Below are 1153433 nucleotides of genomic sequence, written 5' to 3'. Positions count from 1 at the left end.
GAACAAAAGGCATTTGTGGTTGGGCAAACTGAACCAAGATTTCCAGTTTGTTTGTTCTTATCATTTCTGCTCAGGTAGGTGAAATATTAGGCTAACATCTTAATCTTAATACTGCTCGTACATATTTTTACCACCTATTAACTTTAGTTTGTCAAAATATTGCGCCCTTTACTGCTTACCAAGTCCTTCCTTATATGAGTTAGCAGCTTCCACACGTCTTTCCTGTGGTTTAAACAGCATAAATTAGCAGAACAAGGTATTCACTGTTGTTTACATCAAGTTTCGCTGGTATGGTCATGCATCTGGGTAACTGACCAAATCGTGACATAAGTGCAAACCCTCTATCCACCTTATTTTTCCGTAAAAGCGGACGCAGCCATTTGTAAATTTTATAGGTCTGGCTTCCGGTCTCATCCACATCCAGCTATTTTTAGCTGTACAAAACAGCTTGTTTTGCTACTTGATACTGCAAATTGGTGTCTTACCGTGTTGTTATAATGTATTATCTTAATTATGAACACACGGGTTTGTAGTGCAAATAGTTTTACCGTTTACTGCACATTGTTCTTCTCTTATTTCTCTATAGCGGATAATCTCACCCACAGGCTTTCTTCCACGTTGAAAAAAAAGGTTAATATGTGTATTGTATTTGTTTATTTGAGTGGGAATCAAAACTTATTTACTACAAAAACAACTGTTCTGTGTTATACTAAGCTGTGTTTAACTTTACATCCAAGATTAATAAAAGCATGAAGTGAATAAAAAATGAACCTCGCAGTAACCCAAAGACGATTCGCTTTATTTCTCCATATAGATTTGACTGTACACAATTCATACCATTGGACAGAAGGCATATAGGACTAAATTCAGTGCTCTTTTTTTCAAAGATCCATAGCAATAAATAGTGCTCATGAAACAAGACTGTCAACACTTTTTGAGACTTTACAAAATTTACAGCCATTGAGACTCAACATAGATTCAACAAAACATTTCTGAATGGTTATTTTTCTTTTTTTCCATGTTGCTCTTTGTTAGCTTATATGTTCACTCTTTCAGCATAACGTCATCTTTACTCAGTTTATCATTATGTGGGTCCAAATTTTGCCACAGGATTCCTCATGTTTACAGTTGTATCACCAGTTTTACATAATCTCACTATACTCTTTCCCATTATCCAACTCCTCATAATACTATCAGCGGTACCCATGACAGGAATAAATAACACTAAATCCTCATAGTTGTTGCTTAAATGTGTCAAATAAGAAAAAAAAATACAGTGTAAGTTTCCCTTTTACATGTTTTGCTTGATAATATTGGTCAGGCCAGTAAGGTACTTGTGTCTGTGAAATAGAAATCCACTTGTCATCTGCTCTGATATCCATTTTTGCTCATGAAGCGATGATTAGGAAATGAGGGAAACAAATAGTAATAATAATTAACAGTACCAGAAATAAATATTAACTTTAATTTTAGTCTTTTAAACTAGTTTCATTGCTGAGTCAGAACGCCTGAAGTTAACAAAAAAACACTGAACAGACAGGACCATTGACAGAGATTTTTATGACAACTCAGAGCAGTGCATGCGGATTCATCCTTATTAAAAATAATTTGTATCTATTCTTCAGACCTAATGTGAAGGGCCGTACTCTAGTAGAGCCGTTTAGAAAGTTTCAACCATTAAAATCCCAAACCCTTGTAAGTAGGAAAGATACACTTGTGCCACTTGTTTAAATATCTCTCCTTGTTCGGTGCGCTCCTCTCTTTCCCGTATTCAGCCTGCCGTGTGCAGTCGAGGAGGAACATACAGTAAAGTGCGTCGCCATTTTGAACGTGGACGGTTCTCTTCCTCATTCGGAAACATGCATGGACCCTCTTGTTCTCAAAAACGTGGTGCATCGTGATTGTTTTTCCAGGGTGGTCTGGGGTTCGAACGCCATTCGCAGCTGCACGTCATTTCATGCTGGAAATAGTCCAATCCAGTTTTGAGAACAATGAAAAAATATGAGTTACAAAATTATGATACAGCGCAGACATTCCACGGCGGGTTGCTCGTATCAGCGCGCCATTCAGCAAGGTCAAGCCACCGTGTTAAACTAGGTGCCGTTTTGGGCCTCGCCACACAAACGTCGCCAGTTCTGGGAAAGATGTCTTATAAAATCTTCCAATTTTTTGTCCACTTTCCATTATGACCTTTGATCCTCAGAACTGGGAGTGGTCCATTTCATCAAGCCACGAGGCAGGGCTGGTGGGGAAGTCTGGGTAGCCCGTGCTGCTTCCTGTCGACAGGTCAGAGGTGGGTCCCCCGGCCATCGCTCTCAGAGCTTGACCTACGTTGGGCTGACCGCCCTGACCCATGATGCCGTCCATGTTGAAGCCTAAGTTGTTGAGCAGCGGGGTGTGGCCTGGGAGGGAAGTGATGGATGAGGGGGACTGCGGCAGCCCGTAGGGACTTCCTGCCCGCAGGTCATGGTAAGGCTGCCCGCCCCCCTCCAGGGAGAAGCTCCCGTTGAGCATGTTGCCGTTCGTGACGTCTCCGACGCTTCCGTACAAGCCGTTAGCATGACCAAGGTCTGAGAGGATCTGGTCTTCTGTTAGAGAGAGAAGGCAAAACTAGTTTCAAGATTGTTTCCACAAGAAATACAACTACACAGAAAAAAAATTGGTGTAGAAACAATATTCACTCAGAAATTGCTAGTTAATTTTATAACTATTTACAAAGAAATTAGAATCTAATTGATCATGAAATTTTGAAATAGAAAAACTGAAATAGTAATTTCTTGTAAAAAAAAAAAAAAAAAAAAAAAAAAAAAAATTACAGTGTACAATACTGTTCAACAGTTTGGAGTTCATTTTTACATTTTTAATAGAAATTAATACTTTTATTCAGCAAGGATGCATTAAATTGATCAAAAGTGACAGTAAAGGCATTTATAATGTTATAAAAGATATCTGTTTAAATTTTATATTTTTGAATTTTATATAAGAATCCTGAAAACAAAAATATCACAGTTTCCACTGAAATATTAAGCAGCAACAACTGTTTTCAACATTGATAATAATAAGAAATGTTTCTTGAGCACCAAATCAGCATATTAGAATAGTTTATGAAGGATCCTGTGACACTGAAGACTGGAGTAATGATGCTGAAAATTCAGCTTTGCTGTCACAGGAATAAATTAGATTTTAAAATACACTAAATAGAAAACAGTTTTTATTATAGTTAAACTGTAATAATATTTCACAATATTACCATTTTACTTATCAAATTTTTAAATGTAGCATATACAATGCCTTGCGAAAGTATTCATACCCCTTTTTTAATGTTTTATGTTGCTGCCTTATGTTAAACTGTTTTAAACTACTTTTTTTTCCCACATCAATCTACACTCCATGCACCATAACGACAAAGCAAAAACATAATTGTCACAACTTCATAAATTTATTGTAAATAAAAACTAAAATAAGTACATTGCATAAGTATTCATACCCTTATCACAGTACATAGTTGAAGCACCTTTACAGCCTCAAGTCTTTTTGGGTATGATGCAACAAGATTTGCCCATCAACATCTGGCTATTATCCGCCATTCTTCACCTCATCTCTTCACCTCTCACACTCTATCAGCTTGGATGGGGGCTGGCAGACATTTTCAGGTTTTTCCAGAAATGTTTGATTGGGTTCAAGCCCAGGCTGTGGCTGGGCCACTCAAGGACATTCACAGAGTTGTCTATAAGCCACTCTTGCTGTGTGCTGAGGGTCATTGTCCTGTTGGAAGGTGAACCTTCTGCCCAGTCTGAGGTTCTGAATGCTCTGGAGTGGGTTTTCATTAAGGCTATCTCAATATTTTGGTGCACTGAGCTTTTCTTCTACTCTAACAAGTCCCTCAGTCCCTGCCACTGAAAAACAGAAGGAACCACAGGTTTTGTTTTTTTCCTCTGAAATGCATTTTCAGCTGTAAGACCTTTTATTAAGATGTGTGTGCTTTCCAAATCATACCCATTTAATTTGCCACAGGATAACTTCACTCAAAGTTTAGTAACATCTAGAACCAATATGAATGCTCCTGAGCTAAATTTCAACTGTCCCATGAATATTTATGCAATGGAATTAAGTTTTTTATTTTTAATAAATTCGCAAAGATGTTAAAAACATGTTTTGTTTTTTTTTGGTATGGTGTAGATTGATGTGGGGAAAAATAAAAATGAAGGGGTATGAATACTTTTGCAAGGCACTGTAGATGCTCTTGCACACAGAAAAAGAAGAATTGCAGTCATGACAAAGACCTCATAAATATCCAGTTTAAAAGGGAGATCACATGCTTCTGGAAATATCTGAGACGCGATGAGCATTTGTGATTTACTCTCCATACGCACAGAAGCGCAACCAGACTGTTCTTTCAACAACAACAAAGGCCCTGTGTGCTTCCTCTCTAATCGACTAAAAGCTTCACCAATTTTATAGAGTTTGTGCATCGCTGCTTTCATTTCTCGTAAACACGGCCTCCCTTTGAAAGCGACTCTAGACATTTTATGAGTTCTCAAAACGGGCTGACAAAAATGAAATAATCATAAAAACACGTAGAAGAACCAAAAACCTCATTTGAATATTCCAAACAATTCACCAAGTGGCATACGTTTAAAATAAAAGGCATAAGAAATGAAAGCATGAAGGGACATAAAAAATGTTTTTGAAAAGAATACGAAGAGAGAGAAAGCAAAGGCATCATGGGAAATGCAAATAGACTAACCTCTGAAGCTAAGCTCGCTGTCGCTGAGTCCTGCATCGTCAGCTGAGCTCTCTTTCTCCGTCTTACTAGACCCTCGACTGCGTTTGACGCTTTTGTAGAACTGACCCCAGCGGTGCCGCCCAGCATCCTTCTTCAGCCGTTTCTCTTTTGCTCGCCTGTTTTGAAACCACACCTGTAGACAGACAAGCCTCAGTGAAAACACAGACAGACATTTAATCATATTAAACACTTTAAGTGTGACTTATAGCCTCACCTGCACTACTCTCATGTCCAGGCCCGTTTCTGAAGAGAGCTGCTCGCGTACATGTCGTGCTGGCTTAGGCGAGTTCTTATAGGCGCTTTTGAGCGTCTCCAGCTGTTTGGCTGTGATGGTGGTTCGTGGACGTTTTGCTCCTGTCTCTGAATCATCTGTAACACACAAATTTGTAAAACTTCAAAGTGTGACATTTCTTTGATGCTAAACAGAACTGTAAGTGATGCCCCTGTCTGCCATTGATTGGTCAAACAAATAGCCCCACCCCACTTATTTATATACAGTCAAACCAAAAAATATTCAGACTCCAGATATAATTTTTGATTTTTTTTTTGTACTAGTGAGTGCAGGACACTATAGTTCATTTATGTAAGCGAGGATAGCAAAATAAAGTAAACTGTGACATATTATACCCCAAAATTCTTCATAAAGTGGACTACCAGTAAAATTGATAAAAAATTGTCACCAAAAATTATTCAGACACTTTGACCTGACCATGTTTTGCTTAAGTTTTCTTTTTTTTAATTGCCAATGCAACCTTTTTACACCACAAACTGAACAAAATTAAGCATTGCTTGGTAATTGGTCAATAAAGTATTGATAGTTGTGTAAATATTGTCATACTAACAGTTGTCTGAATTTCTGGTTGATTGTAATGCATTACATACCTTTCTATCAAAGTTATCTGACATTATCAATATGAATTTGTTCTGACACAGTTTAACTCTGAGTTCTTATATATTCTTATATATTATATTTCATTACCATTTTCTAAACTATAGTGATAATGTGAGAAATGTTGAAGGTGTCTGAATAAATTCTGATTTGACTGTATGTCTTACATATTAGGATGAGGAACAAAGTATTTATACATTATATATTATGCTGACCAAGACTACATTTATTCTATCTAAATACAGCTGAAACATAGTATTTTGAAATATTATTACAATTTAAAATAACAATTTTCTATTTTAAAACAATTTAAAATATAATTTATTCCTGTGATGCAAAGCTGAATTTTTGCAGCCATTACTCCAGTCTTCAGTGTCACATGATCCTACAGAAATCATTCTAATATGCTGATTTTAAATAACCAACTTTTTTTAAATAAACTTAAATAACTGTTGAAATGAAAAACACAATCATATAGGTGAAAGCTAGTATGAGCAGAACTGAGCTCAAAAAAGTGAATAAAAATTAAAATCTAACTAAACTGATTCACTGTTGAACTGAAGGAAATTTCTCCAGCACGAGGCAAAATGTCAGGAGCTCATCTACTGTGAGGTACGAGTAAAGAAGAGTTTGTGGGATGCTTTGAGTGGAAGTGCTCACACATGGCCAGTCGATACTCTCCTGAAACTGTCACACTGTGGCGGAAGAGGGAATAAATCTCCCCTGAGAATGGCATGCCAGTGCGAGTTATTGGGGCCCTACCGTAAAAGTGCATTGCATCACTTAATATAATCAATCAACAGCCCACAGAAATCTCCATAAATACAGCGTGAGGGGCTTTCAGAGGCAGATCCATGAGAGGTCAGATCACTGAGGGACTTAATATGCCAGACACTGAGACCCCACTAGACTGTAGTTAATGATGATTTTGTCTCCTTACTACTATCCTGTTGCCTCCACTGATCTCTCAGTGCCTCTATATGATTGTAAAAGAAGAAGTTAATTACACCATCTCCACTCCTGAACTTTGCTGACAGAATGATTTCCAATTAGGACAGAAAATCCGGCGACGTGGGCCGAGGCTGGGACAATGCATCTGTATACCACAGCAATATCATATGCCAGTTCAGCAGGATAGATAGATAGATAGATAGATAGATATAATTATTACATTGCTTACTGAGCATATTTGTGACCCTGGACCACAAAACCAGTCTAAAGTAGCACGGGTGTATTTGTAGCAATAGCCAACAATGCACTGTATGGGTCAAAATTATTGATTTTTCTTTTATGCCAAAAATCATTAGGATATTAAGTAATCATGTTCCAAGATATCTTGTGAATATCCTACTGTAAATATATCAAAACTTAATTTTTGATTAGTAATATGCATTGCTAAGAACTACATTTGGACAAATTTAAAGGCGATTTTCTCAATATTTAGATTTTTTTTTTTTTGCACCCTCAGATTCCAGATTTTAAAGTAGCTGTATCTCGGCCAAATATTGTCCTATCCTGACAAACCATACATCAGTGAAAAGCTTATTTTTTCACTTTCTTATTAAATCTCAATTTAAAAAAATGGACCCTAGTGTTTTTGTCCAGGGTCACATTTCTGAAATTCTGATATAGACATCTGACTGCTTTTATTTCTCAAATTATAACACAAACATTCATTTTTTAAATGTTACAAACTCAAATTGTACGGCATATTTGATTTACACTGATCTGAAGCCAGCAGCTCACCATTTTGTTTGGCTGTTTCGTAGTCCTCCTTGCACACGAGCCTCCCGTCCTCCATGAGGTAGAACTCATCACCGGTGGCCAGCTGCCTGCTGCACATTACGCAGGCGAAGCAGTGAAGGTGGTACACAAAGTCCTGAGCTTTCCGGACCACCTGCGTCGGGGGGAATCCCTTGCTGGCACGATGCACATTTTGTCCCAAAACGCCTGCAGGTACACAAATAGAGACAGTTTAATACAGATTCAAATTCAGGTATTATGCCATTAATCACGAGCAAAAACTGCCACAAAGATGTGATTCCTATCTTCATCTGAACCATGTTACAGCCATTTGTTCAATTCTCAGCTGATTTTCACATATGTGACCCTGGACCACAAAACCAGTCCCAATTGTCAAATTGGGATTTACTGAATAAATAAGTTTCCATTGATGTATGGTTTGTTAGGATATGACAATATTTGGCCGCGATACAACTATTTGAAAATCTGGAATCTGAGGGTGCAAAAAACAGAAATGGCTTTAAAAGTTGTGCAAATGAAGGTCTTAGCAATGCATATGACTAATCAAAAATTAAGTTTTGATATATTTACGGTAGGAAATTTACAAAATATCTTCATGGAGCATGATCTTTACTTAATATCATAATGATTTTTGGCATAAAAGAAAAATTGATCATTTTGACCCATACAATGTATTTTTGGCTATTACTACTAATATACCCATGCTACTTAAGACTGGTTATGTCCAGGATCACATATATGGATAATTCTGAAGACATTATTTTATGTCTAATCCTGATTTTAAGGTCAGAATTATGGCCAGTGAAGAAAATGCAAACATGACCCAGATGTTTTCTGCTACATCTGTGGGTGTTTTATTACATCCAAACTGTAACAGAAATGTACAGATTTTGTGAACAAACGTGTTTACATAAAGTTCCTTGACATTGCATGGACTATTTGAACATATTTTCCCACTCCTTTGCAGATGTAAGATAAATAATACATTTTGAATACTTATTTTTGCCATTAAAAAACTATAACAATAGTCTGCTTTTATTACAGTATACATGCTTTTATTTTATTATATTCTATTATTATATTAAGTCTAAAAAAGCACAATATGTGTGTGTGTGTGTGTGTGTGTGTGTGTAGAGAGAGATAGAGAGAGAGAGAGATAGAAAGAAATCGATTGTTATTTTGTGAAAAAACGATCATGTTATGTTTATATATAAAATTCTATATTAATTATATGATTTATTTACATATATTTTAAATAAATAAATATATATATATATATAAAATCATCAATTTTGTTATTTTGATATGTGCATTTAAGATGATAACTGAAAATTTTTCATTCTTATTTTGTGAGGAAAAAAAATCTGCATGTGTGATGGAATATAAATAATCATGTACATATACAATCATGTATTTACATAAATTATATAAAATATATATTGAAAATAAAGTTTTAGTGATATTTTCGAACTTCAAATCATCAGATTAGGAAACATTATACTGTTTTTGCAAATATTCATATTAAATGTTGAAATTAAAATTAGCTAAGATTATTAAAAGCTATAGAAGTATTGTTCATGTTAACTAATGTAGTTAACCAATGTTAACAAATGAAACCTTGTTGTAAAGTGTTACCCAAATTCATTTTAGAGTTTAAGTGTCATTGCATTTTGAATTTCACTGTGGCTATTTCATAAGCAATCTTTTTATAACCGCAAAGGCTGTAATAAGTTACAAAAGCTCAGATACTATAGCAGGCATCTTTGTTTGTGGTTGTCATGTCCCTGGAGTTGACAAATGGTCTTGATCAATGTAGGAGAGGCAGAGAGATCCACAGGAGAAAGAGACAGAGAGAGAAAGAGAAAGAGAAAGAGAGAGAGAGAGGCCACTAAACGCACGCACAGAACGCCTCATAAAGCACTGAGTCAGAATAGGCTGTAAATCACAGTGTGAATACTGCTAAATAAACCCTCCTTTTACTTAACCAAGGTGAAGTTTTTGCAACATTAACGGGAAGGCGAGCCCCCGCCCCCCTCGCCTGTGAACCGTCTGCATTTCCTCCTCCATCCCCCTCTCCATCCTCCTCCTCAGCAGCAGCAGCACCACCACGGTCTTAACATTAAAATCCCTCCTTTTGTCCCCACGGGCTTGCTAATAAAGTTAGCCTCCACTCTGAGTCTTGCTAGCGTTTTAGGTCTCATTGAAGCCTGTGACATTAAAACCTCTCAAACATGATTTGGTAAAAGCCACTACTGATCCTGTTTTGGATAAAAGTCAAACTTAATTTCCTTCCTTAAAGCCAAGGGGAAAATCCAATCGCAAAAAAAAGAAGAAAAGTGGAAAGAAAGGAAGGAAAGACACAGGGAAGAAGAGCAAAAAAAAAAAAATGCAAAGTTGCTTTCTTGAGTTCTTATATAGCACTGGGAATTGAATTTGGGAACATGCAGTCTTTGCGGCCGAGTTCCAGCACACTTCCTAACCTGACATGAGAAAAATGAAACAGCACTTTATTAACCATGACAGAGAATCTATGTGCCAGCCTTTCCTTGAACACACTCCCACACTGACACACACACACATGCACGCTAGTGCCAAACAGCACTAATAAAAAGTATGAGAAATCAGATGTGAAATGCCTCTGTGTGAAGACATTTGACAAATGTGACTTGAAACAATCTGGTTCTGTCATTTCCAGTTATTGATAATTCATGCACCCACTACAGTGACTGAAACAACATCCAGCATAGAACAGAGATTAAATAACACCTCTCATCATATTATGTACAATGATGTACTGTACAGCTATCCGCCTTTTTTCCGCAAGAGTGGGCGCGGCCATTTGCCAATTTTATGGGTCTGGCTTCCGTTTCATCCGCGTGTACAAAACAGCTCGTTCTGCTGCTTGATATTGCAAATTGGTGTGTCTTTCCACAATATTTAAATGTATTAACTTAATTATTAGCACACTGATTGGTAGTGCAAACAGTTTATTCTTCTCGTTATGCGGATAATAAACCGAAAAAGGTGGATAGACCTACGTAAGATTTTACTCCATTAATTACTTAAATTATGCTTTTATTTAACTGGGTAAATAAAGGTTGACCATCTTCTGTTTGTTTAGTTATGTGAACTCTATTTGTCCTATTCTGAAATATTCATAAAAATAACTTCGTTTTGCATTCAGCAACTATATTATGTGCTTAAAGAATTTTTAGGCTGATATTGGCTTTGATTTTATTGTTTAGCATCATAAAATTTATTAAACGAATAAAACAAAGATAGATAGATAGATAGATAGATAGATGGATAGATGGATAGATAGATACTAACAGTGCAAGAAAACATGGACTCACTTGAAGAAATCCTCTTTGCAGTAGACATTCCCCGCGCGAGAAAAACACTTGTCTGCCAGGAGTGCGTGACAGTCGGCGCACTTGAGACATTTTGAGTGCCAATGTCGATCCAGCACCTTCAGAATAAACTTATCCAGGATGTGTTGACTGCAGCCTGCGCACTGAGGGATCTCTGGAGAAACGCACGGACAAAAAGCGATTTGGGTGACTTAGTGTTAACAATATTTATAGATAAAAAGGTAACACATACTGACTAACAGGTTTAAAAATTTGAAGGCAATAACAAATATGGTTAGCCTACATTGTATAATGCCGGACAACCCGTTAGGTTTTGCACATTTAAATAGTAATGCTGTGAATTTATACTTTATGTATATTCATATAATTGAAAAAGCTCCTGATCTGTAATAATCTGGGGTATAGACGCAATAAGGATCATACTGTTGAAATTTCTTATAAAGCGACATGAAAAAAAAAAAATTGTTAGATCTTCTGTGTGAAATAGTCGTTCTGAAACAAAGGTGCAAGGTCCTTGACTCGAAATAATTTTAGCTTGTTACTCCGCTTGAGAGTATTATTTTGAAAATGATAACCTTCTGTTGTAGAAAGTAAAATAAAGTAATATCTAATAGTGATGAGGAAAATACTGACTGGACTTTGCCATTAACATTTAATATTTGTAAAAGGTAAACGACAAATCAAACAAATCGACAATGAATTATGACAACAGCACTGAAAAAGACAACAAAAAATGTACTTATAATATCACGCTCATGTAATTGCTATAATAAATAAGAAATTGTTAAATACTATATCAATACTATATATATATACTATATCAATACTATATATATATATATATCATTGCTAATTATTAGGCTAGTAAGTGTTTAACTGACGTTAGAGAATATTGTAAAAGCACATTTGGAGTGAGTAGGCTACCTTCCACGAGACAACCTATGGGACCGGTAAACGCTGGACAGGTGAGGAAAGATGTCCATTTGTTGGTAAATAATCAATATCTCAGAAGAAAACAGGCGAGGACATGAGGACATTGAGATTGAAATCATATAACTGGTCCATCGATTCTTTAACAGAGACAGTCTGTCACTTCAATTACTGTTGCTCAAGAACAAGTGCTCGAATCAAACAAACACAAAAATCCGAAATCTAAAACCAAAAATACATTAAAGTATAAATAAATGCTGTTGATCTTATTCCGTACAACAGAGGAAATCCGTTTAAGCGTTACTCGTTATATTATGATTTCTTCAAATCACAGTATCATGGCATTTAATATCGATATTTGACCTCTGATCTTCTGTTCTTTCTGTCTGCAGGTTCTCACACGTGTTTTTCTAATGGATTCAAGAATAGGCAGGATATTCTAATATGACGCAAGAGAATAGTAGTTTTATCAAAGAAGCGTTTTGAATTCATGCGTAATCACGTGAATAGTGTTTTACGCGTCATGTAAACGTACGGCAAATGTCTCCAAAGTTAATCAAAACTGACCTCTACAGCAATCATAGCCAATAATATCACAGTGAGAGAGAACAGTGTTACCCACACAACAACAAAACACCATCAACACTAAAATAATGCGGTAAATAGTAACTAAACAACACTGTAACATGAAATACATAAATACAATAAATGTAAATAACATCAAACATTAACACACAAATTTTAAATGAAGTGTAAACAAATATGATTTTGTGAATGACCCTTTTCCATACATTAACAGACATTAACATTTTTTATTATTAGGCCTATATTTAACATATTTTAAAAACGTGTTAAATATATAAATTATTTAAAAATAACAAATTATTTTACCGTTTCTGGTAAGGTAATTTACAGGCAAATAACCATGCTTACTGTAGTATTTTCCATTCTTCTTCCGCTGAAATGCCTGTGTTCATAATGCTGTGTGACTATTTCACAGAGGTTCGTGTGGTGCTGAAGGAACAGCTCCCGACTCAGTTTTACTCACTCAACCGCCTTCAGCTTTTAACGCTCATTTACTCTAAGGATGTATTTGATTAGCCAGTCAATTGAATGATGGCTACCATGACATGCCTTTCTTTAACATCAACGTATGCATCTAAAATACACCAATTAACTCCTAAATCTTTGTTTTATCATTAAACGCATTGCCATTTACATCCCGTCGTCGTGCAGGCTTCTATTTTCGAATGTTTACTTTTTTTTTTTAAATAATTACCCATATGTTTTTTTAAAAGCACCTTATTCGTTTGAATAATAATATTTAGATCCATACCGCAAGAAGAGATTATTCTTAAAATAATCCTCACTTAATCCATCATTTATACGTCAAGGGGGGTTGAGTAGCAATATCTTTTAATCTACTATCGTTTAATGAAATTAAGCATTCGCCACTGACAGACCTTAAGTATTGCCTACTTAACCTTTTGGTCATTCTTTAAAAAATAAATAAATAAATAAAGTGGTTAGTTGTCTTTCAAATTATTTTCAGTCAAATACCATTTGTTATTTTTGCACGAACCTAGTGACTAACATTATGTTTTCTTTACAATAAACAATTGCAAAAGGTAGAAAACAAGTGTGCTTCAAACAAGATGAGGTGCATCTGTACATTTCTGAAGCTCGCCTGTGAATAATTAGGTCAGGAATTTATCCAATTCAAACTCCATCTTGATTGTGAGATCAGATTATATAGGCCTAACACAGATTAATTTGCGACTGATAAGGACCAGATGCGAAGATAATAGGCAATGCCATTTTTTAAAATTAAATGTTCATGTACTGTATCTGGATGGTCTTATAATCTCTATTTTATTGAGTTAAATAACATGGGATGCACTCTGCTCCATTCAACCAGAAAAATCGAATTGATTATTATTATTATTATTAGGGTTTTTTTTTTTTCCCCAAATCTTTGTTTCATTTCTAGCACCTTTTAGACTGCTATTCCTAACCACAACCAACACAACTTATTAAAAGAGGTGCAATGTAACTGTTCTAGCCAACTGTGCGATCTAACATTAGTCTGACTAATCAGCAATCTGCCTGGATATATATACATATTTTAATTTAGCCTGCATTGTGAGATTGTAAAGCACTGCACTTACACCAGACACATTTTTACGATGCTATGGCATGAATTTCGTTGGAGAGCTCAGTTACGACCATATTTTAAAAAGAACATTCCTCAGTTCTCATCATAAAATTACATTTGGAATTTTTTGACAAATGATATTTACAGTTAAAGATATTCATATCAAAATAATAATAAAGCTCTATGCGTCTGATCTGATTTTACCACCGGTATACTAGCTCCCGTATAATTCCCCAGTGGAGTTTAATTAAAAGCTACATGTTATTCAACAGTGGTGGCCTGCAGACGCCCGGAGGAGGCCTGCCAATTTTCTGATGAACTAATCAATATAAGCAGAAGAAAAAGCCCTTACGTTGCAGTGGCACTCCGAGGATGTCCGGCAGACCCTTCACCGCGCTCTCGCCGGGCAACACAGCCGCACTTTGCATCATTTTCATCCAGTCCGATAAAACGCACACATGCACCCGCTCGCGAAAGTCTGAGAATCTCAGATGTGCATAAAATAATTTTTCTCCCCGGATAGTGTCCTTTTAGAGTCCTCGCGCCTGCGGTTATCCTCGTGAAATAGTCGGGCGCTCACGCGTGCGTTCTTTTGCTGTGTGTCACACAAAACGCTTGATTCATTCACACTGCAGGGGCGGCCCTGACGTCACGCCCCCGGGGGGCCAATGGGAGGCGTGGACGGGAGCAGGGGAGGCGGGTACTTGTGCGGTTTGAGTTCTCAGGTAAGTGGAATAAGCGATAAGGAAGTGATGACGATAAATACAGTGCCGCTACTGAAACCAAAGGATCTGGAGTGTTTTTAAACCCTTTTGTGACCTGGCAGGGGTCAGTCAAGCAAGTAACGTAAATATTAGGCCTACGTTAACAGTTTAATTTCAGCGTTGCTTTAGTGGATACTTACGCAATCGCCTCGAATACAAATAGCCTATTGGGATGTACTGAATATGTAGACATAGCTTAGCTAGACTATAAAAATATTAATATTAAAATGTTAGTAAACCCTGTTAACTGGACATATATAGGCTAATGTAAAATAAAAACTAGGCCTGATAATAACAACTGTAAATTAGTTTAAAAGACAATACATTTTTACGAAATTGTCAGAAAGAAAATAAAAACCAGTAGAGTATGATATACAATTATAAATTATCATTTACGTTCTGAGGCAATATGTATAGTCTACTTACTGTAAAATAGCCTATACTGGTAAAATTGTTAGGCTATACTTAATAAATTTAGGTTACCTATAGCGTATTCCATCCGCTTGCTAGTATTACATCGGTTTATATTTTATTTAAAAGTAGTTGGGGTTTTTTTACTCATTTTTTTAATAACTCCCTTTTAATTGCATGCTACACTTTAAATGCTTCAAAATAGCCCTCAGAATTTTGCCCTGTTGACCTGAACAGTCCGAAGGACGAACACGCTCACCAGTGCCTGGAATAGCCTACCTTTGCTAAAAATACAAACTCGAGTGAGCCTTTACGTTGTTTATCAGCAGTCTCGACACAGTCGATCCTGACAGGACTCATTTCATTCGAGCTTTTCTCCCTCAGGAGAGAGCGGAGTTCAAGCGAGATGAACTCAATCTTCACTTCCAATTCTCTTCATGGACACTATAATGCGGAGCTCTGACAGTCACCGCTTCATGAAAACAAGCTTCAGAATGGAGCAGTCAGTCTCATCATCGTCAGTCTCGCTGCTTTTCCACGTAGCCTGTATCACGTATGTCTTTAGTGTTTCTTTTCCTACAGCCTACCTCACTTACTTCGCGCTCATTCTTACAAATGCTTAAAAAAAGAACATTTTTATATTACAAAACATGTTCTGAAAGCTCTGTGAGATGCGGAGAATTAAGAAGGTACATAGTGTGAATATCCTGCAAATTGTAGTTTCCTGTAAATAGAAATACACATTTTAATTTGACTGGTGTTTATAAATTATTATAAGTATTTATAAATTATTACATTTTAAAACAATTTAAGGTAAGATGTCTTTTAAATGATTGTTTAAATCGTTTCATCATTAAAGAATTCTATTGAATTCTATCTTCTTACAAACCACAACGCTTAATTGATTTATATCTTTCAGTCCACTGGTCTCGTTGGAACCAGTTAATGCCCTCAGAACACCAATAAAAATTAAAATATATATATCAATTTGAATTGCTTTAGAATTGAGACAGAATGTAATATCCTATGCAAATAAAATAATCTCGTTTATATAGGCGACACAGCGTATTTGCCTATTTCAATCCCTGATTATCCTGCTTGCCTGGTGTAAAATAGAGTATAAAATTATAAATCATGGACAGCTATGTTACAGGGATATGTAAATAAGACGTGGATGTCATCAAAGTCAGATTATCTCAAGTTTTAAACAACGCAACCCCGTCCACAGTCTTCCTTAATGGCTCCGGTGTAATTTAGTTAAACGAAAGCGATCATCAAGCTGATTAAATGGTGGCAAACACAGCAGCCCTCAGGCTTCACCAGATTCCCTCTCCATGGGCCAATGGTGGGCATGGGAATTATCCATTTTTTCATTTTGATTATGGCGAGGAGTTATTATGCAGATTATTCAATTACGCTGATGGTCAAGTGAAAATATGAATTTAGTCTTGCTTAAAGAGAACAGGGGGGCAAATGCTCTTAATGCTCAATGTTTTTCCACACGATTAAATACATTAAACTCACGTATAGTGGACACGTTTGCACGAGTGCACGGTTCGTTTGCATCTCAAAGTCAGTTTAAGTCACTATAAAATGCACTAAAGGGCACCTGTCCGAACAATGAGAGACCTGTGCACTATAATTCAGCGAAAGGGTTTGACTCCCGCTGACCCGAGCACCTTTAATTACTGCCAGTATTTCACAGTATCCGCATTCTGACACCAAGAGCTGCTGCTCCATCATATCTGTAAAATGCAGGTCTCTGAATGCGATCATTAACACATCAGATTTCAACCCTCAGCCTATCCTGTGAGGCCATTGAGCTTATACTTGGACGAATTAATGTGAATATTACAATTATACTGAAATTCAGATGGAAAACTTCATATCGTTATAATCAAACAAAGCATCCCTGATGAGTGTAGGAAACACTGTCAGTTTAAACAATTATAAATAAGCTGCAGGGGTGAAATTACTGTCATACATGACCCTCTCCCCCTGAGGTGATGGTAGAAGTTGTAGAATGTGTGTAGAAAAATATCTATTTACCTAGAACAAAAGATGTATTTTATTATACCTAGTATAAATATAGATTCATCTGAATCAAAACGTTATATATAATCCACTCAAACTTCTTTAAATCTACATCCTAAAAAGATAGAAAGAATTTGTGCTGGGCAACGATTAATCGCGATTAGTTTTTATGTACATAATATATGTGTGTGTACTGCGTACTATCATGTATATATAAATACACACACATGCATGTATATATTTATGAAAAATATGTTTATATATTAAATATATATATAAATGATATAAATATAAATATAAAATATTTTCAAAATATACACTGTATGTGTGTCTTGATAAATACATAATAAATATACACACACATGTATTATGTACACAACAACCTTTATTTTGGATGCGATTAATCGCGATTAATCGTTGCCCAGCACTAAAAACAAAGATAAAGGAAAAAAGAAAGAAAAAAGGAAAAATGCTTCCAATGTAGTTTGAGCCAGAAATATTGCATAAAATGGGATAGTGTATAAATGTATAAATGTTTCTATTTGCTGTTTTGATCTAAAATCTTAAAATTAAATTACATTGCTATGAATAGTGATGACATAATTATGCACAATATTTAAAATATTTTCTATTAAATGTTTTCTATTAGTGTTACAACCGGGAGAGAGGCAGGTTCTGACAACAGAGCTCTTTGTACTTGTCTGCAATTTACACCATTTACGCAGAAGTTGCCAATCTCTAAACTTTAATTTGTTGCACACAAATACAAGAATATTAATCTAATTCTGACAAACACACAGTTACAAACAAATAATTCTCACTCTCCCATGCTGACTAATAGCCTTCATGTCAAACACAGTTTTTGTTGTCATATCATCGGTTTCTAAATATAAAAACATTTAAGACACGCAAAAACACCTTAAACAAATACGACTCGAATGCTACGCTTAACGTTTAGCGCATTAAAAGAAGCACATTACGTCTTTGAGAGCGCTATGCAAACCTACCGACAGTCGTGTGGCATGTAAATATCTACGCTCGCTACGCAAGCTGGACAGCGTTCGAGCTCACAGGAAGTTGATTTAGAATTTTCGTTCCACAAATACAAAGAAAGACCGCAAAGACAGAAACGTTACCTGTTTACATCAGTCCGGTGGTTTCTGTTCCTCAAAAAGAGTAAATAAAGGCTGGAACGTTAATGTCAGAAGCCGTTCCCCCCATTTTCCCTGCAAAGGAAAGACAGAAAGAGACGAAGAGACCTCAAGAGAGGGCAACAGAGAAAATTAAATTGCACTTGGGGGCAAATTCTATTAGGGAATAGTTATTGTCTCTTGACAGGTCCTGTCCATTTACGTAATTAGTTGAAGTACGACGTTGGGCATTGTTTAATCAGAATCAGAATTCAGCTTTATTGGCTTAGTAAGTTACACTTAGGAGACACTGGTGGGAAACATGCTATATCAGTCAGTTACAGCCTACAGGAAATTGCATACTGACAATATAAAATGCACAATATAGGCATACAATACAATAAAATGCATGTTTAATGCTGTACTGGATGATTGTGTAGCCTAATAGGATCAAATAGTAAATTTTAAGCATGCAAAACAAAGTAAACAATGACCCTCCAAAACAATGCAACACAGTGATCGGTGGACATTGTAGACCAAGTCAGGGATAATACATTATAATTGTCTAATACATTATAATTGGCTAAAGGGGAGATCCTGCTTAGGTTAGAGATTCAATTAAAGGCGACGGTGTTTCACCTTAAGCTTACCATTAAACAGTGAAGGATCCCTGTAATGTTTTTACTTGCTTCAGCAATCGATACTTTTATTTATGTGTATTTAAGTAGGCTCCCATGAAACGTAATGATTCTGAACTTATGCATGATTTTTATTGTGTTATTCAATTGAAGAATATGCTTCAAAGTGCACATCCAATAGTATAATTAGATATGCACTGAATAGCCTAATACTAATGAGCATGCATTTCTGTGTAGGTCTAATTGTTCGTTTGTTTTTCTGATATCATGAATACACATTGTAATGGGTATTATAATTACTTACATGAAGCCTAATTTGTTACACAACACTGTAGGCCTAATCTTAAGGATCACCAAACAATTAATATTTGCTTAAAATGTACTCAGCCAGGCCATCCAAGGATGTAAATGAGTTTGTTTCTTCACTGGAACAGATAAGGAGAAATTTAGCTTGCTAAATCACTAGAGTGTATGGGTGCCGTCAGAATGAGAGTCCAAACAGCTGGTAAAAAGTGAAAAAAGTGAAAATTTTAAACTTTAAATGGCCAAAGTCCTCTATCCATAATATTACTTCCTCCAGAAAAAGTTGTCTGATTCAGGAGAGAAATATGCACATATAAATATGTCAGTGGATTTTTGATATGAGAGGACAACAGTGTATAGATTTTTTTAACTGGAGTAAGCATCATTATGGATTAAGGACTGTTATTTTGGCCAGAAGTGATGGTTTAAAGTTAACGCTGTAATGATGAATTTGTTTCTCAGAACTGCAGCTTTTCACTTTACAAAGATGTTAATTGATGGACTGGAGTCACACGATTTATGGATTATTATGCTCTTTTCAACAGGTGTTTGAACTCTCATTCTGACGGCACCCATTCACTTCAGAGGATCCTTTGGTGAGCAAGTGATGTAATGCTTAATTTCTCCAAATGTGTTCTGATGAAGAACTAAACTCACCTACATCTTAAATGTTCTGAGGGAGAGTACATTTTTGAAAAATTTTCATTTTCATTTTTAGTGGGAACTATTCCATGAATTATTAATACAACACAATCGCTGTTTATCCAGACAAAATAATTAATCTGCTTCTTGTTTAGGCTCCAAACTCTTAACTGAGGTGACTTAAGACAGATTGGGGTAAAAGGAGAAGGGCATTTAGCTAGTAATATGTAATTGCTTAAACGACACTGATGAACATCTTTGAAACATCTTCATGGAGATTACATTTCCGGTGTTTGCTGACAAGACTGTTCATTCTGCTTCATTAACGCATCTTGATGGACATTCTCTGGAAGCCATCCAAACTCATCCTATTGACATCATCTGGCCTATCCTATGAGAAGAATGTAAGCTTTCAGGACAGAGGTTAGATTTACGCTGATCTTAAACAACCTTCCCCACTCTATTCTGCAGTATATGAAGCACAGTAACACTGATCTCAAGTCAGCTGATCCACAACCCTATAGACTATTTAGTTTACAACTGCTCAGAAGCTGTGCATATATCTACTTGCTTTCATATGACATTGCATCAAAGGAGCATAATGTAATATACTTGAACAGGGTGTATCTGTAATGTTCCAACATCACAGCGCTCCTGGGTGCAAAACAAGGTTTATCAAGAAATGATTTACTGAGCGAAACTTGACTGACCTTCACAAAATCCAGACCTGAAATCCTCAGGGACGAATTGGAACGATGAATGTGATCTAACATCACTGCCTGACCATACTGATGTCATAGTGCCTGAATGGGACCAAATACCTGAATTCATGTTCCAAAGCCTTCAATGGACAGAAGAAGCTGTTACAGTAGTAAAAAAAAAGACAGACTTACTATAAATGCACATGGTTTTGATAAATGAAGACACAGATCTTCGGTTATGTAGTATGTACAGAACTCTGTGAAATGAACTTGCTCTTGCTAGTTTAAAAAACACTATCAAAACAAAAGGAGATTCTAAGAACCTTTAAAAAATAATTTAACCTGTCTAAAAGCCTAGATAATATATTGTAATCTCTTTATGTATTTTTTCTTCTTTTTTAACCTTTAAACCAGATTTGGGAGGCTTATATGAAAAATCTCATTACATGGATTCAGTATGATGAATGAGTTCAGGTTTGTCCTTTGTAACTCATAGTTATTTTATATATATATTGATACACACACACACACACACACAATCTAAAATAACATTTTATTACACATATAATAATATAATATAATATAATAATACCTTTCCTCAAATGCAGCTGGTAACTCTAGTAATAGCTTGTTTTCCTAAAGTGGTTTAGTATGTTGTGCCACCTCTTGCCTGTCAGCAGTCCATCCGTCCATTCTGACTGACAGCATTAAAGCTGGAAATGTGGGCCGCATCTTAAAATATGTATAATGGACAAGGGGCGGAATGGTGGTAGTAAAATGAGATTAATCTGACCTGTTTGGCTCCTGCTTTAGGGCTAAATGTAACATTCAGAGGTCAGAGCATAAATGAGCAACAATAACAGAACCATATATTAACCCTTTTCCTCTCTTCACAGAATTAATTCACTCTCAGTGTGCATACACAATTGCACATCATGTGTATGCCTGTGTATGGCAGAAGGTTTATTGTATTATTAAAATCAGAGTGGTATGACAGCAGAGGTATCAAACCTGTTCAGCATTTTAATACCAGTATGCGATAGGCCATAAACACGCAAAGTACATGTTGGAGGGCCTCAGCAATAAAACCCAGCATTGTCTAATTTATGGAACACAACACCGGCAACACAAGGTGATGTTTTACCCTGATGTTTTACCCTTGATGTTTTTCTGCCGCTTTTGGATGGGGGCTGGGGGTGTAGCTTTTGTTCCATTGTTCTCATGGCACACAAACAGGTCTCTCACTCAGGTCTGGCAGGGAACAGGGAACATAATATGTGTCTTCACAGTTATACAATCTGATTTGTACATAGAAAGACTAGCAAGATTAGACAGAAAAAAACATTTAGTGACTTAAGTCCGTACTACTCACCAGCGTGCTGGCAAAGTAGTTATGATGTAAAGCATACAATATACAGGGTACTCTACAAATAAATAAATAAGATTATTTAATTGAAATTATCCAGTTAAGATTAAGTAGGAAGTACATTAATTTACTTTAAAATTTCAAACAAATACTGGTGACTAAAAACGCCTCAGTCAGGTCGGAAATTAACGGACGCTAATTTGTGGAAAAAATGCCACCAAAATGAACCAAAATGCCCTATAAATTCAAGACAAACGGGCAAAATATGCCCCTGCACAATTAAACAACGTATTATGGCTGTCTCGATTAAAATTAAATGTGAAAATGAATGAAAAGTGTCAATTCGCGGAACTACATTTAGATTCGCTCACATTGCATCAGCTGTTTTGAGCAGCGATGAGCCTTATAACCAATCAAACGCGTTTCTGTTGAATTTAGGAATGAATTGGCCAATCAGATGCGCTTAGATTAGTCAGCGCTACGCCGGAGCTGTTGATGAGCTCGGATGCTCGCTAATTCCCTCATCATAACGCAGTGCAGATACGATGTAAATAAAAGATTAATTTCGTACCTTCAGTGATAATATCGGGAGTTTCTGCATAACTTTTGGTCGACTAGACTTGGCTAATATTATGGACCGACACATTTGTCTATGAAGCCAGAATGTGACGTGCCCAAAACGAAACAAAAAGGTTTTATATTGTTTCTTGTATTGACATTAATGATCATTATTGCAATATAAAGAGTAATAATCTTGTCATAATATTGCAGCTCTATGAGCTCCTGTTTTAACATGTATAACTTAGATACAATTTTTTAAACAGTCTATTGTTATAGACAACAGTTTAAAATATTGATGAAAGTAACAGGGTACATTTAGGTATTGGTTTTTATACTAAGAAGGTGATTACAATGAAAAATGTTAATTTCTAGTGTCAGTCATCCTAACTAGCTGTTTTTCTGTGCAAAACTTGCTCCCACGATGCCAGGATGTTGCTGTGTGATTGCATATGTTTTGTTTTGTTTTTTAATAGTGTTGCTATGCAGTTCCTAAGGTGTTTTGGGTGGTTGCTTACTGATCCAAACGTCAAAAGAGTCCATCCTCAAGTCTTTATGGGACTCTGGTCTCTGGATCTGGCTCAGGTAACTTCAATGTTTTTTCTGATGTTTGAATCTCCTGTGCAAAAATTATAACTCCAATCACCTGAAAAGTACTAGCACAGCTCACTTAATAAAAATCTTAAAGGGACAGTTTGCATTTAAAAGGGACAGTTGCACCTGTCCCTTTTAAATGCAGCAAGTTGAGAAAATTGTTTTTTTAACATCGGGGGCCAGTTGCATAAACTTAGCCTCTATGTTAAGACAGTGTCTTAAGTACTAGTCTGATCAACTAGCAGTTAACCAAAGAGTAATCAGTCTTATTTTTTTGGATTCAGCTTGGACTAATCTACATTTTTCTGTAACTGAATATAAAACATTAGGACCAGACATAAAGAAAAAATTGGCTGACTTACTTTTTAAGACTGGTCTAACCCCTTTATGCAACCGGCCCCTGATCTACACTCCTCCTCTTAGTCCTCTGCTAGAAGCCTTGAACTTCAGAGCTTTTCTTTTCAACACAGTTTTCAGACACTCAACACTCTCATTACAAAGATTTATACAGTACATCTAGTAAAGAAAAAAAAAATGGGACAACAGATAGAGATGTGGGACAAAAGGGCGGAGCTCTGATTTCCACGAAAACCCTAAAGCTCAAGATCAAGCGCTGGTGTCCTTCAGATGAGCCTGTAATCTGGAACACTTCAAGCCCTTGTCTTCCAGCGCTCCTCTTTAGATCCTCTCTCCCTGGGGTCACCACCCCCCCTCCCGGGTACAGCCAACTTCCAAGTGTGTGAGGGAAGAGGCCTTGAAAGCCGATTGCGTTTTAATAAAGTTTATTATCGGTGGGGGCTAATCCCCGTGGTAATCTCCCGCAGACCCAAAGGAAAGCAGGATTACTCACTTGCTATAATCCCAATGAAATTGTTAGGATTTAGCTAGCAAAACAGACCAGATGGCAACAGGCTTGTTCTTCCACCCGTGGGCCCGCTCACCCCTTTCCAGACCACTCCTCACCCCAGACACCCTAAAACACAACACATGAGCTATTCATTAAGACAATGTGGCATTGAGGACACTGATAGGGTGAATGATGCTCAGGCTTCAGAAATGCTACAATTTACAGGGTCTTACAGAGGTTTGATTGAGAAATGAGTAGTGCTGTCAAACGATTAATCGCAATTAATCGCATCCAAAATAAAAGTTTTGTGTGTACTGTGCATATTTATTATGTATATATATATAAATAAACACACATGGATGGATATATTTAAGAAAAATGTTAGTTACATATTAAATATATTTATATTTCATATATTTATATTATATAATACTAATTATATGAATAAAAATATATACATGTGAATATTTACAAAACATACGCTGTATGTGTGTGTTTTTATATATACACATGATAAATATACACAGTACTCACACATATTGTGTAAACAAAAACTTATTTTGGACACCATTAATCATGATTAATCATTTGACAGCACTAGAAATTAGTAAAATCTTAAGGGATAATAAAAAACTCAAGACTGCAATTTTAAAAATTGTACACTACACAATAGAAAGTTGTGTAGTGTACAATTTTTAAAACACCAAAAATATCAAACATGTCTGAAATCCTCCAGATTTATGGAATCATAAAATGAAGTTATCATACACTACGTGAATTTCTGTAAAAATCTGTCAATTCCGACTGCCCAAAATTTGCAGACTTGCTCTGACTTGAGATATTCTAGACAGTAAATCAGAACTGGCCAATAAAGGCTTAAAATGTAAACAATGGCATAGGCGATTTGAAAAATAAATAAATAAATAAATAATATGAATAAAAAATAAAATAAAGCCCTTTATTTGTCTAGGGGGTGCTGTTGACCTAACTGTAATAAAATGAAAGTAAAATACATAAATAACATTGAAAGTTGTGTTTCTGAATAAATAAAGCAGTAATTGATGTCATAAAATCACAAGTCTGTTTTGATTTAAAGGTCCGAAGCTATAGCTTACATGAATAAAAATCATAAACATGACACTGGTAATTAAATTATTTAATATATACAGTAGTCCTGTCAAATGATTAAATCACAATTAATTGTATCTAAAATAAAAGTTTTTGTTCACATAATCTGTGTGTGTACTCATATGATTAATATTATATATAAATATATTTAATATATAAATAACATATTTTTCTTAAATATATCCATACACGTGTATTTATATATACATAATGTGACTGGATGCGATTAATCACGATTATTCGTTTGACAGTACTAATATACAGATTTATTAATTAATATGTAGTATATTTTTTTCAAAACGACTATAAAAACAGTTTATAAACTTAAGTTTTTTCCTAACAAAATGAAAATAAAATTCAAATCCCTAAAAAGATAAAATAATAAATCAAACTCTCAAAATGACTGATCAAATGATAAATCAAATGTCAAATTTAAATAAATTAATAAATAAAATCAAAACTTCCATACTTTTGCTTTAGACCATCTATTAATGTTAAATCCACAAATAAAAAGGTTTTAGCTGCATCTTTCTGTTGGAAAAAAAGCAGAAATTAATTTTATTATAGTTATTTTTAAAGCTTTCAATTTACTCTCATTAAAAAAATAATTTTAATAATGCTTCAGTGCCGTCAAATGATTAATCACGATTAATTGCATCCAGAATAAAAGATTTTGTTTACATAATATGTGTGTGTACTGTGTATTTTGATTACATATATATAAATACACACACATATATGGATATATTTAAGAAAAATGTTATAGTTTTATATTAAATACATGTATATACAATATTAATTATATGAATAAAAATATATACATGTAAATACAGGTAAATATTTTCAAAATATATTTCAGATGTAAAACCAGCTAAAAGCCATCTCGGTCAAAAATGAGGTAATGATACTGAGTGAATGCTCTCGACACGCATTATACGTCCATCAAATATTTTTTCTTCAAACTCACTAAAATACCAGTCTTAGCCCAATCAGAAGTACCGGTACTTACATAGAAACCTATGATAAAATGATAAAAATGCATTTTTTAAAAGAAAGACGTCAGATGGATTTAGCTGGTTTTGCATCTGAACTCTTTATATGTGTGTATTTATATATACATAATAAATACACACAGTACACACACATATATTATGTAAACAAAAACTTTTATTTTGGACGCAGTTAATCGCGATTAATCGTTTGACAGCACTTCTAACAAATACGTTTTTGCTCAAAACTAACCAAAACTAAGTTAAAAATAATTTGTTTATAATTTTGGTACAGGAGAGACTTGATGTTTCAAAACAAAAGGACAAATATATCGGCATCGGCCAAACTGGTTTGAAAAATATCGGCATGTAATGTAAATGTAATATCGTACATTCCAGCATTTACTGAACATTATTCAGTTGATTGTCAACAATCAGATTAGTTTGGGCCACACACCAACTATAGGTTTTGAAAACACTGGAAATGTAAAATGTTGTCAAAAAAACCCCCACAAACGTCATGTATCTCATACCACGCCAAAAAACACAACTGGAGGTTCAAAAACAATACAAGAAAGACATTTTTAGAAAAAATAATTTTAATCATTTTACCCAGCGAAGCCATCCATTTCAGTATGAATATTTAGTTCTTGCTTACCTAATGGGCACAAACTGTAATGTCTGCGATTCTTATTGTTTCAGGCACTCGTGTAGAGTTGCTCCACGGTACAAATTCATGGTAAAAATCAGAGAAAAATCAAATAATTGATCAGAAAGGCACAGCGAATAAACAGGCAGTGAAATTACAGCGAAATTAAATACACAAAGACGTAGCTGTATCAGTGAGGGGAGTATTTTCATTATGATAACCACAGTAAGAGTTATTGGGGTCCAAATAAAAAAAAATTAAAATAAAGGCATTTGGAGTAAATTATTTTCCTTTAAAAAAATGGTTATGTTAAAGATGCAGTGTTTTTGTGATAAAGTATTTCTATATTTCTAAATTTCCCATTTCAAGAAAATTATACCAAATGGTTGGTGCTTTCAAAAATGATGTGCACTGCATATGCTAAAAAGTTTAAGAATTCGATGAGTGGTCATAAAAATTAGCTCTTGTAGGATAAAAACATAGAAGACATCAATTACGATTATAATTATTCCATTGGCAGATTCTTTTTTTTTTTTTACCAGAACTCACAGGAGTTAAGGAAAAAAAAAAAAAAAAAAAATAGACCACAAGCAACCCTTCATGGACAAGTGTAGGGTCTGTAAAACAACACTTTGGCATTAATTACCATCAAATTAAAAACAGTACTTCGTAAACGCTCAATTTCTGTGCATCAGTATTTTGGCTGAAGCTGTTGGTTTCTCCATTAGCCACAGGCGCTCTAGGGCAGAGACACTTTAGCACGTCGTAGCTTTATCCTCATTTTAAAATACAGGTACATGGCGAGCAGACACATGGTGGAGAGCAGGTACAGCAGCACGCACAGGCTCACATCCAGCCTGGAGAATCCCACGCTCAACAGGGACATCCAGCGCCTGTTTTGAGGTCTGGGGTATGGCTCCATCCCGACCCCAGCACCGAAGTTCTCTTCCTGGCTTCCCAGGTCTCTCTTCACCCTCCAGCCTCCCTCGAACTGGAGATCTTCCACATCCTCCTTTTTCTTCAGACTCCTCCGTCGTACTACACCAGACATGGCCGCAGCTCGGAGGGCTTTGGCTTTATAATGTTGGTTGACAAATAAATCCAGGTCTACTATGTTCTCCTGAGGCTCCCGTAGTTTCATTCCCACAATTTTTGGTTTGCTTTGAGACTGGGGGCGTTGTGGCTTCTCCCAAGGTGCCTTGTTATCAGGCTTGTCCACTTCACCCACCCCCATTCTCTCTAACCCCGCAGGGTATGGCTCACCAGCCTGCTCCTCCAGTGCTGGTTCTTCTTCTTCCTCCTCCTCTTGCTGCTCTTCTTCTTGAGGCTCTTCGGCAGGGTGGTTGTCCAGAACCTCTCGAGCTCTCCTTTCCGCCCCACGCCCGGCTTCTTTCTCCATCCGAGCTGCCGTGAGTCGGTTCCTTTGGTGGATGAGAGCCTGGGTCTCGTCCTGCAGGTAGTCTGTTAGAATGTGAGATGAGGAATAGTAGTTCCGGAGGAAGGTCAGCACCTCTTCTTGGTTCCAACTGTGCTCACCGGTCATTTTTAAACCATGACATCTAGGACACAACTCTGGAGATGGCCACTGAATCTTAGGGAAGTGGGGGTCCTCACTGAGGTCTCCTGTGTGGGATAAGGAAAACAGCCAGTCAGGAGGAGTTTCATAATTTCTTAAACAGTCAAAAGAGGAGTCGGTCCCACTTTAAATTAGGTGGCCTTAAAGGAGAACTCCACTATCAGAACAACAATTTACAAATAATTTACTCACCCCCTTGTCATCCAAGATGTTCATGTCTTTCTTTCTTCAGTTGTAAAGAAATTGTTTTTTTTTGAGGAAAACATTTCAGGATTTTTCTGCATATAATGGACTGATATGGTGCCCCGATTTTGAACTTCCAAAATGCAGTTTAAATGCGGCTTCAAACGATCCCAAATGCGGTTGTAAATGATCCAGTCCAAGGAAGAGGGCTCTTATCTAGTGAAGCGATACGTTATTTTCATTTAAAAAAAAAATACAATTTTTATACTTAATGCCAAACGCTCGTCTTGTGGTTGGAACTTCTTGGGTCGGAACTTCTGCAGCAATGTAGGATGATTTTGAAATGATTTTTGAAGTTGAGGGATAAAAAATATGATTGGAGATTTTCAACATACCCTAACTGTCTAGAGTTAGAATACACAGAGTTCAGGGAGAGAAAGGCAAGACGAGCATTTGAGATTAAAAAGTATTTAAATTGTATTTTTTTAAATGAAAATAACCGATCGTTTCGCTAGATAAAACCCTTCTTCCTCGGCTGGGATCGTTTACAACCGCATTTGGGATTGTTTGAGGCCGCATTTGGAAGTTCAAAATCGGGGCACCATATCAGTCCATTATATGGAGAAAAATCCTGAAACTTCAAAATCATCCTACATCGCTGCAGAAGTACCGACCCAGTGTTTACAAAGTGAACATGCAAAGAACATCAAATGCCCTTTACAAAAAAACAAAACAAAAAAAAAACAAAAAAAAAAGTCAAACAGCAATGTAGGATGATTCTGAAGTTGGAGGAGAAAATGAGATGGGAGTTTTTCAACATACCCCAACTGTATTGACCCGGATTACACAGAGTTTGCATGCACAGAGAACAGACAAGACGAGCGTTTGAGGTTTAAAAGTATATAAATGGAATTTTTTTGGGAAAAATGGCCGATCGTTTCACTAGAAAAGACCCTTCTTCCTCAACTGGGATCTTTAGAGCTCTGTGAAGCTGCATTAAAACTGTATTTTGGAAGTACAAACTTGTGGGCACCACATGTAGAAAAATTCTGAATTTGTTTTTGCTCAAAAAACAATTTCTTTACAACTGAAGAAAGACAGACACGAACATCTTGCATGACAAGATGATTAAAAGTAAATATTCTGCATGTATTAAAGCAGCAATTTAAGGGAAAATGTGCTTAAATTGTTAAAAATGTAATACTTCAAAAGCCTAAAAGGCTTCATTTATACATAATATAAATTAATAATATTTATATTAAAATTTGCTATAATGTATGAAAAAATTATTAGATATTTGTACACTACCAGTCAAAAGTTTTTGAACTGTAGGTTTTTAAAAGAAGTCTCTTCTGCTCACCAAGCCTGCATCTATTTGGTCCAAAGTACTGCAGAAACAGTAAAATTTTGAAATATTTTAAATAACTGTTTTCTATTCGAATATATTTTAAAATGTAATTTATTCCTGTGTTTTAGAGCTGCATTTTTAGCATCATTACTCAGTCACATGACCCTTCAGAAATCAAATATTCTGATTTGCTGCTATAAAAAAAAAAACATGTATTATGTTGAAAACAGTGGAGTAGAATTTTTCAGATTTCTGAATTTTTATTTCAAATAAATGTTGATCTTAGGATTTTTCTATTCATCAAAGAATCCTAAAAAAAATGTATTCGACTGTTTTAAATATTGATAATAATAATAATAATAATAATAATAATAGTTTCTTGAACAGCAATCAGCATATTAGAATGATTTCTGAAGGATCATGTGACACTGAAGACTGGAGTAATGATGCTGAAGATTTAGATTCGATAACAAGAATAAATTACATTTTAAAATGCATTCAAACAGAAAATGGTTATTTTAAACAGTAAAAATATTTCATTATATTATATTTATTATATTTTACAGTTTTTGCTGTACTTTAGATAAAATAAATGCAGGCTTGGCGAGCAGAAGAAACTTATTTAAAAAAACATTAAAAATTTTACTGTTCAGAAACTTTTGACTGGCAGTGTATATGTTTTCATAAGATTCACCTGCTAATCCAGTCGAAGTGTCAAACATTTCTTAACCTAGGCTTAAAACAGGCTTAAACCCATTTAAAATGATTAATTATTTAACTCAGTGCTAAGTTAAGTGGGAAAAGCCCAAATGACACATTAATCAATTCTGTTGACAGCTAAACAACCTAGAGAAGAACACTTTTCTCAGAATTTCCCACGATGTTTTAAATCACCTAATATATTCAACTGTTAAAAATGTCAGTGTTTAGTTCTATAAAAGTATCTGAAAGCAATATTTTGTAGATTCAAATCTGTTTTAATTAGTTCCGACAAAATTAATTCTGCATATCAGAAAACAAATAGGAAAAACTAAGTTAGACTGTTGAATTTCTGTTGCAATTCCTCCTCCTGTCATTCAGAATTTTGCCTAACCTTGAGGTGCTGTGTGAACCAAATGTGTGTGTGTGTGACAGGTCTAAAGACATGATCAATAGACCTGTGGGCTCTCCCAAAGGGAGGATCGTGAAGATAATAGATGAGGTTGGGGTGAACAAGACACCCCTCCCCATCCACATGCACACGTACCGGCCTCTCCTCTTCGCACCCCCTGTGAACATGCTACCATCTCCAAATTGAATATGAAAGCCAGCACCTCTGGGCTGCAGCTCTCCCTCTAATGAATTACTATTTTTTCCCTTCAGATGTTTTCCTTTCCTCCCTCCCCCAAACGCCACCCCAGACAGAGGCATCCGCTAATAAATTGCTTGTGGCGGATGTCACGGGGTGGCCGGGACACTACAAGAGGTGGCAGCGGTGGTTAGTTTACATCCCTCCCCCATCTCTTACGTAGATTAATCTGATGTATATATGCATGTGCAGACATACTCTGCATACCGCACTTTACATAAGAGATACATCAATTTTACTATGTGTCTACGGGAACCCGGGGGTCTTTATGCATGGCTCTGTGACAGCACTCATATCTGGCTGTGATGTGATGCAATGCCTATGAAGATCTTACTTTTAATCATGGAGGCCTTCAGCACAAAGGTGACTTCAGCTGTAGCACTGTTAACATTGATACAAAGCTTGCTGGGCCGGTGCATTAATATTCATGCGTGTGAATAGAGAAGGAGCCGTCATGCGGGACAGTTCCAGTAAGCGGGAGTGAATGTGAGTGCCGATGGGTGGGCTGGGCTCCTGTGTTCAGATGAAGAGAGGACTGGACTAAACAAATGCAAAATAAACATACAGGCTAATCTTCTCCTTGGCATTTTCAAGAGGACAAGACGGAGAAAAAGAGAGGGAATAGTTATGTTTAGAATGGCATACTATCATGTGAATTTTGCAGGATGCAACGAATGCAAGTATAAAAGCAGCCTGCACTGCATAAAATATGAATCCCACAATGGAAATTCCTGACTTGACCTGCCATTTCAGTGACAAATACACAAAATTAACCATGTAAATTACAAATATATATATATTTTATATAAATATATAAAATTACAATTGTGTTTACTTAGCATAGCCCTAAGTATTATGACACTTTAGATTAAAAAAAAAAAGTTCACAACTCACAAATGAGTTTTCCCTCAGTAAACTCCTAGTTACCACTTATGATAGTAAGGTAGTTGTTGTAGTAAAGTTTTATACTAGCAGTCAAAGGTTTTTGAACAATAAGATTGTAAGCCTGCATTTATTGGATCCAAAATACAGCAAAAGCAGTAATATTGTGAAATATTTTTACTGTTTATAATAACTGCTTTCTAGTTGAAAATGTTTTAAAATGTAATTTATTCCTGTGACCAAAGCTACATTTTCAGTATCATTACTCCAGTTTTCAGGGCCACATTATCCTTCAGAAATTATTCTAATATGTTGATAATAATAAACATTATTATTATTATTATTATTATTATTATCAATATTTAAAACAGTCAAGTAAATTTTTTCAGGATTCTTTAATGTATAAATCCAGAGATCAGCATTTATCTGAAATAAAAAGCAGATTTAGTTTTTTTATTTAGAGTATAATTTCATTAAAAAGAAGACAACAACAACAATAATAATAATAATAATAATAATAAAAACATTAAAGGGATAGTTCACCCCAAAAATTTCGTTTTAACCCTCATGTCAATAATATTTCTTATCTTCTTTTATGTTCTATAGTTTACATTAGGGCACTGCAGCCTAAATGTTTATGTCTAATAAATTATAAGGCTACAATTTGTAATGTCTACTTGATACCTTCTCATTTAACACAAAAATAGCTTTAAATAATCTTTTGTGGGTATTTTAACAGTCAGATTTATTTTGAGATTAATCGAAACATCATGTAATTAATTAGATTAATTAGATTACAGCCCAAATAAATAAATAAATAAATATACATACATACACATTTTATTTAGCAAGAATGCTTTAAATTTATCAAAAGATAAAAGACATTTATATAGTTACAAAAGATTTCTATTTCAGATAAATGCTGTTCTCCTAAACTTTCTATTTATCAAAGAACCCTGAAAAAAATTCTACTGTTTTCAACATAATAATAAATGTTTTTTGATGAGCAAATCAGAATATTAGAATGATTTATGAAGGATCATGTGACTGTAATGATGCTAAAAATTCAGCTTTGAAATCACAGGAATAAATTTCATTTTAAAATATATTTAAATAGAAAACTTAATTTAAACAGTAAAAATATTTCAAAATGTGACTGTTTTGCTGTACTTTGGATCAAATAAATGCAGGCTTGGTGAACTTTGAAACACAAAAAAATCTTACTGTTCAAAACTTTTGACAGGTAGCATAGGTATGATGTAGTGTTAAGGTGTCTAAAATATGGTCATGCAGAATAGCCTCACCAAAAAATAAAATCTTAATAATAAATAATTAATAATAATAAATAAAAACCAAAAATTCTGTCATTAATTACTCACCCTTCACGTTGTTCCAAATCCGTAAGACCTTCGTTCATCTTCAGAACACAAATTAAGATGTTTTGGATGAAATCCAAGAGCTTTCTATAGACAGCAACGCAATGTACACGTTCAAGGCCCAGAAAGGTAGTAAAGACATTGTTAAAATAGTCCATGTGACATCATTGGTTTATCAGTGGTAATTTTATTTTGGACGTTTTTGCCTTCATTTTGATATGACAGAAGAGTAATGACAGGAAGCAAAGTGCAAGCGAGAGAGACGGCGGGACAGGATCTGGAAAGGTCCACAAGCCGGAACTCAAACTTGGGTCACCCGGATTGCAACAGCGCTATATGTTGGTGTGCTGCCCACAAGGCTATCGGTGCCAACACTTAATTGTAATGTTATTAAGCTACTTTTTGTGTGCAAAGAAAACAAAAATAACAACTTCATTCAACAATCTATTCTCTTCCAAGTGAGTCTTCATCGTGTGTTCACAACAGTACCTTAATGTATGTGTGTTTATTGTTAGTATATCGTTGAATAAAGTGGTAGTTTTTGATTTTTTGCAAACAAAAAGTAATCTTGTAGCTTCATAAAATTAAGGTTGAACCACTGATGTCACATGGACTGTTTCAATGATGTCCTTACTACCTTTCTGGGCCTTAAACACAGTAGTTGTATTGCTGTCTACACAGGGTCAGAAAGCTCTCAGATTTCATTAATAATATCTTACTTGTGTTCCTAAAACGAACAAAGGTCTTACTGGTTTTGAACAACATGAGGGTGAATAATTAAAGACAGAATTTAAATTTTTGGTTGAACTGTCCCTTTAAGCCCAAATTATACTACATTTTTGTACAAGTATGCCTCCCTTGACAAGTGGCAGGAGCACTGGGCTGAGGTTTGTTATCTGGGCCTTTATGTCAGTTAAATTAATTGTGCAGCAGTGATACTAATAGGCCACTATTCATGCCTGGTTAGCTGTGTGTGTATGTGTGTGCGAGGTGGGAGGGGAACTACTAAAGAGGTTCACGATCAGGAGGAGGAGGGTCCCTCTTGGGAACCTAGTGGAATAAAGGGTGTCGGAGGGTAGGAGGCAAAGGAGGAGGAGGGGAGAGTGCCACCCACCTCACACACACACACACACACAGGCACACACACTTTGTGTTAGCTACTTGGGCCAGAGATTACAAAAGCAGAGGAAGGCTTGATGCTGGCGGCGTGGCGTGTGCCACCTGCTGTCCCGGCCGTCTGGGGAATAGAGGGCCGCGTGCCCCAGGCAGGAGACACTGTTGCTGTATCAATTGTCAAGCGGCTGAAACGACTCTCCTGGGACAGGAGAGACAGTGAGACCTAATCAGCAGAAGTGACGGGGGACCACAGGACACAGAAGAGCCATAGGGGGACACGCATGGGGGACTTTTGTCCAATTATTCATGACTTCATGGCTGGTAAAACGGGACAGACGCTAAAGAGGCAGGCGACATCAAAAGATGACAAACAAATGAATTAAGCAAGTGTGAAGAGAGGCAACTAACTCCCTTTATAGCCCTTATGGACAACAGCCATGCAAGCTGACGAGCTGTCAGAGAGATAACTAAGATTTTTATTTATGAAATGTCAAATATGTTCACTTTTACTAGGGAATTCTAACTAAAAACTGTAAATGATACAAAAATAATAAAATATACACTACCAGTCAAAAGTTTTTGAATAGTAAGATTTGTAATGTTTCTTAAAACAGTCTTTTCGGCTTGTTCTAAAGTACAGCAAAAACTGTAAAATTGTGAAATATTTTTACTATTTAAAATAACTGTTTTCTATTTGAACATATTTTAAAATGTAATTTATTTCTGTGATCAAAGCAAAATTTTCAGCATCATTACTCCGGTCTCCAGTGTCACGTGATCTTTCAGAAATTATTGTAATATGTTGATTTGCTGTTCAAGGCACATTGTTTCTTATATATTATTATTATTAGCAATATATATATATATATATATATATATATATATATATATATATATTAATTAATAAAAAATGTTTTCTGAGCAGCAAATCAGAATAAATTAAAATTATAAATAAAATAAAATAAAATATGGGGAGCACCAGAAGGTGTGAGAAATAGGAAAAGGGGCGGATGTAAGTGGAGGGAGAGAGAAATAGAGAGATAGACGGATAGAGAAGAACAGGACAGCTGGTGTCTGCCCAGAGGATCGTCGAATTAAAGGGATTTAAAGGGAAGAAGCTGCACTGGTGCTCTGGAGAGGGAAAATCCACAGTAAAAAAAACAAACACTCCTCCTGGTGTGCTCTCTTCTTTTCTCCTGTTCTATACTATAGACAGGAGTAACAGAACTGATATAATATATAATATATCCTAGTTTTGTACTCCTAATTTTATGATGATGTCTCTAAGTGTAAAGCACTTTGGTCAGTCTTGTGGCTGTTTTAAATGTGCTATATAAATAAAGTAAACCTGAAACTATTATGGCCCTAAAAAGCATTTGGACACACTTAAAGGGATAGTTCACCCAAAAATAAAAATTCTGTCATTAATTATGAAAATTCTGTCAATAAGGTACCAAGAACGTCGACAAAATAGTCCATGTGACATCAGTTGTTCAACTATAATTTTACGATAATGTTAAACAACTACACCTACTTTTTGTGCACAAAAAAACTAAAATAACAACATAAGGTAGTCACATGGACTATTTTGTCGATGTTCTTGGTACCTTTCTGGACCTTGAACATGGTAGGACCCATGCTGTCTATGGAGGGAGAGCTCTCGGATTTCATCAAAAATATCTTAATTTGTGTTCTGAAGATGAACAAAGGTTTACGGGTTTGGAACGACTTGATGGTAAGTAATTTATAACAGGATTTTCATTTTTGGGTGAATTATCCATTTAAAGGCCATACCAAGTGGCATTTATTGTACAGAAATATAGCACAGAAACAAAACTGTCAAACAGGTTTATTAGATTATTAATTATGAGGTGGCAGATATACTGTTGAAAATGTAGACAAAAAATATTGTGACCATTTCTGGTCACATGAACATATCCACACTTAATGTTACAAATAACACCTGTGGTTACTCTGCTAGGACGCCTGTGTGAGCCTGAGAGAAACTGAACTTGCACATCAACTAAAAAACACCCTGATGTCACCACCTGCTTAAAAGTAATTACCAAAATTGCTCAGGAGGGCATTTTTAGTGCAGGAAATTTAAGAGTGTATTTGTGGAAATAAAAAAAAAAAAAAAAAAAAAAAAAAAAAAAACACTGTTCAAATAATTTGGGGCAACTATATAAATGTTAAATGTTAGCTGTATGTGTTTAACACTTTACATTTGTTTACATTGAAAATACTGACCTGCCAGACGGTTGTTGACTCGGTTGTGGCGAGACCACAGCCAAAGGACAGCGGCGGACAGCGAGGTCACATGATCCATGCTTTCCTGGGCCATGCCTTCAAAGTGAGTTGCACATGGCCTGCACCCAAAAAAACTGCTGACATAAGCTCTCATCGCTTGCAACACTTCCTGAGGGTCTGAAATCGAGAGACAGAAAGAGAAGATAAGAGGAAATGGGCAAAAAAAGGAACTCAAAAAAAATAACAAAAGTGTCATTGCAAGAAAAGAAGCACTGGCAATTTTGGGTGCATGAAGCATGAAATGTACTATAATGTAATATTATACATACATTATTAATTACTACTACTGTTATATGACACACACACACACACATATATACATGTATTATTACATTAAGTTAATCACTAAAAATAAAGCAGAATTTCACAACAACTTCATGTTTTTTAAAGAAATCTCTTCTGCTCACCAAGCCTGCATTTATTTGATCCAAAGCACAGAAAAAAAAAGAAATTTTAAAATATTTTTATTATTTAAAATAACTGTTTTCCATTTGAATATATTTTAAAATGTAATTTATTCCTGTTATCAAAGCTACATTTTCAGCATCATTACTTTAGTCTTCAGTGTCACATGATCCTTCAGAAATCTTTCTAATATGCTGATTTGCTGTCCAGGAAACATTTTTTATTATTATCATCTATTATCTTGAAAACAGCTGAGCAGAATTTTTTCGGGTTTCCTTGATGAATACACATATCCAAAGATCAGCATTTATCCGAAATAAAAAGCTTTTGTAACATTTTACATTTTACAGAAATTATTACTTTTATTTAGCAAGGATGATCAAAAGTGATGATAAATACATTTATAATGTTACAAAAGACTTCCATTTCAGATCAGTTCTGTTCTTCTGAACTTCATAATCAAAGAAACCTCAAAAAAGAAAAATCTACTCAGATGTTTTTAACATAATCATAAATGTTTTTTAAGCAGCAAATCAGCATATTATGATAATAATTTTTGAAGGATCATGTGACTGGAGCAATGATGCTAAAAATTAAGCTTTGAAATCAAAGGAATAAATGGCATTTTAAAATATATTCAAATAGAAAACTGTTATTGTAAATATTACAAATATTTTAAAATTTTACTGTCTTTGCTGTACTTTGGATCAAATAAATGCAGGCTTGGTGAGCAGAAGAGACATCTTTTAAAAAACATTAAAAATCAAAAACTTTTGACTGGTAGTGTACTACAGTGCATAATAACATAATATTTAACCTTCAATGTATCTTCACAAGCTTCACAAAATGTAGCAACCTGCTAATTCAGACACACAACAGGCCACTAACCTCTAGACCCCAGATTAATCTACACTAATTCCTGTGTATCTATTCTCTCGAACACAACACATTCTGAGAACAAGTCACTGCAGATACTAGGAGGTCAGTTTAAGTTAGTTTGGTGTTGTAGTTACTACAATTCTTTCTTGCTGTGTTTAGCTGGTGGACATAATCCAGAGCATTGCCAGTGGACAGATGGACACCCCGTCCATGGCCTTCCATCTGCAGGTTACGTGACCCCCCTCCACCCGCTTGCACAAACACAAACACGCATCCACACGCAGATGCCCCGTCCGCTTCTCTTCCGCCCACTGTAAGCTGCTGGATTAAGTGTGAGTGGAGAAGCTGTGTTCACTGGGTCTTATATTAACCCTTCAGATTCCAATAATCTAAACAAATCCCTCTCTTCTACCTACACACAATTACTTTTCCAGCAGCAAAACAAGGCCTAAGAATAACAGCGACACAGTGGTTTCCTGGAACATGACACTCTTTTGTATATTTGCATGGGGCGAAGATGGATTTTTCAACAAAAAGCACCATGCTAGAGGAACCATACGCAGACGGCCACACACAGCTCAGTACAGATGCATGTCGGCCTTCTTTGCACAATAGACAGGGCTCATCCATCTCAAAACGGCCTTGAAGGTTGTGACATAGGGCAGCGGATGGCAGCTCTTGAGGTCAACAGCAGGCCAAGATGGGCCACAGAATTTAGTGTTTCATTTACATGAGCCTAAAATAAGGTCTACTGCAGAGAAACAACCACACACACAAAAAAGAAAAATCAAAGATCAACAAATCAGACTGTGCGACCTGATGTTTCATTGATTTGTTCTTCTCAGCACATTGCATTTCTGAAAGATGATGTTGCTTTTTAAAAGGCTGAAATCATTAAAAAGTCATGAAGTCAAAATTGATCTCTTTTACTTTCTTAATATTCACATATACATTTATGCATTTGGCAGACGCTTTTATACAAAGCAGCTTACATTGTGTTCCTGGTATACATTTAATCAGTTTACTGGGAATCAAACAAATGACCTTGGGGCAATCTACTGTTTGAGCTACGGGAACACGGTTCCTTATCTAACTGTAAATATCAGTGCACATTACTATAAAGTAGATACTTTCATCAAAAGGCACTAAACAAATTTCCTTTTCGGCCATGCAATCTTCATAATCTTTCACAATTGACAGCAAATTCTGGTATAAAACAGACACTTTTCACAATAATATGTCTAGCACGACAATTCTCCAAAGATTTTAGCACGGTAATGGATATAACAATGTTAATGTATCTGCATAATGGTTTTGGCAGAACAGATCTGTTACGCTGTTGCTAAATTGCTGCTTTTGTTGTAGATTACTGACATACTGCTGCTGCACAAGTTGCATATATAATAACCCATAGCTGATCTATACAGGTGGAGCTGGGGAGGTGGAGGGTTTCAAAGGAACTCTGAAAGGGTTCTGCGAAATGCTCTAGTGCATTGGTCTCCAACCTTTTTTTCTCCATGGACCAGTTACGGTTTAAAAATATTCTTGCGGACACAGGGGGCTGGTTGGGGGTTCTAATTTTAGACAGTTATACACTGTAATTGGCATATGTTGAAGTAGATTAGTCTCTTATCATCTCTGAGAGAATATGCACCGTTAATGCAGCTTTTTTTACTTTCGCTTTCTGTATAGTGAATTGACTTAAGTTAAGACGTTCACCAGCATAACTAATGCACAAAGTTTTCACGTTTCTTGTGTGAAATCCATTTACTCGCCTTCGTGGTTTAAAACAGAAATATTGCAAAGTAACCGCAACCCCCCATGCGTATGTATCTTAAATGCAGGGAGACATGAAAGAGCAATCAACTTTGTATGCCGCACTGTCTGATACATGTCTCTATGTTTGTGCACGCTTTGGGTGTGTGCAAGAACAGAGCGTTAAGTAATGAATTGAGTTCTGTTTCGTTTCTTCTTCTTGTGGTTTTAAATAGCTTGAATGTGTAAATTGGCAAATTAAGTCAGGTCTGGACCTGATTCGTACTATCACGGATCAACTGCGATACGTTTAAGCCCTAATAGATGATATGACAGATCAGAGCAATCTTTTATTTACTAATTTAACATGAAATCATCAAATTGTTACTCCATATCAAATCGCATACAACAAAAGTACAGAATAATTAGAAGGCAGATTAGAAGGCAGATTTTTGCTCCAATGTGAAAGTTGAGGAAACCAAATGGTAAGAACAAGACAAATACTTAATGTTTTTTAATTCTTTACACTTTTTCAGTCATTGTTCCTTAACAAAATAAATATCTTAATAGAAAAAAATAATTCTTAGTGCTGCATATTTGACAGTAGCTTGAGTTAGGATGCAGATGTAAATTTATGTTTGCTATCAAAATCAGTAATATCTGTAAAAAAAAAAAAAAAAAAAAAAAAAAATTACATAATGAAATATAATTATTATGACTGAGGGTTTTTTTAACCCTTTAACTGCCACTCCCATTTTTGAACACAGACATAAAAATGCACCATCAAGACTTAAAAAAAAACTTTATAATTCATGAATGAAAACATTTTGTAATATGATTTTGATGTACATTTTCTGTGGTAATGCAATGTCTGATTTTAAAATACCTTTCAAAGGATGAATTTAGAGATTTTAAGTTTTGAACATATATAATTTCTTATGATATCTAAAGCGTGATAGGGAAAAAGGCGATGAAGAAAGTCTTTTGTGACAAAGGTCAGAACTCACGTTATGATGTAGATTTTTAAGTTGCACTCTTGACATATATTAATCTATTACTTTTCCTACATAATTTCTAACACAAAAATATGGTAAAATATCTATTTAGAAGTCTTAGACCTTTCCAACAATGTATAGATTGTCATGATTATATTCAGATTTATTTGTAATATGGTGAAGTAAACTTAGGCGTCCCACTGGGGGGACGGTGACATTTAATGATGACGATTTGTAGATTGAGAAGCGTTCTGACTGTATCATTGCGCAGTGTTTCTCCTGTTTGTCATCTCTGTTTCATCTGGCTCTAAACATAGTAATTTGTGTTCTTTGCTGAATTTAAGCGCTTCACACTGGATCTCACAACACTGTTTAGTGCTTGCGTGAACGAGACTAATCTGCTTGTTGCCCAGCCCTAGCTGAAATAAAGCCTTGCCTCTTCTTTTCAAATGTAATATTCTGTTTTACTCTGAAATATGTCGTATTACAAAAGTAACATGGGTGGCGAATGCCATTTCATGTAGTCCAGAAGGTTGTAGGTACACGACCCACAAGAAAAGCTCTATTGTGCCCTTGAGCATAAGATTTGGAAGGCTACTACCTACTTACACTTTCTAAAAAGAAGGGAGCATTTACTAAATAACTAATAGTGTGGTTTAGTTGTGGTGCTGTGCGTATTAATAGTACCTGAGCTGCCCATTTCTTTAGCCTGCACCGTGAGCACATGGAAGAGGGTCCAAACAGCACAGGGGTATCTGCGATAATGGGCTTGAGATCCCTGGCAGCCCACCCACTGTACACCCTCAGGCAACACTGCATCACTCGTCTAAAAAAAAACAAAACAACAACACACACACAAAACATACAGTCTCGATTGACTTGTGTTTCACTTAAACAACGAGAATCAATTGAAAACAATCAATTATCCTTTCAGTCACTCTTCAAATGAAGTGAGGTGGATAGTGCAATTAAAGCAGGTATGGCTGTTATAAGAAATAAAAGCTCTTCAGGGATAATTTTCAATCATATTTCACTTCATGCATAATTAAAAGCCCATATCAAACAGCATTAAACTCTTTGGCCCGTTTTGGAATTAATCCAGATCTCCCATTGGTCAGAGAGTCTCTCAGCAGTTGATTGGTGGGTGTGTCTGTAAGAGGCGATGATCTTGATGACACCAGCCCTTTTCCTTATGGGACGCCTTCCTACTTCCTCATTGATTCATTGATTCATTGACTGGGTGGCTAAAAGCTAATGATGTCACTAACTGCCTCTGTGTATGTTTGTGTGTGTAGGCATGCAGGCTTCAGCATTATGACAGCATCATAAAATCTTGTTCAACCAAAAATAAAAATGCTGTCATTTGCTCTCTTTGACTGACTTTCTACACAAAAGATGATGTTTTATGTGTGTTCTTGTTCATACCATGAAAGTCAGTTAGAGTTTTGGACCTCATTGACTTCATTGTAAATTTCCTCTGTTTTTTGACTACATTTGAACATCTAACCATAGTGCATCATAACACTTGAAATTATGAAATATATGATGCCATATGAAATTATGCATATGATGTTGAATGCTATGGCTTGAAATTGTGCTTGCAATGGCTTAAATAGTTCAAATAGATGTTTTAATAAATTTAAATGAGTGACAGTATCCCAATACACTGACCTCATGACCCAAGTCTTAAGTGGAGAAATGCTTACGTCAAGGTATTGACAAATTCAGGTACCTTTTCAAATAAATCCAGTACTTTGCTATATCAAATGTCTGGTTGTCAAAATTCTCATTAATCATTTGTAAAATCATTTATAGTCATAAAAGAAAAAGAAAAAGCTTTTTCTGCTTGACTAACTTGCACTGTGTTGTCCAGGACATCTCTAAAATCGCTGTATTTGATTTCCGTCCCCTGATGTTGTAACCAGCTGTCCACGATCTTCAGTGCACTCTTTATAGATGGACGACCTGGGAAATACTACACAAACAAAACAAGCACATAATTACACACACAGTCATACACTAGTGTTTGGGACCAGGCTAGGCTAAAACATCTCATCATTTACATAAGTCCTTTTAAACCTAATAAATGTGACAGCTATTTCTGCAGCACCAGTAGCTGTTGTCAAATGGTGAGATCACTAGATTTGCTAATGTGCTACTAGAAGACGCTAAGTGACAGTGAAAATGCACACTGCAATGCTCTTAAGATTTACAGTCAGGGAAAGCAGCGAGAAAATGCCCCTTTAAAGATAAATATATATTTATCACAGTTTCAGGACACATGAACCATTGTAAAATGGGGTTAATAATAATAATAATAATAATAATAATAATAATAATAATAATATTGTGATTACCATTATTCATTAAACATAAAAAAAAAAAAATATTGTTGTTGTGGTTGAATTGTCAATAATATTTCATTATATTAGTCCTACTATTACTACTATTACTATTATTATTATTTTTTTTTTTTTCCATTCAGATATATTGTTTTTTGTTTCTATGGTTTAAAAACAGATTAAAATAATGTATTATTTATTAATATAATAATCATCATCATCATCATTCATGAGACATTAAGCATTAAAAATACAACTATTACTTTTATTATGAATGACCAGACACAAACCATTATAAAATATTGTAACAATTACTAATAGTAGTATTGTTATTATTGTTATTATTATTCTTGCTTTCTCTTCATTATTATTCTTGTTCAAATAAATTGTGTTCTTTGTTTCTATGGTTTAAAAACAGCTTCAAATAATGTATTATTATTATTATTATTATTATTATTATTAAATAATATGTTATTTGAAGCTGTTTTTAAACCATTTTATTATTATTATGGTTTAAAAACAGCTTCAAATAATGTGATCTTAATAATAATAATAACTATAATTATAATTGAGTCAATATTTCTTAATTATTCTTTTTAAATTATACTGTATTTTTTGTTTCTAATATGGTTTAAAAACATCTTAAAATAATGTAATAATAATAATAATTATTATTATTATTATTATTATTATTACTATTGATTGGTCAATTACTCTTCATTATTATTCTTGTTACAAATAGTTAATATTTATTATCATCATTATTATTATTATTATTATTATTAATGACATATTAACCATTAAACATATATAATTTTTATATTATAATTTTTAACATTATTATTAATGACAAATTATTCTATTATTATTATTATTATTACTATTATATTATATTAAAATTTGTTTTTGTTTTTTAACCAATAGAAACAAAGAACAATATAGAATGAATTAGTTAATTAATGACAAAAACTAATTTTTTTTTTTTTTTTTAAGTTTTCATTGTCCTTTAGTACTAAAAAGCAACAGTGAATTTACCATTGGTAAACAAGCTTCTTTCTTACACCAGTGCAATTTAATAGTGTTAAAGAATGTGTGTGTGTGGAAGTCTCTGGAAGCTCAGTGAAGTAATGACCAGCCCGAGCCATGTGGCACGAGGGAATGGACAGATTCAATGGCCCTGGACGGACGCCAGTGCTGACCTTACAATTCTGTGTCTGAGCTGGGGCCACAAAGCCAACGCTAACACTCCGTCACGGCCCCATAAACACAGCCACATTAGTGCAGGCCAAGGCCTGTGTGTGTGTGTGTGTTTGTGGGGAGGCTCCACAGGATCCCAGAGGTGCACCTTTCTTTGATTTGTGCTCTTGCGTCTTTTCAATTTTCCTGTGGCCATCTGTTCAGCATGGTGCGGCCTTCTATTCATCACCCTCTAACAGGATCTCTATTAAAACGCAGCTCACTTAAAAAGGCCTTGCGGAGATTTACTTAACCCCAACGCCCCACTCCATTCTGATTTGTTTCCTTAATCTGGGAGATTCAGCCATTGAGAATGCAGCCAAGGCGGAAAGCTAATCAGAGCTGCACAGGTGGGAAAAGGAGAAAGTCTCTAGTCTAGTCCTTCACTAAGTGTGTGTGTGTGTATATGCCACTGAATAGATCAGTGCACTGGTCTGGCCTCTAACTAGTGCGAAAAGCTCATTAACAGACATGGGTGTTGAAGAGGGTAATCTGGGATTGCTCATACAAAAGGCATTGTTCAAAACTAGGTGAAAACTCTGTGCTGAATCTCTGCAAATCACAACAAAGGCCATGTGAATAACTCTCCAGGGTTCTGGCAGCCAGTGAATGAAAGGCCGTGGAATCATTCTGTTATACTGTGAGGACTCTTAAAGAGTTGCAAAGAAAAAGTAAACAGTCTAATCATCATAGACTCAAAATTTGATCTGGTTAATACTGTAAAGCCAATACTTATACTACTGTTTAAAGGGATAGTTCACCCAAAAATGAAAATTCTCTCATTAATTACTCTAAAACGTCAGAACACAAATGTAGATATTTTTGATGAAATCTGAGAGCTTTCTGACCCTGCATAGACAGCAACGCTGTTCAAGGCCCAGAAAGGTAGTAAGGACATCGTTAAAATAGTCCATGTGACAAGTGGTTCAACCAGTAGCGGCTCCTGTCTGTAAATTTAGGTGAAGCAGATTCTGGGTTGTAGCGCTAGTTCATAATTAACTCAAGAAAGCTTACTGTCTTTATATTCTAATTGCACATACACACACCGTTTTAGCAGAGATCCTAACTTCCTTGCGTTATTTAGCCTGTAGGTGGCGCGCTACTGTTGATTGGCAGGCTCGAAGTACACACACATACCTGTAGAATGCTATAGAATTATTGCCTTATTATTGTCTCTGAGTATTGACTTGTGAGGAAACTAATATCATGTCTCATCTCAAACATCACAAACGCAACAAAACCATATAAAGGCTTTTCGTGTGAGCACATTTGAACTAAAGGATTAAACTTTCATTAATTAAAACACTACTCCACATAGGACAAACAGACATGCCAAAAGTTTCTGACCTGATGCATGCACATATAGCTGAGCTGACTGATATCGTCTTGGTCTGGAGCAAGATAAGGTAATGTTAAAACTAGACTGCTCTTATTTAGAGTGTGCCGCAGTTCCACTTTTCACCACAGATTTACATTGTAAAATTTGTGGGGCGCTGTTGAGTTCAGGAGGATACCGGAACAACTGCCCTACTTAGTATAATTTTTTCTGTACCTGTCGAGGCTTGTGATAAATTTTAATATATCCTGAGCACTTTATGACTTAAAATGTCAGTTTATATAGAGATTTTTTTTTTTTAGTAAATATTTTGCCCTTACAGACGAGCTGCACCCGTGTTCATTCGTAACTTTATTAAGCTACGAGAATACATTTTGTGTGCAAAAATAAAAAATATATATATATAAATAAATAAATAAATAAATAAAAATCATAAAATTGCTGTCTATGCAGGGTCAGAAAGCTCTTGGATTTCATCAAATATATCTTAATTTGTGTTCTGAAGAAATGAGGGTGAGTAATTAATGACAGAATGTTCATTTTTGGGTGAAATATCCCTTTAAGGTTTTGGAATCAGTAAGGTTTTTTGTGTTTGTTTGTTTGTTTTTGAAAAAAGGTAATATTTCTGACAGTAAATATATTTATAATGTCAAAGTATCCAGAAAAAGGGTCACGGTTTCCACAAAAAATATGAAGTACCACAACTGTTTTCAACATGGATGATAAGAAATGTTTCTTGACCAAAACAGCATATTAGAGTGATTTCTGAAGAACCATGTGACAATAAAGGCTGGAGTAATGGCTGCTAAAAATATAGCTTTGCCATCACAGGAACAAATTAAATGTTAAAACATACTCAAATAAACAAGTTATTTTAGCTTGCAATATTTCACACTATTACAGTTTTTATTCGTTTTTTTGTTTCAAATAAATGCAGCTTTAGCATAAATAAATTAATTAATTAATTAAAATCTTTCCCACCCCAAATTTTCGAGGAACAGTGTAAAATGTATGCATGCTGTTGCATTATATTTTGATATATCAACCAAGTTTACTTCAGAGAAATATCACAAACACTATTTTATTTTTTAGCTAACATAGTTATCTTGAAATAACGAAGAACATACCAAAATACCCACATCATATTTATTCATTAGGTTAATGTTAAATTCCACATATATTAATACATAAAGCAAGGTGTATAAATTAAAATGTACGTATTATACTACTGAACATAAATTAACAATAGTGCATTTAAAAATTAATACTGACCTAGACTTATAAAGTCAATGAACTACACCTATGTGAACTGCCTTAACACATCTACTATAACTGGACCTTGTGCTAAATGATTAGTTCACCCAAAAATGAAAATTCCGTCATTAATTACTCCTCCTCATGTCGTTCCAAACCAGTAAGATGCTCGTTCCTCTTCAGAACACAAGTTAAGATATTTTTAATGAAATCATTAATTCAAGTCCCAGAAAAGTGGTAAGGACATTGTTGAAATAGTCCATGTGACATCAGTGCTTCAACCGTAATTTTATGAAGCGATGAGAAAACTTTATGCATGTCCATGGTACTCTCATGAATGGGCATCAAAGACCGACACGGAAGGGAAGAAATTATTAAATAAAGTTGTTATTTTGGTTTTCTTTGCACACCAAAAGAATTCTTGTAGCTTCATAAAATTAAGGTTGAACCATGGACTATTTTAACAATCTTTGCTAACTTTCTGGGCCTTGAACGTGGTAGTTGTTGCTATCTATGCAGGGTCAAAAAGCTCTTGGATTTCATCAAAAATATCTTAATTTGCATTCCGAAGATGAATGGCAGTTTGAAACGACATGAGGGTGAGTAAGTAATGACAGTTTTTTAATTTTTGGGTGAACGAACCCTTTAACGTTAATAGCAAAAATGGCTCTAAAGAGTCATTTGTTTGCAGATGCCAAGATACTTAGCTATCTAATGCAATGACATTCAGACATTTTAAGAGTGACTTCTTAATACTTTTAGTGACTCCTGTAGTGTTTATCTTTTCAGGAGAACGCAAAGACACTCTGTTATTCGGACAGTTTTTCCAACAGCACACTGTCAATCATCCTGTATAAGAGTATATATAGCCTCTGCATATTCCATCTACCAAAGCAAGGATATAGATCACTAACCACAAACAACCCTTTCCAATCACTGTCCTTACTGATTCAGCCCCCCCACCCCTCCCTTCTTCCTCCCCTTCGGACCATGACAATCCACTTCACCCTAGCAATATGTCATCTCCAATCCGATTAGTATCAGCATTCGAGAAAACCACAGTCTCTCTCTCTCTCTCTGCAGAGGTTCAAAAGAGAAGGCATCTGTCGGCCCAGCCCTGAAGAAGACCCCTGCTTAATCTCACCCTCTGGGACACATATACAAGTGGGCCATGTAAAAGCCATCTAAACTGTTTCCCTGTTATCACAGCACTTCCCAACAGCAGGTGCTAGCTGTTCACCAATATCGGCAACTCTGAAAGTTAGTATGAAAATCAGTCAGTTTTTAGGACACATAAAAGATGGAGTCAAGGCTGAATCTGGACCTCAAATTGCCCTCTAATTCCTTGTTTTATTCTCTCCCTCTTGCGTGGCGGGAAGCCTCTTTCAAGAAAGCAGGATAAAGATGGGTAATCCTAAAACCTCTTTGTAATGCTCTCATGTCTTCAAGATCCACTCTTTTAATCCTGAAATACATGTTCTGATTCATACAAATCCGGATTGTGCTGCAAAGATACGTTGAGCAACAGCATGACCGAGGAAAACACTTTGCATCAAACTCCACTAGTCTGGCAGTAAAAATGTACTATTTACTGGTTAACACACATATAAAAAATGTACTTCCATAAAATTAATTCATTTTTATCTAAACTCATAATCTGAGATTTTAGGTTAAAAAAAAAAAGTGTTTATGTATACAGTATATACACACTACCAGTCAAAAGTTTTTGAACAGTAAGACTTTTAATGTTTTTTATAAAATATTAGAATGATTTCTGAAGGATCATGCGACTGGAGTAATGATGCTGAAAATTTAGCTTTGATCACAGAAATAAATTACATTTTAAAATCTATTCAAATAGAAAACAGATATTTTAAATAGTAAAAATATTTCACGATATCACTGCTTTTGCTGTACTTTGGATCAAATAAATGCAGGCTTGGAGAGCAGAAGAGCCTTCTTTAAAAAAAAAGAAAAAAAAAAAAAATGTCAAAATGTAAATCTTACTGTTCAAAAACTTTTGACTGGTAGTGTATATGAAACAATTCGATAATTTAAGAATTTAGAATTTAAATTGTAATATTATACAATATTATTGTTTTTTTCTGTATTTTGTTTAATAAGTGCAGTCTTGGTGAGCATAATTATTATTTTTTGCTTTGTGGACACAGAAGACTTCTGGGTCACCTGGTGCACAAGAAAGTTCAGGATGAGAGGGCAGGCTGTGACATTCACAGGATTATCCCATTACATCAGTCTGCCTGCATTCTAAGCATCTTAATCTAAAGCATCAAACGTGTAAGCAAACTAACTGTGTTTAGCATGCAAGCCACTGTACAGATCTTCAGCTCAGAAAACTGAGAGGGTGTTTGTGTGTGTGTGTGAATGTGCTTGTTTCTCTGTGCCACCATTAATCTCTCCATGCTTTGCTTTAGTGGGGTTAAACACTTCCTCTTCACAGAGTGTCAATTAATGCAGCCGGCGTGTCTGTTTAACAAGGCAGCTCAAAAGAGCAAGCCAAAAACAGCAAGGACACTCTGAAGAGGCCCGGCTAAGGCTGGAATACCAGAGGGAGCCGGGAATATTGACAAAACTAACCACAGTTAATGGGAGGCCTGCCCAGGGCCCCTGCCACTCCTCCAGGCATCTGTGTAGACCTTCCCCAGAGAGCCCTAAATAATCAGTGAGATTGGCAGTGCTACGCTGGACGGACGCAAAGCCAGCGAAAGGTCATTGTCTCAGACCTCATCAAAGAGATCAGTGGCACGCGTCGGATCTAGTACAGAACGGATCAGTAAAGAACATAGAGAATAGAGAATCGAGTGAAACTCAAAAATAATAATAATAATAATAATAATAATAATAATAATAATTTAATTAGAAGAGTAAATATTGTAAATATTTTTTTTGCTATTTTATTACAAATTTTCAGTGGTGAATCAATAATTACATTTTTTACAATATTTCAAGAGGTTTTTTTATGAGATTTGTTGTTTTGAATACAATTTTTCTTTATAAAACGCAAAAAGTTGATCATACTGATTTCAAAGTTAAGGATTAATTAGTTTGAATATACAATAAACCAAAAAATATCATACCATCTTAGTTGATAATTCAGTATACTTTCTTTTTGACGAAACATCCAGTGTTTAGAAAGTGACAGCAATGCTTTGGTAGCGACCACATCACATAAAACACTACTAAAACATACTAAAATACAAAAAAAAATTCATAACTTATTGTTTATTTATAAAATTGTGTGTATTTTCCCTAAATATGAAGACCATGTGCTCCCTTTTGTCACCACCGAAACAATGATGACATGTTTTGGTCGGGACTGCTTCGGTAGTGACAACTTTATGGGATAACACCAAAGATGTCACAACGAAACTTCACCAAATGTTCCAATAGTGACAATAATTCTAGGTACTTTTGAACCTAGCTCAAAGATGCTAATTAGCACATGTTAGCTAGCACAGTTTTGAACAGTGGTACACATATAAAAACTAAATGATATGGAGTAACTCCCCAAAAAAAACGCTTAATTGCAGTAAAAAGGTGTTCGGTCGTGACATTCCTTAAAGTTACAGTACACGCCAATTTTTCAATTTTTCAACACAATTACCTCAAAATGATTGGACCCATCTACTCACACCTTGTGTCTATGAGAGAGGGACACAGGAATATTTCCTGATCATAAATATAGGGGTGAAGTAAAAATCAGTCTCAGCCAATAGACAAAAACATACACTATTTTCGTAGTGACAAAAATGCAGGACACATTTTTTTTTTTTTTTACATAAAGTTTCATAATTTACAAAGAAAATGTTAAAATTTTTTGAACTTTACTTTTTTTTAAAGAATCCAAAAGATACTTGGACAATGGAAAAAAGACCAAAATTATTTAAATATAATTAGTTCAAATTTAGGGGTTAGGATTCAGGACAGCCACCTTCCAGTACCCAATAAATGATGATTTTAAATATATTAAGCTTACTAATAATTTAAATATTATTGTGGGTTTTAAAAGATAATAGAAGGATTTTAGTAAACAATTTTAAATGCGTTTTTTGGTTGTGGGACAGCAGTTTACACCAATTCTGTAAAATGGCCCATATATACACACACATATACACATTCTGTGTAAATATTTCAGCTGTATTTTGTAACATGCTGCTGTGTAAATATTTTCAGCAATATTTCAACTGCTGTACCATGTCTGTCACAAGTCCCGATATATTTTCACCCTGAAACACCCATTTGTTGTACTTTCTAAAACCTGACTGATCTCTACAATCATTCAAGACCACAAACACTGAAAATCTCTTCATTAAGGTTTGACAAAAACACATCTTGGATTGAAATGTTCAGTGTATCTCCCTCTAGTGGTTTGTTCTGTGAACTAACTAGGCTGATACAGATGCTATGATATAAAAAAAATTAAAGTGGATATTTAATATGCGTGTATTGATGTGACTCACCTTAGCCAGTACATTTATGTACTTTTTGAGTGCAATCAGATCGTCTCCACTGATGCTGACGTGTCCAGACAGCTCTACACGCAGAGAGTAATGCAGCGCAGATTCCAAATCAGACATATACACACGCGTCCTATATGAACATGCACAAAAATATATGTAGTATTATAACAATGCACCACTGAAATCATGAGAGACAACTGAAGGTGTCCACATGTTTCAGTAAACAAGACAAGGCTATAATAGATAATTATTGTAAAAAACATTACATTTTATAGCACAAATTTGACAAACTTTGACTGATAAATGTTCAAGTATGGCCATATTTGAATATTCAATTTGTTAAATGTAATAAGACTTATTAAAGATAATAGCAAAATTGCATTTCAGTGCATTTATATTACGTAAATACTTGTTACATTACTTGCATTTACATCTATGCATTTGGTAGATGCTTATATCTTCTATGCATCTTATAATTTCTTGCATTTCCTTGAAATCGAACCCATGACCTTACTGTTTGAATTTAAATGATGCATTAATATGTAAAATATTTTTAAAAAAAAAAAAATCTAAATGTGAAAAGAAAATTATATCAGTTTGTGTTCACTAACTTGTTAAACGGCCTCCATTCCTGTAGAGTTGAGTTCTTGATAATCTCAGTGATGGGAATCTTGGGTTTGCCTGTCCGCACTACCCCTGGCAACCTCTGGAGGGCGTATGAGTAAAAGGTTCGAGCTTCACTGAGTCTAAGAGAGGAGGACAAAAAGGAGTGAGGGCCTCACAACCACTAAACATGATCTTAAATATGTATCAACATGTGACAAAAGAATGTGGAGTAGATGTCATGTATGCCAGACTCCAGAAGAGCTTAAAGTCCATGTTTATAGAGCTGCTGCTAGTTGAATCAGTTGAGTTAGTGTAGAGACAGTCACTCTACATGCAAATATACCTACCTCCCTACTATATATTATGCAAAAGCATTATGTCAGAATACACAGTAGTTATAAAAGGGTAGATGAAATATCAACTAGTGCATTCAACTTGGCAGACGTAACATGTCTGGATTGCATTTAAAGTACATGCATATTTACAGAACATAACGGGTCAAGAAATACATTCTTTATCAAATACTTTGATAGTATGTGAATTTGGACGCCGCTTTAGAGTTAGAGCTGGAAGAGTTATAGACAGGAACTGAGGGAAAACATCTAATTTGTCACTGGAGATATTAATATATATGCCAAGTTCTTACAGTTTAAGTCAAAAGTTTACATACACTTGCAGAATCTAAAATTTTTTAATTATTTTACCAAAATAAGAGGGATCATACAAAATGCATGTTATTTTTTATTTAGTACTGACCTGAGTAAGACATTTCACATAAAATACATTTACATATAGTCAACAAGAGAAAATAATAGTTGAATTTATAAAAATGACCCTGTTCAAAAGTATATATAAACTTGTTTCTTAATACCGTGTTGTTACCTGAATGACCCACAGCTGTTTTTTAATTTTATTTTATGTTTTTGGTTTAGTGATAGTTGTTCATGAGTCTCTTGTTTGCCTTGAACAGTTAAACTGCCTACTGTTCCTCAGAAAAGCCCTTAAGCTCCTACAGATACTTTAGATTTTTAGCATTTTTATGTATTTGAACCCTTTCCAACAATGACTGTATGATTTTGAGATCCATCTTTTCACACTGAGAACAGCTGAGGGACTCATATGCAACTATTACAGAAGGTTCAAACGCTCACTGATGCTCCAGAATGTAAAACGACGCATTAAGAGCCGGGGGTGAAAACTTTTGAACAGGATGAGGATGTGTACACTTTCTTATTTTGTTTAAATATCATTTTTTCCCCCCTATTTATTACTGCCCTTCAGAAGCTATTTACATGTTCCCCAGATGACAAAATAAGTTAAATTTACCCTGATCTTCAAATTCAAAAAGTTTTCACCCCCCGGCTCTTAATGCATCGTAAAAGAATTGCACAAAGCTTTGTGCTTATGGCTGCTAAAAAAGTGAGCTTCCTCCCATGTCTCTCTTCTCCCGTTTTCCACTACTAGCATCTATTTACCTTTCTTCCTCAGATGAACAGATGGTGGGTGTGGTGTGCTGATGAGATGTCATTACTGATCATTACCCTCTTCACTAACCCTGGCAATCAAACAATAAACACCACTGTGCATTCCTGTGTCTCCAGCACAGGAGGACACATACTCCCTCATCTACCCAGGCTTCAATCAACCCTCAGAGGAGAGGTGGGGCGAACCCTGAGGTCCCCAGGGTCTGACGGCACGCTTCTGAGACCACGAGGACCTGAGATGGTGGAGATAGCGCGTGTGTTTATGTTTTTGTGCATGCTACACGAGATCAATCACGCATTCAGACCTGACGGGACGCCATCTGTTGCTCTGCAGAGCAGGGACTGCTTGGCAGGTGAAATGCGGAAAAGGAGCACCATTGTTTCGGCGTAGAAGATTAAAACCCCCCTCAACACACACACGCACACCATCAAGGAGGACGGAAACAACATAAACCAACCATAAATCATTTCTCTTTTGCATTTGTCATCTAAAGGGCCCAACACCCATGCCAAGTTATTTTTCTCAAATAAGCATAACAAAGCGAGCAAACCTCTGATTTATGCTCCTGGTTAGAAATGATTATGAAAGCTCTGTGATCTTGAATAATTGCATGTATTAAAATTCTGTTGTCTCATTAACATGGCCAGATGTTGCAGGATTCTTCCTGCAATGGTTAATGATCATAAAACTGAGGAGATGGGATCAGGCAAATGCTAAATGCTTAATTATAAGAATCTAAGAGTAAAACGCCTCGGCTCTAGCTCAAGCTAATACACTATGAAAGAGAGATTATAGGTGAAGAATGCAATTTTGGTCCCCCCAATACAAGTCTATAAGATTTCATCAAACATCAGGTCAAAATCTTAAGCCTGGTCAAAAGTAATAGCTATATTCAATACTTTAGTATGATCATTTTAAGGCTGGAAGACCCTCAGACACTTTGATCTCCTGAGACACAGACAATACAAACACAGTGTATTAACACACAGGCATCGGTTTCCAAGTCTCACTGGAGAAGATACGGGAAAGCTTTTTTTCTCACCTATATATTTGTTCCTTTTCCCCCACTTCCTTCCCTTCACTCATCCTTCCTTTCACTCGGTTTACTCAGAAGGATCGATTGCAAAATATAATGTTTTGCATAAATGTTTGGTATCATTTGAAATGTCTCAATGCAGCTGGTACAGTACAATGGTCTGAACCTTACAAGAAGTAGACAAAAAGGTAATAAAGATCCCAAGAGTTTAGAGATATTTTGCTTGCTGTAGAGGGTGTGCCCTTTCCCATTGTCTTTCCACCTCTGAATACATAAAAAAAAGGTAACTACGACTCTTTATTTCACAACTCTGGCCTGTGTTCTTGCAATTGCAAGATTACATCTCGCAATTCTGACCTTTTTTTCAACTTGCAATTCTGACTTTTTATAAACTCACAATTCTGGCAAAAAAGGTCACACCTGCAAAATACAAACTTGCAATTATGAGAAAAAAGTCAGAATTGTGAGTTTATATCTCGCAATGACAAGTTTATATCACAATTCTGACTTTTTTCTCAGAATTGTGAGTTTGTAGTATTGACTATAACATGCAATTGTGAGTTATTAAGTCAGAATTAGGAGATATAAAAATAGCAATTCTGAGAAAATATCAGAATTGGACTTTTTAACTCTTTTAACAATAACTTAACGATTGCACGTTTGTATCTCACAATTATTAGAAAAAGACTTGTGAGTTTGCAAGTGATTTGTGAGTTTATATCCCTCAATTCTGACTTTATATCTCACAACTCTGACTTCAAATTTCAAGCAATTCTGAGAAAAAAGTCAGAATTGTGAGATAAAAAAAAAAAAAGATAGAACGGTAGAACCGGTATATTTGTAGTAATAGACAACAATACATTGTATGGGTCAAAATTATCTTTTATGCCAAAAATCATTACAATATTAAGCAAAGATCCATGAAGATCTCTTCCATGAAGAGATTTCGTAAATTTCCTACCGCAAATATATCAAAACTTATTTTTTGATTAGTAATGTGCACTGCTAAGGACTTCATTTGGACAACTTAAAAGGCGATTTTCTTAATATTTAGATTTTTCGTACCCTCATATTCCAGATTTTCAAAGAGTTGTATCTCGGCCAAATATTGCCCTATCCTAACAAATCACACATCAATGGAAAGCTTATTTATTCAATATACTCTTATGACTGATTTTGACTAGATTTCTGACTAACTGCTAGTTAAGCTGTATGCAGCTGCATTAAATTTTGTGGGCTAGTCATAGTACTAGTCATAAACGCTGGTTATTGTCTCAGCTTGAACATAATTATATTAACTATAGGGGGCTAGATAAACAGTACTAGCATAACTTTTGATTTTCAAGTTGTAAGTAGTTATATAACTATTGGGGGATAGACAAATAGTACTAGCATAACCTCTGATTATTGTTTGAGCTTTAAAGGCACAATACGCAAGTTTTCGCCACTAGAGGGCGCATATTCAAAACAAACAAGAAACAAAGGCATAGTTTTATGACACTGTGTTTGAGTGTGGAACCATGGGGGTTGAAGTCTTCATCCCCACAGCTGATGCAATTCATTGAAACTCGGACAGAAATCATGTCCATGGATGAGCTAATGTATTAAAAACTTAATTAAATGTCATTGTAGTATGAAGCAGAGTGGGGCTGAAAGTCGTAGAAGTAAAACGAGGATGCTGAAGCAATTGCTAATGAATTATGAGTGCAATACATGGCTCATAAGGAGCTTTTATTATGCCACAGTCATGCATATGTGAGGTAGCGCTGTTTTATCATACTAGATACATTTGAGTGTGTTAAAAGTTTTGTTATAATGCTACTCTGTGCGTTCGTCATCGGTCTAATAAAATGCATAACATATTAAAGTGTCTTTGGGGTTTCCATGCTTTCTACAAAATAAAACCAAAAAAAATCTAGGGTGTATGATGTCACTGGCAGCTGATGCAATGACACGGTCTGTTACAGTAGTTAAAATAGCTTATTTCTCTGGATTTAAACATTCTTGAAAACGTGGGATAATGTGAGTACACACGTCAGCAAAATATATAACACTGTTCTAGTAAGTTGTACATAGGTGACTGTAGGGGACTAAAGAGAACTACTATTTAAAGAATGGCAAGTATGGGTGGCCTATTCCAAAGAATTAGTTATAACCTCTGACTAATGATCAGATGTCATGGTCTGTGTAAAACGGCCTACGTGAGACATTTTGAGCGAACTAGAATAATCAAGGGTCAGAATAATTATAATCAGAAAGGGGCAAACCAATTTGCATTTCAACTTCAGTTCGAAGTCATGAATAAAATTGAGTCAGATTAGAATTTAATTGAAATTGAAATATTTTGCGGACAGAAAAGACAGAACATGTCTGAAATCTTCAGCCACCATTGGATACCTTCATTGGGCCAACTGGGTGGACCTTACAAAGTCTAAGCTTAAAAGTAATAAGCATGTTTTCAAGCATCCCAAATACTTCCCTTGTCTGTCACATTATCTACACATCGGGCTTAATTAATGATTTATTGTCTTGAATTGCCATGATATTAGTCTTAAGTTTTATATCTACTGTAGGGCTATATGAAAGAAATGGAGCACTTACACTTTCAATCTAGTGATACTTCCGGATGAGCTGTACAGGTAACAGGAAGGAAAATCAGTCACAGCAAACCTGGACACCAAACTCGTCTCTGTGTCCAAAACCCTGCGCACAGTTATGTTTTCATACTGCAACAAATCCAATGTCACCTAAATAAAATGGAAAAAAATATCAATGTCATGTAAAGAGAAAAAAATGATAGAATATACATCTAAAATGTACATTTCATACAGACAAATCCCAAAGGTATTGTGTATTTTTTTATGTCTTTGCTTAAAAAAGCATATCTTTGAAGCCTGAAAATGCATGGGAGGAGAAAAAGAGAATAAATTAATCTGAATCTTTTGTTTTGTCTTCCATGAGAAGAATTCGGGTTTGGAACAACACGTTGAATAAATTACATTTTCATTTTTGTCTGAAATATTCCTTTAAATCATCCTTGTGTGAACTGATCTCACCTCTCTCCCCACGTAGGAGTCTTTACGCTCAAACACAAGGGCGAGGTGCTTCACATTGTTGGTCTGAAAGAAACTGTCTATCTCTGCCTCACTGTGGAGAGAAAAAAAGATTAGATTCAAATAAGTAAAGATGATGAGTAGAGGCTCTGACTCTAGTTTACTCCTATCCTAGACAGATTAATAAAAGCAAGTCTTGAGCCTTGAACTAAAACATACTTTAACTATGATGTTAACTCTATGATTATTTTTATTTTTTTAAACAAAAAATAATAATTTTTTAAAATCTGAAATAAAAACAGTCCTGTGTAGTCTATTCCTGACATTTCTGTGCTTTTGTGGCTCTCAGCAGACAAAAAAAAGTTGTTGTTTTTTTTTCATTTCCTGCAACAATTTGACAGATGTCAACAAAATAGAGAAATAAGAAAGATACAAATCAGGTTTATGGTGTGTCCTTTTCCTTCCCTATTTGAGAGACCTTTTGCACAGCAGCTTTTACTAAAAGCAAACAAAACCAACATGCTCACTGACCGTTACAAGCAAGCATTATCTACGTTACAGAACTGCTAAATCAGCAAACAGACGATAAAAGATGACATCCAAACCTTTAAGATTTAAAATGCAAATTATAGTAAAGATTTGCTTTTAAATACAAGTTGAAAATTGAGTGCTCTAACCTAGTCGGTTCTAAAGGTGGGCAAGCAGGTGGCCAAGCCTCGCTGTGTGTCTCCAACTTATCAATAATGTAGTGTCGAATGCCTCTCACATCCCTTGGAAATCCTATATGAATATTTAAAAACATGCTCATACATAGACAAAGGTAAATTATGTCACAAATACACATCAAAGATTTTGATTAAGAGACTTTTTAAGAATTGGAAGAAATGGAATAGTTCACCCAAAAATGACAACTTACGGCAGAGAGGAAGTTTTTTGGTGTGAAAAAGACAACGTTTGCTGCAGTCTTGCAATCAGCCAATTAAATGAACAATAACCTGAGTTATTTGGCTTGACTGCATGTGGAATCACTCATTTCTCTCCCCCAAACATCTGTCTCCCGGTCTATTTTGGCTGGAAAGGTTTAAAACTTAATTTTCTCCCCTTTTCTTCACTTCTAATCCCCATTACCATCTTCAATTGTGGGAATGTTTCACAAGTCTCAAATGAAACGGAGCAGATGCAGATTCTTTAAAGGAGAAGTCCACTTCCAGAACAACAATTTACAGATAATGTACTCACTCCCTTGTCATCCAAGATGTTCATGTCTTTCTTTCTTCAGTCGTAAAGAAATTATGTTTTTTGAGGAAAACATTTCAGGTTTTTCTGCATATAATGGACTTCTATGGTGCCCCAAGTTTGAACTTCCAAAATACAGTTTAAATGCGGCTTCAAACGATCCCAGATGCGGTTGTAAACGATCCCAGCTGAGGAAGAAGGGTCTTATCTAGCGAAACGATCGGTTATTTTCATAAAAATAATACAATTTAGTAGAATGATTTTGAAATGATTTTCAAAGTTGAGGGAGAAAATTAAATTTTTTGACATACCCTAACTGTCTTGAGCCAGAATACACAGGGATCAGGGAGAGAAAGACAAGACGAGCGTTTGAGATTAAAAAGTATTTAAACTGTATTTTTTTATGAAAATAACCGATTGTTTCGCTAGATAAGACCCTTCTTCCTCGGCTGGGATCGTTTACAACCACATTTGGGATCGTTTGAAGCCACATTTAAACTGCATTTTGGAAGTTTTCCTCAAAAAAACACAATTTCTTTACAACATGAACATGAAAGAAAGACATGAACATCTTGGATGACAAGGGGGTGAGTACATTATCTGTAAAATGTTGTTCTGGAAGTGGACTTCTCCTAACAATCAAAATGTTATAGGGAAGAAAGAAATCTTTAAATTCTGGGGTGAACTATTCCTTTGAAAACACACTGGAAATAAAAAAGACACGTTTTTACCTCTGAGCTCCTGGCCCTTGGACTCATTGCTTGAATAAGCAGGGAAGAACTGAGAAAGACAGAGGGAGATCAGTAACTCTGCTACTTGAGCCCTTTACATCAGCTGCACACCTGCAGAGCTTCATTGACAGCTTTAGTCAACAGCTCTTCCTTTAACCCTCTTAAAAATTCATCAAAGCTGTGGAAGAATTTCACTCTGTCCCTTCATAAGAATGTCCGCTTTATTGTACAGCACAAGAAAACAAAACGGGAATAACAAAATCCAGATACAAATAGTAAAGGAACATCTGGTGATGAGTCTCAGATTATTTTCCTGAAGGAAATTGAAGACATAAAATGGCAACAGTTAAATGTTTAAATAGAGAATGGACAAAGAACTGACAGATTCAGTTACATCAGTTCGTCTCTCTGGCTTCAGCATAGCCCATAGCGCATGACTGAACAAAGAACAATTATTCATGAATAAAAAGGATTCATCTGTGTGGAAAAAACTCTGCAGAGGGCCTCATTCATGAAACATAAGCAAAATGAATTTCTGTGAAAATCGTTTGGTTTTATGAACAATGTACACAAAAGTAGTTCTTCTTCTTCTATTTCATGTACGAGGTGCGATAAATGCAGTCTACCATTTTTATGATTTCTCTTTATTTCAATTTATTGTCAGTTTGACTATATGCACACATGTACATAGATAACAGTGATATTATTGTATAATATGTGACCCTGGACCACAAAACCAGTCTTATGTTGCACAAGTATATTTGTAGCAATAGCCAACAATACATCAGATGGGTCAAATTTATCGATTTTTCTTTTATGCCAAACATCATTATAATATTAAGTAAAGATCATGTTCCATGAAGATATTTTGTAAATTTCCCACTGCAAATATATCAAAACTTAATTTTTGATTAGTAATATGCATTGCTGTTGACTTCATTTGGACAACTTTAAAGGCCATTTTCTCAATATTTTGACTTTTTTGCACCCTCAGATTCCAGATTTTTAAATAGTTGCATCTGGCCAAATATCGTCCTATCCTAATAAACCATACATCAATAGAAAGCTGATGATGTATAAATTTCATTTTCAAAAAACTGACCCTTATGGCTGGTTTTGTGGTCCAGGGTAACATATAATACTTCTTATCAAGAAAATTGTATTGCTCAGATTTTGCTTGCATTTTGTCTCAAATGTTTCAATTCCAACTTAATAAAATCAACATTTCATAAAACAGAAATATATATATATATATATAAATATATAAATATATATATATAAAATATAACTGGGTCATTCCAGCTGGAATCATCAAATGGTCCCCACCTGACCCCCTCAGATTTGTCTGAAAAAAATCTATGTGATGGGTAATATGCCCAATAGATCATATACAAAATTTCAGATCTCTACTGTGCATACTTTTTTTTTTTTTTCAAAAAATCTGTAAAAAAAAGTTTGTTTTTCACCCTGTTTTGGCATCACTGTCTGAGTGACCATGTTCAGACTAAAATATCTCCAGAACTATTTGTGCCAGGTCCATGAAATTTTCTGGGCTAAGAGTCCTAGTCCAGAACTGCATGAATTACAACTCACAGCATTGTTACTGAATTTACACCTGAATGCTGGCCCTCTACTTTTTTTGAAACTATTACTTTAAGGGTTTTCAGATGTCCATAGAAACCTCAATTTTCAATGTATAAGCATTAAACTTAATGTAAATGGTCTGATATGTACCATGTCTTTCACATCCCTTGACATCAGACAATAGAGTCTTATGGATGTTGAGATATTAAGGTCCAAAAATTTAAAAAAACTAATTTACACCAATGTTCAGAGCAATATTTCCCATGAATGACACCAGGTGTGAACATGAAACTTTTTTCATGCAAAATATAAAAAAATTGGGATGGGGTTTTGCCTCATTTTTCTGTAATAATTAAAAAAAAAAATCATTGTTGTGTGACATTCACAACTACTGTAGTACCAGCTATTTTGAACTCATATGCCTAAATTAATGCTATAATGCAGCATTCCATTGTGCTCGGGACTCTGGGAAATCCAACCTCCACCTCGGGAAGGTGCAATGGAACGGCCACTTAAGTTGGGGGTCCGAAACACACACTCGGGCCAGTTCAGTGCAGACCGAGTCGGTTGGAATTATCCATAGGCATCCATATTTTTGCCAACTGTTACAATGGAACGCATTTACGACGGACATCGGGAGAACTAACTCGGATTTACCGACTACCGACATTCAATGGAATGCAACATAAGTACCTAATCTTGATGTTCCACCCAGTCCAGTGAATAATACATCCATTTTCATTTGTATTTGTATTTTGTATTTTTTGTATAAGTGGAACATTAATAAATTCTGTTGAAATGCCCATACCAAGTTGAATAGCAAAAGTGAACAATAGGATCAGTGACGAAACTCTGAGTTTTAAAAAAATCATTACAGAAAAATTAGGCAAAACCCCATCCTAATTTTTTTATATTTTATCAATAACAATATGCTCTTTCAAAAAAACAAGTTTTATGTTCACACCTAGTGTCATTCATGGGAAATATTGCTCTGAACATTGGTGTAAATGAGTTTTTTCCCATTTTTGGACCTTAATATCTCAACATCCATCAGACTCTATTGTCTGATATCAAAGGATGTGAAAGACATGGTACATATCAGACCATTTACCAAGTTTGATGCTTATACATTGAAAATTGAGGTTTCTATGGACATCTGAAAACCCTTAAAGTAAAAAAAAAAGTAGAGGGCCAGCATTCAGGTGTAAACTCAGTAACAATGCTGTGAGTTGTAATTCATGCAGTTCTGGACTAGGACTCTTAGCCCAGAAAATTTCATGGACCTGGCACAACTAGTTCTGGAGATATTTCAGTCTGAACTAAGTTTTTGTTAAAATAGTACGCCTCTGAAATTTTGTATATGATCTATTGGGCATATTACCCATCACATGGATTTTTTTCAGACAAATCTGAGGAGGTCAGGTGGGGAACTTTTCCAAAATTTGATGATTCCAGCTGGAATGACCATTCAACTACCATTCAAACAACTGATTTTGGTAAGATATTTTAAGTTTTTGAAAGAAGATTCTCATGCTCACCAAGGCTGCATTTATTTGATTAAAAATATAGTACAAATATTTTAAAATAACATTTTTCTATCTAAATATATATTCTGAATAGAATTTATTCCACTAATGGCAAGACTGAATTTTTAGCAGCTATTATTATTTAAGATTTCAGCGTCACATTATCCTTCAGAAATCATTCTAATATGCTGATTTAGTGCTCAAAACACATTTCCGATTAACAGTTGTGCTGCTTTGATGTGACTCTTTGATGAATATAAAGTTCAGTAGAACAGCATTTATTTCAAATATAAATATTTTATATATATATATATATATATATATATATATATATATATATAAAAGAGTTCAGATGCAAAACCAGCTAAAAGCCATCTCGGTCAAAAATGAAAATGATACTGAGTGAATGCTCTCTAAACATTTTATACGTCGATCAAATACTTTTACTTCAAACTCGCTAAATTCCAGCCTAAGCCCAATCAAATACCAGTACTTACATAGAAACCTATACAAATTTGCCAGAAAGAAATGCTCATTTTAAAGAAATTCGTCAGATGGATTTAGAGGCTTTTGCTTTCGAACTCTTCATATATATATATATAAACACATTTTTAATCAATTTAATGCATCCTTAGTGAATAAAATTATTAATTTCCAAAAAATAGATCTGTGATTGCAAAATCTCATCACAGTTTGCTGAGATCTCTTCGAAGCTTTAAGCTAAAACAGCTTTAATTAAAAACATTTGTGTCGTTTCTTTCCTACAGGAAAACAAATGTTGAACTATTACTTTAAACAGCCACAACAGCAACAATAATTGCATGCTTTCTAAATTGCACACTACCTTCAGAGAGGGATATCCGGTGATGCCGAAATTGGTGCACACTTTTCTGTTGCTTTCATCGGCACAATCAATAGCAGCCAGATCAACAGCAGGCTTCCATTCTACAACAGAAACACAACACAGAATGCAGAGTTTACGAAACTGAATCAATGCACAGAATGAGATCAATAGTGTTTCTGCAAATGGATTTCAGTTGCACGTCGCAAAGTTTCAAAAAAAGGCTGCGTGGAGTCTGTGGTTTAAAACATCAAACATCTGTCTGTGCAGATACAAGGTCAACATCATGTCAAAGTGCGTCTGGCACAATATGACCAAGCAGACTTTCTGATCAACACCGAAGATACTCTGCTCTCATTCACAACTTATGCTCCATTAACCTTTCACAAAGGGGACTTCCAGGTGTCAAAGGCGTATGTTTTTCATGAACTACGCTACTGTCAACCTAAATTAGGCTGCTCAGAAACCTCAAACCTAGAGCAACAGATGAGGAAAAAAACTATGCACTTTAAAGTAGCTGTCTCAAAACTGAAATGAACTGCCTACGTTTTGCAAGGATCAAAAATTAACTCTAAATCAGGGGTGTCACCTAAACACACCTGATCCAGCCAACCACATCATTCAGGCTTATTTCAAAACTACATGGTTTGTGTGTTGGAGCAAGGTTGGAACGAAACTCTGCAGGGCTGAGTTTGACACGCCTGCTCTAAATGCACCAATAATACACAGTCCAGGTAGACTCACTATATCATTAGACATCCTCACTTGGTAGACATGTCACAAAATAAACTCACATGATATTTAGGTACACTATGCTGGAAGGTCACTTGGCAGGCTGCTCAACAGTTCATTTGATAGGCAGCTGTTTTGAGACTTTGTTTGTTTATGTATATGTCAATGTACAAAGTATTAGCTCACTCATTATGTAACCTTGTTAGCTGTCTACAAGCTTTCTCAATTGGTTCTGTATATATAACCATCAATTGCCCACAAATCTGTTGGTAAATTAGTCCTCATTAAGGTTACTTTAAGTTTGCAGCAACCAAAAAAAAAAACTTTAAACACTGTAGAAGCGTACTGCCATTGTGTTGATTTATTTTTGACAACAGTGGTGGTTAATACCAATTATAGCACCACAGTACTAGTGTAGTAGCCATAACAGTTTCTGTGTTCGGAGGAAACGTGTTACCATGGTAAATGATACCGTAACGGAACTCCAATTGTTTTGCATTGACGCTGCAGGTCACGAACAGCTGTTAACTGTGCGACCGTTTCTTCATGATATGGAAATATGAAGCATACTAACCTTTAATATCCCTGGCGAGGCTTTTCCAGATGGGTGAGAAAGCGACACAGTGTCCGCACCAGGTCGCGTAAAACTCCACGAGAAGAGCCGCGGCGGAGTTAAAAAGCACGGAGTCCACATTCTCCGGGGATAAAATAATAATCTGATCCGACGCTGTGTACAGCCCGGCTTCGGCGATTAAAGGGCTAAGAATTATAAAGAAAATAAAACCACATAGGAAAGAGTTAAATGGATTTAATGTGGCTTTTGTCGTTTGACAAGACGTGGCACAGCAGCTCCGCCGCGCCATCTTCCCTTATTTCAGCTCAAACTAAACTAACTCTATTAGAAAGTGATAGAAAGTTTACTGCGACTGGTCACACGTTCAACTCCCTCCCACTTAACTCTATTCAACTCCCTCTCTCCTTTGAACTCTAAATAGCTCACAGCACTGTTTGTTTTTTATTAAAACTGATAGTTTATATATGTACTTTTTCGTTTTGTTATATGAAGGTCACATTAAAACTGTCTTGGAAGCTTTTGCCATGCCGTGATGTTTAATTGGTTTTAACGGTCATTTGTCCCAGGCCCAATTGTTCAAGCTTAACTTGATTTTAAATATATAGGTTACTTGTTTAAAACTATAATAGTCTCAGCAAAGAGTAAGTGAAATACAAACCGTTTTCATTTAATTATTCAAAAATGAGTTCTATTTATTTGTACATTTTTTTTTTTTTTTATTGCAGAACTTGTAAAGAAATGTACAAGAACAGGGAAATTAGACATTGATAATTCCTACAAGGAATAATCATAGAGAAAAAGACAGAGAAGTTATATTCTGGATTTGCGTACATTAAATTATGGTACTAAGAGATGTAATGAGAGAATCAAGTTCAGCACGAAAAGGGGAAAAGACAGAGGACATTTAAGGCATTTTTGCTTATGAATGAAGAATTTTGCATTCAATATAAAAAAATTACCCAGGTATTCAACAGATAATAGCTTTGGATTTTCATAATAAAAAATAACATCTTTGAGGACGAAGGTATGGGTCATATTTGTAAGGCTAAAAACATAGGTGCTTAAATCAACCCATAATTTGTTGGTTACACCACAATCAAAAAATAAATGTGCAGCTGTTTCCTCAACAAAACCACAAAATTTATTTGTACATATAATTAAAAGCGTCCCTCAGGTCACTTCCATCGCGACCAAAATTTCCCGACGTTTTTAAAAAGTTAAATTATAAAACGTGGAAAAATAAAAATAAACAGAAGTCAAGTGTTGGAAGTCTATAGGTGTAATGTCATATAGAATTTTTGCTGAATTAATCACAATTTGTTTAAAGTCCCTTTTCATTCCATTTATCAAATAAATAAAAATAACACAACAAACCATTTTAGGACATACACTACCAGTCAAAAGTTTTTAAACTGTAAGATTTTTTTTTTTTTTTTTATATTTATGTATATATACTTTTTTTTAATAAGTCTCTTCTGCTCACCAAGCCTGCATTTGTTTGATCCAAAATACAGCAAAGGCGGTAATATTGTGAAATATTTTTACTATTTAAATTAACAGCTTTCTATTTGAATATATTTTAAAATGTAATTTATTCCTGTGATCTGAATTTTCAGCATCATTAACTCCAGTCTTTAGTGTCACATGATCGTTCAGAAATCATTCTGCTATGTTGATTTGCTGTTCAAAAACTTTTTTTTTATTATTATGATCAATATTTAAAACAGTTGAGTACATTTTTACAGGATTCTTTGATAAATAGAAAGATCCAAAGATACGTTTGTTTGAAATAAAAAGCTTTTGTGACATTATACACTATATACCATTCAAAATGCTGTTCTTCTAAACGTCCTATTCATCAAAGAATTTTGAAAAACATAATTTACAGCATAATAATAAATGTTTTTTGAGCAGCAAATCAGAATATTAGAATGATGATGTGACTGGAGTAATGATGTTAAAAATTCAGCTTTGAAATCAAAGGAATAAATTACATTTTAAAATATATTCAAATAGAGAGCAGTTATTTTAAACAGTAAAATATTTAAAATTTTTACTGTTTTCGCTGTACTTTGGATCACATAAATTCAGGCTTGGTGAGCAGAAGAGACTTCTTTAAAAAACTTTAAAAATCTTACTGTTCAAACACTTTACTGGTAATGTATGTTTACTTTTTTTTTTTTTTTTTTTTCAAAACTATGTGAATGCCATCGTAATGTCACATATATTTTTTAATGTCACATTAAGTTTTAGGACATATGTTTGTTCTAAACTACGACACATTTCTCTGGATTTTAAGTATTAGATTTATGTAAGCCAGAGTAGGTTTAGTTATTTCTCTAGGTCTGTATTGACACCTTGATCCATTCGTTTACAATCACCCTTTGCTCAAATATTGACATATTGCATATGTGCCTCTTGTCCAAAGTTTCTGAGTGGGCATGTTCCACCCACACAAACTTTAATTCAGTGTTGATACTGAGAGTGACCATGGGTTGTGTTTGGAGAAAGAAACTGACATTTTACACAGGGTACATGTCATAAATACAGTACACTTTGCTGTCCTATTAGCATTAAAGGCACAGATATGTATTTAATTATTGTAAGAACTACTGAATGTGCCAAACTACTATCTATCAAAATTACACAACAAATGTCTGTTTACCCCTTCTTCCACCTGAGAGGTTTTAGCTTTCTTCACTGAATCCAATAAACACAATTATACAATATTCTGCTGTACTTATGCTTCCTAATCAATACAGTTGAAGTCAAACGTTTACATACACCTTGCAGAATCTGCAAAATGTTAATTATTTGAGAGGGATCATACAAAATGCATGTTATTTTTTATTTAGTACTGACCTGAATAAGAGATTTCACATAAAAGGCGTTTACATATAGTCCACAAGAGAAAATAATAGTTGAATTGATAAAAATGGCCCTGTTCAAAAGTTTACATACATTTGATTCTTAATACTGTGTTGTTACCTGAATTATCCACAGCTGTGTTTTTTTTTTTTTTTGTTTAGTGACAGTTGCTCATGTCTATCCTGAACAGTTAAACTGCCTGCTTTTCTTCAGAAAAATCCTTCAGGTCCCACAAATTCTTTGGCTTTCCAGCATTTTTGTGTATTTGAATCCTTTCCAACAGTGACTGTATGATTTTGAGATCCATCTTTTCACTCTGAGAACAACTGAGGGACTCAGATGCAACTATAAATGCTCACTGATGCTCCAGAAGGAAAAACAATGCATTAAGAACCAGGGGTGTAAAGACGGATCTCAAGTCATACATTCCTTGTTGGAAAGGGTTCAGATACACAAAAATGCTGAAAAAACAAAGAATTTGTGGATCTGAAGAATTGTTCTAAAGAACAGCAGGCAGTTTAACAGTTCAGGACAAACAAGGAACTTGTGAACAACTATCACTAAACAAAGAATTACAGCTGTGGATCATTCAGGTAACAACACAGTATTAAGAATTAAGTGTATGTAAACTTTTGAACAAGGTTTTTATAAATTCAACTATTATTTTCTCTTATGGACTATATGTAAATCTCTTTTATGTGAAATATCTTATTCAGGTGAGTACCAAATAAAAAATAACATGCATTTTGTATGATTCCTTATATTTTGGTAAAATATTTAACATTTTGCACATTCTGCAAGGTGCATGTAAACTTTTGACTTCAACTGTAAATCTAGCAATGTGTATATTATGAATATTGTTGTCTCCTTAACTAACTGCTTTTGTTTCTCTTTTGGGATAAATGCATAAATGTGAATGTAATTTGGCATTAAATTAGGTGTAATTACCAAAAACTTTAATTCTATATTGGTTTTTAATTTAATGTTTCATGCTAGAACATGACAACAAAACTAGGGTGTAAACAGCATTTAGACATGCCCATGTCCTTCTACTAACCATTTTTTAGCCTCAGCCAGTGCTAAGACAAAAGTCTAATCACAACACAAAAACTTTTCCAATGACAAAACAAACATTATGACTGAGAAATGACGAGATCTTTATTTACAATTTCCAAAGGATCAGTTCAGTTAACAAATATATCTATAATATGTACATGGAAGCAAAAGGAACCACGTCCATTTTCACAGCAATCTTCCATGAGTCCACTCACAGGAGATAGGCATCGACTCTATTTACACGGGTAAAACAATTTACAAGTCTTCAAGTGCACCTCTGTCACTCACAGTACATCATTATAAATACACATACACTTACGGGATGTGAAAACATTTCTACGACCTACCAATTTAAAAGTAGAAACTGATTATCAAACCACTTGTGCCACACGAATCCTAATTTCCCGCCCACAGTTAAAAGTTGAAACGCATTAGCCAAAAAGACTATTAGCAGTAGCCTATTCTCAGAACGAGGTAGAGATCTCCGTTACCTATATACTTAGACATGCTATTGGATGAGCGACTGATGCTGGGTATCAGAGACTCTTTTGCTGCATAGATGAAGTTTAACCCACTGACACGGCACAATACTCTAGATCTAACCTCACAATAATGTTGCAGGTCACTATCGGACAGACTGGCTCAGGAAGTACAGCTTTAAGAAAGGCGAGGCAGGGCTGGTTACAGCTAATTAGACACATAAGACACTATGATGATAATATGTTTCTGTTGAGAACAGGATTGTAATGGCGACTGATTTACAACAAATATGTACATCACAGTATTCGTGGATAACAGACGAGTTGGACGTGCCGAGCCCTTGAGCAGTTCCTCTGAAAGGTACACAATGAGTAAAACGCCTCCTTGAAAAGTAAACAAACGTATCCTTGTGCCAGTGATTAAAAACGTGCTTTAAAAGTTTCTGATGGGTACACACACAAAGTAAGGCAGAAATGTACATCTTACAGTATTAGAGGTTTGTCCAGCTATGAAGAAATAAGTTAAGATTAAAGCCAAAAGGGACCGTTATGACAGTCAAAGGAAGGCCGGGAAAAGTCGCTCACGTGTGAGCAAACATAACAATGGAGGCACTTAAAAATGAATGGGATAGAAGGCAAATGGTAAGGCTAGAACCCAGCGTGTCCGTGTTTAGCACAGTTCATACAGTTCAATTCAATCTTTTGGCATCCAGTAACTGTAGCAGGTGTCGCCAATACAACATTGTTTTGTATGGAGCGAAACAAAACCATTACGAGAAGTCTTAAATATCATTTACATATTTTGCATTCAACATTATCTTGCATCAAATCCCTTTACACTGTATTGCCATTTCAACATTCAAATTGTACATATTGTGCTTAGTTAATCATGTCAATGGTAAAATAATCTCTTTTTCAAACACTTTCCAATGTTATTTTCAAATTCAAATGTTACTTTTAAAAAATAAATTAATAGAATTAAAGGAAAAAGAAACAAGTATTTCTTATAATACAATCTAATTGGAAATAAAAGCAAGTCTTGAAGTCCTCAGGTCTGTCCTGATTTGATCTGACCCTTGTGTTTTAATTATAAGACTTGAGAATGGCAGAGCCAGTTTTAGCAGCATTGATGAACAGACACAGTATGGGGAATCTGGACCCAAACAGCTGCTACAGTTAACACCGCACCATCAAGAGCTGAGCTCATCAGACTTCCCAGATGAGAATATGAACATCTCCATGACAAGTCAGACCTCTGACGGGGTGTTATGACCTTGAATGCTGAATCCACCACTTTCCGTGGACTGCACAAGCAGACTGAAAGGGAATTCCTCAATGAATGTTCTTTTATCCCAAATCCTCCATTTAATTGAAGGTACCTAAAACATTTCTATGTACAGCATCATCAAAGAGTTCTTTTGGACTTCTTCTCTTGGATTTGGGTTAGAACGTCAGCTGTGTCTTTTAGCAAGGCATCAAAAATCCCGTCAGCAAGCTGCATCTTTACAAAAAGTTCATCCTCATCATAGTTCACCCACTGGGATTCCTCTTCATGCAACTCTTGGACCTAGAAATGGAAGAGTGATTAATGACTTGCGAATTTAAATATCTAAAGTCTATAAATAGAATAAAACTGATTGATTCCGTGATCAGTCACCATGGCACGTTTTGCAATTTCAGACAGCTATTCTGAATGTGAGGTTTAATTCACTTACTAGAATGTGGTCGACTCTGTCTCGCTTTTTCCGTCCAAATTTGATCATTTTCTGCCAGTCTGTTTTCTGGTTCTGCTCTTTCTTTAGACCACACAACTTTAATACCTCAGTGGTGACAAATTCCTGAATGAACAAAATACACATACACAAATGTAAATTGTATATAATAAAATACTATAGGTAAATATAGCTGCAAGCAGCGATTACCAGGGTTCAAGCGCTTTAAGGCATTGAAGCACATACAAAAAAAGACATTATTTAGCAAGCCTGTAACCACCTAAATCAAAGATTTAAAAAAAGCATTTTTGGCAAATCCAGGTAATTTACCACAGAAATATTATGGTTTTTAATGTTTATGACTGCCAACTACGCCAAATGTGGTCTGATCTCCTTAAAACTGTGCATGCTTGTTCAGAATCACCTGTCACATGTGCTCAGCAGGTTTTGTGAAGTTTTGAGTTCTCTTTAGTGCTTTATTGGATTTTGGGTAAATTTGGATAGGCCCCCTTTCTAGACAACCCCATTACAGCTTCCCAAAGGGTAAATTTCAATATTTTTTGATAATTATTGCCCTAGAGAGTCCTCTAGAATTGAGACCTAAAGAATTGCACTGCAGTGTTTTTTTTTTTTTCCAGATTCCAGCGAAAAACTAGTTCGCAAAAGTAGGTTTTTTACATTTTCTCAATCATTTAACAAACAATTTGATTGACAGCATTGGTTCCAGAGGCAAAGTTGCCCAGAATGAGGAGTTCTATCATACTATACAAATATCACGTGTACATATGGAAAAAAAATTAGCAATGTACAATCGTTTACACACTTGGAAAATGCGATAGCACCCCCAGTGGTTGATTTCTTAAAAAAATTTCACAGACCTTCGGGGCCGTGAGTCAAACAGGCCCACCGAGTTTCGTTCTGATCGGCCTCCATTAACCTTGCCTAGTAGGTGCTCAAACATTATTTGGCTAATGCTGGCCAATGTTTTTTTGGAGATACGCAAATGTCGTGTTGATAGGACAAATGGTTGCATAGGTATAGCCATTTTCATGTTTTTTTTTTTCCCCTCTTGTAGCGCCACCAAGTGGCCAAGCATCACGATTTTTGTCCTGTGAGGATAGTCCTCAGACTGAACTCTTACATATGTGATATCTCATTCCATTCAGGAGTTAAGGGCATTTCACCAAAAGTGGCCCTGCCCCTTTCAAATGTTTTGACGTCTCTTTGCAACGGTGAGACAAAAGTTAAACTTTTTAAAAATAATTATTGATATTCACTCTCCAGAGAAACTTTCTGGACTGGTTTGGTTAAGATCGGGATGAAAAACCTAGGACTAGTTTGCAAAATAAAATTTTTTCAAAAAATCCAAAATACCCGAAAATTTTGCAGCCTCATGATTGAATCTTAAGGAGTCCAACGACACACTACACTTGAGCCTACAACTCACAGTTTAGGAGTTGTGAGCGATTTTGTACTTTTGATTGCTGTAGTGCCCCCATCAGGCCGATTGGGGCGAGCCTTGGTGACACTGTCGGCGGTGTGAGTATCACCACCGACTTACCACTGGAGTGAGTACTACCACTATTAGCTTGTATTTATAATGTGGGGGCGGGACACTTCCTGATTCTAGAGAGCATTCGATTGGACAGAAAGTTGGTTGAAAAGTTGAAGTGCAGGGTGATGTCATCAAAATCATTAATCCACATTGGCGGAAGTGAGCGACTAAGTTTTCAATGCTTATATCTTGTAAATGTGAATTTCGTCATTGTTTTGGAGCACACTAGCTTATAGATAACCATAAGGCTAACACATTCATACTAAAAACTTCAATTTTGATTTCATGGGCACTTTAAAACTATTGATTTCTTGCATACCTGGACTGTTGTGAAGTCACTGGGGGATTTCACACGATGGAAGTAGGTGGAATTAAGGCGACGTGGTTTCATCCATTGTGGCTGATCAACTTTTGGATCTTCTGCATAGATGTCTTGAATGACCTCCCATGATAAATCAAAGACGGCCTGTAAATAAATGCAACAGCAAACATTACTCGTCTTCCTGGAAATGCTTACAAAAATCTTGCAAAGGTTAAACAAACACCTCAGTGTCAGCATATCAATCCCTACCAGTTTGTAGCTTCGTTGGCATTGAGCCTCGAGGTCATTGGCTTTGGAGTCTCCTTCCAGGAAAATATTAGTGGGTTGAGGTTTGGGTACTCCAGTCAGACTTGGTCTACCATGACCCAGTTTACAGCTTTTCCAGATCTCCTGAGTAGCAGCGATGACCAGTTTCTCCACCTCCTTGACAGTGTGAGGAACAATCATGGTGGGCTCCTCTAGTTGCTTCATCTGCACAGGAAGTTCAGGTCTGGGCGGTGTTTTGACCTGTTCCCCCGCAGGCAAACTCAAGGAGCTAGAAACCCCATCTTGCTGCTGTTTATGTTTTTGCTTCTGCTGTTGTTTTCGTGAACTGAGACCAAAGTCCTCATCGAACCAGTCCTGATCGTCACCAAGGACATCGAAGAGCTCGCGGCTCAGTTCCAGCTCTGCCAGACGTTTAGCTAGCTCTTCCTGTCCACTCGTACCCAGGACAGGGCTCTCCTGTTGAAGAAGCATAGTTAACACTCATCAAGATCACCTCTTTACAACTGGCATCAAGAGAAGATCTGATTTATCTTTACATTCTCTATTTGAACTTTGCAATACAGGCCTAAACAGAAGGTTCCAAGGTAACATCAGTCCCTAGATTTTTGTCAATACAGCTGGAAATGTCAACTTAAGCATTACACATTAGCAATGTTATCAGCTTGTTGGGTAAATCATTCACTTTATATCAATAAATAACTGAGGTTTTTAACTAGTTTCTCATTTCATCTATTCTATAGGGTCTTCAGATAAATCAAAATCAAAGTCACTTACAGGTCTGTTGCAATGCTCTGGAGATGAAAGTTCCTCCTGATCATCATCAAAGAAGGTGCGGAAACTATCCGCCTTCGCTTTAGATCTGCTCTGAGACTTAAAGTTGTTGCTTCTAAGTCCATCATCTTCATTGATGAAGTCTCTTTTCAACTGATTAGCAGCTGATAGCTTCTCCTCTTTGTCTTTCTTGATCTTCTGAAATTGCTTCACCGCATCACTTAAGAAGTTGTCCACAAGTTTATCTGCGAGGGTGGTCAAAGCCCTCTTGTTATTCAAGTCTTCTCTATCAAGACTGGCCTCCTCAATTGAGATGTCAGTGGATTTCTGAAGACCATCAACTCTGGATTTCTCATCCTCAACCAAGAGGTCCAAAATGACTGCTGTTGGTTCTTCTTCCTGCTTCTGTTTTTTAGATGTCCCTTTATCCAAATTATTAAGCAACGGAACAACATTATCAACAGATGCGTCCTCGAATTCGAGAATGATGTCCCTGTCTCCGCCGTTAGGCACTGTGTGCCGACTTTTGTCACAGTCCTTAATGATATTGCACTCAATATCATTAAAATCCAGGTTATGCTGAGATTTAATAAAGGTGCTTTGCCCAGTGGAAAGCCGTTTGATGTTAAGTTCCAATGGCTTTTCGTGCACATCCAAAGGCTCTCTAGTTTCAGGTTGCAAATCCAGGTCAGATTTTTCTCCTTTAATTTTGTTTAGCAGATTTCTATGTTCCAAATGTTCCTCAGAACCTTCGTTTTTATTATTTGGCTGGTCATCAAATGATGAATCTTCATCTTCAGTATCTGCACTGGCCTCAAATTTCTCTGGAAGACGAGAGATCTTGTCCGGTGGGGCGAATATACCATGTTTTTCCCTACACTCAAAGTATACCACCCCATCGTAAGTTCCATTGTTACTTCCTTCAGGGTTGTCCAGTTCAACCCCGGCCCAGAATCCATTGGCAAAGTTAGTCTGTCCCTTGAATCTTAGTGTCCCTGGTTGTATATTACTCACCAGAACCCGGTCTCCAATGCTGAAGCTTGGCAATTCGTCCTTCAAAATTGGCATTTGGGGCTGTGGTGAAGTTGAACATTTTGAAGGGCCCATGATGTCTTCTTTGGAGCCTTTACCAAGGCTATTGAGGTCTGCATGACTTTCAGTTTGGAAGCTACCATTAGTACCTCCTGATCGGACACTTAGTTCTTCTTCAATTTCCTCTTCACTGCTGTACACTGGAGACTTAACAGATTTTTCTTTGGGCTCTGGGGCAGAGGGCGATGTAGGCTTTGATTCATGATTATCCTCCTTGAATGACGACCCAAATGAAGACTCAAAGTCGTCGTTATAGCCATCACCTGAGGGTGATGGTGTATCTTTGATCTTTGGTGAATCCTCCTTTTTAGACAATGAGAAGTCAGGGGTATAAGAATGATCTATGGCTGAAGGAGTCTTTTCAGCTGAAGGATAGTCTATATCTTTTGATTTCGCTACAGGAGATTCATTTGAGTCAGTAAATCTCATACTCTCTCCAGCATCTGCAGAATTTTGAAATGCTGGCTTGTCATCAGCATCCTTCTCAGACAACCTGTCCTCTTCAAATTTGGGTTTCACATCATTCAGAGATGGAATCTGAAGCTCAAGATCCAGTGTAAGCAGAGGGTGAGAGTGCTGGTCAGATTGGTCATTCTCAGACCCCTCTGACTTTGCATATTCCAGTTCCTCCATAATACCTGACTTGTGGCTTGAGACCACGCTCTCATCTTCTGAAAGGAGTTCATTGGCCTCTGGTCTGGCAGAATGTTCTTTGATTGACCGGACATCTTCTGACGGGTGGCTTGGATACTCTGGACTATGCAGGCTCCTCAAAATGTCCATATGTTCTGGACTTCCCATAACTGGAGTTGGAGTAACTGTAGGAGGATCTTCATCAGAGGAAATGTCATCATGTTCTGATGAATACTTATGAAGACTTGACGGTGCAACATCATCTGCAAACAAATACACAATTTTTAAAATTATGTATTCTTTAAATGTGGTCTGAATCAGTATTCTTAACGTCAACATTAAGAAATGGGATTGCACCTGTATCTGCTGGTGTCTCTGTGGGCACAGTCTCTGATTTCTCAGATTCTGTGACAACCTTCCAGTTCTTGCTAGTCTCAGGCCTGTAAAGTAAAACATACATCAAAAGTTATACGAATTACACAACAGAACAAAAAAAAAAAAAAAAAAAAAAAAAAGAGTAAATGAAAAATGATTGGTAAATGTCAAGGCTGACCTCTGAAGCGGAGGAGGTTTTATCCGAGGCTTTTCAGTGGCTGACGTGGGAGTTTTAATCTGGGGTTTAGTAGCTGGAGTGCTGTCTGGCTCTTTACTCAACTCGGCCTTGGTCTTCTGAATAAAGTCATTATATGACTGGGGAACCAGAGGAACACAAACATTAACAAATACAGCATACTGACAAATTTTTGTACAGCCAATTAAAATAATGGCAAAATAATAGAGCAAGAGAAGCGGTTTCTTTATGATAAACAGCACACAAATAGGTGAATAAGAAAGGTGATGATGGCCGACCTCCAACTGTTTCAGCAGACTCGCCTCCTGAGCTTTCAGTCGCTCTTTCTGCCTCTTCTTTTGCTCTTTCTTTAGCTGGTACACCACCGATTTGCGCTTGCGGAGCTCGTCCTTGAGGGCGTGAATACGGCTCTCAATATCACTCTGATCAGATGTGGTCTCTGAGGTAAGAATAAAAATATTACCATTGTCAAATCATTGTCTTTGCTAAAAATACCTAATATGGCACTAAACATTTTCATCCATAAAGAACAAAAGTGTCAAAATACAATATTTAAATAATAAAAAGGCAATGTTTTAAACCTAAAAGAAGCACAATTTCTTTTAGAACAGTATCTCTTTTAGACAGATCATCTCTATAAGGCAGGTAGACTCATCTGTGCTTCTGTAACATGACTAAGCGGTTTGATCCAGAGAAGTGCATACATAGATAAACAGAGCATTATATTTTGCAGGCACAGTGTTCCTCTTCCTGCGTTTACATATCCAGTTTATTAAAGATGTAAATGATCAACTAAATTAACATGCCAGGTATGTAGCAACTTAAGAACTATGATTTTAAAAAATAAATAAGTAAAAAAGATTACCTGGATTAAGAGAGCTAAATACTACACTTCCAGTCAAAAGTTTTTGAACAGATTTTTAATGTTTCTCTGTCTTGTCTGCTCACCAAGCCTGCATTTATTTGATCCAAAGTACAGCAGCAGTAAAATTTTGAAATATTTTTACTATTTAAAATAACTGTTTTCTGTTTGAATTTATTTTAAAATGTAATTTATTCATGCGATTTCAAAGCTGAATTTTTAGCATCATTACTCCAAGCTTTTGAATGGTATAGAGTATAATGTTATAGTGTACAATCTTTGGATCTTTCTATTCATCAAAGAATCCTGAAAAAAAAGTACTTAACTGTTTTAAATATTGATAATACAAAAAAAAATTTGAACAGCAAATCATATTAAAACGATTTCTGAAGGACCATGTGACACTGAAGACTTGAGTAATGATGTTCAGCTATGATCACAGGAATAAATTACATTTTAAAATATATATGAATAAGAAAGCAGTTATTTTAAATAGTAACAATATTTACAATATTACTGCTTTTGCCGAATTTTCGATCAAATAAATGCAGGCTTGGTGAACAGAAGAGAATTCTTTAAAAAACATTAAAAACCTTGCTGTTCAAAAACTTTTGACTGGCAGTGTACATGAAACTACTCTAAATGTTGCAGACTTCAAAGAAAACAAGTCCACATTATGTTAATAGAGCAAATCCAGATCATTTCCGAAGTCTGATGGGGGAAGCAAGGGTCTTACCGGATGGAGTGGCTGAATGAGGGTCACTGGTGTGGGCCTCACTGGTCTTGGAGCTGGAGCGCACCTGCATCTTGCTGTTTCCGCTGGCGCCAGTGACAGTGCCAGGTCGGCTACTGTCTGAATGTCGAAGAGAGCTGAGGCTGGCTTTCTCTGGAGGAGACTGCAACACATACAGGAAGAGGGATCCAAGGTCAGGACATGGAAATCACACTCACCAAAGAGAGTTATAATCAACACTGTTTAATGTAACTGTGGAGTACTTGTAAGATGCAAACAACTTTGCATATCTCTATGCTTAATATCCAATAATTGCTCTAAGAACTCAAACTCATAAACATTGGATACATTAGCTTTTTTTTTTTTTTTAACAAAACTATGTATAGATCCAGTTTTCACCTGTTTGCTGTCTGTGGCATTAAACTCAGGTGAGTAGAGAGTGTCAGGAGCAGGACTGCTGCCTGGATGAGGAGAGTGGAGTTCAGAAACAGGTTGGTCTGAGGAAGGACTGGCCAGCTGCTCTGGAGCAGATAAATCAGTGTGCACGCTGGACAAGGACAATGCTGGGGAGTCGTCATCTTCGCTGCCTGCTTCTGTGAGAACATGCATACAGATACAAAAGATGTAACGGTTCATAATAGTTGCTTTGATGCTCTTATACACTGACTTTCAAAACAAGTGAAGACAGTAAACACGATAAACAGTGGAAAACCATACCAGGGGCTGAAAAGAGCACAATAACAGTTTGTTTCCGTCTAGTGGTATGGTTCAGTTCAGTACAGTATGGTACGTAATTTTTTTCAGTTTCCAATGACGTCGATTGCTACTTTCCGGCTTCAGTTTCTGCCACGGGATGTAGGAATTATACAAGCTTCAGTCTGGATCCAATCCTTAAGAAGATCTGAGATGACCAAACAACTGAGAGGAGATGATGCCAACTCTGAACTAACATACAAAACTACCAAATTTTGCTATAAGTTTGATCGCATATAATCATTGCCGTTAATAGTGTACATGGTTTGTTTGAATATGTCATTAACTAACTGCATGATTTGACTGTACATGACTACATTTTTGCCATAGTCAAAACTGATAAAGTACTCCTAAATATAACACACAAACTTTAATCTTCTGTGAAGCTGCTTTGCATAATTTGTATCGTGAAAAGTGCTATACAAATAAACGCGAATTGAAAATGTGAATTACACCACGCCTATCAAATGGCGGTGAAAAGGCAAGCCGGATCAGGGTGCACCGTCCCGAATCGTACCATACTGTACTGTACTTTAGCAAACCGTACCAGCGGAAAAAGCCTGATAAACCAATAAGCAACAAGAGGATGTAGAAAAACAAAGACAACTAAATACAAGCACATTTCTATATTTACACTACCGTTCAAAAGTCTGGGGTCATTTTTCAATGTTTTTTTAAATTCAAAATGGTGCATTTGTGTGAATTACAAATTACAACAGTAGTAGTGTTAAATATTATTACAATTAAAATAACTGTTTTCAGTTTTAATACACTTAAAAATATCATTTATTTCTGTGAAGGCAAAACTGATTTTTTTTAATGTTGAAAACAGTTGTGCTGCTAATATTTTTGTAGAAACCTTGAGACATTTTTTTCAAGAATATGTGACCCTGGACCACAAAACCAGTCTTAAGTAGCACGGGTATATTTGTAGCAATAGGCAAAAACACATTGTATGGGTCAAACTTATGAATTTTTCTTTTATGCCAAAAATCATTAGGATATTAAGTAAAAATCATGTTTCATGAAGACATTTTGTAAATTTCCTACCATAAATATATCAAAACTTAATTTTTAAATAGTAATATGCATTGCTAAGAACTTCATTTGGACAACTTTAAAGTCGATTATCTCAATATTTAGATTATTCTGCACCCTCAGATTCCAGATTTTCAAATAGTTGCACTCACCAAATATTGTCCTATCCTAACTAACCATACATCAGTGGAAAGCTTATGTATAAATTTGACCCTTATGACTGGTTTTGTAATCCAGGGTCACATATTTGATGAACAGCAGCATTTTTTGCAATAGTAATCTTTTGTAACACTGTCTTTACTGTCACTTTCGATCAATTTAATTTATTCTTGCCAAATAGTATAGTATAGTCTTTTGAACAGTAGTATAGATAGGGTACAAATGATGTGCATATACTGGCCATTCTTCAAAAAAAAAAAACTTTCCTTCCTTTTTTCCTTCTCTATAGCTGTTTACATCATCCTGTTTTTATGTACATTTTGAAGTATCGCAGCAAAAATGACTGATGGAAACATAAAAAAAAAAAAAAAAAAAAAAAAAAAAACTTAATTCACAAACATTTTTTACACTCGTTTGAGGTGAGTTTTGAATTGTGCGAATAGGGTTAATGTGAATAATGGGAGATGGAAACACATTTTGCGAAAAATTCCTCCAGGCGCATCCAAAAAAGTAATGTGACTTTGCGCTATGGGACAGGATAACTTGACTAACCTGCATCTGAAATGTTATGGTCATTCTGAATGGCTGAGCAAAGTCTGTCGTTCAAATACTTGTGTATAATTGCCTCCCAGAACTGTCTGAAGACTGCATTTCCAAACAGCTGGCATCCGCCTCCAAAATCAGCGACTGCATTTACTGTGTTTCATCTGCTCTCTCTGAGGCGAATTTTTCATATAAACGAAAATGACTATATTCAGTGGCTGCTCCTACTTTTCTTATAGATATTTAGTGCCAGTTTATCAGGAAATGACAATTTTGTTCTCTTTGACTCGTTGGATGGAAAAGGTGCTTATTCGCAAATGTTTTATGCAATATCCCAATTTGGCAACTTTGGACTAATGCCTTTTTCACACTCTTCACCTCGTCCTGTGGGACTCTCCTGTCCACCGCTGGTTTTACTGCGCTCACTTTCCCGGCTGCGCTGCTGCAGTGGTGTTCTGTTGCGTGGCTGCTGCTGTTTTTCCCAGGCCGCCAGAGCTTGTTTCTCCATGCGGCGCACTTCAGCCTCCTCCGCGTCCAGCCTCTGCCTCCACTCAAGAAGTTCCTCCGCATGTCTGCGCCTCTGCATCAACTGCTGCTCCCTTTTAGTGAGAAACCTACAGGATAGAGAGTGAGAGAGACAAAAAGAGAGACAGAAAAGGCAGAAAAAGGGGGAGAACAAGATTGTGTAAAGCAAAGTGACACGATTTGGAGACAGACCACCACAAAAGCAGGCAAAGCAAACGTCCAAATAATGCCACCTTCCTCAAACACCAGATTAGTCTCTTTTGCAAAGGATGTCCACCCCACAAACCGTCATACAAAGTCATACACGTTAACACTCCAAAACATGCATCCCAAAACAAGCACGGCTCCACTTGGAGACCTGCATTCATTTTAAAGGAGAAAACAACCCTGTTGTGCCTTTAACATCCTTTTAAGGGTAAAACTCATGCATCTGATATAGCTCATGGGTGACACACGGAGACAACCACCTGACAAACTGAAACACGCAGGTTTCACCCAGGGTTTTGACAAACAGTGTTATGCTTTTGTCTCTGTAAGTGCAATCCTGCAGAGGAATTATTTGATTGCATATTGACTTTAGTCAGAAAGAACTGTATAAATAATGCTTTGGCAATACAAATGTATAGTTTTTAGACATGATAAAGCACATTACAACGAAATCTGAATAATTAGCATTTCACATTCTCATATACTCAATATTAAAGCATATTTATCTTTCTTAGCAAGCTGCACCAGGTAAAAACTTGTGCTTCACTAAAGGCAGGTCATTTTTTTTTCAGAAAAACCCTCCATGCATCATGACTTTGGTCTAGGAGATCAAACCCGCCTGGCTTTTTCATTGAGGTTTAAGATAATTAAAAACATCTTAGAGAAAAACAGATGGCTTTATCTAAAAGCAATCGTCTTGCCTCGTGAATACAGCAGCCATCTTCATCTAACCATAAATTCTATTATGTTGCCTCAGTCATATATACTCATTAGCTCATCGCGGGCTACACTTATTTAATCAGGGGCTGGAGTTAAGATTTACTGTGGCCATTGGGCAGATGAAGAAGTCCTAAACTAGCATTATTCAGAAGCATACAATATATCAGTCTGCCCGGCCTGTCTGAAAAGAGATATTCCTCCCGGTCTCCACTCACCACGATACCAAGTTCAAGAACTGATTTAATCGAGACGCTTGTGTGGTGCATAGCTGAAGCTCATGAAAGTCGTTGGGGTTGTATTTTACCACAAATCAGAAAAAAGTAGATTTTGCAAAAAGACAATAAACCCTATATTTAAGATCATCAAGATTATTTGCATTGTGATTTTCATGACAATTAAGTTAGTTAATTCAAATCACCCTTATTTAAAATTATTTTTTACTTTTTTATTTTATAGTCATGAGAATGTACTTGCATTCAAAACCATATAAAAATATAAAAATGAAAAAGAAATCATGTAAAGTAATCATGATGGATTACATTTAGGAGGCAAACATTTTCTTAAATGTCATGAAGATACCGCAAAAAAGTTGATGGTCGTAAAAACAGGCTTTGTGCATGCAAAATAGACTTTTATTTTTTCCCTCTTGAATAAATGTAAAACGTAGACGAGTTTTCGTAAGATTCACCACATATAAATTACATTTACATATTAATACAAGACAGACTAGCAACAAGGCAAAGACTGGATTTGACAGGATCACACCGCAGAGACAAAAGACTCAAGACCCAGAAATCACTCATGTAACCCACCATGATTTAAACAAGTCTAATCTTTGGCTTTGAGATCGTCGGTAATCATTTTCAAAACATTCGCCTATATTTGATCAGCAAATAAAGGCTGAAAACCCAATCACAAAGGATTTTGGTAAACATTCAATTATTAGGAATAAAAATAATCTTCCCCAATCAGATAAATGACTATGACTAGCTTTAGCCAAAGAATCAGCTTATTTCAGCATGGTGTAGCCAGTTCATTTTCATCCATTCAATCATCCCTGCATTCCTCTTTCTGTTTATATCCCCACCAAACGTTCCCCCACCCACCCAGCTGTGGCAGAGGATGAACAAAAGCATGCTCCATGGGAAATAGGTGCTGAGAGAAGGGAGGGACGGAGGGACGGGAAGAGAGAGAGGAGGATTGTGGGTAACTGTACCTGACCAACTGGCTGTAGATAAAGAGCTGGAATTTGGGGTGGAGTTTTGGGAGACAGACAGACAGAGAGGCCCAGTGATGAGCCGTAAAGACAGAGAAGAAATAATGGACAGGAGAGCAGTGTCTAAGGAAGAAAGAGAGGAGAGGACAGTCAAACAAAATGAAGAAGAACAGAGTTGAAGAGAATGAAACAATAGAAGAGAGAAAGAGAGACATAAGAAACACACAGATATGGAGACAGAGAGAGAGAGAGTGAGTGTAAACATGTGTATCCTTATTTTTTTTTCTAACTACTGTGCACACATCAACCAGTTATTGACTTTTAGCAGTTAACTACATGCTGCAAATCCTTAACAAGCCACTACTGTGAGTGTTATACTTACAAACAAGTCAAACTCTCAGAAATGATCAAAGACACTGTGTTTAAGACTAAAGGTCCTGGTAATTACAAGCTTTCCTGGAAAATCCGCCTGGAAACATTTATCTGCTCCAGACAGCAGTCTAGAGTCTCACAAAATTGTCAGAAACACCTGTGTCATATTTCAGCCTTCCATGAATGAATCATCTTTAGGGCTGTTAAGATTTTTTGGATTGATAATTAAATCTCTGACAATTCCAAGTACCTTTAATGACTAAAAAAATGTATTTGTTTTTTTTAAACAGAATTATTCACAAGTATATTTGTGACAAACACTTGTGAATATACAGTCGAGGTCAAAAGTTTACATACACCTTGCAGAATCTGTAAAATGTTAATTATTTTACCAAAATAAGAGGGATCATACAAAATGCATGCTAATTTTTATTTAGTACTGACCTGAATAAGAAATTTCACATTAAAAAAATCCTTCAGGTCCCACAAATCTTTGGTTTTTCAGCATTTTGTGTATTTGAACCCTTTCCAACAATGACTGTATGATTTTGAGATCCATCTTTTCACATGGAGGACAACTGAGAGACTCATATGCAACTATCAAGGAAGGTTCAAATGCTCACTGAGGCTCCAGAAGGAAAAACAACGCATTAGGAGCTGCGGGTGTAAACAGAATAAAGATGTGTACATTTTTCTTATTTTGCCTAAATATCATATTTTTTCCATTTAGTACTGCCCTTCAGAAGCTACTGGCATGCTTCCCAAAAGACAAAAAAAGTTAAATTTATCCTGATCTTCAGATTTAAAAAGTTTTCACCCCCTTGCTCTTAATGCATCATGTTTCCTTCTGGAGCATCAGTGAGCATTTGAACCTTCTGTAATAGTTGCATATGAGTCCCTCAGTTGTCCTCAGTGTAAAAAGATGGATCTTTTGGATTGGATGGATTATTCAAAATCATACAATCAGTGTTGGATGGGTTCAAATACACAAAAATGCTGAAAAACCAAAGAATTTGTGGGACCTGAAGGACTTTTCTGAAGAACAGCGGGGAGTTTAACTCATGAACAACTATCACTAAACAAAAAAGAAAAAAAAAAATAGCTGTGGATCATTCAGGTAACAACACAGTATGTAAGTGTATGTAAACTTTTAAACAGGGTCATTTCTATAAATTCAACTATTATTTTCTCTTGTGGACTATGTGTAAACATCTATTATGTAAAATATCTTATTCTTCAGGTTAGTACTAAAAAAATAACTTGCACTTTGTATGATCCCTCTTATTTTGGTAAAATAATTTGTGGTTAAAGGTAAACTAATTTGAGGTGTAGGTAAACATTTGACCTCAACTGTACATAATGCTAGTATGAATTAATTTAAAAAAAAGGTTATATCTCCCTATATTTTGTGAGAAATACACAACCATTTATGCTAAGATCTATGACCCAGATATTTCTTGTGAAATTAACAAGTTGTTTCTCTACGCAGGCATGTCTGAGTGACTAATTCTCCTAATTTCGCTGTGATAAAAGGCTAAATACATTAATTTATTATGAACTAAATAAAGGAAAGTAGACAACAATGCAAATCACAATTATCTTTGCTTTTGCAAAAAGAGCTGCCTTGAGTGGATTACAAATCAGTTTGAATGAGATGCTGGATAATGTGTTTATACGGACAAGTACTGAATAAATACAGCTGGAAGTTACACAAAAGAGATCATCATGCTATTAGTGAGAGCTAGAAAGTGAGCAGAAGTGTGTGAACGGTGCTACAATCGCAACACAGCATGTGATTAGTTGAATCAGACAAGCGTGAAATCCCCTTCCCTCCGTGTACCAATTTTATTCGCAGGACAAAAATATTTGTGTGCCAGTGCTATGAAAAGTTTCTGAACAATGGGGCGGCCCTCATATGATTGTAAACAAGAACCTGTTGTCAAGGAGTGACTGAATATGGGAGAATGAGACAAAGCATTTAGAGAACATGTGGAGGTTATGAAACGTATTAGAGAAACCTCATGACCTGCAGAATGTTTCAGAAATCTGGCTGGCAGAATATACATCCTGTTTACTAGCTGCGTACGGAAACTGCTATCTATTTTAGATGTGAAAAATTCCTCCATTCATTAAGGGAGAGGGGCGTTTTCCTACACAGAGCACGCTTATGTTCAAACCAAACACTGTGCACACAGAAATAAACAAACACTTTAAAATGTCACACAACATGTCAGCAAGCCACAAACGAACCTTGAAAAAATTAATACATGTTATTAGTAGCATTAGCCAGTCATAAATAAGAAATCGCCTCTTGAGTATACCAAACATATGTTGTTTGTTTGGCCTTCCTGAAAGAGGTTTGCACTACATAATCTGCACAAGGTTCATTAAAGTTTGGTTAATATAATCAAATGTACAAAGATTTTCTTCATTACAAACCAACGCATTATTTGAGAAGACAGAAGAGGGAAAAGATGAAAGGGTAGAGAAGAAACATGTGTGAGGGTTTATTTACTTTTCGTCCATGTGAGAGCGCATCTTTTTCAGTTTCTGCATGATGCTGCTGGTTTCACTGCCTGACACAGACATGGGGGAGGGGCTACGGGTTTCTGCGTCTGTCACAACCACACTGGGCGGAATCGACTCCTCCGCCACACCTGATACGGGTGACTCCTGCCGATATTTAATTTAAAAAATGTCAGCGAAATGGGTATTGTGTTTAATAAACTACATACAGTAATTACAAGACACAAAAAGCTTTTATTTAGAATAAAAAAGAAACCAGAGGACTGACCAGCTTTGTGTCGGCACTCTTGAGCCGCTCTTTGAGTTTGAGTGTTGTGTGTCTCATTCTTTCGATCTCCTCCTGCTGTTTGAGAAGCAGCTGTCTCTCCCTTCTCGCCGCTTTATTGGCCTCCTGCAGTCGCTTGATCTCCGCCTGGGGTAAACAACATTTTAGCCTTTATTTCTGTGCTGTAACAGGGCTTTACAGTGCTACCATTTCAGTTGCATTTGCGATTGAAAACTACTGCATGTGACTATGAAAAAAGCACCATGTGTGACTGGCCTGGACTGACCCGATCAGCATATTTGTGCTTGCGCTGAGGGGAGCTTCAAAGGTTTCTACATGTTTTTGCAACTTTGAGTAATGTAATCACAGACATATATGTGACCCTGGACCAAGTCTTAAGTCGCTGGGGTATATTTGTAGCAATAGCCAAAAATACATTGTATGGGTCAAAATTATTGATTTTTCTTTTATGCCAAAAATCATTAGGAAATTAAGTAAAGATCATGTTCCATGAAGACATCATTCCTACTGTAAATGTATCAAAACTTAATTTTTGATTAGTAATATGCATTATTAAGAACGAGTTTCTTAGTATTTAGAATTTTTTGCACCCTCAGATTCCAGATATTCAAATAGTTGTATCTTGGCCAAATATTGTCCTAACAAACCATACATCAACTGAAAGCTTATTTATTCAGCTTTTAGATGATGTATAAATCTCAATTTCGAAAAAATTTAGTTTTGTGGTCCAGGGTCACTTTTCATAAACAAAGTGTAGAGAAAGTGTAAATAAGAGATTCATTGTGCATTGCTTTGTTGATTATAATGGAACTTTGTGAGATCGCGACAGCTTATAATGATTTTTGAGGGAGTTTGTAAACGAAATACTGAGATACAGCAGTTAAATAAAGTTAATATTACGTGACTTACACTGTCTAACTATAACACTATTGCCTGATTTTGCTCTATTTTTTTCATCAAAAATAGTATGAAACAAGTCACAATTGAGCAGCTGCACATCTCCATTCAAACACAGCGGTGTTTTCTTGAGTGTTGTGTGTATTTTCATAGCCATCTTTGCTCATATTTACCAAGGGTGCCAATATTAGTGGAGGGCACTGTAACCCTTTAAGTAATTCAATTATGACTACTTGATTATTTGATATTAAATTTCAAGCGTAGCTTAGAGATCATCTCATGACTCTACATATGATTGTCACCTGTTCCTGTTGTAGCTTCAGTATAAGGCCTCTCTGTTTCTTACGAAGGGGTGGCATCTTATCGTCCTCTCCTTTATCTCTGAGACGCCTGGTGAAGAAAGGAGATGAAGAGCATGTCACTACAGTTCAACTAATTAGATCAAGCTGATTACACTCCTTAAATTTTATGAGATGTACACCACTATTCGAAAGTTTGGGAACAGTTAAGATTTTTTTATTCAGCAAGGATATAAATGAATAAATGCTGATCTTTTGAACTGTCTGTTCTTCAAAGAATCCTGAAAAAATGTACTATTTTAACACGACAATAATAAATATTTCCTGAGCATGAAATCAGCGTATTAGAATTATTTCTGAAGGATCATGCAACACTGAAGACTTTGTCGTCTCAGGAATAAATTACATTTTAAAATAGAAAATCATCCTACATTGCTGCAGAAGTACCGACCCAGTGTTTACAAAGTGAACACACAAACAATATCAAACGCCCTTCACAAAAAAAAGGTAAAACAGCGATGTAGGACGATTTTGATGTTGAAGAAGAAAACAAGGCAGTTTTTCGACCTACCCTAACTGTATTGACCCGGATTACATAGTCTACACATTCGAGGTAGACGAGCATTTGAGGTTAAAAAGTATATAAATTGTCAATTCGAAAATGATTAATCATTTTGCTAGATAAGACCCTTCTTCCTCAGCTGGGATCATTAGAGCCATTTGAAGCTGCATTCAAACTGCATTTTGGAAGTTCAAACTTGGGGGCACCATTGAAGTCCACTATACGGAGAGAAATTCTGGAATTGTTTCCTCAAGAAACACAATTTCTTATCGACTGAAGAAAGACAGACATGAACATCTTGAATGACAAGAGGGCAAGTAAATTATCTGTACATTTTTGTTCTGGAAGTGAACTACTTCTTTAAATCCTCTATTGTATTGTATTGTATATAAATGTTCTACAGCAGGGATAGGAAATGACGGTCCTGGAGTGCCGATGACCTGCAGAGTTTAGTTCCAACTCTAATCAAACACACCTGAACAAGCTAATCAAGGTTTTCAGGATTACTAGAGCTACAGGTAGGTGAGGTTTTTTTTACAGGGTGGGAAATAAACAGCACTCCAGGACTGATGCTGCCTATCCCTGTTCTACAGTCTGTCTAAACACAGTATTAAGTTCAATTATATAAGAAGTAACTGTAATTAAATTACAGAAAAATAAGAGTAAACCCTTACTTTGGGAGAAAAGTAATTAAATTACATTAACTAATTACATAGTAACTAGTAACACCTAACACTTGTTTTCGTATTGTATTGCAAAACACTTTTGCTGCTATTGAGGTGGTATAGGGGTAAGGTTGGGTACTGGTTTGGTGATATGGGTAGGTTTAAGGGTGGGTTAAGGTGTGAAGTAAATGTAATTACAGAAAATAACTGCAGATGTAATTATATCCAATACAAAGTGGGACCAGAAACCAAATATGTTCCATTTAGAATACATCTAGTTTTTAACATCTTTTTTCCCCGATAATCATGATAAACATTTTTCCTGCCTCTTCTGGTGTTCGAGCCAGGCCAGTTCAGCCTTAGTCTTCTCTCTGAGGGCCTTCTGACGCAGGCGCAGCAGAGAACTCTGATGTTGAGCGCGAACTTCCTCCTCCTTCATGTACTGACGCACCAAGTCCATGGTGAACTTGGAGAAGCTGTCCTGGCCACCCGAGAAGGGCATGCTGCCATCCTGCTATGTGATAACATGATATGGAGCAGGGAAAAAACAAGAGCTGAGTCACTTATCCACCCATACAAAGAGCTTCTTATCAACACACCAGGAAAACACAAACAAACTATATGACAACCAAACAGAAGGAAGCACAACAACTGGAGTAATGCAGCATGAGGAGAGCTAACAGGACGTCACCTTTGAGCTCGCCCTGGGGCTGGATTGGTCATGGCTGTGGTCCTCGTCAGACTCGGGACGAGGACTGGGCTTTCTGTCCAGGGATTCGCGACGGTGGGCTTCGGATGGTAAAAGAGAGCGGAACGATCTTTCCTCAATGTCATCCTCTGTCATAGAGTCATCAAACTTCACAGAGTACTCTGTGGCAATGGATACGCTGTCTGCTGATTGGAGGAAAAGACAAGAAGTGGTCAAAACAACTCACATTTTTCAGAACAGATTATTTACATTGCTTGTTCCCAATAATGTGAGCTTTACCTTTCTCTTCAAGCGGGCTGTGCAGGTTGTCAGAGCAAAGAGAATCATCGGCAGCGGTGTGAGCCTGGTCCTCCACTGAACTACTGCTCCCTTCTTTCCCTGCTGTCTTTCTGTCCTTTTGATCAGAATGAGGTGGACTCAACTGGGTACTACTGCTGCCTCCGCCACTTAAAAACAAACAAGACTATATGTTCTTTAAATCCATTTATTTGTGATAATCAGCTCAAATGAAAAGAACACAGCGTTACCTAATGGTGGGTCTCCTGGAAGGGATGGACTCTGAGAGGCTGTCTGGTGGCGTCTCCACTTCTGATGGACTCTTTTGTCTTTCAGGAGACAGCTCACCGTTCCAGCTACTGGAGAACATCCAAAACAGCATCAGTACTGATGTATCGCAATTATTAATTTGACAAATTTGAAAAAATCTTTCACTTTAGAAAATGCAAAATGAAATCACGGTTAAAAGAATAGTTCACCCAAAAATGAAAATACCATCATGATTTACTCATCTCAATGTTGTTCCAAACCCATGCTGAAACTTTCATTTCTTATCTGCACTTTTGCTTATTCAAACATTCGCATGGGATCGAAGGTTTGGAACGACATGAAATGTCATATCTTCATATTAATTAAATTTTTTAAATTAATTATTCCTTTAATGCAGAAGATTATCCGGCTTTTATGCTTAAGTGAAGCTGAAGCACAGCAGAGGAAGAAGAATCAGATTAGTGAATGGCTATGTCTGAGGTGAGACAGCTACCTGTCAGTGTTGGGGTGTGGCTGCTGCTGTTTTAAACCGCGATTATGCTGTTTCTGCTGATCATACAGGGTCGTACCAGAGGGGCCAGGAACATTTAGCGCTCCCGCAATCTGTGAACGAGCCAGCTCCGTCATCTATAGGGGGAGAGAGAGAGAGAGAGAGAGAGAGAGAGAGAGAGAGAGAGAGAGAGAGAGAGAGAGAGAGAGTGTGTTAAATACACTTTAAATCCTTCAAGCTGACTAAAGAAAGAGCTACAGCCGTAAAGCACTGACAAGCTACGCCAAAATCGCGATTCGATTTTGCGCGCGATTTTGGCGTAGCTTGTCAGTGCTTTACGGCTCTGTGTATTACTTGCAGCTCCAGCTGAACGCACGTGATGGAGCTTTACTACTAATCAAAGTACCGGCTTCATCGACATCGTGCGATTATCATTACAGCCCTACATTTGACACATGATAATTTCAGTGACTCAATCCACAATCATCTAAAAAAAAAAAAAAAGCCAATGCATCTGTGGGCTGTTTTCTTGTACCATAAAATTTAGCTCACCTCTTTAATGTGTCGTGCTGTTTCTGCTGTGTGGCGTGCAGCCTCAGCCTGCTGGTTTATCATCTTGTTTGTAGTCTCATGCAAACCTCCTAACGCCTGCTGTTGAGACAGAAGCAAACTCTCCTGCAGCTCAGCATGGGCCTTGAATCAAAAAGAAGCAGCCGTGCATTAAAAAGATGCAAATAATTTAACTAAAGCTGCCATTTTTAACACGGTCTGAATCAGAGTTAAATTTCGTTGTCCTTTATCTCGTTTCTTTAAACTTATTCAGTACTGTTTAAAATGTATACCAAAATTCACCTATGAAGTTATTACACAAACAGCCTTCAAACTACACAAAGAGGTCCTAAAGTTGTGCAAATACCCGTGCAGCTTTCTGTCTGCTTTCTTCCAGTTGCCGTTGTGTTTCGAGGGCTTCCTGCTCTGCCTTCATCCTTAGTAAGTACAGTTTGCGCTCATGCCTCTGTTGCTGGGACTGCAAGAGTCAAAGGTTACAGGTCACCCTCAAATACATGGCCACACAACCACAGCAGCTCAGATAATTGCTTTAGCAGGTGCAGAACCTCACCTTGAGAATCTGAGCAAGTGAAACTGTTTCTTGCTGTGCGAGAGACACGCCTCTCACTCTCTCCACATCACCGAGCTGTCGCACCGACTCCTCCACTGCATCCAGGTAACTGAGCTCAGCAGACAGGCGCTGCTGGAGGACCCCAGGAGCAAACTGGAGCTCCGTTGAACCTGGGAACACATGGAAGAGTAAGTAAACCATATCTATTTAGAATTGCAGTTGCTTACAAGTTGCCACAAAGCTGGTTTACCTGCAGTCCTGTGCTCTTTTCTTCCTGGGCTTTGCGTATGGGGTGAGGGATTGGATTTAGCCCTAGCAGCTGAAGAGGACGATGAGGAGGAACTGGGTAGAGCTGCGTGAGGGGAACCTGACCCTTGGGGGGACCCTCTGATTAGGATATTGTCACCTGGAGACAACCGGGAAGAACTAGAGCCGGCTGGAGAACCAGCAGCAGGAGTTGTACGAGGGCTTCGGGGAGATTTCTTTCCCTCAGAGCCAAAATGACTAATGAATGAAAACAAAGAATAAAAAATAATTAACAACAAATAATAATAATAATAATAATTAGGGTGCCCCTAGTAGTCGACTAACCATTAGACGATGAGAAGAGGCATGGTTGACCAAATTGTATTAGTCGCAGAGAAAAAAAAAAAATCCACAGGAAGTGGCGAAGTCACACAGTCCGAGATGGACAGACTGTTAACGACTGGTCTATATGGTAATAGAGTACATCGGGCAGGACATCCAAACGCTTATCTATCATTCATCGACCTCAAATATGACTGCAGTAGCAACTTTACATGGCCACTCAATCTAATGTTAACCTAGAAAATGTGTATTCAAGTGCTTGTGTGGAGTGTGGAAGCTCAAAAGTAGCGTGTTTACAGCATGACGGAGACGCCGGTGCAGTCACTTGCACTTAAAATACTCCATCATTTTTGGTCATACTGATAAGAGTAATACATCTTTCGAATCTGTAAAGACTTTACGTTTATTCATGTGCACCTACAATAACAACAAAACGTTGCGTTTTTGTAAAATAAATAAAACAAGATGTGCTTTCTGCCATCTCTGTGAACTTGAGCACAAAACTTCGAAACTCTGTGTATATTTGCCTTACAGACACAAAAAATATATCTATAGAGTATCTACAGAGAGTGAAATGTCTACTTTCAAATGAACCAATTCAAATAGAAAACAAATAATCTCAGATTATGTAATCTGCATGAAACATGTATATAGGCGCATCCACTACCGCGGAGATGATGAGTCAGTGTTGCCGACTTAATCTCTTAAAATGAAAACATAGAACGTGCTAGTTTATCAATAAATTATTGTTAATGCTAATGTTACAAAAACATTTCCTTTTTGTTTTTCCCAGACACATTCATAATTATTATATCTGCTGGTGTGCTGTGGCAAGCTTTTTTTGCGAGCTCTTGAGCGCTTAATAGGCTATATAGGCAATTAAAGGCTCATTATTATGATTTATACGATTTATTAATAAACACGTGACTAATAGTCGACTAATGCTTAAAATGAACAACTACTAGTCGACCAGAAAAATCTTTAGTCGAGGGCAGCCCTAATTATTTTTATTAATTACATTTGAGGATAGTAAGACTATTTTCAAAGAAATTGTAACAACAACAACAATAATAATAATAATAATAACAATATTGTTGTTGTTAGTGAAAATAATAATAGTTTCAAAAAACAAAACATTTTAATTCTATTTGTCTTTGTATTGTTCGATTTTTATTATCCTTATATTGTTGTTTCAAAAAAAGAAATCAATTTCATAGAGATTACTTAAAACAAGACTTTGATTAAAAATGAATCCAAAAGACAAAAATAAGAGTACAAGCTAACAGGTTGAGGTATACGGTGCACTACACTACATACCGTGACCACCATAACCTCCAACAGTCCTGTATCTCTCAATAATAAGGTCTGTGTGCTACTGTAGCAAGACATTATGTTAGAGAATTGCGCCAATGATCGGAGAACCCCTTAAACTCACAATATTCCATTTAAAACTCTGCCGCTGGATAAACCCATCCAGAGACCACATCTCTGGAAGATGCAGCTCTCTGAACACTGAAAATGCAGGCAAGCATAAGGGGAATCTGACTCACAGGCTTCAACAAATGCCACAGGGAGGCTCGAATGTCACACTAGGGGGAAATATCTCATTGGCAATGAGCCTGACCTGCAGCACGGCTAACCTACTGAACAAAAGAGCCAGTGTGTACGTGCAAGTCGCCTCCTGCCTCGCTATCTAAAGAGCTACAGCAGGCTGAACACTTATACCCTCCATCTGACATACACCAGAACTAATATTGACACTGGCTCCTCTGGGTTCTAATAATTAGGATAAACAGGAACAGCATGGATATTGCGTTTAAAGATATTTCCAGTGTGTGCCCAAAACATCCAAGTTCATGTCCGGTGACTTGCAGACTAGCAGAATGGCAATAAAAGATGACTGAACTAGTAAATCAAAAAAACTTTTTTCTTTAAAAAAAAATGGCATGAAGATACATGCAACAGGCTGTGTAGATGTTTTTATTCAACCAATGATGGCTTCAAGGTGTGTATTTTATTGGTGTGAGCTAATGTGTTTACCTATGGATGGAGTGGACTGAAGCACCCCCCCAGTGTGCTGTCCGTGTCCACGCTCCTGTGGGAGCTACGACTGGATGCTTTCTCTGAGCCGCTCTTCTTAAAACCCTCAGCAGGGAGATCAGAGACCGCAGAAGACGTGTTTCTTTGTCCCTCCAGCAGGCTTCTTTCTGAAGCTGTAGGAATGAACACAGATAAAATTAGGAATGTGAACATGATACAAAAATGTCTGTGTTCAAAACCTGCATAAGTAAAATTGAGTTAGTATTGCTGATACTATATACAGTTGAGGTCAAAAGATTTAACACTGTGCTGTTACCTGAATAATCCACAGCTTTTTTTTTTTTGTTTGTTTTTTAGTGATAGTTGTTTGTGAGTCTCTTGTTTTGTCCTGAACAGTTAAACTACCTGCTGTTCTTCAGTAAAATCCTTTAGGTCCCACAAATTCTGTTTTTTCAGCATTTTTGTGTATTTGAAATTTTTTCCACTATGACTGTATAATTTTGAGATCCATCTTTTCACACTGAGGACAACTGACTGACTCATATGCAACTATTACAGAAGCTTTAAACGGTCACTGATGCTCCAGAAGGAAAAAAACATGCATTAAGAACCGGGGGGTAAAAACTTTTGAACAGAATGGAAATTGTGTACATTTTTCTTATTTTGCCTCAATAACATTTTTTCCATTTAGTACTGCCCTTCAGAAGCTACAGAAGAACAGCAGGCAGTTTAACTTTTCAGAGCAAATCAGAGACTCATGAACAACTGTCACTAAATAAAAATAAAACAGCTGTGGATCATTCAGGTAACAACAGAGTATTAAGAATCAAGTGTATGTAAACTTCTGGGTCAATTTTACAAATTCAACTATTATTTTCTTTTGGGGACTATATGTAAATGTCCTTTATGTGAAATATCTTATTCAGGTCAGTACTAAATTAAAAAAAAATAACATGCATTTTGTATGATCTCTTTTATTTTGGTAAAAAAAATTTACATTTTGCAGATTCTGCAAGGTGTATGTAAACTTTTGACCTCAAATGTAAAGACTTGTGTCTAAGTTCCAGTACTTCTGATATATCCCCATAGGAATGAAGAACGGATTTCACACTGCACCACACTTAAGATCACATGATGTGACCCTCTATAATATATCTGACCTCTCTTGCTGCTTGAGCTGGCTGAGTGTGGGGAGGAGAGAGGTGTGAGAGCTGGTGAATGTTGAGATCTCTCTCCAGCTCGGTTACTGTATGCAGATCTGCCACTTAACACCTCGTCTGGAGGACTGAACCGACCGTGGCCATTACTGTAGGGAGAAGGTAGCAGAGTTTACATTAATCTGAGTTAATGTGGTACACGTCCACATCTGTATGTATATGTTTCTACATAGAGCACAAGAAATGTGAGGGATGGTATTATTATAGAGCAACACTGCCCTCTTCAGGCTGAATACTGGAAATCTTGCGTTTACTTCAGCCTGTTTTCCATTTGTAAAAATATTCTGAATATACAAGTTAGTGATCCATTGAGCTTAAAAAAATATTTTGTTTTACCTGAGCCCGTTGGGACTTCTCTTGGATACTGATTGGCTACTGGGGTGTGAAGAAACAAAGTCTTCCTCATAAACCACTCCATCCAATGAACTGGCACCAGACTTAACAGAACGGTGGGCTGGAGAACTCTTACCGCCCCTCTCTTCAAATGCTATGAAAACAAGTATATTCAATGAAAATATAAACTACCGTTCCAAAGTTTAGGGTGAGTAAAATGTGTATTTGTGAAAGAGATTCATATTTTTATTAAGCAAGGATTCATTAATTTAAAAAAAAGTGACAGCAAAGACTTCAAAAATGTTTTCTATTTCAAATAAATGCTCTGCTTCTGAAGAAAAAAAAAAAAAAAAAAATCTGAATTTCCACAAAAATATTAAGCATCAATATAATAAAAAATATATATAATATAAAAAACTGCACATTTGAAACGGAATACTGAAGTAGCAGCTGCTGAAAAGGTAGCTTAGCATTTATATTTAATATTATATTTTAATATATGTTAAAATAGAATGCAGTTAATTCAAATTGTAATATTATATATATATATAAGATTTTCCCAGCAAAACAAAACAAAAAAAATAATTTATATTTTATTTTATATTTTTAAACAAAAGCAATTAATTTTTCTAAATTATTGTTTAGAAAATATTAATATTATGCTTTTTTATATAAGACTTATATTTCTAACTTATATTTAAGCATTGAAATATTATGTTTTGACATAAAATATGTAAAGAAAAATCCTGGTACAAAAAACAACAACAAAAAAAAACAACTAATCATATCCAAAACACGTTTTTGTGTACAAAATATATGTGTACTGTGTATATTTATTATCTATATATAAAGACACACACACCATATATTTAAAAAATATTTACACATTTACATGTATACACATATGAACATAACATTTTTCTTAAATATACATGCATGTAAATAATACATATACACAGTACACTCACATATATTATGTAAACATGAACCTATTTTGGATGCAATTAATCGTTGCCCAGCACTAAGAAAAAAGTTAAATAAAGCAAGTCAAATAAGTTTTTCCAAGTTCTTACCTTTGCTGTAATTCATGCTCTTTGTAAATATATTGATAACGCTGTGTGGGCTTCCTTTGGCCAGCTCTTCCCACGGTCCATTGCTTCCTCCTTGTACCAGACTTGACACATTAAAGGGCACGTGCCTCTCTGCCTCTTTCTGAAAGCGTGAAATTGGGTTCAAACTGTCTCCATTCAGAAGTGCACTATATCCTCTGGTTGATTTGGGCAGCTCCTGCAGGTCTTCATCAGATATACTGCCCTCACTCAGCAGAGGACCCTCGCTGATAGAACCTCCACTGGAGTCCAGCTCATCTTCCTGAACAGCAGGCTTTGGAGGAGAAGGGGTCTTGCGTGTATTTCTTGAAGTGAAGCCAGAAGGTGCAAGCCTTTGTTTGCTCCCAGCCTCCATCCTCTCCCTAAAGCTGTGCAGGTTGCCCACACCTGGAAGGGCCTGATCATAGGTGCTCTGACCTGCAGCAAGCAGTTTTTCAATCCTCTCAACCAGGTCATCGGAATCTGTCGGATTCTCTCTGACTGGTGGACTGACAGGTTTAGCCCAGCGGTCATCGTTAGGGATTAAAAGACCCGTGCCTGTATCTCTGGCACAACCGTGGTTTATTCCGGCACCGGCCAGCTTGCGTGCCTCGCTCTCGATACGGCTGGAGAGAGAGGCAGCCGTGGCCTTAAGGGCCTCAATACGGCTCATTTTGCGGCCTGTGGTTGAGGGAAACGCTGTATATGCAGTTCGTGATTCTCTGTTAGGTAGTGAAGGTTCTGGATCAAGTTCTAACAGCTGAGAGAAGATATGGCCAGAAGGGGGCGGTAGGGAGCTGCTGACCCTCAGAGCAGGACTATGCTGGTCAGATTGAAGCCAGGGTGACCCTGCAAATCCCAACCCATTGCTACAGAAAAAATAGAAGATAACAGATTAAGTATAATGACCATATGACATAAAAAAACTGACTGCCACTAACATATTTACAAAAAACAACACTTAACATAGGAAAATGCATAGTCAGTCGAGTCACATATGGGGAAAAATCATGCAATCTCACCAAAAAAAATTAAATCATTAGAAGTTTTAAAAGTCAGTTTAAATCTATTCTTAGGAAGATCCCAGCGTTAACAACCTCAATATGCTGAAGACGCCGCCAACTACATGCACTTAAAAGGTGGCCATGGAAACCGTACAGGCTAGCAACAAACACTTCTCGCTGAGCACTGAGCTGACGGATTAATCTGTTCTTACAGAACTACTTGAAACAAGAGCATGCTATCGGTGTAAGGGAATACAAATGACTTCCCATTTAGGGAAAGGGGATATTTTGTTCATCTTTTCAGTGTTTAAAACAGATAAACATCAAAAAAGGAAGCTCTTTGGTGGAAACAACAGCTAGGACAAGCAGGTTTTTCTAGCTGGGAAAACCAAACATTACACTTATGACACAGATGATGTAATGGAATGACTCTGTGTGTGTTTTACCTGGAGAAAGGAGGCTGGCATTGTTCTGGAAGAGACAGATCACTGCTGGAGGTGGCACTTTGAGGTCGATCGTATCTTTTGTTTTCTTTATCAGACTCTCCAGATGGCTGGTACACTGGTCTCGGCTGCAGTGTAACAACAAAAACACTTAAAATAGCGGTCGATCATTAAGGATTTTGTCTAGACAACAGGGTGTCCAATAGTTAATATAATCATGATATTTTATATATAACGCAGTTATATAAGATTTTTTTTGAAGTCCCTTATGCTCACAAAGCCTGCATTTATTTGTTACGAAACAGTTAAAATAGTAATATTGTGAAATATCATCATAATTTAAGTTAACTATTTACTGTTTTAATACATTTTAAAATGGAATTTACTCCTGTGATGGTAAAGCTGAAATTGCAGTTTTTCAGGGTGAAATTTTTTTGAATTTGAAGATCAGGGTAAATTTAACTTTTTTAGTTTTCTGGGAAACATGTAAGTATCTTCTGTAGCCTCTGACGGCCAGTACCACATGAAAAAATATGATATTTAGGCAAAATAAGAAAAATGTACACATCTCAATTTTGTTCAAAAGTTTTCAAACCCGGCTTTTAATGCATTGTTTTTCGTTCTAAAGCATCAGTGAGTGTTTGAACCTTCTGTAATAGAAGAATATGAGTCCCTCAGTTGTTCTCAGTGTGAAAAGATGGATCTCATACAGTCATTGTTGGAAAGGGTTCAAATACACAAAAATGCTGGTGAACCAAAGAATTTGTGAAACCTGAAGAATTTTTCTGAAGAACAGCACGCAGTTTAACTGTTCAGGACAAACAAGGGACTCATGAACAACTATCACTAAACTACAACAACAACAAAAAAAACACAGTTGTGGATCATTCAGGTAACAATACAGTATTAATCAAGGGGATGTAAACTTTTGAACAGGGTCAACTATTATTTTCTCTTGTGGACTATGTGTAACTATAAGATGTTTAACTCCAAAAATGCATTACAATAAAGGTTTACCTGCTGGACCACGTTTGTTGCGGCACCACCATTGATCTCTTCTCTGAGCTGAGTCTGTTCCAGCAGAAGTTTGGTGTATGTTTCTTGAAGCCGCTTCTTTATTGGACCTTCAGGTACGACTGGGCCCTTGATGGCCCCTGCTCGTTGTCTCCTGTAAAGCTCCTGTAGCCGCTTACTCTTATTCTCTTCCTCCTCCCTTTGAGCCCTCCTTTCCTCCGCTTGCCGTTTTTTCCTTTCTTCTTGCTTTTGAGCAATATACAGTCGCACCGCTTCTGCGTCATAGTGCCGTTTCTTTGCAACGGGATGCTCAGGAGGATCTGCTCTCTTCGTAGTCTTGGCAGGGCTGGCACTACGAGAAACTCTGGTCGAGGCACGGACTTTGGAGCAGGGTGCATCTGCCCTCCTGCTGCCCTCCTCCTCCAACTGCAGGTCATCTAGGATGCCACGGATGTCAGCTGAGAGAAGGTCTGTGCTGGGAGATTTTCTTCTATCACCCCCAGTTGATCTGGAGGGTCCAGCTGGCTCTTCTAGAAGAATGTGATTGTGAGGTCTTTCTGCACTGGCGGGCCTTGACCGCCGGTTACGCTCAAGACGAGGATCAGAACTGGAACGGGGAACTGGTCCTGCAGGAAAAGACAATGAGAGGCATCAGGAGACCAAAATTATATTTTCTGACACCTGTTTAGAAAACATGATATATACTGTATGATATATATTATGTGAATTCCCACAATATAGCTACTAAATACATATGTGACCCTGGACCACAAAACCAGTCTTAAATAGCACAGGTATATTTGTAGCAATAGCCAAAAATAAATGCATTGTATGGGTCAAAATTATTGATTTTTCTTTTTATGCCAAAATTTCCTATTGTAAATATATCAAAACTTCTTTTCTGATTAGTAACATCCATTGCTAAGAAATTCATTTGGACAACTTTAAAGGCAATTTTTTTTGCACTCTCAGATTCCACATTTTCAAATAGTTGTTAATCGGCCAAATATTGTCCTATTCTAACAAACTGACCTTATGACTGGTTTTGTGGCCCAGGGGTCACATATAAATAAATACATTTATACACATACATATAAATACACAAAACATGAGGCATTTAGGCCACAGGCCCTGTATTTGTATGTCTAAACTGGAAAAGCATCCTCTTCAGCAGTTGCTTGCATATAATGTTTAAATCAATACAGCACTGAGCATTTTCCGTCTCTGCAGTCCAATAAATCAGTATTGGAGTGGCTGTACAAAGTCTGGGTCCAGCCCTGCATGTGTGGAGGGCAGCAGGACTGTGGAAGGAATCAGGTTGGCTTGTGCAGTGAGTCAGAAACACCCAGTCGAACCTTATTCATTACGGTCACTGGGCAGCAAAGTTTACCAATGCAGGGAGGCTGTCTGAATCTTTATTTATTAATAGACATGACACTTGGGCTGCTAGCTTCTGGAACACTAGCACTTAGCAACAAATATAATATTTAATAACAGGTGGCCTTAAACTAATGTAAAAATCATTTGGTTGGGCATTCAAAATACAAAAAGCCAAAAACTAAACAGGTTGTGACATTTGAAGCTAAACGAATACAGATCTTTTTAAAGAGATTTTCATACAAGATGTTCATGTCTTTCTTCAGTCAAAAAGAAATTAAGGTTTTGGAGGAAAACATTCCAGGATTTTTCTCCACATAGTGGACTTAAATGGTGGCCAATGGGTTGAAGGTCTAAATTGCAGTTTCAATGCAGTTTCAATGCAGCTTCAAAGCAGGGCTCTACAGTGCGACCTTTTCAGTCACATTTGCAACTGAAAACTACTATGAAAAAATATTTAGGAGCACCAGTGCGTCTGACCGATCAGCATATTTGTGTTTGCGCTGAGGGGAGCTTTAAAGGTTTCTACGTGTTTTTGCAACGTTGAGTGATGTATCACAGACATATCTCACAGATCCTTTCATGAAGTGTTGAGAGAGTGTAAATAAAAGATTCATTGTGCAGTGTAGAGAGCTTTGTTGATTATAATGGAACTTTGTGAGATTGTGATGAGCTAAGATGAGTGACAACTTTTAATGATTTTTAAGGTTTGTGAATGAGATATTGATTTATTACAACAGTTAAATAAACAAGAAGTTACTATTAAGTGAATTACATTGTCTGCCTAGAACACTATTTCCTGATTTTGCTCTATTTCATCATCAAAAATAGTTTAAAACAAGCCACAACTGAACTGTTGCGCATCTCAATTCAAACACAGTGGTGTTTAGTTTATGGATGAACATGCACTTTTAAACAAATCTAGAGAGTCAATTATTCAATTTCCCATTCATAAAGACAGTCACTTGCTTTACTCCTGAATCAATCCGCTGTTCAAACGAATCGAATGAATGATTCAGTAATCAAACCAGTGACTAAATTTTTTAAGTTTGGAGCACAAGTGCTCCTAAAAAAAAAAAAAAAAGTAAGCGTAGAGCCCTGCTTCAAAGTGCTCTACATGATCCCAGCCAAGGAATGGGTCTTATCTAGCAAAATGATCGTTCATTTTCTAACAAAAAAAAAACAGAAAACAAATTCATATACTTTTTAACCACAAGTGCTAGTCTTGCACTAGCTCGACCTCATGTGTTATGTAATCATGCACGCGTGACATAGGCGGAAGTACCGTGGCAAAGGAAGTCGAAGGCCCTTTACAAAACAACGATGTCGAATGATTTTAAAGTTGGAGAAAATGAGCGGCCTACCCTACCCTTCTGAACCGAAGTACACAGATGAAGAACTAACCATGCGTGACTTCTCCAACGTGATTACGCAATGCGTAAAGACGGCATTGCAGTAGTAGTGCAAGATGAGCATTTGTGGTTAAAACGTTAATCTTTTTAAGAAAATGACCGATCATTTCACTAGGTAGGACCCTTTTTCCACCCCTGGGATTGTGTAGAGCCCTTTGAAGCTGCAATTTGGACCTTCAATCTGTCAGCTCCCATTGAAGTCCACTATATGGAGAAAAGTCCTGGAATGTTTTCCTCATACACCTTAATTTAATTTCGACTGAAGAAAGAAAGACATGAACATCTTGGATGACATGGGGGTGAGCAAATCATCAGGAAATTTTCATTCTGGAAGTGAACTTCTCTCTTTAAGTTTAGTTTGTTTTTTGGCTGAGCTCTAAACTGTTGACATGGTTATGGGGACAGAGCCTGGCAGATATCTCATTCTCTCACCTGTTCTCATCTGTGTCTCTGAGGACTGCGCCCGAGGCTCTCTGTGTAGCCGTGGTGGTGGCCCCAGCATCATCTTCACCAGCTTCTGCCCATCTCGCCACGACGACGTGCTGATCGCTATGGAGACAGAATAACACAGATACCTTGAGACTACAGTTGGTCCATAATTAATTTGTACTTTTTTTTTTTTTTTTTCAAATGTGATTAAGGCAGAGAGGAAAGTATGACAAAAGTAACTAATAATAAAGAGAATAGCTACACTGAATCACATTCACACAGATGTTTAATTAAACCAAACCGCCTGGTAAAAATGAACTTTCTCCAGAGGGAAAACCCCCCCCGCTTGCCTTTAATAACAGCGGGAATTCAAAATTGACTGTATTTAAGTGATTTTGGTCTTACTGTGCATGATTCATCTGTGCATGGTATTATTAAAAAAAATGTTATCAAGATTAATTTGTAACACATTTCACACTCTCTAAAACTGATTTACTTTTATGTTGATGTAATCAACGCCACATGGAAGGGGAAAAATTTCAATGTTTCAATCAATGTCTTTATTTCAATTTAAATGCCATTTCAACTTATGTAGTATGTTTTTTTTGAAAGACACAAAATGTTGAAATAAATAAATAAGATATACTTAAAAAATGCACAGTGAAAATGCTAAATAAAAATCTGTACAACTGATCCAACTAGGCCAGCATAAAAATCCCTGTTCTTGAGGCCTGGCATAATGGTGATAGTTACCTGCAATTATTCAATAACCTCTCATAAACATTTCAGCTATGTAACTGTTCTTGCTCAGCAAGATTTACTTAAATCTGTTGCTCTGGCCTAAAAGAGTAGGTGCCCTAAACTGAAAACTGACAGCTCATGCTAACGTCTGTTTGCAGTAATGCTGAGAATTCAGTGTGTACTTGACTTGCATCTAGCATCGCACTCCAAAACATTTTGGAATGCATCAAATAAAATCTAGTTTGTGCAGCTACAAGCATATGCACTCACATACAACTCCAGAATTTGTTTTGCACCTTCTTGAATAAAGTTGAACTACGAGAGACACCGTGAGACGTACTAACAGACTTTAGAAAGCTATTTCTGAAGTTAGGGGTGTACAGGGTACACTAGTTGAGGGGTGGAAGGGGAATCCGGTTTCACTTTTCTATCCTGTCGCGACTAGACTGACACATCTCCAACTGTCAGCGAGGCCACAGTGGTTTGAGCTGGGACGCATCAAGCATTCCTGCGTCACTGTTGCCGCAGCTATCCTGTTAATCTGCATGCTAAACATTCTAGAAATTTCTGTTGGGATAAGAGACTTAGATCGTGCTTGCAGACGGACATTAACATGCTTGTTTCCAAGAATGCCCCGCTGAGAACAGGGCACAGTAACCCTGGCAGGTCAAGAGAGGCTCACATAAGACTGCCAGGATGTGTGTGTGTGTACAGGTAGAGCATTTGCACATTTTCAGTTCAGATTGTGATCTTCATATGCAAAACTACACTTAAGCACTGTTCTGTGTGCACGTTGAATTTCAATATAATTTGCTTAAATTAGCTACAGTTGTTTGTTTAAGTGACACAGAGTGTGAAAAAGACAGGCAGTGACAAATAGAACTCAGACCTGGTTTGGTATTGGAGTCTGGTGCAGATGAAGATCTATGTACTTTCCTAACAGGCTTGGATGGTTTCTTCTCTTTCACCCTCTCTCGCTCAGCAGGCCTCTGCTTTGGTTTTGTGCTCTGTGCTGTGAAGGACAGGCAGAGAAGATTAAATTGGTTGACACTGTTTATCAGGGTTATTACCATTAACTGAAACTATTAAAAACATTTTAATTGAAATGAAACTGAAATTAAATAAAATAAAATAAAAAAATTTCCTCACAGTTCTGACTTTTTCCCTGTTTGTTACAAACTAGCAATTCTGACCTTTACTCAGATTTGTGAAATAAAGTCAGAAAAAAGACTATAGATATACACTCACAATTCTTTTTTTTTCAGAATTGTGTGATATAAATTCGCAATTGCAAGTTATAAAGTCAGAATTGTGAGATATAAACTCAAAAAGAAATTAAATCAGAAATGCAAGATAAAAACAGACAATTCTAACTTTTTTCTTGCAAATGCAAATTTATATCTAGCAATTCTGACTTTTTTCTCACAATTCTGGCTTTTTTGCCAGAAGTACGAGATATAAACTCACTATTGCGAGTTATGAAATTCAATTTTGAGGGGAAAAAAATAACTGATATGTTCTCAGAATTGCGAGAAAAAAAGTCAGAATTTTGAGTTAATATTTCAAAATTCTGACTTCTCCAAATTGAGATGTAAAGTCACAATTTACAATTATATCTCACAATTCTGACTTTATAACTCGCAATTGTGACATAATATCATGCAATTCTGAGAAAAAAAAATAGAACAGAGTAGAGGCAGATTGTGTCCCCAGAATTGGGAATTGAGTTTATTCAGTGGCGGAAATGAGCTTCCATAGAAATGTTACATTGCCAACTAATTGCAAAAAGTTTAAGCTCAGGCACTAAAATTACTAACAGGAAATAAGTGAAAACTAAAACTAAATTAAAATAATAAAAAATATATATATAAATTAAAATTAAATAGTAATATTTAAATTTAAAAAAAATTACAAAAGCACATAAAATACACTCATAAAACACTACTTCAAAATAATAAAAAATAAAAACTATAATAGTATTACAGTAAATAGTATATATATATATATATATATATATATATATATATATATATATATATATATATGTGCATGTATATATATATATATATATATATATATATAAGTATAAAATAGTATATATATTTAGTACAAATAATACACTACGCTCTAGTTGGTATGAGCACATTAATAAGATGCATAACTGACTCATTCTCATAAATACATTCAAGTCAATTCAATACAAAACATGGAACAGAGTATGGAAAATGGACATCTAAAGCAAAATTAGACTTTTCTCTGACGCAAGAATCCTTAATTAATTATAAATTAACTAAAATGGACCGCTACAAATGTCTAACATACGGCCTCTTTAATGACAACAACTCACATCTTCTGTAGGCCAGCAGGGAATTAAGCTGCATTGTTATGCATATTATAAATGAGCTTGTTCCACAACGCTATTTTAAGGAACGGCTGAGCAAACTGATGCAATCCTTACATATAACCTTGAAAAAAAACACTTAAGAACAGTCTGGGGCTGACATGAAAACTTGTAACTACAGCTGTGGCAGTACGCCTGGAAACTCTGAGCCAATTAGGAGCATGTAAGTCATCGTCCAAGAGCGGTTTGGATTAAGCATGCTTTTTGACCATACTGCAATCCAGCAGAAACACATGAATTCTGTAAATTGTGTTATCCGCTTTGAGTGACAGGTAAAACAGTATCGCTTGTTCCTGTTCATTTCTCATGCTTCCTTGACTCAGAGAACTTACAATAGGCAGTAAAACGCATTTGAGCTCTGTCACGTCAATGGATAATTCCATATAAATAAATAAATAAATGCCCAATTCACTATGCTGCAATTAGGCTGAAATCAAGAGGATGAGTCAAATGCAAAATATCAGTGATTTTAAGGTGACAACCAATGAGCTGTGTATGATCGAGATAGTTTAACATTTTTTAAGTCCCTTTATTACACCACTCATGTAGTCTGAATGTGTTGTTTCTTGTAGCACAGGCTAAATACTGCAGCTACTGCTACTTTTTATACTATTACATTACGTTTTGTAACATTCTGGAAAACTATGCATACTTGTAAGCTGTTGTGTCAGGTCTTTGTATATTTCCCTGCTTAAGTTCTGGAAGTCATCCTCTGCCCACACTTTCCCATCAGGTGTGCGAATCTTAGTCTCACTGGTGTTGAAGCCTAGAAAATGAGAAAACACAGAAGTGAGCTTCCTCTCATTCGACAACCTCATGAAATATTTAACTGATGCTTTTATCCTAAGTGTCTTCGAGTGCACCTATTACTGGGACGGTACTCCTGGAGCAACCTAAGGTTAAGTGCCTGGCTCAAGCTCAATGGTGATAGTCCTTTTGGGGTTTAAACACCTCTACCTTTCATTTACTAGCCCAACACAATGGAGTCACTTTTTCCTCTCTGTAGTCGACTTACCTTTGTAAATGGGCGCTGGAGGGGCTGAGGCCACTTTCCGAACTTTGACTGTAGGTACTGTGGTACTATGTGCTGCTGCCCCAATTCCCACAGGTTGCTCCAAATATCCCAGCAGCTTGTTTCTTTCTTCTGTCTCTTCCAAATGTTCCCTCTGTCTGCGGATTCTCTCTTTCAGCTTCTCTAGCTTTTCATCGGGTTGCCGTCGTCGCAGATTCTCTAGCCGTTGTGAAGCTGTGATTGAACCAGGGATGGACGTCAAGGATGTCTCGGCCTGTAAGTGTATTCTGGGGCTAACCTCTGACCCTAGTGGGGCTTGGTCAGGTTGGTGAACAGCATTGAGAGCAGACAGGTCGTTGAGGTAGCGTACAGATGTGCTGTCTACAGCTGAAGAGCGTGGGCTGTCCAGGTCTGCAGTCTGCATGTCACGGGTGTCACGCTGATAGACCAACTGGCTTAGATCAAAGTCAGCTGGAGGGATGCTCACCTCTGTCGGTAACAAAGGGGCTTCTGGTTCAGGGTGAGTCTGGGACACTGGCAGCGGAGATGTTTCCCTATAATAAAAAACAAGTCAGTTTAAAAATAAAATTAACATTGCATTTTCTGGTTGCAAGCACATATTTACACAGCATTAATCCATTAATTTTGTTGCAGCTTTAACCTGTATGAAACGAGCGGTTCTCTGAACTCCACTGAACTGGGTTTCCTGGCATTACTGTCCAGAGTGCTGTTCCTCAAGGGACTGCGGGAACTTTTGTCTGGACTGCGTCGACTCCGTGTTCTGGACTTAGACCCACTTTCCTCTACATGATGCCCATCTGTGGTAAATATATAAAGATATGTGAAGAACTCTGAAGAATGTTGTACCATTATTGCTAATTTTATATATATATTATATATTATATATAATACCTGTAGAAGAATTACAAACATTAATGTAAACTTCCTGATGCGTCACCTTTACTGGCTGCTCTCAAAAACAAACATAGCGACTAGCGTAGTCCAATTCACAAATGACGAATGACTCTCATGAGTCAGTTTTTTTTGATGAATCACTCAAAACTCCCAGAGCAACTGCTAAATTTACATATGACTCACTGCATTTCAAGCCTTTACTTTGTCATACCTGACTCTTAATGCAGTGTGTAAATTATTTAATTAAATTCAATTAAAAAAAAAAAATTAAACATTTAAAATGCAACTTTTAAAAGCATATCAAAAATACAATTATGACCACATATTAAGTAAAAAAAAAAAAGAAAAAAAAAAAAAAACTTTGACAAGTTAAAAAGATATTTCATTCAAAACATTCCACTGTATGTTTCATAGCGACGTGGTACAATACTATATAAGCTGACCTTAAAAACACATAGCTAAGGGATCTACAATAGTCTCTAATGGATTGCCTTTGTATGTGTTACAGAGGATGTGTCTGCCTCACCTCTGCGGCTTATTTTCCGACCGCCACTCACAGATGCTTTCTTTGTGTCTAGCACTGAGTCCAGAAGCACTCCAGTGCCTGGCGCTGCCTCCAGACGATTCTCAATGTGTCGCAACTGAGACAAGACCACAATTAGTCATTGAGTCAACAGATCTCTGCACTCATGGGGATAATGCTACAAATACTAAACCTACAGAGCATACTTCTTAATCTTACTTTCTGATCTCTTATAATTGAGCTTCTTCAGAACTACTTGAATCACAAATGACAAAGTGTATGTGTAACAGGTATCTGTTTTGGGCAGAACCTGAAACATGTGTAAAGAAATACTCACGGCAGCTTTGGTCTGATTTAGACTATTCCAGACATGAGATATCTCTGCTGAGAGATAAACATTAACATAAGTAATCACGCAAACATGCTCATGATGTTTGAAGTATAGGGTGACAGTTGGACAAACCTCTCCTGTTGTCTTGGCCAGCAAGGGCAGCCTGGGAAGAGACAGAGGCTGGCGGCCCCGCCTCACTTCGCAAGCGACTCCACATCGCTATGCCAACCTGAGAGGAAAGAGGAAAAACAGGCAAACAATGTGAGAGAAGCAATTATCTTGTCAGCATCTGCTGTCAAACATTGTTTTCTCTGGCAATGGCTTGTTGCTTAGATTATAACCCCAAGTGGCACTAAAAGCACATGACTTTATTCACAGCACTCTTTGTGCAAAAGGAGGCTATAAATTTGGCCAAACCAGAAGTTTAACTGATAGTTACGAAGATAGATTGATCAAAGCATATCACTTATTTAATGTCTCACCCACAGGCCTCAGTTGTTCCATCAGTTATAGCAATGGTGTACAATTTGTTTGACTGCCTGGAGCCCAGACATATGACATCTCAGAGCTTTTCAAGTCATTCGAATCACACTGTTTTGCTCTGAGCACTACCATTATAACATAGAGCCCCTGTCCTTGTACGTCCCCAGAGCAGACATTCAATAGTCTATTCTAGTTTAAAAAAAAAAAAAAAAAAAACCATCTAAAGCACTGCGACAAACGCATTCCAAAGGGAGACTGATATCACTCCCAGCTCAGAACCTTGAATTGTATTGAATTAATAATGCATGCATAAGACATATCTTAGAAGCTTGAATGCATATTTCATTGATTTCAGACCTATGCTGTAAAGCAGAGGTGAAGAATCATTTAAACATGCTCTGCTGCTTTTCTAACAGTAACAAATGAGGTAACAGAGATACCAAACGTGCCTGGAATGAGGAAAACAACTTTAAAGTCAGCATGAAATTCACATTATCTATTTTCGAAATGCATATAATAGACCTTATTATCAACAATTTATCCGTTTATACACTTAATGTTTTTTTTGACCTCATAATGTTTAATCAAAACATAACTGGAGGTCCAGTGAAAAACTACAGACTTCTCTCTGGTGATGTATACCAGACTTCTCTAGTCATTTAGTTCACTTTTAAGTGAATGGCCACATTACAACATCCAATCAACAAACAACGTATATAACCAAGTCTCATACCTATATTTTTCCATTTTCTGTCATTTGCAAAAAAGAGGCAGGGTTTGAGCAGACTGAAAAACTCTTAAAATCTTTTTGGCCAATCTGATGCCTTCAGCTACCAATAAAAAAAAATAATACTTTCAGTTTAAAGGAGTAGTTCACTTCCAGAACAAAAATTTACAGATAATTTACTCACCCCTTTGTCAAAAAAGATGTTCATGTCTTTCTTTCTTCAGTCGCAAAAAAATTATTTTTCTTGAGGAAAACATTTCAGGAATTATCTCCATATGGTGGACTTCAATGGTGCCCACAAGTTTAAACTTCCAAAATGCAGTTTAAATGCAGCTTCAAATGGCTCTAGACAATCCCAGCCGAGCAAGAAGGGTCTTATCTAGCGAAACGATCTGCCATTTTTTTAACAAATTGACAATTTATATACTTTTTAACCTCAAATGCTCGTCTTGTCTCTGCGATGCACATGCGTAGTCTGTGTAATCCGGGCCAATACAGTTAGGTTATGTCGAAAAACTCCCATCTCGTTTTCTTCTTCAACTTCGCTGTTTTACCTTTTTTGTAAAGGGTGTTTGATCTTTGCACGTTCACTTTGTAAACACTGGTACTTCTGCAGCGACGCAGGACGATTTTGAAGTTGGGGAAAAAAACAAGATGGGAGTTTTTCGACCTACCCTAACTGTATTGACTTGCAAAAAACACGCAGTGCGAGTTCACGCAGACATAGACAAGACGAGCGTTTGAGGTTACGAAGTATAGAAATTGTTAATTTGTTTGGAAAATGACCGATCGTTTTGCTAGATAAGACCCTTCTTCTTTGGCTGGGATCATTTTGAGCCATTTGATCCTGCTTTTAAACTGCATTTTGGAAGTTCAAACTTGGGGGTCACTGAAGTCCACTATATGGAGATGATTCCTGAAATGTTTTCCTCAAGAAACATAGTTTCTTATTGACTGACTGAAGAAAGAAAGACATTAACATTTTGGAAGACAAGGGGGTGAACGAATTATCTGTAAATTTTTGTTCTGGAAGTGAACTTCTCCTTTAAGGCGTCACCCAACACTGTCTGTCCTCATTTACACGCCCTTATGTTTTTCCAAGCTTATACTGAAGGCTGAATTATATTCAAACTTGAATCTTTACCTCTGTTTTCTTTCACAGAACACAAAAAGAAATGTTAGGTATAATGTTCCAGACTGACAGTCTTACTGACTATTGCACTTTTATTGTGTCTTTTCACCATATTATACAAAACGAAAGGTAACTAAGACTCATTCTGCATTTTTGTGTTCCAAGGAAGAATGCTTGCCACACAAGTTTGGCACAGCATTGAGGAAAATCATCTTATTCTACTGAATCCAGCATAGGGGAAAAAAGTTAAAAAGAATTTTGCTCACAACAAAATCTTAAAGGTTAACCTTAAAGTTTGTGTCTATGACACATTCTATTGGCATATGCAAAGCTAAATATTCACTTAAACCCTTTTTCCAATTATAAAGACACAATCTGTGCGAGTGAGGTTGCCAGGGACTTTGATAAGAAATAATGGCCACCTGTGACACTCGCCTGTTAATAAAAGAGATTTAGAACTGTAGAAGTACAAACAAAACAGGTACTTGGAACAAAGTGCTTTGGACCGACGATGCTGACAGAAGCGACAATCTGATCTGATTCTATTTGAACTAATCAACACTTGCCAAATAAGCACAGAAAAAGAATCAAAGCAACTGCCAAGAAAAGCACAAAATATTCTTTGACTTACCCATAAAAAAAATCTGCCATCTTCATACACAAACTCTCTCTTCATCTACTCGTTTCAATTTCATAGATCGTATTTTGAGAACCGAAACTTCATCTAACTTTGTATAGGCTACACATCAGTGTACAGCTATGAGACTATAGTTTCTGTCAACGACTGCGCATATGTAAACAATACTAACTGAATGAAAGAGGCATTTATATACTGCTTTACTAATGACTAATGAGCAAGATGTACATGTCACGCCTTAATACATAACATATAATGTACCAGGACTCACTTTCCAGCAGCTTTATTCAGAGAGACATGAGTCCACCTTGTCTTCCGGACTGCTGGACACATCGGACAGCTGGTGATTCTGTCACCTCTACCTGCACTGAGACCCAGTGAAAAAGGTGATTTAACAGTGAAAGCTTTAAGTATTAAACTAACAGTTTATAAATATTACACAAATCAAATCAATAACTACCTCAGTAACTAACAACCCTCAGTAACTACTGATAAGAATCTCTCTGAATTAAAGGTAAAAGGAAACATGACAGATCAGCGGCATCAGCTGAGAGATCAGCTGACATCATATTTAAATTCAAGATAAAATCTGCAGCGGAGGCTTTAAAAGAGTCTGTTTGCGGTATCATACACAGTATATTTTGTTAAAAATAAGCAAACAGAACATAACTCAAAAGAAAATAAAAAAATACAGTTAAAGAGCAACATAGGAGGCATTATATATGCTTTTTATTAACTCATGAGTCAGAACTACAATACTCTAACAAAGAAAATACAGGAGATATAAAAGGACATTCGTGTAATACACACGTATAAAGAAATACAGCTGACGTATAAAACACATAAGTGTCAATCACACAAATACAACTTCACATGAACTGACTAGAAATCCAACAGCGAATTAAATCAACCAAACAACCAACTAGACGTCTACCCTGAACCAATAATTACGTACCTTAGTCAGTTTCACAATATTTAAATAAAATTTGTGGACTGTGTTCTTAAATCCTCTGGCGAAAGTTATTGCTAACAGCTGCTGCTAACCGGCTAAACCATTAAAGCTCGCTAACAAACTTTTTTTGCGTTTCTCTGACAAGGCTGTCTTTTGTTAAGCGTTCAGGACAGAATGTAATTGGTTAGTACCTACCTAAAACTTTATTGTACCCGCTACCCGCCTTTTGTTGTGCGTTTCCCGGCTTTAATGATAAGTTAGGACGGCCGTTGGCTAGATTTGACGGTCCGCCATTATCCAAACAACTGTTCCAGGAAGTTCACGTCTGAGAGAAACTCGCGATACTTCCGTAAAGAACGTGTGTTTTTTCCTCCTTGGCCGTGTTTGACATCTAGCGTTCACTAATGGAATTACAACAAATATTATATTACTTTGATAATTGAGACGTGGGACAAGAAAGCCCTCGTTATATAGTTCACTCGAACTGAGTTCAAAACAAGGTCAAGACTAGCTCTGAAGTGCATTCTCTGTGTATAACAATCAGTACTTTATTTATTGTGTATTATGAATTTATTCAACAGGCAAGAACAGCTTACTGTCTTTCCACCTGTTGGTGGTGTTTCCAGACTGTGAGCTGTGTGGGGTACAAGCAGGGTGAGGAACAAAGTGGCGTGATCTTGCCTGGAGCGAAGAACAGGTTTTTTGAAAGAAAGAGCGTCTATGTTTTCTCTTGCTTCAGGATTGCCCAGAGCAGAGTGAGGAGGATCAATCAAAGGATAGACAGAAAGCCTATAGTAACCATGACAAGTGGACGTCATTCTCCATTAAATCACTGAAGAAATAGTTTACTCAGAACTGAAAATTTGCTGCAAATGTACTCACCTACAGTCCATCAAGAGGTAGATGAGTTTGTTTCTTCATCAGAACAGATTTGGCAAAATTTAGCATTACACTTGCTAACTAATGGATCCTCTGTAGTGAATGGGTGCCGTCAGAATGAAATAATCTAAATAATCCACAAATAATCCATACGACTCCAGTCCAGTTAGTGGGTTGTGAAATGAAAAACAACAATCTTTCTAAGTAAAATCCATAATGAAGGCATTTTAACTTTAAACATCATGCCAAAATACCAGGCTATAATCTATAATATCGCTTCCTCCACTGAATTAAAATCCACTGACATTACAGAACTGTTTCGGATGGTTTCGCTTGAAAACAATACTTTATCTGTTCATATTTCTCTTTTGATTCAGATGAGACAACTTTTTCAGTGGGGAAAGCAATATTATAGATTGAGGACTTGTATTTTAGCCAGAAGCAACAGTTAAAAATATTATAACGGTGGAGCTGTGTCATACAAACACACAGCTTTTCACTTCAGAAGATGTTAGTTGATAGAGTCGTGTGGATTCCTTGTGGAAGTTATTGTGATGTTTTCATTCGCTGTTTGGACTCTCATTCTGACGGCACCCATTCACTGCAGAGAATCCAGTGGTGGGCAAGTGATGTAATAAATTTCTCCAAAACTATTCCAAACAAATTCATCTACATCTTGGATGGCCTGAGGGTAAGTTAATTATTAACATATTTTAATGTTTTTGGTGAGCCACCTTTAAAATAAACCAGTGGAACACTTATTCAAAACATAATGACTAAGGACCAGACACAGACATTTTTATTTGTTCAGCTTTTGCCTCAAAGAGATGCTACAGTAAGAAAGATTTTCTTCATCAGAACATATTTGGTAAAATTTTACATTACATCACTTGCTCACTAATGGATCCTGTAGTGAATGGGTGCCGCCAGAATGAGAATCCAAACATCTGATAAAAAGATCAAAATAATCCACAAAAAAGCCACATGTTTGTAAGAAGCCAAATCTATAATTAAGGCATTTTAAGTTAAACTTCTTGCCAAAATACCAGTCCATAATCCATAATATCGCACCCTCCCATAAATCAAAATCCACTGACATTACAGAACTGTTTTGGACTGATTTTGCTTAAAAACAATACTATATCTATTTCTCTTTTGATTTAGACGAGACAACGTTTTACTGAAGAAAGCAACATAATGGAATAAGGACTCGTATTTTAGCCAGAAGCAACAATTTTAACTTAAAAATGATTATAATGATGGAGTTGTGTCTTACAAACATACAGCTTTTCACTTCACAAGATGTTAGTTGATATAGAGACGTGTGGATTAGTTGTGGATTACTGTGATGTTTTCATCCACTGTTTGGACTCTCATTCTGACGGTACCCATTCACTGCAGAGGATCCAATGGTGAACAAGTGATGTAATGTAATACATTTTCCAGATATGGAAAGATCCAGAAAAGATGCAGATCTGTTCCAAACAAACTTATCTACATTTTGGATGGCCTGAGGGTGAATTAATTATTAACAAATTTATTTTTTTTGTTAAACTACCTTCAAAATAAACCATTCAATGCACCGCTTATACAAAACATAATAAGGACCAGACAGACATTTTATTTGTTCAGCTTCTGCCTCAAACAGATGCAATGGAAGGAAAGATTTTTCAATTAAAAAAGCTATAAGAAAGCAAAACTAGAGGCCAATTTTCAAAATATATTTCAGCAAAATGCGGGAGGTTGAGACAGAACAACCTCAGAGTGCTATTAGGCAAAACTTTATAATTAACTGTTATGGGATAAAGAAGACAAATTAAATCCATGGAAGAAAAAAAGCATTTGATCTATAGAAAACACATTACAATGAAAAACCATTTAAATTACAGATGGATATACACATATATCATGAAAACCTAAACTTACATAAATAGCAGCCATTTAGAACAGATGAATGTGCAAATATTGGCAAAATAAAGAAAAACTGAAAAATATTTCTTAATTATAAATGAATGTTTTTTCAAGAGCCTACTGATCATTTGAATTTCCATATGGACAAAAGAAAAACGTAAACAATAACTCAGCCAAAGGAGAGATAGTTAACGAAATGAAACAAGCCACGCATTTAGTCTAATGCATGCGTGAAATTTCATCCGCCACTTTCCCAAAACTATTTCCAGTTTAGACAGTCCTTTTAATAATAGCCCTATAAACCGAGCTGCTGACCCTACTATCATTGTGTTAAAGCCATAATGTGACACATTTAATAATTTATGTTTCCTAATTACCGAGACAGTGACTCTCGGCCCCCCTCTGGTGATATAACCTGTCGTACTCAGTTTGAAACTGGGTACTTGTGTTCAGCACCCGCAATCTCTCCCGTGCATTAACCATTTTAGTGCTGTGTCAGAGAGCGCGGGCGAGGGGAAGACAGATGTACTTACTCGCTTAACAGAAACATATTTTCAGAACACGGGCACGGCAGAAATGGAACAACGGCATCCGCTCGCAGGTGAATGTGAGGAATAGTGAAGAAAACTCTGCGTTCCTGCGCGCTATTGCGGTGATGGAGCTCAGAGCACTTGTAGCTGCGCTCCGTGTATCTGATGCTGGTAAGCTTATGTTTTTATTCACGCTTATTAAAGCACGGAGGAATTAGACTGATGTCTCTGTTGAACACTGCCATCCACTCGAAATGTAATTGCAGTGCGTACAGACGTTTTGGTTGCATTAGATTGCGCTTAACTTCTTTCAATGTGTTGATTTATTTAATTTTGGTTCATTTTTTATTTATTTGTTTGTCATTATTGTTATTTGTAGTAAGTCGACGTGATTTGCCATGTTGAGTCATTCATCAAATCAAAGAGAAATTTAAATTCTTATTTCATTACGGCTCTCAAAGATACTATGCTGGAATGAAATTATGATTCATGAGAATTCTATATATATATATATATATATATATATTTTTTTTTTTAATTACTTCTCACAGAGGCGAAATATTGACCGTAGCTATTAAATAACAGCACTAAATAAACAAAAATGTGGTGATTTGGTTAATTTATTATTACTATTTTATTTTTCGAAAAACAACACAAAACTCATAATGTGTATTTGTGTATCTAACTAGCTCATTATCATATTTTGTCAACCAGCAAGTAGCCTGGTTGACTGATTTAAGTGTCAAAAGCTTTAGTTACAACATATCACAGTAACAGCCCATCAATTCGAAAGCAGTAACTTAAGTTTAGTAACAGTTGATTCACAAGCGAACAACCGGCTAAAGAGTCGAATCACTTAGGTCATTCATTCGTTCTTCAATGGGACTCGCGTGATTCGGTTCGTCAAAAAGAACCGACTCAGACGAGTCAATCGTCCTGGAATCGAACTGGTCGCGTTGCAGATTTCGCACCGTAGATCAGGTAGGTTGTAGTGCAGGAAGGCTGACCGCTTCCAAAAGCTGAAATGCGTTTTACAAAGGTTAGAATTAATAAAATCTTGTTCGAATTGAAATCGATTAATCGCATTAAAAATAAAAGTTCGTGATTACATAAAATATGTTCGTACTGTGTTTTTTTTTAATTATGTATATATTAATACACCACATACATGTACATTTAGTAAATACATATGTATATATATAAATCATATTGTTCTGTAGTATGTGTAAATATTTCCTAAATATATGTATGTGGGTGTATTTATATATGTAAACAAACTTTTATTTTGGATGTGATTAATCGATTTGATTAATTGTGATTAATCGATTTGACAGCACTAAAATACACATTTGAACACATTTGAATATAGATAGTATAGCTAGTTGCACCAGTAAGAAACTGAATGATTGTAAACTTAACCCTTTAAATGCACTTTAAAAGAATAAGAACCACACCTGTCACTGACCATAGATCAGTCAGTGTTCATTTCTAGATGACATGAGTAAGGGCCTCTCAATGCACATTGATTTTTGGTCAGGGAACAAGGTGTTAGTCAATACAGGTTCTCTGTTGCAAAGTAGATAACAGACGTCCCCATTTATAGAGTCAGCACCCCAGGCGGTGCTGTCGATATCCAGGTGCATTATGTAGTGCTGTATGAAAAACTAGAGAACTCCCACATTAGTCAGTAGTTTTAACAGGACTAACAAATGGCTTCCCCCATTCAGTTATAACTGCATTATTTATTACTTAAACAGTTACTGGAATGAAATGGCAATTCAATTCACTTTTAAATTTGGACATAAATATGGCTGTAAACCAGTGGTTTTTAGCCTTTACAGAACCAGTGATGATTTCTTTGGTAAATGTTATGTAATGATTTTCATTATTAATAATATGATCATGATTTTTATTATTAATGCTATGATATTGGATTTTTTAAATATTATATATTATATACAAACACACACATACACAAAAATGCATGCACAGAAGATTTGATGAAATATAACATAATGTGAGATTTTTAAGCAATGTTTTGAAGGCTAGTCATTTTTTTGACACGTTGTTAAACCTTGTGTTAACAAAGTCAGTAAGTTATAGTCCATTGCGATAACACTAAAGGATTAGTTCACTTCCAGACTAAAAATGTCCTGATAATTTACTCACCCCCGTCATCCGAGATGTTCATGTCTTTCTTTCTTCAGTTGAAAAAAAGGTTTCTGAGAATAAAAGAGGTTTCTGAGGAAAATATTCCAGGATTTTTCTCCATGTAAACTTCAAAGGGAGCTAACAGGTTAAAGGTCCAAACTGCAGTTTCAATGCAGCTTCAAAGAGTTCTACATGATCCCAGCCGAGGAATAAGGTCTTATCTAGGGAAACGATCAGTCATTTAAAAAAAAAAAAAAAAAGTATATACTTTTTAACCACAAATGCTCATCTTGCAGACTGTTGGTTCCCACTGAAGTCCACTATATGAAGAAAAATCCTGGAATGTTTTTCTCAAAAACCTTAATTTCTACTTGAACATCTTGGATGACATGAGGGTGAGTAAATGATCAGGAAATTGTTATTCAGGAAGTGTACTAATCCTTTAACTAGCATTTTCAGGGGAAAAATCCTCTGCAGGTCAAAATGACTAGAACACACACACACACACACACACACACACAACCTTTTCCTATGCTGTCATCAAGTTTTGGATTTGGATTTCTTTTTGGAACTGATTGATTGATTGCTTCTGCTTTTTTTTTTTTTTTTTTTTACTCAAAAACAGAAGTGCATAAATTCAAATGACTGAGGCCTACGACCAGTTAGTTACAAAAAGAAATACAAAATCTGTGCTAAATGAGAGAAAACAAGTTGACAAAAAGATCCAAAGTTTGGTGATAATGAGAGATTTACAATGCTAGTCATTTTTGACCCGAAACACCAAATTAGTTAAAGGATTTTCGGCACAGCACCAACAGGGTTAAAATATCTTTACCTTACTACTTTACGAAAAGTTGAAAATGGAATAAAATGTAACCTACAAAGACAGCTTAGGGTGCCATCAGTTCCGTATCAGGGTGATTCGATGTCTGGGTTTGCCTCTTTTCCACTTTGATCTTCATGAAAGCTGCCTGTGAAGTCACCAGATCTCTCCACCGCATGTGCCTGGAACTTGTCGGTCTGAAGTGGCGAGTTAAAGAGGCTTGCGCCAGACATACGAAAGGCTTCAGAAAGTTTATTGAAGTCCCAGCCCATTTATCCTGTTTGCTGTGCACGTGTGAATGAGGTCTGAGTGAATGCACCACGCTTGGGCTTTGATCCAGATTCCTCAGTGCACGGAGTATGAAGAAATGTAAATTTCTCTCATGTTCATGTATATGGTGTGGATTTTTTAGTTGTTGTCATGGAGACGAAGGTTGAAATTCAAGTTTATTGTTATGTCCCTTTTAAGTTTTAATTAAGGTTTCTTTTGCTTTTGTGCATCATCTGTTTGAACCCTCAGAATCTGACTTCTTCATGTGACTGTGAAGGCATGACCTTGTTGACAACAACTTTCGTGCAACCTCAAAAATGTTGTTAAGACACGTTGCCAGAATTAATTAATATCCCACAGGGGCATCTGTTGTTTATTATGCAAGAAAATCAGCCAAAAAAAGTCACTCAAATGAGATGGTCTTTCAAAGGTATCTTGCAATAAAAGATGAGAGGGAATATATTTGATTCAGAGGACTGTACTGTACCCATCACTCAACCATAAGAACATTTGCGGAGAGTTCAGCAGCCCTCTTTTCACATTAACAAGTCTTTTATTGTAATGTGGTGGCTGCACTAGAAATTTCTGAGTACTTGAGTGGTAAAATAGGCCTTTTTCTTAAAAAAAAAAATCACAGCTAGTTCTTAGCAGAGAGCATTAAAGGTGCACCAATGCACAAGTGAGGCTGTAATTCAGAGTCTGTAATTCAAGTCATCGATTAAAGCATCTTTTCAGCATAATTAACCCCTGATTAGTTTTGAGCTCGTTCTCTCCATCTGGTCTGATGTGACAGTCTCTGCTCTGTCCTCAGAGGAAGTTACAACCTCCTTGATTAAATTCAGAGCTGTTTAATTCAAATGCTCCTCAGGTCTTCAGCAACAACATTTACAGAAACTCAGCGTGACGTATGGAGTCTCATTTTCAAAATGGGCGAAGCCGTCATGGTGACACAGGCTATTTAGCGTGCCATTATAGGTGACTTGTCAGGGCTCTCCAGAATTCAACACGCCTTGATACTGAGTGTTGTTTTTCCAGGTTTCTAAATGAGATAGCCGGACTATCTTATACTTGCTGTAATTGTATTTCACCCCAGTAATAGGGTCCTTTATCATTTCGCTGAATGTGATACCTCTTGCCACGTTAAATGTGATCTTTTGATATCGACTCTCAGACATAAATAAGATAAATTGACTTGTTATTTGCATGTTTGTTCACATCTTATTCATCTCAGAGCCAGTTCACGTAGGATGTGTTCTTGTGCTCAGTCTTTGTAAGAGTCTTGAGGCGCATTTTTATGAGTTGTAGAGTTTTCAACTTTAAAACGAGTGATTCATGACATTAGATGTGGAGGAAACAATGAGGGTCAAAGACATTAATGTTATTACATTAAACTATGATGCATCATTTTAAAATGAGCCGAATCTGTCTGGATGGGTTGTTCACACGCTAAGTGCTTTGGTTTGTTTTTGAAGCTCTTACAGGTTGACACTGAAAGCGGCAGCTTGAGTCTGTATGAATAGTGAATCTGACGGTCTGCATAACAGTAAATCTCATCGCTTTCAGTCCCTTGTCTTTGAACCCCGCACCATACCAATAAATAGCCATGACTTCAGGCTCCACAAGAAATGGTTTCCAAGGGCACTCTGAGCCCTTGCCATATTTCCCAACTGAACTTTTTGAAAAGGACTGAGGGTTGATCATTATGTGTTTAGTCTTGCTTTGTGTCCACAGAAAAGTTGATGCTTGTTCTTCAAAGCAGTTCGGGCTCAATCTATTCACGGTGGTGATAATTAACATGCATATAGTGCAAATGAGTGTAATTTTCATGGTAGACTAAGCAGCAGGGGACGGGGCAGAATTTCCTTAGATTCATGGTTTATTATCCATGTCTTTGTTTTGGGATTGTCTTTATCAGCTTAAGTATGAAAACATGTATATATAGTGTGACCTGTAGGTAGTGTGATTATAATGTTATCTCACAGTTGTGTAAAGTGAATGAGAAAGTAGATGCAGGTCCATGCAGGAGAAACAAAGTGGAGAATGTTGTTTCTCAGCGTTTGGATAGGAGAAATGGATATATTTTGTCAGATGATTCTCCTAAAGCTCTTTAGGAAATCAAAATAGACACAAGTGAGACATTGTTGACATAGTGGGAGTACAGAGCTCTATAATTAATGTGGCTAGCATAGTTTATATAATTTGGTACTGGAAGAATTTGATGAAAAATGTTGAGGTTATATACTGTAGAAATTTCACACTTTTGATGGCAGATTTTGTTTCTTGATAAATCAGAACAATTTGTTAAATTATTCAGATCTTTTATTTAAAAAGCACAGAGGAGACAAGTCAGGAGAAACTTGATTTGTTGTAGTTGTTACATTTAAATTGTTCAAAATAAACTCAATTATTCAGCTTATTTAAAAAAAAAAAAAAAAAAAAAAAAAAAATATATATATATATATATATATATATATATATATACAGTTGAAGTCAAGTTTACATACACTTTCAGAATCTGCGAAATGTTAATTATTTTACCAAAATAAGAACAATTATACAAAATGCATGTTATTTTTTATTAAGTACTGTCCTGAATAAGATATTTTACATAAAGGATGTTTACATATAGTCCACAAGAGAAAATAATAGTTACATTTTTTTTAAAAATTACCCGGTTCAAAAGTTTCTAATACCGTGTTGTTACTGTACTGTGTTTTTTTAATTTTTGTTTAGTGATAGTTGTTCATGAGTCCCTTGTTTGTTCTGAACAGTTAAACTGTGTGCTGTTCTTCAGAAAAATCCTTCACGTCCCACAAATTCTTTGGTTTTTCAGCAGTTGTGTATTTGAACCTTTTCCACCAATGACTGTATGATTTTAAGATCAATATTTTTACACTGAGGACAACTAAGGAACTCATATGCAACTATTACAGAAGGTTCAGCCGCTCACTAATGCTTCAGAAGGAAACACAATGCATTAGGAGCCGGGGGGTGAAAACTTTTGAACAGAATGGAGATGTGTATATTTTTCTTATTTTGCCTAAATATCATATTTTTTTATTTAGTACTGCTCTTCAGAAGCTACAGAAGATACTTAAATGTTTCCCAGAAAACAAAATAAGTTAAATTTACCATGATCTTCAAATTCAAAAAGTTTTCACACCCCAGGTCTTAAAGAATTGTGTTTCGTTTTGAAGCATCAGTGAGCGTTTGAACCTCCTGTAATGTGTAAAGATGGATCTCAAAATCATACAGTCATTGTTGGAAAGGGTTGAAATACACAAAAATGCTGAAAAACCAAATAATTTGTGGGACCTGAAGAATTTTTCTGAAGAACAGCAAGCAATTCAGCTGTTCAGGACAAACAACTATCACTAAACAAAAAAACAACCAGTTGTGGATCATTCAGGTAACAACACAGTATTAAGAATCAATGTAAACTTTTGAACGGGGTCATTTTTATAAATTGAACTATAATTTTCTCATGTGGACAATATGTAAATATCTTTTATGTGAAATATCTTATTCAGGTCAGTACTAAATATAAAACGACATGTATTTTGTATGATCCCTCTTATTTTGATCAAATAATTAACATTTTGCAGATTCTGCAAGGTATTTGTCAACGTTTGACCTCAACCGTATATTTTTCACTGGTTCAGTTTTTCATTATTCAGTTCTATTTATATTGTCAGTTCTACTGCTGGACATAAATATGCCTGCTTGCCAAACACATCCTTTATGTATGTGTGGAAATTTCTTTGGCTCCTTCTCCAGAACTCCATAAACATTTTCATCATCTTTGAAGTGATGTTTTTGATTCGGACCTCAAAAGCTGTAAAGTGTATCATTTTAAGAGGTCACCCTGCTTCTGGCTGAAAGCTTTTAAGTCCTGTGTTGAGGGGCACTGAAACATTTGTGACTAAAACTGGATTTGTCTGTCAAGTAGTTTTCCAGGAAAAGGAACGGCTTTACCAAGTACATTCAGTTTGATATAAGAAGTCAACTGTTGGTTGCAATTATTGCACAACTTTTCCTGTCTTTGGCATTTAAGTTGCTTCTGTAGGAGTGAGTTTTGCTAACTATTTTATTAAGCTATTATTCTTACAACTATAACAAGCTATCCAATTAAACCATACTAAGAGGTGTGACATTCTTGATTTGATGTAAAAATGGCAAAACTAGCAAAAGCAAAAAGGCTTAATAAAGAGTCTTACCATATGTATGTTGTTGGTTGTTATTAGAAGTTTTAAAACTTAAGTGTCATTATTTTGAGATTAGTCTTATGTGTCAGAGGTTTCAGTGGTGTGAAAACTGACTTCTGTCTCAAGAACGTGCTAAATTATATTGTCAGTATTGATATGGAGGTATTGAAAGATATTCTCTCAGTGCATTTAAGGCCAACCAAAACACATGTGCAGTCTTCACCACTACTCAGTGAAACAGCAGCTGTAGCACACTGTGAAGGTTTCAGCAGCTATTCTTATCTTCCAACACAGTGGCCTTCATTCCAATAGCTCTTCAGTCGCACACAATGCCGGTCTGTATTCAGAGACTTGTGCTGAGTATTCCTTGTGAGCTTGCACTCAAAGAATGTTCAGTGAACTTAATTAAATTCAAGAATTATTTTACACACAATTAAATTAAGCATTTTATTTATTTATTTTTGACTGGAGTTAGTCTTGTCACATATCTTGGTCTTATTGAAATGAATTTGGTTATGCTTTGTAGATGCAATAAAAATGTAAAGTACTGATATTTCAATTCAAGTCACTTGTGCCACCAGACCATGTGTACTATCTATATTTTTTATTAAAGGGGTCATCGGATGCAAAGTTCACTTTTACATGTTGTTTGAACATAAATGTGTGTTGGCAGTGTGTGTGCATAACCACCCTATAACGATAAAAATCCACCCAGTGGTTTTTATTTAATCTGTAAAAAATAATATCCCCATTTTCAAATAAAGCCATTCTCAGCATTGTCTATGTGACGACACACAACAGAGGCCGCTCCCACGATAGTTGACTGACACAGCCGTCTTACCTTAGACCCGCCTTAAATGAACTGTAACAGTCTGATCACCACTGTTTTGGTACCGGAACAGGGACGTAGACAAGAATGGCTCCTAAGCTACTGAGGTGTTCTGTTGTTGGATGTAATAATGAACATAGTGGTCGTCATTTACTCCCGACATCTGAGCTGCTGAAGATGCAGTAGATTACGTTTGTTTGTAAAGGGAATGCGCCTCCCGTTCTACATATATCCGTCTATGTTCGCGCGAATCATTCATGATCCAGCTTCACTTATAGCAGAAGTGTGTATAAGCGTTTTTTATGAATCTTTTGCGATCGCCTTTCCTAATAATATGTTAGTTAGCAAGTTTAGCGACTAAACGCGGCTAAGTGCAGCTAAATGCGGCTACAGTAAACAGGCTCGTCTCTCCACAGAGAGAAGAGAGGGGTGGGGCGAGCTGAGCTCATTAACATTTAAAGCAACCTCGACCAGAACAGTATGAATTTTGCAGAGCTGATAGAAAAGGTGTTTTTTACACTATCATTGGGAAATTTTAACCAATGCATGTTATAGACTTTTCATTAAGACACTAAAGAATCATATCAACTTGTGGAAAATGGGCATCCGATGACCCCTTTAAGTATATTTCTACTGTACTGCATCAAAATATTTTTTTAAATAAATTTTTACAATTTTTTGGCAAAACAATTGTATGTTTTCTTTGCATACATCAATAAATGAATTAATTACCGTATTTTAATTTAGTAGAGTACTTAATAAACTAAATGGGAGAATGATGTTTGGTTAAAAAAAGCCACTCAAATTAGATTTCATTTCGTCTGAAATTGGATCTTGATGTTCTGTATGTACATCTGGTTATGGCAGATAAAAATCATGTAGTCCCAATGCAAATAGGTTTGGATTCAATTTTATTTTGTATTTTCTAAGAGCAAGTTCACCCAGAAATTATTAATTATATAAATTATATAAATTATAATTATTTGCTCACCGTTTGACTTTTTTTCTCCTGTCGTATGTAGTGCACGAGGTTTATAGGGCACCTTTAGGATACTTTTATGGTGCTTTTGTTTTGTTTTTGAAGCTTGAATGCTTCAGGCCACATTTATGTAATGGAAAATAACAGAATGACAAGAGCATTAGAAAAAAAAAATAAATACAGTTTTTTGTGGTGAAGATTTGAAATGACAAATTTAGGTGAACCTGTAAATTGATTGGGTTTAATGAAATTATGCAAATTGTGACCAAACTTTTCATAGAATTAGCTTCTTTTTAATTAAATTATTTATTTTGAACAATCAGTGAAGATTTATTTTACATGATCCAACTGCTAAACATGGTCAAATAAACAAGTGAGCGAATTCCAAAAGTGCCAATTATATCCCACATCCGTTTTGTTCCCTGTGCAAGATACCATTTTCTCTGTATCCATCTTTTTCCCTTAACCCCAAGCTCCTTACTGTCTGTCTAGTTCCTTTCTTGTGTTGTATCTCCCTTTCATTATCGTTTGTTATTTACTTTCCTCTGCGCACAAATATATTCTTTCTCTGGTAAATAAACCGCCTCCTCCAGGCAGCACGGGATGAGCCGTGTTCTCTTCATCATCTGTTTCAACTTGTGCGATACGCACACACACTCCAATCACCACACTGCAGTAATTAGACACATGCTCACTGCTGTCTCTTTCCCCTGAGCTCTGTTGTTTGGGGACTGACAGGTGCTGTAGCGCAGGTGGACGTAGTGGTGAGCTCCTGCAGATGGGTCTTTGCCCCTGGCTGATGTGAGAAACGGCCAGACTTTAGGTTAGAACTCGTTTCTGCTGGTCTGCATGTCAAACAGACAGCACTTCATACCGTTTCAGCCTGTCAGCAATGAGTCATGTTCATTGTGAATGTAGCAGAGGGGGGAAAAATAAATCCTCTCCACACAAGGCTGCTTAGTCTCTCTCTATTCCTCTTATGGAATATAGTTTTTCACAAGGACACAACTGCTGAAGAGTTAAACTGCTCAGATTTGGGATTCACATCAATTCTATAGGCACTGGAATACCTAGAAATGGGTATTTTCCTTCATCTTTTATTGACTTCAAAAGCTGTCAGTCCATTCATATTGTAGACTGGTTGAGTGAAACCCATTATTCTTAAAAACTATTAACCAAACTAGATTAGACAAGACTAAATTGAGGTTTATTGGCATCTGAAGAACTTTCTGAAAGAGATTATAAAAAAGGTAAGAAAGAGATGGTTCTTTAAAGAACCAGGTGGATCTGTAAAACCAGGATTGGGCACCCCTGGTGCACACAATACACTGCAAAAAATGTCTTCCTTAGTATTTTTGTCTTGTTTTCTAGTATAAATATCTAAAAAAAGTCTTGAATCAGGATGCATTTACTGGACAAGTAAAATGACTAAAGATATTATGTCTTGTTTTCTAAAAAAAAAAGAAAAAATTGTGTTAGTTTTGCCTAAAGCAAGCAAAAATATCTGCCAATGGGGCTAGCAAAAATAATCTTGTTTAGCCTTTGATTTAAGATTATTATTTTCTTACTCCATTGGCAGATATTTTTGCTTGTTTTAAGCAAAAACTAACAAAATTTGAATATTTCTTTCAGAAAACAAGACATAATATCTTAAGTCATTTTATTTGTCAAGTAAATGCATCCTGATTCAAGGATTCTTAGATATTTATACTAGAAAACAAGACAAAAATACTAATACTAATACTAATTTTTTGCAGTGTATACTGATTCCCAAGCATGGGAGCTAAGAAGTTGATTGAGACGCACCCAGAGTTTTGCTTCAACCCTAATTAAACACGCTTGGGTGAGCCAGTCAGAGTTTTCAGGATTAAACTTCGTTCACATCGTGTGGTCACATGTGTCATTTTGGAGGTTTCGAGCTAAACTCTGCAGCAAAGTTGCCCTCCAGGAGCAGGATTACACACCCCTGCTCTATTCTAGTGCTTCACAATTGGAAGGCTGCATCCTGGTAAACCTGCATATCTCAACTGCCACATAATCAAGCTTTAAGCTTCAGGTTTGATGGATCCTTGGAAAACAGTCTTCATTTTGTGTCATTATTTGGCTGTTTGAATGATGCATCAGGTGTATCCTTCATGTCCCATTTAGTCCCCTACAATCTTTTCCACAGATTCCAAGAATACTTCTATTAACTGACTTACTATTAATGCAGTACAGGTAATGACGAACATCTGTGGTCAATGACAAAATGATAATTACAAACAAATTCCCGGTGGTTAATAGAAAATAAACTGTTTATAATAAATAGTTTTTTTCGTCTTGCATAACGTAATCAAATTGAACAAGCTCACTGATTCTTTTTCAGCTGAGGATTTTGGGCAATTGAAGGACATAAAGGATACACCTGATGCATCCTTCAAAACAGGCCGAACGAAGGACATGAAATGCAGACTGCTAAGGATACTTCAAAGTAAGATGTCCTTCGATGGAGCTTGAAGGAGCCTAGACATGCAGCTTTACAACTCATTCAACTCATCAGGTTGTTAAAGAATTAGTTAATAAAAAATTCATAATAATTTTCTCACCCCCATGTCATCTAAGATGTTCATATCTTTCTTTCTTCAGTCGAAAAGAAATGAAAGGTTTTTGAGGAAAACATTACAGGATTTTTCTCCATAGTGGGCTTCAATGGGGATCAGCAGGTTGAAGGTCCAAATGGCAGTTTCAATGCAGCTTCAAAGGGCTCTACACAAACCCAGCTAGGAATAAGGGTCTTATCTAACAAAACATGTCATTTTCTAAAAAAATTAACTTTTTTTACTTTTTAACCACAAATGCTCGTCATGCACTAGCTGTGTGACTTCATGCCTTATGTAATCAAGTTGGAAAGGTTACTCGCGGTTAGCTCTTTGTCGAGAATTTTCTCCTCCTGCTTCGAAATCGTTCCAACATTGTTATTTTACCTTTTTTGTAAAGGCCGTTTGACTTTCTTTGCACTTTTGGTTTGTAAACACTGGGTCGATGTCATGCGTGACTTTTTTAAGGTGACTATGTAATGAGCTAGTTGAGCTAGTGCAAGATGTGCATTTGTGGTTAAAAATTATATACATTTTTATTTATTCATTTCTTTTTTTAGAAAAAATTCTCTACATAAGACCCTTGTTCCTCGACTGGGATCATGTAGAGCCCTTTTTGAAGCTGCAATGAAACTGTAATTTGGACCTGGCTCCCACTGAAGTCCATTATATGGAGAAAAATCATGGAATCTTTTTCTCAAAAGCCTTTGTTTCTTTTCGAGACATGATCATTTTGCATGACATGGGGGTGAGTAAATTATCAGGAAATTTTATTCTGAAAGTGAACTAATCCTTTAATAAATACTGCAAAACTTGGGTTGCATCCAAAAACTTAGATTTCACTTTTAGACATACTGAGGCAGCAAAATATTTTAATGATCTTCAACAAAGTAGAATGTTTGGTGATGACTAAGTGAATATTTAATTACTACAATACTGATTTCTCGCTAGAAAAACCATCAAGTGTGGAAAGGTGGGTCAGATTGTACATGTACACACCGACTGACCACCAACCACAACTTTCAGATCTTTTTTTTTAGCGCAGCTGTCACAGAATGTAAAGGATAATTATTTTCAGTAGGCTGTGAGCTACACAATGATATTTACTATGAGTCCTCATAGGCTAGCATAAACCCACCCACACATGTGAGAACAATACATACCTATTTATGCATAAATACAGATTTCTGATATGTAGTTGCATTAGGCCTATTGACTTTTGTGGAAGACTTTCTCTACAACAGAATATAGCAACAGATGGAAAAGGTGGAAATAAACGCATAATGGTTTGTGATATTTAGGAAGTGTACCAAATAACTTTTATAATAACCAATTAACAAATACTTTTTATAATGATAAATATTAATCTCTTACCATCCTGTGTGCAGCTAATTTATTCCAGATCTTATTGCAGAATGAGACAACACACTATTGTTAAGCCTCAGTTCTTTCAGATACAAGTTACGCAGTTCCTAAAGTGGTTTGACCTTACATCATGATAAAAATGAATGAATCAACAGAGTGATTCGCAGTTCCGGTCCTGGTGACATAAGTCTGTTAACTGTTATGTGAATATTAAGTTGTGCTGAATATGTAGCCTGTAGACAGTAGACAGTGATGCCACTAACTAGGGTTTAGAATAAAGCTCATATATTTATTATTCTATTCTGAAGTATCTTTTGACATTGATGGTCTTTCTCTTTCTCTCTCTTCTCTGGGATGACGATAATTATAATGAGGATGATGATGTCGATGATGTCAATCATGACTGATAAAGCTATGATTAATCCTTCACACAGTGTAATGTACCAGACAAAAAAGGACAAAAACAATCCACAATCCAATGATTCAGATAAGAATTTGAATGAAAACCTGCTCTTTTCACAGCCATGTCAGATATGACACAATGCAACCAAAGCTTGTGTCCTTTTTTGTCACTTGTTGTTTCAGCGTACTGTATATTTTCAGCTTCTGCCATTTGTGGAAATTGCACCAATACTTAACCTAACAATCTGTTTCCTGGTGAATCATGACAATGCCCTCTTACCACCTCATGCTTGTATTAATGTAACATGATGTAAAAATAAAAATATATTACTTATATAGCTGTATGCAAAAGTTTGGGAACCCCTTGCAGAATCTGTGAAAATGATATAAAATGAAAATGAATAATTTAACAAAATAAGAGAGATCATACAAAATGCATGTTATTTTTTATTTAGTACTGTCCTGCAATTATTAAAATAATGCAAAAGATTGGGAACCCTTGGTTCTTAATACTGTGTGTGGTTACCTGGATGATCTATGACTGTTTTTTATTTTTGTTTTGTAATGGTTATTCATGAGTCCCTTGTTTGTTCTAAACAGTTAAACTGAGCACTGTTCTTCAGAAAAATCCTCCAGGTCCTGATTCTTCACTTTTCCAGCATCGTTTGCATATTTGAACCCTTTTCCAGCAGTGACTGTATGATTTTGAGATTCATCTTTTCACACTGAGGACAATTGAGGGACTAAAACACGACTATTAAAAAAGGTTCAAACATTCACTGATGCTCCAGAAGGAAACACAATGCATTAAGAGCCGGGGTGAAAACTTTTTGAATTTGAAGATCAAGGTAAATTATACTTAATTTGTCTTCCGGGAAACATGCAAGTATCTTCTGTTGCTTCCGAAGGGCAGTACTAAATTGAAAAAATGATATTTCAACAAACTAAGAAAAATTTGGACAACTTCCACCTGTTCAAAAGTTTTCACCCCTCGGCTCTTAATGCATCGTGTTTGGAGGGTTTTTCTGAAGAACAGTGCTCAGTTTAACTGTTCAGAACAAGCAAAGGAACTTATGAACAATCATCACAAAACAAAAAAACAGTCATAGATCATCCAGGTAACCACACACAGTATTAAGAACCAAGTTTTCCCAAACTTTTGCAGGGGGTTATTTTAATAATTTAAGCTATGTTTTGTCTTGCGGACTATATGTAAGCTTATTTTATGTAAAATATCTTACTCAGAACAGTACTAAATAGAAAATAACATGCATTTTGTATGGTCTCTCTTATTTTGTTAAAATTATGCACATTTTCAAAGATTCTGCAAGGGGTTCCCAAACTTTTGCATAAAACTTTAGGTTAATCATATTGCCTCTGTAAAACATTCTTCTGTGATAGAACAGTGAAACTGTTGCACAGTAAATGGTCTTTTTATGGTAAAATAAATTGCCAACTTCTAGCATGGTGAAATGAGGCCATTGAACACAGTAGAACAATTCAGAGGAAAACAACACAACCTTGCTAGAGTACCTTAGCTGACACATTTGATTTTGACAGAGTCATTATTTTAGCTGACAGAAATGTGCTTGAGACCATTAACACTGACCCTTTTTTTCTTCACTCAGTGCTTGCGTAAGAGAAAATCCTTAATTGTGGCTCAAAACAGTGAACTTGGAAAAAAGCTGGTGCTTTTTGTTAACAAGCACACAAGCATGTGGACAAGCATACAACATGTTTTGTAGTTTACAAAGACTTGGAAAAATACCAAAGAACCAAAGTACCATTTTTAATTAATTTATTTACTTTTTTTGTTTGTTGGAGTACACCAGGTTTCTAGCTATCGTTCTCAATGTACATCGTGAACGCGTGTCGAAGACTGACACAGAAGAGAAGACATTGTTGAATAAAACAGTTATTTTTGTTTGCTTTGTGCTTAAAAAGTATTCTTGTCACTTCATAACATTACAGTTGATGTACAGTTGATGTACAGTACCACTGATGTCACATGGACTATTTTGCCAATGGTGGTAGTTGCATTGCTGTCTATTAGGTGTGTGTGATATACAGTAGTCAACATTTGAAGTGGATCAAAAGCTTTCATCAAAGTTGTCCTAAAACTAAAACAATACCCGGTCTTGTCTTAGGACAAGTTTGATGAACGTTTTTGATCCACTTCAAATGTTGACTACTGTATATCGTCTGAAATTGATGTTTTAACAATGTTCAACTTGACATTATCAGGTAGTCTAGACTAGTGCTTGTATGCATTAACAGTGCGTTCTTTCACAATACACAGAATTCAGGGAGAGTAAGACAAGACAAGCGTTTGAGATTAAAAAGCATATAGATTGTATTATTTTTATGAAAATAGCCGATTGTTTCGCTAGATCCTCCTTAGCTGGGATCATTTACAACCGCATTCGGGATCGTTTGAAGCCGCATTTAAACTGCATTTTGGAAGTTTAAACTCGGGGCACCATATCAATCCATTATATGGAAAAAAAAATCCTGAAATGCTTTCTTCAAAAAACATAATTTCTTTACGACTGAAAAAAGAAAGACATGAACATCTTGGATGACAAGGGGGTGAGTACATTATCTGTGAATTGTTGTTCTGGAAGTGGACTTCTCCTTTAAATGCATTCATGACCTGCATTAAACTGTGTAAATACATCTAAATGCCACTTTAGATGCAGCTTCTGTATTTCCTTTGCATTGCAAAGACGAATTTTGCTGATACTGATTTCATTTGCTTGGCAACAGCTTAAATGTAAGAATTTGACTCAAAGATAATTTAAAGATCTTTTAGAAAAAATGTCTTTTTAATGGCTAAAATGCCAATAAAAAGTAAATATCAATTTAAATGTATTGGAAAAGATTAATTTCTATCAGTGTTCCACACAGAATATAAGGAATACCAAAAAATTTAGGAGTCAGCTGTCCATAGGATACCAGCACAATAACACTCAAACAGCAAAATATTGTCTAAGTATTGTTATGGATAAAATCCCAGAAAATATCGAGATACTATTTTTTGTCAGTATCGCACACTGTCTATGCAGGGTCAGAAAGCTCTTGGATTTCCTCAAAAATATCTTAAATTATGTTCTGAAGATGAACAAAGGTCTTAATAGCTTTGGGACAACATGAGGGTGAGTAATTAATGACCGATTTTTCAATTTTTGGTGAACTGTTCCATTAATTATGTGTAATTGTGGTGTTTCTGTTGCATTTTAGCTATGAAAAAGCCCTTTCTGCTTTTAGCCGTATTTGTGTTCTTTTGCATCAGATGGAAGTGATTCTAAGAGCGGTTCAGAAGTTCTCATTAATGAGATAGAAATGGTCCATTGCTGATGTTCTCTTTACCTCCCGTGGTAAAGCAATAAAGGGAAATCAATTTCATCTCCTGTATTTCAGGCTGTCTCTGTTGACTCGAGCTCTGATAATACTCCCAGACAGGCTTGCTAAGTGTCGGAGGTGATGAAGGAGGGCAGGAAAAGAGGGGGAGGACAAAAAGGGATTTTGCTGCTTAAAAGGGATTCGGTCGGGGTAGCAGGTGTTTGCAAAGGTTACGCGCTCTTTCGCCCTCACCTTGAATTATCCAACGCTGAGGGATTCGAGTTCAAATTCCTCTGAAAAGCGTGAGGGCATGTTTTCTCTCTCTCTGCCTCGCTAACACATCCACTGTTCTAAACGTTCAAGGCTCTGAAAGGTTCGCTTTTGTCCGTTTGACTTGAAAGAACTTGAGTCGGTTTTGATTATATCTTGTTCTCAACCCACCTGGGCCAATTCAAAAACAAGACATTTCTCATTATTGTCTCGCCTTTCACTCTCACTTGAGTAATTCTTTCCTGTGATTGATTCACCTGATGTTCCCCTGTGTTCCTCTTATGCTGATATAATTGACTGTTTTTCAGAGATGTGGCCTATATATGACAAAAATGTTAAAAAAGAAAAAGCATGTTAGATTTCCTAATGGACTATGACTCATTGAAACGGAGTACTTTTAAAGATCCCGGATAAACATAGACAGTGCGAAGGAAGGATAAACAGTACGGATAAAAAGAATAACCTTCTAACCGGCTGCGTTCCTCCTGGTCCAGGTGCAGCTTGTTAGCTATTTTAATGGAATAATGGATCTGCGTCATTCATTGCCATATATGATTATTACTGGAGATGCTCTGCTGCTGTGCTCGTATTTCTTGAGATTTACTGTTTGGATGTTTCATTTCTGTCAGAGTGTCATGGTAAATAGAGGAATATATCGCTATGGCAGTGTTGTTTACTTGTGTTTGTGCTAACAGTACTTAGAGTATATGCACCCTTTAGCGGTAAATAAAGTACAAAAGAGTTCCTTTTGAAAGGTTATCACTCCCAGGGACTGCTTTTGACAATTGCTTTTTCTGAGAGTGTACAGAAAAACTATTGTACTTTTTGAAGCAAGACTATGTAAATACCATGGTATATGAACGTCAGGGAGACCAGGGCTGATCATACACAAAGATTTAACTATATTCTCAAGTCAAGTATATTCTCAAGCCACACCTTGTAAATGTCTGGTCAGGGCTGTCAAATGTGTTTAAAATGCTGTACATTTATACATTCAAAATGTGTTTGTTTATAGTATATTATAGTATTATTATAGTATATATTAGGTTGATTAAAATTTTTAATTTAATTAATTACAAGATGTTTTGATTAATCCATTTAATCACAAAATAAATTTGACTGTGAAAATACCCACAAAAGATTATTTAAAGCTACTTTTCTGTTAAATGAGAACGTATCAAGTAGACATTACAAATTGTAGCTTTAGAAAGAAACATTATATTTGATTCAACATAAAATTTATTACACATAAACATTTAGGCTGCAACGGCCTAACATAAACTATAGAACATAAAAGAAGATAATTTAAGAAACATCTGAAAATGATGACAGAATTTAGTTTTTTGGGGTGAACTATCCCTTTAATGTTTTTATTTTTATTCTTTTTTTAAATGAAATAATACTGCGAATAAGAAACTTAATCTGCCAGCAGGGGCAGTAAATGTCTTTATGAGTCATTCATTCATTCGATTCGTTCAAATGGCTGATTCATTCAGGAATTAAGTAAATGGCTCTCTTAATGACTGGGCCTTTGAATCATTGATTCACACTGTTAATGTAAAACACAGATTCTTTCAAAAAGTAAACACTGCTGTGTTGCACTGAGACGAGTAACAATTCTGCTATGGCTTCAAAGGTATGTTCTCTGCAAAATTGAGCAAAAACACATAATATTGAGTTTAAAATATAACAATATCAACTTCTTATTTGCTGAACTGTTGTATAAAATTACATTTAAACTTGTGATAGATCCGGACAAAATCAACACACTATTGCTCATGCTGCCTGTATAAATACCATCTAATTGCTATTTACACTAAGTGCAAGTAAAAAGCATATTTTATTAACAATAGATGCTATTTACACTAAATGCAAATAGCAATGGATTCTATTTACACTATGTTTGTAACGGGACTCTTCTGAAGCCTGATAGATCCAAATGCGAGCTTTATTAAACAGATTGTATTCAAGACAGGCAGGGTCAGACACCAGCAAACAGTAATATCCAGGGCAAGGCAATAGCGAAATCCAGAAAACAGGCAGAATGTCAAAATACCAGAGAGCAGTCCAAAAGTAACAAATAAACAAGGCTATGAAACAAGGCAAAAACTATGGCAAGGAAACTAGACAAAACTATGGCAAAGAAACAAGGCAACACTATTACAATGAAACAAGACCGCGGCAATAACAAAACAAGGCAATGAAACAGGAAAAATGCTTGGTAGAGTCCGCACAGGCAAAACAATACTTTGCAGCGCCTGTTTGGTTTAGGCCTCCTTATATGGCCACCAAACAGGAAGTAACCAATGAAGCAGCAGAGGAAGCGGTAACAGTCAGTCCATGGGTGAGGGCTCCCTCTGCTGGCGTGGCATTACAATGTTAAAGTAGCAGGATTTTCTTTATTTTCAACTTTTTGATTCTTTCCTTCATTTTTATTAAAAATAAATGCCTTTCTGTTTAAAAAAAAAAACGTTTGGCAAAAGGTGGATGGTGGTGGAACTCGGGTCAATCACATCAAAAAGGCTTCAGCATGTGCTTCACCATCTACACCACTGGAGCTGTTGTTTGACAATCATGTTTTGTAGTGTTGACTAGCTTAATAACACGTTGGTGGATGGAGTTAGTGTAAATAGCCTCTGCCAACAAGACAGGCTATTTGCACTCAGTGTGAATAGACACTATGATGAAGTTATATGTCTACACACAATATCGCTTAAAAACAAAGAAGTACAAACATTTCAGGATTTTTCTCCATATAATGGACTGATATGGTGCCCTGATTTTAAGCTTCCAAAATGCAGTTTAAATGCAGTTGTAAACGATCCCAGCCGAGAAAGAAAGGTCTTATCTAGCATAACGATCGGTTATTTTAATAAAAATAATACAATTTATATACTTTTTAATACCAAATGCTCATCTTGTCTTACTCTGCCTGTTTTTTTCTGGTTCATGACAGTTAGGGTATGTCAAAAAACTCACATCTCATGTTCTCCCTCAACTTTGAAATCGTCCTGTTTTACCTTTTTTGTTAAGGGTGTTTGATCTTCTTTGTATGTTCACTTTGCAAAGACTGGGTCAGTACTTCTGTAGTGATGTAGGATGATTTTGAAATGATTTTTAAAGTTGAGGGAGAAAATACGGTTAGAGTTTTTCGACATACCCTAACTGTCTTGAGCCAGAATACACAGAGTTCAGGGAGAGAAAGGAAAGAAGAGCATTTGAGATTATAAAGTATTTAAATTGTATTTTTTTAATGAAAATAACTGATCGTTTTGCTAGATAAGACCCTTCTTTCTCAGCTGGGATCATTTGAAGCCGCATTTAAACTGCATTTTGGAATTTCAAAAATTGGGGCACTATACCAGTCCATTATATGGAGAAAAATGCAGAAACGTTTTCCTCAAAAAACATAATTTCTTTACGACTGAAGAAAGAAAGACATGAACATCTTGGATGACAAAGGGGTGAACACATTATATGTGAATCTTTGTTTTGGAAGTGGACTTCTTCTTTAAGGCATTTAAGGCATTATCTGATACAATAAGATTCTTTTTATGCACCATATTTTTCCTGTAAGAGCAGGTACAGCTTTTTTATAAATTTAATGTGCGAGGCTTTCGGTGTCATCAACTTCCAGCTATTTTTAGCTGTACAAAACAACTCATTTTGCTACTTCATATTGCAAAGTGGTGTGTCTCACCATATTTTAATATATTATCTTAATTATGAACACAGTGGTTTGTAGTGCAAACAGTTTACCGTTTACTGCACTTTGTTATTCTTTTTGCTATTTCCCTACAGCTGCTAATGAATCGGAAGTCTCACATATTCACAGAACATGGCTTACTTCTGCGTTGAAAGATATATAAATCAACTTTCTTACTCATAGGATGTCTGAAACTTCAATTGATGTCACAATTTATTTATTACCTGTACTGTCATTAGTTTAAAAACAATTTCACAGCGGCATTGTTCAGATGTGTTTAGTTCAGACGTGCTGCGGGCTCATTTGCTGCTATCGCTTTGGATGGTTTTCTCTGATCAGTGTAGGAAATGGACCCATTATGCCCATAATTAACTGACAGTCTGCCACAGAGAACCTTTCCTGGTTTTTGTTTTTGTACAAATACATTTTTATTTCTCAAACATCCATCTTCCTTTTTCATTTATCAGAGTGTAATTAATGGCCTTCGCTGAAACTTGGCACAGGCAGGTGTATGTTTCTCCCTCACTGTTGGAAGCTCTTATTCGTTATTATGCAGCTGCAATTAATCCCTGTACTTCCGAGTCAATACGTGGTCTGTCATTAGCTCACTATGGGTTAGGCTACAGCGGTTAGGCTCACAACTGGGCAGAAATAAAGTGGATGGACATGGACCAGTGGCGTCAGAATGGAGGTGTGACAAAAATATCTTCTCACAATGCTAAAGGATGCTGATAATGAAGGTCTTGCCGTTTATATGCCTTTTTTTAAAAAAATATTTTGTGTGTTGTTTACATAGTGATAAATAATTAGGATTGATTTGAAAAATCTCCATCTGGGCCTAGATTAGATTATTTAGGAATCTGAAAAATCACAAGTAATATGTGACGGTGACCCTGGACCACAAAACCAGTCATAAGGGTAAATTTTTTTAAATTGAGATTTATACATCATCTGATGCTGGATTAATGAGCTTTCCATTGCTGTATGGTTTGTGCTTTTATGCTTTTTGGCATAAAAGAAAAATCGATAATTTTGACCCATACAATGTATTGTTGGCTATTGCTACAAATATTCCCGTGCTACTCTTTAAAGCTTGGTTGTTTCTCCTAGACAGTAATAAAAATTAAATGTAGAGTTAATGGGGCCTTTCTTTTTCTGCCTTTTAGATTTTTCTTTTGAATTACTGTATTTTTGATCAAATAAGAACTTTAGGAGAAACACTAAGACAAAGTTGATATTAAAATGAAACATGTTTAATTTTAAGCAAATGAAAGCGCAACCTCTGAGAATTAAAATTTACATAGCCTACCACGTCACTGAGATAATAATATCCGCATTTAAACAGGATTTGGCCTTTTTCCAGTTCACCGAAGGGTAGCATCATACTATATTTCACCCCTATTAGTGTTTGAGATGATGTTGGATGTGGGCCACTGTGGTAAATATAGTCTAAACACAAACACCCCTGCATCCTGCTGCAACTGTCAACAGCTGCCCCATTTTCAGCTGGGGCTTAATAAGATGCCACACCGCTTCTGCGTAGATTTGCGTGATGAATCATGGAGCTTGCAGCGCAGGATCAGTTTGTATTTTTCAGTCACATTGTTTTATTTGGCCAGTCTTACTAATTTATGCCCTGTCATCTCTGGCTTCATGGTGTCTACATGTTAAAGGGGGCGAATAATTAGAGCTGGACCCTGCAAACAAGGTGCACTGAAAAGATACACACTGAAAATGTTTTTTATTTTAGACTGTAAATAGCCAACAGTGACTAAAATCTAGAGAATCTACGTGAGAAATAGGCCATTTTTAATCAAAATATAGATATAGAATTTGTGAAAGCGATGCTGCTAGAGATCAAAGTGCATCAGTGGAGTCAGAATCACTTTGGTGAGCTAACTAGTGTTCTCTGATCATGCGGCTGTCTTCACATAGTATCTCATGGTAATGACCTGGTTCTTTGAGAGCCAGCTAGTGACAAATGAGACTAGTTATCAGAGAATCCACCAGTGTGCTGTGTGAATCATGCTGAGAGCAGCCTTTTTGTACTAGATGTGTCTGGCTAGATGATTGAGATATTCAAACTGTGATCTAGGGTGTGCTAAGCGGTCCATTGAAAAATTAATTGGAAAAATATTTTACAAAATTTTTCTGGACAGTCAAAGTTAAAGGAATGGTATTTCCAAAAGTGAAAATTTGCTTAAAATGTACTCACCATCATGCCATCCAAGATGTAGATGATTTTGGTTCTTCATCTGAACAGATACAGAGAAATTTAGCATTAAATTACTTGTATTGGTAGGTTTAGGGGGGGTTAAGGTGTAAGGGATGGGTTAACATTGGAATTTTAAATGTAATTACAGAAATTAATTACAGATGTAATTACATGGTACACTCTAAAAAATGCTGGGTTAAAAACAACCCAGCTTGGGTTATTTGGCAACCCAGCACTGGGTAAATATCGGACAGAACACATGGCTGGTTGGGTAAAATAAACTGAATTTATTTGGGTGAATACAGCATAGTTTACAATATTACATACATTTAAACTCGTTTAACAGGCATTTAGACATAAAAATGTAACATTTAAAAGTGGCATTTTAATTTTAGTGTATTCAACTGTTCTCTGTAATTGCTTTTTACTGAAATGGTGCTAATACCTGTGTCGCAGAAATCTGAGCCGGTGAAAGCCTGCTGTTCGCTGGGGTAACTGTGAACATCAGACCGTGGCCTCGCATTTCAGTCATAGCTAAAAGATGCTGTGACTGACGTCAAAAACTGCCATAAACAAACAGTACTGGTATTAGAGAACATATTTTAACATCAAATTAAAATAAAATCAATACTATAGCGAACAAAAACCAATTATTTTATGCAAGGCAAAAGGCGTTTTTCATCCTGCGAAACAACCGCTGCTGACGCAGCTGACTGACATCTCGTTCTGATGTTGTGTTTTACATCTGTTACAGTTTACACCAGTAAAGACTTTAGAAATTAAATAAAATGCATATAAACCTTTATTTCGCTTAAGAAGTACACCAAAATGGCGGCACTGAGAACCGGTCTCTCTTGTAGAGGACTCAAACAGCCTGTGCTCTGACTGACTGTAACTCAGCAGCTGAGTTGTTTCTTTGGAGGCAGGCTCAACCCAGCAGTTGAGCAGAAAAAAATAACCCAGCGTTAATAATGACCCAACAACTAAGTTACAGAAGAACTCCCTAGCACCTGGGTAAATATATTAAAAAAAACCCCAATAAAATGACCCAACAAGCTGAGCCCATTATTTGGATTAAAAAAATAACCCCGCACTTGGGTAAAAATATTAAAAAAATAACCCAGCACCTGGGTAAATATATTAAAAATAACCCAATGAAATGACCCAGCAAGTTGAACCCAACATTTTGATTAAAAAAATAACCTAGCATTTGGATAAAAATATTTAAAAAATAACCCAATAAAATGACCCAGCAAGTTGAGCCCAGCAACTGGATAAAAAATAACCCAGCACCTGGGTAAAAATATTAAAAATAACCCAATAAAATGACCCAGCAAATTGAACCCAGCATTTGGGTAAAAAATTAAAAAATAACCCAATAAAATGACCCAACAGGCTAAACCCAGTATTTGGGTTAAAAAATAACCCTGCATTTTTTAGAGTTTTTTTTAAATAAAAGTACAATGTAAAAACGTATGTACACAATATGTGCATTATCTCAAATGATTATTTTAAATGTAACTACATAGTAGTTAATGCCACCTAATATAATAAAGTGGGACCAATGAGTGAGTCCCTCACACAGTAATCTGTCATATTTGGAGCTCTTGGCGTTGGGTTCTCTGAGAATTCTGGCACTGTTGCGTTGCTAAATGAAGTCTAGATATGTTTTGTCACATTAATATGAGAAGCTAATATGAGACGACGTAGACATTCTTGAATTAATTGTTTAGCAACATTCTTTGTGTGATTTGTGAGCTTAGCTGGGATTTTATTAGGATTTAATTTGTTTGCAGCATAACTGATTCCCTCATTAGGTTGATGTTACTCTACTAGAACATCGTCATGATTTTTTTTTAAGGCTGTCACTGTTCCAAAATTGTTTTAGAGGCAACGCATTAAACAAGCTTTGTGATGACAGAATTCTTTCTACAACAATGAGGGCGCCTCGTGAACGATACTTGAGAGAATATGTTATTAAATTAGTGTCAAATTTGACAGTGAATAAGCTAAGGATGTTAAAACACTTTTTCCTGACACTCCTGGCATTTTATCAGCTCTTTGGTTGTTATTAATATTATAGTCAGAGGTAAATGTGTGTTTAAAGTCTTTGTTGCATGTTGATGACCTCTTTTTTTTAGCTTACAGAAACTGGAAGAAGCAATATCTGAATATAATTAAATTAAATTATTATAATAAGTAAAATGTAAATTAACAGTTTCCAAAACTGAATGCTCTTTAGGGTTCACACTAATAAATTTCCATAGTTTATATATGACTTTTCCAGTCATTCATGATTATGCGTTGTTTTTTTTTTTTCACAAGTAGCAGTTTCTTCAAAATAAAATATTTTACAGATTGGCTAAATAAATAAATAAGTAAATAAATAATAATAATAATAATAATAATATTAATAATAATAAAAACATATAAACAATAAAGATATTCATAGATATTTTCAAGACATTTTAATAAATTGATTTTTTTACAATTTCTAGGAGTCACTTTTTCTTCAAAATTCAAAATTAATGTTTTTTTTAATGACAGTTGTTGAGAGAACATATTTCAATAAGAAAGTTTACTTATTTTAAAGCTTGTTTTGTTATATTTAAAATTGATTTAAGTTATCTCGGGCCATTTGGAAAAGTGTTATTTTAGTATCGTTGGGATACTGTTACAGTCATTTTAAATTGTAATTATTTTAAAATAATTAAAAAATAAAATGTTATGTTTTTATTTTTAGTGTGTTTTAAAATTGTGTAAATTTTTAATTTGTATATTTTTTATTCGTTAAATTTATTTTCAATTTCAGTTTTAGTTGTTTTATTACATCAAGTTAAACTAAATGAAAATCAGAAATGTTGCCCTGACAACTAGTTTATTTCAGATAATGCACATTTTATGGTTTTAATATTAATAAACCGTAATAGCCCTGCTTTAGAATGTGTGCTAAGGTCTACTAATGCGTCCCAGCCCTCTGGTTTTGAATATGCAACGTTGTTTTACCTTAAACTTTGAAATTAATTAAATATAATTGTCTCCTCTCCCTCTTTCCTCTTCAAAACAGAACAATGCTGAGAGTCTGGCCTCAGGATGTTGGAATTGGGCACTTGTTCGGTCAGCGCTCAGACCCTCTCTGACCGCAATGCCCTGGCAGTCCCGTCTTTCGGTCAGGGTATGTGTGGCGGGAGCCCGCCTCCGCGATGTTTTCTCCTCCAGCCTCAGGACCCAGAGAGCTGGCTCAAGCACCGGGGAACCCTGGAGGAAGGCTCCCGCTCCTGTTCGCTCCTGGAGCCCCAGAGCCTGGCTGACAGCTTTCTGTCCCATGCATCCAGTTTCGACACGCTCTACGTCCCCCACGCCCGTCCCATGGGTCTGGCGCCATCCTCCCTGGATCTCGGAGGGTCGTGCGAGGGGGCGGCCGTGCTGGGTCTGGACCCCGACATGCCCGTCAGCCCGAATATCATTAAACGGCGCAGAGGGGGACTCATTGAACAACGGGACATCATTAAAGCACACCAGGCACACAAGATCCAGAGCACCCCACAGGCCCGGCGCAAGGAATGGGAGTAAGTGGCACGTGTACGCACACAGCATGCAATTTAATAAGCTGTTCACACACTTTGTAGAGGCTTTTATTGGTCTGAATACTTTACCCAGAAATGAAAATTCCATCATTTACTCACCCTCACGTTGTTCAAACCAGTATGAATAATACATTTTTAATAATGTTCTGGTTCTCAACTGTTACAGTGAAAGGGTCTAAAGCTTTCAAGTTTCAAAAGGCACTATACAGTTATCATAAAAGTGGTTCAAATGACTAGTGCACTATGTTCCAAGTCTTCTAAAGTCATGTGATAGTTTTGTAAGACGGACAGACCGAAACGTAGGATGTTCTTTACTTAGAAGTGCGTTCGTGAGAGAAGTAGCAATGTCTGATTCACCAACAAGTTGTTGTTTTTGAGCTTGAAAGCTGCATTTGTTGTAATTGCGTGGAAAAGCGAGACCGGTGAATTGCTAGAATTTCTGCTTTTGTACCTCTTGTAAGAAAGAAACTTGTATGGGTTTGAAACCACATGAGGGTGAATAAAACATGCTGAAGGTTATTCATTTTGAGAGAATTTCTTGAAGATAGCTATGACTAAGATAACTCTACGGCCACCATAAATAGACTGAATATCTGCCAGTCTCATACTAGTGTTTGGCACTGTGGGGAAACAATTTACTTCCGTGCAATTATTCATATCCACTGTTTGAATACAAGTGATGACTTGCTCAGAATGGGCCTTGCATATTACACAGCATTGTTTCCACTGATTATAGTTTGAAATATCATCCAGGCATGTTTTTATAGGGATAGTTGACCGAAAAATGAAAATTCTGTCATTAATTATTCACCCTCATGTTGTTCCAAACCCGTAAGACCTTTGTTCATCTTTGAAACACAAATTAAGATATTTTTAATGAAATCCGAGAGCTTTCTGACCCTGCATAGACCGCAACGCAACTATCACATTCAAGGCCCAGAAAGATAATAAAGACATTGTTAAAATAATCCATGTGACATCAGTGGTTCAGACGGAATTTTATGAAGCTGCGAGAATACTTTTTGTGCACAAAGAAAACAAAAATAACAACTTCATTCAACAATTTCTATTCATTTACCCCATTTAAATTAATCTGCACTGGCTGGATGCTCTTATGTTGGGTTAATAATCCACTGACAGCCTTGTGAATTGATAATGCACTTTTTTGCTATTTTAAATGGAATATATTGAATTTTGTGTAATAACAAATTAAATATTTATACATACACATTTATTTAATATGCTAAATTTACATTTTTAAATGTTCACAAATTTCACAAATACTTGAATATAGAAAATCTGTAACACTTTAGTGTAGGGAACAATTCTCACTGTTAAAGGAGAAGTCTACTTTCAAAACAAAAATTCACATATAATGTACTCACCCCCTTGTCATCCAAGATGTTCATGTCTTTCTTTCTTCAGTCGTAAAGAAATTATGTTTTTTGAGGAAAACATTTCTGCATTTTTCTCCATATAATGGACTGCTATGGTGCCCCAAACGTCCAAAATGCAGTTTAAATGCAGCTTCAAACGATCCCAAGTGCAGTTGTAAATGATCCTGAAAGGGTCTTAAAAGAAGGGTCTTATCTAGCATACCGATCGCTTATTTTCATAAAAATAATGCAATTTATATACTTTTTAATGTCAAACGCTCATCTTGTCTTACTCTGCCTGGACTGTTTTTGTTCCTGTTCATGACAGTTAGGGTATGTGGAAAAACTCCCATCTCATGTTCTCCCTCAACTTCGAAATCGCCCTATATCGCTGTTTTACCTTTTTGTTAAGGGTGTTTGATCTTATTTGCATGTTCACTTTGCAAAGACTGGGTCAGTACTTCTGCAGTGATGTAGGATGATTTTGAAATGATTTTTGAAATTGAGGGAGAAAATACGATTGGAGTTTTTCCACATACCCTAACTGTCTTGAGCCAGAATACACAGAGTTCAGGGAGAGCAAGGCAAGACGAGCGTTTGAGATTTAAAAAGTATTCAAATTGTATTTTTTTAATGAAAATAATTGTTTTGCTAGGTAAGACCCTTCTTCCTCAGCTTGGATCATTTACAACTGCATTTAGGATTGTGTGAAGCTGCATTTAAACTGCATTTTGGAAGTTCAAACTTGGGGCACCATAGCAGCCCATTATATGGAGAAAAATCCTAAAATGTGTTACTCAAAAAACCTAATTTCTTTACGACTGAAGAAAGAAAGACATGAACATCTCGGACGACAAGGGGGTGAGTACATTATATGTGAATCTTTGTTTTGGAAGTGGACTTCTCCTTTAACTAGTTACTTATTAGCATGCCCGCTGTTAAAATATTGGCTGTTTATTAGTACTTATAAAGCACCTATTCTGCATTACCATGTTCTACATGTCCTAATTTTACCCAATAACGCAACTTAACAACTACCTTACTAACTATTAATAAGCAGCAAATTAGGTGTTTATTGAGGAAAAAAATGGTTTGTTAATAGCGAGAACTGGACCTTAAAATAAAGTGTGACCAAAAAATCTTGTTTTTACAGTATTTTTAATCAAATTACTTTTGAAAGTGTCCAGTTTTTAAGTGTATAGCGTATATATCAGCAAATATTCACCTGCAAACCTGTTTTCCAGACATTGCCATTATTTATTGAAACCTATATTACTTGACCACCAGTTTCACAGATGATCATGTGTTTCCATGGTGATTCGATTCCGTATACATCAGGTAGCAAAGATGGAGGGAGACATGGAATTTCACATGCATTGTGTTCTGTTGAATATACCACAGTTGGCTTTGTGTGCTTTTGAGGCCTAGTCTTCATCCACATTCACTTTTTCATCATTAGGGCATGCCAGTGTGGGATTGACAGTTGTTAAACCAGGAGAAAAGTGGGCAGAAAAGAAATATTTTATACGCTGTGAGCTTACTTGTTATCGCTGCCTTATATAGTACATGTCATAACACTGAGAAATTATAGGTGTGTTGCATCAAGCAAGATTTTCAGTACAGTCATTTGAGTGATCGGACTATAGGAGCAGAGCAGAAAAGACTACTTTTCATCTTTTAACAATCCATACATATATGCGGTGTCATTCTCTCTCTTTAACCCTTTAAGGAGCACAAATTTTAAAAATAATTATTCACTTTATGTAGAGGAAATCATTTATCTCACACAATTCTAAGAAAAAAAGAATTGTGAGATCACAATAACCATTTACGCAAACTATTTTTGTATTCAGTGGTGGAAACAGGCTTCCATAGAAATCACAGCTGCTCCCTGGTGCAAAAAAAGTTGCAATTCTGACTTTATAACACGTAACTGCAAGTTTATATCATGTAATTCTGAGAAAAGGTCAGAATTGTGTGTTTTTATCTCACAATTCTGACTTCATTTCTTGCAGTTGTGAGTTTATATCATGCAATTGTGAGAAAAAAAGTCAGAATTGTGAGTTTATGGGTCATTCCATGAAATCGGTGCCTTTTCCACTTGGAAAAAGTGAAAAAATAAAATAAGTTTAAACTGTATTTTTTTAAATATCAGTGTAATGAAGACACCTTAAAATGACAAGAAATTGTGTTGTGCCATTTCAGGATATGTCATTTATTATTTTATGACTATTTTTCTACCTGATGTTTTGGTATTTTTGTCAACCCTGTTACCGACAGAAGCCTTACTAGATACTATAATTTAAAAATGTGATTTGAGGCATAAAATAAGTGTTAAGCATAAAATGTTGAGCATATTTTTCCAAAAATTATTAGTCACTGATCACAGAGTTTTACGTTGATCTGTTCAACATGCCTTCTGGAGTGATATTACATAAAAATGCTTGCTTTTGATTTGGAAAATCAGGGGTCAGCAACAATTTTGACATATATTGCCATTTTGTTCTGTCTGTTCTTTCTTTTTAAAGTAGTAATATTACAGAAGTGCAAAAAAAAAAACAATAGAAGCAGCCCAAAGTACATCACCGCTGTAGCATGAGTGTGAATGGCTCAAGAGAATGTAGAAAGAGAAAGAGAGAGCCGTGTCCCGCAGTGCTAGGACATTGGACTACTGAAATGATTACCTTTCATTTGGCTTTAAACTCAGTATGAGGGCCTATAATGACCCTAACACCCCTGAGACACACTCACACGCTCTCACGGGCTCCAGATATACTAGATCCCGCTGAGCTGAGCGGCACATACTGTATCAGCTACTGGTTTGTTCCCTGTTTATTTTTTACTTTTTGGCTTAGATGTACCATAGTGCTGAAGCTGATGTACTGTGGGACTAAATGTTTAAACAGAGGTAGGAATGTGTCTAAAAGGCATTTTATTAGATAAGATGGTGGAGTTAAAATTAAATGTCAGCGTAGCATAAAAAGGCACTCCGGCATTGATTTGTGTAAATGAATAAAGTGCTAATGTACTGTTCCTCTGAGACGGAGTATGCATGGGTTTACTTACTTGTACTTTGTATATGATATGTCCTTATTTAGGCTAGGTAAACATGCACCTACCCTGATCTGATCCGTGAATCTAATCCGTTAGCCTGACAGAACAGCACTGTTCGTTCTATCTCTAGAACTCTATTGGGGTGTGTTGTCACTAATATATATAATGGTTGGAAATGTTCAGTGTTTTCGTTCACAAGTACAGTGTTTCTTATTCATCTAGCCCTGCTGGATAATTAAGATTTTCAGCTGTGCATTTGCTTGGAGGGAGAGAAGAAAATGAATGATCCATTCATTGGTGGGTGGGGGCCTATAAATCGTGACCTGGACTTGACTAAAAATGCAGTTTGTAAGAGACTGCTCATTTTATTCTGGCCATGCAGTTTGTACATTAGAGTGACTCATATATGCAGTATTATGAAGGTATTTTGCTTTCAATAGAAGCACCTAAATGTAGGTCGCATAAATGAGGGTAATATAAATGTATTCATGTGAATGAATGTATATGAATGATTATCAATGTTTAAATAACCTTAACAGAATTTATAGTTTCGTAGACAAATATAAATTGTGACTATGAAAAAAATTCTTTACTAAACTGAATATTCATTCATTCATTCATACATATTATACTGTACTATATTTAGAATCGGTCCAAACCTTAGACTGTAAAAAAAAAAAAGATGGACAATGAGTCTACACTTTCTTCCACTATTGAAAAGTGAAGGCAAAACATCTCAGTGTAGCCTGACATCTTGCAAAAACAACATTATTCGGAGCCAGAGTTTGTACAGTAGTGATTCATTTGGAACCTGAGTCTGTGCAGTAGGGATTCATTCGGGACTGAATCTGCGCAGTAGGGATTCATTTGGAGCCGAGTCTGCACAGTAGGGATTCATTCGGAGCTGAGTCTGCGCAGCAGGGATTCATCTGGAACCCGAGTCTGCGCAGTAGTGATTTATTTGGAGCTAGAGTCAGCACAGTAGTGGAGTATTTGGAGCCAGAGTATATGCAGTAGTGGTTTGCCTGGCGCTCATGCCTGTGCAGTAGTGTTTCTTTTGGAGCCAGAGTCTATGCAGTATTGATTCATTTGGAGCCCGAATCTGTGCAGTAGTGATCATTTGAAACTCGAGCCTTTGCAGTTGTGATTCATATGGAGCGGAGTCTGTGCAGTAGTGATTTGCTTGGTGCTTGAGCGTGCGCAGTAATGATTTATCTGCACAGTAGTGATTCATTTGGATTCAGAGCCTGTGCAGTAGTGATTCATTTGGAGCCCAAGTCTGCGCAATAGGGATTCATTTGGATCCAGAGCCTGTGCATTAGTGATTCATCTGAAGCTTGTGCCTGTGTAGTGGCAGTTCATTTAGACACTGAGTTTGTGCAGTACACTAGAACATACATAAGTGTGACTAGAACTACCTAAAATGATGGAAACGATCTTTGGGAAAAATGTACTTGAAGTGTTTAGTTTGGCTCACATTCATTACCTATACTGCAGCCAGCTACCGGATTGAAATATTTTGGCTTCACTTTTCAGGTCGTGTGCAGCCACTTGATCCAAACCTTTGACTGGGAATATAAATGTAAAATGGGAATAGCAAGAATGAGTTTAAATTATGGTCATAACATGTCACAATGTTTCTTTTTTTATGGGAACCCTATGCATGAGACAGATAAACTACACATTTTTAGGTCTATAATGCATTCTGCGTGTTCTGTTCACCCTTCGCCTGTCATGATAGTATTTCTACGTGACTACAGTAAGGTTACATATGAGTCACAGCTCTCGTAAAACATAAGCTTTTGTCCTCCTTGAGCACATACGTAAAATAGCCTGTGCTTTTCCTCTCAGCAAACAATTATTTCATATCTTTCTTTGTACAGGAAAAGGTTCTGCTTCTTTTTTTCTCCAGACACTGGAAGGACACATGCTATTATTTTTTTCTTTTCAGCAGTCTGTAATATTAAGATATTGAAGAGCACATTTTCCAGCGGTTTAGAATGCAGTTTTCCATCTGTTCTATGTGCAAGTGTGAGTGTCATAAAAATATTTAGCACTAGCCGAATTTATGGTCTTTTATTTTCATTACACACTAATGCAAAGCAATTAACAGGTGAAATAGAAAGCACATAACATCTAATCTGTGAGCTTAGTTTTATATTTAGTCTATATTGTTCAGACAGTCATTTAAGTGTACTAAAACCATGTTGCATGACAGTGTGAATGTGCTGTGTGACTGCGTGGGAGTCTCTGTTCAGTTGTTAAGTAGCAGACAGGAAAAAGACAAAGCCCGGGAAAAAAATTCACTGTCACAAGCGCACAACATCATGTGTCATTTAACACACATGCAGAGACATTTGTGCTTCGCAATATGTCTTGCGCTGAGCTATTATCGCCCATGTCTCTACAGATGCCTAATGGTTTGTTGATGCTCGACTGGGTTGCGTGATTAAGCGCTGTCAGGATAATCTAGTGTATGACGGTAGACAATAGCACCGGTGCAGTCAAGAGTGACACAATGTTTTCATCTCTCATCTGACTTCACTGTATTTAAAGAGGCACAGGTCATAGGCGTCGCCATGGCAACCTGCCGCTGATTGCGCCAAAATCAAAACTCTCGGAAAGTGGCTGGAGCGATCCATAAGCCACCCATCCCCATTGCCTCTTTTCAAGATCTAATTAAACCTCTCACTCAAACTGAACTTTGACCCTCATTTTGTGAAACATACTTTATTCAGGCCTTTTCACACAGGCATATCAGAAAGCAATTGAATAATTGAAGCAGCATATTAATACCACTGTATGACTAATAACAAGAACAAATAGAATTTTTATTTTATTTTATCCATTCTACAAACCATTTGTATAATGACAAGCCTGTCTCAGTTTTTTATTTTATTTATGACATTTTATTTTTGATCCATTTTACAAACCACTTGTATAATGACAAGCCCGTCTTAGTTTTTTAATTTTATTTTACTTTCTACAAACCACTTGTACAATAACAAGCCCGTCTCAGTTTTTTTATTTTATTTATTTTTGATCCATTCTACAAACCACTTGTACAGTGACAAGTCCATCACAGTTTTTATTTATTTATTTATTTTTTATCCATTCTAAAAATCACTTGTACAATGCCAAGACAATTTTGTTTTATTTTATTTTATTTTATCCATCCTACAAATCACTTGTACAATGACAAGCCCATCTCAGTTTTTATTTAATTTTATCCATTCTACAAAACACTTGTACAATGACAAGCCCATCTCAGTTTTTTTGTTATCCATTCTAAAAAACACTTGTACAGTGCCAAGCCAATTTTTAAATTTTATTTTATTTTATTTGATTTTATGTTATCCATCCTACAAACCACACGTATAATGACAAGCCCGTCTCAGTTTTCTATTTTATTTTATTATTTTATTTTATCCATTCTACAAACCACTTGTACAGTGACAAGTCCATCAGTTTTTATTTCATTTTATCCATTCTAAAAATCACTTGTACAATGCCAAGCCAATTTTGTTTTATTTTATCCATCCTACAAACCACTTGTACAATGACAAGTCCGTCTCAGTTTTTATTTTATTTTATCCATTCTAAAAACCACTTGTACAGTGCCAAGCCAATTTTTTTATTTATTTGATTTAATTTGATCCTACAAACCACTAGTACAATGACAAGCCCATCTCAGTTTTATTTTATTTTGTTATTTTATTTTATCCATTCTACAAACCACTTGTACAGTGACACGTCCATCACAGTTTTTATTTTATTTCTAAAAAAACCACTTGTATAATGGCAAGACAATTTTGTTTTATTTTAAAAAATTTTTTAGCCATTCTACAAACCACTTTGTACAATGACAAGCCCGTCTCCATTTTTTATTTTATTTGATTTTATCCATTATTAAAAACCACTTGTACAATGCCAAGCCTATCACAGTTTATTTTATTTTGTTAATTTATTTTATCTTATTTATTTTATTTTATGGTTTATTTGAAGTGGTTCTACAAGCCACTTGTACAATGACAAGCCTGATTCAAAAAGGATATTTTCTTTACAAGATGGTTTGTGTTACTGCACATCATTGAGGGTCAGACTATCTGTTTTACAGTCACGTGTATCTTCATATATATATATATATATTTATAGTTCCTTATGAGCTCATATTCCAAAGCCAATTTTATTCCCATTTGGAGCTCAATGGGGGTTAATTTTGGTCCCTGTGCTCAGAACGTCACTGGCAGGGAGACACATTGTAAGTTAATGAGAGAAACAGGGTGGGCAGGAGCTGTTCTGAGAGGAGAACAGTGTAGAACAGAGGCCAGATGACAGACAGGCCTATATTTAGATTATATTCATAAGACTGAGTTACTCACACATACATTCATAAAACATACAGTAACTGCCTGCACACACAAGTAAATATATGCATAACTAAACACCAATCTCAATGCATGTTTACCTTTTCATGAAGATATTATTTAGCAAATACAAGTCATTTTCCTTACGTCTGTAGGTCTGCAGGTTTTACTTTTATTCTTGTCGGTCTTCTGGTGACCCAGATGCAGTCACAATCATTCATGAAAACACATAGATACGCTTGGAGACATTTATGATAAACACACACTCACAGACATTCATAAACACACACACACACACTTTGACTCTGCGTTGCCTGTAGCCTGTGTGATCCTCCAATAGGAGTGGGGGTCGTTCATCCAGGTGGAAAACAGAGGTGGTGTTCTCTACCGTGGACCTGTGGTTTTTGTCGTGTTGAATGGAACGGCCCGTGGCGCTCTGCTGTCTCCATCTTTCACCATCATTATGTGCTCTGACCAAAAGCAGAAATGCGGCAGATAGCTTGTGTAGACATTTAGATTCTGTGTCTCAGATGTCCACAACAATCACTGAAAGCGGTGCATGATGGGAATTTGAATGTGATCAGTGCAGTCAAGAATACTGGGAATGATTGATGTTTATTGTCATGATACCAGGTGCAGCAGGTTAAAGTTGCACATACTTTATGTTTACAAGTTTTGAAATGTGTTTTATATAAGTAAACTCAATTCAGAATTCAGAAAATGTATTATTTCGATTTTAATATACAGATCTTTTGATATACACTATTGTTCAAAAGTTTGGAGTCAGATTATTTTTATTCAGCAAGAATGCATTAAATGGATTAAAAGTGACAATAAAATGTATAATGTTACAAAAATTACATTTCAAATATTTTTAACCTCAATTCATCAGTATTTTCAGCTTTTTTTATATAAGCACCAAATCAGCTTATCAGTGTTTTCTTCTGAGGAATCACACAACACTGAAGACTGAAGTAATGATGCTGAAAATTCAGCTTTGCCCTAAAAGAAATACATTTAATTTAAAAATATATTAAAATAGAAAAGTTGTTTTAACTGAAATATTTGACAATATTCTTGTTTTTTCTGTATTTTTGATCAAATAAATTCATTCTTGGTGAATTTTATCCATTCTACAAACCGCTTGTACAATGGCAAGCCCATCACAGTTTTATTTTATTTTATTTTATTTTATTTTATCTATTCTACAAACCACTTGTACAATGACAAACCCATCCGTATATTTTATTTTATCTTATCCATTCTAAAAACACTATTTTATTTTATTTTATTTATATTTTATTGTATTGTATTTTATTTGATCTATTCTACAAACCAGTTGTACACTGACAATCCCACCAGTTTATTTTATTTTATTATTTTATTTTATTTATAAAATAATCAAATATTTTGGCAAGCCTTTTTATTTTATTTTATTTTATTTATCTATTCTACAAACCACTTGTACAATGACAAGCCCATCAGTATATTTTATTGTAGCCATTCTAAAAACACTATTTATTTTATTTTATTTGATCTATTCATCAATATATTTTATTTTATCCATTCTAAAAACACTATTTATTTTATTTTATTGTATTTTATTTGATCTATTCTACAAACCACTTGTACAATGACAATCCCAACAGTATATTTTATTGTATCCATTCTAAAAACACTATTTGTTTTATTTTATATTTTATTGTATTTTATTTTATTTTATTTGATCTATTCTACAAACCACTTGTACAATGACAAGCCCATCATTTTATTTTATTTTAATTTATTTTATTTTATCTACAACTCACTTGTATAATGGCAAGCCCATTTTTTTTATTTTTTTTATTTTGTTATTTAAAACACTATTTTATTTTATTTTATGTTATATTTAATTTATTTTAAATGTTATTTTATTTTATTTACAGACCACTTGTAAAATGGCAAGCCCATCACAGTTTTTATTATTTTATTTTATTTTATTTTATTTTCCTGAATCATTCATTTTTTAAGACATAAAAAAAATCTTACCACCCTGAACTTTTGAATAGTGTTGTGTGTGTATTGGCTTAAAATCATAAGACTAAAACCATAAATATGGTTGAATCACATATTGGTCAATAATTCTAAGCAATTAATTCATTAATTTTTCATTCAATTTTTTTCCTTCATAGAAGATCTCCCTGTCTCCTATGAGAACATTTTCCCATCACATGTTCCCAAAATCCACATAACAGATCTGTGAGTCCATGACATTATCTTTAATGGCAAACTAAGATATCTCTGATCACACATGATCATATTTTCAGGGTACCCAACTATTTAGAGGCACGGATGTTTATACTGTGACGCTGTGGGTGTTTTTATCTTTAGGGGACATTTAAGATGCATTTGAAAGCTTTTTACCTTAAATTGTTCTCTTCAGCCTATAAATGTTCCACCCTCAACAACCAGCAGAGTTTAAATGCCAGCCTTGTTTGTCAAAGCTGAATAATTTATGTTGACATGTTGAAAAGGCCTATTCATCAGCCTGATCTGATGTGTTTGTCAGTCACAAAAGGAGGAGGGACAGAAATGAAGAATGATGTGTTTGGATGCACGAGCACAGTCTCTTATTTGCCAGTGTGCTCATAAATTTAACTTAATGCGCAGTAGCTAGTCAATAATCAATAATCCTGAAAAAGCTGACCCATTTTACTTACTATTCTGAAAAGTTTTGTTCTCACAAGTAGTAAGAGTGTTTATTTACATAAACACTTACTGATTACTTCTTGAAGCTGATTTCAGTTAAACTTGTTACTGTTTCAGTAATTCTAGGAATACAGTTGAGGTCAAAAGTTTACATACACCTATACAATTATTTTATCAAAATAAGAGGGATCATACAAAATGCAAGTTATTTTTTAGTAAGTACTGACCTGAATAAGATATTTCACATAAAAGATGTTTATATATAGTCCACAAGAGAAAATAATAGTTGAATTTATAAAAATGACCCTGTTCAAAATGTGAAAACTTGATTCTTAATACTTTGTTGTTACCTGAATGATCCACAGCTGTGTGTTTTTTTTTTTTTTTTTTGTTTAGTGATAGATGTTCATGAGTCTCTTGTTTGTCCTGAATAGTTAAACTGCCTGCTGTTCTTCGGAAGAATCCTTCAGGTCCTACATATTCTTTGGTTTTTCAGCATTTTTGTGTATTTTGGGGTGAAAACTTTTTTAATTTGAAAATCAGGGTAAATTTCACTTATTTTGTCTTCTGGGAAACATGTAAGTATTGTCTGTAGCTTCTGAAGGGCAGTATTAAATGAAAAAAAAAAAAGATATTTAGGCAAAATAAGAAAAATGTACACATTCACATTCTGTTCAAAAGTTTTCACTCCCCAGCTCTTAATACATTGGTTTCCTTCTGGAGCATCAGTGAGCATTTGAACCTTCTGTAATAGTTGCATATGAGTCCCTCAGTTGTCCTTAGTGTGAAAAGATGAATCTCAAAATCATACAGTCATTGTTGAAAATACACAAAAATGCTGAAAAACCAAAGAATTTGTGGAACCTGAAGGATTTTTCTGAGGAATAGCAGGCAGTTTAAGAAGTTATGGTTTTTGAGGAAAACATTTCAGGATTTTCATTTTCATGAACTTCATTGGTGCCCCTGATCTTGAATTTCCAAAATGTAGTTTAAATGCAGCTTCAAAGGGCTCTAAATGATCCCAGCCGAGGAAGAAGGGTCTTATCTAGCGAAACGATCTGTCATTTTTTTCGAAAAAGAAAAATTTGTATACCTTTTAAGCACAAAAGCTAGTGTAGCAAATGTGCAAAGACTAAGTGCAAGTAGGTCAAACGCTGTTAACAAACAAAAAGTTACAACGATGGAGTTTTTCGCCATTTTCTACCTTTTTGAGCCGGAGTACACAGACGATGAATTTAGATGTGATTCGCAGTAGTGATGGGAAGTTCAGATCGTGTTACCGACTCGGACCTTTGAGTCTCGTTCAGCAAAATGAACAAATCTTTTTTCGAGTCATTTCGTTAATTTTAGCAAAATATAATTAAAATGTTACGTGTTACTTCCCTAACACATCTACTGCTTACACAAACGTTGATCACACTACAAACAAGACAAAACTGTAATGCTATAAGAAACAGAAAAGATTAATTCATTGTTTACCTGGGTCTTTAGTCTGTGATTAGCTCACCTCACCTCTTATGTGACATGTTTTCGGGTTTGAGTCGTTTGTTCATCACGCCCCATAAGATGAACGAACGACTCGAAAAACCCGAAGACTCAAAACAGGTGAACTAATTCCAGTACGGAACCTAACAGGATGTTGCGTATGTGCAACTGAACGAATCACTCCACGAGACGACTCGTTCTTCCCGAGTCACATTAAAGATCCCTTCATAATGAACGAATCATTCAAGAACGCGCATCCCAGAGCCTGTGCTACACAAGCTTTTGTGCTTAAAAAGTATGAAAATTTTTATTTTTCCAAAAAAATGACAGATCGTTTCGCTAGATAAGACCCTTCTTCCTCGGCTGGGATCGTTTAGAGCCCTTTGAAGCTGCATTTAAACTACATTTTGAAAGTTCAAAGTCGGGGGCACAATTGAAGTCCATTATATGAAGAAAAATCCTGAAATGTTTTCCTCAAAAACCATAATTTGTTTACGACTGAAGACAGAAAGACATGAACATCTTGGATAACAAGGGGGTAAGTAAATTATGTGTAAATTGTTGTTCTGGAAGTGGACTTCTCCTTTAAGTTCTTGCAAAAAATCAGTTGTTTGCTAAAAAATGACTGCTGTTTGCCACAGATCAACATCAGTATTACTCACAGCTGCTTCTGAAAAGACTATATATATATGAAGTCATAAGGTCTCCAGGTTTGATTTGGGAAATGGTTTCATTGCAGAGCTCACGTAAGCTCAAGAAAAACCAGGGCAAGCATACAGACTGACCTTCAGGATAGATAACCATTACACTGACAATTTCTCCTGTTTTTTTCTGTTCAGACACCTTCAACAAACACCTCCCGCTGACCGTAAGATGAAGGCTGTGTCTCTTAGCTTCAGAGAAAATTGATATTTTGTTTTTTTTTTCTAAATCTTTTTGTTGTTGGTGATGGTCTGCATTCAGTCTTTTATTTCTGAGGTCTTTTTTTAAGGTCTCCATTTTCCCCTTTTTGCTTTTAGATGGGAAATAGGTTCTAGTCATAGCTGGAGCAGACCAATGACGTGTTTTTACAAGATTTTACTGTATGACTAAGATTATTTTCTGAAATAATTCCTTTAAATAAATAAATAAATAAATACATTTGTTCAGCCTGTTGATTACAGATTGCATGTGTTTTTCTCTAATAGTCCCTATTGCTATTTTGCCTCTAATATATAATGATATGTAACATAACCTCGCCAGCTGTGATTCGATGAGTCATTTCAACACCAGGAATGAGCAAACTCATTAAATAATGTAGCTTTAGAGATTCTTTATCACCTGTAGAAATATTTAAAATAATAAAAATAATCAGCTTTTTTTTTTTGAAAAAAAACACAAAGCAGCAGGCATGTTACATTTCGGCCATTTCATCCTTGTTACTAAACATGTTACTAAACACCCAGAAATGTTATTTCACTACACATGGGGTGATAAACAATCCATCCGTATAGGGTTCCATTTTTAGCATATTTAATGTTACTTTCTGCTGATTTAAGTACAGCGAGTGGGATCAACCCATTTGTTTCAGCCGTGTTCTAGGTTATGGTGTAAGCAAGAAAGCTTGTGGGAATGGCTTTTGTGTTAAGAATAGACTTAATTTCAATCTCTCCCCCCCTTGTTTCTTTGAGATCATTGCCTCTATCAGCTTGCTGTAGTAATGTTGTTGTAGCTTTAATAGACCCAGTCTCAGAGAAACAGAACATGAAATATGTGCTCTCACACTCTGGTCTGACTCTGTTATACACCAACACACAGTCTTGTGTGTTTTTAATTATTTATGCCCCAGATTTATTGATTTTATGGAAGCTGCTGCTGGCAAAGTCATGAAATTACATGTCAGCCACATTGGTTGATGAAAGCGCTTCCTTGTAAATTTGCAAGTTTGTCATTTTGTTAAAAAAAAAAATAGAAGATGAAGGATGAGCTGATTTGTTTTCTTTAAAAATTATTATAGAAAATAATTATAAAATGTTATTGTCGCAGATGTTCATCTAACTGTCATTTTTCATCATTGGGTGCTAATTATTCAGCGTTCTCATTCTCTTGATTAATTAGTGATTTTGAATCTAAAGATATTTGATATGAATCAAAGGATCCTCATAATAATGGGAGGTCATTGTCTAAAGCTGAATCATTCATATCAGACCACATGAAACAGCTTATGAATTCATTATATTATCTGCTTCTTCAGCCATTAGGACATCATTTGCATGAACAAAAGCAGAATCCAAAAAAGAGACACCCACATACTTCCTATAGTCTGTTGCGTTGTCTAATTAATTTTCTTTCCCCATTAGCGAATTTCATAAACGAGATTAAAAGTTCCATTCACTCTTATTTTTCCACTTTCTCCATTGATGTGGCCCACAAATGAATTCTAAAAGAGTTATTACAGCGGTCTGTACAAAAAGATTGCTGCTCATAAAAACTACATCATGTTTGTGACTGAACTGGGTGGTTAACTCTCCCTAATAAGCAATGTGTTATTGGTCTAGAGCAATGATTCTCAATTGCTAAATGCAAAAAATAATGACATGCAACATATTAACCATATAATTATGCATGTAGTTTGAATAGTAAAATAGATAGCAGGGCTCAGTGTAGGCATGGCACACTGTTCTGGGGCTAGCTGTAAAACAGTTGAAAATTTCCTGATAATTTACTTACCCCCATGTCATCCAAGATGTTCATGTCTTTCTTTCTTCAGTCGAAAAGAAATTAAGGTTTTTGAGGTAAACATTCTAGAATTTTTCTCCATATAGTATGCTCCATATAGACTTCAGGGGTGGCCAACGGGTTGAAGGTCCAAATTACAATTTCAGTGCAGGTTCAAAGGGCTCTACATGATCCCAGCTGAGGAATAAAGCTCTTATCTAGCAAAACAATCAGTCATTTTCTAAGAAAACTACAATTTGATATACTTTTTAACCACAAATGCTTGCCTTGCACTAGCTCTGCCTCACGCTTTACGTAGTCACGCACGTGTGATTACAAAGAGAACGTGCAAAGAAAGTCAAGCGGCTTTTACAAAAAAGGTAAAACAACGTCAGACTATTTTGAAGTTGGAGGAAAAAAATTTTTAACCAAAGTACATTAACAAAGAAGCAGGGCTCTGAACTGTTTAATGAACGAAAACAAAAACCGGACAAAAACAAAATTTTGACAGGATCAGAACCATAAACTGAAATGAAATCAAAATTTATAGTTCTGAATTTATAGTTCCGAGTTCCGAAATTTTAAAATTGACGTTTTCAAGCCCTGTAACTGCGTGTGACTTTTCCAACCGATTACGCAATGTGTGAAATCACAGACGCGCAACGAGCTAGTCCAAGTGGAAGACGAGCATTTGTGGTTAAAAAGTATAGAATTTTTTTCTTTTTGAAGAAAATGACATCGTTTTACTAGAGAAGTCACGTATTCCTTAGCTGGGATCATGTAGAGCTCTTTGAAGCTGCATTGAAACTGCAATTTGGACCTTCAACCCACTGGTCACCACTGAAGTCCACTATATGGAGAAAAATCCAGGAATGTTTTCCTCAAAAAATTCTTTGCAACCGAGAAAAGAAAGACATGAACATCTTGGATGACATGGGGGTAAGTCAATTATCAGGAAATTCTCATTCTGGAAGTGAACTTCTCCTTTATAGTCTTAGTGTGGTAAATCATACATCTGCGGATGTACAAAATTCTGTTTTTCTATTCACTCTATTTTAATGTTAATAGCTTGTTTTTATGCAAGTTCAGTTCATAGCAACATTTAAAAAAATAGTTAACTCAAAATATGAAAATTTGCTGAAAATGTCCTCACCCTCAGTCCATCCAAGATAGATGAGTTTGCTTCTTGATCAGAATAGATTTTGAGTCATTTAGCATTACATCCGCTCACCAATGGATCCAATGGACAGCTGATAACAAACATCACAATAGTCCACAAGTAATCCACATGACTCCAGTCCATCAATTAACATTTTGAGAAGTGAAAAGCTGTGTTGGACTGTTTTTGCTTGTAATTTGTACTTGATCAGTGCATATTACTCTCCTTTTTCACTTGAAGTTAGGGTTTTGATGTTATAAAAGCAGCTGTTTGCTTTAATTGATAGACTGGAGTCAAGTGGATTACTTGTGGATTTTTGTGATGTTTTTATCAGCCGTTTAGACTCTCATTCTGACGGCACCCATTCACTGCAGAGGATCGATTGGTGATTAGGTCATGTAGTGTTAAATTTCTCCAAATCTATTCCGATAAAGAAACTAACTCAACTACATCTTGAATAGTCTGAAGGTGAGTACGTTTTCAGCTAATTTTAATTTTTGACTTTCAGTGTTTATTATTAAGTAATTTTTGTTTTGTCTAATGCAAAATCTATGTCCTGAAGACAAATCTGTTTAGCATCTAGCCTTCAAGGGAACCCTGGGTATTCAATTCAATTCAATTCAAATTTATTTGTATAGCGCTTTTCACGATACATATCGTTGCAAAGCAACTTTACACCAAATTGACATTTTTACAATATATGTAGTAGTAGCTTGATGTACATATGGTAGAGATGTGTGGTAAAGATCAATTAATGACGTAATCAAACAGACAAAGAACACTATAAATTAGTAGCAGAATTCGGTAGTGCTGTATGTTGTTTCAGCGTTGGCATCATCTGAAGTCCTCTGTGGGGTTGGCATCATCTCTTCTTAAGTGTTCTGGATCCACACTGGAGCTTGTGAATTCCTAGTTACCATGGGATGTCAATCCCATGGCAAAAACAGAGAACAAATAGGAACATAATTAGTGTAGCTGCTGTTCAAACTAAGAAAAGAAAGATTTGTTAAACCAGAGCTAAAAGATTAATAATGAGCATTTCATCAGATATAACTGCAGGAAAAGTTTATGAGATGCATTATTTGAATGCTTGGCTAAAAAGATGTGTCTTTAATCTAGATTTAAAAAGAGAGAGTGTTTCTGAACCCCGACCGTTATTAGGAAGGCTGTTCCAGAGTTTGGGAGCCAAATGCGAAAAAGCTCTACCTCCTTTAGTGGACTTTGCTATCCTACGTACTGCCAACAGTCCAGAGTTTTGTGACCTTAGGGAGCGTGATGGATTGTAGCGTGGTAGAAGACTAGGTAGGTACGCAGGAGCTAAACCGTTAAGTGCCTTATAGGTAAGAAGTGCTATTTTGTAGCTGATGCGGAACCTAATAGGTGGCCAGTGCAGAGACTTTAAAATTGGGGTAATATCATCATATTTTCTTGACCTGGTAAGGACTCCAGCAGCTGCATTTTGGACTATCTGTAGCTTGTTTATTGAAGATGCAGGACAACCACCTAGCAGTGCATTACAATAGTCCAGTCTAGAGGTCATGAATGCGTGAACTAGCTTTTCTGCATCAGAAACAGGTAACATGTTTCGCAGCTTTGCAATGTTTCTAAGATGGAAGAATGCTGTTTTTGTAACATGAGAAATATGACTGTCAAAAGACAAGTTGCTGTCTAATATAACACCCAGGCTTTTGACTGTAGTGGAAGTAACAGTACATCCGTCTAGTTGTAAATTGTAAGTCAAAAGATTCTGTGTATTGTTTTTAGGTCCAAAAGTAATATCTCTGTGTTATCTGAATTTAATAGTAGAAAATTATTGGTCATCCAATCTTTTACATTTTTAACACACTCTGTTAACTTCGATAATTCAGAAGTTTCATCTGGTCTTGTTGAGATATATAGTTGAGTATCATCAGCATAACAATGGAAACTAATCCCGTGTTTTCTAATAATATTACCAAGGGGCAGCATGTATATTGAAAATAGTAGAGGACCTAGAACAGATCCTTGTGGCACTCCATACTTTACTGGTGATAACTGAGATGACTCCCCATTTAAATAAACAAAGTGGTAGCGATCGGACAGGTAGGATCTAAACCATCTTAAAGCCTGCCCTTGGATACCTGCATAATTTTGTAGTCGATCTATTAGTATGTCATGATCTATAGTGTCGAACGCAGCACTAAGATCAAGTAAAACTAGCAATGAGATGCAGCCTTGATCTGACGCAAGAAGCAAGTCATTAGTGATTTTAACAAGTGCAGTTTCTGTGCTGTGATGGGGCCTGAAACCTGACTGAAATTCTTCATAGATATCATTTTTTTGCAAGAATGAGCACAGTTAAGCAGATACAACTTTCTCTAAAATTTTAGACATAAATGGAAGATTAGAAATGGGTCTGTAGTTTGCCAGTTCACTAGAGTCTAGTTGTGGTTTCTTAATAAGAGGCTTAATAACCGCCAGCTTGAATGGTTTAGGGACGTGACCTAAAGATAACGATGAGTTGATAATATTGAGAAGCGGTTCTTCTGCCACAGGTAACAATTCTTTTAGTAATTTAGAGGGTACGGGATCTAATAGGCATGTTGTTGGTTTAGACACAGTAATGAGTTTATTTAACTCTTCCTGTCCTATAGCGGTAAAGTACTGCAGTTTTTCTTTGGGTGTGACGAAAGAAGTTGACATATTAGACGCAGTATAATCTACATTGGTTATTGTATTTCTGATGTTATCTATTTTGTCAGTGAAGAAATTCATAAAGTCATTACTATTAAACTGTAAAGGAATATTTAGATCAGGTGGCATCTGGTTATTTGTTAATCTAGCCACTGTGCTAAATAAAAACCTTGGATTGTTTTGGTTATTTTCTATGAGTTTGCGGATATGCTCGGCCCTAGCAGCTTTTAAAGCCTGTCTATATCTGGACATACCGTTTTTCCATGCAATTCTAAAAACTTCCAAGTTAGTTTTTCTCCATTTGCGCTCAAGATTGCGAGTTTCTTTCTTGAGAGAATGGGTATTACTGTTGCACCATGGCGCACTACGTTTTTCTCTAACTTTTTTCAATTTGATTGGGGCAACAGCTTCTAACGTATTGGAGAAGATGGTGCCCATATTGCTAGTCATTTTGTCTAGATCCTGTGTATTAAGGGGTACACAGAGCAGTTGAGATGAATCAGGCAGGTTATTTGTAAATCTATCTTTGGTGCCTGGAACAATAGTTCTGCCAAGACGATAACGCGGAGCCATATAGTTAATATCAGTGATACGCAGCATGCACGATACAAGGAAATGGTCAGTAACATAATCGCTTTGAGGTACGATATCTATATCAGTAAGATCAATTCCATGTGATATAATTAAATCTAGCGTATGATTAAAACGATGAGTGGGCCCGGTGACATTTTGCTTGACTCCAAAAGAGTTTATTAGGTCAGTAAACGCAAGTCCTAACGCATCATTTGTATTATCAGCGTGAATGTTAAAATCTCCGACAATTAGCACTTTATCAAAATTAACCAATAGTTCTGAAAGGAATTCTGCAAATTCTTTTAGGAAATCTGTATACGGCCCTGGCGGTCTATACACAGTAGCTAAAACAAGAGATAGGAGAGATTTCTTTTGCATATCTGGCAGAGTAACATTAAGCAAAAGTATTTCAAATGAATTAAACCTGTATCCTGTTTTCTGAGTAACTTTGAGAATATCACTATATATTGTTGCAACACCACCACCACGACCACTCTGATGGGGCTCATGCTTATAGTAGTAGTTTGGTGGAGTAGACCCATTTAGACCAATATAATCATTAGGTTTTAGCCAGGTTTCGTTTAAGCAGAGTACATCAAAACTATTATCTGTGATCATTTCATTCACAATAACTGCTTTGGGTGCAAGTGATCTAATGTTTAGGAGTTTGAGTATATATAAAGTAAATGATGTCTTTTACTGAAATATGTAGTAGAAAACCCATGAAATATTTATTTTATTTTTAAAAAATCCACATTGTTTTAAGCCTTCTACACACTGTACGATTTTCGGCTGTCCCAGACGAAAGATTGGCATTGTGAAACAATTGTGGCGATTTCTGTGATGGTGGCTCCTAATCTAATTTTTTGATTATGTAAAACAGTTGCACTCTGTGAGCTACTGGCACTACCTCCCTGTTGAAAAAAACAGCATATGCTGGTTAGGTAGGTTTTGATGCTGGGATGCTGGTTTTAGCTGGTCCTTAGCTGGTCATGTACTGGTCCAGGACCATCTTACACCAGCTAAGGACCAGCAAAAAGCCAGCATAAACCAGCATAAACCAGCTAAGGACCAGCTAAAACCAGCATCCCAGCATCAAAACCTACCTAACCCGCATATGCTGGCTTTTTTTCAACAGGGCTGTTACTATTTTTACCACATCTCAACTCGAAATAAGCAATTTGCTATTGAAAGGCGATGGCGATGGATTTAAGCGTAGGCTTAAACCAAATGCTGTACCATCGATTTTCCCCACAAAGAGTCTAAACGCCCCTGGATATTGTGTGAAATCTGCACTGAAAAACTCCTTTAAGTGGCTGCGGCATCATGATAAGCGTCAGCATGTTTACATCATTTGTAAGCTCTTTCAGTAGCTTGTGTCTGTTAAAGCCACAAAGGCATTAGGGCTAAAGTGGAGAGAACGAAGACAGGGGTGTTTAGGAAATTTTATTTGTCCACAGGCATCTTCCTATTCTTTTCTCCTTTTCTTATTGCTAGGAAAGCAGAGAAGACTTACTTCGCTTCTCTTGTTGCCCTTCGACTGAAAATTACAACCAAAAGCTGCACAATGTGGCCTCGTATCAGTATTTTGTTTTCCAGTTTGCTTATTCCAAGTTGTGTTACGGTAAAAATATCAACAGATAGTGCCAGTAGCTTACCAAGTAAAACCGTTTTACATAATTAAAATAATGGCACCCCCATAGTCCAAAAATATACATATAAAGCGATGTGGATTTTTAAAATAATGTAAATCTTTCAAGTGGTTTCTACTACATATTTTAGTAACACACATCGTTTACATTATATTAAGCCATACATAGCTTAATACCCAGGGTTCCCTTTCAGTGGCCCTTTGGTGCTTTGCAGCTTGTGACGCAGTACAAAGACAAGCATGGAGCAATTGTAGAGGGAGGGGAGTATAGTGGGGGTGGGAGCTTTTAGGAGCATCGCTCCATGCTTAAAACATAAAAGTAATGAGAATACAGCAGGCCAGATGAATGTCAGATCTTTCCTTTGCTGTGGAATCACACACATGCACGTTCACACCGCATTTAAATATCAAAGGTGATAACATGTTTGGAAACCCATCGGCATACCGGTGAAACAGTCTGGTTTGGAGATCTGATGAAACAATGGCATTCACCCCGTTTTGATCTTATATGTGGTTATTAAAAATAGCTGCAGAGCTGTTCCTTGAGTCGTCATTGTAAGTTAGGTCTTAATGAATGTGTCTGACCTACGTGTTGTGCACCTGCGATAGAACTGTGTTTGCCAGACACAACAAGTAGGTGAAAGATTGCATGTGTGTGTGGTTGCTCGTTCTCTTTAGATGCTCCATCATCTTGCCTCTACATACCTCTGTTGGGAGGCCACGGTCATAGCTCATGTGTGATGATGAGTAATGTTTGTTTGGAAAGTGCGCTGATAGATGGAGACAGCTAATAGGTGCATTTCATGGAAGCTTCTCACACCTGTTTCCAGCATTATACAATCTCATCGTCTCCCCCTTGTGGTGCAGCATGATACTGCATTTCACATTTTTTTAAAGTCTGGGTTTGTTTTTCAGCTCCAGGTTGTAGAGGAGATCTATAATACCCATTAGCATTATCATTCAACTCAAAGGCAGTTGCTTGTTTGGAGCAAAATCCCCAAGAAATGTGTAATTTAGAGTCTTTTTTTTTTTTGTTGGTAAATCAAGTTTAAATTCCTTATGACTATGACATTAAAAAAAAGTTTTGGATTTTTAAAAATATATTTTCAAATGTTAAAAGTCTGTATTAAGGCCTTGGCAATAAGTTGTCAATATATTAAAAAATATATACAGATTTCCTGATGAATTGTGAGCATCATGATTAGTTTAATGTTTTTTTTTTTTTGGTTTTTTTTATAATAGTGTCTGGTTTCAGATAATTTTAGTAAACCAATGCAAAACCATGATGCAACAGTTGGTTTTGTGTCATCTCTCAAAAATTTTGCAAACGGCTCCACGTGCCATTTTTCATATATATTAAAATGTTTAAATCAAGATATATAAAGATAAATGCCAGTAAATCCAGCTACTTATTAGATTGTTATATTGGTGCATATAAGTGAAAATATCACATACACACACACACACACACACAAAGAATGCTATTTTCATTATATGCATCAATATAACAATCCATTAAATAGCACTATTTACACACACATACATAAATACATACAAGTTTGGGATCAGTAAGATTTTTAATGTTTTTTTTAAAGAAGACTTTTCTGCTCATCAAGGCTTCATTTATTTGATTAAAAATGCAGAAAAAACAGTAATACTGTGAAATATTATTACAGTTTTCTATTTTAATATGCTTTAAAATAAAATTTATTCCTGTGATACAAAGCTGAATTTTCAGCATCGTTACTCCAGTCTTCAGTGTCCCATGATCCTTCAGAAATCATTCTAATATGCTGATTTATTACCAATATTGGAATCTGTTGTGCTGCTTAATTTTTATTTTTTATTTTTTTGGTACCTGTGATACTTTAATAAAACATTTAAAAAGAGCAGCATTTATTTAAAATAGATTTTTTTTTGTAACAATATACACTATAGTTCAAAGTTTGGGGTCAGTAAATGTATACTTTCTTTCTTTGTTTGAAAGAACTTAATACTTTTATTCAGCAAGGATGTGTTAAATTGATAAAAAGTGATAGTAAAGACTAATATTGTTAGAAAAGATTTCTATTTTCAATAAATACTGATACTTTTTAATTTTTTATTCATCAAAGAATCATGTCAACAAACAAAAAACTTTTTTTAAATAAACCCTAATACTGAGCGATTCATTTTGAAGCTGGTTGGTTTGGTTCACAGCTTATAACTCTTTACTGAGGAATTTGTTGAAATCCCTGTAAAGAAAATGAATGAAAAAAACTGCTTCCACAACCAAGGTCACTGAAAAATGTAATTAATCACTTACCCCCATGTCGTTCCAAACCCGTAAAAGCTTCGTTCGTCTTCGAAACACAACTTAAAATATTCTGGATGAAAACCGGGAGGTTTGAAACTGTCGTCGCTACATACAATTCAGATTGAACCACTGATGGCAGATGGACTATTTTGACGATGCCCTTCTTACTTTTTTGGGTCTTGACACTGGTATTTACCTGGCAGTTAATGGAACAGTCAAAATACCCCGGTTTTCATCCAAAATATCTTAAATTGTGTTCCGAAGACGAACGAAGCTTTTACGGGTTTGGAACGACATGGGGGTAAGTGATTAATGACAAAATTTTAATTTTGGGGTGGAGTAACCCTTTAACATTTTTTTTCGTACAATGGAAGTCAGTGGCTACCATCAGCTGTTTGATTATCACCGCTCTTTAAAATATTTTGTGCTCAACAGAAGAAAGAAACTCAAACAGGTTTGGAACAACATGAGGTGAGCGAACGAGGACAGATTTTTTATTTTTAGGTGAACTATCTCTTTAAGAGTGCGCATTAATTCTCCTTTGAGAAATTAGAAAAAAAATAGCAGAAATAGATTTTAGATACATGATACGGTATCGGTGCTTGGAAATGTGTGACCTTTATCCTTGATTGCATACACTTGCATGCAATGTTGATTCCACTGTTATAATCAAAAACTCTCTTTGATTACTTAATCACATGTAATCATCACTTACAGATACCGTAACTGAACCCTGCTCAAGCCAGTAGATCACACAGACAAATACTACATTTCACATACCCAGCATTACCATCTTCCTCCACCTCATCCTCAGCCCCATCTGTCCCTACCCTGAATCTGTGCCCCTGATGGCCTCGTCTGTGCCAGTGGGGTGAGAGCCAGGCATGCCATCCATCCTCCCCTGCCATGCGGGTTATAAACCTCCAGCAAATGCTGCCAGGACTGTCTCCTGAGGGAAGCTTTTGAATGGCCACTGTACAGGAAGTGTAATTTACAGTGCTGCTCTGATCTCCTCTCCAAATGGCAATATGAATAATAACATTAATTTTACTTCATTTTAATATTCAGAGCAGCAAAATGTACTTTGCAGAGATGGATTATTTAATCTAAAAAAACAAAACAAGGGAAAACTCTGCTAAGGCTTTGATCAGGAGGTCTGGCACACATGTTAGAGCTTGTTAGAATTGCAGATTTTTCACCATACGATTTCATACAGTTCTGTTTGTATGCAGCGGGCAGTTGTTAGAAATAATCTTCATTTATTCATGCCTCTCTGATGCGAAGTTTCTTTAAAATGTACTAATCTTGCATCAGCCAAATATTTATTTACTTACTTTTACTTGCTTACTTTTTAACAGGCTAGAGGAAATGATACCGGTTTTAGACTAAAATTCAGGATTCAGGAGTCTCTGTTTTGAAAATAAAACATTATTTTAAATCTTATTAGAAACATTATCCTTGCAAGAACATACTGTGGATATACCATGGTACAGTGAGCATAATTTGATACATTTTTTTCCCATGAATTTCCAAATTACTCTTTTTCAGTCAGTTAGGATGAATGTTGTCAAAAATGTAAAAGTCCAAATAAAATAAAATAATATTAAATAAAATAAAAATATAGTAAAATAAAATGAAATTTCACATATGAGCCATATGACTAAAGGATGACAGAATATCCATTTTTGGTGAACTATTGCTTTATTAGAAGGAGAACTCATACTTAAACATGTAAACAAAAATTAGAAATGTTAAAAACAAATGATTGAAATAAAGTTTAGGTACTTCAATTACCAAAACTATGTGATTTTTTTTTTGTCAGTTAGGATGGATGTTGTCAAAAGTGTAAAAGCAAAAATAAAATAAAATAAAATTCATTAAACAAAAAAAAACAACAGAAACATTACATATGAGCCATATGACTGAGAGATGACAGAATAACCATTTTTTGGTGAACTATTGCTTTAAACAACTGTTACTCTGCAGTGTTGTTACTGTTAACTAAAACCAGAACTATTAAAAAAATGGGGAAAAACCTGAAATAAAATGAAATATAATTATTAGATGGAAAACATACTCTTAAACATGTAAACAAAAATTGAAAATGCTGAAAACAAATGATTGAAATAAAGTTTAAGTGCTCCAGTTACTAAAATTATGTTTTTTTTCATTAATTTTCAAAATGCTCTATTTCAGTCAATTAGGATAGATGTTGTAAAAAATGTAAAAGCTCATATAAAATAAAATTAAATTAAAAAAATAAAACAAATATCACATATGAGCCATATGACTAAAAGATAACAGAATATCCATTTTTCGGTGATCTATTGCTTTAAACAACTGTTACTCTACAGTGTTATTATTGTAAACTAAAATCAGAACTATTCAAAAAAATTAAAGCTAAAAGAAAATGAAATGTAAATATTAGAAGGAAAACTTATACTTAACCATGTAAACAAAAATTAGAAATGTTAAAAACAAATGATTGAAATAAAGTTTAGGTACTTCAGTTACCAAAACTATGTAATTTTTTTGTCAATTAGGATGGATGTTGTCAAAAGTGTAAAAGCAAAAATAAAATAAAATTCAAAAAAGAAAAAAACAGAAACATTACATATAAGCCATATGAGAGAGATGACAGAATAGCCATTTTTGGGTGAACTATTGCTTTAAACAACTGTTACTCTACAGTGTTGTTATTGTAAACTAAAACCAGAACTATCCAAAAAAATTAAAGCTGAAAGAAAATGAAATGTAAATATTAGAAGGAAAACTTATACTTAAACATGTAAACAAAAATTAGAAATGTAAAAACAAATGATTGAAATAAAGTTTAAGTACTCCAGTTACTAAAACTGTGATTTTTTTCCCATGAATTGCTCTTTTTTAGTCAATTAGGATGGATTTTGTCTTGATGAATATTATCTAAACAATAATACTAAAGTAACACATTTTTGTCGTTGCTTCAAGCTGCTACCACTAGATGGAGCCAGGTGTCTGTATACTACAACACTGACAGACGTTACACTTCACGGGCACTACAAAGAGTAACAGGTGTCTCACAGTTTTTTTTTTTTTCAGCCATAATCACATATGCTTTCACCTCCACCACAGAGAAAATGCATTTTAGCTCTTTGCTATTTTTGTGAAGGTTAAAAAGGAAACTATTTGTACTGTTGCCGCGACGCTAGTTAGCTAGAGTGGGCTTGTAATATGATATTAAACATTCATATGTTTCCTTTTAATAATTTAACATACTTAGTGTGATGTGACATCCTGGTCATACTAAGTTAACATTTACGTTAGTGTTTGAGCTTGGATTTGCCGTTGTTATCTAAATTTAGCAAATGAGTTTATGTTTGGGAATGATGTCGTAATGTGATCACGTACAATGATTAATATCCAATGTCGTGTTGTTGTTTGCAGTATTTCTGTTGCCCTACGTAATTATGAATTTCTGAATCGCTGCATAAGAAGGTGGAAACACGATTGTGTGGCATCAACCTCAGGTATCTCATGAAAACAAACAAAAGATTGCTGTCTTCCAACTGACAATCAGTTGTCGTACACGAAAATAAAACTGAGATTATTTTCTGAATATGCGATTTATATAAGATTGAGTTATGGTTTCAGCCCAGTCGGTTGAGTTGAGGAGAAGACGAGGCTGTTGCTAGGTAACAGAGCACAGAAAACACAAGCCAAATCGCTTGAATTAGGGCTTGGTTGAGATACTGCACTGATCCCATAGATGCGCTTTATTTAGGCTATGTGAGTTGTGATCAAGTGCTCTCGTCTGGGCTTTGTGTTGCCGGTGCTTTTGTGGTGACATTTCTAAGGTGATTATTTCAAACGCTACCCAGGCTCATTGTGCATGAAACGGGATGTGAGAAAGTGTGTCACCGTCACTAGATTGTCCAGGGTGTTTTGTATTTCTCCAGTTTAAGTTTTAGTTTTTGACGTTTAAGAAACAAGGGGACTTTGAAGAGCGAATTTGTTAAATTTATTGTTGATAAAAAAGACGAAAGATAATTAAGTCAATAAAACACATGCGATGTTGCAATAAAAATCTGTTTTAGTGGCACTATGGGTATGTTTCATATTTTGCAGCGTCTCATTTCAAATCCTGTTTGGGTTGAACTATTAAAAACAGGAGACAATTTATCCTTGAAGACAAATTGGATTAACTATCCATTTGTACCATAAAAGAAATGAAAACCGCCCTTTTTAAAGAAACAGTTCACCACAAATTTAAGATGTAGATAAGGTTTAGAGAAATTTAATGTTAATTCACTTAAAGATCCTTTGGGTGCCTTCACAATTAGAGTGCAAATAGCTGATAAAACATCACAATAATCCACAAATCCACATGACTCCAGTCCATTTTACATCTTGTAAACATTTTGTAAAAAACAAATTCATCATTAAGATGAGTCCTCTGTCTATTATATTGAAAAAAGGCATCTTGTCTAAACCAGGAGAGAGATATGCACACTATTTACAAGCAAAAACAGTCCAAAACTGTTTTAAACAAATACGTTGGTGGATTTTTGGTGTGAGAGGACAATAGGAGATTGACTTTTTCTCTGAAGGAACTGTAATAATGGATTATGGATCCGTATTTTGGTCAGAAGTGATAGTTTAATGTTAAAACACCTTAATTATGGATTTGTTTCTTACGAACATCCAAACTGGAGTCATGTGGATTACTTGTGGATTATAATGATGTTTTTATTAGCTGTTTGGACTCTTATTCTGACGGCACCCATTTACTGCAGAGCAAGTAAGCAAGTGATGTAGTGCTAATTTTTCTATGTTCTGATGATGAAACAAGTTAATTTACTTATTGGATTGCCTGAGGGTGAATACATTTTCGGCAAATGTTCTTTTTTGGGTGAAATATTTCTTTGAAGGGATGGCTCACACCCTATGACTTGTTATTTCTTAGGAACAGGAACGTTTTTTTTTTTTTTATACAGTAAAAGTTGATAGGGTCCAAAAATACTATGGGTTCCTCTGATTTTAAAGGGATAGTTCACCCAAAAAAGAAAGTTCTGTCAATAATTACAATAAAGACCTTTGTTCATCTTCAGAACACAAGATATTTTTGATGAAATCTGAGAGCTTTCTGACCCTCCATAAACAGCAAGGGAACTATATAGTCAAGGCACAGAAACATAGAAAGGACATTGTTAAAATAGTCCATGTGATGTCAGTGGTTCAACTGTCATTTTATTTTATTTTTGTGCGCAAAGAAAACAAAAATAATGACTTTATTTAACAATTTCTTTTCATACGCTTCACTGTCAGACACCATTCATGACACAAAACTATTTTATTTATTTTTTTAGTAAACTATCCCTTTAAGAACCTGTGTTTGGTCTGAAAATAAATCGGTTATTTGCATCACATCAACAATTAGGTGGAATTTGTTGTATGTGTGTTTTTAAGGCAGTGAAGGATGGTTTACCTTATATTGTCAGCGGAGGTGGATTTCAGTTGAAAGTTGCCTTTCAAACATTTGGATTGTCTATAGCACAGAGCGTTTCTCTGAATGTGACAGTGGATGTACGTATAAGATCACAGCTGCGAAAGCTGTCTTTTTGTTAAGGGAACCTTGTGCAGCCAACAACGGGAGGAACAAATTAGAAATTCAACGGTGTACAGTCACCATGGAGACCACTATTAGGATGACAAGGACACTACATTATGTGGGAGCGGAGATGTCTTGCAGGTTCATGCCTCTTGGTTTGCTTTTAATTAGTTGGGAATAAAATACAAAACTTAAACGGAGAGGTTAGGGTCTGTTGATTTACCTTGGGTTGAGGTACTACTAGAGCTGTCAATTTAATTGTGTTTGTTGTGATCAAACACAGACCCACTGGACAGAAGTAGGAGGAGGGAGAGAGAAAGACAAACAAACACAGAGAGACAATTACCAGTCTAGACATTACGTATTTTAAGTGATTTCTTTTTTGATCAAGTTTATGAAATGGCCTTTGAAACGGAAAGGGAATCGGTTGTTTTTCTTGTATCACCTTGTCTTTGGTAAACAGCAACAAATTGGCAGCATATCTGACTCAGATCTGTTTAGTTGTTTATAATGTCTACAGCTACATCTGAACTCATTTTACTCATAAACAAGTAGTTTCAAACACAGTATGATGAAAATAAAAGACACAAGGAGAGGCAAAATTCCAATTTTCTTTGCTTTTCTCTAAGGCTACGGTCACACTGCGAGCTTTAGTGCTCAATTCTGATTTTTTTTTCTCAGATCCGATTTTTTTGTATAGCTGTTCACATTGTTGTTTTAAATGTGGCCAATATCAGATTTCCAGTGTGAACAGATATTGGCTCTGAACTGGCCTGTATGCGCAAAAGAACTATACAAACAGGGTGTCAAGGTTTTCACAAAAATTATCCACCCAATTGCTTCTCAAAACTAGTCCGAAACTAGCCCAACCATGTTGGGGGGGGGGGGGGGGGTAAAAATCACGTTTGTGGGGTCAAATCAACCCACAAAGTTGAAAAACAACCCGCAGCAACAGTAAAAAAGTGGCCAAATTAAGCGGAAAAACAGTGGACTTGGCAACACAAGCCATCATGTTTTGCTTGTATATAGAGTTGTCACTGTAATACTTATGAGTTCTGACACATCGCACTTCCACTGACTACCTTTCGCAACTGTCTTGATAACTTTGTGTATGTAAAATCTTTCAAGTGACTCTGATGAACGCAGAATCATGGCGAATGTTGATTACAAATTATGTAAAAGTCGCATGAATTTTGATGTGGCTGTTCAGACTGCAGTCGCATTGCAAAACATCTGACCTGTCTCAAATTTAGTACCACATATGGAAGTGGCACAAATCGGAATTGAAAAGATCAAATTTAATGCGATTTGTGCTGTTCACACTGTCATGACAAAAACTCACATTTTTTTTTTGCTCACATGCGACTCAGATCTGTTTTTCTCATGACAGTGTGAACTGCACAAACCACATGGAATCAGATCTTTTCAATTCCGATTTGTGCCTATTTATATATGTGGTACTAAATCCGATACAGGTCAGATGTTTTGCAATGCTACCTTAGTCTGTACAGTCATACTGGAATTCATGCGACTTTTACGTCATTCGTGATCAACATTCGTCGCGATTCTGCGTTCATGGGAGTCACTTGAAAGATTTTACATTCCCAAAGTTATCAAGACAGCTGCGAAAGGTAGTCATTGGAAGTGTGATGTGTCAGAACTCATGAGTATTACAGTGACAACTCTATATACAAGCAAAACATGAGGGTTTGTGTTGCCAAGTCTACTATTTTTCCACTGATTTACCACTAATTTTCAAACTCTGTGGGTTGAAGTGACCCCACTAACTAGTGATTAGAGTTGAGCCGGATACTCGGCTGAAACGAGTATCCGGCACGGATAAAGCACTTTTGCCGAGTACGAGTATCATACGAGTAATACGAGTCAATATCTGTGCTCGGATTGAATAAAAATTCTCATTGGGTAGTTTACTGTGTCTGCGTTCTGTGATAGGCTAGTCACAGGGCCCCTCCCCTACACACATACTAGAGATGCGCGGATGAGCTTAAACGTCACCGGAATCCGCAGCTCCAAATAAATGATCCGCCCGCCACCCACCCGCACCTGTATTTTTCTCTGATTTAGATAACCGCACCCGACCCGCACCCGATCGTTATTTACAATTATTCTAATTCTTAGTTTTGCATGATGATATGATGAATGTGATGAACACTTATAAGCTTAATCACTCGTGCTTTTAAGCCAAATCCACGCTAAAAAGAATAACGTTAACTGATATCTGGACGTGACGTATTGTTTTCGGTATAATGTACTGATTCAAATTAGTAATCAATAATAATTTTTATTTTAATACTCGGCGTGCCTCTCTTGACATGCTCTCGCGTATGAACAGGCAGCAAATGTGGTGCTGGCGCGGACGGCGCGGGCGCATCAGGCGCATCAGGTGCAATGATAAAACATATTTCAAAGGAAGCCGGCGCTAGGGTCCTTACCGTCTTTGCTGGGTGTTTTGAGCGAATATTTGCATTTATTCACATACGATTTAGTTACAAATGGTGGCCTGTCATGATTTTGGCTAATGCAGGACACTACTGAATGATGCGCATCAGAGGGGATTTAGAAGTGGGTGCGCAGAGCCGACTGATAAAGAAATGGGTATACGCGGGTTATACACACCACTGCATATTAACCTACTCGAGTATTTAAAACATATGTTAGAAAATACAGTTAATATTTGCGTCATTATTGATTTTTCTCATCCACCCGCGAACCACCCGCAAATAATCAGAATGCAATTTTTTATTACCCGACCCACCCGACCCGCGGATTGTCCGCAGCGCCCGCGGATATAACCGCCATCCGCGCATCACTAACACATACAGATTTATTGTGTTGCTGTGTCCCGCTCTGCTCACACACACACACACAGAACACTGAGAAGAGAAGAGAACAGCGCGCTCTCTCTCTGTTCTCTCCCTCAGTCACTCAGGTTTGCGGGTTTTTTTCCGTTAACGTTTAGGGTTTCTTCAGCATCACTTTTGTTTTTTACTTTGGTTTGTTTGTAGTACTTACTTTTTAACCAGTAGAGTTTTGGTAAACGTGGGGTTTGTTCAGACGTGGTGCTTGGTAAAAGCGACTCGCGTCTCTGCCTGTCGGAGAATTTATTTTTCTTTTTTAAACCGTCAGCTGGCTCTGACCAGTTTTTTTACTTCACGCACTGAGTGTCTGACACTTTCTTTCTGTATTTCATAAATAAATAAATAAATAAAAAAAAACACACTGCTCAAGGTTAAAAAAAGAAGTTATGTTGAAATGAAAACTCTTGTTCATTACATTTTACTTCATAATTGCAACCGCATGTGTTGTATTCATTGTTGCAAAACTTATTCTGTATATAGTTCGTTTGTTATCATAATCAAAACCACTGATCTGAAGCTCAATGCTGATGCTGTCATGTAAATAGTTTTCTAATCAGCAATAAATATAACAATTTCTGATCAACCCATATCAATTGCATGCTTAAAATAACATACCGGTTAAAGCCCCGCCCATTTCAATACAACATGACCCACTTCCAGGTTAAATCCCACCCACTTCCGGGTTAGGCCCCGCCCACTCCGAGTACAGATACAGATACAGATAATTCATATGGTTAACAGATACAGATACAGATACAGATAATGCTGTACTCGCTCATCCCTACTAGTGATATTTACCCCTGGAATGTGATTGGGCTAGTTTGGGACTAGTTTTGAGAAGCAGATTTTTTTGTAAAAATGTGCCAAGCCTGTTCGTATTTTTTTTATTTTTTGCACATACTGTTCAGTTCAGAACCATGATCTGTTCACCCTGACAATCTGATATGGGGCACATTTCAAACAAAAATGTGAACAGCTATACAAAAAAACAGATCTGAGCAAAAATCAAAATTGAGCACTAAGGCTTAGCTTAAAGCTTAAAGCTTAAAACTTAAAGCCTAGCTTAAAAGGATTGTTCACCCAAATGAAAATTCTGTCATTAATTACTCACCCTCATGTCGTTCCAAATCCGTAAGATCTTTGTTCATCTTCCTAACACAAATTAAGATATTTTTGATGAAATCTGAGAGCTTTCTGACCCTGCATAGACAGCAATGCAAGGCCCAGAAAGGTAGTAAAAACAAAAATAACAACTTTGTTCTAAAATTTATTTTCTTCCGTGTCAGCCTGTGTGCAGGAGAGTACAACAATGCATGCGTGTTGTGCTGCGGACACAAAAGCCAGCGTTTTGACGTAGAACCTGGATGCGTTACGCCTTGTTTAGCTTCATAAAATTAAGGTTGAACCACGTACACACTGCAGCTAAATTCGGTAGTCAGTTCACCTTTTAGTCCTTAATTGCGTTCTGTACACACATAATTCACTAAAATACAGGAGTGACAACTGCATTTGACAACCGTGTTAACTCCCGGAAAATACAGGCAGTAACAACCCCGTTTACAGAAATTCTATGCAGTGTGTTTGGAACCGAACTGAACAACTAGTTAATGACGTATTTAAACCCGCATCAGAAATGTGTCTTCATGTGTATGTAATATGCAAGAAAATAACAGTGAAAGAAGTCTTCATATTAGTACATTTTGACACAGGGCTAGTTGCGCTCACAAGCCCTGTGGTAAAGTGTCATGGTAAAGTGTCAGTGTTGCCAGATCTTCATATATAAAAAACAGCAAACAAGGACAAGCACAAAAAAATTGTAAATATGAGGACATGGCAACACTGCAAGACAGACTCTCAAACAGCCTTCTGAGCATAAACAAAACACAGCACATTTATTAGTGGTAGTTTAATTAAAATTGGCTAACTAAAAGAGTCTTTAGCCATAAAATGGCAGATACCAAACAGCTAAATTCATGCTGTTCACTGCTGCATTTAAATGCCGTTTAAATTATTTATTACTTTCATCATAAATATCTGTAAATTTGTGTTCCAAAGATGAACAAAGGTCTTACGAGTTTACAACAATATGACGGTGAGTAATTAATGACAGAATTTTCCTTTTTTGGGTGAACTATCCCTTTAAGAGGCAACATAATTAATTGCCTACCTCGTTCATAGCTGCCAGGAACGCAGCTATGTGACACTAACTAGGTTTTGGAACACAGCAACAGTTCCTCTGTCAGCACAGTCAAGCCAACTATTGCTCTGGCCACTCCCATGCTTTCCATAAGCCATATTCAACAGAATATAATGAAAACGTGTTGACATCTGATGAAAGCATATGCTACAGTACTTCCTCCCTGCCTCTTTCATTCTACCATTGTCTTTCTTTCTTTCTGACACACTTTCTCTCATTCTGTCACCCTCGCACACACATGCATACACTCTTTTTTCCATCGCCTCCATGGAGCACAACTGTACTTTCACATTCTGTGAGTAATTGGTCATTGAGGATGGACACTGACAGCTCAGTGTGTGTTTGCTGGTTTATTTATAGTAGACCTCAAAATAGGGCACCTGCTTAAGTGTACTACTTCACCTACTCATCTCAACTGATATTGGGTACACTAGCCAGATCTGTAATTGGGGCAAAAATTACAGTGTTTCACACAGGCTCCCTGAAGGCTATTAAAGATCATCAAAGTCATCAAATAGGAATCCATCAAGTGTATTTTACATTCCCACACTCTCTGCTCATCATCCATGCTTCCTAAATCATTAGTGTCTATTCACTTTAAAGGGAGAGAGAGGAGAAATGTCCTTTTATTTATTTTTCTGTGCTGTTTTGCGATAATAACCTCAATCTGGGATGATCTACTGGGTCATTGGACTATTGCAATTCCCATCATTTTTATTAGCCCCATCCATTTTTTCCCTTTTCTCTGCGTGAGATCTCTCATTTTGCAGTTGACTATTATTAGCAGATCCTTTCAGGCCCTTAAACTGTTCTGCTCATTAATTTTAAGCAGATTAAGTGACATCACAGAATGCCTCACTGTCTTCCCTCAAACACACATTGTTGGGTGCGGTTATTCGCTATCGGTTTAGTTTATTATTTAAAATTCTCTGTGCATGTTTTTTTCTGTGGTGGAGATGCTGTAATTCTTAAAATTAGAAGCTCTTTCTATCTTTCTTCTTCTTTTAATGGCCCAATTGGAAAAGGAAGTGGTAATAACCTTTTATTGCTGTTTTTATTGCCTCTTCAACGAATGTAAAATTCAGTTTCATCTGTTACATAGTTTTATTTTGATAGCCCAATATGGGAAAAAAAAGAGAAAGGTAAATTCTCTCCTACGGGTGATTTACAGAAACACTAATCTAGTATGACAAAAAAGGACAATATACATTGTTTTCAAACAATGATGTGCCATTTTTCAGGGGAGTACAAGGTTTAGTTCAGAGCGCTTTAAAGACAAATGCACCCTGCATTACACCTGCGCAAACATCTCTGAACTCTGACAGCCTTGTTCCACTGATCATGTCTTGTCTTCTTTCTTTGTGACAATTTGTGTCGTTACCAGGCCAACAAGTACATTCTCTCGCACAAGCCTGTCAGTAGATCTTGCACACGCGCCGGAAGAGTGAGTTTTAAACACCAATTATCTCTGAGCTCAAAGTCAACTGAACAAGCTGCTCCCAGAATAGAGACGCTTACACTTGGTACAGGTGTCTGTTATGAGTGAAAAACATGTTACAGTGCTTGAAATTGAAATCCTCAAACTCAGTTTTTCTTTATTTGACATGTAAATAAACTTTACACTGAAACATTCTGGATGGGACTTTTATTCGTATTTTATTAAGGGAGAGAGGTTGAAAAATAAATGGGCGTAGTGACGTCAGGAGGCAAGGAACATGTTTTAGGCCTATTTTTATTTATTTCTATGCTTTTTGCAATAGAGGGTTTGCACTTGCATCATGATTTTGTCAGTTACCTGGGAGTGTGCGGCCTTATTAGCGATACTCGGATGTAAACAGCATGAATTGCATGGTTAATGCACTACTAAACATGTTGTTTTGCTAATTTATGCCGTCTAAACCATGAAAAAAATGTGTGGAAGCTGCTAAATAATACAGAGAAGGACTTAGTAAGCAGGAAAGGGCGCAACCCTGGTGAAAAAAACAGCATATGCTGGTAGGTATGTTTTGATGCTGGAATGCTGGTTAGGTAGGTTTTGATACTGGTTTAAGCTGGTCCTTTGCTGGTTTTTGCTGGTCATGTTGCTGGTCAAGGACCAGCATGAACCAACAAAGGACCAGCATAAACCAGCAAAGGACCAGCTTAAACCAGCATCAAAACCTACCTAACCAGGATCCCAGCATCAAAACATACCTACCAGCATATGCTGTTTTTTTCACCAGGGAATATTTTAAAAAACTAAAGTTAATAGGTGGTAAATATACTATGAGCAGTATTAATTAGATATTAGCATAATATTTTACTAACCTTACTGGAAATTATAACAACAAACACAAATGTTGTCAGGATTCTTGCCCTGGAAAGCCTGGTTCAGTTTGGCCAACCACAAACGGCTTTTGTTCCTCAGACAGTTTTTTGCACTCTTCTCCTTGATTTTTTTTTATAACTTTCTGCAGTCTACAGTACTCCAGATGTTTTTCCAGGACCAAACGATTAGTACAGCCCAAAACATGACAATAATTAACCATTTTCCGTAGCAATAACTAGCAAAATATGAGAGTTTAGTTCGGTTCAGTGGCATTGTTTACGTTTAGTCCCACCAATATGGCCGACTGATAACGCATCGTGAAAACACGCTATAGTGAACCAAAGAATAGTTCACTATATTATAGAAATTGTTATTTTTATTTCAAGCTAATTTTCTTTTTTATGTACTTTCTGAGAGAAGGGACTACATGAAAGAAAGTCCTCAACCAAAAGGCTTTTCTATGATATTTCGCACCTGCTGCTGGTTTACGTAGTGACCAGTTTAAACTTTTATTGACAAGTGAATGTAAAAATGAGAGGAAAATGCTTTCACTTTTTTTTTTAATCGCTCGTTGATTGATAAAATTTAAGTTAACATTGACGCTATTGTAACCTAATGTTGAAGAAAACCAAAGTAACCTATTCGAAACGTATTTGCATGTCTATAGAGGTTTTTTGTCTCGCTTTCAGATGAATTTGCGCACTGAGTGTCTGTTGGAGAGGCAGCGCTCAGACACATTGGCGCTGTGGTGAGGGGTGGCCAAACCAACCACATCCGCGCCTCACAGCACACACAGTGAAGATGGAGCTTGTTGAACGCTGTCGTTGACGCCTAAAAAAGATAGAAAAAACATTTAAATTAAGTAAGTGAGGTGGAAGAGTGGCGAAGGAGGTCAAAACAGACCTGGAGATATTCAAAAACGATGGCTTTTTAGTTTTACCACGGTGTACTGAAAATGGGAGCTGATTTCTACTGTTCCTCAGAAAAGAGTTTGCTCTCTTCCTGTTAAAAAGAACATCTTCATGGGATGTACGACTGGATATACGGATTATAAACGGTTTTATTCCCCAATTTACTTTCAGGTAATGTTACTTTTGCTGTTTGTAGGGATGTCTGTTTGGAGTAAGCTACGTGTTGCGCGTTTGGAGGATTTAACGCTCGTTTAATAACTCGTCGTTTGTCATAGCAGGGAAACTCTTGCAGTTTGGATGATTATTTGCAGTTCACTGTGGAGGTAAACGTACTTTTTGCACCTGTTTACAGGGGCTTAGATTTCTCTGTTTCTGCTCCACACAGAATGGCTCGCTTCGGAGACGATGTTCCCGGTCTGCTGGGAGCCGGGGATGGGGGTTCGGAGCGCAGTCGGAACCGAGATGCACCGGCGGTATCCACAGGTGGAGTTTCACCAGCTTTCAAACAGACCAAAGCTCAACGAGCCCGAACCATGGCCCTGTACAACCCCATCCCGGTCCGACAGAACTGCTTCACCGTAAACAGATCGCTCTTTATCTTTGGAGAGGACAACATCGTTAGGAAGTACGCTAAGAAGATCATAGAATGGCCATATCCTTTTGTCTAAACGGTAAAAGGCGCCCTGCCCCCTAAAAACACACGCTCGGTGTTGACAGCACATGCAAATGTGTTGTCAGCACGTATTTACAAAAGCACATGCAACTCCTGTGTTTGTTTCTGCTGATCTAAAATTCAAAATTGTTTACTCATAATCAAACCTATTAGTTAAATTTGTTACAGTACTCTCACAACGTAATTTGAGTTCGCTTGCTTATATGATTTATGTAAAGAAACTTTTTGTTTTAGGGTCCTAAGACTTTAAAGCACTATTAATTAAAACACTATTAATAAAAAATGACTATTATTTAAAAAAACATACAACAGGTGTATTCAAGTATTTTTTGTATGCACTGCATGTATTCTTGAAATGCATTAGAGTTAGAAAGAGTTAGAAATACATATTCAAAATGGATTTCATACAAACAATGACTGAATACAGTTTTGTGGGGCTTAAAGTCAAATAACATATTTTAATATTTTAATAATAATAAAAATGAAGCATTTTTTTGTTGTTGTTTTAAAATATTATTAATAATTCAAAGATACGCTGCCTGCCAGTCATTAAAACTTTTGTATGCCCACATGCTTTCAACACCACTAGCTGGTAGACAATTATATGCTTTTTCAGTACGAATATTACATTTCTAAGAATTTGAAGCAGATTTGTTTTTTAATAATTTTTCTGACTGACCCACTAACAGTGATTTGCATGTGCAAGATCTGATTGTAGTCATTGACCTGGTAATGACACAACAGTAAAAACTAATGTATTTGTTTGTAAATGCATTGATTAAATGCAAACATTTCAGAATACTATTCCCAGTGTTTTACACTACATAATGCATTGAACTGACTTGCTTTCAGGACCATGGACAGAGACCATGAACTTTCCACTATGTTTTCAAACACAGAGAAAAAAAGGCAATTTATCAGAGGCAGGGCTTTATAATTCAGGGCTATGAATAGTATGTTACAGCATTTCAAGTTACAATCTATGAGTAAGTGTCTTCTATTGATGTTGAGGTTTATGTTTTGTTGTGAGCTCTCTTTGTAATTAATACTCTGTCAAGATAGTTCCTAATGATGAAGAGACATATAAACAATTGTTGATGATTTTGTCAGGAGAGGGAGGAGAGATCTACTACATAATCCCCACAGGAGGTGTTTGGACGCATGTCATTGATTACAGACTTCAAAGTGCCACAGTGTGATTAAAAAAAGCCTTCTCTATGATGCAAATGAGATGAGTCAGTGACAGGAGATGATAAGCCCGTCGACCATAGTTGTCACAGGTGCGCACTACTGAAACAATTGTTGGGTTTTCATTTGCCCTTTTTTAATGTCACAGCAGACTGTCCAGACATGACAGTGTGGCTTAGCATTTACTTAAATTAGGCAGAGCTCACTGACTAACTGTATTAGAAAGTTTGGTTTAAAGGATTATTTTTTGAGGTTTAAAGTCATTTTAGGGAAAAGTGTGGATTATGGGGTTTCTATGGGTCTTAAAAAGTCTTAATTAGCCCTTCCACAAATTAAGGCATTGAAAAGGTCTTAAATCAGTGCAAAAAGTCATGACATTAAATGTTGCATACATTGCTAAAAAAAAAGTAATATCCTCCTCCAATATTTTTTGTCTTGTTTTCCAATACAAATGTCTAAATATCCTTAAATTAAGATACATTTACCACTGTAAAAAACAAAAAACACAATTTGTTGAGTCAGCTTAAAATAATTTGTTACCCTGCTGCCTTAAAATTAAGTTCAGTCAACTCAAATAAGTTGAAATGTTAAGTTGTACTAAGTAACAACGTAGATATTTGTGTTTGCTAAACTTAACAGATGGGTAAGTAACCCAGCTACTTTAAAATTTTAGGTTGAATTAACTCAAATATCTAATTTGTCACTTAGTATAATTTAACATTTCAGGTTGAATAAACTTTTTTTGAGTTGACTGAACTTAAAATTTAAAGGCAGCCAGGTAACAAATTATTTTAAATTGACTCAACAAATTGTTTTTTACAGTGTTGAGATGCAAAATGAACATAATAAGATTGTGATGTTTATCTTTAAAACAAGAGCAAATATATCAATGGGGTGTGGAATTTGTTTTTGGCTTAATCATAACTTAATTTTGATCAATTTCACAGATAACAAGTCATTATCTTATGCAGTTTGCTTAATGTAAATGTAAATGTTTACACTGGAAAACAAGAAAAATACTGTGAAGAGTATCACTTTTTTTGCAGTGTAATCAGAAGTTGCAGTAAAAGTCATTCTCATATTCTAGTGATGAACAGGGACAGCAGCATTCATTCCCTTTTGCCAAAAATATCAACACCCATAATGCACCTTTGGACTTTTTGTTGCCACCCATCTCTTGATCCAATTGTTTGTGGGCAGGAATACAAAAATGTGGAAGTTTCAAGTTTTAACAAGAGCTCTGGAGCTGTCAAAAGTTTGTTGGTTGATGTGTTATGCGTCATCCAGCAGGCTTTTGGCAGGTTGAAAATTGGTGAGCTTATCCTTTCAATGGCCAGAAATATAGCTTTATGATTATTTGTTTATTCATGTTTTTAAAAAGCTCTCTTTCAGTGACATTTGATGTTAAATTTGAAACCAAAAAAGCATCTATTTGCGCACACGTCTAAAAACAAATGTCTAAATGCCAAATGAGTATGCATGCTAAAAAGAGAAACTTCTCACTATGCAGGCGAAGGCTGTAAAGTGTGAAGCAATCTGAGCCTTACACAGAGGTGTCATTTCCAAAGAAGAGAGACGTTCGATAACGTGTCAGTGTATGTGTTTCCCTGCTTTCAGCTGACTCCAGTCCTTGCCTTGATGCAAGAATGCTTGAATGTCATTCCTGTTGTTTTGAATGCCGCGAAGGAGGGATGAAATTAAAGCGGCACGTGCTGCGATCATGTAGCAGAAGGTTTGGTGGTTTGTTGATGCCAGTTGTAAGACAGTAACATGCTTAATGTTAAAAACTGTTCAGCAGCCTAATGATGAAAGAAGGAGAGCGATTGAGGCTGGTGATATCATGGAAATGTGCTTGTCTGCGTTGATTGATACGTCTTTGTGCGTTCCCTCTTTCATTTGCGACAGCGTGACTCAGTATGTGTGTGTGTGCGTGCATGGTAAATTCAATTATAGCATCTATCTGGTCTCGGCTCTTTCGCTCTTTCGCGACATAATGCAAGTGTCAGTGTCGGTGATCACTTTAGGCAGATTTTAAGCATATGGTCACACATCTCTCGCTCTTAGACTGAGAGCTTCAGGGCACTGAAGAGATGGAGGCTCTGTTAATGGTTCTGTAATGACTTGGCATTGCCCCAGAATAAATGCAAGAGTCTGTTCCTCAGAGAAAGGAACAAACTACATCCTATGGGAGTGATCCTCAAGTGTATTACGAGAAAGATCAACGGCGTAATTAAATATATGTTGTAGACTCATTATGTTTTGGATTTGGAATCAGTAATAGCCAATGGTAACAAGTTGCCAGTTTTTTTTCTTTTAGGATATTAGAGCTGTTCACACCCATGTGAGAAATTGCTTATATGAGTTATGTTCCAAAACCCAGCAAACTGCCTACGTAGAGAACGTTTTAAAACATCATAAGCGCAGCACTGAGACAAAGACTGTTCTACAAGGTAGGCGTCTTAATTATGCTGCCTCTTAAGGTACCTCGTTTTGATCAAGGTTTCTAAGGTTACCATTACATATATCTTTCACGTACAAGTCAATCCCATAATGCATTGTAAGAAACTCTGTGAGATTCCGAAGTGAGAGAATGTTGATTTAAATACATTTAGCTCAATGCTATCATCATGGTCACATGATGATATGAAACGATAGGTCTTCTGGGCAAAAAGTGTAGTTTTTAAAATATATTAAAACTTATTATTTTATCATAAAAGTTCTTTAAGTTGTGTTTTGGGCCATTGTGCTTTGGCACAGTATCTGTCAAATGAACTAAAACTGAAAGCATAATATGGCTTAATCTCTTCATCAAGTCTGTTTTCACTTTCGTTCAGGTGATCAGCTTGTGATCCGGTGTTTTCCTCGCCTCAGAATGGCTCAGTTAACAGTAAATGCAGTGAACTTGTTTATTGTATGTGCTGTGAGTTTAGTGCGCATTTAGGAACACAACGGCCACCAGTTATGATTTATTTTCGCGGCAGATGATTACAGCATTTCACTAGATTTGTAGTAATATGCATTTTTGTAAGCCTGTTTTCGATGAAGCTGGATTTTTCCATCAAAATAAAAACTCCACTGCCATTTCAATTAAAATAAAAACTTAAAAGTGCAGTATGAATTGCTGACAGCTAGCGGTTTAAATGGGTAACATTACTACAGTCCAAATTCAAAATCAAGTAATAATTCAAGTGTAGGAATTAGGCAAGAAGTATTGTAATTTCCCTACTGTAGTGTAAAACAAAAATAATATACCTATGAAATATTCATTTTCATTTATTTAACAGTGCAGTTGTTTTACGATATATGGCTATTAGCCTACTGTCATAGGAATAACAACATAATATAAAATTGTTGTTATTATTGTAGGGCTGGGCGATAATTCGATAACAATAATTATCGCAAAATAATTTTCCTCGATAAAACGATATGAAGAGTTCGATAAATGTTTCATATAATTTTTATTTGCCAAAAGCGGAAAAAAACAGCGCGACTCATTTTATCTGTTTATCCACTCAGACCAAAGTTCAAACTGCCGTGCTGTGCGAGCTCACTAGAGAAAATGCATTTATCTCGATGCGAAAAACTGAGCGCGTCGCACCGAGAGCCTACATTTGAATTAACGAATTTGAGCGTGCAAAAGACACGATATGTGAACAGCTCCGTCACGTGAGCACTAAACATCGCTGTGAGATCCAGTGTGAAACATTTGAATTCAGCGATGAACACGAATGACTCTGTGATTCAAACTAGTTTAAAGCTGTGTGCAACGACAATCTACACATCTCCATCATTTACCATGGATTTACTGTAGTAACACTCACTGCACCATGGTATTGTGGCAGCAATGTGGGATATTCACATTGAATTTTATTACAGGAGTAATGGTATATAATTACAGTATGTATGTATATGTGATTAAGCTATAGCATGTGTGCATTTATACTTAATGTTTTTAGACTAGTGTTTTTCATACAAATAGGCTACTTATAAAACCATGTAGTTATATTTTTACCATGGTATTGAGGTACCATTATGTGTGGTTTTAACATGAGGTTTAACATGTGTTTATCATGATTTAAAATGTATGCTTGCTACTATGGGTGACCAATGCTTAATTAAAAAAAAAACTGGGTCAGAATAAATTTAACCATGTAAAACTGAGGTTGCTACATTTTTTACAGATGTTACTGATTGATAATGAACAAAAATTTACCTCTGCATCCTCAAGCCACTATCAAATGTGCATTTCTAAGAGACAAAAAAGTGATATTATTATTATTATTATTATTATCATTATCAGACAACCCAAACCTGTTTCTTGATTTGAAACAATATATTTCATTAGAACAAGCAAAAATTAATTTTTCTATTTAGATATTTATTTTGTTAAGGAAAATTAATGGTCTGGTTTCTACAGCTTTCACTTTGGAGCAAAAATCTGGCTTTAAACCATTTTACCATAAATAAAAAAGGGTTGAGTCCCCTTTAAAGTTCAGTTTATTTCATTGACTTTTTTCTGACTTGAGTTTTCTTAGTTAAGAACATGGCTTGGAGCTCTTAATTTTGAATGTTCAAAGTGCATTCAATAGAATAATTTAAATTTAAAATGTACAAAATTTTCTTTTTTTCCCGTCTTTTTTTAAAATATCGCAATAAATATCGTACCATGGACTTCATATTGAGATATTATCGTATTATGAGATTTTGATATCATTACATCCCTAATAAAAATAGTTCAGTATATTTAAAAACGTGTGTTACCCAATGTTTATAATGTATTTATTTTTTATTAATTATCATACAGAAACACACAACATAGCAGAACCCACATCAAACTAGAGTGTAAAAAACATACAATATTGAATTAGTTCACATAAAAAAGTATTATAAACTGAGAGAAGGAAAAAGATAATATATTTTTAATGCTTATTATTAGTATTGTGCCCTTAGTTTAGCAACACACTATATTGAAAATAATCGTGATAGTGATAGAGTAAAGATAGTTCTGTTGAATTAAAATTATTTTATTTGTGTGTGCTGTGTATTTTTATATTTATTAGACTTTGCACTATAAGATTAGAAACATGTTATTCACAAACTCTATTGAGATTGTAAATCAAGTATTTGTGTGGTGTCCAGAGATGTTGCTTTCTGTAGGTGCTCTAAATCACTCACTTATGTTTAGGATGCTGCCTTAGAAGGCAGCTGCATATAGACAGCTCACTAGGTTTTTGGAAAATCTCTTCTGGCATATTTTTAAGCGTTCTTTTTGGTAAGCTTTCTATGGTTCTGAATGCATGACTGGAAATACATGAAATACATGTAATGAAACATGTGTTTTGTAATACAATGCATTGTCCATGAATGTGTGAATGGGATTGCAAAGTTTAAGATTCATACTGTATGTCTAACTCACATGCTGTATGCATTTCTGTTGCAAGCTTCCTAGATGATTTTTGTTGCATCATATTGCACTGTATGACAGCTGTGGCAGACCAGGCAAAGTATTACCTCCTGCCATGTCTCATAATTATAATGCAGCCGAACAATGTAGGGAACAGCTGTTGAATAAGACTTTATAGGTGCATTTCATTGTCAAACAAAGACATTGTGACCTTCCCAAGGGCAAAGTAGCTCCCATGTTAGTCTGTCAAGCCCTTTTTTGAGTGTTTTTCTAGATGCTGATGACATAAGTCAAGATGTCATCAGGATGCTACAGTTTATGTTGTTATGGTTTCCACAAGGTTACATTGAAGCTCTTATTTGGTGTTTGCTTCTCTGGGAAAAAAAAGCTGAATCTCAAAGTGTTAAAAAAACTCATCTTGCTCCAATTTAGATGCATGTCTCCCACACAGTGTTCATTTATATGGGAGAAACAGTCAGCATTTGCATGTGGTAGTATCGGGCACTGCCAAAATTTGCTAATCATGTTTCTTTTTAATAATACTTTCCTTTTTTGGATTAACTAATTTGATACATCATGGGATTTTATCAGAGCAGTAAGTTTTAATTGTAGACTTTTGAAATATATCTGAAGTAAGTGACTTTTCAAAAGGATAAAAGCTTAAGCTTAAGCTTAAGCTCACTTTCAGAACAACAATTCACAAATAATTTACTCACCCCCTTGATGTTCATGTCTTTCTGTCTTCAGCTGTAAAGAAATTATGGTTTTTGAGGAAAGCATTTCAGGATTTGTCTTCATATAATAGACTTGATTGGTGCCCCAATTTTGAACTTCCAAAATGTAGTTTAAATGCAGCTTCAAAAGACTCTAAATGAGGAAGAAGGGTTTTATCTAGTGAAACGATCGGTCATTTTTTCGGAAAATCTGTATACTTTTTAAGCACAAAAGCTCGTGTAGCACAGGCTTGAATCATGCCGAACATAGGCGGAACTACAGACCCAGTGTTTACAAAGCGAACGCGCAAAAGCTAAGAAAGTGCAAGTAAGTCAAACGCTGTTTACAAACAAAAAGGTACAACAATGTTGGACGATTCTGAAGTTGTAGGAGAAAATAAGCTGGGATTTTTCAGTATACTCTACCTTTTTTAGCCGGAGTACACAGACGATGAACTTAGATATGATTCGTAGTAGTGATGGGAAGTTCGGATCATTTTACCGACTCAGACTTTTGAGTCTCGTTCAGCAAAATGAACGAATCTTTTTTTGAGTCATTTAGTTCATTTCGTTCATTTTAGCAAAATATAATTAAAATGTTACGTGTTACTTCCCTAACACATCTACTACATACACAAACGTTGATCACACTACAAACAAGACAAAACTATAATGCTGTAAGAAACAGAAAAGGTTAATTCATTGTTTACGTGGGTCTTTAGTCTATGATTAGCTCACCTCACCTCTTACCTGACAAGTTTTCGGGTTCGAGACGTTCGTTCATCACGTGACAGCCCAATAAGATAAAGGAACGACTCGAAAAACCCGAAGACTCGAAACAGGTGAACTAATTCCAGTACAGAACCTAATAGGATGTTGCACGTACGCAACTGAACGAATCACTCCCCGAGAAGACTCATTCTTCACGAGTCACATTCGTGCATCCCAGAGCCTGTGCTACACAAGCTTTTGTGCTTAAAAAGTATACAGATTTTTATTTTTCGAAAAAAATGACAGATCGTTTCGCTAGATAAGACCCTTCTTCCTCGGCTGGGATCGTTTAGAGCCCTTTGAAGCAGCATTTAAATACATTTTGGAAGTTCAAAATCGGGGCACTAATGAAGTGTATTATATGAAGAAAAACCCTGAAATGCTTTCCTCAAAAACCATAATTTCTTTATGACTGAAGACAGAAAGACATGAACATCTTGGATGACAAGGGGGTGAGTAAATTATTTGTAAATTGTTGTTCTGGAAGTGGACTTCTCCTTTAACATGGATTTGTGTTATATCAATAGTGTTTTTAAATAGATTTTAAATTAATTAATTGATCCTTTTTTCTGCAGTGGACGCATTGGTTACTGACACAACAATCAATGCGTCTTTACCAGGTGACACAGCAAGTTTCCATTAACAAGTGATTTGTCTGTCCACACCGAAAGCAAAGATACCGTAGAAGGTGACATTAACGGTGTACGATTATGAGGAAAGGACCAATGACATAAAATTGGGCAGGGTGCATATCAGGAATTGCTTTTTTAATCTGAATTTTAAAGTTTCAAATTAATTAAATTCAAATTGTATTTGCCTATTGTAAATGAAATCATAATGGATAGCGAATTTGTGAAAAAAGACACACCTTTCCTTATGTGTACACACAAACTTCCACACGCACAGAAGCCTGGGGCATAACCAAAGGTCACACCGGTTTGCAAAACAGCATGTTCACGAGCCCTGTGTGGTGCAGCATCGACAACCTGTGTGTGAGAGCGGTAATTTAGGAAGGCTTTGTTTGAAGTGCCGCTCGACGTGTGATTTGAGCTCAGGCTGATGGAGTGCTGGGAGGAGGGACTGAGATGTGTCTGGAGAGAAATGCAGTCATTTGGTGGATTGGAAAACTTACAGATGGAGTCATTAGGGAAGAACATGTTTGTTACGGGGTGTGTGTAGGCAGTGAATGTCGAGGAGGGGTGGAAGCACGTGCTGTTGCCTCTTAGTGACGCACATGGGAAGGAGATCATCAGGTGATGTCATTATTTGGCATCTCGGCTCCTGAAGTGGACCCAATTGGCCACAGGGTCAGGTGGACAGGTCGGTTGTGGCGGATCGATGGCGTCTGTGAGAAGGACAGCGGCTTAATGAAGCGAGTGGGGCGCTGTGCTGCTCGGCCGGTGGGGAAGCCGCAGCTGTTCGCCCCTCTGATCCCCACTGTGTGGCTGAGGGAGGAAGTACCCCACCGTGCCCATGCTTACTCAATAATTGATCCTGTCAATCGGTCCTAAGCCTTCCTCCAGTGAACAGGAGAGGGAGAAACAGAGGATGTGGTGGGGGGGTGTTAAGGATCTCTTTATTTGCCTTAATCAGGTTTGGAAAACCACCTGACGAATAAGTTTTAAAGGGGACATATAATGAAAATCTGACTTTTTCTGTGTTTAAGTGCTATAATCGGATCTCCGGTGCATGTACCAACCCAGAAAATGTGAAAAAGGACAACCCAGTAACTTTGTTTTCATAAGCCTTTCTCTGCAAGCATATGAAAAAACGAGCCGCTCAAATTTTGCTCCCCCATGACGTAGGATTGTAATATTACCGCCCTTAATCTGCACGTTTTGTTTTCGCAAGCGAAAACGTCATGGCAAAAGTTCAAGCAAAGCATGCTAACTGTTTTGTTGTTGGCTGCACAGACAAGCACAGAACACTATTTAGAGTCCCAGCCTCAGAGGAGACAAGATAATTTTTATTTTTACTGTATATTATGCTGCTGCCACAGATCTAATATTTATTTCCCAGCTGTTACCTTCACAGACATAACTGACAGTTTTTGTAATGCCTGTGTGTTTTTAACATAAACTTGTTTGTATTTGACAGTTTAAGCACAATAAGACATGTAAGAACTTAGTTTTGTGCTCACATGCCATGTGACAGCCGCTTTTTATGTGTGTGCTTCGGATGTATGTGCTCAGAAGACGTATCTCTGAAGTTTAAACTGATATGGCTTTAAAACGCATGATTTCAGCGTGATAGACATGATAATCAAAACCATGTAATCAAAACCATGTCAAAAGCAGATTATCTGAGTTAGGAGCTATAATGGTACAACCCTATAGACCAATTTACTGTTTGCAAACAGTGATGACGTTTTTTTGTGGGCGAAGTCTATCTGGTTGCAGAAAATGACAGTTTTCAAGTGGCAGTCAATGGAAGCCATGGAATAAAAGAATAAAAAATGTAAATTTGAGTTTATATTTCACAATGCTGACTTTATTCTCACACTTCTGAGATTATATGTCACATTTCTGAAAATAAACTCGCCATTCTCTCTTTTGAGTTGACTTTTTCCCCCTTAGAAAAGACAAACTCGCTATTGCTGAGTTAAATCAAGTTATAAAGTACAAATACGAGATATAAATTTGCGTTTGCGAGAAAAAAGTCAGAATATGTGGAATAAAATAGGTTAATGCAAAATGTAATAGCTTTAAGTAGTATTTCATGCTGTAACTGTAGGGCTAATATAATATGTTCCCTATGAGCTGCATATGTGAATATTATGTAGACCTATTGTTTAAATCAAATTTATGATTTAAAAGTAGAGTACTCATAGCAGGTTTCACCCATAGTCTATCTGTTTAAACGTCTGCGTTTAGCTTCAAATGGCAGTTTTGATGACAGTATTCAATAAAAATTATTTGCTTTCCGATTCTGACATCCAAAGGCACAACAATACATTTTATCTCCTATTCCATGGATTTTTCCCGTTTCTCTCCACTTCTTACCAGTGTTTTTCTGCAACCACTATGCGCGCACAGCTGCAAGTGACGTAACAGTGACGCCTACTCGAAATCGGTCTATTCTGGAAAAGGGGGCGGGGAACAACAGCTCATTTGCATTTAAAAAGTCATGCAGGAATACAGTGGGTTTCTGCTTCGACTCAAAATAGGCATTTTCAAAATGATATAATAAATGATCTGTGGGATATTTTGAGCTAAAAATTCAGACATTCTGGGGACACCTGAAACGTATATTACCATAATAAGTCTTCTTTAAAGAAAGTTTCTTGAGTGCCAAATCAGCATATTAAAATTATTTCCGAAGGATTGTGTGACACTGAAGCTCAGAGCAATGGCTGTTGAAGATTCAGTTTTGCCATCACAGAAATAAATTGCATTTTAAAATTAGGGCTGTCAAATTATTAATCGCGATTAATCGCATACAGAATAAGAGTTTGAGTTTGCCTAATATATGTATGTGTACTGTGTGTAATTATTATGTATATATAAATACCCTCAAATTAATGTATATATTTGAGAGAAATATGTTATATACAAAATATATTTATTTATATATCATATAAATTATATGAAAATTAATAATAAAATAATAAATACATATAATTGTAAATATTTCTTAAATACATACATGAATGTGTTTGTATTTATATATACATAATAATTACACAGTACACACACATTTATTAGGCAAACCCAAACTTTTTTGTTGTTTGCTTGTCATAGCTTGTTTGGACAAAAAGCGGTCTTTATTGGTTATGGCTTTATTACGTCAAGTCTAGTTAGAACACAGTGTTAGAGTGATAATTTTATGTCTCTCACTCTGTCTTTCCATGCATTTATTCTGATCTCTCCTAATAACTTCCTCTCTCTGTCGAGCTTTAAGCTTTCATTGAATTGAAATGCAATTCATTCTTTTTGCGCATTGAAAAGCACTGTATCAAATTCCATTGCCACTTACTTGCACTGTTATTTTGAAATATTTTCCAGTAAAATATAGAAAGAGACTGAGAAAGCGGAAGAGAGAGTTTGCTGATAAAGTCACGAAAGGTAATGGTGATACCTGCATGATCCTGTGGCTAGACTATTCAGTATTGCCCAATTTCCTGAACTTATTAAGAGCTGATCTGAAGAAATATTGAGTATTGTGTGTCATGGTGGATACTAGGGATGAGCGAGTACAGCATTATCTGTATCTGTATCTGTATCTGTTAACCATATGAATTATCTGTATCTGTATCTGTACTCGGAGTGGGCGGGGCCTAACCCGGCAGTGGGTGGGATTTAACCTGGAAGTGGGTCATGTTGTATTGAAATGGGCGGGGCTTTAACCGGTATGTTATTTTAAGCATGCAATTGATATGGGTTGATCAGAAATTGTTATATTTATTGCTGATTAGAAAACTATTTACATGACAGCATCAGCATTGAGCTTCAGATCAGTGGTTTTGATTATGATAACAAACGAACTATATACAGAATAAGTTTTGCAACAATGAATACAACACATGCGGTTGCAATTATGAAGTAAAATGTAATGAACAAGAGTTTTCATTTCAACATAACTTTCTTTTTTTAACCTTGAGCAGTGTGTTTTTTTTATTTATTTATTTATTTATGAAATACAGAAAGAAAGTGTCAGACACTCAGTGCGTGAAGTAAAAAAACTGGTCAGAGCCAGCTGACGGTTTAAAAAAGAAAAATAAATTCTCCGACAGGCAGAGACGCGAGTCGCTTTTACCAAGCACCACGTCTGAACAAACCCCACGTTTACCAAAACTCTACTGGTTAAAAAGTAAGTACTACAAACAAACCAAAGTAAAAAACAAAAGTGATGCTGAAGAAACCCTAAACGTTAACGGAAAAAAACCCGCAAACCTGAGTGACTGAGGGAGAGAACAGAGAGAGAGCGCGCTGTTCTCTTCTCTTCTCAGTGTTCTGTGTGTGTGTGTGTGAGCAGAGCGGGACACAGCAACACAATAAATCTGTATGTGTTAGTGATGCGCGGATGGCGGTTATATCCGCGGGCGCTGCGGACAATCCGCGGGTCGGGTGGGTCGGGTAATAAAAAATTGCATTCTGATTATTTGCGGGTGGTTCGCGGGTGGATGAGAAAAATCAATAATGACGCAAATATTAACTGTATTTTCTAACATATGTTTTAAATACTCGAGTAGGTTAATATGCAGTGGTGTGTATAACCCGCGTATACCCATTTCTTTATCAGTCGGCTCTGCGCACCCACTTCTAAATCCCCTCTGATGCGCATCATTCAGTAGTGTCCTGCATTAGCCAAAATCATGACAGGCCACCATTTGTAACTAAATCGTATGTGAATAAATGCAAATATTCGCTCAAAACACCCAGCAAAGACGGTAAGGACCCTAGCGCCGGCTTCCTTTGAAATATGTTTTATCATTGCACCTGATGCGCCTGATGCGCCCGCGCCCGCTCCGTCCGCGCCAGCACCACATTTGCTGCCTGTTCATACGCGAGAGCATGTCAAGAGAGGCACGCCGAGTATTAAAATAAAAATTATTATTGATTACTAATTTGAATCAGTACATTATACCGAAAACAATACGTCACGTCCAGATATCAGTTAACGTTATTCTTTTTAGCGTGGATTTGGCTTAAAAGCACGAGTGATTAAGCTTATAAGTGTTCATCACATTCATCATATCATCATGCAAAACTAAGAATTAGAATAATTGTAAATGACGATCGGGTGCGGGTCGGGTGCGGTTATCTAAATCAGAGAAAAATACAGGTGCGGGTGGGTGGCGGGCGGATCATTTATTTGGAGCTGCGGATTCCGGTGACGTTTAAGCTCATCCGCGCATCTCTAGTATGTGTGTAGGGGAGGGGCCCTGTGACTAGCCTATCACAGAACGCAGACACAGTAAACTACCCAATGAGAATTTTTATTCAATCCGAGCACAGATATTGACTCGTATTACTCGTATGATACTCGTACTCGGCAAAAGTGCTTTATCCGTGCCGGATACTCGTTTCAGCCGAGTATCCGGCTCAACTCTAGTGGATACATTGAAAGGATGTTTGTGAAGTCAGTATTGATTGTACGAATGCATTCAGCAGCATGTAGAGAACACTGATGGCTCAGAGACCATATTAACTCTGAGTACTGACTTATGGCAGACAGGAGAGAGCCTGTTGCCACGGATACCGCTCTCTCACTCTCTCTGTCTCTCTATCGCTCTTTCTCAGATTGCAGTGGCTGTAGTCTCTCTTTCTGTGGTTTTCTCACACTCTTTTGCTGTTTATAAAAGCTAAAATAATGTATCTGTGTATGAAGTGACTCCTAATTAACTGTTGAGAAGTGAAATACTTTTAACAGCTTTTTAGGTGAGATGCAACAAGTTTTTTAAAAGGAAATATTGTGTGAAATGACAAAATATATTAAACCTATGCATAGCATGTACACAGGATGTTTCTTTTTGTATTTATCACATTATTTTATTATCTAATTTAAATAGCCTAAACATATACTGTCGGTTTTACCAAAACATATGTTGAATTTGCCGTTTATGCCAATGCTAATATGTTGACACTAGCATTATGCTACTAGAACAAGAACTCAGCAAAGTCTGGGCTTAATTTAATTAACGCAAACTAAGGAAAGGAAAGGCACAGAAGAGAGAGAGACTTCCCTAGAGGTCTGTCCTCCAGTTGCCTGTTCTATTTGTACTGAACTCTCTCTGTCTTAAGCAGATTTGGGCTCTTTCATTTATCTTTTTTTTTTGTCCCCACACATACTGGCGGAAATTGGCAGGTGCCTACATTGCAAAATCCAAAAATTTTTTTGTTCACATGCAAATCAGTGGCTGACTGTGAACTCACAACCGCCAGGGGTCCTGAAAACATCTTGTGAACTGTTGCTCTTTTTCATTTAACAGGACAAGGCAATGGGTCTTCATGCACTCAGTGGCTGTGTGTGTGAGGAGAGAGACAAAGAGCACATCTTTAACACATGCACACTGAAACACACTGAAATATTAGGGTATTTTCTATAAATTTCTATAGTGAGTATAGATTTTAAAAAAAAAAAAAACTGACAATACATAGTGGTTCAGCTGGTCAGATTTGTGAGTGAATCATTCTTTTGAGTCATTTCTTTTTAAATATGTCAAACAGGTTCAACAGGCTGTTTTGTTAATGTACTATTGACTTAAGCAAATTAGGAACTAGGATTTTAACAGTTTATTTAATTAATTAGTTTGTATAATCAGTGACAAGTGAAATGGTGTAGAGTGCCTTGCAAAAGTATTCATACCCCTTCATTTTTTCCACATTTTGTTATGTTGCAGCCTTATAAACTGCTTTAAATTACTTTTTTTCCTACATAAAAACACTGAAATAAGTACATTGCATAAGTATTCATACCCTTAACTCAGTACTTAGTTGAAGCACCTTTACAGCCCCAAGTCTTTTTGGTATGATGCGACAAGTTTTGCACATCTGCATTTGGCAATTTTCTGCCATCCCTAGCCTCGCCTCTTCACCTCTCAAGCTCTGTCAGCTTGGATGGTGTCTGGCAATTTCAGGTTTCTCCAGAATTGTGTGATTGGGTTCAAGCCCAGGCTGTGGCTGGGCCACTCCAGGACTTTCACAGAGTTTGTATAAGCCACTCTTGCTGTGTGCTGTGGGAACGTGAACCTTCTGCCCAGTCTGAGGTTTTATGTAGGCTGTCTCTATATTTTGCTGTGTTGAGCTTTCCTTCTACTCTGACGAGTCCCTCAGTCCCTGCCACTGAGAAACAGTCCCACAGCATGAGCCTACTACCACCACATTTTGCTGTTGGGATGCTACTGTACAGGTGATGAGCAGTGCCTGGTTTCCTCCATACATGATGCTGGAATTAAGGTTGATCAAATTCCAAGTGGTTTTTATGTGTCTTCTATGAGGAGTTTGAGTTTGGCCACACCGCCATAAAGACCGGATTGGTAGAGTGTTGCAGTGATGTTAGTCCTTCTGTAAGTTTCTCCTATCTGCATAAATGATCATGGAGCTCAACTAGTGTGACCATCAGCTTCTTGGTCACCAGTATATCCAAAGCCCTTCTCCATCAATTGCTCAGTTTGGCCAGGAAGCCAGCTCTAGGAAAAGTCCTAGTTGTTCCAAACTTCTTCCATTATGGATAATGGAGGCTACATGCTTCTGAGAACATTCAAAGCAGCAGAATTTTTTCTGAAGTCTTCCCCAGATCTGTGCCTTGACACAATCCTGTCTCTGAGCTCTTCAGGCAGTTCTTTTGACCTCAGGGCTTGTTTTTTGCTCTGATGTGCATTTTCAGCTGTTAGACCTTTTAATGAGAGGTGTGTGCCTTTCCAAATCACACTCATTCAAATGAATTTGCCACAGGTTAACTTGATTCACAGTGTAGTAACGTCTGCAAGCGATATGAATGCTCCTGAGCTAGATTTCAAGCATCCAAGAAAAGGGTATGAATACTTATGCAATGGAATCATTCCAGTTTTTTATTTCTACTAATTCTGCAAAATTTTTACTAACATGTTTTGTGCTTTGTCATTATGGTGTATAAAGAGTGGACTGATGTGGGGAAAAAAACAATGTAAAACAGTTTAACATAAGGCTGCAACATAAAATGTGAAAAAAAATGAAGGGGTGTGAGTACTTTAGCAAGGCACTGTATATACTTAAGTATGTGCTGTTTAACTTTTTACAACATCATCAGGCTGTCTTAAGTATGCACTCTTCCTTAACCTTCCTCCTCAACTCCGTTTGAATATATGATCCTGGCCACCATTATCGCAAACTGCATCGTCCTGGCCTTGGAGCAGCACTTGCCTGGAGAGGACAAGACGCCCATGTCAAAGAGACTTGTGAGAACACATCTACCTACTTAAATATACATACTGTATATAAACTACACATTAAGCATAGCTATCCTTATCTCCTCTTTCAGCTGATTTTCTGTTTTCATTTGAAAGAAACTTTGTTTATGCAAATCATTTATTATAAATGAATCCTTTTGGCCTAGTTATCTACTTACAGATGCATTTCTAGCAATTTGTGTAATGAGAAAACGTACTATTCTGGATCAGTCTAGGGAACACAGTTATTCTCTAAATGTAGCATATTCTCATATTCTTTCCTTCCTCATATTCTTTGTTCTTGACAACTTTATTCAGACTGTAGTTTCCCCCATTGAATCACTCACCACAAGCTAATTATTCCAATTCAAAGAGTGTTTCCCTACTGTTTTACCTCTGTGACATATTTCTGAGTGCTTGTTTAAACAGAGGCAAGTGGCGGCACTCTTACCTGACTAAATAAAATCTCAAAGATCTTAATTATACGTTTGTTGAATAGAACATTCAAAAACTAATAAGCACACTGGCTAGGTGGCATTTTTAGGGCCTTTTGTATAGGTAGTTTCTGTTGTCTCACACCCAATCCATTCTTTTTCTTTCAGGAAAAAACAGAGCCCTACTTTATAGGAATGTTTTGCTTTGAAGCCGGAATAAAAATCATTGCTTTGGGATTTGTATTCCACAAGGGCTCATACCTGAGGAACGGCTGGAATGTAATGGACTTCATTGTGGTCCTAAGTGGGTGAGTGACAGGTGTTACTATCTTCTGAATGATGCTGGGTTTGCTGATTTAAAGGGGTCATCGGATGCTAAGTTCACTTTTACATGCTGTTTGAACATTAATGTGTGTTGGCAGTGTATGTACAAATCTACCCTATAATGATAAAAATCCATGCAGTGGTTTTTAATTAATCTGTAAAAATAATATCCCCTTTTTCAAATCGAGCCATTCTCAGATGCCTGTCGTTGTGGCGTCACACCGACAGAGGCCGCTCACACGATAGTTGATTGACATGAGCGTCTTACCTCAGATCAGTTGTAACAGTCCGACCTCCATGTTTTGATGCTGAAGCAGGGATGTAAGTTAGACAAGAGTTGAGCGATTGAGGTGTTGTGTTGCTGGATGTAATAATGAACATAGTGGTCGTCATTTACTCCCAATATCTGAGCTGCTGAAGATGCAGTGGATTACATTTGTTTGTAAAGGGAATGCGCCTCCTGATCTACATATATCCGTCTATGTTCACGCGAATCATTCGTGATCCAGCTTCACTTACAGCAGAAGTGAGTATAAGGTTTTTTTTATGAATCTTTGCAATCGCCTTTCCTAATAATGTGCTAGTTAGCAAGTTTAGTGGCTAAACGTGGCTAAATGTGGCTAACGTAAACAGGCTCGTCACTCCACAGAGAGAAGAGAGGGGCAGAGAGCTCATTTGCATTTAAAGCAGCCTCGACCAGAATGAGATGATTTTTGCAGAGCTGATTTTGGCAAGGTAAAAAGGGTGTTGTTTTACACTACCATTGAGAATTTTTAACCAAAGTAAATTATAGACTTTTCATTAAGACCCTAAAGAATCATATCAACTTGTGGAAAATGGGAATCTGATGACCCCTTTAAAACCTTTTCAGGAATTTTGGTGAATGGTTTTATTCCGCATTTGCTTGCAGATCAGAGTTAGTCAGCTGAACCTTTTGATATTTTCCCTGTATTTTTGCACTTGTTTCCTTGCGGGCAGCATTCTGCATTGGCGAGATGTTGCACAACAGAAGGTTGTGGATTTGCTGAAATTTGCTGGACTTTCGCCTCCTTTTACCTCATTAAACTCTGCTTGTTTGAATCATCTGGGGAGAGTGTTAACTTTCAGACCAGGCTGAGTGGAGAAATGAACAGCACCTTGAAAACACTCCATCACCAAGAACAGATATTGCGTTAGCGCTGTCAAAACAGCAGTGTCAAGAAGTGCTCTCCTCAAGGGAAAGGCTTGTGCAGCTTTCATTTGCAGAGTAAACCACAATTTAGAAGCCTGGGTGAAGGGCAGTGGCCATTTTGCTTAGTACCGTAATGTTTTTCATCTGTTTTTCAGAGAGGACAGCTATCTAAAAGTGAAAGAAGGCAGAGAAGAAAAAAAAAGAGCAGACACACACATGCACAGTGCAATGTAACGATACATATAAAATATTAATCGCTGTCATAGTGTTAAAGTACAAAGGGAGATGGGCTTCTTAGAGAATTTTACATGATTCCAGCTCGCTTTCATTATTGATGAGCTCTGGATCTTTGTCTGGTTTAAGAGAGGAAGAAAATGTGAGAAAGACTTTAACCTCTCAACCCCAATTTCTCATGGGCCAGTAAGATGTATACTGACAACTGACACACACACACAGCAATAACAACAAACACAAACAACCTTGAATATACACCACTGTGCCAGTAAATCAGGACAAAGTTGGTTATAGACATCATAAAGGCAAGTAATCATCAGAAGCAAGATGTAATCATTTTAGAGACAGCACAGGCGCAGCACTGAGGTCTCGTAATCATAAGGTTCAGACTGGCTGAAGTGTAATTAATTTGATGACTGAGGGTCTAAAAGCCCTTTAACGTGACTCACGTCAAGAAATTTCTCAACAAAAATGTCATACGTAGCTTTGACCTCAGCATGTTTCCTACACAATTCTCATTTTCCCCCTAGAAATTGCATTTACAGTTGAGGTCAAAAGTTTACACACACCTTGCAGAATCTGCAAAATGTTAATTATTTTACCAAAACAAGAGGGATCATACAAAATGCATGTTATTTTTTATTTAGTACTGACCTGAATAAGATATTTCACATAAAAGCATTTACATATAGTCCACAAGAGAAAAAAATAGTTACATTTATACAAATGACCCTGCTTAAAAGTTTACATACACTTTCTTATTACAGTGTTGTTACCTGAATGATCCACAGCTGTTTGTTTTTTTTTTTGTTTAGTGATAGTTGTTCATGAGTTCCATGTTTTAAACAGTCTTAAACAGTTAAACTGCCTGCTGTTCTTATTTTAGTTTATTCATTTTAGTGTATTTGAACACTTTCCAGCAGTCTATGATTTTGAGATCCATGTTTTTAAATTGAGGAGAACTGAGGTACTCATATGCAACTATTACAGAAGGTTCAAATGCTTACTGATGCTCCAGAAGGAAAAATGATGCATTAAGAGCCAGGCATGAAAACCTTTGAACAGAATGAAGATGTGTAGATTTTTCTTATTGTGCCTAAATATCGTATTTTTTTCATTTAGTACTGCCCTTTAGAAGCTACAGAAGATACTTACATGTTTCCCAGATGACAAAATAAATTTTAATTACCCTAATCTTCAAATTTCAAAAGTTTTTACCCCTGCTCTTAATGCACAGTTTTTTCCTTCTGCATCATCAGTAATGATACAGTTTTTTTTCTGTAGAATATCTATTGCATATAATATGATGTTTAATTTCTTAATGTCTTTCACATTGTGTTGTGACTTGATGATTCTATATATGCACAGGATCAGTCTCTCTGGCACTACCCACATAATGATATGCCATGCAGATTATCTGGTAGTCCTTGGTTGATGAGGTTAGAGTTGAAACTGACTGAACTTTAAGTGTCATGTTACTACACTTGCCCTGTGTGCAAGGTGTTGCCCGCTGCAGCTGCATGATTCCTAGAGAACATAATTTTTCTGATGGAACAGAGGTGTAAAGTCGGTAGTATTTTGCATATGTGTAGATGAAATGTAGGCTGTCTGATCTGCACAAGTTTTCTCTGTTCTTTTCCCTTGCACTTATCCTGTCTGTGTTCCTCCATCGAGATGAAATGGTGAGGCAGTATTTCATCAAAGCCTTGCACCCTCATTAGGAGTTGAGTGAAGATTATAAGATCTGGTGCTATCAGATGAGTCATAGTCGCTCATTAGATTTTAATGAAGTCCTGTGCACAGAGTACAAGAAGAAAGAATGGAAAATGAATAATCGAGAGAGACAGTTCATCAAATATATGACATCATTGATACTACATAAAAAGTGCATTCAAAATTGATGGTAATTACAGTTATTATTTTTTCAATTTACTAATTTTAAGTAATTATATAAACAATTTGCTGTTGTAAAAGCTTGCAACAGTGGCATGCCAAGTAATTGAGTGCAAATGCACAATGCCTTTTTGGTTTACTGAATGTATTGTTGCTTTATTTATTAATTGGAAACTTTTGCATTTTTGGCATTTTGGTTTGAAGATTACAAAGGCGAACTTTATTATTATTTGAAATAGCAAGGACTGATGAATCATGCACTGTAAGACAAGGAACATGCTTTAAACTAAAGGTTCAGTTTTGATTTTTTAAGCACATAACACTTAGCGTTGCATTGAAACATTTGTTGACACTAAATTCATGTGTTCTTGTGTCAATTCCAGTGTCGCAGCATTCACAGTTATCAGTGCACGCAGGCGTGTTTTTGTGCTAGTTATCATTCCTCCGCTCTTGACTGTGTCTTAGCAGCGTTGTGTACAGGAAGTACAGATTAGCGCAGTATGGTGGCATGGTGCAGAAGTCTGATTGTATAGTCAGTGTGAGTAGGTGGATAAATGGGTTGCCAGTCCTTCCTTAAAGCCTATTATCGGCTGGCTTAGGACTCCAGTCATTTAAATGCAAATGGTGTCTTTGCAATCTTGGGTCTGGTTGCAAGTCAACAACCAGCACCCAGATTCTTGGGGAATGAGAGGACCTCATCCCTAATGGCGTTAATAAGCACTGGTGTCTACTAGTCACCCGCCCCCTCTTTAAGCTGTGGGCATGTGGCATGGTGTACTCCCCTCGCACACTCTATCTGTGCTTCTGCGGCTTTGCCAAACACATAGAGCTCTCTCAGAGACCCTGATAAGCATCCTTCAAATCCACCAACATCAGTCTGCGCTGCCAATTTAGGAAAACGTGCGTGCGTGACAGTAAACATGATTTCTTTGGATGATGAAAATGATGAATTTCTCTGGCATGTGTACTCATTAGCAAACTGCAGTGCTAAAAACAGTAATCTTTTACTTAAAAACACATTTAACCCTCACATGTCCAAGTGTTGATATTGGTTGTATTGTTTTGACCCATTAAATGTGTATTTAGGAAGCCACTGCTTTTAAAAATTCAAATTTTTAGGCTTATTTTATTTTGAAGTTACACTGCCGTTCAAAAGTTTTGTATCAGTATGTTTTTAAATGTTTTTAAAGAAGTCTTCTCTGCTCATCAGGGCTGCATTTATTTGATTAAAAATACAGAAAAAAACTGTAATATTGTGAAATATTATTGCAATTTAAAATAGTCATTTGATATTTTAATATAGTTTAAAATAGAATTTAATTTCTGTGATGCAAAGCTGAATTTTCAGCATCATTACTCCAGTCTTCAGTGTTACATGATCCTTCAGAAATCATTCTAATATGACTTATTATCAATGTTGGAAACAGTTGTGCTGCTTAATATTTTAACCTTAGATACTTTTTCAGGATTCTTTGATGAATAAAATGTTTAAAAGAACAGCATTTATTTAAAATAGAAATCTTTTGTAACAAGATACACTGCCGTTTAAAGTTTGGGGGCTGTAAATTCTTTCTTTCTCTTTGAAAAAAATTAATACTTTTATTCTGCAAGGATGTGTTAAATTGATAAAAAAAAGGGATAGTAAAGACTTACATTGTTGTTCTATTTTGAATAAATGCTGTTTTTTTTTTACTTTTTATTCATCAAAGAATCCTAAAAATTATTCCAAAAAGAATTCTGCTTCCAACATTGATAATAAATCAGCATATTAGAATGATTTCTGAAGGATCATGTGACACTGAAGACTGGGGTAATGGCTGATGAAAATTCAGCTTTGCATCACAGAAATAAAACATATTTTAAAGTATAATAAAATAGAAAATGTTATTTTAAATAGCAATAATATTTCACAATATTACAATATTTGTGATTAAATAAATGGCGTTTTAAAAAGAAGCATAAGAGACTTAAAAAAAACATAAAAATCTTACCAATCCAAAACTTTTGAACAGCAGTATATTGTTTTAAAGAACAGTTGCAAAATTGCAACACTGAACTTTTAAGGATGCAAAAATGCATTTTTAGACAATTCACTTTGAATTGAATTTGAAAATTTTCTGAAAATTGCTTGAAAATGGTAAATCTGACCTTCAAAACAGTTATTTGGAGTAGTTTATCTACAATATGATTTGCTGAATGAGCTCTTTTATGTGAATAACAATAAAAAATGTTGTTTACCAAGAACCAAGACATTATTCCGAAAAATTAAATGTATTTGGACTCATTGTAAAAGGGTCACACACTTAGACGGTAGTAGGAAGTGACCATGTGTGAATTTGGCTTGCTGGAAGATTCATATTGTAATAATTTCCTGCCAGACTTGCTGCTATGAAACATTTAAGAGTGGGAGCTATTGTTATATTCCATTTTAAAATATTCCATTTTAAACGGAAATGGTCAAAGCTTGGCTGCATAGCCTCGTTAGCTTCTGCTGGCTAGATACCATAAGTACACCATCTGGTGATTGACTGCTATTCAAATTCACTTTGTATTTTGAATTGTGGAATCTGAAAATTGTTACAAATAACTGTAAATATCCGTTACATAAAACAGCACTAAATAAAAAACAAAAAGCAGTTTTTGCAAATTCTCCAGATTGTGACTCGCATTAGTATGCTTTTCTGGATTTTGTCAATATTTACACTGTACTTTTGACCCGTGTTTAACATTCATATCCACCTGTCATAATTAGATTAGAAAAGCAGATTCGCAGTGTCGGAAAAACACTCTAAGCTCCAATTAATGCTAGGTTATCATGCCTGGTGACAGGTAACAAATGTAAACACACGTCCTAATGAGATTGTGTGCCTGGCCTGCTTCACATAAACCCAGTGGTAGCCTAATTATCATAAACAGCTGTTGATTAATTGATTGATCAGTTTAAAGCTGCGTTCCCCGTTTCCCCGCGGCTGTTTGCTGTAAAGAAACCGTGGCATGAGCCTGCAATAATTTCTACTCTTGGCGAACAAGCAAAAGCATATAGGCGCTCTCGCTTCTGACGGGAGTTATGAGTTTGTCTGCCGGGAGCCTGTCGCACCACGGAGGTGTCCACGCTCTGACAGGACAGACAGCTGTCATCCGTGCACGGCCCTCATTGTTCTAGCAGGGCTTTACACCCACGCTATTTTTAAGAAGCGCTAGGCTTGAAGGGACAATGCTGTAATAGAGGGAGCTGGGTGACGTGGGAGCAGGGAAAAAGAGCTTGCCTTAGTTTTACCACAGCTCACCTGTCATAGGCATGCTGGAGGAAACCCAGCTGATATATTCATAATGAGGAGATATAGAAGACAACATCAACTAGACTAGTAGATAACACTAGTTTGCACTTGGAGGGAAAGATGGTTTGCATCCTTTTTTTCCATATATCTGCGACACACTGAAAGTATGTACTTCACTGGTGATGGGAAGGTACATACTTTCGGATATGTAGTGATGCATGTTTAATGCATGTTAAATTGATTGAGCAAGCTTATCAATCTGCTATATTTAATGCATTAGAATTTAGGATGCACTAATCCAATTCTTGGATTCATGAGAACATGCATGTAAGCTAAGCTTGTGTGTTTCATGTGCACACATTTGTGTGTTAATTATAGTGCCTGTCTGCTAGCAGCTCCTTTACTTAGCCACGTGACTAGCACAATACAGCTTCTTCTGGATAATGCGTTCACACACTCTATCATTACCTCAGCTGCTGATGTAAGAACAGCAGGCTTGAGTCTTGACTATGAGACGCAGATGCTCCAGTGAGCAGGAACAGTGTGAAACTCCATGTCACCCTGAACTGTTGTTACTATAAAAAGAACTTCTATTTTCCATGTTATCAAACACTTTTGTAGCATTTTGTTTTTTATGCTTTTATTTAAAAAAAGCTAATATTTCATGACATTTATGAACCTCAGACAACCTGTTTTTGTACCTTTAGCATTTCTAGATGTAAATGACCTCAGGTATGATTACCTAACCACATTACACCAGCATATTTTGCATTGTCTTCAATGGGGCGGGTCAATTTTCACAAAATGTTGGGAGTTGTATGTTAAAGGAGAAGTCCACTTTCAAAACAAAGATTCACATATAATGTACTCACCCCCTTGTCATCCAAGATGTTCATGTCTTTCTCTTATGTCTTTTCTTCAGTCATAAAGAAATTATGTTTTTTGAGGAAAACATTTCAGGATTTTTCTCCATATAATAGACTGCTGTGGTGCCCCGATTTTGAACTTTTGAAATGCAATTTAAATGTGGCTTCAAACGATCCCAAATGTAGTTGTAAAAGAGAAAGAACACTCTTATCTAGCAAAATGATTGGTTATTTTTTTTATTAAAAAAATACAATTTAAATACTTTTTAATCTCAACGCTCGTCTTCTCTCGCTCTCCCTGAATTCTGTGTATCTAGGGATAGGAACAGGAGAATAGGAGATAGGAATTTTTCGACATCTTCTAACTGTCATGAACCGTAAAAAAACAGTCCAGGCAGAGTAAGACCAGGGTTTGACATTAAAAAGTATATAAATTGTATCATTTATATGAAAATAACCAATCATTTCACTAGATAAGACCCTTCTTCCTCGGCTGAAATTGTTTACAACAGCATTTGGGATCGTTTGAAGCCACATTTAAACTGCATTTTGGAAGTTCAAAATCGAGGCACCATCCTAAATAAAATAAAAAAACGTTTTCCTCAAAAAACATAATTTCCTTACGACTGAAGAAAGAAAGACATGAACATCCTGGATGACAATGGGGTGAGTACATTATATGTGAATCTTTGTTTTGGAAGTGGACTTCTCCTTTAATGTACCCATTGTTCTAGCACAAATTTGACAATTTATGACCCTTTTTTTTGCATGCACTTGAATGCTCTGGGTGGACTTGGGAGTGTTGAGTTGTGAAAATTAGATTATGACAGCATAGTGCATTACATTTACTGTGAAACGGAAAAATGTGGCAATATATTGGACTTGTCTGGTATGTTTTGAAACAGTCTAAATTGACTGATTGCAATCAGAGAGTGACCAATCGAACTTCTATTACAGCTGCTTTTTCAAACCAAGCTCTTCCTGATAAGATGCATCCTCTCTACTGCCTGTTTGTCTCAATAATTTAGCCGCAACTGATGTATAGATGGCTCATCTTTAAAGTCTGCAGGCATCCAGCTGTCATTCAAATGTTCTGGACCAATCAACTGTCAGCTTGATTGATTTATATGGACAAGGTGGGGAGTCTAAGCAAAAGACCTCACCCCCTGCAGCTTTCTTTTTGATGTATTGGTAATGTTCCATATGGTGCTCCAGGATCCTATATGTTGATATACTGTACTCTACTGCATGACCTAATCAGAATTAAAGCTGTTCAATTAAAGGGGTCATAAAAGGGAGATTCATTCATCCACGAAACACTGTTGTGTTTTGTTCAGAGATGTGCAGCGGTTATTCTTTGGCATTGTTTGGATTTCTTTTTTCCAAATATTACATAATATAGACACTGATTTATATAAATGACTGGATTGCTTGTCTAAACTGCCAGCAGGCAATGAAGCCACTGGAGGTTTTCGAGCGGCCATATTGCTATTCCCTACCAATAGAGGGCATCGGTGACAGCCTCATCAATTACCTGACATAAAATCACCCAATTTTCAGTATATCAGTCACACAGGATTGTTTTTTAGAATATATGTATGTAAATAAATGGTTACTTCTGTAATGATTATTGTCTTTTCAGGCAGGATAAATTATATATTTAGAAACTGTTAAGGTGAGTGAGTCTGCTGCACTTTACTGACACAGATAATTAACCTGTGCAAATTCTGTGCCGTTTTACTACCATTATTGTTAGCATAAGAATATATGTATTGTATGTAAGTTTTTATACAGTAGATATACTCCTGCTTTAGACAGCAATGACCTAAACAGGGTTAGGGTTGGAAATTTGTTATTTGAAACTCCACAGGGTTTATTAAATGGGTTAAATAGGGTTAGCTTGTATAACAAGTAGTGCTGTAAGTCAATTACATTTTTTAATCTAATTAATTCCATAATGTGTCAATTGATCAATCTAATTAATCGCAAACTAAATTTAACTGTGAAAATACCCACAAAAGAATATTCTAGCCATTTAAGAAAGCTTTTTTATTTGATATAATTTATGTTTAAATATTCTTTGTTTGGTTTTGTTCAATTTGTTAATTAAGAAAGAAAACTTTAAGCATCATAAGGGCGTGGAAAAATGGACAGCAGAATGCCAGAAGAAAGGGAATGGGACAAAATTATTTTTTGACAACTTGGCCATGCTTCCAAGACAAATGACCAAAACACAGTGTTTAGTTTCTGAATGAATCCGCGTTTTGAATGAATCGCTTGAGTCAATGATTCAAAAACCTATTTATAATTAATATTATAAAGAATAATTAAAGCCATTTTTTAAATATTATAAAGAATATTATAAAGAATATTTAAAGCTATTTTTGTGTTAAATGAGAAAGTATGAAGTAGACATTACAAATTGTAGCTTTAGAAAGAATTGAACATAATTTTTTTATTTGATCGAACATAAAATTATGGAACATAAAAGAAGATAATTTAAGAAACATCTCAGTATTTTTTGTTCATATAATAAAAGTCATGATAACCAAAACAGCTTTGTTACCAACAGTCTTCAAAATACCTTCTTTTATGTTCCATAAAAGAAAGCTTTGAAACGACATGAGGATGAGTAAATGATGAAGGGAATGGTGAACTATCCCTTTAATGTTTTTATTATTATTATTATTTTATTTTATTTTTTTAATGTAATGATACTCTAAATAAGTAAATAAATCTGCCAGCCGGTAGCAATAAATGTGTTTGTGAGTCATTCACTCATTATAATTAGGTTTTTGAATCATTAATTCACACGATTCATTCAAAATGCGGATTCATTCAGAAACTAAACACTGTGTTTTGGCCTTTTGTCTTGGCCACGGAAGCATGGCCAAGTTGTCAAAAAATTATTTTGTCCCGTTCCCTTTCTTCCGGCATTCAGCTGTCCATTTTTCCACACCCTTATGATGCTTAAAGTTTTCTTTCTTAATTAACAAATTGAACAAGACCAAACAAAGAATATTTAAACATAAATGATATAAAATAAAAATGCTTTCTTAAATGGCTAGAATACACTGCTGTGGCTTCAAAGGTAATATGTTCTCTGCAAAACTAAGCAAAAACACATAATATTATGTTTAAAATATAATACAGTATCAACTTCTTATTTAGTGAACTGTTATAAAATCACATTTAAGTTCGGGACAAAATCAGCACTCGACTCGTGTCATATTGCTCTTGCTGCCCATGTGATATTGTGTGATATGTGATATATATAAATATGAGACAAAACACATACAAGGCAATTTTTGCACCAATATCTTGAATTTTAGGGCATAGCTCTTACCCTGCATCATATTTGTCAACAGTCAACTGTATGAAATATAAGGTGATGTACAGGTCTGGAGGCGGGGCCAGCACATTAACTGTGTTAAAATATTTTAATTGCGTTATTTTTTATAACTAATTAATTAAGTTAACGCGTTAAACTGACAACCCTAGTAATAAGATGTAACTATGGATTGAGAAATTGGACTGCTGTATTTTTTTTTAAATGTACTTGCAAAATTAGTACTGCACCCCTTTTATTGCAGAAATATAAGAAAAACATATCACTTGCAAAACCTTTTCGGGTAAACTCTGCGAGTCTATGGGAAAGTAAGTTAGACAACTTTTTTACTTCATAAAAAAGAATGAATGTTTATTAATTGATTTTCACGAGCTCACTGTCTTTTCAAAGCAAAGTGAACTTGACAGTTCGACATCTCTTCATGATCGATTTGCTGGATGATGATCACATGGTCAAGTGTTTGGAGAGCGTGTTGGTGGAGTGTGTGCTTTAGAGAGAGTTGAAGTTGGTCAGTGATATTTTAATAGGCTTGTGTCAGTGCCATTGTCTGAAAAAACGCGTAGGCTGGTATTTCTAGCCAACAGCTGTCATTCTACAACTCCAGGATGAATTGTGACATCAAAAAAAAGGATTGTTTTTAATGAATGGCTTCTTTTGTAAACGGATCCCCATGAATATAATTGTTCAGGAGGTGAAGTTTGTGTATAAAATATAATGTATTGCTGTAACACAAAACTGAATTTCCTGCAGCCATTACTCCAGGATCCTTCAGAAATGATTTTAATATGCTGATTTGGTACTCAGGAAACATTTCTTCTTATTAACAATATTGAAAACAATTTTTGATCAGCAAAAATATTGAGCAGCAAAAATCAGCCAAATCAGTGATCGCCAAATCAGCATGTTAGTATGATTTCTGAAGATTCATGTGACATTGAAGAGTGGAGAATTTTGCTTCACTCCCGCAGGAATAAATAACATTTTAAAATATATAAAAAATTGTATTTTTTCTGGGAGAAGGGTTGCATTTTCTGACGGAATTGCAAGGGTGCCGATATTTTTGGCCGTGACTGTATTATGTGTTTTTTTGAGGTTATAGTATATTAAAGACTAATCATGTGACTTCTATGTACACAAGGTAACCTGTAAATGCGAAAAAGCCAGTTCTGTTGCAGTTTTGCAAAATATTCCTTTTTCGAATTGCCTGAAAAACCACCTCATGCGAGCGTAAAAACTTTTTTGCGATTTGCAATTTGAAGGATAATGTGAAGGATAAATTTGAAGGATAATGTTAATGCAGCTTGTGATAGAGACCGTGTGATATTAAGTGAACAAATAACTTTAATGACACAGTAGAACATTATGCACTATAGTTTAGAGAGCTGTCAATTCCACCCTCTTTTTTTCTCCTTTCTCTTTTTCTCACTGTCCTACACTTTAGCAATAAAACGGAAAAGAGCAGGTAATAACAGTAAGTCTCTAAGAGCTACGAAACACAGCATTGTGTGAATTTGCCCTTTGGGAGTATTGAAAGTGCTGCTTCCAGTAATATAAGTGTTTGTTGAGACCAGTGGGTGGTCTCTTCTGACTTGACCACGACCTCCTGGTTTATTCTCGCTGCAAAGACTCCCATCTGTCCACCACAGACAGTCAAAAAGATAACATGATCTTGCTCAGCCAGGGACTCGTCTGTCTATGGCCACAAGCTGAACTGATAGTCTGTTGAGGCCTTTTAAAAAGCAGACAGAGATCAATGTGTTGCATCATACCAGTGGGATGTCTGATTCATTTTAGTGAATCAGTTAATTTGGACACTTACTAAAGTCCCTGAAATCCATGTGTGATATTTAACATTGTTTTATTGTAGGAAAATATGTTTAGATTTTAAATAGTGCTGCTGTGTTTTTCATTAAGCTGTCTAACAAGCTCTGAGAATTGATTCTAAATGATATTGAAAAGGTCCATAACCGGATATGTTGCAAATAGAGAGCTAAATGAAAGAATTAGCAGATAAAATGGATGTAAGAACTTTCTTTTCTTCAAGCTAATCTCTGCTCTCTATTTTAAGTCATTCGGGTAAACATGTTCCTTCAGGACGACGACCTGTTCTGGGGCCTGTAATTTCTCCTTCACTGGCTTGGCACACTGACAGGATGGGTAATAACTGGCTGGGACACTCTGTGTCTGTCTAATCATTTTCTCTCTCTGTCTGGTAAAGTGAGCTCCTGTGGAACAGTATTGCGGTCAACAAACCTGGAACTACTACTGCATAGCTGTGCAAGTATAAAAATGTAATTAACACCCATGGAACGTGCCAACCAATCACAATCAGGAATCTTACGTATCTGTAGTAAAAATGCATTTAAGAAACCATTCATAATACATCTAGATTCTAATTATAGTAACAATTACATGATCACACCAAGGTTTTTACTGTAATCAACAGGAAAGATCATCAGGGGCACTGCTATTTGGTCTTGGGGTTGCTATGGTGAGAGCAGGGGGTGTGTCTTATAACCAGATTGAGAGAGAATTTCCCCGCTGCTGTGTGAAGCTCCAGTGACAGTGGAGGAAACGTTTGAACCTCAGATGATGAGCAAACTGATTATACAGTGGGGGTAAATGGTGTCATAATCCAAAGGAGCGATGGGTGGTCATCACTGTAAATACCAATATATGGGGTAAAGCACACATTCATTCATAATTAATCTGAAAGAAAAAACTTTTAGTTCCCCTCTGAGGGAGGTGTTTGAAATCTATGAGTATTGGAAGTTTAAAGGCACAATATGTAAGTTTTCGTCGTTAGAGGGCGCATATTTAAAACAAACAAGAAACAAAGGCGTAGTTTGATGATGCTGTGATTGAGTGTGGAATCATGGGAGTTGTTGTCTTCGTCCCCACAGCCGATGCAATCTGTCAAGAAATCGTCAAGAAATCATGTCATGACATCATTGGCAGGCGACGCAAGGGCACAGTCCTTTACACTAGTTAATATTGATTATTTCTCTGGATTTAAACATTCTTGAAAATATTTGGGATAATGTAAGTAAACAAGTCAGCAAAATATATAATACTGTTAAATATCTAGCACTGTTTTTGGATATTTTAATAAAAATATTACATATTGTGCCTTTAATAGTGATAAAGCTTTGTTGCTATATATATTTTTTTAATTAAATAAATCATTTAAATGTATTAAATAATTATACATATACAATCAATGCAATTAAATTGTTCCATCATTCATACATAATTTAATTAAAATACAAAAAATGTGTCATTTTTATATAAATTATTTATATTATACTGTGAGATGCCCAGCACTATATTAAAGGAGAAGTCCACTTCCAGAACAACAATTTACAAATAATTTACTCACCCCCTTGTCATCCAAGATGTTTATGTCTTTCTTTCTGCAGTCGTAAAGAGATTATGTTTTTTGAGGAAAACATTTCAGCATTTTTCTTCATATAATAGACTGATATGGTGCCCCAATTTTGAACTTCCAAAATGTAGTTTAAATGCGTCTTCAAATGATCCCAAATGGTAAATGATCACAGCCGAGAAAGAAGGGTCTTATCTAGCGTAACGATCAGTTATTTAAAAAAAATTATTACAATTTATATACTTTTTAATGCCAAACGCTCATCTTGTCTTACTCTGCCTGGACTGTTTTAGTTCCGGTTTGTGACAGTTAGGGTATGTCGAAAAACTCCCGTCTCATGTTCTCCCTCAACTTCGAAATCGTCCTATATTGCTGTTTTACCTTTTTTGTTAAGGGTGTTTGATCTTTGCATGTTCACTTTGCAAAGACTGGGTCAGTACTTCTGCAGTGATGTAGGATGATTTTGAAATGATTTTTGAAGTTGAGGGAGAAAATACGATTAGAGTTTTTCGACATACCCTAACTGTCTTGAGTCAGAATACACAGAGTTCAGGAAGAGAAAGCCAAGATGAGCATTTGAGATTAAATTGTATTTAAATTGTATTTTTTAAATTAAAATAACTGATCGTTTTGCTAGATAAGGTGGTTTACAACCGCATTTGGGATCGTTTGAAGCTGCATTTAAATTGCCTTTAGGAAGTTCAAAATCGGGGCACCATATCAGTCCATTATATGGAGAAAAATGCTGAAATGTTTTTCTCAAAAAACATAATTTCTTTACAACTGAAGAAAGAAAGACATGAACATCTCGGATGACAAGGGGGTGAGCACACTATATGTGAATCTTTGTTTTGGAAGTGGACTTCTCCTTTAAGTGCTGTCTGGCACAGTAACATGCTCAGATAGAACGTTTTACCATTCAGAAGCAAATATTCATTCATTACATAAATAGTTTGGTATAAATGTGTAAAGCAACAAAGTCTAGAATGCATCCAACAATGTGTGAATATAACAGCTTTTGTACCACTATAAGTATTTTTTTAGCATTGTGTTCTTGCACTGAATTTCAAAAGCAGGGATTTTTCACACTCTTTACCAACGCTAGTGCGACAGTGGATCAGATCAGGTATTGTTGTAATGATGAAACAGGTAGTACACATTCAGACCCTGCTCACTGGCAACTGAAATCTAGGAATGGCACATAGAAATGCTATATAATTAAACATATGCATGAATGAATGAATGAACAACAGCAGATTTCATTATCGCTTAGCTCAGGGGTTCTCAAACTTTCCAAAGTCCCCCTTCATTCAAGACAATATTTGTAGACCATCTATTCTTGTACTTCTGCTGAAAAACAAATAAACTAAAACTATAATGTCAGGTAAAGCTGTACATCTTTATTTTTAGTGCACTCACAGCAGCATTATGCTACTGTAGGTCAAGAGTTAAAACACTCAGATCGGGCAACATTAGCACTCATTTGTAATTTATTATGCTTTCTGCTCTGCCTCTTTCTGTCTTTTACTTTCTCTGTCACTCTCTCTCTCTTTGTCTGTTTCTCCCTGCATGTTTGACAATTAGTTAAGTGTTTGCTCTTTACCCATGATGAATAATTGATCTACTGGTGTCTTAATGATTCATATGCCATCTGTCACAATGTAACGGTTGCATGTGTGAGTCAGGGGCCCATCAAAGAGCTGTGTTTCTGCAGCGGGCAGAGAGGGATAATTAACGGCGGCGTCTGGCTAACTGACAGAAGACAGGAAATACCACAATATCTACATACTGAGGGACGTGGAGTGCTAAAATGCATATGATATCATCTGAGAAATCTTGAGAGGATTTACACATACTGACATTTGGTTTGCAAATCAAATTACGTGTTTTTTTTAAATGGCACAGAGCTCTTACATGTTAAATTTAGGTTGGGATCTGCAAAAGATTGTGTTGGCTAACAGATATTATACCACCCACAGGCATTGTATGACATTTTTTTTTAGAATAGCCAGTGTTTTCTGTCAAGCATCACTATTTTTGTTGCTCTTATTATGGGATTTAAACAAAAACACAGTATTTGCTTTGGCTTTAAATGATTTAAAAGAAATGTTGCAAGCAAATTGTTGTTTTATAACGTTTTACACTGCACAACAGATTTTTAATGCTAGGCATCATACACGTGCAGACTTCATAAATAGTCACAGAGGAAAAACTGGCCATCATATGCTAAATGACCGAGGACCATACATTACCAGACTTTAAAGTTGTTCTGATCACAAACTCGCACAGCTTAAAATATCAAATATGTTTGATATCCGGCCGGACAGATTCATAGTCTAAAGCTAAAAAATCAGAGTCTGTGACCATCACACACTATGCAATATTCTGTCGTATCTCAACTCAAATCTGCAGACTGGCTCTGACTTTTGGCACCTAGCATTGACCTTTCCAGACTGTAAATTGGCGCAAAAATCTGGGAAAAATTTGTGTAGTGTATTCGATTCATAAGTATTGCCTGTTAGATGATAAAATTTGCAAAACAATCCTGAATTATTCTGAAGGATGAATAATCTAGTTGTAGATTATTGCTGCTGCTGCTGCTAGTGCAGGAGCTTGCTACTGCCAAAGCATATGGTGATACGATGCTGTGAGTATTTAAGACATACTGCTGCTGCGCAAATAGCATATAAAAAAACACGTACCAGATCTATACTAGAGGTCTTCACGGAGGACCCGAGACCCGAGGACCCGGGACCCGAGGTAATAGGTCCCAATCTATTACCTCGGGTCCTGGGTCTGTTTAACATTTGTGTGTAATACCCGAATCGATCGGAGAACACAGCACCCACCCGTGATCAGTGTTGGTCAGCACTTGTTTTGTAACTTGCAACTTGTAAAATTAGGATGAGAAATGTGTGAGCAGGAAATAAGGTGGGGAAAAAAACATGCGTGACGCGAAGTTAACGCTAGTACTGCAAGCAAACGATATCAAGCTGTCTCATGGGAATTCCTCCTTTAAGCTTCATAAGATTAACTAGGTGGAGCTTTAAGCATATGTTTTGCATTGTTTTCTTTTACTGAAGAAGAGACGCACCTGTTATTGAACATGCACGGTGGTGCATTGCAGTCGGCTTTGTGTATACCCACTTCTAAATCCACTCTGATGCGCATCATTCAGTAGTGTCTTGCATTAGCCAAAATCATGACAGTCGACAAAATAATATCCTATCCATTTGCACGTGAATAAATGCAAATACTCAATAAAAGCAAGACAGTGGCGCCGGCTTCCTTTGAAATATGATTGCGCCCGCGCCCGCGCCCGCGCCCGCGCCCGCGCCCGCGCCCGCTTCGTCCTGCTTCGTGACAGAAATGCCGCCTGCATGCGCGAGAGCATGTAACTCGATAATTGGTAACATGAGTGGTAACATGATAATTAATTGTTGATTAATAATTTGAATCAGTACATTATAACGAAAACAATACCTTAAAGAAATTAAGAGTTCTTACTTCTCCAGACACCACTACACCACTGTGCACGCAGGAAAGTGTAACACACTTCTTGTTCTGTGCGTTTTTTGAAAAAAAAAAAAAAAAAAAGCTCCAAGCTGGAATAATAAATTAAGAAGGTTCATTCACTTGGCAAGAGAGAGGAACAGCCTAACATGGATGAAAATGTTAGTGTCAAGGAGGATTGATCGCAGTCAGGGCTACTAACAGTAGGTAAGCCAAAAAGTTTTTTCGCAACTTGTTTATTGACTTGTTAGCAGTTTGCTGTGTAATATGTGCCGACCGGGTGCAGTCGGGTCTCTGTCTTCCCAGCCGGGTTCGGGTCCAATTTACGAATAACGGTCGGGTCCGCGTCGGGTCCAGGTGGTAAATTTAAGGCATTTCTCGGGTCTGCACGGGTTCGGGTCCCACTTTCAAATTAAATACGGGTCCGGGTCGGTTCTGTGCAACAAATTTACGGGTCTCTTCGGGTTCGGGTATGAATTTTTGGACCCGTGAAGACCTCTAATCTATACAGGTGGAAAGGTGGAGGGCTTCAGAGGAACTCTGAAAGTGCACTGCAAAAGGCTCAAGTGAAGGCCAACCTTTTAAAGGCAAAGGTGCAAACTCATTGGCTGCATATGCGACATGAACCAATCAGCTTGTGCCAAGTCATATAAGGCTGTGAATATCGTCAGTTACATTAACACCGGTCAGCCTGCACATATTCGCTGTGTGCTAATATGAAATTAGCAGTGTTGGGCAAGCTACTTGGAAAATGTAGTGAGCTAAGCTAACAGTTACTCTTCATTAAATGAAGCTTAACTACACTAAAGCTACAGCCTTGGGTAATGTAGCAAGCTAAGCTACAGCAACATGACAAAAGTAGTTTACTACATCTAAGCTATTTTTTACATTTTCATTTTTCTATTTATTTTTTTGCTTCGTAAAAAAATAGCCTAATGGAAGTGCTGTAGTTTTGCTGTATATAGCTACTGAAATATGACAGACCGCACAAAAACAGCACTTTAATTTACTAGCATTTTTAAAGATAGTAATTGATTTCATGAATACAAGACTGTGAATAAAAAACAAGTGACAAATGTAAGCCACATTTGGCCCAGACCCTGTTACTATCTGGGAAGCAAATCTAAATTCTATTGTAAATTTTAAAAACTGACAGTAAGAATATTTAACCGAATCAAGCGGCTATTTTCGTTTGCCGAAGTTTTTTTTTTAAAACATGCTAACATAAATTGTACGTCTTTGAGAGGAAAACCCGACAGGTCAGGGCGGCTAGGCCTATAAGTCACATTTTATTATATTCTGAAATGAACAGGCCTACAGCTGTTATAATGTTCTGACATTATTTCCCTCACTCCACAACAAATCCTTTAACTTTAACATTGGGTAAGCTTTGTACTTCATGCACGTCGACGGAAAATATCATGATGAGCAAAAATGTGCCACTGGACCGGTGTTCACGCTGAACTGCACGTAACACACACTATTTAAATTGACTAGTGTAACTTTTGGGTGACTGTGTTTTATTTTTCAAATGAACAGGCTGCAGTGATAGTGTGCGATCAAACAGCTGAATAGCATATTCCGGCATTTGGTTATAGTAAAGGCATAATTCGATACTGCAAAGTCCAAAGCAGTTTGAAGTGTCAAGAATATTAGCAAAGATTATTATAATTCGTTTAGACTAAAACACTGTTTAATTCTTATTTCGCTATGGAACCTGATCGTTTTTTTGTTTGTTTGTTTGTTTGTTTGTTTGTTTTGCTAAGAACGAACCGAAACATTTTGCCTTTCGCCATGAATTTGACAACCCACACCCACCCACTCCTCATCTCGTTCTTCTGAGTTTGAGATCTTCCCAGAGCACTAGCCTGCTTCAAAGACTAAAATCAAGGCGCCCACCACTAGTTCAAGTAACGTTACTAAGTTCTTTTTCTCAATACCGCTACAGTAGAGGCAGTACGTGCATTGCATTCACGTGTTTGCACTGCAGATTATACAGTTTTCTGTTGCTACGTGGGCGCTCAGTTTTTTTCTGACAGTTAGCTAAAATATAAAGATTCAGCGCTTCACATAAGCAATTTGGTTGTCTCGACAACAAATGCTAGACTAAGACACACTTTTCTCATCTCCTCGAATGCAAAAAAAAACATTAGCCTTTATAAATACAGTGCTGTATTATAAATACAGAAAACATGTACTTTTTCAATCGACACTTCTTTATTTACCTCAAGTCTGCAAACACGCTGAGATGCTTCAAACTGCGCGCCGCACTTCATTCACGAGAGAGGCGGGAGGATTAATACGGTTTGACTGACAGTTTAATGAGCCAATGGCGTCACGAGGTTTAGTGGCGGTGACGTCGCTTACTGACCCAGGATCAGTGATCCGTAGCAGTTATATTTCCGATTTAAGCTTAAAGTATAGAAAAATATATAGCTTTTAGCTTTTGTTGACGCTACCGCGCTACTTGATCAAAATAAGAGCTTAGCTACTGAAAAGCTATTTGATTCAGAAAATAGCGACGCTACCACCACGCTACTGTGAAATGTAGTTAAGCTAGTAGCGTCACTACTTGTAGCGACGCTACTGCCCAACACTGGAAATTAGTGCTACCTTGTTTTTATTAGAAAAAAAAACTCCCAGTGCACAGACTTGCCTGATCCCTGACTGGACTGCTGGCTGTTTCCTTTTATTCATGTTTTGTTGACAATTTCTGTATTTGCAGAGCTTAATCTTTGGTGTTAATCATTAGTATGAACTTTGGCTATACAGCAGGCTTACATGAATCACAGGAAGCCCATTCTGTGCTATATTTATGGTCTTTTGGTCTTTTGTTAGTGGTAACATGTCATGCTGTTCATTCAGTGCCAGGGAATTGTCTTCACACCAGCTTTGTGTTCCTGACCCACCCACACACAATATTGTTTTCAGTGAAAACAGTCAAGATCTCTCTCTTTCCTCTCAACCTCCTCTCAAAGTGAGAAACGAAGCCTTCCTCGCGTGAAATTTGTGTTTTTTTCTGTTTGTATACATTTGAATGCATCTTGGCATTAGGCTTAGTGAGTGTTTGTCTCTAGGCAGTGATGGTTTGTAAAAGCTAACATTATAAACACAAGCTGTTATGAATTATGTAAGCATAATTGAACGTGCTAATGTTACATAATTTGTACTGATGGATCCATCTCAGTACTTGCAGGGGGCATGATAGTTTTATAAACTTTTCATAACATATTTATTCATTCTGTCACTTAACAAATGCAACACATAATATTGTTGAATGTCTCAGAGTGTCGTGGTCATCATAACATTTACCATCTAATTTTCCCTTTTAAGTTTTTGTAAAATGTTTCTCTGATTGCACCATTTTTGGCCTTGCCATTTAAAGACTCCCAGAAGCTCTAGAAGCAATTTTCTCTCTTGCTTTCTTTAGCAGTCTTTCAGTGAAGTCTTTCATCTCATTCCTGTGCTGCTATTTTAATTCTTTCTCAGGTCCTAATTAGAATCGCTGACATCCTGCTACCTTGACACCCCAGATGTGACTAATATGCAGGACAATCTGGGATTAATATTCCACTGTTATAAAGCCCTGCTGAAAATGAAGTGAAAATATTGAGTGAGAAATATTCTGTGGTTTGTGCTATGCACTTATTAATTTCACTATGGGTGGGCTACAGGAGCTGTTCAAATCTGCACTGAAGTCTTAATTTTACTCTGATGCATAGTTTAATACAGGTCTTTATGAGCATGGCTGCAGGAAGTTAAACCGAACGTTAATTTTGTCAGTTTGTTGTAAAGATCTTTGAGTTTGAGTGTGTATTTGATGGTAGTTTTTTAAAGGGTTCTTGAACTGAGAAATCAAAATACCCTTAATCTTTTGACATATAAAAGGTCATTTTACTATTAAAACATCCTGTAAGTTTCAGAAATCAAAACTTTCTTATTCGTCTAAAAACAGCTTATATTGAAGCCGATCTGACAAAATAACAGGTTGTGAAATGTGCCACTTTATGATGTAATAGTGTGGTTAAGCACCGCCTCTGCATCACATCACTGCCTGTTTAGCACCGCCCACCAATTACCATCCTTTTGATCCCAACATTAGGAAAGATTAACTTTATTTTTAGTAAAGTTCCAGACCATGTCAGTAAGAACTTGGTCTTTTGTTTACTTCATTTTAGAGCAGATCTGTTTAAAAATACGGCACAGTTGGACGCATGATTTTCAGTAAGATTGAAACATAAGATGACATGCCAACTATATTGGATCCGTGAGTAATGTCGCACCACACAAGTATGAGCAACTGTTTTTTTTAGGTTGTCACTATCGCTTTATCTGTTATTTCGGATCATTTGATATGTACTGAGTATTTATGCGTTTTTAACCTAAATCACAGCAGCGTCCATCTATGAAGGATGTAGGCTGTCAAACTTACACAACTGTTGGCCAATCATAGCTGTGGGAATTTACTTCCTGTCTACAATCCGTCAAGCCTATTCAAATGTAGCATTTTGATGAAGGGAGTCAAAACAGGACAGAAATTAGCCTATTACTTATACATTGTTTTTGGGTATAGAAATCTTGCTGACAATAAAAGTTAACCTCAGAGAACAGTACAAAATGATAAAAAAGCAGTTCATTACCCATTTAAATGAAACGGTGAAAAGCTTGTAATGTGACTCTTTAAACTACTCTGGAGATGATGTTTGTGTGGACTGTCCACATATATTGGCCACGTACACACTGTAGCTAAATTCGGTTGTCAGTTCACATTTTACTCCTTAATCACGTTCTGTACACACATAATTCACTAAAATACAGGAGTGACAACCGCATTCGATGACCACATTAACTCCTGAAAATACAGGTAGTGACAACCGCATTTACAGAAATTGAATAGTTAAACTGAACAACTAGCTGTTAATGACGTATTTAAATGCACATCAGAAATGTGTCTTCATCTGTAAAACAGTGAAAGCTCACAAGCCCTGCAGTAAAGTGTCAGTGTTGACAGATCTTCATAAAAAAAAAAACAACGAAAAAGGACAAGCACGAAAAACACTAAAACACCCAAATGCTTTGTTCTATAACACCAAAAAATCATATATCTCATATCTGCAACAGACCACTTTATTAACTCCAAGTGCCTAGCTAAGACCAAACAACATGCCTAAAAGCGCTTGTAAATATGAGGACATGGCAACATTGCAAGACAGCATTCTTTAAAACAGCCCCCTGAGAATAAACAAAACACAGCACGTCTATCAGCGGTAGGTTAGTTCAAATCGATGGACAAAAGAGTCTTTAGCCAAAAATGGCAGATACCAACTGGCTAAATTCTAGGGGTGTGACGAGACACTTATCCCATGAGACGAGACAAGACACGAGACTGGGTTCACAAGAACGAGACAAGATGAGATTTTTAAACTTTTCTTAAGAAATTCTCAATGATAAAATATATAGGAAAAATATATAGGTCTTTTATTCAACTGAAAAAGACAAAATGCAAAAAAATGTAGGTGCATTTTGAACTTTATGAAATTAAACTTATGAATTATATGCAGTAATAAACAACATTTAAACAAGAGCTTCATGATTCTGGATTAATTGAGAATCCCAGTTGTTTCATGATTCTCTTACAATTCTGGGGAAAAAAGATTAGAAAACTAAACAAAATAACATAATTTTCTAGTGGTTCTGACGAGTTTTTTAAAAACATAAAATAATAATTAAAAAAAACATTCAGTGAAGGAGGAGTCAGTGTCTCACTTTATTAAGACTGGCTATTGAAATCTCCTAAATGAATGATTCAATTACATACTTAAACGGGCAGTCGTCGCCACCTGCTGGCGGAAGAGGATAAGCGTTACTATACATACAAGTGTTCAGCTACTTTTGTTTTGACCGCTACTGTAGATAATAAGTGTTTATGCCCAAACTAAAAAAATTTTATTACATCGGATCTCGCGAGATGTCGTGCCACGAGATCTCATCACATCCCTACTAAATTCTTATTCACTCCCGCAAGACACCAAAATGTTGCTATGGTTACAAATGCGGAAGTGACTGCTGTTCCGTACACACGTGGAATAATAATTTACGCGTCTCACTCCCGCATTTAAATGCAGTTGTCACTCCAGAAACTTGCAGTGTGTACGTGGCCACTGAGATGGCAGATGCTGAAAACACTATGAGCGTCACATTTTTGAGATTGTATAGTAGACGAAAATGTCACTCATTCATACAGAGACACATAGAACATGCAGACTTATTAGCAACATGCACTGACTTGCTGTTGTCACATCTATTTCTGTTGTATAATAGACAGTTAGATTAATCGACATATGTAGAGTAATTATGTGTCCAAAATAGTGTCCAGAGCTTATCATCTGATAATTGCCACTTTTTGTTTGATCTGTTTCAATATTTTACATAATTTATTTCTGATCACCGTATGGGTCTTTAAACATCAAAATTTGGAAACCAGTGGAGATGAATTCTCAGTTGCTTCTGCTAAAGCTAGATTCGGTGTACAAAGTCACTCTCATCTGATTCTCCGGCTCTCTGTGTGTCTTCCTCTTTTTTATGTGTCTTGTGTTCATACACCTTTCTTTGGCAGTCTTTCTCATCTCAGCAGGGCGGAAGGGGATGAAGTTTAATTAGCCAACAACAGGAGTGCCAGGTGAATTGGGATATGAAAGAATCCAGAATTTAAGCTTTGGTTGAGATGTCGGAAAGCATGGTTCATCCCAGGTTACATATATGACATCCAGTGGGTAGCTGTCAGAAACCGAATGCTGCCAACAAAAGCTTCTCCCTTACATACTAATGCTTCCCTCGTTTCCCTCCGAGTGTTGCATGCTGCATTACAGACGAGTTGCTGTTTCCTGTAAGGCGGCGAGGCAAATAAAGGACAACATTAGCATTTTATAATGAGCCGTGCCCTTGATGGGTTCCCTCTGAGAGACGAGGGATTCTGTTCTTTCTAATCAGAACAACAATAATCATATCATATTATTGCAAGGTCCTTAACTGGCCAGCTTCTTAGGAGGGTGCTAGTAGGGATGGATATGATTACCTCAACAAGTTCCTCAACAGAAATTATCAATCAGGAAAATGCATTTCTTGCATTTAAATACTGTGTGTTTATATTCTCCATATTTACACTCTTGCTCATATTTTATTTTGGTTTGCTCATGTAATTCATTAGTATTGGATTTGTGATAAACTGCTGTGATTATCCCTCATTTGTAAGTCGCTTTGGGTTTTGGGCTTTGTTTTCATTGTTTTTTTTTAGAGTTGGCTACAGTTGAGGCCAAAAGTTTACATACACCATGCAGAATGTGCAAAATCTTAATTATTTCACCAAAATAAGAGGGATCATACAAATGCAAAAAAAACGTTATTTTTTATTTAGTACGAACCTGAATAAAATTTTTCACATAAAAGACTTTTACATCCTTCAGGTCCTGCAAATTCTTTGGTTTTTCAGCATTTTTGTGTATTTGAACCCTTACTTGATTGAAAGCTTACTGATGTTCCAGAAGAAAAACGATGCATTAAGAGCCAGGGAGTAAAAACATTTGAATTTGAAGATTTATTTTTGTCTTCTGAGAAGCATGTAAGTATCCTCTGTAGCTTCCGAAGGGCAGTACTAAATGAGAGAAATATGGTATTTAGGGAAAATAAGAAAAATGTACACATCTTCATTCTGTTCAAAAGTTTTCACCCCCAGCTTTTAATGCATCGTGTTTCCTTCTGAAGCATCAGTGAGCATTTGAACCTTCTGTAATAGCTGCATATGAGTCCCTCAGTTGTCCTCAGTCTAAAAATGTGGATGTCAAAATCATAGTCATTGTTGGAAAGAGTTCAAATACACAAAAATGCTGAAAAATCAAAGGATTTGTGGAACCTGAAGGATTTTTCTGAAAAAAACAGGCAGGCAGTTTAACTGTTCAGGACAAGCAAGGGACTCATGAACTATCACTAAACAAAAAAAACACAGCTGTTGATTATGCAGGTAACAACACAGTAAGAATCAAACGTATGTAAACTTTCGAACGGGGTCATATTTATAAATTCAATGATTATTTTCTCTTGTGGACTATATGTAATGTCTTTTATGTAAAAAGACAGATTTTATGTAAAAACACACATTTTGTATGATCCCTCTTATTTTGTTAAAATAATTATTTTGCAGATTCTGCAAGGTGTATGTAAACTTTTGACCTCAACTGTACACAATGTACAAATATGTAAAGCCACATCTAGAATCAATAGAAAGAGAATAATATGAGTTTGGAATAAAATGAGGGTGAATAAATGACAGAATTTTCATTTTTGGGTGAACTGTCCCTTTAAATCCATCATGTGTGTCACATCTGGTTCCTACTGGCTTCTTATTATTGTCACACAAATATGAATTATCAGGTTTCTCTGTGTTGTGTGCTCCTGTCTGATTGTGTGTGTGTGGAGGGGCTATATGTGAACAAACGTGTGAAATGAAAGACAGAGATGATTCATTGGTCATGCCTGATGAATATCACCTGTGCTTAGAAGGAAACTATGAATCAGAAGTGACCCTTATTAGAAAGTGTGCTGGCTGTCATTCACAGAAAGGGATTGCCTCATTACGGACCACACACATTTAGCACCGCTGCCATAATTGCTTTTCCTACAGTATCACTATGAGTCATCACTATTGCGCTGATTTCATGTCACTAATGATGGAGATGGCATAGTTTACAAAACATCATCATTAACAAATTTGTGAAATATTGATATATCCTGCATAATTCCTGTTGATTTAGTTTCTTTGCCTAACCTATGTTTGTTTTTATTTTGTTAACAGGATTCTGGCCACAGCAGGAGCTCACATGAATATTTCATTAGACCTGCGCACGCTGAGGGCTGTGAGGGTATTACGGCCCCTTAAACTGGTTTCTGGCATTCCTAGTATGTTTACGGTTCTATATGAAGTTCTTAATCAAACATTGTGTCGTTTCATTTGAAATGAGGAGTATTACACTGCATCCTAATCAGGTGCAAAGTAATAAAATCCAGACATAAATCCAGTCACAACTGCAACAAGCCCCACTCCACTTATCTGTAATTTGTCACGTCACATTTGGCTATAGGACACAGTGTTATAGTTGTTCTTTTTTTACATGTGGATGCTGTAGTGTTCTTTTTTTTTTCAAGGAATGAATAGTACATTTTGATATTATTTATTTTTGATATTATTATTTATTTTTTTTAAAGGTCTGCAAATAGTTCTTAAATCCATAATGAAGGCGATGGTGCCACTGCTACAGATTGGTCTGCTGCTGTTTTTTGCCATTCTCATGTTTGCTATTATCGGACTCGAGTTCTACAGTGGAAAACTCCACAAAATATGTGTAGCTTTTTCAAACATTACAGGTAAGGAGAATCACACTCTACAGACACATGCACAGACCCACACATGCACATATGTACAAACATAGTGTACCTAAATATAAATATTTTTTACATTTATGTCAGATCCAAACAAAATGATTAAATCTTTGAAAAACACAAAAATGCCGAAAAATGGAAACTGAATTTCACTAAAAGAAATCAGAGAAAAAAAATTGGTTTCTGTGGAAGGCAACCATTTAACATCTTTCAGTGTCACAAATAACTCCGTCTTCTTAAAAGGATAGTTCACCCAAAAATGAAAATTGTGTCGTCATTTACAACTCAAGTAATTCCAAATCGTTATGCATTTCTTTCTTCTGTAGAACACACAAAAAAAGGTATTTTGAAGAATGTTGGTAACCTACGTTTGTTTCAAGTCCTGTTATCTTCCAAAGTATTTTTTTGTCTATACAGTAAAAGTTAATGGAACCCAAAATCATTTGGTTACCAACATTCTTATATATTCCTTATAATATATTCTTTTTTATTCCACAGAAGAAAGTCATAAAGATTTGTAACAACATGAAGGGAAGTAAATGAATGTAAATTTTTGAGTGGATTATGGACCAATTTGCAAACAATGATGACCTTTTTGTGGGCAGAGCCTATCTGATGGCAGAAAATGACAATTTTCAAGTAGCAGTCTGTGGAAGCCATGGAATAAAAGAATAAAAAGGGTCAATCTGAGTGTATATTTAAAAATTCTGGCTTTATTATTTTTTTTTTTATCTCACAATTCTAAGAAAAATCAACGTGTCATTTTTTCCTCGGCACAGAATCATGAGTTTATATGCCACACTTCTGGCACACTGACTTTTTTTCCTCAGAATTGACAAACCTGCTATTGTTGAGTTAAATGTAGTTATAAAGTCCGAACTAGGAGATATAAACTTGCATTTGTGAGAAAAATAGTCAGGATTGTGAGATAAAATAGGTCAAATGTTGTAGGCTTAAATAGTATTTCATGCTGTAACTGTAGGGCTAATAAAATATGTCCCCTATGAACTGCATATGTGAATGTTATGTAGGCCTAATGTTTAAGTTAAATTTATGCTTTAACCCTTAAATGCATGAATGTTTCACCAATCACTATTACATATTTGGGTCTTTTCCCGACCCCGACCTATATATCCAGCACAGATGAATCTCTAACTGCTGCAATAGCAACAAACTCTCTTGATATTTTAAGAACAATTACAGAAGAATCAAACAGAGCATATTTCGATACCTTTTGAAATTTAGGGTTAAATTTGAGCAGAGGATTGTACTCTCGCCATCATCGTCAGAGCGCACCTCCACAGTACATTCAGCATCTGGCTCATATTCACGATCTCAGCCATATTCGCAATGACTTCAAAATCAATAGTTTGATCGCTGGCAGTTTATTCACCACATCCACCATCAAATGACAGTGACATTTATATTTTATAGCATACAGTAATTGCTCTGCAGAATAACCATTCAAACCAGTTCAGTTTTTACTGATGATATTCTTTGGTTTTATGCCTGTGGTAAATACGAGTGAAACATCACGTCATTATTGTCTATTAAACAGTGCCACCTCAAGGAATAAAAGTGAATTGCATGTATTGAGTCATTAGAAATTTGAATATTTTTGCGCAGAAAAAAATATACTTACACATATACACACCTTGGATCTCTAGCCACCCTGTACACTTTCTATAAAAAATTTATCAGAAAACAGACATTCTTCTAAATTTTATAATTTTTTCTTGTTATATTGTTCATAATGAATAGATTGAGGAATACTGAGAAGGTTGATGTCTAACTTTAAAAAATAAAGGAGGGAGAGGGTAGTGAATGATGTCCAGGGTCGCTAAAGACCCGAGGTATGCATTAAAGGGTTAAAAGTAGGGTTATCATAGCACACCCTTAAAAATAAAGGTGCTTCACGATGCCATAGAAGAACATTTTTTTATCTAAATGATTCCATAAAGAACTTTTAACGTCCGAAGACCTTTCTGTTTCACAAAAGGTTCTTTGAGGTTCTTCAGATTATATAAACATAAGAAAGAGATGTTTCTTTAAAGAACCTTTGACTGAATGGTTCTTTGTGGAACCAAAAATGGTTCTTCTATGGCATCTCTGTGAAGAACCTTCTAAAGCACCTTTATTTTTAAGAGTGCAGGTTTCATAAATAGTCTGTTTAAACATCTGCGTTTAGCTTAACAGTATTCTATAAAAATGATTTACATTCCGATTCTGACATCCAAAGGCACAACAATACATTATTTCTCTTATTATTTTACACGTTTCCTTCCACTTGTTACCAGTGTTTTTCTGAAACCACAAACCGCACAGCTGCAAGTGACGTAACTGTTACGTCTACTTTAAATTGGTCTATATACAAATGCATGTTATTAAATATAAATAGAAAATTACTATTGACAAGAATATCATTTATAGACATTTGCAAGAGCAGAAAATGAAATTTGGCAATCCCTTATGGATCCATACAGACCTGCCAGTCAGAGGTTTGGCTCCGCCCATACAGGAAGTAAACACTTCATCCTTCTGTTGGCCTCTTCTGTTAGCTGCTTGATAACAAATAGTTAAACAAACAGGCAAATGACAAATACATTATTAAAAATTGTAAAAGTTGACCAGCCAATGTTCAATTCATGGAAAAAGTTGTTTATTTGTCTTTCCCATCTCATGCAGACTCTGAGAGAGCAGACTCATCTGAAATTGAATTCCCATGTGGGGCTAAGGCTTGTCCTCCAAATTATCAGTGCACTGGCAACTGGTCCGGACCCAACGATGGCATCACTCAGTTTGATAACATCTTATTTTCCATACTCACTGTCTTCCAGTGCATTACAATGGAAGGCTGGACAACTGTACTCTACAATGTAAGTTCGTCTCTTAACTGAGTGATATGTAGCAGTTCTGTATCTGTGACTGAAATGATAACACTTTTGTATTATAGTCCTTATACATAAAAATATCATTGAATCGTTACTTCACGTTAAAGACTTCCTCGGGAGATGTTGCTTGAATACTAATTTACCGCACTTTGTTGTCAGCTGAAACAGGGTCATTAGTTTCTTTGTAGTATTTCACATTTTGTGCATTTTCACGGCTCTCTTGTTGAGTTTTTTGGTTGGATGAGTTCAAACCGTGCCTTTTCTTTTTGTCGATACCATGGCTTTGGGAGACGTTGATCTGTTGTGTTCATGCAGGCAGCTTACATTTACGTCGTTTCCTAATCCTGTTCTTTCTGTTCTACCCAAAATAAGAAAATAAATTTTTTGAATGATCAGATATTATACAGCATACAACACTGTGTAGCTTTTCCCTGATTTTTGATCTTGTTTCAAGCCTATTCAAGCACAGCAGCATCTCCCTTTTCATAACAAGTCACATTTGGAAGGGTTTATTAAAGTGGTTTTATCTCCAAACAGCTCAAAGTACTGCAAAATAAGAGGCGTTAGGTTAGATGCAATCTTTATTCTGCATCAGATTATAGGAGTGTTTGGTGGAATTAGCTTGGGTGGTTGACTGTGATCATACTAGTGGCATTTATATGCTGAGTTGGCTCTGTTCTTCACTCTCATCCAGTAGTGCGGGTGTCTGAGCATGGAAATGTCATTTTCTCAGACTTTCATGCATTTAGTTTAAGATAAAATGATTATACAACAAAAGGAAAGCATAAAGTCCTTGCTTGAAAGAACTGGAAAGATTGGAGGTGTTACTGTTTGCACTTCTGATTTTTGAGGATGAGGGCATGTATACATAGACTGCGTTTACCAAGTGCCAAATGAGTTTGCACCATCCACTTTTGGGATGTACAGTTGAGGTCAAAAGTTTGCATCCCCCATGCAGAATCATTAAAATGTTAATTATTTTATCAAAACAAGAGGGATCATACAAAATTCATGTTATTGTTTATTTAGCACTGACCGGAAAAATAAATTTCACATGAAAGATGTTTACATGTAGTCCACAAGAGAAAATAATAGTTGAATTTATAAAAATGTTCAAAAATTTACATCCCCTTGATTCTTAATACTGTGTTGTTACCTGAATGATCCACAGCTGTGTTTTTGTTTAGTGATAGAGTCCCTTGTTTGTCCTGAACAGTTAAACTGCCTACTGTTCTTAAGAAAATTGCCACAAATTCTTTGGTTTTCCAGCATTTTTGCATATTTGATTCCTTTCCAACAATGACTGTATGATTTTGAGATGCATCTTTTCACACTGAGGACAACTGAGGGACTCATATGCAACTATTGCAGAAGGTTCAAATGCTCACTGATGCTCCAGAAGGAAAAACCATGCATTAAAGAGCCGGGGGATGAAAACTTTTGAACAGAATGGAGATTTTTCGTATTTTGCCTAAATATCTTATTTGTTCATGTAGTACTGATGCTACAGAAGATAGTTACATGTTTCCCAGAAGACAAAATAAGTTAAATTTACCCTGATCTTCAAATTCAAAAAGTTTTCACCCCCTGGCTCTTAATGCATTGTGTTTCCTTCTGGAGCATCAGTGAGCGTTTGAAACTTCTGTAATAGTTGCATATAATAGTTCTGCAGTAGTTGCATATGAGTCCCTCAGTTATCCTCAGTGTGAAAATATGGATCTCAAAATCATACAGTCATTGTTGGAAAGGGTTCAAATACACAAAAATGTTGGAAAACCACCATTTGTGGGACCTGAAGCATTTTTCTGAAGAACAGCAGGCAGTTTAACTGTTCAGGACAAACAAGGGACTCATAAACAACTATCACTAAACAACAACAACAACAAAAAACACGGCTGTGTATCATTCAGGTAAGAACACAGAATTAAGAATCAAGGGGATGTAAACTTTTGAATGGGGTCATTTTTTTATAAATTCAACTGTTTTCTCTCATGGACTATATGTAAACATCTTTTATGTGAAATATCTTATTCAGGTCAGTACTAAATGAACAATAACATGTATTTTGTATGATCCCTCTTATTTTGGTAAAATAATTAACATTTTTAATAATTCTGAAAGGGGGATGCAAACTTTGGACCTCAACTGTAACTCAAGAAATGTCATTTTTGATTTTTGAGTTTAAAGTTTTGATTTCTTGTACTTCATGGAAAGAGTCACGAACATTTCTATGGTTATTTTCTTGTAGTTATGCTCACCTTTAAAATATTTAATCAGGTGAAAATGATTCTTTGTGGGTCCAATTATAATTTAAAATGATATTTAAAAATCTTGATCTCAATTTTGAATGTCTGGAAAAGTCCAAAGTGTTTTTAATCAGTCACATGGAGTCACGCGTTGACGTGAGTCATGCAGCCACAGTTAGAGGTGTTTTTCACACTCATAACTGAGCTGTTGCAGCTGCGTCGGGATGCGGGGAACACCCTCTCAGCTCAGCTGGGCAACAATGCCGCCTGCCCACGCAGTGATCACACCCTTTGCACCGCCGAGCAGAGCCCCACTGAATTGTCACCATTATAATGGTGACAGTTCAGTGGGGCTCTGCTCGGGTTTATGGTTTTCTAACCCAAGCATTAAGTAGATTTAGTATCTACTGCAAATTAAAATCAGAATGTATTATTTTCATTGTTTTGATCACTTCCTGTTTTGTGTTTGCACAGACCAACGATGCCTTAGGCGCTACTTGGAATTGGCTCTACTTCATTCCCCTAATAATAATTGGCTCCTTCTTTGTGTTGAATCTGGTATTAGGAGTCCTGTCAGGGTGAGTATTGTTTTCCTCAATAGACTCTAAGACAAACTGACACTACATCTAACCTGATGTCTGAGCTGACCCAGGGTAATGAGTTTTATCAGAGGTTAATGTGAAATGTATTAACTTCATCTCTAGAGACAAGAGGTAAGATTAAGTTAGTACACATACAGCAGCCTTGTCTGGTTCTCTCTTTACACATCTCTCATTTCTCTTTATTCACAAACACTACCAGTCAAAAGCTTGGAATCTTGAAGATTTTTGAAAAGTCTTTTGTGCTCACCAAGTCTGCATATATTTGATGCAGTAAAAACAGTAATATTGTGAAATATAATTACACTTTTTAAAAACTGTTTTCTATTTTGATGCCTGTGTTGGCAAAGCTGAATTTTTAGCAGCCATTACTCCAGCCTTTAGTGTCACATAGTCACATAATCAGAAGTCATTCTAATTTGCTGAAAAACATTAAAAACCTTAATTATTTCAGACCTAATTATTTCCAGTACAAGCTAATATACATACTTCTCTTGTGACATGAAAGCATACACTCTTATGACGAAAGACAATATGACAGTAGTGAGACATAACTGTAATGCTGTAAAATTGATTAAACATACTTCTTTGTAATGTACTGTAAACATCTGTACGGTCCATTACCTTAACGGATTAGTTCACTTCCAGAACAAAAATTTCCTGATAATTTACTCACCCCCATTTCCCCCAAGATGTTCATGTCTTTTTGTCTTTAGTCGCAAAGAAATAAAGGTTTTTGAGGAAAACATTCCAGGATTTTTCTCCATATAATGGACTTAAATGGTGACCAAGGGGTTGAAGGTCCAAATTGCAGTTTCAGTGCAGCTTCAAAGGGCTTCACACAATCCCAGCCGAATAATAGGTCTTATCTAGTGAAACGATCTGTCATTTTCTAAGAACAAAATTATAATAATTTTTTAACCACAAATGGTCCTCTTGCACTAGCTCTACAATGTGCGTGTGTGACTTATACATAATCGTTTCAAAAAAATAGGGTAGGGTAGACCTTTCCAATTCTGCTGCGTAATGTTGTGGACACAGAGCTAGTGCAAGATGAACATTTGTGGTTAAAAACTGTATAAATTGTCATTTTTTAAAGGAAAATATCAGATTGTTTCGCTGGATAAGACCCTTATTCCTTGATTGGGATCGTGTAGAGCCCTTTGAAGCTGCAGTTTGGACCTTCAACCTGTTGGCTCCCATTGAAGTTCATTATGTGGAGAAAAATTAATTAATTTCTTTTCGACTGAAGAAAGAAAGACATGAACATCTTGGATGACATGGGGGTGAGTAAATTAAATTTTAATTCAGGAATGAACTAATCCTTCAAAATTCATTATTGCATAAATTCAAATAAATCAAAAGAGGTCTAAGAAGTTTACCCTTAAAATACATGACCCCGGACCACAAAACCAGTCATAAGGGTCATAAATAAGCTTCCCGTTGATGTGTGGTTTGTTGGGATAGGACAATGTTTGCTAAGATACAACTATTTGAAAACTATTCTGCAATCTGAGGGTGCAAAAAAATCAAAATACTGAGAAAATCACTTTTAAAGATGCCCAAATGAAGTTCTTAGCAACGCAAACTACTAATCAAAAATTAAGTTTTCATATATTTATGGTAGGAAATTTACAAAATATCTTAATGGAACATGATCTTAATATTCTAACAATTTTGGCATAAAGGAAAAGTCTATAATTTTGACTCATACAGTCTATTTTTGGCTATTGCTACAAAAATACCTGTGCTACTTAAGACTGGTTTTGTGGTCCAGGGTCACATATGTTTAAAGGCAACATATAATGCTATTTTCAAAGATCATTATTTTGTATTTTGGCTGTAACAGAATATTATTATTTTTCACATACTGTACATTATTGTAGCACCTGTATGCCTAGTCTTTCTAAAATTATTTCTACAAAGCTCCTTCTTCTATAAAAATGCTCAGTGTACTCTGATTGGCCAGCTGACCCAGTGTGTTGTGATTGGCCAAACATCTCAAACATGTGTTGGAAATGTAACGCCTTTCAACTTGTGATCGTAAAAACAATAAACAATATGCATGATTATACACGTCACCAAACTCCGCATTTGAACAGTCAATAGCAAAAAAATAAAACATATTTGAGGATCAGATTGTCCTAGCAAAGTTAGAATTGCCTCATTTTTTGGAAACTGCCTTTGTGCACAGACAGTCTTTCACTCTCCCAGGTTCAGGAAACTGTCTCCTATAAAATGAACTGCACAAAATCAAACATGTGGCTGTTTTGAACTGTTCTGGAACAACGTTGCAAAATAAATCATGTGTCCACTCACAGAAGGCCAAAAAAGGCCTTTCTTTGCATATACGTTTGGGTGGCATTATGCAAATATTCCCAAATAATGACATAGAGGGAGAATTCGATCAACGTTTTCAGCTATCTGGATCAGCCTTGTCGTTTAAATAGAAAAATCGTTTTGTGGGAGACTTTGAGCTTTGTGAGTCTGAAGATCAAATACATCCACAAACAGCTAAATAACACTAAAGAAAAAGGAAAACATGAAAACGCATCATACGACCCCTTTAACAATGTCGATGTAATATGTAGATGCCGCAAATCGGTGTGGTATTTCAACTTAAAAAAAATAATGATGCAAATGGGGATGCAGCCTCTCTCTCTGCCTTTCATTCCTTCACTCTGCAGGTGAAACACTTTGATAAATTAAGTGTGTCATCCCTGTGGTTCTTCTCTGTGTGGGTAATTGTATGCTGTTGGCTCACGTAGGGAGTTTGCTAAAGAGCGAGAGCGGGTGGAGAACCGAAGAGCGTTCATGAAGCTCAGGAGACAGCAACAGATCGAGAGGGAGCTGAACGGGTATCGGGCCTGGATCGACCGTGCAGGTACTCTTACATACTGAGCTGGCAAATGTACCGTGAAAAACAAATAAAGTACATCAAATCTGTCAAAACACACTGTGCCACAGCATCACCCTATTCTACAGCAGATGCTTAGTGGCATTAAAAACAGACACACTTGCTACTATGCTTTTTTTTTTTTCATTGCAAATTATGTTTGCTATATATGAGTATAACAATTCAAGTGAAAAATAAACAAGAAATATATAATTTTCAAGATGCAAGCAGTTAAACTGAAAAAACCTAATGATCACGTTCTTCAGCATGATTTGAAAATGATCCAAAAGGTTTCAGTGGAAGCAGGAAAATCTGACTTTAGTAAAAATCAATGCACATGATCAGTAATTAGTGATGTACAAAGTGCAGAATCTTAAATATTTCTTATTCATTGTTTTCTTTGTTAAAATTTACTAAAATATTAATATCCAGAATTAAATTGTTTTATAAATGCCAGTTTTACAATGAATTGTATATGCACAACATGATACAATTTAAATATGTTTTTATTTTGCAGAGGAGGTGATGCTTGCAGAGGAGAACAAGAATTCAGGACCTTCTGCTTTAGATGGTAAGATATTTGACCTCTGCTGTTTTTCTCTCATTTTCCCACGTAGATTGTGGGATGCAGTTTTTTTTAATTGCGTGTCAGGGTTAGGGTCATGTGATTATTTTGAACACCCTAGTAAATACGCATTCTCTCTCGATCCCAGATTTCATCATTTATTCAATAGCCTGTTCTGGTGTATAAAGCCTGTTCTTGTCCCATAAAACACAATAAACAAAACACCATGATCCTGCTCATGGCTCACATCTGTGAAGCGAAAACCCTCCACATGACATCTGAACCCTATACAAGGTGACAGGTTTTCCCCAGAATCAAACAAGGCCTGTTTTTTTTTTTTTTTTTTTTTTTTTTTTTTTTTTTTTATTAAATGTTGATTGACAACTTCCCAGAGGCTGTGTGAAAGAAAAACAGGCAGTTACCATGGTGAACTCTTATTTCGATCCCCCTGCTGTTCTCCTGTAAGCATCCCATCATCCCATTTAAGATGATTGTCTTAAAAAAACTGGGGCCTATATGAAAAAGAATTTTTGGGGGGTCAGGAGAGACTATGAGCTGTTTTGGCCTTTGTATATGATGTTTGACTCAGTTGATATCAAGGTTGCACTCTGAAGGGAGTTTAAAACATAAAATGTAATTGCACTCGTATTTACTTCATTGTTGCCATGACTACAGTGAAATCTAACAATGGATTTATTTGCAATTGAATGGATCCCTTAGTGGAAGCTATTAGAGTAGATGCTTTGATTCAATTGGGGAACTTTCATTTGCTGCTGTCTACCCTGTTGTATTCTATAAATGCTTGAGAAGTAAATGAATACGTTTGGCTGTACATTTGTCACATCATGTCTTAAGCTGGTTGCATTAAGTTTTTCAACCTCCCCTGGGGCTACAAATTAGCCTCTGTGGCACATTTTATATTGATTATATGCATTATTAAGGTGTACTGCTCCTGAATAAATAATGATTAAATAAAGAAATAAATGTGACTCTGAAGACTGGAGTAATGATGCTAAAAACTCAGCTTTGCATCACAGAAATAAATTTTATTTTAAAGTATATTGAAATAGAAACCCATTATTTTAAATTCCAATAATATTTTACAGTATTACTGTTTTTCTGTATTTTTGATCAAATAAATGCAGCCTTGATGAAAAAAAAAACATTAAAAATCTTACTGATACCAACCTTTTGAATGGCAGTGTATATACATAGATTTTTTGAAGGCGACCAGCATATTTCGTGTTACATAAAATGTGAATGAATACAATATATACAATAATTTTTCAACACCACATGGGCAGGGCTATCCAGCGTGACATGACTGAAATGCAAATCAAGCAGCTGTTAATATTTTATAACCCCTAAATGCATTATTTTTTTACAGTTTTTGGTTCTGTTATTTATTTAGTTTTAAATAAAAAAAAAAGTGTATAATGATAATAAGATAATAAGATACAATGTTTGGTATGTGTGTGTTCTCAGTGCTAAAAAGAGCCACCACAATAAAGAGAAGAGGGGTGGATGATGTTCGGAGAGGTCCAGAGGAACAGTATGCTGACATATCGTCTGTAGGTGAGTGGCTTTCTCCTCCACGTCTCCTTCATGTCCTTTCTAGATGATGCAAAATATTTACCCACATGTTATTATATGCACGTTTTCAGAATATCATCCACATACAGCTGAAATCATTTCCTTATTCAATACAAAAGTGGAAGTTGTTATGCTCATACAGTAAATATTTTTGTTAATCAGGGATGCCATTGAACAGAGCCAGCATACGCAGTGCTAAAAGAGGACCAACATCCTATTTCCGTCGAAAGGAACGCATGCTACGTATTTCTGTTCGCCGTATGGTGAAGACTCACACCTTCTACTGGATCGTTCTGGGTCTGGTGGCTCTCAACACTTTTTGTGTTGCCATCGTACACCACAAGCAGCCTCAGTGGTTGTCTCAGCTACTTAGTAAGACCACAAGCAAAATGAAACTTTTATTTTTTATGGATATGCTCTCATACATGATCAAAAGTCCTCACTTTAAAGTGGTTGCTTTCTATTGCAGACTATGCAGAGTTCCTGTTTCTGGCTCTTTTTCTTACTGAGATGTTTCTCAAGATGTATGGACTCGGGCCCAGACTCTATTTCCACTCCTCCTTCAACTGCTTTGATTTTGGCGTAAGTGTATTTCTGTCATCCTTCCCATAATCTTCTTTGAAATGAAGAGCACAACAGCACAAGTGTCAAAAAGGATCAAGGTGGTGACTCCAAAAATGAGCATTCATGATTTTTTTATATCAAGAAAGATAAAAGCTGTGCAAAGAAATAAGAGAAGATGAAACTATAAATCTAATTTGATCTTTTTTGAAGTTATGCTTCTCCACTCTGAGCACTATGAACATGTCTCTAATTTCTATGTAAATTTGAGGACCCAGCTCTGAATATCAATATGTTGCTTTATTTCATTAAAATTCAGTTTTAGTTCTGGACTGTGTCAGTATATAATCATTATCTGTTGGCTAATGTTTAATTTAATCAGGATATTTGTAGCTGGCCATGAGTACAGATCCTGTTTGAGAACTATAAAACTTGTTCGATCAAATAACAGCTAACATACAATTTATGTAACATGATACGTACCTGGTTTTAAGCATATCAAATGTCTGTAGCCTGCTTAAAATTTGTGATTTTTGCCTAAATCAGAGCTCTTGACTTAAAATTATTAGTCATGTGTTATAAATATGTTGAATTGAGTGAATTCATTGTACAACAGAGATTTTGTAAATGTGTATAAATGTGTATATAGACATGTATGCATATAGATAAATACATACATACATACAGTTGAGGTCAAAAGTTTGCATACACCTTGCAGAATCTGCTAAATGTTTATTATTTTACCAAAATAAGAGGAATCTTATAAAATGCGTGTTCAATTTTTAAGTACTGACCTGAATAAGATATTTCACATAAAGACATTTACATATAGTCTACAAAAGAAAATAATAGCTGAATTTATGTTTCTTAATACTGTGTTGTTACCTGAATGATCCACAGCTGTTTTTTTTCCTTCAGGTCCCACAGTTTTTTGGGGGTTTTTCTGCATTTTTGTGTATTTGAACCCTTTCCAACAATGACTGTATGATTTTGAGATCCATCTTTTCACCCTGAGGGCAACTGACAGACTCATATGCAACTATTACAGAAGGTTCAAACACTCACTGATGCTTTAGAAGGAAAAATGATGCATTAAGAGCTAGGGGTGTAAACTTTTGAACAAAATGAAGACGTGTACATTTTTCTTATTTTGACTAAATATCATATTTTGTTTTCATTTAGTAATGCCCTTCGGAAGCTAGTGAAGATACTTACACTTCCCAGAAGACAAAATAAGTTACATTTACCCTGATCTTCAAATTCAAAAAGTTTTCACCCCCTGGCTTTTAATGCATTGTGTTTCCTCTGAAGCATCAGTGAGCGTTTGAACCTTCTGTAATAGTTGCATACGACTCCCTTATGAACAACTATCACTAAACAAAAAACAACAACAACACAGCTGCGGATTATTCAGGTGACAACACAGTATCAAGAATCAAGAGTATGTAAACTTTTGAACAGGGTCATTTTTATAAATTCAGCTTTGATTTTTTTTCTTGTGGACTATATGTAAACATCTATTATGTGAAATATCTTATTCAGGTCAGTACTAAATAAAAAATAACATGAATTTTGTATGATCCCTGTTATTTTGGTTAAATAATTAACATTTTGCAAGGTGTATGTAAACTTTTGACCTCAACTGTACATACATACATACATAGACAGTCACATTTATTTTCAGTAGTAATCCATGAAAAAGATGACATTTGTTTTGCTCTATACATTGCTACACAACTGACAACAGACTATTGACCTTTTTTGCCTGTGAAATTCTAAAGAAAAGTTTCTAATGTGACCATACCTTTAGACAGAATTTTTTGACATCAGTGACTTATTTAAAGAGGTAAAATTCCTGAATTCCTTCTAGGTGATAGTAGGCAGCATTTTTGAAGTGCTTTGGGGGTTCTTCAGACCTGGCACATCCTTTGGGATCAGCGTTCTGCGTGCCTTGCGGTTGTTGAGAATTTTTAAGATCACAAAGTAAGTGCAAGCTTGCCTGAAAATAACAGCCTCTTGGGGTTATTTGCTTCTTGCAAAGGCAGTAATCTATTTATTGACTTGTGATATCTTTGCTCAGTTCTGGATGTCCCTATTTTGAACTCAGAGATGCTGTATTTATGTGTTTTTAAGGTACTGGGCATCCTTGAGAAACCTGGTTGTGTCTCTGATGAACTCCATGAAGTCCATTATCAGTTTGCTCTTCCTGCTTTTCCTCTTCATTGTGGTATTTGCTCTTCTGGGCATGCAGCTCTTTGGTGGAAGGTAATATCTTATCAGTCAAAGTACAGACAACGCCTGTAGACATAGTTTTAAATTTGAATTTATGACTGAAATTATCTGAACGCTACACCTGAGGTTAGGAGCTTCTCTTCATGTCATTTGCAATAATAATATTAAGTCCTCAGCTTGCTTTAATCTTGACTCAGCAATAAAGTGTTTAGTCCATATCAAACATGGCATTAAATTTATCAAAAAAATGTTTGGCGTGGAACTATAACTCTATGTGACAGGTGTAGCAAGACAATAGAAAATAGATCAGGTTCAACCAGTAGGTGAAAAGCAAATAATCTATTATTCAATAACCTGGTCAGACACATATTGAATACAATGACTTGCTAAGAGATGATTTTTTTTGTCTCTCTCTCTTTACAGGTTTATCTTTGAAGACTACACACCCACTAATTTTGACACTTTTCCAGCAGCCATCATGACAGTGTTTCAAGTAAGACTCCTCCCAGTTGTAATCTGAGAATAATGTAAGACTCCGGATCTTTCTTGGTAAAAAATGGCTAAGACAGAAGGCTTATTAATTAGAACAAGATTTAATTGCACAGATAGAGGAAATTAGAATCAGAGCACAGAACAAAACAAAATCTGTCTTCTCTTTATAATAATGAAAATGAATAAATATACACAGTTCCTGCACACTTTTAGGCCCCAAATACATTTTTGTAGATTGTAGATTTTGTTTCTCAAGCAAATTTGTGGGAAAATCAGGGGAATTCCTGAAGAATGAAATTTGGTAAAATATGTTTTTGGTATCCCATTGGTAGCTGAATGGATAATCAAATTAGCTAATATATTTAATAAACAGACATGCAAGGGGAAGCGTTTGTCAAATTATTCTGATGAAATATGGGAAGCTCTCTGTGAAGTTATTCAGATGCAGGTTCCACATGGGCCTGAAATAAGTTCACTGTTTTTCTAGATTCTCACTGGTGAGGACTGGAATGAAGTCATGTACAATGGCATTCGGTCTCAGGGTGGCGTGAAGTCTGGGATGTGGTCGTCTGTCTACTTCATTGTTCTGACTCTGTTTGGAAATTGTATCCTACATTTATTCTTTCTCTATCCGTGACCAGCAATATTTAGTGTGTGTGTGTGTGTGTATATATATATATATATATATATATATATATATGCACGGTTCAAGCACGAATAAAACTGCGAGCATGCGTGTCAGTGATAGACATCAGTAATGTTGGTATCAGTGATACTCGCCTTCAGTCAAGAAATTATTAACAAATATTCAAAATATATTGTCTTTATGTTGTTTCTACATTAATTTGAAGATTTAATGTGATATTATTGCAATATGTAAGTATATTTAAAAATGTTAGGTGGGATTAATTGGTAATTTTTTTAATCGATTGACAGCATTAATATATATACAGTTGAAGTCAAAAGTTTACATACACCTTGCAGAATCTGCATGATGTTAATATATTACCAAAATAAGAGGGATCATACATGATTGTTATTTTATTTTATCATACATGCATGTTATTTTTTATTTAGTACTGAGAAAGTAAGAATAATAAAATAATAGTTGAATTTCTAAAATGATCACATTTAAAAGTTTACATACACTTGATTCTTAGTACTGTGTTGTTACCTGAATGATCCACAGCTGTGTTTTTTCTTTTGTGTTTTTTTTTGAGTGCCTTGTTTGTCTTGAGCAGTTAAACTGCTTGCTGTTTATCAAAAAAAGTCTTCAGGTCCCAGAAATTCTTTGGTTTTTCAGCATGTTTGTGTATTTGAACCCTTTCCAACAATGACTGTATGATTTTGAGATCCATATTTTCACACTGAGGACAACTGAGGGACTCATATGCAACTATTACAGAAGGTTCAAATGCTACTGATGCTCCAGAAGGAAACACGATGCATTAAAAAACTTTTAACATGTAAGCATCTTTTGTAGCTTCTGAAGGGCAGTACAAAATGAAAAAAAAAATATATATAAGGCAATATTTAGGCAAAATAAGAAAAATGTACACATCTTCATTGTGTTCAAAAGTTTACACCCCTGGCTCTTAATGAATCGTTTTTCCTTCTAAAGCATCAGTGAGTGTTTGAACCTTCTGTAATATTTGCATACGAGTCCATCAGTTGTCCTCAGTGTGAAAAGATGAATCTCAAAATCATACAGTCATTGTTGAAAAGGGTTCAATAATACTCAAAAATGATGAAAAAACAAAGAATTTGTTGGACCGGAAGGATTTTTCTGAAGAGCAGTGGGCAGTTTAACTGTTCGGGACAAATAAGGGACTCATGAACAACCATCACTAAACAAAAAACACATCTGTGGATCATTCAGGTAACAACACAGTATTAAAAATAATGTGTATGTAAACCACTGAACGGGGTAATTATTATTTTCTCTTGTGGACTATATGTAAACATCTTCTATGTGAAATATCTTACTCAGGTCAGTACTAAATAAAAACAACATGCATTTTGTATGATCACTCTTATTTTGGTAAAATAATTAACATTTTGCAGATTCTTTTGACGTGTATATATACGCACACACACAATATTAAACAATATAGTGTATTTGAAAGCTTTGAAAATATGAGGATGTGGCTGTTTTATTCATTTGAACATTTCAACTGTTGAAGTGTTCTATTACATTTTGGGAGTTCAGCTTGTAAATGTTTTAAAAAATCATCGATATTCCTCAGGTTTTCACTGAAGGTCTTCATTAATTTTTAAGTCAACATGAAATCACAATCGATCCTATTTTCTTCTTAATACACATTGCTTTTCTTTCTATGCATGATTCACCACTACAGTTTTCTCTAAGGTTTTTCATCAAAATGTAACTTGCTTTGTTATTTGCCTGACATTGCTGAGCTTATAAGATTAGTGCATGTTGACTTGAAACTCAATGCTGATTTCATAATACTGTAGGTTGTGTTAAATCTGTCCTTCCTAGTTTTGGTGGTTATTGCTGTATAACTCATTGTTTTGAGCCAAAATCCTTGACAAAATGGTCAGATACACTGCTCAACGTCTTCTTGGCTATCGCTGTTGACAATTTGGCCAATGCCCAGGAGCTCACAAAGGTATATCCAGCAAGGTTCTTTTAGCTTCATATGCTGTAGGATTTGTAATGCAATTGTATAACGAAAAACGCCTTCTTGTTCCAAAGGACGAAGAGGAGGAGGAAGAGGCGTTTAATCAGAAACATGCCCTGCAGAAAGCCAAGGAGGTTGGGCCCATGTCCTCTTTCATGTGCTCAGAGTAAGTGAACCAAGTACACCCTTGCCTGCTCATTCGCCCTCTCACGAGAGATGCTAACATACCAACTAACACTACTAACACCAGTCTTATGTCTGAGATTTTTTAGTCTGGTTTCAGAGACATCTAAATTGGCATGTCTGCCAAGTATACCTGTAGGACCTCTGCAGCTTCGGTACCTGGCCAAATTGACCTAGATGCACAAGATAGTTTGAGTCTACAGGGGTATTGCTGTACGGTTGCCAGAGTATGTAAACAGTTGAAGTCTTTGCTTTTACAGATTTGTAACAGAGCTGTTGAGCATAAATACAGATATGGAAAAATTTGACCCAAGCAGAATTTATTCAATGGCGGGCCACAAAATTTTGCTTAAGGAGAAGAATTTAGAAACAGTAAAGAATAAGTATTACAACTTTGGGGGTTTTGCTTTCCTGGCTAGTTATGTGAGACCAACAAAATTGTTTACCATTGTTGAAGGCTGTACACAATGTTCTTTCAGTTGATTGCGTAGGGATTTTTGGGGCTCTTTATTCTCGAAGCACAATAATTTGCTTCAAAATCAACAGCAAATTGTCATAGCAACCGGCAAGCTTCCCAGCCTTTGCAGGGATGAGTCTATTATGTTGTCATAGAGACGACTTTGTTCCTATTAAAGGGAGAATTACAGAGTTTTGAATGCCTTTACACTGGTCAGCCTGGATATGTAGTCATATGTCATTACCTAAGAACAGAAGAGGCATCCAGCTAGCCTTAATTTTAAAGCACAAAGAGAGTCTGATGGCTAAAAAGGAAGGTTAACTCACAGATGATAGTTTCTATACACAGATGCATCTTTCTGTGATTTTGGGAATTTAACACTGCATGGATGTGATGTCAGACTCCTGGAGTTGAGCATGTGCAAGTTGGGATGACCAGTCATAGTATGTCCTCAACATTACAATCCAATCACCTTTACATCTCTTGATTGATCATAGATGCTTTAGAAGCGATTTTTTTCTTTTCATTAATAGCACAATACATTTAGTGACTTGAGTGAGTTTTGGATGCTGATTTTAAAGCGGTTATATATCACGAAAGTCCCCGTAAGCATGGATTCACCTCTGCTAACATGCTATTTCATGCTGGAGGTGCTTCCTAAACCCAAAACGTTATGTGACTAAAAGGGAAAAAGTCAAGTGTGAAGTTTTCAGTCAAGAAATGTAAAAGCAGGGTCCAAAATAACTTGTTGCCACACCTGCCTCTGGCAAGTAATGTGAGAAAAATGATACATGAGTGTGTATGTGTATATATGTGTGTGTGTGTTTTACATAAACATGATGAGTTTTGTCAAAACTATTTGCTCTGGAAGAAATAATAGAAAATTGACCAGAGTATGTGAGCGGAGCGGTGTGATTTTGAACGGAGTGAGGAGCGGATTTTTTAAAAGCCGGACCGTCGTGGTTTTCACTCGCTCCAAGAGCGCTCCACTACCACTCCATCACAAGTACAATTCATGCCAGTGGCCCGTAATAAAACTGCATATTTAGCAAGAACTCACATGTTAAACATAGTCAGCTAGCTTGATATAAATGGATCACTGAGATCAGAAAGAATGTGAAGATTATAATGACAGCAGTATACATGAGGGGGAGGTTTAGGAGGATAGTTGTCGAGGAGTTTGTTTGAAAAGCATGATTTAAACGGGTATAGATGATACTTTTTAATGCTGACAACCACGTAATAATTGTAGGAAAATAGTTTGCACACTAGTGGTCCAATAAGCCACAAAACGTCTCTCCTAGTGTTTTATTTTGTTTTATTTTATTGTAATATTGTAAATGTTATGTGATATTTCAAAACGGTGTTCCTAATCAGCAGAGCAAGGAGTGGAGCAGGGAGTGGGAAATGGTGAACCTGGAGCGGAGCTTGAGCAGAGTGATTATTTAATGCTTGGAGCGCGGAGGGGAAATTGTTTCCGCTCACATACTCTGATATTGACTGCCTGTCAGATTTACCCAAAACAAATTATATTTCATGTTTAACCACTATAGAGTCACTCAAAGATCTGGGCAAGGTGAGGTGCTCTCGGGCGGATTCATGAGCACTGAATGGCTGCAGACGCACTGGAGCTCACATGTCCGAAAACGCAGACGCAGATTTTCAGATACACATTATTTTTTTAACAAACTGCATATATGAAGTCCAAACAAGTACATTCTCACCTGAAAACCTCTTAAAACTCAATTCCGTGACACAAACACCGTAGTATTTATAAAATGATACTGGATTTGGGCATCCAGTATCAGAAGTACCACAGGCGGAGTGATACGATTACAGTAAAACGGCTGTTGGAGTGCAGATAACACGCTAATATCACTCTCTTATCAGCCAATCAGATTAAAGGAGCAGAAAGAACTGTTGTGTAAATAAATACAAAAATATATATGTTAGGGATGTAATGATACATGTATTCGTACCGAACCGTCACGGCCATCTTGGTTCGGTGCATGAGGCCTTACAACGAATACAGACAATTTACCCTCACTCCAGAAGGGGGCGCCCGCAGTAATGCAACGCTGTTTGATAACCGCCAGCAGAAGAACAGTGAATGCCAGGAGTTGCGCACTTGAAAACACAGCCCACTAGACAGTGAACATGTACTGATTCCAATGCGTCTTTAAAGTATAACGTTACTTTAAAGGCTTGCACATTCAACTGTTTGCAAAATGGAGCTTTGTGCTTTTGTATCCTACTTCTCTCATTCGGCACAAATCCAAATATTCCATAGTATTACCATATTTGTGATGCATCCAAATGCTAAACTATTGTTTATTATGTAAATTATAGACTTTGTACGGTGACACGGTGAGGCGGGCGTGCTGATGTTTGGTTCACGGTGTTTTATTTTGATAAAGTAACTTACCAACTGCGCTGTCAAGTTAGCAATGCTAGAAGCCTGGAACTGATATGTTTTGTGTTTGTGTGCACCGGCGCAATTACTTCAATTTTCCTCATACCAGCAAAATCAACTTAAACAAAAACCAAACAGAATGTCGCTTTCTTCCATTTGAGTTTCCTTTCTGACATAAAACTGAACTGAAACTCAGCAAATATAGGCTATGTTACGTGTCGCACATTTTTTCCCCTGTCTATCAGTTAACTAAATTAAATATATTTCAAGTATTTATTCCTTGTATGTATGTACTTCAGATTTCGTAGCCTATATATAACATTAATTTGATATAATATTTAGTATTTTCACATGTAGGTGGAAAAAAAAATTAATTTGTAGTACTGTCTGTTTAAAATAAATGTAAAGAAACCTAGCATAGTAGATTTGGATTTTTTTTTCTGTTGTACCGAAATCGTATCGAACCGTGACCCTCAAATCAAGGTACGTACCGAACCGTGACTATACAGATTTCACAATACGATTTTCTCATGATATTTTTTTTTAACAAAATTAATTACGTTTAGGACAAATTGTAAATGAAAAGGTGTCCTTTTATTATTTCTGTGCCCTTTTCATTGAAAATTGGAGGCAACCACTGCATTTTAATCACAGTTCAAACAAAGATCCAGCATACATGCAGCATGAGCAGTTTTTGAATTAAATTAGATTGTGTAATTTCAAAATGTGAAGCAAAAACAGAACGGTTAATCTTTTTTTTGTGAAACTAAACTATATAAAACATCTGAATAAAACAGCAAACAGACACAAATTCACTCTCTGACAGCAGGTGGCGCTTATGGAACAGAGGCAATATAGCATTTTTTGTTTACCGTTGTAAACAAAGCAGTGCTTCTCTTAAGGCAGTTGCACACCGGACGAGAAGCACAGTGCCACGTCACGGCGCATCTAGAACAACTTGTACAAGAAGTACAACACTGGGCGCCACGGACAGAAGCTGAATGGCATTGCCGGTGTGCGTACACTCAGAAAATAATGTGTTTGAATTTTAAAGACGTGGAGCAATGCGATGAATGGTGCTGTGCTTCTCGTTCAGTGTGTGACCGCCTTTATAAACACTTTAATATGCATTATACAGGGGAAGATAAAAAGAAAATGAAGAGTTTTTAATTTTTCTGCATTCCAGGTAATATCAATCAAACTGCAGTTGGGATGTTTTGATTACATAGTAGTAACTCAAAAAAATACAGATACACAATAAAACACAATAAAACCACGATACCACAATAAAAAAAAAAAACATGATTTATGAAAATTAATAAAAACTGAGTTATCTTTTTTTTAAATGAACTCTTCAAATGCCATCTAAACTTTCCTGAAGACAGTCAGTTCCCCTCAGAGATACATTCATATAAACCCCTGCCCCAAAATGTATCACAGTTCTTTTAACATATCATCTGACTTGAATCGTTGCTTATTTTTATCGATTTTCAACTGGCTTGTTACGTGCATCGTTACATCCCTAATGATGATTGATTTCTTTAGCTGTTTTCCTGGCCTGTTATTGGCAAATAGCACAGCAACATCTTGTGTCATTTACAGTATCATGTAGAAGATGAGTCAGTGTTCATCTCGCTGTGAAACTGCACCTGTCATGAATACGTTAAGCTACGTTGTGATTTTCTTTCCATTGTATTATTTTGGTAGCTTAATGGGAGGAATATTGTATCGCCACATGGTGTTCTGGTGAAAAAATCCTCCTAGATAAACTTCTAATGCTACGTTTCCCACTGTGATTAAAGTCAGATAATTTCAGTACAATGTTTTAAAATAGAAAGATGTAAACTTTCTTTTACATCTGTTACATCATTCTTACAGTTTAAGTTGAATTGCAACATAATACATAATTTCTTATAGTTGCTAGCCAATGGCAAATTTGATTTACTCAAATCCATTTTTATTCTCATTTGGTGCTTGGCAAGTGTTATATTTGGACCCTGTGAAAACATTTGTTAATATATATATATATATATATATATATATACTTTTTAATGGAGCATGCTCGCAATTTGAAATAACTAATAGCCTATGTTTGTCATGAGTGTCATTGTATAGAAAAGAGGCTTTACTGTCATTATTGAACGATGAGAAACTAATACAATACTTGTTCGCTAGACAATTACTGAAAACAAAACCAAACAATCAACATTCTGTATGAGGCAATGGAGGCCATGCCTTTGTCAGAATAAATTGGTATGATGTGAATACCACAGGGTCTCTTCTCTACTGCATTTTGGGAGATAATGTGAGAGCTGGTTGTCAGTGAACTCAGACTGGAAATTGTGGCCTGTGGCATTTGGATCTTGCATGTTTACTTCAAAGTTTTAAAAAAGGCTGTTGCAGCATGTCCGAAACTGCTTGATGAGAACTGGGAAATGAATGCATGCCTTCAGCTAGCATGACAACTATGGACGTCATCCCTGGGAAATGCATATGTATGACCAGTTGACTACTAAAGAAATGAATCAGGGTGCTCTCTCTTTCTGATATTGTGTGCTTATGCATATGGATCCCATTTATATATGTCTTATATCTGTGCCATGTTTCTTACTGTCTCAGCATTTCAAAATGTTCCAGAATACTGTATTTGTTGCTTCTTATCTAATATAATTACCATCATGTTGTCATGTGACGCTTTGCTGCCCTGCTACGCAGCCCAAAATTTTTATTTTTTTTTTACACTTAGTGTAACTTTAGTATAGTATCATATATAGTATAAAACTAAATGTTAAAATGTTAAATGTAAAAAAACGGAAAAAAAAAGAAAAGAAATACAACTAAAAAAACAGTATTTGTCTTAACTTTAGTCAGTGACCTTTTTGGGCTGTGATGCTTGGCTTGTTTTGTCCTTGTTCTCGAAAGCACTAATGTCTTGTTTTCAACCAATCGCTCATTGATTACACGGACCACACAAGAGTACAAGTACCAGTAAGTAATAGTCTGTTTATTTCAATTTTAACATTCAGCACCGCCTAATTTATCTATCTGGGTGAAGCTTTCTGTTCCACCATCTTTATCAAATGTCTGATTTCACATTTTCAAGTCTGATCTTTGGTTGGAATTTGATTTGTCAGTTTCCTGCAATGATATTTCCTGCACTCTATTTTCTCTCTCCATTCTGAGTCAACTCTATTTCCAGTTTTGCTGTTTCGTTTTTCACTTTGATATTGCAACTCTATCCAGTTGTTTTCCATCTCTGCTGTCCTTACTAGCTGGACCATGAATTCCAGTCACACAAAAATACAAAGGCATGAAAACAAAATTTATGGACCCTTTCTACCACGTGTTGCAGAGTACTTGTTAACAGCAGTCTGTTAAATATTTTGCCCACAGATACTTCAATTCTCATATTCAGCTACCCTGCTGACTTGACCAGTACACCTGGTCACCATGATGATGTTTTTTTATGAAGGTGTCCTATGTATTTCTTAACTAGTACGATGTTTTTGGTAAACCAGCTGCCAACTGAATGGTCTAAGCCAGTGGTTCTCGAGTGGTGAGTCGCAGGTTTGCTCGGGTAAACACATTATGTACAGTCATTGCCAAAAATATCGGCACCCTTGCAAATCTTTCAGAAAATGCAACACTTCTCTGAGAAAATTGTTACAATTGCAAATTTTTTGGTATTCAAGTGCTTATTGTTTTTGTTTGCACTGCAACAACGCAAAAAAACTGAGAAGAAAAGTCAAACTTGAGCAAATTTCACACAGAACTCAAAAATGGACTGGACAAAACTATTGGCACCTTGTCAAAATTGTAAAAAACAGTTGCTTTTCAAGCATGTGATGCTGCTGTAATTTGTATTTAGACACACCTGTGGCAAGTAACAGGTGTGGCCAATATAGTAATCACACTTGCAACCAGTTAAAATGGAGAAAAGTTGACTCAGCCCCAGTGTGTCACACTGAGCATGGAGAAAAGAAAGAAGTGTAGAGTTGTCTGTGGATTTGAGAGAAAAAAATTGTGGGAAAAACATGGACAGTCTCAAGGCTACAAATCCATCTCCAGAGATCTTAATGTTCTTGTATCCACTGTGCGCAATATCATCAAGAGGTTTACAGCCCATGGCATTGTAGCTAACCTCCCTGGACGTGGACAGAAGAGCAAAATTAATGAAAAATTACAACAAAGGATTGTTCGAATGGTGGATAAAAACCCTGATTAACTTCCAAACAAATTCAAGCTGATCTGCAGACACAGGGTACAACAGTGTCAGCTCACTATCCATCGCCATCTGAATGAAAAGGGACACTATGGTAGGAGACCTAGGAGGACACCACTGCATAAAAAAGCAAGACTGGAGTTTGCCAAAAGTCATGCGACAAAACCACAATCCTTCTGGGAGAACGTACTGTGGACAGATGAGACAAAAGTAGAGGTTTTGGTAATGGACATCTTTGCACTGTTTACAGAAAAAGAATGAGGCCTTCAAAGAAAAGAAAACAGTCCCTACAGTCAAACATGGTGGAGGTTCAAAGATGTTTTGGGTTGCTTTGCTGCTTCTGGCACTGGATGCCTTGACTGTGAGAACAGTATCATAAAATCTGATGATTACTAAAGAATTTTGGTAAAATTTTGTCAGAAATCTGCGTCTACACCAGAGGTGATGGAAGACCCAGCAGGACAATGACCCGAAACATACTTCAAAAAGCACTCAGAAATGGTTACAACCAAAGTGCTGGAGAGTTCTGAAATGGCCAACAATGAGTCCAGATCTGAATCCCATAGAACACCTGTGGAGAGATCTCAAAACAACAGTTGGGAGAAGGTGTCCTTCAAATCTAAATGACCTGGAGCAGTTTGCAAAAGAAGTGTGGTCCAAAATTCCAGTAGAGAGGTGTAAGAAACTCATTCATGGTTACAGGATGCGATTGATTTCAGTTATTTTTTCCAAAGGTGGTGCTACCAAATATTAAGTTAAGGGTGCCAATAATTTTGCCCAGTGCATTTTTTTGGTTCTGTGTGTATTAGATTTGACTTTTCTTCTCTGTTTTTTGTGTTGTTCCACAAAAAAACACATTTGCAACTGCAACAGTTTTCTGAGAGAAGGGCTGCATTTTCTGACAGAATTGCAAGGGTGCAGATATTTTTGGTCATGACTGTGTTTAAAATAGCAATATTAATAGGCTTATCAACAGTTAACAGGAATAAAATTTTGTTTTTGTCATCTGTCTAATCAAAATCATCTTAGGTGCAAGTTCATCTGTCACTTGGTAAAAGCTACCCAAGCATGGGCAGGTGTATTTTGAGGTTTTCAAATAAGTTTTTTAAAATCAAAGCAATTGGACAATCAAACAATAAACCAATGAATACATTTTGATCTTAAGGACATTTTTTGTTATTGTTTTTTTTATATGTTATACAGTTTTTTTTTTCTCTCATTTGATGTCTAATATAATAGTCCTAAAGCGAAACCAACTGAGAACCACTGGACTAAGTTTCAGAAGGGTAGAAAGGGTTTTGTTCTACTTACTAGTGATAATGTAAACAATTGTTGTGGCATGGCTGTTGAAACATTTAGTTTGCCATCCAGTCTTACTGTCTGTCCTCTCTCTTTTTCCTCAGGAGGAGGAGGAGGCCCTACCTGTACAGGAAGCGTGCAATTCACCGGAGCCGTGCGGCCTACTCCTTTGAGGATTCAGAGAGTCTGGCTGATGCTCGTCCACTCAATGCCTCTAACTCTTTCATGTCCAGGAGAGAGAGAAGGAGGAGACTGACCATGTCCGTTTGGGAGCAGAGGACCAGCCAGTTGCGCCGACACAGACAGATGTCCAGCCGCGAGATCCTTTTCAACAGCCCGAGTGAGGAGCACGACGGACCACCTGGCTGCCATCACCACAGAAAGCCTGGGATATCTCCGTCTAACAGCAAGCGCAGAGCCGTCGAGACCACCACCACCACCATGCCGGAGGGTAACTTAGAGCCACCCATGCCTATGGACATGCCCGTGGATGAGCAAGCTCTGTCCATTCCTATTCCTGAACCCCCTTTAGCTATTCCAATACCGGAGCCACCAATGCCTGTGGACGTATCCCTCCCTGAACCCCCAGTGACGCTGAACCTACCCCTAACAGAGCCGTCTGAATCAAAGACCTCACCTGAGGGCACTTTGGACATCAATAACCATTGCCCCAGACTGAATGGAAACAGACGGCAGCGGGCCGTCCGTAAGTACAGGCCTCCTGTGATGGGGGACACGCTGACCCCTGATATGGGGCCCAGGCCACGGCGTCCACGCCACCGTGAATGTCACATAGATGCCAGGGGTAAAGAGACACAGCAAGAAGACGGTGGTATTGACAGTAGAGAACAAAGGCCAGGGAACGAGGAAGATGAAAAGGATTCAAAGAACGATGGAGAGATCAGTCCAGATGGCAAAGTGCTTGAACAGAGGTGATTTGTTTAATTTTTACTTTTGATTTATATAATTGTATCAATTTATAATTTTAAAAGTTTGGGGGAAGTTTTTTTTATTTTTGGAAGAAATAAAAAGAATTACTTCACTTCCAGAATAAAAAAAAATCCTGTTAATTTACTCACCCCCATGTCATCCAAAATGTTCATGTCTTTCTTTCTTCATTTGAAAAGAAAAGGTTTTTGAGGAAAACATTCCAGGATTTTTCTCCATACAGTGGACTTCAATGGGGATCAACGGCTGCAGGTCCAAATTGCAGTTTTCAGGGCTCTACATGATCAAAGTGGAGGAATAAGGGTCTTATCTAACAAAACTATTGGTCATTTTCTAAAAAAATAATAAATATAGCTACAAGCAGCGATTATCGGGGTCCAAGCGCTTTAAGACATTTAAGCAAATTTGGAAAAATGGTCATTTGCCATTGAAACGTTTTTTTATGTTTATGACTGTTATAGCGTCAGCTGTGGTCCAATCCTCTTAAAGCTTTGCACGCTTGTTTAGAATCACTCGTCGCATGTGCTCAGAAGGTTTCGTGAAGTTTTGAGTTTTCCTTTAGGCTTTGTAGGATTTTGGGTAAACTCAGACAGGCCGCTTTTCTAAACAACCCCATTATAGCTTCCCAAGGGTAAATTTCAGTTCACAAAAGTAGGTTTTTTACATCTTAATTTTCAAATCAGTTAACAAACGATTTGATTGACAGTGGTGGTTCTAGAGGCAAAGTTTTCCAGAATGAGAAGTTCTACTGTATGATACAAATATATGCGTATGTGTGAAAAAACGTGCAATGTACAGTCATTTTGAAAAATGCGATAGCGCCCCCAAGTGGCCGATTTATTTCAAATTTCTGACAGACCTTTGGGGCCATGAGTCAAACAGGCCCACCAAGTTTTGTTCCGATCAGCCTCCGTTAATCTTGTCTAACGGGTGCTCAAAATTCGTCAGCCAGTGGCAGTCAAGTTTTTCAAGATATGCAGATGTCCATGTAGACACTTGTGGCACTTTGGACCAAGACCTTGCACACAGATTTTTATGTTGATAGGATGAATGGTTGCTCAGTTATGTTTTTTATTCCCCCTTATAGCGCCACCAAATGGCCAGGCGTCGCAATTTTTTTTCCCCCTGTGACCTCAGATTGAGCTCTTACATGGGTATTCTGAGTTTGGCGGAGATATCTCATTCCGTTCAGGGGTTATAGGCATTTTACTAAAAGTGGCCACGCCCCTTTCAAACGTTTTGGTGTCCCTTTGCGACATGAGTCACTTTTTTTGATAATTATTGATATTCACTCTCCAGAGAATCTTTCTGCACTGTTTTGGTTCCAGTCGGGTGAAAAACCTAGGACTAGTTTGCAAAAGTAGTTTTTGCAAAAATGTGAAATTTCTGCTCGTCTGGAATCATTTTTTGTTCTGGAATCATTTTTTGTTCTGGATGTGAACTTATTCTTTAATACTTTTATTTAGCAAGGACAAATTACATTTAAAAGACATTTATGATGTGAATGTTTGAAAACATACTGTTCTTATGAACTTTCTGTTTATCAAAAAACCTGGATGTATCATGGTGTATCATGGTTTCGATAAAAATATTAACCAGCACAACTGTTATCAAATTTAATAACAATAAATGTTTCTTGAGCACCAAATCAGCATATTAGAATAATTTCCCAAGGATCACTGAGCACTGAAGACTGGACACTGAAGACTGGAATAATGATGCTGAAATTTCAGCTTTGCCATGTAGAACAAATGTGAATGTCATGTTAACCACAGACCCTATTTTACTCATAAATCAAAAGCTGCTGTTCCAAAAACCAATTAGAATTTTGAAAGGAAACTAGCGAATTGGCCTTCCAGGTTAATCTACAAATTGACATCATGACTGAACAGCTCTATTCACATCACATCACGGTGACAGTTTACATTAATTTCACATATACCTATCTATTTTTAGTATTGTTAGTATTTAGTATTCTTTGTTGGAAGACTGGAGAGAGAAATTCTGCTGTTAACTTCTCCCCTTCCACAGGCAGAACAAACCAGACAACTCTGAATCATCAGAAACCAAACCAGCCAACTCCCCCCGCAAAAACCCACATCAGGACTCAGAACCTGCAACTCTACAGCTCACTGACAGCACACTCCAGCAGTCCCCACAGGCAACTTTGGGTGCCAGTGAGACCGATAATAACAACCACGGATGCTTGAATCAGGATAAGTCCTCCCTCAACACCAGCATCATGATAGAGGTCACCGACACTCATCCGTCCATGGAGCTGACCTCCATTACGGGTTTGAGCATCCCTGCACCTTTGATAATCCTACTGATAAGACCAGCTGGACTGATATGTTGTTGGTTGGTGCCGGACTGGTGCTGGTCTAGCTAGAGGAGACCAGCAGAATCAACCTGTTTACTAACAATGACATGGCCATTAATTAGCTTTTTCTGGTGATGTTAGTTATCTACTTAACGAGATGGTTCATCCAATAATGAAAATTCTGTCATCAGTTACTCGCCCTCATGACGTTCCAGCCCGTAAGACCTTCGTTCATCTTCAGAACACAAATTAAGATATTTTTGATGAAATCTGAGAGCTTTCTGACCCTGCATAGACAGCAACGGTACTACCACGTTTTCAAGGCCCAGAAAGGGATTAAGGACACAGATAAAATAGTCCATGTTACATCATTGGTTCAACTGTAATTTTATGAATTTTCTAAAACAAAACTAACTACTTGCTGTCTATGCAGGATCAGAATTTTCATTTTTAGATGAACTATAAAAAATTTTACAACAACTTTTAAAAAATCCTGATAGTGACACCACCATCCAAAAACATGACCAGCAATGCAAGTCTTCTCAGCAGGAAAAGTATACAAATACAAACTGATATTATTTTATTAAAATTTCTTCATTTTAGTACAATGTTTCACATACACCACAAAACTGTCTTACAGAGATATGTGCTGTAATCTACTCATTAGACACATACTGTTTCATAAACCTTCATAAATGAGTTCATCCTCATATTTGACATTACTTTGACTCCATTGTATTTCTAAAAAATGTAAAAAGGACAGTCTCGTATCTTTTTCATAACGATTTTTAGCAAATTAATTTTTTTCTCTTTTAAATATTCCAGTATATTCTATAGAAGATCTGCCTAATGTCTGCTTAATCCTTAATGTAATACAATATTATAATAATATAAGTATATCTACATATATTTATCTATGTAATATCTATGCAATATCTATATTAGTAATGTTGTGCAACAAGCTCCCAGTTGTCTTCATTGAATGAGTCACAATGAGTCATAAAAATAACAATAACTTTAGACATTAGATAGATGATCTGTCTATTTAAAATTTTTATATAGATTATATATATTTTTCTTTTTTTGTAGTAGCTATAATATTTGTTTTTATTTTATTTGACTTTTGTGCAACAAGCTCCCATCTGTCTTCTTTTCCTGAGTTACACTAACGTGAAATAAACATAAAAATCCATCATGTAAAGCTCCCAGTTTCTAATATATATTTGGATTTTACAGGTAATAGTAAAGATGTGGAGACCTCAAAGCCAGAGAAAGAAGAGGAAACCCCAGATGCACCAAAAGCCCCTCCACCTGTCAGCATGTTCATCTTCAAACCCAGCAACCCGTAAGGCTGAATGTTTATGGAGCCCCAGCTGCATACAATATTTTATAAATTTTTCTCACTTCATCTCTCTCTCTTTCTATTTTACATCTCTTTCACAGGGTCCGCAGGGCCTGCCACTATATTGTCAATCTTCGTTATTTCGAGATGTCAATCCTTCTTGTGATCGCCGCCAGCAGTATCGCCTTGGCTGCTGAAGACCCTGTCAATACTAATTCGGACAGGAACAAAGTAAGAATTCCCCTTCACCACCATATCTCAATTTTTCAATAATTGTGTATACAACAACCATATGTAAATAGTTCTACTACAGTTCTCAGATGGTCTGAATTGGAATTGCGTTTATATTTTATTAAGTGCTTGTAAGAAATAGTGCTGAGTGTCTTTAACTTTAATGAATGTATTTTTTGATATTTTTCATATTCTGCAATATGACAGGCTATATTTAAAACTACTGTAAACAGCTATATTCTTAAAGGGGTCATCGGATGCAAACTTCACTTTTACGTGTTGTTTGAACATTAATGTTGGCAGTGTATGTACAAATCTACCCTATAATGATAAAAATCCATGCAGTGGTTTTTAATTAATCTGTAAAAATAATATTCCCTTTTTCAAATCAAGCCATTCTCAGATGCCTGTCGTTGTGGCGTCACACAGACAGAGGCCGCTCCCACGATAGTTGATTGACATGAGCGTCTTACCTCAGATCAGCTATAACAGTCCGACCTCCATTGTTTCAATGCAGGAGCAGGGATGTAAATTAGACAAGAATATCTCCGATTGAGCGATTGAGGTGTTTTGTTGCTGGATGTAATAATGAACATAGGGGTCATCGTTTACTCCCGACATCTGAGCCGCTGAAGATGCAGTGGATTACATTTGTTTGTGAAGGGAATGCGCCTCCCGATCTACGTAAATGCGTCTATGTTCGCGCGAATCATTCGTGATCCAGCTTCACGTACAGCAGAAGTGAGTATAAGTGTTTTTTATGAATCTCTGCAATCGCCTTTCCTAATAACGTGCTAGTTAGCAAGTTTCGCGGCTAAATGTGTTAAATGCGGCTAAAGTAAACAGGCTCGTCTCTCCACAGAGAGAAGAGGGGGGCGGGGCGAGCAGAGCTCATTTGCATTTAAAGGAACAATCCCTCAATATAGGATGATTTTTGCAGAGCTCATTTTGACAAGGTAAAAAGGGTGTTGTTTTACACAACCATTGAGAATTTTTAACCAAAGTATAGTATAGATTTTTCATTAAGACCCTAAAGAATAGCATCAACTTGTGGAAAATGGGCATCCGATGACCCCTTCGAAGCTTTTACAATGCATGCAAATTTCATGACCTCATATTAAATGAGATACTAAATGGAATATTGTGCTTTAAACAATTAATTTTTCCCCTTAAAAGTAAATGCTGACCTGACGCTTTTCATATGCATGCATAGGAAATTGAATTTAAAAATGTTGATTAAAAAAAGACAACTACCCAGTGTCATTACAAATACAACATCTGTCTGTTAACAAATAAAAAAAGGGAAAGTATTCACATGTAAAATCTTTCATTTTTCACAATATAAATAAATACCCAGTAGATAGATGATTGAGTGTCTTTGGTTCTGATGATATTTTTCCCTGTCGGTCATGAAGTGTTTGGCATTGTTTCCGAGCTAATAGAAATGAGATTTTTGTTGCAGGTTTTAAATTTCCCTAGTGACAGCGCACCAGCTGTATGAAACCACAGCTAATTACATGCTAAGATTCTTCCAGTAATAGCTGATGAGATCTTGTGTGTATGTAAACAAATTACATAAACTATGTTCTAGATGTAGAAAACTGAGAAGCTGAAGAATGAGCCTCTTTCCCTTTCAGAAATGCACAGACTTATATTTAAATCTATAGAGTGAGGGTAACGTCAGTGCTGTGATGTCGTCAGTGGATCCATCACAAGAATAGCAACATTCTGGCTCGTTCAAATTTAGCAGTCAGCGGCAAACAATGCTAATGTCGCATAAGTCTCATGCATTTGCGTATTTGCTAATGCTGACGTTGGAATCCGTTTTGGATTATTGTCTTTATGTGTTATAGGTGCTGCGCTATTTTGATTATGTATTCACTGGTGTCTTCACATTTGAAATGATAATCAAGGTAAGTTGATGGATTGTGTATGTTCCTTAGTGTGTGCATATACTGTATATATAAATATGCTATGTATGTTTATGTTATCATATCTTTTTCAGATGATTGAGCAGGGTTTGCTCTTGCACGATGGCTCATATTTCCGTGACCTGTGGAACATTCTGGACTTCATAGTTGTTGTGGGAGCTCTGGTAGCCTTTGCTCTCACGTGAGTCAAATGAATTTAAATATGAGATATAACAAATTAAATTTTCCATTCTGTTGGTATATCTGAAAATGTTTATGAAGCTGTTTAGCTGCGTTGCTCAAATGTTTTGTTATTCATTTTCAAATTCCATTAATGCCGTGTGATAACTACATGACCTTTGTGAGAAAAAAAATTCAGGCATTTCAAAATCTTGACACGCATTGATGTTTGTTGATGCTCTCTTTTCTACGTTGTGAGTGTAAAGCATTTCTGTGTTCATTAAGAAGCTCTATGGTTCAGAATGCCTGTCTGTTTCTCATTTTTTTCTCTGTTGGTCTTCTTGTGGATTGTGGCTCACGGCATCTGGCAGGAATGTGATGGGGTAAAAACATTCTCTTGTCATTTTGCGCCATATAATGTGTGTGTGTGGTTGTATTTGTACATGAGAAATAAGGCAGTTTTTTTGATTGTGTAGTTATACATGTTTTCATCTTACGCAGAAGTAACACAGGAAGAGACATTAAAACCATCAAATCACTGCGTGTTCTCAGAGTATTGAGGCCTCTTAAGACTATTAAAAGACTTCCCAAACTTAAGGTATGTTAACATGAAAGCTTAAAAGTTTTGTTTGTTTTGAAAGAAATTAATTTTTATTCTTTATGGATGCATTAAATTGATCAAATGTGACCGTAAAGTGTTACAAAAGCGGTCTTGTGTGTGCGAGTGTTTAGTGTCTTGCAAAAGTATTCATACCCCTTCATTTTTTTCATGTTGTTTGCAGCCTTATGTTAAAATGCTTTAAATGACTTTTTTTCCACATCAATCTACACTCTATACACCATAATGCCGAAGCACAAAACAGGTTTGTAAAAAAGTAATTTAAAGCAGTTTAACATAAGGCTGCAACATAACAAAACGTGAAGAAAATTAAGGGGTATGAATACTTTCGCAAGGCACTGTAGGTACAAATGTTCTGTTGAATTGCAAGACTACTGGATTAGGCAATTAGTCAAATCCTTGACTATACGGACAGTGTGTGTTTATCTCATTTGAACTTGTTTATTTGACAAATGTGGTCAGCGAAGCAGCAGAATGAGATCAAATAAGAGGGAAAGTGATGAAACTCTCTTGCTATGTGTGAAAAGACTGCATCAGTATTTTCTGTTCCCAGTCCTCACACATGGGAACTCTCTCCAGTCTGACAGAACTCTCAGTGTGTATGTGTGTGTGTTTGTGTATGTACGAACGAGAGAGACATGGTGTAAGAGGTGGAGACAGAGCCAGCAATGTGTGGAAAAAAAGAGGCGAAGTGATAAAATGTGAGAGACAAATTTAAGAGACAGAAGGACAACTGTTTTTCCAAAGTAGAGCAAATTTCATTAGAGATTTAAGGGTTGCAAATATGTCAGCTGGGAAAAGATTGCTTTTTTAACTGCTTGAATTTTGTACTGACCATTACAAGAACGTGAACACAAGAACATTGTATGCATGCATGCATAGTTTCAGTTGAAGTGCTAAAATTAGTATAATAAAAATGTCAATAAAAATAAAGTTAAATAGCAATAATACAATTTTCATTATCTCTAATTGTTCTTTCTCTCTTTTTGATTTTTAGGCTGTGTTTGACTGTGTGGTCACGTCACTAAAGAATGTCTTCAACATCCTCATTGTCTACAAGCTCTTTATGTTCATATTTGCAGTCATTGCAGTGCAGCTTTTCAAAGGGAAGTTTTACTACTGTACTGACAGTTCCAAGGACAGTGAAAACGAGTGCAAGTGGGTACCCATTACATTTGCAATATAAATTCTAAATATAATGCTAAACTTAAATTAAATTTTAAGCTGCTCAGACATTATTTAAAGCTCAGAAGACTTTAGAAAATGTCAATGCTGCTACGAATAGAAGGATGACATTTTAGGAGCTCAAAATCTCCTTTGCAAATTATGTGGAAAATGTATTTTCTTAATGTTTTATAGGGGTTACTACATTGATTATGACAAAGACAAGAAAAAGGAGAAACGAGAATGGAAGAGACGTGATTTTCATTATGATAACATCATCTGGGCTCTGTTGACGCTCTTCACTGTATCCACTGGGGAAGGGTGGCCACAGTAAGAACCAACTTTAGTATATATGTTTAGTATATATGTATATATCACACTGTATTACTAACTTTAACACCTTAAGAAGATTAACATTACACTTAACACCTTTCTAGAAGCTGTGTGCTGATATATGCATATTCAGAAACTCACATTTTCACTTTCTAGAGCAGTAGTTCTCAGCCTTTTTTACTCCAAGGGTTTGCAAATTTTTGCATCAATACTGCAAACCCCCTATACACTTTTGATTCACTGCTGACTGCAGACATTTTTTACAACTTAAAAGTACTTACTCTGCTCAGTTATGCAGTAACTTAAAACAAGTTAACCTGCCATACCACACAAGACTACAGGAAGATGTCAAAGCACTGCATATACCTTCTATACGGATCCATTCAGAATGACTAAACACTCCAAAATACAAAAATAAAAACGTTCTGAATGTGTGGAAACTCAGGGTTCTGAAGGCGGAATCGACATCATCAGTGAACAGTTCCTCTCTCAGAACAAGCAATTAATATGAGATTGCACACGCCTGGTTTGTTTGCGCATCAATAACAACAGATTTGTGCGCACCAAATGTACAACTCCTGTATATCACTGTATTTTGATTACAGTCGCCATCAATCAAAACTTTACTAGCGCAACACTGGTTTGTTTTATTCAACTGAGAGCTGAATTTACATATCATATGCTTCTGCAGTGGTTGAGTGTTTTGAGCCAATGTTCAGTCTGTATTTCACACAGCACAAAAAAACAGTAACACTGTTCTTCAGAAAAATCCTTCACGTTTCACAAATTCTTAGGTTTTTCACCATTTTTGTGTATTTGAACCCTTTCCAGCAATGACTGTATGATTTTGAGATCCATCTTTTCACAGTGAGGACAACTGACGGACTCATATGCAACTATTACAGAAGGTTCAAACACTTACTGATGCTCCAGAAGAAAAAGCGATGCATTAAGAGCCAGCGGTGTAAACTTTTGAACTGATTGAAGATGTGTATATTTTTCTTATTTTTGCCTGAATATCTTTTTTTTTTTCATTTAGTACTGCCCTTTAGAATCTACAGAAGATACTTACATGTTTCTCAACAGTTAAATTTACCTTGATCTTCGAATTCAAAATGTATTGTTTTCCTTCTGAAGCATCAGTGAGCATTTGACCCTTCTGTAATAGTTGCAAATGAGTCCTTCAGTTGTCCTCAGTGTGAAAAGATGGACCTCAAAATCATACAGTCATTGTTGAAAAGGGTTCAAATACACAAAAATGCTAAAAAAAAAAAAATCTGTGGAACCTGTAGAAATTTTCTGAAGAGCTGCAGGCAGTTTAACTGTTCAAGAGGACAAGCAATTGACTCATAAACAACAACAACAAAAAAGCAGCTGTGGATCATTCAGGTAACTACACAGTATTAAAAATCAAGTGTATGTAAACTTTTGAACAGGGCCATTTTTGTAAATTCAGCTTTTGTTTTCTCTTGTGGACTATATGTAAACATCTTTTATGTGAAATATCTTATTCAGGTCAGTACTAAATAAAAAATAACATGTATTTTGTGTGATCCCTCTTATTTTGGTAAAATAATTAACATTTTGCAGATTCTGCAAGGTGTATGGAAACTTTTGACTTCAGTTGTATTTTATGTCATTTTAATCAGTGATGTCTCTTGGTGGGCCAAAGCCCCCCGGTTGAGAACCACTATTCTATTTATTTGAGTGAACTTACACAGCAGGCCCTATGCGAATTTGGTCTTAATAAGGTGTGGCATATTTGAACAAATGTTTCTAGAGCACTAACTTCACTTTTCTGAGCAATTTTTTTGCAATGATTTTAAACCAACTAGTCTAAAGGTGATTTTAGTGGATATATGAAGTCAGCTTCCCTTAAGTTTGCACAGGTGGCCTAGCAGACTAACAAATGAAGTGGTTTTATCACATTAACTATTCACATGTTCCACTGATGTTTCCCAGCCACGAAGTGTCCAAATACTGTATATCATAGATAAATGTATATAGTTTTGTCTATAAACCGACTCGTTTGTCATTGTAGAGTTTTGCAGCACTCTGTGGATGTGACCGAAGAGGACCGGGGTCCCAGTCAGGGAAACAGAATGGAGATGTCCATCTTCTACGTCATTTATTTTGTGGTGTTCCCCTTCTTCTTCGTCAACATATTTGTGGCCCTCATCATCATCACCTTCCAAGAGCAGGGTGACAAAATGATGGAGGAGTGCAGTCTGGAGAAAAATGAGGTGACCGATCCCGTTTTTATGTTCATGTTGCAAATCAAGTTGAATGCATGTGTGTAGTGATGTGCATAGAAGCAATTGCACATACTTGAGGCAACATAAAGAAAAGTCTTAATGTTCTTATGTGACTTGCTGTTGAATCTTTATCAGAGCACTGCCACTTATTCCCACAGCGTGAGTGCTTTTCATAGAAGTATTAATTTTCTTCACTTCAGCAGTCTCAAAGGAGCTTTTGAATGAAAAGTACTCAAGACATTATTTTGACTTCCAAATATTTGTGCATGTATACCTTATCAACCCAAAGCTAATATAGCTGGCACGTGGATCTTAATTAATAGTGAATCCAGAGATAAATCTACTTGTTTATCTTCCTTTCTTTGGTATCCATTATTTGGTATATACCCCCTGCACATCCCCTCCCCCATCATACCCTTAAAGAAAAACAAAAAAAAAGCATTTATTGACCTTTGTGTCATTACAAATCTGAATGCATTTTTGATATTTGAAAGCATTTAGATAGCCAAACTGTTTTGGGTCCATACTATGGACGTCAGTGGAACCTGGAACCATTTTTTGGGTAGACTATCCCTTTAACCATTAATAATGTCATATTAGATTTATTGTGACCTGAATCGTGCACAAAAGTGCAAGCAATCTTATGTGAGATTAATCGCAAATGTGTTAGAGAAACATTCTTTGTATATTTATACATTCTGTATATTTCTCTCTTAGAGGGCTTGTATCGACTTTGCCATCAGTGCCAAACCTTTGACTCGCTACATGCCCCAGAACAGACAGACCTTACAGTACCGGCTGTGGCACTTTGTGGTGTCTCCCGTATTTGAATACACCATACTGACGATGATCGCCCTTAACACCATCGTTCTCATGATGAAGGTAAGGAAGGATTTCTTTATGTTGCTGCACTGTGATCTCTTTCTTTTACTATGATAAGAATTCTCAAATCAGTGTTTCCTCCTTTTACTTATTTATTCATTTATTTGATTAGTAGCCATGCAAGAAATACCACTTGCGTTAAGTTATGCTTATATATATACCATATAATGACAGAAATGGATGGATATATTATCCCTGTAAGTGTTTTTGTTATTAAAATTAAATTTAAACTTATTTTAAGGCTGTGAGTATTTCTAGGGTGGCACCTTTTTCTCTGTGTGTGCATTTGTCAAAATAAATTGGGTTGATTTAGCTGTTTTTCGGCCCCTGCTGGTGACCCGTGGTCTGTGATACTGCTAGAAAACCAGACAGTCATGAGTCACAGCTTATTAAATATTGATCTGAAGCACCAGCTACTATTTAACTTTTCCTCATTAGCTTTAGCCTGACATCTCCCGTGACTAATTTCACCTGGAGTTAGAGGTCGGCCTCCACTAGTCATTATGTCTGCAGTGGTCTGCCTAACACTGAAGCACAGAGAGAGTAATAGAGCATAGATATTTTTAGGTATTATACTGAAGTCTGAACAGCTTCCTTTCTCCCTGTCTGTCTTATTCATTTAGGTTCAATTTTCTAAGTGCTTTATTGACATATTAGCATCCATCAGGGTTTTAATTGGATCGTGAAATGTGGGTGTTCAACACTAGAATGGCTTCAGACCTGAATATGTGTAAAATGATGCTTACTGTGAAGAGCTGTTTGTCTGTCGCTTAATGTTATCTAGAAGCCTGCATGGCCTAAGTGACATTAGTAGAAAAGGAATGTCTGTTTTATAATTAGATCTTAAGTCATTTTAAGAAATAATTGACGTTTTAAAGGAGAAGTCCACTTCCAGAACAACAGTTTACAAATAATTTACTCACCCCCTTGTCATCCAAGATGTTCATGTCTTTCTGTCTTCAGTCGTGAAGAAATTATGGTTTTTGAGGAAAGCATTTCAGGATTTTTCTCCATATAATGGACTTCATTGGTACCCCAATTTTGAACTTCCAAAATGTAGTTTAAATGCACCTTCAAAGGGCTCTAAACGATCCCAGCCAAAGAAGAAGGGTCGTATCTAGCGAAACAATCGCCCATTTTTTCTGAAAAATAAAAATTTGTATACTTTTTAAGCACAAAAGCTCATGTAGCACAGGCTCTGGGATGCGCGTTCACGATGCTACAAATTAGTAGGTCGTTCTTGAACGATTCTTTAATTTTGAACGAATCTTCAATGTGACTCGGGAAGAACGAGTTGTCTCGGTCCTGCATGCGCAACATCTTATGGTTTTTCAAATCATTCGTTCATCTTATAGGGCTGTCACATGATGAACTAACGATTCAAACCCGAAAACTTGTCAGATAAGAAGTGAGGTGAGGTAATCATAGACTAAAGACCAGGTAAATAATAAATTAATCCTTTCTGTTTCTTATACCATTATAGTTTTGTCTTGTTTGTAGTGTGATCAACGTTTGCGTAAGCAGTAGATGTGTTAGTGAAGTAACACGTAACATTTTAATTACATTTTGCTAAAATGAACGAAATGACTCGAAAAAAGATTTGTTCATTTTGCTGAAGGAGACTCAAAGGTATGAGTCGGTAAAATGATCCGAACTTCCCATCACTACTACGAATCATGAGGAAGTTCATCGTCTGTGTACTGAGTATGGCGAAAAACATCTTATTTTCTCCTACAACTTGAGAGGAGGACATCGTTGCACCTTTTTGTTTGTAAACAGCGTTTACAAACTTACTTGCACTTCTTTGCGCGTTCGCTTTGTAAACACTGGGTCTGTAGTTCCGCCTATGTTCCACGTGACCTATCGACGTGATTCAATAGTACGTAGCGTCGTGAATGCGCATCCCAGAGTCTGTGCTACACAAGCTTTTGTGCTTAAAAAGTATGCAAAATTTTATTTTCTGAAAAAAATGACAGATCGTTTCGCTAGATAAGACCCTTCTTCCTCGGCTGGGATCATTTAGAGCCCTTTGAAGCTGCATTTAAACTACATTTTGGTAGTTCAAAATTGGGGCGCCAATGAAGTCCATTATATGGAGAAAAATCCTGAAATGCTTTCCTCAAAAACCATAATTTCTTCACGACTGAAGACAGAAAGACATGAACATCTTGGATGACAAGGGGGTGAGTAAATTATTTGTGAATTGTTGTTCTGGAAGTGGACTTCTCCTTTAAGGCTCTCTGTGCTTTGTATACTAGTGTTACTTAGTTGTTGCCATACTCAGTGTTTGCCAAGACATTGCTAGGCAGATGTTAAGGGTTTCTAACTATTGAGAAAGAGTTGCGTCAACAGAAGTTCAAAATCCTTGATCATCACTTGATTAATGTAAACAGAAGTTCATGGTGGCTAATTTGAATACATAGAGTTAGGCTGATGATACACGGGGCAACTTTTTGAGCAATGTTGCCGTCAGTGGGCAACCAGGTGAGTGACCCAGGTATTCAGTATTCAGCCATTCTCAATGGGAAAGTGGCCAGACAACATGATTTGGCAACACTGGCAAAAAGCTGCTTCGTGTATCATCAGCCCTAGAGAGAAAGAACTGCGATTTCTGGTAGTCTGTATTTAATATACGCATTTGTTTACAATATTTATACAACACATTGAAGTGTATAAGTGTAAATATGTAATTATTTCAATGTTATATTTAAAATTCTATATTAAATTATATATTTAAGGTCAAAGTTACCTTGGTTAAAGACCTTGTTGCTGTTGTTGTTTTCAAGTTACGTGTAGTTACTTTTTAATGTTCATTGTGGTTTTACTAATCTCATGGTACATGAAGATCTAATTAATCTTAATGGCACAATGAGCACATTTACATGCACACCAGTAAGCTGATAAGTCACAAATATCAGCTTATTAAAATAACCAGGTTTCGCCGTTTATATGCACATCAGTAACCTGACAACGCAAGTAAGCTGCTTACATGACTTTATTAATAAATCAGGTTACTTCCCTTTAGTGACGATCAAAATATAATCATTTGCGTATCTGACACTGAGGATTACGTATTTTTGTCGGTTGTGATGTTAAACAAAGCTTGCAACATGTCAGCGTGAAACTTACAGCTCATATTATCCTCTCATGCAGTCATAAATGCAGCATTTTGACTGAACCACTTCTACTTTTGCTGCAACAACACTTTTATCGTTTTCTGAGTCATGAAAGAGTCTGCTTTTCTAATATATTTTCTTCTTTATTGCAAAGCATTTACTCTGTCTAGATGCTCTTAAATCTGCACTAACGATGCGTTCATGTCACTTATCACACATGCGCACTTCAATAAGCTGACAGAAAGCAAGTTATTGCGTTTACATGCTGCGCAAAATCGGGGTGAGAGGCAAAAAAACTACCTGTGTCGACCGGTTTATGCTTACGCCGTTCATGACCTTACTCTGATAAAAGAAAACAAGCTACTGCATTTACATGACAGCTTGTTAAGCATAATCGCCTTAAGAACATGCATGTAAACGCGCTCAATGTCAAGTGTGTTGTCTTAAATTTATTGCAAATAAATGGGACCCACTTTATATTAATCGTCCTTAACTACTATGTACCTACATTTAAAATAATATTTGGTACAGTGCACTTATTGTGTGCGTAAATGTTTTAACATTATGCTTAAATATAATTCATATAATCAATATTCAATATAATCCTGTAATTCATTTCTGTAGTTACATCTATAATTACAATAGCAGCAAAAGTGTTTTGCAATTCAATGTGAACACAATGGGTACATTGTTCCTAACAATTCATGAGGCCTATATATATATTATTAAGTACATAGTATTTAGAGGCACCTAATAAAAAGTTGGACCAATAAGGGAAATTTAAGATTAAATTAAATTAAATTAAATTAATTGTGTTTACTGTTTTTCATTCTTATGTACCCCTCAACTATTACTATATAAATATATTCATAATATATTGAAATTTAAATATATTTTTATGTATGTGCACTTATAACACAGGTCTGATAAACTGAATAGCATGTTGTCCTTGTGACTGATGACTGATGATCAAGTTCAAGTCAATTCAGTTATAGCACTTTTCATTATACATATTGTTTCAAAGCAGCTTTACAGAAAATGAATGTTTCTACAAAAGAAGAGTGATCTAATTATGTCTTTTTTGCTTTCTATCAGCATCATGACCCTCGTATTGCAAGCTATGACAATGTCCTGAAAAACCTCAACACTGTGTTCACTGTTATTTTCACTGTGGAGTGTGTTCTCAAGATCCTGGCATTTGGAATTATGGTAAGCACATACTGGGAATATAATAATAGTCTCTCTCTCTCTCTCTCTCTCTCTCTATATATATATATATATATGAATGTACAAATAACAAAGTGCATTTCTAGCATTCATTACTACTTTTATATCTTTCAGAATTATTTCAGAGACACATGGAATATATTTGACTTCATCACAGTTCTAGGAAGCATCACTGAAATTGTGGTTGACAAAGTCCACGCTGTAAAAGTGAGAAATCCTTCAGCCTCATATACACTATGTGTTCTCTGTAGTCATTTGCATGAGCAATTACGTCTGTATTCTAATTTCTTTTTGGACGAACAAGCTTCTTTGTGTTTTGATTGCTTTGTACTCAGTATTTAATTCCACAAGCAATGACCTTTGTGTCCTGATTGGTTTTTGTCCAGTATTTATTTGCATAAGCAGTCAACTCTGTGCTCTGATTGGTTTGCAGGGTTTTAATATGGGCTTCCTGAAGTTATTCCGGGCAGCCAGGCTGATTAAACTTCTGCGTCAGGGCTACACCATTCGTATTCTGCTCTGGACTTTTGTCCAGTCTTTCAAGGTCAGACAAGGCTCTTACTGCAGTACCACTACATTGAAATGCATAATTCTTCTTTTTATTTATCTTCTAAACATTCTTTTGTGCTTTTATATTAAAGCCACTTATTATAAAATATTTTCTTTCAGAGAATAGACTTCTCATATTGCTGTTACTGCTGTTTAATAAAAGCCACTCGAGAGTTTTACGCTGCATTGGTTTTTACAAAGTGTTATTTCCACTTTAAACTATTAAACTTTTATTCTGTATATAATTTCAACTTTAATTTGCTTCTAATTTTTATGCAAACTTTGTACTTTTGTTCTTGCCATTTAATAACTACCAGCAATTATGTAATTGTAATATTTACACGTTACTGAATAATGAATAAACCATTCCATCTATATTTAATTTTCATATTGTCATTTTACCTAAAGCTTTAACAGTCTTTTTGAACTGCTTTGCAAGCACTGGTATTTTCATCAGGAAATGTAAGAATCATTTTTTAATTTGGTGTTTAACATGGGATTCGTCTTGCAGGCTCTTCCATATGTCTGTCTGCTAATTGCCATGCTGTTTTTCATCTATGCCATCATTGGCATGCAGGTAAAGATTTTCTCCCCAGACTGTCTGTTTCCATCTCTATATTCATTTCCCTGTCTCTTCCCTTGTTTCTTTGTCACCTTTTCTCTTATCTTACGTCATTAAGCCTGTAAATGTGACAGAGACACCTTTTATTTGTTTGTAATCTCACTAAAGGTATTCGGCAACATCAAGCTGAATTCAAAAACCCAAATCAACGAACACAATAACTTTAAGACATTTTTTGGTGCACTTATGCTGTTGTTTAGGTAAGATCAACTTCTTTTCGGGTGCTACATTTTATGGTATGTTATTTATTTTACTGTGAAGCCAATACAATGAAGCAAACCACCCTTCGGGGATGAATAAATGTGATTTATTTAAGATATACATATATGTTTGTGTGTATGTGTTTAGGAGTGCAACAGGTGAGTCATGGCAGGAAATCATGTTATCGTGTTTAGGAGAAAAGGACTGTGAACCAGACAAGTCTGTCAACTCAACTACAAATGAGAAAAAAGATTGTGGTACCGACTTTGCATACTTCTACTTTGTCTCCTTCATCTTCTTCAGTTCTTTTCTGGTGAGAGGCAATTCATTTCAACGACACAAGTACACAGCATTACAAAGCTGTACACTCAAACCCCACACACTTAAGACATATTTACACCAAATCCATTTTTTTGCCACGTAAAATACAGTTAAAGTCAAAGGTTTACATACACCTTGCAAAATCTGCAAAATGTTAATTATTTTACCAAAATAAGAGGGATCATACAAAATGCATGTTATTTTTTATTTAGTACTGACCTGAATAAGATATTTCACATAAAAGTCATATAGGTATAGTACATATATAATAGTTGAATTTATAAAAATGACCTTCAAAAGTTTACATACACTTGATTCTTAATACTGTGTTGTTACCTGAATGATCCACAGCTGTGTTGTTTTTTGTTTAGTGATAATTGCTTTAGTGTGTCCTGATCAGTTAAACTGCCTGTTGTTCCTCAGAAGAATCCTTCAGATCCCACAAATTCTGTGGTTTTTTTCATCATTTTTGTGTATTGAACCCTTTCCGACAATGACTGTATGATTTTGAGATCCATTTTTTTACACTGAGGACAACTGAGGGACTCATATGCAACTATTACAGAAGGTTCAAATGCTCACTGATGCTTCAGAAGGAAAAACACAATGCTTTAAGAGCCGGGGGTGAAAACTTTTGATCAGAATGGAGATGTGTACATTTTTCTTATTTTGCCTAAAAATCATATTTTTTCATTTAGTACTGCCCTTCAGAATCCACAGAAGATACTTACATGTTTCCCAGAAGACAAAATAAGTGAAATTTACCCTGATCTTCAAATTCAAAAAGTTTTCACCCCCCGGCTCTTAATGCATGTTTTTTCTTTCCGAAGCATCAGCAAGCATTTGAACCTTCTGCAACAGTTGCATAGAGTCCCTCAGTTGAAAAGAAAGATCTCAAAATCATAAACTCATTGTTGGAAAGGGTTCAAAAGTGCTGAAAAAACACTTTATTATCACAGAAAAAACACAATTATCAATAAACAAAAAAATAAAAGTTTTGGTTCATTCAGGTATTAAGCACAGTATTAATAATCAAGTCTATGTAAACTTTTGAACGGGGTAGTTTTTATAAATTAAGAAATTAGAAATTATTTTCTCTTGTGGATCATATGTAAACGTTTTTATGTGAAATATATTATTCAGGTCAGTACTAAATAAAAAATAACATTCTATGATCCCTCTTATTTTGGTAAAATAATTAACATTTTGCAGATTCTGCAAGGTGTATGTAAACTTTTGACTTCAACCGTATATGTGGTGAGATTTTAAAATGAGAAAACAAAAACAAAAACATTAGGTTAAAATGAAACTTGGATCATTGACAACATGAATATCTGCCACTGCTTAACACTCTGAACCTCACTCAGTACCTTTCTGTCTCTATTTTCACATCTCCAACTCTCTTTCAGATGCTAAATCTATTTGTGGCCGTGATCATGGATAATTTTGAGTACCTGACGCGTGACTCGTCCATTCTGGGTCCTCACCACTTGGATGAGTTTGTACGGATCTGGGGAGAGTATGACCGTGCAGCATGGTGAGGGAAACATCTTATAAAATATATACTTTTTTCTCATTCTGCAACAATATTTTTGAATTTATTATAATATATTAAAAATACATACAATTGTTTAATTACAGTTGAGTTTTTTTAAACATATGCCTTATGAATGTCATATTTAAATGATGTACAGAGAAATTTGCTTTGTAATTGTCATTTATCTTTCAGTTTCTTTACACTAATATGAAACCCCACAGGATTATTTAAAGGGGTCATATCATGAGAAATTCACTTTTTTATTGGTCTTTTGAGATTAAAGAGTTCATTACACTAAGAAAGCAAACTCTTGCTGAATTTGGACCTCATTTACTGACGCTAAGCTGCAGAAAATGGTTGTCTAAGCATTTACTTCAAAGTTACAGCTGCAAAATTACAGTAGTTTGATTCTATGAGTCAGATGGAACAGCTATATACAGATTTTGGTACAAAAAAAAAACACATTAATGAATGGTATGACCCCTTTAAAGTGTATTCATGAAAAATAACCACTCCTACTACATTTATCTTGAAGTTGTCTAATTTACTGTTAACGGCCAGTATTTCCTTCTCTAGTGGAAAGCTACACTATAAGGAGATGTACAAAGTAGTACGCTCAATATCACCTCCACTGGGCTTTGGAAAGAATTGCCCCTACAGGGTGGCATGCAAGGTTTGGCTCACCCACGAAAAAACTTCCCCTCTGCCTCTCTTTCCTCCACTCCTTTTATCATTTCCCACTCTTTCACTAGCTAACACCCGTCACCCCCCTCTCGTTCCTGTGATCTACTCCAGTGCTACTTTCCACCGGGTCAAAGACTGGCAGAGACAAGAGCTCAGTGCACAGAGAGACAACTCATCCCTTTGGCCCGCGTCCCGCTCCTGAAGTGTGAATAACTGCTGCAGTTAATGACACTGAGAGCCATCCATCAGTGAACTCCATTAGATAATATCTAACACTGCCAATGGATGTCAGTAGGGATTCAGTCTCTCTGTGGCTGAATTGGATTTGGGGCTTTTATTGAACATTATTGCATAAATGTGGGTTTTAGGTTAGAGGAGGGCAGACTCCTCATGTTCGCCATTGTCTCACCTGTTTAGTAAATCAAGAGAACAGTGTGCTCATCTCTCCACTGACGTACCACAGTGGCAGAAATTAAAGGATTAGTTCACTTCCAAATTTACCGATAATTTACTCACCCCCTTGTCATCCAAGATGTTCATGTCTTTCTTTCTTTAGTCGTAAAGAAATTATGTTTTTTGAGGAAAACATTTCAGCATTTTTTCTCCATATATTGGACTATTATGGTGAGTTTGAACTTCCAAAATGCAGTTTAAATGCAGCTTCAAAGGGCTCTAAATGATCCTAGCCAAGGATAAAGGGTCTTGTCTAGAGAAACAATTGGTTATTTTCTAAAAAAAAAAAAAAAAAATTATATACTTTTTAACCTCAAATGCTCATCTTGTCTAGCTCTGCGACGCGCATGCGTACTCTCCTCCAAATTCAAAATCATCCTACATTGCTGTTTTACCTTTTTTTGTAAAGGACATTCGACCTTCTTTGCATGTTTACTTTGTAAACACTGGGTTGGTACTTCTGCTGCAATGTAGGATGATTTTGAGGTTGGAGGACAAAATGAGATGGGAGTTTTTTGACATACCCTAACTGTATTGAACCGGACTGCACAGAGTTTGCATACGCATCACAGAGCTAGACAAGACAAGCATTTGAGGTTAAAAAGTATATAAATTCTAAATTTATTTACAAAATAACCAATCGTTTCGCTAGACCCTTCTTCCTCGGCTGGGATCATTTAGAGGCCTTCGAAGCTGCATTTAAACTGCATTTTGGAGTTCAAAGTTCAAACTCAGGGGCACCATAGAAGTCCACTATATGGAAAAAAAATGTTTTCTTCAAAAAACATAATTTCTATACGACTGAAGAAAGAAAGACATGATCATCTTGGATGACAAAGGGGGTTAGTAAAATTTTGATTTGGAAGTGAACCAATCCTTTAACTTTATATTTCTAAAGGGGAAATATTGCTGTTTGGCAGTTTTTACCTTTTAAGAGGTAAAAAATAATCAACATTTTTAATTATTATTATTAAAAAAAAACATGTGCTACAATTTTATATTTCATATTAGAATTCTATAATTTATATATTATCTTTATTCTAATTAATCTAATTTAAACATACATACACCTTTTATATTTGACTTTTTATGATTTTTTTTATATCTATGTGTTGTATTTAATAAATATTTACTGTATACACACACAGACACTGTTATAATGTTTTTTTAAAGAAGTGTCTTATGCTCATCTGTGCTGAATTTACTTAAAAAACAGTAATATTGTGAAATATTAATACAAAAAAAGACCATTACTCCAGTCTTCTGTGTCACATGATCCTTCAGAAATCATTCTAATATGCTGATTTACTACTTTTATTATTAATGTTGGAAACAGTTGTGCTACTTAATATTTTTTGGAACCTGTGATTCTTTTTTCCAGGATTCTTTGATGAATAAAAAGTTAAAAAGAACAGCCTTTATTCAAAATAGAAATCTTTTCTAACGATATAAGTCTTTGCTATCATTTTTTTATCAGTTTAACACATCCTTAGTGAATAAAAGTATTATCTTCTTTCAGAAAAAATAAAGAATAAAAATTTACTGACCACAGAATTTTAAATGGTAGATTATATTGTTATGAGAGACTTGCATTTTAAATAAATTCTGTTCTTTTTTGCTTTTTATTTATTAAAGAATCCTGAAAAAAGGTAGCACAGGTTCCAACAAAATATTAAGCAGCACAACTGTTTTTTAACAATGATAATAGAATTGTATTATAATTAAAAATTAGAAGGATTTCTAAAGGATAATGTGACAATGAAGACTGGAGTAATCATGTTAAAAATTCAGCTTTGCATCACAGGACTAAATTCCATTTTAGAATATAGTCACATAGAAAACAGTTTTTTTTTTCCTAGATTTTTGATCAGCCTTGATGAGCATAAAGAAGCTTCTTTTAAAAACATTAAAAATCTTATTGATCCCAAACTTTTGAACGGCAGTGTACATTAACAAAAATTTACCTTCAGAAAGTTTTGCTGCCATTTTTAACCAGAGCCCCTGTTAATTTCAGATTCTGAGCACAATGCCCCTTGTGAGTTAATGTATTATAATAGCAGTGCTTCCTTTTTAATGCAGCCAGTCAAATCCTCAGATCCACCTGCTTGACTCATCAGATCTTTGGCTGTTTTAATATTTTCTCTCCTTTAGCCTCTTCTATGCCAGCAATGCATAGAAAGACCTCCACCTGACCTCACCTCTGTGTTTAATCAGTTTCCCTTTTTAACAGTTTTTCTTTTCTTAAGTATGAAACACATTAAAATGACCTTCCCTTTCCTGTCTCTTCCTTCTCCCTTTATCTTTTCTGTTGTTTCCTTTTTCCTCTATGCCAATATTCCTCTCCTCCCCTGTTCCTTGGGAATGCCCAATTCTGCTTCCTTCTCCTCTTCTCATCACATTGCCCCTGGTGACTGCCCCCTCCTAGTGGCCGTATTCATTACACTGATATGTACGAGATGCTGACCTGCATGTCGCCACCGCTTGGCCTGGGCAAGAAATGCCCCTCCAAAGTGGCGTATAAGGTAGTCTGCAGTATTACGATTTGAATGAAGTCTGCTTGTTTTCAAGAGGCTCTGTGTCCCCAAGACATATTTGGACACTTTACTAGTTTTGGTCAAACTAAAAAGAACATGAAAACTGTATCTTTGCATTATGTAAAAGCATACTGAACCAAGTGAGAATGATTTGTGACACACAAGTTAGCTAAAAGTTTGCACTTGGTTTTATTTTTTTATATCTAATGTAGTGACATTTTAAGTAACTTAAGTGTTTTAGGGCCACTGTATGTCAAATAATTGCAGTACATATAGCCATATTATTATTTGTAATTATTTTGTCAATGTCTTTTAATCATCCTACCGTTAAGTCCCTGTGCATCCACCAGTGATACTTTATTTGAATATGTCACCTTAACGTCTTCAAAACACTGACATTTGTTCCAGTGTTAAAGACATATTGCAAAGGGCATATTCATAAAGTGTGATCCTTTTCCAGTTTCTATGCATAAATCTTGACTCTGTCTCTATCCAGTATGTGTTTCAACTGTGTGCATGAATGTGTGATGTGATGAATGTCTTCTTGCTGTTAACTGTAGATGACGTCAACTACACTCTTAAAAATAAAGGTGCTTCATGATGCCATAGAAGAACCTTTTTTTGTCTAAATGGTTCCATAAAGAACCTTTAACATCTGAAGAACCTTTCTGTTTCACAAAAGGTTCTTTGTGGTAAAAGAAAGTTCTTCAGATTATGAAAAGGTAAGAAAGAAATGGTTCTTTGACTGAATGGGACCAAAACTGGTTCTTCTATGGCATCGCTGTGAAGAACCTTTTAAAGCACCTTTATTTTTAAGAGTGTAAACCTGTTTTAAAAACATTCTCACTCACTTTTTAGCTTTGCAGTCCTTGTATTTCAACTGTCTTCTGTCCTTATGGTGACTTTCTCTCAGCGGTTGGTTTTGATGAACATGCCAGTGGATGAGGACATGTCCGTCCACTTCACCTCCACTCTTATGGCCCTGATAAGAACTGCGCTGGACATTAAAATCGCTCGAGGTTGGCGCCACTGCTAATTTAGCTAAGATTTGTGACTTCTGATTTGTCTTTTTTCCCCCTCAATAATATTGGTTTTTGTGTTACAGGGGGTGAGGACAGGGGTCAGATGGACATAGAACTGCAGAAGGAAATTAGCGTCATTTGGCCACACCTTTCACAGAAATCTCTTGATCTGCTTGTACCCATCCACAAAGGTGAGAGATCCGAGTGCTTTAATAGCATTTTATTTTAATTTTTTGAGTATAATTCACCTTGGACTTGACAGTTTAGCTTGTGGTGCCATTGTTGGCCACTAGGGGTGCCCACAGGCTCCGTTGAAAGTGAGCGTAAATGTAATCAGCATAGAAATCGTAGTTTCCCACGCAAACAAATCTTTCTTTCAGCCAGTGACATGACCATCGGGAAGATTTATGCAGCCATGATGATAATGGACTACTACAAGCAGAACAAAGCTAAGAAGCTCCGTCAACAGCTTGAGGAACAGGTACAGGTGTCTTTTACCTTCTGCAGCACTACAGCTCACAACCTTAGGCATTTTGAGTCAGCTTATATATGCAACATTGCCATCTGACTGCATAGAATGCTATTCATTTTACTTCATATCTCATTTTGAAGTGTAAACTTCCCAAAGTTGAAAAGATGTACTGTTTTTTGGGGGCTACTAGATTGCTGTTACTGGAGGGATTGTACTGACTGTCTAATGTTGTCTTGCAGAAACATGCACCGATGTTCCAACGCATGGATGCATCTTCATTGCCACAGGATATTCTCTGCAGTGCCAAAGCTCTGCCATTCCTGACCCACAGTGCAGGATCTGCCCTGTAATTGTACATGTTGTGTGTGTGTGTGTGTGTGTGTGTGTGTGTGTGTACTTACTGTACATTCACTCTGTTTCTGTCTGCACCAGTGTTATTTTAGTATCATTGACATACTACTATAGTTTTTGTTAATATTTTAAATTAGATTTTATTTTTTTAGATTTTCTGTTTTCATTTTAAAGGAGAACTCCACCTCTAGAACAACAGTTCACAAATAATTTACTAACCCCCCTGTCATCAAAGATGTTCATGTCTTTCTGTCTTCAGTCATGGAGAAATTATGTTTTTTGAGGAAAACATTTCGGGATTTTTCTCCATATAATGGACTTCATGGTGCCCCGATTTTGAACTTCCAAAATGTAGTTTAAATGCAGCTTCAAAGGGCTCTAAACAATCCCAGCCAAGGAAGAAGGGTCTTATTTAGCGAAACGATCTGTCATTTTTTTTGGAAAATAAAAATTTGTATACTTTTTGAACACAAAAGCTCGTGTAGCACAGGCTCTGGGATGCGCGTCCACGTACCATTAAATCACATCGAAAGGTCACACGGAATGTAGGCGGAACTACAGAGCCAGTGTTTACAAAGCGAACGCACACAGACTAAGAAAGTGCAAGTAAGTCAAACACTGCTACACTGTTAGGTACAAGGATGTCGGATGATTCTGAAGTTGTAGGAGACAATAACATGGAGTTTTTCAACATACTCTACCTTTTTGAGCCGGAGTACACAGACGATGAACTTGTGGTGATTCGAAGACGTGATTCACAAGCTTTTATGCTTAAAAAATATACATGATGAAAACAATGACAGATCGTTTCGCTAGATAAGACCCTTCTTCCTTGGCTGGGATCATTTAGAGCCCTTTGAAGCTGCATTTAAACTACATTTTGGAAGTTCAAATTCGGGGCACCAATAAAGTCTATTATATGCAGAAAAATCCTGAAATGTTTTCCTCAAAAACCATAATTTCTTTACGACTGAACACAGAAAGACATGAACATCTTGGATGACAAGGGGATGAGTAAATTATTTGTGAATTGTTGTTCTGGAAGTGGACTTCTCCTTTAATTTTAGCTGAAGTTTAGGTAGCTTTGTTGTATTTTTGTCATTTTTATTTATTTATTATGTTACATTATATATTATATTATGTTAAGTTTTGGTTTATTTTAGTTACACAATGCAGTGCAATATTTTAAAGCATTAGAGGCACAATTCTTTATTATCTTTTTGTGATAGAAATTTAGATGTTGAATAAACTTTTACATAATTTACCTATAGGTTATATGCTATATAATGAAAATATATATACACTGCCATTCAAAAGTTTGGGATTAGTAAGATTTGTAATGTTTTTTTTTTAAAAGAAGTTTCTTATGCTCATCAAGGCTGCATTTATTTGATCAAAAATAGTGTGAATAATTGAGTATTGTGAAATATTATTTCAGTGTAAAATAACTGTTTTCTGTGTGACTGTGTTTTAAAATGTAATTTATTTCTGTGATGCAAAGCTGAATTTTCAGCATGAATACTCCACTCTTCAGTGTTACATGATCTTCAGAAATCATTCTAGTATGCTGATTTATTATCAATGTTGATAGCAGTTCAGTGCTGCTTAATATTTTGTTGGAGTCTGTCATACTTTTTTCCAGGATTCTTTAACAAATAAAACGTTAAAAAGAGCAGCATTTATTTAAAATAGAAGTATATTGTAACAATATAAACTACCATTTAAAAGTTTTTGGTCAGTAAATTTATATTCTTTTATTTATTCTTTTTTTTCACCAAGTACTAAATTGTTAAAAAAATAATAAGAGCAAAGACTTCTGTTGTTACAAAAAAATATATTTTGAATAAATGCTGTTCTTTGAAACTTTTTATTAATCAAATAATCCTGAAATCCAAAAAAATATTAAGCAGCACAACTGCTTTCAGCACTGATAATAAAAGGTATAAATCAGCATTTTTGATAGATCATGTGACACTGAAGACTGGAGTAATGACTGATGCATCACAGGAACAAATTAAAGTTTAAAATATATTACAATAGAAAACCATTATTTTAAACTGTAACAATATTTCACAATATTAGATTTTTTTACTGTAGTTTTGATCAAGTAAATGCAGCCTTGATGAGCATAAGATAATTCTTTAAAAAAACATTATAAATCTTACTGATCCCAAACTCCAATTTAACACTGTCACAACATTTTGAAATGAATTGTCCTAAAAATCTTATTTCTGATCACCAAAAACATTGTTTGTATCAACAGTTTGTACCCTGTTTGTGGATGAATTTGTGGTGCAAGGCAACATGAGCATAATTGACAAGTTTCTGTGTTATTTCCTCAGGACTAGAGGTGGGTTTGTGGCACTGAGTCCCATTTCCCCTCAAGATCTCTTCATGCAGCCCTTGGCCCAAGACAGCATGGAAGAGCAGGAAGACTACCAACACCAGTATCACCTTCAGAGTATGGTAGGAGAAACTAAATACACAAATCTCATCAGACATACTGACAAGTATGCCTTGACATGTCTTGCATGACGTGATTATTTTTATTCATTATTTTACATATGTGCATGAAATACCTGACAGCTACTTTGCTTGGTGAAACAATATTCACAATCTATTTAAAATTCTCAAACTGTATGTGAATTCAGGCTCATTCTCAGTGTTTTTTACCTGGAGGTTTATGAATAATTCATGTTGGAAAACTGATACAAATGGTAACAGGGTCTGAATATCACACAGCCAGATACTGATCCATTTGTAAAAGGTTTAGGAATAGAAAAGTGGAACAAAAATTTCAGAGTCTTAATTTGAGATACGATTTGCAAAGAACAAACTGTAATTGGCAGCACTTGGTCAGTAAAACAAAGGTTTTATTCTTGTGAATTTCGGTCAGTTTGGTAGCTAGCTATATAAGTAGTCCTACACAAATGAAAATGAAAATAAAATTAAAACTGGGACACGTCAAAGACTGTGGGTAGCGTGTGTGGGAAAGTTTCAATCCATTTGTGTTGTTGTCTCTATAGTTTATTCTGCACAGTCTGTACAGAACAGAATGGAAAAACAAAACAAAACAGTGGTATAAGCAAAAAAACTGACTCTGGGACAGTTGAATTGTTAATTCATTTGTCAGTTGTCAGTTATGTGCTAAATGTTTATTGTAACATAGATGAGGCTGAAGCTAAAAATGACAACTAGAACTTTTGATATCTGCTTCTAAAGATTTTTGGCAATGGTTTGTCAGAAAAAGTAGGTTCATTTTTAAGTTTACATGCGTACACAGCATACGTTTTTATTAATATTTTGACAAGTGACAGATAAAATTACGACAGTCCGCATTTTAACATCTCTTCACACTATATGTAAATGACTTTAAATCACTGATTGATTGTCACTCTGAGGAATATGGAAGCCCTTTTCCATCACATAATTATGAATCATAATTCTGAGATAAAATCACAGATAAGACAAAAACTCAATTATGTGACAAAAAATTCTCATATAACAAAAATGTCTCATAGTCTCATAATTTTGACTTTTATCTCAGAATTATGATTTAGTAAAGCATGATTTTTTGTTCTTATGTTCGGAAATGGGCTTTCATTGACTCACTAGCAAACTTTTGATTGGATTGATGTCTGATCTATCAGGAAGTCATGTGCATGGACGTCACCTCTGATTCACAGTCCTGCATGATGCCTCTACTTTTCCTGATTCATTGTCTTTTCACATTTGCAGCTTTATTGCCATCCCTTTATTTGCTTTCTGGCCTTGTAAAGGGAGAGATTTTAGAGAGTTGTTTTTTAAGGTTCGGAAGGGTGTATTGATGTGGTTTCTCAAGGTTAGACTGCTAGGTCCAGATAACTTCCAGCACTTATATAACCAGTGAGCAGTTCTACACAAGCTTAGATGTCTTTCTGTGCTCTTATCTGTACTGTTATTTTCTACCCCTCCTGGTAGCTTTTTCTTTGCCTTTTTGCCATGAACTGTGATATAACTCTAGATGTCATAAGGGATTTTAAGTTGGTTTATGTTTGAAACCGGGTGTACACATAAGAGCTCTTGCAAAGTGCGTGGCTTCTGCTTTGAATCTTTCTACACCCCCTTTGAGTTGCTTTTGCGTATTGGCTCTATGTTGTGCTTATGGTGATTCGCTCTTGCCACTTTGCCACATTTTGCTTTTCTTATATTTAAATAAATACTTGCTCCCAAAAATCTAACATTAGCCAGGTTGTTCTGACTTCTGACTTTCATATCCTTGCATTTCTATTCTATGTCCACTCCTAACAATGACACACTTGGTGCAATGATATTTAAAGCCCATTCACACCAAGAACAACGATAACTATAACTATAAAAGTTCTATAATCATTCTTAATTTAACAGAATAGCGGAGTTCACACCACAACTATAACGATAATGATATAGAAAAACAATACTGTTGGGATCACTTTCAAAATGATTTTACAGCTAATAAGCAATAATGATATTGCAGAGAAGCTCTACACATCAAACAGAGTAACATAAAACTTAAAGGGATAGTTCACCCAAAAATGAAAATTCTGTCATTAATCACCACCAGTTCCAAACCTGTAAGATCTTTGTTTGTCTTCTGAACACAAATTAAGATATTTTTGATGAAAGCCAAGAGCTTTTTGATCCTCCATAGACAGCAAGGGTCCAACCACATTCAAGGTCCAGAAAAGTACCAAGAACATTGACCAAATTGTCCATGTGACATCAGTGGTTCAACCGTAATTTTATGAAGCTACGAGAATACTTTAGCTCTCGGATTTCATCAGAAATATCTGAATTTGTGTTCCGAAGATGAACGAAGGTCTTACAGGTTTGGAACGATTTGAGGGTGAGTAATTAATGACAGAATTTTTCATTTGTGGGTGAACTATCCTTTTAAAACTACCTATCCAGCACTAATTTCGACAACATTGTCTTGCCTCCTTTGGAATTGTTGTTTTTATTTCACTACATTGACTGTATTAGCTAAATTCAGTGTTAAATAGGTTACACTAGCTATATTAACTGTTTAGATCAGGGTTGCCAGGTTTCCACAACAAAACCTGCCCAACTGCTACTCAAAACTAGCCCAAAAGTAACCTAATCAAAAAGGGTCCTCCAGTACAAATCACGTTCTGGGGGGTAAAATGCACATTTTTTGGTGGGGTTCCCCTGGTTAAATTAGCATTCCAGGGGCTAAACATCACGTTATTGGGGTCGCTTCAACCTGCGGATATGGTAAACAACCCGTGGTAACAGTTTTAAAGTAGCCCAGTTCTGCAGGAAATAAATGGACTTGGCAACCAAGGTTCCCAGGTTTTCACAACAAAACCCATCCAATTGTTACTCAAAAGTGGACCAAACCTAGTCCAATTGCGTTTTGAAGTGGGCCCCCCCATTAAAAATTGCGTTCTGGGGATAAAATGCATGTTTTTTTGTCGGGGTTCCCCTAGTAAATTTGCATTCCAGGGGCTAAATATGACGTTATTGGGGTCGATTCAACCCACGGACATCAAAAACAACCCGCGGTAACAGTGTTAAAGCAGCCCAATTCCGCAGGAAAACCACGGACTTGGCAACACTGTTGGCAAAACTGATTTAGATATTTTCGAAACAAAGCATGCTGAAGACATCTGCTGGTTAAAGCCCTGTAAATGCAACATCAAAAACGGATACTGACTCAGACAGAAGTATAAATAAAATTTGTCTTCAAACGTGAAACTTTCTCAACAGAGTAAGGTCTTTATCTCATCATCTGTTTCTCCTTTGGTGTCTTTGCGAAACAAAACAGCAGCAGGTCACTTACATCCACATACGTTCCTTTTAAAACTAGAGTTTAGAAAAAAAGTGCTGGTGCGTACGCAAATATAGTTATTGTTATCACTCTTGGTGTGAATGGAGCTTTAAAGTTACTAAGTGTTCCTTTTTAAAGTAAGGACTGAATGTCTTTCCCTCCTCCCCGTTTTTTCTCTTTCTAACTGCGTAGGTGCCAGAGCACAAAGAATTTAGCAGTGTGCTGTGCCCCACTAGCATGCAGGCCGATCCTCTGCAAGTGCCAGGGAGAGGCGTCTCTATCCGAGCCTCTTCCATGCCTCGACTGGCGGTAGAGCCACAGGTACTACCTGTGTTCGATTAGCCTAGCGATAACTAGCTGCTCTGTCTAAATCTGCTCTGTGGTTACCGTCAGCATTGGTGTTGATCCCAAAGATGGAATGGAAGCAGTGGGTAGAAAGGTGTAGTTCGTGATTTGGTGGGAATGTAATGTCTAACCCTGCTGGAAAATCCAACTAAAACCAGCTTCTGATTTATGTAGCAATACCTCTGAGAATATTAATATGAAATCACAGTGTTTAAAATGTGACCATGGACCACAAAACCATTCATAAGTAGCACGGGTATATTTGCAGCAATAGCCAAGAATACATTGTATGGATCAAAATTATTTTTCTTTTATACCAAAAATCTTTAGGATATTAAGTAAAGATCATGTTCCATTAAGATATTTAGTAAATTTCCTGCTGTAAATATATCAAAACTTAATTTTTGATTAGTAGTATGCATTGCTAAGAACTTCATTTGGACAACTTTAAAGATATTTTCTCAATATTTAGATTTTTTGCACCCTCAGATTCCAGATTTTCAAATAGTTGTATCTTGGAGAAATATTGTCCTATCCTACCAAAACATACATCAATGGAAAGCCTTCAGATGGTGTATAAATCTGACCCTTATGAGTGGTTTTGTGGTCCTGGGTCACAAATATAAACTTTGACAATACTCTAGTTATATAAATATATGTGATTTTTTTTATATAAATATAAAAGTAATATACGCACTGATATGGTATTAGTATATTAAATATTTATTAATATTATATATGATTTAATTGGGGTAAAATGTTTGGATGGTTGATTAACTGGTGTGCCCAAGGTAAACCTGTTTAAAACTGGTAGTTACCTTGGTGAATTTAGTAGGGACCTATGGTGTAAATGTAATCTTAACCAGCTTGACCGATTTGTTTTTTTCCAGCAGGGAATGTAAGGATGTGGTAGTTGCTTTTGTTAGAGCTCAGTTCAGAAACTTTTTTATATAGAAACTCATTTCATTTACATTGTTTAGTGTAATGTCCCTATCTATGGTTTCAAAGAGAGCGTGTGTAAATCTTATAGCATAACATGAATTTGTGTTATTTTTGTCTCTGTTTTTGTCTTGTTTGTTGATGCATGTGTGCTCTTCTCGTCCGTATGCGTGTTTGTTTTCTGTGTTTTGTGCATGTACAGCAGTTGTCTTCGGAGAGTAAGCTGATGAAGCGCTCGTTCTCCACGATCGGTGATCAGTGTGTGAACGGTGACTGGCAGGAAGAGTTCTCTCTGGAGAGGGTGAGCCCAGACCGACTGGAAAGACCCAGGCAAAGAAGCTTCAGAGGTCAGTTTGCAGTAGGAATGTCAAAAGCACTGGTATTTTAGTACTAAGTACACTTAACTAAATAAATATTTTGACACTGAAATCAAAAAACATATCAATACAAGTCTACAGCAGTGGTTTTCAGGTGAGAGCTCCATAAATTAGGTTTCACGAGTTCACCCTCACATCTAATCTGGTTGAGTAAACAGTAAGCATATTTTGGCGTGCTGTCCTGGGGGAGGGCTCCGAGCCCGGAATATGGCCCGAACCCAGAGAACTCCCCCCATCCCAAGTATAGGATGAGGATAGATTAAGAGTGAGGAGTTGGGGTGGAGGGCGGATGCCGAAAAACAGTCGAATGATGGAGGTAAGTTGGCTGTGTGCTTATATATGACTTGTGCTAGCTAGACGAGTTGCACCTGTGCCAAATTAGTTGATTATCTGATCATGCTCCTCCCGAACTTTGTTATCAAACATCATGTATCAGATAAGAGACATGCGAAATGTGCAGAGTGGTGAGTCCCCAGGACCAGGATTGATATCAGACATGTGCGTTTTCTTTGTGGAGATGCCCAGGCCATGGACACATGTGTTATGTGTGTTTTTTTGTGTCTGAACTTGTCTTAACATGTGCTTATGTTTGTGCATGTGTAGCTGTCAGGTCAAACCTGCGGGAGCCAGTAGACAAAGAAAGAGGACGGTCTAAAGAGCGAAGACACCTGCTGTCTCCAGACGTGTCTCGCTGCAACTCAGAAGAAAGGAGTCAGTCCCAGGAGAGACGCCACTCTCGATCGCCCAGTGAGGGTAGGAAGCACACGACCCTCAGACAGGTGAGGACACAAACACATGTGCACACCCTCTGACCTGGCAAAATGTGTTTACGTTTTGGTAATTTGAACAAACCCTTAACCCTGAGTATTAACTCATTACACACATTTGTGCTACTCTTACCTAAAATTACGATGCTAGTTCAAGAGAGGTGAACCATTAGTTTTTTAAGTAATTGGACTTGAATGGCCAAAAAAATCCCATAGATCTACAGTATCATTCAAAAGTTTAGGGACAGAATATGTTTATTCAACAAAGATGATTTAAATTGATCAAAAGTGACAGTAAAACATGTTACAATGTTACAGAAGAGTTCTGTTTCAAATAAATGCTGTGCCTTTAAACTTTCTGTTTATAAAAGAATCATATTTTCCACAAAAAAAAACAGAACATATTAAAGGGATAGTTTACCCAAAAATAAAAATGACCCCATGATTTACTCACCAAATACAATCAGAGTTGTATTAAAAAATGTCCTGGCTCTTCCAAAATTTATAATGGCAGTGAATGGTTGTTGAGATTTTGAAGTCCAATAAAGTGCATCCATCCATCATAAAAAGTGCTCCACATGGCTCAAGGGGGTTAATAAAGGTTTTCTGAATTGATGCGTAAGAAAAATATCCATATTTAAAAGTTCATAAACCGTAACGTCTAGCTTTCTTTAACTGTCGTATACATGTTCATGAGAAAGTGGCATTCCAGTGGATAACGTATTACATAGACGTAGCGTAAACTCCGGTGAGAATATGCTAGTCTTGTGAGAACCAAGTTTTGTTTACAGCAAAGGAAAACCAGTCTCCTCTTGGCTTATCGAAATCCTCTGACATTTTTCTTTACAAATCCTGATTTTGTACTTCTAATTCTAATACGCTTTTGCTTTTCACTGGAGCTTACATCCTACATCATCCGCTGGAAAGTCACTCACTCATATATGTGCATACGACAGTTAGTGGAAGCTAGAGATTATGGTTTATAAAGTTTTAAATATGGATATTTTCTCACACAATCTCTTCAGAAGGCCTTCAGTAACCCCCTGGAGCTGTGTGGAGTACTTTTTATGATGGATGGATGGATGGATGGATGGATGCACTTTATTAGACTTAAAAATCTTAACAGCCATTCACTGCCATTATAAAGCTTGCAAGAGCCAGGACATTTTTTAATATAACTTAGATTGTATTCATCTAAAGAAGAAAGACATGTATACCCAGGATGGCTTGAGGGTGAGTAAATCATGGGGTAATTTTCATTTTTCAGTTAACTATCCCTTTAAACAACTTTTTTTTTAACATTGATGATAATAAAATATGTTTTTTGAACACCAAATCAGCATATTAAAATGATTTCAGACTGGAAAAATGGTTGCTGAAATTTCAACTTTGTCATCAAAGAAATAAATTATGTTTTAAAGGTTCATGAAACCCCAGACTACTTTTTCTGAGATTTTATCAGAAGTGTTAGTGTTGCACATCATAGATGACAATGTTAGCATCCTTTAGTTTTAATTGCTGGAGATTGTTTTTAAAACTGGTTGATTTTAAACTTTTTTGCACTATTTTCATCTTCCGGGTTTAAAATCTACATTGTGCAATGGACTATGGTACTTCGATGATGGTCGGTGTCTCATAAATATTCATAAGAGTTCGTCACAAAGCGATTCATTCATAAAGTGAGTGTAATAGCGTTTTTTTTACAACTTCTTGACGGAATCCATAAAAAGGATTGTAAACAGTGCAAAATAAGCCTTAAAAGTTAATAGAGGTGCAACAGCGCATTCTTATATGTGACCCTGGACCACAAAACCAGTCTTAAGTCGCTGGGGTGTATTTGTAGCAATAGCCACAAATATGTTGTATAGGTCAAAATTATTGATTTTTCTTTTATGGCAAAAATCATTAGGAAATTAAGTAAAGATCATGTTCCATGGTGACATTTTGTACAATTCCTACTGTAAATATATGAAAACTTAATTTTTGATTAGTAATATACATTGTTAAGAACTTTATTTGGACAACTTTAAAGGCAGTTTGTATTTTGATTCAAATGGCTGTGCATTAATTTCAAAAATAAATATCAAAAATAAATGTCTTGTATCAAAGAGAGTGAAATGAAACTGTCTGAACCTGAAGCTGACTCTCCCCTCTTCCCCCTCCACTCCGCAGTGCACCATGACCCATTAAATTGTAATAATATTTCACAATGTTACTGTTTTTACTATATTTGTAAATAAATGTAGCCGTGGTGAGCATAAGAGACTTCGTTCAATATTTCAAATGTTAGACACCAAAGTTTTGAACGGTATGCACATTGAGGTACAAACCTTCTAATTATGCATTTATTTCTTCCCTTCATCATCACATTGCTTTCTCTCTCTCTTTATTCACGCACAATCATTTACTCCATCTCTTCATATCCCTATAGGGAAATAGTTCAGGCAGCCCAATTCCCTCCACTTCTGATTCAGGGACGCCTCGAGGGCGCCGGCAACTCCCACAGACACCTTCTCGGCCTCGGCCTCACATCTCCTACTCTCCATTAGTGTGTCGTGCCAATCCCACACAAGGGGAGGCTCGGTCACGCGCACAGCCCGCAGAGGAAGGGGAGGAGCCAACCGGGACCGGGCCAGGCACCGCCATGGCCCACTCGACCCCTCACCGCTACATCTCAGAGCCATACCTGCCACTGCAGGAGGACGTTAACAGTCCGGACTCAAGTGGTGTAGAGGAGACTCTCACTTTTGAGGCTGCCATGGCCACCAGCCTGGGCCGCTCCAACACCATCAGCTCCGCTCCACAGCTACGTCACACCTGGCAGGTGCCTAACGGACATTTCCGTAAGCGACTAGCACAAGCCACGTCAGGGACGTCAGGCTGCGAGCTTCTCAGTGACACTGATGAGGATGACCGATGTTAGATTGATGCCTCTGAACTTTGTGCCTCGATCTAAGGAAAAAAATATGCCTGTGTGTGTTTATTTGTGTCTGTTAATGTGGAGTCTGATCAGAGATGTGTAATCATCTCAGAAGAACCATACTAAAGATCTGAAGATCACAAACTGCGTGTGGTGAAAGAACAGCAGCAAGGCTGCTGAAATGATCAACAGTCTTATCATGAGCACACTAAGGGATGAAGATCGGGTTTGCGCCCTTACACTTTCTCGAACCCACCTGCAGATGAAGCACTGGCTAATGCAGATGAATCCAAATGCATCATCAGGATCTGGGTCTTGCCCGAACGCACTCAGGTTTCCAAACCTGCCTTCACATATTGAGATATCCCATCAGCAGAAAATCTGTATACTGCCGATAAGGACAGCATGTTCGGATATAGCGTTTACATGGTCTTTTCCTGACATAATATACAGCAGTGTAATGTGGAGGCCGCTTGTTTTTGATTTTCAGAGGCTGATGGGCAGATAACAGATGCGTAACGGGGGCTTTGACATCCTGATTGTTCTGCTACCTGTGTCTGTGGTTTGTTTAGGAGGTACACACAAGCATACGCTGTAATACACACACTTAGAACACAGGCAGTGATGTTCAGTCTGTCTATGACGAGAGGTAAATACCCCTTTAACTACATATCGTAATAATGACTGACATTCCGTGAAGGTAACGGGGCCTGATAAATAGTGCATGACGATAATGCAAGTGGATCCAGGTGACGTCCTGGCCTTTAACAATGGAGTCTATATGGAGGACTCGTGTATCGTATGTAAATATTATAAATCCAGTATATGTACTGAGACGTTTCCAAGCCATGTTTTCTGTAAAGAACTTCAGTTGTCTTAAAGATGTTATCTTTTGTGACAAGATGACCAATCCCTGTCCTTTCTATTTGTAATGCAAACTATTTGAAATGGTTATGGTTCACATACACCATGTTATGTTTGATTAGACTTATCATCTCATTCTTTTCTAGCTGATTTTTCTTGGCCCTTAAGAAAATTTCTAATAAGTCTCTCTTTGGGTGAATCTCACAAAGCCTGTCGGGGTCATTATTTCACCACAAAGCCAAGAGGAAAAATAAGCTATTATATTTTGCAGACAGAAAATGAAGCATTTATTATGCAAGCAACCATTATGAATTTTTGCATTGCTTCATAGAATTTTTTACTTGGGCAGTAAATAGAGTACAAAAGTAAAACTGGTTGCAAACATTATTTCATGTTCATACAATAATTCTAATGAGAATCTTGTGAGAATAATAATATCAATAAAAAATTTGGTGGAAAAATGGTCATGAAAATAATGTCATGAAAAACAATGCAAATAATCTTAATGGTACAGAAATAGGGATTCTTGCTTCCTATGCAAATTATAATTTCAAAGCAACAACAACAAAAAGGGTAAGATATGACCTGTACATGTTTTACTGCGATTCACCCCTTTAGCTCTAATAATAGAATGGGAAAAGCAATTACAATGAGTGTTTGTTGCCTCCGGGTTCATTTGTAATGTTTATTGTGAATTTCCATTTATAGTTTGGCGTAGAAACTGAAGAGTCCTGTATTTTAAATCGATGAGAAGCATCACCTCCTTCTTATGTGCTAGGCCTAGCAGAAAAGCTGAAATTCAAAATGTACTTTTTGCCGGAATAAGGTGAGCTGGGATTGAAACGTAGCTGTAGGAAATGGGCGTAAATTGTAATATTAGTCTTTTGAGTATTGTAGCAGAAGTATGGAACCAATGTTATTGGTCTCCCAACATGCCTACTCAGATGGTCTCCACAAAAACAATACAAAGATAATTGCATAGCATTTTTAAATTAATAAACATCTTTGGTTAGTTTCTGTATATGCAGCATCTTATTAAAAGCATTTTAAAATCAGTTGCCCCTCAAGAGAATTTCTGTATCATGTGTTGTGTTGTAATTTGTTTTTCTTGACATGTTCCTGAATGTGAATAGAGAGTATTTGGTACTTGTTCTTCATGGCCTGCTGGGGGTCGCTGCCTTGTGAATTATATGAAATAAAAAAAGATTCCCAATGCAGCTGAGTCTCTGCTTCCTAAATCTTCTGGTTGATGTTCTGTGTGATTTGTTTTACAGTTTATACTTGATGCTTTGCCATGTGTGAGTGGTTAGAGTGGATTCTGTGATCTAGCATACTGTTTTCAGTCAGCTCTGAGGGTGTTGAAAACTATTTCTTCTCTCCTATATGGCTCTATTGGCAGTATCTCGGTTATTTATAAACTCTATTTCAAACTGTGAGATTCTCTATAGCGCTTCTGCAGTGTGTTGTTAAAGATGATTTACTGCTGCTGTCTATATTTGGCCTGTCCCACTTTCCTAAAAGCCCAACCATCTGTTTTTCTATAAAAACAAAAAGTGAGAATGCCCACGAATGTATATAGCATTAGACTGTAAGGATCATTTTAAAAACATTTCTGAGGAAAAAGACTCTTGTGATCCCAATGGATGGACAGATGGATCAATGGACTCACAGACAAATAGGTATATAGATGGTGGATATATGGGTAGTTAGATATATTGGTAGATTTATGTGTAGTTAGTGTTGCTAAGCAGTTGTTTGGGCTTTCTGAGTTGTTAGGATGTGGATATGTGATAGATTCATATAGGTATATAAGTAGCTTTGTGGGTAGATTGACATATGAGTAGACATATGAGTAGATATGTAAGTAGATTTGTGAATAGATAGATATATGGGTAGACCTGGGTAGACATAGGTAGATGGGTATATGAATAGATTTGTGGGTAGACAGATATATGGGTAGACATATGAGTAGATATATAGGTATACATATGGGTAGATATACGAGTAGATTTGTGGATAGATAGATATATGGGTAGACCTGGGTAGATAGGTATATGAATAGATTTGTAGATAGATATATGGGTAGACATATGAATAGATATGTAAGTAGATTTGTGAATAGATAGATGTATGGGTAGACCTGGGTAGATATATGGGTAGACACAGGTAGATAGGTATATGAATAGATTTTTGGGTAGATATATATAGATAGATATATGAGTAGATTTGTGGGTAGGTAGATATATGGGTAGACATGTAGATAGGTATATGAATAGATTTGTGGGTAGATAGATATATGGGTAGGCATGAATAGATATATAAGTAGATTTGTGGGTAGATAGATGTATGGGTCGACGTGTAGATAGGTATATGAATGGATTTGTGGGTAGATACGTATACGGGTAGACATATGGGTACATATGTGAGTAAATTTGTGGATAGATAGATATATGGGTAGACATATGAGTAGATATTTGGTAGACATATGAATAGATATGTAAGTAGATTTGTGAATAGATAGATATATGGGTAGACCTGGGAAGATATACGGATAAACATAGGTAGATAGGTATATGAATAGATTTGTGGGTAGATAGATATATAGGTAGACATATGGATAGATAGATAGATATATGGGTAGACATATAGGTAAATACATGAGTATATTAGTGAAAAGATACGTATATGGGTAGACATAGGTAGATAGGTATATGAATAGATTTGTGGGTAGATAGATATATGGGTAGCATATGAGTAGTTTTTGGATAGATAGATAGATATATGGGTAGATGTGTAGTTAAGGTATGTAAATAGATTTGCGGGTAGATAGATATATGGGTATCATGTAGATATGGGTAGACATATGGGTAGATAAATATATGGGTGGATATTGGTAGATGGTATATATATGGGTAAACATGGGTGGATAGACAAATGGGTAGATAATTGGATAGGTAGATATTTGGGTAGACATGGTAGACATATGGGTAGATATGAATAGACATATGGGTAGATATTTGGGTAAGCATATTGTAGCTATGGGTAAATATATGGGTAGACAAATGCATAGATATATAAGTTGATTTGTGGGTAGATAGATATTTGGGTAGACATGGATAGAGAGGTAGATATATGAGTGAATTTGTAAGTACACACATATGAGTAGTTACGGCTAGATTGTAGACATGGGTAGGCATAAGTGTAGATGGGTAGTGATATGGGTGAATATGAATAGATTTGTGGGTAGACTGATATATGGTAGATGAGTAGACATATGGGTAGATGTGAGTAGACATTGGTAGATATATGAGTAGATTTGTGGGTAGATACATGGGTGGATATTGGTAGATGGTAGATATATGGGTAAACATATGGGTTGGATGGGTTGACATGGATAGACATATGGGTAGATAGATATATGAGTAAAGTTGTGGGGTGTGTGGGTAGATATGTAGGTAGGCATGGGTAAACATGGGTAGATATTTGGGTAGGCATATGGGTAGATATATTGGTAGACATTTGGATAAACATATGGGTAGACATGTAGGTAGAATAATGCTTGTCTACTGCAACAATACATAAAAACAGCTTCGAGACAGAATGTTACTGCCTTAACTGACCTCCCTGCTTGTAGCTGGAGAAAGACTCTGAGATTAGATGAAAATATTGTGCCAGAGTCCATATAGACATACCACACTGATAGGTGAAGCGCTCTGCCTTTCATGCTCATGGATGAGTGAAGCCAAGAGCGCTATACAGAGCTGAACCTGTTCCAGGTGCTGCCAATCTGGCTGTTACATCAGGTCAGCATATGTGAGGGAGCTGAGGCGAGATGGACCATCTGCCGTTGGGCGAAATGAATACATCCATCAGTCAAGCGTTTGTTTGTATACAGGAGCTGTCACAGTTTAAAAAGGGACAACATCATGGTCAACATGTTTTTTTCCTCACAACAAAAACCTTAAGATACTGGCAATGGAAGCAGGTTACTTTAACGCTTCACAGTCTCTTTGTGTAATCAGTCTATTTTTTATATATATACAAGCATTACATCTTTTTGATTCCCTGAAATTATATTTGTTTGGATTTGACATGAAAGTTAAGACTTTTTCCTTCGACACTTCCTTCTACTGAATGTACTTGTCAGGTCTGTGGTAAACCTAACATTAGTCTGTGAGCTGAAGCTAGGTGGGGAAAACATCAATCACTCAATATACAACAGCAAAACTTCATGATTCATCGGAGATCTAAAGTGATCTTCTGTACTCATGCAGACTGATGAAGTGCCTCTGCTATATTTAGTGAGAGGTAGTGTGTTATTTGTACTAATCAATTGCTCACAGCAGCAATATTTATGTTTTTCTGTCTGAATGTGCTTGAGTGTATGTGCAGTGGAATATTTGTGCATGTTTTTCTGTCCAAATGTCCCCAATGTGCTTGTTAAAAAATGATTAAAAATAGTAAATGATGTTTATCTGAAAGTGTAACGATGCAAACATGTTTTCTGTAAGGGGTAGGTTTAGGGTTAGGGTTGGGTTAGGGGATAGACAATATCGTTTGGTCAGTATAAAATCTATAGAAGTCTATGGAAAGTCCCCACAATTCATAAAAACAAACATGTGTGTGTGTGTGTGTGTGTGAGCCTGTTTGTGTGTTCCAGGTTCTCTGATGAGGTAACAGTTTATCTATGCAGAGGGGTTTGAGCAGTGCAGGTGCAGATCACTTTCATCACCACCTGGGTCTGCTGATATGTATGAGACACACAGACACTCTCAATTATTTATTACCATCCCAGGCAAGATTTTATTTTATTTTATCTTATATTTTATTTTATTTTATTAAGGAGCTTTTCTCAAACCCAAAACATTATTTAATTTAACTTAATTTTAGTTTTATTTATTTTATTTTGTTTTGTTTTATTTTATTTTAGTTTAGTTTACTTTATTATTTTATTTTATTTTACTTTATTTTTTTATTTTATTTTAAAATATTAAAAAATATTTTAATGGTGCTTTTCTCAAATACAAAGCACTACAGGATTTAATTTAATTTAATTTAATTTAATTTTATTATTTTATTTAATTTAATTTTATTATTTTAAAATATTTTAAAGGTGCTTTTCTCAAACCCAAAGCACTGCATGATTTTATTTTATTTTATTTTAATTTATTTTATTTTATTTTATGTATTTTTTAAAGGTGCTTTTCTCAAACCCAAAGCACTACAGGATTTGTATTTTATTTTATTTTATTTTATGTATTTTTTTTATTTTTTTTGATGGTGCTTTTCTCAAACCCAAAGCACTACAGGATTTGATTTGATTTGATTTGATTTTAAATGTGGTTTTCTCAAACCCAAAGCACTACAGGATTTTAATTATTTTTATTTTATTATTATTATTTTAAATTTAATAATTACAAAATGCTACAACACAGTGTTGTTTTATTTTATTTTTATTTTATTCAAGATGCTTTTTTCAAACCAAAAGCACTACAACACAGACGTGATGTCTGTGTACAGCGCTATATGTACAGGACAAATAATGATGGCACCACTATTTTTTATTATTTTATTTTACTTTATTTTTTATTGTATTATTTTTTATTATTCATTTAATTATTACAAAATGCTACAACACAGATGCTATGTCTGTGTACAGTGCTACACAAGAAGATTTGTTTAGCAATGCTGTATACTATAATAGCACCAATTTGTCACAAAATAACATGGAGGAGTATCTTCCTTTTTATTTGCTTAATTTTATTTTGCTTTGCCTTTTTCTACTGAGTTTTTTTAACAACCCACTTAAAATCACATTTGCATTAGTGTTCATTAAAAGGATATTTTCACTGAAAAGCCCTCTCAGTGTGGAGTTAATTTGATGTGACATTTGCAACAGCTATATGAGCTAGGATGTATAATGATATTAACTGAAATTCAGGTCACCGTTTAAACCCTCCGCTTATCCAACATGTCTCTAGAGGTATAAAAATAGCTTTTAAAAACATAATTGTGTTCATATTTTCAGTGGTGTGGCCTCTGAACAGGACCTGACTGAATCACTGACTGTCTTCCAATAGACCCCTATACCGCTGGGAGGAGTCACGTAGCCATGCCTCACACCCTTTACCGTAAGTTAGACGCTCCTCTAAAAACCATGTCACATTCCACACTGCGGTCATATGTGAACAGAACAGACACACACATATGCTTTCTAGACCAGTGCTTGGGGTGAATATGACTCACTGTGCACAGTAAAGTTTAAATATTTGTTTGGCCCATGAGCTCATGCTTTAGATCTAACAGAAAGTCTATAAGATCATCATGAATCACTAGTTAACACTGTATCTTAATGAAGGATCTGCCATCTAATGCTCATTGTGTAACTGTAAAGTAGAGCCCAGATTTGACTTTAGACATCAAGTGGCAACCTAACTTTGTCTCTAAGGCGCTTCCTTACTTTTGGTTCATGTGGGAGGTGTTCAAATGGCCCTTCTTCATCAGGGTCATAGTGAGGGTTCCTGCAGTCACTGTAGTGGGATCTTAAGTGTGTATGGCACAGCCCATCTCTGGCGACTCTCCAGGTGCCGTTCTGTTTTTGTGGCCTTCGGAGTTCAAAGACTGACCAGACCTCCTTCTGAAGCGCTCACAGACCGGCCTGCCTCTCTGAAGCCATGCAGGACTGTGAAACTCTGCTCAAACTTCTTTGCTGTGTAGTAAGTGTCTCCTTTTATTCTTATAAGCAGCAAATGCTTGAAAGTAAATTCACGTTTTTATCATTTGTGGCAATAACTGTTTAATTCTAAGTATGATTTTTGCATTGAGATATGTTAGGTTTTGGTACTTTTGTCTCAGTAAAGCACCGGTGAACGAGTCTCTACATTTGTGTTTTGATGTGGTTTGAGCACTGTGTGCATTCTGAGTTTTAGAATCGCCCCAGGCCAGGCCTGAGGCCTTTGACATGAGAATGATGTGGACTGGAGGGCTTTCACGAAGCAGAGCTAAAACTCAGAAATTCAACAGAATGTCACACTCTTGCTTGTCTCTGTTTTCAGTCTGAATTCAGTTTATTTAGTTACTCACAAATATGTTTTTATCGAAGAACTTCAGTAATTGTGGTTTAAACCTGGGGTATATAAACCTGGGGTGACAATTTAAAAATTTAAATCATCCTTACTAAATAAAAATATATTTAGCAAGTATTATTTCTTAAATAAATAAATAAATAAATTACAAGCTTCAAGCTTTTGAGTGGTATAGTATATAATGTTATTAAATCTTTTTATTTAAGATAAATAGATCTTTGGATCTTTTTTATTCATCAAGAATCCTGAAAGAAATGTATTAAAAATGTTTTAAAAATTAATAATAATAATAATAATAATAATAAATGTTTCTTGAACAGCAAATCAGCATATTAGAATGATTTCTGAAGCATCATGTGATACTGAAGACTGCTGTAATGATGCTGAAAATGAAGCTTTGATCACAGGAATAAATTACATTTTAACATACATTCAAATAGAAAACAGTTACTATAAATAGTAAAAATATTTTACTTTTTTTTGATAGAAAAATATAGATTGTAAATTAAAAATCAGACACATGATTACTAGTGGCATCAGCAATAATCAAAAGGTGAAGATTTATTAATAAGCAATTTAAAAAATGTTTATGATTTAATTTTTTTTTCCAGCTTATTAATAAATGTTCATTTCCAACCTATTTTGGGTTCATTTTAAACAAGAAATGTAGTTATTTTTAAGCAATAATTGAGTTAAATAAAGTTGAGATAAACATGTAACCCAACCGCTGGGTCAAAACAACCCATTCACTGGGTTTGTCCATATTTCACCCAGCGCTGGGTTGTTTTTTAACCCAGCATTTTTAGAGTGTAATTATGTAGTTACTTCATTCTGAAATAGCTAAATACAGTCATAGTTAAAGGTCACAATGCAATCAAATAATCTTTTTTAATGTTATATATAATGCTTGTAATGGATGTAATCATCAAGTATCTTAAGAAGAAAGCAACCAAGTAGTTGCATGCAGTTTGCGGAGACATCGATGCTTTCTTGTGTAACTGTTGCCCTTGACAACCGCCGTTGCTATAATCACAGCCCAAGTTCAGTGTCGGCTGAAGCGCTAGCACAAACAGCTAATTCTCTTTGCAATGCAAACTAGCCAGTCCCAGCAACACCACAGGCTGGATGAAATGAAAGTGAAGTTCAGAGAGCTCTGGAGCCCGTGTGAGAAAAGCAAACACAGGCTGTTATGCAGTCAAAGGTTTGCCTTCAGCTCAGCGGCCGCTTGAGAGAAACCTTTCTAACACTGGCTTTATTGAGGCTACACTTATGTTATTACGAAGCTGAGATTGCTTTAGCGGACAATTCCCACACTGCATGTCACATTTAAACCTGTGTACAGTACATCCTCCTCCTCTGGACCACAGAATCAATGCTACAGTAGCTAATTAAACTTTTATTGACATGTAATGTGTTTGCACACATAATTACATGGTTTCAGCCTTGTTTTAAGTCATGCCATTAAATAATACAAACAACATGTCAGTATAGGAAAAGTGCATGTTTGCACTATGTCACAAACTGACAGTATGTTAAGGAGGATGGAAAATAATAGATTATTTTCACATCTGGTCTTTCATAACAATGCCATGAGACATTGTCATGGAAACTGTAGACGTGTCTCACATACAGTATGTTGTTGCTGATAAATCAATGAAAGGTCAGTGACTAATAATAAATGCCTTCAATACTTTATTTTTGGGCTGTATTTTATTTAGAGCTGTTGTTACATGAATGTTTTACATTGATTTTCACATACAGGGTAGTTTATTTTATTGCTGTTGTCTTGTAATGATCAGCATCTCTATATGAACTGATGGTCGAGCACAACCACTAATATAAGCTCCTTTATTTCCAGTAGCTGCTGTTGATTTTGTTTTATATATTTGGCTGTAAATGTCAGAGAGGTGTATTGTTGCAGTTAATGTAATTGCTTTCAGTATTACATATTTTATTGTGCTCATCAAACACATTTGTGCTCTGTATTGGTCTTGGGAATTTGTTGTTTTGTAGATGTGTATTATTTGCTTTCATTAGTCAACAGTCATTATCTGTAAACTGGAGAAGGTTGTCATCTTTTTACAGGGTATCATGCAGCAAATGACCTTAGTAATAAGTGACCTGAGAAGAGATGACCTCAACTGTCCTGATCACAAATCCAACTGTGTCCAGGAGTCACAGGTAAAAATGAATCTTCACTTCCTTTTCTTTTTACTAACATGTTGTCTATAGAGGTAATAATACCATAGTATTTATGCAACCACCACAGCTAACCCAGTGCTTGAGAATCAGTCACAACTCCATTTTGATGAATGAAACCCAAATAGCAGGTATAATTTTTTTTTTTCTAAATTACTGTTCAAGACTTTTTTGTAAGGTAAACTACTACGCAAAAATTTGGGTGTGGAAAGACTTTCATATATTTAAAAAAATGCAGCCTTACCAACAGGGTTGCCAGGTTTTCACAACAAAACCCACCCACGGGGTCCCCCAGTAAAAATCGTATTCCAGAGGCTAAATGTCACATTATTGGGGTCGCTTCAACACGTGAAAATGAAAAACAACCCGCGGCAGCAGTATTAAAGTAGCCCAATTACGCAGGAAAAACACAGACTTGGCAACACTGCTTACCCACTGTAATATTATAAAATATTACTGCAATTTAAAATAAACATTTCATTTTAACATATTTTAAAATGCAATTTATTTGAAATGTTGACAAAACATATCATTGATTGCAAAATCATTCTAATTTGCTGATTTGGTTTTCAGGAAACATTTTAATTATTATCAGTTGTGTTTCTTAAAGGAAAAGTTCTCTTCCAGAACAAAAATTGACAGCTAATTTACTCACACCCTTGTCATCCAAGATGTTTGTGTCTTTCTTACTTCAGTTGTAAAGAAATTATGTTTCTTGAGGAAAACATTCCAGAATTTCTGTCCACATAGTGGACTTCAACGGTGCCCCCAGAGTCTGAACTTCCAAAATGCAGTTTAAATGCAGCTTCAAATGTCTTTAAACGATCCCAGCCGAGGAAGAAGGGTTTTATCTAGCAAAACAATTGGTCGTTTTCTAAACAAATTGACAATTTATATACTTTTTAACCTCAAACATGGGGGCACCATTGAACTACACAATATGGAGATGGAGATTCCTGAAACACACGATTGTCAAAAAAGCGCAGTTTTGTCGAGTTACCTGGTAAATGTAGTTTTAACTGAATTACAAAACTGTAAAAAGTTTGGAGAAAATCAGATCCATGTCATGTGCATCAGGTTTTAAAGAGACAGCGCTGCTCTTAAAGTGAAACTTGCTGCAGTCTTTCATTGGTGTAAAACAAAAAAAAAGAAAAGAAAAAATCACTCGACTGCTGTAGTCACTGATTAACTTTAGTAGCTTGAAAAAATGTAACCAATATAGTTTATGCATGTACAATTTATAGTTTATGTGAAGATTCTTTTAGTCACTTAAAAGTTGCTGTACATTTCAGAGCCTATTAAATGTTAAAAAATAATGGCTTTCAATTATACTGTAATGTTGAATGGCTATAATAAATAGGTAAAATTGAGGGGAAATGCATTTAATAAAGACACCAGTAGCAGTAATGGTATCAATACTTCATTAATAATAGGCTACTTAGTAAAAATAAGCCAATATACACATATTTAAAATATACTATATGTTGTTTCTACATTAATCTGGAGGTTCAGTGTTTAATTATAATATAAATATCCAATTAATCACAAAAAAAAATGTGTTTAATTAACTATATTGTTAATTGACAGACTAAATTGTTAATTTAGTGTTAGTAATATTAGTTAATTTTACTACTGAATATGCATTTCAATTTAATTTCTAATTTTATAGCCCCCACAGAAAGAGATCAGGATGCTCCCATCTCCATGGCCCCCTTCAAATATTCAGTTTGATAATCTCTTTTGACTCTCAAGTCAAGCTAGTTGAATAGCCCTGCTGTAATGCAGAAGAACAACATTTATTTGAAAGACAAACATTTTATAACATGCGGCGGGACGAGCGACCGACTGACACAGTGGGCGTGACGTTAGGCCTCGGAGAGGCTTTTATTGAACATAAAAAAACCAAAAGTGTCCAAAATGGGGACAATAAAGCGTCCAAAATAAACAGGGGCTCTGGTGTCTTCGTCGTGCTGGGGGTTCCGTGAAGGAGGGGCAGTGATCGAAAGGGAAGGGTCCAGGTAAGGGGCGGAGTCCGAGGGCCTTAAGTCCGCAGCTCTAGGGGCTACGTCCTCCTTGGCTCACGCCACTTATGGGGGATTCAACGCCCCGGCATCCTCCCCCTCCTCCGGCGGCTCGTTGCTTCAGCGGCGCGTGATCCCCTCAACGCTCCCTTCCTGGACCCACGAGGACACCAGCATGCATGCACGGGATAGAGACCGGTCTCCCGAGGAGGGGCGCGCTCAGCATTTCAACCGCGGCGGTGATGAGGCATCACTGACGTCAGGTGTGCCTCATCACACGCCGCCAGACCTGGCTGTTTCGGCACCCCTCCTCTCTCACACGCCCACTCCCGTCGGGAGCCTGGTGAAGGGCGGCAAATAAGGGACGGGGAGATGCTGATAAGTAGGGGGAGGCAGCCGACTCGTCACACATGATAAATCTTTTTACTGTCAATTTTGATTAATGTAATGTATCCTTAGTAAATAAAAGTATGAATTCATTTTTAAAAAATCTTACTGACCACAAAATTTTGAAGAGTGGTTCACATCTAAAGACTTCTGTAAATGGATAATTTTAAAAATGCTTGTGAAGACATGCAATGTGCTTCATTTAAAGGCATGTTTATTTATTCTATAAAAACATTTCCTATCAAGTGTTTTTTTTTTTTTTAGCCTTTTTTTATGTCCTTATCAGTTAATTGCCATTGAATATCTGTGTACTTGATATACAAATCTTTAGATAAAGGAAGATATCAATAACACATGAATTTTATCTCTGCCATATAATTGCTTGAAATATGTTTGGTTGGAAATGTGGCTGTAGATTGTGTTTTTCCATTATGGAGATCTAGGGGGCCGTGAATCAGTCAACATGAGTGTACTAACTTTATGAGCGGATAAAACTCAGTTTACTCTGCTCACAAAAGTGTCACTCAAGAGACGCTCTGTGCCTGATCACTGCTGTCTGGAAATCTGTTAGTGTTTCATTGAAAACCCAGACAGACATTTTAAACATGGGTTGAGTTTATGTACATTATCTGTATTGTGAATTGTACTATATTAAAATATGTTTCTGTTCAATCTTATTTCAAGGAAGAAGACGTGGGAAAAGAAGCAAATGTTGCCGTCTCTGGTTCTGAGTCTGTTGCCATGGTGGATATGAAAGACGAAAATAAAAAAGTGAACACTGACACAGAAAGATACATTCGTCAGTGCCGACATATGATGTCATTTCCTTTGTCACATGTTGATTTAAGCAGGCCAAGGGCAATTGCAAAATCACAGACGCTACCAAATGGATCTTTGGAAAGACTATCCAAAATAGAGATGGCAACATTGAGGTGCCATACTGATTCTACATATGAAATTAAATCTGAATTGACCGAAGCTTCTAGTTTTGACCAACAGAAGGCAGGTGGAGGCGAGAAAGAGACCTTCATTTCCTCTCTCACAGTCCAGCCCACCAAAACAACTCAACTCTTTGTTTTTCCAGAGAATGCAAGCATGCTTGACCCTGAACCTCAGACTGTGAATGTGAGAAATATCGATTCTACGGCAGGTAGTTACGTTTCACAATACAAAGAGACTTTCAAGATGAGCGCTGAGGTCAAATTAGAGGTCAAAGGGCAAACCAAAACGGAGCCCTTGCAGACACTACAGAATAACAGTACAGAGTTTAGCATTTCACTGAACACAAAGCCAGTGTCTGGAACAACAAATGTCCACCCGACTGATACAGCCGATGACGCGTCACGGACAAAATCTGTTAAGGATTCAATCGCAGCGCCAAGTGGTTCACCTCGAAACCTGACCAGCGTATCCATGGAAACCGGAACTGGCAGCACCTCAGTCAATAAAGTAAAGTCACTGGAGAAGAATGAAGAAATCAGAGCGACTAGTCGACCCATGACACCGATGCAAACGCAACCCGCAGCAATTACTCAGCAAATACCTTTTCATCAACCTGGAAGTCCCAGTGCTGAAAGACAGGAAGCTAGTAGTGCATTGAGAGAGAGCGAGCAAGAGCAGATTAAACACACAGATGAGACTCCAAAGACTAGACAGGAGGATCTCAGATTTAGAAGTGAGCAAAAAGCCCCTGTGATTGAGGAATCAGAGACTGAGGATTGTTCTACAGGTGATATTGCTGCCTGTCTAGGACGTCCTACCACTGCGACAAGTACAACAACAGAGACCCACTGTAAGTTAAAAAAAAATATCTAAATTTAAAAAAGGCATTTTTTGAAGCTAAAGTGTCTACATTTTAAATTCCAAATTAATTGTTTTTAAATCAAATTAAATTAAACTAAATTTTAAATGTTACATTTTAAATGAATTTTAATTACTAAATTGTTTATTATAAAAGTATGTAAAATAATATATTTATGTCTAATTTTTTGCTTTTTTGGTGTGGATGTCATTTCTTAAAAGAGGAAGGTGAAAAAAACATAAGCCCTAAGAAATGCAGATGTTCAATATGAAAATAATGTCTTATTTGGCATTTTTGTTTACTCAGCCAATGAGATGCACAGAAACATAAACAGAGAAGGAGGTCTAGTACGCACATCAGGTTTCAGAGGCCCAAGGGTAAGAAATTCACTTACCCTTTCAATTCATTAATATTGCATTGATGTTTGTCACTTAAATGAAAGGCTTTACTATCTATTGATAGTACTGTGTAGTTTACATACCACTTTAAATTGATATTCTTAGATATACTAAGATATTCGTAAAAGGTTAAAGAAAATTGTTACAGTACAATCATACAATAACACTGAATACAGTATATCAGTATAGCTAGACAGTTGGTTTGGAGAAAAGTCCCCTTCTCTATTTTCTAATACTGTGATTCTCACCCACATGGTCATCTCAGGCCCACTGCTAGCCTTTATAGGAAATTGAGTTTGCAGAGGCATTATTCAATTAGGTGTGGAGAAGAGGAGAAAGAGGGTCATTTACCTCCAGTGAATGGAGCTTATGAACAAGAACTGACTCACTGTATGACACTGAGAGAGAAATATTATCCCGAAAAGAGGAACAGGATTACAAGAATTATTTAATAATACCAGTGCTAGAGAGAAAGAAGGAACAGTACTGACACTACGTACTCTTTTTTAAAATTTCAGTGTATTTGCTGCACTTTCTTCCACATTAAACTGTTAACTTGTTTATTTTATGCGTCTGTGTTATATAAATTCAAAAATGCTGTAGCAATGATATAATCACTTTACATTACCGACAGTAGAAAGGGAGAGAGAGAGAGAGAGAGAGAGAGAGAGAGAGATGTAGTTGCAGTGAAGCAATATTAGCTAAGCTCTTATGCCCCCCAGTGGTTGCTGTAAGTCTGTACAGAACAGATAGATAGATAGATTATCTATATATTATATTATATTATATTATATTATATTATATTATATTATATTATATTATATTATATTATATTACATTATATTATATTATTACAATGATCTTTTAGGGGTATCCAGGCACACCTGGCTTGCCAGGTCCTCCAGGTGAAAAAGGAGACAAAGTATGTATTAACTAATATTATCTGTACATTTTTAATAAGTCTTGTTTTTTCGGTAAATTAAATCTTGTCATATTAATTTTACAGTCAAAAGAATGAATGCTTTAATACAGTAGGTGTTTGGGTGTCACACAGGGCTATGCGGGAGTGATGGGCCGGACTGGCCAGACAGGGTACAGAGGACCAATCGGACCACCTGGCATGCCTGCTATTATAGTCTGGTACACATCAGAGGAAGAATGGCAAGCATTCAAGGTGCATGACAATATTTTTGCTCATTTTTATATTTTGCTACCATTTATTCTGAAAGCATGCATCTTAAATAGCTGATTCTGTGAATAGTTGAAATTCAAATACTGCGTACATGTTTACAGTCCCTAAAAACACTATGTGTTTCTTAATTAGACTTTTCATTTTGCTTCCAGAAAAAGAAATTCTACAAAAAACTAGTGTCGTTGTGGCCGGTGAGTTAGTCTGTTTGACCCCTAATGAGAGCTTTGCTTGAGTTGCATCAGTATACTGCAGATCAAAATCTTTTTTTCCCCCCCTTTTCTTTAGAAAGTAAAAGGATTACCAGGACCTTTGGGACCAAATGGAGAGCATGGACCACCTGTAAGTATAAATATATTCTATAACATACAGTTGAAGTCAAAAGTTTACATACACCTTGCAGAATCTGGAAAATGTTAATTATTTTACCGAAATAAGAGGTATCATACAAAATGCATGTTATTTTTTATGTATCACTGACCTGAATAAGATATTTGACATAAGACTTTAACATATAGTCCACAAGAGAAAGCAATAGTTAAATTTTATAAAAATGACCCCGAAAGTTTACATACACTTGATTTTTGTTTAGTGATAGTTGTTCATGAGTCCCTTGTTTGTCCTAAATAGTTAAACTGCCTGCTGTTCTTCAGAAAAGTCTTTCAGGTCCCACAGATTCTTTGTTTTTTCAGTATTTTTGTGTATTTGAACCCTTTCCAGCAATGACTGTATGATTTTGAGATCCATCTTTTCTCATTGTATGATGCTGAGCCAAATAGACGCGCTCAGTGCTTTTAGCCTATATCACAATCATTCAGTGTTTTCAGCCACATAAAAATAATGTTTTAGACATTTAAATGAATTACTGGCAAAAAAAATACATTTGTTAAATACACACTGATGTTTGTGAGTTTGTTAATGCACTGGTGTGTGAGAAAAGCGGCAATAATCCATTTAATTAAAATCTGACAACGCATTTTATTCATATATAGTACCCCGATACAAATTCAAAATGTTTTCAACCCCCAGCTCCTAATGCATCGTTTTTCCTTCTGAAGCATCAGTGATTGTTTGAACCTTCTGTGATAGTTGCATATGAGTCCCTCAGTGTGAAAAGATGGGTCTCAAAATCATACAGTCATTGTTGGAAAGGGTTAAAATACGCAAAAATGTTGAAAAACCAAAGAATTTGTGGGACCTAAAGGCTTTTCGGAAGAACAGCTGGTGGTTTAACTGTTCAAGACAATGGACTCATGAACAGCTATCACTAAACAAAAACACACTGTTTCCTACAGCTGTGGACCATCCAGGTAACAACACAGTATTAAGAATCAAGTGTATGTAAACTTTTGAACAGGGTCATTTTTATAAATTCAACTATTATTTTCTCTTGTGGACAATATGTAAATGTCTTTTATGTGAAATACCTTATTCAGGTCAGTGCTGAATAAAAAACAACATGCATTTTGTATGATCCCTCTTATTTTGGAGATTCTGCAAGGTGTATGACTGTCAATTGGAACCAAATTCCATGTAGCTATGCACTCTGTATGTGATAATACAATATTTTTACTGTTTATTTATCTATTTTTAGGGGCCCCCTGGAGTTCCAGGCAAACAGGGGAGGAAGGGAGAGCAAGGGAAACACGTAGGAATTTCTATCTATTCTCTTCATCATGAAAAATGCTAGGTCACTGTTACATAGAGAAACATGTTGAGTAGTTTCATAGAAGTGTGATCAAACCATGTGGAAGCTTGAGATGGGTTAAAAAGAATTTGACAAGCTCAATGGGTCAACAAGCATCAACAAGCGTGAAGTCAACAAGAGTCACGTTGTTCAGATTTCAGCTGATTCAAAAGCAAAAGCAGTCTGTGTTTGACTCATGCAGGCTTGTTGCCATTCAAGAGCAGTTTAATCTTTGGCATCAAGGGAGAAGTGTGATCAAGATGACATTCATCTGAACGTCTGTTGGCTGCCTCCTCATTTACAAGCTTTTACACTTTTGTAAATTAAATAATTATTTAACCGGTTTTATAAATCTTACTCATCCCATCTTCTCATAGTGCAAACTGCCACTGATGACAAATAGCAAATCTTGTTTCTTGGCTGTGATGTAAACCAAACACTGACTAATATAAAGAAAAGAAAACTTGCTGTTTCAACAGGAAATGCAACAAGAGCATAAATAAAGTACTCGTTGGGATCATTTTCCAAGATCACATTTAGTTCAGATCTTTTTAATGCTTAAAAGCTTAAATGAGTTATGGATCTGTTCTACAACGAAGATGAAACTCTCCAGTATGTATAAATATTGATAAGGAGACTAAACCATGTGCTATACTATTTCTATCTTTTGATATGTACTAGGGACGAATAGGACCAGTTGGAATACCAGGGCCACCTGGGAGACCAGGACCAGAGGGCACAGCTGGGAAGGATGGGGAGACGGGCCCACCAGGACCACCTGGGGAAGATGTAAGACTTACGGGAATCTAAATGCTCCGTATCTTTTCGAAGTGATTTTAGCTGTATAATGCATAATAATGCCTATAATTGCATACAGTTGTCTGTGTGTGTTTTTTTCTGTAGGGCCCTAAAGGTTATGCAGGAGAGAAGGGCAGTAAAGGGGAGCTGGGTGAGTGGGTAAGAATGACCAGGGTTTTTCTATGAAAAAAATGCAATAACTAGGCCCTCATGGAATCTGTGCTTACAGAACTCATCCATCATGCATTTAGTTCTGCAAATCCTCTGACACTTATGTGCCAGCTATTTTGACAATGTATGTTTTATAGCATTGAAATATATTCTGCAAAAGTCTGTAAATTCCATTTGGGCCTTGCCATAACATAATCTAAAATCCAAGACCAAAACAGGGGTCGACCACTGTCCACACAGTGTGTTTATTTGACATATCAGCCATAAATAAAAATAAGTTATTGATTCTCTCACATTCCATATTCCACTATTTACATTTAAAGAAACTGTATCTGATGTGTTCAGGGTGATCTTGGCGAACAGGGGCCTCAAGGAACCAAAGGAAGGAAAGGAGAGAAGGTACAGTAAAATGTCACTCCTACTTCTCCAGATTTTCAGCATATATTATAATATCAGTGACCAGCCAACTTTGTTTCTTTAGGGAAAAAAGGGACAGAAGGGCCTAGTTGGGGTAGTAGGATATATTGTGAGTAACATTTACTTTGTTTGTCATTTCTTTGAGGCAGTTAATCTGTCTGTCTGTATACAGTTGAGGTCAAACGTTTGCATTCCCCCTTCAGAATCATTAAAAATGTTCATTATTTTACCAAAATAAGAGGGACCATACAAAATCCATGGTATTGTTTTAGTACACAGTAGAACAGTTTACATGTAGTTCACAAGAGAAAATAATAGCTGAATTTATAAAAAATGACCTGGTTCAAAAGTTTACATCCCCTTGATTCTTAATACTGTGTTGTTACCTGAATGATCCACAGCTGTGTTTTTTTGTTTAGTGATAGTTGTTCATGAGTCTCTTGTTTGTCCTGAAAAGTTAATCTGGGGGATGTCTTCTGGGAAACATGTAACTATCTTCTGTAGCTTCTGAAGGGCAGTACTAAATGAAAAATATGATATTTAGGCAAAATAAGAAAAATGTAGGCCTACACATTTCAATTTAGTTCAGAAGTTATTACCCTGGCTCTTAATGCATGGTTTTTCCTTCTGGAGCATCAGTGAGCATTTAAACCTTCTGTAATAGTTGCATATGAGTACCTCAGTTGTCCTCAGTGTGAAACGATGGATCTCAAAATCATACAGTCATTGTTGGAAAAGGTTCAAATCCACAAAAATACTGGAAAAACAAAGAATTTGTGGGACCTGAAGGATTTTTCTGAAGAACAGCAGACAGTTTAACTGTTCAGGATAAACAAGAGACTCATATTAATTTAATTTAAATTTAAAATGTCTTTTTTCTATTTTAAAAGATTTTAAAATATAACTAATTCCTGTGATGGCAATGCTGAATTTTAGAGTCATTACATGAAGATATTAGGTCAAAACAGTTCTATTCTTTATCAAACAATATCTTTTCCATACACAGGGGCCACCAGGACCTAGAGGACCACAGGGATTCATGGGGCCACCTGGTCCAACTGTATGTGCTAAACTATCATTTTTGTTGTCTTTACAAAAAAGATGAGCAATCAGATTATTTTTGTAATGCTTTCTGTCACAGGGACATACAGGAGATTCTGGGTTCACTGGATCACCAGGACCACCAGTATGTTACAAAAACTTAAATATCTCATTTAAAAATTTAGATCACTTAATTGCTTAGTTAATGCAAATCATCACTCAATTCTGAGATGTACAGAACTTGACCTTTGACCTCTCTTTACAGGGTCTTATGGGGCCAAGAGGGTTGAAGGGAGTTCCAGGTGTCAATGGACCCCCTGTAAGAAACACTCTGGTTTTTACAAGCTCCATTCCAAACTTTTTGAATCTCCTTAAACATCAGTAATAACAAATGACTTGGAAAGTCGTAGAGATTCATAAGTCAAACAATTGACTAGTACATAATGCTGATTCTCTTTTTTAGGGACAACTTGGAGAGATGGGGCCAAGGGGACCATCTGGCAAACCAGTAAGTCAGTCTTTTATTTCCAAATTTAAAAAAAAAATATTCTAAAAACTGAAGAAATTAGTCAAATGACATATATTACAGGGAGAAGAAGGACCTGATGGTATTATCGGTATTCCTGGTGTTCCTGGACCACAGGTGCTGTGGACTGTGCATTTCATCTTTCTCAAATCACATGTAGTTGCTTTCATGTGGACATACAGTATTTATGTATAAATAAACATGTAATCATGCTAGAAAATGTGGAATATGACCAAATTCTTATATTAATCTGAATATTTATTTGCTTGTCAATATAGTCATTGAGTCTGTTCTTCTCTCTTCTCCTCTCTCAAACTACTACAACTTCTGTTCATCTAACTAGACTCATTCATTATGTTACATAATCTATTCAGGGGAAACCAGGGGGCGATGGACCACCAGGTCAAAAAGGAGACCCTGTATGTGCATGTCATTTCATAAAAGCTTTGAAATTACAGTCACATTTGAAATATTATTTAGGAAATAAAAGAGTTTTGCATTTACTGAGGCATACGTATTTCTTGTTCAAACAGGGAGATGTAGGAATTGAGGGAGACATTGGGAGTCCAGGACCACCAGGTATAAAAGTAAGTTCACTCTTCATCAAGAATTACTTACAGTCTCTTTAGATATCTCTCATATTCATTTGATACCCCAGTGGGCTTCTTTGGTAGTGCAACAATATATGTAAAAACACAATCTTGTTTCAGGGTGCCAGTGGAAAACCAGGAAAACATGGACCCTCAGGTGATCCAGTAAGATTACTTCAAACAGCTCCTTCATATTTTAAATGTCTTGTTGTGAGACACTTTTACTAGGTTTTGGAGTTTAGTTAGTGAGACTAGACAATTAATAGATAAATAAAATTCAAATTGTGATGTTGGCTCTTGCAATTATTAAAGCTTCAATTTTAATATTAAATTATAATTTAAATAGTTTAAATATACAGTAAACACTTTCAGTGTGTTGTGAAAGCGAATATGCCACTTTATTATTTTTAAATGTAATTAGGGGTTTAAACGTGTAGTGCTGAAACAACAACGTCACCATGGCTTGCCCCAATTGGCCTGACGTGGGTGCTAAGAACTCAAAAGTATGAAATCGCTCATAACTAATAAACCATTTCCTTGGCTCACGCCATACAAAATACATGCCTCAGATTCGATCATGAGCAAATTTTTGGTGTATTTTGGATTTTTTTGCAAAACCTACTTTTGCAAACTAGTCCTAGGTTTTTTCGCCCAATCAGAACCAAATCAGTGCAGAAAGATTGTCTGGAGAGCGACTATCAATAATTATCAAAAAAAAGTTGAACTTTCGACTCACTGCCACAAAGGAATGCCGAAATGTTCAAAATGTTCTTTTAGTAAAATGCCTATAACTCCTCAACGGAATGAGATATCGCCAAACTCAGAACACTTACGCAAGGGATCAATCTGAGGTCACAGGGCAAAAATCGCAGTTGACCACTTAATATCGCTTGATATCGCTATAAGAGGAAAAAACATAAAAATGGCTATACGCAACCCTTTGTCCTATCAACATGACAGTCACTGTGCACAGTCATATTTTAAAGTGGCACAAGTGTCTGTAAGGTACTGTATCTCAAAAAAACATGGCCATCATTGGTCAATGAAGTTTGAGCACCTATTAGACAAGGTTAAAGGAGGCTGATGGGAACGAAACTGGTGGGCCCAAAGGTCTGTGAGAAATTTGAAAGAAATCATAAATGATTGTGCATTGCGAGGTTTTTTGCACATACACACGATATTTGTATCATATGATGGAACTCCACATTCCCGGACAACTTTGCCTCTAGAACCACTGCTGTCAATCAAATTGTTTGTTAAATGACTGAGAAGATGTAAAGAACCTACTTTTGCAAACTAGTCCTAGGTTTTTTGCTCAAAAAACACTGCAGTACAATTTTCTGGACAATCTCTAGGTCAATAAATTATCAAATAAAGTTAAAATGTAATCTTTGGGAAGCTATAACAAGTCATTTAGAAAAGGGGCTTGTCCAAATTTACCCAAAATCCTATAAAGCCTAAATAAAAACTCCAAACTTCATGAAACCTGCTGAGCACATAAACAAGCATGCAAAGTTTTAAGGAGATTGGACCACCGCTGGTGCTATAACAGTCATAAACATTAAAAAACAATACATTTTTAAGGTTAATTATCTGGATTTGCCAAAAATGCTTTTTAAAATAATTGATTTAGAGGTGGTTACAGTCTTGCTAAATTGTCTTTTTTCATATGCTCTTAAATGCCTTAAAACACTTGAACCCGGTAATCGCTGCTTGCAGCTATATTTTAATGCTGTTTTTGTTGATATCTAAGCAGCAGCATGAGATGTTGAGAAGTTGATATGAGATGTATAACAGGTCAAATGGCAAAATACTGGCTATTTATGTGATGCTTGAGAAAATTATGTAATGTTTTTGGTGTAATTGTGTTTGTTGTCATCTGACTGTAAACTTCAGGGTCTGAAAGCACAGCGTGGAATGAAAGGAGACTCTGGCCAAAAGGGAGATCAAGTGAGTTCACTAAAATATTTATAAAAGCTCTGGCCAAGTAAACAACATTTATTGTAAGCCAGATGCACTCACATTATTTGTGGTTTCTCTTTGTCAGGGTCCTCCAGGGCTGCCAGGTAAACAGGGATTCAGAGGTCATGGAGGGCAGTCTGGTGTACAGGGAGAGATTGGCCCCACTGGACCTGCTGGTTTACCCGGGCCTACGGTGAGCGGTGGCTACTTTTAACTGGTAAAAAATGACTTACCGAAAGCCAGATGCTTTGTCATTGTATTGCTTTTACATCAGGGCTATGATGGATCTGTTGGAGATCCAGGGAGACAGGGAAAAGATGGACTTAAGGTACAGTACTGTAATTCTCTATTTGTCAAAGGAATCTAATATAATGTGATATTTCATAAATATTTCACAGTTTTCTTATATATAAATGGAACTTTTAGGGAGAGAGAGGCCTACCTGGTATCCAAGGTGTTCCTGGACCACGAGGTGACAAGGTGATTGCTCACAATGTGTTTAGATTTCACATACATAAATGATTTCAGTAAGACAACATTATTTTACTCCATAAGGGTCGGACTGGCCAAGGGGGATTTGCTGGTTTTCCAGGACCTCTGGTGAGTATGATTTCTTAAGTAAAGTTGCAAGTCATAATTACAAGGGCAAGGACACCAGTTATTGAAATGAGATGATTTTAAGTAGATTTGTTTTATAATAGCACCCCTAGTGGTAATTTTGGAAAAAGTATTTAAGTGGTTTGTTACTAAGACTGACATACTATTATAATTGTTGTTCATATTTTGAAGTAGATTGTATTTTTATTATTTTGGTTTTAACTTTGTCATGTTTCTGTCATTTCTATTAGTGTTTTAAAAATATACCTATATAGTTTTAGCTTTAGATCAGTAGATTTACCATTACCTATGACTGTTATCTAAACCCACTGTTACGTTTGACCAGTAGGTGGCACTGCAAACAAATTTACATGGTATTCACAGACCACTGTGGCAATAATACACTTCACCAAAGGTTATTTATTTATTTATTCATTACCACAATTCTAGAGCCTAAATATTTCCAGCCAGAAAATGGAAAATTTTAAGAAAACTAAAATATAAGAAAAAACAGATGCCTGTGTACCTTGGCCAAAAAAGAGAAACCTTATTTCCAAATGTTTATAGGGGGAGATGGGAAAATCAGGAGAACCAGGACCTGAAGGAGAGCCCGGTATTAAGGTTCCCTTGTACATCAAATTATTACCTTTTAAATTTAAATATAACGTTATTTTGTAAGGTTTGATCATGATTTCTTTATATATATATTTTTTATATATATTTTAGTTATATTCACACACATGGCCTAATTAACCCTACATATCAGGTTGCTTACATTTTTCATTTTTAATGGGACAGGGCAGACTAGGAGTCCCTGGAGGAACCGGATTTAAAGGTCAAAAGGTAAACTGAGTTTCCTAACGATTAGTCAAATACTATAACACTGAATGTCAGAACAAACTTAGCATAGCATTGATTAACTACAATGTAGACTGAGGTGGATTAGCATGCATCATGTTAGCTTAGCTAAGTCATGATGTTTATTATCATTTAGGGACTGCAAGGTGCTTTAGGGAGTAGAGGACAGGACGGCACTCACGGTGCAACTGTAAGAGCTACACATACACAATTTTAAATAGAATGTCCTGTTAGTTTGCTTTATTAGCCACTGAGAGTACTTTGTGTTACAGGGATCGATAGGACCACCAGGGTCAGATGGAGATAGAGGACTTCAGGGTCCCCGGGTAAGATTTCCTCTTATTCTTTTATGCTTTGGTAGACAGTCTTTACAATGACATGGACAAAGCAATTGATTAAATCTGTTGTGTGGACAGGGTTTACAGGGAAGGCCTGGTGCACCAGGAATCCAAGGTCCCGTTGGAAAAAGTGTGAGTTTTATTTTCCTTTCCTGATTGACAGGATTTCCAAACCCTTCAGTCTATTAGTTACGTAACTCTCCATCTTGTGGTATATTTAGCTGTTAAAAATGTCATAGTTTGCCAATTCTGACATTACTGTCTAAGAATATGACCTCCAGCACAATGCTTTGAAATTACTGTTTAAAGGGGGAACCAGGGAGCCGGGGTCTCGCTGGCAAACCCGGAAAGCCTGGAATTGGAGTAAGCAATGATTTCATAAAATTCCAACCTGTTTTTTTGTATTACATGACACCCAGTTCTTTAGCATAGACTTTGTCCAAATTTGGATATTTGTTTTTTTCTTTGCTCTTTTATTGCAATTGGCAACGGATTTTATGTGGCTAGTTCAGTCTTGATAGTTTTTTTTAATGTATTGTGTTGTGGTCGGTTTTCCTCAGGGTGTCAAAGGCAGAGAGGGTTCAGTGGGCCGTCATGGCAGTCCTGGAGAGAAGGTTAGTGGTTTTTTAAAATATACCAGTCAAGTCATGTGATGACCCATATGATGACAAAATGTGATGCAATAAAAAGCTGAAAACATTATTAGCCAAGTTTAACAGTACTCAGCAGCAGAAGCAAAAGTTTCCTTTCGTCCTTGCATTTAAAATCAAACTTTCACAAATATGTCAGTTCTGATCTAAACACATTTTACAATCTCTTCATTTGATATCAGGGGAAAAATGGCCCTGAGGGGCCCAAAGGAAAACATGGTCAGCCAGTAAGTGCCTTTTAGGTTGTATATGTTTTAAAATGTTTTATTCATCCATAATCATTTATAACTTTAGGCTATAAAACTCTAAATAAATTTCTCTATCTAGGGTCTACGAGGCCTACCAGGAGAGAAGGGCTACAAAGGACCCGCGGTAAGACATACATTTGACACACATGCACTTTTTTGCACTCTTTTCATCATGATGCAATAGCAGTAATATTGATATGTGTTTAACCAGTTAGTAATGATGAAACATTTGTAAATGTAATCTTCTAAAGGGCCCACAAGGAAACATAGGTCAGTGGGGTGAGCCTGGTCTGCAGGGACCGGTAGGAAATAAAGGGCCCAGAGGACCGCCAGGGCCGCATGGAGTGGCTGGGTACCCAGTACGTGTTTTTGGTTTATTTGATTTATTGTTGTGAGGACTGAGGCAAGGATTCAGCTCTAAGTACCTATTGTGTTCTTTCAGGGTAAAGATGGACCAACTGGACCCCTCGGACCACCAGGAGATAAAGGCGATAAGGTAGGCTGTTTTTTCCCCCTAGTGTTATCTTTATTATGTAAAATGTGTTGGCTCTTCCAATGTGACCTTGTGTGAGACCTTTTCTTTTTTTATTAATGTATTGTAAGGGACTGAGAGGAGCCAGTGGACTGAAGGGAGTTGCCGGTATCGATGGTGAGGAGGTAGATTGCTTATGAATCTTGATTATTTGCAGTAGTTTGTCTAATTCAATCACTATGAACTTCTTTATTGTTTTTATATTCATATAATGCAAAGATATTTGCTTTGATTCTCCTAAATAGTTGGTTTCTTGAGCACCAAATCAACATATTAGAATGATTTGTGAAGGATCATGTGACAAGACTTGAGTAATAGCTGCTGAAAATTTAGATTTGCCATTAAAGGAATAAATTACGTTATTTTTAGATGTAATAATATTTCACGATATTGCTGTTTTTACTGTATATTTAATTAAATAAATGCAGCCGTGGTGAGCATAAGAGGTTTCTTTCGAAAACATTTAAAAATCCTGCCGATTCCAAATTTTAGTGATAGAGAAATTATATTAAATAAGATTTAAATATTTTTTTTTTTAGGGCCAAGTGGGTGAAATTGGACCAGTTGGACCAGTAGGAAGTAAAGGCTTGCCTGTGAGTACAATTCTCTGTTGCTGTATGTTTCCCATCTTCATTTCATATATGTACGTTGTGTTATGGTGTTTTATGTAAATGATACACAGGACAGAACTGTCGGTTGTAGGGTGAGAAGGGTAAAGAAGGATCTTTTGGTGATCGTGGCCCAAAGGGAATCCAAGGGGAGAGTGGAAATCAAGGACCACTTGGAGTCCAAGGACCAAATGGACGAGAAGTGAGAATATTGATTTGATTTTTTTTTAGTATTTCACAATACCATAAATTATTACCATAAAGATATTGTTTGTTTGTATTATTTGTTAGGGGTTGAGGGGCGCTCCAGGGCAGAAGGGAGATCCTGGATCCCCTGGTGAAAAAGTGAGTTTTTATTGAAGTTTGCACAGGTGTTTGGGTGAAATACTCAAATGCATTGAAATATTCTTATTGTTGAATATGTTTTTGTGTGTTTTTGTTTTTTGCTCAGGGTCAGCCAGGTTTGAGAGGTGACTCTGGCTTGGTGGGAAAGTACGGTCCCGGAGGGAACATGGGAGAATCTGGTGAAAAAGGCGATAAAGGTCTACCTGGACTTGTTGTGAGTACAACTTCCTCTTTTACAGCCAATGAAGCCTATGAAGAAATACATATATTTTGTTTATTCAATGTTTTATGGATATCATAGGGTGAGGCAGGAACAAATGGGCCTTCAGGTCCAAATGGTGCTATTGGCATACCGGTAAGTTAGGTTGGATGTATTTGATGTATTGTCTGTTTTCGGATATACATTTGACATTAATTTATTCCATTCAAATTTAGGGTTTGCCAGGAAAAGAAGGATTTGTCGGACAATCTGGAAAACAAGGACCAAAAGTATGTTTTTTTATCATTTTTTACTGATGTCCTCTGATGCCATATCTACCAAAATATCTGTCTTGTGTGTATTTTTTCTAAGATGAGTTATTCACCTATGACTTACTGGTGATAGGTTTGTAGGTAGATATGATATCTATTACACTATCATATGAGTAAGTGCATCTGTTGTTTTTGCCCCCTGTAGGGAGAGCCTGGAGTTAAAGGGAAGCCAGGTGGCACTGGGAGGATTGGATCAGTTGTAGGTTTTTACTTTTGAAAATGGAAGCATTTTTTTAAAAAAAGAAAAAGCTGTTTGGTCTTACTGACCTGAATTTGGTATGTTGTTTACAGGGTCTTTCAGGACCAAGTGGGAAGAAAGGAGAGCTTGGAGCAAAAGGAAAAATAGTGAGATAAATAACACTTTGCACCCAGATTGGTTTCCATTCTAACAAACAAAATATGAAGCACTGACCATTTAAAACAGGACAAAGGGATTTCACATTGGCATACAGTGTGTTTAAATGTACAGTGTTAACATATCTGAATGATCTGTGCTCCTGTTTAGGGCCTAGTGGGTCAGCCAGGAGCTGTGGGTCTTCGTGGACTAAAGGGAAAACCAGGATCTTCCGGACCTCCTGGAGAAAAAGGAGTCAAGGGTCAGCCAGGGCCAAAAGTCAGTGGTTCAATATTTTACTTGCTTATCATTTACTGCATGTTTTATGACTAGAATATGTTGTGCATCATTATATTTTAATGTCTGGACAAGTGTTTTTGTGATACTTTCACACAGGGAATAAGCGGTTCTCCTGGAAGCAAAGGAAGTAAAGGTGCTGCAGGAAAGCCAGTGGGTTTATGCATTTTTTAGGATTTTATTGTCTTGATAATTTTCAACTTTACTGGGGTTTGTTCATATTTTGCCAACACAAACAAATAAAAGTTCATGAATATGATTTATTGTTATCTAGGGACCTCAAGGACTAAAAGGGAAACAAGGCAAACGTGGTCTCCCTGGAACACAAGCAAGTATCCCAAACAGTGCCTAAAGCTTTCTGACTATTTCATGACTGTGCCAAACATATTTGACTTTTACACTAACTCCATTTAAGGGACGTAGTGGTACAGATGGACTGCTGGGAGTTATAGGCACTGAAGGCGACCCAGTGAGTAGCTTGCCCTCATTCACTATTCACATTTTATAGTGGTGTTTGCCAATGCAAAACTCACCACCACAATGTTAGGGTCATTTCTAGGTGTTCTGGATCAAGTAGAGTATAAAATCGCTTTATGGCAATTGGCAGATTTATCAAGAAAGTGAGCATTTACTACCTTATTGCACAACTTCCAGGGTGACATTGGATTGCGAGGACCTCCAGGGAGGCCGGGTCCTCCAGGTAGTGCTGTAAGTACACTTGTTTTATACAGACTATTTGAACGATTTATTATAAAGCATGCCAGTTATATAATATGGTCATGATTTGTGGCATTGTTTTAAATACAAATTTTCAGGGTGCCCCAGGAACACCAGGTTTGCAAGGAAGTCAAGGACTACCTGGACCAAAGGTAATTTTCACTCAGACTCTCAAATAAATGGTTACTATTATAGTCAATTTACCAGCCTCTTCATCACAGGGTGCTGTAGGACCAAAAGGGAAACCAGGGCCCACCGTGCTGATAGGACCAAAGGTACATCAAATCAAAGTCATTGTTTTGCCTTCTACAGTCCATAAGGATTTTAAGTTATTTGTTATTTTTTGTTACATTTTAAGGGGATTCTGGGACTTCAAGGTGAAAAGGGAGACGTTGGACGGAAAGGACCAAAGGTATCACTGTAACCACTGACTACAGACAATTGCTCTAGCATTAACAAATAAAATCAAATTTTTTGAAAAATCAAATTTTGTTGAAAATTTAGAATAAAACAATGCTAAAAAGTATTTTTTTTTTATGAGTATACTGTATCATGTAGTATGATATAAGAGAATATGGAACACTCATGCTTACAAAGGAAAAACCACTCTAGTTTTCTTCAGAGGACAAAATTGAGCCCCAAAATATGCAATTTGGTGCAGTAGCTGATATTTCTATGGCCAAGATGTAATTGGAATTATACTAAAAGACCTTTCACTTGCTAAAAAGTATGAATCAGATGACAGAAAGCAAATAGTAAATTATGTGCAGCAGGTTTTTAAGCATTGCTTATTGCTCATTAATGCAACTTACAGGGCCTTGTTGGTATTAAAGGATTACAAGGGCCTATTGGACCACCAGGAGCAAAGGTAAGTTCAAATGAAACACACAAAGTACATCAAAAAACAACGAGTTGCTTTTTTCACTAGTTATAATTGTTTTCCTTGCAGGGAAAGCAAGGTGCTCCAGGGTACAAGGGACGGCCTGGGCCAAAAGGCATACAGGTAAATAACTGCCTGCAGTATAACGGACATATTTATTGTCCTTTTGTTTCTTTATTCATAAATATGTTGTTTGTTGCAGGGTGAAGCTGGTGCTCGTGGGCCTCCTGGTGGCAAAGGATTCCCTGGTTCACCTGTACGTTTCTTTGTAAACTAGCTTGCAGACCAGCTTTATCTGGTTTAGAACAATGGCATAGATGACACAGATTCTTGTTTTGCTCTACAGGGTCCATCTGGAAGGAAGGTGTGTACTGAAATTGCAGGTGTGATTGTCATTTATATAGCTCTGCTTATCTTTGCCCCGTACCTGAACCAGGTAGGTACAGCATAGATGCAAATCTTATTATGGTCAGGCTGATCTACAGTGCCCTGCAATGTTCAAACGGCAATGTACAGAAGGGTCACACTGAAACACAGAAAAGATGGAATTTAAAATGATTTACACCTCAAAATATATTAAGTTAGCAAGTTATAAATTAGGTTAATGAAAAGAAAAGTTATGGTGAAAATCTTCTAGGTCACTAATCACAAATAAGAAAATACCTTATTGCAAAGAAGCATTTTTACTGAAAATGTTTTATGGGTCTAAGATTTTTTTTTCTTTAAACCTCTTTATTTATAAACACTGCTATGGAAGCCCATTTCCGCCACTGAATTAAAAAATGAAAAAAGGTAATTGTGACTTTTTATCTCACAATTCTGACTTTTTGTCTCAGAATTACGTGATACAAATTCACAGTTCTGACTTTTTTTCTCCAAATTTAGATAATATAAATATAATAGTTAAAAGTCAGATTTGAGATGTAAACTTGCAGTTCTGAGAAATGAAGTCAGAATTGTGATATAAACTCACAATTGCGAGTTATAAAGTTTTGTGAGATTAAAAAAGTCCGAATTCAGAACTCAGAAAAGTCAGAATTACGAGTTTTTATCTCATAATTCTGACTTTATAACTCTAAATTGCAAGTTTATATCTCACAATTCTAAGAAAAAAAGTAAAAACTTGCAAGTTTGTACAATGCAATTCTAATGAATAGGTATACATCAATGAATAGGTATACAGAAATGAATAGGTATACATCAAATTAATTTAAAAAGACTTTTAGGAACATTTTTTCAACCATTTGCAGACCTATTTCTATTTCTATTCCTGTTTCTATTTCTTTCTATCTTTCTTTCTTTTTAAAGGTTTCCCAATCTGAGTGTTTCAAAACGTTTATATACTGTACACAGTCTGATCAAACAACAAATGGCCATACAGTTTTTTATGTGTGTTGAATAAAAACAACATAATATCCACAATATAAAACAGATATAACCACTCACCATTGGACAGCCAAAGTTTGACCTTTTTCATAAAGCTCAATAAGGTTAAATGTACTTTCTTAAGCATTTTTCATATCAACAGGGTATGAAAGGAGTTCAGGGAATATCAGGAAAAAAAGGCTTGAAAGGTTGGAGAGGACCACCTGTAAGTGAAATATTTTTTCTGCATGTGACTTGAATTTCACACTTTACCTTCATACTTTTTTTATTCCTTTTTAAGAGATTATGTGTCTTAATCTGTTTATATTTTGACTCACTCATCATCTCACAAGGGAAAACCAGGTATTCCTGGCCAGCAGATACCAGGGCATCATACTCCACCTCCTGCTCAGAGAAGAGGATCACAAAATGTTGGTACAAACTCAAGCAGTCAACCTTGGTTTGTTGAGCCCTAAAACACACTTTTATTGTCAAATATAAAGGGAAAGGTGGGGTTGGGTAGCAGAAAGACCTAAGATAAAGGTTTTAATATATTAACTGATTGTCATTGCACATTCTTTTCAGAAAGCAAGGTTATTATCCAGAAAGTCTCGATTTCATGACCCGGAAAATAGCCGCTCACAAGGCACCAAAGACAACCCAGCAACCACCTGCAGAGAGCTGAGTCTCATCCAGCCTCAACTCAGAGACGGTGAGCAGAAAACCATGTGGAACTTCAGACCTGAGAATGTGGTCTTTGTTTTTAAAATCATAAAAGAAGAACATTTTAATCCACTGTGGTCCTGTGTTCATAGGGCACTACTACATTGACCCTAACCATGGATGTCCATTTGATGCTCTCCGTGTGTTCTGTAATTTTACTGCTGGCGGTCTAACTTGTGTGTCTCCTATCCAGTCTAAAGTAAGACGATTTTCACAGTCAGTCTTCTTTGGTGATTCTAAGACACGTAAACTGATGTTTTTCCTTACTCTAAGATGCCCAAAAGTGGGATTAAAACTGAAATATATTATAGAATAAGAATCTGGAAGACATTTATCGCCCATTATTATTACACTTTTTAAAGTGATGCCACATAAGGTACCAGCTAGACACAGAATATAACAATAACATACGGACACATGCACAGTTGTTTTGTATAGATATTCTGTTATATTGAATATAATGCTATATCTGTGTTAAATTTGTGGTGTTTTAATCAGATTTCAGGCTTGTGGCCATCAGACAGATCTAAAAAGTGGGTTAGTGAGCTTGACAGAGGCTTGAAGGTAAATGACTGACCTTACTGGAATTCATAAGCTGATGTACAGTCAGTTGAGGTCAAAAGTTTACATACACTATGCAGAATTTGCAAAATGTTAATTATTTTACAAAAATAAGATGGATCATACAAAATGCATGTTATTTTTTTATTTTATTTAGTACTGACCAGAATAATATATTTTACATAAAATATGTTTTTTATATTTTTATTTTTTATTAGTCCACAAGAGAAAATAATAGTTGAATTTATAAAAATGACCATGTTCAAAAGTTTACATACACTTGATTCTTAATACTGTGTTGTTACCTGAATAATCCACAGCTGTTTTTTTTTTGTTTTTGTTTTTAGTTTTTTTTCTGTTTAGTGATAGTTGTTCACGAGTCCCTTGTTTGTCCTTAACAGTTGCTGTCCTTTGGGTTTATTTGGGTTTCAGCGTTTTTGTATGAACCTTTTCCAACAATGACTGTATAATTTTGAGGTCCATCTGTTTACACTGAGGACAACTGACAGACCTAAATGCAGCTATTACAGATGGTTCATGCTCACTAGTTCTTCAGAAGGAAAAATTATGCACAAAGAGCCAGAGGTGTAAACCTTTGAACAGAATTAATTTTTGCCAATATAAGTTAAATCTACCCTGATATTCAAGTTCAAAAAGTTTTCACCCTGGCTCTTAATGCATCATGTTTCCTTCTGAAGCATCAGTGAGCTTTTGAACTATGTATAATTGCTGCATATGAGTCCTTCAGTTGTCCTCAGTGTGAAAAGATGGATCTCAAAATTATACAGTCATTGTTGGAAAGGGTTCAAATACACAAAAATGCTGAAAAACCAAAGAATTTGTGGGACCTGAAAGACTTTTCTGAAGAACAGCAGGCAGTTTAACTGTTTAGGACAAACCATGGACTCACAGCTGTGGATCATTCGGGTAACAACAAAGTATTAAGAATCAAGTATATGTGAAGTTTTGAACGGGCCATTTTTATAAATTCAACTGCTATTTTCTCTTGTGGACTATGTGTAAACATCTTTTATGTGAAATATCAGTAACACTTTAGAATACAGATCCGTCATTAATGAATAACTACACAGGAACAAATGACTAATGCACTATTAACATTCTAGTAACTACTATTGACTAACAAGAAATTCTGATTAATGAATCAGCAAGTCATAGTGCTCAGTTGAACATGGTAGTTCACTATAAGCTAATCAGTAACTACTATTTTTTCATATCTCCCAAAGATAAGAACTACTATATACATGTTTATTAATGTGAATGATGCAAAATGTATAATTAATTCTAAAGTAAAGATCATAGTAACCCAATATTAATGACTCGGGTAATACCAAATACTTCAGAAGGAATTACTATTTTTTGGATCCATATTCTAAAGTGAAGATCATGATAACTCTCTAGTAATGACTGAAATCATTGTAAGCTATTGAGGTATATGTAAGGTTTTGGATAATAATGACTCAAGTGTTACTACATACTTCATAAGGAATTACTAATTATTTTGATCCGTATTCTAAAGTGAAGATCATGGTAACCCACTAGTAACGACTTAAGTGTTACCAAAGCCATTGGAAGTATAACTATCCAGAACCTTACAAAAACCTCAATAGTTTTTAATGACTTTAGTCATTACTAAGGAGTTATCATGATCTTCACTTTAGAATATGGATCCAAATAATTAGTAATTCCTTCTGAAGTATTTGGTAATACCCCAGTCATTACTAGTGGGTTACTATGATCTTCACTTTAGAATTAATTATACATTTTGCATTATTTACATTAATTATGAACATAGTAGCTCTTAGTAGTTCTCTGGAAGATATAAAAAAATAGTAGTTACTGATTAGCTAATAGTGAACTACCACGTTCAACTGAGTGCTATGACTTACTGATTTGTTAATCAGAGTTTCTTGTTAGTTAAAGGGGTCATCGGATTCCCATTTTCCACAACTTGATATGATTCTTTAGGATCTTAATGAAAAGTCTATAATATACTTTGGTTAAAAATTCTCAATGGTTGTGTAAAACAACGCCCTTTTTTTCTTTGACAAAATCAGCTCTGCAAAAATCATCTCATTCTGGTCGAGGCTGCTTTAAATGCAAATGAGCTCTGCTCGCCCCGCCCCTCTTTCTGCGTGGAGAGATGAGCCTGTTTACTTTAGCCGCATGTAGCTGCGTTTAGCCGCTAAACTTGCTAATTAGCACATTATTAGGAAGGGCGATCGCAAAGATTCATAAAAAACCCTTATACTCACTTCTGCTGTAAGTGAAGCTGGACACACCTCAATCAGAGATATTCTTGTCTAACTTACATCCCTGCTCTGGCATCGAAACAAAGAGAGCGGACTGTTACAGCTGATCTGAGGTAAGACACTCATGTCAATCAACTATCGTGTGAGCGGCCTCTGTGGGTGTGATGCCACAACGACAGGCATCTGAGAATGGCTCGATTTGAAAAAGGGAATATTATTTTTACAGGTTAATTAAAAACCACTGCATGGATTTTTATCATTATAGGGTAGATTTGTACATACACTGCCAACACACATTAATGTTCAAACAACATGTAAAAGTGAACTTAGCATCCGATGACCCCTTTAATATTAGTTACTAGAATGTTAATAGTGCATTAGTCATTTGTTCCTGTGTAGTTATTCATTAATGACGGATCTGTATTCTAAAGTGTTACTGAAATATCTTATTCAGGTCAGCACTAAATATAAAATAACATGCAATTTGTATGATCCCTCTTATTTTGGTAAACTAATTGACATTTTGCAGATTCTGCAAGGTGAATGTAAACTTTTGGCCTCAACTGCAATTTCTTGTTAATTTACTAACTTGCTGGGTTTTTTGTTTTGGAAACAATGATGTGAATATCATTATTTTATTAAGAAAGACAGGCCTCCTAATGAATGTCTGATTATTACTCTCCACAGTTTGAGTACAGAGATCTTGATGTTGTCCAACTGCGATTCCTACGGTTACACAGCAACTCTGCCACACAAAGCATCAGACTGACATGTCCTAATAAACACAGCCTGACTGCTGAACACCAGGATACCACCAAGAGGGTGTTACGGTTATGGGGCGACTCCGATCAAGAAATCCATTCATCCCATGTCATCATATTACAACATGGTTGTGAGGTTAGAAGTAATCTGAGGGCATATAATTAGACACTTGACAGCTTTTTAAAATGAGAAGTTTCCAACAATGGCACACAACCAAACCATGTAACGTAAAGTAAAGCTATTCCATAACAGGAAGTCACCCAAAAGTATTTTCCCTGCCTTATCTTTGCAGATAACAGCACAGGTGAGTGTTCTGGGGAATTCAGAGGCTCACAGAGGAGACATGCAACTACTTCCCATAAGAGATGTTCTTTGGCAAGCTGGAGGAGAAACCTTGCAAGGAGAAGTGAGCGTCGTCCTCGGACATTTGTGCTTTTTATAGCATCCTTCCAAAAATAGATGCTGTTCACAGAGAACCTAGGAGAACTCCATTGTTCTCAGCACATACTGTACAATTAGAACTAATATTGTATTATAGTGTGGAGTATGTCATGTTTAGTTATTTACAACATTTGTTCTCTGGGTTTAAATTTTTTAGATTTACAGTAGACTGCAATAGTGGTGCAATAACTGTGTGTGTGCATGTGGTAAGTTTATTTAGACTTAAGTGGGTTGTGAGTATTTATGATAATGATTTATGTATGCAAAGTTGTAAGAATTTGTTTCAAAGAAGAAATGTGTATATTAAATGTGTTTACACCTTAATTTTTTTTAACTGTTATTAAACAATAAAAACCTTACAGGGCATTTGTACTTTATATATACAGTATATTGCAAAAGTGTTCTGTTGTGTAATGTGCAAAAATGTGTAATGTGTCCTGTGTTTTTGCAATCTTTCTAAATGATGCAATGAACAATGCCTGGATGACTAATGTTGCTTTTTACTGCTTTTTTAAAACTAGGCAACATTTCACTAGTGAATTTGAATGTGTTTAATAAATAACTTGAGGCATCAATGGTCAGTGCTGGCTAGATCAGGATCTAACCAGTAATGTCTCCATTCTCCATACGTCGATAGTGCAGCATAATTTGGCCTACATCTTCACTTCTGTATTATATATACAGTTCACAAAAGTAACTTTAAATATCACCGTCATTCGGCATAAAACTTAAAAGTAAACAGAATTATAACCTGATATTAATTATAATTATTAACATTCCCAACCAACACTCATTTACTGCACAGTCCTACTATAAACTACTGGCTTCATATTACATGGGTTTGAGATTCATATATTTATTCAACATTACATATTTTAAAAGAGTGAGATAACCAGTCATTACATAAACTTGGCATCGCAACACAGTATGGTATTGAAGGTACTGATACTGTTACTGTACATTTACAGTCGAAGCAGCTCGTCCAATCAGATGGCGTTTCGAAGCAGACTCCGCCCCCGGTAGAGAACGAGCGCCTGTTGTTTCAGTAGATTTCAACAGGCCTGATGCTGCTGTCACACGGATTTCATTCAATCACACAGCGTCGCCAGCATCAACATTTACCGAGCTGGTCTTCAGAAAGCTGAGTTGACTATTATAGACGTGTGTATTAGGGAGAAGCACAAGTAAGTGTTCTAAACGTTGTTTTTTGTCTTTCTTAAACGGGACCTGTAAAATAGACAATGTTTTGTCGGCAACATTTCCTGGTAAATGAACGTCTTTTTGTACAATAAACGTATCAAGTATCGTGCGTTTTTAGTGTCAGTTAAATGCTAGTTGTAATGCTAGTTCTAATAGTTTAACCCCCTCGAAAATGACAGCACAACATCAACACAGTTAGCTAATTTAATGTAATGTACGTTACTTGTAACACAGTTTTAGGGTTAAAGCTTGAGTTATTTGCATTTGTATGGCAAGCCATTTTAACGTTTATTCCATTAACTAACTATGGTCTTTTTTTTTTTTTTTTTTATCTTACTAGTATACTAGTAGTTATTTCCAGTAAGTCATTTGTCACGTACAGTACTTGTCCCTTTGCTACTAGAATCCTACGTATCTATTTCTTTGTTACTGATAACAGCACAATTTTGTTTGTAATTTATGTATTTTAATTTATGAATTCAGTTAAATACCAATGCATTGGTATCACATTTGCTCTTGGTGTTGGGTTTTCAGCGGCAGGATGGTGAATGAGGGTGCTGGCGCCCCACGCAGTCGCAAGGGGTCCCATAAGGTGGCTCCGTCATCAGACCAGGATGGCACTGGAGCCGAAAAAGCTACAGGAGAAGTATCCTGCCCCAGTAATGGTAAGACTGAATCACTAAACAAAAAACTTTGAGCTGATCCTCCAAGTGCAGTGTATTTAAATTAGGTGGAGCAAAACAGTCACATTAAGATTCTAATGAAGAGACAGAGTTTAATGTAGGTCATTCAACTCTCACCCATTTGAAGTCAGTTGCAACACGTTTCACTATTTACGTTGCTTGTACAACTCATTGTTTGTATGACACTGTCATACAAAAGAGTACATACCTTTAATATTATTCATTTGCAGGCTAGACAAGAGACTTTTTTCCTCTTTGCCTGGTCTGGGTAGGAGTTTTCAGTGAGGAAAAAAATAGTTGATTTTTATGTGGTAAAAATATTTATCTCTGTCATCATAAATGCATTAAAGCAGAATGAGGAAACAATAGCGGTGACACATTCATGATACGTTAGTGAAACCATCAAGCTTAATGCTGGGATGAACAGACTGCCATGTGATTTGCCGTGTGACCTGATTGAGAAATTGCCATGTCCTGCCCAGTACTGTTATCAATGATGCAGTCATTCACATCAACTCTGACATGACACTGAAAATGCTGGAGCAGTGTTTCATTGCACAACCTCACTGTTACTATTATTTCATAATATGCTTCACAGTGTAGCATTTGAGTTCATGTTATTGGTTTTTGTTAAATTCTGTATATCTTTATATACCTTGTATTTTTAAATTTAGCTTTTTGTCAAAAGTCATCAGGTTCTGCATATTAATTCATTACCATAAAATTTAAATTAAGACATTGTGCCTTTCTGTCTTTCTTTTTATTACTGTAAAATTAACTGCATTTTAAAACTGTTAATGAAGTGTTATATATTTTATAATATATAAGTCTTTAACCATATGTATCTATCCTGTCTTTTTTCTAAATGAAAATGACTTTTTTCAATCTTAAATAATATAAAAAGGCTAATGATATAGATGTTTGTTTTTGTATACATGTGATGTATTTTTTTGAAGGCATCTTTGTGCATTTTATGAATACAAAGTGAGTTTTCAGTGCTTTTTAGAGCAATTATATAATGTTACTGTCCTTATGTATGTTAATGTTAAGTCTTTTTAAACGTGTTGTATGAATCGCTGTTTCTTCTGTTTACACTCTAACAGATGCTGGTATTCTGTTTGCATTATGTTGGATTAGTTAAAGATTAGTGATATGGTAACCAGGATACAGTGGCCACAAGTGCCGTAGAATGAACTTCTCCATCTGTGTACAGTAGTGATCTTACATGCAGGAACTGCATTGATGTCTCATTTCAGGAACAGTGGAAGTGGAGCACATTATCAGCACAAAACTACAGCTGAAGAAGAAAGCTGAGGTAGGATGGCTCAGAGGCTTTCAGTACTTGTTTCTTTTCTTAAAGGAAATCATATATCAAAGCCATGAACGCAACCGTGTTAAATGCCGTATGTGGGCAAAACTTGTTCTTTATCACTGTGTTGTAGAAGACTATCAGTACTGTCATAGATTATCTGTATTATCATGCATTACGCCACAGATTAACAGATCCTAAACATTTAAATGTGACCTTTGGTTTGACTAAATGCTGTAAAAAACTGACAGAGCTTTTTTGTTTAGCAGCTCTGAATGTCTCTTCTGCTTTGATCTTGTTCATCAAGCTCTTTAGCAGGCAGAAAGTCTCTGTTTAGTTTTTAAAATGTTTAATTAAATGCATGTGTGTACACAATATTCAATTTTAATTTATACATATTTTTATATATGTAGGTGTATGTGTATATTACATTTATTATATTTTATATACAGATATATTATTTGTATAATGTAAGATTAGGATTTAAATTAAAAACATACATTTTATTTACAGCAATGTAAAATATCAAGTTATTATTACTGTTAGTATTATGTATTTATTTATGTTTTTAAACAACTGATTTTGACACATTGTGTCTAGAGATTCTTTGTGAGTTTGTTTCTTTTTTATGATTTGCTGGCCACATAAAAATAAATAAAATATCAGATCAAAAAATTACGAAATGTAAAACTTATTGTGTATTCAAGCGTATTCAAATCATCATTTGAACTGTATAATGCATTACAGAATAATGTAATAGAGTCAGACTTTTTTTTTTTTTTTTTCATATTTTTGGGGTCAAACATTGTGTCATGCTTTGGATTGTTTTGCCTTGCTTGATGTAAGTGTTTGTAAAGGTTACAGGAAGTGTAGATAGAATAGGGAAGGATGTGGTTGTCAGCCAGGGGCTGTAAGGTTTGGGAAAATACCATGTCCAAGTTTGTAAAACATCTTCTATATACATTTTTTAAAAACATTTTGCTACAGTCACGTGATTGAACGTCAGAATTTATTCAAATTACAAACCTGCGTCAACAGTTCAGTTTCAGTTCAGTCTACTAAAAGTGTATCCCTAAAAGTTTCTTTGATATACAACACCTTCTTTTGTCTCCATTAAGAGCAGCTGCAGTCAAAACAGCCTGAACATGACGGCTTGAGTTATCTGAGACCGGATTCTCTCGCTGAATTACTCTTATCTTGTGAATATGATGTGTTGAGCTTCATAATACCTTTTGCAAACCTTGTTTGTTAGACCCTCCTTAGCAGAGACTAGCTGTTCTGTGTCTTTATTGTTTTGCTATGTTTTTCAGCTTTTGAAGGCAGACCTGATGAGGCAGTTCGACACTCAAGTCAATGAATTCATGGACAGTCTGATAGAAGAGTCTGCCAGTTTGGGTTCCTCCCATATGAGCACAGTCTTTCCTCTCTCAGATAAGGAGAAAAGCAAACTCAGGTACTGAAAGCATGCACAAACCAGATTGCAATAACTGCCACAGCTGGCTAGTACACGTCATTCTCTCCTTTCATTCAAATCTGTTTGAATTCACAGAATATTTTTCCCATTGCATGATCAAAAATACAGGAAAAAAGTAATATGAAACATTTTTGTAATTTAAAATAAGCTTTTTATTTAAATGTACTGTTAAAATATAATTTATTCCTATGACGCAAAGCTGAATCTTCAGCAACGTTACTCCAGTCTTCAGTGTCACATGATCCTTCAGAAATCATTCTAATATGCTCATTTATTATCAATGTTGGAAAGTTGTGCTGCTTAATAATTCTTTGGAACCTGTGATACTTTTATCAGGATTCTTTGATGAATAACAAGTTAAAAAGAACAGCATTTATTCAAAATAGAAATAGAAAGTCTTTACTATCAATTGCTGAATCCTTTTAGCAAAAATAAAGATTTCTATTTTAAATAAATGCTGTTATTTTTAACATTTTATTTATCAAAGAATCCTGAAAAAACTATCAGAGATTTCAAAATATCTGCTTGAATTCACTGCGTTTGAGATTTCTTTCCCATTGAATGATCTTAGCATGTCTGTGTATCAGCGTAGTTTATTTCATATTCTTTTTGCCTTTTTCTTTTTCCCTTGTTGTATAATCCTTTTTATCTTCCTCTCTGCTCCTGTAGGCATACGCGACCTTCTCAAGGCCACAGCAAGCAGTTTGTGATCCGTCGATCCCTGTTAGAGTAAGTCATGATTGATTATGCTGAACCTTTCCTGATATGTGTGAAATCCAAGATTTGTTTCTGTCTGTGATCAGACGTAGAAAAGATATGGCTTGAATTTGATTAGCTGACCTTAATAAACCTGTTTGTTACAGCAGGTACTGATTATTTCATAATCAGGAAGGATATTTGTAAAGTAATCGTGCTTTTTTTAAACCGTTTTTTTGCAGTGATCTGTTTGAGGTGAACCACATTCGCACCATCTATCACATGTTCATTGCTCTCCTTATCCTCTTCATCTTCAGTACGCTCGTTGTGGATTTCATCGATGAGGGCAGGTTAGAGCGTTCACTGTTCGTTAACACTTTTGGAATCTGTTTTGCCTCAGTTTTTTTAAAAAGCAACCTTGTTAAAATGTTAAAGTTCTGACTTTGCCAACAGAGTGGTTTCCTAAATTCATAATGTTTTTGTTTTTGACAAAATTAGGGCTGTCAAACGATTAATCGCAATTAATCGCATTCGAAATTTGAGTTTGCCTAATATATATGTGTGAACTGTGTGTAATTATTATGTATGTATAAATACAAACACATTCATGTATATATTTAAGAAATATTTACAAGTATATGTATTTATTATAATTGTTATATAATTTATATTATATATATAAAGAAAAATATTTTTTACATAAATAAAAAATTTCTCTTAAATATATACATTAATTTGTGTGTATTTATATGTATATATATATAATAATTACACACAGTATACACACATATATTAGGCAAACTCAAACTTTTATTTTATTTTTTCAAGATCTTCTAAATTAATGAAAAGGAGCTCTGAAAATATTCAGTATATACTCTGGTTCCCATTCAACAGTGTCTTCTCTGTTTATCATGTAACTTCAGGCTTAGAAATGAGTAAAGTGAGAAAAAGAAAATCTGCAAAAATCTTTCTTTCTTGCTCTCTCTAGACTGGTGCTTGAGTTTGATCTGTTGGTGTATGCGTTTGGCCAGTTCCCCCTAGTGGTTGTCACGTGGATGTGTATGTTCCTGTCCACGCTTGTGGTTCCATATGTGCTGCTCAGTGTCTGGGCCAGTATTTACCCCACGTCAAACTTTCGGGCCTTATGGACAGTGCTGGTCGGTTCTCTCTTGCTGCTGTACCAGGGGCTTTGTTTGGGTTTCCTACCCACTTATGTGGTGCTAAAGAACGGCCTTCCCCCTGCCTCATGCTTCATACTTATTCTAGAACAGGTAACCATAGCAACAGAATTTTTTTTAAATCACTCCATTGATTGTTGGTTGTTCTGTTTTCTGTATTTGTTACTAGTTAGAAATCTAATAATATTTGAAAGTGTATTTTAATTTCACTGCTGAGTCTGGTTGCTGCTATTGTTTCTTTTAAACAGGTGCGACTGATAATGAAGGCTCACTCTTTCATCAGGGAAAATGTGCCAAGAGTGCGATCCTTAGAACGAAACAAGACAAGTAAGATCTTCACTTAGATGTTTGTAACTTTGCAAAGATAAATTGACAAAAACATTTATTTTGTCTTTTTTCAGATTCATCAGCTGTACCTCAGTTCACCCAATATATTTACTTTCTCTTTGCACCCACCCTGATTTACAGAGACAATTATCCACGGTAAGACTTAGTACTGTTGATTTTTATGGTATATATACACTGCTGTTCAAAAGTTTGGGATCATTGAGATTTCTAATATTTTAAAAAGAAGTCTGTTATGCTCATCAAAGTTACACTTATTTGAACAAAAATACAGAAAATTATACTTTAAAATATAATTTATTTCTGTGACACAAAGCTGAATTTTTATCATAATTTCTCCAATCTTAGGTGTCAGACAATCCTTCAGAAATCATTCTAATATGCTGATTTATTATCAATTTTGGAAACAGTTGTGCTGCTTAATATTTTTTTTGGAACCTGTGATACTTTTTTCAAGATTCTTTGATAAATTAAAATTAAAAAGAACATAATTTACTTAAAATATAAATCATTTCTAACAATATAAGTATTTACTATCACTTTTTATCAGTTTAACATTCTTGCTGAATAAAAGTATTAAATTCTTTCAAAAATTGAAAGAAAGTCAACATTTACTGACCCCAAACTTTGAACTGTAGCGTATATTGTTATTTATTTTAAATAAATGCTGTTTTTAAAAGTTTTTAAAAACTTTTTATTGATCAAAAAATCCTGAAAAAGAATCGCAGGTTCCAAAAGATATATTAAAGATACAAAAGATACAGCTGTTTCCAATATTGATACTAAATCATGTGACACTGAAGACTGGAGTAATGATGCTGAAAATTCAGCTTTGCATCACAGGAATAAATTATATTCTAATTTTATTTTCTAATAAAATAAAAAAAAATGCTATTTTAAACTGCAATAAGATTTCATAATATTACAGTTTTTTTTCTGTATTTTTAATCAGATAAAAACAGCCTTGATGAGCAGAAAAATCTTATGATCACAAACTTTTGAACGACAGTGTGTATATATACAAATATGTATATACACTTTTATAATTTAAGTTAAGTTTTAGCTGTGTATTGGTATCTGTTGTCATAGAAATAGCGTATAAAAGTAAAAAATAAAAACAACATTTATGTATAATGTATATATATATATATATATATATATATACTTTTTTTATTTAGTTTTGATTATACTGTATGTTACTTTGTCATTGTAGAAATCCATGCATTCGGTGGGGTTATGTGGCTACAAAGTTTGCACAGGTGGGCTCTTTGAAAGTGATTTTTATAAACATTTTATTTCAACATTTATTTAAAATCTTGAATATGTTTTTTTTCTGTGTCATTCCAGGTGATCGGGTGTTTGTTTTATGCGTATTACATATTTGTGCGGCTGTGTATCCCTCAGTTCCGCAGTATCAGTATGCAGCTCTTTGACCTGAGGGCCATGGTGTTGTGTGTCTTCAACTCTATACTGCCAGGTAGAATGCCAACAGGACAACCACATTTAAATGCAGCACATCTTTAGATGCCTTTATCCACCTTATTCTTCAACGAGGAAGTAAGCCTATGGGCGAGACTTCTGGTTCATTATCCGCTATAGGAAATAACGAGAAGAATAAAACAGTTAAACTGTTTGCACTACAAACCAGTGTGTTCAGAATTAACACAATAACACATTAAAATAATATGGTAAGACACACCAATTTGCAATATCAAGCAGCAAAGCGAGCTGTTTTGTACAGCTAAAAAAAGCTTGACGCAGATGAGACCGGAAACCAGACCCATAAAATGTACAAATGTCAGTGCCCGCTCTTACGGGAAAAATAAGGTGGATACTGATAAGATGTCTACACAAGATGACTACACACTGGGAAGGGTCACAGATGTAGTAAAAAAGTGCACAAATGCAGTTTGTGTAACGGTCTTGTCCTTTATTTGTAGGAGTGCTGGTGCTTTTCTTGGCGTTCTTTGCCTTTCTGCATTGCTGGCTTAATGCATTTGCTGAAATGCTACGGTTTGGAGACAGAATGTTTTATAAGGTAACGGATAGCTCCAACAGACTCAGGAAACATGTGGTCACATGTGCCCTATATTTAATTTTACAGATATAGACACTTCTGCCTTATAGGCTGTATACTGTAGAGTTATTTTTATATGTTCCACATAGTCAGATTTGCTTTTTTTATTAAAAAAAAAAAACCATGCTAAATTATGTTGCCATTATGTGATTGTTCACTGAATAATGTGTTTTTTTTTTCTCTAGGACTGGTGGAACTCCACTTCATTTGCTAACTATTACCGCACATGGAATGTCGTAGTACATGATTGGCTTTATTACTATGTGTACAGGGACTTCCTATGGGTAAGTCATGAGTTGAAAATTTTGAAAATGACTACAGAATACAATATAAATGATTCTAGTTATGCTTTATTTATTGACTTATTGATTATGATTTATTTTATATTATTATTATATTTTTTTATTGTAATTTTAAACAATTGTTCTATTATCATTTGTTTTTCGATTTTTTTATTTTAATTTACTTATAAATCTCTAAAAATGATCTAGGAAAAACAAATGTGACCCTGGACCCCAAAAAACAGTCATAAGGGTAAATTTTTTTTGAAATTGAGATTTATACATTATCTGAAGCTGAACAAATAAGCTTCCATTGATGTATGGTTTGTTAGGATATGACAATATTTGGCCGAGATACAACTATTTAAAAATCTGGAATCTGAAGGTGCCAAAAAAATCTAAATATTGAGAAAATTGCTTTTAAAGTGCATATTACTAATCAAAAATTAGGTTTTGATATATTTACAGTAGGTTATTTACAAAATACCTTAAAAAACCCCCAATAAATTTGACCCATACAATGTATTTTTGCTATTACTGCAAATATACCCGTGGTACTTAAGACTGTTTTTGTGATCCAGTGTCGCAAATGACTAAAAAATTAATTGGTGAAAACCAATTGGGCCTTGACATTGTACTGTATGTTATTAAACAACCTGTTTTTGGTTTATTTGAATGGACTCTGGAATTTGTGTACAATTGTATCCAAATGTGCATCAAGCTAAACCAAATTTGATCATCCACATCTACAGATGACACAGAAGCGATTCCGTGCAGCAGCCATGTTGGTTGTTTTCACTGTGTCTGCTGTGGTGCACGAGTACGTTCTGGCCATCTGCTTTGGCTTCTTCTACCCCGTCTTGTTCTGCCTCTTCATGTGCTTTGGAAGTAAGAATCTCATTTACTGAAGAGCATGTCAAATACCCCTGCTGAAAAAACAGATAGTCTTAGTTGGCTTAAGCTGGTTTTACAGCTGACCAAGCTGGTGTTTAGCTGGTCAGCAGCTGGTCTACCAAAAAACCATCCAAACAGACCAAATTAACCAGCTTGGGCAGGCTGGGATGCCAGATAACCACGTAGAAATAGGTTAAAATGACTCTGTTTTATAAGACTGACTAACATGAATATGAAAATCTCTGATCTCTCTTAGTGGTGTTTAACTTCGTTCTCCATGACCGGAGAAAAGGGCCGATCTGGAACGTGATCATGTGGACTGCGCTGTTCCTGGGCCAGGGTGTTCTCATCTGCCTGTACTCTCAGGAGTGGTACGCGCAGCGCGTCTGCCCCATTCAAGAGGTAAACAAAGTGCTGGTGCCTGGTGGGTTCATCTGTGAATATAGCTTATAATGAATTTATTCATATATTCATGGTTGCTTTTTGTCTCCTCAGCCTTCTTTTATAGATTTGCTGAAGCCTCGATCCTGGACTTGTTCTCCACCAACTGACACTGCTGTGGATGCTCAGTAAAGCCACACCACCAGATGAACTTTTCTTTTTTCTTTTTTTAGCATTCTGTAGGTACTGCACTATGACCAAACAAAGTGAAAAGTGACAATCTTACTCTGTAATCATGAGGACAATGTTTTATAAAGAGGCCTTAGATATTTTATTTGTTTGGATCTTAATATTTATGATAACATCTATAATAGAATGTAGAATATCTGTAATGTGCATTATGAATATTTCGTTATTTCCTTTCAAATTTCAAAGTGACAATCTAGTTAGCGTTTAACAGTCTATTTTAGTTTATGTCTGATCTGGCTAAAGAGATTCTATTTTTAGAAGCCTTTGTGATGTCATAAAGTTGAGATCAGATTGTACAGTAAATGTGTTTTGTTTACTGCCACTTCTCAGATAGTGTTTGATATTGTGGTGTTATTCCAGTACTGGAGAGGCCATGGACAAGTGGAACATTTTAACCGGTTTTTGGACTTCACAAAATTGTAGAATGTTTACAAGCGGATTTAAATTATGTGCCATACTGCTGTTAAACACAAAAATTGTTTACTTCATACCTTTCACTCCAAGAGTTTTAATTAAAATGACTATGATTTGGTGGAAATTCTCAAGTTTGCCATTCTGCCAGTTTTATTTAATTTAGTTACTGTTTGAACAGTTTAGACTGTTAGGATTTAGAGTTCTGGAAATTTGGACTTAATATAATTTTTTTTTCTTTCTCCCTAGAGCTAAACTAATTAGATACTAATTTAAAATGCTTTAGGACTTATTTATTACAAAATAGGGTATCAGGTTTTTGAAAGTGTTGAGGTATTGCAGCTGGCTGCACTCATGTGATCATTACTACTAATGGTTTTCAAGCACAATCCCTTTATTAGTTATAAATTATTATGTACACTGCCAGGGATAATAAAGTCTAGGACATTTTGAATATCATTTACTGGTGCAAAAACAGTTTTGAGTGAAAACTCTCTCCAATTCCGCCGTATGTTTGAGATTGTATTATATTTTTAAATCATACCTGCAATAACTGTGATGACCAGCAGGTGGTGATGGAGAGTTGAATGTTAGGACTACTGTATATTTGCACACAGCCTTTTAGATTTTGTCTCTTTATGCCAACTGCCATGTAAATGCTCAGTGCGACTGAATTGCGACTGTAATTTTCATCACAGAAACGTGATCAATATTTTGGAACAGATGTCATATTTTTAAACAAAGTTTGACCAAAATCTTGTGAAATTCTCAGTGCGTAGCCTGTACCAACATGCTCTGTAATGGACAAATAAACAGTTTAACTGACTACAGTGGTTTGCTTGTATTGTATTGATGTGACTTGACCACATAAAATCAAAAATGAAAAGTGAATTACAATATTTATTTCCAGATTAAATCATGTCACAGAAATGAAAGATTATTATTGTAATATTAAGACTATTATTATATTTTGCCATTGCTGTTGATACAGCTAAAAATAATGATATAAAATAAAAATTATATCCTTAAAAATAATTATATATATTTTTATAATAATTAAATTATGAGCAAAACATAGATGGTGTTATATTAGCATCACTGAGATACAACATATGGGTTTTATTATTATTTTTAATTCGTTTTTATTGTTATATTTTGCATTTTAGTTAAAGCTTTAGACAATTTATTATTGTTTTTATTAGTTCTTTTTATATGTCTATAGTTTTTATTTCTTTTATTTTAAGTTATGAAAGTATAAATGTTGCTTTGGCATTTGAGTGAAATAAAAAACGTGTTTTTTTGTTTTGTTTTTTACATTTTATTTCAGTTTGTTTATGCATTTTCAGTGGGTTTAGTTTTAGTTAACTATAATAACTCTGCTATCAAATCATATAGTATTATTAAATTAAATTGATATTAGTACTGTCAAACGATTAATTGCGATTAATCACATCCAAAATAAAAGTTTTGTTTACATAATATATGTGTTTGTACTGTATATATTTTGTGTATATAAATACACATGCATGTATATAGTTAAGAAAAATGTTTATATATTAAAATTATCAGTTATATGAATATAAATATATACATGTAAATGTTTTCAAAATATATACTGTATGTGTGTAGGCCTATTTATATATACGTAATAAAAACACACAGTATACACACATATATTATGTAAACAAAAACGTTTATTTTATTATTGTTTGTTTATTTTACTTAGAGTAACGAACACGCCTTTTCAGGGGTTTTAGTTTTAACTATAATAAAATAAATATGTTTTAGTGCTGTCAAACGATTAATCGCGTCCAAAACAAAAATTTTTGTTTACATAATATATGTTTGTACTGTGTATATTTATTTAGTATATAGAAATACACACACATGCATGTATATATATAAGAATATTTTCAAAATATATACTGTATGTGTGTGCAGGCACATATTAAATACACACAGTATACACACATATGTTATGCAAACAAAAACGTTATTTTGGATGCGATTAATCGTGATTAATCGTTTGACAGCACTGCTTTATATTGTTTTTGGCATTGCTTTATACCATTACCACCTTTATATTTTTATTCTTGTACTGTTTACATTACTCTTATTGTCCGTAAAATGTTATTCAGTGTATATTATGAATGAACATTTCTCTTAATTTTGCTAATATTAATATTCATATATTAAAAAAGAGATTTTCGCATCACTGCGATGATGGTGTGTTGCGCTCACTCCGTCATTGGCTCGTGCAGCGCACGCCACTGATTCTGCGGTAAAGATGGCGGCGGCGGAGGGGGCGCGCAGCGGCTGGAGCAGAACGGAACGACCCCAAACGGGTCCGCTTTAAGAGAAACAGTGCTAGGGGCAGGAATATTGTACATTCCCGTTTAAAAGAGCCGCTTATCCGGTGCCGTTTGCTAGAATTGAACGTTTAGATTGTGTGTTGTTAGCTCTTAGGTGGTGGGTGGGTTCTCTCGCTCTCTCTCTCTCTCTCATACACACACACACACACACACACATACACATACACAGATTGCTAAGCTAAGCTAACGGAGCTCGGTCCGGTCCGGTAGAGGAGGAGGAAGAAGAGGGGGAGAAGGGGTGACCAAGAAGGGGAAGACTATCATCCCAAACAGAACAGGCCGTCGTCCCGCGGGTCGTTCGTTGGGGGATGTGAGCGGTCCAAACGGACGGCGGGTCTTTCCACGGATCTGTGTTATTTTCCCACCCAGAACACTCGCAGGATGGGACAACAGGTAGGCCGCGTGGGAGAAGGGGCTTCCGCGGGGATCCAGACCCCACCGCAAGGACAACAGCAGCAGAGCAGATCGAACCGGGCCAGCAGCTCCGGGAGGAGACCCCGAGACGGCGGCGGCGGCAGCAACATCACCGGAACGCCACCGGGCAGAACTGCCGCCGCTGCAGCGAACATCATGCCGGATCCAGGAATCAATGTTTTCACTCTCCATTCAGGTATGAGCCAATTCAGGTGTTAATTTTGCATGTTTATTGCTTTGCGTCACTGCCAACATGCTTATCATAGTAAAGTGTGGAGCTGTTCTCCGGTTTAGACGGATCCGTCAGGATCAGCGGAAATACTCCATGACTCTCCGGCTGTGTTGCAAAATCTAGTGTGCTACCTCTCTAGACAGCACTGTTTTGACATTACAAATGCGTTAAACACTTCTTTGATTCCTAAAAATGCTGTCTAGGTAGGCAGCTTACTATGTTTTCTTACACAACCACCGAAATGTGGTCAATAAATGAGGTCAGGTCAACCAGTTCGACTGCCTTTTTAATAAACACTTTCATGTCGTGACCGGTGACTTGGTAGAAACCAAGACTGTAACCATTTGATAGATTTTGACTTGGACGAGCACTGTTTTTTTTATCCTAACAGCAGTAATAAAGCACAGTAAACAATATCTGATTTTTGTGAGAGACTTGTGTCCCTCAATGTCTGTGTTGTTTATGGCTCTGGTACAAGCGGTTTGTGAATTTAACATAGGTTTTTTTAAGTGGTCAAGGATGGTCAGTGTCTGGTCACCTTCCATTAGGACCTTTCTTTGAAGAGTATGACGGTGTGCTGTTCCTGTAATTTCGAACCTGGTATATTCGATCTGTGGAATATCATCAGTAACATAAGATTCATGTTCTGGTTAAAGGTATTTAGATATTCCTGCTGAAATGTATTTTTGTGCACTACCAGTCAAAAGTTTTTGAACCGTTTTGAAGATTTTTAATGTTTTTAAAGAATTCTCTTCTGCTTACCGAGCCTGCATTTATTTGATTCAAAATACTGGAAAAACAGTAATATTGTGAGGTATTTTCACTATTTAAAAAAACTGTTTTTTAGAGAAATTATAGAAAATATTATAGAAATTAATACTTTTGTTTAGCAAGGATGCTTTAAATTGATCAAAAGTGATGATTAAGACATTTATAATGTTACAAAATATTTCTATTTCAGATAAATGCTGTTCCTCTGACCTTTCTATTCATCAAAGAAACCTGAGAAAAATTCTACTCAGCTGTTTTCAACATAATGAAAATGTTTTTTGAGCAGCAAATCAGAAAATCAGAATGATTTTTGAAAGATCATGTGACTAAAGTAATGATGCTAAAAATTCAGCTTGAAATTACAGAAATAAATTACATTTTAAAATATATTCAAATAGAAAACAGTTATTTTAAATAGTAAAAATACTTCTATTTTTTGCTGTTTTTGCTTTGCTTTGGATCAAATAAATGCGGGCTTGGTGAGCAAAAGAGTCTTCTTTTTAAAAACCTTAAAAATCGTACTGTTCAAAAACTTTTGACTTGTAGTGTATATATTTACGTAATTGGAATTTGAGTCAATTCTTATTAATATTCACAGAAAATTAATGTGCATGTAAACATGATTGCTATTCTCATTTTAGGGATCTTAAATGATTGATGCTGCATAAAAGCCAGACTGAATTATGCCTGCTCTGACCCACCTTAGCTCTCAGTGTAAAAGTATAGTTAAAAATGCTGTGTAACTGCATTTATACCACCTTTAAGCAGGATTAAACGGTATGTGTAAAGACACACCGTGCCATTTCAGAAGCGTTTCTGTGGCACCTTTGCAGTGTAAATTTGCCGTTTGATGTAGAGGATTGAGATTGTTTAAGGGCAGTAACTGAATTGAGAAGAGGAAGTTCAGACACAATACTATCCTAACTGTAGAAATGCTATCTGATGGCTGTTATTTGATAGGCGATGGCATTTATTGTCTCATATGAAGCACTTGCTGGTGGGAAAGCTGCTGGGGAAGCCACTGCTTTCTCGGATTTCGCTCGCGAGTGATTTCACTGACTCATTTGTTTCAGGCAGTAACACAAAACACATATTTGATGGTAATACTGTTTGCCTGGAAATAGTGTGTCAGAGAGATTTATCTTTTCATAATTCTCATATTCCAGGTGTTGTTGGGATTATTGTGTCTGTGACTGGGATTACATTATTTGTCAAGACATTATCTTAAGCACTGTTTGGATGGTATTAGATGAACTGTGATGTCGGTTGAGTTGCGTAGGTCTTCTTGAAGTGTTGTGCCCAGTGTTGATCTATTCTCCACAGGGTGGGTTGATCAACGCCAAAGAGGAGCTTGTCACATCTTGACAGCGAAACCCTTCGGCTGGAAACATTGACTTGTGAGGGCTGCAGATGAGTTATTTTTACTCTCATCGCTTATAGCCAGACGTATAGCTGTGGCTCAGAGTCATCTGAATAATCAGAATAATAATTGTAGGGTTACAGGCCTGACTAACTGCCTAACTGCCATGATAAGCTTCATCAGACATGCATTATATCTGATGTTGAAGTCTTTTGGAAGAGACTAGAACATCTTTTAATGTCTGTCTAGAGAAAAGGTCTGATCTTGAGTAATATTTCCTCAGTCAAACCAGAGTGTTCTCCCTGTGGCAAAGTTAGTTGAAGTAAATAGATTTTCAGTTTAAAGATTTAGAAGTTTTGAGAAGATTTAAAGGATGATACCAACATATCCTGCCCTTGTTTATCTGTAAAACTGCTTTAATAGGGTGTCAGTGCCTCATCTGTGAGGTTAAACGGATAATTCAAATAAAAAAAAAATGTGTTGGCTAATGCATTAACTTTCTAATTAAGTTACATTTTTTTATATTGATTTATTTTCAAATTATTTATATCTAATATACTAAATACCATGTAAAATTTAATTTAAGTATGTATTTTGAACTATCTTCAAAATACATAGAAAATGTGTGATGTTATATAAGGGCCGTTCTACAGAATTGGTGCAAACTGCTCTCCTACAACCAAAAAACACATTTAAAAAGCATTGAAGTATTAAAATCTTAGATGTTTTCTAAGATCCTTCTATTATCTATTGAAACCCACAATAATATTTAAAATATTGGTTTAAATAAGCTTAAAATAACCTTAATATATTTTAAAGTGGTCATCGGATGCCCGTTTTCCACAAGTTGATATGATTGTCATTACCGAAACATGTCATCATTGTTTCGGCAGTGACAAAAGGGAAGACATAATCCTCATATTTAATGGAAGTAAACACAATTTTAGTACAGTTATGCAAATTTTTTGTGTTTTAGTATGTTTTGGTAGTGTTTAAATATGCGAGTTAAAATTCTGTATTGTGATGTGATTGCTACCAAAGAATTACTGTCACTACCGAAAATGTGTAATCACTACGATATATATATATATATTTTTTTTTGGTCAAAAATAAAGTATACTAAATTGTCAACTAAGGTGTTATGATAGGTTTTGGTTCAATGTATATTCACACTAATGAATCCTTAAATTTGAAATCAGTATGATCAACTTTTGCTATTTACAAAGAAAAATTAGATTCAAAATACAACAAACCTCAGAAATGAAACTTAAAATATTGTTAAAAATGTAATTGTTATTGATTTGCCTCTTTAAAAAAAAATGTATAAAATAGCAAAAATGTATATATTTACAATGTAGATGTAAGCAAAATATTAATAGGTCAATATAACCCTTCATATTAAAAACAAAATATATTACTACTGTGATTTGGCACTGACAAATTTGGGGAGACGACAAATATTCTAAAACTTAATGAACATACAATATGAGAATTAACTGCACAATTACTAGAAATGTGTGAATTATATAATTTGCATACATACAATTCTTTTGGAAAAAGATGTCTTTTCAAGATGTTTCCAACTTCAGTTCTCTAGAGTGACCCATATACGTTGTCCATTTGCAACCCTTTCAAATATAACAGCATTGGCCATTAAAAAAAAAAATGGTCCACATCTAGCTAAATGTAATACTGATCATGTGTTGAAGAAAAAAAAAAAGCTTTTGTGATTTTTTTTTTTTTTTTTTTTTTTTTTTTTTTTTTTTTTTTTTAATTTATTTATTTATTTATTTATTTATTTATTTATTTTTTCTCACCAATCACCATGTGATTTTGGAGTGACATTAGTGTGAGTAAACATGAAATGTTCCTTGAAATCGCTGAAGGTTGCAGAATCACTTTCGTACTGTCATTAACAATCGGCTATTACAACATCAACAGGAAGCTTCTTCGCTCTTTGATTTTGAAACTCTGCAGTGCGGTCATCACTCAGAGTCTGATGACTACGCAGAGGCATAGGGGGAGGTGGACTACTTGATTTCCCAAATCTTTTCGGCCAAATAGGGCATTGAGGACATCGACAGATGACTCATTTCAAGCTCGGGGCAAATTCCGTCTGATCCAGGAGAATATTCCTCTCTTTTCTAACTAGTGGAATTCCGTTAGAAGCATCTGTGACAAAAAGTTCCTAATTGACCTGCGTGGTCAGACGGAGGGAGAAATGAATAAATGAGTGGTTCTGTCTGCATCTCCCATCCCCTGCGGACAGTCAGTGAGTCAGCCTGCTGCCGTTCTGAGGTCACACGGCCAGTTCCACATTCTTTTTATTTATTTATCAACTCTGTCCTGTACCAGCAGTCTTTTATTATTTCAGTAGGGTGGTGCAAAGTGCTGCCCTGAACTTAATGTAGTCCCAAAACGATTGATTTTTAAAGCTCTGGACTTTCAGTTGGCACACTTTCAGAAGGTAAAATGTATAGACAGTGCAAAGTCAGAACTGTCTGTTAAAGAAATGTGAGGGAACGTCGTAGCTGATTTTGAGTGAAGCTATGGCTTTTGAGCTGTATGCACATCATCATTTTGTTTCTGGTAAGCAGGCATAGTGCCGCTGTAATTGAGTTGTAATTGTGTTACATAAATCTCTGTTTTATATCAGTTCGTCCTAAAGGATTGAATGTACAGCACTATGACACTTGTAAATTTCCCAGGATGTAAGATGATAGGAATTAGAGATTAAATTAGATTAAACAATCCATTTTTTGATATGCGAGAGAGATTGAAGCAAAATAGCTGAGGAGAAGTTTTATAATGTAGTCTCACACTTCTTTCTCATTGTGGAGACCAGATGGGACTCTGTTGGCCCAAGGTTCATTTGGTTGTTGGTGCACCACTAGAGGTCATTAGAACGCCACATTTTTTGGTGCTTGGCTTCATTACACAGATTATCCATGTTCATTTCATTGTTTTCTAAACATGTTTGGTTGATAATACAGTTGTCAGTTGTGATTTGGATACTCATCTTTATCTCTCTGGTGTGAAAGTGGGTGCCTGTGCATCCTCTAATCCTGTTTCATTTTGACAGCCTTATCTGGTTCCATCCTCTCCTTGCGTCCTTATTAAGGTCTGGATTAGATGACACACTCTAGTAATTCTTCTATATTGAGGCAGTGATGGAGATAAGGAACACTTTAATTCAGTGACTTCCTCTGTTGCCTTTCTTCAGATCAGTAATTTTCAATGTTTCTCTCTCTAGACCAGGCATTGTTCTGTATCTGTTAGCCATTTTCAGCTCAGGTATGACTTGTATCAGTGATGATGCAAATGAATCATTGAATTAGAACTTTGAACTGATTCATTAAAAATGGGTAGTTTGGGTAGCCCATTTTCCAGAGTTGGTACACTAAAAATGCTGGGTTAAAAACAACCCAACTTGGGTTATTTGGCAACCCAGCGCTGGGTAAATATTGGACAGAACACATGTTGGGTTATTTTCACCCAGCTGGTTGGATTAAATGTTTTTACCCAACATTCTGGGTTGTTTTATTTAAGGGACCTATTGTTTAAAAATATTATATTGCTGGCTTAAAATGGGCTGGAAATGAAAAATTACACTTAGAATTATAAAGGCAACTGCAATAATCAAAAGATGAATATTTATTATTAAGCAAGATCACCCATGGACAAAAATATAAGACAAACTGAATTTCTTTGGGTGAATACAGCTAGTTTACAATATTGCATACATTTAAACTCATTTAACAAGCATTTTAGAAATAAAAACATGACATTCAAAAGTAGCATTTTAATTTAAGTGTATTCAACCATTCTCTGTAATCACTTTTCACTGAAATAGTGCTAATTCATGGACCGGAACCTCAGACTGACACCTCGCGTTTGACTCGTAGCTGAAAAATGGCGTGACTCCATAACCTGACACAAACAATTGATACTGAGATTAGAGAACATATTTTAACACTGAATTAAATTAAATTCAGTATTATAATGAATAAAATCAGTTTACTGTATGTTATACAAGGCAAAAGGCATTTCCATCATGCGAAACGACCGCTGCTGATGCAGCTTACTGACATTTCGTCCTTATATATTGCATTGGGTAAAATTATTTACAGCCCAGTAAAGACTTTATAAATTAAATAAAATGTATACAAAGAAGTGCACCAAATCAGCAGCGGTGAGAACCGCTCTCTCTTGCAGAGCACGCAATAAGCCTGTGATCTGACTGTAACTCAGCAGTTGGGTTGTTTCGTCAGAGACAGGCTCAACCCAGAGGTTGGGTAGAAAAAAATAGACCCAGCATTAAAAATGACCCAATAAAAAAACCTACCCTGCACCTGGGTAAAACATATTAAAAATAACCCAATAAAATGACCCAAGATGTTGAAACCAGCAATTGGGTTAAAAAAAAAAACATAGTTTTTTAGACTGTATGATTCTTTAGGGTTTTCATCAAATGTCTGTAACATGCTTTGATTAAAATTCCTCAGTGGTTGTCTAAAACAACAACATTTTTTCCTGTCAAAAACGGCTCTGTTAATAGTGATCCATTTCAGTGCATGTCTCTTTAAATGATAATGAGCTACTGCTCATTTCACTCACTCTTCCGTTTTTTGTGTGTTCGGTAGTTTTGTGTACATATCTAGCTACAAAACACCTGCATTGCTTACGAGACATTGTTGTCGCTACAGTTGCTCGATCGCGAAGAAAATGGCGGACAGCATACGACTGGCTGAGGGGTGGAAATATGCTAATACGGGACAGTCCTTCAGTGGCCCGTGGGTGGGGTCTAAGCAGTATGATGTCATACTGCTCAGAAAATCGAAATGGCTTGGTAATTGAGACTGTTTAGGTTTTTTGGGGATAAAAAAAGGAGTGAATGAATTTTTATTATTGTAGGGTGGTTGTGTCCACACACTGCTAATACGATTTAATTTTTTATTTTATTTTATCTTATTTTAAATCCAGACACTGAAACATTTTTGACTGTCAAATCAAATTTTATTTTATGTTTTTATGTTTTTTATTTTTTATTTTTTATTTTTTAACTATTATAATTGTTTTTTTTAACATTTATTTCCCCCAAAGATCATTGTGTGTTCATCTTTGGCTTTAGATGATTTTTGTTTTCTTCTTTAGTACAGTTAAAATATCTCCGAAAAGCGTTTTTGACCTAATGAAAACCTTGTTTGGCCATTCATTCTTGGTCACATACACATCAAAGTAGTTGTAATAATTCTCAGCTGAATCCCATCCGCAAAGCATCTGTAGCCTGTCTGAGCGCTACGATATGGAATGCAAATTGAGTAATCCCACAGTTCAGTAGTGAAATCCAATGGGACGGAGGGGAGATTAGGGTTAAGTCCAGGAGACCTGCATTATCATCAGATTGAGACATATCTTAGCATCTGCTTAGTTCAAGTGTCATCGCCATTCCCTTTCCTAGCCTTTGTGCATTTTTGTGTTGTGATTGTGAAAGTTGTTTTTGTTTATTTGGTGCGTCATGTTCGCTCCATGGGAAGTTTCTGAAACAGAGTGTTCTGTTTCACTAATAACCTTCGTTTATTGTTATATCACGATTTTATTACATCCTTGAACTGTAGTACAGCTCACTTGGTGTTGATAATGGACGTTTAAACCAAACATGTTATGATCTGTTGAGTACGGCATAGTTAAATCCACTGGCAGCTTTGTCAACACCCAACAACCATGTTAGTTTAATGGACGACGCCTCCTTGGCGCATTTGAGGTCATGATGCGTGTTCAGGCAGGACCGTGACAGCCTGCCAACGCTTCCTGTTTGCAAGACCACTTGGCTGATTCAGTCCATCCGTCTCATTTACTCTCCATAAACCGTAATGGGTTTAGCCCACCAGGCTCATTAAATGCTGAAGACTTATGCTGTCTTATCTACGAGACCGAGTTAATGGGGTCACCCTCACCTGGTGACGTACTTGGTTTAAACACTATGATTTAATTTCCTTACAGAATGTGTCTTGTTAAAGCTTTCATCAGAATGTCTTCAAATAACTGTTCTCACATCCCATATGAAATGCAGCCCCTGTAGGTGTTGCTTGGTTAAGCAGGCTCTTTTAAGAGGTGTTATGTCTGTGTTCACTAATAATTCGTATTTATTACATAACTGGTTGGCAGAAATGTAGCCCTTGCTGGTTGATGTTATAATTACCCTATTATGGGGTTAATCGTCTTTCAAATTAGCCATTTATTCTGATATACACTACCAGTCAAAAGTTTTTGAGCAGTAATATTTTTAATGTTTTTTTTTTTTTTTTAAAGAATGCTCTTCTGCTCACCAAGCCTGAATTTATTTGGTCCAAAATACAGCATAAGCAGTAATATTGTGAAATATTGTGTACTATTTAAAATAACTGCTTTCTATTTGAATATTTTAAAATGTAATTTATTCCTGTGATTAAAGCTAAATTACCCCAGTGTCACATGATCCTTTAGAAATCATTCTGATATGCTGATTTGCTGTTCAAGACACATTAGTAGTAGTAGTAGTAGTAGTATTAGTAGGTAGTATCAACATTTAACAGTTGAGTACATTTTTTTTTTTTCAAGATTCTTTGATGAATAGAAAAATCCAAATATCAGCATTTATCTGAAATAAAAAGCTTTTGTAACATTATACGATATTCCATTCAAAAGCTTGGAGACTGAATTTTTTTTTTTTTATATAAAATTATAGAAATTAATACTTTTAATTTGCAAGGATGCTTTAAAGTGATCAAAAGTGATGATAAAGACATTTATAATGTTACAAAACATTTCTATTTCAGATAAATGCTGTTCTTCTAAACTTTCTGTTCATCAAAGAAACCTGAAAAAATTCTACTCAGCAACAACAACAATAATAGTAATAATAATAATAATACATGTTTTTTGAGCAGCAAATCAGAACATTAGAATGATTTCTGAAGGATCATGTGACTGGAGTAATGATGCTAAAAATTCAGCTTTGAAATCACAGGAATAAATGACATTTTAAAATGTATTCAAATAGAAAACAGTTCTTTTAAATAGTAAAACTATTTTAAAATTGTACTATTTTTGCTGTATTTTGGATTAAATAAATGCAGGTTTGGTGAGCAGAAGAGACTTCTTTAAAGACATTAAAAATCTTACTGTCCAAAAATGTTTGACTGGTAGTGTATACATTTTAATTTCTAATTTTATTTTTTGCAAGTGATATACACAATGTTTTTTTTTTTTTTTTTTTTTTTTTTTTTTTTTTTTAAAGAAAGTCATTCAGCAAGGATGCATTAAATTAATCAAGTGTCAGTAAATTAATTTAGAATATTGCACATCAATATATACAGCTTTTTTTCATCAAAGAATTCCTTAAAAATTGTTATTAAAAATATTAAGTAACTCAACTGTTTGCACCATTAATAATAATAAGAAATGTTTCTTAAACACCAAATGAGCATATTAAAATGATTACTGACAGATTATGTGACTGGAGTAATGGCTGTTGAAAATTCAGCTTTGCCATCACAGGAATAAATTACATTTTACCTATAAAGTGCTGCTGTATTTATTGTATCTTGCATAAGAGACTTTTTTTTAAAAAATATTAAACAAATCTTACCAACTCCAAAATTTTGAATGGTATTATATTTGACATAAAGGTTTTGTAAGTTTTAACAAGATAGTGTAGCTTAACACAGACTCATGTGCCTACTTGTGGGTGAGTAACATATAAACAGAAATTGTTGTGGTAACAGAGGATGTAAATTATGTAATACTACCAGGGTTGCCGCGGGTCCTTAAAAAGTCTTAAATTTAGTTTATCAAATTTAAGGTCATAAAAAGTCTTAAATTGTACAAGAAAGTCTTAATTATGATTAACAGGTCTTAAATTTTAGGCACGGGAAGACTAGAATTGCGATACAGCTTAGTGTCACGATCAAACTTCAAAAGGCTATGATTTCGTTACATAAACATGAGCGCTGCGCGTTCAATGTCCGGTGCTGCTTTGTGTACTGCGGTTACCGGGGAAACACATGTCTGCAGTTCCGAATGCGCCATCTGCTGGCAGAGATTGAATGTGCATTTTCAATATGCCTGTTGTTTTGAGTAGGGTATTCTTACAGTACAGGAGGCTGTAGTTTCAGAACCGCATTTTTAGGACCATGTAATTTTTTTTATTATTATTTATTTTATTTTATTTTATTTTATTTTATTGTATTTATTTATTTGTATTATGTATGCATTAACAGCTCATACTATTTATAGCAGTAGCTATTCAATTCTGTATATTATTATTTTTAAGGAAATACTGAATGTAGTTGTTTAATTGTATATACTTAATTATTGTCCTAACCAACTCCTAATCCTGAACTTACCCCTGGGTAACCCTTTTGAAATATTTAGCCTAATTTATTTCAATATATTCTAGACTTCAGTTCATTAGCTGCTGCGCTTCATGTCTGACGTGTGACCCACTTAACAAAGTGAAGTAAACAGTAAAACAATTGCTGTACAAATTAGTGTGTTTATTAGTACTTTAATAAATGTAAAATAATTTGAATACAAATACTAATTTACAACATCCAGCAGCACAATGAACTGTTTTGGACAGTTTAATGGGCTAAATGGAGATTTCTGACACCCCCTTGAACACTCAAGTTTATGTCAGCTTTTACATTAAAAATAAGATGGAAAGATTAAAAAAAAAAAAAAATTAATAGTTTCAATGGATCTAGTCTTTGCGTCTGTTTGATATTTCTTTGTTGGAATGGAATTTGCTGTCTCAAAAAATAGGGTCCCAGAAATGAGGTTTTGCAGGAGCATAGTATTGGGGTTGTTTTTGTTCAGACCAAAGCGAAAAGCGACCCATGTTTTTACCCTGCAAACATGCAGAGCTGTAAATGTGAACTGGTGGATCATTAAGAAGATAATTCATCATAAAAATCTAAACACTAACATGTATTTGTATGTTTTTTAAATTAATATAATAATTTATTGATAATAATTGTTTCAATTAATAAAAGGAATACTTTTTCTATTTTCTTAAAAATTGATACTTTAAAGAAATGTGAAATGTATCACTTTATAAAACCTTTTGTTTTTGTGAAAAATCTGAACTGTAAATTGTTTTTTTTACAGTAGTTTACAGTCATTTTACAGTTTAATATTTAACCATAGACATTGCCTTACCCTGCTCATATGGTATTAATTTTATTTGTGCAGGTCTTAAAAAAAGTTTTAAAAAGTCTTAAATTTGAGCTTAAAAATCCTGCAGCAACCCTGACTACTGTCTGTCAAAAATTTGAGGTCAGTAAAATTATTAAAAATGTTTTTGGAAGAAGTTTTTAAGTTTACCAAGATTGCATTTATTTTATTAAACATTAATATTATTTGTAAAATATTATTACAACCTAAAATAACTATTTTTCAATATTATTAGAGAATATTTTTAAATGACATTTATTTTCTGCGATGGCCAAGCTGAATTTTTAGCAGCCGTTACTCCAGTGTCACATGATTCTTCAGAAATCATACTAATATGTTGATTTGCTGCTTAGGAAACATTTCTTCTTATTATCAATGTTGAACACAGTTTTCATGGCAACCATGATACTTTTTTCAGGATTCTCAGATAATGAGGAAGTTAGCTGTTATAGCAGTCAATTCTGCTTGTGTGAAAATTTCATCAGATATGGAGGATGTGAGCATTCTGACGCATTCTGTCCTACCCACTCTGTTGTGGCAACCAGAGCAATGTAAGCTGTGTAAGCTGAGATGGATGTTATTCAGAGGGAGCAGCCATAGGTCTGGATGCTATCTGCTCAAAAAATGACTCAAAGCAAAGATGGGAAGAGATTGTGGATTGTCTGATTAAGTGTGTAAATATGTAAATCTGTGTAAAATTTCTCATTGAGGTCACACCTTCTGGTTGCATCACAAGGTTAACTAAAGCCTCACACACTCATACAGTCTAACACTTTTGCGGTTGCTACTGTCGTTGTTGACTGCGTTTATGCAAATATCACATAGTGAGGGCATAGAATTTGATTCTGATGTCGGCTTGTAAGTATCTTAAGGCGGCGTTGTGTTGCATAAGCTCTTTATAAGTACCTTTAAGCTGTAGGGTGTGTGTGATATTTTTTTTTTTATGCTTGTAGATGCTTGTGGAGAATTTGCAAAAGATGTACAATCTGTACCATCGTAAAGAGCATTTAGAGAGTATGCTTGCGTATTCCCTTACTCTTTTGAAACAAAAGTTTGATGGAATGTCTAGGTGAGCTTAGAAGGTTAATAACGACAACGCTGACACCACAGGGTGAAAATATTGATCTGGCTGCCAAAACAGTGTTCCTTCAGGAAACCTACTTCCTTCGGGTCATTTCTAGTCTTCTGATCCAGCATAAAGAGAAAAGAGGGTCCCCGGGAGAAGCATTAAGCAGTCCCACAGTGCTTTGCGGGAGTGGGTGTACTGTGTGGAAAGCCACATTAGCACCTTCACTGAATGGGTAAATTACAGTATCTGGGGTTCTAACTGCTGTGTAAGATTTCAAAAGTAGGCCTGAGGGAATGGCACCAGGCAATTTCCCATAATCCCAAGTGTGTTGTTATTCAGAGCAGCTGGTCCGATTGATGGCCACAGGAATGGAGACCAAATGAAAGTTCACTCAGCACAGGTAAAAGAACATATCTGGAGAATTTCTGAGAGGTTTGGTTGAGATTTTCTAATAAGAAACTCAAAGCTACAGTACTGTTCAAAAGTTTGGGGTATCTACATTTTTTTTATTTTTTTTTTTAAAGAAAGTAACTTCTATTCAGCAAGGATGCATTAAATTTAATCAGGTGTCATTGATCAAAGAATTCCTTAAATTGTATTGTAGTTGTTAAAAATATTAAGTAGCTCAACTGTTCACACCATTAATAATAAGAAGAAGAAATGTGTCTTACTGATTACTGACAGATTATGTGACTGAAGTAATGGCTGTGGAAAATTCAGCTTTGCCATCACAGGAATAAATTACATTTTACCTATAAAGTGCTGCTGTATTTATTGTATCTTGCATAAGAGACTTCTTTTAAAAATATTAAACAAATCTTACCAAAATTTTGAATGGTAGTGTATTTGACATAAAGGTTTTGTAAGTTTTAATAAGATGTATCATAACACAGACTCATGTGCCTACTTGTGGGTGAATAACATATAAACAGAAATTGTTGTGGTAACAGAGGATGTAAATTATGTAATAGTACTGTCTGTCAAAAAGCCTGTCGGCAACTTTTGTAACCTTTAATTGGGAATTTCAGCAACTTTACAATGCTTTACAAAAACTTGGCAGAACTATTGTAAATGTAAGCGTGAACATACATTTCGATCACATTTTTCGATCACACAACTTTTTCTTTTTTGTTTTAATTCTGGTTTGGCACATTTATAGGTGGTCAAATACAAATGACCTGATGCTTTTATTTAAGTTTCGTCAGTAGTTTTTTATAAAAATACATAAATGAATGAAAAGTTTAGTTTTTTGTACACAACCAGTCAAAAGTTTTTTTTTTTTTATTTGTTTTTTTTTTTTTTTTTTTTGAAGTCTCTTCTGCTCACCAAGCCTGAATTTATTTGATCCAAAGTACAGCAAAAACAGTAAAAGTTTGAAATATTTTTAGTTTAAAACAGCTGTTTTCTATTTGAATATATTTAAAAATGTTATTTATTCCTGTGATTTTTCAAAGCTGAATTTTTAGCGTCATTACTTCAGTCAAATGATCCTTCAAAAATAATTCTAATATTCTGATTTGCTGCTCAAAAAACATTTATTATTATTATTATTATTATGTTAGAAAACAGCATTTATCTGAAATAGTCTTTTGTAATCTTTTGTAACATTATAAATGTCTTTAGCATCCTTGCTAAATAAAAGTATTAAATATTGATGATAATAATAATAAAAATGTTTCTTAAACAGCAAATCAGCATATTAGAATGATTTCTGAAGAATCATGTGACACTGAAGACTGGAGTAATGATGCTAAAACTTTAGCTTTGATCACAGGAATAAATTACATTTTAAAATATATTCAAATAGAAAACAGTTTTTTAAATAGTGAAAAAATTTCAAAATTTTACTGTTTTTGCTGTACTTCGAATCAAATAAATGCAGGCTTGGTGAGCAGAAGAGATTTCTTTTAACTGGTAGTTTTCTTTTTGTTTTTATATAATTTAATATTACATATTTGATATGTTTATTTATTATATTAGTGATTAATATATTTTGTGTTTAATATAAATTGAGACATTTAGGCTGCCTCTGAAAAGTCTGTGTAAACAGACTTTTGAAATGATCTAATCATTTGGCACTAGAATTGCATTCTTTTCCAGATATTTCTTCCTCAAAGGAACTAAAAGACTCATTTATTGGCTGTTAAGAACTGGAATGGGAATTGTTAAATTCGTTACTACTCCTATCCCTGTTGTTGACACTTTCGGTTAATTGCATGTGGTAGTTTCTCAAGTTCCCTCTTTGTATTGTTGTTTGTGTTCATCAGATTGTCTGTTGGCCTGTAATACAGCACTAGTCTTTTAAACTGGAGAGCCATTTACTGGAAAGGAGGAAGAGATTGAGTGAGAGGGGAGACAACTGTGCTATTGTTTTTGCTGAGCACTTAGGCTGGATCCTCATTATTGTGAATGAACAGGATCTGTCCTTCTGTTTATGTGGACCCATTGTTTGAGGAATCATTGTTCGGTGGTTCCTCTGTGCACGTACATAGTGTAATTATTCTGGGGGTATTTATGGCCAGATAGTTTTGTTTTGCGCTGGATCTAAAAATAGGCCTCATCCTGCACCACATGGCTTCTGCTGTGATGTGCTGAGCACTTTCAGATAAACAGGTGAGCATGTGCTGTCATTCCGTAGTGCAACACTTCACCAACGCGCTCCGGGGGGGAATGGAGGTTCTACCTCACACCTCTGAAAGCTGACGTGTGGTGTTTTCAAAAACAGTCATTACTTTATCTTGCATTGTTTATTCTTTTTGCCGACTGGAATGAGTGTATTAGTTTGTTTCTTGGAATTAACTGTCTGTCTGTCCATACCTAGGCTGTGAACGCAGGCAATTAGCACCCCGAGGGGAGACCTGGCATCAGTATGTCTACCTGCCGACTTACATATGCTCTACTGTTCTTATCTCTCCGTCAGTTCAGAGAAAAATCCTGCAGTAGGAACGTGTTTGTCCTTGAGCTCAGCCGTCTCCTGTGAGCTGCTGTTGCACATGAGAATGTCGGTCGAAATTTCCTGCATGACAGATGTACTTCTCTCATTCCAGTGTAATTTTAGGGGGCTGTTCCGTACCTTGCAAATTCCAGAGCTGGTGATGTGTCTGGTTTATTGGATTTCGGGGAGGGGTTGAGACAATTGACAATTGATAGCTATACCCTGTTTACTCTTCTGTTCTCAGACAAGCTTGACAAAACGTCCTGTGATTTTTGCGTGAGATGCTCGTGAAGCGGTTCAATTATTCTTGAATAAAGTGTAAGTCAATATTGCATGTTAATTGCATGCTCAGATTTTTGACTTGTTTGTATTTGTCTAAAAGCAGAAAGTAAAACTTTATCTAGGATGGCTTGAGGGTGAGTATATCATGGGGTAATTTAATTTTGGGTGAACTATCCCTTTAACCTGGACTTGGTGATGCAAATCAGTGTGCAGTTTGAAGTTATATTGGTCTTGAAGGAATAGATATTTAATGGCCTTTCAGATCAGGATGTACTGTTCGCAAGCCATGTTAGTCGAGAGCAGCCCCAGAGTACAGAGGTGCTGGTGCAGCTGCTGTAAGCCTGGCCTAAGCCCAGCACAACAGCTGCGCTAGACTCCCATCAGGACAAGGCCGTGCAGGTCAGTCCGTTCAGTATGGCCATTCACGCCGCACACACAGTTCTCCCTCAGCTGTCTCACAGCGAAGGTCCTGCACACAAAGACACACAGAGAAAGCACACGTGTGCTGAGGAGCACACGCTGGACAAACACATGCGGCCACGCGACGTGCCCAATGCTGCTCAACTGCTAGATCAGTCAGAAGTGTTGCGTTAAAGTGAGCAGTGTCATCTATCTATCTATCTATCTATCTATCTATCTATCTATCTATCTATCTATCTATCTATCTATCTATCTATCTATCTATCCATCTATCCATCTATCTGTCTATAGCGTTGTCTAGCGTTTTATCATTCTATCTTCTATCTATCGTTCTGTCATTCTACTGTTCTATCTGTCATCTGTCTTCTATCTAGCATTCTATCATTCTATTTTCTATCTATCATTCTGTCTAGCGTTCTATCGTTCTATCTCTATCTATCTATCTATCTATCTATCTATCTATCTATCTATCTATCTATCTATCTGTCTGTCTATCTAGCGTTCCATCTATCTGTCCGTCTGTCTGTCTATCTGTCGTTCTATCGTTCTATGTATCATTCTATCATTATATCTGTCATTCTATCTATTGTTCTGTCGATCTGTCTATCGATCTGTCTGTCTATTGATTGTTCGATCTGTCAATCATTCAATCCCTTTTGTTTATTTGTCTATCTGTCCATCTAACTATCGATCATTCATTCTATTGATCTTTCGATTGTTCTATTTATCTATCGTTCGTTTGTTCTATCTATCGATCAATCTTTCTTTTTATCTATCATTCATTTGTTTGTTTGTTCTATCAATCTATCGATCTGTTAATCATTCTATAATATGCTGATCATTCTATTTATCTACCGTTTGTTCTATCCATTCTATATTCTATCTATCATTCGTTTGTTTGTTCGTTCTATCGATCTGTCAATCGTTCTATCGTTTTGTCTATTTATCTATCATTTGTTTGTTTTATCTGTCGTTTATCCGTTCTATCTACCGTTCATTCGTTCTATCTATCGTTCATTCGTTTTATCTATCTATCGTTTATTCATTCTATCTGCCTATAGTTCATTCGTTCTATCTATCGATCTGTCTATTTTCTAACGTTCTATTTATCTGTTGTTCTTTTGTTCTGTCTATCGCTCGTTCTGTCAGTCGGTCGGTCTATCCATCGTTTATTCGTTCTATTTATTCTTCATTTGTTTTGCTTATTATTTGTTCTATAGTTCATTCGTTCTATCCATCGATCTGTCGTTTGTTCATTCGTTCATTCTATCTATCAACCTGTTGATCTATCTATCGATCGATCTGATGATCTGTTGATCATTTTATTTATCTGTCGTTTGTTTGTTCTGTCTATCGTTCATTCGTTCTCTTATCTATCTGTCTATCGATCTGTCGATTATTCGTTCTGTTTATTGATCTGTTGATCGATTGATCTATCTGTCGATCGTTCTGTTTATCGTTTGTTTGTTCTGTCTATTGTTTAATCATTCTATCATTCATTCCTTCTATTTATTGTTCATTTGTTCTGTCTAGCGTTCATTCTGTTGTTTATTCATTCTATCTATTGTTCTGTCATTTGTTCTCTATCTATCGATCCGTCGATTGTTTGTTCTATCAATCTGTTAAGCGGTTATCTGTCTGGCGATCATTCTATTTATCATTCATTTGTTCAGACTATCATTCATTCTTTCTATTTATTGTCCGTTTGTTCTATCTATCGATCTGTTGTTCGCCCTATCATTCTATCAATCATCAATCATCAATCAAATCATTCTATCTATTGTTTTTTCATTCGTTCTGTCTAATGATCTATCGCTCATTCGTTCTATCATTTGTTTATTCTCTGTTGTTCTGTCGTTCTATCTAGCATTCTATTTATCTATTGTTCTATCTTCATTTGTGTTCTTCTCTTATTAAATGTTTATTAAATGTAATCATTTTGATTTGATTGTGGTCTTGTCCATTAGCTGCCCTATGTAGTCTAAAATTGAGAAATGAATCTCTTTTTCTTTTACGTTGTTCACATAAGCCTTTTATTTCCATGTCTTCTAATCTGTTGAGGTCTTGTGTGCCGATGTCTTTAAAAGATTATTTCCCTTAATGTTGAGAGGTTTTGGGTGTAACTGAATAACTGAGCGTCCCATCTTAATACATTTTACATGTTGCTCTGAAACTCAGGGGTATGTTTAATGTGGCACAGGCATTTTGTACTAGCCTTTCCACACCTCCATGCTTTTCCAGCCTGCCCTCTCCCAAGAGGATATTGGGTAGGCAGCACACATGGTGTAGAAATGGAACCATCTGCTCGTTCCTAAAACCAACGGGCCCCCCACACGCCTCCCCTTACTAGACATCCAATAAAACCACCCTCAGAGCTCCACTCGCCCCATATCTCACACAAGCACATGTGGACATTTCTTACTCAGGGCAGTTGGCATGGAGGCCCACAATCAAGTCGGACTGGCATTCCGGCTGCGGGGTTGGAAACTCTGAGTTCTGAGCTGCAGCGGAGACTCTGAAATGATTCAACCAAGAGGACCGTTTCAGATTTTCAGCTCGCTGTTGTAGTACGAATTAAACTTTTAGTCTGAGGATAAGGGGCTTGAGTGGTTTAGCCCTTATACTGGAACTGGGATCATGTACTGGGAGCTGTGGATCAGTCACCTGACTAGGACTGGGAAGCACTGCATGCTGGTCAGGAATAAAGGTAGGGCTGTATGTATCCATGTGCGATGTGCGTATGTGTCTGTGTGTGGCAAAGTGAGGCCTGACTGCCTCAGCTGCGTGTTCTTGCAAGTTTACTGAGTTGTGTAAGACCAGGCAGATGACTTTTTGTCTTAGCTATCTTATGTTACGTCTTTTATTCATAATGATTGTTTCCAGTTGAATTTATAGGGACATTTCGTTGTAGTTATCATGTGTCATGATAGACTTTGTTGCTGTTGATTTTGCTGTACATGTTGAGGATGAGTAATTTGGCTGTTGCTCTTGCCATGCGTTCAGCATTTGAAGAAAACATGTTAATACCTTGCTATTCTTTCATGGGATGTAAATGCGTTAATCATACATCAAATTCCATGTTACTATTTGATTCAGCCGCTCTACCATGGTAACACTACAGTAATTTTGTAAATGGTTAACCCAATGTAGTCTCAAACCTCTGTATCTCAGAGCCAGGATTTGTTTCATAACGATCAGTAAAGGGAGTTTCTGATGCCTTTTCCCTTGTAACTCATCCAGCGTTTTGTCCTGCCACTCTTTTTTTCCCTAAGGAAAGGGGCAGTTGCCCAGACATGCTTAGTGAGTGTGTGTGTGTTTGTGGCTGGTTGACAGCTGTAGAGGAAGACCAGCAGACGCAGGCATGCTCAAGGCGTGGAGACTCTCCCACACCATTTTTCCAACCTCAAAGCCGTTTTATGCTCCTCCTCTCCTTAAGAAGTTGCTTAAGGATCAAACCCTCTCAGACAGAAGCAGAACACTGAACACATCAGGTCTGTGTTTTATTACATGTGAGATCAGAGAGTAATCTAGCACTGCTAGATTATGCCACTGAGGACCCTGCCGTCCAGCAGCAGTTTTGAAGAAGAGAGGGTCAGGCTGACCAACCTGTCTAACCCACAGGATGTGGACCACTATTGCTTCGCAGGTAGACAGCGCTGTAACGGCGCCCTGAGCGGCAGTGTGTTTTTGTGGAGGATTTCGGGTTGGAGGATGTGTCTGTAGTTTTTTTTGTAAGGTCAATGTGGAAGCTGTTACTAAGTCAAATGTTTCCAGCGGTCATCTGCTTTTCATAATTGAGGGGTTTGGACGTACTTTGGAACTTGTTGAATGTTTTTTTTAAAAAGGCAACAATTAGATCAATACTAAATGTTTAATTCCAGTCAAAAGTTTTTGAACAGTAAGATTTTTAAACTTACTTCTGTTCACTAAGCCTGCATTTATTTGTTCCAAAGTACAGCAAAAACAGTATTGTACTATTTAAAATAACTGTTTTCTGTTTGAATATATTTTAAATGTAATTTCTTCCTGTGATTTCAAAGCTGAATTTTTAGCATCATAACTCCAGTCACATGATCCTTCAGAAATCATTCTAATATTCTGATTTATAAATATTATTTATTATTATTATGTTGAAAACTGCTGAGTAGATTTAGGTTTCTTTGAATAGAAAGTTAATAAGAACAGAACTGATCTAAAATAGAAATCTTTTGTAACATTATAATTGTCTTTATCATCACTTTTGATCAATTTAAAGCATCCTTGCGAAATAAAAGTATTCATTTATATAAATACTTTCCAAAAAAAAATTATACTGACTCTAAGCTTTTGAATGGTATAGTGTATAATGATACAAAAGCTTTTTATTTCAGATAAATGCTGATCCCTGGATCTTTCTATTCATCAAAGAATAATTTCAAAAATTACTCAACTGTTTCAAATATTGATAATAATAATCATAATAATAAAGTTTCTTGAACGGCAAATCAGCATATTAGAATGATTTCTGAAGGATCATGTGACTGGAGTAATGATGCTAAAAATTCAGCTTTGAAATCACAGGAGTAAATTATTATAATATTAAATTATTATAAAATAGAAAACAGTTATTTTAAATGGTAAAAAAAAAAATCAGAATTTTACTGTTTTTGCTGTACTTTGGATCAAATAAATTCAGGCTTGGTGAGCGGAAGAGAATTACTTACTGTTCACAAACTTTTGACTGGTAGTGTATGTAGTATTTTACACTGTTACAAAATATTTTTTGCTAAATATTTACATTTTCTACATAGAATTCAGAAAATATATTATATAATATATTTAAGTTTGTTGTGTTTATTGCATTTGTATAGAAATTTTTAATTTATCCTTTTATTTATAATAATAATTCTTTTTTTATAAAGTATTATTATTTAATAATATTATTTGTATTAAATAATAATAATAGTTGTTTTTAATATTATTTATGTATATATGTTTAAAAAAAAATACAGAAACACTTTCTCTGATAATTTTTTATGTGCATTTTAAAATATTTCAATAATTTTGACTGCATTATTGACTAAAATAATATAAAACAGCCTTAGCATCTAGTACAGCTTAGAGTTTCTTTTTAAATGATTTATTGCTGTTTTGTGCAGCTTTTGTAATATCGTTTGCACAAATGATTTGTACAGAGAGATCATTAAGTGAGGTATGAGGTTGAAAGCAAAGTGATTTAATTTTGAATCACCCTCCTTTGTACAAATTTTGCGTCAGGTAGTTGCAGTTTCTTCTCTTCTCCCTCCCCACCTTGACGTTAAAGTATTCGTCAACTCCTGGAATCCCTCCCCTCTTTTATTGACTCATTTTGTCCTTCCCATAGCCCTTGTCATATTTGAGATGTCATATGCTCCATCAACAAACGTTTATGTTACTCATGTAGCATGTTATTTATCTCTCTTTCTTCCTGACAGAAGCCTTGCACAGGCCGTTTGGACTGGACTCGACGTCACTGACGGAGGCAGTGCGCTGGAGCTCGAAGGAGAATCTGCTGGGCGCTGCGGAGAGCGACCCCAACCTCTTTGTTGCGCTTTATGACTTTGTTGCCAGTGGTGACAACACGCTGAGCATCACAAAAGGTATGAACATCGAAAGTTGATGAGTAGTTGCGCAACATGCCTCACTTGGTTTCATTGAACACTTTTGATCTCCACCTCTGTACACAGATGACAAACCACAGTGCATTGGTGGTGTAAACTCAAATGTTACCCAAGAGTAATTTTAAATCCTGGAACAAACAGCCGGGGAGTGTTTTCACAAACACTTAGTTATTGATAACTTCCTCCCTTTTTTTTTTTTTAACAAGGACACCATGCCATTACCTTTCCTCTTCCTTCCATTGCTCTCCTTCCTTTTTACTTCAGAACTTGTTGTTCCTCTTCCCAGCAGCAGTTTTAGGATCAAAGAACTTGAGCTAGAAATTAAAACTGAGTTTTATTCAACTGAGGAGCATAAACACATGGGCTCCAACCTGAGCCATATGCGCTAACGCCCACAGCTCTTTCCAGCATGTTGGAATAGTCTTTGGGACATGAGTCAGGCGGTTCTATGCTCAGATGCTCCATGTTGAACACCTACTGGTAACGCTAATGCCCATTTTGAAGTATAATCCTGTGAGCTGGGTGAAAAGCAGGTGGGTAAACATAGACTAGCCCAACAGAAGAGAGTTTAGAGAGAGGGAGTTAGCAGTCTGCACTTTCCCTCTGAAGTACCCGCTAATGGCCGGTAATGTAATGTCGTCTGGTTGGCACCGTTGCACCAGTCTTTTCTTGTCTTGTCATGACGGCCTTCTTGCCGCGCCAGTGTCAATTTAGGATTTGCAAAAAAGCACTTGGTGTCTGAAAGCTAGTGGGGACGAACTATGCTTCCCTGACAGCAGGAGAGCACCCTCTACTGGGCCTATGCTTGATCAAAGCAAGACGAAGGAAGAGGAGGAAATTAAATACAAATGTAACATTCAAACTACCATTCAAACATTTGGGCGCAGAAAGAAATCATTTGTTTATTTTCAGCAAGGATACATACATTAAAATGATCAGAAGTGACAGTGAAATACATTTATGATGTTACAAAAGATTTCTATTTCAAATAAATTCTTAATCAAAGAATACTGGAAATTGCATCAAGGTTTCCACAAAAATATAGAAATTCAACTTTGCATCACAGAAATAAACTACATTTTAAAATTTAATGTTATTTTAAATTGTAAAAATTATAATTATTAGTTTTTTTTATTTTTTATTATTATTTTAAAATTAAATAAATACAGCAATGGTGAGTATAAGAAACTCATACTCATTAATTCATTAATTCAAACTCATTAATTCATAATTAAAAATCATTTACAAAAAAAAAAAAAAAAAAAAAATGTGACCCTGGACCACAAAACCAGTCCTAAGTAGCACGGGTATATTTGCAAAAAGTAAAAAAAAAAGTAAATTGCATGGGTCAAAATTATTGATTTTTTTTTTTTTTTTTTCTTTTATGACAAAAAATGTTAGGGTTTTAAGTAAAGATCAAGTTCCATTAAGATATTTTGTAAATTTCCTACCGTAAATGTATCTCAACTTAATTTTTGTTATTAATATGCATTGCTTTAATATTCATTTTACATGAAAATATTTTAAAAATATATATAAAAAAATGCATATATATATATATATATATATATACATATATACACACACATATACACACACACACACATATATATATATATATATATATATATATATATATATATACATATATACACACACATATACACACACACACACACATATATATATATATATATATATATATATATATATATGCATTTTTTTATATATATTTTTTAAATATTTTCCTATCCTAACTACATCAATGAAAAGCTTTATTCAGCTTTCAAATGATGTATAAATCTCAATTTTTTTTTTAAAAAAATGTCCCTTTGACTAGTTTTGTGGTCCAAGGTCACAAATCTTACCAACCCCAACTGTATATGAGTACAAATAAATTTACATACGTTTGATTTATTTTTCAATCAAAATTCAGCAATAGAAATACATAAACATGTTAAAAATTTGGTAATTGGTTACGTCATTGTTTTTGACTGAACACAGATTCAACACTCTGGAGAGAGGGTTTGGAGCGTTCTTTTTTCCAACAGCTTGATGGAGCACTGCTTAATGGAACAGAACACGGGGCTCTTGAGATGTTTTTAAAAGTGCTTTTCGGAGGCAGATCTTGTAAAATATATACTATTTTTAACTTCCATGGCTTCTTAAAAAATGTGACATGCATGAAGCGTGATGCAGCTGCCAAAGTTGTCTGTGTAACACATGTATTTGTAGAAAAAACAGCGTAGTACTTTGAATACTCGGTCCCCCCTCTCAGGTGTCTTCAAGATTTGTTCAGTTCTCAGAACTCTTACATAAGCTTATGGGGCGAAAACATTACCTAACGGACAAGATCTAACTGATCTTATTTGTGAATTAATTCTGCAGGATCTATAAAGTTACTGACGTAAATGTGCACTTTGCTTTCTGAAAGAACTGATCTGTTTTTACAGCTGAACGATGGACTTGTTGTGGCTTGCATTTCTAATCTCTCATTCCATTCCATTCAAGGGAGATGCTTTGGTATAAATAAGGGTTTACGTTGCTGAATCATTAGGAAGACATTATGCACAAAAAAATGAGAAAAATTTGAACATCAAGTGACCGTTATTTTTTGCATTTCAGGAGAGAAGCTGCGGGTGTTGGGGTACAACCAGAATGGCGAGTGGAGTGAAGTCCGTTCGAAGAATGGCCAGGGTTGGGTACCCAGTAATTACATCACTCCCGTGAACAGTCTGGAAAAGCACAGCTGGTATCATGGACCCGTGTCCCGCAGCGCCGCTGAGTACCTGCTTAGCAGCCTGATCAACGGCAGCTTCCTAGTGAGGGAGAGTGAGAGCAGCCCTGGCCAGCTCTCAATCTCGCTTCGCTATGAGGGACGGGTCTATCACTACCGGATCAACACCGCCTCTGACGGAAAGGTTGGGCTGAAGGCAGTGCCTGCTTTCACTTAACTTTAAGTGTAAAGCTCCCTTTCCTTTGATTTTAAAGTTGGTCTCCTTCTGTCCCAGGTCTACGTAACAGCTGAAAGCCGTTTCAGCACATTAGCTGAGCTGGTTCATCATCATTCCACAGTGGCGGATGGTCTGGTAACCACATTACACTATCCCGCTCCAAAATGCAACAAGCCAACCGTCTATGGCGTCTCCCCCATCCACGACAAGTGGGAGATGGAGCGCACCGACATCACCATGAAGCACAAATTGGGCGGAGGCCAGTATGGAGAGGTGTACGTCGGAGTTTGGAAGAAGTACAACCTCACCGTAGCTGTAAAAACACTAAAGGTTTGTGTTTTGTGCATATGCTCCAATTTCATTATTTTATCCCATTTCACTGGGTTTTTATTGCATTGAACTGTTTATTGGCATTGTGTGCCACCAAGTGGCTGTTCATTATATTGCACTCATGGATTTTTGTTTTTGCTAGTTCTGTTATGTATTTATATTCCACATTCCATCCATATTTATATTGGATTACTTTATTTCAAAGGAGGACACCATGGAAGTTGAGGAGTTTCTGAAGGAAGCTGCAGTCATGAAGGAGGTGAAACATCCCAATTTGGTACAATTACTGGGTGAGTGTGCTAGGAATTATTTGACACTAGTTGATAAGTTGCCTGAACAACTAGTCAAATTTAAAGCTATATATGCTGTAACTAGTTTCCGTTCAATTGGTCATTCTGTGTCAACTCATCCAGAGGTTACTGGCTATTGTCTACTGTCTACGCAGACAGGTATGTTCTGATAGAGGGAAACAGGATAAATTCTAATTTTAACATTGTTTCTTCTTCAGACATTGTTCTGTTAATTTAATAAGTATCAGCTCAGCTGTATACAAAGTTACCAGATTTGTTTTTCGACCACTGAAAATGGGTAATATTCAACAATCTGGACATAGAGCCTCATTGAGATCTCCATATCGCTGGGACTGAATGATGTAGGGAGTTGAAATTTAATATTCCAAAAGAAAAGTTTATTAACAACTAAAATCTATAATCATATTGCAATATCTTTAATACTTCTTGAGTTATAGACATGCAAACTTTGAAAGAATAATATTTTTGGCACACAGGCAGGTATGTTCAATGCAGTTGTCTTGACAGTAGCAAACAAGATACAGCTCTACCAAACTGACCCACATTAGGTTTTTGACAACTGAAAAGGTGTACATTTTAACAATTTACCCCTGGAGTAAATTTCAATATCTCTGAAACCGAACCATATAGGGTCTTAAAAATAAAGATACCAAAGGGATAGTTTGTTAAGATCCAATATCTAAAAAAATGTAATTTACTTTAATGCTTCTTGAGTTACAGGCATGCAAACTTTGGAGAAAAAAACTTGAAAAGTGCTGTTTCCCCATTTTTTGATTGGTCACCTTTGGCACATAATGCAACAAAGATTGCTAAAGTTGACAGATTTTACTAACAGACCTACCAATCTCTGTGTAAAAATAACATTATGATGCTGCCATCTTTCTGAAGTAATTTTTACACCCCTGTAATTTGACTCTGAATCTCATCATTTTGACCCCCCTCTACAAAATGGATTACTCAGTAAATATTAATCCATGATATTTAATATTTTGGCTTTCATCACTATACATGTCTGTCTTTCTTCAGAAAAAATATTAGCAAAATGAAAAAATTGAGTTGGGAAAGTTTTTGAAATTTGGTTGATTTGACACGGAATGACCCAATAGAAATCCAGGGTTTCGTTCACATAATAAGCAACAATTCTTTGTTGTTCCCATATTATGTTCTTCTAGTTGTCCCAGATTGGTAATTTTTTATTCCACTTTCTAGGTGTGTGTACATTGGAGCCTCCATTCTACATAGTGACCGAGTACATGCCGCACGGGAACTTGCTGGACTACCTGCGTGAGTGTGACAGGGAGCAAGTGAACGCTGTGGTTTTGCTGTACATGGCCACTCAGATCTCCTCTGCCATGGAGTACCTGGAGAAGAAGAACTTCATCCATAGGTGAGCATAGCTCTTCAAACGTCAGTAGACTTCAGGAGTTCTCACTGGCTACATAGTTTTATATCCCAGTGAGAAATCTCACTCCAGCTTCTCAATTTCTTTCCCAGGGACTTGGCAGCTCGTAATTGCCTGGTTGGAGAGAATCACGTGGTCAAGGTGGCTGATTTCGGACTGAGCCGGCTCATGACAGGTGACACCTACACCGCTCATGCAGGCGCCAAATTCCCCATCAAATGGACAGCACCAGAGAGTCTGGCTTATAACACTTTCTCCATCAAGTCAGATGTGTGGGGTCAGTTACTAATTTCATTTTATAAGAAGAATTATGTTGGAAGTTCTGATACTCTGTAAAGAGTTATGTGTTGCAGACTGAATAAGTGACTCACTTATTTTCCCTAATTTTCCAGCATTTGGAGTTTTGCTTTGGGAGATTGCAACGTACGGGATGTCTCCATACCCAGGAATCGACCTGTCTCAGGTGTACGATCTGCTGGAGAAGGGCTACCGTATGGAGCAGCCCGAGGGCTGTCCTCCTAAAGTCTACGAGCTTATGAGAGCCTGTGAGTGTCAGCAGTAACTTTGATAATGCTTTATAGCCTTTACTTAGTGAAGAACAAATATGCTAAAATGTATTTAAAATACATTTATTTCATGCTACTACAAATACATTTACATATTATGTACTTAAGAAAAATACCCTTCAATTGTACTGTTAGTATACTAAACTTGTATATTTAAAGTCTGCTAAATTGGAACAACTTATTTTGTACATTTTAATTGTGCAGAACTAGTGCTGAAGTCCACCTGAAGATATACTTAAGTATATCTTAAGTGGAGCTATTGCAAGTATACCTTAAGTACAGTTTAAATAATATCGGACTTTAAATGCAAAATATTTAAAGATTATACAAACCTCATCAACAGTGACATTAAAACACATTTTAGGCTTAATATTAAGAAATGTGCATTGTGCACATGTAGTACTCCAAATAAAGTTTAATTACAATTTTTATATCAGTAAGTCTCGAGTGATATGTCAGTAAATATGTTAATATACTTGAACTATACTTAGTATAAAATGAATGCAGTTTAAATCTATTACTTTTTTACTAGGGTTAATAACATCTCTTTAGTGTATATTTAGTGTCAAATGTCAATCATATAAGTTCATATATATTCTAAGCATTGTGTAAATTTGTAAAATACTATTATTATTTCTATGTTAATATATTTAAAATGTAATTCATTCCTGTGATGGAAAAGCTGAATTTTCAACAGCCATTGCTCCAGACTTTAGTGTCACATGATCCTTCAGAAATCATTCTAATATGCTGCTTTTTGTGGAAACCGTGACACTTTTTTTTCAGGATTCTTTGCTAAGTTTCAAAAGAACAGCATTTGTTTGTAATATGAATCTTTTGTAACATTAGTTTTGGATATATCTTCTTTCCACTTGTGATTTGGTGTAATGCATTATTGCTGCTTTTGGGGAAAAAAACGTTTGTACCATAGTTTAGTTTTTGGTCATTTGGTAAATCCATATTTTGTTTGTGTGTTGGTAGGTTGGCAGTGGAGTCCACTGGATAGACCCTCATTTGCTGAGATTCACCAGGCCTTTGAGACCATGTTCCATGACTCAAGCATCTCAGAAGGTACATCATCTGCTTCATCATCAAACCAAGCTGACTTTTTTATGTGGATCTTATCCACCTTTTTCTTCCCGTAGGAACGGGTGTGGCCATTTGTAAATTTTATGGGTCTGGCTTCCGTTCTCATCCACGTCCAGCTATTTTTAGCTGTACAAAACAGCTAGTTTTGCTGCTTTATGTTGCAAATTGATGTGTCTTAGCATGTTATTTTAATGTATTGTCTTAATTATGAGCACACTGGTTTGTAGTGCAAACAGTTTTACTGTTTACTGCACATTATTATATTATACTTCTCGTTATTTCTCTATAGCGGCTAATGAACTGGAAGTCTCACCCATAGGCTCATTTTTGCATTAAAGAAAAAGGTGGATGTACTTAATGATTAAGCAGAGAAAACTTAATGCACAATAAACAGTCTTAAACAGGCTTAAAACTAAACAAAGAATAAATAACATGGGTGCAGTTTGCATTGAATTTAATACAGAAATGCATTTATGCATTTACCATTGAAAATTGACTGAAATAAAGCTGCATTGAACGTTTAATGAAGATTTGACCCATGATACTTTCATGTTAAACATAGCATTAACATGCGCCTTCTTTCCGCTAACTCTTCTCCAGAGGTAGCCGAAGAGCTGTGTAAAACTGCATCTGGTGGGCAAGGTGGACTCACGCACACCTTTGGCCACGATATGCCCCTCCTGCCCTCAAAGTCTCGTGGGCAGAAGAAACACTCCGAGAACAAAGAGAATATGGAGGAGGCAGGACCCCACGGCCCTGCAGGTATACAGGCCCAGCTCCGGCTCAGACAGAAGCTCAAGAGAATGGGAGTGGTGTTCCTTATCGATTAACAGCGTGACATAATATTATATAACCCTACAAATATGTATACACAAATATTGTATGATAAAGTAAAGTTAATGTGTCATATTCTATATATATATTTCTCATTCATTTTTCAATGTTCAAAATGTATCATTATCAGAAAACTCATGTTCATAAACATTCAGAACAGATATTAGTTCTCATGTTTTGATTATCTTTCTGTAAATACATCTGATTTCATTCTCTTTCCCCTTTTGGTGCATGTCACTAAACCCCAAGTATGCACATAAGCACTTCACCAACTGCATGTGTGTACATATATTTTGATTAACATTTGTTAACCTTATTAAACCATTTTCATATATTGTGCACTATTGTATTTCTACTTAACCTATTTATATGCTATTTATTGAACTCACAAACTTTATGTAAAATGAACCTTTAGGGTGGGAATATTTATATTATTTATTTTATGATTGAGATGCATCTTTTTGTCATATTATTAAAACTTTTAAGCATGCAAAAAGTTTATTTTTAACATTTATACATTTATTTTTTTGTATTCCTGTATCTGTATTTATTGTCCTGCCTTAGATTATCCCGACAATCTTACTTATACCCACATCCCACATATCAAGTGATACTCTAAATATCTAGACAGCCTGTTTGCCACAGGATCTGTAAAAAAAAAATGCATAAAAAAATTTAAATCAAAAAATAATTTACCCAGTGAATTAAAGAGATAGCCCTGACTCAGGCTCATGTCCTTTCATGTTTAAATCATGACAGCAAGCAGTAGCTCGTAGGGACACTATACAATTTTCTAAATGAAAGTATAATTCCAGGCAAGTGTGTGTAAATTACAGTCAAGGTTAGCAGCATAGCTGTAGTGCTAGTGACTAAATGTTGCATGTTGCAGTGATTTCTAATACCACCCACAGCCTTCATTTACACCAGGCTTCACCATGCCTTACCTTTATGTTTATTTTTGAGACACAACTATTAATAACAATAATAAATTAAATATTCATTTTATATTGTGTCAGTCTGACACAAAATGTGATTTTTGCACTAAACAAGTGTTTAAATATGAGAGCACTAAAGTGTTTAGTTTGCATGAATACTGCTACCTCTTATTTTGCAGTTCTCTGACCATTGGTTTTGTTGTGTTCAGGTCTTGCAGCATCTCTTTTTGTGGGTGATGGACGCTCCAGCAGTTCTCCGGCCCTACCACGTAAACAGAGGGACAAGTCTCCCTCTAGCTTGCTGGAGGACTCCCAGGACACTACCTTCACCCGTGACCGCAAGGCTGGCTTCTTCAGTTCTTTCATGAAGAAGAAGTCCATGTCCTCCTCTTCTTCTTCATCCTCACCTCAGCAGCAACAGAATCTCCCAATGCCTCCCAAGAGGAGCAGCTCATTCCGGGAGATGGAGACCCAGCCCCATAAAAAGTATGAACCCACGGCTGGGTTTGCAGGCCCTCCTCCTCCTTTGCCCCAAACTGATGGGTTGAGTTTCTCTCCATCGCACGGAGAGGGGAACCACGTGCAGTCCCGCTGTTGCGGGGCCACGTTTGGACAGAAGCCTTCGAGTTCAAACTCTGGAGGAACTTCTGGTCAAGTGGGAAGCAGCAGTAGTTGGGGAAGCCTTGCAGGCTTCTTCACTCCTCGCCTTATCAAAAAGACCCTGGGATTGCGGACTGGTAAGCCTTCTGGAATAGACGAAGGAAGTGGAACCAAGCCATTCCCTAGATCCAATTCGACGTCGTCTATGTCCGCCGGGTTGCCGGACTTAGAGCGCATGGCGTTGACGTTACCAAGAAACCGTAGCAAACCTCCATTAGAGCGTACAGCTTCCACCACCTCGCAGCCAGAGAATGGTGCAGCACGACCTTCGGATTCAATCCTGAGAAAGCTTGACGAAGGCACAGCTCAGATACGAGATCGTCCCAAAGCCAAACTCTTGCCACGAGGGGTCGCAGGTGGAGTTAGAGCACCGGGCGTAGGGGGAGAGGCCGATTCAGACTCCAACACAAGGGGAAAAGATGGCCAAGATGACAGGCAAGGCTGGTCATCGCCATCGAAAACCTCCACCCTTGGTTCGGTCAATCTGCACAACCACAAAGTTCCAGTGCTGATCTCCCCGACCCTAAAGCACAGCTCAGCTGATGCACACCTAGTCGGTGTGGACTCTCAGGGCAACCGCTTTAAACTGCTGTCTGACATTGGCGATCGTGACCGACCGCGACTGGTGAAGCCCAAATGTGCACCTCCTCCACCGCCCATGCTCCGCTCCCTCCAACACGCCTACAGTGCCGACGCAGCTGACGAAGCGCTCAGCGGAAGCATAGAGGTCAATGGCGATGGCGTCAAAAGAAGAGGAGCACGTCCATCAATACCACCACCACAAGTGCCTCCAGCCCCCGTAGTCCCCTCTAGTAACAACACCACCCAAACCAAGATGGCCAACGGTGCTTCCAGTGGCGGGCCTGCCCCTACTTCCGCCAAACCTACTCTTAGACGGACTCGGCAACAGACGGAACGGATCCCACTGGAGAAGATCAGCAAGGAGGCTCTTTTGGAATGTGCTGAATGCTTGAGTAGTGCTCTTCAAGGCAACACTGAGCTTTCCTCCAGCAGCCAAGTCCTGGATGTGGGACACCAACTTTTGGACTACTGCTCGGGGTATGTCGATTGCATCCCCCAGACACGTAATAAATTTGCCTTTCGTGAGGCAGTGGGGAAACTGGAGTTGAGTCTACAGGAGCTGCGCGCTTCCTCTACAGGTGGGGGAGCGGGACCTGGGACCAGCCCGGCTCTTGACAACTTGCACACGTGCATTAAAGAGATCAGCGATGTTGTGCAAAGGTAGCCACTGTGTCCAAAACTCCTCCTCCTCTTCCTGTACCCCTAGAGACTTTTTTTTTGTCCCAGAATCAATCTAGTTTTATTTAAAAGTTGGGGGACAGAGAATATTCTCTAAGAAGTACCTCAGAAAATGACTTCAAACACTCTCTAACTTTTTATTGTTTACAGGTGACTTTCTCCTTGAAATTGCCAGTTGGGAACAGAGTTCTTTGTATATAAGCTTTTTGTCACTACCAAAATACAGTTTTGTTTCTGACAAATTAATTAATACAGTTTTCTCTTGGTATGACCGAATCAGTTTTCACAAATATACAGGAGTTGCACAGGTTAAGGTGAGCCGACTACACGTGAACTGGTCCACTTATGCATTTTGTTTTTAGATTTCCATTCGCTTTTTTGGTATTTAAAGGAGTAGTTCACTTCCAGAACAAAAATGTACGGATAATTTACTCACCCCCTTGTCATCCAAGATGTTTGTGTCTTTCTTGATTCAGTCGTAAAGAAATTATGTTTCTTGAGGAAAACATTTCAGGAATTATCTCCATATAGTGGACTTCAATGGTGCCCCCAAGTCTAAACGTCCAAAATGCAGCTTCAAATGGCTCAAAATGATCCCAGCCAAGGAAGAAGGGTCTTATCTAACGAAACGATTGGTTATTTTTTTAACCTCAAACCTCAAACGCTCATCTATTCTCTGCAATGTGCATGTGTAATCCGGGTAAATACAGTTAGGGTATGTCGAAAAACTCCCATCTCGTTTTTTTTCTCCAACTTCAAAATCGTCCTGCATTGCTGTTTTACCTTTTTTGTAAGGACGTTTGATCTTCTTTGCATGTTCACTTTGTAAACACTGGATCAGTACTTCTGCAGTGATGTAGGATGATTTTAAAGTTTGAAAACATGATGGGAGTTTTTCGACATACCTTAACTGTACTGACCTGGATTACGCATCACATAGAATAGACAAGATGAGCATTAAAACGCATATAAACTGTCAATCGTTTTTCCAAATAAGACACTTTTTCCTCGGCTGGGATTGTTTAGAGCCATTTGAACCTGCATTTAAACTGCATTTTGGACATTCAAACTTAGGAGCACCATTGAAGTCCACTATATGGAGATATATCCTGAAATATTTTCCTTAAAAAAACATAATTTCTTATTGACTGAAGAAAGACTTGAATATCTTGGATGACCAGGGGGTTAGTAAATTATCTGTAAATTTTTGTTCTGGAAGTGCACTTCTCATTTAATTAGCATCCGTGTAACTGGATATTGCATCAGCACGTCAATGCAAACAACAATTCCCAACATTTAATACGTGAAAAGGTTTCGGCTGCAGTAGTAATGAATGTGGAGTGCAAACACAGCTCTATGCACATTTGTCCTCATCCCATACTGTCATTTTTTGATTTGACCACACTACAGCATTTGATGACCATTCATAATTTGGTCGATCTTTCGCAAATCAGTCTTTTATATTTGACATGGTCCATGCATTTTTGTTGCTAGTAGTGGTTTGCTGTGGCGTAGTTGAAATGGTGTTGGGTCTGTCACCACATGGATCATATTTGGCCTTTTATATCCGTGGCCTTTCGATATGCCCCCCATCAGCCAAATGGCACAAATCTACATTCTGACTCTAGAGTTCTCAACACTCAAGAATTCTAAACATGTTTCTAGATTTTATTGATTTGCTATGGGGTTATTCAATGTGTGGAAAGTGAATTTATTTTATGACCGTCATGGTGCCAACGCAGAAGCAGCAACACTACAAGTATTGCCAAGTCTTTTCATACAAACTGCTTTTTCTTTAGCACATTGATTTGTAACTTTATTTTGATTTCACTTTAGAATGTCGCCATTTGTAAACTTGAATTTTAAATTATTTTGGATTAAAAGCACAGGCGTTTTTATGATATTGTAGATATTATTTTATACCCACAAACAGGCGTGGAAGGTCATGCTCACTCGTGTTCTCGTGGTGAGATTTTGGTGTGAGGGTCTCCATCTGTGCATCTGCATTATGAATGTATTCATTTGTTAAAACAGGAATGTTTTTTTTGTGTGTGCGTGTGCGTGTATGTTTTCCATAGCCTCTTCACACCGTTTAAAAAGAAACATTATTAAATGAAAGATTTTCTTCAGGACACAAACAGTTAAAAATGTTCTCTGAGTCTGTATTCATAAAATGATAGATTTCTATTAGAATTTGCATAAATGAGATTTTTGTGGGTACCCTGCAATGTCATAATTATAATGATTTGTACCGATTACACTGGAGCACATTTTGTAAAGCATAAATGTTAATTGCCTTGCCTTAATTCACTATCTAGGGTATGTAATATGGAAATTTTGGAAGGAGAATTTTTTTTTTTTTTGCCATACACCTCCATGACATTTCAGATCCACCGCAATAGAAAAACATACATTTTGTTTGTTCAAAACCATTTTTATATTCTAAATCATACAGTAACTTAGCTTGTTTTGCCTTTTTTTGTCATGGGCAATGTTTTCTGATATTACATGGTGCCTTTTGTGAGAGATTTAATGTTTTGTGCACTGCAAGGTCATGTTAAAGATCTGTTTATGTAAATATGTTTTGCTCTAAATATTCATTATCAATTTTATGGTGGCAAATGGGATTTTTCAAGCCTTTATTATCATTCAAGCTGCCCTGTTCAGACATCTGGGTATATGTGAGGTGTCCAACTTGAATAGGAAAAAGTGCAATGATCTGTCCTTTACTAAGAAAAAGACAGTGCTTGAAGTCTGATCTCCTTTTACTGAAAGAGCTCATGAGTTAGTTTTGCTTTGTCAGGAATACCTCTCTTGTAATCACGTTAAACAGAGAAAAAATATTTTTCATGTGTGATTTTTAGCAGTTTGTTCTTTTGAACACATGCAGGTCATCTATTCCATTTGTTATTATGTCTGAAAATGTTTCATTACCAAACAAGTGAGGGGGGAAAGAGTTAGTGATTGTTTTGTATGTCAGTTTTACATGATTGTCAGGGAGCGTTTTGCCTTTTAAACCTTTAGTAAACAGCAGTGTTTTTTTTTCCACTGCATTTTTATTTCTTTTGTTGTAATCAGTACATTTCATTTTAGTAAATCTCCTCTGCAAGTTTGTGCATTTAATAATATTTTATTGTATCATGTATAGAGAGGAACAATTTAGAGAGAACCATCTTGTTCTAGAGTTTATGCTTTATGAGCCACACAAGGCCTCTGAGGTGCAAAGTCGTACTGTCTGTCTCATTAGAATTCAGTCCTATTCAGTTTCAGTTACCCAAGTTTTTTTTTTTTTTTTTTTTTTTTTACGTTTTTGTTTGTCACTTTTATTTATTTTTGGTTTATTTATTAATTTACTTTTTTATGTTGGATCCTGGAATCACTTTTTTTTTTTTTTTTTTTTTTTTTTTGACTGTCTTTTTGTAAGGTCAGATTTTAAGTGCTGAAGAAATTTATATACCAAAGGCCACCTCTCTAGTCCTTCAAGTGCAATGAAAATAAAACACTCTTAATTTTGAATATGTGAATTTAACAGGGATTAAAAAGGCAGAGGTTGACAGATTAACAGTATTTTTTTCTGTTTTGTAAAAAGTATATTTTGTGTGATTCTAATTTAAAGCTCACTTTTAATATTATATTACTGTGAAGTCCTTCCTCAGTGTTACACTTGATGTAAATAATGAATAAAGAAACTGTTGAAACATATTGGTGTAAGAGTTTATTTCTAGTTTCATTGTTATTATTTAATCTTTCAATTACTACTAGTCAAAAGTTTTTAAATGTTTTTTAAAGAAGTCTCTTGTGCTCACCAAGCTTGCTTTTTTAATCCAAGTACAGAAATATGTTGAAATATTTTTACTATTTAAAATAACTGTTTTCTGTTTGAATATATTTTCAAATGTAATTTATTTCTGTGATCAAAGCTACATTTTCAGCATCATTACTCCGGTCTTCAGTGTCACCTGATCCGTCAGAAATGTATTATTATTATTATTATTATTATTATTATTATTATTATTATTATCTGCAATATTTTTTTCAGGATTCTTTGATGAATAGAAAGATTTGAAATAAAGCTTTTGTAATATTATACACTACCATTCAAAAGCCTGGAGTCAGTATTTTTGTTTTTTTGTTTTTCACTTAAGAAAGAAATTATAGAAATTAATACTTTTATTTAGCAAGGATGTTTTAAATTTATCAAAAGTGATGATAAAGACATTTATAATGTTACAAAAGATTTCTATTTCAGATAAATGCTTTTCTTATGAATTTTCTCTTCATCAAGAAACCTGAAAATGTTTACTCTGTTGTTCTCATCATCATCATCATCATCATCATAATAATAATAATAATAATAATAATAATAAATGTTTTTGAGCAGCAAATCAGAATATTAGAATGATTTCTGAAGGATTGTGTGACTGGAGTAATGGAGTAATATATATATATATTGTGATGTGTCACGCTTTAATTTATATATGAATGTTAACTGAAATATTTGTAAAACTTTGCCAAAACTATATTTCTCATTTTCATTTAGTTTAACTTAAAACAATTAAAACATAAAACAGCAGTAACAATGAATAAAATCTATGTAGACAAACATTGAAAATCACAAGAACTAAAAAATGGACAAAATATTTTTTAAAATATCTAGTGTAATATCCATACATGCAGATCACATGACCAAATATTAAGAGACTGTGACTTAAATTCTAGATTTTGAAGGAAAAAAAGTTAATGCCCATATTATTTGTTTGTATATTTTGTAAATTTTCTTACCGAAAACATATCAAAACTTATTTTTTGATTAGTAATATGAATTCCTAAGAACTTCATGTGGACAAATTTAAAGGTGATTTTCTCAATATTTTGATTTTTTTGTACCGTCAGATTCAAGATATTCAAATAGTGATACCTTGGCCAAATATTGTTATTATTTTTAATTATTTCCTAATAAATAATTCCATACATCAATGGAAAGCTTATTTATTCAGCTAAAATATAAAAAAATATACACAGAAATTTCAGTTTCAAAGAACTGAACCTTATGACTGGTTTTGTGGCCCAGTGTCACATATTGTATATATATATATATATATATATATATATATAGGGGTGTAACGATACATGTTTCGTAACGAACCGTCACGGTACGGGCATCTCGGTTCGGTGCATGACACCTCACAGCGAATACAAGCAATTCAGCTTCAATCCAGAAGGGGGCGCCCGCAGTAATGCATCTCTGTTTGATAACCACCGGCAGAAGAACAGCGAATGCCAGGAGTGGCGCACTTGAAAACAAAGCCCACTAGACAGTGAACATGTACTGATTCTGAACGCGTCTCTCCCTGACAAAGGAGAATAACGTTACTTTAAAAGCTTGCGCACTCAACTGTTTGCGAAATGGAGCTTTGTGCTCTTGTATCCTTCCTTTCTCATTCGGCACAAATCCAAATATTCCATAATATGTTCATATTGATGATATTGATGATATTGATGTATCCAAATGCTCACGCATTCCTACGATGACACAGTGGGCGCGCTCATGTATATGTTTTGTGTTTGTGCGCGCCGGCGCGATTACTTAAGCTTTCCTCATACCATACCACTCATACTTAAACAAAAAACAAATAGGACGCCGCTTTCTGCCATTTAAGTTTCCTTTCTGTCACAAAACTGAACTGAAACTCAGCAAATATATGCTACGTTACGTTTCCACCCTTGTCTAACAGTTAAATTTAATTAAATGTATGTCAGGTATTTATTTATTGTATGTATATATGTACTGCCGATTTTATAGCCTATATATGACATTATAATTTGATATAATATTTAGTATTTTCACATATAGGTGGAAAAAATGTGATTTGTACTACTGTCTGTTAAAAATAAATGAAAAGAAATCTAGCACAGTAGATTTGTTTTTTTTTTCTGTTTTTTTACCCAAATTGTATCGAACCGAGGTACGTACCGAACCGTGACATCTGTGTACCGTTACACCCCATATATATATATATATATATATATATATATATAGTAACGTAAACGACATAAAAGGCTAAATATTTTTTCTGTGTTTCAGAAGGTTGTGGTAGTTATTCAGTCTCTCCACTTACAAGCTCTGTCTGATAGGAGGCGATATTGGACAAACGACGCATCCCTCCATTTCCCCGCGGCAGAGGCGCATTGTGTGTCGGAAATGGGAAAACCCTGAGCCGTGAGGTTGTCGCTGCTGGCTTCACTGGAGTATAGAGAGTTACACGACGGCAGAGAGAGGGAAGAACAAGCAACCCTGGAGTTTTAACCGGAGGAGACGTTAGTTCTTGGAGTGTTTTCGCTATGAGCTGGGGAACGGATCTTTGGGTAAGCGCACTTTTCCTATTGCTTGTTCCTTGTGGCCTTTTGTTCACTAACAAACAAGTCGGTTTTTGGCATGACTTCAGGAAAGGTGTCCTAGTCAGGCTGTCTGTATATTCTCGGTATGTCCTTTACACCTTTACCGCCAGAAACATTGTCAGAGTTTGATACATTATAACATTTCGTTTTTAGAACGTATCAAGTTTTAATGTATCACGCGTGACGTTCCATTTGATTCTAGTGACATTCCAAATCAAACCTAATGTTAAGGATTCACACCCAGTTTCGATGACTAAGAAGTGGAGACAGGATCACCATTTATTAACTCGTTTTCCTAGTACACAACATGTAATATCGTGTATATGTATTATAAATTTAAGACAGACAACAGTTTCTCCCAGCTGCATCCAGAATCTGTTTTCATTGTTGGTTATTGTTGACACAGACAATGCAAAAATGATGTGCTGTAAAAGAGAAACCTGAGCTGAAATCTCCTTATGTGGATATATGTTGCTTAGATTTTATTGCTTTTTTTATCTAAGGGTTCCATTGGCAACGCTTCTGCAGTTTGATCCCGCATCTTTTATTGTCTGGGCTTCGAGTCTGCCATGTTCCATTGACAACTCGCGTTTTAAAAAATAAAAAATGCATCGTTTCGGCATAAGATGAACTATTGAGAGACAATGAAGCCCGTCGAGCGTGTGTGGGTCTGTTACAGGGGTGTTGCCCTTCAGATTGGGCTACTGGACAAAAAGCAGAGGATGTATGAGGTATTGCTTGAAATATCCCATGCATCATTGTGTGCTTTTTGAGGTTTTTAGATGGCTATTTGTGCTCTGCATGAAATTGCCAGTTTTGTGATTGGTCATCTAGATTAATAACTGTAGTTACTTTTTTTTTGTGATGAGTGTTTGTTGGAAAGTGAGTTTATGTTTTAGGGTTCTTATGACAGTGTAACTTGGCTCATAATGTATTTGTAATTAACAGATTCTAACAGTTTTGGATAAAGTTTGTTTTAAAATCCTCAGTCTTTCGTTGTTATTATTAATTTGAATATTCTCAATGTTCTTTTTGTAGTAGCTGGTTTCTAACTGGTTCAAGCTGGTCATTAGCAGTAACAGTCTTCCAAAAACCAGCTTGAACGTCTTAAACTGTAATGACCAGCTGGTACCTGGTTTGTGGTCTCTCCAAGATGGCCTGTCTGCTTGGACTATCTAAAGACCAGCTAAAAATTACTATTCAAAACACAACTAAAACTTAAACTTGAAAATCCAGATTATTTGTCACTTTTCTTCCAAACACATCATCTTGTAATTAAGACATTAATACAGAAATGAAAAAGATTTACAAGCACTACTCAAGATACTAGCAATTGATTGAATTATAGTGTCAGCTGAACATGTGGCTTGTTAGACTAAACAAATTCCAACTTTCACATGTGGCTGGATGTTTGGTGTTGGACATTCGATACTGTATGTTTGGCTTGAATTGGCTGTTTTAATTTCCTGTACCGTAAATCCCTTATGCTGTGAAATATGGCATATCCTCCTTAGTGGCGGTGGTCTTTTGAGAATTGTATTCATCTGTAATCCTTTGGCAAATCCCTTTGTACATGGAACATGCTGAATAATCATGTTTGTCTGCTTGTCTCATGGTGAATGTCTTTTTAGCCATAAAACGTGGAAGTATTTTCCATCCTTAGCCTTGGCTCTGATGAATGAAATGCCATTCTATCCTCTAAATGCATGTGCACTTTTCATCATGGTTATCCTCAAATGCACTCTGCGTTAGACCCATTTGTGCTCTATTAAGAGTCATGTAAACCTACTTAAGATGTTTAATGTCGATCGTTATCTGTCAAGTGTTGATTTTGATTCAAAATTAGTGGCGTGATGTCTTGGGTGTGATTGGTTCACACCTTTCTGAATTACCCAATGGTAACACATAACAAGAAAACGCCTTGTTAGTTCTGAATGTCATGGAGGATATTAGCATGATATTTTTGTTGTACGGATCTGTTATTAGTGCAAAGCGGACTTGAGCTGTGAGGGGTTGCGTGGACTTTAATCAAATCAAGAACAAAGAGCTTGATTGAAACTTAATCACACAGTACTCTGAGTACGGGAAGCTGACATTTAAACCCTTTGCTATTATTAAACTGGTTTCTTTAGATGTTGCGTCTCCTAATGTCATTTATTTGTTTAATGTCTGTATGGTGGTCTTAGAGGAACCAGTGCACAGTTTTAGTGTTTTGTGCACAGTAGTATGACTGTATGGAGTGGGGATGGAACTGTGAGTGTATGCTGTTGAAAGAACTGCGCACAGGGCTTGGATGTGGTGATTCAGTCTTTTGTAGAGCAGACTGGTTAGACCTGTTACAGTGCTTGCAGGTTTGGATAGTAATTGTTTAGTCCATGCATTTCATGTGTTGTTGTGTTTTGGGTTTCAGAAGTGAATTGAATTGGTCAACATCAGCCAGCAAGCGAGTAGATGAAAAGACTTTCAACTTCTTTGAACTCCAGGATGACTGTAGCCTCATAATTTTAATATATTTTAAAGTGTAATTTTTAGATTTCCATTAGACGCCAGTCTACAGTGTCAAATGATGCTTCAGAAATCATTCTGATGTGTCCCTGATGCCTATTTATGATTTATTTCAAACAGAAATATTTTATAGAAACTAGTTTAAAGCTGTGTGCAGCGAGACAGTCAGAAGGCTTTTCAGTCTACACATCGCCATGATTAACCATGGATTTACTGTAGTAACACTCACTGCACCATGGTATTGTGGCAGCAATGTGGGATATTCACATTGAATTTTATTACAGGAGTAATGGTATATAATTATAGCATGTATGTATTTGTGATTAAGCTATAGCATGTGTGCATTTATACTGAATGTTTTTAGACTAGTGTTTTTCATACAAATAGGCTACCTATAAAACCATGTAGTTATATTTTTACCATGGCATTGAGGTACCATTATGCGTGGGTTTAATGGTGTTTATCATGATTTGAAATGTATGTTTGCTACTATGGGAGACCAATGCTTAATTAAAAAAAAAACTGGGACAGAATAAATTTAACCATAAACTGAGGTTGCTACAATTTTTACAGATGTTACTGATTGATGATGAACAAAAATGTACCTCTGCATCCTCAAGCTACTATCAAATGTGCATTTCTAAGAGACAAAAAAGTGATTATTACTATTATTATTATTATTATTATTATCAGACAACCCAAACCTGTTTCTTGATTTGAAACAATATAATTCATTAGAACATGCAGAAATTAATTTTTCTATTTAGATATTCATTTTAAGGAAAATTAATGGTCTGGTTTCTACAACTTTCACTTTGGAGCAAAAATCTGTCTTTAAACTTAAAAAAATAAAGATTTGACATTTATCGTGATAATTATCGATATCTACTGATATGAAAAATATTTTTGCCCATATCACCCATCCCTATTTTTGACTATCGTCGATACACAATACTATCGTCTATATCTGCGGCACAACCCTAAAATCTGCTGACAGAATTTGCCCTTTCTACTTGATTTAAGTCAAGATTTGACAGAGAAGCTTGTAATACATCAGCTTAAAAATCAACTGCTGTCTTCAACCCCTGCAGTGACCCAAGACAAAAGGCAGCTGTAGGAGGCTCCTGTCAGGATGGTTCAGTTAAAGGTTTTCTGTAGGACTTGAAGGCTGCTTTCTGTTTTTGTCTGGTCAAGCTATTGACAACCTGACTTTGTATTTTCACAAATAGCCACAAAACAAGCACATTAGCGCTGTTAGCTGCAACATTTGAACACTGAAATCAGGCAGTTGTATGTTCAAAATAGGCTCACTCAGGTAAGCATATGCAATTTTCTTTATCTAACCTTAAAATAACCCCCAAATGAAAAAAAAAAAATGCCAGTGTTTACTCACCCGCATGTCATTCCAAACCTGTGTGTTGTTACGTTTGTAAGTTTTATTTAGTATTTATGCAGCTCTTTTTCCATGACAGTTAGTACTTGACCATGGCTGTCAAGCATCAAAGGCACCATAAAAAACATGCATAATAATAAATTTTTTCGGAACCAATATAATTGTTATTGGAACAGATCAAACTTTAATTATTTACTGATGCATCGTACAAGTTTTAGAATGACTTGAAAGTGAGTAAATAGCACAGTTGTAAATATTCAACTTATTCATTTAAGAATTTGAGAAGTTAGTTTGTCATTGTGGACATGGTTGTATAATTAAAAATAACTCTTCAAAGAGTTTAAGAATTTTTAGACAACGTTTAATTAACTTAAGATTAAATCCATTCACCACAAGCTCCTTCTTTACTAGTTTATTTTATTGCTTAGTTCTTTAACTTAACTATTATGCAACTTAATTGTAAGTATAGTGTATAGGTTGTTCTTCAGGTTTGCAGATGTTTTTCTTCAGTGATACTATTCAGAGCTTCACAGTTGAGGTGTGCAGATTGTTGGGAGCTGGTAATCTGTGATACCTGGAGTTCAGTCAGGTGAGACACTGCCAGGTCATTATGACCGCATGCCAAGACTGCTGTCGCTACCAATATGCCAGAGGAGCTATAGACGTAAACACATGCTCCCAACATAGTCGTGGGAAAGAGTGGGTCAGGAAACAATTTGCTTAAACCTTTGACCCCGACATTTAGTATGTCATTCCACTGCCTTCCGAAGTTTATTGGCATGTGCGAGTAATGCTTCGCTTACATACTACATGTGTCAGTGGTGAGAGAACAAGTTTGTGCTATCGCTGTCACTGACCCAATTTCAACAGAAAGAATGCTGATCATGAATTGATAACTTTCTGTTTTTTTCCTTTTCATAGTGTGGTTATAAAACATTTTGCATGTCATTAATGTTCTGAACTTTTGATAATTGCTCCTGGCTTCTTCCAACTGTTTTTTTGGAGTTCTATGCAGTTTTATGTTCTGTTGTTTCTACTTTGATCAGAACAATCCTCTTAAAATCATTTCACAGTATTCTGCTTAAACACAAGCTTTCATGTTTGGTCACAGAGTGAATATCCACACACAAATGGATCTTTGTACTATGTAAAGCTCGCTCTTGGCTTTCTCTTTGGCCCCTGGTGCTTTCTGAAAGACCAACAGCTGGGTGCAAATCTCCATCCATATCATACAACAAAGATTAATTTAGTTTTGAACTCCATGTTAGCGTAACCAAGGGTGCATAGCTTATTTTTCTGCAGGAATCGACTAATTGGAACATCAAACTTTGGACTACAGCCAGTTTTTTTAGCCAATATTTATGGAGCACGACTCACACAAACAAGTTTTGTGCTCCTTGGCCCAGAACCTGAGTTTGAAAAATCGGCAGAACGTCCTGTGATTTTTCTCTACCAATCCCCTATGATGGCGGTTCAAAAATAGCTGTACTCTCAAGCTGTCCTTTGTCCTCTGCCATAGTTTTGGTAGCCTCATCAGAAGCAATTAGCCCAGGTTGAAAACCTACGTTGAATATCTGTGGTGCCACTAGGCTCTACTGTTTTGGGTAAACAGGGCCACTTTTGGTCCCAGATCATGAATCATTGTACCTGAACCATGAAGCATTATTGTTGTTCTTTGTTATAAGACTAACTGGATATAGGGACTAGGGCTGCAAAGATTCTATTCGAGTATTCAGTTTTAAAAAAATCCTTGATTACATTTTGCCCGTGTCAAGTAATCGGCAAAACACCAGAAATGGCTCATTCCACAATTAATGCTAGTAAGAATTCAGAAACGCTATGATTCAATTAAAAGAGAAGTCAACTTTCAGAACAACAATTTACAAATAATTTACTCACCCCCTTGTCATCCACAGTGTTCGTGTATTTCTTTTTTCAGTCGTAAAGAAATTTTAGCTTTTAGAAATTGAGGAAAACATTTCAGCATTTTTCTCCATGGACTGATATGGTGCCCCGATTTTGAACTTCCAAAATGCAGTTTAAATGCAGCTTCAAATGATCCCAAATACGGTTGTAAACGATCCCAACCAAGGAAGAAGGGTCTTATCTAGCGTAACGATTGGTTATTTTAATAAAAATAATACAATTTATATACTTTTAATGCCAAATGCTCATCTTGTCTTACTCTGCCTGGACTTGTTAAGGGTTTTTGATCTCCTTTGCATTTTCACTTTGCAAAGACTGGGTCGGAACTTCTGCAACGATGTAGGATTTAAAATGATTTTTGAAGTTGAGGGAGAAAATACAGTCTGAGTTTTTTGACATACCCTAACTGTCTTGAGGCAGAATAGACAGAGTTTAAGGACTGCAATGCAAGACGAGCTTTTGAGAATAAAAAGTATTTAAATTGAATTTTTTTAATGTAAATAACCGACCGTTTTGCTAGATAAGACCCTTCTTCCTCGGCTGGGATTGTTTGCAACTGCATTTGGGATCATTTGAAGCCGCATTTAAACTGCATTTTGGAAGTTCAAAATCGGGGCACCATATCGGTCCATTATATGGAGAAAAATGCTGAAATGTTTTCCTCAAAAAACATAATTTCTTTATGACTGAAGAAAGTAAATTGTTGTTCTGGAAGTGGACTTCTCCTTTAAATAAATATATGCGGTGCAGGTTGAATTTATGTGCTTTAATTATTTACATGTGTGTAGGTTACGTATGTGTGTGCCAGAGCAGCTCTGTTCCCAGTAAATGCATCTACACAAACTGTTATCATTTACATGTGTCTCAAACTCCATCTCTGCATGTTGTTGTGAGTTTGGGTTTATTATAAAGTTTATCTGGGAATGCAACATGTGCTGTTTCATCAGATTTGTAAGGTAAATCATTTATAAACTTGCACAAACACAGGAGAACACATCATTATCCTTTTCAATATGCTAACTGTTCTTCACGATTTCAAAATAAATGTTTAAACCCTCACTCTGAGTTTACACATTTTGATGTCCACATATTCAAGAAAGTACAGTGGCTGTAGGTCTATTTTTATCACTACAAAAAAAATAATTATAATTATCCGATTAATCGCCAGAATAATCGCCAGATTACTCGATTACCAAAATAATCGTTAGTTACAGCCCTAATAGGGACCATTTCGGACTGGGAATTTTCAGCAGTCACTTGTCACATGATGTCTGAGTCATTAATGCCAAATATACATGATAAGTGGGGAATTTTATTTAGTCACCCTTTTGTTGTTTAAAACCTGTATCCTGTCATGTTTCCATGGAACTTTTTTTTTGGAAGAATGAAAAATCTTTTCATTTTAACTTTTCTTTTTAATCTTTCTTTTTAACACTGTTTTTCCACTGCACTTTTCCCCTGAGGGTCTCTGGACCCCAGTTTGAAGCCCTGTATTTTAAATTAGAGTAAACAAGCATTAAAAACTCATCCTGTACCACTACATGCAGCTAATGAGATTCTCTCTCTTTTATACACCGTTTTCAAAGAATTTTAGGAGCTTTTTGGGAAAAGGTGTTATAAATTCAGCACAAATCCATCATGTTATAGCTCTGTTATGTAACCTGAAACAAAACAAACCACCTCACAGGATGCCACCCCTGCACATACTTTTTTAATAATTCATAAACTAAGACCTAAGCACTTGAAATTAATTGTTTGCAGCTCTTGAATGAGAAATGAATTCAGCTTTTGCACAGGCGAGCTCGATGGGAATTGGCTCGAAACTGTGTATTGAGGGTAACGGAGTTCATTGTTCACAGACAGCTTCTTTCACATTTACAGGGCCCCTTAGTCCCCTGACAAATCACACAGGCCTGTTTACAGAAAGAGAGAGAGAAAACACAGGCAACCAGACTGGTCGTTTCGTCGTCTCCCACCTTTTGTTGGATGACATGCGTTGTGTTTTTTATGGCCTGTGGAAATTATTCTGGAGCCGTGAGACTTGTTTGGAATGGTCAGAATGCACTGGAAATGTACATTTATTCTCTTAGATTGGTACGGTAGGGACAGTTTTACAGTTTTTTCACATGGGACGCCACGGTGCATCGAAACAGCTTGAGATTGTTTCTTGTTTCTAACGAGTGAATTGTGGATTTGCATAGGAGAGAAGCGGTTTCCAGGGTAATCCGATACAATTTATGCGTCTCCCAGCACAGTACTCTAAGTCGGCTCTGTGTTGAAATGCACAGCTCCAAGTGTCTTTTGTTTTTAATCTAGTTATGCAAGTCAGGTAGCAACTCATTAATCTGTGAGCCTTAACCTGACTGAAAATCTTGGCTGCATGTGTTAAGCTTGGATTAAACTCACACACTGTTAAACAGTCTGGACGAACGTAGTGTGATGGAAGTGCGTGCCATCTTGAAGTTAATCATTAAAACATGGAGCAACTCTGGTAGTTAAAAACCTGTTCTTATAGATTATACAAGGTAAACAAGAAGGCTTGCTGTGAACTTTAGGAGAACATGTACAGTTGAAGTCAAAAGTTTACGGTCACCTTGTAGAATCTGCAGAATGTTAATTATTTGACCAAAATAAGAGGGATCATACAAAATGCATGTAATTTTTTATTTAGTATTGACCTGAATAAGATATTTCACATGAAAGATGTTTACATATAGTCCACAAGAGAAAATAATAGTTTTACATGTTGTTTGAACATTAATGTGTGTTGGCAATGTATGTACACATCTACCCTATAACGATAAAAATCCATCCAGTGATTTTTAATTAATCTGTAAAAATAATATCCCCTTTTTCAAATCGGGCCATTCTTAGATGCGTGTCAGTGTTGCGTCACACCCACAGAGGCCGCTCCCACGATAGTTGATTGACATGAGCGTCTTACCTCAGACCCGCCTTACATCAGCTGTAACTGTCCGACCTCCATTGTTTCCATGCCGGAACAAGGATGTAAATTAGACAAGAATATCTCAGATTGAGTGATTGAGGTGTTGTGTTGCTGGATGTTATAGTGAACATAGTGTTCATCTTTTACTCCTGACATCTAAGCCACTGAAGATGCAGTAGATTACGTTTGTTTGTGAAGGGAATGCGCCTCCCTATCTACATATATCCATCTATGTTCTCGTGAATCATTCATGATCCAGCTTCACTTACAGCAGAAGTGAGTATAAGGGTTTTTTTTTATAAATCTTTGCCAAAGCTGATTTTGGCAAGATAGCAAAGGTGTTATTTACACTACCATTGAGAAATTTTAACCAAAGCATGTTATAGACTTTTCATTAAGACCATAAAGAATCATATCAACTTGAGGGAAATGGGCATCCGATGACCCCTTTAATACTTTGTTGTTACCTGAATGAATTTTTTCGTTTTGTTTTGTTTAGTGATAGTTGTTCACGAGTCCCTTGTTTGTCCTGAACAGTTAAACTGCCTGCTGTTCTTCAGAAAAATCCTTCAGGCCTTAAATTCTTTGGTTTTTCAGCATTTTTGTGTATTTGAACCCTTTCCAACAATGACTGTGTATGATTTTTGAGATCCATCTTTTCACACTGAGAACAACTGGGGGACTCATATGCAACTATTACAGAAGGTTCAAATGCTCACTGATGCTTTAGAAGGACAAACGATGCATTCAGAGTCAGGGGTGTAAACTTTTGAAAAGACCTGAAAGGTTTACTATTAAGATGCATTTTTTTTGGTCCAGTTTTTCTCACATATATTGTTTGTAGAGAAACCAATCCAAGAGGTTATATGTTTAATTAATTTAATATTAAAAGCTATGGGAAGTCAATATATTGTACTTAGAGTATAGTGTTGTTAGCTAATGCCAGTTTCCTGTGGAGCTGACATGAGCATCATGATTTTTGTGACGCATGGCGTTAGCTTAAATATTTGATAAACAAATTTATGCGGCTTGAAATTTGTAGGACTTTGTCAGTGCCCATCGAGAGTAACATTTCAATTCTGTGGAAAGATGCAGAAAAATGCGGAGTTATGCAAATCTAATTATTTCAGTTAGGATCCCTAGAGGATGCTGGCAGTAGACCATAGAGAGCCAGGCCTCTCACTAGGTGTTGGAATAAAGCCATTGTATTAAGCTGGAGGGGTGTATGTTTGCGTTTTAACTGTGGTAGGTGTGCTTTTATCTGTGTAATTGGGGTCATTTTCGTACAGGAAGACAGACAGACGTTTGGGGGATGGGGGTCCTAATTCTTAGGGCTTGCACATGATAGTGTTCATGCTCTTTGTGAAATGTCTTTTGTCTCCTAGACCCTCCAGAAGTTTCTAGATCATAATGATGCTCTCAAACATGGCTGCTAATGATTTCCAAATGATCTCCCCCTGCGACACTGCAGCCCTGCGCTGTAACTGAAAAATGAACCCCACTATTTTTACATTGACTCGCATCATTACATTTCATTGAAATAGTACAGCTGTACGTGTGTAGCCTAATTGTTTTTTTTTTGCTTCTGGAATGAAATAATGTTTGCTGATAACTGTAAACTAAAGATGGGATCTTTTTGTGCAAGGCTTTAAAAAAAAATCCTAATGTTTTTTCTTTTTGCATTGGGATTTGTGAATTAAATAGACAAGGCTTTTTAGAACGAATGCACAGTATATTAGGGATATATTGTACTGTATCAGTATTGACCAGTACTCACAATGTAAAACAAATGTTGTTATTGCAATTTAAAATAGTGTTTTTCTATTTAAATATACTTTACAATTTTCTGTGATGCAAAGCTGAATTTTCATCAGCCATTACTCCAGTCTTCAGTGTCACATGATCCTTCAGAAATCATTCTAATATGTAATCATAGTAATCGTAATATAATGATTTATTACTTTTGTTATCAATGTTAAAAACAGTTGTGCTAATTAATTTTTTTTTTTTTTTTTTTTTTTTTTGAAGCCCGAGATACTTTTTTTCAGGGTTCTTTGAATAAAAAGTTACAAAAAAACAGCATTTATTCAATATAAAAATCTTTTCTAACAATATAAGTATTTACTGTCTCAGTCTTCAGTGTCACATGATCCTTCAGAAATCATTCTAATATGTAATCATAGTAATCGTAATATAATGATTTATTACTTTTGTTATCAATGTTAAAAACAGTTGTGCTAATTAATTTTTTTTTTTTTTTTTTGAAGCCCGAGATACTTTTTTTCAGGGTTCTTTGAATAAAAAGTTAAAAAAGAACAGCATTTATTCAATATAAAAATCTTTTCTAACAATATAAGTATTTACTGTCTCTTTTATCAATTTAACACATCCTTGCTTAATGAAAGTATTAATTTCTTTTGAACAAAGACTTTGAACGGTAGTGTATGTTGTTGTAAAAGATTTCCATTTTAAATAAATGCTGTTTAACATTTTATTCATCAAAGAAAAAAATTAAGCAGCATAACTGTTTCCAACATTAATAATAAATCAGCATATTAGTATGATTTCTGAAGGATTGCATGACACTGAAGACTGCAGTAATGATGCTGAAAATTTAGCTTTGCATCACAGGAATAAACTATATTTTAAAGTATATTAAAAATAGAAAAGCACTGTTTTAAATTGCAATAATATTTCACAATTTTGCAGTTTTTTCCTGTATTTTTAATCAAATAAATGCAGTCTTTATAAGCAGAAAAGGCTTCTTTAAAAGCATTAAAAATCTTACTGATATATTGGGTATACTTACAAAATATATTGGATAATAAGCTTATTTTTTTTCTGATTCAACGAGATTCTGTTTTATGGTAGGTTTCAAAAGTAGTTTCAAAGTTTCAATAGTAGGTTTCAAAACTACAGTAGTGTTCAGAAGTTCAGATTTTTTTTATTATTTTTTTTTTTTGCATAGTTTGCGTATTTGTAGCCAAAATTTTCTGTATTATTGTATCTCTTGATTTTAATGTTTTACCCAAGGTTTAAGGCCTATGCATAGTTTTTAACAAATTGTTGTTTGTTTCAACAGTCTTATTAGAATCACACTGGTGGTATTGTAAATAATTTTGTAATTTGGAGGCAAAAATGGTTCCATTTTCCCAGTCTTTCTTTGTTCACCCCACAGTTTTGCATATTATGTTTGGACAGGCTAAAATGAGTCAGGCAGAATGCCTAAATATCCTGGAGAGCTCTTGCTTTGCTAGCAGCACGCTAGTGCTAAAGCAGCCTGCAGCTGATACTGTTCAAAACAGTTTGAGAGTTGTGTTGGACACAGGAATGCATGACATGCTGAAACATGACTACATAAAAACATATCCTTTTGAAAACTTCTCTGCAATGCATGTACAGTTCAATAGACAGGTGCTAACACTGTATGTTTGAAAGCGAATGGGTAGATGTTGTTCTCTCTTTTGTCCCTTAAATCCTCAAATAGCTCACAAGGGGCAAAATCAAGTCCTGTTTCAGACATCAGTGGGGCCTTTGGTGGTTTAACGTTTTTTCATGGCAAACTTGAACCTCCTTGTGAAGCCCCTCACAGTCTGGTGCATCCATTCTGTTGGCTTCAACCTGGTGATTGTGGTCAGTGTGTGCTGTGTTGGTGCTGTGCGGCCTGCTACATCCTGTTCCTCTACAAGAGAATTTACTCAGGCATATTCAGGGAAGCCAGCCTATTTAAATACTTTTGCCATATGAGTTTACTTATGGTTGAGGCTAAAATTAGTCGTGGATGTAGTGGTGGTGGTGAGAGTTGTTTTGGATTGGCTGCTAAGCTATTGTTATGCATGCAAGATGATGCAAGTATTTTTTCAGCATTTAAATAGTTATGTTCCAGCTTAATATTCAGGGACAGCTATAAGTAAACTATTTGTACGCTGAATTCCCGGAGGGTTGTAAACACTGTAATGCTTTAAAAACCTCGCTCTATTTGTTTAAAACATCCAGCATTACATTTATGCATCGACAGACACTTTTATCTGAAGTGACTTATAATGTAAAGTATACATTTTAACTATTTAAATGTTTAGCATACTCTGCTTTTTGAGCTTCTGCCATAACCAATGCCTTGAGTATCAGACTTTTTATCTAATAATGGAAGTTCACCAGAAAAGGTGTCCTTCTGCTTGTCTCCAGTGAAGGAAGAAAGCCATTCCTTGCCTCACCCAGCGTGCTGGAGGTTTAATTGATTGCGGATGTTTGGAGCCTTTTTTTTTTTTTTCTTTCTCCATGCTCACGGAAGAGGATCTGTAACAGCAGCCTTTAGAATTAAGTTAAGCTGTTATGAGTTGGCTGCTGTGTGTGGCGGTTATAACATACCATGGATGACACATCTCTGTTGGATGGAGAGTGTGAATTACTTCTTTAGCACATCCTGTGATGTGCATTAAGTTCCAAACCACATCCAAACTTTGAAACTATAAAAATGCACGTGTATTAGAAAGTTTGTATGAGGAATATGATATTTCACCAATTCAAATGATCAAAACACCAATGAACATGTAATTGATTGCTATTTCTTTGACACCCGAATACTCCTCTGTCATTGGTCAGAAAAACAAGTTGTCTCACCTCAATCTCATGCAATTGATTAAGCCTGTGTTGCTCTGTTCTGTGCTGATTGGGATGTTCAGAAAAAGTTTCTAAACTTGTGGGGGAGATGAGCCTGCATTGGCTTACTTTTTTGAAAATAACAATTATTTAGTGGGGATGCATTAATCATCAAAATAAATGCATCAAAAGTGAGAATAAAGACATTTATAATATTAGAAAAGATTTCTTATTCAAAATAAATCTTTTGAACTTTATCAAATACTTCAGGGAAAAAAGTACTAAGAAACAGCTTTTGATAATACTACTAAGAAACAGCTTTTGGCCTGCGGTCCCAACAATGTTAAAAAATTATTAGAAATAGTAAATGATGTTTATCTGAAAGTGTAACGATGCAAACATGTTTTCTGTGAGGGCTAGGTTTAGGGTTAGGGTTGGGTTAGGCGATAGACAATATCGTTTGGTCAGTATAAAATCTATAGAAGTCTATGGAAAGTCCCCACAATTCACAAAAACAAACGTGTGTGTGTGTGTGTGTGTTTATTCATATATTGAGGTGACAGAGACTGAAAACACAGTGTCACGCGTGCTTTAGTATGTGTATAGTAAACGAAGCGGTGTGTCTTGCGCCATTCATTCACACAGAAACGCACGAAACATGCAGGATTCATATTTAAATATTCTTTTTGCGGCTTCATATTAAGAGACACAAGTCCTTATTGCATTTTAATTTAAGTGTACTGACCTACTTTTGCTTTATTAAGCCAAAATTTGGCTTATTATGTAACAGATACAGTAAATTCGTTTTTTATTACTGGGTTCCACGATTTTGTCTGTGTCTTCTGCATCGCTAAAAGCATAGGGACCTAAAAAGCATATTAGAATGATTTCTGAAAGACCTAAAAGGCTCCTGAAAATTCAGCTTTGCCTTCAGAGGAATAAATTAAGTATTTAAAAATATATTCTAAAACAGCAAATTATTATATTAAATCATATTTCATAATTTTACTGTTATCAAAACTGTTTTAATTTCATCCTTAATGTCAGTGTTGGTGTTAATGCACAATAGATCACGTTGTCTCAGCTTATAATGGTTAGCATAGACACACAATGTTTTTTCTCTCAAGCTATTTAGCTGTAGAGACATGATTGTGCTGTTGTTCACTGCTCAGTGGGCAGTTTTGTAGCGAGACAGAAAATGAAGTGTGCCTTGGTGCAAAGGATAATCAGTGTCAGAGCATGCTGTAATGATCTTAAAAGTGTGTGTCAGCCTTAAGTCACAAGGCAGTGAACCAACTCCCTTCTTACACACACACACACACACACGTCTCCTTCAGACTGGCATGCCTTTAAAGCCCTTTAATCTCGAACACCAGACCTTAACGAAGTTTCTCCTCGGGGTACAGACGGATGTGACCATGTTAGAAGGGTTGTAGGTGGTTTTGGGTACATTTTAGCAAGTCTTCAGAAGCAGCGAGATGAAAGAGACCGTCTGTGACGTGAGGCGCTGACAGCTACGGGAAGAGTGTGAATCTAAAGTGTAGAGAAATATGAGATGACAGGCATATCTAGAAAACGAGTTATAGTCTGAGTGTTTCCTACAGGATGACGTCCTAATGTTCTGCGTTCCATGCCAGGTGCTTACAGACACGTCTGGCTGAAATTATGGCTCGGACAAACGTGCACTACATGAAGTTTTATTGCGACTGATTCATGGCAGTTTCCTTTGGGAGACGGACCAAAAAAAACCATGTGGCTCTGAAACACTTCTGACACACAGAGTGCAACTTATATTGCCTTGTGTAGAGTCCCTTTGACTCATTGCGGAACAATATGAGCGTGTCTCTTAGTAAACTACCTTTTCCTTTTATCTACTGCTTGGTGACTATGATAAGATTAAATGTCCCTTAAACACAGAGGTTACAACAGACATGTCATTTTAATATGTGATTGTATATTTAGCAGATTTGTTTGTGAGAAAGTGAAGTAATACTAAGTTTATCCAAAACTGTTCTGATGAAGAAACAAACTCCTCTATATTTTGGCATCTAGGGGTGATTAATTTTAAATACATTTTCATTTTTGGGTGAACTATTGCTTTAAAAGCTGTGGTTTCAGTGCTAATTGACTCTGAAGTCTCTGTGTTTAGTGCTCCTGCAAATAGTTTTAGCGCCAGGCAGATTTCCAATACTTGAAAGGGTTTTTGAATGAACTGCAGATTTGATCTACATTAAGGTGAGCTTCTAAATCCTAATATCTATAAAAACCTACAGCATGGCATTCTTGACTTCCACCATAGATCAAAAATCCTGTTTTAAATTAGATTTTGTGCACTTTTATTTCTTGTCCTCATTTTTTTTTCATATCATGTTCTTATTTGTATTCATGAGCATATTCAGTTTCTTTTTTAGTGTTGTCAAACGATTAATTTCTGATTAATCGCATCCAAAACAAATGTTTTTGTTTATGTAATATATGTGTGTATACTGTATATATTCATTATGTATATATAAATACACACACACTCGATTTTGAAAATATTTACATGTTTACATGTATATATTTATGTTTGTATAATTGATATTATATATAAATATTTTAAATATATAAACATAATATATTTTTCGTAAATATATAAATGTATGTGTGTGTTTATATATACATAAATGCATAAATACACACAGTACACACACATATATTATGTAAACAAAAACTTTTATTTTGGGTGTGATTAATCGTTTCACAGGACTACTTTTTTATGTCATATACTGGGTGAGTGATTGCTTTACATATGTGAAGGATGCAAGTTCTTCTTAGACAGGTTCTTCTTTAGAAACTTGACCCTTGTTTGTTTTTATGTTCTTGCCTTTTTTTTTTTTTTTTTTCTCGTAGGGGTGGATACTTAGTAATTAGTGCACAAATCTCCTGTTATTACCCAGTCCCCTCCTGTACCTTGCATGTGTTGCTAAGGCATTTGTTTGTTATGTAATAGAAACCCCTTAAATTTCACGGCCCAGTGCTGAGGACCTAATCGGATCAGTTTTGTTGCAAATCTCAAATCTCAAATCTCTGATCCTAGATTTGTCTTAGACTGTAGCTAAGAGTTTGGTGTTAGATTTTAAAATTTTTTCAGGGCATTGTTTAAAACAACAAGCATTTGCCAGTGTTTCTGTTATACAAACACAGTACATTGGCGCAATATTGTTATCAAGGGTAGTAAAAAAAAGAAAAAAAAGAATAATAATTTGATATAACATATTATGTGTGGTGTTTTGATCCTGTTTTTTGTTTTTTATTTTTATTTCACATATACAAATACATCTTAAAGGTGCTAATGTAACATTTTCATCCACTCAAATGTTATGTTGGTTGTATTTTTTTGTGATGTTTGTGTAAAGTTAAAAAAAAAGAGAAACAGGAAGTGTATCAGGACCAGTATGTTTACATCTGACGAAATGGTCTGTAGTTGTTGTTTTGCACTTTAACCTGTTAAAAGGTCTTTTTGAAAAGACTATTTACAAATTATCTAGAGGACAATCCTGGCATCTTTTCAACCAGTTTTTGTAATGTCATTTAGTGCCGTATTCCATAATAAGATTCATAATCTGTGTAACAAGAACGGTGTTTGTACAGCTATAAATGTATTGAATGTATATTGCATGTAATCATATTTTTATTAGAATATACATGAGATATTCGTCTAATTTTATTATGTTCTAGTGTTGTCACGATAACAAAATTTTGACTTCGATACAATACCTGACTAAAATATCACAATACTACTACTTTTTCGATACTTCGAAAAAACACAGAACAACAGGAAAAGTAATTGAATAATAGATGATCCAAATGGAGACCGTAGTTATTTTATCTATTAAAACAAAGCATTTCATCCCCCCTTAAAAAAAAAAAAAAAATAATAAAATAATATTAATCACATGCCAGTACCACTACACAGGATTATGGTGAACAACTACCGTGCCTGCAGGCATGTAGAGATCTTTGCTATATTGGTAAGTTAGCTTAAAAAAATCCAAATCTTGTTTTATAATATAGTAATTTTATTTCATAACAACAATTTATATCGTGACATAGACATTTTTTTTATTTTATCTTTGTTATTAATAATAAAAAACTCAGGCTCAAGTGACGAACTAAAGGACAACTACAATAAAACAAAGACACAAATGAAATAAAGAGGGCACTATGAAATCTGTTTTAGTTTTTCTAGACTTTATTTTAATGGTTACATAAAAAAAAATCATGAAACTTGCAGAATTTAACAGCAATTTATTATCATTATTTTTTAATTACATGTTTTTAAAGCCATAGGAAATGCGTTTTATTTTTCAGTTTTGTTTGTGAATCTCTGTTTTACATTAATTTTCTGGATACTATTTTATAATTCATTACATTTTAATCATCAAAAGTATGTCTAATGAATTCTTCTTTTTTTTTTTTTTCCCCAAATGTTCAATTTTCTGGTAAATAAATTCTGGTAAATATTTTTTCTAGTTAATATTCCTTAAACATTGTTTTAACAATATTTTTATTATTATTAATAGTAATATCTTTACATTTAAGTAATATATTAATATATTTCTGACTGTTAAGTTAAACCAAACAGCAGAGGCTGAAAACACAGAGCGTCACGCGTTTGTGTGTAGTAAACAAAACCGCGTCCATTCACTAACACAGACACGCAGAAATACGGCTCTTACGAAAATGCATTCTCAAAGTACCGGTACTTGTAAAATGCAGATTTGTACCGTTTTTGAAAGTAGGGTATCGCGATACTTTTTAAGTCCCCGTATATCATGCAACACTGTTATGTTCAGTGATGACTAATTCAGAAAATTATTATAATAAAGTACCAATTAATTGTTTATTTAATAATAGTTTACTCCTGCATAAATGCGTACTGTTTAATGATAGAGTACAGAAAGATACAACCGCAAAGTCTTATGCAATTAAGTTTCACTATTGTTCATTTAGTATTCAGTGAAGACACTCCCTGTGCCGTTGAGCGCATGTGGTGGTTTAACCTAGACTCACCCAGGTATTCATGGACCTCATGCCCATCCTGTCTGGTTCCTTTGAGCACTAGTGAGGACTGGCGCTGTGGTGATAACTGTGGGCTAATCGCTTGTTGCACTCCCTTTGTGTGTTTGCAACTCACTTTTTAAAAAGTAGTTTATTTTACAGTTATATGCTTGTTTCTTGTTGCATTCTGCTGTGAATGCATATGTAACATCTGTCTGTGCTGTTCTCTGTAGTTCTCCTTAGGGAGACAGGAAATGTCACTCTCTGGCTTGGCCTCAGCGATGACCTCACCGACTCGGGCCCAGATGGTGTACAGGTCATCCACGCTCTGCTATTGGCTACTTTTTGGTTGCCAATGAAATATTTTTATGTCTGAAAACATAGCCTCACCAAATTTCCTTCTGTTGCCGCAGTTGTACGCCAACAATTACTCATGTCACTGCAGTAATGAAGGAGCAGAATGTTCTATTTCTGTATCCTGTATTACCATACTTGTTCCTCACGAAGATGGAAAAGGGCATTTAATGGCCTCCGGGTCAGCTTTGTCATTTGATTAGTGATATAATTAGTTTTCTGTGAGTAAATCTTATTTATGGGCTTGCATCCTGTATCTTTTTAAAATGAATAATCCTGTGCTCACTGTCTCCTTAAAGCAGACTTTTGCTAATTTATGCAATGCTCAAATATGACCTTTACAGACCTGACTTTTGAAAAGAAATCAAAATGATTTTAGTGGCTTTGTTCCATGTGTACATTTTGAGGCTGTATTTTTTTTTAAATTTTATTGAATTTAATTTTATGTTTTAATTTTATTTAATTTAATTTATTATTTATTTAATTGCATTTTATTTCATTACGTGTTTTAATTTTATTTCATTTCATTTTTATGTACTCATTTTTATTGTATTGTATTTTATTTCATTTATTTTCATTACATTTTAATTAATTTTATTCATTCATTTTTAAAAATGTTTTTACAATTGTATTTATTTCATTTTGTTTCATTGTATTTATTCATCTATTATTTTCTTTGTATTTAGTTTGTATTTAGTCATTTTAATTCTATTTTTTTTTCATTTCTTTTTCGTTTTATTTTTGCATTTCATATCATTCTGTTTCTATTCGATTTCTATTTTAATTTTATTTCATTTCATTTTATTTATTTATTATTAAATAATTATTTATTTACTTTATTTGTTCACGTTTCACTATTTCATTCCTTTTATTTAATTTAATTTAATTTTATTTATTCATTTTTTTATTGTATTTAATTTAATTTCATTTAATTTCATTTTTAGTGTATTTCATTTTTATTTATTTATTTTATTTATTATTTATGTATTTATTTTATTTCATTTCACCTTATTTATTAATTTTAATTGAATTGAATTTATTTAATTTAATTTTTAATTTAATTGTATTTAATTTTTTATTGTATTTCATTTTATTTTTATTTTGTTAATTTATTTATTTTATTTTATTTCATTATTTTATTGTATTTCATTTCATTTATTTTATTTTATTTTAATTCATTTTTTATTTTATTCTATTTCATTATTTCATTTTATTTTATTAAATGAATGTGATTTAATGAATTGATTATTAATTCAAATTATTTTTCAGTTTCAGTTTTCGGCTAAATGAAAACTAGAATTTTGGTGTCTGTAAAGTCTTTAGTAGTCCCTTTTTAATAGACAAGCCCCTTGAGGTAGTTCCCCCTCAAACTTCCTATTACAGAAGGAAATGCATGAAACTGCTCAAGCCACTTCATGAAATCTTTTTAAAGCTCTTTGACACATCTGGTCTTTAAATGGTCTTATTCATTATTTCAGTCATATCATGTCCAGTTTGTTCTGCACTTGTGGGTTAGAGGTTATGTTGAGAGTTTCCTTTTTATGAGTAAAATCGACACGTGGCTGTCCCCTGACTCAATGGACGGCTAATTTATCAGATGTTACAGTCAGTCTTTTGTTCTTGGAGTAAGTTTTCTGGGGACATGAACTGTCCAAGTGTCCCTAGCACCACAAAACAACAATTGTTCCCACCCTCAGTGGTCCTCGTGTTAATGACCCCAATAATGTGTAGCTTTACAAACATGCCTTGTGACCCAATAATGATTCAGGCACTAACCCGTTTCCTCCCGATGAATGTTGGCCTTTCATTCATAAGGCATTCAAGTGATGCCTCATACAAAGATTAACTTTTTATTTCTTTTACATTCTTTTGTTATAAATCATGAAAATTGAACCAGTCTTACGAGTCATTGCACTGAAGTGATCGAGAATGGAAAAAAGGTTTGTTGATGACTGAAACTGTACTAATCTGCCTCTCCTGCTCTTCTGTAGAGACTGTCTCCGTTTGGCTGATGACTCACGGTTATCTGTGGCTTTAGTTTGACATTAAATTGCGAGTTTAACTTGGTGTTTAGAGTTGGATATGACTTGCATGTGATTGCCGGGTGCGTCTTGTGAGCCTTCGCTGTGATGCACTATACAGTGGTCTCTTTTTCTCCCTCTCTCGCAATCTCCCTCGCTTTCATGGACCAGTGCCATTGACAGGAACTTGGACTGTAGGATCATAAAGTAAGAGTTTATGTAACGACCTCTCCCGAGGCCTTTTCCATATGGTTTCCTGTTCCGGCTCCTCCACAGTCAGACTGATCACTTTCAGTCTCAAACCCATGATTCATTGCCCAGTTCTCCCAAAACTTTAACGGACAATGAATAGTCTTCACTGAGATCATGTCATCGGTTCACAGCAGCTGTATCCTACTTAGACCACTGGTTCACCATTGACCTCTGAGTGTTCAGTGGGAATGGAATCGTGTTGGGGAAGCTACAGAAAACTAGATTGTCAAGCAAAAATGGATTTGAATTTATTTTGTCAAACATTTTCTATTTTGTTTTATTGTGTTTTATTTTTTTTATTTATTTGTATCTTTATTTGTCATTTAGCGTATTTTATTTAATTTAATAAATTAATTAAATTTTATTTCATTTCATTTCAGTTTGATTTCATTTTATTTTTAATTTCATTTGATTTAATTTCATTTTTTCATTTTATTTTATTTCATTTTGTTTCATTTCCTTTTTTAGTTCATTTTATTTTGTTGTATTTTGTTTCATTTAATTTTATTTTTCTCGTTGTATCTCTTTTTATTTGTTTTATTTTTATAAATTTTATTTCACTGCATTTTTTTCATTCCATTTTTATTTTTCGTTTTATTTCATTCCATTTTATTTTTCATTTCATTTTTTTCATTTAATTTTAGTTTTTTTTTTTTTTTTTTTCATTTTTTTTCATTTTATTTTTAATTTAATTTAAATTTGTTTTATTTCATTGTTTCATTTTATTTTATTTAATTGTAATTTATTTTATTTTATCTCATTTTATTTATTTTATTTTACTGCATTTTTAAAATTTAATTTAGTTTAATAATGTTTTGTTTTATTTCATTGTTTCATTTCATTTTATTTCATTGTATTTTTTATTTTTTTATTTAATTCCATTTTTTTCTCTTTTATTTATTTTATTTTACTGCTTTTTTAACTTAATTTAATTTTATTTTATTTGTTCACTTTTTATTTTGTTTTATGTTATTGCATTGCATTTTTTTCATTCCATTTTATTTTTCATTTTATTTTGTTCCGTTTTTTTTTCGTTTTAGTAATTTTTTTTTTTTCATTCCATTTCAGTGCATTTTTTTTAATCCATTTTATTTTTTATTTAATTTTATTTAATTTTATTTTAATTTCATTTTGTTTCATTTTATTATTTCATTCCATTATTTTTCATTTCATTTTATTTAATCAATTTTTTATATTTTTATTCAGTCAATTTATTTATTTATTTATTATTATTTTTTTTTATTATATTTAATTTAATTTAATTGTATTTATTTTATTTTATTTTATTTTATTTTATTTTATTTTATATATATATATATATATATATATATATATATATTTTAAAGACATAATTGTTTAGATTAAATTCTGATGTTGCTTTGAACGCTGCTGAAATGTTGCGGTCAAGTTAGTAGTATTGCTTTGTTACTCTTGAACACTTTAAAGAAACTGCATGAGGGACTGGTGAATGTAGCCTGCAGCATTCTGACCAGACATTTTACAGAAGCAGGCCGTTGGGACTCATATCTAGGTTTGTAGTTCTACAGGCTGAAAGTGATCTTCCAGTCTCCTTTTGTCTCAGTCTTTTCCCCCTCCCCCTGCATCTTCTCCTCATGTGATCCTTTCATTGGGCAGACAGACTCAAATTTCTGCCACCACAGGTCTACTGTCATTTTCTGGCCAGTCAGCTTTTGCACCAGTACAATACCTACGGATCAGCTAACCACAGCTATAAATGCTTCACTGCTGCTGGCAACTTAATACAAGGCCATGTTTTCGTCTTTTTTCTTTGATTTTCGCTTTTTTGGCAGCATCAAAAGAAGTGCCATGTGGAGGCTGAATTAGGCCTGTCCCTTGTGCTGCTAGAGAGGAAGGATGAAAGAGAGAGAGGAAGAGGTGGTGCCCTTGGGCACTTCATTAAGCACAGCAGGTTGTACTGATGATGTGGTGAGATTTTAGAGCCCCCCTTCCCCCCCATCCTTCATTCAGAAGGGAATTTTGGAAGCGCCTTGAGATGAACTATTTGAATGCTAATGTATGGATTAGCCAAAACAATGGAAAGCTTTCTAAAAAGGCATGAATTTTAATGATCCCAGTGCCACCCTAAAATTCAGATTGAGAGTACTGTAATCGGTGGGTGGTATGACTCTGTAACCCATGGTAATAACAGTTATTGTTAAATTCAGCCCATCATTGTGTGATATTAACTCGCAATATTGAGAAATGAAGTCAAAACTCTGAGATATAAACAGGCTCGAGTTTTTTTTAACAAGCTTGATATAAACTTGCAATTGCGAGAAATAAATGTAGAATTGTGAGATATAAATTTGCAATATTAAGATTCAACATTGCAAGATATAAACAGCCAATTCTGACTTTTTTTTTCTTAAAATTGTGTGATATAAACTTGCAATTGTGAGAAATAATGTCAGAATTGTGAGAGAAACTTATAATATTGAGAAATAAAGTCAGAATTGCAAGATATAAACAGGCAATTCTGACTTTTTCCAGAATTGCGAGAGATAGTCAGAATCGTGATATATAAACTCGCAATTTTGACTTTTTTTGTTTGTATTATGCAGTTCTGACTTTATTTTTCTCACAATTGTGTTTATATCTTGCAATTTTGACTTTTTTCCTCAGAAAGTCCAGTTCTGAGGGGAAAAAAAGACTGAGTTTATATCTCAATTCTGACTTAAATCGCAATTGTGTGTTCTTAAGTCAGAATTGCAAGTCTTTTTCTCAGAATTGCGAGTTTATGTACCACAATTATGACTTTATATCTGGCTTTATATTCTGACCTTATAACTCACAATTGTGAGATGATAATTCACAATTACCTTTTTAAATTGTTTTTATTTAGTGGCAAAAACAGGCTTCCATATTTATTTATTTATTTATTTATTTATATTTATTTATTTAATTAAAATAATGATAATGACAAATTATTGTCTCTTACTTTATGACACAAATTATCATTTTATTTAGTAGAACTTTTATTTAGAGATGCACTGATTGCAATTTTCTTGGCTGATTTCGATTTACGTTTTGTTTTTTGTATGTGTTTGTGTTAGGGATGGGCGATGTCTTATCGTTTGTGATACACTGGTAAAATTTTTCCCCACAATGAGAATTAGTCTCCTGCGATAATAACGATAAAGTCTAGTTGTTGACATATTTCTGTGTGCGACAGTGCGGAGTGACATGCTGAAGGCGGATGTGAAGCGAGTATATCCCTAAATGAGGAGTTTGGTCAAAACTGTGCAGTGCCACAAAATCGGTCTGAGCCTTGAATAACGTTAACTGTACTACACTCAAAAAAATGGTTTTGTGCCACTGTTCGTTTTACCCAGGTATTTATTGTTAAAACAACACAAGTATGTTTCTTTTTCCGCCAAAACACTATTGTATTGTGCTCTATTAATTTAAACTGTTTAAGTTTCCATTTTACTTAATTATCAATCGTTAAACTAATGTAAACGGTTTAATTTTGCCGTTCAAAAAAATTAGATAATTAAGTGATCAATTAAAAGGTGATTGAGCATTAGTGATGAACAAGCAGAATCACTGAAGAAACGAGAAACACAAGAACTACAACTGACTTCAGACACAGATGAAATCAACTGAAATAAAAGACATTAAATCTCTCTCAAAATCTGATTAAACAACACAAACAGCATCACCAGCTTCACTCATTACTAAGCAGACTGGCTTAATTGTAATAATAATAATTAAAAAAAAACCCATAATGCCACCATAATTGTGGTCAAGGTTTGCTTTAGTTTGTCTCTTGACCCTTTTCATAACTTACAATAATTTTGCTTCTAAGCAATTGTAATTTTGTTTCACAACAAACATTTGTGTATTGCTGAATCGAATGTTTGAAGCAACAGATTGTTTTACACTTTCTGCTTATAGCTCATTTGTGTGAACATTATAAAGTGATCTTTCTCTTCGGTTTATTGATGGGCATTTTGCTGAAAAAAGGTCCTATTAAACAATCACCACCATAAAGCTTCAATTTTGAAAAAAAGAGGATTTTGCTCAGGATTTTAGACATGAACACTTATCATATGATCCTCAACAATGGTGACAATAATTATTCATACTGCAGTGCATGATGGGAGTTTTTACTATGTTGTTACCCAGCATGCATTGCAGCATGAAGCATTTTGTTGATTGTCACCATTGTTGAGATTCATATGCTGGTACTTGATGTCTGTGTGTCTCTGAGTAATAGTGGTGTTTACTTATGCTTTACATGAACCTAAACTAATTCTTTACTATTGCATTGTAGTTTTTTGTTTTTTTTTTTCCTTTTGACTGCTGAAGTTTCACAGGGTTGGTTATGATTATCTAAATGCATAAATTGTCCATAATTTAAATGAGTTGTCTGAAACAAACCTCCTTATGTTGATAAAGTGAAACACATTTGGCCAGTTTTTAATAAACCAAAACATGTTCACTAAACTTAACTGGTTTTAGTTACAAGGAAGTGAATAAATTGAGTTGGTTGGACATTACTATTTCACATAAATTCTTCCTCATTCAGCTGTGTTGTCACAACACAAAGAGTTTGCATAGATTCAAAAAATTCCATTCATGTTCATCAAAAACAATTTGGTTGTGTGGAACCACTGTCCATAATTGAATTAAGTAGGTTTAAAGAATCATTTTTTTTGAGTGTAGTAGCAAGTGTGCGATGCAGTTTTGCATGTGTTTGAGCCTGTTTACAAACCTGTTGTCCAACAAAGATATTATTTATTGACATATTTAATTTTCTCCAAATTAACTTCATAACATAGTCAAGTGTTAAATAACCTTTTGCGGTCAGCTGTGGTTTCATGCCACAGAATGAGGCTGAAATCATACTGTTTTATAGTATTATAAAGGCTATGTCGATTAGCATTACATTATAAATATGCTTTATCCTTAGAAAAATACCCGAGATTGCTTGAAGAACACAGACAAACCATGTATTGTAGTAGTAGTATGTTTATTGTCTTCACGTTTGCTCAGTTAATATTTCTCTATCTGGGTTTTATTTAGCTAGCGATCACTGGATTAGAGATTCCTGAAGCTTCGTCAGTACTATTACTTCTGCTATAAAGCATATGTGGAGTTTCTGCACAAGAGCGCCCTCTGGCTTCCGAATCAGAAAGAGCTTTCACACACAAGGAATTCATGTTAATGTTAGGAGCTTCCAGTACAGAAAGTACAAAAATTTCATTCACATTCCAGTTATCATTACATTACGTGTCTACTCAGTACACCCTATTTTGGGTAAAAATAGGAAAGATAATTCTTTTCTCTAATGAAACAGTATTTTCCTGAATTATCGTCATTGATATTGTTATCGCAATAAATACCAGAAATTATCGTGATAAATTTTTAAGCCCATTTCACCCATCCCTAGTGTGTGTGACCTGCTACTATTTTTTTGCTGATTCAGATTTTTTTTTAAGGATTATAATTGAAAGCATGTACAAACAAAAATCTATCTGAAAAAAAAAAAAAAAAAAAAAATAATTTATTAAACATTACAATTCCCCCAGTCTGGACTAAGTTACAGATATTCTCTATAAATGCATTTACACTGCAACATTTCAAATGCAGAAATAATTTTATAAGATTTAAATATTTAAATATTTGTTTTAAACATGCAAATATGAAGTGTAGGGAAAAATGCAATAATGTGTCTCTAATTGTATTACTAAGTACAATAGCTCAGACCACAGCTATAATTAAAAGAGCATAGAGAAATGCTATAATTGGAATCACTTTCAGGATGAAATCACTTTCAATTCTGCTATCAAAAGCTCAAGAATTTAAATCGGCAGACAGACGTGCACTTAAAATATACAGATGCACATATCGACCGATGGTGTGGACGCTAATATAGATATCTTTATAATTACCGTTCTTGGTGTGAACAGGCCTTAATATTTTTATTTATATTCTGTTTATTTTAATTATATAGAATTAATAATAACTATAAGAACAGTAATATTGTCTTATGTTCTAAGTTAGTAAACCCCCAAAGGAAATGCTTGTCACTTTTGTATTCCATGTGTTATTCATGATATTAAGATGGAGTACAGTAGATCTTTTGGGGGTCTGTTTGCTAGATTTCGGATATATTGGGAGGATATTAAACAGTGCCTGAGGCTTGTACTCTGTGATTCAAGTAATATAGACAGAGTGACATTTCTGCCTTTCCCCACCCCCCCAACAGGTCGTGGATTTGTTCTGTGTGTGTGTGTTTTGCATGTCCTTGTGTAGCTTTGATTTTTATCTTTCTGTTTGAATATTCCAGGCATACATGGGAAGATCTAACAGTAATATCAAAGCGCCATCAAGGAACACTTTGCATCTATAAATCCCTTTAAGTCCTCAACCGCAGCTGTATGCAAGACGTCCATTAGCATGATCAGAGTATCAGAGCACATGTATGGCTCTCTGATTGTTCTTTTGATTCAACCATGCTGGAACTCTGTGAGATTTTCATGTTATTGTTCACGTACTGACCTCACTTCCTGTCATTATTTGAGCACAGGATGTTTGCCTTCTAGGAGATGCCTCTCCTGAGACGCCCATTGTCCTTTAAGACCCCCAGATTTTTGTTTTTGTTGTGTTGTCTGTGATTTTTCAGAAACATTTTGTTCTATTCTGGGAGTTTCTAAAACCTTTGTGCTTTGCATGCAGTCTGAGGTTTGTATTAGGAATAGTGCAGACTTTAGAAATGGAAAAGAGCAGATCAGGCAAGTGAGCTGTTTCTCACTGAAAACTTGTTATTTGAACAATTACGTGAATAACTTAATATCTAGGGGGGGAAAATTGGCTGTTGAGCCAAGTAGTTTCCCAAACTCATTTAGTTCTTTTAACGTGTTTAGTGCTTTTAGTGTGCCGTGGACTGCATCCTAATTGGAAATGTTGTCTTGTAGTGTTGTTTTGCTTTAACCCCCAAGTGGTACTATTATCTCATCTCTAACTAGTTGTTAGTTTGTTCCTCACAGTCTTCAGTCTGTCTAGATTCACAGATAATCTCGCTGTGAATTCGGACAGTTCTGGTTTTCACATAAACAGCTCGACACTTTTGACTCATTTTGAGTTTTTCTGTTCCATGTTTTCTGTTCTCTTCTCATTGTAATGTTCAGTCTAACTGGACATTTGCTTAAGGTCATTTTGTTGACTTAACTTTCTTGGTATGTTCTTGGTCTTGTTGTGCATGATTGTTTCAAAGATCATGTTGTTTCAAATAATATTTTTCGTAATGTTTTTATTAAAATAGCCAACCATATGCCCACCTCCTGTTATATACACTGCCGTTTAAAAGTTTTGGGATCAGTAAGATTTGTAATGTTTTTTTAAAGAAACACGTCTGGCTTCTGCACATCAAGGCTGTGTTTAATTGATCAGAAATACAGAAAAAGCAGTAATATTGTGAAATAATATTATTGGAATTTAAAATTATGGTTTTCTATTTTAATATACTTTAAAATAGAATTTATTTCTGTGATGCAAAGCTCAATTTTCAGCATCATTACACTAGTCTTTTATTGTCACATGATCCATAAAAATGCTGATTTATTATCAGTGTTGGAAACAGTTTTGATTCCACTTTTTTTTTTTTTTTTGAACTTGTGATACTGATATTTTCAGAATTCCTTAATGAATAAAAGGTTAAAAAGAACAGCATATATTTAAAATAAAATCTTAAAAAAAAAAAAAAAAAAAAAAAAATATATATATATATATATATATATATATATATATATATATATATATATATGCAATACTGTTCAAAACGTTGGGGTCAGTAAATTGGTTTTCTTTCTTTTTAATATTTTTAAAATTATAATTGATGATGATAAAATGGTAGTAAAGACTTAAATTGTTAGAGAAGATTTCTATTTTGAATAAATGCTGTTCTTTTAAACTTTTTATTTAAAAAAAAAAATCCTGAAAAGTATCACAGGTTCAAAAAAAATATGAAGCATCATAACTGTTTCCAACAGTGATAATAAATCAGCATATTAGAATGATTTCTGAATGATCATGTGACACTGAAGACTGGAGTAATGATACATCGCAGGAATAAATTATATTTTAATGTACATTAAAATAAAAAACAGTGTTTTAAAATGCAATAATACTTTGCAATATTACTGTTTTTTTTTTTTTGGTCTGTGTTTTTGATCAAATAAATGCAGCCTTTTAAAACATTAAAAATCTTGCTGATCCCAAATGTCGAGCAGTGTAGAAACATATTTTGCTTTTGTATAGTTGCTCAATGATCCATATAAGCATAAATTTATCAGTATTTTCACACAGTAGATGAAAGTAGTTCTGCATATTAAAGAGCCTTGGAATTATACATGCAGATATTATTCACAGAAATTCTTGATGAAGATCATCATAACAAAAACAAACGGGCTCCGCTGAGAGAGATGGAAAGAAACACAAAATAACTAGCGGTGAGACAGGAATCGTGAGATGAGAATGTCTGGAAAAATGTTAAAGGAGCGCTGCTGGAATCACCTTGCATTAGAGTGCTCATCTTGAGTCATTGGAGGAAAATCCAATCTGCTTTTGCAAGCACGACAAGATATATTTAAGCTTTTGCTGAATAAGTGCCCCCTCTCTTTTCTCTCAGAACATTCTCATGTGATGCACATCAGAAGAAAATCCAGGCATCTTCGCTTCTGCGGGGGGTCTGGGACGTTTCCTTCCCTTGAGACTTAACTTTACAATTTCTATCAGGTTTCTGTAAGCTGAGATTGGCCCACCTCTTTTTGTCTCTTAGCAACTGCAGTTGCCAGTCAGCCTCTGGAGGTGGAGCCTTCGTGAACCATGCCATTAATTATTCATGAACGCTTCGAGCAGAGGGTGACGTAAGGATAGAAACTGAGCATGCTCACCTAACTCTGGCACTATCGGTAACCGGGCACCAGCCAGAGAATTGGATGTATTATGCCAGCCCTTGGCTACTGCCTTTGTTTCCTTTACACTGTGTAATATATGAACAGGCTGGGTTTTGAGTGTGAACAAAGACGTGTGAAAGATTTTAATTTAGCATCCATAGTCATGAGCTTGTGTAATCACTCCAGCCAAAAGAACAGACCCTCACAACAAGCTGACAGACCACCATCTTCATATAATCATCGATGCATACGGGCCAGTCAAAGAACACATGCCACCAAGAACCATGGATCAAGCTGTTTGTTGGATGTCATAGGTGTGTTTTGTGTGTATTTCGAGAGAACCTGCTGGTTGGCCAATCTGCCAGTGTGTAGTTCAAAACCCTCTGAATAGAATATGTATATATGCATTTATGAATGTATTTATTATACATTTGTGAGTAAGTCTTTACTATCACTTTTTATCAATTTAACCACCAAACTTAATAACTTAACTTAATAAATGCTGTCCTTTTTAACAGAAAAAGAAAAAGAATCCTGAAAAAGTATCAGAGGTTCCAAAAATATATAAAATAAATAAATAAATTGTGCAGCACAACTGTTTCCAACATTGATAATAAATCTGCGTATTAAAATGATTTCTGAAGCATCTTGTGACACTGAAGACACTGAATGCTGAAAATTCAGCTTTGCATCACAGGAATAATTACACCACTATTTTAAATCACAGTAATACAGTAATCACAGTATTACTGTTTTTCTAGGGATGTGCCGATCCGATATTCATATCGGGTCAAAGAGGGTCGATCCAAATCCGATATTGTGCGTATTATTCTGTTACCGTTAAGCTGTATAAAAGCATTATAAAGCACAATAACGTTTTCGTGCACTATATTCCAAGTCTTCTGAAGCCATACGATAGCTTAATGTGAGGTACGTATGAATATTTAAGTCCTTACATTAAAGTTCACACAAACTCTTCTCTCCGCTGTGGCAGTCAGTCATTCATTCAGCCTTCAAACCCTGGTCGCGTTCGGTTACGAAAGTCAGCTTGATCATTCTGTGTTCCCATTATTATGCTTGATTTGTGGATACATGTCTGTGATTTCGCATAAAAGGACTTTATCATGCCGGAGTTTAATGTTTTTTCTAAATCACGTTACTTGCTCCTGGGTGTCTATGAGAATAAAACTTGAGAGTAGAAAAGACTATTGATATTTTTTAACGCACACAGTAACTGAAATTTAAAACTGTTAAAAGAAAGGCTCAATAAGCTGTTGCACAGATATAATAAACTATGCGTCAATTTCTCTTTTCTCTGTGTTTTGAACCTTTCAATGCAAAGCGTTGCATTTTGTGACTCTGTGTTGCTTCAAGCGCATCATTCCGCACACCGGTTGCACTGCGTGCCTTATTAAAAAATATGCTATACATTTAAATGAAATGTATTCTAATTTTGTATTCATATATATATATATACATTGTTTCTCATAACTGGATTTTATAATGATACAAATCTCAATGTGTAATATTTTACCAGATTTAGTGCAACACTTTTATTTGTTCTCCAAAAAAGTTTTTTTTTTTTTTTTTTTTTTTTCCTTCACAAAATGTTTGGATTTCTAAATATACTGTGCACTGATTTTTCTAGAATAACTTTTGCTGCTGAATTGTCCACTAACATATTTTAATATATTTTTGTAATAGATTATGAATATTCATATATTTTTTTCATATTTATTATTATTATTTTTTTTTATAATGTAGTCTGTGTGTAGTAGATTGTGAAGGAATGATTATTAGTTCCACGCACAGAGATATATAAATTCTACTTTTATTTAAAGGAAAAAAAAAAGAAAAAAACCTTCAATGGTATTGGATCGGTATCAGTATCAGCCGATATCGTAACCCAGGTGTCGGAATCGGTAATGGAGGCAAAAAAAGCAGATCGGAGCAGCCCTAGTTTTTTTTTCTGTGTTTCTAATAAATATATATATATATATATATATATATATATATATATATATATATATATATATATATATATATGTATGTGTATATGTATGTATATATAATACATAATATATATAATACATAATATATATGTTTCTTAGCCAGATCTTCCCTCTGTGTTAAACTCGTTAGTGTTACTCCAGGACATTTCAGTTGTTATGTTTCACTTTAGTCCATACCCACTCCAGGAACCAGCCCCCTCCATGCTGATCGGGAACAACATTGTGTTTATTGGTTTAAGGTTCACTTGTTGTAAAATGATTTATTCCTATGTCAATAGATGTCCCTTTTTCCGCTGACCATAGACCAGATTTATGGTGAATATTAATGGTTAACGTTAAGAGTTTGGAGCTGGGAGTTTTCCTGTCTCTTTCAAAGTATTTAGGGCATTAGTATGCATAGAGAAACTTATTGGACGATGTATGTGTGCTAGTATTGATAGTACTTTAATAACAAATAATGGCAAAAGTTCAAGTATAATCACTTTTAAAGTATAGATTTAAAGTATAGAAACACGTAAGTGTTACTCTTACATTTTTTTAATTTAATTAGTTCATATTGATATTTAGTAAACTTTCTAAAAGGATTGTTTAATAGCATATGAACATTTGCAGTATATTTAAAATTGGTATGAAATAATGACGTTCTATTGTAGCCAACTACTAATTTTGGTATTGGATAATTTGGGATAATCAGGACATTTTTCCCAGTCATTTCAATAGCAAAAATTTCCCAATTTACTAAGGCTGTTTAACGATTAATCGCAATTAATCAGATCCAAAATAATACATAATATATGTGTGTGTACTGTGTATATTTATTATGTATAAATAAATACATGCACATGCATGTATATACTTAACAAACTGTTTATATTTTAAAATATTTATAATACTAATTATATGAATATAAATATATACATGTAAATACTTTCAAAATATATAATGTATGTGTGTATTTATTTATACATAATAAATATACACAAATATTATGTAAACAAAAACTTTAATTTTGGATGCTGGTGCTTAATGTCCAGATGACCCTAAAAGCTAGTTAGTCGTCTAGTACTTCAACCCACAGACTAGTTAATTTGGAAAATGTCTGTAGTATGTGTATGTGGATATGAGTGATCTCAGTATTTTTACCTTAACTGCCGTGTCTGCGTGTGTGTGTTAAATGACACTTAAAGTCTGGCAGATGGTGGGGGGGATGCTGTTTTTCCACTTGAGTGAAGCATCAGCGTGCTGCTAAGGTGATTTCCTCGATTTCAGCAGCGACCGGTATTGAACTGGCAGGACTGTGTGTAATACTCCCTCCAGGCCTGGAGAATCACCCACACATGTCTGCGTTGAGTTTATGCAACACTCATCAGTTTTAGGAAGATAATTTGGATTTAAACCTCCCACCTGATGTGATTTGACTGTCAGGTGCTGTCGTTGAATTGCTCGCTCTGTGTTAAAGGTGGGCAGGATCCTGCCTAATGTCTGTCATGAGAGTTATAGCCCAGAGTAATCATTAACTACTGGTCCTGTGTGCAAACAGAGCATGAGATTCCAGTTTTATCTTAATTGCTCTTCATCGCCCTCTCTCTCTTTCTTTCTCTTTCTTTCTCTCTCTTTCTTTAATTCTTGGATTTGTGCACTCATTAGCTAAATAAGATGCTGTCAGTATAACGAAAACATCAAGTCAGCTCAAAATACAGGCCACTGAACAGATGAGCCCCAGTGTGTTCTACAGGCTTGGCTAAAGTATTGAAGTGTTAGGTTGATGGTTGAGTGTTACAGCTGGACAATATGTTTTATGTCCTATGATTGTTGATCATATTAAATTTAGCATTTTTATATATATATATATATATATATAAATGCATGTGTGTTTGTGTATGTGTACATAATGCTGCATTGTCTGAATTCACCTGTAGTATTTACAACTGTAGATTTAAGTTGTTGTAGCGTACGTCATGGTACTCTTGTGAACGTGTATCTAAGACTGACACAGAAAAGAAGAAATTGTTGAATAAGTTTGAAATATTTTCATTTTCCTTGTGCACAAAAAGGTATTCTCGTAGCTTCACAACATTACGGTTGAACCACTGATGTTTCATGTACTTTTTTAACAATGTCCTACTACCTTTCTGGGCCTTGAACGTGGTAGTTGCGTTGACGTCTATGCAGGGTCAGAAAGCTCTCAGATTTAATCAAAAATATCTTTATTTGTGTTCTGAAGATGAACAAAGGTCTTACGGGTTTGGAACAACATGAGGGTGAGTAATTAATGACAGAATTTTCATTTTTGGGTGAACTATCCCTTTAATTTTGTTGTGGTCAATATGTTAATGTGCAATTCCCATCCTGTTGTGTACATTATTGGTGTAACACCACATAATAGTCAGGGATCTTTTGCTGGGTTCACCCAAGGTTTCACTGTGTTTCTCATCAGTCGTGTATTCTGTTCCTGATGATGCTCATCAGAAGTCTTTAGGGTGAGGCTGATTAAATGAGCTCGTAATCTGTGCTCTATTCTCCATGAGGTGCTTTAAAGACGTTTGTTCATTGTTCTCCAGTGGAGGAAGTACGCTGACTGCCTCTAATCTCAGTCTGTCTCACAGAGTCAGTGCCAGAACTCCAGAACAAAGCTCTCTCCACTTCTCTCCTGGCATACAAAGGTTGTAGGTTCAAATCCTACTAGCTATTTTTCAAGAGAACCTATTATGCTCCTTTTTACAAGATGTCAAATAAGTCTCTGATGTCCCCAAAGTGTGTATGTGAGGTTTTAGCTCAAAGTACCTGACGAATATTTTTTTTTAAATAGCTTGTTAAAATTGCCACTTCTAGGGTATGAGCCAAAACACTTTTTTGTGTTTGTCCCTTTAAATGAAAATGAGCAAGTGTACTCCTCCTCTAGCAACACCAGAACATTTTGGATGCTTTTGGATTATCCAGAGTATGGGCCGTGGTAGAGGTTAAATGAGTTTGTGCTTTGGCTACAGTAGGCAATTCTAGTGGTGATTGTGCATGTCTATGACTATTTGAACTGAACTGAACTGGATAATGACATCACTGAATTCAATGATGAACTGCATTTAACTAAAAAAAAATTGAGTTTACTGTTGTCCTTTTGCGTTATTGACGCACTATTTCCTATTTAATACTGTAAAGCCGCTTTGTCACAATCTGTATTGTTAAAAGCGCTATATAAATATCACTTGACTTGACTTGACATGTCACTTCTGCAGGCTATGTCGTACTCTGTGAGACAAAGTATCAATCTTTTCATAGCTTTTGCCGGCTCTGAGACACTTGCATGGTATTTCTCGGCTCTTTTTCTAACAAAAATTCTGTCCTCATGAAAACTTAAAATGAAGAGCAAGTGCTTCCAACCCATCTTTTCAGATTCCTTTTGAAATTAAATTTAACCAATGTTCTCAGGGGCTCAGATGGAGTCTGTGGAGTAGGGCTGTGCAAAAATCAGATGTCGGGTCTTTGTCAGTAATGCTGGTTTATGATTAGTCATAAATTTAAGATGAATTTGAGATCAGATGGAGCCGTAGTTTACTGGCAAGCTTTGCAATATCGCGTTCATCATCGGATACGTATCGCCTACGATAATGAACTTGATATAGCTTGTCTGTGAACTATGGCTCTGTGTAGTAAATGCTGCTCAATCTGACAGCACGTGATGGAGATTTACAACTAATTACAAAACTGGCATTACTGATGAAATGCACATGATAATCGCATGTTTGTTTGTTTTTTGCACAACCCTACTATGGAGACTCCTATGGTTGTTGGTGCATCCCAAAACACAACACTTGTAATGCCCCTTTGGTGCTGACATTGTATATCTCCGGCAGCTACAGCAGAAAACAGTAATGGCGGACTGCTGCTTCTCACTCAGGGCTGTGTTTATGCTAATAGGGCAGAGATCGTCACAAATGGGCGGGGATTTCTCCTTATAATGACGTGTACGTAGGGAGAATCTGGAATTGCGTGTTAAGATAGACTGTTTATGATTTATTGGGGTTCTAAGTTTTTTTTTTTTTTTTTTACCATTATAAGCTGGTTGTTTTCTCAAACTGCGGCCACACAACTGTGTTCAAACACCTTATAAAAAGTTATTTTTACATAATAGGTCCCCTTTAACTGTAGGCTGGACTGTGGACATGATCGGTCCCATGTAATGTACCTTAAAACTGGATGGTCATGATGTTTGACAAATGTTGACTAGTCACCATGTTAGGGAAAATTGCAATAAATTAATACAAATTGATACTGCACTTTGTTAGGAAACAAATAAGTTGTTTTGGCTTACGACAAAGCCTTTGAAGCTGCATTACTATGTCTCTCTTGTCTCCTGTTGAACAGTGGATAGACTGTCTTGTGCCCTCCGTGAACAGACTGGCTCTGCCTCAGGCTAACACACAGCTTGTTTGTCTGTCTCTTTCAGTCTTTACTTCTCAGAGATCATCATCATCATCATCATCATCATCATCAGAAATCCTTGTCAGACTGTTGCTGCATTCACATCCAGTTCATAAAGACAGGTCTGCTGTCTGAGACCTCACAGGGCTCCACACTTTAACTGCAGTGGGCAAAAATACAAAAATAAATAAACAGATTGTGTGTGTGTGTATAGCCATGTTAGGTGTTCTCGCTCTCAGTCTGGCTACATCCAAGGTTTTACCATAAATAGTCCTTGAATGTAATGCTGTAGATGTCACTTACTCCTCCGTAAGGTTGTTTGTCGCTCAGAACCCAGATGGACTGTTTGGATCCACCATGTCTTATGTTGTCGGGTTGGTGGTGAGGAATATGATGTAACAGTCTTGAGATGCAATTTTCAGCTCGCTCGATTCTTCATCCAAGCTGGCTGGATGAAGAAGGTGGAATTATTCTCAGCATGTCTGGAATAACAGATAAAAGCAGTGAGATTTTGTAAAGCAGGCTGGTATGTACATTTACAACCCTGCATACGGTTTTATAGCCAGATAAATAACTGCCTAGGAGAATTGAATTTGCCAAAGTGATTCCTTGCCTTTAAACATCCCTTAAAAGGAGGAGTGATTCTTCTCTTGAAAATGTGTTCAAAGCAATGAAAACGTAATTGTTTGCAATGTGAATGGTTATTCAGCATTGATTTATATTCTGCACTCACCCTGCAAATGTTTAATATTCTTCAAACAACTCCTTCCATATTCATGTTTCCTGTCTGGCACCAGCAGCCCAGTAACAGATCAGACTCCCTCTAACTGGACCTCTTTCTGTTTTCTGCTCTCTTCCTTGATCAGGATCAGTTCGAGAATCTCGACAAACACACGCAGTGGGGCATCGACTTCCTAGAGCGCTATGCAAAGTTCGTCAAGGAGCGTCTGGAGATCGAGCAGGCCTATGCAAAGCAGCTACGGTAAGCAACTACAGCAACTTCCGTAGATTGACTCATCTGATGTCAGCGAGGGGTTTTATCACTCTGATAACATGAAATAAGTGGGTTAATAAAAAATCAATGATTTCGAGTGAGTGATACTGCAGCACTGATTCACATTCAAGCATTCAATGCATTCACATTCAATGTTTTTAAAAAAAAAGTCTCTTCTGCTCACCAAGTCTGCATTTTTGATCCGAAGTCTAGCAAAAGCACTATAATTTTGAAATATTTATACTATTTAAAATAACAGTTTTCTATTTGAATATATTTTAAAATGTAATTTATTCCTGTGATTTCAAAGCTGAATTTTTAGCATCATTACTCCAGTCACATGATCCTTCAGAAATTATTCTAATATTCTGATTTGCTGCTTAAAACACATTTTTTATTATTATGTTGAAAACAGCTGAATATAATTTTTACAGGTTTCTTTGATGAATAGAAAGTTCAGAAGAACAGCATTTATCTGAAATAGAAATTTTGTAACATTATAAATGTCTTTATCAGCAATTTTGATGTATTTAAAGCATCCTTGATAAATAAAAGTACTAGTTTCTATAAATTAGTAAAATAGATAAGTTATTTTAAAAAGTACACGTTTCACAGTATTACTGCTTTTGCTGTACTTTGGATCAAATAAATGCATGTTCTTTAAAAAAAACTTAAAAAAATCTTACTGTTCAAAAACTTTTGACTGGTGTACTTATTTTTGATGTAAGTAAATAGTAGTTAAGGTCACCTAATAAAAAAACGTGGGACCTTTGAACACTCTGTTAACAATATCTAACCCTTCATCTGTGATATTATTGCTATTAAAATAACACACTACTAAATACATTAATAAATAAATATTTTTGCTGTTGAAAGCCGAGTAGTGTGCATTGAATTATTGTAAAGACGCCATTTTTCAGTAAATAAACATTGCTGGATAATAACAAAATAGTCATCTTTGTGCATAATATTAAGTAATATTAATATTAATAATATTATAATATTAAACTGTGCCATCTTAGGTCTGCATATGTTGGCTGTTTTAAATGTGGCTAATCCAATTAGTTTTCATAGCAGAACAGTCTGTTTTATAATAGGGTTTTAATTGTCCTAACGAGCACATCTGGTTTGACCCATGTTATTGATTTTTTTTTTTTTTTTTTTTTTTTTTTTTTCTTCCTCCCTGCATCATTCCCTTATGTGGTAATATTGGGTTTTGCCTTGCAATTCAGCCTGAGGGGTGAGAGACAATTCAGGGGTCAAAAATCCCTGCAGGCTCTAAGTTGTAAGATTTGATATGAGATCAAACTGAGAATGAGACGCACGCCGTGAATTCGCCAAAGGACACGCAATGACTGCAGCTGTGGCCTCCTCTCCTTACCTCTTCTCTCTTCTCTTGGGATGTCTCTGTCCCTGTGGACATTCTGCTGTTGCCTGGATACGGTTATAGAGTCGCTCTTCTTCCCCCCTCTCAAATCTCATTGAAGGTTCTAGTGTAGTACCACATTCATTCTACCTGACAGGTCCCACACTGCTCTCTAAACCCCCCTTTGAGACACGGCCCATCACACATAGCAACACCCAGACTGGTTTCTCTCTCAAGGGTTTTCATAGTGAGGGGTGAATGGAGCCGAACCACGTTACCCTTGTTTAATTTGAATATCATTTATTTTAATTAATCATGTATTTCGGCATTTTTTTTTCAACAGGGTAGCAAATAACATATACATACATACATACATACATACATACATACATACATACACATATATATATATATATATATATGAATAAAAAAAAAAAAAAAAAAATAAAAAATATATATATATACAGGGGTTGGACAGTGAAACTGAAACACCTGGGTTTAGACCACAATTAGTATGCCGTTTGGCCTCCTTTTGCAGCCAATACAGCATTATTTCATCTTGGGAATGACAAATACAAGTCCTGCACAGTAGCCAGAAGGATTTTGAGCCATTCCTTTCGCAGAACAGTGGCCAGGTCACTATGTGATGTTGGTGTATGAAAACATTTCCTGACTCGCTCCTCCAAAACACCCCAAAGTGGCTCAATAATATTCAGATCTGGTGACTGTGCAGGCCATGGGAGATGTTTAACTTTACTTTCATGTTCATCAAATCACTCTTGTCACCAGTCTTGCTGTGTGTATTGGTGCATTATCATCCTAATACACGGCACCACCTTCAGGGTACAATGTTTGAGCTATTGGGTGCACAAAGTCAACCTTCACACTCTGCTCTTATTGGTGGAATGTGCGACTGGCCACCAGGCTGCATAAATATAGCCATGAAACCTCCAACACTATATTGGCCAGTGTTTCGGTTTCATTGTCCAACCCCTGTATATATATACACACACATACACATACACATACACATACACATACACATACACACACTACCAGTCAAAAGTTTTTGAAGAAATTCTCAATTTGATTTTAAATAAGTCTCTTCTCCTCTCCAAGCCTGCATTTATTTGATCTAAAATACAGCAAAAGCAGTGATTTTGTGAAATATTTTTACTATTTAAAATAACAGCTTTCTGTTTGAATATATTTTTTTAAATGTAATATATTCCTGTGATCAAAGCATCATTACTCTAGTGTTCAGTGTCACATGATCCTTCAGAAATCATTCTGATATGCTGATTTGCTGTTCAAGGTACAGAAATTGTAGATCTTAATAATTTTATTTAGCAAGGATGCTTTAAATTGATCCAAAGTGATAATAGACATTTATAATGTTACAAAAGATTTCTATTTCAGATAAATGCTTTCTATTCAACATTTCTATTTTCAACATAATCATAGTAGTAGTAATAATAATAATAATAATAATAATAATAATAATAAATGTTTTTTGAGCAGCAAATCAGAATATTAGAATGATTTCTGAAGGATCATGTGACACGAGTAACAACGCTAAAATTTCAGCTTTAAAATCAAAAGAATAAATAAAATTTTAAAATATATTGAAACAGAAAACAGTTTTTTTAAATAGTAAAAATATTTCTAAATTTTACTGGTTTTGCTGTTTTTTTGATCAAATAAATGCAGACTTGGTGAGCAGAAGAGACTATACTTTAAAAATATATATATATATAAAAATACAAAAAATACACAAAAAACACGAACTAACAATATTAATGCATTTTTATTCACTCAATTTTCACTTTGTTTGAAGACAGTAAATCTGTTATAATAACCATTATTTTATTTAAAAAGTCATGTCATCTTAATTATTTGTAATTTTTTTTTATTTCCAGTAAAATATATTTATTGTGTATAGTTTCCATAATATAATTCGTCCAAGTCAAAAATAGATGCTGAGATACTTTGGTTATGAGTGTACTAATCATAACCAGACAACAGGAGAGGGGAAGTGAGTTTTTGTTTGATCTATTTCATGAAGTCGATTTGAGGAAGCTATCATAAAGGAAGTGCCGAACATCATTAATGTGGCTCGATGGGGGTCTGGGTTGGTTAGAAGGGCCATCCCACTCCCCAAGCACACTCGACAGACCCCCCACACCATCCCCCACCCCTGAAGACAGCAACATGCCTAAGCACAGCAGTACAGCTTCTCTCAAGAGCTCCCACATAAGATTTGTTTCAGCGTTCCTTCCCTTGAGTTTATACTGCGTGGGATGAGGGAAGAAGGAAGACAGATTAGCATACCATCACTTTTTTTGCCTGTTTACCATGGCCTACTTTAATTCTCGGATGCACAAAGTAAACACACTGTAGACAGACTCCTTTCTGTCTTCATGGCTGTATGAATAACTTTAGTTTTGATGTTAAGGGATATTATACCCCCTAATGAGTAGTTTTGTTTGATCTATTCATAACATGAGCTGTTTTGTGTGTCTCTGTGTGTTTTGAATATTTCTTTTTATTGCCCTACAGGAGTCTGGTTAAGAAATATTGCCCAAAGCGCTCCAAAGATGATGAGCCCAGGTGAGATAAATTGCATATTTTTGGTTCTTTTCACATATTCTGGCATGCCACAAAGACTCCCTAGTGTATATTTTCACAGCTATTTACACATTAATGGATGATAACAAAAAGAATATTTGACCAATATTTTGGTCAAATATTCAAACAGTATAATGACCATTGTCTACAGAAACTCATTTCCTATATAGGTAGACTAGTTTGTGTCTCACATCACTCTGCAGTCTGTTTCCTCATGGATAGTATATCGAAAAGTAATAAAAACATTTCTATTTTTGAAGTTTGTTTTTTGTTTTTGTGCTTTTTTTTTGTGCTCATTAATGGCTGCGTTTGTTTGTTAAAAAATACAGAAAAAAATTATATTGTGAATATTGTAATTTATTAAATTAATTGTAATTTTATTATTTTGAAAACTAATAAAAACATCTCTATATTAAACAAATGCTGTTAAAAAAAAAAACAGAAAATTAAAAAAAAAGTCAAAGCTGCTTTTATTTAATCAAAAATACTGAAATAATGTAATATTGTGAAATATTTAAAAAATATTTAAAACAGCTGCTTTCTATTTGAATATATTTTAAAATGTAATTTATTCCTGTGATCAAAGCTGAATTTTCAGCATCATTACTCCAGTCTTCAGTGTCACATGATCCTTTAGAAATCATTCTAATATGCTGATTTTTTTTTATAAAAAACAAAAAAACAAAAAACAGCATTTATTTAAAGCAGAAATCTTTTATAACAATATACACTACCGTTCAAAGGTTTAGGGCCAGTACATTTTTTTTTCTTTCTTTTTTGAAAGAAATTAACATTGTTATTTAGCAAGGATGTGTTAAAATGAAACAAAAGTTGATAGCAAAGACTTATATTGTTAGAAAAGATTTATATTTTAAATAGGGCTGTCAACGATTAATCGCGATTAATTGCATACAAAATAAAAGTTTGAGTTTGCCTAATATATGTGTGTGTACTGTGTATAATTATTATGTATATATAAATACAAACACATTCACATATATATTTAAGAAATATTTAAAGCATATGTATTTATTATAATTTTTATATAATTTATATTATATATAAATAAAATCATTTTGTATATTAATAACATATTTCTCATATATATACACATTAATTTGTGTGTATTTATATATACATAATAATTACACACAGCGCACACACATATATTAGGCAAACTTAAACTTTTATTTTGTATGCGATTAATCGCGATTAATCGTTGACAGCCCTAATTTTAAATAAATGCTGTTCTTTTTAACTTTTTATTCATCAAGAATCCTGAAAAAAGTATCACAGGTTCCAAAAAATGTTAGGCAGCACAATCAGCGTATTGGAGTGATTTCTGAAGGATCATGTGACATTTAAAACTGAAATAATGGCTGATGAAAATTCAGCTTGCATCACAGGAGTAAATTATAATTTATAGTATATTAAAATAGAAACCATTATTTTATATTGTAAGAACATTTAGCAATATTACTGTTGTTGTTGTTGTTGTTGTTGTTGTTTTTCCTAGTATTTTTGATCAAATAAATGCAGCCTTGATGAGCATAAGAGACTAGTTTTAATGATCCCAAACTTTCGAACGGCGATAACAAATAAATGACAATTCTTTAAAGTTTAAAAGTTGAACTCATGATATTATTTTATTGTATATTTTGGCTGCAGTTGCTGTCCTAAGCAGCATGTTTCTTCCCTGTTGGCTGTAGATTTAAGTTGAAATCGGAAACGGGGGAGTATATACTGGGTGTCAGCTCCAGAAACCTCCCATATCCCGTAATGAATTCCATTAGATAGGCATAATTTCTCCCAGCATGTGTTTTTGTCCCAGGACATTCCTCATGTAGTGTACCGACAACCCGCCGATTAGAACTCAACCCTGGAGGTGGGGGACATTTGCTTTGGAAAAAATCTCCATCCAGCCCTCCCAATAAACACACATGCCTAAAAAGGAGAGACGAACAGCTTTGTGTGTGTGTGTTTGTGAAGGGGGGTTTTAATATAGCGAGCTGGTCATGCCTTACAGACTGGCCTTTAGTCAATATCAACATACAGATAGGCTACACTCTGCCAGCCCCCAGGGGCCATGACGGCAACTTGAGGAGAAGCTGCATGTGACTGGTGATAAATGCACTTAATTTTTTATGAGGGCATAGACATCTCCTAGAAAATGTCTCATATTAGATTGTAAACCTTTAGTTCAGATGCAAGATGTTCAGAAGTCCTAAAATTAGATAAGAAGAAGTGTAATATTTCTAAGTGTTAATAATGGTAATACACAACTCATTTTGAGATTATCACTGTGTTGTTACTCATTCTTTACTCTGCTATGGATATCAAAAGGATATCTTTAGCAAATGTCAAATTGAAAGATCCTGTATAGTTTTATTGCAGTGACTTTGATTTTGCCATAAAAATATCCATTGATGCTGATATGGCACTAAAAATAAATAAAATAAGATGTAAACAGATCATTTTCTTCATTGTTGAATATTTTCTTCCTGCAGGTTCACATCCTGTCTGTCATTCTACTCCATACTGAATGAGTTGAATGACTACGCAGGTCAGCGAGAGGTCGTTGCCGAGGAGATGGGGCACAAAGTGTATGGGGAGCTGATGAGGTACTCACAGGACCTGAAGGCAGAGAGGAAACACGTGAGTGTTGTCGAATACATGCACTTGTGACACCTGCACGTACTGGTGAAGTTCAATACAAGAAGTTGTATTTTAAATATTGTTTTGTGTTGTCTGATTAACAGCATCTCCAGGAGGGACGAAAGGCCCAACAGTATCTAGACCAGTGCTGGAAACACATGGACAATGTGAGTCATTTTGAGATGTTAAAATCAGAACTTGGTACTTTGGTTTACAAAAAAATCAGTCAGTTATGTCTGAAACAGGCAGGACAAAATAGTAATAACAAAATTTTGGTTACATTTTTTTATGCTTATACTTCCCCCTATTGATTGTATTTTGTTTCTTTTTTTCCTTTATTTTATCAGTGACTGCTTACTTTATTAATATCATTTTTTATAACCAATTAAAATCTTGAAGCAGTGTTTCCATAATTTAAATACTTAATAATAATATCAAAAATAATAGTGCTGTCAAATCAATTGCGATTACTCACATCCAAAATAGTTATAAAATATAGTCCAAAATAGTTGAAAAAAATTATATTTTTAAGAAACTCTGTTTATTTCATGTTTTATTCATCAAGGATCCTTAAAATCTATATAAATAAATAAATAAATAAATATATAAATAATTTTTGTTTTTAAATTTATTAAGCAGCACAACATTTATAATAAATCCGCATATTAGAATGATTTCTGAAGGATCATGTGACACTGAAGACTGGAATAATAATGCTAAAAATTCAGCTTTGCATCACAGGAATAAATTTTATTTTAAAATATAATAAAATGGAAAACAACTATTTTAAATTGCAATACAATTTCACAATATTGCAGCTTATTCTGTATTTTTAATCAAATAAATGTGGCCTTGATGAGCAGAAAAGTCTTTTTTAAAAAGACATTTCAAATCTTACTGACCCCAAACTTTTGAACGGCAGTGTATTTTAGTAGATTTATATTATAAATTATATTTATATGATAGATTTAAAAAAAAAGAAATTGGATGTGAATAATTGCAATTGGACAGCACTAAAAATAGTAATATAAATGATGATAGAATAATATAATATTAATAATATGTTGCCTTTTAAAATGCCTTTTCAAAACCCAAGGTTAAAAAAAAAAAAAAAAAAAAAAGAACAATTAACAAACATAATAAAACTTCAATTCACAGACCAAGATCTGAAGAGTAATATTCAGAGAGAATTTTGTATAAAGAGGTTTTTAAAGAAAGGGAGGAATCTCCCTTTGATTTTTTTTTTTCCTTTGATACCTTTGATTTAATATTCAGTACTATATTATTTTTTGCTATGTTTTGGAAACTGAATTTGAGAAACGTGACATTTTACTGGTTTTGGTAACCACAGAAATTTTGAAATGCCATCAGCCCTGTTTGAGATGGATTGTAAATCTGCTGGTTGCACTGTTGTATCAATGGCTGAGTGCAAGTGACCGATTTACAACCTTTCCTCCAGCTGTGACCTGAGATCCAGATATATTGGTGTGTGTTTATGTGCAAGTATAAAACAGAAGAAAGCGACAAAGACCGTTGGCAGTGCACAACTGGAAACCTTCCTGCACCGCATTCATGTTATCAAGCTTTCTCTTTCCATTCCCCCTCTCTCTCAAATTCATACCCTGCGCTGCATTCCTGCATCCTGTACATTTCCTGCCTGTCAGTGCGTCTCACAGACTGTACGGCTGAAGTATTTTTGCAGCTTTATAGTTGCTGCAGCTAAAGGCCAGCAACAGCTGAATCTGGCATTGAGAATGACCATGTCGTAATAACATAGGTATTCCTCGTTCTTGCACTGTCACGAAATGAAACACAGATGCTTTGGAAGCCGTTACCCAAATTTCATTATCGCTCTCACTCTCTGTACTGTTTTGGATGTTTGTTTGTACGTTTATCTGTATTTATGTTGCTACTTGATCAAAACATGACAATTTGTATGACTGTATTTTACGCAGGAAGGCTGTTAATGCTCACGTAGTGTTGTAGGAAATGCATCATATGTGTTTTGACATACCAACATGTCTCCTTCCTTATGGATTTTACAGAGTAAAAAGAAGTTTGAACGGGAATGCAAAGAGGCCGAGAAATCACAGCTCATCTATGAAAGGCTAGACAACGACATCAACGCCACAAAATCAGAGGTGGAAAAGGTAGTTTGTGTGATCCTGATATGCTCTACAAGACTTCTTGAATGAATGTTGTCTGAACCATTTGAAAAAATGTTGTAAAACAGCGCTTGAATGCAGTTTTTGGCCTAAAACTGGAAGTCCTAAAGCCTGAGCTGTGTTCCTGAAGTATTAGTAATACAGATGACCATTCACTCTGTCTTAGGCAAAGTCCCAGCTGTATCTGAGACAACACATGGCGGAGGAGAGCAAGAACGAGTATGCAGCCCAGTTGCAAAATTTCAACTCTGAACAGTGGAAACATTTCAATGCAGCCATCCCTCAAATATTCAAGGTGATGATATATGACCTGATTTTAGTTTCTGATATTTCAGTTCATTTTTTAGTAAGCTTTTAAAGACTATACTTACTAAATAATTTAACAAACTTGTTATTTTAGTATTATTTATATACTGTTAAAGTACTTATTAATGTATTTTGAATTGGATTAATTTGAGGTTTTATTAATTGTTGATGCATTTTATTTTATTTTATTTTAATATTTCTATTTGCTTGGAATTTTTTTCTGTTTCCATCTTTTATTTCATTATTTATTTTAAAATATTTCTTTTTAGCTTTTTTTTTTTTTTTTTAGGTTTAGTTTTAGTACTTCAGAGCTTATTTTATTCCAATTATTTGACAGGGTAACACTTCTTTTTTTTAAGTTAAACTTTTCGTCTAATTATTTTTATTTTATTTTATTTTAAGCTTGGATTTATTTTTCTGTTTTAGTAATTTTTAGTACTTATTTTATTCGAGTTATTTTTTTTTTAAGGTAACCTTATTTTATTTTATTTTATATTTTATATTATTATATTTTTTTATATTTCTATGTAGCTTGAATTTATTTTTCATTTTTAGTCATTTTAGGTCTTTAACCAATTTATTCCAGGTAGTTGAAAGGGTAACATGTCTTTTTTTTAAGTTAAACTTTATTTCTAGTTATTTTTATTTTATTTTATTTTATTTTATTTTATTTTATTTTATTTTATTTTATTTTATTTTATTTTATTTTTAAGATTTCTTTTTAGCTTTTTTTTTTTTTTTTTTTTTTTTTTACATTATTACATTATTTTTTTATACATTTTTTATTAAGTTGAGCTTCATCTAATTATTTAATTTTATTTTATTTTTAAGATTACTTTTTAGCTTATTTATTTTTCAGTTTTAGTCATTTTAGTACTTCAACTTATTTTATTCCAGTTAGGTAACCTTTCTTTTAAGTTAAACTTTTCATCTAATTATTTTTTATTATTTTTTATTTTATTTTATTTTATTTTATTTCAGTTAAAATGAACTATTTTTATCATTTCAGTTAACAATAACACTGTAATAAATTGCATCGGGGAAAGCACCTCGTTTAATTTCGTTTTGTGTATGTAGTTAAACCTCTGTGTTTTTGTGCTTGTAGAATCTGCAAGACATGGATGAACGGCGGACAGTCAAGCTTGGAGAGATGTACCGGAGCTTTGCTGAGGTGGAACGAAGAGTCATTCCCATTGTCTCAAAATGCTTGGAGGGCATGGTGACTGCCGCTAAAAATGTGGACGAGCGTAGGGTAAGTGCTGAAATGCTCTGCAAAGAAGTAAAGTGCCCTACAAAAAATAATTGTGTATTGGTAAAACATCTTTAAATTCCCAAATTACATATTGTCAATAAATACACTGCTGTTAAAAAACAAAAATAAATTCTATTTTAAAATATATTAAATTAGAAAACAATTACTTAAAATTGTAATAATACATCAGATTATTACTGATCAAATTAGTGCAGTCATGGTGAACATGGGGACTTTTTTTTTCAAAAACCTCTTAAAAAATCTTACTGAACTTCTGAACAGTGGTGTGTTTATGTTGCTTCCCAAAAAAAAAAAAAAAACTTGAATTGCCATAAATGGAGGAGGATACATTTTAGAACCAGGTGGTGTAGTAGTGACATCTAACTTGCTTTGATAACTTGCTTTCATCCATGTTGCCTCAAGTAACTTATTACGCTCCATTATGAATTTAAGTAAATGTACCATAATTCTCCCTGAGGTCATTTTGTACCCGTGATCTCCATGGTAGCTGCGGTCCACTTCTTGATAGAAAAAAGGGATTATCAGAGACAGCGAGTGGGCGGGAGGAAGCGAGGGAGTGGATGATTGGGAGCAAGGGAGGATGAGAGAAACATAAGTTGCTAATTTTCTTAGTGCTGTCGCCAGCGCTGATGCTTATGAAAAGGTCGCGTGTGGCGCCGCAACCACTGATTACATTTTGTATCTTACCCTGTTTTAGTCTCCCTCTCTTTCTTTCTCTTTCTTTCTCTTTTTATCCTGGGCTTGTATGTACACCTGCTGTTCAAAGATTTGGCGTCTGTACATTATTATTTTTTTTTGTTATGCACAGCCAGGCTTAATTATTTGATCTAGTAAAAATAGTAATGAGGTGAAATGTTAGTATATAAAATACCTGTTTTCTGTTTGAAATTATTTCCAATTTAAATTGTCCCTATTATGATAAAGCTGAATTTTCAGCATTACTCCAGTCTTCAGTGTCACATGATCATTCAGAAATCATTTTAGTATGCTTAGTATTTTTGTGGAAACAGTGACTCAGTGAAACAATGATAATAGTAATAATAGTATTATTGCACTTTATTTAGTTAATTTTTAAAATAATAATAAAATAACAAATAAAGTGTGATTATAACACTGTTATATTTTAAAATAAAAAATGAGTATTAAATAAAAATAGAATTATTTAATACATTTTAAAATACTTTTTACAAATAATATTTTAAAATATTTTATTTATTTTTTATTTTTTTAAGTATAATTTTTTCAACAAAAAAAATCGGCAAGCTTTTATTATGGTGGGTTGCTGGCAAATGCATTGCCGGTTTTAGCGTCAGTGAATATTTTGCGCTTAGCTCTGAAACAGGCAGTGCATTGTCTGTATTTATGCACATTTATGTGCCTGTATAATACTTGCACAGTAATACAGTTAAGTCGATCTAGAACAGTGATTGTGCATTAAAAGCTGTTAACCATGTAGAGTGATCTGAACTTACTTACACAGTCCATTTTTTCTAAGCGTAAGACTAAGTAACGCAATTAGTTACTTTTTTAAAGAGTAACTCAATATTGTAATCTATTACTTTTAAAAGTAACTTTCCCCAACACTGCCTACAATATCCTGTCACCCTTGTTTTTTCCTCTTTTCCCTTCGCTTTCCTGAATGCATTGGTCGATACTTGCCCTGCCCAGCGACAAACTAATTAGCTCTGATTATGACCTGATGCTGTTTACGCTTTTATTTATGAGCTGCTTGCGTTGTTTTGGGATTTCCTAATGCCCTCTGCTCGAATGCTGAGGTCAAGAGAGGCTCGTAGAGGCTGTTAAACGGGTGACTTGAAGCCAGAGCTCTTTTGTAATCGTACCACACCCTGAACAAACACACAGTCATCCCAGACCAGTTAACCATCCTGCCTCATGCCTTATTTCACAGTTTACCAACACTATAGTACTCACTGTTCCTTCCTTCACATAATATTAGATAAGAGTGGTAGTATGTATTATTCTTCAATGTTAAAGTCTTTTTTTTTGTCCAAGATTTGCAATGTTGCGATGTCTTTTCCCACCATGCAATATATTACTGCTACTGATGGTGTAACATATTAGTAGGGCGCTGGTAAGCATAAGGTCACTGGTTCAGTCCTTAAAAGAATGAAAACAGATTTGTGATCCTTTTTATAGGATTATTTGATGAATAGAAAGTTTAAAAGAACAGTGTTTTTTGAAATAGTAATCATTTCTAACAATATAAATGTCTTCCCCATTGCTTTTGAGCTTTTTAATGTGTTGTTGCTGAATAAAAGCTTAATTTCTTTAAAAACAAAAAAACAAAAAGTACATACTAAACTTTTGAATGGTAGTATATGATTCTTGTATTTGGCTCTATATAAAGGTTAAGCATTGTTGTTGTCCCACAGGATTCTGGGATTGTAGTGGAGTCATTCAAGTCTGGGTTTGAACCCCCGGGTGATTTTCCCTTTGAGGACTTCAGTCAGAACATCCAACGAACAGGATCAGATGGCACCATTGGGACCCCCAAAACGGAAGGAGGCAAACCGGATCCCAAACACACTGTTGGCAGGGCCAAAAACAAACTCTGGCTTTTTGGGAAGAAACCGAAGGTGAGTTTCACAAACATTTTTCATTGCTGAGCAACTTTATGTTCCATTTTAAGGCTCATTTGCTTAGAATAGGTGATAAATTAAGAGACCGTGTGACGTACACGCTCTCTGCTTTGGCTTGTGTGAACAGTAAAGGATTATATGGCTGGGTAAAACTTTAACTTCTGCTTTCAAACCTATTCTGTCAGTACCTGCAAACTTCCTGACCTTTCTATATCTTTTTACGAGCATGACTTCATGTTTTTCCTTTCCTTTGAAAGTAGTTCTTGTTTTTGAAAAGCCTTAATTTGCATGATGTAATGCAAGTTAAAACTTGCTTCTGAGCAACATTTAACAAGCTGGACTTCGTTCATTCAGCCATTTAACTAGCTAGACGAGCGATTTATTGTTTTGCATGTTCATTTGTTTGTGTTTGGTTTTTAGTTCACCTTAAATCTTTGTTGTCCCAGCTTCCCCCATCCATTCCTCCCCCTTCCCTCCTGAGTTTTCCCTCTGGCCATTTCCAGCCTCCTAAATTCCCTACAGAGCGGATAGCTAACCATCTTTCTGAAATGAGAAATGCAAAATCTAAGATCCCATCCTTCCGAGCTGTGAAAAGAGGGGTAAGAGTCGGCCCTGAACTGGCGTGTGTTGGGTTTGCAGTGAATATGACGTTAGTGCTTATGCTTGGGCCGGTTTCTCTCACCCAGGGTTTAGCTAATTCCTGCACGTGAGGAAAATGCGAATCACAATTGTTTTTGAGTGAAGGAATAAGGCTTTATCTGGGTCCAAAGAGCTGTGCCCCTAACTTTAGCTGTGGGGTTTAAATACTAGTTTAATTGTTGCGTAAAGCAGCAGAAGATGGTGGAGGGAGTGTTGGGTGGGTGTTTTTAATTTCTTGCTTTATCCTTTTTTATGCACACAGAAAACAGCCTAGTAGCTCTTTTCCATATACCTGTGTTCACACTGACAGTAATTTTAATCGCTGATGCTCATCTCCAAGACAAATTGCATTGCCTGCACTGTCATTGGAGGATGCCTTATCACACAGTTTATAAACATTATTTCATTGACATAATTGATGTTGCTGGTGCTCTCATTGAAAATTGCAGAAACTTGCAGTTATCTAAATGCTATAAATTGCTGTCATGGTGAACATGTCTTAAAACAGGCTTGAGGATGGGAACACAAATTTACAAACTTAAGGGATGTAACAATTCGCTCAACTCTGGATGCGAAACGATTCACAATACAGATTTCACGATGCAATTTTCTAACAAAATGAGATTTAAGACAAATTATGAAGTCATTTTATTGTTTCCCAGGCAAAATGCTGCACATTTCTTTGTGAAATTAAAGTGTCAAAAAAACAAAACTCAATTAAAATTTTAAAACAAATTCCAAATAAATCAAAACCATACTATATAAAACACTGAGCAAAACTTCAAAACACAAATTCACTTTTTGACAGCAGGTGGCGCTTATGGAACAGCGGCAATATAGTGTTTCCTTGGTTACCGTTGTAAACAAAGCTTCGCTGTGCCTATAAACACTACTTTAATATCGATTTTACAGAGGTAAGATGAGAAGAAAATGCCATCTAAGCTTTCTGAAGATGGTCACTTCCCCTCAGAGGTACATTTGCAGTGCCTTGCGAAAGTATTCATACCCCTTCTTTTTTTTTTTTTTTTTAATGTTTTTATGTTGCAGCCTTATGTTAAACTGGTTTAAATTACTTTTTTTCCAACATCAATCTACACTCCATACACTATAATGACAAAGCACAAAACAGGTTTGTAACAACTTTGCAAATTTATTAGAAATAAACTGAAATTATTCTGTTGCATAAGTATTCATATCAGGTCATATGGGACTCTTGAAATTTAGCTCAGGAGCATTCATATTGCTTGTAGATGTTACTACACTTTGAGTGGAGTTAAACACTGGCAAATTAATTTGAATGAGTATGATTTGGAAAGGCACACTCCTCTCAGAAAAGGTCTAACAGCTGAAAATGCACATCAGAGCAAAAACCAATCCCTGAAGTCAAAATAACTGCCTGTAGAGCTCAGAAACAGGCTTGCGTCAAGGCAAAAATTCTGCTGCATTGAAGGTTCACAGAAGCATGTAGCCTCCATTATCCATAATGGAAGACGCTTGGAACGGCTAGGACTCTTCCTAGAGCTGGCCTCTTAGCCTAACTTAGCAATAGATGGAGAATGGGCTTGGTTAGACTGGTGACCAAGAAGCTGATGGTCACTCTAGTTGAGCTCCATGATCATATATGCAGATGGAGGAAACTTACAGAAGGACAAACATCACTCAGTTTGCAAAGTTGTCACAAGTTTGTTTTGTGCTTTGTCATTATAGTGTATGGTGTGTAAACTGATGTGGGGAAAAAGTAATTCAATGCAGTTTAACATAAGGCTGCAACATGAAACGAGAAGGGAAAAAAAGGGGTATAAATACTTTTGCAAGGCACTGTATGTAAACCCCCTAAACGTATTGTGATCGTTTAACATCTTAACCGAATCGTCACACATTTTTTAAATGATTTTTAACCAGCCTGGGGTGCGTCGTTACATCCCTAACAAATATAAGAGGATTGTCCTCTGGATGTACATTGAGTTTAGTCTGGGAGATTCACGGTTTTAAATAATTCTCCTTTGAAGATCTTTTAATTAGCAGAACAAAGCTTTTTGGATAAATACAAATCAATTTTGTTTACCTAAAATGTTTAACATGAAGTTGTGAATCTCTTTGTAGAAAAATGCCCATCAAAATCATTTTAATTATTTCCAAAGAGTACCAATCTGACCTTTTCTAAACAACAGAGCAAACAATTACAGTACACATATTGTTTGGTGAGGAGACGTTGAGGTTTTTTCTATGGTTTAATATTTGTGAATGACTTTTTAACTGGGTACAGCTATCCTGAAATTTCACAAGCCCCATCTTTGTTTCCTCAAGATTTTCTTGGCTTCTATAGCCAAGTTTCAGTAGGATATCATTGTGCAACAAACCTAATAAATGTTTGCAAATTCAAATTACAATAGTAGCATATTGGATTAATGTCATTATTTAAATGGCCTGTTACGATGTTGACTAACACACTGCCAACTGCCATAACGGATTACCTTTTCTTAGTACTTCAAATTAACTGATTTGAAAACCACATCAGTGTCTACTTCTGTAAAACCAAATGCCACAATATTACCTGTTCTTCTTTTAGCTTCTACTTTATAACTTAGCTCAAACAAAAATATTACAAACAAAGATGAGGTTGTGAGGTTTCAGGCTGGTTCAGGTTTTTGTCCAGACTTCCAAAATGTCTTTCTTATTGTATTAACCATGCTATACTCACAAGAACTGAGCTAAAGTTACATATTATGGTGCCATTCTGTATAAACGTGACTAAAATCAAGTCAGTCAGAATGCATTCGATTGACTGACGTTTAAGCAATTTGTCTTTGTTCTTTTTGAAATGGCGTGACGTAACCTTAACTTCTCAGTGGTCTTTAAAGCTGGTAAGTGATGTGTGTTTTGGACTGCTGTAGTTAGATATGAGGTTTAGCAATAGGTTTGAGTGTTTGGTTGTAAGATGCTATGACTGCTATGAAACTCCTTCCTTCCTCGTGTTGTACAGCTTAAAGATGTCTTTCTTATAGTGTGGCTAAATGTTTATAAACTTTCAGTGGAATTGCAAAATTGGAATGTATGCAAACAAACGGGCCCATTAAACTCTAGGAAGGACATCTCTCTTATGAACAAATGTTTAGACCATGTGCACTCCAACTGGGTCTGGATGCTTGTCGATGCTACTTTGCCTCCAACCAATAACCTGTATTTGTACAGGCGCCAACACTAGAGGATCTCAGCCACCTTCCCCCTGAACAAAGACGCAAAAAACTTCAACAGAGGATCGATGAGCTAAATAAAGAACTACAGAAAGAAATGGACCAAAGGTAGATCATGGAGAGTGCTATTCACTCTATTTATGTATTTATTGAAATATTTTTCTATGTAGCATAGAGTGTTCCCTTAAGTATTTTTATCTTGCTGAGAAAAACATCTTTCTGTTGGCTGAATTTTCTATTTATTCATTCATTCATTTATTCATTCACGCTACCAGTCAGAAGTTTTTGAACAGTATTATTTTTAACTGTTTTCTATTTGAATATATTTTAAAAATGTAATTTATTCCTGTGATCAAAGGTAAATTTTCATCATCATTACTCCAGTCTTCAGTGTCACATGATCCTTCAGAAATCAAAAAATATTTTTATTATCAATATTAAAAAAAAATAATAATAAAAAAAAACTGAAAAAAAATATACTCAGCTGTTTTTAACATAATAAAAATAATAAATGTTTTTTTGAGCAGCAAATCAGAATATTAGAATGATTTCTGAAGGATCATGTGACTGGAGTAATGATGCTAAAAATTCAGCTTTGAAATCACAGGAATAAATTACAATGTAAAATATATTCAAATAGAAAACTAGTAAAAAATATTTCAAAATTTTACTGTTTTTACTGTACTTTGGATCAAATAAATGCAGGCTTGGTGAGCAGAAGAGACTTCTTAAAAAAAAAAAAAAAAAAACTTTTGACTGGTAGTGTATTTGTAACATTCACTTATATAAATGTATTATTTTAGTAATTTATTATTATTATTATTATTATTATTATTATTATTATTAATTGTATTTATTGAATATCTTACTATTCAGAAACTTTTGACTGGTAGTGTATTTATCTATAACATTCACTTATGTTAATGTATTATTTATTTTAGTAATTTAATATTAATATTATTATTAATTGTATTTATTGACTTTTTCATTTATTTATTTTTCCCACCACCTCTTTGTCTGTTTGCAGCATGCATGCTTATAGTTTAAACTGTTTAAACCATATTGAATGGCTCGAGAATAATATCTCAAAATCATAATTGTCCTTATCACAGAGATGCTCTTAACAAAATGAAGGATGTCTATGAGAAGAATCCTCAGATGGGAGATCCTGGAAGTCTCCAGCCCAAGATTTCAGAGACCATATGCAACATGGAGAAACTCCGCTCCGAGATCCATAAAAATGAGGTAACCTTCCCAGAGGATCGGCTTATTGTTGCAGTCTTATAAGGAAGCACAGCCCCCGGGAATGTACATCTGGACAAATTTGACCTAAAACAGCTGAGCGTCTCTGTGTCAGCCCCATCTAGTGGAGGATTGGACATAATGCGGTTTCCGCATCACAGATAATGCCTTTTATCTTTAAGTTTCTCATAAATAAGCCTTTGATTTGAGCAGATGTTCATTAGTAGTACAAAATATTTGGACCTGTATCACTCTTCACCGCTCTCTCTCTCCATCTCAGAGTTGGCTAGCAGAGGTTGAAGGAAAGCACGGATCCCGTAGTGAACGACGGCCCAGTGCAGATGTGAACCACCACGCACCCCACGGCAGAGAGAGGTCTGCATTTCCTGATTACATTATCTACATTCTCAAGACAGACAGACTAATATATCTAGTATACAGCTGTCCCTTTTATAAGTGCCTGGAGTGTTTGTAAATCTGCATAAAAAGCTGTTGAGCTGATCCTGCTGTTCTACATGATTTTTGTAGATATAAATGAGTGGAAACGCACAGCTGTGGGATTCAAATAGTTGTCTAATTGGAATACTGATCATAAATCATTCAATGCTAGGGCAGATTGACTAAAATTTAATATAGCAAGTAGACAGTAAAGATATTTATAATGTTAAAAAAGATTTCTGTTTCAAATATTTTTTTTAAAGCTCTGAATCTTTAAATATTAAGCAATGTTTTCAACATTGATTATAATAAAAATAAATGTTTCTTAAGGCACCAGCATATTAGAATGATTTCTGAACGACCATGTGACACTGAAAACTGGAGTAATGATGTTAAAAATTCAGCTTTGACATCACATGAATATTTAATACTTTTTTTTCTAAAAAAAATATATTGCGGCGTTTTAATTTGTAATAATATTTCACAATAGTACTTTTACTGTATTTTGCTCAAATAAATGTATAAGACTATAAGCATAAGAAACATTTAAACCTATTTTGAATAGTAGTGTACTTGCAGCAAATGCTGCAGTTTACCTTAATTTCATTATATTTTCTTTTTATTTGGATCTTGATGTACGCAAACTGAAAGATGCATGTAATATCAGTGGAGCAGTAGCTTTATGTAGCTTTATTCATTATGTGGCATAGTTTTAATGGTCACACCTAGGGCTGCACAATTAATAGAATTTTTAAACATGATTACAATTACAGATGCCACAATTATGAAACCGTTGAAAGGCACAATTCAAAAAAAAAAAAATCCACTTACATCATTCATCTTTCTTAAGATGTGTGGGTGTGTGTGTGAGAGAGAGAGTCTGTATTTTTCCTACAGGTTATCTTAAGTTTTTTTTTTTTTTTTTCCCCTCATTGTTTTAATTTTTACATTTTTACTTTTTTTATATTTAAAGAAGAAACTATATATAAAAATGTGGCATGCAGTTGCTTCAAACAATGGTATAAAGCTTTTCAAAACATTGTTTAATGTAAATAGTGATAATCATAATTAATAATCGCATTTACAATTTCAAGGAAATAATCGACAATTATGATTTTTGTCATAATCGTGCAGCCCTAGTTGTACCTTCCAGTCGTATTCAAGTGCTTTGCATCTTGACACATCACACCACTGCCTCTAAACATAAAGGCCACTTTAAAGCAATGTTTTTCTTCTTTCTTTCAGCCCTGAAGGCAGTTACACAGATGATCACAGTCAGGAGCATCGGTCTCCACCGCAGCCAGACCCACATGAATTTGATGACGAGTTTGATGATGATGATCCTCTTCCTGCTATCGGCCACTGCAAAGCTCTCTACTCTTTTGATGGTACAAAACACCTCTCATTGAATGTTCCTCGTTTAACGGGATAGTTAACTCAAAAAAACGTACATTTTGTTATTAATTGCTTACCCAAACCCGTAAGACCTTTGTTCATCTTTAGAACACAAATTAAGATATTTTTGATAAAATCTGAGAGCTTTCTAACCCTCTATAGACAGCAAGGGTTTGGAACGACATGAGGGTGAGTAATGACAGAATCTTTGGGTTAACTATCCTTTTAAATAGGCCATAAAATGCAGTTTCAGTTTTTTATATTACGTTTCTCAAGGTTAGATTTTTGCACCAAAAAAGGTCCAGTATTTGCAAAAATGATCATTTTTAGTGTGAAACACACATTTTGAAGCAGTGTTACCTCTTGCGGATGTGAAAGTACACTGCTGTGATTGGCTAAGTATATCATACCATATTGCATGCCCTCATTTACAGTATATCTTGTGTTTTGATATTCAAGATGACAGTCTGTTGTGAAATGTGAAGAACAAACCAAAACTTTCATCTTTCAGTTACTCAGACACGTCATTAAAACAATGTAACAATTCTGCTAAATGTCAGATCCGGGCATTTAATTTGTTGTGAAACTTGCAGTATGTTTTTATTGTCGAGTAGCCTCTTAAATGGATAACTATCACAAACAGTTTTATGACCTATTTAAGAGAAGTTCAGCTCTGTTAAAAACATTTGCGGTATAATGTCAATTAAAAATGTCCATAAAAGCACCGTCTCATCGACTAGTTTCACCCACAGGAATTACTACACTGCAGTGCAATGAGATTTTCTACTAAAATAACTCACTTAAGTGCTTTAGCATAAAGATTTCTGCTTTTGCACTTTCTAAGAAACTTTTTAAACGATTAGTTCACTTCCAGAAAAAAAAATATTGTGATAATTTACTAACCCAGTGTCATCCAAGATGTTCATGTATTTCTTTCTTCAGTCAAAATTAAGGTTTTTTAAGAAAAAATTCCAGGATTTTTCTCCATATAGTGGACTTCAGTGGGGATCAGCGGGTTGAAGGTCAAAACTGCAGTTTCAATGCAGCTTCAAAGGGCTCTACACGATCCCAGCCGAGGACGAAAATGCACACAAACACAAATGCTCGTCTTGCAATAGCTCTGCAATGCGTGTCTAAGACTTCACGTCAGTCTCAGTTTTAGTCCCGTGGTAAATGTCCTTATTAGTTTTTGTCATATTTAGTCAACCTTATACTATTTAGTTTGTCAAGTTTTAGTCGACTAACCCCCCGGTTCACAGACAAGGCTTAAGCCTAGTCCCAGACTAAAATGTAAATCTGAGCTGTTTCAACTGAAAGAAACTGGGCCTAAAAGTTTCAACATTTTAGTTTAGTTTTAGTCGATGAAAACTTGACATTTTAGCAATAAGATTAGGCTATTATTAATGAACCATTAATTAATAAATTAATTTTGGCAACCATTTATAATTTAGTCTTCGTCTTACTCGAATGTACATTTACCTCATCTAGTGTACTGATTTATTATAGGCTTTTTATTATATAAATTGATATCAAAGACTTGCACTCTCTGTCTGCATAATGGAAACTGATGAAACAAACGAAAAGTATTATAACAGTGAAATTCATAATAGCAATTCCAGTAATTCCAAATTGCAATAGCCTGTGTTTCTGTTAAAACAACAGCGTTTGAGTAAGTGCATTTATTCAGCAACCACAATCACAAACAATGTAGTCGAGATCTCATGACAGAACACAGACCGCCTGAATGACGCTTTCATTTACGTTGTGAGCGTGTGCACATGGTTGCCAGATTGCTTAAAGTAAGCAAAACACCAGGCAGAAAACGTATGCCTGTAACAGCGAAGCTCTGATTCAGGGATTTGAACTCTTTGGCAACCGCACATGAAAGCTTGTGTAGTAGAGGTGTGTAAAGCAGTCTGCGATAACATTTCGTCTCCTTTTCTTTGACAAAAATAGGGCGTTTTTTGGTAAAGGGTTTTTGTCTTTTCGTCAACGAAATTGCGTGCTGATATAGTCATAGTTTTCGTTTATTGACCTTATTGTCATCTTGTCTTCGTCTCGTCCTAGTCATAGGAAAAAAGCTTGTCAATGAACATTTTTCATCAGTTTTCGTTGACGAAATTAACACTACTTCATCATGTTTGAAAGGTCAAGCATGGTTAGTTCTTTGTCTGTGTAATTCAGTTCAAAAAGGAAGGGCAAAAAACTCCATCCAACATTGTTTTACCTGTTTTTGTAAAGAGCATTTGACTTACTTTACATGTTTGTTTTGTAAACACTGGGTCGCTACTTCGGCATACAACCTGACTACGTAATGCATGAAGTCGAGCTAGTGCAAGAAGAGCATTTGTGGTTTAAAAGTATGAAAAGTTGTACATTTTTTAGAAAATGACTTATTGCTAGATAAGACCCTTATTCATCGGCTAGAAGCATGTAGAGCTTTTTGAAGCTACCTTCAACCCACTGATCCCCATTGAAATCCACTATATTGAGAAAATCCAAGTGCCTCATTTATCAACAGTGCCTAGAAAAGTTTCAATATTTTGTCCTTATATTTACACACATTCCTATATATAAGTACAAGTTGGTAGATCTCACACTTTCCGTGAAACTGTTCTTAGGCACTCGTTACGCACACATCTGTACGTACGCATTGTTGATAAATGAGGGCCTTGGAATGTTTTCCTCAAAAACCCAAATTTCTTTTCATCTGACGAACAAAATTTACGGAAGTGAACTTGAAGTAAATTGAAATCATTTTCTGTGGTAATCAACATTATGCCATAGTTTCTGTGTTCATCTATGTGACTTAAATTCTTGTTAAAGTACTACAAATGTGTTTGTTCCTCAGGCTCTAACGAAGGCACGTTGGTAATGAACGAGAACGAGGTGCTCTACGTCATAGAGGAAGACAAAGGCGACGGCTGGACGCGGGTTCGGAAACAAGGCGGCGAGGAGGGCTACGTCCCCACGTCCTACGTGGAGATCACACTGGAGAAAAACAGCAAAGGTGCGGTCACCTACATATGACAACACCCACGGCAGCAGCGCCTAGTTATGACATCACACACGGGGGAGCGCGTGTCAGATTTACCGTGACTCATCAAGTGCAGCTCGGCCGACTGCCATCTGTCTTTGTTCACCATGTGAGCCCAAGGACAAACACACACAGACACACTGTCTAAAGTGACGATTTTCTCTGCACTGTGACTTTGCGGCAGCAGAATAATCTGTAGAATTGTAGAGATTTGTATTGCTTTTATTCCATTTTTAATTAGTGCTCAATGCACTGTTTTTAATCACTTTTGTACGGTCAGAGCAAACCTGAACAAAATGCATCAGCTCCTTTTGAATCAAAAAACTGTAAGCTCTCGTGGATTTATGCATGTTGAAACTAAATACACTCTACTTGGAGCGTCTCTCCATTGTTTCTACAGTACAATCGCAGTGTGAGGATACAGAATACATGTACCTTTGACCTTTCACTTCATGCAGTTCTTCCTGTTATTTTCCTCATAGTAGCACCAAACATCTTTCACTTCAGCTTTTCCTGCGAGTGCTACTCTTTTTAAATTTTTGACCTGAAATTAAAAGCATATAATAAATACAATCCAGAGCAGCACTCACTTGAGCTGGCTCTCTAGCGCCCTCTATCTTCTCTGTTGGTGGACCTGTCAATGACTCTGTCCTCTTCTTTTCTCTGTGGCTACAGGTTCCTGATTGGATGAGTGGGGTTCTGTGGTGTTTGGTGGATGGGACTCACTGCTGTGGGTCTGTTAGTGGGGCGGTGGGGCGAATTGAAGACCAAGATTGTGTTGGGGCAGGTTGCATGTTTGCATGCTGTTTGTGTCATGGCCATTAACATCATTCCATTGCAGCAGACGTTCGAGGGGATATCAGGGTGTGCTGGGAGGGCATGGGAGAACGGGGAATGACGCTCTTGAGCAATAACGGAGAACCCAAAAAGAGTCGTTGCCTGGCACTAACATATTCATCAGAATGTCTGTCTGTCTGTCTGTCTGTCTGTACAGTCATCTCATGTTCATCGTAACATGCTCCTGCATGACCCAGCCTTTCATTCCTCATTCCGTTCTTGACCCTTAATAGGATTTAACCACTTTTTTTGTCTCTTTTCTCTATTGACTACATTTCGACTGCATTCCATGTTAACCATGATTACGTTTCAAAAGCATGACCATTCAGAGTAGAGGAAGCATGGTGCTTCCGTAGCCCCACAACAACATCCACCCACTGGCCCCGCCCCCTTTTGCATAGTCTGAGGCTGGAAGGAGCCGGATGCAGTTCTGCATTTGACCAGCAAGGGGAGCCAACAGCATGTAAACAAGCAGAGAAGCGCAAACGAGGACCTCTGAAGACCAACCGTCATCTCTGCCTTAATTACAAGCCTCTTTGTGGAAACTAAAAGCCTGTAGGGGTCCCTCAGTACCCAAAAACAGCTCTCTGCGGTGCTTTTTCCATTTCTCGTCCAGCTGATGTCTCACATGCTAAAAGAACACCGAACACGGTCACTGCCTCCTAACAAGGACCACACGTCTCCAGAATCCGATCTCAAGTGCGTGTATTTGTGAATGTGATTCTTACATATAAAACTGTGTATGCATATGGATGCATATATGCATATGTATATACCTAGTTAGTTTTTATTATTAAACTATGTATTAACATCTTTATTTCAGAATGAATGTTTTTATCGTGACCTTTTTTTTAACTGAGCGAGTGACCTTCAGGCTTTGCTTTTATGAACCGTGCCGTAATCGCTTTGTAACCAGTTCTTCTTCCTGTCTGAACTCTTCTCAATAGGACCCTGGTCTTAACCGATGCACTTTTTACCCCGTTGCATTTGAATTGGAATTTTAGGGAGTGAGTGATGTCGGATGTGAATGCTTCATTTCGTGTGAATGTGTTGTACAGTAAGACAACGTTGACCACTATATACTGGGGTTTGTGTTGGAGCAAGAGCAACCGAGAAATAAATACCTATGTCTGTTTGTCTTGTTCATCTTTTCATTTTTTTTTATTGGAGTTCTTCACTCTGGGTTTAGCCTGATGTATTTTGTGTTTTATATTCCTATTCCTATCCAGGTTTCTAACCTGCGAATACTGTATATGCAGTGCGTCATGTGTTGTTGTAGGTAATATTTTTGTCAATAATACAAACACACACACACACATACGCACTACTGTTGCAGTAAGATTTTTTTTTACCAGATATCTAATGTTTTAGGCAGCAACAAGGCGGCATTTATTTGATCAAAAATGCAGTAAAAATTGTACAATTGTGATGTATAATTACAACATAGAAGAAGTGCTTTGTTTATCAATATTTTTAAAAATAATAATTTATTCTTGTGATGCAAAGCTGAATTTTCAGCATCATTACTCCAGTCTTCAGTGTCACATGAGCCTTCAGAAATCATTCTGATATTTTCATTTAGTGCTCAAGAAACATTTGTGACCCTGGACCACAAAACCAGTCATAAGGGTCAGTTTTTTAAAATCTGAATCACTGATGTGTGTTTTGTTAACAAAGGACAGTATTTGGCTGAGATACAAATACTGGAATTTGAGGGTGCAAAAAATCAAAATATTTAGAAAATCGCCTTTAAAGTTGTCTAAATGAAGTTCTTAGCAATGTATATTACCAATCAAAAATAAAGTTTTGGTATATTTATGGTAGAAAATGTACTAAATATCTTCATGGAACATGATCTTTACTTAATATCTTAATGATTTTTGGCATATAAGAAAAAAATGATAATTTTGACCCATACAACGTATTGTTGGCTGTTGCTACAAATAGAACCGTGCAACTTTTAATCAATTTAACCCATGCTTGCTGCATTAAAAAAAAAAAATCTTACTGATTCATATATAAAAATTACACCTGAGGAAAAAAAATTAACAATTAAAAAGGTTTTATTAGATATTTATGCAATATTTTCAGAATATTTCATTTATGGGTGAATATTTACAGGTCAATAACACTTAATACAATATATTACACAAACTAGCCTTCACATGCGTACACTAGCAATGATTATGTACATCTTTTTCCATGTGGGAATTTAAACATATCAACACTGCTTTGACCAATGGGCTTCATGATATTTCTAAGTGTACAAACTTTACTACCTCGTGTTCCTTCATAACGCTGCGGCTTTGTCTTGAAGGTGCAGTCCATCATCTCAGTCCTCTCTTATCCGTCACTTCATGTGACAGATGATTGAGCACATCAATACACATCCCATGAAGTGTTCTTTCTGCCTCTGGTGTTATCTGTATTTCTTAGGGTGGATGATATATTGGAAATTAAATATATTTAATGTACCCTTGCATAAAGGCTGAACTGGTACCTGCCCATTTCATAAGTGTGGAGCACAGCACACCTCTGGAAGGTGCATATGGAGCAAAGTAGCTGTCCATAGACAAGTGCCATTTGTTCTCATAAATGGCTTCTGACTTGTAATCTGCATGTGATGTTTTGAAGCTCTTGTTCGATTAGAACGTCCTTTTTCAGACGTAGATGACCGTTGGCTCCACAGAGAGGTTCAGAGAGTCTAATATGTATATAAAGTGTCTGGTTTTTCAGAGTTCTGTGTGTTTGACAGGAGGCTCCAGTTTTCTGGACAGGGCTGTAAGGATGAGTTTGAATTTGTCGTATCGCTCTGTTTGGTCCACGGCCGCCCCTCTGCTGCCCCAGAGCAGACGCAACTGGAAATCAGTCCTCAAGATCTCCAACATGTCATCATTAGGTTGGAAGCCTAGAGAGAGAGTCAAATAAAACATTAAAGAATGATTTTTGGTAACGCTTTACAACAAGTTTCAAGTTCAAAGTCATTTGTTTTCTTTGCACACAAAAAGTATTCTCATAGATTCATAATATTACAGTTGAACTACTGACGTCAGATGGACTTTTTTTACGATGTCTTCCTACTTCCTGCTAACTTAAATATTACACATTGTTATATTAAAATATTACTCTATCCTAACAAACATTACATCAATGGAAAGCTTATTTATTCAGCTGTCAGATGATCAATTACAAAAATTGACCCTTATGACTGCTTTTGTGGTTCAGGGTCACCTTTCCCTCTGATTTTTGGGATAAATTATGGGTAGGGTTAGGGGTAGTTTTTGGACAGTAATGCTGTTCCAGGATCAGCAAAAGATGTTGATCCAGGAACATGACTTGGTAAAATCACAGCTCATTTATTCAGATTTCAGATGATGTCTAAATCTTAATTTAGAAAAACTGACCCTTATGACTGGTTTTGTGGTCCACATTTGTCGAAGATCTTATAGGTTTGGAATGACATGAGGGTGAGTAATTAATTATCACCCTCATGATCAAATTATATATATATATATATTTTTTTTTAAGTTAGACTATACCTTTAATTTATGTGTGTATATACTTTAGCTAATGTCAAATTAGTCTGTTTTAAATGTAAAAATATTTATATTAGTATATACTGAGATTAACCTTAATAAATGCTAAGCATTGTTTGTTAAAGATACCAAACTGTAAAATGTAATATCTTTTTCTTATTCTTTCTTTCTTTTTAGTTTATTTTAACGTTTAGTACAAAAAAAATGTAATTTTATAATGAACCAGTTGGTAATTATACTGATTTAAGTCTCCAAAAACTTAAGTACATATAACTGTAGTAGTTCATTACGAGTCAGACATGACTAAACTAATGATAACTTGTTCAGTACGTGAATTATGTTCATTTAGTAACTGCTCTAAAGGATTTTTTAGACTGTTTGAGAGATTCTTTTAAAGAACCAGCTCATTAGAGTCTGATGTTTGTGAATTAGACTACATTGTTCATGCTGTGTGCTTGTTTTGGTTAACTTTCTGAGGGAACTCATGATTTAAAGGGATAGTTCACCCAAAAAAGAAAAATTCTGATTAATTACTCAACCTCATGTTGTTCCAAACTCATAAGCCCTTTGATCACTAATTAAGATATTGCATTGTGGTCACATGGGCTATTTTATTGATGTCCTTATTACCTTTCTGTGCCTTGAACGTGATAGTTGCATTACTGTCTGTGCAGGGTCAGAAAGCTATGAAGATGAATGAAAGTCTTGCAGGTTTGGAACAACATAAGGGTGAGTAATTAATGACAGAATTTTCATTTTGGGTGAAGTATCCTTTTAAATTCTGGATTTTATGACTATGAACAGTTTTACTGCAAACCAGTTTCAGTCCAACGGCGTATGAACATTCGATCACAATTGCATGCTGCCGCATGAAAAAACACGCAATCTTAAAGGCCATATCTGTAAATGTGTCTGGCTCTCCATTTCCCTCAAGTTAAAGCATCATGTTATGTTTGAAATGACTGTTGTAATGTCCTTGTCTTACCCTGGAGGATCCGCTGTGCGTTGCAGGTGTACGTGTCTGCATTGCGTGCAACAGCACGAGCGCCTTCCAGGTGCCGGAACATGATTTCGCAGCCTTGGTCGTTGCTCTCCCAAACGTCCATACCCTCAAAAGTGACCGCAGGCCTCTCCATCAAAGTGAGCAGTGGCATTAGCAGCGGAACACTGGCATTGCTCAGTGGGATTTCAGCTGGAAAGACAAAAACAAGAACTTAACTAAAGGTGACCTACAGTATGAAGGGCGTTTGAAATGTTTTATTGTCAGAAACTCACCACTTCCTTCATAGAGTCCTTTGTAGAATGGTTTCAAAGATTTCTCATAAATAATAGCAGTCTGCGTGTATTTTCTTCGCAGGCTAGTCCAAGTATGATCCAGTCTGGTGATCTGTGCATACAAGAAAGGTCACAAATTAAAGACACTGAGGAGGAAAGAAAAATCTCTAAGTAGCATCTAGAAGGAGTTGCTGGGTACCTGAGGCATATCCAGTGCTTTCATTATAGAGGAAAAGGCGTAAAGGTCTCCCATGGAGTCTTTCAGCTCCAGCGCGACCAGAATGATCCGGTTTAGGGTGGCTGCTCTCTCCTCCAGACTTCCTGTGCAGCCCAGGATATCCACAGCAACTCCAATCGCCATAGTATTATGCCTGTTTAAGAACCAGCCATGTATGTTAAATGTGGGGCCTGCATGACTTTTGTTAGTTCAGCATATGTAGGATGTTCATGCAAGAGTTAACATTCTCTAAAAGAGTTATCCACCCTTATGAGTCATCAGAAATCTGTTTAATAGATCATGTGTTGACAGCAACTGTTTACCTTTCCATGAGGTCCTGCCGCAGCTGTCTCCCATGAGGAAGGGTCACCAGCTCCAGTCCAGAGGTCACACCCATTTGACCTTTCACCTCCTCTGATACATTTAGTATCCTGGCAACCTGTAGCATGTACACACAGCATTCGCATCAATTAACATTGAGAATCGAAAAGCATTGCACAGAAGCTAAGCTAAATTTGGGCTGTTGGTGGGTCGGCTGTTTTTGGTCTTGTGACTGGCATAATCAGCCAGCTTAAAATTTAATTCCCGTACACACAGACAAATCTGGAGCTGCTTTCGAAAGCAGAAAGACGTGGAGAAGTGGATAGTCACATGTGTAAGAGTCATTTTGGGTCATTTTTTAATTGGATTCATCTACATTTAGCCCCTGCTGTGTGGGACAACTGTGGTCTTGTCCTTTGGTTGACTGGAAGAACCAGTCTCCAACGTGACGAACAGGCTGACTCACGTAATGAGACTGTAATTACAGACCTGTTGGTCATGATTGTATTCAGTAAGTGGGTGTGGATGGCTGTCCCTAATTCTGTTTTCATCTGTCGTGATTTTCTCCTTTTGTTGAATGCTTAGTTTTGCTTTTTATTTTTCCCTCCTTACTTTTCCTTCCCGTTTTTTGAAACCGAAAGCTGTCTGATATACAACATGTGATGGATAAGCTGTGTATTATAATACTTAAGATTTGCATATCAATATTAGCTTTTGTAATGTGTGTACTACTGTTAAAATTGGAGATTGTAATATATATATTTTTAAGAAAGTCATACTTTTATTCAGCGAAGATGCATTATTTGATCAAAAGTGACAGTAAAGATAATTGTTCTTTATCTATTGAGGGTCCAGTTTAGTTATCTATTAGGTCTCATGAACTATTACATTTAACTACACAGTTCATTTCTACATGTTTAACACATTTTTAGTATTTTAAGTAGTAGAGATTATATTAATATATCATTAACAAACATAAATTAGCAATGAGCAATGGCATATTTGTAAATAATACGAATTTCCTGATAATTTATTCACCCCCATGTCATCCAAGATGTTCATGTTTGTCTTTCTTCACTTGAAAAGTAAGGTATTTGAGGAAAACATTCCAGGATTTTTCTCCATATAGTGGCTTCAATGGTGGCCAATATGTTAAATGTCCAAATTGCAGTTTCAGTGCAGCTTTAAAGGGCTCTACACTATCCCAGCCGAGGAATAAGGGTCTTATCTAGTTAAACAATTCGTCATTTTCTCAAAAAAAAAAAAAAAAAAAAAAGAAAAGAAAATATCTAAGATTTTTATAACCACAAATGCTGTAGTTCAACTTCACATATTACATAGTTACGTTGGAAGGTCATGCATGTTTACAAGCGAACGTGCAAAGAAAGTCAAACGCCCTTTACAGAAAAGGTAAAAGAATGATGTTGGGCAATTTAAAAGTTGGAGGAAAAAATAAGGTGGAGTTTTTTTGCCCCACCCTACCTTTTTGAACCGGAGTACACCGATGAAGAACTAACCGTGCGTGACTTTTCCAATGTGATTACATAATGCATAAAGTCACGGATGGGCAATGCAGAGCTAGAGAATTTGTGATTAAAATCAGATCATTTTGCTAGATAGCCCTTTGAAGCTGTATTGAAATTGCAGTTTGGACCTTCAACTCGTTGGCCAGCATTGAAGTCCATTATATGGAGAAAAATCCTGTAAGGTTTTCCTCAAAAGCCTTCATTTCTTTTCAAATAAAGAAAGACATGAACATCTTAAATGACTTGTGGTTAAGTAAGTTATCAGGAAATTTTAATTCTGGATTGGACTAATTCTTTAATGTTGATGACTTGAAAAGAAATTGACTTCAAAGGCTCATAATTAAAATTACCTGACAGTCTGCTTGCAGGATGTGTTTGGCGATGGTCTTTGGATCCTGACTGACGAGCAGCTCTTTGGCTTTCTTCAGCACTGTCATCTCCAATGGCTTGTTCTCCACTGGTAGAAGCCGGAAGGTGATGTCGCCTGGTTTGAACGCTGATTCAGTTTCAAACACAGGTCTTTGGAAACCTTTCTTGCAGTCTTTCCCCACATCCTCCTCCGTGTCTTCCTCACTGTCATTGTCTAGGGCTTCAATGGCGTTATGGTAGGAGCTACGGTCAAGTTTAATGCTACCATCGCTTCTCAACTCCTCCTCAGTCTTTAGTCTTTCCACATAGCTGTTAGCTTGTGAGCTATTCATCTTTTCCCAGTCAGCAGGGCTGCATGGACTCAGTTCACAGTAGCTCAGTTCTGGACTCGATGGGCTGCCCGACTGCTGCTGCTGTTGCTGGGATGAAGATCGCTGTTTGTGGGGCTTTACTGGAGGGACTGGTGGAGAGAGGGTCTTCAGGGCTGGGGTGCAGGATACTCTCACTGAGGGAACCTTGCTGGGTTTAGGAGGTGGTTTGGGACACAGCTGGCTGTCAGATCCACGAATGGCCTCGCCAGGCTGGGTGTCAAAGGCCATTCTGCGTGGCACTGTGGGGCTCAGAGCTGGCTCACTTCCTGTGCGGAAAACTGGCGATTTGGGGCACGGCTGGTGCTCCATATGCTGAACCGGAGCCTGGGGCCTACAGCCTGAAAGCAAAAGGATACATTCATATGCATGATATCAGCTTCACTGAAGTATTAGTTCACTTCCAGAATATCATCCAAGATGTTCATGTCTTTCATTCTTCAGTCACCAAAAACGTTTTTTTACCCGCTTTTTACCCACAAATGCTCATCTTCCACTAGCTGTGAGACTTCAAGCTATATGTAATCACGTTGGAAATGTCACACGTGGTTAGTTCTTCATCTGTGTACTTTGGTTCAAAAAGGTATGGTAGGGCGAAAAACGTATCATTTTATCCTCCAACTTTAGAATCGTCCGACATCGTTGTTTTAGCTGAAAAGGGCGACTGACTTTCTTTGAACTTTCGCTTTGTAAACACTGGGTTGGTATTTCTTCTTACATCATGTGTGATATTTCCAACGTGACAATGTAATGCTAGTGCAAGATGAGCGTTTGTGGTTAAAAAAAAAATATATTACTTTTATTTTTTTATTTTATTTTATTATTTTTTTTTTTTTAGTAAATGACCAATCGTTTCACTAGAAGAGACCCTTATTCTTCAGCTTGAATTATGTAGAGCACTATAAAACTGCACTGAAACTGCAATTTGGACCTTCAACCCATTGATCCCCATTGGGGTCCACTATACAGAGAAAAATCCTGGATTGTTTTTCACAAAAAAAAAATGTTTGCGACTGAAGAAAGACAGACATGAACATTTTTTATTCTGGAAGTGAACTAACTCTTCATGGTAGACCGTATGTTATAGATGGACATGGTAAAAAGGAAGTTAAATTCAAAGCTGCAAAGTTTTCTTTTAGCATTCTGCACAGCGAAGCAGATTCAGCACTCTGGTTTCTGACATGCACAGCAGAGCTGCGTTTTTCGCATAACCGTATTTATTCCTCTGACACAGGCATAAATTATCTCCAGCTCCACTTTCATTCTTCTCCACAGAGCTTCTTCAACAAAACATTTTATTTTGCATTTCAATCGCACATCTCATTTCACACATTTAGCGTTCAGTAAGCCAAAGTGAATTTCAAAGGGGCGAAAACGTCAGCTTGACTTTGAGAATCACTTTCTCTTTGGCACAAAGTGAATGTGAGAAAGATGACTGGTTTTCAGGGCTGTCAGACGTGTGTATCACTGGAGGGTTGGAGGCGTGACGGGGTATCAATGAGGATGAGAGCTGACAGGCACTCACCGATAGGGAGAAAGCTCTCCGACTGATGGGTCTTCAGTGGCCGTCTTCTCTCCTGAACGTGGTTTAGACATGCTGGTTGACTTCCACACTTATCTTTGTTGCTGTGAAGGAGAAAGACAGGTCACTTAGTTTGTTCTCTGAAAGTCTTTTGGACTATGGCATGAAGTTTACACCAATTTTAATTGAGTGTCAAAAGTCCTGTGCATGGCATGAACTAAAAAAAAAAAAAATACAAATTCAGTGCAGTGTCTCAGTTAATGTTGAAGTTTGACACGTTGTTTTGAAAAGTTAGACTCCCATGTGCTGAATCTGCACAAATAAGTAAAACTTTCACTTATTTTATGCTTATTGGTGCTAAAAATCTCTTTATATTAATGTGGAGCTGGCACATCGTAGGACTGAATAATTGAAGATTAAGTAGTTCCACATAAATAATATAAATTTAATCAATATTAAAAATTAAAGCTCAATTTTTTCCTAATTTCTAATTTCTTACAAACTTGAAAAATGCTTTATTTATTTCCTATTGGGATTCTTATGAGCAAACCTGTCAAGGACTTCCAAGAGGCTGCAGTTAAGAAACTGAGTTTCTGAATTACACTGCAAGACCCAATAAGTGTTTAAGGATATCTAAGTCACGACTATTCTGGACCCCAATTCATATAATGCAAATTTATTTAAATTGTATTACAAGTAGTGTTTATTTTTATGATTCTTTTTTCTATTTCGGAGTTCAAGGTGGACAGTCAAACCACAGATACTTAAAATCTCTGTGATTTACTGTCTAATCAAGTGTTGAAAATATGAAAGGAATGAATTATTGGCCTCTCATTTTGGGGGACGTCTAAATTACATGTATTACAAATTACATGAAAAAAGCGCCTAAATACAGATTCTGAAAAAGCCACAATACAAACCCGTTTTGAGAACTAGAGTCTGTAATTAGTAATTTGTCAATCCTTTAATAGGTAAAATAATTAATCTCTCTTATTTTCTCAAACATATAATAAAAAGCCTTCCAGAATATTTCTTCTTGGCAATGCGTAATAGTGTAAGTGCCATAGCATAGTCTTCCTCTCACCTGAGGAGGTTCCCACGGCTAAGGGTGTGATCCTGGGTGTGTCCGTTCATGATATTTAAACTCAACCGTTTGGAAGTCAGGCTCTTTCTCTCGGCGTATCCCGCCTCCACGCGTATAGACCCAACTCCATATTTCTCCTCCAGGCATCTCAGAGGCAGAGCTCTGTTGATTGGCTGAAAGATAATTGCTCCGACGACCTCAGATACTGGCTCACGGTTGCCTACGTAGTATCGCACCAACGCTGGGACGCTGTCAAATCCCTCCTTCTCAAACAGGTACTGAACACGTGAGTAGGCCTCGTTCATGGCTACGACCCGTTTGTTAATTTTGAAGTGTTGAGCGGTGTTCTTCCACTGGCAGGTCAGAACGTAGTTTCCCGGGCTGGACAGCGAGTCTCGGATCAGAAAGTCTCCATCTCTCTGAACCAGGTTTTCAGCCACCTTAAAATTCAAACATACACAATTTTTGTTGATCACTGTTTTTCTCTTATTTATATAACTTTTCATTCCTACTTACTATCAAGTGTATTGCATGTTTGATCATGGCCTAGATGTTAGTGCACATGCCCATTTAAGGGATAATTTACCCAAAAATGAAAATTATCTTATGATTTACTAACCCTCAAGCCATCCTAGGTGAATATGACTTACTACTTTCAGACGAGTACAATCGGAGTTACATTTAAAAAATTGAACTGGCACTTTCAAGCTTTATAACTGGAGTAAATGGGTGTTGAGGATTTAAAGTCCAATAAAGTGCATCCATCCATCATAAAAAGTACTCCACACATTGGGGTGTTAATAAAGGCCTTCTGAAGCAAATCAATGTGGTTTTTTTTTGTTTTTGTTTTTTTTTTGGTAGAAAAAATATCCATATTTTAAACTTTATAAATGGTAATCTTTAGCTTGTTTTTAAGAGAGTGGCATTCTAACAGAGAATATAGGACGTAGGCATAGTGTACATCCCAGTGAGAATTTGCTAGTCTCGTGAAAACCAAGTTTTGTTTACAGCAAAGGAAAACCAGTCTCCTCTTGGCTTATATCGAAATTTTCTGTCATTTTTCTTTACAAATGCTCGTTTTGTACTTCTAATTCATGACCGGTGTTTTGTTTTGTTCTCTCCTCTGTGCTTTCATTTTGTCTACGTCCTTAATCTTTGCTTGAAGCTGTGTGGAGCACTTTTTATGATGGATGGGTGCAGTTATTGGACTTTAAAATCTCAACAACCATTATAAAGCTTGGAGGAACCAGGATATTTTTTAATATAACTCTGATTGCATTCGTCTGAAAGAAGACAGTCATACACACCTATGATGGCATGAGAGTGAGTAAATCAAGGGATAATTTAATTTTTTTTTGTTGTACCATCCCTTTAAGTTGTGGCACTCACGCAGGAGCTCAAACAAGCTCAAACACTGGACTAAACATTTTGAAGGCAGTATGGCTTTGTACTAATGATGTTCTGTCTGATCAGATTATGTACACCTCCTCAGCAAACATTACAGAACTACTTTTATGACAGTGATTCATGGCATGACCTAGATATTACTTTCTTTTGTGGATCACTAGTGCACTCAACCAGTTTAGAATGATGGACTACCTTTTCAAACTGAATGTTAGCTGTTCAGAATATTAATGAGTTAGTATGTAAATCATTCTGGAGATCAGAAAAATCATTGAATAATGGGGGGGAAATGTATATATGTATATATATGTCATTTATACATTTATACAGTTGAAGTCAAAAGTTTACATACACCTTGCAGAATCTGCAAAATGTTATTTTACCAAAATAATTATTTTTTATTTAGTACTACTGACCCGAATAAGATATTTCACATAAAAGACGTTTATATATAGTACACAAGAGAAAATTGAGAGAATTTATAAAAATGACCCTGTTCAAAAGTTTACATACACTTGATTCTTAATGCTATGTTGCTACCTGAATGATTCACAGCTGTGTATTTTGTTGTTGTTGTTGTTGTTTAGTGATAGTTGTTCATGGTTCCCTTGTTTGTCCTGAACAGTTAAACTGCCCGCTGTTCTCCAGAAAAATCCTTCAGGCCCTACAAATTTTGTATATTTGAACAATTTCCAGCAATGACTGTATGATTTTGAGATCCATCTTTTCACACTGAGAACAACTGAGGCAACTCACATGCAACTACTACAGAGGGTTTAAACACTCACTGATGCTTCAGAAGGAAAACACGATGCATTAAGCTAGGGGGTGAAAACTTTTGGAATTTGAAGATCAGGGTAAATTGAACTTATTTTGTCTTCTGGGAAATAAGTGAGTTTTTTCTGTAGTTTCTGAAGAGCAGTACTAAATGTATTATATTATTATATATTATATATAATATTATTATATTATATTAATATTATATTTAGGCAAAATAAGAAAAATGTATCTTCATTCTGTTCTCTTAATGCATTGTGTTTCCTTCTGAAACATCATTGAGCGTTTGAACCTTCTGTAATAGTTGCATATGAGTCCCTCAGTGGTTCTCAGTGAGAAAAGATGGGTCTCAAAATCATACAGTCATTGTTGGAAAGGGTTTAAATACACAAAAATGCTGAAAACCCAAAGAATTTGTGGGACCTAAAGGATTTTTCTGCAAGATGTATGTAAACTTTTGAATAAACCGTATCTCATTTTTTCATATTACTTCTCACTATGTGTTCATGTGGAGATCAAACACTAATCATTCTGTTACCATGTATGTTTGGAACAGTAGGGCAGCAGTGGCACCAGGAAAAGAGTCATTAAGTATGATTAGAATCTCTGAGTGTTTATGACTGTTTTCATGACGGTGTGCTAAACAGCTATTCTCAGGCCGTTCTTATGGTATAAAACAGCAGCTACAGGGCTTAGAGTTCACTATAGTTATGATAGTTAAGGTGATGCATTGTGTTTGTCCAAATTTGCGTAGTTTCACGGGTCGCTGCCTGCCTTGTCTTCTGTTATTAATAAGTATTCATCTTTAACCGTCTTTTTTTCACACTGACAAACAAAGCATTTACAGGAAATCAAGCACAAGTCCTTTCACACCACTGGTCATAAAGCGATGCATGTTGAATCAGTAAATGCCTGTCTTTCCTCTCCCCTTGTCTGTAGTTTGTTTGATTAACTTGAGCTGAGCAGGTCAGACTCATCCACCTGAAAGACTCATGGGTAAACACAAGCTGTAGTGCAGCACACACACTGTCAGGGGTTTTGTAATAATCACAGGGTGTGTAGTGATCCAAGGACCACTCAGAAGAATCAGACTCACTGCTGATTCCTTTTAAGAGTGCTGATGGATAGCATAATTGTAGAGAATGAATTAACAATCAATTCTCACAAATATGCTTTTTTGTGATCGCAGTAGGAGTTTTTAGGAGTCTTACTCATGAATCTGATGAACTATATTCTAAGGTCATTCATAAGGTGTGTTGAGCCATGATGAATAAGTTTGTTCCTTTATGACTGGTATATTTGTGGTGTAAGCAGTAGCCTGACTCTGGATGCTGGTAGTTCTGTTCATATGATGCCGTTAAATAAATATACCTCGGGTCAAATAGCAGTCATGATTCATCACTATATTAACCGCTCTTGCTCTGCTACAGTTGTTGATGGATGAGTTGTCAGTTTCATGGGCATGTCCTGTAAAGGAGCATGGGAAAGAGGAGCCAGGGTACATGGTTTTCAGAGAGCGGATGTGTCAGCACTGTGATGTTTTCCATGATGAGAAACTGTTGACGGCTGTTTTTGAATAAAGTTGGTGTTAATGAAGAATACAGAATATGTGACCCTGGACCACAAAACCAGAAACTGGACAAAAATTGGCTGAGATACAACCATTTGAAAATCTGAAATCTGAGGGTGCAAAAAAATCAAAATATTGAGAAATTTGCCTCTAAAGTCCAAATGAAGCATTCTTAGCAATGCATATTTTTAATCAAAAATTAAGTTTTGATATATTTACGGTAGAAAATTTACCAAATATCTTCATGGATCATGATCTTTACTTAATTAACTAATGTTATTTTGCATAAAAGAAAAATCGATAATTTTGTCCCATACAATGAATGTATTGTTGCCTATTGCTACAAATATACTTGTGATACTTAAGACTGGTTTTGTGGTCCAGGGTCACATATAGTGGTTAAGCGCGGTGAATTGTACTAGAGATATTGTTAGTCCAGTTTTGCTGTTGAACAAGTTATTCTAATGTCTTGCGTATCTGACTACATTCAAGCATTCAGTCTAGACTCCACTTAGTGTTTCGCTTTAGTGAAATGTTTTGTTTTCCGTGATGATGGATCAGGTCTGGGTGTGAAAGTGGCTTTTCTTGTTCTGGACAGGTTTGGCGCCTGTAAACCTGTTCAGCACAAGTATTGATCAACCATTAAATAATTCCTTAAACACACCATAGCTATTGGACATTGCAAAACAAACACTTTCCACTTCTACATGCTTTTTCTTATTTCTAGCATCTGATCATCAACATGCACTTTCACATAGCCAAGCATGTAAAACTGCATTAAAAAAATAGAAAAGAAACATTTTAGACTATTTGTAGGTTATTATTTTGCATAAATTGTGCAAATAATTAAGTAAAATATATAATGTATAGACATTAGCATTTTTGATCATTGTTTGTGAAGAACAGCATTGTTTCTGGACACTGTAGCTTGTTTAAGTAACTTGTAGTATCTTGCAAAAAAAAAAAAAAAACACGGTCTTAGAGAACTGTGATACTTCCATGGTTCTTTTTGTAAATTTAAAAAGTTAGCCATAAGAACATCTAATGCAAGTCATATCCTTAGTGTTTTCTCTTCCCTTAATCAAGTATTACTGGCTGGAACTCTAGCTGAAGCAAACATGGCCACATGTCTTTAATTCATTATCTTCTTCTACAAAGAAAGTGAATGTTTGAATGCCAGATACAGGCGTGACTTCATTGTCACTCAAGGAGATAACAGCTATGCTTTGATTGCAGACACGTTATAACTGTACACATATATATTAAATCACCTCTATAATCCAAGCATTATCCCATAATGACCACCCACATCTCTCCCTCTTCTTATGCCAAGGAAATCTGTACCTGTCTAGGGATGGCTCCATGATACCAGGCATGGCTTCGTGGTTCCTCACTGCTCAGTTTCAGTTCTTCTTCTAGTTCCCTCCGAAGTTTCTCCGGTGGTCCATCCATGATGTATTTGTCCCTCGAAAACTGCACATAGATGGGCACAGAAGAGTGTGTTAGAGCCATGGTGGCCCTAGATAATATGTCAGTCTCTATGATTGAAGTATATGTGTATCAGTCTTTTATTAGTTCTTTTAGCTCTCTTTTTCTATTCCCCTCCCTTCTTTTTGCCCTGTGACTCAGTATCTGACTGGCTGATGGATCCCGTGTTTCCTGTGCTGATCTGTTTACTGTGACGCATAAGTCCCTCCCTCTTCCTGTCTGTCTCCGCCTCCTTCAGCCGCAGGGCAAGCCATACCTTTACCTGCACACGCCCCACTGCTCTGAGTCATTATGGACTTTTCAGGTTTGTTAAAAAAAAAAAAAGCACGTCACCTTAGAGGGTTGTGGATTTCACAATTGAGGAATTCTGAGAGTTATTTTTATTGAGCTGCTTAAAAGAAATACACTCAGAAGTCATTTTCTACAAAACATAAGCTTTGAGTAGTCTAAAGTAATACCATAAATCTAATTTGTGATGTTCTTGATAAAGCACGGTTTATTATCTTTCCCATCAAAGTTGTGTTTCATTCAGTCTCTCAATAGCATACTGTACCTCATTCATGGGAGCAGATTGTCAATGTAATAGAATTTAGAAACAACTGGCACAAAAAGCACTTTCTGTTCTGTTTTAACACTGATCCCTATCCAACAACTGAAATATAGATGTTTTAATGCTCACAAATATCCTCCATGTCTTACAAACAGTAGGTGTTGCATTAATGGCTTATGAATTATAAAAGCTTTGTTAATAAATTAATAAAACCTGTAAGAATTTGCGCATTGTTATATTATGAAACCTAATGCACTGATGTTAAAAAATGTTAAATATCATAAATAACTTATTTCTAGCAGTATACATACTACTGAAACAGCATGAGTAGTACAGAATAGTTGTAGTAGTAATTTAGAGTTCAGCATGTGAGAGAAATCTATTATAATGATCTGATTTGGAAATGTCCATTGAGCAAACATGACAAGCCATGATGTAACATTCAAAAGCCCTGGAGCAAGAGTGTTTTGATTCTTATTATAAACCAGATTTATAGTCTGTTTTGTAACAATAGGGAAGAAAATACTATTTAAACTTCCGTGTTATGGCGACTTTAAATAAATGCTGTTCTTTTGAACTTTCTATTCATCAAAGAATACTGATAAAATGTTTAATGAAATATTAAGCTCCACAACTGTTTCAGCATAATAAGAAAACGTAATAAGAAACATTTCTTGAGCACTAACTCACCATAAAACTCACCATATTTTTAATTGTAATAATAGTTCATATTATATACATATATAGACACACACTACCAGTCAAATGTTTTTGAACAGTAATATTTTTAAGGTTTTTTAAAGAAGTCTCTACTGATCACCAAGCCTGCATTTATTTGATTCAAAGTACAGCAAAAACAGTAAAATGTTAAAATATTATTTAAAATAACTCTTTTCTATTTGAATATATTTTAAAATTTAAAAATTCTAAAATGTATTCCTGTGATTTCAAAGCTGAATTTTTAACATCATTACTCCAGTCACATGATCCTTCAGAAATCATTCTAATATTCTGATTTGCTGCTCAAAATACACTTTCTTCTTCTTCTTCTTCTTATTATTATTATTATATATTATTATCATTATGTTAAAAACAACTGTGTAGGATTTTTTCAGGTTTCTTTGTTAAATAGAAAGTTCAGAAGAACAGCATTTATTTGAAATAGAAATCAATTTAAAGCATCCTTGCTAAATAAAAGATAAATAAATATTAATTTCTATATAACAAAAAATATATACTGACTCCACGTTTTTGAATGGTATAGTGTATAATGATACAAAAGCTTTTTATTTCAAGTAAATGCTCTTTATTTCAAATAAAAGATCTTTGGATCTTTATATTCATCAAAGAATCCTGAAAAAAAATTACTCAACTGTTTTAAATATTGGTAATAATAATAATAAAAAAACTGGTTCCTGAACAGCAAATCAGCATATTAGAATAATTTCAGAAGCATCATGTGACACTGAAGACTGGAGTAATGATGCTGAAAATGTAGCTTTAATCACAGGAATAAATTACATTTTAAAATATATTCAAATAGAAAACAGTTATTTTAAATACTAAAAATAACTTAAAATGTTGTACTGTTTTTGCTGTATTTTGGATCAAATAAATGCAGGCTTGGTGAGCAGAAGAGACTTATTTAAAAGCATTAAAAAGCTTACAAATGTCAAACTTTTTAACTCTTTTAACATGTGCTTGTCAACCATAACCAGTACTTGTCAGAGGAATTTGTTATTGTGTTCATTATTAATATTTATGTGAGGTTGTCTTTTTCAGAGGGTTTAAGCGCTTTGTGGTGTACCTAATGACACTCTTTAAACATGGAAAGATTACTATCATGGTTTATTGCTTTATCAACAATGAAAGGATGGATTGGATGCTGCGCTTGTGTTACAACCAGAGCAAAAAAAGAGTCTGTTCCATATTTTAGACAGGGGATTTCGAGCATATTCTTGTGTTTCACTCTTTTTGGTTAAGTGCTTGGAATGCCAGCTATGTGTGGTACCCAACCTCAGAGACCTAAAGTGGTACCTTTGTGCTCTAGCTGGTAGTTGTACGCAGCGGGTAATCAAGCATGGCACTGCAGCGTAACCCCAAGCTAAATCCGTGCGTGAGGGGAAAATTCCCAGCAGGACTCCTCGCTTCCACTTTGTAGCTATGGTCTATTGAGTAATATGTCAAATAAAACTGACATAAGGGCAAAGGTAATTGGAATTGATGAGTGAGTGTCTGTGTGTGTGTTTGCTCAATAGTGGAAATGTCGATTGATATGACACTGTTTGATTTAATTAAGTCAGCTGCATCATTTAAACACACTGGCCACAGAACCAGTGATGCATTTGTGTTTTTTTTTTTATTAACAGGTTTCATATTAGAGTGTCGCTATAGCTTTGCAGATTAAAATAGCTTTTATGGCGAACCCTGCCAAGATATCTTAGTATGGCTGAGAGCCCTGGTCGTGTACAGTGACATCAATACTCAAGTGATGTCATCAAGACAGTGTGCTGTCTAATAGAAACTAGGACCTGGTGTTTATATACTACGGAGGACTCTTATATTAATGGACATTGTTTATAAAGTTATTTTAGTTCTAAGGTGTTTTTCACATATGTGAAAATGCCATGTGAAAACTCACTATACATTTCATGTATTTCCAAAACTGAGAGTAGCACATGAACTGCATCAGTTTTCTGTTATGTTGAGAAGATGCTTAGCTGTCAGTTTCTCTCTTTCTCTCTGTCCACTCACCCACAGCCAAGCAGTGTCTGTCAAGCATGTCAGGCAGTTATTAGGATCTTACTGACCACAATCTGTCACTGTGGTCCACCACAAACCACTGCAGACAGGCCTGGCAATGCTGGACATCTTTAAATCTGACAAAGACCTTACATTTAGAGAGAGGACAAAATGCCAAGTTCTGTCATGACACTCTAGATGGTGCAGACTGATGGGTCCTTACCGCAAACTGATGATATTCACAGTGTTAAACAGTTTGGCACAAGCTGATTGGTTCAATGACATTTAAATGGCTGGTTAGCATTAACTAGAATATTGCACAACGTGCTTTCAAAGTTTACATACAATTGATTCTTTATACTGTGTTGTTACCTGAATGATCAAGCATTTTTTTTTTTTTAGATTCTTTATAGAGTCGCTTGTTTGTCCTGAACAGTTAAACTGCTGGCTGTTCTTCAGAAAAATCCTTCAGGTCCCACAAATTCTTTGTTTTTTTTTATAAATTAAATTCTTTGGTTTTAGAATTTATAAAAATGACCCTGTTCAAAAGTTTACATACACTTGATTCTTAATGCTATGTTGCTACCTGAATGATTCACAGCTGTGTATTTTGTTGTTGTTGTTGTTGTTGTTTAGTGATAGTTGTTCATGGTTCCCTTGTTTGTCCTGAACAGTTAAACTGCCCGCTGTTCTCCAGAAAAATCCTTCAGGCCCTACAAATTTTGTATATTTGAACAATTTCCAGCAATGACTGTATGATTTTGAGATCCATCTTTTCACACTGAGAACAACTGAGGCAACTCACATGCAACTATTACAGAAGGTTTAAACACTCACTGATGCTTCAGAAGGAAAACACGATGCATTAAGCTAGGGGGTGAAAACTTTTTTAAATTTGAAGATCAAGGTAAATTTCACTTTTTTTGTCTTCTGGGAAACATGCAAGTATCTTCTGTAGCTTCTGAAGGGCAATACTAAATGAAAAAAAATTATAATATTTAGACAAAATAAGAAAATTGTACACATTTTATTCAAAAGTATTCAAACACCCCTGGCTCTTAATGCATCGTTTTTCCTTCAGAAGCATCAGTGAGCGTTTGAACCTTATGTAATAGTTGCAATATGAGTCCCTCAGTTGTCCTCAGTGTGAAAAGATGGAACTCAAAATCATACAGTCATTGTTGGAAAGGGTTCAAATACACAAAAATGCTGAAAAACCATATAATTTGTGGGATCTGAAGGATTTTTCTGAAGAACAGCGGGCATTTTAACTGTTCAGGACAAACAAGGGACTCAAAACAAACCAGCTGTGGATCATTCAGGTAACAACACAGTATTAAGAATCAACCGTATGTAAACTCTTGAACGGGGTCATTTTTATCAATTTAACTATTATTTTCTCTTGTGGACTATATCTAAATGTATTTTATGTGAAATATCTTATTCAGGTCAGTACTAAATAAAAAATAACATGCATTTTGCATGATCCCTCTTATTTTGGTAAAATAATTTTGCGGATTTTGCAGGTGTAAATGTTTGAATTCATCTGTAATGGCAACGATCATTTTAAATTATTAGTTTGGATTTTACTTAATATTTGATATGCAAGGTTTAAAATAGCATTTTGGCATGGCCATATTCAAATAATATATTCATTTTTCAGTTTCATTCATTAGTATTTACTTATTAGGCACAATGTGAAACAAAATACTTAATAGGCTCTTAAAAATAGCAAGGCACTCAAGGCAATAATTTTTTAAATTGTTACTTTATTAATATTTATTTATAGTAACATTTTAATATTTTATTTGAGGGTTTTAAACACTTTGCTTTACTCAGATGATGCCTAATATTACTTTATAAAACATTCAAAGAATAAATTCTGCCATAAGATCTCTTAATTTTAGGCTCTGAGTAACTGATTTGTGTTGGGAAAGCATCTCACACACACATGGCAGAGTCTTATCACTTCTTTTTTTGAGCAGCAGGTGGATAATCCTGGCCGATTTATCCTCATGTCAACTCTGTCACTGATCGTTCAATAGCTTTAAAACCACAAAATGTTTTCAGAGGACTCTGAAGGGCACTTTTTAGATGGTCAGGTATTATGATTACTTAAAGGCTGTAACAAACCCACTGAATTAAAGAGTGGTGCATTTCTTTAAAAGCAAACTATAAAAGCAATTCTGGGCTTATTAAACAGAATTTATTCAAGTCATGCCACGCAACGGACAGTTTTTCCCTTTATATGGCGAAGCTTCTAAGATCCTTACTATGTATAGAGACTGACAAACCCAGGCCACAGCGAGGACTGAAATACACACTGATGCCTCTGGTATTGTAGTGAGGGATGGGCGTTACACCCTCTCCATTTAGACAACAGCGAGCCAAGCCAACACCCCACAAGCCACAAATTACAGTGACCAGACGACACATACTTTTACCCTGGCTGGGAAAATCATCCCAAAGCACTTGTTTTTGTTTGGTGTCTTCAACTGTATTACACAATACAGTGACTTAAACAACCAACCAAAATAGAAGTTTTAGTAAAAACATGAGCGTGAGACTGTATTCTGGTTGTGCTGAATGCTAATATTTTTGGACTTCATGTTCACGTTTTAGATTTTATGACTGCATTGTGACTGCATGCCAGCTGAGGTGGTGTTTATCTGGCATGGCCGTTGCATTCATTCTGCGCTACGACATTGTGGATCCATTTAGAGGTGCGCTGAGGCCGTAAATGTTTAAAAATAGCCAAAGCTCAATTGCTCGAGCAGCTCGATAGCAGCATGACGAATAATCCCTCCATCAAGCAGCGGTGTAGACATATTTGTACATCAAATCAATCACCTCTACTTTTAGTTGTAGCCATTTCTATGTTGCCATTTTTATCTTCACACATCTGAGGGGCTGATTGCTAAGATTCTTTTTAAATAGCAGCATGCATTTTGAATGTGAATTGTAAGGAAGCATTTGGATGTATTGAATGAAGGTTCAAAGGTCTCATTGGGTAAGTGCAGAGCACAGGTTAGCTATCGATACGAGCGGGCTGCATAATGACAATATACGAGACACTTTGCAGTTTTAATAGTAGTCATTTTTCTGTAGTAGTTCGTGAGACATCATAAGCATGGCTGAATGACTAAGCGCACATTAGATCATATTGGCACACGTCAGAACTGACTGTTCTCATGGCTTTTCTGGTCAAAGATGATGCGCTCAGAGGCTGGATTTGATCTGGAAAGCCGCTTTTGGATAATGATTATGGATGAGATGACATTCCCCAGTTGATTCTTGAACATCTAATCGTCTTTAGTTTATTTCACAAGTGGCCGTTCAGCAGCTTAGTGAGTGAACGGTTAAAAATCCGTGTTTAATTTAAATTGTGCAGAAGATGGAGATCATGTACATGAGTCTTCTTCGTTGTGATGGAAACCAGCAGGACAACTAATCCAATGGTACTTGCAGATAGTCAGTCATACTTGTACTAATGATTAGAGATTTGAACTCCATTTGTGCTACAGACATGAGTAATACCTACAATGTTGCAGCTTGTTGAGAATTAATTCTTATAAGTGGTCTGACTTTCAACAGCCGTATGATAAAAGAGGAAGAAATTATGCCAATTTACGGGATCTTAGGAAAGCTGAACCTGATTTCACCAAGTACAACATGTTCCTGGAGCAACATCCCAATTAACCAATCAGAATTGAGGGATAAATTTAAGGAAATGTCTGTTTTGGGCTTACAACAAGGGTTAGGTGTTTCTACACCCAGAAAGAGCCAAAAATACATTGTGTGGGTCGAAATTATCGATTTTTGTTATGTCAAAAATCATTAGGATATTAAGTAAAGAGCATGTTCCATGAAGATAGTTTGTAAATTTCCTACCGTAAATATATCAAAACTTAATTTTTGATTAGTAATATGCATTGCGGAGAACTTCATTTGGACAACTTCAAAAGCCATTTTCTTAATACTATTTATTTATTTTTATTTTTTTTTTTTTTTTTTGCACCCTCAGATTCCAGATCTCAACCAAATATTGTGCTATCCTAATAAACCATACATCAATGGAAAGCTTTCAGATGATGTAAAAACCTTAATTTAAAAAATATATACCCTTATGACTGGTTTTGCGGTCCAGGGTCACATTTCCCCTTTGATTTTTGGGATACATTATGGGTTGGGTTAGGTTTAGGAGTAGGGATAGGGTTTTTGGACAGTAATGTTATTCCAGGATCAACAAAAGATAGTGATCCAGGAACATGTCTGACTTGGCAAAATCACAGCACCTTATTAGGAAAAAAAAAGGGATCTTAGTCATACCTAGATACCAGGATATCAAAGAGACTAACAAATCTCCAGAACTTCCTAGCAGCTGAATAGCGATGTGTTAAAAATGACTCTAAAAAGCTTCAAGCATCCTCACATTATGGAGGTGACTTTGCATGGATAACCATCACTCTCGTTAACATATAAAATGTAGAAAACGTGTTATTTCCTGCTCTTCCTGTGGGGGCTTGAAGGATGGAGACCCCCTGTCTCAACCCTGTAGGTTGAGATTCCCAAGGGCTTCAGCGGGTCATTAGCAGCCTCTTATGTGCAGGACAATCGACCTGTTCTGGGCTTTGGTGTTGGGTCACACCCTTCCTGACCAGAGTAAACAAAGTGGACCATCAGAGTGTCCCATCACCCTCTTGGGACTTTAAACACAAGACCTCTTCCTCTCTTATCTCACCCCCATCACATTGTCCATTTAGACAGTCCCTGGGGTGTCTGCCATCGTCATGTATTCCTGGATGGGGCAGGACAAATCTTAGCTAAAAGAACAGTGGTGATGTGACAGATGCTCATGAAAGATTTATGGTCCTTTTTAAAGTTATTCAAAATACACATTTTTGGTGCAGCTTAGGGATGGGAGTCAGCGAGAACCTGGCTATAAAATATTATACTATGCAGTTTTTCAATGTTTTTTTCCCCTATATTATTAGAAATTGTTTATATATGTGACCATGGACCAAACCAGTCATAAGGGTGATATTTTTTATTTATTTATTTATTTTTTTCCAAAAATCCAAATATTGAGAAAATTACCTTTAAAGTTGTCTCAAAAAAAGTTCTTAGCAATGCATATTACTAATCAAAAATTATGTTTTGAGATATTTATGGTAATAAATTTACAAAATATCTTCATGGAACATGATCTTTACTTTTTGGCATAAAAGCAAAATCGATTTATGAATTGATCGATACACCGTATTTTTGGCTATTGCTACAAATATACCCGTGCTACCTAAGGCTGGTTTTGTGGTTCAGGGTCACATATTCATTATATTTATTACAATATTATCCTAATATCGAACTCATTGCTTTGTATTTATCATCTACAGTGCCCTCCACTAATATTGGCATTTGGTAAATATGATAATCAAAAATTTAAAAAAATAAACAATGCAGATTTATTTTTCACAGCTGCCTTTGGTTGTATTTGTCAAGGGTGCCAATATTAGTGCAGGGCACAGTAAATCTCACATTTTGTTATTTCACAATACTTTCAGTAGTCTCAAGTTTTCTATTTATTTTCTTTAAGTGTGTGTATGTGTATATTATATATATATATTTTTTTGTTTGTTCATTTATTATAGTTATTACAATATAATACAGAGTTCTAACTTAATATTGCTTTATATTATGTTTTTTTTGTTTTACTTCACAATATACTATATTCTTACACCACTTTATAGACTTGTTTTTATTTTTCTAATTTGTTTGTATTTTTTACAATTATATATTCAATTATATATACTGAAGAGAATATCAATGCAGCATGTCATGAAATGTCATTACTTTGATATATTGATTTTTCCCTCTATTCTTCTTGTATAATAATCTTATCAAATCATATCATACATTGTGTGGATCAGCAAATGCATTATAGTTTTAGAATTAAGCTAGATTCTCTCAAACCCCCCTCTCTCAGTCTCTCACATTTAATCACATTCTCTCCATTTCAATCTATGGTCCCCCAGCCCCCTCATTCCATTCCAGTTCAGTCCCAATCAGCGTGGCCCAGCCCTGGCTTTGTAAGGAGGGCAGAAGGGGAGATTAGGGCCTGGGGCAGCTGTGCTGGATCACTTTGAACATGGCCTCTTTTTAATGTTTCCTCAAGCATGCTCAATTTGTTGCACAGCAAAGGGGAAAAAAAGGGGGAAAGATGGAAAAGTAGGGGATATGCTTGTCCTGGGGACTCAAAATAGCTGGAAGCCATCCTGTTGAAAAGGAAAGCCTAGAGAATGCCTTGAAGTCATATGGATTGTTTGAGGAAGAATTAGAGAAGATAAAACTAAACTGTTGTAAATCTCGACAACTTTCTTGTTGTGCTCAAATTATACAGCATTTGTTCTTGAACGCTTGAAATGCAGACAACTAAATATTTTAAAAGTCAAAATTATTGTTTATGTCTGATTGTGAATGATTCAGTGCACATTAGTGCAAGACAAAAAATGAAATTTTCTTCAAAATGTATGACTCCGGTGCTGGCTGTGTTTTTGGAAAGGTAGTTGTCCTCCACAGCTGACTGCTGTCATTCATTTTTGACTTTCTTCTGGTATGCAGTGCCTACTTTTCAATGGATAAAATCTTTTTTTTAACACTTCCAGGCTTTTTATAGTGCAGAGAAAGTATTGCTTACACTTGGTGTTGAACACCACAAAGTGCTTTCTGGAATGATGTTTTTATTCCCTGATCCAAAAACATATTCTTTTATCACAGACAGGAGTTGAATCTTTTGGTGTTTGCTGAAGGGACTGTGCCAGGCTGTGTCAGCACCTCTCCAGCAACCTGTCAATCAAACAGACTTCCCGCTGTCCCACCGCTCTGCTGAGCTTTTATTTCTGCCATAGCCATAATACTTCTGCTATGTTACACTGTCAGTGTGTGGAGGAACCTCTGCTGCATGTCCAGTGTGTATTTGTGGGAAGTGTTAGAGAAAAGGAGACATGATTCATTTCAGTTAATTTCAGTGAACTAATTTGTTTGGGTGTTTCAAAAATGAATCACTGATTTGTTTTAGTCAGCACTCACTGTTTATGTATTCTAGATTGGTTCTGTCATTGTAATTAGGACCCTTTTTGCCAGCTATAATTATAAAACTAGATATTTTCAATTTAGTTGGTGGGTTGCTTAAATGGCTTAAATGAATTGTTTTTAGATTAAGATTTCCAAGCCATAAGACCTTCTTCTTCACAACACAAATTAAGATATTTTTGAAGAAATCCAAGAGCTTTCTGACCCTGCATTGACAGCAACACAATTACCACATTGAAGACCCAGAAAGGTAGTAAGGTCATCATTAAAATAGTAAAAAGCTACAAGAATACTTTTTGTGTCCCCCCCCACCCAAGAATAACGACTTTATTCAACAAATTCTCTGCTGTGTCAGTCTTTGATGCCTCTATGGAGGGTCAGAAAGCTCTTGGATTTCATCAAAAACATCTTAATTTGTGTTTCAAACACAAACGAAGATCTTAGGTGTTCGGAGCGACTCGAGGGTGAGTAATTAATGACAGAATTTTCATTTTTGGGTGAACAAACCATTTAACACAAGAGCTATTCTCGTGTTCAAAAACAGCAAGACAGAACCAATAATAAAACCAAATGCAGGGATCTCAAGACACGGTTCAGAGTTGGAGTACTTTCAACCTGATGGCATCTTGATGCTCTAAAAACAAGTGCCATAAAGTTCAAGTCCCAAACACACAGTAAATCTTTAAAGAACCGACTCAGAAGAATGATTTATTCGACATTCATTAGTGTCCATGTCTGTCAAGTGTTAATATACGTCTCTGCTAAATGTGTAAGCCTGTTTATTTAAGGCTGACTTGTCACGGTTTGAGTTTCAAGCCTCTACAGGGTGGAAGACATTCACAGCTGTACTGTACAGTACACACCACCCTCCTTCCCACAGCTGCCCCTCACACTGACCAAAATAAAGCCCTCAAGTTGTTTTCAGCATCGAGAAATTTACTCAGAAGTTGCTCGCTGCCAAACTTCTATGAAGCCTTCTATGACTGAAGCTGTTCTGTAAGAAACTTCCTCTCAAAAGAAAGAATCCATACAAGAAGCACCAACACTGCCCTCTCTGTCCTTCTAACTCCCATTGACCCCCAACACCATCGAAAAGACCGGAAGTCTCCATGACAACCTAGCGCTATTTTTAGAAACAAGCCCAAAAAATGTGGACCAGACCCGAATGTTTTCAACAGACGTTCAAACCCTGTGAGCGAGGATCCGATGAGTTGGCCGGGCCAGACGTGAGAAATAACAAACACGCTGCTATTTCTGGCCAATTCGGTCTTAGAATGTGAAAATATAGACTGTTCTGATTAACAAGCCAGGAATCTATCATCAGTCCTTATGCAATTTGCATTCATGCTTATACTTTTATCCAAAGCATCTTGCATTGCATGCAAGCTATGCATCTTTTCAGTTCATGCACACCCTGGGAATTGAACCCATGACCTTGCCATTGCTAGTGCAACAGAAATACTGCTATTAAAAGCAAGACTGCTGAATGAATTCTTGTTACCTAATACACTTTGCTTTGTGTTCTAGGCTTTGATGGACTATAGATCAGTCATTTATGCACCATCAGAAGGAAGGAAAGAAAGCAGATTAGCCACACCTGTAGAGACTCATAGAAACGCTTCAATCTACTCAAAAAACTTCAACATTTTAATGCATTTCATCCTGTTGGCAAAAACCCCCTGTAGTCTCTGTGTAATGTAAGTCTCTGAACATGCTTGCTATTAATAATCCATACGTTTTGTATAGTCGTATGACCCCGCTGGCTGGTGGTTTCAATCACACGTCGGTTCCATATAAAACTGTAACAGCCTCATGCAGGGCGACCATTTTTATATCACCCCATAAATTCACTCAACCCGACCTGAGCAGCTCTCTGTCCTTATCACATGACACATCAGATGAGTGAACAGAACTGCACGTGTTCACACTTACGATCCATTTGCAAGCCACAGAGATAAAAGATTTCAATCAATACGGGTTAAATGGTTTTGAAGACAACAAGAAGGAGGGTGGGCAGCTAAACAATTACAAGTGAATGGCAAGAAACACACATACACACTTGTAAGTGTGCATGTGCCTGACGCCTTCACTTACTATAATGAAACAAAGCCATATATCTAAAGAGCCTAGACCAAAGACTGCCCCAATAAAACTACACATGGACCTGCTTTTTATGGCACATCTCTATCAATCTTTTCTTTTCTGCCACATTTTTTGGCTTCTTTTTTAAAACCCTTTATATGTGACCGTGGACCACAAAACCAGTCATAAGAGTACTTTTTTAAAATTGAGATTTATACATCACCTGAAAGTTGAATAAATATGCTTTCCATTGATGTATGGTTTGTTAGGATAGGACAATATTTGGCTGAGGCTATTTTAATATCTAGAATCTGAGGGTGCAAAAAAATAAAAATATTGAGAAAATTGCCTTTAAAGTTGTCCAGATGAAGTTCTTAGCAATGCATATTACTAATCAAAAATTCAGTTTTGGTGTATTTACAGTTGAAAATTTACAAAATATCTTCATGCAACATGATCTTTACTTAATATCCTAATGATGTTTGGCATAAAAGAAAAATCAATCATTTTGACCCCTACCGTGTATTTTTGGCAATTACTACAAATATACCTGTGCTACTTGAGACTGATTTTGTGGTCCAGGGTCACATATTTAAATATTTAAATTTTACTGTTAACTAACATAAATTGTTACATAATTATGTAAATTAACAGTAAAACAGTTCAAAAACTGCATAAATTGGCATGTAAATTTAAACAGATGTAATTTTAACAAGCATTCACTCACCTTGGCTCCAATAACGGAGCTCTTCTGATAGAAACAGCACAAAGCTGCCGTGATGGTCCTTAAAATATTGCATCTCTCCGACATCTCTCTAGTTTCTGTGGCACTCATCAGTAAATTCTCTTACACGCTTCAGTCTCTAAAACTCACTGCTTTATACCTCCCATGAGCAAGAGCATGTTAGCTGCCCAGCGACTGTCTGTGAACTCTCTCAGTGCGAGCGTGCATGAGTTGAGCGTAAGTGTGTGTGCGTGTGTTTGTGCACTCAGCAGTGCATATGCTGCTCCATGCTGTTGCTCTCACCCCCGGGCAGCCCATGTAAGGAGCCGTGCTAAACTCCATGTGATATGCCTCTCCAGCCAATCAGAGTTCGGCCATCTGCATGAGTGCCACACAGCCAGCCTCTAAACCAACCCCCCTTTCCTCAAAACCGCTAACAGCTTGTTAGAAAAAAGATGAGAAGGGAATGGGATAGAAAGAGGTATTTAGATTAGAGCTTCAGATTTCTTAAGTTCTTACATTTTCTCTGAGAAATCCCAAATTTCAAAGCTCTCTTCTTTAGTTATATGCTAATTAGTGATTGAGTGAAGATTATATTTAGCCATTTTGTGATTTTCAGTCACTAACTGGCCAATTAACAGAAGCTAGTAAATATGTTTTCAGTTTTGAGATGTATAGCTGCATCTCATTGGATATTCAAAAATCCACTGACTAACCAATAATGCTAATATAATGAATCATATTCACAAGTGCAATCTGTAGACTTTTTCGGATTGTCTTCACTGATTTTGCAAGAAGATTTGTGATTTTTGCATGGGAATATTAAAGGATTAGTTCTCTTCTAGCAAAAAAATTCGCTCAATTTATTCACCCCCATGTCACCCAAGATGTTCATGTCTTTCTTTCTTCAGTCGAAAAGAAATCAAGGTTTTTGAGGAAAACATTCCAGGATTTTTCTCCATATAGTGGACTTCAATGGGAATCGCTGGGTTGAAGGTCCAAATTGCATTTTCAGTACAGCTTTAAAGGGCTCTACATGATCCCAGCTGAGGAATAAGTGTCTTATCTAATAAAATGATTTGCTTGGTAAAAAAAAAAATAATAATAATAATATACTTTTTAACTGAAATGCTCATCTTGAACTAGCTCGACTTCTTGCATTACATTGTCACGCTGGAAAGGAAACTTAAACAACCTTTACAAAAAAAGGTAAAAACAATGTTGGATGATTTTTAAGTTTTCCGCTCTACCCTTCTTTTTTAAACTGAAGTACACAAAGAACTAACTGCGTGTGATCTTTCCAACACAATTACATAATGCGTGAAGTTGTAGATGCGCATCACAGAGCTAGTGCAAGATGAGCATTTGTGGTTAAAAAGTATATACATTTTTTTTTTTTTTTTTTTTTTTTAGAAAATGACAGATCGTTTTGCTAGATAAGACACTTATTCCTAAGATGGGATCATGCAGAGTCCTTTGAAGCTGCATTGAAACTGCAATTTGGACCTTCATGCTGTTAGCTCCCATTGAAGTCCAATATATGGAGAAAAATTTTGGAATGTTTTCCTCAAAAATGTAATTTCTTTTCGACTGAAGAAAGAAAGACATAAACATTTTGGAAGACATTGGGTTAGTAAATAATCAGGAAATTCCTATTCTGGAAGTTAACTAAACCTTTAAATTGAGTGGAAGTACTGCATTATTTTAAATTAGCCAAAATAAATATATTTAACAAACAAATACTGAATTTTACAGAAATCTGCAGCATTGTGTATGCTCACATTGCATGTGGGCCTGGTTATCAGGATTTAAAAAGAGGAAAATTATTACAAAACAGAGTAAAGAACAAAGCTGAAACACATTGCAAGTAAACAAGAACGTGCTGAGAGACAATCTGATATCAAGCAGTTTGGTGACATGAAAAAACGTTGCTTATCTCTAATGACATTTGAAATTAATCTTTCCAGACAAGAGAGAGCGTTTCCTGTGGAGGACTTTCAGGAGTGGTTTTCCAGGCAGATGAGGAGAGTGGTGATCCTGTGTGACAGGTCTGCACCGAGGGACCAGGACTATGTCTTTTAGTATCATCACAACATCACTCTAAAATCCAGCGGGGTTTCAATAACAGCAGGGGGTTAATATAAAAGAGCATTCCCCCAGCAGGCAAGGCTCTCTTCCCCAGCTGGGACTGTCCTGACCCTAAGAAGAGAGCCCGGTTGAGCCTGAAGGGTCCCAGACGGCCAAATTCACTCATTTGTCCCCACTGGGGGTTAAATAACAAGACTACTCTGTCTCTTAGTCACATGCAAACAGCACTTAGTGTTATTGCGGCTAGTTGGCTAACTAGAGGGGGTTTTGTTGAGGGGGCTTTCTCTTGATTAGCCTATTTGTTAACAGCATTACGAGTTCTGTCATTTTCAGGGAAAGGAACCCCCACCCCATCGACAAGGCTCGGAGAGTAAAAGAGGTGCTTGGAAACCAGTACGGTTAGAAGACAGAAGAGAATTCATGTTTTCCAGACCATTTCAACCAACTGAATAAGAGCTCACAGTGTGTTTGTGAGGTGAGTCTGTGTGTTATTAGCACTATTTAATATTGTGTGGCTATTTAGTGAAAGGACCTTTCAAAAACTGATTTCATAATATCAACATTTATGTTGGCTCTACACACAAAAGTTCATTAGTGAAAATGCTTCTTTGCATTTTCTGTATACTTTTTTTTATTATAAATTATTTTGTTAGCACAACATTGAGTAAAAATTTACATAGACAAATTAACCTGATTTTCAAATTATCTCAGATTTTTTGTCCCAGTTTTTCTTTGACAGCAATAACTGAGCTGCATGAATTGAGAATGATCCAAAGAGCATTTTGTGCTTCAGAGGAAGCAGGAACATCTGACCATCTGTGCAAAGAGTTCACATGATCAATGAATTTTATTATCTGATTAACACATAAATAGTGCAGAATATGATTGTTTTTCTTGCTGTATTTTGAACCCTTTCACCGTGGACTTTTGAACCTCATTGTATATTTTTCTGAATAACCAACTAAATCAAATGAGTATGAGAATGCAGTTGGAAAGCTTCTCTGTTCTTCATTAGAGAAAACAATAAAGTACAATGTTTGTCCTACATACTCCAGGGCTGTTTTTGGACGCAAACAGTTGGATGTCTATCAACAGATTTGTTATGTTTCTCCCAGATTGCTCTTAAGAGGTAAACAAAGACATTATGGCTGGCTGGCTGGCTGGCACACCCTCGGACCAACGCTGGAATGTTCTCCCTGAGAGTGGGCTCCTAAACTACCTCATTACGCTCAATAAAATCACCATGGTCCTGCGAGCAAATCTGCTTTTCCACAGTCTGCTAAAGAAAGAAGTCAGCGTGATGTTTTTGTACATAAGAGCAAAAAATTAATTTTAAATACACATCTGACTTCACTTCAAGAGAGCGTAGTTCGAAGGGTAAAGTGTTTGCATGTGACCATTTCTAGCTGAATATCATATTTGTGTTTTAAGGCACTGTAGGGTGAATAAGGGTAATCTGGGACACCTCCGATTGGTTTTTTCTCCATCTTGCTCAATTTTTTTTCTGAGCAGGAACAAAACGCAGATGAGAAAATAACTGGCAGTACAGAACTAATGTAAAATATTACAAAATGTGAGCAAATCATTTTTCTAAAGTGACAGCAACACATTGCATGAAGTCTGAGAGTTGAGACTTTATCCATTGGTTAGATTTATTTTATTATTATATATTTTAATATTAATTTTTATTATTATATACTACAGAAAATGTGATTGGAAACTTTTTTTCTCAAATCAGTAGACTTGCCATCTGAAAGGACTTTATCAATTCTGATGTGAAATGTCAGAATGAAAACTTGCTTTAAATTGTGCAGTTTCACAGTGTTGCGGTGCACATAATTGAACACTAGGGGGTGTTGTGTCTCTGTAATGTGTGGAGTGGTATTAAAATCAATGCTAGTTTTAGTGGCTGCTGTTAAACAGATGGCTTTCCTCATAGTCCTCAAGTGGAAACCCACACTAACGTTCAGGTAAAACCTCTAGATGCACCAGTGATCTTCCTTTTTGTTTAGTTTGGCACCTGAGTGATATGACAATTCATCTCTGTTGCAATCTGTAATATAATGTTTTTTCAGTTTCTGTTTGACTCACTAATGTTTGGTTTTATCAGTCTTGTTCCATGTTAAGTCATGTAAAAATCAGGAGATTATCCGGCGATGAGCGTGATCAACATTCATCAGCGCCAGTCAAATTATGTCTGTGGACAAGATTTTACTACAATCTAGAGTGTCTCCTGAGGTAAAGAGCTAAAAATACTACCTTTAATATCACCGCATTAAGATCTGGAACACATGCCAAAACATTATAATAACTAAAGGCTTTAATGTAGGGAGTGTGCCACATGCTATTTCTTTCAGTTTGATTTAATGAAAACTCTGGATATACGACAATGCATTTGTAAGGTCATATAAAAGTAAAACAGTAAGTCAGCATTTGTTAGTTGTTTACATAAAAAATACTTAAGTGAAATATTATTACATATAATGCTTAACCAGTCATTAATGTATAATCAAAATATCATGCATGTAATATTTTCATGTTTATTTACTTTTTTAGAATTACATGTTTGTTAATGAAAGGTATTGTACTATGTTGTGTAATAATAATCACATCTTTAGCACTTTCTTCTGTGCAAACTGACCTAAAGTTCATGGCTATTACTCTATTCTTTATCCATCTATCTACAGAATATGAAATATCAAGCAATTATGATAAGATTTTATCTAACAATGTGAGTGGGTGTGTCAGTCTCTTCCATCAGGTCTTCATGCTTCCTGTCTCTATCATCTTTTGAGAGACAGAAGCCCTTTGAACTGTTCATTCTAGGTCAGTCTGTGTTCTCAGTTCAACACCAGGATTTCTGTGCTTCTGTCTCTGGCTGGTGTATATGCGTGCAGGCCGGACTAAGGAGGTCTTTCTGTGGGCTCGCAGGGCAGCAGATCCCACAGAGCGAACACTGCCTCATTGTTCCTGTAAAGCTCTTTCATGAGTGCTTAGCAGCTTACTGAGCAACAGTATGTGTGTGTTCACCATCAGGCCATCAAGAACAGAAAGAGATGTGTGTGTACATGTGCATGTGTGAGAGAAAGCAGGAAATAAATCTGTTGTTTCGCTCTTAAAATATAAAGTTTCTTCAATGTATTTTTGCAGAAATAGGGGTTAATAACTATCTTTTAGTCCAACATAAAAATCTAAGTCTAAATGTAAGTATTATTAAAAATTGTAAAACATCTAAAATTATGAGAAAATATCAGCAAAACAAGACTGAAGTCATGACATTTAGAGATAAAAAAGAAAAAAACAACAACAAACTTGTAGTAAATAGTTACAAATTTGTAAAATTACAAGGTTTAGCAATAGCAGAAGGAAGTCATAATATGTTGAGAATTCAAAATCTGAATCTGAAAAATTCATAATCTGCAAAATGTTATTTTACCAAGATAAGAGGGATCATACAAATTGCATGTTGTTTATTTAGTACTGATCTGAATAAGATAATTTACATGAAATATTTTTACATTTAGTCCTCAAGAGAAAATAATAGTTGAATTTATAAAAATTACCCTGTTCAAAGGTTTACATCCCCTTAATTCTTAATACTTTATTGTTACCTGAATGATCCACAGCTGTGTTTTTTTGTTTAGTGATAGTTGTTCATGAGTCTCTTGTTTGTCCTGAACAGTTAAACTGTCTAACAAATTATTTGGTTTTCCAGCATTTTTGTGTCTTTGAACCCTTTCCAACAATGACTGTGTGACTTTGAGATCCATCTTTTCACACTGAGGACAACTGAGGGACTCATATGCAACTATTACAGAAGGCTCAAACACTCACTGATGCTCCAGAAAGAAAAACAATGTATTAAGGAGCCGAGGGTGAAAACTTTTAAACAGAATGGAGATGCTTTTTGCCTAAATATCATATTTTTTTAATTTAGTACTGCCCTTCAGAGGCTACAGAAGATACATGTTTCCCAGAAGACAAAATAAGTTAAATTTACCCAGATCTTCAAATTTTAAAATTTTCACCCCCCGGCTCTTAAAAACTTCTTGACCTCAACTGTATGTGGCACTAAAATACTTTTATATATAACCATATGGTTCTTTGGGGATTAAAAAGAAAAGTTCTTGAAGGTGCATTTTAAATTCTTCAGATTAGATTGCTTTTCAGTTTACATCAGCCTATCCAGATCTTTTATATTTCTTTATATCCTTCTTAAAAAGTGTTAAGTGAAAATTTGTCTTAATGTGCCAATGGGAAAAACAGAGCATGTCATTTATAGTAAACCAATTGTGGCACTATGTTTAATTTCCATCCATGAATCACAAAAAGTCTGTGATTCATGCGTCATATCCGCAGATCAAAGATTTGATTCCCACCCTTTTAAAAAATTGTATTTTGAAACATCAAGTCATCCAAACAATTTCCACCCTCCAGATCATCTTTGATGATAATAGCTCTAATTTCTCTGCTTCACACGCAAGGAGAGACAGAGAAGAGAAGGCTTGCTATTGAATAAATCATATCGTCATTGCTTGATAATAATATTGATAAATCATTTGCCTTTGGTTGTGCGGCTAAGGTTTTTCTCTTCTTTTTTTTCAGAATTGTCTTGGGGTTACGAATGTAAACTGAGTAGAAGTTGTGCACTTGAGGTAATGTAGATGTACAGTTGACTCATTTGACCTCAAACCATGATGGAAAGCACCACCTGTTCTGATATTATCTAAAAACAAACAGTTTTCACTAACAATGCTAAAACCAGGGTCATCTAACTTCAGGAAGTGATATCAGCACATGAGGTCTTAGAAGTTAATTATCCCATATTTTTGATGGCTGGCTTCCTGTTAACTTTGAAGAAAACATTCCTCAGCTAACAAGTCGTCAGAAAAATAGGCCAAAGCTGTAAAACCAACACAACTAAAATGAAAACCCAAGGCACACAAAACTAGCCAGTTGGATTCTGAAACAGATCTTTGATTTTGTTGATTACAGACCTTGATGTATGTAATGTTTTAATGTAATGTGAACAAACTAGCTGTAATTGGAAATCCATTTCTTTTTTTTGTATTTTTAGATGTATTTGTAAAGGTATTTTTAGCATTTCATTGCTAAACAATTGACATCAGGTAACAGTACGAGATGAAAGTATTATTTATATTAAATTAAATATAGTGTTTGCAAGAACTGTATTGATAACTGACCCTTCGCAAACAGCTTGACTGACAGGCAATCTGACCAATCATAACACTGAATCCGCCATTCTGTCCGACAAAAAATCTGACAGGAGAGTAGATTAACTTCGATGGACTTAAACTTGAAAAATTTTGTGTATTGACGTCTTTTTGATTTGCATATTAAACTTGTGCACAGACCTGCATGGGAACATTACTAAGAGAGATCAGACATCCCAGGGTCTGTTCAGACACTAAACATGTACAGACCCAGGTGTTTGATAAACATAACTCTGGAAACTCAACACCACCTGAAGAGGGCACGTTGAGGTCCACACTCTTTCATTCTGAGGGAGAGGAAGGGGGGTGATTTACTGAAGCTATGACCACCTCAGACCTTGACTCATACACCCAAACACACAGGTGTGATGAAGACTGTGTCTCGACATCTAGATTTAGTTGTTTTCAGCTGAGTTTTTAATGGTGTGAACAGAAAAACTTCACATGGCAGTATAGATTTACTGCAGCTGTTGATGCATGCTTACAGATGGCCACACATTAAACAGGCAGACGGTACTAAGAGCTTCCTAAAATTGAGTATAAAGACCCAGTGTACTGTACATGCAGTTCATCTGATTGGACCTTTTCATGGCTGTTATTACCCTGAGGATATGTTGTGTCATTTTCCTATTAAGTTCTGTTATAGGCCTCTCTAATTGGAGGGTGAATCTCACGAATGTCTGAATCATATTTTGCTCCAAATTAATGAATGAATATATTTATTTTATTTTATTTTACTATTTGTCATTTTATTTCTTCAACCACATCCCACCCCCATTAATATCCAGGGTTTGATTTTCACAGTGATATTGTCATAGTTTATATAAACATGGGAATTAATTTCATTAAAATAATAATTTTTCCCTTTTTTTTGTTTTTTAGTAATTTTAATATTAATTTGTAATAGTAAAGTAGTAAAAAAAAAACCATTATAACTATTTACTTTAAAATGAAAATGAAAATTTAGTTTAATTGTATAAATAATAAGAAATTTTTTTATTTGTAATGAAATCACAATGGAAAAAAAATTGTACTGATGCAGTTTCCAACAGAAATGAGGCGGTTAAACAGCGAGCACATCCTTTTCGTACAGTTATGATTTCAGCTCCTTATGTTTTGCTTTCTGGATGTAACAAGCTTGCTCAGTAGCTCAGCTGGCATCGAACTGGACTTAGGATTTGGAATCCTTGGGTTCAAATCCCATGAAAAACATGGCTCACGATGAAAAAGCTGAAAGGTGAGAGATCAAAAAAACAAGCTAAAACAGCATGATTGCGTTTTTACGTCACATTCGCTTTTGTTCATACTATTGGGTAGGCTTAGGTGTAGTGCAGATTAGGACTGGCCTTGACTAAAGATTTTTCTGGTTGTTCATTTTAAGGTTTACTTTACTATTATATTCTTTAATTGCCTACATAGCCTAATAAATGCTCAAGTGCACACAAAAAAATCTTGCCACAGCTCACCGGCAGATATAATAATTATTAATGTTTCAGAGAAAAACAGCAAGAAGACTGCATTAACGTTTTAATAATTTATTGATAAACTAGTGTTTCTTTGTTTTCAGATTAAGAGATAAAGTTGGCGACTCATTTCCACAGTAGTGGATGCGCCTTCATGTTTCATATGGATTATATAATCTAAAAATATTTGTTTTCTATTTTATTTGGATCATTTAAAAGTAGACATTTCACTCTCTATAGATAGCCTATATTTTAAATGTACGTAAGACAAGTATACACAGAATTCCAAGTTTCACGCTCAAGTTCACAGAGACCGAGATGGCAGAAAGCGCATCCTGTTTGCTTTCATTATTTTACAAAAGCACAACGTGTCGTTGTTATTCTGAGTGCACACACACAAATGTAGAGTCTTTACAGATTCGAAAGATGTATTACTTTTATCTGTATGACCAAAAATGGAGTATATTAATAACAAGGGACAGCACCGGCGCCTCTGTCTGTCATGCATTGAGCGCGCTACTATTCGGATTCCACACTCCGCACAGACACTTGAACAGCGCAAATTTTTCTAGGTTAACATTAGCTTGAATGGCCATGTAAAGTTGCTACTATTTACATACTTCAGATGAAAAGCCATAGTTGAGGTCAATGAATGATAGGTAAACATTTGGATGTCCTGTCCGATGTACTATATTACCACATAGACCAGCCATGAACAATCTGTACGTTACAGACTGCGTGACTTTGTGTGAATTTTTTTGCAATTTTTTTGTTTTTTCTGCAACTAATTCTTAGTTCACACTACAGGATTTTAAGGCCGAATCAAGCCAGATTTGCAAGTTAATGAGCTTGCCCGACAGGTCGGGCTGTGATTGGGGGAAAATCAGCAGGTGATCAGCGCTCGTCAGTCTTTATGTGTGAACTACTCAAAGATGCAACAAACAAATATCTAGCATGATAAATATCTGGACCGGCTATATCGGCCAACTCAACATCACGTGGTGTCAGGTGTTATAATGAGCTACAGCCAATGAGAGAGAGAAAGGCATGGGTTGAGGTCCCCGGAAGAAAAACAGCCGCCAAACGGCTTAAATAAAAGTTTGGCCACAAAAAGGAGCACATTTTTTCAGAACAGATCAATTTCTTCCTGACATCCACTTTCAAAGAAATTACTCCTGTTTCACATGTTGTTTTGCGTCAATCCTGTTCCACTGTGTGTTTTCGTGACAAAATGTGGTTTGGGGACTCGATAGAGTCATAGGGTGACAGACGTGTAGCGTGTAACCCCCAGTTGCACATAATTTACGTAGTGTCGCGTAGTGTGAACACCACAACGACTTGAAGACAGACAATCAAGTCATGTACTCTGAACAGCACAGCGATCTGACAACGTTTAAAGTTGTGTAGTGTGAACTTGGATTTAGCGACTAATAATATTTTGGTCGACCAAGCCTCTTCTAGTCGACTAGCTGTTAGTCAACTATTAGGGGGCATGCCCTAGTGCAGATGGTACGTTATTTTAAAACGTCACAGAGCATTAGAGTTATAGCGCAACTTAACGGAACTGTGGTGACGCGTACAAAACCAACTTCACATAAAACGTACCATGTGTGCGTTCCTCTGTTCCGGAGACAAAAACCGAAAGCTCTTTTACTCCCTCTCAGTGGACATTTCAAATCGAATATGTCACGAAATGTACATGGCTTTACGTATTTAATGTCTTGTGAAAAAGTTCCCACAGGTATGTTTTTGTCATGAGATCAGGTTGCAAACATTCTTGGACAAGCTGTGGGATTCACCTTGTAATGCCATTTTATACAAATAATATTTGATAATGGCGACTGTGTGTTCACCTGTGCTGAAGCACTGCTAAAGTATAGTTGCTATTGACTGTTTGTGCTGTTTGCTTTGGTTTGTTGTCTGTATGAGGTAATGCTATGAGGTGTTTGTTCTTCACAGAGAGTTGCTAGACCCCATGATGATGCAAACCGTTCAGCTACTGAGTACGGGAAGGACAGAGAGTGAGATGGATAGTTTCTCAGCAGGCTGACAGAGGTAGCTGTGTGGTGACAGCACACTCAAGGCTGCAGGTGATCACAGTGGAAAATCTCATTCAGTCAGTGCTAACCGAATGAGACACTCAGGATATATGTCACACCATATCTTTCATCAGAGTCGTGGGTGCTGTAATACAGCCGTATTGGGTGATGAAAAGCTTTCATAACTGCTAGACGATGCCTCAGGTCAAAATAAAGCCAGGGAACGATTCTGCCTTTGCTGGCAAAGTGAAATTTGTCATTCGTTCCTGTAATTTCAACTGCATATGTTGCTTGCAGAGCCTTGAAACATCACCAGCTCATTTCCTCCTTGTAATTGTGCCATTTTAATTGAGGATGTGTCTACGGGGCCCCTTGCACAGTAGGAAACTCAGAGATTGTCAGATCTTTATCGGAAATTTTGGCTGTAGAGCTTCCTGTGTTTTATGAACAGCTCTGGCTTGAAGTTGCACATGTCTACAGGGTCTGATGTATTAAGACATTACCTGTCATTCCCATCAAAATCAAATCAAACTATCTAGACAGGTCAAGGAGAGTGTGCTTATATTTGGCGTGAGTTAACTCCATGGTGTGAGTTAAATTTTGCAACAGAAGTATTGTTTTTGCAATCCACTTAACTCTAATCACTCTCAACAAGCACATAAGATACATCAGGAAGCGTAAATGTTTATAAAACAAAGATAATCACACTCACTCACGCACACATTTATCTCTGATGCAAAACCAAGTATGCAGTATAATACAGTATGTATATTTACTCAACTCTTAGTCAATAAACTACAATCCTTCATATCCTCAATTTCCAGCATAGCTGGCATTCCTGTCCTACTTTAAAAACTCTACACTTACAAAACTCCTTAAGCTGAATAGTATTGGATATCTCAAAGGGTTAAGGGTTGCCCTCAGATCATCTCTGTCTTGTGCAAACCCTCACCCGCCATGCCATCATTACCTCATATTGCCAGTGGCTTTTTTCCATAATAGAGCAATCATTTCAAACTCCACACGCACATGTTAAGGTAAAATGTGAAGCCTTACCTTGACGTACTCCATTGAAGGGTCCATGCCTGCACCGTCCCTGCAGGAAAAAGAAAGAACTCTCTTGAGCGAACACATCAACTCCCTTTAGCTCAGCTGCCTGCCGGTTTAACTGTAAGTGTGTGCGTTTGTGTGTGTGTGTGCAGGTCCTTCTCTGGGTAGGCTGTATGTTAGACTGCTGTAAAGTGCCTACCAGTCCAGCCCCGCTCGCCTGAGGTCATTACACCACGGTATAGACCACAACATGTGGACACAAACACCCACCATCCCCCCCAAACACACACAATTATTTCCACACCAACCCAAATACACAAAGTTCAGCTAAGATTAAGGCAGATATCAGTTTAGACAATGAGCAAAAAAATTTAAGCAGGCTTAAGAGAGAAAAACTAAGGGTTATGCGGTCAAAGAAGAGTATGTCAGGTCTTTTAGTGACTCTCTGTCTCACACACAAACACACTCTTGTGATTCCGGATTTATGCTTACGTGAAGATTTAAACCCTAAATTCTAAAGGATTACAGCCAGGAAAAGGGAAATTAATTCCTTGTGTCTAAATTTCCCACAGGGCTGAAGGCAGAGTAAATAAACATTCAGTGCAAGCACAAATGTAACACAGAATCTATGCAAAACATAGGAGGAGACAGGACATAGCGATTGTTCACATGACCTCTATTGCTGTCTGCAGCTTTAAGGTTACGGTCTAGATGTGACTTACCCTAACTGCAGAGATGGCCCTTGGTCAGCACTGCATTTTTGTTTTATTTAGATTCTCTATGTGAAACGCAGGAACCATGGTGGTGAAGAGAGTTGCGGAGAAGAACGAGCGGTCGAGGTGCACGGCTCAGCTTTTTCTCCATTTAGATTTTTCCGCCCTCTCTCTTTACCCAGAGTCCTTTTCATCTCAGCTTACACAAAAACCTGACTTTTCTTTATGACTCTTTCTTTCTTCCTTTCTTACCACCAGGGTGTGTGGTGGACTGTCTCACCCCCTTAGGGGAATAAGGGTGGCTTTCAGGTTTGGTGTGGAGGTGGCACCTGGGGTGAGAGCTCAGATATATAAAAAGCGTCAGATAACTGGAAATATGAGATTGTGTGAGAAGATTTTTTTTTGGATTGTTTGTTTGCCTCGCATTTGATGTAACTTAAAAGCATAACTGATTTTCTGTTTTAAGCTCCCACTGGACATTCATTGGAAGCTACTCTAGAGCTGAGAGGTCATGCTTTAAAGCTTCTAAACACTGACATTAGTGCGCTATAAGAGAACACTGTCAGCACTCCCACGGGTTGACCCGTGAGTGACTTGAGTTTGGGATCAGGCCCAACATACCGTCTTATCCACAAAGAGAGGGCATGGCGTGAGGACGCGGCCTCAAGAAAAACATCCATCTCCATCTCTGCCAAGCCACAGCTGTATTGTGTCTCAAAGTGGTGATTTGTACCTTACAGTCTTGCCAGTCAGAATTAGAAAGCTGAGGGAGGACATGTCAAGTTGGAGAGATGGACAAGCTATTTTTGGGTTTCCAGAAACAGATTTAAAACGTTTAAGCCACTAGAGAGAAATGGGACATTTGACATGCAACACTCGCCACATGCTATAGTCAAGAATTCACCCACACAGTGAAAGACATAAATCAAAGGCAGTTCACAGCCAAGTCGACAGGGGCAGTGCAGCTCTGTGAACTGATACCAGTCAGGTTTCACTAGGGAGCTCAGGGAGTTTCAGTAGAAATTCAGTCTATTGATGTGACTGTTCTGATTAGTGTAAACTATGGTGTTCACATTTTTGTCACGTGACTATAGCTGCTTTTTAAATAAGAAGAACATCTTTAAACTTTTGTGCCACCTGGAGACGACCCATGACTATACCGTACATTTCTTCCTACAATTGTGGTCAAAATTTTACATACACTTTGCAGTGTCTGTAAAATGTTAATTATTTTGCCAAAAAGGGATCATACAAAATGCATTTTATTTTTTATTTAGTACTGACTTGAATAAGATATTTAACATAAAAGACGTTTACATGTAGTCCACAAAGAAAAAAAATAGGTAAATTTATAAAAATGACCCCGTTCTTAATGAACACTTGATTCTTAAGGCTGTGTTATTACCTGGATGATCCACTGCTGGTTTTTTGTTAAACTGCCTGCTGTTTTTCAGAAAAATCCTGCTAATTTGAACCTTTGATCCCTTTGCAGCAATGACTGCGTGATTTTGAGGTCCATCTTTTCACACTGAGGACAACTGAGGGACTTAAACAACTATTACAAAAAGTTAAAATGCTCACTGATGCTCCCGAAGGAAAAGCGATGCATTAAGAGCCTGAAAGTGAAAACTTTTTGAAATTGAAGATCAGGGTAAATTGGGTAAAACACATTTTATCCTCTGGGAAACATGTAACTATCTATAGCTTCTGAAGGGCAGTTCTAAATGAAAAAAGAAGATATTTAGGCAAAATAAGAAAAATCTATTTTCATTTACACCCCTGGCTCCCAATGCATCATTTTTCCTTCTGGAGCATCAGTGAGTGTTTGAACCTTTTGTAATAGTTGCGTATGAGTCCCTCAGCTGTCCTCAGTGTGAAAAAATTGATCTCAAAATCATAGTAATTGTTGGAAAGGGTTCAAATACGCAAAAAAACTAAGAATTTGTGGGATCTAAAGGATTTTTCTGAAAAACATTGGGCAGTTTAATTGAACAACTATCACAAAACAAAACAAAACGCACAAAATACAACTGTGGATTATCCAGGTAACAGCACAGTATTAAGAATCAAACGTATGTAAACTTTTGAACCGGGTCATTTTTATAAATTCAACTATTATTTTCTCTTGTGCACTAAATGTTTCTTATGTGAAATATCTTATTCAGTTCAGTACTAAATTAACAATAACATGCATTTTGTATGACCCCTCTTATTTTGGTAAAATAATTAACATTTTGCAGATACTTAAAAGTGCATGTAAAAGTTTGACCACAACTGTATGTGTGCGGGAATTTACTTACTATTTAGGGACAAAATAATTCAAAAATAAGGTAAACTAAACTCTACAGCTCAAACTGCTTTATTTTAAGTTTTTGCATTTTTGTGGTTATTTACTTGATTATTTATTTCAAAATGCAAGAGTTTTTCCTTCTTTATGTAAATTTAGGGTGTGTATTCAGTTTGGTCTTTGTAGTGTAGTTTTTTATAATAGAAATGGGTGTGTGAGAAGAAAGAGAGTGGCAAAAGGCTCCAACAAAAACTGTTTCACGTCATATCAGCAGAACTGTATGGCAAAAGGAAATCCTTTGGACCACCTGGTAGTCTAAATGGAATGTTTGGGTTCCCTATAGCTTAGCAACCCTAACGAAGTTACATAACAATAATACTGGACGGCCCAACCAAGAGCCGTGCACATGCAGGGCATTAATATCACTACTGTTATGCATTTCCTATCTAGATTCATGACCTCATTTTAATTAAGTAACTACATGGGATAATTTTTATTTTAGTTAATAGTAAAAAGCTCTCATTTAAGTACATTTATCTATTTATAGGTCATAGTATTGTGATGGTGAAAGTGATGTTGAACATTATGAAAGATAGATGGCACTGTCTGGTGACAAAATGGCTTGTATAGTATTTTGCAATAAAATGCAAACATTATGATTATTATATTAATTATTATTTAAGTTACACATGAGAGATCTTGTTACTTTGTATATTGTACAATGAAGATGTGATGGCTGATTCATTGTGATGATAGCAGCACAACACCAGGAAATCGTGGATATCTTTTCATCAGAGATTCAAAACGTTTTAATCATTTGATTGTTTGGTTTAATGTTTACCATGTGGCATTTCTTTTATTTGGCAGCCTGAACCAAGACTGAACCGAAGATAATTTTGGCACCCTCCGAGACAAGGCCATGTAGTTACGAGGGTGTTGAGTGGATTCTGTCAACAACTAGAATCGCTTTAATCAGCTTTAACAAGTAAATCAAATGCTACTGTTGCTCCTCCATCTCTTTCATCTGTCTCATTCTCTCCCTTTGTCTCCCTCTTTGTGTGTTTCTCTCAATCTCTCTTCCAATCTGTCTCTTCGAAAATTCTTTCATCTCTCAGTCAAGCTATAAATCTGCAGTCCTCACTTTAACCTGTGAAGAGTTGTGTGTGCCTGTGTTACAACAGCTGCCTCACACATGCAGGTAGTAAGATGCAAAGAGCTTAAATCCTTGATGTACCGTTATTTTATAAAAGATCAATGTTTCAGCCCTAGAAACAAAAGCTACAGGCATCTTATCTCATCTGACTACTCACCTGCAGGCAGACACACTCAAGCTGGTGAAGCATTCTGCAGCCAGACGTTCAGGAGCTTGTCATTTAATCACAATGCCATCCAAGTCTCCAACTCTGATAAATCTAATATTGGAAAAAGTCATCCAGGAGTGAGCTAGTTATTGCTTCTGGGGTGATTTAATGCAGGTGTCTGCATTGAGACTCTCTCTCTCTCTTTTATACCTACACAGTGTTTATGGTCTACCTATTTTTTTCCATGTGTCACGCAGAGTCGCAATAAGGTGTTGTTATGGTGACTGGGCCACTACATGAGGTCGTTGCTAACCCTGCTGCCAGCCCAGAGGAGCTTCTTTTGTGTTCTGTGGTCATTTTTCACCTCCCGTCTCTCAGTGAGCTTTGTGGCTGTGAAATAGTAGTCTAATATTAGGTAACCTTCAAATGTCAAGGGACAGATGCGGCCCACTGGGCTTATGGAAACCCAAACACACACCTACGCCTCCACAGACACACAAACACACATAGTTACACTTAAAAGTATTTGTATAAAAGTGACTATTTAGTCTATCCTCTGCTTTTCCTGATATGCTTCTGGTAAAAGTACTTACTGAAGTTATCAGTGTTTTGTCTTATGGTCTGTACACTGTTTCAAGTTATGGAAACAGTGTTTCTCTTTGTCTCTGGCACTTTCCACATAAATCCTTTTTTGTTTACCTGGATTCTTTTTTGTGAAACATTAGATACGTTAGATCAGTTATCGATGAACAAAAATAATGTACTGTAAAAAGCAGTTTTTTTAAAACATAATCTCTTAAAATTTTCATGAGGTTTCAAAAACTATACAATGTCTTATTTTTATATCATCTATTGAATTCATTTTTAATTTAGCAGTATATATTTATATTTATTACTTATAATTAACAAATAAATGATCATGCTTTAATAATATTTATTTTAATTAAATATGAATTTTATTTACATTTTTATTCTGTAATTAATGGGAAATATAAATGTATGAATACAAATAGTTTATTTTATATTTATTTAAATTAAATATTAATTATATGTACATTTTTATTCTGTAATTTATAGCAAATATCTAGAAATATTTAATATTTATTTATTTATTATTTAAGAATTTTAGGCCATATTTTGTGTTGTTTGTGGAAGGTGCCCTCTATAATCTGTGACACTGTCCACAGAGCCAGACACAGATTGCTTTACTATATCTGCCAGATCATTTATTGAGGGTGAGATATATTACCTGTTAAGTCAGTCTGCGTAAATAAGGGACAAACACAAACTCCTTTGTTGCTAGCTGTGATAAGATCAGACAGTCAGTAAGGATGATACAGTGAAACAGGCCTAGAGCTATGGCAAAGACGTAGGTAGACAGTGAAAAAGAGAGACGAGACATAAGAAAAAGAGATGGAGACAGTCCTGGACATGAGAATGAGCCAGCAGTAGCTTGCATTTTATGATTATTATCTCAGTTGTCCTATTTTCTGAAGACAGTAAAGTTAACGGTATTGAAGGGCAGTGCAAGATTTGGTGTCGACTGCTCTGGCAGCCAGTATATTATCTGTTATGTTAAACCACTACCCAAAACAAAGGGGTGATATGATACTGTAAATAATAAAGCCAGAGCATAGAGCTAACAGTGGAGGTTTCCATCTACAGTATATTTCCACAAGTTGTTTGCACCGCACTCTTCCGTAGTGCAATTTTTCGTTAGGTGCGTCAGTCCATTGAATCACTATTATACAAAACTCTGATTCACACTCACATAGAGCAAACTTCTCTTTTCGTTTTATTAATTCATCACCAGAGGACAAAGACACAAACGTTTCGGCTTGCCTCTACAGTATATTCAAATCAAATTACTACACACTGCACAACTGATGCTGTATTCACTGTGTATCTGTTGATTGAGTTCACTGTTGCTTCCAAATTACTTTATAGCCTATACTATGTAATATTTTATAGTCTAAAATTTTGCTGTTTTTATGTACCAAAAATAAGCAACCCTGGTCATAAACACTATATTTTAAAAAGTCAGTTTGATTCAATTCAGTCTGATTATTAAACAGTTAAAAAATACACAGATGACATCATATAACCCATTATGTAATATGACGTTTAATTCATAAGACATTGTACTAAAGGTAAACAGATTACCAATGAGCTTCTAATGCCCCATAACACTGTGTCCTAACAGGGCAAAACACGAGTGTTTTGATCAATTGTTGCATTGTCATGATTAGAACACTGTGTAATAGTACATTGTAGTACTTTAGCAAATTGTTAATCTGCATTTACTAAACAGTCCTGGCAATCTGCAAATGAGATATATAGTAGTCAACATTTGAAGTGGATCAAAACAGTTCATCAAAGTTGTCCTAAGACAAGAACGGGTATTGTTTTGTTTTTAGGACAATTTTGATGAAAGGTTTTGATCCACTTCAAATGTTGACTACTGTATATCCATCCAATTTTAAGACAAAGTCTTGATCATCTACTTTTAGTCAGAAAAGTGACCAATTTGGCTTTCATTCTCACACTGTCATTTGTCATTTTTTGCATTTTAGATATATGTGTCTTAAAACCAGTCTTAAGTAGCAAAATTATCGATTTTTCTTTTATACCAAAAATCGTTAGGATATTTAGTAAAGATCATGTTCCATGAAGATATTTTATAAAATTCCTACTGTAAAAAATTCCTACTTCATTTTTTATTATTGCTAAGAACTTCATTTGGACAACTTCAAAGGCAATTTTCTCAATATTTTGCTATTATTATAATTTGATATTATTATTATGTTTTTTTTATGTTTTTGCACCTTCAGATTCCAAATTTTCAAATAGTTATATTTCAGCCAAATATTGTCCTGTCCTAACAAACTATACATCAATGGAAAGCTCATACATCAATCAGCTTTCAGATGATGTATAAATCTCAGTTTCAAAAAATGGACCCTTATGGGTTTTGTGGTCCAGGGTCACATATTTAGTTAAAGAACATAAGCTGTGATGAGCAGGCAGGTTAAGCTGCTGTTGTGGCAACCTTCACCTCAATCTTGACCTTAATCTTGACCTTAGACTTGACTATGTATTGACATGATACATATGTATCTTGAATTGGAACTGTGTTTTAAACCATGTTACATGTTTATTTACCTAAAAGGGGCTTTCAGAGACTAAAGTGTCCACTAAGCAGCACCTCAGTTGGGTAGCTTTGAATTCTACGCAAAGATTGTGGTGTTTTCGCAGGTGCTGTAGGGCTTTGTGGTGTTTGAATCACTTTGAGAGGATGGGTGTGTAGATATACTGTATTTCTTACCTGGATGTGACACTGCTCTTTCTGTCTGAGTGGAAACCCTGGTGTTCTTCGATAATGTTGTGTATTAGCGGTGATGGTGGCAGGCGATATCTGCCTGGGTATGGTGCTGCCGATGACCCCATATTTCCATTCATCTCCCACTGCTTCACAGGGGAACTAGTGCCGTTCTTCTTCTTGCGAGGCAGGGTACCATGGATGGAGACTCCCTGGTAGCCGCTGACCGGCATCTCAACCATGGCAGGCCTTGAGCTCAGCAGATCCATAGAAGATGCAAGCGTACACTGCCGCCCAACGTGCATGTTTCTGGGAAGACTAGAAAACCTCCCTTCTGCCATCATCCTCAGCTCTGTAAAACAGTAAGAAAAGACATTACATTTACAAAAAAAATACACTTTTTTTATTTTATTTTATTTTATTTTTTTGGCTTACAATACTGTCAGTAGTCTTTAGTGTAGTGTTTATATCTATTATTAACAACCCAGCTATAGCGAAATGTTACTGGGTGTTATTTTCTCCGACATTCTTTCAGGTGGTATCAACACCTAGTGTTTATATGAAACCTCCTGCCATGTGTGCCCTGTGGCACAGGTAAGTTGGAAGGCATCGCTGTTTCATAGACCTGTCTCCTGGCAGCAACAAAGGAAAACAAAATACAGACACATCTCTCTCAAAGAGAGGGAACTCCGTTCAGTCTGACCACAAGAGGTGCAGATAAGGATCTTCCCTTGTTGTCTCCAAATGCTTGTTTACTTCAGCATTCCACAGCCGCACGGAGACCACTAATTGGCTCAGTGAAAGTGGAGACCGATTTTATGGAATTATGGATGAGCTAGATTTGAAGGCATTACTCTTTCTGTTGTTTTCAAAGCAATAGTTAAATCCAAAAATAAAATTTCTGTCATCATTTAGTCATTCATGTCACCCAAATCCAGTATGTTAATTTTCCACCTTTTTATATATATATAATTTTTGTTTTATATTAAAATTCTTCTGAAAACATACAATAGCTTTGTTTCCATATGCCAGGAAAAAACACTAAACCAGTCTGTCCATGTATAAGACAAGGAGTATAGTATAAGGCAAATATTTAAAAATTACAATCTCTAAACTAAAAGTAAAACAGCACCTCTTGTGTCCAAAGACTGTGACTTTCATATGTTTATTGATGGGCTTCAAATCAAGTGAAAACAGTGGGTGTGTGAGTTCGCTGACCCAGACGCTGGATGAGTGTGTGTGCATGTTTGACCCCATTAAAGAGCGCTGTTAGGGTTATTCGGAGCACACATGCACGCAGCAGAGCTGGTGTTGCCGTCAGCCTCTTTTGTCTCTTTTGTGATGAGTGAAACTCAATCTTGGACCCTGACAGCGCTTCTGTTTAAGGTCTGGCATGAGCTCATTCTCCTCATAAAGAAGGGGGAGCTGATTTCATACTCAGACTCGTTCCACAAAATTCACCACCATTCGGTCCCAAATGTTCTTTCTCTTCAACATGCAGCTGTGTATTTAGTTCTAGGCTAATAGCTCATATTGTTTGTGTTTTCCCATAATCTGGAGAGCAGCAGTGCAAGCTTTAAATGTAACTGAAATTTGGCTTTGGTGAGTAAATAAAATTGCTTGATTTATTTAAATAAGATGCCCAATAGAAAGATAGACTGTCCCTCCCTCACTGTTTATCTGATGTAAGCAATGGGAATACTTAAACTGAGATGCTAGGAGAAGGCTCTTTCTTTTAGCACTCATAACACCATAATTTAATATTGCACCATTCCTGACATCAAGAGCAACACAATCACCCATTGTGCTGTTTTCATTGTAATATTATAAATTTTGTGAGCGGTTTCACAAGATTCTTGGATTTAGAATTGCTCCCATCATAATCAACGAGGCGTAGACATGGGCTGAATAAGATTTATTTGGCAGTGTAGACCGCTTATTTGATTATAGAGATTATAATTATAGTGTTCCAATATTGTCACATTGCTTGTTTATAATTTATTTATTTTTTAAATTACAGTTATCTGCCACAAGGGCTAATGTTAAGTTAGGGAGTATCTTGATTTACTGATGTATGAAACAACAACAAATGAACTAAGAAAATTCTTTTAGTACAGTATGAGTAATTATTTTGAATATTAAGCCTATGTAATAACTATGGCATAGATGCCACACAGAAAATAAATATTTTAATGTAAATGTAAAATTTGAAATGAAGCAGCACTACTGTGACACAATGACCTTTTGCAGTAGGAACAAAAATATATTTTCTAGGAAGTAATGCAAAATACAGTTTTGTAGCCAGTAAAAATGATTCATGGTACATTTTCTTATTTTACCCACCAATTCACTATGCGACAGAGTTCATTTTGGTCTCTTGCACAAGCATCTGTGGAGAGTGGAAAGACATGGAAACTCCCTGGTAAAGCTTTGCTCGGGTGTTTGAACCTGCAAACTAACCACAGTCACCTCCACCCCCCAGATCCACTCATCCATGACCACCAACATCCTGAATCAGCTTATCCATGTGACTATGCTCATTAAATGCTGTTTTTCAAGTTAATTTTAGATTTAACAAACCCTAAGATAACAGTTGCGCTGGGTGTATACAGTAGCTTAGAACCTTTTGTTCTTCAAAAATAAGAAAAAGCATGCACTAAATCGGACTACGCCTGTCATTCACCTTTAAATCACTATTTTATTTGTGTTTATCTGGGTGTTCTGGTGTATAATGACTAGATCTACACAGATGGTTTGATCAGGGCACTTTGCAGTGTTAGGAAATCCTGCTTTGAATACCTCAGCTGTATATTTATGCACCTGGAGCACCTGTGCGCTGTCCCGGGGCCCTGAAACACGAGACTCCATTCACTGGTGCTGTTTTTCATGTGGTGTGTAATGGCTAGGAGACATTAAAATCCACAGATCAGTGTTACTGAGTTATCATACTGGCTAGTCAGGAATCCCCGTTTGGGTTCGGATTAATTTTTCTCACATGTCGCAGAGCGTGAGGGATAGTCATGCTCATCTGAGAAGGCATATCTGCACTTCCTGTGTAAGGGGAAGTGAGGGGTCTGAGTCATAATACTCATATACACCAGTGATTTTAGGAGGGCAACTGTGACCTTCCTAAAAATAAAAATAGGAACATAGAGTGGAATAAGTTGGCATGCTCATATCATATTTTAAGGGGGCAGACCTTTCAGGTCCCCAAAGGAGGCCATTTCTAGAAGTATGATTATAAATCTTTTCTTCAATGCACATATTTCACAGGTGATTGTGATTTTAAAGGTATAGGTCACTGAAAACCACCAAATTCTTTTAGCATTTTCTTACCCTCATGTCTTTTAAAATTCACATGACAAATGTTTATAGTAAAGGAAACATATGACATAAAGTCTTATGGGTTTGGTAATGACATGAGAGTGAGTAAATGATGACCATTTTTTATTTTTGGCTGCATTACTCCTTAAAAATATTTCCCCTCATAAAAAATGAGGCCTTACTGAGATAACAAGGCAATCAAATCACACTCATGTGCATTTAAACAGACAGTGAAATTTATTTCAGTGTAACTGGCCTAATACGGCCATTTTTTCTTATGTAGAGATGTCTTATCATTGACCACTAAAGTATTTAAATTAAATCTTCGCTTTTTAATTATAATTATTGTTTAGAACAGATGAACTTGTCAGTTATAACCCAATAAATGTCTTACCTAGATCCTTTAACTTTTATTGACCGTTCCCATACTAAAACCCAAGCTGAAATGCCGAATAAGCACTGTCTTACAGCGATGTGCAACATGGACACTATAATGTAAAATGTCGCTGTTATTTGTAAGTTTAAACTTACATAAATTACTCTGTGTAATAGGAATCTGAAACATAAGTGATTTCCCTGCTCTCAGCCCAGGTCAAAAGGCCACTGTAGGCTAACATGGTGTCTAAGAGCTCTGCATGGTGTAATTTTCAACATTTCAGAAGGCAGTGAGGCAAAGAGACAGCTGTCAGCACCGCAGAAATGCAGAAATGACTCCCCTGTGGCTCTGGATTACATATGCTAAACAATTAAACTGTTAACTTTCTCTTCCTCCCCAGACGTCATGAATATGCAAAACGCTCATTAAACGCTTTTTAATTAATGCTTTGCTCTTCTATTTTCTCTTTGGACTCCCTATTGATTATCCAGATCTCGCTCAAGTGCTTGTTCTATTCTAGACTGACATGCCATCATATGACCTCACTTCAAAATGTCAATCACAGTAGCCTGTTCTCTCTCTTTTCGGTCTCTCTCTCTCAATTCTGCAAAGCACAGCTGGTCGCTGGCTGACATCATCCTCTATATCAAACACGCTTATTTGCCTCTGGCTAATATAATGTCATGTTCGGGAATTTTAAAGTGTCTTTGTTCTCCAGGAAAACCATTATCTTCTCTTTTTTTTTAGACTAGCTTGTACACACTGTAAGGATTACTGGCCAGAAATATGCTGTCATCATTTATTCACCCTCATGTTGTTTCAAACCTATATGACTTATTTTCTCTTGTGGAACACCAAAAAAATTAATTTGAATGGGAAGCAGGGGCATTCAAGCACTGAAAAATCATGAGAACGAATCCTTAACTTATTGTAAGTCTTCTGAATCTATACAATAGCTTTATTTTATTTATACTAGTTCCTAGTTACTGAAAATCCAGAAAATCTTAAATTAACAGCTGTAGTCTATTGAAGCCCATTTCCACCATTGAATAAAAATAAGAAGGTAATTGGTTAAAAACTCATATTTTACTTTATTTTGAAATAAAAAGTCCAATAAAAATGTTGACTTTTTTTTCTCGCAATTGCTAGTTTATATCTCGCCAATCTGACATTTTTTCTTGCCATTATAATCTTTTCTCAGAATTGTAAGATTAAAAACTCGCAATTGCAATTCACAAAGTTCAGTTCTGACAGGGAGAAAAGACTCATGTTGTCAGAAGTTTATTTCTCATAATTCTGACTTAACTCATAACTGTGTGATGAAGTCAGAGTTGCGAGAAAAAAGTTACATGTAGATGTAAACTCATAATTCGGAGAAAAATTAGAATTGTAAGTTTATATCTCTGATTCTAATTTTTTTTTCCTCACAATTACAAGTTTATATCTCTCAATTCAGAGTTTTTTAACCAACAATCTCAAGTATATTTATCCCTGTTGAATAAACCAGCATATGCTGGTTAGGTATGTTTTAAAGCTGCATTTGGCTGGTCCTTAGTTCGTCATGAGCTGGTTTAAACTAGTCATGTGCTGGTCCTAAGCAACTAACTACTGCTCAGGACCAGCTCATAACCAGCATATAACTAACTCAGGACCAATTATGGACCATCTTAAACCATCTCAAACCAGCTGCCATGCTTCAAAACATATTTAACCAGCAGTTTTTTCAACAGGGATATATTGCAATTCTGAGAAATAAATTCAGAATTGTGAGATCATGTTGCAATTACCATTTTTTAATTAAGTGCCAAAAAAGGGCTTCCATAGCAGTCACTGTTCACTTCCATTCTATGGAAAATAGCAACTTGGAAATGCTATAAATGACTCTGTGCACCACAGAAAACAAAAGGCATAAGCATGAGTAAATGATGACAGAATTTTCAGTTGTGACTGAACTACCTTTAAAACCTTTTAGAGAAATGTTTTAGTATTGTCTTTCACCCCTGTCAAGTTTTTGCTGATAACCTAATGCTTGCTCATTTCAAGTTATTTAAGAGGATTATCCTGAGGCAATTATGCAGAGGTATTAAAGGGGTATAGATGTAGGAACTGTACTGGGTACAATAACAATCAAAGACAAGGTCACACTGTGTTTTTTTCATTCTCAAAATGTGCATGCAGCACAAACAGTTTTCAAAGAGCACTGACTCTCAGAGCAAAAAGGTTAAGCACATGAAGGAGGAGAATTCTCTGCGCATTTCAAAACAACAAGACGACTATTCTCACCCTGGTGCTTTCACCGTCCAGCCAACCCCCACAGGAGTTGGTGGGAATCTCGTGAATAATGCAGTTCTCCTTTAATTAATTCAAACCTGCTTTTGGAACACAAAGACTCGAGTGAGAGGAGAGCAAGTGTAGGGTTTAAAGAGCTCTTAACACACAGCCATGCATCAACCATGATGGTCTGAAGGAGTGGAGAACACATTCTGATGTTCTAATAGAACCAGACACTGAATTGTAGAACCACAGCACATGCTGAACTAAGTTAAAAGAATGGTGCAGGTTAAACACAAGTTAAGATGTTTGACATCATCACAGAAAGTTACGTGTTTGTAAAGCTGTAAAGTTGTCAGAATTGTCCCTTTAGTGGTGGGATTATTATAGGGAGATTAACATCTGGTTATTCTGACGTAATTCCTGTGGTCATGTCCTAGGTCACGTCCCTTTCTGGTATCCCTGGATGGATCATGTGAAAGTTACCAGGTGAAGCGGCTTTAAATTGTCATGACAGAAGTTGAAAAATTGGATTATAACTTTGCACAGACAACGTACGTACAGCATTTTATCACATCTCTCAGGTTAATATGTAAGCCTTGTGGCTGTATGATGTGGCTTAAGATGTATTTAAAACGTTACACAAATGTTTTTTTGTTATCCAAACCTATTTGACTTGAAATATTTAATTGAAGTACCCCTGAGATTTTGTGTTACTTTTTCAATAACTTAACAGCATTCACATGTTCATGGTTGTTTTAATGTTGATTAATGATCACATGACATGCAGGTAAACAAATATAATAGTTTATCTTTATTATGTTTGTCTGTATTTTAAAATAATTTGTTTTAATTGTATGTTTTAAAATAATTACTGCTCATGTAATGCTTTGCCCCATAGACTCCTACTGTGAAAGATTTACCGTACACACAAATTGTATTTGCTTTACAAGATAAGTTGAAATTGTTTTCTGTGGTAATCACAGCATATCACAAACGCTATCAATCAAGTTAACTTGTAACCCTGAACATTTCTTTAACAAAGTAGTCTATATCAGTGGTTCTCAAATGGCTGTTCATGACTCAGAAATGGATTTCAAGTCTGTTCTTGGGAAAAAACAATGATAAATAATAAATTGCAACAAACTATATGATATGATCAAATATATTTAGAACATTTAACCCAACCAGCTGGGTCAAAATAACCCAGCATGTGTTCTATCCAGTAAATACCCAGCGCTGGGTTGCCAAATAACCCAAGTTGGGTTGTTTTTAGCCCAGCATTTTTTAGAATTTGGTCAAAACTAGACACAGCATGAACAAATTGTGTGACATGCACTCATGCTCAACAGCCATGAACAAAACTGACCCCAAACTTTTCAACAGTAGTGTAGGCCTTAAAGCACAACCAGTTGAAACCACTGGTCAACATTTTGTAGAGTGAGAGTTCTAGTACTTCCTCTATGACATCATTGCGTTTGTCTCATTGATTGAGGGTCCCATTGTCACTGACAATAGCAGTAAAGCAACAGGAGACAAAACAACCAAGAATGCACCACAGTTCTCCCAATGTGGACCACTCAGCTGCATACAGAAAGAGGAACATATGGGCAACAATACATCAACATCTCTCCTCCGCCCCCCATGGCAGACACAACACTTTCCGCTTCAACTCGGACTCCCGTACCAGTAGTCAACAGCCACAAATCAGGCCTGAGTGGTTCATTACGCAGTCCCAGTGCTAAGGCTTATCAAAATAGGAAGTGTGGAAATACACGCAGACTTGTGAACACACCACACGCCCATTCACTGAAGGCGTGGAGCCAGCGGTCGCATCCGTCTCTCTCAGCTTTATGTGCTAAAAGTAGAACCTATAAGATCTAGCAGTCCAATCACATGCAACACGACTGCTCCCTAATTACTATAATGAGCATGTTGAGAGGAAAACACCACAGACAAACAAACACACTAAGAGCAACGAAGGGAGGACAGAATGAGGCCAAAACAAAAAAAGAGTCCCGTTTCCTATGCAGAGTATTTTATTTTGAAAATGCTTTTAAAAGATTTTAGAAGTGCACAGTGCACAGATTATGCTTAATAAGATGACAAAATTTTATTGAGGAATGGTCACCATCACCTAGATTTTCTGCATTTTTGTGTACTTGACATTAAGATGAGAAAGAAACCTAACAATTTTTACATGTAAACATGATTTGGTTTTTAATAATGAGCTGATTTTGATATGAAGGTGTTTTGTTATACAGGTAAACAAACTCAGTTGCTCTTGTTATACGTTCATATTCATAGCTTTCACTTGTACAGACTATTATAGTCACACAATACAGCCAATTTCTAATAGACCGTTCTTTTGTTGAGCAGGAAGGGGTGAGAGGAGATGTCAAACCCCAAACCCCCTGCTACCCATCTACGATGTGACCTGCAGTGCTATATTCAGCCTGTGAGTTGACTAGTGAGATTTGTGACACATTAATCACAAATTTATTAAAGTCCTCAGCAGTGGCTGCCACTTTTCTCCAAATGAGCAACTCAAAAGACAACAGATACTGCCGGGGTGAGACTTTATAACACACACACATTCACACACAATCCTCTTCACAACAACTATTGCCAGCTACTAAATGTAACAAAGTGTCACAATTGCAAGCTTAGACAGTCATATGTAGCAATATCAAATAGCCAAAATTGTACTTAAAAACTGTTGTCATGATAGATAGATAGATAGATAGATAGATGGATAGATAGACAGACAGATAGATAGATAGATAGATAGATAGATAGATAGATAGATAGATAGATAGATAGATAGATAGATAGATTTTTTTTTTTCTTACCTGGCTAAAGGATGTACCTTCTCCAAGTATGTAAAACCTGAAATATTCTCTGTCTGCAGTCTGTTAGTAAGAGTTTCTCAGCTCCACAGCAAGCATATCGACCTAGTGCACAGATTCACACTGACGGACGACAAGAAGTTGAGCGTGAATGACAGTCCTCTTATGTTGCCACTGACCTCCCACTATGAACTGTGCCGGTGTTTCCCAAGCAGTCTTACAATCTCCTCCAAGTCCCTCTCTGTCCTGCTCACTCTCTCTCCTTAGTTCAGCCCCCAAGGGAGTGATTTAGGATTTCCCAGACACACCCTCCTCAGTGGGCGGAACTTGAGGAGTCATCTCACAACCGACTAGCCGGCCCCTGCCCCCAGCAGCTCTCTCTGTCCTCTGTCATGTGTCCAGTCTGCACATTACTGGCCCCTCTTTGTTCAAATTAATTTTTCTGGACAAGTATCACAAGTTTCTGTTATGTGTCAAATGAATACTTCAAATGTCAATGTTAAAACTTCAAATTATCTAAAAATAAACTCCTCCTCTCATGTTTTAGGCCTTATATGTTCAACAGTGATTTACTTTAACTAACTGTCAACTATTAAAATGCTTCTTCAGAAATGGCTAATCAGAATAGCTAAATGTTTTTTTTCTGTTGTCTGTGAGGAACAGAATTTCCCGTCTCTTTGTCCTCGGATTCCTCTTCATTGTCAGTGGGACGATAACAAACGACAGAGGCAGAGTTCCTTCCCGAATGATTCAAGCAGAGAGATGGGGTGCGGTGTGATCTGACTAAAGGCTGATGAAAGTGTTGTGACCATGCAGGTGATTCAAGGGTTACTGTCTGAATGTTGTGCAAAACATTGTGCAAACATCCAGAACCAAACCCGTACATTTCTAGAATTGTAGGGTTGCATATAAATATCAAAAGTGCCTAAGTGCTAATCCCACAACAATGAATTCACTACTAACAAAGTGTGTGCACTAGAAACACTGAAAAGGATACATCTGGATTGAAATAGGCCTTCTTAAGTTACAGCACACCTGCCTGGAGTACCATTTGTCAAAGTGTCAAAACCAGACATTGTCGTGAAAATAGAGATATATATCTGTCAAAGACACCGCTCAGAGCACTGTTATCAGTCCTTGGCTTCATGCAATTAAAAGTGCACACTTTGAAATTGAACGTTTATTATGTGACATGGGTCATAGATCACTAAAAGGAAGAGTTATGGTGAATCTGTCAACATGTCTGGTTTGTTCAGCCCTGGAGTTCACAAGTAATGTTTGGTAGACACAACCAAAGATGATAATATCTATCACAAATGCTAAGTCTGGCAGGACAGGTTCACATTAAGTAACACTTTAAATTCTAGTTGCACAACAATTGAATTCTGTATTAATGCAGCTGTGATGTTGCTTAACAAGAGCAACCATTTCAACTTTTGAATAACTTGCTTGAAGCTTTTCTTCGCCTTGACTTGTATTTTCTCATAACTCCATGTACTCCAACATAAACAGTCCTGCCTGCTGATTGTGATGTCTGTGGTATAAACAGTGTTGCACAATCTAGTGTTTGACACATTTCTACCGTTTCATTGCATTTACTGTCATAATGCACAGCCCTATTGCCAATGACTGAGAGCAGACTAGTGACTAGTGACTCATAATTCACTGGTGACAGAAGACACAAGTACAGACAAATGAGAACACCTCATACATAATGGTTTCTTTGTAACCATGTTGATGTATTCTGACTTCAGTAGTTACAATATCGTCTTTTTTTTTATTTTTTAAGAAGTGATAAAGTTGACAAGAAATCAACTTTTATGCTATATGGACCACAAAACCCGTGTTAAGTAGCATGGGTATATTTTCAGCAATAGGCAAAAATAAATTGTATGGGTCAAACTTATTGATTTTTCTTTTATGCCAAAAATCATTAGGATATTAAGTATAGATCATGTTCCATGAAGATATTTTGTGAATTTCCTATTGTAAATATATCAAAACTTAATTTTTGATTAGTAATATACATTGCTAAGAACTTCATTTGGACAACTTTAAAGGTGATTTTCTCAATATTCCGATTTTTCTGTACCCTCAGATTCCAGATTTTCAAATAGTTGTATCTCAGCCAAATATTGTCCTAAAATGGTCAAAATTGACAATTATGACTGGTATTTTCAATACACTTTCACTATTATTCACATTATTCTAAAGGTAAACAGTATGTGCCTTTTTAATGGTCAAAATTTAATTAACTGGGAAATTATTCTAAAAATTAAAATAAAATTACATCTTGAATTATTCAGTTTTTAGAAAAATGTCCAGTTACAGTTTTTAATAAAGTTACCAGGAATTTGGCAAATAACTGTTTTATTTTCTCACCAGTGCTAATTTTTACCTGGAGCTTAGTGAGCAATTTTGAATCATGTGTTGAACTAATTTTATGTATTTATGTGTTTCCATACAGGAACAGAAACATCTTGGAATGGAATGCCTTAAGATGAACACAAGAGAAAGTCTGTCTCTCTCAAATAGTCACAGGAAGTGTCCCTCAGACAGGATATAAAGCTCATCTTATTATTTTCTGCCTTCTTTCCTTCTACTGGTTCCACCCAAGGCTGAGAGTAAGAACAGTTATCAAAGTATGAAATGTAATCTTGCCCCATTCCACAACACGTAATCATCAAGACAACGTTTTCAACAGGAAAATGTGAATTTCCTCTCATGAGTGATTTTCTGAATCATAAAACTGTGGACTGTAAATAATATGATAATTATCATTTCTACACTGACTTTTATAAATTTTACCACCTTAAATTTTAAGAGTCTTTACAAAATGATTAAGCAAACCCTGTCCAGATTTAAAAAGTAACGTGAAAGTAACGCAAAAGTAACATAACGCATTAATTTCCATAAAAAGTAACTAAGTAATGTAATTAAGTAACGTAATTAAGTAACGTAACGCAAAATTTTAAAAAAGAGGGTATTTGTGCATGCATATTTCCTTTGTGTACCATGGGAGAATAATTAGAACTGTGTTACTGGATAAAACCATGTTAAAATGTGAGCAATAACTTGTTTCATTCTTCCCAGCTTTATCTTATGCCCTGTGCCTCAGATAAACATGTTGTGGAATCTGCTTGTCATGCCTGGTATTTTCCAACACTGGCAAATAGCTGCTCAGCAGTGAGCATCACTACATCTGACCTCTCGGTTTACAGTCTAGCTGTCATCAGGTGGAGTTTAGCCACCACTTACACATGGTCAAGCACAGTCATATTGATTGACTAATTGGCCACTGGTGGCTGGTTGTCCGGTTCCAGCCCTGCATTCTTTCTTACATAAGTGTAACTCTATTCTAGGTCGCTGGATAAATATGGCTAGTGAAAGTAAAATGATCTTTACTAGGAAGAAGACTTCATATAGACGGTATTCAGAGTAAGCAACATATTTTATATTTAAGTTCATATGTTAAGCTCCCATCTAGGTCACAGCTTTCTGGAGATTTTGTCAACAGAAAATCTACTAAGATGTATTCTTTGATATTTCATTGTACAAGTAACACAAGTTATGTAATCAGATGACTTTTTTTCAAGCTACTAGTAAAGTAATGCATTACTTTATAATTTACAAAAGTTACTTTTTCAAATAAGTAACACCAGTTACTTTGTTTTTCCATTTATTGACTGACAAGTCCCCTGTCCCCATGTTTGGAAATTGAGGTGTTACTGTAGTTCTAGACTACATGTGAACATGCGTTAATTTATCTCACTCGCAAGAAAACAGATTCAGTATTCATCAAAATGATTTAAAATGTTTAAATGCAAAAATATGATGCAATCTTGCAGTAATTAAATATGTTAAATAACACAAATACCCCATTTTATTAACCAATGTCTTTGGCTGCTGACCTTTGATGATCCAGTTCAACCATATTAATAGGCAAAAATGACTTTAGATAAACTAACATTTGGGCTTCATTGTTTTTTTTTCTATTGCTGGAGTGTTGTACTGTACAGATGTGAATTCACTTGTCCTTCAGCCTGAGGCTTATTCATTTAACTTTTTGGTGTGAAAGGGCTTTTACGTTTGGTAAAAATAGAACTATTTAAATTAAAAACAAACAAGCAAGCCCTGTCCAGATTTAAAAAGTAACGTGAAAGTAAAGCAAAAGTAGCATAATGCATTACTTTCTATAAAAAGTAACTAAATAACGTAATTAGCTACTTTTTAGAGAGTAATCACAAATTTTAAAAGTAACTTTTCCCAACACTGGGCGGAACGACAGAAATCTCATATTTAAAAAGGTATGCACAACCCATTTTAGTATAAAACAGGATATTTAATAATTATTAAGGAAAGACTTGATTTTATACACCTAGCTCATAAAAAGTTGTTTCAGGTGGTTGACAGGTGGTTGGAATGGAAAAACATTAAAAAAAAAAAAAGGCCTTGATTTCAGTCAAACATGAACGCTTTGTCAGAGGTTGAGCAAGTTTTGATTATACATAATCCAAAGACATTTTAACATCTTTTTCGACTATAGTGCATTGATGAATCATTCGCAGTAAGACCAGAAACATGCATTAACAAAGTAAAAATAAATAAAGAAATAAAAATAATAAAGAAATATTAAAAAAAGTAATTTTGTGATTTCTTGATGTCCTCAGATGTACTTTTTTCCATTAAAAAAGTTTTTGCGATAAAGCACATACCGGCATCTGCTCAGATTAAAGTCTTATGGGCATGTTGTCAAACTTGGCAGTATGTCAACACATCCCTCTTTTTTAAACATATTTAAACATTATTCAGAAGAGTAATGGAAACTTTCTGCAGGTGACATTTGTCTAGCAGACAAGAGAGCTTAATGCAGCTTTTCACAGAGAAGCAGCAATGGCTACTTTATGGCCCAGTATCGTCCGTCATGACGGATATATTTTGGACATGTATTACATTTCAAAACAGAGTTTTTTTTAAAAGAGGGGCCCAGCTGTTCATTCTGGCTTGGAAATGTGTTTATGTTTATGAAATTCTGACACAGAGCTGGATGTGACAGAGGTGAAGGAGCTGATGCCAGCTCTACTCTCACACCCAGTGTGAGCGCAAGGACAAGGTTTTTGCACTCAGAGTTTTCCCACAAAACGCCCAAGAAACGCCTAGAATATATCTAAGAGACACTCCAGGCTTTCATCTGACTGTTTCTCACGTTTTCTCACAAGGATCAGCCCTGGCTCTCAAAATGTTTACAATTATGCTTCTTTTTCTAATGCTTATTCCGGATTAGGTTTTACAACAAAACAAGTGCTTAATGAAAGAACTGCGTAATTGGGATTTCATTTGAGTGTATATCCACTCTGTAATTCAACCATTTTCATGCTTAGTCTTAATTATAGTTTCTGCAAGAATAAAAAATAGATTAGATTAAAAAAATTAAATGATAAAATAATAATAAATTATAAAACCCACCTAGAAGGATGCATTGCTGACCTTGGAGTTTATTAAGCTCAGAACTGCTTATGTGTAGAATTTTATATACTGTACGGTGGCATCCCTTTGAACGAATCTGCAATTTGCACTGAGAGCAAGGAAGGCAGTGAGCCAACCACCCATTTAATAGCATGCTTCATTTAATAGCATACTCCAAGCCCTTCTGCACAAGAGCAGCCTGTCATCATTGAACATCACTGCAATGCAATCGCTGCAAATACATGTGAGTACTGTGTTTATGCATTGACACACACTGTACAACCACACAAAAGGCACCAAATAAAATAAAGTAGTACCTCAAGCCAAATGACTACTGGAATAAAGGGAAAAAAATCATTATTTACTCATTCTCAAGTCAGGCCAAACCTGAATGATTCTCTTTCTTCTAGGAAACACAAAAGATATTTTTTATAGAACTTATAGTCTGTTCTTTCTCATAGTACAGAAGCAGTGATTGTCAAGCTCCAAAAAACTACAGTTCATAAATGTACAATAAAATAGTCTATATGCAAGCCAATCATGTTGCCTTATAAGTTGCAAGGACCACTTTTTTTTTTTTTTTTTTTGACTTGTCTGTCTTTGTTTATATTTCTGTTCATATTTATTTTGTTTATATTTCTTTTTGCGTTCAACAGATGATACAGGTTTGGAACAACATTAGTGTGAGTAAATAAATTATAGACTTTTAATTTTTGGGTGAACTGTTGAATTAGGAGTGTTATGCTTTTAAATATGCACTTTAGCAGGTTGAAATATTTGGGAGAACGATTCAAACAACTATACCAGTAAAAGAGTAAGAATAGTGTTTTAATGAATAAAGATTGTATAAAAATATATATATTTATACAACAGTTCTTTCTGGTCCTCAAATCTGATTGGCTGAGATGTGTGCAATATTCTAGTGATATCAGAACTCCCATATTGGAACTTTGTATTACTCCACTTGTGGTATTTTTCACAGCAAGTGACGCCCAAATCCACTATAATTGTATAAATAATACTGCTTTTGTGTCACAGAATGTAGTTCTAACAGTTTTTAGACAAGAATGTACTTGTTTAAACTTGTAAAAATAAACCAGTAAAATTTACAGTAAAAAAGGCAGCTGTGGTTGGCAGAAATTTACTGTTAAAAATACAGTAGCAACATTTTAGGTTTTACAGTTTTAACTTAAATTTACATTTAAATACTGTAATTTTATTAAGTGATATAATGTTTTGTACCTTTACAATACATCAAATGTGGTGATGAGAAAGTCACATGATAAACCAAAGCCCATCAAATGTAGCTGTTAAATATTAACATATATAGAAAGTGCACAGTGTCATTCAGACAAACATTAAACACCATAATGGTAATACACATGAAACTGAAATAATGCAATAAACATTAATTTAACATTATATGTAACATACAACACTAATGTACAAAAAAAAAAAAAAAAAAACATTATATTTGAAATGTAATGCAAGGAATTCTGGGAATGTCAATATACGGTTATTCACTGTAAATTAAACGTTCTTCTTACTAAAAACGGTATACTACCTTAAAATAACATGCAATGTCCAATACAGTTTTTAACCATATATAGTAGGGGAACTTACCGTTAACCATTTAACAAGTTTTTACTGTAGCATTTTTACAGTCTTACCATTAAATTCACAGTCATTTTTACAGTGTTCAAATATACGGTTTGGTAATAAAGACAACATCGTGCCTATGGCCGAATCACAGCCGTGCTGATATACGGACATATCGCACGGCTACTCTTTTGGTATTGCTTGTTTACGTTTTTGTGTGTGGTACAAGATTTGAAAATACAGCTGTTAAAATAATATTGCCAACTGTCTTGGAGAAAGAAAAAAAATATTTTCTTATGAAACTAACAAGATGTTTTTCACAGGGGTGCAGCAGTGGAGATTTAACCTTCTTTGCTCTGAGAAAGGTGGTCTATGAATCTGTATGTGTAACATTTGCTGGATGTGAGGACTACAGGAGTTGAATGGAGACGCTACTAAAATGGGCTGTTAAAGGTGTCGAACCTAGTTTAATCAGACCACCTATTGAGTCCTCAAACAGTCAAAACATTTCAGGACAACAATAGTTATTGTCCTCAAGCACGGGACCAGCACGGACCAGACGACTTTTAACCACTGACAGGATAGTACTTTTTTTGCTTGTGCTGTAACCCTTTGTAAGTTTGTGTTACAGCCTGCTTGTTTGTAATATTCAATAACCCTTTGTTCAAAAGACTATTCCTATTGGTTACAATACATGAAGGCCATTTTATTTGCGAAGTCGCTGATCCAAGACATCCAATTCAACAGCCCATTTTCTAAAGTGTCAGAGTCTCTATAGCAATGGAGTCGAGGCAGTATGTTATGCCTGGGAAACGAGCCTCGGCCTGTCAGCCCACTGTTTGTATGTGTGTGTGTCTTGACATGCTTTTTAAGGACTTAATTACACGCAGCGGAGGGGTGCCCCCACACCAACGCTGACTGCCGGGATTGCGGGATGGGCCAAAGAGTTTATAATCACCTGGCAGCTCCTGCACACAGTAGCGTGTGTCTGCTCCTCCTCTGCATAGACACGCGTCTGTGTGCCTGTTTGACTGAAGGGTAGGGTTGGCAGTGTTGCCGGATTTTGCTAAAAAGAAACAAGTCCAGAAAAAGGGACCTGCCTCACCAAAAGAAGCAACAAGTCAGGTTTTTGTGTTCTTGGTGGTGGGTGGTTGGTGTTTTTTTTGTGATTTAATGTCTAAAGCCCCCCATAAGAGACTCTGGCAAGGAAGAAGGTGTAATGCTTGTACTTGTGCTAATTATTGTCTAGTTATATAGTATATGTAATCCAACTTGTGTCCATTGAAGAAATTAAATGATACAATTTTCACTTGTTAGTAAGCTAATATTTAAACTGTAAGGATAATGTTTAGTTTAGTTTTTCAAGTTCATGTTAAAATAAGCAGACATGGCAACTTTGAGGGGTGGATAGTCGGATGGAGGGATGTTTCTGTGTGTGAGTGTGCGGAAGCAAGTCCATTCATGACTCACTATCAGTGTTGACAGTAAATGCTTCTTATATTTCTGAGTGCTCTCTGATGAACCGTTATCACCATAATTTCAGCACGCTGATTAGATGCGTATTACTTTCAAGGCTTCGACATGACTCCTTGAAGATCTTAAGGATAGCATAATTATGTTTGTCTCAGATTAAAATTTTTCACTGAACTGAGCTGGCATCAAGCTTATATATAGACACTACCATTACACACGCATAATACTCCACAGGGAGATTGTCCCACACTCCAATGCTTCCTTTTGTGAACTAATCCCTGTTGATTTGACCCCATATGCATGTGTCCTGAAGCCTCGGCCTTGTGCTGAACTGCTCTCCCAACCTAAGTAAAGCTTTGCTGTGATTAATGTAGCTCTTCAGTGTCAGGCTCTATGCATGGATGCACACAGTCACAGGCTGTCCAGTACAAGCAGGGCTACGGCACAGCAGACTTAGCCCAATGAAAACATCCATGAAGAGATAAGCTCCTGCTTCTGTTTATGAGGAGGTGTGTGCATGAAGAGAGATAATTTAATTGCTGGTTTAGTCCTTGATTTTAATGATTCTGTTACACCTTTTGTATTTTAAAAATCCCATAAAAATAGCAGATGGCAAGTCAGTTCAGTCAGTAGCCACCCCCAGGCAGCTATTGTCTATGTAGGCAATAGTCGTACATGAAGAGCTTGTACCTATACTACCGTTCAAAAGATTTGGGTTAACAAGATTTTATTTGTATTATTTTTATTATTTTTTACAATTTTACTTTTATTAATTGCAACTTTTTATCTTACAGTTCTGACTTTTTTTTCCTACAATTGCGAGTTCACTTCTCACAGTTCTGACTTTTTCTCTTAGAACTGCATAATACAAACTCGCAATTCTGACCTTTTTATTCTTAGAATTGAGAGATATAAACTGACAATTGCAAGTTATAAAGTCAGATTTGCAGGATATAAACTCACAATTGTGAGTTATAAAGCCAGAATTGCAAGATATGAAGTAAGAATTACATATAACTCGCAATTCTGACTTTTTGTCTCAGATTTGTGCAATATAAACTATGAGTTTACATCTCACAATTCTGACTTAATAACTTGCAGTAGTGAGTTATAAAGCCAGAACTGCAAGATATAAACTCAATTCTGATGAAAAAATGTCAGAATTGTGAGTTTATATCTTGCAAATCTGAGAATAAAAATCAGAATAGAGTTTATATCTCACAATTCTGACTTAATAACTTGCAGTAGGGAGTAATAAAGTCATAGCTGCGAGATATAATCTCAATTCTGAGAAAAAAAAATGTCAGAATTGCGAGTTTACATCTTGCAGTACAGACTTTATTACTGTCAATTGTGAGTTTATAATTATATAGTTTATAATTTTGAGAAAAAAAGAACTGTGTGATGTAAACTTGCAATTGCAAGAAAAAAGTCAGAATTGTAAGATAAAAAGTCGCAAATGCTTAAAAAAAAAAATTATTCAGTGGTGGAAATGGTCTTCCATTGTTTTCAACACTGATTAGAATAAGAAATTTTTCCTGAGCACCAAATTAGTATATTATATTTCAGAAGGATAATGTGACACTGAAGACTGTAATTATGGCCGCAAAAAACATGGCTTTGCCCTTGCAGGAATAAACTACACTTTAAATACATTTAAATAGAAAACAGTTGTTTTAATTTCTAATACTATTCCACAATATTACTGTTATTACTGTATTTTTGATCAACTAAATGCACCCTTGGTGAGCATAAGAATCTTATGATAAGAGCATACTTCTTTCAAAAACACTGAAATATCTTACCAACCCCAAACTTTTAAATGATAGTGTACTTGAGTGGGAAAAGACCAGGACTAACCTCTTTTTGTTTCACGCTCTCGTAGGACTTGGATACTGGAGAGAATGTGGAAGCGATGGAGACGACTTTGGACCCCCAAAGCCACCAGATCCATTTCGGTAAAGTGCAACAAGTCCTAAAAAGAGACAAAGAGAGACAAGTGCTGGAACTAATGGCCATCTACAAAACACACAAAAACAAACATCAGCAAAGTGTACAGTTTAAGCTAGAAGTGTGTCATTACTGCACATGCCCCGCCAGTCAGGCCTTGTGTGGCTTTAAAAACAATACATTCCTTTTGCTTCTGACACAACAAAAATGCATGGCTATGTTTTAGACGGCATCTCTGCTTTCATGGTTCCCAGCAGGATAAAACAAGAGCCATTTAATTGAAGGTTATGCGTTATTTTCTGCTGTTTAGTATTTGCAATGCACATGCCAAAGCATTCCTTCCCAAATAAACACTGACAAACATGCACTGTCACAGCATATTGGGTTATATGGGACTGCCCGTAATTTGTCAACGCATCTAAAATGTGTTTGCTGAGATTTTTGTGGCTGCATTCCAAATTGAATACTATCCATCCTAAATATGCAAGGTTTGAATTTGTTTGTGCCACAATTTATTACAAAGAAAAGCATTTAACATCAAAATTACACATGCCATTTTGAAGTAAAAAAACTGAAATCTTATAAAACAAGTTTTTTTTGTAAAGTTTTCCTCAATAATTTATTTTATTTTATACCAGTAAATGTTACTTTTAGAAGAATCTCAAAATTAACATCCACTTTCTGCAAATCATAATTGTTGTGATGCCTGACTATACTTACAGCATTTAAAATGACCAACTAAAAGTTTTAGTTTTCTTTTTTAAATTAAGACAAAAGAATAAATACATTTTATAAGCTAAAATTGCAATATTTTAAAATTGCCATTTGTTATTGCTGTTCTTTCTCATTATTCAAAGGCCTTTATCAAGTCATTCATTAAGCGTAGCTATGAGGATCCATGTGAAGACTGTTGTACTGAATTGGTGCAGTGAAGTGAAGCTGTGTTGATCTAACTTTGGAGAAACGGATGCATGCTGCATTGTTCTTTTTGTGTGTTTTATCTCATCTGCTCCAATGGTTTCATCAAATGGATTCTACACAGAATCTCCTACATCAGCAGCAAGCACTCTTTCCCACTGCCATGTCTCTGTTTTTACAGGCTAGTTTGGGGAAAGCAAGAGAGAGGGTGGTGGACAGCGATGGACAGAACGGCAGACACAAAGAAAGCCAGTGAAAGACATAAGGCCACAGTGTGGGAGAGAGAGGGGCCAAGAGATGGAAAACAAGGGATAGCATTTGCTGGTAAGGGCCCATTGTTCATCTGCCTTCATCCCACAGCTAAAACCCACAGCTGAGTCCAACAAGCCATGACAAAGTCTCTGCACCCTCAAACTCTTTATTTACCATGTGTGGTCTCATATGCGGAGACTTCAAAAACATGTCACTAAGCAGCTATTCAGACACCTCACCTTGAGTTGGCAGGTAGATAAGAGATATGCTACTTGTTGTTTTGGCAGCAGGCTTGTTGATCTTATGCCAGTGTCCTATGAGGTGGGTGCTTTCGGTGTTTGTGTGTGTGTGTGTGCCCACAGATCCTCATGAAACACTCATATTTTAAGCATTACTAGTTGCCCTTATAAAAAAAATCCATAGAGTGATGGTATCTGATGACAAAACTATGGTACTTTGATATGATAATGATGATAATGGTACTAAATGCATGTTTGTGCACTCAGAATTTAACTGACAATGCTTTTGAAATTCTAATTAAACTCCTGAATTTTAATAAACATGATTCAGAATTGAAATTTATAGATGCTATATAGATGTGTAAGTGTTTGTGTGTAACTCAAATCAATTATAAAATAAAGAGAAAACACCTCTGTCACCACTGGTTTAAGTGGTAATGGATGCTCAATAGCTATTTTATTGGTGCTGTTCTTCATCCAGGCTTTACCCTGCTCTCCATTAGTGAGCTGGAATCACTAAAATACGAATCAGCATTAATGTGAATTACACAGTGTAATCAGTGAGCCTATAATGGACATGTGGTCATCTCAGTCAACGCTGCTGTTGCTTCTGATCCACTGTTAATTTATTCTTGACAGCTGAGTGTCTTTTTTCCTAGTGTTTCTGTTCTTGCAAAAGATGGGGAGCTGGTTAAATTGTAAAGTGGATAAGACAGTGACTTTTACAGCTCCTATAAATGTTATTTGTGGAGCATACAGCGAATTATTTCAGAGCAACTGGACTTCTTTATAGGGCATTGAAAATGAGCCACCTGGGGCTCATCTCATGTGTGACAAAACAGGTGGTGATCGACATTTTTCCATTACATACAGCTATCATGGTTCTGGCTAGAATGGAAGTAAAAATTATGTTTTGATGTGCAAATGCATTAATGTAAGGGTGGCCGATCCCGCTTCTGAAGGGCCACCTTCCTGTAGAAATCATTTGCAACTTGCTCCAACACAGCTGACTTGAAGTTCTTAGTGATCCTGAGGATCTTGATTAGCTGGTTAAGGTGTGTTTAATTATGGATGGAACGAAACTCTGCAGGAAGGTGGTTCTCAAAGGAATGCATCGGACAGCCCTGTATTAATGTAAATAGATGGCCAAAAATTAATCTGAAATTATCTATAATTATATAATTATATTTATATTTGAGTATTAGGAGGGACATAAACCTTTAAAAAGTGATATAATCGGGTCCCCAGTGCATCTACCAACCCAGAAAACGTAAAAAGGACAACCCAATAAATTTATTTTGGTAAGCCTTCACTGAGATTTCGCTCCCCGTGACGTAAAAAAGGGGATCTTATTATAATATTAGGGTAATTCCATGCAAATGTCAACCTTACTATGAAACAATAAAGTTTTTACCAACGGTTTTTACTATACTGATAGCACAGATGTCCACATTTAATGGTTCAAATACCCATGTGAGGTCTCTCTTATAGTTTTTAAAGTATTTTTTTTTTTTTTTTTAGTGCATGATTTTCCATAGTCTGGTAAGTACTATTTTCAGGCTTGTCACATCCATAACAGTACAATTATATGTTCTGTGAAGAGCCATCACTTCTCTATTTGTTGGGTATTATTGCATCTGGTTTGTGCATTTTAATTCGCAGAAAGAAAAGCAGAAACTATGTAGTCTCTTAAAAACGGTGTCCTTTTTTGTCATATCCATGATTATTTTCCTTTTTAACATAGAAAACTCGTGCATAGACTTACATTTTTCTGATGATTAGACTCTATCAACAAGGGTTTCATAAAATATAAACATATATTTTATATATATTGGTAACACATACATTCTCTCAGCATTTATATGTCACATCCATAATGCTGGATTTGCCCAATACCACCCCTTAATCTGCATGTTTCCATCCACGCCGCCACCATTGTGTTTTCGCAAACGACAACGGTGTACCAGTTCTAACGCCATGGCCAAATTTCGAGTAAAGCATGCTAACTTTTCTGTCATTGGTTGCACTGAGATGAGCACAGAACACTATTTAGAGTCCCAGCCTTAGAGGAGACAAGAGAGTATTTTTTTTTATTGTATATTACACTGTTGCCACACAGATCTAATAGAGGGTTTGCACTCATGTCACAATTTGGTCAGTTGCCTGGATGCACGGCCATATTGGCAATACTCCGATCTGATGTAAAAAATAGCGTGACTGTTTTTGTAACTCAGTCGTGTTTTTAACATAAAATTGTGTGTATTTGACAGTTTAAGTGCAATAAGTCATGAAAAAGAACTTTGTTTAGTACATGCTGTGTGACAGCCGCTTTCAGTGCACGTGCTTCGAATGCGTGTGCTCAGAAAACCATATATCAGAAGTGTAAACTAATATGTTTTAAGGGTGCTTTCACACCTGTAGATCGATTGGTTTGTTCTGAAACAGGGATTAAAATTATTACAATGCTGCCTTTTATTCTTGGTGCAGTTTGCTTTCACACAGCAACGTTTATAAATGGACCAAATGTGTTAATACAAGTCACGCACGAGTAAACTGTCCTGGTCACTGGTCAAAGTTCCATGGGTTATTTCCCGGGATTCCGCTTAGCTGTCATCTGTCAGGATGGAACAACAACAGCTTTGGGGGCTTATCGTTGGAAAAGGGGTGGGGAGCAACAGCTTATTTGCATTTAAAGAGACATGCATGAAAACAGTGTGTTTCTGTTTCCACTCAAATAGGTTATAATAAATGATCTGTGGTTTACTTTGAGATGAAACTTCACAGGGACATTCTGGGGAGGCCTAAGACTTCTATTACATACAGTAGTCAACATTTGAAGTGGATCAAAAAACTTCATCAAAGTTGTCCTAAGACAAGAACAGGTACTGTTTTGGTTTTAGGACAACTTTGATTAAAAGTTTTGATTCACTTCATATGTTGAATACTGTATTGTAAAAAGGGGTATAATAGTTTTCCTTTAATATTTAAAATTACAACAGGAATTGAAGATTAACAGTAAAGTACAGTACACTGTCAGAAAAAAAGGTACAGTTCTGTCACTGGGGCGGTACCCTAAGGTACAAAAGTGGTTTGTACCTTACCTACCCCTAAATGGTACATATTAGTACCTAATATAAGGTACATTTTAATACTTTGAAAGTACATACTGATACCTTAAAGGCACATATTAGTACTTTAAAAGTACATATTTGTACCTTTTCACTTTTGTACCTTAGGGTACCGCCCCAGTGACAGAACTGTACCTTTTTTTTTGTATGAGTATGTGCACAATGGCCTTTAGGTGAAAGGCCTGCCACTGTTTAAATCCATGCAATAATAGCAGTTCTGGCAAACATTTCTGTGTAAATGTAGAGTAAAGTTTAAAGTTTAGGATTATTTGTGTGATTAAAGTACTTTGTTGGCAGTAGCCCTATGGACAAAGTCAAGCATACTAGTATCTGTAAACCACGGAAATACTTTCAGAATCTCCGCTTTGCTGCAGTTCCTGGACACACTTGCATTCCAGGTGGAGCGTGCTGCCAAAAGCACGGCTGAAAATACAGATGTCAGATCAGCTGGTCTAAATTCAGTTAGGTGCTTTGAAAGCAATCTCAGTGTGCTTTCCCTAGTTCAACCACAGAGTTTAAATATCACTTTTCTGTAACGTTTGCTGCTTTTCAAGCTCACTTTGACTGACAGCTCCATCAGTTGTTTATGATTATAATAAAGACAAGCTCACAGGCAGTCATGCAATGTCAAATGACTGTTTTGAGTAATTGCATGGCACAGTTTAAATGCTGTAGAGGGGTATGCAGCTCTGCGTGTGTATAAGCATGTGCATGTGTGTCTAAACTCACAGTGTGTGCTGACTTTACCTCCACTCCATCATATTCTTCATCGAACAGCGTGCAGTATTGAGGTAGCCCCAGCTGACTTAGCCATTTTGAAATGGACATGTGCTTCATGATGGAAATTTATGCAAATGTGCCTCAAAAATCCCTCCGTATGGAAGGCTGGAAAGAAACAAAGCATTATTTGCATTAATATTGTGATTACTGAAAACTGCTTCAAATAGAAAAAATAACATTTGTAGATAAACAGGTCATGTCAGGTTCTTTCCTTATATGGGCCATTTACAGAATTGCAAACTGCTGTCCCACAACCAAAAAAACTATTGTCTACTGAAACACACAATAACATTTAAAATATCAGTAAGCTTAATACATAAAAAAAAATCATCATTTATTGAGTACTCTCAACTGAGAGGTGGCTGTACCAAACCAAAACACCTAAATTTCAACATTTTTTTTCATTGTTGATTTTAAAAGTGTCTTTTATGAGTATTTTATATATATTTTATATATATATATATATATATATATATATATATATATATATTTTCTTTGCCTAATACAAGAAAAATTTGACTCAAAATTCAAATTTAATAAAATAGCAAACATATATATATATATATATATATATATATATATATATATATACGATGTGGATGGAAGCAAAATCTTAACAGGTTAATATAACTCTTCTAATTGAATTATTATTACTGTGTTTTGGTAGTGACAAATTTGGGGAGAAGACAAATATTTCAAAACTTTCTGAAAATACAATATGATAATTAACTGCACAATTACTAGAAATGTGTACCTTGGATATTACTATTTGCATACATACACATTTTTGGAAAAAAGAAAAAGAAACAAAAAAACATTTCCAGGACGTTTCCAACTACAGAATTTCTGTAGAATGGCCCATATAGCATGACGAGTTATCTGACACATGACATTTGAGTCATTTATGAGCCTTGCCTTCAGACACAAATAAAGCAAATTGTACAGAATCATCTGCCCTCAGATCTGACAGCTCATACTGTAGGCTAAAAAACATTGCAACATTCTGTCTGCACATGATTCTTTCTTAGTGCACCCTGGGGGTCCGCAAAAAGAAAGTACATGGTACTGAAGGTGAACAATGCTGTCCTAAGAAATCAAATAAGCAGTTTGAACGGTTTCATTATAATTAAGAAGTGATTCACAATGCATTTTTGTGCATGAGTGTGTGCATCTGCTATGGGTGGAGCACATGTGCATAAATGCATACATGCAATTTGGATGTGTGCGTGCATGACTCTAGATATCCTCCCTCTAACTGACTGTGAAACCGCACTATGGATTTATGGTGTTGGCGTAGGCTTTAATTATTATATGATCCAGCTCCCCTCAGTTTAATAGCTTATTTATGAACGGGCAGCATTTCTACTCCCTTTCTCCTTCAAAAACTCTAAGTATGATCGGTCACATCAGCAGAAGTTTCTCTTCTAAAAGACATAATGTGTGTGGGCAGTTATGCACTGATCAGAAAGATGTATGTCTTCTTTTTAAAGGCATGAATTCTAAAACAAACAAATGACCACCGAAATGCAGAGGAATAGAATTATTAAATAAGCTGGATGAAGCAGCAGAGTGTTTTTTCAAATCTTGGCAAGATATGTTCAGTCCTTTAAAAGATCACCCAGAGAGGAGGCCATTACCGTTATTACTGTGTGTGTGTGTGTGTGTGTGTGTGTGTGTGACAGAGAGAGATATAGAAAGAGTGTGTATTTATAAACTGTACGGGCTCCAGGTAGTGAGCAGAAGACCCTGTCACCTTGCCTGAGAGAAGTGCTTTGTCAAGGGTTACTCCTGCCAACAAAAGAATCCACTTCACAAATCATACCAACTAATCATAGCGTAAACCTCATCTCATGCTCTATTTAGTGTCTCATCATGACAGCAACATCGATCCAGACCAGCACTATGACAGCATGCAATATTGCTACTACGCAACAGTTCAATAAACAAAAAGTAAATAATGAGTAGCTTATATTTAAACACCCTATTTCCACTCACTTTGTCAAAAATAGTCATTTCTGGATGAATCAGTGTGTTTCAGCGAATAAGTTGAAGAAATGATTCAGTGACTTACTCATAAAAACACTTGTCACCACCTACTGGTGAATCAATGTACTGTAACTTGCAGCAAGTTCCACTGTTGTAACAGCACCTGCAATGTTTTCTTTTTTAAGCAGCATTAATTATATAGTGAAACATTTCCTGTTTGTCCTCCCCTTGCACTGTTGACACATCCTTGGGCCTACAATCTGACACCAAATTAAAATATGGTTTGGAGAGGGGAGGATATTTGGATCGTTAAATTACATTTCAGCTTACAAACTCAATAGTCATCTGTCAGCTCCAACTATCTCTTGTTTGTGAGCCCTACAGTATTTCATTCTGCAAATGCAGACATGCACCAGATAGGAAGATCCTGGCGTCCCTGTTTTCCCAGCAATCAACTCTCATCCACTCTCACACAATGGGCAATAAAAGCAGCTGTGGAAGTGGTGGAACATGGCTCATAAAACACTGCTGGGGCAATACAGCAAAAAAGTTGCAGTTAATCCAATATAGCTCGCAGACCCAGCTGTGCTCGCAGTCGGTAGCCCATCCCTGGGGTAAAGCAATCAGAGGAGTAGCCTGCACAATTGCAGGGAAGTTTATTCCTGTCATGAATGTCAATGCCCCTGTGGCCACATGGAGAGACGTATAGTGGGTCTCACACCTTAGAGGACAGGTTGTTTGGCAGACAAGAGAAGACGGGCTGTCCTTGCGGCACTTAAACCAAACAAATGCCTTTCTCTTTAATCGACTGATAGTTGATTCAGTTTATATGATATTCGAGCCATTAGCTTCACAGTTTAAATTGTATTCAAGCCATTAGGTTCAATACACAGCCTGTTGTTTAGTTCCAAGCCATTAAGTCCAGTGCACTTGCCATTTGTACAATTAATAAATTCACTGAACAAACTAAAAGTAGCTTTTAGCTTGTAAAACTGAATTTATTAATTGTACAATTAAGTGAGGAATTGTAAGCCAAATGTGTTAATGTGACCCAAGTGGATCTGAAATAACATGGAGAGTCTGACAATCTTGTAGTAATTTTTTTACATTAACATACAAATAACTATTGTTTATATACTACATTATTTTTGCCTCATGTAATGAAGTTGAAGGTGGATGCCCTTTCTGAATCATGATGATGATTATGCTGATGATGAAGCATAGTTGTTTGGCTTATATTCATTCAATAGGCTCATGCATCTGCATGATCCAATCTTCTTAAAAGCCATGTTGTAGATACATCCTGACATGGCTTAATCACATTTAGGGTTTAGCATGTACACGCACCCACATATCAATGTCATATATGCCTGTGAAGCTTTACCATCGATAGAGTGCAGAACAAGATCATGTTCATCATATTCAATATATTATTCCTGTACTCCTTTAAGATTAATTCTATGATCTGTTCTTTTACTACATGCTTCTGATTACAATTCAATATGGTATAGCATTCACGGTTGTTGTGGTGTCTGTACATACTGGGTCCAAAAAAGCTCTGATGATTAGAAAAGCATGCAACAGGAACTAATTACTGCACTTTGTGGGCTGGAGACACGTGAAGTCACATACTGTGTTGCTTTGAATATCCTGTTTGGGAACAGAAGCCCCCTTCCTGTTTCCTCTGTTGTGGTTGCAGAAACAAGAGACTGCCTGGCTCCTTGGCACACCAATGACTTTGACTTTTCATTTTTAATTTACTTCTATTAAATTAATTAGATTTTATTATTATTTAGTTTGCTCTTATGTTTGTTACATTTAAACTGAACTTTCTTTAATATTGATTACTTTGTTTTTAATGGCTCTGTTTTAGACATGATACAGGACTAGAAGTTTGGGTGAAACAAAAAGATTGTAGTTTGTAGAAGTTTGTATATTTGTAGATATATGTGACCTTGGACCACAAAACCCATCACAGTTTTTAGAAATTGAAAATTATACATAATTTAAAAGCTGAATAAGCTTTTCATTGATGTAGGTTTGTTAGGATAGGACAATCTGAATATCTGGAATCTGAGGGTGCAAAAAAATCAAAATATTGAGAAAATAGCCTTTAAAGTTGTCCAAATGAAATTATTAGCAATGCATATTACTAATCAAAAATTAAGCTTTGATATATTTACAGTAGGAAAAGTACAAAATATCTTTATGGAGCATGATCTTTACTTAATATCCTAAAGATTTTTGGCATAAAAGATCATTTTGACCCACGCAATGTATTTGTGGCTATTGCTACAAATATACCCGTGCTACTCAAGACTGGTTTTGTTGTCCAGGGTCACATATATTCCACAATATGCACATATGTGACCCTGGACCACAAAACCAGTCATAAGGGTCAGTTTTTGAAATTGAGATACAAAAATACATTTTTCCATTGACGGTTTGTTAGGATAGGACAGTATTTATCTGAGATACGACTATTTGAAAATCTAGAATCTGAGGGTGCCAAAAAATTATATTAGCCTACTATTAAGAATATATGCATATTACTAGCCAAAAAATACGTTTTGATATATTTACGGTAGGACATTTACAAAATATCTTCATGGAACATGATCTTTACTTAATATCCTAATGATTTTTGGCATAAATAAAAAATCGATCTTTTTGACCCATGTAATGTATTATTGTCTACTGCTACAAATATACCCGTGCTAAACGCACAACTGGTTTTGTGGTCCAGGGTCACATATATTTTGCTACATACAGGGACCACAAAAAAGAGACACTATTTTTGCAACTTTTAACCAACAACGTTTTACCAACTGGTCCCATTTTCCAGGTATATAGCAGAATAACCATCACTAATGAATATGATCCCCTAGACTATACTGAACAGTAATATCAGTAATATCCTAATATAAAACAACATATTTCATTTTGTGAATTGTTTTAATCATTCTTAAACATAAACAGCACTTTGTGTAATATTTCTCTAATGCAATGACATTCATACATTTTTAGCAGTGCTTTAAAAAAAATTCAAATCATCTTTTGGTTCAGTCTGTAATACACATGAATTCTTGAATTCGCAACATTTGCCAAATCTAAATTTTTCATCTGCAGCTGATAGGCCTGTAGAATGCCAACAAACATGTCACAGAGAAGAGCTAAAAGTGCTGTGTATAAGATGAACTGAGCTATTTTTAATCTTGATAGCACTAATTAAGAATGTCAGTCCATTATGAGATGACAAAAAGTGACTGGATGTCAGCATTGGACTGTCAGATTTTAGGATAAGCGAGGAGAGTGAACCCAGACTCAATGACATCATTGTTCTGAGTTGAGCATTCCAGTACGGCACATGTGGGAGATTTTGCAAGTCAAGAGCACACGCAGCCCAGATTTATGATGATGTTGGATGTGCACATGTGCATGCATGTGTGTGTGTGTGGTGACCAGCAGGACTGAGATTGTTACATATGTGACCTGCATGACTTGAATATGTGGTGGGTGTACAGTATATATGGGATATGATATATATGCTGTGTCAGATCAAGACTAGCCCACCCTCTAAGATGAAGATGCAGGCATTTCGTAAATGTGTCGCCAAATTTTGACTTGTTAAATTAACCTAACTGGCTAACTGGTAGCTAACTGGTAAATTGTGCATGTGAAGCTCATTTACCAAGGAACTCTTGCTGGAAACCATCATCCAAAACACTGCACATGCTGGTCTTTTCCACAAGTTTGAGATGCATTACAACCTCAGCAATCAGTCAAGATAGCATTGCCATTTTGTTAGTTCACGTAAAGTGTGTGAGCAGATGTTTTTTACAAAATGTTTCTGTCCTGGTAGTCCACTCTATCTAGTGTTAACGTCAGTTGGGAGTTTTAGAGGAGGCAGGCACCACTTTCTCCCCGTCCACCCTTCCTAATCTCTGCATTTACCATGAGGAAAACAACTCACCTAAAATACATCTAAAGAATTCTAATGCAATATAAATCACATCTTTTAAACATCTGGTGGTCCTGATCAAATGATGCTTGTACTTATAGTAAATTACCGCTGGATGAACTTACACAGGCTTTAAAGGGATAGTCCACCCAAAAATGAAAATTACCCAATGATTTACTCATCCTCAAGCCATCTTAGGTATATATGACGTTCTTCGTTTACATGTATACAATCAGAGTTATATTTAAAAATGTCCCAGCTCTTCCAAGCCTAATAAAGGCAGTGAATGGCTGTTGATATTCAGTAGGTCAATAGAGGTCTAATAAAGTGCATTCATCCATCATAAAAAGTGGTCCACATGGCTCCAGGGGTTAATAACGGCCTTCTGAAGCAAATCGATGCATTTGTGTAACATAAATATCCATATTTAAAACTTTATAAACCATAATCTCTAGCTTCCACTAACTGTCGTACACAAGTGTTCACAAGAGAGTGGCGTTCCAGTGGATGATGTAGAACGTCGGCATGTTGTAAAATCCAGTGAGAATATGCTAGTCTCAAAAGTTTTGTTTACAGGAGCAAAGGAAGATTTCTTTGTTTAGCAAAGGAAAACAAGTCTCCTTTTGGCTTATATCGAAATCCTCCAACATGTTTCTTTACAAATTCTCATTTTGTACATCTAATTCATGACTGGTGTTTTGTTGTCTCCTTTGCGCTTTGCGTCACTTCTTACTGGAGCTTATGCTACACCTGTGTCCTACGTCATCTGCTGAAATGCCATATGGATGTTTTTCTTACACAAACACTTTGATTTGCTTCAGAAGGCCTTTAATAACCCCCTGAGTCTTGCGGAATATTTTTTATGATGGATGGATGCACTTTATTGGACTTAAAAATCTCAACACCCATTCACTGCCATTATGAAGCTTGGAAGAGCCAGGACATTTTTAAATATAACTTCAATTGTATTCATCTGAAAGAAGAAAGTCATATACACGTGGTTTGAGGGTGAGTAAATCATGGTGTAATTTTGATTTTGGGTAAACTATCCCTTTAAGATAAATAAAAAGTGTGCAAACTAAATATTATGTCAATATGTGGGTCATTCTATAATTAGGGGGTACATTTAGAATTTGACAATGTGAAAAAAAATTTTTTCTCTTTTCCCAAAAATCCAAACATGACCTTACATAGCTACTTGCAGCAGCTCTGCTACTAAATTTATTTTAAAATGGTTATCCCCATAGAGTTATGATCAGCTGTTCCTCCATCCTGGCTGAGCTTTCAATGTTGTTACGAAAAGAATGAAGCTGATTGGTTGGTTCTTGTGATGTGACCTGCGGTGTGCTTGTGGCATTCTGAAAAGTTTAGACGTTTTTATCTCGATGTTGCGTGAATACGCCTAGAAAAAATGAGCGCACCGCTTCCATTATGAGCGTGCATACTGCGCATCTACATTTGAAACTTGAGTGCGCAAAAGACGTGACATGTGAATGGCCCCTTACTGGTAACACAGTTGACAGGTAACTTAGTTGACATTTTTAGTGTTTTGGCCCTATACTCAACATGGAAGCCTAGAACTAAGCATATGGTATGTTTAGAAATATATTTTCATAAACAAAACAGAAGTTTTAGTTAAATTTTCTTAAATTTGCATCAGTAATACTTAAGTAACACCGTTGACAGTCAATAAATCCACTCTTTACACAGGGTTTGCTAGTTTAACCAACATTAGGGGAAAGAGAGGGAACATAACTTCTAGTGTTTCATCCATATGCTTCTAAAGGAAGGGGGGGGGGGTGTTGTTCTACAGGGTAACTTTTCAGACACAAATAAAACAAGTTATATCACAATAAACACTTATTATTTCTGAAGCACACACCCAAATGTCTTAATAACCTAATCTAACTTAAGGCGAAACTATGAAATTAATTTATATTTTAGGTCATTTTCATGCTTAAATGCAGAATAGAATGAGCAACTTTACAAAATCTGACAGCTGAATACCAGAGTTGTATGTGATATGAACATCATTTCTGAACAAAAGATATGGCTTTTGAACAAAAGATATGTTTTTTTCAACATATTTTAGTGTGATTGGGAAAGATATAATTGTGTACTAGAAAATTAAGCATCAGGGCTTTATTCTGATGAAAATATATTAAAAATATATTTCACGGACATGAGATGTACCCACAATTATAGAATGACCCATGTAATGATTGGGTTTTAAATCAAGCAAACAAAGCAAGAACAGCTTCAAAATATAAATAGCAACTAAAAAATATTCCAATATTTTCAATGTATCCATGAAAACTCTGTTATCTCTTCTCAATTTTGATGATCTAATGATTTTTTCCTCAGTACTGCCCTTCTGTTCCCCAACATGCTCTGTTTCAAAGTTTTGCCTGGGGAGGAGGATAGTCGACCCTGGTTCACGGCATACCAGCCGTGCCTGAAGTCCTGAGCTCACGCCTCAGTTAGGCTAATAACATTCCCTGGCAATGCTTGACTCATCCTCACAGACAATCTGCCAGATACTTTTACCATTACAGCTGTTTGAGATACAGTAAACAGTCACTAGAAGCCTCCTTTTTCAAGGTGTTGTGAGAAATCTTGTTCATAGCACTCTATGAGGGTAATGCTTTTAAATATCTTTAATTTTAGACATTTAAAATCGTGGAGTAGTATAAACTGTCCTTGATAGTAACTCAGTTCAAGCTTTGTGAAATGCAAAATATGCAGTTTCTATGCACACCACTTATCTGTGAGTTACTTTAAGATACTTGTTTGTGTAGATTTATGTGAATTTGTTATATATTGCAGAGATTAGAAACACAGAGTGTAACTTGAGAAATGCACACTAGGTCAAAGGTCAAGTGGAACATTCTAACTCCAGAGTTCATTCAAAGTTTTGTCTCCTCAAACAGGCTTTCTGAGGACAGTTGTGGGAAACTCATAAAAACAGCAAACACGTTGTGCCCGCAGATCATTAAACCACTGAGGTATTGATTTGTTTCCTCAAAATTAAACAGCACAGATCCATCAATATCTTAAATTTAATTTAAAGGATGAAAAATGAATAAGAGGTCCAGTCATTGTGCTTCCAAGTTAAGCACACAATCAAGATCACTCAGTTTTAATAGTTTGAATGTATTTTAATGCCCTATCGATCAACTCTTTTAATCTAAAATTATAAAGCTAATTATTTATTGTGCTCTTTAGCATGAATGCACACATTAAAGAGAGCACACAAAGCATAGGTAAAATTAAACTCCTTTTTCATTTTACATACACAAACAATCTGTACAACCTCTGTTTAGTTGCACCCACCCGGCTACCCTTTGGTCAAGAGTTCAGCATCCCACAAGCCACTGCACGTTCAGAGCATGCTGGATTCTAGCCTTTTTTAAAGCATGGAAAACACCATTGCTAGACTGTCTGCAAAAACTAAGATGCCAGATGCGTTGCATGCCTTCAGTGGCGTTTATCAGGATGTGAACAACCACATAAGAAAGCTCTCAGCATGCCACAGTAGTGTGTGGTGGGGTTGAGAGCTGAACAATATCAGGGCTCTTCAACTCTTTCTCTCTCGCTCTTTTTGTCCTCCACTTACCTCTAGGGCAAGAGTCATTCTGAAGCCAAATAACTTTAGGTTCCAAAAAGTTCCAGACACTTACTTTAATTTCTTTAATGGAAGTTTGCTAAAGCAACGTGCCATAAATGCAGTTTGTATCTAATGTCAAAACTTTGACAGAGGGCAAGCACTGATCCAACAAAGTTTTAAGAGAATCTCTTAATTGACAGAAGAACCCTGAGGATAGATGATTTAGTTTCAAAGCACGTCCTAACTGAACCTGTAAGGCATTTAGTCAATGTCAGGAGACTCAAGGTTAGGAGTGTTATTTCCCTAACCGGTATTATGCATTAGATGCTAGGTTGTTTATTATTTGCAAGTAACTATCCCAATAGTTTCTGCTTTACTACTTCGTTATGAGATCATATGAAGTAGCTATTATGACTAGTCACTGCATATGACAAAACAGGTAGCCTACTTATTTTTACTGGGATAGTGACTAGTATACCACAGCTGTGACTAACTGAATGAATACTAGTCACTAATAGAAGTCAAAGTAACTTAAGATATTTTAACAGATAATAGATGAAAGACAACGTGTTTAGAAGCCTTGCCATAAAGTTTTTCATAATGCCTAAACAGCTTTTTCTCAATTGTCATACACATCAAATTTATTACTGTCGGTCATGTGTATTATGTAAAGTAGAAAAAATCAGCTAAACACCAAAAAATGTTATTCAAAACTCACCTTGAAGGTCGCGCAAGCGTTTTTACTTCAGTAACTGATGTTCTTCAGTCCAAATTAACCAACTCCCGTCAGAGAGCAGACGCTCAGAAGTCAAACACTCATTCTGCATGAGTTGTCCCTGCTGTTGCTGCGCTCCCCTGTGAGGAAAACGGAATGATGCTGACTGGTGACAAATCCCGCAAGGATGCGATTACTACGCGCCTCAACTGGCTTTCACTGGAATGCGCGCCGGGATGCTGCGTCGACTGGACTACACTCCACGCGCGCGGCGTCATATTGTTGTGAATGATTTCATGCGGTTGTCTGAGCCCCAAACACTTCCCTAATACATTATGTAACACAAATATATTAAAGATGACACCTTTAAGCAGTTACTCAGTAGAGAGGCCGAAAAACAGATTTGTGTCAGTGAGTCGAAGCACAGGTATGACCGTTAACGTTTAAATTGTGTGAGCGCGCGAATTTCTCAGGAGGACAGGAAAAACGCGCGCAGAAAGCATACAGAAACAAACTTATGTTTATTATTTTCTCAGCTTTTTTCCACATGGATAACACTGATGTAACATTTCCAGCTGTGGAACTGGGACAGCTTGTATCTATTGTTTTATTAAAATATATATATTTTAATGCCTGATGTTTGTAGAAAGCAAACATATAGTTAAATTGTTCTAAAATGTGCTAAATAGAAAAACCTCATAGATAAGCTTAAGGACCAGAAGCACTTAAAATATTAGACTGCTGTTTGGCGTCCTGCCAACACTAATTCGGCTCTGAATATTGTTCTGCAGAAAATGTGACCTTAGGTTGTCATTCCTCCTGTATCATAAAGCTCCTTGCCAGATACTGAAATATCTGATGCACAGGGATAGGCTACATTAATATTTAAAGTCACAGCTGAAGTATAGGACTGGTGACTGATTTAGATTAGCCTACATTCTGAAGATGAACAGTATTGTTTTATAGTTGCATTTATGATGTATGTGAAGGCTATAAGCCATGAAAAGATGATCCTGCAGTTCTTAGTAAACCCATTTTATCCTCTGCTTATTATCAATATTTTTATTTACTATCTCTCTCTCTCTCTCTCTATATATATATATATATAATGGGGGACATAATCATAATAATATAAATATAGCTGCAAGCAGCGATTACCGGAGTTCAAACACCATATTTAGGCACATGAGGAAAAAGACACTATTTAGCAAGCCTGTAACCACCTAAATCAATGATTTAAAAAAGTATTTTTTGGCAAATCCAGGTAATTTACTATAGAAATATTATGATTTTTAACATTTATGACGCAAATCGCCCCCGAACTGGCAGATTTCTTTCAAATTTCTCACAAACATTTGGGGCCATGAGTCAAATAGGCCCACCATGTTGCATGCTGATTGGCCTCCGTTAACTTTGTCTAATAGGTAGTCAAAGTTCATTGGCCAGTGGCGGTCATGCTTTTTTAAGATATGCAAATATCCTTATAGATACACTCTAAAAAGTGCTGGGTTATTTCTGTGAACACATTGTTGGGTTAATTGTGCTGGGTCAAAATTCTGGGTTGTTTGAGGTACTGTAAACACACAGTTGGGTTGATCATGCTGGGTCAAATGGACTCTAGGGGTTCTTTCACCACTGAACACATGGGTTGGGTTATTTTAATCCAACCGGTTTGTTTATTTTTCCACTTCATCGAACATTCTGGATTCTTCACTCGTCTCCTCGTCAGGCAATGGACCTTTATCGCACCGGAATTGAACACCGGAAGCGCTTGTCGAAGTAGTGTATCGATTCTTCTGGTTATGTATATTTTTCAATATGCTGTAATCACTAGTTGAATAAAAACCTGTTAAAATGAGCATCTGCAAGTTGATTTCAAAATCCGGACATTTTCAGAGACGGGCGAAGAAATATTCTGATGATTACTGTGCACAGAATTTTCCAAACGCAACGGAACTTGAAGTTTTAATCCAACGTACCGATCTGAGAAACCCAAGGCTCTTTTTTTTTTTTTATTAAAATGTATTTAAAATCTATTTTAATGTAAACAGGTATAAAATATGATGAGAAAGACATTGTTAATGAGAAGACGAAATTGACTGCAGCAGGTTAAATTTATTTATTGTTCAGAATGCACATTTGAAAGAGAAATATATTAATAGAACATTTCAGCAGGTGATATGAGATGTAGGCCTAACATCCTCAGTTTCGAAATGCATACTCCACGCGAACGTGCTCCCTAGTAATATTTAGAAGGACCTTAATTCATCCCACGCATCTCATCCATGTTGTGTCAGGAAATCGTGAAAACTGAGGCAGTTTGTCATTGTTTGGGTTAAAGGCAGCCAAACTGCAGTAACACCGACGAAAGAAAGGAAAGAGAGGATTCTCCCATTAGTTTTCATTGCGTTGTAATATACAAATACACTTATTTTAATAAGTTGTGTATTTGTAAGTAAATAATATACGTTTTTATACCGTAAACAAGAGCACGTCATATTTCCAACGAGGTTGAACACCGGCAGCACTCAACTTTTTGCGGTCAGGTAACGTTAATATGGATCAGTGTTAATTGTTAATGACAAATTATATAAGTTACGGTTCCTAAAACTTCTCGGTCCCATATCTACTTGGTTTGCTTCTGTTTCTCCACTATGATGATTTAAACGGTCTTAACTTTACGGCTCTGTATACTTTCAGTTCACTGCTCAATGCAACGATACCTTCAAAATGGCACCTCGGTGATGTCACACATAATAAACGCACATGACTGACAAAGACTGATATAACTGATCTGTGTTTAAATGATTGTGCTGCATGTAAACGCATTAACCTGCTTTCTATATAAAATAAGTCATTGTAAAAACAGTTTTTGTTGTTGTTGTTGTTGTTGTTTTTTGTTTGTTTTTTCAAATTTGATCAGATTTCACAAGACTTAAGGAAGCTACATCCAGAGGCAGACTTTTTGTAGACTGGGCTACAATTGCAGATCAAATTGTTGCCTATGCCCAGCAAGATGGAAAGGTGCATTATGAGCTGGGTGACATGACTTTAGGTAAGGTATTTCTTATAATATGTCAGTCTATAGAAACAAAATTCAACTGTATTTGATACATCAACTGGTAAATACAGTGGTACAGTAACACTTAACTAGTTGCTTATTAGTTTGTGTATTGGCTGTTAATTAGTACTTATAAAGCACATACTGATGCCTTATTCTGCATGAGCATATTCTACATCCCTGAATCCCACCCCATACCTAAACTTAACCTGCAGTAGTGGGGTGGGGATTCATTTGCATTAATACCATTATAATTTTTATTTATTTTTATTACAATTTCATTATTTAAAGGAATGAAGAAATGTTCATATGAAAGTGTTTCAATGTGTTGTTTTGATTATGAGATAAGTTTCACAGTTTGCACTGTATTATTCTTATGGTCTAGATGTTAAGGGGGAAAGTGCTTTCAAAGTCCTGCCCATTCTGGAGGAAGGGTCCACAGAACCACAACCATAGAATTCTGGAAGCCATTCATTGACATACAAACCTGTAAGTTTTGTTTTACTTTTTCTATACATATAGAATGTGCAAAATGTGCTGTTTGAAATTTTCTTCTAAAATGAGAATTTTTTTTTCAGGCCTAAGTGTCTTCAAGACTAAGTGTCATATATTTAACGGGTGGGGACCAGCATGATGGATTTGTACCTTGGGGACGAGACAACGACATCCCAGACATTCGCCTTTGTTACGGGCTGTCCCACTGAAGCGGACTCGTTGCCTGGGAATTTCTCCAGCTTGCAGTATATTATATTGATGGACATAAGTCTTCATGTGTGAATTTTCTAAGGCAAGCAGTTTTTTCTGGCCACTTGTAACATGTTTATATTATCATATGTATTGTCTGGTGGACACTTTGTTTGGCTTAGTTTTAATAGCACAATGTTTGGAACGATTCTCATGTGGTAATAATTAATTTTTGAGTGTTCTGCTGCTGCAATGTTGACAAAGAATCGGAATCTACAGTGCCTAGTTTACACAGTTTTGTGTTTTAAATTAACTGATCTACTAAAGTTGTTTTATGTGTCTGTAATGGTTGGATAAAATGTGTGACAGCTGCACCCATGTGAAAATTGTTTTAGAAAGAAATAAAACTGATGAAAATTGATGTTTACAGTTGCTTTTGTGTGTTTTTCAACTGTATTGCAGAAAAGCAATAATAATTTTACATTCTTTTGTGATTATTTATTATTATTGGTAAATATAAAGGTAGCAAGGCAATAAGACAACAAATAACCCAATGATTAGGTTGTTTAACCCAGCAACACAGTTAACCTGACTCACTGGTTGGGTCAAATAAACAACCCAGCATTCTGGGTCAAAACAACCCAACGCGTGTTCTGTCCAATAGTTACCCAGCGGCTGGGTTAAGGTTGGGTTATTTTTTAACCCAGCACTTTTTAGAGTGTACTTGTGGCACTTTGGACCAAGACTGTGCACACCGATTTTTATGTTGGTAGGACAAATGGTTGAGTAGGTATAGCCATTTTTATGTTTTGTTTCCTTCTTATAGCGCCACCAAGTGGTCGAGCTCTGCGATTTTTGTCCTGTGACCTCATATTGAGCTCTTACATAAGTGTTCTGAGTTTGGTGAAGATATCAAATTCCGTTCAGTAGTTATAGGCATTTTACTAAAAGTGGCCCTGACCCTTTCATATGTTTTGGTGTCTCTTTGCGACGGTGAGTTGAAAGTTAAACTTTTTTTTGACAATTATAATAATTATCGATATTCACTCTCCAGAGAATCTTTCTGCACTGGTTTAGTTCCAATCGGGCGAAAAACCTAGGACTAGTTTGCGAAAGTAGGTTTTTCAAAAATTTCGACACATGAGCCTGCGACTGACTGTTCAGGAATTATGAGTGATTTCGTACCTTCAGGCCGATCAGGGCGAGCCTTGGTGACATTGTTGGCGGTGTGATTACTACTATTACTCCAAGACTTATGGTTTTAGTCTGGACAATCAATTTTATTTTGAGATTGCTGATCCTTGTTTCAGCGCTACGCTCCTGAACCCCTAAAAGTGTATAATTTATAAAGTATCACATAATAGAAAGAAAAGGAAGTGCAAATTCTGTGGTGGCTGAAATTATATATAATATAAAGCCATTTAGTTTAACCATTCTGTTAATAAAATATGGTTAAGCATATTATGTAATGTAGTCCTTTGATAATTTGATACTGAGATGAGTTTCGAAAAAACAATTATGGGATGAGTTCCTCTGTTGTCACCGTCTAATGGCCTTCCCCTGTGTGAGAAGATGAGAGCTTTTGGCTCGGCGTCTCACATTTCCTTTTGATTCCCTGGTAGACAGGAGCACTGAGGCATAATGATTACATGAGTGAACATAATCATGTCTTTCTCTCAGCCATGCTGTCATTAGTCTTACAAATATAGCCATGCCAGTTAGGTGATTCTGAGACAAGCAGATGACATGACTGGCATACCCATCTCTTGTGTCAGAAGGCAGGGCGGGTGCCACCGGGGGGACCATTTGCCCATTGTGCCAGGAGAAACTGATGGAGAGCTCACTAGCAGGCACACAATGAGCTCTGTGAGGCGCAAAACAAACGTAGTATTGTTTAGGCTACTTTTTGTTGTTTACTGTGCTGGGAGAAAGTTGCACCCACACAGACCTCTGGAGCTGTTGTCATCTTTGGTCCATACCACCAACCAGGCCTATTGCATCCTTTTGTGCAAGCAAAAAATGTTTATGATCAATGCATATGAGAAGAAAACTTGTTTCATTACATGACTAACTCATGACTAACATTTACTTTAAGGCTTCAAAGTTCAGTTTATTTGTCACACACACTCACTGACAGTAAAATGTTCATATAAAATGAGGATAAATGTTTATATACATATATATCTGGGGCCAGTTGCATAAACTCTGCCTCTATGTTAAGACGGTGTCTTAAGAATTAGTCTGACCAATTAGCAGTTCACCAATGGGTAATCAGTCTTATTTTTTGGATTCAACTTTTTTTTATGTAACTACATTTTTTTATACAACTAAATTTTTTTATGTAACTGAATTAGAAAAAAAATTATGACCGGTTTTGAAAAAAAAAAAAAAAAAAAAAAAAAAAAAAAGAGCTGATTAACTTTTAAGACTAGTCTTAACTATTTATGCAACCAGCCCATGGTATAACCAGTCAAAAGTTTATGTTCTGCTCACCAAGCCTGCATTTATTTGATCCAAAGTACAGCAAAAAAACAAAATTTTTACTGTTTAAAATTTTTGAATATATTTTAAAATGTCATTTATTCCTTTATAGCATCATTACTCTAATATTCTGATTTGCTGCTCAAAAATGTAAAAAAAAAAAAAAAAAAAAAAAAAGTTAGCTTTGATCACAGAAATAAATTATATTTTAATAATATATTACGTTTTTTATTATTATTTTACATACTAAAAATAGTAATATATATATATACATATATATATACACATATATATATTCAAAAATAAAATGTAAAAAAAAAAAAAAAAAAAAGAGCTTTGATCACAGGAATAAATTATATTTTAATAATATATTACGTTTTTTATTATTATTTTACATACTAAAAATAGTCATATATATATATATATATACATATATATACATATATATATATATATATATATATTTTTTTTTTTTTTTTTTTTTTTTTTGCTGTACTTCGGATCAAATAAATTCAGGCTTGGTGAGCAGAAGAGACTTATTTAAAAAAAAACAAAAAAAAAAAAAAACATTAAAATAAAAACATTAAAATTCAAAAACTTTTGACTGGTAGTGTAAATTAATTCTATTTTTAATTTAAATGTCCAAATACGTTCTGGCACCACTAGTATAAATAAGAACAAAGAAAGATTTAGGAATAAAGTGTAAATACACACATTTATATATAATGCAGATATGTTAGTGAACATTATACATTGTGTCTGGGGGCTTTGGGTTTTCGGGGTGGGCTTGTCTGTCGACAAACAGGGGATCCAGTGTGCTGTTGCCCCTGGACTCTCCTGCCCTGACAAGTTACTTCATTAAAAAGTGAAAAACGGCACCATGGGAAAAACTACTAATACTTTCTCAAACCAAACATTCTCCAAATCCCACAATATCCTTTAGTCATCATCTAATCATCTTGAGAAATATGGTCACATTGCTGTTTCCAAAACACTCATATTCATATGACCAATGAGAGATTTATGATCATTACTTACAGATAAAAACACTTAAACATTGTGTTGCATGTGTAAAGAATGAAAAGTATCTTTTCAGGGGCACATTTCTGTCACAATGATAAACAGCTATCAAAACTGTCCGTACATGCAGTCACTGGCTGTCCAAACAAAGATAAACAAAGAGAGTGATGTCACTCCCTCTGAGTGCAGCAGACGATGCCTGTTGTTTGGTGGTGTAGTCTTTTCACTGTGTTTTGTGTAAAGGCCACAGATTTCACCCCTCACCTGCTTCCCGCTGGATCAGATCTGTTTGACCCTGCTGTGAGACAAAGCACAGATTATTGAGAACCAAGCCTGCATACAATGACGCCAAAAGATGATAAATTACACCAATGATGAATTAATGTCACAATAAGGTCACTGATTCATCCAAGCCTGGCTGAACAAAAGGTTGGCTCAAATTGTGACAAAAGTGAATGGCTTGGTTCTCCACTGGCCAGACTCTGGGTGTTGAAAAGTGTCAGCTTTGCAAAGCAGCTGAAATTGCAGATAGATGAATATAGAAGACACTGATTAAAAATGAGTTTTCAGTCGGCTTATTATAATTTTGAGTACTTCTGTGCTGCGGTGCATCTAATAAACAGAGAAACCCTTAGGGCAAGACATTTTATCAGTAAAGAAAAGGAAGTGCACCTGTTCTTAGAAAATATTCTTGGCTGATATTGGTAGGATGCTACTTTTTTGTCTCAGGTCATGTTATTCGGCAAAGTACAAAACTGTGTAAAGCCAACACGTTAATAAAACTAAATCACCTGGATACAAATAAAATAATAAAAAGTATTTTATCCTATTATAAATAATACATACTTTTTCTTTTACATTTAATTTAATTTCCCTGGAGTAAATAGGTGTTCTATGTCTTGCTCAAAGGAACAGTGTAACGTCTTTCTGAAGTTTAATTTAAATTTTTTTTAAAAGAATTCTCTTTTGCTTACCAAGCCTGCATTTATTTAATCCAAAATACTGCAAAAGCAGTAATATTGTGTAATATTTTTACTATTTAAAATAACTGCTTTCTATTTGAATATATTTTAAATGTGATTTATTCCTGTGATCAAAGCTAAATTTTTAGCATCATTACTCCAGCCTTCAGTGTCACATGATCCTTCAGAAATCATTGTAATATGCTGATTTGCTGTTCAAGAACATTTATTATTATCAATATTATTATAAATATTTAAAACAGTTGAGTACATTCTTTTCATGATTCTTTAATGAATAGAAAGATCTAAAGATCAGCATTTATCTGAAATAAAAAGCTTTTGTAACATTATACACTGTAGGGTAGAGTGTGGGAAAGATCCCCCCTTAAGGAGTTTACTGTGTAATTTTTACTGTTAAATGTGTTTAGAAAAGTTATCATAGTTTTAGTGACAATGGCATAAATTATAAACAAAGTATGAAAAAAGTTTTAATTACATTTGTACCAAGGTGGCGTTTTACCACACCTATGGGTCAAAACGCCCCCATGTCTTCCTATCTACAGACCCTACTTTTCTCATACCACATATAACTTTGATGTTCTACAAAACAACAAGCTTTAAAACACTTTTTCCCTTACTGCTGAGAATGAGATAATTTACTGTGAAATCCATTTTCTCTCTAGTGCATCACCAGTGCAAGTTTCATGGTGAAAACTTCTACATCACTCTTGTCAACATAGTCCATAGTTACAATAAAAATGTACCTTGATTTCATCTTGTGGTTATTTTGGGAAAAACAGTACGGAGGCATTTTCCCCCACTGTACCCTACCATTCAAAAAAAGCGGGAATTACATAATTAATACTTTTAATACTAAGTATTAATTAATACTATTAATAGTTTATTTATCAAAGACACTATACATTGATCAAAAGTGATTTTTTGACATTTATAATGTTACAAAAGTTTATATTTCAGATAAATGCTGTTCTTCTGAATTTTCTATTCATCAGAGAAACCTGAAAAAAATTCTCTCAGCTGTTTTCAACATAATAATAATAATAATAATAATAATAATAATAATAATTTTTTAGCAGTAAATCAGAATATTAGAATGATTTCTGAAGGATCATGTGACTGGAGTAATGATGCAAAAACAGCTTTGAAATTACAGGAATAAATTACATTTTAAAATATATTCAAATAGAAAACAGTTATTTTAAATAGTAAAAATATTTCAGAATTTTACTGCTTTTGCTGTACTTTGGATCAAATAAATGCAGGCTTGGTGAGCAGAGGCTTCTTTAAAAACATAAAAAAAAATCTTACTGATAAAAAACTTTTGACTGGTAGTGTAGTCCATCACAAGTGTTTAAAATTAGACTTAATTTCTTAGGATTTTCTGCCCCCTAATGGACACATATCCATACAACGACCCGGGAAACGGAAAAACAGTAGGATGTTTTTTTTCCACAGCCTGAAAAAAATCCACCTGTCACTCAAGTGGCCACGCCCTAAATTATGCAGAACGTTAAGGCTTAATATAATTTAAACGGATGAGTTATAAAAAAATTCACCCCCCTCACAGTTGACATGAAGGGCAACATTAGCTATATAGACCAAAACATCTTTTTGTACCAGGCTGTAAATAATTTTTTTTCTGCTGTAAAGTTGGGCATTTTAACATAGGGAGTCTATGGCATTGCCTCCCTTTTGTGGCCAGTCGATGAATTGCAGTTTTAGTCACTTCCGTGTTGGCTTCAAGAGGGAGACCGGGAGGTTGCCGCTTGGTTTTTTCCAGTTCGGGCTCAGAAAAAAAAAAAAAAAAAAAAATCAGCGCCTCTGAATGAACATGAAGTCATAGGAGTTAAACAGGAAGTAGAACTAAGCGATACAACTACAAGCTAAAAGGTGGATAGATTCAGCATTTAGCGCCGTTACAAAGTAAGTAAATACTTTTAGTTAGGCTAACACTATAAATTAATTCAACTAGAGCTATAAAAGTCTTTTATAGGAATGTCAGGAACTGTACTGTCTGTAAAAAAAGTATGTGTAAAATATTATTGTAATGCATTTTGTTTTTACTCAAGTTGCGGTTACCGTTATCACTTTTTTAACCCTGTAGACATGACAGACAGGAATCCATCTGTTGTGGTGATTGGTGCTGGAGTGGCAGGACTCGCTGCAGCCAAGAAACTAAAAGAATATGGATTTAATGACGTCACGGTGCTGGAAGCGTCCGAGAAGGTCGGAGGAAGAGTAGCTACTGCAACTCTAGGTGAATAGCCTACATTATACATCAAATAGCTTGCACGAACTGAACACTTATAAGTGGAAAAGAGAATTATAGTAGAAATTAATATATAGAAAATGTTATTTAATAGTAGAAGTCATAACGATAATTAAGTAAAATGTTTTTGTATTAATAAAGTATTATTAAAATATTAACAATTTTAAAGGTTTGTTCTTTTTGTTCATTATATTTATTATTCATAATGTTTATCATATGATCATTGTTTTCACAAACAAACAAAAAAATGTATGGCTGTGTGCTAGAGGAAACTGTTTCAGGAAGCTAAAATCTGTGAACCCATGATTTAGTTTCACTTCCATTAAAAAGTACAAAATATGTATCTTTTTTGGCTGTGTCAACAGATTATATCACGTGATTTTAAAATAGATTTATGAAGAGACAACAAACTAACCTATGATGGCATGAAGAGACAACAAACTAACCTATGATGATTTCTTATCCTTATTGTGTTGAAAACAACTGAGTATATTTTATTCAGGTTTCTTTGATGAATAGAAAATTTAGAAGAACAACATTTATCTGAAACAGAAATTGTTTGTAACATTATAAATGTCAATATCATTACTTTTGATCAATTATCAATTGATCAATTTTATTAATCTGTGTGTGTATATATATATATATATATATACATGCTTACAAAAGCTTTTTATTTCAGATAAATGCTGATCTTTGGATCTTTCTATTCATCAAATAATTCAGAAAAAAAAATGTTTTAAATCATAATAATAATAATTATAATAATAGATGTTTCTTGAACAGCAAATCAGCATATTACAATGATTTCTGAAGGATCATCAATGCTACACTGAAGACTGGAGTAATGATGCTGAAAATTTACCTTTGATCACAGGAATAAATTACATTTTAAAATATATTCAAATAGAAAGCAGTTATTGTAAACAGTAAAACTATTTTTTTTTTTAAATATGTAAAAATGATTGTTTTTGCTGTACTTTGGATTAAATAAATGCAGACTTGGTGAGCAGAAGAGACTTCTTTAAAAAACTTTTAAAAATCGTATAGTTCAATGTCACTGTCTTTCTCTTTTTATGTCAAAGGTAATGTATGTGTTGATACCGGAGCGCAGTACATCCATGGGACGTCAGAAAAAAACCCAGTCTACTGTCTACTAAAAAAGTCTGGCCTTCTAAACCAGATCCCTGAGATGGGCACAGAAGCATTTTACAGTGACAAGGGACACAAAGTAGATGCAAACGTCGCCAGACGTGCATATGAAGCTGGTGAGGGTATCATTCGATACCGTGGCTCCAACACAGGAAAGAGTTTAGGTGAACACTTTGCAGAAAAGACCCAGGATGTGATTGACAGCTTGCAAGACAATGACATGAAAACGAGAATGCAGAGTGTTTTTGCTTTGGTTGGAAAAGACATGCTGATTGACGTTGGAGCTTCAAACCTCCACAGGATCTCTCTTGACTCCTGGCAGTATTATATCGACATGGGTGACAGTGTCAATGTTCCAGGGTATGATGGGTTGAGAAGATGATCTGCATTCATTTGCAATTATTGCTCATTTAATGATTCATTTAGTGTTAATTGTTGAGTATGTATGTCAGTTTAATGTTTCAGCTTGTGGATATGCTGCTGGAGGACTTCCCTAAAGATCGTTTGCTGCTGAAAAGAGAAGTTAGTAAGATCAAATGGGATGGATCCTTTTCTGTTTCCCCTCCTCGTGATGAACCGCTCCATGCTCACACTGAATCTGCTTCTGAAGAAAAAGTCCGCCAGTACCCAGTATGCATTGTCTGTGAGAATGGAGAAGAGATTCTAGCCGATCATGTAATTGTGACCATTTCATTAGGTATGTGTTGATAAGGTTCAGGTATTATGAGGATGAAGCTGTCTGAAGTGAGCACATCTATACATGCAACTGGTTAAGAAATACATTTTGCTATTACATTTTGAGAGATCTGTGTGTGTGTTTTGAAGGTTGTCTAAAAGCACAAGCATCCAGCCTATTCATCCCCGGTCTCCCAACCGAGAAAATAGAGGTCATCAATAAGCTGTGCTTTGGCAATATTGCCAAGATCTTTTTGGAGTATGAAGAGGCATTCTGGGAAAATGATGTTGGCACTATCAGCCTCATTTATGAGGATGACACTCCTACCTCAGTGTCCACCGATAAAATGCAGTGGCTCAAGAACATACAGTACTTTTCTGTCCTGAGACCCAAAGAAAGGTTAATATTGTTTTAGTAATAATAAAAATGATAATTAGTAGTAGTAGCATTGTTGTTATGACTGTTTATGGTGTAAAAAGCTGTAGTAACATTATTAGTGTACTTCAGGAATAATATGACACCTTTAACACTGTTACTTGTTAGGATTTATTCATTTTTAATTTACTCTTTTCTAGGTTTGGGAATATCTTAATCGGTTGGTGTCCAGGAAACATAGCTGACCTGGTTGAAACCATGACAGATGATGAAATCTCAACGGCGATCACTGATCATCTCAAAATGTTCTTAGGTAAACAACCCTCTTTAGTAAATATTCACATTCTTACTTCTGGGTGTTTGCTAATGTGTAAGTTCCACGACTTTAAGGTTTTTAAAAGTTCTAAAAATGTATTGGTGAAAAGTTTTTCAAAAGTATCTTGCATTTTTAACATTTTTTGTACTTCCAAGGACATTCAAACATTCCTCAGCCAAAATCCATACTCTGCACTAAGTGGCGCAGCAACAAGTTCATAAAGGGAACCTACGCTTACCTCCCTGTTGGTGTTGATGGGCAAGTTATGGACATATTGGCACAACCACTAGTGGGCAGCCAGCATCCTGACCAAGTATGTGATTATTTATTATAATTATTATTTATTTATTTTTTCGGCATACCGTTATTTTGAATTTAACTTAATAATGGACAGTGTTGGGGAGTAACTACTTACATGTAACAGCAAAACATATGTACAAAATAAATGTAACATGTAACAGTAATCTGTTACACTTACCCTACTAAGAAAAAATGTGTAATGAGTTACTTATGAACATGTTAACAATTACAAAGGGGGTTATATCTGAATACTTGTATTAATATATAGTATTTATTGCTGTGTTTTTTAATCTGTATTTAACCTTAGAACAATCTCAGAGTAAAAAGAGGTGCTAAAGTTTGATTTTGTGGTGGGTGTGCTTTAAAATTAAATCATTATAATTTTAATGCAAGAGGTAAAGGATTTTAAAAGTTGGTTCGATTGCTTCTGTTGTCCTCATTTATAAGTTGCTTTGGATAAAAGTGTCTGCTAATGTAAATGTAAATTTAGAAAAGTAATCAAATGTAATCTTACATTATTTTAATAAAGACATTAAATAAAGTCATTGAAATAATTACAACCCCAAATCAGAAAAAGTTGGGACAGTATGGAAAACACAAATAAAAAAAGAAAGTAGTGATTTCTAAATTTACTTTGACTTGTATTTCATTGCAGACAATATGAACACAAAATATGTCATGTTTTGTCTGGTCAACGTCATTTCATTTGTAAATATACGTCCTTTCCTGTCATTCTGACCTGCAACACATTCCAAAAAAGGTTGGGACAGGAGCAATTTAGGGCTAGTAATCTGGTAAATTGGTTAAATGATGTGATTTCAAACAGGTCATGTCAACAGGTGATTGTAATTATGATTTGGTACAAAAGCAGCATCCAAGAAAGGTCTAGCCCTTTAGGAGCAAAGATGGGCCGAGGATCACCAGTTTGCCAACAAATATGTGTGAAAATTATTAAAATGTTTAAAAACAATGTTCATCAAAGAAAGATAGGAAGACATTTGGATATTTCACCTTCAACAGTGCATAACATAATCAAAAGATTCAAGGAATCTGGAGGAATTTCAGTGCATAAAGGACAAGGGCGCAAGCCTAAGCTGAACAACCGTGATCTCCGATCCCTCAGGCGGCACTGCACCAAGATTCGTCATTCATGTATAAGTGATATCACCACATGGGCTCATGACTACTTTGGCAAACCTTTGTCAAGTACCACAATACGTAGTTACATCCACAAATGCCAGTTAAAACTGTACTGTGCCAAAAGGAAGCCCTATGTTAACAGTGTCCAGAAGCGCCGTCGACTTCTCTGGGCTCGGAGGCATCTGGGATGGACCATCACACAGTGGAAACGTGTACTGTGGTCAGATGAATCAGTATTTCAGGTATTTTTTGGGAGAAATGGACGCCGTGTGCTCCGGACCAAAGGAGAAAAGGATCATCCAGACTGTTACCAGCAACAAGTCCAAAAGCCAGGGTCTGTCATGGTATGGGGTTGTGTCAGTGCCCTTGGCAAAGGTAACTTGCACTTCTGTGATGGCACCATTAATGCTGAAAAGTACATAGAGATCTTGGAGCACAATATGCTGCCATCTTTTCCAGGGACGCCCATGCATATTTTAACAAGATAATGCAAAACCACATTCTGCACACATTACAAAGTCCTGGCTGCGGAGGAAGAGGATACAGGTACTTGACTGGCCTGTCTGCAGCCCCGACCTGTCTCCAATAGAGAATGTGTGGTGCATTTTGAAGTGCAAAATGCGACAACGAAGACCCCATACTGTTGCCCACCTTAAGACTTGTTTGCAGGAAGAATGGGACAAAATTACACCTGAAACACTTCATCACTTGGTGTCTTCAGTCCCTAAACGTCTTTTAAGTGTTGTGAAAAGGAATGGCAACATTACAAAGTGGTAAATGCTTTACTGTTCCAACTTTTTTTGAAATGTGTTGCAAGAACCAAAATTGGCATACGTGTTTATTTTGAGAAAAAAAAATTAATCATGAGGAACACATTAAATAATGTGCTGTTGTATTGTCTGCAATGATAATACAAGTCAAAGTAAATTTAAAAATCACTACTTTCTTTTTTTATTTGCGTTTTCCATACTGTCCCAACTTTTTCTGATTTGGGGTTGTACACTACCTATTACATTTCAAATACGTAAAACTTGAAAAACTTGTAACTGTAACCTATTACATTTCCAAAGTAACCTTCCCAACATTGATAATGGAATATTATTTTTACTTAAATATGTGTTTATGGGCTACCAGCCTAAGCTGGTTGGCTGGTTTTAGCTGGTTTAAGATGGAAGTAGCTGGTTTTACCTGTTCTCCCAGCCTGGCTAAGGTGGTTTTAGCTGGTTGTTCCAACTGGTCTTCCAGCCCATATGTGATTTTTCACATATATTTCAGGATCTTCAGGTCCTGTTTGCAGGTGAGGCAACGCTGAAGACTCTTTATGGCACAGTGCAAGGAGCTCTACTCTCAGGACACAGGGAGGCAGACAGACTGGCAGCACATTATAAAAAGACACTGGCTCCCACTTCCGTTACCTCATTGGACAAACAAGTGCCTGAAAGTGTCCAATAACAGAGGAGAAAAACGGTTTTCGACTGAGGATGTGATCGCAACAAGCCTGCCCCCATGAGGCTGCTCTTTGTAAAATAAAGGAATTTTAACAGTTTTCATTACGAGCGAAATTGTTTTAATTAAGAAAAAAAAAAAGACGGATTTTAAATGTTAACTGTTATGTATTGTATATCATACTCGTTTTTATATCATATACTATGTATTTTACTATTTTTTTAATGACGAGCTGAACATATGATTTCACACTATATTTGTTAAATAAAATACTGCATGCTAAATTGTGGTTTGGTTATTAAAACTGTAAGGAGATAGTTTGCATGACCTATTTTATTTAGAGAAGAATAACAGCTTTTATTTATATGAACAAAAAAAAGCAAACAGAACGGACAGCGGAACTATTGGCATTTGCAGCACAAGTTTCCAGGCGGAGCATTTTATGCTGATACACCTCCATGCCGTTTGTTGATGGTGACCTTCTTCATTCTGAAGAGTTCTGATATTATTCTTACACTTATGACTATATTTACGACATAGTAGTTTCCAGTATTGCAAATATTATGATCATGGCTTTAAATACAATTGGCCAGCCTTGCAAGAGCATATTTAGGTAAGTAGTGAAACGAAATGTGGAACCATTGGCGTTTTAGCCATTATGTAACTTAAATACGTATTATTGTGGATTCGGTTTGTTTTTATTATTTGTCTGTTTATTTCTTTGTTTCGTTGTTTGTGTTTTTGGACCATGTGTGTCCTTAATAAAGTTTTAATGATGATGATGATGACGATAGCACCTTGAGTTGGTTAATGTATATTCGTTTATTAGTTATGTATTACGTTTTAAACTCCTTTAAGATATGAAGAGTTTATCTGCAAAAACTCAGTTTTTTAAAAAATGTTCAAAAATCATGTTTTGCTTTTATTTAAGTTGTCATGTTTTTATTGTGTTTTGCCGTGTTAGTTAGCTGTATTAAAATAACCCAACTTGCAGTTTGATTGATTAACTGGAATGCACAACGAAAAAACACGATTTTTGAAAATTATTAAAAACGGAGTTATCTGTTTTTGCAAATTAACTTTTCATGTATTTGTTCCCTTTCAAAATTTGTAAAACGGTAAGACCTGATCAATTGTGGTTTCTTAACCATCTCCCTTATGATAACTAAAATTACAAAAAAAAAAAACCAAACACTTAATCTGAATCTGCAATGTCTGTGACTAGTTCAACCACTGATGTTCAGTGATGTTTCGATTGTGAATTTCCTTTTATTGTTTTGCACAGGTGTCTTCAGGCTGTTGTCACCAGCAGGTGCTTGCAAGCCACATCCACATTTCACACCACAGTGTTTCAGTCAAACTCCAACAGAACCTGTGTGGTCCGCTTTGGGAGGCAGAAGTATGAGAGGATGTATCCGGTTCTGTTGGTAAGACCTGACGGGTCCACCATCAACATTAGATATAAAGAGCCTAGAAGAATAATGAAGGTTAGTGGTTTATATTCTAGGCTTTTTCGTTAAATGTTCACCTCACTCAAAAATGAAAATTCTGCTGTTATTTACTCCATGGCATATTGACTGTCATACAATGGCAGTTCAAAATGTCATCAAGCTTTAAAAAAGTGCCTGGTGTAGGCATTTAGAGTCAGTTATCAACTGTTTGTTTTTCCTTCCAGATGCCCGTGGACATTACAACCCTCTCGGAGGAGGAGAGGAAAATCAGAATGCGGAAAAGAGAGCCGAAGAGGGCAGCAAAACAGAAATTGGATGATTTTGAAGATGATTTCAAAGTTGATGATTACAGCAAATTCTGGAAGAAGAAATGAATGGACTGATGCAGTTGAAAGCCTCATTCAGAGTATTTATGTTGTCTCACCTGTACAATTTGCAATTTTGTTTTATATGTCATTCTGCAATTAAAAAGTCTTGAAATATTTGTAGTCATTCTCTGTCTTTTTTAAATTTTCTTTTCTTTAAGCATTCTTATATATACTGTACTGGTCAAAAGTTTTAGAACACCTTAATTTGTCCAGTTTTTATGGAATTAATTTATGCTATTATATTATGCATTTAAACTTATTAAAATTATCTATTTTATATATATATAGACAAGTAAAAAATACATTAGTGTACATCATCCTCACATGGTTAGCTGTATCTGTCTTATAATGCGTAACTCTCAGCATTGCATTCTCAGCATTCTCTGGGACAGGCCTGATTAATTATTAATGAAGTTAGCACCTGCTTCAAAGTTCACACTTTTGCCTTAGGCATTGTACAACATGCCAGCTTCACCTGAGCTTGTAACGGGCACCCCGGAGCCCGAGGTGCCTAGAAAGTTTACTTTGGAAGCTGCTGACATTGCTGTGGTTGTGGTCTACTTTGTGTTTGTGCTTGCAGTCGGAATATGGGTAAGTGAAAGTCCGCAGGCTGGTAATTTTTGCATTGATGTAGAGAATTCTGCATGCCTAATTCTTGATGCTGAGATAGAACTGGTGTGTTTTTGATTTGTAGTCCTCGGTCAGAGCCAACCGTGGGACAGTGGGTGGATACTTCTTAGCCGGACGATCCATGACATGGTGGCCAGTGAGTTCTTGTGTTTAAAGAAACTGGAATTGTTCATTTTGTGGATGTCTACAAGGAAGCATCTTGTTTTTTAAAGTCCTTGCCTAGAATTACAACCAGGAAAACGGAAGTAATTAAATCAATGCAGCCTCATAAAAGAGTTTTATCTCATGTAAACATGTTATGAAGTGAATGTGTTTTACAATAAATTAAATGCAATAACATATAACAGTTATACACCGATGACTTGTGTTTAGTGTGAAGACATGTCTCTTGTCGTTTGATTTATCATAGTTTAGTTTTGAGAGTGTTTTCTTAGTATGTCTCTCTTGTGTTGTTTTCAACAGATTGGAGCCTCTTTGATGTCGAGTAATGTAGGCAGCGGTCTGTTCATTGGATTAGCAGGAACAGGAGCCGCAGGGGGACTCGCAGTTGGAGGATTTGAGTGGAATGTACGTCTGACAAATTAGTCCTCATCCTACAAGCCTACAGTGTTGTTTCAGTAATTACTGATTTCACTTGTGAGATTGTTGTTGTCTTAGGCTAATCAAATGTTTGATGGTTTTATTGCATTACATGCTGAAACAAAACATCTTATCAGACATCAATATGATGCTCTTTAGGCAGCATGGGTCCTCATTGCCTTGGGCTGGATCTTTGTGCCCGTGTATATTGCTGCTGGAGTGGTCACAATGCCAGAGTATCTGAGGAAGAGGTTCGGGGGTCAGCGCATCCGAATCTACATGAGTGTGCTGTCTCTTATCCTCTACATTTTCACCAAGATATCAGTAAGACTGCTTAGTTTAATAAATGTGAATTAGGTATTGTTAAATAATATCTAAGAATTATTACAAATTTGTTGTGTATGCATTAAATATATTTGTTAAACATTTGTTATATATTTATTTAAAATAAAATAACAGTGTATTAATACAAACAAAACTGGAAAAAATGCTATTCTGATATATAATAAAAAAAATAAAAATAAGGACAAATGGATTTTAGACCCAACTGCAAACTGATTTATATTGTTTTAAATTTACATTAATAGTATTATAATGATAAATGAGTGACTATGGCATGAATAAAAAAAAAAAAATCATATATATCAAATGTTTTTTGAACAGTAAGATTTTTAATGTTCTTTAAAGAAGTCTGCATATATTTGATCCAAAGTACAGCAAAAACTTTTGAAATATTTTTACTATTTTAAATAACTGTTTTCTATTTGAATATATTTTAAGATGTAATTTATTCCTGTGATTTTCAAAGTTTTTTGAATTTTTATCATCATTACTCCAGTCACATGATCCTTTAGAAAACATTCTGATTTGCTGCTAAAACAAACAAACAAAAATATTTATGTAATATATTATGTTAAAACAGCTGGATTTTTTAGGTTTCTTTGATGAATAGCAAGTTCAGAGGAACAGCATTTATCTGAAATAGAAATCTTTTGTAACATTATAAATGTCTTTATCATCACTTTTGAACAATCTAAAGCATCCTTGCTAAATAAAATTATTAATTTCTATAAAAACAAACAAACATACATACATGTGTGTGTGTGTGTGTGTGTATATATATATATATATGTATATATGTATATATGTATATACTGACTCCAAGCTTCTGAATAGTATAGTGTATAATGTTACAAAAGCTTTTTATTTCAGATAAATGCTGATCTTTGGATCTTTCTATTCATCAAAGAATCCTGACAACAAATGTACTCAGCTGTTATAAATACTGATAATAATAATAATAAATGTTTCTTAAACCGCAAATCAGCATATTAGAATGTTTTCTGAAGGATCATGTGACACTGAAGACTGGAGTAATGATGTAGAAAATGTAGCTTTGATCTAAGGAATAAATTACATTTTAAAATGTATTAAAATAGAACAGTTATTTTTTTTTAAAGTAAAAATATTTCAGAATTTTACTGTTTTTGCTGTACTTTGGGTCAAATAAATGCAGGCTTGGTGAGCAGAAGAGACTTCTTTAAAAAACATAGAAAACAGAAAATTTTTGACTGGTAGTGTACTTATACTGAAACTTATAATATTGTCATTACTAATTATTACCTAAGCCAAAGCACAGCACTAAAGTATGCTATATGGTCTATAAATAACAAATAGTTCATTATAATCGTAACTGTGTTTTTTCCAGACAGACATTTTTTCAGGGGCTTTATTCATCCAGGTGTCTCTGGGATGGGACTTATATGTCTCCACCGTTTTGCTGCTAGCCGTCACTGCACTCTATACTATAGCTGGTAACAAAACAACACATAAATGACTAATATTTTAGATAACATAGGCCTAAATGTGATTCTATTTGAAGTTCTTTAATTGCCGGCTTGTTTTAATGCAGGTGGGCTGACAGCAGTAATCTACACTGACGCCTTACAGACCGTCATCATGGTAATAGGAGCATTTGCCCTCATGTTCATAGGTATAGATCTCGCGTTAATGAAATGTTATACTTACATGAATTATTCAACGGTAAGTACAGTGAATTAATTAATTTCAAATGAATTTCCCCCTGCAGCATTCGACAAAGTTGGCTGGTATGAGGGTTTGGTGGTTCAGTATGAGAAAGCTATACCTGCTATCACGGTTCCCAACACCACTTGTCACCTTCCTCGGTCAGATGCCTTTCATATCTTCAGAGATCCGGTGACAGGAGACCTTCCTTGGCCAGGCCTGATTTTTGGACTCACTGTTCTGGCCACATGGGTGTGGTGCACAGACCAGGTGAATTTAAAATATTATAGATTTGAGCATGAATTAATATTCAGCAGAGGATTTCACATACGTGTCTCTTCAAGCTTAAAATTAGTTTTACATCAAGCAATCTATAAGCATCTATTTAATCTCTAAAGGTGATAGTGCAAAGGTCTCTCTCTGCCAAAAACTTGTCCCATGCCAAAGGTGGTTCGGTGCTTGGTGGCTACCTCAAGATCTTCCCTATGTTCTTCATCGTTATGCCAGGAATGATCAGCAGAGCTCTATACCCAAGTACTACTCAGTCATTTTTTGCATTTCCCGTAGTCTGGATTTAAAAAAAAAATGCTAATTTGGATAATCTTTTGCCAAATAGTGTGATGATGTTTGTGCACTTTCTAGATGAAGTAGGATGTGTGGATCCTGATGAGTGCATGGACATCTGTGGAGCCAGTGTCGGCTGCACTAACATTGCCTACCCAAAGTTAGTTGTGGAGCTCATGCCAGTGGGTATGACAATCTTTTTTCTTTTTTTTTTATTAAGAATAATCATTTGTGTGATTTTTCAATTAGTTGCACTTAACTGTCCCCTAGGATCAATATATATATAGTGTAAAATAGGTTTATTTCTTTATTTTTAAAAGAAATGTAAATGTTACATTTGCCAGAATATATTTGCCATAAATAGTGCCTTGCAAAAGTATTCATACCCCTTCATTTTTCACATTTTGTTTTATTGCAGCCTTATATTAAAACACTTTAAATTACTTTTTTCCACATCAATCTACACTCCATACACCATAATGACAAAGCACAAAACAGGTTTGTAACAACTTTGCAAATTTATTAGAAATAAAAAACTGAAATGATTCCAAGTGTTCATACCCTTTTCTGGGACACTTGAAATTGAGCTCAGGAGCATTCATACTGCTTGTAGATGTTACTACACTTCGAGTAGAGTTAGCCTTTGGCAAATTCATTTGAATGAGTATGATTTGAACACATCTTGCTCTGATATGCATTTTCAGCTGTTTGACCTTTTATTAAGACCTTTCCAGATCATACTCATTTAAATGCAACAGGTTACCTTCACTTTAAGTGTAGTAACAGCTACAAGCAATATGAATGCTCTTGAGCTTATTTTCAAGCGTCCCAGAAAAGGGTATGAATACTTATGCAATGCACTTATTTCAGGGTTTTATTTTTACTGCATTTGCAAAGTTGTTACTAATCTGTTTCGTGCTTTGTCATTTGTCATGGTGTATGAAGTGTAGACTGATGTGGGGGAAAAATAATTTAAAGCAGTTTAACCAGGGTTTGCCAACTCTCACGCATTTGGCGTGAGACACACGCTTTCAGGCTCTGTCTTACGCTCTCACTCTGCCTATGTAAATCTCACGCCAAATTGGCAACCCTGCTTGCGATTTTAAACAAAGTCAGCTTTCAAATGTTGTAAGTTTTAATACTAAATTCAAATGATAAATACCGCTTTGGCGCACTTAATGTGATGTAAATCGTAAAATGTAGCGCTTTTAACGCCAGAGCCATTGTAAAACAGAGCTGTGACAAGCTTTGATCTCGCCGGCGTCGCCGCCACGTGGTCACGTGATTCACGGAGCTCCGCAAACAAACCAGCGCTGACAGTATATTTAAATGTGTTAAAGTAGGATAGAGAAGACAGCTTCAATATACAGGTATTTGCAGCAATTTTTGGTCAACATTACAGCATATTATGCATTGATTTTTACAGTATAATTTTATTCTGGAGAGTGATGCAGAGGCAACCCTTACGAAAATTAACCATGGTTTTATTACAAGTAAAACCAAAAAACATGGTTACTATAGTTAAACCATGGTCTTGTTACACTAACCATAGTTTAACCATAGTATGTGTAGTATTTGTATAACTATGGTTATACAAGTGGTAATCAATGCACCGAAAAAACATGGTTACTACACTTTTACTATAATAAAACGGTGGTTAATTTTCATAAGGGTTACCCTCAGGTATTGTTTACTTATAATGTGACCATGCATGTTCTATATTTTAGTTCAATAATATTTATTTAATTTTTTAAGGAGATCATTTAGTACTAAATACTATTTGTACAATAATTATGGTACATTAATGACCTAATAAAATAAAATAAAATAAAATAAATATAAAAATAAGGACCAAGGTTAAATAGAGAAAATGGTTTTAAATTCCAATGCAAAGAAGCAAATTAGAGTAATTTTGTGGTCAGAAAAAAAAAATATATATATTTGTAATGCCATGGTTTACCCACTAGGTACCTGTATGGCTCTTTACCAAATATACATGTTTCTAGAATATTGCAGGTCATACCTGCTTACTTATTTTTAAGATTTTTTTTAATTTGAATAAATATTTAGAAATGATTAAACACTATATTTTTAAATGTGAAATTTAAAAAGTTAATAACTTACATCCTTTTTTAATGATAACACACAATGAATGCAAGCAAATACTAAATTTAAACCAAGTTTAAAATGGTGTTAAAAAGGCATTCAGGTGCATTTTTATCCCCTTATATGTACAGTATATACATATAAATAGATATGGAATTGAGATTGAATCGAGAATCGAGATCCCCCTCACTCCAAGCTGTACTTAAAAATTGGCAACCCTGGTTTAACATAAGGCTGCAACATAACAAAACGTGAAAAAATTAAGGGGTATGAATACTTTTGCAAGGCACTATATATACTTTTAAAAGTAATGCATTATGATTTTGCGGTAATCCCTAAAAATGTTGTAACTAATGGTGTTACTTAAGTACTTCTTATGGAATTTAATAAGTTACGTTACTTATGAGTTAATTTTTTAAGGGAACCCCGGGTATTAAGACGGGTATTAAGTATCCCTGGTGAAAAAAAACAGCATATGCTGTTAAAAGTAATAAATAAAAAGTAATGCATTGATTTACTAGTTACCTGAAAAAAAGTATCCCCAACATTGTATACAGTCATGATATCTGTACCCTTGCTATTCTGTCAGAAAATGCAATCTTCTCTCAGAAAATTGTTGCAGTTGCAAATGTATTTATTAATTTTTTTGTCGTTGTTTACATTGGAACAACATAAAAACAACGTAAAAAATTTTACACTCCATACACCATCATGACAAAGCACAAAACAGGTTTGTAACAACTTTCAGAAATAAAAAACTGAAATGATTCCATTGCGTAAGTGTTCATACCCTTTTCTGGGACACTTGAAATTGAGCTCAGGAGCATTCATATTGCTTGTAGATGTTACTACACTTCGAGTGGAGTTAACCTGTGGCAAATTCATTGTCATTGTCCTGCTGGAAGACCCGTTCACACAGTCAAGGCATCCAGTGCCAGAAGCAGCAAAGCAGCCCCAAAACATCTTTAAACATCCACCATGTTTGGTTGTAATGACTGTGTTCTTTTCTTTTCTCTGAAGGCCTCAGTTCTTTTTCTGTAAACAGTGCCATGTCCTTTACCAAAAAGCTCTTCTTTTGTCTCATCTGTCCACAGTACGTTCTTCCAGAAGGATTGTGGTTTTGACTAAGTTTTTTCAAACTCCAGTCTTGCTTTTTTTTTTTTTATGATATTGTGCACAGTGGACACAGGAACATTAAGATCTCTGGAGATGGACTTGTAGATTGTCCATGTTTCTCCACAATTTTTTTCTCTCAAATCCACAGACAACCCTTTTTTCTTTTCTCCATGCTCAGTGTGACACACAACACAAAGGTTGAGTCAACTTTTATCCATTTTAACTGGTTGCAAGTGTGATTACTATATTGCCCCACACCTGTTACTTGCCACAGATGTGTCTAAATACAAATTACAGGAGCATCACATACTTAAAAAACAATTATTTCTTACAATTTTGACAAGGTGCCTATAATTTTGTCCAGTCCATTTTTGAGTTCTGTGTGAAATTTTGTATACATTTTTATCATTTTGTGTGTGTGTGTGTGTGTGTGTGTGTGTGTGTGTGTTGTTGCAGTGCAAATACATTCAATAAGCACGCGAGTACCAAAACATTTGCAATTGGAACAATTTTCTGAGAGAAGTGTTGCATTTTCTGACAGAATTGCAAGGGTGCCGATATTTTTGGCCATGACTGTATATTGTATATAATCGATGCATAAATTGTCAAATATATTGACTGCTATGCTAATTCATTCTTTTTTTCCCCCCCTTTGATTGTGTCGTAGGTCTGAGAGGTCTGATGATTGCTGTGATGATGGCAGCACTCATGTCCTCTCTCACCTCTATATTCAACAGCAGCAGCACTCTGTTCACCATGGACATATGGCAACGTATTCGGCCCAGGGCCTCCGAGAGAGAGCTAATGGTAGTTGGCAGGTAGTCTGTTAAATATTTTGTGGGAAAACTTTCATTTTGAACATATTTTTCAGAAAATAAGCAGAAATATCGAAAGAAGTGAATGCTCTCATTACATGCATACAAACTAGTTAAACGAAAGTGGAACCAATCCACCACCGGTTCCACCAAGTGGTTTAACCACATGGTGGTTTTGTTGACCTTTTTTGGGGGTGATAGAGGCACAGTGAAAGCATAACAAAACTCTGTTTGAACTTTGATACTTGATATACAAACTGTCAGCAAGGTTCAAAATCAAGACAACAGTTGTCATTTTCCAAAATACACACTTTTATTTTACTGACCAGCTCTTAATTACTGCTGTTTATTTACATCTACAGGGTGTTCATTTTATTTCTAGTGGCCCTGAGCATTGTGTGGATTCCAGTCATTCAAACAGCTAATAGCGGACAGCTGTTTGACTACATTCAGGCCATCACTAGCTACCTGGCACCTCCAATCACCACAGTGTTCATTATGGCCATTTTCTGGGGGCGAGTAAATGAACAGGTATATAAATAAACCTTTTGTTGTGTCTACGCAATTAAGTGAAAGTTAAATGCCCTATAACACTTTCATTTTAAAAAACATTCAAATTGCTTTCTTTTTATCCTGCACAGGGTGCTTTTTGGGGTCTGATGGTGGGACTAGTGGTGGGCACTGTGAGGATGGTAATGGAGTTTGTGTACGGCACCCCATCATGCGGAGAGAAAGACCTGCGTCCTGCCCTGCTAAAAGATGTGCACTACCTGTATTTTGCTCTCATCCTGCTTGCACTGACAGCTCTAATCATCACAGCTGTTAGCCTTTGCACTGCACCTATTCCGGAGCAACATGTAACTATGAACCGCAATCCAAAACCACACACATTTAAGTAATCATTTATATACATTTGTATACAAAACTTACAAAATGGAGATAATTGCCACATACAAAATTACCAGGGGACTTTTTATGTATTAATATTGGTATACATTTTTAAAAATGACATATAACAGACCAATCCCACCCCCAAAACATGTAGCATTTTGAGTTTAATTTTAGTGATTTTAATTTAAATCTATTTATTTATGAACCATTTTCTTCCCTATTAATGTCTACAAAAATAAGTTTAAGCTCCCCGAAGTACCAATACAACATGTACACTGACTACCTCAGTTTTGAAAATCAATTTGTAAAGAAAAAACATCATTGGGATTATAAATTGCAAAGAAAGTATGTATAATGCATTATTTATTTATATATTGGTTATTACTTATTTCAATAGTCTACTTTAGAGATTCTTCTTACTATAAGTAACTTTGCTATGACTAAGGCCACGTTCACACTGTCATTTTTTGGGATCGACAACCGCATTTACTTACAGATGGGAGTCTTGAAACGTCCCATTCACACAGCAGCTTACAGTCGATTTTCGAATACTGTCTGTATGAACGTGCAACAGGTGATGTCCGTAAAACTGTAAGTAATACCACTTTCTGACATGACAATAGTCCAATCGAGCTGTGAGTTCATCCATCAAATCATCATTAATAACAGCAGCTTTTCAATTTGAGTGGAGAGGGGAGCAATTGAGCCACAAGCAGAACACAAAACTGACGGGAGGGAGCGGCTCCAGTGGACACTGGATATAAAACTTTAAGATGACACACAGCTCATTTCTCCATCACTGCACGTTACCGAAACCACAAATTTAAGCATGCAGCACAGTACACGCACGTTTGTGCAGCAGAGTGGTTCTCTCGCACTGATTGACATGATGGACAACTAGTTGTCCAGTCCTGTTCTGTTCAGACAGCGCGTGTTCTAAGGAGTACGGGCTTGACTCCCTTTGCACTTACAGACAGTATTTAAAAAGTGACTGTAAGTTCCTGTGTGAATGGGACATTTCAAGACTCACACCTATAAGTAAAATGCGGTTGTCAATAAAAATAACTGAGATTGTTAACATCGCCTAACTCTAGGTTATGGTTAGGGTTAGTAGAATAAGTTGACGTACTTGCTTATAACCAAAATAAACTATCAGATATTAAGCACATATTCTACAAATAATGACTGGCAGTGTTGGGAGTTACTTTGGAAATGTAATAGGTTACAGATTACAAATTACCTTATTTAAACGTGATAAGTAATGTAACTATTTCAATCACTTTATTTAAGTAAAGTATCAGATATTAAGCAGAAAGTCTATATAAAATAATTGTCAGTGTTGGGAAGGTTACTTTGGAAATGTAACTGGTTACATATTACAAGTTACCCTATTTAAAATGTGATAAGTAGTGTAACTATTTCAATCACTATTTAAGTAAAGTATCAGATATTAAGCAGAAAGTCAGTGTTGGGAAGGTTACTTTGGAAATGTAACTGGTTACATATTACAAGTTACCCTATTTAAAATGTGATAAGTAGTGTAACTATTTCAATTACTTTATTAAAGTAATGTAACTGATTACATTTACTTTTTTAAATTTCTAAGTAATGTTTTCGACTGTTAATAGTTTTCAACGCTAATTATTATCAGACAATCCTTCATCTCTTGAATTTAAATTTAAATAATTTAATTTTAATGCACAGCCACTACTAAATCAGACTTTAGCACCTTTTATGACTTTGAGATCAATCTGAGGTTAAATACAGATTTAAAATCACAACAAGAAATGGTAAGTATTAATACAAGAAATATTCAAATTTGTAATCATTAACATTAACTGTAATTTAATTACACATTTTTTCTCAGTAACTGTAACTCAGTAACTTACATATAACTAATTACTCCCCAACACTGATGACTGGTGGATGACATGTTGTTACAGAATTAATTATGGTTAGCTCAAGGTCTAAAAGTCTTTTACATGATATTGTTCACAATGATATTTTAACAGAAACACACATTGAACATGAGCTAACACTTATATTTCATTCTAGCTTATTCGTTTGACCTGGTGGACAAGACATAGTAAGAAGGAGCGTGTAGAGTTCGAAGACCCCTGGGCTAGAGGGTCTGATCCAGCAGGCTCTGAACCCAGCACTACAGAGTCAGAGGGGTCAAATGAGGATACGCCTGCATGGTGGAAGCGTGCTGGAATGTGGCTGTGTGGTCTCTCCCATGCGGCTAAACAAGAGATGAATGAGGAGGAACGTCAGGCTCTGGAAAGGAAACTCACCAGTATTGAAGAAGATCACACCTGGAAGATTGTCTGCAATGTTAATGCCCTCATTTTACTCACTGTCAATGTCTTTCTTTGGGGGTACTTTGCATGAAAGTACTGTAAGGTTCAGAATGGCACTTTTTTTTGTAAGAAACTCACTGATACTGATAAAAAAAAAAAACAGCTGGTTCTTTGCAGTTACATTCTCTCATTTTATATTCTGTCAATGTCTTTTTTCGCTTTAATGTACAATAAAAGTTGTGAATGATGAGTTGATTTTTTTTTTCCAAAAAGAGTCTTTGTCTCACATTTTGAGACGATTTTGAAGTTGGAGGAGAAATTGAGATGGAAGTTTTTCGACATTTCCTAACTGTATTGACCCGGATTACACATAGTATGCATGCGCATGGCAGAGCTAGACAAGATGAGCGTTTTAAAGGTTAAAAAAAAAAAGTATATAAATTTATAAAAAAATTTTATAAATGACTGATCATTTCGCTAGATCAGATCCTTTGTCCTCAGCTTGGATCGTTCAGAGCCCTTTGAAGCTGCATTTAAACTGCATTTTGGAAGTTCAAACTCGCCAACACCACAGAAGTCCACTATATGAAGATAATTCTTAAAATGTTTTCCTCAAAAAACATAATTTCTTTATGACTGAAAGAAAGACAATCATCTTTGATGACAAGGGGGTGATTTTTTGTCCTGGAAGTGAACTACTCCTTTAACCTGTAAGTTTATTAAAGCAGTTTGTTGTCACAGTAATAATACCTAAACATATACACTGTAATAATACATGCTATTTCATAATGACAAAGCATAACAGGTAAAATGCCTTGTAATGGTCCTCACCCAGGGGCGGAGCCACACCATGCAATGAGATGAATAAAATTTTTTTTTTTTTTTTGCTAAGTTATTTTAAGATAATGTAACTTATTAAAATGCTAAAAACTATTTTTTATTTTCGTCTGTCCCCTCAACAATTGTTTTCAATGATGAACATGCAGTAAAGAAATGAACATATATTTTGTAAAAAGGTTGAACGTTTCTTTAAATCACTCCTCCGATCCACTTCAGGCTGATCCTCGCCAGGTTTTCCAACGCAACCTATCTATATTTTTATTGTGGGCGTGAATCTATCTGCTATAACCTCCTCTCTACTTGAATGAACTACAAGTGCAAAGTCATACTACACTGTTTAGTGCACCCGAGAGAGGGGGAAAACATTGTACCCGAGGGCATTATCCGGTTAATAGTTACATACAGACAACACTTGTTTCCAGTCACCGATTTTTACTAGCAATGGAGCCTCATGTAAACGCGAAGCGGCTTTTTAATCATGCGACAACCCTGAAGCTTCACACGGGGAATTTAGTCAACCGCAGTCGACTTAAGAAGAAATGTCCGTCTTCTCCTAGTGAAGAGGTAAGTGACATGAGTTTGCAGTGCTAATGGTGCATCTTGGTCCATTTTAGCAGCGCGGGCATAGCATGTTTTATAGCGTGATATTATTCAGTGAATGAGTTTACCGACTGACACCCCATTATTTATGTTTATACGGTCGTCGTTGCGTTTGTTAAGTCCGGTTCCTTTTCGAACATCGGCTCCTTCGAACGGTTCATTCACCGAACCGATTCACAGAATCATTTGAGACGAACGGTTAATAAAGGTTTAAACACGTATGTTTTCAGTATACGTTTTGAATTATGATTTGTTTTAGTTGCGTACACTTTGTATTAGGATTCTGACATGATTAACATAATAGTAGTTTATTATATACAGACATATCCCTGCTCGACAAAAAAGTGGTTATATATTTCTTTGTTTATGTTCAAGCATGACACTCACCTTACAGTCGAACGCTTTTCGAATCGGTTCAGTTGAATCGTTAGCATCGAGTCGGCTCACCGGGGTTACTTGATATGATTCGTCTGCTTTCATTAATGACGTCAATGGCCTCGTGGTGCTCATGACAAGACACAGTATGCAAAATGTATGGGAAATTACAATGCATTGCACTGTTGTTGGATTTACGTTCAAATAATCAGGGTTTTGTTTTGACATCCTTAAGTTAGCTGTGCATACAAGTAATGCTTCTGCCTAGTAATACTGTTAAAGAAGTTGTGCATAATTAAACGTGACCTGACCAGACCTGACATGCTAAAATGAAGGATGATGCAATGTCTTGCTGATGCAGATTTTCAGCATGTCTTATAATCTCAGCAATTAATTGGCAAATGACTGTGCATTTTGTACTGACTAAGACCTCTCTGACAAACCTCTCAGGCTTTTTGTTCAAGCCCACGCAAGTGGATTAGTTGTTTAAACATGTATATGTGAAGATTATGTTGTAAAATTATAGCTACCTGAAGGCATGATGTCTTAAATATGTATTTTTTTAAATATCACTTTTTATTTATTAATATATATATGTATAATATATTAGATGTGGCCTGTGTTAGAAAATTACATCATTTTGTTTTGTTTTTTCCCCTTTTTTCTTTCTTTCTTTTTTTTTTAAATTAGGCCTTTCTAAAATCCTACAGGGCCAAAAGCCAAAAGTGACTACGCTTATAAATATTGAGAAATGGTTTGGGAAGGCTGCCAAGATGTTGTTTTTATGTTTCATAAGATTTGAATTCTAGCCTGTCCTGTTAGTTAACGTTTTTCAATGTTTTTTAACTCTATCCACAGCTTCAAGACTGCATTCAAGGCACACTGAGCGACTGGTTTGCCGCAATGCCGTCATCTCTCGACTCTGTAAGACCCTGCATGACACTCACTCTGAAAGTGAAAAAGAAACCTTGAGAAATTGTAAACAAGCCGGTTTAAGCTAAACAAATGTCACCGTTGACATGTCAAAGTTTCCGTTGCATGAAGTAATCAGACCCACTGAACATAAACAGTTGAGCACTCTGTGGATTGTGGGAAAGCAACCCGTTTGCCTCTTTAGCAGCATTAAAGCATATATAGGCAGTAAGATGAAAAGTTGTTATGGTGATTGTTCGTGGGGCCGCTGTGTCTCTGCGTCTCTGCTCTGGCTCATTCTGCCATTGTCAGCGAATCTGCCCGAGAGCTCAGCGAGTAGAGAGTAAAGGTCTTAGCACACAAAAGCTGAAGCTTATTGATGCATTCCTTTCATGCAGTCCATTGACAAGGTGTCTAATGTTTTCACATGCAAAGTGAGTTTCGTAGACGCAAGACTGCCAAAAAATTATGCAACTATAATGCATAATCCAGTAAGTGACTGGATATTTTCCATGATAGCATGGTTTTGCAATTACCTCTGTTTTTTTTTTCCTCAGGAGCTCCCCAGTGTTCTGGACTGCACTATTCCAGAAAGCACAGAGGCCATCACTCCAGAGGAGAGAGAGGAGCTAAAAGTGTCTGGTGAGGATTACTGATCTTTAGCATATTAAATATTGCAGTTGCAGTGCAAGTGGATGTTATTAATTATGTTTAAATGTCTTTACAGTCAAGCTTTTTCTCACCGAGTCGGACCATTCACCCATCAGAAGTGCGGTGGACATGGGTAAGTTCTGTTTAATGTGATGCTGTATATATGAATATTATTAACATGTGACCCTGGACCGTAAAACCAGTTGTAAGTAGCATAGGTGTATTTGTAGCAATAGCCAACAATATATTGTATGCGTCAAAATTATTTTATTATTTTTTTTTAAATATCATTAGGATATTTAGTATATAAGAATATATTAAGAATATTTTCTATATCAGAGTTTAATTTTTGATAATATGCATGGCTAAGAACATTTGGACAACTTTAATGGTGATTTTTCTCAATGTTTTGATTTTTTGCACCCTCAGATTCCAGATTTTTAAATAGTTGTATCTCTGCCAAATATTGTCCTAACAAACCATACATCAATTGAAAGCTTATTTTTTCAGCTTCCAGATGATGTATAAATCTCAATTAAAAAAAATTGACCCTTTTGACTGGTTTTGTGGTCCAGGGTCACATATGGTAAATTAGATAAAACTGATAATGTATATTTATTTAGTGCAGGTTTCTTATTTTAAACTAACTGAATTGAGCATACTAAGAGTGTATTTGTATGGAAGCCCATTTCCACCACTGAATAAAAGATTTTAAAAAAGGTAATTGCGACTTTTTTTCTTGCAATTGTGAGTTTACGCCTCACAATTCTGACTTTTTGTTTTATAATTTGCGAAATATAAACTCACATTTGACTTTTTTTCTCTTTATATCTCACAATTATGACTTTTTTTTAGAATTGTGAACTATATCTTGCTACTCTGAGAACATATCAGTCTTTTCCCCCTCAAAATTAGAGTCTATAACTTGCAATTGTGAGTTTATATCTCACAATTCTGAGAAAAAAGTTAGAATCGTGAGATATAAACTCGCAATTGCAAGAAAAAGTAAGAGATGCAAGATAAAGGACAGAAACTTTATTTCTTGCATTTTCTAGTTTATATTTTACAATTCTGACAAAAAAGTCAGAATTGCGAGATAAAAATAACTTTATTTCTCAGGTTTGTATCACGCAATTCTGAGAAAAATGTCACAATTGCACGTTTATGTCTCACAATGTTAAATAAAAAGTTGCAATAGCATTTTAAAAAATTGTATTCGCTTCCATAGTATTTGAGATATTTAATGATCTAAGAAATATATGATAATTAGTTTCTAAACAAAGCACATGATTTTACATGATTTTTTTCCCCCCCTGAGGTCCATTTTAAATGATGCCTCTCTAACTCCTTAATTATGATTAACAAATAATAATTTGTAGGTTTTTCTAAATAATATTTTTTTAACCTAATAAATGCCTCCTTAGAATATGAAATCAGTAACGTCCTCATGATAAAACTAATTTGTAAAGTTACAAAACTTCATACAAAAATGTTCAATAATGACCATCATTTTTGCAATGTAATACTCTATTTATACTGCTTTTTGAAAGATGCCCTTCTGCTTACCAAGGCTGAATTTATTTGATCAAAAATATACGTTAAAACGTTAATATTTTTAATTCTTTTTAAATGCCATGTAAAATAAATTTTCTATTTTTATTTACTTTTTTTTTTTTTTTTTTTTTTTTTTTTTTTTTTTTTTTAAATTTTCAGCAGTCATTACTCCAGTCTTAAGTGTCACATGATCCTTCAGAAATCATTTTAATATGCAGCTTTGGTGCTCAAGAAACGCTGGTTAATATTTTTTGTTTCATGTTTTTGGAAAACATGAAACATTTATTTCAGGATTCTTTGATAAATAGAAAGTTCAAAAGAACAGCATTTATTTGAAATAGACAAGTTTTTTTTGTAACAATGTAAAAGTACTCACTTTTTTATTGATTTAATGCATCCTTGCTAAATAAAATTCATTCTTCAACAATTTTTCTCTGTGTTGTTCAGCTTGTCTTTCGTTAGGCGTATCTCAGTTGGACTCTGTGATCATTGCTCCACCTCCTCTCCCTGAGGGTGAGGCACAGACACTGACCCACCTGCAGCCACTGTGGGAGGAGCTGGAGAGCCTCGTGCAAAGCCAGAAGATCGCCGCCATCGGCACGTCAGATTTGGACAAAACTCTTTTAGAGCAGCTATATAACTGGGCTCAGGTCTGCTATGACCATGCATTTTTTTCTGCACAAAACAGAATAATTTAGTATTCATAATTGATCATTCAGATTTATTTTGTATTTATTTAGTATTTTTATCATGCATTTTTGTGCTCTTTCATGCTACGCAGATAAAGCCGAGTAGTAATCAGGTGAACCTGGCCTCGTGCTGTGTGATGCCTCCAGACCTCACTGCATTTGCTAAAGAGTTCGACATACAATTGCTTACACACAATGACCCCAAAGGTGTGTATTTTATGCTGAGTCATTGAGCTCAATAGCTGTGTGCATGAAATGACTCTGCAATTTAATTATGAAGCAGCATGAGCACCTGCACAGGAAATCAAATGATGCCAATCTTTCTTCTTGTGTCTAGAGCTAATCAGTGCAGCAGGCTTCCAGGAAGCAGTGCAGGGGAGCAGTAAGGACCTGCAGGTGGCCGACTGGAGGCTGGAGTGGGTCTTACGGTACTCCATCATCGTCAAGAGCAGAGGCATCATAAAAGCAAAAGGCTATATTGTTCACGCTAAGAAGAGCAACGGCCATTAACGTGTCCAGTTCGAACAGGGTTTTTATGGTTTCCTGAAATTTATTCCACTAAATTTAGGGAGCTGCTACATTACTGCATAATTTACAGGTGTTTTTTTTTTTTTTTTTTTTGGGTCAACACACTAAGTGAATTTGACAAAAATTCACTCAACCCACTTGACTCATTTTTCCTCATGATTTAGAATATTTAGAAAGCTATCTTTTCTTGTAGACAAATGCAAAGTGCCTCTTTTGTCTGTTTTTTCTGACTTTTTCTGCCTGGTATAATTGTCTGTTTTTATCAAAAGGGTAAAAATATAAAATGGTAACTGATGGGACAGCAGATTTCGATGCTTCAAATACCAAAATGTTGTTTTGTTAATCAGTGCCCTTGTGATTTTGGTGAAAACGTTAAGAGATTTGTTCTGTGTTTTAAAACTGTTAACCACATTTTTTTTTCAAAGAGTGGGCCACATTGTTGCAGATTTTTTTACTTTAAATTTTAATGTCAAATTTTAAGTCCTGTTGGCGTTTTTAAGTTTGTATAATTTATTTTGATTGATGCGTTGCTTGGATTTTTCAGTGAATGTTTTCGTATTTGTTGTCAACAGATGATTCTGATTTGCATCTCTTTGTAAACAAAATGCTTTGCTTATCTGATGAAAAGAAATATTCAAATATGTAACGTAGGCTGTTAACATGCATGGCATGGACGGTATCGACTCATTGTATATATAAAAACACTGGAAAAATTCCACACTTGAAGGAAAGTAATGATTATCGTTCCAGTATCTAGCCAATAGTCAGAATATATATTTTTACCTGTGTTATTTATTCATTGTAATGACGATGCCTGTTGGATCCAATCATATAAGAGAGGTTTTCTTTCAAGTACTGTACATGTAATTACAATTTTCCCATATTGTGTTAAACATTTTTAATGTGGTTTATAAACTTCGGAATTGAAAATAAAACTTGAACTCGCATTGGGTTTTCATTCATTTCAGTGTTAGATATATGTTAGAGACTTTAAATTTATATATTTTCATTAATGTATGAATTAATTGTAATATTGTCTGTCAAGAACACAACTGGTTATGAGGTCAAATCAATACACAAATCCATGTCATTACTTACAACTCACCAACTGCCCAGCGATGTTTTCCTGCATCGATTAGACGCGCCTGCGCATTGAGAGAACGCGTCTCGCAAGCGGAAGTGCGTCTAGGTTCATCTTAGTGGCAAGATGGTGGCCACCAGAAGAGGAACACGCGTGAGCTCCCCTGTGAAAAATATTAATGATGAAATCTCTGGAGCCACGGTATGTAGGATATTTAAGTAGAGCAGTTCATGTATTCTCTGGAAGCGTCAGTGTGTGCTTGTGATTTGCTGTGTTTTATGTACTTTCATCCAAAAATGAGTCGCCGCATGTGTTCACACATGCTGGAGTAACTGGGAAACCTGATGGATTAACAAATAACGTTTATATTTATGTAGATGTTAGTATCCGTTCGTGTTTTTATGTCGTATGTTTTGCATTCTTCCCAGACTTTACAGTTGTGTAAACAAACAAGATAGTCATAGGCTGCATGTGTATTTTTGGGCTGAAGATGGGAGCGCCATGTGTGTGATGTTCCTGTTATGCAGAACATTTTGCCGCTATCATGTATTTATAAATGAGAATTACACGTGACCCTGGACCACAAAACCAGTCTTTAGTAGCACGGGTATATTTGTAGCAATAGCCAAAAATACATTGTATGGGTCAAAATTAGCTATTTTTCTTTTATGCGAAAAGCATTAGAATATTAAGTAAAGATCATGTTCCATTAAGATACTTTGTGAATTTCCTACTGTAAATATATAAAAACTTTAATTAGTAATATGCATTGCTAAGAACGTACTTTGGAAAACTTTAAAAGCAATTTTCTCAGTATTTTTATTTTTATTTATTTATTTTTGCACTCTCACATTACGGATTTTCAAATAGTTGTATCTTGGTCAAATATTGTGCTATTCTAACAAACCATACATCAATGGAAATCTTATTTATTCCGCTTTCATGTCATGTTTAAATCTCAATTTTAAAAAATTGACCTTTATGACTGGTTTTGTGGTTCTGGGTTACATGTTGGTTTTCTTTAAAGTGACCATATGTTATGGGTGAATTTTAAGTAAGTTCACTCTTTCTGATAAATCACATGGTAATATTTATGCCATAAGGTTCCATACATTAATTTTATAACAAGTAAAACTCTCAGTCAAAGTGTAGTCTTGGTGGGAAAGACAACATTACAACCCAGATTTGATGTAATATAAATATGTTTATATAGTTTATACACTACCAGTCAAAAGTTTTTGAACAGTAATATTTAATGTTTTTTTTAAAGAAGTCAAGCCTGCATTTATTTGATCCGAAGTCCAGCAAAAGCAGTAAAATTCTGAAATATTTGTACTATTTAAAATAACTTTTCTATTTGAATATATTTTAAAATGTAATTTATTCCTGTGATTTCAAAGCTGAATTTTAGCAGCATTACTTCAGTCACATGATCCTTCAGAAATCATTCTAATATACTGATTTGCTGCTCAAAAAAACATTTATGTTTAAAACAGCCGAAGAGTCGAATTTTTTTCAGGTTTCTTTGTAGAATAGGAAGTTCAGAAGAACATGATTTATCTGAAATAGAAATATTTTGTAACGTAATAAATGTCTTTATCATCACTTTTGATTTAAAAAAAAAAAAAAAAAAAAAGTATAGTGTATAATGTTACAAAAGCTTTTTATTTCAGATAAAGGCTGATCTTTGGATCCTTTTATTTATCAGAGAATCCTGAAAAAATGTACTCAACTGTTTTAAATATTATTAATAATAATAATAATAATAATAATTTCTTGAACAGCAAATCAGCATATTCAAATGATTTCTAAAGGATCATGAGACACTAAAGACTGGAGTAATGATGCTGAAAATTTAGCTTTGAATGAATCTTCGATATTATTTTTAAAAATATATTAAAAAAAAAACAGTTGTTTTTAATAGCAACAGCTTTTGCTGTTTTTTGGATCAAATAAATGCAGGCTTGGTGAGCAGAAGAGTGTTTTTTAAAAATCTAAAAACATTAAAAACATTAGAAATCTTACTGTTCAAAAACTTTTCACTGGTAGTCTATAGTTAATAAAACCTCAATGAACCTTTAAAATTTACCAACGGTGAATGAACAAAGCAATACTTTTATTTCTGTTTTTATTTCTGTCATGAAAGGCTTAATTTCATTGTAAAATATAGCTTAAGCAAAGCCAAACTTTGACTGGTTGTGTAAGATTAGTATTTTACCTTTAGTACATATCAATTCAAATGTCAATAACATTTTTCTAATATGAATTCCTCAAATAATCTGAAGCAAATGTACTTGTTCTCACAGCAGCCTACTCCTTCGACCAGAAGAACACGGCGCACAACGCTAATGGAGGAAAACCAGTCCCAGTCCGAACGTGCGGGCGACTCCCAGCCGGATGAACCAAAGGACGAAAATACAACCTCTTCCTCAGCAACAAGTCCACCCAAGCGAGACACTAGAAGATCCACACGTCTCCTTGCTGACAAAAAGCAACCTAACTCTTCCCATGAAGCTGATGTGTCTGAGTCCGAATCCTGCTGCTCTGTAGTTTCCGATGTGCAGGCGACACCTAGAACCCGACGGAGGACTGCGGTCAGGGAGAAGCCCGCTGTGCAGGACGAAGCATCCGAAGCTGAATCCTGCTCGTCTGAGGTGTCCGCGACCCATTCTCACAGAGCCCCGCGCAGCCTGAGAAAACGTGTTCTGACTTCAGCAGCTGCAAAAGATGCCGCAAAGAATGATAATGATGAGCCCTCAGGGGCCGAGTCCTGCAGTTTTACTATGGACACTCGTCAGATAACAAGGAGCCGTCGGATTAGCGCTGTGAATTCCACAGAACCAGATTCGTCTGAGCCAGAGTCATGCTCCTCCAGCGTTTCCGGCCTTCGTAGCTCTGTGGTCCGCAGATCTGCTCGTAACCAAAAGGTCAAACCTGAACCGATTCCTTTGAGCTTTGAGGAAACCACAGACACCCCTTCTTCTCCAGCATCCAAGAAGAGAGGCCGTAGGCCCAAAACAGAAATTGACAACAAAAATGACTCGGATGGATGCAAGTCAGGTCCCAGCATGAGTCCGTGGAGATCCACCAGGCGCCAACCCAAACCTGATGCTCTGGTTGGCGAATCCGATTCAGAATCGGTAGCTACTGATGTCTGCAATTCTCATGGGAGCCCAAGCCCTCAAAGGGGACGAGGGACTCCTTGTAGTAGCCGAACTGGGTCTGCTAGTAGTACCCGTGCAACCAGGACAAGAAGTAAAGCAAAAGTGACTTCTGATGTAGATGACACTATTACAACTGAGGAACAGGGTGAGGAGCTTGAACCTCACCATGAAAGTCTTCCAGTACCTGATGGGGATAAAGCTGAAGACAAAATGGAACAACTGGACAGCACCATGACCATGGACACCAGCGAAGCTCAAGATTCCACCATGACTGAGGAGAAAGCTGAAGATACCACTGTAGGTTTTGATCAGGATGAGCTCATGGACATGCAGGAGCCTCAAAGCAACACGCAAGACATCGAGCCAGTGGAGGACGGTGGAAAACCTGTGTCTGAAGAGCCTGGAGATGTTACCATGAAAAATGATGAGCCAGATTTTGTGGAGACAAGCCATGATGTTCAAATATGTTCTGAGCCTCTTAAGGAGGATACGGTTGAAGCTGCGGCAGTAGATCCTGAACCAGCTGTGGCTGAGGAGGCCATTGAGGAGCAAACATGTTCTGAGCCTGTGAAGGAAGATACGGTAGAAGCTGCTGCAGAAGATCTGGAACCAGCTGTGGTTGAGGAGACCACTGAGGAACAGACTTGTACTGAGCTTGTGAACCAGGATTATGTACCAACTGTGGTTGAGGAGCATGAGAACAAGGTTGAGTGTGAGAGAAGAGGTGTAGTTGTTTATGAGGAAGCTGAGACAACTGAAAATGACTCTGTTACATTAAATGACCTTGAAGGCCCTTCTACAAGCTCACACACTCAAGCAAATTTGACCACCGCAGATGAAACATCTAAGAAACCGCCTCTCCAGAAAAAAAATATTAGTTTACTTGACAGCAGTGAGGATGAAGACAGTGATGATGAAAGTCTGTTATCAGAGGAGGAAGGCTATTCACAGAAAGCTAAAGATGTGCAGAGTGAAGACAATGTGATGTGCCCTGATGGAAATCAATTGTCAGAAGAATCAGAGGCTCATGGAAATGAACTGTTTGTTATAGACACTAAACCTGGACAACGGTCTGTGAAACAGCATTATGTTGATGCCAAGCAAACCGAGGAAGAGAATGAGGAGGATTTTGTTGATGAGGAAGGAGATGATGATGATGACGAAGATTCAAAAGTGCTGTTCGCTCCCAAAAAGTTGCCTCCGTAAGTGCTTTTTGTTTTTTTTGTTTTTTTATGAAAAACATTTAAATATACACTGCTGTGCAAAAGTTTAGGATCAGTAAGATTTTTTTGTTTTTCCAAAGAATTCTTTTCTTGCATTTACTTGATCAAAAATACAGAAAAAATATAATATTGTGAAATATTATTACAGTTTTTATTGTGTGTGTGTGTCTCAGAGGTTGCGACTTTAACATTGAGTTGAAAAATTCTGTCATAAAAAGGTAAAAAAAAAAAAAAAAAAAAAAAAAAAAAAAAAGGCAATTATTTAAAATAGAAGTCTTTTTTAACAATACAAGTTAGAAAATTCTAATTTTCATAATTTTATTAGAATAAAACATTTAATTGTTTTTATTTTTGTTCACATTTTCATTTTTAATCATGAACCCTACAGGATGACATCATAGTGTTTAAAAACAACAAAATAAGATAGGGCTGGGTAAACAAAAACGAAAGCAAAAAAAGTTATTACTTTTTTTTTTTTTCTCATTTTAATGAACCAAAATCGATTCTTAAATCACAATCGATCTTTTGGTCCATGCTGTTTTCAGTTAATAAATACACAGTACATAGTGCGTCTTCCTTCCAAAAAATAGCAATAGGCTAGGCTTTGTGTTACTTTTGATATATTTATTTTAAAATACAGTTTATTCCTGGGATACATAGCTGAAGTTTCATCAGTGTTACATGATCTTTCAGAAATCATTCTAATATGCTGATTTATTACTTTTATTATTAATGTCAGAAACAGTTGTGCTGCTTAATATTTTTTTGGAAGCTGTGATTCTTTTTTTCTGGATTCTTTGGTGAATGTAAAATTATAAATTTTTCAAAAAAAAAAAACTGAACACAAACTTTTAAATGTTAGTTTATATTGTTACAAAAGATTTCTGTTTTAAATAACTTTTTATTTATTAAAGAAAGAACCAGGTTAAAGATCCAGGTTCCAACAAAAAATAATCAAACTGTTTTCAACATTGATAATAAATCAGCATATTAGAATGATTTCTGAAGGATCATGTGACTGAAGACTGGAGTAATTATGCTGAAAATTCAGCTCTGATCACAGGAATAAAATAATTTTAAAATGTATTCACATAGAAAACTCTTATTTTACATTGAAATAATCTTTTATGTAATAATATTTCTGATCAAATAAATGCAGTCTTAAATGCAGAAACTTATTAAAAAAAAAAATTAAAATCTTACTGATCCCAAACTTTCGAATGCCAGTCTATGTCAGTCTTATTTAAAATTCATCACTAAATATTTGCATGTAATGTTTAAATTCTGAATGTCCCCCCCCCTTACTCAGGATAAAGCTATCTAGTGCCATTGACACAGGTCTGAAAATGAAGGAGCTTGGTGGTTTGTACATCAGTTTTAATGGCAACAAGCCGAAGAATCTTTCCAAAATTTCAAAAACCCAGAAGGACCTGAGCAATCCAGATGAGGTAAATAGTAATAATTTATTATCCTGAATGAAACATTGCAAGTTTCAAAGCATTTTGTTCAGCTGTTAATGCTTACTGAAGCTAAAGAGCATGAAAAATGTTGTATTCATTTTGTAGTTGCTGAAGAAGAGTGTTATCGTTCCGGATTTTGAGAAGAAAGATGCTGTGCCACCGTACAGTGAATCAAAGCATGCTGCTAAACTCAAGCGCAAGGTAAGTACACCAGTTCATGAAGAAATGGATGGTGTTATATTTTGTGTCTTCTTGAAAGGAAAGCTGTTTATATAGCTGTTTGTATTAATTCATCTTGAAAGCTTACATTATCATTCAAAAGCTTGGGGAGTTTAATATATATATTTCTTTGAGCAAGGATGTATTAAATTGACCAGAAGTGAAAATAAAGACATTTATAATACTACAAAAGATTTCTATTTAAAAATGTATCATGGTTTTCAGGAAAAAACATGTAACTTATGTTTTCAACTCGTCATAATAGTATTATTTCTGAAGGTTCGTGTGACACTAAAGACTGGAGTAATGATGCTGAAAAGTTAGCTTTGCCATAGCAGGAATAAATGACATTTTAAAATCCATGAACATAAAGAAAAGTAATTTTAAATTGCAATATTTCTCAATGTTACTTTCTTATTATTTTTGATCACAAATATAGCCTTGGTGAGATGATAAATTGAACAGTGGTGTATGTCACTTTTAGGGCTGTCAAACGATTAATTGCATGCAAAATAAAAGTATATATATGTATACACAGTAGTCAACATTTGAAGTGAATCAAAACGTTTCATCAAAATTGTCCTAAAACCAAAACAATACCCATTCTTGTCTTAGGACAACTTTGATGAACTGTTTTGATCCACTTCAAATGTTGACTACTGTATGTATATATATATATATATATATATATATATATATATATATATATATATATATATATATATATATAATGTATGTATATGTGTGTGTGTGTGTGTAATTTATATGTATTTAAAAAAAATTATATTTATATACAAAATATGTCTTACATATATACATGCATCTGTGTGTATTTATATATATATATATATATATATATATATATATATATATATATATATATATATATATATATATATATATATATTATATATATATTAGGTAAACACAAAAAAAAAATATAAAAAACTGACCACAAACTTTTAAATGTTAGTTTATATTGTGTATATATATTGTATATATTTATATTTTAAATAACTTTTTATTTATTAAAGAATCCAGGTTCCAACAAGATAATAATCAAACTGTTTTCAACATTGATAATAAATCAGCATATTAGAATGATTTCTGAAGGATCATGTGACTGAAGACTGGAGTAATGATGCTGAAAATTCAGCTTTGATCACAGGAATAAAATATATTTTAAAATGTATTCACTTAGAAAACTGTTATTTTACATTGAAATAATCTTTTATGTAATAATATTTTTGATCAAATAAATGCAACCTTGATGAACATAAGAAACTTAAATGAAAAAAAAAAACTTAACATCTGTGTGTATTTATATATACATAATAAATATGCACAGTACACACACACACACACACACACACACACATATATATATGTGTATATATATATATATATATAAGGTTAACACAATCTTATATGTGATAACTAAAGTCATTAGTAATAGTGTTAAATTAATTTTGTAATTCTCATGCTTAGACATGACTGTATTCACAATAATAAATATGCGCAATATTGTTATCGCAGGCACATTAAAATACCGCAATAATTCTTTTTTACAAATTATTCCTTTTTTTTACATTTATTTATTTTTTTTTTTCGCATTTTAAGAATACTGTGCTACTTTGTTTCTGGACAGGGTTTTTATGTTTTTACGTTTTAATATGCTCTAGATACTGTTTGAAAATGTTTTGATTCTTTGCTTGGTCACACTTTACGTTAAAGCTCCATTAGTTAATTCATTAGGCAAACTACCATTAAAAAATCCGTCATTCATTCATTCATCTCAGTTGATTTTAATATTTAATAAGTTGTTGAAATCAAAAGTTGTAACTGTATTATTTAATGAACCCGAGCTAACTTTTTTTTTTTTTTTAACAAAAAATAACTTTTGTAACACTTGTAGCTCTTGCTCATTGTTAATGTTAATGCATTAACTAATGAGACCTTATTGTAAAGTGTTCCCTATTCTTTGCACTTTAATTTGTTTGAAACATTGGTTTTACTTTATGGCCACTTTTTTGCAGCTTAATTTCAATATTGTGAAAAAAGATTTAGCAATTCATCACATCCCTACTCATGCTTTTAATTGCATTAGGGTTTTATAAGCAATGTGCTAAACTTATTTGTGTGATGTTTGTGGTATACAGGCGGAAAGAGAAAAGACAACTGGTGATGGCTGGTTCAACATGAGAGCTCCTGAATTAACAGAAGAGCTCAAAAATGACCTGAAGGCACTTAAGATGCGCTCAGCTATGGACCCAAAGCGCTTCTACAAGAAGAACGACAGAGAAGGACTTCCCAAGTACTTTCAGGTTGGTTGGGGAGTCTTTATCAGCAACAGACTTTTCCATTCAAACAACTTTTCAAAAAGCCATTGTTCCTAAGATGACAAAAAACCTCTGAAAACAAAAAATGAGAATGGTTATCAAAATACTGACGTTGCAATTAACCATAGGCGTACATGTTTAAAGAAAGCAGACAATGGTATATTGTTCTATTCTTTTGAGTAAAGTTTTGCTCTTTTTGTTTCAGGTTGGTACGGTGGTTGACAACCCAGTAGACTTCTATAGTTCAAGAATCCCTAAGAAACAAAGAAAAAGGACCATTGTGGAAGAGCTGCTTGCTGATGCAGAGTTTAGAAGGTAAGAAATCTAGTTTATGGGCTAAACGGTGATAAATGATTTGTATTTATGACAATGAGCTTCTATTATTGATTGTTCTCACTTTTGTTTTAAATTAATTGTCATATTCTAAAACCATTTTTCTTGTCTTTTCAGTTATAACAAAAAGAAATATCATGAGATCATGGCAGAAAAGGCAGCACAGGCTGCTGGCAAGATGACGCAAAAGAAGCACACTTTCCATAAAAAGAAAATGAATAAATAACTGCATAAGCCAAATCATTTTTCCCTGTCTTTCCTGAACAGGAATTGTTTAGCCTTTGTAAATATAAGGCAACTATATATTTTAAATTTCAGTGGATTGAAAAGGCTTTTTTATTAAGTGTTATAATCATTTGCATTGAATGTTAAAATAAGCAACTTGTACAGAGAAAAATGATTTTATACTTTTTAAAGTTTTTTCTTGAATGGACTGAGATTGGAAGACTGACTGGTGTTATCATTATGGAAGTTAATAAAAAAGGTATATAACAGTCACACTCCCACCACCCATACTGTTTCCTGATTTGATTTACCAGACATATGCAAACACATTAAATGATTTATACACAAACACACACATCTCTGTGGTCATTGTGTGGAGGTGCTTTGTCCACTGTGTCCTGTTTGTGATGCGTTTCTATAGAGGTTCTTGTAGATTTTGCTCAAACTGTCCTCAAACGCAGCTCTGTGGGGCTTTCCTGTGTATGCAGCCGCTCTTTTAGTCCAGAATGTTCCACCGTCTAAATTAACAGATGGTTCTGCCGGAATAAGCCTGCAGTATGGACAGGACACAATGTTTATGAAATGTCAAAAAATTTAGAACTATATTCCACTGCAAACTATGACAAACTCACATTAGCAAGGCAAACTAGAAATTGCTAACCACTAAATTTATCTATAACTTACTATTACTCCATATATACACACACACACATACATAATATATATATACACACACAAGAATGTGTATGTATATAGAGACATGCACACACATAAATACATACACATGCACATATACACACATACATGTACATATAAACATACACACGTTCACATACAAATACACATATACACACACATACATACACCTACATACATATATAAACACACATACATACACATTTATATATACACACATACATTTACATGCACACACACACATACACATATATACACACCCATACATACCTACATATATATACGTATATACATACACACATATTTACAAACATACATACATACACATTATATATATATATATACACACACACACACACATACAGATACATACATACAAACATACACATTTGAAGTGGATCAAAAAAAGTTCAAAGACAAGAACAGGTATTATTTTGGTTTTAGGACAACTTTGATGAAACGTTTTGATCTACTTCAAATGTTGACTACTGTACATACATGTACGTACACACACACACATATACAGATTCACATACATATACACACGCATACATACACCTGCATACATGCATATATACATACGCACGCATACATACACACACACACACACACACAAAAGTTAATCAAAGACAAGAACGGGTATTATTTTGGTTTTAGGACAACTTTGATGACACGTTTTGATCCACTTCAAATGTTGACTACTGTACATACATGTACACACACATGTGTGTATGTACCTACATACGTACACCCACAAACATGCGCACACACACACACACATACACATACATACCTCACACATATATATACACACTTACATATACACACACACACAACGTACATACGTACATTGTATATATATATATATATATATATATATATATATATATCTCACACACACATATACACATACATACAAATTCACATACATATACACACACACACATATACATGCACACCTCATACATATATATACATACATAAATATACATACACACACACAACATACACATATATATACATATATATATACACAGATTCACATACATATACACACGCATACATACACCTGCATACATGCATATATACACATACGCACGCGCATGCATGCATACATACATACACACATACATATACGCACGCGCGCATACACACACATACAACGTACATACGTACACACACATATATATACACACACATACACACAGATTCACACATATATAAACACACATGTACATACATACATACACACATACACATTTATATATACACACATACATGCATACACACCCATACATACATACATACATACACCTACATACATACACATTTATACATATATACACACCCATACATACATACACACACTTACACGTACATACATACATACATACATACATACACACACATTTATATATACACACAAACACATACCTACATACGTACACCTACAAACATGCACGCGCGCACACACACACACACATTTGAAGTGGATCAAAAAAGTTCAAAGACAAGAACGGGTATTATTTTGGTTTTAGGACAACTTTGATGAAACATTTTGATCCACTTCAAATGTTGACTGCTGTATATACATACATATACACACACACACACACACACACCTACATACGTACACCTACAAACATGCGCGCGCACACACACACACACATACATACACACCTCACACATTTATATATACACCTACATATACACACACACACACACAACGTACATACGTACATTGTGTATATATGTATATATATCACACACACATATATATATACATACAAATTCACATACATATACACACACACACACATATATATACATGCACACCTCACACATATATACATATAGACACATACATACATACATAAATATACATACACACATTTTACATACATACACATATATACACACAGATTCACATACATATACACGCATACATACACCTGCATACACGCATATATACACATACGCACGCGCATACATACATACATACACACATACATATACGCACGCGTGCATACATACACACACACCACGTACATACGTACACACACATATATATACACACACACATACACACAGATTCACATACATATATATAAACACACACACGTACATACATACATACACACACATATATATACACACAGACACCTACATACATACACATTTATATATACACACATACATACATACACATGCATACACACCCATACATACATACATACATACATACATACATACACATTTATACATATATATTTATACATACATACACACCCATACATACACACACACACACATACATACATTTGAAGTGGATCAAAAAAGTTCAAAGACAAGAACGGGTATTATTTTGGTTTTAGGACAACTTTGATGAAACGTTTTGATCCACTTCAAATGTTGACTACTGTACATACATACATGTACATACACACACACACATACCTACATATGTACACCTACAAACATGCGCGCGCACACACACAAATTCACACACATACACACACGCATACATACACATACACATACACACACACACACACACGTACATACATACATACACATGCATACATACATACACCTACATACATACACATTTATATATACACACATACATATATTTACATGCATACACACTCATACATACATACATACATACATACATTCACACACACACACACACACACACACACACACACACACACACACACATACATACATACACCTACATACATACACATTTATACATATATACACACCCATACATACATACATACATACAAACACACACTAGGGGTGTAACGGTACACAGATGTCACAGTTCGGTAAGTACCTTGGTGCGAGGGTCACGGTTCAATACGATTTCGGTACAACAGAAAACAAAAAAAATCTGATGTCTGATGTAGATGTAAACAGACTGTAGTACAAATTAATTTTTTTTTCACCTACATGTGAAAATACTAAATATTATGTCAAATTAATGTCATATATAGGCTATAAAATCTGCAGTACATATATACATACAAGAAATAAATACTTTAAATATATTTAATTTAACTGAGAGACAAGGGAAAAAACTGTGACATGCAACGTAGCTTATATTTGCTGAGTTTCAGTTCAGTTTTGTGATAGAAAGGAAACTCAAATGGCAGAAAGCGACAACATATTTGTTTTTTGCTTGTTTGTTTGTTTAAGTTGATTTTGCTGGTATGAGGAAAGTTGAAGTAATTGTGCCAGCACACACAAACACAAAACATCTTCGTTCCAGGCTTTGGTAACGTTATTTATCAAAATAAAATACAGTGAACCAAACATCAGCACGCACGCCTCACTGTGTCACCATTAGAACGCGACTGAAGTACAAAGTCTGTAATTTACATAATAAATAATAGTTAAGCATTTGGATGCATCGCAAATATGGAAATATTATGGAATATTTGGATTTGTGCCGAATGATGGAGGTAGGATACAAGAGCACAAAGCTCCATTTCGCAGAGAGTTGAGTGCACAAGCCTTTAAAGTAACGTTATACTCCTTTGTCAGTGAGTGACACACATGGTCACTGACTAGTGGGCTTTGTTTTCAAGTGTGCAACTCCTGGCATTCGCTGTTCTTCTGTCAGCGGTTATCAAACAGAGATGCATTATTGCGGGCACCCCCTTCTGGATTGAGAGTGAATTGCCTGTATTCGTAGTAAGGCCTCACGCACCGTGACGGTTCGGTACTAATACATGTATCGTTACACCCCTAATACACATACATATCCATACATACACAGTAATGCAACTCTGTTTGATAACCGCCAGCAGAAGAACAGTGAATGCCAGGAGTTGCACACTTGAAAACAAATCCCATTAGACAGTGATCATGTGCTGATTCTGAACACGTCTCTCACTGACAAAGGAGAATAACGTTACTTTAAAGGCTTGCGCACTCAACTGTCTGTTTCCATCTTTGTTGCCACAGCTTTGAAAGTGCCTTTTTCTCTTCAAAAGAAGGGGGTGTCCTTTGGTCCATATAGTGTATGTACAAGTCATTGGAGTTTTTGGCGCAAGGTCTGCATTTAAAGTCACACCAAGAGGTGTTCAGCTGGGATTAGGATTTAGCGTCATGCAGACCAGTCAAGTTTTTCCACAGTGACTGAATCAATAATTTAATTTTGAACCTTGCCTTATACACAGAGGCATTGTCATGTTATAATATAAAAGGCTCCTGTCCAAACTGTTGCTATAAAATTTGAAGTACACAATTCCCTAGAATATCATTATATGCTTAAAAATTACGATTTGTACTAATGGAAATTTACTAAAGTAGTCAAACCTGTTCATTAGAAGGCGGTGTCCCAATACTTTTGGCAATATAGTGTGTGCACTATATATGTACTATACACACACACACACACATACATAAATGCATACATACATAAATACATACCAACATACATGCACATAACTTGGATGGCTTGACTGTGAGTAAATATTTTACAAATTAATTTTGTAAAACTCTTCTTTAAGAAATTAAGAATGAATATAGGCTTTACATTAATAAGTTTAAAAGAGTTTACAAATTAAATATTTAAGGATATTAAATATTAAAATCTTTATTGAAAAATATTTCACCCACAGGAAAGATTCTTTAAATTTTAATTTAGACTAGAAATCCTAAACAGTTTGAAATGAGGCGATGTTTACCTGTCCTGCGGCAGCCAGCTGTCAATTACTGAGTCACGGTGGGAGGAAACACGTGAACTCTGTCTGACCCCCTCCTCCTCCTCACTCTCTTCATCCTGACAACACACACACTTTAGTCATGAAAATATTCAAATCATTGTCACTAAATAACGCAATAAACCAATGTTTAATTATAATATGGTGAAATTAGCACAAAGATATGTAAGCAGCATTGCCGAATATCTCAAACTAATTAATTTTTTCCAAAATCTGCTAATGCAATGAAGAGTGAAACTCTCATAAAAGCAGATCCTTTGAACTGCTTGATTAAAACGGTTAAAAATAAATCCCAGTCCTTCTCTCTTTTTAACTCTGGAGTGGATTACACATTTCCCTTCTTGAGCTGGGCTTCAGCCACATGGCGCTTGGCACCCAACTGTGCCACTGTGGCATCTCTTCTCTCTCTTCTATCAGTAAAAGATGAGGCTGTAACGACAGCCGTCATCAAGCAGACCTCCCTCCCAGTGAACATGCGCTTCTTTTTTCCTCTGAGGGAGGATTTGGGGAAGCTTTAGAGTAATTAGAACTCTTTCGCTTTTCTTTCACGACAGGGTGTTCCAGCGAAACACGGTGTGGGCGGTGATGCGTTTAAGCGTCCCACGACTCGAGCTAACAGAGAGAATGAGCACGTAAGGTGATTACCTCGTTCACTTCCTGGAAGACAGTGGCGGCACATCCTGACACAATGGATGTGAAGAATACAGAGCGCCTGACAGAATCAATGGAGGACGTTTGAAACACTGACATGTGCCGTAATGAGTGTTTTGGAGAATGATTTTGCATGGGTTAACGTGCGCACAGAATGACAGCATTACATGCAGTTGCGATCTCAGACGAGACGTACAAAAGAAAGCTTGCAGCGGGGTCCGTGGATGTTTAGGATTCTCTGCACTCGTTTGTGGATCTCCTCCGACTGTGAGGGACTGGATGAACTCTGGAACCTGTTGGAGATGGAAAACAACAGGACTGAAAATACAAATCAAAGGGACCAAAGTCTTTACACAAATATGAGTAATGAAGTCTTGGAATTTCACCAGAAAATCAATTTACACAGGACTGGTTGGAGACAATGAATATATATATATATATATATATATATATATATATACACACACACACACACACATTTAAAATAATATATATACGTATATATGTAAAATAAATACAAATACAATACATGTATATAGAAATTTTATACATTTACATAATCACACACATTTTTTCATTTTTAATGTACTATATATCCTAATATTAAAATTAATATACAAAATATTATAATTTCATTACACTGTCTTAATAATAAATAATATAATTAACTATATATATATATATATATATATATATATTTAATGTAATATATACAAATTGAGTTATTTGTAAACATTTTACTTACATACATACACACATATATACAATATTTTATATACAGTCATGGTACAGTCACCCTTGTAATTCTGTCAGAAAACTGTTTCAATTGCAAATGTTTCGGTATTCATGTGCTTATTGTTTTTGTTTGCACTGCAAAAAAAAAAAAAAGAAGAAGAAGAAGAAAAGTCAAACTTGATCAAATTTTACACAGAACTCAAAAATATAATATAATAATAATAATAATATTATAATATTTTTAATATACGATATATATATATATTAAAATTGCCTTAATATCATTATAATATATTATTATTATAATATATAATAATTAAATTATATATATATATATATATATATATAAAATTTAATGTATTATATATCATTTAAAAAATGTAATTTGTATATATATATATATATATATACATATACATATACATATACATATACATATACATATACATATACATGTATACATACATAAACAATTATACATTATAATAAATATTATAAAGGCATAATAATAAAACAAATAATAATAATAAAAAAAGAAACACTCAAAATTTATACTGAAATAATTACCAAAATTACCAGCTCAGACCACTAGTCTGTGCTGTTGCCCTTACATTGGAGCTCTGTCAACTTGGGAAATACGACTTGTAAATTTCAGTCCAGTTAAATCATGAAGTTAAATAACAAATACACATACAGATACGTTTATCTCCACCCCTGTAGCAAATGCTGATATTTTCTTTTTATGCATCTAAATATGCCACAAGAGAGAAGCTCAGATGAAGAATTACCCAAACATTTGAGCCGTGTCCTTGGGTCTACAATATCAAAACCTGTGCGTGAATAAACTAGCAATATATTATCAACTCACTGAGCTTGTTAAAAGAAAGAAGAAGAGAATTCATTAGAATCTTTATTAAAAGGAATACAGAAGTAAAAAGACCAGCAGATCTGTATGAAAGGTCATGCATCACTGTGGTTCTTTATCTTTAATGGCCGGAACGCAGGCAGGCCGTAAGATGGTATTTATTATTAGCATAGAAGAAGGCCAGAGAGGGCCAGCCTGAACTTTAGAAACCGTCGTTTCTTTCACTCCCCCCCCATCAGCAGCTCAAAAAGACGTGCCTGATCTCTCATTGTGCGAATCTGCGGAGCGAGCCTTAATCTCCGGGCCTGTGACTCCAGTCATGCTTTCAATTGACAGAATAGTATCACACATTTCCCACTATTTACTCTCAAGACTTAGATTGTCTATTGATTTTAAATGTTTGCTCATGCCCCTGCGGAAAAGGCGCCGGCGGTAGAGAGACTAGCAAACAAACAAACAAACATTTGCCGGTTTCGCAGCCGATGTTCAGATCAATGACAAGGGTCTCTCGGAATTTATTTAACTGTGCGTCGGGTCAAACGCATTAGATCTCGCTGAAACCCAATCAATACCATTTCCCCTTGTTTTCTCAGCAGCTTTCCCCCCCCCTTCTCATAAGTAATGAACAAACATGACCAAACATCAGATTCTGTCATTTGAAGGTGAGGCAGTAAATTCATCTTGTCTGTTGTGTGTGATCACAATATAGATTTGCAGAATGTTTGCCAGGCTTTGTTTTTATGAGCCGCACATTTAGTCAATACCCCGTAATTGGAAATTTATAGGAAAAGGGCGAAGTGGTAGCACTTTTAGTTTCGCATATCATAAAATATGGATTTTAGCAAAAGCACAAGCATGACATATAATAAACATATGGAAGGATAACTAAGTATAATGCTTCTGTATGTTGGTCCTAATGAAAAAAACAAATCAATCCACTGACAAAATCGAACAGGATGACAAGAACAAAGTCAGTCTGTGTTAAATTGCTTTGCAGCAAACAGTGCAAATGTAGAATAAGTTGTGTTAAACGTACCGTTCTCTCAGGGAAGAGCGGCTCAGGACCGGACTCTGATCTCTGAGTGTGATGGACACAGGGGTGGAATGATCTTTGGGGGATTTATTTTGAGGACTTCTGGTCGCCTGCATGGATGCCTCCTAAAGGGATATCATGGAGAAAACAGGGTCAGAAATGGTGAATACCCAACATCAGTTAATCTGTAATTTGTTCAAACCAAACACTTTGTAACTTACATGTGAGGGCTTTGATCTGAAACTTCCAAGAAGAGAGGGATCTAGAAAAGTTTAGAGGGGAAATATGGTAAAACGCATCCTCTACAACACACAAAAAACACATCTGATAATACTTTATGATCAGTAATTGATTCGAATACTCAAAATCAGGATTTAAGAGCATCGCTCACCTATCAAATGAAATGAAAATCATTTACTCACCAACATGTCACTCTAACCTGACTTTTTGGGGTTTGGAGTCAATAAGATTTTTCAAAACATTTTTTAAGAAGTAAAAAAAGCTCACTTAGCATGCATTTAGTTGATCAAATGCTATACTTTTAGTATATTTGAAAATGGAATTATAGCAGCCTTTATACTAGTTTATTATGGAAGCCCATTTTGGCCACTGAATTATAAAAAAAAAAAAAAAAAAAAAAAAAAAAAAGTAATTGCAACTTTTGATCTCACAATTCTAACTTTTTTTTTTTTGTCAGAATTGCATGTCTTTTTTCTCTCAATTTTCTGATATTCACTCGTAATTCTGAGAAATCAAGTCAGAATTGCAAGATATAAACAATTCTAAGAAAAGCCCCTCAAAATTGGAAAAAAGTCAGAATTGCTTGAAAAAAAGTCAGAATTGCGAGATACAAACTCATTTGTGAGAAAAAAAGTCAGAATTGTGAGTCACAATTCTCGCTTTATTTTTGCAGTTGTGAGTTTATATCATGCAATTCTAAGAAAAAAAAAGCAGAACTATGAATTTATATCTCACAGCTCTGACTTTATAACTCACAGTTGCAAGTTTATATCACAATTCCGAGAAAAAAAAGTCAGAATTGTATAATATAAACTTGCAATTCCAATAAAAGGCCCCTCAAAATTGGACTTTATAACTTGCAATTGCGAGTTTATACCTCACAATAAAGAGAGAAAAAAAGTCAGAATTGTGTCAAAAAACAATTCTGAATTTCGAGATACAAACTCGCATTTGTGAGGAAAAAAAGGCAGAATTGTGAGTTTATATCTCACAATTCTGACTTTATTACTTACAATTGCAAGTTTATATCACAATTATGAAAAAAAAAAGTCAGAATTGCAAGTCTGTATCATGCAATTCTTAGAAAAAAAGGCAGAAATGTGGGGTTATCTCTCACAAATCTGACTTTATAACTCACAGTTGCAAGTTTATATCAATTATGAGGAAAAAAAAAAAGTCAGAACTGCAAGTCTCTATTCTGCAATTCTGAGAAAAAAATGCTGATGTGGTGCTCACAAGATTTTCTTATTATTATCAATGTTGAAAACAGTCGTGCTGCTTAAGACTTTTGTGGCAACTGTGATGCTTTATCTTGGCGACTGCATTTATTTAAAATACAAAACTTTTGTAACATAAATGTTTTACTGTCATTTTTGATCAACTTAATACGTATTAACAAAGAAGTATTAATTACTTTTCTTTTGAACAGTCTTTTTGGCCATTTAATGAAAGTCAGTAGGACCCGAAACAACACTGGACTCCACAGAGTCATTTTTCAAAATACCTTCTTTTGTAAAGCAAAGTCATGCAGGTTTAGAGGGACATGAGGATGAATAAATGGCACAAATAAAAATGTAAAAACACAAATGTCATAGTAACCTGTGAGGTCTGTGGTGTAGCTCCGCGATCGCTGATGTAGTGGGCTTCTTTTAATAGATGACTGAGGTGTAAAACACATGGAGGATTCCATCAGCGACGTGTTTGGGCTTCGGGGCACCTGCAAACAGAAGATGCAATCAGCTACGTTGCCCATTAAAAGATAAATAATCGTTCATCTCTGATTTAGCAGGTGAAGCAACGTGCATCAACATTCCTTTGACACACAGAGCATTGATTATTCAAATGAATTTGACTTTCATTTCAGAGTTAATCACTTTTCTAGTAAGGTGAAAGTGAGGAGAGAAACTTCAGAGTGAAGTTACTCAGACTCAGGTGTCTGTGTATAAACTCAACTCTCAGACTTCAATTAGTCCATTCGAACTTCATTTAAATAGTAAAGTGACCAAGCGAGTTAATGAAACAAGCTATTTAGTTTTCATGCAAAACAAGTGTGCCGACTTTAAACACACATAAACCGAGCGAGCTAATCTGCTGAAATAAGAGGGAAGAATTTGCTAATCACGGCCTGACTTTTAATTACTTAGGTTAATTGTAGCCTGGGGATTTTCTTTGAAAAGGCTACCCACTTTTTAAAAGGCCTGTGACAGAAAATGCCATGATGATATCAGACACAAATCCGAGAGCTGCCTTTTATACCATGACAGCTTTGATATTTGCACCCCAGGATGCACTGTTGTTTTAGAAAACATGGAAAAGAAACAACAGGGAGAATTGAGGCTTTTACTTCAGTTACAAAAACAAGTAAAGATTTTGACACAGCTGCCTGTCTCCTGTAATCAAAGCCCTCAGAGAAGATATATTGTAATTCACCTGTCAAACTTGCAAATTACAATAAAATTACAAGGGCCTACATGTTAATAAACATGCAGTTGACCTGAGCTTATTCTTGGTTCTGTGTCACCGTGATCACTAATCAAAGATGAAAAGTGCTCAATACACTCTGCTTGTCAATATGACCCACCACGAATGGAGCCTGAGGGACCGTCTCTTTTTTATATATGTAAGGCCCCAGTTTGAAGTGGCTGAGTCGTTGTCTGGCCTCCTCAGACAGCTGACACATCTTGCGGTGGGTGTAGGGTGAAGGAGCACGGCTTTGGGATGCCACCGTTGGCTTTTCGTATCCACAGGATGGCGCTGTGCCTGGCTTCTTCTTTGCATTTGCAGGGCAAGTTTTCACATGACAGGGCTTAGTTGAGGAACGACCACATGACTGGAATGGAACAAAGGCATATTCACTGAATTTAATTCATAATTGCAATACAGCTAACTAGAAATATTCAATGAAATACATAAAAAGCTAAAGGGATAGTTCAACCAAAATTAAAATTTTGTTATTAATTACTCACGCTCATGTCGTTCCAAACCCGTAAGAACTTCGTTCATCTTCGAAACACAAATATAAGGCCTATTCGGATGGTAATAGTTTCTCATATGGACATCCGTAAAAATAAATTTACATAGCACCTCAATGATAAGCCTCATGGATTTGGATGGCGATTTATTCACAGCTGAGGAGTGAGTTCTAATTTTATTTGCAATTTTATTCTTATTATTGTGTAAATTGTATTGTAAAATTGTATTGCATACCTGCTGCTGCCATAATAAAGGCCCATTTCAATTGTTTACATGCTTTTCTTCTCTTTCTGCTCCCACTCGCTGTGGTGGAGCAGTTATGAAGTATTGTTCTTTTAAATGCTTTCGAGCATTTCAGGAATAAATATGCATGCAACAGTTACTGCTTGGTGTTCGGCAGTAGTCAAAAAGTATTAAACATTGAATTTTGAATTGAATTCTTCTCGTAAATTCAGAGATGTGGATTCAGATGGCAATTAAGTTACCACACAACCTTGGTGTTTGTCAAAAAACAGTAGGTACCAACATTCTGTACTCAAACAACAATAAAAATTACAGACTACCCCCTGTAAATGGTAAAAATAACTTACATCCCCATGAGAAACAAATACCGTCCGAATAGGCTTCAAGATATTTTTGATGAAATCTGAGAGCTTTCTGACCCTGCATAAACAGCAACGCAACTGACACGTTCAAGGCCCAGAAAGGTAGTATGGACATTGTTACAAGAATACTTTTTTTGCTTTTTTTTTTTTTTAATAAGCTCTCAGGTTTCATCTGAATTTGTGTTCCAAAGAAAATTAAGGTCTTTGGAACAGGTTCGGAACAACATGAGAGTGAGTAATTAATGACAGAACTTAAATTTTTTAGCAAACTATCCCTTTAATGCAGGACAGTTACTAAAATTAAAATAAATATAAAGCTAAATAGGAATATATGTATAAAAAAAACTAACAGAGTACCATAAAAAAACAAAACTAAATGCAACTAAAATGTGAACTAAAATTAAATTGAAAACAAAAATAAAAGCCATTTCAAAATATTAACAAATAATGTAATAGTATCTAAATAATACTAAAATATTTGTACATGAAATATGGTCAACAAAAATACTATTTTCTCTAAAATATTTCAAAACTTTCAGAAGCTCAGAAGTAACAGAAAACAACAACATTTTGTGAAGAAAATGTCAAGGAGTATTGTGGGTGGTTGGCAGGGTGTTGCTATATGCTATCTAAAGTGCTCTGTATGTTTATTTGCATCTTACAACACAGTTGCCAAGGTGTTTTGTGTGGTGGCTAGGCAGTTGCTCTCCCATTTTATCATCTGCCAGGAATAAAACATTGATTTGATTATTAAAAGAAATAGTACACCTCTCCTCAACACGTTTTGATACATTATTCATTTCCAGAGCACATTTAAACATAATACTGTGGGTTAGGGGTTTGCTCAAATCCCTTACTATGAGCACAAATAATAGTGATGCCTTAGCAAGCACCAGTAACATTAATGCACGGCCTCTGCGTGTTTGGAAACAATCACTGTTTTTCTGTCTGCTGCCACTAGTCATGCAGAAATGACACTCTTCACCTTTGAAATAAAAAAAGGGAAAAGAAGATCCCAGAGGAAGAGAGTATAAGGTCACGCTTTATTGTAGTGATATTGCGAACGTCTCTCTGTTCGTACGGAGCTAATCCACTAATTTCCTTGTTATGTACACATGTAACCTGATGTAAACCTTTCCTCAGTGTTCCAATCTCACCTTTGCAGGCAAATGACTTCAATAACTCTAATCTCAGCTAACATAATTCTGAGCCCCAATAACTCCGTTCCTGCAGGCGCTGCCTGGGTAAATACGTTTTTAAAAATGTTAATTGCATTTGATGGCCGGTCTCAACCTAATATGATAATGGCATTACATGGATGTAAAAAAACAACGATAATTTAAATGCTAATTGGAACATCCTGGCATATTAAGTCATTTTTAAAAAGCAGAGAAAGAAAAAAGTAAATCCTGATAGCGATTGCCGTTTGAAGAGTCGAGATTTAATGAAATTAAACTAAGTGGCTTTTTCTCCTTTTATTCTTCTCCCCCTCTCTCTCTTCTTCCTTTTTCTTTGGACGGAGGGACAAAGAGGCCGTTTTAAAGCAGGAGTCGCGCTTGTCTGATGTGATTAGTGGCTCGGCTGGTGTTGGTAATGGGAGATAAAGCCGGATGTCCTTGAAACAACAAAGCCAGCACCACAAGTAGCTTATTAAACAAGAAACAAGCGCTGTTCAAATGCATGCAAATCGCGCCGAGAAAGCCCGCTTTACAGAATGCCGTGTCAAGTCCGAACTAGAGACATCCACAAAGGGAGGACTCGCACATGAAACGGGCCCGACGAGACGGTCAACAGCACAAGCTGTCTAACGAGGGTCTGAGAAACTTGACATGAAGGAGACGGACTCGATCAGCGATTCTAAACGAATCGGACTGCCCGAGTCCAACTGATCAGTGCCGATCCGACTAGAAACGAGCCAATTCTCTGTAATTACCTGCATGGTAAAAAGAACATCCTGAAAGGGGGCGTGAGGCCACTAGAAGGACAGCAGAAAGTGGCACAGATGGCAACAGACAGTTTGACTGACAGGGAGACCCATCGGACTCCCACGCACATCTAACAATAAGCCTTCGTTTGATCCTTTTCGTTTAAACCCCAGTGTTTCTTTTCATTTAGCGTCACAAATAAATGCACTGTTAACGAGCAGAAGCGTCGTGCGACCGTTCCAGAAGCCAGACGCCTTCAAAGGCAGCTGCCTATGTAGGCAGCACACTAGCTTTTGGAACGGAGCAAATACCAGCTGCAATATAATGGCAATAACAAAAGCCCAGAGACTCACAGACATGGCAGGCTGACCATGTTTCACATCACACTCCTCAATAATAGACGTCGTTGAAAACTCCACTTTGGGAGAGATTCCCTGAGGGAACGAGACAGGAGAGATAGAGAGCAGAAAAAAACATCACAAAACTTTTCAAATGATGAAAAGACAGAGGGCAAATGCAGATAATAACACTCTTGGCAGATCAATTTACCAAAACAATCTACGTCTTCAAGCAAATAGCAGGAAAATGGGACCGGCTTTTAAGATGCATCAGAGATATGACAAAAACGCTGAGAGGAAGACACACGCACAGGGAAAGAGATGGATCTCTTCATCAGAATCTCTCTCTCTGGGCCGGGGCTTCTGGGAGTCAAACGAGGGCCTGGATACAGAAACTCCCGGGTGTCTTCTTCAAACGTGGCCAGGATCTCACCCTCTGCACAGTCAAATAAAAAAATGCATGATGGAATGGTGAATTCTGTCTGTTGTTTTTTTTGACAGCTATGGGTAATCAAGTTGCTTCGGGGTAATAAAGCTGTTTCTTTCCGTTTTAAAGCAATAACGCAACAGGAATGAATGAGTGTCAGATTGTGTGCAAAAAAATACAAATCAGCCCAAGAGACCTCCATTGAAAGCAGCATGATTTATGCATACTGTAATGAGAGTGCTCGGTCCAATAATGTATGCATTCCCATGCTGATGCTGGTTAATTTTTGAAATTGTACTAGCTGGTCTGAGAATTCAGTTGTTGCATCAACCGCAAAAGCCGGAGCCTTCAATCAAAGCTGAGCTCGAATGTGATGTTTTCAGTTTACAGCAATATGTTGGAGAATTCAATCTACAGCCTCAAATATCTGTCAGTGTTACAGCTGGAATGGATGTGAGATCTTACCTGGAGGAATGAGCTGAATGAGCTCTAAAGAAGTTGTATCATCTGCAGCGGAGGAAAAAAACATGATGGAAAGGTATATACGTTTATTGATCTGAGCTTTATGAAAGAACACAGGACAAACTGAAGTCAGCCCAAAGGATTCTTACTTTCCAGATGCTCAGCTACAGCACCCGGGTCAACTGCTCCCACAAAGGTCTGTCCAAGAGAACGGTTGAGAAAAGAAAACAAAGAAATCTGATAGTAAAAAAAGCATGTCATAGGTTGAAATTAATCAAAGGCATTTCAATAATGTCTTACCTTCACAAACACCATTTTTTCATGCAGCAGCAGAGGGAAAACTGGAGGAACACACTTGGACTTCTGATACTGGCCCATTATCCGAACACTCACATAAATGTCTTCTTGGGATGGTAACACCACCCCTGGACAAGTTATCTATAGGGGGAAAAACATTGACATGAGGTCATCTTTCATCTTTTTTTAATACTGCTCTTTTAAACTTCATTCATCAATAATTCCTGAAGAAAAAAAGTACCTGGGTTTCCACAAAATATCAAGCAGTACAAGTGCTAAAAATGTTTTTTTCAGCACCATATCAGCATATGTGACCCTGTACCACAAAACCAGTCGTAAGTAGCCCGGGTATATTTGTAGCAATAGCCAAAAATACACTGTATGGGTCAAAGTGATCGATTTTTCTGGAAGATCATGCTCCATGAACATATTTTGTAAATCTACTACCGTAAATATATTAAAACTTAATTTTTGATTAGTAAAATGCATTGCTAAGAACTTCATCTGGACAACTTTAAAGGCGATTTTCTCGATATTTAGATTTCTTTTTTTGCACCCTCAGATTCCAGATTTTAAAATAGTTATATTTCGGCCAAATATTTTCATATCCTAACAAACCAAACACCAATGGAAACCTTATTTATTTCAGATGATTTATGAATCTCAATTTCAAAATACTGACCCTTATGACTGGTTTTGTGGTCCAGGGTTACATTTTAAAATGATTTCTCAAGCATCTGAACCGAAAACTAGTTAGATGCTAACAGCTAGACTGAAAATGCAGGAGTTTGCATTTGCATTGCTTCAAATAAACACGTCGGAGGCTTGAATGAATGCAGGCGCGTTTATTAGCATGTTTCTGCTTGTTGCAGCTGTGCTTGATGGCTGATGGACTGACTCAGACATCCGTGGTAGCCACTTGTTGCTAACAATAAGCTAGCACGGAAACTTCTATCATAACACACGCAAATAGGAATGTTTGTGTTGTTGTTGAGCGAAAACGTCAAAATGGGACGCGGGATGATGTACTTACAGACTGGATATCCAACTCGACAGCGCATTTTATCGCTTTTTGTCTCATTTGTGAGGCTGAAGGCTTCTTGGGCGGCGTCAGTCCGCCCATGTTTTTTAAACTTGGTAGTTATGACAACAAACCAAGCAAGCAGCAGATGCTGTGGAACTGCGAGGAAATGACGACAAGATCAAGTGACTAAATGACAACAAATTAAAATCTAAAATTTTTTTTAGGGGAAATAAGCAGTTGTTTTTAAGGCGGAAGGCAGAAGTTCAGCTAAAGGCTAGAACTCCCTAAAACATAGTCTGAAAAATAAAAATGTGGTACAGTCTAAGATAAACAGTGTTGGGGGTAACGCATTACAAGTAACGCGAGTTACGTAATAATATAATAATATTAACTAGTAAAGTAACGCATTACTTTTTAATTTCTAAGAAAATAACTGAGTTACTTTTTTCAAATAAGTAACGCCCGTTACTCTTTTCCCCATTTATTGATTGACAAGTCTCCTGTGGGGAAATTGAGAGTAAACATGATGTTACTGTATTCTAGACTACATGTGAACATGCATTAATTCATCTCACTCACAAAAAACAGATTCAGTATTCCTCAAAATGAATAAAAACTGTGAAATGCAAACTCAGAATATGACACAACCCTGCAATAATTAAATATGTTAAATAAAACAAATATCCTTTATGTATTTAATCCCATTTTATTAACCAGTGTCTTAGTTACTGATCTTCGCTGATGCAATTCAACCATACTAACAAGAAAAAATTACTTTAGATAAACTAACATTTGTGCTCCATTTTTTTTTATAGCTGAAGAGCGATCTCCTGCATAAATGTACTTTTCTTTCAGCCTGAGGTGAATTTATTTAACTTTTGGTGTTAAAGGGCTTTTACATTATGATTGTTTTATATTAAAAACAAAGAAGAAAGCCCTGCCCAGATTTAAAAAGTAACGCAAAAGTAACGTAACGCTTTACTTTTCATAAAAAGTAACTAAGTAATGTAATTAGTTACTTTTTCAGAAATTGTAATGCATTACTTTTAAAAGTAACTTTCCCCAACACTGAAAATAAATATAAAAATAAATATAACAATTAATATTTGCACACTTTTATGTCATCCATCTATCTATCTATCTATCTATCTATCTATCTATCTATCTATCTATCTATCTATCCTAATGTACTCTCCTGGCTTTATCAAAAAATCAATTAAAAAATAGATAAATAAAAATTAAAAATGACAAAAAAATGCATTAAAAACAACTTCTCTAAATTTAGAAGTAAACTATAGAAGGTTCCTCATTTTCATGGTTAGACTTTTAAAACTCAAGCTACAGCTGCTGCAGCCCCAAAAAAGTGGAATTTTTTTTCATTTTTTTCACAGATTATTTAGTTTGACTGTACAACAAAATAGTGTAGTTGCTATAACTAGTGTTACTAATTATTAACCATAACATACATTTCTATAATAATGATAATAATAGTAATAAAATAAAATAATTAATAATTTAAATGAATAATTAAAATAATTATCCACCTTATTTTTCCCATAAGAGTGGGCACGGCCATTTGTAAATTTTATGGATCAGGCTTCCAGTCTCATCCACATCTAGCTCTATTTCTAGCTGTACAAAACAGCTTGTTTTGCTGCTTGATATTGCAAATTGGTGTGTCTTCCCATGTTATTTGAATGCATAATCTTAATTATGAACACACTTGTTTCTAGTGAAAACAGTTTTACTGTTTACAGCACGTTATTATGAACCGGAAGTCTCTCCCATAGGCTTGCTTCTGTGTTGAAGAATAAGGTGGATGGTGTTACTGATTACTGGGTTAAATGTTTAACCCAACCTTCTGAGTAGTAACCCAAATGCTGGGTCAAAACAACCCAGTCACTGGGTTTGCCCATATTTTACCAAGCGCTGGGTTGTATTTAACCCAGTGTTTTTTTTTGCATTTCAAATCATTGGCCAGAGTGGTAAAGATTTGGCAGGAAAATGCCAAAGAAGTGAAGGGATGTAGAAATGTCTAAAAGTGGGGGGACATTAGTTCACCGAGTCTCAGTTTTAAGCTGCTTATAATGATGTCCAATAAAGGATCTGCCCTCGAAGTGAACCATACCGCTGCAAGTGCTGAGAGACAGACCTCACAGAGAATCACCGAGACCAGTTAACTTGTGCACAGGGATGGTCCATGTCGATGTTTAAGAAGGGAAATGCAAACAGTTCACAGCAGCCTAAGGGCAATTAGGATATGTTTGTGGCTGCGAGGTGAGCCAAGCATAAGGGACTAATGGTTCGAGGCTCTGGTTAAAATGACAGCGCAGTGGGGAGGTGAGGCTCTCCATAAGCACAAAGGCTTTTAGGTATGACAGCGCCATTACCTGTGTGTGTATGTGTGTGTGAGTGTTTGTCGAGATTCTGTAGATGGATGTGTTTTCTCATTCACATTAGCTCTCGCCATCTTCTCTTCTACCATCTAAAATGCAAGTCATTTGTTTTTGCCTTTTCTGACTGATTGCCTCAGTTATTCCGAATGACTGGCCTGAAAAATACACGCTGCTTTTCACACTTCTTGACTGATAGCTTGAGCCATTCAGTATTTTAGCCCCCTCACACTGTGTTCTGTGTGCGTTTGTTGTGTGTGGACAGATCAGACATTGTTTGGAGACACTGTGTTACAGGCTTAACAGACTCTGTATTAGAGTACTTTGGTGAACAGCAGACAATGTGTTGATGCTTATTGCCCTGAGACTATGATGAGAGGATTAAAATGCATTGTTTTTTAACAGCATTTCAAAATGACTTCTGCTGGATTTCAATACAAGCACTTAATAAGACACTGGTAAGCCTTTTTTTTATCAAACACTTTATTAGAAGCAAATTTATGAACACAAAGCATGAATATAATAAAACATTACAGGTCAATTGCTTTTTATTTAAGCAATTTTCAAACATTCAGGTTTGAATAAACAACTTGAGATGACTATCCAGACAATTAAAGAATTCATAAAAGTAATCACTTTATCAGAATGAGCACAGCTGAGCGAAATACAATTTCTGTACTGATAATAGGCAACTCCAAATGCAAGGCAAAGAAAGTAGTTGGTATTCAACAAAGCACTGAAAAAGCAATAAATGTAGCCGGTGGGATAATTTACAGTTGATGTTTTCTCTGTGCAATATCTCAAAAGTGAGAATTAATACCGAAGACTTATTCACAGTCGTTGAGTCCTATCATCACATAAAAACTTAGACAACAAATATCTGCTGGATTGCCGTGGGCTGATATGAAAACGTAATTTGCAAGTGGACCGTAGTTCACAACGTCTTACTCGAGGAACCGTACAGTATTCCCTTTTCTCTGTGCATTTAGTAATTCCTGACTCCATGGGGTTTTCTGTCACCCTTAACCTTCCCGTTTCCAGCATTGTTTCCTTGATGACTGGTGGACGTTCCATCGAAAGGGCTTAAAGACATAAAGGATGTTTATTAGAGGAGTTTTGTCATAATCAGAAGTTTAGGGTTGATGAGCTGCCCCTTGTATCGAGGCAACCATACTGAAAATATAGCATGTGACAGTATTTGCAAGAAGAGACGATCATTTAGTTAATCTGTGAGAGCATATGGTTAAAGGGGACGTCGGATGCTAACTTCACTTTTGCATGGTATTTTCATATAAATATGTCTTGGCAGTAGTGTTGTCATGATACCAAAATTTTGACTTCCATACGACACCTGACTAAATTATTACGATTCTACTACTGAACTGATACTACGACAAAAACAGAACAACATGAAAAGTAACTGAATAACAGATGATCCAAATATAGTTCATAGTTATTTTATCTATTAAAACAAATCATGTCATCCCCCCTTTAAAAAAATAAATAAATAATAGTAATCACATGCCAGTGCTACTACACAGGATTATGGTGAGCATCTACTGAGCCTACAGGTAAGTAGAGATCTTTGCTTATTAATAAGTTTGCTAAAAGGATAAAGCCACATCTTATTTCATGATACAGTCATTTTATTTCACATGATATAGTCATTTTTTGTTATTTTATCTTTGTTACTAATAATAAAAACCTAGATGCAAGTAACAAACTAAAGGACAACTACAATAAAACAAAAACACAAATGAAATAAATAGGGCCCTATGAAATCTGTTTTATTTTTTCCAAAAATGGTTACATTAAAATTTTTTTATCAAAAAGCATGTCTAATTAATTGAAATCATGAAACTTTCAGAAAAACTGTGTTTTGTATTTACAATTTTCTGGTAAATAAATTCCGATAAATATTTTTTTTGGTAAATATTCCTTAAATATTGTTTTAATAATATTTTTATTATTAGTAGTAGTACTATCATTCCATTAAATAATATATTTCGACTGTCAAGTTAAACCAAACCTTTATTTTGACGGGTTGCTGTGAAGACCTTTAGGTTTCTGTTTGTGTATGACATGATGATAGTTTTCCGCAAAAGAAGCGGTAAAATGCTCATGAAGTGACTTTCAGAGCGGTTCTAGAGAATCTGTTCATGTGTTCACGCGCACTTCAGTATGTCTGTAGTAAACAAAACTGTGTGTCTGCGCCATTCACTAACACAGAGACACGCAGAACATGCAGGATTCATGCAGCTTAAGTATTTTGCAGCTTAATGTTCACAGACACTAGTCCATCGCGTTTTGATTTAAGTGTACTAACCTAGGCTACTTTTAATCAATTCATCCCAGTGTTTTACTCAGGAAATACGGCTCTTATTAAAATGCATTCCTAAAGTACCGGTACTAGTAATGTGGATCATACTGTTTTTAAAAGCAGGGTATCACAACACTTTTTTAGTACCGGTATATTGTGCAACACTACTTGGCAGTATGGACACAACCACCCTACAATGATAAAAATCTATTCACTCCTTTTTTTAATTTCCAAAAAACCTAAACAGTCTCAATTATCAAGCCGTTTTGATTTTCTGAGCAGTATGACATCATACTGCTCAAGCCCCGCCCATGACTGCTGACAGACTGTCCAGTATTAGCATGTTCCTGCCCTCAAACAGTTGTACGCTGTCTGCTATTTTCTCTGTGCTCAAGCAGTTGTAGCAACAACAACGTCTTGTAAGCAATGCAGGTGATTTGTACTTGGATGTAAAAATTAACATAAGAGTTTTAATTTTCTCCTGACATCAGAGCCACTGAGGACACTGTGGCTCAACAATTTAACAATTTAAGCCAAAAGCTGATCACCTCCTTAAAGTTTCAATTTGTTTAAATGACTCAATTAAGTAATAAAAAGGTACATAGTGGCTCATCTTATGCAAAGAGTGTTTTCTAGTAGGACTGTAGTTTAAACTCACTATCTGTGCAATATTATTGATCGCAGTGTGCCATCCATCAAATACACAAAAAATGGAAGAGAGGGGTGGAGTAAGCAGTAGCTCATTATCAATTAAAGAGCCATGCATTGAAATGGGTCACTGTGAACAGAGCTGTTTTTGACAAGGTAAAAAGGTGTTGTTTTACACGACCAGTGAGGAATTTTAACTAAAGTAAGTTGCAGACATTTCATGAAGACCCTAAAGAACCATAGCAAATTGTGGAAAATGTGCATCCTATGTCCCCTTTAAGACAGCATATAATATATTATATGATGATTAAGAGCAGAGTTTTCTAAAGGGGTTTGTGAGTTGATGAAACGTTAATAATTAAAGCACTTATAACTTAAATATTTCAGGTTAAAAAGTTTGGGATGATGGAAAACTAATGTTGAGATGCATTACAGTGTAGTTGCTCTCATAAGAGGTGAAAACAGAAAGAAATCTGCAAGTTATTTGTTGTGTGAAGTGCTTTAAACAAGATTAAGTGGTATTAGCAATTTAAGCCAAAAGAAATTCTGCCAATCACCACCTTAAAGTTTCAAGTTGTTTAAATGACTCACTTAGTAGTTCACTTCCAGAACAAAAAATTACAGAAAATGTACTTACCCCCTTGTCATCCAAGATGTTCATGTTTTTCTTTCTTCAGCTGTAAATAAATTATGTGTTTTTGAGGAAAACATTTCGAGATTTCTCTCTATATAATGGACTTATATGGTGCCTGCGAAGAAGGGTCTTTCGGTTTTTCGACATACCCTAACTATCATGAACCGGAAAACACAGAGTTCACGCAGAGCTAGACAAGACGAGCATCTGAGGTTAAAAAGTATATAAATTACTTTTTTTTTTTTTTTTTTAGAAAATAACCGATCATTTTGCTAGATAAGATATTATTTATTGGCTGGGATCGTTTGGAGCCCTTTGAAGCTGTATTTAAACTGTATTTTGGAAGTTCAAACTCGCGGGCACCATAGAAATCCATTATATGGAAAGAAATCCTGAAATGTTTTTTCAAAAAAATATAACTTCTTTACGACTGAAGAAAGAAAGACATGAACATCTTGGATGACAAGGGGGTGAGTACATTATCTGTAAATGTTTACTCTGGAAGTGAACTACTCCTTTAAGTAACAAACCAATTGTCAGATGATGAAACATGTAATTGCATTATGCACCTGTTAATGTGTCCCGTGAGCTTGCTTTCATCTATCAGGTTGTTCAGTTTGTAGTAATCAAGAAATGTCCGAGCCACATTTCTACCCAGCTTCATGTCTGTATGAAGAAATTAAGGAACCTTCAAGATGGTTATTGTACATCTACAGCACCTCTCATCTGTGGAACCACTGATCTAAAAGATCCCCCAGGTCCTAACACAGATTGTTTTTTTTTCGTCTGAAAAACTACAATATGAAGTGACCTTCATATGCATATATATTGGTCTTTTGACTGTTTTATTGTCATTGGTAAAAACTTGCCAGCATTTAAGAGTCAAACACCTTGAGCCCACTCCAGCAGTCTGTCTCTGTATTCCTAAAGAGACAGTCGACAACAAAGCAATATTGGAACGCCTCCTAGGCCCCGGCACAGTTAGAGCGTCGGATCCCTCGGAACCTTTAAATCTCTGTTCTGACGCGCCACGTTTAATTGAAAAATAAATAAATAAATAAGAGAGCCCGATTTTCTCCCATCTCGTACCAACGCGACCATTTGCAGTAAATAACTGGCCAATACCCAGCAGAGCAATGCAGAGAGTAAATAAGCGGGACAGGCGAGCCAGCGCTCAGCTCCTCGTGAGGATAAATCAAACGCCTCTCAGTCAAGTCAGCCAAAAGGAAAAAAAAATGCATCTCATTCCTGCAGTTACTTACAGCCGGAGCTTTATTTAAATTCATGCATCTACTCCACAACCCCCCCCCACAAGCCTTTCTTCCACCGTGCCCACGTTACAGAGCACATCAATTACCAAAAGCACTGCATCAAAGAGCTGTGAGGGCACTTACAATGCAGCTGAAAGAGTGGGAGCCGTTTAACTCCAACAACCACAAGCCAGGCGAACGTTAAACGGAAATCATTTTCTTTTAACCTAAAGGAATAGTTCATCCGCAAATGAAAATTCTGTCATCCTTTACTCACCCGCGTGTCGTTTCGAACCCGACTTTCTTTCTTCCGGGGAACACAAAAGGAGACATTTCAAAGAATCTACTGGACTTTTTTTTCCATGCAACTACAAATAATGGGGACTGGAGTGTTCAAGCTTCAAAAAAGACGCACATGCACCAGAGACGTATCATAAAAGTAGTTCATATGACAGCACATACAATAATGTGATCAGAAACAAACGGAAATATTTGGCTATGGCCAAATATTTGCTATAGCTTCATTTGGAAATACAAGAAAGCTGATGATGTTCAACTGAACTATTTGAATAAATCATTGTTTTGAGTCACAAACTATTTTGATTCACAAAAGTTGACAGAATGACTCATTTCAAAATTGGCCTGATGAAGTTCTTGAATTGGATTCACTGACTCGATGATCCACTCACAGTGGTTAACATCTCACTAAAGATAATAGCTTCCAATTCTGTTCCAAAATATACAAAATGAATGAGTCACATGAAATGCCAAGTTCTGTCATGAAACTCTAGATGGCGTATATATGGGTCGATAATGCAAACTGATGATATTCACAACGTTAAACTACTTGGCACAAGCCGATTGGTTCATACGCAGCCAATGAGCTTGCAGCTTTACATGTAAATGGCTGTTCAGCATTCAGTAGAGCAATTAGCAGCACATTTTTTAGAGTTTCTCTGAAACCCTCCACCTCCCCAGCTCCACCTGGATAGATCTGCTACGGGTTATTATATATGATGCACGATATTAACGGCCGGTATCAGAATTGGTCGATAATGGCTTTAAATGTAAATATCATTATTGGCCCAATATGAAAAATTATGCGATAAGTCTTGTTGACAAGAGGAATACGTTAACTCACATGTGCTCAGGGTGTGCTAGCGATTAGATCATGTCAAAAGCGTGGCTCATTCTTGAAGCCTGACTGATGATTAGATTCACTGTTTTGGATGGCTGCATTTATTCTGAGAATGCACGTACAGAATGATGCGTTTGGTGTGTTATAGAGTAAACAGTAATAGCACGTGCAGTGGCAGCAGCGGGAGCCTCCCCCAGGTCCTAATGCCTGTTCGGTAAGGAGTTTATTTCTATATGGGGTGCTGTTGGCTTACGTGTAATAAAATGAAAGTAAAATACACAAATAACATTTAGACTGTGTTTCTGAATAATTAATTCCATAATTGATGTAGATAAAATCATGAGTATGTTTTGATTTAAAGGTCAAAAGCTATAGCTTACATGAATTTAAAAAAGAAAATCACAAACATGACACTTGTAGGGCCCTATGAAATTCTTTTTATTTTTTCACAAATTCCATTTTATTTTTTTTTCAAATTTTTTGTTTTAATTTTGGATTCCGTTTTTTTCCATTTGATTTTTTCTTCCTTTTTAATGGTTGAATCAAATTTTATCAACCAAAATGCATATCTAATTAATTAAAATCATGAAATCCAAACAATTTAAAGGAACACTCCACTATTTTTGAAAATGCATTCAAATAATTAGACAAGTTAGAACACAGAATTTGGTAACAATAAAACATAAGGTGGGTAAAAAATTGATAGAGCCCTAAACATGTAATTTTTGTTAAACTTTCAGTAAATAAAATGTTAAAGGAACACTCCACTATTTTTGAAAATAGGCTCATTTTCCAACTCCCCTAGAGTTAAACAGTTGAGATTTACCGTTTTCGAAACCATTCAGCCAATCTCTGGGTCTGGCGGTAGCACTTTTAGCATAACTTAGCATAGATAACTGAATCTGATTAGACCGTTAGCATCTCGCTCAAAAATGACCAAAGAGTTTCGATATTTTTCTTCTGTAGTTACATCGTGTACTAAGACTGACAGAAAATGAAAAGTTGCAATTTTCTAGGCTGATATGGCTAGGAACTATACTCTCATTCCGGTGTAATAATCAAGGAACTTTGCTGCCGTACCATGAGTACCATGTCGAAGCTCTTTGGTCATTTTTTAGCGAGATGCTAACGGTATAATCAGATTCAATGATCTATGCTAAGCTATGCTAAAAGTGCTACCGCCAGACCCGGAGATCAGCTGAATGGATTCGAAAACGGTAAAAAGAGCCTATTTTCAAAAATAGTGGAGTGTTCTTTTAACATTTTATTTATTAAAAGTTTAACAAAATACATGTTTAGGGCCCTATGAAATTATTCCCACCTTATGTTTTATTGTTACCAAATTCTGTGCTCTAGCTTGTCTAATTATTTGAATGCATGCAAATGTATTCAGTTTTATTTAATCTTACAATAGTGTTGTGAAATGTTTATTTTTCTTCTTATTTTTCTTTGTCTTTTAATGAATGAAAATTAAATAAATTAGTTTTTTTGGCAAATAAAGGAGATTTACTATTACAATTAAAACACTGAAGAAATATATGATTGTTCCTTAAAAATAAGATTTTAATCATTTTTGTAGTAGTAGTAGTAGCAGCATTACGTACATTCTGCCAAGCAATAGTAATGTATTCCTGTCACAATGTCTTCATGTTAAACCGAACTTTTATTTTGACGAGTTGCCATGAATACCTTTAAATTTCTGTGTGTATATGATATGATAGTTTTACTCAAATAAAGAGCAGCTGTTCATGTATTTATGTCCTCATGTCCTCATTTAATGAGTGTCACATGCGCTTCAGTACAAGTGGTAAACAAAAAACGCAAGACACACAGAATTCATAAATAGTCGTTTTGCAGCTTAATATTTACAAATATTAGTCCATATCGCAATTTGATTTATAATTACCTACTTTTGATTAATTAATCCAAACTTTGACAAATTCCGTGACATTCCGTGTTAAACTGTAAATATCGTTTTTATGACTGGATTATGACGACTCGCGATTCTGTCCGCATCGCAGAAATCATAGGGCCCTAGTCACTTGTAAATGAAATCATTTTATATATATATCGATTTATTGCTTAATGTGCAATATGTATATATATATATATATATATATATATATATATTTTTTTTTTATGAGCTCCAAAAAATGTGCATAATTTGCATAACTCCTTTGCTTTAGACTGTCTACAAATGTTAAATCTTAAAATAAAATGTTAAGGTTACCACTGCATTTTCATGAAAAAATAAATAAATAAATAAAAAAGCAGTGATTGATATATAGTTTATTTAAAGTTGTTTTCAAAGCTTCAATGTACCATCATTATAAAAGAACTTCAGTATTGTTTATTTAATTCTAACAAATAAGTAAAAACTAACCAAAATAAAAATAATTTGCTTTTAATTGTCACACAGAAGAGACTTAGTGTTATTCCCCAACAAAAGAAAATATATCGGTGTCGGCATCGGCTATCGGTGAGTTAAAACATATCGCCATATCGCCGAAAATTCAATTTCGTGCGACCCTATTAAATACTCACAGCACCGTATTGGCGTATGTATTGGCAGTAGCAAGTTCCTGTATTACAACAACAGCAACAACCAGCAGCAGCAGCAGCTATTCAGAAGTGTCAGATCAAACATTAAAATTGTCATATCCATTACCATGCAAAAAACTATGTTTGTAATTGATAAGCTTTTGCATCTTTTTTAAGCTTGAAAGCACCATTACATTATTTAAAATATCTTCTTTTGTATTCCACAGAAGAAAGTTAGTCATACAGGTTTGGAACTATATATATATATATATGTATAGGTGACCTATGTCTTTAAACTGTATTTTTTTTTCTTTTACAAGATTTCAAATAAAAGCTTGTTCATGTGATATAGATCATACGGTCTATGTGTGTTATGGACTGTGATGGATGTCTGTGTTGCAGGACACTGGCTCAGAATAGATGTTCCATCATGATCTGATAAGGAAGGTTTTCTCCAGCTGTGTGTTGTGGTTAACGGGCTGCTCTTTTGGGGCCGGACACTGTTGATGAATGAACACGGAGGTGTTATTTTTCACCTTTGGCTGTCAGCCCTTTACTGACGTTCTGAGATGACATGTCTGACTGTCAGGGCTGTTGGAGTGAAACAAGAGCCCTGGAAGAAAAACAAGGTGCAAAGCGTTTCAGTCGTTTTTTATTTTTATTTTTCCAATTTCTTCCAACGGTCAAAAATCTCCCTGGTCACATAAATCCCAAGGCCATGGCTGGAATCCTATTATCCAAAGCTGTTAACTCATAAACAATCCCTCCTTGATGGGAATGCACCAACCAAAGGACTTTCTGTCATGTCTCGTGCATGTAAATGAAACGCACATATTCACACCCTAAACGACAATTCAATCCATTTTCTACTCTGATTTACTTGTGCACTACTGTGTTATTCATAAGCGCATCAATCGCCAAATATATTATGACCATTTGTCAGTGAAATAAACAGGCGCACGACGTGACCTTGATTAGCAGAGAGGTCAAAGCGTCTGTGTTTAAACCTTCCATCTGGGCTCTCGGATCCAGCCGTTTGCTCATCACCCCCCTGCTCTCTGTGGCCTTGACAGCCACTGCAGTGTACGGAGCCATTCTGGGTTCCATCCCTCACCCAGCGGGCTGATGGGAACTCTCTCCATGACTCCAGCCCCTGTCTTCACACCCCATCTGGCCAGGGCTGCAAACACTGCAGCCCTCCAAAAACAACGGTTATTTTTGGATACCGGGCAGGGATGATGGCACGATTCACTTTGAAAGGATGCCACAGAAGACATGGCATGACATGGCATGTTTCTAATGTGCACCTTATTAATTAAGAAATAGTGTAAAAGATGACGAAGAAAATGGCTAGCTCAGTGGTGCTCAATTGGCTTTGCTTTGTGGCGACTCAAATAGTATTAAAATGTTGAAAAATGGGAATTAAAATAATAATAATAATAATAATAATAATAATAATAATTATTATTATTATAATGAATGAATGAAAAAATTACAATATTCTAAGAAAAATAAATGGTAAAATGAATTATTGAAATGCATTAAAATAATAATAACAATAATATAATAAATGATTAAGATAATATGCAAAAGTAAACAAATAGTTTGCTTTATAATAATAATAATAATAATTAGGATAATATTATAATACATTATATAATCCAAAATAATATTACTATGCAAAACTGAACATGCTAATAATAATAATGGAAATAGAAAATAAATATGGAATTAATAACTCTAATGTATTAAATAGTAGTAGTAGTAGTAATAATAATAATAATAATAGAAAATAAATATGGAATTAATTACCCTAATGTATTAAATAGTAGTAGTAGTAATAATAATAATAATAATAATAAAAATGACTAAGATAATATAAAAAAGTAAACAAATAGTTTGATTTATAACTGATTGATTTATATTACAGATTTATATTATATAACAGAAAATAATATGGCATTATCAAAATAATCATAAATTAAAAATTATAATATTCTAAGAAAACCAAATGGCAAAATGAATTACAGAAATGCATTAAATAAATAAATAAATAAATAATAATAATAATAATAATAATAGTAAAGAAAAATTAAACAGTAAAAATAATTTCCCGAGATGTAAAATAATAATAAGAATACGAATATGAATAAGAATTAAGATAATATGATAAACAAGAACAGACCAACAACCCATTTTTGATTTGCACCCCACCAGTCGAGAACCACTTGGCCTAAGTCTGGCATAAGTAACAAAATATTACGCCAAAGTGTCCTCAAATCTCTCTCATCCATGACATCTTTGCTTTGACCTCGTAAAAAGTTTCAAACTTCCCCTCGATAAACAGAAACTCTTTCAGCCAGCATGTGTGTGCGTACGTGGAGCCCTGACAAAAATAGTCCGGGTCCCTGCCGTGTGCAGATGGCCTCTCCACTTGTGATGTCACATCATAGCCATTTATAACAGGAAATATGTGATGGAAGTTCTGATGAGGAAGAGGAGAAGACTTCATCAGCATCACAGCTGTGAGCGGGACTCTCCTGCGCTCTGATTGGCTGTTGGCCACGACCCAGCAGCTACCAGAATGCCTAGAACAACCTGGAAGCAGGGGGAAATGCAAGATACTGCCAGAACGTGGGATATGGCCTGTGGAGGGCCGGAATTTTCCAAAACATCCACCGTTCCACCTGGACGGTAGACGAGAGCTGTTGCATAATAATGAGACGTGAAGGTTAGGCATCCTGTGTGGTGAAGTGGTCACGATCGCGTAACAGAAGCCAGACTGCAAACATCATGAGACAGAATTACGCTTCACATTTAATCACTCAGATGTGAAGGGAATCCTAATAAATGAGGGGAATTTTGTTTAGAAGTAAACAGCTTAACATCATGAAAATAACCCTATAAACCAGATGTTCTCAGTCACTTTTACGCATAAAAAAAATGGATCTGTGACTATTTGTCTGAAAAAATTCTCACAGGCATTAATTATATTCTCATGAAAACAAACAGATTTTACTATTTATTCTATTATTCATTATGAAAGCCAGTTTCTAGTTTCTGTGAAAACCTGTTTCCACCACTGAAAAAAAAAAAAAAAAAAAAAAAAAAAAAAATATATATATATATATATATATATATAAGTATAAAGTATAAAGTCAGAATTGCAAGATAAAAACTCATTATGAAGTCCAGTTTTGAGGGTTTTCTCCCTTGCGTGTTGCGTGTTAAAAAAGTACAAAAAACAATTGTGTGTTAAAAAAGTCAGAATTGCGAGATATAATTTAGGCAATTCTAAGAAAACAGTCAGAAATGCGAGTTTATATTTCACAGTTTTACTTTATAACTTATAATCATGAGTATCTATCAATTCTGAGAAAAAAGAATTTCAGAATTGCAGAATTTCGTGTTTTATCAGATGTAAACTTTCATTTGCGAGAAAAAAAGTCTGAAATGTTAGACAAAAAGTCACAATTACCTTATTTTATTTTATATTCAGTGACTGCAAAGGGTTTTTTGACTTTTTTTTCTCAGAATTGCGAGTTTACAGTATATGCTGCAGTTGTGACTTTATAATACGCAATTGCGAATTATTTAGTCAGAACTATGAGATATAAACTCGCAATTCTGAAAACATATCAGTCTTTTTTCCACCTCAGAACTGGACTTTATAACTCGCAATTGCGAGTTTATATTTCACAATTCTGTGATAAAAAGTCAGAATTGTGAGATATACTGTAGGAATTGCAAGGAAAAAAAATATGAATTGCGATATACAAACTTCTTTGCGAGAAAAAAGTCAGAATTGCAAGTTTTTATCTTGCAATTATTACTTTATTTCTTGCAATTGCGAGTTCATATTTGGCTATTAATCGCAATTGTAAGTTTAAATCACGTGATTCAGGGAAAAGAAGTCAGAACTGTGAGTTTATAAACTCAGAATTGCAAGAAAGAAAATGCGAATTGAGAGATACAAACTCACATTTGTGAGAAAAAGTCAGAATTGTGAGATATACTGTAAGAATTGCAAGGAAAAAAATCTGAATTGCGATATACAAACTTTTTTGTGAGAAAAAAGTCAAAATTGCAATTCAGACTTAATTTCTTGCAACTGCAAGTGTATAGCCCACTTTTCTGACTTTACAACTTTATTTTTTTTTATATTTTTTTTATATCATGCGATTCTGGGAATAGAAGTCAGAATTACGAATTTATACATTTGGAATTGCAAGAAAAAAATATGAATTGTGAGATACAAACTCACATTTGTGAGAAAAAAAGTCAGAATTGTGAGATAAAAACAATTACCTTTTTAAAAAAAATGTTATTCAGTGGCGGAGATGGGCTTCAATAATTCACTCTTAATTAAAGTTAAAAACAGTTTAGTTAACCAAAAACAAAACAAACAAACAAACAAAAACATACAAATGTCCAATAAATATATTATGTGGGAAAAAGTCGCAAGTTCGTACCTTTTTTTCAGAATTGCGAGTTTATTTCTCACAATAGTGACTTTATGATATTCAATTGCGAATTATTAAATCAGAATTGTGAGATATAAACTCACAATTATGAGAACATATCAGTCTTTTTTCCCCCCCTTAGAACTGGACTTTATAACTCGCAATTGCAAGATTCACAATTCTTAGAAAAAAAGTCAGAAATGCAAGATTCTTTCTCACAATTCAAAAAGCAACTTTTTATCTGTTCAAGTATTAATGTCAGGGTTTTTAAGAAGTTAAAAACAGTTTAGGTAACAAATAAAATGTAAATGTACAATCTATAGTTGAATCTCATTCCTTCTGTAACATCCAGTACGGATCGTATTTGGTCTTAATGCAATAAAGAGCGCTGGATTCTGCACAAATAAGTGCAAACTGACAGTAGCAGCTGTTTTAGAGCACTCAGTCTGTGAATCTTCTGCATATTCACCCTTTGCACCAGCTGGTTAAGTTCACCTTTGTATCTGTTTTAGCCTACATTTCACATAATATTTTAAGAGAAGCTGCATAATTTATATCTGGGAGTAACCTACGGCTGTAAAATATGCTAAAAAATAATAAATCTCCCCACAAATTTGATAACCTCAGCCATATTTTTTTAATGTGCTTGCCATTTATATGATTAAATATAAAGCAGTTTTATTAGTATCTTTATAAACATTTTACTATACGCATGAATGGAAATACAACAGTTCAAAAGGCTCTAAAGTCTAAAAAAATCTCAGCATGTCTCTTCACACTATGCTGCAGAAATCTGGCGGTTTCACTTAACATATTAACATGCTCAGATTTTTGCCAGATACGTCGTAGCAAGAATCATTTACACGGTGTTTCATACTGTGCAACATATTGTGCAAATTGTGAAGTGGATTAAAATGCAGCTAATTCTCAAAGTCTAAATAGAAATTTCCAACAGAAACGAATGATAAAGTGGGTAAATGTTTAGAAATGGCAGCTTGAATTAAACACCACCACATGACACATTATCAAGCAGTCTTCAAACGCTCTTTCTAAAGTCATCCAAAAACTATTTACAGATTGAGCTTTAGAGCCTCTGCGACTTCAGTTTCCCGTGGGCTTAAATGGGTTAAGCAGTCCGTGTCATTGACGCGTGTGAGGTTTTTAATGTCATCGGCATACGCTCGGATGTTTGGATCGATTGCCGTCTTTGTTGCGACTCAAGGACGGGTCTCAAAGGGGCTGATGAGACGAGACGGAGATGGACGTTTCCATGGCCTGACAAATAATTTGTTTACCGGACCGCGTATCCGCACGCAAACGCTCCCGCGCAGACAAACGGACAATGATGGCCCAATGACAAGAAACAAGGCACCCTAGTCCGGAGCCGGCCGTGTGTTAACAAGCAGACAAATTAGGGACAAGAGTGGCATCAATACAGTGGAGTGACAGGCCTGTCACCGGGGTGTCACAAAGTGCCAATTAACAATGCTAATTAAAACAGCAAACAAGAGCACATAAAGCACGCAGCCATTGTCTCCCCGCTGCTCAAACTCCCAGTAAGGACCTTTCGTCCGGCCTCTGTAGGGCGAGACCGAAGTTAACTGCCGTAGAGGACAAACTCTGGCTTTAAAATTGCATCTGGCAGGAATCCGAGCAGGAAATTTTAATAATGCTTCCTAAGTGCTTCAACAGTTATCTATGTATTTAATCAAATACGTCAACGTGTCACACATGCATCTAGACAGTCTGCAACGTACATGATGTTACTTGGCAGACCACTCGCTGCCATTTTCCCATCAGAGACGACCCTGTTGTAGTGTTAATAGGAAGGAGATGACCATGAGCGCTGGTGCTAAAGGGCTGAGATAAGCACTCTGGTATGAAGTATTGGCTTTAAGAGCAATGAGGAGGTACAGTGGCTGGATTGGCCACAGGCTGGATCCGGCTGCACCCACACAATCAAATCCATTTCATGCCATAAAGCTCTCTAAGACCAGAACACTGCCGTATCTGATGACCTCTCGAGACAATCTACTCCACAGATAGAGAGCGAGAGAGAACCATATCCATTCCGTTGTGACCATTAGAAGTTTCTTAACTCGCACTGGAAAACACTGAATCCATCTAAGCCCATCTTAACCATCAGCCAGAGAGTATAAAACAATGATCTGACTGAGCACTGACAACTGATGACAGAACTTCTCCTTTGCAAACATCCAGATCCTTTTAAAGAGACAGTTTAGCCAAAAATGACATTTCTGTCATCATTTATTCTGTTTATTTCCTTAAAAGTGTTTCAGCTCCATATAATGAAAGTCAATGAGGTCCAAAAAGCATCTCACTGACTTTCACTGAATGGACAAATGAGACATCTGTCAAGATTTATGTTCCACACAAGAAAAAAAAAAAATCATGGAACAACATAAGTGTGAGTAAATGCTGACAGAACTTTATTTTTGGCTGAACTGTCCCTTTAAGTGTTCATAACAGTAAGTAATTAAATTCTTAATTTATCACTGCTGCAGACATGCTACACATAAAAATTAGGAACGGTTAATGAGGCATTAAGAGTGTTGCAGTGAGAAAGACACTCTGAAACTCTAGCTTGTGAAGCTACTAGCTATTCATATTTTAATTCACATACAGCCAAGCTTGCTTTAAAAAAAATCTCACTACAAGATAACAAAAAGTAGCTAATTACACTGAAGCTAAGGAGCACTATCTTTTAAATTATATAATTATCAGATTAAAATATACTAAAGGCTGATTTATGAATGAGAGTGACAGCATCAAATTTTACAAATAAATACCCTTGTCATACTAAAACTTTCTGGCTTTTTGTGTTCTTCATGGAACACAAAAGGAGCAATTAGCTTGTTGCTTTTTCTATACAATTGCAAACAGAAAATTAAGTTTTCAAGCTTGAAATAGACACAAAAGCATTAAAATAACAGTTGGAATGTCAGCAGATAGCTTTCTGAGTATTTTAGTCCTTCTTGACTCCAAAATCTGACAAACTGAGAAAAATGTTGAGTAACATTTTAAAATAAAACATTAATTACCTACATAGTTAAAATCCATGTAAAAATTAACTACACTTATACAGAATCCATTAATCATAGCTAATGGTCATTTCAACATTTACTAATACACTTAGTTAACAAACAATGAACAACTGTAATTTAACTAAGAATAACAAAGATTAAAAGTAGGTCTGTCAGTCGATAAAATATTTAATTTAATCTAATTACATGATGTTTCGATTACTAATCTAATTAATTGCAAACTAAATTTGGCTGTGTAAAAACCCACAAAAGATTATTTAAAGCTATTATTGTGTTAAAGGAGAAAGTAGCAAGTAGACATTACAAATATTAGCTTTAGAAAGAAATATTTGATTTGATTCAGCATTAAATTTATTACACATAAACATTTAGGCTGCGACGGCCTAATGTAAACTATGGAACATAAAAGAAGATAATCTGAGAAATTTCTCAGTATTTTTTGTTCATACAATGAAAGTCAAAACAGCTTTGTTACTAACGGTCTTCAAAATACCTTATTTTATGTTCCACAAAAGAAAGGTTTGAAATGACATGAGGGTGAGTACATGATGACAGAATTGAAATTATTTGGGTGAATTATCCCTTTAATTTATTTTTATTATTTTATTTTTAATTAAATAACACTCTAAATAAGAAACTAAATCTGCCAGCAGGTGGCGGTAAATGTCTTTATGAGTCATTCATTCATTCGATTCATTCACAAATAAAGTAAATGGCTCTCTTTATAAATGGGCTTTTAAATCACTGATTCACGCAATACTTTCAAAACACGGATTCATTCAGAAACTAAATGCCAATGTGTTCAGAAACACGCAACAATTCAGCTATGGCTTTAAAGGTAATATGCTCTCTGCAAAACTGAGCAAAAACACATAATATTGTGCTTAAAATATAACACAATATCAACTTATTTACTGAAATGTTGTATAAAATCACATTTAAGTTCATGATAGATTGGTACAAATTCAGCAAAATCAGTGATATCGTGCGATATGTGATATATATAAATATGAGACAAAACACATACATGGGCATTTTTTGGCACCAGTATCTTGGGAGTTTAGGGCATAACTGCATTTATGGAGCTGTTGCTCTGCATCATATTTGTCAAAAATCACCAATATGAAATATAAAATGACATATAGGTGTGGGGGCGGGGCCAGTTCTTTAAAATATTTTAATTGCATTATTTTTCATAACTAATTAAGTTAATGTGTTAAACAGACAGCCCTAATTAAAAAGTATGGTAACACATTGCAGTACAGTTCATTAGTTAACATGAACTAAGAATGAACAATACTTCTACAGCATTTATTAATCTTAGTTCATGTTAATTTCAGCATTTACTAATGCATTATTAAAATCACAAGTTGTGTTTGTTACAACAGTTAATGCACTAACATAAACAATGAACAATTGTTTTTTTATTAACTGACATTAACAAAGATTAATAAATAGTGTAATAATTGTATTGTTCATTATTATTACATCAATAGTGTAATAATTGTACTGACACCTTATTGTAAAGGTATTGTTAAAAATATTTCTTGTTGTTAGTTCATGTTTGCTAATGCATTAACTTATGTTAACAAATGAGACTTTATTGTAAAGTGTTACAGATTGTTGTTCTAGTACCAACAAAGGACATTGATCCAGGAATATGTCTGTCTTGGGTAAATCATGTTAAGCCTTCAGCAAAGCATGCATATGATTTCCACAGTCTTGATAAAAGCCTGTGTATCCCTGCATTGTTGTATTACAGGTTGCTGTTACCTCAATTTTCTGGAGGATTTAAAGACCTCATCCTTTTTAGTTTGACTGAAAGGGCTAAATTTTAAATATGTTTGAAATGCTATTATTTGGTATTCAAAAAAGGCCCTTCTTATGTTCTTTACTACACCTCTGCCAATCAGGCTATTGTTGGGGCTGATCTCATGTCAGCCATTGGCACTTAACTTGAGGATCAACAGAATTGTCTTTAGAAAGGCTGTGACTGATGTTAAAGACAGCTGGATCCACTGAGCTGCCTGATCCGACATTGTGCTTTTGCCGGATCGCTTTATATGTACGGCTCATTCTCAAGACGGCAGTGCAACATTTAAGCTCGCTGGATCCAAAGCGAAGCGTCTGACATTGAAGGGCGGTGCTTGATTGAGTGGGACTTTTATAGCTTAGCCCAGGGATAACAGCTCTCTCAGTAGCCGTCTGTAGCCTAAAGGACAAAAGAAAATGGCACGGTCGCCATAACACGGTGCGGTTTTTCTCTCTCACGCTCTTTCTTGCTCCCTTCATCGATGACGGGAAGTAGAAGACTTGTTAACCTGTCAGTCGGTAAAGGGCAGAGGCAAGATTATTGTGAACTTCTCTCTGAAACATTCCCCATTTCGGGTGTCTAGCACTAAGCCTAATACTAATCTTTACCCAAAAGTTAAGCTTTAACCTTAACATGTTGTTTCGTTCAAACAAAACATCTTTAAATGCCACTGCAATTTTAATCAATCTCTGATAAAATGGTTGAATAAAGTCAATATTTTTGTTTTCTTTGCACACAAAAAGTATTCTTGTAGCTTCATAAAATTACGGTAGAACCACTGATGTCACATTTTAATGATGCCATTACTACTTTTCTGGGCCTTGAACGCGGTAGTTCCATTGCTGTCTATGCAGGGTCAGAAAGCTCTCGCATTTTATCAAAAATATCTTCATTTGTGTTCCAAAGATGAACGAAGGTCCAACATTTTAATTTTTAATTTTAATTTTTGGGTGAACTATCCCTTTAACTGATTAATCATTAAACAACAAACTAATACTTTTCTGACCAATGCTAGTATTGGAAAATAGAAAGGTTTTAAACACAAACAACTAATAAGAGCTAAACTGATGGGTTTACTATGGCAAATCACACACATGCGCATAAGAGCGCAACAACTGCCTTCAATCTCAAACTGTAAGGAGAGAAATCGGAAAACCATACATACAGCCAAAACTGCGTCATTTCATCCCTTAGGATGACTAGATATTGTAATTGTAATCGCTCCCCCAGCAGACTTTGCTTATGTCATGACAAATATCTCCAGGAAAAGTAAGTCAAAATGGATTCTATCATGGATAACGCGCACCAGCCAAAGCGTGTCTGCGGCACAGATGTCTGCTGAACTCAACAAACCAAAAGTTTATTCAACATTTTCTGAAGTTCTTAGGACGATGAGCTCTGAGACATCCATACAAAGTGATCTGAAAGTCACAGAGTGAGCTCGCTCCATCAAAGCATCCAGCTGGGTGTTGAACGAGATCCCAGACTCACTCGGCGCTCACCTGTTTTCGACATTCTAACGATGGTGTGTCATCAGAACTTCTCTCCCACTTTTGCAAATGAATTCAGGAACAGCACGGCTTGGACAAAAAGCATTGCATTATCCCTCATCAATTAAATTGTTTGGTTGCAGATAAATGGAAATTATTATGGTTATGAAGTGAGATTACAAACAAATAGAAGTATTTTATCCTTCATTAAACTGCTAATCTTTAACAACAGTTTGGACTGTTCTATAGCTCAGTGATTCCCAATCAGGATGTACTTTTTTCTTTTTTTTTAGGAAAATTATCTATCTATTTATCTGTCTATCTATCTATCTATCTATCTATCTATCTATCTATCTATCTATCTATCTATCTATCTATCTATCTATCTATCTATCTATCTATCTATCTATCTTCTCTGCCTCTCTTTCTCAATATATTTGTTAGGGTGAGGCTGAATTAATTTCAAAGATAGATAGATAGATAGTGTATATTTTATAAAAAGCATATTTTATAAGTTTTGTACTGTATGTATAGTTCAATAGATGCACGATTTAACACATTACTAACATGATTTAACATGTTTTTAGCATGATTAGCATGTTATTAACATGTTTCTAACATGATTAGCATGTTGCTAGAATGATTAAGATCTCGGTAGCTTGTGTTACCATGTTGCTAACATGTTTTTAGCGTGATTAACATACAACTAGCATGTTGCTGGTGTGATTAGCATGTTGTTACTATGACTAACATGTTGCTAGCAGGTTGTTTGCATGTTATTAGCATGTTGCTAGCATGATTAGCATGCTGTTTGCATGTTTTAGAATGTTGTTGGAATGTTTCTAGCATTGTTAGCATGTTGCTAGCATGATTTTAACACGATTAACGTTACTGCCATGTTGATAGTATGATTAGCATGTTGTTAGCACGTTACTACCATGTTTTTAACATGGTTAACATGTTACTAGCATGTTGTTAATTTGTTACGAGCATGATTAACACATTATTAGTATGCTTCTAGCACAACTAGCATGTTGTTTGCATGTTTTTAACATGATTAGCATGTTGCTAACACGTTGGTAGCATGTTTCTAGCATGATTAACATGTTGCGAGCATGATAAGCATGTTGTTTGCATGTTTTTAATGTTATTAGTAGTTTGCATGTTTTAGCATGTTTCTAACATGATTAACATTTTGTTAACATGTTTCTACATAATTAGCATGTTGCTAGCATGACTAACATGTTACTGCCATGCTGCTAGCATGATTAGCATGTTGTTAACATGTTTCTAGCATGTTTCTAACATGATTAACATTTTACTAGCATGATTAACACATTGTTAGCATGTTGGTACCATGATTAACATGCTGTTTGCATGTTTTTAACATGATTAGCATGTTGCTAACACGTTGGTAGCATGTTTCTAGCATGATTAACACGTTGCGAACATGATTAGCATGTTGTTTGCATGTTTTTAACGTTATTAGTAGTTTGCATGTTTTAGCATGTTTCTAACATGATTAACATTTTGTTAACATGTTTCTACATAATTAGCATGTTGTTAACATGTTCCTAGCATGTTTCTAACATGATTAACATTTTACTAGCATGATTAACACATTGTTAGCATTTTGGTACCATGATTAGCATGCTGTTTGCATGTTTTAACACGTTTCCAGCATGATTAACGTGCTGCTAGCAAAACATGTTGCAGTTTGCATGCTTTTAGCATGTTATTAGCATGTTTCTAACATGATTACCATGTTTTTAGTATGGTTAACATTTTGCTAGCATGTTTTCACATGATTAACATGTTACTGCCATGTTGCTAACGCGATTAGCATGTTTCTAACATGTTTCTAACATGATTAACATGTTACTAGCATGATTAACATGTTTGGATGTTTTTAATATGTTGCTAGCATGATTTACATGTTATTAGCATCTTTTTAACATGATTAGCATGTTGTTAACATGCTGGTAGCATGGTTTCAGCATGATTAACATGTTGCCATTGACAAGTTTCTATGTGAATAAAATGTTGCCAGCTTGTGTTAGCATGTTGTTTGCATTTTTCTAATATGATTAATATGTTGCTAGCATGATTAGCATGCTGTTTGAATGTTTTTAGCATGTTGTTAATAGATCTACATCTTTCAGTTAACACATTAAGCTTCTTATCTACCTTATTTTCAGTGTGGAAGTACGCCGTTTTCTGTGAATGTGCGAGACTTTTGGTTCATTTTCCACTGTAGGCAAATAACAAGAAGAATAACAAAGTGCAGTAAACGGTAAAACTGTTTGCACTACAAACTAGTTTGCTCATAATTAAGATAATACATCAAATATTATGGTAAGACATACTAGCAATATCAAACAAAATGAGATGTTTCATACCACTAAAAATAGCTGGAAGCAAATGACACTGGAAGCCTGACACATTAAAGTTATGGCTGCGCCCACTCTTACAGGAAAAATAAGGTGGATAAGGTAATTCAGTAAAATATAAGTTTAAAGTAACATATATGAGATTTGGTGTCGACGATGAAGATGTGAGGGTACACAAGACTGTAGTGTTATAGTTGATGTACACACATACATTCAGGGCTCATCGCACTAAAAGGTCATTTCAAAGCACTCTCTGTGCTGTCAATCTAAATTCATAAGAAGCCATAACCACCTGCAGCAGCTCCGTACAGAGGCACCTTGCTGCCACAGGCATTAACCAGCTTATATCGCCCGGGGGATGCTGTGACGACGATAAAAATCGGTTACAGGTTACCAACGACCGAGCCGTGCATCCATCATAAATTTCCTCGGTTTTGTGCGACATTACAGGTGGTGATAAATCATTAAATGTGTTAAATTATTCCCTCAGTGCCTCTGTTCTATATTCCCGATATGCTCGGTATTCTATAATGAGACAAAGGTGGAGCGAAAATGTGAGCAATAGAGCCATTTGACTGAAGGATCTTTCAATGTCTTCTGTCACCAAATGCAGCATTGAGCGTGGTGAGATCTCTATCCAGGTGGTGCCACTGTCAACATTAACGGTACATTATGCATGTGTGTATGGGTGTGTGTTTGTTTAGTGAGGTTAGGAAAGGTGAATTAATTCCTTTGCAGGTAATTATAATGTTGTCATTGTTTTGGTTTTTATCGGGAAGTGAATTCATGTCTGTAAAGGTCTCTGCTGATAATTTGCACGCTCCATAGACCTGCCAACTGGCCTGTAAAAAGTGGCATGTCACATTCTGGTAACCTCTTTGCCCCCAATCTTTGCACTACATGCCATGGCAAATACCCTTCCACTACTGGAGGCTGACACCCTCAGCCGTCGCGTGCCACACACACACAAACACAAACACACCCTCCCACATCTACAACATAATAACCTTTAAAAAGTCACACCACATTTAGTTTTTCCTCAGTTGTTTAGACTCGAAAATCCATTCTGTGACAGGGTTTTTTAAACTTTTTAATGCCAAAGACCCCCAAATATGATGAATGCCTTGCAAATGTTGATATTTTCTAAAATATAAAGGTAGCTACAGAATATGTTTCAGACCAGTGGTATTTTAGCTTTACTGACATGCTTTTGATTAATATGTTGAATAAGTTATTTTATTTTTTTCAGTTTTCATGTTAAAGTTCTAGACATTTTATTATGTTTTTGTCAATTTGAGTTGTTTGTCTACATAGTTTTTATCCTTTTTTTTAAAGTTTAGTTTTTTTGTCTCAGTTGTTTTAGCTATTTACATAGAGTTGAACTAAATAAAAATAAAAAATAATTTCCTTGGCTAATATATATATATTTTTAAATATATTTTACTTTTTTTTTTAAATTACAATTAATGTCTATTTATTTTGTATCATTTTATATTTTTATTTATTACTTTATTTATTTAACCCTTTATATATATATATATATATATATATATATATATGTATATATACTGTATATATATATATATATATATATATATATATATACACACACACACGTTTGTTTTTGTGAATTGTGGGGACTTTCCATAGACTTCTATAGATTTTATACTGACTAAACGATATTGTCTATCCCCTAACCCAACCCTAACCCTAAACATAGCCCTCACAGAAAACATGTTTGCATCGTTACACTTTCAGATAAACATCATTTACTATTTTTAATCATTTTTTAACATTGTGGGGATCGCACAAAAATTTCAGGTTTTACTATCCTTGTGAGGACATTTGGTCCCCACAATGTAGCAAAAACAAGTACACACACACACACACACACACACACACACAAGACACACATAATGATAGAAAATTATTACAGTTATTAATATTATGTTAGTAATAACATTATGACAATAATACAATTTATAATAAAATTATAATATCATTTAAAATATATTAAAATATATTAATAAAATACATCATACATTTAATTCCTTATAGTATAGAAATGTGCTATGCTTCAGAAAATGTTTTTTTTTTCTTTTTTAGCAACTGAGAAAAACTATTGTTTTGCAATCCTAATCTACCTTCTTTTAAGTTTTAGAAATTTTATTGTGTTTTTGTCATTTTCAGTAGTTTGTCTATAGTTTTTATCCATTTTATTTTAAGTTTAGTTATAATTTTAGTTAGTTTGAGTTGTTTTAGTTATTTACATCCAGTTAAACTAAATTAAAATAAAACATAATTTCCTTGGTTAAACTATTTATTTTTAAAATATATTTTACTTTACTTTCTTTCTTTTTATGTCTGTTTTATTTGAAGTAATGAAAATGTATTTTTAACCCTGCTTTAGATAGTGCTGTCAAATGATAAATCACATCCAAAATACAAAGGTTTTTGTTTCCAAAATATATATGTGTGTATTGTATATATTTATTTGATATATATATAAACACACACATGCATGTATATATTTAAGAAATATATACTGTGTGTGTGTGTAGGCCTATTTAAGTATACATAATAAAAACACATACACATATATATTATGTAAACAAAAATGTTTATTTTGGATGCAATTAATTGCGATTAGTCATTTGACAGCACTAGTTTTAGACTCATTTATATATATATATATATATAAATATATATATATATATATATATATATATATACAGGGGTTGGACAGTGAAACTGAAACACCTGGGTTTAGACCACAATTAGTATGCCGTTTGGCCTCCTTTTGCAGCCAATACAGCATTATTTCATCTTGGGAATGACAAATACAAGTCCTGCACAGTAGCCAGAAGGATTTTGAGCCATTCCTTTCGCAGAACAGTGGCCAGGTCGCTATGTGATGTTGGTGTATGAAAACATTTCCTGACTCGCTCCTCCAAAACACCCCAAAGTGGCTAAATAATATTCAGATCTGGTGACTGTGCAGGCCATGGGAGATGTTTAACTTTACTTTCATGTTCATCAAATCACTCTTGTCACCAGTCTTGCTGTGTGTATTGGTGCATTATCATCCTAATACACGGCACCACCTTCAGGGTACAATGTTTGAGCTATTGGGTGCACAAAGTCAACCTTCACACTCTGCTCTTATTGGTGGAATGTGCGATCAGTAAAGACTGGCCACCAGGCTGCATAAATATAGCCATGAAACCTCCAACACTATATTGGCCAGTGTTTCAGTTTCATTGTCCAACCCCTGTATATATATAAATATATATGAAGAGATCACGTGCAAAACCAGCAAAAAACCATCTCGAGATGAGATAATGATATTGAGTGAATGCTCCTGACACATAGTATACATCCATCAAATACTTTTACTTCAAACTTATTAAATTCTAGCCTCAGCCCAATCAAAAGTACCAGTACTTACATAGAAACCTAAACAAATTAGCCTGAAAGAAATGCTCATTTTAAAGAAAAATGTCAGATGGAAAAATGTCAGATTTAGAGGCTTTTGCATCTGAACTCTTCACAGACACATACACACACACACACACACACACACAAACACACACACACACACACATTATCTATCTTCCTCTATTTGTATGTATAGCTATACATGTGAAGGCCAAATTTACGAAAATGTCATTATTACATGTTAAAAAAAATTGTCAGGACATTTAAAGCACTTGTTATTATACGAAAGCCTCATAAATGTCTATGTGTGCCTAAATGTGTACAACATAAACACTGTACCAATAATCTCCCACTAAACCACGCAAACGGGTGTCAGGCTTTACAAAACATCTCCCGCACTTCTTCCGTGGCAGGTTCCTCATTGTTAGCTCATGTTTTGCACACCTAATAAATAGCACAGCCCACAATCAGCTTTAACCTGTCGCTACTTCACGGCACAGCTGTTTTAAGTGATGGGGAAAAAATGCTGTTTCAAGGAGAGAGGCCTCACAGGTAACTTATGACTCTTTCCAGCAAGCTGTAAATTGCCTTTTTTGTTGTTTCTATCTTTTCTCTGTCACTAAGGGAAAATAATCTGCAGGGCTGTGGAGTAATTCTACATGGATGGGTTTCTTATTACCGCGACTGGAGCGGCTGGGCCTTGGAGATGACAGCCCAGCGAGGCAGCAGGCGAGCGGAGAGAAACAGTGAAAGCGATGAGGCATCAGTCAGCAGCTTTACTGCTCGCTCTGAGATAAACACCCAACAAATAAATAAATTAATGCAAGAGAGGCCTGTAAATATGATCGTCTAGCAGCTGGGTGCATGACAGAGCGATACAGGGGTGAAATGCTCACATGTGTGCACACACACACACACACAGTAAAGTTCAACCAACCCTTTTCCGATCACTAGAGGGCACTTAAGCTACACACATCTCGGGTTTGCACAAAGACACCTTTTAGCCGTGGAATTCACTCCTTTATATAGAGCGGCTTTCAACCTCAGATTCAGATATGAATCTGCACAGAGCACCAAAAAAAAAAAAAAAAAAAAAAAAACACAGTTTCCCAAAGGCTCTCTCATGCTGTATTGATTGAGAAAGTATTATCTTACAAAAAGGTGTTGATTTAGGGTCTTTCATCTCAGCCGTGACTTAGCCATCAATTCTTCAGTAATCAGTCATTGAGAGTACTTATTAAATATTATTCATCCATCTAGTCAGTGCATAAGCTGGTCAGAGCTGACACTGTTTGTGTTCCGGGTGGTTGCTTTAGTAGTTGTTTTAAATATTAGGCATTTTAAGTCAGCTGAACATGAATCAACCTCCCATCCGCTTCCAATTTAAGGAATAAATATTCCCTAAATTAGCCCACCTGGGATTAAATCCTAGAATTGCCCCTGATCTTACTAATGGATTGTACACCTGTTGGTGTTTGCACAGAAGTGGATAACGACAAGAGCGTTTCGGCGCACTTCTGTTGACTGGCCGACGTCTCTCGCGTGTCTAACAGCCAACCGGGTCAACAAAGTCTTGCTCTCTGATAATGATTCCTAGAATAATTAAGAGATCAATGAGTGAGCATTGCTCGCGGTAAATAAGGGGATGGAGTTGTACGACCAGCATGCAGCTTAAACGCAGGGAAGAGAGCCGAGCTTCAATAGAGTGACATTATCACCCCAGCCTTCATTATTGAACCGTGACGCCACCCCAGTATGTCGCTCGGTGCACCTACATTGGAGAGATAATTTCAGAAAGTGAGACAGCAGCACAAGTCATTGGCTTTTGTCTACCAAGCTGCAGCATCGATTTGAGAAAATCGGGTCTTTACAGCAGCCATATGTTCCTCATGAGGGGGGAAAATTCAATGAGAGTGGAGTTCTCGATCGTTCTAGTTGAAGCAAGAGTCTTCAGGGAAGATACATAGTGACTAGGCTCATCACTGAACAAACCAACTCACAAACAACCTATAACTAACAGGATCCAGGTCTACTTCGAAGACTCTCTGTCAATAAAACAACCTGTGGTTCCTGTATCTAAACACCCAGATCTTAATCAGTTCACTATGAGACAGAACAAATCAGTAGAGGCGAAACGAAATGAGAAGTTCGTCCTTCATCTGATCATTTTATCTTTCCTTCCTCCTTCAGACAGCAGGAGGCTTCAGGGTCAGAGATACTCGAGGAGAAACAGAAGAGTACAAGGCGGTCTATAAAAAATCTGTTAGCGTTCCCATTAACCTCAAATCTTTCAGTAGTGATTTTGAGACTTGGTGTAAAAGGTAGCAGACAGGGCTAAAACAATATATAAACAAATATATAAACCATAAACATTAAGAACTATATCCATTCAAATATATATGCCATTCAAAAGTTTGAGGTCTGCAATATTCATACCAAAGTTGCATTTATTTGATCACAGACTGTAACATTGTGAAATATTATTATACCAGTTTTCTATTCTGATATATTTTAACAGTTTCAAATTTTCAGCAGCTATTACTCTGGCTGTCAGTCAATTAAAATGTTTAATTTATAATTAATTATATGATGTGTCATTAATTAATCTAATTGATCGCAAAAATAAATTTGACTATGAAAATAACGGCGGAAGATTATTTAAAGCTATTTATGACAGAATTACATTTTCTCTTTAATATTATTATTATTTTTTTTTATGAAATGATACTCAAAATAAGAAACTAAATCTGCCAGAAGATGGCAGTAAATGTCTTTATGAGTTATTCACTTGATTCATTCAAACAGTGCGTTAACTGTGCTAAAATATTTTAATCACATTGTTTTTTTATAACTAATTAATAAGTTAATGCATTAATTATGTTAAATCAGACTGGCTGAGAGCCGTTTCCAGGAGTGCAATATTCTAGTGATAACAGTACTCCAACTGTTTCACTGTTTGGCGAATGCCCAAATCCATTACAATTTCATAAATAATACTGTTTTTGTGTCATAGAATGTAGTTTTAAGAGTTTTTGGCTAAGAAAGTACTTGTTTACATTTCAAATATGCAGTTTGCAAATAAAGATAATGTCTATTTAAAAACGATGTTTTCTGAGATGTGAGCACCAGGGCGTCAGTGGGTGTTTAGCTCTCATAAACCCCTCAGAGAGCAGCCTTACCTCGGCCAGATCTTCTGGAATTTGCCACTGGCTCTGATGTCTTTATAGTAGTTAAACATGGCTATAATTCATTTTGGGTGAATCTAATGGCAGTCTTTGGTCACCACGTTATATTTTATATCAGTTTAATGCTGTATATCAAAGCATTGCCTTAGTACTTCTGATGAATTGCTTAGCAACTTTTATGATGGAAAAATAATAGTAGGGTTTAATAATAGTATTTAGTATTGAGAAACGGGGTGTGTGTGTGTTTTTTGTTACATTATTCTGCCTTTAGATGGTGACAAGAAACTGTTTTTATGAGTGAGTCAGCAGTAAAGACTTTTATGTTGAAAGAAACTGAAACAAAGTTGTAAACATGAAAGGTTTTTTGCACTTCAGCAACTTCTTTTAAAACGCAGCCAACAAATGCACTGAGCAGCGCTGTCATCAGAAATCACCCTTAACCGATGACAGGATAGTATGACAAAGATATTGCTTACTCAGCTGACATTCAGACTAATGTTTTATTGTGAATATGAGATTGAGCTGAAGAATAAATGCTGTATCAGATACAGGTAATCATACTCGCTCAGTCTCTCTCTCTCTCATAATAATTTCAATGAAGCAACTCAACATTCCTTCATTATGAGTTCTAAAGTGACGTTTTCGAATTAGTAACGGAGGCTTGGGCTCAGCTGTTATATATTTTATAGACACTTTGTTGTTGTTTCTTATGCATGTACACACTTGTGACGTCAAACTGCTGCATAAACACAATATCACACTCATATGCAATACGGGTGTATGTTTGCACACTCTGATTATCTATCTACGGCCGAATCACAATTGTGCTGATATACAGCCATATTGCACTGCTACTCAGGTGATATTGCTCATCTATATACATTCTTTCAGGATTCTCAAAAGAACAGAATATTTAAATGCATCAACAAAAATCTTACTGAATCCAAAGCTTTAAATGGTACACTGAACATTTTTTTTGTAAGTTAGTAATCTTTGATTTACTTCAAACTTCAAATTCCAAAAATATTATTTTAGAGTGTAGTGTTATATTATCAGCTGAAAGAGAAATTAAAGGATACAGCCATCCTCAGTGTACGGCACAGGAGAGGTGCTTCCTGCTGCCAGGTAGCTGTAGAAGGAGACCTCCAGCGTATAGCAGTATGACGTATCGTCCAACAGACCACCCAGGAACCGTCGGCCAGTACCAGCCTTGACCACATCACGGTTAAATGATGTACTGGACTGGAGAGGACACACAAAGGCATAACACAACAGTGATTAATCACAGTAAAACAAAGAGACATACTCATGAGCAGGAATGTTGTTTGTATGTTTTTTGAGTAGGGAAACCATAAAAAACTTTGCTGTGATTGGCTGATAAACCACTGAATGCCTCCCCATCTACATGAATGGGTTAAACCAGTGAAAATAGATGGAGTACACAACTCACCTACTCAGAAATCACTATGTTTGATTTCATCAGAATATAAATTAACTTGAAATTGCTTGGGAAAAAAAAGATCTGTGAATGAGTGTTTTTTATAGTGAGAACTCAGCTCAGTTAAATTAAAAGGGCATCTCTTCCATACCTGAAATGATTATGACACCTGCGGTGTTTACTGAGGATTTGTTGACTAATGGTCTGAAAAGACTGTGATTATAAATAATAGATGAACAACAGTCAGTAATAACAAATAAAAGCACAAAATATGCTTGTTACTCAATTTTTTTGTATACAGTTATTATTTTTGAAGCAATGTTAAAAACTGTTACTTAATGTTATTCCAGCATCAAAGGCTAACAAATAAACAAAAATAAATTAAATTAAAAATGAAAAAAAAAATAAATAAACAAATAGTGTTGATAGTCTCATTTGGTGCAGAAGGGACTTATTTTTTCCTTCATTTCATAAGGCCATCACAAACATATGCTCAGACGACATCAGCAGCTTTTGTGACTGACAAAAAATTTAAAAAATAGCACAATTATCAGCCTGAAAAGATTCACCCACAAACCCATTTTATCATACAGTAGGCTCAGAGCTGCCAAGAGAAAGAAGCTATTGACTGCATTTAGGAAACTGTTTATGGATCGCATTGGATTGGCCTGATAATTTATGCCACTTTGTCCGTTACAGAAGTACTTAAGTATGCTGGCAACTTTTCCCTTCTCTCCACTTTTCCTGCAGTCGTGTGCTTGCTTACACTGCACTCTCTGCTCCTTTCCATGGCTCAGCTATAATGGTTGGTAAATGTTTGCTTTTGCCCAAGAAAGGTGACTGATCTAGTGTCAGTGTGACGTGTAGCTGGTGGCTAAGCGCAGTTGAGACATGACTCTCTCCAGAGGCAGCTCTCCCTCAATATGTCGGATGAACTTTGGGATGGTTGTGTGCTGAATAGGCAAAGAGAGGGGGCAACGTGCCAGCTGGAGACCTGCCCTCTATGCCCTCTTGTCACCGCACACACACACACAAAACAAACGCGTAACGATGCTTCAGAGAGTTTAGCTTCAAAACACACACGATGCATTAGATCCACAAAGACAGAGCTTACCCTTAAATTGTGCAGGCACACACACAAAAAACACAAACAGCATTTATAGAGGACCATAAATAATGTGGTGACATTTTTTTCGGCGAGGCAGAGAATAGTCATGGGCTGTGAAAAGTGGCTCTTTGTGTAAGAATGAGAGAAGAGAGTTCTAGATGGGTGACTGGGCAGTAAAGGTTAGTCCTCTGCCCGTATTCTGCTGGCTGAGCTACTGAAATGTCACACTTCCTGCATGCTGAAGGTCACTGTTGCAGGCTGGAGGAACTGCATGCTGACAAAGAGAGCGACACAGAGCATTAGGGGCCGCAGGGAGGGGAGAGGGGGACCTCCACAATGGGACCATCACTGGAGTAAAACTGTAGGTAAGCACAATACAGTGCTGTGTTGAGTTCACACACACACACACACACACACACACACACCGCCCTCCCTCCAGGAAACAAGCACATCCATCTGTCCATCCATCCACTCAGCTGTACATCTATTAATTAATTTAGCAATTTTCCATCTATCCATCTACACATATTTCTATCCATCCACCAAACCATCTGTTTGTCTGTCTATCTGTCTACACATATCTCTATCCATCTTATCTACCCGTATGTCATTCATTCTTCTACTTTCCTATCCATCTGTCTATGTACCTGTATTCCAGTTTATCTACCTTTCAACCATCCATCCATCCATCCATCCACTTATTTATCTATTTACCTGTGTATCTATCTACACATCTTTCTATCCATCCATCTACCTATAAACCTGTCTGTCTACTCATATATCTATCCATCTGTCTACCCACCCACAATTCTATCCATCCATCCATCCATCCGTCTATCTACCCACCCATATCTGCCTAATATACATCTATTCATTACCAATTATCCGAAAATGTATCTATCAATGTACAATCTTTGCTTTTTCCATCCATCCATCCACAATCAATCTTTCCTTTTTACATCCATCTGCCCATCCATCCACCTGTCTATCTACCCACCCATATCTTCCTAATATACATCTATTCAATACCAATTATCCAAAAATGTATCTATCAATCTACAATCATTTTTGTTCTTTTTCCATCCATCCATCTATCCACAATCAACCTTTGATTTTTTTTTCACATCCATCCGTTCATCTATGCATCCATCATACATCTATCTATCTATCTATTCCACATCTATGGGGTACCTATTGTCCATCCATCCATCCATCCATCCATCTTCCTATCCATCTACCCATCTGTTCTACATCTATTCAGTATCTATTATCCAAAAATATATCCATGAGTATCCTTTTTATCAATATCCTTTTTCCATCCATCTGTCTGTCTGTCCGTCCATGCATCTATCCATCCACCTTTCTATCCATCTACCCATCTATTCTACATCTATTCAGTACCTATTATCGATCCATCCATCTTTGCTTTTTATCCATCCATCCATTTATCTATTCTACATCTATTTAGCACTTATTATCCAAAAATGTACTGATCAATCTACAATCAATCTTTTCTTTTTCCATCTATCCATCCATCCATCTATTCTACATCTACTTATTATCCAAAAATGTATCAATCTACAATCAATCTTTTCTTTTTCTATCCTTCCATCCATCCATTTATTCTACATCTATTTAGTAGCTATCATCCAAAAGTGTACCTATCAGTCTGCAATCCATTCACCCATCATGTCTATCTATAAATCTATTATCACGTTATCCATTTTCTGTATATCCATTTATCTATCAATCTATTCAAACACATAACATTAATATATTTATCAGTCGATTCATTCCTATCTGTTATCTACCCATTTATTTTAATTTATACATTTTGTATCCATCCATTTATTCATCTATCCATACTGCATTTAATTGGCTCTACTTGTACTCCGCACAATGACAATAAAATTTAATCTAATCTAATCGAAATTCATTTTTATTCCTACATCAATTCATTACATATCATCCAAAGGTTTATCTATGAATCTACTATCAATCTTTGCTTTTTCCATGTATCTACTTGCTTTTAATCACAACACCATGATCATAATGATGAGACCAAAGATAGAAACAGCCTCTGGAAACTATAATGGAGCCCAGATGAATAGAGGAACAGGAAAGAAGAATGTGGAAAGAGTGGAAGGAGCGCAATGAGCTGGAAGACACATCCATCCAAACAACAATCCTTCTGAATACAGACAACAAATAAACCAGAAGTAAATTTGTAAGCAAACAAAGCAAATAAAGACCAACCAATCTTTTTGATTCATGTTATCCCATTTTGACACTGAAAACCGTGTGGAAATTACCAATTAATATAGCTGTCAAGTGAAAAAATGAGAAGGGGCCTGAGATATAGAGGATTCGGTCTGTGCTGATGAGCAGACGCAATAATGTCTCTCCGGCTCTGTGTTATGAAGGCACCGGGTGCACGGATGGTTCATGTATCTTCTCAGACATATATAAGCGTGTCCTCATCAGCATGCGGTTCCCGACTCATCCAAAAGAGCTTCACCGTGGCAAATGGTTAAAGTGTCTCTGCTCCTCTCATATAGACACCTCATCAGCAATATTGAGTCTGGTTATTGTCTTGCTCTGCAGAATTGAAAAGGTTACTTGCCGTCCCCTGGAAAAATAGCTTGTGTTGATGCGCTTCGTCTTGGAAACTAAAAATTTGCTAATTTATGGGGCGTATTGAATTTTTGGAGAAAATACCAATAACGCTTTTCCATGCGCCGTTTACTAATGAGTATAGAGCTGAGAGGGAAAAGGCTGACGGAGATGAAATTCAGCCAATGATTTTCTTTCGCTGTAGAAAAGAAGGAACCTATCAGTGTAACCACAGAGTGGAACTTTAATGTTATCTGGAAACATTTATGCTGTCATTTTCAATTTTCATCTACATGCAGTCACGAATAATGCAATAGTAACATATTAACAATTTATAAGATTTTTCACACTGTATTTTTCAGAAATTGCCTAGTAGTTAGTGCATATGCTCCAACACAATGAGACAGTTCACCAAAAGAAAAAAAAAACCCTGTAATCACAAAATATTTTAAAGAATGTTGTGGTTCAAAACAACATTGCGTTTTGCAAAATGCTGTGTTGCACAGAAGAAAGTCACATAGGTTTGAAACTTGAAGGTAATTAAATAATATGATGTAAATAACTTTAAGCCAAGGTGTTTATGCAGGTAACACGTACACATATGTACACAAATAAGCAAACTTCTTCATTTTTTAAAACAAAGAGCACTAAAAGATACTAAAAGATGTTAATACCCATGAGACTCACAAGAGAGAAGTCAGGTGCGTTTTGGCACAGGAGTCGAGGAAAAACGGCCTGTCTCTGCCCTCTCTCCTCTTCCTCAAAGACATTACCATACATGAAGCCATTCATCATGGTGGAGTGAGCGTGCACGTCGATGTAGAACTCCAAACTCACTTTCTGTAAATCAGATGGAGAGACACAATGATTAAGAGAGATCAGACAGACAAGCTGAAAGATTAAGAGGCAGATCACATAGTGTGAACTATATTTTAAAATAACAAATCACCACATTATTAAAAAAAAAAAAAAAAAAAAAAAAAAAAATTATTAAAAAAATGTTAAATGAATGTATCAAGGATTGTTTACATTCATATAATATTCATATACATTATATATATACACAGTAACAGCTCAAATGTTTAGAATCAGGGTTTTTGTATGAAATTAGTATTTTTACATTAATAATTTTACAAAAATAAATCCACTGCAAAAAAATGCTGTTCTTTTGAACTTTAGATATATCAAAGAATCCTAAAATGCATTAAGAACCAGGGGCGAAAACTTTTAAACAGGATGAAGATGTCCACATTTTTGGTTGAAATATCATTTTTTCCCATTTAGCACTACCCTTTGAAAGCAACAGAAGATACTTGCATGTTTCCCGGAAGGCAAATTAAGTACAATTTCAGGGTTTCTGCAGGTTTTATGAGAGTAAATTTAAGACTTTTTAAGACCAATTAAAGAAAATGTAAGGAAAAAAAAATCGAAGAGAAAACAATACAGCAATATGTTCTCCAAGTATAATTTGAGTTTTACTTTCAACTTAGCAGCAATTCAGCGTCTAGCAATTGTTTGTTTTTACTCGTTTCAGTTTTCCCTCTTTTCCTCGCTTTCCTTCGGTAAAAGCGCGGTGTATTTTCTACTTTCACTCTCAAATTAGCAGCAATTCCACCTCAAGCAGTTGTTTGTTTTTTGTTTGTTTAAGTTTTCCCTCTTTTTGTCACTTTCCTTCGGTTTGAAGTAGCTTGTAAATGCGTCGTGCACATTTTTAGACTGCCCTGACTTTTTTTTATGCGCCTAGGGCCAGGTCTGTTTTAGGCTTCTCCTTATTTTTATATTTTATACATCCACCAATTATAGTGATGATATAGTGCTGGTGGAAACAACACGAGACTTCACTTTCACTTCACTCTGTCAGCAGCAGCAGCAGCGCGCCTTTAGCGTATGGACCAGTTCTGCGTTCAAGCGCACGCAATAGGCTGAACCTTGCAGCAAACCACCGGCAAAAGTTATTACCACGAATGTGTCGGGGGTAAATAGTAAGGAGATTTTTGAACTATTTAATAATAAACTATTTTTTTTCTGAGCCAGTGTCGCAGTTGCCGATCCTGACTCGCCATATCCTCTTTGGACGCGCCTTTAGAGAGAAATGCATCTTTACAGATTACATAATGAAAGAGTTTTTGTTTTCGATTTGTTTTATTTCATTAAAGTAATAATCTAAAGCTTTCAGTAGATGTATTTATCATGTCTGTCAGGTATGTATTCGCTGAGGTTCGGTTCTTTTTTTGAAGCGCTCCTGTTGAGTCGACAGAAAGCGCATCACGTTTTTATATATATATATATATATATAAAAGCACCGTTTGCAACGTTTTGGTGATATAGTGAGTGCACACAAATAAAAGTACTCTTTACAGTTCCGAATGATGTATTACTCTTACATTTATAAGCAAAAATGACTGAAAAAATGCAAGTGATCGCGCTGGCGCTGCATGTCCTGCAAAGCGCGCTTCAGCTTCCTTCAGAAATGAAATATAATCACTTTGCCTTTACATACAAAACCGAACTCTTTTAATAGCTGAAACAGTAGTATAAGCTGTTTTGGGAAAAGGGAGAAAAAAAAGACGGGCTCGGGACGGATTTGGGCAGAGAATTCTAATAAGCTATCGGACAAGGACCGGGCTAGGGCCTATATTTAAGGCTCGTGCAGGGCTCTACACATTTTACTTTCACTTTTAAATTAGCGGCATTAACGTAACGTAACGAACATTTATTAACAAAACAATAAGAATGCACCATGTTATATGCCTAATATAAAATAATAATTTACACTAAGTTGAAATAGGTACAAAATTGAAAATCAGTAAACACAATAAATAAGAACGGTTATTAGCAATACGAATAAGAAAGCTTGGACGCACGACCAGGCCCGGTTCTACGGGGGGTGCCTGAGGGTGCTAAGCACCCCCAAACAAAAGCAAAAGCACCCTCAGATAAAATTATTAATAGCGTATTAATTTTTAAATTAATGAACACGCAGACAGATGCACACACATACATAAATTCGCCAAATTAATACGTACACACAAGCTTATAAATACACAAGCTGAATTGTTAAAAGCGCACCTCGGGTCATGTGACACGAACCAACCAATCAGCTTCATCCTTTATAGAAACAACATTGAAAACTCAGCCAAGACGGTGAAACAGCTGATCATAGCTGTACAGGGATAGACATTTTTAAAATACATTTTGTAGCAGGGCAGTGCTAGAAAGCCATTTATCATTTGCTGAAACGAACTTGTCTTCATGGAGAGCGTAGGCCATGGTTGCCTAGTAACGACAGACGCCATGGGAGCGTAACTTAGCGCTTTGGAAAGAACGCGTTTTTAGGCGCGACATGTGAACTGCTCCTAGATGAGCATGCAGTAATAACCTTCACAGTGTATTCTTGATGTTAGATGGCATTTGTTGAAACTACAATTACGATACTAGTGTAGACGATTTATATTACTCAGTCCTATTTGGTGGTACCGTTTTCATACAGTTCCATGCATATTTTTTGTGAGCACCCTCACAATTTTCAGAAGCACCCTCAGTGATTTGGTTCTGGAACCGGGCCTGCGCACGACATATATTACTTCATGTAATATATAGTTTACAAAATAAAAGAAGAGAAAAGGAAAAAAACAAAACAAAACAACGAATGGCATTAGTCAACAGGGTTTTCAAAATCCAAAATATTTTTTAAAACAGCTTTTACATTTCGTTTTGAAACTCTTCCGCCAGTCTCTCAAACTCTTCACGTGATAAATGAAATCTGATCTGTGATGTGACTGTCGTTCGGCACACTGCATTGAGCAGCCGCGTTCAGTTTTAATTGTATTGTCTGTTCTCTAACTGAACTAAATGATTTTTATTACAATAAAAAAAAAAATCTAAACGACAAGTTTTTCTTCGGGTGACTGACAGACCATGTAGCACAGAAATTACGCTTTCGCTTGACTTTAAAATAAAATACATCAGGAAACAATCCCTCACGAAAATTAATGCCATGATCATATGAATTTAAGACTTGCTGCTCTTTTCAAGGCCTTAATTCACAGAAAAGCGATTTAACTTTACTTTTTTAAGACCCGCGGAAACCCTGAATTTACCTTGATCTTCAAATTCAAAAAGGTTTTACCCCCTGGCTCTAAATGCATGGTGTTTTCAGTGGTAGACCAATCACAACAGACTGGACCGTCTGACCAATCAGAGCAGAGCAGTGTCACGGAAAGGAGGGGTTTAGAGAGACTGAACCTTTGAATGGCTTTGAATGAATTGTTGAATCGCTGGAAAATGAGGTACCATTAAACACACTGCCCTTCAAAAGTTTGGAAACGCCCTAGAAAAGTGGGGTTTTGGACAATATTGGCATGAATCCTTTTTAATTTGTGATAATTTTGCACTGATAAGGGACAACACAAACTATGAAAACATATTTTATTACACTTATACATAGAAAAAACATAAATTTTCGATTCATCAAAATATCCACCATTAGCAGCTATTACAGCTCTGCATAATCTGGGTCTAAATTTATTGTATTCTAAACTTAATTGGCAATCAATTGTTGAAGCTGTTATGGTGTGCTGACCCAAAAATCTTTTAAAAACCTGGGCCAAGTTTAAACCAGTAACCAGGCATCACAGCTGGCAAAGGGGTCTGACTTTGACATGTATATATTGCCATTATTATGTAATCAAAATGAATGCTGGTCTTCAATGATAATGTCAAGTTACTTTAATGTATTTGCACCAAAAAATGATAAGGATTTATGCTGATATCATCCAAAACCACACTTTGCCAAGAGCGTTTCCAAACTTTTGGAGGGCAGTGTACATATTCTGAAAAAACGAAAGCATTGTTTGACCTTGCATGCATGTAAACCTATTGTAGGAGACTTCGAAAACAATATTAGGAACCTTGCACTTTAAATTGCAATTTACAAAAATTTGTATTGTATTTTGTATTGTATTTTTGCTCAGATAAATGCAGCCATGCTGAGCATAAGAGATTTTTCTCACAAACACAAAAGAAATATCTTACCAACCCTGGTGTGTTTCGGTACATAATGGTAGTATAACTTAATAACTGTTACAAGAACATTTTTCAAAACATCCCCATTTTGTGTTCCATGTAAGAAAGAAAGTCATACAGGACTGGAATGACATGAGGGCAGGCAAACGATGTCAACATTTTCATTTAAGCGGTTAACGCAGACAGCAAGAGATTGACTGTCCACGGGAAAAACAGAGCAAGCAAACATCTTAAATATTAAACTATCAAACTATGCTGTGGTTTCACATCACCGATGCTCTGAGTGCAAAAATAAGCACAGCATTATTCATCACGGTCCTGTGAAAGAGCAACAACACTCCTGGGTGTTTTATAGAACAGCTGTCACAACTGCCATAGTTTAGAGGGATTAATTCATGTTCCTGAGTCAGCAAGTGAAGCAGGCACGCCTGACTACCTCAACCACGGGCCAGATTTCGGGCGTTTAATGCAGAATAAATGATTAATATGGACTGGGAAACACATACAATAACATTTGTCAGCAAAAAAAACCTCACAGTGCAGAAATCCAATTCGGAAACAAATGGCAAACTGTCACCATAAAGAAACATCTTAACAAAGAAGAGCGAAAACGTCTATGTACTTCTACGAAAACAGACATGGAAATAGTGAAAAGTGTTTACATCCTCAAAAAAGCTTTTAAGGTGCTCAAACGGTGGACAATCCTTCAGATACGCCCCCTCTCAAGCCTCCCACACGCCATTTTGGCTCTGTGTTGTATCAGTTACAGTCTAACAGCACTGCAGTGCAGGAAACTGCCGCTCCATCATGGCTGCCACATCATTAAGCTTGCGCTTGGCAAGATGATGAGAGAGACACTTGTGTGTGGTTTTGTGTCGAGAGAGGATCACGCTGTCGAGCAGAACGAGGTGTCGCCACACGGAGGGCTGCCGTTTGATGCGCCTCGTCTCCGTGTGTGTGTGTTATTGTGTGTGGGTGAGAGAGAAAGAGTGAGTCACAGCGCTTCGGTGACAAGGCATCAAAAAGAGCATCGTGCTACCCGTATCTATACGGCGACAAAGTAATGGCCATTTTGTTTGAGGCTGCCTATCTCTCTCCATCCGTTGTGTACATTGTAAGCATCTGATGCAGGCATAATAGGGCCCACTCCTCTACCCTTTGACCCCCTCCCGCGCTCTTTCCGTCTACGCCGAACCTTTTCTTTCTTCATTACGCATTCCGAAGCGCACCTCGAATCCCGCGGGTCGTCGGGAGAGGGAGGTAAGGCAGAAGTAAGGAAGAGAGAGCGAGAGAGAAAGAGAAACATCAGGAGTCAAAGACCGAGAGCGAAAGAGAGAGAGATGCGAGTGGGGGGAGAGATCGGGCAGCACCCGGTGCTTGAAATTCCGCTCACAGCCAAAGCAATTTCCTAGTGAGCGCAGGGCTGTCAGGCCTCTGATGGCAGGCGGTGAAATATGGTGGCTGAGAGTGGGGCGGCTGCACGCATGCCAGTCTGATGGATGGAGCCCGCAAGGAAGAGGGAGAAACAACACACAGACAAAAAAAAGAGGAGGAGGGGGGAAAACGAGAGAGAGAGAGAGAGAGAGAGAGAGGCACTGGTCACTGTTAAGGTAGCTCCATCAGCTCCTTCAAGGGGTTCCCAGTGTGCAGTAGAGGTGGGTAACTGTCTAATCGCCCACATACTCGCCGTGCATTACAAAGTCTGGGTGGGGCCGCTGACTTTGTTCACGTGTATGCACGTTCACACACATTTGTGACCTTTTCTCTTGCTCAAAGAGATGCTTAAAATCGCACGCTGCGCAATGGCACTATGCATGAAGCGCTGTGCTCCTGCAGCAAGGTCCGTTGGCTCATTTTGCACCGTTAACAACATAATTAAGAGTGGAAATGAAATGGCCGCTGCTCCACTGTGCAAGAGCTGTTCTCTACCTTCGGGTTAGAAGTAACCTTTCAACACTGATCTGGGACCAGGTGCCTTCTGTCATGGTGCTGAGCTCTTGAAAGACAAAGAAATGAAAAGTGAAATGAAAAAAGGAGGACTTTAATAACTGGGTGATTCCTATGATATAGTACCTTTATTTAAAAAAAAAAAAAAAAAAAAAACTAATTATAATACATTATATATATATATATATATATATATATATAGACACACATAAATATATACATACACACACACACACATATATATATATATATATATATATATATATATATATAGTTTATTTGCAAAAACAGATAACAAAATTTTACAAAATTTCAAATTTTAAATTACTTTATATCAAAATAACCCAAAACAAAACAAAACAAAAAATGGATTCATTAAAATTATATATAAGGAATATTTCTGTCAATAAATCAGTATTGCTATTGTTTAATTAAATTAAAACTAATTTAAAATTGGCAATTGAAATACAATATAAATATTAGACGAAAAAATGTTTAACTATATAGAAATATATAAAAAAGGCAAAAACATAAAATTACACTTAAACTTAAACTAAGTTTTTAAATGTAAACTTGTAGGGAAAGTTCATGCAAACTTGAGGGTGAGCAAATGACAGCAGAATTAAATTTTTGGTTTTAAACTATCCTTTCACATGTAAATAAAAGCAAATTCAAAATATTAATAACTACTATAACAGTATATAAACAATACTAAAATAACTGCAGTAATTTGCCATTTCTTTGTTTACAAATGTATAGAACTTGGGGATATGACAAAGTAGCAACTTCTATTCAGATAATTAAATACTTAATATATAAATACTATTATGGAATATTATATACACTAAATATTATATACATCTATATAAACATATACATAAAATAATTGTATAATTCACCTTGATGATCACATAATTCTAATATTGTTATTAAAAATAAAATAAATGGGACTCTGGACCACAAAACCAGTCTTAAGTAGCATGGGTATATTTGTAGAAATAGCCAAAGATACATTGTATGGGTCAAAATTATACATTTTTCTGTTATGCCAAAAATCATTAGGATATTAAGTAAAGATCATGTTCCATGAAGATATTTTGTGAATTTCCTACTGTAAATATATCAAAACTTAATTTTTGATTAGTAATATGCATTGCTAAGTACTTTATTCAAACAACTTTAAAGGCGATTTTCTCAATATTTAGATTTTTTTGCACCCTCAGATTCCAGATTTTCAAATAGTTGTATCTCGTCCAAATACTGTCCTATCCTAACAAACCATACATCAATGGAAAGCTCATCTATGATCTATACTGTATAAATCTCAATTTAAAAAATCGACCCTTAAGACTGGTTTTGTGGTCCATGGTCACAAATGTGATTTCCATATTAAAAAAAAATGTGAGTATTATCCCCTATATGAAGACATGTTCCTGTGGTATTACAAATATCATTTTCAAGGTGAAAATTACATCCGTCTCGAAATTCCGACTTGATTTTCCTTATGCAATATCAAGGACGTTCATGACAGAAAAGTACAGTCACCATTTACAGCCCTCAATGTCAACAAACAGACAGCCAATCACACACTCTTAATGTGCTGTCAATCAAAGGTGGACAATACTCCGCTAGCTTAACGCTGATTGATTGTTCAATTAGCATGCGTCTCTGACCTCCAGATTTGTTCATTTGAATTTGTAATTAAGCAATTAAGGGCAATTAAGAAATTAGGAATATGAAAATAGAGCATAATTTGAGTTTTGACGTGTTGAATATTCAAGTACATGTAAAAAAAAGGAAGTCAATGCCCATCACACTTCTTGCATGTGAGGACAGCAGGCAAACATCTATCTGCTCCTTTGAGTAGAAATGGAAGGTCAAAAGAATTTAGTCGGACGAGCACTTATCTAAGGAATAGTAATTAGTCTGGGCTGTTAAGGCCCATAAATGCTCTGCTTATCTGTATGAATTAAGAAATGGTGCTGATTTAAGCAGGATTAGAAGCTGATGCATTTATCCACAAAGCACTTAGCATCAGCAATACCTATGAAGAGAGGACGCAACAGACTCAGCTCGCTCAGAAGTTTGTCCATCCTCCACAGACAAGGGGAAAAGAAAGAGTCGGAGCGGGTTTTGATAATGCAAGACTTGGAATACAGTTGTGATGTGGAAAATATTCTGATTGAGGTCAAAACACACAATTACATGCAAAGCGGAAGCACGAAAGGAAAGATGGAAGGCATCTGTGTGCGTGATCTTTGAAAAGACAGCTCATCAGACAGAGTTCAGATTATATCTTGCTTTTCAGATGTTTGCCAGGGTGGAAAATGGCAGCGTTCCATAGTGCAACAGTTCCCATCCTCCTTCCATCCTTCCTTCATTAGAGATGGTACAAAGCAGATGTGGCTTAAAATTCAAACTGGGTAAAATAGCTATAATAATAAATATTTTTAAATGTTGTAATGACGTACACACACACACACACACACAGTTCTCTCTGTTCCTCGAATCTGACTGGCGATATTCTAGTGATATTGGAAATCCAACCGTTTCACAGCTTGTATCACTGCGCTTGTGGTATTTCTCACAGCCAGTGCCAAGGTGGACACCCACATCCACTACAATTTTATAAATAGTACTGTTTTTGTGTCACGGACTGAAGTTTTAAGATTTTTTAGGCGAGAATGTACTTGTTTAGACTTCAGATATGCAGACTGTTAATAGTTCGCACAAAAGAGGGTTTTAAAAGACACTTCATTGTTGTTTCTTATGTATTTACACAATTGTGCCATCGAATTTTTGTATAAACGCAATATCACACTCGTAGCCGTGCGATATGGCTGTATATCGGCACGCTGCAATATTTATACTGTCATTCAGCAAGTACGCATGAAATTGATCACAATTTACATATTTTTAAATTGTTACGATTTCAGATTAATTCTGTTCTTTTGAACTTTATTCACCAAAGAATCTTAAAAAAATGATCATGGTTTCAACAAAAATATTAATTATCTTTTAAAAATATTATTAACTTTTTAACATTAATAATAGTAAGAAACGTTTCTTGAGCACAAATATCATGACAATTGAAGCAATGACTGAAAATTCTGTCTTGCCATCAAATATCTTAAAATAGAAAACATTATTTTAAATTGTAATATTATTTTACTATAATACTACTTTTACAGTCAAATACTACTTTTCACTGTGTTTTTGACAAAGTAAACAGTATTTGAACTGTGGTGTATATTTTTTTTCATGCTTGCTCTAAAGTGGCTAAAAATTGTGTGATTTTTCCAGTCAGAGGACCCATAATTTTAACCAAGCAGCCATTACTGCCAATCAGATTCAGAACTGAGAATAATATTCACTCATAATCATTTTTATTTAGACTACCAGTCGAAAGTTTTTGAACAGTAAGATTTTTTATTTTATTAAAAGAATTCTCTTCTGCTTACCAAGCCTGCATTTATTTGATCCAAAATACTGCAAAAGCAGTAATATTGTGAAATATCTTTACAATTTTAAATAACTGGTTTTTATTTGAATATATTTTAAAATGTAATTTATACTTGTGATCAAAGCTAAAAGTTCAGCATCATTACTCCAGTCTTCAGTGTCACATGATCCTTCAGAAATCATTCTAATATGCTATTTATTATTATTATCAATATTTAAACAGTTGAGTACATTTTTTTAGGATTCTCTGATGAATAGAAAGATCCAAAGATCAGCATTTATCTGAAATAAAAAGCTTTTGTAACATTATACATTTTTTTATGATTATCATAAATAATATATATATTTTTTGGGCAGCAAATCAGAATATCAGAATGATTTCTGAAGGATCATGTGACTGTATTGATGCTAAAAATTCAGCTTTGAAATCACATAATGAGTATATTCAAATAGAAAACATTTATATTAAACAGTAAATATATTTCAGAATTTCTGTTTTTGCTGTACTTTGGATCAAATAAATGCAGGCTTGGTGAGCAGAAGAGATTTTTTTAAAAAACATGAAAATTCTTACTGTTCTAAAACTTTTGACTGGTAGTGTACAGGAGGAAGCGATTGTTGGTTTTGTTGGGTTTTTTTTAGGGAATGTAACATTCGAATAAAAAGCTTAAGATTAAAATCCAAAGTCCATACCAACCATTTTCGACCAAACAACACTGTTTCCAACTTCTCGTATAAAAAATACGTTTAAAAACATGAGAGAGACAGCGAAAGAAAGAGAGAAAAAGACAACTCCAGATACTTCAGAGATTCACTGAATGTGAGATGATGGAAGGACGGAGGACAGGAAGTGATGATGGACGTAAATTGCCCGTAAATCTCTGCGATCGCTTAGAAAGGTGCGTCTGACACCAGAGGACGTCTCAACTCTCTCTTTCGCTGTCTTTCTTCCGCTCTCGTTCTCTCGCAAGACTGCTTTCTGCCACTATCAGAATCACACGCAACGGCTCATACACACACACACACACACACAAAAAAAACAGCAAGCACACAGGGAGGGGGCGGGGGGGTTTCAAGGTGCAATATTCATCTGGCCAGTCTGACAGGATCTAATACATTTGTTTCAGACGGAAAATTAATTTTCTAATATTAAAAAGGTCAGAAATGAACCATGGCAATACCGGCCCTTTTGTCATCTTTAACAAATTATCCAAAATGCTGTTGTCAGATTGGTGGGGATATCTGGGCCATGATGAATGATCGAGGTAATCAGCCAATCAAAAAGAATCCCTCTCTCTCCATGATAAATGGGCTGGAAAAGCAGCGTTTTGCGAGGGAGATAGGTCCATTTGTTTCCTTATTCTTTCCCTCTCTCTCTCTCTCTCTCTCTTTCATTTTTCCTAAACAAACACTTGGTGCTCATGGACAGATTATATACAACTGCATCACTAACTTTGAGTCATTTTCTCACCTGCTCACTGGAGAGTGTAATATGGCGAATTGTTTCGGTTTAAAAACCACTCAGGTGACTTTAGTGCTCAAAGAGATGGATTGAACAAAAAAACACATCAATGAGGTGTTCAAAATGTACCTAAATATAGGCTTGTTTTTGGCACAAACCAAAAAACTTCAGTGACACCGCTAAAAAAAAGGTACTGAAAACACTTAGCATTAATAAACTGAATTATTAGGACCAAAATAGCTGTATCCTCAAAGCAAATACAAAGTCACTGCCAATATCAGTTGTTGTAGAAATGCAATAAACTTTATATTAGTAACTGGTATACTAGCAATGCTGTGTAATTGGTGTAAAGTGCTCTTTTTGCCAGCACGGGTTTAAACATATTTGGCTCAGTAAAGCTAGTGTGTTAACCACGAAAGGTTTGTGCAATTAAAAGGTGAGTGTTGTAGATTAGCATGCATTAGCTTAGCATGGTTTATGTTAGCATACTGGGAAGGGGGAGCTGGTGTGTTGAGTTGGCACTGGCCTGCTATTGAACTAGTTGCACCCTTGCAGACTAATTAATATCTGTGCTACACTGTTTGTGTGTAGCTGAGAGTGTGTGTGTGTGTGTGGAAGGATGCAAAACAAAAATAAAAAAATCAGGAGGTGCTTAACCTTCAAAAAAATTATTGTTCAACCCTGTTAGTCATATGCAAATCCAGGTAACAAGCAATTTGTGTGATTTTGCTATTGAAGTCAAACAATAAATTAATAAAAAATATTTATTACAAAAAATAATACAAATAAATAAACCTACAAAATCTGAGTTTTTTGACATACCCTAACTGTCTTGAGCCAGAATACACAGAGTTCAGGGAGAGCAAAACAAGACAAGCATTTGAGAATAAAAAGTATTTAAACTGTATTTTTTTAATGAAAATAGCCAATCATTTCGCTAGATAAGACCCTTCTTCCTCAGCTGGGATTGTTTACAAGCGCATTTGGGATCGTTTGAAGCCGCATTTAAACTGCATTTTGGTAGTTCAAACTCGGTGCACCATATTAGTCCATTACATGGAGAAAAATGCTGAAATGATTTCCTCAAAAAACACAATTTCTTTATGACTGAAGAAAGAAAGACATGAATATCTTGGATGACAATGGGGTGAGTACATTATCTGTAAACTGTTGTTCTGGAAGTGGACTTCTCCTTTAATATTAATTTGTATAAATTGAGTCATTTGTATAAATTGTGCAATTGTGTACGTATGTATGTATGTATATATGTGTGTGTGTGTGACACACACATAAAGAAATGAATAATGTTATTAATACGGTTATAAAAGTATGCGTTAAATTCACAAATATACACAATATAAATCTATCTATTCAGTTCTTTATATATATATATACACTACCGTTCAAAAGTTTGGGGTCAGTACATTTTTATTGTTTCTTTTTTTTTTTTTAAGAAATTAATACTTTTATTCACCAAGGATGTATTAAGTTAATAATTAAAAGTTTCTTAAAAGTTAATAATAAATAATTTACATTGTTATAAAATATTTATATTTTGAATAAACACTGTACTTTTTAAACTTGTTATTCATGAAAGAATCCTGAAAAAAAAAAAATCACAGGTTCCAAAAAATATTTGGCAGCTCAACTGTTGATATTATCCAACACTGATCATTCTAATAATAAATCCGCATATTAGAATGATTTCTGAAGGATCATGTGACACTTAAGACTGGAGTAACAGCTGATAAAAATTCAGCTTTTCATCACAGGAATAAATTCTATTTTAAAGTATGTTAAAATAAAAAACATTATTTTATATTGTAAAAACATTTTGCAATATTACTGTTTTTTTTCTATATTTTTAATCAAATAAATGCAGCCTTGATGAGCATAAGAGACTTCTTTAAAGACTATTACAAGTCTTACTGACCCCAAACTTTTGAACGGTAGTGCATATATATATATCTATATCTATATCTATATCTATATATATATATATATATATATATATATAAACCTAACATTTTAATTTTATAACAAAATAAAATCTCACACAATATTAATTTGTATAAATGTGTCTAATTATGTACGTATGTATGTGTGTGTAAATCTATCTATTCAGTTCTTTTGAACTTCAGTTAAAGAATCCTAAGGGAACAAAAAAAATATCATGGTTCCCACAAAAATATTAGGCAGCACTACTGTTCAACATTCATACTCAACATTCATAATTACAAAAAAAAAAAAAGCATTGCATTGCATAAAATGTGCATAAAATAAAATAAAATTAAATTAAACTGCAAATAAAAGCAAAAATTAAAATAAAAATAACTTGTAACAGTTAAAGGGGACCTATTATGCAAAAATCTTTTTTTAGGTTGTTTGAACACAGTTGTGTGGCCGCAGTGTGTGAAAACAACCTGCCTATAATGGTAAAAAATCCACCCTCTCATTTTTTTTTATAATCCCAATAAATCATAAACAGTCTCTCTGAACACATGATTCCAGATTTCTCCCTACATTGACATCATCATAGGAAGAAATCCTGCCCATTTGTGATGATCTGTCTGTTTTTTGAACTAAAACTTCACATACGCACTCTGGGAACATCAGAGACTTATTTTACATATTTTTTGTAAAAAGGATCACAACAGGTCACCATTAAAATAAAATAAAAATAAAGCGGAGGGGGGGGCAGTGCCCACTACACACTGGCACATTCCACCAATATGGTACACTTTGGTGTTCCATTACTTTTTAAAGTATTAGAGGCATAACTCAGATCTTTGTTGCTTTCTTTAAGAGAACTATGTTTGATAAACTATTATATTACAAAATTAAACTACAATGAAAAGTAGTTTGTTTTAAGTTTGTAATTAAGTAAATTTTAAGAAAATTAAGAAAATTTTAACACTATTTGATAATAATATTATCATAGATCTGAGTTATGCCTCTAATACTTTAAAAAGTAATGGAACACCAAAGTGTACCATATTGGTGGAATGTGCCAGTGTGTAGTGGGCATTGCCCCCCCAGTCAGTTGGCTGGCACAGAGATTGGCATCCCATAGCTTTGATCTGTGCTGTGTCTAACGTGATTAACCATAGAGAAGACAGCCAATGCCAGTCTGGCTTGAGATCTTCGCATGGCACGCATATTTGTATGTGTGAGTGTGCTTGTTTGCATTTGTATGTATTTGTCAGTATAGCTGTGAGATGCTCAGTGTGATGCTGGGGAGGGAAGTGTTTCCCCATCCTGATCTCTCCTCCTCTGTTGCGCATACTGGGACGTATTTAACAGTCAAAAACCCTCCACGCCATATTGTGAACAACAACAACAAATGCACAAGTAATCCAAAACTCCATCCAAATCTAAACCGCCTCACAGACATTAGCAGCTCATATAAGCTCATCTCACAATAGCATACTTCACATTCTGCGATTTCCCAAGATTAACACTTAGTAGGGTGAATCTTGAAATCAAGCATAGCATCAAAATGCATGCAAAAGCCATATGAACCAATAAAAATGCTGTCTATGGGTCATTCTATAATTGTGGGTACATCTCATGCCTGTGAAGTATATTTTTAATATATTTTCATAAATATAAACCCTGATGCTTAATTTTCTAGTACACAATTATATTTTTGCCAATCACACTACTATATGTTGAAAAAGCCATATCTTTTGTTCAAAAATAATGTTTATATCACATACAACCCTGGTATTCAGCTGTCAGATTTTGTAAAGTTGCTCATTCTACTCTGCATTTAAGCATGAAAATTACCTCAAATCTAAATTAATTTCATAGTTTTGCCTTCGATTAGGTTATCAAGACATTTGGGTGTGTGCTTCAAAAATAATAAGTGTTTATTGTGAACTTGTTTTATTTGTGTCTGAAAAACCATTGTCAACTAAGTTACCCACTAGAAAACCCCCCCATCAAAAAGGAATGGTTTGTCCCATTCTCGCATAATTTGCACAGTATGATGAGATTTCCTTTAGAAGCACATGGATGAAACACTAGAAGTTACGTTCTCTCTCTTTCCCCTAATACTGGTTAAACTAGCAAACCTGTGTAAAGACTGGATTAACTGACTGTCAACAGTGTTACACAAGTATTGTTGCTACAAATTTTAACAAGACAATTTGACTAAAACTTATGTTTTGTTTATGAAAATATATTTCTAAACACACCATATGCTCAGTAGTTCTAGGCTTCCAGGTTGAGTATAGGCCCAAAACACTAAAAATGTCAGCTAAGTTACCAGTCAACTGTGTTACCCATTAAAGGTATCATGGTGGACTGTAGCAAACATTCCTACAGATCACCTTTATTTATATAGCACTTTATTCAATATAGATTGTTTCAAAACAGCTATGTAAGGTCATGTTTGGGTTTCTGGAAACAGGAAAACTTTTTTCTTCACGTCGTCAAATTCTAAATGTACCTCCTAATTACAGAATGACCCTTATGCAGGGTCAGAAAGCTCTTAGATTTCATCAAGAATCTCTTAATTTCTGTTCTGAAGATGAACGAAGGTCTTACCGGTTTGAAATGACATGAGAAGGAGTAATTAATGACTGAATTTTTATTTTTGGGTGAACCCTTTAATACTCACCCCAGTAATATTATTATGATAAATTATAGAAGTCACAATACAGGAGCAGATTTTGTGATGCAAAGGAAAGATTTGAGAACGCAGCTCCATTCTAGAACATTCTTGTTCTGCATTTACTGTTTGGTTCAGCATGTAAATCTACACTGTTAATGCACAGCAAGCCAAAAGCATTGCCGTAGCCCAAAATATCAACACTGTGTTCATTTCAACGCTCACGTGTGACACTACTTGTGGGCTGTCAGGATTTGCGGTACACTGCCTTAAGCAACTAAACTCCAGGTGGATTGTTTCTGTAATAAGTGTACTGCAAGTCGCTTTGGATAAAAGCATCAGCTTAATGACTAATTACATACGAGGGAAATAACATTTTCCTGCTTATGTTCCCTTGGTGACCCCTCTAAGTGATAGGTGAACTTCTGACTTCATGTGCTTAAACTGGCAACGGCTCAAACTTATTGCAAGCTTGTTATTAGCAACAACTACACAAAAAAGAAAGAAAGGGGCACTATGATTTCCCAAACCCCACTAAATCTCTTTAAAAGGACAGAAGGGAATGAAACAAGGACACAAAGTGAGGGATCCAGAGAGAGCTATGAAATGTTTACCTCTCCCCAGAGTCCCCCTCTCCTGCCTACATACACTCTCTCCTCATAAAACCAGCATCTTACACATCTGTCTAAACTAGCTGCCCCTTTTGTTTTGTTTTCTTTTCTTTTCTTTAACTCAGAATTTTGAATTAGAATGAAAGGAATTTTACAGAACTATAATACAGAAAAATTCAACAGACATTCTGGAAAATGTCAAATACAAATCAATTTAGAATATATATAAATACTCAATAAATATACATATACACTCACAACCACCTAATCAAAAACTTCTTTTTGTTAAAGAAAAAAATATTCTACTGATCAAAGAGGCATTAAGTCAGTCAAAAGTGACAGCAAAGATGGTAATGAATGTTACAAAGGATTTCTCTTTCAGCTAAATACTTTTTGTGTGCAAAGAAAACAAAATAACGACTTTATTCAACAATTTTTTCGAAAGTACCACGATGCATGTGTGTGGTGCTGCTGACACAGGAGCTGGCGTTGTGGCGTAGAACGTCCATCTCTCTTAGTTTATCGTCTGTATATTCTGGTTCAAACAAGTAAGGCTGTGCAAAAAATTTTGAAGTCTTTCTCTCTGTCAAAATCTTTTTTATGTACAGCGTGCGTCTTCCTCTGCTTGTAAACAAGCTGCAGCACATTCGAGTTTAACGTTAGAATGACCGTTCCTTTGTCAGGAGCACCACACGCATACGTTGTGGTACTCTTATGAACGTGGCGAAAACGGAAGAGAAGAAATTGTTAAATAAAGTTGTTAAGATAGTGAGAGTTGAATTTTGAATTAGAAAGAAAGGAAGTGGAATTTTAGAAAAGGAACTATAATTTAGAAAAAATCAACAGGCATTCTATAAGATGCCAACTACAAATCAATTTAGAATAGATATAAATACTCAAACCTACGTATAAACTCACAAATGTCTTTTGAATGCTGAAAAAAGTATCACAGTTGTAACAAAATTATTAAGCAGCACAACTGCTTAATAACTTTAACATTGATAACTTTAACATTGATAATAAGACATTTTTGAGCACCAAAGTAACACATTAAATCTGACATTAAAGACTGAAGTAATGATGCTGAAACTCAGCTTTGCATCACAGGAATAAATTAATTTTAAAGGACATTTATCATGCCCCTTTTTACAAAATGTATTATAAATGTCAGGTTTCCCCAGAATGTGTCTGTGAAGTTTCAGCTCCAAATACCCCACAGATCATTCATTATATCATTTTGAAAATGCCTATGAAACATGCTGTTTTAGTGCATGTCTCTTTAAATGCAAATGAGCTGCTACTCCCCGACCTCTTTTCCAGAACAGGGCTGTGCTATTTTAGCTCATATCTCAGATCTCTGCAAAAAAACATCTGTTTGCTTTTGATTATCATGTATATTGTACTGAAATCACACGTTTTAAAGCCATATTGGTTTAAATTTCTGACATATCTGAAGCACAAGATCAGAAAGATATTCAAACATAAATTGTGACCTGTGCTGGCAAAATTATATGCAATGAGCAAATTTTCAAAAATGAGATCTTTTTAAATGAGATCTCCATTAAAAATCAAAATTATGTATGATTTGTTGAAATGGACTTTTTTTGTTTAAAATTGAAACTGATTGAAAAAAAAAAGAGAGAGAGAACTGAGCTAAACCTGTTTGAAGTTAATAGAGACAGCAAAAACAGTTTGGAGAAAAATCAAGTTTTCTGAAGGTGCCAATACAAAATCACCTAGAAACACTGCATCTTTTCCTCCACTTCAATATATATATATTTTATTTTATCTTTGTTATTAAAAGGAGAAAAAATGCAAATAAAGAGTAGAACAAATATAAGAAAGAAACAAATTAAATAGTGCATTACGTTTTTATCTTACATCTAAACAGAAGCTTTCAAGTAAGAAAAACAAACCAGCTAATCTACTGTAAAAATCACTTTAGTGTATTCATTACAAATAAACCGATTACAAAAACTATAAAAGCATCTCAATCAAGAGCAGTGAATGATTCTCTCTTTTCTTTTATTGTTAGATTAACAATAATGAGAGAGACGGCCTATATATTAAGACCTACTGTAATGCACGGATCTAATGTAATGTTACATATCAGATGTTTTTTCCCCAACAGTTAACCAAACGTTTACTTATATCTTCACAAATCACATATATTTTTGAATTATATGTATCAGGATCACGTGCACCTTTATGCGTACGCTTCAGATTTGTTAGTAAGTGTGATTTGTTAACATCAGCATGGGTTCGAACATCACATTTCACTGGTTCAGAGTCATGCCATTGAGAATTCGGTATGAATATTCACAAAGGTGCGCTTAACAAATATACCAAACTTGTGCTGTGGGAAAGCACCAATCGTCAAGAAGTGAGCAGCGAAAAAAGATACACCTCTCAGAAAACATACATATAAATTTAGATGTATAATTACTATTTGGAGCATTGGGGTTGCTAGACGAGGACTTAATGAACTCATTTCTGTGAAAACCTCAAATTCGAAAACCTCCAAAATTGACATTTTTCACTTTTTTTAAAAAAGTGAAAATTAGCCTGCATGCATTATGACTCATTTTGCCAGCAAGGGTCACAATTGTAATAATATTATTGGTTTTACTATATATTTTTTTAACAGAATAACAGACTTCTGAACCATTTTCAAACAGATCTCCCAAACACTTTTCATGTCTGCTACTGGTCGATTAAACCAATGTTATTGTGTTAAGGTGATTGAGGTGCTCAATCAGACGAAGCAATCAAGTACTGTATGAGTTGTAAAGCTGCTTGGATCCATTTAGGACCCATGGAAAGTGTGCGATTACGGAACGTTCCTCACATCCAATCTCACAATGTAATGAAGCATACGTGTGCGTGTGTTTGTCAGGATGTGAGGGACATGAGCAGATCACTCTGCCGTGAAGCAACACATTGATCAGTGTGTCAGGCCTGGGGGAAAGGTTAAGCCGTGTGGCGCTGCCCTCCGCTCCTGAGTGTGCCTGCCGGTCTTATCAGGATGTGAAAGAGCAGGAAAGGGCAGACGATTCCCAGGACAGCATCTGACCTTCACTAATCCAACAACCTCACTCTTCTGCTATAATTAACATAAAGGAAGTTGAGGCGGCGCTTTCTCAAACAAAAGACAAGACGTGTGTGTAGGAGACTCACCTGGGCAGAGGCAAACACTCACACAGATACACTCATTGGGAAAAATGCTGAGTAGTAGCTGCTTTGAATAGTACATTGGTTCCTATATGCTGAGCCAGGTTGTTATACATACTATACATAACCTTATGTTTCAAAGACAGTGTGTAAGTGTGTTTTTATTAAAGCCCAATGTTAAAATACCTTCTCATAACCAAGTTAAATATACAGAGACAATAAGAAGTGATACATGTGAAGGTTGTTTTTCTCCAAAATATAATACACTGCATTTCAGTAGTGCAGCAACATTAAGTTGTTTATTTAAGCATCCAGCCCAAAACAGCAACACTGACTTAAAGAAGTTCACTTACAGAATATAAATTTCCTGCTAATTTTTACTCACCCCATGTCATCCAAGATCTTTCTTTCTTTCTTTCTTTCTTCAGTTGCAAAGAAACTAAGTTTTTTGAGGAAAACATTCCAGAAATTTTCTCCATATTGTGGACTTCAATGGTAGCTAAAAGGTTGAAGGTCCAAACTGCAGTTTCAGTGAAGCTCCAAAGGTCTCTACATGATCCCAGCCAAGGAATAAGAGTCTTACCTACTGAAATAATCGGTCATTTTCTTATAAAAAATAAAAATCCATATTCTTTTTAACCACAAATGCTTGTCTTGCACTAGCTCTGCAGTCTGCATGCTCGTCTTCATGCATTGCGTAATCAAGTTGGAAAAATCATGTGAGATTAGTTCTTCATCTGTGTACTTAAAAGTTAAAAAAAAAAAAGGTAGGGAAGGGAGAAAAACTCTCATTTTCAATTTTTTATTTTTGTAAAGGCATTTGACTTCGTAAACACTGGGTTGGTACTTCCACCTACGTCACATGAGCGTGATTACATAATGCGTGAAGTAGAGCTAATGCAAGATGAGCATTTGTGGTTAAAAAGTATAGAAATATGTATTTTTATTAGAAAATTACGGATCGTTTTGCTAGATAAGAACCTTATTCCCTCAGGCTAGGATTGTGTAGAGCCTTTGAAGTTGCACTGAAACTGCAATTTGGACCTTCAACCTGTTGACCTGTTGGGGATGAGTAAATTATTAGGAAATTTTAATTCTGTAAGTGAACTTCTTCTTTAATGCAATTGGGGACAGTCTGTTAGAATGGAAAGATGGAAATTTTAACAGAATATTTTTTTTCCCACCAAAAATGGCAGCTTTATTATATGAATACTCACTGGGTCCTGGTTCATTTGGACAATGAGTTGTTTGACGGCATGTAGAGTGGGATGGGCCCAAGGGGAAGGGTCCTGCCAATGACGGTTCAGATCGAAGCCCATTAGTGAACACCTAAAATAAATACAAACAAAACAACAATTCAACTCAGTAAAACAATGGCAAAACACCAAACCTTCATCTTATTTGGCAGACTTAACAGAAAGCAAAATGCTGTGCAAAGTAATAATATTACAGTGAATATAAACATAATCGAACATATTTTATTATATAACTTTGAGGTGACTTTGGACCAGTGATATTCCATGTGGGCAGGGCTGTGAAAACACAAGCTTTTGTTATTTATTGAAGTGGTAAAAAGTTATCAGGTTTAAATATCACAGATAAGCTCACAGTGAGATACACACACATTTTGCGGTCAGAACACACACAGTACATGCCCACTTGTGCGGAGCGAGCAGAGCAGAGTGATTCTTTTCAATTCATTCTCTATGGGAGATGAGCGGCTAGCTCATGCTGGGGATTGTAGGATTGACAGCAGAGAAGAGTAAGCGTCAAAAAGTTGCGAAATCTTCAACATTATGCAAATGAGAAGAGAAAAACAAAATCGCTGTGAGAGTGAAGGCTGTGACGTCTGTCATAAACATTTCAAAATCAGCAAATTTGCATTCATTAGAGTTTCTGGTTGATTTACACAGTTAAATTACTTAGAACTAATTTTAATTCAGATTTCAAAAGTTTACACACTTTCATTGTGGCTATACTATAATAACTTATTTGTAATACTTCAACAACCATAATTTAAAGGAATAGTTACTCGCCCTTAGGCCATCCAAGATGTAGATGAGACGAGTTTGTTTGTTGGAACAGATTTGGAAAAAATACATCACTTTCTCACCAAATGGATCCTCTGTAGTGAATGGGTGCCGTCAGAATGAGAGTTCAAACAGCTGATTATAGCATAACAACAATCCACAAGTAATCCACACACAAGTCCAGTCCATCAATAAACATCTTATGAAATAAAAAGTTACAGTACGTGTTTGCAAGAAGAAAAAAAATCTGTCATTAAGGCGTTTTAACCTGCTTCTGGAAAGAAAAAAAAACGCGAATCCATAATTCATATTAATGTTTCCTTCAGTGAAAAAGGTCACCCCTGTCATCCGCTTACATAAAATTCAACAACATATTTATTTAGAACTGTTTTAGACTGTTTTTTTGCATGTAAACAGGAGCTTGGTGCATATTTCTGTGCATATTTCTCTCCTAATTCAGACTAGACAACTTTTTCACTGGAGAAAGCAATATAATTGATAGAGGAAGATGTAAATTGATGGACTGGAGTCATGTGACTACTTGTGGAATATTGTGATGTTCTTATCAGCTGTTTGGACTCTTATTCTGACGGCACCCATTCACTCCATTGCTGAGCAAGTGATCTAATGCTAAATTTCTCTAAATCTGATTTAGAAACAAACTCAGCTACATTGTGGATGGCCTGAGGGTGAGTACATTTTTAGCAAATTATCATTTTTGGGTGAGCTACTCCTTTAAAAGCAATCCTGACCCACACTAAAGACAACCATATTGCTCTACTTTTACAGACACAAAGTGGCAGATCTCTGGTGTTTTAGCCGATATATAGAGTTTTCTTCTTCCACACCACTAGACATGTACCATCTCAAGCGATCTTACGACCCTACAGGTCTCTGTTTGTTATTTTCCTTTCCCTGAGGCAATGGACTGATGTGGGGAACGGACAGGTGCCTAAGTCCCAGCTGCTGTCCAGCTGAGACTCTGTGACTGTGACTTTGAGCTGAACCTGTAGTCAATGCTGCTGCTCTCAGAACAACACTAATCCCCAGTCAGCAAGGATTGATCCCATGTCCCCTCCTGCATCTGCTTTCCCTCTCTCTCTCACTCTCGACCAAAAACCTACTGATTCAGCACAGAGGGAAAGAGAGAGATGGATCTGATCTCTAATTATGGACCTCAATGGCTCTCGGTGAGGCAGCGTCGGTTAAAGTTGCTGCTGAGAGCACCTTTAAGGGTCAGTGGTGGCGTATGTCGTATGTCAGCCCTGTCACCACCATTGAACCGTTGATCCACCTCTGCAGCTTTGCAGTTCATGAGAGCCGTCACAAGGTGGCAGCCACTGACGCAGTTTCCGCAGGCCTATGGGAAAACGCAGTGAGCCACTGATGTATTCAGAGTGATCGCCACCATTATATAAAAGCCAATAATGGGATTAGGAGTGAAGACAACACCTGCCGTGCATGACCAACTGCAGACCCAATATAGAGTAGCCATTGCACACACACACACACACACACACAGTTGTTTTACAATTCACTTCAGCAGACATTTACTTCACTTGAGTAAAATGTCTTAAAAAATACTGATAACACTAAAGTCAGGCAGATCAGGGGCATTGAGTATGATGACATAATATACTTTTTTGTAAATAAAATGCAATAAATAAATAAATAAATAAATACATAAAAATGATTACACTGCTAATAATATACATTAAATACCTATATTATATTTAAACTACTATTATATGATGTGTACAATTGTTTGTTTCAGCTGACCTGTAGTTTCCCAGGTACACGCCGTCAGGGTTGAGCATAGGAACGATCTTAAAGATCACATGATCACGCAAAACCTGAGCGATGGGATGCTGGCTGACCAGAAAGTCGATGACACCTGCAAGAAAGACAAATACACGCAATAAAGTACAAAGCTTGTCACGCAAAAGAAGTTCATCATATCAAATTGAGTTTAAAAGACAAAATAATAATTGGACAGCAAATGGCATTAAAACATCAAAAAAGAATATCAGAGTCACACATCTCCAGTCAATACAAACGAAATAGAGAAACAAAGATCATACTCATTAGAGCAACAAAATGAGAAAGAGACACAGACAGAGGACAGATGGAGAGAATGGCAACAAGGGAGGCATGTCGATAGTGGCGGTCACTAGTTGTCCTTCCATTTGCCCTGCACTGAGAGCAAATAATTGACAGGTAAACAAGAAGCATAGAAAGAGAGAGCAGGAGTGTGTGTGTGTATGTGTGTGTGAGAGAGGGCAGACCCCATCTCATTCCCCCATCTTCCTCAACCCCTCACCCACTCTGTCCTGCTCATTAGCGCTAATGGAGGCATAACAAGCTCTCTAATTGAGTCAATGTGGCACAGAGGCAGGCCACACTGCTATGCTATCTAATTGCTTGAAGTTCCTATATTTATTCATGCATATCCGCATGTGTGTTTGTGTTATTTAGGTGGCAGGGCAGGTGACTTTGAAGCTTTGTACTGACCGAACTTCGGTTAAGCATAAAAGCCCTCTTCAGAACTACAACAAGGCCGAACTCAATAATTAGCTGCATGAAGATTTGGGCTGAGACGAACCACTACTAACCACATTAGCTGACGGTCCTAAATTATTTAGATGCACACAGAAGTTCTAGACTGACTGTGCTGTTTTCAGTGGCAAATTATAATGCAGGATGACAGATGGCAGAAGTTCTGGAGATTATATACAAATATAATATCATTATGTAATATACAGTACATCTGCAATGAATACTATGGGACCCTGTGTCTGCCACAGAATTAAAAAAAAAAGAAAAACAAGGAATTGCAACTTTTCATCTCACAATTCTGACTTTTTTCTCAGAATTGTGATATAAATTCGCAATTAAGAGTTATAAAGTCTGAATTACAAGATGTAACCTCATAGTTGCGAGAAAAAAGTCAAAATTGTGAGATATAAACTCGCAGTTGAGAGAAATAAAAAGTCAGAATTACGAGGTTATATAATTTTTCTCAGAATTGCGAGATATAAACTCACAATTGCAAGAAAAAAAGTCAGAATTGCGAGTTTATATAATTTTTGCAGAACTGCGAGACAAACTCACAATTGCGATAAAAAAGCCAAAATTATGAGTTTATATACATTTTTTCATAATTGTGAAATATAAATTCGCAATTGCGAGAAAAAAGTCAGAATTACGAGGTTATATAATTTTTCTCAGAATTGCGAGATATAAACTCAAAATTGCGAGAAAAAAAGTCTGAATGATGAGTTTATATATTTTTTCCAGAATTGCGTGATATAAACCTGCAATTGCGAGAAAAAAAAGTCAGAACTGTGATGTAATTTTTAATGTAATTTTTAATGTCAGAACTGTGATGTAATTTAATGTAATTTTTTTCAGAACTGCAAGATATAAAATCGCAATTGTGTGGAAAAAGAGGCAGAATTGTGAGTTCATATAATTTTCGTAATTGTGAGAAATAAAGTCGAATTGCGACTTTGTGCCGAAAATCAAAATTGCAACATATAAACTCGAAATTCTGACTTTTCTCATGCAATTGCAATCTCGCAATTATGTCTGTCTTTCTCAGAAACATTATACAAACTTTTTTCCTCACAAGTGAAATTTTTATCTTTTTTCTTAGAATTGCATGATATGAACTGCGAGCTATAAAGTCATCACTGCAAGATATAGTCACAATTGCAAAAAAAAACAAAAAACAAAACAAAATGCAAAATTGTGATTTTATATAATTTATCTCAGAATTGCATGTTATAAACTCGCAATTGCGAGTGATAAAGTCAAAATTGAGAGAAAAAAAAAATCAGAATTGCAAAAGGTAAACTCACAACTGAGAGAAAAAAAGTCACAATTACCTTTTCTATTTTTATTCAGCGGCAGAAACAGGCTTCCATACAATACAATTTAATATTGGTAAATGAAAATCAATTAACTTACATTTAAACGGCTGAGTGCCTTTTAGCATGTTGCAATGCAGTTACTAACCTCTGTTAATCAGGGGATGATTTATTTCAGGCAAAGGGCCCTAAAATAGCACGCATATGGTACATTATTTATATAATTAAAACACTACTGTTCAAATGTTTTTTTGAAAAAAATGAATTCAGCTAAGATGAATCAAAAGTGACAGTAAAGACATTTATGCTGCGAAACATTACTATTTCAAATGACAGCTGTTCTTTTAAAATTTCCTATTTAGTAAAGAATCCTGAAAAAAAAGTATCACAGTTTTCACTAAAATATTAGGCAGCACAAGTTTTTAACATTGATAAAAAAAAAAAAAAAAAAAAAAAAAGTTTCTTAAGCATCAAATCAGCATATTAAAATGATTTCTGACAGATCATGTGACACTGAAGACTCAAGTAATGGCTGCTGAAAATTCTGCTTTGCACCACAGGAAAAAGTTACATTTGAAATTAAAATAGAGAAAAATATTTGGAATAATATTTCACAATTATACTATTTTGCTGTATTTTAATCAAATAAATGCAGCCTTGGTGAGCATAAGAGATTTCTTGCAAAAACATTTCATTATTACACTTAAGTCCAATGCATATTTTCATTTTAGTTTGGCATTTTATATTTAGTTGTGAATAGAGATTAAACAATAACTAGCAGACCCCCTGCTGAAGATCCCCGTTTTAGAATAACAAAAACAGCCAATAATGATTTGACATTAAGCTATGGAAACCTCTAATACAATCCACCTGTGAAAAGACTACATTGTATCATCATTTGTCAAAGACACTCTCAGGAAATCCACGTCTTTGTATTGTAACGCAAAGTGAAAGCAGACTTTTTCTGTAGAATTGATGTTATTGATGGTATTGCCTTTGAAATCTGGGCATTTTGTCAGACTGTTGTGTCAGCAAGTGTTGTGCTCCGTGACAGGTAAGGTCTTTGCATTGCCGGCTTTAAACAGATTTAAGAGTGATGCAGAGAAGGTGAGCTGACACTTCCTCTAATCTGCTGTATACTCCCTGACCTCCTGTTTTTCCGTTCATCCGCTGACCTTCGCTTGCAGCGGAGCCCAGCGGCGTGCAGAACTTAAAGTACAAAAGGAAAAGCGTTCTGATGAAACGCAGAGGCCCACCGAGGCCAACCGCCCTTAACGTTGGTCAGTGTTTTGTATTTCAACAGATTACAGGATCTCAGGACATCATCGGCACGTGTATGCTAGTGTCGAGACAAGACAAGGTCTTACCCTGACAGATGAAGGAAGCAGGTGATTCTCCAGGGTGAACGCGGGCTGTGAGAAACACCACCCGCTTTTCTCGCTCTTGGTTCAGATGGGCTGAAACACACACACAAACACAGAAAGGTTACTCTCAGCAGGTAGGGGTCTTGGCAGGACAGTGTATGTGTGGTCAGGAGCCATATGTCTGGGCCCTGGAGTTTCAGACCTCAGACATGCAGCAGGAAACCCAGTATGACAGGACAGGAGTGATAGGAAATGTCAGAGCTAATGAAGACTCCACAGGAGGACAAAACACAATGAGCTACTGATCGCGAGAGCAGGAGAAAAACATCTTGTGGACGGTGAATCTACATGGATCCTCAAGCGCCTACATCTTTTCAATTAAGACTTTAACTACACCAATTTAACACTAAATTAATAAAAGCGGCCACTCTGAAGTCTCTATGATGAGGTCTAATGTTCTAGACCTCTTTCAGTGTTCACAGCTGTTTTTTTTAATCGTCAAGCAAAAATCATAAGCTGGACTGCTTAGAAAATAAACAGCACACCTTCCTTTGAAAAGCTTCATCATTTGAGGCATATGGGTCATTGACGTATAAGGATTTTCAACAGGCCAATTTTAAAATACAAAAAATAATAATATCTGTTGTATTTGTTCAAACATTAAGAATGTTGTGTACACCTAAATTCATATTAAAATGTAAAATTAAGTGATTTTACTGTTTTTTTTCATCTCGATGAAATGGCCATAGCCTTAAAAAATGTCATGTGGTACGACCATGATTTATATTAAATTTAATTCATTTCCATTTTTTTTTAGATTTCCTCAGTTATTAAAGTGTTTAGAAACAAAGTATTTGCATTTATTTTATGTTTTTGTAAATAATGATCTTATATTTTTGTTTTATAATTTCAGAGTCCTTAAATGTAGTTAGCAGATTTATTTTTCCAGTAAATTGCATAAAACTGATAAAAATGTTTTAAAAATGTTATTCACTTAAGCATGCAGTAGCAGTAATTCCTATTTCAGCCACAAAAATTTGATATTTTATTTTATTTTAATACAGTTATTCCTATCATTGGTTGCACCACATGATGAATGGTCACTCCAAATGATGCAAGGGCTTTATATAATTAAAAATCTATTTAAAGAGGCGTGTGAAAAGTGCAGCACATGGCATTAACTGCAGGCATTTCTTTAGCCCCAGTTATTTCTGAACTTTGCTCAATCTTGGCTGCTCAACTGACCCGTCGCTAGGAGTTTGATTAACAGGCGATCAGACCAATTATAACGCCAAATATGCTTTTTTGTCCGACAAACAAACCAGATTAAAGTCGGTGGACTTGAACTTGAAGGTCACTATGAAATTTATAATAAAAATAAATACTTGTAGAAATAACTTAATATTCATTGTTTTTTTTTAGGTCATACTACATTATATCCAACTGTGGTAACTACATACTAGCCATTAAAAAGGTTATTTTTTTCCAAATTTGAAAGAGAGTTACAAACCTGCTTGATGCTTCCATGGGTCATTGGTAAACTGCTATACGAGTCAAAGTCCTATCGTTGAATGGATTTTAACATAAAAGTCCCAAAATGGTAGTTTCTTGATGGTTGCACCACACGATATTTCATAAAATGGAAACCATCGGAAAGTTTGTTTGTATATTATGACGGAAATACAAATGCTTCGCCAATTTTATGCAGGATTACAAAACACTTCGGAAATCATGACAAATAGTGCAGAAATTAATCTGAATAAATTTAGGGTAATTTCAAAGACGTTTCCAAAACAACAGGTATGGCCAGACAGTCGCACCACATGACATTTTGACACTTTGAATAACAGAAAATTACAAATAACTGATCTTTTCTGAAAAGTTAAAGTGGGTCCATACATTGAATTCAAACCACTTTTAACTGAAAAAATGCAAGAATGGACAGAAAATTTAGGTGTAACGTCATTGACCCATACACAAACATTGCAGGATGACTTGTGTGCCAAAGTTGCTCAAATCCCTAACTGCAAATCTGAGCAATATTAATAAAGAAACTTTCATTAGCATATACCACTAATTAGCATTTATTTCAGACAACATGTACTCAGTATTTACTAAAAACAGAAGTTTATTATCCATCCCCATCCACTCAGCCCATTTATGTAAATTAAGCTGCAAAAATGGGTCATTCAGAAAAAGTCATTAAAAGTTATTAAAGACAGTAAGAAATATACCAGTATGTAGAGGTTGGCCAATCATTATAGAGTTCATTTATTTATAGAACTCCTAAAGTTACAGCAAATAGCCTGTTTAATTCAAACAGTCAGGTTGGGGAAAAACGTTCATGTAAAACTCAGTTATAAATTGTTTTAGTTGACAAAAATCTAGAAAACACTATAAGCAGGCTTTAGTGAAAATAAATAAAGAAATACAAAAATGAAGAATATGACTCTTTGTAATGTTTTGTCCGTTTTAAAATGTTCTGCACTTGAATTAATTAAATGCTGTCAATAGAACAAGTATAAAATAAAATAATTGCATTATATAACCAATAAAAATTATCTGATGGTTCCCAGCCATTATTTAGAAAGCACAACAAAACTTTAAAAGTTTTAAAATAAAAAAAATGTTTTGCTAAAGTCCATTTATAAATATGAATATCAATGTCAATAATTAATAATCATCATAATAATAATAATAATTGGACTTTACAAAACTGTATGAACCTTTTAAAAGTTTCAGCCCTTTCAAAGTTTTTGGTAGATAGGATTTTAATAAGGTTACTGTGTGTTTAAATGAATTCCATGCTAGATACTTCATCGCGGATGCAATAATAACTCCTAGATCTGTTTCCAGATATTTCGTCCTCTTCTCCTCTTTTACAATCTCCAAAATGATACAGAGAGGAATTTAATACAGCGTAAATCAAATCAGTCCCTCTTTGTGAGCGATGCCAGTTGGGAATGGAATGGGAATACCATTCAAGTTAATGAAAAGAAAGGCTGGACGAATGCGAAAGGACTGCCAACAAAAGCTCCTCTTTAAAAGTCTGATGCGCTTCCAGGCAGAGAAGCGAGCACATTTTACTCTCAGAGCACTACGTTCCTCAAGGCGGGACGCTACACGGGAACGGGCACGACGGGGAATTCGTTCGGCCTTCACGGTTTTCTCTTATCGGTTTGTGCCGTGGGTTGTCCAAACAGGTAAGCCAGAAAGGACTTTTTCTAGCAAGGAAATCACATAATGACCAAGAACTTACACCTGTAGGGAGAAGCACAAGCACACAAACACACACACTTGCAGTATATAAAGCCACTGTTATTACTTTCTGTGCAGCAGGCACACAGATAAAATACATAGAGTTTTAAAGGACAGACACTGATAACTAAAAATGCTAAATTGGTTCTATTCAAAGCAGAAGTAATGCATCAACATGAACAATGGACATGGAATGACAAATCATGTTTGAGTCAGGGAAATATCATAGAATTAATAAGGCACAGACGCACATGCGTGCTGACGCCTCAGAAGTCTGAGGAATAGCAGAACACAGGTCAATCCTCAAAGATATCCTCCTCACTTCCAGACTTGACCACGAATGAAACATTAAAATATCCAAATGCATTATTCAGCAGGCTCCTTGAATATTATATCCATCCATCACTAGCTGTAAAGACAAGCACGGCCTAATACATTATGTCTACGGTGACTCGGGCTCCCGTGGGGCCGTCTTTAAGTCTGTAAGGGATTGCGAAGGCTGAAGGGAAATGATTAGAACTGTACCTGAGATCATTGTGGCAGTTTTGCTCTTAAAGCAGTTCAAGGAAGCCTGTCGTCTCAAAGGCGGCTTTTACCAGGAGCATGAGGGATTGGATTTATAAAAATCTACTGGGGTAACAACAGCTTCTGCCAAAGTACAGTTATTGCTACTACAAGAAAAATGTGGTAAATTCACCACCACTTTCATCACTAAAAGAAATGCTATATTGCTCCAGTCCCGAATGCTGACTGGTCAATAAAGTGTTCCAGGTAGATACATAATATCTCCGCACACCGCCATAGGATTTTCAAATTTTAAATGCCACAGACCTCAAAATATGATTACAAAGGACCCCCTTTCTAAAGTACAAAAGGTAGCTTTATATTGAAGTAGCGATGTAACGGTATGAACATTCATGATCACGATTATAGTGACCAAAATTATCACGGTATTGTTAAAATGTGCTGGAAATGTTCAAAAATACTGACACATAAATCACTTCACCAAGTTTTATAATTAAAATCAACAAAAAACAAATTAAATGACTTATGTTTGCATAATCACTAAAACAGTAACCTACTAATGATGTCCAGATTTTAAATGACAACATGTTTAACTAATAGCATGTTCAAATGTATATTATCAAATAAATTAACCCTTTTTTAAATAAAAAAGGGTTAAGTCAAAATGGTAACTGATTTAACAAATTATTCTATGTATTTTATCTGTTCCATAAATAATCTAGATAACTGGTCTGAATTGTTTAAATGTGTAGAATCCACTTAAGCTTGTTTTTCATCAACCAGTCAAAATTTATGCTACAGAAGGGCATGCAAATTCGGTCTGTTTTTTGGCCAGACAAAAACGGCACACAAGCTGAATGTAAATGTAAGTCTCTGTAAATCCACTGCATGACACTAGATGGCACTTATGGAAACGCTGAATTACAGCTTTTTCCCGTAAACTCTGTGGATAAAGGAGCATTGCGATTAAGAACACTTCTTTAGTTAATAAATGGAGCGAAGGCAAAAATGAAATGCCATTGAATCTTTTCTGAAGACAGTCAGAACCTTCAAAGGTACATTCCTATAATTAATTAATTCATATATTCATTATAATTCCCGATTTATGTTTCTGCCGGTGGGTGCCCAGCCCCCAATTGCGAAGTGAAATGCAAGGACTACAAATACATTAGCTACCAAATAATACACATGTTCTTTCTATGAGGGTTGCACTTCACTAAATAAAATTATTTAATAAATACCTGTTTACAATAAGAACTTTTTTGCGCGTACACAGGACAGTGTTTGAGGGCGTGCACGTAATATCTGAGGGAGCACAGACCCATAATCATTATATGAGAGAGGAAGCCCGCTGCAAGCCGAGGCACTCTCGTACAATAACGCACTCTTGTCATTTACCATTAAAATAACGACAAAAACGGCTTCAAATGAACTATGAAAACGAGAATAAAGTCGTAAAAGCTGCAATGCACTTCTTATTGTTAAAAATGAACGGAGACTATCTTGTGTTTTTCCGTGGGTGCTCAATTATTTTCTTGGGGATTGGCGCCTATGCCCTTAGCACTCTTTTAAAACATCGCCGTCTTTTCACACAAAACGAAACTACTCTGCATGCCGTACGCAAATGAGACTGTTATTTAAAACTGTGCTTTATGCTGTACAGTATTTATTTATCATCATTTGTTCAAACTGTGGTAATCAAATACGGCTTTAATGATAATTAAAATACAAAACAGTAATACTAACCGTGGGGAATTTTATCATGATTTATCATCAAAGCGGTAATCGTTACATCCCTATATTGTAGTAAGACCCGATTTATACTGTAAAAAAAAAAAATATATATATATATATATTAAAATAATAAATGTCAAAATCATGTTATCTGGAAAATATTTAGTTTCTACAAAGCTGATGCTGTATTTTTTTTAATCTTCCGTTTGTTTATTTTTTTTAATTAACTGTGGCTGCCAACAGAATAACATAATTGTAATTGTAATCATAAAATCTTATGATTTCCAACCATTATTTATAAAGCAGAATAAAACAGTAATTATTATTATTGCATTTTTCTTTTTATACAATAATTATTCATTATAATTGTTTTTTTTTTCATCTTTCTCTAAACTCTTCACTGGCCCCAAACTGTACTTTGCCTAAAAATAATGTTTCAACAATATTTAATCAATTGCTACTACTACTACTACTACTGTCATTAATATTTTATGTAACATATAGCATAGCATATTTTATATTTTAAATATGATTGTAAAATCATTTAATATGGAATTGTGTCTGTGGATATTAAGACAAAAATATCATTTAAATATGAATCCTGCATGTTCTGCGTGTCTCTGTGTGAATGAATGGCACAGACATGTGGTTTTGTTTACTACTCACATACTGAAGCATGCATGAAGCTTGCTGTTTTCAGCCTCTGCCTCCTCAATATATGTACACAGTACACACACATATATTATGTACACAAAAACTTTTATTTTGGATGCGATTAATCGTTGCCCAGTACTAATTATTTTTAACGCAACATTTTCGGGGCCATTTTGGCGATACTAGGATGTAGGGTTGGGTATAGAAAACCGATTCCGATTCGAGAATCGGATACTTATGATCAGGAATCAGATACTTCTTGTGAAATTAAAATTTCAATTCCGCCTATCGATTTCTATGTGCGGTTCTTTTTTTTTTTCCATCTGTGAGGACCCAACCTAGCGATCTGCCAGGACCTTGCTCGCTAATCTAAGTGCATAGCACCCCAAAGGATGGCCACACTTGCGATCAGAAGTCGAAAAAGCAAAGTATAATATTTATGATAAGCTAAAACATGTTGCAATAGAGGTGTCACCACCAATATGACAAAGCATTTTAATTTAACAGATTGTTAAAGATCACAAACACGATTCAAATACCAACATGATTCTATTCCTAAAGTACAATGATTCATCTGTTTGATTCCTCAACCTTTCTTCCGTGCAGCATACGATCATACTAGTGTGATTTGAACATTCAAATCAGGTATTATATCAAAGTCAAAATTTTGGTATCATGACAACACTACAAGAATGTTGTCAAGATTCTTGCACTGGAAATCCAGGTTCAGTTTGCCCAACCACAAATATATTTTGTTCCTCAGACAGTTTTCTGCACTCTTCTTCTTGATTTAACTTTTGGCAGTCTATGGTATTCCAAATGTTTTTCCCAGTCCGACCAATTAGTACAGCCCAAAACATGACAATAACTGACCATTTTCAGCAGCAATAATCAGCAGAATATGCCAGTTTCATGCATTCAGTGCTGCCAATATAGTTGATTGATGACGTGTTGTGAAAACATTCTATACAAATATACCATTTCCAGACAAAAGAAACAAATAAAATAATCCTTAATGGTCACACTTTATTTTAAGGACCAATTCTCGCTATTATCAAACCATTAACTATGACTTTTGCCTCAATAAACTCCTAATTTGCCACTTTTTTGTAGTTAGTAGGGTAGTTGTTAAGTTTAGGTATTGGGTAGGACTGGGGATGTAGAATATGGTCATGCAGAATATGTGCTTTATAAGTACTAATAAACAGCCAATATGTTATGAATAGGCATGCTAATAAGTAACTAGTTAATAGTGAGAACTGTTCCCTATACCATATATAGGCCCTAATAATGTAATTTTTGTTTATCCCAGAAAAAAAGGAAAAAAAGAAACAGAATCCAAAAAAATTTAAGTGAAAACAAAAAAAAGGGGAACTTGGAAAAAAAAAAAACGTATTTCACAGGGCCCTAACTATGGCCTCCATAGTACATTTTTGTAAGGGTAGTTTCCATCATTTTCCTTTTGTCACTGCACAGGGTGTAGCAGTAAACCCCACTGCAGTGAACAGATGATTATCTGTCATGTAAAGCAACTGTTACCACATGGATGCACGCAAAAACACACACACATCCAGTGCCCTCCCATGAGACTGCCTTGTCTTGTATGGCCGGTCAATAATATATCACGGCCTCTCTCGCTGTGTCCTAAACGACTCCGGTGATCGTTGAGCTCATTGCTATGTACACAAGCCTAATATCTTATTGATCTCATCTGGGTTTGTGCTGAGCTGCAGGAAATGCTGATTGCCGCTATGCTACGTTCACCCATATATATTCTAATCTGCTTCCTGGGGGCCTGAAAACACTTCAGCATGGGCTGCAATCATAAAACATTCGTCGAATTTTACAGGAAAATTTCTCTCGCCGCCTCTCTTCCCCCTCTCTGTCCTTCACCGAGATGGATGGCTTTGCCATTCAGAAGTCTCGGTGGAAAGGCTCGGGCGTTTGCTGGAAATGTGAGCGCTTGCGTTTCAGCAGGCGCCGGGTGTGCAGTTCCATCAGTTATAAATCCCACCTCGGGCCCGACCTGCCGCAAACAAGCCGGCGGATGTAAAACAATGCAGCCGCCTGGAGGCAAACGCTACACTTAAGACGTGTGGGACAGATGGGGCGAGCCGCGTGTTTACGTTGTGCCGTGCCTATAGACCTCCTTCCCCATTAAAGCGAACAGCCCTGAAACATTCATTACGAGTGACTCGCAGCCATTCCATACGGTTCTTTTCGGAATTAATACTCTGTAAGATGTATTTTTAATGTTCATTTGCGTCAGTGTTTTTATCAGCGTTTTCCAGAGGGCCCGCAGCTTAGCAGAGAGCAAACGTTTATCTTTATGTAGAGAACTGCTGTGTGAGCTCTCCTTCTTTTCATTTCTCTCGCTCTCAAAACACAACACAGGAGTCCTTTGACCTGCAGGTGGTGCTAAAGATCAACAACAGGCGTCTAATTCACCACCTCCAACGCTGCAGAAAAAACTCTTATGAAACAAGACAAATGTGCTTTAGCAATCGGCAAAGTTTTTTTTCTCTCCTCCCGTTTCGCTGCATCAGTGCTTTTCTTACACTCTGTTTTCCTTTGACACCTGTCAGGCATCCTGACGCCTTAATGTATGAACATTACCTTGACCGATTTCATAACCTCCCCTCTCCCGTTTACCTATAAGGACCTGGTGGGACATAAACAAGCGCTCTCTCCTATAGGCGAGACACGCTCCCAATTAGACCATAAAGCACCAGTAATGGGCTGACTCTTTTAAAAGGACTCCACAGGCCCGCTCTATATCTCTTTTAATGGTGCTGCCGGCCCGGTAGCGATGGGAATCCCTCATCTCAAAGAAGATCCCACCACTCCAAATCATATGAAAGGTCAACAGCCCCGTTCGGCTCCTTCTACTGCTCCCCACTTCCATTAGAAAAGGAATGAAAGGCGGCGGGGAAAACGAGAACGAGCGGGGGAGAAATTTTATGTTGACAACCTTGGCTGAGACAACCACCTCAGCATATTTCTCACCTGAGAGCACAAGTCCCAGCGTTACCGCCCGACGTGAGGAAATAAAAAATTAAACGCGAGTGTATTATGATCAGCTGCGATAAATATGTAAATGGCGTCAAAAGAAGAGAAGTGTCTTTGACAAAAAGTGAAAAATCTAATGGATTTTGAAGGTTATGCAGATTGTGCAGTTCGGCTTTTCTCCTGCGGTCGACGTGCCACTTTTAATGCAAGCTGATAAGACATGAAAAGGGCCCTGACGTAACACAATTACCTGGGATCTTTAAGAGAGCTGGAACCTGAGCAGATCAAATTCAGCAGAAATGGCAGCTTCGCTCTGTTCAAGACGAGCCGAGTAAGTTTCATCACGCCGGTCTGAGATAGATGACTCAAACATGACAGGCTGCATTTATTTCTGCTGTGTCCTTTCTGTAGGGTCAGACGGCGCTGAGTCCAGATCTACTGCTCAATAACCACATGCCCTCCATTATTATTAGCATTACTATAATGACATGCAGAAACGTACAATTGGGGCCTAAAAGACTGAAAACACCAGCAAAAATGTTCTCTAATTTAATACAATTTCTATCATCTTGTACCATTATACTACCATAGTTTTCTGGACATGATGGCATTATGGTAAAATTATGCTTTTTGGATATGAACAGTTTACAAAATGAACATGGGCATCATACTTTCTATGATACATTTCCTATATATTTCTATTTATCTGTATATAGATTTATATATTTCAGTCTATGGTTATATAAGTAAATTAATAAATTGTATATATATATATATATATATGTATGTGTGTGTGTATAATATGTTATATTACATATAATATAATATTGTATAATATATAATATTGTATGATTACTTTATCAGAGTGTTTTTCTTTAGACAAATTTACTTATTTACTTCACAGCATTCCAAAGCATAATATTGTACTTTTTACTGCACTACATGTCATATTAAATATAATTTAATACATAATTACATTAGAAATCTAGTACTTTCTTACTTTTACTCAAGTAAAAGTAATTCAAAGATATACTACAACAGATTTAGTACAAGAAAGTACTACATTTTTAATGTTCTTAAGTATTAAAGACAAAAAAACTTTTATTTATGAAATGTAGTACAGTAAAAAGTAACATTATGCTTTGGAATGTATTGAAGTTTTCCAAAGAAAAACACTCTGATAAATACAGATACTTTTTAAATTTACTTGAGTATAGTAAAAATACTTTTCTACTGCCCACCTCTGTATTTACATATATTTATTAATTGAATATAAATAAATAAATAAATATATTAAATATAGTAAATATATAAATATATCACACACACACACACACGCTTTTTAAATATTTTTTAAAGTATCTTCTTCTCAACAAGCTTGCATTTATTTGATCCAAAGTACAACAAAAACAGTTAAATTTAGATTTTTTAAAAAAAATATTTTATTCTATTTCAATATATTTTAAAATGTAATTTATTCTTGTGATTTCAAAGCTGAATGTTTAGCATCATTACTCCAGTCTCATGATCCTTCAGAAATCATTCTAATATTCTGATTTGCTGCTTAAAAAACATTTATTAATACGCTGAAATAATATGAAATGCATTTTTATAAAGCTCCGATCTATAGACCAATTTTGAGTAGACGTCACAGTGACGTCACTTGCAGCTGTGCGCGCACAGTGGTTGTAGAAAAACACTGGTAACCAGTGGAGGTAAACGGGTAAAATCCAAGGAATATGAGAAAAAAATATATTTTTGTGCCTTTTGATGTCAAAATCGGAATGCAAATAAGTTTTATAGAATCGGTCGTCAAAGACGCGATTTGAAGCTAAACGCAGACGTTTAAATGGACACACTATGGATGAAAACTGCTATGATTACTCTACTTTTAAAGCATAAATTTGATTTAAACAATAGGTCTACATAATATTCACATATGCTGTTCATAGGGGACATACTGTATTAGCCCTACAGTTACAGCATGAAATATTATGTAAACCTATTAATATTAACATTTTTACATAACTTTTTTTTCCATCTCACAATTCTGACTTTTTGTTCTTACAAATGCAAGTTTATATCTCCTAATTCGGACTTTACAACTCGATTTAACAAAACTAGTGAGGTTGTTAATTCTGAGGGGAAAAAAGCCAGAAGTAGAGGTTGACCGATGTATCAGTTTTACCGATTACACTTCAAAGGCAGATTTAAAACATCGACGATGAAAAGGTGTGTACAGTATACTGTAGTGCATGTTTTCATGTCATTACTAAGTGATGAATTTGTTGAGTAGATGTTGCATTAGTTGAGAAAGGACAGCACTATACATTTGCCCGTTTGCCCATTCTTCAAAACATGGTGCTGCACTTTTGGCTGCTGTGTATTTTCATATTTTCATTAGATAACCACAAATGTTCTAGAATAGAAGCAGTTAAATTGTGAAAGTACACAATATCCATATGTATGCAATTTCAACACCGTGGCCTTTGTGTAGATATTTAAAGATGGCCATCTTTAGCTTGATTCTTGATATAATGGTAGCACTTTACAATATCCAGTCCATTTGTAACATTAAGATTGATAAAAGCTGTAGAATAGAAGTATTGTTCCTTGTTAGAGTGTGTTAATTTCAGCATTTACTGATATATTTAAAAAATTTTAGTTGCTTTTGTTAACATTAATGAACAATGATCTAACTGTAATGATCAATATATAATTAATATTAATATTTGTATTCATTTACAAAGTATGGTTCAGTAGGCTACTTTTTTTTTTTAAACAGTAGAGCACTATTTATTTTCCTTTCAGTATCCATTTTAAAAACTATCGGTCGATTAATCGGTATCGGCCAGTGTGGTCCAACCTAGTTATTGGCATCGGTAAAATCCAGTATCCGTCGACCTCTAGCCAGAAGTGTGGGATATAAACTCTGCGCCGAGGGAAAAGAGAGAATGACGAGTTGTTTTTCCTCTAGAGTTGTGGGATATAATCGCAGAATTGTGAAAATAAAGTCAGAATTTTGAAATATAAAATCAAATTTACCTTTTTTATTCTTTTATTCCATGGCTCCATAGACTGCCACTTGAACCACCCACAAAAAAACGTCATGCCCGTTTCAGACCTGTAAGACTATCCCAGTGTCTAATGTCAATTTCGTTGAACAACAGTGCTTATCGCTGGGTGACAAGCTCTTGTAATATGCGAATAACATTTTGTAAATGACATCTAATCAATATAATCTATATTCTTTTTAAATCTAAGTATTTTGTACCGTATCCGTGTAATTCTCTAGCCCTAAAGGCTATCTCTCCCGGGTTTTCTGCAACCATTCTGCCGGTGCATCCCAAATGTTTACAAACAGATAACTGGTCTATAGGTTTCTATGTAAGTACTGGTACTTCTGAATGGGCTGAGGCTGGGATTTTAGCGAGTTTGAAGTAAAAGTATTTGATGGACGTATAATATGTGTTGAGAGTATCTCATTTTTGACCAAGATGGCTTTTAGGGGGTTTTGCATCTGAACTCTATATGCCATTAAATATTTTTGTGGCCGCCAAAAGAGTGTTTAGAAGATGCCTCATTAGTGGTAGGAGAATTCACAGCCTTGGTTCTGTGCCCTCCAACCTCCACCCCAGTCCGATGAGGGCCTTCTTCCTCCAAAAGCATTCAGTTATTCCGAACGGCACCCGGCACCTTCACGCTGGAGTGAATTAGCATCAGTTTGCAGCAGCAGTGGAATGACACGCTCGCCCGTGTGTGCGTCATATCAGCCGACACGGACTAGCTGTAAATTGTCAGTAGTGTTAAATTTATACAGGGCGCAGGCTGCTGTACAGGGTGCTGGAGCCGAACAGTCATCAACCTCCCTCTTTCTCTCGCTCCCATCTCACTTTATTCTTCAAGGACAGGGCTTTAAAAGAAATAGAGCTTTACGCCTGTGGATTCCTGCCTGTGTACAGGTCAGGTAGAAGCAGAACAGGCAGTACACGCCGCGTCTCCTCGTGGATTTTCTCTAGCCACAAGGTCATAAACCATTTTTCACCCCTGGGCTCCTCAATGCTACTCTCTTACCTCAAAGCATCAGACTAGCTCTTCAATCTGAGATCTGATTCTATTCAAACGCCGCCTCTCTGAAAGAAACCCCTTGAATACCTCCATCTCATTCTTTTGCATCGCATTTATCGACAGCAGTGGGCCAGATCGGGGCCGCCACAAAGCCGGACTGTGAAAGGACCGTGTTTGAGTCAAAGTCAAGGGGATAACAGAGGTCAGACCAGAGGAGAAAGGCAAGAGAAAGTGCGTGGCCGGGTCAACAAGCCGCTATACGTGATCCTAAGTCAGATCTGAGCCTGTAAGTGGAAGCTGAAGTGAGCAATCAAGGGCCGGAGAGATTTTGGTTCCCACAATGCACTGTAAGAAGCGAGTCACTCCAGAGGATTACAATGGCATGTTATGACACTGGTATCAGACGGAGCTGAAGAGAGATGGAGAGACAGCAAAACTCAGCATGTAAATACAACTCTGAACCCTCTTAAGCCCCGTAGATGGTCCGGAGGGATAAAAGCACTGAGCGCGGGGTGATTAGAGATCGATTTAGCGCAATCAAGAACCCCCTCTCTCGCTCACGCTCATCTCCGTGAAATGGAGAGATCTCTGTTCTCGACAATTTCATGACAATTGAGGTTGAGAGAGGTGGAGGAAGTGTCAGTCGAAAGGCTAGAAAGGAACAAAGAAAGAAAATCAAGCAGCGAGAGAAAGAAAAATAGTCATTTAGTGGGTGGTCATTGCTCGTTGCTTGTTTTAGTCAAACAAAACTTCAGAACACATCTGTGTTGCAGAAATGGCTAATTAGGTTAATAATTAGGTTAAAAAGGAAAGGTCAACCTGCGATCTGGCCCCCCGGCAGAGATGGAGGACTTTGAGAGTTGAGTCATTCAAACAGAGAGGAAAGAAAAAAAATATTAAACACGTTAAAGGAATAGTTCACCCAAAAAATAAAATTCTGTCATTAATTACTCACCATGTCGTTCCAAACCAGTAAGACATCTGTCATCTTCAGAACATAAATTAAGATATTTCTGATGAAATCCGAGAGCTCTCTGATCCTGCATAGGCTGCAACGGTACTACCACATTCAAGGCCCAGAAAGGTAGAAAGGACATTGTTAAAGTAGGTTAACGATAATGTTGTGAAGCTACAAGAATACTTTTTGTGTGCAAAAGAAAAAAAATAACAAAAACAATTTTTTCTCTTTCCTGTCTTTGACACGCATTCACAAAAAAGTATTCTCATAGCTTCATAAAATTAAGGTTGAACCACTGATGTTCAGTGTTGGGCATGGTACTTTAAAAAAGTAATTAGTTGTATTTACTAGTTATTTCTCACAAATAGTAACAGAGTTAGTACTTGAGTTACATCATTCAAAAAGTGACTGATTACCAGTGAAAGTAACTATTGTGTTACTTTTTTAAAAAAATGTTCAAATATGTCAAATAACTTGGATGTCCCCAATATTAAATATGTTAAATAAGCTAAATAGACACTAAATAGAGCAAATTATTATTATAAAACATTGTTGCTGTGGGACAATGTGAGAGACACCTATCAAATTTAATAAATTATTGTAAATACTATCAACCGGACACCTTGGCAATAGAATTGCCATTGGCTAATTTAGCATTAAACTTTAGTAATTAGAACTTTAGTAATTAGAATAACCATGCATGAATGCATATTTGTCATGTTGACTGAACTTAGGACTGGTCATGGTGCTTGAGAGATTGTTTGTGATTTAGTGTTTCTATAAAGAAGGAAAAAAACTAAAAATAATACTGATAAGATAAAAAACCTACTACGAATTCTACTACTAATAACAATATAAAACGTACTTAGGATTAATGAGCTGCTGGGTTTATGAATATGAATAACATTGTCTGCGTTTGCTTGAACTGATTTGCTAAAATGAAAACAGGGAAGATAATAGGTGAGCGCCAGCCAATGAGATTGCCGTTTGCGTATTAGTTCCGCTTACTACTGGAGAAACCGGCAGTTCTTAAAAGCTGAAGAATTCCAAAAGAAACTCCAACAAAGAATATCGTCAATTCTGCATGGTATATAAGACTCTCTCGCTCTGTATCTTTCTTTGCATGTGTGTGAGACAAAGCGACGGATAGTCATGTGCCTTCACACTAGAGTTTGCAGTTCGTCAACTACAGGTACGCTGCACATCCTTTCAGATGAACTAAAAAACAAAATTATAATAAAATTATAATAAATTATAGTAACGCCACATTTTATTGTCAGCAGCGGTAACAGTGTTGTAACGGGGAAACACTAATTCGTTTGATTACTCGTTGCTGAAAAAAATAACGCTGTTAGTAACGCCATTTATTTATAACGCCATTATTACCATCACTGCTGATGTCACATGGACTATTTTATCGATGACCTTACTACTTTTTTGGGCCTAAAATTTTCCTTTTTGAGTGAACTATCCCTTTAAATATATTAATGTCATTGCATTGAAATAAACCAGGATTTCTAGGTTTTAAATGACAAAACAATGTATGTATAATAATACATTTCCTCCCTCATCTCTATATCCCTATCTAACTATTTATCTGTCTGTCTGATTATCTATCTATCATTATTATTATCTATCATTATAAGGCAAACCTTCAGTTTTTCATTCTCAGGCCAACATTCAAAGACCGTCTTGACAAGTTATAAATTATAAATTAGTTATTTGATTATTTTTGAATACAATTTTTTTTTTTTTTCACATTGAAATTCAAAGTAATTTCACATCCTGTTTATTCAAATCCATCAACTCAACTGTAATTTACAAGTCATTATCAATTAAAATCTAAATGGTGCACAACTTGCTTTATATATCCACAAAAACACATTGGGTTAAAGTAGTTTAGTCTTTTGGTTTGATATTCTATCTAATGCATTGACATCCATGCATTTGAAGTGAGGCTTAAGTGTCTAAATACATTTTAATACCAGTATATAAGCAACTTTATATGGACAGAAAGTGTCTTGATGAATGTGGCTAAAAAACGTCCTTTGGCGTCAACTGACAAATCCAGTACCATCTTTCTATCCTTTTAACATATGAGCTTTCACAGATGACAGACCATGTGAAATTGGGACTTGAAAAAAGAAAGAAGAAAGAAAACAGAAAACAGCGAGCTGCCTCTTGACATTAAGGAGAATAACAAGAGAGAAAGAGAGAGACAGACAGACAGAGAGGGAGAAATCTGTCATGCTTAAAGCCCTTTTGCCAAATTGCTCGCCCTCGATTTGGCAGCATTGGTCATAGTCTCCCTCCGCTCTCCCTGACTCCTGCCTCGTCCCTTCAAAACAGAAAAAAGGTGGAGAGAGAAGAAAGAAGAGATGCTGGTCTGTGCTCTGAACGACAGGGAATCAGAGAGAGGCAATAATGGGTTTTTTTGAAGAATGCACGACTGAACTTTATGGCTGCCTTGCTTGAAAGGACGAGTTACAAACAAGAAGAAAAAAGCAGCGGTGATTTCTTTGGGATATGCCCCTAGCTGTGCCGCCCCCTCCATATGTGACAGTGGGGGTAGAAGGGCGTGTGGGGGGAAACGCTCGCCACTTGACAGCCAACCACTGCTACCGTGGAAACAAGTCCGGTGCTGCCGTGGAAACAGGCCTAGATCGAAACAAGCATTGAGCAACCACAAAGGTAAACCTAGCATGAGATTCAAGAACCTTTTAAAGGCTGCTAGAGAAAAAGAGAGAGAATGAGGTATAACACGGACAATCTTCAAGATGCATCACTTCCTCTTTTATGTGTAGAATACTGTCTCAATTTTTGACTAGAGCAGCCTAAAGTCTGCCCATTACTGTAGTTTATTCCACAAACCGCCCACTTAGTCACCAGAAAGTCTACTGTGAAAAAAACAGGGATGGGAATCCTAAAACAATACTGGTGCCAATTCCTCTTAATGATTCCAGGCCCTTAACGATTCTATGAATTATTCTTTTAGTACTTAAAAAAAAAAACATTATATTTATATGAAATATTATTATTAAACATTACAATGAAATTATTATTATTATTAACATCCACCAATATATTAAACTTTATTATTCTCTTAAGGATTCCAGTTCCTTAAAGGCAAATATGTAAGTTTTCACCGCTAGAGGGCGCATATTCAAAACAAACAAGAAACAAAGGTGTAGTTTGATGATGCTGTGATTAACATTAAGTGTGGAATCATGGAAGTTGTTGTCTTTGTCCCCACAGCCGATGCAATCCATCAGGACTCGGGCAGAAATCATGTCCATGGATGAGCTAATGTATTAAAGACTTATTAAGGTCACTGCAGTATGAAGCAGAGTGGGGCTAAAAGTCGTGGAAGTGAAACGAGGACGTTGGAGCGTTTACTAATGGGAGACGAATGCGATAAACGGCTCGAAAGCAGCGGAGCTTTTATTATGCCACAGTCCACCTCTTACGGTTCTTCCGATCATGTGTATGTGGGAAAAATGTCCCCCTACATGTCCCCCTACAATGTCTGCTCAGCCCCCCTAAAAAAATCCTGATCAGCTCCAAAAACTGTACACAAATTCACGATTGCCTCAGTCCCCTTTAAATTTAATCTGAAAACAGCGGTAGACTTCGGCTCTTTCCCGTCTTCATGCACCAGCGCAGAGCAAGAAACAGAGGACAAGGTGGGTGTTTATCAATAGATTGTTATAATATCTGCATCTTTTCAGTTCTTTGTCTAGATACAGTTTATAAAATATCATAGGGGAGCAATCGGTTCTCCATGCAGCTGAATAAAGCCTTTAACACATATGAACGGCTACTTTATAAAATGATCATGTTCATTTGAAAATCTAACTTTCAATATAATACATATCACAGTGCATGTGGCAAAGAGGTTTGCATACTTGATCTAAAGAAAGCATTGTAGAAATGCAAACAGTAAAATTTTGTGTGTGTAGCTACAGTAAACGTAAAAGTAAAAGTGTGTGTGTGAGATCAGGAAGACTTCTTGCATTTGGCTTACTAAGTTCTCAAATGGTACCTATCTAGGCAATACAGTGGAATACTGCAATAAGTTTAGTAACCCCCCCCCCCCCCCCACCCTTAGTCAAACGTTTTTATTTATATATTTATTTATTTTTTTATTATTATGTCCTCACTAGGGGCTGAGCCCCCCCTAAAATGAAAATCCTAGAATCGCCCCTGTGCATAACATATTAAAGTGTCTTTGGGGTTTCCATGTTTTCTATGGTGTATGATATGATAGGGCTTGATTATCACAATATAATTTTCCACGATAAAACGATATGAAGAGTTCGATAAATGTTCGATATAATTTTTATGTGCAAAAAGCAGAACGAAATCAGCGTGATTTGAATCGCACCACACAAACCGTTTATCTGCTCGGACCAAAGTTCAAACTGCCACGCTGCGCAAGCTCACTAGAGAAGATGCATTTACTCTGTAACGTGAGCACTAAACAGCGCTGTGAGATCCAGTGTGAAACACTTGAATTTAGCGATGAACACAAATGACTCTGTGATTCAAACTAGTTTAAAGCTGCGTGCAACGAGACACAGAAGGCTTTTCAATTTATACGTCGCCATCATTTACCATGGATTTACTGTAGTAACACTCACTACACCATAGTATTGTGGCAGCAATGTGGAATATTCACACTGAATTTTATTACAAGAGTAATGGTATATAATTATAGCATGTATGTATTTGTGATTAAGCTATAGCATGGGTGCATTTATACTGAATGTTTTTGCACTACCATTTTTCACACAAATAGCCTACCTATAAAACCATGTAGTTATATTTTTACCATGGTATTAAGGTACCATTATGTGTGGTTTTAACTGTGTTGATCATGATTTAAAATGTATACTTCCTACTACGGGAGACCAACTGCGAGTTAAGTCAAAATCATGAGACATAAACTATAAAATATAATTTTATACCCCCTTCAGAGCTTGACTAATACCTCACAATTCTGAGGAAAAGGGTAGATTTTGAGATATAAACTTGTAATTGCAAGAAAAAAGTCAAAATTGTGAGATAAAAAGTTGCACTTCTGACTTTTTTTAAGAAATTTATATCCCACAATTCATTATATAACATTATATCTTGCAATTCTGACTATATACCTCACAATATAAAATAAGAATTGTGAGATATAAACTTGCAATTGTAAGAAATAAATTCAGAATTTTAAGATAAATAGTAGCAATTAGCATTTTTTTTTTTACAATTTTTATTCAGTGGCGGAATTGGGCTTCCATATTACATTAAACAACAATACAGAACTAAAATGTGGTATCAACTGTCATTCATTTTATTTTTGAGATTTATTTATACACATCGCCATACAGACAACCAGAGAGCAACTACACTGATTGAAGTCTCACAGTTTATGTGCCTGATTAACTAAACAGAAAATTCTGCAACGCTTGTGCTGTATGCTTCTGATTCACTAAAACGACCTGGTTCATAGAAGTCACTGGTTCAGGAGTTGAATGGCACCTGTTCCATTGAATGGATCAGGTTTCTACTGGAGACATTCTACTGGACTTGCTTTCAGTTTTATGTTGTGGATGTATTAGCTGTCTTGCAGTGCTTTTGAATATATATTGCAAGACACTCTCAGAGCATTTTAGTATGATATTTCCTCTGCACTGGCAGTTTTTCTAGCTAGTGATTTCAGACAGCTCATGCCATTTTAGTGTGCAATATATGCACCAGACGGTCAGTGAACGGGTTGTGGGCGGTCTGTGGGAGTCCCGTCTGAGACTATGTAGGGCATAACTAACATTGTGCATGCAATAACAAACCCCTGCAATCTCAAAAGGTCACTTGGATCATGTCAGACTCGATACAATTGTACTGAAACATGTCTCTGGCTGGGATGAAGCAGGTAATTTTACACACTTCACCCACTCAGATTCCCGAAAAAGCTTGGACTGTAAGCGCTGTTGAAAGAAAGACAGCTTTTTTAATATAGGTTATTAGTTTCCTGCCCCCCATAGAGTTCTAAATAATTTCTGAAAGCAACAAAGTCCAGACGGGAAACCTCTCTCTGCACCCAACTTTATTACGCGGTTACAGCTCCGAGGTTTAATTTCTCTCATGATTTTTTTTTTTTTTTACTTTTATTCCTTCTTTTTTCTTTCCTTTTCTCACTACATAGTGAGATCCCTGACACTCAATTTACAGCCTCACCATCTCTGTCAATCTCAATCTTATACTCTCTAAAAATATATTCACACACAGGCCTCGCTTTTAGCCTGGGGCGGCAATTGTGGATGGCAAACTATTTTCTTGAGAGCTCTCTCTCTCTCTTCTCTGCTGTCTCACTCACTGGGTTGTCAGTGGTTTATTGATTAAGCAGTGAGAGAAGAAGGTCTTTCAGATCTCTCTCCACACTAATCAGGAGAGAGGGAGCACTTGTGGATGAAGCACAAACTCAACATGGTCATTTCTCAGATGTCAGTGATCAGAGCAAGACAGGACTTTGATAGGAAAACACACACATAAACACATATTTGTTTTTCAGTTGCAGCGGGGACTTTCCATTGACTTCTATTGTTTCTCCTAAGGCTGTCACAACTCGAGTACAAGATTTGAGTACTTGATTATAAAAATCCTCGATCGCATTTTGCCCATGTCGATTAAGTGGCAAAATACCAGAAGCAGCGCATTCCACAGACAAGAATCCATGGAGAGTATTATTAGACCGTTTTCTAAGGCTGCACAAATTATTAATACCATTTAAAAATCATAATAGTGCTATTGTGAATTCACAACGACTGTGATTTTCTATTCATCAAAGAAACCTGAAAAAAATGTACTCATTTATTTGGAAATTATCATCTGATTCCCACAAGGTGTTCATTCAAGGTGTAAATCCAGTGCATCTTTTAAGTGTTTGCTCCTAACCCTAACATCTAAAGCTATCATGAACAAATCAAAAGGATCTTAAGGACTTCAACTGAAAACCCTACAAGAACCCAGATGTTTCTTGATGCTTCATTCCCTCCCTTCTTGTTACTGTTTTCTTTAATCATATTACCACTTCTTCACACTCTCTCCATTACTGCAGTCATACAGCACATCAGCAAAGCACATTATACAGATAAATAACACGCTCCAGGACTGTTAAACCATTGTTTTAATTGCTGTCATTTTCACCTACTTACATTACCTCTTCAAACCTGCAATTGACCAGCCCACTCCAGCTCTGACTGCAAACCCTTAATGTAAATGAATAACATTATGCTGCTATTCAAGACGTGAAATCAAAACTGGTCCTGCTGACTCCTTTCTAATGAATACAAATGCGCATGATTCATCTGGGCTTGTTATTCTAAAGTAAAAAAAAATTGCTTATCTTTTTTTCTGAAGGAATTTTCAATGTATCTACCATCATTATTCCAGTAGTTGCTGACAGGCGACTTTATGAGTGCATCATTTGAATCATTAATTCGAATGATTTGCTTAAAAACACTATTTAGGAATGAAATAAGTCATTGACTTTGAGTGAGTCACTGAATCATTCACTCAAACGATTTGCTTAAAAACACTATTTAGGAACATAAAAAGTCATTGACTTTGAGTGAGTCATGAATCATTCACTCAAATGATTTGCTTAAAAACACTATTTAGGAACAAAACAAGTCATTGACTGAGTCACTGAATCATTCACTCAGACAATTCGCTTTGAATTGCTGCGACTTTATGAGTGTGTCATCTGAATCATTAATTCGAATTATTTGCTTAAAAACACTGTTTAGAAATGAAACAAATCATTGACTGAGTGAGTCACTGAATCATTCACTCAAACGATTTGCTTAAAAACACTATTTAGAATTGGAACAAGTCATTGACTTGGAGTGAGTCACTGAATCATTCACTCAAACGATTCACTTAAAAACACTATTTAGGAACAAAACAAGTCATTGACTTTGAGTGAGTCATTAAATCATTCACTCAAACGATTCGCTTAAAAACACTATTTGGAAATGAAACAAGTTGTTGACTTTGAGTGAGTCACTGAATCATTCACTCAAACGATTCACTTAAAAACACTATTTGGGAATGAAACAAACTGTTGTCTTTAAGTGAGTCATTGAATCATTCACTCAAACGATTCACTTAAAAACACTATTTGGAAATGAAACAAGTTGTTGACTTTGAGTGAGTCATTGAATCACTCACTCGAACGATTCACTTAAAAACACTATTTAGAAATGAATCAAATCATTGACTTTGAGTGAGTCACTGAATCATTCACTCAAACGATTCACTTAAAAACACTATTTAGGAATTAAACAAGCTGCTGACTTTGAATGAGTCATTGAATCATTCACTCAAACGATTTACTTAAAAACACTATTTGGGAATGAAACAAACTGTTGTCTTTAAGTGAGTCATTGAATCATTCACTCAAACGATTCACTTAAAAACACTATTTGAAAATGAAACAAGTTGTTGACTTTGAGTGAGTCACTGAATCACTCACTTGAACGATTCACTTAAAAACACTATTTAGGAATGAAACAAATCATTGACTTTGAGTGAGTCACTGAATCATTCACTCAAACGATTCACTTAAAAACACTATTTAGGAATTAAACAAGCTGTTGACTTTGAATGAGTCATTGAATCATTCACTCAAACGATTCACTTAAAAACACTATTTGGAAATGAAACAAGTTGTTGACTTTGAGTGAGTCACTGAATCACTCACTCGAACGATTCACTTAAAAACACTATTTAGGAATGAAACAAATCATTGACTTTGAGTGAGTCACTGAATCATTCACTCAAACGATTCACTTAAAAACACTATTTAGGAATTAAACAAGCTGTTGATTTTGAATGAGTCATTGAATCATTCACTCAAACGATTCACTTAAAAAACACTATTTGGAAATGAAACAAGTTGTTGACTTTGAGTGAGTCACTGAATCACTCACTCGAACGATTCACTTAAAAACACTATTAAGGAATGAAACAAATCATTGACTTTGAGTGAGTCACTGAATCATTCACTCAAACGATTCACTTAAAAACACTATTTAGGAATTAAACAAGCTGTTGACTTTGAATGAGTCATTGAATTATTCACTTAAATGATTTGCTTAAAACACTATTTAGGCATGAAACAAGTCATTGACTTTAAGTGAGTCATTGAATCATTCATTCAGATAATTCGATGCGAATAGGTTTGAATTCAGAGATACTGCTCTTCTCACATATTGTTTTTTGCCTACTACATAGTAGGGAAGTATGCCATTTCAGATGTAGCCACTGATACAATCACCTAACATATTTACATACACACACTACTGCATGAGTAAACCATTCAGTATTAAGTTCTTGTTTATCGAACTATTGCAAAAAAGCAACATACTGAGCAAACATACTCGAAAACAGCAACATGTTCTGGTTCATACGAGATGTTTAGTTCTTCATTTAAAGGGCAGAAAGTATTTACTTGAAGGCTGAGGAAAATGTTTGGCTAGACATATTAAGAATTGATCAAGAGTGGTTGTAAAGGGCACGGACACAGTTTGTGCTTAGCATGTCCAACTGTGCACTTTTAATTTAGCTGAGTTTGGTTTTAAAGAGACAGATGCCAGGTGCCCTTTAAGTCGAATATGTTTGCCATTTCCTTTACAATGATACAAGCAAATTTAATAACGGCCTCCAGGGCTTACTGCAGCCACAGTTGTGTGGGATGCATTTAGTCTGACTTTGATACAGATTAATGAAATGTCACTTAATTGAGGGGGATTTGCTTGTTGAAAGAGGGTCCAATTTCAGCCCTTGTGTCACATTTAGCCCGGGAGGTGATTGATAGAGTTGACTGTTGACCGCGCCGGACCGGGTCACAATTACACAACATTTCCTCCTCTCGCTCTGTTTCTCTTCAGCCCAAGGAGCCGCTTTTCCCCACAGCACATGAAACATGCTCACACTTTATTGGTATGTCTGTTGTGGGACTTTCTTCAGAGGGAAACAGAGTGGGGAAGGAAAGAGCTCTTATGAGGTGTGTTTTTCTCTCTGAGGAGTTTGCTGTATTCCACGTCTGAGCAGATACACTTTAAACCTAAAGGCTTCAAAACGAGCAGAGAGTTTGAAGCTGTTCTACAAAAAGACGGGCCCTGAAGGAGAGGGCTCTACATCTCACCAAATATGTTTACACGAACAGCGATTTTCCAAGTGTATATAGTATTCCAGAGTTTGAGATGGGCAGAGTAAAATAGTGTCATGAATATATCTTTTATTTAAATGAGATATCGTGCATTCCTTTGCCAATATGAATATCCAGGACCGCTATATACATTTCTGAATAACACGCCTGTGTGGTATTAACACATGAATATTTGTACTGGTAACATCTGCTCTTATCTCACAGCATATTTAACAGCTTAGTCTGAAAATATATATATGCATAAATGTGCTCTCGCTGCATCCTCAGCATTTATTCCAAGCTCAAACAGCAGTCTACAACAAGGCAAATGTCTGAAATGCCATCTGCGGCAGTACAAATGTGCCACTGTAAAGGCCATGGCAGTGAGTTCAACCCCAACCACGGTCCTTAAAACCAGACAGGGTAAAAATAGAAGATGAATTAATTTTCAGGGCAAAAGTGGGGAAAAAAAACTGGGGCATGCAGTAATTATGATGAATGACGAGAGAGCAAAATAAAATCCACAAAAGTCAATGTATCAACACCTAAGTTTGTATTTCCTTCTTTGACTAAACTCTCCCTGAGTTTGTTTGTACTTGTAAAAATTTAAATCTCACAGTTCGTTTAATATGCGGATTAAACTAAATTAAAATTAATATATGAATGCGTGCATTCGTTTCCTTTTTCCTATGTTCTCACCGCACAGATTTCACTTAAATGAGCTTCTAATAAGAATAAGTCGATAGAATGGTAATGTCTTTGGTCCGCCCGCACAGTGGGATAATTGCACAGTTGGGATTTTGCTTTAAGAGTTGTTCATCTCCCACAGGGAAGATGCTATTAGCTCATCGTTCTTTTTCTCAAAAGGCTAGGCTGCTCACTCACTCATTCACATGAATATGCATTAAGGGCAATAAAATTCCATATGGAGCAACACAGAGTGGGCTGCCATTTTGTGAGAATGTACGTTTGCATATTAGAGGCAGTTTGTTATGACAAGGCAGTAAACTAGCATTCAGCTAGCATACAAGTTGCAGTTTGTTTGTTAATCAGAGAGCGAATTTCTCACCCGCAAAGCAGATTTGCTACACTATAAAAAAAATATAGTGAATGAACAGTATTTAGCTACTAGTTGCTGTACCTTCACAAGTTTTAAGGGTTGCTGCAGGATTTTTAAGCTCAAATTTAAGACTTTTTAAGACCTTTTTTAAGACCTGCACAAATAAAATGAATACTGTATGAGCAGGGTAGGGCAATGTCTATGGTTAAATATTAAACTGTAAAATGACTGTAAACTACTGTAAAAATGTACAGTTCAAATAAAATTTTTTTTATACAATGATACACTTTACATTTCTTTAAAGTACCAATTTTAAAGAAAATAGATGAGTCAAAAGTATTACTTACATTAATTTAAACAATTATTATCAATAAATTATGTTAATTAAAAACATACAAATACATGTTAGTGTTTTTTTTTTTTTTTTTTTGATGAATTATCTTCTTAATGATCCACCAGTTCACATTTACAGCTCTGCATGTTTGCAGGGTTAAAAACATGGGTCGCTTTTCGCTTTGGTCTGAACAAAAACAACTCAAATACCATGTTCCTGCAATACTGGAGACGGCAGTTCTAGGACCACATTTCTAGGACCCTATTTTTGGGGACAGTGCTATGTAGCAATTCCATTCCAATAGAGAAACATCAAACAGATGCAAAGACTAGATCCATGGAAACTAATTTTACATTTATTAAAGTACTAATAAACTCACTAATTTGTACCGCAATTGTTTTACTGTTTACTGCACTTTGTTAAGTGGGTCACACACATCAGATATGAAGCGCCGCGCTGCGGCTAATGAACTGAAGTCTAGAATATATTGAAATAAATTAGGTTAAATATTTCAAGAGGGTTACACAAGAGTAAGTTTAGGGTTAGGAGATTAGGACAACAATTAGGTGCATACAATTAAACAACTACATATAGTAATTTCTTAAAAAGAATAATATACAGAATTGAATAGCAAGTGCTATTAATAGTATGAGCTGTTAATACATACATACGGCAAATAAATAAATAAAAAACAATAAATTAAGAAATAAAAAAAAAACAGGGAAACAACAGCCTCCTGTATTGTAAGAACATCCTACTCAAAACAACAGGCTTATTGAAAATGCACATTCAATCTCTGCCAGCAGATGGCGCATTCGGAACTGCAGACATGTGATTCCCCGGTAACGGCAGTACACAAAGCAGCTCCGCACCGGACTTTGAACGTGCAGTGCTCTTGTTTATTTAACGAAATCATAGCCTTTTGAAGTTTAATCGTTACACTAAACTGTATGGCAATTCTGGTCCTCCCGTGCTCAAAATGTAAGACCCCTTAATCATGATTAAGACTTTCTTGTACAGTTTAAGAGTTTTTATGACCTTAAATTTGATACAGCCAAATTTAAGACTTTTTAAGGACTTCAATAAGGATCAGCAAGTTGAAGGTACAAATTGTAGTTTCATCAAGCTTCAAAGGCTCTACACAATTCCAGCCGAGGAATAAGGGTCTTATCTAGTGAAACCATTTTGCCATTTTCCAAAAAAAAAAAAAAAAAAAAAAAAAAGATACTTTTTCAACACAAATGCTCATCTTGCTCTAGCTCTGCGTCTATGACTTCACGCATTACAAAATTATGTTGGAAAGATTTTTTGCGTGACGTAGGCCAAAGTACTGACCCAGTGTTTACAAAGCAAATTTACAAAAAAAGAGGTAAAACAGCAATGCAATTTTGAAGTTGGAGGAGAAAATGAGATGTTTTGAGGTACACAGATGAAGAACAAACCACGCATGACCTTTCCAGACCTTTCTTGACTACATAATGCATGAAGTCGTAGACGCGCATCACAGAGCTAGTGCAAGATGAGCATTTATGGTGAAAAAGTCATGTCATTTTGCTAGACATGCAGAAGACATGCATGTAATACTGACACACATTCAGTTTTCACCCACCTGTTTATGTTCATAATCAACTGTATTTATATAAGATACTCAACACGATAGACATTTGGACTACTGTGTGTGTATTTGAGCACTGAGAACTGATCAAACTAAAGAAGTGGAGTGTCTATCTGTGTTGTCTATTAGCACGAATCCGCCCAACTTTAAGTTAATCGACAACGAATCGTGACTCCTGGGAAACACAGAAGACCCTGGAATCTGGTGGTAACAGTATTCCAAAGCCTTCAGGTTCTGAGGCCATTGTTTCAGATCGCTAGTTTGAGTTTCGGTAGCCTATCTGTCCACTGCGGCTGCCATACTGAGACTAAATATGCAAATGCCCCTTATCCGATTGCAATCTAATGAAAGGGACATTTCAGACATTTTGAAAGATGACAGTTAGCCTATATTTTGAACGTTCAGTAGTCCTTAAATAACATTCTAGTTCCGTCTCGTCATAAATTTCATCATACTTTTTATCATCAAATATTAGCTTTAGCTCGTCTTAGTCACAGAAAACTTGCTTGTAAACAAATATTTTTCGTTGTCGTCTTTGTTGACAAAATTAACTCTTGTCCTTGTGAAATCCTAGCCATATTGTAAAGTACTATTACACAACATCCCTATAACGTAAAAGTAACAGAGAAAAAATAGTTGAGCCAACAAAATGATAATCTTCATCACACTCTTATTCCCTTGGTTACCTGAGATGGCAGGCACGGAAGGAGGGCGTGGATTTGGTGATTACAGCGTTGCCATAGCGATTGGCAGGTCGGGCGGAATGGGGCGGAAAAGGGCCTACGTTTGAAGTGGTAAGTCCTTTCATAATGCTTTGATCAGGGAGATGTTTGTAGTGGGGGCAAACCTGAAGAACAAACAGGACTTCAGAAAGATCAGCTATCTGTTCAGTAACGTTCAGCCTCTAAAGGGAACAGAAAAAACCCTCAACCGATAATCACTGACTTTTTTATGCAGATTACACAGGGTAGAAAGACAGAAAGAGCTTGGTTTGGACTGACAGACAGGAGGATAAAGACACCGCTGAGGGAGCAGACGTTCTTTGACTCTACCAACCTTACATATGCCAGCCTTATATTTGCACAAAAATGCTGCCAAATGAAATTCATTGTAGAGTAAATACTTACACAGCACACATGTGTGTGTTTCCCACTCAGGAACTCTTAAAACACTAGAAAATGTAATTGAAAAACAAAGCGAATAGGTGACTGCCGCATGTTGGTGCAGTTAAGCGTAAATTTTCCAGCTTCACACGTCTGCCTCTATATGTGGGTGTGTGATTGAGTATGTTCTGGTAACTGACGCTAGGTGTGCGAGTGCACGGTGCGCAATAACTCTACACACACGGTGCCGCCACACTAAAGCCATTAGATCTCAGTGAGAGAGCCAGAAGTACTTTAGTGCTGTAGGTGTGACCCAAAGCCCCCAACCTCCTCCATCACAAAGCCGAGGACGGTAGAAAGCAAACCAGGACAGGACAGAGCGCAGCAGGGGCACCGGTCGGGGGCATATAGCGGGTGTGGGCAGGATACTGATTGCCCCTTTCTCATGTCTCAAAATCACATCGTTCCCTCGCTAAAAATACCTAACTCTTAAACAAAAAAAGAACATGCTCCCCTCTGACACTTCATAAAAGAACACCACATACTTAAAAACGGCACACTTTTGATTTATAATTATAGCTTTCACTACTTCTGTCTAAAGGAACGCTTTGACGGCTAGCACGAAGCAAAAGCATATGGTGCAGGATTACATGGCCTTTTGAGTCTGATCTCACCATAGAACTTAATTGAGGTCCTTCGCTATAATAAACAGTGAGTGACTTCATCTTCTTCTCAATAAATAGTGCTATATGAGCTTTGCGACTCCCCCTCCTCCTGACGAGAGTTTCTAGGGACCGCGGTCCACAGAGAATGTGGGAAAGGCAGGCTTCTGGTTGCATAGAGGGAGCATCAGATAGGATAATGTATTATTAAAACCCCCAATGTCTCAGTGTTTAATATAATCAGCAGCGGAGCAGACACGCTCTACTTACGGCTCTGTTGCTTGCCGTCTCATCTAATCCATACCCGCTTTACTCTCACGGAATTTGCCGAGGTATCTGTTCACGAGCGTTCCGAGGAGACTGAGTCTCAGAGGTAAACGGTGGGACGGAGGAGGTATTTTACAGAAGAGGAGGACAGAGATGGGATTACATGCGAGTGGCTTACAGTACAGTCAGTGGAAAATTTGTAATTATCTTAGCCACTCAGACTGAACAAATAAAAATGTTTGGAGACGCGAGACGGTAAGCACTCCAGGGGTCTCGCCGGCCATGTTTTGTCCCGCAGAACAGTAGAGGGAGTTCTGAATCTGAGCTTAGCTCAACAACATTCGGGATGAGAGCACAGGCCATGTTATGAAGCGGTGCAAAATACTAATGAAATATTAATTATTAGCCTCGTGTGTCAGTGAGATGAGCCCTGGTGGGTTCCCACAGGAAGACCTGTCAGCGGACTAAGGAAGAGGGAGAGCGAAAGCGAGACAGACAGGATGAGGAGGCCCTGACCTTTACTGTCAGTCGAGAGAGAGGGACAGCGACAGCGAAGGAGGGGGAGAGATCAAGAGAAAAAAGAAGCCCCAGAGCCCCCTGACTCCTTGTCTTACGCCAGTCATCCGCTGGGACACATCATTCTGACCTGCTCTGATCCATGACTGCTCTGCTCAACAGCTTTCCACCAATCAGCAGGCAGAAAGCCCCCTGACTGCCACACACAGCGTAGCTATTTAAACTCTTTAAAGATCATAGTTCTGATTTGCTGAACTTCGTTGTGGTTGAAGAAAACTTCATTAAAAGTACCAAAATGCATTTTTTGGTGTCTTATGTAAATACCAATACCATATATGAATATAATCTGTAGCATATATTAAAATATCCACTCAAACTGGGTATTATATATATATATATATATATATATATATATATATATATACATACATATATATAATGTTTTTGAAAGAAACCTCTATGCTCTCCAAGGCTGAACTTATTTGATTCGTAACAGTAAAAACAGTAAGACTGTGAAATATTATTACCTTTTCAAATAACTTTTTTTCTATTTTCAATACATTTAAAAAGTGTAACTTATTCCAATGGTGGCAACGCTGAATTTTCAGCATTACTCTAGTCTTCAATGCCACATGACCCTTCATAAATCATTCTAATGTGCTGATTTGGTGCTCAAGAAACATTTCTCATTATGATCAATTAAAAAACAATGTTTTTTTTTTTCAGGCGTCTTTGATGAACAGAAAATTCAAAAGAACAGCATTATTTGAAATAGAAAAGTGTCTTTACTGTCATTTTTTGATCAATTTGATTTGTCTTTATAATAAATGAATAAAAGATATGAACTAACACCAATACTGAGCAAAATTCATTACATTTTTGGAAAAAGCTTCTAAAGTCTAAAATCACTACATTGCTTAACCTCTAGTGGACTGTAATTATTTTATTGCTGCGATATTACAAATAATCACAGACAACTTTTTCTTAACTGTTCATTTATCACCTTGAATTCATTGGAATTGGAATTTAGGTTTAAATTTTACATTTAAAAGTTTACATACACTTTGCAGAATCAAAAAAATGTTAATTATTTTACCAAAATAAGAAGGATCATACAAAATGCATGTTATTTTTTATTTAGTACTGACCTGAATATTTCAGATAATGTCACATAAAATACATTTACATACAGTCCACAAGAGAAAATAATAGCTGATATTATAAAAATGACCCTGTTCAAAAGTTTACATACACTTGATTCTTAATACTGTGTTGTTACCTAATTGATCCATAGCTGTTTTTTTTTTCCACAAACTCTGGGAATTTTCAACATTTTTGTGTATTTGAACCCTTTCCAACAATGACTGTATGATTTTGAGATCCATCTTTTCACACAGGACAACTGATCGACTCATATGCAACTATTACAGAAGGTTTAAACACTAACTGATGCTCCAGAAGGAAAAACGAAGCATTAAGAGCCAGGGGTGTAAACTTTTGAACAGAATGAAGATGAAGGTTTAACTGTTCAGGACAAACAAGGGCCTTATGAACAACTATCACTAAACAAGAAAACAAAAACACAACTGTGGGTAATTCAGGTAACAACACAGTATTAAGAATCATTTTTGAACAGGGTCATTTTTATAAATTAATCTATTATTTTCTCTTGTGGACTGTATATAAATGTCTTTTATGTGCAAGGTCAGTATTAAATAAAACATAACATGCATTTTGTATGATCCCTCTTATTTTGGTAAAATACTTACCATTTTGTAGATTCTCCAGGGAGTATGTAAACTTTTGACTTCAACTGTAGCAACAAAGGGCAGAATCACAAGCACATCCATTCAGATACTGAGCATGAAAGGCCTGTTCTTGACAATTATCCAAACCTCTGCTGTGTCTCTCTATGATCAGGGGTGATATTTTCTCAGCAAGCTACACAAAAAGAGCTTATGCACTGCAAAACAAATCTGTGTGGATGTAAGTAATTGCTGTGTCTATTCTAGTAAAATCACACACGCATATTTAGATATGCAGATATGCTAGTTATCCCTGAACAGTGTCTCCTCCATAACAGGGCAGCTGTAGGAGTAACTGAAGAGATTGTGGGGTGTTAATCCGCTCTCACTTCCTAGCAATTCACAAACAGATTACCATAACATTGCTGTTGCCCTACATGCATGAGATCAAGCATGGTGGACTTCACTGCAAAGCTAGTTTAATATAATCACAACAAACTAACACCCTAAAGTCCAGCTCTACCGTTATGAAGAAATCAGGAAACCAGTGTTACTCTTTTTCAATTTTTTTTTTTTTTTTTCACAAGAACATCAAACTCTCACACTCTTAAGGTGTTTTCACACTTGGTTTGATTGCTAGGTCTGAACTCAAGTTCAATTCTACCTTCTCCCTGCAGGTCTTTTTTTTCACAAATAACATTTTATTTTTTGGGTTCTGAACTGAAGTGTGGTACATTTGCGTCATCTATGTAAGTGCTACCGGCAGCTGTTTACCACTGTAGCTAGCTATCAATTCGCAAGGAGAAGGCAAATATGGAAACCATTGTTCATGTCACTTTTTCATGTGGTTTTACTATCAAAGCACAAAACAGCACTTGCAATGTCAGGAGATGGTCACTGCTAAAACAAAAGGCTGCAATTATTTGATCAAAGTAAAAGTAAAAAAAGTAAAAAAAAAAACAAAACAGTATTATTATGAAAATATTATTTTATTTTACATCATAACATATTTTAAAACGTATTAAATATTCCTGCAATGACAAAGCTGATTTTTTTTTTTTTTTGGCAGCCCTTACTCCAGTCTTCAACGTGACAGTATCCTTGATAAATCATTCTAACATGCTAATTTGGTGCTTAAAAAAACATTTCTTATTATTATCAATGTTAAAAATGGTTGTGTTGCTTCATATTTTTTGGAAACTGTGATAAAACTTTTCTATGATGAACAGAAAGTTCATAAGAAACTCTTTTTTTTTTTTTTTTTTTACTTTTGTATCATTACAAATTAATTTACTGCAACTTTTGAGATTTTTAATGCATCTTGCTGAATAAAAAACAAAATAAAACAAAACACCTACTGACCCCAGAATTTTAATGGATTATAATAATGTAGTATGTAATTTAACTAAAGACAATTACATGTCATCAATAGTTAAATTAGTCAAATTAGTCATAACTTAGCAGTATACTTGTTAGTATAACCTGCAAACCATTGTTGTGTCCAACTACAAAACCACAAGAAACCAACCAAACGACAAACCTAAACCAAACACTACATCAAACTGGCTCAGGTCCACACTGTGTGAAAATGCTCTTACTGTCATTCTGCTTACCCTGCACTCGCTGAAGTCCACTGAGCAGAGACCAAACCAGCATTGAAGGCTCGAGCACCGCATGTCAGCACCTCAGAAACCCCCAGAACATACAGCAGTCAGAGCGCTTCAGATGGCCCAGTAACAGGAGCACGTAGCCCTCAATGACAGCTCTCAACACGGGACATTGCTTTGTCCTGTGCTGTGGGAGGGGAAGCAGGTGTGTGTTGTGGTGTGACAAAACCTGAGGTGACAGCTTGTGTTTTCATTCAGACCCCCGCTGGACACAGTATATCGGTTCGGTCACGCTGCTTCAATCTCGCTTTCTACCAGTCACTGTCCTATGGGCTTTCTCTCTTAATTCCGCTCCTCACCATAATTCCTAGCTTTTATCGCATCTTTCCATCTCAAGGGCCTTTGACGTGACTTGCGTAAACAGTGACGTAATACAGTTTTTCGGAGAGAAAAATATGTAAATTAATATCGATCGAACATATAAAGTATGCTCATGTTTGATGTGTAATCATGCTCCCACACAGATATGACATTCCAATATCATAAAACTGTCTTTATAACAAATAACGCGTTATCTCACTAACACAACACTTGTAACGGAACATCTTGCGAGCGTTATACAAATGCAGAGCCGTTACTCAAACATTTACTCACATATTCGTAAATGAACTCCATCCTCTACTCCATTATTGGAAGTTTATAAGTGCTCGTTCGTCTCACTTGTTTTCAGGTACTTTAATTTGTGTTTCTTCAATATTTTAGAAAAAGTTTTCGTTTACCTGTCGTCGCAACCCCTAGCAAGTTTGACGGTGCGATACTGAAAGCTGATTGGTTTAAATGGTTACCAGTGTTGCCAACTTTTTTCAATGGAAAGTAGCTAAACCCCACTTGAGAAGTCGTCAAATGTCGCTAAATGACGTCATACGCTCATTAGCATATTAGCTCATTAGCGTACGTCAGTACGTGGTATTGTCTTGCGTCTCTGTGCTCACATACTGCTATTTAATGCAGCCACATTCAATAAAACTGTTTTCATTTATATATTTCATAGATATACTGATATATTTTACGGTTTCTTTTGTCAGACAACGGGGTAAATATGAAATAGTGACTGAAACGCGGCCCATTAGGACTACATAACCAGCTCTCGAAGATATTTACACTAAAATCGTGATTCATAATCACGACATTGTCTAATGAAATAAAATACACATACGATTAAGACAATCGCTGTGCTGTGATTTCGGCTATACTTGCATGTAAAATAGAGTTAGAAGCATCAGAATATCTTTTTTTATCTGAAAGTGCTGCTTCTCTGCCGCTCACTGAACAGAGCAGGCGCAGATAGAGAGAGGGAGAGCGCGCGCGGCAGTACCAGAGAGTCTCATAAACTAAATAAGGTTTGTCCAAGAAGTCGCTAGATTTGTCGCTAGGCGCTTTTTCGAAAAAAAGTCGCCAGGGGGGTCTGAAAAGTCGCTAAATCTAGCGACAAAGTCACCAAGTTGGCAACACTGATGGTTACCTCTGACAGTGATTGGTTCTATATGCAGAAGGGAAATTTCACTTAGCGTACATTGGGCCTTTATCGGCTGCATTTAGGACTTCAGCTAATTAAAAAAAAGTTATATATTAATATCATATATCAAAGGTTATATTTGTTAAAAAATACTAATAATAATAATTAAAAAAAAACAGACTGCCACTACGTCAAAGTCTACAGTGTAGGTCAACTATTTTAACATGAGTTCAAATAATTTAAACTTTGACCCCATTTGCCGCTGATCTTTTGAAATGCTGCCAATAGATTTAATAATTCATCATTATGTAAGCAGCATGAGTGCAAAAAATCAACATAAGATGGAAGAGAGTCTATGTATATGCCTTCATTAATCAAACTGTATGACGTTAAAGCCATATTGCAAATTCACAAGAATAATCATATTACACATAAGGCTATAAACAGCTTTATTTTATTTTTATTGTATTTATTAATTTAATCATTGTAAATTAGCCTATATTTACTGCTTTGACAATACATCAGTCCAATATATACATATATATATATATATACAGTCAAAATGAAATTCTAAATTATTTAGACAGGAGATATTATTTTTATTTTTTTTTTAATAGTTGGCGCAGGACAGGTGCAGGTGCAGTACACTATAGTTCATTTATGTAAGTGAGGATAGCAAAATAAAGCAAACTGTAACATATTATACCCAAAAATTCTTCACATATTGGACTACCAGTAAAATTAATACAAATTTAGGACTTGGGATTTTGGACTGACCTTGTTTTGCTTAAGTGTTTTTTCTTTAATTGCTAACGCAACCTTTTTACACCACAGACTGAACAAAATTAAGCATTGCTTAGTAACTGGTTGACCTAAATTGGTATTATCTAATTGTGTACTTAAATTTAACAGCTGACTGCTGACAGCTACTCAACTTAATTAATTTGTGAGACAGTCTAACAGAAGGATGGCATTATCAAGATGAATTTGTTCTGACACAGTTTAACTATGAGTTCTTGACATATTTTATTACCACTTTCTAAACTATAGCGAATTACAATGGTGTTTTAGTGCCACGTTAAGAAAAACAATCTAAAGCTGACTTCTTTCTCGAAACATTTCAACTTCATTCTCATAATTTTGACTTTATTCTTGGAATATTTCCGACTTTAATCTTGTACTTTTAGATTTTTGTTTTATCTTTTAACACGGCACTACAAAGACACTTTATCGTATGAATGAACTGTGATAATATGAGAAATGTTGAGGGTGTATGAACAAATTTTGGTTTGACCGTATATATACATATATATATATATATATATAATTTGTGTATATGTATATTACTGAACTTTTTTTTTGCCTACGGCATCACATCCCACAGTTTTACCTCATCTTGTGCAACAAATTTTAAAGACGCTATTAAAAAGGTGCTTTAAAAAGCAGCAAAGACGCTTTAAAAATGCTGCAATATGTTCTATTTTGTTGCACTCCATCCAGTTGTTTTTGAACACAAGTGAGTGTCTTTGTTGAGGCGTGCTGACTGCAGACTTACAAAAACATGACAGTGGCTTTTCAAGCTTACAGCTTGAGTTGTTTCCTCTCTCCACATTAGACTCTCTCCGTTTCTCTGGGAGGCCAATCAAGGCCACTTCTGTCAGCTCTCGTCGTCCCCTTTACTGACGCCTTTGTGGCTACGGCCAGATCCCTTCCTGCCTGCCAGGCTATCAACACCTCTCTCACCCCGCTCTTGTAGCGCACACACACTCGCACACTAAAATACATACACGGCCCACCACTCAAAGAGTCTCAAGTGATTCAAAACAAAACCCTCAGACCGCAGTTATTAAGCAGCGACTTTAGTGAGCGTGACTCCCAGCTGCCTTTAATCCCTCCGCAGGGGTGACATCCAAAGAGCCGCTATTCATGTCCAACAATGCTGGCAAAACCAACCTGGAGACTTTTAAAGCACCCAGCTCAGTCTTGGTAACCAGTCTCTCATGGGAATGGGCATGAAAAGGCTTACAGAAGAACAAGGAAGGATCTTCAGATCTGAGATTTGAAATAACTCTATATTAGTTTGGTTTCTTGGCATTTGTACTCAGCTCTCGCACAGTGAGGCCTCTTCATCTCATAGCGAAGGCTAGACTAGAGCTCTGGCAAATGAGGGTTCTTTGGCCCAATATGAAGCTTTTGTATTTTCCTTTTCAGCCACGAAAAATCTCTTCAGTCCTCACAGAGCACTGCCGATCTCAGGAAATGAAAGTTCACTTCCTCACACTGAGGCTTGACACTTTTTTTGCGGCTTTTGTCCACTTGAACCTTCAGAGAAACACAGGTGAACCTTGAGAATACTAATCACCAGGGCTCTGAAATTTTAATACTCACCACACACACACACACACACACACAAAAAAGAATGTGTGCACACGTGTGTACCGGTGATTGTGGCATTGAGTACGGAATAATTCATCATGTCTAATTAATTATTCAGAGTAACGGGGGAAGATGTCATCTCGCTACAAAACTTTGTAGTGCAGTTAAAAAGCGAAGACGGGCAGAGACAAACTCCAGCATTCTTCCTTACCAGAGCTGGTGTATGTTTGAAGATCTGCTTGCTCCACTACATTCGCAATGGCTCTTTAAATCACACGTGATTGCCATTTAAATAAAACAGTACGCTAAACGACTGCTGCCCACTCCTTATGGAGTGTTTTACTATTATATGGCCACTAAAATAGATTTTCTTTGCAATGCGAGGACACTCAAAAGGCCAAACAATGCATCTTAAAAAAGAACCAGGCAATTTATTTAATGATTGCAAACAAGGGAGATGAATGCAATCGTATAGAAGGGTTTCGTTCATATTAGGGGCACGGACCTCTATAGTAAAGCAGCTCCCACTGAATGTCAACCTACTCTGAATGGAGGAAAAAAAAAAACAAAACTGTAATAATAACCCATGCTACGGACCACAGGCCAAACGCTGAGAGCTGTTACGGAAACAACAATCTGAACATTTTCATTTAGAGAATTTGTTTTTGTTTACCCTGCCACAATCCTTCATCTGCAAGAGGCAAGCTGTCACTCATAATTTTGGCAAAATCTAAGTCTATGAATATTTCATTGGCATTGATTCCTCAAAGCCAATAAACTATTGTGTACAAATTGCCTTTGGTTCTGTTTCTTAGCCTTGGCACAAAGCAGCTGTCTGCCAGTATTGTGTGATCTACTATCTCCATATATTGTTAACTAAAGTGTGTTGACTAAAATATTACACTGTTAATGGTTTCTTAAAGGAACAGTTCAGTTACACCAATAGAAAGCTATCCACCTGTTTACACAACATGAAAGTAAGCCCATGGGTGAGACTTTTAAATCATTATCCGCCACAGGGAAATAACGAGAAGAATGACAACGTGCAGTAAACTGTAAAACTGTTTGCACTACAAACCAGTGTGCTCATAATTAAGACAATACATTAAAATAATATGGTAAGACACACCAATTAGCAATCTTAAGCAGCAAAATGAGCCGTTTTGTACAACTAAAAATAGCGGGACGCAGATGCCACACCCATAACAAATGACCACGCCCACTTTTACAGGCTCATGGTTTGAGCTTTTTTTTTAACTAAAAAGATAAATATGTTAACATAAAACACTGATTTGAGTTATTGGGCTATTTGGGTAATGTAATAATCTATTAAATAATTATAAAATTATAATTAATATAATTAATTTAAACTCGAATCAGCATGCTATTTGGGAAAAAACAATTGGAATAGCAACTAGCATACATTATAATATTACATATAAATATGTAATATATATGAATTACTCTAATAACATACAAGTATGAATCTATGCAATAATTTTTCAAATATAAATCAGTGTGATTTTTGGTGATTTTTTTTTTTACAATGTACAGAACAATTGGCCTAGCAAGAAAAAAAACACTGCAACAATATTACAACCATATACTTAAGTCAACTGACCCTTCGCAGGGAGTTAGATTGACAGGCAATCTGACCAATCATAATGCAGAATCTGCCATTTTTGATGTCCGTCAGTGGTTGAAGCAAGATGCCTTCTGATGTTCAGTTATGTTCATTTCATGCTATAACTGGTAAAAAGCAAGAGATGATCGGTTCACGTTCCGCTTGAACTGAGGCGCTACAGCGATCTGTCACGACACATTAAAGAGCCACTCTAAAAAAAATGCTGACTTATTTTTTTTTAACCCAAATGCTGGGTTCAGCCCGTTGGGTCATTTTATGGGGTTATTTTTAATATTTTTTACCCAGGTGCTGGGTAGTTTTTCTGTTGACAGTTGCTGGGTCATTTTTAACGCTGGATTATTTTTTTCTACCCAACCGCTGGGTTAAGCCTGTATCTGACGAAACAACCCAGCTGCAGAATAACAGTCAGTGCGGGTTTGGCGCACTTCTTCAGCAAAATAACATTTTTTATACATTTTATTTCATTTATAAAGTCTTTACTGTGCTGTAAATTGTATTATTTTATGCAACCCAGCATAAGGACGAGTTGTCAGTCAGCTGCGTCAGTCAGCTGCGTCAGCAGCGGTTGTTTCGCAGGATGGAAATGCCTTTTGATATTAAAATATGTTCTCTAATGTGAGTACTGTTTGTTTATGGTCATGTTTTGGAGTCAGTCACGACATCTTTCAGCTATGAGTGAAACACAAGGCCGTGGTCTGAAGTTCGCAGTGATCCCGGTGAACAGCAGCTCTTCCTTGGCTCAGATTTCGGTGACACACCAACATAGTGATTACAGAGAACGGTTGAATACACAAAAAATTTTAATGCTACTTTTAAATATGATTTTTTTTTATGTCTAAAATGCTTGTTAAATGAGTTTAAATGTAGGTAATATTGTAAACTATGCTGTATTCACCCAAATTCAATTTGTCTTGTATTTTACCCATGCGTGTTCTTGCTTAATAATAAATGTTCATCTTTTGATTATTGCTGTTGCCTCTAGCAATTCTGTGTGTGTTTTTTATAAGTTCCAGTCCATTTTAAACCAGCAATATAATTATTTTTAAACAAGAGTTGACCTAAATAAAGTAACACAGCTTGTTTTGGTAAAAAATTTTAACCCAACCAGCTGGGTCAAAATAAGCCAGCAGGTGTTCTGTCCAATAAATACCCAGCGCTGGGTTGACAAATAACCCAAGTTGGGTTGTTTTTAACCCAGCATTTTTTAAATTGTGTATATTGTTTGAATGTGTTACAAAAATGACAAAATTTAAAAGGTGAGATTTCGGTTCATACCCAAAGTAACCTGCTCTTTAGTGTCTGTCAGCGCATTGTCAGTTTCCTCTTTGCTCCGTGATATTTTTCATTGTGTGAGAGCGGCATGGCTTGTAGGACATAGCAACTGTAACAAAGGAGGGCAGGCCGAAGGGTCTATTGGGTCATGTTCACTAAAGTCAATAATTGAGATGCAAGATGATGTCATGATTTAACAATCAAATCAAGTATTACTCAAAGTTGTGTATAATAATGGTAATAGGTACTGATAAACTGCTTGGCTGTTATGATTTGGAAGTTTATAAAATGTGCACATATGACAAAGTGCTATAGATGTGTTACCTTTACATTTTTAAACTAAATGTTATTCTAGACAGAATATCTTGTCTAGCTTTCATACCGTGATATGACTACTGATGTCATCATATGAAGAAGACAATTTAACACTTTTAAAGGAGACTGTCTGGCTAGTATAAGAGAAAGAAAGGCTGAGAGAAAAGAAAGAAACAATGACATGAATACTAAGCAGCTCTGATGATTAGAAGTGTTGCTAAGAGCAGCTCTGTGACAGTGACATTGGCCGTCAATGTCAGACGACTCCACCGCGCCTCGGCAAAGAGCTCCATTTTGAGCCGTAATTAGCTTAAACATTCCCAGTATGAAAAATTCATGATAGCTTTGGATTTTTTAATTGCGGGAGCATTCTGCGTTAATCGAAGTCATTTAGAGAGCCTTCTGCTTGACACGCGGAGGAGAGGAAAATAAATCAGACGTCTGATTCTCTCAGCCAGTTAACCCGTTTCTTCTGCGCCGAGCTGTTTATTTTAATAGGGCCTGATCTGACACAGTTCTGGTCCACACAGATCAATCAAACGCTGTCAGCGTGATACTGAAACAGAAGAGGAGGCGCCAGTGCAACAGGCCATCTCAACCACTGACATTAAGCACTGTGGACATTGCACTCTATGCTTTCGGGAGATAAGCACAGCTTGAAATAAGATCCGATTCATCCGTTTTATTATTTCTATATTTAAAGATGAAGTGTGTCATTTCTGCAACACCAAACGATATTGCAAACATATTAAGAGTTTCAAACAAGTTTCCCCCTTTATCTCACACTGGTCATACCAACAGATAGTCCCACTCCAAACACACACCATTTGTTGAGCCAATTTTGCTCTGGGCTGCTTAAAATGAGAACAATACTTTATTTTTGTGATGTTTTGTCCAGTACGGTTTTATCACTATATGCCTATGAATAAATAAATACAGTGGTGGACAAAATTATTAGAACACTTGTATTTTCACCAGCTAAAAATGTTTTTAAGTCAGTTATTTCTATCTTTTGCTGTAGTGTGTCAGTCGGAAATATCAGTTCACATTTCCAAACATTCATTGTGCCATTAATTGTAATAATCCAGTGAGATTTTTGAGTCTGACAACAACCACTGCTCAACCATCTCACCATCATCCAGTCTGTCTGCAATGACATGAAGAAACAGAACAAACTGAGACAGACTAAATCCAGAAGAACTGTGGCAACGTCTCCAAGATCCTTCAAGAACCTACCTGCAAAGTTACAGTACTGTTAAAAGTTTTAGACACTTGCTGTAAAAAATGCTCTAAAATAAGGATGCTGTCAAAAATGTCAGAAATAGATTTTCTTTATCAATTAACTTCTAATAACTAAATTAAATCAATTTGGTGTGACCATCCTGTGCGTTTAAAGCAGCTTTAGCATAGTTCTTCAGGTAACTGACATCTCCAACTGACACACTACAGCAAATCATAGAAATAACAGACTTCAAAAAAATTGTAGCTGGTGAAAATACTAGTGTTCTAATCATTTTGGCCACTACTGTAAATATACAAAATCTTACGAAAGGGCCACACAGAACCACAGTGTTTGCACTTTGAGTAAAAAAAAAGCATAGAATGCTTCAAAGCGGATGAAAAACTAACTCCATGCTAGAATTTCTAAGTCCTTACAAGTCATATGAGCGCATTATTTTATCATTTAGACCAGCACGATGGAGAAATGAATCAGAAGTTCATTAGATTCATCATAGAATCATACAGAGGAAATCAACTGATTCATTGAAAAGATCTAACTCATATGAACTTGCCAGTGATTCAAACTAGGCCAGATACTGAGATGTTCAGAGCATTAAAATGTAAAATTTGGTTCTTTACACAAAAAAAACTATTAATTGCTTTATACTAGACATGGTTTCATGATGGTTTTTGTCATTTTGGAGCTTAAAAGCCTCATTTCTTATCTACTTTCATTACATTAAAAAAAGTGTTTCAAATAAATAAGGTTTGGAGCAACATGTATATGTTAGTGTAAATAATGTCAGAATGTCCGTTTGGGTGAACTTCCAAAGGGTTAGAAACTAAGGGCAGAATGCATTATGGCAAAGTCTATTTTCTCATCAACAGAAAAGCACAGAAAGACCTTACTGGCCACGTAAAAAGATCAGTGTGCGATTTGTCCTTGTCTCTTCTTCTCCTTCCCTCTCTGAAGTATTGTTCAACGTTTTTTAGGTTGAGGGCCGGACCGAATCAATGTCCATGCATCAATACATCACAGCCATAAAAAACAATTTACCTAGAGCAAGATCTCGCCCATTGATTCGTTTTTTGTGCTACAGAGAGCTGCGGTGTGCATAGGTTAATAGCATTTACAGGGGAACGTACGACCTTCCTCAAAAATAATGGTCAGGAAAATCAAAACGCAAAAGAACAGCCAAAAAAACAAAAAAACCCCCAAAAAAAACATGAAAATGTAATACGCTACTGCTACATGTTCACTATGTGACAGAAAAAAAATTAATTGATCATTCCGAGCGTTTGAGGGAACTTTGGTTTTGGGGTGCGGAAAATGTCAACCGGACGAGGACGCGTTTCACCGGGTCTTTCAACTGGAAAACTACATTTCATTCCCTTGGGGCTTTTATGTTCATGTTTCATGTATATCAAAAAGCAGGAGCGAATGCGTGTGTGCACGCATACGTGAACTGTCACTGATATTCTGCCTTATGCTTCATTGTATTAAATGCTCTGCTGGTTTTGACGCACACCGCGCACCGCTACTCTCACAAAGCTCGCCGGTTTATTATCATCACATGTGGAATTCTAAACAGCTGCCCGAAAGTTCTATTCATCTCCACATATTTCCAATTCCATGCTGCCTCCATCACTCCAGCCCCCCTTCGGTGACAGCGTTTGTCCCACCGGCCGCTCAATCGCACGCTCCCGCTGCTAAAGGATGACGAGTGGAGTGCAGAGCTGCAGGTAAAGGATGATGTGTGAAGCCCTGCTGCTGACGGCAGCGTCTCTGTGACAGCACATCAATGAAGGCCGTGATGGACGTCGGGCTGGAAGCGGGCCCTGATTAAAGAGCCCCACGCCCAGCAGCACGCATCTGCCGCCCGTCCCCAGTCCGTTGTCACCGTGGCTGGATACAATAAAATAGCGCTCAGGGTCATCGGGGTTTTCGGTGATGTGACAACAAGCACATTTCACAAGTGCCAATCAAACATGTCTCTCGAAAGCCCCGCCCTCATCACTCTTCGTCCTATCTTCCTCCCTCATCTCCTCACCCTCTTTCCAGCTACTCAGCCAGAGATAAGAGGGAAATTCAGCAGTGACCAGCACTGATTTTGAGGTTTAGTAATATATCAATTAGCGGAATGGAATACTAATATGCCAACTGTGAACTACACAGTATGAAAAAACTGGCTTTGAAAAAAATTTCACTCAGAAATTGCGAGTAAATTAGGGCCCTATGATTTCTGTGAAATCGCAGAATCCAGTTATAAAAATGGAATTTACTGTACAACGCGGAATGTCACGGAATTTACCAAATTTTGGATGGATACATCCAAAGTAGGTCAGTACAGTTAAATCAAAAAACAAAATGGGCTAGTATCTGTAAATTTTTAAGCCACAAAAACACCATTTAAATATAAATCCTGCATGTTCTGCGTATCTCTCTGTGAATTAATGCTGGACATACGCTGTTTCATCTACTACACACATACCGAAGCTTGCTTAACGCTGGCTCTGTGTTTTCAGCCTCTGCTGCCTCAATATGCGAGTAAACACATCAGAAATCTCTAGAACTGTTCTGAGAGTCACTTCATGAGAATTTTACCGTTTCTTTTGAGTAAAACTATGGTCATATCATATACAAACAGAAATTTAAAGGTCTTCACAACAGCCCGTCAAAATAAAAGTTCGGTTTAACTTGAAGAAATTGTGACAGAAATATTACTTAATGTAATTATACTACTACTACTAATAAAATTATTATTAAAACAATATTTTTAAAGGAATATTTAACAGAAATTATTTAGCAGAAAAATGCAAATAAAATAATAATATATATATATATTTTTATTAAAATCAATTAATTAGCGATTCTTTTGATTATTAATATTCAATGAAACTATTACAATGGAATCCAGAAAATTAATGGAAAACAGAATTTGTTAAAAAAATTAATCTGAATTTGAGAGGGAAAAAAACATATTTCATTGGGCCTTAAAAGTGTAATTTTTGATCAACTTAATTAAATAAATTTCAGTTTCATTTTATAAGTTTTAGGATTTCAGTTAATTAGACATGCTTTTTGATTAATGCAGTTTTATTTAACCGAGAAAACAGAGTCTAGAAAAATTAAAAAGAAAAAAGAAAAAAAACGGAATCCAGAAAAATGAAAAGCGAATTTGGAAATAAAACTGAATTTAGGAAAAAATAAAATGGATTTCACAGGGCCCTAATTTTTGACCAGTAATTACAAAGAAAGAGTAGGTAACACTTAATTAAGCCATTTAAATAGTGAATTAAGGACATCAAAAATACCTATAATCAATATGTACTGTAGATATTATTTAATTCATTTTTAAAGTGTAGGCTATAGACGTTTATTTATTTATAAATAATACATAAAAACAATATGCTTACTGAATAATACAGACCTGGGCAAACTCGGTCCTGGAGGGCTGGTGTCCCTGCAGAGTTTGCCCAGGCCTGGAATAATGAAACAAACCATGTCATATGGTACTTTTTCACTGTTATCACATGACTTCATTATGTTGAATTGAGTCAGTGGCGTTTTGTTGTCATTTTGCAATTTAATCCACTTCTGGTTACAAATGTTTTAACTCTTTACAGCCTGATCAAATTAGTCAAGAAAGAGATGCTAAAAACAGTCCTGTTTTTGTTAAATAAACATTTTTTTCCACAACAGAAATGAAGCAGAAATAAAAAATATAAATATTAGAAAAGCTTAAAAATTAGAAATGTTAGCTTGGCAAATAACTGCAAGCAAGTTGAAGCACTAAAAATACGAAAAATGAAATAAAAATAAATTAAAGCTAAATATATAACAACAACAAAAATCCCCCAAAACTAAGAAAAGAATAACATAAAATTACTACATTTTAAAATTCAAGTAAGTGAAACTAATTTAAAATATAATTAACACTTTAATAGTGTATAACACTAAACATAATGACGAATGCTGCTTCTGGTTCATTTGCCACGCTAAAATAGAAAACATTGCATTGCATCTCTCCCTCATATGTATATATGCCATGTCTCAATCCCATTTCTCATTCCAGAACTCCCTGTCCACTCCAAGCTGACAAAACACTGAAAAGTTATAGTCTCGAAACTCAAATCTAACCTAAAGATGAACACACTTTAAAACACACTGTGAGTTTTCTGTACTTTTTCTTCTAGAGGGTGAAAAATCCGATGCAATGAAATAGAGGGAATTGGAGCAAGTCTCTCTGCAGTGAACACACGTCCCTGCATGTGCCGGCCCTGACGCCCAGCTCAATCCATCATTACTACACTAAATCATCTCTCTGTCAATAACACCACGGCAAAATATTACAGTCATGTGGATACTGTTATTTTTAATGACATTCAGCAGTCCCCTTGGGCTGATGGAGCGAGCAAGAAATACAGAGTGAGAGAGAGAGACTGCATAGGTAGGCAATAACATTTGGCAGAAAAGTGCTTAGCAGCTTGAAACGAGTCGAGAGAGCGCAAGCAGTGGAAGTGTTAAATACTAAAAGAAGACTGTTATCTCCATGACAGATAATTGCTAGTTTGTTCAATCGAAAATGTTTAAGTATGTATGAAAGATCTTCAAGATTCTCAGAAAACAGGAATGGGAAAAGTTTCCAGCAAGCTGGCGATTCCAACTCCATCATCTGGGTATAATTGCTCATTTAATATTAGAATAGGTTTTTGACATTCCCATTTATTACAAGAGCTCAATACAACCTGAACTTCTGAGTGAGTGAGTGAGTGTGAGCGTGTGTGCGTGTGTATGTGTGGTCTGATATCAATGTCACGCCTCCTCAATAACTCAGACAGGGCAGTGTGCTTATCTTTCTTTGACACTCAGATCAATCTTGCTTTTAATCCTGAACCCATTCGCAGTCTTTCTCACCTCAACTCCACACATCAAACACAAACATCACATCCCTCCTGTGAATGTGCGTGTCTGTGTCCAATCAAGTCAAGGACACAGGATGGGGGTGGCTCATCTTCTAGAATCCACATTATACACTTCATATAAGTAGTAAGCAGTGCTGGGTGATGTTAAACACTCTTAGAATTTCTACAGAATTACAGTGTGAATTAGGGGTGTTGCGATATACCGGCATTGATGATAACCGTGATATTTAAATAATGAAATATTGTTACCGGGTTAATTAAGGCTGTTGCAATATAACGGTATTGGCAATATTTAATAAAGAATAGTACACACAGGACAATATGACCAACAATAATCCAGTGCCAGCACCATTATCAAATGCTAAACTCTCATGTGTAATTTGTTTCATTCATAACTGACGCCGGAGTCAGAAAGTCCATAAGCAAGACTCATAGGAGTAATAAAACGTATGGCGTTCCAGCTATTGCTGTAGATGAGTAAAATGCAGAAAGACATTTGTTTCTAAGGAACATGCCCACAGTCAACACACAATTGCAACAGTATATGGTTTATCTGTATTCCTTAAGCCATCACAGGTATTTTATTAAGAACATGCATTAATAAGGTAATGCACATAACATTTATCTACGGAAGCCCATTTCTGCCACTGAATAAAAAATAAAAAAGGTAACTGCCACCTAACTCTCAATTCTGACTTTTTTTCCCACAATTGCGAGTTTACATCTTGCAATTCTGACTTTTTTCGCAAAACTGCAAGATATAAACTCGCAATTAACACAAATTTAGAATTGCAAGAAATAAACATCTCTCAACTGTGACTTTTTTTTCCTCAAAATTGCTTATATCTTGCAATTTTGACTTAATAACACACAACTGTAAGTTATTAAGTCTGACTTTCCTCTCAGAATATGCATGATATAATTCACAATTGCAAATTATAAAGTCAGAACTGTAATTCTGAGAAAGTTGTTCTGAGAAATAAATTCAGAATTAAGAGAAACACAATTCTGACTTTTTTTATCAGAATTGCGAGTTTATATGTTGCTATTGTGACTTTTTTCTCAAAACTGCTTGCGAGTTAAGTCAGAATTCTGAGATTCTAAACTCGCAATTCTGAGAACATATCAGTCTTTTTTTCCCCTGAAAACTGGACTTTATAACTTACAATTTCGGGTTTATATCTCACAATTCTGAGAAAAAGTCAGAATTGCGAGAGAAACATCAGAATTGCGAGATATAAACTTGCATTTGAGAGAAAAAGTCAGAATTTTTATCTCACAATTCCAATTTTATAACCCACCATTGTGAGTTTATATCCATTTCTTACCTTTGTGAGAAAAAGTCAGAATTGCTAGTTTGTATCATGCAATTCTTAACAAAAAAAAAAAAAAATGTCAGAATTGCGAAAAGTCTCAATAACCCGTTTTATTTTTTATTCAAAGGCAGAAACAGGCTTACATATTTATCAATGTACAGAGCTAGGGCTGCCACCTAATAGTCGACTATCCGTAGAAAAGAGGCTTGGTCAACCAAAATGTTATTAGTCTCCTTAAAAAAAAAAAAAAAAATAGACACAAAACTGGCAAAGTCACGCAGTCCTATGTTATGGTCCTGTTCTATGTGGTAATATAGTACATTGGGCAGGACATCCATACGCTCACCTATCATTCATCGACCTCAAATATTGCTTTTCATCTGAAAGATTCATGTACTGTAGTAGCAACTTTACATGGCCACTCAAGTGTCTGTGCGGAGTGTGAAATCTGAACAGTAGCGTGCTTACTGCATGACAGATGGAGGCGCAGGTGTGGTCACTTGCTCTTAAAATACTCTGTCATTTTTGGTCATACAGATAAAAGTAACACATCTTTCGAATCTGTAAAGACTATGTTTATGTGTGTGCACTCACAATAATGAAACGCGCTTTTGTAAAATAATTAAAGCAAACATGATGTGCTTTTTGCCATCTCGGTCTCTGTGAACTTAGGCGTGTCACTTCGAAGCGTGTATACTTGTCTTACAGACATGAAAAATATCTATAGAAAGTGAAATGTCTACTTTCAAATGAACCAATTTAAATAGAAAACAAATATTCTCAGATTATGTAGTCCATGTGAAACACTTACAGGCGCATCACTACTGCAAAGATGACGAGTCAGTGTTACAGACTCATCTCTTAAACCGAAAACAAAGAAAGCGCTCGTTTATCAATAAATTATAAAAAAAAGTTAATGCAGTCTTCTTGCTGTTTTTCCCTAACACATTCATAATTATTATATCTGCTGGTGCACTTCAGTGCTTCTTAGGCTATGTAGGCAATTAAAGGTTTATTATTATGATTTAGACTGTTTATTCATAAACGTGCCACTAATAGTTGACTAGTTCTTACAATGAACCATGAACTAGTCAACCAGAAAAATCTTTAGTCATGGGCAGCCCTATATAGGATAATAAATTATATAATTTCTGTTTAATTCTGTGGTAAGAATTAATAAGAAAAAATAATATGTTGTTATTCTTATAAATTGTTGTACTTTGATGTTGAAATAAACTAAAAACATTAGCATTTTAGTCTCTTCTGTTTAGTGTAATTATTATTTTTGTATTTAATGGTATGATTCATTGGTCAAGAAAAAAAAGATGAATTTGAATGATAGCACACTTTATTTATATTTTTCTATACCTATATTACGATGTATCATTATAGTGATTTTTTGTGGCTTTGATAGTTGTGTTGTGAAACATCTGATATCATTACAGCCCTTGTGTGAATAGACTGATATGCTGAGAAAATATACGATGAATTCAAATTCTTTGTATTTTTGGCATATATATATATATATATATATATATATAGCCAAAAATACAAAGAATTTGTGTAAACAATAGTACTATTAAATATATGTTATACTATTATATGTTATACTATTATATATATATATATATATATATAAATACAGCATTGTTTAAAAGTGTGAGGTACAATTTTTTTTTAATTAATACTTGCATTTAATAAGGATGCATTAAATCTATCTCTCTATTAGCCATGATATATTAAAGCAATAATCCCCACGAAGCTGTGGTTTACACTAAATTTATAACAGTTGAGGGGCATTGTTAGGCACGACACAGACCCCCTTGGACCCCCTTAGCTGTTTTAAATTCACTGTAAAGCATGGCTTCATGGGGCTTATTGCTTTTATAAAACGGTTATTCCATATATGTAGTAGCGTTTCACAAAATAAAACAGAGCAAATAATGTGTAATGACATTAATAAAAACATTATTCTTCCACCAAACAATGTAGTTCCTTAGAAACAGTTGTGGCTACAACAAAGTTGCACCGACGTAAACAAAGGTGGATGTTTGTAGAGTAATTTACAACAGCTTCAAACACAGCTCAACCAATCAGAATCAAGGACTGGAACTATCTATTTTTAAATCCATTCAAAGGTTTAAGGTCAGAATGATTTATTTTTAAACTTAAAACTTCCACAGTTATGGTATCAATTCAGTTTTTTTTTTTTTTATTGAGAAAAAGAAAACGGCTCACACTGAGAGGGTTTGTTTGTAGAATAAAAGTCTGAATTTATTCTGTTGATCTGTACATTGAACAAGAGTACTCAGCACACACGCCCATACACACACACGTACGCACGCACACACACGACTGATGTTAACCGGCGAAACCAGCTGTGCACAGGTGAGGAGTGCAACTGGTTCACGTGGAAACATTTGATTTCGCTTTCCATTGTCTTTCTATCCTTGTTCTCTGTTTGAGTCCCCGTGGATTCAGACTCAAGGTGCAGCGAGGCCAAGTTTAGCTGAAATTAAGCCGGGTTCAACCTAAAAACACAGTATGAATAAAAATTCTCCACTGAGAGTCCTTTTTAGTCCAGGCTTAGGCTTGATCTGTGTGCAAGTAAAGCAGACCTAACGTGTGGGGGGGAACAGGGACTGCTGTGAGAAGGAAGATCCTGCTGACAGCAGCCCTCGCTGACTCCGTGGTAAAACCAATGCTATAATAACCAGTATGTGACCATATCAAAAGAAAATACCCACAACCACCCACAAACGCAGACCTGAAAGAGAGCATGTTCACAGTTATTTCATCCGACATTCTCCATCAACGACTTTCCCGAAAAATATTGATTAATACATCTATATATTTTTTTTATATATACACACACATATATGTATATATATATATATATATATATATATATATATAGGTTTCTAGATATTTATTCAGCAGCAAGAATGAAGAGATGACAGACATGATAAAGACAAAAAAGTTAAATGAAAATGCAAAATGTTCAGATTCAAATGCAGTACGATCAATTTCCCCCGATCTCACTGTCTGGTCTTGAGGTCAGTTCACGAAGCCCATGACAAATTTGCTTCACATGACACAGAATCATCAAAAACGTCTTGACAGGAAAATGTTCGCTAACAAAATCACACAGTTTGCCTTCAGCTGTCACGTTACACGCTCTAAATGAATCGACTGTCTGTATTAATATAAAATGTCACAGAAACACGCGACTGATTGTATTTTTGTGGACGGACTAATTACGCTCTGCTGAGCGGCGGTCGCTCAACACACCCGTATTTCTAAGACCGTTTTTGCTGAAAACTGAAACGCAAATCGGAGACTTTGTTCCCAAACAGTCCTTAACGACAACAACAAAGAGTTTCTTTGGGAGGGAACCACTTTGGTAAGTTAAGAAAACCCTTTACTGCAAAATATCATCCCCACCACCACCAAAAATAAGACTACCATGTTAGTTCCACTGTATTTCTACAGTGGGATTGACTTTCACATTAACTGCTGAGGACCACACTGCTGTGAGAGTCAACTGCCCAGTAATATTTAGGTAGATGGTTTGGATTATCAGGTTTCTTACTCCAGCATTAGGTTCGTACTGTACGATAAAAGACAAGGTCATATGGCCACGGATAGATCCTGCGTGCACGGCTTTAATATTCTGTTAATTTGGAACAGAGTATGTGAGGTAATTTGTTAGAGAGGTATGTCTTATTCGAGAAATGAAAAACTAAATTTTTACGACATGCTGGATGCAATTCCGAAGATTTCATCTGACGCTTTATTTTTATCCCAAAATTCCTGCTGCTATAAAACGAACAACCAGTTTTATTCATGCAAAGCGGAACGGCCTCCAGAAAAGTAGAAAAATTAGCACCATCTGAGGTAAGTAACACAGATTAGAAACCCATGCCTGCTGTAGCACCATCAATGGGATAAAAATGTAATTACTGCAAGGAAACGCTATCTATGCCACAGAAACATCAACACAGCTCTAAAGGGAGTAAAATACGACATCTGAAATGAATCTACACCATATAGACTGATATACACAGGTCTCTGAAAGAGGTACGAGGGTGGCGACTGTCCTAGGAACACAGACGATGAGCAGCAATGAGGTAGGACTGTGACTCTACATGCTTGTTTTCCAGACTAAGAATAACCTGAACTTGTGTTTTTATCAAAAATACATTTCTTTCACTAGTAGAGCTGAGAATATCGTTCGTTAAATAAGACTGACTCTGAGTAGGATCCTTTAATGTAATTGTGATCGTGAAAAAAAAAATTGAAAGCGCAACAGGAAGTTGCCATTCTCGCTATAGCGGAATACTGGGCAGTTTTCGGAATCGCTATGGCGTGTGGGCGGGTCCTCAGCATTTGATTGACAATCTCAGAATGTAGGATACTGAAGCAGGCTGAAGCAACGCTAACTATTTTTCTCCCCCAAAACATCCGCATATTACTTTTTTGGCATCGTAAAGAAAAAAACAAATGATTAAAGATTTTTCAAATTGAACAATATAGCAATTTCCATTATGTAAAGCTTAATGCTGTTTTGATACAGAACAGAAAACAACATAAATCAGACAACGGAGATGTCGGCAGCACAGCAACACCTTGTAAAATCAACGTTTGCAGTAAAAATATATTCCGGCTGTTTCTTTCCTGTTGGTTTAGCTTAGATAACTGTGGACAACCTTAGCAAGGGTCGTTTTTGTGCAAGTTCATATTCATAACGACTGATCACAAACTGTCCGTTGCTGAGATTCCACTTTGGCTTATTTTCAACAGAACAACACAAACCCCCAAACACGCATTCAGACTGGACAAAACGCCTCCCGGACAATATGGCGAGAACAACTCGGATGATATGTTGATCCCTCATTCGCTTTGCACCGGACAGACCAGCCCAAAGCTAAGCACCACTATTACATAGCCACTGAAAGCATAGGCACCAGCCTTACCACAGTCTCCCAGAAGAGAAAAACACAGCCTCTGCCAGGCTACTGCTTCGCTTTTGTAGCCTTTTAGCCTATAAATACTGTACATGATTGTATTTAAAAGTCGGATTTTCCCTGATGGGATTCACTGGTTTGATCTCACAACTGAAGAAACTTTTAATTTTTAATTTTCCTCGGATCTGAACGCCGCCGTGCCCGAATTTAGTCTTGGCGCAGCTGCGAGGCTGAAAAAAAAAAAGCAAGAGAGCAATACATAACGCTGTAGTCTTTTTCAAGGCAACGATTCCACTAGCAAATCTCCATAAAAAATATGACCACATGGACCGATGATAAAGTTTGGCTATCATTCAACCTCTGCACACCTAAAGCTGTCATTTTCCAGTATACCCGCACAGTACGTACGCTCATTATGGAACATCAAATATTCAATAAGTGTGGCAATACATATCACACAATACAGGAAATATCTACAGAAAAAAAAAGAAGAGAAAGACATTCAGTGGAACAAAAGAACCTTATTACAATCTGTCCTCTCACGTAATTACCTTGACATATTGGAGGTACGTTGCTGTAAGAAAGAAAGAAAAAAAAAAAAAAAAAAAAAAAAAAAAAAGGAATCGCTTTCACAGGCTCGAGAGAATGAGAAACAAATGGCTGCTAAACTGCTATTGAGTGGCAGAAAACTGATAGCTGATTTATGCTTTCTCGTGAATGTCTTTTCACAAGCATTGTTAAATGTTTATGTTGACTTCTTTTTTAAATTGGCTTGGGTAAATCAACAAAGAAGCCAACATTGATGGATTTTTATGTTTTTTTTTTCCCTCCTTAGGATTAAAGTGCTACGTTGTCAGAGATGGACAATGACTTCCTTGGAACGGAAAGGCGGGCGACGGCTGCCTCTCGACGGAAATGACTCCAAATGAAATGATAGTCCGTAACAAATGACTCACAGTGAGGTGAAATTCATAAATTGAAGTTCTTGAAGCATCGAGATACCTGCGGTAAAAAATCCATGATAGTATCAATTTAAGATACGGGTTTCTGTCATTAGAGATGATGTATTCGTGAAGAGCCCTGCATTCTTTGAGAAATATGAGTACCCAGGATCTACGTTAATAGCGAAACGTCACATATACACTGTAAAAGTAGAAATGATTATAAACTATATATGAACCAGCGAAGATAAAGACAGAATTACAACATTGTCTGACTCGGTTTTGAACCAGAAGCTTAGTAAGATAAGGTGCAGCCTGGATGCGACGATGAAATGTTTAAAAACATGAGAATATACACCAAATATACACTGAAAATTTCTCCCCACTAATAAACGTACTTGATTTAAAAAAAAAAAAAAAGTGAGAAAATAAAAAAAACAGGGAGGCTTTTGCGTGGCAGATCTGTGATCTGTTAATTCACAGTAAGCGATATGGCATCACAGTCAAGAACCCAAATCTGCAAGAGGGTCTTTTTTTTCTTTTGTTACGCCGACAAGCCACACAAACTGTTTGTGATGAAAGTAAAGACGACAAGGGGAGAGACAAAGGACTAAAGTGTGGATGGCATGGCTCATTGTAAGTTGTCACGATATCTTATCTCCTCCCCTAGTAAGTGCGCCCTCTACAGGTGGGCTAGAGCAGAGACCCTGCTGTTGGGTGAGACCAGAAGGATGAGGCTGATGTGTAACTCCCGAGCACTGCTGACAGTTTTACCCCACGTCCGCACACGGCGCCTGGCATCTCTCCACACTCACACCAAAGTGCAGTTAAAGCAATATCAGCTCATATTACAATCACAGCTTGCTATAAAACAGAGAACACAGTTCCCAATGATTGCCAGCTGGAAAAAGGCCCTGCAGCCCAGCTCTGATTTCCACTTAGCCTCCGTCCCAAGTGCAATTTACGGCTGGTAAAAGGTCTTAGGTGGTCTCCATCTCTCTAGACCCGATAATACAATAACTCCTGTCCCATGGCTAGTCCATCAAGTACACTGAAATCAAATTGGATGTGCTCTTGTTGTTTACAAGAATCTTGTTTTATACTTGACGTCATTTTTACTGTACAGTTGTCAACTCTGGTGCTTTTTGTGCACAACAAGAAATTGCCAATAAGAATTCAAGTATACGTCAAAATATGGCATCTGAATCAGATTTATAAAGAGTATCTGAATTACTGGTGCGATTTTCTTCTGGTCCCAAATGAAAAAAAACGGTCAAAACATACACTGCTACTCAAAGATCAGTAAGACCTATTTTAAAGAAATTAATTTTACAGCAAAGAAGAATTAGAAGAAAGTAGAAAGTATCGCATCAGAAACGAGTGATGGAAACGCCACATTTCGAATAAAAATCCCTTATTTCGCAAAAACATTTTTATGCTCACTTGAGGTGGTTTTTGACTTGTGTGAAAAAGGGTTAATGCGAATAATGGGAGATGGAAACGCATTTGCCGAATAAATTCCTTCATAAGCATCAAAAAAAGTCATGTGACTGCGCTATGAGACATGATGATGTAACGATTTTGTTCGCTGTCACATGTTGGATGGAAACGGTGCTTATTCGCAAATGTTTTGTGCGATATTCCAATTTTTGTGCATAAGAAAAACTTGCAACTTTAAATGGAAACCAGGCTAGTAAAGATTTCTGAAGTTCAAGTGACACTGAAAATTGGAGTAATGCCTGCTGAAAATTTATCTTTGCCATCACAGAAATAATTTAACTTTTTAAAATGTATTAACATAGGAAACCATTATTTTAAATTGTAATAATATTTCACAATATTCTTGCTTTTAATGTATTTTTGATCAAATAAATGCAGCATTGTTATGCAAAAAAAAAAAAAAATCTTACCAACCCAAACTTTGAACAGCAGTGTAAATAACTTGAAAACCCATCATTGTAATTACAACTTCTAAACCACAGGACTTGAAGGCAGTATATAGTCTAAAGCGAACAAGCAAAGTCTACTGATGATCATAACTTAACTTTTAAGAACGATTTGTTCAACTTTTTGTGGCTTAGCTCCAAAAACACGCCACTAGTCCGTCTTCCAGGACAACTGTTTAGCACAACTGACTACATGCGACCTCTCCACCCCTCAAGAACAAGAACAGACCATCAGTAGTCATCTCAGGAAAGCAATTAACGGGAGCAATTAGGCCTAGATTGATTAATTAAATCAATCGTTCATTAAGACGACGCAGGGTGTGACCCTGTTTAAAAGTGCAACTCTTTATGTTAAGTACCTTTAGCAGATGGTCCCTGTGATGTGACCTACCTCCCCTTAAGACTCCGACTCTAAGCCAGCATTTATGACACCTCGCAAACATCCTCCTGAAACAAGAAGACTTTTTCTGAAGGGAAACCTCCTTAGGACATGTTCTGACACAGAACACAAGCTGATGTGCCGAACACATTTTTCTCACACACGATTTAAAGGATCGCTCCTGTCTGTCAGGCATAATATCCGACCCACCCCCCCCGTTAAAGCTTACAAAAACCCGCCCCATTCACTCACAGAATGCACACCAGCATGCTAAGGCAGTGCGGAGAGAGGTAAAACTGTCAGACAGGCTGTAAAACAGGGTCTACGTGAGTAAAAGACAGAGTGGTCTTGGGAGGGCATCAGTGGAAATCTCAATTGGCAGCGCCGGTGATTATGTGCACCTTCTCCACCAGAAGTCCTTGAGGAGTCGAATGAGCTATGGTGACAACTTCAGCGCCCCCTACAGACCGTCGTAGGGGAAGTTTTCCATCTTCACCGTCTGCTGGATGAGAAGCTTGGACTCTCTGCGTTCCTCGTTCTTGATAGATTTGTTGATATCCATGATCTTTTCGCAGATGTATTTGTTCACTTTGGATAATCGCTGGGTGATCTCCGCGCTGTCGGCTGTTTCTTGAGACACACGATCGTAAAGACACTCTGGAACGAAATAACAGACTAGAAATCAGCAAAGAAAACAGAAAAAAAATCCTTGTAATTTAATGTGTTTTTTCTTATAAAATTTTAACTTATTTAAATATAATTTTAAAATACCATATTAATTGATACTAGGGGTGTGCCATACATATTGTCAACTATAATATCATAACTAGAGTTTCACTGCGTGATTTAAAATTATTATTTACTATTAAAATACATTTAGAATTCTCTCAAAATTCAAGATATGGGGGCAAATACAGTACTACTACAATACTACAGTTTTTTTTCTCCAAACATCAGCATGATTGCAAATTTGACATTGACTTTATAAAACAGTTCAATAAGTTAATATTAAACGACTTGCATTTTAGACACCGTAGTTTCTGTTTTTGGTTTATTTTGTCAGCGAAAGTAGTTCCAAACAAAGCCACAACAGAAATGTTTCACATCTCTAAGCAATACGTGACAGTGTTTCGTTACTGAATTATTAGCCATTTGAATGAATCGGCTGAATGAAAGACTCAATGACTCACTCATGCAGTGATTTGCCACCACCTACTGGCAATTTTAGGTTTATATTTGAAGAATATTTGACTTTTTTTAACCCAAAATCATTTAAAATATCAATAAGTTTTTTAAACATCAGAATTTCTGCATTTGTAACGCAGGTTTAAAATGCATTTATTCCTATTCACTGTGTAAATGCATGTAAATGCCACTTCAGATGCAGATTCTGTGCAACCTCTGCATTGCATTTCATTTGATTAGAAACATCCATATAGTTTCCTACTATTTGAATTTATTGATTAAATTTAAGAATTTAACACAAATGATGATGCATACATTTAATTAGGTTAATCAAAAATTGCCCTTACAAAGGTAAAAGTGCCCATAAAAAGTAAAAATCTACTTAAACTTACTGGAAGAGTTCATTACTCCTGCAAACTAACCACCACACAGAACATGAAGAATATAAAAAGCTTAGGGAGTCTGCAAAGTCCTAAACCTGCCAAAGTGCCAGCACAATAATATACACAGCAAAAAACTGTCCAATTATCGTTATTGACAAAATTCCAGAAAATATCAAGATACCGTTTTTGTCATTATTGCACACAGTTGTTACTGTGATATTATCAGTTTTGAAAGCTAACATTTGTTACACACTAACAATTCTCCACACTTCTATCAGCAAAGCCAGAAATATAGCCCCATCCTAATCTTTAATTTAATTTTAATAACAAAACTTTTAAAGATAGCGTTTACCTCGAACAATTTTGAGCTTGCTTGGTGAGAGCGGTGGTTTGGGCAGGGCATCTTTCTTCTTCTTGGTAGCGACACCAGTCACGCTGCGGTTCTTTAGGGTTTCCGTGCCCCAGATCATCACCGCCAGGTTTTTGGTGAATTTCGAGTCTCCCTGTGTCCGCTGTAGCTGGTGCCACTTCTCCTCCTCCACCCAAATCCCTCCACCCAAGTGCACCTGCATGAGACACACTCTTCTTCAAATATGCAGCATATACACACTGTCACAGACAAGATTTTGCTTTCACGTTCTGCCACTTCAGTGCCATGTGGTCTATTCCCCGAAGTGTGTCTGAGACATGGTAGCTTTCCCTTCACAATGAATTAAACAGCTCTGTTTATGGAGGATGAAATGCAACATTCTATGTGATTCAGATTTAAGCTTGTTAACAGCGGTTTGCGTCGCATGTTGTACAGTTGAGCACATAAGTTTACATAAACCTTGCTGATCCTAAAAGATGCCTGACATAAAAAATAAATCTAAATCATAAATAGTTGTTTTTAGTTAGTACTGGCCTAAGCAGCTATAGATAGATAGATAGATACTTGAGGAGGCAACAAATAATAAATAAAAAACAGAATCTTTGTCAATGTTTAAACAGGAGTCCAATAAAATTAAACTAAATAATAAAAAATAAATAAATATAAATAATAATAAAAAAAAAAACATTTTTATGATCCCTATTATTAAAAATAATAATAAAAAAACAACGAATTTCCATGACCTTTCCAGATGTTTGCAAGCCAAGTTTTACTCTACTCAAGAGCAATAATTACCTGATGAAATATTTTAGAGCAAAGCAAAACTAGAAAATATATATTCATTATAGAAATGACCTTCTGTAGGAACACTGTCCAGTGAAGGTCCTGGTGTTTGGTGGTACGCAATGACACTAAAACCCTGCCACAAACCCTCTGAGATCTAGGTAGCGATGGGCACATACGAGCAACGCGTCACACATAAATTCAGTGGTGAGGTGTCTGGGTTCATTAAATGCAGTAATGTGTTTTGACAGATGCCAGACCAGAGTGTTGACTTTTAAGCCACACTGTGGAGGACACGGCCCAACAAGCCATCAGGTGGATTGATGGGCAGCTGGTGAGTAACAGCTGAGGTAATGTGCCTTCTGCTTTGTCACCCTGAGCAGTCTTCAGGCTCGGATCCAGTGGCTTTTCCCCAATGCAACTAATGTGCTTTAGGCCCTGGTCCAGCAGACAAGCTTTTCACTGCTCTTAACTTAGAGGAGATTTGCTTTTCTACGGCTACCTGTCACTCAGGGCAATTCCTGTGGTACAAATAATTAATGCCGGATATGTGTGCGTATGTGTAAGGGCCTAATTTGCTTTTGTTCTTCACGCTTGAACTGAGAACCCTTTCAGCATGTAACACAAATTCCCCCCTGTCATGCGAGGCAGGCGGAGGAACGCAAAACGCGGACCCGATGTCTGCTAACAGGGCTCAAAATCACAGCAAGCGTTCTGGTTAAAAGGCCCTTTGAGACTGATGGGGGGAAGGATGTAGAAGGGATTTCACTAGTCAATTAGACAAACCAAACCACTGCAAAACATTAGAAGAAACACTGAATTGCGCTAACACAGGAGCATCAGCAAAAATCACTGAATTGTCTTGTTTACACAACAGTTACATGGGTAGCTGGAATACTGTTTCTACTAAACTAATGACCAAAGTCAAGTCCCTCTTTTTTCTTTCTGTACCTATCAAGTAAATATCAATGATGACCATAACTTTGGAAAGTCTCATCACAAGTCACACTTGCCATTATTTAATTAATATACACAGTGGGGTGTGTATATATATATATATATATATATATATATATACACACACTGTATACCGCCATTCAAAAGTTTGGGGTCAGCAAGATGTTGAAAACAGTTGCTTAATATGCTGAAACCATGAGAATTTTTTTAGACTTTTTGATGAATAGAACGTTTAAAAGAACAGCATATATTTAAAATAGAAATGATTTCTTAAAAATCTTAACTGCCAACTGAATAAAAGCATTAATGCCTTCAAAAACAACAACAACAACAAAAAAAACAAAACGTACTGACTCAAACTTTTAAAGGGTTAATTCACCCAAAAATCATTAATTTCTCATGTTTATGTTGTTCCAAACCGATAAGACCTTTGTTTATCTTCAGAACATAATTTTTTTTTTTTTTTTTTGATGAAATCTGAGAGCTTTCTAGGTTCAAAGCCCAGAAAGGTAGTAAGGATATTGGTTAATTAGAATTTAAAGGTTTGCCACGATTGTACTTTTTAGAAATCAAGGAATTGCGAAATTGAATTTTGAACAGAAACATTAGATTTAGACACTTTGACATATGGCACAATATGCAAGTGATAACAGTAAAAGAATGATCCAAATGCATTTCAGCACACACGGTTAACCACTCACATGTGTTGCCCTCACATCGGCCCCATTCACACAGAATGCGCTTTCGTGCTGACAAAGATGCGACGTGGGCAGTGGAATAGGAAAAACATGCAAGAAGATGGGAGTGAGCTTTTATTTCATTTAACTTGAGCACCACGTTTTTAGAATGCCATTACATCCATACGATGCTGCCATAGAGGCGAGTATAACAGTCAAACGCGTCCATGTTTACTTAGTAAAAAAAAACAACAACGGAAAAGCAGCGCAATAGAATAAAAAACCTGTGAAGAACTACTACTGTATGTCAGATTGTTCATGTTTGCATTATGGTAATGACAAGCTGAAAGGTACTGTTCACTGTTTTTATAGAACATTTATAGTTAATAATAGTGTACTGGTGTTATACCTTAAGTCATTTTGAATTTGAATTACTGTGACTTTTCAGAATTTTTTTTAAAAGCATTCTCATATTATTTCTTAACATAATTTGTATAAGACAAGTTTATACAAGATGTAGTTGTAGTTCATGCATCTTTTCTGCAAAGATACTTAACAAGTGATTGTTTAACATTTACATCATGTTAATAACTTCATGTGTGCTGCATTTGTAATAGAATTTTCAATCACACTTTATTTTAAGGTCCAATTATTGCTATTAACAAGTCATTAACTATGACTTTTGCCTCAATAAACTAGCAATTTGCTGTTTATTAGTAGTTAGTAAGGTAGTTATTAAGTTTAGGTACTGGGTAGGATTAGAGATGTAGAATATGGTCATGCAGAATATGTATTTTATAAGTACTTATAAATAGCCAATATGTTATGAATAGGTATGCTAATAAGCACCTTGTTAATAGTGAGAATTGTTCCCTATACTAAAGTGTTACAGAATTGTCCTTAACTAGAGGCTTAATAAAGAGAAAGTTACTTGAATCATGTTGTAGTTACATTTTCAAGCTGACTGGTTAAAAATCGTAAAAAAAAAATAAATAAAATAAAAAACGAGAATCGGTTAAAAGTTAAGATTAAGATTACATTTTTTGCCATATCGCCCAGCCCTAGCTCAGGTGATATCAGTGGTTCAACCTTAATTTTATAAAGCTACACGAATACTTTTTGTGCACAAAGAAAACAAAAAGAATGACTGAACTGAATGTTCAATAATATCTTAATACGTGTTCCGAAGACGAACAAAGGTCTTACGAGTTTGGAACGACATGAGGGGGAGTAATTAATAACAAAATTTACTTTTTTTTTGGTAAACTACCCTTTTAAAAAGTAGTGTATATATATATATTGGGCGTCATGTATTTTTGGGATGTTTGAGAATCAGTTACCATTGAACAGAGTAAAAACACATAGAGGACTACATACTTTTCCATCATTGAAGGTGTAGACGGTTCTCGGGGAAGGGGAGTGGGTGGAGCTAGTGTTGGCTTCCTCTTGACACACCTCCTGTGGTTCGCTGATCGGCTCCACCACCTCTGCTTTGATTGTCTGTGTGCCATTGTCATGCATTGGCTCTGTAAGAAGCAAAGCAAAACACTGCTCAGCATTCAGCGAAGCACAATTTAACAGGAGAAAGATGAGTGTAATCCTGCGAAAGTGTTGACGGCAGACGTTCCCCGCTCTCTAATGACAGTTTTGAATTCAGTCCAGTGTGGCCGCAGTAAGCCCTGGCCCGCTCCCTTTGGAGCGCTGCCTGAAACATGGCTCTCCCGTGCCTCAAGACAACCGGGTCATTTTAGCTCAGTAAGCTGGCTTGGTGGCTGGGCGCACTAAGCTCTAATGTATCTGTTGAGTTTTAATATCGGTCAGTGCACTGCATGTCTGACCCTAAAGAACCCTGGCCAGTCTAATCTTCAGCCTGCTCCACCAGCTCGCTCCAGACCACAGTCTGTTCCCTCCCACGCACACATACACACAGGCGCAGCAGCTGGCCGGGACACTGGCCTGAGCGCTCTGGACACTATGTCCTCTTTAAGCAGCCTGTACTGTAGTCTTCATCTGAGTGATTTATTCTGCAGCTCACAACTATGTGGAAATTGTAATAATGTTACAAATGTTAAATTATTAAGGCTGCCAACTTAACATGCTAATTTAGTACAATTATAGAGAAAAAAAAAAAGAACAGTGAGTCTAACATTTTTACTTGTACAAAAACAGTGTAAAAGGCCCTCAAAAACATGTTTTGTAGATTGCAAAATGGATTGGGAGATACACTTATGTTTGCTAATATTAAATGACAAAATATTGACATTTAAAGTCACTTTTTGTAAAGTATATTCAATATTTTCATCCGCAACAACACAATGTCTGTGAATTATCTTCATTTAAAGGCTTTTCTCTGCAAATATTGATGTATGCGATTAATTTGATTAATTAATAACATAATTACATGACATAATTAATTACTTGATATGCAGAATATTAATTAAGTACTTGCTATGCTAAATAATTACCAAATTAATCAAATGATGAATATTTTAATTGACTGACAGCCCTAAAAATTAAACAAGAGCACATTTAAATTGCTGTCTGAACATGCAGCAAGTCCTAGATCTTGTCTTCATTGAATTGGACTCTAATTACCTCACTAACTATTGCCTACTTAAAGCTGACCAGCCATTGCTGCTTTTGTATTAAGTGGGGGGGGGAGCTATAGACCATTTCGCTAGATGTAAACAAACTGGTCCCGATACACTTCCTGTTTCTTTTTTTTTACTTTACACAAACATCACAAAAAAATACAACCAACATAACATTTGACTGGATGAAAATGTTACATTAGCACCTTTAAGATGTATTTGTATATGTGAAATTAAAAAAAATAAAAAACAAAAAAAACAGGAAGCGCTTCTGGACCAGTGCTGTTTACATCTAGCGAAATGGTCTATATGAAGCTTTAAATAAAAAGTAAAATGGACAATTCTAACATTCAATTCTGATTGGATAAGCTATGTTTGAAGCCGTTATAATATAAACTGATACTAATTAGAAATTCCATGTCAAGGCCAGTTCAGTACAAATTTACAATTCAGATTCATTGTTTAGGTTTTAATCAAAACAATGAATTTCTTTAATTAAGAGAAGAATCAAAATTCTGCATTCTCCAACGATTTTGATTCAAATATTTTACATTTGCATACTGTTTTGTGGCATCAACGTTGCTGTGAACAGCCCTTTAGTTAGTCAAGTGTGTCATGTGTATGATTCATGCAAATCTCACCACTGCCAAGCCTCATGAGCAGGACGTCCTGTAGGCGTCGATTGAAATCACGCAGCTCCTTGACTTCAGTCAGCAGACTGCCATACTCCTTGAGCTTCTTGGCCTGTTGCAGCAGCTGCCTGCGTGTGCGCTCCAGTTCCTGCTGCAAGCGTCTCATTTCCTCTTCCTGCTGCCTGTAGCTGTGCACAAGCTCCTCGTATAGGACACGAGGCACCACGGCCTCATCCTGTTCTTCTTCTTCCTCTGTTGTAAGTCTGTCCAGCTCCTCTCCCTCAGTACATGAGTTGACAGCGTTCCTCTCCAGTCGTGCCACAACCGCAGCCAGGCTCTTTGAGGAGTTGGAACTGGCCCGCTGCTGTTCCTGTGACTGGACCTGTATCACAACATTGAGCATCTTGACTGGTGCAAATTGCATACTATAATATACTAGAGCTGAGGTCAAAAGTTTACATACACCTTGCAGAATCTGCAAAATCATACTTATTGTGCTAAAATAAGAGATCATACAAAATGCATGTTAGTTTTCTTATTTAGTACAGACCTGAAAAAGATATTTCACATAAAAGATGTTTACATATAGCCAACAAGCAAATATAACAGTGGAACTTATCAAATTTACCCCATTTAAAAGTTTAAATACACTTTTTTTTTTTTTTTTTTTTTGGGTTTACCAGCATCTTTGTGTACCCTTTCCAACAATGACTGTATGATTTTGAGATGCATCTTTTCACACTTAAGACAACTTCTTAAGTGGACTCATATGCAACTATTACAGAAGGTTCAAACACTCACTAATGCTCCAGAAGAAAAAAATATGCATTAAGAGCCAGGGATGTAAACTTTTGAACAGAATGAAGATGTGTACATTTTTATCATTTTGCCTAAATATAACATTTTTCATTTAGTACTGCTCGCTACTTACATGTTTCCCAGAAGACAAAATAAGTTAATTTACCCTGATCTTCAAATTCAAAAAGTTTTTATCCCCTGGCTTTTAATGCATTGTTTTTCATTCTGAAGCATCAATGAGCATTTGAACATTCTGTAATAGTTGCATATGAGTCCCTCAGTTGTCCACAGTGTGAAAAGATGGATCTCAAAACCATACAGTCATTGTTGGAAAGAGTTCAAATACATAAAAATGCTGAAAAACCAAAGAATTTGTGGGACCTGAAGGTTTTTCTGAAGAATAGCGGGCAGTTTAACAGTTTGACCTCAACTATATTTAGTTTTGGATATCTACCTTCCTCCAGGGTTAAGTTTTAATTTCCACACCTAATGAGTTAACAAAATACACTAAGGGGCAGTCACACTAGATCTTAAAGAGGTCATTTCATGAGTAAACAAAATGTCCTTGATCATTTCAGATAAAAAAACTTTTTAACTTCTAAACAAGCATTTCTTGAAAATTAACACCATCGTTTATTTCCACTGTGATGTCACATAGATGAATGCATGGACACATGACTCTCCAAACAGCTTCTCGCAAAGCTTGCAGTTCATGTGTGTGTGGGTATACATTTTTTAAAATGGATTAATATAGATTATAAATAACAAATAATAATCCACTCCACTTTCCTCACTGTAAACTATTATGTTTAAAAGTTTTAATATTAAGCGATGAGGTCAATCTTTGATATTTAGATCGAATCTGTTTCCACTATCCAAATTTGTAGGGCAGAGTTCACCAAACTTGAACTTTAATACACACAATCCTACTCATATGCTTGCATTCACATGGGTATGAACGTCTAGTGTGACTTTCCCTTTATAGCATGGTGAAAGAAATCTGTTGGAATAAAATAGATCTCGAAATGCATGACTAAATAGTATCAAATACCATTCAAATAGATTAAAAAGCATTTAAAACTAATAAATCTATAACCGATAACCAAATATATATACTTACGGGCCAAAACATTGCTAGTCCCTTAAAAATTAATAAATGTCACTGTAATAGAGCTAAAATGGCTCAAGAAAATTCAGTTCAGAGCTGAACTGGCTCATATGTTCTGTGAAATGAAAATAACCAACTCATTTTATATTAAACTCTATGTATTTGAGGTGTGAACTGCAAGAGCACACAAAAGTGGGTTGTAAACTTTATGGACTGCACAATTAATAACTCATGGCACTAAAAAATACACAACAAGCCCAATGATAAAAGAAACACATGGCCTTTTGGAATCTTGCTAAAACTGTCAGATTAAACAAAACAGGCTTGAAATGTTTGAAATGTCAGGACAAATTCCGTAAGCGTCAAAACATGTTCTAGTATTTTGTCTTGTTTTGCTTGCGGAATATAAAACACACTCTTAATATCAGTAGAAAATCCCTGTTGAGCCATTCCTGATCTGTCCACATGTTCCCCATCTACAAATCCAGACCAGTAACAGCAAGCCTGCAAATGTCTTACAGTCTTCCAAATCTAAAAACACTTTCGTAAAATACCAACCTTTTTATGTCTAAGGGGCATTCTCTCTTCGCCAAAATGATTCTCCACTGTGTTCCTGTTGGACATCTTGGGTATTTTCATCTTCTTTTGCATAATACTGTGCTCAAATTCCTCAATGCTTTCTAAAAAAGAGGAGGGGAGACAAGTCAGAGACACAAATAATATTTCACCTCTTTGCTCTAAAATGATGATATGGTGAAAACAAGGACACATCAGCAAGAGAAACATTTTATGAGTTTGGTGGAGAAGTTTCCCAGTAACCTTGTAACGACACAGATGACTAGCGATTGTTGCAATAAGCTATTAATGGAGCGTTTAACTTTGCAAAGCGACGCTGATGGTACAGCATCAATATGATTTTGACAGGCGGGGTCGTCACAGCTGTCAGTGCGTGATGCAGTGTCAAGTAGCCAAGGCCACTTGGATAAGACGGGCCATATAAATGTGCCTACCTGACCCGTTATCATGCCAAGTGGAAAATTCCCTCAATCATCATTCTAAGATCTCGAATGTTAACTATGTATTAAAAGTTTTACACCGGCCAGGTGAGCGTCAAGGTTGGCCACAGCAGATTGCAGACTGCTTAAGGTTAAGCAAACTAATTTAAAAGCTGTACTGGACTCCAAACTCCTGTTCCTAACAAGCTCAGGGTTTTTAAGACCAGGTTGAGCCACACATGTAGATTAGTAACATATCTAAATAGTCCTGGTTGAAGAGTGGCAGCAGTGAAAGTGGTTGGAGGTTTTCATAGCTTGAGCTGAAGCAGGAAGTGTCACATGATAACAGATATGCCACCAGCACTGATTGAAACCACACATAATACTCAGACAAGTCATGCTGGTTATAATTTAACACAATAATATGCTGACGTAAAGTTTTGAACAAATCTGAGGGACGTAAAACACAAAACAAGCCTTACCTGGCTAGCTAATGTGATGACTAACCTAGCTGCTTGAGCTAAAAACAACAAACCGTTCAAATGCAGGACATTTTGGTTATCATATCTGCTTTTACGCATCTTTATCAGTTTAGAAAGATTGTTAGTGTTATAGTGAGTTTACTCGCGAGTTAGCTTTTATGCACCGCGGATAAATTAAGGAAGCGTTAGCAGCAAGCTAACAATCGCTTAGCATCCTGAGCCCCTCTCTGCTTTAAAACCCTCTTATCTTTCGTTTCTAGTTTTACGAACTTATCAGACGTTTTCGACACTCATTTCCTTTACTTTATATTCATATTGTTGTGCTTGTCAAGCACAGACACTATTACCTCTCTCTATTACACGAACCCCGCAATCACGATGAGCTAAAAACAACAGAACAATCAAGGAGACATCAAACCTATGACATATTCTCCGTCTATATGCATTTATCATATCAAAACACTCAGGTTCTATCATTAATCTTCTCTTAACATTCCGTGTTAAAGCATGTCCATGCAGCTCACATCAAATTTAAATAACCATTTATATGATAACTTTTCATATTACGCCGTAAATATACAGTAATATAACGCTTCACAGATAATGCTGCACATGCAAATATGAAAATATGATTTACATCAAAGTTGCATGACACTTCTGATGATCCGATAAGCTTTTATATACCGTAGCACGCGTGTTACTGTTATTTATGAAGGTTATTATTATAGTTAATAAAAAGAGAAGAGTAGAACTCACCTGCCAGGGCGAGGATGTGTGCTTTGGCAGGCTGGCCTGCGCCTCTCAGCACCACATACACCTTCTGATCATCAAAATCTCTTTTGTGCACAGGCTGGAAATCTTTCACGTCTGACACAGGTAACGCGTAGCACATGTCGTCCTCCAAGAAACGCACGAAAGCGTACATTATTTTTGCTCTTTGGTCCCTGCTCTTTGGGATAGGGCTTGACAGTTTCCCTCAAAAAAGATATTAAAAAACACATATAAACACAAAGAGGGGGGAGACACTGGGGAGGCCTCTGCGATCGAATGCTTCTGTCTGGCTGGTGCGTATCAGTTGAGGAAATGCAGAGCCTGGTTGCCACAGACTGTACTAATCAACACAGATGTGATGAGAAGTTTATTTTGGGGGTTAGAATGTCGTTTGACGTTAATTAATAAAACAAAATAAAATAAAAAAAATATTTAAAAAAAAAAAAAAAATATGATGTATTTTAACCCCAAAGGAAGTTTCAAATTTATCATAATCAATTGTGTAAAAGGTCAGCTGTTGTAAAAAAGTAATGACTGGTATCAAAAAAGTAATTTTTCTAATTTAGAGTTACTTTACAGAGAAATGTATCAGAGTTCATTACTATAACTGTTATACAACAGTTAATTTATAACAGTTAAGTGCAGTAGTACATGCTTTGTGTTGGGGCGAATTGCTTGAAGAGACTTGTCAGTAAAAATTTTGTGTAATATCAGATGTTGTGTATGTATTACCAGTTTTGAGCTGTGTAGTTACAGAAATATAATACAGACCATAGTATTGAACCATGCCATACACTTTGAATTTAACTATTATTATTAGTTTTTTAAGTGTTGTTGGATATTATGATAGATGTTAAATTGCCACTTCGAAAGCATATTTCAAAACAGATCCATTCCAAGTCCACAAGACGTTTGATTTAGCAGACTCAACATGGAAATACTGTGGGATGAATGCACCCATTGTTGCAGCCTTTTGAATCCAACTGGAGATTCATCACAGTGTTTTGTATGTGGTCTATTATATGGAACATCAACGTAAGTGTAAGGATCACAAGTCAAGGATGAAAAAGGCCCATGCCTGCCTGCTAGCACACTGTGGTTTTCCATCTCTAGGTATCCAGCGCTGAATCTCCGTTAATGCATTTTCAATATCTCTCATATCCCTCTTATACGGCATAAGAAAAAATCTTTCAGGCAGCCGATCATTACCATAATCGATTCATTCACCCATTACTTTTGTTCTGCACCAATGGTCTCAGCTGAATGCTGTGAGGGAAGAGGTATTCTTCAGGATCACAGCCGACTGTATCAGTGTTTCTGCCAGCATGCTGTTTTGCTACCCCTGCCATTCTCTGTTCCTTGTTTCTCTCCGAATGACAAAGGCTATCTGACAGAGAAGAAACATTTTGTTATTGTAAAACAGGCAGGTTGTTATACAAAAGGACGGATTTCTTCACTTGTACTTTAATAACGAGAAAGGCACAGTCAATAAATGGCACTAACAATTCGTTCTGCTTCGCCTGCCGTAATTGAAAAGTAAGTGATGCAGAACTTTGGATGCTTTGCCCTTTCTTCTTTTTTCTCTCCATTTATTTCCTTTCATTTTATGTCACTGTTTGAGGCAGATCTGCCATCAAGTCCTGAGCTGAAAGTGCAGAGATGAGGTTTGCTCCAGGGATAAGACGTGTGCTCACGGTACCGAAGATGAGGACAGACTGCAGGATTCGTGAGGCCAAAAGTCGCAATGTACTTTCTGTCTCTGCTAAATGCCACGTATGCAAAATGACAGTGATTGTGTCATGAGCTATATGGACACTAAAAGGAACATCTCAGTCTGAGCTGAAGACCTCTGGGCTGGTCTGGGGCCCGAGATGTGTTGCTGGGCAGAGCGGTATAACTGATGCACTGAGTGGACTTTGCAGAGACGGGGCTCAGCGTGCAGCGAAAGGATTATTCTTAATCTAATCTGCCCCTCAATGGTTGGCTTGTCCTGTACTCAGAGTCCGCTCCAATAAGACTACCCAGATCCCCTGGCTGATGCGTTCAAGTGGCTCCAGTTCAGGAGAGAATGAATCAAATGTGAATTTTGCAACTGAATTCCAAGCTGTTGTGAGCAACTTTCCAGCAAACAGGTCTGGAATTCTATTTGAAGAGAAAGAGAGTTCACCCAAAAATGAAAATTCTGTCATCATTTACTCACATTCATCTCTTCCAAACTTGGCAGACTTTCTTTTTTCTGCAAAATACAAACGCATTTTGAAAAATGTTTCAACAGTTTGCTCATACAATTAAAGTCAATGGATTCCAAAGCAACACAGTTGATGTTCATTCAGTATAAAAAAAAGTTTTTTTTCAGAATATCTTCTTTTGTATTTTGCAGACAGGTTTGGAAGGACATGATGAGAGTAGGTAAATGATGACAGAATTGTATCTTTTGGGTGAATTATGCTTAAGGAGAACTCCACTTCCACAACAACAGTTTACAAATAATGTACTCACCCTCTTGTCATCCAAGATGTTAATGTCTTTCTTTCTTCAGTTGTAAAGAAATTGTGTTTCTGAGGAAAACATTTCAGCATTTTTCTTCATATAATGGACTGATATGGTGCCCTGATTTTGAACTTCCAAAATGCAGTTTAAATGTGGCTTCAAACGATCCCAAATGTGGTTGTAAACAGTCCAGGCAGAGTAAGACAAGACAAGTGTTTTAGATTAAAAAGTATTTAAATTGTATTTTTTAAAATGAAAATAACCGATCGTTTCGCTAGATAAGACCATTCTTCCTCAGCTGCGATCATTTACAACCACATTTGGGATCGTTTGAAGCCACATTTAAACTGCCTTTTGGAAGTTCAAAATCGGGGCCCCATACCAGTCCATTATATGGAGAAAAATGCAGAAATGTTTTCCTCAAAAAACATAATTTCTTTACGACTGAAGAAAGAAAGACATGAACATCTTGGATGACAAGGGGGTGAGTACATTATATGTGAATCTTTGTTTTGGAAGTGGACTTCTCCTTTAAACAAACTTACGTTATGAGGTTCATTTAAAAGAATTTCATTTGAAAAGATACAAAATAACTTAGCATGTGACCTAGAGTTTATCACCAGAAGTTGCATTAAACTTACATTTTCAAAAGTTTTTAAATGGGACATCAGAATCCAAATTCACTTTTACATGGTGTTTGCATATAAGTAATAAAAATCCATTCACTCCTTTTTTTAATCCCTGAAAAATCTAAACAGTCTCAATTATCAAGCTGTTCTGATTTTCTGAGCAGTATGACATCATACGGCTCAGGCCCCGCCAATGACCGCTGATGGACTGTCCTGTATTAGCATATTTCAGCCCTCAGCTAGTTGTACGCTGTCCGCGATCAAGCAGCTGTAGCAACAACGTCTTGTAAGCAATGCAGGCATTTTGTAGTTGTACTTCTTACATTTTCAAACCAGGCTCGTTACTTTCATTTTAATCAGCATTTGGTGGATCACCATTCGATAACAAATCTCCAATAAATCATGGATCGGTTAGATTCGGCTCGCGCTCACTCCACCAAACGGTTTCTACCAAAGTAATCATTGCAAGTGACTCGAGTGGAAATGCCAGGGTGGATCATAGACGCAAAACTACCGACCTGTTCAGGACTTCAAGTGCAGGTCAGTTTTATCTGTAAACAGGCTGCTAAGTGTTGCTAGCGGTTTAATGCTTAACTAAGTAAACAAAGACAACTACAACTACAGCATTAGTACTATAAACGAAACTAAACTAAATTACTGTCATCACTCAAAATACTCTGTTCTAAAGGACATCATTATTATCTACTGTAAAGTTACAGTAGTAATTTAGCAAACAAATATTGTAAAACATTATTTTGTAATACGTTCAGAGGGAGCTAGGGCAGATAACAACACAACCCTTATAGTTAAAACCAAAATTCATGATTACTATAGTGAAACAACTGTGGTACACACATGGTTACCACATGGTAACCATGAACCATGGTTTTGCTACACTAACCATAGTCTAACCATGAGATGTGTAATAAAACTATGGTTGTAGTTAAATTAAAACAGATTGTAATCAATCCGCCAAAAAACCAAACCAAAACAAACAAACAAACAAACAAACAAAAAAAAAACATGGTTACTATACTTTTACTGTAATAAACCATGGTTAATTTTGGTATGAAAGAAATATGACTCATGATAATGCAATAACATGTTAAGTATTAGGATTTTTCTGTAAAGATATTATGATGTAATCATTATAGTACTAATTTTGACATTTAGGCAATTTAGAAAATATAGTTTTCTGAAATCTATAGTATTTAAGCCATTTTAAGATAAAACAACAACACCTGGTCATAAAGTGATACTTTAAATTGAACTTAAATAAAATTGTTACTCCAAATAGAATATAAGGTGGTTGTTTTGCCTTGATACATTCATTAGCTAACAAATTTTAAATGTAAGTTATTTTGTATTAATGTGTCAATATGATGTGAGGTCCAGTTACCAGCATGACACTAAAACAGGTAGTAGTAATGGGTACTTTTTACTTAAGTACATGTCTGAACCCATACTTCTTTATTTTAAGTTAAGTAAAAAAGTGTAGTAGTCAATACTTCTACTTGAGTGAAGGATGTGTGTACTTTTGCCATCTCTGAAATGAAGCATGTAAATAATTAAATAAATTAGCACGAAAATATCATGTATCGGCGATCTCGCAGGCTGACGATAGGATCCAACACTACTGTAGCGTCAACTATACCTTAATATATCCTTAACCATCACGGAGCAGACAAAACTTGCTGCTTTGGCAAGGCGCGTTGCATTACTGAAACACTGTCTAAGCTGTTTGCCAATCACAACGCACTGGGATAGCTAACCAATCGCAACACATTTTCATTTTTTGGAAGGCGGGCCTTCAAACTCTGAACTAATTGAGCCATTTGTGCCAGGCTGGGGTAAAAGGTATTGTAATAATGTAAATTATGTAATAAAATAAAATAAAATAAATAATAATGTGTTAGCATAATAGGACCCCTTTAAATCAAGGAGATCATATCTCATAACTGCATTGTCTTTTTCACACTTTCACAGAGGAAAAAATCTATAACAGTAGAGCATCATGCTAAAGGTCATGGGTTCGATTTCCAGAAAACTGATTAAAAAAAAAATCACATTACATTGTTTTTATGATGGATAAAACTACAGCATGACAGAAAATTTGTCAAAGTGACAGATAATGATTATTTGTAGTGGCTCACAGCACTTCCTTCTGTTCTCCCCATGAAGTCCTGTTCTTCTAAATAAAAAATAACACATAACTAGAGGAAAAACTAAAGCTAAATATGTCATCAAGACTTTCAGTACACAGACCAGTCCAAGAGCTGATGGGAGACAATCATGTCATTTTGCATTTTAGCACACGAGCGGAAACCTCTCACGCAAAACTCATGAAAACAGATCAAATAACACGGCGGCTTCGCCCGGCGCTCTCTCACGCGCAGTTATCAAACAATGAGCACTTGAACTAAGTGTCTGCTCCCCCTCCACCTCTAAACACACACTTAGACTGGTGATGGCGCCTCATAAACTGTTTGGCAGTGTCGACATTATCAGCGGCTCAGAGTCAGACATCATGTCCCTCCAATTAGAGCTTCACAGCTCCCCTCATTCATCTTTATTGGTGATACATTAGCCACCATTAAATAAAAGACATGGGATAATCTCCATAATGATGTGGATGATGAAGCCGAGTGTCGGAGAGGGAGGTAGGAGCTCTGTGACTAGAATAGGAAAGAGGGTGGGTGTCGGGCGAGATGATGGCGGTGGGCATGTTTTGGGTCGGTGCCCGGGAGAGGATGAGGATGGTGATGAAGGTGGCGAGGGATGGACATGAGGAGCTGTGACAGCAGCATTAGCTGGGAACACATTAGCCATTACCACGCAGCCAATCAAAACAGCGCACCTGTGCCAATCGGGGAGACGGACAGACGCTCGTCCAGGTGCGCGTGTGTACGCGAGCGTCGGCGCTGGCTGACTAAGTATAGAACCAGACGGCGAGCTCCAAACCTGCCGTTTTTGCCAGAATCTGTGAAGCACAGAGGGGGACAGCAGGGATCGTTTAGAGAACATTAGAAATATGGTTTAAAATAAAGGCTCCCCCATGTTGGGGGAAAAAGGCGCCGCGTTTCGGCTTCCGGAAAAAGTTGGCGGCGATGGCGTCTTCTATTGACCAGCAACTTACAAGGCAATGATCTCTTCTTGTTTAATTGAACTGCCCTTAATTACGTTACTTTATTTTGTCCTTTAATTAGTGCCTCATGAATAATTGATTAGCCGTGAAGTCATCAGTCGGGCAATAAAAAAAGTGATAGCGCGTGAAATGAACAGTAGCCCCGAAACGGAGCTCTGCGTGGCGCTGCCCTGAGACAGACTTCAAAACTGACAGCCCGAGCAGACGCAAACTATATTGTATAACCGCTCCTCAATCCCTTCATCAAATATTTACAGGGGTATCATTGCCAGCACGGCGTCCCGCTGCGCATTCTCCGAGTGGCGGCAGGGGGGACATTGATCTTCCTTTTAAAGAACAAACGAGATGCTTCAGAGATGTTTCTTATACTTTGGCCCTGTTCGCTGTGCTTCATCTGGATTTCTCTAGGGCGGACGCTATCGATCTGGCTGGGTCAAGAATCTGCATCGCCTCCCAAACCTCCAAATATGATCTCTGGGCTGCATTAATATGAAAGACTAGACTGCGTTTTTTCCCCTTCGTCCTGGATAATGTCAGACTCGAGCTGCGCGGACACTTCATTTGTCCTCATTGTGCGCAGACGATAAACTGTGAATATTTGATTGCTTGGAGCTGATTACTGGATCCATCTGTGTGATAAAGACACGTCAGAAAGAAGTCATAAAGGGTTCACTGGCAAAGATGACCATATATAATCATTATGCTTTTGTCAAATAGATATAGATTGTCAGATTGGAATCTGAGGGCTAAACCAGGTAGCATTCAATATTTATACAGAGCAAAACTACATAAACGAGATGAAAATAACAGTTTTCTACAGTAAAATGCTAAATGAAGAAATGTATACAGATACATCTACAGCTTTTTTTCCCCTGAAGGACACTCGTTAAAAAAAGCACTTTTTAAAGTAAATTTCAGTGGTATGTAATTAAGTAAAATCTACTTAACTCTGCAACATAATATTGACTTAAGTATCATAAATCTTATTAAAAATCTTTACAGAATAACCTTTACTCCCAAATCTGATGTAAACAGAAAAAAGACAGATTTAGCCATCAAACACACTTTAAACAGCCCAATAATGTGAACAGCTAATTGTACAATGTTTAATCTATGAAACAACGCAACCTCATAAAGCACATTTACAAATCAGTGGACCCAGCTCACAAATACCTGAGCAAGTACATAAAAGACAATAGCACTAATTATTTTTGTGCTACAATAAAAAATAGAAAATGAACCCAAGGTGCCACAAAACATGTTGCTTGACAACAGCATCAACATAAGCAACAGTGCAAATAATGCTAGCAAACTGTGGAAAAACGCAGCTTTAATAATTACTCATGACCCAGTGCTTGCTGGGAACACCTGCACTGAAAAGTTAAGAAGATTTTACTTTTCTGAATTTGAAATTAATTCGACAGCATGCAGTCTTGCAACTGAAATTCGTAAGAAAGTAAAATTAAAATGAATGAAAATGAAAAGAATGCATACTATTAATAATGAACTGCTATTTTTAAGCCAAAAAATAGGTGATAGATAGATATATATATATAGATAGATAGATAGATAGATAATCAGTAAATCAATGTCACAGACACTGACACGATTTTTGCTCATTTGCTTTTTGATAAGACGTCTGATAACAAGAAGGCCCCGCACACTCACAGCGTGACATCACACTTCAGGAGCAATTCTTGTCATCCTGGTTCTCATCCTCTCTTAAGCAGTCTCAGCTCTTCAGCCCTAATGGGAAGTGACATAATGTTTACCAAGAGTAGCTAATTTCTTGTCCAGATTTACTAGGTGTGCTAATATGACAGCGGTAAAATCAAGGTCTATAGTTGGCCATCACTGTGCGCTAACGTTTGAGTGTGCGTGGGTGGATCCGATAACAGGGCAGCGGCAGGTGGAGCGTGAGAGCGAACCGCTCTTTGTTGAGCCGACACAAACATAAACACACACCAACGCATGCCACCATTTCACCAGGAAAGGAATTAATGAAGTGACCCTGCAAACGAGGCCTGGCGGTAACCAGGTAACCACATCACGTCTTCGCTCAAGCTAGCAGCTGAGAGCGAATGGAAGAAATCAGCAGAGAACGAGCGGGGGTAGTTCAGTGCGATGAAGTCTCAGAGGATAATCCCTGTTTCTTTCTCTCAATCACTGTTTCTTTGTCCCCTTCTGACCATGTAGGTTCCTTATCTGAACTCACCTCTATTATTCACTCTCTAGCCGCTAACATTGTTTAAAACGTAAACATGAACTGTCATTTGCAGCACATTTCCTTGCATAATTTAATGTATTTTTGAACGAAACATGGTATTTGATGCTGAAATACGGTTGAGGTCAAAAGTTTACAGAATCTGCAAAATGTTAATTATTTTACCAAAATAAGAGGGATCACACAAAATGCATGTTGTTTTTTATTTAGTACTGACCTGAATAAGATATTTCACATAAAGATGTTTAGTCCACAAGAGAAAATAATAGTTTAATTTATAAAAATAACAAAAGTTCAAAAGTTTACATACACTTGATTCTTAATACCGTGTTGTTACTTGATTGACCCACAGCTGTTTTTTTTTTTTTGTTTAGTGATAGTTTTTTATGAGTCCATTGTTTGTCCTGAATGGTTGAACTCCCTGCTGTTCTTCAGAAAAGTCCTTCAGGTCCCACAGATTCTTTGGTTTTTCAGCATTTTTGTGTATCTCAACCCTTTCCAACAATGACTGTATGATTTTGAGATCCATCTTTTGACACTGAGGACAATTGAGCGACTCATATGCAACTATTACAGAAGGTTCAAATGCTCACTGATGCTCCAGAAGGAAAAACGATGATGAAACGTAATGAAGATGTGTACATTTTTCTTATTTTGCCTAAACATATATATTTTTTTTAATTTAGTACTGCCCTTCTGAAGCTACAGAAGATGTATGTTTCCCAGAAGACAAAATACATTAAATTGACCTTGATCTTTAAATTTAAAAAGTTTTCACCCCTGGCTTTTAATGCATTGTGTTTCATTCTGAAATCCCTCAGTTGTCTTCAGTGTCACAAGATGGATCTCAAAATCATACAGTCACTGTCGGAAAGGGTTCAAATACACAAAATTGTCAAAAAAAAAAAAAAAAAAAAAAAAAAAAAAAAATCACAGAATTTGTGGGACCTGAAGGATTTTTCTGAAGAACAGCAGGCAGTTTAACTGTTCAGAACAAACAAGGGACTCATGAACAACTATTACTAAAAAAAAATAAATAAATAAATAATAAACACAGCTGTGGATCAGGTAACAACACAATATTAAGAATCAAGTGTATGTAAACTTTTGAACAGTAAACTCAGTGCATCTGATTGTTCAACTTTGAAATGTAGATGCAGTTATTTGGCTTGGTTATTTATGATTATGAAGTATTTTCACTATTTAGTATTAGTTTTCAAAGCAGCTTTCGCTAGCAATAAATCCCAGCACACCTTTTGTCATTGATGAGTGATTCCCCGCTCTTGAAAAGCACCAGCCGCCACTGCAGGAAATAACAAAAGGTCCTCTGACCTGAAATCTCACTCTTTTTTCCCCCTTATGGATTTGCTGCACTTGGCAACGGCAGTGGCCCTGGTGACAACGAAACAGTCATCGCTGTCTAGTTTGTCTCTGCAGAACGCCTGCTAAAACACTATTTACATTTTCCCACATATCTTCCATTTTCTCGCACACACAAACACGCATACGTACAAATGGCAAGCCGTGAAAAGAGAAAGACAAGTTAATAGCAAACAGCACACTGCATTTTCATTTAGTATCTTTAGCGTGTTGTTTTGTTTTTCACATGGCGAACAGAAAAACCCATGGCTGATTATGTGAAGAAGGCGTGAAATTGTGATATTTGCATGGCTGGGGATATTAACTAGAGGCATTAGTTGTTGAAAAGCTTCAAGGCTGGGCTCCAGACATGTTTTTAAATAATGGTTTAATGATGCATATTTTACAAATATTTTCCAAGCCAGACTAGCGGCAAACACCCTCTCTCTCTCTCTTTCTCTCTCTCTCTCCTCTAGACTACATTAACGCTCTTATTCTTTCTTCATTAACAGGCTCACAGCCCTTTCGCTATGCTCCTTTGTGTGCATTTGGAAAAAATCAACTGGAAAATAGACAGCATGAGGCAGCCAAACAGACGTTTTGGTTTCTCTATCTCTGTGTGGACTCTACCAACCGCTGTTCGTTATTATTTTTTGTCATTGTATTCACTTTTTAAACTACCTTTTATCATTTAGTCACTGATCTGGATGTTAAGGCGAAATGTCCACAGAGAAGTTTAAATGGGTTATGATCATTCCCCATCTCGCTTGCTGTACTTTGCACTACATCTCCTCTCTGTCCCCTGATCTCTGCCTTTCTGTGCCAAGCCTGGTCCCTCTGCTCCATTAAAGGCAAATCTCACTGGTGCAGGTATTGGCTGCTGAGAGGTGCAGCTGTCCAAGTTGTGCTTTGGCCCGGAATTGCTGTGGCCAGACACAAAAGCACAAACATCAGGGTGTCTGGCCACACGGCCCCAGTCCAGAGACCATCAGGCTCAGACCTGTTTTACTGCTGGATGCCATACAGACACCATCACAGAAATGGCCAAGAAAACACTCAGGGACACATTTGCTCAGGCAGGGTGGTGGAACTGGCCGAGAATGTGCTTTAAACATTTATATCAGAGGGCCATTGAGGCCAGTCACAGCAAAAGAAGGGATTCATTGAATATGTGACATTCTTATGCATTAGGGCAAATGGTCTTACGTAAAACACACTAAAGCAATAAACCATGAGTGGCTGTGTGTATAAAGGGTAAAAATAAATCACTGTAATGTAAAAGGCTTTGACTGACTTGGCTTTTTGATACTTCATTTTTGTTTTAAGAAACTTAAAAATCTTTAAATATCATTGCATTGGATTATTTTAACAAAACATCAAACCAAGTTGCATTTGTTTTAAACAGAGCAATATATATATAAATATATGTACCTTGCAAAAGTATTTATACAACTTCATTTTTTCACATTTTGTTATGTTGCTGTCTTATGTTTCCACATCAGTCTAAACTCCATACACCATAATGGCAAAGCAATAAAAAGGGGTTTTAGCATCTTTTCAAATTTATTAAAATAAAAAGCTTAAATTATTCCATTGCATAAGTATTCATACCCTTATCTGGGACAGTTGAAATTGAGCTCAGAAGCATTCACATTGCTGGTAGATGTTACTACACTTTGAGTGAAGTTAACCTGTGGCAAATTCAATTGAATGGGAACAATTGATGGAGAAGGCTCTGGGCTTTATGGTGGTGTGGCAAGACTCAATTCTCTCCTCAGTGAAGACACATGAAAACACACTTGGAATTTTCAGAAAAACATCTAAAGGACCCTCAGACTGTGAGAAACAAGATTCTGTGGTCTGATGAACCTCAATTCTAAGTATCATGTTTGAAGGAAACCAGGCACTGCTCATCACCTGCACTCGTCAGGGTAAAAGAAAAGCTCATTGCACCAAAATATAGAGATAGCCTTAATGAAAACCCTGTACAGAGCATTCAGAACCTCAGAATGGGCAGAAGGTTCAACTTCCAACAGGGCAATGATCCTAAGCACACAGCAAGAGTGGCTTACAGACAACTTTGTGAATGTCCTTGAGTGCCCCAGCCAGAGCCTGGGCTTGAACCCAATCAAACATTTCTGGAGAAACCCGAAAACGTCTGCCAGACCCCATTCAAGATGACAGCTTGAGAGGTGAAGAAGTGAGGAGAAGAACAGCAGATAATTGCCATATGTTGATGTGCAAATCGTGTTGCATCATACCCAAAAAGACTTACTGAGTTATTCAAAGCTACGTACTGAGTTAAGGGTATGAATACTTATGCAATGTACTTATTTCAGTTTTTTAATTTTTAATAAATTCATGAAGTTGACAAGTTTTTGCTTTGCTCACTATTGTGCATGGTGTGTAGATTGACGTGAAAAAAAAAAAGTAATTTAAAACAGTTTAACATAAGGCAGCAACATAACAAAATGAGAAAAAAAATGAAGGGGTATGAATACTTTCGCAAAGCACTGTATATAATATATACACACGTACACAGACGTGTGTGTATCTTATATCTAATTAGATTTAAATATATATGTATATTACTAATTTGCACAATTAAGTATTAACCTAATAACTTATTAGCATGCATATTACTAGCATATTGCCTGCTTATTAGTACATATACAGCACATATCCTGGATGACCATATTCTACATCCCTAATCCTACCCCGTAACACTTTAGTTTAGAGACCAATTCTCTCTAACTAGTTGCTTATTAGCATGCATACTGTTTATTAGTACTTATAAAGCACATATTAATGCCTTATGCATGACCATATTTTAGAGCCCTTATCCTACCACATATCTTTTAACTATTAATAACCAGCTAATTAGGATATTATTGAGGCAAAAGTCATAGTTAATAGTTAATTAACAGCCAGAAAAGGTCCTCAAATTACAGTGTGACCTCCTAAACTATACCTAAACTTAACAACTACTTTACTATTAATTAAGCAGTAATTAGGAGTTTTTAAGGCAAAAGCCTTAGTGAGAACTGGGCCTTAAAAGAAGTCTGACCAAATATATTTATGTCATTTATCTATGATATAGAGTATGAATAGACTATAATTAGTAAATAGTAAAGTTCATATCATAATCAGTTTATTTTCATACTTGTCAGTGCTGTCAGTGTAAACGAGTCAATAAAGAAGCAGCTGAACAGAACAACACCATTGAACGCTGTTTTTCTCAGACTGGGAACCTTTACAGGCTCTCATTACAGAGATCATTTACATATATCCACAGATGAAGACATGAGAGCACACGTGTGAGCGTGTGTGTGTCTAGCACAGAACAAGAGCTCACAGCGTTTGAGGAGATCTGAAGGTTGTCTAATATCTGTTCTCAGAGCAGTGAGCTTGCACATCTCTCCAAGTCTCATGAATGTAATTGACCTTTTTTCTGTAACGCAGCTGAGATGGTGGCCATGGGGGGGCAGTGACACAGAGACTAAACACCAGCCAAGCAAAGTTAATTGTCCAGCTGAACAATAACGCAACGGAGACTGCAGATATGAAAAGGGCATTCAAATCAATAGATCGACAATAGCCTTTCCGAAAAGATGGCTGAACTCAATTTTCTGGCCGCGGACACCCTCTAAGCCCCAAACATACTGCAAACCCCTCCTTTAAGACCCCCACAACCCCAAGTCTATCATACTGGCCAAACCTCCTTTACTGACAGAGATTTTTCTGTTTACAATGCTTCTTTTTCTTTATATATCTTTTATATATAAGATATATATATATGTAATTGCATAATATAGTGATTACATAAAGATACCTGTATACTGAATTTTCGATTGGTCTACTTTCTTGCCTTTATTTGCATACTGAATTGTTATTGGTCTCTTCATACCTTTCTACTACAAAAACTGTAGTTATTTACTTTTATACACATGGTTTACGACTGTGAAAAGCATTTCAATTGTAGTAAAACCTAAGCAAACTTACTTAAAACCTTTCTTTTTATGCTACCAAGCACTTGTATTTTCTTCAAATCTAGTCCTTTCATTCTAGAATTCCTTCATCCCTTTTTTTCCCAACATGTACGTAGTGTTTAGTTTGCGTTGTGCATTGCGATGGGAACGGTGGGCGAGGCTAATCATTCTTTAGCTGTTCTGGCCTTAGAAAGGTCAGCTGTTTGAAATGTCAGGCTTCAATGGAGCCAGATTCACATCGTGCTGCTCAAGTGTCCAATTAAAGAGGGTCTGGCAGGGGTTGAGTGGGAAGCACTCTTCACACAGGAGAGCTAATGAGGGGGCCAGGGCACCGAGACCCCCTCGGCACTGATCTACAGGGCCTCAACCAGAGCGGCAGGTTCCGACTGAGGGGTTGGCACTCCGGTGTACTCCAAAAAGACCTCCAAGGGCACCGGGAAGGACACGCCGTGATCTCATTAAGGGCTATGGATACATGTATGTTAATTTTTATCATTCCTCTTTTTACATATACAGTACTGTGTGGATAGGTCGATGCGTCCCGTTGGCGTATCTGACTCAGTCATCTAAGAATGCAAGCTGCTTTCCATATAGCAGGAAAACAAGCTTCCGTAGACAAACAGAGGTCAGAGGTCAGCGCAGTCGCATATACACTTTGCACACAGAATCCTAATAAGCAGTTGGGCTGCATGCTTATAGAGGGAGACAAGGACGGATGAGCTCATTTATACCTCTGATTCTTCATTTATAGCAGCTAAAATACCCCGTTCACCTCATCAATAAGTCATTGGGCCCATCTGTAGCCCGGTGATCTAACACCGGTTTAGTAGTTGTTCTTTCAACGGTTAGTTTTAATAACCGCATTCGGGGGAGTTTTAGATCAGCAGAAAGCACAACGGCTCTCCAGAGCCTCTCTGCAGTCTGCTTGTGCACAATGGAGTTTTTATGGAGAAAAAGTAGATTTTACTGCACGCTGAAATCAGCAAAATTACCCTCCCAAAATGGCAAGGGCTATAGAGTGAGGGGGAGGAAAAGTCACTTTCATTATATAACCCGCAACGAGGTAAGCTAAAAACCATGTTGCACCGTGCATGTCTTTTGTGAAGTTGTGAAGGTCAGCGGTACAGTCTTGTGTGGCTTTGGATAACAGATGCTGAGCAAAGCTGGGAAAATTAGCCTACTCCACGTGCCTTACATAAACATTATTTTAATCAAAGTGTATTAGAGCAGCCAGATATTTTAGACATATGGGGGCTGCATCCTTTCTGGCTACCCCATCTGTCTCTCCCAGAGCTCAGAATGCAGTTTCAGCTTTCACCCAGATGCATTGACAAAACATTCAGCTTCCCATAGAGACGCAGAAGCGCAGGCTGTACCCGCTGCTCTGGGACATGCACGCCCGGGGTGCTACGACAGGATTGCAGAAATGCTGACAAGTCGCGGGAAAAGGCCTCTTTTTGCAGGTTTTTGCTCTTGGGGTGTAGCTGATGCTTGTTGTGAGAAGTAAGAGAAGTCACAAAGCTTCACAACCAACCCATGTGAACAAATCCATGAAGCCCCATGTAAGTATTCAGTGTTGTTGCATGATGTGCTGTGCAGGGAATAACAAACACGCATGCACACAAACCAAAAAAATACACGCACTCACCGGGGTTGGTGATGGTCAGAAGATCCAGCCTTCGTTGTTGCTGAAAAAGAAACAAAGAGACATCAGAGGTCTTCAGTCAGAGAGATGAAACGGATCTAGTCTGAGACATTTTTTCTTTTTTTACTCAGAAATCAAAGTTTGTGCTGTCTGCCTGTTAAGCACATTTTGCTCTCTATCTCTCTCTGGAGAGATAAAAGTGTGTCATGCATTTTACATCAATTTTATGTAAATATATGTACATATACAGAGCATATATATCACTCTATGAAATCACTCTAATCCTACATTTCTCTTAAGACCTATTCACAGCAAAAAAAGGAATTTCAAACTCAAACTCAAACAATGTATTTCTACGAACATGTTCACACAAAAAATTGTCCAATAACAAAAGAGGAATTTTTAGAGTAGGGCCGATTTTTACCAATAACACATACATCAAGTCCTACATTGAGCTCTGAGGTAAAATTTTAAACGTGTTTAATAGCCAAATTCACAGTTAAGAAGTATACACTTATAAAAATAAAGGTGCTTCACGATGCATAGAAGTACATATTTTGTCTAAATGGTTCCACAAAGAACCTTTAACATCTGAAGAACCTTTCTGTTTCACAAAAAGTTCTTTGTGGCAAAAGAAGGTTCTTCAAATTATAAAAAGGTAAGAAAGAGATGATTCTTTAAAGAACCTCTGACTGAATGGTGCTTTGTGGAACCTAAAATGGTTCTTCTATGGCATCGCTGTAAAGAACCTTTTAAAGCACATTTATTTTTAAGAGTGTATTACCAAGAATTCTTAAGAGTGATCCAACAATCAGAGATGTTTTGGTTAACATGGAATTTAAAAATTATTCTTATAAAAATCACTACAGAGCAAAATTATATGAAAAATACTTCCAGAACCAATACTTCCACCAATACTTGACAAGTAAAGTTACAGTGGCAGCGCTTCTCTCGCCTTCAAGAGTCACTCTCAACTCATTTGTCTATAAAGCCTATAAAAAAAAAAAAAAAAACCTGTCTTCATGTATTTCACAACACGTCAGCTTGTTATTCTTATTAAATCAGGGGCATTTTTTAGGATTTTTTACCAAGCAAAATCTCTGAGAACCTGACACATTGAACTTCTGAAGACTCCAGGTAGGTTGCAGTTCTGGAAAATGGTGGTGCTGGAGACTAAATGGTTCCTGATGGTGTCACACCTAATTCTTCACCTTAATTCCTAATTCTTTTGCAGTTAACATGCATCTTTTCTTGTCCACCTGTTTTTTCTGACCATGCAGACTCAACAAGCATTTCTCTGTCCAATGGTCAAGCCTTAACTTTGCAAATTCTTGTAATGCATTAGTATTGCATTCTTCTCATGGCCATTTAATAATTTGGACTTTTCAGTCTGGGTTAAATCTCTTTTTTGGCTCATTTTATCTGTAAAAGAAAACATGCCTAATAATTATGCACACCTGAATATAAGGAGTTTTTCACTTCCAGCCTTCACGGACAGTTATATATCACTTACAAATGATTAAATACAAAATTAATAGTAGTTATTAAGATTGTTGTCGTTTGGAATTGGTAAAATGTGTTTGGAAAAAAAATATGACCAGATTATCAACATGCCTAATAATTCTGCACACAGTGTATAATATTAGTTTCTATTAATTTGCACACACATATGCACGTATATATAACTTTCTGTCTTTTGCGTACACACTCTTTCTGACACTTCAGTGGTGCGTGTGTTTGTGTACATAATCCGTTGCGTTTTGCGAGTTATGCATTCATGTGCTGCAGTAGATGCGGGTTGTTTCCTGGAGAGAGGGCGTGACAGAGGCTAAAGCAATCCACACAGGTCACACTCTTAGATCGATAAGTGCCCAATCAAAGACTGATGGCGTCCTCAATAGCGCGCTGCAGTGTGAAGCGGACACACATAACACACATACTGTGAGGGCAGGCAGCTCAAGAGCTGTACTTTAACACTCTTGTGGTAACAGTACTGCAGGTCCTTCTACATGAGAGCCACTACACGCATAGTAGAGCAGAGAGCATACACTGATATCATTCACACACACATACATACATACACACACTCAGCTCTTCTTTTCAGTGTCTGGTCATTTCCTGACGATTAGCAATTATCCAGTGAAGCCACAGGGCTTTAACTTGGTTTTGAATTCATAAAATGTTCTTTTTTGATGGCTCTCTGAGAAGCAAAGGCTGGAAATATGAAAAGAGCATTAGTTTATCAGTTTTAATAAACAGTCACTGTGTGTTTGTTATGTGTGTGGAGTTTGTTGTGTTATGCATTGTGCTTGTTAGCAATATATTATGCATTTAGCAAATACATTTTTTATTGGGGCTATTTGTCTTGTATATAATGTGCATTTTCTATCTGCTAAAAATAGTATAATTCATGCATAAAATATGCTGGCACCTGTCAAAAAAGTATGTGTTAATGTGTTTATGCGATAATTGGAAGATATGAGGTGCTAACTCTCACAGAGCATTTTCTTTAGTAATAAAAAGCTCTTTTAAAGTGTGTGTATAGTGTAATATAATACTAGTTGACGTTAAAGAGTAACTGCAGAAGGCTTGTTTTGACAAACTCCTGAAATGATGTCTATTGTTTTATTTTTCAAATCGCCCCCTGCTGGTGAAAGAGACACATGCAACACAGTTCAGCTCATTTTCTGAGCTGATCCCAAGAATGATGCACTGCGTTTCACTAAAACATACATTAATATTTAAGATCATTTCAATACAAAGGTTCATTTAGCATTTTAAACACCACTTATCTTGCAATATATGTGCATACATTTACATATCAGAGTCTTGGGATCAGAAAGTCAATATCACTGCTCTAAAACATTGTTGTCTACTGTCTACATAGACTGCATCCTAAGTGAAATGAAACCAACATAAAAATAGCACTCCTCTCACAAAGTGCACAAGTTTACAAATTACACACTTTTATTGCAAGCATAAAAAAAATACAGTGAAAAAAAGTATTGTATAAAATATGTATAAATTAGCTATATTTATTTATGTCATAGAATCAGCTGTTGTCTTCGATTTATACATTGCTGCTTAAAAATTTGGCCTGAGTTATTTATCTTACATGGTTCAGGTTCTTCTGTGATGCCTTAAAGGGATAGTTCACCCAAAAATGAAAATTTGCATGTGTGGTACTGTTTTCTTTGCGCACAAAAAGTATTCTCGTAGCTTCATAAAATTAAGGGTGAACCACTGATGTCACATGGGCTATTTTTTCGATGTCCTTACTACCTTTCTGGGCCTTAAACGTTCAAAAAAAGTTGTTTCAAAAAAATAATTTGTTACCCTGCTGACTTAAAGTTTTTAGTTTAGTCAACTAAAATATTCCAGTTTTCACTTAAATTAACATTAAGTAACAAATTTCAAGTTGACTAAACAAAAAACTTTAAGTCAGCGAGGTAACAAATGATATTAAGTTGAAACAACTTTTTGAATGTTTTATTTTTTTACAGTGTAGTTGCGTTGCTGTCTATGTAGGGTCGGAAAGCTCTCGGATTTCATCAAAAATATCTTCATTTGTGTTCTGAAGATGAACGAAGGTCTTATGGGTTTGGAACAACATGAGGGTGAGCAATTAATTAAAGAATTTTAATTTTTGGGTGAACTGTCCCTTTAAATACTTTATAAGTAGGCAGCTTGTTTATTTTTAGAACAGCTAATGTTAGTCTTTATGAAATGATCCATGACAGAGAGCGAGAACACTACAATCCCCCTTTTCCCCAGAGCCTGACACAAGAAGAGTTTAATTATTTGGTATTGGTCTTGCACTATTACCACCTGGAAAGCAGGTGGTAAAAGGCATTTTATTTTTAAAGGCGATGATTTGAGCTGAACCAGGCGCTTATACAACGCATCTATACAGTGAATACTCCCGTTGACAGTTCAAACCAGTTGAGAGCTTCCTTTCTTCTATGCCAATTAGAGGCTCTGAAAAAGGCCAGTTGCTCCATTCCTTTGATCTGACCTTTGTTAGTTTTGCTTGGCCTTGTTGGTACAGATCCAGCATTTCAGACGGAAACGGCAAGTGGAAACAGCCAGTGGCTGCTGCAGTGTATCTGTCTGTCCATTGACATGAGCCTTCACCTCACAAATATCACTCTTACCCTTGTACTTCTGGATTGAATTGTATCAGTTTTGGCTACAAGCAGTGCATTCTTTCATGCTAATCTTGTGCACTGACAGCTGATTCCTGATTTCTTATGAAAATAATGGAGACAAGATGCTCAAAACACTCTTTAGCTCATAATAGTTTCGTTTACATACAATAATCTGATTTTAATCCAACTGATAGCTCAGTCAGAATGAAAAGCCTTTTTGTAAACACCTCAATTGATCCAATTAGGCACGATCCATATTGTTGCTGTGGATTTGGACATTCAGAGATTTTCCACAAGTCCACAAGGCCATAGGTGCACCTAAACTGATATCTTCTTCAGATTACACAGTTTTGTATAAAATATAAGCTGTACAAGTGTCACAGTCTGCATGGATAAGGTACTTAGTGTTTTCCAGGAACAGGGGAAAAGGAAAGACAGAGACACACTGAGAGAGAGAGAGAGAGAGACACAGAGAGAGACACAGAGAGAGAGAGAGAATCACATTAGAAGAGGCAATCCTAGGCATGAAAATAGGATTGTATTAATCTTTATCAAAGAGTGCCAAGGAATCCCCTCAGAACAGTGCCAGTCTGCATAGGAGTGCACAGTGGGTGTCCCGGGCCTCACTGGAGTCAAAAGGCTTTCTATATTCTGAATGGAACACAATATCTATTCTATTTCAACATCGATGACACAGCCACAGGTGAACGAGGCGGGAAGAGAGATGGTGACTGGTGCCGAAAGTCAGAGATCTGGGAGACCGGGGCTCAGACACAGGCCGTGACACACGGGAGGCCTGCTCACCTCAACAGATGCTGGGGTGAGAGCCCTTCACCCTATGTCAAAAAACCCAATGCACTCTGTCCAATTACCAGAGCCAAAACCAAAGACCTCTCAAAACACACACATACACACACATGTATGTTTATCTAAATGAGGACGTACTGTAGAGTGCATATATATAGTGTCCATATATAGCTAAATATAACTACAGATACTATGAATATATAACTATAGAACTATATATACATTTAATTTATATATATATATATATATTAGTGCTGTCAAAATTGGTGGATCTTATTTAATTTTAAAAAATATTTAACAAATATGAAAAATATAGTGTCTTTATGTTATTTCAACATTAATTTGAAGATTGAATGTGAAATTATTGCAATAAAAAAGTATTTTTAAAAACTTTAATGTTAGGTTGGATTAATCACGATTAATTTCAGAAAAAAATGTGTGATTAATTAGTTACTTTTTTAATCGATTGACAGCACTAAAATATACACACCTTTAATAATGTTAAAAATTACATTTATTTATTTTACTCTCTCTCTCTCTCTCTCTCTCTCTCTCTATACATAGTATCATAATAATATACTTTATTTTTTGGACAATTTTTATCTTTTTTAATTTAATTTTAATATTACTAGTTTTACTATTATTAAAATATATAAATATATATTTTTAGATGTTTTTATATTAATATTTAAATATAACATTTTATAAAAATGAATATTAATATTTAACATTAAAATATATATATTTTTTAATGTTAAATGTTAATTTTAGTAATATAAAAATGTTTTGCATTATTGCAAGTTTTGCACTGCACACTTTTCTTGATGCATGCCATAGTTTGTACTCGTACAAGCAGACATTTTTTACACTGACACCTTTACACTGTTTTATTTTGAATATTTTAAAGAAGCCAGCTAAACTCCTGCTGAAACTTTTCCTCCCTCGCTTGACCTACATTCAGTCCAAAACTGCAAATAGGCCAGACATCCCAAACTTTCCTCTTAAAATGTCATTAATCTTATCAGGGGCATCCGTACCTTTTCAAAAGAGTCTTAATCTGTGCAAGGTGCAAAACCTCACGACTGCAATTAAGAGGGCTGGCCACCAGACAGACCAAAAAAAAAAAAAAAATCATTCATTTACTGGACCTTCCGTCTTATAACGGAATTAAATATTCATGCACAGCCTCCCTGAAAACCCATTTGCAATATTTCCCCCTGAATTTACTCTTCTTATTTGCGGATGATTATCGTGGGCCGGGTGCGATCGGGCCCATTATTGAAAAATACACCCAACAATTTGAGTCTCATTTCGCATGCATGTAAGGTCAATATAATGAGATTAACCTGAGCTCCCCCATCTTAACCATTCATTTAAAAATACATATGGCGACCGCAGGCTAAATTATTTGACTTAAAATATCGGATACACAGTAAAGAGAAAGTTATATTAGCAATTTAGGGAGAAAGGAGGCAGACTTTATACGTTTACTCAGGGATAAACTCGTTCTGTGCCATAAACTAGCTGATGGTGGGGATATGTCATGAATTATGGACCTCAGCGGACGTTCCTCCCTCTATAAACACACACATGCACAACCCAGTGGCGATGAGGTAAGGCAGATTAACGCCGGACTATTTAAACCATCTGCCGTAGTCCCAGTAGCTGGAGTCATCGTCACTGGCATCAATCCCCAAGGACCCCTCCGTCTGACGCCAACCTTCCCATAAAGAGGAAAAAGGGAGAGATGCGAGTGAGTCAACAATCTGACTCACCTCATCTTAGAGAGGGAAACACTCCTGTGTAGGTGAGTCATCGGCGACCAAAACACACATACATTCACTTCCCTACTCTCTCGCTTCCATCTAGTGTTCGCTTCACCTTTCTCCCCTCTGGGAAGACGCTTCCCTCTTTTATAGCACACATCTGAGGGATGAGCTCATGATGAGGTCATCTTCCCCTGGGTCTCTCGCTACACTGAGCACTTACTGTCACATTCACTGTAACGCTCTTCATCATGCTCTGATTATGGGATGCTTTGTCATGTAAAATACCTCATTGTGTGGCAAAAATTAAAAGCAACAGATACAATGTATTTCAAAACTCTTCATTAGGCCAATTACAGATACATGGCCAATTACAAAATCAGCTTATAATAGAGCGGCAGGCCTGGCCAATTATTTGGCTGATTTGTGTGATTTTCATCTAAAAGCTTTTCCTAAATGCATAGTTTGGTAGCTAAAATATGAATGCTAATATCTTAATATATATAATATACTGACATAAGGTATATAAATAATTAATTTTTTAATTTATATTGAAAATAAGTGACCCTGGACCACAAAACCAGTCATAAGTGTCGATTTTTCAAAATTGAGATTAATGCATCATCTGAAAGTTGAATAAATAAGCTTTTCATTGATGTATGGTTTGTTAGGACAATATTTGGCCGAGATACAACTATTTGAAAATCTGGAATCCAAGAGTGCAAAAAAAATCTAAATATTGAGAAAATCGCCTTTAAAGTTGTCCAAATGAAGCAATGCGTATTACAAATCAAACACTTCTGATATATTTATGGTAGGAAATTTAAATTTAAATATCTTAATGGAACATGATCTTTACTTGATATTATATAGATAATTTTGACCCATACAACATATTGTTGGCTATTGCTACAAATATACCCATGCTACTGGTTTTGTGGTCCAGGGTCACATATGTAATCATATTTGTCATACATACTCCATATTTCTAGGAAAATAAATAGATAATTAATAGATAAAAAGGTAAGTTGCATCATAAATATATAAATATATAATGTAAAATACCAGTAAATAAAACTATTTACAAACATTATAAACATGAGAAAACATGATATTTTAGTCCTCCTCACTCCACAACAAATCCTTTAAAATTGTCTCAAATTATTTGGTAACACTTGATAATAAGGTTCAGTTTGTTAACAAAATTTTATTCGTTAACTAATATTAACTAACAAAGAGCAATACATTTGTTACAGTATTTATTATCTTTGTTAACATTAGTTAAATAAAATACAACTGTTCATTATTAGTTCATGTTAGCTCAGGTCCATATATAACATTAATAAATATAATTTTTGATTTTAATAGTAAATGTGTTTGTTAACATTACTTAATGCATTGTGAACTAACATGAACAAACAATGAATAACTGTATTTTTAACTAACATGAACATAGATTAATGAATAGTGTAATAAATGTATTGTTTATTGTTTGTTTGTGTTAGTTAATACATTAACTAAAGTTAACAAATGACACGCATTGTAAAGTGTTACAACATAATATAATACATAATACAATATAATATAATATAATATAATATAATATAATGAAATAATACTTGTTAATATTGTATATACCGCAAAATTCTTATTTTGCTAAATATATATTTTGCTATAAAAATTTAAATAAAAACTGCTATAAATATTTAATGATATAAAAATGATATAAATATTATAGCAATATTTTGACCATTGGCAACCCAGTATCCAGATATCAGCATTAGTTACTGTTAAAGCAATATCAGTCAACCACTAATATCAGCAATACTTCATGTTAGATAAAAGAAATCTGTCAAGCACTGAATTAAAAGTTTTTTATATCACATAGGCATTCTTATCTTGCCATTACAAAGGAAAGCTCTATTCTGTGCCTGTTTGGAGAGTGAAATGGACAACCGGATCAGCTGTGGAGAGGCGCGTCAGGACTGTCTGCTGAGGTTACTCTATCGCGTGACCAGGACAGCCTTGGTTTTAAAAATACACCACAACAAATAAAAGATTCATTTCTAAGGAGAGCGCCTGCTCCCCTCAGACTTGAAACGTCTTGCTGCCCACCTGCAGAAGGACTGCAGCCCAGACCAGAGAAATCTAATCACCCCACAGTCAACTCTGCATCCAACCTATTCAGCACTTAAAAGCCATGATTGAATTTCATCTTGATGCCATTAAATATTTATAAAGGCCAATTAGAAGGGCAGCTCTTGCTGGCGGTAAAGACTCCTCTCCATCATCCGCTCCTGTGCTCTATCAGGTCCTGCCTCTGAAAGATCGCCCTTAAAGGCCACAAGACCAAACTCTGCCTACGCTCTCTCTCTCCCCAATTCCCACCCAACCGGACAGAAGTATGCATGTCGGATGAGAAGTAAATGCGTCTAAATCCTGAAAGATCAAATATGAATTGATCCTAGCAACTAACATGTAACAAATTAGACTAATGGAAGGCAGAAATGACATCATACTGGAATAAGAGCAGACAACATTATGCTCTATAAGGAGCGGAGCGTCTTGGGCCGGACCCTCGGAAGACAATTCATCCCCTGCGGGACATTCTGTTGTGTGATAAATGGAGCATCAAAGTGAGTTAAGTGTGAATAGACGCTGGAGGAGAGACAGAGGATGAGGGGATGGACAGGTGGATGAAGAGAGAGTGAGAGAATAGGTTGCTGGATAAAAAAGAAAAAAACAGTATAATCATTTCTGATGCTATAATTGGATTTATAGCTGCAGGAAGGGGCTGATATCAATCTGTTCAGGGATGTTAGGTGTCTGGGTCTGTATATAGCTTGAGTATGTTTAGTTACGCCTGCATACAGTACTTGAAGAGACAAAGGGCCAGATTTACTTAAAAAAAAAAAAAAAAAAAAAAAAAAAAAAAAAGGGGGAATGAATCGTTCTGCTGGTGATCTACTGACAATATGTAAATTAAAGGAGAAGTCCACTTTCAGAACAAAAATTGACAGATAATGTACTCACCCCTTGTCATCCAAGATGTTCACGTCTTTCTTTCTTCAGTTGTAAAGAAATTATGTTTATTGAAGAAAACATTTTAGTTTTTTTTTCCATATAGTGGACTTCTATGGTGCCCCGAGTCTGAACTTCCAAAATGCAGTTTAAATGCAACTTCAAACAATCCCAAATGCAGTTGTAAATGATCCCAGTCAAGGAAGAAGGGTCTTATCTAGCAAAACGATCGGATATTTTCATAAAAATAATATAATATAAAACAATACAAATGTTCGTCTTGCCTCACTCTGCCTGAACTGTTTTTTCCAGTTCATGACAGTTAGGGTATGTCAAAAAAAACTCCCATCTCATGTTCTCCCTCAACTTCAAAATCACCCTATATCACTGTTTTACCTTTTTGGTTAAGGGTGTTTGTGTGTTCACTTTGCAAAGACTGGGTCGGTACTTCTGCAGTGATGTAGGATGATATTGAAATGATTTTTTCGACATACCCTAACTGTCTTGAGCCAGAATACACAGAGTTCAGGGAGAGAACTAAATAAGGCCCTTCTTCTTTGGTTGGGATTGTTTACAACCGCATTTGGGACCGTTTGAAGCCGCATTTAAACTGCATTTTGGAAGTTCAAAATTGGGGCACCATAGCAGTCCATTATATGGAGAAAAATCCTGAAATGTTCTCCTCAAAAAACATAATTTCATTACGACTGAAGAAAGAAAGATATGAACATCTCGGATGACAAGGGGGTGAGTTTTTTGTTCTGGAAGTGGACTTCTCCCTTAAAGAACACAGACAGAGCATTTCCATAATGACCAATGCAATCTACCAAGATCAGTGCAAATAGGGTCGCAAACAAGCAGAGCTGATGATGATCAGGAGTGGGTAAGCAACAACTACGGGTGCAAAATGGGTTAAAAGGTGCTTTTTTGGGGTGTTAATTGTGCAAATACCAGCATATTGACTTTTGTATTGAAATCCCCTTGCATGATTCATTTAAAGGGATAGTTCACCTAAAAAACCCATAAGACCTTTGTTCATCTTCATAACACAAATTACATTGCATACACTCTAAAAATGCTGGGTCATTTTTTTTTAACCCAAATGATGAGTTCAGCTTGTTGGCTCATTTTATTGGGTTTATTTTAATATTTTGTACCCAGGTGCTGGGTTATTTTTTTAACCCAAATGCTGGGTTCAACTTTTTGGGTTATTTTATTGGGTTATTTTTAAGCTGTTAGGTCATTTTTAACGCTGGGTTATTTTTTTCTACCCCTCCGCTGAGTTAAGCCTGTCTCTGACAAAACAACCCAGCTGATGAGTTACAGTCAGAGTGTGGGCTTTTTGAGTCCTCTAGGAGAGAGCGGTTCTCAGCTCCGTCGATTTGGTGCACTTCTTCAGTGAAACAAAGGTTTGTATACATTTTATTTCATTTATAAAGTCTTTACAGTTTTGTAAATTGTATTATTTTACGCAACGCAACATAAGGACGCTGCGTCAGTCAGTTGCGTCAGCAGCGGTCAGTTCTCATGATGGAGATGCCTTTTGCCTTGCACAAAATAAATGGATTTTATTCATTATAGTACTAAGTTTAAATTAATTTGATGTCAAATTAATGTCAGCACTGTTCGTTTATGGGCAGGTTTTGGAGTCAGTCACGGCATTTTTCGGCTATGAGTGAAATGCAAGGCCACGGTCTGAAGTTCGTACTTCCCCCGGCAAACAGCAGCTCTTTCACCGGCTCAGATTTCAGCAACACACCAACACGAGAATAAGCGATATTTCAATAAAAAGTGATTACAGAGAATTTTTGAATACACTAAAATTAAAATGCTACTTTTAAATGTTACATTCATTATTTCTAAAATGCTTGTTAAATGAGTGTAAATGTATGTAATGTTGTAAACTATGCTGTATTCACCCAAATAAATTTAATTTGTCTTGTATTTTGTTCATGTGTTCTTGCTTAATAATACATGTTCATCTTTTGATTATTGCTGTTGCCTCTAGTAAGTCTGTGTGTGTGTGTTTTAAGTTCCAGTCCATTTTAAGTCAGCGATATAATAATTTTTAAACAATAGCTGGCTTAAATAAAATAACCCAGCATGTTTGGTAAAAACATTTAACTGCTGTGTTAAAAACAACCCAACTTGGGTTATGTGGCAACCCAGCGCTGGGTAAATATTGGACAGAACACATGCTGGGTTATTTTGACCCAGCTGGTTGGGTTAAATGTTTTCAACAAACATGCTGGGTTGTTTTATTTACGTCAACTATGGTTAAAAAATATTATATTGCTGGCTTAAAATGAGCCGGAAATTAAAAATCACACAGAAATACAGAGGCAACAACAATAATCAAAAGATGAAAATGTATTATTAAGCAAGAACACCCATGGACAAAAATATAAGACAAATTAAAGTTATTTGGGTGAATACAGCATAGTTTATTACACACATTTAAACTTGGTTAACAAGCATTTTAGAAATAAAAAATGGAACATGTAAAAGTAACATTTTAATTTAAGCATATTTAACCATTCTCTGTAATCACTTTTCAATTTGGTGTGTCAGTGAAATCTGAGCCAGTGATCGGCTGCTGTTCTCCAGACCGCTGCCTCGCGTTTCACTAGTAGCTGAAAGATGCCGTGACTGTCTCCAAAGCCTGTCCATAAACAAACAGTACTGAGATTACAGAACATAATTTAACATCAAATTAAATTAAATTCAGTATTATAATGAATAAAATCAATTTGTTATGCAAAGCAAAAGGTGTGTCCATCATGACTGCTCTCAGCAGTTAGGCTGTTTAGTTGGAGACAAACAAAATAAAAAAAGAAAAAATATCCCAATATTTAATAACACATTAAAAATGACCCAGCAGCTTAGTTACAGAAAAACTACCCAGCACCTGGATAAAAATATTAAAAACAACCCAATGAAATGACCTAGCAGGCTGAACCCAGCATTTGGGTTAAAAAAGTACCAGCATTTTTAGTGTGTAATTTTATGAAGCTATTTTATAATTTTATAAGGATGATAGAAGAGAAGAAATTGTTGAATAAAGTCACATAAAAATTATTCTCATAGCTTCATAAAAGTATGGTTGAACCACTGATGTCACATGGACTATTTTAATGATGTCCTTACCTCCTTTCTGGACCTTAAACGTGTCAGTTTGGTTGCTGACTATGCAGGGTCAAAAAGCTCTCGGATTTCATCAAATGTAAGCTCAAGTGTGCGTAATTAATAACATAATTTTCATTTTGGGGTGAACTATCCTATTAAATACATTCCTTCTATTAATTTTAAATCTGAAAGGGAAATGCCTACAAACGCATATGCAATAACCTTAACAGCAATAATGCCATTTCACTTTTTTGTTTTTAGTAATTCCTGACAGTAGTTTTTTAATGCCAAAAGAGGGTTTGTGCTGGCTGTTTGTAAATCTGGCCCTAAGAGTGAACTGCATTCAAAAGTGACCAGAACTGTGACCTGCTCTGGAGGGCAGAACATTTCAGCACTCTGAAGGGTGCAGGACGTTACCATCTAATATGTGCTGTTTGGTACAAGAAGCTAGTGGCCAAAAACATATATTACTTTCACTTGTTTTTTTCTTTCAACTCAGACTGTTACCTTGGCAACATAGCAGCAAAATTCTTGTTTACAGCTGCTTTTGTTGTGACAAATGAAACTAATGCATTAAATATTGACTCTTTGTGTCTTATTTAATTTGAATGATTAATGTAGGAGGATCTAAACCACAGTCGTTTGAGGAGACGTTTTTCTTTAAAGAAATAAATATTTTTCTACAGAAAACAATGCATTAAAAGTGATAGCAAAGACGTTTTTTTCAAGTAAATGTTGTTCTTTTGAACTTCTATTCAAGAAATATCACCATTTGTAACATTGATAATAATGTTTCTTAAGCACCAAATCTGCATAGTAGAATGACTTCTGAAGGATCATATGACACTGAAGACTGAATTTAAAATTCAGCTTTGGTGAATTACATTTTGAAATACATTAAAACAGAAAACAGCTTAAACTTAATAATATTTTATAACTGTACCGTTTTCACTGTGTTTTTAATTAAATAAATGCAGCCTTGGAGAGTCGGGCTTGTAACCCGAAGGTCGCTGGTTCGATTCCCGCACCAGCAGGAATTGAAGGTGGGGATTGTGAATAAACAGCGCTCTTTCCACCTTCAATACCATGACTGAAGTGCCCTTGAGCAAGGCACTGAACCCCCAATTGCTCCCCGGGCACTGGAGCAATGGCTGCCCACTGCTCCGGGTGTGTGTTCACAGTGTGTGTGTGTGCGCGTGTGTGTTCACTTCTCACTGCTGTGTGTGTGCACTCGTGATGGGTTAAATGCAGAGGACCAATTTCGACTATGGGTCACCATAGTTGACAGTATGTTGTCACTTTTCTTTAAAATTACTTCTGAATACTGGTCTTGTTTTATTTATTCATTCATTTATTTATTTTTGCAAATGATACCCGATCAAATAATACCCAATGTTTTTATATCAGTCATACTGAATTTTGTCATAAATGGTGTATTTCACAAATGCATTGGTGTATTTTTATGAAACTCTGTATGAAACTTTTTATCCGTACAAAGCCAGTTTTGTTTGGATGAGGCTGTCTCTTCCCAAAGTGCCGTCTTTAAGGCTATAAATATGTTTAAAGACATGAAAATATCTAGCATATCTAAAACACAGGAAGCCCCTGTGAACTCCAACCCTGCTGTCCTCTCTCACCCCAGACCCCAGCAAACCCCCTTTAGATGAGGAGCCGCATGGGCGACACGCATGAACTGATATTTACAGAGACGTGAGATCAATGACCTCCCGCCAGCGCCGAGAGGAGCCGACACGCTCTGCTGTGTAATCCTGCCCAACACAACACACTGCTACAGGGACTGCTGTGGGACAATTTCACATCACATGTCATAACCTCGGCTCATGAGAAGGTCGATTGTACTTACAGAATGATCTAAAAAGGCTGAAAGTTACGGTGACCCTCCCGAGACATTGACAGAGCGTGCGCGCTGTAATTTTCGCCTTCGAAAGCCTCTTTTGTTGCGCTTCAGAGAAAAGCACCTTTCTGATGCATCTGTTGCTATGATACCAGATGATGGAAACCCTGTTGTGCCAACACTACAGCATTAGAATGAAAAAATGATTGCTCAAAAAGCTTTATGATTCATAACTCTGATTAACTAAAGAAACTGATCTAACTAAATTGGTTTTGAGCAGCCAGGATAATCTGTCGGAGTACATCGGTTACTACATTATCGCCAGTCTTCTCTGACTGAAAAGTCATCTTGGGGAAATTGGATTTGGTAGAGCATCTATTGTATGTCCTAGACAGCAAAGCAAAAATCACCGGCTCTGTTCCAAAACTTGCTTTGCTGTCTACTGCATACATAGGCATCATCCTAATCGAGATGGAATCCCACAACTGACTCTAAGCTCATAAGTAGTAGACACAAAAACTAGGTAAAGCTGTCAAGTGAAATATATTTAGAATTGACATTTTTCTTAGTTCAATGAAGCAGCTTACATTGATCGTTTCAGGGTGACCCATCAGAGAACTAGAGGACATGTGGAGGGACAGTTATTTCCTAATCTGATTACTACAGATCTTTCAAAAATCAACAGAGAAAAGCATCCGGGTTTACGTGACACGCACTAATGAAACATGCACGATAATAAAAATTCACATGTGAACGATTGGTCTACGTACTTACTGTAACACGCATTCTTTTAACAAAGCTCAGTATACAATGGCGCGATGTGAAATATCTGCATCATTAAATGAAATGCGTTACTTATTCAGTTGCTCCTTAAAAGCACATTGACTGTTGAACTAACTCAAATTAACTTGCTCAGTAAGATTCTCTTTACTGTGACTGTACTTATATTTGCCTGTTGCGTGTTTTATATTGTTCAGAAGTGAGTAGGTTTAGGGTAGGGGTGGGGTTAGGTGCTCCAATGAAAGTATAACTTTATATAAAATAATTTCTATTTTTACAAATGCATGCAAACTATTAAAATAACAATGTAGGACCCTGTGCATCGAAAAATTACCCTAAAGGGGTTCCTTGAGCGTCAAAAAGTGACACCAAAGGGGTTATGACCAAGCCTCAATATGTGACGAGTTAGGAGTGAGAACGTGTTGCCAAGGTACACATTTCTAGTAATTGTGCAGGTAACTCTTATATTGTATTTTCAGAAAGTTTTGGAATATTTGTCCTCTTCCCAAATTTGTCACTACCGAAAAACACAGTAATATATAATTTAATTAGAAGGGTTATATTGACCTATTAAGATTTTGACTGTAAATTTTCGGTGGTGACAGTAATGCTTGGTAGCGACCACATCACAGTGACTGTTTCGGACCATTTTAGATACTTTTGAACCTAGCTCAAAGATGCTAGTCAGCACATAGTTAGCTAGCACAGTTTTGAACAGTGGTACACATATAAAAACTATATGTTATGGAAGTGTGCTTAATTGCAGAAAAAAGGTTTTCAGAAAAGGTGTTTGAATACGTAAATGCTTTTTACATGTGCTTTTTGGTACACTAACTCCACCCACGAACGTGTGGTTGGGCTAGTCAACATTGCAAAAGATGCCTACTGAACGATAGCTTCAGTAGCGTAGGTGGTAAAATGCTTAGCCGTGACTTTTTGACATGATCGACCCGAGTGTAAATCACCTTTTGCCGAACTTGTTCTTCTCCCTTTTCACATCACATATCAGATCAGAAAGGCATTTATTCTCAATAAAATTAAGGAAATAATCAGAAAAGTGTCAAATATAGTGCCTCACGGGTGTTTATCGGTTAGAGTTATAGGTGTAGCGAGGGCTTTATTTGTACCCCAAGGCGGCATCCATTTAAACATTTTAAAGGAGAAGTCCACATCCAAAACAAAAATTTACAGATAATTTACTCACCCCCTTGTCATCCAAGATGTTTATGTCTTTCTTTCTTCAGTCGCAAAGAAATTATGTTTCTTGAGGAAAACATTTCAGGAATGTGGACTTCTATGGCGCCCGCAAGTTTGAACTTTCAAAATGCCGTTTAAATGCAGCTTCAAAGGGCTCTAAACAATCCCAGCCAGAGTATGTGAGCGGAGTGGAGCGGCAACAATTTCCCCTCCGCGCTCCAAGCATTCAGTAATCACTCCGCTCCAGCTCCGCTCCGGGTTCACCATTTCCCACTCCCCGCTCCACTCCTCGCTCAGCTGATCAGGACAACCGCTCCACCTTCCCTCCGAGAAAATTTACAGCTAAAGTATTTCAGTATGTTTTGAAATATCACATAACATATATTACAATAAAATAAAACAAAATAAAACACTAGGAGAGAAGTTTAGTGGCTTATTGGACTATTTTCCTAGTAACTATTTTCCTACCACATTCCTATCAAGCTTATTACGTGGTTGTCAGCATTAAAAAGTATTAAAAAATCTGCTTTTTTCAGTGCTTTTTTTTTTTTTTACAGTTGTTTGTAAAGGATGAAAATAATAGTTCATTTTTATTAGTTATTTTATTTACGGATCGCTGCATTTCCTACAGATTTCTGCTCATTCGAAATCGGATACAGATGAAGCAGCGCTGTAAGATTACATTTGATTGAATCCATTATTGAGATAGCAACTGCGTGTGTAAATAAGTGTTGTACCTGTTTAAATCATGCTTTCATTAGAAAATATTCAGTATCTAGAAGGAGCAAACAAATTCCTCGAAAACTATCCTCCTAAACCTCCTGCTCATGTATATTGCTGTCATTATAATCTTCACATTCTTTCTGATCTCAGTGATGTATCTATATCAAGCTAGCTGACTATGTTTAACATGTGAGTTCTTGCTAAATATGTAGTTGTATTACGGGCCGTTGGCATGAATTGTACTCGTGATGGAGTGGTAGTGGAGCGCTCTTGGAGTGAGTGAAAACCACAATGCTCCGGCTTTTAAAAAATCAACTCTTCGCTCTGTTAAAAATCACACCGCTCCCACTCTGCTCTGCTCACATACTCTGATCCCAGCCGAGGAAGGGTCCTATCTAGCGAAATGATCGGTTATTTTCTAGAAAAATACAATTTAGATACTTTTTAACCTCTTGTCTAGCTTTGCGATGCGCATGCGTACTCTGTGTAATCCGGGTCAATACAGTTAGGGTAGGTCGAAAAACTACATCTCAAAACTCTATTGCAAAAAAAAAATGCCAATTTCACTAAGTGTAATTACAATCCATTGCTATTTGTATTTAGCGTAACTATCATCTATTGCTATTTGCACTTAGTGTAAATAGCATCTATACCAAAGAAAATATGCTATTTTCACTTAATGTAAATAGCATCTATCTAAATAAAAAGATATAAACAACATCAGACCAACAACAGAATTATTTAAAATAATAAATATAAAATAAGTAATTCAGGATCATTATATAGACAGAATTTGTTTAACATTAGACACCTTGTCCAAGAACCTACAAGAACCTCAAAATAACAAATACACTAATTACAATGTATCATTTTTCAGCTAAATCATTAAAAATGGCAGCGATAAAATCAAACTGAAGGTGTAATGTAATATTTGAATAGCAATCATACATATCCGTGTGTATTGCAGAGATTAAAGCAGCCGCTCTGGCCAGAGCTCATGGGCGTCTGAATGACTATTTCTTTCTCTAAATGGCATTTAAAGCCACAGAAAAGGAGGAAGCATTGTAGGACATCATTATCCCTGACAACTGTGACTAAAGGCGGAAAATGTTTTGGATTTATGGTGACAGGATTTGTCTGAGTTATCAATCTGTCCCGCTGGCATTCAGAACATCTCACCGAGTAAAGCAAGTTAAACATGGTGCTGTGTGCTGGAGGAATGCTAACTGCAGCTAATGACACTGTACGGACGAAATCACGGATTTTGGACATCTGCGAAGCCGATTTGGTTTCATGAAAAATTTTCACAACCCAAAGGCATGTCAGTCATTCATTAGATAAGGTTTTCTTTTAAACGAAGGAGAAAAGGGTGACCTATTTCATGTTTAATACCAATATGACTGACATCTGCTGTATCTCTGGATAATGCAAAACCACAGGCTTCAGAATGCATTGAGACGGAAAAGAAAGGAAACTGAAAAGTAAAATTTCGTGTCCTCTGCTGCGAGAGATAAGACGGAAAATGACAGCCTATATGTTCCATGTAAACGTAATGCGGTAGAAACTGATAAGGCGACGTGACAGAGCAACAGATGCTGTTAGACTGATACAGACTTTTTAATACCTGGATTATAATGTACGCACACACACACAAAGCAATATGGACTCTAGATTAACAAGATAATAATAAAGTCATAAAAACAGAGCAAAATTTTACTGGGCACAATGTTATGATTTATATGTGTGCTCATTGCATAAATAGAAGGATAAAATGAAGTGATATTTCATTCTGACAACACCAAGATGTCTTTGGTTTGTCCTATCAAAACAAAACTGTTTCATCAACAATAATAAAAGTTTCATTTCACAACTGAAATCCTTCAGTATATAGTTATCATTGAAAGAAAGATCAGTTAATTAACAGCCCAGAGCTCAATATTAAAGATTTTTCTCTCAGATTCGACTGGCCTGCTGATATTTTTATTGGTCTCACCACAAAAAAAAAAAAAAAAAAAAAATAAAATATTGTTTTTAGCAATACTTTATGTATATTTAATACATAACATATATTAAATAGGGTTTTCATAAAGTTTTCTGTAACAAAAAAGTTAAAACAAGTACTTCATGTTTTAAAGTTGCAATAATACCTGCCTTGCAGGAGAATAGCTATATCAACAACAAAAGTCAATTTCCACCTTTATTTTGTATAATATAACCACATTAAAACAGAATATACATTGCGTTTTATTTAAAGGAGAAGTCCACTTCCAAAACAAAGATTCACAGATAATGTACTCACCCCCTTGTCATCCAAGATGTTCATGTCTTTTTTTCTTCAGTCATAAAGAAATTCAGTTTTTTTGAGGAAAACGTTTCAGCGTTTTTCTACATATAATGGACTGATATGGTGCCCCGATTTTGAACTTCCAAAATGCAAATTAAATGCGGCTTCAAACGATCCCAAATGCGGTTGTAAATGATCCCAGCCAAAAAAGAAGGGTCTTATCTAGCGTAATGATTGGTTATTTTAATAAAAATAATACAACGTATATACTTTTTAATGCCAAACGCTCATCTTGTCTTACTCTGCCTGGACTGTTTTTGTTGCGGTTCAAGACAGTTAGGGTATGTCTAAAAACTCCCATCTCATGTTCTCCCTCAACTTCAAAATTGTCCTATATGGCTGTTTTACCTTTTTTGTTAAGGGTGTTTGATCTTCTTTGCATGTTCACTTTGCAAAGACTGGGTCAGTACTTCTGCAGCGATGTAGGATGATTTTGAAATGATTTTTGAAGTTGAGGGAGAAAATATGATCAGAGTTTTTCAACATACCCTAACTGTCTTGAGCCAGAATACACAGAGTTCAGGGAGAGAAAGCCAAGACGAGCATTTGAGATTAAAAAGTATTTAAATTGTATTTTTTTAATGAAAATAACATTGTTTTGCTAGATAAGACCCTTCTTTCTCGGCTGGGATCGTTTGAAGCTGCATTTAAACTGCCTTTTGTGAGTTCAAAATCGGGGCACCATACCAGTCCATTAAATGGGGAAAAAGGCAGAAATGTTTTCCTCAAAAAACATAATTTCTTTAAGACTTAAGAAAGAGAGACATGATAATCTTGGATGACAATTAAGTAAATCTTTGTTTTGTCACTTCCAGAACAAAAATTTACAGATAATGTACTCACCCCATTGTCATCCAAGATGTTCATGTCTTTCTTTCTTCAGTTGTAAAGAAATTATGTTTTTTGAAGAAAACATTTCAGGATTTTTCTCCATATAATGGACTTCTATGGTGCCCCTGAGTTTGGACTTCCAAAATGCAGTTTAAATGCAGCTTCAAAGGGCTCTAAACGATCCCATCTGAGGAATAAGGGTCTTATCTAGTGAAAAGATCGGTTATTTTCTAAAAAGAAATTATAATCTATATACTTCTTAACCTAAAACGCTCGTCTTGTCTCAGTCTGCGTAAACTGTTTTCTCCAGTTCAAAACAGTTAGAGTGTGTCGAAAAACTCACATTTAATTTTCTCCTCCAACTGCAAAATCATCCTTAATCACCGCAGAAGTACCGATCCAATATTTACGAGCAAAGAAGGTCAAACGCCCTTTACAGAAAAAGGTGAAACAGCGATGTAGGATGATTTTGAAGTTAAAGTAGAAAATGAGATGGGAGTTTTGAACCAGAAAAAACAAAGTTCACACAGACCTAAACAGGAGCACTTGAGGTTAAAAAGTATTTAAATTTTAATGTTTTATAGAAAATAACTTATCCTTTCACTAGGTAAGACTCTTCTTCCTCGGCTGGGATCGTTTAGAGCTCTTTGAAACAGCATTTAAACTGCATTTTGGAAGTTCAAACTCGTGGGCACCACAGATATTCACTATATGGAGAGAAACCCTCAAATGTTTTCCTTAAAAAAAAAATCTTTACAACTGAAGAAAGAAAGACATGAATATCTTGGATGACAAGGGGGTGAGTACATTATCTGTACATTTTTGTTCTGGAAGTGAACTACACCTTTAAGTCAATACTAAAATGCAATTCCATGTCATAACATGCATAATTGCCAAGGGAGTCACAATTTATCTGAATAGCAGCAATAGCAACTAAAGATAACATTATGACCCAACAAACAACAGTTTTCCCCACAGAGGTAATTTAACTTGGTTAGTTCTGCCTATCAAACCATTATAAGAAACATAGCAAGTGTCAAATGGCTTAGAAAACTGCCTGTGTATAATTTTCCATAAAATATCTGACCCATAGTCACACACACACTGAAGACATGAACACTCACACTGCATTTGGAGTGGAAACATATCCATTCTTAGGTCAGTGAGCACACTGCAATACTGAGCAAAGTTTTTTTGTGCCATTTCTGTGGAAAGCAAGTGTACTCTGAGGATACAGACCGACTTAGAGGTGAAACGATACTCTTTGTTAAAAAAAAAAACCTTTCCATTTACATTTACATGATGTAGTTAATATATTTAAAAGGCGGCCTACTTTTCAGGCAAGTCAGAAAAAAAAGTGTTAGTTCTTAATGCAAGGCCATGTACCTAAAAAAACCTTCATTCATGCTTTTGAGAAACTTCACGAGCTTCGTGAAGCTTCTTTCAGATGCGCTTCATTAGATCCTTCACACATTTAAGGCCTATCGTCGAGGGAAACTTACTGTCACTCTGATAAAAACTGTACAGCATGACAACAACAGATCTGTGATCGTGGATCCCTTAAGCAAACTGCTTTTTATAATGATGCTTGAAACTGAAAACAACTTCTTTTATTATTATATGCAACTGTGATTTAAATACAGCTTTAAGGAAGAAAAAAATAAATAAAAACACCATATCCACCCACACCCATAACAAAGTACAGTACTGGCATATGTGCACAGTATTCTCTTAATTTAAATGCTTAAACAATATGTTACGAATGTGAAAGTGTAACCAGAGAGTGAGAGAAAGAGAGCAAGAGGCATAAAATGTGACGGATGTTTGGCAACCTTGGAAAGACAGATTCACACCAATGGAGGTTTCTATGGAAGCCTGAAAAGAGTGAAAATGAGTTTTTAGAGTGTCTAAAGATAGGTACTACTGAGAATACAGTGATACTGTGATCAGCTGTAAAAGACACTGTTTAAATTCCCCGTGCGCCAGCCCTAGTGATCTCACGTTACATTTATGCACACAACAAACAGACGTTTGACACACTCGCCTCACCCTCCCCACACACACAAACCTACAAGAAAGCAGTAATTTGACGCATCTGTAATCACCTTAGCCGCATCCAGAGAGCTGTGCGCCTTAATTCTGCATGCTTTTTAATTTGTTTTCACAGCGGTTTGAGCAAATTGAATTTGTTAATTAAAGCCGAAAAATGAAATGCTGAACATTATTGAAGAGATGCTAATTGTGTTAGTGTGGAGATTGGGAAAGGGGGGGAGGTGTGTGCGGGATATGGGGGGTGGTGAGGGCTCAGGAGTATCAATAGATGGACAAATCCTATTAGAGGAGGACATCTGAGGATCACAACTGGCAGGTCATCAGCACATACATATATTCATACAGTATATGCCTATATGAGCGACTCCAGCCTCAAACTCGCATCATTTGTTGAATGAGCAAGTCACACAGTAAACTTTATTTAACCAGGATAAATCCTACTGAGGTTAAATTTCTTTTTCAAGAGTGACCTGGCCTAAATAGCAGCAAAAGACACAATACCAAGTATTAAACACAAATAAAGCAAAAACTTAAAAAATATTTTGTGTGTATATGTATAAAATTATATAATATATATATATATAATATATATAATATATATATAACAATTTTAAATCAAAATATATGATAAGTATAAATATATAAGGTTTATTTTATTTTATTTTTTTTACATAACATAACATTTAAAAATGATTTTTAAAATAATATCTATATTGAATACATGCAAATATAAATATATAATAGTATGTAATATTATACAAATATATAACTGTATCATAATAAAATGTATACTACCAGTCAAAATATTTTTAATGTTTTTTTAAAGAAGTCTCTTCTGCTCACCAAGCCTGCAATTATTTGATTCAAAGTACAGCAAAAACAGTACAATTTTGGAATATTTTTACTATTTAAAATATCTGTTTTCTATTTGAATGCATTTTAAAATGCTATTTATTCCTGGGATTTCAAAGCTGAATTTTTAGCATCATTACTCCAGTTCAAATCATTCTAATATTCGGATTTGCTGCTCAAAAAATGTATTATTATTATTTTTTATTTATTTATTTATTTTTTATGTAAAAAACGCTGAGAATATTTTTTTCAGGTTTCTTTGATGAATAGAAAGTTCAGAAGAACAGCATTTCTCAAAATGTACTCAGCTGTTTTAAATATTGATAATAATAATAACAATAAATGACTGGAGTAATGATGCTGAAAATTTAGCTTTGAACACAGGAATAAATGACATTTTAAAATATATTCAAATAGAAAACAGTTATTTTAAATAGTAAAAATATTTCAAAATATTACTGATTTTGCTGTATTTTGGATCAAAGCGGAAGAGAATTCTTTAAAAAACATTAAAAATCTTACTGTTCAAAAACTTACAACTGGTAGTGTATAATCAACTAAATGTAGCTACATTTATAAATGAAATATATTTTTTTCATTTAGAAATAATTATAATTGTATATAAATATAACGTATGTATGTATGTATGTATGTATGTACAGATAGATAAATATTGGTGATAAATATTGATATAAATATGATATATTTATAAAAAAAAGAAATGCAAATAAAATATGTATAGTGTATAACATACAATAGATAATTAACAATAACATAATTAACAATGCAAATCAATAAATTTGTATGTTAATATTATTTCAAAAAGCAAATAAAACGTAAAATAAATGATTGATTATAATGATTAACTGTATTAATAATATTCATAGAATAATAAGGTAGACACACAACACACACTACACATTACAGCATCTGAAAAGTCCTCTCTTGTGTTAACAGAAATTAGGTGTGTAAGCAAAGTCCAAGGGTGATATTATCTTTCCCGGTCAGTCCCATAACCCCACTCTGAAGAAAGGGTCATTGGCTTTATGATTATTGGCTTGCATGATTATCCGTCCTACTGCTTCATTTTGCATAAGTCTAGTGGTGATATGCATAAATCCTTAAACAGCTCATTTGCTTTGTAAGATAGAGCCCCTTAACCAGGCACTGTTACTAACAAGAGGAATCCCCTCAGTCACAGGGGGTTTAGAGAGCAAGGTTACAAAGAGAGGAGAGGAGGAGTGTTAATGGCATTGCAGCGCATGTGTCCTTGCAGAGGCAGAGTCGTGCATAACCGTCCGCAGCTCTTAAATGACCCGGGTGATTATGAAGCTAATTACTGACAGTCCTGCACTATACTGCACTTCCTCTCCCATTCAACCTGCAATTGAATATGCAGCTCCCACCACAACATCCCTAGTCTTTACTGCAGAATCCCTCGACCAGAACACCGAGAAACGGGAAAGAGAAAGAAAGGAGACCAGACATTAAGAATGATGAACAGAGGTGATAATAAAAGTGTACAAGTGGACGTAAAGCATTAAGTGTTGGAGTATTATGGACAGTGCTCTTTTATGGCTCTTTTACTGGCTGAGCTTTCACAGAGATCTCAGGCCGGACTGTGATTTGTCACCTTGTCTTAGTCAAAGACAGCAATAGAACACTTACGGGAGACAGGAGCATACTGAGAAAAGGACTGTGCACACCAAAAGTATAATGTATACATAAATACATAGCATGGACTGTTATAGTGGATTCTAAACGTGAATAAAGCATGTCTTGTCAATCAGGATGTACAAAGGTGATCATTTGAATGTCAAGCACACATTTAGAACAGCAGTATATATGCAGTCCTGTGTGTTTTTGTCTGTGTCTACTCCATTACAAAACAGTACACCGATGACTGTCCACTGTGTATAATGGATACTTCTTGTGTTAATATGAGCTACTGGTCTACAAACATAAATTTGACTTTTATTCAAATGAGCTCTGACTTACCAACATGTCTGATGCTGTATTTTAACACAATTTTCCCTAAAAGTTTGGATGACTGTATGCACTTTTTTTCATTCTAACAAATAAAATCACCAACCTGCTCTTGGGGGGGATAAAAACAAACATTCTGAATTATTATGTTCAGAGTTCACTGAGATGCTCCGTTTCATTTTCAAATTTTGTCAAGCATGTTTTTGTGCTGAAAATGTAGGTTTGGTGAGATTAGACCTGATGCCTCATTTCCATCGAAAATTGATTTGATCATGTGGCTGTTTCAGGGTAGATGGCATATTTAATTCTGTGTGATTGAAAACGAGGTTCAAGTGACAGACGTGTGTCTGTTCAGTGTTCAGCGGGTTGCACGGTTGTGTACCTTTCTGTATCAATTGTTCAGCCAATAAAATACACCTTTCCAGAACAAAAACATGATTTATGAAAATAAGACATGACAGTGTCACGTCTATCCCTTACAGCCGGGGCGGTTTCTTCATTAGGGCAATAGGACAGCATGCACTTTTTGCATGATTTCACGTTCACATTTCAGTATGGTTGCATGTCTGTCAAGTGTTTTAAAATGGACACACTCACTGAAGATGCATGTTTTTATAGGAGTTTGCAATAGTCAGTGGTGTTTATATACACACAGTATGGGCATACACTCATTCTGACTATTAAAGGAGAACTCCACTTCCAGAACAACAATTTACAAAATAATTTACTCAACAAGATGTTCGTGTCTTTCTGTCTTCCGTCATAAAGAAATTATAGTTTTTGAGGAAAGCATTTCAGGATTTTTCTGCATATAATGGACTTCACTACTACTACTACACTTTTTAGTAGTAGTAGTAGTAGGAGGAGGAGGAGGAGGAGGAGGAGTAGTAGTGTTTTCAAATTATTTTCCTTATTATTCATATAAATTACTGGTATTATCATTACAAAATATTATAAAATATATAACTATTTTGATTACAAAAAATCTTTTTCTATTTTTGAAATAATGTCTTGAGAATCATTTACATTTATGAATTACGCAAAAAGACTACAGTAAAGGAACATACCCTAGTGAAAATGTAAATATACTAAAATGTATTTAAAATACATTTATTTCATGCGAAGTATAATACAAATACATTTCCGTATTATGTACTTAATAAAAATGCCCTGCAATTGTACAAAGTCTGTTAAATAGGAACAACTAATTTTGTACTTAATGCACTTTTAGTGTGCGTGCTGAAGTCCAACTAAAGTCATACTTAAGTATATTTGATTGTGCTAAAGTGGAACTACAGTATTGGAAGTATAGTTTAGGTACACTTTTAATATTTTGCATTCAAAGATTAATACTATTTAAAGATCACACAATGCTCATGAATATTGAGGCATAACATTAAGAAATGTACATTGTGCATAAGTAGTACTCCAAATAAAGTTTAATTACAACTTTTTAAATCATTTTTATATCAGTAAGTCTCAAGCAATATGTCAGTAAATATGTTAACAGACCTGAACTATACTTAGTGTAAAATAAATGCATTTTAAATCTATTACTTTTTTACCAAAGTAGTAATTCATCGCATTCAAGGCCCAGAAAGGTAGTAAGGACATCAATAAAATAGTCCATGTGACATCAGTGGTTTAACCTTAATTTTATTAAGCTATAAGAATACTTTTTGTGTAAAAAGAAAACAACAACACAAAAAGACTTTATTCAACAATTCTTCTCTTCTGTGTTATTCTCCTCCACCATTCACCAGAGTACAAAAAGTATTCTTGTAGCTTCATAACATTACGTGTGAATCACTGACGTCAAATAGACTATTTTTACAACGTCCTTACTACCTTTCTGTACCTTGAATGTAGTAGTTCCCTTGCTGTCTACTGAAGGTCAGCAAGCCCTCAGATTTCATTAAAAAAATCTTCATTTGTGTTCCGAAGATGAGTGAAGATCTTACGGGTTTGGAACGACATGAAAGGGAGTAATTAACGGCAGAATTTTCTTTTTTGAGGTGAACTCTCCATTTAAGTGATTGCGAAACTATCCTTGTGTTTTTTTGGTTCCTATGAGGAAACAAGCTTATAAATCATGCTAAGTGATCTTTTTTGAAAATCTAAAAAAGCAGAAGGTTTTGTGTGAGGGATAAGTGTAGTGTAATGGGATAGAAAAAAATAGTTCGTACTGTAAAAAAAAAACATTACGCCTATGGAATGTCCCTATAAAACATGGAAAACCAACGTGTGTGTGTGTGTGTGTTCCCAGAAATGCAATCAGCTCCTCTTATAATAACCAACTGACTGTTCTTTCGGGCAAAAAGAAGCTATGGCATTCAACACCATCCATTTGGGCTCCTCATAAACACCATCAAGCTGCACAAGAGAGAAAAAAAAAAAAAACTACACAAATTGACAATAAGGCAATTTGGGGCAAAAGCAATGCATTCCGTTTTCACTTTACGCTTATTGTAGCACCCAGTGCTTGATTTGAAATGAATGAAGCCTTTCCACACACACCAAAAAATAAAAAAGAGAGCCGCGACTCTTAAGACGTCATAAAACAGCATTTCATCGCTCAATGTAAACCATGAAAATAAAAGCACGGTGGTGCAATCTGGCGGAATTGTTTCTGCCTGTTGTTGTTACCAGAGCGTTTGAGCAAATTTGACACCATACTATTAGCTGAGGAAATTGACAGTTTAATTTAAGGACGATTGAGAAACCCCCTCACATACACGTCTAAACTTGTTTTCACACTCAAACAACCAACGTCGTGAAGCTTCCTGACAAAGAACTATATGAAGCAGACTGGCAAAATCAGCAGATGTGATAATAACTTTTAACTCTAGCTTCATCTCTCTTCTCTCTCTCTCTCGCCGTGTCTCTTTTTTTTCTGCTTCTCTCCTGACTGCTTTCATTAAAGGCAGTGTGCTGCGAGGTTTTCTGTAGGAATGTAATTGTTCGGGTTTAATGAGCTGGGAGAGAAAGAAGGAAAGACCAAACCTGGGACTATTAGGAAGGAATGAGAGGAAAAGTTTTGAAAGCGACAAGGTAAACAGCAGCTCGTCAAAACAAACAAGGGCTTCTCCTGCGGGATAATTAGGTACTATAATTGGGATGAACGTAGCGACAGAGAAAGGGTCGGTGCCGTGGAAACGCGGGTCATCATCCACTCCTTCGCCGTTCCATTAGTTTAATTGTTAATTTCTTAATGCAGATGCAAATCAGGCGGTGTAAGATTGACACATGCACAAACACACACACACACGCACAGTTAAGATTTAAAATAGCGCTTCAATGTCAACGCTTCACTTATCTAGAATGCTTAAAGAAGGAATTGCATTTCTTTCCAGTTCCTCTGACAGTAAACACATTGGTCAGGGATCACAGAGGTTGCATTAACGACTATAAGAACTCACCATGACGGACACAAACACACACGCGCTGCATATATAAGGCCGTGAGGGGCTGAATGCGCCTCAGACTGGCTACTTTAATATCAATCTGTGGTGAAAAATAACTCAATCTTTCTTTCAATTTTCTTTCCAACACCTCTTTTTTTGTGTGTGTGTGTGCGTGTGAGGGGGTGAGTCCGTGAGGGAGAGAAAGAGGCTTTTTTCTAGTAAATTGAATTACACAACATTTTGACTTTCAGGCAGGAGAAGGGCAGGGAAGTGCTATCAGCCGTTCCAGATAGCATTGATTAAGATCAATTCAGAGAGAGAGAGAGAGAGAGAGAGAGAGACAAAGACTGGAAGGGATCTGTCAGACCACTAAGAATCAAACTTCCTTGACTTGTTCTGATCAGAGGGAGTAGCTGGGGAGGAAGGGATTTTTAATTAGTGCTGTGGGCTATCTCATCTTGATTTGTGATGCAGACAAAGTAATCCCTCAGCCCCCCGCTGCGGACTGACCACTCCGTCACATCTCTAATGGTTTCTCTGTTCTGTGTTATCTGTCCGTCTGTTCATCCATCATTCTGCTTGCGTTTGTCAGGTGCTTAAATCGCTCATTAGAATATTAAATGTTTTGATGGTGGATCTTCGAGATGAGTTTTAACCAAAGGTATTATTAGTTTAACTCCTGTTCATTGGTTCTTAACCGACTTTTGCATCATGATACAGATTTGACCTCGGAACTACTTCGTCTTCTTTTTCAGACTTTATCTTTGGAACTGAAATTAAGATATTTTTGACAGATTTCTGATTCTGCATAGACAGCAACACAACTGACACGTTCAAGGCCCAGAAAGATAGTAAGGACATCAATAAAATAGTGGTTGAGGTTACGCGAAAACTTTTTGTGCACAAAGAGAAAACAAAAATAACGGCTTTATTCAACACTTTCTTCTCTTCCATGTCAGTTGTCGCGTCAGTTTTAATGATGTCCTTACTACCTTTCTGGGTCTTGAACATTTCAGTTGCGTTGCTGTCTATGCAGGGTCAGAAAGCTCTTGGATTTCATCAAAAATATCTTAATTTGTGTACTGAAGATGAACGAAGGTCTTATGGGTTTGGAACGGCATGAGGTTGAGTAATTATTGACAGAGTTTCATTTTTGCGTGAACTTTCCCTTTAATATATAAGTAGAGCCTTGCACGGGCCTCAAATATAGGCCCTAGCCTGGCACTGGCCCAAGATGCTCAAGCCCTAACCTGGTCCTTGTCTGACAGCTTATCAGAATTCTATCAGAATAGTTTTTTTTTTAACCTATTTTTTATTTTCACAAACGCAGAACGAGAATGGGCTTGTTTTGGTCCTTTTCCTTGCTTTATGGCCTTAATATTTTACTTGCATGTGGGCGGCACTAAAACGCCCCTTTTATTTGAAAGCCTTGTCTTTCATACAACATTAATTCTGTCAGTTCAATAAGAGTACAGCACTGCCAATGTGTTTACACTTCAATATATTATTATCTCAAACTACCTTTCACTGTTCACTATGCATGCCGTTTAAAGCGGAATACAGTATTCTGCTGGGCGCATAATTATTTCAGCTCTTGTTTTTCGTTGTGTTAAATAATAGTAAAAAAAACAGATTTTTCTTTCTCGTTATAGCTTTCCTTACTGTTGTATTAAAGCAATACATTCTGTATTTGCAAAAATGGTTTGTATTAACCTGAAAAATAGCGAACCGTGGTGCATGTGTATTTACTGCAGTCTAGTAGTTTGACTGAATGTCAACAACAACAGATAGCCAACATGCCTATTTACTGTGCTACCGTAAATATTCATGATTACACAGTTAGATGCATTTCACCATCGCATGTACTACAGCATAGTTTTTTACAAATACTGCTACAACAAAGACTGATCAATCCCGCGGCCATCTTGCATACATTTGCACAGCCTCTAATAGCATGAACAGATCTGAAACCCTGTAATTAAATCACAATGTCCATTATAAGACCCACAGGTCTGCTGTTTTCTATACACACAGGCCAAATGCACATTTAAACACCTCTCTGGTTAAGCGATCGGCAGCATTAACGTTGCTATGTTGCAGAACTAAAGCCCTTCGCTTTCAAAAGCATCTTTAGAGCACGATGATAGTTCCAGTGGAATAAAACTCCACTTCCAAAACCCATTTTCAGCTCACACGCACGGCCTGAGGGTTTTACTCTAATGCCGATCCCTGGAAAAACAGAAAGTGTGATTGGGGATCCTGTCAGATTCAACCACAGGATACAATCATGTTTACAGTTTGTCATAGGAAACGTGTGATTTTTGTCAGCAAACGTGCGATACAGGAAGAGATATCTTGACAGAAGCACTGCTTCGAATCTCATTTAAAGGCAGCTCTGACATAGAACCGAAGGAGACAAAACCAGCTATTGATCCTGTCTCTGAAAGGCAGAGAGTCTTGTGTAAAAAGCAAGATTGTGCTTGAAAAGAGAGGGATGGCGGATGGATAGCAGTAGAGATGTCCTTTGTGCAACAGAGAGGAAGGTTTCAAATCAGAGGGTGGCAGCTTGACGCTCTCACAATGGGGAGCCATGGGAAGGCAGGATCTGACACCCGTGCCCTTAGCAAAGGTTACTGCCTTTTCAAGTGGCCTCTCCAATACACTCCAAACAATCCTGCACACATACACACGCATACGCTCTTCTCCGGTCACTGGGGAAATTTCTTCTAGTGCTGTTCAACGGGACGAAAGTTTAATGTCTCCAATTCATAGTCAAAATAATAAGTGACAGCCAGCTAAAGCCCGCCGCTCTCAGCAGGGTTGCCATGGGAACGGGTGGGCGACTCGTGGCGGGATGTCATTGTTGCCTGTCAGATAATCCCTAATATTTAACCCCAGCTCTCTGGACCGGCCTAAACTTTATTGTGTGTGACAGGCCCTCACGTCAAAACGCAGGCCAGCGTGAAAGTGACGCGAGTCATTTATCTAAACCTAATCCAGTTAAACAGAGGCGAGCTTAACGCGCTTACAGTTTATTATGATGTCCTAAAATGCCCATTAGCTGCATGTTCCAGTGTTAAAGGGACAGAGTTTGGATGGAAAAGCTCAGTTTTGACAACTCTCTCTCGCGTACAGTACACACACAGAGAGGGGCGGCAGCTAGGAAAACATCTCATTTAAAATTAATTACGAAACGTTAATACCAGAATCATTTCCTTGACAATCTGTCGGTACATTACGAATACTGCACTAAAGTAGAGCAGAAACTCTTTCAGTGATAAATGTTGATGGAACACTTTATAGTACAGAATCTTTATAGTACAAAATAAATAAATGCATAACAAAAGGCATATTTGAAAACAGCTACACTAAATATTAACATTAAATATTCACACTGTATTTGTTTCATTCACTAACAGGCTCATTTCTTTAGTTCAACAGTTCTGTAGTTAAACACACAAGAACATTTTAGATATTAAAGGGATAGTTCACCCAAAAATTAAAATTCTGTCATTAATTACTCACTCTCATGTCGTTCCAAACCCATAAGACCTTCGTTCATCTTCAGAACACAGATTAAGATATTTTTGATGAAATCCGAAAGCTTTGTGTCCCTGCATGGACAGCAACACCTCACTCCCACCCCTCTACATGTCCTACCCCTCTAGCGTGTAGGACGTGTAGGATCCTCAATTGCTTTTAGTAGTTTGCATTATGAATCGCATTTAATGGTTTTCATGCATTTGCAAGAATAGAAATCATTTCATATAAATTTATACTTTCATAGATACACTGTGTGCAGAATTATTAGGCATGTTGATATTCTGGTCATATTTTTTTTCCAAATACATTTTACCAATTCCAAACCACATCAGTCTTAGTAACTACTGTTAATTTTGTATTTAATCATTTATATGTGATGTATAATTGTCCGTGAAGGCTGGAAGTGAAAAACTCCTTATATTCAGGTGTGCAGAATTATTAGGCATGTTTTCGTTTACAGCTAAAATGAGCCAAAAAAGATATTTAACCCAGACTGAAAAGTCCAAATTATTAAATGCCCATGAGAAGAATGCAATACTAATGCATTACAAGAATTTGCAAAGTTAAGGCTTGACCATTGGACAGAGAAATGCTTGTTGAGTCTGCATGGTCAGAAAAAACAGGTGGAGAAGAAAAGATGCATGTTAACTGCAAAAGAATTAGGAATTAAGGTGAAGAATTAGGTGTGACACCATCAGGAACCGTTTAGTCTCCAGCGCCACCATTTTCCAGAACTGCAACCTACCTGGAGTCTTCAGAAGTGCAATGTGTCCAGGTTCTCAGAGACTTTGCTTGGTAAAAAATCCTAAAAAATGCCCCTTACTTAATAAGAATAACAAGCTGACGTGTTGTGAAATACATGAAGACAGTTTTTTTATATGCTTTAGAGACAGATAAGAGACTCTTGAAGGACAAGCATCACATCCTCTTGTGCCTCTGATTCAAGAATTTATCTTCCAAAATCTGGCAGTAAGTTTTGGGAGTTCATGTTTAGTCTCTTATCCTGAAAAGTCTGACTTGCAGAGATGGACTAAAATGAACTCCCAAAACTTACTGCCAGATTTTAGAAGATAAATTCTTGAATCAGAGGTACAAGAGGATGTGATGCTTGTCCTTCAAGAGTCACTCTCAACTTATCTGTCTCTAAAGCATATAAAAAAACTGTCTTCATGTATTTCACAAGACGTCAGCTTGTTATTCTTATTAAGTCAGGGGCATTTTTTAGGATTTTTACCAAGCAAAGTCTCTGAGAACCTGACACATTGTACTTCTGAAGACTCCAGGTAGGTTGCAGTTCTGGAAAATGGTGGCGCTGGAGAACTGGAAACGGTTCCTGATGGTGTCACACCTAATTCTTCACCTTAATTCCTGATTCTTTTGCAGTTAACATGCATCTTTTCTTCTCCACCTGTTTTTTCTGACCATGCAGACTCAACAAGCATTTCACTGTCCAATGGTCAAGCCTTAACTTTGCAAATTCTTGTAATGCATTAGTATTGCATTCTTCTCATGGGCATTTAATAATTTGGACTTTTCAGTCTGGGTTAAATCTCTTTTTTGGCTCATTTTAGCTGTAAACGAAAACATGCCTAATAATTCTGCACACCTGAATATAAGGAGTTTTTCACTTCCAGCCTTCACGGACAATTATATATCACATATAAATGATTAAACACAAAATTAACAGTAGTTATTAAGACTGATGTGGTTTGGAATTGGTAAAATGTGTTTGGAAAAAAAATATGACCAGAATATCAACATGCCTAATAATTCTGCACACAGTGTATTTTGGAGCACGTAACCCCACCCCTACCAAAGTCATTGGTAACTACTAACAGTCTTCAAAATACCTTCTTTTCATGTTCAATAAAAGAAAGGTTTGAAACGACATGAGGGTGTGTAAATGAGGGTGTGTATTATTCATTTTTTTAATTTTTTTTTAATGAGGAATTTTTTTTTTAAGTAATATTTATCTATAATATACTTTGGTTAAAAATTCTCAATGGTTGTGTGAAACAACACCCTTTTTATCTTGCCAAAATCATCTCATTCTGATCGAGGCTGCTTTAAATGCAAATGAGATCTGCTCGCCCCGCCCCTCTCTTCTCTCTGTGGAGAGACGAGCCTGTTTACTTTAGCCGCGTTTAGCCGCTAAACTTGCTAACTAGCACATTATTAGGAAAGGCGATTGCAAAGATTCATAAAAAAAACCCTTATACTCACTTCTGCTGTAAGTGAAGCTGGATCACGAATGATTTGCGCGAACATAGACGAATATATGTAGATCGGGGCGCGCATTCCCTTCACAAACAAACGTAATCCACTGCATCTTCAGCTGCTCAGATGTCGGGAGTAAATGACGACCACTACGTTCATTATTACATCCAGCAACACAACACCTCAATCGCTCAATCGGAGATATTCTTGTCTAACTTACATCCCTGCTCCAGCATCGAAACAAAGAGGGCGGACTGTTACAGCTGATCTGAGGTAAAACGCTCATGTCAACTATCGTGGGAGCGGCCTCTGTGGGTGTGACGCCACAACGAAAGGCATCTGGAGAATGATTTGAAAAAGGGAATATTATTTTTACAGATTAATTAAAAACCACTGCATGGATTTTTATCATTATAGGCTAGATTTGTACATACACTGCCAACAGTTTGAAGTAAAAGTATTTGATGGACGTATACTATGTGTCAGGAGCATTCACTCAGTATCATTATCTCATTTTTGACCGAGATGGCTTTTAGCTGGTTTTGCATCTGAACTCTTCATATGTTCTCTGCAAAATTGAGCAAAATCACATAGTGATTTTCACATAGGGCCAGTGAGTTAAAATATTTTAATCATATTATTTTTTTTATAACTAATTAATTAGGTTAATGTGTTAAACTGACATCTCTAGTATGTATTGCAAAAACTGACTATTGAAAGTAGTATAAAAGTATTACAAACAAGTTGTGTTGCATTCCATGTCCTCCGATATCTTTATGAGAAGTAAGTACATAGTACATAGTAAATCATAAGGTTTTAATCGCAAAAATGATCCAGCTCGTCACATATTGACACTTGGTCAGGATCACTTTTTGATGCTCAGGGTACCCCTCTAGCGTGTAGGATGTGTAGGATCCTCAATTGATTTTAGTAGTTTGCATTATGCATCGCATTTAATGGTTTTCATGCATTTGCAAGAATAGAAATCATTTCATATAAATTTATACTTTCATAGATATTTTGGAGCATGTAAACCCACCCCTACCAAAGTCATTGGTAACCAAACCTACTAACAGTCTTCAAAATACCTTCTTTTTATGTTCAATAAAAGAAAGGTTTGAAACAACATGAGGGTGTGTAAATGAGGGTGTGTATTATTCATTTTTTATTTTTTTTTAATGAAACGACACTCTAAATAAGAAAGTAAGGTGGTGATAAATATCTTTATGAGTCATTAATTTATTCATTCAATTTATTAATGTCCTCCGATATCTTTATGAGAAAAACATAGTAAATCATAAGGTTTTAATCACAAAAATGATCCAACTCCCGCACTTATCACATTGAAAAAGATACTCCCAAACTTGTTTAGCATGCATGGATATTAAACTGTGACTGTAGCTGTATTTGCTTGTTATATCCCGTGTTTTATATTGACAAAATGTTAGATTTAGGGGCAGTGGTTGGGTTCTGTGCTTATAAATGTGTAAATAGTGTATTGTAAAAAAAAAAAAAAAAAAACAGGTTTGACTGTTTACATTGAAAATAAACCCAAAACAAAACAAAGAAACACACCCCGACATATATGCAATAATGGCAAAATGATTACCCAATACATAATGTAATCATGACGATAAAATTCCCAATGCCTTTCGTGTCAGCATATTGACGCCAAAGGTTTCTTACTTAAAGCAAGGGTTAGGCACGTCGACACTAAAGGGGTACCCTGTGCACCAGAAAGTGACACCAAGGGGTCCTGACCAAGCGTCAATATGTGACGAGGTGGGAGTGAGAATGTACTGGCAACGCAACTACCATATTGAAGGCCCAGAAAGGTAGTAAGGACATTATTAAAATAGTCCATGTGACATCAGTGGTTCAACAGTAAGTTTATGCAGCTATGAGAATACTTTTTGTGCGCAAAGAAAACAAAAATAAGGACTTCATTCAACAATGTCCTCTCTTGTGTGTCAGTCTTTGACGTGTATTCACAAGAGTACCATGATGCATGCTGAAGCAGGAGCCACCAAATGCATATATTTATACATTTATATCATAAGTGTGGTAAAAATTCTTCAGAATAAAATATGACGACTTATGAGGATCATTTACAGCATTATGAATGCAATAAAATGCATTTAAAAATACAGTTATGTAATCCAAGGTGTTGGATCCGTACATTTTTACCCATCAGTCTTTTTTCTGTAAAGCTAAATGCTAACACAACAAATAGATTAAATGGTCATAAAGCAAACAAGCCAAACAGAAGGATGTGTTGTAGTTTATGTGTCTGTTCTACACAACCTGCCTTCCTTATGTAGCGCAATCCATAAAAAAAAGACAAAGAAAATGTGCTAGATTAATGCAGCGAGAAAACAATATTCCAATTCTTTCACAGGCGAGTGTGATAAATAGCGAGTGACCATGTGAAAACAAGCAAGAACAAAAGAGGCATGAAAGCCCACCTGTCCGCCAGACCAGGTGCCTGCTCTCGACATTCGTGTGAATAACCTCACCGCCCCGCTCCCCAACGTCCTCCCAGAATCCACTGCGTGAGTGCCTTGTCAGGCCATCTCGGCTGGCGTCCCCTCCCGCGAGTCCCTCCAGACTCTCCGGTCTGGGCTGAGGCCTAATGAAAAGCAGACCACCGTCCTTTTCAATTCCTCCGGCCCAGCCAGACCGCCACTAAAAGCAATCGACTGACTGAATGGAGTCACTATATCACAATATGCACCTTACGGCATGCCAGAGACACCGTGTCCTCCGGGACAGAGCGCCGTGTCCGCATTCATCTCTCTTTCTCTCTCAAGAGTTTAACGGTGAAGATTGTTGATGGGGGTGGGAGACGACAAGAGGAAAGAATGAAGCCGTGAGACTGTGGGCCGCCTCACATGTGTCTTTTGTCCAGTGCACTAAAAAGGAGAAGACTAGAAGCTTGCTTTAGGGAATGAAAAGAGAAGGATGGAAGGAGAAAAAAAAGGAACGTATGGACAAAAGGAGGTGTGTGGGCACAGAAAGATGTGTTTGAGTTTGTGCGTGCGGATTTGTGTCCGCTCTCGTGCGTTCGTGGGAGGAACTGTTGCGCATGGTTAGCGGCGTGTGTGTATCTGCGAGTATCTGTGTGTGAGCGGCTGAAGCGCGTAGCTGGAGGTGTGTGTTATCAGTGCTCTGCAGTCGCCGTGTGAGGCGGGCAGGGCTGGGACAAGGGCAGGAACTGGAAGGGCAGGACTGGCGGAGTGTGTCCAGGGTGGGCGGCTTCAGATCCAGGGATACTTCACTTCAGTACACACACTGACTCCTGCTGCTAACCTCTAGAGCCCTGACACACACACACACACAGCTGAGTTTGAATGAGCTAAATTCACTCACAAAGAAAAGGCGATGATCTTTACTCACGGTTATGGGTGGTTTTATGATGTTACAAAGCCTTTCACTGTCCATTGGTTTCACATGAGGTACACACAATTGCAACTCTACAAAACTGTCATTAGCATACTACAAATCTGCACAAGGGCATCACGCATCATGGGCCTTAAAGGGGTGGTTCACTTCTTGAACAAAAATTTACAGATGATGCCCCCCTTGTCATCCAAGATGTTATTTTCGTTCTTCAGTCGTAAAAAAATTATGTTTTTTGATAAAACATTTCAGGATTTCTGTCCATGTAATGGATATTTATGGTGCCCCAAGGTTTGAACTTCAAAAACACAGTTTAAATTCCACTTCAAAGGGCTCCAAATGATCCCAGCTGAGGAAGAAGGATCTTATCTAGCAAAACAATCCGTTATTTTCTAAAAAATGTACAATTTACACACTTTTTAACCTCAAATCTCGTCTTGTCTAGGTCTGAGTAAACTGTTTTTTGCGGTTCAATACAGTTAGGCTATGTCGAAAAACACATCTCAGAACTTCAAAATCGTTCTACTTCACTGTGTTACCATTTTTTGTAAAGGGCGTTTGACCTTCTTTGCATGTTCACTTTGTAAACACTGGGTCGGTACTTTAGGACAATGCAGCAATTTAGGACGATTTTGAAGGTGGAGAAGAAAACGAGATGGGAGTTTTTCCGACATACCCTAACTGTCTTGAATCGTAAAAAACAGTTCACACAGACCTAGACAAGACGTGCGTTTGAGGTTAAAAAGTATATAAACTGTACAATTTTTTGGGGCCTTTTTCCATTTTTCTTTGACAGGACAGTGGAGATGAGACAGAAAGTGAGTGGGAGAGAGAAGGGGGGTGGGATCGGGAAAGGTCCACGAGGCGGGATTCGAACTCGGGACACCCAAGGTGCAACTGCCCACAAGGCTATTGGCGCCGACATAAATTGTACATTTTTTTTAAACAATAACTGTTTGTTTTGCTAAATAAGACCCTTATTCCTTGGCTGGGATTGTTTAGAGCCCTTTAAAGCTGCATTTAAACTGCATTTTGGAAGTTCAAACTCAGGGGCACCATAGAAGTCCACTACATGGAGAGAAATCCTAAAATCTTTTCCTCTAAAAACATCTTTACGACTAATAAAGAAAGACATGAACATCTTGGATGACAAGGGGGTGAGTACATTATGTGTAATTTTTTGTTCTGGAAGTGAACTACTCCTATAAAGACACATTTCACTCAAAAATTAACATTTTTCATTATTTATTACTCTTATGTTGTTCCAACCCAGTATTATTTTTATTTCTTCTGTAAAACATAAAAAGAGATGTTAAGCATTCTGTTTTTCATAGAAAGAAAGTGTATGGTGATTTACACTGTGCCAAAAAGCACATAAAAGTAGTCTATACGACTGCCGCCAAGACTTCTGAAGTCATACAATAGTTGTGTTTGAGGAAAACAAAATACAAATTCTAGCTGAAAATCTTCTTTGTCACTGAAGCTCTCAAATTTCATTTAAGCGTAGGTTCAAAAAATATGGCATCTTTGAACTCCACACTTTTGATGCCACATTTCACATGACTGGAAAGAAAACAATATGTGGTTGGATGACAGGGTTTTGCTTGCTAGTTTCGTGTAGCCAGACTTTTAGACTGATGGCAGATGTTCTGGAAACCATGGCCGCTTTGAATGGCCCAGGACTGTCCAAGAGGCCATATGACTGACAGGTCAAGCAGCCAATCACATTTTGTTTTGTGCTGTTTAGGGGTGTGAAAATGTATACCATGTACCAGACTATGTACCAGATGAGCAACTGCCATTCTCCAGGTATTATAAATATTTCTTGAGCAACACACACACATCCTGCAGTGCTAAATGTCACAGTTCTTTGTGGTCAGGGTCACATGTTGGCACTGGTAATGTCAATAGTTCAGCCGATCTGCAGGTTGAATGAAGTTGATGGACAGCTGCCAGGTGACTGACAGGTGTCAAACTGATTGGAAATCTATAAAACGAAACTAGACTAGTTATTCTAAATATAAAGATGTTAACCATAAAACCGTTTGTATTTTACTTATGTAAAAAAAGCCAAAACAACATGTAAATAGCCTATACATTTAAAACATTATATACATGTGTATATATATATATACACACACACATAACAATTTTTGTTGTCAAACGATTAATTGCGGTTAATCGCACCCAAAAAAACATTTTTTGTTTACATAATTTATGCGTGTATACTGTGTATATTCACTATGTATATACAAATACGTACACATACAGTATATATTTTGAAAATATATATATGCATAAGTATTTACATGTATATCTTTATATTCATATAATTGATATATAAAAATACTTTTAATATATAAACAACATATTTTTATTAAATATATACATGCATGAGTGTGTATTCAAATACACATAAACATACATAGTACACACATATATTGTGTAAACAAAAACTTTTATTTTGAAATCAATTAATCACGATTAATCGTTTGACAGCGCTAAAAATGTAAACAAAATGAATAACTGAAAAAATAAATGCTGACTAATTAATTAAGGAAATGAATACATTTGATTTTTTGCCAATCAGTGGCTGTTAACTGAAACAAAAACTATAAAAAAAATTCTGCAACTGAAATAAAGCTAAAGTAAAATAAAATATAAATATTTGATTTAAAAAAAAACTTAAATGAAATTTAAAACTGAACTAAGTTGAAGTACTACCGCTACTAAAACTGAAAAAAGCCAATTAATTATATTAATAAACAGTCCTTCAAATTAATAATTACTACAATATTATATAAATAACAATAAACAAAAGTCAAAATTCTGACTATGTACAGTGTAAAACTAGTTATATCTTAAACCAAGGCCAATTACAGTTATCAGACCTCACCAAACATTCTTGGTATGCTCACCATTTAATGGGAACAGTCTTATCAAATCAACTTGAAGATAGCAAGCCCACATGAGAGTGATCATTAGTTGCTACTATCGGCTGCCCGCTTTAACTAGCAGCAGAGAAACGCCACCACTTCCCTGTAAAATATGTGCTGACAGAAATCTTGCACCTAGGCTTTCAGCTCAGACAGTAAGAGCTGAGTCCATATTGATCCAAGACACCAACCCACCATACTATAATCTCCTTAACCATAGTTAGAGAAGAAACATGCTGAAAAACACTCTTCCCAATTCCCATTTGTTTTGCTGTTGGTTGTGCAGGTCTGAGGTTTGTGGAAGTTGGAGGAAATAGGATGAGAGCTAATGATGTAACTCACATTTCAGTAGCTAACTGAAGCTGGTTTCAGGTCCTCCTGGGAACCTCCTGCTTACGAGTTCAGAAATCATTATAACTACATGAAATGTGTCATTTCAGAATAAGAAAAAAAGAAAGGTAGGTGAAAAACAGGAAGCTGTTTAATGCTTGTGTAACATAATAGAGTGCAAACAATGCAGATTTAAACTGGTAGATTGTAAAAAGAGTAAACTTAATTTGATAAAACAGTTTTCAACTGGTAATTAAGACTTGATTGTGGTGTTCATTTGAGCTCATCATCATTCCGACATGACCTGATGGCATCTGCTATAATATGAACACAGAAAATAGTTAATTTTTTGTTATTTACCAAACATTTTCTCTCTTTCTATTTCTTTCACTCCTACAAATATGCCTTCTCTTTCCCACACTCCCTCTATTTTTGTCTCTTCCTCTTTCTCTCTTTCTCTCTCAGCTCAGGCTAAATATGTTTCTCAACCCATCTACAACAAATTAAGTTTCCCCTCAAACTGAATTTCAAGCTTGACTGCTTTTGTAGGGTGAGTAACTCACTTTTCATTAATTCTTTTTCTTTTCTACCCAAAAATGATGTACTGTATCACTCGTATTTCTCCATTCCATGCTCGTTTTTTGCCTCTCCAACCAACCCGGGCCCTAAATTTGGTTCTTGCAATGGGAGGCAATTACACTCTCAGGAAGGTGTATTTTTTTTTACTTATTAAAAAGCCCTAAAAGCTCATAGAACAGGGTTTCTGCAAGTTTTATGAGGGTAAATTTAAGAATTTTTTAAAGACCTTTTTAAGACCAACTAAAGAAAATTTAAGGAAAAAAATCAAAGGGAAAACAATACAGCAATATGTTGCCTAAGTATAGTTCGAGTTTTACTTTCACTTTCAAACTAGCAGCAATTCAGCATCTAGCAATTGTTCGTTTTTGTTCGTTTGAGTTTTCCCTCTTTTTCTTGCTTTCCTTTGGTAAAATTGCTGTGCACATTTTACTTTCACTTTCAAATTAGTGGCAATTTGGCATCAAGCAGTTGTTTGTTTTTAGTTTGTTTGAGTTTTCCCTCTTTTCTTCACTTTCCTTCGGTTTTAAGTAGCTTGTAAACAGGGCTGCTGCTGGCCAAACGGGTGCCCTAAGCAGAATTGTATTGTTGTGACCCCTCCCTTATTATGGAAAAAAAAAAAACTCTTATTATACAGGGTCAAAATAGAACTTTAATAAAATATAAAAGTAAATTAATAAACTGTATTACTTATAAATTACAGTTGTAGATCTAGACAGATACCTATGGCTATGATTTTATTAGGCCTAATACAGTTGTCTAATTGATTTTATTGTCTCAAGCATCCAGAAAACACAAATGAAAGCAGTTTTACTATGATAAAACCATGGTTAATTTTGGCAAGGGTTGTGATGTCCACATGTTTTTGTTGAAGAAATTATAGAGGCCGTAGAATTTCTATCACAAGATTAATTGGATATGTGAATGAAATATTTGGTCACTATTAAAAAAGGATTTGATCATCCTGTAAGTGTAACAACAACGATTATTAGGCCCTTGGCACCCTTTGCAGGCATTTGTAATAATATGTAATGTACATGAATTGTTTATTTTGCATTAGCCCACATTATGTGTTTTAACAGTGTTATTTAATGAAACCATATGATTATTTTTAATTAACCGATCATTATTGCCTCATAGTTTTTATATAGGCTCATGCATTTTAAGCCATGGAAACTAATAAGGCAGGTGCTGGTAAGGTGGTGGTAAAATGATTACTGACTAAAACATGTTATCAACGTCAACAGCCAAACAAGTTTCTCAGGATTATGAACGCATCTGAAAGTGATACACGGTCGTCATCTTGGCTTTTTTTCGTTTTCATTTCTCGGTGCCGGACCACTTATTATGATTGCAGACAGCCGCAAACATTAGGCTACTTGAGGTGAGGGCGAGGGTGGGCGCGGGTGCGAATGCGGGAATGGCGCGTTACGTGTGCTTAGCCTACTGTATGTGTATATGCATATGTTAATATTAACATAAAGAAAGAAAGCCCCTTTTCAATGCTTTAATTCACGGAAAAGCGATTTAAGACTTTAAGACTTTTTTAAGACCTGTGGAAACCCTGTTAGAAACATGCTTATTATTTCATTCTGTTCTTTACTTGCTAACAAGCTGCAAGTTGTGGTAAAAAATAATAATAAAAGCAGTGTTCATTTTTACACATTTTTTGACTGATTTCTATTTCTTTGGGGAAAACATCTAAATTTAGTCAATATTTCAGTCATATTCAATACTGTTTTGGGTGACTATTTCTGTCATTGTTATTCTATTATATTTATAACTAGAATTTGTTTACATTAAATAGTTAAATATTACACTAATTTACACTAATTTATCTATTTATGTATACACTATTACACTAATCTTTGTAGCTATCTATATATAGTGTAGCATATAATCATAAATAGATTATACATAGATACACCAACATACACCTTGCAGAATCATTCCCACAAATTCTGTGTTCTTTCAGCATTTTTGTGTATTTGAATCATTTCCAACAATGACTGTAAGATCCATCTTTTCACACTGAGGACAACTGAGGGACTCATATGCAACTATTACAGAAAGTTTAAACACTCACTGATGCTTCAGTAGGAAACATAATGCATTAAGCCAGGGGGTGAAAACTTTTGGAATTTGAAGATCAGGGTAAATTTCACTTATTTTATCTTCTTGGAAACATGTAAGTATCTTCTGTAGCTTCTGAAGGGCAGTACTAAATGGAAAAAAAGAGAAGATATTTAGGCAAAATAAGAAAAATGTACACATCCTTATTCCGTTCAAAAGTTTACACCCCTGGCTCTTAATGCATCTTTTTTCCTTCTGAAGCAACAGTGAGCATTTGAGCCTTCTGTAATTATATACAAAAGGTGCTGTAAAACCACAGAATTTGTGGGACCTGAAGGATTTTTCTGAAAGTAGTGGGCAGTTTAACTGTTCAGGACAAACAAGGCGACTCATGAACAACTGTCATTAAAAAAACAAACAAACAAACAACAAAAAAACAGCTGTGGATCATTCAAGTAACAACACAGTTTTAAAGGAGAAGTCCACTTCCAGAAGAACAATTTACAGATAATGTACTCACCCCCTTGTCATCCAAGATGTTCATGTCTTTCTTTCTTCAGTCGTAAAGAAATTGTGTTTTTTGAAGAAAACATTTCAGGATTTTTCTCCATATACATTCTCCATTTTGAACTTCCAAAATGCAGTTTAAATGCGGCTTCAAACTATCCCAGCTGAGCAATAAGCGTCTTATCTAGCAAAACGATCGGTTATTTTCATTAAAAAAAAAATGAAAATAACTTGAAAATAATGAACGAAATGAAAATAACTCCATTTTCTCTTGTGGACTATATGTAAATGTTTTTATGTGAAATATTTTGTTCAGGTCAGTACTAAATAAAAAAAATAACATGCATTTTGTATGATCCCTCTTATTTTAGTAAAATAATTAACATTTTGCAGATTCTGAAAGGTCTATGTACACTTTTCACTTCAACTGTAGATGGATAGTATTTAAATTATAATAATTTAAAATAAAAAAAATGAACAGGATGGGAGAGGACAATCTTTGCATGGTTGTAAATACATTACCCAAACTTTTCATACTTGAGGTTATATTCTCTTTCTTTCTTTTTCTTTCACCACCATTATGGTTTTCCGCATCCATCTCATGACTCTACCCCATCAGGCCCTTTGACCTAAAGCTGGAAGTTGGGGGCCTTGTGAGATTTCAAGATATGCGCTTTGAAGACTGACGGCACCGGGGCCGCTTAAACCGGACAGAGTTAAGTGACAGATATGAACCCACGCTGGGAGATAACCCCATGTCAATAAATCCCCCTCTCCTAACCAGATCCATCTGCCGACCTCTGCATAACAAACAGCTCGCAAAGCACTTCCAAAATATTGAAACAGAGTTAAGCCCTCAAGGTGTGAGCCATTTCAATTTCAAAAAATAAATATTATCTCTGACTAAGCAAACCTTGCATTACAATGAGGATCATTTTACTGTTTCAGGAAGATGAAGGATGCCTCCGTGCAGACGAAGAGAAGTCGCCGCACCTACCGGTCATATTTCTGCCCTCTCGGTCCACGCTGGCTTGATAGGCCCCCCGTTTTCTTTTATCTTATTACGGCCTCAAGAAAACAATATTCCGCTGTACTATTGCAGTCGCCCCTCTTTCTGTCTTTTTCCATTTCCCGCTCTCTCTATTTCTTCTCACTCCATCCTCTCTTTATTACGGTCCTCCATATCAGCTAGATGATTCCTCTGCTGCTGATATGGGAGTCTCAATATGCAATAAAGCAGCAGGATCGCCTACCGAAGGGCCCATTGGTCTCGATAAAAGGGCGGCTCGATAAAACGGGGTCACATCAAACTCTTTATCTTCAATCTAATGTAAAATAACCGCCCTGCAGTCAAGCTCGGGTCACGACTTATCCGTGGCTCAATCCAGAGTCAGATTTGTTAAGCGTGAGCGTTCACACTGTTAGGTGCGAATGGAAAAGACAGGTTCCATTTGACACCGGCAGAGAGAACGCTGACCCCTGGTGCTCTGAGAGACCCACCGCCAAAGGTCACACCCCGACGGTGAAATGTTATTAGGCTTACGGCAAAAGATGTTTACATCACACGGAACAGTTGTAGAGAGCATTTCACAGCGGTTAAACACATCGACAGACGTGAAACGTTTGTTGTATTTTATGCTTTTACACTTCTTGAAATGCTTGGAAACGCTATTTTATTTTTGGCCTTTTGCCACTCTCATTGGCAGTGATAGCACAGAGAGGACAGGAAATGTTGGAAAATAACGAGAGCCAGACTCGACAGCCCAGCCTCGCAAGGGAAACGTTGCTGTAGCAGCATTTATTATTATCCACTACAACATCGGCCCGGAAACATTTAAAACTCTGTTTAGAGGGTTACGTAAAGCCTCGGTTATCTTTAGAAAGTATCCACGTGTTTAATGATGCAATCGCATCTTTCCGTGATGCAGGAAGTGGAAGTTGTGGCATTTTGTTAATGCATGAATGACATGAATTTGTTGGATTTTCAACATAATGTAACAAGTAAGTGCAGGGATTTTCCTGTAAGTCCAAAAAAGTATTATTTATAATAATATTTAATATTAATAATACAAAATAAGAAAAGAACAGGAAACAACAAGCTTATTTTTATAGTAATACTAATAACACTTTTACTACTACTACTACTACTACTACTACAAATAATAATAAGAAATTATTTATTTTTTTGTTTATCTATTTATTTAAATGCATGAATTACATAAATTTGTTTGATTGTTAACGTAATGCAACAAGTAAGTGCAGGGTTTTTCCTCTAAGTCAAGAAAATGTAACAGTATTTAATATTTATAATAATATTTAATATTAATAATACAAAATTAGAAAAGAACAGTAAACAACAAGTTTATGTGAATAGAAAATAATAATAATAACACTACTACTACTACTTCAAATAATAATGAATTATTTATTAGTGTGTTTATATATTTATTTATATGCATGAATTACATAAATTTGTTTGTTTGCCAACATAATGCAACAAGTAAGTGCAGGGTTTTTCAAGAACGTCAAGAAAATATAATGTTTATTATTTATAAAAACATTTAATAATAATACAAAATAAGAAAAGAACAGGAAACAACTTATAACACGTTTATGTGAACAATAATAATAAAAAAAGAACACTAATAACACTACTACTACTACTACTACTACTACTACAAATAATAAATTATTATTTTGTTTGTTTATCGATTCATTTAAATTAATGAATTACATAATTTTTTTGATTGCCAACATAATGCAACAAGTGCAGGTTTTTTTTTTTAAGTCAAGAAATTGTAACAATATTTATTATTACTGAATAAAATCAAGAAATTGTAACAAAATATTTATTTATTTGTTTGAATTCAAAATTTACATTTTTTTTTTTTTGATTGCCAACATAATGCAACAAGTGCAGGTTTGTTTTTTTTTCTGTAAATCAAGAAATTGTAACAATATTTATTATTATTGAACAAAAATAATAATAATAATAACTACTACTACTACTACTACTACTACTACTACAACAAATAATAATTATTTATTTATTTGCGTATTTATATATTTATTTAAATGCATTAATTATATAAATTTGTTTGATTGCCAACATAATGCAACAAGTGCAGGGTTTTTCCTGTTAGTCAAGAAAATCTAACAATGTTTATTATTTATAAAAAATATTTAATAATAATAAAAAATAAAAGAATGGGAAACAACAAGTGTATGTTAATAATAATAATAAAAAATAACACTAATAACACTACTACTACTACTACTTCTACAACAAATAATAAATTATTTATTTGTTTGTTTATTGATTCATTTAAATGCATGAATTACATACATTTGTTGATTGCCAACATAATGCAACGAGTTTTTTTTTCTGTAAGTCAAGAAAATGTAACAATATTTATTAATATTATTGCTATTTCATTTATAGTAATAGTTAATATTGATAAAACAAAATAAGAAAAAAAACAGGAAACAACAAGCTTATGTGAATAATACTTTTTGTTTGTGTAAATCAAGAAAATGTAACAAGCATGTGGATAATAATGAGAATACTACTACTACTACTAGTATATATATACTAGTATGTATATATATATATATTTATTTTATATATACATATATTTATTTTATATGATTTGACGCATTTTATGTGTTGACTCATGTTTACTAACAGCTTGGCCACGGCTCCAACAAATCATGTGGACAGTAAAACATAGAGTAAATGTATACTGTTTCAGAAAAAAAAAAAAGTTCCTTTGACTTCTTTTTCCTTCAACTGTACTTCTAGTATTTCAGAACTCCCGAGGAGAAACCAGATGTGGACTCTAAACGAGCTTTTCCGTGACAAAGAGATATCAAATTTCACAAAAATGACAAAAAAATCACTCTCAATTGTGAGAGACTGATGATAGGATTTACACCCACTGTTTGTGAGTCCTCAGATAATAGAGTCAGTGACAAATACAGAAAGACTGGTCAGCTCTTGAGAGGACAATACCAGGCAGCTGGTGGAGAGCTCTTCAAATTACTAAACCTTTTGGACGAGCATTCACAAAAGATTTGACAAGTAAACAGCAGCACAAATGAGAGAGAGAGGGAGAGAGTGATGAGAGATCCGCCATGTGATGGAGGAGGACTCCATTTCTGCTTTGCAGTCCATAAACAACCAGATTTCATGCGATTATCCATCACTGTTTCACAGCTCACGGATTCTGCCTCGTCTCCTTCTCATCCTCCTCCGTTCCTCCTCCCTTTTCTCTTTCCTCCTGTCTCTTCCTTCTCCGCCCTCCCTCCATCTCTCCGGTCCGACTTTGACCTTCTCTCTTCACGCAAGGCAGAACTGCTATTGATTAAATCTTGGCACGGGGTGTACAAACACGGAGATAAACCTGGGCATAAAGTGAGAGATAGAGAGAAGCGTGCGAAGGCCAGAGACGCGTTCGTCCAAGGAGCTTTCCATCCTTTATTCCTGCTAACAGGCTCCCGAACAAGATCCCCCACTGTTCGTCTGTCTGCAGGGGCTCCAGTGACCATTAGAACAACAAAAAATGACCTTCCTCCACTCTCCAATGTTTGTCTGTAGATTCCATACTCCTTTCCTCTCCTCCTCCTCCTCCCTTATTCTGTCCTTCTCACAGCCAGAAATCCTTTTCCCCATTTTTCAGACTAAAAGGGCCCACAGAGCAGTTTCGTTCACACAGAGAGCACTGAATGTGTATGAATGTGACGGCCACATGTTCCACTGACACTCTGAGATCCAATTATTTTAGAGGGTTCTAAAGTTATCCTTAGGTTCAGCATGAATTATGAAAATATGCAGAATGGATTTAAATAGGGATGCACCTATTTAAAAATTTTGACCATTACAATAAGACGAAAAATATTGTCTATAGTTCATAGATATTAATTTATATGGTATAAAGGTCCAAATTGCAGTTTCAATGGGCTCTACATCCCAGCCGCGGAATATGGGTCTTATGTAGCGAAACGATCGATCATTAAAAAAAAATAATAATAATAATCATTACATTTTATACACATTTAACCACAAAAGGGTTGGAAAGGTCACATGTGATGTAGTCAGAAGTGCCGACTCAGTGTTTACAAAGCGAATGTGCAAAGAAAGTCAAAACGCCACATACAAAAAAGGGTTAAACAAAGATGTTGATCAATTTTGAAGTTGGAGGAAAAAATGAGATTAGTGAGTTTTTCTACCTACCCTACCATTTTGAACCAGAGTACACAAAGAACTAACCGTAATGTAATGCGTGAAGTCGCGGATGAGCACCGCAGAACATTTGTGGTTAAAAAGCATATACATTTTTATTTTTTTTTTTCAGAAAATGGCTGATCGTTTTGCTAGATAAGACCCTTATTCCTCGGTTGGGATCATGTAGAACCCTTTGAAGCTGCTCTGAAACTGCAGTTTAGACCTTCAACCCCATTAATCTCCATTAAAGTCCACTATATGGAGAAAAATCCTGGAATGTTTTTTTTCTCAAAAACTTTAATTTTGACTGAAGAAAGAAAGACATGAACATCTTTGATGACACGGGGGTGACTAAATTATCAGAAGTGATCCTCTAAGTGAATTTACGCATCACAACATTTAGATCTGCCAAAGAAAAAGGTCTGTATAAATAATAAAAAGTACTTAATATAATAGAGGTGAAACCTCTATTATATGAAGGACTATTTATAGAGATGGGACCTCTATTACTGGAAAGTGCTCTTCAAGAAATGGTGCATAAATCCCATAATCTGGATTTATGCCCTTTAAATTAGCGTTAGATGATGACAAAAGATGAAAGATGAAAAAAAATCACTAATATTGGCCAATATGGTATAACTGATATTTTGCAGCTGTATATATGATGCACAAACCAACAGGGAATGTGTTCAAATGAACAAGTGTTTGGTAATAAAACTAGAGATATTTTTAATGTCTGTAATCTACACCTTTGATTGCTGTGTTTCAACATCAACAGCATCCTTTATGATGGTGTCCAATTGTGAACTTGAAAGTAGCTTTCTGATAGGACAGAAGAAGTAATTCATCTCTGTCAACTAAACGTCTGTTTTAAGGATTTATTAAGAGAATTTCATTTTGCCTCGAGGTGGTTCTTGTACTTTTGGCTCTTACTGATGAAACATGAGAAATCTAGCAGTGCCCAGCATGCAGCTCAAGGGTGCAACTCTGAGATGGCCATTAAAGAGCCAGTAATCACACACACACATTTCAGTCTACCTTCCATTTGAGGAGCTGTTATTAAACTCACTCCTATAAGTACTAGCCACCGGTGACAGAGGGTAAAAAAAAAGGACTTGAGGTAAAAGTGCTTACCCCGCACCCTCTGACTACATCCATAAACCTGTACTCCATCAAACCAGAGACGGGACCCCATTTGCCTGCTTAACGTTCATCCTTCGCAGGCAGCCAGTCAACTCAACTCACATTTTAAAATACTCAGTCAATTCCAGAACTAGACTCGCAGGGAGGATTTCTTCAGCCCTGTTTAGGACTTTAGGATGTGGACAGAGGGGTTAGGGGCAGCCAGAATAGTGCTAACACTGGTTGCCTGGAGTCTTCCACAGTGCCTCTGAAGACTGTAGCCCCTACAGGGAAACACATCGGCTTCTTGTATTAGAGGAACAGGAAATCTCAAAGAGGAAGATGAGGGAAAACAGCAAAATAGTCATCAGCAGCTCAGAGTCATCTCTGTGGAAACAGCCACCTCACATCACAGAGGTGTGAGCCAGTATAGCCCATTTAAAACATACAAGATGGTGAATATTTACTCTGGTATAGGCCTGCAATGATTCCTCGATTCTATTCGAGTATTTGATCTTAAATAGCCCTCGATTGCATTTTGCCCATGTTGGGCATGCAGCAAAATACCGGAAGTAGCGCTTTCCACGTATTAAACCCATTTAAAAATCAGAATAAAGCATAATGCTATTAAGAATTAACAAACGCTACGATTCAATTAAATAAATATAAGGTTTAACGTATGCGCTTTAATTATTTACATGCGTGTAGGTTACGTACGTGCATCTCAGAACGGCTCTGTTCACACTAAATGCTGCTACACAAACTGTTATCATTTACATGTGTGGAGCATCTCAAACTCCATCTCTGCATGTTGTTGTAAGTTTGGGTTTATTATAACGTTCATCTGGGAGCACAACGTGCGCTATTCCTTTAGATTTGTAAGGGAAATCATTTAGAAACCTACGGAAACAGAGGAGAATACATCATACGATTGAGAAAATACGATTGTTTTTCGACATACCCCAACTGTCTTGAGCCAGAATACACAGAGTTCACAGAGAAGAAGACAAGACGAGCGTTTAATATTAAAAAGTATTTCTTTTTTTTTTTTTTTTAAGGAAAATAACCCATCGTTTCACTAGATAAGACCCTTCTTCCTCGGCTGGGATCGTTTACAACTGCATTTGGGATCATTTGAAGCTGTATTTAAACTGCATTTTGGAAGTTCAAACTTGGGGCACCATAGAAATCCATTATATGGAGAAAAATCCTGGAATGTTTTCCTCAAAAAAACACAATTTCTTTACGACTAAAGAAAGACATGAACATCTTGGATGACAAGGGGGTGAGCACATTATCTGTAAACTGTTGTTCTGGAAATGGACTTCTCTCCTTTAAAGGCTATTGTTGACTTAGGTCTATTAATTGTAATTATCCAAATACTTGATTAATAGTCTGAATAATCGACAGAATACTTGATTACCAAAATAATCGTTAGTGGCAGCCCTACTCTGGGAATGTGCATATAGACTGCTGTAAATAGCGACTGACAAGGGATTTATTCACTGGGTTTTTCTGCAAAACATTTAGAATCCTCATATGCATGAAAACTGACCTTGTCAGTATCTGATGCCAATATTTGCTTAATTAAAATGTATAAAATATTAAACATGTCAACAAAAACCCAATTACTTAATTTGCAAAATAAAAAATTAAATCTAAATTAATCATGAGGAGGCTTTTTATTCAATACTGTATACACACACTATAGAATAAAAAATCAGCAATATTAAAAAAAATCAAAACTTTTTTTTGGCAGCATTAAAAAAAAATTACATTTTTATAAGAAACACTGCTGCTGAAAATTCAGCTTTACCATTGCAGGAGTAAATTACATTTTGAAATATATTCAAATAGAAAATACATATTTTAAATGTCACAACATACTGTTTTTTGATTAAATAAATGCAGCCATGGTAAGCATATGAGTCCTCTTTTAAAAGCTTTTAAGAACTCAAACCTTTAAATAACAGTCTATACATATGAAGAATGACAGAAAGACGTTTATCCTTCTTGGACATCATGAACTATTCATTCAGTCTATAAATCAAACTATTCAAATCAACCTGTATTCAAACCAACTTTATCATAACAGCATCATCACCCTTTCAAGAAAAACTCCTCAAGGACAAGTAAAAGCCTCTCTTTTTTTTATTACTTTACTGTTCGTTTTGTTAAAATTGAATACTACTGCTTGACATTGCACAACACAGTTTATATACACATTCTGTTAATAGAATGTTTAAAATTTAATCAAAAAGGAAAGTTAAAAGTCACCTTATCAAAGTGAATACGACCCCGTTTAGAATGACACCACTGATCTCATCAATGTTTCTCTCTTTTACAGACACGAAAAGTGCAGTGAACTGACCATATTGGACGACACTACTGCTAAACAACCAGTAACCGCAGCCACTCTGCTCAAGTTGACTCAAGGCTCTTCCCTATGGAAACTTTATGTGCCGTGAAACAGACAGACGGAGAATGAGCATAAACCCACAGAAGAATAGTTCTGAAAGTCTGGTCATAAAAGACTCAAGGGCTGTTTTAAATGTACATCACTCTCCTTACAGCAATGGGCATGAAGAGAAAATATGGTTCAACCTGATCACCGAACAAATTAAAAGCAAGTTTTTGAAGGATCTGGCTACTCTCTTGCATACTAAACATGGCACATCAGGTACACACTTTTTTGAACATTTATAGCATGCACCATTAGAATTGACGATTTGCAGGGAGTTTGATTGATAGACGATCCAACCAATCATAATGCAGAATCTGCCATTTAGTCCGACAAACAAATCAGACAGGAGAGCAGATTTACGTTAGTAGATTTGAACTTGAAAAATGCACCATTGGATGTTCATTCATGTTTATTTTGGGCTATAACTACAAAAGAGGAGGAGATTATTGAGAGAGCCACAAAACTGTATTTATAGTTCGAATTTCTTAATAAAAAAGACAAAATTTGAAAGCTGAGACTGGTTTACATCAAAAGTAACCTAGTCTTGTCTATCGCTGCACTGTCAGTGTCATCTTCGCTCCGCGGTGTATTTTTCACTGCGTGAGAACATGATGTGTAGTGTGAGAGCGGCATTGTTTGTCGGACATCGCAACGCTAATTAAGGGAGGGCCGTTTTTGCGAAGGGTCAATTGCGTCTGCTAAGATCAACATGATTCTCACGAAATGTTCGTGCTTATAAGAACTCATTTTTATAGCTTAAAAAAACTAAAAGAAATAAATATAAACATTTAGTTTTGATAATTAATAAAACCAAAGTACAAAACACACAAATTAAAACCAAAGCACATAAATAAATAATAACTTGCTTACTGTCTGGACAGTATTCAGGACATGCAGTCTTTTGCATTATAAAAGCTCTACATTTACACAGATGAAAAACAATTACACTAATGAGGAAACAATTAGCTTACAATAGGTCTCTATCTGTGAATCATTAAAATAACAGCCTCATTTTCTGGGTGCTAAAGGACTTTCATTTTCTCCTTGTACTTTCTACAAACTTCAATTCTGAGCTACAATATTTCAATAGATTATTTAAAAAAAAACAAACAAACATCAGAACATGCTAAATTACAATACACCATTTCAATTTCAATTATGGCTAGGCGATATGACCCAAAAATTATCACAGTGGATATCGATAATTATGATGATAAATTTCAAGTTTAACAGTATTTTTTATTTTATTTTTTTTGCTCGTAAGTGAAGGTTGTAGAAACCAGACTGTTAATTGTGGTTTTAAACTACACTTTACAATCGGAACTTTACAAACACTTAATGATTTTAAATTCTTCAAACTTTTCCAGTCATTTTTCCCTCAAAAAATAGATCTTAATTTAGTTTCTTAGTTTTTGCATGTTCTAATGAGTGATATTGTTTTAAATCTTGAAACAGGTTTGTGTTGCCTGATGATGTGTATCGTCAGTACAGTTTGCAGTGCAGGCTGCAATATTAATAATTACATTAACAAAATTACATAATTTTGTCTCTTAGAAATGCATATTTGACAGTAGTTGAATTGACAGCAGTAGTAGCTTGAGTTAGGATGCAGATGTAAATTCATGCTCATTATCACAAACATCTGTAAAAAATGTAACAACCTAATTTTTATATGGTGAAATTTAATTATTCTGACTGAGTTTTATTCAAATTAACCATTGGTCTTCCATAGTTGCATACATTTAGATAGAAGAGATAGTTCACCCAAAAATGAAAATTCTTCTTCTAAACATAAATTAAGATATTTTTGATTAAAATCCGAGAGTTCTCTGACCCTCCATAGACAGCAAGGGTCCTACCATGGTCAAGGTCCAGAAAGGTAACAAGAAGATCGACAAAAAAGTCCACGTGACATCAGTAGTTCAACCAAAATTAATTTTATGAAGCTAAAAAACAAAAATAACAACTTTAAACAATTCTTCTCCTCCACATCTCCCTAGCGCCATTTTGGAGAGTACCATGATGTATGTGTGTGCTTTGATCAGCACGTAAACAACGCATAGGCATAGTGTCTCTGATGCAGAACACGCATACTCTCCACATTTTTTTTGCACAACAAAAAGTATTCTAATAGCTTCATAAAATTACGGTTGAATCACTAATGCAGTTTTCCCGCAGAATTGGGCTACTATAACACTGTTGCCATGGGTTGCGGGTTGAAACGACCCCCAAAACATGATATTTAGCCCTTGGAATGTGAATTTTACCAGGGGAACCACACCAAAAAACATGTATTTTACCACCCGGAATGCAATTTTTTCTTGGGGAACCCCCTCCAAAACGAAATAGTTTTGAATTAAAATTGAGCGGGGGTTTGTTTGAAAACCTGGCAACCCTGCACTGATGTCACATGGACTATTTTGTCAATGTTCTTGGTACCTTTCTGGATGTCTGGCTGTCCATGGAGGGTCAGAAAGCTCTTGGATTTTATGACAAATATTTTAATTTGTGTTCCAAAGACGAACTTTGAAGGTCTTCGGGTTTCGAATGACATGAGGGTTCAGGACTTTTCTTCATATAATGGACTTCATTGGTGCCCCCGATTTTGAACTTCCAAAATGTAGTTTAAATGCAGCTTCAAAAGGCTCTAAACGATCCCAGCCGAGGAACAAGGGTCTTATCTAGCGAAACGATCTGTCATTTTTTTCGAAAAAAAAAAAAAAAAAAAAAAAATGGTATACTTTTTAAGCACAAAAGCTCGTGTAACACAGGCTCTGGGATGTGCGTTCTTGATGATTTGTTTATTTTGAACGGATCTTTAATGTGACTCAGGAAGAACAAGTCCTCTCAGGGAGTGATTCGTTCAGTCGCGCAACATCCTATTAGGTTCTGTACTGGAATTAGTTCACCTGTTTCGAGTCTTCGGGGTTTTTTGAGTCGTTCGTTCATCTTATGGGGCTGTCACGTGATGAACGAACGACTCTAACACGAAAACTAAAGACCCAGGTAAACAATGAATTAATCTTTTCTGTTTCTTATAGCATTACAGTTTTGTCTTGTTTGTAGTGTGATCAACATTTGTGTAAGCAGTAGATGTGTTAGGGAAATAACATGTAACATTTTAATTATATTTTGCTAAAATGAACGAAATGACTCGAAAAAAGATTTGTTCATTTTGCTGAATGAGACTCAAAGGTCAGAGTCGGTAAAATGATCCGAACGTCCCATCACTACTACGAATCACGTCTAAGTTCATCGTCTGTGTACTCTGGCTCAAAAAGGTAGAGAATGTCGAAAAACTCCATCTTGTTTTCTACTACAACTTTAGAATCGTCTGCCATTGATGTAGCTTTTTGTTTGTAAACAGCGTTTGACTTACCTGCACTTTGTTAGTCTTTGCGCATTCGCTTTGTAAACACTGGGTCTGTAGTTCCACGTGACCTTTCAGCGTGATTCAATAGTACGTAGTGTCGTGAACGAGCATCTCAGAGCCTGTGCTACACGAGCTTTTGTGCTTAAAAAGTATGCACATTTTTATTTTTCGAAAAAAATGACAGATCGTTTCGCTAGATAAGACCCTTCTTCCTCGGCTGGGATCGTTTAGAACCTTTTGAAGCCGAATTTAAACGACATTTTGGAAGCTCAAAATCAGGGGCACAATTGAAGTCCATTATATGAAGAAAAATCCTGAAATGTTTTCCTCAAAAACAGACAGACAGAAAGACATGAACATCTTGGATGACAAGGGGGTGAGCAAATTATTTGTAAATTGCTGTTCTGGAAGTGGAGTTCTCCTTTAATGACAGAATTTTCACTTTTTTGGTTTTAAAGCAAACTATCCCTTTAAAATCACAAATATAGCAATACCATGGAAAAATGTATACATAATACATTTAACACGTCTACATTAATAATATAATAAAATTTGATATAATTATCCCATATTTCTGCCAGTGTTACTATTGTAAATCCACAGTAAATGATGCCGATTTGCAAAATAAAAAGCCTTCTGACTGTCTCGTAGCACACAGTATCTCCTCCTGTTGTTTGTCAGTGCTACTTCATCTGGCTTTAAACTAGTGGCTTTTAAATTAGAGTCATTTGTGTTCTTCGCAGAATTCAAGTGCTTCATACTGGATTTCACTGTGCTGTTTAGTGGTTGCGTGACAGAGACTCATCAGCGAGTAAACGCATCTGCTCTAGTAAGCTTGCTCTGCGCTGCCATTTGAACTTTAAGCGAAGTGGATAAACGTTTCGTGTTGTGCACTTCAAATGAGTAGCGTTGTTTCGTTCCACTTTTGTAACATAAACATTACGTCGAACATTTATCAAACTTTAATCTGAGAAAATTATATTACAATAATTTTCGTTATTGTTTTATCACCCATCCCTAATTTCAATATAGCAAAACAAGGAAACCCATTATAAAAAAAAATCTGTAAGCGTGACTATAAATGCAAACTTGAATATACAGTTGTAAATCACAATATGGTGAGACAGAGAGAGACGTGAAGTGAAGCAGAGAGTGCCGGTCAGGCCCTCAGGCTGGATTCTGTCTGTCTGCTTGTCTTTGAGTCTCTGCTCTTTGTTGCAGTAAGTGCTCTTGCTAGCCTGTCAGATCCACAACTGTTGCTCTGTCTCTTTCTCCGACTCCACATCTGGAGAGGAGCAGGCACTCGGAATTCATCACAACCAGGCACCTGCGCGAGGGAGCGGGGCTCGAGTCACGTGACGGGCCTCTGTTGAGATTGACGGGCTCTTTGCCAACGGAAAATGACTGAAGGTTGCATGAGAGGAGAGGATGAAACCGGGGAGCTCTGTCTAGACAGACGGGTCATCTGAGTCATGATAACTGAGCATCAACAAAGACCCCAAGGCCTTCTGCTTTCTATGCAAAATAAACATTTATATATGCTTAAATATTTAATCCAATATACTTATTTTAATCTACAAAGACCGTGCTGTTTGCGCTATACGAGATCTGTATGTTACACCGCGCGTCTAAATAATTCACATCCATAAATGCAGATCTGAGTTTGATCTCTTTTAAATATTCAGATGGCTCGAGCGTTTCACACTCGGGTATGGATAATGGATCTGGATGCGCAGCCTTCAAAACAACTTCATTCTCCATTTGCTGATGCGAACTCGACGTTCAAAATGGGCAGCGGCGAACAGACGAGCTGATGGTAGAAGAAGCTTCTACGCATAATCATCCATCAAAGCGACTGTCAAAACCCGCTATGCTTCTCTGTCTTTATAACGCTGTTAGAGGACTTTGATGACTAAAGATACAATAAACAGATGTGACGATTGCTGTTGAACATGACAGTTGTTGTGAGCATGCATTTTAAAGTTGTGAAAATAGTCTGTACGAGTGTATTTTGGGGTGTTTGGACACTGATTGCTTGTACGTGGCGACGCTCCATCGGATTCATCTTCATAGTTCTCTGGACAGAGAGGAATCTGACTGGTTGTTGCGTTACAAATGTGGATGTAAAACAGTCGTACTCATATATACCTCACCACCCAGCAGACTTTTAAAAAGAAACGTGTTTGACCCTGAGAGGCGAGGCATTAACGGAGCAAAAGAGGTAATTGAGATGTACTAGACGACTTTTTTGTGGAACGCTCTTCGCATTTACTTGCCTCATTGAAAGTGAAAGATATGAGAGAAGTAATCCCAGTATTACGCTGAATCCAGGACTGTTCTCTGGTGCTTTACCTATAGCATGTGTGTGTGTGTGTGTGTGTGCACGCTGACTTCCTCCTCACAGTGCCTCTGTTTAAGTACATCACGTCTGTGTGTTACACCAGAGAGTGTTTTACTACTGCAGTCCAAGCTGTTGTAGCCTCATCCTGCTCTCTTTTTCTTCATTCCCTCCCTCTCTCTTCCATCTCTGCAGGTCATTAAGAGTGTTGTACTGCCACATACCCAAGAACAGAGGACATAAAAAGACAAATAAGGCCATAAAATGTCCTTATGCCTGTGCATACAAATACATTCACTCTCACTCTCTCTTGTTCTGTCTCAATGTCCCTCCCTCACTTTTTCTCCCTCTTTCAGTATCCATTTTTTCATTCTTGCTTTATTTCTGACATTATATCTTCTATATGAATTATAAAAAGGCTGATTGTACATGCTAATGAAATAGCAAGGGAACTCAGTAGCCACTGCTAAATATTAAGTCACTTAAAATGTATGCTTTTCACTGCAATATACAGTTTTCTTTTGTGTTATTTCAGTATTATTTATATTATTTAGTAAATATTTTTAAGTAGCTTTTATTTTCATATTTCATGTATTTTAGTAATTTTGTTATGTGCATTTCTCATTTGTGTTTTTTTTTTTAATATTTACACTGCAGTTCAAAAGTTTGGGATCAGCAAGATTTTTAATGTTTTTTAAAAAAGACTTTTCTGCTTATCAAGCCTGCATTTATTTGATTAAAAATACATAACAAAACTGCGTTTAAATATTATTGCAGTTTAAAATAGTGTTTTTCTATTTTAATATACTTTAAAAAATGTATCCCTGAGATCATTACTCCAGTGTTTAGTGTCACATGATCCTTCAGAAATCATTCTAATATGCTGATTTATTATCAATGTTGGAAGCAGTTGTGCTGCTTAATACTTTCTGGAATTTTTTTTTCAGGATTCCTTGATGAATAAAAATATAAAGAACAGCATTTATTTAAAATCTTTTGTAACAATATACACTTCTGTTCAAAATTTGAGGTCATCAACAAACAAACAAACAAAAAAACAAACACAACTGTATACAACATTGATAATAAAGCAGCATATTAGAATGATTTCTGAAGGATCATGTGACATTGAAGACCATAGTAATGGCTGAGGAAAATTCAGCTTTGCATCACAAAAATAAATGATATTTTAAGGCATAATAAAACAGAAAAGTGTTATTTTAAATTGCAATAATATTCCTAATACTTCTTTTTCTGTTATTTTTTTTTTATCAAATGAATGCAACTTAGATGAGCCTCTTTGATAAGAGACTTATTTTAAAAAAACATTAAAATTCTGATCCCAAACTTTGAATGGCAATGTACATTTAGCTTAAAATTTCAGTTTTAGTTTTTGTAATTTTAATACTGAACTTATTTTATTTCAGTTATTTTCTAAGAAAACAATTCGCAATACGCATGAAACCCTATTGTAATTGTTAGAATGGTCACAAATCAGTGATCTCCACGTAAAACTGATCGTGCCGACCAAACCGTAAGTCGTAGAGACCTGAAACTTGGAGGGATGGTAGTACTCGCACCACTGACAACGTGACCCAGGCTTGCCCCAACGGCCTGACGGGGCGTTACAGCAAACAAAAGAACTCAAGTGTCTCATGTCGTTGGAACCCTTGGCTCACGCTGGACAAAACGCATGCCTCAGATTCGGTTGGGAGTCTTTGCGGGCAAAATTTTCGAAATTTTATATTTTTCGAAAAACCTACTTTTGCGAACTAGTCCTAGGTTTTTCACCCGATCGGAACCAAACCAGTGCAGAAAGATTCTCTGGAGAGTGAATATCAATAATTATCCAAAAGAAGTTGGACTTTCGACTCAGCGTCGCAAAGGGATGCCAAAACATTTGAAAGAGTAAAATGGCTATAACTCCTGAATGGAATGGGATAGCTTTGCCAAACTCAGAACACTTAGATCTCAATCTGTGGCCACAGGGGAAAAAAAAACATGGAGCTTGGCCACTTAGTGGTGCTATAAGGGGAAAAAAATATAAAAATGGCTATAACTGCACAACCATTCGTCCTGTCAACATAAAAATAGGTGTGCACAGTCTTGGTCTGAAGTGCCACAAGTGTCTATAAGGACATTTGCGTATCTCACAAAACATGGCTGCAATTGGCTGACTAATTTGAAGCACCTGTTAGACAAGGTTAACGGAGGCCGATCAGAATGAAACTCGGTGGGCCTGTTCGACTCACGGCCCCGGAGACATTTGAAAGAAATTGGCCACTGGGGGGGGTATCGCATTTTTCAAGGGCGCAAACAATTGTACTTCGATATTCAGATCGTACGATAGAACTCTTCATTCCAGTCAACTTTGCCTCTAGAACCAATGCTGTCAAATCAAAATCAATCAAATCGTTTGTTAAATAATTGAGAAGATATAAAAAACCTACTTTTGCGAACTAGTCTGGAAAAAAACACTGCAGTACAATTCTGGACTCTCTAGGCCAATAATTATCAAAAAAATGTTGAAATATACCCTTTGGCAAGCTATTACAGGGTCGTTTTAAAAAGGGGCCTGCCCAAATTGACCCAAAATCCTATAAAGCCTAAAGGAAAAATCAAAACTTCACAAAACCCGCTGAGCACATGCAACAGGTGATTCTGAACAAGCATGCAAAGTTTTAAGGAAATCGGACCACAGCTGGCGCTCACAGTCATTACCATTAAAAAACATCATATTTCTATGGTAAAATATCTATGGATTAATCAAAAAATGCATTTTAAATAATTGATTTAGGTTGTTACAAACTTGCTAAATAATGTATTTTTTCATATGTGCTTAAATGCCTTAAAGCGCTTGAAACCCTTTTATTCATGCTTTTTAAGTTTACATATATACTCCTGTTCAAAAGTTTATCTGAAAGATTTTTTTTTTTTTTTTTGGTAAAAAATGAATAGTTTTATTCAGGAAGGATGAGTTAAATTGATCAATAGAGACAGGAAAGTCATGTATAATGTCTCAAAAGATTTCCTTTTTAAAAAGATGCTGTTCTTTTCATCAAAGAATCATGAAAACAATGTATCAAGTTTAAAAACATGTTAAGCAGCACAACTGTTTTTCAACACTGATAATAATAAGAAAAGTTTCTTGAGCATCACATTAGCATATTAGAATGATTTCTGAAGGATCATGTGACACTGAAGAAGACTGGTGTAATGGCTGTTGAAAATGTAGCTTATATTTTCAAATATATTAAAATCAAAAAATGTAACAATATTTCACAGTATTGCTGTTTTACTGTGTTTTTGATTAATAAATGCAGCTTTGGTGAACATTGGTGATTCAATATAGAACTGATCTCTTGTTTTATGCAGTCTGGGTGAATTTATCACAGGCTGTATCAATAACCACCAGATTCACCCTTAAGTCTGTATTTCTGTTCTTGCATCGCTTTAACATACAGCTTTGCCATTTATTTTCCCCCTGATATATTTGCCCTTTCAAATCCCATTTCATGTGAAACTGATTTCTTTTTTCCATTGACACCATATTTCTTATCAATAAATGTCCTTTCATCAGTGGCTCCCCGTGCCTGGCTCTCCTTGACGAACGTGAAAGTGATGAAGGCCCTAAAAGAGGGCTTTAATCTCTCGAGCATTCCTAATGAGTTTTCCTCTACAATTATTTGATAAGAGCGAGACGGGACTGTAGGCAATGTGAATGATCCAGTACCTGTGCAGATCATGTACACACGCGCACACACGCAGTCATGCATCCCTTTAAGAAAATGAGTGTGCAGTGTACAGCAGATGCAGGAAGATTCTAACATAATACAAAAGTGACAGAAACACCCGAAACGCAACAAAGGCGCGCAGTAACGCAGTGTGCAAACATGCAGTGACTAACCACACTGAGGCCCAGCTGCTCTCGCTGCAGGTAATCGAGATTTCTGCGCTCAAGACTGGCCAGGTAATGCTGCAGGCGGGAGTAGGTGTAGGGGTAGCAGTATGCGAACTGGTAAATGTCATCCTCACGGTCGAAACAGAAGGCGAAAGACATCACGTAGTTCCTCCGATGGTCGGGGCAGCGGTAGTAATACACATTCTTGGCTGGCAGTCTTTGCCTGTGACAAAGAGGGAAAGACCACATGATATTGAAATGCAACTTGTTTGCTTTCTCAATGAACATTCATTGTGAGGTTGTTCTGAAGAAATAAAAAGTTCAAAATATTTAAGAATTATTCTCCGTAATGATACTTATCAGCTGATGTATTTAAGGCTGCACAGGCGAAGAAAATTATATTTTTAACCAGCCATATCATCACGATCACAAATTAAAACAAGTCCTGATTGATAAAATAAAATCCCATTCTACATTAATTCCTGCCTAATATTCTTTCCACTAGGAAATATCTTACACGACTGAAGTTTAATATGTTCCAAATTGCATTTCATGTTGTCACAGGTAGTAAATAAGATTCTTTGGGTGTTTTTAATAAAAAAGAAAAAGAAAAAATATAAATAAAAGAGATAAGGTAAGAAGAAAAGGGTATAAATAAAATAAAATAAAATAAAATAAAATAAAATAAAATAAAATAAATAGAGGATTAGATTAAATGACAAGAAGCAAAAAGATGAGAAGACTAGATAAAGTGAGATTAAGTGAAAAAAGGGTATAAATAAAAAAGAAATAAAATAAACAAAATAAAAAAAATTAAGAAGTCAAGGAGAAAAACTCATTAAATGAAGTGAAGTGTGTAAAATAAAATAAAATAAAATAAATAAAATAAAATAAAATAAAATAAAATAAAATAAGAAGCCAAAAGATGACAAGAGAAGACTAGATGAAGTGAGATTAAGTGAAGATAAAATAAAAGAGATATGGTAAGAAGAAAAGACTATATGAAATGAAGTGAAGAAAAGGGTATAAAATAAATAAAAATAATAAAATAAAATAAAAATAAAAATAAAAATAACAAATTAAATTAACAATTAAATTAAATTAAATAAGTAAAATTAAATAAACAGAGAATTGAATTAAACGACAAGAAAGTAAAAAAGGTGAGAAGACTAAATGAAGTGAAATTAAGAAAGAAAAGCGTATAAATATAAAAGAAAAGAAAAGAAAAAAAAAGAAAAATGTAAGAAAAAAATATAAGAAATGAAGCCAAGAAAAGGGTATGAAATAAAATAAAATTAAAACATTTAATATGTATTATTCTTATATAAGAAAAGTTATGCAACATGATTAAGAAAAGAAAAGAAAAGAAAATATATCTAAGAAAATTCTTATAAATAAAGAAAAGACTATATGTATTAAATGGAAAAGGGTGTAAAATAAAATAAAATAAAGGATTAGATGAAATGACATGAGAATGATAAAAATTAAAAAAGAAGGTAAAAAGAAAAGACTAGATGAAGTGAGACTAAGTGTAGAAAAAGTGTATAAAAAAGAAAAAAAGAAAAGAAAAGAAAAAAAAAGAGATAAGGTAAGAAAAAAGACTATAAGAAATTAACCCAAGAAAAGGGTAAAATAAAATAATAAAATAAAATAAAATAAAATAAAATAAAATAATAAAGGATTACATGAAATGACATGAGAATGATAAAAATTAAAAAAGAAGTGAAAAGGTAAAAAGAAAAGACTAGATGAAATGAGACTGAGTGAAGAAAAGGGTATAAAAAAGAAAAAAGAAAAGAAAAGAAGGTAATAAAAAAGACTATAAGAAATGAAGCCAAGAAAAGTGCAAATAAAATAAAATAAAATAAAATAAAATAAAATAAAATAAAAGTCCGGAAAATTGCAGGGCGATCACTCCTCTACATCGCCTACAGTCACTCAGTCACTCAGATTACTGTTATTCAGTCAGCTCTCTCTCTCTCTCTCTCTCTCTCTCTCTCATCCAATGCCTCTCCCTTTAAAAACCCATCTAGACGAAGGCAAACACTACCAGCAAACTGTAAACAATGAAAATTTCTGCAGTGCACAATAAGCAGCCTGAACAATGAAAGCAATGTTATTTGCATATAAAATGATATACTGTGCTGTTAATCAGTTTTATGTGGCGCTGCTGAAAGTAAATCTGCAGAGTAAGAGAGAGAGAGCGAATGAGCAAATAGCAGTGAAGGACAGGCAAAGAACATACGATGGAAGGCAATGGAGGGAATAACAGGGGGAGGGAGATAGTGAGAAGATGAGAAAGAGAGGAAAGATCAGAGCTGGGATGGCTTGACTGTGGGACAGGGAAGAGAGAGAGAGAGAGATCAGATGGAGATGCTATCTATGTGAACAGCACACAAGCTTCCACACGGCCATACTGATAAGAGAGAGGAAACAGCTCTCTAAAATCAGCCTCCAGTCCTTCCATCACATTCTTTTCTACTAAATAACTCACATACACACTGTACACTGATGGAACTGGGTTAGTGTCTTTGTTTGAACGACTGAAAAGTTATAAACACACACCTGTTCCCTTATCTTTAGTGACCCATACACAGAAATGTATACAAACACACAGACCTATGCAGTGGGATCCAAAAGCCTGAGACTATATTCAAAACGTAAGAGTCAAAATCCTATTTAAACCTAAAAATATTAGAATTTCAGAAATTCTTTTTTTTATTACAAAAAGTTAAAATAAAAATGCAAGATAAAATAAAATATTTCTAATTCTGTGCTAATTTATGTCACTATTTTAAGATTTAATATTACCATCAAGCTAAAACTACTAAAACATTCTGAAATCCGTTCATTCATAAAATAATATTATGATTTGCAACGCAAAAGATAATGTAGTAAAATAAAATAAAACAAAACAAAAAAAAATCTAATATAAAAGTAATACATAAAATAAAATATAAAAAACATAGGTAATAAAATGTTGCATTTTGATATAAAAATGCAAAAATGCAAAAATGCAAAAAAAAAAAAAAAAAAAAGATTTGCAACGAAAAAAAAAAATAAAATAAATAAAATAAAATATTTTTTATAACAATGCACAAAAAAAAATGATTAAAAAATGATTTTAAGTTTTAGGGCTTCAAACATTTTATTTTTTAAAAAAGGTTATGATGTAATGTAATTTTGTACTGTTAATTAAGATTTAGGGTTTCAAACATTTTAATATTAAGAAAAGTTGATGTAAATGGAATTGAAATATTAAAATAAAATAAAAAAATTAAATTAAATTAAATTAATGTTGCATTATATTACAAAAAAAAAAAAAAAAAAAAAAAAGCCGGGTCTTTTTTGAAAATATGAGTTTCAAAATCACATTCTATTTAAACCTGGTAAGATATGTTTTAGGGTTACAAACATTTTAATTTTAAGAAAAGTTATGATGTAAAATGATTAAGAAATTTTAAAATAAAATATTTTAAACTATATTAAAGTATATTAAAATAAAATAAAATAAAATAAAATAAAATTTGAAATAAAATAAAATTTGAAATATTAGGGGGGGAAAAGGCAAAAACCGGGGAATATTTTGAAAATATGAGTTTCAAAATCCTTTGAACCTGCTAAGATAAGTCTTAGGATTTCAAACATTTTAATATTAAGATAAAATGAATAAGAAACAATTATGAATCGGCATTAAGCTAAATCACTATTAAAATAATGACACTGATTACTATCAATCTAAAACTAACTTCCTGAAATTCATTCAATCATTTAAATAAAATAAAATAAAATAAAATAAATGTAGTACATGCAAAATAGAAACTAAATCTTACAGGTACAGTATACGGCTGGTTTTCGAAAGTGAGCTAGGTATGTAAATATCATTTTAGGGAATCATCGTCCTGTTCCAAATGCTGTCTAGGTAGGCAGTTTACAGCAATCTACATACAACATGCATTGCTTAGCTTGTTTCCTGTATTAGCGAGCCCCTCGGGTGCAGCATTGTGATTGGCCGTTTAAAAGAGCGTGCTCCACTCTCATGTTCATTAGGAACCCCGTGAGAAATAAAGCTATACTGTATGTAGAACTATGCAGATATGAAACAGCCACATACAGCGCATGGCGACATAACAGAGCATCATTCATACACACACACTCATTCCCAGACTCCTCTGCTACCTGAACAAAGTGAACCGCTGAGCTGAAATGAAAGTGAATTAGTTTTTCTCTGTGGAGGAAAAGACAGCAAATGAACGATCAAGCTGAGAAATCCTCTGGGGGACTTCTACGACACTGCCATCTCTACGGGTCTCAAAAGAGTGTTAACACAGAGGACAGGTGCCTGCTTGGTCCAAACTACATTCTACTGCTAACACGCACTCACTGACACATTAAATAATCTCTAATGCACGTCAGGCTTGGCGACAAATATACTATGCCACAAACAAACTCATGACTCTTCACTGTTACTGTCTGTTACTTACATCTTAACACACACCCATTCCACTCAGACACAATGTTTACCTCAAACCTTATTAAATATTAGAAGCAATTATTAGTTAGATACTTTATTTATTTTAACACACAGCTAAACCTACATTTATGTGTTAATCTCACTAAGGCTGTTTGGATCCCCAAAATGTAAAAATACATTTATTTGTTTAAAATACATTTAAACAAATTATAATAAACAAATAAATTAATTAAATTGGTGCACAAACACAAAACAAGGCCTACATTTAGGACCATTCAAATATTTTTTTTAATGATTATTCTTCTTATTATTTTAAGGCAATTAGGCATATTTTATCCACTTTTTCTAATTACCATAATGCATTCTACTGGTACTATTCCTGTTATTTTTAACTGCAATTTTGAAAATCAATATTTTCTTTTAATTAAAAATGTTCAGTAAATACCATGAGATATATACTACTGTTCAGAAATTTACTAAAACATTCTGACAAAATAACAAATTAAAATAAAAAAATTGCCATTCAAATCTGGTGATTTAAGATTTTGTGTTTTAAACATTTTAATATTAAGATGTTAAGGTGTAAAAAAAATTTGAAAAATATTTCTGATTCTGCACTAATCTATGTATTTTAATATTAAACATGACATTGATCACCATCAAGCTACTGAAACATTGTAATATTCATTAATTCATAAGCTGATACTATATAAGAAAAGTTATGATGTAAAATGAATACTATCACTTATCACTATTATAATATTAAAATAAATTAATGACATTGATCACCATTAGTCTAAAGCTACTACGTTCTGAAATTCATTCATTCATACAAATTAAAAATAAAATAAAAACCTAAATAAACCTGGTAATAGAAGTTTTCAAAACAATAGAAGATTTCAAACATTTTAATATTAAGAAAAGCTAAGATGTAAAATGAAACAAAACAAAACAAAACAAAATGAAATGAAATGAAATAAAATAAAATAAAATAAAATAATAAAATAAAATAAATCCTGCATTATATCACAAAAATGCAAAAGCATTTTAATATTAAGAAAAGCTAAGATGTAAAATGAAACAAAACAAAACAAAATTAAATTAAATAAAATTAAATAAAATTAAATAAAATTAAATAATAAAATTAAATAAAATTAAATAAAATGTTGTATTATATTATATAAGAAAAGTTATGATGTAAAATGAATACTATCACTTATCACTATTATAATATTAAAATAAATTAATGACATTGATCACCATTAGTCTAAAGCTACTACGTTCTGAAATTTATTCATTCATACAAATTAAAAATAAAATAAAAACCTAAATAAACCTGGTAATAGAAGTTTTCAAAACAATAGAAGATTTCAAACATTTTAATATTAAGAAAAGCTAAGATGTAAAATGAAACAAAACAAAACAAAACAAAATGAAATGAAATGAAATAAAATAAAATAAAATAAAATAAAATAAAATAAAATAAAATAAAATAAAATAATAAAATAAAATAAATCCTGCATTATATCACAAAAATGCAAAAGCATTTTAATATTAAGAAAAGCTAAGATGTAAAATGAAACAAAATAAAACAAAATAAAACAAAATGAAATAAAATAATAAAATAAAATAAAATAAAATAAAATAAATCCTGCATTATATTGAAAAAATGCAAAAGCCTGAAGCTATTTTGAAATAGAAATTTTAGGATTTTAAACATTTTAATATTAAAAAAAGCTATGATATAAAATGAATAAGAAATATTTATAATTCTGCATTAATCTGCATCACTATTTTAATATTAAAATAAATTAATGATATTGATAATCAGTCTAAAACTAATAAACAAATTCATTCATTCATATGAATTAAAAATAAAAGAACTAAAATAAAATAAAATAAAATAATATATTTTTTTATCTCTCACTTTATTTTTTGAATGAAAACAGTTCAATAAATTTGTTTTAGATTTTCTATTCAAAGAAACCTTGAGAATTAAATAATAATAATAATAATAATAATAATAATAATAATAACAATGATAATAATTTGAAATGTTCCTTGAGCACCAAATCAACATATTAGAATGATTTCTGAAGGATCATCTGACACTGAGAATAAAGTTTAGAATATATTAAACGTTATTAATAATAATAATTCATTAAATGTTTTTACAGTGTTTTACAGCCTTGGTGAGCATAAGAAATTTCCAAATACATTCTGAATGATAGTGTACATATTTCCCAATTTAAATAACACTTATGTCACAAGAATAAATGAAACATAACAATAAAATGGTCCTAAAACAGCTAAATACTTTCTCATTGCAAATATATTTTACTAATATACATACATGTGTATACAGTATGTATGTGTGTACATGCGTGAGCCCCATGCCCAGGGTCAGCTGTGCTCGCTGCAGTATTTGGCCTGCGTTTGAGTGGGGTTAGGTTCAGGACCCACGGCTGTTTGCCGTGCACCCCGACTACCCCGCCAAGCAGACATTAGCCCGCTCACACACACGCGCTCACACACCTCTCCCCACGCAGGGTTAATGAAACAGCATGACACCTCACTTTATTTTTTTATTTATCTGTTTGGGCATTATCCCGGTTCCTCTCCAGCGTTTGACCTTGTTGGCTACTGAGCGAGTCGTGGCTATTGATTTTAATTACCCAGCGGGAATTTACTGCTCGCCTTTCCCGCGCCGCTGCGCCGCTATTGGCCAGAGAAAATAGCTTTGTGTGTTGCCCCTCTATGTGATAGAGAGAGAGAGAGCCTGGTGAATCTCGAACCTGCTGGGCGTTTTTCTATCTTCGCTGCAATGTATGTTCTCCCCTCTATCATTCTCTCTCTCTCTCTCTCTCTCGTTGTGGCTGTTGGTAATTTGTTTTATCTAAATGATAGTGCCCCATGCCTCCCTGTGCTGGTGGATGTGGTACAATGCCCCCCGTTCCAAAACACATTTATCTCGCTGTGTGTCTGAGGGGGAAAGTAAAAAAAACAGGCCGGCGGACAATAACCTCCACACACACGGCTTAACAATTGAGCTGCCCACCAAACACCTAGGCCTCCCCACACACTGCGAGCTGTTGCTCTTCGTCTCTCTTTCCATATAGAGAAAAGGTCAATGCCTGAAGCTCAAGGTCACAGACTTTAAAAATGAAAGTTTTCGTAACTTGAGAAAAGAACGCCAAAGTTCAAACTCGAGCGGACAGGGCTATCGCTGACTAGCGCTCGTATCTCTATTTTCATGCGTGTGTGTGCTGTTAGCCCGGCCCGCACCGAGGTGTCATTCCCCATCGCGGCGCTTTTCAACTCCGTTAGCAGGAACACGACGGGGCCTTTGATGCCGCCGCGGCTGTCGGCTTCCCTCTGAAGGGGAACTAGACGAGGGGGAAAATTGCTAGCTTTCATACGGAGCGGGACATCTTGTCTATATTCTCAAATCAATCAAGCGTAGAGGTCATCGCAGTGGCTCCTGTCTCTCTGACTCTTCCCGTCTCCGTTTGTCGCCCTCCCCTATTCTTCTAAGAGCACTGGCTGTCATCTGCTTAATGTTGTGAAGGTTAAATGGTTTCAAATATGAGCACGAAGCTGTCAAGTGCCACGATTCTTCTCTTATCCAGCTGACAAAAACAGTTGAAGAAAAAAAGGGGATCTATTACATATACGGATATTACATTTCATCACAACGCCGATGCTCTCAGATCTGCGCAGGCTCTTTTGACTTTGGACGTAGGCCCATATTGTGTAATTATTGCTCAAACAAGCGATCCCACTTCTAATGCGTTTATTGTTTTACATTTGATACCGTTTCTTTTCTCTCGATTTTTCTCTCGGCGTAATGTGAGAGGTAGAGGGAGTGGAGTGGCCCTCCTGTGATTGATCTATCATTTGGGACATGAATCAGACTGGAGAATAGCACTGGATGGCACAGTTACTAAGCAACCTCACTTGCTTTGTGGTCGAGCTGTCCATGTGCGATGGTATGTTTGAAATGAGGGGTTTTTGGCGTGCGAATTCACTGTGTGATTCTCTAAATGGTGAAGAGCGTTGAATGCATGTGGAGGATCAGAGATAGCCGAATTAATCTAGGAGCCGGGGTCCAAATTAGCCAATTTAGGCATGAGGGTAGACACTGTATTTGGTGTTGGTTAATCATAGAAGATACAAGTCATGCTGGTGGTTGACAAGGAGTTGCTCTGCCCCCTAATAGTCGACATATCATTAGTCGACAAGAAGAGGCTTGGTCAACCAAAATGTTATTACTTGCTTAGGTTGGCCAGACACTAGACGATTTTTAATTCTTAACAGAGTTTAAAACCATGGGAGACCACAGACATGAAGACAGTAAAACCGATTTTTAACCGATAATCCTCTGAATGTGAAATTCAATAATTCAACCTGAAACACACTTGTTGATTGTAGGAACGATTTTACAGTGACTCTCACGGAGATTTGCGAGATCAGCTGTAAATAGAGAAGAAAAACAAATGGAGAACAATAGACGTTGTCAGATGGCTCTCCTGTCGTGTGTTCTGTTTCACAGTGAAAATGAAAATACTAAAAATAGGGCTGCACGATTAATCGAAGGCGATTGTGTAATCAATAGTAACTCTCCAGCACGTGCTTTCAGATGTAGCAGCATTTAGTACACAGAGCCGTAGTTCACTTACAAACTACACTATATTGTGTTTATTATTGCAGACAATTTAATCACACGATAATGAAATCGTACTGTGATTATGACAGCTGTTTGAGTACCTTCTCAGTGAACTATGACTCTGTGTAGTAAACGGTACTACATCTGAAAGCACGTGAAAATTACACACTTGATTTCATAACACATTTCATAACATCAGTCGAGTGTTTGAAATAAATCCTTCTGTGAGATGATGTGGCTTTTTACACAGAATAAGGCATAGTATTCTAAGCACTGACAAAGGCACTGCATTATTATATACTGCATGATAAGGAAAATGATGATAAGAAGAACTCAGATAAACCATACATTGTTGTAGTGGTTTACTAGTTACATTTATTAGTGTTTATTAGTCACGTTAAATCAATGAAAACAGTTAAATCTTCTGTTTATTCAGCAACAGCGATCGTGATTTCCTGGGTGTTTTCCTAAGCCAGCCTAAATTACAGAAAAAATAATAATAATCTCACTGGAAGTGGCGAAGTCATGCAGTCTATGACGGACAGATCGTTAACGGCTGGTCTATGTGGTAATGCAGTACATCGGGCAGGACATCCAAATGCTCGTCTATCATTCATCAACCTCAAATATAGCTTATCATCTGAAATATGTAAGTAGTAGCAACTTTACATGGCTGATCAATCTAACGTTAACCTAGAAACAAGCGCACTAGTTTAACAGTAGCTGAATAGTAGCGTGCTCACTGCATGACAGATGGAGGTGCCGGCGCAGTCATTTTTGGTCATACAGATAAGAGTAATAAATCTGTAATAAAAATGTTTATTTGTGTGCACTCACAATAACTACAAAACATTGTGCTTTTATAAAATAATGAAAAAGTAAAAGTGACAATGTATTGTCAAGTAAGGTGACCCATACTCAAAATTGGTCCTCTGCATTTAACCCATCACAAGCGCACACACACAGCAGTGAGAAGTGAACACACACACACACTGTGAACACACCCCTGGAGCAGTGGGCAGCCATTGCTCCAGCACTCGGGGAGCAATTGGGGGTTTGGTGCTTTGCTCAAGGGCACTTCAGGTATACAAGGCACCCTTGAGCAAGGCACCAAATGGTATTGAAGGTGGAAAGAACACTGTTTATTCACAATCCCCACCTTCCATTCCTGCTGGTGCGGGAATCGAACCAGCGACCTTCGGGTTATAAGCCCGACTCTCCAACCATTAGGCCATGACTGCCCATGACAGACCTAAACTTAAAAAAAAAAAAACTCTGTGTATACTTGCCTTACAGACATGAAAAATATACTTTATCTATAGAAAGTGAAATGTCTACTTTTCAACTGAAGCAACTCAAATGGAAAACAAATATTTTCAGATTATGCAATCCTTATGAAACGTGCATACATGTGCATCCACTACTGCAGAGATGACGAGTCAGTGTCGTCGACTTCATCTGTTAAATCGGAAAAAAAGAAAGCACTAGTTTATCAATAAATTATTAAAATGTTAATGGTGTTTTGGTGTTAATTTGCTTTTTCTCGATTTGCTTTTTTTCTTAATCTCTTCAAAAAAATAACCTACAACGACCTGGAAATTTGTAAATTTCAATGTAAATTCTCAAAAGCACTTTTGCATAAAACAAAACAAAACAAAACAAAACAAAACAAAACAAAACAAAACAAAACAAAACAAAACAATGGCATTTGATGGAAACATTACTGATTAGTTTGTATTTTTTAGTTTTATTAATGCTGAAGACTATCAAAATTCATTTTTGCTATTATTAGCCAGCTAGAACAATCTTGACCACAAATCAGCAGAATTTACAATTATACAAAACGCATTAAAATGTACAAGATCAATGAATGTAACATTTTCAGTGGCAAACATTTTCAATAAGTCTGTGGTTGCACACAATCTCTTGCACTGCAAGAGGAATCATGTAAAATGGTTATTTGATTTAATATTCCAATGTAATTTAAAAAATTAAGTGGCTCAGAATTCATTTTTGCTTTTATTAGCCAGATAGAACAATCTTGACCACAAATCAGCAGAATTTACAATAATACAAAACGCATTAAAATATACAAGATCAATGAATGTAACATTTTCAGTGGCAAACATTTTCAATAACAAGTCTGTGGTTGCACACAATCTCTTGCACTGCAAGAGGAATCATGTAAAATGGTTATTTGATTTAATATTCCAATGTAATTTAAAAAATTAAGTGGCTCAAACATTATTTACAAACTAGGTTTACTAACCTAGACTGTAAAAAAATATTATTGGAGTACATATTACAAGAAAACCCTATTTCAGTTTTTCTACTGCTACTTGTCGTTTCATTCTGATTACCTCTAAAGTTTACTAGCTCATTCCAGGGTGAAACATTTTTTAAAATAAATACTACACTTACACTTTTTTTTTTTTTTTTTTTTCCATCTACTAGATTTTAGTCTTATTCAAAAAGGCACCGGTACAAAAACGAATTGCAGGAGGCTTCTAATATTAATTGCAGTACAGAGTTTTATTTTACTGATGCTAAGTGAGCCTATAGGGGTTTACTGTCTTTAATAAGCAGTGACAGATTAAATCGGATTCTATCGTGATCTATTACCCTCACTAGATTGAAATGCATAGCTGCATTTAAGCTCAAGTGTTTATGAATTCTGCAGAATAGCACAAGCTTGTCTATTAAGTGGCATCATGGCTGAACACGCCAAGTGCGTGCACTATGAGCACTGACACACACAAAGACACACGTGTTTTCTAGTCTGAGATGCAGTGCTCTTCACAAGCGCAGGGGGACACGTGTAATATTAGCGCTAAGAGCCATGGCCATCATACTGCCTTCACAGCTCGTAAATCATCCACTCATTACAGCTCAGATCATAAACGTACACCCATGAGAGAGAGAAAGAGACAAACTCTCAGGCTAATATATTCCAACCTAGCGCTCTTTACGACTGCTGCCCGCCAAAAAGAACGTCCGGGCACCTCTGGGGTGATATTGGGAGGATAATACTAGAACATTGGAACGTCAAACGGCACATTCAGATGCACTGCCACACGTTGGCCTGTCTTAAAAACTAAACGGAGAGAAGATACGGATATCCCGGGTGTGTCGGTGTTCAGATTAGCTTTGAGATTAAGCGGCCCGCGTACAGGGGCGCTGGAGAGATTTGGTACTCGTAACTATTGAACAAAATACAGAAAGTTGCACCAAAGGCTATAGGAGCTATAAAGGCTAAACGGTAAGTGGTTAATCAATACGGCAGTTCTGCATAGGGCACATTAATGCTGTGCTGGTCGGTACAAACACAACCTGACATAAAGGACAGGTCTTTTTATTTTACTTTAAGCTTAGCACATATTGTAAGACAGAAACTTGCTGCTCTGCCCACTTTTAGACACTCACAGTTTCATTTGCTGTCACGTTGCCGGCGTTATGGTACATACTTTACACAAGTAATCACAGACTATGTAGACTGCAAGATCATCTCATCCCTGGCTGATCCCTTTGATCTCACACACACTTATTCACACAGCAATGAAAGAGTTGATGTCAAGTTTTTGTTAATTTTTTGCATGAGATTTTCTGTTTTCATTTTAATTGTAAAGACTTGTATGGCTAAATATAACGTAAATGATGTCTCTTACTGAAATGTGTAATAGACTGATTTACGTTATTTTAAAAAAATCCACATCGTTTTATACATATTTTGTACTATGGGGGCGCCATTATTTTGATGATGTAAAATGGTTGCACTTGGTAAGCTACTGGCACTACCTGTTGCTATTTTTACCGCAACACAACTTGAAAAATAAAATACTGATATGATGACCACAGCCACTGAAAGAGCTTACAGGTGGCTGCACCTAGCAGTAACATAGTGCACTGTTTTTTCCCACAAGGAGTCTAAACACCCCCTAAAATCGAGTGAAATTCGCGTGTTCAGTGTCTGCGGCATCATGACAATGTCGGCATGATTACATCTAGCGTTTCTTGTCTCTGCCGTTTGTAAGTGCTTTTAGTAGCTGTAGTCTACTAAAAGCGTCAAAGGCATCAAGGCTAAAGTGGAGAGAACAAAGATACGGATCTTTAGGAAGTTTTATTTATCCACAGGCATCTTTCCATTCTTTTCTAATCTTTTTTTATCGCTAGGAAAGCAGTGAAGATTTACATCGCTTCTCTTGTTGCCCTTCGATTGAATATTACAACCAAAAGCCGCAAAATGTGGCACCGTATCAGCATTTTGTTTTCTGAGTTGTTTATTCCGAGTTGCGTTGCGGTAAAAATAGCAAAAGGTAGTGACGGCAGCTCAACGAGTGCAGTCATTTCGCGTCATCGAAATAATGGCACCCCCATAGACCAAAACCTGTATAAAACAATGTGGATTTTTAAAATAATGCAAGGGTTACATGGGTTTTACACTACAAATTTTAGCAAAAGACATTATTTATGTTATATTAAGCCATACTAGCTTTAATACCCAGGGTTCCCTTTAAAGAAAATGTGAATTTTTGCCTTTGCAACTAGTTGAAATAAAGTTTTTTGTTTGTTTGTTTGTTTTAGTTATAGTTTTAGTTCATAATAATCTATACCTAATCTGAACATCAAACCTAATCTGAACATCAAAAATAAGATTTATCTGAACATTCTGAAATTAAATGATCTAAAACAAAAAATAATAATAGAGACAGATTTTATTTCGTGAACATTAAAAGCAAGACCTTTGAGGTAAGATGTCCCTAGTTGTTGCTGGCATTTGTATTATTTGCATTTGTATCATTATTATAATTCATGAAGTAATTATTTTGGAATTCCATGAATTAGATGCAAATTTAAAACATCATTATTCAACATAACCCATAGGCCAAATTGGGGAATCATTTAATCTGTATAATTAGTCTACTGCCACTACAACATAATTTCAATTAAAAACATAGATTCTGTTTTTTAATTTTTTAATCGTTCTGTTCCTCAATTAAACTGTCAAAATAAAATAAAACAAAACAAAACATAAAATTAAATAAAATAAAAAATAATTTATTTTGCTCAATTATATATCTGATGATGAATTGTCTTGTACATGTTAAATCCATCTCTAAATTTGCCAAAATTTAGCAGTAAAAGCACAGTTTTTACAGGGCAGCATCTTCCACAATCTTGCCCTATTATTCAGGCACACATATGAAGAGTTTATTTGCAAAATCAGATAAATCCATTTTTAACCATTTTCAAAAATCATGTTTTTTCATTGTGCATTACAGTTAATCTCTATGAAATTGCAGTTGGATGACAAGGGGGTGAGTACATTATATGTGAATCTTTGTTTTGGAAGTGGACTTCTCCTATAAGAGCGTGACTCACACGTGTACACGGCGCACATTATGATCTGGGGCTTCTTGTTGCAGACTATAAACATGAAAGTGTGACAGTGTTCTGTCTTGTAGTGTGCACTAAGGTTTACGGACATCTAACAACTGAGGCCCATATGCAAATGCATGGAAATGAATGGGCACTAAATAAATGAAAAACAAACAAACAAGCGCAAGGAAATTCGAACAAACATGAAAACAGTAATCTTCAGATAATTGGTTACCGGATGGCTCCAGCAGTGTGCAGGTGGCTAGTGCGGCCCCTGTCATTGGCTGTGTGTGGGAAGAGATGAGATTTCCCTATAGTGTCTATAGTGATGCTATAAGAAGCAACATCTACAGACAGAGAGAACAGGCAGAGGGTCAACAGCACAGATTCTCATTACGAATCAACTTGAAGAGCCTGGAGCGCTTACAACCATGCAATCGCAGGCATACGCACATAAAAGCACTGAAATTGAAAAAACAGAAAATGCTCGAATCCAAAATCCCTACTATTACCTAATAGCACTTATATTCAAAGTGGTCTATAATACATGGAGAAACCTATCCGTTAGCATTCTCATTCATCTCAATGGTGCAGAACCACTCAGAAGTATGTGATTTGAAATGTGTTTCTTGCCTCATGGAACTTTTTGAGTCAATCACTTGAGCTGTAAACGCCTGTAGATTTAACTAATCAAGCTTATAGAAGCATGTGTTCTACCACTGAATAAAAAAGACTATTGCAACTTTTTATCTCACAATTTTGACTTTTTTTTTTTTCAGATTTGCGTGATATAAACTCACGAATGTGAGAAATCAGAAATCAGAATTGCGAGTTTATATCTCATAATTCTGACTTAACCCACAATTGTGTGTTATAAAGTCAGAATTGCAAGATATAAACTCGCAATTCTGAGGGAAAAAAAACTCAAAATAGCGAGATATAAACTCACAATTCTGAGAAAAAAAGTCAGATTTCTTGTCTCAGAATTGTGAGTTTATGTCTTGCAATATAAATGACTTTATAACTCACAACTGTGAGTTTAAATCTTGCAATTCTGAGAAAAAAAGCTAGAGTTGCAAGTTTATTTCTCACAACTCGCAATTGCAAATTTTTATCTCACAGTTCAAATTCTGTGAAATTTGATCTCACAATTCAACTGTATCACGCAATTCTGAGAAAAAAGGCCCAATTACCTTTTATACAAGCCAAAAATTTCTTTTGAACCTTCTCTTCATTAAATAATGTAAAAAAAAAAAAAAAAAAAAAAAAAAAGCATCACGGTTTCCACACACACAAAAAATAAATTAATTAAATAAGCAGCAACTAATTAAACTGATAATAAGAAATGTTTCTTATGCACAATATATGTAGTTAATATATATATTTTATATATATTTGTATGCATCTATCTATCTATCTATCTATCTATCTATCTATCGACACACACACACACACACATCTCAAAACACTGGCTAACAGAAACCACTTTTTGTGTGCTCTTTCCTTGGCCAGTAGATGGCCATAGATCTTGTGTTTAGTTCCTTAAAGAACTGACCCACCCTTTAATCCGAAATGACTCATCTTACATCACACTTACAAAAAGAAAAAAAAAAAAACACACAAGGTAAAAACATGGGCCACGCCCTGTCTGCCTGCACACAATGAGGCTCATGTGATCTCCCTCTCTCACTCACTAATGCGTCATCAGTAAAATACTCCACAACACCCCAACGCGGGGCTGCATGTCCCAGGTGGCTCATCCCATCTGTAGCAGCAGCGTAATGGTGTGCGAGTGTGTGAGGGTGTGCGTATAGTGATCAGGCTATATAGCGAGCCTCATCCAGCAGTGGCTAACAGTGGTAATATAATGTGTGTGTGTGTGTGTGTTTGCACAGTGTGACCCCGCAGTGGTAAGTAGCTGCCCTGCTGCGCTGAGGGATGTCTGGGGTAATTATCATAGAGCAGATGAGCCCTATGAACCAGCCAACATGGCGCCATGCCCCCTCATGGGGCATAGGGGCAGAAATCACACAGGGCACATACACACATCCATACGCAGACTGTAGGAGGTGGAGGCAGGTGTGCATTAGAGAAAAGAGGGTAATAACAGTCAGACAGGGTGACGTCTAAGAGGTGCCCTGGTGTGAATTTCTGTATGTGTTTACGTGTCGGTTTTCCGTGGTTTTGCCGACTTTCCCCACCTGAGTACCCTCTGGTCTACTGGGACGTCTGAGATTATGAGGGCACAGACGGTGTGGTCATAATTCCCATTGTGCACATTTACTTATTTGAGGTAAAAGCTACTCTGCTGTTTATGTGACGGTAATGTTGAAATACCTTTTGCTATCTGGTGCAAAGAAATTATAAGTAACCTATTCGTAGGATAATTTCCCCAAAGAGTGTAAACATTGCATCCTTATGGTGCTTTCAAAATATTTTGCTTGTTTGAGCAGTTTGATGTGTCAGCTTTTGGTGAGATTTTGAGTCGGGACTACCTGTTTTCCTGAGCAATAACAGAATGGCTTTGGATAACTTGTTTGGAAGCCATCATTAGTGGTGCAAGCATTTGCATTCAGTGCTGGGCAGTGATTAATCGCATCCAAAATAAAAAAATGTTTATATAATGTATGTGTGTGCTATGTGTATATAAAGACACACACATACAGTATATATTTAAAAAATATTTACATGTATATGCATGTATATGTATATTCATATAATTTATATTATATATATTTTTCTTAAATACACACATGTATGTGTGGAGTAAAAGGGCATTTTTTAACCATATTTCATAAATGAATTGTATTCTGCAGAACAGTATAAAAACTTAAATGAGATATTTGAAAAAGAACTTAGAGAAAACAACCTTAGAGAACACTTACAGATACTTCCAAAGATAATCTGGCACCTAGTACTAATTTCCTTAATTATATGAAAAACGTTATTTAACTGGCAGCATTCCTACAATTTTCACTGAGACTGCAAGATGGTGGGCCACTTTAAGGTGAATGAAACCCTGCGACAGGAGGTAGTCCAGATAAAAACGAAAGGGATGACCATTTCAGCCATTACAAGAATAGCTGGTCACTTCAAATCTGTGATTTCTTGAATATTGCAGGTTTACAAAGGCACTAATTTGTTCGAGTCCCCCTAACAGGCTGGTCGTCCACGTAAGACAAATGCACAAGAAGAAAGGATAATGCAGGGACTCTTAATGGCTAATCGGTTCAAAACTGCAGCTGATTCACATATAATGTACTCACCCCCTTGTCATCCAAGGTGTTCATGTCTTTCTTTCTTCAGTCGTAAAGAAATTATGTTTTTTGAGGAAAACATTTCAGGATTTTTCTCCATATAATGGACTGCTATGGTGCCCCGATTTTGAACTTCCAAAATGCAGTTTAAATACGGCTTCAAACAATCCCAAATGCGGCTGTAAACGACCCCAGCCGAGAAAGAAGGGTCTTATCTAGCAAAACGATCGGTTATTTTCATAAAAATAATGCAATTTATATACTTTTTAATGTCAAATGCTTGTCCTCTCTTACTCTGCCTGGACTGTTTTTGCTCCGGTTCATGACAGTTAGGGTATGTCAAAAAACTCCCATCTCATGAGTTCTCCCTCAACTTCAGAATCATCGTTTACAACCGCATTTGGGATCGTTTGAAGCCTTATTTAAACTGCATTTTGGAAGTTCAAAATCAGGGCACCACATTCGTCCATTATATGAAGAAAAATGCTGAAATGTTTTCCTCAAAAAAACTAAATTTCTTACGACTGAAGAAAGAAAGACATGAACATCTTGGATGACAATGGGGTGAGTACATTATATGTGAATCTTCGTTTTGGAAGTGGACTTCTTCTTTAACATTTACATTAATCTTTGTGTATAAGAAAACCAGAACATCAAAGCCTGATCATTGGGATGGAGACTCATGTTCTTAGTGAGATCAAACACTCCACATGACAAAAACACAGTCCAAAAGTGTTTGTAAAAGAAAAGAGTTGGGGGGGAGGATGCTCTGATGCAGGTGTGCCGTCTCTTTTCCCTCCCTCTTTTCCTCTCTTCCTCTTTCCCAGGGGACGGCTGAGATGTGTTGGCTGACTGCATCAGCAGAGTAGGTGGAGTGGACCCAAGGAGACAGACTGGCGCCAGTCTGCACTCCACTCGCACACACATGTACATACACACACACAGACACTGATGGAGATGGGACTGAGATAGACTGAGAGATGGAAAAACAGAGGGATGAGAGAGATGCAAGTGAGATGGCAGAGATACAAGCTGAAATCCATCCACATTAGCTCCATTAGATCTGAGCATCAGGTCCAGGTTGAGATCGTACGGCAGGAAGTAGTATCGTGGGGTTCGGCCCGCCAGCTAATGTAGCCCTGGGCAGTGCTGGTGTTAGGATGCTCAGAGCAGACAGTGATAAGGTTTACTCTCCTCATAAACCCACCACAACATCACTTCTGATTTGTCTTTCTCACAGTTAACAGGAAAAGTGTTCATATACGCTAGCGTGCAAGAGCAGTTTTCAACTGCATAATCTAATAATGCCTTCTGGGAAAAAAACCCACAATTGTACATTAGCTGGACACTGAGGGTTTCATATTAATAAGTAGATCTGTTTTTCATCAGATGATATGTGAATGGGCAGCTGGATTTGACCTGGGTGATTTTAAGGCATGCCGGTAAAGTCGGTGATGTTTGCTATTGTAATGTAAGCAGGGACAGCAATGATGTCAGCTGTGTTTTTGTCATCCAATACCACACAAGGTGACACTTGCAAGATCAAAACAATGACACACTCGGCTAAATAAGGTCTCAAAGGAAGTGATATCAGCGCAAGACAGAGGAAAAAGCTGGATGAAGGTCAGAGGGCTGGTGAGTCAAAGTAGACACAGTAGAGGAGGAAGAAATGGACTATTTGTAGAAATCTCAATGGGAGAAAGTGTGAGGCTCAATACGGTGGCTGCACAAATCCAGTTAAATGAGCCAATCAAATAAACGTGAAAAGCAAAGTTGAAATTTGTGAGGATAAAACAGGCAATTATAGCTAAGCAACATTATATTTCAAAAGCCATCTTTTTTACACATAATGACCAGATGACGTCTAGAAAGCACTGCTCTCTCTCTGTGAACGACCACTGTCTGCCACTGCATGTGTCTTTTTAGCCTTATTTTCCCTTGAAAATGAGTAGGAAGTATAGAAGCATGTTTCCTGCACAAAATAAAATAAATAAAATAAAATAACGTAGTAATAAATAAGATAATTGTGAGTTTTTATCTCAAAATTCTGTAATTTTTTCCCAGAGCTGTGGGACATAAACTTGCAATTGTGAGTTATATTGCCAGAAATGGCAGATATAAAAAAGCAATTGCAAGTTATAAAGTCAGATTTGCTGAATAAACTCACAAATGTGAAAAAAAGTCACAATTATGAGATATAAAGCAATTCCGACTTTTTTCTTGCAATTTGCAAGTTCACATCCCATAATTATGATTTGTTTTCTCAGAACTGTGAAATAAAAAACACGCAATTGTGAGTCATAAAGTCTAATACTGAGAAAAACACACAACCAAAAAAACAATTTTAATAATTCTTTTTACAATTGTGAGTTATATTGCCAGAACTGGCAGATTTAAATAAGCAATTGTGAGTTATAAAGTCAGATTTGCTGAATAAACTCACAAATGTGAAAAAAAGTCACAATTGTGACTTTTGATATAAAGCAATTCTGACTCTCTTCTTGCAATTTGCAAGTTCATATCCCACAATTCTGACTTGTTTTCTCAGAACTGTGAGATAAAAACACGTAATTGTGAATTATAAAGTCCAATACTGAGCAAAAATTCTAATATTGCTTTACAATTACAAGTTTATATATCACAACTCTGTGAAAATGTACCCTTTTATTAAAAAATGTAAGAAAGATGCAAAAATCTATTTTACAGTGGCAGAAACAGGCTTCCATAGGAACAACTATATTGTAGTTATTTTTTTTATATAAACATATTTTAAACCATATTTAAAAAGCTGAATTTATTGTGTTGGCTAATAGATCTCACTAGCTGTGTTTCCATTACAGATGGGCCAAAACATCTATGATATTTTATAAATGTTGATAAAAAACTATTGCGAAATGATGGCGTTTCCATTATCCATTATGTTTCCATTATATTATTCGTTAAAACGTTTTATTCTAAAACGTTAGTTTTTCCTCTGGCGATAAGTCATGGCGACAGATGTTGGTAGGTTTACGTATATCACAGCCACCACAAAAGCCATTATTTTTATTCAAAGGAGACGTAGGTATGTATCCTCCTTTACTCTCTGTATAATAACAGAAACATTAATTTCAGAGAGGAAAAAAAAAAAAAAGAGTCCAAAACTATCATTTTCAACATTTTGAACAATTGGGCCCTACAATCTTTTTCTTTCTTTTATTTTTTTCAGAAATTGTTGTGTTTTAATTTTTCTGATAATCAAATGAAGGCATTAAACATTTATTTATTTTTAATCAAATGAAAATTAAACCCTTTTATTTTATGTGGCAAACAAACAGAGGTTTACTGTTAAAATTAATACATGGAAGCAAATTTGTGTGAATAATCTGTTAAATTTTTTTAATAATAATTAGTGGTTAATCTGGTTGTAATATTTATTTTGTCATTTAATTGTTTTCTTTAAATTGGTCTGAAACAGAAATGTATAAAGATGTACATTATACTGTGCAAAAGTAATACAGAGTGATATATTTCTGTTACACGTTAATCCGTACTTGTATTTTGACAGGTTGCCGTGAAGTTTCTGTGTGTATACAGTATGATATGATGCTAGATTTCTCAAATGAAACAGTAAAATTCACATGAAATGACTCTCACAGAAGCTCTGAAGATGAAGTTCATGTGTTCATGTCGTTATATAACGAGACGCAGAGGCCGAAAATCACCACGAGCCTCACGTGTGCTTCAGTATTTATGTAGTAAACAAAACCCTGTTTCCGCCATTCATACATACAGAGTCAAGCGGAACATGCAGGAGTCTTTTTGCATTTTAATATTCACAAACATTAGTCCATATCGCGATTCGAATTAAGTGACAGTTTGAATTATTCATCCAAAAATTTACGAATTCCGTGGCATTCCGCGCTATAGAGTGAATTCCATTTTTATGAATGACTTTTGTTGTGATCTAGTGCTATATAGAAAATAAAATTAAAATGAACTTGACCTTCAAGGGGGGAGGTGGGTGCCGCCCCCCTAATATAATGGCAGGGAAAACACTGGGTATATTTGTAGCAATAGCAAAAATACACTGTATGGGTCAAAATGATTTTTTTCTTTTATGCCAAAAATCATTAGGATATTAAGTAAAGATCATGCTCCATGAAGACTTAATTTTTGATTAGTAATATGCATTGATAAGAATGTATCTCAGTATTTTTATCTTTTTGCACCCTCAGATTTCAGATTTTCAAATAGTTGTATCTCAGCCAAATATTGTGTTATCCTAACAAATACATCAATGGAAAGCTTATTTATTCAAGATTCAGATGATGTATAAATCTGAATTTCAAAAATTTACCCTTATGACTGATTTTGCGGTCCAAGGTGACATATGATGACTACATTCAATTTCCAGTTACTGAGAATCTTGTGTCATGCAACTTTCACTATGCTGCACTAAACAATCCCATTGCATATTAATCAATTCTTCTACTGCACACAAATCTATAACAGCATCATTCATCTCAGTAATGCTTCTATTACTCCTGAAACACTAAGGCCTAGAACTATCAAAAAAAAATGAGAATTTAGATGGCTCGCCCTATTTGTGTGAAATTAATTACACTGCCAAATTCTAAGTGCTGCATTTTAATCTTTAAAGCAAGTCATTTTTTGCATTTGTCAGGATCTCATCTCTCTCTCTCTCTCTCTCTCTCTCTTTCTCCCTCTCTCTCTCTCCTTGCATCCTGTCCAGATCTGTAAACCATCTGTCCCTTGGGGGCGTCCCTGCCTGGCACAGCTTGCCAGCCTGTCTGACCACATCCCCGCTGGCAAGAGTGCCAGCTGCAAGTTTGCTCTCTGTATCTCTCTCACTCTCTACCCCATCCACCTCCCATCACTTTTGGTGCCCACAGCCAGGCTGGTGTCTCCAGATGCCCAGGGGAGTGCAGGGGGTTTGGGAGGGTACGCTGCCTCCTAGACAGCAGATGCTGCCAATTAACTTCCCCGCCACAGGCTCTCAGAGGGAGTGTGTGCGTGTGCAGGGGCAGAGGGGAAGTTGTGGGGAGGTATGTACGTTTGGGGGTATATTGGTCATGGTATTTATTGAATTGACCGAAGTCATCTTGTCTCAGACAGACAGACAGCACTATGCTCTCCTCTCCCACTGTGCTTCTGGCCTGTCCCTCAGTGCCACATGCCACACTGGAGCCTCTGAAACATCTCAATTACATCCAGAGAGCAACATACCAGCCAACCGGCCATGTCCCTGTAAGGGCTGAAGTCACAGGATTCTGTGCAGCCTTGCAGTTTAGTTTTACCATTCAGTACAAAACAGAGTGGGGCATATCACGCAAATTGCTGGAAACAGAGAAGCTAAATGTACTATGTGGACACACTGTCCATTAGACCTGTTCACACAGACCCTTCCCAGTCCTCAGCAACCTAAGTTACCCTTTGCAAAAACCCGCCCTCCTTAGTTACAGTTGCTATGTCCGACAAACAATGCTGCTCTCACACTACACATCATGTTCTCACGCAGTGGAAAAATACATTGTGGAGCAAAGAGAAAACTGACAACACGCTGACAGACAAGACAGAGCACGTTACTTCTGGTATAAAACAAGCTTTACGTCGCTGTCATTTTTAAAGAAATTTTGTAGCTCTTTAATGTGTTGTGACAGATCACTGTATTGCCTTATTAGATCAATCGCAATGTGAACCAACCATATTTTCATATTTACTTAACACAAATGAACATCACAACGTATTTTATTTAAAACGCGGAAAAACGTCAATACGCACAATTTCTCAAGTTTAAGTCCACCGAAGTTAATCTACTCTTCTGTCTGATTTGTTTGTCGGAAAGAATGGCGGACTCTGCATTATGATTGGTCAGATTGGTCAGATTTTCAATCAAGCTGTTTGGCGAATGAAAGTACAAAAAGGTTTAACCAATCAGAACAGAGGTCATTTGCAAACAGCAAAAACAACCAGTTTCTGAGGGCAACAAAATCAAAAGAAAAAAAAAGAAAAATATGAGGAAAAGATTCATTTATAATCATTACGTTTTGCCACAAATCTTCTGTAATAAAGTCACGACAAATTGAATGAATTAAAATAGCATGAATTGAAAGCCAGTACAATAAATCTTATCATACAAACATACTTAAGAGGATAGTTCACCCAAAAAATGAAAATGACCCTATGATTTACTCACCCTCAAGCCATCCTAGGTGTATATGACTTTCTTCTTTCAGACGAATGCAATCGGAGTTATAATAAAAAATAAAAAAAAATGTCTTGGCTCTTCAGAGCTTTATAATGGCAGTGAATGGCTGTTGAGATTTTGAAACACAAAAAAGTGTATCCATCCATCATAGAAAGTACTCCACATGGCTCCAGAGGGTTAATAAAGGCCTCCTGAAGTGAATTGAAGCATTTTTGTAAAAAAAGATCCCTATTTAAATCTTTTTAATTCATAATCTCTAACTTCCGCTAACTGATATGCGCGTTCATGAGTGGTGTTCCAGCGGATGACGTAGGATGTAGGCATAGCATAAACTCTGGTGAGAAGTGACGAACACAGAAGTGTACAGGAGAGTGTAAAACAAAACACCAGTCATGAATTAGAAGTAAAAAATGAGGATCTGAAAGAAAAATGTTGGAGGATTTCGACAGCATATTCTCACCAGAGCTTACGCTATGCCTATATCCTATGTTATCTGGTGGAATGCCACTCTCTCTTGAAGGCGTGCATGACAGTTAAGCATACGGAAGCTAGAGATTATGATTTTTAAAGTTTTAAATATGAATATTTGCTTACACAAATGCATTGATTTACTTCAGAAGACCTTTATTAACCCCCCAGAGCCATATGGAGCATTTTTTATGATGGATGGATGCACTTTTTTGGGCTTCAAAATCTCAACACCCATTCACTGGCATTATAAAGCTTGGAAGAGCCAGGACATTTTTTAATGTAATTCTGACTGTATTCATCTGAAAGAAAAAAGTCATATACACCTAGCACGGCTTGAGGGTGAGTAAATCAAGGGGTAATTTTCATTTTTGGCTAAATTATCCCTTAAAATAATAGTCTAAAATAATTTTGAGGTGAAATACGACCCAGATATTTTTTGACAGTTGTCATGAGATCCCTCAAACACTGATGTCTGAAGATAGTTTAGTGGATTTGTGCGCAGGAGGAGAGAACAACATGAGGTACAAAACAAGACAAACAAGGAACCAGTGAGTCTCAGATGTCTAGTGGCACTTCTGCAAATGTGTTTGATTGACAGGTGTGTGTGTGTGGATGCAAGTGTGATAGCAGGGGCAGCTGGGTACTGGCCAAGGACCGGCATGAGCCACATGACAGGTTACAAGCACACATGTACAAAGCCGAATGTCTCTTCATTTACAAAACTGACTTGGTAAAAGTCAAACCAACCATTATAATTCAAATCTGCAGTAGGAAATAGTAAAAACCCTCACAAAGGGTTGAAGGGTGAACAATTCGAACAGTTAAACTGATGGAAAGCGATTAGTAAAGTAGATTAGTAAAGCCAATTGTAATTCTTCCTCTATGAGCTCAACAGAGGACGTCGTGTGGGCTTTAATTTCTGCTTGAGAGATTAAAATGGCGACTTCCCTCCTTTCTGTCTCTCATTCTTGTATTAGACGAGTGACAGATTACTACTTACTGAGGAGAGAGAGAGAGAACTTGGGCGAAGGAGAAGCTGGAACTGCGGCATTATGCAGTAAAGGTAAATCACTCAGCGCGATGGAGCTCTACAAAGCCATTTACACATATAGCACCTCTGCATGCAAATTCATAACGGCTCGCCGCACGCCGGGCAGGTACGTGCACGGGTTGAACGGATTTGACTGAGTATAACCTCTCCTTCTCTCCCTCCCTCGCTCCGTCTTCCGGATGTGAAGTACAGCCAAGCATCTGCTAAGAGTCTGTGCGATTGATGAAACTGATGCGGCGGGGATCGAAACCGCTTATAAAGTCAATAATGTTGGTTTGTTGTTGGAACACATACAAATCAGAATAATTGCATACGCTGCTGGTGGAGCTATAGAATCTTTTGTTTATGATACGTGCGATTCTATGAAAATGTGACGGTGTTGTGCTAATTAGCCTGTGCTAATAAGCCTTTCCCTTTGTGCTGTGAAACTGTACTTAAAGTAATTACACAGGAGGGGGAAAAAGGAGTAATTAACCTTTACTATTATTTCAGAAAATTTACCAGAAATATTTTTGTCACCTCGCAGGTCCATACCGAAAACATTCCTCCCTAATTCAGAAACGAAGATGCATTTTTGAAATCACAAATAGTTTAGTATAAATCATTTCTGACCTGCCGTCCCCAAAACCACAGTCTAATTAAGCATATAAGGCCCTTCATCTCCAGCAATGGCACCGAGCTCTGGTTGGGCTTGATAACATAGACTCCATTGCTCTAATATCCCTCATTTTTACAGGACCTATTCGTCCATTCTTCCTGCTGAACAGCTTGACGGATGGTTTGCCATCCTTGTCATTTAGCGTCATTAGGAAATTAGGTGCTCATTATCAAAACCACATACACCTTTTCTCATTCCAGCAGCGTTTTCTGCCACGCGACCATCAAGATGGTTACCCCAGGGGTCGCAAATCACACGTAGCTGGTCTAAACTACATGCAAACAACCATTATCTCTACATAATGGTGAGGAGTTCAAAGTGCATCCTTGAGAAACTCACAAATCAATAGCGAAGGCTTTCATGGTGGGCTTTAATGAAGGCACGGGGCCATGGGAAAGGGGAGAAAGTGACCTTTTATGTAGTCTATACATGCATCCATTAGGCTAACCGCAATTACAGATGCAAACGGGATATGGGATGCATGTATCAATATCATTAATGTGCAGCGTCCAACGACGCCTCCGTATGAGACAAAGCTCGGGCCCAGCGGAAGATCCACTGTACCGAGTTTATTGGCATTCATGTTTATTATTACTGCATACGAGGTAACATGTTCTGTTGGCGTCTCAGACTTGTGAGTCACCTGATGGACCAGAGCGATCAGAGCTCTCGTTAATCTGAAAATATGTTTGGGATATGTGTTCCCTCTCCACACTTCGCTACTCAGCCCTGCCTGAGCTATAAGCTCCAACACCGGCAGGAAATGGCATTCAGCCAGAACGGAGATAAAACATAATGCAAAAACGCCACTCTGCCTGGCCTTGTCATCCGCCATGTTATCCTTCCCTTCCCTCCGGTCTGTCACTCTGTGTCTACCCCCCCATTTCTCATTTCCTTTCAGGAACGAAAGAACAGGACCCCCAAAATGAATAATGAAAGATTGGCATCAATGTTTTATGAAGTAGCCACCATATTATTTTGAAGGAAGGCAAGGATTAATGAAAATATCACTTATTTATTTGTGTCTAGAGGAGAGAAGAGAGAGGGAGCGAGGAGGGGAACCGCATTAGTGGATCCAGGGGAAGACTTCGGGCTATACGGTGACCACACGCTCCTCTCTCAAACCTACTGAGATCTTTCACACATGCCGCAGAAGCCTAATGGGCACCGGTAAGCTTCATAAAAAAATCAACCCCAGGTCAACCAGACGAATTCATTCAGGGGGAAGGAAACTCAAGTTTATTAAAAAAAAAAAAAAAAAAAGGACCCAGGTCGAATGAATTATTCTTACTGATTCTAAAATGTCATCTAGAATCTGATTTACTCAAGTGTTAGAGAAACCTATGAGGTTTTAAAAAAATCAGAGGCATTGCATCGACACAACCACACACAACTATTGTATAAGTGAATCATAAAGCCAGTCAAGAACATCTATTCATCTCAAAGTCAAAAATAAGACATTTTGGTAACATGGATCAATTATCACTATTATCTAGCTGCTTAATAACATGCCTATTATTAACATATTGGCTGTTTATTAGTACTTATAAAGCATGTATTCTGCATGATCATATTCTACATCCCTAACTCAATATCTAAATTTAACAACTTACTTCTAACTATTAATAAGCAGTAAATTAGGGGTTTATTGAGGCAAAAGTCATAGCTCAGGGCTCCACGCTTACTTTTCCTCTTAAAAAATTTAGGAGCACGGTCAACATTTCAGGAGCACCTTCTAATCAATAATCAAAAATTCTGATAAAAAATTAGCCTTCCGATTATGAGGTGATGTTTGACTCCTTAAAGTGATTTACAGGGGAATTTCGTTTTTATTTTCGTAATGGCATTTTTCTAACTTTATTAAAAGTATGTCATCCTTTATGTCACATTTTTAAAAAGTTATTTTATAAGCTTTTTAAAATTTCTAATAAAAACAACAGAATAAGGATAAGTAGAATAAGAATAAGCAACCAATCAAATGAAATCAGTATTAACAAAATTAATTTGTACTACAGAGGTGGCACAGAAGAATACAAAAGTGGCTTGTGTAATTTCATATCTTTAATGAGGCTCAGAGGTGGCATGAGTGCAATTAAATTTAAAATTAATGTTGAGATTTATGTTTTAAATATAACATTTTGAATATAGAAATATTAAATGAGTTAAATAACTGAAAAGATACTTTAAAAATGAAACTAAAACTGCAAGTAGGTGGCGGCAAGTCACTGATTTAATTACTGAATCTTTCATTCATTTGATTTGTTCGAACGGCTGATTCAGTCAGGAATAAAGCAAGTGACTGTCTATGTCTAAATCATTGACTTACTAGATTCGTTTAAAAATGCATGTTCATTCATAAACGAATGAATGGAGATGCGCAGCGGCTCAGTTGTGAACTATTTTTGACGACGAAATAAAGCAAAATCAGGCAATAGTGTTATAGTCAGACAATGTAAGTCACTTAATATTAACTTCTTGTTTATTTAACTGTTGTATTAAATCAATATCTCATTTACAAACCTCCTTAAAAATCATTAAAAGCTGTCACTCATCTTAGTTCATCGCGATCTCACAAAGTTCCATTATGATTAATGAAGCTCTCTACACTGCAAAATGAATCTCTTATTTACACTCTCTCAACACTTTGTTTGTTAAAGGATTCGTGAGATATGTCTGATTACTGACATTACTCAACGTTGCACAAACACGTAGAAACCTTTGAAGCTCCCCTCAGCGCAAACACAAATATATGTTGATCGGGTCACTCGCACATGGTGCTCTTAAATATTTTTTTGAATGTGCGACTGAAATGTTCGCACTATAGAGGCCTGTAGTTAATGGTTTGTTAATAGCCAGAATTGGACTTCAAAATAAAGTGCGACCAAAATTTATTTGGTTTGAAGAAAATGTCTATTGTAGAGCTATTAAGAGCCCTCAGTTCTTATTAATAATGCAAAAATACTTCATTTTCAATAAGATAAAGTGGAGAAAGTATGTTTTTAAAGCATTTTTATTTTATATTTGTATATCATTTTTGGGGTATGACAAGAAAATAACAGAAAAAGAAAAAAAAAACACACACACTTCCCTTCCCAGTTGATCCATTTAATAAAATAAAATAAAATAAGATAAGATAAAATAAAATCAAAATAATCAATTATTTTTGTATAAGACTTTGACATTTCAAAAAATGTGTAATTTGAAGCATTCAAATATATATATATATATATATATATAAGACTTTGGATCATCTAAGTTTTGTTTACCTGGACATATTTTTGTTTAGAGGTCTAACCAAAGTCTTAGAACAGCATGAGGGTGAGTAAATGATGACAAAGTCATTTTTGGGTAGACTATTTTTTTAAAGAACACTGGAAAATACCAAAAAAACTCAAAAGTAAAATGCATTATGGTAATGAGAATTCAATGGAAACAAGTCCTAAAATGTCATGGTAAATCAAAAACAGTTAAAAAATCTTAAAAGGGCTTAATTTTTGTTGTGCGAAAATCTTTTTTTTCTCGTCGAAACTAGGCATGTTTTGGTGTGATTCACCCACACAGACAGAGCCCCAGGAGAGGCGTGCATGTGTGTGGGGCTCCAGGCCTAAGATCAAACAGACGGAACATTCAAACAGAGCAGGTGCCTCTGCCACATTCACTCAGTGCAACACACATATCTGTAATAGCCCACACCTGAGCTTGACAAACACACGCTGAAACGAGTAAGCACACACAATGATCACAGCTGAGCCTGCGCTGCCGCAGTCGCGTTTCCCCCGGCTTGCTGACTACGGCTGGCCGCCGTCCCGTCCCGCTCCCCAGCAGAGAGATTACAGCACTGCCATTCTTCACTGTCTGCTTATGACTTCCTGCATGCACTGGATGACTTTCATTTAAACCCACCGAGGCTGCGTGGCTCCACGCCCTCCCTGCTCGGGCCCTATTGTTCATTCATGCGAGGGAGGGGCTTCGCTCCGTATTGAACCGAATGCTGGGATTGGTACCGCAGAGATATGGGTGGATTGTTACGGCAAGTTAGTGCTTACTCTGTAAGAAATAACAGTTCACAACTGGAAAATGGAGAGCGGAGAGTTCGTGACCACAATTTTTCTTTGCCGGTCGAAGCCAGACACACACAAACTGGAAAACGCTTTGGAGCATTTTCCCCCCCGCTCTCATAATGCGCACGTACACACAATCACACAGCAGAATATGTGTCCTGCAGTGGTTTTAATCTTCATTCTCTGGTTGTCAGAGCTCTCTCTGGGCCTGTGTCCCTGTGGTACCGCTGCAGCTTTCTGTTGTGTGGATGCTTCACTTGCGTACAGCATTCTGAATTTAAGAATTGGCTGCTTTCAAATTCATGAATTTGAGTTGAATTGGCCAGTCCTCACAGGATGTTGAAACAGAATTTAAATGAGAATGACAAGAAAAAGTCATTTACGTAATTGCAATTCAAAAAGCATCGCACATCAGAGGAATTTCATTAGTTCATAAAACATTTTTGGGACAAAACACAATTCATTATGGCTTTCCCCCTCTGATATGCAAAATGAATTTTCCTCAGCTGATTAGACAGTACAATTTTCTCTAATATAAACTGAATTGTTCTTCCACATTCCTCAATAGTCAGTATATACAGGCCACGCACACACTGCAGCTAAATTCGGTTGTCAGTTTGTATTCTTTAATCGCGTTCTGTACACACATCATTCACTAAAATACAGGAGTGACACTGCATTTGACAACCAAATTAACTCCAGAAAAATACAGGTAGTGACAACCGCATTTACAGAAATCCTATGAAGTGTGTAAGGAACCGAACTGAACAACTAGTTGTTAACGACGTATTTAAAAGCGCAACAGAAATGTGTCTTTGTCTATAAATATGTGAGATGCAAGAAAATAACAGTGAAAGAAGTCTTAACCTTGGCATATTTTGACATGGGACTAGTTGTGCTCATAAGCCCTGTGGTAAATGTCAGTATTGCCAGATCTTCATAAACAAAAAACAACAACAACAACAATCAAGGACAAGCACAAAAAAAAGACTAAAACACCCAAATGCTTTATGTTTTATAACACCAAAACATATCTCATATCCTCAACAGACTACCATTAACCCCACAGAGTGCCTAGCTTTATAAGCTAAGACCAAACAACATCCCTAAAAAGTGCTTGTAAATATGAGGACATGGCAACACTGCAAGACAGCGCTCTCTAAAGCAAACCCCGAGTGTAAACAAAACACAGCATGTCTGTCAGTGGTAGCTTAGTTAAAATCGACAGATAAAAAGAGTCTTTCGCCAAAAAATGGCCAAATGGCTAAATTCTTATTCACTCCCGCAAGACGCAAAAATGTTGCTATTCGCTACGGAAGTGACTGCTGTTCCGCACACACGTGGAATCCGTTTTAAATTTAAATGCGTTTGTCACTTCAGAAACTACCAATACACTACAAGTTTGGGATCAGTAAGACTTGTAATGTTTTTCAAAGAAGTCTCTTATGCTCATCAAGACTTTCTTTTTGATCAAAAACACAGAAAAAAAACAATAATACTGCAAAATGTTATTACAATATAAAATAATGTTTTTTATTTAGAATACACTTTAAAATAGAATTTATTTCTGTGATGCAATGCTGAATTTTCAGCAGCTGTTACTCCAGTCTTAAGTGTCACATGATCTTTCAGAAATCATTCTGATATACTGATTTATTATCAGTGCTGTAAACTATGGAAGCCCGTTTCCGCCACTGAATAAAAAATAATAATAAAAATAAATAAATAAATAAAATATTGCGACTTTTTATCTCACAATTCGGAGAAAAAAAGTCAAAATTTGTAATATATATATATATATATTCAGTGGCGGAAACTGGCTTTTTAACGGGCATTTATTTAAAAAATAATTTCTTTTTTTTAAAGAAATGAATACTTTTCATTCACCAAGCATGTTAAATTAATAAAACGTGATAGCAAAGATTTACATTCTTAGAAAAGATTTATATTTTGAATAAATGCTGTTATTTTTAACTTGTTATTCATCCAAAAATTCTGAAAAAAAAAAAGAATCACAGGTTCCAAAAAAAATATTTGACAGCACAACTGTTTCCAAAACTGATAATTCTAATAATAACTCAGCATATTAGAATGATTTCAGAAGGATCGTGTCACACTTGTGATGAAAATTCAGCTTTGCATCACAGGAATAAATTATATTCAAATAAAAACCACTATTTTATATTGTAATAACATTTTGCAGTATTATTGTTTTTTTGTCTGTATTTTTGATCAAATAAATGCAGTCTTGATGAGCATAAGAGGCTTCTTTAAAACACATTACAAGTCTTACTGATACCAAACTTTTGAGTGGAAGTGTACGTGGCCATAGATAACTTATTTATTTATATAATCTTTTCTAACAATGTAAGCCTTTTCTATCACTTTTTTTCACTTCAACACATCCTTGCTCAATAAAAAAAGCAAGCAAGAAAAAGCAAGTAGAGAAAGTACTAAGAAATGTACTGATCCCAAACTTTTAAACAGTGTACAGTATATTCCTAGAAAATATTTATATTTTGAATAAATGCAGTTATTTTGAAATTTTTGTTCATCAAAAATCCTGATGAAATGTCATAGGTTCCAAATAATATTAACTTAAAATATTAGTTCTCATCCAGTGATAAATACATTGTGGAGCAAAGAGGAAACTGACAATGAAGTCTCAGCTTTCAAATTTTGTCATTTTGTAAGAAATTCAAACAATAAATACAGTTTTGGGGCTCTTTAATGTGTTGTGATGGATCACTGTAGTGCTTCAGTTCAAGCGGCATGTTAACCGATCATCCCTTCCTCTTTACTAGTTATAGCACCAAATAAACAAGAATCTTGTTTCAACCACAAATACACATCAATTTTCAAGTTCAAGTTCACCAACATTAATCTACTCTCCTGTCTGGTTGTTTGTCAGGCAAAATGGCAAATTCTGTGTTATGACTGGTCAGATCGCCTGTCAATCAAACTCCCTGCGAAGGGTCAACTGAACAGAAATTCCTGGTTGTATGTGTATATATGTGTGTATGGGCGGGCGACACAAATGCAGTGACGTGTGTCAACGTGATTGAAACAGCTCTCGTCATAAAGCTGTCGGCAGCCTGATGGAGGAGATGGACTGGGTGAGGCTGCACACCTGTCTCACTTCCTCTGCTCTCTCTCCTCTTCCTGACACATAGCTGAACGGGAGGATTTGCTTCTGTGGCCTTGAAAGTGGAGTTCTGAATCACAGAGTGGCAGGAACATTCAGCGCTGACCCAAGCTCCCATAACAACTCAACTTTGACACTGTGACTACACTGTACCGACCCATCTCTAAAATAATGCTCCAAAATGCACTCTATTGCTATTCGGATTCTACAGAATATATAAACACACACATATATAATAATATTAGAAAGATTCAGCACTGGCTCTGACGTGAGCACCAGCACTATTTCGATGGAAAAGGAGTCTCTCTCTCTCTCTCTCTCTCTCTCTTTTTTCCTGCAGGCACTGGAGCATGTGAGATTTGCTGGATTCACTCCATTCACATTTCTCTTTGAGTTTTAGCCCCTCACCTCACACACACACACACTCGACAGCAAGGAAGCAGCGTGCTGGCACTAGGAGGTCCTCTCCCTCTGGGCTCTACTCCATTTTACTTGAGATTTGAAGTGACCTTTGCGGTGCAGCTGCAGGTCTTATGATTTATGTACCCAAACAAAGAGCAGTGCGGCGAATTCTAACCAGAACCACCGTATGATACCAGAGAAAAAAAGAGAGCAGGAGAAAGAGATCATAAAGCACACAGAGATTGAAGAGAAAAAGACAAAATGTAGAGAAACGCAACTTACACACAGAAGAAATTGCATCATGCTTGTGTTTAATGTACGGATAAAACAACTGGAGATAAATGAGTGGGCTAATTTAATTTGATTATTTATAGACATTATATTATTTTTAGAGAGTTTATAACATTGGTAAATGTCTGATATTATAAACATAGAAGAAAATAAATTAAAATAAATATTTTGATTAAATATACAACATTACATTTTGGCAATTTTGTGCATTATTATGATTCTTAGGGGTCAGTAAGATTTTTCTTAAGAAATTAATATTTAGCAAGGATGCAAACAGTTTCACTGATCAAAACTGACAGAAAAGACATTTAAAAATATAAATATATTTTGAAAAAAAAAAAAAGTTTTTGAACTTTCTATTCATCGAATCCTGAAAAACAAAATGTATCACAGTTTCCACAAAAATATTAAGCAGCACAACTGTTTTCAATGTTAATAATAATAACAAATGTTTTTTTTTTTTCAGCATCAAATCAGCAAATTAATGTAATTCAGCTTTGCCATCAAAGGATTTTTTGTTGGTGTTGTTTAAACATATATACAATTAAATTGTACAATACAATAGGTTAAAAGTTTCAAGGTTAAAAAGTCAAAACTTTTTTTGGAATTTGAAGATCAGGGTAAATTTAACTGATTTTGTCTTCTGGGAAACATGTAAGTGTCTTTTGTAGCTTTTGAAGGGCAGAACTAAATGAAAAAATATATATATTTAGGCAAAATGAGAAAAATGTACACATCTTTATTCTGTTCAAAAGTTTACATCCCTGGCACTTAATGCATTGTTTTTCCTTCTGAAGCATGAGCGTTTGAACATTCTGTTGCATATGAGTCTGCAAGGTGTATGTAAACTATTGACCTCAAAAAAAAAAAAAAAAAAAGATTTTTTTAAATATATTGTAAAAAATCGTAACATCCTCAAACTTCTACAGTAGATTGAGCAAAAGAAGAAAAAAATCCCACTCAAAATTAGTATAACTTACAAAAACAAAATAATTTTGGACATCTGACCTTCATACAAGCTCAAAAAGTAGTCAACACTGAAGACATGACTGAGGAGACAAATCACTTCCTTTCAAATATTGGGGTCACGTCCCCTTTGTCCCCCTTCCAAATCTACGCCTATTGAGAGTCTCACGGCTGGAGATGGTGGTATTAGGCCATGTGCAAGACATCGATTAGCAGACAAACTTTCAGAATTATACGCTTACCATCTGTTGACAGTCTCAGATTTAAAGCTGAAGCGTATTTTGTGGGTCACTCTGGATAAGAGCATCTGCTAAATGCCTTAAATGCAAGTTCAAAGAGTTCAGGACTGGAGCAGACTGGCACTTCAGTTGGGGTGTCAGTTGGGCCAGACGATGCTCGTGTGGAGCTGGCCCTCCAGGCGGGTGCCTGAGAAGGTGGTGAGGAGATGTGAAGAGGGAGATGTATTAGTAATTAGGCAGTAAGGCAATTAATTAGTATGGGGCTGCAACGGTGCAGCAGGGGATCTCTGGCAGACCCGGCTATGGCAGGCGTGCTAAAAAGGGAGAGGCAGAGGGCGACCCACACGTAAGGGCTCTCGGAGACGATGGCAACACGCCATCCTGCCTTCATCAAACTCAACGTGAGTTATTCAGCGGGTCAAAAGCACAATTCTGTCGGTTTAGTTCAGAATTTCTTTTTTTAAACTTTTGTAAACCTAAAGGCCTGTTTTATTACTCCAAACCACGAAAAAATATAATTTAGGGCTTACTACACAATTCACAAATATAAAACCCTAAAACAACTGTTAATCTCTATACAAAAAATTGCATTCTTGTAATACACAAAAAATCTGTAAAATACCAGCATATATATAAAGGAAAAAGGCTTTTTTTTTGGTATTAAAAAAAAAATACTACTTGTCTTAGTGAATCAACTGCAGCTTATGTAGGAATCCAGGGAACACAGACACAAGGCATACTTAACTTCATAGAGACTGTTCAAGTGAGCCTGCAGGCCTGAAAGCCTGATTTAACAGCCCGTTTGAGCTCAGCCTGGAGATGATGTGTGATGTGTGTCATCAGAGACTCTCAGATCAATGAATCCACAAAACACAACAGCTAAAAAAAGTGAATATTACAATTATACAAAAGCACACATACTTTGATACCACAGATCTAAAAGCTTTGTGCTTAAATAATGAAAGAAAACAAAGAATGTTTCAAGGAACGGTTTGAATTTATATGCATGTCAGCCTGAGAATGCCACTATATGTAAACCACTGATGTTATTTAAAGCATAATTTGTTAAGTGATATTAGTAAATACATTCTAATAATGTTTTCATGAAGAGAAACAAATTCGGGGTTAACCTGCTTTGTTCTTTGACAAAGAAAAATCCCCAAAAAAATCCCAAAGGGAGAGGTCACAAATAAATAAACATAATTTTCAACAGTAGCCCAGGAGCCAAACAGTAAAATATATACAAAACTGAACACAGTTTTGGTTCCAAATAAGAGGTCCTCAGGGTCCTGGACACACTATAAAAGTAAACAAATAACTACAATAAATATAGCTGCAAGCAGTGATCGTCAGGGTTTAAGCGCTTAAGGCATTTAAGCATATATAGGAAAATACATTACATACTATTTAGCAAGGCTGTACCCACCTAAATTAATGATTAAAAAAGCATTTTTGCCAAATCCAGGTAATTCACCATAGAAATATTATGTTTTTTAATGTTTATGAATGTTATAGCACCAGTTGTGGTCCAATCCCCTTAAAACTTTGCATGCTTGTTTAGAATGTTTTGTGAAGTTTTGAGTTTTCCTTTAGGCTTTATAGGTAAATTTGGACAGGCCCCTTTTCTAAACGACCCCATTATAGCTTTCCAAAGGGTAAATTTCAACATGGCCTAGAGATTTTTCTAAAAGTAGGGTTTTTACATCTTCTCAATCATTTAACAACAATTTGATTGACAGCAGTGGTTCTAGAGGCAAACGTTGTAAAGAATGAGGAATTCTATCGTATGAAATAAAAAAAAAATCGTGTGTATGTGTGAAAAATGTACAAACATACAATTGTTTACGCCCTTGAAAAATGCGATATCACCCCCCAGTGGCGGATTGCTTTTAAATTTCTCTCAGACCTTTGGGGCCGTGAGTCGAACAGGCCCATTGAATTTCGCTCCGATCGGCCTCCGATAACCTTGTCTAACAAGTGCTCAAATTTCGTAGGCCAATGGCGGCCAAGTTTTTTGAGATACGCAAATGTCATTGTAGACACTTCTGGCACTTCAGACCAAGACCGCACACCGATTTTCATGTTGAGTCGAAAGTTCAACTTTTTTGATAATGATTGATATTCACTCTCCAGAGAATCTTTCTGCGCTGGTTTGGTTCCGATCGTGTGAAAAACTAAGGACTAGTTCGCAAAAGTAAGTTTTTCGAAAATGCAAACTTGAAAATTTCGCCAGGCTCACGATCGAATCTGAGGCATGCGTCTTGACACTTCAACCTGCAACTGATGTTTATGAGTTCTGACCGAAATTGGGCTGAGCCTGGGTCACGTTGTTGGCTGTGTGTCTCTACAACTTACGGTTTAGTTTGCACGATCAGTTTTACGCGAAGATCGTTGATCTGTGAACATTCTAAGATACAACAGGATTTCAGCGCTACGCGTTTGAACCCCTAAAAAGAAAACAATAAAATAATTTGAGAAAATAATTGAATAAAAAATAAAATAAAATAAAAATAATAGTAAAACAGAATGACAATTTAAAAAAAATGGTTAATATATTTATAAGAAACTGAAAAAACCACAAATGTCAGGGCATGTCGAACTTTCTCCAGGGCCCCAAACCCCCCCCCAAGACCAAGAGGGCTAAAATGCATGTCATAATGGCTGAAGCAAAACACAAGCACTCAGAAACTACGAAACCCATTTCCAATAATGTTGTTTAAACACATTAAACTCAAATAGACAAACATGCATACATGTCATAGGGAATCCCAGTTGACTCCAGGTGAGTATTTAATAGACTACATGCCTCCAGTTTCTCCATACATTTTCTTAACCTTGCACATGACTTTCCTCTAAATCAAGACTGGAAGGGCCAGTCACGGCTGCGGTGATGCTGATATTGATTGGTAGTTCAGTATTAAACAAGCATTCTGGTTTTGATAGTTCTCATGAATTCTAATGGATTTTGTCCATTGATCACATGAGCAAATATAAATGGAGTTTTAAGCAATAACCGTATTCTAAAAGGCCTCGCAGCTTCCCGAAAAAACTCTCTGTTTTACCTCGGAAGCCCATCTAATCTTAAATGGAAGAGCGCACAAGCAGCCAAACAAAATGGGCTCATATTCAAACGACGACGGATCCAACCCGAATTTGACCCTCTCTGGGTACAGCGCTAAACGTGTCAGGATAAATGACACTCGTTCCCGTACTACGCTTTTAATCAAACCCTGTTATAATTAACGCCACACTCCATTGCCCAAACAAATATCTTTGTCAAGGTGCTAGTTGCCGTACAAGTTCTCCTCAATGACGTGATAACAGGGGGCATCCTAATTGCTTCTGTCCCGAAGACGCTGCCATCTACGGGCGCAGATTTATCCTGAAAACCTCTCCTGTCCAACAAGTCCATAAAATATTTTATCACTCTGGCGCTGGCTAACTTTAATAAAGCCAGTGACCTTGAGGGATTGCCCAGGGGAGAGATGAAGCCTCTCTCTCCGAGCAGCAGATGCGGTTCTTCCACGCAGGGGTCCTTATCACAGCTCTACTTAATTACCTGCTCTAATTTCAACAGTTTTTAAAATGACCTCCGCACCAGCACATGACAGGCTGCTTTAATTAAACAAATGAATTCGGTGCTTATCTAACAAGATCAAAGCGCTCATTTGTCACAGTGATAGTTAAGAATGCTGATAATGTTATCTGGACCGGACTGAGTTTTGCCACACAGAAAGACTGGTGATCTCATCTTAAATGAATGTGATAATACCGCCAAGATTATGAATGCTTGTACCATCAGATTAGGAGAAAAAGACAAATGCCGTCTTACTTTTTCACTGCTGGACTGATCTGCAAAGTGTAAAAAAGGGCTCTGAATTTATGGAATCTGCTGCGACGCAGCGAAGGCGAGTTTAAAACACGTCAGATCTTTCATGCGTTGTTTATATAATGTCCGTGGCCCCACATAAAATCTTTCAATCTGTTTTTCGGTCAATATATCACTCTCTCCACCAAGCATTCTAAAGCACGCTTCAATAGGGGTATATCCAAACACTGGTAATGTCACACAAACACGCTGATCCTGATGTTTCCGACAATGTCATGAATCATAAATGCTGCCAAACGCAGTGTGACCTTGCAAAATAAGAACTAGTGGTGAACAAATCATCGTCTTTCACTTCCACGCATTGATTCGTAAAGCAAGCGACTTGTTTTTCTTGTCTTACATTGTGACCTAACCGGGTGCGACACGGCAAAAAGAAATATCACTTCCGCGCTAATCCCAGTATATTAAATTTCAAACATGAAAGAGAAGAGAGTTGAAGTTGAGAAACATTGGATATAATATTATAAGCTCCACATACGTTACACAAGAAAAAAGGATGTACTTAAAAACATTTTGATTGTCTGGATAAGACAATGTAATGTGGAGAGAACAAGGGCTAACATTATTCAAAAAGGGAAGACCAATTTGAACATATATTGTATACATACAAATGAGTATGACTTTAAGACCATAGCAGTGTTCTGATGCAGAGTATTCCAGTGGACACGGTAAGATGCAAACTACTGTAGCTGTGAATTAATTTCAAACTAACAGCACATTAGTGTGTTCTCTTCTGTCTCTGTTATCTTCTGCAGCACACCCAAGACAACTCAGCTCTACCATAACTGCATTGCCAATGGATTGCCGCCCAGAGACAACGCAACATCTGTGTGATTTTACCACTAAATAGAATACGCATTCTGTCGCACAATCTAGCTAAACATCAGCATAACTAGCACCGCACAGCCATGTTTTTTGACTAGATTATTTAAACTGGACGCTATATGTATAGAGTTGTTCTATTTAAACTGTTCTGTTGAAATGTCACTATTACAAAAAAGTACTACAATATTGCAATAACATACCATGGAATTACCAGTGTTTTTCCATGATTGGGTAAAATAAAATAAAATAAAATAAAAATAGAATTTTATCATGGTGGTAAAAAATTGTTCAGAACAAAAAATTGTTCAGAACATAGTGTTAAAAATAAAATAAAAAATAAAATAAAAAAATAAAATAAAATAAAATAAAATAAAATTAAATTAAATTAAATAAAATTAAATAAAATAAAATAAAAAAATAAAATTAAATTAAATAAAATTAAATTAATCTTATCATGGTGGTAATAAAATAACCATGAACAGCGTTAAAACTACACTAAATTAAATTAAACTAAAAATAACTAAACTAAAAATAGAACAGAATTTTATCATGGTGGTAATAAAATAACCATGAACACAGTGTTAAAATTAAACTAAACTAAACTAAAAATAGAATAGAATTTTATCACGGTGGTAATAAAATAGTTTAGAACAAAAAGTAGTTCAGAACATAGTGTTAAAAATAAAATAAAATAAAATAAAATAAAATTGTATCATGGGGGGGGGATAAAATAGTTCAGAACAAAAAAATAGTTCAGAACATTGTTTAAAAAAATAAAAAATACAAAATAAAATTAAAAAAAAAAAAATTAAAATAAAATAAAATAAAATAAAATAAAATAAAATAAAATAAAATAAAATAAAATAAAATAAAATAAAATAAAATAAAATACCATCATACAGACATAACAAAATACCATTGTATTGCCAGCATTTTCTCCATTTTTGGAAACTACCATGGAGGTAATAAAATAGTTCAGAACAAAAAACGATTAAATAAAAAATAACACCAAATTTGACATGATTACCACATCTGCTTTCTAAAAATACAAATAAATATATTAATATTGTGATATAATCAGCATAACAATTTCAGTGAAAAATCCAACTGAACAAATATTAAGAATTTCAGAATTGCTTTAATATGTTAAAAAATAATTAAAAAAAATGGATTTAAGTAGGATTTTAAACCCCAGATTTTTAATGTTAAATGTTATGTGTGAATATGCAAATTAGCAGTCCCATGATATAAATCAAAGCCCTATAGCATTACCATTTGATGCCATCAATGAATCAAGCAACTGCCACAGTACTTTTTTTGTAAGGGTGTTATCATCATCATTATGATTCAAGCGTCTCAAACAAAAGCTGGAGACACGTAATCTGTAGAACACCACGGCGTTATCATGTTAATAATCCACAACAGCAGCTGAGGACAGAAAAACAACAACAGCATGACAAATAATACCTGCTTGACAATGCACTCGAGACACTTTACTGCATGATCAAGAGTCTTAATGAGCTGGCCGAGGAGATACCTGGTTGGCAAATAGAGAGAGAGAGAAATGGAGAGAAAGTCAGACAGGGAGAGAGAAAGAGTGCCAGTTTGACTGAAGACTCCCTCTCTTCAACTGCATGCCGGAGGGTAGAGCTGAAGTCTCTTCAGGAAGCAGCAGGCTGGATCTATGGAGGCACCTCTCTGAGACACAGACATCTGCAGGCCTGACAGCCTCTGACAAATGAGATCCAGTTAAAGCTAAACAGCTCACTCTCAGCACCCCTCATCCCAAATGAAAGAACCCCAACACACGCACACACATACACACACATGCGGGCAGGCTGAAGACCTGTCAAGCACGCAAGAAGACTGGATGGCCTCCGGCAACAATCTCACACATTCAGTGGCGGAGGTAGCTAGGGGGCTACACCCCAACGCAGCATCCATCCGTATGACCGATCAGAGACGGCGAGATGGGAGAGAGAGGAACTCTGTGCTAAGGACTGATTTCTACACATTCTTGTTGGTGGCTAAGGTGTGAGAAAAGCTGTCATAACAGAGCAGTGCAGGCTCTGTCTGTCGCTGAGCTGTCCTTGAACTTGTGAAAGTGCACTTCCACACTCGCCAGAAACATGACGTAGCATAAGCCCTACACGCCACCGACGTCGCATCGCTGTCACTCTTTAGTGCCAATGAATCACACTAAGCGGCCAATAACAGGAAGTGATGTCATGAGGAATGCTTCTGGAACGCTACAGTAGTTGGGCTCTAGGGGTCAGGGTTCGGCTTCGGCATGGCACTGTTTTAAAGGAGTAGTTCACTTCCAGAAAAAAAATTTACAGATAATGTACTCACCCCCTTGTTATCCAAGATATTCATGTCTTCTTTCCTCAGGTATAAAGATATTATGTTTTTTGAGGAAAACATTTCAGGATTTCTCTCCATGTAATGGACTTCTATGGTGCCCCCAAATTTGAACTTCCAAAATGCAGTTTAAATCCAGCTTCAAAGGGCTCTAAATGATCCTAGCCGAGTAATAAGGGTCTTATATAGCGAAATGATCGGTTATTTTCTTTTTAAGCTCAAACGCTCGTCTTGTCCAGCTCTGTGTAAACTGTTTTTTTCCGGTTATGACAGTTAGGGTACTAAGGGTATCTAAAAACTCCCATCTCATTTTCTCCTCCAACTTCAAAATCGTGCTACATCGCTGTTTTTACCTTTTTGCAAAGGGTGTTTGATCTTCTTTGCATGTTCACTTTGTAAACTCTGGGTTGGTACTTCTGCAGGATGATGTAGGAGAAAAAGAGATAGGAGTTTTTCAAACTACCAGACTTGGCCAGCTGACCAATCAGAGCAGAGTAGGCTTATGGAAGGGAAGTGTTTACAGACCTTAAGCTTAGAACTGCGTTGAAGGAATTGTTTCAAAATCATCGCAAAATGATTTGAATATTAAATGTATATTCTGACAAAATTACAGTGTTTTCTGACCATAGATGCATTTAAATCTGTTGTAGGGGACTCCAACACAATTAGGACTTTAAAATACCACATCACCTGCTCTTTATACTTTCAATTCATTAAAAATATAACTTTTTTCAACAAAATTCTGAGCAACAAATCAACATATTAGAAAAAAATTTGAAGAGTGGAGCAACTGCTTTGCCATCACAGGAATAAATTACATTTCAAAATATATTAAAATAAAAAAAATCTAAATAGTAATAATATTTTACAATATATATAATATTTAATAATATTTTCTATGTCACAATGCCGGCTCCTGCGTCAGCAGCACCACACACATGCGTCATGGTAATCTCGTGACACAAAACAAGAGATTGTTGAATAAAGTAGTTTTTCTGTTTTCTTTGTGCACAAAAAGTACTCTCATAGCTTCAAAAATTAAGGTTGAACACTGATGTCACATGGACGATTTTAGCAATGTCCTTACCTTTCTGGGCCTTGAACGTGACAGTTGCGTTGCTGTCTATGCAGGGTTAGAAAGCTCTTGGATTTCATCAAAAATATATTAATCTGTGTCCGAAGAAGAACACAGAGGTCTTACGGGTTTGGAACAACATGAGACTGAGTAATTAATGACAGAATTTTCATATTTAGGTAAACCAATCCTTTAAAAAGTGTCTTCAGGATTTTAATTATGCCAAAAACTTTCCAAACACTTTTAGGCCACTGCAGGCTTTTAAATCAGGTGCAAATTTTAGAAGCTGACTCTGATTACTGACAAAAGGACACAGCATTTGTGAACCAATTTAAAGTCTGAAGCTTTTTATCCCACCTTGATGACACATATATCCATGCATACAGATGCATTCATCCATTCAACACAAGAGGATAGAGATCCAGATAGAGAGATGTTCATTCAACACTCATGCTATGTAAGAGGGGGATTAGAGGGGGATTTGATTTGTCACCTCATCAAGCCATGGGAGGACACGGGAGGGGTCTCCTCGGTGAACCTTGCCCTCTCCTTCTCCACTTCTCTCTACTCATGTAAGCTGCTAATACAGTAATTCCCAAAGGCTGATCCTTACGTTCCCTTTCCCTCTCTCTCAAGGGCTACTAACTACAGGAAAATGGTCTGTGTAATGTTCTTCGCTCTGGTGTGGATGCTTGATTACAGGTAAATGGACTCGAAAGCAACGGGAAGTTTTCTCTGACTCATGTACCCATTAAAAGTAAGGATTACAAATTCAGCATATCCCTGAGGACTTTATCATAATAAAATCTACCTTAAGAGGCGGAGATGTAGTGGCTAAGGCTCAGGGCTGATAGACAAAGGTTGCTGGTTTAATGGCTGTGAGTCAACACCATTGTGCACTTAAACTCAGGTTGCTCCAATGGGAATGTCCCCGAAATACATCCATAGTGCTGTTCTATGGCTATGTTGTGTGGAAGCTGCAAAAACTATATGAACTGGCTTGGCTGTATGCTGTCAAAGCAAGAAGAGGCTAAGAGTAAAAGTGATTTACAATTACAATCTCTGTATTTTTTATGTTTTTGAAAGAAAAGAGTCTTTGATTAAAGATGCAAAAGAACAGCTTAAAGGGATAGTTCACCCAAAAATGACAATTCTGCATTAATTACTCACCCTCATGTTGTTCTAAATCAGTAAGACCTTCGTTCATCTTCAGAACACAAATTAAGATATTTTTGATGAAATCCGAGAGCTTTCTGACCCTGCATAGACAGCAACGCAACTACCACGTTCAAGACGCAGAAACATAGTAAGGACATTGATAAAATAGTCCATGTGACATCAGTGGTTTAAGCATAATGTTATGAAGCTAAGACAATACTTTTTGTGCACAAAGAAAACACAAATAAAGACTTTATTCGACAATTTCTTCTCTTCCGTGTCAGTCTCTGCCATGCATTTGAATATGTGCATGCACACGCAAAATCTATATACAGTAACTACATTATATATACATATATACAAACCATAACAGATATATATATATATATATATATATATATATATATATTATAAAAGCACACTGGAGTCAACAGCAAACTTTCAGCTTCCAGGAAAGTGCTGTTTTTCAAGCAAAGAGGATATTTTGTCGACATTTACTATATTACTTAGTGGAAATAAACAATTCTGCCAGCTAATATAGTTCATTAGACTAACTGTAGGCAGTTTATAGTTACCAAGCAACACAGCAACTTGGTGCATTAATATAGAATTCAATTGATGTGAAATGATGCATATATAGGACATCTAATGCAGGTCATACAGAGACTCAGAGATCAGAGTCAGAAGTATCTGTTTTTAATATAGACTATTAAATAGTACAGAAAATGCTAATTTTAAATGACTAAAATGGAGGCTGACTCACAACTTAACAGTGCATACAAGACAACTATGGGCCTGTTACCGCAGGCACATTATTTTTCCAAAACTTAAAACAAGTTTGAATACATTTAGGGCATCATCTCCATAACATAACAGGCCATTTGGAAAGATAAAAGACAAGTGTCTTTCATGGTGAATTTCAAAGGGAATTACTGTGCAGTGTGTATCACTAATCGCTCTCTCAGCCAGTTATCAACTCGCTTAAATATTACAACCGCTCTGCAAAGAGCGACTTATCACCCATCATTAACCACTGACAGAAACAGTGAGAGAGACAGTAGAATTTAATGGGAGCGACTGGGTTTACAAAAACACACTTGGGGCGAATTCACACTTGCACAAACACCTGCATCTTACTCACTAACCACACACAACGTCTTCGTATTTAAATTACATTTTGATGCCTCTTTCAATGCAAATTAGGCTTGTAATGAATTGTGCTTTATTAGGAAAAAAACAGAATTAAAAAAAGAGGAACGGATATAAACAATGTGTGCAACAGGTGTGACTTGTTTTTAGTAAATATCCACTTAACTTCACTATGTATGAGCATATCTGAATGCACGTGCATTTATTGTTATATAAGTGCAATAAGTGGAGTACACAACATACTGCCCTTCTATGTACAGTGAGAGACACATCATTACGAAAGACATTAAGGAAACCAGGGTGCAAGCAGCATGAGATGCTCATACACACTCACACACAGCACATACCCACACCTACCAGGGGCCCCGCATGCCACCACTGTAATGGGTTAATCTGTGGGCCTCTGATGGAGTGCTCTCTCACACACTCAATGGCCCAATGATCATTTTAATGGACTCCAGTCACTCTCTGTGTCCTCTAGCAAAGACATCACACAGAGCTGTTCATACGGCGGCATGGAGCAGTGACGGAAATAGAGGAAAAATTCCACCCTTTTTTTTCTCCTTCATTTTTTCACCCCTAATCACAGCCCTAACACTTCCAAAGTAATATCTCAGAGTTTCAGAAACTGTGCCTACGTGACCGCAGCTCAGATGAGGAGGGGGGGTTCTGGGAGGTGTTGAACCTGGTCTAATACTCTTTGCTGGATTGGTGAATCCATCTTAATCAGCGTGGCTCTCTACCTTTTGCCAGAGCAAACGGTGGAGCTATTTCAGAGCCAGCGCTAAATATCGCACAATATAATGAAATATTATCAGCTCGCAAACAAGACCAGACATTCAGCATTGACATTCAGATTTTGCATTATTTTTTTTTAGCAAATAGTGGTCCTTTAAAAAAAAAAAAAAAAAAGCACTGGCTTTTAGGCATTGTGTTATTTGTTGTGTGTAAAGGGCTGGTTTCCCTGAAAGCAGACTGTGTGATTACAAGAACATTTCATCTAGTAATTTTAGCAAAGATTCAACAGAGCAAAATTTGGCTGCATTGTGAGGGAGTCACCAATCTTTCCCGCCTCTTTAATTACTTACAAAACACCCATATAATTATTTAAACACAGGTTCACAAGAAACAGCCTCCTCATTCTCCTGAACTGACTGCTATCATCGGTTTTGACATTTTATTCAGGAAAATTATATATTCCTCGGTCAAAACAACTGAACACTCAAAGTAACCCATCTATCAGCTGTGTGCAGACATGAGGGAAAAAAGTTTCAGTTTGGATTACATTTTTTTGCATATAGAAAAAAAACAAAAAACATGCTGCTAAAATCTTGTAGGTCTAATTATTTACTGGAAATTAAAGTATTTTATTTATCCAAACAACTTTATTACCAAAACAGGTATTGTTCTGATTAAGGATGCGACTGAATCCGAATACCGTGTTCAGCAAAAAAATGGCGTGGAGGAAAAAATATACTTCAGTGCTTTCTGTCGCAATTATATTGTTGGGTAATTATGTTGTATATAAATTGTGGGCATCAGGGAGCTACTTTTATTATGCGGGGCATTGAAATCGCTTTTAAATAACGCGTTCGCTTTTTATTTTCACTTTCGAGATTCACAATCACACATACTCTGTGTATACTACTACGCAGCAGTACTTACCACACATTTTGCAACATTAGATGTTTGTCACTGGTGCTCAGGATCTGCAAATCATTCACCGCTGTCCTATCAGCCTTCTCTCCTTAACTGTTTATGTCGTATAAGTTAAATTTTATGTACTGTACTATAACAAGTTACCGATAGCAAGTGGTTAACCATGTCCCTTTAGTAGCTCAGTGGAACACATTATTCATTTCAATTTGGGCACACCCTTATATAGAAAAAATATAAGAACTTAGACTAGGTCAGACTAAGGTTATATATATAGCTGCGCTACACACATTTCATATAAAAAATGTATAACTATACCGAGTCTGCCTTATTGCATTCTTTTCCATTGTTTTGTAATTTCAAAACCAGAAAAAAACACACATTCTGTCCCTCCCAATCACAGCTACATTTTTCACCACGAAAAGGCGAAGAGACTGCAATAAAAAGCAAAAAGAATTGTTTCCCCCCCCATTCCTTTTTCATTTCCAAGGGGAAATGTAGTGAAAGACAGAAGTGCAGTACTGTAATATGTTTAAGTGGGTCTGTAGCTTTGGGCTGGCCGTGTGATCCAGCCACCGACGGAGGGTCAAGCCATTGTAATACTCATTCAGTGGAGAGGCAGAAGATGTGCTGTGCTTATAATGTTTGTTTTTGGGCTAGACAGCTACTTTCTCTCTCATATCAACTCTGGGTCCAGTGTGAAACAACACCTCTGATATTTACCAGAGTAACTTTTGTGATAGAAAGAACAATACATAGAAAGATAGATAGATAGACAGATATAAATATTTAAATAGATACTTTTTTCTCCCCACATCAATCTACACTTCATACACCATAATGACAAAGCACAAAACAGATTTGTGACAACTTTGCTAATTTATTACAAATAAAAAAAAAAATGTGAAATGATTCAGTGTTCACACCCTTTTCTGGGACACTTGAAATTGAGCTCAGGAGCATTCATATTGCTTGTAGATGTTACTACACTTTGCCACAGTTAACCTGTGGCATTTGAATGAGTATGATTTGGGAAGGCACACACCTCTCAACAAAATGGCTAACAGCTAAAAATGCATATCAGAGCAAAAACCAAGCCCTGAGGTCAAAAGAACTGCCTGTAGAGCTCAGGATTGTGTCAAGGCACAGATCTGGGGAAGAGTTCAGAAAATTCTACTGCATAGAAGGTTCACAGAAGCATGTAGCCTCCATTATCCATTATGGAAGAAGGCTGGAAGAACAAGGACTCTTTCTAAAGTTGGCCTCCTGGCCAAACTGAGCAATTGATGGAGAAGAACCTTGGTTAGACTGGTGAAAAAGAAGCTGATGGTCACTCTAGTAGAGCTCCACAATCATATACGCAGATGGGAGAAACCTACAGAAGGAAAAAAAAAAATCACTGCAACACTTCACTGATCTGGGCTTTATGGTGGTGTGGCCAAACTCAATCCCACTTGGACTTGCAAAAAGCATCCAAAGGACCCTTGGACTGTGAGAAACAAGGTTCTCTGGTCTGATGAACCTCAATTTCAAGCATGTATGGAGGAAACTAGGCACCTACATCAGTATCACCTGCAGAAACCATCCCAGGCTCATGCCTTGGGCCTTTTTTTCAGCGGCAGGGACTGAGGGACTCATCAGAGGAGAAGGTATAGCCTTAATTAAAACCCAGTCCAGAGCATTCAGAACCTCAAATTGGGCAGAAGGTTCACATTCCAACAGGACAATGACCCTAAACACACAGCAAGAGTGGCTTATACACAACTCTGTGAATACCCTTGAGTGACCCAGCAAGAGTCTGGGCTTGAACCCAATCAAATATTTCTGGAGAAACCTGAAAATGTGCATCTGCTCCCATTCAAACTGACAGAGCTTGAGAGGGGAAGAGGTGAGGCGAAGAATGGCAGAAAACTGGCAAGTGCAGATGTACAAAACTTGTCGCATCATACCCAAAAAGACTTGAGACTGTAAAGGTGCTTAAAATAAGTACTAAGAGTTGAGGGTATGAATACTTATGCAATGTACTTATTTCAGTGTTTTATTTGTAATACATGTGCAAATTTGTCACAAATCTGTTTTGAACTTTGTCATTATGGTGTATGGAGGGTAAATTGATGTGGGAAAAAAGTAATTTAAACCAGTTTAACATAAGGCTGCAACATAAAACATGAAACAAATGAAGGGGTATGAATACTTTTGCAAGACACTGGCTAGCTAGCTAGCTAGATAGATGATAGATTGATAGATCGATAGTTAGACAGATAGATAGATAGATAGATACTGTAGCTGTGTACGACTCACAGTCCTCCATCGAAACAGCAAGTCTAACACACATATGACCCACCTGCTGCTCTTGAACTGACAATCTCTCAATCTGTCTCTTTTCCTTTGTCTTTCTATCTTTTTCTCACACCCAGGCCTTTTGTTTCATTAGAGCACACAGATGCGCTGATGCTTACTGAATTACATACGAGTGTTGCCAACCCAAACCAGATGGGACCAATCTATATTCAGATTAGCTATTTCTCTTTATTCATAATAATCCACACTGTTACCCTATGGTTCATGACAGTTGGCACACATCGACCGCCTGACGCTCCCTTCACCTTTGTGTCCAGCGACAAATACACTAAATGGACAAATTATGTAAGTGTATCATCGTGGATACTCATATTTAGATATCACATCATAATCTGAAATGTGATTGGTCAACAATAAGGTTAGAGGGTATATCTAATTTGCATACTTAAACATGTTGACACCAAACAATGCACAACGTCAAACATACAGCTTTCTGTATAGGACTGGCACATTATAATAACAATAAGAACCATTCTTTATCTTAAAAACAAAATGAATTAAATAATTGAAATAAATTTAGTTTGATTTAGCTTGCTTTATCCTACTACCACTGCAAATAATAATAATTTTTACTACTAATTATTTAGATTAGTTTATCTTGCTTTTAGGACGAATAATGCTTACTTTTGAAGTGGTAATGTATAAAATCATAAAACCCAGCTGCAGGCTAAAAAGCACTGAATGATCAAATTTAGTAAAAAGTGACAGAGTTTATGCCAGTCTTCCTGACTATTTGGAATGTAGTATAATTTGGAAACTCAATATTCCCAGTCTAGAATACTATTAAGTATGCAAAGCATGCAAACTAGAATGCAGCTTTATGTATTCTCCTGGTCAGCAGCTCTCCATGATGAATTAGGCACAGAGACAAACTGAACAGATAATATGAACTGGATGGCAGCCATTGCTTCCTCAGACATTCTGATTCCGTGTAATTTGATTGGTTGCCCGCATTAATTCAGTCAGGCTGGAGATTTTTAAGATACTCAGCTCCCGCTCAGCTTCAGACTGCATTTAATGCATTTCTCTCTCCAACACGTGCAGCCAAGCATGACCGCATATCATACGCTGAGACACAACCCCGTAAACAACATTCGACTGAAAAAGGCACAGGCACAGAAAGATAAATGTGCAAGTTAGTTGTGTTACACACTGTATGTGATTTCAAGTTTCAATTATGGTTCATTTAAAAGCTAAAAAACCTGTTTTGTTTTAGATGACTGTTGCATTTCATTTGAATGACATGCAATGCAGTTTGCATAACGCGTTTGAAGTTAAACAACAGCAGACACGTTTAATTGCTTGTTTGCTGTTAGTACAAGATATTTGGCTAAATAAAAATACTCACATTTTAAGAAAATAACAGTTGAAGTCATAACAGAAATGCTTTTACAGAGAGGTTCAGGGAGGTTTTTCCATGCCAAGCGTTAAAGCCTCATGAAATGCATTATCAATTATCATTGATTAGTTGTTACATTCCTATAAGGATTACATATTCACAGTTTCAGAAGCCAGATCAAATGGATTCATATCCCTTGAAGCAGCAAAACTAATGAGAAACCAAGTTGTGAAACTCAACCAACACAAGCAAAGGCTTGTGGTCTGAGAGAGGGCTACTCTTGGTGGAGAGCAGAAAGAGAGAGAGGAAAAGAGAGGCGAGAAGAGGAAGAATGGAGGGATTGGGCGTCAGCCGATGGATGCAATTAAGGGCGAGTAGCATTTCTTTAGGATTCATCTTCAAAAGCGTGCAGAAATGCTTGGAGAGGTCTGCATTCTGCAGATACAGGCCGCAGCTTTACTCTGTGTCCCACCACTCAGCCTGTTGACATAGTCGTCTTTCTTTGCTTTTTTTTTAATTCGCCATGCTTTCCGTCTGTCTCTACCGAGAAATTATCCACTCTCCGCCCGGCTTTTCCCCATCTCGTCCGCCTCTGACAGCCGCGCTTTGTGGACCGGCTGCGATACTCGCAATCCCCCAGCCGGGGTCGGAGGTCACCTCACAAGCACAAGCGCTCGGTCTCCTCTCAAACTTCCACGCCAATCAACCCACGATTCCGGGACACGAAGCCTCTTCTCATTGCTCACCCCCTGCGGTTTATTAGATTGGAGTGGGAGGGAAGAATAAAGCAGGTAAAGAGGCAGGTACGGCTGGAGCTAATGGTGAAAGCAGCATACAGTAATCATCAGACTGTTGGCCGCAGAGACGCAACACTCAAATAGTTCATTATAAGATGACACAACCAATTTGTAGCAGGGGCGGCAGCAATCTCAAAAATCTCCCCTGACAAAAGCATTTAGATTAGACTGCTTTTCAACCAGGAGAGCACTGACACGAATCGCTACGCTCAACTGGGGGAATGGAATCTGTTTTAATTCTCCTCCAGGCAAACATAAAACTGTCCAGGTAAGTCATTTACGGAGAGGGAGAGGGACCGTTTCGCCCAAAGAAGATCTCTTTGTCTCGCATGCGTGCTACGCTAAGACTATTCATCTATTTGTTACATTTCCTTCCATTATTTCTCTTATAATCTTCCTTTACTGGCTCAGCTCATGAATGCTAATAGCTCTCTTGGAACAACATCGCCGTGTCGATTATTTCCGATCGGAGAGCGACTTGCTCCTTTTTTTATCCTGGCGATTGTAATACACATGTGAATGAATCCAGCTAGATGAAGCTGGTGGGTGAAAATGGAGCGAGGTGCTATTTCATCTAATAAATATAATTCCGTAATTACATTCTGAAAGAAGTGCTTAGACCCCGCTGGCTCTAAAGAATCTCCCAGAGTGCAAGACCACCGCTCACATCTCAGCCAGACCTAATGAACTCCAATACTGCGCCATCAAATAGATTCTTTACACTCCCTTTTTCATTTTACAGTTACTCTATTCCAGCACAAAAAAATGCAAAGCAGATGCTCTGTTGCTCAGAATGAGGGCTTAGGCCTTCGTGTCTTATCACGCTACATGCAGAAGCCCCAGTCTGATTCCTCTACAGCTCATGTTAGGAAAGCCAAACTCTACAAAGCAGCATGAAGACAAATTCAGGAAGGGCCAGGGGGAAAGGAAGCATCTAATCCTGGAACACAAACATCAGAAACAGAGAAAAGACATGTTGGCTATGTTTGGCAGGGACTGGGGAAATTCAGCAACAAAAGAAAGAGGTGTTAGTTTGCTAATAGCCCTTTAAGTGTCAGTGTAAATATTTGTGCGTTTCCACACACAGAGTGTTGGTCAAGTGTCCAAATGTGAGATGCTAAATAAACGAGCTTCTCCCTGCAGAACTGAAGCATCAGCCCTTAAACGCAGGTCACTGGGGACCTGACGTGACAGGCTCCGCTTTTGCGGCTGTTTCCAAGAAGAGTGTATCTAAGGGACTGTTTGTTTATTCCATCAAGCCTAAAAGAAAACCGCACAATGCAAGCTTGGCGTATGTGACTTAGTGTTTAAATGTGTGTGTGTAAACAGTGCAAAGAGGAACGACAAAGAATGCATGAGAATGCATGAGAATGCATAGGAAGTGACTTTTAACTTTATACTAGAGTAGTACTTAAAGAAGAATTTCACTTCCAGAAAAAAACTTTACGGATAATATACTCACCCCCCTGTCATCCAAGATGTTCATGCCTTTCTTTCTTCAGTCGTAAAGAAATTGTTTTTTCAGGAAAAAGTCTGGATTTCTCTCCATATAGTGGACTTCAATGGTGTCAGCGAGTTTGAACTTCAAAAATGCAGTTTAAATGCAGCTTCAAAGGGCTCTAAACGATCCCAGTCCCTAGCGAAACGATCGGCCATTTTCTAAAATCAATGACAATTTATATACTTTTTAACCTTAAATGCTCACCTTGGCCTAGCTTTGCATGAACTCTGTGTATTCCAGTTCAAGACAGTTAGGGTAGGTCAAAAAACTCCCATCGTATTTTCTTCTCCAACTTCAAAAACGTCCTACATTGCTGTTTTTTTTTTTGTTAAGGGTGCTTGATGTTCTGCATGTTCACCTTGTAAACACTGGGTCAGTACTTCTACAGCAATGTAGGATGATTTTGAAGTTAGAGGAGAAAATAAGATGGGAATTTTTTGTTCACACAGACCTAGACAAGACGAGCATTTAAGGTTAAAAAGTATATAAACTGTCATATTGTTTTGAAAATGGCCGATTGTTTTGCTAGATAAGAGCCTTCTTCCTCAGCTGGGATTGTTCAGAGCCCTTTAAAGCTGCATTTTAACTGCATTTTGGAAGTTCAACAGTTCACTATATAGAGAGAAATCCTGAAATGTTTTCCTCAAAAAACATAATTTCTTATCGACTGAAGAAAGAAAGACATGAACATCTTGAAGGGGGTGAGTAAATTATGCGTAAATTTTTGTTCTGGAAGTGAAATTTCAATGCAATTCTTTTATTTGAACCACAACCCGAACCTAGAATTGCAATTCAAAATTGAATGTACAATTAAAATGTTTGATTAAATATTTAAGTATTTAATATTTAAAAAAATATTGATCAATTATAGATTCTGTTCTAGTCGATAAATGGCCTAAGATAAAAAGCACACAATAAAATATCTGAATTTGCTACAGCACTGATGCATACAAGAGCACCATGATGGACAGAGATGCTTTCGTATCCATTCGTGACACTGAATACGCTTTTAGTGAGAGTTTAGACCAGACTAAATCAGGGGCTCGATTTGTTTGGATATGAATCCTTAGGCTCGGTTTTATTGCTCAAATTAGCCGAGCCGGTCCTTGTCCTGTATGCCCTTAATTAACAAGCCTTCAATTCCCCTATTAATTAGAACAAGCTATTAGCTATTTTACATCACTCTTCATTTGTCGACAATTAAAAGGCCAATTATTAAAAGCATGCCACACAGTTAATTGTGCGATGGGATGGGCAGCCGCATCAGTGTGAAGATGCTGGAGACCTGAGAGAATCAGAGTGGAAGATTTCTCTGAGCTTTCCAGTTTGACAGATAAAGTTCTGCTACTTCAGGATGCTGCAGAGAAGACTGTGTGAATGATTATGTAAAGAATAATGTATATTCAGATGATCATTAGGGCATCAAGGGTTAGTTTACCCAAAAATAAAAATTCTGTCATTAATTACTCACCTTCTATTGGTCCAAACCTTCGTTCATCTTCGGAACACAAATTAAGAGCAGGTATAAGGCCTTAGGTTTTACCTGACATAAACGTCACCAATTTGCACAAGGCCAGAGGACAAAAAGACAAACATAAAAAAAGACTTATCCAGTATCTTTAAAAACAGTCCTCTTAGGTTCAAGACCTGAGACCACTCATGATCATACAATACAGCAGAAACATTACCAATTTCAAGATCTACACATACTTTTCAAAAACCTAAGTGCTAAGCAATGGCAAAAATAAGATTAATCAGTCTAATGCACTGCACTGCAGCACAAATGCATTCCCATTTAGACGCGGACCCCCTCTTGGCCACTATAATCAAAGAGCAATGTAAGCCATTACGAAATTACTTCCATCATAGTTTCCGTGCCAAGCTCTTCTGTCTCACATTGGCATTCACTGTGTCAGATGTTTGGAGCGACCCTCAAAACTTTGAGCCATAAACCACACCGACACAGAAATCCAGCGTCAGAGCTTCTTGGAAGGGACAGAATGGGGACACAAAACAAAATGGCTTTTCAGTCTGATAGCAAATGTAAAAAAGAAACTCAACGAACCCAACGAACCTGTCCTTTCATCGCTCATTGTGAGCACTTGTAACAAGTCAGAGGAAACTTCTTATTTTTCATATTTGATGTGTGTGATGTACAATCAGATCCAAAAGTCCACTAGTTCAAAATAAATAAATATTTATATATTAAATAAAAATAAAATATATTTATGGGTCATTGACGTACAAGGATTTTCGACAGGCCAATTGTAAAATACGGAAAAATAACACTGTTGTAATTTGATGTAATTGTTCAAACATTAAGAATGTTGTGTACACATAAATTCATTTAGTCATTTTAGTGTTTTAGTGTTTAGTGTATCTCTGCCATAGCCTTAAAAAAAAAAAAGTCATGTGGTGCGACCATGAATTATATTAAAATTCCTTATAAATGCATATTAAAATTTAAAATTAAGTGATTTTAGTGTTTTTTCATCTCAATGAATTGGCCATAGCCTAAAAAAATGTCATGTGGTGCGACCATGATTTATATTAAAATTAATTTATTTCCTTAACATGCTTAACATTTTTTAAGATGTTCTCAGTTAAGTGTTTAGAAACAAAGTATTTACATTTCTTTTTGTAAAATAACGTTATTTCTGTAAATAACGATCTCATACTTTTCTTTTATAATTCAGAGTTGCCTTCTTAAATGTAGTTAGCAGACTTATTTTTCCTGTAAATTGCATAAAACTGATACAAATGTTTTAAAAATATCATCACTTAAGCATACTACCTTAAGCATTTCAATCACATTAATAAGATATTTTATTTTTAATTTAATAAAGTTATTCCTATTATATAAATTTCTGAATATTCATTGTTTTTTCGAGGTCACACCACATGATATCCAAATGTGGTAACTTTTCCAAGTTAGAAACTTGCTTGATGCTTCCATGGGTCATTGGCAAATTGGTATATGATGCAAAGTCCTATTTTTGAATGGATTTCAACATAAAAGTCCCAAAATGGTAGATTCTTAGGGGTCGCACCACATGATATTTCATAAAATGAAAATCATCTGACAAAGATTGTTTGTATATTATGATGGAAATATAAATACAAATGCTTTGCAATTTTATACGGGATTACAAAACACTTTGGAAATCATGACAAATAGTGCAGAAAATTAATCTGAATAAATGTAGGGTAATTGTTAAAAGATGTTTCCAAAACAACAGTTATGGCCGAACGGTCGCACCACATGATATTCTGACACTTTGATTAACAGAAAAATGATAAATAACTAATCTTTTTTGAAAAGTTAAAGTGGGTACATACATGAGAGATGTACTTCATATATATGGCATCTTTTTAATGCTTTTAAACCAATTTTTAACTGATGCAATCGGACAGAAATTTTAGGCGTCATTGACCCATATTCTGCTTGACAGCCCAAACAACACCTTGAGGTCTACTAACTCTAAAGAAGATTTAGTTATTATGAGTAATTGTTAAAGAAATACTCAAAAATATGGAAGAAACATTTGTCCTACACCCCACCTGCCACATTACGTTATTTGTATCAATAGTACACAGACCCTGTAAGCAGCGAAGACTCCCTGAGCGACCAGTGGCCCATGAGGTCCACAGAGAACGAGGGTGAAAGAGATGGAGAAAGAAGGAGAGCGAGGAGAGAGTTTCCTCTCCTCTAAGGTGAGCTTCCCCTACCCACAGCTTAACCAATCAGACTCAACAGCAGGAGCCCAGTGATTGACAGGGCAATTACCGCTAGCAGCCTCTCTGGTGGATCCGGAGACATCTCCAAATACAATTTCACTATTTTGTTACATCAGACGTTCACAGGAAGGATTTAGTACAAAAGCAAAATTGCCAGGCGGACTCATGGTGGAGCAGTCCTGCTGGTGGAAAACTTCCATGCGGCGTGTGTGCGTGCGTGTTTTCATTCCACGCTTTTTTCATAAAAACATACCCTTGGCCAAGGTTATTTCCCACTAACCCCTGTGCTATTTTTGAAAGTATTTTTCTCAATAATAGTTTTTCTCTTTGAGGAGTGATAGAAGAGGTCTTTGCTGCCGGTAAGAGGAGAGAGACACCATTAAAAGTAGCTCTTTAAATACATAAACGTAAGGACAGCGGTGAGCTACTTATTATGGTAATAAGAATGGCTTTTTACAGTGATACATTAAGACAAGCAGAAAGCCAGTCTTTATACACTACACTAGAGGAGAGTGGGGTAAACTGTGCCACTTTTTTTTAACTGAAGTTGTCCTCGAGGCAAGGAGAAATGAGCTATAATGAATAAACCTTTTATTTTATATTAGAATGCATTAGAAGAAAGTACACTTTCAAATAAAAATGTAGGCAGAAATGATTTTAGATATACTACCAGTCAAAAGTTTTTGAACAGTAAGATTTAATTAAAAAAAAAAAAAAAGAATTCTCTTCTGCTCACCAAGCCTGCATTTATTTGATCCAAAATACAGCAAAAGCAGTAATATTGTGAATATTTTCTGCTTTCTATTTGAATATATTTAAAAATGTAATTTATTCCTGTGATCAAAGCTATACTGACAACATCATGACTATCAAGCTAAATGACAACACATGATCCTTCAGAAATCATTCTAATATGCTGATTTGCTCTTATTATCAATATTTATTATATTATATTATTATACTTATTATCAAAACACTTGAGTACAATTTATTCTGGATTTTTTGATGAATAGAATTTATCAGAAATAAAAAGCTTTTGTAACATTATACACTATACCATTCAAAAGCTTGGAGTCAGTTTATTTATTTATTATATATTTATTTTGGGGGGAAAGAAATGATAGAAATTAATAGTTTTATTTAACAAGGATGTTTTAAATTAATCATCAAAAGTGATAATAAAAACATTTAGAATGTTCTGTTCATCACAGAAACTTGAAAAAAAATCTACTCAGCTGTTTTTAACATAATAATGATAATAAATGTTTTTTGAGCAGCAAATCATAATATTAGAATGATTTCTGAAGGATCATGTGATTGGAGTAATGATGACATCAAAGGAATAAATTACATTTTAAAATATATTCAAATAGAAAGGAGTTATTTTAAATGGGCTGCATTATATTTTAAAATATATTAAAATATAAAAAGTTATTTTAACCAGGGCTTATACATTTCTTGTGCCAAGTAAGTTTTTATCATAAACAAAAAGTTTATGACTTCTGTCATGTGCATCTCTCAGTCACAGCTGTACATGTTGGGACCTTTCTAAATATAAAGTCATGTGACATACATTAAACACAGTTTGCTAGATTAAGGCTGTGACACATCTTACCCCGCCCTCCCCTATGAAAAACCGTCATTTTGCCTTGCAGTTCTCCTGCAGGCGTTTGAATCCACATTAATTCACAAGTGACAGCTCTGTAGCTTTGTGCCAGGAGATGAAAAGCTCTGTTGCAATCACAGCTGCAATCCTTCACTGTTCTTTGAAACGACATCCAGCGCAGGTCTGATCGCTGCAAAAGTTTCTTGTTTTTCAGTACGGATGGCACCCGCTCTTCTCTGCCTCCACTGCATGCTGGGAGTTCCCAGCAGCATCTGCTGCGAGTGCCACAGAGCTCTCCATATTCACAGAACCCAGAACGCCAGAAGCTCAGTGACACTCCACTCGCCGCGCTTGCCGTTTATGCCGGCAGAAAGAAGCTGCTTGCTAATTCTCCGCTCTATCAGGCTAACAAATAAGCCCACACGGTTGGGGGTGGGAATGGGAGGAGGGGGGGCACCGGCTCCCCTTTTCGGAGTTGAGAAGGTTGTCACCTTGGAGTGTGAATGAAGAGGGGAAAAAGCGTTCCATAAAAAGAGATGAGAAAATAAGAGACAGGGACGATACACAGAGGCACTTCTGCAGAGACGGCACAATCTGCATATTATTCTGAACTAAACTCATTTTAGTGTGTGCTAAAAACATGCTAGAAGTGGCTAAACTCAAATCATTCTATAATAACTGGAGAAAGCATTCACAATTACAAGGAATATATGTGGCAGAGAACAAAATGTATAAAGTCAGAATACACAGCTACTTTTGAATGGCTGTCAACAGAAAGATGTTACAGTGTAGCGTAGTGTGACCATGTTAACCACACAAAACATTAACCCACTGAGCTAACATATTATATTCTAGCTTCCTTTCAATTTTAGGGCATTATATATGGTCTAAGGACTGTCTTTTATGCCACTGAGCAATACATTCAGAAGTTAAAGGGGAAGTACTCCCAAAAATGAACATTCTGTCATTCTGACATTCACCCTCATGTTGTTCCTGTAAGACCGTTTGTCTTTGGAACACAAATTAAAATATTTTTGATGAAATCCTAGAGCTTTCTGACTCTGAATAGACAACAGTGCAACTACCACAGTTAAGGCCTAGAAAGGTAGTAAGAACACTAAAAATAGTCCATGTGACATCAGTGGTTCAACTGTAATTTTATTAAGCTACGAGAAATATTTTTGCGTGCAAAGAAAACACAAATAATAACTTTATTCAACAATTTCTTCTTTTGCGTGTCAGTCTTCGATGCACGTTCATAAGAGCACCACGACACATCAAAAATATCTTAATTTGTGTTCTGAAGATGAACAAAGCTCTTATGGGTTTGGAATGACATGAGGGTGAGTAACTAATGACAGATTTTCCTTTTTGGGTGTACTGTCCCTTTAAGAACAACAGGTTAACAACATTTAAGACCAACAAAAGGATATAAGGATATTTTAAGGAAAGTATGGGGAAAGAAGTCAGTACAGTAATAATAATTATAACAACAGAGCGAATAAAAGATTTGCCTTCTACTCTGATTTTTGTTTACTTGCAAGTAAAACTACTTGATTTGTATCTTTGCTCTGTTTTTAATTGTTCTTTTGCTTGTAATTTGTTTCTTTGTTCATTATATTTTATTACAGACTGTTTACTTGAATAATTACTTGAAAAAATTTAAAAAGCTTTTTTTTTCTTGTATCAAAATTGGCACTGAGAATTGTAAAATTTCTCTGGTATCAACCACTGAATTGTGACAATCCTAAAAGGGTTATATAAATATCAATATCTGATATACAATTTTCAAACTTCATTAACCAAACTCCCTTAAGAAGAAATGCATAGGTCTGGTTGACAGACTTCTTTGAAAAGAAACAAGCAGCAGAATTACTTGTGAGAAGAGAGAGAGAGAGAGCTGAGCGAACCAATGATGCAGAAGAAAAAGAGGTACAGTCTATCCTACAATAAGCACCCAGAATCTCAATATGGCCATAGAATGGATCTAATGTGTCAGGAGGATCAGCAGTCAAAGGTCTCTCTCACTCTCTCTCTTGCTGAATACTAAACAGCTCTCAGTCCCGTAAAGAGCTCACAACCACTCCATCCTCCCACTTAAAAGCAATAAGCCCAATGCATCAGTCCTCCTCGTCGCTGCCAGCCTGCTAAAACACGACCGCATGGACGACAGCGCAAGAGAATGATACCTATAACTAGTCCAAAACCCCCATTAGGCTAACAACAGTCTCAGCCACGCACCCAGAACGCTCACAGACTGTCAGAGGTGTACTGCACACAAATATGGAAATGGCTCTGGCCATGAGTCAAGGTACCAAGTTAATCCAAAGAAACAACGTTGTGTTTGTAAGTTATTGGACTTTTTGGAATTTTCAAAATTTGGGTTCATGGCACAGAACCTTTGAAATATGTTTAGGAGACTTGTTTGCACCATAGATAGCATTTCCGCAGAGTTGTAGGTGGGTACAGGCGATTCTGCTAAGAGTGTACAATCTGAAAGTAGCTTATGTATATACTGGGAGTTTGAAAATTTGAGTTGGGAGTTGGGAGTAGAGTTGCCAAGTCCACTGTTTTCCAGCGGAATTTGACTACTTTTAAGCTGTTGCCGCAGGTCCCGCAGGTCCCGCAGGTAAATGGCTGTCACGCTCTGACAAAGCACATGAACAACGACGTAAAATAAATGAAAGGTATTTAATAAATCCAACAGGGAACACAGGAGACACAGGGTAGCAACATTAACGTCCGACAAGGAAAGGGGGAAAACACACGCTATAAATACACAGACTGATTACAACCACAGGTGCAGACAATAAGGGAAATACCAAAACACACAAAGCTGTAGGGGGAATTGATGGGAGAAACCAACTAAACAGTCCAGGGGTGTGACAATGGCTTGACAACTGCATAAATTATATCTGACTGAAATGTTTGTATTGAAATATTTTCGATTTGTGAATTAGTTTCATCAATGATTCACTCACACTTTGGGTGTGTAAGCAAGGTTTACTCTACACAATAGCAATTTCTACCAGATTAAATATTTTATAACTAAACATAACTAGAAAAATGTTTAAAATAAATAAATAAATAAATTCCGACTTGGAAAATATTGCTCCTCTAAACTCCTTTAGCATGGTTGCATCCGAAATTACATACATTCCTAGAATACAGTAGGTGAAAAACAGTATGTGAACAGAGCAGTACACTTGAGGCCAAAAGTTTACATACACCTTGCAGAATCTGCAAAATGTTAATAATTTTACTAAAATAAGAGGGATCATACAAAATACATGTTATTTTTTATTTAGTACTGACTTGAATACGGTATTTCACATAAAAGACGTTGACAAATAGTCCACAAGAGAAAATAATAATTGAATTTATAAAAACGACGCTGTTCAAAAGTTTACATATGCTTGATTCTTAATACCTGAATGATTCATAGCTGCATTTTTTTATTTAGTGATGGTGATAGTTGTTAATGAGTCTCTTGTTTGTCCTGGACAGTTAAATTGCCTGTGTTCTTCAGAAAAATCTTTCAGGTCCCACAAACTCTCTGGTTTTTCATGCTGTTTTGTGTATTTGAACCCTTTCCAACAATGACTATATGATTTTGAGATCCATCTTTTCACACTGAGAACAACTAACAAAATGAATTAAAGGGGTCATCGGATGCTAAGTTCACTTTTTCATGTTGTTTGAACATTAATGTGTGTTGGCAGTGTATGTACAAATCTACCCTATAATGATAAAAATCCATGCAGTGGTTTTTAATTAATCAGTAAAAATAATATCCCCTTTTTCAAATTGAGCCATTCTCAGATGCCTCTCCCATGATAGTTGATTGACATGAGCATTTTACCTCAGATCAGCTGTAACAGTCCGACCTCCATTGTTTCGATGCCAAAGCAGGGATGTAAATTAGACATGAATATCTCAGATTGAGCGATTGAGGTGTTGTGTTGCTGGATGTAATAATAAACATAGTGGTCATCATTTACTCCCGACATCTGAACCGCTGAAGATGCAGTGGATTACGTTTGTTTGTGAAGGAAATGCACCTCCCGATCTACATAAATGCATCTATGTTCGCATGAGTCATTTGTGATCCAGCTTCACCTACAGCAGAAGTGAGTATAAGGGTTTTTTTTATGAATCTTTGCAATCGCCTTTCCTAATATCGTGTTAGTTAGCATGTTTAGGGGCTAAACGTGGCTAAATGCTGCTAAAGTAAACAGGCTCGTCGCTCCACAGAGAGAAGAGAGGGGTGGGACGAGCAGAGCTCATTAACATTTAAAGCAGCCTCGACCAGAACAAGAAACAGGGGTGGGGTGAAAACTTTTTTAATTCGAAGATCAGGGTAAATGTAACTTATTTTGTCATTCTGAGAAACTTGTAAGCATCTTCTGTAGCTTCTGAAGGGCAGTACTAAATGAAAAGAAAAAAGCTATTCAGACAAAATAAGAATAAGTTCAAAAGTTTACACCCCTGGCTCTTAATGCAGCTTTTTTTCCTTCTTAAGCATCAGTGAGCATTTGAACCTTCTGTAATAGTTGCATATGAGTCCCTCAGGTGTCCTCAGTGTCAAAAGATCAATCTCTAAATCATACAGTCATTGTTAAAAATGGTTCAAATACACAAAAATGCTGGAAAACCAAAGAATTTTTGGGACCTGAAGGATTTTTCTGAAGAACAACGGGCAGTTTAACTGTTCAGAACAAACAAGGGACTCATGAACTACTATCACTAAACAAAAAAAAAAAAAAACATTCAGGTAACAACACAGTACTTTTGAACGGGGTCATTTTTATAAATTCAACTATTATTTTCTCCTGTGCACTGTATGTAAACGTTTATTATGTGAAATATCTTATACAGGTCAGTACTAAATAAAAAATAACATGCATTTTGTATGATCTCTCTTATTTTGATAAAATAATTAACATTCAGCAGATTCTGCAAGGTGTACATAAACTTTTGAACTCAACTGTATGTTAAAAAAAAAAAAAATATATATATATATATATATATATATATATATATATATATATATATATATATATATATGCTTATTGGCCTGAATATGCTACAGTGTGGATCAGAATACGCCAGACTAAATGTCTAGTTATGCAAGACTAGGCTACTTCATATTAATGAGACTTATGATCCTCCCACAGCTCCAGCAAACCGTGACTTGCGTTCTTTCAGAACAGACAGACAGGAGGTCAAGATGAAGAACAAAGACGGACTGTCTGAAATGATTGCGTGCCATCTTGTGTGGTGTAGCTTCAGTGCTGTCAGATCTTCTGCTGTAAGATGTTGCTTGTCAGCTGTTATAACCTGCTTCTGGAACTTCCTTCACCCCGATAATTACTGCACCTGTTGCTGGACTGTAGGCGCATAAACACGCGCATATATCCAGAAACAAACATGCACGCATCCAAGTTCCAATCTGATGCCTGTCTGTCTATCATGGAGGCCAAGAACAGATGAGCCCCAGGCGGCGCGCACACGCACGCACGCGCACACACACACACGCACACACAGGGCTCCAGCATCAGCCAGCCTTGAGGAAGAACGGTCTCTGCAGATAGAGATAAAGGTTTCAACTTTCAGGTTAAAAGTGACTTTTTCTACAGATAAAGGCAGCAATGGCAATCTGTTCTCTTCTTTTTTTCTTAAACTGTCTCTCTACTTTTCTCACTCTCTCTCTCTCTCCCACGCTCAATCTTTTTTTCTTGACTTTATCCAATGCTGCATACAGGGCTGGATCAGACAGTTAAAGCTGCTCTTTGCTTTATTTCATATCTACTTGTCAAAGAGAGATTAGCAGTTTTTGAGCTGTTCCACTTTGCTGTCATGATGGAAAATGAACGAAAAGGAGAATATGAAAGAGAAATTCACGGGCAACAACAATACAAACCAAATGCTCAAGAGAAATGAAAGATGGCTGCTTGGGGTTTTTAAATCTCAAAACACTGAGATGACACTATTTGTCTGCAAATTTCAAATGTCTTCTGAAATTGCCCCTAAGCAACTATGAATCACAGAAGAATACTCACATACTTGGTTGAAACCATGGGCGGGACATACTTAAGGAATCAACCCATTTCTTTTTTTAAATAGCCAACAGTCTTTAGTTTATGCTTCTACTACATCATACAAAAGCTAAAAGATATATCTCTGTACCTTATTTAACACTAAATGGTACATTAGCACCTTAAAGGGATAGTTTACCTAAAATGAAAAATCTGTCATTAATTATTCACCTTTATGTTGTTCCAAACTTGTAAGACCTTTGTTCATCTTCAGATCTTCATCTTCGCACAAAAAGTATTCTCATAGTTTCATAAAATCTATTTTAACAATGTTTATGGGCTTTGAACATGGTAGTTACATTGTTGTCTATGCAGGATCAAAAAGCTCTTGGATTTCATCAAAAATATTTTAATTTGTTCTGAAGATGAGTCTTACGGGTTTTGAACGACATGAGGGTGAGTAATTAATGACAGAATTTTCATTTTTAGGTGAATTATCTCTTTAAAGGTACATATTAATACTGTACACATGAAAGTCAATATATAAAAGCAATGAAGAAACTAAAGAATCTGTAGTTACGTTGCAAGCATTTGATGGCTGAGAAAGTATAAGCATTAGCATAACACACTGAAAAACTTTACGACTAACAAAAAACTTGCTGGTGGTAGTCAGAAGCAGATGGCATTTATAATTTATAATTTAGAGGGAATAGTCGAATTTTGAACAATATCATCATTTCAATATCATCATCAGCAATACCTATATATAGATGTCAGATTGAAGCCTTGGTGCCTTTTGAAGCCATATTTTTTTAATTATTCAATAAGCATGCCTTTGTAACTTTTCTGATTGGTTGTCAGGCAAGGTTAGTACAAAGTAGACCTGTATGAACCAGGTAACTAGAGAAAATATTGGACATAAAATGCACTTTAATTCATGCGTAGAATTTATACCCGTTGCACCATCTCGGTGTAGTGCTACGTCTGACACTAAATTTTACGCCTAGTCAAAGGTAGGTGTAAAATAAAAAAAAAAGTCATTTGCACGGACATGATTCATTTTTAATTAATTATTGCAGACACCAATATTATCCCTTAATATTTCTATTCAACATCTTGCTTGGACTGTATAAACGCTTGGAAATACTTAGGCTAACATGCACAATTGTCACATAAAGTCACATTTACCTCAGGAAAGACATTCATTGTACATAAACTCGAAAGTCAGCTTGAAAAATAACTCTTGAGAGAAGCATTGCATTACATTCATTTTATTTTACTTACTGATGAAATTATTTCACGGTGACTTCACTTATTATGATGTCTTGAGCAATTCAGTTCTATATTAGTAGTTGTAGCCATTGCAGCGTAGATGTCGTCTCAGCTGTCACTGCGGGAGAATGTGTCAGCGTGGATGTGCATCGTCTACGCCGGGCGTAGTTGCACCTGATCGCAATTTTAGCTGGTGCAACAGGTGTAAATAGTTATCGTAAAGTTGGACGTTGCAAAGCCCAGCGTAGGGATAAAGGTGCATTCATGCCACATCGGAATTCCCGTAATTACGAGATTCTAACTTGTAAAAAGCTTTCACGTCCTCATAGAACTCGTAATTACAACTTGTGAACTGGGAGTCTTCTGAGAGCTACGACTTGTACCACATGACCGCTGTACCACCTGACCAGTGTAGGCTCTGGTGTTGTCATAGAAAAGCATAATTCCGAGTCTGAGGACATGAACAGCTCAGAGTAGAACGTCACATGTTGTGATCTCGAAATTACGGTAATTACGATATGCCGTGAACGCAGGATTACACCCAGCTTTTTAATGTCTAGCTGGTGTAACCGGCCCCTTATGTAGCTTCGCCCCTTTTTAGCACTGCTCTATTCCATTTTTGTATTTCCAAAGCGTGGAAGTAAGGTTGGAAGTAAGGTTATCACAGACATGAACTAAAAACTACAAGATTTGGACTCCAAGGAGTCTTTGAAGCATTATTATGCATTATGGACTCACATTTTAGCCAGAATCAATGTAATAAAAATGCCTTAATGATGGATATGTTTCTTACGAACGCACAGCTTTTCACGTCACAAGGAGTTAATTGATAGACTGGAGACGTGGGTTACTTTGATGTTTTTATCAGCTGTTTGGACTCCCATTCATTGCAGGGAATCCATTGGTGGGCAAGTGATGTCATGCTAATTTCTCAAAACCTGTTCAGATGAAGAAACAAACTCATTTACATCTTGGAAATTTCAACAGGCGCTTTTTACTGGTCAACAGCATTGCTACACTAACCAAAACCTAAGTAGCATAAAAATTCATTTAGAACGAGTTGCACCACATAAACTTTCGCATTTACTTAAGTTTCACACACAATCTATTAAATGCCACATATAGCCGCTCTGCACATATAGCCATTATCACGTGTGTGTCGTGTGGAAGGAGCATGTGTACCTCCACGCAAAAGTGTGTGTGTAAGGCCTCCCTTTGTGTCGCAGCATGTTGTTTTCACACCTCTATAATTGGATGCGAAACGGAGAGGATCGTCTTGCGTTTGTGTGAGAATTACGTGGTCTTTCCTCGCCTTATTGAAGTCCTAATGCCCGAGTCTGCAGCGCAGCGGCGGTGGCCAGCGTGCGGTATGATCAGCTCACCCTGATCCCGCCATCTGATGGCTATCACTGTGGCATTTGTACACAGAGGTTCTCTGTCGCTTCCGCCTGGGTATTCAGAGTCTCTAAATGCTACAGGCTTATTTTCACACCGCGTGTCGCAGACCGACACAAACGGCGGTCCTTTGAGCTCCAGATTGGTATAAAAAAAATTGCACGACTCAGACAATGACTTTGATGCCGGTGGAAATAAAAGAAATGTCGTCTAATGCCAATCTGCCTCCTCCCTGCTATGAAAATGTTTAAAACGTTAGCAAAAAAATTGCTCCATTTCCAGTTAGCCAAAAAAGTTTTTTTTTTTGAGAATGAAAGGCGTTTGTGTAACAATGAATTACTGTTCAAGGACTGTCACAAAGAGTAAAAATAAGACTGATGGTTGGAACTGTGACACACAGGGTATATTGAGAAGTTTTGTGCTTGTGGCGTCCTGGGTTTTTATTATATTATTAAAATTATTATTTACTTAATGAAATAAAGGATTGAAACTAGGATTACCAGTCAAGTCAACTGCTGATTATAGCATTCATTTAGGTCTACTCCTGTTTTCATGTTGTTCATTTTTACAGCAGATGATAATTATTAATGATAATTTATGTCCCAGGGGTTGTTTTTTTACAAAATGAACATACTAATTGAATAAATGAACAAATCTAACACATTAAACTTTTTTTTTTCATTTGGTAATATAAAGGATACAACTTTACCAGGCCTTTATTCTTGCTATTTTTAAAAATTATTTTTTATCATTTTAACTTTTACCTGACCCAGTTTTAAAATATGAAAACCCACCATAAAAATATAATTTTGTTGCATGTTAAAAACTATGACAATCTATAAGGTAATTATATTTGTGAGCATACTATTTTTATTCATATTTTAATTCTGTGTCAAAAAAAAAAAAAAAAAAAACAGCAGTGGATCATTCAGGTAACAACACAGTATTAGGAATCAAGTTTGAAAACTTTTGAATAGGGTCATTTTTATGAATTCAACTATTATATTCTTCTTGTGGACTATATGTAAACATCTTTTATGTGAAATATATTATTCAGGTTCGTTTGAGAAACACAGTTACTATATAAAGGTAAACAAAGTACAAATAATTATTATTTTATCATAATTGCACAGCGTTATTAATTTCTAAAAAATGGTTTGCAATAAAAACTGGGCTACGGCACGCCACAAACTCCTAAATAACCCTGGCACACTCCTGAGGGAAATGTTAAACATGGGCACGTAGGAGACGTCAACTTGACTGTGAAATGTTTTGCAGTCCATTGTTTTCCGGCAGCATCTCCATCTAATTGTCTTGTCCCATTAGGCCGTGACCAGGGTTTGGCAGAGGAAGACAGGCTCCCTTGGCAGATGCCTGCCATTTGTCTGAATGCCCTTGATCGACTCGTGACAGATGTCAAGGCTTCCGTTGAGCGGGTACTCTCCGTCACATGACCTCTGTTCGGCGCGTCAGGATAACGTGGCGTAGTGGCTCTCTCGCACGCACCCGTATGGATGCACGCACACTTCGGCATCCATCAGTTCCCTGCTATTACCTCTGACAGGCCTCACCTGCCCAGACTGCATGGCCCATGCAAATTCAACCTGGCAGATGAGTGTTTGAATGGTAATGCAGCACTCTGATTGATACTGATAGGAGGCGGGGATGTGTGTGTGTGGGTAAGTGGGATTTGCAAACTTAACTTTTCCAAAAGTTGTTGGAAGTGCTCAAGGTACAATGGCACACAAGTCATTCACACGCTAAGGGACTGAAACTTGTTGCTGGAACAAGTTTGTGAAAACAGCCCCAGGGTGCAGCCAACTATTAAAGCTCTTATAGCTCTTTTCCCCACTGTGTAAGGATCTGTGCAAAACCGATCACAAAACAAAACCTCCATGTTGCTGGCTGATATGATATCCAGAATCTGGAAGTTGGGAAAATAATTCATCTAAATGTAACCCTGGACCACAAAACCAGTCTTAAGTAGCACGGGTGTACTTGTAGCAACAGCCAAAAATACATTGTATGGGTCAAAATTATCGATTTTTCTTTGACGCCAAAAATCAGGATACTAAGTAAAGATCATGTTCCATGATTATATTTTTTACATTTCCTACTGTAAATATATCAAAACTTATTTTCTGATTAGCAATATGCACTGCTAAAAACTTAATTCGAACAACTTTAAAGGTGATTTTCTCAGTATTTAGATTTTTTTGCACACACAGATTCCAGATTTTCAAATAGTTGCATCTCGGCCAAATATTGTCCTTTCCTAACAAACATACATCAGTGGAAAGCTTATTTATTCAGCTTTCAGGTGACGTATAAATCTCAGTTTTAAAAAACTGACTCTTATGACTGGTTTTGTGGTCCAGGGTCACAAATCATCTAAAGAAATGGCTTTGTAAAAAATGAAATAAATAAATAAATAAATCTTGTATAAATAGTTACAATACGTCTATAAGATCTGTTTAAAATACACTACCATTTGAAAGTCTGGGGCCTGTGATTTATTTTTATTTTTTTATTAAATGAAAACTTTTATTCTACAAAGTGGCATTAAATTGATCAAAGGGGACAGTAAAGACATTTATAATGATAAAATATTTCTATTTTAAATAAATGCTATTTATCAAAGAATCCTGAAAAAATATATCACAGTTTCCACAAAAATATTAAGCAGTTTTCAAAACTAATAAATAAAATAGTTTCTTAAGCACCAAATCAGCATATAACAATAATTTCTGAAAGATCACGTAACACTGAAGACTGGAGTAATGGCTACTGAAAATTCAGCTTTGCATCACAGAAATAAAAAGTACATTAAAAATATATTACAATTAAAACCAATGATGTAATGATATTTTAGAATGTTAATGTTCTTACTGCCCCCCCCCCCCAATACACTAATGCAGCCTTTAGAAAAAACTTTCACTAATTAATATATATTAAAAAAAGAATTGTCCCAACTTTCATTATTTTGTTATGAATTTTCAATATAAACCATTTCATTTATATTATTCATTCATTAAAACACTACATTAAAAAATAATTCAGCTAATTTGTGTGAAAACTAATTGCAGGATCATAAATAATCAGCGAGCACAAAGATCTTATGAACGACGCAACTAGACTCTGATTAGTAAAGTACACAACAACAAGACACTAAATAAGGAACTGTATGTACTTGTCAGTTTGTCTTTAGTATAGACAAAGATATCAAATAGGCCATATGTGAAGAATAGCAGAAGGCACAGTGAGCAGGAAGGATTTGATCTTATCTTCACATTGATGTAATACATGTAGCCATTTATCAGACATCCAAAAATACCCACAGCCAGGGGACTGCATTTGTCTTTCACGCATCTCCTCGTCCATGAAGGCAGACGCGTTTCTAATAAAACCATTCCTACCGCTGACAGAGTGCAAAGAGTCAAGCTGATTAAAAGACGCATAAAAAGATGTTTAGGGAAAATGGCGCCAGTGTGACTGCTGTAAACAGTCACGTATAAGGAGTTTGTCCAGCCCGAAGCTCACTTCCTTCTCTGGCATTTCTCATAATTCCTCTATCAACAGCCCTGTCACTGTCCCTTTTTTCTACCCAGACGGCATCACCATGGAGACCAAACATCCCCGGCAACACAACCTCTCATCTGGAACATCAAACACACCATTGTCAACTTGGAGAAGGAAGAGAAAGTGAGAAAGCGTTGAATGCTTCCTTTAAGGAACACCGGCAGTGTGAAAACTCGAAGAGGTGGTAACGAAAAATCCTGTTGTTTGCGGGAGAGAGATAAGACAGTCAGATATGATGACAGTGTACGCAGTCAAGTCTTATTCGCTGTGTCTGCAGGGCTTGTGTGGAACCCGTGCTCGGGCTCGCGTTACACAAATGGGAAGAGGCAGAAACTACGCATGGAAGATAAGTCGAGGATTTGTTATTTGGAATTAAAGCGTGGAGAGCGCAGTGTGTAGGTGGAGATGTGATATTTGCAGAGGGTATGAATACCATTTAGGCCGGCTGGTCGACTTCACCACGGGGGACATCCCGTCTCTGTACAGGCTCTTCGTCTTGCTGAAGTTCACAATGTTGAAAATCACCCTCTGAAACAACCAGAAACAGACATTTTTAGCCAGATGGAACCAGGGGTATTTTATTATATATGAAAATTAACACTAGCGGTAAGGAAAACAACAACAAAAATGGGAGCTTGCAACAAACTGAAAAACAAAACTTTTTTGTATGTGACATTAAAAGGCAGGCAAATCCAAAAATCGGTGATAAAATAAAATAAAATAAAATAAATATACCCCTAGGTAACTGCTTTAATAAACAAATGGAACCAAGGTTATTTTAATATATATGAAAACGGACACTAGCGTGGAAAAAAGGGATTTTGCATACAAACTAAAAATAAAATTCTTCTGTTTGTGACATTAAGTGACAATAAATGCTTAGATAACTGCTTAATAAAATGGAATCATGGTTATTTTATTATATATGAAATCTAACACTAGCAGTGAACAAAATAAAAAATAAAAAAATGGGGGTTTACAAACTAAAAACAATTTTTTTTTGTATGTGACATTAAAGGACAGATGAATCTAAAATAAAATAAAATAAAATAAAATAAAATAAAATAAATCCCTAGATAACTGCTTAAATAAACAAATGGAACCACGGTTATTTTATTATATATGAAAACAAACACTAGCAGAGGAAAAAAAAAAAAACAATAACAGCAACAACAAAAATGTGATTTTGCAAACAAACTAAAGATAAAATTCTTTTGGTTGTGACATTAAGGGGGAGATAAATCTAAAAATTGGTGAACTGGTGATCAAAAACAAAACAAAACAAAACGCTTAGATAACTGCTTAATTAATCAAATGAAACCAAGGTTTTTTTTTTTTATTACAGGTAAAAATAAAACACTAGCAGAGAAAAAAACAACAACAACAACAACAACAAGAATGGGATTGTGCAAACAAACTAAAGAATTCTTTTGTATGTGACATTAAGGGGCAGATAAAACTAAAAATTGGTGGGATCAAAAAAAAATAAAAATAAAAAATAAATAAAATTAAATTAAATTAAATTAAATTAAATTAAATTAAAGCTTAGATAACTGATAAAAAAAAATTAACCCCAGGTATTTTATTATGTATGAAAACGAATACTAGCAGTAAAGGGGAAAAAAAAACATTACAAAATGTGGGTTTGCAAACAAACTGCAAAAGAAAGCTTTTTTGTATGTTACATTAAGGGGCAGATAAATCTAAAAATTGGCGAATTGATGATCAAAAACAAAACAAAACAAAACAAAACAAAAACGCTTAGATAACGATAACTGCTTAAACAATCAAATGGAACCAAGGTTTTTTATTATAGATAAAAATAAAACACTGGCAGAGAAAAAAAAAACACAACAAAAATGGGATTTTGCAAACAAACTAAAGATAAAATTATTTTGTATGTGACATTAAGGGGCAGATAAACCCAAAACTTGATGGGATCAAAAAAATTAAATTAAATTAAATTAAATTAAATTAAATTAAATTAAATTAAATTAAATTAAATGATTAAAAAAATGGAACCACAGGTATTTTATTATGTATAAAAAAAAAATACTAGCAGTAAAGAGGAGAAAAAAAAAACATTACAAAAATGTGGGTTTGCAAACAAACTGCAAAAGAAAACTTTCTTGTATGTTACATTTTGGGGCAAGTAAATCTGAAATCAATGAGATCGCAATAGAAAAAAACTGACAATAAATAGAGGCTACAGCAAATAATAAAGTCTCACTGAGTTAACCATGCAAATGATCCAAAACAAAACTCTTGATTAAATTAATTACATTCTATAGCATGAATTTCTCATTCTTTCCATCTTGTTCTCTGGTGAAGGGCTCTGATCCAGTCCATCCTGCTGAATCATGAATGCCCCAGAGATGCCAGAGCGATGGTAGTTACAATTTAGTATTAAATGCAGCAGTCGAACATTTATAGCTCATTAAATTGTCTCCAAACACTATAGTACGCTGTGTCATGAATTTGATGAATAAAACTTCAAACTTCACTGAGTACTGAGTATAATGCTGTTTCTGATCATTTGTTGTGTGTCAGGCAGAGGGAACAATTTGTAGTGCTATGTAATCAATACCACACAGATTATACCAACAAAATAAAAACTTTATGAAGCATTAAAACTAACAGCTCTACTTTTCAGCAAAGATCTGAAATTCTCAATCGGGCTGCTCTTCACAGAACCTCACAGCAAGTTTCAAAATTAGCAGCGCAAATGGGAAGTGCTGTACGAGACACCAAACGTGTTAAAAGAATCTTGCAGGATCTCGCTGACTACATAATGCGAAGATTGTGTGAACTTACAAGCAAGACAATAGAGACAAAACTGTAGAAGGATGTGAGAGTTTCTCTTCATTTCCTCTGACATATGTAACTGCAGAAATAACAAAACACTCTCTGCTGATGTATTTGCAAAAGAAAAACAACACCGCAGGAAGTGAAGGTCAGGTTATGTTAAGGTGAAAGACGCAGGGTTTGGTGGTCACGTCTCATATTGCACTACAGCAGTACCTCGGAAAACCTGGGCTATATTTAAATTTGTATACAATCCATACTGTATGCTGATACAGAGACAAACAGGTTCCAAAAGCTGTGTTAAAGGGTTCATCGGATGCAAAATTCACTTTTACATGTTGTTTGAACATAAATATGTGCTGGCAGTGTGTGTACACAACCACGCTATAATAAAAATCCACCCTTTCTCAAATCAATCCATTCTCAGATTCTTGGCTGTGTGGCGTCACACAGACCAAGGCCGCTCCCACGATTGTTAATTGACATGGCCGCCTTACTTTCGAGTGAGCTGTAAACTGTCCACCATTATTTTGATGCCGGAGCAGGAGTAGACAAGAATGTCTCCTAAGCCATTGAGGTGTTTTGTTGTTGGATAATAAAGAACATAGTGGTCGTCATTTACTCCCGACATCTGAGCCGCTGAAGACACAGGGGATTACGGAATATGCCCCCTGATCTACCTAAATGCGCCTATGTTCATGCGAATCATTCGTGATCCATCTCTACCTACAGAAGAAGTGAGTATAAGGTTTTTTATGATTATTTCCTAATAATGTGCTACTTAGCAAGTTCCACGGCTGAACAACCGTTCGTCACCATTCGAGAGGGGCAGAATGAGCAGAGCTCATTAGCACTTAAAGAGACACGGGTTGCTGTGGACAGAGCTGTTTTTGACAAAGGTAAAAAGGGTGTTATTTTACACGGAACACAAATTAAGATATTTTTGCTGAAAAATATCTTAGAGAGCTCTCTGACCCTCCATAGACAGCAAGGGTACTACCACGTTCAAGGCTCAGAAAGGTACCAAGAACATTGACAAAATGGTCCATGCGACATCAGTGGTTCAACTGTAATTTTATGAAGCTACCAGAATACTTGAATAAAGTTATTTTTGTTTTCTTTGCGCACAAAAAGTATTCTCGTAGCTTCATAAAATTATGATTGAATCACTCGTCGCCTTAGAATTATATGGTTCTATCTGCGTTCTCAGCACTTTTGAGATATTAAGCTTCAAAATTTTTGCGTTCCATTGACCCATTTTTGTTTTCTAAAAAAAAGCCCAAAATGTACACAGCTTACAAAAGAAACACCACATAATGTAAATAAACTGTCACCGAATAAGAAAATGTGAATGACTCAAATTTGACAAAAATGTCAGATAGAACCTTAGAATTCTAAGGCGACACACTGATGTCACATACTATTTTGTTGATTTTCTTCATACCTTTCTGAGCATTGAACATGCTGTCTATTGAGTGTCAGAAAGCTCTGAGAGTTCAATAAAAATATCTTAATTTGTGTTCTGAAGATGAACAAACGTCTTACAGGTTTGGAAAAACATGAGGGTGAGTAATTAATGACAGAATTTTCATTTTGGGGTGAACTAACCCTTTAAGATATTTTTGATGAAATCCGAATGCTTTCTGAGCCAACAGACACCTTCAAGGCCCAGAAATTAAGTAAGGATATTGTTAAAATAGTCCATGTGACACCAGTGGTTCAACCGCAGTGTTATTCAACTATGAGAATATTATATGTGCCCAAAAATATATATATAAATAAACAACAAATTTTTTCAACAATTTCTTCTCTTTAGTGCCAAAACTGCCATGCGTTATACAGTACATACTTTTACTATGTAGTACAACCATACAAATTGGGACGCAGCCTGGTTCAAGGCTCATTACCTACAGCTAGCAGTTCTCCTTTGTCACATCCCTTCTTTTACCCACCTGTCATGAGTCTAGACCTGGGGTTGCTGCAGCATGACTGGGGCAATCTGAGGGCAGGCGGATTTGTCTTCAAACCCTTTTTCTAATATCAGTAGAGAATGAAGTTTATGAAATATGAAGTGTATAAATAGTACAGACAATGCTAATAATGATATGTCCAAACTGTAAATGACTCCCTGTGATAAACCATATCAAATTCCCAATTAAGCCCAGGTGTAGAAGTCAACAGCGTGCAAACGAAATCCAATTACAACCATTCTCTCTTTTTTTTCAGTGCCCGCTTTCTCCACCAACGCCCCCACCACCCCCCATCCATCCATCCCGCTGTTCCCCTCCCATCAGCGGCTGCAGTCACAGAAGATGGGGGATTGTGGTCGGCCTGAATCAGCCAGGGCTAAAATGACATTTAACTGATGTTCAGACGCGAGGTAGCTGCTGGAACGGGTAGATAAGACCATTGCTGCTGGCATTTCAATTACACTTTTACTGCCCTACACATCTGTTGCCAGCCTACTTTCAGTCTTTTTTTTTTCCCACAGGCAAATACATCCTCATTCCACTACCTTTACATCACGCCACTCTTTCTTCTTCTTTTTTTCCACCACAAAATTCAGATTGTCTGCTTTGGCAGGTGGTTTCTGGGTCTAGACTGGAATGTATTGCTAGATTTGTCTAACTTGAGGGTGGGACGCAGTGGGGTCAGTTCTCTCTCCAGCCCAGTGGTTCTCAACTGGTGGGTCACGACCCAAAAATGGGTCACAGGTCTGTTTTGGGTCATATGACAGCAGGGGAAAAACAATGCTAAATGCAGCTAACAAAATAAATAGGCATCTCAGAGTTTAAAGGGGAATAGAAAACAACAGGGATACGTTGCAAGCTTGATTTTTAACACTTTATCTTTCAAAATTTTACAGTTGAGGTCAAAAGTTTGCATCCCGTTTCAGAATCATTAAAAATGTGAATTACTTAACCTAAATAAGAGGGATCATTCAAAAGTCACATTATTTTTTATTTAGTATTGACCTGAATAAGATATTTCACATAAAAGATGTTTACATATAGTCCACAAGAGAAAATAATAGTTGAATTTTCCAAAAATGACTGATTCAAAAGTTTACATCCCCTTGATTCTTAATACTGTGTTGTTCAAAAGTTTTCACCCCCGGCTCCTAATGCATCGTTTTTTCCTTCTGGAGCATCAGTGAGCATTTGAACTTTCTGTAATCAAGGGGATGTAAACTTTTGAACCTGGCCATTTTTATAAATTCAACTTATTTTCTCTTGTGGACTATATGTAAACATCTTTTAGGTGAAATATCAAATTCAGGTCAGTACTAAATAAACAATAAAATGCATTTTGTATGATCCCTCTTATTTTGGTAAAAGAATTAACATTTTTACTGATTCTGAAAGGGGGATGCAAACTGTATCTGTAATAAAACTCACACAGAACAAAGCTGTATGCTTCTGTGAAGTTTAAAGGTGACTCCTTTAGCTGACGTTGTCAGAATTGATCTGTATCATTCGTACCTCTTCACCACTTATATTCACAACACCATGAGAAGCTGCTTTCTCTGTCATCATTTGCTACAGCGTCTTCATCACAGTCAACAGGGGAGTTACTCCAAAGAAGGGAGGGGTGTGGGTTAAATTGAACGCACATCTCATCTCAGGCTCATTAAGAGCTTTATGTAAGAAAGAAAGAGAGAAAATGCACACATACATACTGTAAGTCACTGGTGGGCTCCCTTGTGCTAGTTAAGCCAATGTATCTACACTAAGGAGTAATTTGGAGTTGGTTCCCAAAGCAGCGCAGCTCTGGTCATAGAGGAACTGTGAGAAAGGTAAATTTAATTACTGATAGAGAGACAGGAACACATTACCATCCAGCCTCCCTGAGATGTCATTTCCATCAGGCATGTCAAGTTCTTTCAGTGCTTTTTACACTGATATATTCACACTCACCTGGTGTCTCGTGTCATGGAGCCTGACTTTTGACTTGAAGTATGGTCCACTTTGAAGCTTATTCTATCTTATTCTTATCTTATCAACATGCAAATATAATTTCTAGCACTGGGTAGTGACACAAATTTCACAATTCAGCTAATTTTCTATTCACAAGCTTGTGATTCGATAAACACAACAAACATTAAAAAAAAAACATATTTAGCAAATTCTCTTCTCTACAGTTAATTTTTCTAGCTGACTAACGAATGTATGGTCAACAAATATGTTTTTTTCCTGAGGTAAATGTGACTTTATGTGACATATTGTTTACCAGCTGTGACATTGACATCTTTCCGCAGTTGAAACACTGATTGAGCAATTACATGAGACAGGGTACGGATTTTAGTAAGTTGAACTCTTTCATTTGACATACCTTCGGATGTTTATTCATGTTTATTTTGTTCTGTAACTGGTATTAAAGTAGAGGAGACGATCAGTTCATTTGCGCTTTGCACTGCCGCTTCTCTTGAACTGAGGAGCTACAGCAATCTGTCACTCCACATTAAACAGTGCCAAAATGGTATTTATTCTTTAAGTAATGTAATAAAATGGATAGAATTTATTTTATATTAAAAGTAACAAAGCACAAAGCTTATTGCGATTTATTGAACTGGAGGAGCGCTACAATGTTTTGTTTATTAACTGAAGAGAGACAAGACTAATCAATTCTTGGGTTTTAAGAAGCAATATTATTTTGTAAAAATTTTATTTTAAAATTAGGAAATCAATATTTTTACCCAACGTTAGTAATTTATAATATATATACACATTGGTATCAGCATTATATATAAACTGTACAAATGCTAACGCTAATTTATTTCCATTATAAAACATTTACATTTAGATTACCACTCAAAGGTTTAGGGTGATTAAGATTTTTCTTTTTGGAAAGAAATTAATACTTTTATTCGGCAAGGATACACTATATTGCTTCAAAGTGACAAAAAAGACATTTATAAAGTTACAAAAGATTCTATCAAAAGAATCACAGTTTTCAACATCGACAATTATTACAAAAAATGTTTCCTTAGCACCAAGTCGGTGATGTAGGAGGAAGAAAGAAAAGTCAGAGAGAGGAAAAAAAAAAAACATTCTATGCATCTTTGCAGACTCTGCAATTAATAAATAATTCTGCACTTTTGTGGCACCATAGCACAATAGCTACCATTTCATTTATGTTAACAGTTGCTGTTGTTATATAGTTAGTGGCTGCATTGCTGTAGTAAAGATCTCATTAAAACCTGATTCTGGGATTAAAGAAGAATCCTCTTATTTACATGAGTCACACACACCTGCTCCAGAGGCAAAGTTCTCCTACATCTCGACAACAAGCTGCTCTGAGCTGCACAGGTGAACTAATGATTTACACTCTGTTAAGAAACAGAGAATAAGAAACCAATAGAAAAGTGAATGAGAAAAAGGCTGCCAACAAGCAATGACCTACCCAGTGCTCCTGAACAGAAATAGCTGGATGTCAAACAGTGTTTGGGGGCAAACGGTGTCTTTTGATACTGATCGATCTGCAGAGTCCTGCTCTGGGGAAAACACTGCTGAAATATTTAAGAGACTTGTCTAAATGGAGGGAGACATAAATAATGTACTTTGCCCTCTGTAAGTCATGTTCTTACTAAGAAAGTTCAATGTAGATATATTAGCTTAATGACACTAAATAATGCAGCATGCAGTGGGGCATACAAAAGTGCATATAGTGACAGGGGTTAAATACAGAGTACACCGATCCATATACAAAGCTAACTGTAAAAGACATCATGTTTTAACCTGTCCTCCGAGGAGGCAAGGGAGGCAGTGTCTCCTCAAAATATAGGATGAGAAAAAATCGTAGTACAAAAATAAAACACCACCAATATTACAACTATAAATTGCTTATTTTTCTCAAGAAACATTGTCCAACAACGAAGTCACAGCGTGTCTCTCTCACCTCCCTTTAGCTCACTGAGTTTTAACAGACCCCCTAAAGCATGCTGCGAGTTTGTGGGGGGTAATTGAGAATGAATGGAGGAAATAACTGGTAGGATATAACTGGTTATGTTCGGCTGTGATTGGTTCATGCAATAAATCCCGCCTCCCACCTTCACGAATTGGTCTGAATGAGCAATATAATGCCGTTACGAAAAGACTTATAAAAAAGTAAGTAAACAACTCACATAGATTTAACCACACTTTGTTGCATCATAATAAGACTTGAAATGGCTTGAAAACATGATCTGTTTTTAGTGAGTAATCAGCTTGGTGTAATTTAAAGTAAATATCCATGTCTGTGACCAATATTTACCAAGCTTTGATGACTGATGTTTAGAAAAATTGAAAAATGTGACCCTGGACCACAAAACCAGTCTTAAGTAGCACAGGTATATTTGTAGCAATAGCCAAAAAAACATTGTATGGGTCAGAATTATCGATTTTTCTTTATCATTAGGATATTAAGTAAAGATCATGCTCCATGAAGATATTTTGTAAATTTCCTACTGTAAATATATCAAAACTTAATTTTTGATTAGTAATATAAATTACTAAGAATTTCATTTGGAAAACTTTAAAGGGGTCCTATCATGCTCCTTTTCAAAGTCTTGATTTTGTTTTGGGGGTGTACTAGAACATGCTCTCATGCTTGGTGGTTCGAAAAACGCATTATTTTTCACATAATTTACATTATTACAATACCTTTCCCCCACCCTGGCACAAAAGGTTCGATTAGTTCCAGGTTTAATGAAGGCCAGCCTTCCGAAAAAAGGAAATGTGTTATGATTGGTTAGCTATCCCAGTGCGTTGCGATTGGCGAACAGCTTAGACGTGTTCCAGTACTGCCACGCCCCTTGTCAAACCAGTTAGCACAAGCTAGATTAATAGTGAATCTTACGTTTTAAATATGGATATCTGTCTTACAAAAACGCATCAATTCGCTACAGGAGACCCCCAGGAGCCGTGTGAGGCACTTTTTATTATGGATGGATGCACTTTATTAGACTTTATTAGACTCTGATTGCATTCGTCTGAAAGAAGGAACTAACATACACCTAGGATGCATGGAGCGTGAGTAAATAATGTGCTACAGTAGTGTTGAGTCCTATCCTCAGCCTTGCGAGATCACCAATACATGATATTATCGTGCTAATTTATTTATTTCACATACTTAGTTTCACTGCCCAAAACCAGCTCCAGCATAAGGCTAAAAGCAGCCTAAAATTATCAAAAAACATTATCACTGATCAGCCTAGACTATTCTAGTGCAAGTTTATGCATTTTAAAAAACACTTGTGTTATAAGTGAAGCTATCTACACTCTATGATGAATAAATGTCTTACCACACACTGCACACATCTGCGACACATTACGACTCCGACGCGGCAACCAGAGTAGATAGCACATATTAGTACCTTAAAGGTACATTTTAGTATTTTGAAAGTACATATTGGTACTTTAAAAGTACATATTATTTTACCTTGTACCTTAGGGTACCGCCCCAGCGACAGAACTGTACCTTTTTTCTGACAGTGAAGGTCACAAATAGTTATAAGTGAACTATTAATTAAAAATAGCGAAACATTAGTTCACAAATAAAATATATACATTTTAATTGTTACTGCCTTGAGTTATTTGATGAGATTCATACTTGGCTTTAATAAGTAGAATATAGATTATACTGTTCATGTAAAAATATAAAATAGAATTTTTGTGTGTGTGTGTGTGTGTGTGTGTAAGTAATGTTTATGTAACCAGTTTATTTTTTTATTATTATTATGTTTAATAGCCCCAAAAGCATTGTTTTTTCCAGGTACATCAACTGCATCAGAGTTCATAAAAAAAAAAGAACTGTATCAAGAAGAAACAAAAAAAAAGCAGAAGCAGAAGATGATTATTCAACACTGTAAATAAAACAAAACATACTGGGGTATGTGAAAATACAATTATGTTTAATTTAATTTACTAGCATTTCTGAGTGTAAATTGTGAAAATGTTACACTGTCTTTTTAAAAAGCAGTTGTAATCATTAAAAGTGACCTTTTTAAAAGTTATTTTAATGCTTTATTGGACAGGACAGTAGAGAAATGACAGGAAAGTATTGGGCAGAGAGAAAGGGGAGCGGGATCAGCAAAGGATCTTGAGACGGGAATCGAACTCGGGTCGCCGTGAGCACTATTGCGCTATACGTCTGCACGTTTCTGCGACATTTCTAATGTCCTGTTCAGTGTGAAACTCCTATTTAGTGTAATCTAGCAGTTCAAACTCATTAGTGTTTTGAATTAATGTACATGATATATAACTTATATGATAATACAGATTACATCAAAAGTCACGTCATGTCCTCATTCTCAATTTTTCTCTTCCCCAAAACATCATTCTGGGCGTCCTTCAAAATATTACCCGCAAAAGAAAGAAAACACAAGTGTTTGGAACAATGTAGCTGAGTAAATGAAGACAGAATTTGTATTTTCAAGGTGAACTAATTTTGTAAACGATAAAAAATCCATCACAGAAATACCACGAATTGAAATTACCAGGTCCAGAGCAATATTCTAAGGCTCAACGTTCTTAAAGAGTTTCTTACAACTGGGCACATGACCTCTAGAACCAAGACAACAAGGCCGATACCTGTCCTCAAAGCCCTGCTATGAAAAATCCAAATCTGATTTAGCTCAAACACATTCTTGAGAAAGAGAGAGAGCAGAAATTTCACATACTGACTAACTGCGAGCATGTCGAGTTGCAATTTAACGTCAGCTTTTAATTTCCTTCTTAAAAAGGGATGTATTCAATAACTGTGATATCAGATAACAGAAAACTCCGGCAGGCATTTCTGAAGCAGCAGGCATGTAGACCTTTTGTTTGGTTCAGGCATTCAGAGCCTTTTGTGCAGGATTATTTAATTCCACTGGAAAACTAGGAAGTGGGCGCTTTTGCTGTATTCAGTGAAAAGGCAATTGCAATCTACCGCTCCATTGTGTGGCAGCAACACGTGATTCTAACATGTTTAATTAGGTCTCTCCATCGCCTTTGACTGACGGTCCAGCAAAACACAGACGACACAATGCAAAAGGTCACAGTCACTCACACAATGCTGCTCGGAGAGCTTTAAAAGCATTCCATTAACCTACTGATGGCTCCGTGCGCAGTTATGAGGGAAAGACCTTTGTATACGTGTTTGTAATACTTAACCCTATGCTGGTAGCTTATATGTGCAAGTCACGCTATTGTGCATGCAATAAATCAATGTTCTTGTGTGTCTACGTCAACTTACATTTCCCTTAATTAACAAAACTGAAGTCAAAACGTACTGTAATGCATGGATCGGTCTACTCCTTTCTATTCTTATTGCATTAGTTCTTTTTGATGTCTCATGCTAAGACCTTCATTCATCTTCGGAACACAAATTAAGATATTTTAGATGAAATCCGAGAGCTTTCTGACCCTGCATAGACAGCAACGCAACTGATACGTTCCACAGCGAGAATACTATTTGTGTGCAAAGAAAACAAAAATAATGACTTTACTCAACAATTTCTTCTCTTGGAATAACATGAGGGTGAGTAATTAATAATAGAATTTTTATTTTTGGGTGAACCTATTCCTTTAAAGGAGCTTCTAGAGAGCTTCAAACAATTCAGTTTGTTTCAAAGCAGCTTCATAGTACTAAACAGGAACATAAAATCAATTATGCAAACTTCTTCAAATATGAGATAATTTCCACCGCAAAGCTGCTCTACAAAGACAACAGTGTCATTAATCAGCTTAAGTCAGTTTAGTTCAGTAAATGTGTAAAAAATCATCAGTTATGAAATTCTGCTCTACAGAAGACAATGGTGTTGTTATTCAGCTCGAATCAGTTCAATGCTGATTCAATTCTGTTCAATAACAGTGTTGATTCTGCAAAATTAATTAATGATGAAACAAATCCGGAGCTCTAAAGGAAGACAATAGTGTCAACATCCAGTTTAATTCAGTTTCGTTCTCATCCGATGGTGTAAGTGCAGTCAAACTGATTATATTACTGAATATTAAGTGTCTTTTACACTCTCATGAAAGTGGATGGGGATCAGCGCCTGTCAAGATCAAAAAAAATACAAACAAAAGTACTTCAAATGACTTTCTGAGTGTTCTGAAGTCAGTACCTTTGTTTGAGGAACATACTTAAGAAATATGTTATGAAAATCACACTTGACATCGGCGGTCACCATTCGACGCATATGATGACTAAGTCAACCCACAGTAGGTGAATAAACAGGGTTCCCGCAGACTCAAATTTCCAAACCTCTCAGTAGATTTTCAGACCATATTTAACATGAATGGTTCATAGAGCATTATTTTCAGCTTCATATTTGGTATATAGTACAGTCATCTGCACACAATAAACTTTTTTGTGCCCTTGAGAGAAACTATTCACATGCGCATGGGAATTTTTTGCATTACCCTAACCCTAACACATAACAATTTCTAAATTGATATAACTTATTTCCTTTGTGCATCACTGCCATCTTACTATGAATAAAACAAGAACATAGGTGCTCATGAATTAACAAATCTGCTTGCTCAAAATTTGGCATTTCTTATGGTAGTATGGCAGCCTAATATCCAATATAACACATCCTGTGTTGCGGCAGAGAAACCATGACAGGAAATGGGCTGATGGCATTTGTTAAGTTCAAGGGTTTATAAAAAAGACAGGAACTGCAAAAAAAAAGTGTTTAAAATTCAGCTTTTGTTAGGGCATTATGCCACATTTCAAAGCCTTAGGTTTTTTTGATGCATACTCTCCACAGGTCCTTGAGGCCATGTAATACGGTGCTAAGAATATTGTTAGAAGAATCCCAAAATTCTTATAATCTGCAATTTGCATAATGAAAGAGTGCACCTTGAATTCATTCGGTTGTATTTTGACTTTGACTTCTTGTACAATACATTTATATTCATTAAATTTTACATTTTATATTATAAAAAACTAAATGGAATGGAAACACAAATACTTTTTCATACTTTGCTTATGTTTTTCTATACTTTTCCAGACCTGGAAAACACTTAAATCAAATTCTACACTTTTCCATACTTTTCCAAGCCCTGTAGCAGTGTTAATTTTGACAGGCATTTTTGATTTAGTCTTAGTCTTTATCTTGAGATGAAAATGCTTAATAGTCTTAGTCACATTTTAGTCATTTGAGTCTTTCATAGTTTTAGTCGACAAAAAGTCATTGCATTTCTGTCAACTTTTAGTCATTACTTTTAGTCAAACTGCAGTTACCAACATTTATTTTGGTAGCTATTTTATAGTCTTCAAACAAAAATAGTCATTAAATCTTCTCTAATTAGACCAAATTAATTAAGCTTATGAGAAATTTGAATCAAGGATTGAATTTGCAACAAACTGATAAATGATGACCAGTGTCCCCCCCCCCCAGAGGACAAGTTAAATTTTCTTTTCCATATAGCGCCAGATCACAACAAATGTCATTTAGGGTTACCTTTCCTATAGAACAGGTCTATACCTTGTTCTTTTATTAAACAAACTAAATGGTCTTAGGTTATTTATCTTATTTACACGACGGCATGTCAATTCCATCTCTACATGAATGCGCGGGCCGCGGACGGGATCGCCCATTCATAAAAACAGAATTTACTCTATAGCACGGAATGCCACGGAATTATTCAATTTTTGGATGAATAAATCAAAATTGGGAAACTAGGAAAACAAGGAAACTACCGTCGCCTAATTCGAATCACGATATGGACTAATGTCCTGTAAATATTAAAATGCAAAAAGACGGTTTAGATATAAATCCTGCATGTTCCGCTTGGCTCTGTACGTATGAATGTCGGAAACACAGTTTGTTTCCTACACAAACACAGAAGCACACGTGAGGCTTGCGGTGATTTTCGGCCTCTGCGTCTCATTATATGACGACATGAACACATGAATTTCATCTCCAGAGCTGCTGTGAGAGTGATTTCATGTGAATTTTACCGTTTCATTTGAGAAAACTAGCATCATATCATACTGTATAAACACAGAAACTTCACAGCAACCTGTCAAAATAAAAGTATGGTTTAACGTGTAACAGAAATATATTACTTTGTTATTACTTTTGTGCAGAAAACAAAAGAAAGGAAAAGATTGTAGGGTCATATGGTTCAAATAGTTTTGGACTCTTTTTTGTCACTGAAATAAATGTTTTGGTTATTATACAGAGAGTAAAGTATCAAAAAAAGTATCGTTGGGTACCGGCACCCCTGCCTCATCCACCCCCACCCCAAAGCTATGAACCTAGGGGAAACACTGATGACAATTTTTATTTTTGGGCAGAGATACAAATTAAACTAATTTTTCAGTGTGTCATCTTCTGGTGTGTGTCTGTCAGCACAATTCCGCTTATCCCGCCTTTACTAACTTTAGTTAAGTTAATCAACAACGAATTGTGACTCCCGGGAAAAATGGGATGCCTGGTGACCCTATCACTAACACTTCTGGTACTTAGGCCTTTGTTTCAGATCGCTAGTTCGCATTTTGGTAGCCTATCCGTCCACTGTGGCTGTCATACATGCATACATATGCAAACGCCCCTTATGATCCAATGACAGGGGCGCACATTTTGAAAGACAAGACCGTTAACTTAGGCTACTGGATGTATTTTGAATGTCCGGTAGTCCTCAAATAACATTGTACTCCCGTCTCGTCTTGTTAACACAGACGCGGCATATATTTCATCATAGTTTTTTACCATCAGATATTAGTTTTAGCTCGTCAGCGTCTCGTCTTAGTCACAGAAAAAATGTTCGTTAACGAATATTTTTCGTCGTCGAAAATTAACACTGCCCTGTAGGAACCCTGAATGAATAACAGTGTTTTCTTTTTGGGTGAACTGTTCTTTTAAGAGACGTTTGTCTCCAGATTATATCCCTACTGTACATATTACTGATGCCAGGCCACTCGGCTCCGCTTCCAACCTCAAAACTGAACTGTAGTGCCACCATCTCTCACTCAGGATGAGACAAATACATAAACAAAATGGAACAGTGTTGCCATCCTCTTCTATAAAAAGACTCGCTGTTGCTCTCTCTCCCATTCGCTCGGGGTCTTCCGTCAAGTAAGTGGCGACAGAGAGGTGGAATTGTCAAAAGTGATGGATGACTATCAACCTTCTGCTCTCCCCCTCTTCAGTCCTGGGAGATTTACAGAGCTGCTGACTACCAGGCATGAAAACCAATCTCTTTCTCCATTTCTATCCTTCCCTATATCTCGCCAGCACTCTCTCCGTGTCTTCCTTTTCCCTTCTATCTATCCATCTAACTCTATTATCTTAAGCCATTTCTTTCACCTCTGACAGATTTGGAGAACGCCGTCTATCTATGCGACCAATCAGCTAGCGTCGCTGCCGGGTAGTACGGCGGAATGCAGGTGACACGTCTGTCTCAGACGAGGGCGTAAATTGCCGCGGTCTATGACAAGCGTTCCGCCTCCCGTCCTCTCCTCCCAACAGGATGAGGAACGGAATGCGCGCACGTCTAAATGTCGCAATTATAACATCACAAAGGGTGGCACCGTAGGCTAATTGTGCTCTCAAAATAGTAATGGCTTTATTATCACAACTATTTTGGTGAGTGTAATGATCGTTAGGAGGCATTATGTTAATGCAATTAAGCGCTAGCAATATTGTTCCAGACCTCTCTAATTGGGGGGATCTCAGAGGGCATCCTGTTTAAATATACTCAATGATACATTTACACGGCCCCACGGTGAAAAGGCAAGGAGAATGAAGAGTTGAAAGATTAATATGCTTACAATAAAAACAAACAATAAATAACAAACAATACAAACACTGGCATAACCAAACTCCTGTTTCCTCTTGCAGCAAGGTCAGCCCCCCATTACTGCAAGCATACTAAACAAGAAAATAGAGAAATTAAAATAATATACCATAAAATAAAACACATTCATTAATGAGTATCATATAAACATCAAGTCAAATAAATAAGCCAGACATTCAGTAAGATATTCAGTTAGACTGATTCAAATTACTGAATCTTTTTGAATGAGTCATTAAAAGAATCAGACCATGAGATTCATTTGTTCATGAATCAAACTATGTTGGCCATGCTGTTTGTTTGTTTCTACACACAATAAGCAATGGCAGAAAGATGCATCTCTTCTATTCTATTCTATTCTATTCTATTCTATTCTATTCTATTCTATTCTATTCTATTCTAATCTATTCTATTCTAGGGGTTAGTAATGAATACCAGTCAAAAGTTTTTTAATGTTTTTTAAAGAAGTCACTTCTGCTCACCAAGCCTGCATTTATTTAAAATAGCTGTTTTCTATTTGAATATATTTTAAAATGCATTTTATTCCTGTGATTTCAAAGCTGAATTTTTAACATCATTACTCCAGTCACACGATCCTTCAGAAATCATTCTAATGTTCTGATCTGCTGCTCAAAAAACATTTATTATTATTGTTGCGTTGAAAACAGCAAGAGTATAATTTTTTTCAGGTTCCTTTGATGAACAGAAACTTCAGAAGAAGAGCATTTATCTGAAATAGAAATATTTTAATCGTAAAATTATAAATGTCCTTATCATCACTTTTGATCAATTTAAAGCATCCTTGCCAAATAAAAGTATTTTTGAATGGTAGTGTATAATGTTATAAAAGCTTTTCATTTCAGATAAATGCTGATCTTTGGATCTTTCTATTCATCAAAGAATCCTGAAAAAAAAAGTACTCAACTGTTTTAAATATTGATAATAAAAAAATAACAGCAAATCAGCATATTATAATGACTTCTGAAGTGACACTGAAGACTGGAGTAATGATACTGAAAACTTAGCTTTGATCACAGGAATAAATTACATTTTTAAAGATATTTAAATATAAAGCAGTTATTTCAAATAGTAAAAAAAACTTTTGCTGTATTTTGGATCAAATAAATGCAGGCTTGTTGAGCAGAAGAGACTTCTTTAAAAAAAAATCCTTAAAAATCTTACTGTTCAAGACGTTAGGCTGGTAGTGTATATATATATAATTTTACATAAATACATTTTACAAAATATTTATACTTCCAATACATTTCTGAAGGATCAAATGAAACTGAAGACTAGAGTAATCAGCTTTGCCATCAAAAATAAATTACACTATAAAATATATTACAACAGAAAATATCACTGTTTTTTATATATATACATATATATATATATATATATATATATATAATATAAATAAATACATTATGCAGCCCTAGTCTCTTACCAACTCTAAAGTTTGAATGGTTGTGTATCCAGACTTTTAATTTCATAAGCATTTCTAAATAAAAAACATAAAAAAAAAAAAAAGGGAAATAGTAAAATATTTCTAGTGTTATGAATTGGGCTATGTTTCCAACAGTTGTAAATTCCTCCAAACAGGCATGTGTCACATGCTGTAATGATATGCAAATGTTATTCAAATTGCCATCCAATCGACTGTAGTGAGCCTGTGAGAGTGACCTTAGACTTTAGAAGAGCTGGGCGAGAAAAATGGCTGTTGGCAGGGGTTGCCCTTTTGCTGCACATCTGAGACCATTTGTGTGGTTTGTCTTATGATGGTTAATATGAAGATTTGGGTTAAACCTTGAGTGCTTGTTGAAGATCAGCACAAAGGGCAATTTCACCAACTAAAAAGCCACAGAGAGGCCTGTACTGTGACCTCTCACCATGATCTCACGCCTTTCTGCCGTCGCACAGGCATGCGGTCTACCCCAGGTTAATCAGATATGTTCATGTTTTCCATTCATATTTCATGGCTCATCAAATTCAAATGAATTCCGCTAAAAAAACCCTGCAACTTTCCACGGAGGTGTAATGTTCTCGTGCTGGTGCCTTGTTAGATTTTTTTTTTTATTTATTTATATTGTGTTTGTTTGTCTATTTTTACGCCACAGGACGAGACGGGGCGTGATTACCAACATGCCAGCAGCACGATGAGCAAATTTAGACCGGAGTGAGAACACCATCACAAAAGGCTCTGTACAAACACACATTTTACGGGAAATACACACTTGGGCTGGGATGTCGAAACTAACTGCTTTTTGAAGTTATTTTTAGCTTCGCTCTCACTGTGTCCACTCTCTGTCAGTGGAGCGGTCCATTGGGGCAGCACTGCACAGACAAAAAGAGAGATGGAAGGAGAGGGGGAAAAAACAGAGAGAGAGAGAGAGAGAGAGAGAGAGAAAATGGAGGGAAAAACTGACAGAGCTGATGTCTGATGTTCTAACAAACAGGAAACCTCAGCTGACCTGTGGGTGAGACCATTCCTGACCCACAGACTCTGTATTGCTTTTTAAACATTAAAACCTCATAACAATTATGTGAAGCACAGAGTTTTCTGTGCTGCACTGATGTACAGGAAGTTTGGACAGATATTCTAAACATACAGAAAATTTGCATGCTTTGTATAAAATACATTCTATATATTTTAGCAATAGCAATCGCTGGGTGATTTTTCCGATTTTATCAAATAATCCGAATTTAAAGTTTTGCCATGATTTTATTTTTTAGAGTTAAAAGAATCGCGATTTTGAACAGAAATATTACCAAACATTAGAATCAGACACTTTGACAATATGCCAATGATAACGGTAAAGAGAAAACAATGCACACGATTACCGCTCGTGTCGTGCTCATATTGCAAGGCAACATTCACACAGAATGCACTTTTGCATTGACAAATATGGGACGCGCCAAGTGGAACAGGAAAAACATGCAAGAAGATGGAAGTGAACTTCTTTCATGCCTGAGACACCGCAAGAGTCGCAGGTGAAACAGTCAAATGTGTCCATGTTTACACAGAAAAAAACATAGAAAAGCAGCTCAACGAATAAAAAAAAACTTGTGAGGGGCTACTACTCTATGTCTGATATTTCATGTTAGCATCATGATGACATGCTAAAAGCTGCTGTTCATTGTTTTTACAGAACATTTATAGTTAATAATAGTCTACTGGTGTTATAACTTCAGTTGTTTTGAATTTGAATTACCATGATTTTTCAAAAGCATTTTCTTTGTATTATTTCATAACATACACTGCCCTCCAAAAGTTTGAAAACACCCCTGGCAAAGTGTGGTTTTGGACGATATCAGCATAAATCCTTATTTTTTGGTTCAAATACATTAAAGTAACTTGACATTATCATTGAAGACCAATTAAAGATTTTTTAATTTTGATTACATAATAATGGCAATATACACATGTCAAAGTCAGACATGCCCCTTAGCCAGCTGTGATGCCTGGTTAATGGTTTAAACTTGGCCCAGGTTTTAAAAGATTTTTGGGTCAGCACACCTTAATAGCTTCAACAGCTGATTGCCAATTAAGTTTAGAATACAATGAATTTAGGCCCAGATTATGCAGAGCTGTAATAGCTGCTAATGGTGGATATTTTGATGAATAGAAAATTTAAGTTTTTTCTATGTATAAATTGTTTATGTAATAAAATATGTTTTCAGGGTTTGTGTTGTCCCTTATCAGTGCAAAATTATCACAAATTAAAAAGGATTTGTGCCAATATTGTTCAAAACCCCACTTTTCTAACTTTTGGAGGGCAGTGTATAATATGACAAGTTTGTACAAGGTGCATGTAGTTCATGCATCTTTTCTGCGAAGTTATTTAACAAGTGACTTATTTAACATTTACATCATGTTGACAATGTGTGGTGCACTTGGAATAGGATTTTCTTTAACTAGAGGGTTAATAAAGAAAAAGTTACTTGAATCGTGTTGTAGTTACATTTTCAAGTTGACTAGTTAACTAGTTTAAACTCATTAAAAAACGTTCTGTAAAAAATTCTGAACATAGAATTTTACTTCCATTCATTAGATTCATTACTTGGTAGACAGTTGCATAAGAGACATTGACCTCGTCCGAAATCACATACTCCCTGAGTAGGTACTTCTTGTGTTTTACTTTGTGGTTGTTAAAAAGATAGTTCACCCAAAAAATAAAATTCTGTCATTATTACTCATGTCGTGCCAAATTTTGCAAGGCCTTCGTTCATTGTCGGAACACAGGTAGAGATATTTTTGATTAAATCTGAGAGCTTTGTAACCCTGCATAGACAGCAATACAACTGACTCATTCAAGGACCAGAAAGGTAGTAAGGATATCTTTAAAACAGTCCATGTGACATCTGTGGTTCAACCTTAATTTTATGAAGCTACGAAGCTTATTTGGATTCTGAAGTCTTCAGTACTTCTGGTTTGGTAGAAGTGAATTTTAGCAGATATAAAAGTAATAAAAGCCACAAAATGCTCATTCTGATACCACTGGCTATATAAGTACCCACCTCCTCTGGGCCAGCAGCCAATCATATGACAGGGTGGCAGATGGGCAACTTGGAGAGCAAATGTAGTGCTGGCTTCAGTGCGTGTTGGTCTTTTACAGGATGATAAGGTCAAGCGCTTTTTTTTTTCTTGTTTTATTTTTTCTCCCTTAAGTCTGCCACTGTACTGAGGTTTTCTGCAATCACGCACACACACACATACACGCATACAAAATTTACCACAGGCTTGCGAGAGTCAATATGTTATTCAGTTTTTTTCTCAATCTGCTATAATTACAATACAGCCCCCTGGTCAGAGCTGACACGGTGCCAAAATCTCCCACCGGCCGAAGAATGAGTCACAGAGAGATAAATATTACAGCAGAACGTGTGTATGTGTGTGTGTGCGATTGTTTATGTGTTGGAGGTGAGACAGAGGCTATGAATACCACTCTCCGGGACAGTTCACACTGTTACTATCAGCAGGTATTCTCTCATCCTTCTAACGTCCAAATGAATATGCAGATTTTAAGGAGAAAAGGGCAAATAAATAAGAGTGCATAAATCTGGCGTTTGTTTACGTGAACGGAGGGGGTTTCCTGCAATCGTGCGGACGGTGACGTTTGACCCCCACCGCTCTGTAGTGGAGGATGATAGATTTAGCCTTCTGTCCTGCTGCTGTTGGCCCATCAACGCTAGCTGAAATGAGAAAATTGAAGTGGGCCTGTGTTATTGCCTCTGACCCTCTAGAGGCCGAGGCATCGTGGGGCGGATAGACCGAGGGGGAGAGAGTGAGATGTGGTTGCGGAGGAGGTAAATAATGGCACAACATTGTTACTCGCTTCCGTCAGCTTCAGAAACGCCACAACCGCTCTAAATAACACAGAGGCAGAAAAAAAGAATGGCGTCAAGAGCCCAAAAACTTCCAACGGCCCCCGACAGCAGTGCTGCGTCGGCAGGAAGTGATGTCACAGGTCAGTGTTTTTAATTCGGAACGTTCCCAGGGGTACAGCGACCCCTCGGCCCTGCCGGATCAGCAGCGGTGATGGAGGGAGGCTGAGCGCGAGTGGCACGCCATCTCTGTGGAATATCAATCTGCTGCGTCTAACCGTCTCACCCCTCAGCTAACGACCTTATTAATTAATCAGCGCTGAACTGACTCGCTTACTTCTCCCCCTCCCGCTTGTCTTTAACCCCTCCCTCGTCCCACCGTCGGCTCCACTGGGGAGAGCGTTTTGTAGATGTGAGGTGAGCTCTACCCCCATCTGTGGCTGCAGTACAGCTTGGCAGTGTGAGTTTTTGATTGAAGGGCTGTATAAAAGCAATCTTCCAGACCTGGGGAGGGAGAGAGAGAAAAAGAGAGCAGGCGGGCGACACTCATCTTCCTGCACATTGCACGTCTGGCTGCTTGCCTGCCGGGGCCTGCGTTTCACATAGCACATAGTTTATTATGGTGGCTGCTATCGGGCTCGCAGGCCAGTATCTGCTTTGGATGAAAACAGCGAAGAAAAACCCTATTCAGGGGCATCTGGTGTCTCTGACAGACTTACAAACCAAGACAGAGGAGAGCGAGGGAGGGAGACGTGAAAATGGATGTGAAAATGGATAATAAGCTTGCCTCCGACACCTGGAAAATGCGGCGGAGTATTCGATGGCTTTTCATAGCGCTCCCGCACGGCAATGCATCACGCCAGGTGCGACGGGAACGGCCGCTCTGTTTGCTGAATGCATGAGAGCGTTAATGTGGAGGCTAACCTTTGGAAAGTCACATGGAACCAAAAGAGATGGTGGTTCCCATACTTGAGCGATTAAACGCTGATAAGCGTGGAAAACACCACGCCTGCCATTGATTAATGCAAAACAAATCAATACATGCAAAACATGCAAGGGGATAAATAGAAATCACCCTTTCTTTCAGCCAAAATATACTTAAATACAGTTCCCTGAGAATATTTATATCTCTTGGCATTTGTTCTGTAAGGAGATGCTTTTTAGTTTTGCTGTTATACTAAAGAATGTTCATGGAAATGTCATATGATGTAGAAATTCTAAGCATAGCATCAGTTCTGCATGGGCTGTTCTCATTTCTGAAGAAATTGAATGCTTGGAAAACAGCAGGAGACCGAGGGATTTAAAGTCTGCATGTTGTTTGAGGGCTTTGTTTAAACTAAATACTTTAGAATGGCTAAAAGCCGTTCTTTAACTACAAAGCATAAGTCTTAGGAGCAAGAATGAAGCACTGGGTCTCTTAAAACATCCCGATTGTTTGTTTTACAGTTTAACAGCCAGGTAACAGTGTAAAATACAATAAAATGCTAGCAACCATCATTTATATATATATAACGTATATTATAAATAAAACACAGTTTTTATTAAGATGTGAATATTACAGTCTATCTCTTTCTGATATACCTCACTAATGCACTGCCTACAATTGTAAATTAAATTAAATTAAATTATTAATAATAATGTGACTTCCAAGAACAAAGTTAAGGAAATCGATAAAATCCAAAGAGCATTTCAACAAATTGTTTTTTGTTTTTTTTAAAAGAGATAGTTCACCCAGAAATGAAAATAACCCATGATTTATTCCCCCCTCAAGCCATCCTAAATATATATGACTTTCTTCTATAGATGCATAGAGTCAGAGTAGACTGTATGCATCTTTTTAAGGACATTAAAAAATGTCCTTGCTCTTCCAAGCTTTATAATGGCAGTGAATGTGTTGATTTTGAAGATTCTGAAGTCCAATAAAGTGTATCAAACATCATAAAAAGTACTCCACATGGCTCTGGGTGGCTAATAAAGGCCTTCTAAAGCAAATCAATGCATTTGTGTAAGACAAAGCAGGAAAATCTGACCACGCCCCAAGTCACGCCCAAGGCACTTATTATTATTAAAAATTATATATTTTAGCACATTAAAATATATATCTTATACTGTAATAATACATATCATTGTCCTGTAAAAAATTAAAAGTAGCATCTGACAATCATGATAAAAACACAACATATTGAAATAAATATCTTCTGCTCATCAATGCTGAATATATTTGAACAAAATAAAGTGAAAAACAGCAATATTGCAAAATATTATTACAAATTTTTAAAAGAAGTTTTCAATTTGAATATATTATAAAAAGCAATGTTATTTCTGTGATGCACAGCAGAGTTTTCTTCATCATTACGCCATTTTTCAATGTCACACAATCTTTTAGAAATCATCACAATATGTTTAAATTGAATTGAATTATATTTGACTCTCAAGAAAAAATTCTGAATTCTCTATTATCAATGCTGAAAAAATTTTGCTGCTTCATATTTTGTGTGGAAATGGTGATACATTTTTTGATAAATAGAAAGTTTAATGAACAGCATTTATTTGCATTTAACAAACATATTAATTAAATTTGTTAATGCATTTATTAAATAGAAATCATTTCAAATGCCTTCACTCAGTTTTTGTCATTTTCATGCATGATGAATAAATTATTAATTTCTCTCCCTTTTTTACATCTTTTACAAAAGTTTGAGCTGTATCATTGTTTTTAACATTGATAATAAATGAAACGTTTCTTGAGCAGCAAATCAGCATATCAGAATGATTTTTGAAGGATTATGTGACACTGAAACTTCTCTTTGTACTGTAAACAACAACAGATTTATAAAGATTTATAAAGCGGCTCAAACCAAGCGCAGTGCAGCTAGCACTAAAAGTGAATCAAAACTAAAAACAGGACTGTAAAGTTCAACTACGTCCTACGTCATCCACTGGAATGCCACTCTCTTGTGAACGTGTGTACAGTTAGTGGAAGCTGGAGATGACAGTTTATAAAGTTTTAAATATGGATACATTTCTTACACAAAGCACTGATTCACCTCAGAAGGCCTTTATTAACCCTCTGGAGCCGTGTGGAGTACTTTTTATGATGGATGGATGTCCTTTCTTGGGCTTCAAAATCTCAACAGCCATTCACTGCCATTACAAAGCTTGGAAGAGCCAGGGCATTGTATTCGTCTGAAAGAAGTCTGAAAGTAATATACACCTAGGATGGCTTGAGGGTGAGTAAATCATGGGGTCATTTTCATTTTTGGGTGAACTATCCCTTTAACAACAAAAAACTATCCAGTAATCAACAACTGAAAGAGTCTTGGCAAAGTCATTGATATACGTATAGCTGGTAAGTCTCATTTTACCTGCCTTTGACAGGTGTGACAGTTCATTTTGGAGCCTACATACTCATATCCAACCTTATTTGAGTCCATTAGTTAATTGACTAGGAACATTCTCAAAAATGACTGTGAGCAGACTGCCCTGAGAGCTTCACATTTACACAAGAACAAATTCAATGTTAGAGTCTAATATTGATTTATCTATAAAAGGAAAGGCAGGCCCGGGGTTGGATTACCTTCATCATATTACTACAGTAAGAGTTGCACATGGGATCGCTAATGGTGTCTCGCTAACACACGCTGCAGGGAAGGTCAGAGATGAGAGCTAGGATAAGCAAGAGAAACACACACTAATGTCTTTAGCTTACAGACTAGCGTTTCATCCAGTCTGCTCCGAGCACAAAGTTAGAAATGGTCAATTCAATCAAAGGGTGGACAATTACAGTATCAGAAATTTCTATATTAAAGAGAGTTCATACAGAGCAATATCGTATCTATTTTCTTTTAAAGCTAGCACAAGCCCGTGCTGTATCACATATACACTGTAAAATCTAACACGTCCTAACACTTTTTATTTGACTTCACTTAATGTACAACAATTAGTCAAATTGATAGATACATTGAGTACCATTATGTCAAGCTAGGTTATAGTTCTCGACTACATGGGTTATTTTAGTAACCCAAATGCTGGGTTCAACTTGTTGGGTTATTTTATTGGGTTATTTTTAAGATTTTTACCCAGGTGCTGGGTTATTTTTTATTTTTTTTATTTTTTTTACCCAAATGCTGGGTTCAACTTGTTGGGTCATTTTATTGGGTTATTTTCAATATTTTTACCCAGGTGCTGGGTAGCTTTTCTGTAACTATGTTGCTGGGTCATTTTTAATGCTGGGTTATTTTTTTCTACTCAACCACTGTGTTGAGCCTGTCTCTGATTAAACAACACAGCTGCTGAGTTACAGTCAGTCAGAGCGTGGGCTTTTTGAGTCCTCTACAGGAGAGACCGGTTCTCAGTGCTGCTGATTTGCACTTCTTCAGTGACATAAAGGTTTGTATACATTTTATTTTAATTATAAAGTTATTTAAATTACTATTGCATAAAATAAATTGATTTTTTTCGTTATTGTACGGAGTTTAATCTTAAAATATGTTCTCTAATGTCAATACTGTTTGTTTATGGGCAGTTTTTGGAGTCAGTCATGGCATCTTTCAGTTACAAGTGAAATGCGAGGCCGCAGTCTGCAGTCCGCAGTTCGCAGTTAACCCGACGAACAGCAGCCTTTCACTGGCTCAGATTTCGGTGACACACCGGCATGAGAATTAACACTATTTCAGTAAAAAGCAATTACAGTGAACGGTTGAATAAAATTAAAACTCTAATTTTAAATTGTTCATTTTTATGTCAAATGCTTGTTAAATGGGTTTAAATGTATGCAATATTGTAAACTATGCTGTATTCACCCAAAAAAATTGTATTTGTCTTGTATTTTGTTCATGTGTTCTTGCTCAGTTTTTTAAGGGTTTCTGTTAGGTCTGTTAGGTCTGAATTTTGGGGGAGGTTACCATTGTGCTAAGAAGTAAAGCCTGTGGTTAAGACGAGGATGGTTCTATAAACATCAAGACTAAAGACTGCTTTATTTACAAAGCATTAGCTGCAGTTCTTGATGCAGTGATAGTCTCACTGTTGGTTATTTTAGCATAAGCGAGTGCTATTGCGAAATGGGCAGTTAAAGTTACACTTCCTTGGTTTTTTAAAGTCAGTCGGTTTGCATGGTTTTAACAAGTAAATTGGATCGCTGTTTAACCAAATACAACTGAGAAATTCCAAGTTGCTGTAAATGTGACATTAGTTAGCTCAACTTAAAAAAAATGAATTATATGGAATGCACACCTAGATTAAAATTAATTAGTTGTTAAAACTTAAATGTGTTTTTCACTTCAATTTGTTTTTAAAGGCAATCGGTTTGTGTGCTTTTATATAAGGTTAACTAATTAGATTTTACAGTGTGACAAATGTTCATGATTCTATCCTAGCATGAACTATACTGTGCATATGTGTGTGAGAGAGACAGAAAGGGAAAAAGAGCTAGAGGGAAATTTTAGAGGTAATTCAAATGCAGATGAAAACCCATAAAGATGATCGACTGAATATTATTTCATGAGGTCAAATTAGATTAATTAATCTAGAACTTGCTGCAGACCTGATAAAACAGGAAGAACATTAGTATGTACTCAAGCAAGCTGGCTCAGAGGAAAGGAAAGGAAAGGAAAGGAAAGGAAAGGAAAGGAAAGGAAAGGAAAGGAAAGGAAAGGAAAGGAAAGGAAAGGAAAGGAAAGGAAAGGAGAATTGTACAGAAATGAAAAAGAAAAACAATGGGCATTATCAAAAGGAATGCTGATGTGTGAGTTGCCATAGTGACTGGAGAAGGTGTGCCAGTCATGGCCATAATCAGAGCCATCGCTAAGTGTAGCTATCATCAGAACAGCACCAAAGAGAAAGAACCACCGGCACAGACGTCTCTCTGACTGCTAAAGAGGACGGATGGGAAACGTACTGCCTCTAAATACAGCTGCAAACATTCAATCATCGCCAGCCATGAGAAAATATGCTTTTTGGTGCCAAGGACTATCACCATCAATGTGCTGAGAGAGAAAATGTTTATTTGTTGATTTATTTATTGAAAGATTTACATTGTCAAACTGTATCTGACTCTAAACCGGAGGCGTACTGAAGATTTTGCCATGTCTAGCATCAGGAAGGTGAGATGTCAGTATCGGATGTGAAAGGAACCCGAGGGTGTTGAGGCTGAGTTTGTAGGATCAGATTTATATGATGGGAATCATTCAATATCAGCCTAAAAGGGATTAGAGCACAGCTGACTGCTCATTTCCTTCACACTGCCTGTACAAGTACCTATAATTCTGAATTGCTGATCCACACACACATGCAGCAGTATGTGCTGAGTGCATGCATGTATTCAATCATTTTGTGTTAGTTTGGATTGGAACATTGATTTGGAGTTTTTGCAGATCATCTGGGATTTGGCTTTAATAAAGCAATATTCTGGTTTCAACACAAGTTCACTTGACAGTGTTTGTGGCATAAATGTTGATTTTAATTTAAAATTGTCATTTTAATTGTTTGAAAATCAAGGTTACAGTGGAAGTGAATGGGACCGATTTTAGGATTTAAAAGCAGAAATACAAAGCTTATCATTTTTTAAATTTTAAAGAGGACCTATTATGCAAAAATCACTTTTATAAGGTGTTTGAACACCCAGCCTATAATGGTAAAATTCCATCCACTCATTTTTTTGTAATTCCAATAAATCATAAACAGTCTCTCTGAACACACAATTCCAGATTCTCCCTACATACACGTCATCTTAGGGAGAAATCCCCGCCCATTTGTGATGACCTTTGCCTTATTAGCACAGCCCTGAATGAGAAGCAGCAATCCGCCATTACTGTTTTCTGCTGTAGCTGCTTGAGTGTTTTGTTTTGGGATGCACCAATGAACATAGGAGACTTCATAGAGAAATTTAACTTTAAAAGGAAATGTCCCCAAAAAAAAAAATCAGTAAGGTCCCCTATATGTTTAGAGATCAAACCCAATGCTTTGTGCGTGAACGTCAACTCCAGACAAAGTACCTTAACGTGTTTGTTTTCCAAACTGCCTTTCCGTAAGAGCTTACTGGCACTCTGTAAGGCTAATATTGCTAAAGCTACCATTGTTTCTGTCTGTTTTCACTGATTCTGCCCTCACGTGCTACCAGAATGATCGTAAATAGGAATGTGGTAGTTAAAAATTGCATATGAAAGCAATGTTAAGTCAACAGCTTGAATTTGTCGAACTCATAATTACAAGTGGGACTTATAGTTTGCGATGACACCATAAGACCAGCTGTGTTGTTATTTTTATCGTGCCATGATCCTCGTCTGTGCAATTCATAAATGCGCATTTATTATTCACAGTACAATCAGATGACTGACTTTTACGGTGCGTTCACACCAGACACGAAATGAAGCGTTAAGTGATTAACATGTTAAGTCAATGCAAAGACACGACAGACATCCTGTCACGCGATTTGCGCGAATGAGGTGGCACAAATGACGCGATTTGCGCGAATTGAACGCGAGCTGAAAAATCTGAACTTTGGCGAATATTTGCACTGCATTAACCAATCAGGAGCTTGCTCTAGTAGTGACATGATTACGCCGTAGCGAGCAGAGGCAGAAATATGAAACAACATATTACATATCTGGTAAGTTGTAAAAAATACTCTTTACTCAATTTGAGCTATATATATATATACATATTTATGGACTGATCACATGGACCCAGACACGGCGCCGAACAAGTCTACGTTTTTCAGCCTTCCATAGCACATAAAGTGCAGCTACCCTCTTAACAAAATCCATGTCAGCCACTTCACAATGTGACTGGAGCCACCTGGCAGAAGCCCCTCCCGTGATGCGAATTCGCATCTGTTGCGAATGCAGCAAGTAAACTCAAAATGTTCAATTGTCCAACTACGTGTGAATAGCGTGATTTATTCGCGCAAGTCGCGTCTGATGCGAACACACAATTAAACCAATTTCGGTTTGAACATATAAGGCTGAACATCGCTACTGAGAGTTTCTGACATTTTCAGTGCATTGTCCTGTTCGGTTTTTGCCGGTTCTTGAAGCTCTGCCCTCTTCTGAAAAGGGGGCAGAGAGCACCAGCTCATTTGCATTTAAAGGGACAGACATAAAAACAGCACATTTTGACTCATACCCTAAAAGTAACAATTTTAACAAGCTATAAAAATTTCCTGACAGGTATTTTGCACTAAAACTTAAGAGACTTATTTTACATCTTGTAAAAAGTGGCATAATAGGTCCCCTTTACAAAATGCATTAATTTCTCTGTTATTGTACAAGCTGTAAATATTTACAGTTATTTTAGGGTTTTGTTGTGAAAGTTTATTGTAAAAGTTGTAAAACTGAATATGATTTCACATAGAAAAGGTTAGTGATTTTTTACAGTACAGTCATTAAAATGCATATTGTTTACTTTATTATCTTGTGGCTATACTATTAAAACAGTATGTATTTACTTGACAATATTTACATGTTTACAACAAATGCAAATTAATGTTTGCTGTAAACAACATTATGCCACACATGCTGTCGACTGAGCTTAATCTGCACCAAACCCGGAATGTTGCTTTAGGATCTGAATTCAAATCCAGAATGAGTGTGAACAGTATAGCACATACAGTACAGTATTCCATTTTCCAGAATATTTCAGATTAATACATGAACTTTTCTAGTTCAAGCTAAGAAACAAAAGCTTAAACTACTACTTGTAGCTTTTTTCATTGTGGTTTAATCTGACAAAGCAATAAAACCATCATATAATATGCATCTTGTTTTAAATCTAAATTTAAATGACTATGTGGATAACAACCAGCCATCAAGATATTGCTTTTCTTAATGCCAATTCAGGAGCTGCGGTTCCATTGTTTACCTGAGTAAACTGCCAAGCGCTTTTCTTTAGCAACACATTCCACTGTGGCATCTTATTTAGACTTTGCATTTTATAGCCGTCCAATTGCACCATCCAAAGTAGCCTGCAATTCCACAGTTGATTCGTAAATTCAATACTTAATTAAATGAGCCAGATAAAATCATAAATACATTAGGAAAATAAATCACATCAATTTACGTTAGCATTTCAAGGTCTGGTGTTTTTTATTCTGTTCTCTTCTCCAAAACCTATTTAATTGTAAATGTAGCTTACTGTTTTCAAGGTTGAGGATAATATGTCTACAAAATTCCCCCCTGCATATATTTCCCTATAGCGTCCATCCAGAACTTGTCTCGCTATTATCTCTCAATGCTGTTAATGCTCTGATGGGGACCTGGGCTAATTTAAACACAGCCTCACCTGAGGACACTTTATTTTTGCTGGGAAAAGCTACGAAGTTATGAAACTGTGAATGCTCTGTTAGAGAATAAGAGCTGTTGATTAAACACTGTAAAGTGCCTCAATCCATTTAAGTTTAGAAACCAATAGTTATGAGTACTGTGAGCTTCTTTTGTTTCAATTTAAAGAATACTTCTTAATATACTTAGTATTGTCAGTATTTCACCAGTAAAATGAAAAACTTTAAAGTAGCTCAAAACTCTTGCAGTTAACGTCTATTTAGCAAAACCACATTCATCATTGAATGCTATGAACTTTCAGAAATATTTAAGTGAAATTAACTTGTTTCATTGAGTAAATTTGACTGATTAGGTTTTGCAGTGATCAAAGCATACATGAATGGAAGCTTCAAAGAACTGGATGAACATATTCATTCACATATACTCAGTGATTCACCACCCAAAGTGGGTTGCAGATCTGAAGAACAATGCTAAATGAAAATAATTAAACAGCCACTAACCACATAATCGTGCACAGTTAGGATTGCCACTGAAATTCGCAGACCACATTGACAGCCCTGATTAGAACAGCAAAATAAACAGACTTATTAACATTTAAAAGGGAGGAGAAAACGCTTCCCATTTCTTTAGTGCTTCTCAAATATGCATAGATGGTTTACTAAGGAAATAGAGAATGAAAAGTACTTTGCGTAGCATCGGCCATTAAGAGTGAACGCTCCTGCATCTCAAAAGGCCTCATTCAAGTAAATGGAAAAATAGGAAACACAATTTCTAGAGATTTGGTACATCAACCTTCTGATAAAAGGAAACATCTTTCAGCCAGCTCACTCAAAGCTGAGAGGCTAGAAGCGGTACGAGCTGTTCTCCAGAGTTTGGGCCAAGGTGATCCATTGGTCAATGGAGCTGAAGAGCAGCGTGAAACGGGACCACGAGGTGTGTTTCGAGAAGAGCGACTTCACCTTTGAGAGGGGCGAACAAAAGCGGAGAGCAAGGGGGGCCGCCGCGATGGACTTTAGCTTGATTAAATGGTCAGTGAGTCGGAAAACAACCCTGATGTGATCTGTGACCTCAGGCCAAAATCTTTTTACGGAAAAGATTAAATGAAAACACCTTCAAAAGGAGCCACGGGGACAAAGTCAAGTTAGCTTCTCTGAAGAGGAAAAACAGAAAAAGAGAGATGTTCTAGAACTCACATTAACATTGTGTACTGACTGTCTAATGTGGATCTTCTTTCCATAAAAAACAACAGGCTCTTGAGCCAACGGACTATATGGTTCACAACACTTTATTTTTGACCTTGCTACATGTTTTTTGTGCAACATCATGTACAACAGCAAGCGAAAAGTCAAAGATACATACAAATGTAGATTGCAATCTGCTCTCGGACTATCACAGAGGACATCTCATCAAGGTTGCTGTCAGATAGAAAATATAAGTTGTGTATTTCCCACTGACAAAGAGAGAACGGAGAGAATTTATCATCAGAGGAATTTCGGCAGCTGCAGCAATTCATTTACTAATGCAAGAGCAGCAACAATCTCATTTAGTAAATCAGATTCATAAAGCCACACACTGAACACTCATTCATATCTGCTCTGATTGAATACAGCAAAGAAACTGACAGATTTTGCAAGACAGAAGTCTGTCATAATGAAGTTACTTAAACGGCCCTGTAAAATCTAAAGCTGTTTTACATTAACCTTTAGAAGCTATACACATTAAAAATGTACAGAACTGTTTTCTGGGAACAGGAAAAAGCCAGTATGTTCCGCATGAGTAAGGTAAGAGTAATAAGAGTTGATTCATGCAAATGTATTTATTGATGTTTTGTTATACATACGCTACCAGTCAAAAGTTTTTGAACAGTAAGATTTTTAATGTTTTTTAAAGAAGTCTCTTCTGCTCACCAAGCCTGCATTTGTTTGATTCAAAATACAGCAAAAGCAGTCATATTGCAAAATATTTTTACTATTTAAAGTAACTTACTTTAAAGTTTTTTTTTTAATTGCTAAAAAGTGATGGTAAAGACATTTATAATATTACAGCAGATTTCTACTTCGGATAAATGCTGTTCTTCTGAACTTTTTATTCATCAAAGAAACCTGAAAAATTCTACTCAGCTGTTTTCAACATTATAATAATAATACTATTTCTTTTTTGATCAGCAAATCAGAATATTAGAATGATTTCTAAAGGATCACATGACTGGAGTAATGATACAAAAATTCTGCTTTGAAATCACAGGAATAAATTATATTTTATAATATGTTCAAATAGAACATGGTTATTTTAAATAGTAAAAATATTTTCAATATTTAATTTTTTTAAATAAATCTTACTGTTTACAAACTTTTGACTGGTAGTGTAGCAACAATTATCAGTTCAACCTCGTATTGTTTTCTGTTGGTCCAAAATGACCTACTGTCTGTATTCTGTACAGAGAAATGCAATCATAGAAAAACAAGCCATTCTTGTCCTTTGTACTTGTGTGACTTTAGTAGCAAGAAAGATTCTTAATCTGTAAATAGCACATAACACCTATTTCAGACACATGCAAAAATGTGCTTTGTTCTGTGGGATTCTTACTTTTGCAATTCAACACCATTTTAATCAGTGACAATCCAATCACAGTCATTCTTATGGCAATCAGAGAGAGAATGCACAGAAGCGTGAGACGCAGAGAGAGAGAATGGTAGGGCTGCAGACTTTCATATCTTCCAAGCGGCAGGGACTCAAATCATGTCTCTATGAAGTCTTGATTAAAACGACTTTACAGAGTCAACTGCCCTGTGCGCACAAAACACATAATTTAGTGTTACAATTTAAGTGAAGAACATCTTGCAGAGATGTCAAAGCTTTGTCAAGGGATTATGGTGAAAAGTGTTGACTCTCAGAATAAAGTATTCTTATCAGTCACATTCAAACCAGAGCAAACTGAACTTGAGTTTTGTGTATATGAGTGGAGACTTGGAGAATACAGAAAGAAATAATGAAATAAATAAGTGTCATATAGATGGGCGTGTTTGCATGTGTGTCTGCTATCTGTCTCCCTCTGGAACAAAAACCTGTCTTTCTTTAAATCAACATAAAACAGAATTCCTAAACAAGTCCACTTCTGCAATGTGACATATTTTTAAGAGTTTCATATTTTCAAATTTTAATCAAAATAAAATAACAGAAACAGAAATTATAATTATTGGAAAAAAAATTAATTGTGTTATTATACAGTAAGCAGCCTAAAAAATGAGATTCATAAAATAAAATAAAATAAAATAAAATAGGAATTCAAATTACTGTAATAAAATAACTGTTTTAACTGTGTTATTGTATGGTGCATAGCCTAAATCATGAGAAATAAAATAATAAAATAAAATAAAATAAATAGAAATTCAAATTATTGTAATAAAATAACTGTTTTAACTGTGTTATTGTATGGTGCATAGCCTAAAGCATGAGAAATAAAATAATAAAATAAAATAAAATAAATAGAAATTCAAATTATTGTAATAAAATAACTGTTTTAACTGTGTTATTGTATGGTGCATAGCCTAAAGCATGAGAAATAAAATAATAAAATAAAATAAAATAAATAGAAATTCAAATTATTGTAATAAAATAACTGTTTTAACTGTGTTATTGTATGGTGCATAGCCTAAATCATGAGAAATAAAATAATAAAATAAAATAAAATAAATAGAAATTCAAATTATTGTAATAAAATAACTGTTTTAACTGTGTTATTGTATGGTGCATAGCCTAAAGCATGAGAAATAAAAATAAAATAAAATAAAATAAAATAAATTATTGTAAAAAATTCAAATTAAATCATTAAAATAATAAAATAAAATAAAATAAATAGTTCAAATAAAAAAATAACTGTTTTAACTGTGTTATTGTATGGTGCATAGCCTAAAGCATGAGAAATAAAATAATAAAATAAAATAAAATAAATAGAAATTCAAATTATTGTAATAAAATAACTGTTTTAAATAAAATAATAAAATAAAATAAAATAAATAGAAATTCAAATTATTGTAATAAAATAACTGTTTTAACTGTGTTATTGTATGGTGCATAGCCTAAAGCATGAGAAATAAAATAATAAAATAAAATAAAATAAATAGAAATTCAAATTATTGTAATAAAATAAAACTGTGTTATTGTATGGTGCATAGCCTAAAAAAATAAAATAAATAGAAATTCAAAACAAAACAAAATAGCCTAAAAATAAAAAACAAAATAAAATAAAATAAAACAAAACAAAACAAAATAAAACAAAACAAAACAAAACAAAATAAAATAAAATAAAATAAAATTACAGCAATCTCAGAACAGACAATTTCAGTGTATGGTTTTTCCTCTGACTTACTGCAATTTCATACTATTCACAAAATAAAATAAAATAAAATAAAATAACTATTAAGGTAATATAATAAGGTAAAATAAAAATTAAGGTAATGAACTAATGAGGTAAAAATAAAATAAAATAAAATAAAACTATTGGAATAAAATAACCGTTTTAATAGTGTTATTTTATGGTAAGAAGCCTAAAGCATGAGAATTATAAAATAATATAAAATAACACAAAAATCACAGCAATAAAATAACTAAGGCATTATTTTATAAAGACAATTCATTTTCTTCAACAGTAGCCTAATGCAACCCTCAAAACAAATAACTATTCACCTCTTAAATAACTATTCAACTAGCTGATGCAAGCCAAAGCGAAAGAAATCATTTCAGCGGTTGAGCATGTTTACATTTTTTTTTTCTTTAGATATAATGTTAACTGATTAATTATGCACAATGGCAACAGCAATGCTTAAGAAAACAAACAATTCATAGCCAACAATATGAAATGAGACACTTCTGGGCCAAAGGAAAGCAAACAGCCCACACAAGCTACGGCCACCCTCATCCTCACCTTTCTAAACGGACACACCACATGGGAAATCGTCCTGCTACACAGGCCGACATGAAAGCGCAATTATTCTGATGTTACAGCACCTCGCTCTTCCTCTCAAAGTCTGCTTTCCTTCCTAGTGTGAGGAGGAGAAAGGTGACTTTCATGGAACAGCAGAGAAGCTGACTCAGACAGTCCTGAGCCCCAGCAGGCCACAGGGGCAGCTTTCTCTCTCTACCCCAGTCTGAGCTCACCGTGTCTGGGTATTTTTATAAGACGGCTGCCTGTGGTCTGTAATGGGCTGAAGCCAGATATCATTAGGTGTGTGAGTCAGGGCAGACTGATCTACTCCTGCTGTATTGAGCTGGATAAATATAATCCATCTCTTCCATCCATTAGTTATTTATACCCAAGACCTTAATGCATTCTTTTTTTGGAGCACATTTAGCTTGCAGTGCCAGATCCGTATCTGCAGTGGTGTGTCCGGCTGGGTTCAAAAACCTCCCGCCCCTGCAGGCGAGATGTACATCTACTAGTTATCAGATACGACAGCTGGTTTATTGGTCGGGAAAGCTCTCATTGGCCAAATGAGGCGATCAGTAGCGTTAAGGAAAATGAGACTGCGGCAGTTATGCACGGAAGCCCTATCTTTTGGGATGGAGGTGTTTTGACGGAATGTGCCGTGAAGGTGAAAAGTTTTACCTCCGAAAAAAAGCAGGGCGTCAGGTGATGCTAGACTTTATTTGGAGAATGAGACAGACAGAGAGTGTTTCAAGGTCTCTGCTGCCCCTTTCCCACTGTGCCACATGTTTCCACCACAGAAAAAGTAGTTTCAAAGTTATCAGATCAACAGCAACTCAGTCTGGCAAGACTCTGATGCAAAACCACAGAAAGTAACACAAAAATTTTAAATTATAATCATACATAATTCAAAGGTTTCAAAAGTTTGGGGTCAGTAAGATTTCTGTTTTTTGCTGAATAAAAATATGTTTTTATTCAGCAAGGATATCTATTTCAAACAAATTATGTTATTTAGATGTTTCTATTCTAGATTTCTGAACACAAAAAAATGTTTCAGTTTCCATAAAAATATTAAGCAGCATATTGATAATAATAAGAAACATTTCTTAAGCAGCAAATCACCATATTACACTAATTTCTGAAAGATCATGTCACACTGAAGACTGGAGTAATGGCTGCTAAAAAATCAGCTTTCCCATCATAATAATAAAATATACTTTAAAACATTAAAATGTTAACAATATTTTACAATATTACCGTATTTTTGATCAAATAAATGCAGCCCTTGTGTGCTTAAAGGGTTAGTTCACCCAAAAATGATCATTAGCCCATTATTTACTCACCCTCAAGGCATTCTAGGTGTATATGACTTCCTTCTTTCAGACAAATCCAATCAGAGTTATATTAAAAATTATCCTGGCACGTCCAAGCTTTATAATGGCAAGGGGTGGGCGTTTCTTTTCAACAGTCCAAAAGAAGTCCAATAAAGCGCATCCATCCATATTAAAAAGTGCTCCACACAGCACCATGGATGAATAATGGATGAATAGGCCTTCTGTACAAAATCAATGTGTTTTTGTAAGAAAAATATCCATAGTTAAAACGTTATAATCATTTTTCTCTAGCTTCCGCTAATTGTTGTACACGGAAGCCGCTCTGGGCGGACGACGTAGGACGTCTGCGTTGCGCATGTGCCTGTGAGTCTCGTTTTGTACTTCTAATTTGTGACCGGTGCTTTGTTTACCTCCCTCCACCACACATTCGCCACTTCTGAGCGGCACAACGCATACGTCACCCGCCTGGGACAGCTTCCATGCACGACAATGAGCACAAAACAGATTAAAGTGAATATTGTGTTTTAAATATGGATATTTTTCTTACAAAAACGCATCGAAACGATGCCTTTATTCACCCTCCGGAGCTGCACCTTTTTATTACGGATGGATGAACTTTATTGGACTGGTTTGGGACTGTTGACAAAAAACACCTGCCCATTGCCATTAAAGAACTTGGAAGTGGCAGGATCATTTTTAATATTACTCCAATTGGATTTGTCTGTAAGAAGGAAGTCATATATACCTAGGATGCCTGGAGGGTGAGTAAATAATGGGTTAATTTTCATTTTTGGGTGAACTACTAAAAGGCTTTAAAGGAGTAGTTCACTTCCAGGACAAAAATTTACAGAGAATGTTCTCACCCCCTTGTCATCCAAGATGTTCATGTCTTTCTTTCTTCAGTCGTAAAGAAATTTTGTTTTTTGAGAAAAACATTTCAGGATTTCTCTCCATACAATGGACTTCATTGGTGCCCCCACTAGCCCCCACTCCTCTTGCACTAGCTTGACTTCACGCATTACATAGTCACGATAGAAAGGTCACGTTTGGCGTAGGCAGAAGTACCCAGTTTTTACAAAGCGAACATGCAAAGAAAGTCAAACACCCATTATAAAAAAAGGTAAATCAACATCAGATAATTTTGAAGTTGGTAGAGAAAATGAAGAGTTTTTCACCCTTTCCTACCTTTCTGAACTGTACACAGACGAAGAACTAACCACGTGTGACCTTTCCAACGTGATTACATAATGCGTGAAGATGTGGACACTAGTGCGAGATGAGCATTTGTGGTTAAAGTATATCAATTTTTCTTTTTTTTTTTAGAAAATGACCAAATGTTTTGCTAGATAAGACCCTTATTCTTTGGCTGGGATCGCATAGAGCCCTTTGAAGCTGCATTGAAACTGCGATTTTGACCTTTAACCAGTTGGCTTCCAATAAAGTCCACCATACTGAGAAAAATCCTTTGTTTGATTTGTTTTCTTCTCAAAAACCTAATTTCTTTTCAACTGAAGAAAGAAAGACATGAACATCTTAGAGGACACGGAGGTAAGTAAATTAACAATACATTTTTAATCTGGAAGTGAGCTAATCCTTTAAGTCACCAGAAATGCAGGTTGGGTTTGCAGAGCACTACAGCACTCGATTTAGCAGTTCGAGAGGCCTCAGTAGGTTCAAGTGGACTAGTTTTGTATGTCTGGATGTTTTTGAGACTTTCAGATAAGTGTGATGCCCTGCTCCGAGTCACCTAGTGTCACCATCCGTCAGTGCAGAGGAGTGTGTGTATTTTTGAAGGGTCACTCTCTTTCCTCTCTCCATCTCTCTCTCTCGTTCTCGCTCTCACTGGATTTGACAGGTAAAGGAAACGGAGCACCAGAGCATGACAGCTAACAATGACCCTCTTCTCCCATTACACACACATGCACACACATTCAACCCTTCGGTGGTCAAACCCTCTTTCTTCATCTAGAGCAAACACTTAAGGCCAGTTTAATGGGTCTACAGGCAGCCTTCCGCCCAATCGCAGCTCATAAGAATGTGGGTAGGGAGATGTGTACTTCCTGCGCATGATTAAATGTGTGTGTGAGTGTAGGTGTGTGCGTGTGTGTGTGTTTTTCAGCACCTGCTGTCAGGAGTGGATGTGATGCTGACAGGTCAGTAATGTAGGATTAGGCTGGAGGGATTTCTGCTTGCTGCTGCTCTGCAGAGATGTCCTTGGAAAGGACATAGTCCACTGCGGAGTGACTTCGCTACTTCGACTTCCCTTCCCACAATGCGTTTAATAGAGCGAATAGAACGGAGGCAGGATGCTTGTGTCGCATCTACGACTCGGGGATTCTTTACCTGCGGTATTATCTAAAAGGCCTCTTTCAGCGGCAGTCAAAGAAACACTTCCCCTAACAAACGTGTCGTACGTCCTTAAGTCGCAAATGAAAGGGAAAAGAGAGGGAGAGTGTGGGCGAAAGAGAAGAGAAACGTCTCGTTTTATTTTTTTATGCGTCTCCGTCGATGCAAAGACTCGCCGGGACACAAAGGAAGCCATTACTGCTTACCATTTGTTGAATTCTCTGGTGCCAGAAAACTGACAGGTCCATTTCTCTCGCCGTTCAGAAAGAAAGCGCGAGAGACAGCCATCGCATAGGACACCTAATTACCTCACATTGTGAGGGACAATACAGCCGGCGATAAGCCACCCTACTTAGGAGAGGGCCGCGCGGTTCGTGCGCGAGCGTATGTGCGTGGGAGGACACGTGTGCGCCGGACAGACGTGAACCGCATGATCTCTGCATCCGTCTCGGTCCGAGCCGCAGACAGCGATGAAAGTCGCTCAAATGACTAATGTCTTCGGTGGTGAAAAATTAATGATTTTTCTAGCCAGGGTTAATGGACATGTCAAACACAGAAAATGAGTTGTTTGAAAGTAAATTACTGTAATCTATATTTAGGCAACTCAGTTAGCCTCATCAAGAGAGCTTCAACAACACCAGCGAGACTCTACCAACCTGACGCTCTCTCCCGCTTGCAAACACGCAGAGCTTCTTCTACCTTCTGGCTCACAAACTGTGAAAGACATTTGCACATCCAGACACTTGCCCGGCCGTTTGAGGAGCAGAGATCAGGTGATCAGGTGATCTTTCATAAGAACAGACTGAACAATTCATGAGAGCAGTCCAGGATGGGACGGCTCACGCGCAACGGCCCATCCTGAGGAGGAGTGTTGCTCGGACGAGGTGGTTCTACAACAAAAGCTTGATGAATGTGTTTTGCAGCGGCTTTGTTTGTGTCCTGAAGTCTTGAAATATGAGGTTACAAAACACATTCTGCAAGAAAAAAGAAGATGAAGACGCAAACAGCAGCTATCAGAGATTCCATAGGGGGAGCTATTGATGTGCACAAATGCCATTGCAGCACTAAAAGTCTCTGTGTGTGTGTGTGTTTGAGAGTGTGGGACCTATCCCAATTCAGACACAGGCTGAGCTTGGTTTAAAATGAGGATCGGACTGGAGAGAAGGCAGGTTTCTGTGAAGAACGATTCAGACTATTTTAGGCAAACACAAAAACTGCTGTGTGCTAATAAGATCTGTTATCCCAAAATGGGCTCACTGAACACATTCAAAATAACAATGAATAACAAAATTTGCCATCTGTCTCATAAATTGATAATGGCGATGGATTTTTAGTATTATGTCAAGCATTTTAAACCGGCTAGTAAAGCCGGTTTTGTTTGTCTTTTTGCTACAGACCAGTAGGGTTACATGATTAATCAGTTACTGTCAACAAAAGAGAAGCTTAATGTTTTCCCTGTGTTGTTTTTTTTTTTTTTTGCCATAATAAATGCTTCACTGTTTAAAGTTTGAAAATAAATATTGGTATTGTATTTTTAAAGTTGTTCTGTAAAATAAATTTTATTATTTTTAAATTAATGTATTATTATTATTATTATTATTACTATTATCATCATCATTAACAATTCTTTTTTTATCTTACTGTAAAATATTACAGCATTAATATTCCTCATTTTGTTAATTTTTTTATTTAGTAACAACAACAGCAATAAATTATCATAAATAATAATAATAAAAATATATTATTATTATTATTATTATTATTATTATTCATTTTTCTTAAATACTCAAATATTTTACAGTGAAATATATTAATGGTAATATTTCTTATTTTCCTATTTGTTATTATGCTTAAACAGTGAACTGATTATTTCACAGTGAAATATTACTTAGTATTAGCAATATTTTTTATTTTGTTTAATCATTGTTAATGAGTAATACCAATAATATTATATTTTATTTTTTATTGTGTGTGTGTGTAGTAGTATTATATAGTACTACAGGATTTTATATAGTATATACTTGTATATAGTATATATTTATTATTATTAATATAGTCGTATTGATATATAAATCACAAAGATATCTTATTTTTGCTGAATTGTGCCCTACAAATAAAAGAAAACAAAACAAAATAACAAATTATTATTATTATTATTATTATTATTATTATTATTATTATTATCGTTGTTGTTGTTGTGTCGTTATATTTTTCTTAAATACTCACTTGTTTTATAGTAAAAAAAAAAAAATTGATTCCTTATTATTGTTTATTTCTATATTGATTATTTCACAGTAAAATATTACTTCGTATTAGTAATAATTGCTGTTTTGTTTAATAATTTTAATGAGTAATACCAACAATATTTTATTATATAGTGTGTGTGTGCATAAAAAAATATATATAGTATTACAGCATTGTATACAGTATATATTATATGACTATTATTACTAATACAGTCATATTAATTTATAAATCACAAATTTATATTTCATTTTTGCTGAATGTGTGCCCTACAGATAAAACAAAAGATTAATAATAATAATAATAATAATAATATTGTATAATATTATTAATATAATATATTATTATTATTATTATTATTATTATTATTCCCCCTAAAATACTTAATTGTTGTACAGTGAAATACTTTAATGGTAATATTTCTTACTTCACTATTTCTTACTATTCTTAAATACTATATTAATTATTTCACACTGAAATATTACTTAGTTATTTTTATTTAGTAATACCAACATAATATTTTATTATAGTGTGTGTGTATTATAATATTATATAGTATTACATTATTGCATAGTATATAAAATTATTTGTATTATAGTCATATTGATATATAAATCAATATAAATACAAATGTATGTTATTTCTGCTGAATTTGTGCTCAACAAAACAAAACAAAACAAAAAAAAAATAACAAATTCACAGCTGGTTTAAATATGTAAAACAAACATAAAATATATGAAATAATCCAATCATATTTCAGATAGAAGGTGTCAACGGTAACAAAACAAAATCTTTAAGTCCACATGGCGCAAACTCCTCCATTCAGTCTAAATCTCTTTTTTTTTTTTTTGTCTGTGCTGTCTTCCTGTCTACATTTCCACCCAAAATCATATTTCTCCCCCTGCTCTCTCACTTTCTCTCATTTCTTCCACATTCCCATGCCCTGTTCTTATCTCTCTATCCATACCGCACAAGGGCGAAACCCCCGAGCCTGCCCACCACATACGAGCAGGCACAGAGATAACAGGTGTGTGTTTGTGAGTGGGGCGCCTCTGTGACTGACAGACTGCAAACACAAAGATATGTACCCTGGGCAGGCGTTTGCTGCGGGCTCAGATTGTGTACTATTAGCTGGTGTGGTAAGTGAGTTTGACGGCAGCGAGATTGGAACAGGGAGGGCTGTGCCAGCGATTCAGAGGGCCAGCAGCAGCCAACACAATACACACACAGCACACTGAGGGCCCCATGGCACTGAGGGCAAGAGCAAAGCAATATGCCAGCGTATGTGAACCAGTGCAGGGGAGAGAGAGAATGAGAGAGAGACGAGAACAGAGAGAAGAGATGCCACAAGATAAGTAGAGGTGAGGTAGCATGAGACTGGACCCGACCAAAAAACAAAAATTAAAAAATTGGTAAAGAAAAGAAGAAAGGCGGAATGAAGAGGCAGCATGAGACCAAACACCAGATCAGATTTTTTTAAATGTTTATGAAAGAAGTCTCTTATGCTGACTGCATTTACTTGATCACAACTACAGTAATACATTACAAGCAATATTATTTTGAAATATTATTACATATTATTATAACTTTTATATTTTAATATGTTTTTAAATGTATTCTATTCCTGTGATGGCAAAGCTGAATTTTCAGCATCATTAATCCGGTCTTCATTGTCACATGATCCTTCAGAAATCATTTTTAAAATGCTGATTTGATGTTCAAGAAACATTTCCTATTATGATGAAAGTTAGTTTTGCTGCTTTATTTATTTATTTATTTTGGAAACAGTGAGAACTTTTTTTCTTTGATGCACAGGGTTTAAAAGAACAGCATTTGTTTGAAATCTTTTGTAATGATGCAAATGTCTTTACTGTCACTTTGCTCAATTTAATGCGATTTTGCTGAGAAAACAAAAAACAATCAAAATCTAAAAACATACTGACCCAAACTTTTAAACATTATAGTTTTTTCTTGCATAATAAAAACAAAACACAATTCAGATTTTTTTCTCAGAACTGTGAGATATAAACTTGCAATTCTGACTTTTTTTTCTTGCGTGATAGAAAAAAACTCGCAATTCAGATGTTTTTTTTTTTATCTCAGAACTGTGAGATATAAACTTGCAATTCTGGCTTTTTTTCCTTGCGTGATTTAAATTCGCAATTCTGATTTTTTTTTTTTCTTAGAACCGAGATACAAATTCACAATTGAATTGTACGTTTTAACTTACAATTTTGAGGAAAAAAAGTCAGAGTTTATATCTCGCAATTCTGACATTTTTGTCAGGATTATGAGATACAAACTCGCAATTCCGACTTTTTTCTTGCATGATACAAACTAGAAATTCTGACTTTCTTCTCAGAACTGAGATATAAGCTCACAATTCTGACTTTATTTCTCAGAATTGTTAGATATAAACAAAAACTCTTGCAAAGTTTAAACTCGCAATTTTGAGGAAAAAAGTCAGAAAGGCATATTTATTTTTCTCAGAATTGCTATTCTGACTATTTTCTCAGAACTGTGACAAACTCCCGATTCAGACTTTTTTTCTCTGAATTGTTAGAATTTTTTCTCAGAATTGTTAGAATTTGCAAAAATCCAGACTTTTCTTGTGTGATACAAACTCACAATTTTTTGCTTCATAGAACTGAGATATAAAATCACAGTTCTGACTTTTTTTCTCAGAATTTAATTCTGAGATTTAAACTCACAATTCTGAAGAAAAAGTCAGGATTTTGAGGTTATATCCACAAAAAAATAGGTTATATCTAACAATTCTGACTTTTTTGTCAGGATCATGAGATACAAACTCGCAATTCTGATTTTTTTTTCAGAACTGTGAAATATTAACTCGCATTTCTGACTTTTTTTTCACAATTCTGCACAATTCTGGCTTTTGTCTCAGAATTGCATGATATAAACTGTGAGAAAAAACTCAAGAGTTGTGAGATATAACCTTGCAATTCTGAGAAAATATCAGTCTTTTTCCCCCCTTAGAATTGGACATTTTTGAGTTTATATCGCACAATTCTAAGAAATGTCAGGACCCTCCGGAACGCAATGTCTACCAAGGGGGATCGCTATTTTTGTACCCTCTAGTTTGTATCTAGCAATTCTGACTTTTTTTTCCTCACAATTGTTAGTTTAGAATTGTGTGATATAAACTAAAAGTTTATATCAAGTTTATAAAAAGTTATAATGTATAAATCATTATGCATATGACAATTACATGTACATGAAGTTATACAAAATAAGTTATACAAAAATTAATAAACGGACCAAGTTGAATATGTGCAATACTTCACGAGAAAAGGAAAGAGAAGAAAAGTGAATCGTGTGGTCTTATAACAGGCACAGATTCACAGCAACAATGCTATGAGAAGATGTGAGAGGTCGACTAGTGTCTCTCTGCCATCCAGCAGCCACTGCTCTGTTCTGTCTCTCTCAAGATTTTTATTTTTCTAAACATTTAGTGTCAATACACCACAACAGTTTCTAAAACACAGACAAATCAACAAGTAAATCTCTTCATGCTCTAGTAAGACCTACATCTGTTTGTTAGTTTTGTCCAGTTTGAGATCAGGTAATAGTGAATGTGGTTATGCTGTGAGAGAGACAGCTCAGGGAGTGGGGTCTGTGGCCGCCTGTCTGCCTGGCATTCACAGTCCCAGCAGTGCCTGGCCTCTTTGCCTCCATTCCAGCTTCGGTCCCCAAGCTGCCACTAACGATCACTCGGCCTACCCCAGCACACTTAACATGCAGACCATGCTAAAACACTGTGGCGAGACAGACACACACACACACAATCTGAATATAAGACTACATGACAGAGAGGGTCTTACATAAGCAAAACAGTCAGCACTGCACTATTTTGATCTCTAGAACACATAATTTTGCACACAACGTTGTCTTACTCATTTCGATCAAAGAGAGCTGACCGATAATATGTCTGATATCATTTGAACATACTGTAGATACACAATATCATACATGCTAACCGGGCCAATAAAGAGAGTTATATAATTTGTCTAAATTTATATTTTTTAAAGAAATAAACCTAAAATAATTATTTATAATACGTATTTTCTGAATTATTTTATTAATTTTCTACTATTATTCTTTTGTTAATATTAAACATAATAAAAATATTAATATATTATGCGTGCACACACACACATATACATACATACATATATATATATATACACACACATACACATATACACACACAAAACATTACATATTTATATTATATTATAATTTATAATAATAAAAAAATAATAGTTTTGTATTAATTAAATAATTAACATAAAAATTATACAACAACATACACTTAAAATATTACAATTATTATTATTTAATAATTCTTTAAGTATTTAGTGGTATACATTTAAAACTAATTTATATTTCATATTTTTTATTAATTATTTTATTGATTTTTAAATATTACCCTTTTATTAATATGAAATATAAAAATATTAATACATTGTGTGTACACGGAACACAGAACACACACACAGCATAATATATTTATGTTATATTATAATTTATATTAATACAGTAATAGTACTTTAGTATTAATAAAACAATTAAAATACACATAAATTATACAACATAACACACACACAACATTTTTTAATATTAATAACATTTATATAATATTTTGACATTTATAAAATAATTAAAATATGCATAAATTATACAACAACATAAATTAACACACTCACACACATATATTTATTTAAAATATTAAAGTAATTATTAAATATATTTTTAATTTCATTCAGTAGTATACATTTAACCATTACTGATTATTAAATAATAATATTTATACAATTTACATTCAAATACAATATATATAATATATATATATTTTTATTATTATTATTTAAATATTTGATATAACACTATTTGATTAAATTAGGACCGCCTACTCACCTGTTAACAGGTGTAAACTGAATCCATGTGACATGCGCTAGGCCACTGCTCCTACATAACACATTTGACACATTTGACACTGAAGAAAGAACTACAAGATTGTGCACTGCAGTTTTCAGATTCATAAAGAAAGACAATAAATTACTATCTCCATGGTGAATAAGCTGACGGCTACATTTCCATTTCCGTTTCTTTTGTTCGTCTGCATGCCTCGCTGTCATAGCGTGCAAGAGAGGTGACCGGCGTGCTAATGAGTCCTAAGTGGCACTGTTTGTGTTTACACCTGTTTATGTGCAGGCTGTTATCAAGCTTTACATGGAGTAAACATACACACACACACAAACACAGTGGATGTGTGTTAGCTGCTCTTCTATGAGCCAACATCACTTCTGTTCGCCTCCTGCCTGCTGTTTCTGTGTATTTCTGCCCTGCATCTGTCTGCTAACAGCCATCCACATATAAAGAGAGACCCCTAACCGCCCATCTGTCACTTCCTTTCTTTCTCCTTCTCTCTCTCCTGATCCAATCTCTTGCTGTTTGTGCAGCAGGGCTGAGTGCTATGATTGTACATAGATACAGAAGTCAAAATACAACAGATAGTATATACTGAAGAACATACAGTAGGTTTCAGCTTATAGAGATTGTACAATACAGCAGCTTTATTTATTTTTTTTTTTTTTGGAACGGAGGATCCTCTTCATAATTACTGATGGAATCCCTAACACCACAGTCTTTTTTCTTATTTTTATTTTCCAAAATACTTTTGCTTTGAATTTACTTGCTGACTTAAATTCAAAGCCTTAAACTCTTAAAAAATCTCGATGGAGAAAATTAATGGGAAAATTCATCTGGAGCCACTAAGCGGTCACTTGCTGGGCCTCCATTTAACTACTACTTATTGTGAATTTTGAAATTGTGCTTAAGAAAACCTTAATGGAAATGCTTGATACACTTGACTGAGACCGAGGTAGATTTTCACACACAAATCAAAATGTGTATTACGTTTTTTTCTTCTTCTTTTTTTTTTTTTTTTTGATGACCATTATTATGACCATTTTCGCACTAAGCCACTCCATGGAAAGGCAAAGCAAGGCGAGGCAAAGTTTATTTATATAGCATATTTCATACACAATGGTAATTCAAAGAGCTTTAAATGTAAAAGGAATTAAAATAATCATTAAAAATAACAATAATCACAACAATAGAACAAAGACAAAATTAAGGCAGGCTGCCTCGAGATGTGCATAACATAACTGAGGGAATTGAGAAATATTGTGCATTCTCTCCTGCCAAATTTAAAAAAAATAACCTTAAATATAGCTGCAAGCAGCGATTACCGGGGTTTAAACGCTTTAAGGCATTTAAGCAAATATGGAAAAACACATACTGTTTAGCAAGTCTGTAACCGCCTTGCAGGTAATTTGCCATAGAAATATGATATTTTTTAATGTTTATGACTGTTATTGCATCAGCTGTGGTCTGATCCCCTTAAAGCTTTGCATGCTTGTTCAGAATCACCTGTTGCATGTGATCAGCAGGTTTTGTGAAGTTTTGAGTTTTCCTTTAGGCTTTATAGGATTTTAGGTAAATTTGGACAGGTCCATTTTTAAACAACCCCGTTATAGCTTCCCAAACATTTTTTTTTTTTTGATAATTATTGGCCTAGAGAGTCCAGAGAATTGTACCGCAGTGTTTTTTTCTGGATTGAGCGAAAAACCTAGGAATAGTTCGCAAAAGTACATTTTTTACATCTTCTTAATCATTTTATTGACAGCAGTGGTTTTAGAGGCAAAGATGTACGGAATGAGGAGTTCAAACTTTGACACCCTTGAAAAATGCGATATCGCCCCCAGTGGTCAATTTCATTCAAATTTCTATCAGACTTCTGGGGCCGTGAGTCAGTAAGCAGGCCCACAGAGTTTAGTTTAGCACATTTTTATGTTTTTTCTCCTCTTATAGCACCACCGAGTGGCCAAGCTCCACAATTATTAATCCTGTGACCTCAGATTGAGCTCTTACATAAGTGTTCTGAGGTTGGCGGAGATATTTAATTCTGTTAAGGAGTTATAGGTATTTTACTAAAAGTGGCCCCACCCCTTTTAAACATTTTGCGACGGTGAGTCGAAAGTTCAACTTTTTTTTGATAATTATTGATATTCCCTCTCCAGAGAATCTTTCTGCACTGGTTTGATTCCGATCAGGCGAAAAACCTAAGACTAGTTTACAAAAGTAGGTTTTTCAAAAAATGCAAAATACCTGAGAAATTCAAATCTGAGCATGGATTTTGTCCGACATGAGCCATGGATTCAAATGACATAAGACACTTGAGCCTGCGATTGATGGTTTAGGAGTTATGAGCGATTTTGTACTTTTGTTCACTGTAGTGCCCCACTCAGGCCGATTGGGGAATACTACCATCCTTCCATGTTTCAAGTCTCTACAACTTACATTTTGGTCTGCATGATCAGTTTTATGTGGAGATGGCTGATCCATGACCATTCTAACAATTACAATAGGGTTATACACTAGGGGCGTAACGATACATGTATTCGTACCGAACCGTCACGGTACGGAAATCTCGTTTTTTTTATTGCATGAGGCCTTACAACGAATACAGGCAATTCACCCTCAATCCAGAAGGGGGTGCCCACAGTAAAGCAACGCTGTTTTATAACCACCAGCAGAAGAACAGCGAATGCCAGGAGTTGCACACTTGAAAACAAAGTCCACTAGACAGTGACCATGTGCTGATTCTGAACGCGTCTCTCACTGACAAAAGAGGATAACGTAAGGCTTGCACATTCAACTGTTTGCAAAATAGAGCTTTGTGCTCTTGTATCCTACCTCTCTCATTCGGCACAAATCCAAATATTCCATAATTTTTCATATTTGCGATGTATCTAAATGCTAAACTATTATTTATTATGTAAATTATAGGCTTTGCACTTCAGTCGCATTCCAACGATGACAGAATGAGGCGGGCGTGCTGATGTTTGGTTCACTGTATTTTATTTTTGATAAGGTAACGTTACCAACTGCGCTGTCAAAATAGCAATGCTGGAAGCCTGGAACTTATGTTTTGTGTGTGTGTGTGCGCACCAGCGCAATTACCTAAACTGTTTCCTTACACCAGCAAAATCAACTTAAAACACTGTCATTTATTGTCTTATTAATAATGCATCACTGTAAAAGGTCTTTTGTAAAATAAAGAAAACAAATAGGATATCGCTTTCTGCCATTTGAGTTTCCTTTCTGTCACAAAAATGAACTGAAACTCATATTTATAGGCTATGTTACGTGTCGCACTGTTTTTTTCCCTTGTTTATCTGTTAACTAAATCAAATATATTTCAAGTGTTTATTCCTTGTATGTATGTATGTACTGCAGATTATATATATATGGAAAAATTTGTAATTTGTACTACAGTCTGTTCAAAATAAATGAAAACAAACTTAACATAGTAGATTTGCTGTTTTTTTTTCCTGTTGTACCGAAATCGTATTGAACCGTGACCCCTGAACCGTGACATGTGTGTACTGTTACACCCCTAATATACACACATTATATAGAAATATATATATATCTCATGGTTTACTGTCATTATCGTTAGTTACAGTTAGCAAGCTATGCCTTTGTCACCCAAATGCATATTACTATATTGCGATAATTTACAAAACAACTCAGTCATCCATTTAAGTTGTGGTATTATTTGACAGTTAAGATAGGCGGCAGCTTTCCCACGAGTGGGCATGGCTTCAGCGCCCACTCAGGGTTTGAGAGCAGAGAATACTGCTAATTTTTTAAAGATTTTGATCACTTTAGTTTTATAATTCAGATTTGGCTGGGTGGTTAATAACACTTTTCTCTGGTGTGACAAACTCAGAACACATATTTTTATTGCTTTACACGGACTTTAAATATAAGAGCTAAGAAGGTGACCGGCTATTCCTCCATAAAGAGCAATGGAGAGAGAGGGAAAGAGCAATGCAGTGTTTGGATGGAGGTGGGTGGGGGCAGGCTGCTGTATCAGCAGAATATGAGCAGCCCTCGCTTTCCCTCCATTCACCTCTCTCTCTCTCTCTCTCTCACTCTCACTCTCTCTCTCTCTCTCTTCCCCTCACTCCTCCCCTCCTCTCTGCTGGTGTCTGGGGAACTCAAGGGCAAGCACTCAGCTGTCACCTCCCCCCGCCTCTCTCTCCCTGTCCCAGCCCTGCTGCACACTTACCTAACAGAGAACAGTCACCTTACCGTACCACACACGGGACAGTCTCCCATGAAACCTCACACGCTGGAACATACAACATACGGACATTAATATACCACCAGAATAGTGTGACCAGTTAAAGTCTCACCATGTGAGGTAAAACGAAAAAAAGGTGACACATACAGAACATGAACCAAAGTCACCTATAGGACATATGGAACATAGTAACCGATGGTATATATATATATAGAAAACCAGTAACCTTACCAACACCTTTACCTGTAGAACATATAAAACGCAAAGAATACAGTCACCTTGGAGCACAGCTAACACAGGCAAAGTTACTGCACATCACATCCAGTGGCAGCAGCTTCCTACAGTGTGACATTCTATACTTCATATAAAAGTCTTTGAAGCGAGTAATGTATGATTATTTTAAATTATTGCATGTGGCTTTTATTAGCTTATTTGAATTTACATGGTATATTTGTACTTTAATTTGTACTTAAATTTAATACTTAAAATTTAATTGTCACACTGAAGTAAACAGAAAAAAATGTGTGTATCTTAAATATAATGACTGGTCACAACTGAACATTTTATTTCAAATAACAACAACAACAACAACAAAAAAAAGTTGTATAATTTTTAAATCACATTTTTATTTATACTGTTCTGTTTTAAAATTATTTTTATAAGTAAAATATTTAATGTCCCTCAATTAATATGTGCTGCACGTAAAAAAAATAAAAATAAAATAAAATAAAATGCTGTTTAAAAACCATTGTAGATAAAGTACGTCACAAAATTTTCATGCTAACTAGACAACATTCAGGATTGAAAATCAAATTCAAATCTGGAAATGTACATCAAATTTTGTGATTTTCTAATAAGAAATATTATGGGGGGAAACATGTGGCTTTTATTAGCTCATTTGAGTTTACATGGTACATTTGTACTTTTAAAAATTGTCGTCACATTTAAGTAAACAGAAAAAAATGGTTAAAAAATTAGTTAAATAAATAAGTAAACAAAATTCACATTAGAAAATAGACAATAAATAAGTTCATAAATAATAATGAATTAAAAATAAATAGAAATTAGCGATTATAGGTATTGTTATCTCTCTATAGCTATGTCTCTCTCTCTCTCTCTCTCCCTCTCTATATTTATTTATTTATTAATTCATTCATTTATTTATTTATATAAGCAAAGTGTATATCGTAAGTACAATGACTGGTCACAATTTAACATTTTTATTAAAAAAAAAAGGGTTCTATTATTTTTAATCACATTTTTCTTCACCACGTTATTTAAATGGTCATATTTTCAAATTATCTTTATAAATAAAAATTGTATGTAGTCTCTCAATATGAGGTTACTAAAGCTGCATGTATTCTAAATAAATAAATGCTGTTTAAAAAAAAAAAACATTTTAGATGGAGTAGATCACAAAATAGTATTTCATATCCAAAAGTAATTCATGCCAACTAGACAACATTCAGGATTGTAAATCAAATTAAAATCTGGAAAGGTACAAAAAAGTCTTGGGATTTTCTAATAAGAAATGTTATGGGGAAAAAAAAAATAAAAAATTTTGGTTATGTATGTATTGATTTTTCTTTTTTTTTTTTTTTTTTTTTTTTAGAAAAGCCTTCCTAGGGACACGAGATGCAAATTAGCTTCTGCTACAATCATGCTGGAATCACGTTTATTGTATCGCCCCTATTCAAATAAACATACAATAAAATAAAATAAAGTAAATTAGTGACATTGATGAGAAGTTAGATGTTTATGCTTCCATCACAGCATGGGATGCTCTTTGGATCATTCTCAAATCATGCTGATAAACATGATCATCAGGTTTTAATGAAAAATCTTGTAATAAAAAAGTGAAGTGTATATTTATATAAAAAGGTCACAGCGATGTTATTTATCAACTTCCCGTTTATCTATACAGCACACTTCTGCCTGAGTACACGGGCGAATGTATTAAGCAGATGCCAAACACTTCTCACTCCACACTTCAACACGCTTAACACCTCTTCAACTTTGCACAGCTACTAAACTCCTTATACAGCACTCACCTCATTTTCAAATCTGCAGCTCTCTAGGCGATCAGTTTTGTCAAACCGTTTACACATGCAACAATGTTACCAAAACTGTCTCCTAACATCTGATCTGATTACAAAAGCAGCCACAGCAACTCACACAGTGCACACCAATCACATTACGCAAGACTCCTTTAAAATCGATGTGACGAATACAATGACAGAGTGACCATATCAAACAATCCTAAGCAGTCTCCTAGCAACCTGTAATCAAAACAGTCTCCTAGCAACCAATCCAACAGTGTCAGTGAATGCCACTGTCAATGTTACTACAACATCATCATCTTCCAACTACAGTCTGCTAAGAGTCAGCTTCTGACAGCTCATACACAACAGTCAGACGGTCTCCTAACTCTCCCTCCCACAGATCAGAGCACTATCGCGACAGCGCTCCCAAGAGAGCATAGGCAGGGCAGAAACAAATATGTTCCCTGACTTCGGACTTTCTGACACAATACGCCACTGCTCGAGTTTGGCAGCAGCGACACGGGAGCTCGCGGAGTGTGTGAAAACGCGCGTGTGATTGTTCCTGCAATATGCCGTGCTGCTCGGAGACTGTAGATACTGACAGCGCTTTCATCTCTACGTGTTTATTAGTTCTTGGTGCGACAGGCTCTGTGCTTTTTTGCCTAAATGAATAAGGATTCGCTTTGAATTTTAAGCGCCGCCATAATTTCTGCTGCTGCGAGCATCAAGGCTACGATACTAACAGCCTTTAGATATGTGCCCACTGGAGATTTACTTTCGTTATTAAAAGTAACATCAACTGCGGCGAACAAAATGGCACTTGTGTTGTAATTCAGAGTTGATATACAATAAAGACTCGTTTCAAAACCTATTAAATAAACAGTTAGGTTTTCGTTAGAAAACAATCTTGCTGAAATTAATTGCAGCATACATACACACACACAGTTCTCCTGTAATCATCTTTCTCAGTGGGAGGCTTGTAGAAATAGAGCTGATTGACTGTAAGAACAAGCAGGGCTACTTTAACAAGTGGTTATGTCTTATTGAATAGAAACAAGATCTCTTTTAATATCTCAACTGCTTCTGCAAGACAAGCACGGAATTCAGATTTTTCTCTGAGAAAATAATCTAACAAGTGTTTTACAGAGTTTAGATCTCAATCTGCATCCATATTTGCCAATTTAATAAAGTCTGCCATCAAAATAGTGTTTAATGTGAGCTCAAACAGTTCTTCAAATATTTCCAAGACCAATTTATTTGAGCCATGCTATTTATGTTTATTTCATATCGCTATGCACTTAAGCTGTGTAACAACAAAATCACTGATGTTGCTTTGACACTGAAAATCACTTTTAATGTGAATGGCACTTCAATCAGTATTAATCATTTAGTTGTATTTTCAGTCCCACTTTATATTACGTGGCCTTAACCACATCAAAAAATAAGTACAATGTTGTTATTGAGTTCATGTTGTGTTGCAAAACACTTCTGTGGCTACTGAGATGGGATACGGGTAAGGTTAGGAACAGGTTAGGTGGTATGGGTAGGTTAACAGTGTAATTACAGAATGAAATTACATGCAGGTATTTTTTAAAAATATACCATAAGTACAATGTAAAAACATGTATTTACACAATAAGTGCATTGTATCAAATGATTAATTTAAATGTAAGTACATAGTAGTTAAGGACACCTAATATAAAGTGAGACCGAAAAATGTATCAAGGTTTAAACAAAAACATTAAGCAACATTTTTTCAAAGAATAATATTAAAAAAATATGTGACCCTGGACCACAGAACCAGTCGTAACGGTACATTTTTTGGCCGAGATACAACTGTTTGAAAATCTTGAATCTGAGCATTGAGATAATCGTTTTAAAGTTGTCCAAATGAAGTTCGTAGCAATGCATATTACTAATAAAAAATTAAATTTGATATATTATGGTAGTAAATTGACAAAATATCTTCATGGAACATGACCTTTACTTAATATCCTAATGTTTTTTGGCATTAAAGAAAAATCTAGTAATGAAAAAGAGTAATGACTGTTGAACATTTAGCTTTACCATCACAGAAATACAGGACATTTTAAAATATATTAAATAGAAAATAGCTATTTTGAATTCTAACAATATTTAGGAATATTAGTGCTTTTATTGTATTTTTATCAAATAAATACAGCCTTAGTAAGATTTTTTTTTTTAATTAAAAAAGTTTACTTAATTTTCCTAGTTTTTGCTTAAACAAATAATGATTTTTCTCGAGGGGGAAAAAAAAACACTATTTATTGTCTACATCACCTTGCATTTGTTCAGCTTACTTAGCATAATCAGTTTAAGTCTGGATGTAAACACACCCTCTATTCTTATTCATAAGGAATTTTGGAAAAAAGTAAAACCTTAACTGAACTACGAAAGAGCCTCCTCTGAGCAATAAAATGTTCCTCTGGTGTATTAATTACAGAAGCGTTTTATCGTTCCATCAGTCATTTTCATCAAGAGAGAAGCTTTGGACCACTTTTATTCATATCCTACAGAATTCAGACGCACAGATTTCTCCGTCTCTGTACGAGAGATAAGGAGAGGACGTCCGTGCCACGTGAAGGTCGTGCATCTGCAGCAGGAAGCGGGCTGAGGCAGCAGGGTGGTTCGCTCCTCTAATCTAATCTAAACGGGAAGAGGCTTCTGAGGGAGATGTAATTTCAGAGGCCCAAAAACAGCAGCTTCAAATGCGGCTGATCACATTAGCTTGCCATCACTAAATAGGATTTCTCTACTGTAACAGCAGAGCGTACCCATTACAAATGACTTAAGCTCAGAGACCAGTAACTCAATAGGGAAAAAAAAAATCAATATATATCAGAAATAATTACCCCCCTCTTCTCCCCCCCAAAAAAACCCTGTTATTCCACCCACCAAACATCTCCGCCAGCCTCGCCACCTCCCAAGCTCTCAGATCTGTCATTAATCACGCTGAGATTTCTGGGTTGGATAAGATAATTAAGACAGGAGAGGAAAGACAGAGAAGCGAGGTGTGGATTTTAAGGTTAGAGAAACGAGGCGTGTTTGAATGGCAGAGATAAGTACGGCAGTTAGAAGGTGACAGTTCGGAAAGAGAAAGAGAAGGAGAAAAAGAAAGAGAGAGACTGTCTCACCTCTGCTGTGTGTGATCCATCAAACAAGGGAAAAACACAGGAATTCATCATAGCAGAGCATTCGGACTGTGCAAATCAACATTATGTGAAATCGCCCGTCGGCAAGAGGAGAAGGAGGAGGTATAAAATGAAAAACAAATAAATCAAAAGTAGAAAAAAAACACTGGCAGACTTTTATCTGTTTCTTTCTTTGTCTCAAGTTGTTTTTCATGAAACGTAGGAGAGGAAATATGAGGCTAAGTGAGAATTCATGTGCACAGATTGAACATGCATGCGTGTCAGTGTTACATTATACATAAGATGTACATGTATATGGTCGTGTTGCATCCGTGTGTGTGTGTGTGTTACTTCAGCTAAATGGCTTTTCCATCACTCTCTGCCAGTTCCACCTGATTTCATCTACTTCTGCTGGAACAAACAGCCAGTTGGGAGGCAGCTAGCATCGGATTGGGAATGAAGAGCCTCGCATTGAGACAGAGAAACAGGCGAAAAGACAAAGCGGAGTGGAGAGAAAACTGCCGGCATCTGCTACTTCATTAGCTGGTGAGGTTAAAGAAGTATTGCTTCAGCCTGGCTGACAGAGAATGAAGAAATATCCACCTGGAGTCAAACACAATGGAGAAGATGGGCCATTCGTCACTCTGAGAGGCTGGGAGTGTGGATGAGAGAGCCACTGCAGATGAGCCAAGAGCAGACGATGGAACGCACACACGTACACGCAAACACACACACACACACACACACACACACACACACACTGCGGGCTAAACAGCATGTCTATGTTGATTGTTAGACTCTCAGCTTGAGTTTGAGGTTTTCAGCTGGTTCACTGTAAAGGACTATTCACTTTAACCTTTTTTAGAGACCTCAGTGGCAAGTAACAGTGATCCAAAACCAGGCAGCTGGAGGGGAAATGGCAAAAAGTCAGAAGAAAAAGAGATGGGTGGTCACACTGAAACTAGAAACTATTTTAGATTTTTATATTAAATTTAATAAATAAACACAAAAGGGGTATAGTGTATTTAACTAATAATGGAAATAATAAAATGCTAAGCATGATACTTATATTATAAAATTATAAAATGTTATATTTACTGCTGTTCAAAAGTTTGGGCTCAGACTTATAATGTTTTTTTTTAAAGAAGTCTCTTATGCTCATCAAAGTTCCATTTATTTGATCAAATACAGGAAAAAGGTTATTTTATGAAAAAAGACTGCAATTTAAAACATTTCTATTTTAATATACTTTAAAATATAATTTATTTCTGTGATGCAAATCTGAATTTTTATTAGCCATTACTCCAGTTTTAAATGATCCTTCAGAAATTATTCTAATATGCAATTTTTTAATTAATGTTGGAAGCAGTTGTGCTGTGATACTTCTTTCAGAATTCTTTAAATAATAAAAAGTGATAAATGAACAGCATTTATTCAAAATGGAAATCTTTTCTAACAATATAAGTATGTACTTTTTATCAATTTAACACATCCTTGCTGAATAAAAGTATTCATTTCTTTCAAACAAAGAAAGAAAACATGTACGGACCCCAGACTTCTTAAAAAACATTAAAAATATTATTGATTTCAAATGTTTAAATGGTTTTAAACATTTGGTTCAAATGGTTTAAATATATATAAAATTTTGAGTTTTTTGTTTTCTTTAAGAGACAGCAGCAAAATCCCCATTGGCTTAAAAATGTCATGTACAGCAGTCAGAAAATATCACGCAGGTGTTTTACCAAAATCAATAACTTTGCATCTTAAACAGCTCTGTAAACTAGGCCACAGCTTAAAGGCGACAGCTGGCAATTCCAGTTTAAGGCCTTGAGTATTACCAACTCAACCTCTCAGAGCATTAGAGGTCAAAGGTGAAAATGATCCTTAAACTGAATGGATTTTCATTTGTAGTTGTTCATCAATTCAAATAAGGTGATTCACAGAGCAAAAATGTAACAAAACTGAATTCCTTATAGCAGAAACCTGTGAAAGGAGTCCAGTTGGACTACAGGGTGATTTGAGGGTGAGGGTAAAAAAGAAAAATTATAAACATGCTAAAGGGAAATATGGCAAAAATGTTTGTAATTTAAAGGCCTCTTCCTTGTTAAATGAGTAAATTCCATGTATCCCCTTTTGTTTTGTTTACACATGGCTGGATATATAGATTAAAATGTTTGCTTCATCAATAGCCCCCTATGAAAGACCAAGACGTGCACGTCTGTTGGCGCTTTAATGTGAGGAAGAGCGTCCCACGGTTCACATTCCCTTCAGAAAGGCTGATTTGTTACATAATAAAGTGATGAGTGAGGAGGAAGATGGAAGCTCAGTGTGGTGGCACTGCGATCAGAGCTTCTTTACGGGTTATTAAGATGTACCTGGGTGTGACAGGGCATCAATAACTTCAGCGCTGGCAGAGATAGCCCGCTGAGAGGCAGATGGCATACATGACTGGATATCAGTGATTATGCAGCATAATTAAAGGCAATCATAATTTCACAAAGTTTCACTTGCACTTTTGCAAGAGGCTGCAGCAGGCGCAATTAAGACGTTATACTGCAGCCTAGGTGCAATGTGCATTTCAAGAAGAAAGAGAGTGATCAGAAAGGAGAAATAATAAAATTAGGAAGTGCAGGCTTACAAATATCTAGACAAATCTTTGTACATGTAAATCCTCAGTGCTTGGCAATAAAGTTGGTTCTGATTCTGATCTAATACATTCTTTGGAATCACGGTTCTCAGGAATTCTGGGTGGTTGGCAGGCCTAATGAAATGTTGATGAGATAAAGTGTATCCTGGGAAATAATGGAAAGAAAACACATCTTTCTAATAAGTTGGTCTTAAGGGCTGCACGCAATAACATACAGCATGACCAATGTAGTCCGATTCTGCTTGAGCAGTATATTTTTGATTCACTATAAACAAGTTCTTATTAAAGATTCATTCAAAAAAAACTGACAAACTCACAAGTTAATTTGAAAAAAGTATGATGAATCCTTTGCTGAATTAAAAGAACAGTACAACAGACTGAAACTGAAATACAGCCGAATAAATCGTAACTGAACTGAATTAAAATTGGAATAACTAAATCCAGAGTTTGTGAATCAGAATCAAGTGGAATCAGGAAAAATGTATTAATCTGTGTTTGTCAGTCTTTTTGAATGATTCTTTATAAGAACTTGTGCAAAAACGTTATTTATTCTTGATTCAGACTACATTGGTTGCACTGTGTTATTGATTCACTTTAAAGAATCATAAGAGTGAATTGTTTGCAAATCGGATTATTCTAATTGTGCAGGATATTTTTGAATCCCTATAAAGAACGTGTTCATGAAAAGCATTTGTCTGGGATTCAAATTACATTGGTTGCACTATATGGTTTTGATTCACCATTAAAAACCAGTTCATAAGAGTGATTTGTTTGTAATCAAACTACCCTGGTTGTGATTTCCAGTTTTGACAGTGATTCTAAAACATTTCCTAAACATTTTCCCCATAACATGGTTGGTAAAACAAATAGCACCACCTCACTTAGATGCTGTTGGTTGTGTCCAAAAGGTCAAGTGAAAGATGCCATTACTACACACTCTTTGGACAAAAGACATAATTTTCCATGAACCACTAACAATAAATATGTACATTACAACTGACAAGCAGAGGGACAGGAAACCAATAGTGTTATAACACATACACCATAAATAAAACGGTAACACAATAAGGTGTCATTTGTTAACATTATTTAATGTGTTATCATGAACAAACAAAGAGCAATATATTTACTACACTATTTATTAATATTTGTTAATGTTAGGTAATTAAAATACAGTTCATGTTTGTTCATGTTAGTTCACAGTGCATTAAATAATGTTAACTACATTCTGGAACCGCGTTCGCTGTGCGTTTCCCTGGAAATAACTGCACACCTTAGAACGTTCATCAGCCAATCAGATTGAAGCATTCAATGACCATGTAGTATAATTAACATTATTAAATGCTGTAGAAGTATTATTCATTCTTAGTTCATGTTAATTAATGTGGGTAACTAACGTTAACTAATGAACCTTATTGTAAAGTGTTAGCAATAAAACACCCCCTTGTCATCCAAGATGTTCATGTCTTTCTTTCTTCATTCATAAAGAAATTATGTTTTTTGAGGAAAACATTTCAGCATTTTTCTCCATATAATGGATTGACATGGTGCCCCAATTTTAAACTTTCAAAATGCAGTTTAAATGCGGCTTCAAACGATCCCAAATGCAGTTGTAAACAATCCCAGCCAAGGAAGAAGGGTCTTATCTAGCGTAACGATCGGTTATTTTCTTAAAAATAATACAATTTATATACTTTTTAATGTCAAACGCTTGTCTTGTCTCATCTCTGCCTGGACTGTTTTTTTCCGGTTCATGACAGTTAGGGTATGTCGAAAAACTCCCATTTCATGTTCTCCCTCAACTTCAAAATCATCCTATTTCGCTGCTTTTTTGTTAAGGGTGTTTGATCTTCTTTGCATGTTCACTTTCCAAAGACTGACAAGGGGGTGAGTACATTATATGTGAATCTCTGTCACATATAGGACTTCTCCTTTAAAAAAAAGCATCACAAGTAAACCTTTCCAATGGCCTCATTATGCTCTCATCATGCACGCTGTAACACAAATTGGGATCGAAATTAAGTCATACACTCTCAAAAAAAATAAAAATAAAATAAAACTGTCACTGGGCCGGTACCTTTTCAAAATGTACTAATATGTACTTTTGAAGAACCTTACACCGCGTTCTAACTACATGCGAGAAGATTCCAGCTACAAGCATTGACATTGCGACGTGACAGTTATCACAGCCATTCAGAAGGGCAGAAGTCCACTGCACTCCCAATGAAATTGCCAGGTTTATGATCTAATTCATAAATATTAAACCTTTTGAACATTATTAAATGTACATACTGAGTGACTGATGCTGTCTTTGTTATGGAATACACTTCCTGGTTCGCACTGAGTTCACAAATTTAATGTACACCTTTGCTTTCATTTATTTTCAAGATCTGAGGTACTTTGTTGTTGCTTTCAGTATGGCTATAAACGTCACACAAAATTATACTCAAACTCACATTAGACACATTCAAATGTGAATAAAGCACATAATCCGTACCTGAGATTATCATTGGTTTGTATGTTGTTCCAGCCACGACATCGCAGAAATAGAAACTGTTTCTAAAACAGAAATTTTGCATGTCGTCGTCGTGGCTAGTTAGGACAAAAACTCTGATTAACATGGAAAAGATACCTTTTATCACGTGCCGCAGCGTCGCGTGTAGTTATGACACGGTGTTAGGAGTAAATAAAGTAATAACAATAAAAAAAAGATATATCTTTTAGCTTTTGTAATTTAAGGTACTGCCCCAATGACAATTTTGCATTTATTTTATGAGAGTGTATGAAAATGAAAATATGGGGAACACACTAGAGGAGAACAATGCATTTGAATGGTATAAGCCGAGGAAATCATTTTAATTTAAGCCACATTAGCATATAAAATACTTTGAAAACATATGTAATGACTTTTTACCCACATATTAGTTATCTGAAAACACACTAGCTAATGAGGGTACTACTGTCAAGCTGAGAGGACATATTGAGTGCGTACAATTCCTTATCTAGAGAGCACACAGTCTCACAGGATGATGGCCTCTCATTGCTGTCCTTGTGTGGACAGCGGTGATGGGAAAGCAGATGGAGGGTGGGAGTGTGTTTCTGCGTGTGTGTGTGTGTGTGTCCCTCTTGGATAATAGACTATTGGGATTAAATATTGGCTAGTGCTTCAGGTGGAGGGCAGTGGACTGGCTTGTAATGCATCACACTCAAGGCCTCTCCTCCTCCACCCTCCCTCTCTCTTTCCATCCATCTCTCTTTCTCTGTCACTACAATCCTCTGTATGGTTTATTTATGATAAGACCCCCCCACCCCAGACGAATTTGCCTCGTCCAAACAAGACGGGCTGAGAAAGCGTTTAAAATAAATGACAAACAGGATTCAATCTGACAAACATTTCGAGACAGATATAATTACCTCCCATTTCAATCAACTTCATTGCTATTTTTGTCCACTAAATATCATCTTCAAGCTATCTGCTCCCCAAACCTTCAATTTCGCATAATCACTTCCGTGCATAAAGTTTCCCCGCTTTGACCGGAATTTCAGATAGCTAAATGTTGCAGTGACTTTGCCTCGCCCGGGTGCTGTTGCGCGTGGATAAATGTGACATTTCGCCACTAAATTAGCATAATCACATTGACGACCGAGGAATCGTATTGACTGCAGTACAATGGATTTGATTAGTTGAGGGGGAGCAAACAGCAGCATTATAATCAAGCTGGAAAAGTCACAGGTATTTTTCTCTGTTTTGTTGGAGGCTATCTGTGGCAACACTCCTGTCTGACATTATGCATCCTCGCTAATGCAGGCTGGAAGCGGCTAACAAGCAGCATGCTAACTGCTGTTAGTGCCGTTGTCCGTACATTAGTGAAGGTTGGTTGGTTTGTTTCGCATCATCTGCGGTGATAAATGTCGGTCTCCTTTTGCAGCAATGACATTCATTTTGTGCTCAGCACTTTGAAGGTAGTTCACTGCTAACTTCGAAGATCAAAACAAACCGAAAACACACATGAAGAAAAACGTGTCGATTTTAAAATATGATAACATGTTAGCTTTAGCTGAATTAGCATGTCTTTCAATCATCCAGGGGCTGTGGCTTATCTAAAAATGAAGGTGAAATCTGCTAGTCAGGGTTATTTTATCATGACTTTGTATGTTTATCTAGTCGGTTTGACCTTGGCTGTCAGTAACATGAATCTGCTCAGCACAATCTTCTAACGCTTTACATAAGCAAGTCCATAAAAACCAACCAGGGGCCTCTGTGCAAGAGAGATGCTAATTCCTCTTTACCGCCCCTCTGTTGTAAATAAAACACTATTTCAGATGTTCAATTACAATAAGTACCTTTCATTTAAGAGCTCAGTCTATGTTGTGTCCTTATCATTGAGAAAAGAGAGAGGGAAATGAGAGAGATAGAGATAAACAGAAGGAGAAATAAAGAGAGAGGGCTTTTAGTTAGATCGCATACAATTACTCACAGTCGTTTTGTAAGTGCAGCAAACTGCAGTAGGTTTCTGCACCGCTCATTTGCTTAACAAGGTAAAAGCCAGAGAGGCCAGTCACAGAATCAAGACAGATGTCTTCATGAAGGGAGAGAAACCAAAAGGAGACCAAACAAGTGTGTAAAGCATCACTATTACTATTGCTCAGATCACTTAAGCTAGTGATTTGAACAAACGAAACCGTTTGTGCTACAGGCATGATTAATATTTCGAAAAAAAACACGCCATTACTTTTTGAAGCAATCGGAGGTATAATGTTAGATTTTGGGACACCCAGCCAGAACACTCTAAAAACCATGTCATGTCATTCCAAACCCGTAAGACCTTTGTTCATCTTCGGAACACAAATTAAAATATTTGATGAAATCTGAGAGCTTTCTGACCCTGCATAGACAGCAACGCAACTACTACGTTCAAAGCCCAGAAAGGTAGTAAGGACAATGATAAAATACACTGTAAAAAAAAAACCGTAAAATTTACGGTAAAAAAACGGCAGCTGTGGTTGCCGAAATTTTACCATAAAAAATATGGTGGCAATGCTTTTGGTTTTATGGTTTTAACTTAGATTTTACATTTAAATACCGTAACTTTATTAACTGATGTAATGTTAATATACCAACCTACTGCAGGTGAGCAGGTGATGATGAGAAAGTCTCGCGATGAACCAAATAATGCAATAAACATTCATTTAATCTTAAATGCTGGTGTTGTCTTGCTCTGCACTCTGATCGTATTTTCTCCCTCAGCATCAAAAATCATTTCAAAATCATCCTACATCGCTGCAGAAGTTCCAACCCAGTTTTTGCAAAGTGAACAAGCAAAGAAGATCAAACACCCTTAACAAAAAAGGTAAAACAGCGATATAGGAAGATTTTGAAGTTGATGGAGAAAATACGATCAAAGTTTTTCGACATACCCTAACTGTCAGTTCAGGGAGAGCAAGACAAGACGAGCGTTTCACATTAAAAAGTATATCAATTGCATTATTGTTATAAAAATAACTGATCGTTCCGCTAGATAAGACCCTTCTTCCTCGGCTGGGATCGTTTACAACCGCATTTGGGAACATTTGAATCCGCATTTGAACTGCAATTTGGAAGTTTAAACTTGTAAACTCGGGGCACCATATCAGACCATTATATGGAGAAAACTCCTGAAATGTTTTCCTCAAAAAGCATAATTTCTTTACGACTGAAGAAAGAAAGACATGAACATCTTGGATGATAAGTGAGTACATTATCTGTAAATTGCTGTTCTAGAAGTGGACTTCTCCTTTAAGATTAGCGATATCTTTATCTGATCTTATTTGCAAAAGATAATAAGTTCGGTTTATTTTAAATTATTTTTCATTTTTTGTTTGTTTTAATAACAATATCTGGCAACACTGCATCACCAGCACTTAAACTGACAGTAATATCATGATATTATCTGTCAGAAATGTTATCAACGCTGTCAAAAACAGTAGCATTTAAAGGGCACCTGCTATGCGAAATTCACTTTTACATGTTGTTTGAGCATAAATATGTGTTGGCAGTGTGTGTACACGACCACCCTATAATGATAAAAATCCGCCCGCTCCTTTTTTTTTCTCTCTACAAATCATAAACCATGTCTCATAGCTTGCTGATCACAGAATCCGTAATGTGTGACATCACACTTTACCAGCCCTGCCCACGACAGTTGACTGACAGAGCCGTATTGGCAGAGTCCCGCCCTGAGAGAACCGCAAACTATCTGCCATGTTTATCTTCATGCCGGAGCATTTCGCATTCAAGTAAGAAATGTCATCTTATTACAGCTATGTACATTATCTAGTCCAGTGCAGTGAGTGTTTTTCTGCTTTTATTGTATTGTTTGGGTCATATTAACAGTGTAGACCCAAACAGCAGTTTTGGTACTGTATATTACGTTGCTGTGACTTAATACACCGATCTAATATAAACATGCAATTTTTTCACAGCTGTTTAACTTCATAGACATAACCGACTGTGTTTTTGCAACTTATGCGTGTTTTAACAAACTTGTGTGTGAAAGAGAACTTAGTTTAGTACTCATATGCGTGTGACAGCCGCTTGCTGACCGTGTGTGTCCAGAAAATCGTGTATCAGTATTTTAAACTGATATGGCTTTAAAACACTTGATTTTAGTACGATATAAATGATAAGCAAAACCAAACAGATGTTTTTTGGCAGAGATCTGAGATACGAGCTAAAATATTCTGGAAAAGAGGGCGGGGAGCAGCAGCTCATTTGCATTTAAAGAGACATGCAACTAAAACAGCCTGTTTCTGCTTCCACTCAAAATAGGCATTTTCAAAATGAAATAATAAATGATCTGTGGGATATTTTGAGCTGAAACTTCACAGACACATTCTGGGGACACCTGAGATTTATAAGACATCTTGTACAAAGGGGTATAATAGGTGCCCTTTAATACTAGTACACAGATCTGTAGAAGAAGTAGGTTACAGAATGAAATGAAATACCCAAATACTAGCCATGAAGAAATGTATGTAATTTTGAAAAGTAGTTACATATTTACAAATCATGCTATAAACATTCATAAGAGCACTAGGCAAAGTTATCAGCTATATAATTATCCACACTTAACTATAGTATAAAATTATCCATGCCTAACTATAGTAAAGTATTAACACATTTTGATGCAATAAATAAGGTATGATTTAAAAATAATAATCTCTCCAAAACAGAGAAAACACCTTTCACAAACTTTCACAACATAGAACCACTGATGTCACATTGACAATTTTATCAGTGTCCTTACTTCCTTTCTTGGCCTTGAATGTAGTAGTGGCGTTACTGTCTATGCAAGGTCAGAAAGCTCTGGGATTTCATCAGAAATATCTTTATTTGAGTTACGAAGATAAACGAAGGTCTAACAGGTTTGGAATGACATGAACTCACCCTCATGTCAATCCAAACCTGTATGACTTTCTTTCTTTTGTGAAACACAAAAGATATTTCTAAAGTAAGTCAGGTTCAAACAACAATGGACCCTATTGACTTTCACTGTATGTTCAAAAAAAAAACACTTAGACATTTTCAGAATATCTTCTTTTGTGTTCTGATAAAGAAAGAAAGTCTTACAAGTTTGGAATGACATAAGAGTGAGTAAATGATGACAGAATTTTCAATTTTAGCTAAATCATCTCTTTAGGGCTGCTTTATCAAACCAACCACATCCCTACTGTAAATGCAGCTTTTCTGTATGTAATGGAAGCATGCGCCTGGAGGTAATTAGGTCTTCTCAGCCTCCCAGACATACATTGAGTCCTTGAGGAGGGGAAAAATCTGCCTTGCAAGCTCCCCATCTGATCTCAGGACTTTGTGTTTGTACTTCGTTACAGTGGCTGATACAAGATTAGATAGACGCTGGCATATCGCAGACGTGCATCTCGATGGCTCGCAGAGTGCACTTTCCAATTCCAGAGATGACCTTCTGAAAGAGTGGCGCGAAACGAAAGTGAGAGAGGGAGAAAGCGGGGGGAGTTTCAGGAAGGGCACGGGAAGCTGATACCAACTCTCCGATTATAATCACAGAAATCGGCATCCTGGCTGCCTACGACGGACCTTAATGAAAAGAGATATTCACAGTGTAGCTAGCGGTAAATGCTTATTATCTTAGATGTTCTACCGATCGTCTGGTTAATTCACCTTTGCTGAATGGGCAGGGGGGTGGCTGAGGGGGTGTGAACTAATTACAAAGCATTGATGGCTTTGATTGAATCTGTTTGAGATGACTGACTCAGCAATGGGATTTCAATGCACCTCGTCCCAGGGTGAGCATTGCAAATCAATGTACCTTAGTAAGCGTTTTGCTACTACAGTATGACTCAAAACATACAAGACTTAATTCAAGAAATGAGTTTAAGAAATGATTAAAATATGAGAGCGCACTATGGGGAGGTACAGGTCCATGGTAATTTAAGCTATAAAGCTGTTGAGCTCTGAGCACCTATATGAGGAACTATAGTATAGAAAGCAGATCATTTCAGCTGCAGAGCACCTATTATGTCAGATAAAAATAGATTATGAATCTGAACACTAATAATCCCAGCTAAAGACCTATGGTCTGAGATATTACAATCATACAAGCTATTTTAACACAGGCTTGCAGACTGCACATCTCACCCTCATCAAAACAAACTCTCCAATATCCATCCCCCATAAACTGATCTCAGACATGCGCTCAGAACGTGTAGCTGTCAATCTGTGTTCAACGCTGATCAATCTTGGGAATTGCAACGGTATCATTTCTAACAGCAGAGATCAATGAGTCACAATGAGTCTTTGTATAACAGGCCAAGGAGACCATATTTACGTATTCGATGATATATGCTGATTCATGAGGGACCTTTTTATTTAAAGGAGAAGTTCACTTTCAGAACAAAAATTTACAGATAATTTACTCACCCACTTGTCATCCAAGATGTTCAAGCCTTTCTTTCTTCAGTCAGTAAGAAATTATGTTTCTTGAGGAAAACATTACAGAATTTTCCTCCATATAGTGGACTTCAATGGTGCCCCCAAGTCTGAACCTCCAAAATGCAGTTTGAATGCAGCTTCAAATGGCTCTAAACAATCCCAGCCGAGGAAGAAGGGTCTTATCTAGCAAAACGATTGGTCATTTTCAAAACAAATTGACAATTTATATACTTTTATATAACACCAAATGCTCATCTTGTGTCGTCTTTGAGATGTGCATGTGTAGTCTGTGTAATACGGGTCAATACAGATGTATGTATGTCGAAAAACTCCCGTCTTGTTTTCTTCTTCAACTTCAAAATCGTCCTACATTGCTGTTTTGCCTCTTTTTTTTTTGGTAAAGGGTCTTTGCATGTTCACTTTGTAAACATTGGGTTGGTACTTCTGCAGCAATGTAGGAAGAAAACAAGATGGGAGTTTTTCGACATACCCTAACTGTACTGACCGTATTGAACGAGGAAAAAAAAGATTTCACGCAGACTTAGACAAGACAGGCGTTTGAGGTTAAAAAGTATATAAATTGACAATTGTCAATTTGTTTCGAAAATGGGCGATCATTTTGCTAGATAAGACCCTTCTTCCTTGGCTGGGATCGTTTAAAGCCATTTGAAGCTGCATTTAAACTGCACTTTGGAAGTTCATGCTTGGGGGCACCATTGATGTCCACTATTTGGAGATAATTGCTGAAATATTTTTCCCCAAGAAACAATTTCTTATCGACTGAAGAAAGAAAGACAAGAACATCTTGGATGACAAGGAGGTGAGTAAATTATCTGTAAATTTTAGTTCTGGAAGTGAACTTCTCTTTTAAGTACATGCTGAAAGTGCAACAGTGAGTAATGTCCATGGACATTGTGAACTATTGTAAAAGAGCTAGACTTCACTGTGCAGAAACCTATGCAAATCCTTAACAAACCTGGTTGCAAAAAAAAATCTTAAAGGGTTACTCCACCCCAAAATGAAAATTTTGTCATTAACACTTACCCCCATGTCGTTCCAAACCAGTGAAACCTTTGTTTGTCTTCGGAACACAATTTAAAGAGGAGGAGACGAATTGTTGAATAAAGTCGTTGTTTTCGTTTTCTTTCCATACAAAAATTATTCTCGTAGCTTCGTAAAATTATGGTTGAACCACTGATGGCAGATGGACCATTTTGACGACGTCTTTCATACTTTTCTGGGCCTTGACAGTGGTATTTACCTGGCAGTCAATGGGACAGTCACAACCCTCCCGGTTTTCATCCTAAATATCTTAAATTGTGTTCCGAAAGACAAACAAAGCTTTTACGGGTTTGAAACAACATGGGGGTAAGTGATTAATGACAAAATTTTCAATTTGGGGTGGAGTAACCCTTTAACTGAAGAAAACACTTAACTACCACTAAGTGTTTGTGTAACTTTTGTAACTTAAAGGGTTTGTTGCAACCAGTTGCAGATTTCTTGGTCAGTTGGCTTTTACCAGAATACTTTTTGAGCGCAAAGAAAACAAATAATGACTTTATTCAACAATTTCTTCTCTTCCGTGTCAGTTTTCGACGCGCATTCACAAGAGTACCACAACGTATGCATGAGGTGTTGCTGATGCAGGAGCAGGCCTGTAGCCAGCTATTAGGTCGTTTTTCATGTTCAAAAATAAAATTTGTTCTCTGAATGACTAATTTGCTATTAAACTTCACATAGGAATGTCTGCGTGACATGTATAATTCAGTTTAGACAGTTTGCAAGAATGTTAAGCCTTCCTGGTGTGAAAATGATCACTGCGAGACACTGCCAGAGCGAACAAAGCTTGAGAGAGTTGTGAGTGATTGAACAGGCGCAGCTTCAATGTTCCAGATCCAGCTATTATAGGCACTTTTGGACTTGTCTTTTCCACTTAATTTGACACTTTAGAAAGTTAATAAAGCAGGAAGTTGCAGTTTAGGGTCAGCGATATCTTTATCTCATCTTATTTGCAAAAGATTTGAAATAATTTCAGTTTATTATAATTTATTTTTTGGTTTTTGTTTGTTTTAATAGTAATATCTGGCAACACTGCATTGCCAGCACTTAAACTGACAGTAATCAAAAAAGCCCATGGACAAGCTATTGCTGTCAGAATACGACATTCGGTAAGGGAAATGCAAAAATATCATGATATTATCTGTCAGAAACGTTATCAACTCTGTCAAAAACAAGAAGACGTCATGCTGGTAATAAACAACTCACCAGAGTAAACCACCACAACTCAGCTTGAATTACTTTTTCCAGCAGTGTTACCTCATCAGAAGATTACTGTATCATATTTATTGGATTTGTCTTAGCTACTCCAGTAACATGAAGTATAAGGATACATAATCTATAGAGGTTCTGTAATACGAGCTATACAGCTTTCGAAGTCAACATGAAACTTGCAACCCGTTTTACTTCTGCAATCTGACATAATTCAAGTGAAACAGGATATTCAATGCCAGAATAAAGCTAAAAAAAGCCAGCCAAAAGATGTTATACATTACCGTTTGGTGTCAGTAAGATATATTTTTACAGTTAATATTTTTACATTCCACTTCAATTAAGTAGTTCGTTTGAGCTATACATTTAATAAAAATCCAGAAAAAAAATACATACAAACATATAATATATATATATATAAACAAAAGTATTACAATGAGTTCTAAAGGGTCACTAAAGGACACTGAAGACTGGAGGAATGGCTGATGAAAATATAGATTTTCCAGTACAAGAATAAATCACATTTTAAAGTATATTTAAAGAGACACTGTTATTTTAAACTGCAATATTATTTTAAGGTTTTACTTTATTTCTGAGCAAATAAATGCGGTCTTGGTGAGCATAAAAGCCTTTTTTAAAAAAAACATTGCAATTAAAACATGCATGTTTGAATCTATAGTACACATTACTGTTAAACATTTATGAACACTTTGTTCTTTTAAATAACATGCTGTTCAATTTTACACAATAAGACCTGAAGCATGTATTAGACAAGCTAACAGTGAAGTATGAAGAGCAGCTGGAGTCCCATCTTTATCTTAACAATCTCCTTTTATGTTTTAGTCTTTTATCTTTATTTTTTAATGTTCAGAGTCCAATACACAGGTGCACATAGACACAAAGAACATTTGTGGACATTAAGCATCCAGCTCAGACTCGTTAACCATTCATAAGGAAAATAACTTATGACAGGTGGTGCTAAACGTGGAATTAAAACTATTGAATTGGTAATCCTGCAGGTACAAGCATAAAATGCTACTGGAAAAATTGCATTTCTACAGAAGTATATGTGATACTTCAGTAACTCTGACAGATTAGGGAAAATATGGATGCAAGGTGTGAGCGTGTACGTGAACGAGGAAAGGAAAGACTTCCATAACACATCAGGTTTCAACTCTGTAATGACTCGGAGAGTGAACTGCATTGGACTTGACATCAAGCTGATTTGAAAAGCTTGTCGCTTGTTTGGAAAAAAAAGCAGCTGCTTGTGAAAACTCACAGGTTTATTTCTGTTCCAGGATTCTCACCTCCGCTTCTTTATCTCCTGTTAATTAGCATCGCTGCTAACAAGAACTCTAGCACATATGCAAAACCGCATGCATCTCCTCCTGTTCTCCTGTAGAGTGTATGTGGGGGAGAGAAGACATAATCTCTAATTCTGCAAGCTTTACAGAGAGGAAACTAATTAACTTGGGCAGGCTCTTAAAATCCAATTGGGTTTTCACCCGATGCAGATTATTTTTAATTAATCTGGTATGAAATGAAATGAGCGACTAACGGAGAAGCTGGACTTTGTCGATGTTTTGTTTTATAAACATCAGACACAATGCTGACATGCTTTAGCTGCTAAATGCAAGGCATTATGTTCACACTCCCAGCTGTAAACAAAAGGCAAAAAACTGCTTTAAAAAACTTGTAAGGTGGGAGAGAGAGACAGAGGCTGTCTGTGAGTGTTGTGACAGTAAAAGGCCTCTTTAAAATCACTGCTCACCTGATTGGCAGGGTCACTCAGTGCCTGTCTAACCATCACTCACATGGCACCTCTCACCTCTTTAATATTCCTGACGTCTAACGGGGGCTTTTTCTTCCTCCTTTTTGCCTGACTGTGAGTTGGCAAAATACGAGGCAACCTGTCAGTTTCAGTCTACATGGCACAAAACAGCCAATACAATTATTGTACCATAACTAATTCATTACGAAAGGTGGTTGATTTAACATTCATAAACTATTAAAAAAAAGTCAAGTCAACATATGTTTTCCCATTTTAAGTTAAGAGCTTTAACTCAATTTTTACAATCAGTTTAATGTCATTTAATAGGACAGTTCACCCAAAAATGAAAATTCTGCTATTAATCACTTACTCTCATGTCGTTTGAAACTTGTAAGACCTTTGTTCATCTTCAGAACACAAATTAAGATATTTTTAATGAAATCCAAGAGCTTTCTGACCCTGCATAGACAACAACAAAACTGTCACATTCAAGGCCCAGAAAGGTAGTAAGGACATTAAAACAGTCCATGTGATTCAACCATTATTTTATGAAGCTATAAGAATACTATTTGAATGTTAAGAAAACAAAAATTCAACTTTATTCAACAATTTCAGGGTTTGCTTTTTTTTGGGCCTTGAACGTGGTAGCTGCGTTGTTGTCTATGCAGGGTCAGAAAGCTCTCGGATTTCATCAAAAACATCTTAATTTGTGTTCTTAAGACGAACGCAGGTCTTACGGGTTTGGAACGACATGACGCTAAGTAATTAATGAGAGAATTTTCATTTCTAGGTGAACTACACCTTTAAGTTGAAATGACTTGTACAGCTAATTTGATTATATTTAAAAATTTAAGTCAGCAACTAAACTTAAGTTAAGTTTATTATTTACGGTTTATACATATATATGTATTTATGTATAAAAAATATATATATAAAAATAACATTTACCAATTGTAAGACATTTCATTTCAAAGTGTAAATATAACTGTCTAAATTAAATAAATAAATGTAAAATGTTAATAAATGCTAAATTATTTACTATTGGTAATTAAAGATATTGAAGACACAAATGAAGGTTATATTAATTACAATATATTGTTTAGTTACAGTAATTAAAAATACTTACATTTAATATATTACATTTTAATTAAAACGTATACTGTATAAAACAATTATTTAAAATTACCTAAATTGAAATTATAAATATATGACTTTCCATAACCTTACTGAATATTAAACTACTTAGTACTGGTAAGGACCTTGAAGACACAAACTAAAATTACATTAATTAATAAGCCTTTTTTAGCTACATTAAATGAATAAATACATTATTTATGAAAAAAAAAACAAGAAGAAGAAGAAGAATACAAAATACATACAAATAATGAATGGAAAAAACAACATTAATTCGAAATTTCTCAAGAGTGGCCCATCTACCCTCAGATTTACCAGAAAGAAACCTATTTTTATGCACACAACCATAGCACATTTTTATTGAAGTCTAGTTTGTGTGGCTTAGTATTTTAAAGATAATAACCACATCTTTGGATGGTGCTGTTATTATTCCTGTCCCCACTGTTCTTTTCGCGATTTTAATTTCCTTTTTAAATATTCCATTATCAGAACACAAGGTTAAAGGAAAGACAAAACTCAATACATGCTATCTTCTATCCTGAACAAAGAGTTACTGACACACTATGAGAGTGAACTGCCTTCTTCAGAATAGTCTTTTTTCACATTTGACAAATATGACTTGATTCCACCTTATATCAAAAATGTAGTTAAGTGAGGTTGATTATCTATTATAGCAACTGCTAAACTCGCTTTCATTTGGTATAAGATACAGCAAACTCGTTACAAACTCGTGTCTGAAAATAATTCTACTAATAACCAAATCCGCAACATATGTTGTCTGCGGAAAGTCTGTAGGTTCAGATTAGACGTACCGCTTGTCATTTCAAAAGTCTGAAAGGAGCTGTATAGAAACAGATTTGCGGTGGCAGATAACAACCCGCTCTATTAATGACCCCCAAGTTTGGAAAAGATTAGAAAAAACCCTACAAGAACTCATTTTTCCAGTATGTGTCGGCACTGACGGAGGCCTGGGTATTGTGAGTATGTGAGAAAGGAGGGTGGACTGAAATTTCAACCACTTTAATCACTGCCACATGCTGTTTCTTTTATTAACGCAGCGTTGGGAGGAATATTCCTGTTGAGGATTGTCAAGTGCTTGACTGATTCATATACTTTTTTTTTTTTTTTAAACTGTCACCTTTTCAAACGCTGTGACTGGGAGACACGAGAGCGTGCATACATAAATACACATTCATGTTCACACACATACACAATGAGATACCATGTTCAACGTGCGGTTTTCAATCTATGGCACGAGGGAAAAAAATAAAACAAGGCAGATATTCAATTTAGATAGAGAACAAGGCCAAATCTTCTCATACACTGGAGACAATGCTCCATTTGCCTCAGCAGGCTTAAAAAGAGCATGCAGGGAGCACACGGTGCGAGAAACTGACAGCTCAGGAGTGGAAATTTCCAATTATGGATCTGAAGAAACAGAAACACAGAGAATGAAAAGCAAAAGGTACACAAATTCTGTGTGAGGAGCCAGACCTGTGTGCTGCTTCCTTTATGATTTCACTTGAAAGTTTGGACAAAGCTCTCTGAGACAGTGAGGAAAACAAAGTACATTGAAGGTGAGAGTCGACCAGAGAAGCAGAGAGAGAAAAAGATGTACAGGCTGAAATGTAGCATCTACTGTACCACTCAATAGCAAAAATAATATTTAGCTGGTCTAACCAATCCAGATCAACTATCCATATGATACAAATATCACCAGGGCTTTATAAACTACACTTTGTAAACTACACAATCAAACAATGAATTTTGAAACAAAAATCTATATTCAGACAATTTTGTGAACTGGTTTGATTGATTCATTGAAATGAACTGACTCATATCAAATGAAACACTAAGCGTTATCCACCTTTTTCTTTTCGTAACAGTGGGCACGACTGTTCTCATCCATGGGTCTGGCTTACGTCTTATCCACGTCCAGCTATTTTTAGCTGTACAAAACAGCTCATTTTGCTGCTTAATATTGCAATTTGGTGTGTCTTAGCATATTATTTAAATTTATCATCTTAATTATGAGCACAATGGTTTGTAGTGCAAACGGTTTTACCATTTACTGCACATTGTTATACTTCTCGTTATTTCCCTATAGCGAATAATGAACTGGAAGTCTCACCCATGGGCTTACTTCCACATTTAGCCGCTTAAAGGTAAAGTGGTATGCGAAAGTTTGGGAACCCCTTTCAGAATCTGTGAAAATGTAAATAATTTTAACAAAATAAGAGAGATCATACAAAACCCATGTTATTTTTTAATTAAGAACTGTCCTGAGTAAGATATTTTACATAAAAGATGTTTACATATAGTCCACAAGGCAAAAAATAGCTGACATTAATAAAATAACCCCCTGCAAAGTTCTTAATACTGTGTGTGTTCACCTTGATGATCTAGGATAGTCTTTTTGTTTTGTGATAGTTGTTCATGAGTCCCTTGTTTGTTCTTCAAAAAAAAAATTTCCAGGTCCTGCGGATTCTTCAGTTTTCCAGCACCTTTCGCATATTTGAACATTCACTGATTCTCCAGAATCAATCTTCAACATCAACATCAATCTTGGTCCTGTTCAAAAGTTTTCACCTCTCAGCTCTTAATGTGTGTTTCCTTCTGGAGCATCAGTGGATGTTTGAACCTTTTTTAATAGTTGTGTTTGAGTCCCTCAGTTGTCCTCAGTGTGAATAGATGGATCTCAAAATCATACAGTCACTGCTGGAAAGGGTTCAAATATGCAAAAGATGCTGGAAAACTGAAGAATCTGCAGGACCTGGAGGATTTTTCTAAAGAACAGTGCTCAGTTTAACTGTTCAGAACAAACAAGGGACTCATGAACAACCATCACAAAACAAAAAAACAGTTGTAGATCATCCAGGTAACCACACACAGTATTAAGAACCAATGGTTCCCAAACTTTTGCAGGGGGTTATTTTAATAATTTCAGCTATTTTAACTATAAACTAATAAACATCTTTTATGTAAAATATCTAACTCCGGACAGTACTAAATAAAAAATAACATGCATTTTGTATGATCTCTATTCACATTTTCACAGATTCTGCAAGGGGTTCCCAAACTTTCACATGCCACTGTATATAGTTCACCCAAAAATAAAAATCATGTCATCACCTACTCACCTTCATGTCATTACAAGCCTGTATGTTTTTGTTTTGTTGTTTTGTTTGTTTTTTTTTTACAAAAGAAGATATTTTAGTAAAAACAATGTGCAAACAACATTGGACTCTCATTGACTTTTGAGACTATTGTATGAACACATTAAAAAAAATATAAAATCTGTGTCATACAGTCATACAGGTCTCAACAGACATGAAGGTGTGCAAAATATGATAAAATTTAAAATTTTGGGTAAACTATCTGTGAACTCAAAATTTGAAAAATCTCTTTGTTAAAACTATTCCTTAATATATTCTAGAGCATAAATAGAAAAACATAAATTCACTATTGAAATTTACCAACTTACTTACTTAAATTCCCTGATTTTCCATCACCACAGAAATTCTCTGTAAAACACAATTAGGCCTTGCCCACACTAACATGTTTTCGAAAACGCATCTTTTTGTTGTCGTTTTGGCCTTCCATCCACACTGAGATGGCATTTTTGTTTGAAAATGCTTTTCCAAAATAGATAAATTTGAAAACATTGTTTTCGTGCTGTAGTGTGAAAACGTAGGATTTTGAAAACAATGACGCATGTGTCACATACAGTATTGTACTGATAGATATCTCTGTTTATACCACTATTATGCCCGTTTTGTGCTTTTCACGTTCACACGTTTGCTAAAACACACTACTTTGTACACTTCTCAGATTACAGTCTTGCAAAGATGAAAGAAAATTTACTCGCAACTGTTGTCCGGGCATAAAACATCAGAGCAGTTGCATTTTAAATAAAACATGATCGTGAGCGAGTGCGACCTGGAAAAAACTTTCCGTAAAAGCTTATGTTTGTATCATCTCAGTGACTTTTTATGAGGTTTTACGCATATGCAGCAAGGTGAATTTAGCATTTTCCTACATTTTAGTGTGGATGAGAAAGTTTTAGAATATGCTAGTGTGGACAGAGAGCATTTTGAAACAAAACGCCGTTTTCAAATTAATTATTAATGTAGGCGCAGCCTTCATGGAGTTCAACATTTCCAAGGTTCCTTCAAAGTTCTATATATTATAACTTTGGAATTTTCACTAGGAAAAAACAAATAACTAAACACAGCAGCTGGCAACGTGCAGACATATACACTGCACTTACACTATAAATGAAAGCACCAAACAAACATGCTCATAGCCCAACAGGACCTCACCCCTATTTTGATATCTCCACCCAAGTACGTACACAACCTTGGCATAAAGATGATTGTGAAAAAGATCTGTGTTCTGTGAAACAATGCAAAATCAACATTACTCACACACTGTAATAAACAAAACAAAACAAAACAAAACAAACAAAAAAATTGTTGATTCAACTTAAAATCATTTGTTACCCTGCAGACTTAAAATTTAAGTACAGTCAGCAAATAAGTTTAGTCAACTTGAAATGTTAAGTTGTACTAAGTAAAAACTTAGATATTTGAGTTAAATAAACAAACAATTTGGTTTGCTAAACTTACAAGCTGGGCTTGTTACCCAGCTGCCTTAAAATTTTAAGTTTAATGAACTCAAATATCTAAGTTATCACTTAGTACAACTTAACATTTTAAGTTGACTGAACGTAAAATTTTAAGGCAGCCAGGTAACAAATTATTTTAAGGTTAATCAAATTTTTTTTACTGTGATATCAAAAAGAAGCAACGCAACATCTGCGTCCAATTCCAGGCCTTCCCACTCCATGAGTTCTCTCCACCGCTGGAAAGCTGCTCCTACCTCTTGCCTGATGGTAACCCCTCTTTTTAATGTTTTGTTCCTCCAATATTTTCCTGTTTTTAATCTGCTATTTCTCTCTATCTATAGTCGATCTGCTAATATCCATCCTGTGCATTCAAATTGAGCACTTTCTTCTCTCTATCCTTACAAGACAAGCACCTTACTTCTGATTGGCTACAAGGGACACTAAATTGCTTAGTGCACCTTTAAGATAGTGTCACGCCACGTAGCAGTTTGAACAGGCAAGATGCTTGCTACTGGACACTTGTTGCATCGTGTCTGGTGTAACTGTAACGTCAGTTATAGCACACTTACAGAGTCACACTCCACTAGACTCAGTTCAACTCAGTTAAACCCAAGTTTCTAAGCAAAGTTTGTAATTTCTACCTGATCTGTTTTGGCACTCAGAGTGTACATTTGTACTGTGGAAGAGCACGGCTACACATCCAACTCCTCCTCTCCATCTCAGCCAAGCATTACATGAAGGCTGATTGACAGCTCTTGGAATTGTATCAAAGACGAGCGCCAAACTAAGTGTGTGTGTGCGGAGAGAAAATAAATATAAAAGTGGCTGGCGGCAGAGTCTGCCGAGGAGGCAGTGGCTGGGTATCTTTCACATGCAGTGTGTCACATTCCTTTCCCACGCTATACACATCTCGGAGAAGAAAATATCAGCTAAAGAGGTAGAAGCCTCTTTGAAAAAGGCCCTTGAAGCCTTTTCATTCAGACCTGCAGCGCTTAGAAGCATCTCATGTACGTTTTTGCGGCATAAACAAAGGCAAAGAAAACCTCTCTGTCACCTGCCTCACTTTTTCTCTCATTCTCAAGCTCTCTCACTCATAATTTTACGAGGTGCCAAAGCCGTCCCGCGGCCGAAATTAGACTCCCCAAACGGTAAAATGATCTCCAGATGAATTCATTTGCAAACAGCCCAGCAGAGAGCGTCTTGCTGTGTGGCGGGGGTGGTGATTTCATGATTTCAGGACGACGGACAGCTCATCTCTCTGTCTTGGCTACGGCGGTAGCTGGGAGGCTAGGCAGTGTGCCAGTCTTCAAGTTTTCTTCCTTTACTTGTTTCAATTTCCTTCTAATTTCTTTAAGTACTCCGTGCTACATGCTTTTTTGCGTAAGCTACACTAAACACGAAACGGTTGAAGAAATTCTACAGGAAAGTGCAGTTTTTTGATTAGATTAGAACTATCCTCGGGCGACGTGGGACAGGGGGAGGTGGAAGCTGGTCTGGAAGCCCGAGGGAGGAGATGAGATTTTAATGGGCCATGCGGTCCTGCTCTAAAGAAAGCTTTCTTTAAGACCTCAGCTGACCCAGACATGGCTTTATCCGCTGTAGGAGGCTCTTCACAAGAGGGGAAAGGCGCTGATCTAAGATCAGGCCTGCTCTGGGACTGCACATGCACTCATGGCGGCGAGCTGAAAATAAAGACTGCTCCGGGAAGAGTTTAATTACATGAGGTTGCTGCTGGCGGATAATGATGGGCATTGATTGGCTTGTGTGTGGCAGCTGGGAATAAGACTGGAGAGTGTTGACCGGGGTGTCAATTTCATTCACATCAATTAACAAAAGCAATTCTCCCTCTGCACACGCTCCCACCTTATTTCAGACTTACAAACATTACAAGAACACAAACAGGCATTTCTATGTCTACTTCTTTTTCTGCCTATCTCTGTCTCTCTCTTTAGCAAAAAGAGATATTCACTCTTTAAAGGGTTCATTCCAAACCTGACTTTCTTCCATGGAACTGAAAAAAATAATCGTTATGAAGAGTTGCTGTTTGCCATATACAATGACCATGCACTAAAAAGTACATTATTCTATGTTAAATCAAAATAAATTTTATAATCTTCCCTGAGATCGGTTCACTGAGGTTGAACAAAAAATGACCTCACAAGAACAATTCATGACATTATTATTTCAGTCCTGAATGTGTCCAGGTTCTGTTTTTCAGTGAGTGTTGACCTAAATTTTGCCCTGTTCCTTTTACAAAGTTATATTATGACTTCAGAAGACTACTTAAAGATATTTTATGTTGCAAGCCATGCTGAAATTCAGACCAGCAGTCTGAATGATTGTGAGTGCGACATTGCAAATCAAACAACACACATTAGTGGTTTTGTTCCTAAATAAATGAGTGTGTTTAAACAAATTGTCTGTGAGAATATTTAAATGACTCCTTTCATACTGACAGTCAAGGAAATCAAAAAAGCATACTAGAAGAACTGTATTAACATTAATGATAAGAAATGTTTCTTAAGGACCAAATTAGCATATTAGAAAGATTTATATAAAATTTAAATTGTAACAATTTTCACAATATTACCATATAATTGCAACATTGGTGAGCAAAATAAATATAGAAATAAAAATAAAAAAAACTCCTAAACTGTTTAAAATTCAATAAGTCACTTGTTATGATGACTTTGAACAAATTGGCTGAATGCATGATTCAAATCTCATTCATAAATCTGTGGACCAGAACTAGCTTGTTGTATAAAACTGCATATACCTCACCATGTCTGTATGAAGTGCATTAAGAACACAGGTGAACACAGTGACTTCACGTCCTCCAGAGAATAAAGCTGTACTTGTGCTCCTCAGGGCTACTGGCAAGTAAGACAGTGGTGTCTGTCTGTGGATAGGGGTGAGACAGCTGTCACCGTCAATCCAAACGCACACGAAGACGAGGTGAGGGCAGGGCAAAGCATGATGTGAGGGAATGGAAGAGAATGCAAAGATCTGTAAAGCTTCACACACACACATTCACAGATGTACACAGAAACACACACTTAATGGCCTAAGATGAGAGGGTGAGACCAGGTGCTATAGAGATCAAGTTAGCTGTGGCAGAAACGTAATTGAAGGCCTACAGGATAAGGTCAACCTCTATAAATAATACACCAACAGAGGGACATACGGGCACGTACAGTAACACCAACAGCCACATTTGTCCATTGTCAAAATCAGGGTTCCTCAAATCGTGCCCTGGAGGGTCAATGCACTGCAGAGTTTAACTCCAACCCTGATCAAACTCACCTACCTTTGATTTTCTAATGATCTTGAAGACATTGGTTAGCATGCTCAGGTGTGTTTGATTAGGGTAAGAGTTAAACTGTACAGGAAAGTGGATAACGTGGGCCAGATTTGAGGATCCCTGTTCTAAATGGTGCTTGCTTATGCAGGTCACAATGCTATTGTAGGACGTAGAAAGATTATTAAAGCATTGCTATGCAGTGTTTTTAGCACTATCCAGTAGCTAAGATGATTTTGGTGGTTGCTGGGTGGTTTATTACAGGCCCAAGTCAAAAGAACCCATCCAGAAATCTCTATGATACTCTGGTCCTAGATGTTAGAGATGGATGGCATTGGTCAAGATATCAAGTCGTTTTTTGAAGGTTGACAAGTTTATCTACATTTTTTCTTATATTTAAGTATTTATTTGTTTGTTTGTTTTTTGTTTGTTTGCAGTTAAACTCAAAGGTTAACAATTAAAAGTAAAAATGCATCTCTGCATTCCTAAAAAATATTTTTTTCTAACAAAAATTAAAATGATAAATCCAATGCTTGAATTACCGAATAATAAATAAATAAATCTCAAAATGGCATCTTAAATGATGAATGAAATGTTAAATGGAATTTAATTTCCTCATTCGATGATGCATAAACTATAACAAAAATAACATGATATTCAATTTGATACTTTTGTATGTTTAAGCATTTGACTTGTGATTTGCAACGTTGGTTTGACTATTTGTTTTGTCTTTTGCAATTTCAATTTGAGCATTTTACTCATCATTTGTCACGTTGATTTTGACATTTGATCACTGATTTACAGTTTTAATTATGATTACAATTTATTCTTCCCCAAATGCATAAATAAAATTGCATTTAAGCATCTAATTCATCATTTGAGAAGCTGTTTAAATAATTTTATTCACTAATTGGTCATCTGATTTATTTTAATTTTGTTAACTTCGTTAACTCCCATGTAAAAAATTCCTAAAAAAAAAATGTCCTAATTGAACCTAGAAACCAGCCTAAATATATAGGACTTCTTATTTTCAATAAATGTTTTATATAAACACTTCCTAAAAAACATCCCAATTGAATTTAGAAACCAATGTAAATATATAGGGCTTCTTATTTTCAAATCAATGGACTAATCATTCAGACAACCCAACAACTAGTTTTTGAAAATATGTAGTTTTGCACAGTTTTATGGATGATAAAACCCATTGACAGGCAATCATAATCCAAATGACAGCTTGTGCATTTAGTGTGGTGGACAAAGTAACTGCAGCACATATTGTAGTTATCGTTCCTGGTGTAAACAGGCCTTTAGTCCAATCACTACATTCAGCTAGATAAGTGTACACGTCTTCCTAACATGCTGCATGATTTGAGGTACAGTATAATCCATGCCAATGCCCAATTAGTGAAGGATAATTTGACATAGCAATTTACTTAGGGTTAGGGGTTTGTTCATACAAGCATAAGCATTCGTGTGCATCAGTAATTATGCACCATGCACCATTGTGGCTTAGTAAACATCCTACTGGTCCACGAAATCCTTACCAGTAATCTCCAGCCAGAACCTGAACCCCCATATCTTCAAAACATTGTCCACTGGGGGAGAGGTAGAGGTAGAGGGGGGTGTTTGTTGATAAAATCTGGCCACACACATTAACAGAGGTGCTTTATGATCAAGAGCGTGAAGGTGTGGACTGGATATAGAGTAAATGCTCCTTTTGAAATTGACTCTGACCTCTGGTATACCTACTATGGACTGCTGCACTCCTAGTATGGAACACCAGAGCCTGGATCTTTCTTCAGACCTATTATCTACTGTCTGTTTCCCTCTGGAGAACCAGAGAGAGAGAGAAAGAGAGAGTGAGGGAAGGAAAGAAGGAGAAAGATGAAACAGAAATCTACATGTACTACTTTATAACTTTTTTCAGAGAATACCTCTACAGATGAGAGGACAGTACTTGGTGTAATGTAAAGACAGGCTCCACCAGGCCCAGAACTACTATAATTAACAATCTTTCTCTTTTTCTCTCTCTCTCTCTCTCTCTCACACACACACACACACGCACAATCTCTGCATGTGGCATAGCAGATCTAAGTGTCAGAGCTTGTTTTGGTGGCGTGTGGGTTTCAATATGACTCCACTAAATGCCAGGCAGGATCTCTAAAAGAAGTAATAAATCATCATATGGGAGCAGCGCGCCTCAATATGCACACGAAACACTGCCATCTCCCCAGGCGACAGTCACACACACACATACACTTCACACTCTTGCTCACATACAAACCTTTTAGTTTCACCTACATGCACACACACAGACACACACGAATACAACAATGTGGCATAATAAAAATGATCAAGTGCATTCCAAAGAACATCTCAAGCATATGTTGATCAGTCACTGCCTCCATACAGAGTAACACATATTCATAACGCAAGACATCATAACCCACTGATACAGAGGAAAACTAATGTGTTTAGCATCAAGAGGTTTTATGATACACTACGAGTCACACCTGAATACACCTACACATTCTATATATTACTATTTTTTATATTTTAGAAGAATAATAAAGTCATTAAAACGAAAAGGAATGGGAATTATGTAAAAGTTACATCAAAACTCTTTTCGCACACATATGGGTCATTCTATGAAATCTGTGCCTTTTCCACTTTGAAAATTTAAAAATAAAATAAGTTTAATCAATACTTTTTAGATACCCATGAAATGAAGACACCCCAAAATGACAAGAAATTGTATTGTGCCATCTCAGACTATGTAATTTATTCTTTTAGGACTATTTTCCTACCTCATGTTTTGGTATTTTCGTCAACGCTGTTACCGATACAAGCATTACTAGATACTAAAGTTTAATTAGAACTCATATGCCACTGAATAATATAGGCATTACCTCAATAATATACCAAGATTTTACACAAACTTTAAAAACAGGGTCAAACCTAATCAGTGTCATCCCAGTTACCAACAAGTCAAAACCTGTTACTCTAAAAAGTAACAGGTTTGACGATTTCAAACAAATTTGCTAATTGCTAGCTAACAGTCAAGTTCACAAAAGCACATATTGTGCAATTTGAAAGTATTTTACTAGTAGATATTGATTGTATTAAATGTAATACATAGTTGTTTAAATTAAAATTTTAAAAATGGTAACAGAATTGACATTGCATGATGGCCCTCCCTCAGTCAAGCCTCATAAATCATCAAAAACAGAACATTACAGAGGAGTGAGAGATGCTTGAGTTGGAATGTGCTGGAATCCTGTTTGAGAGATGATGCAACCTCCTAGAAATTATGTCACTTGAATGTACATTATTTTACAAGGTTTTTTGTTGTTGTTGTTGTTTGATTAGGGTAACAGGGCTGACATGAAATCAGTGGACACCAATAAAATTTGTGTCACCAATAAAATCTGTGATTTATATTTTATAGAAAAAATGCATATTTTTGCCAAAAACATTAACAATGAGACTTTATTTATTACAAGACGCAAATGTGATTTTTATATCATTTTGCCTTCATTTTTGCAAATTAAAAATCTTGCTGAAAAAGAAAAATCATACTGAGGGACAGGCCAAAAACCTTACCCTTACCAGCATAAATGCTATTTAAATTATTTAAAACAAAAAAAAGTATTGTTATGTTTTTAAATTGCACTTATTATTAAATAAATTGCATTTATTTGCTGTTATATTAAATCTATGTTGGATTATTTCTTAGGGACCCAAGTGGCATTGATTTTGCGGAATGACCCATATGCTTTCAAAGGTTTTTGTGGAAATCTTGATAAATCTATTTAAATTTATAAATATCTTTTCTGTTGCTATTGATCAGTTAAATGTGTCCTTGCTGAATAAAATCATTAATTTCTTTACAAAAAAATAATAAAATAAAATCTTGACCCACTATTCACTGCCAGTTAGTTTTATATTTTATGTATTACAATCATATTTATTTAAAGAATCACACTTGTTTATCATAAGCTTACAGGCAACGTTGTTCCATAGTACAGATTAAACTCTGTCGGATTCAATATCTCAGCTAGTTGTAGGAACCTCAGGAGGTTCTCCTTCAAAGCAGAAGAAAGAGAGGAGAAGAAGAAGAAGGAGGAGGGTTTTAAACTCTAAACCCCCAGCTAATGAATCCATATGATTGAGGGAGGAGACAGAAAAGAGGAACAGGCCTTGGGGAAATCGCAGATGAAAATGGCTGACAAGGTTCTGTGTGTGCATTGTGCTTTAGCAGAAAAAAAAAAAATGAAGACACCCAGTGCTGACAGGAAATTAAACATGTTCGTTCTGGGTGACACGCGCCTGTTCGTCAGAGAATGAGCGAGAGAGAAAGGGAAAGGGGGAGCATTTTATACGTAAGGCACTACGATTGGGTCTGTAAAGCTCACACATACACATGCACGACCAACACAAACCTGTCAATTATTCCTCTTGCTTCCATGAATAACTGAAACAACCACAACACTGTATTCATATGTCATAAAGTAAATCATATTCACACGAGGTCGCGTGGATATTTATTGCATTAACTTTAAGGGTAAGACTTAATATCTAAAAGTATTATTCAGCTTGTCCGACTGCTATACAAAAGAACTAGTACCATCCAAAAAATGAAAATGGCTTAAAATTTACTCACCCACAGGCTATCCAAGATGTAGATGAGCTTGTTTCTTCATCTGAGCAGATTTGGAGAAATAAATCTATTATTAAGATGTTTTTAAATTCAAACCGTTGAGTCCTCTATCCATAATATTGCTTTCTCCAGTGAAAACGTTGTCTAAATCAGAAGATAAATGCACAGATCATACACCATTTACAAGTAAAAGTGGTCCAAAATAGTTCTAAACAAATACGTCGGTGTATTTTGATGAGAGGACAACAGGGAATAGACTTTTTCACTAGAGGAAGCATTATTGTGGACTCTTTTGGCCAGAAGCGACAGTTTGAGTTAAAACACCCTAATGGATTTGTTTCTTACAAACAAGCAGCTGATTAATTGATAGACTGTGTGGATTACTTATGGATTATTGCAATGTTTTTATCCACTGTTTGGACTCTCATTCAATGCAGAAGATCCACTAGTGAGCAAGTGATGTTAAGTAATGCTAAATTACTCCAGATCAGTTCCGATAAACATCTTGGATGGCCTGAGGGTACAGAAAGTTTTCATTTTTGGGTGAACTATTTGTTTAAGGTTGCATGAAGTTCAAAAACTGATCATGCAGCGCATATTTCAACAAAAATGAGAGGAAAATGATACTGTACCACTGTAGCAAGAAATGACTAAAAAAAGCAATAGGCAGTAGCCAGTGCTTTAGCAATACTTGATGTGTGTGTTTCTTGTCCTCTCTTTCTTCTTCATTCTCACGTCTCAGAGGATGTGGGCTGCAGAGAAAGCCAGCAGCATGTACAGTCAGACGCCTGTCTCTCCCTGGAATTCCCGTCCTGTAGGAATCTCATTATGAACAAATGCTGGCAGATCAGAGACAAAGAGAAAGTAAGCGAGACAGAAAGAGCTCAACGTGAAGAATCTTTCAGTGTAAAATCCATAAGAACATGTAAGCTTCAGCCATCTTAGTCCTAAATGAGCATTTACTCAACTACCCACAATCCCTTCAGGGACGTGCCAGCTTTATACACTTCCTGTGCGAGACTATCCAAGCATTGGTTCTCAACCTCAGAACCTTCCAGTGTAGAGGAACCTGTGGATTGCTCAGATGGAGAAAAACGTAAAGATTTAATCAGATATGATATTTTTCAAATCTGAATGAGGCTTCGGAGACTTGGGCCTAGCTAGCATCCACACGGAATGCCATTGCAACCAACTTTAACACTTTATGAACTGCACAGCAGTATGACCCCCTGGCAATCATACTGGCAGTGACTTTTGCATCACTCACATTTGCCTGAGGAAATGTAAAAATCTAGTTAGTATTAGCAGGCGTCCAATGCCCCATCTTTAACCGAGTCAGTGGCAGGAATCAAAGGGTTTTTTTAGCCAGAGAGGCGGCTCTGTGATCAACAGAGTGTTAGCTGTCATAACAGGATTATTGGGAATTCATCTGATGATAAGGAGATTATGCCGAGCTTTGTGTTGCCAGAGAAATCACCCGTAATCCCGCTAAACACACACCCAACTTGGCAACCTATTACACAAACAATGACCTGTTTTACACGATGGCCTCATACGAACATACAAACAGACAACACGGTTGAGAATAAAATAAAACTGTAACAATTCCATTAACCGACAGATTTCATTCCCAAACACTAATTGGCCTGTTTAGGCATGGGACCTCATTCAATCAAAATCAGTTCAATCAATTATGCTGACACACCAAAGAGGTAACGGAGAAAAGAAAAATGACTTCCAAGTATTAACAAGACTAGCTTGTTTTCTAAGAAAACACACCATGTCGGCTTACACATGGAATTAAACTTTAATAAAGCAGAAAGTCAATCATTTGAGGTATGCAAAAAAGGGCAATCTGTTTAAATACATTTTTAGTTAAAAAGCATTTTAATTAAAATGCATAGCTACATTTTGATCAACAAAATGAATCATTATGGCATGATGAAATATTAACAAAATTTAAAGGAGATCTATTACATTCTTAAAGGGGTCATCGGATGCTAAGTTCACTTTTACATGCTGTTTGAACATTAATGAGTGTTGGCAGTGTATGTACAAATCTACCCTATAATGATAAAAATCCATGCAGTGGTTTTTAATTAATCTGTAAAAAATAATATCCCTTTTTTCAAATCAAGCCGTTCTCAGATGCCTGTCGTTGTTGCGTCACAGCCACAGAGGCCGCTCCCACGATAGTTAATTGACATGAGCGTCTTACCTAAGATCAGTTGTAACAGTCCAGCCTTCATGTTTCGATGCTGGAGCAGGGATGTAAGTTAGACAAGAATTGAGCGATTGAGGTGTTGTGTTGTTGGATGTAATAATGAACGTAGTGGTCGTCATTTACTCCCGACATCTGAGCTGCTGAAGATGCAGTGGATTACGTTTGTTTGTGAAGGGAATGCGCCTCCCGATCTACATAAATGCGTCTATGTTTGCGCAAACCATTCGTGATCCAGCTTCACTTACAGCAGAAGTGAGTATAAGGGGTTTTTTTTATTAATCTTTGCGATCGCCTTTCCTAATAATGTGCTAGTTAGCAATTTTAGCGGCTAAACACCCCTCTCTTCTCTCTGCTTCTCTGAGAGATTGTTTACTTTAGCCGCATTTAGCACTTTTAGCCGCAAAACTTGCTAACTAGCACGTTATTAGGAAAGGTGATTGCAGAGATTCATTAAAAATCCCTTATACTCACTTCTGCTGTAAGTGAAGCTGGATCACGAATGATTTGCGCGAACATAGACACATTTATGTAGATCGGGAGGCGCATTCCCTTCACAAACAAACGTAATCCACTGCATCTTCAGCGGCTCAGATGTCGGGGGTAGATGACAACCACTATGTTCATTATTACATCCAGCAACACAACACCTCAGTCGCGCAATCTGAGATATTCTTGTCCAAATTACATCCCTGCTCCGGCATTGAAACAATGGAGGTCGGACCGTTATAGCTGATCTGAGGTAAGATGCTCATGATAATCAACTATCGTAGGAGCAGCCTCTGTGGGTGTGACGCCACACCGACAGGCATCTGAGAATGGCTCGATTTGAAAAAGGGGATATTATTTTTACAGATTAATTAAAAACCACGGCATGGATTTTTATCATTATAGGGTAGATTTGTACATACACTGCCAACACACATTAATGTTCAAACAACACAAAAGTGAAGTTTGCATCCGATGGCCCCTTTAAGAGTGCATGCCCCTTTTTACAATATGTAGTATAAGTCTCAGGTGTCCTCAGAATGTGTCTGTTAAGTTTCAGCTCAAAATACCCAATACATCATTTATTATATCATTAATGAGTGGAAGCAGAAACACATTGGTTTTTGTGCATGTCTCTTTAAATGCAAATGAGCTGCTGCTCCCCACCCATTTTTCGAGAACAGGGCTGTCTTTTTACAGCTTGTACCTCAAACATATGTGTAATTTACGGGTGGGACATGTCCCCATTTTTTCCCAGGGTCGATATTGTCCTCACCGCTTTTTTGAACATCTTGTGGCACGGATGTAATAATGCTAATGAAACATTTGTTTCTGTTAATAAGATGCGGTCTGGCACTGGAATCTGCTGTTTCTGAAATCATGCTGAACGTTCGTTGCGATGTTATTAGTGACTGAACGTTCTCAATGTGGCTCGTGCTCAGTATTCACACGTGAACGCTTCGAACTCTCTTAAATGATGTTGCGGAGACAACATCTCAACTACTCATTCCGGTTAAACCACAAAAAAAAAAAAAAAAAAAAAACATATAAACGTGTCCCTCCTCTTGATATAGAATCACTGATGAACATACTTGATTTTAATAAGGGAGGAAAAAAAACTATGCAAGGGCTTATTAGAACCCAAAACCTCTAACACGCCTGACGAAAATTCTACCACTAGACTATTTGGGAATACAAACTGCGTATATATGTATTCATTCACTGACATGAATTATCTCAGATCTAATAATACATATTATTATAGTACATGTAAGAATAAAACTATTATGTAAAAAATGAGTTCTATGTCAATACATTAACTGCCCCCCCAAACACACACACACCTGTCCCACCCACTTTTTAAAACGTTACGCCACTGGCCTCAAATACTCTAAAAATAAGCATCTGTTTGGTTTTGATTATTATATCTATCAGGCTGAAATAATGTGTTTTAAACCATATTTAAACTTTAAACTTCTGACATATAGTTTTCTGAGCGCACACATCTGAAGTACGCACACAGAAAGCGGCTGTCACATGGCAGGTGAGTACTAAACTAAGTTCTCTTTCATGTCTTATTGTGCTTAAACTGTCAAATACACACAAGTTTATGTTAAATACACACGAGTGACAAAAAGTCGGTTATGTTTGTGAAGGTAAACAGCTGGGAAAGGAATCACATGTTTTTATTAGATCTGTGTGGCAGCAGCATAATATATAGTAAATAAATAAATAAATCCACTGTTCTCTTAACAGTTCGTATGCTTTTCTTGAACTTTTGCCATAGCGTTAGAACTGGTACACCATGGTCACTTGCGAAAACAAAAAAGGCGGTGCCATTGGTGGAAAAGTGCAGATTAAGGGGTGGTAATATTATAAGAAGATCCCCTTCCTACATCGTAGGGGGAGCAAAATCTGAGGAGCTTGTTTTTTTCAAATGCTTGCAGAGAAAGAATTACCAGAACAAAGCTAATAGGTTGTCCTTTTTCACGTTTTCTGGGTTAGTAAATGCACTAGGGGCCCGATTATAGTACTTAAACATGAGAAAAGTCAGATTTTCATGATATCTCCCCTTTATTTTATATTACAACAAAAACTAGGACTAAAACAAACAACTGTGTGAAAATGAAAAGCGACGTTGCATCTCATCAGAAAGCTCAAGTGCATTGTGCGTTTGTGTCGCAGCGTTTTAAAATTACACAGACTAGCTTACATTACAAGGCAACACAGGTAATTTTTCAGCAAATTACCCTGCTGGCTTTTGCACGCATGGAAAAAAAAAGAAGAGTAGCAACTGTAATGTTCTTGAAAATACGTCTGTGCACTGCTGTGGCTCGCGGCTAGACTAAATTGAACTCTGTTGTAATTGATGAATTTATTAAAATGACCTCCACGTAAATGCCATTAAGCCCAGGAAACCTATCGCCACACACGGCTGAACATATCTTCACCCGCGTAGGAATGTGTTTTGGAAATATTAATTGGGAGGTGAGAATTAGTTAGGCGATTTAAAAAAAATCTCTGTTAACTGCAAAGAGAGTCTGATAAGCCTGTGTTGAGATTAAACTGACCTTTTCTTTCACCAGATGAAAAAAAGTGTTGGCTTACCGCCCTCCTCCTCCGAGTGTGTGTGTGTGTGTCGGGGTGTATGTACAGACATTAGGCTGAAATAGGTAAGACAGCGCGCATTTTCCCCTCCCTGTATCATAAAGCTATTAAGTTACTATCAGCTCACCAGCAGCCGTTGCTTCCTGTGATACATAGGCACATTTCCCTCGCAGCTATGGCTCTGAGCCTTCACTGCACACATCTTATCACACACAGCTTATCTCTAACAGACAGTTAGTAAAGAGCAGAGACTAGCCACAGGTGATCCAGCCTCTGAAATCCTGAGCTCGAGTCTGAATTGTGGCCCCCAAGGCCAGTCCTGTCACGAGTCACGACTTGAGGAGAAGAGATCTGGCCTGAACCCTCAAAGAAAGTCAACTGTCCTCTCTTTTAACTTTGAACCCAGACTCACACGAGGACTCTGAAAAATTGCTAGTTTAGCTCCAGTCAAACTTTAATGAAATTTTCACATCAATGGGGATTTTTCAGAGACTAATGCAATGTAGACAGAAGATTATAAAGCATAAAGGAGGCCACGGAACAAAAGATTGCCAAAACAGCGCGTCACTGCCTGCCAAAACAAAAACGCTGCAAGAAAACATTATGAACGAGAAGACAAATTTAATTAGATCTGCATGATACATTTCTTTGCAAAAGGAAATTCAGACGTCTAACTCAACTCACCCAATTTAATGAATTACTAAATTGAAATGTAGTATTCTTTGGTGTCTTTTCCCTCAGACATTAAATACAGACAAATAGACAATATTAAATAGACTGTTCGCTTAAACATTCAGTCTCAGTAGGGTTGCAACATGACCTAATAACAAAGCATTTTTAATATTGTCCAATGTGAAATAAATGAATAAATAAATACAAATAGGACTAATAAAAAAATGTGTAGGCATCCATACACTACTGTTCAATGGACTTTTTTTTTCTTTTATTCAACAAGGATGCATTAATCAGTAAGGTCACACTAAACTCATTTACACTGTCACAAAAAAAAAAAAAATCTTTTCAAATAAATGTTGTTATTTTGAGCTTTCTATTCATCAAGTAAGCAGCACAATGATTTTAACATTGATAATAATAAGTGTTACTTAAGCATCAATTAGAATGATTTAGAATGATTTCTGACAAATCATGTGATACTGAAGATTGGAGTCATGGCTGCTGAAAATTCAGCTTTGTCATTGCAAGAATAAATTACAATTTAAAATTATTAAAAGAAAATACTTCTTTTAAATTGTTCTTTTAAATCAAATAAATGCAAAAAAACTTAAATTTTATATTGTTATATACTATACTATCTAGTATATATATATATAGTATGTAACTTATATAGTATATACTATACTCAAATCTGTATATACTTTTATATATAAAACACATGAATATAAGAGAGCAAATAAAGGCTGGAATACACTAAACAACTTTTAAAATCTGAACAGATTTTTAAAACACTAGGCATCATACATTTACCGACTTTGTAAATAGTGACAGAGGAAAACTGGCCATCACACACTACATGAAGTTCCAAACGTAGGTTCGGGAGGAGCCTAATCATTCAGTCCTGTCAATCATCATTACGAGCCTATATAAGCAGCTCTCATTGCACCATCCCAGCCTCAGTTCTTCCAGCATCCCTCCACCTCCCCTTCTCCTCCTCTATTTCTGTTATTCTCCCTCTAGGTAATATCGCAATGGGGGGTTGAACTCGGCACTCAAGCCGAGCCTCTGACAGTAAGCCAAATTTGTTTACCATTGCCCACCAGGACTGGATGGGCAGGCGAACTCGTGAAACGACTCGAAAACTGTAAAACTCAACTGTTGGACAATTAGCCTATTTTCAAAAAAAGTGGAGTGTTCCTTTAAGCAGCTGAACAGAGCCGTAGTTCACTGACAAGCTACGCAAAACCACGCAGATGGTATAATCGATATTACACATCGATATTATTAAATTGCGCTGCGATAATAAAGTTGCTTGCATAGCTTGTCAGTGAACTACGGCTCTGTGTAGTAAATGCTGCTACATCTGAAAGCACATGAAAATACCACATTTAATATGTTTTTACGCCAAACTCACTTCTTAATGTCTGTAGAGTATTTGAAATGAATCATTCTGTGAAATGATGTGGCTTCTTACACAGAATAAGGTACACAACAGATTTCATAGTATTCTAAGCAGTGATAAAAGCTATGTTGACTAGCATTGCATTATTATATACTTTGTTATAATGAAAATTATAATAAGAACTCAGATAAACCATATATTGTTGGAGTCATGCGTTTATAGTCATGTTGAATCAAAGAAAGCAGTTAAATCTTCTGTTTATTCAGCTACCGCTATATCCATTTCCTGGGTTTCTTCTGCAGGGCATATTCGGAGTTTCCCCATGAGAGCGCCCTCTGGCCTTTGGATGGCGATTTACTACTGATCACAGAACCGTGCTTCACCCTCAACTTTTCCTAATATCGACTGCGATGTAATTGCAATTTATCATGCAGCCCTAGGCTGGAAAATAATTCAGCATCAATATTTATCACAATATTTTGTTTTCAATAATGGTGATATGATTTTTAATCACATTTCAGACATTTCGATTTGATTACCAGTGTTTCCCATACACGGATTTATTTGTCGCGACCCACCACAACCTCGTTGAATAAACATGAGCACTGCACATTTCAAAATCAAAACAACATGGGTTTTTTATATGAATGTATCTTTAAAGAAATCCGACTGTCTTTAAAAAAGTTTTGATGTCATTTTCTTTTTATCTAATGTATATTTTATCCGTTTGCGCTGCTTTTTGTACAGCCGTTACCGGGGAAAACACTGTCTCTGGCGCTTCAAAAGCGCCTCCTGCTGGCAGAAAATCAATTTGCATTTTCAATAAGGCCCGACCGAATCGTATATATTGTATAGACTGAAATTAAGAGATGTCGTGACATTTTGGCCATATCATCCAGCCCTCCTGTAATATGTAATGAGTAATATGTTCCGAACGCGTCTCTCACTGACAAAGGAGTATAACATTACTTTAAAGGCTTGTGCGCTCAACTGTCTGCAAAATGGAGCTTTGTGCTCTTGTGCTCTACCTCTTTCATTCGACACAAATCCAAATATTCCATAATATTTCCATATTTGCGATGCATCCAAATGCTAAACTATTATTTATTATGTAAATTACAGACTTTGTACTTCAGTCAGGTTCTGTCGGTGACACAGTGAGGTGGGCGCACTAATGTTTGGTTCACTGTGTTTTATGTATTTTGTTAAAGTACTAACTTTACTGCGCTGTCAAGATAGCAATGCTAGTTAAGTCTGGAACAGTCATGTTTTGTGTTTGTGTGCGCCGGCGTGATTACTTCAACTTTCCTCATACCAGCAAAATTAACTTAAACAAAAAACAAATAGGATGTTGCATTCTGCCATCTGAGTTTCCATTCTGTCACAAAACTGAATTGAAACTCAGCAAATATAGGCTACGCGTCGCACAGTTTTTTTCCTTTGTCTACTAGTTAACTAAATTATATATATTTTAAGTATTTATTCCTTGTATGTATATATGTACTGCAGATTTTATAACCTATATATGACATTAATTTGGTATAATATTTAGTATTTTCACATGTAGGTGGAAAATTTTTTAATTTGTACTACTGTCTGTTTAAAATAAATGAAAAGAAACCTAGCATAGTAGATTTGGGGTTTCTGTTGTACGGAAATTGTATCGAACCATGACCCTCGAACCAAAGTACGTACCGAACCGTGACATCTGTGTACCGTTACACCCCTAGTAATGAGGGTTACAAACCACACTGTACACGGTTAACCAGATGCAAAGTAGGAATAGATTTTGTGATTAAATGAAACTAAATGACAGGTTTTTGCCAAAGTTCAAATCAATATGTGGTGCACATCTAAAAGTACCAAAATCTAAAAACCCCATACCAGAAGTGCCATATGGTGGGTGCAACACCATGCTGATTGAAAAATCAAATAAATTAGGCATCTTATTAAATTTAAGTTTGGAACTGCTCAAGAACACTCAAGATGAAATCCATACACTAGTCTAGTTAAATTTGGCAGTAAACACTATGAGATCCAAACACCTTCTTTATTTTCGGTTTTCATCTCTGAATAAATGAACACACAGTCTCATATGCTGCTTAATGTACTAACACTTGTTGCCTTTGGGGTTTAACATTGACCTTGTGGCAAACTGAGATTGAGAGGGATTTTGAAGCATGCTGGTGGCAAAGAAATCACTAGAGGCGAGAAAGAGAGAAAAAGGAAACAGAATGAACAGATTTAACTATACTGTATATCTGGAGACACAGAGGTAAAAAAAAAAAAAAAAAAAAAAGGCTGAGTGTAAAGAAATAAGAGGGAGAAAAAGACTGAATGACGGAGAGAGAATACCATTGTTGAGGTGAAAGGGGAGGGCTGCAGCACAGGGCTGATTTATTTTGTGTGTATCTGTAAAGAAGCTTCCATCTGGCACGGCACAAAACCATCAACACTGTAATTAAAATGCAATTACCACCTCTCTGCTCCCCCAGCCACACTGTAATCCCAGAGAAGTCATTCCATCTGTGTCACACATATACACACAGACACACAGCCATCATTTTCCCTGCATCCCTCTCCTCTGTGTGTCCATCTCTTTTAACAAGCTTATGGACTCCAGAGCATCTACGGATGGGCTGTAGTCGCCATAAAAAGAACATAGACTTCACAATCACTGCTTAACAAGAGCACATCCACTGGCAGAACTCTGTCACTCAGCGAGGGGTGAGATCTTATTGCTGCTGTTTTCAACTTTCCAACTCAATGAAAAGCAGCTCATGCACTGGACAACATCTACAGGATATGTGCTACATTCCCACTGTGTGAAACAGAGGGTCCATACAAATGCACCACTTAGTGCAAAACTCAACAGTAAGAACCGGCCGTTGATCCACAGCCTGTGGAAGAACGTTTCTGGACAGCTGAAGGGTCATTTCTGCCTTGTCACTACATCTTAGAATTAGTAATGTTTGCACTGCATGTTTATGAATCTATAACTGTTTATGGACCTAATCATGAAGTTGATTCATTGCTTTTAGAATTATTATTATTATTATTATTGTGGTTGTTATTATCAGTAGTAGTAGGAGGAGGAGGTGGTGACCAAAAAAAAAAAAATTGTAAATATAATAAATATACAGTCCAAAAAAATCTTTATGATTATGATGGATTATTATTATTATTATAGTTTGAAATTTTATCTAAAGGTAGTTTTAAATTTGAAATAAAATAAAGCTCTTCATCTAAAAATGAAAACAAAAGCTTTTCATTTGCAATACTCAAACCACTACTACTACTACTAATAATAAAAATTACTGCAATAGCTCGTATTAGCTAGAATGCAACTTCATAACATCCTCAACAATATATAGAAAACATCTTGTTTTTGATCCCTGTTGAAAAGCCCTTTCTGCAATTAAAAAAACTTTTAAATAAACTTTTTTTTAAATAATAAAATGCAAAGATCCAGATGTTAAGCATTGGTGTGCATGAGAAGGATGCAAATCTGCATCCTTGATTTCATTCCCACACTTTTTCTACAAACAATGTCCTCTCTTTGAAAGTTTCTTCACTACTAACCACAAGTGGCAAAACATAAAAATAGCCCCTAAAAAATTATCTGTATGAAAAGTGTTGATGCATAAAATCCATCTGTTTTCAGTAGAATCAAATATCACCTGCCCCTATCTTTAAGTCTCTGTCCTTGAAAAAGTGAAGTTCATAGGAATCAAGAGAAGCATTTTGTTCCAGAGAGCTGCAGAAACTAAATGAGGTGAAACATTTGCCAGACTTGAGATAAATGTCCAAAGAAAGCAAAACAGCCTTGCAGGTTTGTGGCTGAACTGTATCTGTAGTGTTCAGAGTGCGTGTGGTGTGCGTGTGTGTGTGTGTACGGATCTATTGTTGTATAGAATAGAGGGGAGTATTGAGCTGTCCCTTCTGATATAAAAGCTTAATTACTTCTGACTAAATCTGTAATTAAAATATATCCCAGCAGCAGCCCTACCTGTCGGAGAGAGAGAGAGAAATCTCTGATAAATCACGCGCACACACAGTCTCTGAGCGTAGACGGGGGAATGGGAGAGAGATTAGAGAAGAGGAGAAAGAGAACATGAGGGAGAGGAAGAGACAAAGAGGAGATAAAGATAGAAAGAACTAGTTCCTGCAGGGATGAGGAGTTAGAAGGTCAACTGAGAGAAGAGAGAACTTATGAAGTACGGCAACAGACACAGAGGGAGTTTTTACCGTACTGATGTTTACAAAACACTCATTTCATGTAAATCATGTAAAATGCAAATATATGTGTTTCTTGATCACACTTCTAAATCTGTGTACTTAATTTATGCATGGAAATGAATGCATAATCATTTTAATTAATTAAAATTACTATGTGTAAAATAGTCATAATTAAAACAGCAATAACACAATTCAATGATATAACATTTAAAGGAGAAACTCTATCAGCAGAGCACACGACAGGCACATGACATATGCGATTTGAAAAGTCTGAGACCACTAGTGAAAATGTGTTTCATTATTTTTTTTTTCCTAATTAAAAAAAATATTTTGTATTTTTAAATTGCAAAAACCTTGTTTGAATGATTTCACAAATGCATCTGCTTCAATAGAAGAAAATCTGACCTTTTGAAAAAAGTTCACATGATTACAAATGTCACAAATTTGATTAGTGACTTCAAAATCTGTAGTTTTTACAAAATAATTTTGGAAGCTGTGGTTGCCAGAATATTTTGTAAAAAAAATATATAGTAAAAGTGTAAACTTACTGTATTTACAGAAACAAATTTTACAGTATAAAACTGTAATTTAACAACAAGAACATTTGAATGCAAACCAGTAAATTCAACAACACCCACTTGCTACTAAAATCTGTTGTACTTTTAAAATATACTGACAACCACCATAAATATGCAAGTGGTAAAATAAAGCCACAAGAAGAATCAAAGTTCATCACAACTAGCTTTTCCACAAGTTGGGGTATACTGGCTTTCAAAAGTTTGGGATCAGTAAGATTGTGATGTTTTTAAAAAAGTTTCTTATTCTCATTAACGTTGCATTTATTTGATCAAAAACATAGAAAAAAAGTAAAATAATATTATGATGTAAAATAACATATTTCTATTTTAATATACATTAAGATCTAATTTATTCCTGTGATCAAAGCTGAATTTTCAGCATCATTACTCCAGTATTCAGTGTCACATGATCCTTCAGAAATCAGTCTAATATGCTGTGTATTAGTTATTAGTTAATTAGTGCTAGAAACTGTTGAGCTGCTTAATATTTTTTAAAAAACCTGTGATACTTTTTCAGGATTATTTGATGATTAAAAAGTTAAAAAGAACAGCATTTATTTAAAACAGAAATAATTTCTAAAACTATACACTTCCATTCAAAAGTTCAGTACATTTATATTCTTTTTTTTTTTATAAATGTATACGTTTATTTATTCAGCAAGGAAGTGTTAAACTGATCAAAAGTGATAGCAAAGACTTATATTGTTAAAAAAAGAAAATGCTATAAAATGTTTTTTATTCATCAGAGAAAAAAAAAGTATCCCAGGTTCCAAAAAAAAAATATATATATATATATATATATATATATATATATATATATATATTGCAGCACAACTGTTGCCAACATAGATAATTCTAATAATAAATCAGCGTATTAGAGTGATTTCTGAAGGATCATGTGACGCTTAAGTCTGAAGTAATGGCTAATGAAAATTCAGCTTTGCATCACAGGAATCAATTATATTTTATAGTATATTAAAATTGATGAGACTTGATGAGCATACTGTAATCAACCTTTCAAAAACATTTTAAGTCTTACTGATCCCAAAATTTTAAACGCCAGTGTATATACTAATATACAGAAGCTGCACAGAGTCATTGAAACAAACACAAAACACCGTCATGATAACACACGACACTTAAATAATTCAGTAAACATTCATTAAACAACAGATGTTACATAAAACCCTAACTGACATAACTGATAACAAACACTATTAAGAAAGATGATTATTTAAACAAAATCCTTTGCAGGAAATTCTGGGAATATCAGAAACAGTTTTTGACTGTAATAATGCATTGATTTGTTCTTTCTTACTTCTAAAAACTGTACAATTCACAGCATTTTTCACTAAAATTACACAAAATGTCTGGTTAGATCTTTTATAGTTTTCCCCTGTATACAGCACAGGAACATAAACACTTTTCTAAATCTCAAATCTTTTGTGCTACCCAGTATGTATCGAATTACACAAGAACAACAGGTTAGGAGGGAAGATGCAATGTGTCTAACAAAACAGACTCATACTGTGAAGGCAGAGAGAAATTTCCACCAGGCCCTGTGTCGACGAATGGACAGGGAATGAGAAATGGCAACACACTGAAGCCACTGGGTTTAAGTACAATTGTTGTTGCCAAAAAGGAGAAAGAAACAACATTATGGGAAATGGCTTTGCTACCGTGACTGCCTGGTGGAATGGCTTCTGCCTCACTGCGTACACCAATGCATTTTACCAACTTCCTTCAAACCATTCCATCAGGGCTAAGGTGATATTCAGGCCGCAAATCTGTTCCTCCTCTCCTATTGCGCATAAGATTAGGGGTCTGAAATCAACGCTCTAAATCTTCACAGCCGGATCCGACGCTAACGCTATGTGAGAAATGAAAATTTTAAATGAGAGAACTCTGTTAGGTGGAAAGTACGGTGAGCATAGAAGAACTGACAACGTGTTGATCTCACGGTAATTTGTGTGAAGGCAAAGTCGTACGCAGCTGTCAGCATGGCGGGGGCAGAACCACACCACAACACTGTTAATTATAAGTGGGAAAACTATCAGGTTACCCAGCTCAGGGAGCCCATGCTGCTAGATGCTCTAATTCCGCTCTGTATTCAACACAATCCTGCGGTCTATTCATAAATGTTTGAAATCTGGAGCAAGATTTGGAACACTCCAGGAAAGAAAGACAACTGAAATGAATTCTTCGTCAGCTCCTAATTTGACCTCCAGCAATGACTGGCCTCTTCTCAGCGAGTTTGTTGCGGTGGAGCCTGGAGTGCTGATGAAACGGCAAGAGGAGTTGTTTAAACTGGAGAGTTTGAAAGAATGACCAAGAATTAGTAAAAATCAGAGTACTTCCAAACTGGCTGTCAAATAATGCGAACAGATTAAAAGAGTTTTTTTTATTATTATTTCAATTGGATGCTTCATGAATAGAGAAAGGCTTCAACAGGAAAATCCCTCTTGACTTTGGCAAATTTCTGAGTGACAATAGCACACTTGAGGCCTGGACTGATTAGCCTGTTGATTAGAGTGAACGGGGTGCTGTTTCATTCCGTCTCATCCACTGATAGCATAATGACAGAGCCCGGAGTTACTCCAACAGTAACACCTATGCATCCGTAAACCTGAAGGAAAACCAAACAACACAGACCTATCCAGGGAAGTCAGCATACTCAGCCAGCTACACTGGTACATGTTTTGAACTTAGTTCACATCAAGTCAAACATTTTTTTGTGCATTTCAAGTAAATATCAAGAAAAGCATTTCATGGATGGATGGACGGACAGTTGGATGGATAGATAGACAAAATGAAAAGCAGACAGAATGACAGTTACATAAAATGACAGACAGATAGAAGGACAGGCAGACAGAGAGATATTTAATAACAAAGAATAACAAAGACTGATAAAATGACAGACAGACGGGTAGATAATTGACAGAGTTGGAATTACAGACGAACAGAATGAAAGACAGATAGTTAGACTGACAGAGTTAGCAGAGTTAGACAGTGAGACAGAGAGGTAAAGTGACAGACAGACAGAGAGAGATAAAATGACAGACAAACTGACACTGACAGATAAAATAAAAATGACAGAGATAGAGACAGAAAAAATGACAGACAGACAGACTGGCATAAAATGACAACAAGAACGACATAACGACAGACAGATAAAGACAAAGAGATGAAATGGCAGACAGAGAGATAATGGCAGACTGACAGAGACAGACAGATATAATGACAGACAGAGACAGACAGATAATGACAGAGAAACAGACAGACACCTGTCTGTCTGTACAGTACAATGATGGACAGACAAATATAATGACAGACTGATAGACAGATTATGACAGACAGATGTAATGAAAGACAGAGACAAACAGATGTAATGATAGACAGACAGAGACAGACAGTCAGACAGAGACAGATATAATGATGGACAGACAGATAGATGTAATGACAGACATACAAGTTAGATCTTGACAGACAGACAAACAGATAAATGACAGACAGAGAGATAGCGATAGTTAGATAGAAAGATACATAGATAGATAGATAGATAGATAGATAGATAGATAGATAGATAGACAGACAGATAGACAGATAAACAGAATGACAGACAAACTGATATTGACAAAACAACTGACTGAGATAGTGACAGAAAAAATGACAAGACAGAACGACAATGACAGACAGACAGACAAACAGACAGATAATGACAAACCGATAAAATGGCAGACAGAGAGAGACAGATAATGATAGAGACAGACAGACAGACATATTGACAGACAGATATAATGATAGACAGATGTAATGACAGACGTACAAATTAGATATAGACAGACAGACAAACAGACAGATATTGACACTCAGACAGACAGACAGACAGATATAATGACGTCCAGAAAGAGAAAGACTGAGACAGATAATGACAGACAGATATAATGACAAACAGATATGATAGACAGACAGAAACAGAAAGATCATGACAAACAGAGTCAGATATGACGGTCAGAGAGACAAAATGACAGACAAACTGACAGACTGAAAGATAAAATAACAATACCAGACAGACAGACAGACAGACAGATAGACAGACAGATAGACAGATAGATAGATAGATAGATAGATAGATAGATAGATAGATAGATAGATAGATAGATAGATAGATAGATAGATAGAAGTAACACATTACTTTTTTTGCACTGTCTAAATGGTCATTTGATTGTGAAATGCTCACACTGCAAGCCCACAGTGTCCCAAGCAGTGATTTTAACTTCAAGTCAAGGTCACGGGCGAATGACAGCTCAGTCATGCTCACCACAGCTGTTGTAATGAAAAACATCCCCCACAAGTGCATAAAACATACCATATGCTTATTGCACAGAGAAGTGTAATAAATGGGGCTACCATCCTCCGTGGCTCCACCTCGACTGCCGCATAATTCTGACCTGATTAAGTGACTGACAGTAAGAGTGGCGACGATGAGGAGATGGAAATGGATTGAGCCCGGTGCCTGGAGTCACTGATCCATCTCAGGTAGAACTCCAGCCAGCGCTTCCCCCGAATCATCAATCACCTCGAGTGTTCCTCTGTCCCAGATTAAAAGGCCTGTCTGCTACATCCTCAGGCCAGAGCCTTCATCACAGCACAGGCTCGGCGGATGGACGGCACGAGCCGTCTCGTGGAGGCGCCTACACTTTAAGATGGGAGTATAAATGGATCAGTCAAACCGCCACCTTTGTCATCTAAACTGCAGGTAGTGAAATGGAATTTTTTGATGTACTTTGACAAAAAATATTGAATGTATTAGTGGATGAGTACTCATGAGGAGATTTTAACATATCTAAAATATTAGTCTTCTTATTTCAATATATATTTCACAGCATGCTCTGCTTTAAGAATCCGTTGTGAGAAGTTTTTTGTAGAGGCGAGTGAGGAATGCTCTGCATTGCCTAAGCGAAGACACAGCCTGGACCATTGATTTGTTTACTAATAGTGAATGGATGCAGCAGACTGGCTCTTGGCTCTCTGGCTGGCCGGCCTATTGAATAATCAATATTATTTTTGTTCTTTTCGGGCTATAAAGACACCACTGATTCTGATCTGCTGGACACATAAGACAGGAGAAAGCTGAACCTTTTAGCAAAATCCCCAGCTTCTGGGAAGGCAGACAGACTGAAAATGATAGCCACAAAAGATTCTGGTGTTGTTTACAAGGTGAAGTATTGAATAAGACTTAATGCCCTTCAAATGAAACTTTGTTGCCTCTGAGAGAACAATTGTAGAAATTTTATGAGAATCACATATAAAACGGGAGGAAAAAACTAGAAACTTGCTTTGCAAGAAATCCCAAGCATACAAATTGAACACAGATGGAAAGCAAGTTTTAGTATTATCACTCAGGTTTCTATTTGATCGTGGCCTATTACACCCTGTGTACACCGTAAGCGAGCAACAAAACTAGTTCGCTCCCATAATGATCAACAAAGCCATCTACACGGCAAGTACGCAACACTGTGTCACTCTGGGAAAAAGGTATAAAAATGTTTCCTACAACAAAGGCAAAGGCAAAATGATTTTTTTTTAACTCAAGTTGTGAGCCTGCATTTGATAAGACAGACTGGGTACAGTAAAACAAAAACAATAAATTGACAACATGCCTTTGCTTTTATTGTCTTCACTGGCTGCATGCCAAAACATCACCACCAGTGTACTCCAATTCATATATAAATGACTCTTATGAGCCAGTTTGCAAAGTAATGAATCACATGAAGCAAAGCCAAGAGACTGTCCTGGCAAAAAAAAAAAAAAAAAAAAAAAAAAAAAAAAAAAAAAAAAGCTTGTGTGTGTATACTTTAAGAAATGCGTCAGTGTTTTGTTCTTCGCACAATACAGAAGAAAGTCAGTCACAGTTTTGGAAAAGGGTGAGTAAATGATTGCAGAATTTCATTTTTGAGTAATACTTTCTACTATGCCAGCTTAATATGCAATAACAGCTATAAGCATAATAGGGTACAGTGTAAAGTAAAATTCTGTAGATAAAAACACTGATAATGTAGATTGCTAAGTGTAATTCTAGTAAGTTTTCTAAGTCAAAGGGTCAACCTTAAGCATCTGCATACTGAACGAATGAGTACTTTCTCATCTGTTCCGGTAAGAAGAGGAGCGTGCGTGGTGCAGATGGAGTGATAGAGACATTGATCTAATCGAGTCTGACTTCCCACCACCACCCACCGCCACTGTCCATCTGTACAACACCCCAGCCATGAGCACACACGCTCTCTCCTGCGCTCTCTCTCCCTCTTTAAAAATCTCCTATCCAGTCACCCCTGTCTGTGCCACAACATCTGGACAAGTTTCAGGCAGACCGAACCTGATGCCAACCTGCCTAATAGCCTATGGAGTCAATTATAAAAGAGAAAATGTTGCAGCCTAATTGTTAATGGCACCATCTGGATAATGGCACTTTTCAGGGAGAAGACTCCTTACCTGGTCATCAGGGATTTTCCATTCCAACGGCCTCCAAAAGCAACGGAGGAGAACCAAAAGAGAAACTGTTTTTCATACCTAATGAAGTTCCCTTTTAACAGTGCTCGTTGTGCACGATATAGTGCATTTTTGTGTGTGTGCGTGCACATGTGTGTGTTCTTCGCCCGCAACAAAGTGTTTCTCAATCTTCATTTCGATGTGAAAGCAACTGGGGGCAGTCAACAAATTAAATGCCGCATTCTATCTAATGGCTTATAACAAATGTTCTCCAGAGCAGTGTCTTTTCAAATATTATTTTCTCTTTCCTTTTTTGTCACAAGATGGTTCAAATGAGCCAGAGGGGAAATGCCTGTGTCATAACTATTAATTATAGCAGCACCTTTACAAAACAATGTAAGCTTTTAAGGTGGATTTTGTGTGTTTAAGTCATTTTATTCATGGAACGAAGTACCACAGTTATGATAATATCATGATATATTGACTGCGGCCCCAAAAAAGCATCCACACTTAAGTCACTTTAACTTATTTTTAAGAAATATAGCACAAGTACGCTTTTCAATGAAAAATTTCACAATGAAGTTTAACAGTCATTTTTACTAAACAGAGCAAATTAGCGCAATTCTAAACCAGTGCTGATGGGAGGGGAAAATTCTGCCTGTGATTTACAAACAATGTGCAAATTAAAGAACACAGGCGCAACATCACATTTACACAACGACCAACGCAATATACCAAGCATAGCGCAAATTAGCATAGTCGCAAATAAAGAATAAAGAAATAAGGAAGCCACAGTACGTTGAAAAGCACCAGAGGCCAATAAAATCAAGGTTTGCTAGAAGTTTTAATAGACCTGGTATTGTGTGACTCCTAGCTGAGGGTTCCAAGTCGTCTTTTATCTCCTGAAGCAAATTAAAAATAACATGGCTTGGCAAACAATATGTTCAGATAATGTGTTTTTATGGCATTCCAAAAAAATTAATATATGTGGAAAAAATCCTCTCCCTTCTACCACTTGTTCTCTGTTCTCTGCAGTGCCTCCTCCTAGCAACAATAACTGTAGCGATTTCAAGTGCAAAATAGTTTAAGACATGCTTTTCTTGGACGTTAAATAATGGCACAAATGCCAGTAATCTGACAAGCACAAACGTTAGTAAAACACGTTGCCTGATTCATTTGAATGCTCACCTCCCATAAATTTTGCATCTGAAAGGGAAACTCCTACAAATGCATATTCAACAAGGTCAGGTGCAAAAACAACTGTGTCCACACCTTTTCAGCACTAATTCATCACTGCACATCTTTAGTAAAACCTGACAGTACAATTTTAACACCAAAATATGGTTTGTGCTGGCGCAAGCTGTTAGTGAAACTGGCCCAACAGTGTTGTTTTACCTTTTTTTTAAAGGGCGTTTGACTTTCTTTGCACGTTCACTTTGTAAACACTGGGTCGGTACTTTCGCCTACATCACACGTGACCTTTCCAACATGACTATGTAATGCGTGAGGTTGAGCTAGTGCAAGATGAGCATTTGTGGTTAAAAAGTATCTACTTTTTTTTTTATTTACTTTTTTTTAAGAAAATGACCAATCATTTCGCTAGACAAGACATATTCTTTGCACTTCAGCTACAATTTGGACCTTCAACCCACTGGCTCCCACTAAAGTCCACTAGGAGACAACTACTAAAATGTTTTCTTTCTGAAGAAATCTTGGATGACATAGGGGTGAATAAATTATCAGGAAATTTTAATTCTGGAGGAAACTAAACTTTAAAAATTGTACATATTAATATTTAATATTAAATAAAATTATTTCAGTTACTGCACTTATTCTAACCAGTCACTGAATATTGTATGTTTATTTTATTTTTAATGAAAACGTACACACTTAAAGACGACAAACCTCTCACATTATATTCACTAAGAGGCTCAAAAAGAGTTAAAAACTACGACAATTGTTTTTGTTTTTATATTTGTTGATATTTTATATAGTTTACTTTGAGTTCACTCATTTTTGGACATTTTGTTCTCTGGATATTTGGCACCAATGTTGATTCTCATTTTATTTAAAATAATAGCCTCGCCAAAGCCTGATGCCAAACCAACTGTGTAGTCTTTACTCACCCAATCACATTATATACCATGGCAGTTAACTCTAAGTTATTAAATTATTAATTCTCATTATTCTAAGAATACCATAGTTTCACCAAAACTTGAGACTTGATACTTCTATTTAACTGTACAAAGGATGCTAAGTTCACTTTACCCCTCTCTTTTCCTTCTGCAAGGAACAAAAACATAATTTTCTCAGTACAGGTCATGCTTAAACAAATGTGATTGGACAAACACTGTGTGTTTGTTTATGTATGCGTGTATGAATGGAGCTATCTATCCAGACCAGCCAAAAACAACAGAGTGTGAAGGAGATGACGACAGGAGAGAGAGACAATATTACATAGAAACAGACAGGTATAGGATCCTGAAAGGAGGAAATGGCAGGACGGGAGGAAAGGAGAGGAAGAGGAGGAGGGGGTAGATTGAAAAACACATTTACTTAGCGTTTGGCACACTGCTCACAAATTCAGCGCAGCATGAAGGACAATTTGCAGCTGAGAAAGGCAACACTCCATATGAAGGACACTGGCATGAGAAAGAAAGGAAATGTTAGTGTGTGTGTGTGTGTGCTGGAGAAGCCTAATGAGATAATTCCATCTCCATCTAAAGTTCTCAAACCCAAAACATGACCCCTTAGATTCTCTCCCTTCTTACATAACAGAGGCAATCTGTACAGTTACTGCCGTGACCAGTTCATAAACACGCTGCCACAAACGTAAGAGTTTTCCAGTTGTGTTTGAGCAGAATTCCCTCTTCGCCAAACAAGCCGTCCCATTATAGAAGATCAAACACAAACTAAAACCTATTCCCACTGCAGCAGCAGAGCCAGCGTCGAGTCTCGCTTGTGAAACGCACACTCGCACAACTCGCTCTAATTGAAACAGTAGCGTTGGCAGTGAGCTGTCAGCCATGAGCTGAAACAAATGTGCGTTTGATTTGTTATGGTTTGTAAAGGAAGGGGTTAAAGAGAAAAAGCAGGTGCACTAACGGCCAGCTGACAAATGGCGAGTGAGCTATATGAACCATGAAATGAACAATCAGGCAATAGAAGGCAGCAGGCCTTTCAGCACCATGGTCAGCAACAAAGTGCCTGCAACAGCTCGCTGCCTGAGCGATGGTATTCATGAGGACAGAGAGAGGGAGAGAATGGGGAGTGATAGAGAGAGGATCCTTCTGCAGAGAGATTACAGGCTGTGTTTGGATTTCAAAACTATGATTGGAAGAAAGTATCCCATCACAAAAGTAATCACAAAGAGTAAACATCCTCATCCTGACAGGCCAATAGGCACAAAGTGGTTTCAGACTCCGCCTCCAGTGTCTCCTGATGTTTCTAACACCCTGATGTCTGATATTTTAGTCAATATACAGTCTGATATAGCCAAGTTTAGTTTTATATAGCTATTTTGTGGTCCACAACTGCAGAAATATTATAATTTTAAAATATGTGCAGATCAATGGTGGTAATTTACTCACCTTCATGTCATCCAAGATGTTCATGTCTTTCTTTCTTCAGTCGAAAAGAAAATAAGGTTTTTGAGGGAAAAATTCCAGGATTTGTCTTCATATAGTGGACTTCAATGGGAGCCAACAGGTTAAAGGTCCCAATTGCAATTTCAGTGCAGCTTCAAATAGCTCTACATGATGCCAACTGAAGAAAAAGGGTCTTATCTAGCAAAACAATCTGTCATTTTCTAAAAACGTAAAAATTGTATATACTTTTCAACCACAAATGCTCATCTCGCACTAGTTTTGCAATGCACATCTACAACTTCACGCACTACGTAATCATGTTGGAAGGTCACGGTAGGGGTGTGCGATATGACGATTTTTGATTGTGGATGATAAAAATGTCTCCACGATCCGCTTTTGGAGAAATATCGTAGTATCACGTTATTCTATCAGTTGCAGTTCTGGCGCCTCCGTCTCAATATACTGTACAACGCGACACACATAACATACATTAACTCAGCGGTAGAGTTACAATCACAGGACACCATACTTATTCGCAATCACAAAAGTACATTATTTGCTTTAAAGCCTTGCCGGTTAAACATTTCATATGTGTGCTGTTCCAGTCCGTGTACACTTGAAGCGCACACTAAAATCCTGTTAAATAGCGCCTAATTACTGATCTAAGTTATGTATCGTGTCTGATTGCGCTAATACTGTCAAAACACATAAGGTTTACATATAAAAACAGTTGCTTATGTCTAAAGTGAAGGTAAACAATTGAGAGAAAAACGGATGTGTGCCTGTATATTAGATGTGTGCAGCTCTTAAAGGGACAGCAGACTAATTGTACTAAACATGGTGCCACTTGTCATTAAAGGGATAGCTCACCCAAAACTCATAAGGCCCCGATCACACCGAACGCGTTTTTGCAGCGAGAGGCGCCTTTTTTGAATTGTTTTCTATTGGCAGTGAGCGTTATGCACGCTGTTTATGCGCTGCGGGCGCCTCGCGTTTTTGCCGGAACGCTCTGAGCGCCAAGTGAGTAAATGACAATAAATAAAATAAAACACTATGACAGAATTGATAGACAGATGACAGAATTTTCATTTTTGGGTGAACTATTTTTTTAATGTTAATAAAACAACAAAACACAAAGAGAAAAAAAATAAATAAATAATCACTCACTGCTCTTGAATGATCGATTGAATAAGAATCAATGTACAATTGATGTATACAGTGTACAAGTATAAAGTGTTTCACTTTTTATATTAGTTAATTCAACTTCCTGAATACACCTACTGTACCTGCAAAATAAAGCACTGTTTGTTTTATTTCTATTATGTTTATTTGTAATGTGTATCTTTGTTCTTATTTTTTTAATAATAAAGATAAAATAGTGACAAAGATTGTTATCTTCGCTCACTTTGACCTAAATATCTACCATCCTTTTTTGTTACCTTGAAAGGCTTTGTTGTTAAAAAAGCTAAATTAGTTTGGCTGTATTGCTCAGTCAACTTGCAAATCAGTAAAACCGAAATGACAAAGAATCACGATAAAATCGTGATGTGATATTTTTGCCATATCGCCCACCCCTAGGTCACGGTTAGTTCTTTGTCTGTGTACTTCGGTTCAAAAAGGTAGGGTAAAGCAAAAAACTCTATCCCATTTTCTCCTTCTGACATCGTTGTTTTACCTTTTCTTTTAAAGCGCATTTGAATTTCTTTGCACGTTCACTTTGTAAACACTGGGTCGTATTTCCGCCTACACAATGCGTGACCTTTCCAACGTGACTATGTAATGTGTGAGGTCGAGCTAGTGCAAGAGCATTTGTATAAAAAAGTATATAAATTGTATTTTTTTATTTTTTTATTTTTTTTGTTTTTTAGAGAAAACGACTGATCGTTTCACTAGATAAAAGCATTATTCCTTAGTTGGGATCATGGAGAGCCCTTTGAAGCTGCATTGAAACTGCAATCTGGAGCATCAAACTGATCCCCAATAAAGCCAACTATATGGATAAAAATCCTGGAACGTTTTTCTTGAAAACCTTAACTTCTTTGTGACTTAAGAAAGACAAAAACATCTTAAATGACATGTGGGTGACTAAATTATCAGGAAATTTCTATTCTGGAAGTGAACTAATCCTTTAACAAAGAAGGTGTTATAAAGTAAATTATTTAAAAATGTTCATTATCAATTTAACTGATGATTTCCATTTAACAGCTTTGTGTCTTAAAAACAGTTAAAACTCTGACAAAATTTCAAAGTGTCGATTAAATTTTGTCTCCTGCAAATTACCATGAAAAAGCATGAGAGGTTATTGAGCGATCATACCTTTATGCTTTTAAGGTGCCTTTATGAACATGATTTAGAGCTTTGGTCCAGTATAAGGTCCTTAACATTAAAAAAGCCATTTAAAGCATAAGGAAAGAAGCTGCCCTCACAGAGTCTTAAACACACAGGCAAAGGTTAATATAAGTTATATCACCTATGACAGCTCTATGTTCAAGCACACACACACAAATAAACATACACCTACACATGCACGCTCCGTCACATTCTCGCAATCTGTATGTGTGTGTGAGAGAGAAATTACAACCATTTCCTTATAACAAGGTGACCTGTAGTTACTAAGCCATGAAATTCACTTAGGTGAGCTGTCTGTGGCACAGTTTGAATTAATGGGAATAAGTTATGATGGTTTGACCACTTCCATTACGTCCTAAAGCTCAGCTCTGCATTATGTTCTCTTGAGACAGAAAGCTAGCCTTTTTTCTATCTGTGCAAACATCATTGCTAGCTGACTGTCTTTCAATTTCATTTCAAATTCTGTTACATAAACTGTATTCTTATTTTATTATATGAAGACAATATCAGGCTGCATCTGAAATGATTTCCTTCATTCGTCTGTATGCATTCAATGTAATAAGAGTCTCTTGAAAATGAACATATAAATAAATAACCAAACAAACAAAAATAGGTTTCAAAAAACTCACATTGCAAAGAATGAGTACAACCTAATGTGGGTTATGGTGTACCCTGTTGCTCAATAACCAGACTCGAAATGGAGGCCAAACAGTGCTCATTTCTTCACTATTTTTCATTTCTCATTCACCTACTTTATATCTAATGGACTCTGATCAGGAACACAGCGATAATGCTAAGTCTGTCCAAGTGGCAACATAAAACCTAAACATTGTTTTCTCTGATATACTGGATGCTGTTACTTGTTTTTTTTTTTTTTCAGATTTAAACTTACTGTGGGGTGAACTTATCTAATATAGATGAGATTGTCAAAACCGCAAGGAACATCAATAAGTTAATAAGAATAAGTTTACAAATTACAAACCAAATCAGTAGATTTGCATCATATTCTATTGCTGCAAAAGTGTGTTTATGAAATTAACATATTAAATATTCATACACACATTTATTTACTAGCTAGCTATCATTCCCAGCTATTACTGATAAATAAAAACCTAATTTTGGATGTAGCTTTGTAAAGAATATACATTGTTTCTAGAACACAGAAAAGATCCTTACTGCTAAAATCTTTACATCTTTTTAAAACATCATGAAAAGGAGGAGCGTGGTTCTAAAACTTCAGAAACGACAAAATGGTGTCATTGTAATGGGGGTGTAATTAAAAACTGCCTCTCATCAAACTGCAGAGCAGATGAACATTCTTTGTCTTCCTCTCGATGAATGTGTGAATACAGAGAGTATGAAATCATTCTTAATTACACATTTGTCACAAGAGAAGCATTCAGTCTCCTCTCTGTGTGTTTTAATGGCACCTTCTTTGCTAGCTGATTAATTCCGCAAAAGCCTCGTCCTGATGCCTCATTACATTAGAAAACTTTCCCTGCGTCTTTCATGCACGCATCCATTTTTTCCCCTCACTCTCTCTTTCCTGCACTCCTCATTTGTCTCTCCCAAACTCCAAATGTTTATTCAATGTTCAATTCAATGATTTCAAACACTGGCAATCTCTAGGGACGGACGGTTTGACAACACGGAAAGCCCGTCACACGTTAACATGGGATAACGAATCAGGCAGAGTTATGCCACCAGATTTCAATTACTTATATTTACGTCCCGTTCCATATCATACATGGGTGTTTTCTCGTTAAGGCGTACATTAAAATTCATCTGTTAACTGGAGTGATGCTTTCCACAAACTACTCAGTAGTCTGTAAAAAACCTGCAACATAATGGATGTCATTTGCTGGTTTAATTAATGTAATGTTAATCTTTTATTAAATCAGGGGATGTTCTCTCAATTACTCAGTCTGACTGTGAGGGATAAATTAATAACTCATTGATATTTAAATGCAAACCTTTTTTGTAAGAGATTCAGCAGATTAGCGAAATCCATTGTTCCTGAAATCACATGAAATTAGATTTAGTTGAAAGTCAACTGCAAAAAGCGCAGCCCGAGATTAAGGTTGATATGGAGGATGAAAGATACGGCCTACAAGATACCTGCTATCTCATATCACAACATGAACGTAAACAACAGACGGGAGCATTCATGACTTTCTATGTCTCTCTCGGTCGTGGACCACCCCGGATTGTTCTGGCATTTCACAATATTCCAGTATATGTTTACTGATATCCGCATTTTAATTTGGGGCCGGGAAGTGTTATAGGCTGTTAATCAGGGTCCTTCAGGTACGTCCTAACCGTGTTACATCTGGCCGATGAGCCGCCTGGAGCTGCAGCTAGCGCCGCTGATCAAATTCCCCGCTAGTCTCCTGATGAAAACATCATTTGTTTTGCATCCCGGCACCGAAAAACAGGGTTGGCTGTGACTCTCTTTGTGGGCTCAGCATACTGCAATTTACACTGAATGAAAATGACAGCCACTGAACAGCGGCATAAGCAATTACGGAATGCATGGACCGGGCAAACGTGTGTGCATTTGAATCGCGATAATGCAATCTGCACAACCAAAGGCGCTGCATATGTTTCAGCTATTAATGACATGTGAATTCAACCTGCTTTTGACGTAAACGTGGCATTAAAGCGCTTCCTGGGTGAGATTATTATCCAGTCTCTTTATTATCATGAAAACTGCTGGAACATACATTAAAATGACTCCATTTCGTACAAGCTGTGATATTACCATGATTCCGTTGACAAATTTAAGACGATATTTGCATTTATTTCCTCTCTGGTGAGACTGGACCTTTTACATCTAGAAGACAAACACCAGATGTTTACTCTATGCAAACATTCTTTGGTATACCTACGAGTATATGCGCCTTGAGACCACAACCTAGAGTATGAGAGTGATTACAACATCTATCTCAAACGAGAGTTTTATTTTACTACTCAATAACTGTGAAGACATGAGGATTGAAATTCAGGTTCCTGCAAGTTCCTTCACAGATTAAAGGGTTGGTTTCCTAGAAGAAAGGCTAAATCTAGTATCAGACTTACAAAAAACTATTCAATAGAAAATCACCACTGACAGTGTAATTTAGCCCGAGACTAGACATAATCTCTATCTGAGAAACCGTCAGCAAGGGAACTGCTGTGAACGAAAACTACATTTCCTTCTCACCTCTACTTTAACTGAACTTTAAGTCAGAATCTTAAAGAAAAGTGGCATATCTATCATTTTAGAATCAACTATTGTTTTCTTCCTTGCAGTACTTAACATGCATGTTTCAAAATAATACTGAAAAAAATGCTTTCTGCATTTTTGCATTTTCCTCTTTCTGTGAGTTAAAATAAGCAAAACAGCAAGGCGAGTCTTAGACTAGTTGCTTTCCTAATCATGTGCTTTAAGTGATAACTATTCAGTTGTTGGTTCATGTATGATGCAAGTCCCCACACATATTGTGACAGATCTGTATGTGTGTTATGTGTTCCTGTCTATTGTTTGGATAGTGTGCATTTGAATAAGTATGCGTGCACTCGGTCATTCGCAACGGTCATTCGGTTTCGCAGATAAAGCAGTGTTATGAAAGATTCATGGAGTTTGAGGTGGGGCATGACGCAGGAGGCCTTAAAAAGCTGCTGGCGGCGGTGAGAGCCTCATCTCCCCTGGGGGCACATGGGCAGCACAGAGCCCTGTGGGTAGTACACTGTGGGTAAGAACTGCTTTGTTTCACTTTTATCCTGCCTCATTCGCTCTAACTGCAGTAATGGCAGACAGAACACACACTGTCAGGCCCAATTCTTGATTTATTTGTGTGTGGTACTCAACATGGACCGCCAACAATCAAGAGCAGCCATCTCACCTCACGTTTCTATTGCTATGTTACAACACCCAATAGGGTCTTTTAATGTGGGCATCATAGGAAAGCAGTCTTCCTCTTACTTGACACTAGAAATCATACTGTATGGATGTTCAGTCTGAGGGACCCGTCAAATGCATAGGGTACAAGTGTACATTGACATTACTTCACAGTTGAGAGGAAAATGATATGTAACATTGCAATTAGGGGTGTTGCGATATACCGGTACTGACAATAATCGTGATACTTAAATAATGAAATATCGTTATCATGATAATTAGGGGCGTCACAATACACCAGTATTGGAAAATGAATAGTACACATACTATATAATATACACGTAATATGACATAATCTAGCACCAGCTCCATTATGGGGCATTAAACTCTCATGTGTGATTTGTTTCATTCATACTCAACACCGGAGGGTGCCCGTGTGCAAGAAGTCCACAAACAAGATTCATAGGAGTAATAAATCAAATAACTTCCCAGGAAATCCCTTATATGGACAAAGGCGTCCAGATTCGCTGTAGCTGAATAAAACGCAGGAAAAATGTTTTGTATAATGAAACATGATGAGAATCAGCACACAATTATAACAGTATATGGTTTATCTGTATTCTACAAGCCATCTCAAGTATTTTCATACGGATAATGTATATTCATATTACTAGGGTGACCATACGTCCTCTTTTTCCCGGATATGTCCACTTTTTGAAACTTAATGCGCCCGGGCAGAATTTCTAAATCGGCCAAATTTTCATATCGGATTCGGCTTTTGCTTCCTACAGTCACCATTCATTGTGTACGTTTTGTATTAAAGCCCTACGCGGGACTATTTTCTTGATTCTGCTCCCACTAAATTTCAGGCCATTTTTTTTAACAGCCAAATTACGCAATCATTCTAATATTAAGTATAATTTCTCTTCAGTGGGTCGCTATCGTATGCGGAGTATTTAAATCTCTTTTGAATGAGCGGCTATTTACTTTCACTTTCAATTTCGCTATCACATGCACTCTGTATCTTACAAGATCAGATTTGAGCACATTATCAGCTGAGCAGCAAATCCTCCAGCGTGATTTGTCAGTCATGATCCATTAAATCTGATTCCTGCAGCTTGTGTTGGATACAGAGTTGCCAAATCCGCGTTTTTTTTGCACAAAATTGGGCAGATTTTGGGTTAAATGTTTGAAATATTGCATAAATTACATTTGACTGAAATGCTTGTGTTGAAATATTTTGCATTCTACCTGTGATAAAACTATGCAAGATGCTAAGTTTTATGATGGTCACTGGTAGGAAGCCTTTTATTTGTGTTTATGATCAATCTGCACATGGGTGACTGTAAAATATACATATTAGGTATGGAAATGAAGTATTTTGAGTTTTAATATGGGATATGGTCACTGCTCTGCTTTGGGGGCTTTTTAACACTCACCGATCCGCCCCGCCCCTTACATCCGGCCCCCACTGTCCTCCTTTTTGCAAAGTGAAATATGGTCACCCTATACCATATTGCAATGCTAATCAACAGCCTTTATCACTCTATAGAATACTATCCACAAAAGGAAATTATTTCAAACACTTGATCGACACTATAGCGCAAATCTGGAGTAAAAATATATAATCTCATAAATGGTCTTATTTGACACTGTGCTAAACTAAAAAATTATTTTTTCTATTTAATGTAATCGTTCCTTTTGTATGCAATGGTGTAATTCATTGGCAAAAAAATAATAATTTGACTGATAGCATGATTATTATTTCAATTTTTCAAGATTTCTATAGATATCACAATACATAAGCATGTAGTGAAAAATCTGATATTGTGACAGCCCTAACTGCAATATTCATCACTACATGTAGAGGTTTCAAGTTCAAAATAAAATGAGATTAACTATAAAATAAAAATAATAAAATAAATATCTCTAGATATAGATAGACATACAGATATGTAAGAATACATTTGCATTAATATACATTAAATATAAATTCTATGGCAAAAAATGCCATTCTAATAAAAAAAAATGCAAAAATGTTACAAAATATGAAAACATCACTGATTGTTTTATTGTGTTGACTGTATTATATTTTTGTATTTTAATTAGTGCTGTCAAATTGATTAATCACGATTAATCGCATCTAAAATAAAAGTTTGTGTCTACACATGTGTGTGTACTATGTATATTTACATGTATATGAAAATGTGAATGCATACAGGTATATATTTAAGAAATATATGCAACATACATTTAAATTTATATATAATAGAAATCATATATATATATATATATATATATTTTTTTTTTTTTTTTTTTTTTTAGATATATACACGTGTGTGCGTGTGTTTGTGTGTGTGTGTGTGTACTTGTTTTTGCTACATTGTGGGGACCAAATGTCCCCACAAGGACAGTAAAACCTGAAATTTTTGACATTGTGGGGACCGGCTTGTGGTCCCCATGGGTACAAAAGCTTATAAATCATACAGAATGAGATTTTTTGAGAAAGTAAAAATGCAGAAAGTTTTCTGTAAGGGTTAGGTTTAGGGGTAGGGTTAGGGTAAGCGGATAGAAAATACAGTGTGGACAGTATACAAACCATTGCGCCTATGGAGAGTCCCCACAAAGATAATAAACCAGACTGTGTGTGTGTGTGTGTGTATTTATATATACACAGTACACACACATATTATGGAAACACAAACTTTTCAACTACTGCAATAGAATTAAAATGTGAGAATGGATGACAATTTTGAATTTGGGGAGAAAAAATTGTCCAGAGGCAAATCTGCCTGTTAATCCATCCCAGAAACACACCTAGTGAAACCAAGCTGCTAAATTCAGCTTCGAAGCGAAATAACATGTAACCTATTTATCTGGCAAATTACACACAGCATCAATGAATTAATACCTTGCCAGGCAAAACGTAAGATAAGTGGAGAACACGGCATCTCCCTCATTTCTCTCCATCTCTCTTCGCCAAGTCACCAGCCGGCCCCCTGTTCACGACACCACGCATTGAAAACAACCATATTGGCTTTACTTAACCACATTAGCCATGAACACAGATTGACAGCACCTCTCTGCGCTGCCTCCACATCAAATAATACAGAGCAAATGGCATTCAATACAGCCTCATAACCACAGAATTGGAGATTCAAAAACAATTTTAGAGCAATAAGTGGAAGCCACTGAATGGGATGAAAATGCAAATGCAGACAGCTCTCCGGCACATGTCTCGTTCTAGGCCTCGGTCTGCCTTTCATAATATCCACATTCAATGCATTAAGAGTGTCATACAAAGGCAGAGCATGTTTGCATTTTGTAATTTGTGCCTTTTCATAACCACCAATAAACGTGGAGCTGTTTAGAGAGACGTCTAATGGATGGCAGTGCCCGTGAGCGACAGCAGCACTCGTGAAGATCCCGCTCATTTGGACGCTGGTGTCTGCACACGCCACTAATTCTGACACACGATTTCTATGAGCTCATCTAGCCAGAGATAACATTCATCTACTGCAAATACAACCAGGGTAACTGCGAACAGACAGAGAAAAGGGCTATGCATTACAGATTATGAGATAAAGGTCACTAAAGGTGCACTTTGGGTATAAAAATGAGTGATTAACTGATACATCAGTAGCTGTCAACTGGTTTTGTTTCTGTGTCAAGACAAAAACGCATTACAATTCTTTAAGTAAACAAAAATATAATATAAAAATCAAACGCTGAAATGTCATGCCATGTTTTTTATTTGTAAATGTTAGTTTAATATCACAAGGAGAAAATCTGAAAAAAGGAATGGGTCTATGTAGGTAAATTATATAACTTTATATATAACAGTATATGTAGTATGTACACTACCAGTCAAAATTATTCCTGTGATCAAAGCTAGATTCAGCATCATTACTCCAGTGTTCAGTGTCACATGATCCTTCAGAAATCATTCTAATATGCTGATTTGCTGTTCAAAAAACATTTTTTTATTATTATTATGATTACCAATATTTAAAACAGTTGAGTAAATTTTTTCAGGATTCTTTGATGAATAGAAAGGTCCAAAGATCAGCATTTATCTGAAATAAAAGCTTTTGTAACATTATACACTATACTATTTAAAAGCTTGGAGACAGTATTTTTTTTTAAAGTGATGATAAATACATTTATAATGTTACAACAGATTTCCATTTCAGATAAATGCTGTTCTTCTGAACTTTCTATTTATCAAAGAAACCTAAAAAAATTCTACCCAGCTGTTTTCATAATAATAATAATAATAATAATAATAATAATAATGTTTTTTTATCAGCAGCAAGAATATTACACTGATTTTTAAAGGATCATATGACTGGAGTAATGATGCTAAAAATTCAGCTTTAAAAATCACAGGAATAAATTATAATTTAACATATATTCAAAAAGAAAACAGTTATTTTAAATATTTCAAAATTTGACTGGCTTTGCTATACTTTGAATCAAATAAATGCAGGCTTGTTGAGCGAAAGAGACTTCTTAAAAAAAAACATTAAAAATCTTACTGTTCAAAAACTTGTACATTATACTGAACTTAATATGTACATTTTTTATACTGAAGTCTAAACATCTCTTGGATTGCACGTCTATGTAAAATGTCAAAGCTGAAATACAAATACAAAGCTGAAGAATTTTTACTGCTGTCAGCAACCCAATCAAAACAAACCTGTGACCGACCAGTTAAAAAAAAAAAACACTGACATAAACCATTAAGCACGAAAAAAACGAGTATCCAAACACTTCAGGAAAGTAAAGCAATGCCCTTTAGTTAAAGTCTAAACACAAAGAACTTTAGGAGGCTCCAATGTAGTGATCATTTGCTTTGTCTGCAGGGTTTCTTATTGGTAAGTAGAGAATAGAGGGCTAAAGCTAGAAAATAGCAGCTGCACACCTTTCTATATAAGGCCTTTCTGCAGCCCCCCATTGTAAATAAACACAGATATAACATCAAGAGAACAATTTAGGCAGTAATTAACGGCGAAGAACAAACAGCGTGGTTAGAGGGGGGCACGGAGCTGATTGAATTAAGTGCACAAACAGAAACAAAAGCTGCAACAAAGCATCAGCGCACCGCTGCTCACCAGCTCCTCTTTGTTTAATAAACTGCAGACTCCCTGAATGCTAGTCAGCATAATGAATCTGACTTGGGCAGAGGGGTTCTGAAGGGCCCCAAAGAGTCTATAGCCTCAGCTTTCACATTCAGCACATCGGGGCCACAATGGGTTACAACTCAGATAGAGATCAGGAGCTACAAAGCAAGAGGGAGATAGAGAGCCTGCCTGTACAGAGCCCTCCTGTTTAAAAACAATGGTCTAATTACAACATTTATAACCCCAGAATTCTGGAATTGAATTTAGCCTCGACTTAAGGAGTACGCTGGCATGAAAAGACTATTTGATTAGAGCAGCAGTTGTTTCATTTTCGGCACAGCAGATTGCCGAGCATCTCGATCCGGCTGCGCAATCTGTATTCATTATGGCCTGTAAAAGGATGATCCTCGGACCGCCGCTGCGCGCGTTCATGCAGATGCGCGGCGCTCGGCATGGCCCCTGCCATTCCCTTACAACGCGTCCCGCTCGCCGCGCCAAGCACAGCAGCACCCGGCCGCCAAATTCAGCCTTTTAGCCACTCAAAAGGGCCCCGCGGGCTCCCTCCCCTTCCCAGCGGCGGCCTTTATCAAAAAGCCCTGAAGTCGAGGCGTGAGATGTTTGGCTCTTTTAATGTATATAAATGGGCCACCTGCCTAGCTGGTTGGGGTTTCGGGGGAGGAGGACGAGGGACGCTGCAGATGTAATCTGAAGCCTTCATGTTGGCAGGGGGTCCGCGCATGGCACGCTCTCCCGTCTTTCCCGCAGAGGGAGTGTATTGGGCTCCGTATGGAGCGCAGATGCACCCGCCATCCGGATGATCGCCGCGGTGCCGAGGTGCTGCTGGAGCCGCTCTGTGCAGCGTGCTTATATATCTGTGAAATGAGCTTCCTGTGCAGATCCCCCAGCAGCCTGGCCAAATCACAGTACATTAGCCACATTAGCCGCTTGTATAGCAAGACTGTAAATAGACACGCCATATTGGGAGGAAACACTCTGCTTGTGTGACCACATTAGCAATGGCTTGGAATGATCGCAAAACAAAGCTGGGGCTTAATCACAATGTTTTTCTGAATGAGCAAAGAAAATAACCGCTGTTCTACTTTCTAATGAATCGAAATATTAGATTAATAATAGGGCTGTCAATCGATTACAAATTGCAACTGAAACAAATGATTTGCAATTAAATGGCACACATCAGTATTTGCTGAGAAAAGCCACAAATGAAGATAGTTTGTTTGGTGATATATGTGCAAAGTTGCATCCTTTGTGGACAGCCCATTTTAGTGTTCTGTTCCATTCTGTTGCACCCTATCCAGCATGTACAGCAGCTGGGGATGCACTGGTAGTACTTCAAGGTTGAATTGCTGCAATGGTAGAAAAATTATTAAAATGATGACATTTACTTATGGGTCAGAGGGCATGATTAATTGTGCTCATTTTTAACAAGTTATATTTACCAATTAATCCCACTAAATCAACATGTTAAATTGACAACCCTAATTAATAACATTAAAATAAAAACAAACAACATCTGCAAGTAAAATCAGAGCTGATGGATCAAGGAAGGCTGTTTATTTCTAATAAGACAAATGACATTTTAATATAGTGTCTGTGAAGACTCCACCAGGAGAACCTGGATGAGAACACAGGAGATCTACGTCTTGCTGGTTGGGCTACTTTACCTAAATTACAGGTGTAATCCTCAAACAACCTCACCGAGAGCTGAACAGGACCCCTGCCACATCCTAGACATCTGTTCTCTCCTTCCACCCCCCCTGAAGAAACCTCAAAAACGGTGGGCAGAGAGATGACAGGGAAATGACTTAAAAGCATTTCCACACACAGACTGGAAGAAAATACCAGCCAATACACAGAAAGACTCTAGAGGAAAGCGAACAGAACAAACGTGATTGGAAATAATGTTCCTTTTTCGTTTGTTGTTTTGCTGTTGTTATCGTAACATGAGGTGTTAAAGGCGGCATGCAACACATTTAACTTCCACAATGTAATGTCTTTCACAGTGAGTGGGTTTTTAATCACTGGAAGATGTAAACATAACCTCTATGAAATCTATATTAGAATAAATATAGAATATATTATTTTATAACTACTATTTTCCTTTCTTTGAACCAGTCTTACAATGCAAAATTCACCTGGCAGATCCAATCAAATAATGTTCATTGAAAATGGTTGAATGTTACAGCAACAAAAAAATAATAGCATCTTTTTGCATACATAAATAAATGTGTGTATATATATATATATATATATAAATAAATGTATATAAATGTATATGAATCTATATATATACTTGGTTCTCTCTATATCTCTAACCGAAATACAAAAAAATAATAGTATCTTTTCACATGAAGAAAAAAAAATGTTAAAATGTAGTAAATCGTTAAACATTTCTTTGTCCTACATGGAACTGTTGTTTAAAAAAGCTGCAGTGTTATTAGTTTTTTGTTTTTTTTTTTTGTGCCAAATGTAAAAATTGTCCTATGGTGTGACTGTCTCATGCATGGTTCAATAAATTACAACTTGTTAAATTAAAAAAAGCATAAAAATGTTAATAAATACCTCCAGCATAATTATACAAGTGTCTACTGTAGTAAATGGCAATCATTTTTTTCATCTATATATTTCTGAAAGTGTAGGAACTTGATACATTTTGTCTCTGAAAACCATGTCCTCTGGTGTGACACCATATCCTGATTTTAAATCAGCCAATTCCAGAAAAAACTTTTATTAGTTGAAGGACCCCATTCATGGTCATGTTACTAAAGCCCCCCTGTCAAGCCCATGACATGTGCACATGGTCGATTTTTGTCTCAGAATTGTTCAAATATTTCACTTTTTTGGAACCACTACAGTGTTATGTTTTGTTGTCCTTTGATGTGACACCCCTAAATTATATTTTTTAATTAAAAACTGTAGGTCAAACCACATAATCGTGGAAAATTATGCAAATGTGTCTTGCAAACCGCTAATGATAGGTTAACTATATAATAATATATAATATATATGTCACACCATAGGACAAAACAAATGTCACACCAGAGGACAAGGGTCTCTTTAAGAACCATTTAAAATATTTAAATAAGATTTGTTAAACTCCTTTTTATTCTTTTTCTATCTTTTTTTATTGTTCTTAAATGCAACTAAACTATTTTCTGATGTTTTTGCAGAAAACCTGTACTGTTGTAAAGTGTCATGAAAATAAGTATTAAATGTGATGCTTTGTTTTTGAAACAGAAAGAACTGAGGGAGAGAAATTGATGGAAGAGAAAGGACATGGAAATATAGACAGAAACAGGGATCCATCAGAAGGAAGGATATCCTAAGAGAACGATGCAGAAAGTAAATAGAATCAAAACCATGCCTTAAAAAAAAAAATATCTATATAGTTAAAAAAAAAAAAAATTAATTCACATCTTAATGAATATAGTTTCAATCATATATCAATAATATTTAGCGGTCTCATAAACAGTCATATTTAGCTGTGCCACACATGCAGCGGGAGGGCTAGAAGAGTTTCAGTAAAATATTGATTGAAAGACACTGAATTTTGTTGATGAAAATGATTTTGTTTTGTTTCAAAAAACATGTTGATATTGTTTGTCAAAAATAAACTTTCTTTCTTCTTTGACATGTTCAAAATTAAATAGAAATACTTTAATAACTACCATTTCTGTCCTTCAGTGTGACATAATGTCCTATAGTGTGATGTAATGTCCTATGGTGTGACACATAAAAGAACCACAGATTTGTTTTTATCTCAAAATATCTTAAAAAAAAAAAAAGAAAACTGTTGAGTATTGCAATAGCAGTGATGTAAATATCCCTTATCTTAAAATTGTATAATTTTCAGCAGTTTTGAATGGATGACACCAAAGTTTATCTTGTTGCCAACAAATCATGGGGAAAAATGATGTTAATTATAATTTCATATTAAATAAACAACACTATATGAAAAGTGTCTAACTGTGAAGATACATCTCTCTCATGTTATTTGTATATTATTAAGAGTTTTTTTCTTAATTTTTGCTGTCACACCATAGGACAAACGTATGCTAAAGTTCAGAAAAAAAATGTAAAAAAAAAAAAAAAAAAAAAACAATGAAAAAATGTTATGTTAGTGACCCTTTACATTTTCTCAAAGATCAGACTTTACACTACATAAACATATGCATTTCTTTTTCAAAAACTGTCAAAATAAATAAAAAAAAAGATTAGCTATTTGTCAGCTACCCGTATTTTAAGTGTTTGAAAATGTTAATACTTACAGTATGTTATATATATTTAGTAATTCACTATTATAATTTTCAAACAATAATAATCAAAAAGGAAAGAAAATCAAGATATAGTTAGTTATTTCTAACTTAAATACCTGGAGTATATAGTTATTGTGATACAAAATAATAACATTTTACATTTCGGTCATTCCACCTACTCCTAGATGCGACCTGTCTCATGCTCTTATATTTGCATATGTCCAGAGACTGCATCAGCTGCCCTCTAATCCTACACCTCAATATCAGATACACATGTCCACATACACACTTACACAAGGATACACAAATGGCACCGCCCTTGGCCACACAGATCTAGCTCCAGTCCTCTAGAGACAGCGCTGCAGACATTCATTACCCCTCCCATCATGTCCTTCAGTCCAGTCTGAAGGACTCCAGAAGGGTTAAATGTCCCTGAAACACAAAGTATTGCATGAGTGTGTGTGTGTGTATGTGTGTGATAAGAGTCCATTATGCAGGTTTACAGAGTCAGATGCAGAGGCCGGGCTGTGCCAAAGAGCTGATATTACACAGCACAACCTCCAGCAGCCTTCCCAGAACACACAGCCAAGATCACTCAGCACACGCCCATTCCCGCAAATCTCTCTTGCTCTCTCACACACACACACAGAGAGAGACCATCACATTCACACACTCACATAGACACACACTGAAGCTGGTGCACAAACATACGCTAATGCTACTGTTAATACAAGCACACACCTGCTCCACCCAGTCTCCCTCCACTCCAGCAGAAAAATCAATATGCATCTCATCCATTACAGCACTCACGGATGGGCCAGGATCTCTACTCCCATCTCCATCTCTCCTTTCTCTGTTCTTTCTTTTCCTTTCTTTGTGCAGATACAAGACGTCAAAATGTTTACACTGCGCTGCCGTCACTCTGATGAGCTAATAGCAGTCTTTGACTCTCGTACAGAGCATGGAGGGGAAAAAAACACATACTTAATGACATTAATTAGGAACATCATGCAATCGACTCAGAAGGTCCTTTCGTCTATGATCAGGTATGATCAGGTGTGACCAGGAATCTTTGCCTTTAAAAGAGAAGTCCACTTCCAAAACAAAGATTCACATATAATGTACTCACCCCCTTGTCAACCAAGATGTTCTTGTCTTTCTTTAATGTTTTTTGAGAAAAACATTTCAGCATTTTTCTCCATATAATGGACTGATATGGTGCCCCGATTTTGAACTTCCAAAAAAAGCATAACTGATCATTACGCTAGATAAGACCCTTCTTTCTCGGCTGGGATCGTTTACAATCGTATTTGGGATCGTTTGAAGCTGCATTTAAACCGCATTTTGGAAGTTCAAAATCAGGGCACCATATCAGTCTATTACATGAAGAAAAATGCTGAAATGTTTGCCTCCTTTTGTCTTTTTTATGAAAAGAAAGGAAAAAGAAAAGGAGTCCTACATCATTTCCAGTTTGCTTTTTATCTCCCAATATTTTTTGTTCTCTCTCTACTGTACCTTTCAATAAAAGTGCCAAAAGGGCCACAAAGAAAATTAGAAATTTTAAAGCATTACACAAAAATCAAACACACTCGCATCCTTCAAGCTACCTTCAGTGTTTATAGGGTGTGTAGTTTTACACAGAGTATAAACAAGCATAAAACCATCCAAGCAATTAATAAAGCCAGCTTTAATATTCACAACTATACATTATAAATCATGGATGTGAACATTAAAAATGCCCAGAGCAAATTCACAGTTGCTGTAAATTTTCAAAAAATATCAAATATAAATGCAGAGGGAGAAATAACACTGATTAAAAATGTCTATATAGCACCATAAGCACATCTTAGATATGTGATCAAACCTAGGTGTCCTGAGTTCCTTGTTCTCCTGTAAACATGACCATCCTCTTTAAAGACAATTAAATCTGCTAAAGCATTTTTGTTCTCAAACACAGAAGCTAGTATAATACACATTTTGGATGCACATTAAAGCAACGCCTTCATGACGATGCCACACACACGCGCACACACACACACACACACACAGTTACAGTCGTTGATTAAACCGAAGCCGCAAACTCCATCCCATCGCAAAATAATTAACCCCAGCTCAACGAGAAGGAGGGAGTCCAGGTTCTAAGGTAACAGATTTTTTGGGTGGGGAAGAAAAGGAAAAAGACATCCATCCATCATAAAAAAAATGCCGCAGCCAATTTCCACAAAGCCGCTAAGCTGATTGAGACAACCAAATCTGTTTCACCAGCTTACATTTACTTCAAAATGGACATCTCAGCTTCAGTATCACACACTTTCACTGCTTCCATTTCCCCTGTTCTTTAGCAAAGAGAGAGTTGGTGGGTGTGCAGGAATAAAACACTCGTCAACTTCTCTGTGCCTGGCCTGATATCTCTCTAGCGCAGAGCTGGCCAGATCAGTACACTTTTATTTAACTATTCTGTTATTCTGCTTATTTGTGTTCTTATTCTGCTTTTTTAAATAATAAATAAATAAATAAAACACGCAATACGTGTTGCAGTTCTCTCTCTCTCTCGCAGACGACCCTTACCAAACAAACTCCATTCTGCTAAACCAACCGACCGCCCCCACCTCCTCCCACTGAAGTAGATTAAATTCACACTAGTCCTCATTTTAAACGGAAATTGGATTGATGGAGAAAAGATTACGGAGACAGAGGGCAAGGTGGTGACAGCGGGAGAGTGCGGGGAGGGTGGAGCCGGCATCAACAAAGCACCTCCGAAGCTAATAGTGTAAATGTTTCTCTTTTGCCACCTGTAGCGTATAGTGTGTGTGTTTGTGTGTGTGTGTGTGTGTGTGTGTGTGTGTGTGTGTGTGTGTGTGTGTGTGTGCGTGTTTTCTTCCCCTCCTGATCTTTCTCTTTTTTGCCATAGCAGCAAATATCCTGTTGGCGCAGGATGCAGAGTGGTATCTGGCCCTAAAATCGATCAGACTCCTGGACTAGGGCTTCCATTCATCTCTTGCCCATAAAATTTGATTAGCGCTGACTACAGCACTGCAGGGAGATGGGCTGATAGAGCCAGGCTACAGGAGATGGCAACAGCATCCCGCATTTTCATCTAGTCTCTCTCTCGCACGTTATATTTCATCTCTCTTTATATTTCTTTGTAAAGCACTTCCTATTAACAACAGCCGTCCCTCCTCACATCGTCCTCGGCGTGTGCAATCCTTGCGTGTAGGTATCTAAGATCAGTGAGATAGCATGTGTGTCCTCCTTCCGCCCCTCCTTTCTTAGTGTAAACCGTCCTCTAGCTATTAAACAAAAATGACAGGCGTGATGAGGCTTCGACCGGCGTTAACAAAACTAAACAACTGCAGCCCGGCCCAGCCAGCTGGCCTGTCCGGCGGACACGCCCTCTGTTCCCACATATCACTGTGGCATGTGACCACTCCTCTCCACCAATGACAATGTCCTGAGCTCACGAGTGGATACTGTCTGTCTGCGCAGTGACAAGCTAAGAGGACAGGAGGGGGGCAAAAAAAAAAAACTAGACAGACTTGAAGCTCGACAACAAGGTGAAGTTTGTCAGTTGTGTTTCTTGGGGAGAACGCTGCCACTTGTTGATCTGTCACGTGATAATTTCAAACCACGTGAGAAAAAAAGAAATTTATTCATTGGAGAGATAACTTGACTCGATCATCCATAAATTACATTGTGTATAAACCAATCTGCGCTGGTGACGCGTGTACCACGAGGTCTCTGTAAATTGATTACAGGCATGAACTGGCACTTGAGCGTCACGCTTCCACAGAAAAAGTGATTTAAATTCATGTAAGCCTGCATGATTTAAGATTCATTTGCGATATCGATTCTTCCAGGAGCCTGAGATGTCATTTAAAGCATCAGTCATCCAATCTGCTGAGGATTCACGTCAGCATAAGGGATGAATTTATTTGGCTGCTAATTGTCAGCCTTTGGGAGCTTGTGGGTGACACTTGAAAAACTTCTGGCATATCATCAATGTGGTAATGACAGGCAGACCTCACTGCCCCAAAATATCTTTCAATCTTTCATGACATTTAAAACTTCTGGACAGTTTCATCAAAAGTCGCTTGTATTACATGTTGCAACATTGCACTAACAAAGTAGAAAGAACAAAAAGAAAAAGATAAAATGTTAGATAAAAGATAAAATCATAGTTATGAACTGACAAAATTTGTTGGTACAAATAATAATAATAATAATAATAATAATAATAATAACAACAACAGCTATGAAATGAAATGATAATGAAAAAAAAAAAAAAGCTTATCTTTTCCTCAAACAACTACACAACCATTGAAAAGTTGATAAGCATGATTTGTTTTAAGAAATTACTCATTTTATTTTAAATAAATACTGTACTTATTAAATTCAGCAAAAATCTAATGTAATGGCTGTTAAAAAAGGAATACATTTGAATAAATGTATGTATAAAAAATAAAAAAAAATATGAAGAGTTTATATGCAGATAACTCATATTTTTCAAAAATCATGTTTTTATTATGTTATCATGTTTTTATTGTGTTAGTTAGCTGTTTTTTTGGTTTTGTTTTTGTTTTTGTTTTTTTTCTATTTTTACTGAATCAAATTAACCCAACTGCAGTTTGATTGAGATTAACTGGAATGCACAATGAAAAAACATGATTTTTGAAAACAGTTTTTGCAAATAAACTCTTCATATATTAAAAAAAGAAAAGTTATATTAAATTTCAATAATATTCCACAATTTTATTATTTCTTTATTTTAAATATATAAAGACCCTTAATTAGTATAAGAGATGTCTTTCAAAAAAGACAATTTCTAAATAGTTGTGTATGTTCTTATGACAACAGTCTGCAAGATTAATCGACTACAACAACAAAAAAAAAAAGTGTAAAATTGTAAAAAGGGGGAAAAAAGTCACTAGTTCATTTAAAGGCAGTTTCTTACAGCATGTGGTGCTTGGCGAGTTTTCATTTTGAAACCAAAATCCCCGAAAAATGACAGGAACGTCTCAGATGAGTTTTTTTTTTGTAAGGAGTCTCTGTGCAGGTCTGGGCTCACCTGAGTCTCCCGAACGTTTTCCACTGTGAAGTTAAACCACACTCTGAAGCGCGGGTTACACGTGTCAGGTCTGATGAACAGATCAAACTCAAATTCACTGATGTAGTCAACACGGCCCAGGTTACCTACATAAAGACAGAGAGAATAAGAAAGAAAGTTAATTTCAGGCCTTGAATCTATTCAGTAGCTCAATTATATGCTTTAATATTTCCACGCAGAAACGCATATATTTGAAAATGTGTTCATCTTTAGTTTTACCTTGCAGACATATATACATCTACACAGACAGCAGTGATTGGAACAGAGAGATTTCCCTGTAGACTAATAAAATGTTCTATAACTCAGCTGGGATCCTACTGATATTTGTGTGTGTTCACAGTATTTCATTTATGTAAAGGGAAATAAAATACTGTTGCAGTCTAACCTTTTCTTTCCCCACAGATTTTGACACACACACTGTACACACACTCTTTCTGGGTGGGATGGAGGAAGTCAGCCGAGATGCTTGGCAGTCGCTCAGGTGACGACTAGACAGCTTTGGTAGCAGATCGCAGAATAACAAGCCTCAACATGGCTGCCGCAAACAAATAAATAATAACAAACCGGAAAAATGCTTTGTTGCTAACATATTATTCTGTAGGCCACACACAGATGACAAATGGCAGGTAATAAAGTTCAGTCTTAAACAAGCAGACTAATGGGAACACATGGAATATTCTCACACCATGTAAAGTAATACAGAGAAAGTTTCATCATTTGCATTTTTTTTTTGTTGTTTGTTTTTTTGAATATCAAACTAAGGAAAGCTAAAGCTAATCACTCTACTAACACATATAAATAATTTAGGAATGCTATATGTTGGAAGGACCTCATAATAATACCAGAAGGTACTAGTGGTTGGGTCATAAAGATTAAAAGAAAAGTTCCAAAGCAACAAGTTAAAAAGCCTTTATTATTGTTTTGGCTGATTACATTTTGGACTAGAAGTGCCTTGGATCCTTTCATCTAATGTTTCATTTTGTCCATTTTTAAAAGTGCACTAACATATAAAAACTAGCAGGCATTAGCTAAAAAGCACAACACTTAAATTTAGCTTTCATTAGGTTTTAAACTCATGGTTGAAGGTTGTTCCAAGGAGATTGTTGCTGCTAAATGACAACTTATTTGTGAAAAATGCTGCATTGCCAGGTACTAGTCCAGCAGCCTCATTTAATGGAAATGAGAGTAAAGAGTCAATTCATAAGGCTGGATGAACAGAAAGAAGGAGGGAGGGAGAGATGCATCTGGTTGCCCTGCTCATGCAGTCTGGGTTCAGGGAAAGAAGTATGGAAATCACCGCCCAGTGGAAGCTAGCTCAGAGCTAATTATTGCCAGATGGAGTGACCACCATTCCGTCACACCGGAGCCCAGTGGAACTTTATCCTTCTGTCAGAACAGAGACAACACATCCTTAACATTCCCAGACTTATTCGCAAACTCACTCCGCCTGTCCACAAAACCAGCGGGTATGGAATCTCTCAGGATGAAACTCTGAAAGTGTGAAGTTCATCCTTTTCAAGTTTCCACTTCCCAATACAGCCACTTCAGATGATTATAAATAAGCATGAAAACATGTCACTTTTTTTTCCCTTAAATATATAACTTCATAAACTAATTTATATATTTCAGTTCATTTTCTGAACGGCTGCCCAACGGTTCTAATGGTGACTGCGTCTTTCTTCCAGTGTATTGGGTACAGATTGATAGTGCTCTCCGGATGAAATGGATATTGGCACTTTAGCTGATTAAAGTCACTTTCTTTTAAACACAAATCTCCTGCAGCAGAAATCCAAGTATGACAGCAGTAGTACACTCCTGATGGAAAGGCGTTTTTATAGATTATCAGACAACTATTGCAAAGGTCAATGAGTGACCTTTATAAACATATCTGAAGGAAATGGAAAGGTCCATATGTAACTCAGACATGACACGTAGCTGAGAGAAACTGAATTCAATTTTACGTGTGGGTCAATAGATGCATTTCACAACATTTTCTGAAAGTGTGTGTGCATTGGGGTTTGACTGATACAAAAATTTTGGTTTTAGTATGATACCAGCTCTTGGTGCCTTGGCATTAATACTAAAACAATACTAAAACAGTTCTGAGTAACTAATGAAATTAAACAAGAGCTATCAATAAATGTAATAAATAGAATAATTTGAGATTAATCTCATGTTGCTGATGATATTGTAGCACAGTTTTTGGTACTTTGGTATAATTTCAGTACCAGTATACCGTAGAAGTGTGCTGCACATACATTTTAAAATGAGGCATCTAGATGAATTTAATCAGTTTTATAGTTCAAAACCTCCAGGGCAGCTAAGAACAAGATGTATTGCCATTTCACATTCTCCTTCATATCTTAACATGAATGACAGACGTGAAATCCCAGCAGAAGTGATAGGGCTCCACACCGCAGCTCTCAGCAACTGAGAAGAGTCAAGTCAAACATACTTTACACCAAAAATAACATCTGTTTTACAGCTCTAACATGTATTTTTTATACATCAGCCAACTATACAGCGAAAGAGAGAAAGGATCAGTAGCTAAGCCAGTCACTGGAGGAGAAAGAGAGGGAAGGAAAGAATGGGAGATTGGTGGCTGCACCTGTTCCAGACAGATGTGCACGCTAATTCATCATTCATCCATTCCAGCACATTAACCATTTATGCCACTTTTAGCATCAAATATTGGCCATCGACATGCAGTAACAGTGATCCAGTGATTTGGTCTTAATTGTGAGAGTTTAATTGGATGAGATGAGATTCCTCATAGTTTTTCTGTGATTGTAATACAAGCTACAATTAGTAGGGAAAAAAAAGAAATGCTAAAACGATTTTATGTGCTTGTATTACTATAATAGATGATGACTGTCCACCTATACTGATCAGCTATTTACACTAATCAGCTGATCAGTCATTGTCTCTTCTTACAAGAATAGTGTGTCTGTGTTATATATACATATACATATATATATATATACATATATATATATATATATATATATATATATATACATATATATATATATATATACATATATATATATATATATATATATATATATATATATATATATATATATATATATATATATGTATGGAAGGCCGTTTCCGCCTCTGAATAAAAAATAAAAAAAGGCTACTGTGACTTTTTTTCCCTCACAATTTCTAGTTTACATCTCGCAAGTCCGACTTTTTTCTCAGAATTGTCATATAAACTCACAATTCTGCCTTTTAAGTCAGAATTGCGAGATGTAAACTCACAATTGCGAGAAATAAAGTCAGAATTGTGAGATATAAACTCACAATTCTGACTTTTTATCTCACAATTGCAACTTTGTATCTCACAATTCTGACTTTTTTTCTCAGAATTGTGAGATACAACCTCGCAATTGTTATAAAGAGTTTAATAGAGTTATAAGAGTATAATAGAGTTATAAAGCCCAGTTCTGAGGAGAAAAAAAGACTGATATGTTCACAGAATTGCAAGTTTATATCTCACAATTCTGACTTTATTTCTCAGAATTGCGACTTTATATCGCGGAATTCTGACTGTATAACTCACAGCTGCAAGTTTATATCATGCAATTGTGACTTTATTTCTCAGAATTGCAAGTTTATATCTTACAATTCTTACTTTATAACTCACAACTGTGAGTTTATATCTCACAATTCTAAAAAAAAAAAAAAAAAGGTGAATTGTGAGATAAGTCCCAATAACCTTTTTTTATTCAATGGAAGTGTATATATATATATGTACAGACATAAAATAAATGTTTCAGTGTTCTTTTACAATTTTCAAATATGCCACAAATATGCAGGAAAAAAAACAGCTAAATAAATGCATTTTCATAGAAACACAATTATTTTTTAATAATGAAATTATGCAAAATACAGTGCCAGTAAGAAATAGCTCTGGTCATTAAATGTTCTTAATTTACTTGCTATTGGCAGGTAAACAAAAAAGAATTTAATTTTGGACCCTGGCTACATCTCATGTCATAGATAATAAAACCAACAGACTCAGCTGTGGGGAAAAAAAGCACTTTCATACAGAAAAAAAAAAGTGGGGAAACAAAACTTTTTGTAAGTAATTTCTAATCTACTTTCACAATTACTTAAAAAGTTGCCTTGACTGTTTTGTGCAAATAACACAACCTCTGCCCAAATAAATAAACAAGACTTTTAAACACATGATATGAGGTGCGGGGGAAGGGGGGGTGCAGGTGTACTTTCCCTGAGGTTTGAAAATGAGTGCATCAAGCTGCCTTTTCTATCAGAACCTGACTTTTCAGCACCTAAGACAGCTCCATAGATGGCAGAATGAAGCCGCTGTCCATGGTGCTGATGGATCAGCTACAGTTTCCCTCTTCAAATGCATTGCTGTGTAACTTACAAACTCTCTCAATAGTTCTCTCAATCATGCTTGCAACTTTTTTGATACACAATTTTAATATCAACACAAGCACATACAAAAATGCTGATTCGGCAGCAAACGTGATTCATTTTCCTTCAATCTTCATTTGGCATATAATGTCTCCCAGCCTTACATTTCCTAGAAGAAAAAAAAAAAAAAAAAACTCTTCGGGGCTTCAGGGCAACAAGTCTCTTCTCAGCTTGATGGGAGAGGATATGATACACCATTGATTTGAGTTTTAATTTTATGGTGCCTGACTCCAGAGTCAGACCATGATGAGCTGTAATCTACAACGCTTCGGCCAGCCCTAAACAAGCATAAATACTACGGCAGAGGAGAGGTCCAGCCATCACAGCGTGGAGGACGAACGCCATTTTGGATGACAGTTCACTGACAACACAGATAATTCAATGTATAACCAGGGGAGGAAAAATCAATGACTGTATTTTAACAGACCATTTGTGTGTGTGTGTGTGTGTGTGCGCAGAAGGACAGAGTGGAAAAGAGAGAAAGATAATGCAAGCAAATTCTCCTATGTTTCAACTGTCTTGAGAATTTTATCTACATACTCCGTCATCAGAGACTTCTACAATGCAGTGCTTAGGATTTAACAAATTGGGTTTTTTAGCAAATAATGCAACAAGCTCTGCTCAGAGAAGAACTCTATGGAGTTCAATGGGAATAGAGGCAGTGTTGTTTTTATAGCCTGTTTGCTCTCAGCAGAACGACACCGCCGAGCTGCTGGGAGGAGAGACACTTTCTCATTTATAGGGAGTTAATTCCCACTGTTATCAGCAAACTGAAATAAACATTCCATATAGAGAAAAGAGTGGGAGGTTGAATCATCTTATCTGGTGGCTTGTGTGTGTTTGAGTTTGAGCGTGTGTGTGAGTGCGAGTGTGTGTGTGTTTCTCATGTGGTTAACCTTGTTATAGATGTAGAAGAGAAAAGCAAATGGAGAATCCGTATTAATGTAATGTGTTTGCTGTCTGGAGAACCATGTGGGTGGTCTCCACTCAGCTACCTCGCACTGTTCCTTCCTTCCAGCTGTTCAATTCAGACACTTATTTCTAAAACATACACTTGGCCTCCATTGGTTCTCAACTGATTTGCCTTACTTACATTCTTCGGTTTCTATGACTAATGTTCAACAGCTCATACGGTATAGAATCTACAATCTATGTGTAATTGAAATATAATGCAAGTAATTGTGCTACTTTGTGGACATCAGGCAAGGATATGCAGGTGAAACATTTTAATATTTTATAATATATATATATATATATATATATATATATATATATATATATATATATATATATATATATATTACTGCCTTGATTGTATTTTTGATACAATACAAATAAATGCAGTCTTGGTGAGCGTATAAGAGACTTCTTTCACCTTTTACCAAACTTTTAAAATATCATATTCATAGCTGGGTAGTAACTGATTACATGTAATCTGGATTACATAATCAGATTTCAAAAATTAAGTACCTGTAATTAGATTAAATTACATTTTAAAATACTCATAATCAGACTACAGTTACTTTTTTATGGATTACATCAGACAAAAGTTACTTTTTATGGATTACATGATTACATATTATTTAAATTATTCGTAATTTATTGATTCTCCCTAATTACTCTTTTTCATCTTTAAAATGTCCTTTCTAAAACAGCCTAATGCTTACACACATTTAGAAAGTCTTCACATGAAGTACAGTGATTAGTCAGGTAGCAACACAGCATTTGACCACTGATTTATAAAAATCATTTCAAATTTACAAAGTTTCAACATTGCATCAACTACAGATGACCGCACTGATTTTTATTTGTAGGTTATTTAACTATGCATCTCTGTCTTTGGAAGGCTTTAGTCTTTCAAGCACATTAAAACGCACAAATTCACAAATTCTTTTTGTCATCTAATCCTCCTTTTTTGTCCTCTAATCCTCCTTTTTTATTTTGATTAATTTTAAAATCATTTATTTTAATTTAACATTTTTATGTTTTATGCATTTGTGTAGTTCCTTCACAAACCCTGTTTGGGAAACCTGAACATACTCTGCCCTCCAAAAGTTTGGAAACACCCTAGAAAAGTGGGGTTTTGGACAATAAAAGCTGTTAAGGTGTGCTGACCCAAAAATCTTTTAAAAACCTGGGCAAAGTTTAAACCAGTAACCAGGCATCACAGCTGGCAAAGGGGCATGTCTGACTTTGACATGTATATATTGCCATTATTATGTAATCAAAATGAAAATTATTATTGCTGGTCTTCAATGATAATGTCAAGTTACTTTAATGTATTTGTACCAAAAAATAAGGATTTATGCTGATATCGTCCAAAACCACACTTTGCCAGGGGTGTTTCCAAACTTTTGGAGGGCAGTGTAGTATAATGTTTAATGCACTTCATGTTAATAACAAAAGGAACATATTTTCTTAATATGTATTTTTATGTACATAACGTACAATATTATCCTATTTAAATCAATGTGATAAGTAAGGTCAAAAGTAATCTAAAAGTAATGAAAAAGTAGTCTACCTAAAATGTGTAATGTAATGGATTATGTTAATAAATACAATTTTGTCATGTCATTTGGAATCAGTAATAGATCTACGCAGCTCTGATCATATCATACATTTCTTTAATTAAACTGCTTGAGATTTTCTAGAGTCGTTCAGACTTACTTCATCTTTGAAATGCACTACAGCTAGTTTTGTTTCTGCACGTGAAATAGAATAAACAAGAAAACAAAGAGCTATACAATAGTGAAAAGACAATGAGAAAGAAACAAAAAAAAAAAAAAAACAGAACAGGGGGGCAGATCTGTCAGACATTGGCATACAATAGCAACATGGCTTGGCTAATCCCATTACAGAGCTACAAGCCTGGTCAGTTAGAGCAGTCCTCCTGCTCTTCCAAAACAATGGGACACTCTGCAGTCTACAGCTGCCTAACAACCCACAACCGGAAAACAGGACCATACAAGGAGGAACCGAGAGACTGGAACGATAGAGGACAATAAGCCACCAATGGAAGAGTGAAGTTTAGACATTGTAAATTTCGGTGACAGATTATTTCATTCAGATACACATATGAAAACAGAATGATGTACTGTAGTCTAGACTAATAAATAAGAGGAATAAACACATCTATTTGAACAACAAGGACAAGTACTATCTGGTATCTATTGACTAGCTGTACTTTAATTACTGGTGAGAAATGTGGTAATGCGGTGAGTCTAGAGTATCCGAGGTACTGATAACAGCTTCGGACACAGATATCTTTCAACCTTTCTACGAGTTTTTCTTTTTTTTTTCTTCTGTTACAAACTGCATTGGAAATTAGAAGCGACTCTGGAGACTGGCCACCTCTTAAATGTGTTTTTGCCATGTGCTCCTTTTCATTATTGGAAAACACATCAGACTCTCCCACGGGTGAGAATACCTGGACACGGACAACTGATAAAGCTGGAATTGATTCAAACCCCAGGAAAGGTATCTGGCTCAAGACCTCCAGCCAAACTCACTTCATGCAGTTTTTCCTGCTCTCTGTCTAAAGGCAAGGTGTCACCGAGGCAACATCAATCTCTCGCTGTCTGTGTCCCTCTTTTTCTCGCTCTCCATCTCTGCTAAACTTTTTCACATCTTTATCGTTAAATCAGGACAAGAATAGAGCCGTGACCTCTAACTCTCAAAACGTCTGTAACAGGTGTCAAAACTGCAAAAGCAAAAACTAGCATTCTTCACAAAACTTGCCCGCCATTTCCATCGCCGTTCCGGGAGTCCCATGAGAAAGGCCGTGCTGCATGTGAATGTGGGTTTTAAGCTAAGCGGCCTCTAGATGCTAATTAATGACATCAATTACACAATGTCACCCAAATCACTAGACTGTCATTAAAATGGGACTAAATAGTAAAATAATCACACGCATTAGCATTTTATCAAAAATGGGGCAGGAAATAAATGCAAGAGTAGTAATTGCTTGACATCTATCTTTTAGCATGGATATGCAGAACCCTCAGCGGCACAAAATACAGAGAGCGTCTGCATCTGTGCTTTGCAGCCCACACGCTTGGCAGCAGTGATAAAGGGGCCAATGAATCTGAAAAGGTTCAAATTTTCTTGCTGCCCTTGTATCGGTATTGCTCGAATAAAAAAGGGCCCAAAGCAAGTGTGTTCATTTCATAACAGTCAGCAGGTCACAGGGAGGCATTCACTGTGAAATGTACTAAATTGTACCATCGATCTCAGCCATGAAACATGCCGGCTTTTCTGAAGCCCCAGACTCCTGGAGGCACTTTCTTAAAAGAGCCACTCACGGGCGTCATCTGTGGTCTTCCCTCTTCATCTCATTTCGAAGAATACGGGGTTAACGTCGTTACCCCTTTAAATCCAGATTTAGATTATGTACTGCTTTGTTCTCCTTCCCTTTCAGTCCTTGCCTTATCATTTTGTTAGCTGTATGGTTTGAGTCCTTAGTGGGTAAACAGAAGTCACTTCAAATTTCATGCTATCTCTTTACGAGTTAATTATGTGAAGTCCTACAAAGGACGAAAGACGCTTTGCCAGCAGGACAACAGTCCAGGTCCTTTTCTCTTCCTGTCGGCTGTTTTTTTCAGGCTTTGTCTTTTTGTTTTCATCTTTCCTTAACACACTCCCTTGCTCTCTTTCGTTATCTCTTCCTCTAGTTCCTGCTCTATATCCCTGGCCTGGCAATAAGAATAATCTTTCCTGCGGAGAGTTGGGAGATAAAGACAGAAGAAGCTGAAGGGTCCTTGGTGAGCCTGTGGCGAAGAGAAGGTCAACAGTGCTGCTAAGAGGGGTCTGTTATCAGGGTGGTAGCGTCCTATTGGGGAGGCGGCTGCCCTGTTTATTTACAGTTAATGCTCCCTGTTGGTGTGCGCTCTAATGCCTGAGGCTGACTCGTCTGTAATGGGAGGTGTGCACCAAAAGAGGAGACGGGAACAAGGGAACCCTGAAATTAACAGCAACTCCAATAGGTCACAAATAAGAGAAGGCTTTCATTATGAGAGGCATGAAATGTCAAAACAAACACAAAATAATGATGACATGTCGAACAGTTCTATCAAAGAGCTACACACTGTCTGACAAAAACTCACCGTTAAAGATGACGTCAGCAGCAGTGTTGCACAACATACCGGTACTAAAAAGGTACTGTGATACCCTGCTTTGAAAAAACGGTACAATTCCGCATTTTACTAGTACTGGTACTTTAAGAATGACGATTTGACAAGAGCCATAAATCCTGAATAAAACACTGTTGGGCCCTACGATTTCTGCGAATCAGAAAACACGACGGAATCGCAGTATTGGTGTTTTCCGCCTCTGCCGCCTCAAATATATGAGTACATAAATACATGAACATAATCGCTAGAACTGCTCTGAGAGTCAGTTCATGAGCATTATACCGTTACTTTTTAGTAAAACCATCGTCATATTATATACAAACAGAAACGTAAAGATCTTTACAGCAACCCGTCAAAATAAAAGTTCGGTTTAACTTCATAGAATATGACTTAATGTAATGATAGTGCTACTACTACTAATACACATATCATTAAAACAATATGTAAAGAATATTCACCAGAAAAATTATTTACCAGAATTTTTTTACAATTGTAGAAAAAAAAATTAATAAGTAATATAATAAATTAATTCTTTATAAAATCTAATCTTTATAAAATAATTAGACATGCTTTTGGTTATTAAAATTTAATGAAAAACAGAATTTGGTAAAAATTAAAATGAATTTGAGAAAAATAAAATGCATTTTATAGGGCCTTCACAAAATGTAATTTTTGTTAAACTTTTGATAAATATCTGTTAAATTGTGTAAGTTTCATGGTTTCAATTAATTAGACATGCTTTTTGATGCTTTGTTTTTTTGCTTTTTGCTTTTAAATGGAGTCTAGAAAAAAATAAAACTGAAAAAAAAAAACAGAATCCAGAAAACTTAAAAATTGAGACTTTTTTTTTTATTTTAAATTAAGTGTTTTACTTGCATCTATGTTTTTATTATTTTGACAAAGATAAAACCTTTCCTGTTGTTCTCTGTTTTTGTTGTAGTATCAGTTCAGTAGTAGTAGAGATATTTTAGTCAGGTATCATATCGAGGTCAAAATTTTGGTATTGTGACAACACTAGTCAGCAGAGTTGTGCACCATTCTGAATGCCTTTTAAAATCCAAAATCCTGAAATCCTAAATTAAATAGAATTTAACCGAGGTAGCATGTAGATCTGAATTTAAATGTAATCTACTCAAGGAATCAATAGCTAATGAAATTCATAAAAAAAAATTAATTATATTTGTAATTTGCCTTGTTTGAAAGATTTGGGGGAGGGGAAATGCAAACAAAAGCTTGAAGATTTATAGCATGATCAATAGATTTTATGTATTTATATATCATTTTATAAAATAATTAGTAGATCCATAGATTGGCGGATGGATTGATATACACTAGCTTTCAAATTTGTGTCAATACGACTTTTATAAAGAAATTAATACTTAAGCAAGGATGTATTAAACTGATCAAAATTGACAACAGAGACTGTTCTTCTATTCCTCAAAGAATCCTGAAAAAAAAGCATCACTGTTTTCACAAAAATATTAAGCAGCATAACTATTTTTAAATGTTTCCAGAACACCAAGTCAGCATATTTGAATGATTTCTAAAGGCTCATGTGACACAGAAGACTGGAGTAATAGCTGCTGAAAATTCAACTTTGCCGTCATTGGAATAAATTACATTTTAAAATATACTAAAATTGAAAACAGTTATTTTAAATTGCAATACTATTTCACGATATTACTGTATTTTTGATTAAACAAATGCTGTGTTGGTGATACAGCAACCTTGGTCATCAGATGTTTTTTGGGAATCAGTAGTACATGTTTTGTTTAAAACTGGGGGACAAGATAGCTAGGGGCATCTCCTGTAGGCTTACATCCTAGCTCAACCAATTGATTGCGTTTCATCTGGACTATGCCATGGAATTGGTTTGAGTGAAAAATAACACGACTTCTCTAGCAAGCAGCAGTCAGCACTAAGGGGTTTGTACGCAGTGATAAACTCAGAGCTGAGTCCCATAGCAGTAGCATGCAGTAACTAGTGCACATCTGGTCCACGCTGTCGTGTTGTGCGGCAGTGTGATAAAACCACAGCTGAATCAATGGCGCGCAGCCATTGTGGACCAAGATGGCTGCAAAATGCCAGCAAGGCTTCTTGGCCATCCTGAGCTAGAGACAAGGAAATCTCTCAACATGCAAAAGCTTTTCAAACCAGGGAATTACATAAAGTGATGCTACTGTCAATGGCCTGATAGACTCGAATGGAAAGAAAAAGAACGGAGGGGTTCAACTGCAAGCTGTTCAGAAATCTTGGCAGAAAATCACTGCTCCTTCTCACCTCCCTTTGCACAAGCACTCTAGCAAACTACACCCACCGCGGTGTAATTACTTAAGAGAATTAAGCAACAGTGCTCTAAATATATAATAAAAGAAAAAATAAACAAATACAAAAGTAGAGAAGCTCAGTAGGGGAGAACAGGCACAATTTTCTGATTTCTGCAAGGCAGCAAAAGCTATTTCAGCTCACACAGTCAGTGTTTGGGACTAACAACCATATTCACTAACAGGATACACTGAAACGGTTTTGTTCATACACCAGCTTACATTTTTTATTTGAGCCACTACTGTATGAAGAAATAACTTACAGGCACAATAAGTAAGTTTTTTATTTAAATATCCAAATTTTGCTGACTTGTGTACTTACATTATCCTAAATGTTTCAAAGAATGTTTAAATCCAGAGAAATGGCCATTTTAACTAGAGGCCCATCCACTACAACCTCAATTTCTGGTTTTATTTTGTAGGAAACATGGAGACACCAAAGAAGCTTTGATATGTTTATGTTAAACATATTATGCGTTGTAACAGGTGATGAACGCACAGAGTAGCATTATAACAGAACGTTCAACACTCCCAAAAGTATCTAGTATAATAAAACAGTGCTGCTTTACCCCATATATGCATGACCGAAAGCGGTCGACTGTGGCATAATAAAAGCTCTGCTACTTTTGAGCCATGTGTCACTCTTATCTCTCATTAGCAATTACTTCAGCAGCCTCATTCTGCTTCCATGGCTTTCAGCCCCACCCTGCTTCATACTACAGTGACCGTAATAAATTATTAATACATTAGCTAATCCATGAACGTGATTTCTGCCCGAGTCCCATCAGATTGCATCAGCTGTGGGGATAAAGATGACAACTACCATGATTCCACTACTCAACTACTCAATCACACCGTCATCAAACTACTAGGGGTGTAAGAAAATATCGATAGCGATATTTTGTTTGGCGATACTGTATCAATTCTCAAAAATGGAATATCGACATTTAAAAAAAAAATCATTTAGAGCGTATATCCTGACCGCTAGATTGCAGTCTTCTTATCTCTGAACTCTGAAACAGTGACAGGAAATAAGGGCACGCCACTAATGTTAGTGTTAATGGAGGATGAAAGAATAGTTCCTGCTCTTGCTTCGGTGTAAAGAGTGGCATCATTTCGGCTTTTGAGGTAATGTTCGCTCCAGGACGCGGAAAGCAGCGGAACCACCACGCGTCCGCCACCTATCTGTGCAACAGAAGCACCCCGTGCAGCCAAGGTGGTGCCCACACCGTAGTTCCGCAGCTTGCCGCATCCCGCGAAAGGGCCTTCGCGCCGGGTGCAGTGGGGTAGCCGCGTGCAGCTACCAGCCTCTTTCTCTCTTGGTGGGGCTGTTTTGTGCAGTTGAGGCGGTGTTCACGTCGCGGTCTCGGTGACTGCACGGGGAGCATAATTACAAACTGAAAAACTTGCGTAATCCAAAACTTGCGAAATGATTTTCAGTATGTCCAATACCTGTATTTATTTTATTGTTTTACAATTATTTTGTTTTCTTTAGCAATCCTGCAAGTACTTTATTTTTTATTGATATTAAGCAGATGTAATTCTTAAGTTCAGATCGAAATGACATGGTTACAGTTGTAAACTTAAATTGTAAAGCAGGGTCTAAAATATATATGGTCTGTTTATAAAAGCTTACATTTTATACATTTAATAACTAAAGAATCTTGCAAGCACTTTATTCTCCCCTTTTACTCGTACTGCACAAAAAGTGATTCAATAACATTGAATGGTTTGCATATGGTGGTGTGTTCTTAATTACAGCTTTTCTAAAATTATGTCCTATTCATAAAATAAAAAATATCCCGATATATTGATTTGTTTACAGTATTGCAATGTATCGCAAAATATTGTATCCCTACAAACTACGCCTTTCTTTCTTTGTTTGTTTTAAATATGCACCCTTTAGCGGCAAAAACGTATATATTGGGCTTTTAAGCCAAGCCCTTTTGTATTTACATGATTTATTTATTTATTTAGACACTGTCATGTCAGTGTCCCAGGATAATTTTCTGTCAAATAAATCAATAAATAAATTCATACATACATAGGTAAATGTTTCTGTTTAAATCACATAAAAATCGACAGAAAAACTAACTGATTAAAATATTTAAAAGGAGATACAGGGCCTGTTTACACCTGGTCCTTTCATGCACTTTCTCTGATCGAATAACTCTCAGATCATGAAAAGACCAGGTGTAAATGCCTTCCGAAACGCTTTTGAAATGCATTTAAATCCAATCGCTCAAACCACTTCAAGAGGTGGTCTCGATCGGATTCCAGATTAAACTGGACAAATGTAAATGCATCTGGTTGTTAAAACCAGATATGCAAATTTTACTCCTCCCAAAATATTAACATAATAAATGTGTGGCTGATGATACACAGGGCAACTTTTAAAGCAATTTTGCCAGCCAACTTTTTTTGAGCAATGTTGCTTGAGCTTGTTTAAATTGAGAATTGATAACAAATTTCTATCTGGATAGTTCAGATCAGTCGTGGGCCCTGTGTCTCACCTGGTTACCCGTTGACAGCAAAATTGACCAAAGTTGCCCAGCAACATTGCTCAAAAAGTTGCCCCGTGTATCATCAGCCTGAGAGCGTTTTATAGGCTATATGACATTATATTCAGATATGACAGCGCTAATGCAACACGCATTATCGCGGATGATTAGCTGAGTATCTCTTCAGCAAACCAACACGCAAACTGACACAAATGAAACAAAGTCGTAGATGCTCAACACACAATCACCTTTATTAAAAGATGCCACGCTCTCTCCTGTTGAGGTCTTTGATCTTGAAATTAGCTGATAATGAATAAAATGTAGCACTCAACTGTCAGATAGATATCCGATCAGAGAAAATTTACCAGGTGTAAATAGGCCCATATGAATAGACAACCTGGATAAATAATTTACATTCTGAGCTTTTAAGAGCACATCAGATAAATGTTGTTGAGTGTCAATTTGTTTATAAAATACAGTTGTCACACCAGTTTGATCAAACTATGTGTCAATGCTGTGTGAACGTAGCCTATGAGCGATTCGATTTACACTTGATATTCATTCTAAATGTCTCTTATTTCAAGGCAAAACTAAAGCAGAGACAGTCATTTTGGCTGCATGGCAGGAGGCACTGGAATCAGCGGTGGCTGCCAAGAGCAGGGGAGCTTCTTGAAACCTCTTCAAAGGACAGATGCAAAGTTTTTGCTCTAATTAAGGGCGAAGTATTTGCACACTTAAAATGTTCCCGATTCAAAGACGGTGGGTGGTCTAGAATTAGTTTTCCACTAGACGCTGGCCTTTTTAGGCTCTCTCAAAGAATCTTTTTGGACAAAAATCTTCTCCGACACACTCCCTCACAGCCTACAGCGGCAGATGAAAGGCTATAGATTTTGCTATTAACGTTACCATCTACCACGCCAAATTTAGACTGAATAATATTCTTACATGATGAATATCACCTCCTTTACAGATCAATACTGCTCACTCTGAATTAAAATGCTACACTGTGCTCACAGAGATATCACAGAGCAAGAATGCAAACAAGAGGTGCTGTTAGCAAAATAGTAAATCTAGATGCACTACGGCACTTTGCGATTTTACGTAACACTGAAGTGTTTGAATACAATCTCAGCAGAGAGCAACAATCAGAGCTTTTATCTTTGTAGGGGGGAATGTGCTCAAATGATGTAGAATAACAGTCAACAAGTTTGAGGACGGCACACAGGAAGCAGTTATCTGCTTGCAAAACATTCGTTATATATCCTTGAGTAGTACTGTACGTGAATGCGAAGCGCTGCAGATTTCAGCAGCGGCAAAACCCGACGAACAGGTTTTGCTTCAGTCTCAAGAAGCTGTCAGAATCCAAACAGATGGTATTTCTATTAAAATTCCTCTCTGTTCTTATGCATCGGTTTACAAACATACCCAGAGCATACAAATGTGTGATATCAAACGCAACCTGACACATCAATGAACTTCATCTCAAAGAAAATGTTTTAAATAAATCAGCAATCTAAACAGAGGTGGTGTAAAATAAGAAAAAGGAAAAACACAGAGCACTAAAGCGTTACAAATCTCCAGCGTTTTCCCAAACTGCATGTCCTTGCCTAGAATGAGGAATGACACGTCCGCCTAGCGCCTGTGTTTATGGCATCAGGAGAGCTGCTGGGGAAATGGATTACTCCATCATCGTGGAGCAGCGTGTTCATGCGGCAACGTATCGCAACACGGCTCTGTGTGTAGTCATTTTCACCTGCGAGACGCTCTCTATTCCCTGCTCGCTGCGCCGTTTCCGAACTTTGCTTTTGAATGCACAAAAACGGCATGTTTTTGATCAAGAGCTTTAGCAGCAAACAATGGCCCGACAGGCAGCCACGGATCCTTGAAGCGTTAAATACGAAAGAAGTATTTAAACAAAACCCGAACTGTGGAAACAAGTTGAAATGACTTTACTACACAAAGTGGAACGGAGCCAATGGTGATACTCACTCGATCACTTGACCTAGTATATTAAACACTCTCTACACAAGAGTGGCGGCTTAGAGAGCGGGTTAAAGAGCTCATTGAGAAAAACACACACATACGGCATGACCCCGCGCAGATAGTCGGGAAAGCCGCCATTCGGTGGAGTCTCTCCTAATAGGGGTCAGCGTCCGGCTAAAACCGCACAGATTCCATTTGCTTTAAAGAAGAGGCAGTTGTGCTCCGAGTTAACCTCCTGCTAATAACTGTAAAATAGAAAACGCTGAGACCGTGAGTGTTATGCTAGTCTTCATACCGCCCATTATAATGTGCTGGTGAGAGCATGTGAAGGGTGCTAATTGAAGTATGTGTCACGTTCGCAAGTAAAACACATGGTAGGAATTAGTTTCTAAACTGAGTGGCTGAAAGTGGGAACGTGTTGTACGGTTTGAAAACTGGTTCCTCGCTGTGTCTAATTTGATAGCACTGAACCAACTGAACATTCAGTTTCGGAACATATCTTGTGTTCTTTTAAAGGAATCTCGGCATAGAGGACGTGCGTTAGCAATCACAATGCTTCAGTGGGGAACAGACAGAAAAAGGATTGGTCGTTAATTGTAAGGTAAGACTCGCTAGATCCAAAGACTTATTATGCTAACTAAAAGATAATAGTTTGGCTCATTTGATTAGTGTGAAGCTCCCATGGACTTGTGTATACCTTAGGAATGCATTACCTTGGAAAAAGCATCTCCCATATGCATGGGTGAAATTAAATTTGTAGACCAACCAAATAGAGGAAATTATAAAAATAGCCAAAACTAAAAGGGGAATATGATTGCACTACCTATTTTATACTTTAGAATAGATAAAAACAAAGATCCCCAAAGCATGCAAAAGAGCACAAGGCTCTAAAACCACACTGGCGATTCACAGAGCAACATACCAGAGGAAATACCTCAAAGAACATGTCAATAAAATATGCGCAACCACACATGTGCACTCCATGACATTCCCATGCAGGTATCTCAACAGCCATCAATAGCCTAAGAGCTGATGTTTCATTCCAGGTCTCTCCAGGCTGTAGGGCTCTGATCAAACATAACCAAGGCTGATGGTGGGAATGTCAGGCAGGATTATCACCTGTTTCATTTGCTTGTGCACATTTGAGATATCTGCTCGGCCGGCTCGTTCCACAGCGTGGACACACACTCTATAACCGAGCACTATAGGGGTGGGTAAATATTACAGCATGACTGTGGTCAGACCACTGTGCACTTCTGCTCTGAGAACCAGTTGCTATGCCGGCAGGAAGAGTGAGGACCAATTCAAAATATAGTTTAGCTATGTGGTTTATCTCTGTGCATGAGACTGTAAGGATGCGGTACAGTTCAAATCGCAAATACAACTGCTTGTTCTTTCATGTTAAATTATGTTAGGTTAGGGAACGAAAAATGTGTTTGAAAATGAGAGACACAGGCCAGCGGATAAAAATATAGCGATGCATTATTTAAAAGTGGAAGTTCTTTTTAGAACACACGTCATGCAGCTATTCTTAAAAAAAAAAAAATAGCTTGTTTATCACAATTTTGTAAGATTTACTGTCTCTGAAACAACCTTTAAGAACTTCTGACATCAAGAAAGGCCACAAAGACAAAGAGAAAAATAATATTAACAAATAACACTACAGTTTCAAATCAATTTCTATCAATTTCAAATCCTCAAGTATAGTCCCCTATGATCCACAGCTGTGAATTTTTTTTAAGTGATAGTTGTTCGTAAGTCCCTAGTTTGTCCTAAACAGTTAAACTGCCCACTGTTCTTCAAAAAAGTCCTTCAGGTCCCACAAATTCTTTGGTTTTCAGCATTTTTGTGTATTTGAACCCTTTCCCACAAAGACTGTATGATTCTGAGATCCATCTTTTGACTCAAATGCAACTATTACAGGAGGTTCAAACGCTCACTGAATCTCCAGAAGGAAAAATATGCATTAAGAGCCAGGGTTGTAAACTTTCGAAAATTATAAAAATTTATAACAGAATGAAGATACATAAGATACATGTTTCCCAAAACACAAAATAAGTTACATTTACTAGATGGATTTTTAGAAAGTTTCTGGAAATTTACCAGACATTTTCCACCCCTTTGCAACCCTAGTTCTAATGTACAAAACTGCTAAAAAACCAAAGAATTTGTGGAACCTGACAAATTTTTCTGAAGAACAGTGGGCTGTTTAACTGTTCAGGACAAAACAAGATACTCATGAACAACTGTCACTAAACGAAAAAAACACAGCTGTGGATCATTCAGGTAACAACACAGTATTAAGAATCAAGTGTATGTAAACTTTTGAACAGGGACATTTTTATAAATTCAACTAATATATTCTCTTGTGGACTATATGTAAACGTCTTTTATGTGAAATATTTTATTCAGGTCAGTACTAAAAAAATAAAATGCATTTTGTATGATCCCTCTTATTTTGGTAAAATAAACTGCAATTAATTTTTTTCTTTAATTTTTTTTTCCAATACCTTCCATAGTCCTACATTTAAATTTGTGTTTTACTAAGAAAGACACATAGTAATAGGGATGGGCGATATGGGCTTAAAAATTTATGAAGATAATTTCTGAAATTACTGTACGTGTTTATTGTAAGCAGTTTAATTCACTGGATGCCGGAGAGCGCCCTTGCGCAGAAACTCCACATATGTAGTATGAATTCTGCCTCATTCTGTGATATGAAGCCACATCTGATCGCAAAAGGTTATTTCAAACACTCAACTATGTTTTGAAGTTAAATTAGAGAGAAAGCATGTCAATAAATTATATCTTTGTTGCAAAACAGGTTTGAAAACAGGCTCATACACTGTATCGCACAGATGCTACTGTAGACTTTATCGTTCTTATCGTAGGAAGACTAATTCTTATCGTGGGGAAAATTTTTATCATTATATCGCAAATGATAAGATAACGCCCATCCAATAGTAAATAACAGAAGCGTAAGGCTTTGCATATGTTGTTTCATGCCATTTTCACAATAATCTAGCGGATCAAATAGAAAAAGAAAACTATTTTGTGGCAGAAAACAAACTGCTCAGACCACTTACATAAAGTTGAAATAACTGTCAACTTTACAGCCGTTTGGCTTTGTGCATTGACTGAGTGATATATGAGAAAAGAGCCACAATGAGTAAGGATGTGTTACAGTAAAACTCAAGAACCGAGGCTGTTAACCTTGTGGTTTAGGAGGGGGAGAGCGCGAAACCCCTTCCACATATGGTCTCAAAGAGCAGGGATATTTTCTTCAGGGTCAGAGCTGTATAACACCACAGGCCTGAGTATCAGTTAGAGGAATGAAAGAGATAAAGCTACGAAATTGACAAAGGACAAGCAGGCTAGCTTCAACTAGCAAGATGGAGGACAAAAACGCTTGATAAAAACAATAAATCAGAAACCTGCTCTGGGTTTTTTCTCAGAAAACAGCCCAAATCAATTCAATCCAATCCTCCTTAAAACCTCAAGAAACAGAAAGAAAACCATAAGACAACGGACAGTGATGTAGCCTTCTTAGTGAGAGCATGACTCTTCAAGGCGTTTACAAGCAAAACTTTTATCTTCTAAGCACAAAATCTGCAACTAATATCCCTTCCACTTGTCTTTTTATGCTTGCCCATTTTGTTGTGGTTTGTTGAGGAAAGGAATACATCTATAGTAGCCTAATATCTGACTAAGTACCCTTCATCCTCCCTGTAAGCCCTTCTGTCTCCTGCAGCCACTTGTGCTGAGCATAAAGCCTGATTGTTAGAATGTTTCCACTTCTTTAATCAATGGGGATCTGACTGTCTTGATTCAGGGTACAACTGAAGTATATAAATATCTGCTGGCAAGCCTGGCTGCTTTTTGTCCCCTTTGCCTCCTTGTACTTTTTTCCCTCCCTTCATCCCCCTCTTGTCTTTCTGGGGTGTTAAATGTAATCATTCATCCACTAGATGCACTCTGGAAGAGTGACATGAAGCATGAGGACTTTTGAGGGAAGATAAAAACAGACAGAAAAACTCTGAACTGAACAGGGAAAAAAAAAAAAAAAAAAACGCAAAACAATTAAAGCCCCATCAGCGGAGAGATTTTTCCCTACTGTTTATCCTCATTAGCAAGCGTGCGGCTGAGGCCTTGTCCCCTCTCCGAACACATTTCTTTTGTTCGCTGAATCGAAGGAGTTTATTTTTTTCATCTATTACGATTACAATGGATAATTTAAAATCCCCAGTGCAAATCCGTTAAATGCTTAGGGGGTACCGCACGTCTCAGATTGTCATTGGTGGATATGTTATACTCTGCCCTTGGTAGGAATCGAATCATTATGTAGACACACATACACATATATGCACTTGTGTAGACGCGCACACAACTTCTTCCTCTGCCTCTAGCTGGCACCAGATTTAATCAGCAGCTACAGTCAATAAGTTTTATCACTCGGAGCCTCTGATAAGCATCAGCATGTGGAGAAATATTTTTGACATAATTTGCCCCCAGAATGAATTACGAAAGTGATGTGAGAACATCTAGACGAATGAAAGAGAGGGTGTGAGGTAATAAATGACGTGCACTTCAATGCAGACTTCTTCAAAATGCAAAAAGGTTTACAATAAATATACTTTTATTTTCGATTCTGGCATGCTAAATTTGAATGCTTTTATCCAGAGGCCATAGATTAATGCAGGACTATCAATCCTCTCAATGTCTGTTATCATAAAAAAGTAAATAAAAAAAAATCAGCTACTCCAAAAAAAAAAAAAACAGATGACATAAACAAATGTTTTAAAGTAGAATAAAACCACATCAGTTTATTAAAACCTCAGATAATATCACACGATTAAAGTGCTAATTATAACCATTAAAGCTCTTTTAAATTCAAGAATCTATGGAATTTACATAATGCGGCAAACGTAACTATATCTATAGAGCCATCAATACCATTTTAATGACGCCTTCAGGAAATATTCATTATGTTTTTTACTATCAAACTGTGCATAATGGGGGTTATTTTAATAAGTTACGCTAAAAAAAAAGACAGAGGCACAGATATGAGAGAGAGTTAGAAACCTGTAGGCCCAAATGCCTAAGAAAAGATATACCACTGACCTAATCTGCATATGGCTGACAAGAAAATGAGTTACATCTCATCTAAATGTAAATTAAGTGTTTTATGCCTTCAGTAAACAGTTTACGTATCCATGGTCTGTTTTAATTAACCAATTAGAATTTATTACCCGGATACTAAAGATAAGAGCCATTTTTCTGACTTTTTTTTTAAATCATGACAGCTGTCTACAGGGAGGAAGAAACGAGAAATACATTTTCTGGCAGAGACAAGAAACTTGAGTGATATCTTGGCTTTTAAGTAAGGCACATTTGCTTGAAGTCCCAAGGATGGTGTGATCATAGATTGAAAACTTGTAGCAGCAACCGTGTATATATCAATGTTGGAAACCACTCTAAAACTGTTACATACCAAGCTACAAGCTAACCATAATTTGAAGTAGCTTTTCTTTTACTTTATAAATAAAAAAATACAACTATGCATTACTCAGAGGTGGCACAAAAACAGAGAAATTAAAAAAATGATCAAACTCAAAAAGTAATAAATAGTTGATTGTGCGACCATTTCAGTCACATTTGCGACTAAAAACTCCTGCGAACTATGAAAAAATATTTAGGAGCACCAGTGCAACTGACCCAATCAGCGTATTTGTGTTTGCGCCGAGGAGGGGAGCTTCAAAGGTTTCTACGTGTTTTTGCAGTGTTGAATAATGTATCACAGGCATATCTCATGAATCCTTTTATAAACTAAGTGTAGAGAGAGTGTAAATAAGAGATTTATTGCGCAGTGTAAAGAGTTTCGTTGATTATAATGAAACTTCGCGAGATCGCGTTTGTAAATATGATATTGATTTAATAGAACAGTTCAGTAAACAAGAAGTTAATATTAAGTGACTTACATTGTCTGACTAAAACAGTATTGCCTGTTTGTGCTCCATTTCTAAGACGAAAATAGTCTGAAACAAAGTCACAGCTGAGCCGCTGCACATCTCCATTCAAACACACCAGTGTTTCATTTATAAATGAACGTGCGTTTTTAAACGAATCTAGTGAGTCAATGAATCAATTACCCATTCATAAAGACAGTCACTTGCTTTATCCCTGAATGAATCAGCCGTTCAAACGAATCAAATGAATGATTGATTTAATAATGGCAGTTTTAGTTTCATTTTTAAAGCATCTTTTCAGTTATTTAAATCATTTAATATTTCTAATTCAAATTTTTATATTTACAACATTAATCTCAACATGAATTTATGAATTTAATTGCCCTCATGCCACCTCTGAGCCTCATTAAACATCTGAAAATACGCCACTTTTGAGTTTTTCTGTGCCACCTCTGTAGTACAAATGAATTTTAACAAGTTAATACTGATTTCATTTGACTGGTAACTTATTCTTCTTTTTCCAAGCTATTTGTTCTTATTCTATTGTTTTAGTTAAACATGTTAAAAAGCTTATACATTTTTTTTTTACATAAAAGACATACTTTTAATATAGTTAGAAAAATGCCATTACAAAGGCAAAAACAAATTTCCCCTGTAAATCACTTAAAGTCCAATATCACCTTGTAATGAGTAGGATAATTTTTGATCAGATATTTTGATGATTGATTTGAAGGTGCTCCTTAAATTTTTGACTGTGCTCCTAAATTTTTTAAGTTACGTGTTCCTAAAAAAAAATGTCAGCGTAAATCCCTGACAGATACTTGTGCTATGAGACATGATAGATGAGCACATGAGACGTGTTTTCCTGTAAGTGCAGAACTTAGGTCACAGTTGTATCTTTGTCTGTAAATGTTAGAAAGTCACATGATTATTTCCATTTTGCATACAGGCCAGCCCTGAAAGCTAAGTCTCCATAAACTTCACAGGCTTCACTGAATGAGTGCCGTAGTATACATATGCAACAATTAGACAAAAAACAATAGAACAGGGCTAATAAATTTTGCTAAAATATTTCTTGTTAGATATTAAACATAGGTTTAAAATACATGTACATCTGCACATCTGTGTAAAACAAGTAATTGTATTTTTATGGAAACAGTAACAGTAAAGGGATTTAAAGGGAGTTAACGGATGTAATTGTAATATAGTGGATGAGTGGGTGCTACTCACACCAGTTAACATTTAGCCTGTGCTTTTGTTTTTATTACCATATTTAATTTAGTGATTGTAAATTCTGCTAAAATGGTAAGTAAACCGTTGGTTTTTTGTTTTAGAATTGAATGTTTATATGTAAGCCTCTGTTAATTTATATGTAAGAGTTAATTTGCAAAAACAGACAACTCCGTTTTTAACAATTTTCAAAAATCATGTTTTTTCATTGTGCATTCCAATTAATTTTAATCAAACCGCAGTTGGGTTATTTTGATTAAGTAAAAATAACTAAAAAATACAGCTAACACAATAAAACAATAAAAACATGAAAACATCATAAAAAAACATGATTTTTTTGAAAATTTTAATTAAACTCTTTATTTGTTTTCATAGCTTTCGAATTGCATAACATGTTTGGAGGACAACACTGGGCAGGATGTGGAATAACATTTTAAATAATGGATTAAAATGACTTTTTTAAGATTATTGCATTTTAATAATTACTAATAATCAGATTTTTTTATCAGGTTAATCAAATAAATAATAAACAGATTAATTATAAAAAAAAAAAATTCAGAACAAAGTGTTTCCCAAGAACTTTAATAGAATGACTATAAAAAACTTTAACTAATGCTACTAAAAAAGTTAGTAGAATTTAGTAAGTTAGTAGAAATTGTTAATACTGTTAATAACTTTTTTTCTCAAAATCAGAGCGAGTGATATCTAACGCATCTATACTATTATTTTCATTTTTTACGAGATATCCGAGGGGATAATTTATCCTTTGACTGCGTATTAAATATCATTTCCATTTTGAAGGTGCTGACTTTCACCGTAACAAAGGAGAGGCTGCGAACGGTGAAAAGTTATCACTCGCTGACAGGTGGCTTTCTGACAAATGAGCCCACATCGCCAGAAACCTTTACATTTCCACATCTTCTTCAACATAAAGAGAAGAGCGTTTGATTAATGACCGAATGTGCCAAGCTCCAAAAACTTTGCTGAACTATTGCGTCTTGAGTCCTTCAATTGACACGGGGGCTTCAGCTCTCAAAGTCACTCACGTCAAAAGCCCCGACTGTTGCCAAGAAAGTGCCGCTTCCCTTTTGTCAGTGTGTAAGTGGTTAACATCATTTCACTGCAGTGTTGCTTTGCTGAAACAGCAACAGGACATTAATTTGACATTAGCGCTGTAACATCAATTCCTCTCCATTTTCCAACTTGGATAATGCGTTTACTGGAAGCAGATTAATATCTATTCCATAAATCATTCAGAGAATTTGCCGAGCCAGAGACATGGGGGTAATGTCATATATGTTAGCTGATCCTGGTCTTGCGGCTGGATGTTCATTAATCAGTGCCCTGGGGTCCTCGGGGGCAGTCAGAAGGGAAAACAGAGAAACTTATAAAACATCCTGATTATTTATTTATATTGACTTTGGCTCTGGAACTTATGTTAATATTCCATGTCCTTCCATATAGCCGCAAAACATCACGCACACTCGGCTCACAAACACGGCTACCGTCAACATCCTTACGAGGAACGGCGTTGTTTTGATAACAGTAATAAACATCTCTATGATGACAGATGGCTCAACTGCTAAAGCACGATGCGAACAGTGTTTATTATTAGTTCTGGTAGAGTTGCTCAGAATTGTATTGATTTATCAAGTTACTCTGGAATTGATTCGAAGTGGTCAGTCTTACATTTCATTTCAGTCTCTGGATCCGTAACCAGCTGCTTTCTTTCAGCTTAACATTCAGCCCAAACTCACAAGCAACTACCTGATAATACCAGAAAGACTCGCTCCACCTAAAAATTGTACTATTACAGAATATTTCCAAGACCAAAAAATCTATATAAAAAAACCTCCCCACAGGGAGCCTAGCCACAGGCGAGCTCTTTCCCCGCAGAGGGGTGAATTGGTTGGCTGTCAAGAATATGAAAGCTGAGTCTCATCTGCTGGAGACCCTGAACCTAATCTCCCAGCAAAGAATGATATTGTGCCTGTTCCAGCCGTACTGATTCACTGTCAATCTGGCCCAAAGCTGCTCTCAGCTGCCCACTTGACCTTGTCACTGCAAAAGCACTTTATTTTCATTACATCACTGCTCATTCAGACCGACAAAAAGTGCCAAACAAAGGCCATTTACTCAAAGCATTCTTCAAAATATCATAACTTGCTTTAATTACAGTTTTCAGCGAGGTAGACCGACAAAAGCAGTCACTTTCAAATGAAACGCTTCAATTTTTACCCCCTCCTTTTAAAAGGGAGATAATTATCCATTAAAAGCCCTGCTCACATGGACAATAGTCTCTCTCAGGCTGTGCTGCCATATGCTAAAATTGTATGGTTAAACAAAAGACACTGACAATGATTTTTGTACAAACATGTTTGACGACAGAGATCTACTGCTCTCCTGGGAATTCAAAGGTGTATCACATTTGTACAGGCATGGACAGTTATTCTAGCTGTTCACCCTATACATCCTTCTAAATCTTTAATTAAATGCCATGTTAACATATTGCTCAACTAAGATGCTTCTTAATTGATATTCTGTTTATACACTAGATAAATTAGATCATGAACATGTCAGCATCGCACGCTTATGTTAATAAGTTACATCCTGCTTGTACTCATGCAACTCAGCACAAGACCATAATGTCAACTTAGTGTTTGGAGATAAAATATTGGTTGCAGAATCTTTTAACTTAACAAACAATAAATATTTAGAGTGGAATTTTAAGAATAAAGAATTCTTTTTTTTTTTTAATTTCCTAACACTAAATTCAAATGTACATAGGTTGACCATCTTCAAAAGCGTAGGTTAATCACCTCAAAAATTTTAAATTCTGCTGTTTTTTCAATATTGATTTAATCATGTTGACTTCAATAATCTCAGCCAACAATGTAAGTTTGTGCCTGTTTGACTAAATAATGGACCGAGTGCTAGTAAAAAAAAAAAAAAACACTAGGAATGAGTTGATTTTTGCAATTCCATCCTGTGCTAATGGTGCAGAAACTCCACTACCGTTTAAGAGCTCTGGGTCAGCACGATTTTTTTTTTATTAATACTTATTCAGCAAGGATGCATTCAATTGATCAATAGTGACAGTAAAGACATTTACAATGCAACAAAATATTTTTCTTTCACAGAAACGCCGTTCTTGAACAGTACTATACACATAACAGCATGAAAAGAGGGTTAAAAAAAAAATACTACAATTTCTCACCACTCTCAAAGCAGGCGTCGAAGATGACATGACCTTTCTTGGGTGGTCCAGTGTATCCTGGAGGGGTGACCATCAGTTTGTTCACATTCCCCACCAGAGCATCGTCTCCCCCCGCTTCATTATCTGGAACACAAAATTTAAAAGTACATATACGTAATGACTGGCCTGCAATTTCTAATCTCTAAAAACACAGTCAATTTTAAAACATGACTACTTTGGCAATAAAAATGAAATTATTTGGCAATAGTTATACCATATTCCTTTAAAACAGCAATTAAAACCTGCCATCCAAACAGGGTTGTGGTCCATGTGCAAAACAGAAAACAATGGCAACACATAGGTTATTATATACAATTAAATCTGAATCATTTTTACACTAACATAAAACTATGCCAATTTTTTTTTAACTAACATTTAACTATGACAAAAAAACACACACACACAAAAAAAACCTAAAAATAACAAGAGCAAAAACTATTTATTAAATGATTTAAAAAGTACCCCAATCCCATATGATTTTCTTTCCTAGACTGAACCCAAAAGGAGATCAATATGCAAAATGACAGCACTCATTCACTTCACATTTGTATGAAGAAGAAGAAAAAAAAACTGAATGGTGACTGAAGTGTTCATTCTGCTGAAGATGAATTTCATTTAAGGTGAACCATTAATTTAAATATGTGACCCTGGACCACAAAACCAGTCTTAAGTCGCTGGGGTATATTTGTAGCAATAACCAAAAATACATTGTATGGGTCAAATTTATAGATTTTTCTTTTATGCCAAAAATCATTAGGAAATTAAGTAAAGATCATGTTCCATGAAGATATTTTGTAAATTTCCTACTGTAAATATATCAAAACTTAATTTCTGATTAGTAATATGCTTTGCAAAGAATTTAATTTGGAAAATTTTAAAGGTGATTTTCTCAATATTTAGATTTTTTTGCACCCTCAGATTCCACATACTGAAATAGTTGTATCTCGGCCAAAATCTAAAATGTATCTCGGTTTGTTCTATCCTAACAAACCATACATTGATGGAAAGCTTATTTATTCGGCTTTCAGATGATTTATAAAGCTCAATTTTGAAAAATTGACACTTATGACTGGTTTTGTGGTCCAGGGTCACATATTGAATATCCAAAAGACAATCAAATTTAATCATTTATTATACAATTAGTGTAACTTTAAAAATTTCACATTTCTAAGATTAAAATTAATTTACATGTGTCTGTTTAGATAGACAGATAGATAGATAGATAGATAGATAGATAGATAGATATGTCTATTTATCAAGATAATATATAGAAATATACAGATAAACAGAAATATATATATATTATATATAGGAGTATAGATAGATTAAATATAGATATATTTAGATACAGGTATACAGAGAGACAGAAATAGATACAGAGAATATTTTTAGATAGATAGTTAGATAGATAGATAGATAGATAGATAGATAGATAGATATTATCTGTCTGTCTATCCATCTATCTATCTATCATATATATGTTTTAACAGATTTCTAGTAGCATATCTTCTATAAATACCAGTAGTAAGTAAGTAAAGACGTAATCCAGCTAGTAAATACTTGTTAAACTAGCATAAATATCACATGTCTAGTATATTTAATAAAGAAATGCCTAGCAAATTTAGTATAGTCTCCTAAGGATGTAGTAGAGCCAGTAAGTGTGAATATGTCAGTCACCGTATATGGAATTGTCCACCTTAACAAGGCTGGACTACAAACACACGTGGTATTACGTTTCATTACTTATGCAGTTATAAGTAAATATTTATCGCAATGCATATGCGCTTTGTACTGTTTTGACACTCCACGTGCGGGAAAGTATCACATAAATAAGGTTTATTTGGCTAACGTTAGCAAACAGTCACTGTGTTTACATGAACGAAGCGTTCATATCATGCACCTAACAGCGAAATTTGCTCGCTATACATGCCCAGACGAGTGTCTGTGAATAGAAAACGGTAAAATGTCTCTGTATGAAGGTGTTTTCATTTTACACACCAGTATCGAGATGTTCTCTGCTGTTTTCTTCCATCATCCGTCCACACAACCTCACACAGGCTTGCGACGCTGAAGGAGCGTTTCCAAGACGACGGCGTGCTGGCGCTCTAGAGGAAGGATTTGACGTAACCAGCAGGTGTGAGCGCGCGAAAAGCGCACAGCTCCCCCAGCCACACGGATGTCTTCCCACAACGCGCCAAATGATGCTGTGCAGCCATATAAAGCGTCCAAATGGAGAGGAAATGTCAGCAGTGTTTACAGAGACCAAGCCCTTTATTAGCTGCTAATAAAACATGCACTATAACATCCACTATATCATCCACTATATTATGGCTGAAAAAGAAATAAGTTAAGGGATTTGTGTCTTTAAGTTCAAGACTATTTGATTTGAAGCCAACTATTTGCAAGAGTACTCTTAAAAGTTTAATTTTCTCTTAAGGGAAAACAGTTAAAAATGTAGAACTAGCAAGTAGCAACTTATTATTAATGGCTGTGACATACCTACAGACTACTGGCAAGAACTGCCAAACTTCCTGTTCCAATGGGAAACAGAACAGAAAGCTACCCTTACAAAAATTAACCATGGTTTTATCGTAGTAAAAGTGTAGTAACCATGGGTTTTTGGGCGCATTACTATTTGTATAAACATAGTTTTACTACAAATACCATGGTTAAACTACGGTTAGTGTAGCAAGACCAAGGTTAATTTGTGGTTACAATGGTTTAACTATAGGAAGCATGTTTTTTTTTTGGTTTTATTTGTAGTAAAACCATGGTTAATTTTTGTAAGGGTATGCTGTAAAACATTATATGGATGTGGATCAGCATTGTAGTAAGTTTATCTCTATTGTTATGATCTTGGTCTTGTTATTGACCTTGACTTTGAATCATTTGGACTTGATGTTGACTCTGATCCTCTGGTCTCTTTCTCAACTTAGTCTCGACTGCAATACTGATGTGGATGCCACTGAGCAACTGAATCCCCTCACAAGGGACCAATTAGCCAAGGGTACATTCAGTAGCCACTTCAAGAATGTAATTTTATCATTTACGATCATGCGATATTGGGTGACACATCCTCACAATTCATTTTGAGGTAATTTATGTCAGATACTACGGGATTTAATCCTACCAGGAATATTTCGGAGACGTTTTTTCTTAAACAATCATGCTTGTTTTTACCAAGCACCACAGAAACAGCCAGGTGAAATAAATGTGTAAAAAGTATTTTATAATGACACACAGAGGCCATATTTAATTCAAACATTTATTTGCCACAGCAATGTTAATCTGTAAACATGAACTTTGTTACTGTATGTCATCAAGGTAACATTCAGATTCATAATACAGCGTCAGTAAAGTATGGCTTTGTGTAGGATGTTTCAAATAGCCACATACAGCATTAAATTGCTTAAATTGCTCTGCCCTTCGCAGTGACGAGGATAGAGTGATGCTCACTTTCAAATGGAATTCACCCTCAGAGTCTGGATAAGAAATAAAGTAGGTAAGCGCTCATCATTTAGGCCTTATATAAATATGAAAAAAAGAAAAATATTACTATCTCTAGCTACCTTGAACCTGATATTTCTTTTTTCCTATATTGTGAGGACAGAGATTGCAGTCATCAACGGTCTCTTCAAGTGTCTCATATTTTAAAATTGCAATGTCCCTCACAACCGACACTGGCTGTCTCTCAATATAGATTGATTAAAGTGTATGGATTCCAGGACAATTGGAGCATAGCCTATGCCATCAACCACAATCAAATCCGACCTCATTCATTTTCCATTAATAGTGCAGCTTTCTGATTAGCCTGCAAATGAACAACCATATGACTTGCGTTTCAGGAGGACACAGGCATAGAGACCCTCAGCTGCTAATTTTCAGGTTATGAGCGGAGCGGCGAGTGTCAGAAGCAGATGAAGAGAACGGGGGTCGTCTTTAATAAGACAAAATTGGCAATGATTTTTTCCTCGCGATCATATTTGATGGCAAACTACAACCAGCAGGGCAGCCAGGGTAGTTTGATTGTTTTTAAATAATGAGGAATTGTGCTGCACGGTACACCCTTCAAACTGAAAATTGAAAAGCTGTCCTTCATGGTATGTCATTCCCTAACATCTCCAATTATCTGGCTCCATGCCTCCCTGTTTATTTATTGAGACTGTCAATTCGTATTATGAATCGGGCGACAAAAATATAGATCCCCTCCTCGTTCTTTTGTGTCTGCAGACGTCTGCGCATGCTTCACGACATGCGAACAAAAAAAGCAGGAAATAAAACCGAATCACAGCAGATATTCCTATGACAATTATGACGTTCCTGCAAAAGCAGAATTTCTTCTCCGCACGCTGGTCCTGTCATCCGGTCTGCCAAGTGAACAGATGATTTAATGAACCCATCAATCATACAATACAAAAGCGAAGTACAGTCCACTTCTTGATCCTCTGATTTTTTAATTGGTTCCCACGAGACACAATGTTTTTCCACATCAAAATAAGTTTTACCCCACCATTATAACCGACTCCGCTGCTAACAATCACGTGAGTCGTGTGTGACGCCAACGACTGGGATGGCAAAACTGGACTGAGTTAAACATTAAAGATGAGCCGTTCTTTTTGGGCTGGAGGCATTTGAAGCAAGCGCTATGAGGAGAGTCAACCTGAGTGTTTGTGAGTGTGGGTGTGCGTCTCCAACATGTTTTTGGAGGTGTACAGGGAAACCCTTTTTAGACGGACCATGTTGGGACTCCACGCATGAGTCCCTTGCAGTGAATGGCAGGTCATCTGCATGGAACAGACAGCACACAGGAGAAGCGGTAGGCTCTGAACAGGCTTTATGAAGACACATAGAGTCACTATGGAGACAGCAATCAGAATCCTCCTGGGACCCCGGCGGACAGAAGAGGGAGAATGAGAGGCAGATGACTCTGGAATCAAGCGGTAGACTCCATGATTCAAGTGACAGCCCATCCCAGTGCGTGCACACGTACGCACACCATCTCCTGAGCGATTTTTAACCAGGTTTGTTGTGTACGACAAAATCCAGGATAGGCTACGGTACTTGACAAATAGAAAATCCTGCAACGTCGATAACGTAATTACAGTGAGAGTGAGAAAACAGTGCTCTTTACATGATCCCTTAGTAGCGTGCAACACACTGGGTGGATTCTTAACTTCATAAGATTTGGCTATAATGATATTACTCTAAATAGATTTAGCATTAAAAGTTGCCATGTTGACGCTGTGGAGGTACAAACTCTTCAGTAATAGCATAAACCAAATGTGATGCAGTTTTAAGTAATGGCTGATAGGCGCAGATACACACCCTCTATGACGTAAAAATGGTAGCATTCGCTCTCATTCTCCAACTCTCTCTCCATCTCCCTTTTTTCAGTTGGCTTCGGTCCACCCCAACAGATGGGTCGGTGTCAATAGGCTGCTATTAACTGGACACACGCCTCTCATGGGGCCTGGAGACCAGATCATACTGTACCATACGCAGTTTTCAAAAAAAGAAGGAAGAAAGAAACAGCTCATTTTCCTGCAGTCATACTCACTTTCAGCTAACCTCCGCTTTTCACACTCTCGAGAAACAAAACAGGCAGAAAATGACTTATTCTTGCCTGCTTTGTTATTTTGAGAGAAAAACATATGGTTTTGGGCTCGTATTGTACCTGAGTTTAGCTGCATCCGTTGCAGATGATGATTAGGCTTTGCCATAGACAATATGATATTTAATATTAAACAATTAATAGTAAATTATTTAGCACAAAATAGCATAATTAATCTTAACTCATTTTATCCACTTTTTTAAATTACAGCTAAATATTTTAAATTAAACATCTTGTGAAAGTCTAATTTAGTATGCATACTGAATACTTTTTTTTTTAATCGTAAGATTACAGTATTACGCAGTCATTGGCTGATGGGAATACATCTGCGAGTCTATGACTAAATCAATGAATAACAATGACCTCATGATTGCTCATACTTTTTGAAGTAGACTATATAAAGGAATTATAAAAGAACCTAAAACAACGCATTTTAAAATCGAAAGTTGAGAACATGAGACACTAAAACCAGTTGTTTATACAAAAAAAAAAAAATTAAAAAAAATATTAGGATTTAAATATTTTTTGATTACTGCATTCATCTACAAAAAAGGCTGCACAGAAAATAACCTCACAAATGTTAGACAAGAGTCAGGTTATCTATTATTCTATGCCATTCTCAAACAAAATTAAAGGGTTTTGTTGTTGACGTTTAATTATTGAGAGGACAGGTCATTAATCCTCCAGTTTTTCACATTATGTGGGGATCAGCGTTTAAATTTCCATCTATCTATTATTGTATAATATACTTTTTTAAATCTTAATCTTTTAAGAATACTTCCTCTGAATCATGATTATATTTTAGCAAATACCAACACAACACAATTGGAAGGCAAAAATTGTCTATGCAATTTAATAATCCGCATTATGCCCATTGCTTCATACATATGACTCCAAAAGGTATCTGAACATTTAAACCCATTTAAAAACACATTTTACACATTTAAAATGTATAAATTTTACTGCATCAAACACAGTATTAAACCAAGCAGTATATGTAAACAAATGACAGTAGTCCTTCCGAACTAACCAAGGTCAGGTAATGTTAGTATGAATCACAGGCGTATGCATAGACGTGTTCTGCTGACATTTGACAACCAGAATGTACGGTTGTGCAACCTTTCGTTAAATTAAATACCACTTGGTATGATATTTTGTTATCTAATGCAGTGGCGTTTATATATTTACGTTCATACGTAAGTGTCCAAATGCATTTTGCAGTCAATGTAGCTATGTGAAGCAATGAATCAAAGCATTGAGTAGCTATACCAACGTCTTGCTCTAACGTCATTTCAGAGGAAGAGACGTGTCCGTATTCTCTGAGAGCGATATACCAACATTTCATCAGGGGTTTTCTCCAGCTAGGTGCCACCGGTCAAAGTTTTCTTAATGCTATTGGTCTATAAATCAACCCCGTTCCCATACATCAAACGCGGCTGTCACGAGGCGCGGGGGGAGGCGAGAGAGAGGAGAACGGAGGTGAGCGGGTGCCAAAGCGATCATGTGTTCCCCGCAAGCAGCAGGAGGAGAGCCGTGAAGCCAAACGGAGAGGAAAAGATGAGCCAGGAAAGGCAGATGTGCCTGTGTCATGTCTGTTATGAACAGTCTTCCCACCTTGTGGTAACACTGTGAACTGTAACTGCAGGAGAGCGTGATCGAGAAATAGAGAGAGGGAGCGAGTGGAGGGTGGGGTGGGGGTAAAGAGAGATAGAGAGAGAGGGAGTGTGAGGAAGGGAGGGAGCAAGGAAGGAGAGAGAAAGAGAAAGGGTGAGGATGGAGAGAGAGAGAGAAAGAGAGAGAGAGAGAGGAGTTTAAACTAAGAGCTATGTTTTGGGACGAACTAATCTGCTAGAGAGCAGTGTGAGGATCGGAACGCATTGTGCGAGCGAGTGTGTGGAGGACAGATAAGGGAAGAAGCCCGGCAGACCGACTGCTTGTTTTAATGTGCTGACTCTGGGGAGCTAAAAAAAAAAAAAAAAAAAAAAAATATTGACTCTTCAGTCGTGCGGCGTGAGCCAGGGCACAAGCGCCACATTTAACAGAGGTGCACCAGAAAACACGGGCGCGAGAGAGGAGAAAATACATCCAGCCAGACAGCACATATAGAGGATTTCTCCTTCCTTTTCTTCTTTTTTTTTAATCTGTTCATTTTTCTTTCTTTTTTTTCTCGGGACTGATTCCCATTTCCAGTAGAGAAAAAGGAGCCGTAGAGCCACGAGAACGCAAAAAAGCCCCACCAAAAAGCGACAAGAAACGAAACACCGCCAACAAGATGTTTGAAATCAGCCGAACACTGAACGCTGCTTTGTTGAGCAATGAGGTAAAGGAATTGGATTTTCTTCTTCTGTCACCTCACTTCTCTAAGTGTGTGTTCATTATTCCGTCGTGCGTAACGTTTCTATGTTTTATCAGTGTGTCCATGCTTCTAAATGTGGCAGCTGACAGGTCTAAATGAATGTGCAGGGATTGAGCATTTAGGTCCAGTTAAACGGCTGCTAGCTGAAGGCAGAACCTCTTTGCTCTCCGGGCGTACTGTAATGGATGAGAGACTAGACTCGCTCTCTCTCCCTCTCCCACGCACAATCATTTCATTTTCTCATTTACTCAAAGCAAGATAGCTGTAACTGCTGAGCTTGCTTGATGACTTGCCCATCTGGGGCTTGCACTGACTGTGTGCGTGCGTGTTTGTGTGTGTGCGTGCGTGTAGCGCGAATGTGAACGTAAGCACACGGCTCTCTATCACTGTGGCAGTCCAGTTTTCTCTTTCCTTCCGCCTCTTGCTTTTTTCTTTAGCCTGTATATTTCGTTACCACCTTGGCTAGCATTCTGTTCTCTTCCTCTTCTCTTCTTTTCTCCTCTTCCCTGTAAACGCGCACCTCGCGAGCAGTGTCTGAAGATGATGGTAAGGTGTTCAGAGAACTCGGCAGTAGCCCAGGCGGAAGGCTCCTTCCCAGGCATGGGCTCGCTGCTTTTCCCCCGAGATCCATCCAGCCAACTGGGGGCCAGGGCGCTGGGGGTAAGAGGATAGACGAATCCGTCAGACAAACGAATCAGAAAATAGACGGCACTGTAGAATAAGAATACTAACTTCATTTAGGTAAATGTGTGCAGCCCTTAGGCTTGAATTAGCCAATGTTTTCATGCCTCATTGTGTGATGATACGGCCGCCCACTCCGACTAGATCTTTCTATCAGTTAGCCAGGGCGAAAGAGAAAGAGAAAGAGAGAGAGACAGATTGCGAGAGAAAAAGCAGCTTGTGTAAGTGTATTGTTTGTGTATTCCTGCTCAGAATGTGTTTGTGCGGTGGTGTACTGATGCCTGAAATTGAAAGTGCGCCGCGTGTGTGTGAGTGTGTATGCTTAAAGTCATTTGAGCATAGTAAGGTTAGATGGCTAAAGGACAGATTTTTGTATGTACTGTCTGTTTCGGGCATCATTCTGAATTTCAAACAACTTTCCAAATGTGTTGTGTTGATGCTGTGCAGCCTTTTAGCACAAACGTGATTGGAAACGTGCGAAACTGAAATGTGTCTTATACTAAGCAGTCAGTTACAAAACTACTTCAATATGTGAATGGCTGTATTTTGTAGCACATTAAAACTAAGTTGTTTTATTTCTCCACTGATAGGTGGCCATACTAGTACATAAATAGGGGGCTAAGGCTTTTCCTGATTATAATGAACGTGTTTTTCAAGTCTGGAGCTAGTGGATAACCGTCCTTTACGTTCTCATTCAGTCATTTCTGATCTTCTACTACAGTCTTGGGGGGAAGAGAGATGGGAAAGCCCTGGCTGGCTGGCTGGTGCTGTAAGCGCCGGTCGGTTAAGAATAAATCCCTGACTTGGTGCATTAAATCGACACGAAACTGTGGGTGTCTAATCTGTGATGGGCTCTCGTTCCTCGTCTCCACAAAACAGGATCAGCCTGCCTGCCTGGAGCCGCACCACATTCTCACACAAATCAGACTCATACTGACAGCACTGGAGCTCCTCTGCCAGTGCACAAACACACACACACACGCAAGTATACGTACACACACTGCGATCGCATGCAGCTGGGTGTTCATAGGCAGAGAGAGCAGATTTTTAAACCCTTCTCTGCAACCTTTTTGAGGTGTGTGTACACACTTGCCTTAAAATCCTCCGCAGCTCAGGGATTTGAAACATTTTGCATATTCATCCTGGTGATTCTCCAGCTCTAAGAAGACAGGAAAATGAAACAAGGCATGTTAAGTCACAACCACTAATATTCTCATTTGAACTACAACATTTAATCTGGAAAATCATTGGCATGCAGCAATCAGTCACTATTTGGCCTGGGAAAGCAGAAAATCTATGCAACATTTAATATATAATGAAAATTAGCGACAGCGATACATATGCGTCACTAGTCGTTGGAAACCGCGTGACTGCGCAAAGTGTTATTCTAGATTTGTAACATTGGCAGAACACTGATTCAGTTATCAAAAGTAGATTTTTTTTTTTAAGATGGTTTAATGAGAAGTAGTTTCTCTCTGTTTCTCTTTCCACCTCGGGAGACTGTCAACAAACTGTTTTAATGTTCCATTTCTGCACATTTCATGTTAAAGATAAAAATAAAACATTGCTATATTTTTCAGCTGCTATTTTGGCATAATTTTTTACTGTTATAAAATAACATTGTACATTATATGTGACTATTAGTTTTATTTCTAGATATACAATAGACCTTTGCCAATTTTCTTTTTTATTTTCGCTTCATTTGGATAATAAATTGTGCTATTTATTCATTTGGGAGAAGGAAAATATGTCTTTATCTCTGCTGGACTGTTTCTTCTCGTAAAAATCTGCATTTGTGACTCACATTTATCCGCAAACACACAACTCACATTTCAGATTGTAATTAACCAGGTTAAATCAGACCATCGTTACAGTGATTAATTGTGCCTTCATTAACTGAAGCCAGATAATTTGCATACATTAAATCATTGTACAGGGAAGAGGTAGAGGTTTGTCAAGGCGTTTTTTTGTGTGTGTGAGAGGGAGATTTTATTCTCTTTTCTAGTTCTCTGACAGTATTTTTTTTTTTTACATGCATTAGATTGCTCTCAGACATCTTGCCGAGGAAAACGACTAGAACGTTCCATCTGGATGCAGCTTTTTCAATTATATTTCTATATGCGCAGCATGTGTAGAATCCATATATCAAAGTAATGATTGTATTTTATGATTAAGTAAATCAATCAAGCAATGAAAACACTCTGAGATACATCCGAAGTTGTTCTTACGAACATAAACTGACATTAAAAAGCCAAGCATAATCATGAGAAGCAATGGATCACTAACTCAGAGATCGCTCATTTATCAGCAAGCTTTAACGTATACCTGTAAACAATCTGGAATAATTGAATAAAAATAAAACATTTTATATGCAAAAGTGGCAAAACAGACGCAGCACATAACAGTAGTTATGTTTGATTTTGGTATTCTCGTGCCAAGCACTCTCATGGGTTCTCGAACATCCAGAAGACACTGAAATGATTTCTAATCACGGTTAATAACCGCAGTGTTTTTTTTAATTAAGCATGACACATTGCCACTCGAGATACTGCGCTAAGCAGGATACGGTGTGATTTCCAATTATAAAACATTTTTCAGCATTCAGCACAAATAATGAAAACCTCTGAAAAAGTACAATTACGAGAAAAACGGCACATTCCAACAAAACCACATCTGACTTGGTAGGGTTACGGGTATTAATCCAAACACATGCAGATTTGCTAGATTCAAAATTTCCAATGCTGATTGGATTGCTGTTCATGTACACACACATGCTCCAGCAGTCCACGGGTTACAGCTGCTCTATGTCAAACCGCGGCGTACTCGCTTTCTAACTTCATTTTCAGCCATTTTTGAAGGTTACGTTCGCTCCTAAATTCGTTGGAGGGAGCTGAGAAACAAACAGAGATGAGGGGGAGAGGAGAGGGAATTGAAGAGCGATTGGCAAATGTCTGTTGGCAGTGCGAGAGATAGGCAGGGTCATCTCTATTTCACAACAATGATTAGCTCTGCCCATCTGCCGGCTCGACAGGCTCCTCCTGCTGTGATTGCAGTGTTCTCTGTTCAATGTAGCCCTGGAAATTAGTTCATTTGTGCTGCTCAACCCCAGCCTAACTGTACTGAGAACAGGTGCAGCATTCTACCCCCGCACAAAGCCGTAGCGAGCGTGTACGCGCGTGTGTGAATCCTCTACAAGAGCAGCCGAGCAGCAAGTAAAGCAGACTCATCAACTGTGAAAAGATTCACATCTCGCAACACAATGGCAGTAGATTGCAGTGGATCAACTTCCCATTCAAAAATATGAACCTTTTTCTCCTTCTAGCAGGACGTCTCTCCTTATTAGCGTTCACCTCAGAATTCCGACATCAATACCTTTTTACTTCTGTGTATATTTAGCTTGCCACAAAAGCTACTGTGTTAAACCAAATATGACACTAGCGCTTTATTCTTGCTGCTGGGAATTTTAAGTATTTCCCATCAATATTCTATCCAGATTTAATTTCTGTCAAGGATAGCCTCAGTGCGGTCTAGTGTGGAAATGGCAGAGCCATCACACAGAAAGATCTGGAGCCCAGAGCCCTGCAGCTTCAGAGGCCGCCGCTATTGTCAGGGCGCTTTGCCATTTTGGAAGAAAAGGCCACAAGAATGAGCTATTTAACCTGTGGGTCACTCAACGGTCACTGCGCACACACGCACAAGGCGTTCGGGAGAGAATTAGTCGCCTTGCGCTGCTCAGACTCGCGTGTGTGTGCATGTGTAAATGACAGAGTGCAGAAACAGAGACTCCTGTTTCGTAAACTAGCGATGCAGGACCACCTGTTTTTAATAGACATACGCCAAATGTTGCACAAAACTGCATCCAAATACTGTGTGAGCATTATAGTGATGCTCTGAGCTCATATGGATTGCAAATAGATGTGAAATTAGGAGAAACCAAACAGCATGTTCTGAACTGTGTGAAACCAAAGTAAAAATAGTTGTTGCTGCTGTTGTATTTAACTAATCTGATGATGATAAACAGGCTATAAAAAATGAAATATGAAAACATTTTGAAAGAAAATGCAACTGCTATCAGATCTTTTTTTGTCTTAGTACCACTGAGTACCACTAATGCCAATATTAGAGGCATTAACAGAGACAATGTTTACTATCTATCTATCTATCTATCTATCTATCGCTGTAGACTAGTGGTTAAAGATTGGAGCTGGTAACTGAAAAGTTGAACATTCGAAGGCCACAAGAGGCGTTCCATAAGCTACCACCCTTGAGCAAAACATTCAACCAGCCAATTTTTATAGTAAAACATTCTATTCGAATGCATTCTTTTTGAAACATTTGAAAATAAGGCAACAGGATGGTACACTCTGGATAAATGTTTTTCCACCAGCCGGTGGCACAAAAAATTCAATTCTACAAAACAACAGAAAATTATGCGCAGTTTGTGTCCACCAGAAAAAACTCTTAATTTTATATATCTGTTCTATTCTATAATAAAGATTGTAATATGAAATAGAGGGAAGGTATGCTCAGGAATAGTTTGACTGCAGTAATGGCCTAGCTGTATACAGAGTTTGGATCTAACTAAAGGGGCAAACCGAGCTACAATACACAGGGGACCCTGGATATCCTATGAAACGTGTCTAAGGATGCATTAGCTCAAGCAATCTGGCTGCAGAGCCATAAACGCTGGCAGTTTTGTGTTTTCGGGCATAAGCATGTTAAGCAGGAAAAGAGGATGAGAGTGCTCATTAGGAAACAAATGTAATGAAATTAAGTTCATACTGTCATCACAAGAGCACATTTGTGTGTGCATCTCACATAAACATCACACACAAACAACACACCTCACTTACATGTATCCACTAGCACACCCGCAGCGCTTCAGGATGCTGGTGCATGTGAAAGTAGATGAAAAAAGCTCTACTGGGGGCCGTCACCAGTGAGGCGAGGAGCAGGTGTCTCCAGCCAGGCAGAGAGAGAACCAGGGCAGCCTGCCTCGGTTGAGTCTCAGCACCACCAGTGCTCCACTCGCCTGGGAGGACAGGTGACATCTGGCCCCTGTGCCTATGTAGTGGAAGACTCTTCCTCCAGGGACGACAGTTACTGAATCTCTGAGCCAGTATGGAAAGATGTGATTTTTTTTTTTTCACTGTCTTTACTTTTTGATGATTTCACAGGGACTGGGTGTTGATGAAGAGAGCGGGAGATTGGAGGTCTTGAAAGCTCTCCCCTTTTTCTCTTTGAAAAGACAGCTAAAAAAAGTCAGCGAAGAGAGGGGTCAGCGTGAGTGATACAGGCACCATGACCTGGAAGTAAAAAGCCTGTGATTTCAGCAGCAGGGGGCGAGTGCTGGCGATGATGGTCCCCAAAGAAAAACACGTTCGCGTACCTCTCTCCGCGTACAGAATAAAGGTCTAGTCTTCATCTGGAGTCTCAGGGCTGTGATTTCTGCAGGGAAAAAGAACATCAAAACTGAGGATTCAGTGAACAGCGAGAGCTTTGTGTTTCAAGTGAGACTATTCAAACAAAGCCATAAAAAGATACAAAATAAAAGAAGAGCAGAAAAGGGGAAAAAATTACAAAGGAAGAGTAATTTCTATGGCTGAGCCAGCACTCAAGACTGTTACAGAGAATGCATACTAAAATTCACAGTATTTCCAAAAGCAGAAAATAGTTCGTGTTTTTTTTTTTTTTTTTGGGGGGGGTTCCCAGCACCGGTGCTGTTTTATTCTTCCAGAAAAAGGAATAGACATTTTAATGATTCAGTATTTCAGGAATGATGATGGAGTGATTTTTAAAAGAGAAACGTTAAATGCTTACGCAGGAATGTGTGTTAAGTGCATGAATGCTCGCTTGTCTGGTTTACCCCGGCTTGCTTAAGTACTATAATTAATGGTTTTGTTAATTGAACAGGAATTGCGAAGGCACTGTAGTGTAGAAAGCAGCACCAGTAATTCATCAATTTCACTCTTCTCGCTTTCTCTTTGCACACGTCTACTTTTACAGCCCGAGCACATTAGTTGTTATACAGCGTACTATCTTTTCTCGATTTAAAATTAAACTGGCCACTTGGACCAGATTTGGTCCTTCAAACTGAACAAAACATGCTGCTGTTTATTTACAGGACAACAGATTCCAGAGACTCCCTGAAACACTCCATCCATTATGAGGGCTGCATGTTAAATACATTAAGGAAAGCAGTCACACCCCGACCGGTTGTTATTAAAGAAGTCCAATCATCCATCAGAATCGGGCGGCCATTTTGTAGTAGGATTATCCGCGTTGCTATGACACGCAGGCTGTTTCTAAAGTGATAAATGTGCTCTCTGCCTGAATGATAGCCTGTGCCCAAGAGCTGACACGTTGACGAACGGCGCTGTTTCCCCGAATTGATAGTTTCTGAGCCCATACATTTCATTGATTCGTTAATTGTTCGAGGGAGTTGGAGGCGCCTGACTGTCATGAATAAATGATAGATGCCTGGCATGTGTGCATTACCGAGGAAGACCTTTGAGGCGTGGTGTTGCTTCCTCAGAGACGCCAACCGTCCTCTTCACAGCCCCGAGGAGCTGCTGGTCCCCGTTAGTTTCCCCTCACATTAATAATGCATTCTCTCTAACAGCAGTGTTCAGCATTAAATGCTCTGCCATGGAGCCTGTTCAAAAACATCAATACAAACTCACTGAAATAACCCCGTTTCAGGCAGAGGGGGGGGGGAGAAGTTACATATGCTAATTGCTTCTTAAGGCATTCCTTCTGTCTACAGCTAGCGGCTCTTGTATCTTTTTCTCTTTCTGGATCTATTCCTTTCTCTCGTCTTGCTCTCTGACTAAGTAAAGCACCATGAATTCTGGGAGAAAGGCAGCATGGATGGAGGGGAGTGGTGCAGAAATACTGACGATGCTTTTCCCAGGGCTCAGAAAGACAAGGTGATGGAGTATCTACAAACAAGGAAAGATAGGTGGGGGAACAGGGAGAACGAGGAAAGGAAAAAAGTGAGATCGATGGCACATTTCTGTTTGATTTTACCCTAGAGATACGAGTTGTACATATAATATCAATGAGCTAAAAATGACATACTTTTTTCAGATAACTCATAGTAGTTGCTCGGAATCAAATTCTGTCGGTGCAGCTTTGAAAAACTACTACATGATTGCCATTTATCATATCCGAGACATGTAGATTTGTTAGTCTAATGGTACAATGTTAGTTTAGCATGTAAGGGGACTAGAGTTACAAAACTATGCCAACCTTTCTTTTAAAAAGTAAAACATATATAATTAGTCACCAAAACACGGCATTATTAAAATTCACTACAGACTAATTGAAATCCACTATAGATATTCGTCATTGCAGAGGAGTGAATATAACGAGTAAGCTACATTCATCTTGTGGTAGCTCTAAGCAAAAGCTGGCCTGGTCAGCACAGTGAAAGCGTGGCCCCCTCTCTGAAGGGAAGCACTGATTAAAGACCAGGCCAGATGGACCACAGCGGTCTTCCTCATCGTGCTGGAGAGCTCCAACTGCGATCAAACACAGCAAAGGCCACCCTACAGCCAAGCGTCATACAACTCGATCTTCACCATTGCTCAGTCCCCCTCCAGCCAACCGTCAGTGACTTCACTACGCAAATGAGATGGAGAGAATCGTCAGTGATGTTAATGATCAGGAAAGAGCTGAAGTGTCTCACTCAATGTCACCTTCGTTTGGAACTGGCCACGAGGAGAGCCTCCCGCCGCATTCGATATCTGCTCAAGGATTCACCGGTGCCACATTCATCTCATTTTCCCCACAAATAATGAGGCTTTCCTTAATGTAAAACAGAAAAACCACTCATTACAAGTCATCATGATAAGTACAGCACCATCAAAATCAGCATGATAATTACTAGCAGTCGTATTTTTGACCTTGATGTATTAGCACTGAAACTCTCTCAGCAAAAAGATACAAGTGATATATATGTTTTTACTGGTTAAATCATAATTCAAACATTACCTGAATCCATATCCTCCAAAATATCTCGGCTACGAAACGCAACCGTCGTTTTCAGACAGGTTTTTTCGTATCTAAACGTGGTGAGCGTCGTCTGGGTGAGCCGAGCCTGAGCTTAGCAGCCTGACACATGCAGTGCTGCCTGGCGGTGAAGCCGCCAAAAAAAAGTTGATGTGGTGTCGAGGTTCTCCTTTGAGAAGGTGACAGGAACAGGAATTGGACTGGGTGATACTCATGTCCTCTGACAGAGAGAGATATTTGCTTCAGAGGGAGAAAACTTCACCCCTTACTCCCAAGGCGAATGAGAATTGTGACAATCGGGATATGTCAAATAAGAGGAAGAATTTGATGTGAGGAGAAAAAGATTACAGTATTTGTCCTTCAACAAATGAAAATTTAATAGATACAGCATTTCATAGATATGTCGGGTTTTAGTTTTCTACTTTACATTCCTAAAAATATATATATTATATATATTTATTCCAGGCAATATTTCAATAAAAAATACTACACTTAATTTATTTTTTTTTTAACAAAGTAATTTGCTAGAAAATACTAACTAAAATTAAACACGCAGAGTTTTGAATTTCCAAACAACAGAACAAAGTGAAGTGCCTTTGGAGAATTTAATAAAATTTTAAAACAAGGCTCCAAATGAGATGTGCAATTTTTAACACACTTGAGCTGACAGCTTGCAGGGGATCTACACTTCAGTGTCTTTAAATAAACCTGTTATTATTCAGGGTGAAAATTGAGACAAAATAAATGTTCCATCTCACTGGAAGATTTTGCTCAGTTGAAACAATTATCACCATCTCTGTTGCATGTTTTAACATGTTAAACTCTCAGAATAGATGCCTGGTGCTTATGCTGGAAGCAAGAGTGAATGTGAAGTGAATGTGTAGGATGAAATCGATAACATTGACGGGACACTGATGGAGCACGAGCAACACACTCATCCGAGTGGACTACAGGTTTGAAATATTTGACAAACAGGAGTACTCGGATTTGTGGTTATGGGCTAACGGAAGGAGTCAGGTGGTGTATGTGTGTGTTTGGAAGCAGGGAGAGATGGGGCATGCAAGGTTCAGAGTAATTAGTCAGATTGAGGGCTGAAATGAGGCAGTGTGAGAGGAGGCTGGGGCTAAGCATTTGTGTGTGTCTGTGTGTGTATTTGTGTTAGAGGCCAGGCTGGTGGGATGCTCTAATTGGAGCTAAGCGGCCGCAGAGGATCAGAGGTACTCCAGAAACAAAGGAGCACAGGCAGGGAAAGAGAGAGAGGGAGAAAGAGAGAGGTTGCTGTACTGGGTGTGTGCATGTGTCTCTTAGTGTTTGAGTGAACAATAACTAAAGTGACATTTTACATGCTCAGCTAGCAAAGGCTTTGACCAAACCTCTGACTGCATCAAAATCACACACATGCCCAAACTCGGTTTTGAAAACGAGAAGAGACATTCTACACAAATTCAAAAAAAGAAAAAGAAAAGACAGTGTTTTGAAATATACATTTCCAAGAAAATTTGTTCTGAGTAAAAACCACACACTGACACTCAATCAAATATTACAATCCAATTTAACTACTGTATACTGAACATGTCCAAGATAAAAAATAATGCATTTTCAGTGTCAATTAGTTAGCTGAGCATATAAAACACCATTTTACAGAATGAAAATAAATCAATTAGCCTCGTTGCTTTTAGCTCGTTACTCAATTCACATGCTGCTTCACTTTTAATGGCTTTTTGACAGCCGATAAATGATGTGATTTACATTAGCTGGCCTGTTATAAAACCCCTCCGCCGGTGGTCAGAACAGCCATCCTTTAGCTCGACAATACCTGCATAAAAAGCCCATTTGGCAAAATCGCTGACATAAAATGCATGTGGGTTGGAGGACAAATAACGGCATCTTATATAAAATGATGCTATCTTAGTTTGACTGCTATTACCTGCTGTTCATTTTTTTCCGAGAGGCTTCGACGCATGATGACTAAATGAAAGTCATTTATGTGTACAGACACACATACACTTCTCTGCAATAGTAAAGGTCTCTGAGGTCACATCCTCCCACTCAAAACCTCCACGTATTCTTGGCCAAACCTCCCACCACAGACCTCATGCCAGTCTAATCCCTAAGACCCCTCCCTCCATCTGTCCCCACCCAGCCCAGGAGTGAACAGAGAGACAGAGGGTCACACGCAGTCTCTGAGTCATACTGGACGCGTTCCCTCAGCCTGCACGTCTAATGCTGGTGTACACGGCCTCGATTCAAAACACTCTCTCATACGGTGGAATCATAGCGGATGCTGCAAATGGGTAGCTGACAAAAACCATGGCCATTTTATTTAAATTAACAGGATTTTAGGTTCACATTTATACATATGTATAAGGGAAAGTGCATTTTTTTAGATGTTTATGTCTGCTCATTATTTTACTATTGTTAGATTCTTAAACAGTCGTGTGTTGTGTTTTTACAAACACAAATATTCCACATAGTTTCTTAATTTGTATGAGGTCATATAAAATGCATGTGTAATTGTACTACAATTTAAAAAACAGTTTTAGTTAGGATTGGCACAATGTTAAAAAGCATGACAGTGATTAGTGACAGGTCCCCAATACTGCAAAAAAAACCCTGACATTATTCAACCATAGGCTATTTTGAAAACAGCATGAAAGCTGGTGTATTACTATATAATGCGTATGTGTTTAGTAATCTGTGAAATTTTTAATACAGGGAAATTCAAATTGAACCTTCCAGATGGGCCTCGTCTCCTCTTCTATCTGCAGCATCAGCTGTTACAAAGACCAGAAGCTGACATTTAGTCCTTTATAAAGATTTCCGAGAAAGAGACAGGAAGAGAGAGAGAGGCAGAAAGATAACTGTCATTGTAAGAACCATTATTGTTTTTTTATTTACGATTTCTTAATGTTTCTTTGATTTGTGACAAAAGCAACCATGGTGTAAAATCCCTGGTAGTGATGAATATTAAGTAATCTAATCTATTTTTCGTTATTTATTGTTGTTTGTTACTTACTATTGCCAGAAGCTGATCTGTTCTTCCATTATTGTCTGAAAAGACAGAAAGAAAAAAAGTAGAATAAGAGAGCAAAACGTTCAATCTATATGCAATAAATCCACTCCACTGAACATACAACATGCAAAAATACATCTGCATAGAGGCACTCAGCACTTTGTTTACATCCAAATGAGAGTGCAGAGACCTTGGCATTGACTACCCACATGAATATGCCTCTCTCTCACACACACACAGATCTCTGAAATGCCTAATGGTCAGACGTAAAGTAAAAAACCTGAGTAGTATTCCACTATCCAACCTTTTCTCTGTGGCTCTGCATAAACATGCAGTATGAAAGTAAAAATAGGCATCTGTGAAGTCAAAGCACACATTTCCCTCTTACCACATGCCATGTGACTATGAGAAATGGTTGGTGGTATCATAAGGTAGATATAAGGCTGGAGAACATCGCTGTTTGTTCTTGTCAGTTTGGAGGTTGTGAAGAGCTCAGTGATGGTTCCCATCAGTGGTTGTTAGACTTCAGATTGGTGAACTCACACAGAGGTTAATGGACTGACTCAAGTTTGCCTGTGCTGTGATGAGAGGTCCTGTGTATAATTGAATCAAGCCTGCATATGAATGAAACGACAGGCAGGTTTTTTTTCGATCTCTCTCTCTCTCTGTTGGTGGGAGGGACCTGAATTAATGTCTTGTTGTGAGGAAGATGAAAGGTAATGCCTTCCATAACTCACATGGTGCCACATGGTTCAGTGAGCAAAATGGGAAGCCAAACACAATAACTAGTTTATGATGTGTTTTGTGATGTAAGCAGAGCATTGCATTTTAAATAATGTATTTAAATTATACTATTAAATTGTACAAAATTTGAATGACGGTAATAATGAAGTACATTTAATTTAGTCAGATGTGTTCATTTTAATATAATCAGCAAAAAAAGCACAACATCACGCTACTGCGCCAACACGTTTTAACACAGAACACGAGAATATAAATAGTCTACATAAAGTTTGGGTTTTCTAGGGTCGAGCGCTCAAGTACTGTGTCCCTAAGAGTGAGGCCTGGCCATCCAGTGAGAAATGTCTTTCAATTTTTTATGGCTCCGCTGGACTCTCATGCCAAAAGTGGTTCTTGTCAAGTCAGTTGCTCACCATGAGGGACCTCTGCTGTGGTTTTTAGAAGTGCAGGTGCGGAGACGATAAGACCACAGCCGTTTCCCAGCCCATTCCAGCCGTGTGATTTGTTCTATTGTACCAGTACAGCAGCACAAAGACCCGCACCATATTAAAATGACACCCCCATTATTTCCCCGCAACAAACCTGAGAGCGAAATGCATTCACACAAAACTCTCCGAAGACCCATTGAATGTGTAACATTAGGACTGTATATGCGGAGTAAATGGGTGCAAGCAGGAAATGTGTTTTTGCCCGTGATGAATTCCATATCTTGGTAAATAAAACAAGATCTGAAATCCCTTCATTCGGCGAGCAGTCGCTCTCGGGCAGCCCTCACCGGTGGAGATGTGAAATGGGTTTTGTCAGGGGTGGGAGCGGCTGGTCTCGCGGTTAATTATTGATTCAGTGCGCGTGCAGCTGCGAACAACAGAATGTGGGAACAGTTTGCAATAATATTTAGAAAAGAGAAAAATGAAAGAAAAGAAATAATGGATTGGATGACATTATTTTACATGACTGTCCTTCTCACATCAGTAGATGGAACTGAATGTAGTATGTGCAAGAACGAGTTTTAGAGTGGGGGGGGAGCAAGATGAGCTTGTGACGTCACTACATGAGAGCTCATGAATATTAATTAGCTTGTGCTGCTGTTGCTGATGTTCTACACTGATTTGACATTGAGATACAATAACAAACCTGTATTTTAAAATAACTAATTTAGGTAATTTGGATTATTAATTTAGCATCAAGGTAGTACAAATCAAGATTATTGTTATTAAAAATAAAATCTATAAAATTATTCAAGCAATTATATTTTTGGTGATTATTGCTTGCAGTAAGTATGCATTCATTTCTCTGCATAAATGTAAATTCTTTAAAATAACCATAATTTGCATAAGACATTTGTTCTTCGTGGTCAATTCACATTGTGTACTTGTAAATTATGACACAATGTTTAACCAGTTTTTAAAATACCTTTCTTGAACCTGCACTAACACTAACAAAACTCCAAACATAATTTAGGGGGAGTAAAAAGTACACATTTTATATATAGAAAATAATGATATGCACACATATAGTAATGCAGAAAAAAAAAAAAAAAAAAAAAAAAAAAAAAGGTTAGTCGTCTTTTTCGAAGTAAATTCTGCACTCTAAAAAATGCTGGGTTTAATACAGCCCAGCGCTGGGTAAAATATGGACAAACCCAACCTTCTAGGTAGTTTGAACTCAACTATTGTTTAAAAATTACTACATGGCTGGCTTAAAATAAGCCCAACATAAATTGCAAATTAAAAATCAGACACATAATTACTGAAGGCACCAGCAATAATCAAAAGGTGAACATTTATTAATAAGCAATTAAAAAACTTTTATTATTATTTATTCAGCTTATTACTAAATGTAAATGTATTAAACTTAATAAATGTTAATTTCCAAACTATTTTGGGTTCGTTTTATGAAAGAATTATAGTATAGTAAGCAATAATTGAGTTAAATAAACTTGGTTTGTCCATATTTTACCCAGCTCTGGGTTGTTTTTAACCCAGCATATTTTTTTTAGAGTGTGGCAAACAGATGCCTGAGGAGGTAACCAATAATTGTCATCACTTATCGCGTTATTCTAAATATTCATTTCACAAATTGGCTATATCATAATGTTTGTGTTAATTGTTAAAAAAAAATGTTTAGGTAACTGTGCTAATGGCGACAAATTACAACTTGTATTAAACGTGAATGAGCTAAACAGATTGCATCTCGAATATTCCATTTAAACAATTCTTTTAAAAATATTAAAAATATGAAAGTCATTGCATAATTCACACGCTGATGTGGACTGAGGTAAAACACACTGTATGTGCGCCTGCGTTTTCCCTCAGGTTCCAAATAGTAAATTAATCCCTATCTATTAACCTAGTCATCAGAGATACAGTTTGGTTTTGACAGACTACACTTAAAGCCAAAACGTTTCATGTATACCTGTCTCCCACTCGCAAGCGAAGGTCAAATTAGCTGTCAATCAGAGTCGCTATTTCCCCAAAGGCACGACGCTCCCCACTGACTCGCGCCTCACCCTCTCCAACCGTCTCCTCAAGAGCAGCGCGCGCCACCCCCTGTCTGTCCCCGCTCAGCCAATCAGATCTCACACCCAGCCTGACACTACGTTCCATAAATGGTGTGGAGGAAAAAGGGACGCTCGCACTACTAGCTCCACAGAGTCACTGAGGGAACCGATCTTTTTTTGTTTTTATCGTTTTATTTTGGATACTTCCCCCCTTCGTAAACGAAAAAATAGGCGTTTTCCGACCGAAGCTGTAAGTTTCCGACTCCATCTCTCCATCTCTCAACCGACCTGTCTGCATCCGACTGTCCTTGGGTCCACGCGACACCTCCTCCAAGACTTTCGGGAACGACTCCCCAAAAAACGCTCGAAAGCGCGACGTTTAATTTTTCGACCGGGTTTCTGAATAAAATAACGAGCTTTTTCTTTTTCCCGTTCATCTCCGGACACGAGAATGGTCATGGTGAGTAATGTACTCGCATTTGAAAGAGAATTAACGTTACACTGTAGTGAAAATCATTGAAACACCGTCACGGGCAGCCTTAAGAATAATCCCTTCATCCCTCGTAATACTCCTAATTTCACAAACTTCGCTCTTTTTCTTTCTCTTAATCACATAAACGGCGACAATAGGGATGAAGACAGAATATTAGTATTGAGAGATTATTTTAGGGTGCGCATTTTGCGTATAGGTGTGTGTGAATGTGCGTGCAGTTATGGTTTGTACAAAGAGCAGGTGTGTGATCAGTAACCTGTGCGTTCTTCAGTCTGATACTCAGTAGATAACAATTGTGGTTTATGTAATTAAACATGTTTCGTATCATTTAACAATGACTAAACATTTAGCGTCTACATAGCTAGTGTGTTGACCACTTTTTGCAGTTTTTAATAGCAATGTACGAATTGTACAAATATACATAATTATATATTTTATACATAACTATATATACACATACCTACATACATACACACACTTTTATATATATTCTGATTGGTCAAATGTAGTCAGAGTGGTCGAATATTGCAGAATAATGACTGTTGTCAAGTGCAGCACTGTTTAATTGACTGCTTATCTGTTTCATACCATGTTAATGTTAATGTTTTGTCTCATCAAACAAGTAAACAAAGTAATATCAATGAAATTCAGTATGTATTGTTTACGTATTTCATGTATATGAAATAAAAGGGATAATGTAAAGTTGGCAGGTCATCACTGCAAAATAAAACAGACAATAATAACCATCTGAATGTGTATTAGCCCTGTATATACATACTGTAGGGGTATGTATGTATATATAAAAGCTTTAACATACTCTGCAATCATTGCATGCTTTTAACTTGCATTAATTAGCAGTGCTGCACAGGCACCCCATTACCATAATGCCTGTAGGTGCAATCAGTCCGCTCTAACTCAAGCTGAGACCTCGGTTGCGATTGATTGCCTGTGCTGCTTCTGAAAGGGCTTTTGCTAGCCGAAGCGCCTGTGCCTCCGTCTGCAAGGCTGCCAGAGCGAAAGTGTTAATTTTCCAGAGCAGAGCAGATGAAGGACAGCTGAGGCAGCCAGTGAGAGAAGCGAGGAGGAGGGGGCTGCTCTGACCTCACCAATGAGGAGGGGGCAGGGAGTGGGGCTGCAGCGTTCAGCTCATGCCGAAGCCCGTGCATTCACAAGCAGCCTCACTCGGAGGAGGAATGCCCACTCTCTCTCCCGCTGGCCGCACGCTGCCTCGCCACCGCTGAGACACATACAGAGAGAGAGGAGAGAGACCGAGAGAGATCTCCCAAGTGAGGAGACATTAGCACGGCTATAGGCGAGAACTCTGCCCGCCGACTTACAAATGGAGTGGAACGGGTTTAAGATGGTAAGGATGCTGCGGTGGTTTTGTGCAGACAAGCGTGTGTGTGTGAGTGCACGAGTGTGTGTTTGCCCTTGCTGTGTCTCACTGCCTGCAGCTGCAGTGGCAGCATTGGAGTCTCTGTCTCTCTCTCTCTCTATCCTTTCTCCTCTTTTTCAATTCTGCATGCTACTCCTCCCCTTTATCTTAGGATGAGAGGAGCTTTATTTGAGAACAAGGCTGAGCAGAAGAGAAGAGTGGAGAGGAGAGAAGAGAAAGGACAGGTGTAGCAGGTTCTTAGATGCTGCGGTTGAAAACCCATTTACGATGTAGAGGCAGTGTTGAATCTTAATGCTCACCTTTTTTTGGTCACATCTTCCATTACCACCCTCGTTTTAACGCTTGCCGCACCGGTTTGATCTGTCAAAACGATACACCCGTATAATTCAGTGATTAATGTAATGATTGTATCATTTTCTATATGATTTCTCAAACAAATGCTTCAAAATTCACATTTAGGTAGAAGACGAGGCATACGTGGAAGGTTGTGTAACTGTGTACTAGCGTACATGCCAGAGTGTAAGTTTGTAAATGAGAATGAGTGGGAGTGACCTCGTGTGTACGTGTGCATGAGAATCTATTAGGCAGTGTGCGAGGGTGTGTTTCCGTGCATAGTGTAGTTAGTGCTCAGGCACGTCTGGAGATCACTGCCTGTGTTTGCCCATCTTCTCTGATAGAGGTAGGGCAGGCTGCACTAAACATGCTGCGCTGTGTGTGTGTTGTGCGAGTGTATGTGTCCATTGTTGACTAAGGGCTCAGAGACTGCCTCCCCCGGCTGTCACCAGGCTAGTGGGAGACTGTGCCTGCCAGGAACCAACTCTCCCCGAGAGAGAAACGAAGAGAGAGAGAAAGGGAAGTAGCGAAGCTTACAAATGGAGCTTGGGTAAGAAAAATCCTAGGCCTGCGTTAGCACATCACATAAAGGTGGAAGACATAATTGCATTGCTTTGAACGGAAGAGGCGGTACAGATATACGTTTTTACTAACTTGCAGTGACTGTCAAATACCCCATCTGAGCGGCTCACATTCAAATTTAAATGTGGGCAGCATTATTCATTTTTCAGGCAAATGTTTGACTGTTTGTGTGTGGGCTTTAACATGCAATCAAAATGCTAATTGAAAAGAGAGCGATTCCCACCAGTGAATCCCTGCCTTACCTCCTGCCTCCTTTTCTTTTGTGCGAGCGAGGTAGAAACACAGTTAAAGAAAATACATTGGGGCAGTGAGGGGGCTTGTCCACGATGCTTATAGTGAGAGAGGAAATAAGGTGTGGGAGGGAGGAAGTTAAGGGGAAAGAGCTTCCACATAGGCCTATACATTTCTCCTCCTCCTCCGCAGTGCTGACGTCCCAGCTACACGCGCTCCTAACGGCCATTACACAGATCTATGGCCACGTAGATGCAGCCTCTCCTCTTCTTTCACCTCGCATCCTATCCTCCCTACCTCTACTTCACCTCTATCCTTCCTCATAATTTCACTCCCTCCTCCAAGCAGCCTCACTACTCTGCTTTAGGGCTTTCTCCTTTGTTGTCCGACTCCAAGGTTGCATATCAATGCTAATAAGGCTAAAGCTGGACTGAATATTAAAAAGGGGTGGATGAGGGCGCAGGTGGACAATCGAGAGAGAAAGAGAGAGCGGGAGACGAGCTGCCGAGATGCTGAAATCTGGGCAGCAGGGGTGGGAAAAGTGCCCCAGGATGTGTGATGGCTGGGTGGAAGAGTTTGCACCCCTCTCCACACAGCGTGACTACACATGACAGCTGAGTGTCAAAGTGGGCCACTTGATTTTTCTGAGAGTTAGAGTAGAGGCTCAGGTTGCCCCCCTCTGGCCGCAAAGACTCTGGGGCTTTGCAAGCGTGTGACACCACTGCATCCATCCCTCACCGTTCCCGCTGCAGGAGAACAGCAGCATCCATCTGACTGACTGCCTCGAGTGCTTTTGCAATGAGCCCTCAGACGGTGGCGCCGTAGAGCTTCCACCTGAGTGACTTTTAAACATGGTTCATTGTGCAGGTTTCGCTTTCAATATCTCAGGCACAAGGTACTTTCAGTATCGCTTTTAAATATTGAAATTTTTGTATAGATTGAAATATTCATTTAAAGACGCTTGGACCAAATTTGACTGAATGGCTTTTTTTAGGTTTTTTGATGCACGATAATGTAAAACAAAAATTGACAGTTGGCTCCAAGAATGAATGTTTCTTTAATATTCAAGAAATCAGAGGACGTGCCAATGATTAAAGTATTATAATAGTAGTACATGGACTCCTCCATTCATGAAGACGCAACAAATGACTGACATAAGATCAGATAACCTGGGATGCATGAAATACGGCCAGTGAAGGGAAGCTAGACATGACAGCCAGTAGAACAATTCTCATTCACTTCTCATCCACTGGATTTAGCACACTACATTTAAGATTAAAGGACAACAGAATAACCCAAAGTCACTTATATATCTGCTAAATAACGTTAATGCCAAGTGTAGCCTTTGCAGTGTAGTTTTATAATTAGAATCAATGCCAGATGCCATTTTTAAGTCTTTATGCTCTTGCCACTATTCCGACATGGCACCGTTAAAAGAGTAAACAGCACTCTGTAATCTATTTGCCATGCTCTTCATTCCGATTTGAAAAAGTATCCTAATACTTAATCGTTTTCAACGGCTCTGACAGATTTAGAACACAAATGTAACCTCTGAATGTAATTACTGAATGAGTCTCACTCTGCCAACTGATTAGAGAAAATGCCTTGAGAGTTACTGAGGTAACTGAACATCCAGCTCTAGGGAGGATCGAGCGCACTGACAGGTGAAGTCAGAATGCGCTTATTAGACAAGTCTCGCATTCAGACTTAAATAACTCAGACAAGATTTCAGTAGCTAATGTGAGCTTTCATCACATTCCATATTTGTGATCACATCACTTCTGGGAGAATTTTACCCTTAGTGTTCGAATGAGAAGCGAGCAAATCTACGAAGAAAACCTTAGAAATTGTGCATGTACGTTTCGAGCTTGAATTAAAATTGATCTGCGAGATGTTCTGATTAAAAACTGCCCATAGCAAAGAGATATCGCAAATGAGATCTCTTTAACATCTCAGTTGTTTCCTCTCAGTCTCTCACTTCTCAAAAATGGCTTGTGAGAAAAGTGTTTCAAAAGACAAAGTCACACAAGATACCAAAGTGTGCAAAATCGTTCCAAGATTAAATTACTGATGCTATATAACTTCATAGCTCTTACTGTAATTCAGTAATTGTTATTAGTGACAACATTTTGACATAATTTTGATCAGAAATATCTAAAAATATGTTGATTAATGAAACATATGACATAAGAGCAACGACTTAAATAAAATACACCCTTTTACTTAAAAAAGATCTTATCTAATATATTAATAAGGTTTAGGTAAGATTAAACAATGTGCTAGGAATAATAATCTGATAATATGCTTTCGCAAAGAGGCCTTTTATTATGTCAAAGCTAAATATACATGAATAGCAACAAAATGTTCAGGTTTAAATTTTAATAGGCGTCCACAGTGATTTCTCAGTTTGATTCATCCTCATTTTCCTTGCAGAAAGCTGAGCAGAGAGCAAGAAGGAGAGAGGGAGTGAGCAGGCTTCACAAGCGCAAGCATAATAATTCCTCTGGCGCAAATTCAAAGTGCCACGCACAGACAGACGATAATCAGCCGAATATACACAGCACACACAACCTGCTTACCAACACAACACAACCGCTCGTCCTGGCACACTGACAGATGCCTCTCCAGATACATATTGCATATATATGTAAAAAAATAATATGTTTGCCAGAGGCTCGATCACAAACCATGATTGTTGGTTAGAGTTGATCACAAGATAAAATAGAGAAAGGTAAAGGAAGCGCATTACCGCCCATTTCTTTCAAGCTGGTTCTTATCCCCTATCATTCTAGCTTCCGACCTCCCTCATTCTCCATCCCACTTTCTTTGTTTCATTCCTTCTCCTGTCTCCCCCTCCCTCACTCTCACTCTCTCTCTCTCTGCCTGTGTGTTTTGGTATTCATACAGACGTTCGGATTTGAGTGGCAGGCTCTCTCGAGACTGTGCACAAACTGCACATTTCTCTGATCTACATTTTGCACCCCAGGAAAAGACAGCAGCAGCAGGCGAGTCTTTGCTCGCACTATTGCAAACGCATTCGCGTTTTCTCTCCTGCCCATTAGCCAATTAACTGACCTGCCTCCCTTGATGCGAAAGGACATCTCAAGGTCATTCGCATTACGACGGCTCGCCTCACACAATGGCACGGAAATCTAAACCTCGAAAACTCATAGCTTTGTGACAGAAAAGACTGATGATTGCATAATGTGGCGTAATGACAGCTGCTATGGCATTCAAAAGAGCACACTTGAGGGGAGATTTTATTTCTGCTCCTTTCCTGTGGGTAAAGAGGGGATACAATGAAAGAAATGAGACGAGAAAGGGAACATGGGTATAAATGTCAAAGATAGCTGCGCTCCACGAATATCAGTGCCCGGAGGTCAAAGGTCACAGCAGTGAAGGGTTATGGAGCGTATGAGGCACGGCAGCACCCGCAACGAACCCTGCCTGAGAAAGGGCAAACGGGGTGGCCCGCAAAACCCATCTTCCCCACAAGAGTAACCATAGATACCGCCGTTGGCATTTCATGAAGGGATTGCTTCGCGTGAAATCTTGCCCCTGTAGATCCGCTCGGGTTGTGGATATTGTTATCTCGCTGTCAAGAAGAGTTAGGCTGATTAGAGGTGAGAGCAGACCTTTAGCAGAAGTTGCTGTCTTGTCCGGGAGCAAATGTCTTCCCATACACAAACACACCCTGCTTTTTTCCCCTTCCGAGAAGCCAGGCATTTATTCCATTAGGTCTCCATCAACCTGCAATCAGAAAGCCACGGTTAGTAAAACAACATCGGACAGACACTGCTAAATATTCCAAGCACGAACCAGAACAGTACTCCTCATACACTACGCACAATCATCGTTGAACTCCGATAGATTCTATGAGGATAACCCTATATTTTCTAGCATATTATATATGAGCATAGATGGCCCCCTGTAGGCATTTTCAATTACAGTGTACGCCGCCATTGGAAGATTAATCTGCTCTTTTGAATGCACGCCACATTTGCTGCTTTCGTTGATATTCTGCAGAGGTTTTATCTTACCAGCTGCAATGGAACACATTAGGTTGCCCTTTCCCTCATAATGCCATTCTTTATATCCCCACCTCCAAGGAAATAAGGACATCCTGGAGACGTGTTGACACGGCGTTTAGGTCAGTGCTGCTTTGTAAAACAAGATGACAGTAAAGTCTATCACTTCACTATAGTTGCAGAAGAGCAGGGAGAAAAAATGCCCTCACGTAAATGACACCCATTCATCTGCATTTTGAAGCATATATGATTACATTTTCGCCATGACATATATGAAGAGGTTAACAGATTGAATTTCATTCACCTCTTTGTCTCTTATATTGAGATTGGTGCTATTTATTAGCTGCCTGCGCTAGTTAGTAATTCAGTCAATCTTCCATCAATTACCCTGGCGTTCTCTTATTAAAGCAGATGCTGTGGGGTTGCCGCTCTGTCTTGCAGCTACTTTCTTTTATGAGCTTGAGCGTAGAACTTAATCAATAACTAAACTGACTTCATGCATAGAAATGTTTCTCCACCAGCCGTTAGTTTTGTAGGGTTAAAGATAGGGATGTATCAGTGCAGATATTTTGGCCAATACACGTATTATTTTTTGGATGATTTTGTGCATAGGATTATACATTTATAGTTTTGTAAGCTGTCTCAAAACAGCAGTGCTCACAATACAGCTCCGTTTAAAATTTTAGATTCCAAATTACAATATTATATGTATATGGGTAGTTGACTAATGCTATTTGTAACTGTAGGAATAAAGATACATTTTTCTTGTACGTTAATTTTTTTCTACATTTTTGCTATGTCACACCATAGGACACAGTCCAATTTTTGTTTGTCAACTACCCATATACAAATTAAAATAGGGATGTCCATTATATTGGTTAATACACTGGGGGGAAAAGGTGAATTAGAAATTACAATTGGCAAGTAACATTGAATTACTGGTCAACAAGTAGACAACTAAAAGTAGAAAGACTAAAATAGTATTTTCTTGTAAAATGTACTACAATAATTTATTTATAACCATCAAAAAAAAACAACAACTTTGTTTTAACAGTGTATTAGAAAATTAGTTGCTGTAGGATATTGTTAGCCCATATTCCATATTTAATTATGTCTTCTCATTTCCTGGATTTTAACATTTAGTAATTTTGCCTTCATCTAGCATTTAGTATTTAAAAACATTATTTAATAACACTGTTAAATGCAATCTTTAGTAAATCTCAAATATTTTTCATACTGTACATTATACTGTTGTGATGCACTTGTAGCATTTAAAATAAGTTAGTTTTATTGTTCATTTTTCAATTTAATTTTAATAGTAATTTTTTTTTTGGCCTTTACTGAAACAGTCTTCTCACATTCTATTTAAAAATTGGATTTTTCCCCCCCTGAAGTTCTTTTGGACCATAGTTTTTCCCTGTAGAACGAAAAGAGGCAGAAAATTAGGTGTGTTTGTTGGTGCAAGGAGAAGTCCAATGCTGGTGAAGGGAAAATGGTTAAAACATGTAGAAGGTAAGGGAAAACAAAACACCACAGGGAAATGAGAAGAGAGAATGATGGAGGAATGGTGTGTTGTGTTGGAATGGAAATGGGAAAATAAGAGATGATGTTTTGGAAAAGAGAGAGTGTGGAGAAAGGGACTTTGAGAAAGAGGCTGCAGGAAGATGAGGAGGCTGAGATTGGATTAACCAGAGCTCATGTGTGTGGTTTGTTAGAGTGAAAAAGAGAGAGAGAAGGAAAGCTTGGTGTGTTTATGTGTGTTCAGAAGCCCACCTCATCCTCTCAGGAACCTGAGACCGCAGTTAGCTGCTTTACATGCACGTCTTCCTTTCTTTACGCTCCCCTCACACACAAACACACACATCTACTTTCAGGCTATTTGTAAAGCTTTTAATGTTTCTCTATAATGAGCAAACACTGCATGACAAGCTTAAACAGAAGAAATAATTAAAAGACAAATATATGGTGCAAGGTCTTTAGCTGGGTTTCACACTCCGCATAACAAAACACATTCATCCTCATTTTACCAGCTCTCCACACTCACTGCAATACTCACCAAGGGCTCCCAAGCGCAGCTTTAAAACTCATCTATATAGCCTCAATGTGATTTGTAGTTGGTAAAGCAGCTTGTTAGCCGGAGAGGTTCAGGAGTGCACAGTATGCATAGTTTCCAGGGCGCGGAGGAACGAGGCTGCGCTCTCTCTCTCTCTCTCTCTCTCTCTCTGCCTGGCGCAGGTGCGGCACTGTTCTGCCACCTGCCAGCTACCTACAGCCATGTCAATGCCCCACCTGGAGCTGACACAGCCTGCATACTGCATGCACAGAGTAAAAGAAAAACCACATAGACACGCTTGCACAACTAGAGAGACAGACACATATATATACACACAACCTTGACAGAGGAGATATCCGAGAAAAGACTGCATATGCACAGTCTAGCGTAGGGCAAAATATTCTGTGTGACAGTACAAATGTCTCAACCGGTACAAATTTAATCTACTTTGATTTTAAAAACTCAAAGTGTGTTTCAGGTGATTGTTTGATTGTGTGGACGGCCTTGTTAAGTGCACTGGGATCAATTTATTTTTTACCCAGTGCAGAATATATGTTTGTGTGTATATGTGTGAAGAGTTCATTTGCAAAACCAGTTTTTAAACATTTTTTAAAACATGTATCCCAATCAAACTGCAGTTGTGTTATTTTGAATAAGTAAAAAGAAAAAAATCTGTTTTTGCAAATAAACATTCATGTATATGTCACAACATAGTTATTTTTGCCTAGAAACTGAACCCCCAAATATTTAGAATTCTATCATATAACATATATGATTATATGATTGATTATATGAGGAATATGTGACCCTGGACCACAAAACCAGTCATAAGGGTATATTTTTTGAAAATGATATTTATACATCAAGCTGAATAAATAAACTTTCTATTGATGTATGGTTTGTTAGGAAAGGACAATATTAGGGAGATACAACTATTTGAAAATCTGCAATCTAAGGGTGCAAAAAAGTCAAAATATTGAGAAAATCACCATTAAACTAGTATAAATTAAGTTCTTAGCAATGCATATTACTAAGCAAAAATTGAGTTTAATATATTTACTGTAGGAAATTTACAAAATATCATCATGTAACATGATCTTTACTTAATATCCAAATGATTTTTGGCATAAAAGAAAAATAGATCATTTTGACTCATACAACGTATTTTTGGCTATTGCTATAAATATACCCATGCTAGTTAAGACTGGTTTTGTGGTCCAGGGTCACATATATGATTTTTAAAATACATTTACATTAGTGGGTTGACTTTATATATGTGTGTATGTATAGGAAATTGAACAAATATTTAAAATTCTATTATATAGGATACATTACACATTATAAAATAATAAATTTACATTAGTAGGTTGACTATATATACACAGTTAAAAACTACAAATTACTGCATAGTTATGCAATATGTATATTTAAAAAAAATCTGCAATATTTTATTTTTTACATTTTATGTACATTGGAGGTTGACTATAACAATATTATAGACCATAAAAAAAATAGATTGCTGTGTGTGTATGTGTGTATGTGTATATAAACAAGACAATTTTATTACATAACACTAACAATTCATATAATATATAACATTTTATGCTTGTAACTGTTCATATATTTCACATGTATAGCATTTTGGGGTCAGTTATTCTTTTTTCCAACAAAAATAGCAATATTGTGATATATATACCATTATGTGATTGAAAATTACTCATACCTTGATGTAATACTTTGGTCATACCGCCCACTCCTAGTGTTGCTCAGAAATTTCCTCATGCAGACATGCCAAGGTCACCTTTATTGTAATGCAGAAGTCCCCCGATGGTGGGAGGCACTAGAGCAATATCCATAATACGTGTAGGGGTTAGATAGAGCGAGCGGAAGGGTATGTGAAAGAGAACGAGCGTGTGGGGGTGGGCAGTGTATCTCTGAGCCTGTCACTGACAATCAACTCGTGGTCCGAGGCTAGTTGACAGACAAGGACAACACGCACACACACCCAAAGAACTCCCCTGTCTCGCTTTGATCATCGCCCTGCACTAAAGCGTGTTTCGTAACACAGATCCGAGCGATTTTAAAGACACATCCACCAAATACTGACACAAGAGCCTCACGTCTGAAAGCGAGGGCCTGTCCGCGTCACAAGCAGCGTTTGTGTCCACGGGAGATATCACAGAGATGGCCAGGGGCTGGACTATGTCAGTGGCACGCCACTGGGTGTGTATGTATGCGTGCGCAAAGCCAGGCCCAGCAGGCCGCTTACCCCATACTGCCTGAAGGACGCGAGTCCTGTGGGCCGTGCTAGAGCAGGCAGAGAGCCAAACTCTCTCATATTTCCATCCGGAGCCTGAGGATAGAACTGGTCACTGGAGCCACACAAATTTAAGTGTCATCCCTGAATCAAGATGCTCACCAATTTTCTGCTCGCATTGGCAGTGAGCTGGGCCGCTACCAGCGGCTAGTGGAGCCAGCGGCCCCGTGGCAGCATGGACTAGATAGTGGATTATGCAAAACGCACACATGCATTTGAGAAATCCAACTCTGTTTGACTATTTGGCACTATCATAGGCGGGTTTGTTTGTTTTTTTTAATCTTCATCAGCACGTAATGCAGTTGGTGTAACTCCATGAAAACATTCATTTTTGCATTGCAGTTCATCAGCACAGCATTGAAGTTTTTTTGCCTTTTTTTATTTGAAAACTCTGCTGAACCCTCACCAACACATTAGCCGCACTGTCACGTTGGGCGCTAATTCGTCTCCACAGAAGATCTGCGAGAGAGGTTAATTTAAGGCCAAGGAGATCCCACGCACTGAGAGAAAATACAGCCATTCATCCAGAGAGAGAGAGAGAGAGGGGGAAACTGCAAAGGAGCGACGGTGGATAGAGAGAGTGAGAGAGAAAGAGAGTGGGGTCAGCTGATGAGGTCAACGTTGCGAGATTTGGAGAGAGTGGGTAGGGAGAGACGCAGGTGTTTCACCAGACCCGTAGCCCAAAGGAAAAACACGGCCTGTGTCACTGATGCTGCCGTCCCCCCACATACACCCTCACATGCTCTCCTCCTATCATCTTTCCAGTTCTTTTCATCTCCTCCTTTTCCTTTTTGTCGTTTTTTACATGAACAACACTTTGATTTCTAGAAGAGTCTAAAACTGAAATTTTGCACCTTACTTCAGGTGCTTGCTGTGTCGATCTGTATTCATGTATTTTTCATTATTTAAAATCTGTGATAATGGTTTCAAGCAATTAAACCCTCAAACAATCAATCATCTCTCCATCATCCAGGCATTTAAGTGAGAAAATGGATTTTTTTTTTTTTTTTTTTTGCAGCTTAAATGATTTCATTTTGGCAATCTAAAAAAAAAAAAAAAAACTAGATAGTGTTTTTTTTTTGTTTTTTTTTAAAGAGAGAGAAGAAGAGTTTTATTATATCTTATAGGCTATATCAGGGGTTTTCAATCTTTTAGGTGCCACAGACCCCCAAATAAGATAATCATCGTCCGAGGGACCCCTATTCTAATATGTAAAAGACATTTATATAGTTTCTTGTATAAATACCCAATTTACACTGTGAAAAATTTATATTATAAACAATCTAAAATATTAATTGGAAAATATTTACTTTCTATTAAATTACATTATTATGAAGTTTTATATGTAGGAAGAATCTAGCTAATTTTGTAACTTACTATTTTGTATTTCTATATGCCTGCCTGGGGTTTGGTTGGGGATTGAAATGTTTTTGTCCTAAAAATGTGAAAACTCAATAAAGACATGTTAAACAAACAAATTACATTATTATTCATTTTTTTCTAAAACAAATATTTAGTGTGTATTTTAAAATAAAGTACAGTATTTATTTATTTATCTTTTTAATCTACATTAAATCATTCATTTATCATTCAAATCATTCAATTTATCATTCATTTTACTATCATTTGTATTTATTTCTTTGTTTTAATTTTTACTCATTTATTTAAATCATCTGGATCATATATTTTTTTTATTCTTATTAAATTGTATTTTTGTATTCATTTTTTAATAATTAATATAATATAATATAATATAATATAATATAATAATACAGTTTTTACATTTATTTTTACATTTTTTATGCTTTTTCTCCATTTCCAAGGACCCCCTAGAACTTCCTTGTAGCCCCCTAGTTGGAAAACCCCTCGGCTATATCATCTAAAGCTAGGGAAATCGCTTATTAACATTTTAAATGTATTTACAATGTGCTGACCTAAAATTGAACTGCTTTAAAATCCGAATTCTTTATTAACATAAAACTGCTCAAGCATCATAAATCTGCGAATCCCTGCGATCGTGGTTTTCAGCGTTCGGGTGTTTATGTTTCTGCCGTGGCCTGTATTCAACCTCCCCTATTACTCCACAGGCCTGTCATTATATAGTCACCCTGAGTCACCCCAGGAAGCGAATCCCGCCTTTGAACGGCAAAAGGTTAGAGTAATTCCTCTGAGATATTCATTGGACTCTTAGACCCATCTCTGAGAAACAGATGCTAAGAAAGAACACAAGGCATGGTCCAAATGAACAGCAGCCTTCATTACTGATCGAATGAGGCTCGCTGTAATGGCGGGGTAATGCGATCAGGGTGTGGTCCTCTGCTATCCGCTAACGTCCTGGCTGAGCCAGGCCCATCACCATCACCCAGGGGAGAAAGGCAGAGAAATTATGGGAGAACCGCCTTGGAAGCTTCTATCGATCTGGCGTAACATAAAACCGGACTTCATCTAGAGAGGGAAGAAGAAAATGTGTCAAGCAAAAGTTAAATGAAAAATTGCTTTTATACTGAGGCATTTATTATTCGAAGAATAAGAGGGGGAGAGCGAGGTACTCAATGAGAGAAGAGAGGGAGGGCGGAGAAGAAAAAATCCATTTGGTAAAGTAGATGCGGATCGATGGTGACGGAGCGGAGCAGTCTTGGCGCATGCCGTCCCACATTACTGCCCTGATTGATCTGCCGGAGTGGCAGTCTGACCCGAGGGCTCTGGAGGAGGTGTCCCACTGAGGAGGGGAGCCCACGCAAAACACGGGGAGAGAAAAATAAAAATCAATACACACAGAGAACTTTACTGACCTGACGTTAAGATACAAGAAATGTATGAAGCTGCGTACCTGAATGGGTTCTGACAGCTCACATCCCCTCCAGCAGTTCAGCGCGCAGGAGGGTTGGAGTCTCGGGCAAGTGCGGCAACCCCTGCGAACATTAAGGAGACTCGTACCCTCCGCCCGGAGACTCTGTTAAGTACAAATTTGTTTATTTCTCAATCTAAGATTTTTTAGGGGATTTAGTCTAGGGTTCCTTACCAGAGTCATGCTGTTTTGTAAATAGAGCTAAAAAATGAATGAAGGGAAAGGTTATTCCCAGGCTACATCTATCTGAGAGGTATGAGTAAACAGAAAATATAGCTGAAGAAAAAGATGAAACCCGCTTTTCCTTGGCTTTGAACCCTACGAGTGCGTGTGGCGAAAACGCCAAGATCATACATTCACATATATAGCTGCTGAGGGTGACCTCCATTTTGTGGTAGGCACACTCAGTTTTAACAGCGCCTCTGTGATGTCAATTATCCGCCGCAAGGTTGTGTTATACAGGCTGTAGGTGCATGGAAATGATTGTGCAAGATGCTTCCGAGTCCAGCGTGGTTCCTGTTTGGGGTTAAGTACAGGTTGTTTGACCAACAACGTTCTGGCGTGGATGAAGTGGCTGATTTATTGACCATCACATGAGCTGAAAAAAAAAAGAAAAGCGTGGGAGATTTTTTTATTTCAGAGGGTGAGGTGACATCTCTGTTTTGTTTACTTTTGCCTTGGCTACTGTGGTTAAGATAATGGCGGACTTATGCTAAGCTAATATGAAATTCCATTTTCTTCAGTTTTCAGTTTAAAAATCCCATGAAGTCATTCATCAACTGCAGTTTTCTGTCATGTGTTAATGTATTAGCCCAAACAGAACGAAGGAATGCTTTATAACATGTTACATCTTCAATATTACCCGTTCATTTTCCCCGAAGAGAAAGATATTTTTAAATCTGCTAAAAGTCATTTTGTCAGTGTTTAGGAAAACATTAGCATATAGATAGCCTCAAAGCTAGTACGTAGACTAAACCCATAAAACTGGTTTGGATTTCATGGGGTATTTAATATTGGTAGGTATTTTGTAGAAGGACAGAAGGCAGATTATCAGTGATTCTTTCTTATCAGGATATTTTTGAGCATTTGAGCATTTTTGAGTGTGTTTCTGTTTACGTGTGTGTGAGAGAGAAAGAGAGAGTCAAAAAGTTCATCTAAAAAGTAAATATATCAAGGGAAAAGCCTTCAGATAACTTAACTTGCAAAGTGCAGCTTCTAGCACATCTGACAAATGATTTAAAGAAATGAACGTTAATTTAATTTACATGTTTGCTAACATTGTTTAATTGCTATGAACAACAGCGGTTTGAGTAGTTATTTTCTCAACAAAGGAAATATAGAAAAAGAAGGAAGAGAGAGAAAATAAGACAGAGAGAAAAAGAGAACAAAAAGCTATTTCTCGATTGTTACGTATTCCATTTTTGATTCCTGTGAGCTTTGAGAAAAGGTCAGTGAAAACAGAAGATGAATTCATTTATAGTCTGTCCTCTCCCTTCTGTCGCCCGCGGACATTGATCTGTCCTCTGTAACCAGAGTAACAGCGAGCACTTTTTAAACCTTACTGTGAATGATGCACCAAAATTCTGATGCATCATTTGGCTGTGTCATCCCGCTTCTTGTTTTTTGAACGATTCAGCATGTGGATCTGAAGCTCTGGATTGGTTCATGCAGATATGTTGTTGTCATTAGAGAACAAATACACATCACGTTTAAGATGAATGTACACTGATGTTTCATCACCAGAACAATAAAAGTGTTTTGTTACACCCTGCGGTCCTCACTAAAACTAAAACCAAGGTGGCACATGAGATTAAAAAAAGAAAAAAAATATCCCACGAGGCTCTTTTTTAAATTACAGACCCATGCCCCAGATAACACTACAGCGAGAGCTGTCAGCAATCCACCTGCCCACCCCATCCCTCTCTTCTCTCCCTCCTCCGCTGACAGTCCATTTTTCTCTAGATCCCGACACCTGGGCGCTTACGCGAACGTTTTAAAGATCTGCAGAGGACGCCGAGCCCCTCCCCTCGGCCTCCCTCCGTCCCTTCCGATGCAGAAGTGTCTCCTCCATCATGTAGTGCTGGATGCCTCCTATTACACTCCTCCTCTATTCCATCCATCCAACGGAAAGGTCACGCTCAGAGTCTCCCTCTTTTCCTAAATTGGCTGTTTTCGCTGTTAGCTCCACGGCTCAAGCTGTGATTACGGCAGCCTCGGTATTGGTCCTCTAAGGTCTTGTTTACGGAGCTGGATTTGTCGGAAAACCCATGATATTAAATCTACAGTCGGAGGCTTGCTGTTTTTCCACAACTTGCAGTTTCTATATCCTACACAAATTTGTCTATGGCCTGGAGCGTGAAAAAACACTTTAGTTTTATCGGCGAATAGGCGATTTTATGTATCACCCGTTCTCCGCGTGCACCTATAGCACCCGTTTCCATTATAGCATATATAAAGCCCAACTAAATTTAAACTGTTGTGTTTTTCGAGTCCAAATCAAAGCCACCTGTGTGTTTTAGTGTGCCTGGAGACTGTCAGGAGTGTTTGTTTGGTATGGAGAAAATGGGCATGTTTGAATATTGACCCTGCCCCCCTCCCGTAGGGATCGACAGAGACTCAGTGGCGTCAGGCAGACCTGCCGCAGCTCCAGGGCTGGGCTGAGAAGGGACTGCTGACACAGCCAAAGATGGTAAGGAGACTGCTGCCCACTAACCGCCATTTTTACCCCCATTAATAGCCATATTGTTGCTATGAAGATGTGCTATGAGAGGGAGGGTGTGCGCAGGGGTAGAGTGAAACAGGCCTAATAATAAGCTTTAAATGATATTATTACTGTAATTTTTATTAGGGGTGTTAGCTAATAACATTATGGATGGATGTTGTATTGTCAATATGTATAATGTCTGTGCAACATTTCAGTGTCTTGTACTACTAAAAAAAAAATATATTGCTTATATGCTTAAGGTTAATTTTGCATTTGGATTGCAGGGGGAAAAAAACATTCCTCTTTTACCTAAAGATCATTATCAGTGTTTTCTCAGATTTACCTGTCACAGGGCCACATAAATAAGAGCATACATCTATAGGAGGGAGCGCAAGCATCAGAAGGCTCCGGTAATAACTGGAGAGCATTACCAGTAAAAACACACATCAGAATAGAAGCCTGACATTTTATCATCTTAGCTAATAAGGCCATTAAGGTGCCGTGTTGAAATGGCAGGTATCAGCGACACACACCGAAATGCATCTATCTGCAGTGCTGCGAACACACAAACACACACCTCTGGCTCTGCATGACTCAGGGACATTGGACTGGTTGAACCTGTATTTTTATCCCCGTCCTGACATCCTCTAAGGCACTTATGTAAGACAGAGTGGCAGAGCCTCTTCCTTCTCGCATTCACACATACACACACGCTCGCTCGCTCGTAGCCTGAGCCGGGCAGAGCAGCGTTCAGAAACAGTCGGCATATCTGCCATTGCGTTTGAAAAAATAAAGGAGTGTAATCTGGGGCTACTGTTCAGTTGAATCAAAGGGAAGATGATGTCTGTCCCCCGGCTGACACCAAGGCCTTTGTGATGGCTTAGCATGTCTGCCTGTCTGCTTGCCTTGCCTGTCTGTCTGTCTAACTGTCTCCCTGCCTACTACAGCTACAGCACAAACAGATACAGCCAGCTAGGCACTGCCTTAGCTAGCATCCAAACAACAAGTTTATACTGTACTATCCCAGTTAAAGTTGCCGTAAGCACATTTTTTTTAATACCCCACATTAAATGTCCCTACTATTTGACAGGTATCACTCAAATGGATATCCAGAGAAATCACACCTGTCTCTGTGACAGCCCTAGGCTCTGGAAAACCTGGAGAAAGCTATCTTTTAGCGTTCTCATTAATGCAATAGCTATTCAGCTAGCATGTGACTTCCACGCTAAATGGCCCATGCTAAAAAGCTAAAAAGTAAGTAGCGTAGCCATTTTTTAGCTAGTCATAGATACTTTCTGCCCTTTTACATGTTTGTTGACAGGCCCAAAAGCTGCTGTTGTATTTCACACGTCAAGTATATAATAAAACAGATAGTTGAAGTTGTAGATGTTGATTGGTCAATAAAGTATACAACCTTACCTAAGATAAAATACACAATATGTGACCCTCGACCACAAAACCAGTCTTAAGTAGCACAGGTATATTTGTAGCAATAGCCTAAAATACATTGTATGGGTCAAATCATACATTTTCTTTTACTGTATGCCAAAAATCATTAGGATAATAAGTAAAGATCATGTTCCATAAAGACATTTTGTAAATTTCCTACTGTAAATATATCAAAACTTAATTTTTGATTAGTAATATGCATTGCTAAGAACTTCATTTGGACAACTTTAAAGGCGATTTTCTCAATATTTTGATTTTTTGCACTCTCAGATTCTAGATTTTCAAATATTGTCCTATCCAAACAAACCATAGATCAATGGAAAGCTATTTAGCTTTTAGATGATGCATAAATCTCAGTTTAAAAAAAAAAACCCTGACCCTTATGACCCTTTTGTGGTCCAGGGTCACATAACAGGGTTTACATATTCTACTCAAATAAATTATACTTAATGAATTTACTTAATAAAATATTTTAAAATAGATGTATTATAAATATACAGTAGCCTATTTTAATATATGTAACATTCCTATCGTATTTTGAAGGAGTAGTCCACTTCCAGAACAACAATTTACAGATAATGTACTCCCCCCTTGTCATCCAAGATGTTCATGTCTTTCTTTCTTCAGTCGTAACGAAATTGTGTTTTTTAAGGAAAACATTTCAGGATTTTTCCCATTGAATGGATTGCTATGGTGCCCAGAGTTTGAACTTCCAAAATGCAGTTTAAATGCAGCTTCAAACAATCCCAAATGCGGTTGTAAGGGTCTTATCTAGCAAAACGATTGGTTATTTACATAAAAAAAAATAGAATTTAAATACTTTTTAATCTCAAACGCTCATCTTGTCTTTCTCTCCCTGAACTCTGTGTACTCTGGCTCAAGACAGTTAGGGTATGTCGAAAAACTCTGATCATATTTTCTCCCTCGACTTCAAAAATCATTTCAAAATCATTCTACATCGCTACAGAAGTTCCAACCCAGTCTTTGCAAAGTGAACATGCAAAGAAGATCAAACACCCTTAACAAAAAAGGTAAAACAGCAATATAGGATGATTTTGAAGTTGAGGGAGAAAATACAATAGGAGTTTTTCGACATACCCCTAACTGTCTTGTGCCAGAGTACATAGAGTTCAAGGGAGAGCAAGACAAGACGAGCGTTTAACATTATAAAGTATATAAGTTTGAAGCCGCACTTAAACTGCATTTTGGAAGTTCAAACTCGGGGCACCATATCAGTCCTTTATATGGAGAAAAATCCTGAAATGTTTTCCTCAATAAACAATTTCTTTACGATTGAGGAAAGAAAGACATGAACATCTTGGATAACAAGGGGGTGAATACATTATCTGTAAATTGTTGTTCTGGAAGTGAACTTCTTTAATAAAGAACAGTTTTTGTAACAAATCACTTGAGTGAATGATACAATGACAAACATATCTAGTTCAATGTTTTGTTCCTAAATGACTCAGCGTTTTTGAATGAATCACTTGGCTGAATGATTCAGTGAATCATTCATAAAAACAGTAAATTCTCGCAATTATGTAACTGGAAGAAGTCGTCGTTGTTTAAAAAAATTCTCACAAACAGTATAAAAAGTCCCAGTGTTGTATATCAGCACTCTTGAAATTTCCTCCTGATTAATTATTGATGGAATTCTCAGCAACAAATTAAAGAGTTTTTTGGTTTTGTTTATTTGCTTGGTTATTTTTAATGACCAGTTTTGTATTCAAATCTAATCTTTAACTACTCAAGAACAGTAGTTAAGAGAAAGGAGGGGAAAAATAAGGAAAAGTCACTACACTGACCCCTGTCAGCTGCTAGGTCGAATGTCCAGCAATACTGAGTGTGTAAAGGAACAATTACCCTTCTCAATATGACATAGAGGGGAGCTCAGCTACAGGAAAATAATAAGAGCTAGTGAAGGGATCACAAAGGAAAGACAGGTCTTTAATTGGCCATCGAGACACAACAGGTCCCTGGAATCAGAATGAAAGGTGTCCACTTTCATCTGTTCCTTCTCTGGAATATTCAAAGCTCTCATCCCATGAGGTTTGAGCATTTCTTTTTTTCCCCCCTGAAAGAACAGTGCACAGCAGGAGCTGCAAACAGACTTAATAAGTCTCCCCTCACTCATGCACACACGAAAACACCAAGAAATAAACACGTACACACACACACATCAATCAAGACCTGCTGTGGCGATGGCTATTTTGTCCCTTTGTGTCGCTCCATCCCTCTTTGCTGCAGAGAAGTGCGGAACAGGATCCATTTACATGCATATCCTGAGAGCTTTGCAGATGTGCCTCCTATGGGCTGCCGGCAGCTTTTTTTTCCCTATTTGTCACGTCGAAAAAATGTGAACGTATACAAAGACTAAAAATGGAGGCACAGCGATTGATCCAGAAAAAGGGAGAATGCAACTGCATCTGCCCTTTTTGTAACCATTTTGGAGAATCAGAGTGAAATAAGACCCAAAACACGCTTTAAGAAAGTAAATAGGGTCAGTTTTGATTTCACATTGATTTTAAAGATCACTTAGGGGAGCATAGAAATGCTGTAGCTGTTTTTGATGGCTATGCAAACGAAAAGCTTTGTTTTTAGCATCCTCTTTACTGTGCCTGTGTGTTTCTCAGTGCAAACACGAGCGTGGTGTCAGATGGGGAAAAATTGTTAACCTTTCTAAATATGCCCACTTTGATAAAGGAGAGTCGAACTTCAGAGTGCAGATACAGAGTATTTTTTTTGAAGAGCTAAAAATAAGCACAGCTGAATTTCAGCTTAGATCCATTTTTTCTCCTCATCTCTATTATTTTCCACTCTTGAATCTATCAGCAGGAAACATTAGCGCTTTTCCTTCACCCTCTCGGTGCAGATCTTGATCTGAATTACGCCACATCCAGTCAGAGAGGAAGAGAAAATGAATATTAAACACGGTTGACTTACAGAATCAGCTTAGAACGAGCTATAATCAGGTCATGCTTGCTGGTTTAATTCTTATTTGTTTATTTTGAGTTTTTTTCTTCTTTTTTGGTTTGGGAATTTTGTCTGACAATGAAAGGACTCACTGAACGTTCCTAAAAGACTGACGGTGTAAAACACACAGCACACAATGGGACTGTCATTACTCCATGTCCTATCCAGACTCGACGTGACAAGATTTAAGCAACTTGCAATTTTCTTTCATCTGTCTACACTGAACGCAAAAAAAACAACCAATCAGATGAGTATGTACTTAAACTACTCTTATATTTTTCACTCTCTCTACCTCCGTGTTTAATATGCATGAGAAGTAAATTTTCTTTCCAATAATATGCTACCCATCATGGAAAAAAAACAAAAAGTACTGTTGCTTTGTCACGTCACGTCTGGTTAGGACAGTTTTAGGCTTCACCATGGCCATCCAGAGTTGGAAAAGGTCAGGCTAGTGTTAAAAGGTGTAAAATTAAATTTTGTTTTCAGCGTGCACCACTGATTGACATAGCTGTTGTTCGTTCCCCTGAAAAGATCTCATGGAGTGTTGCTTTTGCAACCATGAAGATTTACCCCCTAATCTGCTCTCTCTCACACACGCATATCTTCAACCTTCGTGACAGTCAGAATATGACACGATTCTAGATGTCACCCAGCCCCCTCAAATAGAGTCGGGTGACAAAATTAAACACACATGAGCTCACACACAAACATCCTTTATGCAAATGGGTGAATACATTTAGCTGCGGTGTGGAACAATCTTGAAATAAAAAGTTTGAGGCTGAAAAGCAGCACAGACTGGGGCCTCCTCTGTTCCTTCTTCCCCAGGGCCAGCAAGCTTCTCTTCAAACACCTGCTCTTAAAAGCGCACGGCTAAACCAGTGGCAAACGCTGTTCGCCATGACAGTCGTTCCACGCTGAAGGGCTCACATTGTTACCCTGTCAAGTTGAGCCAACCATCAAAACGCACAGCCAAACTCAAAAATATCAGTCATAGAGTGAGGGGGAGGGAGGGAGGGTGGAAGAAAGCTACCGAAAGTCTAGAGATGCATAAACAGTTTTTCAGTAAGTGTGTCATGCATTGTATTATTTAGAGTCAGTCTGTGAGGTTTCGCAGCTAATAGTTGCAGTTGCAGCTACATACGCCAGATTATTCCAAACCCCTTTATCTGAAATGTCAGTAACTCCACAAAGTTATATAAAGATATGTCAGTGCTAAAATTTACTGAACTGCTTACTTTTCAGATGCCACATCCTTTAACCTTTCTTCTGTCTGCAGATAATCAGCAACATGGAGCCTCAGGTGACGAATGGGCCGAACTCCGCCACGGCCAACGGGCCCTCCAGCAACAGCCGCAGCTGCCCCTCGCCCATGCAGACCGGCGGCTCTAATGACGACAGCAAGACAAACCTCATTGTCAACTACCTGCCCCAGAACATGACCCAGGAAGAGTTCCGCAGCCTCTTCGGCAGCATTGGCGAGATCGAGTCCTGCAAGCTGGTTCGAGACAAAATCACAGGTACTAAAAAGGACAGAAAAAAAACGGATAAGAAAACTGCATTTGATTTGCATAATGAACTGTGCCTATACAACAGAGACACAATGTCTTGGGTATTATAGGTTAAAAAGAAAAACTTTGGGAACTCAACTGTAAATTGATTAAAAATGTTAATGAAATTAATTACAAGAATTAATCGCATATTTCAGTAATAGCTGTTGAGAAAAGACTGAATCGGGCAAGGAAAGCAGTCCCTCCTCAAAATAGTACATGAAAGAAAAAATTTGCAGTACAAAAATAAAAGAATGGCAATATTATAAAATATAACATTTAAAAAGTGTATAAATCACTCGTTTTTCTAAAGAAACATTGTCCAAGAAGGTAAAGTAACAGCTGGAGTCCGCGCCTCTCGCTTCCCCTGAGCCCATTGAGTTTTAACAGACCCCCTAAAGCGTGCGATGGGTTTGGTGGGCATAATTGAGAATGAATGGGGGAGGAAATGCCTCCATCGCATTATGATTGGTTATGTTCAGCTGTGGTTGGTTCATGCAATAAATGCCGCCTCTCGTATTTGTGCTCATTCCAAGTTTGCGAATCAGTCTGAATGAACAATATAATGGCGTTAATGGAAAGACCAATTTAAAAAAGTAAGTAAACAACTCGCACACGTAGATTTTACCACTAATTTGTTAAGTGAAAATTAAACTTAAAATGGGATGAAAACATGATCTGTGGGAGTTTTTAGTGAGTAATCAGGTAAAATTTGAAGTAGATCTTCATGTCTGTGACAAATGTTTAACAAGCTTTAATGATTGATGACCGAAAAAATAAAAAAATAGTTATGTTAACCATTCAAAAGAATACATGAACTTGAATTTATTGTTTAAATTGTTACTGCCTTGAGTTATTATTTTTTAATTAATGTAAAATGTTCAAAAACACTAACTTGATGAGATTCTTGGTTTTTAATGGAATATTGATTACACTGTTAATGTAAAAATATAAAATAGAATTGTTTTTGTAATGTTTATTTAACCATGAAAATGTGACTGGGACATTTGATTTAAAAAAAAAAAGCCTCCTTATTTCAGAATACCACTGCACACAGACATATATACACACACAATTATTAATGTGTTACATATAGGGGTGTAACGGTACACAAATAGTTCGGTACGTACCTCAGTTTTAACGTCACGGTTCGGTATGATTTCGGTACAGCAGGGAGGAAAAAATAAACTTTTTCTTTTTTCGTTTTTTAATTAACAGTGGTCTACTGAACAAGTTGCTCTTTCTTTAAATGCATTCAGTTATAATTAAAAATTTCTTAGTGATAAAAATCTACTTTATAGGGAGCCCTTTTACATGATAAGGTTACAATTAACAACTTAACCCAAACTTAAATTTAATTACAATTTTTTTTTAAATATAATAATTAACACTTAACTTTGAAAAAAAAATATTGAAAACATGTAAATTGCACATAATGCAGTTTTTAAATTAACTTATAAATTATAAAAATTCTATTTGTTAAAATATATTCAATTACACAGTGGCTGTCATACATTAAACATACATTAAATAATTAAGACTAACAGGTAAAGTACAATATGTACAATATAATGAGTATTTAGTGTAATATTTCATGAAATGCTCTTCTCTAGACTTTATTTCTCTAGTGAACTAACAAGCTGTGGACACTGATGACTTGCCTGAGGTTAATGAAATGCTACGTGACGTTTTATTTCCATGCTGTTTTGTTGACGTCTTTCTGCGGCTGAAACACTGACACTAACACACTGGCGTTTGTACAGCGATCTGTCATGCCACATCAAAGACTGTCAAAATGCCATTTCTTGTTTAAATTTCCTCGAATTTCAGTTTTGAAAATTTTCAGTACGAATACGTGTACTGCTACACCCCTAGTTACATATCATTAATGATATGTACTGTGTGCATTTGTATTAAATACTGTTAAAACATACAAAATGCCACAACTTAATAAACTAAATAAAAATAATTTAACCAAAATAATGTACAAATTATTTTTTTAAATATTCAGCATTTTCAAGGTCTGCCCAAAACTTTTTTACTCCACTGTTGAATATGTATTCACATTGTCATATTTAATAGGATATATTTAAACTAAAATCAGGTCTGTTTGTTGCATTTGTATCAGGTCAGACCTCAATTTCAGGGTAGTTCTGGAGTTGGAAACACTGGGTGAGAAGTGCTATTGTTTTGTTTACAGTGCCCAGAGAGAATGGAGGAGAGAGAAAGAGGACATAGAGGTGTTTAAGCAGCACTCCCCTGCTAATCAGAGTTCTAATCCCACCGTAGTGACTATGTGGGTGGTAAGCAGATGGATGGGGAGGCTGCTCAGAAATAATGCCAGATAATGGCCTCCATTTTATATCCTACTTAGTGACACTTCGCTCTGGATAATCTCATTAAAACAGGGCCAGGCCTAAAGCCACTGGTTTTTAAACAAAAGGGGAGAGAGAGAAATAGAAAGAGAGAGAGACTCTTGGCTCTTGACCACAGGTTTTGTAGGATTTCATTGCCAGGCAGTCAGATGGTTGGGCAAGAGAATCGTCATTAGAATCATCGTCGTGAGATTTGACACATGCTCCTTTTTTCAGTCTTTACATGTGGGAAATTCGCTAAAGTCTCGGGATCTCCTCGCGCACACCAAATGGAACACGTTTTATTAAATTGCAGGTTGTGAAAATATAACGTTAACCAGGATCGCTCGCTGTCTTACCACTCTGTCCTTGTTCTGGCTCGGAAACACACAGTGCATCACAAATACGACTCTTCCCTGTACTGCACTCTTTGCTCTGGGATCCCAGGGGTGCAATTTCCAAGTTCAGAATTTTAAGCTAACAAATCGCTTCTTGATCATTGTAAAAGCAGAGCGAGCTAGGCTGCGAGTTCTGTCTGCTGCCGTCATTAGCTGCTGTCTGGGGTTCAAAATAGATTGCGGGGCATCAGAGATTGTATCTGAACCTCGGTGTCATAATATTTGACCAGAGCAACCTTCCACTCGGCTTTAATCTATAGGGTACGGACGTCGACGAGAAGTCACTTCTTGGCTTTTCAAAGAATTTCGACGTACAAGAGAGCCTTTTACATGGCAGATGAAAAGCTATAGAGAGACGGCTCCTTCGACAAGGTGAGAAGCTTTGGGCCTTTGCACGTAGTAGACAGGCTTCTTCTTTTCCCTTTTTTCCTTCCCCCGCTCCTGTCAGCTTTGATGAGACGCAATGCAGTGATGTACCATTTGCCACGGCTACTGTTCTCTTGCCCTGTCAAGCCTGGGTGACTGTCGCTTGCCAAAGTGCCACCCCAGATTGTTTATCCGTCCTTCTCTTTCCTCTCCTTGCACTTTCACATACGCACATGCTCTCTCATCACCTTCTTTCTGACCCCTAGCTGGACGTGCAATACACCAGAGACCTGAGGTTCAATCTTTCATGTAATGCAGTCATACATACATGGATGTTTCTTCAGCTATGGACACTCTCAGGTCCTGTGGCCTTTTTTTTGACAAGCTAGCCTCTATGTCAGCACAACTCGCTGCATTCACTCTTAAAAATTAAGGTGCTCCATGATGCCATAGTTGAACCTTTTTTGTCTAAATGGTTCCATAAAGAACCTTTAACATCTCAAGAACCTTTCTGTTTCACAAAAGGTTCTTTGTGGCAAAAGATGGTTCTTTAAAGAACTTTTGACTGAATGGTTCTCTGTGGAATCAAAAATGGTTGTTCTATGGTATAAATGTAAAGAACTTTTTAAAGCACCTTTATTTTTAAGAGTGTGGTCGCCACTCCGTATCTTCATCCAGAGATGGTGCAAAGAAAGTGATGGCAGTGTAGACATCCTCAGTTTTAGCAGCATTGCTATGTTTGGTGGATTTTCATAGTTAATGACTGAAAGTCTTGGTCTGAGGGCCAAGGGTATAAAACAATAAAATCTGTTCATAGAAGGTATTTAAAAAAATAGCAAAAATAAATGATGAAGGCATGGTAAGATTTCCAAAAAAAAAAAAAATGTGACCATGGACCAAAAAAAAACAGTCTTAAGTGTAAATTTTGAGATTTATACAACATCTGCAATCTGAATAAATAAGCTTTCCATAGATTTATGGTTTGTTAAGATAGGACAATATTTGGCCGAGATACAACTATTTGGAAATCTGGAATCTGAGGGTGCAAAAAATAAACATATTGAGGAAATCGCTTTTAAAGTTGCTTGAATTAAGATCTTAGCAATGCATATTACTAATCAAAAATTAAGTTTTGATATATTAACGGTAGGACAATTACAAAATATCTTCATGGAACATGATCTTTACTTAACATCCTAATGATATTTGGCAAAAAAAAAAAAAAAAAAGTATCATTTTGACCCATACAATGTATTTTTGGCTATTGCTACACATATAACCATGCTACTTGAGACTGGTCTTGTGGTCCAGGGTCACATATGACCTTCATATAACAAAATGTGATTTCTAATAAATTCTTCTAAAACTAATGTAATTCCTCTGACGCATAACAGTTGGAGAAACATATCTGCATATGCCAAGAATACATAAATGTATCATTTACTGACAAACCACAACAAAACAAACATCCCTGTATTTTCTGTTGATTCATTGCATAAAATAATTCTAAGAATAATTTATTTCTGTACACTCTGTGAATTTAAAAGCAGTGGGCCAATATTTATCAGCGATTATGTAAACTGTCAGCAGAAACGGCTTTATCACATTCCTCTCAGTGGGGAAAGCATTTCAGAAGTCATTACCGCAAGGATTGTGTCGAGATGCCGAATAAAGCAGATGGCGATGCTGCTAACTTAGCGGAAAGCCTTTGTTTTTAAAGGTTCGACTCAAGCTGAAAATCCCCTACTCTAAATGCACACAGCCCCAGCCCAGTGTTGCTACCTCAGCAGCACCTCGTTCGGTGCTAATAGTGAGGATAAACACATAGCCCATAGGGAGTAATGGTGATTTTCTTGTGAGCCAGGAATCATATTGAATGAAAACTTTTAATGGAATACATTAAGAAAGTGTTAACGCTTCTGGCTATCAGCACAAAGCAAAATGGAAAAGACTGATTGAGCAGCGGTTCAAAAGGGGAAAAGAATTGGATACTTGTCAGGTTCCCGGGCTCGGCGGATCCTTTTCTGCGTGAAAATGAACACAATTGTGTTTATAATGATACGGCAGAAAAAGGACACACTCAGGCAGGGACGTGAATTGATTGCGTCTGTGATTTTCCATCTGATGAGGAGAGGGGGGGAAAAAAGAGCGACTGCAGATAATCTTCTGTTCATATTCTTCAAGCAGTAAATAATTACCGCGCGATTAAAAATGGCTTCTGAGAAACAGCGCCAACCCCCCTCGCACCAGCCCCCTGCGGTTTAGGCCTCTCCCTGTGTAGCAGAAAAGCAAGCGGCACATGCTATCGCTCCCAGCCTGCTTTGTCGCCTGCCATTTTGCTTCATTATTTTCCCCTTCTTGCCCAATCCGCAGATGCCATTGTTGGTATTTAATGGCTTGGCACAGGCGGCGGTGCTGCTATCAGTTCGCTCTGTGTTTAACACTTATGTAGCTTACATCAAAGCTGCTTTGTGCGACTGCTTGTTCAGGTACACAACCCACTCGCACGCCGAGCAGCCAACCATCTGTCACGCCGCTGACCCGAACGCCGTGTCCGCTGTCTGCTGCCAAGCTTCGCACGTGCTAACCTTAGCGTCAAGCTGAGCCGACATCGATACGGAGCCGTATATGACTTCTGTCTCTATACTGACCGGAGAGCAGCCCGCTCCGCCCGCCAGCAAATTAGGAGCGGCGTGTGATTTAAAGCCAGAAAGACATCTTCCCGTTCCTCCGCAGATGTGCTGGAACTCACACCATCACGCTGATGAAAAACTGCAGGGAAAAGCAGATGTAGTGGCATGAAAAATTCATTGTGCTTGATGTTTGCAAAAGCACGTTGAGGTTTGAAACACCTCGGTAAGTGTTAGACTGCTGCGAACGTGTGAAAAACCTCCATGTCAAACATGCGCCGTGTTTATTTGATGCTGTAGAAATAAATCATGAACGGTTTTCCATGTTTTGTCATTTCCTGTTAAAAACAGCATAAGGTCGAATTAAAACAACCCGACGCATGCAACGCGCCATCTAAATGGCAAAATTGTGCAGGGCATCGGGGGAAAAGTCTGATAGAATAGCAGGAATTAACTGCCGTAGTGATTGCAGGGAACATGCACTTCCTCACGTAATTCAGTGTCGTGATGTGTTCCGCATTCAGCCTGGAGTAAACAAAGTAAATAATAGGTTGTTATTCAGGGTAAAACATTCAGACCTCATTTACATTGTTTGACAATGAACTTTCTGTCGCCATCCCAAAGCCGCTGACAAACATGAGCATAGGAATAAACCAATCACCTTCTGCTTCACGTTATTTTTTTTTTTTACTCCATAGAAGGTTATTCACCCTTTTTTTGGGTTATAAAAATGTGCATAGGAAAAACTAATTTTATTGTCTCTCTTTTATCTTTTTTTTTTCTCTCCAATTGCTGCTGACATTCTTTAAGCAGTCATGTATGTGCGTTCGAGCCATGGCCTTGTGGTTCGTTTTTGTGCGCCAACACTAGGTTGGGCAAAAGTCAGAGCTGAAGATTTGGCTCCCTTTTAGTTGCTGAGTATGACTTTGAATTAGAATTACAGGAAGAGGAATTTACTGAATTGCAGATTTTACACAGGCAGTGCATACTGGGAAATTAAGTTGTCTTCCACCCTGGTCCACAAATGTATTAAATATGATTAAATTCACCAAAAATAAAATTTGTTGTAAGTGGCACCTAGGTGCAGGGTTCCCATGGGTCCTTGAGATCCTTGAAAGTCTGTGGATTAAAAAACAATAAAAACAATCCAAGGCCCTGGAAAGTTTTTGAAAATAAACATACATAGATACAGGTCCTTGGAAGTGTTTGATTTTATTTTGTGCAAGACGTTTTCTGAAAAAAATACATAATATTCCCTCTGGTTCACTAATGTGTTATTTCACCAACACTTGGCCTATGCATACTAGCTTGTTTGATTTACGTTAGTTACACACATTTACACGTTGCGTTGTTTCCTGCGTGAGGTACTTTATGTTGTAAATTGCCATGATGTTCATGCACGCACGAAACTACTATGATGGCACCTCAATGTTTCATAGACACACAGTGAAACATTGCAAAAATAGGCTGAAACATGATGCCTGGAAAATGCAAGTTTCAGGATATTTGGCTCACCAAAGAAGGTTACTGAAAACAGTTTGCCAGAGGTCCAAAGGACCATCACTTGGCCAGGTGCAGAGCCAAATATTCTTCAGTTTTATGCAAAACAGAAGTACAAATAGAATATCAGATCGCTGTCATATGGTCAAAAATAAATGCAAAAAAAAACACATGAAAACTGTAACAGTGTATCTTACAAGGTAACACAATGTAATCTTGTGTTCCCACAATAAGTCCTTGAATTTGAAGGTATTGGGCCTGGAAAGTCCTTGAAAGGTCCTTGAATTTGAAGTTAACCAAGGTCTGGGAACCTTGTAGATGGCATTTTTTAATTTTTAAAGGCTTTTTAAAAAAGGCTTTATCAGATGATCACAATTACGTAAATTTCCATTCAACTTTGTTATTTACATTTAAATTTGAATGAAAATTCTGCATCCCATTTGCTTCATTAATTCAAATTTATAAAACGGATAGTTCCGGTCCTTGATTCTGAATGGTTAAGCCGCCTTCGAAGCTGTTGTAAATTAAATCTGTGTGTTGCTCTGCAACCACTTTGTTGAAAGCACAACCGTTTCTGAGGAACTACATTGTTTGGCGGAAGAATAATGTTTTTATTAATATCATTATTAATAATATTTGCATCACATAGTGCCTAACAGTGCCCCTTAGCTGTTATAAATTCACTGTAAACCACAGCTTCTTGCTTTATTAAAAACTGAATTGAAGTTTTAGGAATTGAAGTTTGAAGTCTGACAATTCCTGCCAAATTCGAACCCCAACCTTCAGGTCACAAGTCAGACTCTCTAACCACTAGGCCATGACTGCCCCGATGGAGACTGAATTGGAGAACCGAACATTTCACAAACTCCTCCCATTTCCTTCATCATTTCCAATCCTCTCTTTACCTACGTATACCAGTAGCTAAAAGGTTTAAAAAAAAAACAACCACAAAATATTTAGACTTAGCTTAAACTGAATGAGTCAGCATTTATCCCATATGATCCAGAATCAAGCTTAAATGGCAACACATTCTCTGTAATCCAGCCAATAATGCTCTTTCTAAGTTGCATTTCAAACTTTATTGTTCATGTTTTCCTTAGCAATTTTACTAGCCCACAAAGTGCTGCTGAGGTTTGTCACAAACATTACCTTGCGGTTAGCTTGGCATTAGCCACTGGCTCCATGCAGCTCCAGCAGTTCCAAGAGAGCGTGGGATCTCAGCGTTCCCTGGGGTGGCTGCCAGTGTTGTCATCTAATATGCGGGGTCTGACGTCGCTTCGTTGGGGTGTCCCAGATTTACAGGGGCTCCTTTCGTTTCCACATGCACACTCCTCCCAGACAGCCCACACACTGCAGGCTACACGCCAACACGCCGCAGGCTCCGGCACAGCAGAGTGGGGGAACGGGGGCGGGAGATTCCTGTGTCTTCCAGCTGTCGCCAGCCTGGCACAGCAAAATACAGACGCACAGTTTCAGATGGATTTACAGTACAGGGTTTACTAGGGAGCGAGTTGGTAAAGACATTTGATTGATGATAAAATTGGTTTCGATTGAGTTCTTCTCATCTCCGTGAAAAAAGAACAAACAAAAAGTTTATTACTCTAAGCCTCTTAATCTTAAAGAAACAGTTAACTCAAGAGTGTAAGTTCTGTCATTAATTACTCACCCTCATGTCATTCCAAACCCAAAAGACCTTCATCTTTGGAACACAAATTAAGATATTTCTGATGAAATCCGAGAGCTTTCTGACTCTGCATAGACAGCAACACAACTACCATGTTCAAGGCCCAGACAGGTAGTAAGGACATTGTTAAAATAGTCCATGTGACATCAGTGGTTCAACCATAATGTGTGCAAAGAAAACAAAAATAGTGACTTTAAATACGAATTTAACCATTTTTTCTCTTCCATTTCTTTGCTACTATTTTGGGCCTTGGACATGATAGTTGTGTTGCTGTCTGTGCAGGGTCAAAAAGTTCTTGGATTTCATTAAAATTGTCTTAATTTGTGTTCAGAAGATGAACAAAGGTCTTACAGGTTTAGAACGACATGAGTGTGATTTAATTTTTAAGTCAACTATCCCTTTAAATTTTATATAGTTTACACTGTATCTTAATTCCAACTTCATACTGCGATTTTATATTTCGTAATTGCAACTTGTAGCTCATAACTGTGACTTTATTTCTTATATAGTAATTGGGACTTTATATCTCAAAATTATTCTACCAGTAAGATCTAGTAAGGTCAATACGATTTATTCTTTTATTCAGCAAAGATGCATTAAGTTGATCAAAATTGACAGAAACATTGTTACGAAAAAAAAATTCAAATAATTTATGTTCTTTTGAATTTTCTATTAATCAAAGAAACCTTAAAAAATATCCACAAAAATATTAAGCATTTTTAACTTCAATAATAAGAAGAAATATATAACACGGTATATCAGAATAAATTTCTAAAGGATCATGTGACACTGAAGGCTGAAGTTAAAGCTTCTGAAAATTCAGCTTTGCCATCACAGGAGAATTACTAGTTATTTTAAGTTATTTTTGAGTTATTTTAAATTGTAATAATAGTTCACAATATCACTTTGTTTACTGTACTTTCACATAAAGGCAACGTTTTTGATCAAATCTTACCAACTCTAAACTTTTGAACGGTAGTATGCTCTCAACTTCATCTCATAATGAGATTTGCTATCCTATAATGGAACTTTATATCTTATTTTAAACATCTGTCAATAACCTTTTTATTGTTCACTCTGATGCAGCTTCCATATCATATCTGTAAGTAGAAGTATAAAGTACAATATTTACCTTCCCTTGTAAAACAGTGAAATGCAGTAGACAGCAGGTAGGTACACAAGGAAACAGGCCTTAGGTTTGTGCAAGGTGAGGTAAGCTAATGGTTTTACACAACCTCTTAGCGAAATATGAATCTCTAATGCAAATCCAATCAGAATGATGCTTTTGTCTGGGAGAGAGCACTTAGGCATCCCTTAAGTGTTTTATGTACAAATGGGTCGAATTAAGGCTATTAGATGCAACGATAAACAGCATTAAGAATAGAGATTATCTCATTGCACCTTACATTATCTAATTACACTTCAGTCAGCTTTTGTCTCTTTGGATGGAAGATCACTAAGCTAATTAAAAAGAAGCCATGAAGTCGGTCGCACTTGCCATCTTTTGGCATTACGCAAGCCGTGATGACCTCAGAGTGATGCAACCGTGTATTTATATACTCTATAAAGAGGAGCTTGTCTTTGAGATGTCTTTTACGGCACGTCCCTGTCCCGAGATGCTGTTGCAACAAGGGCAAAATGTCAAGCAAGCCGCAGCAGTGATACATTTGTTTTGACAAATTGAAATGGATTTTCGTCCTTCCTTTCTTTTTGCCTTCCACATCCTAAATGTGACTAAATTTAAGTCTGACCAAACAGATTTTCCTGTTTGTAGCCAGAGAGCTTTGTGATATCAAGGTGGGTTAACGTCACATGCTCGTTGAACTGTCATCTTGTGTCTGCGCTGCTGTTCTCTCCCAAACGAATGCTAGTTTCAGCTTTCCCACCTGATTCAAGCTTAAGGGAACTGCAACTGTCGGCACAACATGGCTGCCGGAGGGTTTGGATGGAGAGAGGAGGGGTGTTGCTGGAGGCAGTGCTGTGTTTGCTACAATGTTCATCTCATTTTCAATCAATGGAAGCACTGGGCCTTTAAATTATGCATCAACAATTGATGTAGAGAGAGGGGGAAATTAGCGAGAATCCAGCGTGAAGACTTTTAGCTCACTGCCAAGCAGCAGAACAGCGAAAATCAGTCAAATATATCTTTCATGTGCAAAGCTTTGATGATAAATGATGTTGAGCACAGAGGAATACTTGTGCGTGTGTGTGCGCGAGTAAATGATATGTACCATAACGTAAAAGCGTATATATATGTGTGTGTGCGTGTGTGAGAAAGAGAGGAAGGACACCCACTGGACACACACTCATTTTATCATCTCACACACTCTGACTCCTGCTGCTGAGGTAAGAGGCGTAATGGTTCAAATACGACTCCTCCAAATGGAGCCTCTCACTCCAAACAGCCTCAATTTAACAGAGAGAGAAACATCTCATTCCTCCCATTTAACTCAGCGTGTTCCTCAAGAGCTAAAAGAGACCCAGACAGGGGGCAGCTCACGCACGCCCTTCCTCGTCTTCCTCATCCTCGCCATCACCGAGACGGTGATTACGAGAGAAAAGAGGACGCCGGTTTTGGGACCTTGTGACTCCAGTGTAGCGATGTTACAGCTAATGATACCTTTTTTCATGCAAATATTACAACACACTTACGCCACGTCTCTCGGGAACAAAAAAAATACAGCTGTGCATATTATGAATTATATTTTCTGGATCAAAAACACACACCTTAAGTTATAAAGTCATACAGCAGGAGGTCTGTAATACCTGTTATCCGTTAGCATTTCCATTCATCTTAATGGCAGACGTTCGTCTGGCTATGGACCCCCTGGAAGTGTGTGATTTGTAATCGGCTAGCTTTGCTCTTCATGGGACACTTTTTTTAAGCCAAGCACTTGAGCTGTAAAATTTCATACTAATGATCGCTCCGGATCTGCAGGAAATGATAATGCTGTTTGTCCATCGGAACACACCCCAAGTAACTATCCTAAACTGTGAAGTGAAGAGAACAGACAGACATTTTAAAATATTCAGAAATATTAAAATAATAGATCATTTCATACTTTCAAAAGCTTAAAAATTGGACATCTTCTAATTTTTTTGAAAAAGAAGCGACAGTTGTCACAAAAACTTGTATTTCAAACAAATGTGTTCTTTTGAACTTCATGTTTAAACAATTTTGAAAAATACACTACCATCCAAAAGTTTTTGAACAGTACGATTTTTAGTGTTTTTAAATAAGTCTATTCTGCCTACCAACCCTGCATTTATTTGATCCAAAGTACAACAAAAACAGTAAAATTCTGAAATATTTTTAATATTTAAAATAACTGTTTTCTATTAGCATATTTTTTAAAATGTAATTTATTCCTGTGATTTCAAAGCTGAATTTTGATCCTTCAGAAATCATTCTAATATGCTGGTATGGTGCTCAAAAACATTTATTATTATTATTATTATTATTATTATAATTATTACTATTATTATTACTAATTTTTATTATGTTGAAAACAGCTGAATGGATTTTTTTTAGGTTTCTTTGATGAGTAGAAAGTTCAGAAGAGCAGCATTTATCTGAAATAGAAATCTTTTGTAACATTAAAAATGTCTTTATCATCACTTTTGATGATCAATTTAAAGCATCCTTACTAAATACAAGTATTAATTTATATCATTTCTTTCCCAAAAGAAAAAAAAAATTATACTGACTCCAAGCTTTTGAATGGTATAGTGTATAATGTTACAAATGCTTTTTATCTTTGGATCTTTCTATTCATCAAAGAATCCTGAAAAAAATGTACTCAACCTTTTAAAATATTGATAATAATAATAATAATAATAATAATAATAATAATAATGTTTCTTGAACTTCTTTGATAACAGGAATAAATTATATTCAAATAGAAATAAGTAATTTTAAATAGTACAAATGTTTCACAATATTACTGCTTTTGCTGTATTTTGGAAAATACAGGCTTGGTGAGCAGCTTGGTGAGCAAAAAAGAATTCTTAAAAAAAAAAAAAATTAATACTAGTAGTGTAAATAAATAAATAAATAGCCTGGGTTAGCATAAGCAATTTCTTTAAAAAAAAAAAAAAAAAAAATGAGAATTGTTGTCAAAAGTGAAGGCTGCTTTTTGGATTCAGCTGTTGTAGTTACTGCATTTACCAGCAGGGGCTAACTAGGCCATGCTAACCAGCCAAACCTATACTCTTTGATTAACCACACACAACCACACACGGTCTCGATCAAGCTCTCGCACATCACTATTACGCTTCAGCTTCAGCCGTGTCCCATCGCAATGAAAAACCCATCAGGAGCCTACACACTAATAGTCATAAGCTGTTTATTTGTGAAAAATATCCTTTTAATTGGTGTTAAGCATTGTCTTTGAAAAAGCCTATCCAGTGTTTCCAAATTTGACTGCACGTCTATCCTGCTGGGGAACAGAAAGTGCTGGAAAAACAGAGATCTACACTCATTAAAAGCTCATTAAAAGCGCAATGCATCATTTCAGTTTCAATTTTAATTGACAATTAAAATATATAAGTTAACGTAACCATTATACTAATTAAACAGCATAGAGGTAATTCTCTTTTCGCTCTGCCATTTGATGTTTATTGCATATTTCTGATGGGCTCCAAAATCCTCAATCATTTTTGTTGCAAATTCACATTTAATTCAGTTTATGTATATCTTACTTTCCACCAGAGAAAAGAGAATGTTCTGGTTTCACATAAACAACACATTCACCTCTAAAAGCTAATGACAGAACAGCACAAAATATAATCACACTTCTGTAGATCAAACATGACATGAAATATTCACAGAATAGGTATGATGCAGGATAGCAGAGTGCTGGCTTTGCCATGAAACATTCTCTGTGATTCTCACTTCCCTCAATAATAAATTCATGAGGCAGCCCTGACTGTAACCCTCTCCGGTACCTACGCTGCTGTCCATTGTAGGTAACCCTGGCTGTGCTGAAGAGATTGTGTTTGTATGCACTTTGCATTCATGTGCTGTCTCTGCGTGGGTATATGATCTGGTTGTGTGAACGAATTTTATATTCTGTGTGTAGGTGTGTATGCCACATATGTATTTCCAAATATACAGTACATAGTATGTATATACTCACGTATAGGTATCATATGTGTGATACAGATTTTTTTTTTTATGTCTCTGTTAGGGAAGAGTTAGGGAAGTACAGGAACACATGGGTTGTCAGAACGACTAGTCGGCTGAAGCCTCATATAATTGGGTCCACCAGTACACAGGACGCATCCTTGTGTTCAAAAACAGCTTCAAAAAAAATATAAAATGGAACAGAATGCAAGGGGTCTCAAGACACGTTTTTGAGCTGAACTATTTTTAACTTGACACACCGTCTTGAAAACACAATGATCATGGCACACAATGCTGAAAAACACAGCAAAAGCCTCAAAACAATGGCCATGGATGCCCAGTCTTTTCACAGACTGGCATTTAAAAAATAGAACAGACTAAATGCAGGAACATATAGACTTACAAAAGGACATGTTTAAAGGAACAGTTCACCCAAAAATAAAAAATTATCTCATTAATTACTCACCCTCATTTTGATCCAAACCTTGATTCATCTTCAGAACACAATTAGGATATTTCCGATGAAATCCGAGAGCTTTTTGACCCTGCGAAGACAGCAACAAAACTAGCACTTTCAAGGCCTAGAAAGGTAGTAAGGACATCATTAAAATAGTTAAAGGAGAAGTCCACTTCCAAAACAAAGATTCACATATAATGTACTCACCCCCTTGTCATCCAAGATGTTCATGTCTTTCTTTCTTCAGTCGTAAAGAAATTATGTTTTTTTGAGGAAAACTTTTCTGCATTTTTCTCCATATAACGGACTGCTATGGTGCCCCGATTTTAAACTTCCCAAAGGCAGTTTAAATGCGGCTTCAAAAGATCCCAAATGCGTTTGTAAACAATCCCAGCTGAGGAAGAAGGGTCTTATCTAGCGAAACAATTGGCTATTTTTATTTCTAAAAAGTACACTTTAAATACTTTTTATTCTCAAACGCTTGTCTTGCCTTTCTCTCCCTGAACTCTGTGTAGGACAGTTAGGGTACGTCGGAAAACTCCAATTGTATTTTCTCCCTCAACTTAAAAAAATCATTTCAAAATCATCCTACATCGCTGCAGAAGTTCCGATCCAGTCTTTGCAAAGAGAACATGAAAAGAAGATCGAACACCCTTAACAAAAAAGGTAAAACAGCGATACAGGGCGATTTTGAAGTTGAGGGAGAACATGAGATGGGAGTTTTTAGACATACCCTAACTGTCATGAACTGGAAAAAAACAGTCCAGGCAGAGTAAGACAAGACGAGCATTTGGCATTTAAAAAGTATATAAATTGTATTATTTTTATGAAAATAACCGATCATTCCGCTAGATAAGACCCTTCTTTCTCAGCTGGGATCGTTTACAACCGCAATTGGGATCGTTTGAAGCCGCATTTAAACTGCATTTTGGAAGTTCAAAATCTGGGCACCATAGCAGTCCATTATATGGAGAAAAATGCAGAAATGTTTTTCTCAAAATACATAATTTCTTTACGACTGAAGAAAGAAAGACATGAACATCTTGCATGACAAGGGGGTGAACACATTATATGTAAATCTATGTTTTGGAAGTGGACTTCTCCTTGAAAAACAACACAGCCAGTGCTTCTAACGTGGTACATTTAAAAAAATATATCATTTTAAAAAATTAACCACAGGGCCTAAACTATGCAGTTACTATTACACTAGATACATGAATTACAACACAACCAAAAACTGCTCTGAAGATATACTAAAGTAAATTTTCAATTGCATTTCTTGTCTAAAACTGTTGAAACAATGTGTAAAATCATTATAAAAGTATAAATTATAAACGCTTCAGTAACAAGCCCAAGAGTATAGAAGCACCCTGAATAAAACATGTCTAAATCAAAACATTTCAAATAAAAATTCACATGAAAGAGTAAACAAAGATTCTTTTTTAAAAAAAGTAACAGTTATGCTTTCTAGTAGAAAAACGTGTCTCTATTTAAAGATTTAGAAAAAGCTCACCCTGCAGCGTTGCTTTTATATTCAACTCATTTAAAGCAACACTGCTAAAAATGTAAAAATGCTAACTGATTAGTCTTTTATTGAACAACGAGTCAGCCACTCTGCCCATCTCTAGTATGTTTGTATGTTCATAAGCAGGTGCAGCAGTAAGTTGTTTATATAGAGGAAGTGTGTGCATGATCTGTAATATTGCATGTTTTCTTTGAGGTTGTGCCTCTGCAGTCTGTTACAGAGCACAGATGAGATATGAGATATTTAATAGAGATCAGTTTAAGGTTCTGTTAATGTGTCTGTTCGCAGGGAAATTAAATTAGCTAAATAATTGCCTTGCCAAAAAAAAGGCCCTTAGAGATTGTCAAAACAACTCGAAGCCTCCTTTCTTTAAAGGAGGATGATTTTATTCTTTGTATTGTCATAGACTACAAAGGCTAATAATGAAATTATGCACTTAAATTAATAATTAATGAACTCACTAAGGGGTTCGTCTTTTAATTTTCTTAAAATATTAAGAATATGACTCAGTTCCACAACAATCGTCGTAACCCGAGTGAACGTAGGTGTGTGTGCGCTGGAGCTTTTTTCTGAGCAAACAGCCTGGTTCTGGTCCCCCACTGAGATCTCCACTGTCGCACCGCTGTGTGATGGAGAAGGGGTGTGTGGGTGTGTTATACTGGTGGGATAAATCCCTTTGACTGAAGCAGTGGCCTTGGTCGGCCTCACCTTATCCTCAGGCAAGAACTCCAAAGGAGGCAAGAACAACTGCTAGCGACGTTATGGAAATGCCATCAGGCAAAGGGGCATTACAAACCAGATTGTTTTATGAACCCATTATTGTACGCTCAAACACACAATCATGCAAACACACGCATCCACCCACACACACATATACACACAATGAAAATGGCATTACGGGGCATGCCAACATGGGGCCAAATGCTGGTGGAGAACCAGGCTGAGATGGTGGAAGACAAATGGAGAGGTTAGGCAGAGAGAGTTCGCTGTGTCTTGCTTTTCTCAGTGTGTTTTCTGAATGTATCATTATCCAGAGTTGAAGTTCTGCATGACAGTGCTTTGGAAACACACTTCATTTACACTAACCTTTCCATTTCTATTTTCCCACACACACAATTTTCTCGCTTTTGGAGATTGCCGCAGCACATGTCCAGAATATTCACAACATATAAATACACTACTGTCCAAAATTGGTTGGTAAGAGTTTTTCTGCTATTTTTAAAAGAAGTCTCTTATGCTCACCAAGGCTGCATTTATTTAATCAAAAACACAGTAAGACAGTCATGTGAATATTTTTACATTGTATTTTATATAGGCCTGGGAATCAGTTCCAAAAAAGAATTGATTTTGAGGCATTGGGAATCGATCACATCAAGGGGAATCAACTCAGTTCAACAAAACTTATGGGTGTCTACCAAACAGAAGGCTGCGTATCTCAGCTGCTATCATCAAACGTCGAATGTTGATGAAAACAAGTCGGTACTTAGCTCGTCTGAGTTTGAGGATACAGCCTTCCGTTTGAGAAACACCCATTAATTCACCTCTTGTTTGATAATATTGATTAGAAGTCTGATTAATTTCCACGAAATGTTCCTTTGGATAGATCGCTTTGAACCAGTAAAAAAAAAGAAAAAACAATTCAGAGGTTATTTTACAGTGGACCTGGCTTCTGATGTCCACAATTTTGAGCGCTGCGTGACAGAAATAGATCATGACGTGATTGAAGTCTTGATCTTGTTTCCTTCTTAAATAATATGCTATTTTAACCTTTTTATCAGCCAATGATTAATTCTAAAAGAAAATGTTAAGCACATCTGATTGACAGATAAACCACAAGCTCTTATATCAGTGCTGTTGTTAATATTCTGGTTATTTTGTTTCAGTGTACAGCAATGCATAATGTAAACATCATTCAGATGAATTGTGCGTATGTATCTTAGACACTTCATGTCTTGTTCCATTCAAGTAATAAACGCATGTCCACTGCTCAGCTGTGGGCTATGACTAACTTCATGAGCAATGCAGACAAAATTACCATTTAAAATCAATCAGAGTTCATAATTCATATTATGAGAAGGCTACTTTCTACAACCTTTATATCCTGCAGTCAAGGCGAAATTAGGTTCCTCACATCTAAAAAACAAGAACTGAAAAAAGAATCGAAAACAACAGTGAGAAATCGATTCTTGGAATCGAATCCCATCGAAAAATTTCGTAATCGAACAGCCTTAGCATTTTAAGTATTTTAAAGTATAATTTATTCCTGTGGTGGCAAAGCTGATTTTTAAGCAGCCATTTCTCTAGTCTTACACGTCACATAATCCTTCAAAAATAATCGAATATGCTGATTTGCCACTTGAAACATTGCTTATTATCTATGTTAAAACACAGTTGTGTTGCTTAATATTTTTGTGGAAATCATGATACATTTTTTCTTAAGATTATGAACATAAAGGTCAAAAGAACAGCATAGACAGAAATCTTCTGTAACATTACAAATGTCTCAGCTGTCACTTTTGGTCAATTTCTTGCTGGAAAAAATACTGACCCTAGACTTTTTAACAATGTATATAATAGGGATGTTGTGATATACCGGTATTGGCGATATCTAAAAAAAAATAATAGTCCATGTACGATAATATGACACATAATAATCAAGTGCTAGCACCTTTATGGAGTGTTAAACTCTCATGTGTGATTTATTTCATTCATCCTCGACACCGGACGGCGCCCTCACGCAGAAGGTCCACAAGCGAGATTCATAGGAGTAATATAACAAATGACTTCCAAGAAATCATTTATATGGAAAAAGACATCCAGCTTTGCTGTAGCTGAATAAAATGCGGAAAGAAATGTTTTGTATGATGAAACATGATTAAAATCATCAGCACAAGTTTATGACAATATATGGTTCATCTGTGTTCGTAGAGCCAGTCAGTTCACAGAAAGACGTTACTTCAATCACTCTATCGATGCGATAACGCAAGTTTGGAGTAAAAATATATAGTTATTCTCACAAACTGCCTCACTCTGACACTGTGCTATTCCTGTACACTTGCTGCGTAGGAAAAATGGCAACAATTGTCTCATTAGCTTTTTATAGCTAACAAGCTAAAAGAAATATCTGAGAATAGCAAAAATGATTTGTTTAATCAGATTTTTTCTTAACACTATCCTCTCTCCCAAACTCACACCATTAGTCGACCCAATTTTGCTGTATCCAGCTTGTCAGAATGCTGTAAGCTATGAAAGAGCAGCACCTGAGTCCTAACACACTGTCTAGGATCAGGCTATTTATATTTAAAGAAACATCAGCGTCAGGCTTTGAACAGCGCCGTATCTCCTCTCCTCAGTTTTCCGGTTCAGACCAGGGTCTTAATGAACGACAGAGGGATTGGTAATCCTCCGTAATCCAGAGAGAAAGAGAAGGAGTCATGCCGTTTGAAGCGAGGGCAGCGAGAAGTTCTCCGTTCGCCCCCCGCGGTATCTGGCGCGCTTTAGCTTGTGTTTGTTTGGCGCAGGGCGTAGCACTCTTTCACATTTGTGATTCACTTTGTGTGTACACTGTGGATTTAGCGCTGTCTGTTTCTATTAATGAGGATAAGTGCAGTGCTGTTCTCGAGTTCCAGTGCATTTGTGTGGCGAGATCTTTAAAGAACGAAAAGGAAAAGAGGGGGGGGAAGGCAGTACCACACAGGCCTTTAGCTGCAGGGTTTCTGTTTAAGTCAAATAGCAGATGATGGCTGCCTCGCCTTCAGAGCAGCAGCAGACGGTTAGAAGAGGTTAAATCAAAATAATTCCACCAAAGAGTCTGTCAGAGGTTTTCAGACGAAGATTTCGCTTAATGTGCGCTATCCAAACATGAACTCAAACTAGTCACTGCTAGTCAGGCTAATGCTACATATATTGTTAAGTGTTAATGTCGTCTAGCTCATAATGTATGCAGGGTTTTGCAGTGAATGGTTTTAAAGAGTTTTAGGGGCTAGTAAAGACAAGTGATATGCTTTCAATATGCTGTCAGTTTTATGTATTTCTACACATAGAATGTTTTAAACTAAAATATATGTCTTCCCTTTTTTTCTTGTAACTACAGGGCAGAGTCTTGGCTATGGTTTCGTCAACTACATTGACCCAAAAGATGCAGAGAAAGCCATCAACACGTTAAATGGACTCAGACTTCAGACCAAAACTATTAAGGTAAGTGACCACGCTAGCAAAAACTTGAATAAGCTTTATAAAACAGCTTTGCCATCACATAAATAAATCTTTTAATCTTTTAAAATTTTAAATTACATTAAAATAGATTTAAATTTCAAAGTGTGAAAATATTTCACAATATTACAGTTTTTGATTTTAAGAAATGGTTGACTCTAAATGTATTGATTGTGTGTATACATATATAGTTTTGCCAGTCACAGAAATAAATTGTTGAATTTTAACATTTAAAATTGTACATCTAAAATTATGATGATACTTTTATAGTATTACAGTTTTGCTGCATTTCTGATATTTGTGATCAAATACATTTTTGATTAAAAAAAAACAAACAAAATTTACTGACCCCCAACTATAGTGTGTATATGTACATATAATACACACACTGTAGTATAACAATAATAATATTATAATATAAATATAAAAAATTAAGTGTACACGAATGTACAGCATAACATTTCAATTAAATGAATTAATTAAATGATATGCCAATTATGGAAAGAATTTTAAATTATATTAAAAAACTTCAAAACTGTGAAAATTTTTAGTTCAGATTTTTTTTAAAAATGCATTGACCCCAAATATATTGACATTGTGTGTTCATACATAGTTTTGCTATTATTATTAATTATTATTATTATTTATTTAATCTTTTAAAAATGCTTATGAAAAAAATATTTCAGAAACATATATTATATTATTAATTAAGTGTGTACTGCTAATGCACAGCATAAATGATACACCAATTATAAATCCCATTTTAGATGATATTAAAATAGACTTAAATTTAAAATTGTGAAAATATTTCACAATATTACAGTTTTTCTGTAATTCTGATTTTTTTTAAAAATACATTGACCCCAAATGTATTGACATTGTGTGTACATATATAGTTTTGCTAATCACAGCAATAAATGACTGAATTGTAACATTTAAAATTTGGATAATACTTTTAATTATCACAGTTTTGCTGTATTTCTTGTATTTGTGATCAAATACATTTTTGATACAAAAAAATACAAAAACAAGATTTAAAATTTTAAAACCCCATACTTTTGTACACATACACACTAAAGTATAATAAAAATACTATAACACAGACTATAATAATAATTATTATTATTATTTATTTAATCTTTTAAAAATATATTTTATGAAAAAATTATTTCAGAAACATATTTGTTAAATTATTTAAGTGTGTACTGCTAATGTACAGCATAAATGACACGCCAGATTATATTAAAATAGACTTAAATTTAAAATTGTGAAACTATTTCACAATATTAGTTTTACAGTATTTCTAAATAAAAAAAGTATTGATCTCAACTGTATTGATTGTATTTGTACATATATCGTTTTGCCAATCACAGAAATAAATTACTGAATTTTAACATTTAAAATGTACAATTTTTAGCTTGTGATATTATAGTATTAGTTTTACTGTATTTTTGGTATTTGTGATCAAATCAATTTTTGATTCAAAAAACAAACACAAATTTCACTGCCCCCTGTATATATACACACCCTAAAGTATAATAACAGTACTAGAATATACTATAAAACACACTATAATAATAAAAAAAAAATACAAATTTTATTAAAAAAAATTAAAAAATGTATTTTTTTACAAATTGCTAATGTACAGCATAACATTTTAATTAAGCTGATTAATTAAAAGATATGCCAACTAATTAACTGAATGGAAATAACAGATTTTTGTTTGATTACTCGCGGTAAATGAATGTAAACACCAAGAACAGCTGTATTATGGTGTATATGTATGCATACCTCAGTATTTACGTTGAGATCAGCGTTCGGGTTCATGTTGTTAGGTTACTGCCTGCCTGTTGTTTACCAAACACTTTTCAGCCAAAGCAACCCACATTACGCTAATTGCAGTAGCGGTCCCCCCCTGGAGCCAGTGCCTCTCGCTCAAGGGCACAGTGTTGAGAAGGTTCTCTCAGTGCCTCTTCAGTTAACAGGTCACCCGCACCTGGAATTGAACCTCTTTAAACATAACAGATAACAGACGGTAACAGAGCAACATCTCATTTAGGTGGAAGCGTTCTCCCAGTCGCCATTTCTCACGTCTGCGCCAGTCAATTCGCCGAATGTTTCCTGTCACCGTTTGTGCCAGTGGAGCTGCAGTGATTAGTACATGTGGCGTACACTGGCTCGTGCTGGGCTGAGGCGCGGCAGCACAAAGAGAGAGGAGGGCAAATCTGACTCATTAAGATGCAGAAGGAAACAGGAAAGCAACTGAAGGAAGAAAAGGGAAAAATAGTGTAATTGATATGTAAATGAATCTCCAAATGTCAAATCATGAAGTCGCACAAAAAGAGGGAAATAGCATGTATAATGAAATAATGTGGACATGCTAAATAGACGCCTAAAATGTGTCTGCTTTTCACTGTGGAAATTTCGATCTGTTCTATTCTGTCATGTTCTGTTAGATTTTATTCCATTCTGTTCTGTTCAGACACATTGGTATGTTGTCAGATTTTGTTCTATCATGTTTTAATTTTATATTTAATTTTATTTGGATACATTTTATTCTGATCTAATGTCATATTATTTTGATCTGACATTTTCTGTTTTTTTTTTGTCATTCTGATGTTCTATTCAATTCTATTTTATTGTCTTTTAATCAGTTACATTTTATTCAGTTTGGTTCAGATGTGTCATTTGATGTTTTATTCTGTTTGGTTTTGTTATATTTTCATGTTCTGTTTTATTCTCTCCTGTCATTCTATTATCATTCGGTATTCTGATCTGTCATTTTCTATTCTACTCTATTCATTGTTATATCAACATTCTTTTTTATCTCCATTGTCATTCTATTCTGTTTAAACACACATTGACATTGGTATTTTGTCATATTTTGTTCTGTTATGTTTTAAGTTTCAATTTCAATTTAATATAAATTTTATTTGGATGTAATGTCATTATTTTGATCTGCCATTTTCTGTTCATTGTCATTCTGATGTTCTATTCATTTCTATTTTATTGTCTTCTAATCAGTTACATTTTATTCAGTTTGGTTCTGTGTCATTTTATGTTTATTCTGTTTGTTTTTTTATATTTGAATTATGTTCTGTTTTATTTTATTTTATTGTCTTTTGACATTCTACTATCATTCAGTATTCTGATTTGTAATTTTCTATTCTACTCTATTCTATTTAGTTTTGTTATATCAGTGTTCTGTTTTATTCCATCTATATTGTCATTCTATTTCGTTCAATATTCTGATCTGCCATTTTCTATTCTATTCAATTCTATTCTATTCTATTCACTTTTATGTTTTATCAATGTTATGTTTTATTCCATCTCTGTTGCCATTCTATTTGGTTCAGTATTCTGAAGTATCATTTTATATTCTGTTCTGTTTGGTTTTGTTATGTTTTATTAACGTTCTGTTTTATTCTATTTTATTGTCTTTTGTCATTCTACTATCACTCAGTATTTGGACCTGTCATTTTCTATTCCACTCTATTCTGTTCAGTTTTGTTATATCAATGTTCTGTTTTATTCCATCTATAATGTCATTGTATTTCGTTCAATATTCTGATCTGCCATTTTCTATTCTATGCTATTCTATTTTCTATTCACTTTTATGTTTTATCAATGTTATATTTTATTCCATCTCTATTGCCACTCTATTTTGTTCAGTATTCTGAAGTATCATTTTATATTCTGTTCTGTTTGGTTTTGTTATGTTTTATTCTTTTTTATTCTCTTTTGTCATTCTACTATCATTCAGTATTCTGTCATATTCTATTCTATTCTATTCTATTCCGTTTTATGTTTTATTCTCTTTTATCATTCTATTGTTGTCATGTTTTATGTTTTTTGTTCTGATCTGTCATTTTATATTCAATTCTATTTGATTTTGTTATGTTTCATTAATGTTATGTTTTATTCCATTGTATTCCCTATTGTCTATTCTCTTAGCTGTTTTGATATTCTATTCAATTCTATTTTATTCTCTACTGAGTTCTGTTCTGGTCTGATTTCCTCTATTCTTTTCTATTCACCTCATTTCTGTTCTATTATTAAATTAAATCATGCAATGAAATACACAGATCCGCCACAATCTGATGGCTCCCATTTTCCTCAACAGCGCTTTGTGGTAAATTTAGAAGCAGCAGCTGGTTTTAACAGTAAATTCTGACTGCCGCTCACGGCATAATCTGGCTGTGTGTGTTTTCATCTGGCCTATAATCCCAGACCTCTCACTTACATCCGCCCTAATCTAATCAGATTGGATTTCGCCTGCTTATGAAAACACGGCTCAGTCTGCGCGGCTCAGTACCTCTTAACATAACAGCAAAAGAACGCGTGTGTTTGTGTGTGGGAGCAAGAGAAAGAAAAAAAGAGAGAGAGAGGAGAAAGAAAAGACTTGTCAGGGCTGTTTTTGAAAAGAGCACAGCACAATGCTCACAAACATGGGCGTTTTCCAGAGTGGCAGCATGTGTATGTGTTGGCCGGCAGTGTTTCTAGTACTGGTTTCAGCATCAGCTAAGAATCCATCAGAGACAGAATGACTCACTCTGTGTGTATTTGCCGATCATCACAGCTTCCTGCCACGCGGCACTTCTCTCAGTGACAAAACACACTTCCAGGGAGGCAGCGGTACACACATACATAAACACACTGTTAAAACACCGCACTTATCGGCCAAACACACCTCAGGTTTTTGTTCCAGTCCTAGGGCTACGACCAAATGACTCCTGAGCTGGTTCTTTTTACTGTCAAACCCTTTCTTGCAGCACAATCCTGAAAAAGACACAACACACAAAAATAAAATGTCTGCAGTTCATGGCTGCTTTGAACTGTGAATCAGTCAAAAACTCCCAAGTTATCCGTTTGAATCATTCTAACAAGCCATTTATTCAATCCATCACAGCAGTTACTGAATTAACATCTGACTCACTGAACTGCAAGTCATCATAGCTGTCATTCATCTCTGACTCAAAATAAACCAACATGTTATGTGAACCACATTAAGAAATGAAAACTGTGAGACTTCAGTATATTGCTTATATTTGATGTTTCACATTCACAATTTTCCATTGACCATTTTATAAGAGCATTTAGAATTTTGAATGAATGCAAATACTTTTTTAAATATTAAGTATATTTAAAATCTTAATTAATCTATTATATTATTTATAATAATTTATTATTCACTTCATTATTATTATTATATAAGACTGGTATTAAAATGTAGTATCATAGTATATGTTTTGAAATCTAAAACACTCAAGTGAGCTTTCAGCCGTTTGGCCTGAAGGCACAATTTAGTGTGACACAAATTTTCATGCTGTCTGTTAGAGAGTTGTCATAACCTGCAGGAATGATGTTGCTGAGCATACTTCTTCGAACCATGTTCAATTTTCTTCTCTGGCAACACACACACACTCTTTCAAACGCAGACTCATGGGTAATAAAGCAAGAGTTGTCTTCCATGACTTAGCGTGTCTACCTACACAAACTAAATGCATTCAAGTTAGGGAGCTTCATGAAATGCAGTAGCTTATGATTATTAATGAGCAAATACAGATGATTACGCACTGTTTTAAAATTAAGATAGAAACATTAAGCAAGTTTTAAAAAATCATCAGTTTAACATCAAAATACTAAAAATAAAGATCAAGATACTGTCAGCAGTGCATCGATTAGATGTTCCTTAAAGGAGTAGTTCACTTCCAGCACAACAATTTACAGATAATGTACTCACCCCGTTGTCATCCAAGATGTTCATGCCTTTCTTTCTTCAGTTGTTAAGAAACTACTTTTTTTGAGGCAAACATTTCAGGAATTATATTATTTCCATATAGTGGACTTTATTGGTGCCCACGAGCTTCAAAGGGCTCTAAATGATCCCAGCCGAGGAATAAGGGTCTTAACTACTGAAACGATTGATCATTTAAAAATAAATAAATAAGTAAATAAAAATGTATATACTCAAATGTTAAAGATTTAAACATTTAGCGATGTGTATGATGCTGCAGAAGTACCGACCCAGTGTTTACAAGAAGGTCAAACGGCCTGTACAAAAAAAAAGGTAAAACAGCGATGTAGAACGATTTTGAAGTTGGAGGAGAAAATGAGATGGGAGTTTTTCAATACCCTAACTGTATTGACCCGGATTACACAGAGTACGTATGCGCATCACAAAGCTAGACAAGACAAGCATTTGAGATGAAAAAAGTATACAATTTTTTTTTTTTTTTTTTTTTTTGTAGAAAATGACCAATCGTTTCACTAGATAAGACCCTTATTCCTTGGCTGGGATCGTTTAAAGCCTTTTGAAGCTGCATTGAGCATTGAAACCACTATATGGAGATAATTCCTGAAATGTTTTCCTCAAAAAACATCATTTCTTTACGACTGAAGAAAGAAAAGCATGAACATCTTTGATGACAACAGGGTGAGTACATTATCTGTACATTTTTGTTCTGGAAGTGGACTACTTTAACATATATGTGACCCTGGATCACAAAACCAGTCATAAGTAGCATGGGTATATTTGTAGCAATAGCCAAAAATACATTGTACGGGTCGAAATTATCTATTCTTTTTAATGCCAAAAATCATTAGGATATTAGGTAAAGATCATGTTTCATGAAGATATTTTGTAAATTTCCTACCATAAATATATCAAAATCTAATTTGCATGTGCATTAATGTGCATTGCTAACAACTTCAATTGAACAACTTTAAAGGTGATTTACTCAATATTTTGATTTTTTGGGACCCTTAGATTTCAGATTTTCAAATAATTGTATCTCGGCCAAATCCTATATCTTGTCCTATCCAAAAAACCCTACATCAATGGAAAGCTTATTTATTTGGCTTTCGGATGATGTATAAATCTAAAAAAAAACTGATCCTTATGACAAGTTTTGTGGTCCAGGGTCACAAATGTTGCTCTATTGAAATATCATAATTTGTTTGTTCTTTTTGCTCAGTTCATGAGTCACATTTTATGCAATAACTTCATCTTTAAACCGACCAGAAAACACAAACTCAGATGTAAATTTGGTTTAGTAGGTTTGATGCATGAAGATTTAGCACTGCATGTTCTCTGATTCTTCCACCTACTTATTACTGTCAATGTTCGTCTCTGGATAAGCACATTTTGACTATCTGCTCCAGTAATTTACCATCTGCGTATAGATGTTTTTTTAGTTGTTGGGGGGGGTTACCTCTGTGAAACAGAAACTTTAGCAAGTTATGACATCAGAAATGATGTGCTTTTAATACAAGTCATACATATTTTTATATCAGCCGACTGTTTGGTTGAGTGGGCTAAAAGTCCTTGGGCCCTGAACAATGCTACAGAAATAGAAACCAAGCAACCGTGTTTCTTGTGGTCGCAGCTGGTAAGGACAAAAACTGCGATTTTCACACGGAAAAGCTTTGATTGCTTATCGCTTCATCGCGCCGTGCCTGATCGGGACACGTTGTCACTCCAATCCGTGTCCTTTGTTAATCATCTAGATCTTTTTATCTCCATATTTTCTGTCTCTTCATCCATCCGTCCATCTCAGCGTGGGTCAGAGAAGCCAACGTCTTTATCTCTTTGGTGTGATCTCTCTTTTACACCTCTCACGCTCTCGGCCCTCCCTGCTCGGTCTCCTTTCTCTTGCGCTCCATGAAACCTCTTATTCAGACCAGCACCAGTCCTCTCAAAAGATGCTCTCCTGCTGTAATACGGCACGAAAGAGATGAAATCCTCTGTCTTATAACTTCTAATAAGTGTGTTCCAAGGTCATCCTTCTCATAAAGCCTCCGTCGTAACCCCACCCCCCATCGAGCCGGGATGAAGACAGACCATCTAATAGCAACAGACAGCTGCGTCTAAGAGTGGATGAGCGGGAGAAAGGGGAAAAAAGAAGGAGAGGGTAATTATCCGAAGTGCAGTTCTTTGCTCTTTTCAGCCGAGCAAGAAAAACGGCGTTTATGAGGGCCCTCCTGCTGAAATAAGCTGATGATGTATATGTTTACAAGAGGCTGGTTAGACGAGAAAAAGGAAGTGAGAAAAAAAAATGTCACTGGCGGTTTACGATGAGTTTATATTCTTTAGCAAAACGCCAGTGTCAAGTTCAGGGACACGCCATCGCTCGAACGCATCAGCTAATGCAGGAAGTCCATAAAAACAGATCAACAAAGCTGCGTCTCACTGGCTTAAAAATAAAAAAAGAGTGAGACTGAGAGTTTCACTCCAGTCACAACTTCCACATGCTCATCATTTTGTTACACACACACTTCTCCATGACACTTCTCCGTTTCTCAGCAAAACTCCGGCTTTGCCTTCCTGTCGAGGTGTGATGGGAGAAATCCCACTGAGGGCGAGAAGCGCGTAGCCTTGTGCTGTGAGATACGTGTGTGTGTGTGTACACACACACACACACTGCTCAGAGCAGACAGGGTGTTGATAGATCTGACATCTGGAGCTGCTTGACAGGGCAAGAAAAAAGCAAAAAGAAAAGAGGAGAGGAAAATAAAAGAAGGGAAGAGAGGAGAAGGAAGAGCCTGCCAGGGTTCCATGCCTTTTGCCTTCTCCATTTAAGTGGATTTGAGGAGATTACGGCAGAGTGTTTAGCATGTTTAGCTCAGCATTTGTAGCAGTGTAACAGCCTGTGATGGCTCCGCTGCCCAAATGTCAGAACTAATGAAAATATGAGATGGAAAGGCTGCTTCAACCATTAATGGGAACAGAATAAATTGACATGAGCATTAAAAGGGCAGGGAGATAGAAACATCTCCCCATCTTGAATTAAAACTGAATTGCTGGAGCGGGAGAGAGCGAGGCAGATAAAAACGTGGAATCAACGAGAAAATTCTGAAAATGGATTTGTTCACTCAAAAATAAGGATTATTTTTGTACATTGTACTCAAATTCTGTACTCACCCACGTGTCGATTCAAACTGTTATGACTGTTTTCATCTGTGGAACACAAAAGAAGACATTTTGAAAAAAGTACTAGTCATTATTTTTATTTCTGTGAAAATGAAAAAAAGTCTCATGGGTTTGGAAACACATAAGGGCTAAGAGTTAATTATTTTCATTTTTTAGATGAACCAAAAACGAGAAAACGAAAAAATAAAAATCCAGAATGAGCCAGAAAACTAAAAGTTTTCCACAAGGATTACTATAAAAAAATATCTAATTATCTCTCTACAATTGTGTGAAGTTCAGTGACATTATGGTATTAAATTTTCCAACGACTCTGAGATTTGATTGAGAACTTGTGCAATGGGTGAAAATTGCATCATGTGTGTAAGAAAAGAAAAGAGACTGGTATGTGAAGTTGAAAACAAGTACAGTGTGTTTTTAGAGTGTGACAGACGCTGTCCAAGGTGCTGCAGAGTTTGACAAGTTGAGAGAGGTGAGAACGTGCCGTGTGAGCGCTAGATGGAGGGAGTATGCTGGAATGAGCGCTGTCCAAGGTGCTAGTAAGCTCAGCGCGCTGATATTAGAGCGTGTGGGGAATGCGAGGGTGAGAGAGCTATAGCTGGCTTGGCTCTCACTCTAGGCACAAACAGAAGGTTCCAAAGTGTTATTCAGCACAGATGACAGCCAGCCTTCTCTCTCTCACACACTCACACACAAGCTCTTCAATCATGTGTGTTTTCTGAAAACAAATTAGCCTTTATCATTTACTGCTAGGAATTTTAAATAAGGCTTATGAACCTTATTCTAAAAACAAGTCAATCTGTACAACTGTAGTAAAGAAACTAAAACTGTCCAATTATGTGTAATTAAATCCATGCTTGAGGTTTTTTTTTTATTGCCAATACTTGTATATGGGTATATTTGTAGCAATAGCCAATTATATATTGTATGGGTCAAAATTATCGATTTTTCTTTTATGCCATCATTCTTTTATGACATAAAGTTCCATGAACATATTTTGTAAATTTCATACTGTAAATATATCAAAACTTAATTTGATTAGTAATATGCATTGCTAACAAAAAATACATCAATGGAAACTTATTTATTCAGCTTTCTTATGATGTATAAATTTCAATTTCATATTTTCACTAATAATATATTACATTTATTCTAATAAATGTATTAACATTTCAGACTGTATAAACAATAATAAAACACACACACACACACATTTATATATATATATATATATATATATATATATATATATACCATAATGTATATAATAATATAATAATGTATAAATATGTATATATTTATATTTTGATATTAACCTAGAATAATAACGGCTGTAAAGACATGAACTAGAAAAGTATTTATTAGAAAATATTTTGTAATACTTTATGATAAGGTAAATCTGTAAAAAACAAAATCATGATACCACCTGCATTTAATCAGTTAATGTTTTAAGTTTAAATAATATATATATATATATATATATATATATATATATATATTGTTTGTAATAATGGACTATATACACTTATACACTTGCATCCTATTTACACAAAATATTCAATGTTATTATAAAACATTATATAAATGCATATAAAGTGCATTATAAATTACATGAAAATAAACATTTCAAATAAAACATAAAAACATTAACCTAGAATTATAAAGGATGTAAGAAATATGCTATTTCTTTGCTACTTCAGTCTAGATTTACTTAATATTTTATACAAATAAATTGCTCGTCACTTCTCACTTATATATTTTTTAAGTGTTTCTGTTTTTCTTTTTGGCTTTCGGAGACTATTCAGAATAGATCACAATTATGCCTGTAGTTCAAAGGGTTCATGAACTTCAACCGTTGTACTTCAGGTACCCAATTTCTTGGGTACATTGTTTCTCTTCAGAAACTGGGTTAGAGGTGGTTCACGTTAATACTGAATTTACATTTTCATTCCTCCTTTGAGACAATTTGCATAGCTCTTTAGATGTCATGTGTATATCCCTTATCTGTGAATGAGCACAGATCACAGAGAATCCCTCGCAGCAAGTTGTTCCTTTTCAAAATATTATAATAAGTCAAAGGGATTCTTCTTTGTTCTTAAGTGGAGGATTTGGGGGCATTATCGTTCTGAAGTTTCTAGCTGCTCCAGGTCAATGCAAGAATGCAGACCACCAGCACAGTGGGAGACAGAACAGGTGCACAGATGACCTCTGGCATCTGAATGCTGCATATTGCCAATGCAAGATGTTGGCTATAAATTGCCTGAACAAATATTCTCCAAAAGCCAAACTGAAATGAAATATTTAACAAGCACATGTGGATGTGGAGTGCAAGAGAACAGTTTCCAACATTTTGATACCCATACTTACCACATAAACCACTATAGTTTGTTAATCGCAACAATGCTCAATGCGTTTGTGCGTTTTTCGTCTTACAGGTTTCGTATGCACGGCCCAGTTCGGCTTCTATCCGTGACGCTAATCTGTACGTGAGTGGGCTGCCCAAGACCATGACCCAGAAGGAGCTGGAACAGCTCTTCTCTCAGTACGGACGGATAATCACCTCCCGCATTCTCGTCGACCAGGTCACAGGTATCAGTGGGACCGCTTTTCTCTCACCCTGTAGCATGCAAACAAATTAATTCTCATTTTGCATAAAAATTCACAATCTATTTTAAAATGTTAATTTATTGCAGCATGTATTCAGTACAGTTAAAGCCAAAACAAAAATAAATTCTGGAACTCTTTGAGTAATTTGTTGGCTCCATATTAAAGTTGGAGGACGCTAGGCTAAAATGGCAGTATATAGTCTGGCATTCCAAAAACTAGACTATATGATTTTATCATTCACATGACATTTAAAAAAATTAATTTTTGCATTAGTCCAAATGAAATTAAACGTGAAGTGTTTGTAAACATACTTAATGTGTACTTATACAGGGTTTCTCCAGGTTTTATGAAACCAAATTTAAGACTTTTTAAGACCAAGCAAATAAAATTTAAGGAAATTGAATGGAGTACAATACATTGATAGATGTAAATGTGTTGTATCAGCAACACTTCAAAGACTAAAATACAACTTCCAATAGATCTCTATTACTTTTTAATTAATATTACAAAAAAATCCCAGTCCTTAGAATTTGGAAATAACTTTTACTGTACCGGCTGATCACACTGCAAAAACGTCACACTGCCTTATTTTCTAGTGTGAAGTACTAAAGATTCTTAAATCAATGTACATTTACTTGAGAACCAAATTTATATAAAATAAGAAATCTTGTTTTATGAAAAATGTATTAAAGATGAGTGAGTTTATGATTGATTCAAAGGGAAATGGAGCCTACTGACAGATATTTGTTCATTTTTAAGCATAAAGGCATTTCATTTTGTTCAGTTTCTCAGAAAACAAGACTTCACGTTCAATTTGCACTGCAAATAAATCTTGATTTAAGGATATTTAGATATTTGTGACCTTTGACCACAAAACCAGTCAACAAACCACTGATGTATGGTTTGTTAGGATAAGACAATATTTTGCCAAGATACAACTATTTGAAAATCTGGAATCCGAGGGTGCAAAAAAAAAAAATCGAAATACTGAGAAAATCTTCTTTAAAGTTGTCCAAATGAAGTTCTTAGTAATGCATACTACTAATCAGAAATTAAGTTTTGATATATTTACGGTAGAAAATTCACAAAATATCTTCATGGAACATGATCTTTACTTAATATCCTAATGATTTTTGACATAAAAGAAAAATCTATCATTTTGACACATACAATGTGTTGTTGGCTATCACTACAAATACTGTATACATATGACTGGTTTTGTGTTTCAGGGTCACATTTGTACTTTGTAAGACTTTTTAAGACCCGCAGAAACCCTGTAACAGACAAACACAAACACACAAATCTTTTGTGTGTCAGTGTACGTGCATGTTGTTTGTTTGAATTTGATCATAAACATGAATCCCAATCTTAAACATCAGAACCAAACCCATGACATAGAAAGACTGATGAGTCTATATTAAAGCATCCAGTCATCTCCTTGGCCTATCCTTCCTCCAACATCATGAATAAATCAACCAGGATATAAATGGTCATGGAGCTGAATTTCTTACACATTCAATATTTTTACAACTGCATAATTCATAACAGCACTCGCCATGCAAACAATATCGCATAAGCCATGGGAAAATGTACTCCACGTTCTAGTGGTCCCGAACTTTTTTTTCTGAAGAACTGCTGAGGACCGCTGCATGGTCACATGCACACATACACACGGAGGCCTTCCTCCCTTGACACGGATCCTTCCTCTGGCCCTGCAAAGGCTCCCCGGGAGAAGGGCCCTGCAGGAGAGAGCGTAATGATTAATTAAACCTGAGTTGCTAGTGATTAAGTATCGAGGAGTATTTTCTTTTTAAAGCTACTGATGGGAGGGCTGCCATAAAGATACATGGAGCAAATATTACAACTCTTCTGTAAAGCCAAACAGGAATTCTAAGTGTCCAAAATGAGAGTTTAAGTCAAAGAGGGATTAAACGTGTTACTTAAGACCAGTTAATAGTTTAATTAAATCTCACATGAATGTTGACCGTTCAGATTAATTCACCAGAAACATGGGCCATCCATATGCTGACTGGATCAGATCACTGCAAAAACACTGCAAGCCATTTGTGGTACATACAACAACGCTTGCCCCATATCTGAATACTGACAACATTCGCAAAACAGAAAATAGTGATTTCATACAGGTGCATTTATGGCAAAGGAATGATTCTTATGAGGCGATTCTTTCAACTCAAACAAAATGAATCACAATGTTTACTCTTCAACTAAGTCACTGATACTGAATTTCTGAATGACTCGCTGAAACACATTAGTATGGTATTCAATGCACAGTTTGGACAAAGCCACTAGATGGCAAGCCTGCAACCATTAGCAGAAAAACGGCTAAAGCTAACACTTCCGGTCTGGCAGTAAGTCGAAAAGGAGACCAGAGGCCGTTTTATTTGAAAGTGTCAATGGAAGAGAGGCTTTACAATGCTGAATAAACAGCTTTTTAGAAGAAACTGCTTATCATTTTACAAATCGACAGCCTATCTGCTAATCTTCAACATGTTTTACACTAAACAATACTTTTGGATTAAACTATTTTTAGAGTTTACCAGGAAAAAAAATGCAGTTTTATAAGAAGTCACTGACTTTTTGCGACAGGTGGGATTCAGCTTAAGGCACTTCTCATTCATTCCAATGGTAAACGGCCAATGAGTGTCGCACAGCTCAGTAGTATAGGCTGTAACGTGATTGGTTATTAAGGAACGCACGATCCAAGTTAGCCATTACGCTTTCTCCAATAGTAAGTAAAACAGACCCTCTCATTCCCTATAGTAAGACAATCTCTGGTTAGGATAAATTACTAGATTTTTCGCCAAAAGTACTGCAAGAATTGTCAATAGAATTAAGAAACTATAATCAGAAACTCAACCAAAATCAATTTCTGTACCCAACTTAATAATGTGTAAACCAATCCTATATATAGAAAGATTTTTGTCAGTTTGGTGCCCCTCACAAAGCTAGCATGATGTCAATCAAGACTGTTAATTTTCAAAAATCAAGTCAACATCTGCTACATGGTTTTTAAGACAAATCTAATTCTATGTCATATTCCTCTATACCAAGAAAAACACAGCACCCTGAAATAACACAGAAAGTCATTAATAAAGACAAACACATATGGCATAATAAACTAACAGTGGCTTTGCCTTTCTGAAGTAATAATACATCATACATCCTTGTCATAGGTTTCTTGGTAACAGCTAGGAAAGCGTTTTCTCCGTTCGCCCTCACAAAAAGGATAACGCATTGCGATGGAAGTCCTCTTCCCACATGTCTCGTTTATATAACTCGTTCCCTAGGGTGTGTCTGTTTGTTTTGAGTTTATTGGGAAAACGTGACAAAATTAGAGGGGTTTGGAAAGCTTTTGAGCATTTGATTGAATACACTGCATGAGTACTTAAACCTAGAATGTAAGTATGATAAGTTTGGCCCTTTGATCAATAGTCAAATATTCTAACAGTCAATACGTGTCTCGTCAATGAGAGCAAATACAATTGATCCATAACGCCGACTCCTACAAGCTGCGCCTCTTAAGTGAAAAACGACTGCACTCCCATGAGCTACTTGTAGAAAGCCTTCTTTTAAAATGCTACGCTTTCTCCTCTTTCGCCGCCTTTTCTTTTCTTGCTCATTGATATTTTCCCATGACTTGAATTCCATTAACTATACAGTGTGAGCGCGCTGTCAGGAACGGTTAGAAACACAACGTCAAAATGCATTTGAGCCAACGTTGCACGACGAGTGTCCAAATCAAGGTCTGTCGAACACAAAGGATCTGTGATGTATACAATGAATCGAGATGCTCCACCAGACATTGCAAAGCATGTCATGACACCGCTGCCTTGGCCTCCAATTACACAAGGACAAACAGATGGATTTATAGCCGTGCGCCGGCAGAATCTGCTCAAGTCTTCAAAGACCTCCCTTACTGAGCCTTTTCAAACACCATCTGTAGCAGCAGCAACTAAAAGTTACATAAAACGAGGACGTCGCTCTCCTTTCTCTGATTAGGCAGAAGCTATAGCAAAGAGGTGTACGCTTTTTTCCCCTCATAATATATTTAGCACACTAGTTTAATAAATGTTCCATACAGTTGGCACAGCCACTTAAAAGTGAGAGAATGAGAGACAACGGAGAGGTGCTTATGTTCAGACAGAGGAGAGAAGGCTTTCATTAACAGCCGAGCTTTTCTGAGCTTTTCCTTTTTTCCCCAGAGGACTCTCTCTCTTTCTCTTTCTCTTTCTCTCCTGTACGCAGTAAGTGTCGAGGACCAGAACAGTGGGCGTGCAGTGGAAAGCGCTTTGTCAGGCCGGCTATGGCGGTCTCTTGCCACTGTTTCTTGTGCGCTCGCTCTGTGTGTCACGGTTATTATTAAACTCAGCATTCTCCGGCTTCATGTGTGCTGAGCCGAGATAAGTACAGGTAGAAAGTTACATAAGGTAGGAGTGATTACCGGGAGAATAGCGCTGTTAACCGGCACATTGTAGCCGTAACTCTGTTCGGTTCATGATAAGCGCTAAAAAGGAGCTAGTGTCTCCGGTTTTAGCCCGGCCGCTCGCTTTGTTTAGGCAGCCTGTTATAGAAACGGCTGCAGGCTCATTATGGTAATGTCAGGGAAGCGAGGGGAAAAGAAAAAAAGTAAAGCACAGTCAACATTAAGGCACACATTTGCATTTTTTAACCGTTAAACTGCGAGCTTTTCTCTGGACCCTAATTTTAGCGTTTCTGCAGGCGTCTGATAGATCGTCAGCTGTTTGCTGAGTCGCAGCCTGAATGACACTGGTCAGCACTATTTCTACCCGAGGAAACCGAGATCCCATCACGATTTCATTATAGCTGTGTTAGTGCACAGTCCCGAAACCCTCTGGATTGAATCACGCTACAGACTACCTGCCCTACGGCTCTATGTTGTTTTTTAAGGTATGATACAAAACATACTTCCAGAGGACAAAAGGACACAGTAGACATTAGTTTAAACCATTAGTTTGCTGTTTAACACTCATCAGACCCATAATTTATAATGAAATGTGGGGATGTGCAAAATTCTGAAATGAGAAATTGGCTCCCTTTCAATTTATAAGTTTGAATTTAAAATTTGAATTTGAATAACAGGAAGAAGTGCATGAATTAAAATTACAAATGTAATGTGTTGTGTTAAAAAAAAATCCACTCTTGCCTACAGAAGCTAATATATTAACTCCACCAACGTTTTTTAAAAGAAAGTGGCCAGTCACCACCAGCATTTTTAAACATTTTCACAAAAATTCCACGGCCCTCAGAATATTTTGTTGTGTGAATATATGCAAAATGTCAAAAGAAATAACACAGCATCTGCTTTAACAAAAACTAAAAAAAAAAAAATAATAATAAATTTATTCTAGCTTCATGTATTCGGTTTCATAAAAAAGCAACATTTGGAATAAAAAGCAGAGAAATTCATGTTTTTGTCAGAGTATGTTCAGATCCAGATTCAGATCTATGATTAAAACAAATGGAATAGATCGCTTCTTTACCACTTCCTGGATCGTCATTTCATTTGGTAATCTAACGTTAGGCAGTTTTGATTTATATAATAATTCATGTTTGATGATCGCATTATTTTACACATGCGATGTTTCGATCCAAACGTTCAATACTCTTTCTGAAGATGTGTAATAGTGCCTCCTACCATAAACCAGTGAAGACACAATAGTGGGGAAAGTGTTAAATATAATGAAACACATAAATGAAGTACAATTAAAAATAAAGATAAAAATCCCTTAATTCGCAAAAATGTTTGTGCGCTCGCTTGGGGGTGGTTTTTGACTTGTGCGAAAAAGGGTTCATGCGAATAATGGGAGATGGAAACGCATTTGCTGAATAAATTCTTCCATACACATCAAAAAAAAAGTCATGTGACCGATCTCGTTCCACAGCATCTGAAATGTTGTTATGGTCATTCTTAAATGCCTGAGCAAAGTCTGTCGTCAAAAGTATTTCTGTATAATTGCCTCCCAGAACTGTCTTACATGACTGCGTTCTCAAACAGCAGGCATCCACCTACGAAAAAAATGATCACATTTATTGTGTTTCATCTGCTCGCTCTGAGGCGCAAGTAATTTATTATATATGAAAATTACTATATTCAGTGGCTTCTTCTACTTTTCTTACTAATATATAGTGTCAGTTTATCAGGAAGTGACGATTTTGTTCTCTTCGACTTGTTAGATGGAAACGGTGGAAACTCGGCTAATGACAAATGACCCCAACTTTATGACTTGTTATGGCAAATGTACCATAACTACATACTAAATACTGAGCATTCTATACAGTATGCAGTTTACTTAAAATCTTCTGGTAGTCCTGCATACTGTGCATATATAATACTGTGCAGTACATAATACAGAAAGTAGTATGTACTAGTAGTATGTTTGGCTATATATGGAAGGACTTGACCTTTAACCTCTGAGTCCATGTCTCGCAATGACACAGGCAGCGAAGGTATATGAAGATCTCGTCAAAGAAAACTGGTTTCAGATAGGCTTCTAATGAGCTAGAAAGAAAGCAAAAAAGCAAATATTAAGTCACCACAATACTTATTTCTAGAAAGAAATGGAGACTTAAAAATTACATTTAAAAAAATAAAAAATACTGTTCTTTCAGTTTATTCCACCAACCATCAAACTGCATGTTGTGGGATACATCTCTGCTGCCTTCAGAAGCAATTAAGGCATTATAGCAGACAGGATGTTACCAGACATTGGATGTGGACATGTCTTGATCCCTCTCCCCCCCGCTTTCGGACTCAGCCGGTGTTTGTGCTCCTCCTAAACAAGCAAAAGCTCAGATAGCATATAGTTTATGTCAGATCCATCAGTTGATTCCTGCACACTTAAACTGACAGACAGAAACAAAAAGTCGTCTAGTTTCGGATCAAAATTTTATGAAACGGAATGTGTAATCTCTTGTATTTTTAGATACTTGAGCTGTTGCATGTCAAATATCTTCTAGACAGAGAGAGGAACAGAGAGAGGAGGTGTCATTCCCAGTTTCCTCTCTCTGCTCCACTTTCGAAGGATTCTGCTTTGACCTCAACATCACTCCGCGGTGAGCACGAAGCTAACAGTGCATCCTAAACTCTCTGGAATAATGCATGCTTTTCGTTCCTCGAGCCTTTACTTCTGACGGTCTAATTAAAGAGAACAGGTTTTAGGAAGGGAGAGGGAAAAGTGAAAAGCTGTCAGGAATGACTCACGCTGCGAGGGAAAGAGAGTAATGCAGCCGCAGTCTGAATGAAAGCTCACTGCATTGAAAAGATTGTGTGCAAATATTTGTTTGCAGAACGGAACGTATCAAAAGACACTGATTTGAATAGACAATCAGGCAGCACAACAGAAAACATCAATACTAGCGGGTGACAGCTGAGAGAGTGAGAGGAGAACGAACTGACAATATAGAAAGCAGAGAGCAGACACACACACGCTCGCACACAAATACGTGTTCATTGTATTATGCAAATTGCCCTCTTGGCAAGTCGTCTCCACACGCACCTCCTCAGAGCAGAAGGATCGTCTCATTAAAAACCAACCCAACAAAAGACCTCCCAGTAAGCCAGGCTCTTTTAAATGTTACTTTCAGGTAGCGGTCAAAACCATCGCCTTGGAAACCGCGGAAATGTCGCGGACGAACCGCATACCATGAGGCGGCGTGTGGCCGTCAGCTGCCACAAACCGCACAGCTTGAGGCCGTCGCGCACACGCGCTCAATTTCCACACCAGCGGGGCGACCGCATCTCCACACAATATCGCCATCCTCTCATGAAGAAAAGAAAACAAATTACACGTCTGCCTGACAGCACCGGAATGCTGGCCGGCCAATAGAATCTCCCCGTTCCATCGCGCCTCGTTTGCATAATGTGACACCAGCAATAGAATCCGTCACACAGGCTGCATATCTCTGTCATTTGTCGTTTCGACGCCAAATCATTTTCGGTTTCTAAATATAGAAACGAATCATTCTGAACGAAGGTGTGCGAAACAGGAAGTGTGTGCATTTGTGTGTCTGGTGCGTTCAAGTCATGTTGGAATGATCGTACTTTAAAAACACTCGAAGGCCACCACAAAGTACTGATTATGAGTGGCCATGGATTTATAACTTTATTTAAGAGTAGTTAACTCAGAAATGACAATTTGCTCACCCTTAAGCCATCCAAGAAGAGTTTCTCTGAACAGATTTGAAGAAACATTGGCGACTGGAGAAGCATTGCATCACTTGCTTACCAGTGGATCCTCTGCAGCGAATGGGTGCCGTCAGAATGAGAGTCCAAACCGCTGATAAAGACATCACAGTAATCCACAATTAATCAACATAATTCCAGTCTATGTATTAACATCTTGTGAAGTGAAAAGCTGCGTGTTTGTAACAAGTTCATCAAGATGTTTTCATTTTAAACTCTTGCTTCTGGCCAAAATCTATAATAATGCTTCCTCCAGTGAAAAAGTCCATCCCCTGTTGTCCTCTCACATCAAAATCCACCACATGTTTGTGGAAGTGTTTTGGATCGAACAAGGCAACTTTTTCACTAGTAACAGGAAGCAATGGTTTGAAGTTTTAATGATGGAAATGTTTCTTGCAAACATACAGCTTTTCACTTTACAAAACGTTAATTGATATTTTGTCATGTGGACTACTGTAATGCTTTTATCAGCTCTTTTGGACTCTTGACGGCACCCATGCACTACAGAGGTTTCATTGGTGAGCAAGTGATGTAAATTTCTCCAACTGAACAAATAAACTCATCTCCATCTTGGATGGCCTGTAAATTTTTAGCAATTTTTAATTTTTGGGTGAACTATTCCTTTAAGAGTTTTGGAGTTGGGGGTGTGTCAGTGAGAAAACATATGGGATGCAATAGATATAGCATAGTCCACCTTTTTCCTCAATGCGGAAGTAAGCCTTTGCGTGAGACTTCTGGTTCATTGTCCGCTATAGGAAAATAATGAAAAGAATAACAGCGTGCAGTACACAGTAAAACTGTTTGCTCTACAAACCACTGTGCTCATAATTAAGTTAATACATTAAAATAATATGGTAAGACACACCAATTGGCAATATCAAGCAGCAAAACAAGCTGTTTTGTATAGCTAAAAATGGCTGGACGAGGATGAGACCAGAAGCCACACCCATAAAATGTACAAATGACCACGCCCACTATATAGCAAACTTTCCAGGAGGACTTGAACGTATCATTAATGTTGCCACTGCAGGCCGGATAAAGCCAGTAAGCGTATGGTGTGTTGTTTTTGGTGTGCTGGCCCCACAGGTGGCTCGCGGGGTGTGGGATTTATTCGCTTTGATAAGAGGATAGAAGCGGAGGAAGCCATCAAGGGTCTGAATGGACAGAAGCCCTCAGGTGCCGCCGAGCCCATTACGGTGAAGTTTGCCAACAACCCCAGCCAGAAGACGAGCCAGGCGCTACTGTCGCAGCTGTACCAATCCCCCAACCGCCGCTACCCGGGACCCCTCCACCACCAAGCGCAAAGGTTCAGGTAAATACACCGTCAGTCTACAATAACACGTATATTTTCTTACATAACTTCCTTTGAAACTCACATCAAAATTGGTGGAATAGCAAGGCAAAATAGGTGTCTGGATTGTGAAACTGTTACCTGTAGAGCTCCAGTTGTGTGTGTCACATCACCACCGAGAAATAGCTGCTCCCAAAAATGTGCAGAAACAAAACGAGATTCAGAAAAGAAACCGAAGCGAAGGACTGATAAGAGACAGTGGGGTTCTGTCGTTCACAATGTCCCTCTGATTTCTTTTTCTCATAGCCATCCTCCCCTTCTTTCATTTCACATCTGTTCCTTTCATTTCAGTTCAGCAGGCCAGCAATAACTTCACTCTGGCAGCTAACACCTTTACAGCCCTGGGCAGCGCTTCGCAACCTTTTTAAAGGCGATGTGAAGTAAACCCCCTCACTACGCATATAGTTAGTCACAGGCTACAATAACAACACCTTTTGATCCTGCCGTTGACTTGCAAGGTCTTGGCTTAAGATCTCCTTACCTTGCAGGCTAATTCACATTAACTATGAGTCACATCTTATGAGCTTCGAACTGGCGAAGACTGCCAAAGTCATCTTGCAGTGAAAGTTTACTGCTTGATAGCAGCAGATATCAATTCACAATCAAGCAGACAATGAATATGGTATCAGTAGTGTTCAGCCATTTAGCATAATGATACTTAGTGAACTTATTTTTCTTAGTTTAATCAAAGCTAGAATTAAAGCAGGTTGACATTTCAGTGTAAGCTCAACTAGTAGATTTTTGAAACACTGTTTATATAAGCAATTTAAAGTAGTTTACTTCCAGAACAAACAATTACAGATAATGTATTTACCCCCTTGTCATCCAAGATGTTTGTGTCTTTCTTCAGTCGTAAAGAAGTTTTGTTTTTTTTCATATAATGGACTTCAATGGTGCCCCCGAGTTTGAACTTACAAAATAGTTTAAATGCAGTTTCAAAGGGCTCCAAACGATCTTCTAGTGAAACGATTGTTTTTTTTCTAAAGAAAATTACAATTTATATACTTTTTAACCTCAAACGCTCATCTTGTCTAGCTCTGTGTGAACTGTGTATTCCGGTTCATGACAGTTAGAGTATGTTGAAAAACGTCCATCTCATTTTCTCCTCCAACATCAAAATGTTCCTACATCGCTGCCGACCCAGTGTTTACAAAGTGAACATGCAAAGAAGGTCAAACGTTCTTTACAAAAAAAGCTAAAACAGTGATGTAGGATGACTTTGAAGTTTGAGATGAAAATAAGATGTGACTTTTTTCGACCCTAACTGTCATGAACTGGTATACACAGAGTTCACGTAGAGCTAGATAAGATGAGTGTTTCAGGTTAAAAAGTATATAAATTGTACATTTTTTCAGAAAATAACCAATCGTTTGGTAAATAAGACACTTCTTCCTCGGCTGTCTTTGAAGCTGCATTTTGGAAGTTCAAACTCAGGAGCATCATAGAAGTCCATTATATTAGAGAAATCCTGAAATGTTTTTCTCAAAAAACAATTTCTTTACGACTGAAGAAAGACATGAACATCTTGGATGACAAAGGGGGTGAGTACATTATCTGTAAATTTTTGCTCTGGGAGTGAACTTAAGTGTGCAAACTTACTTTGGCAACAGGACATAATGTCATGATCCAGGGCTCCTGTACTGAAAAAAAAAAAAAAACATTATAAATTGCAAATAATAATATAATACATACGTTTCCTTTCAAAAGTTCGTGGTCATTAAGATTTTTTCTTTTTTTCTTTTTTCACAAAGAAATGAATACTTTTATTCAGCAAGGACACATGCAATTAATCAAAAGTGACAGTAAAGATGTATAAAAATGTATATAAATTTATAATAAATTTTATAATGGAATTTCCGTTATTTTAAATACTCCTGAAAAAGCTGTAATATTTAATAATATTAACAGTATTTTGTATAAAATAAAATAATTACAGCTTGAAAAAAAAAAAAAAACTTACTGACCCTAAACTTTTGAACGGCAGTGTTCATTATGTATTACAATCAAAGTAATACATAATGAACTTGACTTGTTAAAACCTCGTTTGTTCACAAAAATGCAAACCATGGAGCTTAGTATATGCAAACCATACAAGCATGTAATCCGTACATTGTGTGAATAGGTTTTTAATTTGTGATGTTTTTATCTTCTATTGGTTCTACAGTTAGAGTTTTACAGTATGTGTGTGTTCACAGTCATATGAATGGACTCTAGTGTGCAGCTGATAATAACCATTCAGAATATTTCATCATTCAGTTGTATCATAAATATAAAATACTTTGGATGAGTTACAGTGTATCTCCTCTAGATGCATGAACTGTCGGTGTGCTGTTTACTTTAAAGCAAGAGATCCTTTGTTTAGACAAACAGGACTCGTCAAGCAATTAGCACTGCACAGCAATACTGATAACAGAAATCAGTAATTAATTCCTCATACATCACAAGCACTTATTATTGAAGAGATCTGAAAAGGATGAGTCCCATTTGCATGTATTAGTCGGCCTTACAAAGGCCTCATTGTGTTGTGTGTGTGTTGGAGAGGAAGTGTGAAAAGCTGTAGGCCGGGCCGAGCCGGGTTGAGACACGCCTGCGTATATCTAACACATCGCCTGCTCTTGCACCTCAGAGCCCTCTCTCCAATTAACTCATTTACCCACAAAGCAACCTGCCTTCCTAATTGGCTAATTGGCATCTTAATGACTCGACACGCTGAATTTCCTTGCTTTATTTTGGCTCGGTTTTTCCTCCAAGTTCACAGAAGGCAGAGTCACCAACTGTTGACCCACTGCGGAGAGGGAGGGCCTGCATGTGTACGTGTGTGTTTGTCTGGAGAAGTTCAGTTTGAAATGTGAGAAAGCAGTAATTAGCCCTGTCGGCCATCTTGCGGCAGTTTTAATAGGAAATGAGACAAGGCCGAGCCGAGTGAGGGACGGAGGTCGCAGAGTAGCCAAACAGACGGGAGTCTAAAATGAGAATGACTGACGGGGAAGGAAAGCGTAATACGCTGGCCCGCTGGGTCGCTGGGGCTAATAGAGAGACCGCACAAGAAAGAGACAGCAAGAAGAAGAAAGGGCACTCCCAGTTAATGCTGCATTACATCCTGCCTCCAACTTCATTGAAATGTCATTTTATATTAAAGTTTTCAGGTAGGCTGAAAGACGGCCCCAGACCAATTTCATCCATAACACTAGCATATTATCTGCACATGTTCAGACACTAAGATTCATTCTTTGTACTTCACTCTGAGTATCTGTTTGTATGATTCATTTATTTCTCTTTTTGACTTTTGTTTTCAGTTTGCTCATATCCTTCTTAATCATTCTTTAATTGTCACTATAGAAATACATATATATTCGAAATATACACATTCTTTTCTGGGCGGATTTATACGAATTGTCCATTTTGCAATTAGAAAATATCCCACATTGTTAAAAAAAAAAAAAAAAAAATGTCTTAACTGATTAAAATATGTATATATACAGATGTAAATTGAAAACAATAGTATACGGCCCACTTTACCTGAATTAATTTAAGCTCCTGTTTTTGAGGCGTGGCTTCAACTGTATCTCCATCCGGCTCAGGGTTATTCACTGCAACTTTAAAATACAAAACATATTAGAAAATATAGCATACACAAATAGAAATAAATACCAGTATGTTAAAAATCATGTATATATTAATTGATCTAAACAGTTAGAGCGTGCAAATCAACCTATTCCCATTTGTATATATGTAATGACATAGTCACTAGTATTTTAGGACTGCAGCACTGTCAGGCTAAACAACTCTCCCAAATGGGTGGGCATTCAAGTGGCCTCCTGTTACCATTAGTGTTGCTGCAAGTCTGCTGTTCTTTGGATGTATGATTGACTCTGTGAGATGCCTGATGGGGCAGCACAGTGTAATGGCCCATTGCTAGATGGGCGTCTTCCTTCAGTGAGGCAGGGATGTAGCATTAGTTCCACTGAGTGAGTCAACCATCTGCCTGGCATTAACCCCAGAACCCTCCTTCTCTTTACAGGCTGGACAATTTGCTTAATATGGCCTATGGCGTTAAGAGGTAATTAAAACTTCACCGAATGCCAGATGTCCATGTTGACAGTATGATTTTTTTTCCCCTTCTTTTTGAAAATCACATGCATTCAGTTCAGTTCAAGGTTTTTTTCCTCCTTCTCTTTAGTTCTTTTGCGTTTCCCTCCTTTTTTTACTTGATTATGTTTTCTTTTATTTCAACCTACCAATCTGTAGCATTAAGAAGTGTAAGTATCTTTTATAATTTGTAGTGTTTGATTATGATGATTCTGAATTTTTTATGAGTTCCGTTTTGGTATTTTGTGTTTTATTGTGTGTAGCTCCTGTTTTGAAGCGTGGCCTCCACAGGATTCAGGGGCTGAAGCCGTACCTCCGTCCAGCTCAGGGTTACACACTGCCAACAATTGAACAAAATTATGTATATTCCCAATGCATTACAGTACGTCTAACAGCTAAAATGCAAGGATGGATGGAAGGCCATTATGTTTTTCGTCTCCTCGTTTCCGTTTTGTTGGTCTAGAGCGAGACGGAGGGGGTGACAGCTCACCTGGATCCCTGCAGGAAATGTAGTGTTTCACTGCAGGTTTAGGAGCCTCTGATCAGTTGGGTTTGCTCATGTTCTTTTTGCTTTGTGCTGCTGTGGATGTAGTGAAAAGGCTTCTTTTGAACATGTTTCAGTGCTTATGACATTTTGTTGCATATTTTAGTATCTATTGAAACACTTTGATGTCCCTCGAACACCAAACACTCAAGGCTAAGATGGAGGGAGTAGCATGAAAGGTTGTGCATTGTGCAAGTTTCTTTTTTTTTTTTTTTTTTTTTTACAGATATCTCTCTGTTAAGACTAAAGGCTCCGCGTTTACTAGATTTCTTTTCTTTCTAGAAAAGTCTTTCGCGTTTCAGCGCCGACTGATCAGAATGAACCAATCTAGCGATCGTTGTTAGAAAGAAAACATGCGAAAATCTGACAAGTAACGGGAAGTGCGACAATAAAACAGGATATGCAAACGAGGCAGCGGCGTCTTTCAAAACAAATGACGAGACGAAAGATTCCTTTTTATTTACACTCACTGCGATCAGCTGTCAAATAAGCCCGTCTGCCTCGAGAGAGGGAAAATTTAGGGGAGATGAAACCGACGGGGGGTTGGGGGAGGCGCTGTGCTCACAGAGCACGGCGTAGAAGGTAATTAATGAACAAAGACCAGTCTGAAGAAGTGAGCATCGCTAGGTGAAGGTGGGCAGCTCGGAAGGGTGGGATGGCTCTAGGTCAGTCGCTTGTTGCTATGCAACTCCTCGTCCAACTGTTCGCCTTAGTTGGAACAACAGACAGAGCTTGGCCCTGCCCTAGCAGTCACCAGACACCTCTGTGTCAGCAATACGCTCGTCCGACCCTCGCCCGCTTGCCCGCAGATGACTGGCATCCAAATTACAGCGAAGCCATATTCGATGAATAATGGCTACGGATTCATTATTTACACAGAAATACCAGCATAATTGAAGTCATGAGATGGTTGCTTGTCATAGGCGCAAAGTGAGCCGACTTACCATTATACCCTTCATTTACATAATGAGACGCAAGCGACAGGACACAAAAGCGAAAGAGAGAGACAGATGTATTGACTCTGCCAGGACGAACGGGCTAAAACGCAGATGAAACGTCTGAGTAATTCTTGGCAGAACAAGAAGCAGGGAATTGGCCGGCCCTGTAGTCCGTGCAGTGCTATCGATCACAGTCACACACTGCGGAGCGGCAGAGGGTGTGGGTGGAATACACTCTGTTCCCCGTGCTAGCTGGCTGGAAAGCGCCGCTTCCATTTTCTGCTCGCTGGCAGCTTCCTATCCCCCTCCCCGAACCATTCGGATTCAAAGACGACGGCGGCGGCGGCAGCAGCAGCAAAGCGGAAATCTCAATTAAAGCACACCCCAATAATGCCTATAGTCATTCCTTGAGAGGTGGCACACGAAATGAACCTTTTATCCAATTTACCTTTTATTTAAAGTGGAAATTTCCTTTAAGCGGAAAGGCAATTAAGTGAAATCAACTGAGCATTCAAATCTCTGTATCATGAGGGAGGAAAAAAAAAGGCGAGAATGGAAAGATTACAAGGAGAATGAGAGCAGATTTACTCGGTCGCATGCGAAATCTCTGATGAATTTCGAAGGTATTAATGTGCCGAGTTCCTGTAATTTAGTTCCCCAATAGATCCTGCGTCTCGGCGCGGCCCCCCGCCAGCCGGCGCCGGGGCGCAGCCTCTTTTCGCTCTTTGCATTCAAAAAACCCTCCGGTTGCCTTCCGCCTGAAAAACAAGGAGCAGACATTTAGACTCCAAAGTGATAGACTGAAAAGATTGAAGAGTCAGTGAGTGGCAACTCGACTTACGCATCTTCCTCACTCTCTCTCTCGTCCTGCAGGTTCTCCCCGATCACCATCGATAGCATGACCAGTCTAGTAGGGATGAATATCCCCGGTCACACGGGAACGGGCTGGTGCATCTTCGTCTACAACCTGTCCCCGGACTCGGACGAGAGCGTCCTGTGGCAGCTCTTCGGACCGTTCGGCGCCGTCAACAACGTCAAGGTGATCCGCGACTTCAACACCAACAAGTGCAAGGGGTTCGGTTTCGTCACCATGACGAACTACGACGAAGCGGCCATGGCCATCGCCAGTCTGAATGGGTATCGGTTGGGTGACCGTGTCTTGCAAGTGTCTTTCAAGACCAACAAGACCCACAAGTCCTGAACTCCCCTCCCATCACTTGTGTAGCTCCTTACAGCTCCTCTTAATACTAAAAACCCACCTCTGCCCACTCAGCTACTCAAAACAGGAACACACCCAACCAACAAACCCACAAAAAAGAACTGGATATGGCTTATAATATAACTTTGGACCTATAAGCCAATGTTGCCTAAGTATTACAAAATGACAAATTGAGAATATTCATTATTTGGAGACCCTGGAAGTGGTACAGGGATTCTGTTGTATATCTTTTTGAGTTTCTCGTGGTTGTCTTTTACTTTTTTCTTTTTTTTTTCTCTGTAAACAGTAGCAAAACCAGACCGCCCTTATTTTGAAGAAGAAAATGTCCTTCTTTAGATCGAACTCTCTTGGTGTCGATTCAGGATTTTTTCTTTCTTTTTTAAATCCGGATCCACTGTCGTTAGAATAACGCCTCCCTGGTAAGAGAACAGGAGGGGGCTCTTTTTAAGAAAAAAAGACGAAGAAAAAAAATCGGTGATCATTCATTCATTTGTTTTGGTGTAAATTGTTAGAGATCCCCAAAATGAATTGACAGGGATGAGGCCATCCCTTTTCTCTAATGCAGAAGATGTTTCTAGCATAGTTTTGGTTTTGTACTGCAAACAAAACACACGTCTGTCCTCACGGGGGATTCAGGGGGAAGGGGCGAGGGAAGGGACGGGCTAAGCGCTCCTGATGACACGTTGCGTCAAAAAAAAAAAAAAAACCTACACACACACTGTTGCCAAAGAGAAAATCTCTTTGCTTGAAAATGCGTTTAGAAAAAATGAAAAAATAAAGAGAAAGAAGATCTATTTTTATAAATAATGATTAAAATAATTATTGAAGAATTTTTACAAGAATCTGGATTTGAAAAAAGAGAAAAATATTTTGACTGGCTAATTAGGGACGGGGGGAGGGGTCAGGTGCCACCTTGTCTTGTTCGTTCTGCCGTGGTACTTTTTAGGATCCGAGGTCGTTTGTTTTTCGGGGAGAACCGGATTGGCGATGGAAGAATTTTGTAGATGGAAGAATTTATCAAGGGATGCAAATTCAGGCAGGTAATTTTTCATAGCAGTAATTATTCAACAGCGATACCCAATAGGAGAGGGAGAGGGGTCTTCCCAGGCCAACCACATCTTCACAGTCAAGAGCCCAAAGCAAGGCCACTCATCGTCCACTCATTTACTTTAGACCATCCGTCTTTGGGATATAAGTAATAAAGACACACACACACACGTGCGCGCGCACGCGCACACACACACACACACACACTTCTTTCTCCATTCGGACGGCATATACATGGTTACGTTTAATTCGCTATGATTTCGTGATATCGCATTCGAGATGTACTTCCTTTAGCGATCAACAGTAGGTGCTATATTACATGGTTCACATATCTTAAATATCCAACTTTGTTGTTCTTCGTGTTGTTTAGAGAGAAAAAAAAGAAAATTTCGATGTTGGCATTATATTAAGCTGCTGTTTTTCTTCTTTCGTTGATGTTTATTCTTTCGAAACCGTCGTCGTCGTAGCTCGTCGTCGGGTCCGGAGGAACCCCGGACGAACGAATTCGGGCGCGCGCGTGACGGCGTTCCTTCGGCTTGCTTACTTCTAGGTTCTTTGCTGAGTGTACAGCGTTTGTCGAACTTCAGCGATAATTAGCTAGTTCTGTTAGTCTAGTATTCGTTTCCTCAAAGGATCTATTATGACTGTGTCTTTCTTTGTTGTGTACAAATAGATGATATATAGTCAACATTTTCTGTTCCAATATCTATATCTATCTGAGTTGTCACTGTTTTTTCGTTTGGGATTGTCTTTTTTCATATGAAAACTTTATGAAGTGATGGTTCAGTTACTTAGAAAAACTCGTGAGGAATCCTGTTTAATATGTTGTCATGTCGCTTGTGAAGATAAAGAAAAAAAAACGCAAAAAAAAAACAAAGAACTGAAAAATTGGATCGATTTATTTGATTTACCGCCGCAGCAAAAGAAATCGAACAAAAAGCTTCTTGAGAAAAACCTGTATTTATTTATTGATCGATTGATTGATTGTCTCATTGATTAAATTATTTATTTATCTCGATTATTTATTTATTTACTTGTTCCTTTCTTATGTTGTCTGTGTTTTTGCGTGATTCTGGTACAGGGAGGGGGGGGTATTTCTGAGCTAAAGGGAACAAATGACTAGGGGAGACGCTCTTCCATTAGTCCTGTGCACTGAGAAATTTTAGTACGTTTGTGCTTTGTACCAATATATCAAAATTACAATATAAAAAAATTTAAAAGTCAAAAACGAAAAAAATGTCAAGAGGGTTGGTGAGGCTCTTCCCTTATTAATAGAAACAGTTACTCGCTATGCATAACCTAGCCGATAGTTCAATTTGCTATTGCTTTTTTCTTGTCTTGTTAAACATAAATCTTTAAATCTTTTTCAATAAAGTTTAGTCTTAATAGAATGTTATAACAGTTGTTCTGGTTCAATATAACCTGTGATAAGTTTGTGTAGTTTTAAAAGCCACTTCCCGCCCTCCCTCCACACACTACCGTTGCTTTGTGATTAAACTTTATGCAAAAATGTGGGTCTGAAATGTAGTTTCTCATGGATCTCGACGACGTTCATGTCAGGCTTTGCTGCCCTAATTTGATTGATCGATATGTGTCCATTGTTTTAGTATGATTCATCGACTCATCTGAACTGTAACCTTCATTTAAACCACATCGATGCTCCGGAAAAAAGGAGAAATAAAAAAAGTCATAAATAAGCATTGACTCTGATTGTACTGGTTGAACAAAAATAGCTATAGCAGATAATATTTGATAGATGACACCTGTTATATATTTTCTAAGATATAGTCTATTTTGAGAGGTAAACTTCCTGAATGGAGAGCTCGGCTCTTGTTAAGACCGGTGTGAATGCTGGAGAACGCAAAACAAAAGTCACGTTCATGAGCAGTCTTACATTCCTCCACCTCTAATGCCATCCACCCTCCTCTGCTCCGTCCCTAAGGGGGCGGCGGCGGCACGGCCCTTCTCAAACCCCGCTGCGGCTGGGAGTTTGAATTATGCAACGACCCCAGTAGAATGTTGTTCTGATGTACGAACAAATTTCCTGCATTACGTCCTCCTCTTTTGGTTAATGGCATCACCCTCCGCGTGTCTGAGCGTGGATGACTGCACGGGAGAGCGTCTAGGACGCGCGAGAGTTTGCGGGGGTGTTGGAAACGCGGGGCCGTGCCTCTATAGTGCGTGCCCGTATCGCAGTGTCTCTCCCCCTGTAGCGCCTTATAGTGGCAGCCTGCCAATAGGAACCCATCAGCCAGTAGTGTAGGAGGGAAGGCAAAGTGAGGAACAAGGCTCTTGTCATAATTCATTTTCTCCTGAAATGTGTTTGTTTACTATCTGAAAAATCTATAAATCTTTAAAGACAAAAAAAGACGAAAAAAAATGGAAAAAAAAAAAAAGTTCACCGGACCAAGCTGGTCTCTCCTACTTACGTTATTACTTATCTATCGATTATTGATTATTGTTACTATGATTAATATTATTCTCATTATCCTTATTCTTATTACGAATCAAATTACTGCGATGAATGACTTCATGTTATCCTTGCTAGTTTAGGTCATTTCTGAAACTGGAAACAAAATATGGAAAAAAATACTTGCTGTAAATGTTTTTTTCTTTTTCATAAAACTGTTGTGTTTGAATTATTTGTACTTTTGAATGTTGGGACAATAAAATAAGGTGTTGAAAGCTGTGTGCTTCCATGTCGTCTTCAAAAAAAAAAAAAAAAGAGAGAGAGAGGTTTGCTCCTCACGACTAATCTTTAAAATATTCCCAGGTCGTTTCATTTTCTCAAGACCCCGGAGGTGCCAAATGTCACTTGAGCTGCACCTTTTTGATAAGAATTTGATCAGTTATCTCAATGAGCGTGAATGCCAGCATTATTACTCACACAAAAAGTCGAAATTCAGAAAGAGCCACGGAAACTTCCAGTAGGTTATTACATTAAACGTATCCTCTCGTAGGCTGTAATACAAAACAGACAGATGTGATGTAGTGAGACATGAGAGCACAGCGCCCCCTGTTTCTTTCCTGGAGAATTACCGTAACAGCCATGCTTTCAAAAGATATAGTGTTTTTAATTAAAAAGGTTTCATAAATAAATTGTAGTGTGGTATGATTAAATATGGTGATATTAAATTGTATTATATAACTGACCTACACTCACATGAGAGGAAGAGTCCAGTCACATCAGTCTTCTAGAAAAATCTTGTCTCCTGGCATTAATAAAAACAATAATAAACGTTACATAGTGCTTTCAGCTAGTGCTCAAGACATTTTATAAAGTATATCTAAACAGAACAATCAAAACAAACAATATAATGCACATATACAACCAGAACACAACAGCATATACCAGAAATCAAGGACAAATGCTGGGACGTCAGGCACCAAGGTTGTTTTGTAAACTAGAATTGTGTATTGTAATGTCATTTTTAACTAGAAAGCTTTGACAAGCGATGGATTCACAAAGTTTTGTCTGAAAGTTAAAGACGCTGAAAACTTCTTGAAGTATAAAGGTTTTATAGGACCTACAGAAAAGATGTTAGAAATATAGAAAAAGACACATCTTTAACTAAAAAGCAAGCAAATATATAAAATTCAATTATCACAGATGAAACAAAAAGTACAGGTACAAAAGTAAAGTGCCTATTCACCTAAAAAAAAACCATTGTGATTCTACAAATAGAAAAGAAAGGTTTAAAGTTGCTCAAAGATGGTTTCATAAAGCCTTGTCTGTAAGTTTAAAAACGAAATTTTCTTTAATTCTTTAAGTATAAAGGTTTTATAAGCCTTTTAGACAAACATATTTAAAATATAGAAATTTGTACTTAAATCTATAAACCAAAGTGGAAGACTACTTAATTTCCCAGAATTCCATTACTTGTGCTAACTTTAAGTTCTTTAATTACAATTAAACTTTCTGTGAGATATGGCCATCTTACTTTAAAGGATTAGTTCACTTCCAGAATACAAATTTTCTGAGAATTTACTCGTTCTGTCACGAATCGAACAGAAATGAAGGTTTTTGAAAACTTGGAAAACTGGAAATCCTGGAAAACTTTCCAGGATTTTTCACCAAACAGTGGACTTCAGTGGAAGTCAATGGGTTGAAGGTCTAAAGCTGAGGAATAAGGGTCTTATGTAGCGAAACGATCTGTCATTAACTAAAAAATAAATAAATAAACAAAAATGTATATACTTTTAACCACAAATGCTCAGCTTGCACTAGCTTGACTACATGCATTACGTAGTCGCGTTGGAAAGGTCAGGTGGAAGTACCAACAAAGTGTTTACAAAGCGAACATGCAAAGAAAGTCAAACGCACTTTACAAGAAAAGGTAAAACGATGTTGGATGATCTTGAAGTTGGAGGAGAAAACAAGTTTTTTGCCCTACCCTACCTTTTTGAAACGAACAAGATGACAAACTATGCGTGACCTTTCCAACGTAATTACGTAATGTGTGAAATCACTGACGTGCATTACAGAGCTAGTGCGAGATGAGCATTTGTGGTTAAAAATTATACTTTTTTTTTTTTTTTTTTTAATGGCAGATCGTTTCGCTAGATAAGACCCTTACTCCTTGGCTGGGACCGTGTAGAGCCCTTTGAAGCTGCACTGAAACTGCAGTTTGAACCTTCAACCCGTTAGACCCCCATTGAAGCCCACTAAATGGAGAAAACTCCTTGAATTTGCTCCTCAAAAACCTTAATTTATTTTCAACTGAAGAAAGAAAGACATGAACATCTTGGATGACATGGGGGTGTGAGTGAATAATCAGGAATTTTTTATTCAGGAAGTAAACTAATCTTTAAATTCCAACTCAAAAAAGTCAAAAACGAAACAAAAACAAACAGATTTTGGTTAGTAGATTTTGGTTAAACATACTTCACACCATTAGGTGTCAACACAAAGTCCAAAACAGCTAGGATGATAAAGAGCCACATGAAGAAAACGTAATTTAACTAATAAGTAAGCAAATCTGTTAAATTCATTCATCACCCCTGAAACAAAAAGTACACCCCATTCACTGAACAAACAACACTTGTCATGACGGTATGACTGTATACGCAATTTGCCTGTGGTGGCATTTATAATGTGGCGTAGGATTCATTAAAGCAAATTAGTATGTTGTGGGTGCTCTGATTCACCACATGGATGGTTGGCCTCGGTTTGTGGCCTGTGGCGTTGGGGTGGGCAGGGCTTAATGGTGGTCTACGTCCTTGGGGTGGGCAGAGCTCGATGCTGAGCTGAAGGGCAAAAGGGGCGAGGGGTGTGATAAAGCCATCAGGTCGTTCCAAGTCTCTTCACACCGTTAAGGATTTAATGAGGCAAAAGCCCCATGAAGGAAGAGAATCGGCATTATGAGTCATCATCCTACTCTTTAAAAATTCCTCTACTACACACAGTCTCCTAACAAAGGCAGGAGATCTGATGCATCTGATATTGAATCTAACTGTTGGGGCTTGTATTTTCATTACACGACGGCTTCACCTTGTGAGGTATCTGCTGTGGAAAGACATGGCAGATGAGTAATACACGCATCCGCCGTTTGATTGCCGTCTTCCGTAAACATCTGGCATGATGCCATACGTGATAAATTATTATGCAATGCATTTCACAATCTGACATACATTTGCTCTGAAGATAAGGAGTTATGTCATTCACCATGAAACAGAACATGAATACATTCAGCAGCTCGACATCTCACTTGATATGAACATATGACCGTACACACCTGTAGAACAGGTATCTTCATACATTCACCAATGCCAAATATAATTTGATTGAACGGTGTAGTCCATAAACTGTAATGAAATAATATACTACAAGCTAAGACTACAATATACATTTGGTAAAAGACAAAAAACATCTCTTACACATACTAGTCAATATATAAATCAAAAAGGTGTCTTACTCTTTAGCTCCATTAATTTCGCCATGAGGAAGAGCTGGGCAGCTGCAGCATTTCTGCGTTGGACAGTCTGTGGTTTGAGTTCCTCTCACAACCAGACACATATGGCCCGCTGGCTTTGCTCTCTCTGTCTTTCTGTCAGACGGCGTGTGGCCGTTTGCCTCCCTGCTAGGCTCTGGGGGCGAGGGAGAGATGGCGGTTTGGGTGGCAGGGCTCCCCTCTGGCTGAGGACCAGGATCTTGTGCCTGTTTATTAGGAGACAGACGGCATAGGTCTGCTTCACTCGCTTCGTTCTTCAGTCTCAGACCAGGCGGTCCACCATCACCAGAACCACCACCCGCTGGCATGGGTCTCCAACTTACTGATCTCTCTTTCTCCCTCACACACACATATACAACATTCATTATCAGTTTTATAAAGGTTTCACTCTTTTGCTTTCCATTATGACTTTTTTTGTACACTGTAATACTACACTGCTGTTTACTTTAAGGTGTTCTTGTTACAGTGCAATTATTTAAGTACTGAGTAATATTAATTAACTACATGTACTTACCATATGGTTAGGGTTAGGATTAGGGTTTGGCTTAGGGTTACTTGCATGTAATTATGCACAATTTATTGTTACTATAACAGTAATTACATATAACACAAGAACACCTTAAAAAAAGTGTTACCTAATGTTTTTAAAGAAGTCTCTTATGTTCATTATTTAATCAAAAATACAGCATAAAACAGTAATATTGCTAAATGTTATTACAATCTAAAAGAATAGTTTCAATTTTAAAATACTTTAAAATATAATTTATTCCTGTGATGCAAACCTGAATTTTCATCAGCCATTATTCCAGTCTCAAGAGTCACTTGATCGTTTTAATATGCTGATTTATTTTTAGAATTGTCTGTTGGCCACAGATTTGCTGCAAATATTTTTTTTGGAACCTGTGATACTTTTTTCAAGATTCTTTGATGAATAAAAAGTTAAAAAGAACAGTGTTTATACAAAATATCTAACAATATAATTGTGTTAATTTCTAGTCTTTGGTATTACTTTTTAATCAATTTAACACATCCTTGCTAAATAAAAGTGTTCATTTCTTACAAAAAAAAAAAAAAAAAGAAAGAATAAAAAAAATGGACTGACCCCAAACTTTTGAACAGTAATGTATATTGTTAGAAAATATTTCAATTTTAAATAAATAAATCTAAAGTAATGATGCTGAAGCTTCAGATTTGGTCACAGGAATAAATTAGATTTTAATATATATTAAAATAGAAAAACATTTATTTACATCTTAATAATATTTCACAATATTATTTTTTCTGCATTTTTGACCATAACCTTTGAACGGCAGTGTATATAATAATAAAACAAGTCATCTTATAATTCACTGTGAAAAACTATAAATTGACAGTGCCAGAATTTTCCGTAACAGGTCACATTTGATGTTTTTTTACTGAAATAATTTCTTAGTTTTCTAATCAGTTACATAAATTAGGGTTTTATGTTCCATCTTATGATGTTTGTTACATTATTTTAGTGTCATGCATGTCATCATGACTGTGTTTTGATTTGTGTGCATGACATCTGTAAAACATAAAATGCTACTAATATTGTTTGTTTAAGCCTTTAGACAGTTAATACTAAAACAGCTATACCATGCTGATTTGTTCTGATCTCTGGTCATCTTGGCTGAATTTAGGATGGTTTGGGTATTTTACAAACGGGAGACCAGCTAAGACTATCTTAAACCAAACAGACCAGCAACATGCGTAGGCTGGGTGTTTTAAAAAAAAAATTCAGCAAGGTCTAACAGACATTCATTTTCTTTTCCTAACCAGCTTAATTATTCTGGACCTCATTAGGATTAATTAGTCTAGTCGTGTAAGCAATCCACCAACTAGTCGTGGTTTAGCACATCTCTGGTGCAGTGTAGACAGAAAAAAATCTAGTGCCGTCGGGGCGTCTTGTATTTACATTTTATGAGATCAGTATTTCTGGTAGAGCTTTAATGTGAGATTCAGCTAACCGTAAAATCAGCTTGACAAATTATTATGGAGCAAACAGAGAATGGAAGAATGAATTCCCACTTTCAGAACATCCTGAATGGATATAAAGAAACAAAAAAAGCAATTTTGGGTTTCTCCACAAATCTGATCAAGCCCTCTCCCTCTGTCTGATCTCACCTCAGTTTTTTTTTTCCCCTTCCGCTCTTTATCTTTCTCTCTGCAAGAGGCTTTGCTCTGGCCAGAAACCCTCTTCACATTCTCCAAGATCAGATTTGAATATCTCTCCTCAGCACTTGCTGTTTTCCACCATCTGTCACATACAACAGTGAAGTCTCTGAGCCAAACCTCCATTCAGAGGCCCATGAATTCTCACTCTGTATTCCAAACACACACACACATGCGCACACACACACACTGCATACTGGGGCAAGACAGATAGCCAGTTCCTAAATCATTCACACACAGCCAGTCAGCACAGTTCACGGGCCTAGTTGGCTCTAAGCCAACAACATACACCTGCTAGTTCTGAGACATTCAACATCAAACTTTCCTCCACTTGATAGAGGTTTGATGGTGGCATTCACACAGTCAGAGATTGACAACTATTTACTAACAGGTGCAACTCTCAAACTGTCCTGTTCATAGTATAGCCTACTGCAGCAATATTTTGTAAAACTTTTATACAGCAGTTGCCCTGAATAATTTATGTAACATGTAAAATTGTAATGTAAAATTGTATAAAAACTTACAAAATATTTAATAATAATAATAATAATAATAATAATAATACAAATCAGCATATATGTGACCCTGGACCACAAAACCAGTCATAAGGGTGAGTTTTTTTTAATGAAATAATAATAAATAAGCTTTCCATTGATGGTTTGAAAGGATAGGACAATATCTGGCTGAGATACAACTGTTTGAAAATCTGAGGGTGCAAAAAAAAAAAATTAAATATTGTGAAAATCACCTTTAAAGTTGTCCAAAATGAAGGTCTTAGCAATGCATATTACTAATCAAAAATGAAGTTTTGATATATTTACAGTAGGAAATTTACAAAATATCTCCATAGAACATCATTTTTACTTAATATCCTAATGATTTTTGGCATAAAAGAAAAATCGATCATTTTGACACACACAATGTATTGTTGCCTATTGCTACAAATATACCCGTGCTACTTACGACTGGTTTTGTGGTCTGGACTGGAGTAATGGCTGTTGAAAATTAAGTTTTGCCATCACAGGATTAAATTAGATTTTATTTTATTTTAAAATTGAAGGGTTATTTTAACTGTAATAATATTTCATAATAATATTTGTATTTTTACTGTATTTCTGTATTTTTAATCAAATAAATGCAGCCTTGGAGAGCATATTTCATTTTAAAAAATCTAAACATCATGAGAATAAATGAATGATTAATTTAATGTTTTCTGAATAACTTTAATTAGAAAGAATAATAAAACTTTAATAGTGTCAGATTTATATATATATATATATATATATATATATATATATATAAATTTTTTTTGTCCTAAACTCAAATCACAGTCATGTTTAAACAGGCTGAATCTTTACACAAGGTCAGAGTGAACTAGAGATCTTAGCAAAGGTATCCAAATTGCTGATGAAGCCGGTGTTGGAGAGCACATTCATTTAAAACGATCGTCCTGAAGATAAGATTTAACAAAGCTTGAAATTTTAATGTGCTTTCCTTCAGCTTGGGCTGTAAATGTGGCCTGTAGAGTAAAGCCTGAGATAACTCTCTCTCATACCCTGCTCTTTTTGTCCTACTCTGTGCAATATCCAAACTATCTCCAAAGTAATACCCACTTATATTTCTATAAGCCTTGGGATTTTATAGACGAATGAAAGAGAAAATATATCTTCCGTGCTCTATCGTGATATCGGGTTACTTGATCCAAACAGGGATATTTATTTTTTATGTTCACAAATGTGAAGGATTGAAGTGAAAGGTGAGATGTGTGTTGCGAGCAAGCAGATACGTACACATCTGCACGCACACGTGCGCACAGCACTGCTCCTCTTGTTCGTGGGTTTCACACCTGTCAATGCTGCTAGTCCAGCCCTGAATCCTCCGTCTCAACTGAGAGTACCATGAATGGGAGACCTGTTGGTAAGGACCAAATATGGCATCAGCTGTCTAAAGTTGCTGCAGGCAAAACATCCAAGAGAAACCCAGGGGCAATGATTAAATAAAGAACGGACCCTGCTGTAAATATCAGAGAAGCCTAGAGGTACACACACACAGTCCTGAATCCTGACGCTGTCTGCGGCAGGCCTGAGGGGAACCAATCATCAGCCAGCTTGCGGAGTACTGAATTAGTCGAGTGTCAGTCATAAAATGACTTTAATTTGGCCTGTAGTCCACAATGAGAAGAAAACCAACTGAATAAAGATACAAGTTATGAATATACACCACAGGTTAAATGTTTAAACACACTTGAATTCATGTTTCTAGCGATCTTTTGTTATGAAGGCTTATATGCTTAAATTAACATTTTATTAACAATAACAACAAATTTTACATTTAACATTCTGGTCACTACATGATTCCTATACTTTCATTTAAGTTAACTTCATATTTTCTAAGACTTTGTGACTACTTAAAGAGACAGTTCAGCCAAAAAGACTGATAGCTTTCTGACCCTGCATAGACAGCAATGCAACTGACTAGTAAAGACATTGTTAAAACAGTTCATGTGACATCTGTGGTTTAATTGTAATGTTGCAAAATGAATACCTTTTGTGTGCAAAGAAAACAAAAATAACAACTTTATCCAACATTTTCTTCTTTTCTGGGTTTAGAATGACATGAGGGGGTAATTAAAGGGGTCATCGGATCCTAAGTTCACTTTTGCATGTTGTTTGAACATTAACGTGTGTTGGCAGTGTATGTACAAATCTAGCCTATAATGATAAAAATCCATGCAGTGGTTTTTAATTAATCTGTAAAAAATAATATTCCCCTTTTCAAATCAAGGTATTCTCAGATGCCTGTCACTGTGCCGTCACACCCACAGAGGCCGCTCCCACGATAGTTGATTGACATGAGCGTCTTACCTAAGATCAGCTGTAACAGTCCGACCTCCATTGTTTCGATGCCGGAGCAGGGATGTAAGTTAGACAAGAATATCTCCGACTGAATGACTGAAATGTTGTGTTGCTGGATGTGATAATGAACAAAGTGGTCGTCATTTACTCCCGACATCTGTTTTTTTCCTGTTCGTGACAGTTAGGGTATGTCGAACAACCGCATTTGGGATCGTTTGAAGCCGCATTTAAACTGCATTTTGGAAGTTCAAACTCAGGGCACCATAAAAGTCCACCATATGGAGAAAAATTCTGAAATATTTTCCTCAAAAAACAATTTCTGTACGACTGAAGAAAGAAAGACATGAACATCTTGGATGACAAGGGGGTGAATACATTATCTGTAAACTGTTGTTCTGGAAGTGGACTTCTCCTTTAACTAGCAGTGTAAGTGGGACATACAACAACAGATCATAAAGACATTCAAATAATACACCTATACATCTAATAGTCACTGAAATACACACTTCTTCAAAGAACACACAGGTCAGCTGGGACCAGCAGCTTCTCTCACCTGTTGAGAAACCTGTTCTCTCCTGCTGTCACTGCTGTCTGTCCTCCACGCTTCACTTCACTTCTGGGTCAACATCAGCACACCTCCCACTCACCTCCAATCAAACACAAGCAAACATGCATACACACATCTAGCACCATTACAGTTAAGTTGTTCTTCAGGTGTGCTATATTAAAGCTGGTCTAGCGTACAGGACGGTCCCTGTGGTCTACACTAAGTAAAGAATTAAAGGAATACTTCACCCAAAAATGAAAATCTGCTGCAAAAGCAATAATATTGTGAAATGTTTTACTATTTAAAATAACTGCTTTCTACTTGAATATATTTTAAAATGTCCTGTGATCAAAGCTACATTTTCAGCATCATTACTCCAGTCTTCAGTGTCACATGATCCTTCAGAAATCATTCTAATATGGTGATTTTCTGTTCAAGAGATATATATTATTATTAATAATATTTAAAACAGTTGAGTACATTTTTTTCAGGATTCTTTGATAAATAGAAAGATACAAAGACCAGCATTTATCTGAAATAAAAAGCTTTTGTAACATTATATACCATGCAAAAGCTTGGAGTCAATAGAAATTAATACTTTTATTTAGCAAGGATGCTTTAATTTTATCAAAAGTGATGATAAAGACATTTATAATGTTACAAAAGATTTCTATTTCATATAAATGCTGTTCTTCTGGGGAAAAAACAACTCTACTCAGCTGTTTTTTTTAACATAATAACAATAATAAATGTTTTTGAGCAGCAAATCAGAATATTACAATGATTTCTGAAGGATCATGTGACTGGAGTAATGATGCAAAAAATTCAGCTTTACAAATAATAGGAATAAATTAAATTTTAAAATATATTCAAATACAAAAACAGTTATTTTAAATGGTAAAAATATTTTAAAATTTTACTGTTTTTGCTGTACTTTGGAAAAGCAAATAAATGCAGGATTGGTGAGCAGAAGAGACTTCTTTAAAAACATTAAAAATCTTACTCTCCAAAAACTTGTGACTGGTAGCATTTTTGCTAGTTAATATAATTTACGTTTTGAAATTATATGTTTGTTTATTATAAAAATAGTATCTATCTATCTATCTATCTATCTATCTACTTTTCAAGTTGTATGAAACATGTTGCATAAAGAAAAAAATATTTTTACAAATTACAAATGTATAAATTACCAAACTAGATTAATAAATGCCATAAAACTCCATTACTACAGTAAAGCCACAAAAAAGATCCATTGAGATCCTTTATATAGTAAGCCTCAGAATTTCAGTATATATTTACTGGTGAAGGCTCTGAGACTACTATAAACACCTTGTAGAGTTTTCTCTGCATTCAGTGCCCCGTGAGCACCGCAGAGGTGTCAGGATATATTCGGATGTATTTAATAGCAGAGGTGGGTGGTTGATGAAGTGGTGGCCATTTTAAGAGATCAGGCCAGAACATTGGTGTGAACAAGCCACTCGTGCTTATGAAAAAGAGGACGAGAGCAGGCAGAAACCTCCGGTCAGCCCCATCATAAGCTCTCGGCTGCTGCTCCATAGGCGAGTGGCCCATGCTCCAGTGCTTTTAAAACACTCTACCTGAGTCGGGCTGAAGAGGGCCAGGCAGACACGTGGCTCTCTAGCTGCTGTATTTACAATCAGCTCTCGTTAGCTTTGCACACCAGCTCTCTCTCTGTCTCGCTGCCTCTCAGCCTGCCGGTCAATTATAATCAAATTGAACGAGCGGCTGTAGGAGAGAGTTCAAATCTTGACCCCTTCTGTAGCACTGCCCGGAATCTTGATACGGGCGCTGGATTAAGAACACTACATGCATTGCTGAACAAGAGGATAGTTCATAGGACGCCGACATTGAGCAGTGGTTTTCAACTGGTGGGTCGTGACCTACAAATGGGTCACAGGTCTGCTCTGATAGGGTCAGCGGGGGGGGAAACAATGGTAAATGAAAATAATAAATACAGCTAATCACACAAAATAAACAGGCCTAGCCATTTTTAAGTCTGTTCCATATCTAATAAAAGTCTGAGGTTTGCTAAAGATTACATTTAACAGTTATTAAATTGAGACTTTTTAAAGATTAACTTTGAGTGCTAGACAGTAGTAAAAGTCACCTAAATGTAAAAACAGCAGAAATGAGCATATTCAATTAAAAAAAAAAAAAAAAGGGGGGTGGCAGGGGGTGTCAGTCAGTGAGATATTCTTTGGAAAGAAATAAACACTTTTTTAGATAAATTAATTTGATCAAAAGTGACAATAACACTTTACAATAAGGTGTCATTTGTTAACATTAGTTAATGTATTGACTAACATGAACAAACAATGAACAAAATATTTATTACACTATTTAGTAATCTTTCTTAATGTTAGTTAATAAAAATACAGTCGTTCATTATTAGTTCATGTTAGTTTACAGTGCATTAACTAATGTTAACAAACACAGTTTGTGATTTTAATAATGCATTAGTAAATGCTGAAATTAACATTAAGATTAATAAATGTCATAGTAGTATTGTTCATTCTTTGTTCATGTTAACTAAGGTAGTTACTACTGAACCTAATTGTAAAGTGTTACCAGACATTTTTAATGTTACAAAAGATCGCTACTGTGACACTCAGGATATCATTTATTCCATCACAGGAATAAATCATATTTTAAAATGTTAAATTATAACTGTTATTTTAAACTGTAATAATATTTTGAAATAGTACAGTTTTTTTTTACTGTATATTTAACCCAATAAATACAGCCTTTGTAAAAAAAATTGCTGATTAGTTATCACAACTTAAAATAAGTAATAATGTGCTGTTTCAACTTAAAAAAAATAAGTGTTCATGCTTAACTTTAGTTATTTAATTTAGTTAAGCTGAATAGTAATAGCATGAATCATGAACAGCACTACGCGAAGTTAAAGAAAATATGACTCAGACTACATTACATACAGTTGAGTCAAACAGTCAAACGTTTCAAAAGACTCATATGCAACTATTACAGAAGGTTCAAATGCTCACTGGTGCTCCAGAAGGAAAAATGATAAACGAAGAGCCGGGGGTGAAAATTTTTTTAATTTGAGGATTAGGGTAAATTTAACTCATTTTTTGGGGGGGGGATGGGACATGTAACGTCTTCTGTATCCTCTGAAAGGGAGAACTAAATGACAAAAATATGATATTTAGGCAAAACAAGAAAAATGTACACATCTCCATTCTGTTCAAAAGTTTTCATCCCTGGCTCTTAATGCATCGTTTTTCCTTCTGGAGCATCAGTGAGCGTGTGAACCTTCTGTAATAGTTGCATATGAGTCCCTCAGTTGTCCTCAGTGTGAACAGATGGATCTCAAAATCATACAGTCATTGTTGGAAAGGGTTCAAATACACAAAAATGCTGGAAAACCAAAGAATTTGTATAACCTGAAGGATTTTTTTTGAAGAACAGCAGGCAGTTTAACTGTTCAGGACAAACAAGGGACTCATGAACAACTATCACTAAAAAAAAAACAGCTGTGGATCATTCAGGTAACAACACAGTATTAAGAATCAAGTGTATGTAAACTTTTGGGTCAATTTTATAAATTCACCTATTTTTTTCTCTTGTGGACTTTATGTAAACGTCTTTTAATGTATGTGAAATATCTTATTCAGGTGAGTAGTAAATTAACAACATGCATTTTGTATGATCCCTCTTATTTTGGTAAAATAACATTTTGCAGAAAGGGGGATTCAAACTTTTGACCTCAACTGTACATGTTTTGTGCAATGAAATATTGACTACAAAAATCATTAAAAGATATTTACAAAATAAAATTGCTAATTTTCCTTATATTTCCTTCCATATTGCTGAGTCTGTGCAGTTAATGGCAACGTTAATTAATTTAAATGTTTGACTTACATACATACATTTTTGTTAGAGTTTTGGGTTGCCAACACACCACCAAAAGCTAACTGAGAACCACTGCCATTGATTATCAGCTCCAAAAAACCCGATCTCATAATATTGCAGGGTGCGTACACGGTTTCATCTCCCATCAACTACACAAGCGTGATGCCAAAAACATCTGGAGTATTCAAAAAAACACATTTCTGATCGCTCTTAAACAGACTCTGGCTAAACATGTAGCTAATTTCCTTTGGAACAGCATCGTCCCGGTTCTGAATCATTCAGAACCCTGTACAGCTGGAGGGCCGAGCTGGTATTGACGTGGCTGCTGTTACTTACAAAAGAAAACGCTTCTCTTGCATTCAGAGGAGCATCAGGCTCCTGCGCCGTTAACGCTGAGCACCGAGCATCTCATTCAGACCTTCACTTCAGCTCATGCCTTGCAAATGTAATCAAGATCCATTCGCTCGCTCGCTCGCTACTTCCTGCGCATATACAGACACATACGTGCAGAATCCAACAGCCGATATATCATCACACAGCAGTCATCTTTGTAAGACAAATGGAGATGCAGGGAGCACCACACACACACCTACAAAGAAGTACAGGAAGAAGTGTGTTAAAAATAAGGGGAATGTGACTTTACTGTTGCTTTTTCATGTCGAGTTGGAATACATGAAAATCTTTTTTATGGTTATCTCAGTATCGCTGAATCTGGAAGGCATTTGGATCCAGTTCACACATGCACAGCGCCCCGTTTTACATGCATGCACACATACACACACACACCCTCCTTTACAAATGGCAGGTGGAATTCTGCATGCATGGCTGGGCCTCTTGGCTGCAGCAGCGGTTGCTAGGCGACAGCAGAGGGGAGCTGACATTAGGAAAAGCAAATTGACCACAGGAGGGCTAATCTAGCATGAAACAGCATCTGGCCAGCCACTCTCCATCACTGGGCCCCTGTCGGGGGGGACACACCCTGCTACCCCAGAATGCTAAAGCCTGTGCTGGAGAACAGCGAAAGAGTCCTTCCATACCACGTGATCTGAAACCATACTGGGCCGTGCGTCGACACGCCATTGCTAGACAGAGCCTTTCTGGACCAGGAATTCTCAGACCCGGATGATTTGAGTTTACAGTTTGTTGCTTCAAGCTGTGCAGCACAGCTGATATGAGTCTGAATCTGTTGTGGCTGGCAGTGGAGCGCGGTTACATTCTGATGGTGTGTCTGTATGTGTGTTAGGGTTACAGACATCGTTTACCGCAGTGCGATACAATCATTTTGCAAATTTCGGTATCTGTTGTGTACACCAGTGTGCTGCTAAGCACAGTTTGGCAGTACAGACGTTGAATGTGTTTTTTGAAATAACAACTGTTTCATTCTGCCAGTTATCTTCTAAATCAAATCCAGATGGGATGTTTAACAAAATTAACACTTAAATGGTTTCTGTATACTGGGGATACACACATTTGGGTACTTGGCAGCATGTGACCTTAAGGTAAATGTTTATATCTTCTAGATTATATTGATTGATTGATTGATACAGTGCAAACTGCAAAACTGAAAGCAGTATTTTCCAGGTAAATAACAAAATTATTTTGGAAAACAGCAGTAAATTACATTTTCTCAGGTACTTCATGTTCCTTTCCTTTTAGGGGTTAAAGTCATTTGCAGAATTTAATTATCATCTAAGCTCAACAAGTATGAAATATGAGGAAGGAATATGAAAAAATGAAGCAATTTGCAAAATGTTGTCCAAATGAAATACTGAACCTGACATTTTTTTTTCTTTTCTTAGACAGGAGATGTTTTCTCAATTAATTCGGTTATTGAATCTATTGGCAGTGTTATATAAATGTATTAAGTATGCAAACATTCTTTCAACATTTACACTTTTGCCTTGTGTGAATCATATTTGACCCCAATCGGTATTTCTCTGTTATGCACATATTTACCACTTATCAACACCTAAGTTAACACCAAGTTCCCCATTAACATTCTTTTGTTTTGCATTAACATTTTTCATTTATTACAGGTACATTCACATTTTTGCCTTACCATTAAATACCTTTAAACTAATTAAAAACTAGCTCTTCAAAAAAAAATTAAATCTTGATGTACTCATATTTTGACTATGTATTTACATAGGTCATGACATATAGGCCTATAAAATCTTTACAAATCATGCCTTTTAAATATGTTAAATTGCTTTATTTATTCATTTTATCCACAGAAATTGTTTTTAAAAAGTTGGTTAAGGTATTAGTATTGTTACAGTATCCTCTGACAGTAGTTTATATGTACATTTATAAACTTTAAAGGGATAGTTCATCCAAAAAAGAAAAATTCTGTCATTAATTACTCACCCTCATGTTATTCCAAATCTGTAAGACCTCCTTCGTTAACCTTCGGAACACAAATTAAGATATTTATGATGAAATCCAGGAGCTTTCTGACCCTGCATAGACAGGAACGCAACTACCACGTTTAAGGCCCAGAAAGGTAGTAAGAATATCGATAAAATAGTCCATGTGACATCAGTGGTTTAACCATAACTTAATGACGCTATAAGAATATTTTGTGCACAAAGAAAACAAAAATAATGACTTTATTTAACAATTTCTTCTGTTCCGCATCAGCCTTCACAAGAGTTTCACAACACATGCGTGTGTGTTGCGTTCTGGCGTAGAATGTCCCATCTCTCTTAGTTCATCACCTGTATATTCTGGTTCAAATAAGTGAGGCTGGGAAAAAATTAAAAGTCACGTGTCGTGACAGGGAAGAGAAGAAATTGTTGAATAAAGTTGTTATTTTTGTTTTCTTTGTGCACAAAAACTATTAATTGAAACTTTATAAAATGATGGTTGAGACATTGATGTCACATGGACTATTTTAACAATGTCCTTACTACCTTTCTGGGCCTTCAACATGGTAGTTGCATTGCTGTCTATGCAGGGTCAGAATGCTCTCGAAATTCATTCAAAATATCTTAATTTGTGATTGAAGATGAACGAAGGTCTAACAGGCTTGGAATGACATGTGGGTGAGAAATTAATGACAGAATTTTTATTTTTGGGTGAACTAACCCTTTAATTTGTCACATTTCACACAAAAAACCCAGTTTCAATGCAAACAGTTTTACCACTGTGATATATTGGAATCAGAATAACTGTTCAATACAATGTTTTTCAAACTTACATACCGTAAGCAATGCAGCACTTTCCTGATCACGTAAATAACAGCTCTGTGAACTGGCCTTAAACACTCTCACAAAAGCCCTGGGCCATCCTTACTGTTGAGACAAAAACTTACTCAAAATATAACACAATATAAGTCATCCAACTTTAAACATACAATCAAAAACTACATTTAAAAAACTCTATACTGTACGTGTCAATACACTAATGGGCAGGATAGTTTGGGCTTCCCAAAAGTACAGGTATGTGTGTTTACCATCTACCTTTCTTTTGTTACAAGTGATTATTGGTGTAGTAAGAGCTCGCGTGTCTGTGTGGGTGAGTGGCTAAGGACTGCACTCTGAGCCACAGAGCTCACACAGTTCATAGACAGAGAGAAAGAGAGAAAGAGAAAGGGAGGAAAGGCAGTGGTGAGAACGACTGGCTCTAATGAGGGACTAGCTCTACCTCCATGACAAAACAACTCACTGTAATGATGTGGTGGGCTTCCCTGGCTGCTGCTGCTGGGTAGGGGGTCTCCTTCCAGTCAACACACAGCCTGGATAATCACAGGTCATCACACCAACGCCCCACAGCCTAACAAAGCACCCCAATCAGCCTCCCATTACCTCTATTAAAGGCCTTCTATAATAACATTAGACAACGACTCTGAGCCTTATCTGCTTTGCTTTGCATATCCAATAATTACAGCACGAGCAGGATTTCACAAGGGTGTGGAGGGGGCAGGAATGATTTAAGGGCATGTTTGGGTCAGTACGGTTGCATAATGTATATATTTTGTTACTAGCACAATGCAAAGTGTAAGACTTTGGCATACAGGCTAGCTAAAGTGACATTTACTAGGCTTAAGTAATCTTAAGTAGCCAAACATTGCTGCTCATTTTGACCTATTTAGAAAAGAAACGGGTTGTTTAACCAACAAAGCTATGCACCTTGCAAACTTTGGTAAAAAATCCATCAGATCTTCATTATAAGCACTTATTACACCGTGTCTAAGATTCTAAATTTCTTAAGGCTTCCGTTTCTGCCCAAAGCACATTATTTTGTCCAAGGCCACAACTGATACACTGCATCAACAACATTAATGAGCTTAAACTGTGAGCTTAAATAAGGTGAACCTGAAAAAGTAGAGCTCTTAGAGCAACAACACATCAATACAACACCACGGCCTTCGGAGGACATAGTGGATCTTGATCCAAACTCAGATCAGAATCCAATGGATATGTCTCACGTCCTGAGGTTTCTGTGCTGCAAATGTCTAGTTATGAATAGTTATGAAGCACTATTTGCTGAGGCTTGAAAATACGTTTGGTGGAATTTGATTTCATTTACATTACATTTATTCATTTAGCATCTGCTAAGCGAATGAATGTAAATGAAATCAAAATCTAACACATGAATAACAATTATAACATAATTAATAAATATGTGTTTTATTAATGGCATGTACTGAAAATAAAAACGTTTATATGTACATCTGTTAGTTTAGACAGTAAAGAATAAATCATTTAAAACAGAGAGAACTGTAATCATCATATTTTCATATTTCAAAAACCTGTGATATTAGGCAGCATATGACCAAGCTGCAGAGATGGAAAAGACTAAAAATTGAAGTTTATGTTTTAAATGATTTTCATTGGTCTTTGACCACTTTCGCAATTTCCATAATATATTCTTGTACAAAGTCCTCAATTTACAGCAATTACTGTCGTTTGACAATTTTTCCTATGCCTTCATTACAAAAGACATCCTTTAGACGATATTCAAATCATATCTGATTTAATTAAGCTGTCTCACATGCGCATCAGATTATTACATTTAAATCACAGATAACTCATTCTCTGCATGAAGTATTAAGTTGTTTTTATGCCTTGCTGACAGTTTTTCCATTGTTCTCATATCAAAAACAATGGGAAATTAATGTCAATCACAATTTACCTTTCAAGGGTTTAATTAATTGAAACACCGGAAACAAAATGTAAATCTTTCGTCTATTATGCAGAGAAAAGTTCTTTGTCTTTCCACAGTAAACTCCTTTGTCCTTTTGAAGTTCTCCAAACAATGGCAGACAGAGAAAAGCAGGAACAGAAAAGTGTTAAAGGAATAGTTCAGCCAAAAACAAAAATTCTGTCATCAGTTACTCATTCCTAAGCTCTTATAAAATCTGTGCTGGACAATCTGTTCCATTAAATAACAATAGCTAAGAACGGAAGCTTCTGAGCTACAAAAAGAGCATAAATGCATCGTAAAAATTGTGCATTCATTAAAAAAAATAAATAAATCTATTCTGTTTCTTTCTTGGAAGATTTAGCTTGGAGGGACCATGAGGGTGAGCAAATGATTATACGATTTTAATTTTTGGCTGAACTATGCCTTTAATAAGAAGTTGGTCTGACTTTCCAAGAGTCTTCAGTAATATCTATTATCATAACAGGCATTAAGACTATACTCTTGAGCTCTCGGCTTTCCGTTCATTAACCTGCGGTACCCGCCTGAGAATTCGGGAGGACTGAGCAAACAGACGAGTCACTCTCTTTTCATCACAGCCATGTGATGCAGACTGTCAAATCCTATTCCTCCACATACAAATTTTGTCAGAAGTTGTATGTTTCTGTTAAGGCCGTGACGCCAGAGTATCGCTTTTCATTCTCCACTCGTCGAACGCCATGTAGATTGACCTTGCTAATGCCAGGCTTGTAGGGGAATCACTACACAGCTTGTTACTAAAGCATTTGGTCTCATTAAACACACACTAATTAATGATTAACATCAAATCATGTTTGAAGGCCATGTTCTAATCCCTTGAGGGGACTGAGGAGGCTGTGCAACATTCTGAAATATCTCTTCAAAAAAAATAAAAAAAAGCCCATCACACAGAAATAGAAAGTGGAGCTTGAGAAATCAGTCTCATGAAGATTCGTAAATAAACTCTTGAGACTCAACTTAAGTGCTATTTGGAAGGATTTTGATATCTAAATGATGTATAAGTTACAGTTTTAGCACAGGAAGTCACAGAGGATCATGTGCTTAGTGCATACATTACAAAACCTAAAAAAAGTGTAATGCAGGGTTGGAAAATGCTGCCGTAATGATCAAAAATGCCACATAAATTCAAGACAAAGGGGTAAAAAATGCCCCTGCACAATTAAACCATGTATTACAGCTGTCAAGATTAAAATGAAATGTGAAAATGAATGAAAAGTGTCCATTCACGGAATTACATTAAGAATCACTCACACTGCATCAGATTTCTTTTACACGCTGTTTTGTGCAGCATTGAGCCTTATAACCAATCAAGCATGTTTCTGTTAAAGACAGGAATGCATGGACCAATCAGAAGTGCTATTAGTCAGCTAAAAACGCAGCAGCTGTTGAGTGTGCATGCTAATGAATTCCCTCATTATAAAAAACACAGTGCAGATACGATGTAAATAAAATGTTAATTCCATATCTTCAGAGATTATAACGGGAGTTTTCTCATAACCTGTGCTAGGCTTGGCTAAAATTGCCCTCACAAATGTAAAAAAGGGGGCAAATATCGCCCCTTAATGAAAAAGTTCATTTCTGAACCTGGTGTAATGTATGTAAAATAATTCTAACATTGTCTATATAACGAGAAGAAGAAATTAAGATTAAGATTATACCAGTTGGTGCTACTCCAGTGGCCGTTATGAACAGTTTCCATGATTGGACTCCTTATTGATTCCCTCTTTAATCTGGATGGGATACTAGCAGAACTGGAACCACCAACTGTTATATTTACAGAGAATTGGCAAAAAAGGTTTCAATCTATAATGAATGTTCAGGTAGTTCAATAAAGAATGTAGCTTCAGTTGCAGTATTAAATGAAGATCAAAATAAATAAATATATAAGAGAAAAACAAATTAATAAGATGAAAATAAAAAATATATTAGAAGATAATAAATGAATAGAAGAAAATAAATGAATACACTGCCGTTCAAAATTTTGGGATCAGTAAAAATACAGGGGAAAAAAATGTAATATTGTGAAATATTATTGCAATTTTAAAAAGTGGTTTTCTATTTTAATATATTTTAAAATAGAATTTATTCTTGTGATGCAAAGCTAAAATTTTAGCATCATTACTCCAGTCTTCAGTGTCACATGATCCTTCAGAAATCATTCTAATATGCTGATTTATAATAACAGTTGTGGTTAATATTTTTTTGGAAACTGTGATACTTTTTTTCAGGATTCTTTGATGAATGAAATGTTAAGAAGAAAAGCGTTTATTTAAAATAGAAATCTTTTGTATCAATACACAGCACCGTTCGAACTTTGGGGGTCGGTAATTTTTTTCTTTCTTTCTTTGCTTGAAAGAAACTAATGCTTCTGTTCAGTAAGAATGTGTTAAAAAGTAATAGAAAAAACTTGCATTGTTAGAAAAGATTTGTATTTTGAATGAATGCTGATATTTTTAACATTTTATTCATCAAAGAGTCCTAAAAAAAAGTATCACAGTTTCCAAAAAAAATATTAACCACAACTGTTTCGTACATTATAAATCAGCATATTAGAATGATTTCTGAACGACTGTGTGACACTGAAGACTGGAGTAATGGCTGATGAAAATTCAGCTTTGCATCACAGAAATAAGTTATATTTTAAACTTAAAACTTTTTAATTTAAATTATATTTTAATGTTTCTCGTAATATTAATGTATTTTTGATCAAATAAATGGAACTTTGATGAGCATAAGAGATTTCTTTAAAAAAATATTTAAAATCTTACTGATCACAAACTTTTAAACAGAAATGTAACTAATAAATTTTACTGCATATGTGGGGGGAAAACGTCATGTTAGATTTGGACAGAATTAAAAATCACTAAACTTATGAAACACAAATCTAACTGAGATCTTCCTACAAAATTAGCCTATCCAAAGTCTTCAGATATCAAATTAGATGTACTCTAGCATGATGCATGTGCAAAGGCGACAGTGTATATAGCCAAATCAACAGGTACACAAACAGAGACACACAACATCATAAACAGCAAATGAGCATTTTGTGGGTGCTAATTGGAGCATGCGAAAAACCATCAACAATGCGAGTGGATGAGTGGCCACTGGGGGCAGCGTGGAGCGCTCAAGGGGCCTCAGGGTCATTACGCCACTAATGGAGCCATATGGTCTGAAAACAAACAGAAAACAGCCATTTTCTCCTCAATAATAAGGTCATGAGATGCCTTTGCTTGTTTGGCTAGAGACCAGTGGGAAGTTATGAGAAAGATGAGACCATTTCAGCATGGTGTCTTGCGACGGTAAATGGATTTATTCTGTCGACAGAGCCTTCGGCAAAGGCAAAAGTTAAGTCCTCTTGAGTGGGGAACACAAAGAATCATGCAGATGGTGGTAATGTCACTTTTAGGGCAAGAATACTGGCAAAATTTTGTATTTATGACTGCACTTTATAAATCGTATATGAAGGACAATATTTTCGATGACTAGGAATCTGGCCCTTTCCCAAAAGGCACAATTACTTAGTCTTATGGTCTGAAAAGTCCACTGAACCGCAGGGTGCCAAAGCAATTTATTTTAAACCCTGTGGTTTTTACCTGGGAATTTAAAGACTCTCATGTATAACTGTACACTAACTGTACAGCAAAAACCTAGTTATTAACATTACATTTGCACTAACTTGCATGATATCATGAAGACATACTAATTTAAAATAAACTTGCAGTGGTGCACATTATCAAGTAAGTTGTTCCATATGCACACCCTACACCCTTCAAAGTGGTCACTTGAAGTGCTTTGCCCTTGAGTGTGTAGGACACAGTGATGCTTACTTTTAAGTGGAATCCACCCAATGACAACACGAGGAGGAGGTCTTTTTAACGTCTCTCTGTGGAATCAGGGTCAATGAGCCGAACAGAGGTGGACGTAAATGATCACAGCCTGACTTTGATTCTTAGTCTTCAACTTTGAATTATTGCTGGTATCCAGTACCAGGTCATGGGAAGCTGCTTCACCACACTGTGACAACATACTCAGGTTGATCTATGTATTACATTTCGATTTCTGACACATTTTTTAAACTCATTTCTAGACAAATAGGACTGTCAGAACACCAGTGAATCTATATGAATATACCTAAGAGCATGACTTTAATCTATTTCTTGTTTAAAGAAACAATTCAACCAAAAATGAAAATCCTGTCATCATTTACTCACCCTCATGTCGTTCCAAGCCTGTGTGACTTTCTTTCATCTGTGGAGCACAAAAGAAGATATTTTGAATAAGGTTCTTGTTGCTTTTTTCCATGCAACTAATGGAGGCTGGTGCTTTCAAATATCGTAGAAACTGTAAATATAAAGTATGGGCAATATTCCAAACTGCATGAAGTAGCTTTTAAAAGTTCTGGGTCAGTACGTTTTTTCCTTACGTGGTCACAAAAATGTATGGTTTACACATGCTTTTTAAGAACTGCGTTTTTTTTAATTATGTGATTTTAAGCCGTTTAAAATGCAAGCCACTTGATTTGTTATATGGATCATAAAAGCAGTCTTAAGGGTAATTTTTTTTTAAATTGAGATTTATACATCAAAAAAAAGCTGAATAAATAACCTTTCCATTGATGTATTTTTTGTTGGGATAGGACAATATTTAGCAGAGATACAACTATTTGAAAATCTGGAATCTGAGGGTGAAAAAAAAAAAAGCTAAATATTGAGAAAATCACCTTTAAAGTTGTCCAAATTAAGTTCTTAGCAATGCATATTACTAATCAAAAATTAAGTTTTGATATATTTATGGTAGGAAATGTACAAAGTATCTCCATGGAACATAATCTTTACTTAATATCCTAATGATTTTTGGCATAAAAGAAAAATCGATAATTTGCATAGAGTAATAAAGAGTTATTTTTGCCGCTTTATAGGCCTTGAACAGTTAAAACAGTTAAATGTCAAAATGCAAGTATCCTCATAAACGCAGTAATTTAAGTCTTAAATAAAACCAAACAGCTGAGAAAGAAAACATGTCTAACAGTTTATTGGATCCAGGCAGCTCCTAAAGTGACAGCAGTCTAATATTCCTGCTGTCTGTCATTCATGTTAATCAAACAACAAAAGGGAGAAAAATCTCTCACTGCTCTTGACTAAATCACTCTTTTAACTTTAATGAGAAGAAATCTATATTTAAATGTACACAGTGAAGAATATGCAGTATGTAGCATTACTTATTTGTTCTACTGTAGTTTTTTTATCCTTTTAATCACTGACTGTTTACTTATGAGCTTGAATTGTTCAGGCTAGTATTAGCTTTTTGTGATATTGACACTGGTGACAAAAATTGTAAAACTTTCTAGTATCAAATTTTGATAGCATAAAGACCTTATTTAATACAAAAGTAACAATATAGTGATGTAATTCGTTACTGTGAAATACAAAAGTTTGGTCATATCGCCCACCCCTATTCTCATGATGCCAAAGCCGAAAATTCGTAAGCCATTATTCCAGGCTTTAGTGTCACATGATTCTTCAAAAATTATTTTTTCTATGCTGTTTTGGTGCTCAAGAAACATTTTTATTATGCTATCAGTTTGATCTGTGAATGAATCAACCAATTAACTCAAAAGATCTGATGCAAAAGAATTTGTTCTTTTCACAAATTGGACACTGCTTTTTGGATCAAGGAGAACTAGGTCAGATTTCAAGATATTCAGGACTGGAATGTAGCACACAGAATAACTTTCATGACACTTTTATGCTGGATTTCCATCCATTTTAAAGCTTGAAATGCTTCAGACTGCATTAATTGTAAATGAATGAAAACAACAATCAGCACATACAAGTTTGAAGGTGAGTAATGAGGATGATTAGATGATAACAGTTTTTTAAATTTTTTGGTTAAGCTATGCTTTTTACCTAGTCTTTTTGGCATTTCGTTAACTTACAGTTTGGCCAATCAAGAGTTTTGCTCATTCGGGTGTTCTGTGACCGACTTACATAAGAGAATTTAATTTGTAGATGTATAAGGCTAATCCATCAAAGAGACAGTCATGTGATCCTGCGTAATGGTGTTCAAATTACCCCTCCAAAACGCGGAGGAAAAAAGTGGACAATTTTGCGGATATTTCATTTCCTCGGTTCCAGCAGCTGTCATCTCTTTCACTCCATTACCCAGGCTTCCCTGTGCAAACCAATTGCCGCCATCCACCATTTAACCATACATTTGCAAGAAAGCGCCGTTCATCACGATGCCTGTGGACGGCAGTGAAAAACACTGGATGTAAAAAAAAAAAAAAAAATGCCTTCGCACTATACAGACGCACTACACAGACGAACTGAATTAACATTTCGATATCATTTGCCATGTTTGTTCCTCTCCAGGGATCTCTTCTGTGGAGGAAAAGACTAGAGTGGTCTCAACAAGTCAACCCAGCTCTCGCTCTCACCGTTTCTGCCTCCACCTCATCGAGGTGCCTGCAGGGGAAGCGTGGAAAACAGCCAAAACGAGTATTTAATATTCACGCCCAGATTGAGAGACGTTGTGGGTATTAGTCGAAGAGAACTTTGATGTGGCATTAAGCATGTGCTGAAAAATACATAGCTAAATAAATAAAAAAGCACACATGGCATCTATTTTTGTCTCCGTTTCTGGCTTCTCCTGTGCACACACCCTTCTTTGGAGAGGGAGTGAAAAGAAAAAGTCCCTCACTCGACTTCTTTCCTCTTTTCAGGAATGTGTTGGGCCAGCTGGTGAGTTTTTGATGTGTTTCACTTTAATACCGACTCTGACTCCTCTCCTGGCTGAGATTCTCTCTCTTTCCTTCTCTTTATCTCTCGTGCTCTCTCTCTGTCTGTCTCCCTCTCTTTCTATCCATCGCTCTCTTCCTCAACGCCCAACAAAATCCTTCTGGGTCCCAATTAAGACTCAAAGCTGCTGTTCTCTGTATGATAACAACACCAAGCGCTGACAACATGCTACCTGTCAACGAGAGCATCAACACCCGCCATCTGTTCCTGGGCAAATTGTCTTCATTATACACAAACTGCACAATACAACACACACACATTCACTCAATCATATATATATTTATATACCCCAACTGAAAGCGCCTTCATTGCACACAAATCTAATTACAAGCTAATCTTGCGTAAATTACGCCGCTATACGTCTTTTTGCTCGTTCAGGCGTTTTGGTTCTGTTTATTGTATGTTTTTTTTTTTTGCTTTGTTTTAGGTGTTGCGAACTATAGGAAAAACCCTCCTGATCTTGCTTCTTGATTGTTAATACAACAACTAATTAAAATACAGCCTGCTGTTGTAGGTAACCACATTTCCACTCACACCCCTGTTACTCATAATGGTTTTGTCAGTCGGAGCAAATTATCCTGAGGAGGTGATGATAGATTTTCTTCTCTAATTAAAACACATTTTTTTCTCTCACCGGTCTATTAATCAGAGGATAAAACTGCTTTGTCAGGAAATATAGAGGTACAGTCCTTTCCAAATGGGAACGTTCACCTAGAGAGCATTTGGAGCATGCACATACCTTTTTTTCCTCTCTCTCTCTTTTGCTAAGGATTATAGACTAAATTGGTTTCATAAGACTCGTTTTACTGAATTTTATCCCTGCGCTTACCATTTTACTGCACAAAAAGTGCTTACATATCCAATGGGACAGCGACATACTGTTTGCAAGGAATTAGTTGGTTGCAGTGCGCAGAAATGTGGGATGTGACGGTTATTGTGATTGTCAGCATTGTCATTCAGGTCCATCTGTGTTGCTTTATGTTGTTTAGCTCAGGGCAGTGTGAGACGATAACAGAGTTAACTTCACCTTTACTACCGCTGTCACTCCACTCACAGATTCTCATTAGGTCTTATCTTAAGAGCTTCCAACACAGCAAACACAGCATGTGTGTGCATGTGTGTGTTCTCCGTCGCAAACACACACACACACACGCTGGTAAAAGGCCCACAGGCATCTCTCATCCTGCGGCACTGACATAGTGCTACAGGAGGGCTAAATATAAACAGTGTGGGCAGCTTACCACACGGCGGCTTGCGCGACCATCTGAGGTGCATTATGGGTCTGATGGGCTGATGACAGGATCTCTGCTATCAGGCTGTGAGGGCCCACACTGTTTGAACGCGGTAACAGTGAGAGTTGGACGCGGGGAGTGGATGAGAGTGCTCTGGACTGCCTCACACTGAGAGAGTTAATGAGAACAGCACAGCCCCCAGCAGATGTGAGTTCAGCCGCCCAGTCATTTCTTCTCCCTCGCTCGGTCAGCGCTGTTTAACCACCATGCATCTCGTCTGCGTTTAGCCCCCACAAAAAAAATGCCCTCTACAAAAGCTGCTTGGCATGGCTGAATTGTGTCAGATTTGCTCAGATGACTTTTCTTTGTATTTAATGTCCGAGTGTAGTCATTACACTCCCTTAAATGAAGCCCTCTAAATTGCTTGGTCGAAAAACTTATGAGCTGCCTACGGAGGCTACATATTAAGAAGAGGCATCAGGGAGGGAATCAGCAGGGACCTGGCAATGCAAAATGATATTGTTATCTGGCTCATGATACGATAATGCTGTAACTAACAGTTTATAGTTATTCAAAACTACGATATACTGTGATATTTTACTCTGTAAACACCAGGGTTCTCCAACCCTGCTCCAGTTCCAAGTCTATTCAACACATCTGTCTGTAATTAAGTAGCCCTGAACACCTTGATTGGCTGGTTCAGGTGTATGTGATTAGGGTTGAAGCTGAACTCTGCAACATGATAGCTCTCCAGGAGCAGGGTTGGAGACCCCCAGTTAAAGAAATTTGTTGACACAGCATTTTACTACAAAACTCACAATGGCTGACACCCAAAAAGGCAGACATAGGAAAATTAGGTAATTAGGTACTTTATAGGTAATAAAGTATGTCGTTTCAAATAATTGTTAATTTCCTGACAAATAATTATGAGATAATAACAAAACAAAAACTCGTTTTGAATGTCAAAAACTATGACGAAAATCTATTGACATTTTCGTCAACAAATAAAAACGAGACAAAAATGTTAGGGAAGGACGATTTGGGAAGAGATTTATTCAGAAAGAATCTGCTGCATGGTTAGGAAGTTAGATGCGTACATTTGAACTGTATCATGGCCTATTGATCTATCCGGCGGGACATAAGCTAGCATATATTTGCTGCACGTCTCATAAAACGTTAAAAAATTTCAATATCTGGGAGTAAGAGAAGAGCAGACATATTGATAAATTTGACGATGCAAAAGAGAACTCAATTTGGTCATGTCTTCTGAGTGCAGACACTGAAGCAGAGCCTCCCACACACGAGAAATGTTACTCTTTCACATCTCATGAAAGGAGAAATACACACAGAATGATGTCAAATTTTGACATCGTCCATTTTGACGAGTATTGACATAAACACACTCGGTTATGTCTTGGGTGAATGTAAACAGTTGGGAGAATATCCCAACTGTATCAGTACATTGCATAGTGTATTTGGTTTTAAAGGGGTCTTTGGATGCTAAGTTCACTTTTACATGTAGTTTAAACATTAATGTGTGTTGGCAGTGTATGTACAAATCTACCCTATAATGAAAAATCCATGCAGTGGTTTTTAATTAATCTGTAAAAATAATATTCCCTTTTTCAAACTGAGTCATTCTCAAATGCCTGTCATAGTGGCGTCACACCTACAGAGGCCGCTCCCACGATAGTTGATTGACATGAGCGTTTTACCTCAGATCAGTTGTAACAGTCCGACCTCCATGTTTTGATGCCGGAGCAGGGATGTAAGTTAGACAAGAACTGAGTGATTGAGGTGTTGTGTTGCTGAATGTAATGAACATAGTGGTCGTCATTTACTCCCAACATCTAAGCTGCTGAAGATGCAGTGGATTACGTTTGTTTGTGAAGGGAATGCGCCTCCCGATCTACATATATCCGTCTATGTTCATGCGAATTCATGATCCAGCTTCACTTACAGCAGAAGTGAGTATAAGGGTTTTTTTATGAATCTTTGTGATCGCCTTTCCTAATAATGTGCTAGTTAGCAAGTTTAGCGGCTAAACGTGGCTAAATGCGGCTAAAGTAAACAGGCTCGTCACTCCACAGAGAGAAGAGAGGGGCGGGGCGAGCAGAGCTCATTTGCATTTAAAGCAGCCTCGACCAGAATGGGATGATTTTTGCAGAGCTGATTTTGGCAAGGTAAAAATGGTGTTGTTTTACACTACCATTGAGAATTTTAAACCAAAGTATATTAGAGACTTTTCATTAAGACCCTAAAGAATCATATCAGCTTGTGGAAAATGGGCATCCGATGACCCCTTTAAAGGGACATCAGCCTATTTTAGTTGCTCTTGTCTGTGGAATTGATGTTAATCAAGCAACAAAAGAAAGACAGAAAATCACTCACTGCTCTTAACAGAATCACTTTGGTAGCCCTAATACAGATTAATCAAAATGTATTTATATAAATAAATATGTCTGAACAAAGAACGAAGAATGTGGTAAACAAGTTTTAAAGAATGCATAATTAGCCTATTAAACCACTGGTATTTCATTGAAAAGAAGACCATGTTCTTGTTTCTTTATGAGAAATGGTTTTATTTATCTACTGTAGATTTAGTCGACTAAAATATTATGATATTTACTACCTAGTCTAAAACAACTAAAAACAATCAGATGACTAAAATATGACTAAAACTGTTTCAAATCTAACCAGACCTAAGAATTTTATGATTTTTGGCCAAACTGGCATAAGCAGAAATGTCAATTTTTTTAATATCTTTTGACCAGTAGGTGGCTGTGCTGAAACTACTCATGTGCCCTTAGGTCATGCTTGATATAACATACCAACGTTTGGTCAGAACACGCTCAAGCATTGCAGAGACATGGCCTAATGTCCATTTTTGCACAAATTTTTCATAAGTTTTTTGCCAGAAAGCTCTAAAGATGATCTAAGACAATTTTGGTGAAAACTGGACAAACCGCCTAGGATGACTGCAAAAAGTAGATGTTTTGGAAAATTCTAAATTGCTAAAAAAAAACTGACCCATAGAAATGTAAATTTTGGTATGCATTCAACTCTGTATGAATCACAGAATCAGAGGAAAAAACTATTTTGCTTTTAGACCTTACAGTTTAAAAAGTTATTAGCAGAAACATGAGTGCAAATTTGACCTGTTGGTGGCACTAAAGAGTGAATTAGAGACCCCAAATTTGCTGTGGTTATTGATGAGACTATCCTCTATCTGTGTGCCGAATTTGATAACTTTCCCACAAGTGGTTCTACGGGCTGCCATAAACTTCCAGAGCAAAAGAAGAAAAAGGAAGAATAATAAGAAAACTAACAATAGACCAATAGACCAATTCTGGTGTTTGCAAACAGTGATGACTTTTTTTGTGGGCAGAGCCTATCTGGTGGCAGAAAAAGACTGTTTTCAAGTAGCAGTCTATAGAAGCCATGGAATAAAAGAATAAAAAAGGTCAATTTGAATTTATATTTAAAAATTCTGACTTTATTTTCATCATTCTCGGCTCAGAATCATAAGTTTATATTCCACACGTCTGGCTTTTCCCCCCCTCAGAACTGACAACAGAATTGTTTGAGTTAAATAGAGTTATGAAGTCCAAACTAGGAGACATAAACTTGCATTTGTGAGAAAAAGTCAAAATTGTAAGATGAAATAGGTAAATGTTATGTAAAATGTTCTAGGTTTAAATGCTGTAACTGTGGGTCTAATACAATAAATCCCCTATGAACTGAATATGTGATTATTATGTACCCGTACTGTTTAAATTTATGCTTTAGGAGTAGAGTAATCATAGCAGGTTTGTATGTATGTGTGTGTATTTAGATAAATATTCACAGCACACACACACACACATATAGTATGTAAACAAACTTTTTGGAATCAATTAATCACAACTAATCGTTTTGCAGCCCTAATTCACAGTAGCTTCAAATGGCGTCTTTGAAGACAGGGTTCTATAAAAATGATTTGCATTCCAATTCTGACATCCAAAGGCACAACAAAAATCTCTTATTCCATGGATTTCGCACATTTCCCTCCATTTGTTACCACTGTTTTTCTGCCACCACAAGTGACGTAACAGTGACGTCCACTCCAAAATTGGTCTATAGGTGCCCCTAATAAAAATAAATAAATAAATACAAATAATTTTGGTGACAAAATACCAGTAAACATTGCAATACATCACCCCGATCATAGGTGCACTCCCAACATGAAGGTTGCCTAACGTACTTCTTGGGGCCAAAATCTGAGGCAGCATCACATTCATGCCATGCTGAGAAGGCAATCCCAGGAAGCACTGCAAAAGGCTCTGTGAAAAAAAATAAATCCAAGATGAATGATGTAAGAGTTCAATGTGATCAAAAATGAACAATTTACCCAATATTTATGTTATGCATTTTATTTTACGCTGTTAGATTTGCAGCACGTCAAACTCAAACTGAAATTTACTTTGAGTTAAGTGTCCCATGTGAAACTGCTGCCTATGTATGTAGAATGTTCCAAATCAATCACCGAGGCTCCATAACGTCCAGGATGCCGCATTAGAAAGCAGCTGCCTAGACAGACAGTAAACGACGAGGCAGCTCACAAAGTTTGGGAACAGATCTAATGTCTATAAGGCAGCAGAATCCATCAGAAACTGTCAACTCAGGAACAGATAACCATTTTCCTCAGGAGAATGCTGCGAGTCGATGACAATTTATGACTCACCTCAGTCTTTTTTATGATTTTGTTTTCACTTAATGCCATTACTTGGCGTTCCATGAAACCAGTCTTCTTGTCAGTGAGATGGCAGAGATGTCATTGTGAAGAATATATGGGAGTTTCCAACATTAGATGCATTTCTGGAGTTTTATAAGATTGTACTTGCTGTAAATTTACAAATGCATAGGAATCCAGACAGACTTCCTCTTTGAGTTTTTTATTGCTGGGCTTTCAACCTGGGGTATGTGTGACAAGCTATACAAATCAAATTCAATACTTTATTTTTATATTTGGGGCATTAAAGAGTATGAAAACCCCTGTTTTAATTGGAACTACGGTCTGTTTTCAAGAAATAAGAAACGGTTTAAACTTATCAGGCCACTGAGATGAACTACCTACAGAGGAGCAATAACTCACAGAACAGACGAATGATTTCCACATTAATGATTAAAACACTGCACTCTTGTCTCAGACTCTCGGATCTTGGATGGCGTTAAATGCATTCTCACTGCATTGCCGCAAGCAGGCTCTTGCGCCCGAGTCCCATCAGCAGTCGTGGCGCAGAGATGAATGGACTGAAATTCTCCCTCGGTATAATGTCATCTCTTCGCCCCATCTCTCTGCCTATAATCTCTGGCCCACAGGCCAGGTGAAGACCATCCTGCACGCAAACACCATGTCATACATTATGCATTACTGCACAGCTAATGCGTTCAAACATCGTCCGCTAGCCGCCCTTGTTATTGGAGACCTCCTCACTTGAGTAATGAGAGTCTCCGTGCCCAATGTCCCGTACAGCAGACAATGACTGCGTTCAGAAAAGAGCAAAAAAGTGTTGAGGAGAGAGAGAAAGCGAGAGAGAGAGAGAGAGAGAGAGCACATCTGCCAGGCTCAGCCGTATGGTCTGCCTCCTTCACAGCGTCCTTGCAAATCTCTTAACTTTAGTCCTTCTTAAATTCTCATCGTCCCAGCATCAGGAACTAGAAAGGTCATTTGTAAAGTAGAGGATGCTCACGACTGATAACTTAGAGGCTGGAGGCCATTCAGAAAATCTTACTATTGCTGGTGCATGAAACCTTGACTAAGTAGAATTTCGGGAAAAAAACAGTCACAAGACTAGAATAAGGCACCTTTGGATCTAATCGCTGATGACAGTAGATGAATTCTTCAGTTCTAAGGACGTCTGATTATGTCATCTGTCATCGATTTCTGACAAGCTTACAGGGTGCAGGGAATGAAATTACAGATATTGCCATAAGGTCAAAGGTCCAAACAATTACTCGAGTGAAATAATGACAGTGGCTCGTCTGGAATAACAAGCGGACTGATATATTTGACTAATATTGATTGACAACTCTGACCAGCAGCCTGTTTGGAGTGTCAGACTCTCCTGAGCTGAAGCACAAACTCTACTGAAACAACCCTAATCAAAGTCCTTTCTCATTACCAATCAAACTCTCATCTGCAGGCTAAACTGTCAAATGGATGTATCCAAATGTGTCATAAAAATAAGAATAGAAGCTGAGGGAAGGGAAAAAAATGCATGTGCTGACAATTTCATATTAAAGGGAGGATTTGTGGACCTTATGAATATCTCCAAGCTTGGGGCCAGACATATCAAGGTCATTTGCTTTTCAAAAGTTGTTGAAATTTTGGGGCAACTGTAGTTTAACACATGCTGACTATGTATTTAATTAAGATTAAATGTTCAGTTTTCTTTATTAAACAAATAATTATTTACCTATACGCATATGCCTTACCGTTCAACAGTGTGGGGTGTTAATAGGATATTTTTATACAATTTTTATTTTTGGATTATTCTTTTGAATTGACTATTTGAAGAATTTCACGAATATATTAAGCAGCAGATTTGTTTTTAAAGATTGCTAAAAAATTGTAACCTGAGCACCAAATCATCATTTGAATGGTTTTTAAAGGATAATGTGACACTGAAGACTGGACTAATGGCATACTCTTAAAATTTAAGAGTAAGAATTTTAAGAGTAAATGTTTAGTTTTCTTTTTTTAAAAAAACAAAAAAACAAAAAAAAACAATTGTTTATGTATCTACATGCAATAATAGTTGGGTAAACTATATAAACTAATATTTTTTTAAATAAATTAGCACTTCTTCTTTATTAGCACAAATTTTCAAATTACTCTTTTGAAGTGTCTATTTGAAGAATTTCATGAAAACATTAAGTAGCACATTTGTTTTTAAGACTGATAAGAAATGTATTTTCTTGAGCATCAAATCAGCATATTAGAATGATTTCTGAAGAATCATTTGACACTGAAGACTGGAGTAATGATGCTGAAAATGTTGAAATTTTGGGGCAACTGTAGTTTAAATATGCTGACTGTGAATTTAAAGATTAAAGGTTTAGTTTTTAAAAAAAAAAAAAAAAAAAAAAAAAAAAGATTGTTTATGTATCTATATGCAAAAATAATTGGGTATTAAACCAACATTTATATTTATGAAGAGTTCAGATGCAAAAGCCTCTAAATCCATCTGATGTTTTTCTTTAAAATTTGCATTTCTTTCTGGCTACTTTGTATAGGTTTCTATGTAAGTACTGGTACTTCTGATTGGGCTGAGGCTGGAAATTAGCGAGTTTGAAGTAAAAGTCTTTGATGGACGTATACTATGTGTCAGGAGCATTCACTCAGTATCATCATCTTATTTTTGACCAAGATGGCTTTTAGCTGGTTTTCCATCTGAACTCTTCATATATATATTTGCCTATGCATTACTGTTCAAAAGTTTGGGGGTCAGTAAGATTTTGTAAAAAGAAATTAATACTTTAATACTAATATTAATATTAAGCAGCACATTTGTTTTTAAGATTGATAAGAAATGTAACTTGAGCACCAGTTCAGCATTTGAATGGTTTCTGAAGTATCACTGACACTGAAGACTGGAGTAATGATGCTGAAAATGTTGAAATTTTGGGGCAACTGTAGTTTAAAGGAGAAGTCCACTTCCAGAACAACAATTTACAAATAATTTACTCACCCCCTTGTCATCCAAGATGTTCATGTCTTTATTTCTTCAGCCGTAAAGAAATTTTTTTTTTTTTTTTTTTTTTCATATAATGGACTGATATGGTGCCCCGATTTTGGTGCTTTCAAAAATGCAGTTTAAATGCGGTTTCAGACGATGCCAACTGAGAAAGAAGGGTCTTATCTAGCGAAGCGATCGGTTATTTTAATAAAATTAATACAATTTCTATACTTTTTAATGCCAAATGCTCACCTTGTCTTACTCTGCCTGAACAGTTTTTGTTCTGGTTCATGACAGTTAGTGTATGTCGAAAAACTCCCATCTCATGTTCTCCCTCAACTTTGAAATTGTCCTATATGGCTGTTTTACCTTTTTTGTTAAGGGTGTTTGATCTTCTTTGCATGTTCACTTTGCAAAGACTGGGTCGGTACTTCTGTGGCGATGTAGGATGATTTTGAAATGATTTCTGAAGTTAAGGGACAAAATACAATTGGAGTTTTTCTACATACCCTAACTGTCTTGAGTCAGAATACACAGAGTTCAGGGAGAGAAAGGCAAGACGAGCGTTTGAGATTAAAAAGTATTTAAATTATATTTTTTTATTGAAAATTACTGATCGTTTCGCTAGATAAGACCCTTATTCCCTGGCTGGGATTGTTTACAACCGCATTTGGGATCGTTTGAAGCCGCATTTAAGCTGCCTTTTGGAAGTTCAAAATTGGGGCACCATATCAGTCCACTATATGGAGAAAAATACAGAAATGTTTTCCTCTCCTTTCTTTACGACTGAAGAAAGAAAGACATGAACATCTTGGATGACAAGGGGGTGAGTACATTATATGTGAATTTCTGTTTTGGAAGTGGACTTCTCCTTTAAATATGCTGACTGTGAATATTAAGAGTAAATGTTTAGTTTAGTTTTTTTTTTTTTTTTTTTTAAGTTTATGTATCTATATGCAAAAATAGTTGGGTATTAAACCAATATTTATAAATATTTGCCTATGCGTTATTGTTCAAATGTTTGGGGGTCAGTACAATTTTTTTCAAAGAAATAAATTAATTACTACTCTTCTGAATTGTCTATTCAAAGAATTTCATGAAAACATTAAGCAGCACATTTTATCAATTTAAGATTGATAAAAAATGTATCTTGAGCATCAAATCAGCATATTAGAATGATTTCTGAAGGATCGTTTGACACTGAAGACTGAAGTAATGGCTGCTGAATGGCAGCTTTGTCATCACAGGAATAAATGACATTTTAAAATCTAATAAAAAATTTCATAATATCACTGTTTTTACTATATCACAGAATAAATGCAAAATGCAATGACAATGCAGTATGCCATTTGGCCAGATCGTTTATACTCCCATAAGGTCATCTTTATTGTTAAATCCTACAGTTTGGATGTAGACGCAGATAAAAATGCACAGACAAAACACTAAGAACATTAGGATAGAAAAAAATGCCACAAGAACAATCAAGAGGATTCATTAGTGTGTGTCAGCCTTGGTTAAAATATATTACGACATGAATAATGAGCTAATCAAGCTAATAATCCATTAAACACCCTTTCAGCAGCTGTTGAATATTTCGAATTTTGTGTTACGAAAACTGCAATCATTAATGCACAAGTAAATAAAATGTATAAATTAGCCACGCTGCGTCAAGTGATTGGGCTCTAGAATGCAATCATTAAGAAAAATATGTCTGCACAAATAAATTTCCATATAATAAGGTTGACAGTCACAAAGACAACAAGCATTTCATCTCAACCAAAAACGTACATTTAGCATCTGTTTTATATGGCAGAAAACACCGCCTACTTAAATATAGAGTGTGAAGCAATAGATACATCCAGACACACAACAATATCATACGACCACACTATAACCGTTCACTGCAGAGTGGGGACATCTGGGACCTGGGCAGATCTGTGACTGCATACTGGTAATAATTCACCAGCTAGTAAATGTAGGACCCTCGGTCTCCCATCCCAAGAGTCTCTCTTTACTGCCATGTCATAAAAGCATGGGTACATGTCATTGCAGAGGGATAAAATACTTTGTAGATGGCTGTAAAAAGCAGCAGAATGTCCTGAGGTCCCCCCCTCTTCTTCATGGTCTGTGTTCATGGTGTTTTTTAATTAAAGGGAATGTACTGCAGTAAGCCTCCACTAGCTCACATACACCCACATTATTCTATCGCATCTACTGCGGGGCTGTAAAGCTGCGGTTAATGTCTGGTTGTAGCTCGGTAGAGGGGAAATGGGAGGATACGGCACAGCTAGAAATGAAAAGCAGAAACACCATTTATTCGCCTCCGCCCCCTCGCCCCGCTCTCGCCGTTTCCTTCTCTTCCCCTCTTGCGTCTGTCCAATCTCTACGATCTGTCATCCGCTGGCATTTACAGTGCATTTCATTCACTCGTTCCTTAAGGACAATTGGTTTTCTCCCCTGATTCCATTAACATGAAGGCAAAGAGAAATGAGAGGCGCACGGACGCTGGAAGAACCCCGCGTTTACCACCCCACCCGACAACACGTACACAACACGCTACACACGTGACGCAAAATGCCATGGCGCACAAATGCATTCAAGTTCCTGAAAAAGGAATCACATTTTGAACCTGGTCTTTTGCATTATACTCCAGATGAAAAGGCTCATGAAGGTCAGGATTGAATGCTAAACAATGCATCACACCAAAAGCGTAGCCGGAGTAATTTCAATGCACCAATCACAGAGCATGTTGCTAGTTTCTTAACATTGGATGGGCCAACTTTTCTTTCAAACATGCAGTGCTTATGGGGTTCACTGCTGAATGAATATGCCAGACTTTTAGAAGTATGTTCTGGTAAAGCTTTATAAATTATGACTTGATTATTATACACCATGGCAAGAAAATGAAAATGATGCTTAACAGTGGGGAACCTAGCAAGATGGGAATAAAAAGCTAAAGTTAGCCATTACTCAATGGGAGACTGAAATTTACACGAGGGTGTCAAGTCGCTGTTCATTTTGATATTTATCCAATGATTTCTGTAATTAAAGAATTGCATAAAGCAAAAGACTGATTTTTATAGTAAGTAATAAAATAAAACACCACAGAATTCACTAAATCAGCTGCTATAAATTTAAAGCAATAGAAGGAAAGAATTTTGTCATCATTTACTCACCCTCATGTCTTTCCAAAACCTGTATGAGTTTCTTTCTTACACCATGTCCTAACTACACACGACAAGAATTGAGAGACAAACAATTTGGCTGTCCCCACCAGCGCAACGTGACAAAATCACTGAAA

The 1153433-nt window shown here is 36.3% G+C and overlaps 19 protein-coding genes across 38 annotated transcripts; 12 read left to right on the top strand and 7 right to left on the bottom strand.

Annotated features, from left to right (window-relative positions):
• Window positions 1-792: 792 nt before the first annotated feature.
• Window positions 793-14440, bottom strand: lhx4 (LIM homeobox 4). The gene is given in 7 exon segments (XM_051116752.1): window positions 793-2588; window positions 4748-4919; window positions 5001-5155; window positions 7422-7584; window positions 7586-7625; window positions 10793-10964; window positions 14248-14440. Coding segments are annotated over 7 exon segments (1176 nt in total). The 5' UTR covers window positions 14333-14440; the 3' UTR covers window positions 793-2199.
• Window positions 14441-26903: 12463 nt separating this feature from the next.
• Window positions 26904-65212, bottom strand: qsox1 (quiescin Q6 sulfhydryl oxidase 1). Its single transcript, XM_051116731.1, has 12 exons — window positions 64876-65212; window positions 63573-63673; window positions 59619-59667; window positions 58329-58431; window positions 57655-57745; window positions 57200-57345; window positions 52083-52217; window positions 51472-51601; window positions 42678-42797; window positions 41510-41648; window positions 36729-36905; window positions 26904-28272 (listed from the first exon to the last, which is right to left on the bottom strand). The coding sequence occupies exons 1-12, from the start codon at window positions 65162-65164 to the stop codon at window positions 27389-27391; spliced, it is 2364 nt and encodes a 787-aa protein (XP_050972688.1). The 5' UTR covers window positions 65165-65212; the 3' UTR covers window positions 26904-27388.
• A 3671-nt stretch (window positions 65213-68883) lies between these two features.
• cep350 (centrosomal protein 350) lies at window positions 68884-112541 on the bottom strand. Its single transcript, XM_051116708.1, is given in 41 exon segments — window positions 68884-70845; window positions 70994-71116; window positions 72865-73011; window positions 73117-73590; window positions 73909-75893; window positions 75988-76070; window positions 76184-76320; window positions 76480-76640; window positions 77800-77959; window positions 78196-78389; window positions 80668-80903; window positions 82958-83080; window positions 85845-86002; window positions 86124-86267; window positions 87341-87428; window positions 88891-89078; window positions 89256-89458; window positions 89553-89719; window positions 89801-89908; window positions 90313-90446; window positions 90862-91002; window positions 91226-91336; window positions 91430-91599; window positions 91680-91933; window positions 94058-94086; window positions 94088-94230; window positions 95218-95363; window positions 95611-95761; window positions 96681-97564; window positions 98146-98270; window positions 99160-99782; window positions 102378-102494; window positions 104005-104127; window positions 106169-106282; window positions 106532-107082; window positions 107190-107346; window positions 107970-108084; window positions 108304-108347; window positions 108430-108526; window positions 111548-111643; window positions 112424-112541. Coding segments are annotated over 39 exon segments (9258 nt in total). The 5' UTR covers window positions 108515-108526; window positions 111548-111643; window positions 112424-112541; the 3' UTR covers window positions 68884-70683.
• A 2934-nt stretch (window positions 112542-115475) lies between these two features.
• Window positions 115476-289462, top strand: LOC127169379 (voltage-dependent R-type calcium channel subunit alpha-1E). 7 transcript variants are annotated; one of them, XM_051116713.1, is made up of 48 exons: window positions 115476-115719; window positions 141749-142250; window positions 180558-180824; window positions 197694-197799; window positions 198393-198532; window positions 225086-225189; window positions 225496-225654; window positions 228355-228545; window positions 231281-231384; window positions 234174-234289; window positions 234819-234872; window positions 236352-236441; window positions 236622-236831; window positions 236929-237041; window positions 238891-239003; window positions 239154-239285; window positions 239676-239745; window positions 240232-240349; window positions 242307-242374; window positions 242461-242552; window positions 251194-251892; window positions 253940-254202; window positions 255465-255573; window positions 255672-255801; window positions 257655-257714; window positions 257807-257913; window positions 258393-258489; window positions 259508-259668; window positions 259870-260004; window positions 262049-262250; window positions 262980-263144; window positions 267356-267469; window positions 267602-267694; window positions 267921-268031; window positions 268548-268613; window positions 268767-268858; window positions 269007-269172; window positions 270590-270717; window positions 274280-274376; window positions 275302-275407; window positions 275494-275601; window positions 275791-275891; window positions 276122-276228; window positions 278576-278699; window positions 282235-282363; window positions 283529-283673; window positions 284307-284482; window positions 286902-289462. In XM_051116713.1, the coding sequence occupies exons 2-48, from the start codon at window positions 141775-141777 to the stop codon at window positions 287391-287393; spliced, it is 7206 nt and encodes a 2401-aa protein (XP_050972670.1). In that variant the 5' UTR covers window positions 115476-115719; window positions 141749-141774; the 3' UTR covers window positions 287394-289462. The 7 variants fall into 7 exon arrangements, with proteins under 7 accessions (XP_050972670.1, XP_050972669.1, XP_050972666.1 ...); XM_051116712.1 differs by having other exon boundaries at window positions 251065-251892; window positions 283532-283673; XM_051116709.1 differs by having other exon boundaries at window positions 251065-251892.
• Window positions 289463-294905: 5443 nt separating this feature from the next.
• Window positions 294906-310507, top strand: LOC127169387 (collagen alpha-2(XI) chain-like). Its single transcript, XM_051116733.1, has 22 exons — window positions 294906-294970; window positions 297425-297520; window positions 300631-301738; window positions 302054-302124; window positions 303014-303067; window positions 303200-303319; window positions 303490-303528; window positions 303623-303676; window positions 304929-304982; window positions 305703-305810; window positions 305925-305978; window positions 306336-306389; window positions 306472-306516; window positions 307414-307467; window positions 307549-307593; window positions 307714-307767; window positions 307912-307956; window positions 308038-308091; window positions 308318-308393; window positions 308508-308561; window positions 308685-308729; window positions 310461-310507. Exons 1-20 carry the CDS (start codon window positions 294929-294931, stop codon window positions 308522-308524), a joined length of 2244 nt encoding a protein of 747 aa, XP_050972690.1. The 5' UTR covers window positions 294906-294928; the 3' UTR covers window positions 308525-308561; window positions 308685-308729; window positions 310461-310507.
• si:dkey-21p1.3 (collagen alpha-1(II) chain) lies at window positions 310461-323936 on the top strand. The gene is made up of 45 exons (XM_051116729.1): window positions 310461-310514; window positions 310612-310719; window positions 310801-310854; window positions 310953-311006; window positions 311082-311126; window positions 311470-311538; window positions 311691-311736; window positions 311922-311966; window positions 312118-312171; window positions 312254-312307; window positions 312398-312451; window positions 312629-312682; window positions 312880-312933; window positions 313152-313196; window positions 313297-313341; window positions 313469-313576; window positions 313660-313713; window positions 313821-313874; window positions 314289-314342; window positions 314452-314559; window positions 314649-314702; window positions 314809-314916; window positions 315004-315057; window positions 315138-315191; window positions 315379-315432; window positions 315525-315578; window positions 315739-315846; window positions 315964-316017; window positions 316139-316192; window positions 316280-316333; window positions 316519-316572; window positions 316680-316733; window positions 316803-316856; window positions 316940-316993; window positions 317396-317449; window positions 317531-317584; window positions 317664-317717; window positions 317808-317825; window positions 318990-319052; window positions 319180-319257; window positions 319412-319538; window positions 319642-319748; window positions 320048-320113; window positions 323068-323277; window positions 323435-323936. Exons 2-45 carry the CDS (start codon window positions 310652-310654, stop codon window positions 323582-323584), a joined length of 2964 nt encoding a protein of 987 aa, XP_050972686.1. The 5' UTR covers window positions 310461-310514; window positions 310612-310651; the 3' UTR covers window positions 323585-323936.
• A 676-nt stretch (window positions 323937-324612) lies between these two features.
• soat1 (sterol O-acyltransferase 1) lies at window positions 324613-335587 on the top strand. The gene is made up of 16 exons (XM_051116746.1): window positions 324613-324767; window positions 325318-325448; window positions 326723-326781; window positions 328086-328228; window positions 328919-328978; window positions 329188-329295; window positions 329934-330216; window positions 330372-330450; window positions 330525-330606; window positions 331682-331727; window positions 331816-331945; window positions 332409-332506; window positions 332731-332829; window positions 333579-333714; window positions 333977-334122; window positions 334216-335587. Exons 2-16 carry the CDS (start codon window positions 325325-325327, stop codon window positions 334291-334293), a joined length of 1671 nt encoding a protein of 556 aa, XP_050972703.1. The 5' UTR covers window positions 324613-324767; window positions 325318-325324; the 3' UTR covers window positions 334294-335587.
• Window positions 335588-337048: 1461 nt separating this feature from the next.
• abl2 (c-abl oncogene 2, non-receptor tyrosine kinase) lies at window positions 337049-373512 on the top strand. 2 transcript variants are annotated; one of them, XM_051116727.1, is made up of 11 exons: window positions 337049-337743; window positions 359286-359450; window positions 362097-362392; window positions 362483-362755; window positions 362961-363045; window positions 364276-364453; window positions 364561-364745; window positions 364861-365013; window positions 366016-366105; window positions 366724-366885; window positions 368102-373512. In XM_051116727.1, exons 1-11 carry the CDS (start codon window positions 337515-337517, stop codon window positions 369796-369798), a joined length of 3513 nt encoding a protein of 1170 aa, XP_050972684.1. In that variant the 5' UTR covers window positions 337049-337514; the 3' UTR covers window positions 369799-373512. The 2 variants fall into 2 exon arrangements, with proteins under 2 accessions (XP_050972684.1, XP_050972685.1); XM_051116728.1 differs by lacking the exon at window positions 337049-337743 and adding an exon at window positions 357259-357478.
• A 2478-nt stretch (window positions 373513-375990) lies between these two features.
• Window positions 375991-438510, top strand: fnbp1l (formin binding protein 1-like). Of its 3 annotated transcripts, none has more exons than XM_051118232.1 (15): window positions 375991-376178; window positions 413473-413588; window positions 417526-417576; window positions 420102-420249; window positions 420354-420416; window positions 422295-422399; window positions 422581-422709; window positions 423826-423972; window positions 426387-426590; window positions 427040-427192; window positions 430425-430534; window positions 431539-431671; window positions 431949-432043; window positions 433352-433494; window positions 436353-438510. In XM_051118232.1, the coding sequence occupies exons 1-15, from the start codon at window positions 376155-376157 to the stop codon at window positions 436529-436531; spliced, it is 1800 nt and encodes a 599-aa protein (XP_050974189.1). In that variant the 5' UTR covers window positions 375991-376154; the 3' UTR covers window positions 436532-438510. The 3 variants fall into 3 exon arrangements, with proteins under 3 accessions (XP_050974189.1, XP_050974188.1, XP_050974187.1); XM_051118231.1 differs by lacking the exon at window positions 427040-427192 and having other exon boundaries at window positions 375993-376178; window positions 436353-436511; window positions 437214-438510; XM_051118230.1 differs by lacking the exon at window positions 427040-427192 and having other exon boundaries at window positions 375993-376178.
• An 870-nt stretch (window positions 438511-439380) lies between these two features.
• bcar3 (BCAR3 adaptor protein, NSP family member) lies at window positions 439381-520635 on the bottom strand. Of its 5 annotated transcripts, none has more exons than XM_051118225.1 (14): window positions 520411-520635; window positions 510088-510243; window positions 504732-504846; window positions 485520-485865; window positions 477900-477939; window positions 452689-452817; window positions 447594-448033; window positions 446513-446613; window positions 444601-445328; window positions 442727-442842; window positions 442386-442557; window positions 442187-442298; window positions 441897-442103; window positions 439381-440283 (listed from the first exon to the last, which is right to left on the bottom strand). In XM_051118225.1, the coding sequence occupies exons 2-14, from the start codon at window positions 510193-510195 to the stop codon at window positions 440108-440110; spliced, it is 2790 nt and encodes a 929-aa protein (XP_050974182.1). In that variant the 5' UTR covers window positions 510196-510243; window positions 520411-520635; the 3' UTR covers window positions 439381-440107. The 5 variants fall into 5 exon arrangements, with proteins under 5 accessions (XP_050974182.1, XP_050974183.1, XP_050974184.1 ...); XM_051118226.1 differs by having other exon boundaries at window positions 510106-510243; XM_051118227.1 differs by lacking the exons at window positions 504732-504846; window positions 510088-510243; window positions 520411-520635 and adding an exon at window positions 494337-494571 and having other exon boundaries at window positions 439383-440283.
• A 9752-nt stretch (window positions 520636-530387) lies between these two features.
• paox1 (polyamine oxidase (exo-N4-amino) 1) lies at window positions 530388-536598 on the top strand. Its single transcript, XM_051118206.1, has 8 exons — window positions 530388-530559; window positions 530741-530893; window positions 531991-532417; window positions 532510-532754; window positions 532883-533132; window positions 533309-533421; window positions 533580-533737; window positions 536140-536598. Exons 2-8 carry the CDS (start codon window positions 530743-530745, stop codon window positions 536314-536316), a joined length of 1521 nt encoding a protein of 506 aa, XP_050974163.1. The 5' UTR covers window positions 530388-530559; window positions 530741-530742; the 3' UTR covers window positions 536317-536598.
• Window positions 536599-536744: 146 nt separating this feature from the next.
• Window positions 536745-538245, top strand: mrpl55 (mitochondrial ribosomal protein L55). The gene is made up of 3 exons (XM_051118207.1): window positions 536745-536923; window positions 537596-537797; window positions 537986-538245. Exons 1-3 carry the CDS (start codon window positions 536874-536876, stop codon window positions 538133-538135), a joined length of 402 nt encoding a protein of 133 aa, XP_050974164.1. The 5' UTR covers window positions 536745-536873; the 3' UTR covers window positions 538136-538245.
• Window positions 538246-538583: 338 nt separating this feature from the next.
• On the top strand, window positions 538584-549357 carry slc5a9 (solute carrier family 5 member 9). Its single transcript, XM_051118224.1, has 13 exons — window positions 538584-538720; window positions 538824-538895; window positions 539222-539326; window positions 539498-539662; window positions 541047-541152; window positions 541251-541331; window positions 541428-541633; window positions 541762-541897; window positions 542006-542113; window positions 545817-545967; window positions 546327-546495; window positions 546606-546821; window positions 548911-549357. Exons 1-13 carry the CDS (start codon window positions 538592-538594, stop codon window positions 549244-549246), a joined length of 1980 nt encoding a protein of 659 aa, XP_050974181.1. The 5' UTR covers window positions 538584-538591; the 3' UTR covers window positions 549247-549357.
• Window positions 549358-550278: 921 nt separating this feature from the next.
• Window positions 550279-556251, top strand: gclm (glutamate-cysteine ligase, modifier subunit). The gene is made up of 7 exons (XM_051118211.1): window positions 550279-550559; window positions 551829-551894; window positions 552440-552524; window positions 552610-552666; window positions 554535-554737; window positions 554869-554983; window positions 555114-556251. Exons 1-7 carry the CDS (start codon window positions 550437-550439, stop codon window positions 555284-555286), a joined length of 822 nt encoding a protein of 273 aa, XP_050974168.1. The 5' UTR covers window positions 550279-550436; the 3' UTR covers window positions 555287-556251.
• A 218-nt stretch (window positions 556252-556469) lies between these two features.
• dnttip2 (deoxynucleotidyltransferase, terminal, interacting protein 2) lies at window positions 556470-565388 on the top strand. Of its 2 annotated transcripts, none has more exons than XM_051117290.1 (7): window positions 556470-556586; window positions 558692-560751; window positions 562082-562220; window positions 562338-562433; window positions 564611-564775; window positions 564996-565105; window positions 565241-565388. In XM_051117290.1, the coding sequence occupies exons 1-7, from the start codon at window positions 556512-556514 to the stop codon at window positions 565347-565349; spliced, it is 2754 nt and encodes a 917-aa protein (XP_050973247.1). In that variant the 5' UTR covers window positions 556470-556511; the 3' UTR covers window positions 565350-565388. The 2 variants fall into 2 exon arrangements, with proteins under 2 accessions (XP_050973247.1, XP_050973248.1); XM_051117291.1 differs by having other exon boundaries at window positions 556491-556586; window positions 558695-560751.
• A 303-nt stretch (window positions 565389-565691) lies between these two features.
• On the bottom strand, window positions 565692-582503 carry spata6 (spermatogenesis associated 6). 2 transcript variants are annotated; one of them, XM_051117292.1, is made up of 13 exons: window positions 582368-582503; window positions 581338-581475; window positions 581187-581235; window positions 581041-581082; window positions 580460-580584; window positions 580164-580244; window positions 576889-577137; window positions 575907-576024; window positions 574289-574329; window positions 574071-574192; window positions 571631-571727; window positions 570748-570842; window positions 565692-565898 (listed from the first exon to the last, which is right to left on the bottom strand). In XM_051117292.1, exons 1-13 carry the CDS (start codon window positions 582455-582457, stop codon window positions 565715-565717), a joined length of 1431 nt encoding a protein of 476 aa, XP_050973249.1. In that variant the 5' UTR covers window positions 582458-582503; the 3' UTR covers window positions 565692-565714. The 2 variants fall into 2 exon arrangements, with proteins under 2 accessions (XP_050973249.1, XP_050973250.1); XM_051117293.1 differs by lacking the exons at window positions 580164-580244; window positions 580460-580584; window positions 581041-581082; ... (1 more) ...; window positions 581338-581475; window positions 582368-582503 and adding an exon at window positions 578548-579990.
• Window positions 582504-585260: 2757 nt separating this feature from the next.
• agbl4 (AGBL carboxypeptidase 4) lies at window positions 585261-1020838 on the bottom strand. Its single transcript, XM_051117092.1, has 13 exons — window positions 1020689-1020838; window positions 1018652-1018774; window positions 991814-991938; window positions 863526-863620; window positions 792092-792308; window positions 729194-729233; window positions 645845-645934; window positions 642388-642502; window positions 639796-639907; window positions 618973-619125; window positions 614206-614368; window positions 588923-589019; window positions 585261-585833 (listed from the first exon to the last, which is right to left on the bottom strand). The coding sequence occupies exons 1-13, from the start codon at window positions 1020723-1020725 to the stop codon at window positions 585737-585739; spliced, it is 1464 nt and encodes a 487-aa protein (XP_050973049.1). The 5' UTR covers window positions 1020726-1020838; the 3' UTR covers window positions 585261-585736.
• bend5 (BEN domain containing 5) lies at window positions 696946-714008 on the bottom strand. 2 transcript variants are annotated; one of them, XM_051117093.1, is made up of 6 exons: window positions 713695-714008; window positions 712020-712141; window positions 709565-709937; window positions 707710-707858; window positions 703898-704111; window positions 696946-702634 (listed from the first exon to the last, which is right to left on the bottom strand). In XM_051117093.1, the coding sequence occupies exons 1-6, from the start codon at window positions 713861-713863 to the stop codon at window positions 702438-702440; spliced, it is 1224 nt and encodes a 407-aa protein (XP_050973050.1). In that variant the 5' UTR covers window positions 713864-714008; the 3' UTR covers window positions 696946-702437. The 2 variants fall into 2 exon arrangements, with proteins under 2 accessions (XP_050973050.1, XP_050973051.1); XM_051117094.1 differs by lacking the exon at window positions 713695-714008 and adding an exon at window positions 713286-713494.
• A 5192-nt stretch (window positions 1020839-1026030) lies between the features above and the next one.
• elavl4 (ELAV like neuron-specific RNA binding protein 4) lies at window positions 1026031-1116443 on the top strand. Of its 4 annotated transcripts, XM_051116585.1 has the most exons (9): window positions 1026037-1026621; window positions 1027189-1027317; window positions 1058489-1058575; window positions 1064289-1064529; window positions 1084692-1084795; window positions 1096175-1096328; window positions 1105657-1105882; window positions 1109943-1109981; window positions 1112366-1116443. In XM_051116585.1, exons 1-9 carry the CDS (start codon window positions 1026574-1026576, stop codon window positions 1112691-1112693), a joined length of 1356 nt encoding a protein of 451 aa, XP_050972542.1. In that variant the 5' UTR covers window positions 1026037-1026573; the 3' UTR covers window positions 1112694-1116443. The 4 variants fall into 4 exon arrangements, with proteins under 4 accessions (XP_050972545.1, XP_050972544.1, XP_050972542.1 ...); XM_051116587.1 differs by lacking the exon at window positions 1109943-1109981 and having other exon boundaries at window positions 1026036-1026621; XM_051116588.1 differs by lacking the exons at window positions 1096175-1096328; window positions 1105657-1105882; window positions 1109943-1109981; window positions 1112366-1116443 and adding an exon at window positions 1086870-1087654 and having other exon boundaries at window positions 1026031-1026621.
• Window positions 1116444-1153433: the final 36990 nt, after the last annotated feature.

The sequence above is a fragment of the Labeo rohita genome, chromosome 8 (genome assembly GCF_022985175.1).
Source record: "Labeo rohita strain BAU-BD-2019 chromosome 8, IGBB_LRoh.1.0, whole genome shotgun sequence".
Classification (NCBI taxonomy): Eukaryota; Metazoa; Chordata; class Actinopteri; order Cypriniformes; family Cyprinidae; genus Labeo; species Labeo rohita.
This window is presented reverse-complemented; position numbering and strand designations above follow the sequence as displayed.

What these genes read in the sequence shown, in the direction of transcription:
- paox1 (XM_051118206.1), top strand. Translation starts at nt 530,743, where the DNA reads ATGACAGACAGGAATCCATCTGTTGTGGTGATTGGTGCTGGAGTGGCA. An exon ending in GACAGTGTCAATGTTCCAGG is followed by an intron (nt 532,418 to 532,509) that starts GTATGATGGGTT and finishes TATGTATGTCAG; the next exon opens with TTTAATGTTTCAGCTTGTGG. An exon ending in AATTGTGACCATTTCATTAG is followed by an intron (nt 532,755 to 532,882) that starts GTATGTGTTGAT and finishes TGTGTTTTGAAG; the next exon opens with GTTGTCTAAAAGCACAAGCA.
- si:dkey-21p1.3 (XM_051116729.1), top strand. Translation starts at nt 310,652, where the DNA reads ATGGAGGGCAGTCTGGTGTACAGGGAGAGATTGGCCCCACTGGACCTG. An exon ending in CCGGTATCGATGGTGAGGAG is followed by an intron (nt 313,875 to 314,288) that starts GTAGATTGCTTA and finishes TTTTTTTTTTAG; the next exon opens with GGCCAAGTGGGTGAAATTGG. An exon ending in TTGGACCACCAGGAGCAAAG is followed by an intron (nt 317,450 to 317,530) that starts GTAAGTTCAAAT and finishes TTTTCCTTGCAG; the next exon opens with GGAAAGCAAGGTGCTCCAGG.
- dnttip2 (XM_051117290.1), top strand. Translation starts at nt 556,512, where the DNA reads ATGGTGGCCACCAGAAGAGGAACACGCGTGAGCTCCCCTGTGAAAAAT. An exon ending in ATGAAATCTCTGGAGCCACG is followed by an intron (nt 556,587 to 558,691) that starts GTATGTAGGATA and finishes TTGTTCTCACAG; the next exon opens with CAGCCTACTCCTTCGACCAG. An exon ending in GCTGATGCAGAGTTTAGAAG is followed by an intron (nt 565,106 to 565,240) that starts GTAAGAAATCTA and finishes TTGTCTTTTCAG; the next exon opens with TTATAACAAAAAGAAATATC.
- LOC127169387 (XM_051116733.1), top strand. Translation starts at nt 294,929, where the DNA reads ATGCAGGACTGTGAAACTCTGCTCAAACTTCTTTGCTGTGTA. An exon ending in AACTAGTGTCGTTGTGGCCG is followed by an intron (nt 303,529 to 303,622) that starts GTGAGTTAGTCT and finishes CCTTTTCTTTAG; the next exon opens with AAAGTAAAAGGATTACCAGG. An exon ending in AAGGAAGGAAAGGAGAGAAG is followed by an intron (nt 306,390 to 306,471) that starts GTACAGTAAAAT and finishes TTGTTTCTTTAG; the next exon opens with GGAAAAAAGGGACAGAAGGG.
- abl2 (XM_051116727.1), top strand. Translation starts at nt 337,515, where the DNA reads ATGGGACAACAGGTAGGCCGCGTGGGAGAAGGGGCTTCCGCGGGGATC. An exon ending in CACGCTGAGCATCACAAAAG is followed by an intron (nt 359,451 to 362,096) that starts GTATGAACATCG and finishes TTTGCATTTCAG; the next exon opens with GAGAGAAGCTGCGGGTGTTG. An exon ending in CTACGAGCTTATGAGAGCCT is followed by an intron (nt 365,014 to 366,015) that starts GTGAGTGTCAGC and finishes GTGTGTTGGTAG; the next exon opens with GTTGGCAGTGGAGTCCACTG.
- mrpl55 (XM_051118207.1), top strand. Translation starts at nt 536,874, where the DNA reads ATGATCATGGCTTTAAATACAATTGGCCAGCCTTGCAAGAGCATATTT. An exon ending in CCTTGCAAGAGCATATTTAG is followed by an intron (nt 536,924 to 537,595) that starts GTAAGTAGTGAA and finishes TGTTTTGCACAG; the next exon opens with GTGTCTTCAGGCTGTTGTCA. An exon ending in AGCCTAGAAGAATAATGAAG is followed by an intron (nt 537,798 to 537,985) that starts GTTAGTGGTTTA and finishes TTTTCCTTCCAG; the next exon opens with ATGCCCGTGGACATTACAAC.
- LOC127169379 (XM_051116709.1), top strand. Translation starts at nt 141,775, where the DNA reads ATGTTGGAATTGGGCACTTGTTCGGTCAGCGCTCAGACCCTCTCTGAC. An exon ending in AAGAAGATCATAGAATGGCC is followed by an intron (nt 180,825 to 197,693) that starts ATATCCTTTTGT and finishes TTCCTCCTCAAC; the next exon opens with TCCGTTTGAATATATGATCC. An exon ending in CCTCCAAAGTGGCGTATAAG is followed by an intron (nt 274,377 to 275,301) that starts GTAGTCTGCAGT and finishes ACTTTCTCTCAG; the next exon opens with CGGTTGGTTTTGATGAACAT.
- gclm (XM_051118211.1), top strand. Translation starts at nt 550,437, where the DNA reads ATGGAGCCTCATGTAAACGCGAAGCGGCTTTTTAATCATGCGACAACC. An exon ending in TGCCGTCATCTCTCGACTCT is followed by an intron (nt 551,895 to 552,439) that starts GTAAGACCCTGC and finishes TTTTTTCCTCAG; the next exon opens with GAGCTCCCCAGTGTTCTGGA. An exon ending in AGAGGAGCTAAAAGTGTCTG is followed by an intron (nt 552,525 to 552,609) that starts GTGAGGATTACT and finishes ATGTCTTTACAG; the next exon opens with TCAAGCTTTTTCTCACCGAG.
- bcar3 (XM_051118225.1), bottom strand. Translation starts at nt 510,195, where the DNA reads ATGAAGCACATGTCCATTTCAAAATGGCTAAGTCAGCTGGGGCTACCT. An exon ending in AAGCACTGGATATGCCTCAG is followed by an intron (nt 442,299 to 442,385) that starts GTACCCAGCAAC and finishes TTGTATGCACAG; the next exon opens with ATCACCAGACTGGATCATAC. An exon ending in CGCACAGCGGATCCTCCAGG is followed by an intron (nt 440,284 to 441,896) that starts GTAAGACAAGGA and finishes CTCTCTCTCTAG; the next exon opens with GCTTCCAACCTAATGATGAC.
- bend5 (XM_051117093.1), bottom strand. Translation starts at nt 713,863, where the DNA reads ATGTACGCTTTCGTGCGTTTCTTGGAGGACGACATGTGCTACGCGTTA. An exon ending in ACACATCCTCGCCCTGGCAG is followed by an intron (nt 712,142 to 713,694) that starts GTGAGTTCTACT and finishes CCTCTTTTTTAG; the next exon opens with AAAGCATTGAGGAATTTGAG. An exon ending in ACACCTTCAATGATGGAAAA is followed by an intron (nt 704,112 to 707,709) that starts GTATGTAGTCCT and finishes TGTCTCATGCAG; the next exon opens with GTGCACTTGGGTGGAGGGAT.
- elavl4 (XM_051116585.1), top strand. Translation starts at nt 1,026,574, where the DNA reads ATGTTTGAAATCAGCCGAACACTGAACGCTGCTTTGTTGAGCAATGAG. An exon ending in TGCTGACACAGCCAAAGATG is followed by an intron (nt 1,058,576 to 1,064,288) that starts GTAAGGAGACTG and finishes TTCTGTCTGCAG; the next exon opens with ATAATCAGCAACATGGAGCC. An exon ending in GGTTCGAGACAAAATCACAG is followed by an intron (nt 1,064,530 to 1,084,691) that starts GTACTAAAAAGG and finishes TTGTAACTACAG; the next exon opens with GGCAGAGTCTTGGCTATGGT.
- agbl4 (XM_051117092.1), bottom strand. Translation starts at nt 1,020,725, where the DNA reads ATGATGGAAGAAAACAGCAGAGAACATCTCGATACTG. An exon ending in TGCTTCCTTCATCTGTCAGG is followed by an intron (nt 642,503 to 645,844) that starts GTAAGACCTTGT and finishes TCTTTCTTGCAG; the next exon opens with GTGTCATCGACTTTCTGGTC. An exon ending in GCCGTACACTGAGGATGGCT is followed by an intron (nt 589,020 to 614,205) that starts GTATCCTTTAAT and finishes TTCTTCATACAG; the next exon opens with ACATGAAGCTGGGTAGAAAT.
- spata6 (XM_051117292.1), bottom strand. Translation starts at nt 582,457, where the DNA reads ATGGGCGGACTGACGCCGCCCAAGAAGCCTTCAGCCTCACAAATGAGA. An exon ending in CATTCAGCTCATTCCTCCAG is followed by an intron (nt 580,585 to 581,040) that starts GTAAGATCTCAC and finishes TTGACTGTGCAG; the next exon opens with AGGGTGAGATCCTGGCCACG. An exon ending in AGCTGGCTGCCGCAGGACAG is followed by an intron (nt 565,899 to 570,747) that starts GTAAACATCGCC and finishes TCCATACTGCAG; the next exon opens with GCTTATTCCGGCAGAACCAT.
- qsox1 (XM_051116731.1), bottom strand. Translation starts at nt 65,164, where the DNA reads ATGGCGCGGCGGAGCTGCTGTGCCACGTCTTGTCAAACGACAAAAGCC. An exon ending in GAATGGAGGCCGTTTAACAA is followed by an intron (nt 51,602 to 52,082) that starts GTTAGTGAACAC and finishes ATGTTCATATAG; the next exon opens with GACGCGTGTGTATATGTCTG. An exon ending in ACATAAATGTACTGGCTAAG is followed by an intron (nt 42,798 to 51,471) that starts GTGAGTCACATC and finishes TTGTTTGTGTAG; the next exon opens with TATTTCCCAGGTCGTCCATC.
- slc5a9 (XM_051118224.1), top strand. Translation starts at nt 538,592, where the DNA reads ATGCCAGCTTCACCTGAGCTTGTAACGGGCACCCCGGAGCCCGAGGTG. An exon ending in CAGCAGAGCTCTATACCCAA is followed by an intron (nt 541,898 to 542,005) that starts GTACTACTCAGT and finishes TGCACTTTCTAG; the next exon opens with ATGAAGTAGGATGTGTGGAT. An exon ending in TGTGGAGCTCATGCCAGTGG is followed by an intron (nt 542,114 to 545,816) that starts GTATGACAATCT and finishes ATTGTGTCGTAG; the next exon opens with GTCTGAGAGGTCTGATGATT.
- fnbp1l (XM_051118232.1), top strand. Translation starts at nt 376,155, where the DNA reads ATGAGCTGGGGAACGGATCTTTGG. An exon ending in CAGAAAGAAATGGACCAAAG is followed by an intron (nt 430,535 to 431,538) that starts GTAGATCATGGA and finishes TCCTTATCACAG; the next exon opens with AGATGCTCTTAACAAAATGA. An exon ending in CCGAGATCCATAAAAATGAG is followed by an intron (nt 431,672 to 431,948) that starts GTAACCTTCCCA and finishes TCTCCATCTCAG; the next exon opens with AGTTGGCTAGCAGAGGTTGA.
- soat1 (XM_051116746.1), top strand. Translation starts at nt 325,325, where the DNA reads ATGGTGAATGAGGGTGCTGGCGCCCCACGCAGTCGCAAGGGGTCCCAT. An exon ending in ATCCGTCGATCCCTGTTAGA is followed by an intron (nt 328,979 to 329,187) that starts GTAAGTCATGAT and finishes GTTTTTTTGCAG; the next exon opens with TGATCTGTTTGAGGTGAACC. An exon ending in CTTAGAACGAAACAAGACAA is followed by an intron (nt 330,451 to 330,524) that starts GTAAGATCTTCA and finishes GTCTTTTTTCAG; the next exon opens with ATTCATCAGCTGTACCTCAG.